Source organism: Schistocerca americana, chromosome 1 (assembly GCF_021461395.2).
Source record: "Schistocerca americana isolate TAMUIC-IGC-003095 chromosome 1, iqSchAmer2.1, whole genome shotgun sequence".
NCBI lineage: Eukaryota > Metazoa > Arthropoda > Insecta > Orthoptera > Acrididae > Schistocerca > Schistocerca americana.
In genome coordinates this window covers 856420972-857438985 of record NC_060119.1, presented here as the reverse complement: position 1 = coordinate 857438985, position 1018014 = coordinate 856420972, and the positions used below count along the sequence as shown (strand labels likewise).

At 41.5% G+C, this 1018014-nt stretch overlaps 3 protein-coding genes across 5 annotated transcripts; 2 read left to right on the top strand and 1 right to left on the bottom strand.

Moving 5' to 3' along the window:
- Positions 1-60732: 60732 nt before the first annotated feature.
- LOC124613573 (MLX-interacting protein) lies at positions 60733-463793 on the bottom strand. 2 transcript variants are annotated; one of them, XM_047142290.1, is made up of 17 exons: positions 463335-463793; positions 273148-273254; positions 259079-259152; positions 251481-251609; positions 250367-250532; positions 249230-249325; positions 233086-233253; positions 202152-202456; positions 181830-182016; positions 153342-153514; positions 137046-137174; positions 128261-128377; positions 119564-119691; positions 117539-117662; positions 111786-111915; positions 87909-88036; positions 60733-62278 (listed from the first exon to the last, which is right to left on the bottom strand). In XM_047142290.1, exons 1-16 carry the CDS (start codon positions 463655-463657, stop codon positions 87924-87926), a joined length of 2469 nt encoding a protein of 822 aa, XP_046998246.1. In that variant the 5' UTR covers positions 463658-463793; the 3' UTR covers positions 60733-62278; positions 87909-87923. The 2 variants fall into 2 exon arrangements, with proteins under 2 accessions (XP_046998246.1, XP_046998253.1); XM_047142297.1 differs by having other exon boundaries at positions 251484-251609.
- A 154-nt stretch (positions 463794-463947) lies between these two features.
- On the top strand, positions 463948-838954 carry LOC124546839 (beta-glucuronidase-like). 2 transcript variants are annotated; one of them, XM_047125067.1, is made up of 13 exons: positions 463948-463986; positions 706543-706752; positions 729915-730097; positions 760501-760667; positions 769625-769770; positions 777399-777592; positions 780075-780221; positions 783403-783575; positions 801076-801219; positions 811327-811411; positions 816585-816761; positions 821098-821236; positions 838721-838954. In XM_047125067.1, the coding sequence occupies exons 1-13, from the start codon at positions 463963-463965 to the stop codon at positions 838903-838905; spliced, it is 1974 nt and encodes a 657-aa protein (XP_046981023.1). In that variant the 5' UTR covers positions 463948-463962; the 3' UTR covers positions 838906-838954. The 2 variants fall into 2 exon arrangements, with proteins under 2 accessions (XP_046981023.1, XP_046981024.1); XM_047125068.1 differs by lacking the exon at positions 463948-463986 and adding an exon at positions 686680-686723.
- Positions 838955-882732: 43778 nt separating this feature from the next.
- LOC124546823 (zinc metalloproteinase nas-15-like) lies at positions 882733-1010255 on the top strand. Its single transcript, XM_047125065.1, has 12 exons — positions 882733-882830; positions 926643-926733; positions 929687-929753; positions 930181-930284; positions 933488-933569; positions 947932-948049; positions 953661-953836; positions 969204-969272; positions 990036-990145; positions 1001675-1001765; positions 1001842-1001949; positions 1010037-1010255. The coding sequence occupies exons 1-11, from the start codon at positions 882799-882801 to the stop codon at positions 1001937-1001939; spliced, it is 1038 nt and encodes a 345-aa protein (XP_046981021.1). The 5' UTR covers positions 882733-882798; the 3' UTR covers positions 1001940-1001949; positions 1010037-1010255.
- The last annotated feature ends 7759 nt before the right edge of the window (positions 1010256-1018014 follow it).

Genomic DNA, 1018014 nt, shown 5'->3' with positions numbered 1-1018014 from the left:
CACTACGCCTCTAGAGCCCTCCCTGCCCTATGTTGTGGGACACACTTTGTCTGGCTCCTCTGTCGGGACCAGTCCGGCCTGGGAGACCCTGCCAGTAGCTATGCTACCGCCGGCATAGCTCTCGACTTCACCGAAGCACGCAAACCCTCCCGCCCGGCACTGAAGGTGCCTACTATAAGGCGGTGTCCCCTGAGAGGGAACCACTTATTTAAAATGTTATTTATATGGGAGAAGATTTCGGGTAGTGACAGATCATGCTGCATTGAAGTGGTTGTTGGGGTTGAAGGATCCGTCTACTAGACTCGCTCAATGGGCTGTGAGGCTTAGTGAGTTCAACTACGAGGTGGTGCACAAGCCTGGGACGAAGCACGGTAATGCGGATGCACTAAGTAGGAAGATGGCAAAGTAGAAGTCCTAGGTTATGACCTAGCAGTATGGCAAAAATTACAGGACGCGGACAACGATTGTAAATTGTATCAGACATAGCCACAGTTTAATGTGTACGATGGTCTTCTGTGCAGGAAAATGAAGTTAGGGCCAAGGGTAATAGTGCCAGCGAAGTTGAGGGATGAGGTTTTAAAGGAAGCACATGATCACGTGTTATCCAGTTATGGAGGGTGTAGAGCGACGAATAGGAGAGTGGTGGAGAGGTAGGAAAGGAGATGTGGATCAGTATGTCAAGAATTGCATACTATGTGTGCAGAGAGCAGATTTGAGTAGGAAACAGATACAGCTACAATGATTACCGGAAGCAACATGTCCATTCTCTTCCCTGGGGATTGATGTCTTAGGACCTTTTAGGCGAATACCATCTGGGAACAGATTCGTTCTGACAATAATAGATCATTTTTCAAGGTACATGGAGATGGTGGCCATGCCAAATCAACAGGCAGTAATGGTCGCGCGAGCGTTAGTAAGCAACTGGATTTTGAAGTTTGATGTACCAGCGACAATAAGTACTGACCAAGGGACCAACTTCATGTCGGATTTAATGAAGGAACTGTGTAAATTGTTGAACGTAAAGAAGTTGAGGATAAGTGTGTTGCATCCACAGGCGAACGGAAGGACAAAACGGGTACACAGAACAATCGGGAAGATGTTGAGTTTTTATGTAGATTCTCATCACCATCAGTGGGACTAGTATTTGAAGCATATTGTATGCGCTTACAATGCGAAAGTCCATACAAATACCGGTTTGTCTCCATATGAGGTAGTGAAAGGGCGAAAAATGCCGTCACCGTTTGATTTAGTGAAGGTACAGAAAGGAAGGACTGGTGAATCTGTACGTCAATTTGCAAGGACAGTTCGGGATGTTTGGAAACGAGTACAAAAGGCGAATACAAAGGCTTTGGAAAGGCAGGAAGACGCAGTAAAGCGGAAAGGAAGTTTACTGCAGTATAGGGTGGGGCAACGGGTAATGCTGTCCAGCCCCTATACGCAAAAAGGGAAAACGAAGAAGTTGCTCACGAGGTATCAAGGGTCATACCAAGTTGTTGAAACTACATCTCCCGTTAATGTTAAGCTTCAGCTGTATAGCGTCCCCAGTGCCATATCACGAAAAGACAATATTTATAAAGAAGACATTCATAATTTGTAAGAGATTTTTTTTATCATGTAGCCGTAAAATAATAATTTCTCTGTGTAGGTTTAGATTGCAAAGAAATAATTTATGACAGAATGATCTAAAGAGACGCCCAGTTACACTCTTTTGTTAATTTTTTAGTCGACTTCATTTCCTCTTTTGTCTTGAATGTGTCTAGAGGGACATCTTGCGTGTGCTGACGAATGTAAGCATATTTGTATGAGTTAAGCATATAATATACTGATCCAAATTTATTGTGCACTTTTAATTTGTAAGAGGTGATCCCGATTTCATGTCCGCCTTCCTTGAATTAACCTGCATTCAAGTAATTTACAGCTCAACAATCGCAGCGGACGATGCAGCCAACGACGCCATTACGTGGCGATATTAACTTATGAAAAATTAGCGGAAGCGGAAAACTCGCCCGCTATTAGCATAATATCAATTTTTCTCCACAGCCGCACGAAGTTGCAGAAATACTTAGCTTTAAGATTCTTATTTTCAGTAGCATAGCCGAGACCCAGAGCCAGGACTCTGACTACATTACAATGGTTAACGGAGGTAAGAAAATACTCTCGCGCGTGTGTGGGCCGCAATTGTAATTAATAACTAAAGATCTTTTGCTTTAACGTCAACTGACTAGCCGAGGAAATTTATATGAAAAGTTTATTGCATTGCTCAACTTAAATATCATTTTTATTAAGGCCCACCACGTAAGTCGGCAACAATCAAAAAAATAATAATAACAATAATAATATATACATAAAATTACGACGGCCGACGGACGCGAGATTGGCGCCGCAACTTTGGGGCCCGATTAATATGATTCTATTGTAATGAATGTAATTATGTATGTGTAATTGTTGTAAAATATTAATGCTTGTATGAATTCTTTTACATGTACAACAACAAAACCACACCCTGAGGAGATCTGGAGAGGAAAAAGTGTAGAAAAGAAAGAGGATTGCGAGAAAGAAAAATAAGTAAGGTAAGGCCTATTGTGCAAGCATCCTGTGTAGCTCTGTGCGGAATATCGAACACATGTGCACATGAGATACCTTCGGTGTTTTGTGTATTTATGTGTTTATTTTTGGAGGAATAATTATTCGTTTTGTGTATTTATGTGTTTATTTTTGGAGGGGATAATTAATCGTGTGTGTATCAGTGTTAAAAATTTGTCAGTGGCTTAAAGTGAATTTAGTATGGGTAAGATAGGACAACCTAAAGCATCCGTACCAGAAGAACAAAATTCTGTTAATATGGAAAGTGAGGATCATTTGCAATACGTAAACGAATCCCAAGCCACCGCCTCGGATAACATAATTTCCGGAGTGGGGGGCGAGGATCTGTGGTCGGTGAATGACGCTCCACAGCAGAATGGGAATAGAGTAACAACTCCACTGCCTGGGCAGGGGGGCCAATCGAGTGCTAGATTAAGCGGGGCACCAGTATGCTCACCGATTGCAGACCCATTTGCAGAATTTCTGCGCAGGTTAGAAGAAAGAGATAGGGAAAGAGACGAAAAACTGGCTCAGATGCTGCATGAGCAGGAGAAAAAATTGACGCAAAAGCTCATTGAGCAAGAGCAGCGCAGTGAAGCAAAACTCGACAGTATCCAAAGCGAACTAGCCGAGATGCGGGATGCGTGCAAAGAAATACCCGATCTTGTGCAAAGCTTAGCCGGCGAAATGCAAAAATTACAGATATCGCAGGCTAGGCTTGAAGACAATGTCCAGACTTTAACCAACCGCGTGGATAATGTGGAGATAGATGCACGGAAAAGTATTGATGCATATTTGGAAGTGCAAGCTCAAAAAGTAGAAAAAGAATTAAATGAATGGCTAGAAGTAAAGGATCGCGAGATATCTGCAAAGATTGAAAGCGACGTAAAAACAGCTGTAGAACAAGCGACTGCGGCCGCGAGTGTAAATATTGACGCTAGCGCTGCCGCACTGCACGCCGAATTAACACAGATCAAATCCCGTGTGACAGCGGAGTTGCCAAATTGGCAACAGGAGGTCGCGCGGAGACTGTCTGCGTTGGAAAGCAATGTAAACAGTGGCGGACAGATCATGAATCAGACTCCGCGTACTGATTACTATAATAACGCTGACGGTAGCCAGGGTGCGAGTGTGCAACCGCAACCTAATGCGAATTATGAGCACGAACAACATGCGATACCGTGCAGCGCACATCACGAAGTGATGAATGTCCCAGAATGTAGCAATCAGACATGCAAAAAAGAGGACAATGTAATAAAACACAGGACATTCCAACCCTTCAATAGCGAAAAACGAAATGTCCACCCTGTTGTATTTATTAAGAGCTTCAGGAATGTGTTTCCCAGGACATGGACGGAAAGACAAAGAATACAGTTCGTGGTCTCCTTTATTCAAGGTGACGCGGCACTGTGGGCCACCGACGTGTCCGAAAAATGTCTAACGATGCAACAGTTTGAAGGTGCATTCTTGCAAAAATTCTGGTCCGATAGCGTCCAAGAAAGACTACGAAAGGAGTTGTACAGTCCAGAAATGTACAATCCTAAGATGGGAACGTTACGCAAATATTTCGAAAAGTATATAAACAAAACCAGGTACTGGGACGAGCCAATGTCCGATCGTGATATAATCAGATTAATAAAAATGAAGTTGCCCAGTGAAATTAAAAGATATTTCATCAATGTGCCGGAATACGATATAGAACAATTCATGGAAATAGTGGATTCTGTTGACCTATTGATCGAAGATATGAAAACCGAAAACAAGTGGAACCATGCAGGCTATAATCAACACAAAGCCGATTACAATAGCAGCCACAGTAACGGTAGTAACTTAGTACCAAATGGTAACGGGAATAGGCAAGAGCACCGGCAACAGAATCAAGGCACAAACAATGGCAATGGTTATAACGGCAACGGTTATAATCGTGAAAATCGAAAGAGACATCATGATGGACGCATGAGTAATGGACATAATGGTAACGGCAATCCGCAATGGCGGAACAACCGAAACCAGTGGCGTGGTAGTAACGAACCGACACCACAGTGGCAACAAAACACAGCGCCACAATGGAACGCCAACCCAGGTCCGTCACAGAACATGTCAGGGAGTTACAACCGACCACCACAAAACCAGAGCCATACACAATATCAAAATACACCATCGGGGAGGCAGGGCGGCCAACCCAACAGTAGCAACAACAACAACCAGAACCACAATGTGAGGTTAGTGGAAGTGACAGACAACTGTCAACCCACTGATGCTCATCCGTTAAACTAAAGACAGCCACAATACGCTCTCCGTTGTTGGCTGCAGGATGGTGTAGTGAGGGCACATTCACAGATGACAGCCATAAACTTTGTATGCTGAGATACAATGAAGGAACAAAAATAGAAAAGGAACTTGTAGACATACCGCAGACATGTAACCGAACCGACAAAAGTGTTGTGCAGGCTATATTGCAAGCAGATATGTATGGAGCACCAATACACATAATAGTCGATACCGGTGCGTCAACCAATGTCATGAGCGCAAATTTTTACAAGTACTTGAGTCAAAATAATAGAATACCAGTATTGCCAGTGAAGAATTGTCGTGTTACAGGTGCAATAGGTGCACAATCTCATATCATAAAGCACCAGGTGCAGGTCGAGTTTACGGTAGGAAATGAAGCAATGGAAAGCTCGTTCCTAGTAGTTAAGGGATTAGGTGTTGCTTGCATCCTGGGGATGGAATTTTTACGCCAGAGGGACGCAAAAATCGACCTCTTGTGCGGGGAAGTAAGCCTTATGAATGAGGATAGACGTGTAGTTTTGCCGTTGTTGAGGACACGGGAAGTGCACGGTAAATATTGCCGGAGCTTTCAAACGAGATTCGAAGGAATACAGGTAATGAATTTATATTCTGACTTAAGTACAAGACAAGCATGTTATAAGAAGTTTATTACTGAAGACAGAGAGGAAAAAAGGAAACTGATAGCCATGAAAGTCAGAGAGTCAGAACATTTGACTGAAGCACAACAAAACGAATTGACTCAGCTACTTACAGATTATGAGAATGTGTTTTCGGAAAAACCCGGTGTTATCGAGGGCTACACCTATAACATCGAAGTGGTACCTCACGATACTTTCTGTCACGCAAACTACACCATCCCGTGGTCAAAGAAGGAGGCAGTTACGAAGGAAATAAGAAAAATGCTTGATTGGGGGATAATTGAACCATCTCTATCCCCGTACAGCAGTCCGCTCGTGGCCGTAGCGAAAGCGGACGGCAGTATACGTCTCGTGCTTGATGCGCGCGATATTAACAAAATAATTGTACCTGTCAGAACGCGACCAGAAAACCTGGATGAACAGATACAGAAGTTTTATGGAGTTAAATATCTGACCTCTGTCGATATGCGTTCGTCGTATTGGCAAATCCCACTAACTGAATCATCAAGAAAGTACACTGCCTTTGTGTTTGCCGGCAGAAGTTACCAATTTAAAGTTTTACCATTTGGATTAAATGTTAGTGCAGGTGTCTTCATTGCAGCGCTCGATAAAGTATTAGGACCAGATTTGTTGGACCGAGTAACGTTGTATGTCGATGACTTATTAATAGCTACTCCCGATTGGGAAAGCCACATGGACACGCTGAGATGCGTACTAAAAAGATTTTCTGAGGTAGGCGTAACAGCAAACCTCGCAAAATCCAAATTTGGCAGGGAGAGAATAAAATTTCTTGGTCATGTAATATCACCTACAGGTATTGTGCCCGATCCGAAGAAAATGGCAGCAATTGAGAACTTCCCTCCTCCTAGAACCAAGAAACAGTTAAAGGCATTTCTGGGTCTAGTGTCATTTTTCAGACGATTCATACCTGACCAGCTTTTAAATGATAATACCCTGTTAACCTTGTTGAGAAAGAATACACCCTGGATATGGAATGAACTGTGCCAGCAGTCATTTGAGCAAATACGACAAGCCCTTCTAAATGCTAATCTACTGTCACATCCTGACATGTCAAAGGAATTTTGCCTTGCTACAGACGCCTCCACTGTCGGACTAGGCGCGTGTTTATTTCAAATCGATGAGGATGGTGGAAACAAGAACGTAAGAATAATCGGTTTCGCAAGCCGAGTGTTGTCAAGTTGTGAACGATCATATACAGTCACCGAACTCGAAACACTAGCAGTAGTATGGGCCATGAAGAAGTTCAGATACTATGTGTACGGAAAAAATGTAAAAATTTTCTGTGATCATCAGGCCTTAAGTTTTTTGCTGACATGCAAGTTAATGCACGACAGGTTGACTAGGTGGGTGCTTGCTCTGCAGGAATATCAATTTCAAATAATGTATATAAAAGGTTGTGACAACGTAGTGCCTGATGCTTTGTCACGGTTGCCACAAGGTCTGCCTGAGTTAACAACAATACTAGAACAGGCAACAGAGTACAAAATTTTAGTTATGAAAGACCCTACTTGTCGAAAAAAGTTCCTGCAGACGTGCAAGCAACTGCCTAGTTTACAGGACGAAGATGCAGCTTGGGGAAAAGTCAAACAAGAACTCCTATCTTCGGGTGGAAATCAGATAGGTAGCCATTATTCTGTGCAAAATGGGGTATTATATTACCGGAAGGAGGTTAACAAGGACTTGTGGTGTGTCTGTGTACCAGAAGTATGTATTAGTGATTTAATCTGGCACGTGCACCTTTCGTGGGGACACGTGGGTATTGAAAAATGTAGAGCACTTCTCGCAAGACAATGTCATTTTAAGAATATGAAAAGAATAATTCAGAATGTTGTAAGGACATGTGTAGTTTGTCAAAGGACGAAACCTACAAATCTGCCCACTGTAAGTGAATTGCATCCTGTTGTTCCTAACAAACCATTACGACTAGTTTCTGTTGACATTCTAGGCCCACTACCCACTGGCAGAGGTGGTGTGAAATATGTATTTGCTGTATATGATGCCTTTTCCAAATTTCTAAAATTGTATCCTGTAAAAGCTTCAACGGCCACACCCCTCATTCAAAAATTACGAACAGATTATTTTGTTAATGTTGGCAAGCCACAGATTATATTATCCGATAATGCCACCTATTTTACTGGTCTCAAATGGAAAACGTTTCTACAAGAGCAAGGTGTTAAACACATTTTTGTAGCTCGATTTCACCCGGAGAGCAGTCTTGTAGAGCGTACCTTTAAAGAGTTGAACAGGTTCATGAGAACTTACATTCCGAATCGCCACACCAAGTGGGCAGAATACGTTTCGACTTTTGAGGAACTCCATAATAGATTGCCACATTCAGCCACCGGTTATACTCCACTAGAAGTCATGTTTGGAAAGAATGAAACCGACAGCTGGCTGTCACCATTACCAACTGTACCACGACAAGTTGTACCTCACGAACAAATTATAGCTGAGACTCTAAATAACTTAACGAGGTGCGCGGAGCGCCGAAAGGAAAAGCATGACAAGAAAATAAAGAAGGTAACAGTGTATCAACCAGGTGACTTGGTTCTAATAAGGACTCATCCCAAGTCATCTCTGTTAGCGAAAAAGAATAAAAAATGGCAACTGGTGTATGCCGGGCCCTACAAAATCATAGACATACCACATGGATGTAGCTATTTGTTGGGTGACGTAGAATCTGGAGAGATTAAAGGACTCTATCCATACAAAGACTTAAAGAAGTTCGCTCAGTAGAGCAACGTTTACCTTTGTGTGTAGTAGGTTAAGTTTATAGCGTATTTTTTCTGTGTGTAAATGTTCCGATTTTAGTGTAATATTTAAAGACAATGAGGCACACAAGATTAGTGCGATTCAATTTTGTAGATGTTAAGGAATAATAGTATTTTTAAGCAATTGCATTTTGAAGAAAAAAATGAACGTAGGTTTAAGAATATGTTAAAAATTTCATGTTGAAAAATGCTTTAAAAATATTTTTAAAAAAATTCAATAGCATGTAATGATGAAAGAATTTTTCATTAGTCTGTCATGAATATTTTTGAACTGTAGTAGTAACGCAACTTATGAAATTTAATATTATAGTGTATATGTTGTTCTATGTATTTATGTCTATACCGATCTTGAAATATGCTCAATCATAATTTACTTAACAATGTGAGTGCAGGGTGTACATCACCCAAGGTACCTCATGTGTTGTGGACAAGGTACAAAGCAAATCAATAAACGCGACTACCGCTAAGCACTGTTAAAGTATATTGCCATCTGCTAAGGCAGAGATTTGCACGAATTTGTAGTGCAAACAAAAGTCACAAATCTAACATTAATCTAGGAACTTGCACGCTAGGCCTAGATTATAAAATGTGTACAATAATGCGAGAGGCAAGGTTTTGTAAAGTCGAGCCTGGCTCTGGAGGGCAAGTACGCAATGAGTGGGCAGACATGACATGGGGACTTACCTCAGATGAGACGGAAATACAATTGTATAGTCAAAAAATCTGAAGGCAAGTACGACTCTAAGTGGAAAATAAAAAGAGATAATTAGTGCGAGAGACTGGTAAAATCCAGCACTAGCCAAAATCCAGTTCAGACTGAATGAAATACATTAGTGTTTGTGAACTAATCGAAACAGTTACTTTAAGCAGTGTGAAAAACTGTGAAGGTGAAACTGTGATATGGACAGTGAAGTGCTAGTATTGAACGTTCAACAGCGGTGAGGACGCCAAACGCCAATATTACGCACGAAAAACTGTGAATTTGCCTATAAATGTGAACTGTTAACGTGAAGTGAACCCACAGTCAATATTTTTGGGACAGACTGTAGTTTCAGTGAGCACAATAATGCGAGATTGGAATGCGATGCGTGGACTGTTGCAAAACAGCGACCGCAGAAACGGCGAATGTTTGTGCTAAGCTCGTATTGGGACACTCACCAGTGCCTGCGAGTGCGGCGAAAACATAAATAATTTTATCAAGACAAAAACTGACGTGTAATGGAAACAGTATTGCATCAAAACTGCATTCACGGGAGAAGGTCCATGTCATGTTTTCTGCAAGACAGTGCTAGCTTGACACTCGGAAACTGGCGAAAACTTAACAACAACTGCCGCACTAATAAATGCTCCTTTCCCACTAGCGTAACCATCTGCAGCGGGAAACAAATATTACGTTGGTTGTGTGTGTGTTTCATGTACTACGTCGGAGATGCGTAACAGAGCTGACTCCTGCCAACAAGAGCGGGGGGCGGATATCATCCCACTCCGCCACGCCCGGCCGAGACAGAAGCGCATCGCCAACGGTGCAGCCGATCAGCTGATTCTGACGTTTCGCGACGGCGAGACACACGCTGGCGTCGAGCGGGCATTGACCTCTCCGCAGTCGCCGCGAACGCCGAGCACCGAACACACCAACCGACGCCGTCGCGAGCCAAACGTCGCGGCGTAGATCATCAACGACACCGCAATCAATTGTTATAATGACCTCATTTTTTGCATAGTGCAACAAAAATAGTTGTATGCACATCCTGTACTCCAATGACATTCCAGAAACAATTAAGTGAAAGTGACCAAAGCAGTTAGTCTGTCGCTCCGCCGAGGTTTTCCCCAGGTTTCCCTACGGCCGCGCCAAATGGGGAGCGAACAGTTGACACCCCTGGGACTTCAAATATTCCGGACTAACTCGTGGTTGTATACCTTGAACCTCATCTGTATTACACTTTGTGGACAACACACCTCAGTAATTTAACGCTTTAAATATACGATGTGACATATGTAAACTGTGAAAGAAAAATCTGCGTGTGGACACGGTGGACATGAAAGAGGAAATATTTATGTCAAAAACACGAACATTTTTTATGACATAAACATTTCGGGGGGCAATATAGCGTCCCCAGTGCCATATCACGAAAAGACAATATTTATAAAGAAGACATTCATAATTTGTAAGAGATTTTTTTTATCATGTAGCCGTAAAATAATAATTTCTCTGTGTAGGTTTAGATTGCAAAGAAATAATTTATGACAGAATGATCTAAAGAGACGCCCAGTTACACTCTTTTGTTAATTTTTTAGTCGACTTCACTTCCTCTTTTGTCTTGAATGTGTCTAGAGGGACATCTTGCGTGTGCTGACGAATGTAAGCATATTTGTATGAGTTAAGCATATAATATACTGATCCAAATTTATTGTGCACTTTTAATTTGTAAGAGGTGATCCCGATTTCATGTCCGCCTTCCTTGAATTAACCTGCATTCAAGTAATTTACAGCTCAACAATCGCAGCGGACGATGCAGCCAACGACGCCATTACGTGGCGATATTAACTTATGAAAAATTAGCGGAAGCGGAAAACTCGCCCGCTATTAGCATAATATCAATTTTTCTCCACAGCCGCACGAAGTTGCAGAAATACTTAGCTTTAAGATTCTTATTTTCAGTAGCATAGCCGAGACCCAGAGCCAGGACTCTGACTACATTACAATGGTTAACGGAGGTAAGAAAATACTCTCGCGCGTGTGTGGGCCGCAATTGTAATTAATAACTAAAGATCTTTTGCTTTAACGTCAACTGACTAGCCGAGGAAATTTATATGAAAAGTTTATTGCATTGCTCAACTTAAATATCATTTTTATTAAGGCCCACCACGTAAGTCGGCAACAATCAAAAAAATAATAATAACAATAATAATATATACATAAAATTACGACGGCCGACGGACGCGAGAGCTGCCAACTACAACGACGATAGTACACATTGGGCGGTTACGGCCATTTATGGGTTGCCTGCATGTGACTCCAGGCATGTCACAGGAAAGGAAGAGAGAGTAAAGAGAGGTGCTAAGCGCAGAGAAAACAAGGAAGATAGAGTACAGCATGAAGTACCGTATGCTTTGCGTTCTAGAAAGTAGTAGAGTATTTGTAGTTTTGTTTTTTATCTTCTTGTTATGTATCATTGGGTCTGTGTTGATTAATTAGGCATTGTATTTTATATGTGTTTTCGAGTATTGTGAGCCTGCTAGGAGCAGCAGTCTTTTTTGAAGAGGGAGGAAGAGTGATGGTGATCCCTGTCCTCAGATCACTGAAAAGGGAAGTGTAGCGTCTGACGTATGTTGAGTGTTGTTGGAGGAGAGGTCAAACGCAGTTCTGGAGAGATAAATGTGTGGGAGTAAATTTTGCAGCTAAGCCGTAATAAATATATGTCGAACGTTGTCAGAGTCGCACGATTTCCTGTTTAAACTTTTGGTTATCGGCAGTGATGGGTCAGAAAAGTCGTGTTTATTGCACCAGTTCATGTAATGTATGTTTAACGATAAAAGTAATCACACAGTCGGTGTTGTTTGGAATCAAAAATAGTGAATGTTGGAGGAAAATCTGTGGCGCTACAAATATGGGACACGTGCATGGTGCACTTATTTTTAGCAAGGGGGTAAGGAATAGAATGTCCAAGGGACATCATGGAGCCAAAATTGAGCATGCATTGGATCTTCTCCAACTAAGAAAATTTGATAGTAGTAACAATTTGTTTTGAGCAAGAAGTGTTTATGGAAGCAAAACGTGTAGAGCTCGAAGGAAATGGAATTTCAATCAATGGAACTAAGTGTAACATAATAGGGCCAACCTTCCATCTTCCAGCGTCAGTTTCAGGAGTCACACATTTGAATGTTACGCAGCCACAGCTGTACTGGCCCGAAACCACTTTAGAATTTTTGCCAAGGCAGAATCTGACCTTGTTAAATCAAACTCTGGAGCCAGGTCTGTTGAGATTCGTAAACCAGTTCATTATAGAGCAAGAGGGTCGTGTATCAGCCGAACAGCTTGTTCAACATGTCACTCAGTATAGGGAAAGGCAACGGCAAATAACGATCATTTTGAGCACCTCTGTGCCAAGTGTCATCGCAGCCTTAACTGTGTTTTGTGTCCTTTTCTTTCTAATCAGGCAGAGAGCTAATTCCAAAAGGGAATCGAGGGTAGTCCAAGTCCCAGTGGATTGGATACTGAGGGCATGAGACGAGTAGGTAAGGGGTTGATCAAACAGTGATCGTCCAGTAAGGAATTTTTACGTTTTGTTTTATGTCATGGTTTTAAGGGAGCACTAGACCACATTTAAGTTTTCTAGTAGTAAGTAAGTATGTCGTAAGTGCCAATCCCAACAAGTTTAAGAGTTAGTTAAAGGACGACCCAGGGACTGGGTCTTTCCAAAGAAGGGGAATAATGTAGCGGCACCACAGTTTAAGACAGGGAAGTTAGATTTGGTGCAGTATTTCAGAGTGCAAAAGTTACAGCCAGGTGCGGGCTGGATTGCAGTAAGTTACGCTGACTAGCGGTTGCAAAGTGGAATGGAGGCCACAGGGGCCATCGAACCGCTGAAAAGCGTAAACACAGCGGTTCGCATGTCGCAAGCTATAGGAAGAAGGGGCCCACTGGCGCAACCATGATGTGGGGCATCCGTGACTCGGAGTGATGCGTTAGCGAAACAGAGCCATGAAGCCGAGTATAAATAGGCGTGATTTTCTAACGAGATTCATTCAAGTGTGGCAGCTCTCCTGGACGTCGGGGTGTGTCATGCTACTGGCAACCGATGGGGCGACAGCATCCCAGTCCACAGCGGGTCGTTGGTTTGACCCTCTGAGGCTGACGCAGAGTCCGCAGCCAGCCAGGGCGGGCCACTCTTCGGCTCGCTACCGCGAACAGTCGTCTCGGCTCCTGACACACACCAGAGACTTACAAGGCGAGGGCCGCAGGTTCGGACGCTGGAATGGGAGCAATCATTGCCGCCGCATTCCCCGCTATGCCAGCTGAGGAAGAAGCAGCAGCACGTCCAGCCTATGGCTCCCAGCGGAGCAGTGCAGAGTCAACGGGGACGGTGGCCACTGAGTCAGCTGCTAGTGCAGCCATCCTGACGTAATTGGAACTCTGCAGCTGGCGTACAAGGCTGGCCCGACACAGTGCGTTGCACAGGCCGCTGGGGTGCTACCTCAGCAATGCGGGGCCAGTGACGTGGACCGAGGTCAACGAAGCTCTGTAGCAGAAAAAATAAATCATTTGAAAAGCGAGTTTTAATATGGCACCTCCTGGCACCCACCAGAGGGAATTGTCCCAAATGCTTAAGACCCTGTGATGTGGATATTATGCTTTAACTTGTATGTAAGTAATTTTTTTTAGTAATGACAGTGTAACCTGTGTGAGATGGTGAACCTACCTTGCCAACAGTAGCCTATTTGCTTCTTTTTCTGAATATTTCTCGCCAGTCAGTTTTTCAGGAATAACCAAACATAGGACAATTGCAATGTACATCTACTTTGACCATCTGCTTGGTTTTACTCCTGAATTTCATTAGTTGGTTTTCCAACTATATAAGCCTATATCAAACTCTGTGATGTATCAATCATTGGTTAGGTAGTTTCATGTCCCATTTATCATTTGCACAATAAATCGTGTTGACGTGGAAATAGACATTATATACTGACATCAGTTTTTTGAAAATGCCTCCATACTGATCATTTATTAGATTTTTCGTTTTTTAAAATAAAGACAGACTGATGTTAGTCAGTAATTATTATTCATCACCATTTACACATTACATCGCTCAATTGCATTTGCTTCTAAGTTGCTCAATTCTACACAGCAAAACTATTCCCAGATCGAGAAAGAAACTTTAGCTATTGTATATGGAGTGACTAAGTTTCATGATTTTTTTGTACGGTCGTAAGTTCTATTTGGTAACCGACCATAAGCCTTTGACGTCGTTGTTTCTCCCGTCAAAGCCAGTTCCGGCCCGTAGGCCTACTGCACAAATGTTGCAACGTTGGTCTTTGTTTTGTGCCTATAGCCCAGCGTGGCAATGCTGATGCTGTGTCTCGTCTGCCTATCGGTCCTGACGAAGTGTTTGATTCTTCCAAATTTTCATGCATGTTTATTGATTCGCAAGATAAGGAATTAGCTGATGGTTTTTCGGTGAATTTTCGTCACATTGCTGCCGCGACAGCCGCCAATACTTCTTTGCAGATTCTTTTGCAATATATTCATACTCAATGGCCTCCATCTTCTACACAAATTCGTGATCCACTTGTTCGATGTTACTTTGCGCAACGTCACAACTTGTTTGTACACCACAGTGTTATCTTGTTATGAACTGACAATGATCAGTCTCGTGGGGTTGTACCTCGTACGTTGCAGTCGGAAATCCGCCGATTACTGCACGCTAGTCATTGGGGTACAGTACGGAAGAAGCAATTAGCGCATCATCGCTGCACTTAGGTCGGCATTGATAAACATACTGAGAATTTGCTTGCTAACTGCACAATCTGCTCCCCGCCAGCGCTTCTTTGCGTGGCCGACTCCTACTGTGCCTTGGCAGCACATTCATATTGATTTTGTGGGTCCTTTCTGGGACACCCGCTGGTTGATAGTTATTGATGCATACTGAAACTTTCCTTTTGTGGTACCTATGTCTTCTACTACATCTGCAAGTACTGTTCAGGCTTTGACGTATATTTTTTGCATTGAGGGCCTTCCTGAAGTTATTTTCTCTGACAAAGGCCCCAAATTTGTGTCCTCAGAGTTTGAAGCGTTCTCTGCTGCTAATGGCATTCGCAATCTGACATCAGACCCGTTCCACCCCCAGTCGAATGGCGAGGCTGAACGCTTTGTGCATACATTTAAGTCACAGGTGAGCAAGTTGCATGCCACGCACTCTTGCGAGCATGCGCTCTGGACTTTCCTTGCTTCCTATCACTCTCAGCCCCACAGCACCCATTCCCCAGCGGAATTGCTTCATGGCCACGCCCATCGGTCGCTACTGCAGCTTTTGTACCCGCCGCCACGTGCTCCCGCTGCTTCGCTCTGTTCTGGCTTGGCGCCACATGATTTGGTGTTGTATCGCATTTCCTCTGGCAGGCAGCGGTGGGAGCAGGGCGCATTCTTCGCCAACTTGGTTGCGCCTTATGTGTTGTTTCTGGTCCATTTAGCATTATCAGTCGACACCGGAACCAGATCCATTTGTGCTGTCCTCGGTTTTCTGCCGCTGGTTGTTTTCTGGGAGAATTGGGGGCTTTGCTGCTTCTGCCGCCTCAGCCCATGACTCCACTGACGGCGCCTCCGCCGCTCGCGTCTCCGCCGCTCGCGTCTCCACCGCGGCAGTGCCTGCCATTGTCACTGCTACCAGTCTGGTCAGCTGCACCAAACAGACGCCTCTTCCCGCCGCCACGGCCCCACCTCCAGCCGCTGCCACGACCGTGTTCCTCTGCGGTGGCAGAACCGATGGACGCTGGGGCTGCCGTCACGCCGCCACCGCCACCCATGGATGTCGTTGCTCTGTCTCCTTATCTGAGCACACCAAGTGGCAGTGTGTGGCCTGGGCAGGTTTTCCACGGGGCGTTTTCCTCGCACCCTCACAAGCGGGTGGACAGCACGCCCTGGCAGTTCCGCTGTCTGCCCCCTCAGCTGCACCACCCCTGGGCCCTCCACCTGCCGTCGGAAGCCGTACTCAATGACGGTGCGTTGTTTCAGGGGGGAGGGATGTGGTATTGATAGCATACACCAACGACAGCACACTCTAGCCGGAGCGGGAGAGGTCTACGAGCTCCGCTCTTGATTCTGCCCATCTGATCAAGACCCGACGCCCAGGACACTTTGCTTCAGCTTGAGACTGTGCTCATCTGTACAAAGTTACATGTGCCTCTGTATATATATTCAGGCTCCAGTAAACCACTTTTACTTACGTGCAGTACCGACATATTTTTCGTGCTCCTGCTCCTACCCACGCACCGCCTTCCAGGCAGGATACAAAAGTTACATTCGTCTGCAATCTCTCAGACAGTCAGTCCCCAACTGGCATGCACAATTTTGTTGATGTTCTTGGCCTGATCATTGTTGGTAGATGTTGAAGGGCATCCTGAATGAGGGTCATCTTTAACGTCTGCCCAGCCATTTTTAAACTGTGTGAACCATATGTAATACCGGCTTAAGTATTCATCACCATAGGCTTCCTGCATTATTTGGTGTGTCTCTGTAGATGTTTTCTAAAGCTTTACGCAAAACTTAATGCAGACACGTTGCTCCTGTAACACTGCCATCTCGAAATTCGCAAACTGCAACACAAGATTCTACTCAATACAGCACTCAACAATAAGTAACAGATATACAACAATGAAACATCCAGCAATTACACATTAAACATAGGCGTGTGCAGGGATGCCAACTGCATTTCAATCCAACACACCTTTGGCACGAAATTCCAGAATTTTTTGAACAGACCTCATATTCCTAGAGTCACCATTTACAGCCGTTTCTTGAGACTTTGTTAGTAGACTTTCTCAGGTTAGTTTAAGGCTGTCTTCAAGAGCCTACCAGTTCAGTTTTTTTCTGTATCTCTGTGAAACTCTGCCACGGACCAAACAAACCTGCAACCATTCATGCTGTCTTTATCTATATGTTTTTGAACATTTAAAGGAAGCTGCCAATCTTTGCATCACTTTGAAATCTTATCAAGGTCTAACTGAATATTTATGCAGATTCTTACAGATGGTACTTCATTATAAGTAACTGCATCATCTACAAAAAATCTGAGGTTAGGGTTCTGACACACTTCACTAGGGCACACCTGGAATTGCTTCTACATCTGATGGTGACTCTCCGAGATAACATGCTATATTCTCCCTACCAAAATGCCCTCAATCCAGTCACAAATTTCACTTGATACCCCATCGTACTTTTGTAACAAGTGTAAGTGTGGTACTGATCCAAACACTTTTCAGAAATCAAGAAATACTGCATCTCCCTGCCTGCCTTGACAGTAAGTATGTTAACATGGAACTGTGTAAGCGTACTTATTTCAAAGAGCAATAATCACCATTTTCACAGCTGATGGACTAGGTGTTGAATTTTTATTAGTACGCTTTCTGAAATTACAGCTCACCTATGAGCAATTTGCAGCCATTTTCTTACATCTCATGCAGGTAGCTAGTAATGGTAATAAACTTTTTGAGATTCTGCAGTTACCAGTGCCGTACAAAGTCCGATAACTTAGGATCATCAAACTGACTGCCTGTAATAATTACTATTCACATCGTTTCGAATTAGAAATTGCAACACTATTATTCTGACAGTGGACCAAGGTTCTACATATCTCAATTCCAAAATCACAATAATTCATAATAAATGTTCTTTTGACGATCTAATTCTTCCTCTCAGTTCTGGAAAGGAGAGTTGTAAGATCTTGAATAAATTTCTCTCTGTGTTGCACTACATTGACCTAATACAAAGAAGTACAAGGTCAAGGAAACAACACAAACATGCAATCAAATTTTCATTCGAATGCGAACACACAACCCAGTAATAACAAGAAAATCTGTGGCTGCAATTCTTATGTGCCACTACAAGACAATAGACCTAAAAACTCTGGCTATCAAGAAAATAACCATTATCAAAAAATGGAAATCCCAAAATACTATAACCCACCTAATCATGAAAACAGTGGTCAATAAAACAGACAAGGTGCTCCAGCCAATAGGCAAGTAAGCAATGAGACGTAATGCCAATGAATGGTGGTCTGATACAAAAGAGAGGGGTCAGACAAGGGATCAAGGTTTTTGCAGTAATCAGGATACAAATGGGTGTAATAGAGGAGATACAGTGCACATAGTTGAAGTGGTGGACAGCAGTGATGCTACTCCTCTGCCGCCATTAAAACACTGATAGGTTGTGCTAAGCCTTCTGTCAACAACCAATAGGAATAGTGGGGGCACACAAAGTGAATGTGTACACTTTACGCAAATATAAATATTAATTTTAAGTTTAAATTTAAGAAAATGGACTAAGGAGGTAAGTGTGAATTATTATATACAAAACTCTGAACTGCACTATACTGCAAAGTAATTAAAACTTAACTAAATTAAATTCTGCCTGAACAGGTCATGAAGGCCCAATGGTACCAACCAGCTGCTGTGTCATCCTCAGCCCACAGGCATCACTGGATGTGGATATGAAGGGGCATGTGGTCAGCACATCACTCTTCCGGCCATATGTCAGTTTACGAGACTGGAGCCGTTACTTCTCAATCAATAGCTCCTCAGTTTGCCTCACAAAGGCTGAGTGCACTCTGTTTGCCTGCAGCACTTGGCATACTGGATGGTGACCCATCCAAGTGCTAGCCCAGCCAGACAGCTCTTTACTTTGGCGATCTGACGGGAACCAGTGTTACCACTGTGGCAAGTTGGTAAGAACTAATTAAACCTCTACTATTTACAGATATGTACTCTGATATCTATGAATAGCAACTGTAATAACTCAAAATGCTGTAGTTGAACTTACAATTTGATTCAATGAGAAAAATTCTCAAAAGGTTAGTTTTACTACTTACAGATTCAATAAGGTGTGCAAGCTATCCTGCCAACATGGGAGTTAATACATGAATCCACTAGTATGAGTCTTGTCAGGATAAGTTCAATTTTAGTACTTGTGGACTGCATAAGACACAAGAACAACATTTCATACAAGTGGTAAATAATGTGTTCTAAACTACCCTGCAAATACTGTTCTTGTGTATAATGGCATGCTGGCTAACCTAAGGGTAGTGAAGCATTTAATTATTCTGTCTAGTGGTAAATTTTAAGGGAATGATGTTGGTGCATATCCCAATTAGTAGAGGAGGGTATGTATAAAAATATTCATAAACATAGTGGTAGGAACTGTATGGGCCCTGCTTATATGAAAAATAATTTTGTTTGAATGTATAAGTGTGTGTGAAGACAAATGATATGTGGAGTAGCAAGGCATGTATGAATACTGTGGATTGAAAAGTAACAATAATTGTAAGATAGAAGCTGAAAATATATGCTATGTATCCTGCTACATACAGTGAGTCATAGAAGAATAAAGCTACTCATCAATTGACTGCATGTATTTTCACCGGCTAATGTAAAAACATTTAACAATATAAAAGCAGAGCTAACCTTTCACTTCCCCCCCCCCCCCCCCCCCCCCCCCCCAGTCAAGATATAACCATTAGCATTTTACATGCATTTAGTACAGAACTAGTAACAAATGGTAAAATGCTTGCACAAAATACAGTTTTTGAACAGTTCACAGCATCTATACTAGGTATAATACTCCATGTTGCACATGCATGAAGATAATATGTTAGTAGAATAGTCATGTACAGGGTGCAGTGCTTAATCCAGACAAATTTCCTGCCATATTGCAGCTCCACTGGAAGTTACGATTGGTGTTCTTCAAAGCCATAGGTATTTAGTAAAATGGCAGAACCTCAAAATGGCTGAGATCTTAACAGAGAAGTGCAGACGATAACTGAAGAGTCGCGATTGTCAAAAGTCTTCTAGCTGAGCATTCTCCCACTCAAATAGTTCCAATTCTTCAGGTACCGAGATCAACTCTATAAGGTATTGTGGCCAAGTATAAAGCTTCGGAGAAGTCTGAGGCAGGTTCTGATAACACGACAAGGAAACCTCATTCGAGAGAAAGGGTGTCATGACCTGCAACATTCATTGAAAAGGCTCAGATGCTTATTTTGGAGGACCGGGGGCAAATTGCTGAGGAAACTGGTGTCAGTATTGAATGCCAGTCCACGAACAGTGCATCAAATGGCAGAAGAGGATCTCATATGAGCCATCTAGTCCAAAACTGGTTCTCAGATAACATTGACATGTTCTGTCAAAGGAGTTTTGGCCCCAGAACAGCCCAAATTTGAAATCCCTCAACTACTGTGTTTGGAGGGTAGTTGAAAGAGTTACCGATACGATGAGGCAACTTAATGTCGCATATCTATGCACCACTATCGAAGCAGCATTTGTGATTATAGATAGCGCTGTTTTAAAGAATGCATGCGATTGCTTCTGGACAAGATTGGAGGTGGTCATTGTGGATGAGGGGGGTTTTGTCAAGTAATGTTACTCTTGAAAGATACCACTACCTACATGTAAAAGGATTTTCATTTGTATTTTGTTTTAATAAATTTAATTTTAAAAAAATGTTTCATTTGTCCATATTTAAGTGCCACACCCTGTATTTCTGTGTAAGAATGTGAAAGAGATACAATTAAGACTTGCCATGCAGGAGAATAAGATTAATTATGTAAATATGTATAGTTATAAGAATGACTGATGGAAATACGACCACAGGTTGATACACATACATATCACTATTAAAAATGTGAAATGACGATTACAATGATAAACATATATCTGCATATATATAAAAGTTTTGAAGTTTTGGAGGTGTGAACACTACAACCAATGCAAATTTGAAATAATGTTTTGACACAACATAGTGCGACTACAACATTGCCTCCTATTTGGAGTTGTTTATGTAAACATGAACATATTACAAGTAGTAAATAGGTACATGTTAGGTTTGTAGAAATTGTATATTGTGTTTGAATCTTATCTTGATTTATGCAGATGAAAGATGGCTTCTAAGCAGACACAGAAGTAAACTCTTCCTTGGATGCTGTTTAATCTAGTTGCAGGTGTGTAGACTATAGATTTTCGGTTAAGATTTTCTGGTAGCCAATGTAGAGTTGATAATACCCAGTGTGTTTGGTTACCTATAAAATGAGAAACCATGAATCAGCCTACTGTCCTTGAGAAAAGTACTTGATACACCAAGAATTACTGGGTCATTGCAAAGCAAAAATAGATAACAAAGGTGGATTATATGACATATTACTCTATAGGAAAATATTCATTGTAACACAAAATGTAAGTAATTGAACTTAAATGTGCCTTTAAATATAAATAGCAGTGTAAAAAGCATATGGGAGGTGAAGTTACCTATGACTGTTATCACAATGTTAAGAGAGAGATAAATGAATTTAGAGACAGTGAAGTCTGTAGAAAGGAAAAAAAAAATGATACAGTTTTATGATGAATATCTGTAAATGGTTTTCAGTTAAAGTGATAAAGTGACCTGCACAATGAAGTGTGGGCTTTGAAGCTGAATTTCAAGTATGAGTGAAGCTAAGCATTTGCCGTGCACCAACAGAACAGCAACCAGCACCGCTTCACCTCAACAAAAATACTTGATACTGTTGTTAAATCTTCTCTTATTCATATACACATATAATACGTAACACTCATAATTCTTCATACTTTAAGCTATACATCTTAATCATCTTTCCACATACGAGAGAGTGAAAAATAAAATCATGTACAAAGAAAAATGAATGATGTTATTTTTTCATTTGTCCGCCCCTTACCACATATTAATAATTAATGTCTTTGGTGATGCTTATGGTTGATCACAGTTTTTTTTAAATAAATTTTAACCTTACCTTCACCATGTTGTTGTTGTGGTCTTCAGTCCTGAGACTCATTTGATGCAGCTCTCCATGCTACTCTATCCTGTGCAAGCTTCTTCATCTCCCAGTACCTACTGCAGCCTACATCCTTCTGAATCTGCTTAGTGTATTCATCTCTTGGTCTCCCTCTACGATTTTTACCCTCCACGCTGCTATCCAATACTAAATTGGTGATCCCTCCATGTCTCAGAACATGTCCTACCAACCGGTCCCTTCTTCTAGTCAAGTAGTGCCACAAACTCCTCTTCTCCCCAATTCTATTCAATACCTCCTCATTAGTTATGTGATCTATCCATCTAATCTTCAGCATTCTTCTGTAGCACCACATTTCGAAAGCTTCTGTTCTCTTCTTGTCTAAACTATTTATCATCCACATTTCACTTCCATACGTGGCCACACTCCATACAAATACTTTCAGAAACGACTTCCTGACATTTAAATCTATACTCAATGTTAACAAATTTTTCTTCTTCAGAAACGCTTTCCTTGCCATTGCTAGTCTACATTTTATATCATCTCTACTTTGACCATCATCAGTTATTTTGCTCCCCAAATAGCAAAACTCCTTACTACTTTAAGTGTCTCATTTCCTAACCTAATTCTCTCAGCATCACCCGACTTAATACGACTACATTCCATTATCCTCGTTTTGCTTTTGTTGATGTTCATCTTATACCCTCCTTTCAAGACGTAGTCCATTCCGTTCGACTGCTCTTCCAAGTCCTTTGCTGCCTCTGACAGAATTACAATGTCATCGGCGAACCTCAAAGTTTTTATTTCTTCTCCATGGATTTTAAAACCTACTCCAAATTTTTCTTTTGTTTCCTTTATTGCTTGCTCAATATACAGATTGCATAACATCGGGGATAGGCTACAACCCTGTCTCACTCCCTTCCCAACCACTGCTTCCCTTTCATACCCCTCGACTCGTATGACTGCCATATGCTTTCTGTACAAATTGTAAATAGCCTTTCGCTCCCTGTATTTTACCCCTGCCACCTTCAGAATTTGAAAGAGAGTATTCCAATCAACATTGTCACCATGTACCTACACAATTGCCCGCACACTGTATGTTGACATGATACGAGACGTACAGTGTTTTTGCATATACATATTTACATTTACATTTGCCGATAGGGGTCGATAACCTTTATTTGTCTGCTTCTCTTTTATTAAATGGAATGGATATGCCAGCTCATCCTATGTATGTTAAAGTTCTATAAGAAACTGCAAGATTATATACATAATATGATAGTTCATTACATATTTGAATTTGATATGCTGACAATAATGTTCAGTTTGCTTCGGCCTTATTGCCGGGTTTCGTGCTTGTGCACTAGCAGGTTTGGTGGCTAAGCACTAGTCGCTAATGGTCAACCTGCTAGTTGCTACCATCACACATGCCTGCGCTCATTTTTTTAATGTTGATTTCACCTGAGTATTAAATATTGAAGAATTGCCGTGGTGTTTGTCATCTACATCTACATGTACATGATTACTATGCTATTAACAATCAAGTGCCTGGCAGAGGGTTCAATGAACCACCTTCAAGCTGTCTCCACTCTTGAATGGAGAGCGGGAAAAATGAGCACTTAAATTTTTCTGTGTGAGCCCTGCTTTCATTTATTTTATCTTGATGCTCATTTCTCCCTATGTAAGTGGGTGCCAACACAATGTTTTCTCAATCGGAGGAGAAAACTGGTGATTGAAATTTCATGAGAAGATCCCATTGCAAGAAAAACATCTTTGTTTTAATGATTGCCACTCCAATTCACATATCATGTCTGTCGCACTATTTCCCCTATTTCACAATAACACAGAACGAGCTGCCCTTATTTGTACTTTTTCGATGTCATCCGTCAGTCCAACCTGATACGGATCCCACACCACACAGCAATACTCCAGAGTAGGGTGTGCAAGCAGGGTGTAAGCAGTCTCTTTAGTAGAGCTGTTGCACCTTCTAAGTGTTCTGCCAATGAGTGGCAGTCTTTGGTTTGCTCTACCCACAATATTATCTATGTGATTGTTCCATCCTGGGTGAAGTGAGTGTGTGCTTATTGTTTCAAAATCTGATGCTGTGGCAGAAGATCTCCATTTCCATGGTCTGGGCATCATTATTACCCGTCGTACTTGCATTTTCAGCAGAGAGAACCCTGGTCTACAGCATCCGTCGACGAGGTAAGTACAACTATAGTTCATTTATTAATGTATTAAGTGTTGTGAGCCATGATACTCAGAAATTATTTCGTTGCACACGTATGTTAATGTCACCACACTTGACTGTCCACTTGCTGAAAGACACATGTAGCCATCCAAAACATTGTATAAATTGCTTGTCTTTAAAGTTAATTCCTTCACACAGAGTTTTGTTTCCAATGAAAATTCATACAGGTATTGAGTTACAACAATATAGGTAACATGATAGACTATACCTATGGCTGACATTGCATCCATCACTAATACTATGAACATAAATTTCTCAAGTTTCAAAATGTCATAAATTTTTCATTAACTGCATTCTGATACTACAGTTTGTTTGTTAGTTTTAAGTTATCTTCATTCACACCACATATACAAATTAATTATATAACACATTGCTATGGTAAAATACAAGCATATGATATATTTATACTTCATTTTATAGATAGGCTTTTATCACTTACGAGAACTCATTTCTTCCTTAAGTAGAGTGGGAAGAAAAACATTCGAAATAGGACTAAAACATTATGCAGTGCTGGCCTAACTGTGCTTGGTGCTGCCTCCTTTGTTTGGGAGGGGAGAAAGGAAATACTCATCTATTAGTTCAAGGATTTATGAGGAAATGTTACTCATACAATCATGGACTAGTTGCCAAGGAACTGTTGTTCGTTCATGCGCTCGTGCTGTTTACTTCAATTCACATGTAGCTTCAGGTGAAATATGAAGAAGTTTCAACTATTGTAGATTTATCTTTCTCAAATACCTGGAAATGTCACTATTTAAGCTTTCATAAGACACAAAAAAAATGCAATTGCTTTTTGTAAAATCACATGCCTAAATGTTTATGTGTACTCTGCAGCAAATAGGTACTGGTAATTGTCACAGAGATATATTGCGATGATGCATATTTTCATTTTTCATTTGCCTTATGACCTTTCTATAAATATCCTTATAACTAAATTGTTTCTCAAGGTGCGGCCTGTTTCTTTATTTGGTGCCTGCTACTCTCGACATAATTCTGTTCTTCTGCACCATGATGATGCACTGGTCGCTGAAAGAAAAGAACTTAAAACTAATTGCATTATGTAACTCGGTGGCCACTGATACATTTGGCCATTACATCTGTCCGCAGATATTTTGTTTAAATTCGTAGACATTGGTTTATTCTGTTACCCATTATGATCATTTACCTTGCAAAGAAAATTATTTGACATTTCTAATAGTATTTTGTCATTTTCCTTAGCTTACACATCTTGTATATTTTCCCATAATGGTTCCTTTTGCTTGTAAATATGTTGTATATAGCTTAGTATTTAATTAAATCTCTGTGTACATAGATCAATAGGTTCCTTAGATCTTAGACAGTAGATGCAATTGCTTAGTATTTCCGTTTACTTTGTACTTAAGTGAGGTACATGTACATATCGTATTACTGTTTGGTTGTGCCTTCTGCCAGTCTGTTGCTCATGACTACAGGTCAATGCCTCCTCTCCTACTACCAACATCAGTGCATAATTTTGAGCAATGACAGCTGAGCCATAAGCTAATTTTATTTATACTTTCGCTTCACATGAAGCAATGTATTACTTCTCATTACTATTGGATTTTATGCTTATGTGTACAAATCAAAAGAATTACTTATGCCTATACACATTACTTTATCTTAAAATACACTGCAGAAGAAAAAATTAGATTTAGAGTTATGTACACCATGTACAATTATCTTGCGATAGAAAGAAAAAATGCTACCTAGCTTCATCATTCTATAAAAGCTTTTATACCTTTGTGAGGGTGGAGACCTTTGTCTTTCCCTGTTTCCTCACAGGCAAATCTGTACATCACAGGGTATGGTATCTTGGAAATTATGTATGGTCCTGAATAGAGTAATTGCCACTTCTTATTCAGTTTGCCAAATTTTGTCGATTTAGAGTGCATCTGTAAGAGAACTCATTGCCCTTCAAAAAATTGTGCAACACGTTTCAGTCTCTCATTATAAATTTTCTTTCTATACTCAGCACTCTTTTCTAGTGTAACCATGGCTTGTTCGATTTTGTCTTGTAGTGCAATTTCTGTAGTGGGTACCTTTGGTATGGGTGACTCCCACTCATTTGTTTGTTTTGTCGGGAACATCAATTTGTTAGGTGTGAAACCTGTTGAAGACTGTGGAAGGTTATTGACAACTTGCATCAAAGGAGTTACATAGTCTACCCATTGATTTATACCCTCTGAGGTCATAAATTGTTCCTGCTTTTGCCCGATGAAATATGAAGCATTATCAGTTAGTAGCACCTTTGGTTTACCTATTCGTCTCAAAGTCTCCCTCAATTCTTTTTCTGATATTTGCATTTTTAATGGCATACATTTTGAAATGTTTCGAGAAAATATCGTATAGTGCTGCTACGTATTTTACTCCTCCTTTACTTCTTGGATATGGACCAGCTATGTCCAGAAACACTATATCTAGAGGTTTTTATGTGAGTATTGGGTGTAGCTCAGTATACTTTGACACATTGTACTGTATGATTTTTAACATATTGCACACTTTCTTAATACCTGTAGGACTCGCCTTCTCAAATTTGGAAAATAACAAAGTGTTGCAATTTTCTCAGTACATTTGCCTACTCCATAATGTCCCCATACTTCATGTGTGTGTCATATAAATTTATCGATATAATCTTCAGAAATACCCACACATGATTGATCAGATTTTTCACGTGTCCTATGAAACAAAACGCCCTTGTACTCCTGATACCATTTATTTACCTTTCCACCTTTATCTTGCTTAAAGTCTTGCATGACTTTACTCCATCTGTGATCTTGCTGTTGTATAGCTTTCATCTGCTTACAAAACTTATGGGAATCAGACTGTTGTGTTGCACCTTGCATTAATACATTTTGATTTCTGCATCTTTCTCTTTTAATTCACTAAATTCCTAGACAAGGCATCTGTAATAACATTCTGACTTCCGTTAATGTAAATTATCTCAAAATTAAATTCTTGTAAATATAGACACCACTTAGGTAATCTATGGTGCAATAGTTACATGTTAAAAGAAATGAAAGTGACTGATGGTCACAGTAAACTATGGTATTCTTACCCCACAAAGAATATTCAAACTTTTTAAATGCCCGTATTACGGCTAAACTTTCCAATTCTGACACAGCGTAAGATATTTCTACTTCTGATAATGTGTGACTAGCAAAACTGATGAGCCTGGGTACTTCTTTACCTTCTTCTCGCATCTGGAATGAGCATGCCCCCAGCCCCTGAGATGAGGCATCTGTTCATAGACAAAAATCCTTGGACATGTCAGGGTGGCTAAGAATGTTTGCATTGACTAATGCCTGCTTAGTGTTATTAAAGTCCTCCTGACATTTATCATCCCATAACCAAGGCCTATTTTTTCATAACAAGTTGAGTAATGCGTCACTGTTCATCAGTTGCTGTGATATGAATTTACAAAAAAAGGATGCTAATCCTAAAAAAGCTTTTAGTTGTTCTTTATTCCTTGGAGCTGGACAATTGTGTATGGCGTCAAGGTTTTCTTTTCTCTCTCTCTCTTTTTCAGGTAATATACCTTATTCTGAAACATGTCCTACAAATTTGATTTGCTGCCTACCAAAACTAGACTTTTTTTTTGCTGTTACCCTGTAATCTGTAGATCGTTGAAGTACATGTGCAATCAGCCTGATATATTCAGACCAAGTGGGTGTGGCTGTTAGCGTATTGTCTACATAAACTGTAACTACAGTTGGTAATTGCTCAGATATTGGAGTTGTGGGTATGTCTACATTTTGGACTCTACAACTGTCACTGGTACCTGCTTCAGCTTGACTAAAGATATCACTCAAATTTTCAGTGATCTCTCTCTCCTTCTTAGCACATGCTGAGTCAACTTCTAATGTTGCTACCCTTAAAGTAAGTTCTTGTACAGCTAGAGATACACCTTCATAGTCTTTATTTAGTTTGTTAACGACAGTGGTTACCTTTTTTACTGCAGAACACAACTGGTTTTGCGTGGCTTCAGTATTTGTGTTTGTATCTGAGAATTTCTTTATCTGTTGCTCTACTAGATCATGAGGGTCATTTAAAAGAATCTACCTTCTGTTTTAACTCTGTAATGTTACTGTTAACTTCTGAAAGTTCATGCTTTACTTGTTTTTCCATATCATTCAATTTTTCGTCGATTTCAGTGCGATAATTTTTGGCTAAGTCATTGAATTTCTGTGAGATTGTGTCTTGCAAATCCTTGAATACTTGTTTTAGTTCTTGTTTGATTATATTTAGATCTTGTGTGCTGGTGTTCAGATTGTGTGTCAAATTATCAATTTTGGTATTCATATCTTGTTTCATACCACTGAAATTGTGTTTCATATCACTGGGATTTGTGTTCATATTATCAAATTCCGTGTTTATATTAGATAATAATTGCCGTAGCAGTGCATCAGTTATACTACTGTGGTTGCTGTCAGCTGTACTTTCCAAGTTAGTGTTTGTGTTATGAACAAGTGGTGTTTGTAATGTACTGTCAAGATTCATGTTTGTATCGCTCTCCAATGTTTCATTCATGAGCAGTATGTGACTCTGGGAGATGCGTGACATTGGCTCATCAATTATAAACAATGTTTCGTCAAGATTATTCTACTGTGGAGTGTCGCTATCATTTGTCACACCTGCGACATTCATCTCTGATCTGCTTAAACCTTCTGCAGTAGGCATGCATGGTGCCTGAACTTCAATTGTTCGATTGCGCAGTTCTACGCCATCTTGGTTGATTGTGTTTTTGCTATTGCTATCAACAATGGTCATACATTTTTCTGCCATTTTGTATGAATATGCAGAAACCAAAATTTCTTAAAAAACTTTAACATTTCATATGCTAATTATTACACTTGATAACTGTGATTCATATGATGTCAAAGCCTGTTTTACATCTACTATGATGCGCAAACTATTGTGTCACAATTCTTTATGTTTTACTGACAGTATATATCACACTGAAAAATTCCTGTAAATTTTCCACCATAAAATTCAAGGAAGGGAATAATGAGCAAAAGGTTTCTATCTACATCAAAAGAGGCCCTACCAAGCGTAACCAAGCAAGCAACTTGCGTAGACATGATACCTTTGTTGCGCTAAACAAAACAGCTTACTATGAAAAATTTGATGTAACCTGTGTCCAATTCTTATTCCTTTCCAAAATTTTCTCCTCAATTTTTGCCTTTTTACTTTACATGCTCCCCTTTGTGATTCATGCAAACAGAAAATACAGACAATTAGTCTTTATGACTAATAACAATGTCATAGAAATTTCTTACGATATTGATAGTTAACAAACCCTACTTAAAACCAGTGCCCTGAAGTCATGACACTCAGGTCACAGTTGTGTGATAATAATAATAGTAATAAAATACATATATGAATGAAAAAATTATTAGAAATGTTCTGTTTGTACGAATTTAGGCTATTCGGACTTCCTATCTTACATTTCAAATGTAGATGTAGACAGCTGATTTCAAGGACACCAGTGCATGTCAAAAAATGAAGAAAATCCTCCTTACTTGGCTTCACTTCACTTCAATAAAAATACTTAATACTGTTGTTAAATCTTCTCTCTCTTTTTTTTTTTTTTTTTTTTTTTTTTTTTTTTTTTTTTTTTTTCTACGCCTTTCCGCGCATTCATAATTAATGTCTGGTGATGCTTATGGTCAATTCAATCGCTGTTTCCTTAGATAAAGTTTAACCTTACTGTATCTGATCTGGGGGGTCTTTCACCATGTAACTGCACATAATGTCTGCTTAGGAGTAGTTGCTTGTCATTCTGGAGCATCCGAACTACTGGCAATGGCCACCATGCCAGACAGCTCTTGCTGTGGCTGAATGGTGTCCATGGGGAGAGCCGCTGATCAGACTGGGTGGTGTCAGGGAGGATGCTTTGCATATGAAACATATCAAGCTACAAGAATCTGGCCTTTCTTCTATAGCCATCTCTCTGGTTGGTAACAGGTCACTGAATGCTGCCCCTTATGACCCTTCGGCCTTCCCTTCCCTGGCTACACCCTGGGAGGAGGGCCAGGCTCACCATCTTGCGGTGAAACGCTTTCCCTGCTCCCTGGTCTGCACTAGGATGGATGGGGATACATTCACCACCACAAAGCCATTATTTTTGTGGAAAATATCGAAGACAAGTTTGGCAAAGTAGGATGTGGTTTGGTTCCCTGTTGATCAAAACTATTTCTGCCACCCAATCTGCAGCCCTTTGCACTTGTGATCAGCTTGTCCACTTTCTGGTGTCCATTACACCTCACCAGTCTTTGAATAAGGATGGTGGGTGACATCCATATATAACAGGTCAAACTCAGGTTGCAAGAGGGGAGATGGTACCTCCGGGGACATCAGGAGGGGGGCCTTATCCTTAGACTTATGTTTCTTCTTCTTCTCTTTCATTGGTTAAAGAGGGCTGTGCACAGAGGGAGAGCCGGCTTCTGCAAGATCCGGAACAGAAGGAGCGCAGGTGACCTTGTAAACTTTCTGTATACACTGAACAAAATGAATGCCCCATCATTCCAGATTGGCCTGGAGTTCCTCATCAGTTTGAAGGATGAGATCCCTAATAAAAATGACTCCCTGCACCTTATTCAAAGACATTTTGTGGGCTCTGTATCCAGTGTCCTTTCCTTTCTCAATGCTATTAATGGACTTGTGGCCACTGCTGGACCATTGGCCACCACTGCTCTGTATGTGGATGATTTCTATATTTGGGATAGCCCCCACTTGCTTGCCTCAGCAGAACCGTGGCTCCAGGGTGCCATCTGGCATGCTTTTGTGTGACAAAGTTGCAAAGATTTCAATGCTCTCCCCTTAAGTCAAGGGTGCTGCATTTTTTTTTCACAGTACTACGGTCCGTCCTGGTGTGGAGCTCTGCCTTGATGCCCAACAACAGACGATGATCCCCCAGTTCTGTTTTTTGGGTCTTATTTATGAAAACAAGCTTACTTGGTTGCCCCTTATTCACCTTCTGAAGGTTGGCTGTTTTCGTAAACTCAGTGTTCTTTGCTTTCTTGCCCACACCACTTGGAGTGCATATCGTTCAACTCTTCTCCACCTTTACTGGGCATTAGTTCTGTCTTATCTGAACTTTGGTTGTCAAGTTTATGGACCAGCTGCCCCTTTCATGCTGCTCCTCTTAGACCTGGTTCACCATTGTGTCATCCATTTATCCATAGGTGCCTTTCACTCTAGTCCTGTCGATAATCTTCTGGTAGACACTGGGATCCCTCTGCTTTCAATGTGCCAGTTCCAGCTCACTATCCACTCTTCCCCTGCTAACCACTCCTGTTCTATTTCTTTCACGTCTTCGGGCCATTGTCCACCCGCTGCCCACCCTCGGGAAGGTTTACTGGTTGGGCTCCGTCTTGCTTCTCTCCACTGTGACTTCCATGTCCCCTTTCAGTCCTCCTACCCCACATTCTCTGCTGACCACACCCCTTGGTTAGCTCCTTGGCCCTGAATTTGAATGGATCTCTTCTGGAATCCAAAAGCCTAATCGCTCGAATGATGTTACCTTGTTTGCTCTGAATGCTCTTACAGGCGTTTCAAGATGCCACTGTTTTTTTACGTCAATGGCTTGAAATCTACTGATCACATGGGATATGCCTTCATGTCTTCTGCTGGCATGGAACATCATCTCTTGCCTGCCACGTGTGGTGTGATTACTGCGGAATTTATGGCCATCTGTTGGGTCCTCTGCTTCATTAAATGGCCCTTACTCACTTGAGTTTTATTGTGTATGGACTCAATGGGTGGCCATCAGGCTATTACTTGGAATTTTTCCCACCACCCCTTGGTCTCTGCCATCCATGACGATCCTGGTGATGCTGCTTGTTCGGTTGATGTCCTTTGGGTTCCTGATCTGTAGATATCCTTGGTAATGAACTTGCTGATCATCTGGCTGGGGAAGGCAGCAACTACCTGCCCCTCCATTTTCTGTGTCCCCTCTGGGGGCAGATTTGTGGCTTAACATCAAATCACTTTTTAAAAATTTTTTTTCTTTTTAAAATTCAGTCTCGATCACACCACGTATGCTACAAGAACATAGGTGACCAGTTTCGGTCATATCACATGACCATCATCAGACCTGTAATTTAATTTAGAAAGTAATAGAAACTTTACTAGATTGACAATAAAATATGACAAAATGCTTATAAGGATAAAATACAATAAGACTCGTTATACCCATGGCATACGTGGTGTGATCAAGACTGAATTTTAAAAAGAAAAAAAAATTAAAATTTTTTTGATCACTGTCCCAAAAATGTTTATTAAAATCACTTTTTGCTCAATTGTGGACTGACTCTTGCAAGGTCCCCCCCCCCCCCTCCTCCCTCTGTCTAATAAACTTCATACAATCAAGGAGACTCCCACCACTTGATGTTTTTCCCTCTGTGTCTCCTGGCAGGAATCTACCATCCTCTGCCATATGAGTATTGGCCATACTAGGTTGACCCAGGGATTTTTACTCACCAATGAGCTGCCCCCCCTCCCCCCCCATCCCACTGCACCAGCCCTCCCTCACCCCTCCATCTCCATGTAGTTGCAGTGCTCCCCTCATGGTGATCCATATATTGCTGAAATGCCCCCCCCCATTTTGGCCCTTCCACTAAATATGCATTCCCACCTTCCTTGTCTCGGATGTAAGCAGATGACCCTCACATGGTTACGTCTTTCCACAGTTTTCTTCACAAAAGTGGTTTCTTCCCTCAGGTTTAAATCCTTGAATTTTCCTCTGGAATTTGAGTCCTTCAATTAGTATAGTCATTGGTTATGGAGGCCTTAACCTTGCCTCCACGATGGCCAGGTTCTCCCTGCCTTTTCTCCCCATTTTGTCTTGTTTGTTGTGCAGTTTTGTTTCCCCTTTCTTATGCCTGTTTCACTTGTTGTTGTCCCCCTTTGTATCATAACAATAGTATGGTGTGAGTGTGAGAATGGATGGGTGGTGGTGCCGGTGCCCCACTGCGCATAGCGTTTCTGGGACACCCCTGCTGTCCCTGTTTCCACTTGCCCACTCCTGTTTCTGCTACCCTGATGCCCCTTTTCCCATTTCTTTCTTTCTTTCCTTTTTTTTCTTTTTTTTTTCCTTGCGTATTATCCCTTTGCCTTGACTGGACTGTCCTGTTTGAGTTGTTCTTGCAATGATTTCTGCCATCTCAGAACATGGAACTGATGAACTTGCTGTTTGGTAGGCCCCTGCCCCCCTCCCATGCTCCAATCAATGGACCAACCACAATAAAGTTAGTTCTAACCCTTGAAATGATCTTTCTACTTAACTTTACTGAAATGTACAACTATGTATGCTTGTTCATTTATATATCAAGCTAGTATGAGGTTTTCCTAATAATCAAATGGTTGCCTTTTTTGAAATTCTTACCAATAAACACTAGCAGAATGTCTTGTACCTTGTCACTAGCAAGTTTGCATAACATTTGCTCCAGGGCCTATATCTACCATTTAAAACACACTCATCTCATCACCATGGAGATGATGGGCACTCATTTTAACTCTGAAACTGTAGTAGAATATAAAAAAAAGATATTCAGTCTCACAAAATAAATTTGTATGTTAGCAACAATCATAATCATCACAAGTAGACAGGGAGTTACCCCAACAGATGTGGTCCATCCCTAAGTGTATGTGCATGTGAACAGCCACACCAGTTCAGAAATGTCAGTTGAGTGTCTTCAACAAAGAATCATTCTACACTGTTGTTATTATCTACCCACCAGATGACTCTGCTCTCTAGCCGGAAGTAGGCCCTGGTTCTCATGAGTAACAACTTCAGTGAATATTGGCCATTTTGTCAATTGTTGCGAAAGCTTGAATTTTGTGTGTATGTTTGTGTTTGTTTGTGTGTCTATCGACGTGCCAGTGCTTTCGTTTGGTAAGTCACATCATCTTTGTTTATATATATATATACACGAAATTCAAGCTTTCGCAACAAACTATTGCCTCATCAGGAAAGAGGGAAGGAGAGGGAAAGATGAAAGGATGTGGGTTTTAAGGGAGAGGGTAAGGAGTCATTCCAATCCCGGGAGCAGAAAGATTTACCTTAGGGGGAAAAAAGGATAGGTATACACTCGCGCACACACACACACACATATGCATCCGTACATACATGCATATGTGTGTGTGTGTGTGTGTGTGTGTGTGTGTGTGTGTGCGAGTGTATACCTGTCCTTTTTCCCCCCTAAGGTAAGTCTTTCCGCTCCCGGGATTGGAATGACTCCTTACCCTCTCCCTTAAAACCCACATACTTTCGTCTTTCCCTCTCCTTCCCTCTTACCTGATGAGGCAACAGTTTGTTGCGAAAGCTTGAATTTCGTGTGTATGTTTGTGTGTCTATCAACCTGCCAGCACTTTCGATCGGTAAGTCACATCATATATATATATATATATAAGCGCTGGCAGGTCGATAGATACACAAACAAACACATACATACACACAAAATTCAAGCTTTCGCAACCAAAGAGTTGGGGCAGAGATGTCATTCGAGGCAGAAGTACAGAGGCAAAGATGTTGTTGAAAGACAGGTGAGGTATGAGTGGCGGCAACTTGAAATTAGCGGAAGTTGAGGCCTGGCAGATAATGAGAAGAGAGGATATACTGAAGGGCAAGTTCCCATCTCCGGAGTTCTGACAGGTTGGTGTTAGTGGGAAGTATCCAGATAACCCGGATGGAAGAAAAATGATCCTAATCGTACTCCTAATGATCCAACTCCCCAAGACACTATCCAAATTGAACCCTGCCTGGAACAGTTCCGTCCTCCGTCACAGCGGGACCCACCTCCTCTTCCTCAAAATCACCCTCTCCAAACCTTCCAGGAATTTCTGACTTCCAGCCTTGCTTCTCAATCCTTCTTAAAAAACCTTAATCCTACTCCCAACATCACCACTGCTGAAGCCCAAGCTATCCGTGATCTGAAGGCTGACCGATCCATCGTCATTCTTCCGGCGGACAAGGGTTCCACGACCGTGGTACTTGATTGTCGGGAGTAGGTGGCTGAGGGACTGCGTCAGCTTTCAGAAAACACCAAACACAAAGTTTGCCAAGGTAATCCCATTCCTGATGTCCAGGCGGAACTTCAAGGAATCCTCAGAACCTTAGGCCCCCTACAAAACCTTTCACCTGACTCCATCAACCTCCTGACCCCACCGACACCCCGCACCACTATCTTCTACCTTCTTCCTAAAATTCACAAACCCCATCATCCCGGCCGCACCATTGTAGCTGGTTACCAAGCCCCCACAGAACGTATCTCTGCCTACATAGATCAACACCTTCAACCCATTACATGCAGTCTCCCATCCTTCATCAAAGACACCAACCACTTTCTCGAACGCCTGGAATCCTTACCCAATATATTACCCCCGGAAACCATCCTTGTAACCATTGATGCCACTTCCTTATACACAAATATTCCGCACGTCCAGGGCCTCGCTGCGATGGAGCACTTCCTTTCACGCCGATCACCTGCCACCCTACCTAAAACCTCTTTCCTCATTACCTTAGCCAGCTTCATCCTGACCCACAACTTCTTCACTTTTGAAGGCCAGACATACCAACAATTAAAGGGAACAGCCATGGGTACCAGGATGGCCCCCTCGTACACCAACCTATTCATGGGTCGCTTAGAGGAAGCCTTCTTGGTTACCCAGGCCTGCCAACCCAAAGTTTGGTACAGATTTATTGATGACATCTTCATGATCTGGACTCACAGTGAAGAAGAACTCCAGAATTTCCTCTCAAACCTCAACTCCTATGGTTCCATCAGATTCACCTGGTCCTACTCCAAATCCCATGCCACTTTCCTTGACGTTGACCTCCATCTGTCCAATGGCCAGCTTCACATGTCCGTCCACATCAAACCAACCAACAAGCAACAGTACCTCCATTATGACAGCTGCCACCCATTCCACATCAAACGGTCCCTTCCCTACAGCGTAGGTCTTCATGGCAAACGAATCTGCTCCAGTCCGGAATCCCTGAACCATTACACCAACAACCTGAAAACAGCTTTCACATCCCGCAACTACCCTCCCGACCTGGTACAGAAGCAAATAACCAGAGCCACTTCCTCATCCCCTCAAACCCAGAACCTCCCACAGAAGAACCACAAAAGTGCCCCACTTATGACAGGATACTTTCCTGGACTGGACCAGACTCTGAATGTGGCTCTCCAGCAGGGATACGACTTCCTCAAATCTTGCCCTGAAATGAGATCCATCCTTCATGAAATCCTCCCCACTCCACCAAGAGTGTCTTTCTGCCGTCCACCTAACATTCGTAACCTCTTAGTTCATCCCTATGAAATCCCTAAACCACCTTCCTTACCCTCTGGCTCCTACTCTTGTAACCGCCCCTGGAGTAAAACCTGTCCAATGCACCCTCCCACCACCACCTACTCCAGTCCTGTAACCCAGAAGGTGTACACGATCAAAGGCAGAGCCACGTGTGAAAGCACCCACGTGATTTACCAACTGACCTGCCTACACTGTGAAGCTTTCTATGTGGGAATGACCAGCAACAAACTGTCCATTCGCATGAATGGACACAGGCAGACAGTGTTTGTTGGTAATGAGGATCACCCTGTGGCTAAACATGCCTTGGTGCACGGCCAGCACATCTTGGCACAGTGTTACACCGTCCAGGTTATCTGGATACTTCCCACTAACACCAACCTGTCAGAACTCCGGAGATGGGAACTTGCCCTTCAGTATATCCTCTCTTCTCATTATCCGCCAGGCCTCAACTTCCGCTAATTTCAAGATGCCGCCGCTCATACCTCACCTGTCATTCAACAACATCTTTGCCTCTGTACTTCTGCCTCGACTGACATCTCTGCCCAAACTCTTTGCCTTTACAAATGTCTGCTTGTGTCTGTGTATGTGCAGATGGATATGTGTGTGTGTGCGAGTGTATACCTGTCATTTTTTCCCCCTAAGATAAGTCTTTCCGCTCCCGGGATTGGAATGACTCCTTACCCTCTCCCTTAAAACCCACATCCTTTCATCTTTCCCTCTCCTTCCCTCTTTCCCGACGAAGCAACCATTGGTTTCGAAAGCTTGAATTTTGTGTGTATGTATGTGTTTGTTTGTGTATCTATCGACCTGCCAGTGCTTACATATGGTAAGTCACATCATTTTTGTTTTTAAATATATTTTTCCCACATGGAATGTTTCCCTAGGGAAACATTCCACGTGGGAAAAATATATCTAAAAACAAAGAAGATGTAACTTACCAAACAAAGGCGTTGGTATGTTGATAGAGACACTAAGAAACACACACACACACAAAATTCAAGCTTTCGAAACCAATGGTTGCTTCGTCAGGAAAGAGGGAAGAAGGGGGAAAGACGAAAGGATGTGGGTTTTAAGGGAGAGGGCAAGGAGTCATTCCAATCCCGGGAGCGGAAAGACTTACCCTAGGGGGAAAAAGGGACAGGTGTGTGTGTATAATATAGATATATATATATATATATATATATATATAGACACACACAAGCAGACATATGTAAAGGTCTTTATTTGTTACCAGTGCTCATTTACACCCAGGCATACTGCAGTATTTTCATGGTGCTCTGATGTCAAGTCAGCTGAAATTGCTAAGAGTCTCAATAGGTCCAGAAACAAGACTCATTGGCATAGCCTCTATAGTCTGTTAGACAATATGTAAGTCAGTGTAAGGAATGGCAATGAGGGTAGCATGTGACTGTTTCCCCCAGGACATCTAATACCATTTCCTCCTGTAGTTGCTCTATTTCTCCAGCTTGGCGTTGACAACTTTGGGAGGTTTTCCAAATTGACCCATAGGAATAAATGGATAGTAATATTATCTGAGTAACTCACCCATTGTGCTTCCACCAAGACTGTACTGACTATTGAACCTCTGTGAATTACTGGCACTGGGATGGAGTTGACATCAGAGCTGGTCCGATACTTGTTTTATTGGGGATTGATCTGGGAGATCTAGCTGACCAAGAGAGTACCTCAATATCAAGCAGACACTTCACAGAGCTTCATGCCATGTGTGAATGAGCATTGTCCAGTTGAAAAATGGCACAACCACACTGATGTAAGAGATGTAACACGTGAGGATACAAGCTGTCTGTGACATACAACTGTTCTGTCAGAGTTCCCTCAGTTACTACCAGACATGACCCCCGGAAGTCATGCCAGATAGCTCCCCACATCATTATGGATTAACACCACTGTGCCTCCCAAAACATGAGAAGAATAGGATCTCTTCCGAGGTCTTTGTCTTACTCACTGACTATGATCATCCTGTGCAGTGCAAGGCTGCGATTCATGGTGGAACACAACACACCGCCATTTGTCAGCAGCCCGTGCTTCCTGGTCACAGCATCACTTCATAGATATTTGTGTTGTGGTTTTAATGTCAGCCTACACCTGGACAGTATTTTCCTAGCCCAGCTGCTTCTAGTCTGACCAGTGGTGCAGAATGATATAGAATTTTGCAGGGCGGCCATTAATTATTCTCAGATGGTTGGTGCAGATGTGAAGGGGTTATGATTTGCATGGTGGACAATACAGTAATCCTCCCTTGTGGTGGTCAGACATGGTCAACTGGAACCTTGATGAGGATTGAGCCTGTCCTCGCATTACCACGCACTTCCGACATCAGGCTGGTGTCATATCCAGCAGGCCCACAAATGTGGATATTCCATGATTTGACCAGCTGGCCAAACGAAGACTCGCAATGAGGCCCCTTTCAAATTTTCAGATGCTACTAATGCTGTCTCAGACAAATGTGTGGCACCCCTGTATCCTTCACAATGATCATTCAGCAAATGAAGCTGTTCACAACACTTAATGCTCTCCATGCCTGGTAACAAACTAAAGGCAAACAACATCAATCCACTCTGTTGACCACTCTACTTGTCACAGAGAATTGCAGTTCTAGTTGTTGACATATGTGGAAAATGTGTGTAAGTGTATGAAGTTATATTGATATCTGGCCATGTCTTCTGTGTGCTTCACTTTGTTGTCAAGCAGTGTATATCAGTCTTCATGTGATTAAGACTTAAAAGATTTGCTGAGAACAAGTTGTGGGCTTGTTCAGGTATTATATGGGCTCTAGCTAGTAATGTTGCCAGTGGCCTTGCCACAGTGGTAGCACCAGTTCCCATCAGATCACCGAAGTTAAGTACTGTTGGGCTGGGCTAGCACTTGGATGGGTGGCAATCCGGTCATCCGAGCGCTGTTAGCAAGCGGGGAGCACTCAGCCCTTGTGAGGCAAACTGATGAGCTATTTGATTGAGAAGTAGACGCTCCAGTCTCATAAACTGACATACGGCCAGGAGAGTGGTATGCTGACCATAAGCCCCTCCATATCTGCATCCTGTGATGTCTGTGGGCTGAGGATGACATGGCGGGCATGGTCAGTACCGTTGGGCCTTCCAAGGCCTGTTTGGATGAAGTTTAGTTTTTTCAGTTAGTAATGTTGATTTCTGGCCCTTGACTGATATGCTTGTATCATCAGCAAACATTACAGTTTTTGAGTTGTCCTTTGAAGCAACTGGAAGATCATTTATTATAATGAGAGTACCTTGTCACCAATCCTTATGAAATCTCTTTTATTATTTTCCCTCACTGTGACTTTAGTTTTATTGTTGTGATATAGTTTATCAATGTGATCCTCTGCTTTCTGTTAAGAATGTAAGGTCCCATCAATGCAAGAGGGTTACCATTAATGCAATAACATTTCAGTTTACCAAGTAGAATGTTGTGGTCACATACAGAAAGGCTTTGGCAAAATCACAGAATATACCAAAAGTATACTCTTTTTTGTTTAGATATGCTATGATTCATTTTTTAGATCTCAAATGGCAGGTCTGCAGCTAATATTTTGTCTAAGACAGGCAGTTAACAAATTCTGGTAAGAAAAATGAGTTGATATTCTATCACGGACCACTATGTCAAAAACTTTGGAAATGATTGGAAGGAATGAGATGGGTTTGTTATCAATTGTGATTTGCTTACTTTCCACTTCTATTGCTGATGTTCTAAGTGTATCTAAGTCTATCTGTTGCTGATTACAAAGATAGCATAGGGATGGTCCTATCAAGTTGGCTAATAACACAATTATAGCCTGGAGAATCACCACATTTAATGTCCTAATGATTTTTGTAATCAACTTAGATATGTAGTTTTGGAACTTTAATGGTGGTGGAGTTTGCTTAAGTAAATCTAAAGCATCTGGTGCAATATAACTAAGTATTCAACAATATAATAGAGGGAAACATTCCACGCGGGAAAAATATATTTAAAAACAAAGATGATGTGACTTACCATACGAAAGCGCTGGCAGGTCGATAGAAACACAAACAGACACATACATACACACAAAATTCAAGCTTTTGCAACAAACTGTTGCCTCATCAGGAAAGAGGGAAGGAGAGGGAAAGACGAAAGGAAGTGGGTTTTAAGGGAGAGGGTAAGGAGTCATTCCAATCCCGGGAGCGGAAAGACTTACCTTAGGGGGGGGCGCGCGCGCGCGCGCACACACACACACACACACACACACACACACACACACACACACACACACAAGCAGACATATTTAAAGACCAATATGTCTGCTTGTGTCTGTATATGTGTGGATGGATATATGTGTCTGTGTGCGAGTGTATTCCCGTCCTTTTTTCCCCCTAGGTAAGTCTTTCCGCTCCCGGGATTGGAATGACTCCTTACCCTCTCCCTTAAAACCCACTTCCTTTCGTCTTTCCCTCTCCTTCCCTCTTTCCTGATGAGGCAACAGTTTGATGCGAAAGCTTGAATTTTGTGTGTATGTATGTGTCTGTTTGTGTTTCTATCGACCTGCCAGTGCTTTCGTATGGTAAGTCACATCATCTTTGTTTTTAAATATAAGTATTCAACAAATTTGGTAGTCAATGGTTTCAGTGCATTATTGTTTCTGTCGCAGTTATTTTCATTTTATTTGCATCACTACTTTTGTTGGTTAATAGTGTTCCAAATTATTTCCTTTGTTTTTCTTGTTCATAATGTATGTCTTTAAAAGTTTAACAATAGACAGGATGATTCATCAATAGCGATGGTAAAATAAATTTCAGTTACTGACTATAAACAGTTTCATAATTTTTTGGAGGCCTCTCTCTCTCTAGCCCAACACAATCCCAAGGCTTATTCACTCCCTGCCCATCCTTATGTTTAGTTTTAAAGGAAAACAAAATTTAAATTTCAGCAGGAATGCATTTAGGAAATAGTTAAATTTTCTAGCTATGCTGTCAGCATCAAAAAACTTTTTCTGGCATTCTTCCTATAATCTCTCTAAACAGCGTGACTTCATAAGTAATGAATTTGTGGTACAATGCTTTTCTTCTGTGGCTTGAACCTAATTCGTCTGCATACATAATTGTTAAAATAACTATTCACAGTTGCCTGTACATCTAAATTACTGATTGGGACTTAAGTATGAGGACCCCCCCCCCCCCTTTTCACACACACACACACACACACACACACACACACACACTTTTGATTTGGATACTAGAATTTCATCAATTTTTTATTTATAAAGCTTCTGATATTTTGATGACAGAGGCTGTGTGTTCTGTATGATCTATAACTTTGCCCAAGCTACAGTATTTTGTTTTGCTAGTAGCTGTTTCAACTATAACCACATGTACTTTGCAGCTCTCTATTTTGGAAGAACTTACCCGTGATACACCTAAGAAATGCTTTGGATGAAATGAATACTATTTTGGCTGGAATGAATTGTTGTGGTAGTTAGTTGTGCAAATACATTCTTACCATATGTGTTCAGATGCTGACTGTCTTGTGTATGATGGTACTGGAAGAGTTTATAATTCCTCCACCTCTTTGGCGAATAATCAAATGTTATTTTTCTTATGTGTTTAGTAAGAAGAGGAAGCAGAACTATCTTAATGACAGAAGCAGCGGTAAAATCAGCACAGTCGGTGATTGCTGGTCTGTTACAAAAAGAGTGATGCATGAGCATGAAAGAGATATGACAATTTCAATGTTAGTCTTTGCGCTGTGTGGTAATGCTTCTTTTTAAAGGACTGGACTTTGTGAAACAAATTTTGAATAAATGCAGATTCTTTTATTGATCATGTAATATGCATTTAAGGCAGCAGCAATGGCAGCTGATGAATAGCGTCACCATATTCATAACACCCAACTCATTAGGAGTGGCGGTAAAATCAGCACAGTCAGTGATTGCTGGTCTATTACTAACAGTTTATACAATTCTGTACAGGAAATGGCATAACACCATTGATAAATATAGACTATGAATGGAAGTCTGTTGCTAAAGTAGAATACTCAAAATTTCTGAGTATGTGCATTGATAAGAAATTGATTTGGGAGAAACACATTGATGATCTGCTAAAATGGTTGGGTTCAACTACTTATGCTATTAAGGTTATTGCAAATTTTGGTGATAAACATATCAGTAAATTAGCCTACTATGCCTATTTTAATTCACTGCTTCCATATGGCATCATATTTTGGGGCAATTCATCATTAAGAGAGAAAGTATTCATTGCACAAAAGCATGTAATCAGAATAATAGCTGGAGCCCACCCAAGATCATTTTGCAGACATTTATTTAAGGAACTCAAGATATTCACAGTACCTTTGCAATACATATATTCACTTATGAAATTTGGCATTAATAACCCATCCCAATCCAAAAATAACAGTGTAGTGCATAGCTACAACACTAGAAGAAAGGATGATATTCACTATTTTGGATTAAATCTCACTTTGGCACAGAAAGGGGTGAATTATGCTGCCACAAAAATCTTTGGTCATTTGCCAAATAGTATTAAAAGTCTGACAGATAGCCAACCAGCATTTAAAACCAAATTAAAAGAATTTCTGAATGGCAACTCCTTCTACTCAATAGATGAATTCTTAGATACAAAGTAGTAAATGTAAAAAAAATAATTAATTATTTTGTGTAAAGAAAACTTATGTTATAGTGACACATTCCACATCATTATGAAATGTCATATTCTTGATCTATGGAACATGGATTAATGTACGTATGTATGTATGTATTAGGTGCTCACCATTAAAAGGCTGTGAAAACATTTGAAACAATTTTAGGACAGGAATTGTGTAGTCCTTAAGAATTCTTCTGACACTGGCAGACACTGTTGTTGTCTTTGTAGCATAAAGTTTGACATATTTTGAAAAAAGATCATAAAGGCCTATTAAGTACTTAATTCAACCTCATGCAAAGGGTACAGGTTCGGCAACACTGACACATACTACTTCCAGAGTTTTAGTTGGCAATATAGAGAATAGTTCTGTATAGCAGCACTTATTTATGGGTTTTGTTCTCTGACAGATCAGACAAGTTTTCAACAACTGTTGTACACATATTCACATATTAGGAAAACAACAATAAAGGTTTAGCCTTCTTAGACATTGGGTGCACCCTAGTGCCCCAAACATAATGTTTCAGCATCATCAGGTGCATGCGCGCGCCCACACACACACACACACACACACACACACACACACAAACGCATGCACCAATTTCACTTTTTTTGTAGTGTTGTACGAGTTTCTCAGGTGCATTTTCTGTGACTAATGTCTTTACTTTGTGTCATCTAGGATCTGCGTCTTGTAGTGTGGAATGTAAGGTGTTATGTGGATGTGGACTATATGAAAGCTTTTGTGGTCACTGTTGCTTAGCTGTATTAAGTACTTGACTGGACTGTGTAGATACATCTTGAGGTGGCAGACTCCTTTTTCAAAGAGGCAAAGTCCATACCAGCTGGAAATCTCAAACACCAATCTCAACAGAATAAATTCAAAAGCTGCCACTTTACCGTGCATGTATTTCATCTCCATCATATACACTCCATGTGAAATTTTATTACAGCATACGAATTTAACAAAACTCACAACACACATTAGTTTTTGTCTCATCGCTCTGTACATCCTCTCTGAGTTACGCTTAACGAGTGATGACATGAGAATTGTCATGGAATAACTGTCCCTATGAGCAGATGTCTCCTTGTGCAGGAATGCAGGTGCCTCTTGCCCCTGCCTTGCAGGAGAAGGAAAGTAGAACATATTAGCAAACAGATCAGAAATTCTGATTGTGTCTCAAAGTCATGCTGAGCAGTAGTTAATGATATGAGGAACACTGATTCAAAAACTAAAATTAATAATATAGCGTTATCAAAAAACAAAGTATACATAATGATAATTTTTCTGATCCTTATATAGTTAGCAATATATTTAATGATTACTTTATAGATGCTATTGAAAATGATACTTGCATGAAACAGGAGAGGCAGTTTAAATATAAGGAAAAGGAACGAGACTCTTGTAAGCTACCTACAGTAACCATCAAGTACGTAACACAGCTAATTGACAGCCTAAAAAATAAAAGATCAGCTGGATGGGATGAATTTTCTCCTTTTCTACTGAAAAAATGCAAGGCTGAGTTAGCCAGACCATTAGTCCATCTAATAAATTGTGTACTCGAAGAAGGTGTGTTTCCGAAGAAACAGAAACTTGCTATAGTTAAACATTTATACAGAAAAGGGGAAAGAAAGCAACTACAGACCAGTTGCCTTAACCTCAGTGTTTGGTAAATTAATTGAAAAAATAATGCTAGAAATCTTAATCGAGCACTATAATACGAATAACTCAATAGGAGATTTCCAACATGGCTTTAGAAGTGGTCGGAGCACCATATCTGCAGCAGTACAGTTTGTACACTGTCTGATGGAGAAAATAAAAGAGGGTCACAAAACGGCAGGAGTGTTTTTAGATCTTTCCAAATTGTTTGACAGAGTCCATCATGGCGCTCTTTTAAGTAAACTTGCTTGTAATGGTGTCAGTGGGAAACTGTTGCTTTTAACATAATCTTACCTTAAAGATACACAACAATGCACAGAAGTTATGTATGATAATGGAGAGGTAATCGAAAAAAGAAGATCAAAGATAAGAAATATAAATTTTGGTGTGCCACAAGGCTCTATCCTGGGCCCCTTCTTGTTTATTTGCTATGTGAATGATTTCCCAAAAGTATTAGACACCAGTCATCATATTACTATGTATGCTGATGACACCTCTGGGGTTTGCTGGGCACTTAGTAATGATGGCCTAAATTCAGTGGTATCGAATTTTGTTGAAAAAGCCCAAACACATTTTGAAAAAGAAAACCTGAGGGTCAATATTAACAAAACTAATTTATTTTAAGACAAGTGGCTCAAATAAAAATACTGTTGTAAATGAGGACATTCAGGAAAATACCTGTTCAAAATGTAAATTTCTGGGGATATATACATAGATGACAGACTTTCGTGGAATCAGCAAATAGATCATGTTTGTGGTAAAATAGCGTCTAGTCGGTATATACTAAGGAGATTAGTTCAATATCTAGATACTGAAGCAATAAAAATAGTGTATTTTGGGTTGGTGTATCCCCATCTATCTTATGGAATTGTATTGTGGGGGTGGGTGTAGCCAATACAATACAATATAATAGGAGTATTTGTATTGCAGAAAAGAGTAATAAGAACTATGGCAAAAGTAAGACCCAGAACTTCATGCAAAAACCTGTTTATTAATTTTAATATTATGACTATCTATGCAGTATATATGTTTCAATCAATATTATTAGTGAAAAAAGACAAAAAAGTGACAAACAGGAATATGGAAACCCATGATTATGATACAAGACACAAATCAGACTTTCATATGGTGAGCCGAAGATTGAATCTAACAACAAATACCCCATTCATTAAGGGAGCAATATTTTATAATTCTCTGCCAAACAACCTGAAACAGCTTTCTGATAGAATTTTTAAAAATGAGTTTAAAAAATGGCTTATACTGAAGTGCCCATAAAGTATGGTGCTGATATGATTTGACCTCAGGAATGCTATGTTAAATATAATTAAATGATCTTTTACTTAATACATATATGCATATAAAAACAAATATGATGAGACTTACCAAACAAAAGCGCTGGCAGGTCGATAGACACACAAACAAACACAAACATACACATAAAATTCTAGCTTTCGCAACCAACAGTTGCTTCGTCAGGAAAGAGGGAAGGACAAAGCAACCGTTGGTTGTGAAAGTTAGAATTTTGTGTGTATGTTTGTGTGTCTATCGACCTGCCAGCACTTTTGTTTGGTAAGTCTCATCATCTTTGTTTTTAAATATATTTCTCCCACGTGGAATGTTTCCCTCTGTTATATATATATCTTAATCTCACCCAGCCAGTCTATTGTTTTCAACATATGATCCGTAAATAATATGAACAACAGTGGAGACAGGTTGCAGCCTTATCTTACCCCTGAAACTACTCTGAACCATGAACTCAATTTACTGTCAACTCTAACTGCTGCCTGACTATGTAAAGACCTTTAATTGCTTGCAAAAGTTTGCCTCCTATTCCATAATCTCGTAGAACAGACAATAACTTCCTCCTAGGAACCCAGTGATATTCCTTTTCTAGATCTGTAAAGCATAGATCAATTCCCTGTTCCACTCGTAACACTTCTCTATTATTTGCCGTAAGCTAAAGATCTGGTCCTGACAACCTCTAAGAGGCCTAAACCAACGCTGATTAAAGAGATACCCCTGTAGTTGTTACAATCTTTTCTGTTTCCACGTTTAAAGAGTGGTGTGATTACTACTTTCATCCAGTCTGATGGAACCTGTCCCGACTCCCACGCCATTTCAATTATCCTGTGTAGCCATTTAAGACCTGACATTCCACTGTATTTTATGAGTTCCGACTTAATTTTATCCACCCCAGCTGCTTTATTGCACTTCAATCTATTGACCATTTTCTCCACTTGCTCAAATGTGATCCTATTTCCGTTATCATTCCTATCCCATTCTGCCTCGAAATCTGAAACGTTACTGATCGTATTTTCACCTACATTGAGCAACTCTTCAAAATATTCCCTCCATCTGCCCAAGGCATCCACAGGATTCACCTGACCTGTCCAAAATACTTGTCATTTCCTTCTTACCTCCCTTTCGAAGACTGCTAATTACACTCCAGAATGGTTTTCCAGCAGCTTGACTCAAAGTCTCCAACCTGTTTCCAAAGTCTTCCCAAGATTTCTTCTTGGATGCTGCAATTATCTGTTTGGCTTTGTTTCTTTCTTCAACATAACTTTCTCTGTCTACCTGAGTTCTAGTATGTAGGCATTTTTGATACACCTTTTTCCTTTTACAGGCTGCCTTGACTGTCATTCTACCAAGCTGTTTGCTTCATCCTACCTGTACACACTACTGATCCAAGACATTCTTTAGCCACTTCTAGTACTGTGTCCCTGTACCTTGTCCACTCCTTTTCCAATGACTGTAATTGACTACATTCAACTAACTGGTACCTTTCTGAGATCACTGTTATGCACTTGTGCCTGATTTCCTTATCCTGAAGTTTCTCCACTCTTATCCTCCTACCAATGGACCTGACCTCCTGCACTTTCGGCCTCACAATCCCAATTTCACTGCAGATAAATAGTGATCAGTGTCATCAAAGAATCCCCTGAATACACATGTGTCCCTCACAGCCTTCCTGAATTCCTGATCTGTTATTATATAGTCAATGACAGATCTGGTTCCCCTGCCTTCCCAAGTGTACCGGTGAATGTTCTTATGTTTAAAAAAAGAGTTTGTGATTACTAAGCCCATACTGGCACAGAAATCCAAGAGTTGTTTCCCGTTCCTGTTGGCCTCCATATCCTCTCCAAATTTACCCATAACCTTTTCATACCCTTCTGTTCGATTTCCAATCCTGGCATTAAAATCACCCATGAGCAGAACACTGTTCTTGTCCTTTACTCTAACAACTACATCACTGAGTGCCTCATAAAAACTATCCATCTTATCTTGATCTGTCCTTTCACAATGCGAATATACTGACACAATCCTAATTTTCTTGCTAGACACTGTCAAATCTATCCACATCAGTCGTTTGTTTACGTACCTTATTGCAACTACGCTGGGTTCCATTTCTTTCCTGATGTAAAGCCCTACACCCCATTGTGCTATTCCTGCTTTGATTCCTGACAGGTAGACCTTGAATTCTCCCACTTCCTTTTCTTTCCTCAGGAGTCTTAATTAAAATAAACATTTGCAATCTTCCTTAAGCTTATGTTATCTGTTCCGTGTTCTAGAATGAGCTCCACGACAAGTAGAGACTGTCTGAATAATTCGTGACAAAATTTGAACATTTTATTGAAATGTATTTCAATGAAGTTGAAATATTGTCTCTTGATTTCTTTAAAAACCATTATATGAATATTAGTCAGTGACAGAAGAGAAGAAAGCACAGCAAAAAGTCCGGTTGCCTTCCATTCGAAGTGCACACGACATAAAATCATTGTTTGAAGAACTGCAAAATCTACCTTCAGGAAACAGGAAAACTTTGGAAAGATAATCTCTATTCGACACTAGTCATAATCCATGGTTAAATAATGATGGCGTCCTCTTGGGTAAAATATGCCGGAGGTAAAATAGTCCCCCATTCGGATCTCTGGGCGGGGACTACTCAAGAGGACGCCATTATCAGGAGAAAGACAGAAGAATGCTGAAGATTAGATGGGTAGACCACATAACTAATGAGGAGGTTTTGAATAGAATTGGGGAGAAGAGGAGTTTGTGGCACAACTTGACAAGAAGAAGGGACCGGTTGGTAGGACATGTTCTGAGGCATGAAGGGATCACAAATTTAGCATTGGAGGGCAGCGTGGAGGGTAAAAATCAAAGAGGGAGACCAAGAGATGAATACACTAAGCAGATTCAGAAGGATGTAGGTTGCAGTAAGTACTGGGAGATGAAGAAGCTTGCACAGGATGATGAGTCCCACAACACTTTGGTTGGTTAGTGGGATTGAAGAGACCAGACTACTAGGGCCATCGGTTCCTTTTTCCATGAACTTGAAACCCCCACAAAAAATAAAAAACAAACAATGCAGATGACAAGAGACGACAGCTTGCACAGGATAGAGTAGCATGGAGAGCTGCATCAAACCAGTCTCAGGACTGAAGACAACAACAACAACATCCAACGTGTGAAAAATACGTGGAGGAGTCTTAAATCCAACTGTAAAGACGTGAAACTTTATTTTATTTCTTTATTATATTCATCTTCCCAGTGAAGAAAGCCGTTTCTTTCTCTCTACATATAATATAAATATTTCACTGGCTTCCTCACAGGCCAATATTATGTGTGTAAATAACTGTAAAATATTTGATTGTTCCAGCAATAATAAATGTAATTTTCTTTTCCGTTTACATTTCAAGAGAGAAATTCAAGGCATTACAATCTACAGGGTAAGGAAAAAAAAAAATCACATAAAAAGGAAGGTACAAGACATGTATGTTTTTTTTCTTTCTTTCTTTTTTTTAAAATACAAAATTGAACCAGAATGAACATATCTTACTCATCGATCATGTCCCCATTTGCATAACGCAAGGAATAATAAATATTCGCCTTTAGTTATGCTAACTCAGCGTAGCACAGAAGTAGATGCTTTCTTTTCTGTGTAGGTGGTTTAGTAAAAATTTTCAGTAAATTGTAGAATTCTGTAATGGTGCAATTTGGGTCGGAAGGAATATTCTGGTGGAAATAATCAGATTATTGCAGTCTGTTTCCATAAATTAAGCAGCCATTACGTTGTACGTGGGACTGGAAAACGTAGCATATATTTTTGGCTGGTACATGTACTGCTTGGGAGTGTAATGTGGTAGTTCCCTGTTACTTTCCATGTAGGCAATAAGTTGCCCAGCCTGAAATAAGCCGCTCACTAATTGTAAGACTCTGTCTTAGCTGCCCCTATGGAGTACAGTTGCTACTTGTACTCTTTTTGTATCTAAAGAGAAAAGGGGTGCCTCTTCCACAAGCTTCTCTGTTCCAAAAGATTCTTTCTCTGCTGTCGCTGCTGTTGGGGTCTTATACATACAACAGGAAAAGGACATGGTGAGGACAGGTTTGGGGTAGAAAAGAGGAGTGATAGGCCATTGTGGGATACACTTGTCTGGCTCCTCCCCTTTGGCCTGTCCAGCTTGGGTGACCCTTCTGGCAGCTAAGCTACCACCAGCATAGTCCTCCGGATCCAGAGCATGCAAACCTCCTCGCCCATACAGACACTGCTACATTAACGAGGTGTCCCCTGAGGAGGTGTGTCAATGCAACCGAGAAATATATTCTCGCCTGTGTAGGCAATTACTTATGAGGGCCTAATGTAATGTTTCAGTAACCCAACTGACAAGAAGTTACCTGAAATGGCGTTATTAATACTTCCAACGATTCTTCCTCCGTTGTTACATGGTATATGGAAGACAATTGCCCACAGATAAAATTTTATCTTAAAAATCAGTATTAAGTATGTTTTACGTTATGTTCTTCCTTTGGCTTTAGTTTTATATTAATGGAACAAGCGTGAAAATATAAATAGTGTGATGTTGACAATCATAACACAAATACCACACAGAACCATAGAAGTTCATGTTTAGAATACGGATTCTAACCACGTCGTTACGTTCACTAGTATCTAAACATTGTCAGTAACTCTATATAGCAGTAATTCAAAAGTAAGTGCAACATTAAGTTGATTACAGAAATCGAGGAAGGTATGGATGAGCTACAGATTACTATGGAAGACCTAAGAAACAAAACTGACAAAATCAGGAAACTCACAGACAAACAAACCAGAGTGTAAATGAGAATCAACTAACAGACAATAGAAAGGGTGATTTCTGATGAAGAAAGAAGAATGAGTTCTGAGAGAATGAAGAAGTACTGGGCTGATACAAAACTGGAAAATTCTTTGTATAAAGTTGGCTAAAGTAAAAAAAAATGTAAATAATAATAATTAAAAATATCAGTGATAACAGATCTGGAACAGTTGACACAGCGTCTTTACACCTTCTTCATCAGAAGTAAGGTTAGTTTCTAAGTTCGTGAACAAACATAATGGACATCGTTTATTCAAAATGTTAAACTTCCCACTCAACTGCTTTCACTCCCTAAAGTATTAGCAGCCGTATAATGTGAATTATATTGGTAGTAATTAGCAGTGTAAAAGTTTAATAATTCTCGTGATTTTCCATACACAGTTCCCATTTCGATTACTGACTGCTCTATGTATCCATCCATGTCTAGAAGAGATGATTCAAAACGACCCTTGAAGAATTCGCAGTGTATGACAGCCATAATTGATAACATAAGTGTGCAAAATGAGTATTTGTATGTATGTCATTGAGAAGTCATTATGTAATTTGAAAGGGATGATAAACTAATGTGAACTACACTGTGAGTGAAGTAACTACACTGTGAGTGCATTCTGAGATTTCATCCCATACCCCAAAATTTTCTGCCATGTATTTAGTTATAAAGACTTGCTAGAGTGTGATACTGATCTGTCCACCTCTCCTGCCTTGAATTTTAATTTTGATGACAGTGATCTGTAGCGTCGGCCAAGGGCTAGGTTAGGTAGGGAGGTTGCGTGGCTTAAGGTTGATGATGCTCAAGTGAAAACAATGGAAAGCAATGATAGTACAGTTACAAGTTGTCGTTGGGAATAGTACTACTGCAATATTTCAAAATACTGACAAAAGTTTAACTGCATATTGTACCGCTGGAAAAAATAATTTCTTGTTAAACATTTCGTAATACTTACATAATAGACACCAAACTGCATTTTTAGTAGTTTATGTACGATATATGTGAATAACATGCATCAAAATACTCGTCGGAGCCTTATCCATTATCTGTTTTTGAAATTACCCTGCAGTTTTAGCTGATGAAGAGTGTGTTTAAATATGTCACGAAAATTCCAGGCTACGCTACAGGCCTGTCAATTACACAACCCTTATTCGGTCTTCACATTTCTCGGCTGTACCCACTCTCAACAGAGTATATAATTTTTCTTGGAGCAAATTAGCTTCTTGGTTCATTTCTTCGACCTTAAGCATGGAATATATCCCCAGCGTGAGACACAAAGTTCTTAGAACGAAGTACGGACGTAGGACAACAGATGGCATACGGAATATAATGTTAACTGCGCTTTTTAGTTGCTACTTACGACTTCTAGCTGCGACTTGTCACAGAAATTGGAGTTAGACTCGGTAGTGTGTCACAAACAAAAATAGTAGTACGAACTTAGGCTGTCAGATGCACAAGGCTTTGAATGTTAACTGCACTTTTTAGTTGCACTTGCGACCTTCACTGAAATCATAGCTAGACAAAAGGTTCACAGGAAGAATGACGAAATTCGGCCAACATATGGCACACGGCGTAAAATGTTAAAGGCTACTTGCGACTCCTAGTTGTGACTGAGATCGCAACCAGATTCTGTAAAGTAGTTATTGTGACACCTGCCACTTGTCAATCACTGTGATAACACAAGCGATTTCTTGCTCACCCCTAGTCAGGTTCAAGATAAGCACAACTTACAGCAAGTTATACTAGTGAACATAGTTCATATAAGCAGTAAAATGGAACAGGTAGAAAATAAGGACGTTAACGGAAGTGGTATTCCAAGCAATCGGAATCAGCAAACAAATAATATAGATATGAAAACAGAAATAGCTTCTCTTGAACGTCATAAAAATCACGTTACCACAAATGGTATTCAGGACCCAACTTTGATGCAGCATACAACAAAAGGGATTTTACTACAAGATATTTCTATGCAAATGATAGATGACTTACCATCACAGTTAACACCAAGAAGTATTTTTTCCCGAAGTAGTTTGGAGGGAGGTAAGTTATGGTAAAAGAATCGTAAAGTTTGGGCAGTCCGATGTCACTATAGAACAGGTGAAAGGAATCACAAATGTCAAGAAACGCTACTTCATCTGAGCCAAGCGAAGTCAATGATTCTGATTAGAAATTTTTCACTATTCTGGAAGGACAAAAGAAAACTACGTGTAGTTTAGAGAACTGACAGAAAAGCAAAACAATTTGCAAACTGCACGTGACGAGTTAGCTAAGACCTCAGAGCTACAATTAGCTTGCGACAACCTCCCGGACGAAGTGAAAAAACTGTCGGAAAAGATTGGGGTTATGAAACGTACAAAAAACGTGTTGTCACTGACGTAAAGAAGTTGAATGACCGAGCGGAGGTGGTGGCATTTGATAGTGACATCACACTCGCGAAAAAGTTGATACTGAAGCAACGAACTAACGTAGACGAAGTCGAAAAATTGATGTCCGAAACAGGAAATACAATTGTGAACAATTAGTGGACATCAAAGCCGCCGTACAATGAATTCACTCTGGTCACTGGAACAGTTAGTTCGAACAAACTGACTACTATCAAAGAAGGAAGCATGCAGGAGGGTTTAGCAAACGAAAGAGAAGATGCTTTTCACCTCCACGGAGTCACAATGCCGCTGCAAGAAATTTTGACACGTGTAATCAACCACTGATGCCTATGACAAACCAAAGGAGTTACCCACCCAGTGTCAATTCCACACTCACTGGAAACAAAATCCTGTCTTTCATCAATATTGTTAGATGGAAGCCTCTTAAAGTATTGGCAATTTTAGGTGTTTTCTGAACATCTCGTAATGTGCTGCTGCATGGCTGGATCGAATCACAAGTAGTACACTATGTAGTAGGATTTACCCAAGGAACAACAACTCTGTGCAGCGGATGATCAGTGTGAACAAACATTTCCAGACAAAGTTTGCTCTACGATGAGAAGTGTTTGACCTACAACCATTCAACAGGAAACATGGGGGGGGGGGGGGGGGGGTTTGAAAAAAAAATTATACTTTTCAAGAAATATATACATAAAATGATGTACTGAAGCAAACTATCTTTCATGTAGATGTCGTAAAAATTTCGAAAGGAAGGTTACTGTCAATCATCTGCAAAAATTTAGCCACAATACCAGAAATTGATCTTGAAAGTTTTCTATGTTGGCTTCTGTTGACTTAATTTATGAAGAAGGACATGGTCAAGGAGGCAACACAAGCACTCAGTCGAATTTCCAGGGCAACAGGAACACAGAATCAAGTAACAACAACAAGATCCATTGCTGGCACCCTTATTCATCACCAAAAGACAATAACACTAGAAACTAAGGAGGAAATTACTATAATCAAAAGAAAGTAGATTGTAGGTACAAAACCCAGATACCAGAACCCACCAAATCATGACACCAGAGTAGATACAACAACTGGCAAGCTGCTCCAAACACTAGACGAGTAAATAATGAGAGGTGATGAGTATAGAGCAATTAATGCTGGTTTGATGCAAAATAAGTGAGGTCAGACAAAGCGATCAAGGTTTCCGCAGTAATCAGGATACTAACTGACACAATACAGGACATGTAGTGCGCATAGTTAAAGTGGTAGACAATAGCGATGCTACTCTCCTACCACTGAAGGAAAACACCGACAGTTCGCGCTAAGTCTACTGACTATGATCAATGGGAATAGTGGGGGCACACAAAGTGAATATGTACAATTTATACAATGTGTTACACACACAATATATACAAAAATCTGAACTAATTAAACCTATACTATTTACAAATATGTATCCTTATGTCTATAAACAGCAACCCCAATAACTCAAAATGCTATAGATAAATGCAAAGATTAATGTGGGGTAGAGATATAGCAGTACATTGTATTATTATGAAGCACTTACAATATGATTCAATGAGCAAAGTTCTCAAAATTACTGGTGATGAATGCAACAAGTTGTGCAAGCTATCCTGCCAACATGAGTGTTAATACATGAACTCACTAGCATGAGCTTTGTCAGGACAAGTTTAATTATAATATCTGTGGGCACAAGAATAACATTTCATGAGTGGGAAATAATGCGTTCTAAACTACTCTGCAAACATTGTGCTTCAGGACGAATGGTAAACCAGCTAACTTACAGGTCATCAAGCATTTAATTATTCTGTCTAATGGTAAATTTTAAGGGAACGATACAGATGCACATCCCAATTAGTAGAGGGTATGTGTAAAGATATTCATGAATACTGTGGTAGGAACTATGAAGACCCTGCTGATGTGAAATGCAAGCATTTATGTATAACATTTTTATGTTTTATCAAGAATATAACTGATTTTATTACAGTTCTTTGCCTATTATTGGTGTGTAGTCTCCCCAGCAGATTACTACTTGACACCATATTAATCTGATGGCAAAGAATCAGTGAAATTTTTCGAAAATTTTATCTACAGTTAGTTCACAAGAAACACTGAGCAATACTGGTTGAAAACTACTATAGTCAATAACTGACTACACCTGACAAACAAATTTATCAGCACTTAAGTTTTCCAGACCTGCTCCAAGTGCTGACTGCTTCACATGAAATTTAAACAAACTGAAGAGTTTTAACAGGTGCCTGGCATGAACATCTAAATTGCATGTTGGGTTCTGATATGGATGGTTCCCTTATGCCTAAGATGCAACTAAGGGTTTTCCTCCCAATTCTTATCCTATTCCCCTTTGCAAACTCAACCACGATATTATTTTAAAAATTCATTATACTTCTCACAGTTCTGCATGAATACAGCACTATTCTGACATGAAACCTAAACAGTTATGTGAACGAAATGGCATTTATCATCTTAACAAGTGCCCCGTTTCACCTCCAGTCCAATGGAGAAGCAGAACGCTTCGTATGCACTTTCAAATGACAGATGGCCAAGCTTTGCACCACCCACACATGAGAATAGACTCTGCAACTTTTCTCACCTCCTATCTCTCCCACCCATGAGGCAGACCATCAGTGGTGGAACTTCTGCATGGCTGTTGCCATTGGATGCTCCTACAACCATCGCAGCATCTGGCCCCGCCAATGGTCCGCAAGTGTCGCTTTGCGCAGCACAGTTTTGTTCTCTTCAGGGTTTATGGCAACCGTGAGTGCTGGGAAAGAGGTGTGATCCAGGAACACATTGGCTCTTTTATGTAATTGATTGCAGTGCTGCCACCAGAACCAAATTTGTGCATGTCATATGCTCCACGATTCTGCTGCTTTTCTTCCCCCAGATTCACAGGTCTGCACGTCCTTCGCAACGGCCTGCTGGTGATACCAGGGCACTCCTGGAGGAGCGGATGGATGATGCGCCTTCACCTCTGCTGTCCCCATCACTGACCCAGTGGACCTGGACCCGCCACCACCATCACAGTCATTGCCCCAGGACACGCCCTCAGGCCTAGATATGTTCCCTAGCAGCAGTTTTCTGGAAGATGTTCCCACTGTCTCGCAAGCCAGATGGCTGGGAATGGTCAGGAGTATGCCATCCTCCACAGTCACGGCTCCTGGCTCATCTCCAAGTCCAGCATCCTGCCTCCCCTCCTCGTTGTCATTCGAATACTTCCTACACAACAGGTGCAGCATTTTTGTGAGGGGGGGGGGGGGGGAGGAGAAATGTGCTGGCCTAAGCTGTCACCAGCACACTGGTCAGCAAAGATGTAGCAGTAAGATCAATAGTAGGTGCTGGATCAAGCGTGCCTATCGGAGAGAGGCCAAAGACAGACTCGCAAGCAACATGCCACCAATGCCCCTCAACCACAAGTATTTAGATTGCTGCTGCAGACTGGAGGGCTCAGTCTGTCATGCGGTCTCAGTCACTAGCTCAGTCTCTCAGTCACTAGCCCAGCCACTCAGTCACTGGCACACAAACTTGCACTTCAAGTTGGCATCCAAGTTGGCATCTGACAGTACATTGCAACCAGATTAGTGTACCTAGTGGGACTTGTACCTCACCAGCAGTGAGGTTAACAAGGACTAATACTGAAGAGCTTGTACCACAACACATGAACACTGTTAAAGTTAAATAGCAGATATCTGTCTAAGTAAATAAAGAACCCTGTTAATACAAGTGTGTAGTTGTGTTGTAGATAAAGGATACCAGCCACTAAACAACATCTTCTCCCTTGATTCCTATGGTACAAGGCACAAGACACCATAAGAACCTACGGTTGCAATGACACATCTAGCAGGATGAAGGACATGGTTTGAGTTACTGTGAAGAATTCTGTTTTTGCTTGCAGTACCATGCTCTCACCTGGTTCGGTCTTGTATTACACACCCTGCAACAAGCCTGGCATTGGATCCCAATATTGCTCTCTCTAAGTCTGTGTATATGGAATTCCGGCCAGAAGCAGTTTCTTCACAGAGGTGTTGGACCATTTTCTTGTTTCCTGAATGACCTTTGTCCCCAGCCTGAGTGTTCTCAGAATTTTTCATCTATCAAACTTGTATGATCCTTTGTTGAATGATGACTAGTCTGCTAGAGTATATCCCTAGTGACAACAGATGAAATTTAAGCATACATTAAAGCAATATGGGTAAAGATACCCAGAGTCTTCCTCACAGTGCTATTTCTGCACTGCAAGTGTAACACATGCTACAATGCATACAATGGTACAAGTAATCCACCATAAATTCGCATCTTCCTTGTGTCTGAAATTTAATGATCAGCAAAGTACTACACTGTTTAAGAATGGGGGAGTAAATTATAAGCTGATAATTTCACATTTATAAAAGTTGTTTCTTTTATTACAAATATATTATTACAAATTTTTTCAGTATCCAGAATGACCAAACAAATTTTTAAAAATTTTATGTACAGATATCACATGATTAGATAGAAACAGCACAGAGAGGAGCAGAACAGCAATTTTCATTGTTTTAAGAAAAGCACAGAACAAAAACATTGATCACTTGGTGCAGTTACTATCAAGTTATAATGCTTTATACGGAGCACAGAAATGCACTTAAAAAAAAAAAACGAAAAGAAAAAAAAAGGAAAAAAAAAAATCAGATTATATATTAGTATCGCAACGAGCAGTAAAAGGATAAACTCACCTAAGTACAGGCATTATTTGTGCCATATTCTTGCTAGGATTCACAAATATTTTGACTGTATTGTATGAAAGCATCAAAGTTGCTCATGTTACTGTGGCTGACTGAATAGACATAACTTTAGTAGAAGAGGAGAATTAATACATACACTTTTCACTTCGTTAATTTCAACACGGCACAAATTTATTTGATAATTATTTAATGTTATTACCTTGAACACTAACCAGGAAAGTTGTATCTGTGACATTGTGAAATTATAAACCTTACATTGTACAAATAAAAATTTTGGGCTTCAATATGCTCTAGAATATTCTTGGACAAAATACACTTCTACATAATCAGATATAAGCTTGTGTTTAACATACAGCCTACTCCTGATTATCCAATTTGTGGATTATTCGTGCATTACCCATTGACGCTGCCACTAATACCTGTCCAGCAGACATAGTCCAGAATACATGTTTGAAAATATCAATTATTTGTATCTTTTGATTATTCATGCATCTTCTGCACCACATTACCCTGAATAATCAGAAGTATACTGTACATAATGATCTGCCTACCAAATGAGGACTTTTTTTTTTTTACCAAACATTACTTACTCCACAACACACCAAACTATCTTTGTCAGAATACCATGTCTATCTTTTAATGTAAATCTGTTTCTCATTTTGGACAAGACTGAGTTGCAGTAAGATTCTGTATGGAGAATTTACATATTTATTGACAATCTCTCTCAATAAAGTGACATAAGTAGCAGCCAGAAACTGTTTTTATCTCTATTCTTGCAGTTTCTGTACTCGCCTCTAGTTTCATATCCCAATACAAATCTATTTACAAAAATTCAGTGCATGATGATAACTTGCGTTAGGGAATATTTTATACAGACAGCTGATTCTTGGGACTTGGGAAAAACACCACTGTTAGCTGCTACTGGAAACTAAAACTGTAGCACACTAGAACATATTTAGCTATACTGGATAGAGACAAAATTTACTGCCTGCCCATTAAAGTTTAACAACTAAGTTTAAAGTGAGCTATATTTGTTTGATAATTTTAAACAACTTTTTTTGATTAAATCTGAAATGGAAAGTAAAAATACTGACCATCACAGTTTCCCTTGGTGTCTTTCCTTGTTTTGTGTTAATCATGGTGACATTATTCCTCCATATTTACACTACCCTGTAACAATCTGTGTGTTCAGAGGCATTAAAAGGACACCCTTCAAGTAGTGTAGAGCTCGCTTAAATGCAATATTTAATGAATATTTGTGTTGTGACAAACATTATCTCTACAAGCCCTCATAACAATAACTCTATTGTATGTGATGTCCTCTTTTACTCTCCAAATGTTTCACGTAAAAAGAATGTTACTGCTGCTTACAACCAGAGACTTTTCAAAAGGCAACAAACTGATCCTTCAGAATAGTCTTTATTCTTCTTTTAAAGTTTCTTTTAACAGGACCAATTGTTAACTTTACTTTCCTGGAAAAACTCAATGTTTTAACTATCAGTAGTTATAAAACTGACCTTAAGAAGCTACACCGAGGTGCATTTGTTTTGAGGTCTTTGCTTTTAGCAGTGGAGGTTTAATTTTCAAAACTACAAGCTAATTCTTGAAAAAATGAGAAGGTCTGCTTAGACAGAAAAATTATAGAAAAAATGACTTGTGAAATGTTAAAAAATAAAAATTGGAACGTATCACAATCTATCAAGGATACAGACATTGTGAATTGCTTTGCAGTCTGCTTATTTTTGAAAAATGTAAGAATAGGCAGTGTTAGTGACTTTGAAATACAGTGGAGTAAACAACAAAAACAAATAGAATATGGGAGGGTAATATGGTTGTCATGCCTTTCATACTTCCATATCTCATGTGTGGAGTCATGAAAGCAAAACAGTTTAATATAAGGTATAATATAATATGTGTTAGTCTCCTGCCATTTCACAGGGGGCAATGTTCAAATAATTTTTATCTCCATGACTTGTTATAGAATATTGTTGGGAAAAAAAGAACTGAAGTCTTTTGAATCTGTTTAGTTCACTACAGCTAACAAGATGAACACAGCACTATTAATAAACCAGCTGACAAGTACGGCTTTTAAATTTCCAGTATGCTTGTTTTAAATATTTGGTTATGAAAGTATCAACTTGTTGAAAATGAAACTCCGATCATTTTGGAATACAACAAAGAGGACACAATTGTGAATTTAAGTATTTAAACAGCAACTTATAAAACAATGATGCCAGTTTATGGCTCTGAAGTCCCTAGTATCAATCTTGTTTAAAAAGTGCATTTGGAGATAAATTACTATTCTGATCAGTTAACCATGGACAGTGGTGCCACAAAGAACTATGGAAAATTTAAGGAACAAAGCTCATTCATCTGGAGATGGTCTCATAACATGAAATAAGAAAACCTGTTTCAGAAAATATGCACAAATCCATGTTATTGCTCGCACAGGTGATAAAATAAAAAAGCTTCTTTTTAAACTGAATTTACAGTAACAGTATGTAGAGTGATGAATCTTGATCTGTTTATTTCTCTTGCTTGAATATGATGTATGATATATGCATCTCTTCAGATCTGAAGCTAAATGTGTTCCAACCTTTTTAACTTGTCAAAAATATGAACAACTGAGTTCTTGCTATCCTCGGTTTTACAGGACTATTTTTATATCAATTTGCAACAGCACTGGAAAAAGGGAGAGGGGAGGGGGGGGAGGGGGGGGGGGGGAGAGAGAGAGAGAGAGAGAGAGAGAGAGAGAGAGAGAGAGAGGACAGTCATGCGTTGAGAGTACTACATGGAATTTCAAAACATGTGATTTCATCTTGAAAAACAATAAAGAGTTAAAGTGAATTATAAATCTTGTGACAAAATGGGCTGTCTAATAATTGCTGACTTCTACATTAACATTTTTTAGTCATTACATTAAGATACAAGTAATGGCATAGAGGCATGTCACAGTTATTGAGATAATGCTTTAAATTTCAGTTTTCATTATGGAGTAAATAAAGCTGGCAATAAATGAGTACTGTATAGATCAATTACGTGCCTGACTTCACTGCACCAGCAACCATCCACACAACAAATTTTGCTGTTGATAAATTCTAATCACTACTTCATGATATCACAGCACTGGCAGACTTGTTTGCATTATAAACATTTGAAATATAACAAAATCATACATCATTTATTACTCATTAGAAAAACTGAAGGTAACTAGTATATAAATCAAAACAAAACAAAAATACACAATAATTAAGACTGTTATATTTACAACCACTGTATATTTAAAAATTCCTATTTATAAAAGTAATTGAGCCATTATTTGTACATTTCAAAGTTTGAGTTCATATTTATTGTAATTATGAACGGAGACTGGGCACAACATGAACACAAATTATATAACCAGAAAGCATGGGCATAAAGGAGGCTAAGATGCAACAACTTACTTCCACTTTGAGTTCTTCAGTTTTATATAATTACTTCAAGTGCATTATGAAAATGTGATTTGACAGAATATGACACCATACACAATTTCCGGCAACATGAAAATTAATAACTAGTTAAATGTTGGATCAAAGTAGTGCCTGGTGTTAAAATAATTTTGTTATGCCTAAAGAACAGCACGGCACAGAGATCAATGACAGGCCATAACATATCATTTATGCAATGCAATCATTTGCACAGATAAAATTAAAGGCAATGTAACTCTGCCATTTCAAGAGTGGAACTTCTTTCACTGCAAGAAAATTCAAGGTATTGACATAATTAAAAAAAATTATAAAAATATAATGACCATGGCTTACAAGTTTTATACTGTGATTGTGATGCAGTACTAATAATATAATGATTTATCTTCTATAAGTAACAGTGAAAGACAGTTACTGTTCCCTTCATAAGAGAAAAAAAGTTCTAAATCATCAGAAACACTCCTATCAAATACTTGCTAATGAAACTTGATCAACGAAAACTCTTTAAAGACGGACCAGACAATCACATCATAACCACATTATGTTGTTGGCTACTTCAAACTTCTCACAGAAGTTACTAATGCCAATACAGATAGCAATAAACACAAGTCATGAAACTGTTTATGAACTGCTGACTTTTACTGTTGAGGGTCAGTCTGGAGGCAGCTAAAAATTAGTAGAATTCTTTACACATAACAAACTCCAAGCACATTTGCTTTGATTCTTTCATACTTCTCCCCCACTTTTTGCTGATATGTAGCAAGCAGGTGAATAAATAACGGAAATAATCAGGTATCTTGAGTAAGTACTGTCTCTTCTCACATACATTCTTCCATGCAGTAGCTTGACAGCACTCCACTGCAATGCACAGATAAAGAGAGAAGATTATTATAATTAGACTCAATGAAGTAATAATGAATACACGTTCTCATACAACATGCCAACACAAGCGAGATCTTTAATGCAGAACATAACAAGTAATTGAATTTATGAAATGTAAATGTCTTTGGAAGTAACACACCTGAAGGACTCAGTGTTTTTGTATGAAAGAGAAATACAAAAAGAACTAGAGAACTAATTTCAAGATTCATAATTTTAAAATATTGCTTCAAACTGTACAATAAACATCACAAAACCAGAAACATAGATGTGTTACAAGCTGTTAAGGCAACAAATAAGTTCATTACAAATGAATATAAGCTAAGGATAGATAACAGGCTATAACAAAATGAGATAAAACACAGTTTCATGTTATTACAGTTATGAACATAATGATGAAAGAGTAGTATATTTGCCTTCTGCATACCTATGGGGGTACTTCAGGACCCCAACATGACTATTTTATTATTTGTAGCTGTTTGAAATAGTTTACAGTTTTTGGTACCCCGCTTGGGATTCCGTGTGACAAGAAAACAAACATGTATAAATGCACATTGTGGAAAGTTACGTTAGTAAAAGTGTGACATTAATATTTTAATTTTTCACGAATTGTTGTGGGTCTGTTAGACATTTACTTCAGTTCTGTTGCCATAGCACATTGTGTTGTGAAATGAACTTGTCAAAACAGGTAAAGTTACAGAAGAGATACAATTTACACAATGAAGGAGATCTCCAGAAGAAGTACTTTAAATAACAGGAGCAGAATTGGAACCAAGAGATAACGATGTGGAGTCTGTGTGTTCAAAAATGGAAGACAATGTGGAAGAAGTGGACATGGTTGAAAATGTTATTGAAGGAAGGACAATGAAGAAGTGACATAGATACATACATACATACATACATACATACATTTATCCTTCTTCCATAGATCATGAATACTACATTTCATAATGATGTGGAACGTGTCACTTTAACATCAGTTTTCTTTACACAAAATAATTAATTAATTAATTTTTTTTACAGTTACTACTTCATATCTAAGATTTCATCTATTGAGTAGAAGAAGTTGTCATTCAGAAATTCTTTTAATCTGCTTTTTAATGTTGGTTGGCTATCTGTCAGACTTTTAATACTATTTGGCAAATGACCAAAGATTTTTGTGGCAGCACAATTCACCCCTTTCTGTGCCAAAGTGAGATTTAATCCAGACAGTGAACATCATCCTTTCTTCTAGTGTTGTAGCTATGCACTTCGCTGTTATTTTTGAATTGGGATAGTACATTAATGACAAATTTCATAAGTGAATATATCTATTTCGAAGGTACTGTGAATATCCCAAGTTCCTGATGATATTCAAACAATGGAGAGACCTCCACACACTAACAAATTGGAATTATGTGACAGTCAATGTGCAAACAACCTAGTACGAATCAGGAAGAGTATATTTTGTCTACGAGGCTTGGCTTTAAAATAACGGGACTGATTCTGTTGGAGATTAAGTACGCATGCACAAAAGATGAACGACCAATAACTCTAAAGCATGAAGCCTTCTCAGCGAAATGCGGCACCTCTGAAGTCTGTAGACAAATCATTGTGGCTGTGGCCTTTGTGTATGTACGAGCTGTTATTTTGCCTTGCCAGAAAAATGGTAGGTGTAATAACAGAGCAACGAATTGTCATGAAGTTTCACATGAAACTTGGAAAAACTGCTACTGATACCTAATCTTTACTAAAAGAAGGGTATGGTAAAGATTGTTTACTTCACGTTTCTGAGTGGTTCACGCGTTTCCAAGGTGATCGAGAAGACGTTTAAGATAACTCATGCCTGAGATGTCCTTCAACATCAAAAACTGACGAAAATATCGAAAAAGTCTGTAATCTGATTCAATCTGACTCTTGGTTGAGTATCTGATCAAATGTTGAAATTGTAGGACTTAATAAAGAATGCGTAAGGCAAATAACTAATTTAACATGAGAAAGGTATGTGTGAAACTACTGCTGAACATTTTCATGATCGAAGAAAGGGATGCTCATGAAAATGTTTGTATTGACACTTTGAATACCACTGAAAATGATACTAATTTCTTGGAAAGACTGATAACATGTGATGGATCCTGGTTTCTCACTTATGATCCTGAAACGAAGTGCCAGTCCATGCAATGGAGGGCCCAACTTAACCAAGAGCAAAAAATGCTTGAATGTGCAAATAAAGATTTGATGAGATGCTGATTGATTTTTTTCCAATATTGATGGAATTGTGTATTTTCACTGGGCCCCTGAAGGTCAAACAATTAATCAATATTACTCTCTTGAGATTCTCGTTCAACTTAATGAGAAAATAAGAAAAAACATGACCCAAATTGTGGAAGAAAGAGACATGGGATCTGCATCAAGAGGATACACCGGCTCATATCATATTGTCTGTTATGAGGTTTCTACCGAAATACAGCATCCCTGTGTTAGAGCACCAACCCTATTTGTCTGACCTAGCACTACATGAATTTTATCAATTCCCCAATATCAAATCTGCATTAAAAGGAATGAGATGTCAATCTATTGAAGCAGTGAAAGAAGTGGCACATGTTATCAATGAGTACACAGATGAAGACATCCCACACTGTTTCCAACAATGGAAAATTCTTATAAAATGTTAAATGGATAGAGGAGGGGAGTATATTTGTTGTTACAATAAATAAATGTAAATGTTTTTGAAATAAAATGTTTTATAGCAATAGTTCGATTATTTCACAGCCACACTTCATACATCTAGCGGTCTCACAATGACTTCCAGGAGTGTGTCTTCGATTATTGAGACTTTCATGTTTTTCATTACACCTAAAATAGTGGACAAACTAGTAAAATATACAAAACAAAAAGCAGATACAATTTATAACCTATGGAATGTGACTCATCCTTCTAACAAACTTATGTTGATACCAACAAGTGCAACAAAAATGTTTAGTTTCATAGGGCTCGTTGTAATTATGGGAACATGAAAACCTAAAAGAGATTGATTTTTTATGTTATGGTCCAGGGAAATATATCCAGTTTCATTTTTGACAAATAGATTTTTTGAACTTCTTTCTTACATTAGATATGATGACAGGACTACTAGAGAGGAACAGAGACAAATGGACAAATTTTGTGCATTTAAAGAAATATTTACGACTTTTACACAAGAATGCTGGGTATCCAAATAGTCATTTGACAGTGGATGAGCAACTGGTAGCTTTTCATGAGAAATGCCCATTTAGGGTTTACATGAAGTCCAAACCAGCTAAGTAAGGCACAAAAATTTGGGCCCTCTGCGATGTTGAATCTCTGTATGCTTTCAACTTGCATGTCTTGCAGGTATACACAGGGATAGAAAGATCTATGGGAAAAAAATCAGGGTGCTAGATTTGTAATGTACCTTATGTCGCCTATGGTTCTACATCATAGCGACCTGATGAGCGGTCTGCTGATCACACGCCCCTCCTATTTGCATCCTCAGCTGAGGATGACACGGAGGTCGGATGGTCCCGATGGGCCGCTTGTGGCCTGAAGACGGAGTGCTTTTGTGCTACTACAACAGACAACTTCTTTACAAGTGTTCCACTTGTACAGGAGCTCTTCAAACTAGGGCTTAATTTCACTGGTACTCTTAGAAAAAACAAGCCTGATATCCCATTTGAACTTCAACTATTGCCACTGAAACCAAAATTTTCATCTCTGTTTGCATTCAATGAAAATCTAACCATAGTATCATATGTGTCTAAAAAGAACAAGGTAGTAATCCTTTTGAATTCTGAACATCATGACAGTAATTGCAGCACAAAGTAGGAGGAATTCAAACCCAACATTATTCTACACTACAGTAAAACCAAAGATTCTGTTGACACAATGGACAAAATGATACGTAAGTGGTCATGCAATACGACTACCAACATGATAGATACAGCAGCCATAAATGCATATGTTATTTGGAAGACAAAAAATTCTGACTGGGAGGTTCTTGCAAGCGACAAAAGGAGAAAACTTTTGTTGGATCTATGACAAGAACTTGTAAAGCCTCACATTAAGCAAAGACTTACACAAGGTTAAGGGCTGGGTCAAATAAATGCAATTTCTGGCAAACTTTTGATTGGTGGAAACAGGGCAGGACAGAAATATAAATACAACAGTGTGCAAAACTTAAGGAGGAAAGTAACTTTCGCTTGATGTGTCATTGCCAACTGACATAGCTCGATGGAATTGGACCACATGCATTGTAGTGCCAAAGAAACTGGTACTGGCATGCGTATTCAAGTACAGAGATATGTAAACAGGCAAAATAGGGTGCTGCGATCAGCAACGCCTATAAAAGACAAGTGTCTGGTGCAGTTGTTAGAGCGATTACTGTTGCTACAATGGCAGGTTATCAAGATTTAAGTGAATTTTGTGTTATAGTCGGCATACGAGTGATGGGGACACAGCATCTCCAAGGTAGCGATAAAGTGGGGAATTTTCTGTATGACCATTTCATGAATGTACTGTGAATATCAGGAATCCAGTAAACATCAGATCTCCGACATTGCTGCGGCCAGGAAAGGATCCTGTAGGAATGGGACCAACGACAGTTGAGGAGAATCACTCAACGTGACAGTAGTGCAACCCTTCCACAAATTTCTGCTGATTTCAATACTGGTCCATCAAGTGTCAGTGTGCAAACCAGTCAACGAAACATCATCGACATGGGCTTTTGGAGATGAAGGCCCACTCGTGTATCCCTGATGATCGCACGAGACATAGCTTTACACCTTGCCTGGGACTGTCAACACCGACATTGGATTGTTGATGACTGGAAACATGTTGCCTGGTCAGACGAGTCTCATTTCAAACTGTATCGAGCAGATGGACGTGTATGGATACAGAGAAAACCTCATGAATCCATGATCCTGCATGTCAGCAGAGGACTGTTCAAGCTGGTGGAGGCTGTGTAATGGTGTGGGGCATGTGCAGTTGGAGTGGTATGGGATCCCTAATATGTCTAGATACGACTCCTGACAGGTGACATGTATGTAAGCATCCTGTCTGATCACCTGCATCCATTCATGTCCATTGTGCATTCTGATGGACTTGGGCAATTCCAGCATGACATTACAACATCCCACATGTCCAGAATTGCTACAGAGTGGCTCCAGGAACACTCTTCTGAGTTTAAACACTTCCACTGGCCACCAAACTTCCCAGACATGAACATTTATTGCACATATCTGTGATGCCTTGCAACGTGCTGTTCAGAAGAGATCACCATCCCCTCGTGCTCTTACAGATTTATGGACAGGCCTACAGGATTCATGGTGTCAATTCCTGCCAGCACTACATCAGAAATTAGTTGAGTCCATGCCACACTGTGTTGCGGCATTTCTGCATTCTCTTGGGGGCCCTACATGTTATTAGGCAGGTGTATCAGTTTCTTTGGGTCTTCTGAGCAGAAAGAATGCATACAGTATAGTACAGATGCTAACAGAAGGACGTATGCAATGAGATGAACTGAAATGACACTTATTCAAAGACAACAATTAAACTGAAGTTAATTCCTACTCAATGGGATTTAAGTCAAAGGAATGAGCAGGCCAGTCCATTTGCTGAATATCCTCTCATTCCAGGTGCTCTTTGATCTGCACTGTTTGATGGGGATGCACATTGTCATTCATAAAAATCAAATCAGAGCCAAATGCACTACTGAAAAGATGCACATGGGAAGGAATACACTGTCATAATAACATTTACTGGTGAGACTATTGTTTTCAATGATTTGGAGATCAGAACACCCATGCAACATTATGCCTCCCAGCAGACAAACACCTGGACTACCAAAATGATCATGTTCGGTGGGTATATGCAGTGTTGTTGAATATAATAGGTTTGGTAGTCCAAGTCTTATGGTGTGGGTAGGCATAATGTTATTTCAGTGTACTGACCTCCAAAGTTTTGAACACAGGAAACTCGCAGGTAAACATTATTGTGACACGGTGCTCCTGTGCAACACACATGCTATTTGAATCATGTTCCATCTTTAGCAAAGTCCACAGAACGACCATGAATTGTGGTGACTTTATTGTAATTATTGTATTTGAATAAAAGTGTCATTGCTGTTCATCTCATAGTATATTTCTTCCAGTTATTATACTGCATCAGTGGTGGCAGCAAGTTTCATCAAAATATGTTACTTGGCAGTGACGCATCATGTGAATGTTACTTTTATTCTTACGTTTTGCACATCAGTGGACTTTTGAAAGAATAGCCTCAGATCAAGACATCCTACTGTGACCGTAGTCACGTCATGGAGCAGCTCTGCAATAAGTTTTTCACAGCTTTTTTCATCTGAGCATGACCACCAACCAGCTGTTTATCTAACTGTAGCTAAGAGCAGAGTTGACTCCTCACTGGCAGAATTTAACATGCTCGATTTCGATAGCTGCATCACAACGCAACCCGCACCATCTGGATAGTTTCAATGCCAGTTTCCACAGTTTCAATACCAGTTTCCACAGTTTCAATACCAGTTTCCACAAGTTACGTAGATGGGAATTGCTCTTACAATACATCCCACAATCCCCTTGGCCACAATCTCCATTAGTCCTTGTTCCAACACCAATATCCACCCACAACCCTATGCTCACCCCTTCACTCATTCCACTACTCCCATTCTCCTCTATTCTCTCTCTCTCTTTTTCAATTCAATCCTTTGCTTCATTACATGTCACACACAATTCTACCTGTCTGTTCCAGAGATAAGTCACCAGTTTTGTATTCCTATTCCATGCCATTGTTGTGTCTCCATCCCAGTCATTACCAACCCTTCCTTCTACCACCCCCCCCCCCCCTTTCACTCTTTTTTCCCTCACATTACTTGAAAAGTATATGTGCTTGTTTGTGTGTTTTTTGTGTGTGTGTGTGTGTGTGTGTGTGGGGGGGGGGGGGGGGGTTTCTATATTAATTGTCTCTGAAGAAGAACATTTTCCAAAAACTTAGTATCACTTTTAGTCTTGTCTTCATAACCATTGAGAACTCAATGCCTCAACTACATGTCTTCCATTATACGTATTCTACATGGGATTTGGCATTGTCATAGAAATAAAACCATGTTCATTGGAAATACAGGCAATCTGAGAAAACAGCCGTTTTCTTAAACCGATGGTGGGAAGTATTCAAGATAAAGAAGTATGGTTCCAAAATTTACTCAAGAATGGGTATCGACTTGGTTCTAATGAGGAAATAATCTTAACAATTGACAATGACAAAATGTTCAACGGTTTGCTAAGCTACACACATATTGTATAATAAAGTTCACAAATACAGAAGGTGCACATTAGCACCTTCCACGAAGTTAAGTCTATATGGATTTTAATATAACGTAAAAAGTCTATTTAATGAAGGGGAGTGGTTACACACCGAGATAGGAGAAGGGGAGCTGACTGACATGGAAAAAAGAAACTCTAGTACAGTGGTCAGAGCAATGAAAGACAGTAACTTGAGCAAGTCGACAAAATTGAAGCACTAGCTTTTAAGGACTAGGAGGTTATTTTATTTTGTGTCTAAATTTTATGTAACATGAAATATACCATAATATTTAGAGAAACACTATCAATACGTTTTAATGACATTAACTTTCTTTTGGACTGGTTCCACAGTCTTGTTATATGTACAAAATGACAATATAGTTCCACTTACAGTTTGTTAGTCCAATACTGGTCAATATCAACTTTACAGTCATTATTAAGTGGTACATGCATAAAAATCTAACTTAATTATATATATGTGCATTTAACAATATTATTAATAGGATAGATTGCTACTCACTGTGAAGATGAGACTCGAGTTACAGAAAGGCGAAATGAAAATACAGTCTTCTCACCGTGCCTGTCTGCAACTTAGTGTGTCATCTTTACAGTGGGTAGCAATGTATCCTTTTCATAAAACTGTTAGGTAAGATTTAATAATTCGGTGGATTGGTGGAATAATAATTCACTGTCATTTATGTTTTTATGAAAATGTGTAAATAGCAAATGTCCTCACAATAGGTTGGTACTTCTCAATCTGGGGTCTAGGTGATCTGCCTCTCTCCCCCAACATTTCTGAAACCTATCCGCTTTTCCGCCACAAGGGAGTTTCGAAAGTTATGCATAGTTTTTCCAGTTTTAAATGTACCAAATTTTCAGCTCTTGCCAATCAGTACTAGCCAGTCATTTTGTCACATTTTAATTTAACATTTTTCTCATATGATTTCTCATTTTGATAAAGTTACCTTCCTATGTAATTATGACACTCAAAAAAAAGTGTTCTAATTAACATCTGTACAGAAATAATGACAGTTCATGCAGATCACAACTTTTTTAGCAGTTATAGATTTATTATGAAACACGGACCTTGCCAAAATGGGTGGCTTGAATACCTCAACGATACAGATAGCCTTACAGTAAGTGCAACCATAACGGAGGGGTATTAGTGGAAAGGATAGACAAATACGTGGCTCCTGAAGAGGAGCAGCAGTGCTTTTCAGTAGGTGAAGAGGCACCACATTCAGTAATTGACTGATGTACACATCAGAGGTTGCTATTCAGGTTGCTGACTGTGTGTGAGGTGTACACAGGGATTTTTTTTAGATTAGGCAACTCTCTGTCCAATCCAGATAATGATAGCTGTAGGTAACAGTAGCAGTGTAAGAACGAAAGAAATAACTCCCACAGGTGAGAGTATTAAAATCCTAATGATAAATTGCTGAAGCATTTGCAAAAAAGTGCCAGAGTTTGAAGCACTCATGAAAAGCAGTGAAGCTCGCATAATACTAGGTACAGAAAGCTGATTGGAACCTTAAATTGACAGCAGTGAGATTTTTGGGGAAAATTTAAGTGTATATCTTAAGGCTAGGCAAATGGGAAATGGAGGTGGTGTATTTGCCACAGTAGACAAGAAACTCAAATCCAATGAGGTAAAAACTGAAGCTTCATGTGAAATTGTTTAGGCAAGACTCACTATCTGGTGTGGACACGAAATGATAACTAGATCCTTCTATCGCCCACCAGACTCATCTGCTGATGTATCCGAAAACTTTAGAGAAAACCTCGGTACACTTGTACGTAAGTTCCTCAATCATAACTTAATCATTGGCGGAGACTTTAATCATCAAACGATTAATTTGGAAGATTACAGTTTTGTTACTGATGGTCATGATAAAGATACCCTGTGAAACTTTACTAAATGACTTCTCTGAAAACTACCTAGAACAGATAGAAACCCCACTCATGATGGAAATATACCGGATTTAATAGCAACAAATAGACCTGACCTCTCTGAGGAGATCCACATCACAACTGGGTTCAGTGACCATGATGGAGGTTTGGCAACAATGATTACCAAAGTACGAAGGACAACTAAAACAAGCAGAAAGATATATATGTTCAGCAGATAAAAAATTGGTAGTGTCACATCTCAATGACGAACTTGAAATTTTCAGCATGGAGCAAAGCATGTAGAGGAACTTTGGCTGGGAGGTAACCTCCAAGGTATACAGCCACTCTAAAGAAACTTTTAAAGAAAGAAAGAAATATTACTGAATAATAGGCGTGAAACAAAGTGTAGGGCTATAGACAGAGAGATGCTGAATGAAACGTATTTGGCTGTCAAGAGAGCAATACGAGATGCCTTCAATAAAAACCGTAGCAGAATATTGTCAAGTGATCTTTCACAGAACCCAAAGAAATTCTGCACATATGTGAAGACTGTTAGTGGCACCAAAGTTAGTGTCCAGTCTCTAGTGAATGGGACAGGAACTGAAATTGAGGGCAACAAAGCAAAAGCTGAAATGCTTAACTCCATTTCCAAATGTTCCTTTACAGAGGAAAACTGAGGAGAATTGTCCCAATTTAATCCTTGCACCACTGTAAAGATGAATGTAATAAGTATTAATGTCAGGGGTGTTGAGAAACAGCTGACTTCGTTAAAATTGAACAAAACTCCAGGTCCCGATGGAATCCCTGTCAGATTCTATACTGAATTTGCAGCTGAGTTAACTCCTCTTCTAACTATAATCCATGGTAGACCCCCAAACAAAAAACTGTGCTACAGCTCGTTAAAAAGCACAGCTGACATCCATGTACAAGGAGGACAGTAGAAGTGATCCACTAAAACTACCATCCAATATCCTTGACACTGACTTGTTGCAGAATCTTAGAACATACTTTGAGCTGAAGCATAATGAGGAACTTTGAACAGAATGACCTAAACGCCAACTAGCACGGATTTCGAAAACATCAATCGTGTGAAACCCAACTCAACTTTTCTCATATGACATATTGAAAGCTTTCAATCTAGGCAGTCATGTAGATGCTGTATTTCTTAATTTCTAAAAACCATTTGACTCAGTACCACACCTATACTTAATATCAAAATAGTGATCATATTGGGTATCAAGTGACATTTGTGACTGGATTGAGGACGTTTTGGTGGGGAGGGCACGGCATGATATCTTGGATGGAGAGTTATCGTCAGATGTAGAAGTAACTTTGGGTATACCTCAGGTAAGTGTGTTGGGAACCTTGCTGTTCATGTTGTGAATTAATGACCTTGCAGACAATATTAATAGTGAAATCAGGCTTTCTGCAGATCATGCAGTTATCTATAATGAAGTACTATCTGAAATATGCTGCATAAATATTTAGTCAGATCTTCCCCAATAAGATTTCAAAGTAGTACAAAGATTGGCTACGTGCTTTAAATGTTCAGAAATGAAAAATTTTGGACTTCACAAAATGAAAAAAATTAGTATCCTATGACTATAATATCAATGAGTCATTGTTGGAACCAGCCAACTCATACAAATACCTAGTTGTAATACTTTGTAGGGATATGAAATGAAATGATCACATATGTTCAGTTGTCGGTAAAGCAGGTGGTAGAATACTGGGGAAGTGACATCAATCTATGAAAGAAATTTTTCACAGATCACTTGTGTGACCAGATCTAAAATATTGTCAAATGTGTAGGACTCATACCAGGTAGGCCTAACGGGGGATATTGAATGTGTACAGAGAAGGGCAGCAAAATGGTCACAGGTTTGTTTAATCTGTGGGAGAGTGTCACAATGACCTGAACTGGAAGACTCTTGAAAATATATGTAAACTATCCCTAGAAAGTCTGTTAACAAAGTTTCAAGAACTGGCTTCAAATGATTACTCTAATTTTACTGCAACCTCCTATGTATCACTCACATAGGGATCGTGAGGATTAGACTAGAATAATTACTGCACACACAGAGGCACTCAAACAATCATTCTTCCTGCACTCCATATGTGAATGGAACAGAAAGAAACCCGAATAACTGGTACAATGGGACATAACCTCTGCTATGGACTTCACAGTTGTTTGCTGAGTACAGATATAGATGTAAATGTGGCCTTGGGACATTAGCCAAAACGGTCTTGGCTGTGCTTGTACTGTGAGCAGCTGAAAGCAAGGGGGCACTACAGCCGTTACTTTTCTCAAAGACATGCAGCTCTTCAGTGCGGTTTAGTGATGATGGCATCCTCTTGGGTAAAATAGTCTCTGATTTGGATCCCCAGACAGGGACTAGTCAGGAGGATATCATCATCAGGAAAAACAAAATTGGCATTCTACTTATCGGAGTATGGAATGTTAGGTCCTTTAATCATGTAGCAAGTTTAAAAAGTGGTATGGATAGGTTTAAGTTAGATGTAGAGGGAATTAGTGAAGAGTGGTGGCAAGAAAAACAGGATTTCTGGTCAGGTGAGTATATGGTTATAAATATAAAATCAAATAGGGAAGAGTCAGCCTAATAATGAATAAGAAAATAGGAATGTAGGTAACCCAAAATAGACATGAAGCCAAAGGTCCTCGCTTTCATATACCCATTACCTCCGCAGATAAAGAGACTGAAAGAATGTATGAAGAGATAAAAGAAATTAATTAGACAGTTAAGGAAGACAAAAATTTAATTGTGATGGGACACTGTAATTTGATAGTAGGAAAAGAAAGAGAAGAACAAATAATATGGACTGGTGGGAAGGAATGAATGAGGAAACCATCTGGTAGAATTTTGCACACAGCCTAATTTAATCATAGCTAACACTTGGCTTAAGAATTATGAAAGAAAGCAGTATGTGTGGAAGGGAGCCGGAGACACTGGAAGTTTTCAGACTGGTTATATAATGATAAGGCAGTAATTTCAAAACCAGATTTTAAACTATACGACATATCCAAGGGTAGATGTGAACTCTGAACACAATTTATTGGTTGTGAACTGCAGACTAAAACTACAGAAACTGCAAAATAGCAGGAAACTAAAGAAATGGGACCTGGATATATTTAGGAACCGAAGGTTGTTGAAGAGTTTCACATGGAGCATTAGGTGATGTTGGGCTGTAACAACGGAAAGGAATATGGCAGAAAACAAATGGGTAGCTTTGTGAAATGCAGAGCATCACACGGGTAAAATGGCAAGACTAGTACAAGTTCTTGGAGATATTGATACTTACAAGGGAACCTCCCCATCGCACCCCCCTCAGATTTAGTTATAAGTTGGCACAGTGGATAGGCCTTGAAAAACTGCACACTGATCAATTGAGAAAACAGGAAGAAGTTGTGTGGAACTGTGAAAAAATAAGCAAAATATACAAACTGAGTAGTCCATGCGGAAGATAGGCAACATAAAGGACAACGTGAGCTCAGGAGCGCCGTGGTCTTGTGGTAACGTGAGCAGCTGCGGAACGGAAGGTCTTTGGTTCAAATCTTCCATCGAGTGAAAAGTTTAATTTTTTATTTTCAGTTTATGTGACAAACTCTTATGTTTTCATCACTTTTTTGGGAGTGATTATGACATCCACAAGAAAACCTAAATCGGGCAAGGTAGAAAAATCTTTTTACCCATTCGCCAAGTGTACAAGTTAGGTGGGTCGACAACATATTCCTGTCATGTGACGCACATGCCGTCACCAGTGTCGTATAGAATATATCAGATGTGTTTTCCTGTGGAGGAATCGGTTGCCCTATGACCTTGCAATCAAATGTCTTCGGTTCCCATTGGAGACGCACGTCCTTTCGTCTACTAATCGCACGGTTTTGCGATGCGGTTGTAAAACACAGACACTAAACTTATTACAGTGAACAGAGACGTCAATGAACGAACGCACATATAATAACTATGCAAAAATAAAGAAAGTAAAATTTTCACTCGAGGGAAGACTTGAACCAAGGACCTCTCGTTTTGCAGCTGCTCACGCTACCACGGGACCACAGCGCTCCTGAGCTCACATTGTCCATGATGTTGCCTATGTCGCCCATGGACTACTCAGTTTGTATATTTTGCTTATTTTTTCACAGTTCCACACAACTTCTTCCTGTTTTCTCAATTGATCTGTGTTCAGTTTATCAAGGTCTATCCACTGTGCCAATTTATAACTAAATCTGAGGGGGGTGCGATGGGGAGGTTCCCTTGTTAGGAGATATTGATTTAAGTGGTGAAAAGAGAAAATATAAAAATACAGCAAATGAAGGAGGTGAATAGAAATACAGACAGCTTAAAAAATGAGTTTAACAGAAAGTCAAAATGGCTAAACAGGAATGGCTAGAGGACAAATGCAAGGCTGAAGAAACATGCATAACTAGGAGAAATATAGATGTTGCCTAAAGGAAAATTAAAAAGAGACCTTTGGCAAAAAAAGAAGCTATTATGTGAATATCAAGAGCTGAAAAAAGCAGCAGTTGTGTGAATATCAAGAGGTGAGATGGCAAGCCAGTACTAAGCAAAGAAGGGAAGCTGGGAGCTGTGGTGGTGATTTTAAATATAAAGTGACTCAATTATGTGATTATTAGTCGTTTAGTTCTCACTTGCCATCCAAGAATATAAGTATGAGACTTTTTTCGTACCTCTCTTTGTCTAATAGTAATTAATGAATGGATAACTAGCCTCTGAAAATTCTATTGTCAAAATATTACACCAAAATCATTGTGTAAAAGTTAAAATGCAAACCTAATATGTGTAGACAGTATCATTGTTCTCTGATGACACCTGCAATCTCTCTGCACCACCAAGGAACATGTTTCTGTCTAGAATGGCCTTAAGAGAATGATGTTGTGTTATTCACAATTTGGATGATCATTTCTATTGCATTTTTTACTACTTAATTGACCCTCTTCTCTGTATTTAATGTGATATGCACTTTAGCAATGAAAGTATTCCAGTTGGCTATTCACAGTGAGGAATGTGACAAACAACTGATTCGGTGCAAATTCGGGACCAATGAGTATCACACACGATGTCAAGAATGTTCGCTGGGTCTTTGGAGTGTAGTTATGACTTCACATTGTCAAATCTGTTTTAGAATAGGTGCCATAGACATACTGAAATGTTTTGGCACTCCCAAATTTATTAGACAGAGATCAATGTCTAAGAATAGTGTCTCTAGTGGTTGCTTTCTACAAGTCAAGTCATGGAGCATCATCACCACATGCATTTATTCCAGCCAGAAAAATCTGCAGTGGCGGAATATTGTCTTATGGAAGGACATAAAATGCTTTACGATGAGACACAAGTGGTAGCCCCTGCGTCACAGTGTTGGGACTGTGTAGTGAAAGAAGCCATTGAAATCTGGCTTCTGACAATATTATAAACAGAGATAAGGGGTAGCCTTTAAGTAAGAGTTGGAACCCAGTTCTGTTTGACAATAACAAACAACGGTCCTTCTCTCGGTCTTCAAAAACTGTCAATTAGGGTTTGATATCGATTTATTGTTTTCACGAGCTTTCACCACTGGTGCGCTGTTGTGTCTGTTGCTAGAGGGTGGTTATTTTCGTGCACGCACGATGGTCCAACGGTCGGTGTATAAAGGAGCTGCCGCGGCATGTTTGACTTCAGTTCTGGCGAGATAGTGCGACGGCCTACTCACCTGAAGATGGCAGCCAGGTGGACCGCCGAAATATTGTGTCCAGATGACGAGATGTTCCGGCTGGAGACCCGATATGAATACAATGAATTATTATGCCAGCAAGTTTACGGAGCCATTTCCATATGTTCATTCTGTGTTTATCTTATTTTTGTGATATATATATTATATGCTCTAGTATTAGGAAGGTGGTCTTCTAAAAGTCTCGATTCTTGTATTTCTGTACATACTGTGAGATACTTCGTGATTAATTGTAAATTTTTTGCAGGTAGAAATGGCAACCATTTCATTTCCATTGTAAAATCATTGAAAAGGCATTGATGTGGTCAGCGAAAATGAAGGTGAACTATGTTGAACTGCAGAGTGTTCCAATGCCTCCTGTCCACAGAATCTTGTATTGTCAAGGAAAGTTTCGGTTACATCAGAACAGATTAATCAGATCTTTGTTTTTTTTTCCCCCTGTCTGTTTCCTTCTTTTTCTCTTTTTGGTGTTTCCTTTTGTGTAATTTTTCAAGTTGTAGGTTCTGGTAAGAAGATGATCAGGCATTTCACTAGCTCAGTGTCTTAGCCTCGTTTAACCTTATTTTGGAAGGAAGAAGCTGTGGAGTGAGTCTTTTCCTCTTGTGCTGTCAGAGGGCTATGAAGTGTCCTCCTGCTGTATTTGCTGAGAGCCTCTTGCTGGCTTCATTGGTACGTAATGTGACTAAAGTGTTCAAGATTGTGCAGCAGAGGATATGCCTCCTTTGTGCTGATGAAATCTAATTGGTTCATCACTGTAAAAGTAAATCCTCTTATTCTAGCACACACCAGTGGTTGAATAAATTATTTCAGTCTCAATCTACATCTACATGGATAGGACACATTCTGTGGCCAACAAATTGTATATTTGGCATGGGAAGAAGTGTGAGAGGTAAAAATCAATCTTCTGGCTTGCCCTCTTTCTGTGTGGCAGCCAGGGAGGGAAAGCAGTTAGATTGTGACTGTCCACATTGAAATATCAATATCAATCTGTTGAGATGTCCAGATCAATATGGCCATTGTATGACTTAGTTCAATGTGTTCCATGTGATACAACCTACTCTGATCAAGGGCTTTCTCCACTGGTGCCATCCAACTGCAGTGAAGGTCATCTGGATGATGGCCATTGCTGGAAGTCCTGACGCCCCAAAAAGATGAGCATCTACTCATGGTATATGTGAGGAGTGCAGGGATCAGAAGGTTCTACCTAAAGGGTATAGAACAACCTCATTACATCGGCTACCTTAAGGCATTCCTCCCGACTCAGAATCCACACTACAGAAAAAAATTTGAAAATGTAGGTCAAATCCAAAAGAGGAACAAAAGTTACTTAAGCCAAAAAGAGATGTAAAGTAAATGGATACAAGTATAACCAAAGGAAAGCAGAACCTAGAGACATAGCTCAGTTGACATCAAAGACTGCCACCAAGGGGTAGAGGGTAAGAGAAGTAAGGATAGTCAGAGATGGGAGACTGCACACAGGAAAGGAATTAAATGCTGCAGTAGTTTGGGTCTAATGCCCACCAAGAAAATACGAAAGAGTTGTGGGGTCCTGAAGGGAAGGTAGAAGGAGTAAATACTGGGTCTGTATTAAGGAAACAAATTTGAGGACAATATTATAGAAGGAGAAGAAGAAGCAGGTGAAGATGAGATAAGGTATATGACATTATGAGAAGAATTTGACAGACTGAAAGACATAAGTGGAAAAAAAAGGGCCCCTGGAGAACGTGATGTTCCTGCAAAATTACCGAGCCCCTTGGGATAGCCAGTCACGAAAAAAATATTCTACCTGATTTGCAAGATACAAGGTGCTAACCAAGTGTTCCCTGATTGTATGAGTAGCTTGTGGAGTCCAGCTAATACAACGAAATACCTCTAGATGGTACCTCATACATCCTTTTGAGTTATTTAGCAGCTCAAGTAGCTTTGGGCTAGATGGTCACATTTAGTTTTTATGCATATTTCCCCATTCTCATGTTTTGTGTAACTTGCAAATTTGATGATTGCAGGTGTCTGGGAACCATGTATATGCATAAACTTTGTGTTTTAGACTTGGGAAAAACCGCTACATAAGCACATTATATGCTGAAGCAAGCATTTAAGGAGGTTGCCTTAGGTCACACTCAAACTTACATTTGTCTTAAAATGTTTTCAAGATGGCAGAACACTGTTTGACGATGATACCCATTCAGTACAGCCGTCAACCAACATTACTCCTCAAAATGTCGCTGCCGTTCCAAATACGGCGCTGGAAGATCATAGGCAGACCATTCAGTAGATATGCATTGTCACAGGGCGGTCTTACAGGAAGTGTTAAAGGATTTTATCTGGCGAAAGTGGTGCACAGCAAATGGTTCCTCCGTCATGACAATGGGAGGTCACACACACTGCATTGATCACCCAGGACTTTCTGGCAGCAAACAAAATGACAGGTGTTCCTCATCTGCAAGTCACTTTTTTTTATTCCTTGGAATGAAGCTCAAGTTAAAAAGCCGAATATTTCACACACCTGAGGAGATTAAAACAGAATTACAAATTGTAATAACAGGCTCATAAAAAATTCATTTCAAGAAGCTTTCAGTTTATGGTAAAAATGATAGGAGCAGTGTATGGCACCCCCAACGCAACTACTCGAATGTGATAGTGATAAGTAAGATCAAGGTGTATTCTGGTAATTTTTGTGCAGCACTTTGTATATGCCACAGGAAAACCATCCTCAAGTTTCAAGAAGAATGTAATGATTCCTGTTTCACAGAAGGTAGATACTGACATATGTGAAGACTACTAAACCAAAAGTTTAATAAGTCATAGTTGCAAAATAATGACATGAATTATTTACAGAAGAACAGAAAAGCTTGTAAAAGCCACCCTGGGGAAGATCAAGTTCAATTTTGGAAAAATGAAGAACACAAGAGGCGAAACTAACTCTATGGCTCACATTAGAAGATAGATTGAATAAAGACAAATTTACATTTATAGCATTTGTAAACTTAGAGAAAGCTTTAGACAGTGTTGACTGAACTATACTCAAAGTGAAACATGGTCAACACAGAGTTCAGACAAAAAGAGAATACAAGTTTCTGAAATGTGGTGCTACAAAAGAATGCTGAATATTAGATGGGTAGCTAGAATAACAAATTAGGAGGAATTGAATTGAACTGGTGGAGAAGAAGTGCCTGGTACAACTGGACTAAACAAAGGAATTGATGGATAGGACACATTCTGCGGCCAACAAATTGTATATCTGGCATGGGAAGAAGTGTGAGAGGTAAAAATTGTAGAGGGAGACCAAGAGACATATACAGTAAGTAGGTTCAAATGGAAGTAGGTTGCAGTACTTATTCAGAGATGAAAAGGGTTGTGCATGATAGACTAAGGTGGAAAGCTGCACCAAACCAGTATTTGGGCTGAAGATACAATAATAAACTTTCCAGTTTATGTGAGAACTCTTCATATGTGAGAGACACAAGAAAAACTGAAGAATTACATCAGATAAGGTCAGGCACCACATTACAGTAAAATACTGTAGCGCATAAAAATTCAGCACTATGCTCTAGTTCACCAGTTCTTCAAAGACCACTACAGATCTTAAGAGTTTTGTGATGGATGTGCAACTGCACCAACAAATAATAATGTGTAATTCTTATGCTGACCTCAACTAGCAGGCTTTTAAAAAATATATGAGGTCTGTTCAAAAAATTCCAGAACTTTGTCAACAAAATTGTTCTACACTTTCCTTTTATTTATTTTGCACTGTCTTCTTTGAAATACTCTCTTCCGCAATTGATACACCGATCCCAGTTCTGTTTCCACTTCCAGAAACAGTCTTGGTATGCCTCATGCTGGATCACGCGAATTTCCTTTTATCTCGTCTATTGTTGCAAATATTCGTCTTTTCAGGGGAGTTTTCAATTTTGGAAATAAAAAACAGTCTCCAGGGGCCAGGTCTGGAGAGTACATAGGATGAGGCAGCACAGTGATTTTATTGTGAGGCAAGAGCCATGAATCGTCTTGCCACATTTCAGGCTGTTTCATTGTCACATTTTCATGTACGTGTCACAACACATCCTGACAGTACCAGCAATTGGCAGTTTGTCCCTGTGGCATGAATTCATGAAGAATTAATCCTTGAAATCTAAGAAAACTATCAGCGTGGCTTTGACATCTAACCTGACCTGATGAGCTGTTTTTTGGTCTTGGAGAACCTTTCCCAGGCCATTGTGAAGACTGAACCTTGATCTCAACAGCATAACCCTAGACCCCACGTCTCGTCACCAGTTATGATTCTCTTAAGGAACATCTCGTTCTCATTTGCATGATCCAAAAGCTCTTCACAGATTGCGAGGCGATGGTCTTTCTGTTCTTGACTCATGAGCCATGGGACAAACTTGGTGGCAACAAGATGCGTTCTAAGTTGCTGTGTCAAGATTTCATGACATGATCCAACTGAAGTATTACATTTTTCTGCAATCTCTCAGACAGTCAGTCTTTGGCTGGCACGTACAATTTCGTTGACGTTCCTGACATGAGCATCGTCAGCAGACATCGCATCCTGGACAAGGGTCCATCTTTAACTTCTGTTCACTCATTTTTAAAGCATGCAAACCATTTGTAAAACCAAATACAGCTTAAGCACTCATCACTGTAGGCTTCCTGCAGCATTTGGCACATATCTGTATACGTTTTCTTGAGTTTCACGCAAAATTTTATGCAGACGAATTGCTCCTGTAACTCTGCCATATAAAAATTCACAAACTGTGTGATACAATGTTCTACTTAATAGAGCACTGAACACTGACTAACAGACATACAACAATGAAACTTCGAGCAGTTACACATTAAACACATGCATGTGCAGGGATGCCAACCACATTTCGTTTCAACACACCACTGGCATGAAATTACAAAACTTCCGGAATTTTTTGAACAAACCCTGCATATACTCTCACCAGATAATGGTCAGTATAGCTAGTAATGTCTTATACAGACAACACTTGTTGTATTCCTTTATCATCATTTTTTGAAGTTTTGTTTGCGTTGCCAGTTCTGAAACAGGGATAATCAGACAAATTTCCAGAAAAAGCAAAATGGACTAATCAAAATAGTAAATTTTATTGAAAGTTTAAATATTCAACTTTGAACTCAATATTATTTGAACAGATTAGTAAAAAATGAACTGCATACATTATTATTACTACAATCTATGTTCACTGATTAGCAAGAGGCTAATTACTAAGTATTTTTTTTTCTTTTACATGACAGATGAGATAAAAACCTTCATTACATGAAAAAGTTCCACTTGCACAACAGCTGCTAATCATCCATAGTCTCACCCTTAAACATATTCATTCTTCATCTACAAGAGGAAAAAGTATCAGTATCTGACGCAGAAGTCAAAATTGAAACTTTGATAAGGGAATTCAACAGCATCTCTCAAACTGTAATAGTGATTAATTTCCTAGTTTCCACAATTTACTCATATCTACATAAACAGCAATGTTAACTTCAATTTACCTTATAACACATCACACACATCTTTTACATTATTTATGACACATTTTTGTGAAACTACTCACCAAGCAGTGGCAAAACACACACACAAAAGAAAGTCATAAGTAGGCAAGTTTTTGGAGCCAATGGTGGCTCCTTCTTCAGGCAGAAGGTTTGAAGGGGAAGGAAGAGGGGAGAAGGAAATGGACTGGAAAGGTCTAGAAAAATAGGTAGATCTTGGAAATATCACACAGAACCATGGGTCAGGGGAGACTTACCACACAGGATGAGAAGGAAAGACAGACTGTTGGGGACTGCACTGGATGAGATTTGAAAACCTGAGAGCTCTTAGGTTTTCAAATCTTGCCGATGCAGTCCCCAACAATCAGTCTTTTCTTCTCATCCCATCGGGTAAGTCTCCCCTGACCCATGGTTCTGTGTGACTTTTCCAAAATCTACTCCTTTTCCTAAACCTTTCCAGTCCTTTTCCTTCACCCCTCTTCCTTCCCCTACAACCCTTCTGCCTGAAGAAGAAGCTAATGGCTCCAAAAGCTAGCCTAATTATACCTTCCTCTTGTGCATGTGTTCTGCCACTGCTTGGTGAGCAGATTTTTTTATCTATCCAATTAAATTATTTTGTCAAATATTCATTATTTTCATTGTTATAAACCTTTTTGTCAGTGCTTTCCACAAAACATGAGTCATACAAAGATTAGGACAAAGCTCCAAAGACCCATTATCTGACAATGTGAGTACAGTGAATGTTTAGTGAGCACGTAACTGTATATTTTTGGGCTGCTTCAGCACAAGACGCATTAGAAGTAATGATACTGTTCGTCACTACCTACACATGTGAGACAGCAGCTTCTGTGATAGTTAAAATGAAAAATAAATACATTTCAAAAAGATTGAGCTATATTTCACAATAAAACTTCCAGGAATTCAATACGATATTAACATCCCTGTTGATGAGCTGTCCTATATTACCCACCTGAACATTTCTATGGAATACTTGGTTTAAAAGTCCAAGTAGACCTATAGAAATAAAATGCCTGAGAGACAGGCTATCTAAGCTTCTTTACGCATTTAGAGACATTCCTTATCAGAATAAAAGTAGTTAATTAGAAACCTGTAAAAACGGTCGGCACGTAGTCAATACACACAGATTTTTTTTACAGTAAAGCCTGAAAAATTTTCCACCTCACCACATGCAATATTAATGCAATATAAAAATTCACTACCAAGTACATTAATGTTCATGAAAACTGCTGCAGGATTACAGAGTTGTACACAGTCATTTATTGAGAATTCAAAGTCATGTGAAGCCCCCATGTGCTGCAATCAGAGCCTCTCAATTTCATGGCATGGAATCAACAAGGGCCTAGATACATTGTTGGGGATCTCCCTCTGTGCAGTTTGCATTTGAGTCTACACAGCATCGACAATGCTAGTTAGACAACAAGTTGCTGATCAACATATGCCTGACATGTTCAATGGGTGACTTGACAGGCAAATCTGTGATTTGATTGTGTGAACCACAACATCCTTTTAAACAAATTAGAATTCTATGGTGTCACGGGCAGCGCTGCAAAATGGTTCAAGTCATACCTCGCTAACAGGGTGTCAGTGCAAGGGACTAGTGAATTAAGTCATCAGTCATCATCAGAATGGGAAGAAATTAAATGTGGTGTCCCACAAGGATCCATCTTGGGGCCACTGCTTTTTCTTGTGTACATTAATGATCTATCATCAGTTACATGCCAGAAGCAGAGTTAGTTTTGTTTGCAGATGACACAAGCATTGCAATAAATAGTATGTAGAGTGTAGTTTTAGAAAGATCTGCTGATGATATTTTCATGGATATTAATAAATGGTTTAAAGCCAACTCACTGACATTAAACTTCGAAAAGACTCACTATTTGCAATTCAGAACCTGTAAGAGGTTTCCACCCAGCATATGTATAAAGTATGAAGAAGAGCAGATAGAAGAGGTTGACAGTCTTAAATTCCTGGGATTACAACTTGATAATAAATTCAGTTGGGAGGAGCACACCACAGAACCGCAGAAACTCCTTAACAAATCTGTATTTGCAATTCGAGTGCTAGCAGACACAGGTGACATAAAAATGAAAAAGCTTGCATACATTGCCTACTTTCATTCCATAATGTCATATGGTATAATATTTTAGGGTAACTCTTCAAGTCAAACAAAAGTTTTAAGAGCCCAAAAGCATGTAATACATATTATTTGTGGAGTAAATTCACGGACGTCCTGTAGAAACCTCTTCAAAGAACTGTGTATACTAACTACAGCCTCTCAGTATATTTACTCCTTAATGAAATTTGTCCTAAATAATATATCTCTTTTTCCAACAAACAGCTCAGTTCATACATACAATACCAGGAACAAAAATGATCAACATATGCCTGACATGTTCAATGGGTGACTTGACAGGCAAATCTGTAGGCCAAGGAGGTCATTACATTTCTTGCCACGGATGACCAGCAATCTTCCTGCTGAAATATACCCTATGTAGCTGCATGAATGAGTAACTCTGGCTCTAAAACAATAACACAGTGGCTGCTGTTCAGAATGCTCTCCATACATAGTGATAGAGCAGACAACAGGCTGTATCTAAAAGGCACCCCAATACAACACTCTTAGTATGTTTGTTGTGACACTGAACATTGCAGGTTGCCACACTGTGATCACCACAATGGTGTCTAAAACATGCATGGTCACACCTGCAGGACAGTATGAAGTCATACTTGTCTGTAAACAAAATATATTTTACCAGTTATCAATGCCATCTGATTTGTCACTCTGAACCATAGAAGCTGATGAAATAGTATGTGTGCCATAGTCCAAATCACAGCAGATGGTGTGAACACCGAGTTTAGAAGTGTCTGCACCTGTTGCAGTACGCCATTGTAAAGCCAACAGTGGCAATGAAGAAGTACATCCATGACTACAGTCACATGAGGTGATTGTCATTCCATGTCACGCTCATACTGTGTGATGCAGTATCCATTCATTTCTTGTACCCACTGATTCCCAAAACCAGTAACATCGTAAAAGCTCAAGCTCATTAACAGGACAAAAAATCTATTCCCTCAGAGATCTGTTATTGTGATGTATTGAGGCTCATCTTCATGCTGATAGTGGCCCACTTCAAATTTCACAATAAGTAATAAATATGCAATTTGATATAGGTACTTTGGAGTGTCAGACAAAGTTTTGTATTTTTATCCACTTTTGCTAGATACTAACGTACTAAATATTGACAATGTGAACTACGAGACAATGTGAACTACAAAAAACAGAGAGAGAGAGAGAGAGAGAGAGAGAAAGCAGTTCAATTGTGCTCTTTCATGCAAATGTGTTTTGGAATAGTTTTAACTGACTCTCACACTACCCTTATATTCTACAGTTGTAATTTTATCAGCAGAAACTGGTTTCAAGGTTTTCAGTCAACTGAATATATTTTAAAAGAACTCTAACATATTAACTGTACTTCTGAAAAATGTCACAACACAAAAATGATTCTACTTGGAATATGGTGTTACAGTGAGCCAACTGATTTTATGCCACAATCACAGACAAGAGCTTATTGCCCTTATTTATTTTCTTTGAACAGCGAGAGGTTTTAGCTGGAAATACAGAGTGGAGCAGAGGAAACACATGTTTTTCACAACTGAATAACTGAAACCAGGTTTTATTTAAAGAAAGTTTGCATCAGTAATAGTACTTTTATCGCATTTTTGAAATCTGGGTACCTTAGAAAATATTATTGTTGAGATGATGTCCTCCTTGCTGGACACAAATTTGGATCCTCTCCAAAGAGGCTCTCTCTAACATTTCATTTGGTATAGCTTCAATTTCCTCACAAATGTAAATCTTACAGGTCATCAAATGTGCAAAGCTCATTCACATACACTCAGTTTCAAGCAGCCCCACAAAAAAAGTCACAGGTCAACAGATCAGGTGGGCCTGGGGGCTAAGGAACATCACCATATTTGTGAAATGAAATGTCTCGGTTACATGTTGAACCACTTCCATGGATGTTCTTGCCACGTGAGCTGTGGCACGATCCTGCTGGAACAACATCTCTCTCATGTGCACTTGACAGCTTGCAAGATCTGGACAAAGAAAGTTGTTTAATACTTTGACACAGTACACTGATGTCACAGTAACTGCAGTTCCTCCCTCTTCAAAACAACTAAGGTCCAATAATCCCTATTTTGGAGATACCGAACCACACTGTAACTTTTGAGCTATGGAGAAGTTTTTCGTTTAGTTCATGTGGGTTCTCTGGTGCTCAGTACCAACAGTTCTGTACATTAACATAACCATACAGATGAAAATGGGCTTTCTCACTAATGAATACTGGGGCATCTGCATCTTCTGTAAGAATAGTGCCTATACATTACAAAATTCTCTGTGCTGCACAAAATCTGTTTCATTTATCTGCTGGACAATCATTTTGTATTGGTGAAATCTGAGATCATCATGTAAGACGTGATTCAATATGAACAACATGACATACCCAGTGATACAGTGGATTGTTTCATTTTTTTTTTTTTTTTAAATTCCCTTCACATATCCAGTACTTCTAAAGGTTGCAACCCACTCGAATATAGCGTTTCAATCTGGAACTGCTTCTCGACATCCAACATGAAACTTTCAAGAGAAAAAGTATTGAACCGTAACCACAGAACCATTGTTTTTAAAGAACTTCTCAACCATGAAACACAATGCTCTATGCTCAGACACATCACAGTGACTGAAACTGCATAGTTTGAGCTGTTTGCCAACAGTCATTCAAGGTCAATACCCCCACTTATCGAACACAACTAGCAATTTAAAAAACATGTGTTTCTTCTGCTCCGCCCTGCACTTACAACATGGCTGAGTTGTCTGCTCTACTTGTTTTCTCTCTGTATCCAAAGGCAGCCCACACTTGGTTGTTTGAGAAAACTCTAATTGTTTGAAGGTGGGATTAAGAGGAGAGGGTGTGAGTTTGGAGAAGAGGGGTTTCCATGATACTTCTGCCATACAAAAGTACGACTACTTTTAGCTATCTATAATGTGATGATATTAATGAAAGCTAAGATAAAATTGACAGCTCCCACTAGTATTGTATTGTATACTGTGTTACAATTAATAAATGGCATACCTGCTATGCATTTTGTCAGAGATGCATGTCTCTCTTCAGAACAGCTCTCCGAGCCTCCTCTGGTAACCGTGCAGGGTCTGTCAGAATATCTGTTGCTCTACTCAGGTACCGCAGTGAATTCAGAACCCCTATACATTTAAAACAGATTAATAAAAACATGAATATTAACTACAGAATCCTAAAAAAGTAAGAAGGAAGTAAATGGAGAGAGGGGGAGAGGCAAGAAGTGGGGATTGGAGGATTTACATCCCAGTTGTCTCATTGAACAAACAATATTTGTAGTTTTATTTTATATGTAATAAATTGGCATAAAAACCTGCAACTTAAGCTATGGTTTAGTTTAACACCCATATTATTTTTTAAATTCTGTACAGACTTTTGGATGCTCTTGTAAGAAAAAAGTTTGTGACCGCACTGCAACCTAGGACGCACAGTTCCTTTTTCACATTATTGTTACTATAAATTGCTGAGAGTGGGTATAGATTATACTGGCACAGTCACAATAAAAAGGATAAAAACGGAGTGGGGTTAGTGTTTCACAAAGATATTGACCCAGTTACAGATGTGAGCTTGTAAGTGAAAGGATAATCAGAGGAAGAGTGAACATGAGAAAGAATAGTTTTACTATACTCCAAGTGTACGCATCTCAGCAAGGGTACAGTGAGGAAGAAAAAATGAAATTCCTCGAAGAAAAGGAAGACCAAGTAAGAGAAGATAACATTATGATAATTGGGGATCTGAATGCTCAGGTTGGCATGGATAGAAATAGATATGAGGTGGTGATGGGCTCTTTTGAATACGGAAGACGAAATGTGGAGGGTGAAGAAACTCCAAATATGTGCATAAGGAATCATCTTTTAGTGAAGAATACATTCTTCAAGAAAGAAGATAGCCATAAGATTACTAGATATGGCTGAGATGGCAAATCTAAGACAGTTATAGACTATGTATAAACAGACAAATTACTTGGAGGAAAAGTTAGGAGGTTGGTTGGCAACACTGCGCTGACGCGGACTCTTCGAGTATTTGCTGCAATAAATAATTATAAAAAGCGTTGTTATTAACCTGTTTTTAAACATTTACAGTTGTTATAAATATAATTTAAGTGTTGTTAAATTAGTGGAAGTGTTAGTGAAGTATAAAATAAGATTAAATGGGGTAAGAAGCATATTTTTCTTCTCACACCTGTAGCACGAATCCTAGGCCTAATATCACGCGCGAATCGTAAGTAAGCAGTGAATTAAACTTATAGGTAAACGTTTCCAGCTGGTATAAATATAATGTAAGTGTTGTTACCTTAGTGGAAGTGTTAGTGAAGTGTTAAAGAAGATTAACGGGGTAAGAAGATTATTTTCCTTCTCGCGCCTATAGCACAGATTTTAGGCTTAATTTCATGCGCGCGCGTATCGTAAGTAAACAATGACTTAAACTTATATGTAATCACCAGTTTTTTAATTCAGTACTCTTTCAATTTATTTATATCCACCTAAATAGCTTCTAGGGTCCTTTGTTTACGTTTTAGTCAGTACTTAAATCAGTTTATACGATTTCTGTTTTTACCATGAGTGAGAAGTGTGTGACATGCCGTAGGATCGTGAGTTCTGGGGTGTGGTGTGATGTGATGGGTGCTGTAGTTTCTTTCATTGCGGCAAATGTAGTGGTGTGGGAAATCAGGACATAAATGAGGCTCACCAGTGGTACTGTAGGATCTGCAGTAGAGATAGGAAAATACTGGAACAGGAAGGGAAAACTGCAGCTCTTCAAGCTGACTTAGACAAGGCAAGGGAGGATCTGGACAGGTTAAAGAGGGAGAAGGGTGACAGAGTTGGGAATTGGCAACAGGTAATAGGGGCAACAGGCTGGTACTCTGGACCTAGATTTTCCTGCAGTAGTTGGCTAACACTTCTACCATGGGAACTACCTAACAACAGACCTTTTTTTCTCTTTACAAATTTCCCTATCTTTTTCAAGTCCTTGAAAGCTTGTTATGCCCTTTCTACAGCTTCAGCTACATGATGCTCATCCGATTCTGACTGAGGCAACAGGTCTACTCTATTTTCAAGATTTATGACCAGCTTTGTTATAAATCTTGAAAATAGATTTGACCTGTTGCCTCAGTCAGAATCTGATGAGCATCATGTAGCTGAAGCTGTAGAAAGGGCACAACACGCTTTCAAGGACTTGAAAAAGGTAGGGAAATTTGTAAAGAGAAAGAAAGTTCTGTTGGTAGGTAGTTCCCATGGTACAGGTGTTAGCCAACTATTGCAGGAAAATCTAGGTCCAGAGTACCAGGTCACAAACTTTTTCAAGCCTAGTGCAGATCTGGGTCAGGTAACACTAAGATGTAGGTTCTTTATGCAAGGATTTCACAAAGGAGGATGCCATGGTTATAGTGGGTGGTCCGGGAAATAGCACTGACAGAGACTCTGAATATTCCATAGAGATTGACCTGGTGAAGATAGCATCAGCAACGAAGCATACGAGTGTGGGATTTGTGTCTGTGTTGAGACGCCATGATCTGCCTCATATGAACTCTTCCGTCGGGAGGGTGAACTTGGAGTGGCTGCTTAGGATGGATATAGGGTCCCATATTGGTTTGATTCCTGTGGATGCTATCAATAGGTGGGACCAGACTAGGCATAGCATTCACCTCAATAGGAAAGGGAAGGGAAAACTGTCTGGGTTGATTGTAGAAAACTTAAAGGGGGGAAACTGTCACAAGTGGTAAAATACCAGTGGTCACAGGTGTCAGAGGGATGCCTTTTTAAGGATAGGGAAAGGGGAAAGAAAACGAGTTTTAAGAGCGATTGGCAGACACACTCAGTTTGAGAAAACAGATGAACAGGAGTCAGATTTTAGCATACAGCCTCCATTTGAACAATGTTTAACAGAAAGTAATCAGAAACTGCCAGTTCATCTTCGCCAAAGCAGTTATAATCCCATTAGAATGCAGTATCAGTTATCTTTATTACACCAGAACATTCCGGGACTCAGAAATAAAGTTGATGAACTACTCATTTGTGTTGATGAAATGAATTCATCTAACCAAATTGACATAATCTGACTCTCTGAACATCAAGTGACTACTAGTATATATATGTTAGACATTTCAGGATTTAAGCTAGCTTCCTACTTCTGCAGAGTAGATATGGATGGAGGAGGAGTTGCCACATTTATTAAAAACTGCCATAAATTCAAGAACATTGACATTAAAAAATTTTGTTTAGAGCAGCATCTAGAAGCATGTGCAACAGAAATAAGAGTTCCATAACAGATCCTATACAATAGTAACTATCTACCGAGCACCTGCAGGAAATTATACTCTATTCATAAATCATCTAGAAGCTCTTTTGGGTTATTTATTAGGAAGAAACAAAAATTTTGATTGCACATGACTTTAATACGGATTTTCTAATCCAATCTTCCAGTATACATTTACTGCAGTTAGCAATGTTGTCTTTCAATCTAACTCACACTGTAAACTTTCAAACTAGGGTCACTAAATACTCAAGGACAGCCATTGATAACATTTTTATAGACAAATCAAAGGAACAAAATCATATCATATAACCTGTAATAAATGGACTATCAGATCATGACATGCAGCTCCTTGTTTTAGATTTAAATTCTAAGCAGATTAACAAGACTGCTAAATCTGAGTACAGGAGAGTAGTCAATCAACCAAAAATTGAGTGTTTTAGAAAACTGCTCAAAGATATGAACTGGAAAGATGTTTATAGTGATCATGACATGAATGAAAAATATAACACATTCATGACCAATGTCAGTACCATGTTTGAAAACTGTTCTTCTCTGAAAGTTACTCAAATTAAACAGAAGTCTATAATAAAACCATGGATTACACAAAGAATAAAGATTTCCTGTAAGACAAAAACGAAAATGTATCTGTCGACCAAGAATACCTCCAATGCTGATGATTTAGCTAAATACAAGGAATACTGTAAAATATTAAAAAAAAGTAATTTAGACATCTAAACAAATGCACTACGAGAAGAAGATAGCAATGTCAGGGAACAAAATAAAAACAATATGGGATATAGTGAAAGAGGAGACTGGTAGAACCAGAGAGGAACAGGAGCAAATAGGATTAAGGGTAGATGACACATTAATAACCGATGGGCATAGTGTGGCAAATCTATTTAACAAGTACTTTATATCTGTTACTGATAGAATGGGATTGTTAGGATCAGTAAATAATGCCCTTGAATATCTGAAACTAGCCTTTACAAATAGCTTCAGGCACATGAATATGTCACTCACTGCACCAAAAGAAATAACTTCCATAATAAAATCTTTAAAACAAAGCATTCTAGTGGTTACGATGAAATATCAACAAAGTTAATTAAGGCATGTTCTTGTGAGTTTAGTACAATTCTAAGTTCCTTGTGTAACCAATCAATTATAACTGGGACATTTCCCGACTGGCTAAAATATGCAGATGTTAAGCCTCTATTCAAGAAAGGGGATAAAGAGATACCATCAATCTATAGACCGATTTCACTTTTGCCATCATGCTCAAAAATTTTTAGAAAAAGTAATGTACAGGCAGCTTCTCAACCATCTGACCACAAATAACATATTATCAAAAACACAGTTTGGATTTCTGAAGGGTTCTGATATCGAGAAGGCTATTTACATCTACAGTGAAAATGTACTTAATTCATTAAATAACAAATTACAAGCAGCAGGTATTTTCTGTGATTTGCCAAAGGCATTTGATTGTGTGAACCACAACATCCTTTTAAACAAATTAGAATTCTACGGTGTCACGGGCAGCGCTGCAAAATGGTTCAAGTCATACCTCGCTAACAGGGTGTCAGTGCAAGGGACTAGTGAATTAAGTCATCAGTCATCATCAGAATGGGAAGAAATTAAATGTGGTGTCCCACAAGGATCCATCTTGGGGTCACTGCTTTTTCTTGTGTACATTAATGATCTCTCATCAGTTACATGCCAGAAGCAGAGTTAGTTTTGTTTGCAGATGACACAAGCATTGCAATAAATAGTATGTAGAGTGTAGTTTTAGAAAGATCTGCTGATGATATTTTCATGGACATTAATAAATGGTTTAAAGCCAACTCACTGACATTAAACTTCGAAAAGACTCACTATTTGCAATTCAGAACCTGTAAGAGGTTTCCACCCAGCATATGCATAAAGTATGAAGAAGAGCAGATAGAAGAGGTTGACAGTCTTAAATTCCTGGGATTACAACTTGATAGTAAATTCAGTTGGGAGGAGCACACCACAGAACCACAGAAACTCCTTAACAAATCTGTATTTGCAATTTGTGTGCGAGCAGACACAGGCGACATAAAAATGAAAAAGCTTGCATACATTGCCTACTTTCATTCCATAATGTCATATGGTATAATATTTTAGGGTAACTCTTCAAGTCAAACAAAAGTTTTAAGAGTCCAAAAGCATGTAATACATATTATTTGTGGAGTAAATTCACGGATGTCCTGCAGAAACCTCTTCAAAGAACTGTGTATACTAACTACAGCCTCTCAGTATATTTACTCCTTAATGAAATTTGTCCTAAATAATATATCTCTTTTTCCAACAAACAGCTCAGTTCATACATACAATACCAGGAACAAAAATGATCTGCACAAGGACTTAAAAGCACTTACTTTAGTTGAAAAAGGGGTCCACTATTCAGGAACACTCATCTTCAATAATTTGCCAGCAAACATAAAAAGTTTAGTTACAAATAAAGATCAGTTTAAAAGAAGCCTGAAAGACTTACTAGTGGCCAACTCTTTCTACTCCATTGACGAATTTTTTAATGGAAACAAATGATGTATTGTATATACTCATACTATTAGTATTGTTATTTCAGCTCAAAAAAAAAAAAAGTGACATGTTCCACATCCACGAGGATTTCCTCAGTATGGATCTATGGAACGAAAAACTAATCTAATCTAATCTTCATTATCGCAGAGGTGGACGAACCCGTGCTCGGGGTATATTTTTCTTAGCCCATGCACTGTCACCCAATCTACAATGAGGTACACTAACCATTAACTTGATAGACCGTACCACCGGTTCAGGTATCTCTTCCCTCTCATCTGAGAGCGCCACACTATTGTGTGAGCTAGCTGAAGCCGCTGTTGCAGTGCTCTCTCTTGGATCACACGGCGACGAACTTCGAGACAGCAATGAAGCCCTCCGCCTACACATCGCCGCCATGCAATCCAAGTTCAAGGACGCTCCTAAGCAGGTCACTCCTCTGTCACACACGGCCACACCCCCAACCCCTGCACCACTTCCTCGCACCTGCTGCCGACGCCATGTGACATTTCTACTGCCGGACAGAAGCTGTGCCCTCGACGCTACAAAGTACCCCACCGAGCTCGTAGTGCATCGGGTGCAGGCCCATCATCCCCATTGGTATTCGTGATCAACAATGGTACTGTCCACAGAATCAATACCACAGAAGGCCCACCGGTACATGCAAAGGCTAGGCGTTTAAATCTGGAGAAACATAACATGGCAAAGCTATTATTCAGGAACTTTTAGATGATAGGACTATTCGCCCTTCTTCTAGTAGTTGGTCATCACCCATTCATTTGGTGCCCAAGAAAGATGACGCTTTCCACCTCTGTGGTGATTATCGGGCACTTAACACCAGAACAATTCCAGATAATTATCCCATCCCAAATATTCAAGACTTTGCTTCCCAACTGCACGGGGCATGAATTTTCAGTATAATCGACTGTCACAAGTGATATCACCAGCTCCCAATGGCACCAGAAGACGCTGAAAAACCTGTCACCACCCCGTTTGGGTTGTTCGAGTATTTGTTTATGCCGTTCATCCTTAAAAATGCTGCACAAATGTGGCAACGGTTCACTGACTTGTTGGTCGGAAAACTGGATTTGCATATGCCTACCTGGACGACTTGTTAATTTTTCTTCCTCCCTCGAGGAACATGAACTCCATTTAAATACAGTGTTCCAATTATTAAAAGCAAATGGTGTTGCAGTGAATGATGCTAAGTCACAACTCCACCGCACTAGTGTCACTTTTCTGGTCCACGGGTTTTCTGCCAATGGCATCTGCCCCTACCCGAACGGGTTGAGGCCATTGGTACGGTGCCTTTGCTAAAGATTTTCAGGGCCTCCGCCGCTTCCTTGGAATAGTAAATTACTACTGCAAACACATCCCACATGCCGCTGAAATACAAGCCCCACTGACGGATGCTCTTGCAGGAAAAAACACTTCAGGGTCTCGGGCAGTGACGTGGACTCCTGATATGCGGTGCGCATTCGATAACCTAAAGTCAGCCTTACAGACAGCCGTTACGCTCGCTCACCCCATTCCTGATGCTCCCATCTCGCTTTCGTGGTATTTACCGACCAAGAGCCTTCCGTAACCCAAGCAAGGACTCGTCCCCGAGATGTTTTCATCATATGGACCTCATATGCCAGTTTATGAACGACATACTTTACGTCAGAGGGGCAGACAATGTTGTTGCCGATTTTCTATCTTGTGTGTCGGTTTTATCTTCACAACTGGACCTCAGTGAACTCCCTAAATTGCAGGCAGAGGATACTGAATCACCGCATTGCGCTCCGATGTTAAAGCAGGACTCAAACTAGAGTTAAGGACACTTCCTGGGTTTTCATCACCCATCTGGTGATTCCGGCACCTCTCTGCTGGGACATTTTTAATAGTACCCACGACTTGGCACACCCTGGCATTCGTGCCATCACACGTCTGGGATGTGAGCCTTTCGTTTGGCCCTGGGTGATAAAAACAATGTCGCAGTTGGGTGCAAGCGTGCATGGCTTGTCAGCGCACAAAAGTAGGATGCCTTGCACAGCCCCCCATGGGTACGTTCGATGTGGCAAAAAGAAGATTCCAGCACATACACATCGATATTGTCAGGCCCTCAACCCCCTCGGGCCCTTCCGTTATATACTGTCTGCCATTGACAGGTTTACCCGCTGGGTAGAGGTAATTCCTCTCACAACTATCACAGCCGACGCAGTAGCCCAAGCCCTTTTATTAATGTGGATCTCGCGCTTTGGCTGCCTGGTTTCTATCACCACTGACCAGGGCCGCCAATTCGAGTCCATCCTCTTCCAACAGCTTTGTGAACTGCGTGGAGTGAAATGATTTCGGACTACAGCATACCACCCCCAGAGCAATGGGCTTGACGAACGCTGGCACCGAACACTTAAAGCTTCCCTGATGTGCCACGGAGGGGAGTGGGCCGACGCCTTACCATGGATAATGTTAGGTGTTCGGGCCGCATACAAAGAGGACCTTGGCACCTCCCTGGCAGAAAAACTGTACAGAGAACCCCTCACACTTCCACCAGAGCTAGTTGAGCCTTCACTCCCTCCAGATCAAAGCTGCACTCGACATTCGTTGGGCATGTTAAGGAGTTAATTGCTAACATTTGCGTGCCTCCATCTCGACCGCATTCGCCTCCTCCCGTATTTCTGCATAAGGACTTGGCGTTGTGCACTCACGTCATGGTGCACGATGACACTGATCGACCGGCACTCAGACTCGGGCCTGTACAGAGTCGTATCACGGCATACCAAAATGTTTGAGTTGCTCATTAATGGCACACCTCAAACGGTATCTGTCTGCTGCCTCAAACCGGTATGGTCACTGGGAGAACTGCCCGATACCCCACACAGTCAGCCCCGACCCCCTGCTAAACCCACCTCACACGAGGCATCCACCGACAGTCCGTGGATGAGTGACGCCCATTCCCGCACGTGTGATGTTACCCACACCTAGTTGTTTGACAGTGCTACAGGTATGTGTGACATTCCCACACAGAGTGATGCATGTGATGATTCCCCCTCCTATGGGCAGCCCCCCACCTTTCCCCTGTTAGGATTCAATGACGTATCAGGGACCAGCCTCGGGATAGGTGATGTTACTGCTGATGACTCATGTGGAGATCCTGTCAACCCGTATACGGGAGTGGTAGCGAATGTCAACACAGGTCTTATTTGCGGCTCTAAAGTGTTTTTTGTTATACAGCCAGATAATGTGTGTATCTTCTACGAACGAGCCAGCTCCCCCAATGACAACTTAACCCACATTCACCTTCTCCAGTCTGTCCCCTTGCCTATTGGTACTGACCCATCCATGGTAAAAGTACTACATACTGCAACAGGCATTCAGGTCCGCTACCCCAGTTCCTCACAATCCACAGTCCCCTCTCCAAATCGCTCGACTGCTGTACGAGGATTCACCCGCTCCGGCAGGACCATCCGCCCCCCTCGCTGGCTCGAAGACTTCAATTACTAATGTAATGTAAGGTATGGTTTCGGTTAAACACCCTCTACCTCCCCCTTGGGTGTTTCCTTTACATGTATGCCCCAATATTTATGTTTTGTGCTCCACACTCTGGGGGGGGGGGCTAATGTGGTGACTATCGACCAAGTCGCATGTAATATCTTTGTTTTGCGAAGCTCTTTGCGGCTGTCTGTGGCTGCTCGCGAAAGTTTACACACGTGGTGAGTGACCAAGAATGTATTTAACTGCTTCCGAGTAATAAAATACTGTTTATTACATGTGGTATAGTGTGCATCATTGGATCCTGCAGTCCTACAACACTAAAACCCATATATTTTTAAGTGTTTGATTTTTTTCTTTTTCACTGTTAGTTATAATTCAAATTAAGACACATTATGGACCTACACACAAATTTTTATCTATTGAATGCGATCAGTCAGATTGTTTCAATAGTGTCTAGCTTCACTGACCTCCTCCTGTCACTTACAACTACACTGTATGTTGAGAAGTACCTCTCAGCATCCACGATATTGACAGGTACCGGAATTGCAGGTAAAGTAGCTCTTTCAAATTCATCTTATTTAAGCTTTTCGCAGAGTACAAGTTTCACTATATCAGGCTTCTCATCACATCTGAAACAGTTTGCAAGATGTCAATGGAATTTTTAAAAAAACAGTCAGGTGGCTTGCCAATGTTTTTGTAAAAAAATATTAGCTGGGCATTGTGATGTGTGTTTACGTAGTTACTGTAAACCTTACATAGCAGCAGATTTGAGACAAAATTTTGCAAATGCTGCCCATGCCTAGTTTTGGAATGTGTCGGAACAATTAATAGCAACTGTTGAAAAACAATCTTCAGAATTTTTCAATAGTGATTCTACACTCTCAAATGCCTCCCTTAACAAACATGCGAATGGGTAAGTCGTGTCTTCTAGTGTTGTAATTGAACTGCCAATGTTAATACATATACAACTTACAAATGTGCACTCTAAGAAGACTAAATCTGACGCAGCTTCACGTCTTAAATGATGATCAAGAGTGAGCTTTTTTGTTTTTGAATGATTGAAAAATTCCATGATTGCTGGCAAGTATGTATACAAGTACTGCACTGCATAGAACCAAGAACACCCTCTCACGATTATTGGATTGGTGAAGATTTTTTTCAGGTGAGGAAATTTCTCTTGAAGGAACTGAAGGTATGCTTTTTTCATTTTGCAAGAGTGCAGACAACTTGACAATAAAGTTTAGCTCCTTTGGTACTTTCATGAAGATATCATCTACTAAGTTTATTTTCATGTTTAATGCTATAGTCTTTTAGGGTCCCTACTGTGGCCTAGGCACAAGAACTTCTGATAGCAGAACTTGTTAGCAACATCTAAAAAGTTACAATACAGTTTATGTTCTGATGCTGCAGTCGTCCAAAATAAAACTGCAAATATGCACCTGCCATTTTTGTCAAAAGCATCTTTGATTTCTTCTTTCATTTCGTCACTGCACTACCTGACACATTCTTGGGGAAGTCTGTCTGAAATGGGTATACAGTCAGCACCGGGTACATATTTATTCACAAATGACCAAACTTCAACACCAATTTTCATTTTTTGACATTTTATAGCATCTCACCAGTAGCAGCCAGTATTTTAGATGAAGTTCCTACAGCCACTGCAGATGTTTTTTTGTCTTTTGACTAGCACTGTTAACGTGTTTTTCCCCCAAATTGTCCTTCTACTTGAGTTTCACGTTATAAAAGTGACACACAAAAGAATTTTTGTCATGAACATAGAAACCTTAGTCTTTTGTGCCTACCTATTTTTAACACACTACAATCACATTCATTCACGAATTAACAAGACATTACAGTGTAACGGTTAATTAACAGCAGCTAATCCCAGTGATACCATATCTATACGACAGAAAAAAGTAGTTTTACTCATCTTTTAGAAAATCTTGTTCTGTAATTATGAGAACTAAAGAGTAAAAATACAGCCGAAGCCAGAAATAAACACCCATTCCAAAATTCAAGCAAGCGATGTATGTTTGCCACTTTCCTAACAAACATTCCTGTGTTTAGTGCAATAATGCTGTATTTATATCTAGTTATGGATTGCAGCGAATTAAAGAGAAGCAAAGAGAAAAGATAAGCAAAAAAATTCAAAAATTCTACACTACTATCCTTTCACATGCAATAAAGCAAGAAAAAGTACTGTCGGAAGTCATCTAGTAAAGCTTTGTAAGTTGCAGGTGGTGATTTTTGACTATGTATCTCAACTTTGATGCTTGTTTCTTGCCTCACTTTTATTTGTTAAGTACTCTATCCAGGTATAAATAAAACATCCTTGGTTTAGCGTTAGCAGAACATCATATCTAGCACATACATATTTACGCAACAACTATTTATTTATAATTGTAATTTTCACTCTTTTGTCATCTTTGTGGTGATTTCACATATAATATGGATATATTAAAGACAGTACAAGTTGCACACTTGTATATTCAGATGTTTTGCGGTTAAGTAATAAATTTCACTGAAATATGCAAAGTTTAATAAACTTTGCTGCAATATACCGATTTCACATTTTATCGCACTTTTAAATTGACTGAAAATGTAACGCTCGGGGTAGCATTAGAGTAACCATTTTTTACACATTTACAGCACATGCAACCTTACAGTGTATGACAGAGAGTACTTCATTTACCAGTGTGACTTCCCCCTTTCCTGTTCCAGTCTCGTATGGTTCACAGGAAGAAAGATTACTGATAAGCCTTCTTGTGGTCTCGAATCTTTCAAATTTTGTCTGCGTAGTTTTTTCGCAAAACATACATGGCAGGAAGCAACATACTGGTTGACTCTTCTAGACACACAAACTCTTGGAACTTTAACAGTACACCAAACTGATGCAGAACCCCTCTGTTGCAGCATCTGTCACTGGAGATGACTGGGCACCTCTGTGACACTTTCGCACTTACTAAATTAACCTGTAGCAAAACATACTGCCCTTTGCTCGATCTTTGGGTTTCCCTCTATCAATCCTACCTGGTGTGGATCCCAGGCTGACAAGCTATATTCACATATTGGTCAAACAAGTGTTTTGCAAGCTACTTCCTTTTTTAATGGGCTACATTTCCTGACGATTCTCCTGATGGATCTCAGTCTGATATCTGTCTTACCTTTGAATAATTTTTCTGGTTGCTCCACTTCAAACTGCTCTGTATGCATAATCCTAGGTATTTTATGGAAGTAACTGCTTCCAGTGATTGTTACATTTGTTTATGCTGAGTGTCAATTGCCATTCCCTGAACGAAGCATCCATCATCTGCAGCTCTTCCACATTTTGCTACAATTTTATAGTATTGTGTCTTCTCTGTATACAACAACATCACCCACAAAAAGCCTCGTGGAACTTCTGACATTACCTACAATGTCATTTGTCTACATTGTGAAAAATAATGGTCATATAACACTCACTTGGAACACACCCAAAGTTACTTTTATTCCTAAAGAGTTCTCTCCATTCCGAATGACATGCTGTCTTCTGTTTGCTAGAAACTCTTCAACCCCAACACACAGTTGGTCTGATATTCTGTATGCTCATATTCTGTTAATTCGGCTGAAGTGCTGAACTGTATCAAATGCCTTCTGGAAGTCAAGGAATACGGCAGCTACCTGGGTGACTGTCTACTACTTTTTGGGTCTTAATGGAAAAAAAGCAAGCTGGGTTTCACACAACGTCTCCAGAAATAACATAATATGCATGCATAAAACTGGTCCCAAAATTCTACATCAGGCCAATGTCAGAGATAAAAGTGTATAGTTTCGCAGGTAAACCTGACAACCCTTCCTAAAAACGGAAATGACCAGTGCTTTTTTGCATATAGTTAACAATGCTTTGCTTCTCAAGAGACCTACTCTGTGTAGAATCAAACTGATAGATTCTTTTCTATCCCTTGATCGCTTAATTCAATATCTTTCACTCTGTTGTTTGTGTGGCTATTTAAAGGAGTGAACAGTTTTAGAAAAATGAGTATTATATTTGGACAGTTCCATCCTCTGTTTTAATGCCATTATGGTCACCGGGCATTTGGATCAATATCTTTAATCTGTTTACTGATTTAACATATGATTGAAACTTCTTTGGATTTTCTGTGAAGTTAGTATGTAGAATTTTACTGCTGAATTCGCTGAACATTTCACGATTAAATCTCCTTATGTCAATTTTGGCTTTGTTTAATTTTCATTTGTTTGTGATTCTTTGGCAACATTTAAATTTGCAGTGAAGCTCTCTTTGCTTTCATAGCAGCTTTATAATGTGGTTGTGGAATCGGGGTGTGTCTTTTCTGTCCCCCACAATTTTGCTCAGCATGTAACTGTCTAAGGCATATTGTACAGTGCTCTTGAACTTTGTGCACTGATGCTCAACATCATCCATGCTTGAGAGGAAATTTTCATGTAGAGCTATTAGGTAATCTGAAATCTGTCTCTTGTCGTTCTTGCTAAACAGAAAAATCTTTCTACCTTTCTTTGTATTCCTATTTACAGCGGTATTCAGTGATGTCATAATGACCTCATGATTATCAGTTCCCTGTCCTATGCTAACAAAGCGAAAAAGTTTGGTTCTGTTTGTTCCAGCAGGACTCTGATTTGATCTTCATGAGTCAGTTCTCTGATGAACTGCTCAAGGTAATTTTTTGGATAAAGCACTTACAATGATTTTACCCAATTCTCTGCCCCTACTACCCATCCTAATCACTTGAATCACCTACGCTGTAGCTGATAACTGACAATCTCCAGCTGAATTGTAACACAACCAGGAAATTTAGATGAATAATCTCCAAGTTTCCTCTCAGATGTTCTGTTATTACTGGTGCTGAGGCAGGGGATCTATTAAAGCATCTGATAACCATGTTTGAGCCACCTTTGACACTTATCTTCATCCAAATTACTTCACATTCTAACTCTTTAATAATTTCACTAGATATTATTGCTTATAAACTCACCTATCTTTGTGACATACATTCCAGTCTGAGTTTAGAATTTCATGGCTACTGACATTTGGTTTCAGCTAGCTTTCTGTCCCAAGTAGTATGTGAACACTGTAACCATTTATAAGTGAAACCAGTTCTGGGACTTTCCCATAGACGCTCCTGTCACTAACTGATACTATAGTAACATTTCCTTTCACCAATCTGCTATGAAGAATGCTACCCTATATGGACTCAGAACATGTCTTTTTGGGCCTGCGAGGGGATTTCTGTGCTAAAATCCCATATGTGGATGCTGCAAGTCTTCCACTACCTTGGTAACCTCTCACTGGATGTAGTGCACACTTGATCCATTAAGGGAGAGGGGTCCAATGTTTCTCCATTGGATAGCACAAGTTGAGAAATCCGCCTTCAAGATCAGCACAGAATAGTCTGAGCCTTTCACTTGGTTCCAAATCAGAGGACAGTAATTAGTTCTGGGAACTAGGGTACCAAATGATATCTCTGCTTCCACCTCATGGATGAGGCTAGCTGTCTTCAACAAATCAGCCAGCCACCTCGAGGAACCAAGGATGTCCTACGAACCCACGTGACAGACACCATTTGCGCTGACATGAGCCTGGTTTGCAACCAGGTGCAGTCACTACACACAAACAGTGCCAGCATAGCCTCCTCCACATCTTGGATGACACCCCCTGGCAAGCAAACAGAGTGGATACTGATCTTCTTTTCCAACCTGCCCAATATTTCAATGAGCTGCTCAAACACCGGCCTAACATTGGAGCTCCCACCAACACACAATCCCAGCCTCTGTGCTTCTTTGCACCTCTCAAGAGCATAAGCCATGCTCCCAACACGTAAGACATACCATGCCAGCTCAGAAGTACTTTCAGCAGTGGGCAATACCTAAAAACTGTTCTTGAGGCATAAAGGAGCAGCCATACAGTCCGTATTAAGTTTGCCTTACACCCAGTCATTCATGACCCCAAGACTGTTCACCAATCACCATCAGGCAAATTTGGGCCAGCAGAGACGTGTGGATCTGAAGGTGCAGTGGCAACAGAGTGGCACAATAGGCTCCAGCAATGCCAAAGCAACTGTCTCCGATGCTCCAATGCTACTGCAGCTGAGGGCAGCAACCTGAAGCTTGTCAACCAGGGCCAACATAGCTTCCAGTTGTTTACATGCAGTGGGCAATTCCTAGCATGAGTAATGTAACACTAACCCAAGAAGTCCCTGGGTGCAATCTAAGTTCTGCTGCCATGCTACCTCTAACCTATAATACCAACGAAAGGCACTTCACACAAAGATAATGCACTAAAATTTACACCAAAAAACTTAATTAAGAGTAAGGTAGTAAACACTAGTCTACATGGTAAAATAAACAGGAACAGTTCACTTCTTCATAGAAGTACATGAAAAACACAGACTAAAATTAATTAATGTGTATTAGATAAACTGCTACAGCTCCAGGAGCGTCCTCTTGTCTCTGGAACTGCCACTACACTAGTCACATCCCACATTATGTATAATTAGTCTTTGTTTATCTAACAAATTAGTGTGTGTATGACAGAAAGGAACTCAGAAATAAAACTACACTCACATGAAGATCGAAATTCTCCTACAACAGATGAGATATGAAAACCTAATAAGTTACAAGTGGCAGAGAAGGTATCTGCCAAATAAGAGAGGAAGGGAAGTTATCTTCATACTTCAGTACACATTAAATATATTTTCCACACAATATTTCACCTCTTATAAGTTTTGTCATCTGCAGTGAATGTACAGGGTGACACACGGGAGACGGATGGTTTTGAACTGCGTAGTACTGAGGGCATGGTGGTGGGAGGTGATTGTGGTGGGGATAGCTCTGATCCACACAAGATGCCATTTCATTTACTCAGTCACTATGGAGGAGTGGGACTTGCAACGTCAAGTGTGTCTATGACAGTTTCATGAAAAGTGGTGAGTCTGTGATTGCTATGCAGCGACTGCATAGTACTGAGGGCATGGTGGTGGGAGGTGGTTGTGGTGGGGATAGCTCTGATCCACACAAGATGCCATTTCATTTACTCAGTCACTGTGGAGGAGTGGGACTTGCAATGTCAAGTGTGTCTATGACAATTTCGTGAAAAGTGGCGAGTCTATGATTGCTATGCAGCGACTGTTTCGTGCGCGGTTTAATGTCAGTCACATGGAGCTGTTCCGAGCCGTAACATAACCCTCAGATGGGTGGAAAACTTCGGATCAACTGGAAACATACTGGATAAGAAGCATCCTGGCCCTGTGAGGCAGAGTAACACCACCAGAAAGTGTATAAAGCGTAAGGCAAGCAGCAGTCAGAAGCCTAGGACGGTCAGCTAGATGTCATGCTAGTGAGTTACAAATCAATCGTGAATCGGTTAGATGAATTTTGCATTAAGAACTAAAATTCCATCCCTACAAAAAGCTCATTGCCCAACAACTAAAGGAAACTGATTTTGCTGTACAAGAAGACTTCGCTTACAGAATGCAAGTGATTTTGGGATCGAATGAAAATGAAATTTTATTGATGAGTAGTGAAGCTCATTTTCATTTAAACAGGACCATGAATAAGCAAAACCTACGTTACTGGGCTCCAGAGCATCCACATCTTATCCACCAGCGTCCTCTCTTTTTTTTTTTTTTTTTTTTTTTTTTTTTAGAACAGGGCCACAGTCACTGTTAATTCGGTTTGTTACGTTCATTTTCTTGAAACATTCTTGAAACCAGAACAAAGAAGACAAAGAATCCCTTTAAAATGCGTTTGGTTCCAGCAGGATGGGGCAACATTGCACACCGCAAACACTTCAATGACAGTTCTTAGACGCATGTTTCCTGGCCGGATTATCTCACGTTTTGGCAATGTTCCTTGGCCTCCCAGGTCTCTTGACTTGTCAGTGTGTGACTTTTTTCTGTGGGGGTACCTTAAGAACTATGTCTATAACCACAAATCACGAAATTTGGACGAGTTGAAGAATGCAATCATTCAAGAAATTGCTGCCATCCCTGCAGTGGTTTTAGTCTGTGTGATGGAGGATTTTGAGAAGAGACTTGAGTCCTGCATTTGAAATGATGGACATCGCCTTGACAACATTATTTTTCACGAATAACTTTGTTAACTAAAATGGCAAATAATGAGTTTTGATTTTGTGTAGATAAACATGCATTAATTTTAAAGTTGGCTGAGTATTATTTCATTAAAAACCGTCCATCTCCCATGTGTCACCCTGTATATGCCCAGATGCTGCCAAGTTAAGCAGATAGTTTTTTGGATATGTCCTCCACAATGGCCTCATGGGCTGTTGTTCCTCTCAACCCAGTTCTTCGTCATAATGTTTGTATCACAGTGACAGTGCCTTTTGCAATATTTGTCCTGTGCACTTTACTGTCACTACCTACACCTGCTGCATCACCAAATTGATTTCTCTCACCAGTGGGAGATGGCTTATCAGTTTATGCACAGCCAAACAAAGGCACACAATCGATGCCAGTAACACAGTGTCCTCTAAATTACAAGGAAACAGAATGGCTTGCCAGTACTTACCATCAGAAGGCAATTTCTAAGTAGAAACCACTCTTCTAGCTTTCGACTGTTAGTTCCTTCCTGCAGGGGAAAAGAGAGAGAGATTGGGAAAAATCAGAAAGCATGGCAATGTCACTCACACAAACATATCGTCACATTTTGCCACCTTCCTTAAGTTTACATCTGCTGACATATCCTCCCTTTTCCTTTTTACCCTATCCCTCTTGCCAGTCTTGGTAGCATTTCTTGTTTATTTACTCAATAACTTATTCTGTCACTTTTTTATCTTCATGTGTTTTGCTCTCTCGCTGGTATTCCCCAGCCCCTTCTCTTCCACTTATTCCAAAATACATCTCATCTCTGGTTTGAAGATGGCACAGCATTTCTCTCTCCCCCCGACCCCCTCATCATACTAAAAATGGGTGGAACCCCCTCTGACCTTCCCCAACACATTCCTCTATCCTCCTTAAGTAAGCAACTAACAGTCTTGAAGGCTAGGCTAGTTTATTTATTTTTACACGTTTCCACTGACAACACTTAAAAATTTCATCTTTAGTGTTTGTGTTCTCTCTGTACTTTTACAGTTTTCTCAAACTATTTTTCCTTTTGATAAACAGTATCTTGTTGCAGACAATGCTCTGTAAAACAAATGCCGTGGCTATAGTGCATTCTCGACCAACTGTGGAACTTGCGATTCTGTTGAGCACTGCGTGTAACGCAGTGGTGGGAATTTGTTCTACAACACACTCAATTCCAACAACCAACCTGGTTTGAACTTACATTTATTATTACTATTATTGCCTACATCCTTTGCATGGTGATTATGTTTAATTTAATGCTTATGAGCTTGTACAGGGTGGTCAGAAACAGTCTGAAAAGATTTCAAGGCTGTTCCTGGGGAGGTTGTGCTGAGAAATAATTCTTAAGAAAAAAATTTGGTATGTTGCGCCTTTCCCAAATTATTTAGTAGGGAAGACAGCCAATTAGGTAGTCATGAGCGCAAACTCCAGCAGCTAACCAGAGGTGGTGTTGCCAAACGTGCTTTCATTTGGTTTCTTAAAACTGAACAAGAGAGTAATACAAAAATTGCACATGGGACGGTAGTAAGGATTGAAACTGAACCAATGCTGACAGTTTGGTGCACTATCACCTATGCTATGAGAACAACTGACATTAATTGTATTGGCAGGCTGCTTGCATTTACAGGCATGATGACCAAATTGACTGGCTTCAGTGCTAAATAACTTGGAAACTGTGCAATGGATCGAATGTTTTTCTCAACAATTACTTCTCAGCCCAACATCCACTGCAATACCTTACAATATTTTCAGACTGTTTTTGGCCACAAACTATAATGACTATTCAATGCAGAAAACACATAAAAGGAATAACAGAGGGTATAGTGATAAAGGCATTTACACTATATTGACAATGAAGTTACTGGGCATACAGCTAGTGTTCTAAAAGATGGGAGGAAGAAATTAGATGCAGCAACCAACAGAAGTAATTTAGGGAAAGCAGACTAAACATAAAACAGGTTGACCTGATTTAGAGTAAAGAAATAATCCTCCCAAACGAGGAACCACTGTTCACATTGTGTTGTCTTATTCTGAAGCAGAAAAGTGTTTATTTTGAAAATATTTGATAAAAAAAGCTCTAACACAACTTTTGTTACTAAATACATGTATCTCAACTGTAACATAATGAAAGCCAGTATCCAGCGGGAGAGAAACAAGTCTGTAGGTATTTTTTGAAACTTAGGAAAACCTGTATTAGAATGACACGGATGTGCTTCCGGAAGCCATGACGAGTATAGGATGCTGGTTTTGGCTGGTTATCTGATCTAGTAAGGACTGACAGTCTTGCCTGTGAAATGTAGGCAGAGCTCATCATCTGTAGCATCATCAACAGGACCGATGGCAGATGATTGGTACAGAGCCCAGTGAAGCATCTGAATCAGAGGCTCAGGCAGTTCTGTGACTGTGCAGGCTGTAGATTCCTTGACATGTGCTATAGTGCAGTGGGGTTCCAGGTTCTGCTTCATATGTCAAAGGTCCACTACACTCAGGTAACAACTACGAAAGTAGCAGAGGCTGTGAAGAATGAACTGGGCAGTTTGTTAAGTTAGGGGGTCTTGGGAAAATACAGAAAGGGCTTCAGTCTCAAAGGATGCAGGACAAACACAGGATGAGGGTGGACACAGCAACACTCAGTACTGTAGTTGTAAATCATCGTAGCTGTGTTGGATAAGAATCAAAGTTCTAAGTGCTAATAGAAAGCACTGAAGCTGACTAAAGCTGGGGACAAACTCAGCTGAAATTCTTACAAAAGGACCTAATTGTGTTCAGAATGGATAAGCTAAATACCACTGGTGGTGGACTGCTTGTTGCTATTAAGAGTTAGTTTATATGAAATTGCGGTAGATAGTTCCTGTGAGTTAGTATGGGTAGGATTCATACTTGAGAACCAGAATAAATTAGCATTTGGTTTCTTTTACCAATACTCTAACTCAGATAATACAGATTTTGAATAGTTAAAAAAAAGCTTGAGTCTCATTTCAAATAGGTACTCCACTCATACAATTATAGTTGGTGGTGACTTCAACCTATCCAGAACACATTGGTGAAAATACATGGTTAAAATTGGCAGTAGGTATAAATAATCATCCGAAATCCTACTGAATGCATTCTCAAAAAATTATTTTGAACAATTAGCTCAGGAGCTCACCCTAAGTGTAAATGGTTGCAAAAATATACCTGACTTCTTAGCAACAAATAACCCTGAGCAAATAGGAAGCACCAAGATGGATACAGGGGTTACTGACCACAAGGTTGTTGTAGCGAGGATGAATACCACAAAAAATAAATAGAAAATACATCTATTTTAAAAAGTATATAAAAATTTGCTTGACACCTTCCCAAGGGACAGTCTCCATTCCTTCCAAACTAACTATGTAAGTGTTGGCCAGATGTCGCTTAAATACAAAGAAATAGTATTGGCAGCAACTAAGAGATTTATATTGAATAAGTTAATAAAAGATGGCACTGATCCCCCATGGTACACAAAACAGGTCAGAACACTGTCAAAGAAGCAATGAAAAAAGAATGCCAAACTTAAAAGAATGTAAAATCTCAAAAGATTGGTGATGTTTTACTGACACTCAAAACTTAGTGTGGATTTCAATGTGGGATGTTTTTAATAGCTTTTACAACAAAACTCTGTCTCGAAATTTTACAGAAAATCTGAAGACCTTCTGGTCTTATGCAAAGTATACTACGTGATACCGATGTTAACATTACCGACAACAGTGCCAATAAAGTGGAGTTACAAAACAAAGTTTTATAAAACCCCTTTGCCAAAGAAGATGGTGTAAATATTCGAGAATCTGAATCAGGAACAGCTATCAACATGAGTAACTTAGAAGTAGATATCCTTGGCATAGTGAAGCAGCTTAAACTGCTTAATAAAGGCATCTTATGGTATAGATTATGTACCAATTAAGTTCCTTTCAGAGTATACTGATACAATAGTTCCATGCTTGTAAACATATACAGCTGCTCGCTAGACGAAAGATCCGTACCTAAATACCACAAAATTGCACAAGACAAACCAATCCTCAAGAAAGGAATTAAGAATAATCCGATGAATTACAGACCCTTATTGCTGATGTTTATTTGCAGCAGAACTGTGGAACATACACTGTGTTCAAATGTTGTGAGTTACCTCAAAGAAAACTGCCTACTGCCACATAGTCCGCAAGGATTAAAAAAATATCATTCTTGTGAAACACAACTATATATACATACAAAGTGGTTAGTGCTACTGGCTGGGATCTCAAACTGATTTCATATTTCTAGATTTCCAGAGGGCTTTTGATTCTGTTCCTTAAAAGCGACTTCTAATCAAATTGTGAGCCTATGAGGAGGGGGGGGGGGGGGGGGTGGAGGGGACTGTCTCATTTGTGCAAAAGGATTTGTGATTCACTGTCATCAGAAAGGTCACAGTTTGTAGTAATCGAAGTGTTATAGGTCCTCTGTTTTTCTAATCTCTATAAACGATTTAGGAGATAATCTCAGCAGTCCTCGCAGACTGTTTCCAGACAATGCTGTCATTTACCTTTGAGAAAAGTCTTCAGCAAATTAAAACCAATGGCAAAATGACCCGAGGCACAGTATCTGCATGGTGTGAAAAGTGACAATTGTCTCTAAATAAGGAGAAGTGTGAGGTCATCCACATGAATGCTAAAAGAAATCAGTTAAATTTCAGTTTCATTATAAATTACACAAGTCTAAAGGCTGTCAGTTCCACTATATACCTAGTAATTAGAATTACAAACAACTTAAAAGATAATGGTGTGGGGAAGCCATACCAAGACTGTGTTTTATCAGCAGAACATGTAAAAGATGCAACATGTCAACTAAAGATACTGCCTACACTACACTTGTCCATCCTCTGGTAGAGTACAGCTGTGAAGTATGAGGTCCTTACCAGACAGGATTGACGGAGGAGATCAAAAAAGTCCAAAGAAGAGCAGATGATTTTGTACTACTGTGAAACTTGGGACAGTGTCTCTTGGACATGATAACCGAGGTGGGTGGCAATCACTGAAGCTGTTTGATAGTGGAACAGTAGAGAAATAGTCAGTAGGTGATTTAATAAACCTTCTGCCAAGTACTTACGTGCCGTGATCAGTCATGTTGATGTACATGAAAGGAGATGAAACAATATTTGATATGTGATAGGCTAGTAGACTGTCATGAAATATCTTACAGTTACCAAGTTTATCCAATAACCTTATGTTACAACACTTATACTCTTGTTTTATTTGATAACAACGCATTTTGTGCTAAAAAACTGGCATAACATGAAAAATTAACTTTGAAAGCAGGCAATGTACCGTATTTACCTGAAAATAAGACGACCCTCAATTTTAAAGAGGATGCTTCAGAAAAAATTATTTTTTTAACATACTCTGACTAATCAAAATTAAAAACTTTTACTGCTGAAAGGGTTTTACCTAGAAAGTTTATAAAGTGTCTATTTAAACTTATGTCATTTATTCACTGTCTACATTATACAAAGAGTGATAAAATAAACAAAAGAAAATGATTTACATTAATTTTTAACTTTACTGTCTTTTTTGTTCCTGTCATCTGTGGTATCACTATTTTTAATCATCATCATCATCATCATTCTAGCAGGACAGCTGTGAAACTTATATCTTCATTGTCAGAAATACTTGGCCATTTCTGAGATTGTGGTTACAGTAGGATCTGAGAACATGACTTTTTTTCCTGAACATGCAGCAGATTTCACTTCAATATTAATGTGAGAAATTTGCATCATCTCTGGCTTCCAAACATATCGTCTGTCTGCCACTCTCTCATTGGCTGTGTTAGACCCTATCATTCCTGTTATACCTCACGATGAGCGTCGACAACATTGCCGCACAAAATACATAAGTAGGCCACTGGCCATAACCTAGACTTTTAGTATCTGTTGCAGAAATCTATGCTACTGTTGAGTATTTGTCCAACTTTGAAGTCAATTCGATTCTGAGTACAAATGGATTCAGGCAAACTGCAGTTTAAACACGGTAGCTATTCCTAAAAAAGGTACAGTACATTCCTGTGGTTGGCAGCATGATAAAATTTGCTACCAAGTTACCACTCCCTTCCCTGCATTCATTGTAGTTCTCAACTAAGCTGCCAAATGTCACACGATTGTGTGACCGAGGTGAATACTGCACTGAACGAATCGGCTATTCAGGAAATGTTGAGCCTATTTGAACAAAAGCATTGTTTGCTAAGCCCTGCCCTTTGGAATTCTTCAAAATAAAGTTGTACAAAACCTCAAAAGTCAAAGCTTTACCTGTAAGTGCAGGATGACCTCTATATTAATCTCTTAAACGATGTAAAATCATTGACCCCAGCAGTTATAGTTTAGTTTGTGAATATAAGATGACCCATATTTTTCAAAAGATGAATTTGGAAAAAACCTTGTGTTATAATCAGGTAAATATGGTAATAGGCAGTAGAAAATTCCATGCTTGTGTGTACGTACCTGGTCGGAGTTCAACAAGGGAACAGTGCTGCTCAACCCATAATAAGGTGGAGCGGTATAAATCATCAAGGCTTGCAGTGCTCACAGCTGCTGTATATGATGACAAAAGTGGTTCAAATAATATGCTAAACTGAATATGTGTTAAAGTAAAATACTATAATCCCAAACAAATAATCTGAAACATGTTTAATTTTAACAACTGCTAAAGAATGAGTGAGAAACAGTAAGTGAACAATGGGTCAGAATTAGAAAATATACGCTACAGAATATTAAATAAGGAATTGTAATAAAGAATTGTTGGCAAAAGAAAACTTTAGAAAGAAGATCCTATGAGATAAAACCCGACCCATCAGAATTTGCTAAGCAACTGGAAAGGAGAATGTCTGAACTTAAGTCTTACAATAATTACAATATTTATATATATTTTCAAAGGAAGGCTAGAATAGTCTTATATATTTACTACAGCAGATGTTAGTAGGATGAAAAGTATTGAGAAAATGAATTCATTCCTGTAAAGTAAGTAAAAATGGGATTTCCCCTCCATGGCAAAAATATAGTTGGTCAATAGCAACTAGTCATGTCACCCAATATGCAAGGGAGCATTTAAAATCAAAACAAGAAAAAACAAAGGTACACAAAATTTATGAGGAAGAACAATTACTCAGATAGAAGACTGAGGCCACTGCCAGGATATCATTAGAAATTTAAAGGTGGTGCATAAACAAGAAAGAAGGGAACACAAACAAAAATAAGACTGACAACATATGGAGGGGAAAAATGGAAGTGGCAGGAGGAAGTAAAACATAGTACTGATTTTGCAAATTAAATTTTTTGTGCCTGCCAAGGATCAAATACAAAAATAATGGAATCTGCCTTGTTGTCAACTTCTTACCTCTTGAGCCTTTTCAGTTTTGTTGTTTTTTTAAAAACCTCCTTTAGGTGCCTTGCCAGGAGTCAAGATCACACTGAAAACTCTACAGAAGCAGAAGCAGACAATCTGGAGCTGAAGAATAATCATACAATCTTGCAGCAGTCATGTGCAGTGGATCACACTGACTACAACCACCTCCTCCTCATACTACAGGCCTCATGACAAACTCTGAATTCTGAAACAATGACTGTTAAAAAAAGTAAAGCAAAGTCTGTGGTGCTAGCCCATGGTTGGGCTATTGGCCTATCTGTAGGGAGACTGCAGCCTTTCTTTGCTGTGGTACTAGGAGATACAGGGTGGCAGGTAAATTGTCTTGGTTGCCTTTTACACACAAGAAGACACCTAGTACGCATTTAATACCAGGTTGAGCGGATCTGAAGCCATACTGGAGGGACTTGAACAAGAAAAATCCCCACTCCTATCTGGGATTGAACTCAGGAGCTCCAAGGCCAAAGTCTAACACCTTGCGTGCTAAAGACCATGGCCACAAAGTGAATGTTACTGGTGGCAAAAGCTATAACCACTAATTGTAACAAAATTAGTAACCAAGTTTCTGTGAGATATATGAGGTTTGATTTTTAAGTAAGGTCCGAATTGTTGTAGACACTAGTAGATCGCGCGTATACCGCAACGAGCATGTGCGTCGTGTACCAGCATGCCTCGGGAACAACTGTGCTCAGTTTCAGCTCTGTAGCTAACCTGTACAGTTCTGTTCTATGCTTTCAAAATGTTTAAGACTGTCAACTCACCCGCCACGTGTGAGGTTTGTTCAGTGATATGGTTTTTGTCAGCAAGGAACCTGTCTGCTGCAGAAATTCATCAACATATTTGCAAAGTGTACGGTGATACTGATATGAGTGAAAGCAAAGTGCATAAGTGGGTGTGAGAATTCAAAGCTGGCCGCGACAACGTCCATGATGAGGACCGGTCCGGTCGCCCTTCTTTGATTACAGACGATTTGGTGGCTTCAGTTGAAACGAGGGTTCGTGAGAACAGGCGCTTCACAATAACAGGTCTCTCAAACGAATTTCCTGACGTGTCGAGATCAGTGCTTTACAACACTGTTTCTGAACACCTAAAGTTTAGGAAACTGTGCTTCTGTTGGCTCCTGAAACTCCTAACAGAGGACCACAAAAACCAAAGAATTGAGTGTGTGATGAAGTTCTTGACTTGTTATCATGAAGAAGGTGACAGCTTCTTGAGTCAGATCGTAACTGGAGACAAAACAAGGATTTCGCATATTATGCCCAAGTCGAAGCAACAGAGCATGGAATGGAGACACAGAACATGGAATGGACACACACACACACACACACACACACACACACACACTTGCCTGTAAAGGTGAAGGCCAAACAGACTCTGCCCCAGCACAAAATCATGGCGTCGGTGTTTTGGGATAGGCATGGTGTCTTGTTGGTCAACTTCATGCAACAAGGAACCACTATTAATGCAGAAGCTACGCAGAGCGATTCAAAACAAAGATGCGGCATGCTGACAAAGGGAATTGTCTTTCTCCATGACAATGCAAGACCACACACTGCAGGTCAGACCCACAATTTATTGGACAGTTTTGGCTGGAAAGTTTTAGACTACCCACCCTACAGTCTTGATCTTGCACCGAGTGATTACCATCTGTTCCTCCACCTCGAAGAACACCTCACTGGCAACCGTTACAATTACGACGAAATGTGAAAATGGCAGTGAAGTCTTGGTTACTGGAGCAGGCGTCAAGTTTTTATGAAGAGGGTATTTTAAAATTGGTTGAGAGGTATGATAAGTGTTTCAACAAACTTGGCAACTATGTCGAAAAGTAGAGTGAAATATGTACTTTCTGAAAATAAATTTACTTTTATGAAATAACCTTATGTTCAAATGGACCTTACTTAAAAAACACACCTCGTATATGCATTGTTTAAAACATTGAGTATTGCAAGAAGAGGTAGTCTCCATCACTTAAAGCTCTATTTTACAGAAAATCAGCCATAGAAGAGTATGTGTTGGATTTCAAATTATTTCTTTTTGCACACGTTATTCTGAACAGAGTTCATGTTGGTGGCACATAAAAATGTATTTAAAAAGTCTTGCTACTAGCTTAGTTTTGTGCACATGTGAGAATAGTTTTTATGTTGACAGAATAGTTATATTCTTGGGATGCTATACAAGTGTTTTGTGCCACACCAAAGAGGAAACCATGATAATGAGCCAAAAATGTTTTCAATCCCCAAAGTCAACGGTCTTCACTGGAAACGGACAGAAACCATTCAACGAGGTAATTTTAAAGTTAGACAAAATTTGAAGGTAAGCTGAGCATTTTGTCATTGTTTCATACTGTCCCAAAATATATGTGTTTCATATTAGGGATCCAAAGGCACTTGCTGGCTGCTGAACCCATCCTCATAATCTTTCTCAGCTCATACTTGTCTGAGGTCTACTGCACAATGTTTTTCAATTTTATCTTTTTTTCATATCCTCAGAATGAATGTACAATGGTACCTAACCAGAAACTGCAGAAAAGAGCATTGCAAGTTCCCTACTTATGTCACACTTGTAGCATGCCCCACTGCATACACTTTGCACCTGTCATGAAACATGGTAATATCGCCTAGACTTGTGATCAGCAACTACAATAAGGAAGCCCAGTTACCATGTTCACTTCACTTTTTTGTTGTTTTCACTGTCTGTCTGTTACATGTTATAAGTTCGTTGCTGACTGTCTACTACTAGTCACAGTTACAATGCAATACAGCTGCCTACCAGGTTCAACAATTATGGGCCACATTCAGATTTACAGTAATGGAACATGAAGTGGCTAATATACAAAACTGTATTTGTCAATTTTTATTTGATTTTTGTAGATCCAAATATGGCACCTAATGGCCCAAGGCAGTAATCAATTCTATTGGCTCAAGTCAGTAATCAATTGTACTGCATCACAACTTGACTGTAATGAGTACTCAATTATAGATTTCCAATGGCTGATTTCCTGTTGATACAAATTGTACCACTGTTGTTATTATGGAAGTTTACATTAATATCTGGGTGTTCCAGAGGTTAGTAATTACTTGATAGTTGAAAACATTAAGCATCACATTTGCACCTGCTTTAGAATTTAGTGGTATCGCATACATTATTCGGCCAAATCTTTTGAATCAATTGTTGGCTATTAATTACCTTACATCATACTACATTTGCTCACATAATAAATGTTTCCTACCTCATAAACAGATATTTTCTCTCACATTCACTGCATTAACTTTCTGGACTGACTCAGAAGGACAGACAAATACAAAAGTAAAAAGATCTACTTACTTCTTGGATCACAGGTATGTAACAGAAACAAGTCCTATGTGTGCTCTAATCGAATTGTTGTCAAAAGACAAACATATTTTTGCTAATATAGTTTCATTATACATTCTTCTTGTGTCATTACATAAAGTAACATGTACCGTCAAACGGGGTTATTTTGGACACCGGGATGAATTCGGACAGTATGGCTTATTTGCTCTTTGCTACTGCATAGAAACAAAGAGTCACTTATTTTAACTTCCATGCGCCAGTTATTTTAAGCGCAAGATTGCATTTATCACTTTCCACAACTTTTATTTTGCGTCAATTGTTTCCCTAGGTGAATAACTGATGAACAGTCTCTGTGTTAAAAATCCATGCATTATCGTAAAGGGGAAACTTTCTATTGTTGTGCCGAGCGGGAAGTTATTGTAACCATAATTGTCAACGCACTCAGCAGCTAACAGCATTGAGACAATTTCTGTACAAGTCTGTTGAGTTTCTCATGCAAGGTTATAAAATAACAACGGTTTTTGTAAAACTGTGTACTGTGTGGGGTGATTTCGGACAATGCAAAGAATTTGTAAGAGCAGGAGAGGTGCTACAGTACGGTGTAATTATGACCCAGAACTTTTAGATAAAGCTGTTCGTGATATTCATAGTGGTAAATTATCGTACAGAAAAGCATGTGATTTGTATGGTATACCTAAATCAACCCTACAAAATAAAGTGCAGGAAGCACATCCGAAAAAATTGGGAGGACAGCCAGTGCCAAATAAAGAAGAAATGGTGAAGCAAGGTATTTTGAGGGCTGCACATTGGGGATTTCCTTTCACTATATTGGATATTAGATATTTAGTTAAAGGCTAACTTGATAAATCTAGCAAAAAAGAGAAGAAATTTCGTAATATCGTGCCAGGAGAAGAATGAGTGCATTTATTCCTCAAACGACAGTCAGAATATTAAATGAGCTTGAGCAGAAGTGAACAAAGAGACTGTTTGTTTAAATTATTGCAAAGTAAAAACTTATCTGTAATATATAAAATCCATTATATCATTCCATATCACTTATTCATAACAAAGGGCTCCCTTAAAATGTGTACAATGTCACCAAAATCAAATAAAAAGCATGTAGAATTTGAAAAAAATGCAGTAACTGTCTGAAGTCACCCTCTATATACTGTAATTTCAGACAGAGATTTAAAAACACACGTGTCCGAAATCACCCCAATCCATGGTGTGACTTCAGACACTTTATTTAACTGCCTCAGATAAATATACCTACATATATACTTTCTGGTTATGGGATATTTTATTCGTTACACATATACCCTACCACTTCCATAACAATTAATTTAATCTAACAATATATACGAAAGTTACAATCAAAATAATGACAAAATCGTCTGAAATCACCCTGTATGACGGTACTTTGAACAATTTACAAGAACTAATTTGTTCACGAATCTACTTAAGTTTAGGATTAAGAATAATAAACTACTTAATAGACATACAAGAATGTCTGAAAGGATACGATCCAGAACTTCCAGTTCTCTAGTGTCCTGATACGAACATATTCATCAAACATTTCTTTCATTTTACTGGTTCGTTGCCGTGAGACAGGCGCTCCAGTAGCTGGAAGCAGCGCCTGACAATTGCTGTAACAAATAATTTATCCAATGATCCTAAAAAAATGGTTTTATATCCTTGAGATGCTTCCCCTGTGCCAAAAAGCACGTTCGCACCCTCACACACACACACACACACACACACACACACACACACACACACAGAGAGAGAGAGAGAGAGAGAGAGAGAGAGAGAGCACTGAATGCCCACTTAACCACATAACAAAAATTATTTCAAGGAAGTTATGTTTACTAATTTCTAGAAATAGTTGAAAATAATGAGATAGTAGTAAAATATTAGATCTCCATACATTATAATTTCTAGGACTTTTAGAGGGGAGTGAGTACAAAATATTTTGAATAGGAACCCATGTCCAATGGTTTCAATTCAGATGTGTAACACATCCATGTCTGTCAAGGGAAAGAGAAAAATCTCAAGAGCTTCTTGTCCTAGTATGCCAATAGGGTAGACAGGATGACATGTACTATGTCAGACAGTCACCTGATGTGGGGGCGTATGTAAAGTTTAATTTACAGGACTCCTGTAGAGGCAGAGGAAGATCTGCTGGCACGAATTTTGGCTGCTGCACTTGAAACTGAAGAGGCACCAGGTGGGATGGAGAGTTTGTACCAGAATGTGCTTCCTAGGTAAGATGTCTGCAACAACGCTGGTGTTCGCCACATCGAGATGCTGTTGTAGTGCATCAGTACTGTTCTGTACATACAGTATGCTGGGTCCTTTTTTGTTCCGGAATAATGTACACATGTAATGTTTAATTGTTTACATAAACAAATGTGCTTAATTGATAAATGAATGTTTTGTTATGTTTTCTTTCAAACTGTTACCAAATACTTGTACTGTATCATGTCTAATTCAGTTTCTCAAGCAAAAGTGGACAAGTTACACATCTGAATTGAAACCATTGTACAACAGAAACAATTAGTTTCCGGACATGGGTTCCTATTCAAAATATTATGTAATAATTCCCTCTACAAGCCCTAGAAGCTGGTAACTGGAATTTCCAAACACCCAGTATTTATTTTTTTCAACAACTCAGTTAACAAAATCAATAATAGGAATGAGAAAATCTATGAAGACATAATAGCACTTACTTAGGTACAAAAATATATCTTATTGTTCAGAAACAAACATTTTCAATCACTTGTCAGCAAACCATGAAAAGATCAGGTATTAATGAAGAAGCACCATGTAAGCTACATCTCAAGAATGCGTTGGCAGCCAGTTCCCTCATTACTGAATAACTAGTTAACAGAATTTATTGTAGGCACATAAGAACACAAGTGGTAGCCAATTTCCCCCTACAGAATAACTTTCAAGCAGAATTTATTATCCGCACAATTTAAAGTGCAGAAAAATGATAGGTATACGCAATTGCTATAAACTGTCTGTTTATTAAGCTTGCTCTCTGGGCTTGGTTACTACAGTTTAGGATTTAAGTTATTTATTTTCATATGTATATGTATACATTCACATGCTTATGGGTATTTGCTGTATTAATTATATATTTATATATACGATTTATATTTATATACAGTCACAAGCAACTAAGCATAATATTTCTTTTTTCCTACCACGTTGTAATTAGAAAGTAAATTTTATTCTGTCTGTTCAAAGTTCTTGGATTTCTTACAACTAAACTTTAAAGATTCAAAGCACATTAGGAGCACTACTGAAAAGCTGAGGAAAAAGCTGAGGAACAGCACCTCTGAAGTTCTACCTTGAACCATCACCAACTAGCATTTTCAGGTGGACTTTCTAAAGTAGGCACGAAAGCTGCACACACTGGTGGCTAGTACCGTTACAATTTTCTACGTAAGGTTAAGAACTAAGCATTTGGTTTCGAAATGGAAGTTTTATTTTTCTTGGACGGTAATGGAAATTTCAAAAATAAAATGTTCTGGAGCCATACCTAATTGATGCATTGAGGCACTCTATTTCCTGGCGGAGACTCAGCATCTCCTCTCGCAGCTGATCCCGTTCAGCTCTCAGCTGTTGGATGTATTCCGCACCTTTCTGCAACATTGCTGCCTTACTAAGCTGTGAACACCATCAACAAAGAAAACTCAAGAAACATTTCACCATTACATCTGAGTGACACTATTGACAACATGTTTACTTCTTAGTAATTTCTAGTTATACAAAAGTGAAATGAGATACATCACTACCTTTTCAGAACTACTGACACTTTTGTTTTTGTAGCAAATAATTAAATTGCAAGAAGAAAGCCACATTTTTTGTTTACCGAATTTCTCACATGGCAAGTAAAGTCAAAACTGTATTGCTATTCAGCACACTCAATATCAGTGACAGCCTGCTGACTTTTAAACTATATTCTGGAGACTAGAAATCTACTCTGTACGAATCAGCACGAGTTTCAAAAAAGACGATCGTGTGAAACCCAGCTTGCGCTATTCGTCCAAGAGACTCAAGAGGGCCATAGACACGGGTTCCCAGGTAGATGCCGTGTTTCTTGACTTCCGCAAGATGTTTGATACAGTTCCCCATAGTCGTTTAATGAACAAAGTAAGAGCATACGGACTATCAGATCAATTGTGCGATTGGATTGAAGAGTTCCTAGATAGCAGAACACAGCATGTCATTCTCAATGGAGAGAAGTCTTCAGAAGTAAGAGTGATTTCAGATGTGCCGCAGAGAGTGTCATAGGACCGTTGCTATTCACAATATATATAAATGACCTTGTGGATAACATCGGAAGTTCACTGAGGCTTTTTGCGGATGATGCTGTAGTATATCAAGAGGTTGTAACAATTGAAAATTGTACTGAAATGCAGGAGGATCTGCAACGAATTGACGCATGGTGCAGGGAATGGCAATTGAATCTCAATGTAGACAAGTGTAATGTGCCGCAAATCCATAGAAGGAAAGATCCCATATCATTTAGGTACAAAATAGCACCTCAGCAACTGGAAGCAGTTAATTCCACAAATTCTTTGGGAGTAGGCATTAGGAGTGACTCAAAATGGAATGACCATATAAAATTAATCATCGGTAAAGCAGATGCCAACTGAGATTCATTGGAAGAATCCTAAGGAAATGCAATCCGAAAACAATGGAAGTAGGTTACAGTACACTTGTTCGCCCACTGCTTGGCTACTGCTCACCGGTGTGGGATCCGTACCAAATAGGGTTGATAGAAGAGATAGAGAAGATCCAACGGAGAGAGATGATAGATAAACTCCAGTGGAAGACTCTGCAAGAGAGACGCTCAGTAACTCGATACGGTATTTTGTTGAAGTTTCGAGAACATACCTTCACCGAGGAGTCAAGCAGTATATTTCTCCCTTCTACGTATATCTTGCGAAGAGACCATGAGGATAAAATCAGAGAGATTAGAGCCCACACAGAGGCATACCGACAATCTTTCTTTCCACAAACAATACGAGACTGGAATAGAAGGGAGAACCGATAGAGGTACTCAAGGTACCCTCCACCACACACCGTCAGGTGGCTTGCTGAGTTTGGATGTGGATGTAAATGTAGATACTGTGCTGCTCCTTGATGACACTTGCAAGCAGGAAAGAGGGCAGTGCTTGCTCCTCAAGGTGTTAACAGTGGTGCACTGGCAAGAGGACAGTCCGTTTCTGTCCTGAGCAACAGCAACTTGGCAGTGTACGGCACTCTTGCTCTGGGCAGATTAAGCAGCAATGATGTGGTGGACGACTGTGGCTCGCTGTGGATCTGCATGTAGACAGACGGGAGGAGCAAGTGATTGCTTCCTGGGCTGGATACTGTACTCAGCCCATTGCTTATGAATTGCTGCGGTGGCTGTATTGAGTGACAGGAGCTATCTGTCAACTGCACAGTGCTGCTACAATTGAGTTAACCCTTTTTTTGTATATTTGTTTGTGATATTCTTCCAAGATCCTTTCTGGCAGTAGTCAATTTCATCACCACACTAAGTGTTGCTAATTTTAAGATTTAATGCACATACATAAAAAAATCTATTCAACAACTGGTGGCAGGAGAACAGTTTTTCTATAGGTCTATATTACATTTTCAAACATTGGTTATTTTTGTTGGTATAATTTTAAAAATTGGCACAGGTTATTGAGAATAATCTAGTCTAAGGTATTTCCAATTTAATTCATTAGTGTTTCTTAAGTCAGTTTTAAGTTGTTTGTGTTTTTAAATTGCTGAAGTTCTAGTTGAGAGGTTTGTCTTGTAAATAAAGTTGTCTAATGGTACACCAAGTATGGTTGGTCACAATCAAACCCCATATTGCCTAGATGGCCTGTTAAATACTGGTAAATATTTGTAGTAACTCTATTGGCCTATTACAAAAATGAAATAAACTGATCTGACCGATAGATTCTTCACAGTTAACTGATAATGTCTTTGGCATGACAACACAAAACCATAAATTTCTCTTCATGTGCCAGAGGAAACAGAAATTCCATAGTTAGGTTCAGCGTATCTGCTGTATGGCCCATAAACAGAAGCATTCGATCTACACATCCTTGGACCTTTCAAGTTTTTGAGGTAAGAATAATAAAACGTCCATGGTTCAGTGAGTAGGACATTGCTTTGTTTTTATTTGAGTGAAAGCGCATGGGATAAAAATTTAACATGCAGGCACTGGCCATGGTGAGGTTGTGCAGCACATGATGATGATGATGATGACGATGATGATGATGACGATGATTATGGGGAGTTGGTTGGGAGGAGATGACAGAAAAGGGCTTTGGGGAAGAGAAAGTGGTGGCAAAATGGGTGAACTTATGGTTTTGGGGCAAGGAGAGGGTAGGTGTGGGGCAAGGGATTATTGTAGACTGATATAAGGAGGATTATGGGAGAGAAGGATGTCTTGCCAGGGTAACTCCAATCTATGAGTTCAGAAAAGCAGCTGCTAGGTGGAAGGATCCAGTGCTCAACAGCGTGTTCCACAGCCTGATGGTCAATTCTGTTCTTAGCCACAGTTCGTTAGTGGCCATTCATTTTGATGGACAGTCGGTTGGTGGTCATGTACACATAAAATACTTTGAAGAAATTGCAGCAGAGCTGGTAATGTCTTGGCTGCTTTCACACGCGGCCCCTACCTTTGATGAGATGGGATGGGATAAGTGTTGTGACTCGCCGATCATTCAAAGCGCCGCCGCGCAATTACGCGCGTCCTCTACGTGCGGCGCTGTCTGCCAGCCATGCAGCAGCTGCGCCACCTAAGCGGCCAGCCGAGCAGCGGCCGCTAGACTGGGACTCAGTGCTTATTCGAATGCTAACGTGTACACATGTCTTGCTTGTCAACTTACTCTGCGACTTATATGTGTTGTGTCATTCTGAAATATACTTGTTAAACTTGATGTTATAACAATTGGCGACGAGGTAGTGGATTTTTCCTTCTCACCGTTGACCCACAGGGTTCCATGGCTACTGTCGAGCAACTTTTGCAAAATCTCCTTGAACAGCAAACGCTTCTAACAGCAGTGGTTCGCGATTTCGTCGCGGCGTCAAATGCGGGGCGTTTCTCGTCGTTGGCTGTACCTCCTTTTCCTCCTCACGACGAGACAGCGGAAGACTGGTCTGATTATGAAAAACGTCTTCGACAGCACTTCTTGGAATTTCATGTCACGTACGAACAACCACGTAAGTCTCAGTTCCTTTCCTGGATTTCACCTCAAATGTATCGGTTGTTGTCGCAATTGGCTCCTTTGAAGGATCCTGCATCTTTGTCCTTTGCTGAAATGTGCTCACTTCTGTCTGTCTATTTTCAAAAGCAAACGCATGTGGTAGCCTCTCGTGTTGCCTTTTATCGTTGTCCAAACCAGCCACATCAATCCTATCGTGCTTGGGCTGCTGAACTTCACGGCCTCAGTCGAAAGTGTCAATTTGTTACTGACGTTCACAAAGAATCCTATGCCGATTCCATGGTACGGGATGCTATTATCCGGTCGGCGCCCGACAAAGAAGTTCGGCAACGTGCCCTTCAGTTGGCGAATCCAAGTCTAGATGAAGTTCTCTCCATTGCGCAGTCTTTTGAAATTTCTCGCGCCGCTGGGGCGCAAATAGAGGCGTGGGGTGATGTCGGGGAAATACAACCTCTGTGCGCTGTTTGACGACGCGTGCGGCACGTCCCCACCGGCCGATGTGGCCGCAGTGCGCTCCCACGCGCAGCCTCGGCCTAGCCGTAAACAACCCGCTAAGAAACTGCAGCAAAACCCCCGGCAACTTCCTTCATGTCCGCGGTGTTTTACGAAACATTCACGTGAGGATTGTCCCCAACATTGGGCTGTGTGTCACAATTGCAAAAAGAAAGGTCATGTGTCTTCCGTTTGCAAATCCGACCGCATAAATGATGTTCATGAACATAACGCTGATTCTGATTCTGTGTTGTCTGTCAATTGCACTTCTTCCCTTTCAGGGAAGTTATTCCTCACTGTCCAAATCCTTGGTCGAGATGTTTGCATGCAAGTGGATACCGGTTCTGCTGCCACTATAATTAATTCTCAGACGTATCTTCAGTTGGGTTCTCCACTTCTGTCACCTGTCACTCAGCAATTACGGATGTTCAATAAACAGAAGATTTCTCTCTTGGGACAGTTTAATGCTGAGGTATCTTACAAATCCGTCGTTCACACTGTTCCCATTTTTGTGGTCGACCAGAGCAACGCAGAAAATCTTTTTGGTTTTGATGCCTTTCGCGTTTTTGGGTTCTCCATAGATGACTCTGTCAATATTGTCTCTGATGCTATTCCTTAAGCTCAACTGTATTCCTTGTTGACGACATTTTCATCCCTTTTTTCTCCTGGTTTAGGCCGTGCAAACAATTTTGAAGCTCATATCACGCTCAAACCCACTGCTCGGCCTAAGTTTTTTCAGGCTCGGCCCATTCCTGTGGCCCTTCGTGATGGGGTAAAACAGGAGTTGGATCGTCTCACTACTTCAGTGGTCTTGCTTCCTGTCACTTCCAGTGAGTGGTCCTCTCCTGTCGTCATTGCTAAGCCCAATGGTGATATTCGTCTCTGTAGCGATTTCAAAGCCACTGTAAATGCTCAATGCCTCATCGACACTTACCCTATGCCCCGTCCTGAAGAACTGTTCACTAAACTTGCTGGAGACCAATATTTTTCTAAAATTGACCTGTCAGAAGCTTATCATCAACTTCCTCTCGACGCTGCTTCCCGGCAGTTTCTGGTCCTTAACACGCCTTTCGGCCTCTATCAATACCAATGCTTGCCCTTCGGGGTTGCTAGCGCCCCTGCTCTCTTTCAGCGATTCTTGGAACAACTATTGCTCCCTGTCCCTGGGTGTATCAATTAGATGGACGACATTGTTGTCACTGGCTCCACCACTGAAGAACATCTTCAAAATCTCCACACACTTTTTCATGTCTTACAGACTGCCGGTCTTAAGTGTAATCTTCAGAAATCACAATTTTTTCAGGCATCTATTACGTACTTGGGGTTTCAACTCTCTCGGGATGGTATTCGTCTGCTTCAGCAAACTGTCGCTGCGATTGATGCCCTTCCTCGCCCTACATCTGTTAAGGAACTGCAGGCCTTCTTGGGGAAAATAGCATACTATCACAAGTTTTTACCGTCTGCAGCTTCGGTGGCTCAGCTGTTGCATCGCCTGTTGCATAAAAACGTGCCTTTTCACTGGCCCGTGTCATGCGATGCGGCTTTCCAGAAATTGAAGACTATGCTGAAACAGGCCCGGGGCCTGGCTACTTATCGACCTGGTCAACACCTTGTTCTTGCCACAGACGCCTCTCAATACGGGGTCGGTGCAGTCCTTGCCCACCGTTTTTCTGACGGTTCGGAACAACCCATTGCTTATGCCTCCAAAACGCTCACGGATGCCCAACAAATTGAAAAAGAAGCTTTGGCCATTATTTATGCTCTTCATAAGTTTGGTGTTTTTCTCTATGGCTCCAAATTTCATCTCGTTATGGATCACAAACCACTTGTTTCCTTGTTTCATCCATCAACATCACTTCCCGACAAGGCTGTACACCGCCTCCAGCATTGGGCTCTTTACTTGTCTCGTTTCAATTATGAGATTCATTTCCAGCCAACGGCTCAACATGCAAATGCTGATGCTCTGTCTCGCCTTCCCATGGGTCCCGATCAGGCATTCGATAGGGACGAACTTTTGTGTTTCCACCTGGATGTTGCCGAGCAGTGGGTTGTGGACGGGTTCCCCATCACTGGGGACAGGCTGGCGGCTGCTACGATTTCTGACCCTACCCTCTCCCGGGTTTTACACTGTATTCAGAAGGGTTGGCCAGATCGCCTGTCCGCTAAGACTTCTGATCCGTTGCGGAACTACTACGCTTTGCGCTACCACCTCACGGCTAGGGATGGTGTTATCCTCCTCTCCACTGACAATGCTTCGCCGCATGTCGTGGTACCTGCGTCTTTGCGTGCTTCGGTCTTGCGCCTCCTTCACCAAGGGCACTGGGGTGTGTCTCGCACAAAATCTCTGGAGCGCCGTCATGTGTACTGGCCTGCCATCGACTCTGAAATAGCACACATGGTCACTGCTTGCGGCCCTTGTGCGTCACAGGCCGCTGCCCCGAAGTCATCTTTGTCACCGTGGCCTTCGCCTGAGAAGCCCTGGGAGCACATTCATGCTGACTTTGCGGGACCCTTTTTAGGTACATATTGGCTCCTTGTAATTGACGCCTACTCTAACTTTCCTTTCATTGTCCGTTGCACGTCGCCTACCACCGTGGCAACCACCAGTGCTCTCGCCCGCATTTTTTCTTTGGAAGGCCTTCCCTCTACTCTTGTTACTGATAATGGTCCTCAATTTGCCTCTTCCGAATTTGCGGATTTTTGTGCTCGTCACAGCGTTATGCATGTCATGGCCCCGCCATTCCATCCACAATCCAGCGGTGAGGCTGAACGACTGGTCCGCACATTTAAGGCTCAGATGCGGAAACTTCTGACTTCTTCTGCTGCTGATGATGCGCTTCTCCAGTTTCTGGCGTCTTACCTTTTCACCCCCATGGGCGACCACAGCCCGGCTGAGCTCTTACATGGCCGACAGCCCCGCACGCCACTTCATCTTCTGTGGCCTCCCACCTCACGGCCACAGGTGCCTTCCCTTGGCCGGTTCACCGCTGACGACCTCGTCTGGGTACGGGGATATGGCAGGCGGCCAAAATGGAGCCCGGGCCACATCTTAAGATACCGTGGCAGACGCCTGTATGAAATCCAGATGGACACGGGTGTTGCAGTACGTCATTCGGACCAGCTTCGGCCTCGTGTGCCAGCAACGCCTGTTCCAAATGCCGCTACACCACTTTTGGCCCTACCTGACGCTCGGGATCTTGGCATCTCTCAATACTCACAACGCAGCCCTCTCACCGTCATCGCGATGCCAGCACAAGAACGGACACCACCAGGAGATGTGCCCGTGCAGGAACCAGATGACCATCCTCTGTCAGAGCAAATCTACTTGCCTCCTCCTCCAACGGATGCCGACACATCGCCCATGTCTCATGTCATATCAACTGGACTTGCTGCAACGGGCAGATTGGTGCAGGGGGTCCCAGCAGACTCGACCCCTACGTCTCCTGTCATCTTGACCCGTTATCATCGGGGCACTTCCGTCCGTACGGGAAGCCTCCTCCTCGAGACTTTACGGTGAGTCAAACAACGCCTATGGACGTTAGCCATCTCCAGGACACCTCCATCAAGACCAGTGCAACAATTTCAAAGGGGGAAAAGTGTTGTGACTCGCCGATCATTCAAAGCGCCGCCGCGCAATTAGGCTCGTCCTCTATGTGCGGCGCTGTCTGCCAGCCATGCAGCAGCTGTGCCACCTATGCGGCCAGCCGAGCAGCGGCCGCTAGACTGGGACTCAGTGCTTATTCGAATGCAAACGTGTACACATGTCTTGCTTGTCAACTTACTCTGTGACTTATATGTGTTGTGTCGTTCTGAAATATATTTGTTAAACTTGACGTTATAACAATAAGCCTGTAGTGTGACTGGGATAGTATGGGTTGGGTGAGTGAATCAAACGGGTACTGCACCTAGGTTTCCCACAGGGATATGACGAATGTGGCAATGGGTTGAGGGTGGTGTGGCATCAGGGTGGAACGAGGGTATTGTGTAGATTGGGTGTGTAGAGTGGAATACCACTTTAGGAGGGGTGGGAAGAATTGTGGGTGTGTTTCATTTCTGGGCTCGATCATAGATAGTTAAAGCCCTGGTGGAGGATATCGTTCAATTGTTCCAATTCCAGATGACATAAAGTGATGTGGGAGTTGTTCCTTTGCAGCTGGTTCTTCGAGACGGGAGGGTTACTGAATGGAAAATCTGTCTGTGGACTAGACTTGGGGGCTGGTACCTATCTGTGAAGGTCTTAGTGAAACCTTCAGCATAAAGGGCATGGGAATTGTCTTCACTGTAGATGCACTTTCCACGGATGGCCACCAATATGGCAGCGATTTTTTGGTGTGGATGGGGCAACAGCTGTTAAAATGCAAATAAAAGATAATTATGGAACTTAACTGTTAAGAATCTTACAAACACAAATGTTTTACTCTGCAAAACAGAAAATAAGTTAATGTTCTATTCCTTAAACAGTGTCAACTTTGCTTTGTTTCAAAAACACTAATCATCAAATTGTCTCACACCTTTGCATTTGGGTTCTGATTCAGTTGAGGTATGAGAGAATGCAACATGTCAAATCCATTCTTAATGTTGCAACGTCGCTTCTGCTCTGCATTTATATGGCACATACGGCGATGTTCCTGAAATAAAGAAAATTTGTTTCCTTCTAATAAGTTTATAGATGACAAACTATTTATAATTAATCTAACAAGTCCAAAATTTTTTATTCTTAACTTATAAAAAAGTCCTTTTCATTAACATTACGTGGATCTTCATTATCATCTTTACAATAATGATGAAATATTTTTAAAAAAACCATTATGTTTATCATTACAAAATATAATGTACAATTTTCATGAATTGCTTGCATGGGAACCTTTACAGACACTTATACCTAACTGCACTTATTATGCAAGTACTGCATAAAACTATGAGGACACCAAAGTATGGAATTAAGTCGTCTTGTGTATTGCAAGAGTTCTGTTGGCAATGACAGTGGCCTATCTTTCACTAGCAACAGATAAAAAGTCCTGCACTGTGGATATAAAAATTTAACACTATCTTCTAGGCAAATATTACTTCAGTCTCAAAACAGAAATTGGTTCCATTTCACTAACTGGTAGGGCAAAACCACTGTATAAATGCGACCATCCCCGTGAAAGGTGCCTCCTGAATGAACCGAAGTTCAGACCATGAGGTGAACCCTATTAGGCAACCTCTACACATAATCAATGGTAGTGAACCAGCCTTGAAATGTGATTATGTGGCCAGGAGACTATGGTGGAACCCACCATGTTACCTCTTGTCATGTACTGATGCCTCTGCCACTGTTACCATTAGGTCCGTATGGTGCCGATATGAGCCGTTGGTATTCAGCTCACCTCCAATAGTGCCAGGCAGTGTGAGGCTGGCCACCAGGCAGTGCCGTGATCAAACATCAAAGGACAGCTCTGCATCATGGCCTGCATGTGCTGTCTTTGATCACCGCCACCACTGCTCACCGACAGACAAACTAAATTCATTTGCTTTTGTACATTCATCGTAGTTACTTCTACTCTGGTCTTTCTGACTAATCATGAACTGTGTTGTGTAGACTGTCCTTGGCTGTAGTCTGGAACTGGTGTGGAATATCAGATTGGTGTTCATATTAAAACCGTTATAACTTTGTGTGCGTTCTTACTTGTGTGGGGAGTTAGAACACAGCGGCAATGAGGGGGTTTGGACTTTCTTGCTGTGTTTCTGGACAATTTGATGATGACAGCCAGGGCATTCTTGGAGCTGATTCATCAAAGCATACTTTAATAATGACTGGAGAGCCACCAGTGGTTGGAAATGCAGCAGTGAGATCACATGTCCATGTTGGACAGGATGTTGATGGAACTGCTGGTCAAAACAGAAGAGCTGCCAGCCCAGCTGCCTTCCTTCCCAGTCCATGATGAATCTGCAGAGGTCTGGGAGATAGATGAAAAGTTGTTGCAGCATATCTTCGTCGCTTTCAAGGTAACAGACGCCGGGACCATTAAGGCTCTTTTTCTGCTGTGAACTACAACCCACACATATAACTTGTTATAGACATTAGCTCTGCTTCAGGAACCCTCTACCCTCTCATTCACTGAAATGAGTTGTTTACTGATGTCTTATCATTACTGACATGCTCAAGTTATTTTCTCCTTTGCTTATTGTCAGTGCAGGATGCAACTTCATCTAACATACCGTGCTTGGACAGTACAGTTGCAGGGTCTCAGCTGGAAGTGCTGACTCGTTACCTCTCGGCATAATGTGTCTTACACCGATCTGTGGTCAGGGTTGCTATTATTAGGTAGGTCACCAACGGAGAGATCCACCAATGGGAGCAAAAATTTGAAGACACCATCTAGAAAGAAGTCCTCTCAAATGCTCACTTTACGTTTTTCATGTGGCAGGCTACCAGTTGGAATCCTGGGTGGATATGGCCACAGTGACAACAACTGGCACACAGGTTTCGGCATGTCCTCTGAGGCAGAAATTGTGATGGTGCAGCATGCCCATAAGCCAGACGCAGGCTGCTTTCTTCTAGCCCCTTCCTTCTTGCCCCATGTCTTTTGTTCAACATGACCAGCTGGTCTATCTCAAGCATTGGTCTTCCTCCCATGATAGTCAGAAGAAAGGACACATTGCGGTGATGTGTAATCCTTGGCCCACTCACACCACACCATCGAGCCCCCAACCTATGGGCATCAATGTGTGTGACACTTTTACGAAGGTACCCAATAAGTTGTTTCTCACTGTGAGTATCAAGGAGGAACCTTTTCAGCTGCAACTCCAATACTGGCAACTCGGAGTCTCTCATTCATTCTCACACATATTTGCACCTTGGAGCCTGCTGCTGGCACTCGCTATGCTTCATCTTATGAGCTGCAACAGGCAACAGATGCCCATATTTGGCCAATTTATGGCAGGCACGATGTACAAGTCTGTGGTCCAACCATTAACCATTCTTGTGGTGAGCAGTGCTTTCAATGAAAACTTGTTTGTCTTGGGTGCTTTCATGGCCTTTGGATTTATGGACTCCGATTCAGTTCTTAGATTTCTGGCCAAGTGTGGTACCAGGAACTTGAAGAACTTTGCAAGGGATTAATTGTCATTTTTTTCCCACCTTTTTCTTACCGCTTTGCAATCAAATCAAGCACGAAATCGACAAGGTGACGGCTTTGGATGTGACTGAATGTATTTCGTCAAGCCAATGGGCTACGCCACAAGTGGTCAACAAGAAAACCGTGCCACAAGTGGTCATCAAGAAACTGTCTCACAAGCTCCACATTTGCAAGCATTTTAAAATGACAATAACCACTAGCAGTGATCAACACTTACTGCATCCCGCATTCAGATGAATTGATGGTGAAGCTGACAGGAGGTCATTAGTTTTTTTACAAGTGGATTTCCTGGAGGTATATCTGTTGATTCCGCTCGATGAGTCATCTCACCAATAGATAGTGGTCAATACCCTCTATGAACTGAACTGTACAAATACAAGCAGTTGGTTTCTGAAGTATCAAGTGCTCCTGCAATTTTTCAACATTTCTGGAGCAACTCACACAACACATTTCTTGTCATATCAACTCTCTGGATAATACTGTCATCATTGGTCCTTCCATGGAGAAACATCTTCAGAACCTTCGGCTTCTGTTGCAGACACACAGAATGCGCGTCTCACATGTACTCTGTGTAATTAAGAATTCTTTCAGCCGTCTGTTGAATATATCATTTCCTGTCAGGAGATTAAGTTGACCATCAGTCATATCACTGCCACTTACAGTCTTCCATGGCCCACTAACCTGAAGGAACTCTAGGCTTTTTTGGGTAAAATTGCCTGTTACCACAAATTCATCCCAAAAGCTACTACCATTGAGTATTCTCTAAATCGGTAACTGAAAAATGGTGCACCATTTGTTTGGATGGCTGTGTGTGACAGAGCATTCATGATGCTGAAGGACAGTCTTTGTTTGGTCCACTATTCAGCCACATTTCAGCCTGGTAAACTGCTTGTCTTGGCTACTGATGCTTCCCAGTTTGGGCTTGAGTCTATTCTGGCTCATTGCAGTTCCAAGGTTCAGAGCAGCTAACAGGACTTGCCTCAAAGACGCTAAACACAGCGCTGAAGAATTACTCACAAATTGAGGAGGAGGCCCTAATCGTTATACAGGATGGTCCATCTGAAGTTTCGAATGAGATTATCTCGAAAACTATACATCGGGTAAAAATAGTGGGTAAGACAAGTTCGTAAGCTCAAACGGGGACATCATATGATACTACACGTGACCTCCAGCCCCTGCCCCCTTGCGTGGGGCGGGGAGCAACTTTTAAATCATAAATAGAAACCCCCATTTTTTATTGCAAATTTGGATTCTCCATAAAAATGTAATCAAGTTTCATCTGAAACATTTTTTTAACCATTGACAGATGATGCTGAAATCGAGAAAAATTAAAATTGGGGAAGAACTGAGATTTATTTAGAATGATCTGAGAAGGACGCATCAAATCAATACAAAATGCGCACCATTCCTTTCATTACGCCAAATCAAGCTCTTTTTTTACAAAATGTATCCTACTTACCACAGTTTTTAATGGAGGGAGGCGGAATAGTGTTAAAATCTCGTTAGGGAACTCCTCACAATTGCATTACTCATCTGACTTCGCGCTACCATGGCCAAACTGCGAACTATGGATCAGTATAAAGGTCAGTGCAATGCGATCAGACTTTCAGATTGTGAACCGTAAACATCAGCTGACAAAAGTAAATGATTCTTTAGCGAAACATGGCTCACTATCCTCCTACAGAGATTGTTGATATGATGTTAGTTTTCGGTGACTGCCATAACAATTACGCTGCAGCTGCACAATTGTATGCGGATCATTTCCCAACAGATGACATCCAAGCGAAAACATTATTCAAAATTGCACTCAATGAGCCTGTAATGGATACATGCACCATCCACCTCGTCATCACGAATACAATGAAAATGACGCTCGTACCCTTACCGTTCTTACTTGTGTTCAACTGGATCCCGAAATGAGTAGTCGTGCGATTCAGAGACAAACTGGAATACTGAAATCAACTGTTTTGAGGATTTTGAAGACACACAAATATCATGCTTATCGTATCATACTGACACAGGCATTACCGCTGAAAGATATGCAAATACGTGTGTATTTCTGCCAATGGGCCTTGTAAATGATCAGAGATGACAATGATATTTTTAGATACGTTACGTTCACCGATGAAGCCACATTAAAAAACAATGGCAAATTAAATCATCATGATTATCATTATTGGTCCCCTGCCAATCCACACCAGCACAGACCTGTAGACAATCAACACAAATGGCCGTTAAGGATCTGCTGTGGAATTTAAAACAGTTATTTGAGAGGACCGTATTTTTTTGACCGAAATGTTACTGGTAAATCTTATTTACAACTTCTCCGCGATGATTTGTTGGAGCTAATGGAAGATGTTTATTTAGAAACTAGGCAATGAATTTGGTTCCAACAGGACAGAGCAGCTCCCCATTATGCTAAAAATGTGCGGAATGTTTTAAATTTACAGTACCCTGGTCAGTGGGTAGGACGCGGCGGACCAATTCAGTGGCCTCCATGTTCACCAGACCTAACATCTCCTGATTTTTTCTTGTGGGGTTATTTAAAAAATATTGTTTATGAAAGACAGCCCACAGCCCGAAACGATATGGAACAACGCATTCGAAGAGCGAGTGCAGCCATACCACGGGATGTGCTGCTCAAAACTGTGGACAGCTTTTGCAGACAATTGACTTTATGCATTGAAGGAAATGGGGATCATCTTGAACAATTTCTTCAGGGCTAATTTCATTAATTAAGCACCCCAAATTGTGAAAAGCAAGGGGTCTCACACTAATGAAGCACCTCAACATGTGAGAGGCAAAGGAACATCATTCTACTACATCCATGTCGTCATTCCTGGGTAACGCTAAAAGTAGGGTACAGTACATTTTGTACAAAAATAGCTTAATTTGGCATAACAAAAGATTTGGTGCACATTTTATTTTCAATGTGATGCATCTTTCTCGGATAATTCTAAATAAATCAGAGTTCTTAACCAATTTTACTTTTTTCTCAATTTCAGTGCCATCTGTCAATGGTTTAAATAATGTTTCAGACAAAACTTGATTACTTTTTTATGGAGAATCCGAATCTGCAATAAAAAAATGGTGGTTTCCATTTAAGATTTAAAAGTCTCCCCACACCCCACCCAAGGGAGTGGGGGCTGGAGGTCACGTGTAGTATCATTTGGCGTCCCCCTTTGAGCTTACGAACTTGTCTTACACACTATTTTTACCCGATGTATGGTTTTCGAGACAATCTCATCCGAAACTTCAGATGGACCACCCTGTATATGCGATAAAGTAGTTTCTTTTATATGGCGTGAAGTTTCACCTCATCATGGCCCACAAACTACTTATGTCCCCCTTTAGCTCATCTCCCCGACAGGATGGTCCACAGGCTGCTCCTCAGCTGTTACAGTTAAGAGATTCACTTCTGCCCGATGGTTCAGCACTCCAACACAGATGCCCTCTTGTAACTTCCTAAGGGTCCCGACCCCTGCAAATATCCAGGAGGCAATCTTTTGCTTTTATCTCAATGAGGGAGCTCAGCATGTGGTGGACAGCTTCCCTGTTATGAGCTCAAGTGTAGCTAATGCCATCAGCATGGATCCTGTTCTATACCAGATGCAGCAGCATATCCAGTAAGGTGGACGGAACGGCTCCTGACCCAAGCTGTTGGACCCCATCCATAATTACTTTGTGCTGTTCCACAGATTACGCAGCATGGTATCCAGCACATCAAAGCACCTCCATTTGACACGCAGTTTAACAGAAAAGTGGAGCATCTTGTATGGACCTTTAAAATGCAGATGAAGAACTATATGAGGATGCTCCGGTGGAAGTGGCGCTCTTTTTCCTAGTTCTTACATGGCCATCCCTACTAGTGGGAAGAGTCCAGTGGAAAGGCTGCATGGGTGCCAGCCACACACCTCGCTGCACCTCCTGCTGCCAATCCCTTGCCCACCGCCTGTGCCAACGTCACATACTAGGCGCCCTGGCCCCATATCTGGATTTGCGCCTCAGTCATTTTAAGTGCTGGATTCCGGCAGTTGTTCATGAGCCAGTGTTGTCTTCACAACACAGAACGGTTACAGGTTGGAGGCCTGCCACTGGAACTAACTGTGCCTGCAGGTGGGCTACACACCCACTGGCCCTCTTGCACCTCCTTTGCTGTCCACATGTTATATCCTGGTCTCCAACCTCTTCTCTACTTCTTGGTGCAGTTCCTCTCTCTCTGATCTGGCCTACAGCAATGTGTTCCCCTTTGCCTCCCATGCCCTCAGCTGCTGTTTTTTCCAGGCCTTCCTGGGTCACACAGGGCTGGTGGCAGAAGAGTTCTTCCCGCAGGGTGAGCTGCTGAGTGGACCATTGGAGCTGCCCCAGTACATTCCTATTCCTGTCCCCGAGGAGCCGGAGAACTGCATCACTTCCACTCTGGCACCACAGACACTGGCAGATCGCACTGCATGGTGTCTGCCCGTGGTAGAGTCATCATCATAAGAGCTACTTCCAGCTCCATTCTATGGTTACTGCCAATAGAGAGCTTCTGTCTGCATTGCACTCAGTTTAATGCGATGCCCCGGAGGTCATGGACATTGCTTCCTGCGTACCTGACTACAGCACATGGCGTGGGGGAAGGATGCTTGGTTCGCACTGAAATCACTATTGCCCCTGAAAGGGTAGAGGACTGCAGTAACCCTCCACGCTACTGCTTGCCACATACTGACGCTTCCAATGCTGCTACCACAATGTCCTGCACAGTGCCGATGTAAGCCGTTACATTTCAACTCACCTGCCACAGGTATGATTGTCATTCTGGACGTTTGTATGTCACCATGTACCCAGATTCAGTACTTTACAATGCTCCATACAAATTATCTGCTTGGGTCGCAGGCACACTAACTAGGAGGATACTAACTACTTGCCACCTTCTATGGTTTTTAAGTTGGCTGTGACTCAGTGTAAGTTACTTGGGATATCTTCAAAAGACATGCTAAGAGCTCTTGGTGAAAAGTTAAACACTTGTTTAGCATGAAAATAAAGTCTCATAAATGCAACTTCAATTGCCAGAGGGATGAAAGGGTTAATCAATATGACACTATGGTGCATCCAAATTTTTATTGAAACACTATGCATGGTGGAAAATATGTTGAATATTTGTATTATGACATATATGAAACAGAATGACTTCATCTCTCCAAGTGAGCAGAAAGAGGTATGCCGTGGGCGACTATTTCAGTTCGCTAACCACATATTATTGTCCATCATTCCCAACCACTTTAATTACAACCCACACATGTCTATAAATCTCAGTACAGGAGTGATAGGATGTCAGGAGACAGCACATAGAAACAAGGGACTTTCCGCACAAGTCTTCTTTGTTACCATATCATTTAAGTCTTGTCTCTGAGACCTAGCAGAATGGCACCACCTTCTCCAGTCTCTGTTTATATAGAATTAGTCCTGGACTTAGTTATTTTCTGGATAAATGCATGATATACACTGAATACACAGAAGGAGTTGGAGTAAATGGATATTTTCACAATGAATATATATTGCATGCTTCAGTGGCCTCAAGATCCCTTGCAATTCTGCAGGAAATATTGTATATTTGTTTCGTAAAATTATCTTGAGGACAAACTCGAGGGAAGCAACAGAGTCCCTAAAAGAATAGTACTGTTTAGACCTGTCTGTGAGCACTACCAAATAGTTGTCATGCACGTTAAACTTTTGTAAAATATTGAGTTAGGGCTTCTTCAGTAATCATGGGAGAAATCAATTCCAACCCTAGCTAAAGAGTCAATGTTTGTTTCACACAAAGAACCACCAGATGATGAAGTGTGTGAATCTTAATGTTGTAATTGATCATGGGAGATTCATAAAAGAAAAAGAAAATCCATGGTAGGGTGAGCAACAGATGGATATACCAGTTATTCTGTAATGTATTCCTGGCACACCATCAGCAAATGCCAAGAGATTGCATGTAGCACCTCCCCCCCCCCCCCCCCCTCCCCATCCCCCACCAAGTCAGAGAAATGAGTGCTACTGGAATAGAAAACTAGAGGAACTGATTATGGATACAACTGTAAAAAGAACAAACCACTTAAAAAGTCTATGTTATCAAATGGGACCATATTAGATGAATCTGAGTTATCACCATGTGAGTAAAAAAAGGATACACATTCATTACCTTTGGGGGTGGTCCCGAGTCCCTTCTTGAACTACGGTATGGTGGAGATTGTGGACTCCCAAGTGGTGAAGTCCCCAGAGGTGAACTCAAATCTGATGGTGAGTTCTTACATGGGCTTACCATGCTTATCTGCAAAATGGAGAGAATTACACACTTTTGCATCAGAAGGTTCCGTTTGCTACTCCATTTCATTTTGCAATGAAAAATGATAAACATGTAACTCACAATGCAATACAAATTTAAATACAACTAAATGTAAGAAAACACTCCATGGCATTCAGAAATATCCCATTCACATACTGAATTCAGAAGCTAACAATTTCCTTTGATGTATTTTTCAAAAATTATGTTGCACATTTTCTCTTAAACTAGATTTCCGTACTACTTAACAAATCCTACAAAATCCTAAAATTTTGTAACACTTAGCTTTTTCTTCCATATGTGTTTTTCTTTCCGTGTATTATGCAGAGAAATGAGGGACATTAATAGAAAAATTGAATAATCCACTGATCTAGCCCTGAAATAAAGTCACATATTCCGCTTTAATTTACACTGTGGTATTCGGTTTGGCCACATGGACATAGCAGTAACAACACACACAAGTAAGTACACCGCTAGAGCATAAAACACTGAGAAAACTGTTCAGAAGTTCCATACACAGCCCAAGAACAATGGCTAGCCGAATCCAATGCAATGCAGAGTGTCATGATAGTGGAGTAAAGTTAACATGAGAAAATACAACAACAGAATGAGACAGCATCCACTCCACTCCAGGATTATATCAGGTAGATGGCTTGTCAGTCTCTAGAGGGATGGTGTCCATTAGCTACCCATGCAGACTGCGATGTGGTGCTGCCGTCTATGTTTGATTGCGAAGCCACCTGACGGCCGGACTTGCACTGCTGCATGCTGGTGCAGGGGAATTGAATTGTGATAGTTCATGCTGGTGTGTTGTTGCTTTTTATTATGGTAATGGCCACTGAGGTGCCAGTATTACCACAGTCCTCACTCCTTGGAGGGGTGACTGTCAGATGGTACAATACCAGCATCCCTCTCCCATAGTGTGACGTATCACATGGTACACAGGAAAGCAATATTCATGTTGTGCTGAGCACTGCTGATGGGTGCCCTCAGAGTGGACAGAAGGTCTGTGTTGGTTGCAACTGGAATTTAGGGCAGAAAATGCTCTTGGTGGTGATGACCCCATCGAAGGCGGATGCCTGATGGTGCAATGCCACTCACAAAGGGCGCCAACACCAGAGCTGGATCTGTGTGGACATCAGGTGCCTTGGTGAGTGAAAGCAGGAACTAAATGGGACCCTGAGGCTTGTGTGGAGGGCAGGAGAAAACAGCGAATGAGAGTGTGGTGAGCAAGGACAACTCAGAACAGAAGATGGAGCCAAAAATAGGGACAGTGCCTGTAGGGATGAAGGAGAAGACAAAAATCCAGACCCCAGGAGAGAGGAAAGCTTGAGAGGTGTGCGCGGGCAGTGGAGCCCAGATGGGGGTCCCTGGCACATAGTGTGACAACAAACATGTATGTGGTGTAGGTAGCAGGAGGTGCAACACAATGCATGGCTGGTGCCCCTGCAGCAGCTCAGCAGGGCTCTTCTCATCAATCGGAGTGGACCTGTCAGAACTGGGGAAAAAACTGAGGGCTTCTTCCATATGTGCGTCTCTTATGTACTACTTCATCTCCATTTCGAAAGTCCATATGACACTTTCTGTTTCACTGTTTGTTTGACTGAAGGTGGAATGGATGTGTTCCAACATGGCGGATACCGTTCTGCACACAGAAGTCTTGAAAAGTCTGTGAAATAAACTGTGGGCCATTATCTGTCACCACAGTGCAGGGGAGACCCTCTATGGAGAAGATCTACATGAGGGTCTGCACCGTCGATTCCACTGTCATTGAACAGCAGTTTGTGATTTATAGAAATACAGATAGGCACTTATGACAATCACTCAATATCCATCCATCCAAAAAGGGGCTCATTGCAAAATCCAGATGGACATGCTCAAATGGCTGTGAAGATCCAAGCCACAGCAATTAATGTTGCCATGGCATTGCCTCATGGCCTGCATGCCCAGACAAGTAGTGATTAAATGTTCAATCTCACAAGAATGTCTCATCTGAGAGACAGCTGAATGACCACCCGTAGCACTATTGTCGACAAGAGTCGGTCAACGGCACAGCACAAAATAATTGGAGATAGGATCTGATACTTGAGCAGGAGGCCTTTCCAACGATCCCCCATGGACCTCTTCAGGGGACACCTCCTTGGCGAAGCACTGTCAGTGCAGGTGGAGGCTTGCATATTCACATGAAGCTGAGGGCTATGCTGAACGTAGAGGACCTACTGCCGGAAAGGTCTTAGCTGAGGGCTCAGACTAAGAGCGTCCCACAATGTCCTGTCTTCCTTATCCGCTCCTAGTCCTTACCCAACCCAAGGTGGGATGGGATCCATGCTGAGGGGTGCGTGGCACATGGGAAGATGTGTCGCAAACAGAGCTGCAGTGATACCAGGCGACCTCCCTGAGTAAGTAGCCTTACACCATGTGGTTTTTCCGTGGTCAGGACCGTTTGAATGCATTCCCACTACTGAATCAGGGTCTAGACCTGAGCGAGAAGTGGAAACTGTAACTATGAAATTGGACCAGATCAAGATTAAAGCCTTGTCTGGGGCCCAGAGGAGGAAACTTCTCAGGGAACAGAAACAAAAGGAAGGAAAAGAATGGCTTCCCAAACAAAAGTGAAGGGAATTAAAAGGGAATGAGACCAAGACCTCAAGAAAAAACTGTCTCAGGTTGAAAGGGATATGCAGACTCCCACAACGTCGAAGACGGGTAACAAGAGGATAAGGGAGGAATCTAAGATTCCCTCCTCCCAGGATAAGCGAGTCCAGAAAAAGCCAAGGCAAGAAATAGGGAAACAGACCTATAGTACTGCAGTCTTGGTTTTTAGGATGGCAGTTATCCAAGAAGGCTATCCACTGGTAAGCATAACTTCGCAGCAGGAGCAGCTCGTGCAGATGACCCTCTTCGAAAAGATTAGGAGGGGTGGGGTGGGGGCGACACTGGTCCACGACCCAATTTCAGGAGGGTCTGTCTAGATCGCAGAGCCCTCATTTTTGTCTGTGAGGGGGTGCATACAGTGGAATGTCTCAAGGACAAGATGTCCATGATATCCCCATGGGAGGATGCGATGCTGCAGGTCAAGACTGCAGCTGAGCTTCTTAAGACCTCAAAGGTATCAATATCGGTACCAAAGATCCTTAAGGATGTCTCTCCAAAGACTCTGTTCGAGAAAATAGGGCTCCAGAACTCAAAAGTCTCGACAGAGGATTGGAGAGTAATCAACCAGACGGCTGTAATGGAAGGAAAAACCCTGGTGCTGGAGGTCGGAGAGAAGTAGCTGAAATTGTTTTTAGAGTTCTCACAGGTTGCCATCAGGGTTATCAAAGGCCTCAAAAGCAATGATGGCAGCAAGATAGAGACTTGAGGTGCTGCAGATTAATCTGCAGTACAGTAAAGGGGCCATGCTGCCCTGAGATGTCACCTGGAGAGACAGGAAGTGGACATGACCCTGACAAGAACCCTACTTATATAAAGAGGGTGTATCGGGCCTCGGTGGCACTGGAGTTAAGCTGATTTCTGCTAGAAATCTAAGAAACTCCAGAACATGCACTTATGTCAGAAATGGAATTCTTTCATGCCAATGATGGATTTCTGTTGCAGGGACCTGGTGACCATCAGGATGCAGCAACATGAGGAAGGTATCACAAAGGAAATTGTTTTGGCCTCAGCATACCTTCCTTACGAAGGTAGTTCTCCACCTCCTTTGGAAGTGAGGAGACTGACAGAAGCTTGCCATCGGCAAAGTGACCAGCTGTTGGCTGGATGTGATGCCAGTGCCCACAATCTAGTTTGTAGCAGCAATGACACCAACAGTAGAGGTGACTTGCCACCAACAGTAGAGGTGAGTACCTTCTTGAATTCCTCTTGTCTAACAGCTTGGAGGTCCTGAATAGGGGTGACAAACCTACATTCAGGAACAGCAGAATGGAAGAAGTAACTGACATTACCTTTGTTTCCATGATGATGGGCAGCTATGTCAAACAATGGCATGTGGCATTAGAGCCATCCTCACTGGACCACATGTATATTAAATTCAAGGCTGAAATTGGAATTAAGACTGACCACGGCCAGTAGGAATCCCAGGAAAATAGACTGGGAGACATACAGGAGGGACCTTGACTTAAGGTTATCAGAAATTAAAACCACAATAAGGAAACCAGTAGCGTTTGAGGAAGTGGCACAGGCTGTAACCTCTGCCATGGTGACCTCATACCAAGACAACTGCTCAATCACCAAGAAGTGCACAAACAGGAGTGTGTCTTGGTGGAACAACAACTTCGAAGCGCAAAGAAGACAGGTACGAAGACTGTTTAACCTTGTGAGACGTAAAGGACAATGGGCAAAATATCGTGAGGCCCTTGTCAACTACAACCTTGCCACTAAACAAACAAAGGAGGCATCCTGGAAGGCATTCTGTGAGGAAGTGTAGGGCACAACTGATCAAGCCAGACTTCATGAAATCCTTGCTAGAGTACCAACTAATCCAGGAGATACGTTAAGGGTGGAGGATGGGGAATATACAACGACAGCACATGAGGCACTGGAATTGCTCCTCACAACTCACTTCCCTCAATATGCTCTGGCAGATAACATAGGCCAGAATGCAATCCCTGAGAGACAATGGTTCTCAGACATTCGAAGAGAGGACTGGGAATTGGCCAAGGAGTGTGTTGACTTAAGTAAAATCCAATGGGCAGTGAGAACATTCCAACCATTTAAGTCACCTGGCCCAGATGGCATCTTTCCAGCTCTCCTGCAACAAGCAGGAGAGAACCTTATAAGAGTCCTATGCAGGTTATTCACAGTTAGCCTAGCAGCAGGAAACATTCCCAATGCCAAGGACATGAGAACAATCAGCCAGTCCTCCTTCACTCTTAAAACATTGGAAAAACTGGTTAATGTACATGTTTGGGAGAGGAGGCTAACTAGGCTCCTCTACATTCAAACCAACATGCAAATCAACAACGTAAATCATGCGAGGCAGCTCTCCACAAATTCATTGGGAAGGTGGAGAAAGCACTTCACTTTCAGGAAATGGCACTCTGCATCTTTCTGGACATCAAGGGGGCTTTTAGTAGCACAACCTTCGATTCCATGGTTAGGGCAGCAGAGGTGCATAACCTAGGGACCACTATATGTAGGTGGACTAGGGTCATGCTTAGTGGAAGGAAGGTAGAGGCCACCAAGATAAATAAAAAGATGGTAATTACCACCACTAGAGGTTGTCCCCACGGAGGAGTTTTGTCCCCTTTATTGTGAAATCTAGTGGTGAACGAACTCATTGAGGGAACTAAATTCCACACAATGCTTTTGCGAAGTATACGCAGATGACGTCGTCATAGAAAATACCTGTGAAGGGGATAGTGAAATATCTAGGGGTAACCTTGGATGAGAAGCTAACATGGACCCCTCACATTAAGAGCAACAACTCCAAGGCGAAAGGTAGTCTAGTGAGTACCAGAAGAGCTTGTGGCAAAAACTGGGTCCTAAGCCCCAGAGGTATGCACTGGGTATACACCACAGTGGTTAGACCTAGGATCTCCTACAGGACTGTAGTGCGGTGGAAGAAAGTAGGACAGCAGGTTGTAGCTAAAGAGCTTGCTAAGCTGCAGAGACTGGCTTGCTTAGCCATAACAGGTGGAATTAGAAACACACCAACCACTGGGATGGAAACCATGCTGGACATGCATTCACTACACCTCTGGGTCAAGATGAAAGCAGCAACAGGTACAATACAGACTCAAAACTGGTAAAAACTATATCTCATTGGGATATCCAGTCACACACTAAGATAGTGAGTGAGGTAAATACAGGAATGGTTCGGGAAATGCCAGCTTATTATATAATAACTCCCAACTGCTTCAACCAACCTTACAATATGATAATTGGAAACAGGGAGCAGTGGGAAAAAACAGTTCAACACAGTGCAGGGAACACTATCTGGTTCACTGGTGTGTCAAAATCAGACGAAGGTGCTGGGGCGGGGTGTACGAGGTTCTGCCAAGACTGGAGGGCACCATCTATCTAAGAAAACTGGTCTCAGTATTCCAAGCCGAAATCACTGCAGTCAGGGAGTGTGTACGTGTGTGTGGAGGAGAATGTGTGTAGGTGCTACAAGGACTGAAGCATCTACAGCTACTCAGACAGCCCTGAAATCATTGGCAGCTCCTGCAACAAGATGTAAGATTGTTGCAGAATGTCACAGGGTTCTCGTGGAGCTAGGGGGAAGCAATAGGGTAAACTTAGTGTGGGTCCCTGGCCACTCAGGCATCGGTAGAAATGAACAAACTGACAGATTGGTCAGGATGGGGGCAAAGAATCCATTTATTGGACCGGAACCTGTCCTGAAAATCACCAAGGCTATGATCAAACTAGAACTATGGAACTGGCTCAGAAGACAGCACATATAATACTAGACCAAGGTCTATAAATAAAAACATGGTAAGGTAATGATGCCAAAGCCATGTTTTAAAAGAAGCTCTGTAATCCTGGGCTTGAACAAGAAAGAGATTAAACTCATGGTTGGACTGATGACCAGCCATGAGAATTTCAAAAAACACCTGAAAACAATGGGTATAACGGAAGAAGATCCTAAATGCAGGATCTGTGATGAGAGTAAAGAAACTGCATCAGTAGTGGAAATGGAGAGATATAAAAAGACTGGGTGTGATGTTGGAATGACGGCTATGTGGTGCTGGGATGAGAACAGGGAAAGGGCTGTATGGGTGAGGATAGTGACTAATGAAAGTTGTGGCCAGTAGGGTTGCGGGAACGTAAGATGTATTGCAGGACAAGTTCCCACCCGCGCAGTTCAAAAAAGCTGGTGTTGGTGGGAAGGATCCATACAGCACAGGCTGTGAAGCAGTGATTTAAATGAAGGATGCCATGTTTGGCAGCATGTTCAGTAACAGGGTGGTCCACTTGTTTCTTGGCCACAGTTTGTCAGTGGCCATTCATGTGGACAGACAGCCCGTTGAGTGTCATGCTACACAGAATGCAGCACAGTGGTTGCAGCTTAGCTTGTATATCACATAACTGGTTTCACATGTAGCCCTGCCTTTGATGGGATAGGTGATGTTAGTGACCGGACTGGAGTAGGTGGTTGTGGGAGGACATGTGGAACAGGTCTTGCATCTAGGTCTGTTACAGGGATATGAGCCATGAGGTAAGCAATTGGGAGCAAGGGTTGTGTAAGAATGGATGAGTATATTGTGTAGGTTCGGTGGACGGTGGAATACCACTGTGGGAGGGGTGGGAAGAATAGTGGGCAGGACATTTCTTATTTCAAGGCATTCAGTTGTTCCAGTCCTGGGTGGTACTGAGTTACGAGGGGAATGCTCCTCTGTGGCCAGGTGGTGTGACTTTGGGGGGTGGTGGGAGACTGGAAAGATAAGGCATGGGAGATCTGACCACCTCTCCACAGTTCCTGTCCCTTTACCATGCAGTGCCCTGCTTGTCACTATTGATATCACCTCTCTTTACACTAACATTCCTAAGGCCCATGGCCTTACTGCTATTGAACATTACCTTTCCCAACACCCGGCAGATTCCAGAGCAACAACCTCCTTCCTAGTCACCATGACCCACTATAACCTCACCCACAATTACTTCTGCTTTGAACGCATTACCTACAAACAAATCTGGGGTATGACTATGGGCACCCGCATGGCACCATCCTATGCCCACCAATTCATGGACCATCTAGAGGAATCCTTCCTAAAAACCCAGAATCCTAAACACCTCAGCTGGTTCAGATTCACTGATGATATCTTCACTATCTGGATTGAGGGTGAGAACACCCTACTCACATTCCTCCAGAACCTTAACAACTTCTTCTCCATTTGCTTCACTTGGTCCTCTCAATCCAACAAGCCACCTTCCCAGATGTTGACGTCCACCTTAAAGATGGCTACATCAGTACCTCCGTCCATATAAAACCTACTAACCACCAGCAGTACCTCCACTTCAGCAGCTGCCACCCGTTCCGTAACAAGACGTCCCTTCCGCACAGTCTAGCCACCCATGGTCGTCCTATCTGCAGTGGCGAGCAGTCCCTCTCAAATATACCAAGGGTCTCACCGAAGCCTTCACTGACTCTAATTATCCTCCCAATCTTGTATAAAAACAAATCTCCCATGGCTTATCTTTCAAGTCTCCCACCATCTTCCAAAGTCCCACCATCCAGCCACAGAGGAAAATTTCCCTTGTAACTCATTACCACCCAGGACTGGAGCAACTGAATTACATTCTCCACCGGGGTTTCGATTACCTCTCATCATGCCCTGAAATGAGAATTGTCCTGCCCACTATTCTTCCCACCCCTCCCACAGTGGTGTTCCGCCGTCCACCGAACCCACACAACATACTCATCCATCCTTACACAACACTGCTCACAATCCCTGACATCATGGCTCATACCCCGTAATAGACCTAGATGTGAGACCTGTTCCATACATCCTCCCACAACCACCTACTCCAGTCCCGTCACTAACATCACCTTTCCCATCACAGGCAGGGCTACGTGTGAAACCAGTCATGTGATCTACAAGCTACGCTGCAACCATTGTGCTGCATTCTATGTAGGCATGACAACCAACAAGCTGTCTGTCTGCATGAATGGGCATCCACAAACTGTAGCCAAGAAACAAGTGGACCACCCGGTTGCTGAGCACACTGCCCAACACAACCTTCTTTATTTCAATGACTGCTTCACAGCCTGTGCTGGGATCCTTCCCACAAACACCGGCTTTTCTTATATGCGCAGGTGGGAACTTTCCCTGTGATACATCCTACATTCCCACAACCCTCTAGGCCTCAACCTTTGTTAGTTACTGTCGTCACCCATCCAGCCCCTTCCCTGTTCCCATCTCAGCACTGCACTGCACAGCCATCTTTCCACCATCACACCCAGTCTTTTTATTTCTCTCCTTTTATGCTAGTCTCCCCCCCCCCCCTCCCCCCCCAAATCTCTCCCCTGCCCTCTGTCTATCCTGCTGCACTCCACTGTCTGCTACCCCCACCATACATCCCTTCCCCTCCATGCCCCAGTTTCCTCCCTTGCCCCCCCACCCAGTTGCCAAACCCCTCCTGCATTGGTGCTGCTGCCCGCAGTGTGGTTGCTGTTGCCTGAGACTGCAGCTGTGTGTGTGAATTGGTGTCTGTCTGTCTATTGTTCACAAAGGCTTTACTTACAAGAGTCTTTTTCTTGTGCAACTCAGTATCTCCGCTATATAGTGAGTAGCAACTTTCCTTTTCATATTAAAGTTCTCCCTTTAGTTGGTTATGAAATGCAAGTGACAATGACCTGGCTCTGAAGAAATGAGTCTGTGCTGTGGGTTTAAGATGAATGTGCACTGTAAAATCTCTGGCCTTGCCTGCCTATGCATAAAAATGTCTGAAAATTCTCTGCAAAGTCCATCTAATTACTTATATGGCACAAGACTGGAAATAGGGTTAGCGAAATTTGCGATTGTGAACCCAAACACCTTAAAAGTATAGAAGCCAAACAAATTTTCTGTAAAAGCTCTGTCCATCACACAGAAAGTCAGTGTGTGGACCATCACCCTGTATGCTATCTTCACCATAAACCGTCCAAGATCAGGGATTTGCTGTCTGTTATAGCTGATACATGAGGTAGCAGATGACAACAGGGAGCCAACACATAGATAAATATTAGAATTAATAAGCATGGCTGCCATGCCTGTATCCACTTGTAACTGTAGTGGTGTCCTGTTAATATACACAATGATGAACAGCTCATTGGAAACAGTTGCAAGCCTGTTACATGCATGGCTAATCACACCAATGTACATAAATCGAGAGGCATGGCGTACTGCTGCAATTTGTCCTTTCTTCCTACAATGGTGGTAAGAAGACCAATGCTTACATCAGGCCAACTGGTCATGTTACACAAAAGAAGCGGAGCAAGAAGGCAGGGGCTGATGGGAACCAATCTACCCGAGACATGTTTAAGTGGAGCATGTGGCTGGGTGTGCTGCACTGTCGCAATGTCCACTTCCGAAGATCTGCTGGAACGTAAGTGCATATCATTGCCTAAGCTGACAGCGGTCACATCCACCCAGGAATCCAACTGATGGCCCACCCACGGTTGAAGCCTTGCTAATGGACCAGTCAATACACTGTCCAACATGCCCGTGCACTCCTGCTGTTGCAATTCAAGAAGTTTCTTGCTTTCCAGCTGTTGCCATAGTAAGCTTTGAACCACTATCTCCATGGACGGGCCTGTTGACATCGTCAATTAGTGAAAAGAAAAAAAACATGTGAATGTTCAACTGAGCTCATCGCTGCTTGTGTAGTAACATCACACACGGATAAGTACGCACTTATAGCATAAGCCATTTTCATGAGAAAACAGTTTTGAAGTCCCACACACATTAAAAAAATAATGCCAGCCCACATACAACACAACGCGGAGAGTCCCAAAAGCACAGTAAAGTTAACACAAGAAAACACAATATCAGAATGATGCTGAGTGCACTCCATTCCGAAATTACATCAGATAGATTGCTTGTCAGTCTCTCAAGATGGCTCTGTCCCATCAGCTGTGCATGCCGACCCTGAAGCAGTGCTAATTTCAATATTTGATTGTGCTGCTACTTGGTGGCCAGAACTGCACTGCAATGGGCAAGTTGAACCATGATGGTTTGTTCCAGTGCCTCGCATCAAGTTATGGTAGCAGCCATAGAGGTCCCGTTACGATACGAGATGTAGCAAATTGTTATTATAGATACTATGGAAAGATTTTGATCCTCATCGAAACCTCTCTCTGTTCTGCTTCAATTGATGTTGAATATAAAACTTTCCTCAGTTTCTGATTCCACTGGATTCTAATCAACATTTGTTCTGAAAGAGCTCCATGAAAAGCAATATCTCAGTATTAATACAGGGTGGGGGCAAGTGAAAGTGTCCCAGAGAACAGAGTTCCAGTGTACAAAGAAACACAGCAGAGGAAAGGAAATACAGTACTAATCTGACTACAGCGGATGTTGAAAGTGCCGACCATTCATCTCTCGTCACGTTTGGGCACTGGTCAGCAAGCTCCTGAAGGCGGAAATGTTTTGCTGCACTTCCTGAATACTATGATGGTTGTTGTGATACACCTTAGACTTGAGGCCTCCCCACAAAAAGTAACTGCACTCTGATAGATCGGGTGACCTTTGTGGCCTATTAGGGACATGACCAGACTGACCTCAGCTAACAACTCTGTCAGGCGTGAAGATTGTGTAACTGTGCTCCACGGTTCGACAGTTGTGTGAGCAGTTGCTCCATCCTGTTGGAAGTAACTGCACATCTTTTCCTCCTCCGTTAATGCTGCCACAAATGGTTTCAAAAAGTTGACAATGTAACGTGCTGAAGTCAGAGTCTAATGAGAGAAGATCGGACCAATAATGCAGTGTGCAGACACTGCACACCAAACCAAAACCTTATGATCACGCAATGGTGTTTGTGAAAGTTGTGCGGATTCTCCACTGCCCAGAACCTGTGATTCTGTGAGTTGACATAACAACTCCAGTGAAACCAGGCTTCATCAGACATAAAGAACAGATCCATCTCCAAACCATTTATTGTTATCTCAGTCAATAGCCACTCACAAAACTGAAGGTGCTGAGTAGCATCTGCTGGTTTTAGCACATGAACAACAGATGCTCAGTAGGGATGCATGTGCAGGTCCAGGTTGAGTATTCGTCCGCATGATCAACGTGATATACAGGTCTCTGGCGACAGGCATTGAGTTGATTTGGTAGGGCTCTGAAGCAGTATGTGGTGAATCACAGCCACATTTTTTGGTTGGGGGCATGTTTCAGAGAGTTTGTTCCAAACATATCCTGTCCAACGCCATTTTTGGAATAAGCACTATATGGCGCTCTTTTCTGGCATATTGACAACATTAAATTCTCGTCAAACAACTGACCACACTGTTTCCATGACTCTGTCGCCACATAACTTTCCACGATGAACACCTGCTGGTCCACTCTGAGTACCATCACCTCCTTTGCACTGCTCCACTCAAACTGACACAGCCTGCACAATGCTCTGAACCAGTGCGGGTCACGAGATGGGCGTATACGTGATGTGCGCATCACGGGGTGTGGTTATATGCATACAATCGTGTCCAGTTGTATCCACTTGTCCAGGTCACTTTTATTTGCCCCATCCTGTATATTGTTTAAGGAGCAAAGATAACAATTCACTGAATCATAGAGGTGCTGATTTCTCAAAGGCACATAAACAAGTCTGAGAACTTGACTAGCTTTTGAACAAATCCTTTTTGAAATCTACAGTGCACACACTTGCACATTCCACCCCCCTCGCCTCCCACACACTCCTGTATGAGATTCCTTAAACTGTCAAATGGTTTGATAATTTCTTGACTGGTTATGGTCCACAGGCTATGTGTCTGTATAAAATTGAAAGTTAGCTGAATAATACTGTGCCTGAGCTAGTGTAAGCACTTGTGGAGCTGTGCACTCCATGAAGCTGCAGCAGGTCATGAGCAGCTAGCATTAAGGACATTAGATCCGCAAGCAATACAGAGGAATGAGATGACCTAGTCCATCTTTGACATGATCTAGTCCATCTTTGACAATACTATAGCTGTAGTTTCAAGAAAGGCAATAGAAGACTTAATGAGACATTCAACTGTATGACATCGAGCTGCAATCCCTAACAGTCAACACTTCATACAGATAGACAACCGAGTTCGGGAACCACTGAAAGAAATGATCTTCAAATCTGTCCCTCACTAGAGTCAGCGACTACAGAAATGTGGATTATGAATGGAAAGATGGGTCGTAGAATCAATTGCTGATGTGCCATCCTCAATCCAGGGAATTCAACGTATAATTGCTCTTGACCAGGGAAGTTTTGGGGTAGATCCAGTAGTGGAAGCAACTGACGATATTTTAAACATGTTAGTTCCACAAGGAAATGATGAACCTAATGAACAACATGACAAGTGTAGCAAGAGTAGTCCTATAAACAATAGTACTAGTAGTTGCACAAATGGCTAAACTGTCAATACCAGTTTTGTATAAGTGGAATAGTAGTTTTTTTCCTTTTCTTTCGTGCTGTTAATATGTAATAAGTATTAATAATTATTACATAAATCTGTTATTATATGCAAATAGATGGGCTGTATAGCCTATTAAGAAAATAGGCTGTAATTGTGAAGAATAAACAAATTTTAAAAAATGAAGACAAAACTGTTGATTCTTTATGAATCTAATATGATAGCATTCATACAATGTCAAAAATTCTCATAGGAAATATTACTAGAAATATATCACTTTAAAGGAGATACTTCCTGGTATATTAAAACTACATGCCAGATCAGTTTCAAATCAAACCCTTCCCCATTTGCTGCCTCGGCTATCTCATGATCTGTCCCACAAGTGCATAATTTGTCCAGGTATCACTTCTGAGAGAAATGGTTTCATGGGGACAGACTGTGGCCAATCCACCAGAACCAGCTTTTCAGCTCATAGTAGAGTGTATGCAGATATTCAACTATGAAATAGGAACTGCATGTCCAATTGGGATTCAAATCCAGACCCCTAACTTTCTTGAACAATGCCCTTACCATATGAATTATGCCACTTGCCAAACAGTAAGGCACAGCTAGTGGTAGGCTAAAGTTTTGGGCCACATCATGTAAAATGTGTGAATAGCTCGGTTTAATAATAGCTCTATTTATTCATGGGTCTCGACACAAATGCTGGCCTTGTTCTCATCTTTAGTCTCCAAAAGACTTTCGTACCAGTGTACAATCCTCTACACAATGGATTTGGAAAGTTATTTTCAAATTTTTAATCAAGTTTTTTCCCCCTAAGATATGCCTCAGATCATATTAGCTTTACAACAAATGCACCATAGTTTTTGAAATGACAAAGATCCTGAACATGTAAAATTTCCTTTTTGAAAATAATAATAATAATAATAATAATAATAATAATAATAATAATAATAATAATAGTATGCTTGCTAAAAGTATTTCTTCCCTTTTTATGCTTATCATACACACAGTGTTCACAAAAGTGATCATTCCCCGACTAAACTAGCGAAATGAAGCACACATTTATGTATATGGTTTTTTCAGCACTAAAAATCATTGAAATATCTTTAGCAAATCTCCCCTCAAAAAAGGACTGGTAATTACTTCCTCATTCCACAATCAATGCTCTTTGATACCGCAGCAACAACATAGAAAGTCTGTATAAAGTGCTGGCAAGCAGAGCAATGCAGCATACAAGTAAAATGCTCAACCATTTGACGAGTGGTAAATAAGTGGAAACACAATGAAAATCACACTGTGGTCACCCACTTCTGATTCCTTGACATTCAAGATGACTGCTCAATTCAGCCTATTACCATTTCCTTCTCGCATAAATTTCAAAATTTCATCTCATTCTTAATGAAAGGAGGAAACAAAGATGATGACATTGAAGAAGAAATAAAGGTAGTTCATGTGTTTCAATCCTATGACTTGTGCAACTTGAAACTGAAACTATAAAGCCTGTTCTGTCTTAGTTAATTTGAATGCATTAATTTTTTCCAATGATGAAATTGACTATTCTAAATAGACAACAGATGCATAATGCTGTAATCAAAGTAAACTGGACAATGTGACCTCGTCACTGGAAAGAGAAACTGGTAACAAAGAATATATCCTATATGCACCACTCAAAACAGTTAGAAGGACAAGAATTTTATCAAGTGTGCCTTGTACGTAGCCTGTGATTAAGACATATACTGTTGCTTTTAGTCTCAATGCCCATTTTAATTATGAGAACAATCCTCCACAATTCATTTGAAAGTTATGGCTTAGTGGCAATATTCAAAGTATTATGCTGTAAGAGTGAAATGGATGAGTAATGTCTTTCACTCTACCATCTAGTTAGTGTAAGTAATGAGAGCATCTCTACACTCTTTCTGTACATTTCATCAGACACTGTGACACATCTAACTGATGCAGAATGTGTTCAGGCAGTGTAACTACTGCAGGAAGGTTGGACTATTCACACAGTGTCTACACAGTTTAATGTGGCTTCATTGTTCTTGGGAGGGTTTGGTAACAATTTTGTCAAACTAGCACATACACAAAAAAGCCAGGGCAAGGGAGACAATGCAAAACATCCACCAGAGATGATTGACATGTGGTTAATTGTTCTCTTCACTGGCGCACTGTGACAGCCAGGAACCTACAAAATGATCTAAGAGCAGCAACTGGTTGTAGTGTGAGTGATCAAACAATATAAAACGGACTCCGGGAGGCGCATTTAAGGCCAAGACGATCTCCTCACATCCCTCGATTAACTGCTTTGACAAATGAGGGATCGATTCTGATCTGCTGAGGAACATAGAAACAGGCAGATGCGTCACCTGTGCAATGTACTCTTTACAAATGAGTCTAACATGAGGCGACAGTAGTACACATGTATATCGCCATCTTGTTGAATGTTATAATGAAGCAGTAGTTCAGGAAATGGACATCTGGCTGCAGCTTAGTCATGGTGTGGGGTGGCATCACAATTGATGGCCCATAGGACCTTCAGATACTCAGAGGTCAACTTAAGCTCAAGTTACATCAATGAGATTGTACCGGATCATGTTATGTCCATCACAGTTGTCATGGCTCCTCAGTCTATCTTGCAACACGATAATGTGTCCCCAGTTTATCCTGCAACCAAAATGTGACAGCACATTCAGCAGCAGCCACCATGGAAACTTTACAGGACCTCGCGATTCAAACATTAGACGGGTCTGCTCTGAGTTCTGACCTCAGTCCTCTTGGGCATCTATGGTGTATACTGGACAGACAACTTTGGGCCCCTCCTGTAATACCTCAGACTCAACTTGCAGATGTCCTTTTTGAAGCATGGGGGGGGGGGGGGGGGGGGGACACTGAAATGTTTCTTTTTGTGCCTTATGTCAAGTAGTTTCCACTTTGGTTTACGACCATTATGTTGTCTGGCCATAGCAATAGCATGTTCATTTATGTTAATCAGAGGTTTCATTTTCCACAACAAAATTCTGCTTCACTCCAAATATTTCCACAAAAATAATGCAGGTGCTTAAAATGTTGTTCCTCTAATTTTTGAGCAGTATATAATTTCACGTATGTAATGAAGAATGTCCTACCGTTGGAACAACTTGAGTGGGTGCTGTAGTTATAAGCAGTGTTGCCGGAGATGACTGCTGCTGTACAGGCAGGGCCGGCAATATGCTTGAAGCTTGTTTTGTTGGCACCTGGGCCGCTAGCGTTGGCCTTTCTGGTGTTGCCGTAAAGTTGAAGACTGTATTTGCAGAAGGAGCTGAAACAAGGAATAAGAATCTTTACAGGTAAATAGTGTAGTAGAAAAGTTACAGACATAGAATAGAAAAGACTTAACATAGGCAGAGTATACAAAACAGAAGGACAAGTACCAAGATACATTTTGCGCAAAAAGTTTTAATGTCATGAATGATAATTGACAACCTTTTCTTATGGAAGTGCAACATGTGAACACAATAATCAACTGTACATCACGTACCAAGTACTGTAGTGTCACTACTATTTTACAAGCAAATCAGTGGGAATATAGTGGTAAAGCACTGCAGCAGGTGCAGGCAGCTGGCAAGTGAGAGATGCTTTTCCAATAACCGTAACAGGGCTGTTTAATTCTTTGTGGGACAGGCTCAACTCTGCGAAACCTGCCAGCACAGTGAAAAGAGATGGCTTTTGCAGTACAGGCAAGGGGATTTCTCTGCCAAGATGCTCCAGCAATGTTGTCAAGAACGTGACTATACTATGTTCTTCATAAGAATAAACTTGATGTAAGCATTATGCCATGTATTCTTCCATGTTTGCTTACATCTCATTGGATTATGTTTCACATGGAGAGAAAACCAAGCTGCAACCAGTACAGTTATGTACACTCATGAGGATACGTTTTATGCCGTGTTACACACACAAAGACTGAGCGATAATGCAGGACAACAGCTTTACCGGCACATTGAACTTTGACAGCAATGGCCAGCTAGATGGGCCGACTAACCTGCAGTGATGTGAGCAGTTGCAGGTTCAGATGTAGAAAGAGACGAGCAAAGAAACTATATAGCTTTGAATGTCATCTAACTTTTAAAGAGAATGAAATAATATTCGGCAGAACTCCAGCACTAATGCATGCTTCTTAGGTGACCAGATGGAAATCATAAAATGCTCTTGCTCTCGCCTAACACAGTATTATAAACACAAACTAGAGTGATGAAAATTTCTAAGTTAAACACAGAGCAATTTTTCTGAGAGAGCTATGTGTGATGCAAAAGCATACTGCAGGGATTTCATTGCACTGCTGAATACTGAAACCACTGAAGATATTAATTACACTCAGTCATCTAATAATCTCTTGTCTCCTTCCTTATCTGAAACTGAGAAATAAATGTCAGTTCTGGAACTTTCGTCTGCTATGTTGATAATGAGTCAACCTACAACAGAATCCTTGAAGTCACCCATGTGCCTCATTTTCTCCTCTTCTTTTATTACGTGCCGTTCTATATCCCACCAGTGTTCAGCAGTGACGTGAAAAAGCTGTGCGCGTTAGTTTCAGTACGTCTGGCAGCTTGGCAATCTTGTTATTGCTTGAGCCAAATCCCTTAACTTGGCTCCAGATCAGCTCTGGTGTATTCATATTGTAATGGTACAGTGGCAAATGCAAAAATGCAGCATTTGTACATGCCGGATGCTGTGAAAATGATTGTTTTTCATGCTTCTATGATGCTAATCACCCTGGTTCATGTGAGACTACAACTGTGGTATAAAACAATGGGCATAGTCCAAATAAAAAGTATTTGGATTTTCATTTTTGCCCTAAAAATTTAAACTGTTATGTTTTCTTAATTTAGGCAACATTTATTAACAATCTTTCATAAAATATCGATAAGTAAGAATTGGTATTTGAAATTAAAACAAAAATTTCACTTACAATATGTAATTATAAACAAGAAGATGTGCGTTATTCATAAAGAGTGATGATGAATTTTAAAATTACGAGATGTACGTATTTCAAATTGAACGGAAAAAAAGAAAAGAAAGACGACTATGGTGAGACTTGAACGAGCGATCCATGAACTGCACTAGGTTATCAAGCTACTACACTACACTTTATGTGTGTTTGTACAGGGTGCGGCAATCAAACTACATTTATTATTAGTGCGCGGAAGTGTTGGAACTAGTGGGGGACGAGTAACCGAGGTCGCCACTGTGCTCCCCCAACACAAAGCATTTCAGTAGCCATGGAGCAGTGGACTAAGCAACAACGGTCGTTTGAGGTGAAAGCATTCTACCAAAGCGGTAGCTATGTAGCTGCTCAGCTTTGTTTCCGGGTACATTTCCAAATTAATTGTAATAGGCCGGTGCCTTTGGTTAACTCAATAAAAACTTGGGTCGAAAACTTTGAAAATGTCGGTGAAACAACAAGGAAAAGAGATGGCAGAGCGAAGACAATGCGTACTCCCGAGAATGTGGAACATGAAAGAGTTAATGTGGGAAGAAGGCCCTGGAGATCAGCGTGTAGACAGAGCGTTGCGCCTGGAATTTCTGGCAAGACTGTCTTAAGGATTTTGAGGTTAGACTTACATCACCACCCACACAAAATCAAAGTGGTTAACACTTTGAATAATAATGACCTCGTGGTCTGACAGCATTTATGTGAAAGTCTTTTGCAAATGATTGAAGAAAAGGAGGAGCTTGTTCACAGTCTCTGGATGAGTGAAGAGGCACATTGTCACCTCAGTGGATATGTGAACAAACAGAACTTTAGATATTGGAGTAATCAGAACCTTCACCAACTCCATGAAAAACCCCTGCACTCAACCAACGAAACAGTTTGGTGTGCAATGTCCTCATTGGGAATAACAGGCCCTTATTTTTTTGAGAATGAAAGAGGGCAATCTGTTACCATGAATGTTGAGCGCTATTCAACAATGTTAAGGACATTCTTCATAACTCAGCTTCGTCAGTATGGAGCAACAAGTCACACAGCCCACCTGAGCATTAATGTTTTCAATGAAGTTTTTCCTAACTGGGTGATTTCCAAGAATGGAGTGGGGAGTGGTTGCTTCCCCCCCCCCCCCCCCCCCCTCGACCTTACAGCTTGTGATTTTTTCTTGTGGGGTTACCTTAAGACCAAAGCGTACAAAGAATAACCTCATAATGATAATGTTGGTGCTCTCAAAGCAAGAATAAGGCTGGAAATCGAGAGAATAGCTCAGCGTATGCTCCGTCACGTGATGGACACCTTCATAAAGCGCCTGCAAAAATGCTGTTATCAAGAAGGATGCCATCTTGATGATGTATTTTCAAACAATGAAAAAATGTGTTTCTTAAATGTTTTTTAACGCAGAATAAGATCGTAAGAATAAAATTTTGATATCTGCATCCATGTTTATTTTACACTCATTTTAAAAAATGCAAGTTTGAGTGCCACACCCTGTTTATCAACTGTATCAAATACAGTGCCTCGGAAAACTTAAAAACGGATTTTTTCTGTAAATTTATGAAAACATTAAGAACGACCTATTTCTTGGCATTTTTTAACTGTGTTCAACACGTGTTTCACTACAGAACAGGAAGCAGCCCCAGCTATTATTGTACTGCATATAAACAGTGCGACAATCAGAGCACAATAGTACAGAGACTGTGACTGTACACAAGTTTTGAAATAAAAACTACATACCCAAGGCATGATTAAGAAAAACATTGATGGCTGTTAGTGCACTGCATTCTGGTATAAATAGCTATCATTTTCTGGCAGATTCATTGTAAATCCAGCAGTACTATTAAAGTGTGGAGGCTATGCCTGATGAAGGGAACACATGGATCCGCCAACCGCAGTCATGAGTTTGAGCCTCAATCGCTCCACCTTCCACACTTAGTACAAACGTGCAGCACAGCTATCCCAGGTCCACTCCATTAGTGAGCCTGACTTCTGCCCAGGGGGGCAGCACGTCGAATCAGACATGGCGGCTGTCTTCCGCCAATGCTAGTGCGGGCACCACCGCGCAATACCCTATCACCTGCCAGGCTGCAACCATCGACCAGTAATCTGGCTACATTGCAACAATTCCAGCCATTTTTGAGTCCTACTGATGACATGAGTTGTGGCGTGATTTACCTAACCAGTTTGTGTGCTGCATACAGGGCACCAACATCAGCAATTCTTGGTGTGCATGTCTCAGCCAATCGGCTGGGCACTAACAGTCATCTTGATGGTCACACAGCCCTGTGGAGACATGCTGAGATGGGTGTGGTCACTACTCCACAATCAAAGAGGGCAAATGGTAGAGTAAAGCAAAGACAGCTGTGTTTCTCCGGGCCACCACTGGCCATCAGCCCCACAACAACACTCTGCCACCAGCCGTCCTACAACAAAAAGCCACCCCAGAATCTCTGGGGGTTGGCTCCAGTACTGAGCTTTCACCCAGTAATAAGAGTCTCTACCCCTCCATAATACAGGACTGTTTCTCATGTTTAGTTCTTATGCCTGGAAATTGTGATTTTTAGGTTTTATAGTTTTTTTTTTTTTTTTTAATTTCACATTAGCCAGTGCTTCTTCAACGTTGCTTATTTCCCGATCTTGGACGACAATTTCTGCAACGAGAAATTATTCACAATTTTACTGGTTTGTGGTTACTAATCCATCTTCCTATTATGTTTTGCTGTATTACTTAATCAAGTCTTGTGAATATTATGGACTTAATTATATGAGAAAGGAGGTGTTCAGATACCAATGCATGTGAATGATGAATACATAATACTTAATACTTGATGTCAGGTTGCTTATGGTACCTTTTCACATTTGATTTAGCATCATATCCCAACCTTCTGCAGAGTTTTTATTGTCTGCCATTCTCAACTATTATTATGGCATTTGACTGTTATTTTTGGATATGTCATATTAGCGTAAGTATACTTATTTTCTGTAAATATTGTGCACTTTTTTGTATGAGAAAACATTATGTCACTCAAGCATGTTAATTGTTGTATGTTAATATTTGTAATATGACATTTGGAGAAGTACGGTATGTGTATATGGTACATTTGCATGACTGTGATTTGGTTTGTTATTCTGATTCTCGTATTTACTATAATCATACTGGTTTCAACCCTCTACAGCTGAAAATATGTTTTTATTCATGTAAGAAAATGCACACTTACATACTTTTGAGATAATGCAATCTTCCTTTTCCTTTTTATTTTTCCTCTTTTTTACACTTGTTAACATCTTATCGTTTTGTTCTGTAATTATGTATGGAGTCAAATAATTATGTGAAACGAGTAATAACTCTGGTTCTGTTAGTATGAAGGAGCACGAGTTACATCTCAGCTACAGTTAATTTATTGTAACAAATTTATTTAGTTCTTACTCTGTCACGTGTGTATACCTATTTGATCGTTTGTAACTGTGAGTTCTAATGGGTCACACAATTTTTGTGCGATCACACAGGTTGGTTTACCGTATAGGTGTAATTGTATATACAGGAAAAGTTAATATGTGCACATGTGATCAAAAGTATCCGGACACCTGGCTAAAAATGACTTACAAGTTCGTGGTGCTCTCCATCGGTAATGCTGGAATTCAATATGGTGTTGGCCTGCCCCTAGCCTTGATGACAGCTTCCACTTTTGCAGGCAAACGTTCAGTCAGGTGCTCGAAGGTTTCTTGGTGCATGCCAGCCCATTCTTCATGGAGTGGTGCACTGAGGAGAGGTATCGATGTCATTTCATGAGGTCTAGCACGAAATCGGCATTCCAGGACATCCCAAAGGTGTTTTATAGGATTCAGGTCAGGACACGGTGCAGGCCTGTCCATTACAGGGATGTTATTGTCGTGTAACCACTTCGCCACAGGCCATGCATTATGAACAGGTGCTCAATCGTGTTGAAAGATGCAATCGCCATCCTCGAATTGCTTTTCAACAGAGGGAAGCAAGGTGGTGCTTAAAACATCAATGTAGGCCTATGCTGTAATAGTGCCACGCTAAACAATAAGGGGTGCACACCCCCTCCATGAAACACACGACCACACCATAACACCACCACCACTGAATTTTACTGCTGCCACTACACATGCTGGCAGATGAATTTCACCAAGCGTTTGCAATACCCACACCCTGCCATCGGATCGCCACGTTATGTACAGTGATTTGTCACTCCAAACAAGGTTTTTCCACCATTCAATTGTCCAGTTTTTACGCTCCTTACACCAATCGAGGCGTCATTTGGCATTTACTGGCATGATGTGCGTCATTTGGCATTTACTGGCATGATGTGTGGCTTATGAGCAGCCACTCGACCATGAAATCCAAGTTTTCTCACCTCCCGCCTAACTGTCAAAGTACTTGCAGTGGATCCTTAATGCAGTTTGGAATCCTGTGTGATGGTCTGGATAGATGTCTGCCTATTACACATTACAACCCTCTTCAACTGTCAGTGGTCTCTGTCAGTCAACAGACGAGGCTGGCCTGTATGCTTTTGTGCTGTACGTATCCCTTCACATTTCCACTTCATTATCACATCGGAAACAATGAACCTAGGGATGTTTAGAAGTGTGGAAATCTCGCATACGGATGTATGACAAGTGATACCTAATCACCTGACCACGTTCGAAGTCCGGAGCGCCCCCATTCTGCTCTATCACGATGTCCAAAGACTACTAAGGTCGCTGATATGGAGTACCTGGCAGTAGGTGGCAGCACAATGCACCTAATATGAAAAACGTATGTTTTTGGGGGTGTCCGGATACTTATGATCACATAGTGTATTTCCATACTGATAATTGATACGACATGTGATTAATTATTAAATATTTGACCTTTTTGTAAGTATTACTTTGTATAATACTAACAAACAATTGATCAGTTTACATATAATTCTGTACATTTCTTGCTTTGTTTGGTCTCATACAGATACGGAGATTATGATACAGTGTTGAAACCAGTAATAATACAAGATTATTAATACAGCTGTCTGTCACACATTTCAAAGACTACATTACTCTTGCTGGAAATCACCTGCAAAAAATGTTCAATAACTGACCCACACAGAATAAGACCATGAACAGACAGATGACAGAAATGATGCATTTGCTGATGACTTGGGAAGATAAAATCCTTATAATTAGCTGTATATTACAACATAAAGATATCACACCAGTAAGGTGTCAAGACATGACTTTCTGCAAGATATAACTTTACGTTAACTGTTTATCACAACATACTATTATTCAGCAAGCATAGGGAATGAAACCTAGGCAAATCTATTATGTTTACAACATAAATACTCTGATAAATCAAAGAGTATCTTATGTTTTTACATAATGTCACAATCACAGCCCTCCATCTGGATTATAACTTGTCAAATGCCCATGCAATGGAATTTGATAGTGGGGAGTGGAAGCCTCCCCTTTTAGTGTGATATGCATTCCAGCAAGTATTTTACAAAATGGCACGTTTTAAGTTCTTCAACGATGGACTGATCATAATTTTATTTATTTATTTATTTGTGAATAAATCTTATGAACTCTATTCTCAAAAACCTAATTGATGGTCTTCCGAACTGAATGTTATAAACATTCATAAACTTAGCCAGACACAGGAACGAAATATCAATTCCAGTGTACTGTGATCAATACATTTGATTAGAACAAACCACAGAAGTTATACAGATTCACTAAATAATTGTGTCAATCTGTTAACTGTACACAAATTGAAACACAGGAAGATGCAATTTCTGCAGAAGTCCAAGCTTGAAAGGTAAATAACAGAGGTTCCATATACGAAAATTGACAGTCACGGAGCATCGCATTGTGTTAGAGAGAGAATTATAACAGTGTGCCTGGCGCCAAAGTGTGAACTCGTTTGACAACCATATCAGCTGACAGCTTGTTGACGACATGTGCCAATCTATGTCGTTACACCAGCCCCTTCAGTGAATGCAGAGTGTCATCCACAAATTACAACAGGAAGTGTACACACCATCCAGAAGGCGTTCAGTGCTTTGGTTGAGTTTCTGTTTCCTGCATAGTTTGTTGTACTCGAGGTGCAAGCTGTGTCTGGTTAGGTTGTACATGCATTTGTACTAATTCAGGTAACACAAAGGCTGGCTTAATCCTGTCAATTGAGACAGTACTTGATTTGCCATTAATCAAAATCTCCATGGTTCTTTCACCTATGTCAACAACACTAAAAGGGCCTGCGTATGGAGCTGTCAATGACAGTTTCACTCCATCTGTATGTAGCTTAACACGTGTGCATGACTAACACACGGTGCACACAGATGTGCGAAGTCCCATGCTTCGCTTGATGAGGTCAGGTACGAGTCATCTGTTCCCTCAGGTGAGAAATGAAATCTGCTTAATAGATATCATTCATCTTGACAGCACTCTGATCAGTAAGCTCACCAGGGAGTCACAGTGTTTCACCATAAATAAGCTCAGCCGATGAATAGTGCAGGTCAGATTTGTAAGTGCTTTGCAGACTGAACAAGACCAAGGCTAAAGTTGTTGTCCAACTTGAATTATGAAACATGGTTGTGCCTTTTAATGAATGGTGCCACTACTCTATCATGTCATTACTTTCTGGGTGATAGCTTTCGGTCTTGTGATGCACCGCACTGCAGGATTTGATCAGCTGGGCGAACAGTTCAGACTCGAATTGTCAGACCTGCTATCTGTTGTGATAGGTAGCGGACAACCGAAGCACGATATCCAGTGCAGAATGAAGGTGAAGGTTATTGTTTCCACTGAAATTTTGTAAACTTGTATGGCTTCGGGCCAGTGGGTAAAACGATCATTTTCTATTATCAGGTGTTGTTGGCCCTGGAGGCTCCTAGTTGTTAGGGTATCTTGATATCATCCTTGACTTTTCAGCCACAGTAAAGCAACACCAACAACACTTGGCCGAAAACTTTAAACACCTGGATCGGTACAGGGTTGTATTAAATATTTATAAGTGCATTTTTGGCCAAATTGAGATGAATTTGGTAGGCCAACATTTGTGCTTTAATGAGCTGAACAAAATCTATTGCATTCATTACTATGTCAATCTTGCAGTGTAAATCTTGCGGTTGTGCCCAGGCAATTTCGCACAGGAGCTGAGAAATCTTACACATTGACACGGAGCACATGTAAGTCCACGCTCGAAAGTCCTTTTGCATGCCAGGCCATACAAAACGGTTAACAATCAGTTTAACTGTAGATCTGATGCCAGGGTGGCAAAAGTTTTGAAGGCCCTCACAAGCATGTCTGCAGAATGAGGAAGGTAGGAACAGATGAGATGTCCCACCTGAGACTTTGCAAAAAGTGTTATGTTGGTGGCAGGAATGTCAGTCATTTTCAGCTGGAGGTTGGAGAAAGCACCTTTAATAATGCCCTGAAGCTCCTGGTCCAACGTTTGTCCTTTAACGAGTTGAACAAAATCTATTGCACTCATTATGTTGTTTACATGGGATAGGCAGTTGGCTACTATGTTATTAATTCTTTATATGTGGCGTACTTCAGAGTTGAATTGAACAATGAATTGTATTGTTGTGGCAAACACTTATTGTTATTCTGTCGGATGGCAGAGACATGCGGTTTGTGGTTGGCAAAAATTGTAAACTCGTCTCCAATTGTCAGTGAAAGTATTTAAGATCTGTGTACACAGCAAGAAGTCGCAATCATGTGTGCACCAAATTTTATTTTATTTGTTTATTTTTGTATGACAGAGAGAGTTGGTGCAAGTAAAATGCAGGTGGCTACCACATACCATCTATCAGCCATTGCAACACTGAACCGATTGCAGTTTGGCTTGTATCGACCACCAGCACAAGAAGTGCTTCTAATGCGGGAAGTGCTGCGAGTGCTGCATTCACTATACTTTGTTTAGATGCTTCAAAAGTGGAGCTCACAGCATCTGTCCACTGGATTGGGGAGTTCACCTTGTGCTTAGGACCAGAAAATGCTGCAGTTAACAGTTCTTGAGTTCAGCTGAATGGGGTAGGTGATACCAGTGAAAATTCAGTATTTCTAGAAAGTGGCACAGTTCTTCATCCTTTCTGACTGTAAAATCCTGAATATTGCCTCTACCTTTTGAGGAAGTGGTAAGGACCCTCCAGGCAAGGTCAGATGGCCTACAAAAGTCATCTCAATTTGGCCAAAAATGCACTTATAAATATTTAATACAACCCTGTACTGATCCGGGTGTTTAAAGTTTTTGGCCAAGTGTTGTTGGCGTTGCTCTACTGTGGCTGAAAAGTCAAGGATGATATCAAGATACACTAAACGAAAAGACAAGCCTTAAAGCATCGAGTCTATAAATCTCTACCAAGTCTGCACAACATTGAGTAAGTCAAATGTCATGAAAAGACTTCCAAACAGGCCAAATGCTGTAATTGTAGCCATCTTCCACTGGTACGGGATAATAATACGGCCCCACTTTAGCATTAAGGGTGTGATAATCTCTGGACACTAAGAGTAGAGGCCATGACCACGGACTACTAGGAAGGTGAATGATGCCTTCCTTGAGCATAGTATTGAATTCAGCCTAGGCAATAATATAATGGTTGGGGGCAAGGTGTCTAGGCCTACGTGAAATTGGTAGGCCTGCAGTAATCTTAGTATAGTGCACAGTGCTGTGATGTACCTCTTTCGGAGCATCTGGAGGTCGTATAATACCCAGGAACTGCTCCAGCAGCTTGGCATAGCTGCTGCCTGCCATCTGGATAAGCTGGTGCTGTGCTGTGGCAAAACCTGGAAGCAGCTAGACCAGTGATACTATTGACGAGATGTGCATTGGCGATGTCTGGCAGCAGACAATAAAGCACCAGGAAGTCAACTCCAATGACGGGCTCAGTCACGTCCGGTACCATGAAGTTCCACGCAAAAGCGCAGCATAATCCCAAATCCAACTCTATGTGTTGTGTGCCATAGGTCATTATGATGAAGTTGTTGGCTGCAGAGAGATAGAATGCGATCGGCTTCCAATATTTGCTCAACAGGGTTCATGGGTTAATACATAAATCTGATCCTTTATCCTTTGGAAACTTCTGTCCTGACTTCCAATCTGTAATGAAGAGGTGCAGAAATGCTGACTGGCAATCAGATTGTTGTTTAGGAAGGCACATGGAGAAGTGCATTTAGGTGCCTGACTGAACTTCCGATGATACCAACAAATGTCGGGTGATGGCCATGCTGTGCCCCTCACTCGCTGATTTGTTTGCTCTGGGCATCAACCTTGTTCAGGAGGCAGATATATTTCGCACACATCACTGTAGTTGTCACTGCACTGTTGCACATAGCTGCTGTTGTACTACATGGGGACGGCACAATCATGTCCTGAATTGTATTTGCCAGATTCACTACAGCATCTCTTCTCTGGGGCAGTACAATGGCCTTTACTTGAGCTGGCAGTCAAGCTGTTCCACAGCGTGCACAACAGTCTGTCCAGTACTGTGCCCACATCGAGCTTCTTGCGGAGATGCTGAGATGACTTTCTGTCTCCAATGTCCTCTTGTGTAAATTCTGGCCTCGTACACTCTCGTGTGGGATGGATACCTCGCGTATCAGCTCTGCCTTGAGCTACTCGTATGAATTTGTCAGAGGGTGTAGTTATTATACCCTGGACTTCTGCAGCATAACAATGGTCTAGTTGGCTATTCACTAGAATAAATTTTGTGGAGTCTGTAATTACTCGAGTGCACAGAGAACTAGCCTTGACTCCAGCTAACTGTAGTGTGGCATTGTGTGGGCAAAATGGGATAGTCACATTGAAAGCCTTGATACTGGGGTATGATTATCTTCTTGGAAATTTTCAACTCTTGAAACAGCAGTAGTAATTCCTCTGGAATCATAAGTTTGTTCACAATGGCTGCCTCATGAAGGGGTCAACACTGTCACAAGACCGGTTGACAGTCTTCCAAACTGAATGCGATAATTGTTCATAAATTCAGCCCAACACGGGCATGAAATATCAGTTCCAGTGTACCATGAGCAAAATATTTATTTAGAATAAATCATAGAACTTGCTAAATGGTCATATGTACCGTATTTACTCGAATATAAGCCGCATTTTTTTTCCGGTTTTTGTAATCCAAAAAACCACCTGCGGCTTAGAATCGAGTGCAAAGTAAATGGAAGTTCTGAAAAATGTTGGTAGGTGCCGCCAGAACTAACTTCTGCCATCAAATATATGTAGTGCTACAGAGGCATACTTTGCAGGCACAAAGATAAATACTGGCGCCAAAACCTCTGCGTCAGTAAATAATTTTTTTTAAAAAAAAGGTGTAAGACGAGCTTTTTTCTCCGCCCCGAGTTTCGACCACTGCATTTTCATACATTATCCAACGAAGTAAATACAAATTCCGTGTTGTTTATCTTCGAACGTAGCAGCATTTCAATGTACTACGAAAATCCGACTGGCAAGACTATTTGGGATGTTTGTCAATATGGCCAACTCTACGTTCTGAATTTTTTCCTACCTGTGAGAAGAGATGGTTGCTAATAGGAACTTTTATGAATTGCGAATTACATGCAGTATTTTCTTCAACATAAGAATAATACGGATATAAACATTTTGCCATGTATTCTTTCGTGTTTGCTGCTATCTCATTAAATCCTGTCTACCTAATAACATACGAAACTAGTGTGAGACAGCAGCAAAACCGGAAGAATATACATATCATGTCATGTTTATATTCGTATTATTCTGATGCCTAATAGTGATACAGTCAGAAATGAAGCACGGCAATTGACTAGATTTTTAAATCTAAGATGACTAATTTCTGTGCAGAATGTGATGTACGAAAGAGACGTCTGCAAAGATTTTCAAACGGAGAAAATTTTTAGCTAAACTGTCGTTCAGAACATCTATCATATGCAGTCTATTATTTGGTTCTTGTTGATCATTATCAAAGAAAGCAGCAGTATAATTAACAACAAATAGCAGTCTCTTGCCATTGTTTTGCTAATGAGACAATTCCTTTCTTTTTTTTATTGTAAGCGGCGGTAGCGCGCACGTAAGCAAGCCATGCCGCGAGCGGCGACAGGTCATAAACACTTACTATCAGAATGTGACAAACAATACATGACACAGTACAATAATGCCTTTTCAGCCTAGAGTGACGTAAATACCTATAACAAAGAGAATGGCACTTATCAGATCAAAGAAAAATAAGCAACCCATTCAAACCAGACGAAGCACGCCTGACGCATAGCAATGGCTACCTGGTAAAGCTTAACTGCTAAGCTTACGACTCGAACCGAACTACTGTAGCTGTATCGTCATTTATTCTACCTAAATTGTGTCTCATATTACAATAGACCAACTTTGTTTCGATTTGGAGGTGTGGCCTAAAACTTTTCTCTCCCCTTGAATTTCGTGTCTCAAATTTCAGGTGCGGCTTAGATTCGGGAAATTTTTTTTCGCTTGATTTCGAGTCTCATTTTTCACGTGCGGCTTAGATTCGAGTAAATACGGTAACTGTAAACTGACTACAAATTGAAACAAGGGCAGATACAATTTCTACATAAGTCCAAGCCTGAACGGTAACTAACTAAAGTTTTACATAGGAAAATCAATAGTCATGGAGCACTGCACTGTGCCAGAATGAGAAGAATAACAGTGCTCCTGGCAGCCAGTGCATCAACTCGTTTGACAGCTATGATGAGCATATCAGCTGATGGTTTGTTGACAATGTGTGCAGTTACAAGGTCATTAATACTGAATTTTGCATTACCAAAATAAATTACTACATAATAGCCAGGAAGACGAATCATCTATCTATTGTGAAAATATACAATGATACTGGAAAACCAGAAGAGACCAATGTTTCAAGACAGATGCCAACTTTTCTGCAAAAGTCTATTCACAAAATTTAAAGAAACAGAATTAAGTGAGCAATCTATGAATAAACCATAACCCTCTACATATTCCTCCCACACCAACTACAAAGACAAAATTAGACTTATCACAGCACACACAATCATTCTACCATTCTAATGGACCCACCCTTGAGGAAGCAACAAACAGTCATCCACCTGAGCCTAATAGCATAATACTGCTACGAACTTGATGATGGGACGTCTTCCTGAAGTGTGTTGCGTTTTTCAAATTAAATAAATCAAACATTCAGATAAGTGGTGCATCCCTAATTTCTGTGCTGACAGAGTAGTCTGCAGAAAAATTTACCAGCTCCTCAGCACTTAACAGACTGCCCCTTGACTTTTTTAATACAAACCTCACTAGAAATTGGAATAGTCCTAATCTTAGATTTTATGAATGAAAACTGTGTATTGGTGTTCAACGTATTGTCCTAGACAAAATAAGATTAAAATATTAAATTTAGAAAAATTGGTGTGACACACAAAAATTTTAGAATCTGTTCTAGGTGGAAACTATTTGAGTTAGAAAATAACTTAAATATGTGCAATACTGAGAAAACTGTATAGCAACCACGGAAAAATTATAAAAACAGTGCTGCTGGAATGTGAAAGTACAGACTGTTGCAAATCTACACACAGTGCTTTATTGTGGTATTCCTGTTATGAAATAAATGATCATTTATTCGATGCTGTAGGATATATTAACACATTACAGCATGTTCTAAATATACTATACTACAAAATTACTAAAAACAAACAGAAACTAGCTACATTTCTCAGAAACATGCTGACATTGGGATAAACAGGTTTTTCTTTTAAGTGGATGCTGCCATCTACTTGGAACAAGCAGAAATAAAAACAAATTATGCACTGAAAGCAGATGGTGTAAAGTATATGCTACAATCAGGCACACCAAGTTTAGTTTATTCCTTGAGCTAGAAAAAAATACAATTTGGATGTAACATATATGCTAGATTAGTACTGAGGAGGTTAAAGCTAAATGGAGTGTGTGTGTGTTGGGGCTTACGGGCGCTCAATGTCGAGGTCATCAGTGCCCTGACACATATTAAAAGGAACAAATGTGGACAGACTTAGCAAAACCAAAGCACACACGCAAAGAAAGCAGGAAAAGAAGGAAAATGCTACATAAGAAAGTAAAACGTAAGGAAAACAAAAACATAGCAGGAAGAATGCCACAGGAAAGTGGCATTGGCTGGCCACTTACATAAAATATGGGCGAGCCTGTCACACAGTGAGCAAATTAAGACCCTCTCCTAAAATCTTTGTAAAAACATTTCACAAGTCACAGAACTTTAAAACTTTAACCACATACGTTCGAGTGTTAAAGCTAAATGGACTACCACCAGAATGAATATTACTTGCAGCATGAGAACTGTTTCATTCTCTTTTATTTCATGGTAGTAACTTCAATTACATTGTGTACCTTCTTCCTTACACATAACCTTGTGTTACTGCAAAGTTTTGATGGGTTAAGATTTTGTAGTAACATCCTACTTTAAGACAAGATAATAGGGGAGGAGTGGAGAGTATAATTGAGTGAGTTGTTGCGTATTTAATTTTCTAGATGTTGGAGTCTATTAATTGCTAAAAATACCCAGAATGTTCTTCGGAGACCTTTTCATCCTCTTACACTAAAACTCAGACTTCAAAAATGTCATCAGTCACCTCACATATACTGCAATTTGTGCAGCAGATATTTATTTATTTATTTATTCTTCTTTTAAAATTATCTCACAACAAACGTGTACTAAAAGTAATATAAAAATAATGTGTTTAAACAATGAATAGCCAAACACGTCAAATTTTAATAGCTTGTCTTTATTTGTTTGCATATTTCATTTTGATCTTTAATTTTATGTAAGATTGTTTGTGTGATTGGTATCACTGCACATTTTTGTTGCCAGTTTCTAATATTCAAATTGTGGCTTTAGCTCTACTGTCATTACTAAATTTTTTTCTGGGAGTAATTTTTTGTGTTGTAATTTCTGGTTGTTATGGAAGTTTAGTTTTAGGTATCAACAAAACTCCTGAGCAGTAACAGGTGCTTATACAGAGTGAGAGATATTGTGATCAGTGGCAGCTGTTATCACTTTACCGTGTAGTTCTATGTCAATTCAGCAAAGTGCAAACAGCATGTAACTTAATGCTACATCTGTTTTGAAATCAAGGGCTACATAAACAGCATTTACTTTTCCTCAAGTAATTGTTCATCTTATCTGCATCCTTTGGGCCTCCTCATCCTCAACTGTCAAAATTACAGGACAACAATATGTATCAGCAACATTTGTACCCCAACAATACTTAATATGCACATAATATTTTTACTAAGTAGCAGATAGCTAAGGATAGTGTGAAGGATATTCCTCATTTCAGAGTATGACAAGAGGTAGTCAGAACTCTGGTGAAGAACATATTCCCGATTGCACTTAGCTGCCCTCCCCTCCACATCCCTATATGCTCCGACAAGCAGCAATTTTCCGTCCCCCACCCCTATCCTGCTTTTCCTCCCCCTCCCCTCCACAACCCAGATTGCTTCTCTCATCATGCACAGTTGCTTGCAGTCTGACCTCGGCAGCCAGAGACTGGACTGTTATCATGTGTGTGTGTGTGTGTGTGTGTGTGTGTGTGTGTGTGTGTGTTTGTCTACTTCAGGAGGTGGTTTTTGGCGAAAGCTATCGTTTGTTTAGCAGTCTTTTTTTATGCTCGTCTGAGACTCACCACATCCACCACTACATGGTCAGTAGCAATTTACCCTTATCACAATATTGTCATTATTTCATCCTGGATTTTCCACTGCTCGATTGTCAAGATCTCTGTATTTCGGATTTTTATTTTTTTGGAGGAACTAGTATTTATATTGTAAGAATACATATAATTATGCACAACTAACTTTGATTCAATTTTATGACAACTGAAATTAGTGGATGAAAAAAATCAACAAACAAGAGTGAAATTCTAACATGTCAGAACATAATAGGCTTTCAAGTTTTCACTTTCTCTCTCTCTCTCTCTCTCTCTCTCTCTCTCTCTCTCACACACACACACACACACACACACACACAAAAGCTGGTAAAATGTGGGTTAATACTGGTTACAATCACAAGTTAAAAAGGTAGTGTGTGATATTAAAGCAAAAAATGATGGGAAAGAATAGCAAAAAGAGGGTAAGAGAGGTGGAAAAAAAAGTGTTTCTGATGATGTCATTGAATAGTTTGAAATAAGAAAGAAGGAGGAAGAAAATGGCCTGTGATTTCTCAAACGAAGTATCCCTGCATCTATTTTAGATGATTTTGGCAAATAACAGAAAAGCTAACTCTGGCCAGGGAACAAAAGTGTCGTCCTCTCAAATGTGAATCAAATGTTCTTATCACTGAGGGGATGGCCTGGACTTCAGGGGAAGAGGTTCGAACAGCTTGTCAACTGACACACCTTTTTAAGTCACCAGTGATGTGAGGTGCCACATCTTGAGAAAAAAGATGGAAAGATGACAGAGTTTACAGTTAGTTACAATTTGGCAGGAGCTATTCACACTGGTAGATAGCTGGTCATTCACATTTACATAGAACACTGCATATAGTATTAACATAGCTGGTAGATAATATGGCTTCTTTAAATTATGACCTTCTCTCAAATCTAATCATATATGTAGTACATTTAAACACAAAGATTCTGTAATTTACCAAACAAAAGCGTTGGTACGTTGATAGAAACAATAACAAACACAAACACACACACAAATTTCAAGTTTTCGCAACCCACGGTTCCTTCATCAGGAAAGAGGGAAGGAGAGGGAAAGAAGAAAGGATGTGGCTTTTAAGGGAGAGGATAAGGAGTCATTCCAATCCCGGGAGCGGAAAGACTTACCTAGGGGAGGGGGGGGGGGGGGAGGGGAAGGGACAGGTATACGCTCGCGCACACACATATATCCATCCGCACATAACAGACACAAGCAGACATACGTAAAGGCAAAGAGTTTGGGCAGAGATGTCAGTCGAGGTGGAAGTACAGAGGCAAAGATGTTGAATGACAGGTGAGGTATGAGCGGCGGCAACTTGAAACTAGCGGAGGTTGAGGCCTGGTGGGTAACAGGAAGAGATGATATATTGAAGAGCAAGTTCCCATCTCCGGAGTTCTGACAGGTTGGTGTCAGTGGGAAGTATCCAGATAACCCGGACGTAGTAACACTGTGCCAAGATGTGCTGGCCGTGCACCAAGGCATGTTTAGCCACAGGGTGATCCTCATTACCAACAAACACTGTCTGTCTGTGTCCGTTCATGCGAATGGACAGTTTGTTGCTGGTCATTCCCACATAGAAAGCTTCACAGTGTAGGCAGATCAGTTGGTAAATTACGTGGATGCTGTCACACGTGGCTCTGCCTTTGATCGTGTACACCTTCTGGGTTACAGGACTGGAGTAGGTGGTGATGGGAGGGTGCATGGGACAGGTTTTACACCGGGGGCGGTTACAAGGGTAGGAGCCAGAGGGTAGGGAAGGTGGTTTGGGGATATCACAGGGATGAACCAAGAGGTTACGAAGGTTAGGTGGACGGTAGAGAGACACTCTTGGTGGAGTGGCGAGAATTTCGTGAAGGATGGATCTCATTTCAGGGCAGGATTTGAGGAAGTCGTATCCCTGGTCCAGTCTCGGAAAGTATCCTGTCACAAGTGGGGCACTTTTGTGGTTCTTCTGTGGGGGATTCTGGGTTCGAGGGGATGAGGAAGTGGCTCTGGTTATTTGCTTCTGTACCAGGTCGGGAGGGTAGTTGCGAGATGCGAAAGCTGTTGTCAGGTTGTTGGTGTAATGGTTCAGGGATTCCGGACTGGAGCAGATTCGTTTGCCACGAAGACCTAGGCTGTAGGGAAGGGACCGTTTGATGTGGAATGGGTGGCAGCTGTCATAATGGAGGTACTGTTGCTTGTTGGTGGGTTTGATGTGGACGGACGTGTGAAGCTGGCCATTGGACAGGTGGAGGCCAACGTCAAGGAAAGTGGCATGGGATTTGGAGTAGGACCAGGTGAATCTGATGGAACCAAAGGAGTTGAGGTTGGAGAGGAAATTCTGAAGTTCTTCTTCACTGTGAGTCCAGATCATGAAGATGTCATCAATAAATCTGTACCAAACTTTGGGTTGGCAGGCCTGGGTAACCAAGAAGGCTTCCTCTAAGCGACCCATGAATAGGTTGGCGTACGAGGGGGCCATCCTGGTACCCATGGCTGTTCCCTTTAATTGTTGGTATGTCTGGCCTTCAAAAGTGAAGAAGTTGTGGGTCAGGATGAAGCTGGCTAAGGTGATGAGGAAAGAGGTTTTAGGTAGGGTGGCAGGTGATCGGCGTGAAAGGAAGTGCTCCATCGCAGCGAGGCCCTGGACGTGTGGAATATTTGTGTATAAGGAAGTGGCATCAATGGTTACAAGGATGGTTTCCGGGGGTAACAGATTGGGTAAGGATTCCAGGCGTTCGAGAAAGTGGTTGGTGTCTTTGATGAAGGATGGGAGACTGCATGTAATGGGTTGAAGGTGTTGATCTACGTAGGCAGAGATGCGTTCTGTGGGGGCTTGGTAACCAGCTACAATGGGGCGGCCGGGATGACTGGGTTTGTGGATTTTAGGAAGAAGGTAGAAGGTAGGGGTGCGGGGTGTCGATGGGGTTAGGAGGTTGATGGAGTCAGGTGAAAGGTTTTGCAGGGGGCCTAAGGTTCTGAGGATTCCTTGAAGCTCCGCCTGGACATCGGGAATGGGGTTACCTTGGCAAACTTTGTATGTGGTGTTGTCTCAAAGTTGACGCAGTCCCTCAGCCACATACTCCTGACGATCAAGTACCACGGTTGTGGAACCCTTGCCCGCAGGAAGAATTACGATGGATCGGTCAGCCTTCAGATCACGGATAGCCTGGGCTTCAGCAGTTGTGATGGGAGTAGGATTAAGGTTTTTTAAGAAGGATTGAGATGCAAGGCTGGAAGTCAGAAATTCCTGGAAGGTTTGGAGAGGGTGATTTTGAGGAAGAGGAGGTGGGTCCCGCTGTGACGGAGGACGGAACTGTTCCAGGCAGGGTTCAATTTGGATGGTGTCTTGGGGAGTTGGATCATTAGGAGTAGGATTGGGATCATTTTTCTTCGTGGCAAAGTGATATTTCCAGCAGAGAGTACGGGTGTAGGACAGTAAATACCTGTCCCATGCACCCTCCCACCACCACCTACTCCAGTCCTGTAACCCGGAAGGTGTACACGATCAAAGGTAGAGCCACGTGTGAGAGCACCCACGTGATCTACCAACTGACCTGCCTACACTGTGATGCATTCTATGTGGGAATGACTAGTAACAAACTGTCCATTCGCATGAATGGACACAAGCAGACAGTGTTTGTTGGTAATGAGCATCACCCTGTGGCTAAACATGCCTTGGTGCACGGCCAGCACATCTTGGCACAGTGTTACACCGTCCGGGTTATCTGGATACTTCCCACTAACACCAACCTATCCAAACTCCGAAGATGGGAAGTTGCTCTTCAATATATCCTCTCTTCCCGTTATCCACCAGGCCTCAATCTCCGCTTATTTCAAGTTGCCGCCACTCATACCTCACCTGTCTTTCAACAACATCTTTGCCTCTGCACTTCTGCCTCAACTGACATCTCTGCCCAAACTCTTTGTCTTCAAATATGTCTGCTTGTGTCTGTATATGTGTGGATGGATATATGTGTGCGTGTGTGTGTGTGTGTGTGTGTGTGTGTGTGTGTGCGCGCGCGTGCGCAAGTGTATACCCGTCCTTTTTTCCCCCTAAGGTAAGTCTTTCCGCTCCCGGGATTGGAATGACTCCTTACCCTCTCCCTTAAAACCCACATCCTTTCGTCTTTCCCTCTCCTTCCCTCTTTCCTGATGAGGCAACAGTTTGTTGCGAAAGCTTGAATTTTGTGTGTATGTTTGTGTTTGTTTGTGTGTCTGTCGACCTGCCAGCACTTTCATTTGGTAAGTCACATCATCTTTGTTTTCAGATATATTTTTCCTACGTAGAATGTTTCCCTCTATTATAATCATATCATTAATTTGAACCCAACAATCACGTTTGTTATTGTCGCTGTTGCATTTCGAAATCTTTCCTGTCGTCTTATTTTCTCTTTCTGTTTTTACCAGTAGTCTCACTTTTTATTCACCTTCCCCTTTTTACCGTAATCTACTATACAATTTTATCCCGCCTATATATACTCAATAATACGTAACCTACTTCCAAACCATAACCAAAAAAATTTCATTTTCCGTTTTCAACACTACCGCCGCCATAAAATCCACCGCTTCTAGTTCAATAACAGCTGCTTTCACGTATTTAACAACAATTTTGGCTAGTTCTAATAACTTTCACTTTATTTCCACTTCCGTTTTTCGCGCATCACTAATCATTTTTAGCCGCTCCCCACAAGTTTTAACTTCATTATTTCTTCGTCAGACAAGTGTTAGCCCCATTTTCGTAATCTTTCACCATAACACCACTCCTTTTCATACATTTACACGTTTTTTTCGAAATTTTCCCGAATTTCTCTGTCCTTTAATGTGTTTTAGCGGCAACACAAGCACCTAACCTTTATGCACATCGCTATCTACCAAGCCAAGTTCACCACAGGATCAACTTAACCAACACTTTTTCGCCTTTTTTTCATACCAGATCTCCAGTTGCTTTCTAGTTCACCTTTATCTCTCCCCATATATTTTTATTTTCATTTTCATTTCAGCCTCGTGTTACACTTTCCACCTTCTAATACCATGTCACCCTCACAACACCCCCGCAACGACCCCATTAAGTTTTATTTACATTCCCTCCGCAAACATGCCTTCGCCCTAGCCAGATTACGCTCCCATATTCTATTTTCTCAGGCCTGTCTGACATTTGGCATTACCCCCAAAGGCCTCACACTTAAAGTTCCCATCTCTGGCTGCAACCCTTCTTTCCATCAGTCCCTATACCAGTTCCAAACTGAACAATCCATTGCCCTCACCCACCTAATCCTTCACCTACACATCAACTCAGCCAATGAACACACCCGTCAACTCCTATCCTTAATAAAAGTCCTTAATCTTTCCTCTCCGACGTCCACACCGGCTGTTCAGAGCATCCTCCTACAGGCCAACCGTAAATTAGAACAGCATGCCACCCTCCACCTCAAAAAACTATCCAATCTCCTGGTTTCCCACCTCCAGAAAGGCAACTCGCTCACCCTTCATAACCTTTCCAGCAAACCTCAACCTCCTCTCATTGCACACCAACCCAGTCTCTCCCATCTACTCAATCTCCCACTTCCAGCTCCACCCCCTCCAAAACCTCAAAATTCCAATCAACACAACCTGGAACCACAACACCCAAATTCAGTAGTTAACCTTTCCTCCAAACCTCTCCCCCAATCCGAAACCTCTGTCCTATCCAAAGGCCTCACCTTCAGCCCCACTCCCAGATGCAACCAAACAGCCCTCGTCAAAGATTTACTGTCCTACACCCGTACTCTCTGCTGGAAATATCACTTTGCCACGAAGAAAAATGATCCCAATCCTACTCCTAATGGTCCAACTCCCCAAGACACCATCCAAATTGAACCCTGCCTGGAACAGTTCCGTCCTCCGTCACAGCGGGACCCACCTCCTCTTCCTCAAAATCACCCTCTCCAAACCTTCCAGGAATTTCTGACTTCCAGCCTTGCATCTCAATCCTTCTTAAAAAACCTTAATCCTACTCCCATCACCACTGCTGAAGCCCAGGCTGTCCGTGATCTGAAGGCTGACCGATCCATCGTCATTCTTCCTGCGGGCAAGGGTTCCATAACCGTGGTACTTGATTGTCAGGAGTATGTGGCTGAGGGACTGCGTCAGCTTTGAGACAACACCACATACAAAGTTTGCCAAGGTAACCCCATTCCCGATGTCCAGGCGGAGCTTCAAGGAATCCTCAGAACCTTAGGCCCCCTGCAAAACCTTTCACCTGACTCCATCAACCTCCTGACCCCACCGACACCCCGCACCCCTACATTCTACCTTCTTCCTAAAATCCACAAACCCAGTCATCCCGGCCGCCCCATTGTAGCTGGTTACCAAGCCCCCACAGAACGCATCTCTGCCTACGTAGATCAACACCTTCAACCCATTACATGCAGTCTCCCATCCTTCATCAAAGACACCAACCACTTTCTCGAACGCCTGGAATCCTTACCCAATCTGTTAACCCCGGAAACCATCCTTGTAACCATTGATGCCACTTCCTTATACATAAAAATATTCCACACGTCCAGGGCCTCGCTGCGATGGAGCACTTCCTTTCATGCCGATCACCTGCCACCCTACCTAAAACCTCTTTCCTCATCACCTTAGCCAGCTTCATCCTGACCCACAACTTCTTCACTTTTGAAGGCCAGACATACCAACAATTAAAGGGAACAGCCATGGGTACCAGGATGGCCCCCTCGTATGCCAACCTATTCATGGGTCGCTTAGAGGAAGCCTTCTTGGTTACCCAGGCCTGCCAACCCAAAGTTTGGTACAGATTTATTGATGACATCTTCATGATCTGGACTCACAGTGAAGAAGAACTTCAGAATTTCCTCTCCAACCTCAACTCCTTTGGTTCCATCAGATTCACCTGGTCCTACTCCAAATCCCATGCCACTTTCCTTGACGTTGACCTCCACCTGTCCAATGGCCAGCTTCACACGTCCGTCCACATCAAACCCACCAACAAGCAACAGTACCTCCATTATGACAGCTGCCACCCATTCCACATCAAACGGTCCCTTCCCTACAGCCTAGGTCTTCGTGGCAAACGAATCTGCTCCAGTCCGGAATCCCTGAACCATTACACCAACAACCTGACAACAGCTTTCGCATCTCGCAACTACCCTCCCGACCTGGTACAGAAGCAAATAACCAGAGCCACTTCCTCATCCCCTCGAACCCAGAATCCCCCACAGAAGAACCACAAAGGTGCCCCACTTGTGACAGGATACTTTCCGGGACTGGACCAGACTCTGAATGTGGCTCTCCAGCAGGGATACCACTTCCTCAAATCCTGCCCTGAAATGAGATCCATCCTTCATGAAATCCTCCCCACTCCACCAAGAGTGTCTTTCCGCCGTCCACCTAACCTTCGTAACCTGTTAGTTCATCCCTATGAAATCCCCAAACCACTCTCCCTACCCTCTGGCTCCTATCCTTGTAACCGCCCCCGGTGTAAAACCTGTCCCGTGCACCCTCCCACCACCACCTACTCCAGTCCTGTAACCCGGAAGGTGTACACGATCAAAGGCAGAGCCACGTGAGAGAGCACCCACGTGATCTACCAACTGACCTGCCTACACTGTGACGCATTCTATGTGGGAATGACTAGTAACATTCGCATGAATGGACACAGGCAGACAGTGTTTGTTGGTAATGAGCATCACCCTGTGGCTAAACATGCCTTGGTGCACGGCCAGCACATCTTGGCACAGTGTTACACCGTCCGGGTTATCTGGATACTTCCCACTAACACCAACCTATCCAAACTCCGAAGATGGGAAGTTGCTCTTCAATATATCCTCTCTTCCCGTTATCCACCAGGCCTCAATCTCCGCTAATTTCAAGTTGCCGCCACTCATACCTCACCTGTCTTTCAACAACATCTTTGCCTCTGCACTTCTGCCTCGACTGACATCTCTGCCCAAACTCTTTGTCTTCAAATATGTCTGCTTGTGTCTGTATATGTGTGGATGGATATGTGTGTGTGTGCGAGTGTATACCCATCCTTTTTTCCCCCTAAGGTAAGTCTTTCCGCTCCCGGGATTGGAATGACTCCTTACCCTCTCCCTTAAAACCCACATCCTTTCGTCTTTCCCTCTCCTTCCCTCTTTCCTGATGAGGCAACAGTTTGCTGCGAAAGCTTGAATTTTGTGTGTATGTTTGTGTGTCTGTCGACCTGCCAGCACTTTCATTTGGTAAGTCACATCATCTTTGTTTTTATATATATATATATATATATATATATAATAGAAGGAAACATTCCACATGGGGAAAATTATATATAAAAACAAAGATGAGGTGACTTACCGAACGAAAGCGCTGGCAGGTCGATAGACACACAAACAAACACAAACATACACACAAAATTCAAGCTTTCGCAACAAACTGTTGCCTCATCAGGAAAGAGGGAAGGAGAGGGGAAGATGAGGCAACAGTTTGTTGCGAAAGCTTGAATTTTGTGTGTATGTTTGTGTGTCTATTGACCTGCCAGCACTTTCGTTCGGTAAGTCACCTCATCTTTGTTTTATATATATATATATATATATATATATATATATATATATATATATATATATATATATAAAAAAACAAAGATGAGGTGACTTACCGAACAAAAGCGCTGGCAGGTCGATAGACACACAAACAAACACAAACATACACACAAAATTCAAGCTTTCGCAACAAGCTGTTGCCTCATCAGGAAAGAGGGAAGGAGAGGGGAAGACGAAAGGAAGTGGGTTTTAAGGGAGAGGGTAAGGAGTCATTCCAATCCCGGGAGCGGAAAGACTTACCTTAGGGGGAAAAAAGGACAGGTATACACTCGCACACACGCACATATCCATCCACACATACAGACACAAGCAGACATATTTAAAGACAAAGAGTTTGGGCAGAGATGAGGTGACTTACCGAACGAAAGCGCTGGCAGGTCGATAGACACACAAACAAACACAAACATACACACAAAATTCAAGCTTTCGCAACAAACTGTTGCCTCATCAGGAAAGAGGGAAGGAGAGGGGAAGATGAGATCTCTGCCCAAACTCTTTGTCTTTAAATATGTCTGCTTGTGTCTGTATGTGTGGATGGATATGTGCGTGTGTGCGAGTGTATACCTGTCCTTTTTTCCCCCTAAGGTAAGTCTTTCCGCTCCCGGGATTGGAATGACTCCTTACCCTCTCCCTTAAAACCCACTTCCTTTCGTCTTCCCCTCTCCTTCCCTCTTTCCTGATGAGGCAACAGCTTGTTGCGAAAGCTCGAATTTTGTGTGTATGTTTGTGTTTGTTTGTGTGTCTATCGACCTGCCAGCGCTTTTGTTCGGTAAGTCACCTCATCTTTGTTTTTATATATAATTTTTCCCACGTGGAATGTTTCCTTCCATTATATATATATATATATATATATATATATATATATATATATATATATAATAGAGGGAAACATTACACGTGGGAAAAATATATCTAAAAACCAAGATGATGTGACTTATATATATGTTTTTTGAGGGCTGATACCATGCAAGGTCAATTACATTTTGCAGGAGCATTCTGAGTTATTAACTGAATATTCCGGGACAGGATCAGCTTCCCTAAAACCTAAATGATGGAACAGTGTCTCGCATTTGCTGTCAGATAACACTGTGCAAGTATGATAAAAATTTAATCAAAACAACTGTTCAACATAATCAGTTGTAGTAGCTGCCATCACTGCTGAAAGTTGTAGCTGGGGCTGCTTTACTGCCTGGATGTGCCAACTCTGTTGGCAAACTACCACCACTGTAGCACCATTAACAGATGAATTAATCCTGCACTTTGACTGAGGCAAAGGAAGTTTGAACATATTGTTTCACTTACATGATTCATAGAATGAGCACACTGTTATAAAATGGCCGCGAGGTGTAGAGTAATGGTTTCCTTTGCTGCTTGAGGGACTGAAGGTTAAAACTTGCTGAATGGCATCCCAAAATGTTGCACCCACTGTTCAGGATGTATCATATTTGTATGGTCATGTTAAACAGCACAATTGTTCTTTATCTTACAAAATACAGTGTGTCTAGAATCTGCCTGAAAGTGAATGACACTGTATTCTCAAATTCAACTGGCAGGCATATGACAAAGAACACAAAAGGTTCTGTTAGAGCAGTACTGAGTTTCATGTAATCATTGAGACTTTTGCAGCCACTTCTTGACATATTGCTTAGAGGTATTTATCTAAGGCTCCTTGACTGACTGCTGATTGATTGATAATCTTGACATTTTGTCAGTATGAGTGTCTGCCATTCTCAAGGGATTGTCTTCCACCATAAGGAAAGAAGAAAATTTCTTTGGAAATGCAAGAAAATTGTGCTAGTGAAATTTTGGATTATCAATCAAATACTAGAATAAATTTTCACTCTGCAGCAGAGTGTGCTCCGATTTCAAACTTTGTGGCAGATTATAACTGTGCGCAGAACTGGGATTCAAATATGGAACCACTGCCTTTTGCAGGCACTTGCTCTATCAAATGAGCTATCTGAGCATGACCCATGACCCATCCTCACACTTTACTTCTGTCAGTACTTCATCTCCCTTCCAAGCTTCACAGAAGTTCTCCCGCACTTATGGAACTAGCACTCCTGGAAGAAAGGACACGGTAGAGACATTGCTCAGCCATGACCTAGGAGATTGTTTCCAGAATGAATTTTCACTCTGCGGTTGTGTGTGCACTGATTTGAAACATCCTGGAAAATTAAAACTTATGCTGGACCAGGACTCAAACCTGGGACCTTAGTGGTTCGCGGGCAAGTGGTCTACTGACTGAGCTATCCCAGCTCAAATTCTGTGCAGAGTGAAAATTCATTCTGGAAACAATCCCCCTAGCTGTGGATAACACATCTCCACAATATCCTTTCTTCCACGTGTGCCAGTCGCACAAGCTGTGCAGGAGAACTTCTGTGAAGCTCGGAAGGTAGGTGGTGAGGTATTGGCAGAAGTAAAGTCATGAGGGGGGTTGGATAGCTCAGTTGATAGAACACTTGCCCACAAAAGGCAAAGGTCCCAAGTACCAGGTCTGAGTCCGGTCTGGCATACAGCTTTAATATTCCAGGAAGTGTCAATCAAATAGCCACCAGCTGAAGAATGTGAAACAGATGTCTCCAGGCAACACCCCACAATTTCTTCAACTAAAACAGTGATTAAGGTATTGTATTTGTATTACAGAGCAGTGAGGTTCAAATTTTCAACAAGCTAATGTGATTTTGATTTGCTGTGTGTTGCCTGAATTCCTTCAGGTTGAATGCACGGGTGGTTTCTTGAACCAGCACTGTTTGACTGCACTGAGCTCATAGTCCTCCAGCTCTAATGACCTTGATGGCAATAGGATGAAAAAACTCGAACATTCCTTCCTTTCATTTTTTTAGTGTTATAAACAGAGAAGACTTGACTATCTACTTTGGTGCACTGCAATAATCCCCCACCCCCTTCCTTTTTAAGTAGGGTCTCAATTGTCAAAACTAATCTTCAAGCACAGATGTCTAACATACAGTTCACAATTCTGAACTTTCAGCTAGTGTCACAGAAAAGATATAGACATCTAGTTTCCATCTTTTTTTATGTGTGACAGTCATCTTTCTTTCTTTTACTGTGGTATGGATATAAAAATAAGTGTTTAGTGGTACAGGTAATTAACATAAGCTCTCCTACACGCATGATTTGCTTGACAGAATGATACAAATGCTGCAAAATAGTTGAACGCCTGGAAAAAAAATTACAGAGAAATGAAGTAGGTTGCACATGCAAAAACAAACATCCAGAGTCCTGGGCAAGTCTTCAGTGAGACAAAACGAGACACTGTTTCCAAGACCTTGAGGTTTAGTGATAGGGTAAAATTTTTGTGTGCAGAAACATAACTCTCAAATTTATTAAAAAAAAAAAAGTACATAACCAACTATACCTATCTAATTCACAATGCATACAGACTTACTGTTGGACAACAACTGTGCTAACAGCAATGGCTGCAATCCCTGACTGGCACCAACAACTGCTGGAACCTCTTGGGATGTGGTCTGAGGCATTGCCACTGTTGCTACAGATGGCGAGGGCCTGTTTACACCAGCAAGCAGGTTTGGACCACTCCGAGAACGTGTGCGTACAGCTTTCATCTGGTTCTCCTGGAATAAAAAAGTTGTCTGTCAGCTTTAAAAATATTTTACTTAATTATTTCCTCTATATTGGGACATACAATGGAAGTCTAGAACAAGGAAACCAATAGCTTAAAATTAAACTAATGAAAAGAGCTGAACAAATAAGATGGTTGGAAGCCACAGGTTCTACTTTTCCTTCAAAACGAGGAACAAAAATTATCTTATATTCCACTTATCAAGTATTATTTTGTGGCTTCTGTCAGCATTGTCAAGGTTTTTTTTCTGTGTTAAATGGAAGGTCAATCACACATATTTAAAAAACAATAATTTATACAACATTGATTCCTGTGATTTCTTCTTAATTACAAATATTCTTTCTCACAATTGTGTTCACTGAATTATTTAGTATAACACTTTGCATTCTTCTGGTTAAGTATGGTGCAAAACAGCTGTCTGTAACAGCATTAAATTTATAAAGCTTAAATTACCCAAAATAATGGCTTGCACATCTAAATACTTTGGAAAAATCACATCAAAAAAATATAACTGAATACTAACTGGTGCCATCATGTTACTTGAGGTTTCTACTGAGCAGAGAAGGGGAACAGGAGCGGGAGTGGAAGGAGCAGGAAGGCACCACACAACACTTCAAATTATTCTAAATGTGCACTAAATTTTGCGGAAAGATATTAAGATGAAATCATGATTCTTGAATCATGCATAATACTTTAACAGAGAAGGGAACTACAACGAAGCTTATCAGGTATTTTATAACGAAGTCTTAGGAAAACTAAAAATAACAAGGAGTTAAAAAAACTACAGTACAGAATACAAGAATGCTACTAAAGGGTGGAAAGCGGGAATAATTTAAAAAATAATGAAACAGCATGATCTAGATCAAAATGCATGGAGGACTTCGTATCAGCTGATTACAGAAGTAATTTTGCTGTGAAGTCAGGATCAAGTGGTGAAGTTGTGTAGCAATTGTTCTAAGGAACAAACAGAAGATGAAACTGAAAGCTTATCTAATATACGTATCACTTACACACACACGAACTGGTCATACCAGACTCAAGAGTCCATTACCACAGCAATGTATTTTTGCCATCTGTCCCTGTCTTGGGCTATTTCCTTTCATTCACCTTCAATACCTAGGCTCCTCAAATCAGCCTTCACATTGTCCTCCCATCTACGCCTCGGTCTCCCCACAGGATGTTTTCCCTCTAAGTGCCCTACCAGTACTCTGCGCGCTGCCCTGCCCTATTCGAGCTACGTGACCTGCTCATTGCAGCCTACGTGATTTAATAATACTGATTATGATAGGGCTTGAATAGAGTTCATGAACCTCTTCGTTATGCAGTTTTTGCCACTCTTCGCTAATGTCATCCCTTTTTGCTCCAAAAATTTTCCTCAAAATTCTGTTTTCAAATACTCGAAATGGCTTTTCATTTTGCACAGTGAGAGACCATGTCTCACACCCATACAGCATAACTGGTAGAATAATAGTTTTGTATATTCTAATCTTTAAATTCCTAGACAATATCTGTGATGAAAGTAATCTATTCAGTGAGAAGTAGCACACATTTCCTGCCTATAATCTCTTCCTCAGTTTGGATTCAATCTCATTTCTCGAAGTGATGTCCACGCCTAGATACTTAAATGTGTTCACTTTTTCAAACTGCGTGTCTCCAACTCTTAACATTTCCTGATCTACTGCTGTTGGCATTCAAGTAGTAACCAGGTATTTAGTTTTGTCCTCACTTATCCTTAGACCTACATCTTCATTAACCTTGATTAATGCATTCACATTTGCTGTTACAAGTTCTTTCCTATCACTAATGATGTTTAGATCATCTGCATACCCTAATATCTTAATATTTCCATTTAACTCCACACCCTCTGAATTATCTGCTGCCATTCGTACAATATATTCTAGGACTAAATTAAAAAGTAGCGGAGACAGGGCATCTCCCTGCTTAAGTTTCTTTATTACAAATTCTTCTGACTCCAATTTCCCTACGCGTACTCTACCTTTTGTGTTTTTCAAACTCTCTTCTATAAGTCTAACATACTTCTTTGGTATTCCAAGTTCCAAAAGAATTCTGTACAATTTTGATTGCAATACTGAATTACATGCTTTTGTAAAATCTATGAAAACATTATGAACTGGTTTATTGTGTTCCCATTTCTTTTCCAAAATTTGACACAGGGTGAATATTTGGTCTATAGTTGATCTGTTCCTCCGAAAGCCAGCTTGGTAATCCCCCACAACTTCATCTACATATGGTGTAAGCCTGCTTAGCAGAATACTCGAGAAAATTTTGGAACATACTGGTAATAGCGATATCCCTCTCTAATTACTACAGTCCATTTTGTCGCCCTTCTTAAAAACTGGGATCAGAATCGACTCTTGCCACTCTTCAGATATCATCTCCGAGTTCCATACTTAAGTTATCACTTTGTGAACTACTTCCACCAATTTCTGTCCCCCATTTTAACTAATTCTGCAGTTATGCAATCTGATCCTGGTGCTTTATGGTTTTTCAATTTGTTGATTGCATCTCTTACTTTCTTTAACGTTGGCTCAGTTATCTGAAGTTCTGCTGTATGTATTTCGTACGCCTGCTCATTTCCTGCTTCCTGGTGTACATTTAATAGATGCTCAAAATATGCCCTCTATTTACTTAATATAGCACGGGGTTCTGTCAGTATTACCCCGGCATCCCCTCGAAGTGCATTTGTCCTAGCCTTGAACCCCTTCCTATACCCATTTATGTCTAGGTAAAGTTCCCTATTGTTTTTTGTTTTACTCTTTGTTTCCATTTTTTAAATTTGAATGTTCAAATAATCTCTCTTCTTTGCGCATAGCCTACGACCAACTTCCCTTCTCATGTTCAAGAACTCCTCTCATTTTCTGTCTCCCATTCTATCACAATCTAATCACGCTTTTCTCCTTTCCTCTACCAATTTCTTGCATTCCTCATCAAACCATGGTTTCTTCCTGTTCTTCTTAATTGTATCTATTGTGACCTTCGCTGCCTCTTTGATATTATTCCTCACAGTGATCCACTGTTTATTTTCATCCTCGTCTTGATCTCCGTGTGTCCTGAGAGCATCAAACCTATCTGCAATTTCTATCATGTACCTTCTTCTACGGTTTTCATCATTTAGCCTGTCTGTGTCGAAACTAACAAGTTCTGCATTGTGACACCTTGATGTTGCTGTAGATAGCCGTTGGTGAACTTTGGCAACTACAAGAAAATGATCAGAATCACAGTCTGCTCCCCTGAAAGTCCTAACATTTTCTATACTAGTGTGCCATCTCCGATCTACAAGAACATGATCAATTTGGTTTCGGGTGTGTTCATCCAGAGAGACCCAAGTTGCTTTATGAATGTCCTTCCTTTTAAAATATGTGCTCTCAACAATCATGTCTTTTGAAACAGCAAAATTAACCACCCTTATGCCATTATCATTCGGAATGTTATGCAAACTTTCTTTCCCAATTGTATGCCGGAATGCTTTCTCCATCCCTATCTTCGCATTAAAATCACCTACGATTAATTTTGTATCGTACGAGGGGAACTCATCCTACAGTTGATCTAGTTCTTCATAAAAACCATCTTTAACAACCTCTTCAGTGTCCTCAGTTGGTGTGTGTACATTAATTACTACTAGTCTATTCCACCAGTCAGACAACACTATAACTCATAGTCGGTCACTAATGAACCTTATATCTCTGATTGCGTGAAGCACTTTTCTCTGTACTGTGAAACCTGTTCCGGAACTGTGAGCTTCCACACCTCCATCGAAAAATGTATAGTTACCCCTCTTTATGCTACTCTCCCCCTGCCACCGAGTTGCTTGAATAGCTGTAATGTCTACACTGTATCTATCTAACTTGTCTAATAATGTCTGGAACGTTCCTGGCCTGTTCAAACTTTTAACGTTCCAAGTTCCCAATATACTTATGAACTGTTTAATCTTACTCTCCAATTACAAACAGGAAATATGTAGAAAGGAAAGCTATATATGATAAAATAGAGGAAATGCATGAAATAACAGAGAAAAATGATAACTAAATGACCACAGGTAACTTAGCTGCCTGTGTGGGCACAGACCAAAATTTAAAATGGTGTGATAAATTTGGATATGGAAAAAAGTAGAGAAGGTAAAATGCTACTGGATTTTTTGGGCACTAGGAAAGAGACTTAAAAACACTTGGTTCCAGGCTCCTAATACAAAAAATAAGCTTGAAATACTCAAAGAAATAATGCTTGGTATAATACAGATCACGTTTTAGCCCAGGAAAGATACAGAAACCAAATTAAATCTCATCACACTGGCACAGGTATCAACACTTAGTAAACATTAGTTACAGCTGAAAGAAAGATTAGGGTTTATTGTCCTGTCAACAACAATGTCATTCAAGATGGAACACAAGATCAGACTGGGGAAGGAAATCGGCCATGCCTTCCCACAGGAATCATCCCGACTTGTCTCACACAGATGATTAGTAGTGTACATGATGCAGGTCACATGTTAAGTCGCAGAAAATAGATTTGAGATTGGAAAATTCAGGTAACATGTAAGAAGTTTTGTCTGTAAACACTACCCATTTTCTATCATACTTTACTCCAAGAGGCAACAATACGAAACATACACTGTTGAAAACTTTGCATCATGGTAAAGCTGATTGTTTTCTCAGGATAAGCAATGCAGCAAAAGCATGAGTTTCACTTAGTCTCCATTCAGGGCCTCACTAAAACATTCAATACAAATCAGTGGTTTCATCTGGACCAGAATGCACTGGATCATGTCTACACATTGTCTACTTTGTGATGCCTTTTCTTCACGTAGAGACAAAGTATAACTTTTTTCAAGTGAGAAAAGACATTCTCATATCTTTCTCTAGGTATGATGACACAATCCTATTGTTGAGCTAGGAAAAGGAAATAAAACACGCTAGAAATGCTGCCAATGTGTCTTAAAAAGCATTTCTACTTTTTCAACTTTAAGGTGACAGAGCCCCCAAATAAACTGTTGTCTCACTGTACTGTAACCACTCTGTAGTTCATCCTTTTTTTTTAATTGCTCTGCACTTTCCACATACTACTGAACACCGTTTTGTTGGTGCATTTCATTAATTGAGCGACTGATATGTTACAAACATTGCATTTTACAAAATATGTGTCACTCTGAATACAGTAATTACTGAACTGTTTAACAGTGTCATAGACTCTATCCCGGTACTCCTTCTGGATTTCAGTATCTTGGATGCAGAAATAAAAAGAAAATTATAAAACAGAAGAGCACATCATCAAATTCCAAACCTACTATGCTATTTCAATATTTGATGTATAATGTATAGCTAAAAATAGTCCAGTTACAATTTGAATTACCAAACATAGCCCCTTTTTTTTTTTTTTTTTTTTTTTTTTTACTCGCAGTTCTTATTAATAATTCATTAATTTTTTTCTTGTTTGCCTCTTTCTGTAAGTGTTATTCATAATGATGCAATAACAGTGCCATGTCATTACAAAATTACATTTATTTCTTCACTACATATAAAGTGTCAAAACATTTCTGCACAAAATAACAAGGTAAGTTTTCTACTTCCATTGGATTAACAGCTTGTGACGAAGCAAGCTGGGATACTTTTTACTTCTCCTCTTGTTTTGCCATCTGCCTCCTTTCAATTTTAACTAATTAGCATTAACATACATGACTATAATCTGCATTTTCATAAAAGAGAAAGGTTGGCCCCCAGTTTTAAATAATATAGCACCAGATTAATTTTGTGCTTAGTTTTATGTATGTAATTGATTTTCTAATTTATTTCGACTATTCCTAGTTAGTATCTTTTGTTATAGGGTGAAATCAGTAATTGTTTGGTAACTTAAATTCTATTGTAGATGTATAAACAAGTATAAATTCTGCAGTAATTATAAACATTTGGAAGACAAAATGCTAATAATCTTAAAGTATCTATGTGGCTCTATTCGAAAACATGTAAGCAAAGCCAGCCCTTAATTAATTCCAAAGTAATTAACAGTTTTGTCAAAAGTAATGTTTGCATAACTATATTTGTTTATTTCATGATTTAAACAAATAATTCTGCCTAGCTCTTACAGTAGAAGAAACTGTTAAAAGGACAGATTTTATTTCAATGTATTCAGTTAATTTAATGAGTTAAGTTTTAATTGTAATTTCAGTAAATTAAACTCCACAGCCGAGTTTCAGACGAGGAATCTGTGTTGCTTACAATGACAACAATGCATCAACTTAATAGCGAAATAAGTGTTACAGCAATAGGCCGTGTGTTAAAACAATGACGTGTCTGCTCCATACGTAACCACCCTTTCTATTCTTCAAGAACTGTGAACTTTGTGGTTAGGTTTTTACTGCTCTTAGATGTTCAGCAGTAAAATATTGTAGCCTGCAAACTATTAATGAGGCTTATGGAAAGTTAAACAATAGTGTACCGGCCGTACTAAATGTGTATATGGGGGGGTTGTGAAAAGTGGAAGTAAAAGACTGTGAAATGCAATTGAGCATCTGTCGGCTACATCATTTAAAGTAGTCAGTGTTTGACTTTCACTCCCCATTTTTCAGCCAGTATGTCAACACTGAGGACAACAAACGAAGAAATAAAAGAAAGCGAACTCCTACAAGCTGGTGTGTAAACATCAGGTTTTCCAACAGAAACAGATCAGCAGAGATTTAAGAATATTCCCAAATATTTTTCCTCTCATTCTGGGAATGAACTTGAATGATTTAGGCGGAGGTCAACGTGGAGACAGCATGAGCTTTAAGGCTGGAAAGTGCAACACAAAGCTTACAATGAGGCTAATGACATCCCATAGGGATGTATGATCATTTTAGACAAATAAACCTCAATGGTAAAAGACATTATTTGCTGTATCTGGAGGATATACTCATGAAGAAAGGCACTGAACTGGGAAGCAAGAAGTGAGATAAGTAAGTGTTTGATAATATTCTATGAAAAAAGTGTGAACCAAGCATGAAAATCTATCAATCAAATATGGCTCACATCTGCAGTTCATTAGCGATGATTAAAAATATTTGTTTTCAGTCAGAGAACAATTTTCAGAAAACAACTTCCTGATAACAGCCTACTGAGTTCTAGTGTGCCCCTCTCAGTCATTGTCGTCGTCACCACCACCACCACCACCACCACCACCACCACCACCACGACTTCACTTCACGACACTTCACTTCAAGCATCAGGCCTTCTTTTTGTCTTGCTGTTACAGTACTCATCACTTCCTTAGTCTTCTTTGACTTCTTTTTTTAGTCTGGAAAAAAGTGCAAACCCTTCCAGAAATAAAAACATCACATAATCCCAATTAATTATGACCCAAAAGGTTGTTTGCAAGCTGATCAGATATGCTTGCTCTTTTAATAGCTTGTTTTTACATACATGATAGTATGCATGTCCAAAAACATCCAGTTCAGCATCTGACTTTATTTACACTTTTCCCGATTTGAATTTACTGTACAAGATGGGATCTTCTCTCAACAGCAAAGCTTAAATCTCAAATGGCTTGCCTTGGTATTTTTGCATTATGATCTGGCAGCTCCTTAAATTCAAAAGTGTTACTGCTGTACCTGCAAGTACCTGGCTTTACTCCCCTGACCCCCATCTTCTTTTGAAGATGCTTAAAAATTTTGCAGAGAAGTCTGGGAAAATATAATTACACTACTGCCCCTGAAAAACTACCAGGAACTAATAGATTTGAGATTTATGGTTAACTTAATTATACTTCACACAAGAAAAAAATCACTCATATTATTTCCAAACTCCAAATCATGCATCTACATCATTCTATGTATAAACAAAATTGCATAAAATGTATTTCTGGACAGCACACATTTCAGATTTGTCATCGGAAGAACGATGTATTCTATGGTACGTACAGCATGAGGGGATGGGACAAGAGTTAGTGTCAGAAGACTATCTGCTCTCATATTTAGGTCTTCTTCTTCTTCTTCTTCTTCTTCTTCTTCAAGTGTTGCAGTCTTTTCAGTACAGGTCAAGAAGCTTATCCATGGCAGCACAATGAGTCGATACAAGTTTACTGCTTATTACCGTTTCACTGTTAACCCGTGCGTATAACTGCCAAACAGGGTACCTACTGTCTTGCACTATGTGATCGTAAGACAAAAAACTTGTAACAGGGAAAATTAAGGCTAAACACAACCTGTTGAAATTTCCTGGATTTTTGCCCAAAATTCTCGCACCCTAGACAAATGCCTACAGCATAAGTGAAACAACTAGCTCCGAGTGAAAAAACAACTGTACTATGTTATATGTGTATGCTATGAGGGTGACATACTACCAGTGACATTTACAAAATGCACAATAATTAACATACCTGCAAAAGGAGAAACCAATAAACCACAGTTTTACAATTCTATGCTTCTTATATACAACTCAAGATAACCAGAGGAGTAAGTTCAACAATGAATTAAAAAATAGGAGTGCAGCTAAGCTACTACAAACAGCATAGTGAATGCATTATTGCAGCCAAGACAGACACGCAGCCCACACCTACCAGCACAGTAGTACAAGTTAATATGCTGATTAGCTCCACAGATGACGAAGAAATTGAAGAAATGTAAGATGAGATACAAGAAATTATTCAGGTAGCGAAGGGAGGCGAAAATTTAATAGTCATGGGGGACTAGAATTCAATAGTAGGAAAAGGAAGAGAAGGAAAAGTTGTAGGCGAGTATGGAATGGGGTAAGGAATGAAAGAGCAAGCCGCCTGATAGAATTTTGCACAGAGCACAACTTAATCATCGCAGACACTTGGTTTAAGAATCATGATAGAAAGTTGTATACATATATGTGGAGACACTGGAAGGTTTCAGATTGATTATATAATTGGAAGACAGAGATTTAGGAATCAGGTTCTAAACTGTAAGACATTTCGAAGGGCAGACGTGGACTATTACCACACACTGGTTATGAACTGTAAACTAAAACTGAAGAAACTGCAAAAAGGTAGGAATTTAAGGAGACGAGACCTGCATAAACTGAAAGAATCAGACATTGTAGAGGGTTTCAGAGAGAGACTTAGGGAACAATTGACAAGAACGGGGGAAAGAAAGAGTAGAAGAAGAATGGGTAGCTTTGAGAGATGAAATAGTGAAGGCAGCAGAGGATCAATTAGGTAAAAAGGCGAGGGGTAGTAGAAATCCTTGGGTAACAGAAGAGATACTGAATTTAATCGATGAAAGGAAAAAATATAAAAATGCAGTAAATGAAGCAAGAAAAAAGGAATACAGACATCTCAAAAATGTGATAGACAGGAAGTGCAAAATGGCTAAGCAGGGATGACTAGAGGACAAATGTAAGGATGTAGAGGCGTATATCACTAAGGGTAAGATAGATATTGCCTACAGGAAAATTAAAGAGACCTTTAGAGAGAAGAGAACCACTTGTACGAATATCAAGAGCTCAGATGGAAACCCAGTTCTAAGCAAAGAAGGGAAGGCAGAAAGGTGGAAGGAGTATATAGAGGGTCTATACAACAGCGATATAGTTGAGGGCAATATTATGGAAACGGAAGAGAATGTAGATCAAGAGGAAATGGCAGATATGATACTGCGTGGAAAGTTGAAACAAGGCCCTGGGAGTAGACAAAATTCTATTAGAACTACTGATAGCCTTGGGGGAGCCAGCCATGACAAAACTCTACCATCTGGTGAGCAAGATGTATGAGACAGGCGAAATACCCTCAGACTTTAAGAAGAATACAACAATTAAAATCCCAAAGAAAGCAGGTGTTGACAGGTGTGAAAATTACCAAATTACCAGATTAATACACTGTGGCTGCAAAATACCAAAACGAATTCTTTACAGATGACTGGAAAAACTGGTAGAAGCCAACCTTGGGGAAGATCAGTTTGAATTCCATAGAAATGTGGGAGCACTTGAGGCAATAGTGACCCTACGACTTATCTTAGGAGATATATTAAGGGAAAAAAACCTAAATTTCTAGCACTTATAGACTTAGAGAAAGCTTTTGACAATGTTGACTGGAATACTCTCTTTCAAATTCTGAAGGTGGCAGGGGTCAAATACGGGGTGTGAAAGTCTATTTACAGTTTGTACAAAAACCAGACGGCAGTTACTAAGAGTCGAGGGGCACAAAAGAGAAGCACTGGTTGGGAGGGGACTGAGACAGGGTTGTAGCCTATCTCCACAATGTTATTCAATCTGTACACTGAGCAAGCAGTAAAGGAAACAAAAGAAAAATTTGGAGTAGATATTAAAATTCATGGAACAGAAATAAAAAATTTGAGGTTTGCTGATGACACTGTAATTCTGTCAAAAACAGCAAAGGACCTGGAAGAGCTGTTGAACGGAATGGACAGTGTCTTGAAAGGAGGATATAAGTTGAACATCAACAAAAGCAGAATGAGGATAATGGAATGTAGTCAAATTAAATCAGGTGATGCTGAGGGAATTAGATTAGGAAATGAGACTCTAAAAGTAGTTGATGAGTTTTGCTATTCAGGGAGAAAAATAACTGAAAGCGTTTCTGAAGAAGAGAAATTTGTTAACATCGAGTATAGATTTAAGTGTCAGGAAGTCATTTCTGAAAGTATTTGTATGGAGTGTAGCCATGCGTGGAAGCGAAACATGGACGATAAGTAGTTTGGACAAGAAGAGAATAGAAGCTTTCAAAATGTGGTGCTACAGAAGAATGCTGAAGATTAGATGAGTGGATCATGTAACTAATGCGGTACTGAATAGAATTGGGGAGAAGAGGAATCTGTTGCACAACTTGACTATAAGAATGGATTGGTTGGTAGGACACGTTCTGAGGCATCAAGGGATCACCAATTTAGTATTGGATGGAAGCAAGGAGGGTAAAAATCATAGAGGAAGACCAAGGGATGAATATATTAAGCAGAGCCAGAAGAACATAGGTTGCTGTAGTTACTTGGAGATGAAGAAGCTTGCACAGGATATAGTAGCATGGAGAGCTGAATCAAGAGCACTTGCCCACAAAAGGCAAAGGTCCTGAGCTCGAGTCTCGGTCCGGCACACAGTTTTAATCTGCCAGGAAGTTTCATATCAGCGCACACTCCGCTGCAGAGTGAAAATCTCATTCTTCAGCAAGGTCATTGTTCACACGACCTAAGATGACACAAACTAAAGGAGAAACAACACAAACAGCACAGTCCATTCGACAGAAGAAGAAAACAGGTAAACAAAGAACCAAAAGGAACATCATGGAAGCAGGAAGAGTAAAGAACAGGAGTGGAGCATTGGGGGGGGGGGGGGGGGGGGGGGGGGGGGGGGTGATAGCAGGGGGGTGCCCTAAAGGCAGTATCCATGAGGGGGTGCCAGCACTACCAATACCAATGACCCATCTCAACCCTCACACAATACCATGATCTAGACACAATGGGGACAACACCAGGGGAAGAAGACACAACAAAAGGGGAAACAAATTGGCACAAAAGCCAAAACCAATGCTAATTGAGGAACTGAAATTCTGGAAGAAAAATCAGGTACTTAAATCTGGGAGCACAAACCACTGTCACAAAGAAAACTGAGGATGGACATAACCATTTGAGGGTCGTCCACTAATAACCGGACAAGAAAGGTGGGAAGAAATATTTAGTGCGAAAGGCGGGTAAGTCTAGCAAAATATGGACCACCATGAGGAAGACCCTGGAACTACAAAAGGGAGTGGGGATGGGGGCTCATTACAGAGTAAAAAACCATTGGTCAACCTGGTATAGCCAATATGAAGCCAGCAAGGATGGCAGATTCCTGGCAAGAGAGGCAGAGGGAAGAATGCCACATAGTGAGAGTACCCTTGATCGCACAAAGTTTATTAGACATGCGGGTGACCTCCCCCAGAGTCAGCCCACAATTGAGCAAAAAGGAATTAGACACGAAGTCGCAAAGCTGCCCCCAGAGAGGTCATGGGCAGGTTGCTGCATACTCAGCCAGACAATCAGCAAGTTCATTACCTAGGATACCCACGTGGCTGGGAATCCAAAGGAAATCAATCGAACAAGTAGCAGCACTAAGCTCAGCGAGAAGGTCATGGATGGCAGAGACCAAGAGGTGGTGGAAAAAACACTGAACAATAGCCTGAAGGCCTCTCACTGAGTCCATGCACAACAGAACTCGGTTGAGGAAGGACCATTTAATAAAGTAGAGGGCCCAACAGAAGGCCATCAGTCCCATGGTAAACACCTGCCACACATGGCAGGCAAGAAATGGTGTTCCGTGCCAACAGAAGAAGGAGGCATATCCCACATAATTGGTGGATTTAGAGCCACTGGTTAATAAACAATAGCATCCCGAAGCTCTCGTAAGTGTAGGCAGAACAAACAATAGAAAACCACCAGAACAATCGCGACTTTCACTTCAGAAGAGATCTATCAGGGGCCAAGGAACTAATCAAGGCAGGGTGTTTGGGAGAGAATGGGGGAACAGGACAAAAAGGGAAGATGGAAATCACAGTTGAGAGAGGCGAAGCGGAGCCCCACAGGTACACCCACCTGAGGACACGTGGGTGATGTCCAGAAGCAATGAGAATAATAGAATAGGAGGGGTGAGCACAGAAGAGAGGACAGTGAGGGCATACGACACCAAAAGTTTGGATTGCCAATCCGAAAGGGGCGGGATGATCCCAGTGTCAACCAGAAGACTATTGACAAGGCTACAGCAAAGGGCGCTGGTGGTCAAACTGATACCATAATGGTGGACTGGGTTGAAGAGAAGCTGTGTGGAATGGGCAGCTGAGCCATAATTCAGACGAGGCAGAACTAAGGCTCAATAACGGCGGAAAAAGTATCACAATCCGTGCCCCAAGAGGTGTGAGCAAGGAAGCAAAGGAGATTGAGTTTACGGAAGCAGCCAATCTTCAGAAGACAGATATGGGGCAACAAAGTAAGCTTGTTATCAAAAAGAAGACGTGAGAAACGAAACTCAGGAACCACGATCAAATGTTGGGCATCAAGGTAGAACTCAGTATCAGGATGGACTATAGTATGGTGACAAGAATGCACTACCCGTGATTTAAGACGGGAGAATTGAAAATTGTATGATAGTGTTCACACACAAGGGCACTATATAGCACCCTGAAGCTGTCGGTCCACAGAGGCCATCAAGTGGAACTAGCCAAGATGCAGAAACCATCCACATACAGAGTACGGGTGACCAACAGTCCAACTGAGGTCACGAGTCCATCAATAGTGAAGAGAAAAAGAAGGACACTTAATAAGAAGCTCTGTGGAACATTATTCTCCTGCATCTGCGAAGAGCTGAGAATGCTGCCAGCCCAAACTCAGAATGACTGGCGCGACAGGAACTGAGTAATAAAATCTGGGAGGGAGCCCCGAAGACCCCACTCATGGAGTGTAAGTACGATGTGAAGTCACCAGGCCATGTTGTGGCCCTTACAAAGATCAAAGAAAACTGAAAAGATGACATTGCTGAGAAAAGGCCTGCGAACTGCAGTTTCCAATTGAACCACATGACCAACTGGAGACTGTCCCTCCTGAAAGCTGCACTGGTAAGAAGACAAAAGATCACACGATTTGAGGACCCAACTGAGCTGACGAGCCACTACTCGTTCAAATAACTTGCATGTGACATCGGTCAGACTGACCGGCAGATAACTATGGAGGGACAACGTATCCTTATTGAGCTTAAGGTCAGAAACTACAATACTGTCCCTCCATTGAGACGGGAAAACACCTTCGAGCCAAATATGGTTAAACACTCGGAGTATATATTCGAGTTGAAGAGGCTTGAGGTGTTGAAGGAATTGGTTATGGATAGAACTGGGGCCAGAGGCCGAATCGTGGGAAGAGGGAAGGTCAGGGCTGGTTGAGATGCTGACACTGATGCCGTCGCACAATGGATTGCTAGATGTTCTGCAAGAAGTGATGGATCTGTACAAAAGTCACTTGGAAGGGCAAGGTCCAGGATGGAAGACTGCTGCTGACAGTCTTGAGGGTGCGGAGTGTAGCCCACACCAGTAATGTAGGGACCGAAGAACATAGGGAGGAAGCAAAGTGTTTCCAACACATCCACTTGGTCTATTTGATTAAGTAACAGGCTTTGTTACCAAGACTAATAAGAACAGTCGAGAATGGGTGCCACTTAAAACGTTGCAATATCTGATGGTGATTGTAGATGGCTAAGCCAACAGCAATGGCTGTGCTCTACCACGGAGCCGGCCGACAGTGAACAGGGCCTATCAAATGGGGGACGGCAATGCTGGTGGCATGTGAATAACTGTAAGAATTTCATCAATATAATGTGCAAAGAGGTGGCAAATGGGACCTGGCAGGTATTTAGAGTCCAATTGTTGCAATGGAATGGCTAGTAGGGCAACCTAGCCATTTGGAGGCAGGAAGGACTATCACAGAGGTCATCATGCGGCAACCAGTGTCATGAAGGAAGAGGGGGAGCGGAAGATCTATGGCAGAGAAAGTGCCATAAGCGGCACTGAAATGGGTAGAGGAACCATCACTAAGAAGGCATAGGTCGTGGTCTCTACGAAGATGAACTACGACAATATCCTGACCAGATGAAAAAGCACTGCACCACAAGGGGCGATTGGCATTATAATTGCTATGGAGGAGGAGGGAGGGTGGGGGTATTTGCTGAAGGATAGAAGTTAAGGCAGCAGCCATAGGTGGCCTGTGAGGAGGGAGACAGGGGTTGCAAACCATGATTACAGAGTCTAAGTAGAGCCAGCCGGAGACCACTTCCAATCTGGTATGAATGGGGACCCATGTACTAACAACATCAATATGGACCAATGGGATCAAGCCACCAGAAGAAGCCCCCAAAGGGCCAACCCAGTTCAGCAGAAAGCATGGAACCCACAAAAGGTTGGTGAGTAAGCATCAGTAAAATGGGATTCCTGGAGAATGACACAATCTAGAGAATAAAAGGAAGTGAGGGACTCCAACTCCAGAAGGTGATGGTAGTGTCCGTTACAATTCCACTGAATAAGCACAGAACGGGGATCCAATGGGTGGAAAACACGCTGAAACCGATCACGCCACTGGGTCACCATTCATCATCAAGTATGGGGTGACATCCATAAACAAGAGGTCTGACTCAGGTTGGAAAGAGAGAGTTGTCACCTCGGGGCACCTGAGGGGTCTTGTCACAGGACTTACATTTCTCCTTCGTATTCATAGGTCAAGGAGGACAGAGCCCATAGAGGAAGCAGGCTTCAGTGAGCTCTGGAACTGAGAGAGAGTGGGTACCCTTGGGAGTCCAGACTGTGGATACCACAGCGACTTGTGGCAGTAGAGGCTTCCAGTCTCAGAGTCAATGAGGAAGAGCGGTCCCAGGAGGGAGTCCTATCATCTCTCAGGCACCAAAGAGGGGGGACAATTCTCCAACCAGGTAAGCAGAGCAGCACCATGAGGGTAGGGCATGGGAACTGTAGGAGAGGTGGAGAGGAGAGGAGGATGGGACTGGGGTGTAAGAGTCGAGAGACATGAAAGCGATGCAGTTGTTGCGAAAGGAGTGAGACAGGGTTGTAGCCAATCCTTGGTGTTACTGCATCTGTACACTGAGCAAGCATATGAATGGAATGGACATTGTCTTGAAAGAAGGATATAAGATGAAACATCAACAAAAGCAAGACAAATATAATGGAATGTAGTCGAATTAAATGAAGTGATGATGGTGGAATTAGATTAGGAAATGAGACACTTAAAGTACACTGAAAAGCCAAAAAAAAGGTACACCTGCCAAATATCGTGTAGGGCCTCCACGAGCACGTAGAAGTGCCACAACACAATGTGGCATGGACTCAACTAATGTCTGAAGTAGAGCTGGAAAAGAATTGACACCATGAATCCTGCAGGGCTGTACATAAACCCGTAAGAGTACAAGATGGTGGAGCCATCTTCTGAACAGCATGTTGCAAGGCATCCCAGATATGCTCAATAATGTTCATGTCTGGAAAGTCTGGGGGGCAGTATGTGTCATCTGTCAGAGTCATATCTAGACTTATCAGGGGCCCATATCACTCCACCAGCACATGCCCCTTGCGATTACAGAGATTCCACCAGCTTGAACAGGCCTCTGCTGACATGCAGGGTCCATGAATTCATGAGGTTGTCTCAATACCCATACACATATCAATATAATTTGAAATCCTGTCATCAACAGTCCAATGTTGGTGCTGACGGACCCAGGCGAGGCATAAAGCTTTGTGTCATGTAGTCATCAAGGGTCCACGAGTGGGGCTTCGGCTCCAAAAGCCCATCTCGATAATGTTTCAATGAATGGTTTGCATGATGACACTTGTTGGTGGCCCAGCATTGAAATCTGCAGCGATCTGCAGAAGGGTTGCCCTTCTGTCACATTGAACAAATCTCTTCAGTTGTCGTTGGTCCCATTCTTGCAGGATCTTCTTCCAGCTGCAGCGATGTCGGAGATATTATGTTTTACCAGATTCCTGATATTCACAAGCACACTCATGAAATGGTTGTATGGGAGAATCCCCACTTCATCGTTATCTCGGAGAACCTCGGAGATGCTGTGTCCCATTGTTCATGTGCCAACTATAACATCATGTTCAAACTTACTCAAATCTTGATAACCTGCAATTGAAGCAGCAGTAATTGATCTAACAACTGAGCCAGACACTTGTCTTGTGCCGACCACAGCGCCGTGTTCTGCCTGTTTATATCTCTCTGTGTTTGAATGCACATGCCTATACCAGTTTCTTTGGTGCTTCAGTGTAGTACAGGAGTTTTGATATTTGTGCAGCAAAATAACATGATGGCCGAAGTAGAAAGGATATAAAATGTAGACTGGCAATGGCAAAAAAAGCATTTCTGAAGAAGAGAAATTTGTTAACATCAGATATAGATTTAAGTGTCAGGAAGTCTTTTGTGAAGTTGTTTGTGAACAGTTTAGATAAGATGAGAATAGAAGCTTTTGAAATGTGGTTCTATAGAAGAATGCCGAAGGTTAGAGGGGTAAATCATGTAACTAATGAGGCAGTACCGAATAGAACTAATAAGAAAAGAAATCTGTGGCACAACCTGACAAGAAGAAGGCATCAGTTGGTAAGACACATTCTTGAGACATCGAGGGATCATGAATTTAGTATTGGAGGGAAGTGTGGGTGGTAAAAATTGTACATGGAGGCCAAGAGATGAATACAGTAAACAGATTCATCCTTCCCATCCTTGCCACAATGTATTTCCTCCATCCACTGAACCTACATAATATACTTGTCCATCCCTACACAACCCCTGCTCCCAATGCCTTACCTCATGGCTCATACCCCTGTAAGAGACCTAGATGCAAGATCTTCCCATACATCCTCCCACCACCACCACCACCTACTCCAGTCCAGTCACTAACATCACCTATCCCATCAAAGCCAGGTCTACCTGTGAAACCAGTTATGTGGTCTACAAGTTAAGCTGCAACTACTGTCCTGCATTCTATGTAGGCATGACAACCAACAAGCTGGCTATCCACATGAATGGCCATTGACAAACTGTGGCCAAGAGACAAGTGGACCACCCTGTTGCTGAACACATTGCCGAACCTTATATCCTTCATTTCAATGACTTATTCACAGCCTGTACCATGTGGATCCTTCCCACCGACACCAGCTCTTCTGAATTGTGCAGCTGGGAACTTTCCCTGCAATACATCCTACATTCCCACAACCCTCCTGGTCTCAAGCTCCATTAGTCTGTGTCCTATCCCATCCAGCCTCTTCCCTGTTCCCATTCCAGCACTACACAACCATCATTTCCCTCCTTTTCCACAACTCCCCCCCCCCTCCCCCTCCCCATCTCTCCTCTGCCTTGTGTCTAACCTGCAGCACTTCACTGTCCGCCACCCCCAGCATACTATGGATCCCCCTCCCTGCCTCAGCCTCCTCCTTACCCCCACCCAGTCACCACGCCCATCATGCGCTGGTGCTGGTGCTCGCAGTGTGGTTTCAGTTACCTGAGAGATTAAAACTATTTGTCGTTAACACTCTTGCAATATCACAGATATCTTGAGCAGAATTAAATAGTAATTATAAAATACTAAACCTAAACACACACACACACACACACACACACACACACACACACGAGCGGGTGCAGGTACCCTATTTTACGGACTATAAGATGCACCTTATTTTTTAAGTAATTTTTTTTAAAAAAAATAACATTTTTACCTTTTTTATTATTAGATTGCAAAGAAAGACTAAAAAAATTCTTAGTTTATAAAACCGAACTGACCTTTAAAATCTCTGAAAATAGCCATCTGAACTTCCTTCTTCTTCATCTTCATCTTCCCCTTCACTGTCCTCTTCATATATAAGATGGTCTTCACTGTCATCAAGATCAATGCTTATGCTGCACTTCTTGAAAGATTTGATAATGTCTTCTCTCAATCTAGACCACGACTGTTTTATCCGCTGACACACGCGTTTGATTGTAGGTCACTTTTAAAGCTCCCTTCAGCATGAATTCATATTGCGTTTCATCCATCATCCATTTGCTCTATTCCTCTCTCATATACTCTTTTAAATGGTTTATTTATCGTGACATCAATAGGTTGCAATTGTGAAGTAAGTCCTTCTGGAATAACAGCAAACTCTGTTCAAACAAATTTTGGGCTCGCAGTCGGTCGTCGTTCAATACTTCGCATGATATTTCAACTGGGCACCTGCCATCTGCAACGGCTCACGTGAAGATGACTGGCAGGTGCCCAGTTGAAATATCATGCGAAGTATTGAACGACGACCGGCTGCAAGCTCGGAATTTGTTTGAACAGTCAATTCGACAGGAAAATTTTAAAATTCACAGCAAACTCTGTATTTCCCTCTCTCAGTTTCTCTTTCACAGAATTTTTCAAGTAACTACTATACCGATCTCGCACAAGAAGAGAACTCTCCTTCAATAAAGTACCTTTCCTTCTCTCCCAAATCCATAATTTCATACCACTCTCGTCCATGTAACCCTCATCGTGTATATGAACACCATCACCTGGTGCTATTGCAGACAGTTCTGGCATTCTTTTGCACTTGAAAATGATTACTGAATGAAATTTAGTACTGTCAACACAACATGAAAGAACAACAGTGTAGTGCATTTTTTCATGCCCACTTGTTTCCATAAATTTAGCAACTTTCATGGCAATACTTCCGTTACTTGGCACATCAAATGTCAGAGGAGTTTTGTCCATATTTGCCAATCGGCTTAGTCCCACACTGGCTTTCTTTCGAAGTTGAATAATAAAGTGATGAAAGCACACAATTTTCTTTTCATACTACTGTGGCATTTTCTGAGATATTTTGGTTTTGGTTTGCATGCTAAGCCCGTGAGGCTTCACAAACCTGTAGCACCAACCAACTTCACCATTTAAGTCTGTTAAGGTCAACTGTAGCACCAACTTACGAGTTTGTATTTGAATCATTTTTGTATTAATTCCAATGCCATTTTGATGGTGTTCTCGAATCCATTTCCACACATCATCTAGTTTTGGCCATTTTGCATTCAGTCCTCTTTTGGCAAATTTCATCTTCTTCAGTTTTTTCAGTTCTTCCTTATTAGCCCGCCAATCGTAAATGTTTTTCTTCAGTTGCTGGAGGGCCAAAATGCTGCTCAGCTGCTCTGTTTCCATGTTGTTCTGCATATGCTGTTATTTTCAGTTTATAGCCTGCATTATATGAATGAATTTTATTTTTTACCAGTATGAAACTAGCTACTAACAAAAATATTGTACTGTTACCCATAACACTAATCACTTTCAATTCAAGTTCACTGGTACCATAGACTGTTAACAAGCTTGTGAATCCCCACAACTCATGTTCATCACATCAGTGCACTGCTGCTGCCAGTTGTATTCTGTGTTGCAAGATATATATGGCCATTTTTAAGACTGGCGGGAATTTTAAATCAAACACTTAACCTTTTTTATATTAATTTCGAGTATAACATACACTTGAATTTTGGAGGCAATTTTTCAAAGAAAAATGTGCATCTTATAGTCCTTTGTGTCAGTAATGTGGAATGTCATACGAGGCATATTCAAAAGTAAAGAAGGTACATGCACTGTAGACACGTAGAATGAGAACATAAGAACACAATAAATGTACCTAACGTACCTTCGGAACAGCAAAGAGAGTACAATCTGTCACACTGTTGGAGCGTGATGTCACTTGGTGAGGATGAGCAGGTTGGTAACTTGTTGTCTGAGATAAAGTTTGCTGTTGTTGATGCCTCTGCAACTGCTGTGGCAGTGGCAACTGTGGCTGTTGGCGTTGCTGTTGTTGATATGGCAATGGCTTGTCCAGCAGCTGCTGTGACTGAGACTGTGTTATAACCTGGCGCTGAATGGGTGGTTGTGCTTCTTGCTTGCAAAAAGCCTGGATGGTTGTTGGAGGTTTTTCAGTCAGCGAGACAGGCTGCCCTGTAAACAATTCACAGCTCTTAATTATGGTTACTGCATTAGTAGACAATGTCACATATTTTTCTTGTCATGAAACATAGACAAAATGTAATATATAGCAGAGAGAACACACCTATTTTGTGTTTCAACAGGATAAAGATATGAGACACGAACTGCAATACCATGAGAGGGAGGAAGAAAAATCAACATTTTAGACATGGTTTTATGTTTATATCCTCTCTTGCAAAGCATTCTGTTAATTTCTGTTTTGTTTAATTATCCCAGGGTTCTGTGGTTCCATTGCATCTCCTCCCCTTTTTCTAGTTATTAGATCCTTACAAATGAGAAAAACGTACAAGAAGTCCCATAAGTGAATATAGGTTTACTATCACCACTGCAACAAGAGATGACAAATAATTCATATCAAAAGAAAGTTCATTGATTAGCTAACACTCACAGCATAATTAAATCAGAACTGCTGGATACAACTTCTCCCATTTTGCAAATCTTCACCTGAAAGTCATGATGTGACAGAGATTAATAACTGAATGTTACTACACAATATTTGAATGTTTTCTGCTTCTCAAAGAAACCTGAATGAAACAAGCTAATTATCGATACTGGTGACCAGATATTGTTGGTTGGAATGAAAATTATTTAGGATGTGCTCGAACTACCACGAAAATGAATTCACTGTATGGTTTATGATCCGGATTTCTCAAGTCGGCTTTTAATCTTCAGGTCAGCTGCCTATGCACAGACCAAAATTAATTACTCCTCAGTAATGCCTCCTTCATGGCTCAATTAGATATTAGATATCTTGAGACAAGAGTTCAAATTAGGTAAGACAATGATGAAACACTGCGAATGAACAATAATGTGTTGGCTAGGTAGTTCTAATATTACAGGTCTAACTTCACAGTAAGACTTACACGAAGAGATAGTAATGAAATCTTTTTAGCAGAATACGAGGTGTGCAAATAAAGAGACCATGCTGATGGTGCCAAACTTGGAGGGGAGGCAGATAAACAGGTGATACACTTACAGTGTGTGTTGGACCATGCTAGTGCCATCTTGGTTGTCTGTAGTGTATTTTTTTGTGATGGTTTTTCTGGTGATTCTTACAATAAGTGACCTGAATTTTGAGCAATGGTATGCAATCAGATTTTGTTTCAGATTTGTACACAGTGCATGGGCAATATTTGAAAAACTTTGGCAATCCTACAGAGACAGTGTTTTGTTAAGTAAGGGCTCAGGTGTTTTGGTGGTTTAAGGCATTTGCAGAAAGAGGACAGTCAACTGAAGATGAACCTCACAGTGGAAGGCCTTCTGTTTCAAGAACCGATGCATCGGAGGAGTCCATGAGCATGTGTGCAGATCATCAGCTGACAGAATGACACGGACAAATTTGAATATGAGTCACACCATCATTCGTAAGATACTGACCAATGAGTTGCAGATGTGAAAAATCTGCTCAAAACTGGTTCCAAGAAATCTCAAGTGCCTTGTCATGCAGCAATATCAGTAAACCGTATTTTGACCAGAAAGTACATTCCTGTCTCTCTTCAGCCTCCATATTCACCCTACATGAGTCCCTATGACTTTTTTCTCTGCCCAGGATTGAAAACACATCTCACATGATGTCACTTTGAGGCACTGGATAGTATTCAGATGGCTTTAACAGACCAACTGAATGCTATTCCATTATCCGAGTTCCAGAACTGCTATGAGAAATGGAGAAACCATCTCCAGCATTGAGTGGCTTTCCAAGACAAGTACTTTGAAGCGGAAAATATTCAATTGTGATGTTATAGGAATAAGACTGGTGAAAAAAAAATCTAAATACTTTACTCACACACCTTGTTTCTATGACAATGTTTTCTATCAACATTTCAAAATGAAGTGCTGAAATGTTGCAGCATGGGGATAGAGAAATCAGATGAAAATTCAAACACAGCTCATACTGAGGATACTTGTTGCATCCAACCACCACACATCTGCAGATTATGCAGGGTGGACATGGCAAAAAAGTGGGATGCAATGGGGTGGGGTGGAAGGAGGGAAAGCTGTATTCTGGAATTATTTGCAACTCAGTTTTATGTCCCAAGATTAAGTATTATCCCAAGGTGAAAACTTATTGCTCCTACCAGAAATACCATACTTGTAAAAGTACTACTTTTCCTTTATATTATGTTTCAATTTTAGCAAAAATCATGAAATATACAACAATGCTTCTTGTGTCATTTAGGCACGACTACTATGTGTTCAAGACATTTACATCAAGTTTTTTTAAGCAGCAATAGGAACTTTCATGATACACAATGTTACAATACCATTAAAAGATCTATCTGAGATATTATGTACCACCAGCAGTTCACAGCTGGTGAGAACTAGGGCAGAGGTCATCAGATATTCTTAAAATTACAAAAAAAAAAAGACATTAACAGCAATGAAAAATTATTCTTCAGTGCCCAGTGTGTCTTCCCACTGGAAATTATTCATCTTCACTTCAAATACTCACTCCAAAAACGTTCTATCTCAACACACCCTGAGTTGTTCACTTATAATGAGACAAGCTAAGTCTACATCTACATCTACATGATTACTCTGCTATTCACAGTAAAGTGCCTAGCAGAGAGTTCAATGAACCACCTTCAAGCTGTCTCTCTACCGTTCCACTCTTGAACGTTGCGGGAGAAACGAGCACTTAAATTGTTCTGTGCAAGCCCTAATTTCTCTTATTTTATCTTGATGATCATTTCTCCCTATGTAGGTCGGTGCCTACAGAATGTTTTCGCAATCGGAGGAGAAAACTGGTGATTGAAATTTCGTGAGAAGATCCAGTCGCAACGAAAAACGCCTTTGTTTTAATGATTGCCACTCCAGTTCACGTATCATGTCTGTGACACTATCTCCCCTATTTCGCGATAATACAAAATGAGCTGCCCTTCTTTGTACTTTTTCGATGTCATCCGTCAGTCCCATCTGATGTGGATCCCACACCACACAGCAATACTCCAGAATAGGACGGACAAGCGTGGTGTAAGCAGTCTCTTTAGTAGACCTGTTGCACCTTCTAAGTGTTCTGCCAATGAATCGCAGTCTTTGGTTTGCTCTACGCACAATATTATTTATGTGATCATTCCATTTAAGTTATTTGTAATTGTAATCTTTAAGTATTTAGCAGAATTTACAGCCTTCAATTTGTGTGACTTATTGTGTAATCAAAATTTAGGAGATTTCTTTTAGTACTCTTGTGAATAACTTCACACTTTTCTTTATTCAGGGTGAAATGCCACTTTTCTTATCATACAAATATCTTATCTAAATCATTTTGCAATTCATTTGGTCATTTGATGACTTTGCAAGATGGCAACTGACAGTATCATCTGCAAACAATCTAAGAGGGCTACCATATTTACTCGAATCTAAGCTGCACTCGAATCTAAGCCGCGCCTGAAAAATGAGACTCGAAATTAAAGAAAAAAAATTTTCCCGAATCTAAGCCACACCTGAAATTTGAGACTCAACATTCAAGGGGGGGGGGGGGAGGGGGGGGGGGCAGTCAAGTTTTAGACCACACCTCCAAATCGAAACAAAGTTGGTCCATTGTAACGTGAGACACAATTTAGGTTGAATGGATGAAGATACAACTAAAGTAGTTTGGTTCGATTCGTAAGCTTAGCAGTTAAGCTTTACCAGGTAGCCATTGCTATGCATCAGGTGCTCCATCCGTAATTATACGAGTACCCTTCCTTTTTCATGTGCTTCATCTGGTTTGAATCGATTGCTTATTTTGCTTTGATCTGATAAGTGCCATTTGCTTTGTTATAGGTGCTTACGTCACTCTAAGCTGAAAACCCATTATTGTACTGTGTCATGCATCGTCTGTCGCATTCTAATAATGAGTGTTTACGACCTGTCGCAGCTCGCGGCACGGGTTGCTTTTGTGCACGCTACTGCCGCTTTTTAAAAAAAAAAAAAAAAAAAAAAAAGAGAGAGAGAGAGAGAGAGAGAGAGAGAGAGAGAGAGAGAGAAGAAGAAGAAGAGAGGAATTGTCTCATTAGCGAAACAATGGCAAGAGACTGCTATCTGTTGTTACTGCAACGGTTACTTACAATGCAATGCAGGGGTCGAAACTCGGGGCGGAGAAAAAAAGCTCGTCTTGTACCCTTTATTTATATTTTATATATCTTTGCACTCGGTTGTCAGCCGCAGGCAGTATTTTGGTTCACAAAAACCGGTAAAAAAGTGTGGCTTAGATTCGAGTAAATATGGTACTCAGATTGTCTCCTGTGTCATTAATATACATCAGGAACAATAGAGGGCCTGTAACACTTCTTTGGAGAATGCCGGATATTACTTTTGTAGACTTTCTGTCTATTACTATGAACTGTAACCTTTCTGGACAGGAAATCACAAATCCAGCTGCACAACTGAGGCGATATACCACAGGCATGCAGTTTGATTAGAAGACGCTCGAGAGGAATGGTGTCAAAAGCCTTCTGGAAATCTAAAAATATGGAATCAATTTGACATCCTCCGCTGACAGCACTCATTACTTCATGAGCATAAAGAGCTAGTTATGTTTCACAAGAATGATATTTTATGAATCCGTGTTGACTATGTGTCAATAAATTGTTTTCTTCAAGGTACTTCATAATGTTCAAACACAGTATATTTCCAAAACCCTAATGCAAATCAACGTTAGTGATATGGGTCTGTCATTCAGTGGATTACTCCTACTTCCCCTTTTTGGGTATTGGTGTTACTTGAGCAATTTTCCAGTTTTTAGGTATGGATCTTTCTGTGAGCGAGTGGTTGTATATAATTGCTAAATATGAAGCTACTGTATAAGCATACTCTGAAAGGAACCTGACTGCTAGTCAATCTGGAAAAGAGGCCTTGCCTTTATTAAGTGATTTAAGCTGGTTTGCTACACCAAGGATACCTACTTTTATGTTTCTAATCTCAGCAGTTGTTCTTGACTGGGATTCATGAATATTTACTTCGTCTTCTTTGGTGAAGGAGTTTTGGAAACCTGTGTTTAATAACTCTGCTTTAGTGGCACTGTCATCAGTGAGTTCACAGTTATTATCGCGCAATGAAGGTATTGATTGCGTCTTGCCACTGGTGTGCTTTATGTATGAACAGAATCTCTTTGGGTTTTCAGCCAGATTCCAAGACAGAGTTTTGTTGTGGTAATTATTGAAAGCATCTCTCATTTAAGTATGCGCTATAATTCAAACTTCGGCAAAACTTTGCCAATCTTGGGGATTTTGCGGTCTTTTAAATTTGGCATGCTTTCTTCATTGCTTCTGCAACAGCAAACTGACCCATTTTGTGTACCATGGGGGATCGGCAGCATCACTCATTAACTTATGTGGTATATATCTCTCAATTGCTGTCGATACTATCTTTTTGAAACTATTCCACATCTTTTCAGTGTTTACATGATCAGATCAGAAGGTATGAAGACTGTCTCTTAAAAAGCCATTAGGAGCTTTTTTATCAGCTTTTTTAAATAGATATACTTTGCATTTATTTTTGATGGTTGTAGATGTTATGGTATTCAGCCTAGCAGCAACTGCATTTTGGTTGCTAATCCCTGTATTCGTCACAATATTCACTATTTGTCCAGGATTATTTGTTGCTAAGAGGTCAAGTATGCTTCTGAACCATTTGCGCTTCGAGTGGGCTCATGAACATGTCCAAAATAATTTTCTGAGAAAGCATTCAGTACAATTTCAGATGTCATTTTATGCCTGTCACCGACTTTAAACATATAATTTTTCCAGCACATCAAGGGTAGAATGGTCACCAACGACTTTAACTGTATGCATGGGGTACCTATTTGAAATGAGACTCTTTGAACCGTTGAGCAACTATATCTGCTGAGTCGAGGGAGGGACCGGGGGAGTGGGAGGGGGAGGGGGGGGGGGGGGGGTGTACGTAAAACGATCCAATTAATAGTTTTGTCAGATTGTCAAGTATAACCTCTACCCATACTATTTCGCAGGAACTACCTACTTCACTTTCACTACAAGGTAAACTACTTCTGACAGCAATAAGTACTTAACCAGCAACTGTATTTCATCTATCCTTTCTGAACACTTTTAAATTGTTTGAAAAAATTATGGCTGAGCTTATTTCCGGCTTTATCCAGCTTTCTGTGCCTATAACTATTTGAGCTTCAGCGCTTTCTATTAGGGCTTGGAGCTCTGGTTCTTTCCCAACACAGCTACAACAATTTACAACTGCAATATAGATCATTTCTACAACTACCGTACTGTATTGTACCTGTCTCCCTTTAGACAGGCACCCTTTCTGTGATTTCCTGAGACCCTCAATCACACAGTCCCTTCCACACAGATCCCGCTACCAGTGTAGCCACTTCCTTTGTGTAGTGGACTCCTGAACTATTAAGTGGAACCTGGAAACTCAACACCCGACGGCGCAAGTCAAGGAATCTGCAGCCTACATGGTCACAGGACCACCTGAGCCTCTGATTCAGACCCTCCTCTCGGCTCTGCACCAAAGGAACACAGTCGGTACAATCAACGATGCTGCTTTGTCAAAATCAGTTAACGAGGTGGCAATTGTTGACCAGTTTACTAAAAATGTGTTCCTGTGCTCCACGGAAAGTCAAAAACGATAGATCTCTTACACAGTCTCATAAAAATTAGATGCAATAGTATTTTTAACAGTGAGACATACAAATGGAGAAGCATGTGAACTCAAATTGTTCTACTATGGTGACAATTACCGTTAATTGAACATTCTTGGTAAGCTGTAAAATGTAAAGTTACTAGGACAAAAATTTCACACTTATTAAAGTATTCTGGTCTATTACAATGTTGTCAAGTAAATTTCTTGGAGAAACCAAACATTTTGTTCACATCTGTGGAGCACATCTTCTGTGTCTGCACAGAACTGTGGTGCCAAGGAACACAGCCCTGAACTGTTATTAGGCCACAGCTGCAGCCTGCCAGCTGGTCATCACCCCTGCCTACACAGTAACATCAGCAAAAGCTGTCACTTCTGTGTCATCCACTTCTGCATGTCGTTGGCCAAGGCTGGGATAGTCATCAACTGCTGCATAATAATAACCAGACCTCAGTCTTCAGCCTCTGTTCGAGATGCTTACAAGTGGCACAGAAGCATGGCTCTTCCATAAATTCAGCCCTGGGCAGCAATACAGGGTGTACATAAAGTCCAGGAACACTTTCAATTATTTATTGCATAAGCACCAAACATTGTACACATATCATACATTTTGAAGAGAAATCCTGAAAGTTTTTTTTCCACGTACACAACCACAGCTTAGTTTGGTAATTTGGCAATAGTCAGAGCTAGTTGCAAACATGGAGATTGCTTGTGCACGGCAAAGAGAAGCGGGCGTCCCAGTGTGAGTGAAGTGAATGCGGAGCACGTACAAGACACATTCATAAGGAGTCCAAAGAAATCAGTGTGTCGTGCATCCCACGAACTCAAATGACTATAATGACAGTGTGGAAAGTCCTGCACAGAATCTGTCTATGAAACCATTCAAATTGGAGCTAGTGCAGAAGCTCAATGATGACAGCAAAGACGAGTGTTTTAAGCTTTGTTTGCAGTTGCAACAACAGAATGAGGATGGGGTGGTATTGTTGATCACTTAATTTTTAGCGGTGAAGACACTTTTCACGCTAATGGGAAAGTGAACAGGCATAATTGTCGAATCTGGGGTACAAAGCACCCACACAAATGCATTGAATTTGAGCATGATCCCCAAAAGGTAAATGTTTTTTGTGCCTTGTCACATTGAAAACTGTATGGGCCATTCTTCTTCGCCGAGAGCACTGTCACTGGATATTCCTACTTGGACATGTTGCGGCAATGGCTGATGCCTCAATTGCAATCAGACTCTCCGTTCATCTTTCAACAGGATGGGGCTCAACCCCATCTTAATCGTGAAGTTCATGGGTACCTGAACATGGAGCTGCTGAATCGATGGATCAGCCATGCTACAGAAGAGGACAGCTGTTTCACGAAATGGCCTCCCAATCACTAGATCTCACTCCATGTGACTTTTTTCTGTCGGGACACATTATAGATCTGGTGTATGTACTGCCTCTACCACGTGATGTAGCAGAGTTCCAGGAGAGAATACGGGAAGTGACTGCCACAGTCGAAGATGCCATGCTGGGATGGGTATGGCAAGAATTTGATTACCGTATTGGCATCTGCCGGGTCACTCATGGTTCGCATACTGAATGTCTGTAAAAAAAAAAGAACTTTCAGAGTTTCTCTTCAAAATGCAATATGTATGACATCCATACAATGTTTAGTTCTTGTGAATTGAAAGTGTTCCTGGACTTTATGTACACCCTGTATTTAAAGCTCCAAGGCAGCGCATCCCTCAACAATACAGCTGAGCCATACTAACATGCACATCCCGTGCCAGTCGTTGCCACACTTATGCCGTAGCCATGACTGTTGTCTGATTGCCTTTGCTTTGGCAGCCAGCACTCAAGTTGCCACCTTATGGTTCGGGCCACACTGTGAGTTCCAGTCATCTCCACCTTAAGGAGAATCGCCACTGCCCACCATAGCTCTCCAGCCTGCAGTTCCGAGTTTGTCAACTGGGTAGTCCTACCACGCACACCAGTCTAGCCCTAGCTACTGGCTGTCTTGTTGTTGCACCACAGATATGCCGGATGCTGCTAGTGCATCTTTGCCAGCATGCTCAGGTCCGAGGGACATCGCCGACCACCTGCTCTCGATACACTGCTCTACATTCATGTATGACTGATAATAAAGAGTATTGGCAACCAATTGGCTGTCTACGTCATCTGCACCCCCACCCACCTCCAGCAGAGAGCAGCTTGTCTACACTTTCCCGCATGATCCATTATACTTCAGATGGTTGTGTGTGTTCTATTGAAGTCTCCAGTGTGATGCATCTCTCCACTGCCAGTTTATTCAGTGCAAGCTGCTTTACCTCTACATAACTATATAGCTTCTGCAGCCTGTATCCATTTTAACCTGTTTGATGTATCTCAGCCTTGATTAATATCCTGGCTCACTGCTGGCAGCAGTAATAGTTAATTTCCATGTGCCCCCTTAGAAAAGGTTGATGCTTCATGCTTTCAAAAACCTTGGACACATCTGGTAATTGTCAGTTGCTGTTACCCACTATTCCTACACATATCTTCCTCAGCACTGGGATCCAGATACCATTCAGTTTCACAATCTACTCCTGTTTAAAATTATTGGCATGTTTAAAAATCTTTATTGCCCTTCTGTACAGCCAAAGGAAATCCCTGCTCATGGTGTCTTCCTTGTTCTGGATGTGGAAGTCTTCAAGAAACAACAATGGCGGAAACACTTAATTTTTCATTTGCAACATTTTGTTGACAGGGAACTAGCAACTTTATTAAATTTCTTAAAGTGTTTATTAATGATTGTATCAACAGTTGCAGTATTTATATGAGGCAACTAGTTTCAAATCTTACAGGTTCATTTTCAAAACTAGCCTACAGAGGCTCCACTGACAGTGGACATCAAGGTGGCAACAGAGGTTGTGTAAATGTATCAAGAATGAATGCCATAATACACATGTGCCTCTTACCAAGTCAAAATCAGAGTGACATGGTGCAGCCTCAATAGGCTGGGCTTGAAAATGAATCTGTAATGTTTGGAACAAGTCACCTAGTATAAATACTGCAATTGTTGACAGAATCATTAATAAATGGTTAAAAAGAAACACTTAAATTATTTATAGGCTCTCTCCAAAATTAATGGGAGCAAGATGATAGACCATACTGCAGCTGTTGACAGAATCAGTAGTAAATGCTTTAGAGAAACATTTAAATTATTTATACACAGTCTCCAAAATTGATGGAAGGAAGATTATAGAGAAAGTTAGAAAAATATAATTTCTCTGTTAAAGGCATCAAATATTTGGATGTCTTTTAATATGAAAGTTATAAATCAAACCAAGAAGCATTTAAAAGCCTTTGAGGAACAATCCATTCCCAAGAACATAGAATTACAAGTGTTCCTAGGGAGGATCAACTACTAAATAAATTTTACTTCAAGTGCATCCCAAATACTGTATTCTTTTAACTATCTGAGATAAAAAGGTGTCACATGTTTGGTTGCACAACTGTGACAGAGACTTTGAAACCTTGAAATAGAATCTTAGATTCATCTCACACCTAGCAATGAATAACGTAGAAGACAAATTATACTGGTATGAGGGGTGTCAGTCTGGCACTGAATGATACTGTTACACAAGAATGCAGGTGGCAGTAAACATCCATTAGCCTACACTTCTCAACTACGAGGGTTGGAACTTTAATAGTGGCAACTATTTATTTACAGCTCGTACAAAATAGATACCTGTTTCAAAGTTTTAATATCATTCAAAGTAGTCAGCAGCATTGTGTATAACCTGTTGCCAGTGATGTGGAAGTCATAGGATACTCTTAGCAGAGCCAGTTGTGTTGACAGCTTGAGTGATGTAGTCTATTGCCCAACAATTTGTAGCAGTTCTGAAGCGAATGCTTTGAAGTATTTCCTTCAGTTTAGAAATCGAGTTGAACTCACGAGGGCGTAGGTCAGAGGAGTGCAGTAGGTGGTACAGCACTTAGCAACCCCATCTGTCAAATAAATCAGTAACAGCTTGCACCGTACGTGTTTGAGCATTGTCCAGCAAAATGATGGTCAGAAGCTGCAGAAAGTTTCACCACTTCTGTCTCTAAGCTGGTCATAGGTTGTGTTCCAAAAATGAACAGCATAGAGACAGAAGTGATGACACTTTCTGCAGGACCTAACCATCATTTTGCAGGACAATGTTCAAGCACGTACAGTGCAAGCTGTTACTGATTTTTTTGGCTGACGGGGCTGCTATTATTTGTGACAGTCTTTTTATTGTGCTTATCTGCAACTCAGCATTTCCACCATATTGTGAGTAGCAAATTTCCCTTTGACAATATTGTTACATTCCATCCTGGATTTTCCATTGTTTGAAGACTATAGTGATGATTGTTTTGAAAATAATTTACTGTTTGACACAATCACACTAACTTCAAACAAAGTTACTGGTTTTGGGCTGGCATTGACTATCCTCAGATCTACAACACAAATAAATTTAAAAATTAAAAGTGAAGTTACACAGATTACATCAAAATTAAAAAACAGTAAAACACAACAAAATAAAGTGAGGTTAAACCATAAAATGTGTGCTATGGGTTTAATCCCACCACTGTGGAAGCCTCATAGTCAATGAAAATAAATGAAATGAGTCCTGTAGACATATAAAACTTTTTATCTAAATACATTAAACTCATGGTGTACTGAGTGCTACAGTACAGGCTGTATCCATCACAGAATGCTGAAACATTGTAGGTATGTGCATCAATCAGTGTGCTCACGGAGTATGCTGAAAAATAGTTTCACTTTTTGCCAACAGGTGATAGCCGAGATATGGCCGAGGTATGCACAGAAATGAAGAGGATCCTCCAATCTTGTTATGGCAACAATGAACAGATCATTCAGTCCCACCCAGATTACCAGTGACCAGAAAATACAGCATCTATTTTTGGCAACATTCGCATCTATTCGTGGCAGTTCACATCTGTTCTGGTAAAATTTTGTAAGTGATTAGATGCACTTATAAAAGGTTATCACACTACATTAGTGCAGACAAACAAAGCCTTAGTTTCTTGAAACTGACTGTTAAAAGAGTGGGGATTGTGAACATTTTGACTGAACTGTTTGCTTTTGCAAAAACTTGAGCACTTTTTCTTCTGAAGTGGCCTTTGTATTCCTGGTTTGGCAGTATTTCAGCTTTCAAGAAGGACTGTTCTGTTGGAAAGCAGCAGCATTTTTCCGCCAGTGAACTGAATGTATCACTGAATTAAAGTGTTTCTGGGCATTGTTTGTCTCTTCCCGCCCAATTTGATGATTAGAAAATCTGGAGACTATTAATTTTGACCCCCCCCCCCCCCCCCCCCCCCCCATGAACCATGGACCTTGCCGTTGGTGAGGAGGCTTGCGTGCCTCAGCGATACAGATAGTCGTACCATAGGTGCAACCACAACTGTTGAGTGGCCAGACAAACGCGTGGTTCCTGAAGAGGGGCAGCAGACTTTTCAGTAGTTGCAGGGGCAACACTCTGGATGATTGACTGATCTGGCCTTGTAACACTAACCAAAACGGCCTTGCTGTGCTGGTACTGCGAACGGTTGAAAGCAAGGGGAAACTACAGCCGTAATTTTTCCCGAGGGCATGCAGCTTTACTGTATGGTTAATGATGACGGCGTCCTCTTGGGTAAAATATTCCCCCATTCGGATCTCCGGGTGGGGACTACTCAAGGGGACGTCATTATCAGGAGAAAGAAAACTGGCGTTCAACGGATCGGAACGTGGAATGTCAGATCCCTTAATCGGGCAGGTAGGTTATAAAATTTAAAAAGGGAAATGGATAAGTTAAAGTTAGATATAGTGGGAATTAATGAAGTTCGGTGGCAGGAGGAACAAGACTTTTGGTCAGGCGAATACAGGGTTATACATAAAAAGTCAAATAGGGGTAATGCAGAAGTAGGTTTAATAATGAGTAAAAAAATAGGAATGTGGGTAAGCTACTACAAACAGCATAGTGAACGCATTATTGTGGCCAAGATAGACACGAAGCCCACACCTACTACAGTAGTACAAGTTTATATGCCAACTAGCTCTGCAGATGACGAAGAAATTGAAGAAATGTATGATCAAATAAAAGAAATTATTCAGATAGTGAAGGGAGACGAAAATTTAATAGTCATGGGTGACTGGAATTCGGTAGTAGGAAAAGGGAGAGAAGGAAACGTAGTAGGTGAATATGGATTGGGGGTAAGAAATGAAAGAGGAAGCCACCTGGTAGAATTTTGCGCAGAGCACAACTTAATCATTGCTAACACTTGGTTCAAGAATCATAAAAGAAGGTTGTCTACATGGAAGAAGCCTGGAGATACTGGCAGATTTCAGATAGATTATATAATGGTAAGACAGAGATTTAGGAACCAGGTTTTAAATTGTAAGGCATTTCTAGGGGCAGATGTGGGCTCTGACCACAATCTATTGGTTATGAACTGTAGATTGAAACTGAAGAAACTGCAAAAAGGCGGGAATTTAAGGAGATGGGACCTGGATAAACTGAAAGAACCAGAGGTTGTAGAGAGTTTCAGGGAGAGCGTAAGGGAACAAATGGCAGGAATGGGGGAAAGAAATACAGTAGAAGAAGAATGGGTAGCTTTGAGGGATGAAGTAGTGAAGGTAGCCGAGGATCAAGTAGGTAAAAAGACGAGGGCTAGTACAAATCCTTGGGTAACAGAAGAAATATTGAATTTAATTGACGAAAGGAGAAAATATAAAAATGCAGTAAATGAAGCAGGCAAAAAGGAATACAAACGTCTCAAAAGTGAGATCGACAGGAAGTGCAAATGGCTAAGCAGGGATGGCTAGAGGATAAATGTAAAGACATAGAGGCTTATCTCACTAGGGGTAAGATAGATACTGCCTACAGGAAAATTAAAGAGACCTTTGGAGAAAAGAGAGCCACTTGTATGAATATCAAGATGGAAACCCAGTTCTAAGCAAAGAAGGGAAAGCAGAAAGGTGGAAGGAGTATATAGAGGGTCTATACAAGGGCGATGTACTTGAGGACAATATTATGGAAATGGAAGAGGATGTAGATGAAGATCAAATGGGAGATATGATACTGCGTGAAGAGTTTGACAGAGCACTGAAAGACCTAAGTCGAAACAAGGCCCCAGGAGTAGACAACATTCCATTCGAACTACTGACGGCCTTGGGAGAGCCAGTCCTGACAAAACTCTACCATCAGGTGAGCAAGATGTATGAGACAGGCGAAATAGCCTCAGACTTCAAGAAGAACATAATAATTCTAATCCCAAAGAAAGCAGGTGTTGACAGATGTGAAAATTACCGAACTATCAGTTTAATAAGTCTTGGCTGCAAAATACTGACACGAATTCTCTACAGACGAATGGAAAAACTAGTAGCAGCCAACCTTGGGAAAGATCAGTTTGGATTCCGAAGAGATATTGGAACATGTGAGGCAATACTGACCCTACGGCTTATCTTAGAAGCTAGATTACGGAAAGGCAAACCTACGTTTCTAGCATTTGTAGACTTAGAGAAAGCTTTTGACAATGTTGACTGGAATACTCTCTTTCAAATTCTGAAGGTGGCAGGGGTAAAATATAGGGAGCGAAAGGCTATTTACAATTTGTATACAAACCAAATGGCAGTTATAAGAGTTGAGGGGCATGAAAGGGAAGCAGTGGTTGGGAAGGGAGTGAGACAGGATTGTAGCCTCTCCCCGATGTTATTCAATCTGTATATTGACCAAGCAGTGAAGGAAACAAAAGAAAAATTCGTAGTAGGTATTAAAATCCATGGAGAAGAAATAAAAACTTTGAGGTTCGCCGATGACATTGTAATTCTGTCAGAGACAGCAAAGGACTTGGAAGAGCAGTTGAATGGAATGGATAGTGTCTTGAAAGGAGGATATGAGATGAACATCAACAAAAGCAAAACAAGGATAATGGAATGTAGTCGAATTAAGTCGGGTGATGTTGAGGGTATTAGATTAGGAAATGAGACACTTAAAGTAGTAAAGGAGTTTTGCTATTTGGGGAGCAAAATAACTGATGATGGTCAAAGTAGAGAGGATATAACATGTAGACTGGCAATGGCAAGGAAAGTGTTTCTGAAGAAGAGAAATTTGTTAACATCGAGTATTGATTTAAGTGTCAGGAACTCGTTTCTGAAAGTATTTGTATGGAGTGTAGCCATGTATGGAAGTGAAACATTGAAGATAAATAGTTTAGACAAGAAGAGAATAGAAGCTTTCGAAATGTGGTGCTACAGAAGAATGCTGAAGATTAGATGGGTAGATCACATAACTGATGAGGAGGTGTTGAATAGGATTGGGGAGAAGAGAAGCTTGTGGCACAACTTGACTAGAAGAAGGGATCGGTTGGTAGGACATGTTCTGAGGCATCAAGGGATCACCAATTTAGTACTGGAGGGCAGCGAGGAGGGTAAAAATTGTAGAGAGAGACCAAGAGATGAATACACCAAGCAGATTCAGAAGGATGTAGGTTGCAGTAGGTACTGGGAGATGAAGAAGCTTGCACAGGATAGAGTAGCATGGAGAGCTGCATCAAACCAGTCTCAGGACTGAAGACCACAACAACAACATTAATTTTGACCGTTTGTAGGCATTCATAGCTGTGGGCCCCATGCCTGACAACGCTAAAAATTGAACTGACAAGGTACTTAGTGCAGAAGTACAGCTGACCGTACAGTAATATGATTTTTGCGTTAGGGGAAGGATTTCAGCACAGTCCAAAAAAGTTAGTGCGGGCGCTATTGGCTATAGTAGCAGATAGCCACGAGTGTAAACAAACTAGAATTTTGACCGCCAGACAGCAGAGGAGAAGAGCAAGGGAACAGACCCCACCTCCCTGCAGCAATGAAGCAGCCTACAGCAGGACTGACACATTGTTACAGGGATTGCTGATCTCTTCTGGTGTTGTAAGGGTGGTAGTCAAAATCCATGATAGACCAGGACTAGTCACTTCACTTTTTTTCAAAATAAGAAAAGAAATGCACAAACCAAGGAATTCGGGGATGGCTACTGTGCGACTGCTTGTTGAGGTTACCATTAATGACTTAGTTCAGGCACGATCACTAGCGGTATTCGATGCGACCACAGTACAAAACGTTCACCACCTAATTTGCCATGACAAAAGTGTCCACATTATACCATCTTCTGAGCATTTCTTAGGTGTAAAATGCTATGTCCCATAGCTGATAACTACAACGTTGCATTACATAGTGTGTATCTTAACATTATGCCGTCCGGTGACACCACAGTGGTGTTGTGCACAAAATAGTAATCAACGGCCAGCGAGACGACAGTTTTGTCATGTGCATAGTATCGCTCAGTGGCCGGTGACACCACAGTGGTGTCTTGAGCATAGTATTGCACAGTGGCCGGCAACAGCACTTCAGTATCTTTTATATTCTGTTGGTGTTTTGTTTAGGTAACAATAAATTACACACATCAACAAGTTTTTTGTTTTTATAAGTACTTGTGCCTTTTCATCATGGCAGACGAAAGAGACAGTATGATTAGTTATTTTGAATGTGTGGAAGTCTTGTCTAACATTCCCGATGACTTGGCCGATTGGGAAAAAGACATTGGAGATCCAAAAAATGGAAGTGAAGCAGAATTGTCAGAAGATAGTGAAATATGTCCAAGAAGGATTGGGCAAATGCTACGGTTGCCAACTGATTCGGATGAATCAGATGAAGAAGACAGTGCACAGTGGTCAGACTTTGATTTACCGAGGACCAATAATAAATTTGAAGAATCTCCGGGTTCAAACATACTTCCCAAAGACACACACAGTGTCAAGGATATCACAGAATTATATACTGGGAGCAATCTATTTGAATATATTAGCAACGAAACCAACAAGTACTACAGTCAAAACTGCAATAGAAGGAAACAGGATCAAAAAAATGCCAAATCTGTCAACGTTATGGGACCTGAACTTAGAAAATGGTTTGGGCTTGCTATCCTTATAGGAATTGTAAAAAAAAGCAAGTATCGATGATTATTGGTCAACGAATCCATTGACAGACACACACATATCTCATAAAACGATGTCCCATAACCGAATCAGACAAATATTATCATTTTTACATTTTTCCAACATGAACAATAAATTGGATAATGCCGACTGGCTTTTCAAAGTGCAATTCATAATTAATTATTTTCCAAAAAGTTTAAAGAAATGTTTAATCTAAATCAAAACATCTCAATTGAAGAAGGAATGATACTGTGGTGTTGGCGATTAAATTTTAAAGTTCACAATTCGTCGAAAACTACCAAATATGGCATACTCATTCGGACTCTGTGTGATTCAAGTACAGAATACATTTTCTCATTCAAGATATATTCCGGCACTGGACAGCCTTTAGCAAAATGTGATGGAACTATTGACACCTTGTGATTCTTGAGTTTCTCCTGGCGTATTTGACAGTCAAAATATCCACGCGTGTACTGCCGGTCTACAGTGTCCAACGGACACAATATTTCTGCGATCATACATGTCGCCATCATCAGGTGAACTGACTGAGCTCCTGTGAAATTCGCACCAATGACAACCTCGTAAACCGTGACTGTGGCTATAATCTTAGCAAGGCTTGGGAACCAGCGATTGGGTTAATCAAGAGTAAATCGAGCAAACGTAAAGTTCTGACGACCACGGCGGACAGAGCCATCACACCGACGTCACCTCAGACGTCGTCGCAATCTGTTCCACTGCGTGACCGTGGCGCGGGGCGCGGATGGCGGAGGGAGTGCGCCGCGGGCGGAGGGTATTTAAATCGGTCACCGCCGCGACCGAACCCAGTTGCCCCTGAGCAGCCATAGCGTACGGATCTCCGTACCGGCACATTCACAGGAGCTCAGTCCATCAGTTCACCTGATGATGGCGACATGTACGATCACTGAAATATTGTGCCCGTTGGACACTGTAGACCGGCAGTACACCTGTGGATATTTTGGTTATTGACACCTTCTTATGGAAAGTGGCATCACCTCTACATGGATAATTATTATAGCACTGTAGAACTTGCAGAGAAGTTTCTTGAAAAGAAAATTCGAGTATGTGGAACGATACGCCAAAATAGAGAATTTCTGGAAAAATTAAAGCACACAAAAGTCAATGTGTTTGAAGCTTGTCATGAACAGAAAGGTGGAAGTACTCGCCCAGGTATGGAGACCTTCAAAAAGTAAAGTGATATGAATGATCTCTACAATACTGACGCTTTGACTGACACTCAAAGAAAATGTAGAAAAATCAATTACACAATAAAAAAAACTTGAAAGTATATTAGGCTACAGCAAATACATGAAAGGAGTGGACCGGGCAGACCAATATTTGAGTTATTAGCCCTATATACAGAAAAACTATAAAATGATCAAACAATGCTTGCATGTACCTCTTTAATCACGCATTATTTAATGCATTCCGTACATGTCAGTATTTCAATACAGAACATAAGAGTCTCCAATTTCATGATTTTTTATTGAAAGTGTCTGATGCGTGGATAAAAGACCATGTACCTGCTTCTGAGTGAAACTTGGAGGTTGCCATTACATCGCTTATGTCCCATCATGATCCGGTTGACAAACTTTACGGTCACATAAAGCAACACCATCTAATACTTATTTCTGAAACGAATAAATGAAAACGAAGAAACTGCCATGTATGTTTCAAAAACAAAAAAGAACAATAAACTTAATGTGCAAGTTTATGGAGTTACGTTACATCTTGGAGACTGTTTTGCAGCATATCATATGAAAGAGAAATACTAAGTACCAAAGACAATGCAAATAAACAAATATATGAAATAAACAAATATTGTGTTTATTTACGTATGTATAGCCTAGAAATTTCATGAAAGTAGGGGAACAGGGTTGAGAACTCATAAGAACTAATGATGAGATTAGTAAAACTTAACAATTTATAATCTCCCGATAATGTCAAGAATGGCCGGCAACAAGCCAAGTAATCCGAATTAGCACTGCCGGCGACAAGTGAATAAATTTGTACGGGACGTTGGGACAGCAAAGTGTTAAATAGGCCAGTTAAACGTTCACAACAGCATGGCACCAGATCATTGTGTGCAATGATACATTGTTGTGTTCATAAAGTTTTTATTTGGATACAGGTTCTTATGCACATTATCTTTTGAAACTGGGCTTTGACAGATGGTGTACAGTATCAGTAACTGAAAATTGGGACATGAAAGGGAAGCAGTGGTTGGGAAGGGAGAGAGACAGGGTTGTAGCCTCTCCCCGATACTATTCAATCTGTATATTGAGCAAGCCGTAAAGGAAAAAAAAGAAAAGTTCGGAGTAGGAATTAAAATCCATGGAGAAGAAATAAAAACTTTGAGGTTTGGCAATGACATTGTAATTCTGTCAGAGACAGCAAAGGACTTGGAAGAGCAGTTGAAAGGAATGGATAGTGCCTTGAAAGGAGGGTATAAGATGAACATCAACAAAAGCAAAACAAGGATAATGGAATGTAGTCGAATTAAGTCAGGTGATGCTGAGGGAATTAGATTAGGAAATGAGACACTTGAAGTAGTAAAGGAGTTTTGCTATTTGGGGAGCAAAATAACTGATGATGGTCGAAGTAGAGAGGATATAAAATGTAGACTAGCAATGGCAAGGAAAGCATTTCTAAAGAAGAGAAATTTGTTAACATTGAGCATTGATTTAAGTGTCAGGAACTCGTTTCTGAAAGTATTTGTATGGAGTGTAGCCGTGTATGGAAGTGAAACATGGATGATAAAAGTTTAGACAAGAAGAGAATAGAAGCTTTCGAAATGTGGTGCTACAGAAGAATGCTGAAGATTAGATGGGTAGATCACACAACTAATGGGGAGGTATTGAATAGGATTGGGGAGAAGAGAAGTTTGTGGCACAACTTGACTAGAAGAAGGGAACATTTGGTAGGACATGTTCTGAGGCATCAAGGGATCTCCAATTTAGTACTGGAGGGCAGCATGGAGGGTAAAAATTGTAGAGGGAGACCAAGAGATGAATACACTAAGCAGATTCAGAAGGATGTAGGTTGCAGTAAGTACTGGGAGATGAAGAAGCTTGCACAGGATAGAGTAGCATGGAGAGCTGCATCAAACCAGTCTCAGGACTGAAGACCACAACAACGACATGCAGAAAATAAAGCTATATCTGAGAAAGTAGTTCATACGGCTTCCATAAGCAATGAAATAGTGACATAATTTTGCGTTTTTGCATTTTGAGGCAAAATTCCTATCAATTTTGCATTTATCACAAAATGTGAATTTTTCCTGTTCCTACAGAGTACATAGAAGCCATAAAACCCATTCAGTTGGCCATCCCAGAGGAACTCAGTCCGACATTAACTGAATACCAGTGATGTATTCCATCTCTCTGGTTTCTTGGGGAAGATGTGGATGAATATGGTAGAGTCCTCATACCGAAAATTCTCCACACTTTTCTGGAGAACAATTGCCACCACTGAGTAATTCACATCAAGAGTACGGAGTATCTAAAGGGGGTATTTTGCAGATGATTGAGTTTTGAAGCATGGGAGTGTATGGGGGCACTTATCACACACAACATATGTGATGTTATTTCCACTACTCCCTCCATGGCTGCCACACTACATATTCATGTGAAATCTAAAAGACCAACCCAGAAAGTGTAGTAGTACAAGAACCATTCTGCATCTTCTTTGAATATCGGGGCTACAGCAAACAAGACTATAAGAAGACTGTGTTGTATCAGTGATTGAATACATAAACTGGTTTTCTTCGTTCCCAACATGGTTATATAGTTTCAGATTGGAGGCAGAAGGCAAAAGCTCAGTGTGCTATGCATAGGCAGCTACATCATAAGTCCATTTGTGATGAAGAAAAGGGTACTAAGACTTCTGTGGCTCAGATAAACATTACTTCCGTGGGAAAAACAGTTGTTGCTCTTCACAGTGTCATGCATCATTAGATGGTGCAAGTAAGAGTCTCAGACCTACAAGCCTGAGTAGGACGACTCAATGTGTGCTAAACACAAGAAGCCAACCGAGCTTCACAGCAAAGTCACTGATTGAGGATTTGAAATTGCAGACCTTCGATCAGAAGGAAATAACTATTTGTTCATTTGAATCAAAGCCTATTACCTTCACATCACTGCAGTTTTATTCAGTTTAATATGAAAGGGCTTTGGAAGAATTCTTTAGTGTCACTCATTGCCTTTGAAAGTCTTCATTCAGGGTTGCTACAATTTTCCCCAAGTGAAACTCCCTGATCTTATTCTGATCTCCAGACAAGTTTTATGATTTTTCCCTAAAAAGCTCTGATATCTCAAGGGTAAGTTAAGATGTAACTTGACATTCTATCTTTGCCGCTATGGTACAAGAAACAAAAGTGCAAACGAGGAAATATCTAAAAAAGATAGTGTTATGAAAAAGCAAGCCAAATGGTATGTGTGTTTCATTAAGACCATTGATGTTATTTTACTTCAATAAAATGAAACACATTTGGTGACAAAAATATGCATTTCCTTGGAGTCGCAAGACAGATTTAAAATACCTTCACTGATTTCAGAAATAACCTCAGAAGAAAGTAGGCCTCTTGAAAAAAAAGTATAAGCAGGGGAAGAATTGTGTAAACTAACACTGTAGGTGACCACCAATTAAATGTTGGTTCTATTATGTTCGTTAATCTCAGTTATTGCCCACTGTGTTATACCTATTATTTTACAGGTATTGCTCGATTTTTCTTTCGAGAAATATATGAGTACATAATGCGCAAACCGCCATCAACTGACACAATTTTCTTCTTCTTATCGTCCATACTTTCAAACATATACACTACTTTTGTAGTGCCAATATGTACTAGAAAAAATAAAATGTCAATAAAATGCCACACTGCACAACATACTTGTTGTGAAAGTGTCGAAATTCCTGAACTCCATCACCCTTGGCCTCTCGCCTGCCGAGGAGCACTGCAGTCTTGGGTCCATGGAAAAACCACAAAAATGTGCTGCATTACGCCACAATTAAACAGACCTGTCCTGTGGGCTGATCAGTAAGACTAGATTCGATGGGCAGGGTTTGCACATTGGTGGGAACCCGAATGGCTTCAGATCGGCAGGTCCAAACCATTACAGATACCTGCAGAAACAGCCTGCAGTTTTGGCCTGTCATGGTAATCCAATTGTGTGGCCAGCTATTTGCGAGCCACTGGCAGCATTTCGATGAAATGAGACTGTGGTGATCAATCCATGCAACAGATAACTTGAACAAATTCTCTGAGAATCAATAATAATGAGGATAGGTAGCAATTCACCATAAAGATGATTGCTGAGCCACAGACATGCACATGGAAAAGACAATCATCCTCTCACAACTAAATTTTCATTCATAGCTTTTGTCAGAAAACAAGAGCACAGACACATTCCCTCAGACACAACACATGCACACATGCCTAATGCTTCTGAGTCTACAGTCTCTGAGAATCAGATCCAAACAAAGGAAAATCGTAGATGAAAATAACAAGATTGCTCCAAAAAAGCAAAATATCCATTCATACAACACAAGAAATAATCAAGATTTACATATGCAGTTTTCACATACAACACTAAAACAAAAAGGACCCTTGCAAGCAGGAAAAAAACTGTATAACAAACTACCTAAAGAAATTAAGGCAATAACTGGCATGCATAAATTCAAAACTGCAGTGAGTGACTACTTGCTACAGAATTGTTACTACAGTGCTAATGAATTTTTATCTACAATGTAAATATGTGAAAAATTTAAATAGTTTATACAATTAAGGCCAAAATAAGAAATGTGTACATTAGATTTATTTGTGTATTACATGTGGTCTATTACATATATGTGTGTGTCTGTATAATCAAGGCCAAAAGTACGAAATGTGTGCGTGTAAAATTTACTTGTGAAATGTTATTCCCATATGTTAGAGTTATATTGCTATATACTGAAAACCATACAACAGCTTTTTTCTGTTAAACTTTATTGCAAATTATTTGACTTGTCCTATACCATTATGTACCCCTGTACAGTGTATGATTCACAGGACCAATAAATATGCAATACAATACAATACACTCCTCATGCCCCTCGCCCACAGCTGCTAGGCTAGCAACAAGAAGTGATGGCAGCACTGACTGCTGCAAGCTGAGAGGAGTGGTAGGATGGGGAGAAACAGTAGTAATGAGGGAATGGAGAAGTGGCACACATACTCAGCTACACCTAGCCCGCAATGATGCATGACACCACAGTAAACAAACCATTTCATCTACAGAGACAAAAATGAGATATTTCCAGTTTTTATTTATTAATTTTTTATTTCCATGATGTGTGTGAAACTCCCTGACATTCCCTGTTTCCAGAACCTGTGGCGACCCTGTCATTTGATTTCACACTAGCCACCTGTTCCACAACATATAACGTGTTTATCATACGCCTGTAAGATTACAATAACAGATCCAAAAACCCACCAACGAAATATTTGCCGTGGATATTCTCATAGGAGGCAATTTTTGTTATAAATCAGTGAAGGACAGTTCCCCAATAGACATCTCTGAATCTTTAGTGTTAGTTTCTTCCATATGTGGCTGATTACTTAGAGGAAACAAGTCACGAGCCTGTGTGCATGTAACTCTGGTAAATTTCGTTCATTCTGACTGGTCTACTCTGCCCTCGGATAATGACTTCAAATGCTTTTGAGACTTGGAGACTATAAGAATTACTGCCAATCAAGATCGATCCATGAGCAACGAGGACAGGAGACTTCTTGAGGAATTCAGAGCATCTTTCTGTAGAATGGATCAACAAGCAGTGGTTTCACTTCCCAAAGACAGGACTAAACCCTCCCAACTGCAGACTGACTTCAGAGAAATGAGTCAACCACCTGGGGACAAGATTTCAACATCAAGAAGCCTTTAGGCAACTGTATCACTTAACTCTCAGAGAAGGCACTGTTTTATCTCCCTCATTATGCAATGAGGATAGAGAAATGTGGGAAGACCAAGAGGAGGATAGTCTTTGATGTATCGTCTCACAAAAGCAATTCCTCTCCTCTGAACGAGATGCTTGAGGCAGCACCGAATCTACTACTTGAGACCTTAGGAATGTTACTGTGATTCAGACTACATTCCATTGCTATTGTCATGGACATCACACAGGCATTCTTTCGATTGATCTTGCATGAAGAAGACAAAGACTTCATCACATTCTTCTGGTTCATAATTATCCAGAAGAAAACAGGATATCTTCAAATGATGGATAATGCAAGAATGTGTAGACGTTCTAAATAAAATTAGTAATTTCAAACTTGCCAGCAGCTTTTGTAGAAAAACAAATCTCGTGGGGGCTCCTGTATCTTACTGCATTCCTCCTTAAACACTTTAAAGTGAAAGAAGATTTTAGTTATCTAAATGAAGAATGTATTTTTGAAAGCTGTTGTGTAGAGCTGTGTGATTTAAATACTGTGATAATATCAATTTACAAAATTAGTGGGAGTTCTGCTACTAAATTGTTCTTAGAAAAATTTCAATATCACTTAGATAAACTAAAAAATAAAAAATAAAAAAAAAATAAAAAAATTAAAAAAAAAAAATAAAAAAAAAATTGTGACTGCAGGGGACTTCAACTTAAATACATTAATTGAAAGCAGTGACATTGAAAAATTTCATGATTTAATCCAAAAATCTGGCTTCAAGTTAAACTTTACTATGAGCAACCTGCATAGATAATATCGTTACAAATTATCGGTTTGATGATACAAGGATCTGGGGATATCTGATCACTCAGCTTTGTTTCTATAGTTCCCCAAAACAGAGAAACTAAAATCTGAATCTGAATCTTATATAAGAAGGAATTTTAGCAAAGAAAATTTAGGGAGTTGTTTTGTGATATGTGAAGGGTTATACGCTGGCCTTTAGACCACTGTGATTCAAGCAATAAAAATTTTGATAAATTTCCAAATTGTTTTTTGGGTGTATTCAATAAAACATTTCTCCCAAAATCCTATCAAAAGAGAGTCAGGAATAAACAAAATTGGATTACACCAGGTATGAAAATTTCAAGTGCCAGAAAAAAAACAGCTGCACAATGAGCTCAAAGTAAATAGAAACCCTAATTTTGTAACTTATGTTAAGTGCTGTAAGACTATATTCAAAAAAGTGATACTGGCAGCAAAAAAACTGGCAAATAGTATATTCATAAACAAAGAAATAAAATAAAGGCAGTCTGGTCTATTATGAAATCAGAGTTGGGAGTCAATGTTAAAGACCAAGAAATTTCTCAAATTAGGTTTCATGTTGATATTATTGTAAATCATGTTTCAATGTCAAACTGCTTCAATGATTTCTTTGTCAATATAGCAAAATCTGATGTAGGCATGGCAGCCCATCAGGACAATATGATTTTCAGGCATAGAGATGACATTTGTTTTAAAAAATCAGAAAACGCACTCAGAAAGATGTGGAAGAGAGAATATTATCATTATTCAGCTGGATGAGATGGAATACCTTCCATGGTAATCAAGGAAGTACGCCATATTATTTCATACCTACTGACTATTATTGTAAACCAGTCCTTTGAACATGGATCTTTCCCAGATGTCCTAAAATATGCAGAGACTAAGCCATTATTTAAAAAGGGATCACCAGAAGATATGGGAAACTACTGGCCTATTCTCTCCTTCCCATTTTTTCTAAAATATTTGAAAAACTTGTGGCAAACAACTAGAAAATTTCCTTACAGTAAACGATAGTATTTGTACAAATCAGTTTGGCTTTAAAAGAGGAAAAAGCACCATAAATGCCATCAGAGAATTTACAGAAAAAATAAGCACATCACTAGACCAGGGTACAAAAGTCTCAGGAATATTCTGTGATCTAACGAAAGCCTTTGACTTCGTGAACCACTCATTATTACTTCACAAACTGAAGAGCTATGGGATCGAAGATACTGCATTACAGTGGTTCAACTCTTATCTGACAGAAAGGAAACAAAGAGTTATTTTAACATCAAATTCAGTTAACTACCACTCCAAATGGAAAACAATTTCCCAAGGAGTTCCACAGGGTTCAATACTGGGTCCTTGAACGTTCTTGTTGTATATAAATGATTTACCAATAAATATTGATGCTCATTCAGTCTTGTTCACAGATGATACCTCAGTCCAGATAGAAAATGATACAATAGACAAGATTCCAGAGTGTATACAAAATGTTCTGGGGAAACTGGAATCCTGGTTCCATAAAAACTGACTAAAGCTCAATGTCCATAAGACACAGATGATGCAATTTGTCTCTAAAGTGTCAACAATATGTCCTGTACAAATAGCCCATAATAATAAACTGATGACAGAAGTGAGCCATGAGAAATTCTTGGGCCTAAACCTTGATAAAAGTTTAAACTGGAAGGCACATATAGACTTCCTGGCAAATAAATTAAATTCCCTAGCTTTTGCAATGTTTATTTATCTGGTGCCACAAGAAAGACAGTCTACCACAGTTATTTTGAATCTGTTATTCGGTATGGGATAATTTTCTGGAGAAACTCTAGAAGCAGTACAAGGCTACTAATTATTCAGAAGCAAATCGTTAGAAATGTGTGCTGCCCACAAAAATAAGTCATGTAGCCCATTGTTCAAGAAATTAAATATACTAACAATTACTTTGTTGCACATTTTTGAAATTTTGATTTTTGTATACAATGATCAACATAATCTCGGAAGGTTTTGTTTTAAGCATCGCTATGATACTCGTCACAACGAAAACTTCAAATTTCTTTCGCAAACTTAAATCTTTATGCTCGGACACCACTGTACATGGGGCTAAAAATATGTAACAAATTAAAAGGAAGAAACATGTTAACAATGGACCTTCGTTCACTGAAAAGTTTACTCCAAAATATTTTAATTAAGAAATGTTGCTACACCACTGAAGATTTCATGGAAGATAGTCTGACACTTTGAACAACAAAAATCTGTAGCTAATATTGCAGTGTTGTCTGTGTACAACAAAGGAAATCGGTAAACTGTTAATTTATAGTAAATACTGTAGTGTTGCATTTACTGGCATTATTCTTAAAGTAGTGCCAAAAGAATTTCTGTAAATCATTATACATTATATTTTTGCTAAACTTGACGTGTTTCCTGTACAACAGATCATATGATCTGTACAATGTATGTAATGAGACTAATAAATCACAGTTTACATTTACATTTTACACATTGCAATACAATATGCTTCACCGAGCTCCCATTCGGGCTGACCTGTAGCCCATTTCTACACTCGGCAACGTTAAGACAGCATGCTGCCAAGTGTACATTATTTCCCACTGTGGTGCCACTTACAAACTGAATACATACATGGATGACTTTACGATCACAGTAGGAAGTGGTAATTCGGTGATCACCTACACTATGAACTAGTAGTCCTAATGAAACTAATCGGCCTCTCCTTATCAAAATGGGCTACCAACTCCAAACAACATAAAATTATCTGGAGATCCAAAGGGTGAGAACCCCCACACAGACTCAAGTTTTAGGTGTAGGTTGGAACACCATGGATGATTACTTCTGAAGCAACCACAGAGAAGTTACCAGAAAGTCGTCATAAGATCAAGTCACTAGTCAGTTCTTGCGGTGTACAGTTAGGATCTATGAACCACATGGACAGTTCTCCCCTGTTCCTCTTGTTAGAAAATTGTTATTCCAGGACATATGGTGCAGCTCTGCACATTTGTACAGACTTAGAAAATAACGTCCGACTCATTTAGTTTGTAGCAAGCACAAACTTGCTCCTATTAAGAAGGTAACCTTGCCACAATTGGAACTTTTAGTGGCAATAATAGGAACTTGACTACTTTGTTACATCTGATTACTTCTGTCATGCAGCAGAATTTAAAATCGTTCGTGTAATATTGTGGACAGATGCTAGTGATCCAAACAGATGGAAGAAATTTTTTTGTAATTATGTAACAGAGATACAAACTCACATAACTCTTACACAGTGGAGACACTGCTCAGCACAAGACAACTCTGCTGATATCTTTCATGAGGACTCCTCGGATGTCAAATAAGCCCCCTTCAAATTTTGTGGCATGGACTGCCTTGGCTTGCTTGCCCTCCTGAGTGTTGGTCAATCTGATACTTTGACAGTACACTGACTACATCCTGCAGAGAAGACAAAGAAAAATCATAGCCAAGTTCTGTCGATATCTGCAGTGACTATCCTCATGAACCTATCTGAATTCAGATCATACTGGAGGCTCATTCATATTGCAGCATGGACATACTGTTTTCTACATAACATTCGTCAGAAGGAGAAATCTTCGAGAAAGGTTACAGCCACTGAGCTATCAGCTATACAAATGTTTTGGATATGAGTAGTCCAGAGAGACTCCTTTGCTGAAGAACACCAAATGCTTTAAAATAACTTACCACTGCCAAGAGAGTATAACATTGCTGGTACAGCCTTTTCGTGGAATACGGACTGATATGCCTAGAGGGTCAACAACATTGCACTAGCCTTGATGGGGAACAAAAACATCCAGTGCTTCTTGACGGTTTCCACCATTTCAAGCAATTTGTTATTTGAGAGACACACTTTTTCCTTTCATCACTTTGGTGCTCATTCTTTATGGTCCAAACTCCAAATTGAATTTTGGATAATCAGAGCTCATTAGGCAATCAAAAGAGTCCTACACTTTTGGTTGTCATTTCAGATCCTGGAGAAACTGTGAGTGCAACAGATTGAAGCACCACTGTCATTTGAACAAGTTTTGCCTCCTAACCATTAGCTGTAACAGGGATATACTTTGCTGGACAATTATTCACTACAATCAGAAGAGAAATGCACAAGTCACATACTGCTCTATCGTATGAGCTACTGCACAAGCAGTGCACCTCAACCTCTGTACACACTTGTCAACAGATAAGTTTCTCGAGTCACTCCAGTGATTCACTGGAAGACATGGACAAGCCCATACGACTCACAAAAAAAGGATGTGAAAACATTAAATTTTGCAAATGTAGAACAAGCACAGCATTGGAAGGCCACCACAAAAACTTGCCACTTTCTTGCCCACCATGGTATTACATGGAAAATCATTGCCTCATGCGCAGCGTGGTGGGAAAGATGGCAAGACCTATAAGCGGTTGCCTGAGGAAGGCTCAGTGAAGAATTACTGAACACCACCCTCATTAGTACTAAAGCTACAGTTAACTCTAGGGCTGTCACACAATGAGATGATGCAGATGCACTGACCCCTTCCCATTTACTGACTGGAGAGAACTCTTGACAATTCCTACATCAAAAACGAACTTAGCAAAAGAATTTTGGCTGAGGCAGCAACTCTCTGACAGCTTTTGGAAATGTTGGATGAAAGAACATTTGTGGAACTGAGGAAGTTCCATGAATTTAAATGTCCACTACGATGACTCAAAATTCTGTCCTGGAGACAACGTTCTAGTACAAGGGGAAATGCGTCCACGACACAACTGGAAGGAGGCCAGAACAGAGAGAGCACTACCAGGGAGAGATGAGCAGGATAAGAACAATAATCCTCTGCACACCATCAGTTGTCCTGTGCCGCCGGACCTCTAAGAGGTTGATTAGGGTGGGGAGGATGAGAGACTATCTGTTTATTCTTTGGAGGAATATCTCTGACTTTTTGCTATTTCTCAATATATGTGGTTCTGTGATGAGAAGTATTGTTTTTGTTAGTACACTCTGTTGTGACTACATTTTTATGACACTCTTGTTCAACTGATTCTTAGGAACAGCTCATCATAAGAGGACTGTTACCACAAATGATTAAAAATGAGTGTTTCAAAGAAAAGCTGCACGTTTCATCATGAGTTCATTTACTAAGTGCTCATCTCATTCCTGTGACACATCTGCCACTGGAAGAAACCATTGTGCAGCTTGGAGAGATTTAATCGAGGCTCACTAACATCTGTTCCTCCCATATTCCTAAAAGAGTTGAACAGAGGCTGCAACAATGTAAGGTGGATAGCAGAGTGTAGATGCAGAAATGTGGCATGTTGACAGACGTAGGGAGAGAGAGTCTGTGACCATTAAATGACAGAGAAAATGTGAATACCATATAAATACAGAGCACTGGACATGACTTACACATACAAGCTAACCCTTTTTTAGTAACTCTGAAATCTCTGGTGGCATCGTCTCTGAACTCATGACTAATGACAGAAACCAAAGTGCCTGTATTTTTCAACAATCAACAGTTGTACACCACTGTGAGCAAGTTATATCTTCCATAGAACTATGTACTGAATTTATTTATTTGTACTTTCCACGAGTACTAAGACACTGAAACTCTATACTGGTATACTGCTCATCTTGTTTCACATTGTAATTTTTTTTTTATCTTCTCTCACTCTCAGCTCTGCTAGTCAACCCTCAACCATTTCCTTTCTGTGCACATCACACTCCTCTTAATTTTTACACATATGATTTAATGACATTTTTACATGGAATTCATTCAAAGCAGAATACCTGGGAATATTTGATAAGATCGAATAGTCACCAGTGGTGGTCAAGAGTACAGATGCATACTTCTGTGATACATGAAAGATCAACACGTCAATATCTGGATAGTCAAGGAGCAATCAAACTGCAAACCACACCATTATGAACTGCTGCGGTGGCAGCTTGTTGAAATTAATGAGTTCCATTACTAATTTCAGTTGCTGCTCCTGGCACACTACAAGTGACAATTTCTGCCCTGTTATCTCTTTACCAAATTAATATAATTTGTTGCCTACTTCACTAATATCGGCATGTGTTTTTTGTACAGCTGCTAAACTATTCCTCTGGGTCTACATCGAGAGATTTAACCTACCCTTCAGCACTTTCACCCTTTATAAAAATATTTCAATTCTCAAAGCTCAGAATACACTATTTAATGTGATGTACCTTATGATGACCTCAACTTATGTTTATAACAATACAATTGTGGACAAACCTTGGGTGAACACTGGATCCTGCTGCTGAGAGCTGTATGTGGCAGTGGGAATACCAGCAAGAGGATCTGCCAAAACATCCACTCCACTTGTGTTGCTTGCAGAATCGAACACTGTGGATGTAGTACTCTCCTCAGGCACAGCTGGCAGTTTAGAATAAGACAGCAGCTCTGCAGCAGAAGGAAGTGCGACTATTAAAAAAAATGCACATTTCACGAAAATAGATACTTGAGCTATGAAAGAGATGGTATTCGAAAGAAACATTGATAACATTAGCTAATTTCCACTTAATAATACAAAGATGAAATATTATATCCTTAGTTCCAATGTCCACACTTTTCTTCGGCATTAATTTACCAATTCACCCCACTGTACAGCAAACCATCTTGTAGATACTGATAAGACATGATTCTGAGTGTTACATTCCGACGCCAGATTTTTTATCAAGCTTCCCGTTTACAACATTTGTAAGAATTTGTGCCAGAAGGAATGAAAAATAATGACTTAGAAATAAGTTGGTGTATTTGGTGGAATAGGTTGAGGAGGTGAGTAACATAGATGTATAGAACAGCAGTGGGGGAGGTGGACCAGCAAGGCAAGGGAGCTCTTAAAACCAAACTGAAGGCAGGTCATTTTGCATACAGAAGAGGCAAGCACAAAAAGGGATTAAATTCACTCCCATTCCATACTTGGACTAAATTGTGTACAGTACACGCGAAATGTTGAATGAACTCTGCCATGATGCTGCTTATAAATGAGTACACCAGAATTATTGTGAAAAAGGTTGTAGTTTTTATTACTGATTTATTATAACAAGTCCCACATCAAATGTCCCAGTTTAGAACTATTCTGGGTATTCACCTCCACGAACTGTTGCCAGCCAATGACATTCAGTATAGTTGCTGGTGCCTTGATGTGAGGCACACAGGATGGCTATAGGTACAATCCTCCTGACTCTGCTGCAGCAATACTTCGGCAATGATACAACTATATTAATAACTATCTGCAGCGACTCTCTGTAAGGCTTGGCAATATGAAAGGTGTCCTTCCCCCTCTCTACCACACATCGAGCAGGTGCCTAAGATAGATGCCAGTTGATGTACGCCATGTGGAAGAGTGTCTCTGGAGAATGGCTATAGAATACGATACTACAGATCAAATTGTGAAAAATACCTGGTCTTTGTTATCATATAATATTCATCACTGGATTATGCCAAAGAAATGGGAGTATCTGTGGAGGGCTCGTGTTGCAAACACACTTTCATACCTGGCTATGAGACATGTTCATATAAAATAAAGCTCCCACAGTAGAGGCGTATGAGCCATGGGGCTGGGAGTGGAACAGTTGCAAGGAATTTAAGAATTTTCTGCTGACTTGGTACTGCGGAAGAATACCAGCTGGGCAACTTGTGGCAGAATAAAAGGCATGGTATTCCTCTTTCCAGGGCTCAATTAAAGGCAGCCTAAGCCTACCAGAAGTTAGGGTTGAATTGTTTAAGCCCCTCAGTTCCACACTACATTTTAACAAACGAATAATCTATTGCCCTGAAGCCATGCGACCAGCGCAAGTCATAAAGATAAGTTATTTTAGATTACAACAACATTTAGTTTAGTACTGATTACTTGGTAAATAGGTGTATTAGTGTGCTTTTTAAGCATACCATGAAATATTTCATTTCGCTTTATGTAATATAGCATAAAACATGAAAAGATCATCCTCTTGTGTAAAATATTCTGGAAGTAAAATAGTCCCCTGTTCAGATCCCCCGGCAGGGACTACTCAAGAGGACATCTTTATCAGGAGAAAGAAAACTGGCATTCTACAGATCGGAGCGTGGAATGTCAGATCCCTTAATCGGGCTGATAGGTTGGAAAATTTAAAAAGGGAAATGGATAGGTTAAAATTAGATATAGTGGGAATTAGTGAAGTTTGGTGGCAGGAGGAACAAGACTTTTGGTCAGACAAATACAGGGTTATAAATACAAAATCAAATAGGGGTAATGCAGGAGTAGGTTTAATAATGAATAAAAAAAATAGGAGTGCAGGTAAGCTACTACAAACAGCATAGCGAACGCATTATTGTGACCAAGATAGACACGACCACACTACTACAGTAGTACAAGTTTATATGCCAACTAGCTCTGCAGATGACGAAAAAATGTATGATCAAATAAAAGAAATTATTCAGATAGTGAAGGGAGACGAAAATTTAATAGTCCGGGGTGACGAATTCGGTAGTAGGAAAAGGGAGAGAAGGAAACGTAGTAGGTGAATATGGATTGGGGGTAAGAAATGAAAGCGGAAGCCGCCTGGTAGAATTTTGCACAGAGCACAACTTAATCATAGCTAACACTTGGTTCAAGAACCATAAAAGAAGGTTGTATACATGGAAAAAGCCTGGAGATACTGACAGGTTTCAGATAGATTATATAATGGCAAGACAGAGATTTAGGAACCAGGTTTTAAATTGTAAGACATTTCCAGGGGCAGATATGGACTCTGACCACAATCTATTGGTTATGAACTGTAGATTAAAACTGAAGAAACTGCAAAAAGGTGGGAATTTAAGGAGATGGGACCTGGATAAACTGACTAAACCAGAGGTTGTACAGAGTTTCAGGGAGAGCATAAGGGAACAATTGACAGGAATGGGAGAAAGAAATACAGTAGAAGAAGAATGGGTGGCTCTCAGGAGTGAAGTAGTGAAGGCAGCAGAGGATCAAGTAGGTAAAAAGACGAGGGCTAGTAGAAATCCTTGGGTAACAGAAGAAATATTGAATTTGATTGATGAAAGGAGAAAATATAAACATGCAGTAAATGAAGCAGGCAAAAAGGAATACAAACGTCTCAAAAATGAGATCGACAGGAAGTGCAAAACGGCTAGGGGACAAATGTAAGGATGTAGAGGCTTATCTCACGAGGGGTAAGATAGATACTGCCTACAGGAAAATTAAAGAGATCTTTGGAGAAAAGAGAACCACTTGTATGAATATCAAGAGCTCAGATGGAAATCCAGTTAAACAATGAAGGGAAAGCAGAAGAGTGGACGGAGTATATAGAGGGTCTATACAAGGGCGATGTACTAGAGGACAATAGTATGGAAATGGAAGAGGATGTAGATGAAGATGAAATGGGAGATATGACACTGCGTGAAGACTTTGACAGAGCACTGAAAGACCCGAGTCGAAACAAGGCCCCGGGAGTAGACAACATTCCATTAGAACTACTGACACCCTTGGGAGGGCCAGTCCTGACAAAACTGTACCATCTGGTGAGCAAGATGTATGAGACAGGCGAACTACCCTCAGACTTCAAAAAGACTATAATAATTCCAAAAAAAAAAGTGTTGGCAGCTATGAAAATTACCGAACTATCAGTTAACGGCTGCAAAATACTAACGCGAATTCTTTACACACGAATGGAAAAACTAGTAGAAGTTTATCTTGGGGAAGATCAGTTTGGATTCTGTAGAAATACTGACCCTACGACTTATCTTAGAAGCTAGATTAAGGAAAGGCAAACCTACGTTTCTAGCATTTATAGACTTAGAGAAAGCTTTTGACAATGTTGACTGGAATACTCTCTTTCAAATTCTGAAGGTGGCAGGGGTAAAATACAGGGAGCGAAAGGCTATTTACATTTTGTACAGAAGCCAGATGGCAGTTATAACAGTCGAGGGACATGAAAGGGAAGCAGTGGTTGGGAAGGGAGTGAGACAGGGTTGTAGCCCCTCCCCAGTGTTATTGAGCAAGCAGTGAAGGAAACAAAAGAAAAATTTGGAGTAGGTATTAAAATCCATGGAGCAGAAATAAAAACCTTGAGGTTCACCAATGACATTGCGATTCTGTAACAGACAGCAAAGGACTTGGAAGAGCAGTTGAAAGGAATGGATAGTATCTTGAAAGGAGGGTATAAGATCAACATCAACAAAAGCAAAACGGGGATAATGGAATGTAGTCGAATTAAGTCGGGTGATGCCGAGGGAATTAGATTAGGAAATGAGACCCTTAAAGTAGTAAAGGAGTTTTGCTATTTGGGGAGCAAAATAACTGATGATGGTCGAAGTAGAGAGGATATAAAATGTAGACTGGCAATGGCAAGGAAAGCGTTTCTAAAGAAGAGAAATTTGTTAACATCGAGTATTGATTTAAGTGTCAGGAAGTCGTTTCTGAAAGTATTTGTATGGAGTGTAGCCTTGTATGGAAGCGAAACATGGACGATAAGTAGTTTGGACAAGAAGAGAACAGAAGCTTTCGAAATGTGGTGCTACAGAAGAACGCTGAAGATTAGATGGGTAGATCACACAACTAATGGGGAGGTATTGAATAGGATTGGGGAGAAGAGAAGTTTGTGGCACAACTTGACTAGAAGAAGGGACCGGTTGGTCGGACATGTTCTGAGGCATCAAGGGATCACCTATTTAGTACTGGAGGGCAGTGTGGAGGGTAAAAATTGTAGAGAGAGACCAAGAGATGAATACACTAAGCAGATTCAGAAGGATGTAGGTTGCAGTAGGTACTGGGAGATGAAGAAGCTTGCACAGGATAGAGTAGCATGGAGAGCTGCATCAAACCAGTCTCAGGACTGAAGACCACAACAACAACAACAACAACAACAACAACAACAACGTTTATCATGAGTGAAAAGTGCTTGACTTGCCACAGAACTGTTAGGTCAGAGCTTTGGTGTACGGGTGCTGTAGATTTTCCATGTGGGTGGCTGTAGTGGCGTGGGAGTAGCAGAAGTAAATGAGACTCATCAATGGTTTTGTAGGATATGTAGTAGTAGAGATAGGAAGATATTAAAACACGAGGGGAAAACTGCCGCCCTTCAGGCTGAGTTAGACAAAGCCAGGGGAGATCTTGACAGGTTAGTTGCAGTGGTTAATAAAAAAGAAAAAGAGAAAGAAAGAAAAGGTTGAAAATGGTGGGAAGAAAATGGTGAATAAAAAGGGAGTTTTAAAATTGTAAATGACCGTGAAAAAGGGAAAGAATGAAAAGCAAATCGGACTTAGTATTACAGAAAAGCTATCGGACTTCGTGATTCGGAAAAGCTATTGTTGGGGTGGTCCTTGTGGCGTTTTTGAGCAAAAGTTAAACCAATTTCCACTACAAAAATTATTGAAAAAGAACAGAGAATAACAAAATGTAACTGACAGGGGGAAATGGCGTAGATAAGAGTTCATCCTTTACCAGGTTAACAAGTCTTCTTTCGTGCGGTGTCCTGGTCTTCAAAAATCTCCTTCATTTCTGCGTGAAAAGTCTGCTCCAAAATTTTGCAATAAGTTTCATTGTCCAGGAATTTCTAATGTATCCAAATGAAAATCATCTTGATACTGAATGCAATTTAATTTACTTTGCTACTTCCATCCTCCGAATTTCATAACTTCCACAATATGTCTACACATTAAAATCAGATCAAGACTAGCTAATAAGTTTTTTACGTCTTCATCAGATCACGTCTGCCTTAAGCTTCCGCTCTCGAGAGACAAAAAAGAAACGAATAGAAAAACAAAAAAAGTTACAATTTTAGTATTTTCTCTGCCGTCGAGCGCTCATACTGCTGCGCCAGTATAATTTTTATCTGAGGGAACGAGTGTAGCGCGGCGAAATTCAAAGTCCCGGTACAAAGGGATCACCAATTTAGTACTGGAGGGCAGCGTGGAGGGTAAAAATTGTAGAGAGAGACCAAGAGATGAATACATCAAGCAGATTCAGAAGGATGTAGGTTGCAGTAGGTACTGGGAGATGAAAAAGCTTGCACAGGATAGAGTAGCATGGAGAGCTGCATCAAACCAGTCTCAGGACTGAAGACCACAACAACAACAACAACAACAACAATAACGTTTATCATGAGTGAAAAGTGCTTGACTTGCCACAGAATTGTTAGGTCAGAGCATTGGTGTGACGGGTGCTGTAGATTTTCCATGTGGGTGGCTGTAGTGGCGTGGGAGTAGCAGAAGTAAATGAGACTTATCAGTGGTTTTGTAGGATGTGTAGTAGTAGAGATAGGAAGATATTAGAACACAAGGGGGAAAACTACCGCCCTTCAGGCTGAGTTAGACAAGGCCAGGGGAGATCTTGACAGGTTAAGGAGGGAGAAGGGTAAAGAGAGGTGGGAAGTGGCAACAGGCAACTGGAGGAACAGGCCTAGAACTTTGTCTGACAGCTTCGTGATGAATGTGGAAAATAGATTTGACCTGTTGTTTCACTTAGAAGCTGGTGACCCTAAAGCAGTTGCAGGTGTTGACAGGGCACAACAAACTTTCAGCAGAAAATTGAAAAATAAGAATGCAGGGAAATCAGGAAAGAGATAGAAAGTGTTGTTGTTAAGTAGTTCCCAAGGAAGATGCATTGGCCAACTTTTGCAGGATGAACTAGGATCAGAATACCAGGTCACCAATTTTTTTAAACCCAGTGCTGGTCTGGAGCAGGTGACAGAGGATTTAGGATCAATTTGCAAAGATTTCACTAAGAAAGACACTGTGGTTATAGTGTGTGGGCAGATAATAGTATTGACAGAGACAATATAGAGTTTGACCTGGCAAAGATTGCATCACCATCGAAGCATGCTAGTGTTGAGTTTGTATATGTTCTTGGGCGCCATGAGTGACCTCATTTGAACTCTTCTATCAGGAGAGTTAATTTGGAGTTGGAACGGCTGCTTATGTCGGGTGCAAGATCACACATTGGTGTGGTTCCTGTTGATTCTCTCAATAGGTGGGATTATACTTGGCATGGCCTTCACCTCAACAGGAAAGGGAAGGGTAAACTGGCTGGGAAAAAAGCAGGAAAGTTAAATGGGGGAGGCACTGTCATGAGTGATAAAATGCCAGTGGTTGTAGGGTTCAGACAAAACACTTTTTTTAGGTTGGGAAGGACAGAAAGAAACCCAAGTTTTAAGAGAGGTTAGGATTGGGACAAACCTCCAGTTTGAGAAAGAAACCAGAAAACATAATTCTAGCTTATTACATCAGAATAACCAGCTGTTGGTCAAGAATTTTCAACAATCTACAGAAATTTCAACTCAATTTTAACTCTGCCAATGTGAAATGTCAACTGTCTTTATTGCATCAAAATATTCAAGGCCTGAGAAATAAAATTAATGAACTAATTATCTGCATAGATGAATTAGAGACCTCAAACCCAGCTGACATACTCTGCCCCTCTGAACATCATGTGACCACTGGTACAGAACTTTTAAACGTTACAAGATTTAGGTTAGCATCTCACTTTTGTAGAACAGAAATGGAGAAAGGAGGAGTTGCCACATTCATCAGGAACTGTCATAAATTTAAGAAAATAGACATTCATAAATTTTGCCTAGAACAGCATACGGAAGCATGTGCAACAGCAGAATTTCACAAAAAAATCATTCATAATATTAAGTATGTATCGAGCACCTGCAGGTAACTTTAATCCGTTCATAAACAACCTTGAAACTGTACTGGCCCATTTAACAACCAAAAACAAAGAAATAGTGGTTGCTGGTGACTTCGATGTAGATTTCCTTAAAGACTCTCCCAATAAGAACTTATCTGAGTTAGTAACACTATCATTCAACTTAATTCCCACTGTAAAGTTCCCAACTATGGTAGCCAATTGCTCACAAACAGCCATTGATAATATTTTTATAGAAAAGTCCAAAGAACAAAATTATATTACAAAACAAATAGTCCATGGCCTCTCAGACCATGACATGCAGTTCCTTCTGTTAAATGTTAATACTGAACAGGATATAAAATCTCTTAAATCTGAACTAAAGAGGGTAATCAATAAGACAAAAATTGATTATTTTAGGACACTCTTCAGAGACATTCACTAGAGTGATGTTTACAGTGCTCATGGCATGAAGGAAAAATATAAAACTTTTGCTAATAAAGTGCTTACCTTATTTGAACACTGTTGGCAGCACTAGTGCAGATCGCACAAGCTTGAATATTAAGCTCGTGAGGATTGGTAATTAATTCTACCATAACTGTCAATGAAGTTAATATTACACCATAACGAAGTTAATTAGATTCTGTTTTACATTATCTATTTAGGGTTTTTTATGTATTTAAAAAAAAAAAAAGGAGAAAAGAAAAGAAACACCTAAGGGCTGGTTTCCGTGTACTTTGGACATAGGTCTACATACGAATTTAAGACATTTCTTTAAGTATTAAGGTTATTTTCATTATACATACATTTAGTAGTGCCATATCTAATCGAGGAATTAAAGGTTTTAAGTTCCTTCCTTTATTTCCTTTCAAAACACTTTAAGTACATATCACGCATACACAATCTTAAGCCTAATTTGTTGGGTATAAAAGTTTTGATTTTTAATGTTAGTTTAGCTGCAGTACATTACTATATGTATAATAGTATACACATATTACTGTTCCACATAACTTTAGTGACTCTTGTGATCTGTAGTTAATAGTATATTACTGTTATTGCCTAGATAAATTTTTTAATAATATTGTAAACAACATGAACGCGAAGCATAACTTAGTACCATCCTGGACTGGAGGAACTGAATTACATTCTCTGCCAGGGTTTCGATTACCTCTCATTATGCCCTGAAATCAGAAATGTCCTGCCCACTATCCTTCCCACCCCTCCTACAGTGGTACTCCGCCGTCCACCGAACCTACACAATATACTCGTCCATCCTTCCACAACCCCTGCTCCCAATACTTTACCTCATGGTTCATACCCCTGTAATAGACCTAGATGCAAGACCTGTCCCATACATCCTCCTACCACCACCTACTCCAGTCCGGTCACTAACATCACCTATCCCATCAAAGGCAAGGCTAACTGTGAAACCAGTCATGTGATTTACAAGCTAAGCTGCAACCACTGTGCTGCATTTTATGTAGGTACAACAACCAACAAGCTGGCTGTCCGCATGAATGGCTATCGACAAACTGTGGCCAAAAAACAAGTGGCCCACACTGTTGCTGAACACGTTGCCAAACATGATACCCCCATCTCAATGACTGCTTCACAGCCTGTGCCATATGGGTCCTTCCCACCAACACCAGCTTTCTGAATTGCGCAGGTGGGAACTTTCCCTGCAATACATCCTACGTTCCCGTAACCATCCTGGCCTCAACCTTCGTTAGTCACTGTCCTCACCCATCCAGCTCCCTCCCTGTTCCCATTCCTGCACTACACAATTGTCATTTCACTGCCACACCCAGTCTTCTAATGTCTTTTTATTTCTCTCCTTTCCACTACTTATCCCACCCCCCACTTTCCACTATCTCTCCTGCCCTTGCAGCACTTCACTGTCTGCCACCCCCACCATACTATCCCTCCCCCTCCCTGACCCAGCCTCCTCCTTACCCCCACCCAGTTGCCACTACCATTATGCACTGGTGCTGCTACTCACAGTGTGGTTTCAGTTGTCTGAGACTGCAGACATGTGTGCAAGTTGCGTGTGTGTGTGTGTGTGTGTGTGTGTGTGTGTGTGTGTGTTGCTGACAAAGGCCTTAATGGCTGAGAGCTAGAATTGTTTGAATCTTTTTGTTGTGCCTATCGCGGCTCACCATCTCCGTTATATGGTGAGTGAGAAGTGTTTGAGCTGCCATAGGAAAGTCAGTTCTGGGGTTCTGTGCAGCAGCAGTTGTGGCAGATGGTTACATTGAGGTGAATGTAGTGGCATGGGAATTGGAGAAGTAAATGGGTCTCTTCCAGAGTATTGCAGATTATGTTCAAGGGATAGGAAAATAACAGAACAGGAAGGGAAGATTAGAGCCCTTCAGGATGAACTGGATATTGCTAGGGAGGAACTGATGAGGTTAAGGGGGGGGGAGGAGGGTGAAGACAGGTGAGAAGTGGTAGCCAGGAACAGGGTACACAGAAAGAGAACAGTGTCTCACAGTTTCATCATTGGCACAAACAACATATTTGCCTTGCTACCTCAGTCAACTAAGGAAGAAGCTGAAGTAGATGTAAGTGTAGTCATCACTCAACAGACTTTCACTAGAAAACCAACAGTTGCAAAAAAAAGTAGAAAGTAGGAGGAAAGTTCTGTTGTTAGGTAGTAGCCATGGAACAGGTGTGGGCCAGATCTTGCAGGAAAAATGAGAGGTTACAGGTATTTTCAAGCCCAATGCACATCTTAGCCAAGTGATAGAGGATGTAGAATCCTCGTGTAAGAGTTTTACAAAGCAGGAGCGTGTTGTGGTAGTGGGTGGAGTGGGCAACAGTATTGATAGGGATCAGGGCTACAATATTGAGTGTGATCTGGTAAAAATAGCATCAGCAATGAACCATACAAATGTTGGCTTGGTTCCTGCTTTCATGTGGTATGATCGGCCCGAATTGAACAGCTTTGTCAGGAGGGTCAATATGGAGCTAGATCAGCTGTTTCGGGTGGCTACTTTGTCAGGCGTAGGTTTGGTTCCTGTTGATGGAGTTGGTAGATTGGACTTTGCGAGACATGCCCTGCATCTCAAAAGGAAAAGGAAGCATAAACTGGCCGGAATGATAGCAAAATCTTTAAGGTGTGCACTGAAACTCATGGGAGTACTTTTTTAGGCTAAGATCAGTGTCCTATCATCCTACACTGATTGAAATTAAGCTTAATAAGAAGTTTAGGCAGACAGGTACTAGAGATGTGAAAATATCACAAGATTCTCATAACAGTACAGTAAAAAATAATGTTAGTATGTCACAAGATTCATATAAAGGCACAGTAAAAATAATGTTAATATACTGCATCAGAATACCAGGGGGATTAAAAAATGAAGTAGATGAGCTTCTTGTTTTTTTAGAAAATTTAGAAACTGATGATGGAATAGATGTACTATGCCTGTCTCACCATCATATAGTCACAGGTATGAAAATGATAAATGTAGGTGGATATAAGCTTGCAGCACATGTAAGCAGACACTACGCAGAGAGGAGTTGCCATACATGTTAAAATGTCACAGAGTGAAAAATTTGGAAACTAAAAAATTTTGCATAGAGCAATATATAGAAGCATGTGCATGTGAGCTTAAACTAAATAATGGCACTTTTATAATTGTAGCCATGGATAGATCCCCATTGGGAAATTTTCAACTATTTTTGAAAATCTTGGATTCTTTTTTGTGCTATTTGTCAGACAGAGGAAAGCAAATTATTGTTTGTGGGGATTTCAAAGTAGATTTTCTGAAAGAGTCCGATAGAAAGCTTGACTTTGAAGTATTACTTTGTTCTTTCAACCTGGCATCAGTTATTGACTTTCCTACACGGGTGGTACAGGAAAGCAGCACACTGATAATGTTTCCATAGACCAAGATAAATTTAATCAAATAAAAACTTTTCCTGTTAAGAATGGTGTGTCTGATCATGATGCACTGCTAGTTACAGTATATGATATAGCTCCATACAGTAATGGAAAACAGTCCTCCAACATAGAGTGTTCGATTAACAATTTAACAATTCAAAATTTTAGGGATAGCTTGAAACAGACTGGGATGAGGTGTACAGGGAACATGATGCTAATTTAAAATTTAACCTATTTCATGATACCTTTGTGAGTATATTTGAAAACAGTTTCCCTCCGAAAACAGTGAAATATAATTGTTAGAAACCATGTAAAAAGCCATGGCTTACTAAAGGGATAAAAATATCCTGTGATCATAAAAGGGAAATTTATCTTATAGTTAGGAGGAATAATGATCCAGAAACAGTGAAACACTATAAAAACTACTGCACTGTATTAAGAAAAGTTATTAAAAAGTCCAGAAGTAAGTGCATTATGTCTCAGATTAGCAGATCTGATAGTAAAATTAAAATAATTTGGAATATTGTTAAAAGGGAAATAGGGCAACTGAGAGCACAGGAACATTTTAATAATCACTTTTAAGTGTTGTGGAGGAAATAAAACCTAGCTATTCATTAGAAAATGCACGGCAGTATATGGAAGAGGCAGTACCTATGCAATTTGATAAAATTGAAATTCAACCCGCCTCTCCTACTGAAATTGGGAAAATAATAAAATCACTCAAAAGTAACAGCTCATATGGAATTGATGGCATTTACAACAGAGCACTAAAAGCTTGTTCCCAACAAATAAGTAGGATTCTCAGCCACGTATGTAGTAGCTCACTGAAACAGGGCATTTTTCCAGATAGACTGAAATACGCTATTGATAAACCATTGCATGAAAAAGGGGATTGATCTGATGCTACCAACTACCGCCCAAACTCACGTCTGACTGCTTTATCCAAAATTCCTGAAAAAGTAATGTATCCGAGAGTAGCATCACATATTTTTAAAAATGAAGTACTAACAAAATGTCAATTTGGTTTCCAGAAAGGCTTTTCAACAGGAAATGCTATATATGTTTTCAATTATCAAAGATTAAATGTACTGAATAACCAAACATCATCCATTGGGATATTTTGTGATCTCTCAAAGGCTTTTAATTGTGTGAATTATGAAATTCTTCTAGATAAGCTTAGTAATGTGGTATGAATGTGACAGTGCACAAATGGTTTAATTCATACTTAACTGGAAGAATGCAGAAGATTGAAATTAACAGTACAGATAGTCTGCAAAAACCAGCAGAGTCCTCTAACTGGGGAGGTATCAACAATGGTGTCCCACAGGGTTCAGTCTTGGGTCCCTTATTGTTCTTAATATATATTAACAACTTGCCACTCTATGTTCATGAAGATGCAAAGCTAGTTCTGTTTGCTGATGATACAAGTATAGTAATCACACCCAAAAAGCTAGAATCAGCTGAGGAAATTGCAAATAATGACTATCAGAAAATTATTACGTGGTTCTCTGCAAATGGATTCTCACCAAATTTTGAGAAAACACAGTTTATACAATTATGTACAGTAAATGGCATAAAACCATTGATAAATACAGACTATGAACAGAAGTCTGTTGCTAACGAAGAATATTCAAAATTTCTGGGTGTGAGGAATTGAATTGGAAGAAACACATCGATGATCTGCTGAAATGGTTAGGTTCAGCTATTTATGCTATTAGGGTTATTGCATATTTTGGTGATAAACGTATCAGTAAATTAGCCTACTATGCCTATTTTCATTCACTGCTTTCGAATGGCATATATTTTGGGGCAATTCGTCATTAAGAGAGAAAGTATTCACTGCACAAAAGCGTGTAATCAGAATAATAGCTGGAGCCCACCCAAGATTACCTTGCAAACATTTATTTAAAGAATTTGAGATATTCACAGTACCTCTGCAATACATATATTCACATATGAGATTTGTCATTAATAACCCATCACAGTTCAAAGATAACAGCAAAGTGCATAGCTATAACACTACAAGAAAGGATGATATTCACTATTCTGGATTAAATCTCACTTTGGCACAGAAAGGGGTGAATTATGTTTCCACAAAAATCTTTGGTAATTTTCCAAATAGTATTAAAAGTCTGACAGATAGCCAACCAACATTTAAAAGCAAATTTCTGAATGACAACTCCTACTCAATAGATGACTTCTTAGATATGAAGTAGTAACATAAAAAAAAAAATATTTAGTGTAAAGAAACTTATGGTAAACTGATATATTACATATCATTATGAAATGTCGTATTCATGATCTATGGGACAAGGATTAATGTATGTACATTTTCCCCCAAAACTAACCAAGGTTAGAGCAAAGTCTACAAAGAAGCCATGGATTACTCAAGGAGCAGAGGTATCTTGTAAAACAAAAAGAAAAATGTCAATCCGAAACAGTGCTGATGTTGATACTATAGCACATTACAATAAATACTGCAAAATATAAAGCAAATATATTACAAGGAAAAGATAGTCATATCAGATAACAAAATAAAGACAATATGGGATATAGTGAAGGAGGAGACTGATCGAACCAGACATGAAGAGGGGCCCAATTGCATTAAGAGTAAATGATACATGGGTGACAGATGTGTATAGTGTTGCAGAACTTTTTAACACACATTTTATAACTGTTACCGAAAAGATGCGGTTGTCAGGTTCTGTAGATGCCGCCATGGGATACCTCAGACCAGACATTTCAAGTAACTTCCATAATATGAATTTGACCCTCACTACCCTAGCAGATGTGATGCCCATCGTAAAATCTTTAAAATCAAAAACATCTTGTGGGTATGATGAAATATCAAGAAAGTTAATTAAAGAATGTGATTCTTGAGTTAAGTAATCTATTAAGCGATCTGTCTAACCAGTCATTTATCAGTGGAATTTTTCCTGAATGGCTGAAATATACTGAAGTTAAGCCACTGTTTAAGAGGGGAGATAAAGAAATAGCATCAAATTTCCATCCAATTTCACCTTTGCCAGCATTTTCCAAATTTTAGAGAAGGTAATGTAGAATCGGCTTTATAACCATCTTATCACAAATAACATACTGTCAAAGTCGCAGTTCAGATTTCTAAAGGGTTCTCATACTGAGAAGGCTATCTACACTTACAGTGAAAATGTACTAATTCATTAGACAAAAAATTGCAGGCAACTGGTATATTTCATGACCTATCAAAGGCATTTGACTGTGTGAATCACAATATCCTTTTACGTAAATTAGAATATTATGGTGTAACAGGAAATGCTGCAAAATGGTTCAACTATTATACCTCTGGCAGGAAACAAAGGGTGTTATTAGGAAAGGGACATGTATTAAGCTATCAGGCATCATCCAACTGGGAACTAATTACATGTGGGTTCCACAAAGTTCCATCTTAGGGCCCTTACTTTTTCTTGTGTATATCAATGACCTTTCATAAGTAACACTACCAGATGCTAAATTTGTTTTGTTTGCCGATGATACAAACATTTCAAGTAATAGCAAATCAAGTGTAGTCTTAGAAAGATCGGCTAATAAAATACTTGTGGAGATTAATCACTGGTTCATAGCCAATTCATTGTCACTAAACTTTGAAAAAACACACTACATGCAGTTCAGAACTTGTAAGAGTATATGCCTAACATATGATGAAAAGCAGATAGAAGAAGTGGACAGCATCAAATTATTGGGATTACAGGTTACCGCTTGATAATAAATTCAACTAGGAGGAGCACACCACAAAACTGTTGATGCATCTAAACAAATATCTATTTGCAATGCAAATTCTGTCAGACACAAGGGATATAAAAATGAAAAAGCTGACATACTATGCTTACTTTCACTTCATAACGTCATATAGGATTTTTTTGTGGGTAATTCATCAAGCCAAGCTAAAGTTTTCTGGGCACAAAAACACACAATAAGAGTTATATGTGGTGTGAACTGAAGAACATCCTGCAGAGACCTGTTTAGGGAACTAGGGATAGTAACTACTGCTTCCCAATATATTTATTCCTTAATGAAATTTGTCCTTAAAAATATACCACTTTTTCAAACCAACAGCTCAGTTCATGGAATCAATACTAGAAATAAGAACAATCTTCACAACGATTTAAAGTCATTTACTCTTGTACAAAAAGGTGTGCATTATTCAGGAACATACATTTTCATAACTTGCCAGCAACCATAAAAAGCTTAACGACCAATGAAATTCAGTTTAACGGAAGCCTAAAGGATTTACTGATGGCCAACTTCTTCTACTCCAAATAAGTATTGTAGTAGTTCTATTATATGTTTATTACCTTATAAATGAATAAAAACATGTTTTTTAAATTTTAAATTCAGTGCATTAATGCAATCTTAGTAAATGAGTGTTGTAAAATGATCCTTTCACATAGAAAAATAAAAAGAGGGACGATCATTCCACTTGGGAACTGTGGAAGGTAAATTAGCTTATTTGTTTTAGTTGTAAATATTTGTCAGGTATTATTGTCTTTCTGACATGTTCTACATCCTGGAGGACCTCCTCACTACCGATCAATTGGAATGAAAGTAAATCTAATCTAATCTACATGGACTGCCCAGTAAAACAGTTTAAAAGAGCCAATGACATAATCTCAATGAATTTCATGTAAAAAGGAGTACCCTGATAACATAATGTTTCAGATTTATAAATATGTCTTGCATATATCTTCCAAAAGTCATTTTCCGTGTGATGTAAGCTGTGGTGCATTATTCGTACAACAGCATATATTTTGACAGGGGTTTTCTATTAAGTTATTGTATAATACACTTCCTGGTAAATAAATTTCAACAAAAACAGTAGAAACAAATTTAAAGAAAGAAAATGCAACCTTGAAGAGGCTCAAATGTGTCCATGAAGTCATCCAGATTTGGCTGAAGCTGCACCAAGCTCGGCTGAATGAAGTCTGCAAGACCAGCTCCACGTGCTGTAAGACGCACGCACACACATTAACATACAGTAATCCACAGCATGTTAAGTCATTAATTGAGTGGTTTATTAAACACGGTATCTGAACAGCACTTTATGAAAGAAAAATAATTTTTTAGTAAAAGTTTCTTCATTCATGGAAAAATACAACACTAAGGTAACTTATTCACATTCGTCATCATCATCATCATCTTCTATCTTTTGATCATTGTCTTACATTTCTATGTTCCTAATCTTCTCCTAGAAAATAAATATAAATCAATAGATAATCTTACAAATACTTAAATAATATGCATAGCATTATCAACTAACGAAATGTTTAAATTCACAATTTCCTATGCCTTTGTTGATACTTAAGCTCTCTAGAGAGCGTGAATTGATGCAATAGACCCATCTCACGCATTAAAATGACTCACATTACACATTGAAACTTAGAGGCACACCAGGACCAAACTTAAATCTTTCATCATAAAATATGTGAGTTCCAGTTAGAAACAGTCAAAGTCTACCCATCGCCTGGGGTGTGAGCACTAGCGTGGCACCTCCAGCTGATACTGAAGGTGGACTAACTAGTTAATGCAGCATTGGTATTAAAATTTTATTAAGATATTAATTTTGTTCTATGACTTACACAAAAGCACATTTTGTAGAATCTTCATTTACTATCACACATACAATACCAAAGAATATGGTCACCCCATTTTAAAAATAACACATCTACTTTTGAGCTTTGATATTCGCAAAATCCTTGACAATATCACTTACTGAAATTCAGCTTAATTCTTTAAACTTTTTTTAAATAACAAAATCACATGGCAAATTTTAGGTAACAACAAAGGAAACAATAGCTATGTATGATATCTATATAGACTTGATTGAAAACACTGAGTTTAATACACGGAAATTTTAACTGTGCAGATGGTATCAACAAATTTAAAAATCAAAATATCCTGGATATAATGAAAGTTATGTTACACTCTGGTCTCATGCAGTTTAAAGTAAAATCTTTTCATAAGTAAATCTATGATATGATACACACCAATTTCACGTTGGTCTGGAAAGGCATATGGCTGATTTGCAGAAATGGTGGTGAACAATGTATCACTCATAAATTCCATGTAGTCTTCATCCACCATCATGGAGCCCACAGAATGCATACTGTCATTGCTGTGCGGCTGCCAATCAAAGATATCTGCCTCTGACAACTACAAAATGAGAAACAATTAAGGCTTCCTTCTTTTTTTCCAACAGAGAGAAAAAATGAGTATTGTGCAAATTTTATAGAACAATTTCCATCTGCAATAAACAAAACATACTTATGATTCAACAAACGTTTGACATCACGCAGCATTTTAAAATAAATTCCTGAATGATTATGCTCCCCTCCTCTAATGAAAGCTAATGTGATGAATAGGTGAATAGGTAGATGTAGGAAACTGAAAGTGAATAAATGGAGGTAGTGACACACACACACACACACACACACACACACACACACACACACACACCGCCTCAACCTCCGAGGTGTCCGTGATACTTTAGCAGATGTTTGTAAAATCACTATCTTCAACACTTTTACTTCAATAATGTAGGAAAAAGACAGATTGCTACTTACTGTAAAGAAGACTTGTGAAGTTGCAGACAAGCACAATTACAAGACACATACAGCTTTAGGCCACAGCCTTCATCAGTAAAAACACACACACACACACACACACACACACACACACACACACACCTCACCTCATGTATGAGTGCCAACTCCAGCATCCCTGTGTGTGTGTGTGTGTGTGTGTGTGTGTGTGTGTGTGTGTGTGTGTGTGTGCGCGTGCGTGCGTGCATGCGTGCGTGCGTGGGTGTGTTACTGTCAAAGGCTGTCGCCAAAAACTATATGTGAGTGTGTCTTTAACTGTGCCTGTCTGCGACCTGACATGCCTTCTTTACGGTAAGTAGCAATCTGTCTTTTCCTACATTGTTGATATTCCAACCTGGAGTTTCCATTGTCAGACTTGTACCTCATAAATTTCTAAGAATAAAGGATTTATCAAAACGAATTTAATCCCACTCATTCAAACACAGAGCAAATTAATTGAGAGATTAAATATTTATAAGTTTCAATTACATTATACTATACAAAGTAAACTTCCACTAACCACCTCATTGTTTCCATCTTTCGATGACCAGCCAGCCAACCTGTTTCTGTAGAACATCCTCCATTTCTTGTACTCTGCTGTTACAGCTGCAAGTTTACGCTTCCAGTATTTCCCCTCCAAAACCACTGCCTTAAAAAAAAATCAGTATATTTTGACTGTGAGATTATGTAACTGGTTCAATAATGTTAGTTAATGTACTGCAAAGCAGAAACAGTTGAATGTGATATTAGAATAACAGATACATGGAAAAGTACAGTTAATGAAAATATGCTACATTGTTTTCTATACCTATATTTTATATCAAAATGTTGGACTGAGATGTTTCAAATAACTTATTGTATGAGAAAGTGAAGAGAACGTAATATGTTTGTATGGACTGGGAAAAAAGAGCAGTTTGTTGCGGCAAAGTATTTCAACCTCTGATTTTCATAATTTTAATATGCACTCGACTGAAAATTCAGCAGTTTTGTGTGCGGTCTAATTTGTAGCAACATATGAATGAAATCAAACTAAAGATATTAATTACAATCATAGTATGGACACTAAACAGGCAATCATACGAGAAACTGAAAAGAAGGCAAGACAAACAATTAATGTCATTATGAAAAGAACAGATTACTACTCACCGTATAGAGGAGATGCTGTCGCAGATAGACACAACAAAAAGACTATAAAACATGTAAGCCTTTGGCCAATCACTCATGCAAATGTAACTCACACACATATGACCAGAATTTCTCGCTGTCGATGCCAGACTGCAGTCTATGTTGCCTAATTCCAATGAAAGCCTTTTTTGTGCAAGGCTTACTTATTTGACAGTCTTTTTGTTGTGCCTATCTGCAACTCAGCATCTCCGGTATATGGCGAGTACTAGCATATCCTTTTCATAATATTGCATTATTGTACCCTGGATTTTCCATTGTTTAAACAATTAATATCAGTTACATTCTAACAGTTACATTATGTATTTTGTCCTGGCTTGTGATACAACATTGTACATACTAACACTGCCAAGTATTTCAATGCATTTTATTAACAAACAAAATTAAAACAGATCAGTTTTCATTGCCCAAGTTCTACAAAGACCATTTTAATAGTTGAAAATCTTATAGTCAACACATAGGAAACATGAAAGACACAGGAAGAGGAAGAGAAATGTTAACAAACTGACGTAAATTTATTTCACAACATATTACAGAATTCACTATCTTTTTATGACAAACATTTTAATGAGCATGTGAACGAAAACTTGATTTTATTGTAAATTTCCTCTCTTTTTAGCTGCAAAAGATGACTTTGCTATGAACTGGGAGGGCAGCCTTTAAGCACAGCCAAGTGAGAATTAAGGAAATGAATTAAGGCAGGTTTTAGTGTCCGATTCAGACATTCATACCATGCAGTCATTAGCACTCATATGGTAACAATCATGGTGGATTGCTTGCATTCTAGTCAATGTAACAGCAGCTGCTTTCCTGTTGACTCAATGCCTTATGAAAGACACAAAGTATGGGAGACACTGAATGACCACACTGGCATGAGGTCTCTGGTGACATGATCAGCATCCGAACTGGTTGTGTTAATACCAGTTCTGAGCTGAGTGCCAGGTAAGTGTAACATGGGAAGGTTTGTTAGTTCCCCTACTGGCACATTCAAGGTGCAAGACATGGATGCTTTAGTCCAGGTAAAAGAAAACTGGGAATAGCAGACAGAGGAAACTCAGGCTTCACTGTAAGGTGCACACCCAACTATTTCTGTGTTTGTTTCTTGCTAACATTAGTTTGCCTTCGGAGAATTTACGTTTACCTTGATAACACAATTACCTGGAGTAAAATTTATTTTGGGATAATAAACAGCAAGCCTTTAGGCTCCAAAGACAGGTTGGAAGACGAATTAACTGTAAGTGATCATAGGCACATATCATGCAGATTAAAAAGACGTACAAATTTTGAAAAAAATGCACTCATCAAGCAGGAAATCAGAAACATAATTTTAAGAACTTATTTAAGAATTCAGAAGTATATCACATTAAATTACATGACTAGTTCAGTATTTCAGAAGATAAAGATTGCAGAGACAAAGAAAAGTGGATCACTTCTTTTAAATGTTGCGTTAAAATAAGCAGTAAAATAGGTTGCAGATACAAAGAGAAGTAAGGAAGAAAATTTCCAATGGAACAAGGCAGCAAAAAAATTGAAGACAAGAGCTTCAAACACACAATATCAGAATTATGACAAAATGTGCAGTAATAAATAAGACTATTTTGAAATGTCTTCCAAAGCATTTTAGAATACAGAACAAAAATTCAGTAAGATTCACTATGAAAACCCATAAGAGTATGGGGGGGGGGGGGGGGGGCATTATGGCATTAAGTCATGGACATCTAATGTGATAACTCTTCAAAAACTGAGGGCTTTCTAGCAAGCAATGGAGAGATACTAGAGAAGAGCTGGGAGAAATAAGAAAACAAACAAAGGGATTAAGGAACAGACTGGTGCAGAAGACGTAATGAAAAAGATAAGGAGATGGGAAGGACTTACATAGCCAAGGTGAATGGTTGGTAGGTAGCAGATGGAGCTAGGATGCCTGTGTCCAATGCCAAGAGAAGGGGAAAGACTGAGACAACAATCTAATGGAAAATTGGCTAATGATATTAAAAAATGTGCAAGAATGGCATAGAAGCTTTTATGCATCAGTGGAGTCTAGTAATAGTAGTAGTAGTAGTAGTAGTAGTTGTTGTTATATAAACTTAAGCAGAAAGTAATTTTAAAATGATGCCAAAGAGCACTTGACAAAAGGTTAGGTATGGACAAAGCAATATTGCAAAATTTAATTAAATAAAGGAAGGAGAAAAATACATGCACCTACTGACATTTAAAGGCATTCAAACCAAACTGATGTTAAAGCACACAAGGTATCCAGAATAATACCATTTTGATATGTAAAATGTCACTATTTATGTAAAATTATTAGGTTTTACACCACTTTTGAACCTATGTTAAAACTAAATACAACACCAAAAAAACACAAGCACATCTTCTGCACACACAGCAGACTGCGCCACAAAACAACAGAGAAGAAGAATGGTATACAGCCGCTGAGATGAGGTGGGCAGATGTTTGGCTTCACTAAGAATCTCCTCAAGTGACAGCTGCCAGACTCCAGTCAACATTGCTTGATGCAGATCTGGCACTGGGTCCAGTACACTGACGGTTACAGTAATTTACAGTGTTTTTCAGTTAGAAAATGGATACCAAAAGCAAAACCACAAAGGGACAGACATAAACCAACTAAAAATTTAAGATATTTACAAGCCATGTGTTCAAAAATGCACTGTGAGCAACAGCATTCCCTTTAGTAATATTAGGTACTGGAATCTACAAAAAGATGGCTCACACACCAAAATTATGTGATATGCACAAATCACAATTCATTAAACATGGCACATTACACTGCACTCATATCAGCACTGTGTGTCATTATACTTCTTCCTGCCTCATACTTGTGTAGTGTCAATATAGTGTGATTTATTCTGACTTAATGTCTCCTTTTGTAACATAATTCCACAGATGATCCATGAATTATGTCTACAATACAGTGCAGAAATGAAGGTGCCTTTTCTTCAAGTAATTATACTCCCAGGAGTCGAGGAAATGTTGTGAAACACCTTTGGTTCACCAGATTTGCAGCTCAGTCAATACACATTTGTGCACTCAAAGACAAAATAAGGTGTATGGTGAGGTTGTCAGTTATAAGCACACCATATGAACAGGAAATCCAATCAACTAGTATATGCTGTGCATTCTTCTCAAAATTGTGTGTACTGTCTTCCAGCAAACCTATGTTCACAAAATGAAAATCTGTAAGCATGTAACAATCATTCTGCAATGAAAGAGGCATCATGGGACCATAGATAAACAGTCATAGATATATCAGATTGTATTACTGTATTAGATTACAGCACATAAGCTGACTGACTGGAGGGCACCAATACAAAAATCAGTGTTTGCAGGGATACTATGATGAGACTGCATCATATGACTAAATGGGAAATTTGCAGTAATCTGCAACAGGAAGAGAAATCAGTGTAATGAGAAAAGAGACAGTAGGCTGATAATTACTTCACATATAATCAAAATATGACTTCTGCTATCAACCAGTTTGTAGATAACTGATGGAAGAGGAATTGAAAAACTTAGGTACAGTCTAATGGAAAAAAAGGAATGCGAGTGACTAACATCCCATAATGGCAGGGTCATTAAACACAGAACACAAGCCAGGATTGTAGATGGTTGGGGTAAGGAAGTCAGTCATGGGAATTTCAAAGGAGCTATCCGTGCATTTGCTTCAATAGGCTTGGAGAAACTATGGAAATTCTAAAACTGGATGGCCATGTGAGGAATTAAATCCTTCTTCAGTGCTGTAACTACTGCACCACTTTACGGGGTTTGACTGTTATGTGGAACATGTACTGGAGTGCTATGAGAGTTGGTTATGGGATCATGTTTTGACATCAGCGTGCTTTGTAAGTCTGACTGCTCTGTTAGTTCATTATTCTTATCCTCTACCAGCCTTTGGCCCATGACTCCACCCCCATATGCATATGTCCAAACACACGCGCACCCCCCACCCCCCACGCGAGCACACGTGCACACACGTGCGTGTGCACAGACAGCTCATCCAGAGATAACACTGAACCTTGAACAATGGAGTACGCTCACCTTGCATTCATAATGAGATTCTTCCATTCTGAGGTAGTTCCAAACATGTAAAAGAGAAACAGTTCTAAAGGTATTGTGACTGGTGGTAGACGGACTTTTCCAGGGCAGTGGCACATACCTGAAACCTCACTCTATCCATCACTAAACTTTTATGATTGCTGTAATATGTGCTTGGATCATAATGAAACCATCTAGAAATAAATTAGTACGACTGACCTAGGTCACTGATGTGCTAGCATATTCCCGTACTGGTTGTAGACGGTACCAACACTGACTCTTACATTCACCAGCCCATGATGATATGGGACATTCCCATATTCCTTGTAAGAGACATTCACGTTGCTCCTTGGATTCAGAAGCCCATGATGTGACGGCTTGTTGCCTCATTTCTTGTACATGACGTTCACATCATCCCTCAGATTCAGCAACTTACGAAGTGCTGGCTCATTCCCTGATTCCCTGAAAGTGACATTTGTGTCGATGTTCATATTCACTTGCCCAAACTGTGGTGACACGTTCCCACATAACCTGTAGTCAATGAAATGATCGATAATCTGTTATTTCTTCATTATAGTTTTGCTTTTTACCGTGTCTCTGCTTAATCTGATCAAAAGATTTCTGTTTTGTTTGAGGCATATTGACAACAGTAGCTGATTGCCATTTCAAGAAAAGGGACTGTCTGTGACAACTGATTGATTCTCAACTGTTTTACATTTATGACCCCACAGAGGACGTTAATTGTATCTTTGGTACTCAACCACGTGGCATGATCTTTGGACTGAAACATTACTGGCTCCCTGCAGCACTCATTCTCACAATCCGCTTGACACAGTGAACAATGCAAGTACGAGGCAGTTTTGTGTTTCATACTGATATAGTAGAAGGGTAACTTACTCCCACTTATTTCCACAGAAATAATGAGTCATATGTATTCCATATTTGATTGTAATTGCTCCAGGTATTCCTAGAGTTATGCCTTTTTGCCCTTAACCCAACATTGGGGATTGTACTGGTGTCTTACTGTCATAGTAAGTCATGTCTGTGCCAAGTTGAGTAGAAATTACTTCAGGCATTACAGAAATACACTGATATGTCACTGGAATTGCACCATCACCCCTCAGTGTGAACCGTCATCAACAAGCCTAGTGACACTGAAAACTATGAATCTGATACTAATTCAACTGAATATTTTTACATGTCTGTGGTTCTCACCCCACTCCTGTTAGGGGCACACTACCTGACAGATTTTTGCATGAAGAACTATACAAATAATGATTCATGAATATAGAAAACTTGGTTGAACTGTTCCAGAAGTTCTTCTGTTATTCTACTATATCACCTCCTTTTCACACCCACCCCAATGAGAGGTAGGTGCTTCTTGCTCCCATAGTGCTTTTTTCAAGACAGTAGGTGATTTGTGTACCATACTTGGTTCAAATGGATCCATTGGTTTAGGAGCAGAAGTGGAATCTATGTATGCACATACTTGCATACAGGGTGGACGAGAAGTCTCTGAACCTGCTCGTATCGAATGCTAATACATTTTACATGTGCCTTAATGATTACCCATAACAAGTTGTCAGGTGTGGTGAGGTCAATACTTCTTTGTGGCCATTTCATGGGAGCTGGCGTTACTGATTAACCATGACCTATCCACTGTCCTGGAAAGTGTTCATTAACAAATTTGTGCACTGCAAAAGCTTAGTCAGCAGGTGCTCCATCTTGCAGCAACCATATGTGCAAAGTAGGCTCCAAGCAGACGTTGTTGTCCTCTGTATATCAAATTCCAAAGCACATTTACGTCTCGACTTTGTAGGAGATTGTTCAAGTGAGACAGAGACTACAGCACATGTTTGTTCTTGTCTTCTTCCTTTCACTCTGTGGCCTGTCTTTAACACTGCCAAAAGCAAAAGCACATCCTTCCCAATCCACAAGTGATGCCTTTCGTGGTGGAGCCTTATTAAATGTTCCAAAATGCTCCTGTAATCTTTCTCACGGTCTGCCCTGTGTGGTGCTGTTCATCATGACACATATACTTGTCACTACTGCCCTGTGTGGTGCTGTTCATGACCCATACACTTGTCACTAAGTGCTTCTTAATAGTGTAACTGTGACTGCTCATAACTGCAAAGGCACACCATTTAAAACTCAACTGAGACTACAAAAACATTTTTAAACATGTATTCCAACAATCGATAAGAAGTAACATAGCTACCAACCCGCATAACAACATTTAATAATAAACAGGGGTTACAGGAGTACATGGACGTCTTGCCCACACTGTACACACATACATACAAATGTACATAGAACGATTTTTTTTAAACATATAAATGTAGCAGAAACAGGAACAACCAACTACATTTCACTGGATTCTAGGACATGGAACAGTCACAAAATGGCAAGCAATAATTCATGACTAAAAAGAGCATTAAATTAATAATTCTGAAGCAAGGTTTAAGATGTTTCATACGTATCAGCATGTATAACTGCATGATCAATAACCTAAGACAGTTTAAAATTTTCAGAGAAAACACTACATTGTTTAGAAAACTGAACAGATAGTTTCAAAACCAAGCTAAATAATTATGTGCACTGTGTTGTGCACGTTTAATTAAAAGTAATAATTAGAATCTAGCACAAAACGGCAACTAATCAAATGGTAATTTTTTTAAAGACACAGTTGGGCATTTCAGAAAATGCTTTTGTTATTTCTTTAGTATTTCAACAAGCTTCTGGATTTCATGAGGAGCAACTGTTGTCTGATGAAGTGAAATTCTGTCGCGAGTTCACCTAATGAACCTTATCAACAGCATTTTAGACTTACACTCCACCAATATCCAAATCATCTTAGTCACTATTGAAAAATAATATGCATACCTCAGGTTTGTTGTGAGTATCGACATCAAGAGGAGATGCAAATTGACACACAAGTGTGTTCTGCTTTCTTATGACTGAAAACAAACAGAGAGAGATGTATCCCACTGAAATCAGCTGAAAAGAGGTAAATAATTTGACACACATTATCAATAAATATTAAAGTCTAAACTATAGGGGTGTTCAGTAAATAATGCAATACATTTTATTTTTCTAGGCCAATTTACGTTGGAAAAAATGCAGAATTTGATTTGTGACATCGTGAAATATTTTGTTGGATGTGGTACATGTAGCCTTGAAAATGAAGTCTGCAACCGAGGTGCATTCCACGCAGAGATGTGTCACCAAGTTCCTTTTGGCAGAAAACCGGACATAGCAGGTATTTAAAGGCACTTGCAGAATGTCTACAGAGACCTGGCACTGGGCAAAAGCACGGCAAGTTTGGGCAAGGCATCTCATCATCACAACAAGGTCATGCAAACCTGTTCGATCTCCTGCGTGCCGACTGGCCGCACACATCTGCGACTCCTGCAATTTTGGAATGAGCGGACACTCTATTCGAGGCAATCGATGGATCACAATCGAACACCTCACTTCACAACAGGATGCCCCTGCAGATAGGGCCAACACACTCATCCACCAGTTGGGATACTTGAAGGTGTTTGCTGCTGAGTTCCTGGACGCTTAACAGAAGATCATAAACAGCAAGGAAAGGCACCAAGATGTTGGCTCCAACAACAACCATTACAGTGGAACCATGCAGGCTTACACGCCTCCCCAATAGATGGTATAAGGCTGTTGCATTGAACAGATTTTATATTGAAAAACACGGTTTAGTAGGCAAGAGTGGGGAATAATATGGTGTATTGGAATCCTGAATAAAACCAACCTGCTTTTAGAAAGAAACATGTATTGCATTACTTACTGAACACTCCTTGTATTATATTTAAAATGAATCACTAGGATATCACTTTCATGCATCAGTAGTTGAACAAAGACAGGACATTTAAAATTACTGGCTAATTTTATAACGCTATATTTTACGAAAACTGCCACCATCTCAAATAGAAACTGCAAATGTGGACAGTACAATATTACTGCGTATATGCCATCTATAGATAAATACACTCCTGGAAATTGAAATAAGAACACTGTGAATTCATTGTCCCAGGAAGGGGAAACTTTATTGACACATTCCTGGGGTCAGATACATCACATGATCACACTGACAGAACCACAGGCACATAGACACAGGCAACAGAGCATGCACAATGTCGGCACTAGTACAGTGTAAATCCACCTTTCGCAGCAATGCAGGCTGCTATTCTCCCATGGAGACGATCGTAGAGATGCTGGATGTAGTCCTGTGGAACGGCTTTCCATGCCATTTCCACCTGGCGCCTCAGTTGGACCAGCGTTCGTGCTGGACGTGCAGACCGCGTGAGACGACGCTTCAACCAGTCCCAAACATGCTCAATGGGGGACAGATCCGGAGATCTTGCTGGCCAGGGTAGTTGACTTACACCTTCTAGAGCACGTTGGGTGGCACGGGATACATGCGGACGTGCATTGTCCTGTTGGAACAGCAAGTTCCCTTGCCGGTCTAGGAATGGTAGAACGATGGGTTCGATGACGGTTTGGATGTACCGTGCACTATTCAGTGTCCCCTCGACGATCACCAGTGGTGTACGGCCAGTGTAGGAGATCGCTCCCCACACCATGATGCCGGGTGTTGGCCCTGTGTGCCTCGGTCGTATGCAGTCCTGATTGTGGCGCTCACCTGCACGGCGCCAGACACGCATACGACCATCATTGGCACCAAGTCAGAAGCGACTCTCATCGCTGAAGACGATACGTCTCCATTCGTCCCTCCATTCACGCCTGTCGCGACACCACTGGAGGCGGGCTGCACGATGTTGGGGCGTGAGCGGAAGACGGCCTAACGGTGTGCGGGACCGTAGCCCAGCTTCATGGAGACGGTTGCGAATGGTCCTCGCCGATACCCCAGGAGCAACAGTGTCCCTAATTTGCTGGGAAGTGGCGGTGCGGTCCCCTACGGCACTGAGTAGGATCCTACGGTCTTGGCGTGCATCCGTGCGTCGCTGCGGTCCGGTCCCAGGTCGACGGGCACGTGCACCTTCCGCCGACCACTGGCGACAACATCGATGTACTGTGGAGACCTCACGCCCCACGTGTCGAGCAATTCGGCGGTACGTCCACCCGGCCTCCCGCAAGCCCACTATACGCCCTGGCTCAAAGTCCGTCAACTGCACATACGGTTCACGTCCACGCTGTCACGGCATGCTACCAGTGTTAAAGACTGCGATGGAGCTCCGTATGCCACGGCAAACTGGCTGACACTGACGGCGGCGGTGCACAAATGCTGCGCAGCTAGCGCCATTCGACGGCCAACACCGCGGTTCCTGGTGTGTCCGCTGTGCCGTGCGTGTGATCATTGCTTGTACAGCCCTCTCGCAGTGTCCGGAGCAAGTATGGTGGGTCAGACACACCGGTGTCAATGTGTTCTTTTTTCCATTTCCAGGAGTGTATGTGCAGTATTGTTCTTTCTGGAGAATGTAGCAATGTTGCCAACTGGTGTACTTTCAAAGATGAACAACAATCAACTGCAGCTTCACTATCATTTATATGACAATCTGGACAGTATGCTCCTCATATGACACCAACCCAACTGGGAGATCACATGTGAGATCGTAAGTGAATATGCAGTTGACAAAAGTATGTGAAAATTTGCTACAGGGCCCAGAAAAATGAGTCCTTCAGCTGTTGCACATACATAAGTGTTATGGTAGCTGTTGACAAGAATGCTGCACAAAGTATAACTTAATGATCATGTAAAGAGGCAAGAATTTTATACTAATTCTATAGTTATAATTGAGTAGTGTTTATGAATAATAAAGTGACAGTCAATTTACCTGGATAAGCCAACTATGTTCAGCTATGGGGATCCGATAAACCAGTAGCTACATTGAGATTAAATGTGACAGCTAAACAATGAAGCAGTTTTGTGCACCTTCTACACGATATAATGCGCCAGTTCTGGTCACATCACTTAATTTGTGTACACCCTTTTGTATAAAAGGAGCATTATCAGGCAGTATTTGTTTTGTTCGTAACACAGCTTCGGGACTGTTCACCTATCATTGTTTTAGTAGCATAAAGTAGAGCTGGATAAATGACTTAAGTTGTAGCTAACATTCTCTGTTAACTGTGAGATGACTGTGGATATCAATAACTTCATTAACTTAAAAAGTCAGTTGTTTTCTGTTTGAGTTCTCTACTAAATGTTGAAGTATACATTTTTATACCAGATAAACTAAGCCTGTAGTAATCCACAAATAATTCCCCTTTTTTTATTTCTTCTCTCATACTTTCTTGTTTAAGGTCCTTTCTAATATCTACATTCCTTACTCTGTCCATTCATGTTTTTCCCTTAACTGCTCTGAGAAATTCCATTTCCCCTGCTTGCAGGCTGCTCCAGTCCCTTTCTGTCGTTGTCCATGTTTCTCCTCCAAAGGTGATCATAAGTAAATAGTAACTCTTATACATAAGGAATTTTGCTTTTTCCTTATTCCAAATCAGGTGTTTTATTTGTTCGGCACAAATTGCCTCCCTTCTGTAACCTCTTATTAATTTTGTTGGTTATTCTTCCATCATTACATATTTCACACCCTAAATAAGTGAAACTGTCTACCCCTTTGAGGAGTGTTCCATTCAAAGTAATATTCCCATTGACACCTTTGTCTCTTCCAAATACCATTACTTCACTCTTATATTTATTTATTTTTAATCCATACCTTTACATTATTTCCTTCCACACATCAAGCTGTAACTGTACATCTACCACTTTATCGCCTCATATTACCATATCATCTGCAAAAATCATCTTTTTGCCTTTTTCTTTTACTATAACTACCTTATTCATTCCCTCCATCACAACATTAAAAAGTGCAGGAGATAGAATACTTCCTTGTTTAAGTCCTTGTCTTATTTCGAAGAATTGTATCATCTGTACATTGCCTTTATTACATTAATGTATCCATCTTCTATACCTATCTTCTTCACTTCTTCCCACAGCCTTTCCCTGTTAACTGAGTCATATGCTTTTTCTATAAAAACAATTATCATCCTTTTGTATACTCCCAACTTTTTTGTATCAGTTGACAGAAAATACCAGCTTGATTGTGCTTCTTCCTTTCCTAAACCCATGCTGTTCTTCACTTAGCTCCACTTCTCTTTTCACTTATTCAATTTAGTAAAATTCTTACAAAAATATTGGCTGTATGATTCATAAGGGTTATTCATCTGTAGTTTTTACAAACACTTTTAATCCCTTTTTTGAAGATGGGAACAATGTCTCCTCTTCTCAAATCGTCAGGTACTGTACTATTTCTCCACACACTTGACAGTACTCTACACAGCCACAGCATTCCCACTGGACCTGCTGCTGTTATCATGTCCACTGATACTCCATCAGGTCTTGGGGCTTTCTCCCCATTCGTCATCTTCACAGCTACTTCCATTTCTTCCTGTGTAATTTGACCTAATCCTGCTTCCCAACTTCTCTCAATTACTCCAGTATTTGTTGTTTCCTGGTGTACCTGCTCCTCAGCATTTAATAGTTTCTTAAAATGTTCTCTCCAAAGATCTTTTCTATTCTCTGGATGTTCAATCACAGTACCGTCCTCTCTTTCCATCTTCATTGGTACTTCAGAAGCCTTCCTTTTATTTTTCATCATTTTATAGAACATTTTCTTATTGCTCTTAACATCATCTTCAAGATTTTTGTAAACTCTTCCCATGCCCTTTTATTTGCTGTTTCCACTATTTCTTTGTGCTATTTCTTTTCCTCTATGTATCTTTTATGGTCCTCGTCATCTTCAGTTTCCCACCGCTTTCTCCATGCTTCATTTTTTCTTCTAACTGCCTGGATTGTGGTATCATCCCACCAACTTGTCTGTCTTACGTTTTCCTTTTCAGATGTTTTACCACATACTTTTTGTGCTCTTACGACTAGAGTGTCTTTGAATAAACTCCATTCTTTTTCTGCATCGTAGAAAACTTCTTTTGGAAATTTTTGTGATTAATTCTCTATACTTCTCATATCCTCATCACTTTCTTCTATTTTCTGTTTTTGACACATTGATTCATTTTCCATTGTCCCACCAGTAATCTATGGTCTCCATCTACACTCACATTTGGAATTATTCACATTTGTTACTTTCTCTTCCCATTCCCTATCTACTAGAATATAATCAATTACACTCTTGGTTCTTCCATCCCAACTGTATCTGGTGATAACATGACTTTCTCTCCTCATAAACCAACTGTTTGCTATTTTCATTCCATTCCTCTGGCACAAATCCAGAAGTTTTTCCCCTTCTTCATTTCTGCCTCCATATCCAAAACATCCCAATACTTACTCAAATCCCTTTCTGTCTTTGCCTACCTGTGCATTATGTAATTCTCTGACTCATTTTCAAAGTACATCTTCTCTTCTTCACTACATTCCACTTGAGGTACATAAATCTGGATAACTTTTATTGTTTCTTTTTGGAATCTCAGGTTTAAGATTATGATCCTTCCTGATATATATCTCACACTTTCAATACAGTTTTGTACATTCTTATTCACCATCACTGCCACACCATTTCTTCCACACCTATTATTCCTCACTCCAGTATAGTTTTCCTCCTCCTCTCAAATTATTCTCACCTTTTCCCTTCCATTTCGTTTTGCTTAATCCCAAAATATCTAACTTTCTCTCTGTTAGTACATCTGTCATTTCTTCCATTTTTCCACTGCGGGTTAGTACATTAAGGGTGGCAGTATTTAGGTTATTTTTTAGTCCATTTGATTTCATCATCTTGTCCTGATGAATATCATCAGATCTCCCATCATTTGCACCAGTACTTGAAGAAGTAGTTGGGTCAAATCCTGAGTGGTTCGTTCCGAGGCTCCTCTGTGTTTTGAAAGCAATATATGTAGACTTTCCTACTGGCTTGTTAGGCCGAACGCAAGAAAAGATTTTCTGTTGGGATTGTCTCCCTTAGCCTTTGGAGTTTCTCCTCCATCACAAGGCAGTGGTTCCCTTCTAATTTAATCTCATGAAAGGAGGGTTGCCTCATCTGCCAGTTCGCTGTTCCGTAGTCTTTCCTCTACACCATCACTGCCATTAAGGTCTTCACCCATAACCCTAGGCATGTGTTCTGTGTTATACCCCAGGGGATTGGGTCCCTGCCTGAACTCAGCCATCGTATCACTGCCTTTGATTGTGGCACCATACAAAATCATTAACCCGGCTCCAGGAGGTACTCTACTCCTCCGCTGAGGTAATTCCTGTCTGGTGCATCCATGTCGCAGGGGTGGGCATCCTACACTTCAGTAGGTGGCAAGAAGTAACTGGGACAACTTTCCTAATTATTGAAACTTCCTGGCAGATTAAAACTGTTAGGACCGAAATCGGGAACCTTTGCCTTTGCGGGCAAGTGCTCTAACAGCTGAGCTTCCCAAGCACGACTCACGACCCGTCCTCACAACCTTATTTCCACAAGTACCTCATCTCCTACCTTCCTAACTACACACAAGTTCTCCTGCAAAACTTGCAGGACTAGCACTACTGGAAGAATGGATATTGCAGAGACATGGCTTAGCCACAGTTCTCCTGCGAGTTTCTCCTGCAAGTTTCGCATGAGAACTTCTGTGAAGTTAGGAAGGTAGGAGACGAGGTACTGGTGGAAGTACAGTTGTGAGGGCGGGTTGTGAGTCGTGCTTGGGTAGCTCAGTTGGTAGAGCACTTGCCACGAAAGGCAAAGGTCCCGAGTTCGAGTCTCGGTCTGACACACTGATTTAATCTGCCAAAAAGTTTCAAAATCAGCACACACTCCACTACAGAGTGAAAATTTCATTCTGGATACCTAATTATTATCTGGAGCTGTCATAACTGATTATGAGTGTCATAATTTATTTTAATAACAACAGACACCATGCTTTAACTGTTCATTGTAATGCGCACTTCAACTTCTATCAAACTATTTGGCCTTGCATACATACTCACCATACAGTATTTGTACTTCCATGTCAATAAAAGCTTATTTTTAACTGGGATACAATTACTGGGGTTCAATATTCTTACTGCTATGGAAATAATCCTTCCTGGCATTGTAACAATTTCAGAACATATTATCCTTTCTTAATTCTGATTAATGTGTAATTTGATGCTCAATCCTCAGTCACAAAAATATTGCATAAATGAGTTGACAGTCAATCTGTAGTTCAGTTACATGTCTTGGGTGATATTCTGTGGCACTACACTAGATGGAGAAAATTAATAGCAGTAGAAACTTCTACCACAATAACAGAATTACAAATTAATTTATAAACGCAGAGGATCTACAATAAAGATTTATTTTTATGGTGAAATAATAGAATTTTCACACACTTTCAAAACTTTCTGCCTCAGTTTCAAGAACTAAATTATAAATTATGTTTTGACTCACAGCTCAGAGGAAACACTGCCAATTTTCTGATCTAGTAGATACCAGAATGTTAGTCAGGCATCTACGCTAATGGCACAATTCAGCAGATACTTGAATTGGCTATTAATAACCATAATATTAATTATAATCACATACTAAACTCTGAATTGTACAAAATGTGGGGCTATTGGTACCATCAGTACTCTTAGTTCGTCCATGGGGATAGCCTCAGAGGTTAATATCAATTTCCTTCATATTATAAATATTTCACTTGTAAAATTTAGTCAACACATGATGTTCCAGTACATTACATATTAGAAGTGAGACAGAACGTTAGATTTGTTTCTCAAGACATATAACACTGTCATACATCACCTCTGACCTTTCTGTACATCAAACATGCCACCAAGTGACACATGCACAAGATGGGGTCATGTGACAACCAATCAGTATTCTCCACACTTATAGAAACTATGGACTTACAAAAGAGGAATTTGACAAGCAATGTCCCAAAGGCACACCTGATTCAATGCAATCATATATGTACATGAAATTTGCCTGTAGGGTGTTGTGGTTGGTTGGTAGCAATATCAATACATTATTGTATTACTATTATTAATGTGTGATGTAAACTTAAAACTTTTCTAACAGTTCTTCATGATACTGAAATTTTTCTGTCTGAGGTTGAGTGCAATGATCTCTCATTTGGCTCTCCATGTTATATCTACAGTCACCCTTCAACTGAAAAAAATTAACTTAGATGAGGAAATTGGAAAGTGTGTGTGACACAGACTAAACAAAATCTGTTGAATGAACTACGGCTCTATCGGATTCCATAAGATATATGAAATAGATGTGGACATAACTACCAGTAAGATACAAATGAAGTCCAAGACTATTGATTTTCTGCTGCTGTCACACTTACAATTGAATTTTGGTACCTTCGTAGAGCCTTTCTGCCTGTATTAGATTATGCCAGTTTCGAGTAAAATCCACTGTGGTCATAATATCTTTCAGCTGACTATTCACCATCAAAGAGGTCTTACCAGGAACTGAGAGACTGCCTAGAAAACCACTGTCTTTTCTTTAGTGCACCATCCTCAAAATGTTGGTTCATCCACTACTACACCCCTTCTGCAGATCTCTTGCATCATCCTACACTTCTTGTATCTGTAAAGACACTTTCTTTCTCCACTGATGTCACGAGAGCCAGACCAACCGTACAGAAGGCAGCATGTTGTCAGTAGAAAAGCAGTAACACCAGAAAGGGTCAGTCAGAAGAGCTCTGTCACTTTGAATGTGGACTAGTCAGTGGATGTCACCTGAACTGCATCTGCATCTCCATCTCCATAGCAGAGGATACACTGTACTACTACTAGTTATTTCCTTTCCTTGTCCATTCAGATATGATTTGTTCTGTGCATTACAATAACAAGTAGTAATTATAAGAACCAAAGCTGCAGAGCAAGGGAAAAATGACTGTCTGTCTCTATGCCTCTGTATGAGCCCTAATTTCTATTATTTTTAAATATCCACCAGTGACATTTCAACCCTTCTAAAACTGTTCAACAAGATTGTCGGTTATATGATTGTGAAGTGGAAACACATAGGAAGGAACACAACTAGCCCAGACAGACTTCATGCACTAACAGACAGGGACCTTGGAGCACTGCGGAGGGTTACTGTAAATAATCACACAAAATCAGTGGAGGGGAATCACTTGTGAGTTACGGAGTGCTACCAGCAGTCCATCTAGCACAATCACTACATGCAGGGAGTTAAAAAGAATGAGGTACAAAGGTCGAGCAGCTCCTTGGAAGCCACTTATTTCTGTTGTCAATGCTTTGTGATGCTTGACGTAATTTAAAGATTGATGTTACTGAACAGTGGATGATTGGAAACAAGTTACTTGGAGTGCTCAGACACATTACCTGCCACAACATGCAGTGTTAACAGTAAAGTATGCAAGAAACATTGTTGTTACGGTATGACAGTGTTTATTGTGGTTATGATGTGGTAGCCTTATTGCACTGGCAAAAATGCTAAATGTGGAAGGATATGAACACATTTTACAGCACTGTGTACTGTGCTCAACAGACACACAGTTTGGAGATGATGGTTGATTTTATCAGCATGAATCTGCATCCTTCCATAAAAAACTCTCTGTGAAGCAATGGTTTTTGGACAGTAACAATCCTAAAATGGACTGGCCTGCCCAGAATACTGACCTCAAGTCAATGGAACACCTTTCGGATGAGTTAGAATGTTGACTTTGCTCCATACTGCAGTGTCAATGTCACTACTTTCTTTGGTTTGGGCTCTTGAGGAAGAACGGGTGGCCATTCCTCCACAGACATTCAGACACCTCACTGAAAGTGACCCCAGCAGAGTTAAGTGTCCAGACACTTTTGATGAGATAAGTGTACATCAGTATGCTGCAAGCCAGAGTACAGCATGGGGCAGAGATATATAAAGTACAAGTATCTTTCAATGATTTTTTAAATTAGTGTTGGCAGTAATGAATGACTTATGCTACACTTGGCCCAAATTTCTGTAACTTCGATTTCACGGTCATTATGTGGGTTTTAAGATGGATGAAGCAGCATGCTCATTGGTCACTGGCTAATAATGTATGCTCCTAGAATTATTATTGTAATGCACAGAAAAAATCATATCGTTTTAACTTCTAGCTGCACAGCAAAAATTCTTGTCAAGTACAATGGCTCATTGCTGATGAAAGTGCCAAACAGTCTATCCCCCCCCCCCCCCCCCCCAATCCCATATTTTCTAGCATGAGACTACAACTACGACGAGGGTCAGCCACCATTTTTGCACCAAAGTAGTTTCTCTGAAAACCGGTAGGACCTGTATTTTGCAACTTTCATGACATGATCTATATATACACAACACTGTCTCAGAGTGAATAATATACTGAGTTTTGTATTTTAAGAATTCTTCAGTCCAACCTCATATCTGTACCAATATACTATAAGCACAAATTTTGTTCACTCAGTGGAATGGTACTGAAAATTTCCAGAAAGTCTGTAACTACATCATCTTGTGCTCTGCTCTCGATAGTTTTCTTCATCTCGTAGATGTAACTGTACTAGGGTTTCACATGATCAGTGCTTGTGGATTCTGTACTGATTCCAACAAAAGAAATGTTGGGTTGACTGAAACAGTTATGATCCATAAGTATACAGCAAATGGATGTTCTTGCTCTAGTCTTTCCACTCTTCACTCAAGAAATGCACCAGCATGGTATGTAAATTCAACACCACTCTTTTGTACTGAGAGACCAACCACTTATTATATTTTCCAAAATATTACTGCTTATTTCAGGGCAGTAATAAAGAAAATACCAGTCTCCTTTAACTGATGTTGCCAAATAGCTGACGCACTCAATCTGGATGTAGTTGCATGAACCACAACCAGGAAGTGCATCGATGAGCTGTTGTGAATTGAAGTTATCACCAGAGTATTAAACATGCCAGAAGTTCACTCTGAAGAAATTTGTAAATCTTGAGGATCATGCCTGTGATCTGAAATGTCATTGAATTTGCGGTTCTGGAATGACGAATGTGGACGAGACTGTATCTATATTTTTACGCAGATACTCAATAAATGAATACACTACGTTTTTGAAGATTGAAGAGCAACATGTGAAAGGTAAAATTCTAAGATAACTGCTAATACCTGGCTTATAATGGGATGTAGAAAAAAAAAAAAAGAGAAAGAGAGAGAGAGAACCCTCAGTCTGCCTGCAAAGACTGTTTGTGAAAGTGATGAAATAGCTTTAGAAATAGATGCAGCAAAAAAGAATATTTGCAAGTTGTGAATCAAACCAGAGAACGTATCACTGAGTATGAATGACACTTTTGCCAAGGATGCAAAGATTCTGAAAAATTTTCTGACTGAATGTCAACAAATTCAGTGCAAATAGTGCTTGAGAAACAAAGAATTAATTCAACTATGTTAGTATAGTGGAGCTCACAAACACCAATGCTGCAGTTTACATTAGACTTACCACAATTTTTACAGGGTTTCCAGACCATGAACTAGGAAAACACAAGTGTACATGTTAATGGAACACATGCAAACCACATTTATTTTTCTGCTGCTGATGATGATGTAATATTTACCTCCAGTGCAATAAACAATGAACGGAAGAACTTATTAGAACAAGTTTGAATGTAGGCCTGAAAATCAATTATAATGAAACTAAAATAGTGTTAATCAATACACTGAAAAGAAAATCATATAACTTTATAGTGAGGTCAAGGAACCAGCTGAGTATTTACAGCAGCTGAAGACAACAATTTGATGACGAAAAAGAAATAGAGAGATAAGTATAAACAGCCTTGCGTGCTTTTGGTAGATACTGTTGTACTGAATTGTCTATGGATGAATAAATAAATAAAATGAAATAAAATAAGCAAAGGGAAGTTTACAATCAGTGTGTCAGAGTGTCTTACCAGATCGGATTTACAGCACAGAGTCATGGACTTTTAATCTATTAACCATTCAATAGCTATGGGTTGCTCGGCAGTGATGCCGAGATGCTTGTTGATGATTACAAGAGAGAGAGAGAGAGAGAGAGAGAGAGAGAGAGAGAGAGAGAGAGAGAGAGAGAGAGAGAGAGAGAGAGAGAAACACTCATGTGGATTACGGAACTGGAATGGAAGACGTAATAGGACAGTAATGAAAGTGATGTTGGGTTGGGTTATGGCTGCCATATGTCATGGTTTCTCAGCATTTGTACTTGTGTTGAGGGCAACTGGTGGTATCCTGAAAGGGGAGGGCGGGGGCAGGGGGGAGCGGAGGGGAACGGAGAATGTGAGAGGGGCGTGTTGTACAACTGTCTGGGTAAACCTTTTGTGTCTGCAGGATTTCGATTGATTACAAATAAACAGATTTTAATGAATCTCCGTTAAAATTCAATAAATGACTGGCACATAGGTAGTTTAATAATTGTCAATGCGATAGGGTCCGCATCTGCAATAAATTTTTTGAACGATTTCTTGAAGCCTTCAGCTGCTATTTTCTTAATTTCCCAACCAGAATCATTAGTTGCGCTGCGTTCACGTCTGTTTGTATTGTGCTGTAGCCAAGGAGTTTGCCGTGTAGGCGTGCCTGTAGTCTTGCATGCCAGCTTCCTACCGCGATTCACTAACGCGGTTGTGTTAGTCTTACTGCTATAAATGAGTCTCACAATGCACGTGTTTTCCAGGCATCGGCTGATTTACGTCCCTGCCTCACTATTACGTAGTGCCTACGTTGTGTCGTGTGTGTGCTTTTGTGAAAACTAGCCAGAGCAGTGTTGAGGTGACCACACTGGCGGTCAGCGGTGTTGTGTGCCTGTCGTGTGTAGATCAGTTGGGATACCATCGGCAGAGCCTCGCAGATGTCAGACCCTGTGACTACCGTGGGAGACTTCTGATGTATACTTGGCTAAGCACTCTGGCTCTGTAACCTTCACATGAGGTACTTGAAAACGGCCTAAGGCCGAAATTGTACAATCGTACAGGAAATTAAGAAAATGGCAGCTAAAGGCTTCAAGAAATCATTGAAAAAATAGGTAGTTTTGTTTATTTCATTTTAAAAACCCAACATATCTTTGACAGATGGTATGTGTCTGGGAAAATAATCACGTCTGACCCAAATGTTCGGGATTTTCAAAGTCTCCGTCCGAGTTTGGCAATTAAAGTGATGGCAGACCAAGGTTGGGTAGGATATGAAGCTAAGTGAATGGATGGTAGAGGGATCAAGGAAGTACGTTGGTTTTCGTGGGGGAGGGGGAGGGGGGGGGGGATGCGAAGTCCTAATGGGAAATGGTGGGAACATGCGGAAACAGCTTGGATGGATATAACTGAAGACGTATAAGAAAAAAAGGTCCAGAGGTGGCTTGTATCCAGCAGTGGACATCATATGACTTGCAATGACAACAGCCTTCTAGATCAAGCTTTGCATACTTTTTTCGACACATTTTGTTCATCTCAATTTTAATGTCCCTAAAATAAGTTGGAATAACTTCAAACTGACAATTTCTGAGGACTTACTAGTAACACGGAGTGTTATTGTTTCGAGCTAGCTTTACACGCTTTCAGTGTTATGTATACAAGATTACTGTCAGCTATGAGGATGTCCAAATGCATCATTTGGTCTTTTGAGTGCACGATACCTGTAAAGAAACCTCATAAATAATGCTGTTTTCTTTGTTATCTTGTTTGATTACAGTAACATATTTATTCAGAACAATAAATCGTCCAACAACAGGAAGCAAATATCGTTTTTGTACTGTAAACTATTCATACCCCTCACTGGTCGAATAACTGAAAATATCGGGGGCGCAACTGCCCCTCCTGTTAACTGCAGGACAATACTATACGAAGCTGATCCGCATGGAATGTGGTGAGTGAACATGTCGCAAAATTAATTGCATTTGCTTTCCGAAGGGAGGAAATTAGATGTGGTCCTACAAAATATACCTAAAAAAGTTGCTTAAAAATAATAATTCGGAAATGCTGATAGAAAAAGGAGATGAGCAAAGTAAGCAACTAAAACGGATATGCTTACACTGCATATGCCAACAGCGCCAGATGACGTTGTTCAGCCGTATTTTGTCCTTCCAGCGAAGACGAATCCCCTTGAAACGATTCCATTTCGGCGATGTCAGCTTCTGCCTGCAACAGAGTAATAACAATGTCAAACATCACTACACCTACCACACCAACGCTTATTAACAAAAGTACGGTCATGCGAAGTATCAAACAATATTTGTAATTGGAATGAGGATCTCGGATGGTGAGTCATCGACAGAAGGAGAAGTGTCGAAGAGAAATGTGCTGGTACCCTTGTTGTTCATGCAGTACATTAATGACCTAGCATATAATATTAAGAGTGACGTCACATTGTTTGTAAATGACGCAGTTATCTTCAATTAAGTGCTTTCTTGCAAAAAAATGGACAAATACAGAATCAGATTTTGATAAGATTTCAAGGTGGTGCGATGATTGTTGCAAATGTTCAAAACTTAAAACTGAGCTCTTCACAAAACGGAAAAACACAGATAACCACAATATTAATGTGTCACAATAGTGATCAGTCAATTCAGAGGCAATGAGATATCTTAAACAGAATGATGCTCCTCAATGCCAACCAGCACGGATTTCGAAAACATCGATCATGTTGACTTCCGAAAAGCATTTGACTCAGTACCACACCTACGCTTATTGTCAAAAGTACTACCACAAAGGGTATCAAGTGAAATTCGTGACTGGATTGAGGGCATTTTGATAGGAAGGGCCCCGTATGTTATCTTGGATAGAGTCATCGTCGGCCGACCTCTGTGACCGAGCGGTTCTAGGCGCTTCAGTCCCGAACCGAGCGACTGCTACAGTCGCAGATTCGAATCCTGCTTCGGGCATGGATGTGTGTGATCTCCTTAGGTTAGTTAGCTTTAAGTAGTTCTAAGTTCTAGGGGATTGATGACCACAGAGGTTAAGTTCCATGATGCTTAGAGCCATTTCAGCCAGAGTCATTGTCAGATGTAACTTCAGGTGTGCTCCAGGGAAGTGTGTTAGGACCCTTGCTGTTCATGTTTTATATTAATGGCCTTGCAGACAATATTAATAGTAAAATCAGTCTTTTGCAGATGATGTAGATATCTATAATGAGGTAATGTCTGAAAGAAGCTGTGTAAATATTCAGTCAGATCCTGATAAGACTTCAAAGTGGTGCAAAGATTGGCAACTTGCTTTACATGTTCAGTAATGTAAAACTGTGCACTTCATAAAACAAAAAAAGTATTATTCTATGACTAATATCAACGAGTCACTATTGGAATCGGCTAACTCATAAAAATACCTGGGTGTAACACTTTGTCGGGATATGAAATGGAATGATTACAGAGGCTCAGTTGAGGATAAGCAGGTGGTAGATTTCGGTTTATTGGTAGAATGCTGGGGAAATGCAATCAGTCTACAAAAGAGACTGCTTAAAAATCACTCGAGTGAATGGTTCTGGAATATTGCTCAAGTGTTTGGGACCCGTATCAGATAGGACTAACAGGGGTATTGAACGTATGCAGAAAAAGGGTAGCACAAATAGGAGAGTGTCACACAGATGCTGAATGTACAAAACTTTTAGTCTAGGAAACAGACGTAAACAATCCCGAGAAAGTGTATTAACAAAGTTTCTAAAACTGGCTGCAAATGATTACTCTATGGACATACTACAACCCCCTACGTATCGCTCACACAGGGACAGTGAGGGTAAGAGTAGAGTAATTACAGCACGCACAGAGGTATTTAAACAACATTCATCCCGCGCTCCGTACATGAATGGAACAGGGAGAAACCCTAATAACTGGTACAACGGGACATACCCACCGCCATGCACCTCACGGTGGTCTGCTGAGTACAGATGTATGTGTACATGTAGACAAATACCTGTATGTAACAATTTCTAGGGATACAAAATTGAACAACCACTGGAAGGAAAGTGGCAGAGTTCGGGTGATTGGCAGGGTTCTGGGAAAATACTATTTGTCTACGAAAGATACTGCTTACGAAACACCCGCACGATCCATCTTAGAATAACGGTCAAGCGTGTGGCACTCTTGCCAAACAGGACTAACAAAGGATATGGCTAGATACAAAGGTGGGCGGTACGAAACGTCTCATGTCTGACTCACAGGAGAATGTCACGGAAATGTTGAACACCTGAATTGGTAAACTTTTGACGATGAAAATTCTGTCTCGAAGGCCTAATTCCACAATTTCTAGAACAATTATTACGTGAAGAATCTAGATAAATTCTTCAGTTATACTGATTACCGTAAGCCCAGAGGCACATCAAAAAGTAGGGAATAACTAAACACTGAACGAAAATCTAACTTGCCCTTCCATTTCATCTCAGCCACTCGCCTTAACCTGCCTGTGAAAATTATACCTGGTCCTTTGCTGTCATCAATTCGTAGAAGGCTGATATTCCATGAAACTTGTTGGCAGGTTAATACTTCGTGTCGGACTGGGGCTCTAACTCAGAACCCTGCCTTCCACTGAAAATGCTTTTAATGAGTTATGCAGGGAGCCTCGCTGTTCATGTTGTATATTAATGACCTTGCAGACAATATTAATTGTAAAAACAGGCTTTCTGCAGATGATGCAGCATGTTATTTTGGACGGAGAGTCATCGTCAGATGTAGAAGTAACTTCAGGAGTGCCCCAGGGAAGTGCGCTGGGATCCTTGCCGTTCATATTGTATATTAATAACCTTGCCAACAATCTTAATAGCAACCTCACACTTTCTGAGATGATGCAGTTATCTGTAAGCAAGTGCTGCCTGAAAGAAGCTACATAAATATTCAGTCAGATCTTGATAAGATTTCAAAGTGGTGCAAAGATTGGTAACTTGCTTTAAATGTTCAGAAATGTACAATTGTGCACTTCACAAACCGAAAAAGCCTAGTACCCTACGACTATAATATCCACCAGTTGGAGCCGACCAACTCATAAAACTGTCTATGTGTAACACTTGATAGGAACAGGATATGGAATGATCACATAGGCTCACTTGTGGCTTGAGCAGATGTTAGTCTTCGGTTTAATGGTAGAATGCTGGGTAAGTTCAATCAGCTTACAAAGGAATCAAAAAGGACCAACAGGGAATATTGAACGTATACGAAGGCGGACAGTACATATGGTCACGGGTTTGTTTGATCCGTGGGAGAATACTGAAGAAACTAAACTGGAGGACGTGAAGAGAGACGTAAACTGTCACGAGAAAATTTATTAATAAAGTTTCAAGAACCAGCCTAAATTTATGACTCTAGGAATATACTGCTATCCCCTACGTGTTGCTCATATAGGGATTGAGAGGACAAGATTAGAATAATTACAGCACACACAGAGGCATTCAAACAATCATTCTTCCACCGCTCCCTATGTGAATGGAACGGGAAGAAGCCCTAGTAACTGGTACAATGAAACGTACACTCTGCAGAGCACTTCATGGTAGCTAGCTGAGTATAGATGTAGATGTAGCGTTTGCTGCTCGAGTTAGCCAAGCATTTACATAACGTTCTCGCGCTTACTAAACAAATCCATGTTCTGTTAATTGTCTTCACTATAAATCCTGACCAGTAACCGCTCCACACTAACGAACAAAACTCAGTAAATCGGTGGCTTGGTAAGCTACCAACTACCTAAATGAATTATATTTCTTACGATTCTTTCAATTAATCTCTGCCTATATAATCTGCCTTGTATACAGCTAGTTCAACTTAAATCGCTCCGTACGCATGCTCCCAGATGTTTAATCGTTGTCACTGTTTCCAGTGATTGATCGTCACTGTGTAACAAAACAATAATGATTCTTTCGCCTATTTATGCGGAATACAATTTTTTTTTTTTTTTTTTGAACAGTCAATTGCCAGTCCCAGCAGCTGCTTTCGGTTCTCTGGAGGTCTTACCTACCTACACTCCTGTAGCTATTTTCACATATGAAGATTGTTCGTATAGAATGACGTTTTCTATATCCCGGTCATCATAAGAAAAACCTGATGTAAACAAACACAAACGCGGTGATTGGTGGTGTTACGATCTTGGAAGTAGGTCCTGCTTATGTATTATATGTATTATTACTAAGTTACGTTAAATGAAACCTCAACGCCGGCCGCGGTGGTCTCGCGGTTCTATGCGCGCAGTCCGGAACCGCGCGACTGCTACGGTCGCAGGTTCGAATCCTGCCTCGGGCAGGGATGTGTGTGATGTCCTTAGGTTAGTTAGGTTTCAGTAGTTCTACGTTCTAGGGGACTGATGACCACAGCTGCTCAGCTGCTCAGAGCCATTTGAACCATTTTGAAACCTCAACATATTCAAATGTATTAACAGTCAATCAATGTTTTTCTTAATTACGCTTTGGCTATGTAGTTTTTATTTCAAAAATCGTGTATAGTCAGCCTCTGCACTGTTGTGCTCTGATTGCCGCGCTGGTAATACGCAGTATGAAAATGGCTGAGGCTGGTTCCTGTTCCTTTCTGAAACACGCGACTGGAAAGCGGTTAAAAAGTGCCGAGAGATAGGTTGTTCTTAATGTGTCATAAATTTACAGAGATAATAGGCTTTGAAGTTTTACGAGGGACTGTATTAGGTACAGTTGCAACGCAGATGTAAGTTAATGTACAGCGGAATCGGTAACGCAATAGTTGCACACGGCTCGCAGGTTCGAATCTTGCCCGAACCAATTTTTTCTCTCGTTCAATTTGAATTACCTTCACCTAGTAATTTTTATAAATAACGCACATCTTCTTGTTTTTAATTACATATTGCACGCGAAATTCCAGCTTTCATTTCAAATACAAATTCTCAATTACAGATATTTTATGAAAGACTGTTAACAAGGGTTGTTTAAATTAAGAAAACATAATTTAATTTTTAAGACAAAAAGTAAAAACTAAACACACTTTATTTGGACTATGTTCGCTGTTTTATACCACAGATGCGTCGCAGAAACATGAAAAACCATCATTTTTACAGCACCGAGCACACCATAAAAATGCTGCATTTTTACATTTGCCAATGTACCATTATATGAACCCAACAGAACTGATCTGGAACCAAGCTAAGGGATTTGGCCCGAGAAATAACAAGACTGTTAAGCTGCCTGACGTATTGGATCTCATGCACGCAGCTCTTTCATGCCAGTGCCGAACATAGGAGGGATACAGAATGACACATCATGAAAGAAGAGGAGAAAATGCGGTGCTGGGTGGCTTCGTGGATCCTGTTGTTAATCGACTCGTTATCAACGTAACATATGATAGTTCCAGCAGTGAAATGTATTTCTCGGATTCGGATAAGGAAGGAGCTAAGAGATTAGCAGACGACTGACTGTAATTAATACCGTCAATGGCTTCAGTATACAACACTACGGTGAAATCCCTGCAGTATAATTCTGCACCACACGTGGCTCGCTCAGAAAAACTACGCTGTGTTTAAGTTAGGAATTTTCTTCACTCTTGTTTGTGATTATAATACTACGTAAAGTGAGAACGAAACCATTTTATGCTTTCCGTCTGCTCACCTAAGAAGCGCGCCGTAGTGCTGAAGTTTTGCCGAATTTTCATTCTCTTTAAAAATTAAATGACATTCGAAGCTATATCATTATTATATAAGGCCGTCTCTTTTTACGTTTGAACTGCAACTGTGAGTATCATTGCAGGCTAGTTGGACCGCTGGCTGGCCAGTGCTGTTTAATGTGCCGGTAAAGCGAAATTACCGCTCAAAGCTGCTGTCCCGGACATTATCGCTCAATCTATGTGCATGTAACACAGCATAAAATGTATCCTTATGATCGTACTTGACTGTACTGGTCACAACTTGGCTTCAGCTCCACGTGAAACGAAATCCAATGAGATTCTTCAAGCAAACACGGAAGAATACATGGCGTAATGTAAACATCAGGTTTGTTCTTATGATGAACGGAGTATAGTAAGTTTTCAATCCTATCACGAAGCTAGCTCACCAAATCAGCTTACACTTGTATCAACACGTTGCGTGAGAAATGTCTAGTGACTTGTTGCTTAAATGCTCAAGTGTAGTACAGATTTAGCACTTCCAAGCGCGACTGAAAATACCGTGGCTTTAACTACCACTATACACCTTAAATTTATTTGTCTGTCACGTTATTAACGAGAAATTGTGTCGTTCCTTTGGCGTGGCGCCAGTTTCGATAAGAGTGCTTTCGTACGGTTTCCCACATTCATCTACTTGAATACTGGCCCTGGATTAAACTTCACGCAAACACTCAAAAATGAAACTTTCTATATGTTATTATGTTCTAGTTTAACCATGCCAGTCAACATAAAAAAGATAGGCCGCAAAAAAGCAATCCGATAAAACTATTAACAGGACCAGATTTGAAGTACTGTAAGCAAACAAAGCAGTCTACATTGCATCATCGAAGCTGTATAAGCAATATTTTAAAGCTTAATTGTAGTTTCCCCATTTCTTAGGATAAATTATTTATCGCATTTTTTGCTTATTTTTTTACCAGAATATTTTTTTCTGTCGTTTACCTATCTCCGATTGTTAATTTCTAGTATCAATCAACCGTTATGTGAACAGAAGATTATTTTTTTAAATTTTCCTAGTTTTATTACTCAACTCGAGGGATATTTTTTATTTAATGGAACGAGGATGTAGTTTCAGGCAGTTAATTCAGTACAGGTGGCATCGATCGTCATGTTCATAATACGAAAAGATGCAATTTGCATCTATCAGTGGAATATGCTTACTTTTTAGGAATCAAAGTAATTTACCTCAAAATAAATGGAGTGGATGCACTACGTGATTAAAAGTATCCGGACACCCCCCCAAAACATACGTTATTCATATTAGGTGCATTGCGCTGCCACCTACTGCCAGGTACTCCATATCAGCGACCTGAGCAGTCACTAGACATAGTGAGAGAGCAGAATGGGGTACTCCGCAAACTTAGAACGTGGTCAGATGATTGGGTATCACTTGTGCCATACGTCTGTACGCGAGATTTCCACACTCTTAAACATCCCTACGTCCACTGTTTCCGATGTGATAGTGAAGTGGAAACGTGAAAGGACACGTACAGCAAAAAAGCGTACAGGTCGACATCGTCTGTTGATTGACAGAGACAGCCGACAGTTGAAGAGGGTTGTAGTGTGCAATAGGCAGACCTCTATCCAGACCATCATACAGGAATTCCAAACTGCATCAGGATCCACTGCAAGTACTATGACAGTTAGGCGGGAGGTGAGAAAACTTGGATTTCATAGTCGAGCGGCTGTTCATAAGCCACACATCACGCCGGTAAATGTCAAACGACGCCTCGATTGGCGTAAGGAGCATAAACATTGGACGATTGAACAGAGAAAAAACGTCGTGTGGAGTGACGAAACACGGTACACAATGTGGCGATTCGATGGCAGAGTGTGGGTATGGCGAATGCCCGGTGAACGTCATCTGCCAGCGTGTGTAGTGCTAGCAGTAAAATTCGGAGGCGGTGGCGTTATGGTGCGGTCGTGTTTTTCATGGAGGGGCCTTGCACCCCATGTTGTTTTGCGCGGCACTATCACAGCACAGGCCTAAATTGATGTTTTAAGCACCTTCTTGCTTCCCACTGTTGAAGAGCAATTCGGGTATGGCGATTGCATCTTTCAACAAGATCGAGCACCTGTTTATAATGCACGGCCTGTTGCGGGGTGGTTACACGGCAATAACATCCCTGTAATGGACTTGCCTGCACAGAGTCCTGACCTGAATCCTACAGAACACCTTTGGGATGTTTTGGAACGCCGACTTCGTGCCAGGTCTCACCGACCGACATCGATACCTCTCCTCAGTGAAGCACTGCGTGAAGAATGGGCTGTCATTCCCCAGGAAATCTCCAGCACCTGATTGAACTTATGCCTGCGAGAGTGGAAGCTTCATCAAGGCTAAGGGTGGGCGAACACCAAATTGAATTCCAGCATTACCGATGGAGGGCGCCACGAACTTGAAATTCCTTTTCAGCCAGGTGTCCGGATACTTTTGATCACATAGTGTAGCTATTAATCGTTTAGGATACAGGAAGCGTAGTGTACTTCTTGTCAAAATATATTCTTCGAGGACGGCATGTCTTCAAATTCTTCAACTCACTTGTCAGTTGTATACAAGCACGGGCCTGATCAGAATGTAAAAATGAAATCTGTGGACTGCTGGCGATGTAATATTTAGTCTTTGGCACGTGTAAATAAGTGCACCGTAGAAGGGTGTATCTTGTGTGTTGTAACTTAGTCAATAACTTTGTCGATACAGCCATGAAATCCATATCTTTGAAGCATCTTTCCCCCATCAGAATGTCTGCTTCATCGTGAACTGCTTCTTAATATTTTTCCAGCAGCTGTCAAATCTTACTTTACATTTATCATCTACTACAATTTCGGTGTCTATAGGGGGAGATTACATCACCGAGAATTTCAAACTGAGACTTCCCGCTCCACAATCTTCTCGTGGGTCTAATTTCTTCGTAGCGTATGTTTCAAACACTATTTTTTGCCTTAACCCGACCATTCTCATTATTTCATAACATTTAGAGAAATGCCTCTATATGGACATGCTTCGCAGAGTGAAATTTGATTTTACATCTCTGTTCGGCGTTAATGTACCATAGTTAACTTCTGCAGTTCATTTTGAGATTTCTTAAATGAAAGTTTTGGCTGCAAAAATGTCATTCTCCGGCTTCCCCCCCCCCCCCCCCCCACCCCCCACCACCTTTTGTTTGCAGTAGTACTGTTATCTCCGCACGACAATCCAAATTAATGTATTTTTTCATTCACTAGTTTCGAATTTTACTCAGATATTAGTTCTCGTTGAAAATCGCAAATCTGTTTCCATTATGAGTTAAGTTTTAATACTGTGAATGGAAATTCTGTCGATGTAGCGCCCACATTAAATCTAACTCGCCCTTCTGCTTCTCGCCCACTCACCTTACTCTGAGATTTATATTGGGAATATTCCTATCTTCGATTCGTAGACGTCTAACTTTCCTTGCTACTTCCTGGCAGATTAACACTGTGTGCCGGACCTTTACCTTATGCGGATAATGCTCTTACCGATTGAGTTACGCAGGTACGACTCACGCCCCGACTTCGGCTGTATGAGAGTTAAGCCTAGATAGCTCAACTGGTTAAGAGTACTGTCTTTGAAAGGCAAGGTTCGTGTTCGTGTGCGAGTCCCAGACCAGCACACAGTTTTAATCTGCCGGAAAGTTCCAAAAAACAGTGAAAACCCTGCTGCATAGTCAAAGATTTATTTGAGAATTAAAACATACAATTTAAATAAATCAATCAATGACGTTTATCTTCGAACATTAAGACTACGGCACGACCAGATTCCTGCCAGTAGTTCTAGAATTTGGTAAGAAACTCTCAGTATCAATGAAATCATTTATCTAATGGTTATAGAACATTTTCCACAACACTGCTAAACATAGTGCAACCTATCCTAGACAGTGTATCGGGTGAATTGTCAAGATGTATTTAGAAATGGAAGGTTCTATTCTAAGCAAATTTTCAAACGCAAATATATCATTCGTTAAAGATTAATGAACGAAAAGACATGGTCATAATATTAATTGATTTTAACATGTATTTTGACTCTGTTAACAGACAAAGCCCTAGATAAAATCATGCATGAATTTAAGAGTTCAATCTAAATTCGTAAGCCTAATCCGTAGAGTCCTTACAGACGCAATCTTAGAAGAAAAATTTCTGAGTGGGGTATCCCGTGCTTTCAAAATAAGTACAGAAGTACTGGGTGTAGTGGTGTAGTCGTCGTCGTCGTCATCATTATCAATGACGCGCTAGTGTCGCCGAAGCGGCATCGAATAAAAAGACTCGCACTAGGCGGCCGAACAACTTCAGGAGGACACAAAGGAATTACAGACATTGGCTGCGAGCGGGCATTGACTGAAATCACTGGGGCAAGTTGAAAATTTATTGCGGACCAGGATTCAAACCCGGGTCTCCTGCTTACTAGGCAGATAACCTGACCACCAAGCCATCCAGAAAGAATGGTCATTGCAGCTGCACAGACTATCCGAGCATGCATTCTGTCGAACCCAAATTCTCAACTTATCCTCACATGGTTAAGGGGAGCCGGAGGTGGTCAAATCCAAAAAATTACTTTTTTTTTTGCTACCGAAAATTAATTGGAATATTCGTCTTTAATGTAAACTTTGAATTATTGTTCTACTCGCCCTAGAAGTGGAGTTATTACCATTTTCCCCCACGCCTGCAGAGGAAATGGGCGGCCGCTGAATACATCTAACACCCTCTCGTGACTTCCTGGCGAACTGCTTGGGATTTTCTCGGCCTGTTACGCATACAGCGCCTTATGTTACGCATACAGCGAGTGTGCAAGGGTTGGCTACATTGTTTTCTGTGACAAATGAAGCGCTAAGAGCGCGGAACATCGTCTCTTTGCTGTTTACCGTTTCGAATTAGTTCAGTGTTGCGCCTGTTGTTGGTAGTATTATGCTTCTTATGTAAAGCGTTGTTCTGGTTACGATGCCACGTTTTAGTAACCGTGTATAAGAAGAGGAAGAACGTAGGCAAAAGAAAATTAACACTAATACCAAGTTGCGATACTACAATTACTGAAACAGTGCGTTCTTCTGCTAAGCAACACATGGCCGGCCATAGCCCTGTGACATCTTCTAGCAAGAAGCTGACTGGTGGAAGTGACAGATTTCGTAAATATGTTAGTGACAGTGATGATATTAACGAAGTACTGAATATTGGATTATTATCTTCTGTGCGGAAAGAAAGTGTTCTGTGCAAAATGTGTTCAAGTGTAGGAGTGGGACTAGAGATAACAAAGCACTTTGGTTTAGCTTGTGAGATGAAGATAATCTGTGCATGTTGCAAGTATTAAGTGACTTTCTACAATTCACATGCCAGTCTCTTTGGTGAAAATGGACGATCTAGAGTGTTTGATGTGAATGTTCGACTTGTGTATCGTCTTTGATCCATTGGAAAAGGGTCTGCTCCTGGTAAACTGTTTTGTGGTATTATGAACTTGCCATCGCCTCCAAGCAAATTTGGGTACTACTGTGAACTGGTAGGATCCTCTGTTGAAGATGTGGCTTTGAAAACCATGAAGGAAGCAGTGGAGGAATCTGTAGAAATGAACAGTGGTTCTAGGGATTTGGTAGTGGCATTAGATGGTTCCTGGCAAAAGAAGGGTCATAAATCCCTGAATGGGGTTGTAACTGCTACTTGTGGTGATAGTGCAAAAGTGATAGATGTTACAATATTATCAAAACATTGTAGGTGCAAAAATAAAATCAAAGGAGAGCACAGTGGAACTTGTGAGGCAAATTTTAGTGGATCAAGTGGAGCAATGGAAGTGGATGGAGTGAAACAAATTTTTGAACGTTCAGTTCCCAGATACAACGTTAGGTACAAATACTACCTTGGGGATGGTGACTCCAAAGGTTTCAAGACTACAGAGGAACTGAAACCATATGGAAATGAATTTGTAGTTGAAAAGTTGGAATGCGTTGGGCATGTGCAAAAGCATATGGGTGCACGGCTTCGAAGGCTCAAACAAACTTTGGGTTCAAGTAAGCTCAGTGATTGAAAGACAATAGGAGGGAGAGGCAGGCTTACTGATGAGGTGATTGAACGTCTACAGAGATACTATGGGTATGCTATAAGGCAAAATACTAGTAATGTTAGTGACATGCGAAAAGCAGTGTGGGCATTGTTCCTTCATACTGCCTCTTCCAATGAATACACTCAACACAGCCTGTGCCCAAAAGATTCCTGGTGCAAATATAATGCAAAAAAGGACTATGATCACAATCATGGTTTGCCAGCAGCTGTGATAAATGCAATAAAACCAATTTTTCATGACTTAGCACAGCCAGAATTGTTACACAAATGTCTACACGGAAAGACGCAGAATCCTAATGAGAGCGTAAACAATTTAATTTGGAAAGTGATTCCTAAAAGGGTGTTTGTAAGCATAGAAACACTGCACTTTGGCATTTATGATGCAATAGCAACCTACAACCAAGGGAACAGTGTGAAGTGTGAAGTTCTGAAGGAATTAGGATTTACAGCTGGGGTGAACACTGTACAAGCACTAAGAAATATTGACAGAGAAAGGAGAAGAGGAGCAGAAAGAAGAGAAAGGCATATGAAGTATGATAGAACAACAGGCCAGAAAAGAGGACAGAAGAGGAAGCTTTTGGAGGATGAAGAAGAAGACCCTGATAATCCATCCTATAGTGCAGGAATGTATTGAGAAACTTTGATAGCCATTTCCCGTAAATTAGAATTTTTCGAATATAAGGAACATTTTCTCAAAATCCGCTCAAGCTAGAGAGATGAAATTTTTATACAGCACTCCTAGTGGTCAAACTTACATTGTAACACAGCCATTTGGCAATATGTTCAGTAGTTTCATTTCAGTTTAATTATAAAGCAATTATTTGTAAAAAAAATTTGGGTCATTAATAAAAAAATAATTGGAAGGAAACTAGAAAAGATACTCCAAAATCCCTCAGTCATAACTGCAATACTAAACCACTCTATATGTAAAAAAAAATTCAAATTTTTCTATTTGGTAGATTATTCATAAATGTTCCTGAAACTTAGTGATTTTAACATGGGCAGCATAGGCACCTCCGGCTCCCCTTAATGTAGTGTTCCTTGCCCATTATCCTCATTACTCGCCCTGTTCCGCCGATTCCCGTATGAGTTCGAAGTTGGTGTGCCTCTGCACTGATGAGATCACTGGCAGTCTCGCCGTAACGATGGGGTATCCTGCCCAATAATGCCATACGATTACTTCATTTCCATGATTTTTCAATTACAGCTTGGAAAAAGACCGAGCATTTGGAATGAACAAGGTAAGTGCGACAAAATATTAATCGTCATGCTGGCAAGAAAGAATATAGGTGTTGTGATACATTGTGTAGCATTTGCAGACGACTTTGCTATTTCTGTGGACCCCTGAGAACAGTTGCCAAACAAGTTTCCTGCAGGAGACAGCCACCATGACAGGCTACAGAATCTCCACAGAATAACAAAATTTATAACCAATGTAAAAAGTGCTCTAAATTTTTAGGAACAGATGTTACACCCATAGAAAAGGAAAAAAAATACAAATTTTCATGGACTCAAAACAAGAAAAGTACTTAGAAAAACCTGTTTGTGGGGAAATGGTACACTACAATGATGACAAGAGCTTCCGGTGAAATTATGAATACACACAGAAAAAATACCTACAAAAAAACCTTGAAATAAAGTACTCCAACAGAGCAGTGATAGCGTGTTGCCTATGAATGACAGTGGATGTTGTTGTTGTTGTTGTTGTTGTGGTCTTCAGTCCTGAGACAGGTTTGATGCAGCTCTCCATGCTACTCTATCCTGTGCAAGCTTCTTCATCTCCCAGTACTTACTGCAACCTACATCCTTCTGAATCTGCTTAGTGTATTCATCTCTTGGTCTCCCTCTACGATTTTTACCCTCCACGCTGCCCTCCAATGCCAAATTAGTGATCCCTTGATGCCTCAAAACATGTCCTACCAACCGGTCCCCTCTTCTTGTCAAGTTGTGCCACAAACTCCTCTTCTCCCCAATTCTATTCAATACCTTCTCATTAGTTATGTGATCTACCCATCTAATCTTCAGCATTCTTCTGTAGCACCACATTTCGAAAGCTTCTATTCTCTTCTTGTCCAAACTATTTATCGTCCATGTTTCGCTTCCATACATGGCTACACTCAATACAAATACTTTCAGAAACGACTTCCTGACACTTACATCTATACTCGATGTTAACAAATTTCTCTTCTTCAGAAACGCTTTCCTTGCCATTGCCAGTCTACATTTTATATCCTCTCTACTTCGACCATCATCAGTTATTTTGCTCCCCAAATAGCAAAACTCCTTTACTACTTTAAGTGTCTCATTTCCTAATCTAATTCCCTCAGCATCACACGACTTAATTCGACTACACTCCATTATCTTCGTTTTGCTTTTGTTGATGTTCATCTTATATCCTCCTTTCAAGACACTGTCGATTCCATTCAACTGCTCTCCCAATGACAGTGGATAATTAGTTCTAAATTATAAGCTTGCAAAGTTAAAAGTATTAGAAAGAAGAATTATATGGAAAATATTAGATCTTTAAGAACCTGACTGTAGAAATTATCAAAACACAGGAGACTTGTCAGAAACAAGGAGGAAGACAAGATTGATATTCTTTGGATATATTTACAAAAATGATGAAAATAAACTGATCAAAAGGATCTTTTAAATATCATTGGGAAAAGAAGTCAAACCACCTGGAGTCAAACAGCCAAAAAAGTTTTTGAGAAAAAAGAGACAAGAGGAGAGCAGTAGTAATGGGAAGAGAAATGTTTAGAAGGAAAATCTTGAAAATGGAAAGATTCTGTGGTGTCACCGCCAGACACCACACTTGCTAGGTGGTAGCCTTTAAATCGGTCGCGGTCCGTTAGTATACGTTGGACCCGTGTGTCGCCACTATCAGTGATTGCAGACCGAGCGCCGCCACACGGCAGGTCTAGAGAGACTTCCTAGCACTCACCCCAGTTGTACAACCGACTTTGCTAGCGATGGTTCACTGACAAAATACGCTCTCACTTGCCGAGACGATAGTTAGCATCGCCTTCAGCTATGTCATTTGCTACGACCTAGCAAGGCGCCAGTACCAGTTACTATTGATACTGTAATAATGTACTGTCAAGACCGACGTTCACCATTAACGGATTAAAGTTAAGTATTCCACCAGCTACGTCCGTTTTTTTTTCTAAATTCTAATTTCCTTGTCCTGTTCCAGACCTCACGCCAGCCTGCGTGAGCTAAACCGCGTGCCTTTCGGCTTCCTCTATTAATACGGTGTTGGCTCTCCTGCCAACCCACAACAGATTCCATGGGAGGGAAGAAAAGAAAACAAGCAGAAAGTAATCTGAAGAAAGGAAACATAATAAAACAATGACGGAATCTGGAAGGAAAGAAAGAAACAATAACAGACGAAGAGCTGAAATTGGAACGTGATTCCTAGAAGGTGCAGAAATTCCGAAAGCACAACCGTCGGTGGCACAAGCTGACTCTCTTTGAAATGGGGCCCTCGTACTATCGCTCGCCAGCTTGGATTTACGTGTAACAGACCCCGGAAACGGTTGCGCAGTGGAGGAGCAGCGGCGGCGACTTCTGCGAAGCGTCCCAGGGCCCACGCCGCGGCCAGCGGCCGGTACGCGCTCAGCGCCTGCCCACGGCGCGCATTCTGCAGCGATAACGCGGATTTGCTTACGGGGTCCCGGCGCCGCTTCGGGCAGCACACGTGTACTTTAGCTACCTGCGGGCTCAACGTACGTAGCTCCCAGGCACGCTCTGCTCCACTACAGTTACCTCACCCGCACAATGGAAACATCTCCCCTGTAACAAATACACGCAAAGGCGCCCGCAGATATCTCTGTATGTAAAAGACACTGTTCTGACTGACTGACTCATCATCTCCCAGCCCAAACCGCTAAGGAAATTTGTATGTGTGGATATTACACTATAGGCCTCGTTTAAGAAAGGATTTTTCGAAATTCTAACCTTAAGGGGGTGAAATAGGGGGCTGAAGGTTTCTATCCTATTTTTATTTTATTTTATTTTGAAAATGTCGCTATTAGGGCAATTTTGAAGCAAGACTTACAAAAAATTGTTATTTGTTTTCTCGGTCAGAAACAAAGAAATACGTAATGAGATTTGCAGTGTGCGCTGATATGAAACTTCATGGTAGATTAAAACTGTGTGCCGGACCGAGACTCGAACTGCAGAGTGAAAATCTCATTCTGGAAACATCCCCTAGGCTGTGGCTAAGCCATGTCTCCGCAATATCCTTTCTTTCAGGAGTGCTAGTTCTGCAAGGTTCGCAGGAGAGCTTCTGTAAAGTTTGGAAGGTAGGAGACGGGGTACTGGCAGAACTAAAGCTGTGAGGACGGGGCGTGAGTCGTGCTTGGGTAACTCAGTTGGTAGAGCACTTGCCCGCGAAAGTCAAAGGTCCCGAGTTCGAGTCTCGGTCCGGCACACAGTTTTAATCTCCCAGGAAGTTTCAAAGAAATACGTGTTTCAGCATTTTTGGAAGTTTAATCCTATGGGGGTGGAATAGTGGTTGGAAGTTTTTTTTAATATATCATTATTGAAGAACAAATAAAATTATTTTTAAAGTTACATCTATGAACACTGGTATTTGAATTCTCGGATTAAAAAAAACTTTCAGTGCCTTTGGAAACTGAGCCCGCAAGGAGGTGAAATAGGGGATGAAAGTTTTTAAGGAAATACTTCAATGTCCAAACATTTTTGAAGATAAATATATCAAAATCTCTATTTGACTTCTCTGTTAGAAACAAAACATACGCATGTCACTGTTTTTGTAAATTCAACCACTAAAGGGGAGAAATAGTGGATGAAACGTTTTATGAAAATATTTCATTGCGAAAGCATTTTTATACCTAAATATTTGAAAATTCGTGTTTAGCTTCTCGGTTAGAGGTGAAAAAATTGGAAATTCATTTCCTAAGGGGGTGAAATAGGGTCAGACTCATCCACTGACTCATCATCGTCCAGCCCAAACCGCTGAGGATAGAAACTTGAAATTTGGAGAGGGTGTAGCCGTCGTTTAAGAAGGTTTTGTCCGAAATTCCACTTTTAAGAGGGTGAAATGAGGGATGAAAGGCTTTTTGAAATTATCTCGCTATTAAAGGAATTTTGAAGCTAGAACTAAGAAAACTGGTATGGTATTTGGTTTCTTAGTCAGAAAATAAAAAATAAGCGTTTCCGCCTTTTTTAGAAACTCAGGCACTAAGGGGGTAAATTAGCGGCTGAAAGTTTTTTTTAAAATAAATAATTACTAAAGACATTCTGAAGGATTTTTAAGGCTACATCTATGACAATCGGCTTTTTGACTTCTCGGTCAGAGATAATAATAATAATAATAATAATAATAATAATAATAATAAACAAACGAGTTTCAGATTTTCTGGAAATTCAAACCCTAAGGGGTACAATAGAGGACGAAAATTTTTAATATAATATTTCATTACACTAAAAAAATTGAAGCTAAATTTATGAAAATTGGTATTTCACCTCCCGGTTAGATATATAGAAATATTTGTTAGGGGATGAAACTGGCTATAGAAATATCTCCACAAGATCATAAACGGCATGATCAACAAAAACTTTAGACTAGAGCTACCAAAACCGCTTTTTGGTCAGAAGTAGATTGGAGAAGACCATGCCTATATGGCCTTAATTAGCGTGAAAAGCTTAGAAGTTGTTTGAATTTGCGAAAAACACAAAAATTCGATTAAATAAAAAAAACAAAAGATCTCTGCATGTCATACAGAGTACGCGAGCGAAGCAGCGGGTGGTAAGCGTAAGCTAGTTTTGCTATAACCGATTCGTTGTGTCTTAAAACTTTTCGTGTCTGAAGAACTAAATTTGACAAGAAGAACAAAATATTTATTGTATCTGAAAATATTAATACTCATGCACTAAGTGTTTCTAAGGGAAATTACTTTGATACCTCAACGGTGGCGTATTTCAATAGTACATGCAAAGTACATCGTTTTATATTATTAATGTGACTAAGGATGCAACCTTTTTGATTCAACGATCTAAAATTACGCTGAAACTCAAAATACACGAATCTGTAATAGGGAAAAGAGCCAATACAACGGGAGAATCCCGATGGATACTAACAAAAATGCCACATTAATACTCCTGGGACTGGAGAAATCGACAGCAAACGTTCTAGAAAATTTAAACTTTTAACACGAGCTTGTTTGATTACAAAACTTCACATCTGTTCACTATTTTTTAATGTCGACTGGCATAACTGAAGTAGAACGAAATGTATTTTCTAATCTACATTTTTTGGGGGTTGGTTAGGTAAAATGCAGCCCACGGGCAGTAGGTGACTAGGTGACCTTGGAATATCTCCTCAAAACCACCCTCAAATTGCCCGGTACTGTCAATTTTTTAACAGCCTACGACTTAAGCAAGGCAATCCTCACCTCTCCAGTTTTAAAACATTACACTGAGGTGATGTAATGTCATGGGATAGCGATATGCACATAGGCGGAGCTGTAATTCCTACTCAGCTGATTCATGTGGAAAGGTTTCCGACGTGATTATGACCGCACGACGGTAATTAACAGACTTTGAACGCGGAATGGTCGTTGGATCTAGAGGCATGGGACATTCCATTTCGGAAATCATTAGGGATTTCTGTGTTCCGAGATCCATAACGTCAACAGTGTGCCGAGAATACCAAATTTCATGCATTACCTCTCCCCAAGGCCTTCACTTAACGGTCGAGAACAGCAGCGTTTGCGTAGAGTTGTCAGTGCTGATAGACAAGTAACAGTCCGTGAAATAACCGCATAATTCAAAGTGGGACGTACGACGACCGTATCCGTTAGGACACTGAGGCGTAATTTGGCGTTAATGGGCTATGGCAGCCGATGACCGATGCCAGTGCCTTTGGTAACTGCACGACATTGCTGTAGCGCCTCTCCTGCTCGTGACCACATCAATTGGACCCTAGGCGACTGGAAAACCGTGGTCTGGTCAGATGAGTCTTGACTGCACTTGGTAAGAGCTGATAGTAGGGTTCGAGTGAGGAGCAGACTCCATGTAGCCGTGGACATCAGTTGTCAACAAGGTACAGCACAAGCTGGTGGTGGCTAAAATAATCGTGTGGGCTATGTTTACATAAAAAGGACTGGGTCCTCCGGTCCAACTGAATCGATCATTGACTGGAAACGGTTATATTCGGCTACTTGGAGACCATCTGCTGCCTGTCATGCACTTCATGTTCCCAAACAACGATAGGATTTTCACGGATGCCAATTCACCAGGTCACCGGACCACAATTGTTCGCGTGGTTAGAACAACATTCTGGACAATTCGAGAGAATCATCTGGCCACCCAGATCGCTCGACATGAATCCCATCGAACATGTGCATAATCGAGGGGTCAGTTCGTGCACAAAATCTTGCACCAGCAATTCTAACGCATCTGTGGACGACTTTAGAGGCAGCATGGCTCAACATTTCTGCAGGGAACTTCCAACAACTTATTGAGTCCATGTCACGTCGAGTTGCTGCACTACGCAAGTGGCAAAAGGAAGTCCGACTCGATATTAGGAGGCATCGCAAAACTTTTGTCACTTCAGTGTATTTTGCAGAATTCGTAGCTCTACGACTCCTTGTAGCATTGTGTTGCACCCCCGAGTTTTAGAAGGTCCCAATTTCAGACGAGGATATCTTTTTAAACCTCGGAATTTCACAGTTTTAGGCCTTCTTCTGTGCAGAAAATTATACCCCCGTTTTTCGACAGGCGTGTTGTCTAAGGATAGAAATTTTAAATTTGGAGAGGATGTTGATCTTATTTTGTAGGCGTCGTTTCAGACAGGATTTTTCGAAACGCCACCCCTAAGGGGGTGAAACAGGGGATGAAATGTTTTATGGCAATATTTCATTATAAAAACATTTTAAAGCTAAATCCATGAAATTTTGCAGCCATTTTTGAAGTTAAATGTGTGAAATTTTGTTAGAAAAAAAATTAACTGTTTTTGGAAATTCAACCCTTACGAAGGAAAGATTGATTTTCACTGTTTTTGGAAAGTCAACCACTAAGGCGGAGATGTAGGGAATGAAAAGTTTTGAGAAAATATTTCCTTTCATTAAAAAAAAATCAAAACCGGTATTTTACATCTCGCTTAGACATATACAAATGTATGTTTGGGAATGAAAGTTTCTATTTAGAAGGTGTTGCAACTTATGAAAAACATAAAAATTCGATTAAACAAAAAATAAAAAAACAAAAAAAATTACAGCGTAAATCACCTGAAACTTGCACCGCAAATATTTCGATAATGGAAGGCGCCACTGATACGTGGATATCACACTCTGGAATGTTAGGCATGGGCTCGCCTATGCAGCCTATACATAGAGTGTTACGAGTTTCAAATGTGTATTTATTTCTTTAAAAAAGTACAAATATTTCAACGGAACAAAGCCTTCGGAAAGTACCACAATCAAAGCAGACAAAATTAGAAAGCCAATGGCGTTCGTTGCAGCGGTCTAGAGCAAGTAGTGTACGAGATATCGTAGTTTGACCATTGTAAACACCTACAGTTGTCTGCAACATGTTGTAGCACAAACGGATGTGAATTTCACATGGGTGCGTATGTGCAGCACTACACAGATGTTGGTAAGTATCCGGAGGTTTCGTGTTGTTAAATCAGACATTGCCTACAACAAACGAAAGGCAAACAAAGGTGAATGCAGTGCCTCTGTGGTGTCTGACACAGAAAGAACCAATGTACCCTCAAAATCTGTGGTCAAGACGATGTCAATACAAAACTGCAGTCTGCCATGCAACGATTACTGTACACGTTCTAGCATTTCAGCGGAAACTGCAGCGTAGGCAGCAGTTGCATATCATCTGTAATTCTTAGAAGAGGTTGAATTGGTTGGCTTCTGTTGGGATATCTTTCGACGTACCAACCAACGGCATACTTCCCACATTCACCATAAACCATGAGCCTGTCCGTCGTTTTCGCACTGGGAAATTTCCAAGCACATCTTACTATGTCCACTATCACAAAATAAGAAACTACGTACAGAAAACTTTCAAGCTGCTAAACCGTTTGGGGTGTGTTTCTCTGTCGACATCATGAGTGTACTTCTATTCATTTTTTTTTCCTTTTCTGCACAAAGTACATTTCTTCAAAGTGGTTGGTTTATAATTCAATCTACTTCAGTTAAACAACTCACAATTAGTCGGATAATATCAACCACTTGCGTGATACACCTCACATTACTGCTGCACGTACTGCTGAAGATGTCATGCTAAACTCACAAACGTAACATGACGACGATGAACGGATTAGGACGCGTCTGCACCCCATTCGAGTAGTTGACTGAACAGTGCACACATTCCAGTGAAAGATTCCTGGCAAAGACTGCCAGATTTCTGCCCTGCCTCGCTGAGGTCACTGGCCCTGTAAGAAGTGTGTCGAGCTACATATAAAAGTAGTGCAGCCTTCCAGGCGGCAACTGACCCTGGTCACGTTTTGCGTGTCAGTAATGATCCGATGGAGAGGTTTCTACTTTCTACCCAGTATAGATATAACTCTTTTTCTGGCTTCTCGTGTTCTTTTATCGCCATACAATTGAGAGTCAAGGTCTCAGCAGTTATCACGAGTCGTGTATGCGCTGCTGCGTGAGCGAAAAATCAGGAACATAATTCTTGCTTATACTTGGCAAAAGCAACACACAGAATTGTACGAGAAGACGTATCGTATGATACGACTAATTGAGATACATACATTAGGATGTCCGACACTCAACTCAGGACAAGAGGATGGACTACGGTATCGGGGACAGGTCGTTCTTTATCTCTTCGAGTACAGACTCAAAAGGGATCCCCGCGCATCACATATAGGTTACGCTCAACTGAAACCAACGCTACGAAACTGGCTTTATAAGACATAGGAGTACAAATATTGGGCGCAGAAAGGATGACTGGCAAAGGGCAACATCGTGCGAGTAGAAAGTTGGAATAGGTATCTGGGGCGGAGGAAGCCTTTGGACTCATCTACAGCCACGAACGAATGCATGATACATTTTTAGTAGCTGCTACACCTATTTTTCCCACTACGTCGTTCCATTCTTCAAGCACTGTACCAAAATAATGCTGAGTAGAGAGACCTTCAATGCACGATACTTGTCATTAACCTCACAGAGACAAGTACCCGCCGCTGCAGATGGACGAATTTGGTACCGAGCAAAATAGATATACTCTACCTCACATGCGACAATTATCTGAATGTTGCTGTTGCTGAAACACAAAGTTAAAACAAAATTATTACACAATTGGCACAATTCATTCAGATTTGCCACTAAACGCAGACACCCTTCCTCACTGCAATACCAGCAGAATCCACACAAAGGTAAAACAGCGAAAATGGCCAGTGCTGATGCCGTATCCTAGCCTTGTGGCTTGACTCCGACGCCGAAACTAGTAGCGAGAACCGAAAATAAATAAATAAAATAAAAACAAGGTAAGTGTGGTAGGTCTCAACAACAAATACTTTTATCATTTTCGGACCTTCCAATAAAAAATTCTCCTGGTAAAACAATGGAGATCATGAAACCTACGGCAATTTCGAGAATGAGACAGATTCCTGCGACTGAATCATGGCTTCCAAGTCACCATCAGTACAAAACAGACTGGAGGCGGGATGCAGAAGAAGACATACAATGTCAAGTGTTTCTGCGGAAGCATTAATTTACGGACTAATAATCTCCAGATGCTGGAGTTTGCAGCAGAGATTGTGTTAATTTCCTGCAGCTATGGACGCTGTCGAAATATCATCGAAAAATGATAAACATGATTTCTACAGCGGATGTACGGGGATTATCAATCTCGCCTAGCGTTAAAATCATATGTTCATTCACACGCCATGTTTTGGCATTTTAGTAAAACTGACTTAGTGACTTTGTAACTTGTTTTCTACGATGTTCTTATTGATGGTAGGTAAGTTAGTTGTGCACATGACGTGACTAACAAGTCTTAATAATTATTACAGCCTGAATGGAAAAAAGTCTCCTTAATTGAACACAGTAGAAGCTACATGCGAGCAGGTCCGCCACAGCAGTTGTGGCGCGTACGGGCGGCAGGTTATCGCGGCTGGAACCTTTTGTGTCAATCACGGAGGCCACTAGGCCAGGCAGCAGCCGGAGGTAAACAGCCGGTGAGTAAACAGCGGCGCTGGGTACACTCGGGCCCGGTGACCGCGCTCGTTACGTCACGAGGTGGAGGCGAGGCGCAGGCGGAGCAGCGACTCAGCACGGCTCACCCAAAGGCAGTTCCAGAGGAGGCCTCATATGTGAGCCCACCACAGCGCGGAAAACATGTAGCACCTCTTCCTAACCACTTGATTTTAGTTGGAGACTGACAGATTTCTAGCCCAAACACTGATTCCCTACAAACTTATTTTACTAGTAAAACCCTGTCAACTGTATTTGATGCCGAAAGCTCCATCTTCAGGAATAACGCATTTAAATCGAGACTTCTCTTGGTGAGCTGCAGAAGCAGTCACACCCGAGGAATGTCATAATGATAAAAAAGACGTAACTGAACATCCAATTTTGTGAAAATGTGGTTATACGTTGGTCCAAAATGGGTTTTCATCGTATGCTTTACTCGTAATGTGACAACAAACATAAGTTCGAAAAGTTTGCACGTTGTCCGTCTGCTTTCAGAGATCGTTTCTTCTTTAATATACAATTTTCATTATAAACCGGATAAACGATTCGCATTATACACTGAAATACAGGAATAGTTGATATGAATAAATGGCTGAATTAAGGTTTTCACATAAATGCTGTGTTCTGTGGTTTGTTTTGCACTAATGTTCCGAAGCACGTTGCGTTTATTTATCAATAATGCCCTCCCTTACGGCTGCTTCACCAGGTCACGATGAAGACCCTTGTACTGTATTGTACTTTAACCGGGGGGCCTAGAAACGACGGAGAGGCTCCGTCCCCGCCGCAGCCGCAGTGGTCCACAACCCCGCGACGACCACCGCAGTCCATTTCACCCCTCCGACAACCCACACCGAACCATTCTTTCAGGGTTATTGTGCGATTCGGCCCCCGGTGGACATCTAGATTTGTGGGGGATTCGGATGTGACAGTGGCCCGATGTCTGACTGTACGGGAAGGCATACTCACCGTCAAGGTTCCAGTCGACCACGTCTGACCATCACAAGGGAGTATTACGGTACTGTGCACTAAGGACATTATCTCTGCGCCTGCTATCGGTGAACAAGTAATGGACTCTCTGAAACACTGTCACATTCCGCACCATTGGTCGGAAACTAGCACATGCTGGAGTGTGGAATTATCCGTTTCAGGCGTAGGCTAGTGCTAACATCACAACAGAAACGGCTGCGTTTGGAGTGGTACCCTCACTGGAAAGCATCGACTATTGATGAATGGCGTCACACGTGTTAAGCGCTGAATCGTGGTTCTGCTCTACCTCGAATGACCATCATCGGCGTGTATGGCGCCCACCTGGGTGAGGTACCAATCGTACAATGTTTTGCAGGGGTACAGCGGTGTTACTCTAGGCGTCATGGTGTGGGGAGCCAGCAGATATGACTTCAGGTCACATCTGGTACAGATTGAGGAGTCTCTGACAGCAGAACGGTACATCCGTCCTCATGTGTTACCTCCAACGCGACAGTACTGTAGTGGCAGTTTTCAACAGGACAATGCTCGCCCATATATGACCCGTGTGTCTATGAACTGACCGCGTGATGATGGCGTATGTCAACTCGGTCCCATTGCCAGTATTCAGGGTATCAAGGACCAGAGACGGTAGTTGTGGGCCACCTTCCCTCAGGACAGGATAAACGGGTTCGTGACACCATTGCCAAACGAATCAGTGCTTGCAACCACGCCTAAGGGGGGTCCAACGTTATACTGACAAGTAGGCTCGTACTGCCAAGTTCTTTGTAAATTTAATTCGATTTTGTACTGAAATAACATCAAACACCATCTCAGCCCTTGAAGTTTGATTACGTTTCCTCCTCACCTTCTGGGAACTTCACTTTTTTATGAGGAAGCGTATTTGACGTGTTTTATGAACTGCTCAAAAAAGTTTTGCACCACCCTTATGACGTATACAGTTTGTGAACCCGCCTCGTTCCCCCTCCCCAATACCCTATCTTTATCACCGTCGCCTACAGACACCTGCGTAATGGCGGTTAAATAAACCTGCTTTCTCAGTTTATTTCAGTATAGCCCGATGTGTCTGCAATCGTGAACAAAACACTGCAACGTTATTACATTTTTCAGTGTGTCATCATACATCGAAAGGTTATTCCAAGCTAACACCGATGAGCGTTGTCACCAAGGAGCAAGAAGTGGTCTATGCATGGGATGTTCCCTGCCGAATTGGCGTACACCGCAACGACGTCATTCGAGCATTCAACCTTTACAGTGATGACAAAACATTGAAGGACTCCGTCATTTTGTCGCCCGAGGTCAACACCACCACTAGTGGACGCTACCTATAAATAACAATGTCTCGCACGTGCTCCGCGGAGAATGTAACAGAACTACTCGCTATCTCTTTGGCGGAAACTGGGAGGGCTTTGTCAACCCAGGACAATACTCAACTGCTTCCATGCAAGAAATTTGGCCTCTGCCCACTCCGTTACGAAAGACTGTACGAATCCCCTGCCATCGTGGTGCGGTAAGAAGATGGGTACAGAAACACCTAGAGTGGAACCTGGATCATTGGCGTCGGAGTATCTTCACTAACGAGTGCAGTACTTGCCTGATGATCGTCGTGGAAGAGTATGGAGGCAGTCAGGCAGCAATGCACGTCTCAGGCACGCAGTTCCACTGGTTCCGCAGGGAGGCGGGACAAACACGTTTTGGACCGATATCACGTCGGTCGCCTTTGCAGGCTGTGCAGTAACGGGGCAGGGTCCTCCAACCTATAGTTGAGCCTCATAATCCACATTTCGGCGATCGGTTATCTTTCAAGACGATACCGGACGAACACACAGCGCCCAACTCATGAACACTTTCCTCCAGGAGGCAGAAATCAAACCGGTGGTGTGCGTTGCGAATGACACGAGCCCCACTGCCCATGCTTGGGACCGTTGAACACTGCAGAGCGTCGTCGTAGGAAACGTTCTCACAGACTGGATGACCTCAAGAGTGCCATTGACGAGTAAGATAAGCTTCAGCAGCAACGTCTGGATCACCCTGTAGACAGCAGGCCGAGGACCCAAGCATGTTATAATAGCCAGAGTGAAGGAACATGGTATTGAATGTTACCCAGCAGGAGGTATTAATTTCTGCAAGTGTGATCTTTCGAACAGACTCTTAATTTGGTTATCGGTTTGTTTTTATTTAATAGTAGTTAACTTTTATTTCACTTTCAAGAGGCTTTTTCGTTCATTCCCAGCTCCCTTTGAATCTGAGACTACATGTTCACTCAAATCCAGGTTGTGCAAAAGATTTTTTGAGCAGTTTCTATTATTCCACTCTAATTCGTTAGATTTATTAATCCAACGAATCTTGGACGGCGAAGCTTACTGTCGGTTGCTAAATAGCCAAGGACTCAAGACAGCGTAGTATATTAGTGCCCAAAGTAATGTTATCTATACTACTATATAAAAACAAGACTTTCTTTAACGTTGTTACCAAAAATCTCGAAATGTACTTGATCGACGTACTTAAAATTTTTACACGATACTTTATTGGACTTTCGCTCAGATATAGGCTATGTGTTTTCAAGATATATAATATATGGCTGTATATGTAATATAAAAAAGAAACGTTGTTACCAAAAATCTCGAATAAGTTTTTACATGTGATTCTTCAGTTTCTCCCGGCGTATTTGTTGCTCGAACAGTCCACGGGTATACGGCCGGTTCATAGTGTCCAACGGCCTGTTGGACACTATGAACCGGCAGTATACCCGTGGACTGTTCGAGCAAGCTTTTACATGATACTCTGATGAACATTTGGACAAACAATGGTTATTTTTTTATATATACAATATATAAAGGGGAAATGTTGTTACCAAAATCTCGAAAGGTTCTTAATTGAATTACTTCAAATTTTTGCACGATACTTTAATGAACATTCGGACAGTCATGGTGTACATATTTTTAACGTGTATAATATATAAATATATTTGTAATATATACGCGGAACACATTTTTATCAAAAATCTTGTAAAGTTCTCGACTGATTAACTTATAATTCTTACATGATACTTTAATAAACCGACGGATATGGGCTATATATATATATATATATATATATATATATATATATATATATATATATATATATATATGCAGTTTCGATCTCTTTCTCGCAGGTAGTTTCAACTACAATAGGAGGGCATGTAGACTACTAGACAAGTTGTTTCTACCATACATATTCTTTCTCCTTTTTATACGCACACAATATACCATCCTCAAAGATCCAACAGCTGGAGAGGTGTCTCTCATAACCTGTGTACCAATGATGCCAATCGATTTACACATTCACCTTACGGAACTTCAGCTCCCAATTAAGGTTTTGTATAAAACAACAATAAACAAGGCACGAGATCAGAGAGAGGGGTCAGAAGGCAGTGTGGGTGGCGGGAAATAGAGACGGTGGAGGAGGAGATGGACGGAGAGAGGAGGGAGAAGGTGATGCACAGAAAGATGGGCGGAGGAAGCAGATGGGTAAAGAGAGTGGGGAGGGGAAAGATCCGCAGAGAGAAAGGGAGAAGTAATTTAGGATGTATATCCAATTCTCACATGTATGTGCAATTACAAAGCATTGCCGGGTTCTCTAGTATACATGCTTGTATATAGCAATAACTTTATTGGGTAAAACCCTTAAAAGTATAGTCCGCTTGAGTTTTGGTAAATTTTATACACGTTAAATGGAACAGTTTGTTTGTCAGAACCAACGTAGAGGCCAAACTAAGTTCTACTCCCCAATATTTTGCATAGAACCTGAGAATTTTAACAGAAACTTACAGTGCATGCAATACTGCATGCGGTTATATAAAAGAGAGGTTAAGCTCTCCACCAAATTATCAACTGATCTCTCTTTGGTAAACTGAATGATCTTTTCCGAAACGTGGTGTATGCCACAAGCGCTACATTCGCCAGAGTAGCAACACTCGAGTTAAGAAGCAGTACCCAGTACGGCGACGAGTGAGAGGTACGCCATGGCCAGGTAGTAAGTTCCACCGCTCTTTGTCCTCACTCCCAGCCACTCACCGGCACAAGTGCGAGAGAGAGATCATTGTATCTAGGGGAAGGGAGGGGGAGGTACTGACATTGTTCAACTGTAGCCAGCATCCAGGAATTTTTAGAAACTGACTGTGACGCTGTACGTTTATACGTTTCAGAAGTGCGCGCTTCTAATGTGTCCCCCCCCCCCCCGGTCCCCTCCCCTCCTTTCTCTCAGTCTTCTTCGTCTGTTAGTAACAGTTACGAACCAGCGTTGTTTCAGAGCTTTAGTACATACGACGTACCTACCATATAGCCTTTTCAGTCAGAAACGTCGTGTATTCTTCGCATGGCTGACGTTCTGTAACACGACCATGCCACCTGCTTAGTTCAGTGGTTTTGACGCCGACCAGTAGTTAATAACAGAATTGTACTTTACAGTGTAATTAAGAAACACGTACTAAAATGTTGAGAACAGATCTCAAACCATACACACAGAAACGTTAAAGTAATTATTAGCAAGTCTCACTCGGTTTCTACCATCTCCACGCTCCCACAAACTCATATAAAACTCTGAATATTGTTCTGCACGAGACATGTCTCTCAACAGAAAATAAGGAAACTGAAGGAAAGGGATCATCTGTATTCGTACGTACGTTGACGGAGATCGCTAATTAACGAGCCAATCACTCCGGATATCGCACCAAATCTTCCGCGAACAACTAAGTATCAAGTTCGGCTGCCAGTAAAAATATAGGACCACTTCAGGCACATCCCGTCGATAGTTAAAACACAGGATGCATCTCTCTGAACTCTTCCGTTGGAATATGGTTTCAGTTAGTACCCACCACATACAATAAACACTATCAGACCTATCTTTTTACAGTAAAAACGCCATGATTCACTGGGCATTGTCTTGTCTGCTGCAGCGTAACTACCAAGTGGTGATAAGCAGAAACGCTACAGGACTGCGTGTTCTGCCGACTGTCTCTACTGCTGTAGGGACAATTGCATCACAGATTTTATTAGATGCCTTCCTGAATGAGTGTTTCTGCAGATAGACAGTCCAAACAGTTTTCAGGCAGTCGAAGTAGAAAAGAAAAGTGTCCCCTACGAAGGCCGGATCTCCTGTAGTATCTTTAGCGCCCAGCACAAATCACGTACTTTCATTAACACATGCCAAGAAAATGGCTTGTTCTATGTAAGCAAGTACAATATTGAGACACTCAACTGAAGTGGAGCATGAGTAGAGATGTAATGGCAACAGATGGTTTCTCATATGCTATCTTCTTAGTTATTGCAGTTAAAGAGTAATGAACTTCTGTGCTACTTGCAGATATTAGAGATTATTCCGGATTCTAGACATTAGATTCAGTCTCCGGAATAATGGTTCTCATGTGGACGAGGAAAGAACTTAAAATGTGCAAAATATGGGGTCAGTATCTCTCATGTGAAAGTCACACATAGAGCTGCCACCACCCGCTAAGCGGTCGTCTGCCAGCATCTGCGCAAATGGTGAGCACTGGTCTCGCCTGGTGTCGACAGGGTCATGTCCACCTGGCTCGATGAGCCGCATTCAGTACGGAAGCTGCACCGACCCACAGACAGTACAGCTACAAACGTAATCCAATGTCCTTTTTGTTCAGCAGGGAGTTACCCAGCTTTTGTTGTGACTTTCTGGACTCCTATGCAGCCACTGTCAAAGGCACTTTACTGTCAAAAAGTTCAACAGACGTTTCAGTTTTGCCTTTGGGAGTCGCAACTGATGTTGAGTAAGAATAAATTCTGAGCTCGTAAATGTATGAAAAAAGCTATATTCGGAGAACTACCGCGACGTTTGATGAAATAAGCTATATTAACTACAAATTTCGATCAACCAGTCATTATCAGGTACCATAAAATTATTTACATCGTCTTCTACGAGCGCGTTCTTGCCTTGGCGTCAAAAATTAAATTAAAGAAGAGTCCTCGAAATTTCCGTCAACAGCAAAATGCACTAGTTATTACTGGAGGAAGTTTCAGTGATTTTTTTACACTACGATAAGAACGCTGCCATACAAACTGACGCAAATAATTTTATGGAACATGATTTAGGCGAGAAAGCCGAAACTGGTGAGTTAAACTGCCCGGGAGAAGGTGAAGGGTTGGTCTGCGCTATTCAGGTCATTAATACGGGAGACAGCAAACTTGGATGAGGGTGCAATAGGAACTCAGCCGCAGCCATGCTGAAGGAAGCATCCCGGTATTCCTTTAATTGATTTTGGGTACCTGAACCAAAATGGAGGGACGGGAATTAGAACCCCAATCTCCCAGAAAGTGAGTCCACCCAGTGTCGACGACAGCGGCATCTCTTTCGGTCAAGCGGAAGGAGACCTCCGCTTGGGACCTCAGTTTCCACCTCAGGATTCCGATCAGCTTCAGTGTTTTCTGGAAGGAAATTGTGACTGGTGATTGCCAAATATTGTTACTGAACGAGTGCTGTCAGAAATATCGAAAACTACGTCGCCTGGCACTCACATGTTTGCAAAAGAAAAAGTACGTGAGGCATTTAAGTGTGCAGTGGGTTCTGATGTTGCTCGTATTGGAGAAAGAGGACTTCGTGTCCCGATTTGCTGATGATTGTACATTATCTTTAACACAGCTGGATAATTTCAAAAGTAATAACTGCGAAGAAAATTTGCTTACGACATCTTGGTTTTCAGAAATAAAAACAAAGCTCGGCATGAAATTATCGAATCAGCAATTTACAAAAAATGATTTGTCACGATAATCTTAATCACTTCATTTTTTTATTTTTATGGCATGCTTTACGAGTAGGTCGTAGCTACGCGTAGATTATCATAGCGACGTTTACGTAAATTACACCGGTTTCCACCTGTTGCCATTTATTAGGGTTATTTAAAAAGAAACGAGCCGGAGTCAATAAAATGAAAAACCGCTGATAGGACCGTATTGCCACAGCCTCCGGAAGAAGTTATGATTCCCTTTAAGAGCCCTGAGGCCCCAAACTCGCCGCTAGGAGAACACTGGCGCACGCCCAAGGATACAACAGACCGAGCACGTGCACGCGTCGACCATCCTTTGCACTCATTCGCGCTGAAACAGTGGAAAGGAGACTTGAAACGAAGAGCAAAAGCATTTAGTGCGTTTCCTGGCAGAGGAAGGAGTGCGGGGAACGGAAATTCATCGAATAATATCACAGGTAGACAGAGAGCAGTCAGTGTCCGTCGCAATTCGGACGCTTAATTCGACCTCTGGGCTCATGGTTGCCACCGTAACTCGCCGCCATTCAATAATGACATCTACTTGCCGAACAATGATACTGATAATCCGGTGTGGCATTCCAGATTGTGCGTCATCGGCCAACGACATACGTCCCGTCCTTCAATCGTTTGTGCTACGCATTGATCCTTGCAAAGGACAGGCAGTGCTCTTCGTACACTTGCACCATTATTTGACGAATTTCCGTTCCCCGCATTACCTCCTCTGTCAGGAAACGCACTACACTCTTTAGCTCTTCTTCTCAAATCTCCATTCCTGGGTTTTCAGCAAGGCTGAGTATAGTGGTCGTCTGACGCGTGCACATCCTCGCCTTGACGTCACGTACGCGTGCGCCCATGTCCCTCTAGCTTAGTGGTTCCCCATCTTTCTAAGATCATTACCACTGAGTGCAATCAGGTATCAGCCAGCCCCCCCCCCTCCTCACCCCCCCCCCCAAAAATATCATCATCAATATTACCGCCTAACTAAACTTTACAACAAAAAAATGTTTATACCGTCTTTTTTAAAATGATGAAAGATAAATGATGTTTAAGTTCTGTACGGTTTTTTAACTGAACCACTAACTAACGAGTCAACTGGTCTATTATTCCCAAAACTTTTTTTCAGAATGATGAAGCAATTCTCGGTGCATCGCAAGTGTTGTCTACAACTCTGTTTCAGGAAAGAAGTTAAATTATCTTCATGCGGGGCAGGCATTTGTTACAAAGCATGCTTCCTTTGAACCAATCTTCTCCCTAGCGACACTTGCACTTCCATTTACGAGGGTTGTTTTTTAAGCAAGGGCCGTTCGCGCGTATAGTCCCGTAGTTCGCGCGGACGCCGCAAGCCACCGCGCCACTTGCCGGCATCCTTCCCGTTCACACTAATGCAAGTTGCAACTCTGTAGCTGACGTACGCATCGCTGTGCTACTTTATAATGTTTACGATTATTGAATCGCCCGCCGCGTGTGAGATACGGTCAGTGATACGTTTTTTGACCGCGAGAAGCCTATCAGCTGCAGAAATTCATCGTCAGTTAACAGAAGTTTATGGCTTGAATGCAGTGGGTTAGAGAGTTTAAAAATGGCCGTCAAAACGTCCATGACGAAGAACGCTCAGGCCGGCCCTCTGTGATCACTGATCATTTGGTGGCTGCAGTCGAAACAAAGATTCGTGAGGACAGAAGATTCACAATTTCCACTCTTTCTTTGGAATTTCCACAAGTTTCAAGATCGGTTTTGTACAAAATTGTGTTTGAAAACCTAAACTTTAAGAAACTGTGTTCTCGGTGGGTACCCAAACTCCTCACAGAGGACCACAAAGGGAAGAGATTTGCCACTTCATTGGGCTTTTTGATTCGTTACGAGGAAGAAGGGGATGACATGTTGAGTCAAATTGTCACTGGAGATGAAACATGGGTATCCCATATCACTCCCGAAAGCAAGCGACAGTCGATGGAATGGCGACACACAACCTCACCCGTCAAGGTCAAAGCCAAACAGACGCTGTCAAAGCGCAAGGTTATGGCAACTGTGTTCTGGGACCGGCGCGGTGTTTTGCTAGTGGACTTTATGCCACGAGGAACGACAATCAACTCAGATGCCTACTGTGCAACTCTAAAGAAGCTCCGCAGAGCAATTCAAAACAAAAGGCGCGGCATGCTGACAAAAGGAGTTTTGCTCCTGCACGATAACGCTAGGCCTCACACCTCTCAAAAGACTCTGGATTTGATTGATTCTTATGGCTGGGAAGTTTTGGACCATGCACCATACAGCCCCGACCTTGTTCCTAGCGATTTTCACCTTTTCCGGTACCTGAAACACCATCTTGGCGGGCAGCGCTTCAATGACGACGATGAAGTGAAAGCGGCCGTGAACTCTTGGCTGTCGGAGCAGGCGGCCGAATTCTTTGAAGAGGGAATTAAAAACTTAGTTGTACGGTATGACAAGTGCTTAAATAAACAAGGCAACTATGTAGAAAAATAGGTAAAAGTGTGTAGAATCAGAAAATAAAAGTTTTTTTACAAAAGTATTTGTATCTTTTTTTAAAAATAAAAACGGCCCTTACTTAAAAAAGCAACCCTCGTACAATCAACCAAATTAAAATATATGCACTATTCCATCTGTCCCTAAATCATTTCATTTTTGCGCTCCTTACCTCTGAACTGGTAGAAATTGGAAGATTTCACCACCACCACCATCGATACTGATGTGGTTGACGGTACTGTGCAGGACTTACAGCAGTGTAGTGGTCATTACACAGCTTTTGTTGTGTTGTCGTGTCAATTAGTTTACCAGTTACATTGTGAATACTGAAGCCTTTTCTGGTCCAATCCGGGATCTATCTACAAGCTGGAGAAGGCAGTCTCATGAGACGTTTAAACATACATGATGAATATGTCTCAATTTTAGTGTCACAGATGCATGGTACGAATTATGTGTGTAGTAGATGGACTATGTTTGGAAGCTGATCCATACATTCGATTCACAAGTTGTAATGTCCACCACATTGCGTCATGCACTAATGATAGTGCTGATAAAAAAAAAGTAATTGTTGGTAACTTATGTAATCAGTATTACCGTCTTACAAAATAGTGATAATTGAATGGTCTTTTTTTTTTTAAAAAAAAGGGGGGGGGGGGGGTTCGAAACGCAATCAAATCCTTTTGCTTTAACCACTCAGAAAACTTCATTTTACTCCTCGAGGGGTAATTATCACCTGGTTGGGAATCACTGCTGTAGTTGCGACTTTGGGATCTCAACGCTCTTACAGGGATCACACCTTCTTCTGTACGCAACGTCATTACGATCTCTTCAGCGGTTTTTATTTTACATCCTCTGGCTCGTTTCTTCTTGAATGTCCCTAATATACAGAATGCCTCTCCTAAGATTCGTCAGGCGCATTATCTGTGGCCTTTCGCCAGCTATCTGCAATTTCGTTTTTGCACTGTGCAGATGGAGTCGGCCCAAACAAATACTGCACGTCACGTTTCGTGCGACGCCCATTGTGAACGGAAAACTTTGATTTGTCTCCCGTTACGAATAAAATTACTTTTAAAGCAGAATTTTACATGCCCATTCAATAGAGCGGTCCCGAAGTAGCCTAGTACCATATTCGGTTTAGCGATATATATTAAGAGGAACAATAAAACACGAAGCATAGCCAGCATTCTGGTAGCAACCGAGGAGTGCCGCTACTGCACGGCTGTGGCTGTCAGCGCGTGCACGGCGGCACACACACAGTCGCTGCCGGCTATTCTTCGTGTTCTACTGACCCTTACAATATACATCGCTACATCGAATACTGCACTAGGCTAATTCGGAACCGTTCTATCGAACGAACGTGTGTAAAATCCTTCTTTTAAAATCATTTTCTTTGTATGAGGAAACAAAGCGACGCTTTCCGTTGACACTGAGCATCACATGAAAGACGCGACGAGCATTATTTGCTTGGACTGACTTAGCTGCAAATTGCAAAAACAAAATTGCACAAATATCTGGCGAAACTCTAGAGACAATGCGTCTGACGACTCTTGGGACAGACACCCTGTATACTGTTGCAGCCGCAACACATTTCTGCGTAGTTATGACCGAACATTCAACCAGTTCATTGTGTCGACACGATGTGGCGTTGTTTCGGTTATCATTCGTAAGGAAGGTTTGACCTGTCGCTTCTCAGCTGCCACTTTCATTTCAGCAGAACTGTTGGCTGCATCTTGCTTTCGTACCTAGACCTTCTTGTGCAGTTCTTCGAAGCTCTCCATCACCGGTTCAGAAAAGGAACGATTTGTCTCACTACGCGATAAATCACTCCGTCTCTTCATTTTATTGCGTTACCTGTAATCAATTTTTCTTTATTCCTCTCTCTGTCGTTCCACCAATTTTACTGAAGCACAACGTTTCAAAGCCTTTTAATCGTTTCATTTGTGTTTTCTCCATTCTGTACCTTTCGCATACATACAGAGCTGTGTTTTAAACATAGATTTTCGTGCTTTTTTCTGCCGTTAGGTTTGCATTCTAGCAGTTCTCTTTTCAGAGAAACCGCTTTCTCCTCATATAATCTATGCTACTACGTCTGCCCTGTATCTCCCTTCTTTATCTGTTCTGTTCCCAAGGTAGAGGTTTCTTGTCAGAATTTACCCTGCCAGCATGTCCACCTGTTGCGGACGCCACTACCTTGGTTTTCGTTTTGTTTACATGCAAACTGAAGCTATCAGCTAGCACAAGTTACATTTTATTTAGCGCCCGATTCAGCTCGTTTTCACTTTCAGAGACTATTGTTTTGTCATCAGCGAACCCATAAAATGTAGATTTTTTCTCTGTAACAAACCATCCCACGTCGAGGTAGACCTTTACTTCCCTCACTGCCTCTCCTACACGAAAAATACATATCAGTGGTGACAACGAGCAACTCTGCCTTATGCCCTTCCTGATTTTGGCATCTTGTATGAATCTCTCAGTCCTCTACCGTCCTCCGGCCTGCTTCGCGCAATGAGAGTGGATCTTCTTCCATTCCCGTACTTTATACCACACTACCTTAGGGTGGGATGCTACCCCTGAAACAAAACTGGTCTTTTTTTAATTTACTTTTCATCGATAAAATATGTGAATACATTCAACGTATGTTATATTAGACTGCATGTACGATAACATTCACATCAATCGGCTTTCGCTCGATTCAGAAACTTAATAATAACATTCTTTTCAGAATCTGGTGGAATTTCTCTAACTTCACAAATTAACAAGCTGCTACAGACGTTGCTCCGCTCTTTTGGCGCATGCCCTAAAGTATTCTGCTACTACGTCATCTTTACCCGCACATTTCTGGACTGAGTGAGATTTGAACTTTGATCTCCCACGTTGGAGTCCAACACTGTGACCACTCAACCACGACACGACAACTATTAACGTTGGTCGATGTTACAAACAATAAATTTGGACCGTTCCCTGTTTCTATTTTCCTCCTTTTTTCCACAGTTAAGTATACCTTCTTCCTGTTTTCATGCTTGAACTGTGTTCAGTTTTTGACGGTCCATCCAATGGGCCAGCTTTCCACTAAATCTGAGGGAGGTGCGATGGGGAGTTTCCCGTATTAGTATAGTGCGCGCAGAATATCTTGGTCGGTAGATGCCCAGACGGCAGGGCATGCCTGGGGAGAGCGGTAATGGTGGGGGCTACGGGCAGGCGCTGTAGGGATTTGGGGGAAATGCTGAACGCTGGAGGAAAGTGCCATTCTAAACTGAAGCCTACCTCAAATTTTCTGTAACTATTAAGGGGGGGAGGGGGGGCTTCTCCACGCCCATACTTGCATGGTGGCCATTCTAATAGATGTACTGTCACCTCTGCTTTGATTAATATCTAAAAGAATTTCGACGAAACTGCAGCGATTTATTTTCGCCTGGCTTGTTAACCATTTGCTTCTTTTGCCAAAACACAGCGAAGTTTATAGTCGCATCTCACCGACATGCTGTACAGACGCCGTTGCAAAAGAATTCTGAGAAAGTGGTTTACTAAGCCTGTTAAGTGACGAGCTGAGGTAAAGTGAGATCAGTGGCTTATGAAAGAGCACATTACCGGCACAAAATAAACGTTTAATCTCTTATGTTGTTTCCAAACCAACAGCATTTCTCGTTTCACCATCTATCGATGGCCCTTAAAAACTGCTTTCTTTCATCGAAAAAGACTGCAGTGACTGGAATAACGCGGCAGATAATGAAATTTTGCATAATAACCACACAGCAAAATACTCTTCTCTTTGCTTGCTATCATTTACCAAAATCTCATTCCGATGTGTCAAACCGTTTACGAAATATCAGGAATGTTTTGGAAATTTCACTCTGGCTTTAACGCTGGCGATCTTAAGTGAGTGTGTTGCGTCAGATCAAATTTCTCGAGATGGGTGACAGATAGAGACCTCCACCAAAGTCTAACGAAAAATTCAATACTTTGGCTAAATTTCATACGCTGCAACAATTATGAAATATGCACTAAACGCAAAATCATAGCGACCTCTATTTTTCACTGCAAACTTTTTCGAATTTCGCGCAGTGTCTTACTTTCAGGTAAATACCACTGTAACTATGACCACTAAGGAAATGATGTCATCATGAACCTGACATATAAAGCTGTAAGAGTACAGCAAAAATGACGTTTTGTTGTTTTTTACCGAACAGTTTCTGTAAGATCGTTTGAGAAAGATTGCAGGGCGTGCGCCTGGATTCTGTCATCGCCGACCGGCCAAAAGGTTTCAGATACTTGTCAGCCTGCCCTTCCGAACGAACGAAGTCGCCCAGCGCTTTGGACGATAACTGGCTCCTGCGCACCGGTTACTGTATCCTGCGGGAGCTATACGCACTGTCATGATTACTGAGATTCACTGCCGTCATTCATTCATTGTCGTGTACTCTTTGGGGCACACTCCTTAGCCGTGCCACGCACAGAGCGTGTCCATATCTAGGTTTGATTCATGGCAGGCAGAAAGGGAAGCTGAGCAATCTGCTGTGCTGCTGAAAGAACATACGAGGGTAATCCCAAAAGTAAGGTCTCCTATTTTTTTATAAGTACAGAACTCTGTGCGGCAGTTGGTCACACTGTTATGAAGAGTGCTTCACGCGCTGTGGGTAAACATACGCACGCCGCGCTGAGGCGCTCAGTCTTTTGGTCGTAATTATTACGGTACTTCAAATCTGTGTAACTCACAGCCCACTGTTCGATGAATTTGCGATGAATTAAGATGCAAATTACGATTGCTAATCTGGGGGAAGCTGAAATTGGCAATCTGAAATTTACGCTAGGTTTGAAAAAAAGTGACTCAACCGGGCTTCGATCGCACAACCTTTCGGTTTCCAGCTGTAAGTTCTACCGCTAGACGATCACACCTGATGCGAATTAGATCTCTCATGCTGTATCCTCGAGGCACTACTGTCCGCAGCGTTTTCACAACTTAACTTTAATTCATTATAATTCAAAAAATTGGCAGAAATATTTATAAATTATACACAAAAAACCTTCCCTGTGAATCAGTGTACTTATTAGTCAACACCGGCTTAAAAAGTCCTACAGCAGCTTCTTCTGAGATTAGCGTGCATGTACAGACGGAAGCGAGCAAGCGACTTCAATTTATATATATAGAAAGAGAAGACAAGACATATATCGTCTGCTATCTAAGGTAACCTTTTCCTGACCCCCCCTTACCTCATCCCTGTTCCTTTTCTGCTGCATTTACCATACCTCTTAAGACCATTGTATTGGTCTCCTACATCAGCAACTTCTTGGGGGTTATTTTATGTTCTCCCATAAAAGCAATTGTTTAGTTTCGTCAAAATGTCTAGGTTCCAACCTTTACTTAATTTCATGAATTTCAGCTAGCATTTCATTAACACTAGATTACGGTTACTGGCGACACCAGCATTTTGATAAATTTTGCAGTCTAACTTAATTCCGGACATCTTGCTTGATCCGTTGGCGTCTTCGACGTGTACCTCCTTCTCAACGAGTTCTCGCAAACAGTATTCGCAACGATTGATTCATACCCAGCAAAAAATTCAATTAATGTTAATGAATAACGCAGCCATGCCGAATTCTTTTACCTTGCTTTCGCCATCTGTATTCCAGTTTCCCATTATGTTTAAATTCTCAAGTCAAACACCTTACGTGTTGATTAATATTAGCATTTCTTCAATTCACTCTTCTTCCGCATCTATGGTTAGAATGTATATTTGTATGATTACAATGTCCACTGGATAGCCATTCAATTTTACACCAATGTTCTTTCATTATTATCCTACTGCTTCTATGCCATTATCTGACAAGAGTACGAATAATAAGACCGTCACTCCAAAAAAATATCTAATTCTAGTCATCGCATCTAACTGATTCATAAAATATCTACCTGCATTCTTTCCGATTCTACCTTAGCTTTTTTAGTTTTCCCACACTGCGTTAGAGTTCAAACAGTCCACGTGTCACCCCACTTACCATTATCTCCTCGCCTCAGAGCTCTTCCCGAGAAGTCCGCGCTCAGCGATCTGTATCGTGGGCTATTTTACCTTTGGAATATTTCACTCAGGAAGAAGCCATCGTGACATTTTTGGCAGAGAATTGCACATACTAGGAATCCTTGCTCGTGAAGGGTAGAGCTTCGTCCTCCATAATATACGTCAGGTTCAGGTTGCCGGCAGCTCCAAAGCAGCACTATATGGTGGACTGTCTTCGCTAAAACGGCACAATCTCAAAGGTCTGAGATTCAGACCTCTGTCAGTCGGTACTACAATCTTTGTCTCCGTTCAGGCCAAATTTCACTATGGTTCCGTACCCATGTTAAACTGTAGGTCCGGTTACCCAGCCAGTGCAAAGAAAGGCAGGGGCAAACCACTGTCAACAGGACCATACTAAAGCTAGGAGGTTGATAGCAGCTTTAACTAACAATAAGTATGTGTATTGTGCTGCCGCAGTTACATTATCAGTATTTATGAACTACACGCAAGCGCTACGTGGAACATCGGTGGTGCACAGTTTAGACATCGGTGAAGCAAGAATTGTGTGCTGTGGCAGTCTATCATTTAATCTAGGGGCATTTTCATTTAAATATATTTCAATTAGCATGGTGCCTAACCTGTTACGGGCATGGCATCTAAGATCTTACAGAGAATAATTTTCTGAAAATAATATACTTTCATTTTCGTCAGACTGTATCGAACATTGAAGATAGTTCCACAACGGTTTTTTTTTCCTTCCCCTGAAATCCCTGGTCGATATGATTCGTAAGAATCACCACCCGACGGCAGCTATTTCTCGTGGAACGAAATCCTGTGTGTTCGACGAGAATGCACTGAAGTATTGTCAGGTGACTTTTGTTGTACATCAATCTCTCTAGTATTTTACAGCATACGCTTATAATAAGGCCGTAGGTCAACATACTTCCGTAGAGTATCAGGCTTTTCCACGCTTTACTATGGCTACAATTTTTCGTCTATTGAGAAAGGATGGGAGTCCACATTTCTTTACGATATCACAAAACATTTACCACGGCGCTGCATGTTTTTAGGGCCACGCCGTTTCAGATGTTCACACGGTAGATATAAACCAGGCTTGTCCCTTTTGATTTCTTTCGGGGTATCTGAAATTTCTATACAGAAAAGTCATGAGAAGCGAGTGTCTGTTTTAGCTCCTTACTTTTAGTCCTTAGTTCACTGTGGATTTTCCACTTCACATTATTTTTAGTGACTTCTGACGCTCTTCATTTTGAAGAAAATAATTCTGAGTGTTATGCGGCGTCATTGTAAAACACTAAAGTAACTTAATTGCTGACGTTTCGACCGACTTTCTGGATACTGATGAATGTCTTCCCCTGTTTGCTGTCTAGTTCGGTTGTCTGATAGCTATCGATGTCACATGTCTGGGATGTCATTGGATAATTCGAAGAGATGTTGCTATGGAGAGGGATGGCTTTACAGCACGCTACTGACTGTGCTGTTCTGGTAGCTGACGTTCTGGTTAAGGCATGCAATCTACTTACCACAGGATCTGGCTTTATTATAGAGTTATTGACATGATAGCTTGGGGTGTTAGAGTCCAATATCCGGCAATGAGATTATACTTTCGTGTTGACAGCTTATACTTATTGTCAGTGTATTCCCGTTCTCTTTCATGGAGAAGTCTAAGCCATCCAGTAATTGATTAGTGACCTCTGTGGGTGGCGAAAGGAAGGGCATCCCGCCAATTGTTATTTGCTCTACGCTGTTACGATTAAGAGGAAAAGGCACACTCCGCTCGTAAAGTATCACTAAAATTACCAAATGCAATTATTAACACGCCAACCCCGTGAAGAAACGGAGTACAGGCCAGGAAAAAATAAGAAGAAACTCTTGCAACATCTTACATACTAGTACTTTGGGGGAAAAATATAAACAGTTCCGTTTTTCTCTATTCGCCAATTCTCTTCTTAATATATGCTCATGACAATAAGCCCAGGCGCTCTCATTCCAAGTTTGGTTTGGGACGCCGTAGTACTTCATGGGATATCTGTCGTGACTAGTTTTATACAAATTGTTGTTTGCTCTACGCTGTTACAATCAAGAGGGAAAGGTACACCCCACTCGTGAAGTGCAAAGGAAATAGCTTCTTTGTCGTCAGCATCATCATCCTGTGGTCATAAACGCAACTTCTGTGCAGAATACATGTGTTCATCTTGTTACGACGTCAGCACAGTTTTCACGACTTTTCAGCTATCGTCCAGATACCCCTCTTTATCAGTAAACGCGCCAGGAATTAAGCAGCTTTTATGACGCTATCAGCTTAAGTCGTTCTCAAACATGCCGCCTTATTTCACAGGAGAGACAATGGGATGTTCTGACAGACGTGCCTCACACGAATATTCACAGAATCTACAACTGATGCGTCAAAAACAGACTATCACAATCATGAATACGAGCAATCTTTTTTCACATTGATCTACATGGATGATACCCAAAAGACGTCTAACATCTTTATGACTATCATTACAGCAGTAGCAGCAGTTATTGTTGCTGCTGTTCCCAGTTCAAAGACGGATTTGCTGCGGCGCCCACGCTACTCTGTCATGCAGATGTCTCTTCGTCTCTACATATTTACTGCAACCTACATGATTTTGAACATGTTTATAGTACTCATGCTTTGGTCTTTCTCTACAATTTTTAACCCTTCCCCACACTTCCTTCAATAAAGAAACTGATTATTCTTTGATACCTGAGGATGTGTGTTACCAATCGATCCTACCTTATTCCCAAGCTGTGCCATAATTTTGTTTTTTCTTTTTCAGTATCTCTGTATTTGTTGTAAAATCTACCAATCCAATCTTCAGCATTCTTCTGTAGCGTCACATTCCAAAAGCTTCCATTCTCTTCGTATCCGTACTGTAGATAGCCACAATTTCGCTTCGCCAGAAGATGATGATGAATGTGGCATTTGTCGAAACAGAGGCATCTCAACACTGCCAGCCGGCTGAAGAGTCCAAATACTTTTCACCACTACCTTGGAAAAGCGAGTCGATTATTGATTCTATACGCGTGTGTTTATGAAAATACAAACAGAGCATAATTCGTCTTAAAAATTGGCTTGTTAAAAATGTGTGGAGTCGTCTTAAAGAGAAACTTGAAATGATGCACTGTAAAAGAGGCACGATGAGGTAGCATAAAATTTATACCATGGCCTACATTTTGTTTGCGGCGCTGAAGTATTTTCTCTAAGTACTTACTTTCGTGTACCAGCTCACACAGTGAACGCCCAGAGCGTTAGCCTTGAGAGACAGGGGAGTGTTACAGATGATTACGTGGTGGTGAAGGCGGACGACAGCAAGTGTTTAGTGCTGGTGTTAAAATGCAATGACATGGGTGTGGATAAAGGTCATAAAATTATTGAAATGGGAATTGCAAGCAAAAATTTAAGAACGTTCTAATTTTTTTATTTCGCGTTGTACTCTACATCAAGCCTTTCGTTTTTAAGTAAAAGGTTACAACACATCAGAAAACAATACCATGCATTACTGTCAATTTGTTGCGACATTAGAAAGATAGCGATACATATTAGTATCGATTGTAACACTGATCCCTACTACTGGTTAAAACCAAATTATCGACATCAATGTCCTCTCCTATGTGATGGTGGAGAATTCAGGACGCGCCAGGAGGCGTGCTTGGATAGCCTGGTTGCGAAAAGCTGGAAATCCACGTTCCAGTAGCATTCTTGACAAAAATTTCTAAGTGTCACTTCACAGCATTTGAAGCGGTTGTTGCAGCAAGTAAAGGTTATCACAAAAATATTTGTGTGTTTTTTTCCCGTCGTTACAACTACAAGAAAAATGCTTGTTTTCCTCAACAGGCACGTTTCTCCTTATTGAAGTGAAGCATTATCAGTGGTCTGTAATAAAAAAAAAAGGCTCTGAGCATTATGGGACTTAACATCTGAGGTCATCAGTCCCCTAGAACTTAGAACTACTTAAACCTAACTAACCTAAGGACATCACACACATACATGCCCGAGGCAGGATATGAACCTGCGACCGCAGCGGTCGGGTCTGTAATTAAAGACATAAACAATTTAATTTGTTTTTACGATCGAAAAACTAGGGGTTGCACAAAAATACACGGAAACATCTCGTGAACTGCATGCTTGAACATACATGCATAGGCTAGCCAACCAGCAAGCTGCGCTGATGTGTCTGACCACGAACGGCGCCTGTTCAATGACCTTAATACTTTGCAAGTGTCAGTCGTGGTCAGAACTGTTCTGTGTAGTTGTGAGTGCATTATGTCGGAACTAAGTGAATTCGAATGTGGGTAAATTGTTGGTACTCGTATGGTGGGTGCTTGCGTAACTAGCGGAGCCTAAGTGTTTGGTGTTTCAAGTAAAACGGCAGTATCACAACACGGAGGAAAGTGTGTTGAGTCGTGACGGACGGTCATTTGCTGCCAAAGCCTGGACTATGGAGCAATGGAAGAATGTCATTTGGTCAAATGAGTCTTTCACACTGTTTTCAACGTTGGCCGAGTTTACGTCCCAAGAGTGCAACAAGGCGGGAATTTGGTGATATTTGGGAAGCCATATCATGGAATTCTATGGGCCCCATGGCCACTCTGTAAGGTCGCATTACTGTCAAGGATTATATGACAATTTTGGCTGATCTGACCCATTCCAAGGTATAATGTTGTTCCAAGACGACAGAGCCCGTGTTCAAGCAGCTCGCATCGTCCAGGTCTTTTTTTTTTTGTAAGCACGTGGAAAAATGTCGTCAGATTCCCTTGAAAATCATACAGCACCCGTAGTTAGCCGTTCTGAGACGACTGGAAGCAGTTTTCAATGCCAGCGGGTTCCCTACACCGCATTAGACATGGTAATATGTTGCGTTTTTGGTGTCTACATTTTTTGTACAACCCCTGTAGTTCCTCCCCCTCGTAGATGTCTTCAATACACTCTTTCGACCCGTCCATTCTCTACGTTTAACAGCGGAATTCCTCCTGCATATTTAATGTTGAAACGTCTGCCTTTAATTTCACCGAAGCTTGTTTCGACATTTCTACGGGGTTTAAAAAGAACTATTCAGTATTTCAGGGGATGATAGCTTGCATCAAAACAGGACAAAAATCTCTTAACCTTGGGTCTTAAAAAGTATACGTTATGACATTCATAGGACATGTTCTTATGATGTAATCCACGGCAATGCGTTACTTGTTATAATACAGACAACTATCCGATAATTAACGTTAATTATAACCCCTGGCATGAAATACTGCGTGGTAGGAAAGCATCACGAAGAGGTGGTTGCGGATATGAGCACCATTGTTACATTGGCGCTCCGTGTCATAACAAGGATCAACAGCTTGCTGGGATACTACCGTGCAGTATCGATGTAAACATTAGTTGGCTCTGTAGTCTTCAGTGAGTTGTCCCGTTTACGTTGTGTGATTGTACCGAAATCTTGTTACATCGGACATACCCTCTAACTCCGAGTGTGTATAGTGCTAACAGGTCACGTTTAAAGCACGTGTTATGTGATGTTTGTGGTGCTGTACAACGTGTTCTCTCTATCGCAGATACTCCGTCACAAACTAGCAATGGAAGCCTTTATCTCACAAGTGAAATGGCAGACATGATTTACTGCTTTGCTTTAGCAGATGGCGTTAATCTGAGAGCCCGTAACCTGTACACTGAACGATTTCCGGCACGCAGGGTACAATCTGTTAAGTTATTCAGTCGGTTGTTCCAGTGCTTGGGGAAACAGGTTTCGTAGTACCCAACAAGCCGATAAAAATACTCATACGGATCAAGAAATAAGGCATCAGGATCGATTCTCAATGTATCGGTAAGCGTTCTTGGCGATAGATTAATAGGGCCATACGTACTACCACCGGGGTTCGTTATCACCGCTTTCTGAAGAACGTACTGCCTATCTTGCTGGAGGATGTGCCATGTCAGGGCAGACTACAGGTGTAGTTCATGCATGATGGTGCACCAGCACATTTTCTCTGCATTGTGTGTCGGCAGCTGACGAGGACATATGAAATCGGTGGACTGGCCATGGAGGTCCCATAACTTGGCCTGCTTATTCCCCGGACCTAAAACCATTAGACTTCTGGTCATGGGGACACATGAAACAATTGGTCTACGCCACTGCAATAAACGATGTGCAGATGCTGCACAATCGTGACTTCCGTGCATCTCAGCACATTCAGAACCAACCAGGACGATTTCAGAGTGTGTGAGACCTTACTTTAAGATAAGTGGACATCATGCTGAGCACCTCCTCTGAACAAATGGTCATATATCAGAATGTATGCTTTGTAGGACCCTTGGTTATAAGACTTTCTTGATTTGATGCGTACAATCATCCCCCTAAAATACTGAACAGTTTTTTAACACTGTACATGCTGAATCTGTCTTTCAGAAAATCACTTGTTTATAGAGTTCTTCGCCTTTTTTCCTGTAATCATTTCGCCATTTCCCTTGCAGTTTCTATATCTTTCCTGCCTAACGATGTATTCCCTTCTTTTCCCGAGCATTTTTGTACTTACTTCATTCGACGATCAACTGAGGTATTTCTCGAAATAAAATTTTGCCTTGATCGTATATTTTAAAATGACCGAGTTTCGATTGCTCGAACAATCATTTCCAAAAAGAAAGTGACAGAGAACATACTACTAAAACTTCGTTACAGTGAGTAACTCGTAGTACAAACACGTACCGACATTAAAACTGCTTTCTGTTATGTGATGCAACTCTTTAAGATAGAGACAAATGAACATTTGCTAAAGTCACAATGGTGTGCACAGTCATTTGAATAAATGTATCACATAAAATCAAAAAATAAAATGTGAAATACTAAAGGACAGCCGCGTGGGATTAGCCGAGCGGTCTCTGGCGCTGCAGTCATGGACTGTGCGGCTGGTCCCTGCGGAGGTTCGAGTCCTCCCTCGGGCGTGTGTGTGTGTGTGTGTGTGTGTGTGTGTCCTTAGGATAATTTAGGTTAAGTAGTGTGTAAGCTTAGGAACTGATGACCTTAGCAGTTAAGTCCCATAAGATTTCACACACATTTGAACTAAAGGACAAAGAGGAAAAGTTGCATCGCCGATGAATTAATTGCATCCAGCAGTATTCCTTATGTTGCCGACGCTTTCTTCGCAATTACCTTTCTGGTGCTTATACCTGTCGTCCAACTTCTGTGATTGCGCTTTTTCGAAATGTCCATTCCTCTTCATCTGAACTTCCTACTCTTGTTGCAATAGAAAAATGTTGGAAATTAAGTGGACTGGTACGATAAGGAATAAGGAGGTTCTCCGCAAAACCTACTAAGATAAAAATATGTGGGAAACATTAATAACAAGAAGGGACAAGATGACAGGATATGTGTTATTGTTAAGACACAATGAAATAACATTCATAGTTCAAGAGGATCTGTAGGTGGTGAAAACTGTAGGGGGAGACAGAGAATGGGATATTCCAACAAATAACTGAGGACTTTGGGTGCAAGTGCTACTCTGAAATAAAGAGGTTAGCGCAGGAGAGGAATTCGTGACAGATCGCATCAAATCAGTCAAAAAAACTATGTTTATTTCTGCTAGCTGTTTACCTTCATTCATAGTACGATGGAACTTTTTTGAAGTTATTAAAGAAAAAAAAGTTTGTTGAGGAGACAAAATCTCGTTATTGGTAGACTTCAACAGGAGATTGCGTTCATGAAGAAAGGATTCCAGTCTTTGCCGACCGAAGTGGCCGTGCTGTTAAAGGCGCTGCAGTCTGGAACCGCAAGACCGCTACGGTCGCAGGTTCGAATCCTGCCTCGGACATAGATGTTTGTGATGTCCTTAGGTTAATTAGGTTTAACTAGTTCTAAGTTCTAGGGGACTAATGACCTCAGCAGTTGAGTCCCATAGTGCTCAGAGCCATTTGAACCATTTTGATTCCAGTCTTCGTCTATCCGTCCTCGATGGTTTGAATTCATTCGAAAGTGGCAGAGACAACAAAAGAATGAAAAAATCCAAAAATTACCTGAAAAACAAAAAAGGTTGCCTTGGGAATATGCTGCCGTGAGACACAGATGATCAAATGATAACGACATGGTGTTTTTACGTCATAATTACAAAGGAAAAACTACTGCGAGTATTTCTATTATCATTGTATGCAGATATGAAGTGTTTCTACGTGTACTTGGTTTCTTGAACATATAATACCCCCCCCCCCCCCACCCAAAAAAAACTGTAGTAACGGGTGCAAAGTCGTGTTTATTGTGATTTTACAAAAACATTCTTGGAGTTAAAGTTTTTTATTTCATCTCCGTCGCAAATGAGGGCTTTAGAAGAAAGCTTTTTAATGTTGAATGTGTACGGCAATAAACGAAAAACGACAGTAATTAGTTATATTTTCAGGTACACGTTGGTTCAGCCCTCTTCAGATCTGTCTTGAACATGTTACTTGATTTTCTCTTACAGCCACGCCACTTTAAATTACGGTTTGTAATTTTCAACGAACTGCGTATTTACATCATAAGCCAATAAGCAAACTTAGCTGCCAACTGAAAATTTGCGTGAGCCTAGACATACGTTACGTACAAAAACACACATTTAAAAAGAAAAGTAGTGAACGTTATCGATTTTTCAGTTTTCTAACAGAAAAATCACGTAATTCTACAATAACCGTGTCTTTTTTTCTGAAACAGAATTCCGTGAACCGTTTTGAAGCGACCCGTTCCCTGCTATTATCATCATCATTATTAATATCAAACACAGCAAATACATTAAATTCACTACGCTGAATTTCATATTTTATCACTAGTCGGATACTTCCTAAGCGCCTACGACTGTGTGATGTCGGCAGATAATTTGTGCAGATTCCAGTAAAGTGACATTCTTTTGGCAGATGGATATTTTATCAATGACATTGGTTTTGGCACTCTTTCACGACCACAGGGGCCATTTTTTACTGATTTACACCACAGTAGCTGTAGTACGATTTTCAAGTCCTCGCACCTTTTTTCCATGATTGTGACACCTGGTGTGTTAGTTATTATGTTCCAGCATTTGAGCTGCCTGAAGTCCCACAGTAATTTGACATGTTCGTTTCCGCCATATTTTTCTGGCTTGTGACCCCCACCTGTTCCTTGTCACCGGCAGATGGTAATTTTCGCCTAAATCCCAGTGGGTCATTCGAGCCACATGAATAGGAGCGATCTTTTTGCAACAACTCAACATATGGTCAATTGTTTCCCCAGTTTATTTGCAGAGTCTGCACTTTGGGTCTTCTGTTGACTTCTCGATTGTTAGTTAGATGCCTTTAGTTCTGATGGTTTTTTCCCTTCTTCCGGTGCAGCAAAAAACAATCCTGACGTTTCCATTTAGAGTTCCGTTGGTAAGCCAAGGCTGCGTATTTTCGGTATCAGTTTCTCCTTCAATATACTCAAAAAACTGCCCATGCATTATTATTATTATTATTATTATTATTATTATTATTACAATACTATTATTCGAACAACTAGCAACGCATGCATCACTATTGTTTTGCCACTGTATTCTTCGTCAATTGCATTGTGAAACACGATTAGCGGAATACGAAGAGTTCCGTTGCCAAAAGTCTGTTAACTCAAGACATACTCCACACAAACATAACTCTGATAAGTCGGCATGCATCAGCGTTCTTAAAACCACGCGCGAAGTGCAGTAGTTAACGCTTCGGCCTCTTGCTGTATTGGGCGGCGTCTCACTGGAATGTTCCATTACTCGTAACGTTCTAAAGCCACGTAAGTTAGTTTTTTGCTATCAAAAAATGACGAATAATTAGACTGCGATAAAATATTATGAGTGCCAATATTATTTGCGGACCCTCATGGCCGACTGATAAGAACTGTTCTTGTCACGAACTCTTCTATATGACAGAACAACTGTGTCGTCTTTCTTATCTCTCCCGAGACACTGCAGTATTAGTGTACAGTCTTTTTTTGTTGCTTCCACTGCAGAAGAGGTGTTAGCTAGAAGTGAGTTGTATTGGCCACAGGCACGGGGTCGTACAAATAAAAGGGAGAATGTACTTAATTCTCGGAATTTCGGAAAACATTCCCAGGTTCGCATGAATAAAGCGAATTGGAGAATATACTTCGCCGAGAAAGTTCTCACCTTGAGTAAAAGAGTGGGGACATCGTCAAATGAGAATAAACATTCCCCTATTTCGTATGAAGAAAACTAGAGAAGTTTCTCAAAAGCAGGAAACTCTCTCTCTCTTTTATTCTCGGAATTCCGGAAAGCATTCCCAGGTTCGCATGAATAAAGCGAATTGGAGAATATACTTCGCCTGAGAAAGTTCTCACCTTGTAGCATACTTCGAGCTGAGTAAGTTCTGTTGAGGTTCTTTTAAAGTAGAAATGACAGAATTTATGTTGTTCGGAAGGCAAAAAAGGTATACATTGCCCGAAGAAATAATGAAGAAAAAAACTGTAGTTTATACAGATTTAAGAATAATTAAATTTGTTGGCTGGCGAACTTCCTTCCCATAACTCATGAAAGAGGAGGAGGCAACCTTTAAAATAAAACGAAGATGAGAATATTTTTGTGCTATGTAGCAGATCCAGTTTCCAGACTGGTGTAGAAGGTATTCACCAGATAACCATGTCACTGAAATTGTCAAATGTTCTTCATGTTTCCTCGCAACATAAATCTTATATTTTGCTATGTGAGAAATAAACAGGCAGATGAGAAAAAGTAATGACTGGTTTGTTACGAACCTAACGATCTGTTTCTCATAACGAAAGCACACGGACAACCGTCTTAATACATGACGAGTGAGCAGATGAATTCGACAACATAGTAAGAAAACGTATTTTCGCAAAATGTCTGTAATCGTCTTAATAATGTATTGCCGCACATAAAACTAAAACTGAAACGTAGTGCAACTCTTCCAGAACTCACTGATGGTAATTCAATATTTGTACACTGTTTGAGCAAGACGAATGAAATGTAAGATTATGCGTGCGTTCTGCGCCGGACGTGGCAGACTACACACACCCAGAACCGTCTCAAGAAGGAGAATTAGTGAGAAAGAAATTTCTCATCTGGAAATACGCTTATAAGTTTTTGTTTGTATGAAACTGAGCACTATCTCAGAAAATGTTCTTTTGCTCTGAGAACCTTCTCTATGGATTTTTTTTTTTTCATTCATATAACCCACGAGCTCCATATCGTGCACTTACGATCCTGTATAGAAAGAAAATAAATATGTTCAGTAGCACGTTATGCTGGCATGGGGGAAGGCAAGGAGCGTGGAAAGCTAAAATCCCTGGTTGCGACAAAACTGGGTCGATTTGTTCTCCATGCCGATTGGTCAGCACGCGTGCCGTCGTAACAGCGGGATTGGCTGAAGCAGGTCTCCTCAGGGGCACGCTGCTGACCTTCAGCGATAACAGCTCGCAACGAATTCCTATCGGCTAACTACTGATGCGGGATTTTTTCTGACTCCTGAACTACCACACGCACCGTATGAAGCTTCGAACAGAACTACGTGATATACTCTGCACAGTTAGAACGAGATCCCAATATTCACCCACCTAATATCAATAATGTGATATATCACTGTCTGTCTGATAAGCCACTGAGACACAAGACTCACTTCATTTAATTGATATTACTGATAACAGTATCTCCAACATCCTATCTCGTCTCTCTCTCTCTCTCTCTCTCTCTCTCTCTCTCTCTCTCTCTCTCTCATAAATATTTATTCACAGCATGCAACATGAAAAAAGTTTAGAATACTACAATTTTCCTCAAAACAAATACTGGAGCTTTCTTTCTCAAACCAAATTATTTAAGAAACACGTAAATTATTCTTTTCAGCTGACAGCTTCCAAATGAAGTTTTTCTTTTACAACGATTAAGTCATCATCAGAGACGGAATAGTCCGAACCATTTTTATTAGTGACTGCAATAATTGTTCATCGTGTTCTCTTTCAATGAGTTTTTAATCGTCACATACATTATCATCAGAAAGAGAACAACATGAACAAATAAAGGAAAGGCAATAATATGAGGGTTTTACGTCCCGTAGACGAGGTCATTACAGACAGAGTATAAATTCGGACACAGGAAACACGGGGAAAGAATTTGGACTTTTTTTCAGAAAATTATCTCAATATTTGCCTTAAGCGACGATTCGAGGAAACCGCGGAAAACCTAAATCTGGATGCCCAGACGAGGATCTGAACCACAGTCCTCTCGAATAAGAGTTCAGATGACCAATGTGAAAGAATGGAGTCGCTATTTTGGCACATACCAATGTAAGATAAAGAACAGTACAACAATTTTAGCTTGAGAGAAACGCCCATGTACGATACAATAATTGCGGTACGTCTGATCTGACGGTATACAAATCTCTCAAAGTGTAAGCGAGATGGACAAACTCGCAGCTTCCTTTAAATGTTCTGGAACGTAAAGCTGTGCACTTTACAAAACGAAACGAAGTATTTTGTGATTCCAGTGTCAGCGAGTCACAAACAGAATCCGTCAACTCATACGAATACCTGGGTATAAAATGTTGTAGGGGGCATGAAATGGAACGATAGATCATAAAGGCTCAACCAGGTGGCAGCCATCATCGGTTCGCTGGCAGAATACCCGAGAGGTGCAACCGGTCTACAAAGGAAACTGCTTACAAGACACTCGTCCGACCCATAGTAGAATACTACTCAAGTGTGTGGGATCTGTACCAAATAGGACTAACAGAGAGTACTGAACGTATACAAAGAAAGGCGGCACAAACGGTCACAGCTCTGACCCATGGGCTAGCGTCACCGAGATGCTGCAAAAACTGAACTGGCATAGCCGGTCAGAGTGGCCGAGCAGTTCTAGGCGCTACAGTCTGGAACCGCACGACCGCCACGGTCGCAGGTTCGAATCCTGCCTCGGGCATGGCTGTGTGTGATGTCCTTAGGTTAGTTACGTTTAAGTAGTTCTAAGTTCTAGGGGACTGATGACCACAGAAGTTAAGTCCCATAATGCTCTGAGCCATTTGAACTGGCATACGCTTGAAGAGAGGCGTAAACTATCCCGTATGAAGCTCACTGCACAGTTTCAAAACCCAGCTTTAAAGGGAAAATCTAGGAAAATACTGTAACCGTCTACGTATCGCTCCAGTAGCGATCACGGAAAGATTACACTAGTTACAGCGGGCACAGAGGCCCTTATGAACGCATTCTTCCCGTTCTCCATAATTATGCGAACAGAGGACTCAATATCTGCTACATTACGGAGTACCCTCTACCACGCTAAACAGAGCATAGATGTATATGTAGGGATCGACAATGTCATCGAGGTATTTCACGAGAACAGTGCTATCCCACGAGATAACGATAATGTGCATATGTCATTTTATTACCCGTTTCAAACAATAGCTGTTTTAATTTACGTCGATATTAAACAGGCATAATTTGCTGCAAATGATTCCGTACAATAGAATGAAGTGAAGACACAGAGAATAAGATTTAACTCTTATATCGCGCTTCGGATACAAAATTACACTGTCAGGATAAATGTGAAATTTTCCATGTTATCAACAGGATGTGTCAAAGTTATTAGCATACTGGTCGTAGTATCAGACAACCACGTAACACGCTTGCAGAGGGTTATGCATAGAGTGCTAGGCTGTGAGAAGAATGCAGCCTGACCAGAATATAACTGGCATGCCGGTATGTTAGCCAGCCAGAGCTTGGTTTTTACGCAGTTTCTCATACCCGTTTACGCTGTTACTGGGGTCCTCACAAGGGGAATTACTTATCGCACCCTCCTCAGATTTAGTGGTACGAGGACAGCCCGTCAAAAACTGAAGACAGATTAGGCATGAAAACTGGAAGGAGGTGTACTGAACTGTGAAAAAAGCAAAATAGAAACAGTGAACAACCCAAGCGCTAGGTGTGCAACATCAAGCATGTGGCACAGCCGCGACGCCGTGGTTAAGTGGTCACGGTGTTTGACTGCCCAGCGAGCGAGACGTGATCGAAGCTCCCTCATGCCTTCTTTTTTTCTCTCCATAAAATTATGAACTGTCCGTCCAGCCATTGACATGTTTGTTCGGTGTATTAAAATTTATGTTTGTGTCGTGGTGTAACGTCCGTTTGCAACAGCGACGTGTAAGGACGGGGCCTATAATGAAAGTTGATTCTGCACTACTACTCCATTAGCGGCCGAAAGGAAGAGGCTTTCGAATGGAACAGCAAACGTTTGATGACAAGGCAACAACAAGTCAACCGAATCCTCCACCGGAAACACGTCTGGTGTGTCAGTGACGGCATTAGTAACAATACGTGTGTCATATGATGGGAATCTCTTATCGAAGCACTTAACTTGTACGCCAGCTGAGTGAGATATGCCTCCTTGCCCGATTTAGGTGGTGTTGTGAACGTGAACTACAAAACTGCAACAAATGAACGCAACAGTTTCATCATCACACAGTCTTCCCTGTCTCTATCAACACATATGTTTTTAACGTTTTTGACGCTGTGTTCCATTTTGTGAGTTTTGACTCTTGAATTCCTTTGTTGTAACACAGTTCACACCCGTTTATTTGTTGTCTTCATTTCTGTGATATGTCCGTGTGGTATCTCGCCTGCTCTCACTATTATCACATTTACATTTGGCGGTAATGTATTCTTATACATGACACATATTCTATAACCAATGGATAGTATAACAACTGCCAAGACTACAGAAAGAGAACAAACATTTCAATGACTGGACGGACAGTTCATAATTTTGTGGAAAAAATATGGCATGATAGAGTTTTGAACCCGTCTCTTCATCTCTGGAGTCTGACACCGTGACCATTTTATCACGACGCCCTGACTCTTCTTGTCCGCTACGTGTTTCACTTCTTGAGCTTTGACCGTTCACAGTTTTATTTTGCTTCCTTTTCACAATTCAGTACACCTTCTTCCTGTTTTCATGTCTGATCTGTGTGCACTTTCTTATGGGCTACCCACTGGAACATATTACCACTAAATCTGATGGGGGTGCGATGGGGAGTTTCTCTTGTCAGAAACACAAACAATTACAACGATAAAATACGTTGCACTCATAAACGATCTTCGCTAGTTCCAAGGCAGTACCTACTAGGGGGTGAAGAATGGTGAACTAATTGCATCCTAGCAACTGAGACAGACAAGAGGATGTTCTGTCCACCATGCTTTTAAATCTGACATTTGTGCGGCAGTCCAACGTTTCAAATTAAAATGTTTAATAACAGCAAGAAATTAGGTTGTCCGCATTTTCAACCGCAGTCGACGCACTGACCAATTCTGACGGCTGTCGAGAACGAAATCTGTATTATACATTGTTGAAATTCTTCATACGCTTCTTGTAATAATCAAGCTTGCCAACCACGAAGGCGCAATAACAATGTTCCATTTTTAATGGTAATTTGCCAGACTTATCAAACCACCCTCTTATGTGCCAGCTGGTCCTATGCACTCAGTGCAGGAAAAGGCGTCGACGTGGAGACGTGACAGTCAGAAAGGCTCTACCTGTGCGGGCGTGCCTGTGACCACACGGTGAATGAAGCAGGCAGATCTGTTGGAGCATCAACGCTGTCTGTCCACTGTGTCTAGAAGAAATGGTGTACTACTCGCAGCGGTGTAATATGAGCACAGAGGTCGTAGAAAGATCCTAACCGACAAGACTGGAGACGAGTATCACGCCTTTTCAGTGACGATCGGTAGACGTATATGTGTTCTGTGGATACCTGCATAGTATTTCGAGCTCGGGCACACTGAAGAGCACGCTATGCGTAACTCCACATGGTTGGTGATTTCTGTTTTTTTTAATACTTGTGAGGTGCGTTACAAAAGTAACGGGATCCTTTTTTACATTAGAAGTATCAGAACAGCTTTAGCTATATCGAATACTTAGTCTGTAAGCTGTCAAAAATTAAGTATGTACTAACAAAATGTTCATGGTGTGGGTTCCTGTAGTCATGTCCTAGTTCATGAACCACGGGCAATGAATGAGTGGCCAAGTAGGCCTAAGTGGTCCCGACAGTCGGGATACCAGTTACTTTGGAATAATGCTGGGCATCTCGGACATATTCTGAGTCGCGGTCACCTTTGTGCTCATACGGCAAAGACTACCAAATCCACCGGTTAGTCCCTCAGCCGTTAGGGGTAAAAACCCAATGGGACTCGGGGCAACTAAGGCTAGCAACCTGCTTCCCTGGTACTTTAAATATGATGCTGGTAACAATACGAGCAAAATGCCTCGGACCTTTGGAGGTGGCGGAGTCCCATCTCTAACTGACAAACCAGCGACTCCTAAGATACGACTTGGCAAACAAATGGTAATGAGATGGGGAGCTATTAATATCAATGGGGGCTACTCTGGGAAGAAGGTAGAGCTGGCAGAGGCTGCAAGTAAGATGGGGCTGGACGTTTTAGCTGTTGGTGACATTCGGGTAAGGGGCGAGAAAGAAGAGGAAGTGGGAGAATACAAGGTCTACCTGTCAGGAATCAAAGCAGGAATAGCACAATGGGGTGTAGGGCTTTACATCAGGAAAGAAATGGAACCCAGCGTAGTTGCAATAAGGTACGTAAACAAACGACTGATGTGGATAGATTTGACAGTGTCTAGCAAGAAAATTAGGATTGTGTCAGTATATTCGCATTGTGAAAGGACAGATCAAGATAAGATGGATAGTTTTTATGAGGCACTCAGTGATGTAGTTGTCAGAGTAAAGGACAAGGACAGTGTTCTGCTCATGGGTGATTTTAATGCCAGGATTGGAAATCGAACAGAAGGGTATGAAAAGGTTATGGGTAAATTTGGAGAGGATATGGAGGCCAACAGGAACGGGAAACAACTCTTGGATTTCTGTGCCAGTATGGGCTTAGTAATCACAAACTCCTTTTTTAAACATAAGAACATTCACCGGTATACTTGGGAAGGCAGGGGAACCAGATCTGTCATTGACTGTATAATAACAGATCAGGAATTCAGGAAGGCTGTGAGGGACACACGTGTATTCAGGGGATTCTGTGATGACACTGATCATTATTTAATCTGCAGTGAAATTGGGATTGTGAGGCCGAAAGCACAGGAGGTCAGGTCCATATGTAGGACGATAAGAGTGGAGAAACGTCAGGATAAGGAAATCAGGCACAAGTACATAACAGTGATCTCAGAAAGGTACCAGTTAGTTGAATGTAGTCAATTACAGTCATTGGAAAAGGAATGGACAAGGTACAGGGACGCAGTACTAGAAGTGGCTAAAGAATGTCTTGGGACAGTAGTGTGTAAAAGTAGGATGAAGCAAACAGCTTGGTGGAATGACACAGTCAAGGCAGCCTGTAAAAGGAAAAAGAAGGTGTATCAAAAATGGCTACATACTAGAACTCAGGTAGACAGAGAAAGTTATGTTGAAGAAAGAAACAAAGCCAAACAGATAATTGCACCATCCAAGAAGAAACCTTGGGAAAACTTTGGAAACAGGTTGGAGACTATGGGTCAAGCTGCTGGAAAACCATTCTGGAGTGTAATTAGCAGTCTTCGAAAGGGAGGTAAGAAGGAAATGACAAGTAGTTTGGACAGGTCAGGAAAACTGCTGGTGAATCCTGTGGATGCCTTGGGCAGATGGAGGGAATATCTTGAAGAGTTGCTCAATGTAGGTGAAAATACGGTCAGTAATGTTTCAGATTTCGATGTACAATGGGATAGGATCACATTGGAGAAAATGGTCAATAGATTGCAGTGCAATAAAGCAGCTGGGGTGGATGAAATTAAGTCGGAACCCATCAAATACAGTGGAATGTCAGGTCTTAAAAAGCTACACAGGATAATTGAATTGGCCAGGGAGTCGGGACAGGTTCCATCAGACTGGACAAAAGCAGTAATCATACCAATCTTTAAACATGGAAACAGAAAAGATTGTAACAACTACAGAGGTATCTCTTTAATCAGCGGTGTGGGTAAAATCTTCTCAGGTATTGTTGAAAGGAAAGTGCGAGTATTAGTTGAGGACCAATTGGATGAAAATCAGTGTGGGTTAAGGCCTCTTAGAGGTTGTCAGGACCAGATCTTTAGCTTACGGCAAATAATGGAGAAGTGTTATGTGTGGAACAGGGAATTGTATCTATGCTTTATAGATCTAGAAAAGGCATATGACCGGGTTCCTAGGCGGAAGTCATTGTCTGTTCTACGAGATTATGGAATAGGAGGCAAACTTTTGCAAGCAATTAAAGGTCTTTACATGGATAGTCAGGCAGCAGTTAAGAGTTGATGGTAAATTAAGTTCATGGTTCAGAGCAGTTTCAGGGGTAAGACAAGTCTGCAACCTGTCTCCACTGTTGTTCATATTATTTATGGATCATATGTTGAAAACAATAGACTGACTGGGTGAGATTAAGGTAGGTGAACACAAAATAAGCAGTCGTGCATATGCGGATGACTTAGTTGTGATGGCAGATTAGATTGAAAGTTTGCAAAGTAATATTTCAGAGCTAGATCAGAAATGTAAGGACTATGGTATGAAGATTAGCATCTCCAAAACGAAAGTAATGTCAGTGGGAAAGAAGTATAAACGGATTGAGTGCCAAATAGGAGGAACAAAGTTAGAACAGGTGGACGGTTTCAAGTACTTAGGATGCATATTCTCACAGGATGGCAACATAGTGAAAGAACTGGAAGCGAGGTGTAGCAAAGCTAATGCAGTGAGCGCTCAGGTACGATCTACTCTCTTCTGCAAGAAGGAAGTCAGTACCAAGACTAAGTTATCTGTGCACCGTTCAATCTTTCGACCAACTTTGTTGTATGGGAGCAAAAGCTGGGTGGATTCAGGTTACCTTATCAACAAGGTTGAGGTTACGGATATGAAAGTAGCTAGGATGATTGCAGGTACCAGTAGATGGGAACAATGGCAGGAGGGTGTCCACAATGAGGAAATCAAAGAAAAACTGGGAATGAAATCCATAGATGTAGCGTTCAGGGCGAACAGGCTTAGATGGTGGGGGCATGTTACATGCGTGGGAGAAGCAAGGTTACCCAAAAGACTCATGGGTTCAGCAGTAGAGGGTAGGAGGAGTCGGGGCAGACCAAGGAGAAGGTACCTGGATTCGGTTAAGAATGATTTTGAAGTAGTAGGTTTAACATCAGAAGAGGCACCAATGTTAGCACTGAATAGAGCATCATGGAGGAATTTTATAAGGGGGCTATGCTCCAGACTGAACGCTGAAAGGCATAATCAGTCATAGATGATGATGATGATGATGATGATGATGATGACTAACAAAATGTTAATTTGGTTTTCAGAAATGCTTTTCAACAGAAAATACTATACAGGGTGGTCGGAAATTCCCGTTACAAACTTCTAGGACTTGTAGTGGGGAGTGAGCACATAATATTTTGTATAGGAACCCATGTTCAGAAACGTACCATTTCCGTGCTACAACCATTTGAAAACGTATTGCTAATGCACCCATTTTTACAAGTAGTTGACAGGGCGTGATCCAGTAAATCACTTGTTTTACAATTCCACTCATTAATAGACAATGAGACTGCTCGTGTACTCGTTGACGGGTTCTCATCAACGTGATGCACTAACGCTTCTTCCAGTTCGGGCGTGTGGGGGCCTCCCTGGAGCGCCACAGTCACGCCTGCTGCTGGCGAAGACACCCTTTCTCGAAACCGCTGCGTGATTGTGGCGGAAAGGAGACGCGATGTAGTCTGAAGTTGTGGAGAATTATCTCGAAAACGCGACGAGCAGCTCTTCCATTGCCGTGAGCTTCGCCATACAGGAAGATCATGTCGGTGTTTTCTGCAAACTTGTACTCAACCATGTTGCTCCAACACTCACAGACGCGTGAATGAGGCTCAACCAAGTCAGTGAGGTAGGATAGGATGTCAAATGACATCAGTCGAACTAACGTAAGCACCCATCACTATGACTATCCTGTTGCAAACCTACCTAGCAAATATGTTTTCAAACGTTTGTAGCACGAAAATGGTATGTTTCCGGACAAGGGTTCCTATTCAAAATATTATGTACTCACTCCCCTCTACAAGTCCTAGAAGTTTGTAACGGCAATTTCCGACCACCCTATATATGCTTTCACTGATCAAATATTAAATGCTCTGATAACCGAACATCATCCACTGGAATTTTTTGTGGTCGCCCAAAGGCTTCTGACTATGTGAATCATGAAATTCTTATTCTAGATAAGTATTGTGGTATGAGTGGGACAGTGCACAAATTGTTGAATCCATATTTAACTGGAAAAATGCAGACGGTTGAAATTAACAGTACAGACAGTAGCCTTTGCTTGCTGCTACGTTAATATGACAGCTTTGCAAAATCCTACTCTGTATTTTGAAGGCTACTGTTGGCACTACGTGTACTGTATCACGTATTTCTGGTACATTGCTCTCCACATCTTTGCAACTGGATCTTTGTTTCTGGGCTTCGCAATTTTCACAACCGTTAGTATGTTAGGGGAGTCCGCTAGTCAAGCGTACTTGTAATTTAATGAAGATCAAATATATGAAGTCATGCAACAAATGCAGTTAGCTCGAGTATTGGCAAGCTGGAGGAAATGAGAATATTTAAAAGAATCTGTTGCGTGGTTATTAAACCAGCATTCGTCTGTGCAGTACCGATATGACAACGCAGAGACTGCAGTGCTTAATTTGTGACGGTACGCGCCGCTAAGGAATACCGGTACAGTTCAAATACGATTTTAAGAAGTCTAAACTTGAAAAAAACCTCCCTCCTGAAACGTCATAGCACCGGAACTATTTTTTCCCCTCCCAAACCAAGCACTGACAGTCTGTTAAATGAGCATTTGTGCATCTTGAAGTTAGGGGATACTGGATTACTGAAGAAGATACTCTTATATTGCAGCAGTTATTACGCTACATAGTAATATTTTCCCCGCCATTGTGTTCTTGGATATCTGTTGACGATTTACTGATGAACCAGTTTCAGCCAGATTTGTATGTACTCTTAGCATATTACGACAGACTGTTCAGCAATCTGCAGACACGCGTGACCCTTTTTCTTATGTGATATAACAAGTCTGCTACTGCTGACAGATGTTCCTGCGACAGGTACAGCGTGCAGCGGAAATAACTATCGTATCACATATGGCTCCTAACCTTTTGGAGGGGGACGATGTCTCTCATGTCCAGAATTTCAATTTTTCATTCTTGTTTTCTTAAGCAATGATCCTTTCGTTACATAACAAAAGCTGAACTTTGTAGCTTTTTTTTCTGTAACAGCAATAGTATCAACTAGCTGCCACAGCGCATCAAACTGTCCCGCCCACATGTCTCGGTTTGCTTTGGTGTACCGATTTTGGTAACGGTGATAGAAAGGCGTTCAAAAATGCGACCAATTGACCTCTCTCCCGGTAGTACAACTGAATACTGCGTATGTAAAAGGACGGAAGACCAATTGAAAACATCTGTGAAACAACAGAAAGTAATGACCCTTGAACATTTACTTGCAGCTATAACCTACATCTGAATTCCGTCATGTGAATGAAACGAACTACAGGCGTTTCACCTGTATTAACCCGCAAAATTCAACTAGAACTGGAGTCGTTAACAGCGGCAACTGGCTCATGCTTTTTCATAAAAATATCGCTTCAAGACGATCCACATTTCGTTTTTTCGAAAGAATTTTCTCTATTCGTCTACATCAATGTTATTCCCTTCAAAATAGTTCCCAATAGAAATTATGCTGTACATTTGGCGTAAACTAGATCTTTGGGATACATTTTTTTTTGTACTTTAAGGTTTTCTTTATTTTTGGGAGCAGTTTAAAGTCACATGCAGTGACGTCTTGCGAATATGGATGCTGGGGCAATATTACAGAGTTATTTTTGGCAATAAATTCAAGAAAATGTAACGAAGTGTGTAAGGTGCATTGTCGTGGTGCAAAAATTAGTAGTACTCACTGATCGTTCGACCTTGGTACAAAAACTCAACTAAGCCGTTAGCATCGAAGAACACACTGTGCATAATTTTCGTTCGCATTTGACAGCACTTCTCAAGCTTTTTTCGGTTTTGGTGATTCAGAAGATTTCCACTGCAACGATTTAGCGTTCATTTCCAAGTCATATCCGTAATGTCATATTTCATCTCTCGTTACGACACGCTTCAATAGCTCTACATCGTTCTTGTTTTCGTCTACCGACGCTTGTGGAATTTGCATTCGATGCTTTTTTTTTTCTTGGAAAGTCGACATTTTGGAAGAGATTTTACTGTCACACGTATCATATTTAAAAAATTCGAAAAAGTGTCAAGCCATGAGTCAGTTCATATGCCAATATCATTAGCGACTAGTGTGACTGTGATCCAGAGATCTTTCCTAATGGGTTGTATCATTTTTTCCACGATTTCATTAGTTAATGATGTGCTGGGGCGTCCAGGTCGCTCGTCATCTTCAATGTCTTCAGGGCTCCTTCGAAACGATTATACCACTCTTAAAGCGTTGTTTTGCCATAGCACATTCACCAAAATCAGTATTTATCATTTCTAAATTTTCCTGTTTTTTTGTTACACTAGTGTAGCAAAATTTGTTACAAATATGACCATTTTTATACAAATAAAATAATTACCAATACTAACAAACCTTTTTACATTACATTAATACTTGTCCCATCGATCATTAACACGACATTTTACAATGATGCGGAACGAGTCAGTTTAACATAAAGTTTGTTTGCACGATATAATTTTTGTCTTTGCAATTATTACTTCATATCTAAAAATTCATCTATTGAGTAGAAGGAGTTTTCATTCAGACATTCTTTTAATTTGTTTTTAAATGCTGGTTGGCTGTCTTTCAGACTTTTAATGCTGTTTGGTAAATGACCAGACTTTTGTGGAAGTATAATTCACCTCTCTCTGTGCCAGATGTAACCCAGAATAGTGATCACCTTCCTTCTAGTGTTGTAGCTATGCACTTTGCTATTTTGGACTGGGTTGGGTTCTGAACAACAAATTTCGTAAGTGAATATATGTATTATGAAGGTACTGTGCGTATCCCTAGTTCCCTAAATAAGCGTCAATGTGATCTTGGGTGGGCTCCAGCAATTATTCTGATTACGCACTTTTGTGCACTGAATGAAAATGGACATAATAGGCTAATTTACTAATATGTTTATCACCAGAATTTACATTAGCCCTGATAGCATAAGTAGTTGAACTCAAACGTTCAATCGCCAATGTGCTGCTTCCAATTCCACGTCTCATCAATGCACACACCCAGAAATTTTAAATATTCTGCCTTAGCAACAGGCTTCTGTTCAAAGCCAGTACCTATAAATAGTATTATGCCATTTGCTGTACAGGAATTTCTCAAAATGTAGTGGGAGTCCATTTGCAGAGAACCACTTAATAATTTTCTGAAAGACATTATTTACAACTTCCTCAGCTAATTCTTGTTTGCTGGGTGTGATTAATATCCAAAGGGACAGAATAATCTGTCTCTGGGTAATGAGTCTGTCAAACCGTGCTATTTCGACTAGTACAGTCCACGCTGCTGTAACAGTAATGTGTGTGGCACAGGGGCATAGAGGTGCATCGTACGCAGCGATAAGTGAGTACTGCATATCACAACGTGAGCACAGCTGCGAATTACCGCCATCTAGCCTGCGAGGTCATAACGGACTGACAACTGCCCCCCCCCCCCCCCCCCCCCGGGTTGGCTCGAGGCTGGGGCACCGCAGCGGGAGTGTTATCTGCCTGCATCGTCTAGTGAAGGCTGCACTGGTGGCTCTCCTGCCATTGTATGGGCGTCCCCTTTCTCATAAACAGAAATAAGACCGAGAATGTGAACGCCATCGTTGGCTTGCTGAACGGAATAGTGTACTGATTTCAAGAGTGTTTTGTTTCAATATGACCTAAGTGATAGAAGTTGGACACTACTGTGGAAATGACCAGATTGCACTGGTAATGATATGGCGGACAAATGCAAATTGTGAAAATTTGGGGACGCAATCGAACTTGAGAGCTCGATGTCAATAGCATCTACTGCATCACGGAAATTTTAGAGCCAGCCTTCGAGCAACTCCAAAACCACATTTCAACAAGAAAATGCCCTGAGAAAATTGCAAGCCTTCTTCCGCAAAAAACAGATCCAATGTTTCCCTGGCTTTCACGTGTGCCTGACATGTTGCCGAGCGAACATGTCTGGGGTATGGCCGGTACGCAACTCGTTCGTCAGCTACCAGTGTTGCTTCTTTGTGGACTCGCTTGCAAACCAGGTGGAGACAGAATTTCCTGGAAATACAGTGTCTCAAAAATACTTTTTCAAACATTGGGGGCAGGTTCGTTCACTCAAACGAGGGAAAAAAATCATTCAAATGTATGAGAATCTTTCGTTTTCGAGTTATTATTGAAAGTTCATAATTTATGTGACTGTAGTTCAAATGGCTCTGAGCACGATGGGACTTAACTTGTAAGGTCATCAGTCCCCTAGAACTTATAACTACTTAAACCTAACTAACCTAACACATCCATGCCCGAGGCAGGATTCGAACCTGCGACCGTAGCGGTCGCGCGGTTCCAGACTGTAGCGCCTTTAACCGCTTGGCCACCCCGGCCGGCCATGTGACTGTAGTTCGTCGACACATTAATACGAAATAAATGCTCGAAAATGTTCTCCCCTCTTGCTTCTAAACACGCATGAAATCGTCTAATCATGGATTATCGCACCCTTTCAAACATCCTGGTTTTGAATTGGTCTGCTGCATAGACCAATTGTTTAAGGTTTTCCCTGAGATGATAATCCAAAGGACTGACGTCGGTTGAACGTGTAAGCCACGGAACTGATCCTCCTCTACCTATACATCTGTCATTACACTCGCAGATACTAGCCCGTGCATTTCGAGCACTGAGTCTGAAATGCGCTGGAGCTCTATCATACACAAAACTCATATTTCTTCTTATTTACAGGTCTTCTAGTAGGTCTTCGTAGGTGTTCTGAATAAAGCCCCTTTAGACAGCACGGTATGTGCTGGGGGAACATATGGCCCTACCGGACAGTCTTGCCGCCCACCCCCACCTCAAATAAATCATTTTGTTTCTAGCCCGTACTGTAAAACAAGGATTGCGATCGGTCTATATATGTTGGCTGTGGAAATTTATTTCATCTCTCCCAAACGTTGCCTCATCTGTAAACAATCAAGCGAGGTGGCGCGGTGATTGGTATATTGGACTCGAATTTGGGAGAACGACTGTTCAAATCCCCTCCTGCCATCCTGATTTGGGTTTTTCGTTATTTCCCTAAATCTCTCTAGGCAAATTGCCGGGATGGTTCCACTGAAAAGAGGACGGCAGATTTGTTTCCCCACCCTTTGGTAATCCGAGCTTGTGCTCTTCTCTAATCTTACCTCCTTCACCTGTAAACAAAACTGCGAGAAAATACGGACTGGCAGTTTCTGCAGCAAACCATCGGTAGTTCTTCCGTGGTGGGCGATCGGCAGGCGCGACACACTGCACACATTGAAGATGATACAGATACACGAGTTTGTCGCGAAGTACCGTCCTGGCTGAACGTGGAGATGTACCACATGCCAGGGCTACTAGTCTAGCGCTGATACCTGGTTCTCGCTCGACAAACCGTAGCAAGTGCTCTTCCTGGTCACGTACGAGCAACATGTGGTCTTTCCCGATCCACGGACTCTGACTCGGCAACGCGATGACACACAGCACCAAAGGGTGGATGACTAACTCGGCGATCTTCAGCTTGGGAACGCCTTCTGATACAGCGGTGCTGCCAAGAGTCCATTATCATTCTCGCGGCCGTACATATCAATCATGTCCGCTTGCTCACGAAACTAATATCTTGCCATGTTTGAACAGAGCACTTTCAGTTAACTCACTACCTGTAGACACGTTGAAGACAGGCGAATGACGAATGTGCCAAAGCATCCCTCACAGCGCAACACCCTATAGGACACAATGAGTCAACCGGGTGCACTGATAAGCGAAGTTGTTGGGTTGTACCTGGAAAGACTCTGAACGTCAACTTTCGTTAATAACTCAAAAACTACGGATTTTTGTAAATATGTTTACATCAACTTTTTTCTTGTTTTGGTATAAAGAACCTGTTCCCAAAGTAAAAAGTATTTTTGAAAAAGCCTGTATATCAGTTTACCCGATGGCTCCAAACAGTACCTTTAAATGTTTTGACTGCAGCACGTATTGCCTTTCAACCCATACTAAATTTTCAAAATTAGAGATCATGTACATTTCTGCATATTCTAAAATAGAGGTTAGTCTGTTGTCGCACGTTCCTTATCGAAGAGCAAATGTGGAGTTTTGACGAAAATGTTTGATATACAGGAGAATAGAACAATATGTACACTTGATATTGGCAATGTGTGGACATGCTACACATTTGCGGTTTATACCCGCTACAGTAATCCAACAGCAATAAACACAACAAATTATCCACATCTTTACCACGAGCTGTTCCTATGCGCTGTGTTTAAATCACTCGAGTAAAACTCCACATCTGCACTTCAATGGCGAATGCGAGAAGATCGCACGATAACATAACATAAAATAGAACCGAAAACTAAATTAAAGTAATATCCTCACGGAATCGAATGAACTCATCTACACGATTTCAGAGGAGTACAACGCCAAAAGTGCTCAAAACGTTTTACGCAACCATCTTCTTATCCGATGAACCAGGGCAAACATTTTAGGAAACTTCCGACTGATGAGACAGCCCTCTTTGGAAAGTCTTGATATTTAAATGACAATATCGTAACTGAAATAGTGCACAACTGGGTCAAAAATGAAAGTTCAGCTGGGACGTCTTGTGATTTGTCCCTCACCGAGCACTTCTCCTTCACCTTCGCGGTAACAATGGTTCAACAGCAACACCAATATTTCCCTTTACAGTACTGAACTCGGACCTCTTGACGCTTCGGCTATCTACTGTTTCCCAACGGCGAGAATCTCCGAGCGCTATCGTAGCGATTGCAGCAGCACAGAAAAGTGAAAGCCGGCGCCACTGCACAGATTCATCCTATGCTCCAGCTGGCGACACCACAGCCTGTGGTCGCTACATCCGTTCCAGCGCCTTCCATGGGCTTCCTCTTCGATCTCGCCAGTTCCTGTGTGTGTATAACAATCAAGTACTCCAGTCATTTGCTGCTGGAACCGGCTAACAGCGTACTTCAAGTTATTTAGGGAACTCACAGGAAACCTAGCTTATCATACGACAAAAAATGCGTGGTTTCGACTGAGCATATCATAGGCAGCAAACGGTTGGTAGAAAAAATTAACGCTGCTGGCTGTCCTGCCACATTATTGTGATCACCAATTCTGTTCGACATCAACGTGTAGTAACCACTCATAGATAGCAGGCGGCAGCACTAGCAATGGACGGTATACACAGCTTGCAGGGGAACACGGAAAACACTGCAGTCACTGTCGTAACGCGGAAACGGAGCGATTTGTCGGGGGTCCAAAAGGGAATTACATTGGCTTTCAGGCCAAGGTTGGAACCATTTCCTAATTGGCTAAGTTTGTCAACTGTTCGCGTGCCGCAGTGGTTAAAACATACCACGCATGCGAAAACGGCGCTATACAAAACCGGCACCGAGCCAACTGTGGTGCATCATGGGCCATAAATGACTGTAGTGAACGATGGCTGCGAAGATATGTAAGGACGAATAGAGTGCAACTGTTGAGCAAATCGCTGCCCCGATGAACCAAAGGGTTACCAATAGTGTCTCCTCAACGACCAATCTGCGAACGTTGCTACGTATGGGCCTCCAGAGGATGTGCCTAGGTCGTGTACCCATGCTGGCTGATATTCATCAGCGACGAACGCTGGAATTTCCACGCCAATACTGCAACTGGACGTCCAGTGAGTGGTGAAAGATAGCCTTTTCAGATGAATCACGTTTTATACGTCATCGGACAGATGGACGTTGGAGTGTACGGCGTGAAAGGTCTCAAACCAAACACCCTGCAACAATTGCCGGAATGCTAGAAGACTAAGCGTTACGGTGTGCTGAATGTTTTCGTGGCATTCCCTGGATGGTCTCGCCATTCTAGAAGGCACAATGGATCAACAAAAGCATAGAACTATCCTTGGGGACTATGTCCACCTCTAATGGCAATTTATTTTTCCTCAGCACGATGGCATCTACCAGCAGCACAATGCAACGTTTCACGCAGCTCGCAGTGTATGTGCGAGGTTCGAGGAGCACCAGGATGAATTTACTGCAATCCTCTGGGAACCTAAATCGTCGGGTTTAAACCAATGGAAAATGTGTGGGACCACCTAGATCGGGCTGCTCGCGCCATGGATCCTCAGCCAACAGACCTAGCGCATCTGAATAGGGCACTGGAGTCGGCATGGCTCCCCGCCCCTGTCCGTACCTTCCAGAACCTCACTGACACACTTCCTGCACGTCCCACAGCGGTCCGCGCTGCAAAAGGTGGTAATTCAGCCTTCTGACATACGGCCCAATTAATGTGATTGGACAGCGTATAACAGTGTGAAAATTGACACATGAAAAGTGAACGAATACAAAAACAACGTGGGCTTATGACAAACTTAAAAAAGCCGCGTTCAAAATTTTTCGTTTAGAGTCAGTTTTGGTGTGAAATGTAGGATTGAAACGATTAACAGATTAGAGAAAAGTTTCTTACACGAAGTAAAAAGGGCTGTTAAATAGTCCCGATATCTGGAAACTAATTTCTGGATTCTAAAGTCAGCTGCACACTACTATTGGTCATACACCATTAGATGGCTCTAGGGTAATGTATGCATAAGCAAACTGTTAATGTCGACACTGCGTACTTCATACCCTGTGAGCCGTAGTAAAAATTGCCGTTTTGAAGAGCGCGCCGCAACGCTTAGTGTAAAGCAGTCGCCTTCCGTTTCTGGCGGTGGCGCCGCTGTGGCAATCGCAGCTTGGGTGTCTCCCTCTGGTGGGAAAGCGGAAAAGTTGCCTGTTCACGTGCATTTAAGGGGCGAAATCAGCTCCGCAATGGGTCAGTCTGTGAGTCTGAGTCTAGTCAGTTGGTCAGCCGGCTCAGTGTCGGGCAGTCAGTGTCTGTCCGTTTGTCGGTCTACCGTTCGTTAAGGTCAGAGTCGCCGAGTCTGGTTAATTGGTCAGCCAAGTTAGTCTGGGTCTGTCTGTCGCCCGGAGTGCTAGTATGTGTTAGGCCGCCAGTCTGCTCGAGTCTGTTTAGGCAATGGGCATTGGCGGTTGGTCGGTCGCGCACTGAGACACAATATGACTTCTCCGCCTGGAGCGTCGGCGCATGTGAGGTCGCCACGTGAGTCCAGCGGCTGCGCTGTATAGCGAGGGGTAGTGGCTTCGCGGCCGACACGAGAGCAACAGGAGTCTACCCACGACATCGGTCTGGCCGGCGCGAGCTGCGACGCCGTGAGACGGGAGATCGGCGCGCCTTACTGCGTCCGTTGAAGCGGCTGGCAGCGGACGGTTCGGGAGAGCGTTGGGGGTGCTGCGCCAGGTCTTCGCCAGAAATCGCAGTTTATTATAAGTGACTGGAGATATGTTGTGTCACTTGTTAAATTAAACTTGTTTTCTTAGTGAGTCTGTCAGTCTCGGGCAGTCTGGTCAGTCTGGGAGTCGGTGCAGTGAGGCGACAGAGTCAGTCAGAAGGCAGGCACTCCCACGTTAGTCGGTCGGCTCTAAGTCTGTCGCTGTTGGGTTGTGAACTGAGTCGGGTTCGTCGTTTCTCCGATGTTGGACGAGTTAATGGTTCAAATGGCTCTGAGCACTATGGGACTTAACTTCTGAGGCCATCAGTCCCCTAGAACTTAGAACTACTTAAACCTAACTAACCTAAGGACATCACACACAGCCATGCCCGAGGCAGGATTCGAATCTGCGGCCGTAGCGGTCGCACGGCTCCAGACTGTAGCGTCTAGAACCGCTCGGCCACTTCGGCCGGCGAGTTGGCAGTCAGCAGCAGGCAGGTCCGCACGGTGCAGGTACGCGCCAGGACCGTCGTTGACGCAGATGGAAGGCCGTTGGTCGATCGGTCGGCTGGTCGTCAGATGGCGACATGTGGTCTGCTGAGCACGGACATTAGTATCAGTCGGGAAGAGTTGGCAGCCAGCAACGGTCGGGTCCGTATGGTGTTACTATTCGCCGGGACCGATGTCGGCGAAAGCGGGCTGCCGTTGGTCGTTCCTCGGCCGGTCGTCTTAGTCGACGACGTCTTCGATTCTCAGGATGAACACCATTTTCCGAGTCGGGATGTGGTTGGACCTTGTTGGTTCGTTGGAACTGAGCAGCGACGCCGTCTCCACAGCGCGAAGCCAGGCCGGAGCTTTTGGCGGCGGGCACGCGCTGTTGCATGTGTAGGTGCTAGCTGCGAGAGCGACTCTTCGCTTTCCTCCGAAGCAGGATCATCAAGTTGAGTAATTAGTTACTTCTTTTAAAATCTCGACTGTTACGATTTGTTCGTTATTTGTGGATTGTTGTTTCCTCAGCAGTTCACGCGTGTGATAACAAGTGGTGGGCGTTGTTTTCTAGAACCCGCAGCCTTCTTCCGTAGTGGTTTGACAGTTGCGACTTGTGTTTTCTGTATTCTTTTAAACTTGTCTTGAGTGGTGTTTGATGCCTTGATCTTGGTCAGGCCGAGTTAGAAAGTGTAGGTACCTTGGTTTACTCGACATCAGCCGATATTCTGTTGTTTGTGCAGTTGGATCTGACGGTTGGAAATCGGTCGGAGTGCTAATATGTCTGTCGTTCGGAGCTGCCTCTGTCATGTTTGTCGGATTTGGTGTTAACGAATTTATTGCGTAAAGGCCGAATTCTTGAAGTATGTTTTTATCTTGCCTATCATCTTGCGAGGTGGTGTATGTGTAATGCAGAGCCTATTGTACATTTTATGTAAGTCTGCATTTTATGGGTTTTATTTACTCATTTTAGTTTATAAAGTGGCCACCCTTCCACCGTAAAACTTCTTTAAAAACAAGTAGCACTTTCGGTGGTAAATTTTAATGTGAGTGTTTTGTACCATTTCCATCCCTCTTACAGGGTGCATAGTTTGTGTGTTTGTGTGAGTTTTTTAGTTTAATCTCGTGTGTTGCAGATTTACAACAGTGTAATCTTTCAGAGGTTGATGTGAGCGGTCGTGACTGCGGCCGTGTTGAAAGGGAGCAGGCAAACTTCTCAGCCCGAAGGCTCCTACTGTTAATATTGTTCTTTGCCTCCAAAATTGTAACCTGATATTTCGAGGGTGCTTTTCTGCTTATAATTTTAAATCTGTTTTTGAAAAGGGTTTTAGGAATAAAATTCACATTTGTTAAAAGTAATTTTCCATCAGTTACTTCCTGGCAACTACTTCCACGCTCACCTAGTGTGATTAAAGGTGTTAATGTTCTTGATGAATCGCTAGTAAAGAAAGTAAATTCTCGGTTCACCCTGAAAGACCGATTTCGAATGATCTTGGAGTGTGAAATATACAGGGTGTTTCAAAAATGACCGGTATATTTGAAACGGCAATAAAAACTAAACGAGCAGCGATAGAAATACACCGTTTGTTGCAATATGCTTGGGACAACAGTACATTTTCAGGCAGACAAACTTTCGAAATTACAGTAGTTACAATTTTCAACAACAGTTGGCGCTGCGGTCTGGGAAACTCTATAGTACGATATTTCCCACATATCCACCATGCGTAGCAATAATATGGCGTAGTCTCTGAATGAAATTACCCGAAACCTTTGACAACGTGTCTGGCGGAATGGCTTCACATGCAGATGAGATGTACTGCTTCAGCTGTTCAATTGTTTCTGGATTCTGGCGGTACACCTGGTCTTTCAAGTGTCCTCACAGAAAGAAGTCACAGGGGTTCATGTCTGGCGAATAGGGAGGCCAATCCACGCCGCCTTCTGTATGTTTCGGATAGCCCAAAGCAATCACACGATCATCGAAATATTCATTCAGGAAATTAAAGACGTCGGCCGTGCGATGTGGCCGGGCACCATCTTGCATAAACCACGAGGTGTTCGCAGTGTCGTCTAAGGCAGTTTGTACCGCCACAAATTCACGAAGAATGTCCAGACAGCGTGATGCAGTAATCGTTTCGGATCTGAAAAATGGGCCAATGATTCCTTTGGAAGAAATGGCGGCCCAGATCAGTACTTTTTGAGGATGCAGGGACGATGGGACTGCAACATGGGGCTTTTCGGTTCCCCATATGCGCCAGTTCTGTTTATTGACGAAGCCGTCCAGGTAAAAATAAACTTCGTCAGTAAACCAAATGCTGCCCACATGCATATCGCCGTCATCAATCCTGTGCACTATATCGTTAGCGAATGTCTCTCGTGCAGCAATGGTAGCGGCGCTGAGGGGTTGCCGCGTTTGAATTTTGTATGGATAGAGGTGTAAACTCTGGCGCATGAGACGATACATGGACGTTGGCGTCATTTGGACCGCAGCTGCAACATGGCGAACGGAAACCCGAGGCCGCTGTTGGATCACCTGCTGCACTAGCTGCGCGTTGCCCTCTGTGGTTGCCGTACGCGGTCGCCTTACCTTTCCAGCACGTTCATCCGTCACGTTCCCAGTCCGTTGAAATTTTTCAAACAGATCCTTTATTGTATCGCTTTTCGGTCCTTTGGTTACATTAAACCTCCGTTGAAAACTTCGTCTTGTTGCAACAACACTGTGTTCTAGGCGGTGGAATTCCGACACCAGAAAAATCCTCTGTTCTAAGGAATAAACCATGTTGTCTACAGCACACTTGTACGTTGTGAACAGCACACGCTTACAGCAGAAAGACGACGTACAGAATGGCGCACCCACAGACTGCGTTGTCTTCTATATCTTTCACATCACTTGCAGGGCCATCTGTTGTTGAAAATTGTAACTACTTTAATTTCGAAAGATTGTCCGCCTGAAATTGTACTGTTGTCCCAAGCATATTGCAACAAACGGTGTATTTCTATCGCTGCTCGTTTAGTTTTTATTGCCGTTTCAAATATACCGGTCATTTTTGAAACACCCTGTATCTGTACTTCATTAAGAACAGGTCGCATTTTGCGTCTAAAGGAACGCGTATCTAAAACTGTAAATAACTAGCTCAATAACTTAAATATTATTATCAATACAATTACTAATGGAGGCCCTTTGGTGTCACCGCATTTCCCTCCAGCTCTTAGCTAATGATCAAGCTCGTTCCCAGCTCGGCAGTTCCGTCTATTTGTAACGTAACTCCTCTGTTGCTACATAGGGGACCAATGTTACACATTTGTGTGCCACAATTAGCTTGCAAATCCAATAACAGCAATCGCAACCTTAGGTCTTTATCAGGTGGCCCGGTGTATATAGCCCAGCAGACTGCGCAATGGATTATCGTCGTGTCCGTCATTACTGTGTAGGCACACACACATCGATCCCGTGCCGAAGAGACAATAGCCACCCAACACATATGGCGTGTGTGTTTCCATGCTACCCTCCGCTCCTATATTCCATTGTTCTTCAGAAGCAGGAAAAATTGTGTATACTTAATTTCACTCTGACGTCAATCATCAATCTGCCAGAGTTCCGCTACAAGAAACCAGACAGTGTGTTTAAATAGAATATAGTTAAATTACATCTGGTTAAGGTAAGAAAATTAGGTTACGAAATGAGACACTGCAAGTAGTAGATGACTTTTGTTATTTGGGCAGCTAAGTAAATGATTATGGACGGAATAGAGGGATATAAAATGCCGACTGGCAATCACAGGAATTGCGTTTCTCAAAAAGGTAAATTTGTAAACATCGAATAAACATTTGAATGATAGGAAATCTTTCCTGAAGGTATTTGTCTGGAGTGAACGATAAACAGTTCAAACCAGAACAGAACAGAAGCTTTTGAGGTGTGGTGCTATAGCAGAATGCTGATGGTTAGACCAGTAGATCGGATAACTAATGAGGAGGTACAGAGTCGAATTGGAAAGAGAAGAAATTTGTGGCATAACTTGGTTAAAATAAGAGATCGGTTTACAGAACGCATCCAGAGGCATCAAGGAACTGCGAAATTCGTAATGGAGGAATGTGTGGTGGGTAAAAATTGTGTGGGAGACAAAGGCTTGATTACGTTGTGTGTGTTCAAAGTGGTTGGAGGTTGCAGTAGTTACTCAGAAATGACGAGCGAGGTTCCACTAGCGTGGAGAACTGCGTCAAACCAGTCTTCGGACTTCCGACCACAACACACTTAAGTAACGGTCAACAACGGAGATATGAAGAACAACGGGGGCAAGAGGGCGGGGGAAGCGAAGCAGGGAGATATTAATACAAAGGTTCCACCAAAACGAATACAAAATTGGTCGCGATTTCTTAACTGATGCAGTTATTTATTTTTAATTTCTGCAACCAGTCACTTTTATTTTTTTATGTTTAACATAATACAACGCGTTTCGAACATATTCTGTTCAATAGGTGTTTATACGTACGTACATATATACAAACAGAGAAATGTTACTTAAAAATAAATTGTCTTAAACTAAATTAACCTATGACTTTTTGTCCACTGTTCGTTACTGCAGTGGCTGCCGTGGCATTTGGGAGGGGGAGGGGGGGGGGGGGGGGGAGGCGGGCAGTGGATGGCCAGAAACCGAGGTCAGTGTTGTCTGGTTTTTCCTGTTGTTGGTTATGTATGACATCAAAGCCTGTATAGGATGCAGATAGTTTTGCATCAGCTGTATGACGCGAAAGTCGTGTTAAAGGCGTTTATATGACAGTTGATCACTTACAATTTTATTATCTAGATTTTGTATCGATATCCTTGGTACTACAGGACCTAGGACTAGCAATGGAAAGCCCCCCCCCCCCCTCCCTCAGTTGCCTCATAGCTGAAATATTTATCAACTATACAGAAAATAAAATACTGACACTAAATTATATCACAAGCAAAGTTAAATTTTATACGAGATAGATAGATGACATCCTCACTCTATTTGATGGCACAGAAGATGAAGTGACAAGCCTTTTTAGTAAATTGAGTAGCCCACTTAAAAATATTCAGTTCACCCTCTAACAAGAAGACAACACCACACCTTTTATCGACATGAAAGTATCAAAACAGAACCAAAAGGTAGTTTTCGTAGTTTTCAACGTTTACAGAAAACCTACTGACACTGACACCACTATACCAAACTCCTCTTCATATACCTCCTCCCACAAAAAAAACTGCTTATAGATCAATGCTGAACAGAGCACACAAATCTCCACTTCAACATACAAAACTCCAGTTAGAAATAGAAACCATAACATATACCGCAATAAATAATGGATATGATCCTTCACTAATTAATACCATGTTACAAAAGATAAAAAACTGTACAAATAGTATCATACTACACTCACAACTGACAGCGACCCAGCAGTCAAACATGTAAAATTGCCCTATCTTGGAATAGTATCCGACAAATTAGCAACACTAGTCAAAAACACAAATGTAAAAATCAGCTTGAGCACCAGCAACAACCTAAGTAGGAAGCTTATTCACAGTATAAAATCATCAGTTACAAGTCTTGATGTATCTGGCATTTACAAAGTTACCTGCAGCCAATGCAATAAATATTATATAGGCAAACAGACACAAATTTCAGAACTCGATTCAAAGAACATTTAGACTGCTAGAGACTTGATAAATGTAACACATCAGCAGTAGCAACTTACATTAAAGACACACACCATCCTTTAAAAATCGAAGAAAACCTCGAAATTTTACATAAAATAGGAAAAGTAAAAGAATGGACATCGTGGAGGAAATGGAAATTTTCTTTCATAATACCGAAAAAGGAGATAACATTCTTAATGACATAACCGAATTCAAAAACTCAAACTTCTTCAACAGCCTGCAGCCAATTCTAACTCAATAGATTCAAGATGTCAATGTAAAGAAAGACTACAAATCTGTCGGTACCAAGAATATCTATACAAAAACTCGATAATCGATACTGACTAACGTGCTAGAAGTCCACCATCTTGTATTAAGTGCATAATGTTTACATGCATGTCGGGCAGTGGCCACGTGTAATGTTACTCAACAGCTCCGCTATTACACAAATGATCCAAGTGAAGCTACAAGGCAGAAAATCGTAAGTGATCAACTGTTATCTAAAAGCCTTTCACACGATTTTCGCAACACACAACTGACGCAAGATTATCTGCATCCTATAAATGCTGTGATGTCATATATAACCAATAACAAGAAAAATCAGCAGAAGACATCACTGACATCGACTTCTGGCCATTCACTGCCACCTTCCCCCCCCCCCTCCCCCCCAAATGCCGCACCAGCCCCTACAGTAACGAACAATGGACAAGAAGTTCTAGGTTAATTTAGTTTACGACAATTTATTTTTAAGTAACGTTTCTCTGCATGTATGTACGTATAAACGCCTGATGATGAACAGAACATGTTCGAAGCGCGTTGTATTATATGAAACATTAAAAATAAAAGTAACTGGAAGCAGAAATAAAAAATAATTAATTATTCCACACAGCAACGGTACACAAACTATCCATTATGACCGAAAATAACGGACGTAGATTTTGTCCATACCACCCAGTTATAGTAGCTCTTACTTTACATGTGCTCCACTATCTCCTCTCTGTATAGCAACATGCTGGCATAGAGTTCTTGGTGGAAAAGGAGCGTAAATTAACCGTTATAAGTAGAAGTCTGCAGAATATATACTGAAATGGCACCACAGTTGTACACATGTGTGTGAAGAAGTTTACCTAAGGGGAAACTAAAATTAAAGACGAACAATGTAAAGTGAGACTTTCAGCGGAGTCAGTGAGTAGGCGATTTGAATCCTGTGGAGACACATGTCAACATTAATGATCTTCCAGCACTACTAAACAGTGGCCTAACATTTTTTGAATAGAGGAAGAGTCATTCAAGTTCATGTGAAATACGAACAATCAACGTCAGTTAACACTGAACTTCAGTTTTGCATTACTTTCATTATAATGATGGTAGGGAGCCAGAGCGAACTAAGACGGAGACACAATGTAATCCAGACAAGAAAATGTCTATTCAAACGCGACTAACTGTGTCAGTGGTTACCTTTATTCTATTACTCTTCTTTATGAACAAGAAAGCTACTGACAATGACAGATATGCTCAGATATATTTCAAGGGTGATGCCTAAAAGTTTTCAGAGGAAAAAGTCTTCTCCGATTAACGCTGTTATGGTGACGTGTTCTGTGGATAATTTCCTATCTTTGGCTATAAAAGACGAACTTCCAAGTTCTGACACACCGGAAATACGAAATGAGAGGGAGTGCTGTTCATTCATATACATACATTCTCTAATGTCTGTTGTTGGGATGCACTAGCTTCGAGAGATATATTCTGAACTTCCTGAAAGTACAACCATCATTCGTATGTTTCGTTCATTTCGCCACTTCTTAGAGCATGGCTAAATATGAAACGCACTATTAACTAGAACCGAGCTCTGACGGAACAATAAACATATCTTAAATAGTGGATGGGGAAGACGAGGAGTCAAACGAAATGTCGATGTCTTCATAAGTAAACGAAGAGTGGTAAACTGATATAGTGTACTTTATACGGCGCTATAATTTTTTACTTGCCTTATAAGAATTCTCTCTTACTGCCTCCTGGAGTCCCACAACAGATTCTAAACAAAACAGCTCCGGAATACGAAAGTGGTGGACGCGTCTGCACTGCACGTACAGACCAGGAGCCTGTTTGTGGCGGAAAAGGAGCATAATAGCAATTGTCAATATACATCGGTAAAATCGTATGTCCCACGTTAGTTCACATGAGTTTTTCGCAAGCGCACTGATGCCAGCCAGCTGAAGCACTTTTGCGCTTTACTGCTGTCACTCATGTGATTCTGAAATAACGTTATTGTGTGAGAGGCAGTAAATTATTTTTTGCCATAAACAGAGGTAATATTAACCTGGGAAGAGGCAATCTGGATGACAGCACGACTACGTCACAAAACAAGTGTTCACAGGAATTTCAGTTTTCAGCGGAAAGGCTGAGTGCATAGAACACAGAATGATATTCATAAACCGGATTGAGCAGAACGTATTGTGCAAGAAATTTATTTAATTTTGCTCTTTTAAAACTACGTCATTTGTAAAACATTATTCTTTACACATATATCTTTCGATACCTATGTATTATCTTCAGTGAATCTCTTTTAGTTTCTGTAAAAATATTATACAAGGTTAGCTGTTGGTTTTTTATTTTAGACATTTCTAAATTTTATTTTGCTTGCTCATCTGAAACTACATTAACTTGAAGATGAAATTATGCAGATTGGCTTGCTTGGCTTGACAGCATGTCATCTGCAGCGTCGTACAAAGAACTTCCTTTAAGATTTACTATTTTTAACAACTTTTCCTACAGAAACAGTTGAGCATCTGTTTTCTTTATTTGTAGAAATTATACATACTGATTTAATAGTTTTCTCGCTTCACGCACATCTGGTATCGCACTTTTCAATACACGAGAACGAGATTTACGAATAACTTATGTCACCACGTTCATTGACAGTCACACAGGAGTGAGACAAACTTAATAATGGGCGAATCCCACAAGGATACTGCATTCGCTCTTATACTAAGCCCAGATAAGTGGTCTTCCAATGACTTTTAACACGCTGACTGCCACATCGCCGCTAGCGGCCACAGCAGAGTCTTACGCCTGACGCATGATGCCGTAGCCTGGTCTGGTCTGGCGGTGGGACATCCGTCACTATGGGTGCGGCAGGCCCGCCCGGTTGGCTGTGCGGTCTAACGCACGGCTTTCCGAGCAGGAAAGAGCGCCTGGTTCCAGGCACGAATCCACCCGGTGGATTTGTGCCGAGGTCTGGTGAACCGGCCAGTCTGTGGGTGGTGTTTAGGTGGTTTTCCATCTCCGTCGGCGAATGCGGGCTGGTTCCCCTTGTACCGCCGCAGTTACACTACGTCGGCGATTGCTGCGCAAACAAGTTCTCCACGTAGGCGTACACCACCGTGGGTCGAACCGCACAATAACCCTTGGTTCCGTGTGGGGCGGCGGAGGGGTGGACTGCGGTGGTCGTCGTGGGGTTGTGGAGCACTTGCGGCTGCGGCGGGGACGGGGCCTCTCCGTCGTTTCTCGGTCCCCGGTTAACATACAATACAATACATAGAATGGGTGCGGCAGTCAAACGTGTTAAAGGGCGATTCAAAAGCTATACATTTGCTGATGTCACATGCGTACTAATTAAGTGCTCAAACTCAAAGTTAGCCTACAGATAATAACTGAGCAGACATACGGGGGCTTTACTGCTTGACAATATTTTCAGCCATTTTTCCTCAGTTGCTACTTCAATTATGTTTTATCATATAAATAAGAAATATTCCGTCTTCTGAAACTAAATATTTTAACTGTGTGTACCAAATACGTTTGACCCTATTTATGATAGGTATCTTCGATTGTATTGACTTTCTGTACTTTGTCTCCTGCAACTGAATGTTTTATTTGTTTCCACCAAATATGTTTTACTTATTCATGCTGGGCGTTTTGAGTGACATCCATTTTATGAACTGCGTCTGCTGCAAATGAACATTTTATTTGTGTGTACCAAACAGTGGTATTCATTTTATGAAGTCCGCCTCTTGCAACTGAAAACTGTACAAACATCGTTCGCCTATTCATAGTAGGTATCTTCAGTGACATTCACTTCATGAATGATGTGGTTCCGCACCGTGTGAGACGATGATTTCTTTCGTCATTGCCTTACTATGGCTTCAGTTGTGCAGTTCAAACACTGCGCTGACGCGCTGACGATCAACAGCCGTATTCAATTGAGAACGAACTTGCAAACTGCGACTATGGTTCTGCATCAGTTGTAGGATGTTTCACAACGAGTGAAAATTTGTGCCGGACAGGAACAAAAGCCAACAGTGTCTCAAATTGCACTACAGTATCTTATGGCATAGCAAAGCAATGCCGAAAGAAAACAGTGCCTCACCCTGTGCAGGAATCACGATAATATAGAGCGAGCACAAAGGAGGGAAGACATAACGACAAATGGAGATTTGGGCCGCTACTGGAAAAGCGTGCTCGGATAGCCGAAGTGGTTAAGGCGGCAAGCAAGAAATCTGGGTTCGAATCTCGGTCTGCCACAAATTTACGTTTGTTCAGAAATAACAGCTAATGCAGAACCACAATCGCAATTCGCGAGTTCATTCTTAATTGAACACGGCTATTGACCGCTACCGCAGCGTCTTACACTACATTACATAAGATACAGGAAATTTGGAATCCTTACCAACGCAAAAGAAAATTATAAATATAGCGTATTAGTCATCCCTACTACACACTGCCTGACCGTCAAGGGCTGAAAATTCATATAAGCTAAGTGGTAAGTAGCGTTATACATTTCAAAGCTCCGTGGCGAGAAGTGGTGTACAGTTATTAGGTTTCTTTTCTTAGAGATATGTGTAACTACAATCTTTTGAAAAGTACCTATGTATATTTTACTTGACGATCCTACAGCCGTCGAAATATTTTAGCATCAACTGTAGTAGGTATACCTAAACTACCCATCATTGACGTATGAAAATTTGCGCCAGGCTGGGCCTCGAACTCGGATGCCCCGCTTGTTGCGAGCAGTTGCCTTACAACGTAGACTACCCGAACGCGCTCCCTGGACGGACGAAGGGATGAACAGACGAGACCATGACATAAGTATGTAGACAACATGACTTATGGAAGTTTGGGTCGTTCCAGGGAGCGTATTCGGATAGCCTAAATTGTAAGATGACCGCTTCCTGTCGGCCGAAGTGGCCGTGCGGTTCTAGGCGCTGCAGTTTGGAATCGCGCGACCGCTACGGTCGCAGGTTCGAATCCTGCCTCGGGCATGGATGTGTGTGATGTCCTTAGGTTAGTTAGGTTTAAGTAGTTCTAAGTTCTAGGGGACTAATGACCTCAGTAGTTGAGTCCCATAGTGCTCAGAGCCATTTGAACCATTTTTGACCGCTTCCGGTAAGAGGAAAATCCGGGTTTGAGTCCCGATCCAGCACAAATTTTCATTTGCTACCGACGGGTAGTATAGCTGACGCTAAAAGAATTCGCAATTCAGTGAATATATTTCGGGACGTACCTATGGAATCAAGAGCTACAGAATATAAACGGCTGCTATTTATAGTGAGTAGTTCTCTCTATAATTTAGTAGGCTAGATTTATGTGGCACAATCAAAAATAGCATTGATCAGTATAGTGGTAGTTTATTGTTAATGTAATTCACGGTTAATGTTTTTATTATTTGCTTTCTTTGTTACTGAAAAACCACCTCCAAAGTTCTCCTTCATGAAGCGATCTACAGACCATCATGAAAAAAAACCTCAATTAACAAACATGTTTGGAAAGCTGACGGCCACAGCTTGCAACAACAGGTTAACTAGGGTAAATAACGGAATCTTTCCTGCAGTTCCTGCAGCGGCGGGGATGGGGGGGGGGGGGGGGTACGGGGGGTAGGGGGGGTGCCAACGATAAGCTGATCTTGGAAAAGGTTCTCGCCGTTGCGGGATACGCAATCACACGCTTAATATATGTTGCTGGGATTCGTTTTGTCGCCAGAACTTTACCCTCATTCAAGACGAATCACATTTCAATCTGTCATGTGTTCCTATGTGTCAGAATCTAATCTAAACACCTCAGCCAAGTGCACAAAAAGAACGGGTGTTAATAAGGACAACCATAGATTTGCATCTAACTTCAATTCTGTTTCGGAAGCTGCCTTACATTGCACTGCGCTATATGAGGGTATCGACTCAAGTGACATATTATTTAGCATGTTGTATCGCATGAGAGAGAGGAAAAACGCGAGGTCAGAGTTTAAGGTCGCGTCGACATCGAGGCCATTAGAGACGAAGGCCTATCTCGGTTGGATAAGGACGCGAAAGAAAATCGGCTGCGGATTTCATTCCGTTGAAACTAAATCACTTACGGTAAGCCATGGAAAATTTAAGTCGAAGTGGACGTGGGAGATTTGGAGCTCTTTCCTCTGGGAGAGGGAGGGATACGATCGATATTATAAATTTTAAAAAAGTATCATTTTAAAAGCATAGTGTTTTTGTTAAGTAAGCAGTGAAACTATAAAAGCGACAACAACACCACTTGAGCACTATGAGACAGACACTATTTGTTAACGGAAGAATGGAACTGTTATTTCGTGTTACTGTATTGACGCAGGCCACTAAAGGCCGATTATATAAAGCACTTAACCTTAGGTTAAGACAGAAAGTAACCTTAGATCAAACTTAACCTGGAAATCAGCGTTGTACAAATGTTAATCCTACATCATATCGCCGTGAAGACGGATCATATTTGACTGGCGAAAATTCGTGGTTTAAAGCCAGGTTCAGCTCTAATCGTCTGTTTATAGTATAGTGGCACTACGATTCATCGCTTTTGTTTTTAGCAGATACCAAATGAAATGATAACAAGATATTATTAACACAAACAATGGCAAGTAAATATGTGACTACGCCATTTCCATTCCGCTGATGTTCAAAATAATTTTTTTCCATCTGGACGGTTAGGTTAAGAAAATTACCGTGATTACTTATCGATCAATCTCATAACAGCTCTTGGGAGACGACTAATTTGTGTGATTTGGCATTTTACAGACACTCAGCAGCAGAGTAATAAAGTAAAATTCGAAATATTTACAGGGAACAGTTAAGTAAGGGAATTTTGTCAGGAGCCAATAACGATTCAACATCACTTATATATGTCCTCTTTCGGCTCTAGTAGCAGTTGCTATGCAATTCGTATTAAAATGTTAACTACCGGACACGTCCTTAAACTGCTATGATAATTCACGTGCGTTGATAAAGAGAACATGAGTTAATACGTTGAAATACATTAACCGCAGAACTCTCTTGATTCATTTCGATGACTCAGAGGTTGCGTTGTGGACTGTAGTGCAAAAGATCGGATGTTCGCACCGGCGTTATTTTTTAAATTTTTTTCCGTTTGTTAGTACTTTATCTATATTATTGTTCGTAAAGATAATTGTATCAGCACTACCATGTCATTCCATACCACTGACACAATACCGTACTCTCCGTTTTCCGAGTATTCTGCACCACAGTTGGACAAAATGCTGTGTGCAAGAGCCCTTAGCGAAGTGAATCACTTTGTTCCCGTTCGTTTACTTTACACATATCTGAGCATCCAATGTGACCACAGAGGACGTTGATGACGAAGTTCAACGCGTTTCCCGCACGTTCCATGAAAGGGTGAACCCACTCCAGGAGTTAAGTAACATGTCATTTTAGCTGACGTTTCGTTTGGAGCAAAGTACTGTAGAGCAGTTGGAACTAAGGCTCAGAGATTATCTGATGAAATCAATCAAAAGAAACCAACCACTGACTGCAATGTGCATGTTGCTGTTCACTTTAAGATTTTACGCCACATCAACCTTTCAAATGGTGGTTGGTGATCTGCTTATAGCAGACATCGCAATAGCTTGCAGAGCTGTCCATAAGGTATCGGCCTTACGAGAGAATTTATAAGTCAACAGCAACTTCTCTCCATGCTTTTACCGTTTTGGCCACAGTGGTTTTACCTGTTCTTTCTTTTTTTTTTCTTTTTTTTTTTTTTTTTTTTTTTTACTCACTTATATCTTTATACCGGTCCAACACAATTTCCAGCAGCAAATATTTCTCGTACTGCGAAAAGTTTGACGATCGCTCCTTTTTGTCTTTACTTGCTCCCACGGTTATAGCACAATACTTTCGATAGTAAATACTGCGTATCTACGATGTAAGATAAATATTTGCGGTCGAAGCGCAATAATAGTGTCGATATCCGATTTTAGCCACGTTGCCAAGCGTGTTATGTGCTTAAGATCACATCTGAACTTGCTTCGGTGGATCCAAGTTTAGCGTTATTTTACAATAGAACTGAGTCCTGAAAATATTTCACTTTTTGATCTAATGTCAAATTTTATCTCCAGTCAGCGAAGATTTTACAATATATCCTAAGAGTTATGCATTCTGTAAGTGTGCATCCCAACTAAGTACACTGCCTCTGCTTAGAAATCAGAGTTAGGAATTCTATAAGTGTGCACCCCTACTATGTACACTGTATCTACTTAGAAAACTTTTTATTGATTTCTTAAAACATTTTTTCACTACACAAACAGGCAAAATTGTTGAATTTTTCACATAAAGTCGCAAAATTTAATTTTCAACTCATCATATTCCATTACAGTTTTCGAAGGGCTTACTTGGTCTTTCTCTTTATGCGGTAGATTGAGCTATCTTCGTAACTAAACGCGAGAAGTTCACTGCACACAGCTCCTGGCTGCATTTGTGAATGAAAATATATCCATTTCACACAATACAGATAGCTTACTGTTCGAGGTAAATCTTTCTTGCTGCAAGGCTAAATGGGTAATGTCCAGTGGTTAATAAATTAATACAACCTCTTGTTTCCCTCCATAAGTGACTGAAATCACTCCAGACTGACTTCTGAGCTCATATTTTCAGTCATTTCATGCTGTTGCGGGTCCTGGTCAGTAAAGTCAAAAGAACTGCATCACTAGTTTCGAGATGACGTACGGAAGTGTGTGTGTGAGGGCGGGGAGGGGGGAGGGGGGGGGGCACGACCATCAGATAAGTGAGCGCATTGGGTGGCGGGCGGCGAGGAGAAAGATGGGGGGGGGGGGGGGGGGTACAGAAACAAAACAACGAGGCCATCAGTCCCTCTATCTAAGAGTGGTGCTTCAGGAAGTAGAAACGTCCACCGAGAACATTTTCTGATTAGCCAGAAGATTCATAACAGTGAAAGCGAGAAGGCTAATGAAATATGGAATTCAGTCGATGGCCGTCCTCGGAGCTCTGCACGCGAGAGGAAACGTTCCATCCGCAGCTGTCCCACTCCTGATACATTATAGTGAAGAGAGCCTACTATTCAACGAAGTGCGACACCTAGAACAGAAAATTGAGCGCGGCGGCAGAAAGAAGGCAAATATAATCTAAAAAGTGATTACAACAGAGTAAAATAGGGATGAAAGAGTAGCCTGAACGGGGATTCCACAGATGTAGCACACGGCGGGATACACCCCATCCTTAACCACCCAGCCATGCTTCGCACATTAACTGAGAATAAAGACCACCTAATAATAAAAACGAATTTCGCGGAGAAAACTGAGAACCAGTTCAGCCATCCGCGAATCGTCAACCAATATTAGAGGCTATGAGTCCTGAAATCCGTACTTAGCATGGGGTACAAAAAGGAGGGCGTGTTCCACCAAGAGATGAGTTAAAGGTCTTTAAAGCTCCACACCCAAAACGTAACGGTGGTTCGCAACACACAATAAAACTATGGCTAACCCGATATAACCAAGGAGAAAATGACAGTCTTCTTGATTGTGCAGAGTTTATTAAACGAGGCAGTAACCAACCAGATGTTCCGTTTCCGAGTGAGCGGAGACTTCATATGCACCTGCAAACACGCACCTGAGGTCGGCAAGGCGAATGGGGAGCGAGTAACTGCTCTTCCCGCAAAACAGTCGGACAGGTATACCCACACGACTTGGGACCCACAAAGGTCAAGGGATCCACAGAAAGACAACTGAGCAGGCAACGCGACGAAAGTCAGCGAGAAGGTCATGAACAGCGGAGACCAAGAGTGGCAAGGACAGCATTGGTCAATAGCTTGGAAACTGCTCACTCAGTCAGTACATATTAAAACACGTTCAAGGAAGGCCCGTTTAATAAAACGGAGGGCGCTGGTACGGGCTGTGAGCTCTGCCATAAACACTGCATGTTCCTGGCAGGAAATGGCGTTCCATACCGGCAGGAGACGTAAAAGCATAACACGTCTGATACACAGTTTTAAAGCCGTTGGCGTAAAAGATGGTAGCACCCTGGAACTCTTGAAGAACTGGACGTAACAAATACCATAAGGTCCTGGGGGCGACAGAGACTTCAGGAACTTCGAACAGATCGGTCCTAATCCGTGGCCTGGCCACCATACTTGGGGGAGTGTACGAGAAAACAGTCTTGGGCAGGGGAGGAGAGAGGAGAGAGGAGAGGAGGAGAGGGGAGGGATATGGGGATCTTGACAGAGGGAAGTGAGACACATTCCAACTGGTAATCTCATCCGAGGGTGGGACAGACGGATGACACACCTGTATAGAGAATAGGATACGTGTGTTGATCAAGGAACTCCTGAATGGCGATTGCATCGGAGACCAAGTGCTGGTACCACAGAACCTGGGGGGAGAGGGGGGGGGGGGGGGGAACCCGCTTCGATAAAGAGACTGCCTGTGGAACTAATCTGAAAGGCACCGGTGGCCAGACACAGGCCACGATGGTGGACTGGGTCTAACAGTTTTAAAGCTGAGGGAGCAGCCAAGCTATAAACCTGGCAAAAATAGTACAGTTCCGACGAAACCAGCGCCCGATCTGGGTAAGAGTAGCATGATCCGCACTCCAAGATGTGTGGGCAAGGAAGCAGAGAGCGTTAAGTTTATGCATGCAGCTAATCTTCAGGTGTCAAATATGGGAAAGCCAGGTCAGCGTTTTATCCAAAAGGAGGCACAAGCAGAGTTCTGGGCCAGGATGGACTATGGTACGACGATAGAAATGCATTAACCGTGATTTTGTAGGAGAGAACTGGATACCATGAGAAAGAGCCCATGCAAAGGCCACCGGGTGATACCTTTGAGCTGGCGTTCAGCAGAGGGTACCGAGTGGGAGCCGTATCAAATGCAAAAATGAACACCAGTTTCGAATTATTTTCATAGTTAAAACTATCTTGGTTGCGAAATTATTTAATGTCAATGACGTGCTTCATCCTTTTGGGGCATCATTAGATTGTCTATAAGAACAAGAAACCAATCAATTAGTAACAGATAAAGGAAGGTGCATGGTACTATCTTGAACGACTACGCTGGTAAAATGAACTGAAAGTAATAAGAGACACAAAAGTAGATGTATATGAAAGCCATCCGTCATACAGCTATATAAAATCCAAAACTGACGCATTAACAACTTGATAAATAATCCATCTGTCATAAATGAAAGGTGGACCTAGTTAAAAGACAAGATAACCGCCAGTATTTCATCACGAAAGCACAGAAAAGTGGCGGAAAAATTTCATCGACTATCGAAAAATGATTCAAATGGCTCTGAGCACTATGGGACTTAACATCTGTGGTCATCAGTCCCCTAGAACTTAGAACTACTAACCTAAGGACATCACACACATCCATGCCCGAAGCAGGATTCGAACCTGCGACCGTAGCGGTCACGCGGTTCCAGACTCAAGCGCCTAGAACCGCATGGCCACAGCGGCCGGCTCACCGACTATCGCACGTTACCTGAACACACCAGTTGACACTATCATGGTAGTACAAAATAGGGCCGCACTTACGAAAATAAACGCGGTACGAGCCGCACCCAGCACGCACCACAATGTCCTTTTGGCGTGCACACAAATACCACTGAGAAGGAACAAGATGCAAACACTGCGTTTAGTGTGACAAGAAGAGCCCGGGTGGTGCACATGATCGGCGTAAGGCACATTTACGAAATATAAAAACCACGTTAACCTAATAAATTGCAACCACATGAAGACAAAAGTACATTAAGGTACCCCTATACAAAACAGAATATTTAGTTGAAATGATGACACAAAATAGCAATTCAAAATATGCCATTAACTGTCATACGGAGTAAAATAGCTAAATTTTAGAGTGCTTGCACGGCATACAAAACCAGCAATCCAAACACAAAGCCGTCAGAAATAGAGGCAGGTGTAAGCATTGCAAAGTACTGACGTCGTCCTATTTCTTACCATTTGAATAAAAATGTTAAGTTGCAGAATACAAAAAAGTATTGTGACCTACGACAAAATAAGTTCATTAATAAGCCCCCTTTAAAATATAACTGCCGTGACTTCACGCACAACAAAACAAACAAAAATTGGGCAATCGACAAAATAAAATGTATCACTGTAGTAATATTTCAAACACCAGAAGCACTGTATCATAACAACTTGGTTTCTGCTAATCAGTTGATCCTTCAGCAACTTGGCTTTATCAACATTGAGATGTTTAACGATTTCCAACTCCTCAAGTAGATTCAACTTTTTCCCTTTCTGAGCAAGTTTTCTAGTGTGAGTACGTTTAACTTCAGATGTTCAGCAAACGCAGAATTCTGTTTAACCTGGCCTTTCTTCCTTAGCATGTGCTCGCTGAACCTGGTTTTCGATATCCTGCCTCTCTGGCCCACATATGACTTGCACAATCACTACACTCTAATTTGTATTCGCCCAACCCAGCATACTTATCCTTATGAGGGCGTTCATTGCGAATGTAATTATGCTGGAGCTAAAACAACACGCTTATCTCGGTTCTTAAAAAGCTTAGCCAAATTATAAGAGAGGATTCGCACCAACAGAATATTCACAAAGCTGGACCTCGAAAACAGCGAGACGTGGAGACCTCTGTGTTCAGCTACTGAATTTTTTCTTCTTCTTTGTATATCGTATCAACAACTCCAAAGACTGTAGGTATTATTTACAGCGATGCATTTCAAATTCGCTAACGCTTTATCTATGGAGGATTTGCTGAGCGGTATTTTATCACACACACACACACACACACACACACACACACACACACACTGTTAAAACACCACGCCTAACCAGTAAGAAGTAGAAGACAAACTTCGTGATGCACAGCTACAAACTACATGAGCATCTTCTTGTAAAGAACCCCTGCAGCCGCTGTATATCTCACATTTTAATAAAGCCACAGAACATTCGGCGTTTAGATTTCTGTCCAATGGCACAAAACTGGTTTAATTCAAACAATTCAAAATTGAAATCGGTATTCGACGTTACACATGGTGCGAAACGTGGCTGTATTTATTTGAAATTAGAATAAATAGATGTTGTTATGAACGCTGAACGTGTAGGTCCAATGCCACAGGAGCGGAAACAGCGCATCATACAGTGAGATGTAAAAAGTCGTGGGATACCTCCTAACATCGTGTCGAGTCTCCTTTTGCCCGGCGCAGTACAGCAACTCGACCTGGCATGGACTCAACAAGTCGCTGGAAGTTCCCTACAGAAATATTGAGCCATGCTTCCTCTACAGCCGTCCACAAATGCAGAAGTCTTGCTGGTGCAGCAGTTTGTGCACAACTGGCCTCTCGATTATGTCCCATAAATCTTCGATGGGATGCATGTCGGACGATCAGCGGGGAGGGGGTGGGGCAGATCATATGCTCGTAATTGTAAAGAATTTTCTTCAAAGCAATCGCGAACAATTGTGGGCCGGCGACATGGCGCGTTGTAATCCATAAAGAATTCCACTGTCATCTTGAAATATGAAGTCCACGAATGGCTGCAAATCCTCTCGAAGTAGCCGAACTTAACCATTTCCAGGCAATAGTCGGTTCAGTTGTACCAGGGGGCCCAGTACATTCCATGTAAACACAGCGCAGATCGTTATCAAGTCACCATCAGTTTGCACAGTGCCTTGTTGACAACTCCAGTCCATGGCGTCGTGGGGTCTGCGCCACACTCAAACCCTACTATCAGCTCTTACCACCTGAAATCGTGACTCTCATCAGAGGTGGTCACGCTTTTCCAGCAGTCAATGGTAGAACCAATATGATCACGAGTCCAGCAGAGGCGCTGCAGGCGATGTCGTGCTGTTAAAAAAGACACTTGCACCGGTCGTCTGCTGCCATAGCCCATTAACGTCTAATTACAACGCATTATAGTAACGGCTACGTTGATTTCTGCAGTTATTTTACGCAATGCTGCTTGTCTGTTAGCAATGACAGCTCTACGCAAATCCCGCTGCTCTCGGTCGTTAAGTGAAGTCCGTCTGCCACTGCGTTGTCCGTGGTGAGAGGTAATGTCTGAAACTTGGGTATTCTCGATACACTCTTGACACTGTGGATGTCGGAGTATTGAATTCGCTGACGATTTCGAAATAGGATGTCCCTTGCGTCCAGATCTATCCACCATCCCACGTTCAAAGTCTTAATTCCCGCCGTGAGGCCATAATCAAGTCAGAAACCGTTTCACATGAACCCGTTGAGTAGGAATGACAGCTCCGTCTATGCACTGCCCTTTTATACTTTGTCCAGGCGATACTACCGCCATATGTAAATGTACGTATCGCAATCCTAGGACTTGTCAGCTTAGTGTATGTACCACAAAATGGGTTTCCGAGAAAAGCTACAAAATACTGGACCTGTGTTGCGAGTTCTGTCAGAGAGGCCGTTTAGAATCTAGAACGACCGCACGTAGGCACGTTGCGTAGGGCCAGGCCTTGCGGCCGTTACGTTTATCCAAACCATAAATACCTTGGCCTCAAGCCGGCTGTCAAACAATAATCGCTCAGCGGTCTGGACTAAAATAATAAACACACGAGAAAGCGCGCACTCCCGAGACTAGGAATCAGGAAAAACAGATTCCCTCCCTCTCCCCCAACTCCTACCACTACTCTCTGTACACACCAACACGACTAAACTCTTAAAACAGCAACCGAATGTCGACTTGGCAACTTGATACCGCATTTGCCCCGTTTCCAGCGCCTCTTATGGGCATTAAAGTTCGGACAAAAATTCAGTGCCGATTTTCTAGAAAGTCTTGTTTTTTCTCCGCTCAAACTTTTTACGAAAAATAGCTCTTTTCATTTTTTCTTTATACGATAACTGGTAATTCTTCTGATTTATGACAATTTCTCGAGTATATTTCGACAAAAATGAAGTCAGTTAAAAATTTGTCCTGTTACACGTTCATCACATGAAAAGTTAGCTGAAAATACGTTACAACGAAGAAACAAGAGTGCCACGCGGAAAGCGAATTTCTGGCGTGGTTTTTTGTCGACAGTGCGGCACGACATTTCTTAACAATGAGACTCAACGATCGTAAGGGACGCATCGCCCAAAATTCCTCCAAGGTCACCTGGTCTCATTATATGACTTTTTGTGGTAGTTTGTGAAAGACCACGTCTAGTGCCCCTCTTCCGACAACTTTAGGTGAACTGCGAAGCCGTACGTGAGCAGCAGTGAAAGCAGTTGATTCTATACATGTACGGGAAAAGTTTGACCATCGTCAGGTGAGGGTCACACTGATCATTTGTGAAATATAAGTACAATTTTTTATCCTATACGTAATTGTAAATAGTCTCCTGGTTGAATGTGTATGTATGTAAAGGACATGTAAAATCTGATAGTTCTTTTGAAAATAAATCTTTGTAGCCCTAAACGAAAGTCTTGCGATATCGGATGATTCTTTCAGAAACACCACGTAAAGCATTATGACGTTTGCTGAAGTTTGCAGCAGAGAAGTGTACTAAACGTGTACGCTGCAACTGATGGGACAGCGGAGAAACACTGTCGACGGTTAGAAAGCGAAGTAGGTTAATCTACCCGAATATGGTCCCATCAAAAATGCATAGGCATCAATAAATAGGTAGATAAATAAAACTGGGCCACGAGTACTAGTCATGAAGCAGAATACTTATCTCGCGTAGGGCAATGTGCATAATCAGAGAATGACATGTATACAGGGGGTGGACAAAAATACGGAAGCACCAAACACACAGCACATTACCATGATTAATACGGTGTAGGAAACCAGTAGCTATTGAAAACAGCTTCCAGTTACCTCAGAACACACACGTCCTGTAGGCTTTTCTAGGGAATAGCATACCATTCTTCCTGCAAAACAGCAGCTGGTTCAGGTAACAATGAAGATGGTGGACAGCCATCACACACCCTTCTCCTCAATTTAGATCACAAAGACTCAATAATATTGAGATCTGGTGATTGTGATGGCCATGGGAGATGAGGCAATTCACCCTTGTACCCACGAAATCAGTTCTGGACGGCATGTGCTGTGTGAACAGGGCCCTGTTTTCTTGGAACACAGCACCACCATTGGGGAATAAATACTGTAGCACTGGACGGACTTTTTCAGCCAAAATGGTCAAATAATCCTAGGCAATAATGTGACATTGCCGAGTAACCATAGAGCCCATGGAATACCACGATATGGCTGCCCGGATCCCCACCATGTTTCACTCTTCGCATCAAGCAGTCTGCACCGTAAACTTGTGACGGCGTATGTCAGAAGTTGGAAACACCGTGAATCAGCCGACCGAACGACTTTCTTCATTTGCTCCGTGGTCCGGAATTTATGGTTTGGGTACCATGTTTTCCTGATATTTGCATCACTGATGAGTGGTTTTGAAATTCCAGCTCGTCCTGCACTGCCCTGGTCATGGAGCACCCCTCTTGCTGTTTTGGTCTTGATAGACTTCGCAAGTGCGACATTCAGTTCTGCAGCGACTTTTGCAGCGGTCGTCCTCTTATTTTTCGTCACATTCCTCTTCATTCACGGTCTGACAGGATCACTCACAACACACACTTTCATACGCGTTATAACTTAGCGGACGATGTTTTTCCCCTTTAGGTGTATGCAGTGTAAATCATCTAAACGGCGCCTCTTTAAACAATAAGCGCTTCAGCTATTTTGGTTACATAAGTACCCATCATACAAGCACCAAAAATTTGCCGACGTATGCAATAAGGAAACGTGTTTCTGCCTTGAGCAAACACATTTTTTTCTTGTTTTACTATCGATGCATATGTTTCTCCATTTTTATTTATTATCTGCTGAACAATATACAAAGAATTTATGCATTTGATGTTTATCAGTTTTTGAGAACATAGTATTTGCACTGACAGAAACATTAACATGAAGAATAAATGTAAGCATAATTACATATCGGTTTTCACAACCCTGTCTGGTATTTGCAGCATGGCTGCAATGAATGTCTTTCAGTATGTCATTTGTAATTAATAAACGTTTATCACTGGTTTGTGCGTCATAGACTTTTTCTTCTTCTTTCTATAACACTACTGTCGTAATATTACTTTATTTTGTAAAAAACGTTCGTTGCCCACTTTCGAATTCACTTAGCTCCGATGTAACGCACTCACAACTACACAGAACATTGTTGTGACCACGGCTGACACTTGCGACGTTCTGAGGGCGCTGCACAAGTGACAGAGTCAAATTCAACAGCACAACCTGCAGGCTTGGCTAGCATCTGCATTTATGTTCAAGTATGCATTTCTCGCGGTGTTTCGATATTTTTGCACAACCACTGTTCCATTTGCCTGTGGCAAAATCCCGTCGCGCGGGAATGGACGACACACACACACACACACACACACACACACACACACACACACGAGAAAGAGAGAGACAAAGAGATGGGGTGTCGGTAATGGCAATCAACAGCTTGTTTATCATTGTCCTTGCGGAATGTGAGTGTATACATCTGGGGAGATGAAGGCCCCTCTTGCCTTGGCAGCGTGTCACTGGGTCTGGCGCGATCTCTCGCCAACGGGGCAGCCCTCTGCGCCGATACGGGCGGCGGATATTACCGGTTCGCAGCAACACAGCCGTGCCCGCCTTCGTGAGCGACAGTGGTGCTTCCAGTCGCGGCTTATTACTCCTGCGGCACGCAACGGAAGCTGTGGGCAAACGTCCGCTGGCTCTCGCGAGAAAGGCTGGCGCGCAGACGAAGCACGGACACGATGCAGTCACCCAACACGTATGCGCACTTGTTGTTACGCTATCTGTAATTACAGACGCTGTTTACTGCTGTCAGCATACCGAGAGGAGCTCTAGCGTCGTGCGCTCGTAGGAGGCTGGGAAGCTAGCAAGCATACTGCTACGGCTGAAAAGCAGCATTGATAATGTACTTCCTGTCTCTCGAGATGTAACGCCACTGGAGACAGCTTTCTTATCTTTTAAACATTTAAATCGAAAGCAAACAGCTAACGCCCAGTAAAGCTAGTTAGTAAATTCGATCGAGCGTACGAGGAGTAGAAGTGGATAGAAATGTAGGATGCGGTGACAAGACGGGAAGAAAACAAAGACGTGCAAGGGAGGCGGTAGGGGGGAGAGGAGGAGGAGGAGGAGGAGGAGGAGGAGGAGGAGGAGGAGGAGAGAAGTAGTTCGGTAAACCGTTGTCACACTTATTCCCTTGCTGTTACTGGACGAAAACGCCAAAGGCCACAAAAAACCGCAGGGTCTAAGTAGCAATGATTTTTCCTGCGAAACCATTCTGGCACAGAAATAAATAATCCAGAAGACGTCGCACCCGAACAACGGTACCTGCAGTACCCTATTATCTAACAAGTAGAGGATCTTTCCAGAAATAAATACAGCCATTTCGCCACTTTCTGGGTAAACGTGCTGCTATTTAACTGTCACATAATTTATTTAACAATTACTTGTCGATCACGCAATCGTATCCCACCTCTGACAATAGTCAAGTATCGACATCAACTACCACTGTTGTCATGACATTGCAGACGACGATTACAGACCAGCATGAGTCTGCGTGGTCACTCCGATCATAAATTTAAAACCTTTCTACTGACCCACAGCGATTCTTTCGAAACGAGAGCCAGAGCTGCACAGTCGGATTTCTTAATTAGTAGGTCCATCTTGCCGTCCAATTCTCAGCGTTCTGCATCGTTAGATTCAAAATTACATCTGAAGAGGGTGAGTAGGTTTCGCTTTGACGGTTGGCACGACACGTACTGGAGTACAAACGAAATCTTAATGGATTGTCATCAAGTAGTGCTAGCAGTATGTTAGTTGTGCTATGTGAGCATGAAAATAACTGACTGGATATACGGCAGAATTAAGGAGGGTATAAAATGTAGATCGAAAATGGCAAGGAAAACTTCCTGAAAATGAGAAATATGTTAACTAAAAATATATATTACTACGAAGTGGTTTCTAAAAATATTTGTTTGTAGCTTAGTGTTATACGAAAGTAAAAATGGACAAACAAGAAGAGACTGTAAGTTTACTAAATTTAGCGCTACAGAATAACGCTGCAGGTAAGATGGGTATATTAATTACCTAAGAGGTACTGAATAGAGGACGGATACGCTGATAGGGAATCTCCTGAGGCATTTAGAAACAATTAATTTGCTCAAGAGCTTACGAAGCGAGGAACATGGGAGGTCATACGAGCTCCTTCCCTCGTAGAAACTAAATTTTCACACCGAAATCAAATGCTGGTCCGCCGAACGAACAGACCTCGTCAGTCCAGTATGAGACCGAGGAAAGCCACGATGTGTACTGGATATTGACCAGTAGCATGTGTAGGGCCTACAGACAGAATGTAACTCAATTATTTCGCCATTCAAAGAAAAATAAATTAGCATGGTTTGCCACCGCCCTCATCCCTCCTTCCCACCAGACGAGACCCCGAGTACGGCCTTAAATCTGGTAACGTAGTGAAGTTCGGGAGGTAAAAACCATAAGAGAAACCATGGTTTGAACACAGTGAGCAAGTTCAAATAGATCGTAGTTATGGAAATATACCCAGAATAGGCAACCGTAGATAGTATGAAGGCTTTCACGACCGGATGACATATCTTCTGGTAAACCTTCCGGGATGTAAGGTCGTGGTCCATGAAACTCTTCAGCTCCTAACGTTTCGTCCAGAGCTGCGCTGGACATCTTCAGAGGGGTGTGTCTCCTCCGGTGAGTCTTGCCGACTCACCGGAGGAGACACACCCCTCTGAAGATGTCCAGCGCAGCTCTGGACGAAACGTTAGGAGCTGAAGAGTTTCATGGACCACGACCTTACATCCCGGAAGGTTTACCAGAAGATACAACCGTAGATAGTTGCATCAAAACGGTCTTCCGACTGATAACTACAATAACAAGAAATATGAAACTTCCTTACCAGCCTCTGATAAACATTTACTTCAGGACTATGAATTCACTTTTTATTCTCAGACTTTCCCAATTCATTCCGCATATCTGACTGACACGTAACGGACTTTTTTTCGTGTAGTATTTTATAAGAAAATGCGCTCGCTGATGCAACTCTTTCAATTATTGCGACAAGTCAAACACTTCTCGTAGGGCCGTCCACATGCTGTAAAATTTAAACTCTTTATCCTCGCCATTTCGTCACTGGCATTAACGTATGCACGCAAGAACACTGTTATGAAGAGTGGTACGGCTGCTAGCCGCTGGCCTTTTGTCCGCCGCTAACGAACGCACATTCCCGTATTTAGAGTCACAGAGAAAATCCACCCAGCGTGCAGTTAGCAGATTGGTATCTGCAAGGAGAAAATATGAATAATAATAATTTGTGACCCTTCTTCAGTTGATATTATGGGTCAAACTCGAGAAAACTTACGATATCTTTCTTCAAAAATTAGTTTAGTAGACTCAGATTATAATTCCAGTCATAAAATGTTTCAGGTCTATTTTCGTTACAATAATTATAACTCAAAACATGTTTTCGTTTTTCAAAGCTGAATGAAAATACACGCTTACAATGGCACGAAGCTGTTGAAACTTTCTGGGGCATTAAAAAGAACGGCCATTTTCAGAACAGGCGGATTTGGATTCCCGTAACCAAGATGTATTAATTTCTGAAAATAGACTGCGTTATCGCACTAAACGCAGGCTAGCACTGGAAAATCAAAACATTTTTTCTGTAGATTTGTACAGTTTTAAGCGACGCACAAACGTTCTTCGACACACAGTAAGTTAGCCACACTCTAACGTGCAGTGAAAAGGTCACGTTCCTGAAAATACGGGACGACCTTGCTCCCATGCCCGACAGCCGGCCGAAGTGGCCGTGCGGTTAAAGGCGCTGCAGTCTGGAACCGCAAGACCGCTACGGTCGCAGGTTCGAATCCTGCCTCGGGCGTGGATGTTTGTGATGTCCTTAGGTTAGTTAGGTTTAACTAGTTCTAAGTTCTAGGGGACTAATGACCTCAGAAGTTGAGTCCCATAGTGCTCAGAGCCAGAGCCCATGCCCGACACGCTAACCACGCGCTCACTAGGCTTCTCTGTGGCGCTAAACGCGGGAAGTGTCTTCATACGGCCATCATTAGCAACGAGGCAGAACCAGTTTTCAACAGAAAAAATAACAGACCTCCACCCTGCCGTCCAATGAGTTCTCGCTTGACTAACCTGAAGTCGCAAATGGAGGTGGCTTGAGGACAGTGGAACGCACGCTACAGGGCGTCTGGCTCGGAACTGTCCTTGAAGTAACCGATTTGTAACAGTTCACTGTGTCACTGTGGTGCCAACTGCTGCTCAAATTGCGACTGCAGTTGCAGTACGATGCGCCAGAGGCATACGCTGAACACGATGGTCTTCCCTCTCGGTAGTGTCACGTGGACGTCCGGAGCCCGGTCTTCTTGCGACCGTTCATTCTCGTAATCACAGCTGCCAGCGATCAATCATGTACAGCGGCTACATTCCTGCCAAGTCTTTCTGTAATATCGCAGAAGGGACATCCAGCTTCTCGTAGCCCTATTACACGTCCCCCTTCAAGCTCAATGAAGTGTTGGTAATGGGATCTTTGTCGTCTTAATGGCGTTCTCGACTAACATCAACTCACCACGTTGTAATGGTACTTGAATTACGTAATCATTACGGCACCTCACCTCAACCTCTCGATGCCAGCAATATTCTACTGTTTCTGTAAAATAATTAACGTATTTCTGTGACAACAGATTTGATTTCATTAATGTAGAGGTACTTTGATACATCGACATGTTTATATGCAATGATATTATTCTTATGTGTATTCTTTCTTCTGTCACTATGATCTTTGACGTACGTGTAACTATGATTTTTGGGCGCGTAAGCGGTAATTAGAGAGTCAAGTCTTGGTCGTCATGTTGAAAAGACGCAAACTGTAGTCAGTTTATGAAATGTGAACTTTAACAGTGAGGAAGATATTTTCAAGTATGTTTTATATTGTGAAGTGATGTTGCAACAAAAGTAATAAATAAGAAGTGTAACTTAAATTCGGCGTGCTGATTACTTTTTTACATCACCACTATGCTAACTTGCAAAAGTTTAATCTTCAAGAATGGTTTATGAAACACATCTATAAAATTTTTGAATATCGCAGAATAACACCTAGGCCTCTTTGCATACGAGCTTGGAATCATCACTACCTAGATTTTCGACGATTGAGCCATGAGTTCACAACGAGACCAGCTTGGGAAACACGAAAAGATGAGTGCCTAGTTTATCCATTATTTCAAGAAATGACTTTAATAACTGTGCTCTAATGACACCTGCCACGTAATATAACTTTGTTGTTGCCCGAAAGTGCAATATTTAGCAGCGTGAGCAACACTACAATCATAATTAATTTTTGATCTTTGTTGTGGTAGGGTTGTTAGAAAGTCCAGTTTCAAAGGTAACACGCTCACGACCGTTATATATGTATTCAAAGCAAATCCTATTCACACTCATGCGGCAGGGGCTAAATTTGAACAGATATCATCTTTCTGATGTAGAAACACGCCTATCAGCTTTTGCTTAAGTCGCAAAAGTCCTCCTTGGTGTTGTGACTTTTTCCGTCGATGTATTTTTAATATCGTAAATAACGAAGTTACGTCTTTGTGTCTGATATGGATAGTACTATGAAAACATTCACGAGCTGTAAATGTTTGGTAATAAAAAAATGCACTGTCAATCTCGTTCCTTTTGTGCTACATCTGACATTTTCCCTCAAACCCAGGAACCCGTCCGTAGAGTAATCTACTCATCTCCTGCACTGTGTCCATTCGATCAAGTTCTACATAGTCTGAGCGCGTAGACACACTAGAAAGCCGAAAAAAAGTGCCGGAATGGTTTATTACTATAGAAATAATTTCTTGATAATGCGTGCAGTTCTGTTTAATTTGTTGACAGCCTACGTTCTATTATGCGTAGCAACCGATAAACGTACGCTGTCCGGCTCCAGACAGTATGGGTGTAATTCAGCCAAAATAATGCACAGAGCGAATATGTCTGTTCACAAATTTAATTTTTATAATAAAAAAGACAAATTAGGGTTTAACGTGGTCAATAGAAAGGTAGCACAAGCTCGGATTGGGGAAGGATGGGGTTAGGATATCGGCTGTGTCGTTTTGAAAGGAAGCGACCCAGAATCTGTTTAAAGCGATTAAGCAAAATCACGTAAAACCTAAATTAGGATAACCGGACGGGTATTTCAACCGCCGTAGTCCCGAGTGCGAGTCCATTGTCGCATCGCCGCGCCTGTCTCTCGGACCTCGTATCGACGTCACACTACAAGTACGGAACAGCATCGGGGCATTCGGAGGGTGACAGTATAGCGTTGCGTGTCCTTATATGCCATCAGCTACCGGATGTCACGGCGGTCATGGCGGCAGCACTGTTATCGTGGACAAGGTGCTCTCAGTGTGTACGTCGTGCGTTGTCATAGGCCCAGTAGATAAGTCACAATCCTCGTAGTTCGTCTGGCATCTCAGACATTTACGCTGTCTTTTGACAGTGCCTGTTCATGAAACTAGGTTTTTGTCTTTAAACGTTGTTAGTTTTCGACGCAGTCAAAAAATAATTTGACAGCGTCGTCGGGAGAAAAGATTGGCGCGGCTTTGATCAACAACAAATAAAAAACCATTTGTGCGCTATCTTTGTGCAACAGTACCGCTGTTCTCTCCACTTAGCAACTGCTTCGAATCGGAATTCGAAACCGGAACTACTCTTTGAGTAAGAATCTACCGTGTGATTATTGTAGAAGCTCGCGACATATCTCACTGTTTTTCTGTCAAATAATGACTGGCGGAAAAATTCTCCTATAGGAGCACAAAAAATGCTAATATGTGAAAAACCTGGACAGAAAAATGGTGTACCAGCTGCCTCAATTCGTACTTTTTTCAAACATGTAACTCACGTCAAACTCCCACAAGTTCCCCTAAATGTAATTCACACCCACTACTCCATTGCTGTCAGTTGCTCATACCTACTCATTCCCTGTTGCCACTTCTCACTCACTCAAGCAGCCCAACTCATTGTCAGTATCTCTTTGTGTCTGTCATTGTCACCTGTGTCACAGCCGCAGTTCCCTTCATTCTGTCCTACTACTACAGTCACCTCTCACTGTCACTGTCTCCTCTAACTGCTCTTATGTCATTCATTCCTTCCTTCCTACTGCTGCTATATCTTCTCACTGTCGCTATTTCTCTCTTCCTTGTCAATGTCGTCCGTCTCCCATTATCACTGGCTCTCAGCCACTTTCACTTTCTCTTTCTCTTCCTCCCCAGGAACTGTTTCCTTCACTCTTTTCCTAGCACTGTTCTGTCACTGTCAACTCGGTTCCATGCCACTGTGTCCAAATCTTTCTTTCATACTGCCATTGTCTCCTTCGATCTTTCTGTAACACAACTGCTGTCTACTATTTTCAAATATTTATTATTTTTCTGTCTAGCGCGAATATGTTCGCATCCCAAAATTTTTAGGAAAAATTTTAAATGTGCTGAGGAAGGTAGATGAGGGAAGGTAGATGAGGTAGATGGTACTCCACTTTTCAGCCAAAGTCTTTTAAATAAACAGGAACATATTCACACATCTTGCGCACCGATAGGGGTATTTTTCCGCTGGTTCCCTTCTTTTCCCTGCTGCATTCGTCAATAGCATTTAGATAGTTTACTTATGTGAAATTCAAATAACGCAAAACTTCTTTTAATCCAAAAAGACCGGATTCGACGTACACAAAAAAATTGCATGTGTTTCAGTATTACAACTTGGTTTTCCAGTTGATAATGGAGATACTTTAGAGCATATTGCTCTGTTTGCCTAAGCAGGAGGAAATGTGTAATATTCATACTTTGACCCAGTACTGTACAGCAGTGATAGTAAAACGATCCTTCTGTTGTGTATACAAATGGTGCCTTGCCCAAGGGCTATCCTGAAAGAACACTTAACCCTACTTTTCTACCACCAATAGTACCCGAGGTATGAGCACCGGACCCGTTTTCACGCGCATATTAGGCACGCAGCACGCATGGAGTACGCTAACCCCCCCCCCCCCCCCCCCGCCACACTTTTTTCAAACATGTAACTCACGTCAAACTCCCACAAGTTCCCCTAAATGTAACTCACACCCACTACTCCATTGCTGTCAGTTGCTCATACCTACTCATTCCCTGTTGCCACTTCTCACTCACTCAAGCAGCCCAACTCATTGTCAGTATCTCTTTGTGTCTCTTTGTCTCTCTCTCTCTCTCTCTCTCTCTCTCTCTCACACACACACACACACACACACACACCGCAGCGGTGCGAAGATAGGCAACTGCGCACAACTGAAGCGCTTGTCTCTGCAACAGAAGGCTAAAATGTGGAAAACACAACTAATCAATACGCAGCCACTGGTAAACAATGTGCTACACAAATACTAAGCTCTACAAAGGAGGTTCCCCCAGCCCCCAAGAGGTCACTAAACTCAAGAGGACGCAATGATCCACTGCATTATGCTCTGTAAGCGAAGACACTGTCGACGAAATATATGTAACCACAAAGAAGTGGTCATCTGAAACTAACACTTGGTTGCCCACGGTAGAGGCTCTCAAATTCAAGTTAAGAGCGCCACGCGAAATACTTGTCAGAAGACTGGGAAATGTAGCTGTAGTTCAACCGAACAAGGGTAGGAGAGGCAACAGCTATGGCCTGGTATACGGAATAACCCCGGGACTGGCCTGACCGGACTTAACGGAAACGACGAGAGTGTAAATCGGAATGGTAGGACAGTAATTTCAACCGTTCCCCTCCAGATTAACAGGCCAGTACCGTAACCAGAGCGCCAACTCGGTTGGCACCATTCAAATGGACACCAAGTCGTTTGTGTCAGATGTGATCAAACTCAGGTTCTCATCCCACGTCACCACACGAGTCGCCTACAGTATTTTCCGCAATGATGCAATGCACCGAACTTGGACAAACTCAAATGGTGGACCGCAGCGCAAACATTTTCGGACGTGAGCACTAATGACATCGCCGATCCTAAGAGTAAAACGTACAGAAGACTCAAAATGTGAAGTAGACACAGCGCTACCAGGAACGCACAAGAAGCTATTTCTCAACAGTTTTCAACGTCTCTATGGATGAGGATTTCGAATTTTTATACTCATAAAATAATAACATCGTCCATTACATGTATCCTATGGGATATTTGCGTTTCCAGAGCTCTATTATCTTCAATGTTTGGAAATGCTTACAGAAGTTAAAAAAAGAAAAAAGAAAGAAAGATCCATACATTAAAGTCCATTTAACATTTTTACTATCTAACATAATTTATTATAAGAGCCTATGACTTTCCCACGGAAAACCTTAAAATATAATCTACAATATCACATTTAATTCAGCTAAGTTACTAATGAATAAACAAAACGAGATTGGTACACACGAGAAGTCCGAAGAGAACAACTTTACTTGGACACTTTTAAAAACCTGAATACCAATCGCGAGGGACGAACCGACCGTTACCCGATGTCGGCTTTGATTTCGGACGTATTGAAGTTTTCTAGTGTGCAGCACACACGCGCGTAAACATAAAACGACGTATTGCCAACATTTATTTTGCTCCTACATTATTTTCTGGGTTGTAGGTTGTTGTGAGAAAGGTAATTTGTAGCGTAGCCCGACGTCTGCGTTAGGTTCGAAAGTGGCAGTTTGGTTGGAAGTTAGCAAAGTCAACGAAAGTATGGACGAAACTTTCGTTGGGTGAATGAATGTCAGTTTCGATTAGCGGATTATGTGTGCACTTTGATGACGCCATTGGGCAAAACAGACGGGTGGACCAAGTAGGTTCAATATTTCCTATATTTTCAGGCGAGTCATTGCACTCCTCCTGTGCTTAATGGTATTAAGCTGTCTTTGATTTTTCTGGTCTCTTTTTGTACCACTCAAGTCTTATTTCGCTTTGCAAAATTCAAAATGTTTGGTTACTCCAGAGCTAGTTTGAAATGAAGTAGTTTTCTGACTAGTAAAAGAATTCTTTCTCACTTCTGCGACCCAGTATCCGGTCACGCGGATTTTGCTATCGGTGGTTTGCAAAGTAACACTGATGCAAGCTTCAAATAGTTGCTGCCTACCTACCCTCTTGTGTGTATCCCTGGTTGTCTTTTTATGTGACAGGCCTTCCACAGCGTAACAGATCTGCGGGTTCCTAAATGACGGGATTCCTGTCTACATAATCCTCCTGAATATTTCAGCAACTTTACAACGGGGCTGTAATAGTTACGTCGACGTTTATCGCCCCCACGTCTACAGTCACGCTAACGTATCTGAATCAATTTGATTTTATCCATAATTCGTAACTGTTGACAAGGATTTATTCAATACACGGAGTTTTGTGGCGATTCCAGCAGAGATGACAAATTGCGGGAATGTTGATTGCCACATTTCATCCAGTGTTCCAAATAATCTAGGACACTTTCTATGGCATTAAGAAGTGTGATTTGGCGGACTAGTCGAGATGCTATAGAGTGCCCGAGTTTTCTTCAAACCAGGGACGTATGCATGGAGCTCTGTGAACACGGACGGCTATTCTCATCTGAATGTTCAAGAGTTATTCATCATGAAGACGTACGACACTAAAAGGCAATAATTGATCAAAGAGAATGTTGAAATAAACCATCTGGCCCACGCTTACGGTAACCAGTCAGCTACTGCGTTGTTTCGCCTAATTAAGACGTGAACATTCACGTACCGCTGTTAGCAATGGTCTTTTGAGATGCACCCGACTCGGAAAGCATGCAATTCCCTTCAGTGTTCGCTCGCGCAAACTGGTTGGGCTGGACCTGCATTCACAAAAAGCAGCAATGAAACAGATTTGCTAACATGATGTGCCACTCGTCTCAGATTCTTGTCGGTTACGATATTTTCATGACAATCGTTCTTACACCGTGTAGTGCAGCATTCTATGTAGCAACGTTGGACATTCCGAGTTGATACCCCAACAAATTAGGCAATTCTGGGTGTGGTCATGAGCAATTACAACATAATAGCTTGTGTCTGTCAAATCTCCTCGTCGACCTATCTTGCCGTCTGACACATGCATACCACCGCACTGCAATGAAATACGTCATTAGTGAGGGTCACATAACTGCTGGAAACCAGTTCTATACCACCTACTGCACTCCAAAGCGACGTGCTGGCATACATAGCTAGCTATAATTTGAATCTTACATTATTTCTCTTGGCAGAGGTAGGTCGTATAAATGTATGTTTCTGTTACAAGTATGTTAGAACTCAAACTTTGAAAACTGCGGATAAAAAAAAACGAAAAACGGTTAAGTAGACTAATATGGCTACAATCAATAAGCGTTATTTGTGACCGATGACTTTGGTTATTATAGTTTCCGTATAAAATGATTTATTTGACCTTTGGTTACAATTAAGCGGTAGCTTCCATTTCTGGTGACACTGGTAGTACAGTGCTCTCAACGGTGAAATATCATCGATTAGCAGCGCGACACTAGTTGTTGGAGCATCATGCAAATCACTAGTTTTGTTTACTATGTTTGTATTTAATCGATCATTTAGGATTTGAATTGACAGGTGAAATGACTGCGAACCGCGAGTAAATAAACAGTACGGAGTCACTGATTTGAAAACTTGTATGCAGTATGACCAACGGTACTGTTGGATCTGTTTCACGATACACTTGTTGTTTCGATTTTATTACACATCATATGTACTGTTGACAGGTTGTCAACGATCAATTCGACAGCAACAAGTAGACGTTAAACGTATGTATGTGTTCGCACTTTGTAATGTTGTTGTATTAATTTGTTCTGATTGCGGTGCTGATATTCAAGACCATAAAAGTGGGTTAAAAGCTGTGAGCTATCTGGGGAAGTTAACCTTGCATTACTGCGCAACTGTTTCACCAGGTATCCAGTCTAGCTTACCAAATTCCCAACCAGACTAACATTAATTACAATCTTTTAGTACTCATCTTACGATAACCGGTGATATATATATATAATCAGTTTATATTTGGACATTTATTTTAACATTGATCATTGTTCCGTTAAAATTTCAGCATATCAAACTTGATTCATAACTAAACTGGTGCCTTATTTAGGATTGTGAAAATGTGAGTTTGTAATCTTACAGAATACATCAAATAGGGAGCCAAGATTGGGAGACTACATACAACACTGCATTCATAAAATAACACACGAAGAACGTTGAAACATATCCAAGAGGAAATTAACCACAACCAACCGATTCAATTTTCACCCAAAGAAGTTACGTTCGTAGTGCAATCCTGTCCGTCATGAAATTACCACACACTGGTATACTAAGTTCATACTAACTCTTTGTGAAATCTTCCCGAAAAGAATAGCTGAGGGCTACTTTGATGCTTACACCACTTGCTTCACGTGGTCAACTTGGTTTACACAAAGAGTGTAAGGCCACAAAAATTTTGATAATTAAAATAAATTACATCGAAACGCAATTTACAAAAGAAAAACCTCGAACTGGTTACTATCGTCTTACTATTAACCTGATGGGTCAAACAATTGTATAACCACGTGGTACTGGTCTCACAAAGTACACCCCACGTGGGTTGAACATAAAGAAATGTTGCTATATTGAAAAATATTGTCAAGACGAGACGTTATAATCTCACGCACATTCGCATTTAAGATTGATGATCTTGGTTAGAGTTACTGATCAACACGTGGTTCCACTTTACTCACAAAGTAGTGACAAAGCAACTACCGGAAGATATTCTGAACTTCACACTCGAATTACACTGCGTTGCAATTTAAGATATCATTAGATATTTTAGAGCTAAACCTGAAATAAAGGTGATTAAATTTTCAGTTAGACTGAACTTAAGAAATCCATTGTCCTACGGACTCAGCAGACACGCGCTTACCCGGAGATCTTACCACTTCAGACGCTCGCCAGGGACAGACTGCTGTGGGTCCCTCCTGAGGGGTGCCTCACAAATACAAACGGGCTAGAGAGGCAGCTTCCTATACCAACATGACAAGCGACGGACAGGACCATACTAAGAATAGAAACCTCTTTGCTTCTAGAAAGCGTAGCTACCTGTTCCGACGTTGGTTCTACTGTTCTCTAGCAGACAGGCTTGTCTGCTACCATCAAGCATGCAACTAGAAATGCATTTGCTCATTCATTCTTTCACACAGAAGGAAAGGGGGATGACAGTATCTTATCATATACAGTATATAAAAGAAAGCAGATGTAGGTTCCGTATGAGACTGTGTGACATGAATTACATATAAACTGTGTTTTAAAGTGTAGTAGTGTGACAGATCGTTCTTGTTTATGTGTAAAAGTAACACGTTTCACTGCTCAGTCTCCTCCCAGATAGTCAGAAAAACCACAGTAAATTTAGAAGAGGAATTTATGCCGTAAATGACAACAGATTTAAGAAATTAACATGAAAGGAATCCAACAGAGACCTTTCAACTTGGTTGCCACAACCAGCCGACGCCGGAGACAAGGAATGTAGGAGTGACCAGCGACGAATACCGAGAAGTGTAACAACCAAATGGGTAGAGCGTAGACCAAGCCACCTGTAAGACCTCTGTTTAGCGACCACATGGCGATCAGACTGTTTGAGAGTGCTTTTTCGGAAAATGACGTTCGATATAGGGCAATTTATCACCGAAATTCAGCGTTGTACCCCGTTACATGGCGTATGTTCCCGATTTATCATAGAATTAAATATAAATCTGCTCACCTTAACCCTCCAGCGGGCGCACCTGTGTATAAAGTGCGCCAACCAAAAATAAAATGATTTTGTGCGGTTCCATTTTTGTTTCACAACTGCAAACCTATACCTATTCCTTCAGTGATCCTTCAGGTAACACAGCGATAAATTGCGTTGTCGTACGTCCAAGGGAGCAGCAGTAATATAAAATAAAAAGCGAGGATGGCGAGAAAAAAATAACGATCAGTTCAAAAAAATGACCCCAGTTACGAACTAGCAACATAATCCCACATTGAGGAAGTTGTCTACGAGATAATTAGTGATCGAATAAGCAGCTGACAGAGATCTGATGCAACTGCACGTCTTAATGCTTCGAATGCGCCATTACTGTCTCTTTAACACTTGTCCTTGGCAACAGAGTTAAGAGTGAAAATTTATTTCATTATTGTTTAATAAAACAGTAGTTTAGCTCATATTATGTAAGTTTATTTGCTCCTTGTTGAAATAAACTGAGATTAAACTTTTTCTGATCATACATGACTTACCTTGGTAACATAAGGAAACCTATTCTATTCATGTGCACAAAGTGCGCCGCGCGCCCGCTCGTGTTATGAAAAACGGCGCGCCCGCTCGAGGGTTGATGTAACAAACAGTTTTTCTCCTGATGATATGTAATATTTTGAATGTGTGTCCGGGTCCTGAATGGATAATCTCAGCTCGTTCAGCACTTTTTCACATAGATTGACACATCGACATTTTTTTCATAACATTACTGAAAACTTTGAACATAACCTTATTTCTTCCTTTTTGTAGCAGAAAGTGCACCCAATATGTTTTTTTCCTGGCCTTTTTGTTCTGAGCAGTCAAAAGAACAATTACGACGTCCATCTCTGTAAACTATAAGCGACGAGCCGCGGTATCCTCCCTCCCGGCTGCTTCCACCTTTGGTTGCTGGCAAGCATAGTTACTAGCGACTGATCGACAACGAGATTTACACAAACTGTCCCTCTACTAGTGATGCCCAACTTGGTATGAAACAGATAAATCTACAGTGACAGTGGACAAAGTCTGCCTGCGAACCGGCACGAACCGATACCTGGCGGTCGCCCAGGCTCATTTCCTAGAGTGGCCGAGCACACACGCCGTCGCCCGGTAGCGTGTAAGGCGAACGGTGCACTAGGTTCCCAAAGTGGCGAGGCTCAGCGAGCAGGATTTGTGAGAGTAAGGTGGCCGGAAAGATGTGAGCTGGAACTTCATATTCAGCTCATAGCATACAGCATAGTTACCAGAGATGGAGGAGGATGGGGGAGAGGAATCGTCGAAGTCTATTGACGCCTGCCCAACGTTGACCTGTGGTTATTTAGCGAGACCGCGGAGATGATGGCACATAAATTCCACTCTTCCAGAATACGACACAGTGCGCTACACACACGGTTATTCATTGTTAACTACAGGTCCTAATTAGTCACAAGAACAATGACAGAATACTCAACAGAATATGCCCAATGAGACAGCCTACCGCCTCAAAGAATGAAGAATGCAATATTACATACGAGCCACAAAAGTTTGTAATATTAGAAAAAACAGTAACTCTGAAACTTCGTGGCAGATTAACTACAAGCCCGGTCGGAACACACGAACTGGGCGATGTTTTTATAGACAGAACTATCTGGACGTGACTCATGAAATGTGTAACACCTTCACTTCTGCTAATACATTTCCCCCATTTCTCAAATTCACAGTATCTCTCCTGCGTACCCAGCTAGCCTACAACTAGGACGAAGGATGGCGCGGACAAACGGGTTACCCCACAGTCTTGGGGTTTACATCCAAAGTGAATGTTACCCTTCGTAGCGGAGTGTACGCAGTTTTTACGCCCCCTGGAGATTTCAAGCCCTGTGGCCGCCAAAGGCAAGGTTCCGGGTTTGAGTCCTGCATAGTTTTAATTTGCCAGACAATTTCAAAACAGTGCAAACTTCGCTTTAGGGTGGAACATTCATTTTGGAAACTGTAAATTGCCTAGTAATGGTAATCAGATGTTTGAATAATGTTATTTCTCTTTCTGTGTTAACGATAAATATAGCAAAAAAAGTTGAGTCCAGAGCGCAACTAATATTTGTTTATTCTGATAGCCAGTTTCCGCCATAAATGGCCAGCCTGAGACCACTAACTCCTTAGTGACGTGAGGAGCCGGTACCTGCTGCTGTACGTACGAGAAGGTACGAGTCAGCAAATGCAGTTGTTTTGTTTGGGTGGTACTTTCTTGGTGACTTTGGAGTCGCTACCTGGAACTGCTATGCGTACGAGATGATACGAGTCAGCAAATGCATCTGTTTTGTTGACTGGTATTTTCTAGTACGTACAGCAGCTCCACTCGTCACCAAGGAGTTAGTGGTCTGAAGTTGGTCACTTTTTACAGAAACCAGTTATCAGAATCAATAAATATTATTGAGATCTAGCCTGCCTGTTTTTGCTACACTGCTTAAGAAGAACTGTAGTTCCAACATCAAAAATTATTACCGAGTAATAGCTACAATTTCGCATGCTCTTCATTACTTGCTACAAATTTACAGAAAATTGTGATTTTTACTTTATGGGCATTCGGCCGTAGTCCAATGGATATTTGTCTGCCTAACTGATGATATCTCCAGCATTTGGTGACGAAACGTCAGAGAGAGAAAAATGTTCTGCCCCACGGCCTAAGCCCACAATTAACTAAATCTACCAAGAACGCAAATACAGGTCGTTAAAAGCCTACACTTATGATTTGCACACAACCTTGTGCAGTGTGTCATTTTTTACATCAGCTAACTTTATCGCAATTATTTATTGCGTTACAATAAGAGCGTTCGCGCAATGGTTAAAGCTAGTGGTCTTGTATTCGAGAGTGGGACATCGAATCTATGTTTTCTATGTTTTCTCTACAGGAACGAAGTCGAATGCCGAAACGATTACTTCGATAAGGTGAAGGGCGATCTCTTTCCCCGCGCTCCTCCGAGTCAGTCCGTGCTGTGTCGTTAATGACAACGCTGTCGACAAGGTGTTAAAGCCTATCAATCACTTTTATTTTTTATCATACCTCCTTAATATAACCTCCTGAGTATCTCAGTTTCAGAGCAATGGGTTTTCCAGCCGGTTAACACACCGTCGCTGCAGTTGTGCCCGCCAGTGGTTTCTTACATCCGTTTTGTAGGGTCTAGCGCCATCTCTCTTTTCTTTGCTTTATCCCATCAACACTTGACCAGCTGAATTGCCGTTCATTCCAGTGAATACGTACTCTGGAACTTTGTTACTTTTTTTACCAGCTAGAAAAGCACCTTCAGCTACTTTTTATACTGTAGTTCGTACTTTTTATGTTGCCTGGAGGTCCTTTCGATTCCTTCACCTCACAATACCCACTGAACAATGTGGCCGTCAAATTGCATTTCTTCTCGATTTACTTCTACGTTGGTGCTTTCGTCGCACATCCATATTTGCTATGGTTTCTCTCCTGTGCGCTGGTTACACCTCGTATAAATTTAGAGGTGAGATGATTAATTCTATCTACCATTGCTTTGTAAAGTAACTACTTTAAGTCAAATGAGATCAGACCATGGCTCTAATAGCCTGCGAACGACTCTCGGATTGGCACTCATTGGTGGAATCGAATAAAGCCTGGCACACATTGTCTTCGCGAGGAGGCTGCTTGCTGATGCGTCCCTCTGTTTTGCTCCGCACCTCTCTAATTTTAGAGTGGTTACTTGGCGCTTGAAAATATTCGAACTCGTCTATCTACGTAATATCGTTATTCGTTCAAGTCATCACAAATGCTATTGCAATCTATAGCGTCGAAATGTGATCCTCATAGGATGTCAGTTCTACTTATGTTCAGTGTCAATGGGAATATGGCAATTGGATCTATTATACAAGTTGTATCGAAAAGAATGTTCCGATTAAAAAAAATCATAACTAATACGTTGTTTGAGACATATGCGTAAACGACGTACTCTTGGAAAGAGCAAACCTCGAGTTTTGCTTGGTTTCCTCTAGGTACCAGCAGTGTGCACCCACTTCAGTTCTACTAAAAATGGTGTCGGGACGACAGAAAGCGTTTGGTGTTCTACATTTTACGCAGTGCGGGTCAGTAATAACTGTTCAGGGTGACTTTCGTACTAGGTATGGAGTGGATCCTCCTACAGAAAAGAGTATTATACGATGGCGTGAACAATTTCGAAATACGAGTTGTTTGTGTAAAGGAAAATCGCCGGACCGTCCCAGAGTGTCTGGCACAGACGTACAACGCATTCGCCATTGTTTCAGGAGTCCGCAGAAAACCGTTCGCCTTGCAGCTCGACAGCTCAACATGCCCCCGACGTCCGTCTGGTGTGTGTTGCGGCGAAGTTTACATATGAAATCATACGAAATTCAGCTACTACAGACTCTTCGTGAAGGTGACGAACAACAACGCATGGAGTTCTCTAATTTCGTCCTTGGCAACATGGAGCACGACAGTTTCCTTCCACGTTTAGTGTTTAGTGACGAGGCAACATGCCATTCAAATGGAAAGGTGAACCGTAATAATGTGAGAATATGGGGTACGGAATAACCACGTGAAGTTGAAAAAGAAGAGAGGGGCCCTCCAAAATTTAATATGTTTTGTGCAGTTTCACGGGAAAAGGCGTATGGTCCATTTTTCTTTGCCGAGTACACTGTTACAGGAAGAACGTATCTCGATACGATTGAGAACTTTCTTTTCCCACAGTTGGAGACTGGTTCGAACGACTTCATTTACCAAGAGGACGGGGGCACCGCCACAATGGCATCTGGAAGTGCGGGAATTTTTAAATCAAAAGATTACTGAACGATGTATCGGTCGCACTGGATCAAATGACTCAGCCTTACATTACTAGCCTCCAAGGTCACCGGACCTGACTGTATGTGATTATTTCTTGTGGGGGTTTATAAAAGACTGTTTAAGTGCCTCTGTTACCAACAACAATGAATGAACTGAGACATCGCATAACAGCAGCTGTGGAAGTTTTAACTCAAGACATGCTCGCTGCAGCGTGGAAACAATTTGAATACCGCATGGACATATCTCAAGGGGGGCATACTGAACACCTATGAAAAGGTATGAAAAAACTTTTTGAGTTTCCCGTTCATCAAAAAACCAAATTCATTGTATATTTTTATTAATTTCAGGCAGTATAGACGAGCCATATTGGATGATTCTTTTTGATACACCCTGTACATTGATTTTTTTCGCTAGACCTGTATGTTGCACAGTCTCTCCCGACTCCCGGAAATTATACTGTGGGGAAGATTTGCAATTACAATATTTTGTCCCAGTAGTTAGGAGACATATTTTTCTTCACTGGCTTACGTACTCACTGGAGTGGGGTTAAGACTGCAGAGTTGCTTAGTTTATGGGACGCCAGTCATTTAATGCTTACGCATTGATTGTTTCATGAGGGTGATTTCTGAAATTCATGACTAAATATCCTAGCGATAAATTTCTTAATTTTTTTCTGTCCAGAAAACAAAAAATAGTTCTAGGACGGCGGTCACGTACATTGGTCTCGAACTATTTTGCCTAAATGTTAGGCAAGAAAGTTTTCGTTCGTAAGAAGGGATCAGATTCGATTGGACCATCATAAATGTGATTGGAATCTGACCTGGAAGCAGGCTGCTGACGAAAAAAACGTTGAAATGTACTCATATGAATACTTAGTACGGGGTCATTGTTTACTGTAGACGTGAAGTACAATGATTCATCAAATAAACTGTTTTTATTCAATTTCATCGCGGTACCAAAGACCAATTAGTCTCGCGTTTGAACAGAAAGTCTCGTTCGAACAACGGAAATTATTTCTGACATGATTGCAGGTTAACCGTGTAGATGTGCCGACAATTCATTGCATGGTAGTTAAAAGGGAACAGATTTGACAACAAGTACGCATATATGTGCAACTTATGTCAAACGCAGAGAAATATGCAACCCAACATGTCATCAGTTGAATTCTTATCTGGCATTAATATTCAGTCTGTGCTGCCACTTAACACGAAACAGTTTTTGACAGAAGACAGCGTTGTAAGATGGTATTTGCTTTCATATCGTCTGCTGACATATGCGTTCCTTCTATTCACACCCCCCACCCCCAATCACTTCCCACCTGCTGGAGTGTGCTGTCAGCGTGAACAGTAATTTGAGTTATGAGCACATACTACTACACTTTTCTCCTCGCGAATCTGATACTAAATCGCGGCTCCCTTATTTCTGCAGTAAAATGTTATATTTTCACCAGGTGATAATACGTTTTATAAAACAAATGCTCCTCCGCTACAACGAAAAATTAGACAAGTATCAAATAAAATATAAAAACGCTGAATACAGCCTACTCACGCTGAAAACAGTTTGTACACTGCATAGATCTAGAAAGAGGACCATACCTACGAAGACCTATAGTCTTGGACAACAATTTCAACATTTATAATACCTTCCTCTAGCTGCATTGCAGTTCTGCAACTGTGTTATACACCCGATTATACTTCATTCTCGGGAAGTAGGTGAACCCGATGCCCCATGCATGCCAAGCGATCGCACTGGTCACAGGAAGAAGCAAGACTATGGTTTAGCGTCCTGTCGACGAGGATGTCATTAGAGGAGCAACACAAGTTCGGATTGAGGAAAGCCGTGGTCGCTAATCGCCATGTCCTTTTCACAGGAATCATTCCAACATTTAAGTGAAGCGATTTAGGGACGCACGAAAAAGCTACTCAAGATTGCCAGACAGAGTGTTGAAGCTCCATCCTACCGAATGTGGGTCCAGTGTCTTACCTCAGCGCCACTTAGCTTGATTTTAGTATGGTTAAAAAAATGGTTCCTAACTATCTGATGAGATATCACGTGAACTAAACTGCAGAACACATCACTGACAGATACCTCAATCTCTACCTTGACAAGCGACTTTTAAAAACAAGCCTATTAGAAGCAGTTTTCTAAAATCAATTTTCCAGATGCATACTTGCAAACAGCACTTGCGGGGCTTAGCAATGAACTGCCTTTCATTTTCTACGACTGTCTCTCGAGGCACTATGAAAGCTAAATTAGGGATGGACAAATTTACCTGGACCAATCATTCAAGATCTATCACTGAAGCTTTCAGTTCGTCGTCAGACACTTATCCATACATCCATCAACGTACAGAACTTTTTATAAAATCTAAAAGTTTGACGTTCAAAAACAGCAAAGGAGCACCAATTGTTTTCGATCTGTATTTAAAAGAACTGCGTGGTTAGAAAAATCCTGGCGCTTTTTACATTTTTATTTGTTGGCATTTCGTACAACAGGATTTTATTGGTGTGATGCCTGCGATGAAAAGAATATCCGCTGCATAAATGATGAAATCCAAAAGGTGTATGAAAAATCTTAAAAGCGCATTATGAATATCTTTAGTTTCTTTCTCCGTTTTAAAAAGAATTTTCAAATCAGAAATGACCGTAATATGAGACTGCAACAGATACGTTAGAGCTAGTCCTTTGAAGATGCTTTTTTCAAGTCTGCAACAGGTCTTAATCATCCCTTAAACAAAGATTAAAGAAAACTGTGTGCCACATTTCTCAAAATAGCCCTTTATGACGAAATGGTGATCTTCGAGGGTCACTCGAAAAGAAATGCACACTATTTTTGTAAAAATACAGTTTTCATTCTGCATGTGTGAAAGTTTTGCAGTGTGTAGATACATCCTTCCTGCTTGTTTTCAAACTTAGTTCAACTTGTTCCCTTGAGTGGTGCCGCAACAGAATGTCTTCAAGATGGCTGCTACACTTGACGTTCGTCAGAAGCAACGTGCTGTCATAGAAATCCTGTGCTGTGAAAACGAGACAGTGGTAAACATCCACAAGAGGTTGAAAAAGGTGTATGGAGATGCTGCTGTCGATCGCAAATGGAGGATTGTCCTAGCAGTGGCAGACCTCGTACTGCACACACTCCAGAAAATGTGCAGAGAGTTAACGAATTGGTGACTGCTGACAGACGCATCACTATCATCTCTTTGGGAAACTGACAGACTCTCTTCGTGGAACAAAGTTTGAAGATGATGACTCCCTGGTCCACGCTGCCAAACAGTGGCTCCAACAGGTTGGTCCAGAATTTTACCGTGCGGGTACACAGAAGCTGGTTCCAAGGTGGCATAAGGCAGTTGAGAGGGATGGAAATTATGTGGACAAATGAAAATATTGTTTCTAAAGGATGTATCTACACACTGTAAAACTTTCAAACATGTAGAATAAAAGATGGATTAAAAAAATAGTGTGCATTTCTTTTGGAGTGACCCTCGTATAATATATTAATCAGATTAATTGCAAACGCTAAATGCCTGGAAAAGAAGGAATAACTATAAACGAAAAACGTGCTGAGGAAAAGCTATACGGTATGGCGCTTAAACGACGTGAAAAAGAAACATTATATTACGGGTTTGCAATGTCTGCATTTCACGATGAATAGTAAAACGGTCGCCTTAACCATTGTAGCTGTCCGTGCACGCCTCCGGAGCGACCTAAACTTCCACATCTCACTTTTGATCTTTCTCCGTATCCTCTATGCTCGCACTTCGCAGTTCTGCACAGGGCGAGTCAAATTTTTTATTAATGACATTTTAGCCATTCGAGGCATATATACCAATTTCCAGCGCGGAAATCACAAACTGCGAGCACGGGGGATACGGGCAAACATGACACATATGGAAGTTTGGGTTGGTCCGGGAGGCGTTCACGGATAGCCCAAGTAGTTACGGCGTCCGTTCGCGATGGGCACGAAATCCGGCTTCCACTTCGGGTCCGGCGCAAAATTTCAGTTGTTCAAATGGTTCAAATGGCTCTGAGCACTAGGGGACTTGAAATTTGAGGTCATAAGTCCCCTAGCACTTAGAACTACTTAAACCTAACTAACCTAAGGACATCACACACATCCATGCCCGAGGCAGGATTCGAACCTGCGACCGCAGCGGTCGCGCGGCTCCAGACTGAAGCGCCTAGAACCGCTCGGCCACACCGGCAGGCTTTTCAGTTGTCACTAATCATTAGTACAGCTGATGAATAATTATAGTCTGTTTGTAATTTGCGAATACGTTTCTTCAAATATTATATTATTGAACCAAGAAGTGTAACGAATAATACATTTCCGAAATGTCTGAGTAACTAGATTAAATTCCAATTTGATACTATTTAGGCTTAATATCGGTGCTCTCAGAAACAAGAGTGCGCGTGTAACGGGTGATTGTTTTAGTAGGGGCCGTATACGCCCTATCGTTGACTGTAGCACATAACTCATCCACCATTTGCCGGTCGTTAGACGGAGCAGTAATAGCATCGGGATCATAAAGGAATGCTGACCGTGCAGATTTACGTAAGGCGTAGGAGCCACGGGACCAGCACGCGCTGAAAACATCGTTATGAGTATTAGCGGGCCACGCCTGAACTCGCCTGTGACGGTGTCTTGCTAGGATCCCGCTGCGATCATCTGGTCCACTACTTCCCGCTACCAATCTTACTGGCCTTCCTCTCCTACACTAGGGTGTTTTATAAATCTGGAAAGGCACACAGTAAATAACATTGATTTTTAAACACAATCTTCAAAGAGCTAGACGCACTCTGCCTCTTAAAGTTTCAATTTTTTTTTTTAAATAGTCACAAAAATTGTTTACCACTGTGCGTACTACTCGTTAACAGCACAGATAACCACTTCATGTGATGATCCTCCCCCCCCCCCCCCCCAAAGCTCTATTTTATAAGATTAGGAAAAAGAAATAGTCACTTGTAGCAGATATGGGAAACAGGGTGGCTGAGAAAGTGTTTCGAAACACAGCTCGTCAACTTTCGGCAACGCAGCGGCCGCTGTGTTAGCAGGCACACTGCCCAAGTGCGAGAAAACGGTTTTGTGTGCTAATATTGTTCGCTTCTGCTTCAAATCTCACTGCAGACGATCCGACAACGTTGCGTATAAAGAGTCACTCACTGGTGTAACCTTTTCAAAAGAGTCACTCACTGGTGTAACCTTCTCAAAACAGTCAATCGTGATAATATACGATTAAAGAATTGGGTTTGCAAATGACAACAAAAGACTTTTTGCAGATAGAAATTTTCGGCGTTTCTGCGGCTCTGCCTGCATATGAACAGCATGCGCATGAGGACAGATAAGAACACAGGATAAAAATATGAATGGCTAACCAACCAATGCCTTATTGATTAGTAAATATCCATAAAACAAAAACCTAATAATGATGGTATAGGCGTAATAGAAATAGTTGAGGTAATACTACTAAAACAATTTGTCGTTTTCAAACATACGTATAATATCTAATGCCTAATTTTAGACCGCCAAAAATAAAGTATAACTGCGATGATACCATGCGATGACCAAAATAGAGCCTACAGCAATTTTTACGCCGAATAAACTGTTTCCTCTTTTTGCTGCACTTTTTCATCTTTTCCAACCAATTACTTGACTGTAGTTTTGAGGCTGTATGATGAGTCCAGATGTCGTCTAAAACCGAATGACGACAATGCGTTAACCACTGTGAAGCATCAAACGGCATCTGTCAGATATTAAATTTTGTGGTAGCTTTGTTTCCCAATCGTTCTCGTCGGATAAGCTTAGAAGTTGTCAACAAAGGAGATCTAATCTAGTAAAACACAAGCGTTACCAAGATTACTATGAAAGATTCATTTAAAATAACTATTGGCGACCGTTTCCCTTGATTCTACCTATCGATGTGAAGCGCCAAGCAGGAGTAACACCTTATGTACCGCGGAGAAAGCTCAACGTTGTTTTCGTACTTTCTGTGCTCAGGGGTTTGTGAAATAAGTAACTATCGTATCATTTAACACATATTTTCCGGTCTTTTACAACTTAAGATCTGAGCGAGCTACTGTACTGCTCAAGGAAACTGCACGTCAATAGCAAAGGGATGTGTGTGTGTGATAACATTTAGGAACACTGGTAACGTCGTAATCTGACAATGAGACCCACCGTTCTGGATGTTCAACTTACGGCTGTAACTGAGCTTCATATATGATTATTTGTATGTGCAACTTTTTAAACTCCAGAATTATGCATTAGTTCGACGAATATGAAGACTTGAGTAGGCGTCGATTTCAGTGAACGGAAAAAAAAATGCGAAAGTGAAAACGTCTAGGACGTCTTCCCGGCGTGTAGTGCTAACAGAAATCCCTTAGCGTGCGTGATAAAGTGACCCGCTATGATCCTCGGTATAGAACAACTCTCGGCAACTGGCTTGTGCCGAGTACCAAACAGCGTTAGCTGGCACGAGACTGGTTGACGGCGTGTACGAAACGATTCCTGAATGTATGAGGGGAAGTAAGCAAGGGGGACGGGGGAGGGGCAGAGATAAGGGGCACAGAGGAAACATTTGACACTAGACAATACTTACTGCAGTTCACATACTAAGGATACCTAATGCTCGTGGAGGGGTGGGGGAAATTAGTTACCCTCTGCATGCGAACACACACACACACACACACACACACACACACACACACACACACACACACACGAGAGAGAGAGAGAGAGAGAGAGAGAGAGAGAGAGAGAGAGAGAGAAAGGGGGAGGAGTGAGCGACGACCGAAGGGATGGTGACAAGAAGAGTAAGTTCTCGTAAGCGACTGACGTCATACGGTCGCACGAGTTCAACTGGAAATTTTCACAGCGAACGTCAGAGAATGCTGCGTACTGCGAACCATTTCCCTGTCCGTTCCCAGAAGAGAACGGGGCGACTGCGGGGCTTCCCTGTCCGCTGCGTGAACCCTTGCAAACACAAAGCAAGAGAACGCCGATTTCCAGCACACCTCTCTTCGGTTACGCTACTGCACCGGCGTTTCTTTCGACTTTTACGTACCTTCGACGTTTAACGAGTGAACGTTTCCGGTGTGGTACGTAAGTTTTAGGAAAGAGGCTGACAAGGCCCCTGACACGTGTCTCTGGTTTATGGCGAGTTACAATCTCTCGAACAGAAGTTACATCCGCTTGCCTAAGGCGAAGTAGATGCAGTCACAATGCCGTATCACGCAGTAAATCGAGCAAGAATGGTTACCACATGAGCGAGACCTTCCGTGGAGGCACGCCTGAACGTCAGCCTTCTATCGGCGGCTACGTCAGTGGCAGCTGTCCTGCATCGACGATATCTACAGTGGAATACTCCAACGTCTACCCGTGGACAGCAGCAACGTCTGACCGAGCAGTGTTATCCCCCACACTAGCCGTTCTCTCACGCACGCCCAAGTCCCAAACTGAAGCGCAGTTCTTGACATCACTGAACCGTGATACAAGGTGCGTTGCGCTTTTTCGTATTCTTCATTTTATGACGCTAAAGCGCTTGCGTCAGTTTCTTATCATCGGTTGTGGAGTATTAGCTTACGTCCATAATAGAACAACACAATGTTTCGTGTTTCACTATAAATCGCCATTTCGTGCGGTACATCTAGTATCATGGAAGTTCTCTGCGGAATTTTCGCCCGTCAGAGAAAAAAATCTGGAAATAAAAATAAATGAAGAAGGTATTCTGAACAAATAAGAATAGTCGAAGACTGAGGCAGCACTTGCTATTACAGAAATACTGGGTACCTCAGTTGGTCAGTGGTTAGCAATCACTTGAGACGATTTAAGGAAAACACAGTAAATCTAAATTAGAATGATAGCAAAAGAGGTCAGACCGCAAATACTACCTGTCCGCACTTATGCAGGAATTACTATGTTAAACATTGCGATAGTCATAATGCAAGCAAAGCCGGATTTGTATTCAAGTAGATGACATGATGGGGTATGAATTATTGTCTGCTGCATTAACGATGAGACTGAAAAGAATGATGTTCGTAATGGATGGAAGCTTGAATGATGCGGTGATGTGTTTTCTAATTAGTTTTACTTTCAAACTTTCGTTGCCATTGATTTCGTTACTCGCACAGATTACCCTTTACAGTATTTGTGGTCCGCCAAGTGCACGTGGCACCAGTCGCTACAAAGGGTGGGGAGCTGATGTTAATCCACAAGGCACTAGAATGAATTTTCGCTCTGCAGCATATTGTGCACTGATTTGAAAGTTCCTGTCCCGATTAAACCTATGTGCCGGACCGGAACTCAAACCTGGAACCATCACCTACTGCGGGCAAGTGCGCTACCGACTGAGTTATCCAGGCACGACTCACGACCCGCCCTCATAGCTTTACTTCCGCCAGTACCTCGTCACCTACCTTCCAAACCTAACAGAATTACTCCTACATACCTACCAGGACCAACACTCTTGGGAGAAAGACTATTGAGGAGACATGACTAAGCCACAGTTTGGGGGCCTAGGTTCAACTCCCGGTCAGGCACACAGTTTTGATCAACCAAGAACTTCTACACAACACTGACCACAGAAGTACCGCAAATATGCGAGACAGGAGCAGCTGTCTGAAGGAACAGTGAAACATCTAGCACGTAAAAGCCTTTAGAAAACATCTCAGGAAACTCCTATCACTGTTGTAACAGTATTCGCGAACAAAAACTATTCGTAACATCTCAGGTATAGAAAAAAATGCGCAAGTTAATCGAACAGCCACCACATTGACTTTTGTTATATGTAGTAGCTAAAAACAACGGTGTACGATTGTATTCATGCTGGACCACAATGTTTCTTCTCAGAAATGTGCTATTACTGTGTATTGTTACTACGCTGAGCTGACAAAGTCAAGGGGAGTGATATGCACGTATACCGATGGCGGTACTATCGCGGACACAAGACATAAAAGAGCGGTAATCGGCTGAGCTGTAATTTGTACTCAGGTGAGTCATATGAAAAGGTTTCCGGCGACGAGAATTAACAGACTTCGAACATGGAATGGTAGTTGGCGCTAGACGTGTGGGACCTTCCATTTCGGAAATCGTTTGGTAATTCAATATTCTGAGATCCTTCGTGTCAGAAGTGTATCGAGAATACCAAATTTCGGGCATTACCTCTCACCACGGACAACGCAGTGACAGAGAATCTTCCCTTAACGACCGAGAGCAGCCACGTTTGCGTAGAGTTGCCAGTGTAACAGAAACGGAAAACTACGTGAAATAACGGCAGATATCAATGTCAGACCTACGACGAACGTATGTGTTAGGACAGTGCGACGAAATGTGGTGTTAATGGGCGATGGCGGTAGATGGCCGACGCGAGTGCCTCTGTTTTTAGCACGTCGTCACCTGCAGCGCCTCTCCTGAGCTCGTCATTATCGGCTGGACCCTAGGTAACTGGAAAACCGTGGTGGCCTGGTCAGATGAATCCCAATTTCAGTTGGTAAGAGCTGGTAGTGTTCGAGTGTGGCACAAACCCCACGAAGCCATTGACCCAAGTTGTCAACAAGGCACTGTGCATGCTGGTGGTGGCTCCACAATGGTGTGGGCTGTGTTTACATGGAATGAACTGGATCCTCTGGTCCAACTCAGTCGATCATTGACTGGAAACGGTTATATTCGACTATATGGAATCCATATGCAGCCACTCACGGACTTCATGTTCAAAAGCTACGACGAAATTTTTAATGGTCACAAATGCTCGCGATTGGTTTGAAGAACATTCTGGACAGCTTCAGTGAATGATTTAGCTACCCAGATCGCCCGACATGAAACTCATCAAACATTTGTGGGACATAATAGAGAGGTCGGTCAGTGCACATCATCCTGCACTAGCAACTTTCACAATTATGGACGACTGTAGAGGCAGTATGGCTCAATATTTCTGCAGGTAGCTTCCAACGTCCTGTTGAGTTCATGCCACGTCGAGGTGCTGCTCTACGCCGGGCAAAATGAGGTCCAACACGATATTACCAGGAATCCCATGAGTTTGGTCACCTCAGCAGTACTTACTGATAAACATATAGAAGAAAAAAACAACTGGGTTGTTGTGCCACGTCATGTTCCTCTTCAATAGCACACGATTCGACCCTCTGCTGGGGGTCTTCTTCTGGTCTCTTGTGGTGTGTCTGGTTGGCTGAAGACTCGTCAGCTACTGAAGAAGTAAGTCTGAAGAGAAACATGGCGAGGCCTATCTGCTTAGAAGATTTTAACTTCAATTAAAACGCCAACGACAGCTCCTGTTTCACACAAGAGAGACATCCTGTAAAGGCATCGTGTAAACCTGTTCGACGGTACATCTTCCGTGCTCAGCCGTGCTGAACAATCGAGGCTGTTTCTTTCGAAGGAACATACTAATTAACTGGAATTCGCTGTGCTCCAGCTTTATTTGAGTAGAAGGCAAGTACAGTGAGAGAGACGAGAACAATAAAACGCTTCCTGTCACTGTGAGGCGCGGCGTTTATGAGCAAATGTTTACTTGGCAGCAAGCGCGCGATAGTCTCGCCCTTGAACAGTGAGGCTGGGCGAAGAATGCAGCCGTCATCGATGACGTAAGTGAGCGCCGTTGCTGTGCAACTCAGACCGTAAACAGGTCGACGACAACTCGACGCGAAATGCTCCGGCCGCCAGCTCGAGGAAGCGGACGTTTGCCACTGCTTTAAAGATAACTTCAAAACATGGAGGGACGATCACGGTGTAACGTCCCGTCGACAACAAGGTCGTTTAGGGACGTAACCCAAGTGCCGATCGAGGAGATGCACAGAAGAAAATAGTACGTATCCTTTTTCAAAAGGAACCATTCCGTAATTTACTAGAAGTGATTTCGGGAAACCATGAAAAAACGAATTCTGGATGGCCGGCTGGGTATCTGAACCGGCGTCCTGCTGAGTAATGTACATACAATTACTAAGCTTACCACCACTCCCAGGAAATGGTCTGACGAAATATTAATCTCCTTTAAAATTTACCTGAAGAGCGGACGCATAGAACCCACAGTATTTTTGTTCAGGAAACTTGGGCGACGCTATAACGGATGGTACAACTACGCAATTGCTTGATCCACAACTGGTCCTATTCAACGACTGCGAACTGAAGGAAGAAACGCACGGTGGAGTCAAAAGGTATACTAACAAGGGGAGTCCACGACGTTCGGATCACGGATTTACTTCAGACTTTGTACACGTTTGGTAGTCCATTAGAACAACATAAGGTGCAAGAAGTAAGGCGTAGACCCTACTACCTAGGCACTTTCGAGAAAATCGCAAGAGAGGTTCCACGCGTCAGTGATGTACCCGTGTGTTGCGATCCCGAGTACGAGCTGATGGCAGTCGTGGGGTTAACGTTCAAGCTCCGTTGTCGCTGGATCGCTCGATTGAGTCCGATCATGCTTTTTTTAAAAAATTTATATTTTCTTCAACACTGTTCATATTACTCACATTTGAAATGTAATATGATAAAGATACGTGTATTTTCATGAACTTTTATTGAATTCCCAATGTTACTTGGTTGTTTGATATTTTTACTATCACAACAAATACTACATTTGTAACCATCGACAAATAAACGACCAGACGTACACAGTTTTTCTTAAAATCTATGCCTCATGATTTCCGAAACTCCTCATACCTGCAATCGGGTAAGAGAGCGGAAACTGCTTTGCATCTGGACACTTCGATCTGCAGACACTTGGTTCAAGGACGAGGGACGGGTTTTGAATGCCAAAGTAAAACGACGATAACTAATGGAGTAAATAACTTTATTCAGTCATACAATGAGTTACAATATGCCAGAATATGGGGGTGTTGTAAGATAAATCGTCGGGTTTGCTTTCGGCATTACAAGTTGCAGGATGATATTTTTGATACGGATACGAAAACATAAAAAGGCATATACTACTATAAATGAATGCAATTTTTCCACATGCACATAACATCTTCAGAGCTTCTAAGGAAAAATATAGCTCGTTGACATATTGAAAAGTTTCTGCTTTTTCCGACACTTTGGTTACAAACCATGCGTAACGCAATATTTTAGTAACAATAGGTGCTGAAAATTAGCGATGAACAACTGAATGAATTTTGTAGCATCTTTACGAGAAGCAATTTCTCGTTCTTTACCAATCAACCATGAAGAAGTTTGCAGGCCCTTGATAAAGTTTTTAACTTACCTATAGAGATAAAATTCGCGTAACATTTGCTATAATAATGAAAAAGTAGTTAACAGCGAAATAACATTGGAAATTCGATAGAAGTTCCTGCATATACGCGTATCTTTTCATTATATTACATTTCAACTGTAATATGACGAAATAATATGACTAGTGTTGAAGAAAATGTAAATAATAAAAATGAGCGGGGCTCGATCCAGTGGTCCACCATTTACCTCTTGACCGCCCCCACCTCGTGCTCAGAGTGGCAAGTCGCCGGTAAATCGTTGACGCGTAACACTTATCCTGCTCTCTTCTCGAAATCGCGTAAACAGGGCGCCTTACTGCTTGCACATTATGTTGTCCTAATGAACTATCAAAATTGTATGAAGCTTGAAGGAAATCCGTGATGCGAACGTCGTGGCCTATTCCTTATAAGTGAGCCACTGAAATGGGAAGGTCGCATATATATGGGCAATACAGTGGAATGGAAGTAGTGAATAAGCTTTCTGTAATGCTTATTAATGTTGGAATTACGGACAGTTTAAGCCACAGGCTAAAAAATTCGGGAAGCTTCATTGACGCTCAAGCGCAGGTTACAACAACAAAATTGCTTCATTCACGACTGATCCCACACAGTGAATGAACTGAAGAATGAAATGACCCTCCTACACAGTGGAGTCAGAGGGAATACGAAGTATGTTCAAAAATTTTAGAACATTAGTAATTTCGCGCCGATGGTATGCTGGAGCGAAATGCGGATGGCATCCTTGCACACGTCTGTGTTTAATGTGTAACCGCCTGAAATTTCATGTTGTACATCAGTTAGTTATTGTTCAGCGCTGTACTGGTAAGAACGTTGTGTCACATGGTTAGCGAATTTCGAGAGGCCAGAGTTAGAGGACCAACACGTCTGCATTAAATTACAAGTGAAACTCAAGAAAACCTTTACAGAGACGCACCATATGATGCAGGAAACCTACAGTGATGAGAGCTTAAGCCGTACTCGGTGTTACGAATGGTCCACACAGTTTAAAAATGGCCGGACGGAAGTTACAAGATGATACTCGTTCAGGACGTCCTTCGACGCCTACCGACGAACGCCCAAGTTGAAAAAGAGAGGGCAGGGAAAGAGAGGGTGATATATACTTACACATGATAAACCCTCTTCCCTCGAATATTTTTCTCTCCTTCATACCCCCTCCGTGTTACAACAGATGACGTACTAAGGCTGCAGTACACGCGACGTGCCTATTTGCTCCCACCGCCCTTAGTGGAATGCCTAAGTTCCAATAAATATCCACCAATCTTCTATAGTTGTTGTCTTCCGCTGCGCAGAAAACAGCACATAGGTCGTGAATCCGTTATCTTGAGGCTGTAAGAAACGCTTATTGAGGAACTGATATTATGTGAATAATTAAATAGTCAATAAGCTTGTGTAAGCGGGATGCCGCTCGCTTTTTATTAGCAGAACACGAGAAACTGCAAATTACATTCCACGTTAGAGTCACAAATATTCTTCAACAAAACAATTAACTGAGTATTTCCGTAAATATTATCACACTCTTCTGAACCACATGTCCAAATAACCAGAGTTAGCAAATAAAGTCTCAACTGACACCGACTGCGGCAGACAACATGCTTGTCCTCCGACACTGGCGAACCAGCTCTCATCTTACAGCCGAACCATTTCGCCCGCCATCCAAGTTAGGAGCGATCCGAAGATCACCGAACTGCTTCGTCTGTCTCTTCGTTTAGCAGTTGTTTTATTATTCTGCTGTTTATTAATACTTGTGAAATACTGGAGTGATAGCACAATATCGAGAGATGCTCTAATTTGAAATGTAAGTAAATACGCCGTTTACTTTGTCTAATATTAATAACAGAATATTATTATTTTGGCGCGCAACTTCCGAATGCAGCAGCCAAATAGCGGAGAAGGACCGCAATTTTGGCGGTCTTTCTCGCAATACCCGTAACGAAAAACCATCTGTCATCGGTACCTCACACCACATTGTCATCTTACCACTTCTCAACTGCTCTAAGAAGAGCTTCTTGTACCTGAATATCATGGGTGCAAAGCCAGAAATATTGCACGCTCATGTCAGGAACGTCAACGACATTGTGCGTGCCAATCGAAGACTCACTGTCCGAGAGATTGCTGAAGAATGTAACATTTTAGTTGGTTCATTTAATGAAATTCTGGCACAGTATCTCCGAATGCAACGTGTTGCCGCCATCTTCGTCCCGTGGCTTTGGAGTCAAGACCAGAAAGACCTTCGCTTTTTTATCGGGCAAATCAGAACGAGATTTTCTTAAAGAGAATCATAACTGGTGATGAGACTGGGCCTAAGGTTATAATGTTGAACCAAGGTTCAATCTTCACAATGGGTCGGGAAAGGTTCTCCAAAAGTCAAAACAAAGGTGACAGTTTTCTTTGACTTCGCAAGATTGGGTCGTCATAAATTTGTGCCACAGGGACAAACTTTTAATCGATGGCATCTGCGAGAAACTGTGAGAGGAAAACAGAAAATTTATGGCTCTTGCATCACGATAACACACCTCGCATTCATCCCTGTTGGTGCGTGACTACTGCACAAAAAAAGTGAAATCACTGTACTGCCTCATCTTCCGTACTCTCCAGACCTGGCCCCCGCAGACCTTTCTCTATTTCCAGTGTTGAAAACCCTGTTGAAAGAACGAAGTTTTGTAACGATATACGAGATAAACCCCCCCCCCATGAACCATGGACCTTGCCGTTGGTGGGGAGGCTTGCGTGCCTCAGCGATACAGATAGCCGTACCGTAGGTGCAACCACAACGGAGGGGTATCTGTTGAGAGGCCAGACAAACGTGTGGTTCCTGAAGAGGGGCAGCAGCCTTTTCAGTAGTTGCAAGGGCAACAGTCTGGATGATTGACTGATCTGGCCTTGTAACAATAACCAAAACGGCATTGCCGTGCCGGTACTGCGAACGGCTGAAAGCAAGGGGAAACTACAGCCGTAATTTTTCCCGAGGGCATGCAGCTTTACTGTATGATTACATGATGATGGCGTCCTCTTGGGTAAAATATTCCGGAGGTAAAATAGTCCCCCATTCGGATCTCCGGGCGGGGACTACTCAAGAGGATGTCGTTATCAGGAGAAAGAAAACTGGCGTTCTACGGATCGGAGCGTGGAATGTCAGATCCCTTAATCGGGCAGGTAGGTTAGAAAATTTAAAAAGGGAAATGGATAGGTTGAAGTTAGATATAGTGGGAATTAGTGAAGTTCGGTGGCAGGAGGAACAAGACTTCTGGTCAGGTGACTACAGGGTTATAAACACAAAATCAAATAGGGGTAATGCAGGAGTAGGTTTAATAATGAATAGGAAAATAGGAATGCGGGTAAGCTACTACAAACAGCATAGTGAACGCATTATTGTGGCCAAGATAGATACGAAGCCCACACCTACTACAGTAGTACAAGTTTATATGCCAACTAGCTCTGCAGATGACGAAGAAATTGAAGAAATGTATGATGAAATAAAAGAAATTATTCAGATTGTGAAGGGAGACGAAAATTTAATAGTCATGGGTGACTGGAATTCGAGTGTAGGAAAAGGGAGAGAAGGAACCATAGTAGGTGAATATGGATTGGGGGATAGAAATGAAAGAGGAAGCCGCCTGGTAGAATTTTGCACAGAGCACAACATAATCATAACTAACACTTGGTTTAAGAATCATGAAAGAAGGTTGTATACATGGAGGAACCCTGGAGATACTAAAAGGTATCAGATAGATTATATAATGGTAAGACAGAGATTTAGGAACCAGGTTTTAAATTGTAAGACATTTCCAGGGGCAGATGTGGACTCTGACCACAATCTATTGGTTATGACCTGTAGATTAAAACTGAAGAAACTGCAAAAAGGTGGGAATTTAAGGAGATGGGACCTGGATAAACTAAAAGAACCAGAGGTTGTACAGAGATTCAGGGAGAGCATAAGGGAGCAATTGACAGGAATGGGGGAAATAAATACAGTAGAAGAAGAGTGGGTAGCTTTGAGGGATGAAGTAGTGAAGGGAGCAGAGGATCAAGTAGGTAAAAAGACGAGGGCTAGTAGAAATCCTTGGGTAACTGAAGAAATATTGAATTTAATTGATGAAAGGAGAAAATATAAAAATGCAGTAAGTGAAACAGGCAAAAAGGAATACAAACGTCTCAAAAATGAGATCGACAGGAAGTGCAAAATGGCTAAGCAGGGATGGCTAGAGGACAAATGTAAGGATGTAGAGGCCTATCTCACTAGGGGTAAGATAGATACTGCCTACAGGAAAATTAAAGAGGCCTTTGGAGAGAAGAGAACGACTTGTATGAATATCAAGAGCTCAGATGGAAACCCAGTTCTAAGCAAAGAAGGGAAAGCAGAAAGGTGGAAGGAGTATATAGAGGGTCTATACAAGGGCGATGTACTTGAGGACAATATTATGGAAATGGAAGAGGATGTAGATGAAGATGAAATGGGAGATATGATACTGCGTGAAGAGTTTGACAGAGCACTGAAAGACCTGAGTCGAAACAAGGCCCCCGGAGTAGACAATATTCCATTGGAACTACTGATGGCCGTGGGAGAGCCAGTCCTGACAAAACTCTACCATCTGGTGAGGAAGATGTATGAGACAGGCGAAATACCCTCAGACTTCAAGAAGAATATAATAATTCCAATCCCAAAGAAAGCAGGTGTTGACAGATGTGAAAATTACCGAACTATCAGCTTAATAAGTCACAGCTGCAAAATACTAACACGAATTCTTTACAGACGAATGGAAAAACTAGTAGAAGCCAACCTCGGGGAAGATCAGTTTGGATTCCGTAGAAACACTGGAACACGTGAGGCAATACTGACCTTACGACTTATCTTAGAAGAAAGATTAAGGAAAGGCAAACCTACGTTTCTAGCATTTGTAGACTTAGAGAAAGCTTTTGACAATGTTGACTGGAATACTCTCTTTCTAATTCTAAAGGTGGCAGGGGTAAAATACAGGGAGCGAAAGGCTATTTACAATTTGTACAGAAACCAGATGGCAGTTATAAGAGTCGAGGGACATGAAAGGGAAGCAGCGGTTGGGAAGGGAGTAAGACAGGGTTGTAGCCTCTCCCCGATGTTGTTCAATCTGTATATTGAGCAAGCAGTAAAGGAAACAAAAGAAAAATTCGGAGTAGGTATTAAAATTCATGGAGAAGAAATAAAAACTTTGAGGTTTGCCGATGACATTGTAATTCTGTCAGAGACAGCAAAGGACTTGGAAGAGCAGTTGAATGGAATGGACAGTGTCTTGAAAGGAGGATATAAGATGAACATCAACAAAAGCAAAACAAGGATAATGGAATGTAGTCTAATTAAATCGGGTGATGCTGAGGGAATTAGATTAGGAAATGAGGCACTTAAAGTAGTAAAGGAGTTTTGCTATTTGGGGAGCAAAATAACTGATGATGGTCGAAGTAGAGAGGATATAAAATGTAGGCTGGCAATGGCAAGGAAAGCGTTTCTGAAGAAGAGAAATTTGTTAACATCCCGTATTGATTTAAGTGTCAGGAAGTCATTTCTGAAAGTATTTGTATGGTGTGTAGCCATGTATGGAAGTGAAACATGGACGATAAATAGTTTGGACAAGAAGAGAATAGAAGCTTTCGAAATGTGGTGCTACAGAAGAATGCTGAAGATTAGATGGGTAGATCACATAACTAATGAGGAAGTATTGAATAGGATTGGGGAGAAGAGAAGTTTGTGGCGCAACTTGACCAGAAGAAGGGATCGGTTGGTAGGACATGTTCTGAGGCATCAAGGGATCACCAATTTAGTATTGGAGGGCAGCGTGGAGGGTAAAAATCGTAGAGGGAGACCAAGAGATGAATACACTAAGCAGATTCAGAAGGATGTAGGTTGCAGTAGGTACTGGGAGATGAAAAAGCTTGCACAGGATAGAGTAGCATGGAGAGCTGCATCAAACCAGTCTCAGGACTGAAGACCACAACAACACGAGATAAAAGAAAATTCGCAGACGGCGCTTCGCGCGTTCCAGCAACAGACGTACCAAGACAGCTTCCGGAAGTGGAAACGGCGTGGGGAGTGCTGTATCAACTATGAAGGAGAGTATTTAGAAGGAGACCACGCACACTAAGTAAAAAGTAATGGTAGAAAAAAATTGTGGACAAAGTTCCGGAATTTTTGGTATAGGCCTTGTACTAAGTAAGCAACTGAAACGGGAAGATCGTATTCACGCGAGCAATACAGTGAAATGGAAGTGGTGAGTACTATTTCGGTAATGCTTATTACGGTTGGTATTACAGATATTTTAACAGATCGAGGAAAAGAAGATGGAGCCATCTTCCTATAAGTTTGCCTGACTGTAGAAACGAGTGATTCAGAGAATCACTCTAAAGTACAGCTCAGAAGCGATGTGAAACGGAGACAGCCCCAGTAAAATCAAATGTGAAATTTATCGAGGACAGAAAAAGGGAAGATTACCCAAACACAGGAGTGAGACCACGGAAATCCAGACAAATTGCAAAGTAGTGACCACAAAGTGAAAATCCTAAATCCAGCAGCGGATAAAAATGTTCACTCTGAACTCAGTTCCAGTTAATATACGTAAGAGAGAAAACATGTACGCTTAATTAATCAACAGTTAACACCTGACAATGCGGCTGATAAAGAAAACCATACCTTTTTTGTTTATTCTGATATGCAACCTCACACCTTCTTGTAGTTAGGTGCCCATCGTAGGATCAAACATTAACTATAATTCAGAAGAATTTTGACAAATCATTAGACGCTACGAAATTCTGCGAGAAAAGTGCAATATTGCTGTTAAATATTGTTTACAGATCTTCTGCGAAACGACAGCGTAGCAGGGAATTAACACGTTGGTAGCGGACAGAAACACTGCCCCGTGACGTCATGCGCCAGCCGGTTACGTCACGAGCGGAGGCAGCGGAGCAATCAGAAGATCAGTGGCACATTCCCCCCCCCCCCCTCCCCTCCCCCCAACCCTCTCTCTCTCTCTCTCTCTCTCTCTCTCTCTCTCTCTCTCTCTCTAGGCATTACAATAACTGTGCAGTGCTCCATTGGTTTAACTGAATGGTGATCTGTATGCACCATCAACTTTTTTGCTAATTCAAGCCACAAAAAGGAGAGATTGATGACCGCAATGACAACCTACCCTCGAAGGTCTAGTAATCATTACTTGTGCATCTGGTCGTCACTGTAGAGAAAAGATGAAAACCTGAGAACAGTCTACGTCATTGTACGGTCGAAATTTTCTGAAACAAACTTTGTGGTACCGATATCCAGCTTATTATATATTAACTTTTAACTGAAGTAGTATATGTGGTCTTTTAAACTGCTACTACTAGTTTTCAAGGTCAGCGGAACAAAGTCTCTTGTTCAAACGAACAACTGTCATGTAACACGTTCCCTCGAGTCTTTTCGATGTCCCTGGAAGACTTAGGATGCTAAACAAACACAGCACCCACAAGCCATTCTAGGCTTTTATAAACGATCCCGTTCGATTTATTAAAGCAACTTTCTAGCAAATTAAAACATTATCGTTCAACCCGCAAACCAAGGTTATCGACTGGCACGTTTGTGTGTGTGTGTGTGTGTGTGTGTGTGTGTGTGTGTGTGCGCGCGCGCGCGCGCTCGTGATGTCGGTGGGGTGGCTGTGACGGAAGGGCCTTGTTATTCTTTGACGACGAATACCAAGAAATTTATGATTTTAAAAGAAAACATTGTTTACACAAGAATCGTCAATCCAACTACACACGCGAAACAATTTAAAATAATGTTCCAATTAACATTCCAGGTTCAAAGATTTCTGGGGTTCGAAGTTGGGAGAAGAGTTAGCGGGCAATGGGGAAGAGGAAGGCATAGTTAATTAATTTTGCTAAATATTACTCGAAATGTTGAGTTGCTGTCGACTTTGCCTCAGGAAATAGTTCTACTTCGTCTATTTTCTGTCCCTACTTTTCAGAAATTCATATTTACATAAAATATTTTGAGGCTTGTCCACTGGATATCGCTCAACCCTTTATGTTGTTTAATCTCAGGAAACTGTGGGAGCGCCTTTCTAGTGACAACGAAGATATCATTATTTAGTTAATTTAGGCACTTATACTTTTTATCTAACAGTAATGGTTAGGTACGTATATTCTACACTTAAAACTGTTATTTGGTAATGCTAACGTCACTGTGGTATCGTTGACCATGCCTACTGTAACCTCACTAATCCAAAAACAAAAAACAATAGAAAAATCAAAATTGAAAAAGAAACGCCGAATCTTAATATGAGTTCGGGAATGCTGGTGGGTATTTAGTACTTCGTGGTCTGACATTTCATTTGCGATCATTTCAGACATTTTCCAATGATCTCGTGAAATACACAGCATATGTGACAGTATTTACGAAATCTTACGTAGTACTGAATCTTCTATCCCTTCATTCCATGTTTACTACCAGACTGCAATGAACGAAGGCAAAGTTAACACGGAAATTTTCTGGGTATGGTGCTGTATCATATTGTAAATAACTACCACTGATGACATCAGTAACAGTTATTTACAATATGACGCAGTACCATGCCCAGAAAATTTCCACGTTAACTGACTCTGGCTGCGGACGCTTATGCAATTACAGCAAGCAAAGTGATTTTCAGTTTACTATATTACTCACTCTTTGGTGGAAACGACAATATTGCGCGGTATCCATCAACGCTTCTCCACAAGGAACAAGCGACCGTGTTTAAATACCTACTGACATCGACGGAAAGAAGTATATATTTTACACGTCTCGTCGAGTCGACACCGTGGTCATTAGAGACGGAGCACACCACCTCAGAATGTTTCGCGGATGGGGAACCAACGCGGCACTGACCCGGAGCGATTTATGGAAATCATGGAAAACTTAAATCCGGCCGGTCGGACGCGGATCTGAACCGTCATCTTCCCAAGTGCGAGTCCAGTGTGCTAAAGACTGCGTCACCTCGCTCGGTCGCTGACATAGGGTCAAACACGATGAATGTTTGTTCGGTCAGACAAGGATTAGGCACTATTCAACCGTGGCCTGGAAGCTGGAACCATAACATTGTTTACTTACGTCATTTTTTGGAGTGGGTGGGGGGTGGGGTGGAGATAGAGCGAGCCTGGACCACGAGCTCCCAGATCTGTCTCATTTTAGCAAGAAAGTGGTTGGTCGATGGGGTTAAACTTAAGTTACCTTTGTACTGAACACATATGAGACAAACCGGACAAAATACATCCAAAAAACCTCAGCAAAATGCAAATAGCTTAATAGAGCACTGTGACGCTTCTTTCTTACGTTTACGAAAATGTTCAAGCACAAGGGCTAAGATTATGCTAGAACAAGGATAAATCGCAGAGACATTATACAACGTGACGAGAATGTCTTTTCACAACTGATACACAAGTCACGAAACAATGAACACTCTTTCAATAGCACTGCATTGCATTCCATTGCTGATTTCATACTGATTCTGACTACTATTCATTGCCGAATTAATATAAGCGTATGAAGAAAATATAACTTGAAAGCAGTGTTACTCAAAGTCGTGAGTATTACAAAAGGGGCGTTCAAAAAGAAACGAGCCGGAGGCATAATTACAGAAACCAGTAACTGTATGTTAGAAGTACTGACTCTGGCTGTTGAGACACTTGTCGCACTCTGACACAAAGCGTTGAATGGCTGTCTCATAAAATTCCCGGGGCTGCCATGTTAACCAGTTCCTAACGTACAGCTGAATGTCGTCGTCCACACGAGTGCAGGAGAGGTTCTTCTTCTCAATAGCCAGGATCAATACTTCTAACATACAGGTACTGGTTTCAGTAATCATGCATCCGGCTCGTTTCTTTTTGAACGCCCCTTATATATTCATTCCCAGTCACAACTTAATTTCAACAACATTGTGAGACAAGTGGCATATGTTAAAGACGACGTTTCGAGAGTTTTAAGTCGGGTTCTCCGGCAATTAAACAGACTGTATATCTGAAAAAGCAGTGTACAATTTTCGGCATTACGTTAAAGTAGTTCGATGATCTTCCTAATAGACGGCACGGTCAAATGTTTTCAGTGATATATTCAGATCCCATGAGCTGATATCACAGAGAATTTTGGTTTACAGTGGGCCTATTTATAAACAACATTTATTATTATAAATTATAAAATATTGCTACGTTTTATCTCATTAGCAGTTCATACGAAAGAAAATTTTCTTGACAACAATTTATGAACCAAAGATATAACACGATCACATTCCACTTTCGTGTCGGATTTCATTGTTATAGCTAGATAAAAGTAATCATAGTCTCCGATTACGTACAGTATCCAAGCGTGAGTAGAAACATTTTTAAAAAGAATAATGTCTTATTTTTTTTAGTTAGAGCATACAGGTTATAGACCATTCGGTGATAGTTAAATGCATTTTCAATAGTAGCATAACAGAAACAGCTGACTACTGGATTCCTTCTCACAATAAGGGAAACTACCTGCGAGAAGACTGGAGGCGGGGGGGAGAACCGCTTGACAAGCGCTTCTAGGAGGTGGCGTATAATGGAAGCTGAGAAAGGCGCTCTCTCTCTCTCTCTCTCTCTCTCTCTCTCTCTCTCTCTCTGTGTGTGTGTGTGAGAGAGAGAGAGAGAGAGAGAGAGAGAGAGAGAGAGAGAGAGAGAGAGAGCGCACGCGTGTACATGTGTGTTTGTTGTTTTGTTTTCCCGGTAAAACTGGGTGTTTTGTATTAGTCTCATTGTAAACAGCCATTTTTAACTACACTTAGCTGTGATTATGCACAGAAAGCCTTCCTGTCATTTATCGACATCAAAACATTGTAAGTTACTGATGTAAAATGATATCAAATTGCTGAAACAGCTCATGCAGTACAGTGTTCTTTACCTAGCGACTAACAAAAAATGTGTTGGACCTCAACGAACGAATGGCACTGTCTCACTAAGCCACGGGTTTTAAAGGTCTTGGCATTAAACTGTGTAGTTCCGTAAAACAGCTTTTAGGCGGATTAAGGGCGGTTTTGTGGTTCTGGCGGCCTGGTTTAAGATGAAAAGATCTTGGGATAGAGGCCGTACCTCATGCTCGATTCTGCAGCTGAGCTATCAGAAAGTCGTGTCGAAGCATTCGACATGCGTCGTATGAGGAGAGTAGGCTGCTGCTTTATACATGTGGTGCATAGTTTGACAAAATTAATACTGTTTTATGTGTGTACATTCAATATCTCCGTGTTCGCAGTATCTTAGTATTCTCGTATTCTTAGTCGTACGGTGTGACTTCTGCGAAGCAACTCACAGTACTGTCTGAACGAAATGAAAACTCGTGGAGTCTGCCTATGAAAGGGGAAACGGGAGATGGGTTATTCGCAGGGGGTATGAATACAGTGGATGAAGTTTGTGAAGGACTGCACGCGCATGTGAACTTACGACAAAAGGCAGTGTGCTGCACAGTGCCGAGTTGGTTATATTGCGTTCATTGTAAGAATAAACCTAAATAAACATTACACTTTTAATTCTTCGCCGTTTGCTGCAGCCTCATTAAATTTTCTTTTACGTGGAGCGGAAGCCAATTTGTGTTCACAAGACAAAGTGTTATATCTGGAACACGTTTTCTGCTTAAGTTACGCGCACACCGATTCAGCGATAATACGGGACACTACAGCTTTAGCGCCGTATTTAATTTGGACAGCCATGGCCAGCCAGCTGGTCCCAACTAGTCTGCAGAGTCCGTCTCGGTAGCTGCGCGGCGGATTGCTAGCCGAAGGGGCCCGGGTTCGATTCCGGGCCGGATCGTGGATTTCCTCCACTCGAGGACTGGGTATTGTGTTGTCCTTACGTTCATGTCAGCATAACTGACATTCCACTGTTGAGCTGGATGATGGGCGCGAACTGACGAAAAACAAAAAATCCTAACCTGCAGTGATGTGTGGAACTGCAGTTAAAACGTAAACAGGGATGAGCAGGGAAAACGACATAGTTCAGAATTTCATTTAATTTGTGAACAGAACGAAATAATATATCTCTGAAGTCCTTCCATATTCGTAACCGAGGAATCCATATTGGAACTGTCATCTGCTCCGTTGATAATGAGGCGACCAAACCATTACACACGAAGCCACACAACGCCACATTTTCTTCTTTTCTTTAATCACGTGCTGTTCTGCATTCCTTCAGTGTTCGGCACTGATGTGTGCACAGCTTCGCGCATTAGTTCAAGTACTTCTGGCAGCTTAAATGTCTTGCTACTTCTCGCGACAACCTTCCTTAACTTGGTTCCAGATCAAGTCTGTTGGGTTCAATTTGCAGTGGTACAGCAACAATTGTACAAATGCATTAGTACGCTGTACAAATTATTATTTTCCATGTTTCTACGACTCTCTTCACTCTGGCTCACATCAGACCACATATATCGTATAAAACAATGGACATGGTCCAAATAAAGAATATTTGATTTTTCATTCTTATCTGAAATTTTTTCTTTATTTAAACTATCCTTAACAAAAATCGTTTGGAAAACATCGATAACTAAACATTTATAGTCACAACAAAATCTGGAGTTTAGATGTGACATATAATTACATACAAGACGACGAACATTCATAAAAACATGATGATTATGTCAGTTGATGCATGTTTGATGAATTTTTATATTTAAATGATGTAGGTATACGAATTGAACGAAAAAATAAAAGACCACGCTGAGATTTCAACCAGTGATGCGCAACAACACTGGTTCCTATTCTCCAACGCGACCAATTAACCAGGGCATCTCATTTACAAAAACGAGAAGGAAGCAATGTCAGCTATTTTCACAGAACATGTTAACAGCGCGACCATGACAGTACTACTAGTAGCAATAAAAAAACGACATAGCTAAAGTACCATTACGAAAAATGTTTCATTTACAGTAATAGTAAAAAAATATCTAAAACATGAGCAGAACCTACTTCCTAGAGAGCACCACCACCTGTGTATGTGAGCTACGGCTGCTGACCAGTCATCGCGTTTGTGTTTGTTTACATCAGGTTTGTTCTTATGATGAAAGAAATATAGTGACTGAGGTACTCGCGACGTCCAGTTTGTTCGCTTCCTAGGCCGCCCGCAACACATTTTGCGAATACAACCTAAACACTGCAAGAAATGAGGCGTTCCTTCAGATATCCGGATCGGTCACCTATCAGTTTCTTGGATTCGCTGAGTTTTCGTATGTGTCTGTGGGCAGTTATTCGTTTCTGATGGTTTCCTCTTGAATTTTGCACTCAGAAATACGACAGACATGTCCACGATACGAAGAATTTACGAAAAATACCAATACCGTCGTAGAAAAGACAGAAGATGGCACTAATGTACCTGAGTGACCCGGCAGATGACGATACGGTAATCGAATTCTTGCCATACCCGTCCCAGCATGGGATCGTCGGCTGTGGCAGTCCCTTTCCGTACTCTCTTCCGGACCTCTGCTGCATCACGTAGTAGAGGCGGTACACACACCAGACCTTTAAAGTCAGACGGAGTGAGATCTGTTGATCGGGGAGACCATTTCATGAAACAGCTGTCCTCTTCTGTAGCACGGCCCATCCATCGATGCGGCAGCTCCTTGTTCAGATGCCCACGGACCTCACGATGAAAATGGGGTGGGGCCCCATCCTGCTGAAAGATGCATTTGAGGCATCAGCCATTGCTGCAACACGTCCAAGTAGGAACACCCAGTGACAGTGCTCTCGGTGAAGAAGAATGGCCTGTACAGTTTTCGACGTGATAAGGCACAAAAACATTTACCTTTGGGGAATCACGCTCAAGTTCAATGCATTTGTGTGGATGCTTTGCACCCCAGATTCGACAATTATGCTTGCTCACTTTCCCATTAGTGTGAAAAGTGGCTTCGTCGCTAAAAATTAAGCGATCAACAATGCCATCCCCATCATTCAATTGTTGCATCTGCGAACAAAACTCAAAGCGCTTATCTTTGTCGTGGTCATTGAGCTTCTGCACTAGCTCAAATTTGAATTGTTTCATAGACAGCTTCTGTCGCAGGACTTTCCACACGTCGGTTTGCAGTAGGGTTTTGGAGCATATACTGTATTCAAACATAATGAATCACCTCGAAAGGAACGATCTATTGATACGTAATCAGCATGGTTTCAGGAAACATCGTTCTTGTGCAACGCAGCTAGCTCTTTATTCGCACGAAGTAATGGCCGCTATCTACAGGGGATCTCAAGTTGATTCCATATTTCTACATTTCCGGAAAGCTTTTGACACCGTTCCTCACAAGCGACTTCTAATCAAGCTGCGGGCCTATGGGGTATCGTCTCAGTTGTGCGACTGGATTCGTGATTTCCTGTCAGGAAGGTCGCAGTTCGTAGTAACAGACGACAAATCATCGAGTAAAACTGAAGTGATATCAGGTGTTCTCCAGGGAAGCGTCCTGGGACCTCTGCTGTTCCTGATCTATATAAATGACCCGTGTGACAATCTGAGCAGTTCTCTTAGGTTGTTCGCAGATGATGATGTAATTTACCGTCTAGTAAGGTAATCCGAAGACCAGTATCAGTTGCAAAGCGATTTAGAAAAGATTGCTGTATGTTGTGGCAGGTGGCAGTTGACGCTAAATAACGAAAAGTGTGAGGTGATCCACATGAGTTCCAAAAGAAATCCGTTGGAAGTCGATTACTCGATAAATAGTACAATTCTCAAGGCTGTCAATTCAACGAAGTACCTGGGTGTAAAAATTACGAACAACTTCAGTTGGAAAGACCACATAGATAATATTGTGGGGAAGGCGAGCCAAAGGTTGCGTTTCATTGGCAGGACACTTAGAAGATGCAACAAGTCCACTAAAGAGACGGCTTACACTACACTCGTTCGTCCTCCGTTAGAATATTGCTGCGCGGTGTGGGATCCTTACCAGGTGGGATTGACCGAGGACATCGAAAGGGTGCAAAAAAGGGCAGCTCGTTTTGTATTATCGCGTAATAGGGGAGAGAGTGTGGTAGATGCGATACGCGAATTGGGATGGAAGTCATTAAAGCAAAGACGTTTTTCGTCGCGGCGAGATCTATTTATGAAATTTCAGTCACCAACTTTCTCTTCCGAATGCGAAAATATTTTGTTGAGCCCAACCTACATAGGTAGGAATGATCATCAAAATAAAATAAGAGAAATCAGAGCTCGAACAGAAAGGTTTAGGTGTTCGTTTTTCCCGCGCGCTGTTCGGGAGTGGAATGGTAGGGACATAGTATGATTGTGGTTCGATGAACCCTCTGCCAAGCACTTAAATGTGAATTGCAGAGTAATCATGTAGATGTAGATGGGAGCCATTTCGAGTTGACGGAATGCACGACGCACCGATTTCTTTGAATCCTTATGAATGTCTCGTACGCGCTCCACATTAACTTCACTCACACTGGGACGTCCGCTTCTCTTTGCCGAGCACAAGCAACCCGTCGTAACGAATTTGTTGTGACATTGTGCCACAGGTAAATGGCCTTCCTTGTTGGTGGCTTCTTATCGTACTTGGTTTTAAACATCAATAGAAGAGATGTAGCACACTTGTTTTTGTCGAACTCCAACACAAAGATAGCTCGCTCCGCACCTGAACTCATCACGTTTGCGACTATCGCTATCGGCAAATTACCAAACTACGATGTGGCGGTAGACACAAAAAAAAAAATTCCGGGTTTATTCTTCAAAATGACATATGTATGTTATCTGTACAATGTTTGGTTCTTGTGCAATAAATAATTGAAAGTGTTCCCGGGCGTTACGTACATCCTGTATTTTGCTCGACATTAATTCTTACAACTACCTGCTTCAAAAACACTGTACATGGATTTAATTAGATTAAATCAGGCACTACAGTATAAATGTTGCTGCTCCGACCCATTTGTCAGAACAATTTACGCCAATCAAGCACCATTTCTCCAGCTGGAAGAGACTTTTTAGTTTGGGGAAGCCAAGCTATTTCTGAACCTTATCAGCGCCGTACCTTGTGTGGGTGTCTCGGCAGATTGTCGTGTAACGAAACCGCTCTCCCTTCCTCCCCCCCTTCCCTCCCCCACGTCCAAAACAAAAAACAATAATCTCTTGTGCAATACCTGGGCGCCAGAGCAGAAAACACCGCACGAGGCGCTGCAAGCACTGCAGAGGCGGTAGACGCGCAGGCTGACCTTGCGGTCGGCTGTGTGAACACGGTTCATAGCAGAGAGTCTTTACGTTACAGCAGGAATGAAAACTACTACTCAGCGTCATCGCTTTTTATCTAACTTGAGACATCTAAACTGGCGCAGAGTCGTCCGGAAAATACAGCTCGCTCAATGTATACGCACAATCTGCACCCATACACCAAAAAGAAAAATTGTTCGACCCAAGTCGCTTTATTGGTCTTTTTTTCGCCACGTATACGTTCTGCATGTGAAGGAGACGTGTTAAACGCTGCGCTACGGAAACGACGGTGAAGGCAGCTTGTGCTTGTGCACTGTTAGCAGCATTAGCTTCTCTTCCCTTCGCGCAAGAGACATTTGATAGACAACAGTTTCGACAGTCTGAAAGCCAACACAGATAAGATCACAATTAGTGGTCGGAATGTTCGCGCGCGTGTCTTCTTCCTATGTTATTGCCCTTTTTTTAATACAAATCGCTTTTTCTGGGCAATGTGTGGATCTCAGTTTTCTTTTTTCTCGAAAAATAAGGTACACGATTTCACTATCGATTCCTTTATGCTGCAGCCGTTTGTCGTTTGGCACTGTGTTTCGAGACATTCTAACTACTACCTCAATTTATTACTCTTTTCCTAGAAACGAGAGCGAAACACCTCGCTGTATGTTATGGCTCACAGCGTTGTACTGAATTGCGTGCAGCTTATCCGCTACCCATTTCTTAGCGGTCCAAGGTGATAAAACATCATCGCGCTACCTGACACGACAACTTTTCCTAGCAAGGAGAAGTAATTGTCTTGAGATTACTAGTTTCTTTACAGTTTTTCATAGTGCGCCATTGGATAAGTGCGGTCAAAGCGAACCCAATCAATAGATCCCATAGATCCCACAATTGCGTTAGCAGTAGCAAATAGCAACTTTTAAGTATTCAATACATCTATTTAAGCAGTAAAGTTAGATAAAAGTATTGGTACATAAAATATTGTTGCATAAAATACATGAACTGGTGTTCTCTTCGTCGACATTCGAACGCTGGTTCCACATTTCTCAGAGGCCAAACAACATAATACTTTAAGAAGCGACAAACAATAGGAAGTTCTCAAAATATTTTATGTGAATATGAGTTTCTGGAAAACTGAGACACAAAAGAGACGAAGTCAACAAATGAACATTCTGAAATTAAACCTGTGCCAAACGAATTTGGATATGTACGTGTAGCATTTTCAGCCGTTTCGGATCTGGAACAGTTCCGCCCGGTTCAGCAAACTGCACTGGAAACTATTAACATAGTAACAGTGTGCTACTGTATCTTCACACCTTATTTGCAATGAAATTATACCGTGACACCTTTTTCAGATCTTTGGAACAGCAATTCTGACACAGAAGTTAGAAAATGCATTAGAACTATCCGTGGACACGAGCTAACGCAGTTTAAAGTATTTACGGTTCTGATAAAAGAATCACACTAAAATAAAATTATTACAGATCGACTGTTTTCCAAAACCAAATGCTATTTTCTGGGAATGTGTCAGTAAAGAAACGAAATTAGTAGAAGTTTCGGCTCCGTTAAGTCTGTATTTAAAACTATTAAATTCACCATAAGCGTAAGAGTAAGATCTTACCTCCATGGCTTTGACGCGACACAACACCTAATAAGTTTCCAACGCTGTTTTTAGAATAGACAGTTTTCACAATTCGCGCTTACCGAAATGGTTATTAGCACTATGAGTGTGTTCTAAAACGCGTTTGGTCCGAAAGTTAAGAAGAAAGATTTATACATAAAACGAAACCGACATTGTGCATAAGCATCATAATTTTTACTACGACATAAATAAAGAGTATTTATACATGAAAGAAATGAGACGCAACTTCTAAAGAGATTTAAACACTTTTCTCGACCCGTAAAATTCATGTAACACGACGATTCCTTGGGGCAGCCACATCTCAATCGACGGCACCTCACTGAAAACAAACACCCTGTGCAACAGTAGTTACGGAAGGTTGCAGTTTAGCGTCTCGTCGCGGCCTTTACTTGATCAGTTGCAGAATAATTGGTAAAGGAATGAGCCATGGGATGTTTTTGGGGCAACCCTAGCGTTTTCATGTGAGTTTAAACAAGTCGTGGGAAGCCTAAATGAGGATAAAATGACGCGCTCTTCCCGAATACTAATCCAACAGCTTAACCACCCCCCGTGCCGGGAGTATCTGTTGAGAGGCCAGACAAACGTGTGGTTCCTGAAGCGGGGCAGCGGCCTTTTCAGTAGTTGCAGGGGCAACAGTCTAGGGGACGGAGGGGGGGGGGGGGGGGGGGGGTTGGGGAGGAGACCAAACTGCGAGGTCATCGGTCTCATTGGATTAAGGAAGGAAGTCGGCCGTGCCCTTTCAAAGGAACCATCCCAACATTTGCCTGAGGCGATTTAGGAAAATCACGGAAAACCTAAATCAGGATGGCCGAACGCGGGATTGAACCGTCGTCCTCCCGTGTGCTAACCAATGCGCCACCTCACTCGTTCAACAGTCTGGATGACTGACTGATTTGACCTTTTAACATCAAGCAGAATGGCCTTGCAGTGCCAGTAGTGCGAACGTCTGAAAGCAAGGGGAAACTACAGCAGTAATTTTTCTCGGGGGCATTCAGCTCTACTGTATCGCTAAATCATGATGGCATCGTCTTGGGTAAAATATTCTAGGGGTGAAATAGACCCCATCCCCCCCCCCCGTTCGTGCCAGCAGGTGGGCCCGACTCAGGAGGATGTCATCAGGAGAAGCAAAACTGGGGTTTTAAGGATCGAAGCGTGGAACGTTAGTACTCTTCATCGCGAAGGAGAGTTAGAAAATTTAAACAGGTAGAAGTTTTATACTGCGAGAATTAATGAGGTTCGGTGGCAGGAAGAACAGGACTGCTGGGTCAGATGAATGCAGAGTTACACTACAAAATCAAATAGAGGTAATCCAGGAGTAGGTTTAAAATGAATAATAAAATAGGTATGCGGGTAAGATACAATAAACAGCACAAAAACTGTAGATCAATATGGGGTGGGAGAAAGGATGCCGCCTGGTAGAATGCTGCACAGAGCATAATATTATCATCGCTAAGATTTGATTTCCGAATCATGAAAGAAGACTGTATACGTGGAAGAGACCTGGAGACACCGGAAGTTTTCATATTGATTGTTTAAGTGCAAGACAGAGATTTAAAAACAAGATTTTAAACTGAAAGGCACTTCCACGGCAGCTGTGAACTCGGATCACAATTTATTGGTTATGAAACTATAAAGAAATTGAAAAAAAAGTTAGGAAATTAACGAGATGGGACCCGTATAAAATGGCAAAAACAAGGGTTGCTGAGAGTTTCAGAGGGAGCATTAGGCAACGATTAGCTAGAACAGGGGAAAGGAATACAGAGAATACGAATACGTAACTTTGAGAGATAATATAGTGAGGGTAGTAGATTCAAATAGGTAAAAAGACAAGGTCTAGTAGAAATCCTTCGATAACACAGGAGATGATACTGAATGTAATTGATGAAAAGACAAAATATAAAAATGCAGCAAATAAATCGGGCGATAGGGAATACAAACATCTAAAAATGAGACTGACAGGAAATGCAAGGATTTAGAAGCACATTTCTCTAGGGGACAGATAAATACCGCCTATAGGAAAAACAGAATCAGTTGTACGAATAGGAAGAGCTCAGATGAAAAAAACAGTCCTAAGCGAAGAAGGGAACCTGAAGGTTGGAAGGGGTATATAGAGGATCTATACAAGGGAGACGTACATGGAAGCCGGCCGCGGTGGCCGTGCGGTTCTAGGCGCTCCAGTCCGGAGCCGCGCTGTTGCTACGGTCGCAGGTTCGAATCCTGCCTCGGGCGCGGGTGTATGTGATGTCCTTAGGTTAGTTAGGTTTAAGTAGTTCTAAGTTCTAGGGGACTGATGACCACAGCAGTTGAGTCCCATAGTGCTCAGAGCCATTTGAACGTACGTGAAAGCAATATTACAGAAATGGAAGAGGATGTAGATGAACATGAGATGCAACGTACGATACGGCGAGAAGAATTTGATGGAGCATTGAAAGACCCAAGTCGGAACTAGGCCCCGGGAGTAGACGACATTCCGTCACAACTACTGATAGCCTTGGTAGAGATAATCAAGACAAAATTCTTCCATCTGGTGTGCAAGATGTATGTGACAGGCGAATTACCCTCAGACTTCAAGAAGAATGTAGTAATTCCAATTCCAAAGAATGCAGTTGTTCACAAGTGTGAAAATTACCGAACTATCAGTTTAATAAGTCATGGTTGCAAAATACTAAGGTGAATTCTTTACAGAAGTAGGAGAAAGTGCTGGAAGCCGACCTTGGGTAACATCGGTTTGGATTCCGGAAAAATGTAGGAACACGCGAGGCAAATCTGACCCTACAATTTGTCTTAGAAGGTAGGCTACGGGAAGGCGAATCTAAATTTATAGCATTTGTCGACTTGCAGAAACCTTTTGACAAAATGCAACACGGAAACAACAGAAGAGTTGATAGCTTAAATTATTTGGGAGAATGGATACAATCAAATGGATGGCATAGCTCACCCAAAATCGATGTAATAAAAGATGAGTATCATTGCAGGCGAAAAGTAAGGAAAATATTGCGAAAAATTTTAGGACCCCTAAAGATCAAAGTTAACAACTGGACCAAGAGAAAAAAATGAGGGTTTTTACAGAAATATAGAAGCAATTACGTGCCCAATAAGGAAGAAGAGATTGAAGTTTTATAGTCATATTCACAGAATGAATGATAATAGGCTAACCAAGTAAATTTGGCATATTTTATATATATATATATTCTCAAATCCCTTCTCGTCTGCCTGCCGGAGTGACCGAGCGGTTCTAGGCGCTACAGTCTGGAACCGCGAACTTTTATATAGTTTATATAAAAACCAGAAGTAAAAACTTTGAGGTTCGCCGATGACATTGTAATTCTGTCAGAGACAGCAAAGGACTTGGAAGAGCAGTTGAACGGAATGGACAGTGTCTTGAAAGGAGGATATAAGATGAACATCAACAAAAGCAAAACGAGGATAATGGAATGTAGTCAAATTAAATCGGGTGATGCTGAGGGTATTAGATTAGGAAATGAGACACTTAAAGTAGTAAAGGAGTTTTGCTATTTAGGGAGTAAAATAACTGATGATGGTCGAAGTAGAGAGGATATAAAATGTAGACTGGCAATGGCAAGGAAATCGTTTCTGAAGAAGAGAAATTTGTTAACATCGAGTATAGATTTAAGTGTCAGGAAGTCGTTTCTGAAAGTATTTGTCTGGAGTGTAGCCATGCATGGAAGTGAAACATGGACGATAACCAGTTTGGACAAGAAGAGAATAGAAGCTTTCGAAATGTGGTGCTACAGAAGAATGCTGAAGATAAGGTGGGTAGATCACGTAACTAATGAGGAGGTATTGAATAGGATTGGGGAGAAGAGAAGCTTGTGGCACAACTTGACTAGAAGAAGGGATCGATTGGTAGGACATGTTTTGAGGCATCAAGGGATCACGAATTTAGCATTGGAGGGCAGCGTGGAGGGTAAAAATCGTAGAGGGAGACCAAGAGATGAATACACTGAGCAGATTCAAAAGTATGTAGGTTGCAGTAGGTACTGGGAGATGAAGAAGCTTGCACAGGATAGAGTAGCATGGAGAGCTGCATCAAACCAGTCTCAGGACTGAAGACCACAACAACAACAACAACAATATAAAAACCTCCAAAGGTTCGCTCGAAGAGACGAGAAGGGATCTGAGAAGACTTAACATAACAGAAGGCACCATACGGGATAGGTAAAATTTAGGACTACCTATCAAAACTGCAAAACTTGATGTCCAACAACAAAAACCACTACCTAGGAGAGTGACGTGAAATTAACAGGAGCAGGTTATCTGGCAAAGTAGAAAAAGTTTTGGGGAAATAAGAACACAGTAAAATAGTTATATCTTCTAAGCGGTTTAGAATTGGCCAAATTCTGTAACAAACAAATACAGTACGCGGTTGACACAGTAGCAGAAGGACAAAGTAGCGGCAGTGAGCCGCCACGCGGTGACGTCGCCTGCCCGACAGACTGTTTACGGCCAGGAGGCGGCGATTAATCGCAGGCAAATGCGGCCTCCCGCGCCGCGCCGCCTCGAGTTACACAAGCGCTCATTTGCATCACTGCCGCCGTCGCGTCATCGAATTATTTTACGCTTAATGGCTGGGATCCCCGCAGATGGCAAGCGTTCGCAAGCAGCGTTAAGTTCGCACCAGGCGAGTTTCGAGACAGAATCGCTGACAATAGATACCTTCGCCGAAATGACAGACATGGAAAACCATTACTAACAACCGTATAGTTATAATTGTAATTAATATTGTGTTCATACTTGTAGCTGGTGAAGAGGAAAGTTAGTTATTAGTATTTTATTAATGATCTCATTCATAAGCAGCCATATCACAACATCACAGTCGCTCAAGAAAGTTATAATTGCCGGCCGAAGTGGCCGTGCGGTTAAAGGCGCTGCAGTCTGGAACCGCAAGACCGCTACGGTCGCAGGTTCGAATCCTGCCTCGGGCATGGATGTTTGTGATGTCCTTAGGTTAGTTAGGTTTAAGTAGTTCTAAGTTCTAGGGGACTGATGACCTCAGCAGTTGAGTCCCATAGTGCTCAGAGCCATTTTTTGAAAGTTATAATTAAGCTTTACACGTTTAATCAGAATCGGACGATGACTCTCCTTGTCCGCAGTCTCGATGATTCGAAGCTATCTGCAATCCTGTGTAAATAAAATGTCTTGGTTTTCTTGCGTTGCGTAGTCAGTCGGGAAACCTCAGATCAAGCGGAAAGTTTGCTTTGATAGAGTTTAATTATCCGATGAAATAATGGAGCTCTTGGATCAAATAATTGCAGGTTCGTTTCCAATTCATCGGAAGTTCCATTCTGATTACCAACGAAACGACACCTCCGTGATAATTTCCAATTAGAGAATACATATATAATGAAATTCCTTACATACCTTTGATATAAATGCTCAGTATATATTTTCTTGAGTAGCATACAATATATTTTCAATCTCTTTCTTCCAGTAATCTCGATAGCAAAATTCTAATTATTCAACGCGGCTACTCTGCACGGAGATCATCCTAGAAGTCCCCCAACACACCAGAGAGAATATTACAAAGAGTAATTATGCTCTCATGGAATAGTAATAGTACTGTACTACTTTGCGCATCGATTCTGCGAGAATATAGACGATCAAGTAGGAAACTTAATTCACTTATAAAATTGTGCAGAGATAATTTGGTTCAAATGGCTCTGAGCACTATGGGACAACATCTGTGGTCATCAGTTCCCTAGAACTTAGAACTACTTAAACCTAACTAACCTAAGGACATCACACAACACCCAGTCATCACGTGGCAGAGAAAATTCCTGACCCCGCCGGGACAGAGATAATTAGTAGAATATAAAGAGATATTACATAGTATCCAAACTAATGGCGCATAATATTTGTTGAGGGTATGGTAATAAATGTCTGGAACTTGCTGTACACGTACTTTCGGAACAGAGTTCAAAATTACTAAATCTCGATAGGAATGAACAAACAAACAAAACCACTTCATTACTCAAGAATCACATTTAACAGCGCTATTAAGTATTCAAATTAGCGAGTTTCTACTTATAACTATTCTAATTAAAGGTATTGCCAAATTCTCGAAAATGGAATAGACAGTGTCATCGTTTCTATGAAAATCTTTAAATAACTTCTCAAATAAGAGAATGTGATATTGTGTTTGAGGAATTTCTGGCACCATATCTGTTGCCGTATGTCTGAAAATCTGGTTGTTGTACCATCAATCCTATTTTTGAGATATTCAGTAGTGAGTGACGGAAGGAAGATTAGTGTTTAACGTCCCGTCGACAACAAGAGTGGTCTCCCACCCCTATTAGACGTACGATTGGCGTTGCACATTATTTCTATTTGTGCTTCAACTACGGTATGTTGTCAGAGACCCAAGTTACACAATGGCCAAAAATCTGCATGGAAAAGCTCAGAATGTCTCAATGTTGTCCGTTTATACGTTCAAAAGTTCTTCCGCATGTACGCTATGTGATCCAAAAGTATCCGGAAGCTCTATGTAATGCGGAATTGACCGCTAGATGTCACGGGAGACGGACCCGACACTATAAAAGGACGCACGGAGTATTCTGTTATTAATACAGAAGCAATAACAGCAGAGTGAGTCAGTCTGGAGACCTCAGTGACTGCATGTCAGTTTAGTACGAAAACCATCAGGCACATTCATATCCTTCTAAAGCTGCTAGAATCACTATTCGTGGTGTGATTGTGAAGCGGAAACGTGAAGAGATACCACAGCCAAACAAAGGCCAGGCACTGAGGGACAGGGACCATCGAGCACTGCTGAGAGTGGTTGTAACAAATCGCACGAATCACTTGTGGTCAAACGTGCTACCAGCAGCCCATCTAGCACAATGACTGTGCCTAGGGAGTTAAAAAGCGTGGGGCACAACGGCAGAGTAGCTCCTCATAAGACACACATTTCTATAGTTGATGATATTGTATTGTATGTTAACCGAGGGCCTAGAAACGACGGAGAGGCTCCGTCCCCGCCGCAGCCGCAGTGGTCCACAACCTAACGACGACTACCGCAGTCTTCACCCCTCCGCCGCCCCACACCGAACCATTCTTTCAGGGTTATTGTGCGGTTCGGCCCCGGTGAATCGCCCCCAGGGAACGTCTCACACCAGGTGAATGTAACCCCTACGTTTGCGTGGCAGAGTAATGGTGATGTACGCGTACGTGGAGAACTTGTTTGCGCAGCAATTGCCGACATAGTGTAGCTGAGGCGGAATACGGGTAATGGACAAGAGGGAACGAGTGATCACACTATACTCTGTGTCGATCCCATGAATGGTTTGGGTTTGACGAATGTCTGGGAAACATCTGCCGTCATGTGTAGCGCCAATAGTGAAGTGCGGAGGAGGTTCTGTAACGGTTAGGGCATGGTCCCCTTATCGCGCTATAGAAAACACTAAATGCGGAAAGGTATGTACACATTTTACAGGATTGTTTACTGCGTTTAATAGAGGAACAGTTTGGAGACAATAATTGCCCCACGCCATAAAGCTGCACGTTTCAGGCAATGGTTTGTGGACACTAACATTCCTGAAATGGATTGACATGCCCAGAGCGTCAAATTGAACCCAGTGGAACACCTTTGCGATGTCGACTTCGCTCCAGACAAGAGAGTTCAACATCACTCGCACTTTCTCTCGAGAGCAGGTCACAAAGGCCCAAACATTCAGATCTGATGACTGTGATGGCCAGTGGAAATTCGACATTTCATCCTCGTGATCACAAAATCAGTACTAGACGATGCGACCTTTGTGAACAGGGGCTATGTCGTCTTCACAGCATGAACACTAGGGAACAAACACTGTACCATGGGTTGGAACCGATCAGCCAAAATGGTCAAATAATCCTTTGCAGTAATGCGACCTTGCAAAATAACCATGGAGCCTACGGAATATCACGATGTGGCTACCCAAACCATCACCACATACCAGCCATGTTTTATTCTGCGAATTAAACTCAACCAGAAGATGGAAACAGTGTGAAACAAGATTCATCCGACCAAATAACTTTCTTCCATCGTTCAACAGTATAGCTTTTATGGCTTCGACGCCACGTTTTCCTGTTACGGACATTTGCATCACTGATGAATGCTTTTGGAATTCCCGCTCGCCCTGCAATTCTCCACGTGTGGAGCTCCCTTTGTATTGTTTTCGTGCTGACGAGGTTCGCGGTTGCACATTCAGTTCTACAGTGATTTTTGCTGCTGTCGTCCTCTTAATTCTCGTCACAATCCTTTTCCATGACCGTCTGTCACGAGGACTCAACGTACACTGTCGTCCGCTCTGTGACTTAACGGATGATGTTTTTCCGCTTTCCTTGTAAGCGGTATAGATCTTCGATACGGTGCCTCTTGTAACAACAAACACTTCTGCCACCTTGTCACGGAAGCGTCCACCATAGGAGCAACAACAATTCGCCCACGTTCAAATTCACTTAGCTGCTACATAATGCACTCACAACTACATAGAACTCTGTTCTGACAGGGATTGACACTTGCAACACATTGAGTTCATTGCACGGGTACCGTTCGTGGCTAAATACAACATCGCAACCTGCATGCTTAGCTAGCATCTACATTTACGTTCAAGCATGCATTTCTCGTGGTGTTTCCATATATTTATCCAACCCCTGTGTACTCTCTAAAGTATCTTCTTGAGGTCATTTAAAGGTTCAGCACGAATTTAACCCGTTTCATTTCCTATCTCGATAATTACATGCCGCGTGGGATTATAGCCGAGCGGTCTTAGGCGCTGCAATCATGGACTGTGCGGCTGGTCCCGGTGGAGGTTCGAGTCCTCCCTCAGGCATGGGTGTGTATGTTTGTCCTTAGGATAATCTAGGTTAAGTAGTCTGTAAGCTTAGGGACTGATGACCTCAGCAGTTAAGTCCCATAAAATTTCACACACATTTGAACATTTTTTGATAATTACACGGCCCTTCAGATGTAGGTATTAAATAACACTATTACGGTCGTGCTTGCATAACCTCAGTCACACGTAGTATGTACAAGTCGACATGCACGCATTTAGTGTCATGGAGCGTCCACGAACGCCCAGTGTTATAAAACTCAGTCATGACGCAATGGCCTGCAGTATTTGTAATATTTTGTTTTTGGGTGGAAGAATGCGAGGGGAACAGGGTCAGATTACTAGTCTACTGACTGACGCGGTCTGCCACAACTTCCTCTCCTGTGTCAACCTCATCATTTCAGAGCAGCACCCATACCCAACGGTCTCGATTACATGTGGCATATCTTTCAACGTCTATCTTCTCATACTGTTTTTGCCCTCTACGACGCCTACTAATCCCGTATAAGTTATTCCCTGGTCTTAACACACATTCTATCACCTCGCCCCTTCTCTGGTAGTGCTGTCCACATATTTCTTTCCTCATTTATCATCAGTCGATTTTCAGCGTTCTTCTATGTTGTTATTGTTGATTGTGGTCTTCAGCTTGAAGACTGGTTTGATGCAGATCTTTATGCTATACTATCATGTGCGAGCCTCTTCATCTCCGAATAACTGCTGCAACCTATACCTTCCTTAATCTACTTACTGAATTCACCTCTTCGTCTCCCTATACGATTTTTATCGCCACATTTCCTTCAATACTAAATCGATAATCCTTTGATGTCACAGAATGTGTTCTATCAACAGGTCCCTTCTTTTGGTCAAGTTGTGCCACAAATTTCTTGTCTCCCCAATTCTGTTCAGTTCTTCCTCATTAGTTACGTGACCGAGGCACCTAATCTTCAACATTCTTTTCTAACACCACATTTCGAAGCATTCTATTCTCTTTTTACCCAAACAGTATACTCTCCATTTTTCACTTCCTCACATGCCTACACACCAGACAAATACCTTCAGAAAAGTTTTCCTAACAGTTAAATCTATACTGGACGTTAGTAAATTTTTCTTCATAAATGCTTTTCTTGCCATTGCCAGTCTACATTTTATTTTCTCTGTACTTCAGCTATTATCAATTATTTTGCTGCCCAAATAGCAAAACTCATCTACTACTTTAAGTGTCTCATTTCCTAATGTAACTCCCTCAGCATCACCTCATCTAATACGATTACACTCCATTATACTTATCTTATGCTCTTGATGTTCATCTTATATGTTCCTTTCAAGACAACTGTCCATTCCATTTAATTGCACTTCCACGTCCTTTACTGACGGAATTACAATGTCATCTGCACACCTCAGAGCTTTTATTCCTTCTCCCTGAACTTTAATTCCTACTCCAATTTTTTCTTTGTCTCCTTTACTTCTTGCTCACTGTACAGATTGAATAACATCAGGGATAGGCTACAACCTTTTCTCAATCCCTTCTCAAGCACATCTTCCCTTTCATGACCCTAGACTCTTGTAACTGTTGCCTGCTTTCAGTACAGCTGAAAATAGCCTTTTGCTATCTGGTCTATCTATTTTACCGCTGCCACCTTCAGAATTACAAAGAGAGTATCCTAGCCAACACTGTCAAAAGCTTTCTCCGAGTCTACAAAGGCTATAAATGTAAGTTTGTCTTCCCATAACCTACATTCTACGATGTCGTGTGACTCGTCGTAGGGTCAATATTGCCTCGCGTGTTCCTACATTTCTCCGGAATCCAAACCGAGGTCGGCTTCCAGTAGTTTCTCCGTTCTTCTGTAACGAATTCGTCTTAGTATTTTCCAGCCATGACTTATTAAAATAATAGTTCGGTAATTTTCACACTCGTCAGCAACTGCTTTCTTTGGAATTGGAATTACTACATTCTTTCTCAAGTCTGGGGGTATTTCGCCTGTCGCATACATCTTGCACATCAAATGGAAGAGTTTTGTCATGGCTGGCTCTTCCAAGGCTATCACTAGTTCTGAGGAAATGTAGTCTCCTCCCGGAGCCTTGTTTCGACTTAAGCTCTGTCAAATTCTTCACGCAGTATCACATCTCCCAACTCATCTTCATCTACGTTCACTACTTTTATACGATGTTGGTTTCAAGTTCATCTCTCTTGTACAGCCGGCCGGTGTGGCCGTGCGGTTCTAAGCGCTTCAGTTTGGAACCGCGCGACCGCTACGGTCGCAGGTTCGAATCCTGCCTCGGGCATGGATGCGTGTGATGTCCTTAGGTTAGTTAGGTTTAAGTAGTTCTAAGTTCTAGGGGACTGATGACCTCAGAAGTTAAGTCCCATAGTGCTCAGAGCCATTTGAACCATTTTTTTCTCTTGTACAGACCCCTCTGTATACTGCTTCTATTTTTCAGCTCTCCCTTCTTTGTTTAGGACTGGTTTTCCACCTGAGCTCTTCATATTCACACACTTGCTTCTCTTTTACCCCAAGGCCTCTTTAATTTTCCTGTAGGCGGTATCTATCTTTCCCTTAGTGAAATATGCTTCTAAAGCCTTACATCTGTGATCTAGCCATTCCTGCTTAGCCATTTTGAACTTCCTGTCAATCTGATTTTTTAAACGTTTGTATTCCCTTTCGCAAACTTCATTTGCTGTATTTTCATATTTTGTCTTTCCAACAGTTACATTCATTATCATCTCCTGTTTTCTTGTTTCATCAATTAAATTCAATGTCTGCTGTGTTATCCAAGGATTTCTACTAGGCCTTGTCTTTTTACCTACTTGACCCTATGCAGCCTTCACTGTTTCCTCTCTTGAAGCCACCCATTTGTCTTCTACTGTAGTCCGTTCCCTTGTTATAGTCAATTGTTGCCTAATGCACCCTCTGAAACTCTGAACAACCTCTGGTTCTTTCAATTTATCAAGGTCCCATCTCTTTAATTTCCAACCTTTTTCCGGCTTCTTCAATTTTAATCTACAGTTCATAACCAATAAACTGTGGTCAGAGTTCACTCCTGCCCCTGGAAATGTCTTACAATTTAAAATCTGTTTCCTAAACCTCTGTCTAATCACTAGAAAATCAATTTGATAAGTGTCCCAGATCTCATCCACGTATACAACCTTCATTCATGATTCTTAAGCAGGTTTTAACGATGATTAAATTATAATCTATGCAAAATTCTACCAGGCGGCTTCTTCTTCCATTCCTTTCCCCCAGCCCACATTCACCTATTCTTCCTTATCTTCCTTTTCCTACTATCAAATGCCAGTCCGCCAACACAAAAAAAACGCGTGTGAAATCTTATGGGACTTAACTGCCAAGGTCATCAGTCCCTAAGCTTACACACTACTTAACCTAAATTATCCTAAGGACAAACACACACACAAACACACACCCATGCCCGAGGGAGGACTCGAACCTCCACCGGGACCAGCCGCATAGTCCGTGACTGCAGCGCCTTAGACCGCTCGGCTCATCCCACGCGGCCCGTCAACACAATTACATTTTCGTGTGCATTGTAATCTAATACAGGTCTCCCAGAAAACGCTCAAAAGAAAGCACAAACTATGAGAAGAGTCAGGCTTCTTATACTTAAGTCGGCATTGTGCCATTTGAATTAAATCCCGAGTCAGTCGTCTTGTACTTAAGTCGGCATTGTGCCATTTGAATTAAATCGCGACTCAATATCTGTGTTTCATCGTCAATGTCAAGGTCCAAGGGATACAGTAAAGCTGCAGTGTTGCTTCGTAATCTAATACTGTTCTCCCAGGAAGCGCTCAAAGGAAACCACAAACTATGAGAAGAGTCAGTCGTCCTGTACTTAAGTCGGCATTGTGCCATTTGAATTAAATCCCGACGCAATATCTGTGTTTCATCGTCAATGTGAAGGTCGCAAAAACTTCTTTTATCTCATCACATATTTTTCAATCTCTTTACCATGTGTGAATCTAGATGGCATGTAAACCTGTACTACTGTTGTAGGCGTGGGCTTCGTGTCTTATCCTGGCTACGATTATGCGTTTACTATGCTCTTCACAGTAGCTTACTCGCATTCCTGTTTTCTAATTCATTACTAAACCCACTCTTGGATTGCCCCTACTTGACTTTTGTATTTATAACCCTGTATTCACTTGACTGGATGTCCTCTTCCTCCTGCCACCGACTTCACTAATTCCCATTATTCCCTTCAACCTATCCATTTGCCTTTTTAAATTTTCTAACTTACTTTCCCGATTAAGGGATTTAACATTCTACGCTCCGATCCGTATAACGCCAGTTTCGTTTCTCCTGGTGACATCCTCCTGACTATTTCCAGTCCAGAAACCCGAATGGGGAACTATTTTACTTCCGGAATACAGGGTGTTTCAAAATGAATATACGGAAGTTAAGGCTTTGTAGCACATATTACATTCACCTTAAAATTATAAATAATACACCAAATGAAAGAGAAACACAAACAGTTTTTCTTACAATTATTCGGTGTGAACACCGATCACACATCGAATCGATAGGCGAGTTGTTCCGAAACCTTGATCAATGTGCAGGAGTAACTGTTGCAATAACACTGTTTCCAAAGGCGGATAGATCAGCTGGTATCGGAGGCACACATACACACATGATCGCGTCAGATCGTGTCTGAACGTGGGGGTCATGCATAAGATGTTGTGTCAACCGGCCCCTTGCGCCCAATCCACGGTCGGATACAACGTCGTTTTACCAGTCGCGTACTGAGTTATGGCGGTGAGGCGGCGCACCATCTTACTCCCAAATAAAGATGTGTTATTCAGCTTCTTCCCATTGAGGCACGGGCCATAGCGGAAGCACATCAAGATAAGAAACATCAGTTACAGTTGATTCACCGAAAAAGGCAGGCCCATAAACATTCCGCGGGGACATTTCTTGGGGGTAAGCGTGAAAAACTAGCATTCGTTCAACACGTTTTTCAGGCACTGTTTGTCATTCCATTCTCTTCCCATTGCGCACAGGTATACAAATCAAACTGTCTGAGTTGCTCTTTCATTAGGTGTATTATTTACAATTGTAAGTTGAACGTAATAAATGCTACAACGCCTTAAAACCGATATGTTCATTTTGAAACATCCTGTATTTTGTCCATCATTTAACCATGCAGTAGAGCTGCAAGTAGCCGGGAAAAATTATGGCTGCAGTTACCCCTTGCTTTCAGCCGTTCGCAGTACCGGCACAGCAAGGCTGTTTTGGCTGATGTTGCAAGGCCAAATCAGTCAGTCATCCACACTGTTAGCTCTGCAACTACTGAAATGGCTGCTGCCCCTCTTCAGGAACCACACGTTTGTCTGGCCTCTCAACAGATACCCCTCCATTGTGATTGCACCCACGGTACGGCTATCTGTATCGCTGAAAACGCAAGCCATCCCAAGGACGACAAGATCAGTAGTCCACGGCGGGGGGCACCGTACTCCTATAACACATCTCTCACATTATCTCTTTTCACCACAGTTGATGATTCACTTTCATATTATACTGTACTCTAAAAGTAAATTATTAAAAGTTTATTCCTCAGATTAAGTCTAGTAGATATCTTCTAGCGGGCAATGCTGTCTTTATCTTTATTAGTTTGCTTCCTACAGCCTCCTTGCTTCGTCAGTCATGCGTTTATTTGTTTCCTAGCTAAAGGATTTGCTTCGCTTGGTCTACAATGTGGTCGCCAAGTCTGATGTCTATAACGGTAATAACACTTCTATGAACGGCAATTTTGGTGTATGTTAGGAACCTTACATAACAAATTGTGCTACTGAATTATTTATTTATGTATACATTTATTTCATGTGTTACATCTCACCATAATTATATTAATATCGCTACGCTGCTTTAATAACGCTAAATGAGAGATGGGTGAATCTCTTTGTGACTAGCTATCCAATGTACACTTTTTATTTTACGTTGTTACGAACGGCCAACCTTGCTAGTCTGATAATTGATCACGCCTGTACAAGGCCACAGGCTGTTGAAACGTGCAACAGACCAGATATAATTACGCAACAGCGTCGTCGATCTTCTGTCACATTCGCCCAGATCATAAACCACGACCATTAAAAATACATAAACAAACAAACAACCTGCACCCTACAGATAAACAAACGAGCCACATAAATCAAGGCCGTATAAAAGGGCACAAAATGGTGAAAATTCCTTATTATCGGAAAACTTGACACGAGCACAATCTACCACGACGCTTCCTTCGTAAGAACATTTTTCTGCAACGACAAAACTAAAAAGTAACGTATTCTTTACTAAGGGCTTGCATGGTTATTTTTCTGGTATTGCATTAAACTAAGTTGGGGGGGGGGAGAGAGAGGGAGGGAGGGGGGGGGAGAGAGAGAGAGAGAGGAGAGAGAGAGAGAGAGAGAGAGAGAGGGAGGGAGGGGGGGGAGAGAGAGAGAGAGAGAGAGAGAGAGAGAGAGAGAGAGAGAGAGAGAGAGAGGGGGGGGGGAGGGGGAGAGAGAGAGAGAGAGAGAGAGAGAGAGAGAGAGGGGGGGGGGGGGAGGGGGGGGGGAGAGAGAGAGAGAGAGAGAGAGAGAGAGAGAGAGAGAGAGAGAGAGAGAGAGAGATGCCTTATAGTAATTCGCGTGTACCGTCATTGGTTACCATCTAGTACGAGGATCGAGAGCTGCTCTAAGCCTGGCTTTCGTGAAGTTGTGAGTTACGACGCGCATAGAACTATAACTCTGCGCCGCTTGCTAAAGCAGAGTACACAAGCTGATACAGACTATTCCCCCGACGAAGATTGTTGACGGCAGGTCGTTAGGATTATCTATTAGTTCTTGGAAAGAGGTGAACCAATGGATGCTAATAAGAAATACGCCCTGAAATACGCTGCTTCTAGATAAGCAACCTGTAACAGCTAACAGGAGCGATTCTTTGTTAGTTTTCTTTTAACTTTATGAAACAAGAACGTGAGTGTCAAAACTGTCCTATGAGACCCTATTAAAGTCTCTACATTCAGCTCAGGTGAGTAACCAAGCAGCTATACCCCTCCTTAATCGCCAGTGTCTTTTTGAGGTGATACATGATACACCAATAAATTAACTTTCAAACATATCTTTGACTGCTTTCTTCAGTGAAGGCTGTCAAAACTTTAAAATATCAGCAGTAAGGCATAATTTTCTCGTCCGAGAAAATATTGAACTGTACATCTTCTGAGTATTTTAAACATCTTTATTATACTGCTGTCAGGAGGTTCACTGCCAGCATGTATCATCTTATGAGAGCAGGAAGCGAAACTGCCAATCAAATAAAAAGAAAAGAGGCAGCACTTGGCGATCTCATATACAAACGATTATGTTGATCACTGCGAACAAATGTAAATAAATGATCATCTAAGGTCAGGACCACAGCTCACGACGAACACAGAGAAAACGTTGGCGCATAAGCTGCACGCCTAATGGCGAAACAAAGCGAATATGAAGTAGGCCTAACACACGTAATTACAATTGTTCCAAGAAACGATTAAACTCTGTATATAGTAGTATCACAACAATCTGCAGTATGTGGAACTACAACGAACAACCGCAACAGTCTACACCTAACAGTAAAGAATGAAACAAATTTATGAAGAATCTCCGAAGAGTGACATTCCAGCCAGATCCTTCAAATCCTATACAAGTCTGACGTCCAACTGCGTCGGGAATTGGACGAGACAGGCGCCGTCGGACGAAATCTAAAATATTCAATGCCCAACAAGCAGGGGAACAAGTAGTACCGTCAGTGCAGAGGAAAGGGCTCGAATATTTTTTGAATAACGTGCGCTAAAGATAGGAATGTTGCTCCCGGCTTACTTTGAAGCATATCCTTCGGGCTCTACAGCTTTCTAGGTCCGCCGACGCTGTTTAAAAAGTATGTACTCTGAACGCAATAGTTCACGACAGGCAACACAAGTCTCCGATCGTCGCAGCAACCGTTTGTCAGTTATTGATGGATCCTGTGTGGCACAGCGATCTTCGTTTGTGGAAGTGTACAACGTTACATTTCTGTACATTAAATGATAGCTTTACCCGCAACTATCAGATATGCGCATTATCATCAAAAAGTCTTGAGATTGAAACATACTATCTGACAACTCATTAATGTACTGCAAGAAAAATTACACTACATGTTATTTGAGGTTTTGCAAACGACTCTTCAGCCAGGACAGCGTGCCTGTCAAAACATTCCTTCCTGTGGGGTGCTGTCAGATGATTTCCTGACAGGCAGAAACACTATCTGCTTATGTGGAATAATTAAGATTCAGAACTGATACCACACACATAGTACGACAACGCGATATGGACGCTTTGAGTGCTCACTGTATTAATAACTAAAACAGAGCATCTGTTTATAATCTAAATTCATCACAAAGCAGTTATCTAATACTTAATATTTCGTGATAAGCCTACAAATCACACACTGGTGAAGTTAAGTACTGAATTTCTTTCTGCAGAAAATATACACATCGCTTCACTAGTGCTAAAACCTAACTGCGCCCATTAATACGCGTCTCTCGAACTGCGTGTAGAGCATGTTTGTAAGAAAGCGACCGAGTCAGTGACCTGCTGAAACGCTATGTTATCAGGAAGTTTTCAGGAATTCAATAGACCTTTCTGATTCTACAATAATCAGACTGGAAATAAATACGAACAATGGATCGAGCTTAAAGATGTTTCCTCAGTATGAATTAAATCTTGCATACTTCTTTTACTTAGACGTGAATTTGTAGCACTCGCTAAAGAAATAGCGTAACAGCAAATACTATTTTTCCACTTCCTATGTGCGTGAAACATTTATGTAGCCTTCTCTTAATATTTGGACCATGTGGCTAAAGCGTATAGTATAATAATAATGTCATGTGACTAGGGCCTCCCGTCGGGTAGACCGTTCGCCTTGTGCAAGTCTTTCGATTTGACGCCACTTCGGCGACTTGCGCGTCGATGGGGATGAAATGGTGATGATTAGGACTACACAACACCCAGTCCCTGAGCGGAGAAAATCTCCGACCCAGCCGGGAATCGAACCCGGGCCCTTAGGATTGACATTCTGTCGTGCTGACCACTTTTTTTTAATCTCATTTTGTTCGTCTTCGTTCTTTGTATCTGCTCGGAGCGGACGTCGCAAGACACCCTTATTACAGAGGGCAGCTAACCCTCTGACCGAACACGCTCAGTTACCGTGGCGGCTATCTTATTTTGTTCGCTTTCGTTCGTTGCATCTGCTCGGGGCGGACGTCGTAAGACACCCGTTTAAGTTCGTCGTTGATCGATTAACTCAGTTTTTATTTATTTATTTATCTTATATTACAGAGGGCAGCTAACCGTCTGACCGAACACGCTGAGCTACCGTGCCGGCACCACTCAGCTACCGGCGGCGGACTAAGCGCATGGTTAAACGATGTGATAGGATTATGATTTCACTCAAGGTAATTTGTTTCAAAGGAATACCAGGAAAGGGCACTCGACCTCAACGCGACAACAGAACGAAGAAACAAAGCTTTTATTTTCTCCCGGATCTGAATTGAATATGGGATTTACGTCCGATTTAAAACTCAACAGACATCCAAAGGTCTAGCTGCTGTAAAGTTGCTGAACGTTACGATTACTCATCCCCTCTTATGTTGTTGAGGTTTCTATTCTCAGCGCTTCACACGCTGAAGGCAATAGGAACAGAGCACTAGCTTACTTTATTGGAGATGCAAGGTAGAATTATCCGGAGTTTAACTACGCAATGAAGCTCGTCCTGAATATTAATCTTTAAGCAACATGACGCCAGTTAATAGTAATTCGCTAGATCAAGTAACGCCCGCATCAATCACTTGTAATGCAACTATCGTACAAATGAAAGATTTAATCGGCATATTTGCGTAGTGCTTTTAATTCGACGAGTATGTCTACTGACAGAAGAGTATGCCTCTGAAAGGAAAAGGAAAGCGAGAAAAAACTGTATGACGCCCAGCAACAAAATTATCGTATTATCAAGAAATTGCATCGAAAAGTGCTTCAATTAGTCTAAATAAAATCGGACAAACAGTCTGTATGGGGAAACAAAATATATCTACGCCGCTATATTATATATCGCAGCACCTTATAAATATAAGAGCACCTTGTGAAGAATGATACGCGATACATTTTTCAAGGACGCCCAGTATATGCGAGCATGTGAAGTTTAACGCTACGATGTAGTCAGGGGGCAACGCAGTGGCGACACCTGCAGCGGGGTCTGGAGCTTAGATTACAGAAAATTTGCCGCGCAGGTGATCTCTGGAAAGTAACACTCGTACTAGGGACACTTTCTCAAAAGTGTTCCTGTTTGGTAATTCATATGAAGAACGTTAGTAACACGTTGGCTGCATCTTTCTGAAAATGCCACTACTTTCACATTCACCAGTTTCCAAAGGGCTCCCAAACCTGGATCTCTTAAGCCGATTTCACAATACTAGTTCTGGTTGGTCATGTCTACACTGCAAAACAGATTCTTGAAATTCGTTTCTAGCTGCCTGTTTTGAACTTCCAAAGTATTTTCGATCCTATGTAAACCCATGACCGATTTGGAATGTGCTTGGGTTGTCAGGTTACGTCTTGTTATCAAAATATTGGGCTTAATATGGACGGAGTGACTTATTGCGCAGTGAAGGAGGCGCAGAAATATTACGCTGAGTACGAAGCTGTCTGTCTATAATATTAAACTGAAGAAAAATAGCGAGTGTGCTAACTGAATCAGAAACTGGAACAGCTGTTTTGCTGACGCCATATTTGACTGGGCCAGTAAAACCGCTTCACGCCTTAACATGTAAACATGACGGCGAAAAACAGTTTCCGAAATCCGGGAGTCGTCTTGGAAGATGTGTACATGTGAATGTAGTGACTGTGCCGCTTCGAGACGCATTGTCGTTCAGCTGGGAATGTGAGCTCCGAGTGTTACTGTATGGCATATGAAGTGGGGCGGCGAAGTGGCGTGGTCATTTATGACGTTATTTGCAGCTGACTTTGGCTTTCATCTGTCGCGGGATTCGGATTACTGTCCATAGATGTTCGAAACGAAGCTTCTCAATAAAACCTTAGCGCATCTGTTTGAGAATGCTCGAATTTTCATGAGGCAGTGTATTGTAGGTAGATGCACTGTTTTCACCGAAATATACAACGCAAGCGGTACATTCTCACTGTCATCTATTACGGACCTCTTAATTGTAGGCTGTGGTTCGATGGATTAATTCCACATAGCTTGTAGGTGGGCCAGGAATGGCTATATTAGTCTTTCATTTAAACGAGTACCCGTTATTTAGGTAGCAGGTTATATATCTTGTCTTTTGGGTTTGAACGTTAAATGGAGCTCCACATGCTAGTTATTTTCGTAGTGTTATAATGTTTTCCTTTTCTATGCCAGTTATACTTTAAACTCTAAGCTAGGAGGCTGGCGTTTGTAGCCATGTTCTCCAGTATATGCTAATCATTTTCTGAAGTATTATTTCGTAGTTCACTAAGGTGCAGTCCACCCTGGAAACTTCGAACCTGGAATATATTAAGATTTAAACTATTTTAATTATTTGGGTAGAAGGAATTTTACTGCCACACGTGCGAAGGCTTTGGTTTACGGATAATAATCTTTTGTCTTGGTCAAATCCCAATGTTTCATTTTTCAGAACACCAGGGTATCCATATTGTGATTACGAAAGACCCTAAGCACTGGCTGACGTAAATGGTGAAGGAACGTCCTTTCAAAGGAATGAAATAAGTCATCCATTAAAAATTCAATGAAAATTATTCACTGTTCAACTATTGTGTCAGATATTTATTTTCTTGCCACTGCAATATTTTTAATTAATAAATTAAGAAATCGTTATGCGCTCGACTAACCCAGAACTCGCTGCCACTACCGACCTGTGGTACAACACGTGTTTCCTAATACGCTTTTATCCCCTTGACGAAATCCGTGTCCAAGCAACTGGAGACGACGCGTGCGAAACGGGCCAGCGCGACGCGCCTGACTATCACAATACGAGCTGACATGCGGATACCTGTTACGTAGCTACACGTTTGTTTCACGTGATACTGCTTTTGCATATGTTACCACTGCTTTAGTTCTGTTAAATAATTTTATTTTTATGTTTATTTTTGAATATATATACATAAATTTTTACACAAACAATTTTTTGACAGAAAATATCTTTCTCGGCGTCTCCAGGTGCGACTTCTTCAGAAGAATTGTAATAACACGACGCCTAAACGTAGTGGTTCGGTTTCTCGCTGCCTGTCCTGCCCCTCCCCCCAACACACACGAAATATAACCTACCGTCACCCCTCCCCTTCTGCATGCTACAGATAAGTTTTTAATATTAATATCAATAAGACATATAAAATACTTTAATGTAATAATTTGTTTAGATAAGTGAATAGTACATTGCTATAGTATAATAAGATTGGTTGGTGGATTCGGGGGAAAGGGCCAAACAGCGGCCCCACACGATTGGGGAAGGAAGTCGGCCGTGCCCTTTCAAAGAAACCATCCCGGCATTTGCCTGAAGCGATTTTGAGAAATCACGGAAAACCTAAATGAGGATGGCCGGACGCGGTTTGAACCGTCGTCCTCCCGAATGCGTGCCCAGTGTGCTAACCACTGCGCCATCTCGCTCGATTAGCATAATAAATAAATAGTCTTACACTTGGGGAATGAAAGTAGGGGAAGCAGAAGCAATGTCTTCCACAGCTACTCATGATACGATCTTAGTGAAGGTGGTTTGTCGTTGCCTTCCTTTAATCTTGTATGAAGTGTATACCCTTGTCGTATGAATGACTGCGATGAGAGCTTGCACTGTGCAATGTTGGGTTATTGTTGTTGTACATGAAGGGAAGGGAGAGCGTGAAATCTGGTGTCGGCACATAATCTAGTCTTCTCGAAAAGCACCAAGGCGGCAGCAGAGCTTAACATCCCCATCCAAAGGACGGATCACTATCAATGCTCCCACTTCATGAGACACTGCGGAGAGGTTTCAGATTTAATCCGGCGCATCGGCGCAAAGAATGACGAGCAGAAACTTCGTGCACCATCTCTCCCTTCCCATGCCGGACTAATACTGGCAGTGAAAATTTCATCCACGACTAAGAATGTGTGTGAAATCTCATGGGACTTAAGTGCTACGGTCATCAATTCCTAAGCTTACACATTATTTAACCTAAATTATCCTAAGGACAAACACACAGACAGACAGACACACACACACACACACACACACACACACACACACACACACACATATACAAACATGCCCAAAGGAGGACTCGAACCTCCGCCGCGATCAGCCGCACAGTCCAGGACTGCAGCGCCTAGACCGCTCAGCTAATCCCGCGCGGCCACAACTAAGATTCGAACTGGCTGCCTCAGAGTCGAGCGTTAGCGACCTCGGCTACGGAGGTGGGTTTCAGCGTAACACCCAAGAAATAAAAGTTGTCAAGAGAAAATAACTACAGAGGTGGATATAGCACAGCTTTATCTACATAAAACAATGCTTCAAGCGCATTAAATTCACTTGAGATTTCCGTTCCGCGTATCGTACGACACAGTTGCGTGGAGCAACCAACACTCCACGTTGAGCTGGGCGATACAAATGAGAATAAAATCGGTGTCGTCCCTGCGTTTCTACGCGCTCTGCCGATCTGGACGGGGGGGGGGGGGGGGGGGGAGGGGCGGAGGGAAGCAATTCTGCGTGGTATCGCAAGGCGAGTCGCATCGCGTATCGTATCGTATCGTGAGAACCGTGCCTTTGTTTCCATGCTACTTTATTCTCTGAAAGTTTGCTGTCAAATTTGGAAATTTTTGTACGTAAAAATATAAATCCTCCCATTTTTTTTATTTCGACGGTGGGCCATGACCCCCATAACCCGTCATCCCTGACGCCTACTCCGTATCCTGAGAGCGCTTCGTGTCCGTTGCTGGAGTTCGGTAGCTGCAGCTCGTACGTCCCCCTCGCTGGCACGGCAGTCGCACGCGCGTTCAGCTGGAGTACAGCTGGTGGCGCAGGTGCTGTGCCCAGCCGCCGGCGCCAGCCGGGCGCCACTTGGCGTCCCCCCCCCTGCCACTCGCTGTGCTATTTTGTAGCGCGGGCAGCGACGTGGCGTGGTGGGGCGCCGCTCCCCCTCCCCGACGCCGCCGGCAGACCTTCGCGCGTCGCTGACGACCCGCGAACCACCACCTGAAGATTCGCGCCCCGGCGGTAGCCAAGATCCCGGCAGCCGCCATCGGCTGAGGCACCAGCTCGCCTGGTACCGCTCTGCCAGCACGATGTCAACTGTGACCGCGTGGCGAAACTTGCTGTCCGCCGACTTTTTACTTAACCTCGACAATATGCGCGAACTAGCGGCACGACCAAGAAGAGTATACAAAGTGTACGTAAAGACGCTATGGAACGTTCGGGAGCATCTGCAACTTAATCAGTTGTACAGTATGTTTCGCAACGCTTTGACGATTTCAAATAACATTGTACTGGTCGAAGCAACATCGTGCGTTCACGGTGGAATGCCATTTTCGATTCGGCGAATCTGTCGTGCACATGCAACGTGCCTTTCGTAAGCATTCCAAGAGTCAGCGGCGATATCCAATTCCCGCTCGCAGAACAATATTTAGCTGGGTAATAAACTTCCGTCCAGCTACCAGCGCATCGAATCAAAAGCCAACAGGCTCTCAGGAAACGGTCCGAACTCCGTGTCAGACTTTTACCTGCGGGGTTATTTGACAGCGAGTGTCTACTACCGTACTACAACCACTACCTTTGGCAAAAAATAGGGAATGCTGTGTAGAACTGACAGTGAACGTAAGATAACGCAATGCGTTCACCTGTTGCAAATCCTTCAAACTCACACTGGCGGTAGAAAGGGAAGTCTATTTATCGTGGTCGGTAGATTGATCGGACGGTGCATAATCAACATCTGCATGTCTAACTTTGCTAGTCATTTTCTGGTGTGTGGCGCAGTTTACATCGAGCCCATCTGCCTCATTTCATGTTACTCGCGACGAATGGTGCTCTGTAAGAAGCCTAAGTGAGGAAGTCGAAATTTACCTTCATTAGCGTTTAGAGAATTATGTGAGTGTGTAGCTGGAAGTAGGATGGTGCAAGACTTCTCTTGGGAGTTGCGGTCACGGAGTTTAACAGTAAACCACAAAGTGATGCAGAACTCTCTTGTAGTGGAATAGGATGTGTATAACCGCAACACACTGGCTAAACGCAAAGGTGACAAAACGTGGCGTTTCTCTTTTTCTATTCTCCGCCTCTTCCTTTAATTCTACACACTGTCATGGTTCGGTGAGCATGGGTGGAACAAGGGTTTTCTGTAGCTTATTTGCGGATCATTTACATTCCTTTAAGATTCTTTCAACAAATCTGTCTTGTCATCTGCTTCTCCCAAAATCGCGTCAATCGTTTAATCAAGGAAGAATGGACCTTTCCTCTTATTTATGTGCAATACGTAAAATTTGCTATTGTTGGAGATCAACTGCTGGTTCCTGTACCACGCAAAGATTCTCTACAGTTCTTCCATAATTTTATGGCGCTGCATTTTTCCATATACAACAGCATTATTTGTAAACGGCCTCCGACATTACCCACATTGGTTATACGCGTCGTGAAAAGTAATAATCCTGTAACATTATCTTGCGTACGCTCAAAGCTGCCTTTACAACTGACAGTTTCTCCTCGATGAGAATTATGTACTGCGTATTATTTTGCTAGGAAGTCATTGATATAATCAACATCAGCTTCGGCGTTCCGTACTCCTTCTTTTGTTTACAGGGGACAAATGGCTCTGAGCACTATGGGACTTAATATCTGAGGTCATCAGTCCCCTAGAACTTAGAACTACTTAAACCTAACTACCCTAAGGACATCACACACATTCATGCCCGAGGCAGGATTCGAACCTACGACCGTAGCGGTCGCGCAGTTTCAGACTGAAGCGCCTAGAACCGCTCGGCCACAACGGCCCGCTCGAAAGCAATAACCGCATTCTGAAATGTGATTGTTATCGAAAGATAGCAGATGGAGAATATCACAATCTCCAGTATTGTTCCCTGCAGATACCATTAAAGGTGCTGCGAAAGAGTAAAAATATTCTACATTTATATATATGCTCCGCAAGTCATTGTATGGAAAAAGATCCCAAATTCTCAAGTGGCCGGGACTACTAAGGTATCATTGATGATCAGCAGAAGCAGTGGCTGAGCACTATAGAAAAATAGTGGAGTCGCGCAATTCTTGATCAAGTGTGCGGGCAAAAACTTGAAATTAACGGAAACGTGCTTTTTGAAACAAACGTAACTGCACTGAAGAAAAAAGCAGGCTCCAAGGACTGGTAGGTGGTGAATTTGCAAAAGCAGACAAGAATCTTAAATCAGCTCAGGCTGAAACTAAATTTACCAGCGAATCAGTGAAGAAAGATTAGCAAGAATAGGACAAGAGTTGTAGCTAGGTCCTTTTATCGGACCGGTTTCTAGACTCATCTGCAGAGGTAACTGGGAACATCAGACGAATACATCTCTCCGTAGAGGCGGTGGACAAAAATAAGGAAACATCACAAGAAATGCATATTTCAGCATAAATGCAAACGCTAGCCGGCATGCTGGTTGCGCTGTTGTATTTGACCAGGAACGGCATCTGTATAATGTTCTCAATATGTTGCAAACGACAGTCGGCTCAGAACAGCGTTCCGTGTTGTTGTAAGCATTATGTCGAAGGTCAATGTATTCGACGGGGGTTCAAATGGTTCAAATGGCTCTGAGCAATATGGGACTTAACATCCGTGGTCATCAGTCCCCTAGAACTTAGAACTACTTAAACCTAACTAACCTAAGGACATCACACACATCCATGCCCGAGGCAGGATTCGAACCTGCGACCGTAGCAGTCTCGCGGTTCCGGACTGCGCGCCTAGAACCGCGAGACCACCGCGGCCGGCTTCGACGGGGGCAAATTGTTGTTGATCATATGGCGAGTGCTTCTAACCATGGTAGCCCAAGTATTCGGTGTTTCAAGAGGCATCCTATTGCAGATTTATACCACATACACGGAACGTGGAAAAACATCATCCGCCAAGTCACAAAAGTGTGCGTTGAGTGAACGTGACGGACGATTACTGAAGGGAATTGTGACGCCAAATAAGAGGACGACAGCCGCGAAAGTCACTGCAGACCTGAATGTCGCACTCGTGAATCCTGTCAGCATCAAAACATCACGAAGGGAACTCGAGAAGCAGGAAACTGCAGGGCGAGCTGGAATTCTAAAATCACTTATGAGTGATGCAAATACCCGCAACAGGAAAACGTGGTGCTAAGGCCACGTGGTGGTCGGATGAGTCTTGCTTCAAACGTCTGGCCGAGTTTATATCCCAAGAATAAAACATGGGGGGTTCGGTAATGATTCGTGCGTTCGTGGGCCCTATGGTTACTTTGCAAAATTTCATTACTGCCAAGGATTATGTGACCATTTTGGCTGATCATTTCCATTCCGTGGCACAAAGTTTGTTCTCCAATGATGATCTGTGTTCCAAGACGACAAGGCCCCTGTTCGCAAAGCTCTCATCATCCATGACGGGTTTTGTGAGCACGAGGAGAAATCGTCGCATCTCCCCTGCCACCACAGTCACTCATCTGTATATTACAGAGCTTTTATGGTCTACCTTGGAGAGAAGGGTGAGCGATCGCTATCTACCTCCACCGTCGTTACGTCAACATGCCACTATTCTGCAAAAAGAATGATATATGATTCCCTTAAAACCACCCATGGAAGGAGGCCCCCCGAAGATTGCGATGGGGGAAAACAATGAAGGTTGACCCTTTCACACCAGAAACATTCATATACAAGCCCATTTTTAGGGCTACAGCTACTCATTATCACAATCAACATAGAAGGAATAACATCAGCCAAAGAAGAACTGCTACAAGAACTTTGCTGACAGCACCAATGTCATGTGCTGTGCGTACAGGAAACAAACAGGAGTTGCGACATGCGTACACCAAAAATAAACGGACTGCACCTTGCCATCTAAAGACCACTTGATAAATACGGAAGTGCTACCTTTGTTCTTCCAGACGTCGAAATTCTATCCACAGCACTCACAGAGCAAGTCCTTAGTATAAAAACAGCTAATTGCGCCATGTCGTCTTTCTACGAACCACCTGGTGAAGAATTCACATTTAATAAACCGACAAATTACCAAAATAAACAGGTGCAGATTGTGATGGGCCATTTCGACAGACATAGTAACCTTTGGGGCTATGATAATGAAGATGAAAATGAGGCAGCAGTACTAGAGTGGGCAGAAATGACTCACCGTACAACAATCAACGATGCAAAACTACCTACATCATTTAACAGAGGCAAGTGGAGACAGTGTACTTTAGAAAGGCTTACTGGTCGAGATTTGCAAATTTACTGGATTCCGAAGTGTCTTCTACAGAACCAACACCAGAACGGTACGATACCTTCACCACGGCAGTAAAGAGGTGTTCCAAAATATCTATCCCTCGTGGCTGTCGAATACCTTACATCCCTGCGCGGACCAAATAGCACACCACTTACGGTCAAATGGGAAGCCCAGCCATAAATCCAAAAAACCAAACCTACGAAGAACTGAGCAAGAGCAAAATAACAACTTCTCACGCTCATTCACGATGGACGAATTGCAGAAGGCTATTAAACAAAGTAATACGGGTTAAGTCAGTTGGCTTGGACGATGTATGAATTGAGAAAATTAAGCACTCTGGATTAGCAACAAATGGATGGATTCTCCAACTCCTCAATAAATGTATTGATGGATATCAAATTCCAAAGGTATGGCGGAAGAGCTGGGTAATTGACACATGAAACCTGATAAAGAAGGAAACAGTGCGAAGAATTGTGGAGGAATCACTCTACTGAGTCACCGCCAGAGAGAATAATTTTAAACCGTCTCTCACATGTTACCGATCCCTTGCTTATACCTCAGAAAGCTGGATTCCGCTCTGGTAAAAGCTGCACAGGACAATTACTCAGTCTTGACACAGTTCGTAGAAGATGGTTTTGAAGCCGGTAAGGTGACAGGAGTGGCATTCATGGAGTTGACAGAAGCGTAAGACACCGTTAACCACTAGTTACTGTTAAACCAAGGATGTCAGACACCAGGCTCAACGCCAATCGTCTGAAGAACCGAGGATTGTTCACTGACCTCCAAGGACAGTGTAGGCAATGAAGGCTACAGAAAAATCGCCTTCCTCATGGAAATGTATTGGCTCCAGTTCTGTTCAGTATATAAATATTAACGACCAACCAATAGCCTACAACTGCAGGAGTTTCTTGGCACTGTGGCAACCCAAAGCACGAACTTCAATAAAAATCACCCCAAATAGTGTTCTTGAAGATCTGTCAAAATACTATTGAATAAACCAGCTTAAACCAAACCCATCAAAGACAAGTGCGTGCTTTCCATCTGAGAAACACGGAAACCACCCACAAGTTACAGACAGAATGGTCATGGGTTAACTTGGAACATTGTGATACTCCAAAATACCTTGGAATAACACTTGGCAAATCTCTAATGTTCAAAAAACTGCATGAATTTCAAATCAAAAGTCTCCACCACGAACAACCTACTGAGAATACTGGCCCGATACAGTGGGGCAGTCAAGCTGAAACTATCCGAACTTCTGCAATGACATTACGCTACTCCACTGCGGAGTATGCCTGTCCTTTCTGGTGTAAGTCAACATATGCCAAACAGGTGGATATTGCCCTAAACGACACATGCAGATTTACAACAGGCTCCTTGAAGTCAGCTTCAGTCGAATGGCTCTAAGACCTTGCAGAAATTGCACCACTTCTTGTTCGAAGAGAAATCGCAGCAAACAGGGAAAGAACGAAACTGGAGCAGGGAAAAACGCATCCCATGCATGAGCAAAAACCCTACCCACTACGACTGAGCACAAGGAAAATTTCTTCAGAACATCGGAGAAACTAACAACCACAGAGTAAGACTGGACGACTGAGGCACCTCTCCTGGCTGGACAAGATTTTCAGAATCTTTAACCCCTGATCATGATGAGAATTGGCCCATTTGGAAGTCCTTGAACAGGCTGAGGTCAGGAATGGGCAGGTCACGTGTTAACCTGGGAAAATGGGGATTCATTGAAGAAAACAAAAACCAATGTGACTGCGCGGAAGAACAGACTGCACAGAAGATGACCTTCACCAGGAAAAGGAAAATGCAAAGGAAATGGCCAAATTTTGGTCAAAGATTATATAAACTTTTTATGTATGTTTCTGACACGAGAATAACAACTGGTTTCATCTGTAAAGCGCCGCATATACATAGAGTACTGGTACACCCATTATTTACATTTCCCATTACAAATGAGGAAATGGAAATTATACATTTTCATACCTTCAAAAAAAAAAAAACTTGTTAATATACAGGGCTATTACAAATGATTGAAGCGATTTCATAAATTCACTGTAGCTCCATTCATTGACATATGGTCACGACACACTACAGATACGTAGAAAAACTCATAAAGTTTTGTTAGGCTGAAGCCGCACTTCAGGTTTCTGCCGCCAGAGCGCTCGAGAGCGCAGTGAGACAAAATGGCGACAGGAGCCGAGAAAGCGTACGTCGTGCTTGAAATGCACTCACATCAGTCAGTCATAACAGTGCAACGACACTTCAAGACGGAGTTCAACAAAGATCCACCAGCTGCTAACTCCATTCGGCGATGGTATGCGCAGTTTAAAGCTTCTGGATGCCTCTGTAAGGGGAAATCAACGGGTCGGCCTGCAGTGAGCGAAGAAACGGTTGAACGCGTACGGGCAAGTTTCACGCGTAGCCCGCGGAAGTCGACGAATAAAGCAAGCAAGGGAGCTAAACGTACCACAGCCGACGGTTTGGAAAATCTTACGGAAAAGGCTAAAGCAGAAGCCTTACCGTTTACTTTTGCTACAAGCCCTGACACCCGATGACAAAGTCAAACGCTTTGAATTTTCGGCGCGGTTGCAACAGCTCATGGTGAAGTGAACAGACACATGTGCGAATCTGGGCGGTAGAGAATCCTCACGCATTCGTGCAGCAAATTCGCAATTCACCAAAAGTTAACGTGTTTTGTGCAATCTCACGATTTAAAGTTTACGGCCCCTTTTTCTTCTGCGAAAAAAACTTTACAGGACACGTGTATCTGGACATGCTGGAAAATTCGGCTCATGCCACAACTCGAGACCGACAGCGCCGACTTCATCTTTCAACAGGATGGTGCTCCACCGCACTTCCATCATGATGCTCGACATTTCTTAAACAGGAGATTGGAAAAACCGATGGATCGGTCGTGGTGGAGATCATGATCAGCAATTCATGTCATGGCCTCCACGCTATCCCGACTTAACCCAATGCGATTTCTTTCTGTGGGGTTATGTGAAAGATTCAGTGTTTAAACCTCCTCTACCAAGAAACGTGCCAGAACTGCGAGCTCGCATTAACGATGCTTTCGAACTCATTGATGGGGACATGCTGCGCCGAGTGTGGGAGGAACTTGATTATCGGCTTGATGTCTGCCGAATCACTAATGGGGCACATATCGAACATTTGTGAATGCCTAAAAAAACTTTTTGAGTTTTTGTATGTGTGTGCAAAGCATTGTGAAAATATCTCAAATAATAAAGCTATTGCAGAGCTGTGAAATCGCTTCAATCATTTGTAATAACCCTGTACATCCTGTTCCCTTATGACTGTATCATACATACCGTGTTCACATTATAGTGGACAGTATGTGGCACATTCCGCAAAGGTTTGTTAAAAATAAAAAAAGCTCATTACAAATATAAACAACACAGTTACAGTACATCCTTAATTGCACAAGGTGCTTTTTAACTATTATTTTTATCTGTGACAAGCTGTTTCTATTTTTAACATACCTGTGTGGAATGTGCTACATACTACCCACTATAGTGTGAACATGGCATGTGTTATACGATCATAATGAAACAGGACGTATAATTACATAATACGATCATAATGAAACAGGACGTATAATTACAAGTTTTTATGAAGGTATGAAAATGCAGAATTTCCATTTCATCATTTGTAATGGCAAATATAAGTAATGATTCTGCATTCACTCTGTGTAAACAGTCTCAACTGTTGAAACCAGTAATCAGGGTTAAATGCGATCTTGACTATTGAAAGTTTTTCCAAGACAAATACAAATCGCTCGTTCTAATCTCTAATTATGAAAAAATTCAATCTAAGGTAAAACAGTGCATTTCTGTTACGCCACAGTCAACAACTGTTCCATTACTGCACAGAGCTTCTCCTAAGCAACTCTTCGCCATGACCACGAGATACTGTGTATTAAAGCTTCAGATACCCCATCATCCCACGGCAATGGTGCGCAGCTTCTGTAATAGCGAAATATTCAGCACGCACCAGTAGTTGTCTAGCGATGCGATATGCGCTGACGGAGGAAAGTAATGGGCCCGCCACGAACAACGCATCATTGTCCAAGCTGTTTTTCAAGGTAGCCGCTAACATCTTGTGTCATGTTGGAACCGTATGTACCTATGAATTATCAGCGCCATGTCTTCCTGGAACCGTCGAAGGACTTTGTAGAGGAACGTTAGGCAGGCCCCCCTTTTCAGTCTTAAGGAAATTAGATGGTAATGATGCACAGAGTACCAGCAAACATTACGGAACAAGCTTCGAAAGACTGATGAATCCATCTCAGTCTTCCCTACGTTTGCTCACTAACATAACAGCTTCAGCCGCAACAGATGCAGTGTTTTGCTCGTGTTGGAAACATCGGTGATTGTTCAAATAGTTTATTTTCCGGCACAAACACACAATTTCAACACGAAATTACCTGTTTCGGCCGTGGCTGGGGTGAACTACTACATCAGTCTTGTGATCTATAGATGGCCGGTGAAAGTCGAAAACTGTAATTTCTTAGTCATATTTTGGAATTAAGCAGAAAATAGCTGACATTTCAGAATTTATTTTACAACGACTGTGGAGTTTAGTTGTGCACATAAATTGATAAGATAGTGAAATCGTTGGGGCTTTCGTGGTCGCCACTTGATCTGCCTATTACAGTTCTCCTCCAGTTTTTCAGCTGATTTTGACACCACAAACGACTACTGCTGTCGAAGATCCACCCTGAGCTACTGGTGGAAACTTGGAATCGAGCCCGCGGTTGGAGGTTAGTATCACTCACCGCGGCATTGTCTGCGGACCTACTCCCTCATCATTGCTGGCGTGGCTTCCAGCTTGTCACCTGAGACGGGTATCAGCCACAATGGGAAAATCTAGCTGCGTTTCTTCTGCAGCATTCCGCTTCCTCCTTGAAGCAGTTGTCCTACTTGTGATCTCCATAATTTTCACTTTTAATATGTTTCATTTTCCACACCGAAGAGTGGGTAGAGCTGGCTGTTCCTGACCCATGGGAGGGAGCATTTCTTTTCACGTAGATGCAGCGACGATTACTTGTCTATCAAAAATGCTGGTCCGAAGTCTATGTTAAACTGTAGGTCCCCCCTACAGCTGGCTAGAGAAGTCGTTCCAGGATCGGACAAGGGAAAGGGTACACTGCCTTGGGATTTCCAATTCCGGAATTTGTCTTACAATCTAGAGAAAATTACCGAATATCTTGGTCGGAGTTGAGAAATTTGATTTATTCTTAGGACAATACTCGCCAGACCAAAGAGGGAAGGCCTAGTAAGTGTTTTAAGTATCTGTTTACAACAGAGTAACGCCGATAGCTTGTTCGATATGGGAACTGTGGCTATCGGCTCATTCCAATTCGTCGTCTTTGAGTAAATGGTCACGATAGCTGTTCTCCACGGCGAGTACATGTATCTTCAATCTATGCGATCGCAGTCTCACCATCTCGTGCCCAGCAATAACTGATTTCTCCATGTATCCCAGACTGCTAAGTCGTTTATATCAGCTAATTCGGGTACTGATAGATCGTAATTTACCCTAATATAAACGTTTCTGTAGATACACTTTCGACGTTGCGAGTGCATCCATCACATAAGATACAAAGTCTTGAGGGATGGAGTGGGAGAGTCACGGGAAACCCTGGAACATATGCACTGCTAGAGCGAGTGCCTGCGTGTGCACGCGTGTCCGTGTGTAATGGCAGCGCGATTCCACGAAAAGTAGATATTCAACGCGGTATCGGCGGACTCAGGAGAATGCGCGCGGAGCTTCGTTGCGTGAGGCGGCAGCGACGAGCTATTTGTGAACAGCAACGGCGCGAGCTCGCTATAGTAGGTCCGCAGAGCGACGCGTGCATTGCGTCCCAGACTTTCGCAAGCGCCCACTCCACAGTATTTTGTAAGATTTTAGCTCAGCGCTGGTGTGGCATGTGCCCGTCTATGTTTGTAGTCTTTCTTCTGGAAGACAGGTGACTATGTAAAATTACACTGTCACTTCTCTCTGCTGCTAGTGGTTCAGAGATATTTTCAAGTTTTGCGAGAAAACGTGTCACCTAAAGCACGTATTAAATGTGTCTGGCGAGCAAAAGGGAACTTCTAGATATAACAGGTGATGCGTAAGACGGAAGTCTGCTCCCATGAATTACTACACCTGTTTGTACAATGACTTTTTCAGTCTGCTTCTACATCATACATTGACATGACAAAAGTCCTGGGTTATATCGTATCGGACCTCCTTTAGCCCGGCTTGATGCAGCAACTCGAATTGGCATGGGCACAACAAGTAGTTGGAAGTCCCCTGGAGAAACAGAGCAATGCAGCCTCTATAGCCGCCCATAAGTGTTGCCGGTGAAGGATTTTGTGTACGAATTGATCTCTCGATAATGCCCATAAATGGTCGATGCGATTCATGTCGAACGTAGCCAAATCATTCGCTCGAATTGTCCAGAATGCGAGCAATTGTGGCCCGGTCACATGGCGCCTTGTCATCCACAAAAATTCCATCATTGTTTGAGAACATGAAGTCCATGAACGGCTGCAAATGGTCTCCAAGTAGCTGAATACAACCATTTCCATCCAATGATCGGTCCAGTTTGACCAGAGGACCTTAACCCATTCAATGTACACGCAACTCACACCATTCCATTACGAAGGCACCACCAGCTCACAGTGCCTAGTTGACAACTTGGGTCCATGTCTTCGTGGGATCTGCGCGACACTCGAACCCTACTGTCAGCTCTTAACAACTGAAATCGGCACTCGTCTGACCAAGAGAGGCGCTGCAGGCGATGTTGTACTGTTAGCAAAGACACTCGCGTCGTTCGTCTGCTGCCATAGTCCATAAAAGTAAAATTTCACCGCACTGTTCTAACGGATGCGTTCGTGGTACGTCCCACATTGATTTCAGAGGTTATTTCACGCAATGTTGCTTGGCTATTAGCACTGACAACTGCACACAAACGCTGCTGCTCTTGATCGTTAAGTGAAGGCCGTCGGCCGCTGCGTTGTCCGTGGTGAGAGGTAATGCCTGAAATTTGGTACTCTCGGCACACTCTTAACACTATGGATCTCGGAATATTGGATTTCCTAACGATTTGCAAAATCGAATGTCCCACACGTCTAGCTCCAACTCCATTCCGTGGTCAAAGTCTTAATTCCCGTCGTGCGACCGTAACCACGACGTAAACCTTTTCACATAAATCACCTGAGCGCAAAATGTGTGTGTGAAATCTTATGGGACTTAACTGCTAAGGTCATCAGTCCCTAAGCACACTACTTAACCTAAATTACCCTAAGGACAAACACACACACCCATGCCCGAGGGAGGACTCGAACCTCCGCCGGGAGCAGCAGCACAGTCCATGACTGAGCGCCTTAGACCGCTCGGACCTGACCGCGAACGACAGCTCCGCCAATGCACGACCGTTTTATACCTTGCGTACGCGATAGTGCCGCCGTCTGTATGTGTGTAATCGCTGTCCCATGACTTTTTGTCACATCAGTGTGCACCGGTATGCAAAACTTTGGGACAAAAGTAACTTTCGCCTGATGTGTCAATACCAATGTAACATAGTTCGATGGAAGTCGGACCATACATAGGACAGCTACGGTACGGTACAGTACAGAACAGAAGGTAACTGAAAGAAATACGCAATTAGAATAATAGAAATGACGCTATTATTCAAAGATAATAATTAAAATGAAGTCACCGTCATTCATGAGTGTCTCCTGGATATTAAAAAGGCAGTACACGGTTCCTAATAGGGTGTCTGATCACCACGGGCTGCAATGCATGCTCTGCAACGTGTTCCAATGCTGGCCTCAAGGTTGGTTAGAAGTTCCATGCTTCCATCAGCGCCCTGATAACTAGAGCATTTTTTTTTTATTTTAATTTCCGTCATTTGGCGTTTATTTCGCACAGTCATGATTTCGGCTTTAAAGTCATTCTCAAGTGCAAGTTAAATGTCACAAAATTCCCGACATGTCTGAATGGCATGTCATCGTCGAAATAATACAGGGTGTACATAAAGTCCGGGAAGACTTTCAATTATTTACTGCACAACAACCAAACATTGTACAGATATCATACATATGTCATTTTGAAAAGAAACTCGGATTTTTTTTTCATGTCTACTGCCACAGCGTAGTTTGTTAATTTGCCGATAGTCATCGCTAGTCGCAAACGTGACGAGTTCAAGGTGTGGAAAGAGCTTTCTGTGTTGAAGTTCAACAAAAACAAGTGTGCTACGGTGCCCGTCCGTGCAAGAAGCCACCAACATGGAAGGCCATTTACCACTGGCACAACAAATTCGTTACGACGGGTTGCTTGTGCCCGGCAGAGATAAGCGGACGTCCCAGTGTGAGTGAAGTGAATGTAGATCGCGTACGAGAGACATTACCGTATTGACGTCTGCCGGCTCACTCACGGTTCGGATATAGAATGTTTGTAAAAAAAAAAAAAAAAAAAAAAAAAACGCTTTCAGAGTTTCTCTTCAAAGTGCAATTTGTATTACATCTTTACAATGTTTAGTTCTTGTGGAATAAATAATTAAAAGTGTTCCCGGACTTCATGTACAAGCTGTATATGTCTGGTCTTATGAACCAGATACGTTGTTTCTACGATGACGTGTCACTTAGGCATGTCGGACATATTGTGACATTTCAACTTCCGCATGAAAATGTCTATAAAGTCGAAATCATGACTGTGTGAAATAAACGGTTTACAGTCCAATGTAGGAAACTTCTTTCAAAAGCTGCTAAATGACAGTGGTCATCCATGAAGGGAAATTAATTGCTTGATGGTCACATGTGGACATGGTGCAACAGTCTTCCACACTACGTCCCACACGTGCTCGATGGAATTTAAAACACAATGCGACTGGAACCTTGGCGACGAGTATGCTTGCCCTCGCGTTCCTGTGCGGTCCAACATCGGGCCACTGCCACACCCGCATGCCCCACAAATGTGGATGCTGCACGATTCGAGCAGACGGCCATATGCAGAACCACAACGACGTGCCTCTCAAATTTTGTCAGGTGCCGACAACGCTGTCTCACAGAAGTACGCGACATCACCGTGTGCTTCACAGTGATCACTCAACTTCTGATGCTCTTCACGCCCCCTATATGCTCGACAAGACTTGGCAACAGCACTAGACATGGGACAACACTAACTACCTGTCACAGAGAAGTGCAACTCTAATCATTTACGTACCAACCGACGGTGTTTAGGTGCACGAAATTACAGAGATACGACCCTGTCTTCTGGGCGCGTTACTATTTTTGGCAGGCAGGGTAAAATTCAAGCACTCCGACGCCGCAGTGCGATTCTTTGCATACCAACATCACAAAACTGCTCTGTATGTTTCAACATGCAGCTGACCTTATTTAAAGATTACCTACTACGAACGGTACTACACAAACACGAATACTAGTCCGTCCACACAACATTTCGGACTATACTCCACTGAGGAGATACAGGGTATTTATAAATGAATATCGGGGTTTTAACGCTTTATAAAATTTATTATATTAAACTTACAGTTATAAATGATATGTCAAATGAAAGAGCAACTCAAACAGTTTTAACAAGAACCTTATAAATGTTCAATGTGTGCACCATTTGTCACACGGCACACATCAATTCTATAGCCGAGTTATTCCAAAACGTTGATAAGTGTGTCTTCAGTGATTGTAGCAACAGCTGCTTCAATCCGGTTTCTTAATTCAGAGTGGTCTGCTGGTAGAGGAGGCACGTACACATGATCCTTGATGAAGCCCGAAAGGAAAAAAATCGCATGGCATTAGGTCCGGTGAATGTGGAGGGCATGCAAAGCAAGCCCTTCATTGGGCTCCTTGCGGCCTATCCAGCGCTTGGGTATAGACTTGATGGTGCCGTGTGACAAATGGTGCTCACATTGAACATTTATAAGGTTCTTGGTAAAACTGTTTGAGTTGCTCTTTTATTTGACATATCATTTATAACTGTAAGTTTAATATAATAAATATTATAAAGCGTTAAAACCCCGATATTCATGTATAAACAACCTGTATAACAGAGTTTCAGACGATATGTTTGAAGCTCCAAGAAACATTTCGTTCATCGATAGCAGTGTGATCTAAAATTTGTTTCACCGAACAACTATTGGTTTTATACCACAGTCTTCTTTCCCCAAGTCCTTACTACAAGTGACGGTCAAATAAAAACGAGGCAGATGGAAAAAAAGTGAGTAAACTACATATTATTTCAAAAGTAATCGCCATAGACGAGATGGTCAGTTTCTTCTTGGAAAAATGTTTGCGGTTGCCTACGGAACCATGACTGTACCCAGAAGTGCACCTCTTCGTCTGAAGCAAATCAATAACCACGAATGTCTTTCTGCACGGCTGCGAAAATGGGGAAATCGCATGTGGAGAGATTGGGATTGTATAGATGATGCGTACGGGCTCACCCGTTAAATTTCTGCAGCGCAGTCGAAACAGCATTGGTAAAATTGGGCCCGTCCGTGCAAAAATTGAAGTTCAAACGCCCATGAATGTTGATGGACAGCATAATGCCTGCCTACATGTTGCCAAGTTTGTTTAGAGTTTCGACTACACTGGAGATGTGACGCTGGGAAGCCCTTACACATCATCCACACGATGCCGATATCTCCCCATGCGATTTCCTAATTTTGGGACTCACGAAGTAAGACATTCGTCGCAGTCGATGAGATTCGGACGAAGAGGTGCACGCCTGGGTACAATCATGGTTCCCTGGCCAGCCGCTAACATTTTTCCATGAAGGCACTGAACGTCTTGTCTCATAGTGTGTTAAATGTATAACCAGTTACGCCGATTACTTTTGATGCAGCAGTTTACTTACTTTTTCCGCATCTGTCTCGTTTTCATTTGACTCTCCCTCATGCTTCGATGTGATAATCCATATGTGTTCTTGGCGCTGTCAACTCACCGGTTCTTGACATCTTAGAGCGCGTTTCGCGGTCCTGCTTTTCTTTGTCCCTCTTACAAAATTCATGAATTAATCGTGGAAAAATACATTCGTCAAAAACTTTTATCCGAAGGGCAGACACAATTCTCGACGTACAGTCCCTTCTTACACAAGCTAATCTTGTCCCGCCGCGCAAAAACATGTCACAAAAGTCGCACCACGAGAGGTCCATCTTGCAATCAAATCTGTTTCCATCTTCTTAAAGTAGCCAGAGAAATATTAAAAGTGATTATTAGTATATCAGCTAATATTAAAAGCTATTACAGGTACATATCCCCAACAATGACATGGTACTATGTATTGACTGTCCCTCCGTCGGGAATCACTGTGTGTGTGTGTGTGGGGGGGGGGGGGGGGGGGGGGCGGAGACAAGTAGACACATGGAAGTTTGGATCGATCCTAGAGGCGCGAGCTCGGACAAAAAAATGGTTCAAATGGCTCTGAGCACTATGGGACTTAACATCTGTGGTCATCAGTCCCCTAGAACTTAGAACTACTTAAACCTAACTAACCTAAGGACATCACACACATCCATGCCCGAGGCAGGATTCGAACCTGCGACCGTAGCAGTCCCTCGGTCCCGGACTGAGCGCCTAGAACCGCTAGACCACCGCGGCCGGCGAGCTCGGAGAGCCGAAGCCGTTAAGGTGACCACTCGCCTAAAGCCGTGAATCTGGTTTAAAGTCTCGATTCGACAAATTTTTTCACACGTCACCGATAAACAGTATAGCTGAAGTTGAATTAGATTCTCAATCTACCAATCATATCATAAAAGACACATCTGTTTTGACGCCGCTAACATCGTTTGCTAGGAGGAGCGTCCCGTATGGAACTTTCTTGTTGCTGTGGTAGGAAAGTGCACCATTAAAAATTAGGCGTTATTTAATCGTTACTATTAAGATGACATTAAAAAAGAAACCCGACATATTGTAATAAAAAAATAACAAGTCCCACTAAATCGAAAGAACAATAATTTGCATAAGTAATATTGATTGGAAATAATAGTTTCCTTCCCTGACGTCCTCTCTGATAACGCGGCTCCAGGCTGGTTCATGATTAAACGTCTCCTGCAACTAACGAAGCACTTATCAGACAACAAACGAGTCCCGAATAACCTGTGATCCTGACATCGTTATTTAACTGTATCCAGAATCCGATTCAGAAAACTCGATGACAGTTGCATTGGCGCCTTGTACCAGACTTCTGCTAGCTACTGCTCGTTCGTACCAAGTTTGGTTTGAAGTTCCGCCTGGAAAAAAGCCGCCGACCGCCTACGAAGTAGCTATTTTGGGGCGGCCAGAAACGTCTAGTTGCAGCGAAGGCCTAACGGAAAAACATCAGCAGAAGCCTCTGGTAAGCAAAGCGCGCCTCGAAACGTTTATTTCTCTTCCCATGTTTTCCCTGCCAAAGACACGGTATATGCTTCCTAAGATCAGCGTTTCTGAAGTACTGTTCGACCTCTTCTTGAACGAACCCCAAATGCAGAGGTCAGTGTTTGTTTGGTTTTGGTATAAGTCTACGAACTAACAAGGGACGGGGCACTTATTGGATTACAAGCCGCCATTTGTACACAGTAATTTAGAAAGCCATGGAAAATCTTCATGTGTCCAATGACCATGACGTCGACGAGACAAACCTCTTTATCCATAATGGTTTTCTCATATTGCAGAATTTTTTGGTACCTTGCAATTATGTGAAACTGGTAACACTGCGACATATAAACTAAGGAGCCAATCATAGTCCAAGTGCCTGCTTGGTGCCACTGTGTTACTGCTCAGCCAACAACACAATGTCAAGTCTTTTTTGACACCAATGGACAGCAGTAACAGGAGCATGGATGACTGCATTGGTACAGCAGACGAAACAAATACATTTTGAAAGAATTCACAAAACCATCCACTGGCAGGGGCGATTATATCTGAGGGGGGCGGGGGTGCAAGACTATGGTGATGAAACTTCAGGGCAGATTAAAACTGTGTGCCAGACCAAGACTCAGGACCTTTGCCTTTTGCGGGAAAGTGCTCTACCATCTAAGCTACCCAAGCACAACTCACAACCTGGCCTCATAGCTTCAATTCTGTCAACTGCGCCAGTACCTCATCTCCTACCTTCCAAACATCCCCAAGGCTGTGGCTAAGCCATGCCTCCGCAATATCATTTCTACTAAGAGTGCTAGTTCTGCAAGGTTCGCAGGAGAGCTTCTGTGAAGTCTGGAAGGTAGGAGAGTCTCAGTTAAGTCCACACTTTCAATCTGCCAGGAAGTTTCCTATCAGTGCACACTCCCCTGCAGAGTGAAAATTTCATTCCGACTATGGTGATGTTTTTCTCAAAAAAGACACTGTACTTCCACTTGTTGTAATGGATGGTGATTCTCTTTAAATGTAAATGAAAGCAAAATAAATATGAGAATGAATCCAATACTATCTGATTACAAGGTAAGTGGTAAATTTCTGGAGTCTGTCATATGGTTTAAATATATGGTTGCTATATTATGGAATGATGTGAAATGGATGAACCTGTAAATACACGTTTAGGAAAAGCTAATGGAACACTTACATCTGTTGGAAGGCTTATGAAAAACTGTAGTGAATCTGTTAACTAATCCATACACATGAGCATAGTATGAAGTATGCTAAAGGACTACTCACACTTGGAGGCTCTATCAAGAGACATAAGAGAAATCCTACTAGAATCTTAACTGGTAGGTACAGCTCATATGAAGCGGTAAGAGAAACACCCAATAACTTGAATGGGAATCACCAGTACAAATGCAATGTACTTCACAAAAAATATTGGTGAGTAAATTTAGGCAACTAATATAAGTAGAATGTCCAATAGTTGTGGTGCCGAAAGTGTAGAACTCATTTACGGATTATGAGAATAAGTTAAGATTGTTTAGAAGGCGCACAGAGGTTACTCAATCCACCACTTGTTTCCTGTGTAATATGGGACAGTGAATCTACTTCAAGAAGAAAGTATCCTCCACCGTGTATTGTGTGATGGCTTGCAGATAATATAAAAAGCTGTAAAAGTTGGAAAATCTAGCTGTGACAACAAAATGTAACCAGATACACATATAAAACGTTATTCTGGTACACGCAATCTGTTGGAAATGGCACAAAATAGAGGTCATTAAACACGAAGACTTATCAGTTGTCACTGTTGTTCATTCGGTTTCGAAGCAGGCAGCTCAAATTTCAATATAACAAGTAATGATGTATGCAATGTTGGCTGGAAAAATCTGATGTGAAGGTCTACTTGCATATATCAAAAAGATTTTCCATCTTCGCAAATTGTGTGTGTTGTGTCTTAAGTGTAGGGGGTTGTTACGGTTATGCATAGAGCTTCTTATTGTGTTTGTGATGTTGAAGATGAGAAATATGGAACTGAGAAAGCCTGACATCCCATCCATTGGACAAATCACAATCAACAGCGTCAGCTGCCCTTACTCCAAGAGACTCTGAGAACAAGTTTGGCATTTAAAACAAGACTGAAGCAGGGTCTTTTGATCACAAATTTCATACAATCAATGATAAACACTATATATCAGTAGAACTTGCTGAGAACAATATGTTAGTTCTTAAAAATTTTCTTGCTGCAAGAAGGTTAACACAAAATAGGCCTGATAAGAACCAAATTAAACTAAAATTGAAACTGACTATGCTTTATCAAATATTAAAGAAATTACATTAGATGTGAAGTCCTGAATAAAATAGAATAGAAACAAAACTAGAGACAGACTGAATCTTTCGCTCTGCAGTGGTGCATATGCCATTTTAAACTTTGTGGCAGATTCATCAGACTTTAAGTAATAAACATACATTACGAAAAATTATCAACTAAATTAAGCAACCAATTCAGAAAACTAAAAAAAAAAATTTGATTATGCAAGCCTTCCCCTTTCAGAGCAATTATTTAACAAAGGTATTTATTCTACTAGCAAAGGATGCAGATAGGAAAAAAGCCAAAGAAGAAAAAATGTCAAATGGAACAAAACAACTATTTAAGGGAAGGTGAAAGTTTCAAGTAAACAATAATAAGAACATGATAGAATAAGCTAGATTAAACAAAACTATTTTGAATTACCTTTGAGAGCATGTGAGTAGATGCAATGAAAATGTGGATGGCAACAGAAATGATTCAAAACAATAAGAGTATGGAAAAAACAGAAAGTTACATTGAGTAGATACCACATACCTTCAAGTGTTAGATGTCATGATAATTAGCAATGCAGAAAAACTGGACAGCCATTGAGTATTTCTTTAAGGGTCTGTATAATTCCAGAGGTGGATCACAAGTGCAGACAGTCAGTACAGAAAATAACAACGTTCTGGAAATAATGCCAGATGTGGTGTATAAAGTAACTCAGAATATGAAGACAGAAAAGTGCTTTGATATAATGATGATTCAGCTGAAGGCATACTAATACAAAAGAAACTTGCAAAATTCTGTTCACAAAGTATGTGGAGGAAAACAATACCTCAAAACTAGAAAGAAGAAGAAGATGATGATGAGGTCCTATACTCCGAGGAGTGTAGGGGACGAGCGGGAGACCAGCACCGCCGTACTAGGGAAGGTCCTAGTGGAGGTGGTTTGCCACTGCCTTCCTCCGACCGTAATGGGGATGAATGATGATGATGCAGACGACACAACAACACCCAGTCATCTAGAGGCAGGAAATCTCCCTGATCCCACCGGAAATGGAACATGGGACCCCATGTGTGGGAAGCCAGAATGCTCATAAGAAAGGAGATAATGAAAGAAAACAACTACAAGCCTAACTGGCTAATCACAGTGCGCCCTTCACAAGTCATGAATGAAACTGCAGAACAGATTAATGAATGTGAATAATCATATCATCTACAAATTATAGGTTTTGAGAAAACTTTTGATTTGGGTTCTACCAAATTTGCAGAGACAGCCCCTGTACTTGAGAAACAAAGTACTGATCCATCCTCTGGCAAGGCTACAGTTTCTATTACACGTCACCAGCACTGTGAGAAATTCAAAAATAAAGATCAATCACACAAGATTTCATACCACCAAAACCGTTCCCAGTAATTTCATAGCAAGTTTTTGAGTTCCTTAAACCAGGAAAATAAGGAAGGCATATGCATTAAATGAATATATCTGAATTAGCTTTCAATAAAAGCTTTAATTATGACCAAAATGAGAATTAAATGGTGGTGGGGACATGTAGCAAGATAAAAAGATGGTAATTGGACAAAGGAAGCTGTCTGTTGGATTCTAGACGATAAGAAAAGCCCATGTAAGGATCCAATGGAAGGTGAGTGGGTGGAATAAAAAACACAGGAGTGAAATTGATGCCTGTAGCTGATGAGTGTGGCACTTGGAAAAGCCTAGATAAGCCTTTATCCAGCAGTTTATGTCAAATGGATGATGACAATGACGGTGGTGGTGATTAGAGCAAGGTCCATTGCTCAGGAATTTTATAACCCTTCCTCTTCTCCATTGGCTAGCAAAATAATGATTACTAAGATTTATCTGCCCATCATGATTCCTGCAGATCACGAGACACTGTATTAGTCTACATTATAAAACTTAACTACAAACCACTGGTTGGTATTGTGATAGCGAAAGAGTTATTAGATGAGCTTAGTTGGTAAAAAGAGTTTGTCTTGCTCATGAGACAATGATTCAATGGTAGTGTTTAAATTAAAAACTTTTCCTACACTGCTTTACAGGAAAAGGGACTAAAATAAGGAACTAAGATTGTGATGGTGGTAGGTCCTTAGCATAAGTACTTCACACTTTCCACAAGGAGGATGCTACCGACAGCCCGAATTCGTCATTTCACTACTTTTGTATTGATCATTAACAACATAATAATAGACATGTGTTGCAAATAGTATACTTCAACCAAAACAGTGGTACACTGAAGAATATTGAGAATTTAATACACCTGAGAAAAAGTTTCCAAATAGATCAGCTGAGCTAACTCTCAAGATATCAAAATCAATGACAAACCATAGTGTTAGACTTTTCTCAAAAAGAAATAGAGAAAGTTCTGAATCTTCTTGTGCTTTCAATGACTGTTACAGCAGCATAATAATTTTTTTAACAAGCTCCATTACTGTATAATCTGATTTCAGAGGCACCACGTGAAGCAAATACGCAGCTGTTCACAATGTGTCAACAGTTAAACCTAAAATTAACATCAGGCTTATCTAGACACTGAAATGCTTGACTAGAATAAGCCCTTAAGGAGATGGTATGAAACTGTCTTTCTCCAACCCAGTCATTTATTAAGGAATATGATGAAGTATCTCAACCACATGTAATTTTTCATATATACAAACTCTAGAGCACCTGAGCACTTGTTGTCTGACAGTTACACATGGAGACATAATATCCCCCACCCCCTCCGTCTCTCTGACAAGAGGCAAGATAAAGGGTGTGATGATAAACTATACCTTGGAAATTAATGATGTGTTCTGTTGTTTTCCAAATGGGTAAATGCCCCTTTCCCCAGGTATCTGCCCCCTCTCCAATGGATAGAGTTTTAACTTTCATGTTAACAGTTGACAAGTGAGTTCCACATCACAATAACATATTTTTTTATACTTTTGATGGGCGCAGACTGAAACATATTAATGGCAATGTCTGCTCCAAGTGCCTTACCAGTTGAAGGGATATAAACTGATATTATACGAAACCCTATGTATGTAATCTAGTATTACAGCAGATATATGTGCAATATCATAAACAATATAGATAAAATACAAATAACTCTAGTATTTAATGGCAAATTTCATTAATCACAAGTAACAACCACAAATAATTACAAAATACTACAGAAATTACTTCTAGTTTGTTTCAGGACTTACATAAAACTCTATACTTCATGCCATTATGGCAGACAATTAAAATCACACTTCTACAGCTGTGAACATTTTTCAGAAAAAGGGATAGGTTACATCCCTGGTAATCAAAGTATATTAATCTTTCAATTCTTTTCTGAAAAAAAAAAAAAAAAAAAATGCATTCTTCGTTTTTCACATAATATATATGTGTTTAAATGTACTATACTGGTACACTAACTATCGACAAGCCCTACCTCAAACTAAAGCTACAATTAAATTGTCATATTAGGTGGATACACAAAGCCCATAAGCACTGATAAATTTTAACTCAAAAAATTAATTTCTAAACCCATAACGTCTGTTGTGTACCAACAAATTGTCTGATAATTCAGAATTCAATACATTACATACTAACTTATGTGGGAATAAATCGTCACTCGTCAGACAGAATTGGACAAAGAAAAGATTAACCATTCATTCACTTTCACACAACTACTTATTTACACACTGTGACTGCAGTTGGGCCTTAGTAGCAGGCATCAACAATGACAGAGTTCTGGGCACATGTACTTTGTGTGTGTGTGTGTGTGTGTGTGTGTGTGTGTGTGTGTGTGTGTGGAGGAGAGAGAGAGAGAGAGAGAGAGAGAGAGAGAGAGAGAGAGAGAGAGAGAGAGAGATTGTGTGAAAATTATGGTGTCTACATCTGAAGAAGGGCTTAGTCCAGCAGCTGAGAAGTATCTAGCAGTCTTTTTCAATGTGTGTGTCTGTCACTCAACAGCTACTTTATGTGGTCAGTAGCATCTATTCTTTCATAGTGCTGTTATTCACAAAAGAATGATATTATGCTCATTAAAGAGTGTGAGATACTTCCTAGGCTTCTGTGGCCAATGATCATCAAAATCAACAGTTTATGCTCAGTATTTACATAGGTCACATTATGAAACTGAAAATGTTCATAAGCGATATATTACACAGCACTCATCTTATATATTTTTTTGCATATGTAACATTTTTTGAAATGTTGGTTATGGTGATACTCTAATCTGAAGCACAGAAAAAGGTATAGGTCACGGTGGAGGCTTATAGTAAGGTTAAATGTTGGCAGAGCCGACGAATGTGAATACGAAGTTTCAGTTGTGATAACAAACTGATTGGCAGTGTAAATTGGGGCATAAGTTTGTTTGTGTGTGTGTGTGGGGGGGAGGGGGGGGCAGGTATCTGTAAAATTAACTATTCTAGGAGTGAAACAGCCCTGCTTTATTTCTTCAAAATGCGAGTGAGGTTATCTAAAATATAGCAATCATCTGAGCTCATGATATAATACTGCAGATATCATACAATGGTGACAGGTAGGATTGGCAGATTAACTAAAGTGTTTGATACCACTTTGCCAACTTACAGCCAAACTGTCACTCACTAAGGTGTCTCACCACTGTAAGATTTTGTATTCACATTTGTTGGCTTCTTCCACTATTCTGTCATCTTCTGTGCTTACCAAGACTTTAGGCTATGTACAGATCAGTCTGTAACCACAACCATAATTCAAATACTAATAAAGAGGCAAAATAAATATTGTCAATATTCTGTTCTTTTTTTTATTTGTTTGAGCATGTATATCACACTTCATGTTGTCACACTGTGGGACGAAACCAAGATCTGGTAATCTGGTATCAGTAGGTTCAGTTCACCTAGAGTGTCAGTATTTCAATTGCATTAACTCTAAGCCTGCACTCAACATTTAGTCCTATCTGGCAATATTGTCAACAAGTCACTTTAATTGTGATAATTCCAGCTTCTGTTATATATTTGCGATTTACTTGGGAATTGGGTTTTGAGAAGAGCAGGAGAGGCAAGTAGCCTACCAAAACAATTAAGCCTACGTCCTTCATACCAGCGTACCATGATGATCGAAGTGTTGTTGGAAAGAAAAATGCAGCATGCACAAGCACGATAAAAATCCATGGGCGACATTAAATCTGGCAGAAAATATGAGAACTTCATAAGGATTAGCTTCAAGAAAATGAGTGAATCCATCAACTTTTATGTTAATGAATACAGGAGAAAGTACAAAAGCTGACAAAAGTCGTCTCCTTCACTACTATAGAAAGACTTATTTCTATGAAATTTGTTCATATCTGATAGGCAGCTGCCAGTTACATCAATATCACAACCATATTACAGCAGTAGTGAAGCCTCTAAATCAGAAAGCTAAATACAGAATAATAATAATAATAATAATAATAATAATAATAGTTGAAAATTATCAGATACAATAATAGTTATGTACCACGTCCATAAATGTAAATGGATCACATTTTGGTATAGTCTGTTAGTAGTATAGATGTATCACTGTTCAATGAATAAGTCTATCCGACACAAGGAGCAGTTTTGACTACGTCTGTGTGTTCTTTTTCATGGAAGTAGCTGTAAATTCACATTGATACTAGCCTACCCTACAAAATTTTAAAATAAACATGGAGTTTTTTTTCTCTGTTGTCAACTGTTGTCATTTACATTTATTTAAGAACTTGAATACTCCTGTCTGCTGTATGGCACTTTTAAAATAAAATTCCATTATCACATCTGAAAACTACACTACACAGAAGGATAACGTGTGAATGGGAAGAAAAATACCCATTATCAATGTACATCAAAGAGAAAATATTATGGTCAAATACAGCCAAACGTCACTCTCATCATTCCCATATTCCCTGCTTCCACATAACTAAGGCAAATAAAAAAATCATAACATCCATAATACGCAAGAATTTAATCTTGAATCATTTCCTAGCCATCTCCACTGGACGCAAATTCGATATAGGCCTAATCCTTTCTGTGAATACGATGGAATAAGAGTAGAGGATATCAATCACATATTTTTTGAACATAAACAGTATGCAAACCAGCAAATCGATTTCATACAACTAATCCTATGTCTTCAACCACTGTCAACTACTATATCAACTTTACTTCCATCAAATGATATAGTAGTTTTAAAAGTAATTATGAAATTCTTTGATAAATGCGATGTTAACCTATAAAACTCAAAACACTGGGAGATGGCTGTATGGCCTTCAGCCAAATGCCACAAAAATAATTTTAAAAATTTATAAAGGAACAACAGTGGGAGTATTACTAATTTATAATTAAGAGCTGGAGAGGCTCCAAGGACTATTTGACATTACATAAATATTTCAAAATAAGTGTTCATGCACCATACAAGCCATATTGCTCCTCAAGTTTTAAAATTATATAATCAACAGCATAGGAGAATTCTTATTATTAAAAATGTAACAGAAAATAGCAGATTACACAAGGAATCCTGCTAAGATGCTACAGCCTATAAAATAATAGAAGCAAAGTCAACATCCTTAAAACCTAAACCTCTTTTTTGATTGGATCTCTCTAAAATTTGCAGTGGTGTATACATAATATCAATTATAATGGGAACTAACAGAGCAATACTGATTACTCATTCAGCCAGAGAGTAAGTTCAGGTAGTGTTGCTGGGCATAAGGTCTGATTCTTTCATGAATTTTATGAAGAACAAGTTCCCTAGTTACTTCAAGCATATCGGATCTCTGAGGTCTTATGTACAGATATGCAATGATGGACAGCATTACTGACAAGGAGAAGCATATGTAAATAAAGTTAATAAACAATTATTTTAGTACTATGGTGATTCTATACAAATACATGCAAATGCTAAGTGCGTGTTTATAATTTAAAAAATGAAGCTATGGTTAATGTCTCGGAACGATATGCATGTTCATATGCTGTGACTCTGTTGGATTTTGATGCATCTCTCTTTCACATAAAAACGAAACACACTTTATGTAATGCACTACATGTAGATGGAATGATGTTGAAAGAAATCTATAGTGTCATTTTCTACAGGAATGCAATATTAATGCTCTTTCAGACACTGTGTATGCATGTAAACAAACAACTTGGAAAACAAAGGATTTGCGGTTTTACTTTTTTAAATGTAGCTCTGAAAATGAAACACAGTTTTGTTTATTTTATTTATTAGTGTTATACGATCAGATAACTTTTTACTGTTGTTTTAACTGATTGGGTTAAAAAATGCTTGTAACTTTTGTGTCACTATCACAAAGAATCAACACAGGTTACAGGGCAACAATTTGTCCCGTATTTGAAGTAAATCGTATTTTTTCATATCTCACAATTCGTGTACAATACAAACGTGATTATCTCAGAGAGATGTAAGGGTTAAAACCTTCATATCAGCGTTTTAAACAGTGTTTTGATCATTAAGAACGACAATTTTGGAAGAAAACAAACATCTTTATTGTTTACAGTCTCATTTCATGAACATCAAATTACTGAGATGCTGCACAGATAAGGTAAATTCGTCACTATTTGTTGTGTTTGTCAGCTGCGACTAGCGTTTAGAACATGTGAAGCAAACACCAGGAAGCAACTACCAAGCTGTACAGGAAAGTTGCTTCAAATTATAGCATTCAAGACACACAACAAAATGACTAGCAGAACTTCTGTGCATAATTCTAAGGAGAAATGACTTAAATACTCACCTATACGCTAGGGACATGCATTGAAACAGCTTTGCTAACGATGTCTCGATGGAAACTTGTTGCGTTTTTTCTTGGCGATTTGCACTGATGAATGTCTCAGTATTCGAAATGCTAATGGCAACAGCAACCGTTTTGTTTTCTTCCTCAGGCAACGCGACTGCCACATTGAATTCGTCATCTTGTGCTTCAGCCTCAAAATCTGATACCATAAAATGTCCCGAGTGTATTGCCTCTTTCTCGGGCTTCTTCTTCCTCTCACCAAAGGAATCAGCTCCCTGCGTCATGCTGTACACTTTTCGATACGCTAAACCACTACACTGCATTTGTACTGATTTAAAAAGTATGTCAATGAAACTCAAATATGAATGTCACTACTTTTCCACTTGCGTCGGGCACTAGCCATCCTCCGAACTGTCTCCATATCACAAACAGATGTACAACGCGTATATTCACGTTAACACAAACGCACTTCTCATGAGCCAAACTTAGTTACGGAGTCGCCTCCTGAGAGCACTAGTGTTCCATTTAGTTTGTGCTCCGCATTACAGATGGCGCTGCAGTAGCGGTGACAATAGGCAGTTGGAGTAACAAGTAGATTGCTCGGAGTGATGTGACATCACGCGAAAAGATGCGGAAGTATGAAGTATTAAAGGTATGAGCCACGATGTATTCGAAACGGGCATAGCAAAATACGTCTTTAATTAATAAATTTGTCATATGCTCGGGGCTACAATTACCGGGCTTACACACAATGTCTGTGTTTTACTAACATGCGTACATTGTTAAGCTTGCAGCGTCTTGATGTTCCTATCATATTTAGCATTTAACATTAGTAAAAGTAGTTGATTTATCACAACAAAATACCACTTTTAGTCTGTTTTTAAATACCAACTTGCTTTTCGCTTGTTATTTCATGCCAAGTTTTCTTTACATCGTTAACATAATCACGTTCTTACCAATCTGTCTGCAAATATCTATTGTAAAGCATGCCGCAAGCTTGTCTGGCGTAGGTCCAGAGTTCGATTCTGAGGAAGGTGACAGTTTCTTTGGGATTTGGGTGTTTTACAAAATATATTTTAACTTCGGCATGTCTGTCGGCACGAGGGGTATTAGAGTGACGCCTACGCTCCCTCCATAGACCGTTGTTCATAATGTAGGTTACTTTCACTGTAGACAATGGTGCTTACAATGACCCCCCCCCCCCTCCCCCTTTGCCAGAAATTTGACACGCCTCACATGCCTAGGATTTTAATACTGGTAGCAACAACACACAAATATAACAAAACTAATAATAAATTAATAGTGTGTTTATACCAGTTCATCACCCTAACATAACTTCAAAGAAAATGAAATCCAAAGGGATCCATCGTTTGAAAATTTGATGAATGTTTACGTTATGAAACGATTTAAGAAACTTTAAAAACTATGAGAAGTCATAATTTACACACCATAAAATCAAAATGGGTACGCTCCATAATAAATATTTCACTCAGCATTAAATTTGTGAGCACAGGCCTGCAGACTATTACTAGGCAAGCGTGTAAATAGGGGAATGCTACCCGTTTCAGTAGTCTCTGCCTATATTTGGCAACAGCCAATTTTTTTTATTTTTTTCTTGGTGAAAGTTGTTTCCCTTCGTCTTGCCTTACTCAATTTCCTCGAACTCCAAACCATGTAGGTTTTTTTGTTGGAAACAAACATAGTCAGTCCGTGAATGAGCGCCTTTAGTTGCACGAATATTTTTTCAGCTGCTCAAGCTGAAAGCCCATCCACGTGGGCTTACTCCTAGAAAGTTAACTAAAAAGTAGAATGCTTTACCATTTTCGAGCACCACAGTTTTTATGCTACATTATTCTTCTTGGCTAAAAAGTCTGGAAAACGATTCAAGTAAAAATATAAATGGTTTTGATAAGTATTCTTTAGGGAGGATGAATGAGCCTCCCTTGCATCCACGCCTAGGAAAGGCCGGTATTACACTATCAAATTTCTTTGTCCAATATCTTTGTCAAAGATATTTGATAGTGTAATAGGGACTTTGTCAAATGTCGTCCAATATTTGATCAAATCTAGGGCCTCGCTGTATATTTGATCAAAGAAACCGCTTGTCTTCTGTTCACTGCAATGTGACATGTTACCACATGGAGCGCTAGCATCGCTGCAGCGTTCTGTCGTCTGTATTGTTTTTGTAACCATTGCCGGTAAATACAATTGGTGTGTGCTGACAACTACAAAATTAATTGAGATGTCTGAAGCTGATGAGGCGCTTTACAACGTGGGGCACCATGAATACAAAAATAGATTAAGAAGATTGGAGACCTGACCTAACCGAACCTAACATAACATAACCCTCTCCTCTAACAAGGAATCGGAGTGTTACAGTGAGCCTGTCTTCTGAATATGTAGCAGTTCTTAAGTGAATATTGTGCTTTGTGATATGAGGATACACTTCATTGAGCACATACAGAAATGTATGCTCATCCATTCTTAAGTAATTGATGTGCGACTTGACTTCTTCCACTGTAAGCTCACGTAACAAGTTTTGTTGAATGCTTTTGTCGTGTCGTTGTAAAACCCACGGCTTCACCCAGATTAGATTAGTTTTTCGTTCCATAGATCTGTGCTGAGGAGATCCTCGTGGATGTGGAACATGTCGATTTTTTTAAAGATGAAATAACAATACTAATAATATGAATAAATACAATACATCATTTGTTTCTATTAAAAAAATTCGCCAATGGAGTAGAAGGAGTTGGCCAGTAGTAAGTCTTTCAGGCTCCTTTTAAACTGATCTTTATTTCTAACTAATTTTTTTATGTTTCCTGGCAAATAATTGAAGATGAGTGTTCGTGAGTAGTGGACCCCTTTTTGAACTTAAGTAAGTGCTTTTAAGTCCTTGTGCAGATCATTTTTGTACCTGGTATTGTATGTATGAACTGAGTTGTTTGTTGGAAAAAGAGATATATTATTTACGACAAATTTCATTAAGAAGTAAATATACTGAGAGGCAGTAGTTAGTATACCCAGTTCTTTGAAGAGGTTTCTGCAGGACGTCAGTGAATTTACTCCACAAATAATACGTATTACACGCTTTTGGACTCTGAAAACTTTTGTTTGACTTCAAGATTTACCCCAAAATATTATCCCATATGACATTATGGAATGAAAGTAGGCAAAGTATGCAAGCTTTTTCATTTTTATGTTACCTATGTCTGCTAACACTCGAATTGCAAATACAGTTTTGTTAAGGCCTTTCTGCAGTTCTGTGGTGTGCTCCTCCCAACTGAATTAATTATCAAGTTGTAATCTCCGGACTTTTAAGACTGTCAACCTCGTATGTATGGTTCCATTTTTCCCCCACTTCTTTTCCGCATGTGCACACAATGCAATTGGGGTACGTACAACTGCTGCAGTTAATAACAAGTTGTTGTCAGCCATCTTGAACTTTTGACGAAAAATTTGATGACAGTGTAACACCCCTTCTAGCGCTACGTCAAAGATCTTTGTCAAATATATTGGTCGGAATATTGGATCACATCTTTGATCAAATCTTTGACAAAGACATTTGATAGTGTAATACCGGCCTAATGCCCAAATATCGGCCTGGCGCAACAATTGGTAGCTTTGTTTCAACATTGAGATCTACAGAAATGTATTGTTGCACACTCCAGTACTGTTTTACAAGTACTTGTGACTAACAAAGAGTGGAGATACGGAACAATCTGCTACAATTTTATGGACTCACAGCCATCCCAAGGAAAGAAAGAAGAAGAAGAAGAAGAAGAAGAAGAAAGCAGACTGTTTCTATCGTAAGATACTGGAAACTGCAGATTACTTAGAAAACAACTGTATGGGCCATGCTGAAATATTACTGGAGAGTATAGAACCGGTATCAGGTTGATCTGACAAGGAATATTTATTTTATATTTACATTACATTACCAGTAGTCGCAGTCCATGAAACGCGAGAAGAGTGGAAAGAAGTGAAGGAAGTACATTTAATTTAAGTGCAATACAGTTACAATGCTATTTACATCATATAAAAACTGAACCGTTAAATTTAACAGTTTATGTGACGATACGCATCGAACGAATTTTCCAACGGAAAGTGCTTTAATTCTGCCTTTAACTCCTGCATATTACCTACACAATTACTGTGCTCTAGTAGGTTGCTGAATACAGATGCACCCATGTATCTGACCCTTTTCTGTAGTAAAGTTAGCCCCGCAAAGTCTTTGTAGAGGTTCTTTTCTCTATCTTTCAGTAACGAGAAATACTGGTAAACATTGGCGTATTCTGATGATGTTGGTAAGGCATGCAACATGAAACTTATCAGTGCATAGATATGCGTACCTCAACTAGAAAACCCACTGACTAGAATTAATAGAGGGTCTTGGTTCAGCTATGTTTCCAGTATGCATGACTACTGCCATAGACGATTTCAAAATGAGGAGAACTAGGTTATTCTCCATAATTCTATTCAAGAATGTGTTATGGATTCCTTTTCCGGGGAAATCCAAGTGACACGGCAGGTATTTTCAAAATACAGAAGCGTATTATAATAATATTTTGTGTTATCCCCAGAAACAGTTAGAAATCTACTCTGTAGGAATCAGTATGGGTTTCGAAAAAGACGATCGTGTGAAACCCAGCTCGCGCTATTTGTCCACGAGACTCAGAGGGCCATAGACACGGGTTCCCAGGTAAATGGCGTGTTTCTTGACTTCCGCAAGGCGTTCGATACAGTTCCTCACAGTCGTTTAATGAACAAAATAAGAGCATATGGACTATCAGACCAATTGTGTGATTGGATTGAAGAGTTCCTAGATAACAGAACGCAGCATATCATTCTCAATGGAGAGAAGTCTTCCGAAGTAAGGGGAGTATCATAGGACTGTTGTTATTCGCAATATATATAAATGACCTTGTGGATAACATCGGAAGTTCACTGAGGCGTTTTGCGGATGATGCTGTAGTATATCGTGAGGTTGTAACAATGGAAAATTGTATTGAAATGCAGGAGGATCTGCAACGAGGTGCAGGGAATGGCAATTGAATCTCAATGTAGACAAGTGTAATGTGCTGCGAATACATAGAAAGAAAGATCCCTTATCATTTAGCTACAATATAGCAGGTCAGCAACTGGAAGCAGTTAATTCCATAAATTATCTCGGAGTAGGCATTAGGAGTGATTTAAAATGGAATGACCATATAAAATTAATCGTCGGTAAAGCAGATGCCAGACTGAGATTCATTGGAAGAATCCTAAGGAAATGCAATCCGAAAACAAAGGAAGTAGGTAACAGTACGCTTGTTCGCCCACTGCTTGAATATTGCTCACCAGTGTGGGATCCATACCAGATAGGGTTGATCGAAGAGATAGAGAAGATCCAACGGAGAGCAGCGCGCTTCGTTACAGGATCATTTAGTAATCGCGAAAGCGTTACGGAGATGATAGATAAACTCCAGTGGAAGACTCTGCAAGAGACGTTCAGTAGCTCGGTACGTGCTTTTGTTGAAGTTTCGAGAACATACCTTCACCGAGGAGTCAAGCAGTATATTGCTCCCTTCTACGTATATCTCGTGAAGAGACCATGAGGATAAAATCAGAGAGATTAGAGCCTACACAGAGGCATACCGACAATCTTTCTTTCCACGAACAATACAGGACTGGAATAGAAGGGAGAACTGATAGAGGTACTCAAGGTACTCTCCCGCCACACACCGTCAGTTGACTTGCAGAGTATGGATGTAGATGTAGAATATCTTGGGAAGACCTCTTCAAAAAAACCGGGCGTTTTAACAACTACTTCACAAAGAAAAATTGGATGGTTTTATTCAAGAGAAAGAACTTGACACATGGAGCAAATAAATAGTGCGTTGATCCACCTCTGGCGTTGTGTAAGCAGTTATTAGCCTTGGCATTGGTTGACAAAGTTGTTGGATGTCTTCCTTAGGAATATCGTGCCAAATTCTGTCGAATTGGCGCGTTAGGTGATCAAAATCCCGAGCTGGTTGGACGGCCCTGGTCCAAACGTTCCCAGTTGGGGAAAGATCCGGTGACCTTGCTGGCGGAGGTAGGATTTGGCAAGCGCGAAGGCAAGCAGTAGAAACTCTCGTGGTGAGTGGGCTGGGATTATCTTGCTGAAATGTAGGTCCAGGATGGATTGTCGTGAATGACAACAAAATGGGTCGTAGAATATCGTCGACGTACCCATGAGCTCTGACTGGACTAGAATTGTCTAGAGTGATGAGTCATGCTTCGAACTGAGCCCCGATGACGAGAGAAGACGTGTCTGGAGACACCGTGGACAGCGGTGGGATACCAGTCTGACTGTTGCTCGCCATACGACCCGACAACCAGGAGTGATGATGTGGTGTGGCAATTATTTTCATAGCAGGACCCCTTCGGCAGTCAGCCGCGACACCTGACAATACTGCGGTAAGTCGACAATATTCTACGCCCCGTTTTGTTGCCCTTCATAAAAAGCCATCCGGGTTCACATTTAAGACGCGAGAATTTTTACTGCTTGTCTTCGTTCTTGCCAAACCCTACCTTGCCCGGCAATGTCACCAGATCTCTCCCTAGTAGAGAACGTTTGAAGACTTATGGGCAGAGCTCTCCAATCATATCCGGAATTATACGATCTAACGCGCCAATTGGGCAGAATTTGGCACGATATCTCTCAGAAGGACATCCAGTAGCTCTATCAATCAATGATAAGCTGAATAATTGCCTGCGAGAGGACCAGAGGTGAACCAACGCGTTTTTGACTTGCTCCTATTCTGAAGCTCTTTCTATTGAATTAATCATCCACTTTTCCTGAAATTGTAATCATCTTTTTGTTTGTACATGTACAACACATCTAGCGACTTCCGTCCCATTCGGTTAATGCCTTCATGGTGCATACCTTTTTTTTGTCTTAAGAGCGCATATTTATTAATGTCCTTTGTCATTACGTACCAACATTTCTCTGTTCACAAAAGACAGTGAAAAGCACGGCTATGGGAACAGGATAAAAAAATCCTCTAAAAAGTATGCTAGTATATCTGGGACACTTACTAGATAGCATTAACAGACGGGATGGGTTCATTGGGTTCATTTAGCGGGCACGAGAATGTTACGGAGGTGCCCATCAAACTCCAATGAAAGGTTACAAGAGAGACGATGGAGACCATGGAGAAGTTTTCTGCTAAAAATCTGAGAGCATACGTTCCAAAAAGCGAAACACCCATTATTTTCTCACATAGAAATCCCACAAAATAACCAAGACGACAAAGCCGGAGAAATTATGATTCATACGATTCGCCGACTGTCGTTCATTTCAAACAGTAGTATTGAAAACGAAAGGGGAGAAACGGATGGGGTACCAGAGCTGAGGTACTCTCCGCCATAAGCCGTAAGGTGGCTTGTGGATCGTAGCTGTAAGTGTGGTGGACGTAACAGCTGCCGTGCTGGGAGACGTTTGTACGAAATACGAGTATTTGCCAGTACTGAACTAAAAATGCGGATAGGGGATAATTATCTGTCTCGTGGGATGGTCTGCGTAATATGCTTAAAACGAATCAGATACAAGAAGAAAGTGTATTACGTAAACGAAAGTTGGTAGGCGTGTTACTACACTACTGGCCATTAAAATTGCTGCACCACGAAGATGACGTGCTACAGAAGCGAAATTTATCCGACAGGAAGAAGATGCTGTGATATGCAAATGATTAGCTTTTGAGAGCATTCACACAAGTTTGGCGCCGGTGGCGACACCTACAACGTGCTGACATGAGGAAAGTTTCCAACCGATTTCTCATACACAAACAACAGTTGACCGTTGTTGCCTCGTGTAAGGAGGAGAAATGCGTACTATCACGTTTCCGACTTTGATAAAGGTCGGATTGTAGCCTATCGCGATTGCGGTTTATTGTATCGCGACACTGCTGCCCGAGTTGGTCGAGATACAATGACTGTTAGCAGAATATGGATTCGGTGGGTTCAGGAGGGTAATACGGAACGCCGTGCTCAATCCCAACGGCCTCGTATCACTAGCAGTCGAGATGACAGGCATCTTATCCGCGTGGCTGTAACGGATCGTGCAGCCACGTCTCGATCCCTGAGTCAACAGATGGGTACGTTTGCAAGACAATAACCATCTGCACGAATAGTTCGACGACGTTTGCAGCAGCATGGACTGTTAGCTTGGAGACCATGGCTGCGGTTACCCTTGACGCTGCATCACAGACAGGAGGGCCTGCGATGGTGTACTCAACGACGAACCTGGGTGAACGAATGGCAAAACGTCATTTTTTCGGATGAATCCAGGTTCTGTTTACAGCATCATGACGGTCGCATCCGTGTTTGGCGACATCGCGGTGAACGCACATTGGAAGCGTGTATTCGTCATCGCCATACTGGCGTATCACTCGGCGTGATGGTATGGGGTGCCATTGGTCACACGTCTCGGTCACCTCTTGTTCGCATTGACGGCACTTTAAACAGTGGACGTTACATTTCAGATGTGTTACGACCCGTGCCCGCATCTCGTGATCGTGCGGTAGTGTTCTCGCTTCCCGCGCCCGGGTTCCCGGGTTCGATTCCCGGCGGGGTCAGGGATTTTCTCTGCCTCGTGATGGCTGGGTGTTGTGTGTTGTCCTTAGGTTAGTTAGGTTTAAGTAGTTCTAAGTTCTAGGGGACTGATGACCATAGATGTTAAGTCTCATAGTGCTCAGATCCATTTGTTACGACCCGTGGCTCTACCCTCCATTCGATCCCTGCGAAACCCTACACTTCAGCAGGATAATGCACGACCGCATGTTGCAGGTCCTGCACGGGCCTTTCTGGATACAGAAAATGTTCGACTGCTGCCCTGGCCAGCACATTCTTCAGATCTCTCACCAATTCAAAACGTCTGGTCAATGGTGGCCGAGCAGCTAGCTCGTCACTATACGCCAGTCACTACTCTTGATGAACTGTGGTATCGTGTTGAAGCTGCATGGGCAGCTGGACCTGTACACGCAATCCAGGCTCTGTTTGACTCAATTCCCAGGCGTATCAAGGCCGATATTACCCAGATGTGGTTATTCTGGGTACTGATTTCTCAGGATCTATGCACCCAAATTGCGTGAAAATGTAATCACATGTCAGTTCTAGTATAATACATTTGTCCAATGAATACCCGTTTATCATCTGCATTTCTTCTTGGTGTAGCAATTTTAATGGCCAGTAGTGTACATCTGGAGTTACTGTCTGGTGTGCCATTTCATATGACAGCAGTAACACTGTCGTGGTTATTCCACGCACCCTGGCTGCAAATTTGTACGTCAGTCTGGTGATTCGACCTGCTGTGCTACCATTTATGAACAGCGTTCGAAGGGGTGTTTTCCAACAGGACAACGCTCACCCACATATTTCTCTTGTAACCCAACATAGCCTACAGAGTGTCGACATGTTGCCTTGGCCTGCTCGATCACCAAATCTCCAATCAAGCATATATGAGAAATCATGGGACGACAAGGCCAGCGTCATCCACAAACAGCATTAACGGCCCTTGATTGACCGACAAGTGTAACAGGTACCTAACTCCATCCGACGAACTGTCACCCGTCATCTATGCAACACAATACATGCACGTCTGCATGCTTGCACTCAACATTCTGTTACCAGTTATTACCAGTATTATCAGTTACACGAGTTATTAATGTTCTAGCATTTCATATTTGCAATGGCGTACCTCGCACGTTCATTAACCTGTGATCTTTCAATATTAATCACTTAAATATGTTAACTAGCCAAATGCATAAATTTAATTATTCCACGTTATTATTTTTTAGTATTGCGATTTTCTTCCCATCGGTGTATTTTACGCTCCGTATTCAATTAAGATATTTTTAAAAGTTTTTTATTATTTTTTTAATGAATCATCATTCTTCTGACTGGTTTGATGGGCCCGCCACGAATTCCTATCCTGTGCCACCCTCTTCATCTCCGAGTAGCACTTGCAACCTACGCCCTCAATTGTTGCTGGATGTATTCGAATTTCTGTCTTCTACAGTTTTTATCTCTAGTATCATGGAAGTTATTCTCTGATGTCTTAAAAGATGTCCTGCCGGCGTGTGTCTTTTCTTGTCAGTGTTTACCACAGATCCCTTTCCTCCTCATTCCTTACCCTATAGGCCCACATAATTTTCAACATTCTTCTTAGCACCACATCTCAAATGCTTCTGTTCTCTTCTTTTACGGTTTTCCCACAGTTCATGATTCACTACTATACAATTCTGTGCTCCAAACGTACTTTCTCAGAAATTTCTTCCTCAAATTGAGGCCTATGTTTTGTTAGTAGTAGACTTCTCCTTGTCAGGAATGCCGTGTTTACCAGTGCTAGTCTGCTTTTTATGTCCTCCTTCTCCGTCAATCACGGGTTATTTTGCTGCCTAGGTATCAGAATTCCTTAACTTCACATCTGCTTCGTGATCACCAATTTTTATGTTAAGTTTTTCGCTGTCCTCGTTTCTGCTACTTTTCATTACTTCCGTTTTTCTTCGATTTAGTCTCAGTCCATATTTTGTACTCATTAGACTGGTTATTTCATTCAGCAGATCATGCAGTTCTGCTTCACTTTCACTCAGGATACGAATACCATCAGCCAATCTTATCACTGATATCCTTTTACCTAGAATTTTAGTTTCACTCTTGAACCTTTCTTTTATTTCCGTCATTGCATCTTCGATGTATATATTTAACAATAGGGGCGAAAGCCTACACCCCTGCCTTACATCCTGTTTAATCTGAGCACTTCGCTCTTGGTCTTCCACTCTTATTGTTGTTCCCACTTGGCTCTTGTACACATTGTATAAACCCGTCTTTCTCCATAGCGTATCCCTATTTTCCCTAGAATTCGAACATCTTGCATCATTTTACATTGTCGAACGCTTTATCCTATGGACGTGTCTTTATTTTTCTTTACTCTTGCTTCCATTATCATCCACAAAGTCAGAACTCCGTCTCTGGTGTCTTTGCCTTTCCTAAAGCCAAACTGATCCTTAATTTTCTTTTCCATTCTTCTGTACATCATTCCTGTCAGCAACTTGGATGCATGAGACGTTAAGCTGATTCTAAAATTAAGTCTTGTAGTCTTCGGAATTGTGTGGATGATATTTTTTCCCAAAGTCAGATGGTATATCACCAGACTCATACATTGTACATACCAACATGAAGAGTCGTTTTGTTGCCACTTTCTCCAATACTTTTAGAAATTCTGATGGATTGTTCTTTTGCCCTTTTGCGTTATTCGATCTTAAGTCTTCCAAACCTCTTTTAAATTCTGATTCTAATACTGGATCCCCTATCTCTTCTACATCGACTCTTGTTTCTTCTTCTATCATGTCATCTGATAAGTCTTTCCCCTCATAGAGGCCTTCAATGTACACTTTCCGCCTACTCGGTCTCACCTCTGCATTTAATAGTGGAATTGTTATTGCGCTCTTAAAGTTGCCGTCCTTGCCTTTCATTTCATCAAAGGTTGTTTAATTTTTTTATATGCTGAGTCAGTCCTTCCCACATCCATTTCTTTTTGATTTCTTCACCTTTTTCATACACCCGTTTCGTCTTACATTTCCTGCACTTCCTATTTATTTCATTCCTCAGCGACTTGTATTTCTGTATTCCTGAATTTCCCTGAATATTTTTGCATTTCCTGCTTTCATCGAACAACTGTAGTATTTCTTCTGTTACCCATGGTTTGTTCGCAGTTGCCTTCTTTGCACCTATGTTTTTCTTTCCAACTTCTGTGTTTTCCCGTTTTAGAGATGTCCATTCGTCTTCAACTGACTACCTACTGAGCTATTTCTTATTGCAGTATCTATAGCCTTAGGTAACTTCAAGCATACCTCTTCATTCCTTTGTACTTCAGTATTCCACTTCTTTGCATATTGTTTCTTCCTGACTAACCTCTTAAACTTCAGCCTACTCTTCATCACTACTGAATAGTGACCGGAATCTATATCTGCTCCTGGGTACGCCTTAGAATCCAGTATCTGATTTCAAAATCTCTGTCTGACCATGGTGTAATCTAAGGAAATCTTCTCGTATCTGCTGGCCTTTTCCAAATATACCTCCTACTCTTGTAATTTTTGAACAGAGTATTCGCTATTACTAGCTGAAATTATTGCAGAACTCAATTAACCTTTCTCCTCTTTCATTCCTTGTACGAATCCCAAATTCTTCTGTAATCCTTTCTTCTACTCATTCCCATACAACGACATTCCGATCTCCCATGAGTATTAGATTTTCGTCTCCCTTTACGTGCTGAATTACCCCATCAAAATCGTAATATATTTTTTCTATCTATTCATCTTCGGCTTGCATCGTCAGCGTGTATAGCTGACTATCGTTATCGGTGTTAGTTTGCTGTCGATTCTGATGAGAACAATCCTATCACTGAACTGTTCACAGTAACTCACTCTCTGCCCTATCTTCCTATTCATAACGAACCCTGCTCCCATTATAGAATTTTCTGCTGCTGTTGATATTACCCTATACTCATTTTATCAGAAATCCCTGTGTTCTTTCCACTTCAGTCCACTGACCCCATCTGTATCTAGAGTGAGCCATAGTATTTTGCTTTTCAGATTTTCTAGCTTCCCTACCACGTTCAGGCTTCTGATATCCCACGCCCCTAGTCGCAAAACATTATCCTTTCGTTAGTTATGCTGTCTTTTCCTCATGATGGCCACCTTTCCCTTGGCAGTCCCCTCCTGGATATCCGAATGGGGGCTGCTACGGAATCTTTTGCCAATAGAGAGATCATCATGACACTTTTTCACATGTCCTGCGGATACACATTACGTGTGTTTAATGCAGTGGTTTCCATTGCCTTCTACAGCTTAATGCTTGATCATTGCTAATTCTTCTGCCTTTGGGAGCAGTTTACCACCCGAAGGGAGGGGTAGTGCCCTGAACCTTTGTCCGCTCCTCCGCCCTCTTTGGCGAGGCCGTTGGCCAAATGAGAGTGACTTCTTATGCCAGACGTCTTGGGCCGCCTTTGTTGACGATTTTTATTCAAAATTGAAAATTCGAACCTAGGACTGAGGACGTTTTGTTTACTAATCAAAGATACTACCCCCACCCTTTTTTTTGTTCGTTGCATTTGTTCGGGGCGGACGTCCCATGATGCCTGTGCAAGTTCATCGTTGATCCTTTCAGTCTTTTTTTTTTATTATTACAAAGGGCAGCTAACTCGCTGACCGAACGCGCTGAGCTATCCTGCTGACCCCTTAGACCACGGGTTGAGAGTAATGTGATAACGGAAAGACTGTTTCAAGTTAACTAAGACTGTTTCAAGTTAACTTCGATTATATTTTATAACAAGTGGGACAAAATTTCGTGTTGCCTCGGCTTGGCATAGCAATGGGACGACTGTCTTGCGCTTTATTTCCGTTTCTGGACTTACAATCGCATCCTTTCGACTGTTTTGTAGCATGGTTCTGGAAGCCAATGCAGCCTGGCGGAGAGCAAAGCGGTACAGAGAATGGCTGGAGTATCGCGAGTGGCTGAGCTCATGAGGTGCCTTCGGCTCGGAGGCAGAGCTGACGCTGAGGCTAGGTCTATGAAACACAGTCGCATACAATACAGGAACTGAAAAACATCTGCTGGGAAGCTGCCGCCATCCAACTTTATGCCAGGTGTCTGTGAATATGCTTAGAGGTGCACAGCTGTGTATTAATTTTGCTATGGATCACTCAACATCTTTTATAAATTTATTTTTCATTATATTTTTCATTGTAAATAAATGGTTAGTCCATATCAGCACTTCGTTTCCGTAATTTCACTGATTTTCCTCGTACTTACACGGGCTACTTCTACGAGTATCTGCGCCACCCTGTACCTACAGTACTCCTGTATCAGGGTTATGAATGTCTCTGGTTGCAAAATGTACTTTATGCTATAGTGATTGTGTAAGAAAAAATTTCAGCATTTGGGTTAAGCGAACAGTCTGATTCCACTCGTCTGCTTTGACCTATGACGTCCTGTCTGAAGTCACGAGTTTACATTGCGTAGGATGCAAGCAGCATGGTAAGCGACCTGCTATTAAATGTTATTTGTGGTTGTCTTAGTAAGTAGTGTAATTTCTGCTGTTTATTCCAAACATGTGATGTACGAGGTTGTGCGTAGCATGGAACCTTGCGCAGCTTAAATTGTTGATAGAGGAACTATTAACGATTATATATTATTTTTTCCTTACATGTATTTGGGTGTATTTGGTACGATTTCCGAGGGTAGAGTTAGGCAGGTATCTAGATGCATGACTCAAATGGTCGTGAGTGAAACGAGTAGTAATGTTGTTTATAATTTTTTTAAAATTATTTGGCTTTTTTTCGATGTGACGTTGTGAGGTTGCTGCACACATGAAATGGATTGTTCTTAATAGGGACTGTGTTTCTCTTACGGGGGTCTAACTCTTGTGATGGATGTTTGTTTTGCGATGTGGTTTGTAGTAATGATTCAGTGAAATGGGATGGACTCTGTGGTATTTATTGGTTGTTTATTTGTTTTCGGTTTTTGACCAGTTACTTTTCGTTTGTATATGCTTTCGGTTTATTCTGGAAGAATTCCTGTGTTATTTTTCGATTAAATCATTGCTTTGTGGCTGTGTGCCTGGTCTCCCTTCCTTAGTTTCAGCTATAAAGGTCAAGCGAAATATTCGATTTCAGCTGTGTGCTTTTTGCATGTTTTGTTCGGTTTGTTCTTGAGCAATGAGTCTGTGTTACTTTTTGATTTGTGGTTGTGTTGTGGGTGTTCCGGTATCCCTGTCTTCGTTTGAGCTATAGAGGTCAAGCGGTCACATTTCGATAATGTGGTTGTCTGTGTGTGTGTGTGTGTGTGTGTGTGTGTGTGTGTGTGTGTGTGTGTGTGTGTGTGGAAGGGGGGGGAGGGGAACTGGTAAACTGGTATTGCTTACCTATATAGGTCAACCGAATGATTCGAATCCAAGTTTGTTTTTTGTATATCTTCGTTCAGTTTTTTCTAGAGGAATTCGTGTGCGCTATTTTTCAATTTTTTGGTTGCTTTGGAATGAACTTAGCTTTACTATCGTTTTTTAAATTTGTCTCCATCCATCACCCTCTAATTTCCGCAGATGTTCCGTTAATTTCACTACATTAGCTGAGTGAAATATTTCGCTCATTTTTTTATGTTTCTATTAGACCGTAATGGTCTGTCTTGTGGTTGCCATCTTGAAGGATGTAATCGGCCTGTTGTCATGTGCGGTTGTCTTAGTAACTCGTGTAAACTATGCTCTTTGCTCGAAATATGACATCACGCGCCAAAGCAGACTGATGGAATCTGACCTTGCTCTATTCGGCTAATTTGGACAGAATGTTGATGCAGTACTACTCTCGTTTCAGGAACCTGGGGCTGTCTGCTAGCGTAACCTACAGTACATTACACTAACCTTGCTTATTTTATCTTAATTTGGAAAGAAAATGTCTGTAACTCTCCCCCTACGTCAGATGGCCTAGAATGTGAGTAGCGAAATCTACAGCGGATAGTACGCTTACAATATACAGGGCTTATCTCATTACTTCTGCAACAAGTAATAACTTGCCGTTAGATGGCTCTGAGCACTATGGGACTCAACTTCTGAGGTCATTAGTCCCCTAGAACTTAGAACTAGTTAAACCTAACTAACCTAAGGACATCACACACATCCATGCCCGAGGCAGGATTCGAACCTGCGACCGTAGCGGTCTCGCGGTTCCAGACTGCAGCGCCTAGAACCGCACGGCCACTTCGGCCGGCAGCCGTTAGATGGATCATAGCTGCAGTACTTCTCCTGTTTCAGGGTTATGAACATCACTGCTTGCAAAGTTCACAGCGTATTATTGTGCTTTCCTCATTTTTTGTGTAAAACTTATTGTCTTAATATGGACAGGTTGCTGATACCAAACTACTCCTGTTTCAGGGACCTGAGGGTTGAATGTTAGCATAATGTATGGTTTATTACACTGATTGCGGTTCTTTCACCTTGATTTAGAAAGAATATTTCTGCAGTTCTCCTCCTGGGTCAGGAGCCCAAGGATGGGTGCAGCGAAAAATACGGTGCATGGTACGGCTACAAGCAATAACGTGCTTTGGACGCAATACATGGTGAGTCACCTAACATTACCGCTGGATATATTTCGTAAACCACATCAAATACTGACGAATCGATTCCACAGACCGAACGTGAGGAGAGGGGCTAGTGTAACTGGTTAATTCAAACCATGAAAAAATGCACGGAAGTATGTTTTTTAACACAAACCTACCTTTTTTTAAATGGAACCCCTTCAGTTTTATTAGCACATCTGAATATATAAACAAATATGTAGTCAGTGCCGTTTGTTGCATTTGAAAATGTTAATTACCTCCGGAGATATTGTAACCTAAAGTTGACGCTTGAGTACCACTCCTCCGCTGTTCGATCGTGTGTATCGGAGGGCACCGAATTACGTAGGGATCCAAAGGGAACGGTGATGGACCCTAGGTAGAGAAGAGACTGGAACAGCACATTACGTCCACATGCTAACACCTTTTTATTGGTCTTTTTCACTGACGCACATGTACATTACCATGAGGGGTGAGGTACACGTACACACGTGGTTTCCGTTTTCAATTACGGAGTGGAATAGAGTGTGTCCCGACATGTCAGGGCAATAGATGTTCAATGTGGTGGCCATCATTTGCTGCACACAATTGAAATCTCTGGCATAATGAATGTCGTACACGCCTCAGTACATCTGGTGTAATGTCGTCGCAGGCTGCCACAATACGTTGTTTCATATCCTCTGGGGTTGTAGGCACATCACGGTACACATTCTCCTTTAACGTACCCCACAGAAAGAAGTCCAGAGGGCTGGCCAATTTATGCGTCCTCCACGTCCTATGAAACGCCCGTCGAACATCCTGTCAAGGGTCAGCCTAGTGTTAATTGCGGAATGTGCAGGTGCACCATCATGCTGATGTCACATACGTCGACGCGTTTCCAGCGGGACATTTTCGAGCAACGTTGGCAGATCATTCTGTAGAAACGCGATGTATGTTGCAGCTGTTTGGGCCCCTGCAATGAAGTGAGGACCAATGAGGTGGTCGCCAATGATTCCGCACCATACATTTACAGTCCACGGTCGCTGTCGCTCTACCTGTCTGAGCCAGCGAGTATTGTCCACGGACCAGTAATGCATGTTCCGTAGATTCACTGCCCCGTGGTTTGTGAAACCCGCTTCATCGGTAAACAGGTAGAACTGCAACGCATTCTCTGTTAATGCCCATTGACAGAATTGCACTCGATGATTAAAGTCATCATCATGTAATTGCTGATGTAGCGACACATGAAACGGGTGAAAGCGGTGACGATGCAGTATGCGCATGACACTACTTTGACTCAGTCCACCGGCTCTTGCAATGTCCCGTGTACTCATGTGTGGGTTCATGGCAACAGCAGCTAACACACCAACTGCACCCGCTTCTCCTGTAACGGGCCTGTTACGGGCCCGTTTGCGTGCTACGACCATACCTGTTGCATACAGTTGGCGGTAGATGTTTTGCAATGTGCGGCACGTTGGATGCTCTCTGTCCGGGTACCGTTCTGCATACACCCTGCAGGCTTCAGCTGCATTTCGTCGACACTCGCCATAGATGAGTATCATCTCCGCCTTTTGAGAGTTCGAATACACCATGGTCACAGTTCCTACAACACTACACTATCATAGACGTCTGGTAACACGGTGTACTACAGTTGATCTGCGTGCGGAGACGAATGCAGAATAACAATAGCAGCAAGCGCTACATGCGGACACTGCGACAGCTAGACCAAACCACAAGTGCACTACAGCCACACTCGTAAACACGGTCGTCATCGTAAACATGTCCCTGTAGATGCTGCTCGCCGACCGTGGCCCGTGTTTGTTACAACACGCAACTGAACGTCGGAGGTTTCAAGCGTCAACTTTAGGTTACAATATCTCGGGATGTAATTAACATTTTACAATGCAACAAACGGCACTGATTACGTATTTGTTTATATGTTCAGATGTGCTAGCAAAACTAACGTGGTTCCATTTAAAAAAACTTTTCTTTTTTTTTTTTGTCATCAGTCTACTGACTGGTTTGATGCGGCCCGCCACGAATTCCTTTCCTGTGCTAACCTCTTCATCTCAGAGTAGCACTTGCAACCTACGTCCTCAATTATTTGCTTGACGTATTCCAATCTCTGTCTTCCTCTACAGTTTTTGCCCTCTACAGCTCCCTCTAGTACCATGGAAGTCGTTCCCTCATGTCTTAGCAGATGTCCTAGCATCCTGTCCCTTCTCCTTATCAGTGTTTTTCACATATTCCTTTCCTCTCCGATTCTGCGTAGAACCTCCTCATTCCTTACCTTATCAGTCCACCTAATTTTCAACATTCGTCTATAGCACCACATCTCAAATGCTTCGATTCTCTTCTGTTCCGGTTTTCCCACAGTCCATGTTTCACTACCATACAATGCTGTACTCCAGACGTACATCCTCAGAAATTTCTTCCTCGAATTAAGGCCGGTATTTGATATTAGTAGACTTCTCTTGGCCAGAAATGCCTTTTTTGCCATAGCGAGTCTGCTTTTGATGTCCTCCTAGCTCCGTCCGTCATTGGTTATTTTACTGCCTAGGTAGCAGAATTCCTGAACTTCATTGACTTCGTGACCATCAATCCTGATGTTAGGTTTCTCGCTGTTCTCATTTCTACTACTTCTCATTACCTTCGTCTATCTCCGATTTACTCTCAAACCATACTGTGTACTCATTAGACTGTTCCGTTCAGCAGATCATTTAATTCTTCTTCACTTTCACTCAGGATAGCAATGTCATCAGCGAATCGTATCATTGATATCCTTTCACCTTGTATTTTAATTCCACTACTGAACCTTTCTTTTATTTCCATCATTGCTTCCTCGACGTACAGATTGAAGAGTAGGGGCGAAAGGCTACAGCCTTGTCTTACACCCTTCTTAATACGAGCACTTCGTTCTTGATCGTCCACTCTTATTATTCCCTCTTGGTTGTTGTACATATTGTATATGACCTGTCTCTCCCTATAACTTACCCCTACTTTTTTCAGAATCTCGAACAGCTTGCACCATTTTATATTGTCGAACGCTTTTTCCAGGTCGACAAATCCTATGAACGTGTCTTGATTTTTCTTTAGCCTTGCTTCCATTATTAGCCGTAACGTCAGAATTGCCTCTCTCGTCCCTTTACTTTTCCTAAAGCCAAACTGATCATCACCTAGCGCATTCTCAATTTTCTTTTCCATTCTTCTGTATATTATTCTTGTAAGCAGCTTCGATGCATGAGCTGTTAAGCTGATTGTGCGATAATTCTCGCACTTGTCAGCTCTTGCCGTCTTCGGAATTGTGTGGATGATGCTTTTCCGAAAATCAGATTGTATGTCGCCAGACTCATATATTCTACAGACCAACGTGAATAGTCGTTTTGTTGCCACTTCCCCCAATGATTTTAGAAATTCTGATGGAATGTTATCTATGCCTTCTGCCTTATTTGACCGTAAGTCCTCCAAAGCTCTTTTAAATTCCGATTCTAATACTGGATCCCCTATCTCTTCTAAATGGACTCCTGTTTCTTCTTCCATCACATCAGACAAATCTTCACCCTCATAGAGGCTTTCAATGTATTCTTTCCACCTATCTGCTCTCTCCTCTGCATTTAACAGTGGAATTCCCGTTGTACTCTTAATGTTACTACGATTGCTTTTAATGTCACCAAAGGTTGTTTTGACTTTCCTGTATGCTGAGTCTGTCCTTCCGACAATCATATCTTTTTCGATGTCTTCACATTTTTCCTGCAGCCATTTCGTCTTAGCTTCCCTGCCCTTCCTATTTATTTCATTCCTCAACGACTTGTATTTCTGTATTCCTGATCTTCCCGGAACATGTTTGTACTTCCTCCTTTCATCAATCGACTGAAGTATTTCTTCTGTTACCCATGGTTTCTTCGCAGCTACCTTCTTTGTACCTATGTTTTCCTTCCCAACTTCTGTGATGGCCCTTTTTAGAGATGTCCATTCCTCTTCAACTGTTCTGCCTACTGCGCTATTCCTTATTGCTGTATCTATAGCGTTAGAGAACTTCAAACGTATCTTGTCATTCCTTAGTACTTCCGTATCCCACTTCTTTGTGTATTGATTCTTCCTGACTAATGTCTTGAACTTCAGCCTACTCTTCATCACTACTATATTGTGATCTGAGTCTATATCTGTTCCTGGGTACGCCTTACAATCCAGTATCTGATTTCGGAATCTCTGTCTGACCATGATGTAATCTAATTGAGAGTTCGAATACACGTAGGTTTGTGTTAAAAAACGTATTTCCGTGCATTTTTGTATGGTTTGTATTAAACAATTACACTAGCCCCTCTCCTCACGTTCGGTCTGTGGAATCGGTTCGTCAGTATTGGACGTGGTTTACGAAATATATCCAGCGGTAACGTTAGGTGACTCACCCTGTATAACGGCACTACTCCTTCTGTTCCAGGCGTCTACACGCAAAAACTACAGTGCATTGTACTGTTACAGCGTACAAGGTTATTGTAAATGATTCATTGGTGCTGAAAGCATTGTTTATTGACAAGTGTACGGCATACAAAGACAATTAACAAGTGAAGAGATAGATACACCACCAAGTTTATAAGATCCTGCCTTGTGGCTCCTGTGCTCGGCAGGCGGCAGGCCTGTGACGGCACCCTACAAGACGGCGGTAGTTCCGGGGAAGAGATTTTGTGTGTTAGAACATGAGAAGTGTTCGTCAGTTACAAGCGTTCAGCACGTATTCGTAAACACATACGGAAAAGCTGCACCTGGTCACCAGAGCATTTTGCGTTGGTTTCGTCAGTTCTGTGGTACTGGTTGTCTGTTGTCTGTCCAAAGGGAAAAGTGCGTTGCGAAATCGTGGAGCACTTACGTGCTGTTCGCGCAAGTCGTGATCTGCTGATTCCATACAAAACGGTATGGAATGTTTTGCAGATATGTTTGCATTTCAAAACCTACCGTCTGCAACAGTTACAAAATCTGACTCCAGATCATTATGCCATCCGATTGGAGTATTGTATCCAAATGCTGCAAGCTACGGAAAATGATGATGACTTCGCGGGAACATCGATATTCAGCGACGAGGTGACATTCCATACGTTGGGAGAGAAGAATTGTCACATTGTGAGAGTGCGTGGTACTGAAATACCGCAAGTACATGTGGAATTGGAAAGGGATTCGCCAAAAGTGAATGGCGTCTGTGCCATATTCTTTTTCTTCGTCGAGCAGACGGTGGCATGTTCTGTGTACCTGGATATGTTGCAGCTGTGGTTGTTGCCACAACTGCCTACTGACTCCTCGGCTTTCATCTTTCAACAGGACATGGCTCCACCTTGCTAGAGCACAACTGTCCACACCTTTCTCAAGAGAGAACCACCACATTGCTGGATAGAGCCTGCTGGTCTGGGTGATGTTCCTCTGTTACCATGGCCACCTCGCCAGGTCTAATGTCATGTTATTTCTTCATGTGGTCTTATATTAAAGACAAAGTTTATGTGTCTCCAACACCAACAATGCTGCAAGCATGTTGGAATGCATCACTGTCGCTGTGACAGAAATTGACGGAGAAATGCTAGTGAACAAATGGATGAAACTAGATTACTATTTGGATGTGTGCTGGGTGACCAAGGGCGCACACAATGAACATCAATGAACATCTGTAGAACGCACCAGAAACTTGTTGAGTGTATATATCTCTTCGTGTATCACTCGTTTTTGTATCATCATCATCATTTAAGACTGATTATGCCTTTCAGCGTTCTGTCTGGAGCATAGTCCCCCTTATAAAATCCCTCTATGATCCCTTCAGTGCTAAAATTGGTGCCTCTTCTGATGTTAAGCCTATTAATTCAAAATCATTCTTAACCGAATCCAGGTACCTTCTCCTTGGTCTAACCCGACTCCTCCTACCATCTACTGCTAAACACATGAGTCTCTTGAGTAACCTTGCTTCTCCCATGCGTGTAACATGACCCCACCATCTAAACCTGTTCGCCCTGACTGCTACACCTATAGAGTTCATTCCCAGTTTTTCTTTGATTACCTCATTGTGGACACCCTCCTGCCATTGTTCCCATCTACTAGTTACCTGCAATCATCCTAGCTACTTTCATATCCGTAACCTCAACCTTATTGATAAGGTAACCTGAATCCACCCAGCTTTCGCTCCCATACAACAAAGTTGGTCGAAAGATTGAAAGGTGCACAGATAACTTAGTCTTGGTACTGACTTCCTTCTTGCAGAAGAGAGTAGATCCTAGCTGAGCGCTCACTGCATTAGCTTTGCTACACCTCGCTTTCAGTTCTTTCACCATGTTGCCATCCTGTGAGAATATGCATCCTACGTACTTGAAACCGTCCACCTGTTCTAACTTTGTTCCTCCTATTTGGCACCCAATCCGTTAATATCTCTTTCCCACTGACATTACTTTCGTTTTGGAGATGCTAATCTTCATACCATAGTCCTTACATTTCTGATCTAGCTCTGAAATTTTACTTTGCAAACTTTCAATCTAATCTACCATCACAACTAAGTCATCTGCATATGCGAGAGTGCTTATTTTTTGTTCACATATCTTAATCTCACCCAGCCAGTTTATTGTTTTCAACATATGATCCATAAATAATATGAACAACAGTGGAGACAGGTTGTAACCTTGTCTTACCCCTGAAACTACTCTGAACCGTGAACTCAATTTACCGTCAACTCTAACTGCTGCCTGACTATCTATGTAAAGACCTTTAATTGCTTGCAAAAGTTTGCCTCCTATTCCATAATCTCGTAGAACAGACAACTTCCTCCAAGCAACCCGGTCATATGCCTTTTCTAGATCTATAAAGCATAGATACAATTCCCTGTTCCATTCGTAACACTTCTCCATTGTTTGCCATAAGCTAAAGATCTGGTCCTGACAACCACTAAGAGGCCTAAACCCACACTGATTTTCATCCAATTTGTCCTCGTTTTTGTATGTCATAAATAAACCGTGGTCTGAAACCCGATGAATCATTTAGGCCAATCCTGTACTGTGTGTATCTCTGTATTTCTACAACAAAGTAATGTATTTCACCTCTCCTCTTTTTCCTGAGGTAGTCTGTATTTTACAAGTAAGAACAGTGTATATATCATTACTTGTGAGACAGAAGCTATGTTGCTTTTGGCAAATCATAATAACAATAACAATAATAATGATTGGAGTTCTCTTCGAGTTGCATGAATCTGAGTAAGTCTGGAAGCTAAATCTACTTTGTAGTGTTGGCTGAGAATATACGGTTTTTATGTCTGTATCTGCAGAACTGGACTAATTGTAATTTGGTAATCTGGTACATTTCTCTTCGATGAGATGGTATGTCTCAGAAACTTTACTGGCAGTGATTTCACTTCTCGAGAATGTCACTAACACGTGATGTAGCGGTTTATAATGTTGTTGCCAAGTCGCAGTTGCAATATGCAAGTCGTCTACATATGCCATGACCGTGTCTAATAATAGTTCCAGACCAAAGACGGTGTCCAGGGCCGTTATGAAGACCCAAGAGCTCACATTCAGCCTCTAGGCCAATACTTTAAATAAAGGTAGTATACTTGCGTGAGTCCTCCGTTAAGCTCACACGCCAATAGAAGTACATGAGATCTGTTGTAGACAGATATTGTGCTTCATACAATTTTTGAATTTGCTCCTGTAGTATGTCAGGTCTGGACCTGACTGGAACTACAATTTAATTAATGGATCCAACACTAACCGCACGGCGCTCCAAGCTAAGGTATGGCTAATAATGGACTACTGTAAGGTGACAAGGAAGTCTCTATGATATTCCATTGCAATATCTTCACGTTTTACGACCTCCCTTCTAGCCCATGGGATGGAATACGACTCATAACTATGTTTTATGTGGAACCACCTTCCTATGATACTGATATGCTTTAATTACCTCAAGTTTATTGGAGAAAACTAGCATAACAACAATAAGTTTGCTAGTCCAAGTGCCTGTTCCTCTGACAAACATTCTGGTTCTTAAACATTCTTGTATATTCGGACAGGATCATAGCTCACTGAAACCTGGTAGTCAAGGGAAGGCATGATTCGCTTACGATTGTGGACTGGGCCGTAATCAGCTACTATTGGTTCCCTTTTATAGTTACAAAAAACTTATTTTAAACCAGTAATTCCAGACTCAACAATAAATAAAAATACCACACGTTATTAATGAAGGAATAAACACCTGTGTAAATAATAGTGTTTTCAATGAGTTACAATTTAGCAAATCACCATTAAATAGAGATACAGCAGATAATGTTTTAAAAGCAAGCCACTGTGATCTGGGCAGAAGGCCTTACACACCAGGAATGGCAATAAATTACGAATTGTTTAAAACTCGCTGCAACTACAAATTACAGGTATTGAAATATTAAAGGCAAGTCCCCACAAACACAGAAGAAGGCATCTGTCGCCAATGGCAGTAAATAAGGTTTTAAAGGCTTACTGCGTAAATACAAATACCAAATTAGAATTTTAAGGCAAGTGACCACAATCACGGCTGAAGGCCTTACACGCCGGGAACGGCAATAATATAAAACATTTAGAAACTGCTGTAAAATAGCAAATACAATAGCAAAGGTTAATTAAAAAACAAGCAACCGATCACCAAACGGGTGAAAAAAGATGATGGTAAACTTTGTAACACGACGCTTAACATCCACTGAACACTACACTGCTAGATTTATTCCAGAAGGCGACCAGAACTATTAACGAGAACTATATAACATTTAATGTGGGCATACAAGGTATTGTAATAAATAATACAATAATAAAATACAAGGAACAGTACATAAGTTCCTTAAAGGCAGATTGTTCCCGCGGAAGGCGTGGGCTGAAGAAGCGTTACACTGAAATACTGGCCATCAGACCTCCTTTTAGAACACACATGTCTTACAAGAACCAAGGGGTCAGAGACGGTGCTCCAGGAATCGACCTCTGAGAAGGACCAGCAACAAACACTTCGCGAGCGATGAGATAGGCAGCCAAGAGTTGCATTCATTTCACAAGATGGTAACTCAGACTAGTGGCAGTCTAACTAGTGACTAATGATAATCTTGCTGAGGCTACCTGATGTCCGATAAGCCGAAAGCAACGATGGAACAATACGCCAAAGCCGGAACTGGCGGTCTGCATTACGTCCCCAGAATGCTGTGCTTAGAGCGCCCAGAACGAGAAGGAATCACTACCACCAGAGTAGAAGAATCACCAAGCAGCCTACAATCAAGAAAGCTGTCAAAACTACACGCCTTACCGGACAGCAGCGACAAGGCGAGGAAACGTACACTGCCATTACATACACTTACCCCCAGGGCAGGTAACTGGGGCGTTAGCGGCCACCAGGCAAGAAAAATTACCGCTGGTTGAACGTAACAAATTGTAACAAGCTGAACGCAGTAAATAGTAATAAGAAGTCGAGGAAAGCTAATCAGATCCGCCTTCCCCAAGCACTTCACTCGCTGCTCTTCACTTCGGCGACACTACGAGCAGCAACACGAACACAAGTCACTGGAGAATCGCGAGATATCACAATGGTGGAGGTTTCTCTCCTTGCATTGAAATGCACTCATCTTAAAGCTTGCTGGATCTGGTTTACGACGAGGTCGTGCACCCTCGTGACCACAGCCCTTCCATCCGGCAGTCCATGTGTGTCACCAGCGGTCCCGTCGTGTTCTGGCAATGCGCGGACCTGGCTCCTCCTCAGTGCCCAACCGAACTCGCACACTCACACGACCCGGACAAACAACGACGTTGCACACCAGCGGAGGAGAAATCGAATAATGATCACATTCTTAATCATTTCGCTAATAGGTATAGTACTGGAAAAGGTCTGGAAGGTGCATCCTGTTCCTCATATTAGTGCAGGTTTTTTTAAACACTTTTCCGCTCAGAATAGGAGAAAGATACAACTTCAGTGCAACAGAACTGTTCTTATCGCAGAAACACAAAGACGTATCGTTTGCCTCATGTTCTGACATTTTGGGACCGTATTTAATCACCTACATAAATTTTAAGCAAACAGTTCAATTCTTAACTCAACGAAGAGAAATTCTAAGAAATATGAAATAATAATCTAGAAGAAGATAACTAATTTGAAAATTTACGGCAAGCTGAAATTCCTTTTCTTTCGCCTAATTTACAATAAAGACGTTTCTTATTTAAATAGATACTGCGATGTCGTTGATACCTCTCTCGATACTATTTTGTATTTCTAGTTTGTGTATTTAGGACAGGCCGCTTGCAGTGGAAATACATCGAAATATGATTTAAAATTTCATACGAAAGAGATAGTGATGTAAATGTGGTGAAATTAACGTCATTAGAAACAGATATCACGAGCTGCAATAGAGAGCAAGTGAACTTCACCTATTAAAACTCTAGGGACTTGAAATGTTCACTAGCGGTAAAATGTGAAATAAAAAACATAGCGATGGTAGAGAAGAGTGTAAAACATAGTTCTAAAGATTGCATTCATTACCCTGTCTGACTTCTTCTTTTCGGATTTTCCTGTTTCTCAAGTCATACTCTTTCATAACGTGTTTCAGACGGTATTGACATATAGTCGCTCGTACGTAGGCAACATGCATAACCAGTCTGACTGTTGGGTGGCCTAAGATTTGCCATGCTCAAGGAAATTTTTGTGGCCAGAATTCTGCATTGAGGATTACTGGAGATTAATTTCAGTGCAGTTGCCGTACAGAAATCAGTCACACGACTATCTGTCAAGAGCGAGTACGATTCTGTTTTCATGGTCGTTATGCTGCCGATAATTCACAGCTCACGAGAACTAGTTCGCAACGTTTCTTATAGCGGTGGTAAGCACATCACATCGTCCAGAACATCGAATGAAAATTTTGAGGAGTGGTAAGTCTCGGGAGATTGTGTCATACTCCGATGTGTGGAGCTTTAGACTGCCTGGTTATCAATGTTCATCTAAACATTTTGTGATAGTGGAAGTGCAAGGAGTAAGATCAGTAAGTCTGCAGACTTTCGTGGCCGTTGTCGTTAAAGGTAAAGTTTTCTAGTTTTCTGGGCCACACGACGTTCCTCTGCAGTGTCTTCTTACACAATCGAGGTTTCGACCCCCCGGTGGGATCTTTTCAGGATTTTCTGGTATCCCTCGTTAGCTAACTGGAGACATTAAGAGGTCGTGAGTTCCCAACAGAGGGATGGAAACCTCAATTGCTTAAGAAGAAACTGAAGAAAAACGTGAGGCGACCTGACAGTCTATAATACTTTACCTTCAAGAGAGTAGGGTTTAACGCACGGACGACGACGATTTCATTAGAAACAGACCACAAGCAATGACTGGCTGGAAAAGGAACTATCGCGGAATCCGCATTAATCGATTTATGGACCACGGCAGACTTAAATTTTTGTGGGCGTACAGGAATTTTAAAATCGCTCCTCCCTGATTCGAGTGCATTGCTTCCACCACTGCGTAACTGCGCTGGGTACATATGACAGTCATAATCTAATTATGGTTTTCGGCGGTCTGGATACTCTACTGTGTTATGCCATTTCGATCTTATAGCGTAGCCTGACGTGACTAATTTGTGTATACTGACAATAGCCCTGCTTTCGAGGCTAGACACATCTCTCCCCAGTACTAATATAAGTCGTTAAATTTTGTTTAATCGTGTGGATGTAATAGGAACAGTGCGCAAATTACGCGTCCGACTAAAACAGAAGTACACAGGTTACATGCCCGTATTACATCGTACACATTCTATCAATACTACATTCGCCAATAGTATTGCAATGTGTTGAAGTGGTGAGTGGTCAACACGCTTTAGTATTGGTACTTCTCGTTATAGTAATTAGGATTTGATTAAATCTTGTGTACACTGCCCGTTATCTGAAATATAAATACGCTTGCTCAAAGAGCTGTAACGTGGGTTGCTATTGACAACTACAATTCAACAACTCTCGGTAAAATTGCCTACTTTATTAACCCGAAGCTTGCGCCTACTATGGCGTTGTTATTCACACTTAAAATGATTAAAACCTTTTAACGACAGCAGACAACTTTATAACCCCAAATAACAGTAGCTATCGCTGGTTATTCACGTTACTCACGCTAACGATCGGTATAGTTTACTACGCAATAATCTATCATAAAGAATCACCTAAAACGTGTAATAAATACACTCCTGGAAATTGACATAAGAACACCGTGAATTCATTGTCCCAGGAAGGGGAAACTTTATTGACACATTCCTGGGGTCAGATACATCACATGATCACACTGACAGAACCACAGGCACATAGACACAGGCAACAGAGCATGCACAATGTCGGCACTAGTACAGTGTATATCCACCTTTCGCAGCAATGCAGGCTGCTATTCTCCCATGGAGACGATCGTAGAGATGCTGGATGTAGTCCTGTGGAACGGCTTGCCATGCCATTTCCACCTGGCGCCTCAGTTGGACCAGCGTTCGTGCTGGACGTGCAGACCGCGTGAGACGACGCTTCATCCAGTCCCAAACATGCTCAATGGGGGACAGATCCGGAGATCTTGCTGGCCAGGGTAGTTGACTTACACCTTCTAGAGCACGTTGGGTGGCACGGGATACATGCGGACGTGCATTGTCCTGTTGGAACAGCAAGTTCCCTTGCCGGTCTAGGAATGGTAGAACGATGGGTTCGATGACGGTTTGGATGTACCGTGCACTATTCAGTGTCCCCTCGACGATCACCAGTGGTGTACGGCCAGTGTAAGAGATCGCTCCCCACACCATGATGCCGGGTGTTGGCCCTGTGTGCCTCGGTCGTATGCAGTCCTGATTGTGGCGCTCACCTGCACGGCGCCAAACACGCATACGACCATCATTGGCACCAAGGCAGAAGCGACTCTCATCGCTGAAGACGACACGTCTCCATTCGTCCCTCCATTCACGCCTGTCGCGACACCACTGAAGGCGCGCTGCACGATGTTGGGGCGTGAGCGGAAGACGGCCTAACGGTGTGCGGGACCGTAGCCCAGCTTCATGGAGACGGTTGCGAATGGTCCTCGCCGATACCCCAGGAGCAACAGTGTCCCTAATTTGCTGGGAAGTGGCAGTGCGGTCCCCTACGGCACTGCATAGGATCCTACGGTCTTGGCGTGCATCCGTGCGTCGCTGCGGTCCGGTCCCAGGTCGACGGGCACGTGCACCTTCCGCCGACCACTGGCGACAACATCGATGTACTGTGGAGACCTCACGCCCCACGTGTTGAGCAATTCGGCGGTACGTCCACCCGGCCTCCCGCATGCCCACTATACGCCCTCGCTCAAAGTCCGTCAACTGCACATACGGTTCACGTCCACGCTGTCGCGGCATGCTACCAGTGTTAAAGACTGCGATGGAGCTCCGTATGCCACGGCAAACTGGCTGACACTGACGGCGGCGGTGCACAAATGCTGCGCAGCTAGCGCCATTCGACGGCCAACACCGCGGTTCCTGGTGTGTCCGCTGTGCCGTGCGTGTGATCATTGCTTGTACAGCCCTCTCGCAGTGTCCGGAGCAAGTATGGTGGGTCTGACACACCGGTGTCAATGTGTTCTTTTTTCCATTTCCAGGAGTGTATTTACTGTGACCAACGTTTCACTTACTTGCTGCAAATCTCAGTTTCGTTTATCCTTGTTCAGTTAAATTTAATAAGCCGTTTCTTATTAAGATAAATCCGAACGTAGTAACCGAAGTTGTAATTTCATTGCAAGGCAGGGATATAGCGATAGCTATCTCTGTGATTCTGTTAACTCTCTTACGATCTACAAACGTTATTTCTTCTTCTCCCTTTTCCTTACTTCTTTCTCTTTACATTCTTGAAATAACGTTTAAGTGAAAAAGAAGTTAATACCTTTGATTTTTCTTAAATGAAATCTAATTAAACCCTTTTTCTCTAAATACGGATTTTAAATCCTAATAAACTCTCAATAAGACGTTAATTCTTTGTGTCTGTGTAACCTGGAATAACTGACTTAACTTTGCAAGACTGACTTTTAACTACTTCGCATGACTATAGCTATTTATTATTCACGCCGCTTGCGTATCTTTCTGTGGGGATTCAATCCTTTCCACAGTACAATTAGACTCTGCAGTCAGAAGTAAATTTGATTTTTCTTTATTGGAATAAAATTAGTATCTCACGTACAATTTCCATGTGAACGAGTGACATTTAAAAAATCTAACCCCATACTAATCGGTACAGGACAGACAAAACAAAAACACAAACAAAAATCCTACGTGCCGCCACCACTTTTGTATTAACTTTAATACAGTAATCAAGGCTCATACACTTCAGCTGTTGGCAATCGCGTTCCCTAAGTTGAATTCGCCACTCGTCACCCTAGGAAGCGGTGGAATGGGATATCATCGAAAAATATTTGTTGATTCCATCTTCAAAGGTCAGGCTCACAAAATTTACGGTCAACAATAACTGTATCGTCTTTTACATAAGTCGTACAGATCCTGATTCCTGGCTTTATAAATCACCATTTGAGATTTAAACTCAATGGAAAATAAAATCACAATTATTACGCCACTAACCTTGTAGTGCGTACTCAAAATATACCCAACAGAAACCACTCAACACTCAGGTGCCTTGGAGCGGGCGTCCAAAATCACAAAAATACCGCAACCGCTCAATTATCTTAGAGTGTGCGTGAATACAACATCCATCAACTTAAACCACAACGACTTCTAGAGTCTTATGAGCACTAGGAATACCCCGAACCGCACTCTAAGATAGGATCGATGACTAACACTTTCAAACATCAGCTTCTCCCAATATGGAACACAGTTTCACCAAAATTAGAGCGTAAATTTACAACACCACACTAACCCGCTACTTCCTACACAACGTGATCACTAATAAACTTTATCCACGCAATAGCAACGTCATTTAACCAATTCCTCTACATACACGACCGTAGCGAAAATCTCTCCTGCGCCACGACCTAAAATAAACCCAAATCAGTTACTTAACGTGCCCTACTTTCTCTCACGAAACAACATAAATTGAAGCAGATACACGTCTAACAACCCGGTCACATTAAGTTCTGATCTACAGCACCGACCGAATACTAACTCAATAATTCAATAAAATTTCTTCACGATATTCTCAAAAAAATTATTAGTCGCTAAATTCGCGATTTATTGTCTTTCCCGGTGGCTGTTAGACACGATAATTGATTAGAGCTTGCACCTACCAGCCCTAGCATAGGCTTCCATGGGAAGACTTAAATCCGAACTGAACTTCTAAAACCCAAAAACCATAGGGGAACCAATTTAGACAATCACTTTACAGTTACATTCCTTTTAACAACTAAATGTGAGTTCTTCGGCGGCCTTCATCTCGTTGAATAGCGGACAGCTCGATGTGATGATATCTTTTGCTCGGACAGCTGATGTCTGCTGCTGCGACGCGAGGAGACTCTTTGCCGCAATTTACTCGTTCTGTCAAGCGCGGTCGAAAGCTCACTTTTCTACAACAGTTGCACACGTAGAGACTTTAGTTATAGAACATACATACATACATACTACATACAACATACATATATACATACATACATTCATCACCTATTTAATACTTGCCAACCACTAAGTTAATACGTTGATGGGAATCTAAGTCCGTGACGGCACCCAAAAACGTTTATCCCGTCACAACACAAACCATTAGTTTGTGTCTATGTCGAAATGAATGCTGATGTTTACAAAACCATTTTGGACAATAACATCCTTTCTCGTTTTGCGTCAATAATTTTATGTTGCGACAATTGTTTGGAATTCGACCTTTTAGGTCTCACCATGATTATATTCCTGTCCGCAAGGTCCACTGCATAGTGGTTGATGAATGGAGATGATGGAGCTGATGGAGTTGCCAGACTGAGTTTGTTTATAGCTCAGATCTGCAGTCTGTGAATCACGGTCGGGGTGAATTAGGACTCTAATCTACGCCAGATCAGTTTGCCTAAAAATCATGCGCCAACTTTTAGCCAAGTTTCAGAGAAAGCTGAAACCAGTTCTGCATTAACTTATCGAAATTTCGTGAAAGCCTTTCCAATGGCTAAATGCAGTGTTAGCACCGGATAGGCGCTACCATCATCGGTTAAATGTCTGGCATCTTTGGAAAGAACGATAACTCGTGTCGGTAAATGTTAGTGAAACGTTAGAAACGTGTTTTACTGAATGACTAAGCTCATAATCCGTTTGAGGGCGTTAAATTTTTTCACGTCTTGAATTAGATCTCCCGAGGTGTCCCTTCTGAAGTTCTGCAATGTCTATAGTGACACGGACGTTACTGTCATACTAACCCCAACAGTTCTTCTTCATTAGTGTCAGCGTCATGAAGTGATAGACTATGCTGACAGTGGTCATCAGCAATCAGTGACCATCAATAGACGCTGGTTATGACTTTTTGTACTTTTTTCTGTTGCACTCAGAGATGTAGGTGGTTAGAAGAGACTGTAAACTTCTGTATGTTCAGATTTATTTCAAGCAGTGGTTGCTACTCTTCACTGTGAGGCTGAAAATAGTTTTTGCGAACATTGGTTAGAACCAATAATCTGGCTACGTGTATTCTTAATAGGAATTAGGCTAATTATGAAACATGATCTCAAATTTAAGAAGACTATGTCTACACGACGTCGTCAAGGCAGCTTAGCCGTTCCAACAGAAACAATGCGAGAAACCTTTCAACTTATTCGATCCCGTCAGTAAATTTCAATAATTGAATGCACAATTACTTTTGGATTTCAGTTAAGATTAAGGAAACGATACTTAACAGGCAGCAAATATTTTACGGGTTGGCAATAACCTATGGGCTACAGCTGCAATACGTACAACTGAAGAGGCAGTTACTTCCTCCTTTCAACATCGTTCGTTACTGCTGCCTGCACTAATTGCTTGCCACCTTATTTTGTACATATACTAACAGAATCATCATAAAAACGTATTTTTTGTCAATGAAAACTACTTGGACACACTAAGTTCTGACCTACAACATCAACCGAATACTAACTCAATAATTCAGCAGTGTAGTGTGGCTACACTATTCTAAATAAGAAGACAATATATGTTATTTATAACAATGACATTCGGAGACCTGGCGAGTAACCAATTTTATCTATTCATTTTCCACTTCTTATTTCGCCTGATGAGGCGCTTATACATTTTGTACATTTTGTGGCCAAAGAAATCTGGACAACCCACTACTCGCATTATATGTGACGCTATAATCAGCATCCAAGGATGCATGGATGCAGGATCGAGGCATCAGCATGACATAGTGTTTTCTGTCAGAGCTAGGCAGTTGTTGAGTGAACTCGGAGGTTTACAATTGTAGTCGAAAATATACTCGTTTATTCCCGCAGAGAGATTCACAGTCATAACTCTGTTAGACAAAAAAATTAAAAAAAACTGTCGTATCAAGACCACCAAAGTCTAAAACATACTGTGCGATCAAATCACTAGACGTAGGCGTCGTCTGTAGTAGTGAAGTTCCGTTGTAGCTTAACTACAGAGGTCAGGAACACGACGGTCGGCTGACAGGCGGTAGGACTGTTTCCATAGCCGTCATGCTTACCACAAAACGTCGATGACATGGTGAGATCTAAAGGATCAAATTTCAAACAAATAGCGCGACATCAAACTATCAAGACAGTACGAGGAAGCATGTTATTGTCTACATTAGAATTCATTTCGATACCGACTCAAACCGGCGAAAAACATCAATTGATTATCACTGCCATATTTACCCAGTGCAGTTGTCCAGTGGTAGAGGCAGTGGACTCGAACCAGGGAGGAGCGATTTTCAAATCCCTGCAAGTCCACAAAAATTTAAGTTTGTCGTTGTTTCTCAATCTATTAATGCGGGTTCTGGGATAGTTCCTTTTCCATACTCCCAACTCGGCTGCACTTCAGGAACGGCTACTGAATGACAGGCGAATAAGACAGCCAACCAGTTGCAATAAATGATGGTCCTCAGTTACCCTTAACTGTTGATTCAACGGATTTAAACACGTTTTCTACAGGACAAGAAACCTGGATACAGTGCAACAATATAAATTACACTCAAAATATCATGGATCAAAATTACATGTCATACAGAAAGTACTACCTACAATGAACGTTGGCATGTTACAAACAACACGATAAATACCAACATACAATAAGTAATACTTACATTTCACATTAATGAACGGTCAGTTCGTAAAGTGATCTGTCTCCACATAAAACGTGTCGGCAACGAGCTGCGCATTCATTTGCGAAAGTTAAGGCCCCTAAAACCAAGGGCTTGGCACATAAGTAAAAATCAATCACATAAAATGCCAGACCATATTAAGAGCTACAAGCCAGCTGACGGAGAGAGGAGAGCGTGGATACCAGGAGAACAAATACTGAGGCGCATGCGCCGATAAACAAGTACGCTTGGCGGCATAAACAGACAGCAAGCGTAAGCACATTGAAATTACTAACAGAACGACAGAAATTCACCCTGCGAATAAACGAGTATAGAATAAAATGTTGAAAAAGACAAATGCAAAATAAAATACGCTAGCATACATTAAGAACCGTATAGGGCCTTCAGTACGTTATCATTCGAAAATAATGTTGTCTGTACATAAGTACGTTATTATAAGCATAATGACAGTAAACAAATTACTATCATCAAATTCGAGTGATTAAATATAACTGTAATGTCTCTTTCGCTACAGACAATGGTTTACAGAGAACACTTTTGCGTACATAGGAAAATACTGGAGACTCCTTTTCCAATTGACGTGTCTATAAATTAACCTGCAATAATTGCCCATGCTGTTTCATTGGTCAAACAGGCGAAGCTGTGAGGAACAAATGTAAAGAGCATTTGTTAGGAAAGAAAGGAGCAAACATACATAACTCTACGTTCACTAGACATCTACTAATTGGCAACCACACTCTGAGAAATATTGTAGACACAGCTATCCTTCACAGGAATGTCAAAGGTTTTTTTTTGTTTTTTGGTCATCAGTCTTCTGGCTGGTTTGATGCGGCCCGCCACGAATTCCTCTCCTTTGCTAACCTCTTCATCTCAGAGTAGCACTTGCAACTTACGTCCTCAATTATTTGCTGGATGTATTCCACTCTCTGTCTTCTCCTGCAGTTTTTGCCCTCTGCAGCTCCCTCTAGTACCATGGAAGTCACTCCCTCAAGTCTAACAGATGTCCTATTATCCTGTCCCTTCTCCTTATCAGTGTTTTCCGCATATTCCTTTCCTCTCCGATTCTGCGCAGAACCTCCTCATTCCTTACCTTATCAGTCACATAATTTTCAACATTCGTCTGTAGCACCACATCTCAAATGCTTCGATTCTCTTCTGTTCCGGTTTTCCCATAGTCCATCTTTCACTACCATAGAATGCGGTACTCCAGATGCACATTCTCAGAAATTTCTTCGTCAAATTAAGGCCGATATTTGATATTAGTAGACTTCTCTTGGCCAGGAATACCCTTTTTTCCAATGCTAGTTTGCTTTTGATGTCCTCCTTGCTCCGTCCGTCATTGGTTATTTTACTGTCCAGGTAGTAGAATTCCTTAACTTCTTCTACTTCGTGACGATCAATCCTCGCTGTTCTCATTTCTACTACTTCTCATTACCTTCGTCTTTCTTCGATTTACTCTCAATCCATACTCTGTACACATTAGACTGTTCATTCCGTTCAGCAGGTCATGTAATTCTTCTTCACTTTGACTGAGGACAGCAATGTCATAAGCGAATCGTTTCATTGATATCCTTTCACGTTGAATTTTAATTCCATTTCTGAATCTTTCTTTTATTTCCATCATTGCTTCATCAATGTACAGATTGAACAGTAGGGGTGAAAGGCTACATCCTTGTCTTAAACCGTTTTTAATACGAGCACTTCGTTCTTGGTCGTCCACTCTTATTATTCCCCCTTGGCCGTTGTACATATTGTATATGACCCGTCTCTCCCTATAGCTTACCGCTACTGTTTTCAGAATCTCGAACAGCTTGCACCATTTTATATTGCCGAACGCTTTTTCCAGGTCGACAAATCCTATGAACGTGTCTTGAATTTTCTTTAGTCTTGCTTCCATTATTAACCGCAACGTCAGAATTGCCTCTCTCGTGCTTTTACCTTTCCTAAAGCCAAACTGATTGTCATCTAGCGCATCCTCAGTTTTCTTTTCCATTCTTCTGTATATTATTCTTGTAAGCAACTTGGATGCAAGAGCTGTTAAGCTGATTGTGCGATAATTCTCGCACTTGTCAGCTCTCGCCGTCTTGTGTATTGTGTGGATGACGCTTTTCCGAAAGTCAGATGGTATGTCACCAGACTCATACATTCTACACACCAACGTTAATAGTCGTTTTGTTGCCGATTCCCCCAATGATTTTAGAAATCCTGATGAAATGTTATTTATCCCTTCTGCCTTATTTGATCTTAAGTCCTCGAAAGCTCTTTTAAATACTGATTCTAATACTGGATCCCCTATCTCTTCTAAATCGACTCCTGATTCTTCTTCTATCACATCAGACAAATTTTCACCCTCATAGAGGCTTTCAATGTATTCTTCCCACCTATCCGCTCTCTCCTCTGCGTTTAACAGTTGAATTCCCATTGCACATGTTACCACCCTTGCTTTTAATGTCACCGAAGGTTGTTTTGACTTTCCTGTGTGCAGCCATTTCGTCTTAGCTTTCCTGCACTTCTTATTTGTTTCTTTCCTCAGCGACTTGTATTTCTGTATTCCTGAGTTTCCCGGAACATTTTTGTACTTCCTCCTTTCATCGATCAACTGAAGTATTTCGTCTGTTGCCGGCCGCTGTGGTCGAGCGGTTTTAGTAGCTCCAGTCCGGAACCACGCTGCTGCTGCGGTCGCAAGTTCGAATCCTACCTTGGGCATGGATATGTGTGATCTCTTTAGGTTAGTTAGGTTTACCTAGTTCTAAGTCTAGGGACTGATGACCTCTGATGTTAAGTCCCATAGTGCTTAGGTCCATTTCAACCATTTCGTCTGTTACGCATGGTTTCTTCGCAGTTACCTTCTTTGTACCTATGTTTTCTTTTCCAACTACTGTGATGGCCGTTTTTAGAGATGTGTATTCCTCTTCAACTGTACTGCCTGCTGAGCTATTCCTTATTGCTGTATCTATAGCCTTAGAGAACTTCAACTGTATCTCGTCATTCCTTAGTACTTCCGTATCCCACTTCTTGCGTATTGATTCTTCCTAACTAATATCTTAAACTTCAGCCTACTCCTAATCACTACTATATTGTGATCTGAGTCTATATCTGCTCCTGGGTACGCCTTACAATCCAGTATCTGATTTCGGAATCTCTGTCTGACCATGATGTAATCTAACTGAAATCATCCCGTATCACCCGACCTTTTCCAAGTATACCTCCTCCTCTTGTGATTCCTGAACAGAGTATTCGCTATTACTAGCTGAAACTTGTTATAGAACTCAATTAATCTTTCTCCTCTCTCATTTGTTGTCCTAAGCCCATATTCTCATGTAACCTTTCCTTCTATTTCTTCCCCTACAACTGCATTCCAGTCCCCCATGTCTATTAGATTTTCATCCCCCTTTACATACCGTATTACCCTTTCAATATCCTCATACAGTTTCTCTATCTCTTCATCTTCAGCTTGCGACGTCGGCATGTATGCCTAAACTATCGTTGTCGTTGTCGGTTTCCTGTCGATTCTGATAAGAACAATCTTGTCACTGAACTGTTCACAGCAACACACTCTCTGCCCTACCTTCCTATTCATGTCGAATCCTACTCCCGTTATACCATTTTCTGTTGCTGTTGATGTTACCCTACAATCATCTGACCAGAAATCCTTGTCTTCTTTCTACTTCACTTCACTGACCCCTACTATATCTAGATTGAGCCGTTGCAATTCCATTTTCAGATTTTCTAGTTTCCCTGCCATGTTCTAGCTTCTGACATTCCACGCCTTGACTCCTAGAACGTTATCCTTACGTTGATTGTTCAATCTTTTTCTCATGGTAGCCTCCCCCTTAGCAGTCCCCTCCCGGAGATCCGAATGAAGGGACTATTCCGGAATCTTTTGCCAATGACACTCCTTCAATTACAGGCAACATGTCCAGTGGATACACGTTACGTGTGTTAAATGCAGTGGTTTCCATTGCTTCTTCATCCTCGTGCCGTTGATCATTGCTGATTCTTCCACCTTTAGGGGCAATTTCCCACCCCTAGGACAAGAGAGTGCCCTGGAGCTCTGTCTGCTCCTCCGCCCTCTTCGACAAGGCCATTGGCAGAAGGAGGGGTGACTTCTTATGCTGGAAGTCTTCGGCCGCCAATGTTGATTATTAATCAAAATTTAAGCAGCGGTGGGATTCGAAACCGGGACTGTAGACGTTTTGATTATGAAAGCTACCCCTACTATAACATCCAGAGCTCAGAGGTGGCACTTTACTGAACGACCAGTTGCAGATCGCCTGCAGATAATTTTTCGATGGCTTCAAAACCATACTGTTCGCGAAAAAACCTTCATACGACTGCCGGTAGCCTTTACGAGTAATTCATTTCCTCAAAATTCTAGTATACAATTTTTGAGCATATAGTTTCGTTTGTCAGTTTAAGTTGTACTAACATATTAATGCAACTCTTGTTACGTTTCTCACTATGCAGGCACCTAAGAATTTTAGCTCTTGACTGTCATTACGTTTAACAGCGTACTAATGCACTGGCATTATTACCTTTCGGACGACGACGTACTGGAGGTTATATTAATTTGTTTAATATCATTATGCTTGTAATAACGTACCTGCGTGGAGACATAATTATTTTCGTACTATAATGTGCTAATGGCCCTATAAGGGTCTTAATATATGCTAGTTTACTTTGTTTTTTTTTTTCAACATTTTATTCTATACTCGTTTATTCGCTGGCTGCATTTCTGTAATTCTGTTAGTAATTTCAATGTGCTTACGCTTGCTGTCTGTTTATGCCGCCGAGCGTACTTATTTATCGGTGCATGCGCCTCAGTATTTGTTGTCCTGGTATCCATGCTCTCCTCTCTCCGTCAGCTGGCTTGTAGCTCTTAACATGGTCTGGCATTTTATGTGATTTATTTTTACTTATGTGACAAGCCCTTGGTTTTAGGGGCCTTAAATTTCGCAAATGGATGTGCAGATTGTTGCCGACACGTTTCATGTGGAAACAGATCACTTTACTAACTGACCGTTCATTAATGCGAAGTTTGTAAGTACTACATTTTGTATGTTGGTATTTATCATGTTGTTTGTAACATGCCAACATTCATTGTAGGTAGTAGTTTCTGAATGACATATGATTTTGGTCGAAGATGCTTTGATTGTAGTTTATGTTGTCGCCCTGTGTGCAGGTTTCTTGTCCTTCTAGAGATGACGGGTTTAAATCCTTTGAAACCATGTTAAAAGTTAATTGAAAACCATCATTTATTGCAATTAGTTCGCTGTCTTATTTACCTGCAGTTTCTTTCCAGTCTGCTTTTGTAGTCTTTTTCTAATGACGTAGGCATCGTCGGTGCGCTAATCCCTAATCTCCCTTCAAGGTTAAGTCCTATAGGTTTTAGGTCGCGTCATGTTCCGCTTGAATTTCTTCTTACACGATCGAAGTTTTGACCCCTCTGCTGGGATGTTCTTCACGATCTTTTGGTGTCCCCAGTTAGCTAACCAAGGACATCAGAAGATCCTGAAAATATCCAGCAGGGGCGTCGAAACCTCGATTGCGTAAGAAGATATTGCAGATGAATATCGTATGGCTTAGAAAACTAGAAAACCTTACCTTTAACGACAACGGCAAAGAAACTCTGTAGGTTTACTGATCCTCCTCCTTGCACTTCCACTGTCACAACATACTCAGATAATTAGGCATCCGAGAGCTCCACACATCAGAGGGTAACACCATCTCCCGGGACTTCTCACTCCGTAAAATTTTCATTCGGTGCCCTGAAGATCAGTGACGATGTGGTTGCCAAAGCTGTAAGAAACGTTGCGAACTCGTTCTCGTGAGCTTTGAATTATCGGCAGCGTAACGACCATGGAAACGCAGTCGAACTCATTCTTGATGGATCGTCATGTGACTGATTTCTGTACAGCAACTGCACTGGAATTAATCTGCAGTAATGCTCAATGCAGAATTCTGGCACAAGAATTTCCAAGAGCTTTGGAAACCTTAGGCCACCCAACAGTCAGACCGGTTATGCATGTTGCCTACGTACTACCAAAGAAGGCGCACCGCGAAACACCTTCTCTCTCTCTGGCGTATGACCGGAGGATCTGAAACAAGAGTCACCGATTTTGATCAAGTTTTGCAAGGGTGTTATACACTGAGAGGAAAGAGCACATGTTTTGGCTTTTTGCTAGGCACTCCCTAGTTTATAGAAAAAAATAGAGATCGAAACTGACGATGGAAAATCGTTTTTTCAATGCAATAAATCAAAAGATCGTCTGAAAACAAACATTGTTTCTTAATATACTATGAGTACGAAATCAGTAATGTTGGATTTATTAATGCTTTTATATTTTCATGTTGTAGCTTGGGTACCTCTCATTTCACGTCAGGTCAGTGGTCGAGCGGTTGAGGCGTTAGTGTTCGATTATTGGTCGTGGAATCTTTTTTCATTTGATATTTTTGATAATCGGAGTATTTTTCTTTGTCTTTTTTTGAAATAATACATTCGGAGAAGTGATAAATAATCAAAAAAGTATGTATAATGTACTGAATGTTATTTTCATTCTGATACGTAGTACAAAGGACACCTAAAGTACATTATTGCGTAATTCTAACTGATCATCTATTCGTGAGCGTTCTCGCAAACAGTTGGGTGAAACTTATCATAGAAACAGACCAAAAAAGTTTATCGCACGATGCGCATAACAAAAAAGAAATCTCGCCGCTTTTAAATGTTTTTCGGTATATTGTTCGTGAAAATATATCTGATACACGTTGCTAAAAACAGATCCATCAGATATCCATGTGGATGCTTACCAAGTGCATAAAAGTACATCTTCAACGGCAGGTGTGGACAACTTGTTTTGGCCATACTACCTCCTCCCAATGTATGGAAAGCAAAGAGTTTGCAGTGGAAGATGTTTACAGGCAGAGGTATCAGAACGATTTTCTCTTATAACTTTCGACTAGATCATTTTAGTACAAGAGTCCCTTATCTAAAATTGTTACATTTACCTTTCTCCTTAATGCCTGAAAGTCTGTAACATCATCACGGAATCACCCTGTATGGGTTCTTGAGCCGACAAACGTAAGTAGTCTAACATCAAATGGGATCTTTTCAAAAATGCAATTCTTAAAAATAAGATTAAATGTTCAACAGTTATTCCTACGCCCAAATTCAAACTGAAAATTATACATGGCTATTTATATTTCTCTATACTCATGTCTCTGGATGTCTGAACCAAGAATACGAAACCACAAGCTGCTGTAACAAAGTACAAATTTAGAAATCAATTACCTTAAATTAAATCCTCTTCTGTGACTTATCAAAAATCTTACTCTCTTTTCTCGTCCCAAATAATTAATCGGTAAATCAACATGTTCCACTTCCACAAACATAACTGCAGCCGTACCACTCGTCCATGCCGTACTATTCCACATGACACACCACTGCCGACTACTGTGTCTCCTCATCTCACGATTAACAGTGCGCATCACCTCCTGCCCGCGCGTCTTCCACAGCAGAGGTGGTAAAGGCAAGACTCCAGGCAACACAACATCTCCAATGACACTGCGCGCGTATAAGATCAGACAGTAGAAAGGCGCTTACGCGTTCATGACATCCAAATACTAGGGAAACGCCCATGAAATTATCTACAGTCCCCTATCCCTCCTTAAGCATAGTCACTGTGTTAGCTGGACTGCTGGTAGTGCTCTGGGATTCAAGAATGATTCATTCCTATGATTTAACATGAATTTTTACAATCACCCTCTACAATGCCCAACTGAGCCTGTCCATCAGTACATGAGGTCTGCCGATCCTGGTCTACAATGTGGTTGTTCCTTAACGCTTCTACTGTGAAGAAGGGTTTCCATGGGAGCGATATTTGGCCGGAGTTTGTGTAAACATGGACTTCCGACTGTTTTATTAACATTTTACACTGCAAGAGCGCATACGCAAATAAACTAGGCAAACACTTGTACTCGATCTTCAAATCAATTGACGTCAAGAGAAACAATAATTTAAAAAAAAATGACCCGCAGCAATACGAGTAAAATAACGAAAGCTTCAGAGGGGGTACTACGTACATTCAACAGTACTTAACCTAAGATACATATCATTCATTAGAAACATGTCCTCGGCCCGCAGAGACTAAACTTACAAGGGGCATGGAAGTGATACAACACAACAACGCTAGCTTATCAGAAAATACAGCACCACCAAACTACAGCAACACGTAAACACACACTGGACAAGCAACACATGCACTGAAGAGCCAAAGAAACTGGTATACCTGTCTAATATCATGTAGACCCCTCAGCGAGCACGCAGAAGTGCCGCAGTACGACATGGCATGGACTCGACTAATGCCTGGAGTTGTGCTGCAGGGTACTGACACCATGAATCTTGCAGGGCTGTCCATAAATCCATAAGAGTACGAGGGGTTGGAGCTCTCTTCTGAACAGCACGATCGCAACTACCATATTACTATCACAAGCGGTATTAGTTCTACAGGTACACACAAGTATCCATACACTGGCTCTATAAATCATGGCATGGCATTACGTCCAAACGGAGTGGTTTTTCCATACAAATACTGCCAAACTGTATATAGAAATAGATCGCTGGAGTGTATATTATCAGACCTACGGTGCGTTTACACGTAGCCGACAATGCAACCTCGTGATACAATCACTGAATTTAGAAAGTTATTTGGGTAAGGAACGTTGTATGAAACCGGCACTTGCAACTCCTTCATGCCGCCGCTAGATATTTCTCCAGTATTTGTAATGCAGTCTATCTCGATGCCATGTCAGAGGTTTTGCGACATATCCACTGGGTTATAGGTGAAGGCTGATTGAGAAGGATCACAAACAGCAGACGCTGTGCTGATTGAGGTCGTAAGAAATGTACACTATCTTTTCAGATCTCTAGTGCTACGCTCTCTGGTAGAAATGCTGTCTGGGATTTGGACTCAAGACTTTCCATTCAACCACACGCCCTGCGTTGAATCCTATGGAGAAGTCCTTTAATGATTACAGCCACTCATATTTCTGGCACTCTCGTATCGTGAAACGAGTCAGCTTCTCCGAACTTATCAGCCACAGTAAAATTTTAGATAGTCCCTATCCCTTTTGCAACTGCTACCATTTAGGCAGCTTTGCGCGTGTTATCGTTCCAGTTTAAGTAGGAACTGAGCAGAAGTTGAAGAGAGCCGTGTCTACCACCTTCTGCAACCCGTGTAGAAACAGAGTGATCTGAGTTAGTGCGGCAGGACCGTGTTTTGACCATTAGGTGGAAATGGGAGCATGTTGTCGTCGCTCCGCCAACATTGTACGATGTGTAAGGTCAGCGCCAAACTCTGGGTGAACTGGGAGAAAATCGAGGATTTTCTACTGTATAATGGTGCATCCTCATACTACATACAAGTACTGCTGTCCGAAACAGATCCGCGTCCCTCAGGGCCCATTCACGTCTGTCACCCCAACATGCTATCTTCGTTATTCTGTACTATCCAACAGAGAAAAATTATCAACTATAAATGCCCCACTAACTTCATCCGAGAGAGAACTCGATAAGATTTTTTACTGCATCTCTCTCCTCCCATATATCGAAAAGAAATACCGTCTGTGTGCTGGCATCGATCACATGTGGCACTCCTATTAAATATGCAGCTATTGATCCAATGCATGGACCAGCGTAAAGTTGTATCACCTATACTGTAGAAGGATGACTGTATCCCAAAAATTATACTATAAATCGAAGAGAACCCCCCTTGACCGTGTGTCATTGTTTGAAACATCGTTTTTTTCTGCTGTAACACGCTTTGTACACTGCCATATATTTTATTTTTTCCTGCCACGACTTCGAGGTCTATGTCAGTTTCTAAACTGACATTAACACGTTCTGATCCATTGGTTCTCACAGAAAACTAGATGTCATACGGTATAAGCCATTTTGCTAGTGCTGCTACCATAATACACCATACACACTGGATGATTTTAAATAAAAGATAGTACAACGTAAGAAACTGGAAGAGTTTGGTGGTGTTGTGGAGAGCTGCCAAACTGCTGTCCGAAGGTGACTGACGACCTCTACATTTAAACTCATCTGTCACAGTGACGGAATAGCTGATGGCCCTACGTTTCATTTCGACTGATTCCTCATATTGCATTCATGTATGTGATCACTGTTTCGGTGCAGCCATCTACCGAAGGTGTTGCATTGTCGGCTATGTGTAACTGCACCGTTGGTCTGATAATATACACTCCAACGATGTATTTGTGTATACAATGTCGCAGTATTTGTCTGGAAAAACCACTTCACTTGGAGGTAATGCCATGCTTTGATTTATAGAGCCGGTACATGGATACTTGTGTGTGCCTGTAGAACCAAGATCGCTTGTGATAGTAATATGGTTTTTCTTAACATATGGCTGTCTGTAAGACGATTACGCCTCTCTTTCTAAGACACAGGGAAATCAGTTATTGGCCAAGTATTATATTTAGTAGTAGGGCATGCGTGATAGGTTCGCCTTGAGCATCAGGCTTGTAAAGTATGTGTGTGTGTGTGTTCCGACATTGGCATAGGGAATGACTATGTCCAATTGTAAGGAAAGTATGGATTTGATGCGGAACACTGTGACATCAAAGGGAAGAGTATGTCAAGTCATAAGAAAGGTATATTTCCCACACTTCATTCATTGTAGAATGTTGTCCAATTGTGAAGGCAATCGTAATATTTAATTGTAAGGTCTGTGATAAAATATAAATGTGGCCAGTTTCCTAGGATGATTTGGTCTATATGTGCTTGGCGTGCAGTGCTGGTGACTTGTGGTGGGAATGACTCATGTTTCCAGCTAATGGTAGGAGCAGTCCGAATGGAGAAGCCTGTTGGGTTGCAGGAATGTATCTGACTTAACCGTGTCGTCCTCTAGATGGCCGAATAGCATACTAATATTTAGTGTGTGTTGGACAGCTTTCATGATCGCATGGATATTTGAGAAGATTCAATATGGATATGTGTTTGCACTGGACCATTATTCCTCCCATATAATTGTCCGATTTGCTGCTTCTTCACATTTCCTATCTTTGTTTAGTTGAGAGAACGTCGATTGTGGTGTGCACATCTAGCAGGTGAAAGACAGGTGGGAGACACGTTTGCTGGTTCTCCAGACATGAGAAACACCTTATTTGAATTTATAAAGTATAGGGATGATTTGGAATCTGTTACATCACTGACATCAGTATTCACGAGCGGAAATATCAGTTTCCTCTATTTTTCTTGGGTTTTCATGTAGGGGTCTTCACAGACAGGATAAGTTTCTAGTTACTCAGAGGTTTACAGCAAGCTTCACCTCGCTAAAGTTTCGGATTTCTAGAGATTAATTTCCAGTCTATATCTTCAGAATTATGTTGCACGGGCAATATTGCTATGCAAGCGATATTGCTATGTGCTTGATATCGAGAAGTATCGTGTAAATGGTATAATATTCATGCAAACCATAGGAAATTACATATTTTCTTCTAATCCCAGAGACTGGAGACTGGTGTAGAAAACAAGCAGGCAAGCAGGTCAGCACCAGAAATGGTGACGCCTTTGTGCTGAGGGGAAACGAGCCCATCTTTGTTCAACAGTTTGGAAAGTGAATTTGGTCCACCAACAGCGCTCTGGTCACACGTCAGAAGCTGATGACTTGTGACTGTCAGCTGCAGCAAAATATCTAGTGCTGCGAGGAATATATATGATGCTGTCGATCTTTGTGGTATATGTACAAGTGTCTGGTGGCCGACAGCTATATGCATGATGCAAAAGGGGCGATTTTGTATGGCGCAGAATACGAATTGTAAGTTTACTACATCGACACTGTACACTGTGATATTTTGTCGAGTTTGTAGTCGGTTTCACGCTCTAATATTCAAGCTTCTGTTCTCAGTGGCAGAACAGCGTAATTGAGTAAGAGTCTTTCTGTATTTGACGATCTGTATGCCACTTTTGCAGGGTTTAAGTGTCAGTGCAATAAGACAATCTGTACAATATAGTTTTGCCACTGAAACTGTCGCCTGCAGAAAGAAATAAGAAGGCAGACAGTGCTTCCATACTGGCAGCCTCAGTAATTTGGCAGGTACATTCAATAAGAGCCGATCACAAGGCTCCATTCATTCACGAGACATACTTTGTGCCTGGACGTAGGAGCCTCTACATAGTGGCGAGAATGTTTAACGCTGCTGGCCTTATACCACTACTAGGGCTCCTCCGAGACATAATCCTAACAACTTCACCTTGGTTCACTCCGAGATGCCTGGTCACTTCCCTTGTTGAGAGCCCTTCCTGGCACAAAGTAATGGGGACGCTATCTAACCGCGGTATTGACCATCTAGGTATGGTTGAACTTCAGACAACAAGAGCCGTGTACCTCGTTCCTGATGGAATAACTGGAACTGATCGGCTGTCGGACACCCTCCGTCTAGTAGGTGCTGCTCATGCATGGTTGTTTATATCTTTGGGCGCGTCAGTGACGTCTGTGAACAGTCAAAGGGACTGTGTCTGTGATATAATATCCACAGTCATTGTCTATCTGCAGGAGTTCTGAGAACTGGGGCAATGCAAAACTATTTTTTATGTGAGTATCTTAAAGTCTGTGGAACACATCTACAATAATGGCATCTAAGAAATGCTACTTTCTATAGAATTTTACGAGCTCGTCTAACTACTGGGGAGGAAAGTAAATGAAGAAGGAGAAAAATGGTTGATTTTGCTGTGCACTGCATGCTATTTGTTCCTTTTGAAAGAAATACGTTATTACGGAGTCAGTAGTCAGTCTGCCAAACAAAACAAAAGTAAAATTTTTGCCGCAAGTGTATTGAGTGAGAAATCTTACCTAAAAAGTATTTGCTTAATGTACTCGAACTATAGGTCAGGTAGAGGGTAAACAGTAAAGAGTTGGCATAAAAAGATTACCGCTAAACATATTGGAATGAACAGAAATAATTTAAGACAAAGTGGTGTTGACCTGCTGAGAAAAACAACTGTAAAATTAGGATCATCGACACAGGTATAATCTTTCGTCACCAGAGTGAACAAACAGTTATCTAGAGGCAAAAAAATCATTAGAAACATCGTGACAAATCAAATATAGCTTCCTCTCCACAATCTTGTTAACAACCTCCTTTCTCAATGCATAAGCAATCCCTTCCTCAGGCAAAAAAATTACTAAGAATTGCAAAGTGTGCATAGTAAGCAAATCACAAGTTTCCTAGCCATATTCGCACCCTCCTACGCATCATCAAAACATCGCTTGAAAACATATCACGTAAAGCCAAATAACTGTATCAAAATAAAATATACATAACATCATATCTCCTACCCACTGCTAAAATTCCTCCAATACGTCGTCATTCATCTACTAATCAATATAAATGTTTCGTGACTTTGCCCAAAAATGCTGCCTTTGCCATAATACGCTGAAAACAGCGAATTCTTCAAACATTTTAACAACTCCTTCAAAGAAATGTTACCTGACCTACGCAAGCGTCCAACCTCATTTACCTTTACCTCTAACTTCTACTGTATAACACTGTCTCCCTATATACACACTACTGGCCTTTAAAATTGCTACTCCAAGAAGAAATGCAGATGATAAACGGGTATTCATCGGACAAATATATTATACTAGAACTGACATGTGATTACATTTTCACGCAATTTGGGTTCATGGATCCTGAGAAATCAGAACCCAGAACAACCACCTCTGGCTGTAATAACGGCCTTGATACCCCTGGGCATTGAGTCCAACAGAGCTTGGATGGCGTATACAGGTACAGCTGCCCATGCAGCTTCAACACGATACCACAGTTCATCAAGAATAGTGACTGGCGTATTGTGACGAGCCAGTTGCTCGGCCACCATTGACCAGACGTTTTCAATTGGTGGGAGATCTGGAGAATGTGCTGGCCAGGGTAGCAGTCGAACATTTTTTGTATCCCAAAAGGCCCGTACAGGACCTGCAACATGCGGTCGTGCATTATCCTGCTGAAATGTAAGGTTTCGCAGGGATCGAATGAAGGGTAGAGCCACGGGTCGTAACACATCTGAAATGTAACGTCCACTGTTCAAAGTGCCGTCAATGTGAACAAGAAGTGACCGAGACGTGTAACCGATGGCACCCCATACCATCACGCCGGGTGATACGCCAGTATGGCGATGACGAATACACGCTTCCAATGTGCGTTCACCGCGATGTCGCCAAACTCGGATGCGACCATCACGATGCTGTAAAAACTGAAGTGGACTGACAAGGCAGCCAGTCCACAGTGACGGGTAGCCGATAGAAAGGCACGCGTACACACTCACGCCGACGGGCGTCAATTCTGGAACAGGATAACTATTGAATGGTAGCAAGAAAAGTACGTAGCTGCTTTATACTTAACTTTATTATTTGATGACTACAGCATTCTTCTTGAGGCATTTATACTATAACTCTCAAAGTAGGTAAGGCTAATGGCGCCTTGCTAGGTCGTAGCCATGGACTTAGCAGAAGGCTATTCTAACTGGCTCTCGGCAAATGAGAGGAAGGCTTCGTCCGTATGGTCGCTAGCAATCTCCTCGTACAACTGGGGCGAGTGCTATATCGTCTCTCGAGACCTGCCTTGTGGTGGCGCTAGGTCTGCTATCACACAGTGGCGACACGCGGGTCCGACATGTACTAAATGGACCGCGGCCGATTTAAGCTACCACCTAGCAAGTGTGGTGTCTGGCGATGACACCACATTCCTCCCCCGCAAATCGGCGAACGGTCGTGAGATAAGGCTTCCGCCCGCCGTGGGGAGGACCCCATGTTGACGTATGCGACGAGGTGGGGAGCCTAACAACAGGCGAGGCTGTGCCACCCGCACCCGGCCATTCGGTCCGAGGGGAGCTAGGAAACGCCTGAAAAGCTAGTCCAGGGTGCACGTCAACATGCGGTGTATGCGCCCGTAAAGAAACATGAGGGGCCGAAGTGTCGAACTCCATTGCGTCGGGGTAGCCGACGCGCGATGACGTCATGTGATCCGGAGCGGTCGGGAGTTCCATGGCGGAGGACAGCTGGTCACGGGAAGCGATCGGCGGCGCGTGACCCTGGGAGGCGCTTGGCGGCTGCAGCGAAGCGTCTAATGCGGGCGGCGCCGGCGGGAGAACAGGCGGCGGCGGCGGCGGCGGCGGCGGCGGCTGCGGCTGCGGCTGCGGCGCGTCGCCATGGGGCAAATGGGAAGGCATCGTCGGTAACACCTGGGGATGAGGCGAGCCAGTAGATGGGTCCCCAGGGCGCTGACCGGACGGCACCGTTGCTGAAAGCAGACGGGGAGCGGCAGAACCCGTGCGACGACAGAGGCGCAGCTGATTGAGATGCCGACGCACCTCACCAGAGGCCCCCAAAACCAAATACATCGCGCGGCCGAGGCAGCGAAGAATGCGCCCTGCGAGCCAACGCCGTGAACCGCGATAGTTGCGATAAAATACAACGTCGCCTGGAGCAAAAGCAGGAGTCTGCCGCTGCACAGGAACCTGATGCGGCGGATGCAGCAAAGACATCAAGGTGCGATGAGGACGACCGTGGAGCAACTCAGCCGGCGAGCGACCATCTCGGGGCTGAGAGCGATACGAAGACAAAAAGAGCAACAATGCGTCCTCCCGAGAATGCGACTGTTTCAATTTCAACATCTGTGACTTGAAAGTCCGGACCAATCGTTCAGCGGCACCGTTCGACTGAGGCGAAAACGGCGCGGATGTCAGATGTTGAATACCATTGGCCTGGCAGAATGACTGAAATTCTGCGGACATGAATTGTGGGCCATTGTCGGAAACAATAGTCTGCGGAAGACCTTCTATGCAAAAGATAGCAGACAACGCTTGGATGGTGGCGGAGGACGTCGTGGAAGACATCCGGACAACAAAAGGAAAATTACTGAAGGCATCGACCAGAACCAACCATCGAGCATTCCAGAATGGACCAGCAAAATCAATGTGCAAGCGTTGCCAAGGGGAAGTGGCTTTTGGCCATGCAAAGACTTTCCGCGGCGGTGCGGATTGTTGTTCGGCACACGCCATGCAAGAAGAACACATATTCGTAATCGCAGCATCGATTCCGAACCAAGTACAGTGCTGACGAGCAAGTTGTTTCGTTCGCACTATACCCCAATGTCCATGGTGAAGAAGCCGTAAAACAGAGGACTGTAACGAACCTGGGACCACGACCCTGGACTGATCATTATCAGAACGCAACAACAAAACACCACGTCGAACAAAAAGTCTCTCCTTGTGAGCAAAAAATCGGCGAACCAACGGATCCTCGATCCGAGACTTTGACAAAGGCCATTGCGTAGCAACAAAACGCAAAACAGTAGCAAGGACAGGGTCAGCAGCTGTGGCTGTAGCTACACGACGAAAATCGATCGGAAACGATTCGACCACTTCATCAGTTTCCGAATCAATGAACATGCAAGCAAGTTCGGAAGAATCGAATGCTTTATCCTCAGCAACAGGCAAACGGGACAACGCATCGGCGTTTCCGTGCTTAGCAGTGGACCGATACAAGATATCGTAGCGGTACTGCGAGAGGAAAAGAGACCAGCGAATGAATTTCTGCGCTGTACGTGGAGGTACAGGCTTGGTCGGATGAAAAAGCGATGTCAAAGGTTTGTGGTCTGTGATGATGGTGAAGTGACGACCATACAAGAAATCATGGAACTTAGTAACACCAAACACGAGAGCCAAAGCTTCTTTCTCTATCTGTGAATAATTTCTTTGCGCAGACGAGAGCAATTTGGACGCAAAGGCAATAGGGCGATCATGGGAGCCAACTTTGTGCGCAAGCACAGCACCGATCCCGAAATCCGATGCATCTACCATCAACAAAAGGGGTTTCTGGGGATCGAACGGCGTAAGGCAAGTATTAGAAAACAACGCCGATTACTACTGGCGAAAGGCGCGTTCGCATTCCGTCGTCCAGAGAAACGGAACACCTGTACGGCGTAAGCGATGAAGCGGAGCTGAAAGAGAAGAGGCATTGCGCACATTCACGCACACCTTGTGACGCTAAATCGTTCAATGTTCTTGCGACCTCATCACGCAATGCGTGGGGAACATTGCGCGCTCTGAAAAATGTCGGTTGCGCACTTACTTTCAGTTCCAAATGTGCTTCATAGTTTTTAGCGCAACCTAAGCCCGGTGCAAAAATGTCTGCAAATTCGTCACATAGACGAGAAACACTGTCTGAAGGCACAGTTTGAGTCACTGATAGGACCTGATTTACAATAGACATGTTAAACAACTGAAATAAATCTAAGCCAAACAAGTTCACTGCCGTAGAAGAACGAAGAACGTAAAATGACACCAGTTTTGTTTGTCCCTTGTATGTGGCAAGAAGGCTGCACTGTCCTAACACAGGTATTGTCTGTCCTGAATATGTGATTAGCTTAACATTTGCGGAACGCAACGGAGGTTTGCCCAGTTGTTTGTACGTGTCGTGATTGAGCAATGAAACTGCAGCTCCGGTATCGAGCTGGAATGGTATCACTTTGCCTTCAAAGTCTAAGTCCACAAAAAGTTTATTGTTCTGCTGACGACAAGAGCGACTGTTTTGTGCAATTTGAACAGACACTGGTACAGAATCACTTGCTAATTGACGTGATTTCCGGCGACGTCGACGCACAGTTTTTGTGGGACGAACACAGGCACTGTTAGAGAAAGTGTCACTGGACGAAGTGGAATTAACGACATGAATGTCCATGGGCGAAGGTCCACGAGCCTGAGTGTCCTTGGTTCGATTCCGGCGCGAAGCAAAGGGCCTGGAATGGTTGTGATTGTCTGAACGGAGCTTTTTCTGGCAAACACTTTGAACATGTCCTTTCTTATTGCAGAAAAAGCAAATAGCTTGGCGTGACGGGCAATGTTCACGCGAATGTCTAGTAGCACACCGCGGGCATGATTTCACTGCATTTGTGTGCTGGCGCGGCACACCTGGCTTAGCGCGCGGCGGCATCTGTGCGGACGTATGCGAGGGCAGTTGACCGGGCCGCTTAGCGCGAGCGCGCCCGGCGGGCCGGTTAATGTTACACACAGCTGGCGAAGTTTCAAAAGATTCCTGAGCACAGTCAAGTGTGTCTTGTCTATTCAATATGTCTATCACTTGTTGAAGGGAGGGATTAACTAGTTTCAAAATTTGCTCCCGTATGCGAACATCAGAAACGTTCTGTGCAATTGCATCATGCACCATTGTATCTGAATAAGAAAGACCACAGTCACATTCAAAGGCACAGTCCCTAGTAAGTCCTTGCAATGTTGCTACCCACTCCCTATTAGTTTGACCGGCCGTACGTTTTGTACGAAAAAACGTATACCGTTTTGCAACCACATGAACTGTTTCTTTGAAATAGGCATCTAAAGCAGACAAAATTTCCTCGTAGGACAGAGTTGCTACGTCTCGTCGGGGAAACAATTTCACTATCACACGGTAGGTGGACACACCGACACAAGAAAGCAAAAACGGCTGCCGCTCATTACCTTGAATTCTGTAGGCGGCGAGGTGGAAGGCGAACTGTCGGGACCACTCTTGCCAGGTCTCTTGGTTCGGTTCGTAGTGCCTAAAAGGCGGTGCAACGGCAGGTTGTGGCTGCGGTAGCGGTGAAGCGGCGGCGGCCGCATCGGGGTGCAGCGCACGTTGACCCTGGACGAGCTGTCCAAGGGCATCCAATAACGCCTGCGTCTGCTGATTCTGCAAGCGATAAAATTCGGACAGTACATCTGGCGAAGCCATGACACAAATAAATTAGGGCAAAGCAAAACACAAGATCCTTTGTAGACTCGTCGCCAATGAAGTGGACTGACAAGGCGGCCAGTCCACAGTGACGGGTAGCCGATAGAAAGGCACGCGTACACACTCACGCCGACGGGCGTCAATTCTGGAACAGGATAACTATTGAATGGTAGCAAGAAAAGTACGTAGCTGCTTTATACTTAACTTTATTATTTGATGACTACAGCATTCTTCTTGAGACATTTATACTATAACTCTCAAAGTAGGTAAGGCTAATGGCGCCTTGCTAGGTCGTAGCCATGGACTTAGCAGAAGGCTATTCTAACTGGCTCTCGGCAAATGAGAGGAAGGCTTCGTCCGTATGGTCGCTAGCAATCTCCTCGTACAACTGGGGCGAGTGCTATATCGTCTCTCGAGACCTGCCTTGTGGTGGCGCTAGGTCTGCTATCACACAGTGGCGACACGCGGGTCCGACATGTACTAAATGGACCGCGGCCGATTTAAGCTACCACCTAGCAAGTGTGGTGTCTGGCGGTGACACCACAAAAACAACCTGGATTCATCCGAAAAAATGACGTTTTGCCATTGGTTCACCCAGGTTCGTCGTTGAGTACACCATCGCAGGCGCTCCTGCCTGTGATGCAACGTCAAGGTTAACTGCAGCCATGGTCTCCGAGCTGATAGTCCATGCTGCTGCAAACGTCGTCGAACTGTTCGTGCAGATGGTTGTTGTCTTGCAAACGTCCCCATCTGTTGACTCAGGGATCGAGACGTGGCTGCACGATCCGTTACAGCCATGCGGATAACATGCCTGTCGTCTCGACTGCTAGTGATACGAGGCCGTTGGGATTCAGCACGGCGTTCCGTATTACCCTCCTGAACCCACCGATTCCATATTCTGCTAACAGTCATTGGATCTCGACCAACGCGAGCAGCAATGTCGTGATACGATAAACCGCAATCGCGATAGGCTACAATCCGACCTTTATCAAAGTCGGAAACGTGATTGTACGCATTTCTCCTCCTTACACGAGGCACCACAAGAACTTCTTACCAGGCAACGCCGGTCAACTGCTGTTTGTGTGTGAGAAATCGGTTGGGAACTTTTCTCATGTCAGCACGTTGTAGGTATCGCCACCGACGCCAACCTTGTGTGAATGGTCTGAAAAGCTAATCATTTAGATATCACAGCATCTTCTTCCTGTCGGTTATTTTTCGCGTCTGTAGCACGTCATCTTCGTGGTGTAGCAATTTTAATGGCCAGTAGTGTAGCTCCACGCGTCGACGAGACATAGAATTATAACGGGCAGTCAAATGAAAACCGAACAGCCTTCGTCCGACTGGCGTTATCATAGCCTTCTTTTTTGACTGCAGGGGCCCCCTGCTCGTCGAGTTCCTCGGTTGTGGAACCACAAACTATGCGTAGCGTTACGAAGGCACTTTGTAGAAACTGCGATATGTCGTAAAGTCAAAACGCCCGGAAATGCTGTCGTACGGAATCATACTGTTGCACGATTACTCCCGCTCCCACACTGCCAATCGGACGAGGGCTACGTGCGTTTCGGCGATTTGGATGGGAGAACTGCAACATCATCCGTAAAAATGGATCTTTCACTGTATGATTTTCACATCTGTGGCGACCTGAAGAAAAACATGCGTGAGCGTCAGTTTCAGTCGGACGAGGAAGTACAGGAGAGGGTGCAGTTGTGGTGAAACGTCCCCTTAGAAAAATTTATGAATGTCGTAGCCAGAATTCTTAAATGTTTTGAATTTACGTGTAGTGATGAATAGCTTATAGTCAAAATCATTATGTCGGCGAGTCGCATACTGGTCATTGTACTTCGTTTCGGCGGTTCCATCTTAAAATTCAGTGCGCCTTGCCAATTTCTTTCATAATTTCCGAAATGCCCTGTGTTATTATTTTGTGACTTTTCCGTATTTCTATGTCCCTCTTCCCGTGTTGGAGCGCGTGTCTCCTCTGAAATATGTAATTCTTGTATTACCTGTATCAGCTGATCTTGTACTTCCCGGATTTCTCTTTTGTACTGTGTATTGATTTGATTTTGATTTTGTTTGAATTTTCTAATTTGTTCATAATTCCAAAAACTTTGTGAGTGCACAAGTGGTGGTTTATGGACTTGCTATATTGTCCGCAAGACTCTACGATGGTGATTGTGCACCTGCACATTCGCAAGAGACGGCTGCTGGCCGTCTCTACAAGGTCTGCAGTGGGTCTGCACCTCTGGTGGCCCAACAATACCATACTGTCTACCAGGACTACAGTGGGTCTGCTTTGTGATGACCTACCTATCAATATTCTTCAAAACTTCGACTGACTCTGCTGTGGATTTGCTCTGTTGTGGCCCATTACCTGTCTGCATGTCAAGAGTCAGCATTATCTTTCTGTTGGAAGGACAGCACTACTTCTTCAAGACTACATGGGAATCCACTACTTCCGTGTGCATTTTCTTTTACTAATCAGACTTTGTGAGAAAAAAACTGTAATTACTATTGTGATAAATGATCAGGACTGTCTTTATGGACTGTGAGAAAATTTTAGCTTTTGACCAGCAGTGTATCAATAAGTATGTGCATTTGATATCTTTGTTATTGTAATTATAAAAATTTTTTTCAAATATGTATTGGCCACTGCCCAAAACAATTTGTAAAATTTTTTGTGGGGAGCATGTGGGCCATGTAAGTAGGCTGTTTAGGTTTTTATGTTAGTAACGCCATGTAGCGCTCTATATGAAAATCACTGACTGTGCTGTGTGCAGTCTGTGGCTGGTTTGCATTGTTGGAATTTGCTATTGAAGTGTTGGGCAGTTGGCTGTTAACAGCGCGTAGCGTTACGCTGTCGGAGGTGAGCCGCCAGCAGTGGTGGATGTGGGGAGAGAGATGGCGGAGTTTTGAGAGCGGACGATCTGGACGTGTGTCCATCAGAAAGAGTAAATCTGTAAGACTGGATGTCATGAACTGATAGATATATATATATATATATATATATATATATATATATATATATAATGACTTTTGAACACTATTAAGGTAAATACATTGTTTGTTATCCATCAAAAACTTTCATTTCCTAACTATACCTATCAGTACTTAGTGACTTCAGTAGTTAGATTCTTTTATTTAGCTGGCAGTATTGGCGCTCAGGGTATTGCAGTAGTTCGAGTAACGAAAATTTTTGTGAGGTAAGTGATTCATGGAAGTTATAGGTTATTGTTAGGCAGGGCCATTCTTTTGTAGGGACTGTTGAAAGTCAGATTGCGTTGCGCTAGAAATATTGTGTGTCAGTTTAGTGTTGATCAGAATAAGTAAAGAGAGAAATGTCTGAGTACGTCTAGTTCTGCTCAGCTGTTTGAAAATCAAATAACGTAAGGGTTTTATTAGCACAATCATTCATAAATTTTTCTAAGGGGACGTTTCAGTGGATCTGTCAGCGGCCGACCGCGTTCTACGAAACAGGAATTGATTGACTCTTATCCCAGTATGATAAATGTCTTAAAGCGTGTGGTGATTACTTTCGAACCATTCCATGGTCGCGTTGTGGCGTAAGTGGCTGCCACTTGTACTTCCAAGCGTCACTTCTGTGTTGTTTCAAGAATCGCTACACTGAGGTGTTAACGCGTTCTATTTAGGTACGTCTCCTATGTGGGCTACTCTCTTCGTAATGCTGATCTTCAGTTAGAGCCCAAGAGCTTCCCAAGTTCCACGATACAGGAGGTTGGTTGTTGCGACGGCGATGAACAGTTTTCCTTGGAATGGTTGTGGAAGCTGCTGTTTTCATTGCGTCGATAAACCTGACATACCATACATCTAGCGTGAGGAGCGAACTAATAATTTACTGTTTGATCCGTTTCTGACTCAAAGCGATCAGGATGAAACAAAGGCCTGATAATATGGAATGTTCCTAGACTCCCCAGTCACTTATCATTTCTAATTTCCTATTCAACTAATGCCCTGTGGACTCTGCACCGATGCCAGGGTTCTGCTCTGATAGTATCTACTTCTCAGATGTGACGTATGACATGTCAGAGTTGATCTGATTTCTCATGAATCATTATTATCCTGACTTTATGGACCTGAGTTTGATTATTTCTACAAGAGGTTCCAAACTGACCTCCTCATTCAGAGTTCAGATGCACGTGTATCGTGAAGCCCTACTTATGTACCGAAATACTAGGTGTGACGCATTTGAGTTTTCCTAGCGAGGCCCCATGATGTGCTCGCAAAAACGATTTTCGATAGTACAGTTGCCTTGTAGGGTCTAACGTTTGTTAAGATGTTGAGGTTCCTACTGCGGAATACTGGCATCAGTTCCGCTCCGTACCGGAAGCTTTAGGTCCTGCACATGTCTATGGAAAAAATGTGTGTCCATTGTGACTCCCAGATACTTGGCAGTTGAGCTCCCCTTGCCCCTGGACAACAATTTTTCTGTCTAGTTGCGATCGTTTTTTGGTAAAGTATATTGCCATTGTTTTGGCCATATTAATTTTAATCTTGTTATGTCTGCACCACTCAGTGGTGAGTTCCAGTTGTGTCTGTAATCTTATGATGTTGTCGGTTACGCAGTGTCATCAGTGAACTGTGCCAGTTGAACGTTTCCAATCGTCGGCATGTCGTTGACGTGGATTGTAAAAAAGAGTGGTGACAAGACTGAGTCTTGTGGAATTCCGGTCTGTAGGAGTTTGATCTCCGAACTGATGCCTTCAGTTTGCACTTGCATTTTTTTTTGCTTGTCTGGGGGTCATTGTTTGGTCTCTCATCTTCTGTAACAGGTTCTCACGCTAGACCTTATCATAGACCTGTTCCATGTCTAGAAAAACAGCAGTGTTCGAGGTTGTCGTATTTAAATTCTTCGTGACATGTTCCATAATTCTCAACACTTCGCCGAAATCTTCAGCCGGAAGTTATACTGCTCTGTTCGGATCATCTAATCTTGAGTTAACATGTCCTGTTGTTTGTCCTTGATTCTTTCGGAAGTTTTTTGAGGACTGCTCGGTAAACTGATCGGTCTGCGGTTTGCAGGTTGAGTTAAGTCTTTCTCTGGTTTTGGAGTAGGAATGACGCGTGGCAAACGCCGTTTGTATGGGAAAAAGCAGTTGAGCAAGTAGCTGTTGTAAATTCCAGTCAATAGGACGAGTGGTTTTGTAAGTAGGCTGTGTAGGTTTTATATTGGTAACGCCACGTAGCGCTCTGTACGAAAATCACTGGCTGTGCTGTGTGCAGTCTGTGGCTGGGTGGCATTGTTGGAATTTGCTATTGTAGTGTTGGGCAGTTGGCTGTTAACAGCGCGTAGCGTTGCGCAGTCGGAGGTGAGCCGCCAGCAGTGGTGGATGTGGGGAGAGAGATGGCGGAGTTTTGAGAGCGGATGATCTGGACGTGTGTTCATCAGAGACAGTAAATTTGTAAGACTGGATGTCATGAACTGATATATATATTATGACTTTTGAACACTATTAAGGTAAATTGCATTGTTTGTTCTTTATCAAAATCTTTCATTTGCTAACTATGCCTATCAGTAGTTAGTGACTTCAGTAGTTAGAATCTTTTATTTAGCTGGCAGTAGTGGCGCTCGCTGTATTTCTGTAGTTTGAGTAACGAAGATTTTTGTGAGGTAAGTGATTCGTGAAAGGTATAGGTTATTGTTAGTCAGGGCCATTCTTTTGTAGGGATTTTTGAAAGTCAGATTGCGTTGCGCTAAAAATATTCTGTGTCTAGTGTTGATCAGAATAGGTAAAGAGCGAAATGTCTGAGTACGTTCAGTTCTGCTCAGCTGTTTGAAAATCATATAATGTAAGAGGTTAATCAGCACAGTAATTCATTAATTTTTCTAAGGGGACGTTTCAGTTTCACCATTGAAGTCGCGGAGTGTGACTCATATCCTGGTGCAGATACTATGGTTCACGTTATTTATTTCACTTGATTCGTGACGTGGAGAATAGTTCCACCCTGCTGGCGACCTCTGCAGCAAGCCCCTAGAATTGGTGGTGGACTCGCTTCGCCTGGCGGGTCCGCCCTCCTGTGTAGCATGCGTTGCTTCAGGTAACTCTAGCTTGTAGGAGCTGCAACAAAGTCACGACAGTGAAGACTACTGGTTTCTACTGCACCTTGGCGTGTAACTAAGAATCCACTGAAGACAGACTTTCTTATCAGCTCATGACCATTATTCTTTTGTGTTACTGTATGTACTATCTGTCCATGGCGAAATGCTGATCATTGCATTTGGCGTATTTAACGTAAAGCAGTACGAGGCTGTACAATATGTACACTGTCACTTTGATGAGCACCTGGCTTCGCTCTGAAGCAACTGTAGCACTGCCTGATAACAACAATGTATGATGACACATGGAAATGCACCTCGTCAATAACAACACAAGCTAGTAAACCATGTGAATGCCTGTAAGAAAGTCTCAATAATACGTTTGGTTACTGTGTTCCTTTCAATCGTTCTACAATTGCCACTGTGCTCGTAAAGGGTACGTCCTGTACCAGTGTCATCGCCCCTTTCCTTTCCTGCTCCAGTCGTTCATGGCGCGGTGAAAAGAACGACTGTTGCTAGACCTCCATGTGAGATTGAATCTCTCTCATGTTACCTACATGATCTTTTTGTGAAATATGCTGGGGACACATTCAAGTATTTGTATGTCTGTGGAGAAATGGCAGCCCATTCTTCTTCAATAGTTGAAACCAAAGATGGTAGTAATATTGGATATTCCGGCCTGGAATCAAGTCGACGTTCTAACTCATCCCAAAGCTATTCTATCGGGTTCATATCGGAACTATGGGCAGGCCAGTACATTCCTGAAAGCAACTGTTCACAAATGATTGCCTCACAGACACAGCTTTATGACAGTACACTGTCATGCTGATACAAACAGCCGTCGTCTCCTAACTGTTCCTCTACTGCACGCACTACACAATGCTGAAATATGTATTAGTATCTTTCCTAATTTAGTGTTTTCTTAAATGCAATAAGAAAACTGCAACCCAACCATGAAAACACCTCATACCTTCAAACCACCTCCTCCATACTATGTTGTTGGCACTACGCATGATGGTAGGTAACTTTCCCAAGCCATTCACCAAACGCAAACCGTTCCCTCGGACTCTCACAAGATATCTCGCTCATCATCCCTCCAGATCACTCGTTTGCAGTCATCCACAATCCAATAACGTCGCTCTTTACACCAACTCGAGCGTTGCTTAGCACTGACTACAGAAATCTGCGGCTTATTAGGAGCTGCCCTACCATTGTACCCTATTTTTCTGAACTCTCGAAAGTTATCTTAATAACAATAATCTGACTGCTGTTATTTATTAAAGGGTTTACTTGCTGGCAACGTAATCTATCTCTAACCTTACGTACAGAGTCCACAGGGCATTAGTTAAATACGAAATTAGAAATGAGACGCGACAAATAACGAAACAAACCATCAGAGGAGAGAGTTATGGACCTGTCGCCTTTACAAGTCTTCCCGAAGTGCAGTAAAGAAAGTGGTGAAAACTAAACCTTACCCTGTCATCGAGAAGTGGAGATCGCTGAAAAAGCGATGAGGCTTCAAAAAATAAAAAAAGAAATAAAAAATAAAAAATTTAAGTGGCAGAGTGTTTTCGAGAGTGTGTTACTGCGAGAGTTCCAGTTCCAGTCACCGCCACAGCTACCGCTCTAGTTCATAGCAGCTCACCTATCCGAAGAAGATTTCGCCACTCTTTGACAACTCATGATAATGTCACGAAAATGGCTGAGCTGGATAGCAGACTTTAATGTCCAGCAATTGGACTTATCCTCAGAGCAAGACTGTTACTGGCTGGTAATGATGCAGAAGGATCTCTTTAAGTTGAGTATTTGTGTTTCATTGAATGAATGTGTGTTTCGGAAATAGAACTGTAGGCGTTTCAGTAACTGAACTTATTGGAATGCTTGCTTTATGTCAGGTTGGGAGTGGCGCCCCTGTTTACACTGACATCAGTGGCATGTCGGTGTTTTTTGTCAACATACACGTTGGCGACGAAGTGTAGCTACTCTATTCACTACTTACCCACTCTGAACATCACGACCAACAGGGCGATGCCAGCTGACACATTGTCGACAACAGCTGTCGGCAATGCAGCGACCAAAGCTTGCACTCAACCGCTCCGGAAGCGACAGCAGGGGCGCGCCCATGCGAGTGCCGCGAGCCGAGATTGAAAATCGACAGCGGGAAGGTGAGGGTGTGGGAGTGGTGGTGGTGGGGGAAGTGGAGGGGCGGGGGGCAACACGTATAGTATTCGTCCACCGATTTCGGCGGTTGTGTCGATATGGCCCAAGCGTAAGACTCAGATTAGATTCTCCAGATAGAGCATAATTCGAGAAGATTGTATTTGTATGAACATAAGTACCAGTCTAGCCATCCATGACACAAACCCGTCTTGTCAATATACTCTGTTCGGACGTCTTGCGTTACCTCGAGGAGAACGATTTCTCGACACACAGTCAGCAGGGATCCAGAAAATTTCGTTCATGTGAAACACAACTAGCTCTTTATACTCAAGAAGTGACGAGTGCTATCGACAAGGGTTGTCAAATAGAGTACATATTTTTACTTTTCCAGAAGATTTTTGACACTGTTCCTCACAAGTAACTTCTAATCATATTGCTTGCTTATGGGGTATCGTGTCATTTATGCGACTGGATTCGTGATTTCCTATGAGAAATCTCACTTTCGTAGTATCTGACGGAAAGTCATCGAGGAAAACCGAAGTGATATCCGCCGTTCCCTAAGGAAGTGTTGTAAGCCCTTGCTGTTCCCAATCTATACATATATGATTTAGGAGCCAATCTGAGCAGCCCTCTTAAATTCTTTGCAGATGATTCTGTCATTTACGACAAACTGCTGGAAACAGAATCCACTGTAAAATATTTATGTATCTACCAAGAGCGACCTTCAGTGATATGACCACATAAAACAAAAGGAAAAGCGGGCACCAGACTGAGATTCATCGGAAGAATCTTATGAAAATGTCATTCATAGGCGAAGGAAGCGGCTTATGAGGTGCTTGTTCGACCAATTTTTGAGTATTATTCATGATTCTGGGACCGACCAAGTAGGACTGATAGAAGAGATTGAGAAAATCCAACGAAAAACGGCGCGTTTCTTCACGGTGTCGTATAGCGGGTGCGATATCGTTGCAGAGATATTTAACAAACTCCATTGGCAGACGCTACAAGAGAGGCTTTGTGCACTACGGAGAGGTTTACCACTAATTCGAAGAGAGTACTTTCCTCCACATACATCTCATGAAATCACCACGACGACAAAATTCGAGAAATTAGAGCTAATATAGAGGCTTACTGACAATCATTTTCCCCACGCGCCATTCGCGAGTGGAACATGGTAGAGGGGATCTGTTAGTCGTACCTGAAGTATCGTCCACCACACACCGTCAAGTGACTTGCGGGGTACTTATATAGAAACAGATATCCAATTCCACAGTTATAGCTGATGGTTACTTCTATCTATCGTCGATATCTTGGTGAAAATATATGTTTAAAGTTGGTGGCAAGAATAAAATATCGTCCGAAATCGTACTAGATGCGTTGTCAGAAAATTATTTTGAACAATTAGTTCAGGAACCCACTCGAAGTGTAAATGGTTGCAAAACATGCTTGAATCTTAGCAACAAATAATCCTTAGCAAATAGGGAACATCTTGACGTTTACAGGAATTAGTGACCACAACGTCGTTGTAGCGAGACTGAACAGTGTAACATCCAAATCCACCAAAAACAATCGCAAATCACATCTGTTTAAAAATAAAAAGGCAGATAAAAGTTCACTCGACGTCTTCTGAAGAAACAGTCAACACTCCTTCTAAAGTATATAAGTGTAAACCAGATGAACCTTAAATACAAAGAAACAGTATCGGTAGCAGTTTAACGATTTTTATCGAATAAATTAATAAAAGATAGTACTGATCCATTATGGTACACAAAAAAGGTCAGAATACTGTTACACAAGTAACAAAAAAGCATGCTCAATTCAAAATAATACAAAATCTCCAAGATGGCCACGTTTTTCTGAAGCTAAAAAATTAGTGCGGGATTCAGTGCGGGATCATACAATGAAGGCTTTCGCGACCGGATGTTTCAACTGCTGAGAATTCTTCTGGGTTGTTTGACCGTGGTCCATGGAACTCTTCTATCCCTGACGTTTCGTCCAAGGCTGCGTTGGACATCTTCGGAGGTACTCAGCACAACCAGGAATACCTCCGAAGATATCCAACGCTGCCTTGGACGAAATGTCAGGGATAGAAGAGTTCCATGGACCACAGCCATACAACCCGGAAGATTTCTCAGCAGCTCAGTGCGGGATGCTTTTAATAGCTTCTGCAACGAAACTCTGTCTCGAAATCTGGCAGAAAATCCACCAGATTCTGGTCTTGAGTAAAATACACCAACGGCAAGACACAAGCAATACATTCAATCCGTGATATCAATGGAAATATTATCGGGGTGACAGTGTCAGTAAGCAGAGATTTTCTGAGGTTCCTTCACCAAAGAAGAAAATGTAAATATTCCAAATTTCGATTCAAGAATAGTTACCAACATGAGTGACATCGAAGTAAATATCCTCAGCGTGGAGAAGCAGCTAAAGTCACTTAATAAAAACAAGGCCTCTAGTCTACATCGTATACCAGTCACATTCCTTTCAGAGAATGCTGATACAACAGCACCATACTTAGAAATCATATACAACCGCTCCAATGACTATAGATCTTTACCTAGAGACTGCAAAGTTGCCGACGTGACACCAATACTCAAGGAAGGAAATAGGAGTAATCCGCCGGAATACCCAACCATATCATTGACGTCGATTTGCAGTAGAGTTTTGGAATATATGCTGTGTTAGAACATTATGAAATACCTAGGAAAAAACGATTTATTGTCACATAGTCAGCAGGATCCAGAAAATTTCGTTCATGTTGTAACCTCCCTGTTAAATTATTTATATAAATAATTGTGGAAATTGTGCTAAGTGTAACCTCTCCTTACGAAATATTGTTCAATGAAAATGCAAAAATTAAGGAATGAAAATTGACCATAAACCAACAATAATACTAATTAATAATGAACCATGAAGGAAATGTAACTTCCTAACAGAAATAATAATGTCTGATAAATTTTATAAGGGCAGCAGCGCTGACCTTCGGCCCTGTATTCTGAATAAAAAAAGCAAAAATTCTTACCTCAATAAAAACTGCGTCTATATCTGCTCTTATTTATCGACACAGCTTCGTGCAATGCTGGCGTATATATATATATTTTTTTTTAATTCTTGGAGGAATTGCATAGGAAAAATTCTTTAAATTGAAATGAACACTTTTCTTTAAAAGAGTGGAAAAATTCTTTAAATTGAAATGATTGCTTTTTCTTAAAAAGAGTTACTTTATAAAAAAATTATTATTGGGGCATTTTTTGAACAAATTAATTACAATTAACATGCATTACTAGATGCGCGCAACGCTACTTCATTACCTTCTACAACAATACTCATCGTCCACCACATTCCTGACCAGAGTCGCAAGAAGAGCACGCCGCCGACGCATGCCAACTTCTGCTCAGTACAACCGTCCACTCGCTACTACTGACGACTGACTACTGCTACAGACAGAGTACAACTGCTCCTGCCGACTCGATACATGGTACTGACGACTCGCGCGGTCAAGCGCAGACAAGCAATGATAAATAACTCTCTGGTCAGAGATTCTGTCATGCCTCGCCATCGCTGGTAATGAATACATACGTGTTTCATAACCCTCCACTGGGGGGGGGGGGGGGGGGGGGACGGGGGGGAGGGGCAAAAATTTGGCAGCGATGGTGAGTCATTTGGACTTGCCATGAGCAACAAATTTTTGTTAACTAACTAACTTTACAATCACAGAATATACAGATATATAGGTGTAGAACATGAAGTAAATATAGTGCACATGCACCGAGTGCAGAACATATCAGATAATGACAAAATATATATATAATGAGTACAAAACAAATTAACAAATGACATAAGTGCATACGCACTTTAGTTCAGAACATATCAGCAAATCAAAAAAAATGTATATGCAATGAGTGGAAATCATGTTAACAAATGACAAAAATGCACACGCACTGTAGTTCAGAACATATCAGCAAATCAATAATGTATAGATCATGAATACAAATCATGTTAGCAAAAATGATTTTCACTATGTTACAAGAATTAGGATAGGAAATATGCAATGAGTAGAAATCATGTTAGAAAAATGATTTTCACTATGTTATAAGAACTAGGGTAGGAAAGGGAAGGATTGCATCATGGTTGTGGCACTTTAGGTTGCACGCAGCTGCACTGAAAGTCCATATCTTTCTACAGAAGCACAACACCAAGTGAGACAATCTGAAGTTCTTCTCCCAGAAGTATTAATCAGCGTAGCCAAGACAATGAAATGTCGTAGTAATATTCCACGTTATCGTTTTGATGGTACATTAGAAACACCAAACAGCGGGATCATAATAGCATCTCCATCGCTCACGGTGGTGGACAGCATGTCATGTCAACACCACGTTCTTGCAAGGTACACCAACGTAGAATTAGTGCAAAAACCAAATAAAGTGCTCCATGATCATGAGGGTATACAGGACAAACGGATATTGCAGTAATTCCAGGTAATTAGGTCAGAAGGTGAAGGACATAAAGTCACATACTAGTCTTCATTGAGAACTACACTAGTAAATAGTGGCACTCATTGCCCAGTTATTGAACATTTCTGTACCATGTATATCTATTACAGAATAATGTTCATGAGTCGTTGTACAGAGAACATTGGCACTCATTGCCTAATTATAAACCATCAGAAGTCATCACTGAAAACAAGAGCTAATAAATGACATAGTATTACAGAATAATGTTCACGAGTCGTTTTACAGAGAACATTGGCACTCATTGCCTAATTATAAACCATCAGAAGTCATCATTGAAAATGACATAGTATTACAGAATAATGTACATAAATCGTTTTACAGAGAACATTGTCACTCATTGCCTAATTATAAACCATCAGAAAACAGGAGCTAATAAATGACGTAGTATTACAGAATAATGTTCATGAGTCGTTTTACAGAGAACATTGGTACTCATTGCTTAATTATAAAGCATTATATATATATATATATATATATATATATATATATATATATATATATATATATATATATATATATATATATTAAGCAATGCATTGCGTTGGGTAATTACTGAAGAATGAAAATATTTGCTTTTGAGTTGTTGCTGCAAATGAAGATGTGTAACGTCATTTGTCATGAGTCAGCTGTAGGAAGATTATGAAACAAGTAGAGTATATGTAATAACATTCATAAATGACATAGGTTTAATGAACAACTGCTTATAGCACATTAATTTCATAAATAATTTCTCCTGCAGAATACAAAAATGGATTATTAAACTGAAAGAAGAAACGCATTTTATGCTGAAAAGTAGTGAACTTCCAATTAACAGGTAGTGAAATGTGTATAAAAAAATGTGTTCCCTAGCTGTCCTTTCCAAAACCTTCAGTCATCATACTATGCAATATAACACATACTGTCAAAACGAACTGCAACAAATACTAAAATAACTACATAGCATAAATACATAACTTCAACATTATCCTCATCTATAAAGAGAAAAAGAAATTTCATTATCCATCACTTCATTATCTATATTATCATAACTCCATTATTATCATCATCTGTAAAGAAAAACTTCATTATCCATAGTAGCATATTCTTCATCATTATTCATCACCATTCATTATCATTTGCAAAAAAGTCACTTCATTACTCATTACACAACTATTCCTTATTTCTATCATATTTCATCACTAAAACTAAGATGTGTAGTTCTATCTGACAGCCTGCATCAATCGCCTTATATTCTGAAAGAAAAAATTAGCTAAGACTACTATTCTACGATGTGTATAGTATATTCTTGTTAATGCTTGTTAATTCTGATCCATTTACTCTTCATCACGAAGTATTGCATCCTCTTTCGTTCATTCTGAAGGTGAAATTCTCATTTCTGTTTAATTTATTTCTTTTACACGTTATTTCTTTCTGAAAATGATGAACAAAGATTAATGTCTTGCATTAAATTCATATACCCATTAGATAAAAACTGGTTTATAGTAGTATAATTGAGCATACAGCATAGCATGAGAGAAAACGTAATATGTCAAAAACATAGATAGTGTTCACAGGCAAAAATGTACCCAGTGTATCACAATGTAGCAGCAGAAAAAAGAAGTAAAGTAGTCACGATGTTGAGATATCATAAGGCAAAATGTCAAAGTCAACTGGTGTTTGCTATATCTTAACTATTTCATAGTGCATACAAACAAAACAGGAAAACAATCGTACATACATAAAAAAATGACGACAAGAAATGTGACTTTCTTTGTGTTCAGCTTGTATGTTGTGTAGTTAATAGAGGCGAGAATTAAAGACTTTAATGGAGAGAGAATTTAATAAATTTAATATGTCACTAGATAAAATTGCATAATTATTCACAAGATACGTAAGTTTATCTGAAAAAATGTGCACGGTCTGATGTGTAACGGCAAGAAAAGCGACCTGCTAACCTTACCTTGCTGGGCACTTGCCAAGAAAAATACGACAATCATCAGTAAGTAGTCACATAAATATAATTGCATAAGTTGTCATAAAAATGTGTAAGTTCATCTGGAAATGTGCACGGTCTGATGTGTAACGACAAGAAGAGCGACCTGCTAACTTTTCCTTGCCGGGCACTTGCCAAGAAAAAATACGACAATCATCAGTAAGTAGTCACATAAATATAATTGCATAAGTTGTCATAAAAATGTGTAAGTTCATCTGGAAATGTGCACGGTCTGATGTGTAACGACAAGAAGAGCGACCTGCTAACTTTACCTTGCCGGGCACTTGCCAAGAAAAAAATACGACAATCATCAGTAAGTATTCATGTGAATATAATTGCATAAGTGGTCATAAAAATTAGCAAATGGCATTACAGCATGTTAAATCATAAAGTATCTTCATTCAATAAAAGGTTTGATATTCGATTAGTGGTGGTTTCCTTTGGTTTTTCTGGTTCTCAAAGTTTCGACGTGTACAACATTGGGGTGAGGAATGCTGCGAATCCGATATGGACCTGCGTATAGAAGTTCAAATTTACTGCACCTACCTTTTACTCTATTGGATAAATAGTGTGTACGTACTAATATCTTCTGTCCAATGTGAAAGTCATGGCATGTACAAACCTGTTTTTGCTGTCTTCTCCGGCGCTCTGCGGCACGTTTGATGTTGTTCAGCGCAATGTCAATTATTTCATGGCGTCGTAGTCGACGAGATGTAGGAAAGTTTACTAATTCTTTAATTTTGTTAGGTGGTTCAACATTTTTCAGTATAACAGACGGAGATTGCATAGTGGATTCATTTGGTATGGAATTAATTACATCAGCACGTTTCAAATAACGTTTTCGTGAACAAGATTCTGCGTGTCAAAAGTATTGTTTGCGTTACTGGAATATGCAACTTGTACTGTATTTAATCAAATTCTATCTGGCGTGTTATTATTTTCAGGAGGATGCTGTGGCATTTCAACTATTTGTACTGTCCTATTATTTCTTCCTGACGTATTACGTTCTGGATGATACCTATTGTCTGGTTCAATCATGATAATTTGTTGTGGCGGATGTTCTTGCTGCTGATAAGATAGATTGTCATTAAATGTACGCTGAAAATTGTGCTCATTATTTTTACGTCTGTCGTGATAGTCATTTCTATACGGCGCATTGTGATAGGAATTGAGATAGTGTGTTTTCTGTACATAGTTATTTCCTTGTTGCTTTGCGTCACTATTTGTTGGAGCTGAGACTATACGTGCACGCGGCGAAACATTAAAGCCTGGTTAACCTTGTACATTACATTGTTGGTTATGTATGCTAACCGGCTAGTTTTGTTGCTATTGTGGTGAAAAACCTGTATTGTTACCAAAATGCGTTCGCTATTGCTGATAATTTTACACATACTGATGATTATAATTTTATCTGTTATTAAAGTTACGGCGATAGTTGTCATTTTGGGAGTGTCTAAAGAGAAATGTCACTTTCAGTAGGACTTGTCATATCGGGTTTTCTTTACACTTTTCTTAATACTAGGTAGAGCAATAGTCAAAGAGCTGTTTTAATAGATGTAAAGGATAGTAGAAGAGAAGGTAGCAGTGCAGAAAACTAAAGATGAAACAGCACTACTACGGCTCGGGGCCCTGTGCACGCTACGGCACATATTCATTAAAGCATAATGAATCCCCTGAGGTCTATCACGTGCTACAAATACATTTTAGCTTTTGCATTACAGGCAATGCTGGTGAAAATTCAGAAATAAATTGCTGTATCCATGCTAGTTCAAGTTTCTGCATTACAGGCAATGCTATTGAAGATACAAAAACAAATTGTCGTATATGGTTCAAAGCGTGTACCTGTGCTCCGTCATTTCCAAATACCTTAGATTTTATTACACATACAAATTGCTTATAATCAACGTTCTTGTCACTGAATGTGTGAACAGGTTCACGATTACATAAGAATCTGTTTGTCTGTGTCTTTTCGGATTTTAAGTCGCGTAGCTTTTCGGATTTTAAGTCGCGTAGTCTCTGTAAATTGCTTTAGTTACACTGGCTGTACGAGTGTGAGAAATGTTTGGAATGGTGCGCACGCTGTGCTGTGTTATTGAGTGAAACATTTTTCATTTCTGTTACTTTAATACGTTCGTCATTCTGCTTGTTCTGTTGTTCACATTTCTTATCGACTTCCGTATCCACAGTGTGTGAAAGTTCTGGTGACTTTAAATTAAACTCGTCGTGTAACTGTGTCGCATTTTCAGAGCATTGTTCAGCGACTGCATTAATTTCATCTCTAACTGATTCTGTTGTCGCTAAGGCAAAAACATTTTTCATTTCTGTTACTTTAATATTTTCGTCACTGTGGCTGATCTGTTGTTCAAATTTCTTATCGACTTCCGTATTCAGTGTGCGTGAAAGTTCCAGCGACTTTAAATTAAACTCGTCGCGTATCTGTGTTGCGTTTTTAGGACATTGTTCAGCGACTGTACTAATTTCGTCTCTATGAGATTCTGTTATGGCTGCATGTCTATTATGTAATTCTTGTGCAACAGATCTAGTTTTTTCATTACTATTACTAGCACAAGCCTTAATTTCGTCACGTAATTGTCCCTTAGTATCATGATATTGCGCGGCAATGGCTGCAATCTGTTCACTAAGCTGTCTGGAATAAGCTGTTGTTTGAGATTTTCGTTATTTTCATTAAGTTGTTTGATCTGTTCACTAAGTTGTTTGTGATTGTCGTCTTGTCTTTCATTCTGTTGTTTAGAATTTTCACTAAGTTGTTGTTTGAAATCTTCACTCTGTTGTTTGGAATTGTTGTCTATTTTTTTACTGAAATTTTCACTAAGTTGTACCAATAATACCATGACTTGATCCATGCTAATATTACCCGCTGTATTCTCTGTACTGTGTGATAGTGTACCTGCAATTGTCACGTTTTGTGTATCCATTTGGATATTTTGTGATTCTTGAAAAGGTTTGATCATCGGATGCGCACTGTTAGTCACTACCTCGGAATTAAATAAATCCGACGCATTCTGATTACACTGTTCGTTTTCATTAAAAAAATCTGTCCATTAGTCACGTAAATCCTGCAAACCGGGTGTGTCAAGCTACGCAGCGCTCATTGCAGCAGAACGCCCCGCATCACCAATTGTCGTTAAATTAACAGAGGACACAATTGAATTTATTTGCTCATAATTAGCAATAAAATCATTACCGGTGACCAGCATGCACTGATTGTCCGTAAATGGGGAACTGTCATTATTATTACACTGCGTGTCACAAGTACTATCGCTCAAGTTGTTTAAGTCGGCTATTTCACTCATTATACTTCGCGATGCACTATTAACAGTCTTTCGCGACATTTTTTCACAAATCACAATTATTCACAAATGAAACAAGCACAATGCAAAAAGCAACAAACACAAATACAACAAAGAGCAACAAATTTCCGATGATCTGTGGAAGAAAGATTGACAAATTAGAAAATGTGTTGCGCCAAATGCTAATTATATTAAGTAAATAAGAGCAGATATATGACTACTTCTCAAAAGATTCTCAAAGAAATATGATCCTGGCAGGGTCGCCAAGTGTAACCTCCCCGCAATAATTATTTATATAAATAATTGTGGAAATTGTGCTAAGTGTAACCTCTCCTTACGAAATATTGTTAAATGAAAATGCAAAAATTAAGGAATGAAAATTGACCATAAACCAACAATAATACTAATTAATAATGAATCATGAAGGAAATGTAACTTCCTAACAGAAATAATAATGTCTGATAACTTTTGTAAGGGCAGCAGCGCTGACCTTCGGCCCTGTATTCTGAATAAAAAAAGCAAAAATTCTTACCTCAATAAAAACTGCATCTATATCTGCTCTTATTTATCGACACAGCTTCGTGCAATGCTGGCGTATATATTATTATTTTTTTGATTCTTGGAGGAATTGCATAGAAAAAATTCTTTAAATTGAAATGAACACTTTTCTTTAAAAGAGTGGAAAAATTCTTTAAATTGAAATGATTGCTTTTTCTTAAAAAGAGTTACTTTATAAAAAAATTATTATTGGGGCATTTTTTGAACAAATTAATTACAATTAACATACATTACTAGATGCGCGCAATGCTGCTTCATTACCTTCTACAACAATACTCATCGTCCACCACAATCCTCACCAGAGTCGCAAGAAGAGCACGCCGCCGACGCATGCCGACTTCTGCTCAGTACAACCGTCCACTTGCTACTACTGACGACTGACTACTGCTACAGACAGAGTACAACTGCTCCTGCCGACTCGCTACATGGTACTGACGACTCGCGCGGTCAAGCGCAGACAAGCAACGATAAATAACTCTCCGGTCAGAGATTCTGTCACGCCTTGCCATCGCTGGTAATGAATACATACGTGTTGCAATGTGAAACTAGCTCTTTATACTCATGAAGTGATGAGTGTTATCGACAAGGGTTGTCAAATAGATTCCACATTTTTAGATTTCCAGAAGGTTTTTGACACCGTTTCCCACAAGCGATGTCTAATCATATCGCATGTCTATGGAGTATCGTCTCAGTTGCGCGAATGAATTCGTGATTTCCTATGAGAAAGTTCACTTTACGTAGTAACTGATGGAAAGTCATAGAGTAAAACAAAAGTGATATCCGGCGTTCCCTAAGGAAGTGTTATAGGCCCTTGCTGTTCCTATTGTACATAAATGATTTAGAAGACAATCTGAGCAGCCCTCCTAGATTGTTTGCAGATGATACTGTCATTTGCCGTCTTGTAAAGTTATCACGTAACCAAAACCAACACCAAAATGATTTATATAAGATACCTGTAAGGTGGCAGAAGTGGCAATTCACTCTAAACAATGGAATGTGTGAAGTCATCCACATGCGTACTAAAAGGAATCTGCTAAATTTCACTTGAAAGATAAAACACATAATTCTAAAGGTTGTAAAGTCAACTAAATACTTAGGGATTACAATTACGAACAATGTAAATTGGAGCAGTCATATCGATAATGTTGTTGGGAGAGCAAACCAAAGACTGCGATTTATTGGCAGATTACATAGGAAATGCAATAAGTATATTATAGAGACTGCTTACACAACACGTTTTCGTGCCCTTCTGGAGTACTGCTGTGCGGTGTGGGATCTGCAACAGATGGGGTAGACGGACATCATCGAAAAAGTTCAAAGAAAGACAGCTCGGTTTGTATTATGAAGGAAGAGGAGAATGCCATGGATATGATATGCGAATAGTGGTGACAATCATTAAAAGAAAGGCGTTTTTCGTTGCTGCTGGATGTCCTCATGAAATTTCAATAGCCAACTTTCTCCTCAGAATATAAAAGTGTTTTGTTGGTGCCAAGCTACGTAGTGAGGAATGATAATCGTAATGAAATAAAGGAAATTAGAGCTCGCACGGGAAGAGTTAGGTGTTCGTTTTTCTCGCGCGCTGTACGAGCGTGGAACGGCAGCGAAGTAGCTTGTAGGTGGTTCGATGAATATTCCGCCAGGAACTTAATTGTCAATTGAAGAGTAATAATGTAGTTGTAGCTGCAGAGGAGGATGAACCCTTTTAAAAAGTACTTTCACTTTATCTGTTTATTGTGAATTGTACAACTTGTTTTGGTGCTTGCTTTTAATTTTGATTTTGCTTCCTGAGTAGGACTACTCTCAAAAAAACAAGAATCAATTATCCTTACCAGTTATTCATTATTTACAAAGTAATATAACACGGCATGGGAAAGTGTTGGACCTAGAGGATAGTGTACCTAGGAACATTTGTTTTTTGGTCAGTGCTTCAGTCTGGTGATGGATTTTAGAATCACTTAAAGTAACGCACCCTAGAGGCCGCCATAAGCAGTTAGCGCATGTTTCTACAGTTTTTGTTGCTGGTAGGCATGAGGTTGTGCTTTGCACATGATTTGTAAACATTTCGAGCTCTGCACATTTAAGTGGTGTGTAATATATTGCAGATATTTGGAATATATTAAATCTTCATTTACAGAATTTCATGGCAAGGAAAGTTCTATATATTTTTAAAACTAGTTATATAGCATGTGGACAGTAAAACTATACTTCGACAGTTGTATGTCAGTTTTTACCTTGAAACAGAAGTTCTTTTACCACGGAGCACTGGATAATCGCAAATGAACTGAGTTTTGTTAATGTCTTAACAGGTTCCCTTGTTTTGAAAATGAAAATTTGTGTTGGTTTCCAATAATTTCATTTTCAAAATGTATTTAACTCGTAATGGTTTTTTGATAATACTTGCGTTTTATTTTATTCCACTTAATGATTATTGGTCTGTAGTAGAGTAATAATGTAAATGGTAGACGGCTAAATACAGTATTGACAAGATTTTCTCGAATGCAATGCTTTTAAATTTCAATGTAATATTCGTTTTTATGTACACGATCATATTGTATGTTGGAAAATGATTTTACGTTTGGGAAGTCCTTAATTTTCTGGAGTAATTTCAGAAAAAGACTGCTGCACATAGAAAGTGAATGCCACATTTAGGAGTGGAATGAGAAAATATATTAAACTTCTACAGTATTATCAATAGTAAGACTAGAGGCGCCACGAGGGACAGTGTACTAGGTAGGCAACCCGCATGGAGCCGCCTACGTCATTTCAGCTCCGTGTTGCGCAATGATACGCAATCGAGCTACATGGGGTGTGGACCTACTGAGGCTACTCAAGGTCACGGAGACATATGCAGCCCAGACAGCTGCAGTGCCTTTATCATTTTCTTCCCTCAAAACTAAAGTCTTCTGTAATATCATATCCCTTCATTAAAAAATGTACAGCTTGTGCTGAAACAACTTTGCTCCAATTCCTGGTGGAAACTATGAGAGTACATGGAATTGATAAGTCGATACCCGATAGACCTTGTTGGCAAACGCAAATATGTGAAACGTCCTCTACACAATCATGTCCATTTCATTAAAACTCTCAATGAGAATTAACAATAAAGCTATGAAAGGAACCACCAAAAACCTGTCTCTGTCCAGGTTCCCATGTTTTTGAAGTTTGTAAGTTTTCATTTAATATATTTCATATTAGTGCAGTTGGATGTGGTAATGGATGGCTTACTGTTGCTGTGATTCGCTGTATTACTGATTCACTCCCTGGGCTTGAGAGTTGAATGAAAGAGATTTGATTTCATATAAGACGTTTCACATATCTGAGTTTGCTACCCTATTGCGCCTCTGATAGCTTCCACCAGGAATCACAGGAAAGTTGATCCAGCAGAAGCTGTTCATTTTTGGATGAAGGGACATGGTATTATAGAAGACTATAAAATCCCTGGAGATATAGCACTATAATGTCATTATTAGCAAATATTTAGCTTTAAGGAGAAAACAATTATGCATTACATTGAAATCTAATGAAGAAATCACTTGTGCTTCGTACGACATTTGTACACTGATTTTGGCGATTGTGGGGATATGGCCCAGATTAGATTCTCCAGATAGAACATAATTCGAGAAGATTGTATTTGTATGAATAGACATAGTCATCCGTGACATGAAACCATCTCGTCAACGGACTATGTATGTTATGATCGCCACCCCAGCTCGTAGCAGCATAGATAAAACTATCAGATGGATCATATCAGATCATTTTACTATCCCCCCTGCCCCCCCTCACGATATTTGCCATATGAAATGACACTGACAAGAAATCTAGCCACATTACATAATTTGTGGTGATGTTAATACACTTGCTACAGCCTGGGGCTGCAATGCAAAAGACTGCAACTAGGCGAATATTCTTTCAATAATGGAAAACCCTCATACTGATAACTGACCTCTCGCCCACAATGATATCTTCACCCTAATCTGAAAAACTCAACTTTTGATTTCTTCCTCTGTTCTGATATGTGACTGGGAAGTCTGGAAACACTCCATGGTGTCAGGTCATTATTGCATCCTGATCACTTTGAGTTAGAAATGGATCAAATAGTAAATCATCAGTTTCGTTCTTCACCACGCTAGAGGTATGGTATGACTGGTTTATCGACACAATGAAAACAGCAGCTTCCTCAACCATTCAAAGGAAAACTGACCATTGCCATTGCAACAAGCAGCCTCCTATATCGTGGAACCTGAAAAGCTCTTGGGCTCTATCTAAAAGTCAGCATTACGAAGAGAGTAGCACACACAGAAAACGCACCTAAATACAAACGCGTTAACACCTCAGTGTAGTGGTTCTTGAAACAACGCAGAAATGACTCGTGGAAGTCTGAGTGGCAGTAAAATGAAAACCGAATACATGTCACAACGGGGTCATGGGATGGTTCCATTCAAAACTAATTGCAACACACGTTAAGACATTTATCCCATTCGGAGAAGAGTCGATCAGTTCCTGTTCCGTAGAAAGCGGTCGGCTGCTGACACTGCTGACAGATCCATAACTGCATCCACTCTTGTATTTCATCGTCTGACTGAAACTGATGTCCACGCATGTCTTTCTGCAGTTCCACAAGGATGTGAAATTCACACGGTGAAAGAAGTAGATATCCTCAATGTAGCACAGCAGCTTAAATTACTTAATAAAGGCAATGCCTCCAATCTATTCAGATTCCCTTCAGAGTGTGCTGACACAATTGCTCCATACTAAGCAATCATGTTCAACCGCTCGCTCATCGAAAGATCCTTGCTTTAAGACTGGAAACTTGCACAGGAAGCTACAAAACTCGCGAAAAAATACGAGTAATCCGCTGAATTACAGACTAATATCATTAACGTCGATGTGCAGTAGGATTCTGGTATCCGTGTTTTTATAGGCTTAAGTTGTTTTTTAGTATATTTCATATTAGTGCAATTGGACATGGTAAAGGTTGGTTTACTGTTGCTCTGATTCGCTGTATTACCGCACCACTCTCTGGGCTTGAGAGTTTTAATGAAAGATGTGATTGTGTACAAGACCTTTCACATATCTGAGTTTGCCAAGAAGAACTATGGGGAAATGACTTATCATCCTGATGTTCCTCCGATGGTTTCCACCAGGAATCAGAGGAAAGTTGATAAAGCAGAAGCTGTTCATTTTTGTGTGAAGGGACATGGTATTATAGAAGACTTTAAAATCACTGGAGATATAGCACTGTATTGTCATTATTAACAAAGATTTAGTTTTAAGGAAAACAAAGAAACAATTATGTACTGAAGCTGTGCGGGCTGCTCGTGAGCTCTCTTGTGACTTTGAGCAATCTCAGTAGCTCCGTGCAACTAGATTGCACATGATTGTGCAACACAGAGCTGCAATGATGTACCGTGGCTCCATGCGGGTTGCCCACCTAGAGCCCTGAAAGTCTGGAAAGTTTACCAAGGCACAGCACTCTCTCCTACATGACAAATAAATGCATGATAATACCGTAGATAGCCCGCCCAGTTAGCCGCGCGGTCTAACGCACTGCTTCCCGAGCAGGAAGGCGTGCTGGTCCCCGGCACGAATCCGCCCGGCGAAGTTGTGTCGAGGTCCGGTGTGCCGGCCAGCCTGTGGATCGTTTTTCAGGGGGTTTTCCATCTGCCTCGGCGAATGCGGGCTGGTTCTCCTTATTCTGCCTCAGTTACACTACGTCGGCGATTGCTGCTCAAACACTGTCTCAGCGTATGTGTCCACCATAATTACTCTACCAGACAAACATCTGGGGTTACACTTGTCTGGTATGAGACGTTTCCAGATAAGGGGGATTCGCTGGGGGCCGAACCACACAATAACCCTGCGTTCAGTGTGGGGCGGCGGTGGGCTGGGTGAACCACAGAGGGCTACGGCGGGAACGATGCCTCTCCATCGTTTCTAGGTCCCTGGTTCAATATGCAATACCCACAATATAGAAAATTGTTCTAAAAGGCCTGAGAAGCTAATTTATCGTCATGGAGTTCAAGGAACTCTTTAATGTTGTGAAATAGGCTGTTGACAGCTAGCGCTTAACTTCATTGCAGATGTCTTTAGTGGTATAGAGTGAGGATATGTGGCTTCACTTAGTGAGAGCTCAAGTTCTATTTCACAGGGAACGAGCTTAGCTGTAGTTTTATGCTTTCAAACTTTCTGCATGACAGCAAATTCTGAAATGATGTTTGTAATATAGAGCCGCGAAGCATAGACATATACAGGGTGTCCCAGCTATCTTGTCCACCCAAAATATCTCTGGAACAATAACAGCTATTGGAAAACGACTTTCACCGGTATCAATGTAGGGATGGGGCCCACGAATGTACATATTTGGAAACATTCTAAAACGAAAGCATATGTGTTTTTTAACACAAACTTATGTTTTTTTAAATGGACCTCCTGTATTTTTTATTCAGCAATCCATAGCATGACAAAGCACGTACACAATGGCGTTGATTGCATCGCAATTTTCCCATTACATCCAGAGATATTAAGACGCGAAGTTGACGCTTGAAACACCCGACATGCGCTGTTAGCGCACGTCCTGAGGCTCAGGCGTGAACCCCATGCTGCCCGTAATCGCGATGTGATTGACATGCGTAATCACACTTCCATACTTATCAAGAGGTCCGAAACGAATAATACGGTCTGCTGCCATTCTGCATTAACGTCGTACATTCCAGCAGGTATTTATCCCATAGGCTAGGATCGATGCAATTCTGTAACATATCTGTGTACCGCAACGATAGTCACAAAGTTAACTTCGCTTATCGTTAATCCGTTACTAAAAAGGTAATGCCGTTCAACGTTAAAACTTTACTTTACTGTAGATCTAGCGCAAGTGACAGTTAATCACTCACTCGTAATAGTAAAATTCATGTTGATGGTTTTAGTGAAACGATTTAGTGGACTAAAAGTTTTACCGTTGTTTAGGTAAAAATGTTTTGATTTGGGAAGTTCAGGTAGGACATAGAAGATGAATGTAAACATGTTTAACCAATTAGTTTTATTATCACATAATTATCAATGTTATGTTTATCTAATGCGTTAAATGACAAATTGTTGCAAACAAATGTTTCTTAACATCACTGGGTAAAATGGCCCTTTGTAGAAACTTCCACTGTGATACCAGCACTACATACTAAACATAGCGTTCACATCTCATGCTCAAAGTGATGCCCATTGGCTTGCATACATAGGGTCACTCTGGATGAAGGATGCCCTACTTCGTGCTACTGTTTCCTCTTTGGTGGCTCTACAAGCATCAATAATGCGCTGCTTCATGTCCTCTGGTGTTGTTGATTCATGTTGGTAAACAGCATCCTTCACTGCTCCCCAAAGAAAATAATCCAGCGGTGTAAGGTCCGGAGATCGGGCAGGCCACCTAACTGGGCCACCTCGTCCAATCCTCCTACCAGGAAACTTACAGTTCAGAAGTTTCTCCGGTTCAGAGGTACGGTGTCCAAGAGAACAGGAAGATTGTGTCGTATAAATCTGGAGTATTATCTGCCATTTTGGATGCCATTTATAAAGAAAGGTCCGATAATGGTATCTCCAATAATCCCACACCAAACATTAACTTTCCACGGACGTTGATGCTCTACCTGACGGAGCCATTTTGGATTGTCTGCGGACCAATAATGCATATTCCTCATATTGACAATTCCTTTGTTGGAGAATGATGCCTCGTCGGTAAAGAGAACATTTGCAAAAAATTTGGATTAGTCAGAAGTTTTTGCTGAGTCCACCGACAAAATGTTACCCTATTGCGGAAGTCATTTCCATGAAGATCCTGGTGTAAATGAACATGGTAAGGATGAAATTTATGACGTTGAAGAAAACGCTGTGCACTTGATTTCAACACACCAACTTCACGTTCAATTTGGCGTGTGCTGATTTGAGGATTCACAGCTATGGTAGCGAGCACAGCAACTTCAGCACGTTCATCTGAGCGTGTTCTAGGACGATGTCGAGGTCTTGGATTTAAGCTTCCCGTTTCACGCAGACGAGATTTGAGACGACCAAACATCCGGCGCGAAGGCGATGGCTTGTCAGGGAATCGTCTTCTGTACAGTCGTTCTGCCTGAACAGCATTTCGTCCACCTACAACAGGGTGCAGTACAGGTACGTAGAGTAGGGTAGAAAAGAGACATATTAACTTAATAATCATAATGTTCGCTAACAGTACTATCAACAAACAAGCAATCTTATAATGTATTTCCCTTCAACGTACATTCTCCATAGATCAGCAGCATTTCTACCATATCTTCATGTGTGTACATTATACTGTACAGTATAAGTTCCACAACACAACGTTTATTCACAATGTGTACTACCTCCGTGCCGTCACTAGATTACTCTGATGCATGACTACACTGGCAAGCGGTGTACTGCACGCCAAAGCAACAACAAATGGGATGCTCGGAGGGTCGTGGAGTACAGGAGTTTGCATGGGTCGCAAATCATGAACAAGGCGAAGTGGTAACTGTGGCAGTAGTGGGAACTACGTTGGACACTTGACTAGGTAGAGCCAGGCCCTGCGCGACAGCCACAATGGGTCATATAACGCATTAGATAAACCTTATTTTGGTGTGCAGGATAAATAAGACAACCTGATGGGTGTACGCCGATCGGTACTGGTTCATATTGTGTACGTAGACACGTAAAATGTGCAAGATGGAAACCATTATGTGCTTATGAGAGTTGATGGCAGCAGACCGTATTATTCGTTTCGGACCTCTTGATAAGTATGGAGGTGTGATTACACATGTCAATCATATCGCGATTACGGGCAGCATGGGGTTCACACCTGAGCCTCAGGACGTGCGCTAGCAGCGCATGTCGGGTGTTTCAAGCGTCAACTTCGCGTCTCAATATCTCGGGATGTAATGGGAATATTGCGATGCAATCAACGCCATTGTGTGTGTACTTTGTCATGCTATGAATTGCTGAAGAAAAAATATAGGAGGTCCATTTAAAAAAACATAAGTTTGTGTTGAAAAACACATATGCTTTCGTTTTAGAATGTTTCCAAATATGTACATTCACGGGCCCCATCCCTACATTGATACCGGTGAAAGTCGTTTTCCAATAGCTGTTGTTGTTCCAGAGATATTTTGGGTGGACAAGATAGCTGGGACGCCCTGCATATTCACAATTGTAAGCCCACAGAGCCTGTTAAAATGGAGACAGTACTCCATACAACCCATTGTTCAAATTATTCATACAATTTGTTCTTGTGTTTTTGAAATGTTAATGACATGAGGGTAATTTTTCCATATGAAACATGGGGTGCGCCAAGTAAAAGTGGCACAGAGAAGAGAGTTCCAGGCTACAAAGAAACACAGCACAGGAAAGAAAATACCTGACTGTCGTAGGTGTTGAAAGTGACCACCATTCATCTCGTGGCACTTCTGGGCCCCGGTCTGCAAGTCGCTGAAGACAGATCGAAGCTGTATTGCAGAAATTGTTGCAGTCTCATTTGAAATGTTCTGCTGTAATTCGTAAAGACTGTGAGGGTTGTAGTCACAAACTGAGAGATCAGGTGACTGGGGTGGCCAGTTAGGCCCTTGACCAGACTGACCTGTGCTAACAGTCTATCAGGCGCGGAGACCGTGTAAATGTGCTCCAATGTTCAGCTGGCTGTATGGAAGTTGTTGGAAGTAACTATAGGTCTTTTTCTAGTCCGTTAGTGCTGGTACAAATGATTTAAAAATATTTGCAATGCAATGCGCCGAATTCAGCTTCTGATGAAAGAAGGTGGAACCATTAATGCGGTGTGCAGACATTGCACACCAAACCCGAACCTTCTGATCACGCAGTGGTGTTTCATGAAAGTTACGCGGATTATTTGCTGCCCAGAAACTGATTCTGTGAGTTGGCAATCAGGTGAAACCAGGCTTCATCAGATGTAAAGAACACATCCATAACCAAGCCATTCATTGTTATCTCAGTGAACAGCCACTCACAAAACTGGAGGCACTGAGGAACATCTGTTGTTTTAATACACGGACAACAGACACTTTGTAGGGATGCATGTGCATATCTAGGTGGAGTATTCGTCAGCATGATCAACGTGGTATGCCAACCTCTTGCGACAGGCGTCAGTTTGATATGGTAGGACTCTGAAACATTTTCTGGTGAACTGCAGCCACATATTTTGGTGTGTGGGCACATTTTGGAATGTTTTTTTTTGACTTGTTCAAAACAGATCCTGTCATACGCCATTTTCGGATTAGGCGTTGCATGGCACGCTTTGCTGACACTTTGACACCATTAAACCTCTCAGCAAACAACTGACCACACCGTTTCAATGACTTTGTTTTCACATAACTTTCCACAATGAAAACCTGCTGCTCCACTATGAGTACCACCATTCCCTTTGCACTGCTCCACTCACACTGATACAACACGCATTATGCTCTGAACCGATGAGGTTCGCGTGGCAGGTGTACACATGGTGTATGTGTGTGTGTGTGTGTGTGTGTGTCACAGTGTGTGATTATATGCACACGTTCATGTCCAGTTGTCTCCATTCGTCTGGGCTACTTTTATTTTCCCCACTCTGTATGTAACTGGAACAGACAAAAATACATTACTCAATGATATACTCTGCTCACCATGTATCTTACCCCACAAATGCTCTTCCCGCTGGAGTTTGGAATCTATTGGATGTCTAAATATTTAACTAATTTATTTGCCTATAGAGGGCTGGAATTAGAGCTGAAGGTGTTGTGTTTAGCCTGTGTTATATGCAAGTTTATAGCGGCGAACGAGTGCAAAATAGAAGCATTTGTTTTCTGATTCAGAGATGAAATGTCCTGATGCGTAATGAGTAATGTCGTGTCATCAACCTAATGTATGACAGACTGATGTATGTAACAAGGATAGCTTATCTCTACTCGATTTGCTTTTCTTTCAACCCTAAACCTATGAAACCTGCCCACTCTCGTCTTTTGTTCTCTGTCATGCTTTTAACTATAATGAACTTCCGAATTACCCTAATTCTGGTCCTAGCTTTTCACAAAAGACACTACAAGGTGCATTTTAGCATTTTACTTGGACTTCACTTAAGACGTAATGCTTCAAAGTCAAGTTTACAGGACTAATAATTGATAAGATCAACACCCACTATCAAAACACCACTTAATTAAGAAACTTTTGGGACTAGGTGTTCCATCTCAACGTTATTAACTTTCAATGGTAGCAGCAAAACGCTGCAAAATTTTTGACGTTAGACAGCGGCATTACAACTGTTCTTTCTTTATTTGTAAAAACATCAAAATACTCAAGCACCAACACAGAGATTTCTGAACTATGACTGTTAAGATTTCAGAACCAACACTGCCTACTCGCGCACATACAACAGGAATGATACTGTAGCTGCCATAGGATCATTTTCATGCAAAATATCTTAAATAATGGATCTACAAGCAAAATCTCTGTTACCAGAAGAATCTGCAGTTCCCGCTTTTACCAGAGGCAAACGCTGGAACTGCTTAAGCAGCCTGTCATGAAGATACAAATGACATAGGCCCTTTCTCTCATATAACTCTGCGCGCGTGTCTAAAAGGTAAGTAGCCTTATTATCTATCGTTAAGCGCTGTTTCCGTCACTTTCCCAACGAGTACGGATCTTTATATGCCCCCTGTTCCATTAGCCTGTATACATACAAGTTTAGAGCGGTGAACGAGTGCAAAACAGAATCTAATGTTCTCTGATTTAGAGCTGCCTTGCTAAGTTTTGAGTTATTTCCGGTGGGCGCATTCTCGACCGCATCTTGTAATTTATTTGATAGAGCCCACATATACTGCTTCTGGCAGCTAAATGTTCTACTCCTTAGCTCCTCTCCTACAATGTTTGGTTGGCATTCATTAAGTAGCAGTCCAATATAAAAATATTGTAAGACGTATGCGTTGCCGGCGATGGGCAAGGCATGGGAGAGTCTCTGACCAGAGAGCAGTATGTAGTTGGTTGTTGCTTGTCGCTAGTCGGCAGTAGTCTTCTGTAGCCTTCGGTAGTCGGCAGTTGTGTGCGCGTGTCGGCGCGTGTCGGGAGTCTGCTCTGGTCGAGACTCTGGAGGATGAGTATTATTGTTTAAGATAAAGAAGCAGCCTTGTGAATATCTAGTAATGTATGTGAATTATCATTCCAATTTTTTTTTAAATGCCACAATAATAATTTTTACAATATAAAGTAATTTTTTTTAAAAAGAAAGCATTCATTTCAATTTAAAGATTTTATCCAATGAATAATTAATTCCTTTCACGAGTCACAAAGCATAGGCCAGCATTGCACGGAGCTGTGCCGAAAATTTTTTAGGTAAGGGCAGATATATTCGCAGTTTTTATTGAGGTAAGAATTTTTGCTTTTTTTATTCCGAGCACAGGGCCGTGGCGCAGCGCTGCTGTCGTCATAAAATTTACCAGGTTACTGAATTTTTTTATTATTTTGGTGTTTAGGAATTTTTCTGTTTCGAACTTAACATTAAATGAGAAAAGAATTTTGTGGGTACATTAAATGTGAATGCATTTCAGCACGGAGATAATAAATGGGATCCAATTTTGTTCAGAGGTTACAATATTTAAAATTCATTTAATTATTATTTCCGTGGGAGGTTACACTTGGTTCATGGTTCATATTTTAATATAAAATAATTTTGTGGGGAGGTTACAATATCATCCACTTTTTAACTCTCAACAGATGTAGAAAAGCAACATTCTATCGATGCTGGCAGCAAACACCTCTTGGTCCATTCCTGTGTCAATGTACTAAATGCATTTCCACTAATACTAAAAAAAAAAAAAAAAGTTACATTGTGCCGCAGTTTGACTAATATCATTCGTCACTACAAAAATCAACTAGTAGTTCCCTCTGAAGTTCGGTGGACCAATATTAGTTCAGGAATTTGTCTCGGTGTGTGCATATATGTGAAATTTCATTTCCCCTCGGAACAGTATCCTCTTTCAGATGCCCCACTATAAAAAGAAATTGTTCTTGCACTGACCAAGGTACAGCTAACACAGTTATAAACTCATATACACATAATTTTGCGTGCTCTATCCCTCGCAGATCAAAATAACTGAACTGACAACATCCAATAAATGGACCTTCTGCTAAGGTGACCAATGACTGTTGTACCATCTGTTGCAACAACTGTTGAGTTTGTTGGTCAGTTTCACCCAATTTCTCATCCACACTACTGGCCAGTAAAATTGCTACACCAAGAAGAAAAGCAGATGATAAATGAATATTCATTGGAAAAATATATTATACTAGTACTGATATATGATTACATTTTCACGCAGTTTGGGTGCATAGATCCTGAGAAATCAGTACCCTGAACAACCACCTCTGGCCGTAATGACGGCCTTGATACGCCTGGGCATTGAGTCAAACAGAGCTTGGATGGCGTGTATGGTACAGCTGCCCATGTAGCTTCAACACGATACCACAGTTCATCAAGAGTAGTGACTGGCGTATCGTGACGAGCCAGTTGCTCGGCCACCATTGACCAGACGTTTTCAGTTGGTGAGAGATCTGGAGAATATGCTGGCCAGGGCGGCAGTCGAACATTTTCTGTATCCAGAAAGGCCCGTACAGGACCTGCAACATGCGGTTGTGCATTATCCTGCTGAAATGTAGGGTTTCGCAGGGATCGTATGAAGGGTAGAGCCAAGGGTCGTAACACATCTGAAATGTAACGTCCACTGTTCAAAGTGCCGTCAATGGGAACGAGAGGTGCGTAATGTGCGTTCAGTGCGATGTCGCCAAACACGGATGCGACCTTCATGATGCTGCAAACATAACCTGGATTCATCCGAAAAAATGAGGTTTTGCCATTCTTGCACCCAGGTTCGTCGTTGAGTACACCATCGCAAGTGCTCCTGTCTGTGATGCAGCGTCAAGGGTAACCGCAGCCATGGTCTGCGAGCTGATAGTCCATGCTGCTGCATACGTCGTCGAGCTGTTCGTGCAGATGGTTGTTGTCTTGTAAATGTCCCCAATTGTTGACTCAGGGATCGAGACGTGGCTGCACGATCCGTTGCAGCATTGCAGATAAGATGCCTGTCATCTCGACTGCTAGTGACACGAGGCCGTCGGGATTCTCCAGCACTGCGTTCCGTATTATCCTCCTGAATCCACCGATTCCATATTCCACAGTCATTGGATCTCGACCAACGCGAGCAGCAATGTCGCGATACGATAAACCGCAATCGCGATAGGCTACAATCCGACCTTTATCAAAGTCCGAAACGTGATGGTAAGCATTTGTCCTCGTTATACGAGGCACCTAAACAACGTTTCACCAGGCAACGCTGGTCAGCTGGTGTTTTTGTATGAGAAATCGGTTGGAAACTTTCCTCATGTCAGCACGTTGTAGGTGTCGACACCGGCGCCATCCTTGTGTGAATGGTCTGAAAAGCTAATCATTTGCATATCACAGCATCTTCTTCCTGTCGGTTAAATTTCACGTCTGCAGCACGTCATCTTCGTGGTGTAGCAATTTTAATGGCCAGTAGTGTACAATGGTATTATGCTGCAGCTGTATACTTTGAAATAATGCACGTATATTCCTCTTAGCGTCAAACTTGTGATTTGTGTCATCGACGTAGTTACTAAAACGAGTGCGCTGCTCTTGCGCCATATTAGCACTTATATTAGACTAGCGCGCAGCCCAGGCTGTAACGCCGGAAATGCATATCGTCCTATTTCCATCTATTGTACTATAATTTGTTTTCCTTATTTTTGCTACCTGAATATATGATATTTCTGTGTCTTTACATATTGTAATTGTTTTACTATTTGTATATATATATTTATGCACTTATGTCGATGTATAATTGGTTTGTTGTGTAAAGATTATTTGTATTTTTACGCTGGGTCTTGCCTAGGGAAAACTGCTATCGAACGATTACATCGATAGGTCGTGTGAAGACTCAAAGTGTGTAGGATCTTTGGTAGTGTTAACTCTGCCGCGTGGAGCGCGGGCAGGGCTGTCGGAGTCTGGCTGGAGTAGCGAGTGGAGCAGGTGTGTTGTGTGACGCTCCCGCGAGTTGCCGCGCTTTCGGGGTTTGGCAGCATGTAATTGCGCTCGACTCGCGATGATAGTTTCTGACATGGTGTCGCGGACGGGAAGCATTAGCTGGCGCACATCAAGAGCCCGTTTCGCCTGGTGACCGTGTCGATAAGAAGGCGCGCCAACATCCAGCTTCTGCAACAGCGACGGCCGACAATGAGTGACTGTCGCCACCTCCTCGATCGACGGCTTCAAACCTTCAATCAACCAACAAGGAAGACTAAAAGCACGTAAAGTTTCAGAACTGTATGGCAGACCTCAGCTTTTCAAATTGTTCCATTTGCCTCGCAAAATTACAGCAACTTAGCATGAACCATTTGTTGCTCATTGTCCCAATTGCATTGCCAAGCAGGGTCCCTTCCTTTTCCGAAATGAACCCGAGTGTCGTTGAAATTCAAACGCCAGCATAATTCCATTTCACTGCTTTAATTTCAAAGTTCAATTTAAGTATTCATAGCTGGCTACAATAGTTAGATTACACAAGCACAAATTAAGAGTGCGAGTTTTGTTACCGTATTTTAGCTTACCTGTGACTGCAGCTCAGCTTGGTACGTACTAAATTTTACTATTGTTAATTGTTCAGAATCATTTAATTCAAGTTCAAAGTTAATTCTCTTATTTCTAAATTGCGTAGATTCAAGTAGCTTTTGAAATGATTGTTGAGGTAGTCCAAGACTAACCTTATTTTACTGAATGTCGATGTGCTTCAGAAAGAAAGCTCACTATTAACTTCAGTCACTAAATTAACTTTCGATTTTCCAGTTTTATTAATTCTTTTGCTAAATTAAGTCAGAGTGTAGCGAAATTTATTACTTCTGACAAACTTTCAGTTTTCACACTACACGTGTCAACCTTCAGTTGCCACGCTTCTAGTGCTAATTATATGTGTAATAACCTTTCTTTTTCAGTTACTATAGTAATTGTCCTTAGGACTGGCGACCGTAATTTCCCCCAAATCTCCAATATCTAATTACCGCTAGTTAATTGTTAACGTAACGGCCGCACATTTACTTTCTTCATTAACTTTACCCCTTTTCAAAATTAATTTCCACCAGTTTCATTTGCATTTTTCCTTTCATTTAGATGTAACCCTTTCCTCCCTCTTTACCGACAGGTTAACTTCGGTGACGATTGCTTTTCCAAAATTACCATTAGGTACACGCGGTTTCATTTTTCACTGTCATTAAGGTCGATAAGTGAGGGGGAGGTTACACGTGGCGACCTGGTGACAGGACAATCTTCAAATTTGAGGTTGTTCTGGACACGAATTTTGCATTGTACAAATCTCGTAACAAAGTACTGGTTACGAAATGGTCGATACTTCAGCGAGAATATTAGTGTGAGGAATCCTAATTAGATTTGAGATTTGGCATTTATATTGAAAATTATTAAAATGAGTGAAGGCAACAATTACCAAAATTTGGTAGGCTTGGATAAGGAACAATCGGTCGAACAGTGGGGAACGCGCGCCGCTGTACCCATTGTTCAGGGACAGGCGGCTAGCATGAAAGACGCGACCGCCGAAACGCAACAAAGAGCAGAAATGGAATTCCACACTTTAGAAAATGTTTCGGAGTCGGAAGTGAAAATCAAATGCGAATCCCTTGATGACGAATACGGGGGGACAATTAAAGAGGAAGCCGCTACGGAAGTAAAACCGGTAGTTTCCGGGAATTTAACTGATTTATTGAATGTTTTGATTAACGAAATCAAGAGTCAATCGGCCAAGCAAGAAGCTCAGTCTGAAAAAATTGAACGAAAGCTAGACAGTCACAACAAAGCTATTAATGTTGTTAACAACAATGTTGGAGTTGTTAACACAAAAGTTGATAAAATCAAAGAAGATATTATTGTGATTAATAGCGAAATCGGTAATCTTAAACAGGAAATGATAGGCGTTCAGGAGGAAATTGTGAGCATAAATACTCGTTTTTATTCCGAAATTAGCAGAATCGAGAAAAGTGTGGGAGAATCAGTTGCTCCGATCATCGAGAATAAGGTGACGGAACAAATTCAATTAGTGAAAAAAAGAGGATCAAAAGAAGGTGGAAACTTTAAAGGCTTTAGTATCCGAAGTAGATACCAAAGTGACGAAGCAGGCTAATACCTGCGAAGAGAAAAAAAGGGAAGTAGAAACGCTTGCGACAACCACTTGCCAAGTAATTACGAGAGTGTCGGAATTAGAAAAGAAGCTTGACGAAAAACAGAGCTATGTGCCAATCTATGCACATAGTTCGGAATTGTTGACGAAAGAGGAGCGGTTCGATCCCTTGAAAAAAGGCGGTATACACGCGACGGATTTCATTAAGAATTGTGAAAGAGTTTTACTCAGATCATGGACTAATGAGAGAAAAATTAATGCGATTATTGATGTGTTGGCTGGTGATGCCAAGCGTTGGGGCTTAAACCTCAACATTACGGACCTGACTTTTGACGAATTTAAAAATTTGTTTCTGGCTGAATACTGGTCAGAGCAAAAACAGCAAAGTGTCTGGCGCGAATTTGTCGTATCGAGGCCTTTCGATGCGAATTCGCGCGGTTCGATGAAGGAGTTTTGTGAGGGCTGGATCCGCAAGTTGGAATACTTGCGTGATCGCCGCACGGAATCCGAAATAGTCTGGGAACTCTACAAAAAGCTTCCAGATGATACAAAACGCTACGTAGGAAGCAATTACAGAACAATAAATGATTTCCTGGAAAGAGTGGAGGACGAGGACAATTGGCGCAATAATCGCGACAGTGGTAGAGGCCGTGGTAACAACAACGGGTACCACAGCAACCACAACAACGATAACCATGGGAATAATGCATACCGCAACCATGGAAGCAATAACAATAATGGTTCGGATCGTAATAACAATCGGTACAATGCAAATAATAACAGGAATGACGGAAACCAGTATCATACTAACGTGATACGGGCTTCACAGAATAGTAATAACGCCAGAAGGTGTGATCAGCCGCCTCAGCAGCATCCGGGGACCGTATCTGCTGGGACGAGACAGGGAAACCATTAGCCGCGCCGGTGAGGGGCCGACCGGGCGTGGAGAAATTTTGGCGGCCCAATAGCAGGAGAAAACCCAGGTGTCGTCGATATGAAAATTCCGTGTGGAATAATCAACGGCGGGAGAGTGTGCCAGTGTTAGGAGAAAGGAGTGCGCCCACAAGTAGTAGATCAGCTGTATACACGGCAGTAGGAAGTACATTCACTGTCAGTGAGAACAATTTAAGTAGTGTTCCGGAAATCGATTATAAAGTGGCAGCTGTAATACCCACAGCGGAGCTGGAGATTGAGTTTAAGAATGATTCGCAAGTGTTGAGAGAAGATCAGATGTCGCATAAAACGTCCGTCATCGAGCGAGGGGATGCAGAGAGGGATGAGGTCTGGTTAAGGCAGTTCGGTCGCTTATACGACGAACTAAGAGATTATAGGGGCCTGTATGGGAGAAGTGATTATGGGGAGCGCGTGCAGGATTTTCCGCGTCTCGTCCCGCAGGAAGATAGTGTTTGTGAAATGATAGAAAGTTCTGGCCCTAACCGGCAGACTTTACTAGAAATAGTTGATGTTAATGGGGAGCACGAGCAAGATTGGTCGTGTTTCGTCCCGCAAGAGTTGGATGTTGAAGTAGTAACGGAAAGTTCTGGCCCTAACCGGCAGACCTTACCGAAAGTTTCAGTGGTAGAAGTAGCCGACCCATCCGACGCAAACCTCCAGTTTAAACATTGCGAAAGTATTAAGGAGAAAGATTGCGAAAATTTTAGTGATAGCTGGACACGATTGGTAGAAAACCACGTAGATTACAGTGTGTATGAGGTTAGAGCTGACGTTATACGGTCAGACGATAACAGCGTGGATTGCGCAGATCTAGAGGAAGTAATTGCAGATACTACTGGGCACATTTCTCCAGGTAGATTGGCAGATGAGATCAATCTGGCTAAAGAGGAATCAACGAAGGTGACAATTAGTGAATTGATAGCAAAGCAACACTCGCTAGTTGACGAGTTACAGGAAAAGGTTTCGGTATTGGAGGCGAAGCTACAGACAAAGCCTCAGGACAAACGTGTTGAAATTAAAACTGTATGTGAACAGAGGCTGAAAAAGCCGCCAGATAAGCCGGATTTGGGATCAAAGCCGGATGGTTTTTTCTGGAATGACCTGGATATAGACGAGGATTTACTGTGGGAAAATAAAGAAACAGTCGAGGACAAGTGTAGACGGGTAGTAGTGTCTGTTAATATGCACGACCTACAACTAAACGTGTTGATTGACACCGGTGCAGAATTGAGTGTTGTATCTGGGAAAATATTTGAGTTACTGAAAGATAGACCTGGCATCGTAGTTATGCCAGTAACAGGAGTGAAAATTATCGGTGCTACTGGGAAGGCCAGTAAACCGGTCACAAAACAGATTTTTGTCCACTTCGAGATATGTGGGGCACGATTTGAACAAGAGTTTGTCATCGTGCCAGACTTGACTACGGAAGTAATTATCGGGTTGGATTGGCTATTAAAGTACCGTGCAGTGATTAATTGCGAAAGCAAAACTTTGACATGTACGTCACAAGATAAAACAATAGTAGTTAGTTTTGACGAGGCAGGAGACGGTGTGCATAGGCAATACCAGCCGGATGCTATTGACGTAGGTATGAATTTGAACTACTGTAATGTGAGGAATCTCGGCATTGACAATAGTGTAGAAAGTGAATTGGAAAGTATTATAGACGGTGTGTCAAACGTAACACACGAACAAAGACGAGGCCTGTATGAAGTAATAATGAAGAATAAGAGTGTGTTTTCAGACAAACCGGGACTTGTGGAAGGATATAAATGCAAGTTGCATGTGATTCCGCACGAACCATTCTTCGTGAAACCGTATGCTATACCGCTGTCCAAAAAGGAAGCAGTGCAACGGGAGATAGATAAGATGATCGAATGGGGAGTGATTGAAAGAAGTACGAGTCCATATAATAACGGTTTGGTCACTGTAGCAAAACGGGATGGTGGTGTGCGTATTGTGATTGACGCACGCACGTTGAATAGGGTCGTTCAACGTGAAACAGACAGACCAGAGAGTATGGAGGACATTTTGCAACGTTTTCATGACGTTAAATTCATGACTAGCCTCGATCTGACGGCTAGTTACTGGCAAATAGAACTCGAAGAAGAATCTAGGCCATACACCGCCTTCTTGTTTGCGGGCAGGTGTTATCAGTATAGAGTACTGCCGTTTGGACTTAATATATCTGTGTCCGTATTCATCAGGGCCCTAGATAAAGTGCTAGGACCGGCTTTGAGTTCAAGATTAACTGTATATGTTGACGACCTATTGTTGGCCAATGCCACTTGGCATGACCATTGTGACCTGTTAGATGAAGTTTTTAGAGCATTGCGCCGTGGCAGAATGACTCTAAAGCTAAAGAAATGCGAATTTGTGAAGCAGGAACTGAAATTTTTAGGGCATGTAATTACCACTGCTGGTATTACAAAGGACCCAGAGAAACTAGAGGCAATAAGGAATTGTCCTCCACCCAAGTCTAGGAAACAGTTAAAAAGTTTTGTAGGGCTAACAGGATTTTACCGTAAATTTGTAAAAGGACAAGTGTTTAATGATGAAAATTTGAATAACCTCTTACGCAAAAACGTTCCGTTTGTGTGGACTGACGGGTGTCAGGCCGCTTTCGAGAGATTAAAAGACGAGTTGTTAAGATCTAATATACTATTTCATCCTGATTTATCGCTACCCTTCCATCTGGGAACGGATTCGTCGAATTATGGGGTGGGGGTAGAACTGTTCCAAGAAGTTGGTAAAGGAGAGGATAAGGAACACCGGACGATAGCGTTCGCGAGTCGAACTTTATCAAAAAGTGAGCGAAACTACACGATTTCTGAGAAAGAGTGTCTCGCTATCGTGTGGGGATTCAAAAAGTTCAAGGGTTACCTATGGGACCGTAAGGTGATTATTCATACGGACCATAAGGCGCTCACTTATCTGAAGGATTGTAAACTACTTCACGAAAGACTGACTAGGTGGTCGCTGTATTTACAGCAATTTAACTATGACATCTGTTACGTAAAAGGGACCGACAATTGCGTAGCGGATGCGCTGTCGCGTTTGCCCGAGTCTAATCGAGAGATATTAAAAGATGAGTCAGATGGAGTGGTCAAATTGTACTATTTTAAAGAAGTTGAGGGACGTAAATTATTAATGAACATCTGTAAGAATCTACGTCGTCATCAGAACGAGGATGGTTGTTTAAATATGGTGAAAACCCGATATGATGAAAAGAGTCCAGAAGGAGAGAAATTAAGGAAGTATTACAAGATATACGATCATATCTTGTACATACGTAAGGGTGAAGATAGTAATATTTGGCGGGTATGCTGGCCCACCAAATACGTCACGGAAAAAATAGACTACTACCATTTGGCGTATGGTCACTGTGGACCAAAGAAATGTACGGAAAAGCTGAGTGAAGTAGTGCATTTTAACAACATGTTAAAACGAGTTACTGACAGAGTGAAAACTTGCGATTTATGTCAGAAGGTGAAGGTTACCAACTGTACGAGTCGTGGTCCTATGCAAAGTATAAGGCCTAACGACACCTTTGAGTTACTGTGCGTGGACTTGTACGGACCTTTGCCCAAGTCATCAGGAAACTTTGCCTACATTTTAGTAGTGCTAGAAGCTTTTTCCAAGTTCATCAAACTATACCCGATTAGGAAAGCTACAGCCAAAGCGGTCTATAGCAAGCTTGTGAACGATTATTTTGTTCATATTGGTAAGCCCAAGGCGATTCTATCAGACAATGGGGCACAATTTACTTCTAAGTTGTGGAATGAAGGCATGGAAAGTAATGGGGTCGAGGTGATCCATATTTCAGCTTATTGTCCGGCTGGGAATCTCGCTGAGAGGTATATGCGCGAGCTAGGCCGACTGTGCCGTACCTATTTCCATCACAACCATAGGGCATGGGGCAAATATGTAGCAGTATTTGAGAGAATTATGAACACCTTGAGATATGAATCTACGGGATTTTCTCCAGAGGAAATCCTGTTGGATGACAGAAGTAAAAGTTTAGTGGAAGAGATAATCAAATTCCCTCCACGGATTGACATTAGTATTGGTGTGAAAAAGGATCGTTTGCGAGAAGTAATGAAGCTAAAAGCCGATGCTCGCATACGTCGTCATGACACTAAAGCGCGTTTTGCTAAGTTTGCAATCGGAGACTTAGTACTTGTAAAAGCTCATGAGAAATCGAGCGAGTTAGACCATGATATCTCTAAATTTAAGTTTGTTTATAATGGACCATATAAAGTCATTGGTATACCTCACACAAATGCTTATTGCTTAGAGTATCCAAGCTCTGGAAAACTATTAGGTATACGGAACATTGTAGACTTGAAATTGTACCAACCTAGGATCGATTAATACCACACAATGGGTAATTTATACAGTATGTAAAATAGAGTGTAAGATTTAACGATTTGCTAGATTGCCATGCTTTTGACTGACCAAGGTCATTAAAGAAGTTGTAATTAACAAGTAATTAATTTTGAATAATCAATTTAATTTTATTCAATTTAATCATGATCTAATCAACTGAAAAATCCAAGCTGCTAGTTTAAGTTTTCAGCTGAGTCACAGTAGATTAAGGAATGTAAATATGATTTTGTAAATAGCTGTAAGATTCCATAAATATGTGATTTACTAGTCATTGCCGATGTACTTAGACGCTGTTTTAAGTTTCAGGCTAGTACATGCGTGTGATGATGGACAGTGTTGAGTTATCCACTGTGATAGTGTTTATGGACTCCTTGAGATTACTCGGGAGTGAGTTTTACCGAAAGAATTCAGTGAAACGGACGTTCTGGAAATGCCGTTACAAGGGCGAGAGAGATCAAGCGTGCCGCACAGGCGGGCGCAACAATACTGGCGGGGCGGAACCGCTGTCGGCTCTTGTGCCGCTGTCGGCTCTTGTGCCGCTGTCGGCATTCTTTGTACTTGCGAGTACGGAAGGCGGAGTTGTTTTTCTTCCCGGACAGCTGATATGAAAGAATTCTGTTGTCAATATTTATGTTTTTGTCGATCTGCTGTATATTATTTTCTTGTTTAGCGTTAAGTGCAGACTCATGACGAGAATATTAATTATGAAAAGGTTATATAAAATGTATAGTCTATTTAATTATTTATTTGCGTATTTTGATCTACCTGTTTTTATGACTATGCACTCTAATTAATTTTGCAAATAGTATTCCATTTCTCATAGTGTTACGAATTTTAATAATTTTGGAATAGCTAAACCATTTTCTATGTTTTCTATGAATTTTAATATGTTGTCAACCTGTTTTATTTTGTGCAAGATGACAGAGTGGAATAAGATTAGGAGTGTCTCCACTCAATTATTATCGTCTAAAAATTGGTTTATGGTTAATTAGGCGAATGCTAAATTTTGTTGATGTTTTGAGCATATGCATTTCCGCTGTTTCTTTTTTTTTTTGGACATTTTCTGAGTCTGTTTACGTTACACGAACATCCTCAGACAATGTGGGGCACGTGTAACGCCGGAAATGCATATCCTCCTATTTCCATCTATTGTACTATAATTTGTTTTCCTTATTTTTGCTACCTGAATATATGATATTTCTGTGTCTTTACATATTGTAATTGTTTTACTATTTGTATATATATATTTATGCACTTATGTCGATGTATAATTGGTTTGTTGTGTAAAGATTATTTGTATTTTTACGCTGGGTCTTGCCTAGGGAAAACTGCTATCCAACGATTACATCGATAGGTCATGTGAAGACTCAAAGTGTGTAGGATCTTTGGTAGTGTTAACTCTGCCGCGTGGAGCGCGGGCAGGGCTGTCGGAGTCTGGCTGGAGTAGCGAGTGGAGCAGGTGTGTTGTGTGACGCTCCCGCGAGTTGCCGCGCTTTCGGGGTTTGGCAGCATGTAATTGCGCTCGACTCGCGATGATAGTTTCTGACATGGTGTCGCGGACGGGAAGCATTAGCTGGCGCACATCAAGAGCCCGTTTCGCCTGGTGACCGTGTCGAGAAGAAGGCGCGCCAACATCCAGCTTCTGCAACAGCGACGGCCGACAATGAGTGACTGTCGCCACCTCCTCGATCGACGGCTTCAAACCTTCAATCAACCAACAAGGAAGACTAAAAGCACGTAAAGTTTCAGAACTGTATGGCAGACCTCAGCTTTTCAAATTGTTCCATTTGCCTCGCAAAATTACAGCAACTTAGCATGAACCATTTGTTGCTCATTGTCCCAATTGCATTGCCAAGCAGGGTCCCTTCCTTTTCCGAAATGAACCCGAGTGTCGTTGAAATTCAAACGCCAGCATAATTCCATTTCATTGCTTTAATTTCAAAGTTCAATTTAAGTATTCATAGCTGGCTACAATAGTTAGATTACACAAGCACAAATTAAGAGTGCGAGTTTTGTTACCGTATTTTAGCTTACCTGTGACTGCAGCTCAGCTTGGTACGTACTAAATTTTACTATTGTTAATTGTTCAGAATCATTTAATTCAAGTTCAAAGTTAATTCTCTTATTTCTAAATTGCGTAGATTCAAGTAGCTTTTGAAATGATTGTTGAGGTAGTCCAAGACTAACCTTATTTTACTGAATGTCGATGTGCTTCAGAAAGAAAGCTCACTATTAACTTCAGTCACTAAATTAACTTTCGATTTTCCGGTTTCATTAATTCTTTTGCTAAATTAAGTGTAGAGAAATTTATTACTTCTGACAAACTTTCAGTTTTCACACTACACGTGTCAACCCTCAGTTGCCACGCTTCTAGTGCTAATTATATGTGTAATTACCTTTCTTTTTCAGTTATTATAGTAATTGTCCATAGGACTGGCGACCGTAATTTCCCCCAAATCTCAAATATCTAATTACCGCTAGTTGATTGTTAACGTAACGGCCGCACATTTACTTTCTTTATTAACTTTATCCCTATTTCAAAATTAATTTCCACCAGTTTCACTTGCATTTTTCCTTTCATTTAGATGTAACCCTTTCCTTCCTCTTTACCGACAGGTTAACTTCGGTGACGATTGCTTTTCCAAAATTCCCATTAGGTACACGCGGTTTCATTTTTCACTGTCATTAAGGTCAATAAGTGAGGGGGAGGTTACAAGGCTTTGCATCCGTAGTACTAAGTAATTTCATTTTTCCTCCTATCTGTGTAATTATGTAGTTCTCAATTCGCTCGAGCAATCAATCATTCATAATAGGAAACACAATCATAACTCAGTCACTCAAAATGATTCAGAAATTTTACTTGTTAGAATGAAATCAGCTGATGATTCTTCTTCTCTGCAGGCTCGTGCTTTGCGGCAGTCTGCTAATCTGTACAAATAAAATGCCTCGTAATTTTGGGAGCGTTGTATAATCAGTCGGGAAACCTCAGATCAAGCGGATATTTGGCTTTGATGAAGTTTAACCTTCGGAAGAAGTAATGGAGCTCTTGGATTATTAAATACAGTTTCGTATCCAGTCTTTCGGAAGTTCTTTTCTGATTAACAACTACGCAATATATATTCCTTTTAGTCGTACAATTTCGTATCAGTTATCTTTTGTCATAAATCTCAATATTCAGATTACACTTCTTCAAACAATGCTCAGGCTAATCGGCACCAAGACAATCTCGGAGGCTTTATTCTAACAACCACCAGAGAGAGTACTACAATGAATAATTATGCGCTCATGGCATAGCTATTGTATGAAACTACTTTGCGCATGGATTCTGCGAGTATGAAGATAGAAAATTAGTAATCGTCATTCAAGGGTAGAATTGTATCAGAATAATTCATCTAATATAAAGAGATATTACAGTAACTACGGCTGTACAACTTGTCTAGCGTAGCGGTAATTTTGTTTACACGCCACTGAATAGAGCAATCATAAAAATAAGAACGTTAGGTTACTGAATAGCATCACTTTCATACAAATTAAACGATTTTAGCAATACACACCACTTGCTAGCGTACTGTAGCACCTAAAGGCTTCAGCAGACTGCCCGACTGCAACACGTCAACTATGCAAACAGTGCATCGAAGGTGCCACCTCTCTGCGGCCGCTTCATACCCGATACGGCCGTAAAAGAGGTCATTAGCTGGCGGTCACAGCTGTGCCCTGCTTCCCCCGCTGCAGGTGGCGCAGTAGCTCGCAGCTCCCATTAATGCCACAACTCGTCACTCCAAGTGCCAGCTAAACATGTAACAGATATCATCAGTGCCTCCTGAGAACTTACACCAGTCTGCCACGAGTGTAATAATCCCTACAGTAGTTCACGACACTAGCCCGAAAATACAGACAGAAGCGGGCAGGGAACTTGCATTTATACAGACAACTGTTTACACACGGATTTTTCTGGTCTGGCTTGCGGAGCCTCTATTTGTTTAGTGACTGTGTTACAGGCGTTTTCATTTACTTCCAACTTTTACTCGAGTTTGAGCTTAGATTGTTGTGTGCTCAAAGTGTGCTTACTGTGCCAAATTCCAGGTCGACATTAACAAGTAACAACTTTCAATTTGGAAGTGACATGTTCATCCAATTGTACTCTAGAGAGAGTAAACTGGTATTCAATGGCCTGTTTCGCTTCCAGTTTTAAGTTAAAAATTTTATTTGAAAGATATGTTCGTACATCATTGATCTCAGTTATTACGAGTATACAGGAATAAAATGTCATTTTCATGTTTCAATTTGGACTTGAGATCACCGGATGCATCTATTAAAGACAATGCCAAAACGTTTTGCACTCTGGGTTTGACATCCAAAGACAGTCTCTGCACTGTTCTTCTGACATATGCGAGTGTCTTCAGTACCTCTAGGTGCTGAATCGCTCACCTCGAGTTCAACTGCTTTAATCTTCTCTTGACCTGCCAATCTCACACTAAGCTGTTACTCCGAGATTTTGTCATCATCCTGAGTAAGAAAGGAATACATATCATGACTGAAACCTACTGTATGCTAACCTCAGCTTTAATTCTGCTGCTCATTATACTGAGCATCACTAGGTGGTATAGAATCTACTTGTTCCCTACTCTGAGCTATTCTGTTTGGGAATTTTACAGGAGTGCCCAGCAGCTGCAAAATTACTTTTTGTCTTAGCTTTTACGGAGTCTGTGGATGGGTTATGGAGAGCTGTGTTCTCACTGATGTGGCAAACCTCCAGCGTGACCCTCGGGTGTAGGGCCATCGGTGTGCCAATCGCGTACGTCGTGTGACTAGGGCCTCCCGTCGGGTAGACCGTTCGCCTGGTGCATGTCTTTCGAGTTGACGCCACTTCGGCGACCTGCGCGTCAATGGCGATGAAATGATGATGATTTGGACAACACAACACCCAGTCCCTGAGCGGAGAAAATCTCCGACCCAGCCGGGAATCGAACCCGGGCCCTTAGGACTGACATTCTGTCGCGCTGAACACTCAGCTACCGGAGGCGGACACTCGCGCAGGTGATTCCTTGCTACCTGCGCAATGGGCTTGGTTATTGGTCTTTCCCGTGGGATAGTAGACAGATATAAAAATCTCCCTTCTGTCTTTAAAGGTCCATGATACCACCTGACAACTCTGTTCTCAATGTCTCTTAAAAAAATCCCATGTTTCAAAACTTTTATGCTCAGTGCCTCCTATTGCAGTATTCCTAAGGTTCCACAGAATCCTGATGTACCAATTTGTAACTTAGCGTCCTACCTCTTAATATTGCGTCGATTTGTACAAGCTATGTCAAAAACACACTACATACAACGTCGCCGTCAAAAAAGATTCTCTGCATAGGCGGCAGCTTGAGCTACAGGCACTCACAACCGCACACTACAGTGAACACAGCTATTCGTTTCGTCAAGTCGACACACGTAAGTGGCGCTGCAGCCTCCAAAACTGACCTGACTATCGTTTACTGCGCAATTCTGTCATTCCAGTCCTGCTGGTGGCACATGTGTACACTTTATTTGAAATGATAGGCCAGGGAAGAGGTTGGTTGACCAGAAAATAAGTACCCAGTGCGTCTGGTGAAACCAGACATGTTGTTGACATGCTGTATCCACCAAGTAAGTTGGTTTACAGACGTATAATATTAAAAATCAAAGATATGTGTGCGTCAAACCCAAATTCAAGGAGTCTTCACTGCAGCCACTTATTCCGAGTAATCGTCTCTCTACGAACTAGCAACACCTGTGGCATCTTGCCCACTCATCACGTATACTACACTACTGGCCATTAAAATTGCTACACCAAGAAAAAATGCAGATGATAACCGGGTATTCATTGGACAAATATATTTTACTAGAACTGACATGTGATTACATTTTCACGCAATTTGGGTGCATAGATCCTGAGAAATCAGTACCCAGCACAAGCACCTCTGAACGTAATAACGGCCTTTATACGCCTGGGCATTGAGTCAAACAGAGCTTGGATGGCGTGTACAGATACAGCTGCCCATGTAGCTTCAACACGATACCACAGTTCATCAAGAGTAGTGACTGGCGTATTGTGACGAGCCAGTTGCTCGGCCACCATTGACCAGACGTTTTCAGTTGGTGAGAGATCTGGAGAATGTGCTGGCCAGGGCAGCAGTCGAACATTTTCTGTATCCAGAAAGGCCCGTACAGGACCTGCAACATGCGGTCGTGTATTATCCTGCTGAAATGTAGGGTTTCGCAGGGATCGAATGAAGGGTAGAGCCACGGGTCGTAACACATCTGAAATGTAACGTCCACCGTTCAAAGTGCCGTCAATGCAAATAAGAGGTGACCGAGACGTGTAACCAATGACACCCCATACCATCACACCCGGTGATACGCCAGTATGGCGATGATGAATACACGCTTCCAATGTGCGTTCACCGCGATGTCGCCAAATACGGATGCGACCTTCATGATGCTGTAAACAGAACCTGGATTCATCCGAAAAAATGACGTTTTGCCATTCGTGCATCCAGGTTCGTCGCTGAGACACCATCGCAGGTCCTCCCGTCTGTGATGCAGCGTCAAGGATAACCGCAGCCATGGTCTCCGAGCTGATGATCCATGCTGCTGCAAACATCGTCGAACTGTTCGTGCAGATGTTTGTTGTCTTGCAAACGTCCCCATCTGTTGACTCAGGGATCGAGACATGGCTGCACGATCCGTTACAGCCATGCGGTTGCCTGTCATGTCGACTGCTAGTTATACGAGACCGTTGGGATCCAGCAAGGCGTTCCGTATTACCCTCCTGAACCCACCGATTCCATATTCTGCTAACAGTGATTGGATCTCGACCAACGCGAGTAGCAATGTCGCGATACGATAAACCGCAATCGCGATAAGCTATTATCCGACCTTTATCAAAGTCGGTAACGTGATGGTATGCATTTCACCTCCTTACACGAGGCATCGCAACAACGTTGCACCAGGCAACGCCGGTCAACTGCTGTTTGTGTATGAGAAATCGGTTGAAAACTTTCCTCATGCCAGCACGTTGTAGGTGTCGCCACCGGCACCAATCTTGTGTGAATGCTCTGAAAAGCTAATCATTTGCATATCACAGCATCTTCTTCCTGTTGGTTAAATTTCGCGTCAGTAGCACGTAATCTTCGTGATGTAGCAATTTTAATGGCCAGTAGTGTATGTGTAAATGATGCTGCGCTCTCGGAATGCTATACAACAGTTAAAGCGAATAATATTAATAGTTTTTATTACAAATAAGAAGATTGACAATACTTAACTTCTATTTACAACACATGGTTGCGAGCGATGGGCGACATGCAAATAAGTGGCCTTTGCTATATACAATATTCCTGCAAGCAGTTGATATGGATGATACGTCGCTACTATCGTAGCACTCTCTACTAGGCCTGTCCGTATACCGTACGAATCCTGTCGGAATAATGAGGGAATACTGAGCGGCCGAGGCTGTCAGTAGCGGAGCTTATATTCTCCTCTTGTAGAGGCCTCTCCTGTCGTGTGCGGTCCTAATCAGCGCACCTTTGGCCGACGTTTCACCGCCTTTTCTTCTCTTGCGTTCTTCGTCTTCGTTCCGGCGCTTGTGGTTACTCCAGAACAACACCAGTGGGAGGTAAATAAACGGGGGGTATTACAGCCACACATTCAATGACTCCTGAACAAAATTTGCTGCCACACTGGACTTTACACACGAAACGACAGGATATTTAAGATACCGCTTGGGATTGTACACAATAAGATCCTCCTCCGCTATTACGTTTCCCAACTCAATCCCTACAGTAGTTCACGACATTAGCCCGAAAATATAGACAGAAGCGGGCAGGGAACTTGCATTTATATATAGACAACTGTTTACACACGGATTTATGGAGTTGAGAGTCACGATACAATAGACTGGCATAAGCTTTGTTCATCTGCGTTAATCCTGCCTAATTAGTAGGAATAACTACTACTTATTCTTACCATTCAAAATAAAACTTTGGTGCAGTGATCAAATTCACTTCCTACACGACTGTACATGGTTTTACTGTTCAACATCAGATAAACTACCAATTGAGCTAGACCGAGCGAGGTGGCGCAGTGGTTAGACACTGGACTCGCATTAGGGAGGGCGACGGTTCAATCCCGCGTTCGGCCATCCTAATTTAGGTTTTCCGTGATTTCCCTAAATCACTCCAGGCAAATGCCGGGATGGTTCCTCTGAAAGGGCAGGGCCGACTTCCTTCCCCATCCTTCCCTAATCCGATGAAACCGATGACCACGCTGTCTGGTCTCCTTCCCCAAACCAACCAACCAATTGAGCTTAGTGTGGCAATGAGGTAGGACTGCCTCCAGTGACATGGTCTGCCCTCAGCCAACCCCCATCACGATCCGCCTCAAACAAGAAGATGCTATTCCCATTGGTAAACCTTTCTGTCTTGTGATCTCAGATACATCACTTTTCACAAAATCCGTAAGTAACATACTTTTACTAGCTCCAATGGTGACTGACGCTTATACTCACTCGGAGCGCCTGTTGGGAGAATTTTAGGATGTATTTTTCTTATCGAAACAGTATATTTATTGAAAACTATTCTGCATCTCCTCCCCTTCTGGGACATGGGCGAGTCCATTCTACTATTGCCAAGGGGTGTCTCTCTTCAAATTGCGTGCTAGTTTTTAGTTTCAACAGAAATATTCCCAACGCCATCTTGTAGAACATTCGAGACACGTCTTTTCCCTTCCTCTGGAACACGGCTTCCACCCACTTTTAGCCACCTCACTTTTTCTGCGGCCATTCCGCATCTCCTTGCATAACAGTGGCCATACACGACTGCCTAGCACCATGAATTCTGCTCCTCTGCTAAATTCAGAATTCCTGAGCCCACGATTGGATTTAGATATGTGTTGTATCAATAAATTACAAAATTCCAATCGCATGTTTTACGATCTGTTGTATAATAAATTATACTTTCCCTCAGTTTAAGGAATTATGTGATCTGGTGTTCGGAAATGAGTGTGGACAAGGAGATAACATGTCACTGCCATGTTTCAAATATGCTTCCAGTTATTTCACGGGAGTAACATCTGACTATATAAATTATCTCCCATATACGAATCGAAGAGGAAGGCTCTGTTCTCGCTTCGATTGATACCTTCCCTCGCAAGTGAAAGGCGACTGAGTGTTCAAGTTGGCACCTAAGAATAAATGGGTAGATTCACTCTGTCCTCTCCCTACCTCTCTTGGAGTCAATGACCCATCACGTCACCCAACCAATGTGACCTGTGACATGAGTACGTGTTCGGTTAAGGTGAATGTGGTACACAAACTGCCTACAATCGCTAATGAATGAATTTGTCACGCAGAATATAATTCTCTCTTTCATCCCGAGAGGAAGAATTATAAGCAAACGAGAAAATACCGTTAATTATTGTGATTTTGAGCTTGAGATATGTAGAACCATTTTCCGCTGCCGGAATAATAGGCTCGCAATTTCTAATTCGTGACCGTGTGAATAATAGTTGTAACACGCACTTCAATTTGATCGTGCTAAGACATCGGACTCCGTAGAAAATCTGCAGGCTCTGAAAAGGTTTACTACCGTTAGTAGCGATCTGCATGAGATGTAACGAATGGTTGCTAATTGTTCCCGTTATTCCGGGAAGCGTTGCAAGTACTTACAAAAATTCAACATCAGGTCGGTCATCTGTGAAAATAGTAATTATTATTCTTTGAAGTTAACATACTCATATAATTTCGTATTAACATACTTATTATTAACGAACCTTACAAATGCTTACATAGGCAATGGCTAAGGAAGCAGGGACAGATGTGTCTGACTGTAAAGAACAAGCGAGAGTGAGTCTCTTAAAAACAAGTGATGAACAAATTACAAAAGTTCAGAGAAGCAGTTCGTTAATTTTCATCGCAGTCACTGATATGCTAAGTCTGCCTTCTCTGGCCATGAAAAGTCATTGGATTACATATTTTAGATAGCATGGAGGCAAGAAATTTTCTTTATAAAATTACGCGGTGAAAACAAGTGTTCCTTTCACTGCAAGGAGCCTGTATGTAGGAAATGTATTTCATATTGAAAGTCACTTTCTATACGTTTCACGTTATGTTTTAGATATAACACAGAGAATTATATTTTTTTGTCTACATCGTTTTAGAATTAGGTAGTAAGTTTGTTAACCTGTATTCGTGTTTCCTTCGCTCTCATTTTAGTTCGACTTAGTCGCCTTACACTTGTGACACAACAGATTCAAGCATTTCAATTGATTTTGGCCTGTTCACTTAACATCTAACAGAAAATTACAAAATTTTTTTTTATTGAATGTTGATCTAGAAAGAAAATTAAGGAACAGTTGAGGTAAAATGTAGTTAATTGATATTGGACTGTGGTGATGTTCGTGGTAGACGTGAGATCAGATGTGATGAATCGCAGGTACAGTGATGAAACGGCCAAGGTTTCATTGGCTGAACCAAGAAGCTCCAGGAAAGTCTTTCACGACAATCGGGTAAAGTACTTCCTGGTGGCCTTGGATAGGAATCCAGGGAGCTGTATCGCCGCCCAGAATTAGCGGTTTAAGTAGAGATGATATAGAAGTAGGAGTTAGGGTGACTGGCCAAGCCAGTTACTTGAGCGTGCAGTAACATAAGTAATCCTAGTGAATTACTTGTTCGGTCTTTAATGATATTAGGCATTAAATTTTACTGGTGATATGTAGATTGATTTACAGAAGAATGGAAAGACTGTTAGAAGCCGGAAGATGAGTTTGGATTCCAGAGAAATGTAGGAACACCTGAGGCAATACTGGCCCTACGACTTCTCACAGAAGATAGGTTAAGGAAAGGCAAAACTATGTTTATAGCATTTGTAGTCTCAGAGAAAGACTTTGACAATGTTGAATGGAAAACTCTCTTTCAGATTCTAAACGTGGCAAGGGTAAAATACAGGGAGCGAAAGGCTATTTACAATTTGTACAGAAACCAGTTGGCCGTTGTAGGTGTCGAAGGGCACGAAAACGAATCAGTGGTTGAGAATGGACTGAGACAGGGTTGCATCCTATCCCCGATGTTATTCAATCTGTATATGGAGCAAGCAGTAAAGGAAACAAAAGAAAAGTTTGGAGTAAGAATTAAAGTCCTGAGAGAAGAAATAAAAAACTTTGAGATTTGTCGATCACATTCTTATTCTGTCAGACAGAGCAAAGGACCTGGAAGAGCAGTTAAATGGAATTAACAGTATCTTGAAACGAGGATATAAGATGAACATCAACAAAAGCAAAACCAAGATAATGGAATGTAGTCGAATTAAATCAGGTGATGCTAAGGAAATTAGATATGGAAATGAGACACTTAAAGTGATAAATGAGTTTTACTATTTGGGCAACAAAATAACTGATGATGGTCGAAGTAGAGAGGATATAAAATGTAGAGTGGCAATGACAAGAAAAGCGCTTCTGAAGAAAAGAAATTTATTAACATGAATGTAGATTTAAGTGTCAGGAAGCCTATCCTGAAAGTATTTTATGGAGTGTTGCCACGTATGGAAGTGAAACATGGACGATGAGCAGTTTAGGCAAGAAGAGAATAGAAGCTTTTGAAATGTGGTGCTACAGAAGAATGCTGGATATTAGATGGGTAGATCTCGAACTAATGAGGAGGTACTGAATAGAATTGGGGGGAAGACAAATTTGTGGCACAACCTGACTAGAAGAAGGGATCGTTTAGTAGGACACATTCCGAGGCATCAAGGGATTATCAGTTTAATGCTGCAGGAAAGCGTGGGAGGTAAAAATCGTAGAGGAAGACCAAGAGGTGAATACAGTAAGCAAATTAAGAAGGATGTAGGTTGCAGTAATTACTCGGAGATGAAGAGGCTTGCACAGGATAAAGTAGCATACAGAACTGCAGCAAACCAGTCTTTGGACTGAAGATTAACAACAACAACATGTTATTCTCGTGAGTGCAATAGATGTCGTGTTACCATTAGATAACTTAATGGTCGCAAACTTTACATACTTGTTTACAAAGTGCATTACGTACCTCTTGAATTAATTAATTCAATCGATAGCAGCTTAATAGAAAATAGCAGTTACAGATGCTACAGGTGGCATCGCCTTTATACGTCATCTCGTAGACTGAGAAGTTATCTTCATTCACGCACTTAAATTTCAAGAACGCGGACTCCATGTCCAAGGCAGCCGCGCGGGAATAGCCGAGCGGTCTGAGGCGCTGCAGTCATGGACTGTGCGGCTGGTCCCGGTGGAGGTTCGAGTCCTCCCTCGGGCATGGGTGTGTGTGTTTGTCCTTAGGGAAAATTAGGTTACCTAGTGAATAAGCTTAGGGACTGATGACCTCAGCAGTTAAGTCCCATAAGATTTCACACACATTTGAACATTTTCCATGTCCAAGGCACCGCCGACAATGACAGCTAAACCGCCGCAGCGGCCATTTCGTTGCTCACGTTACCAGCTGCAGTGTCACCAACTCAGCCGATTTTCGGATCATTCTGGCAGTTTTGTGTTTCTTAAAGTCGAAAAACATTCCTTTCAGCTGACAGCCGAAAACCTGTCACATTTCTTGTACTGATTTATTTTAATAAACTAAATACTTTAATAAATCAACTCAGTTCACATTGTTATTAAAATATTAACACTTAAACAAGAAATTCCATTGAGTTAATAATGAAATTTATATTCTGGGCGAACTTCTAGAATAAACAGCTTAATACATTGTTTAACAATCATTATTCTTATTATTACTGCGTACAGCGTAACATCTGACGCGATGACAGACTGCTGCGGGACCACAGTGGGTTGCTAGAATAATCACTCTTGATACAGTACACTCTGAAGTGTTATTACAGCCATTATTATTATCAACAATACACTGGCAGCGGTCTCTAAATCGTTTCCAGTGCATTTATTTAAATCTTTTCACTCTGAATAAGAAGTTAGTTTTCTTAGACATGTGTACGTTTTGCAAAAAAATGTCGAAGAAACATACACGCAGCATTTTGGAGAAGAATGATTAAAAGATGAAGAGTTAAAAGGCTGGATTCAAAAGTTGCTGACAGATAAAAAATGGTGCATTGTCCTTTTTATCAGTGCCTTCTCAACACTGTAAGTATTTGGGACTGAGAGATCATTCTAAATCCGACAACTATCTGAAAGCGGCTAAGCCATTTTCTCGTGCTGGGCAGTCTACATCGAATTTTCAGCCCAAAATTCCATAAGTGACGACACTTAGAGTTGAGGCCAGAATGAAATTATTTGTGAGAATGCGTTGTGCGGTACAGAGTTTTGATCATCTCAGCGAGCTTAACAAATGGTGTTTCTAAATAACTGATCTGAAAAAACATCGCACGAAAAAACATCGCACGAAATGATAGGCCAGGGAAGAGGTTGGTTGACCAGAAAATAAGTACCCAGTGCGTCTGGTGAAACCAGACATGTTGTTGACATGCTGTATCCACCAAGTAAGTTGGTTTACAGACGTACAATATTAAAAATCAAAGATATGTGTACGTCAAACCCAAATTCAAGGAGTCTTCACTGCAGCCACTTATTCCGAGTAATCGTCTCTCTACGAACTAGCAACACCTGTGGCATCTTGCCCACTCATCACGTATACTACACTACTGGCCATTAAAATTGCTACACCAAGACGAAATGCAGATGATAACCGGGTATTCATTGGACAAATATATTATACTAGAACTGACATGTGATTACATTTTCACGCAATTTGGGTGCATAGATCCTGATAAATCAGTACCCAGAACAACCACCTCTGGCCGTAATAACGGCCTTGATACGATTGGGCATTGAGTCAAACAGAGCTTGGATGGCGTGTACAGGTACAGCTGCCCGTGCAGCTTCAACACGATACCACAGTTCATCAAGAGTAGTGACTGGCATATTGTGACGAGCCAGTTGCTCGGTCACCATTGACCAAACGTTTACAATCGGTGAGAAATCTGGAGAATGTGCTGGGCAGGGCAGCAGTCGAACACTTTCTGTATCCAGAAAGGCCCGTACAGGACCTGCAACATGCGGTGGTGCATTATCCTGCCGAAATGTAGGGTTTCGCAGGGATCGAATGAAGGGTAGAGCCACGGGTCGTAACACATCTGAAATGTAACGTCCACTGTTCAAAGTGCCGTCAATGCGAACATGAGGTGACCGAGACGTGTAACCAATGGCACCCCATACCATCAAGCCGGGTGATACGTCAGTATGGCGATGATGAATACACGCTTCCAATGTGCGTTCACCGCGATATTACCAAACACGGATGCGATCATCATGATGCAGTAAACAGAACCTGGAGTCATCGGAAAAAATGACGTTTTTCCATTCGTGCACCCAGGTTCGTCGTTGAGTACACTATCGCAGGCGCTCCTGCCTGTGATGCAGTGTCAAGGGTAATCGCAGCCATGGTCTCCGAGCTGATAGTCTATGCTGCTGCAAACGTTGTCGAACTGTTCGTGCAGATGGTTATTGTCTTGTAAATGTCCCCATTTGTTGACTCAGGGATCGAGACGTGGCTGCACGATCCGTTACAGCCATGCGGACAAGATGCCTGTCATCTCGACTGCTAGTGATACGAGGCTTTTGGGATCCAGCACGGCGTTCCGTATTACCCTCCTGAACCCACCGATTCCATATTCTGCTAACAGTCATAGGATCTCGACTAACGCGAGCAGCAATGTCGCGATCCAATAAACCACAATCGCGATAGGCTACAATCAGACCTTTATCAAAGTCGGAAACGTGATGGTACGCATTTCTCTTCCTTACACGAGGCATCACAACAACGTTTCACCAGGCAACGCCGGTCAACTGCTGTTTGTGTATGAGAAATCCGTTGGAAACTTTCCTCATGTCAGCACGTTGTAGGTGTCGCCACCGGCGCCAACGTTGTGTGAATTCTCTGAAATGCTAATAATTTGCAAATCACAGCGTCTTCTTTCTGTCGGTTAAATTTCGCGTCTGTAGCACGTCATCTTCGTGGTGCAGCAATTTTAATGGCCAGTAGTGTATTATGAAACAGCTAGGTGTTTGTATTTTGTACTTCTCAGAAAACAAAGAGCGTATAGTTTCAACGTTTTCGAAACTGTTACAGGTAGATTCAGCTGACGCAAAAGCAACTGTTGATAGAGCGAAAGCTTATATTAGCTGCCTTGAACTCAAATGTGTGTGAAATGTTCAAATGTGTGTGAAATCTTATGGGACTTAACTGCTAAGGTCATCAGTCCCTAAGCTTACACACTACTTAACCTAAATTATCCTAAGGACAAACACACACACCCATGCCCGAAGGAGGACTCCAACCTCCTCTGGGACCAGCCGCACAGTCCATGACTGCAGTGCCTTAGGCCTTTCGGCTAATCCTGCGCAGCTGTCTTTGAACTGAATTTGGAGTAAATGCATGGTAGGCACAGGTAACACATGTGTTATGGTAGGGAAAGCAGCAAAATTTATGCTGTCCATAGGCAACGAATTTGATATTTAATCCTAATATGATGTTCTTTTCATTAGATCCAGTTAGCCTTTTCTCACTCTTGTAAGGGAGAATTACTGACCTATTTTTTTCAAAAACACACCACTGCTTTCATCGCTCTTCAATAAGGCAAAAGGCCTGCAATGATCTGTATAATACACTTTATGATGACGATCTCTTGCAGATACTACAAAGCGCCGGTACACGATGGATCTCAAGTGAGCGTGTCAGTGGGAAGCTCTAACAGAGCACTTCAGAGAAGACTCGGTGAATGAAAAGTACTACACTTCTCAGATACTATATAAAATGTATAAAGACAATGAGACGAAATTATAGTGCGAGAGTGCAACGTAGTTAATAAGGCGCTCCAGTCTAGATCTACTGACTCACGACGTTGTTGCAAGATCTCACTGTTTTAATCAGAACACTTGTGCAAATGGTAATCGTAAGAGGGTGTCTAGAGGATCTACTTTTTCCAAATGTTTCACACTTGGTTTCCGCTTTTGAGATGGTTCAAATGGTTCTGAGCAGTATGGGACTTAACATCTGTGGTCGTCAGTCCCCTAGAACTTAGAACTACTTAAACCTAACTAACCTAAGGACATCACACACATCCATGCCCGAGGCAAGATTCGAACCTGCGACCGTAGCGGTCACGCGGTTCCAGACTGAAGCGCCTAGAACCTCACCTGTCCCACCGGCCAGCTCCGCTTTTGAGACGCAAATAGGAATTTGCGTACCTGCGGTAGAATGACTGTGGCCACTGAAATGGAAAGTCGGGTAATTTGCGCTAATTTTATCGTACGCCTTGTCAGTGAACTCCAGTCCAGTCTCCCGAAGAGTGTAGAGGTGCTACGCAGGGCATTTTCTATAGTACCATAAAACTGTTTAAGAAAAATAAAGGACAATATCACATCATTAGTTTCGGAAATAGTTATCAGACTGGCCATCCTGTCTGACGTAGAACACCAGTAACAGAAAATCCGGAGAATGTGACAGAGACGGTGCTCTGACGTATCAAAATATGAGCTTGCAAGTAAACAGAAGCCTTTTAGGCTCTGAGCACTATGGGACTCAACTGCTGTGGACATCCGTCCCCTAGAACTTAGAACTACTTAAACCTAACTAACCTAAGGACATCACACACACCCATGCCCGAGGCAGGATTCGTACCTGGGACCGTAGCACCAGCGCGGCTCCGGACTGGAGTGCCTAGAACCGCAAGGCCACCGCGGCCGGCAGAAGCCTTTTAGTAAATGCGGCCATTTGGCTAAGACACTTCTAGTGCTGCTTTGAATAAATACAAAAGCAGGGAGGTGCTTTAGCGAAAAGAATATTGCCAAAAGATCGTACACGAACAGGATAGGGAAGGCCATGCTCAGTTCCATTCTGGCGATTCGTGTTGGCGTTCGGCACCTCAGAGTGTAAATATTCCTGAATGTAAATATTCCTGAATTCCAGTGAAGAACAACTGCCAAGATGAGAAACATAGAAGTAGATATCCTCGGTGTAGCAAAGCAGCTTAAATCACTTAATAAAGGCAAGACCTCCGGTACAAATTGTATAGCAGTCAGGTTCCTTTCAGAGTATGCTGATGCAATAGCTCCATATTTAGCATTTATATACAACCGCTCGCTCACAGAAAGTTCCGTACCTAAAGACTGGAAAATTACTCAAGTCACACCAATATCCAAAAACGGAAATACGAGTAATCCTCTGAATTACAGGCCCATATCACTAACGTGGATTTACAGTAGGGTTTTGGAACATATACTGTGTTCGAACATTATGAATTACCTCGAAGAAAAAGATTTATTGATACACAGTCAGCACGGATTCAGGAAACATCGTTCTTCGGAAACACAACTAGCACTTTATACTCGTGAAGTAATAAGTGCTATCGACAGGGGATGTCAAATTGATTCCAAATTTTTAGATTTCCAGAGGGCTTTCGACACCTTTCTTCACGAGCGAGTTCTAACCAAACTGCGTGCCTATGGAATGTCGACTCAGTTGTGCGACTGGATTCGTGATTTCCTGTCGGAAAGGTCACAGTTCGTAGTAACAGACGGAAAGTCATCGAGTAAAATAGAAGTAATATCCGGCGTTCTCCAAGGAAGTGTTATAGGCCCTTTATTGTTCTTGATCTGTATTAACGACATAGAAGACGCTCTGAGTAGCCCTGTTAGATTGTTTGAAGATGATGCTCTCACTTACCGTCTTGTAAAGTCATCAGATGACCAAAACGAATTGCAAAGTGATGTAGATAAGATATCTGTATGGTGTGAAAAGTGGCAATTGACCCTGAATAAAGAAAAGTGTGAAGTTATTCACATGAGTACTAAAAGAAATCTGCTAAATTTGGATTACCCAACAAGTCACACAAATTTGAAGGCTGTAAATTCAACTAAATACTTAGGGATTACAATTACAAATAATCTAAATTAGAACGATCACATAAATAATGTTGTGGGTAGAGCAAACCAAAGACTGCGGTTCATTGGCAGAACACTTAGAAGGTGTAACAAGTCTATTACAGCACGCTTGTCCGCCCTATTCTGGAGTATTGTTGCGCGGTGTGGGATCCGCATCAGGTGGCACTGACGCATGACATCGAAGAAGTTCAAAGAAGAGCGGCTCGTTTTGTACTATTGCGAATTAGAGGAGATAGTGCCACAAACATGATACGTGAATTGGAATGGCAATCATTAAAACAAAGGCGTTTCTCGTTGCGACAGGATCTTCTCATGAAATTTCAATCACCAGTTTTCTCCTCCGATTGCGAAAACATTCTGTTGGCTCCCACCTACATAGGGAGAAATGATCATCACGATAAAATAAGAGAAATCAGGGCTCGCACAGAAAAGTTTAACTGCTCGCTTTTCCCGCGCGTCGTTCGAGAGTGGAACGGTAGAGAGGCAGTTTGGAGATGGTTCATTGATTCCTCTGCCAGGCGCTTTATTGTGAGTAGCAGAGTAATCACGTAGATGTAGATGTAGACCATCGTGAGTCCTCTCCATCTTGCCATATTTCTATAGTGCTTTACATACATGTATCTAGGTCCCAACCACGAGAAATCCCATTAGAATACAGTTACTGGCATGTCTAAAGCCTTAACATTTCACTACAGCAATTTGCGCATTTACATGTTGTTTGCATAATCTCATTCTCACTTTACGGAAATACTAATTTTTTACAGGTTGTGTCCTCGTCAATTGTTGCTAACAGAGCAAAGTCACTCAGTAACGTTTGGCGTCACTGACCAGATGGTCACGATCGCTTTAGTCATACTATGAACGCCGTTGGCAAAGCTGCAGCCTTTCAGAATATTCTGAATGGTAGAATAATAGACCTTGGACAGCAGACTGCAATTCAAAAACTACGAAATCGCAGTACTGTCTTGTAGCTTTTCTGCATACAGCAGACGAGAGACATGAACTCCAACGAGAATGAAGAAACTCAGAAACATCTCAACGAGAGAGTTTAAGGAGAGAGGTGCTCCCAAGATCATTGCATACTACGTGATAGAGGAGAAATCCCAGCCAGAAAAGCGAAGTTCAGAATCGTGTTCTAACTTCGCTAAAATACGAGTTCACCTGAGAGCAAAACGCAACAAGAGCTGAAGCGAAAGACGTCCTTTCCCCACGGCCTTGCAGATAGAAGACACTTCATCAAACCTGCTGGCTCTCCAGCAAACACCAGATTTCCTCCACCATAAATGCGGGCGGTGAATCGTAATCATAGAATCCCTTGTACATTCTCCCTCTCTGTTCATCCTTCCGACCGCTGAGCAACGTCCGACTTTTGTCTGGTTTTTGGCGTCGAAAATTCTAGAATTTATCCCTACTTTGTCGTCTAAACAAAATTAGAAATTTGTGGTGAGTTCTATGGAACCAAACCGCTAAGGGCATCGTTCCCTAAGCTTACACACTACTTAATCTAACTTAAACTAACTTACGCTAAGGACAACACACATACCCGTGCCCGAGGGAGGACTCGAACCACCGACGGGGGGAGCCGCCCGAACCGTGACAACGTGCCCCAGACCGAACGGCTACCACGCGCGGCTTAACAAAATTCTACCACTCGGACACCACTTAGTGAAAAATTCGAGGGAAGCAACCTGACGTACGTGACTGCCGAGCTAACGGCTGCTGGAGCCTGTGTCGCTTAGGACAATCCAAACTTCCTCTGTGTTCTTCAACAAGATTTCCAGAAGCGACAGCAAAGGCGCCGACCGGGCTTAGGTGCACATTATTGCCACGCTCTCGCAGTCCAGTCTACGAGGTTGCCGACCGCTCTAACATGAAAGGACCGTGGGCCGCCCCGCGTGTCCCTGTGGGAACTCGCGTGGCAAGCTGGACTCAGAAACAGCCGTTGAAAGCTGTGCCGCCGCATCCCCACACTATCTGCCGCTTCCGACCTGGCGACGGCTGCCCACACACACATACACATACCGTGAGACCTATGTTCCGTTTGTCTCTCTTATTCCACTGAGCTCGATAACAAAGTCAGTCACCCGCCAAGCAATGAATGGGTGGAAAAGTGTACCTGACGATGTCAGTCACATTCAAATGTCCTCATAAACGATGCGGAACCTATCAAATATTTCCTAATTACAGATTAATCACGTGGCAAGGAGTGGCAATTGAATCATTGCAAGGTGTAAAATACTACCACCTTATAACACTTACAAACATACATGCACATGGAGACCCATAAGATAAATAAAAGAAAATTCAGTTGCCATCGCTACGTGGTTATTCCAACATTTTAGTAATATTCTTCACTCTACCCTTAATGGTAATACAATTATTGTCATCCATGGGCTCACTCACCACTGTGTGCTTAACAAATTTTACTCAGTTTCCGAAACAGCAGACAATTAGTTAAGTCATTTTGATAATACATTATGCTTACATCATTTGATCATTTTGTGATCGTAAATGTCTTTACTGCACCAATTTCATGTAACCAAGAAAATGAAATTGTCTCATCACTGTCCTTAAAAAAATATTCATTCAACATTTACTTCGATGACAGTCATTCCATCATTAGAAATCTTCACTATTTACACTCACTTGAGCGTAATTATTGGTCACTTTATATACCTACGTTCCAGACGTCGTACAATGCTTATAGCATTTTCGCTCATTAGGCTTAAAATCACAGAACAGAAAATTTATTCTATAATGCAGACGGAGCACTTACTGGCCCAGCTTCAGGTACATGATGGTTGAATAGAATTCGTAAATTATAGGCTGCCACATCTACATTAGATCTTAGCTACAGATGACAGACAGGCTTACAATATGATCTTTTGCCTAAACTTTACTATTACTAACACTTAGTCCTCACCATCATCATCATCAGTGTTCCGCCTAAAGGCAGGTTTTCACATGGTAGTTCTCCAGGCTGTCCGGTCTTCTGCCATCCCCTGCAGGTCTGCATAATTTCCTCTTCCCTTTATGTCATCTATCACCTTGTATCTCCTTCTTCCTCTCAGTCTTCTCCCACAAACCAATCCTTCCAAAGCATCTACTAGCAAGCACTCCCTTCTCAATGAATGTCCCAACCAGTTCTTTTTCCTTTCTCTTACAACCTTCAGCAGACATCTTCTCTCACCAACCCTTTCCAATACTCTTTCATTACTCATTCTTTCCATTCAAATTATTCTCTCCATTCTCCTCCACATCCACATCTCAAATGCTTCTAACCTTTTTTCATCCTCTCGTCTGAGTGTCCTTGTTTCTGCCCTGTATAGTGCCACACTCCAGACAAAACAATTGCCAAGCCTTTTCCTTAGTCCTTTATCTAATTTGTCACATAAGAGTCTCCTCTTTCTGTTGAATGCCTCCTTTGCTAAGGCAATTCGAGTTTTCACCTCCTGGTGACATCTCAAGTCTTCAGTTATTGTGCTTCCGAGATATTTAAATTGACTTACTTGGCTAATGGTAGATTGTCCTATTTTAATATTGTACAGTCTGCGTCTTGTACTGATGTCCATACTCTTTGTTTTTGCTGTGTTTATTTGCATCCCATATTCCACACAAGCTTCATTCAGATCTTTGACCATGTTATTTACTGTCCGCTCACTTTCTCCCACTAATACCATGTTATCAGCGAATCTTATAAAATTTGCTGACTTAGTCCCATAGCAGATTATTTTGTGAGGACATAGCATTTGTCTGGCTATTCATGTGACATGTGAAGTTTTTACATACACTCGCTTACTTATTATACAAAACACTTCCATACCTTGTATAGGGCCTTTAATTTTTTGTTTGCTCTTACCCAATAGGCATATGACCAAACTGCTTTTACTTACATACTAAATGAGTCGTGTCCAATGACTCCAATTACTTTAATCAATACTTAAGGTTGTAGTGGTCATACTACTCAAACATTCTCCTCTGACACATCAAGTGCATGTTTTCACTTAATCAGATGACTAGTTGTCTATGTCCTAGCTCCTGTTGCTACACCCACCAATAAAATTTGTATATGGAGTAGATGTACTTTCTGACGTACTTCCAACCAAATACGGGCACGTCCCCTCCATAACTAAAACTTGTGGTAATTGAAATTATCAATTTTTTTAACATTATTAACTAAGCATGAAATTATATTTACTGTAATTAGCGCAACTGTATAACAGAAGCCTGTACTAATCCTATTTTACTGGTTCTGTCAATATATGCTTTCAGCTACTGAAATGTCTCTTGAAGTCAGGATTTTCCTCGCAGTTGGTTATGCCAATAGGTAACTATGTTTGTGGGAAATTATATAGTAATTGCCATTTGTTATTCTTTTTCAAACAACTGTGAAGGTTTATAGTGGGGTTTCAACATTACACTCTCACTTACATAGTATACCTGCATTCTGCCTAGTCTTTTTTCACACTGCTACTTTCGCAAATTAGCATTTTCCATGATAGTTTTCAACACTTGTTTTGTCTTTTTTACCACATTTCTCTGTTCATGCCATATGTGGAATAGTGCTCAGCCCCTCATTCTTTTATTTTCCTCCTCTTCAAAAAATTTGCTGGAGTGTGTGAGGTGGAGTACATAGGAAGATTATTCATTATTTGGAGTTGATAGTCTCCCATCGGGCGCCTCCCTGGGTAGAAGATAGGGGAAGCTCACCAGATATGGTGGGTACCAGGCAAATAAAATACCTTTTGTGGACCATAATTAGCAGCTGCTGCCTTGTAGCGTGATATTGTCTTATCAAAAGGCTAAAGAAAGAAAACCTTAAGAATAAGTTACCCAATCCCTGAGGTTGGGGGCTGTGCAGTGTGCCAGCTCATTACTCACATGAAAAAATTAAAATGCTAAAAAACATAACATGCTTCAGAAAGAGAGGAATCTTTGATGACTAACTTGCAAAGAGAAACGGAAAATGATATTTGGATGCTGGAATGCGCAGGGTGTCTCCACAAAATTGAATACATTACCAAACAGAACTTGACAGGTTCAAAATAGATGTTGTCATGCTCTCTGAGACCTAGAGGAAAGGCAAAGGAGAAGAACTTGGTAGTTATGTAGGTAAGTGGAGTAGGGTGTCCAAAGTGGTAAGAGACAAAGCAGAAGTCTCCATTATGATAAAGTAAATATGGAAAAAGAGAATCACAAGTTGTAAATTTATTAATGAACGTATTGTTACGCTGGAACTGACTCTGTTTGCTGTGGAAGTTGTAATTATTGTGTACCGACAAATGATACGAGAGACCAGTAGAAATATGCTTTTTGGACAATCATTATCGAGACTACAGCAAAAAACCCAACAAACCAGCAAAAAAGCAACTGATTCTCATGAGAGATATGAATAGAAGAGTAGGAATTACAGAATCATGTACAATAGTGTGAAAACATGGAGAGATGAATATAATGACAATGGAGAACGACTGATTGAAATTTGTGAACAGTTTGTCCAAAAATTGCCAACACATTTTTAAATACAAGGATATTCATAAATATACTTGGCAAGAGAATACTAGAAAACTTCATTGTATAATAGATTATGTTACCATTAGACAGACAAGTAGTTTCAAAGCAGCAGATGTTAGATCTTATAGAGGAGTCCAGTGTGGACCAGACCATTAACTAGTAAACAAGAAAGGTCTTTGGCCATGGAAGAATGCAAAGAATGATACTAACAACACTAAAATGAGTTGTGCCGAGAAAGCTCAAAATCTACACTTCAATGTAACCTCTGTGTTAGATTCGTTTCATATTATTTAACCCAATTACATTAAAGTATTAATATTCCAGTAAGCATCTAATCCTATGTACATTACCAACATTTTGTGCTCCCAAATTTCCATTCTCTCTTTATCATCTGTATGAATGAGTGAGTGAGTGTGTATGTTGAATTTGTCATATATGTTGTAGTAGTACAGCATCTGGCTATCTGCTGCGGTAGCAACAATGTAGTCAATGTAGCTTTCTCAGTCAAGGCAAAGAGATATGCACCCTTTTGGTAGTCATTCGACAGTAGCCAAGTTGGTGGTGGGAAAGAACCCTTTGGTCCCTTCCAGCTATATGGAAGAAGTTCACTGCAGGGAGAATGTGCTATCAGCACTCTGGACTGGTTATAATAATTAAAAATAAGCTGAAAATAAATTTTCAAATCCAGGTAGAACAATTATTTGCTTGACAGCTGGTAGACTATGCATAGATCATATTTGCACATTACGACAGATTTTAGAGAAACATAAAGAAAAATTAAAAAAACATGGGATTGATTTTCATATTTTCAGAAAAAAGCATGTAATACTGTTCGGAGAAAACTGCTTTGGAGAGCGTTACATAAGGTGTAACCTCTCCACAAAAATTTAAAAGATATAATTTTAAATGCTAATGCACATTGAGCTAAGTGTAAGCTCCCCAGAGAAATTTTGAAACACAATAATTGAATGTTAACTAGAATACAACCTAGTGTAACCTCCTGCAATGAAATCAACTGACAATGACAATTAAACAAAAATTAGCAATCTGACCCAAGTATAAGTTCCTCACAAAAAATGAAAGTCAATTCAGTGATAATAAAATCTCAGTGACAATGAAAACACAAACAGGTCGAAATGTCGATCTTTGGCCCTGTTCATTAATTAAACTGAAATTCTTACCTTAGTAGAGCTGCATCTGCTCTTATTTATTTTTGCCATAGCTTGGAGGAAATTGATTGCAAAAATTTTGAATTTAAGGGAAGGTTTCCTTTAAGAAATATCAAGGGAATATTTCTTTCATTAAAGAATTCTTTGTTAAAAAAATTGCTTTGAAAACCAAAATTATTATTGGGGCGATTGTTGCACAAATTAGTTACAGTTAATTTACATTATTAGCTGAGTGCATTGCTGATTCATTAGCTTGTTTAAAAAAAATAATATACCTCATCCTGAATCTTGACCAGAGTGCCATGTCGACGCCCGCCGACTCCTCACACACAAGTGCACTGGGCTGCTACTACCGACAGACTGCACTGCTCACAGACTGCCCACTGACTACTGCTCGCAACTGTACTGCACGACTACTACTGACAGAGTACCGCTCGCAACTCTCGCGCGGTCAAGCGCATACTAGCCACGATAAATGGCTCTCTGGTCAGAGACTCTGCAATGCCTCGCCATCGCCGCCACACAACATATGTGTTTCATAACCCTCACTGGGGGGGCAAAAATTTGGCAGCGATGGTGAGTCATTTGGACTTGCCAAGCGCGGCAAAATTTTTTCTTTAATTAATCAACTTGTACAATTTACAGAATATTTAGATACATGAATTAAATGTTGGGCACATGCACCGAGTACAAAACATTTCAGACAAAGACAAGATATGAATACAAAACATATTCGCAGATCAGAAAAATGTATATACAGATTATTTGACAGATAACAAAGTGCACACGCACTGAAAAAATTCTTTAGCATTTTCAGAACAAATAAACAGAATGGCAAAAAATCATGTTGACAAGTGACATGAGTGCACATGCACTGCAGTTGAGAACATATCAGCAAATGACGAAATGTATATACAATGAGTAACAAATGACATAAGTGCATACGCACTGAAGTATTGAACATACAGAATGAGTACAAATCATATTGAAAAATGAGAAAAGTGCACAGGCACTGAAGTTCAGTAGAAAACATATTAACACATAACATAAGTGCACATGCACTGTAGTTCAGAACATATCATCAAAATAAAAATGTATATACAATATAAAAGACAAGAGTGCACATATACTGTACTTCAGAACAAATCGAAAAAATGTCTTTAGCATTTTCACAACAAATAAACATAATGGCAAAAAAATCATGTCGACAAGTGACATAAGTGTACTCGCACTGGAGTTCAGCAAATCGAAAAAAATTTATAGCCCATGAACATAAATGATGTTAGCAAAAAATGATTTTCACTATTAGGATAGGAAAGGGAAGGATTGCATCATGGTTGTAGCACTTTATATTGCACACAACTGTTCTGAAAGTCCATATCTTTCCACAGAAGTACAACACCAAGTGACACAATTTGAAGTTCTTTTCCCATCAGAATTTATCAGCGTAGCCAAGACACTGAACTGTCGTAGTAATATTTCCTGTTATCATTTTAGCAGTACATCAGGTACACCAAACAGTGGGACCATAATAACGTCTTCATCGCTCACGGTGGTGGACAGCATGTCGTGTCAACACCACGCTCTTACAAGGCACACCAACGTAGAATTAGTGCAAAAACCAAATATAGTGCTCCATGATCATGAGGATGGACAGGACAAATGGATATTGCAGTAATTCAGGGTAGTTAGGTCAGTAGTGGAAGGACATTAAGTCACATAATAGGCTTCATTGAGAATTACAGTAGTAGTTTGCGGCATTCATAGCCTAGTTATTGAACATTTCTGTACCATGTATGTAGTATTACAGAATAATGTTCATAAAATTAAATTATTGGCATCATGGGTAATCGTATTACAATAAACAGTGGCAGTCCTTGGCCAGTTACAAAGCATATTTAGTATGACAGAATAATGTTCATCAGAAGTCTTCATTGAAAAAAAGGAGTCAATTATTGGCCTAGCATTAACATAATACATTGAGTTATACAAATTATTGGCACTCATTGGCCAGGTACCAAAACATGAAAAAACATCATTGAAAACAGGAGCTAATTAATGGCATAATTAATAACATAATTCTTTTAGTGACATTAATTATTGGCACTCAGTGGCCAGTTATAGAACATGAAAAGTCATAATTGAAAACAGGAGTTTATTAATGGCATAATTATTAACGTAATTCATTTAGTGACTTTAATTATTGGCACTCATTGGCCAGTTACCAAAACATGAAAGGTCATAATTCATTTAATTAGATTAATTATTGGCACTCAGTGGCCAGTAAGTATTGAATAGTATGAAACATTGTTCATCATTCAGTATTATTCAGAACTTTCTGAAATGAGTAGCATTATTTGAAACCGGTGATACATACCATTAAGAAGTCATGATTAAAAATCAGTTAATTACAGTCATAGCATTAATAATCATGGGCATTATAAGTAGTCTCATTACAATAAACAGTGGCAGTTATTTGCCCGTTACAAAGCATTATTTTATATATTTTTTTTGTATCATTAAGAAGTCATTACTGAAGTGACATACTATTCAGAGCTGATCAGTATTATTCAGAATTCTCTTAAACTAGTAACATTATTTGGGACTGGTAATACATTTTTTGTTAGCAATGCATTGCTTAGGGTAATTATAGGGGAAAGCAAGAGAGAAGAATTTGCTTCTGGGTTATTGGTATAAATGAAAAATGTGTAACGTCATTCGTCATAAGTCAGCTGTGGCAAGATTATGAAACAAGTAGCGTATACGTAACCACATTCATAGATTTAATGAACAACTGCTTATAGCACATTAATCTCATAAATAATTTCTCCTGCAAAAAATATATAAAAATGGATTATTAAGCCGAAAAGAGAAATGCATTTTATGCTGAAAAGTAGTGAACTTCGAATTAACAGGTAGTGAAATGTGTATAAAAATGTGTTCCATAGCTGTCCTTTCCAAAACCTTCAGTCATTATACTGTGCAATATAACACTTGCTGTCAAAACGAACTGCAACAACTACTTAAATAATTACATAGCCTAAATATAACTTCAACATTATCCTCATCTGCAAAGAAAAAAACTTCATTATACATCTCATCATAACACCATTATCATCATCACCTGTAAAGAAAAACTTCATTATTCATAGCAGCATATTCATCATCATTATTCATCAGCATTCATTATTATCTGCAAAAAATCACTTCATTACTCATTACACAACTATTCCTTATCTCTAGCATATTTCATCACTAAAACTAAGATGTGTAGTTCTGTCTGACAGCCTGCATCAATCACCTTTTATTCTGAAAGAAAAAATTAGTTAAGACTGCTATTCTACGATGAGTATAGTATATTCTTGTTAATGCTTGTTAATCCTGATCCATTTACTCTTCCTCATAAAGTTATTGCATCTTCTTTCGTTTATTCCGTAGGTGAAATTCCCATTTCTGTTGAATTTATTTCTTACACGCATCATTTATTTCTGAAATTGATGAACAAAGATTAATGTATTGCATTTAAATCATATACCCACTAAATAATGACTGGTTTATGGTGACATAATTAACCATACAGCATAACATGACAGAAAACGTAATATGTCAAAGACATTGACAGTGTTCAGATGCAAAAATGTACACAGAATAATACAATGCAACAGCAAAAAATGTAAGACAGTCACGATCTTGAGATGTCATAGGGCAACAAAAATGTCAAAGTCAACTAGTGTGTGTTATATCTTAACTATTTCACAGTGCATACAAACAAAACTGGAATACAATCATACACACAAAAAATGGAAAATGTGCACGGTCTGATGTGTAACGACAAGAAGAGCGACCTGCTAACCTTACCTTGCCGGGCACTTGCCAAGAAAAAATACGATAATCAACAGTAATTAGTCATGTGAATATAATTGCATAAGTGGTCATAAAATTAGTAAATGGCATCATAGCATGCTACATCATAAAGTGGTTTCATTCAATAAACGGTTTAATATTTGACCAATGGTGGTTGCCTTTCGATTTTCTGGTTCTCAAAGTTTCGACGTGTACAACATTGGGGTGAGGGATGCTGCGAATCAGATATGGACCTGCGTATAGAAGTTCAAATTTACTGCACTTACCTTTTATTCTGCTGGATAAATAGTGTGTACATACTAATATTTTCTGTCCAATGTGAAAGTCGCGGCGTGTACAAACCTGTTTTTGCTGTCTTTTCCGGCGCTCTGCGGCACATTTGATGTTGTTCAGCGCAATGTCAACTATTTCGTGGTGTCTTAGTCGACGACAGGTAGGGAAGTTTACTAATTCTTTAATTTTGTTTGGTGGTTCAACGTTTTTCAGTATAACAGACGGAGATAGCATAGTGGATTCATTTGGAATGGAATTAATTACATCTTGGAATGAGAATATGTGTGTGTCCCAATCAATATGTCTTTTGTGGCAGTATATTCGACACAGCTTACCAATTTCTTTCATTAATCTTTCACAGGGGTTCGAAGAAGCATGGTACTTGGATATATAAATCGGAGAAATGTTTCTAGCTCGTAACATACGTGTCCATGTAACAGAACTAAATTGTGATCCATTATCGGAAATTACGAGGGCCGTTCAGAAAGTAAGCTCCGATCGGTCGCGAAATGGAAACGACTATGAAAATCCGATAAAGCTTTGCACAGATGTGTTGGGTAGTGTCTCTAGTATAACCCCAGTTAGCATCACGTCGCTCTTCTCATTTCTGAGCTCGCAGTGAGTGCGTAAAGATGTCTAGAAAATAGTGTCTGCCGCCAAGTACGAGGGCCTGGTGAGAAATTTCGCCTGAAGCTATGCAGCTAACATTACATAACTGTCGTGCTGTTTCTTCTTCAAGACAATTCTCAGCCGCATTCTGCAGGGGCAATGAAGATGCTCCTGCATCGTTTTCAAATGGAAATGTGAGATTACCCACAATACAGTCCGCAATTGTCTCCCCCTGAGTTTCATCTCTGGTCACATGAACCGCTGTCTTTGAAGACAACATTTTGACACAGACAACGAGGTGTAGGCCAGCGTGGAGAATTGGCGGAAAGCACTGGCGGCTGCCTTCTATGATGAGGCTATTGAAAAGTTGGTACAACGCTATGACAAAAGTCTAAGTCAGAACGGCGACTACATAGAGAAGTAGCTGAAAGGTGTAGCTAATTGTTACAAGTAAAACATTTCTGATGTTCACTGTGGTTTCAATTTGGCAATCAATCGGAGCTTACTTTCTGAACAGGCCTCGTACTTTCAACACATGCCCTACATGAAATAGAAAATGTTTTACAAATGCTTTCGAAACAGTTTTAGCAGTAGCTTTGTGTAACGGAGTGAAAGTAACAAATTTTGAAGTGAGCTCAACAGCGACAAATATGTAGCAAAAACCTCTGTTAGTTCTCGGAATTGGACCAAAAATGTCTACAGCGGCCATGTGTCTTAATTTAATAGGTAAAATGGGATATAATGGAGGAATATGTGAAGTGGTGTCTGACTTAGCTTTCTGGCAAATTTTACATGACGCTAAAACTCGTCGTATACGTTTCTCCATGTTGGTAAAATAACAGTTCTGTCTCAATATAAGAAAACACTTTCTGGGGCCGTAATGTGCGTAACTTAAATGAGTGTAGCAGATTAATTTGTTAACCAGCTCGTCAGGAATGCATAATAACCAGTTGTTGCTGTCAGGATGAGAGCGGCGAAACAGAATGTCATTGCGTACAGTGTAATGGTTTCTAATCGTAACATTATTCCTATCTTGCCAAAGGTGTTTAATTTCTTTCCACACGTTGTCTTTATTTTGTTCTTGTGCTATGTCCTGTAATGACGACGAAATAAAGTTTTCAAATGCAACTTGTTGAATGTACATGACACTGAAATTTGCTTTGCAGAAGGTGGTTGCTACGTCTTGCTGATTGTTGCTCAGAGAACGCGATAGCGCGTCTGCTATAACATTTTGTGTGCCGGGAATGTGAACTATTGTAAAATTAAATTCTTGTAAATAAAGTTTCCATCTACTTAATGTACCGTGTGTGAATCTAGCCGAAAGTAAAAATTGTATCGCTCTGTGGTCTGTGTAGATGGTGGTATGTCTGCCATAAAGAAAGTGCCTAAATCTCGTGAAAGCCCATACAACACATAATGTTTCCAATTCTGTAACGGAATAATTTCGTTCAGCAGGTGACAGAATGCGGCTTGCAAATGCGATGTTTTTAATTACTGTAGACCCATCTTCTTCTATTTCCTGAAAAATATGTACGCCTAAAGCGGTGTTAGAACTGTCGGTGGCAATGGAAAAATTTCTGGTAAGGTCTGGGTGCGATAAAAGTGGTGCATTCAACAAAGCATGTTTCAGGTTCACAAATTCAGAATGTGCTTGCTTATCCCATGACCAAATAGTGTTTTTACCTGTTAATTGGCATAATCTGGGTGTGTCTAAAGCAGAGTGATGAATAAATTTACGAAAAAAGTTAATTAAGCCCAAAAAACTGCGTAATTGCTTCTTCGTCGTAGGAACAGTAATTTCACGTAGAGCTTGAAGTTTTTCCGGATCAGGCGCAATGCCTTCTGCTGAAATTACGTGTCCAAGAAATTTTATAGAAGTTTTGCCAAAGTGCGATTTACTGAGATTAACTGTGAGTCCTTGAGCATGAAAAGTTTGTAACAGTTGTTCAAGAATCAGATTGTGTTCAGACCAGTTAGCTTCTGCGATAAGAATGTCGTCTACGTACGTCGTAATTCTGTCTTTAAGTTCTGTCGGAAGTATTGTGTTCAAACCGCGAATAAAAGCTGCAGAAGAAATAGTTAAGCCGAATGGTAATTTACAAAATTGATAACAGTCGCCAAAACAGAGAAAAGCTGTATATTTTCTGCAATTCGGATGAAGCTGAATTTGCCAAAATCCCGATTTCAAATCTAATGTGGAATAAATAGCTGTACCGTGAAATTTCTGTAGAAGTTCCTCTAGTGTCTGTGGTCGATCTGTCTCATTAATAATAATGTCATTAATGTGACGTGAATCAAGTACAAGGCGAAGTGAGCCATCTTTTTTCTTAACAATATGTAGCGGGTTTATGTACGGACTAACTGCTGGTTCAATAATTCCTTGGTCAAGCATATCCTGCAATTCTTTCTTAACCTGTTCTCTATGAATATACGGAATGGGATAATGCTTGGCTTTAAATGTGTCGTGCTGTTTGACTTGAAATTCATACATAAAGCCGGACATAGTACCAGGAATGTTGTCGAAAACTGGAGCTAGCTGTAAAAGAATTTTGTGTAGTTGCGTGCGTTCGTCGTCTGTATTTGCACTGCTTTGTCTAACCTTATCGGAAATCATCTCCATTACGTCGTAGTCAGTTTCGTCTGGAGTATTATAGTTGTGTACGTACGTATTAGTGAACAATGTGGAATTACAGTCAATGTTACGTGTTGCGGAAATGACCTCTGTGCGGTTAATTGTTTGCTCTTCCGCAGATAGTGAGTGCTGAAATTCTATAGCAAATTGTATATTTTCATCCTTCAACATTAAATAAGAATTCTGAAAATCAATAACTGCGTCGTGTTGTACCAAAAAATTCGTACCTAAAATAACGTCTGTTGTCAATAAAGGAACAATCCAAAAATTTGAATGAAAAGTATGACCTGCAATACAAAATGATAAATGCGTCTGTAATTTAACGTCTACACCTTTACTCGATACTGCTCCTTTTACTTTCATTTTGCCTAATGGTAATGTAGGATACGTATTCTCTTTGTTGCACTCGTTGAAAGTCTCCTCATTTATTACTGATATAGGTGATCCGGAATCAATTACTGCTGAAAATTTCGATGAACCAATTTTAATTTCGATGACAGATGTGAAATGGATTTCTGAACAACTGGTCTTTCCTGCAAAAGAGTGTCTCTGATGTCGTCAAAAGTAATTACATTTTCGTGAACAACATTTTGCGTGTCAAAGGTAGTGCTTGTGTTATTGGAAGATGCGACCTGTACAGTATCTAGTCAGATTCTATCTGACGTGTTATTATTATCAGGATGTTGTGGCATTTCTACTATTTGAACAGTTCTATTACTTCTTCCAGACGTATTCCGCTCTGGATGATACCTACTGTCGGGTTCATTCATGAGAATAGGTTCTTGTGTATAATTTTGCTGTTGGTATGTCCGACTGTTGTTAGATGTACGCTGAAAATTGTTCTCATTATTTTTACGTCTGTCGTAATAGTCATTCCTATACGGTGTATTGCGATAGGAATTGAAATACTGTCTTCTCTGTACGTAGTTGTTTCCTTGCTGCCGTGTGTTACTATTTGTTGGATCTGGGACTATACGTCCACGCGGCGAAACATTAAAGTTAGGTTGACCTTGTGCATTCCATTGTTGGTTAGGTATGCTAACCGGCTGGTTTTGATGTTGTTGTTGTGAAACACCTCTATTGTTACTAAAGTGTGGTTCCTGTTGCTGAAAATTTTGACGATATTGATACTTGGAATTTTGGCTGTTATTAAAGTTTTGGTAGTTGTCGTTCCTAAAGCGTCTGTTACCTTTTCTATTAAAATTACGCGTCTGATCATAATTGCTGTACGTTTGTTGGCCTTGGTTGTTATATGTGAAGTTTTTGTTTACGAAAGAATAGTGTGATTGCTGCACTTCTAAAAGCTGTAAAAGATCTCTGAATGCCGAAATGTTTTCTTTTTGCTGGCCCGTTAGAAGTGAAACTCTCAATGACCGTGGTAATTTAGAGATACATAATTGTATAAGTGCGGATTCACTGTACGGTTCACTTAGGTACTGGTTTTGTTGGACCATGTGCTCAAAAAATTGCGTCACATTAGGAAAATTTGTGTTTTCATAATTTGGTAAACTAATTAATTGATCTTTAATTCCGCGCTGTGTCGTCTTCGACCAATACGCTGACAGAAAAGCATTCTGAAACTCTTCTACTGAATAGCATTGTCTCGCGATCGGTCTCATACGAGTTGCCGGTTCGCCTTCCAAAAAACTGCAAATAAATTCAAGTTTGTGTGTTACGGGCCAAGTCGGTGGAAAAGGAAAGCTAAACTGTTGTATCCAATCCAGTGGGTGAATCTGTGTTCTGTCGTTTTTAAACACTTTAAACTTTCTCACTGACAGAAAATGTTTGTAATCAAAATTATCGTCTCTGTGTGATGGAACAGGTTCAGGATTGTAAGAGAATCTATTGAACTGTGGTTGTTCGGAATCTAAGTCCCGTACTCTCTGTAGATTACCCAAATTATACGCGTTGCGCGAGTCTGACAGATGTTCGCAAAGTGGCGTCTGCTGTGATGTGTTATTAACTGAAATACTTTTCATCTCTGTTACTTCTTGTTGTAAACTCGATAACTTTCTACGTAACGTGTTATTAGACGAATCGATCTCATTAATTGTCTGCTGTAAATTTTGAAATTCAGGTGTTTGATTAAATGAAACCGATGAAGTATCGTCTGATTTGTTGTCATTACTACTTTCTATAACATCAATACGACTGGCCAATTCATCACATTTTTCAGTCAGTATTTTTACCTGATCATCGGTTTTAGAATCAGAGGCATTAATCTGTTTTTGCAACTTACGTGTAGTTTCGTTCAGTTTTTTAACGTCATCTTGAATTACATCGGAATCCTGTGTTAGTTCTAATTGTTCGAATCTGTCTGTCACTATCTGAATATCTGCTGTGTGTGTATCTGTTTTTGATTTACGGTCAGAAATCTCATCACGTAATTCCGCGTTCAACTGTTCGATGGTATTAATTTTGTCGGACACTGTAGCAATATTGTTGTCTACGTATGTTTTCGCTTTCGCAAACATTTTACGTTTGTCTTCTTGTCTCTGTGCTGTGATTGTTTCCATTACTTGTCGTTTTACTTTGTTTTGATCCTGAATAAATTTACGGAAACGCGTATCACTGTTTTGTATATGGTGATTAAAGCGTTCGTCAATCTGAGTGTTCTGTTGGTCGAATTTCGCGTCTATCTTTGCGTCCATTGTGCGCGAAAGTTCTGCTGTCATTGCTTTAAACTCGTCGCGTAATTGTGTAGCTTTTTCAGAGCATTGTTTAGCGACTGTACTAATTTTCGCTCTAAGTGTTTCTGTCGCGGCTGTTTGCATTTCCCTTAATTCTTGAGCAACAGACCTAATTTCTTCGCTACTTTTTTTGAACAAGCCTCAATTTCCTCGCGCAACTGTTCCTTAGTGTCATGACATTGCGCGGCAACGTCTTTAATTTGTTCACTAAGCTGTCTGGAACTGTTGTCTAATTGCATTAAGCTGTTTGTTCTGTTCCCTAAGTTGTTTAAAATCTTCACTTTGATTTTCATTCTGTTGTTCGACCTGTTCACTAAGTTTGTCTTGTTTTTCGTTCTGTTGTTTGACCTGTTCACTAAGTGGTTTGAGATCTTCACTCTGTTGTTTGTTACCCTCACTAAGGTTGTCTTGTTTTTCAATAATTTGGTTAACTCGTTGCAGCAATAGTGCTATAATTTGATCCGAGCCAAAATTAGCATTTATATTCTCAGTGCTGTTTAGTGGTGTACCTGCAATTGTCGCGCTTTGTGTGACCATTTGGTCATTCTGCAATTTACAAAAAGGATTATCAGTCGGATGTACACTGTCAGACACTATTTCGGAATTAAATAAATCCGTCGTACTTTGTGTATCCTGTTCATTTTCATTAGACAAATTTGTGTGTTCATCACGTAAATTTAGTAAGCCGGTTGTGTTAGGCTGGGCAGCACTCATTACAATAGAGCGTCCCGCGTCATCGATTGTCGTCAAATCAACAGAGGACATAACCGAGTTCGTTTGTTCATCATTAAGACAAAAGTCATCATTAGTGGTTGGAACGCATTGGTTGTCAGTGAACGCAGGATTGTCATCATTACACTGCGTGTCACTAGTACTATTGGTGAAGTTATTTAATTCGCTTATTTCGTTCATAATACCTCGCGATACACTATTCACAGTCTTTCGCGGCATTTTTACAACAGTCACAATTATTCACAAAAGAAATAAGCACAAATACAAAAAGGCAACAAACAAATACAACAGAGCAACGAATTGCCGTTGACCTGTAGAAAGAAAGTCACAATATTAGTAAAAGCGTTGCGCCAAATCCTAATTATATCTAAGCAAATAAGAGCAGATATCTGACTGTTTTTCAAAAGACTCTCAACGAAATTCGATCCTGGACTGGGTGTCGCCAAGTGTAACCTCCCCACCAAAATAAAAATGATATTATTTTAAATGCTAATGCACATTGAGCTAAGTGTAAGCTTCCCAGAGAAATTTTGAAACACAATAATTGAATGTTAACTAGAATACAACCTAGTGTAACCTCCCGCAATGAAATCAACTGACAATGACAATTAAACAAAAATTAGCAATCTGACCCAAGTATAAGTTCCTCACAAAAAATGAAAGTCAATTCAGTGATAATAAAATCTCAGTGACAATGAAAACACAAACAGGTCGAAATGTCGATCTTTGGCCCTGTTCATTAATTAAACTGAAATTCTTACCTTAGTAGAGCTGCATCTGCTCTTATTTATTTTTGCCATAGCTTGGAGGAAATTGATTGCAAAAATTTTGAATTTAAGGGAAGGTTTCCTTTAAGAAATATCAAGGGAATATTTCTTTCATTAAAGAATTCTTTGTTAAAAAAATTGCTTTGAAAACCAAAATTATTATTGGGGCGATTGTTGCACAAATTAGTTACAGTTAATTTACATTATTAGCTGAGCGCATTGCTGATTCATTAGCTTGTTTAAAAAAAATAATATACCTCGTCCTGAATCTTGACCAGAGTGCCATGTCGACGCCCGCCGACTCCTCACACACAAGTGCACTGGGCTGCTACTACCGACAGACTGCACTGCTCGCAGACTGCCCACTGACTACTGCTCGCAACTGTACTGCACGACTACTACTGACAGAGTACCGCTCGCAACTCTCGCGCGGTCAAGCGCATACTAGCCACGATAAATGGCTCTCTGGTCAGAGACTCTGCAATGCCTCGCCATCGCCGCCACACAACATACGTGTTTCAAAGGCCAACATAAAGGGTCCTTCAATTAAAATAATTCAAGAAATATGTAAATATAACATGTGAATTGAAACTTGATAATACTGATTCACAGATATTTAGAACAAGCAAAGGTCTGTTACAAGGCTCCCCCATGTCACCAACATTATGTGAGATCTATATAGACATTAATCTTAAGACATGATCTCATAAATGCAATGGGGTGGGGCTAGAAATTAAAGATGGAGTTTATTTACATCACCTATTATTTGCTGATCATCAACTAGTTACAGTATAAGATGGGGAGGATGAAAATTACATATTCTGACACTCCACTCCTTTCCATTTTTGTCAGGCATCAGCAAAAACACCCTGTGAGTGCATTAGTGTCTCTAGAATCAGTGATTGGGGTCAGGAGTGGATCCTTATTCTAGGACAGAGCACGTTGGTGTTTAGCTGTACACAGTTTGTTTAATTTCAGAATTATCGTCAAAGAAGTACATGAATTTACATAGGCTGCGACATGACAGTTGTCAAGATAACGCATTACGTGCTGTTTAACCTAAATACCACTGAACACAACAATATTAAATTTAAATAGAAAGTTCTCTACAATTGTTTAATTTCAGAATTATTGTCAAAGAAGTACATGAATTGACATAGGTTGCGACATGACAGTTGTCAAGATAACGCATTACGTGCTGTTTAACCGAAATACCACTGAACACAACAATATTAAATTTAAATAGAAAGTTCTCTACAATTGAAGTTGGCCAATATTACGACAAATCATCCGATTCCGGTTCTAAGTTCGGTACTATTTAGGATGACAATGAAGTCTACGGAGCATGGTTAGTTTTTGTGACAAGATGAGCAAAAGATTACTCAAGCTTACTCGAGTTCACAGTGGACGCAAGCTGGAGAATCAACATGTTTATGCATTTGCTAATGGCATTTACCTTAGCTGCGATGAACTGGCGGCTGAAGGGCTGCTCTCGCCATCTGAAAATCCTATAAAAAAGCTAAACTGCGGAAACAGTCCTATGTTTCTCGTTAAGCAAGAAAACATTCACAATCCCCTAGTCTGGAAATATGGTGATATACACGTGCATAGATAGAGCAGCATGTATATTACAATGCCCTCTCAGTTACCGCAAGAACAATTAACTACGTGGCTGTTTCGTTTCTCCGCTGTTGGAGGTCAACGACTCTTCAGCTAATTTCTAGCTGAATGTCAGCCGAAGTGAACACAGTGTTCACACAAAATTCCTCTTTTGGCGTCATATAGAGCGTGAGGTGCCCTGTTCTAAACTTGACACTGGTTCAGAGTCGGTCTAGTGTCTTTTGTAGCAAACTGTTCCCCACTTTCGTGTTTCACGTCACAGTTTTTCAAACCATTGGGAGCATTCCTTTCATCTTGTGGAAACTACCTCTGCCAATCGCAAAGGGCCTACCTTCAAACTGCGTCGAAATTTCGCTCCTTTCTACTCCTTCGGGGTTTATTACAGCCAATCAGACATTTTGTGCCCGCTACTGACACCCAAAAGTTACATGCATACATCACGAGCGCACCATGGGCATTTCACGTGATCAAGTGTGTTGCTGGTCTATTTGTATCCATCTGGAAATTCCCCAGCCCAGTTTTATAAAGAATATCTCTGTAGCAAGCAGCACTAGCCTGCTACCTGCTCTCCTTGATGTATCAGCAGGCATGTTCATTGTTCCTTTCGCCATGTGTCACCAACTCCTTTTTAAAAGCATTCCGTTGTACTCGGACCATGATGGCGCAATGCGTCTGCTCCCAAACTAAAATGTTTCCTCCAGCAGCTTTTTTCACCTTTTGCTCATTGACATGCATGATTTGGGTTCGGTGTGTTAATACCATTGAATCTAGTGTCATCCCTTTACGTTACATACTGTAAATTTTAATAGGCAAATCTGCTCATTATCGCCAAAGTATGTCAGTTGACATACTCATCTACTTTTTATGACATATAAAATCTCTCATGTAAGGTGCGAAATTGACATTCATTCCATCTACCACCTTACAATATGTAATCAGTTAGCAGTGGTATACAGAAACTGGGGATTAAAGATTAATTAATCAGAAAACAGCATACTGCAGTAATGATCCAGATGACTTATACATAGCAGGAAAAAGAATTAAGTAGGTCAGTACTTTGTTATTTGGGATCCATTTTAGAGATGGGTGGAAAATCAGAGATGGAAATTAATAAAAGAATTAGCATTGTAAGGAATGTTATTGGAATGTTTAATTCAGTCTTATGGAACAGAAATGTAATAAACTGAACCAAAATAATCATGTATAAATCAATACTAGAGAGCATAATTATGTATTGACTGAAGACATGTACTACTAATCTGAAACACAAGAAAAACTGCAAGCAGTAGAAATTGACTTCTGGAGAAGGTCACCAAGAGTTTCTGGGAATGAGAAAGTAAGTAACGTTGAAATAATAAAGAGAATGGAAGGAAGGGAAAGAATATATGACATAATGAATAGAAGGAAGTTACAATGGTATAGGCATGTAAGAAGAATGGAGGAAGATGGAATATCAAAAATAATCCTGCAATAGAAACCAGAAGAAAGGAGGGCACCCTACGATCACCTGGTTCCAAAATGCTCTATTAACAATGAAAACACTTGGTACAGAAGAAGAAGATACACAAGATCTAAACACTTGGAGGGACATCCTGAGGATATAAATTAAGATCTTGTTGTAACAGATGGTGATCTGTAGGGGGAAAATGGCGCGAAAATGACTCAGGCTGCGCTGGGCTGCTGGGGAGAATAAGGAAGCAGTGCACTCTATTTATTTTTGAACATTTTATTTCTCACACTCATACAAAGAGACATCCTTCAGGCCATCTCACACAGTCCAGAAACCTATAAACAACTTCTAAATAACGCTCTCCAGACACGCAAACAACTCATAATTTTCCCAAATAATTTCATTACACACTTGCAGACTCCTCCTAACTAATGCAGCACAGGGATGTGTAGACATGCTCAATACTGGTAAACTGTTCAAATAACACGTAGCACAGCCTACAGGACCGCTCTCAAAATACTGCAATAAACATGCATAAGCACCCTCGGCCAATCCCTGTCCAGTAGAGCACACAGACAACCCAAACGAAGGGGCGCGGCTGTCAGCTGTCAAACCATGCACAGGCCCCCGCTCAGGTCCCACAAGCATGAGTCGGCCACATCCCTTTTCATACTTGACACAAGAGAAATTCCTATCGCAATACGTATTCACCTAGACACATGTCCTGACGCGACCGACCAGGGACCCGCGTGCTGTCACAGTCGCGACCTGCCACCGAACATAGGTGAAAGTTGGCTGGCCATATTTTCGTGTACACACTCACGCTTATACTGACGTCACTAAATTCCTAGATGCGCTCACACGAGACACCTCCGAGCTGCACATGTTTTTACCGCCCATGACAGAACAGCACAGGGCGCACTGCTCCTAGCGCGACATGAGACATCCACTGAACCATACTTAACTACCCAGCGTGGCTCTCGCCTCGCCGCGAAACGTCTCCATGGCTACTCGCCATCTAAAACGTTCTCAATGTTATTCTTACGTCACATGGCTTTGTAAAGAAAAGTAAGAGCCAAGTAGACCTCTCGGGAATTGTATAGTGTCGCAGAAATAGTTAACGCACGATTTCTACGTGTCTCAGCTTGTTTGCACGAAAATTCATACCCTAACAGAACCTGTTTAAGAAAATAACATACAATTCACTCGTCCCAGCACACCTAACGTGATACCCTTGCTGCACCCAACATACGCAAACGTCCTTAACGCTATGTAGAGGGTCCTGTATTCCAGCACAAACGATATCAATCAATTGAGCATTATGATTCGCTCTTGTCGAATTTACCAACAGAATTACTTATACTGCCGATATCGAAGCACTGTCAACATTTTTTCCTTCTGCACAGATCGCCATATTGCACTGACAATTAAATCATACAATCTACCATATATATCGTCAAATATGGAAAGACTCTCACTATAGGACACATAGTCATCCTCTCTAGTCAGGCCATAACATAAGCCATAATAACTTTACATTGCAATATATACATATTACACACATCGTAAGCCACATTAACTTTGCAATACAATATATACACATTTCAACACACATGCAGTTATCTTTTATATCTGTACAGCACTCGAAAAAATTATACTATGCCTACACTCACACAGGCAATATGTTACCATGCACAGCAGGTCGCGACTATGAAAGGGCGTGCATCCCTGGCCGGTCGCGCTGGGGCATGTGCCTAGGTGAACATGTATTGCGATAGGAATTTCTCTTGTGTCAAGAATGAAAAGTGATGTGGCTGCGTCATGCTTGCAGGACCTGAGCAGGGGCCTGTGCGTCGTTTGACAGCTGACGGCCGCACCCCTTCGTTGGGGTTGTCTGTGCGCTCTACTGGACAGGGTTTGGCGGAGGATGCTTGCATGTGTTGATTGCATTTCGGGAGTGGGCATGTAGGCAGTGCTATGCGTTATTAGGACAGTTTAGAAGTACTGAGCTTGTCTAAACATCCCTGTGCTGCATTCGTTAGGAGAAGTCTGCAAGTGTGTAATGAAATTATTTGGGAATATTAAGAGTTGTTTGCGTGTCTGGAGAGCGTTATTTAGAAGTTGTTTACAGGTCTGTGGACTGTGTGAGATGGCGCGAAGGATGTCTTTTGTATGAGTGTGGTAAATAAAATGTTCAAAAACAAATAGAGTGCACTGCTTCCTTATTCTCCCTAGCAGCCCAGCGCAGCCTGCGTCATTTTCGCGCCATTTTCGCGCCATTTTCCCCACTACTGATCACCATCTTGGGTTCTATGACGTAGAATCACATGACTAATGCAGTAGCCAATAGGAGTGCAGCATTCTAGGGGTGGGGGAGGGGGGGGTGCTACGTGATGAATGAATGAGCATTGCAGTCCTATTGGGAAAATGTGAAAATTATCAATTGATAACTGAATATAGAAATAGTATATTAATTTATGGAATATAATTAAAATTGAATTGGAATTAAGTACTTAGGTAATTGATTGGTTAGATGTGCGATGTGGGTGTCACATGTGTTCAGTTACATTCGTTAGGGTATCTGTGGTATGGATATGAACGTGCAGGCTGGAGGTTGTGACCTCAGCGGTCACATGCTCACAGGCAGCATATGCGAAAGAGATAGAACGGATGATCTGGGGTTCCATATTGGGACCGTGCAGTGGTTGTGAGTCCTAGAGCACATGGTGAAGAAAATGTATGCAGCCATCTTGAACAATGGTACTTGCTTCATGACCCGACATCATGGTAGTGCCCTCTGGTGGCGACGATGTGAACTAAGCCAGTTGGGCTCTGGACCTCTTGGTGGACACACTGGGTGGCGCCATCTTGGATAACGGTACTTACATCACCACCTGATGACCTGAGAGTGCCCTCTGCTGGTGGCAATCTGAACTAAGTCAGTTGGAGTCCAGACCCAGTGGCGAACACACCTGCTTGAAATTGGTTAAAAAATAAAGAAAAGTGCTTTTTTACAATGAATCCTTAGGTGGAGCAGTCGACTGATGTTAGTACAAGTGTCCTTTCTCTCACGCCAGCAGCAAAACCACAAGTGACCTATGTTCCCTCGAAAATTGAAACCTTTGTAGGAGGAAATGGTGATCGGATGACTTACGTTAGTGGAGGTAGGCCAAGTGTCCTATCTTCCCGCGATTTTCTTTGCTTAGTAGAGATAAGTGTGGTGTGGTGCATTGTACTGTTGGAATTTGAATTTCGCACAATTTTTCTGGGGTGGGGGGCATGGCACTTACCTGCCAAAATTCAAAATTCCCACCAAAATCCGCCATCTTGAATGACGACACAGACGCCATCTTGGATTACGTCATCGCCGCCATCTTGGATGACATCATCGCCGCCATCTTGGATAACGGCACTTTGGGGTCGTACATACTTTGTTCCAATACTCATGATGTATTTAGAAAAGATGCCATATAAGGCAGAAGGCAGTGACCACGAAAAGTCATTGTAAACAGCACTCAGAGGTTTTGTAGGTAATGTCAGATGAAATTCTGTCTTACTAAGCAAGTTAAAAGGTTTTACCTTTTAGTGGAGTGGGCAAGCTTGCAAAATTTGTTGAGCATGTCACAACATATTTGGGAAATAGCAATGTACGTTCAGTTTCCTGCGGCACTTCTTTGCGACATAATGCTCCTGAACATAATCAGTATATAATGCAAGAGCATGATAAGTGCTGAGAACACACACACAAACACACACACACACATTTGTCAGATGAGATATCTCTCCTGTAGAACAAACCACCGTCCTATGATTAATAATGTTGTTGTATCTTGGTATTATTCACTTGCTGAAGAAGAAGCTTCATTTTACTCCACCTAGGGTCGTTACTTTGTTACTCCTTCACGTCCTTACAATGGCTAGAAAATGGTGCTTATACTGCGAATCTTTCATCAGCATAATTTTCAATTCAGGGGTTTGTTCTACCAGGTTTTCAAAGTCGGGTAATCCCTGAGGTAAGGCGTCAGCAATAATACTGCCACTTCCTTTTAAGTAAATAATCTCAAAGTCATATGACAGAAGAAGCATTGTCCAAGGGGCAAGACGATTGTGTAACACTTTACGTGGCAGTAAGAAACTCAAGGCTCGGTGATCACAGTAATCTTTGAAATGTCTCCCAAACAAATGAGAAAATTTTTTAAAAGTCCAGACAATAGCCAAGATCTCTAGTTCAGTTTCAGTGTATCTTTATTTGCTCTCACATAAGGCCCATCTGGTGAAGCTGATTATCCTTACTTCATCTTTTCCTTCATTGGGTATAAACTGAAAGAGGCATGCCTCCAGCCCAGAATATGAGGCATAAGAGGCAATGATTACAGGCAGATTCAGAAGTATGTAGGTTGCAGTAGGTACTGGGAGATGAAAAAGCTTGCACAGGATAGAGTAGCATGGAGAGCTGCATCAAACCAGTCTCAGGACTGAAGACCACAACAACAACAAGAGGCAAGGCAAAAGTCTTTCGACTTGTCACGACGATAGAATATGTTAGAGTGTGCTAATGCATTCTTTATAGCCTCAAAGTCTTCCTTCCAATGCTCCATCCAGTTCCACTGGCTATTCTTCTTATCTAATAAGGCATTATTATTTATTAACTGATGTGGCACAAATCGCCTAAAAAGGGAACATAACGCTATAAAGGCTTTCAGTTGTCGTTTGTTGCTTGGATACGGAGAGTTTTTAATAGCATCCAATTTCACAGACTCGGATATTATACCCTCAAATGAAATTACATTATCTAAAAATTGGATTTTGTTTTGTACGAACTTAGATTTTGATAAATTTGCAGTAATGTCAACAGATAAAAATTTCTGCAATACTTTTTGTAACAATTCAGTGTGCTATTGCCAGGTAGGACTGCAATTAGGATGTCATCCATGTACACAGTTATTTTATCCAATAATTTTGCCCAAGCATTGTGTCATGTGCGACTGTAAAGACTTCTGAACTAACATTCAATCCGAAGGGCAACACATGGTATTAGTGACATCTTCCAGCCCAGTTAAACGCAATATATTTTCTCGAATCTTCCGAGAGCAAAATCTGCCAGTATGAAGAACTTCTATAGTTGTTCTTCCATGTTTTCAGGAGAAGTTCATACCAGAACAATTATGCGGTTAACATCCCTTGCGTCGAGTACGAGGCAGACTTTCCCATCGGGCTTGGCCACAGCAAGAAGCGAACTACCATAGGGAGAGGAAGAAGACTTGATGACCACCACTCCAACATACGTCGTATTTCTCGAATCACAACATCTAGCTTAGACCACAGAATTGAACAGGGGTTTTTACAAAAAGTTTCATACCTCAGTGCCGTATTCATAAATTTAAATACGCCTGGGTTCTTGTAAAGCACTTTGACAGTAAATCTTTTAACTCCTTCTACTGCTGGACAGACTTTAAGACTTTGACTAGAACTAATTTTTCATCGCAAAATTCGAAGTACTCTGATGAACGAATCATCAACCAGTAATTGTCTCGTTTTGACAAGCTGTAATCGAATGTTTTGACAATGCTTATGACGAATAGAAATTTTGATTAAATCCACAGCGACCTCCTTCTCATCAACACGGAGATAGCATTTACCATTATTACCAAGCAGGGACCCTTTCCTTTCCATGCAATCACCGAGTGTCGTAAAAATATGAAAACTGATTAACTATTTACTGCCAGTTTTGCTTGTTTGCTAAGGATCACTTTCAGCGCAAATTTTAATGCCTCAGTAACTGTTCATTATCGTATTGCATAATCGAGGCTTAACAAATTTGCGGTTTTGAGTATGAAGTTCACCCACTTAAGGTAACGTAAAAGTTCATTGGCAAAACTAATAACTAAAGATACAGCAAAAATTAAGAGTGTGCAACTTCACTTTTTCTGTATTTACTTTATCGAGTGAATTCTGTTGGCTTGGTAAGTACCTTGTTGCTCTTATGTTAATAGTAAATTCAGTTGCTCATTTGCTTGAATTAAATTCAATTCAGTTGTTCAATAATTAAAAATAAATTGCTTGCTTTTTCCAAATTTTGCATTGCGTTATGCAGGGTTTGTAGCCGCCCACCGTCGATCTGCTGTCGTCGATTTCTCTGAGATAATATATTTATGTCGTTATCTACTGCATATGTCCGACTTTTCTTTATATCTACGCATCAGATGGAGCAGCCGCAAATATATTCACTGTAACGGCAACTAAATTTCGGGTTTCCATAATAATAATAATAATTAATGTTGACTTTTTGCACAGTCGATCACCCTTCATTTTTTGCTGCGTTACCGAAGACAAAACAGTTAATAACGTCTTTGGATGTTAGTTATTATTTCAACTTACTATTTCCGACGTTACTATTTATCCGCACTGTTTCTGATTCTGTATTATTTCTGTCCGATTGAAAATGAAATGTTAAATAGCTTTTAAGTCACAATTCACGCTTCGTAATATTTCATAATCGAACCTTCCGTCATTCAGAGATATAGCTTTCAGCTTGCCTATAATTATCGTTCACTAATCACACGCTATTGTGGAAATCACTTTCGTTTTTTATTAACAACATTTAATAATAATTAAATGACCATGAATGATTTCGCTTTGTGTATAGAGAAAAGGAAGGTTGATCCTACAATTACTCTCAGCAGCTACGGCAACTTATAGTTCGTCACTTAATGATATTACAGCAAGGACTATGGGCCATTGCTATACTTGGATACAGTCATTGAAACTTATTACGATTTTACTTTCACAAAGCTAAGTGTCCAATTCCGTTCTTATGTTCAATTTAACGTTCCTTCGTGTAGTCCACGGATCCTATTATCAGTTATTCGGCGTATAAACCAAGTTTAATACTGAACGCTACTTTCTCTCGCGCACACAATTCCTCAGATATTCTTAGTCCGCGACCTTATGGCGAAGATCTACCAAGATCTCAATATAAGTTTCAACCTAAGTCTGTCCCGTATGAATTAACTAGTCACTTTTCTTGCAGTTTAACAGAAGTGCCCTGATTCCTTCCGTAGCATATCACACGGAAATGCCAGCTATATCGCACGTCGCAGCTACGTAGACTTATTCAGAACGCAGTTTATATAGTAGAATTTAGAAACTAAAGTAGCCGCGTTGAACCCTCTTTGATTCCCCTGAGGCGCTACTTCGTTGCGCGTTTTATTCACACGAGGGACTGTTGTTGTGGTCTTCAGTCCAGAGACTGGTTAGATGCAGCTCTCCATGCTACTCTATCCTGTGCAAGCTTCTTCATCTCCCATTACTAACTGCAACCTACATTCTTCTGAATCTGCTTAGTGTATTCATCTCTTGGTCTCCCTCTACGATTTTTACCCTCCACGATGCCCTCCAATACTAAATTGGTGACGCCTCAGGACATGTCCTACCAACCGATCCCTTCTTCTAGTCAAGTTGTGCCACAAATTTCTGTTCTCCTTAATTCTGTTCAATACCTCCTCATTAGTTATGTGATCTACCCATCTAATCTTCAGCATTTTTTTGTAGCACCACATTTCGTAAGCTTCTATTCTCTTCTTGTCCAAACTATTTATCGTCTATGTTTCACTTCCATACAAATACTTTCAGAAACGACTTCCTGACACTTAAATCTATACTCTATGTTAACAAATTTCTCTTCTTCAGAAACACTTTCCTTGCCATTGCCAGTCTACATTTTATATTCCCTCTACTTCGACCATCATCAGTTATTTTGCCCCCGAAATACCAGAACTCATTTACTACTTTAAATGTCTCATTTCCTAATCTAATTCCCTCAGCATCACCCGATTTAACTCGACTACATTCCATTATCCTTGTTTTGCTTTTTTTGATGTTTATCTTATACCCTCCTTTCAACACACTGTCCATTCCGTTCAGCTGCTCTTCCAGGTCCTTTGCTGTCTCTGACAGAATTACAATGTCATCGGACAACCTCTAAGTTTTTATTTCTTCTCCGTGGATTTTAATACCTACTCCGAATTTTTCTTTTATTTCCTTTACTGCTTGCTCAATATACAGATTGAATAACATCGGGGTTAGGCTACAACCCTGTCTCACTCCCTTCCCAACCACTGCTTCCCTTTCATGCCCCTCGATTCTTATAACTGCCATCTGGATTCTGTACAAATTGTAAATAGCCTTTCGCTCCCTATATTTTACCCCTGCCACCTTCAGAATATGAAAGAGAGCATTCCAGTCAACATTGTCAAAAGCTTTCTCTAAGTGTACAAATGCTAGAAACGTTGGTTTTCCTTTCCGTAATCTCTCTTGTAAGACAAGTCGTAGGGTCAGTATTGCCTCACGTGTTCCAATTATCGATATACAATCTCTCCCCTCCCGCGCCCCCCCCCCCCCTTCCTAACATGAACCATGAACCTTGCCATTGGTGGGGAGGCTTGCGTGCCTCACTGATACATATAGCCGTACCATAGATGCAACTACAACGGAGGGGTATCTGTTGAGGGACCAGACAAACGTGTGGTTCCTGAATTTTTAATTAAAATTATCGAGAGATTATATATCGATTATTTTAATTAAAATTTTTTCAGTGCTATTAATTATTTCCGATATTATCCATCACTTCTCCCCTGTCTGCATCTGCTGCACAGTGTTATTCTCACCCTTAACCATGATCTTTATATTTCCACTAAGTCAGTAAACAATCTTTACTTCGCCTAAGAGGAGGAATGAACTTATATTTGCTGATTTATTTAGTGATTTTAATGTAGACTGTGAGGCTAATTCTCTTGGCTTTTGCAGCACTGAGGTGTTGATGATTGGGGAAAGGGGGAAGATTGTTGGTTATGTTACATTGTTCTTTCTATAGTAGTTTGTACAGTGCTTCTTACAAATAATATGTTTACACAATATCATCGTAGATTTTTACATATTATAAGTCATTTAAATACTTCATGACTGTTATGCAGAAAAAGTCTGCCTATCATAAATATCTGCATTGTAGATATAGTTCATTTAAATACTTCATCGCTAAATTGTGCACAATAAGTCTGCCTATCATTAATAAGTTCATTACAAGTATTTTACAATTGTTTTAAAGTTGCCTAAAAGAACTATCTTTGGTCTTGAGCTTTATAGATTTTTCAGGTGACTTCAGCTTGTCAACTCCGCGTCGTCTTCTCTTGAGGCCCTCCGTGCGGTTGCGCAGGGGAAAGTAGACCCAATTTTCGTGAGGCCCTCCGTGCGGTTGCACGGGGGAATGCAGCAATTATTTGAGATGGCACTCATCTTTTCGAGCCGCCTCTTGAATAGGCTAGCGACTCGACAGACTGTTGTTAGCATTGTCTATATGCCGACTTCAGTTATTTGTTTGTTACGGCAGCGTCTCCACGAGGCTGTTTCAACACATGTACCAACCTCCTCTTATGACTTGCGGAATACGTTAGTTCAACTAACTATTTGCTGGTATGTGTCTTCTTACAATTATTAATCAGCGGTAGACGATATATCTTGATCATTGGTGCATCTGATTTCTTCTTGCTGATTGATGAAATACTTATTGACATCTTCTTGTTTTCCGTTGCTTTTAATGCATCATGGCTTTCTTAAGTGGGGTTTTATTTTGCAGATGTTGTCCCCCGCAAGTTTCTTTCTTGACATTATCGTCAATCTTGACATAAGCAGCTTTAGACGAGGTTGTCGTTGCAATATTCTTAACGTCTTGGTTTCTAGCTGTGTGCAATTTCGTCCGGCAGGATGCTGGTACAGCATCTTCAATCTCGTTTCGTTTAGAAGTTCTCTGCTGCGGCTTATTGTGCTCTAGTCCCATCAGAGAATTCAGGCAGCGAAAACACGTCATCTCGACCAGCAGATAGTTGTGGCAGCCTCAGCATGTTAGCTCACCCCGTAAGATGTTGCAGGCAGCGTCGGCGTGTATTCTCGCCTTATGAGGTACGTTGTGCTGCGTCGGCACGTTGCACCGAGCTGACTCTCGAAGTAAGTGGTTCTGCAGAACTCAGTCACATAGATAGTGTGGATATGGATGATCAAATTTGTGCATACATACGATAGCAACAATTGCATCGCTTCAAGACAAAAGAATGATAATTAGTCACATTTAAAATAGTTACCACCTTAGGAGCTCGTGAGCTTCACGAAATAAACTTAATCATAGTCATTTTTCACCAAATCACTCACCTCACTGTCTTTAACAACATCGTCATGTATTACATACATAATCACATCGGGTTCATTTGATAGTAACACTCACATTAAATACATTTAATAATTGTGCAACTAGTTACGTGACAGATTCCGTCCTTTCAGTTCTACCCACGTACAGCCGCAACACATGATCAGTCAACGTCTCCCAACACGAGCTCAGATTCTTTCCTTTCACCTCTAAACACGTAATGACATGACGTTTGATTAACCACTTCCTGCGCGTAACTAGCCAAGATTCTGTCTTTTTTCATTTCCGAACACGTAAAACGCATGATACGATGGTCCAAGCTTCTGTCTCACTTTATGATTCAGTTACTTTTATCTTTAATAACGCAGTCGCACATCATCAAATAACCAAGTATAGTACCAAGATTCTGTCCTCACGTCAGTTCTTGACAACAGGTCAGTCACAGTCGGTGATCATATATTGCAAAAACTCACACAGTTTGTTACAATGAATTAGGATCAACCCCCATTAAATAGGAAATAACTGACTTAACTTTTACCACAATTGTACTCCGGCTACTCCGGCTACGTACTGAATTACTGCTTCAATACTCATCGTGCTTTTACATATAATGGCCTCATGAAACTGACTTTACACCTGACGCATTTATTCAACTTAATCCTAGAACATAAATTCACTAATAATGCAAATAACCATATAGAAAACATGCACTAAGATAGTTTCCTTACAATTACATGAAATCACACAAAAAATATAACTTATCCTAAAGACAATAACTAAACTTTTCTTCCTCGTTTTCTTCTCATTCTTAATATTTCTTTAGGTCTTTGAGGGAACAATCCTTTGGCAAGCCCCTCATTATGGATACCTCCCAATACATGTCTACTCAGACATGAAATCTTGATTATCTTATACAGTCCGGTATACAGATGTTGCCATTATTTATTCATCGTCTTCAACGAAGATGACTTAGCGTGTTTCCGTAACAGTACTTTATCATTCAACTTATATGTATTAACTTTAATTAGTTTCCTATGATACTTTCGTTTCCTTAACGTCGCAGCTTTGTGCAAGGCTAGCTGAACTTTACCAAGAAGTACATTTCTATCGATTACGGGATTAGCTATTCTCTGTAAGTTCTTAATTCGTTCCCAGGGTGCTGCCTTGTGGAACATTATTTCTACAGAACTACACTGGACGGATGACTAAGGCAGTTCGTTATGAATCTTTTCAAACATATCTACGTGTTCTATCCATATAAACTGGTTTGTCTCTAGATATGTTCTAAGAAACCTATTGAATTCCCGGAACACCCAGCCCCTGATCGTTTAAAGAACACACACCCTTCTCAGTGTCGAGTGTTACACCTCGTTCACGCACAAAATCCCATCCTCAAATACTTGGGTAAGTTAAATTACGAGCCAAGGAAGTGCTAATAAGTCGTTCCCCATGCGCTACTATTTCTACCTGTACTTGGGCGTTTATGCGTACTGACTGGGTTCCTAATGTTCTAGACAAAGTACAGTTTGCTACTTGTACTACTGGCAACTTCTGTTTGCTATTCAAATATAAATAAAGTCCCATATTCATCACACTAAAAGTTGCGCCAGTGTCCAACTGGATGCTAATATCGCCATCTAAGATTTTAACTTTAACCATGGCTTCACCACTTCAACCTGGATTAACTAAGAGTTCTTCTCATCGTATACCTCGTTATAAAATATTAATTGCCTCCCGTCTCTTCGCCAGCTGCGCTGGGAAGGCTCAGGGCAGCTGGTTTTAGTTTGACGCATCTGTTTGGTGGTTATCCGTTTCATCGAGTACCACCACTCGAAGCCTAGAATTCTGCCCATTCCATTCATTGTTACTGGTAGTCGAGATATTCTCAGGCATAGACATTAAGGACGTTGGTACAAACTGTCCGGTAGATGTAATAACATTAGTGGGAGAGTCCTGCCCCCCCCCCCCCTTTTCACTGAATATTCGGTCCATTACCCCACTGAACACCACTGTCTTGCGCTTGTCCTTGCTGTCCCGACTGCTCTTCGTACTTACGTTTTCTATTAAAACCGTTTGAATTGTGTCCATTCTGCTGATTCTGTTGATTTCTATTGCTGTATTCAGCGTTATTATTACGATTTTGTCCGTAATTGTTATTAGAATTGTTCTGTTTATAATTTTATCTCCAGAGTGATTACCATTATCCTGATAGTTATACTTACTATTCTGATTTCGATTAACATAGCGATCATTTCCATTGTCTTTCGTTTTACTATTACTGTTATTGCCACTACAACAAGTATTTTGTTGAGAGTTGCTACAATTAGTACAGTGAAATTGATACTCCATGCTTATAGCGTCTTCCTAAATTACGTCCAGGGAATCAGTAACTGACAAAAATTGGTCAACATCGTCATCCGGTATGTTTATTAATTTCTCGCGTAACAAATAAGTAATTTTCGCTTGAGAATTCCAATAACCTCTCTGTGACTAATGGAATTATCAGACAATGTGAGTTCTTAAGGGACCAAACTGCAGAAGTCATCGGTCCCTAGACTTAAACGCTACTTAAACTAACCTATGCTAAGAACAACACACACACCCATGCCCGAGGGAGGACTCGAACCTCGGCGGGAGGGGCCGCCCAGTCAGTGACATGGCGCCTCTAACAGCGTGGCCACTCCGCGCGGCGGCGATTATCCCAATATCAAATTTTATTAATGTACTTTCCACTGGTGTTTGACAGTATAAACTGTATTTTATCTTGTTCCTCTCAAGATCGGAGAAATACCTTTCTGAACCTTTTATAATCACCATTGAGTGTACAGAATTTTTGTCGTTCGAAAATATTTGAAACTGCCTAGTTTTGAAAATACTGTGTTCAGTCTTAGAGAATGAAACAGTCCCCTTGCGATCATACTATAGAACTTCAAGATCCGACTCATCGCTACTCCTGCTGTTGCTATGATCGCTCTCTCGCCACTTTCGCTTTCTAAAGGGCGATTGATTTTTAGAATACGGTTCTGGATATCTTTCAAATTGGTTTTGTTTTTTAGGACTATCTTCATCTTTTGACAAACGATTAGGTACATATTCCTGTCACATAGGCATCTCGGATAATAAAACTTTCCCCTTAATAAGATTGAATTCTGCTTTCATGTGTTCCACCTGTCTACCTCCTCGCGTCGCGGTGCATTTGGTTTATTCTGTTGCGTCACGTTGTCGATAGCATTCTGAACTTGCGTTTGAACTTCTCCCGCCTTTGCTTCTAATCGTTCTGACAAATCATCCTCTATCTTAGTTGTCTGTTTACTAAGGTACTCATCAATTACTATAGTCATTAGTAAACTCCTGCCCTGTGATTTTTAAACCTTCTACTTGTTTCGTTCTTTACCGATCTGTCCAGCTATTTTAGTCTGTTCTTTATTTATTGCCTCCACATTCACCCTCTAATTTGGAGGCTGAAGTTTGCAATGTTTCGTTCATTTCATTAGCAGATTTTACACTTAATGTTAATTTATCTATCTCGGCAGATAAGTATTCATCCCTTTTGTTAGTTCATGATTCTAGGTCATCAACAGTCTTTAATACCCCTTTCTTAAATTCTTGGTCTTGATGATCTCGTTGTTCCTGTAATTCTAACATCTTCTTCTTAAAAGCTTTTTCCGCAGGTTCGCGTCGTTTCTCTTGTTCTCTTTCTCTAAGCTCGCGTCGTTTATTTTACTCTTAAATTTCTTCTCTAAAGCGTTTATGTCTAAGATCACACTGTTCATTTAGCACTATTCCTCTGAGTTCACGTTGTTTGTTTTACTCTAATTATTCCTGATTTGATTTCACTAGAAATTCAAACAGCTTACTGATACTGACATCTCCAGTCGGCATGTTGACCACACTGGTAGGATTACTTTCCTCACAAGTTCCTACAGTTTCAAACTCGTCACTTTCGGTATAATCATTACTCCTTACCAAACTTGGCCTACTCATATTTGACATTTCACGTTCCAACACATCCTCTGTGCTATTTGATGTGTTGGCAAATGTGCCAACACCTTGTAGATAGAGGAGGCCGAAATGCACGCTATCTAACGCAGACGGGCGTGAATTCTGGAACAGGATAAGTAGTGAATGGTAGCAAGAAAAGTATGCAGTTCCTCGAATACTTAACTTTTATTCCTGGTGTGAATACAGCATTCTTGATGAGACATTTCATACGATAACTATCAAACTATGTAAGGCTAATGGTGCCTTGCTAGGTCGTAGCCATGGACTTAGCTGAAGGCTATTCTAACTGTCTCTCGGCAAATGAGAGAAAGGCTTCGTCAGTGTAGTCGCTAGCAAAGTCGTCGTACAACTGGGGCGAGTGCTATATCGTATCTCGCGACCTGCCTTGTGGTGGCGCTCGGTCTGCGATCACACAGTGGCGACACGCGGGTCCGACATGTACTAAATGGACCGCGGCCGATTTAAGCTACCACCTAGCAAGTGTGGTGTCTGGCGGTGACACCACACTATTAACATCTAAATTTTCCACACCGTTTTCGTCCTCGCTCGTATATTCTCTCCCTCAAAGTTCCTAGACTTGTACCTAGATTCGCCGGCCGGAGTGGCCGAGCGGTTCTAGACGCTACAGTCTGGAACCGCGCGACCGCTACGGTAGCAGGTTCGAATCCTGCTTCGGGCATGGATGCATGTGATGTCCTTAGGTTAGTTAGGTATAAGTAGTTCTAAGTTCTAGGGGACTGATGACCTCAGCAGTTAAGTCCCATAGTGCTCAGAGCCATTTGAACCATTTTGTACCTAGATTCGATCTTAAATGATATCCCCGTTTCATTGTTATCAGTATTCACTCCCAGAATAACACCGAAATAATAATATACAATAAATAAAATATAACTCTAACTACTTATACAATTTCTGCGTCACGGACTTGCCTCATTTATCCACGCAATTAAAATAAAAAAGCAAGCACAATGAGGTACCGTTCATCCAGTAATAAAATGTCTTCACACATATAAGTCCGAGACGCAGTAACACAAGTCACTTATTTCCTACCTTCCGCACAGCTCCCGACGCCTTGTAGTTCCAGGAGGTAGGCGCCTCGTTGTCGGCCGCACTCGCAGATGCGATCTACCGTCCGCAATCAGCTCGTGTCGTTGCACGTGCGTCGTCGGTTGTCATAGTGGAGAATATGAAACAGCCGCGCGGGATTAGCCGAGCGGTCTCGGGCGCTGCAGTCGTGGACTGTGCGACTGGTCCTGGCGGTGCCTCGAGTCCTCCCTTGGGCATGGGTGTGTGTGTTTGTTCTTAGGATAATTTAGGTTAAGTAGTGTGTAAGCTTAGGGACTGATAACCTTAGCAGTTAAGCCCCATAAGATCTCACACACATTTGAACATTTTGAATATGACACATAACGTTGGAAGTTTACAGTCGCTCTTCATTACGTAATCACAACAGTTATATTTCATCACCGTTCATTATGTAATAATTGTTTTCATACCTTTCTTCGAGCCCCACGTTGGGTGCCAGTTGTAGCCGCCCACCGTTGATCTGCTGTCGTCGACTTCTCTGAGATATATATTGATGTTGTTATCTACTGTATATGACCGACTTTTCGTAATACCTACGCATCAGGTGGAGCAGCCGCAAACATCTTCACTGTAACGGCGACTAAATTTCGGGTTTTCATAATAATAATTAATGTTGACGTTTTGCACAGTCGATCACCCTTCATTTGTTGCTGCGTTACCGAAGACAAGACAGTTAATAACGTCTTTGGATGGTAGTTATTATTTCAACTTACTATTTTCGACGTTACTACTTATCCACACTGTTTCTGATTCTCTATTATTTCTGTCCAGTTGAAAATGAAATGTTAAGTAGCTTTTACGTCACAATTTACGCTTCGTAATATTTCATAATTGAACCTTCTGTCATCCAGAGATACAGTTTGCAGATTGCGTATGATTATCGTTGACTAATACACATGCTATTATGGAAATCACTTTAGTTTTTTATTAACAACATTTAATAATAATTAAATGATAATGAATGACTGCGTTTTGTGTATAGAGAAACAGAGGGTTGATCCTACAATTACTCTAAGCAATTACGGCAACTAAAATAGTTTATAGTTCGTCACTCAAAGATATTATGGCAAGGCCTACGATCCATTACTATACTTCGATACAGTCATTAAAACTTCGTACACTTTTACTTTCACAAAGCTAAGTGTCCAATTCTGTTCTTACATTCAGTTTAGCGTCCCTTCGTATAGTTCACGTATCCTGTTATTAGTTATTCGGTTTGTAACAGAGTTTAGCACTGAGCGCAACTTTCTCTCGCGCACATAATTCCTCAGATATTCTTAGTCCGTGACTTTACGGCAAAGATCTACGGAGATCTCAGAATAAGATTCAACGTAAATCTGCCCTGTATAAATTAACTGAAGTCACTTTTCTTGCAGTTTAACAGAAGTGCCCTGATTCCATCCGTAGCATATCACACGGAAATGCCAGCTATATCGTATGTTGCAACTATGTAGACATATTCAGAGCGCAGAAAACAAGACAAGAGGTCTAAAAATACCCGCCCATTATTTACGTAGCAGAAGTTAGAAACAACAGTAGTCGAATGGAACACCCCTTTGATTTTCCCGAGGCGTTACTTTGCTGCGGGCGTCTTTTTGATGAGAGATTATAAATCGATAATTTTAATTAAAATTTTTCAATGCTATTAATTATTTCCGATGTTATCGATCACCTCTCCCCTGAATGAGAATAAGCCTCATCAATTAAAAGAGCGTTTATAGATTACTTAAAGTAATTTTTTATGTAACTAAGTTTCAGTTACAGTCAGTCATTTATTTAACCAGCAACCTCATTTAACTTTGCTTTTAAAATTTAGTATTTTAGAATAAGTAACTGCAAACTCATTGCTTTTGATTCATTTAATTTCTCGTGAACTGTTGTGTTATGGAAAGCGTGATAATCTTCTGCTGCCACGCCAGTGATTACTTGCTTAATTTTCTTTGCCATTACCTATCTTAAGATTCTGGATAATTATTACCCTAGTGGGCTAATCAATATTTTTTGTATTATCAGTATTTTTGTATTTAAATATTGCGTGGTATCCTTTTCCTCCCTGTGTTGCTCCTGAGCGACTGCACTCTATTCCACCCATTTCAAAATTATTACCAGTAGGATTAGATTATGGTTAGACTAGATTCTGCTATCAGGAGGGATTGTTTTTTTCCTCCTGCTAACTGGTATTATTTTCCTTCGGCTCACTGTGAAATTTCATTAGGCGTAAGCGATCACGGTCAATTATATCGCAGTCCAGTAGGCCGATTGTGAAAGGGGGAGGTTACAGTGTTATCAGCAATTTACCATTTTACAGTATTTGATTGCTTTCCCACTTTATCAGGTCGAACGGTTAATTTAACTTGAACCTCTTGTTGCCAGCTGCGCAGATCCTGAGTGTAAGTTTCTCTCAGGAAACAAAGTTCGTTTTTGACAGCTTGTGCTATTGTACCCTGTTAAACACGTACATCAATGACTGCTCTACTTCGAATTTTTAGTTGTTTTACTATCGTTTTCTTTCAGAAATTCCTCCAATTTTCTTCACACAACACTTCTTGTTTCACTGTAAGTTTCAGACTATTTTTCTCTAGCCGCAAAGTGACAAAACTTTCGGACCATTCTGTTACCTTTTCAAATGGCTCTAAGCACTATGGGAGTTAACTTTTGAGGTCATCAGTCCCCTAGAACTTAGAACTACTTAAACCTAACTAACCTAAGGACATCACACACATTCATACCCGAGACAAGATTCGAACCTGCAACCGTAGTGGTCGCGCGGTTCCAGACTGCAGCGCCTAGAACCGGCTGGCCACTCCGGCCGGCCTTTACCTTTTCAGGAACGCCCTTAACAGTTCCTGCAAACCTGATATTTCGGTATTTATGTGATCCAGATGGGTTCTTAACACTTCTGTTACGTGTTTTGCCCCTTCTGCTTTCTACTGTTTGGTTTGATTCTGAAGTTATTCGTTGACATGCTCCACTTGTTGTTTCAAAGCAGAAAAATCATTAGACATAGTGTTTTGCATATGATTAATAAAATATAAGGTAGTATTCATGGTTTCTTATTTTTGATTCATTCTTTCTAATTTTTGCAACATCAGCGCAAGAGGATCCTGTGCTGCAGTAACAGATTCAGTTGTGACGGCTGATGTTACATTATCTACTACGACAATGGGGCTAGAAATCATTGCATCTGGGTCAGTTGCTGGATTAATATTCATAGTATTAACTTCAGCAATAGACCCAGTGGTCATGATACTAGATTCCGAACATGCACCCTTTTCAGCCGGCGACATAATAACTACTAGCTGCAGCTGTGTTTACATCGGCTGACACGCCGTTAACCATCAGAATATTTTCATTCGCTATAATAGTTCTTCCCAATTTCAGCGACTGCTGGTGAGTTAACACCATAACAAGGGATAGTTACTTTCTAAAACCTTATCACTTGTATGTAATACATCTCGTTAATGTACTTGATAAAATGTATCCTTGATAAAATACGCCGATCTCACTGGTCAATAGAGCGCGCTGAACTATACAGATAGGGCATCTTCTGAAATTTCTACAGACTGTAATTTTAATTACAAAAATTCTAAAAATCTAACTAAATGCAAAAGAACAAGTCTCAACGATCAGGAAATTTATTTCTACTGAAACAGATCTACTGAATTTAAAAGCACTGAGTGAAACTGTTTTGTTACTTGGTGCTGTATATGTCGACTATCGATATGACAGTAAATTCGTAACTCTTTAATAGACTCTTCCTCTTCTTCTTACCTTTTCCTTTTTACATAGTTTAGTACATTTCATCCTTTCTTTCTCGCCAAGTCTCTCAGTGTACTCAATCAACGGTTCATCGATTTATAGCTATAGTACGTTCCATGTAACAAAATTATTACAGTGTATATGTTACTGTAAAAGTAAGATAATTGGTAAATCCTAGAAGTAACCGGTGAAACCAACGATTTACAATCGCGGTGTGGTAAAAGTCCGAAATTTCTCATTATATGCATAGATTTCGAACTTCCGAGAGACATTAGTAAATCTCAGGATTTACCAACGCAAACAGGTAAAAGCTGGATCGCAGACTCCCATCTCCGTCGTGCAGGTCCAGACGAGTTTCATTGTTGCCAATTTTGTGTTGAGATAAGTTTCTTCGTTGGCAATCATGAGTTCTCAGTCTGCTCACCGCTGCGTCGTTTCAGTCAGTATCGAGGACCGTGCGTATGGTCATTTTTGCGATTCGTTTTAGTTGTGTTTCTTCAGCAGCTTTGCATCAGATTGAGTGTTATTATGGGTAACAGATTTTACGAGATTTCAAGTGAATCAGTGACTAAGTAGGACAACAATTTTTATGTAACTGCTGAGCAATATACTATTCTGTTAAGTGAAGTGAAAAATGCAAAAATCGTTTCCAATAAAAAATCTGTTCGCTACAGACGTCTGAGACGATATGATGTTCTCAACATCGGAGGTGAAGAGAAACTCATGGAATCGGTGTCTGCTGGAAAAGAAGAAATTCGTTATTACGTTCGTTTTGATGAACTGTTTAATGTAATACGTGAGGCCCACATTGCTATAGATCATGGCGGCCGAATACGGATGATCGTGGAACTGAATCGTTAAGTACAAGAATGTGACTGTTGAATCAATCGTTGCTTATTTGAAATTGTGTGAACCATATCAGAAAAAGCAAAAAACATTGAAAACCTATCATACACAGTGAAATGAATTCACGATGCCAAATTGATTTAATCGACATTTAGACAAACCCAGACAGTAAGTCGAAGTTCATACTTGTATGCCAAGATCATTTGACAGAATTTGTTATCCTACGCACACTAACTTTGAAAGGGCTGATGAAGTAGCATATCATCTTTTAGACATTTTTACCAACTTCGGTGCCCCAAGTATCCTTCATTCTGATAATGGTAGAGAGTTTTGTAACCAAGTCATTCAAAGTTTATGTGGGTTGTGGACAGATATAAAGACAGTCCATGGGAAGCCGAGGCACAGTCAGTCTCAGCGATCAGTCGAAAGAGCAAATCAACATATCGAAAATATGTTATCAACTTGGATGGAAACAAATGAAACTTCAAAATTGTCTGAAGGTCTGAGGTTTGCACGAGCAGTGAACAATAGGGCTTATTATGTAGGGATCAGATGTTTACCATACGAAGCCAGTAAGGGGTCAACCGCCCCTTCCGTATTGAGAACAGTATACCTTTGCCTCACGCAGGTCGCAGTAGGTACTATAGATAGTCGAGCGCCCGATGCACCAGAGTAATCTGTGTTGAGACTCCGAGTAAGTAAGTAAGCTCTTGACTGTTAAACGAGCTGGGCGGATTTTGGCGGGACGGCCGACCGCAATTACAAGTTTTTAACGGCTGTGTGCATCACCCAGTCCCGTGGGCCTGACCTCCAGCAAAAACGGAAATGTTATTAATTGAGCGATTTGTTTATGTGTTTGAGTGTTCATTTGTGCACCGTGATTACGCGAAAACCGCGCCAGGCACCAACGATTTGGAATGCATTGAGGATTGTGCATTTAGTGCTACATGAAGAATATCGGCGTGTGACGATATTAATAGGCGACCTGTGAGTTAACCGTTACTACACTAACTGATCAAAAGTATCCGGACACCTGGCTGAAAATGACTTACAACTTCGTGGAGCCCTCCATCGGTAATGCTGGAATTCAATATGGTGTTGTCCCACTCTTAGTCTTGATGACAGCTATCACTCTCGCAGACATACGTTCAATCAGCTGCTAGAAGGTTTCCTGAGGAATGCATGCCCATTCTTCACGGAGTGCTGCACTGAGGAGAGGTATTTATGTCGGTCAGTGAGACTTGGCACGAAGTCGGCGTTCCAAAACATCCCGAATATGTCCTATAGGATTCACGTCAGGACTCTGTGCAGGCCAGTCCATTACAGGGATATTACTGTCGTGCAACCACTACGCCACAGGCCATGCATTATGAACGGGTACTCGATCGTGTTGAAAGATGCAAGCGCCATCCCAAAATCGTTCTTCAACAGTGGGAAGCAAGAAGGCGCTTAAAACATCAGTGTAGGCCTGTGTTGTGATAGTGCCACGCAAAACAAGGGGTGCATGACCCCCTCATGAAAAACACTACCACATTATAACACCACCACCTCCGAATATTACTGTTAACTTCATCGGGCATTCGCCATACCCACACTCTGCCATAGGATCGCCACATTGCGTACCGTGATTCATCACTCCAGACAACGTTTTTCAGCTGTCCAATCGTCCAATGTTTACACTCCTTACAGCAAGCCAGGCGTCGTTTGGCATTTACCGGCGTGATGTGTGGCTTATGAGCAGCCGCTCGACCATGAAATCCAAGTTTTCTCATCTTCCGTCTAACTGTCATATTACTTGCAATGGATCCTGATGCAGTTTGGAGTTCCTGTGTGATGGTCTGGATAGATGTCTGTCTATTACACATTACGACCCTCTTCACCTGTCGGCGGTCTGTGTCAGTCAACAGACGAGGTCGGCCTGTACCCTTTTGTGCTGTACCTTTCCCTTCACGTTTCCACTTCACTATCACACCGGAAACAGTGGATGTTTAGGAGTGTGGAACTGTCACGTACAGATGTATGACACTAGTGACACCCAATCATCTGACCATGTTCGAAGCCCGTGAGTTCTGCAGAGCGCCCCATTCTACTCTTTCACGATGTCTAATAACTACTGAGGTCGCTGATATGTAGTATGTGGCAGTAGGTGGCAGCACAATGCACCTAATATGAAAAACTTTTGTTTTTGTGGGTGTCCGGATACTTTTGATCACATAGTGTATTTTGTCAGACGAAGGGAGTAACTGCCTCAGTCTTGCATCTACATCTACATGGTTACTCTGCAATTCACACTTAAGTGCCTGGCAGAGGGTTCATCGAACCATTTTCATACCACTTCTCTACCATTCCACTCTCGAATGGCGCGTGGGAGAAAGGAACACCTAAATCTTTCCGTTCGAGCTCTGATTTCTCTTATTTTATTATGATGATAATTTCTCCCTACGTAGGTGGGTGTCAACAAAAAGTTTACACATTCGGAAGAGAAAGTTGGTGATTGAAATTTCATAAATAGATCACGCCGCAAAGAAAACCGCCTTTGTTTCGGTGACTGCCACCCCAACTCGCGTATCATATCAGTGACACTCTCACCCCTATTGCGCGATAACACGAAACGAGCTGCCCTTCTTTGCACTTTTTCGATGTCCTCCGTCAATCCTACCAGGTATGGATCCTACACCCTGCAGCAATATTCCAGCAGAGGACGGACAAGTGTAATGTAGGCTGTCTCTTTAGTGGGTTTGTCGCATCTTATAAGTGTTCTGACAACAAAGCAGAGTCTTTGTTTCGCCTTCCCCACAATATTATCTGTGTGGTGTTTCCAATTTAAGTTGCTCGTAATTGTAATTCCTAGGTATTTAGTCGAATTGACAGCCCTTAGATTGGTTCGATTTATCGTATACCCAAAATTTATCGGATTTCCTTTAATACCCATGTAGATGACCTCGCACTTTTCTTTGTTTAGTGCTAATTGCCACTTTTCGCACCACACAGAAATTCTCTCTAGATCATTTTGTAATTGGAATTGATTGTCCGATGATTTTACTAGACGGTGAATTACAGCATCATCTGCAAACAATCTAAGGGAGCTGCTCAGATTATCACCTAGATCATTTATGTAAATCAGGAACAGCAGAGGGCCTATGACACTACCTTACGGAACACCGGATATCACTTCTGTTCTACTCGACGATTTACTGTCTATCACTACGAACTGTGACCTCTATGAGAGGAAATCCAGTCACACAACTGAGACGATACTCCATCTGCACGCAATTTAATAGTCGCTTGTGAGGAACGGTATCAAAAGCCTTCTGGAAATCTAGGAATGTGGAATCGATCTGAGATCCCTTGTCGACAGCACTCATTACTTCATGGGAATAAAGAGCTAGTTGTGTTGCACAAGAACGATATTTTCTGAATCCGTGTTGTTTATGTATCAATAAGTCATTTTCTTCAAGGTGATTCATAATGTTCGAGTACAGTATATACTCCAAAATCCTACTGCGTAATTGAGGTCAGTGATATGGGTCTGTAATTCAATGGGTTACTCCTATTTCCTTTCTTGAATATTGGTGTGACCTGTGATACTTTCCAGTCTTTAGGAACAGTCCTCTCGCCAAGTGAGCGGTTGTATATGATTGCTAAGAAAGGCGCTATTGTGTCTGCATACTCTGAGAGGAACCTGATTGGTATACCATCTGGACTTGCCTTTCTTAAGTGATTTGAGTTGTTTCGCACCACCTAAGGTACCTACTTTTATGTCACTCATGCTAACAGCTGTTCTGGTTTCGAATTCTGGAATATTTACTTCGTCTTCTTTCGTGAAGGAATTACGGAAAACTGTATTTAGTAACTCCGCTTTAGTGGCACCATCATTGGTAACATTTCCAACGCTATCGCGCAGTGACGGAATTGACTGTTTTTTTTCCACTGGTGTACTTTACATACGACCAGAATCTCTTTGGGTTGTCTGCCATATTTTGAGACAATATTTCATTGTGGAAACTATTAAAAGCATCTTGCATTGACGTCCGCACTAAATTTCGAGCTTCCGTGAAACTTAGCCAGTCTTGCAGAATTTGCGTTCTTCTGAATTTGGCACGCTTTTTTCGTTGGTTCTGCAACAGTGTTGTGACGTGTTTTGTGTACCATGGTGGATCAGTCCCGTCTCTTATTAACTTATGCGGTATGAATCTATCTATTGCTGTCGATACTGTATCTTTGAATCTGAGCCATATCTGGTCTACACTTACATAATTAGCTTGGAAGGAATAGATACTCTTTCTTAGAAAGGCATCAAGCGAATTTTTATCTGCTGTTTTAAATAGATATATTTTGCGTTTATTTTTAGTCGTTTTCGTTGATATGGTTTTGAGTCTCGCTACAATGACCTTGTGTTCACTAATCCCTGGCCGGCCGGGGTGGCCGAGCGGTTCTAGGCGCTGCAGTCTGGAACCGCGCGACCGCTACGCTGGCAGATTCGAATCCTGCCTCGGGCATGGATGTGTGTGATGTCCTTAAGTTAGTTAGGTTTAAGTAGTTCTAAGTTCTAGGGGACTGATGACCTTAGAAGTTAAGTCCCATAGCGCTCAGAGCCATTTGAACCATTTTTTGAACTAATCCCTGTATCCGTCATGACGCTCTCTATTAGATCAGGATTATTTGTGGCTTAGAGTTCAAGTGTGTTTTCGCAACCATTTACAATTCGTGTGGGTTCCTGAAGTAATTGTTCAAAGTAATTCGGAGAGAAAGCATGTAGTACAATTTCTGAATATGTTTTCTGTCTACCACCGGCTTTGAACATGTATTTTCACCAACAAATCGAGTGTATATTAAAGTCCCCACTAATTATAACTGTATGAGTGAAGTACTTATTTGTAATGGGATTCAAGTTTTCTTTGAACCGTTCAGATATTATATCATCTGAGTCGGAGGATCGGTAGAAGGAGCCAATTATTATTTTGGTACGGCTGTTGAGTATAACCTCTACCCATAGTAATTCGCTGGAACTATCTATTACAACTTCACTACCAGACAAACTACTACCAACAGACACAAACACACCACCACCTATTTTATTTAGTCTATCCTTTCTGAACACGGTTTGCGCCTCTAAAAATTTCTACAGAATTTATCTCCGGCTTTAGCCAGCTTTCTGTTCCTATAACGATTTCAGCTTCTGTGCTTTCCATCAGCGCTTGCCTTTTAAACAATATATATAGAACCTTAACAACAAAGTATGTACCGATTATTGTTACCTGACATCTTAATTAACTTTGTTGAATTTGATACGAAACAACTCCCGTGCAAATATTAAGCGATTATCATTCATCAGTTGCACACTGTCAGCCTGTTCTAAACTGTTAGGCTATAGTCCACTAGTCAATAACGGTGGGTTAGTATGGGAGTGTTTCATCTTGGCTTTCCGTGAAAGGACATTGTGCAGTTTTCGAACAGACGAGAAGAGAATGGAGGCTGAATTGAACAATAACACTTTCAGCAGCCAGGAATCATGAAAGGGATAAATTGAAAATTAAGGAACATACACCTTTCAATGTTAAACAATACTCCATCCCTCAGGCTAAAAGGCAAATGGTAGAAGAGGAAATACAAATAATAGTTGACCTTGGGGTTATTGAGAGAACCAAGAGCCAATATAATAATCCATTATTTGTGGAAGATAAAAAAGACGGGAAGGTGAGAATAGTTTTGGATGCACATGTGGTAAATAAAATCATTGAACCAGAGCGAGACAAGCCAGAAACGATAGAAGAATTGATTCAAAGGTTTAGGGGTGTAAAGATACTTAGTAGCATTGACCTGACTACCAGGTATTGGCAAATACCCCTGACCCCTGAGTCACATCAGTATACTGCCTTCACTATGCTGGCAGAAGTTATCATTTTAGAGTATTGCCATGTGTTGTATTAATGTGTTGCTCTCAGAAATCATTGGAGCATTGGACAAGATTTTGGATGAAGAATTACTTAAGAAGGTTAATGTTTATGTGGATGAAATATTAATTGCAAGTGAGACACGGGAAGAACATTTAGAGAAACTCGAGGGAGTCTTGCTGGCGTTTCAGGAAGCTACAGTGACAACAAACTTGGATACGTCGGAATTTGGTAAATTCCAGACAGAATTATTGGGCTTGTATAATTACAGAAGAGGGTATTTACACTGATCCAAGTAAGCTCGAGGCAATTAGGCAATTTCCAGTTCCCCATGACAGAAGGCGACTGAGAGCATTCTTTGGTGCCTAAGTTCTATCGGAAATTCCTGAAGGAACCTGTACTCACTGACCCCAAATTGAGAACACTTACTAAAGCCGAAATGACCTGGCACTGGAATGACATACTTCAAGAGAAATTTGAAAGGAGTAAAGAAGCATTGTGTAATGCAGATATAGTATCCGATCCTGATTTCGCTAGAGACTTTTACTTGGGAGTGGATAGCTCAGATTATGGACTAGGCGTACATTAATACCACATCGAAAAAGAAGGAGATACCAAGGTGATAAAGACTACAGCCTTTGGTAGCAGAAGAGTGAATGCATGGGAAAGGAGATATAGCGTTACAGAGAAAGAGGCACTGGCTATCATGTGCAGTTTTAAATGATTTCGTTATTATCTGGCAGGATGACATGTAAAGGTGGTCATGAACCACAAAGCTCTGACATTTTTAACTAAAATAACCTGAGACACAGCCACGTGATAAGATGGACATTGGCGTTGCAAGATATTGACTTCAAAGTGATACTCAAACCTGGTAAAGCACATACCATACCTGATGTGTTATCAAGGCTGCCACTCGATTCTTGGGGAACAGCCATGAGCGGACCAGAAAGCAGAGAAGTTTGACTAAATTTAATGAAGGCATTAGAGCATGAAGATTTTGTGAAGTGGTTCTTGAGGAACATACGTAGAGAGCCAAACCAGGGTGAAAAACTGATAGTAATCAAGATTAAGTATAGATGTGCTGACGAAGAAAAGATTAGGGCATACTATTATATGTATCAGGGTATACTGCACAAGAGAAGAAGAGAGGATGAAGAGAGCTGGAGATTATGTATGCCAGAGCATACAATAGAAAAGTTAATCTGGTACACACATTATAGCAATGCCCATTATGGATCTAAGAAATGCCTTGACAAACTGAAAGTGGACTGCGTCTTCAATAACGTGGGAAGGTGTACACACAAGTTACTGAGCACTTTTGATACCTGTCAGAAAACTAAAACTACCACTGTTCAACACAAAGGTTACATGCATCAAGTCATACCAGAATCAATTAGAGACATCGTGGAAGTGGATCTGTTCAGCCAACAGAGAGGTGGCAAAAGGAAATTAAACCCAAATTCTACTTGCAGAAGAATTAGGGAAATTACACACAAATTCTACTTGCAGAAGAATTATTATCTAAATTTGTGAAGTTTTATCTATTAAAGAAAGCGAGAAGCAAGGCTATCATTAATAAGTTTGAAAAATATTACTTCAGCTATGTATGTAAACCGAAACGAATCGTAAGTGAGAATGGATCCCAATTCTGATCCAAGGAGTGGAGGAAATAGTTGAGTAGGCATCAACTGGAAGAGATCACCATCTCTAGATACAAACTGGCCTCAAACCCAGCTGAACGAATGATGAAGTTGAGTACTTGGAAGGAATACCTAGAAGAATTAGAGCATATTCAGAACCACCTGTAACACCATAGCTTAGACACTACATACCTTTTGTTGATTCATTTTGCTTTCTGTTTTGTTCAACATTCCATTGTTGAGCTTCTGTAAATGTTGTTTGATTGAATCGATAACACAAAATTGTATACTCCTTTCTTTGTAAAAAATTTGATGTCATGGTTTGATTCCATGCAATGTAGTGTATCTGTCATTTAAATTCTTTGTCTCATTTGGAGGGAACAAAACTTACTGTAAATAATTGCAATTTCTGTGTGAATAATATTTTTGTAGATACGTCAATATTGTAGGCTGCAGTAGGTGCTGGGAGATGAAGAATCTTGCACAGGATAGAGTAGCATGGAGAGCTGCATCAAACCAGTCTCAGGACTGAAGACCACAACAACAACAACGTCAATATTGCAAATGTTCTGTTTTAATTAATATGTTTGGTTGCTGTTATGTAAGCTGCTGACCTTCACTTATGGTTCAGAGTTATTTTGTATGTAAAAGGTGGTGTGGTTCCCCTCAGGAACGGAACTGTGTAGCATGTGCAAAATGTGGTGGGCATGGATAGAAAGGTGGAACCAAGGGTCAGTCGGGGACGAGCTACCAAACTATCAACTGCTCATGTAAAAGTTGTGTATTATGCTGGTTCCGAGAGAGGCTTTTTCTGACGCTTTCCAATGCCTCAGATGGATGGATAAAGAGCTAGAACTATTCTGGAATTGGTATCTATCATCGCCACCAGGAAATGACAGAGTCCAGCAATTCTACCTGCAAATCCACCTACCAACATGCACTTGCCACCACATTGCACAATCACTGTAATGGAATAGAAGAACTATAGTAATGTATAGTGAAGGGTTAGGTCATTGGATGTTTTAGTGTGCTCAAATATAAGGTAATTTATAACTGAATTTATGTGCCTACCTTGATTTTTTCCTTATCACAACACCTCTCCGGTTCCTCTCCATTTGAACTATAATTACCGAGTGTCCTTGTTGTAAAAGAAAAAAAAACCTCAAAGCCAAACAGTTAATTAAGTAATGTTGTTTGATCTTTGGTAAGAAGAGAGTATCCAGTTTTACTGTGGATTTGGTAAAATTGTGAGAGGTAGCAAATGTAGCTTTGTGAAAACCTCCCAGCGATTGAAACAGTCCAATTTAAAGTTTTGTGGACTTTCAAAGTTACTTGTTTGATCATTGACTTGAAAGTAGAAGACTGTAGTAATAAAGACAATTTGCTGTTACTTTTAAAAATTAAAAGTTCTTAAAACTGAGGCTTATAAAGTTTTGCTTAGTTAATGATCACAGTGCTGCCTGTTGTAAATTTTAAAAGGTGAGTCAGTTTTTTTTTATAAATTTGTCAGTATTGTGTCTCACTGCAGTAAAAGTCGTCAACTGCATTTGTGGAAAGTTATATACTTATGTTTGCTAAGTGCTTGTCTCTCTTGTGAATTGGAAGTGCATGTTAATAGTGTAACAGGATCCACAGTTTGTCTATTGTGCTCTTGCTAGATAACAATTAATAGAAAGACCACTATCTATGAAAATAGTAACTTCTTTATTCAAAAGACAGTGAGAAGTAATTTGTTAGTGAACTCTATTTAATTTTCATTCTAGGTAGAAAGGTGTTCAGTAGTGAGAGACTTAATCTATGCACAATAACTAATTTTGCTGTGAACTATATCAATATTGCTTGTCAGACAGGAATTTGTTTGAAAAGTAATATTAAACCTAGGTCCAATTTATGATTCTACAGTGAATATTAATAGTAACATTATTGAGCCATTCAGTCTAAGTCCTCAAGGTAATAGTGTTTTTGTTATCTGTTATATTTATGCAAATAGTTTGTTCTGCTCTGTCAGCTCCAACCTTAACGTGAACATACTGCATGTAGGTGCCAGAGTTCATTGCACTCTCGTGTGACAAAGTATAGGCTGTGTTTGCCCATTGAAGTTACTTATTTTCAGTTTCTTGAACAAGAGTGTTACTCATTCTCATGTGTAATTAGGCTGGCGACCGTTTTTATTATCATTTGGACGCTGTGGATAGGTAAATTATTGTTTGTTACTGTTTAAATATTTTTTTATTTCTGACATTCACTTCCGATATGCCACCTCCATTAGGTACATCGCGGTCATCACAACAAAATTCCTTTCAGAGGGTAACGCTGCTCTGTTGCTTGATACCATAATTGCTTTAACAAGATAGTTCCATTTTACGATCTACATCCAACTTTAATGTTATGGTATAGCAGTAACACACGGTAGTGTTATACACCTACCACATATTTCTACACGATTTGCACCATGCGAAATCCTACTTAATCAGGAGCCTGACACTGCTTTTTGTGCGTTGGTGGAATATCCACAAGGAGATAACCTAACTTGGGAGAACAAACTTGGACTAGTAGAAGCGAACAGAAGGGAGAAGGCGACAAGGAGACAGGGAAGACATGATAAATTGGTGAAACTTATAACCTACAGGGTAGGAGACTTAGTGTTGGTAAAAGTGCACGATAAGCCGAAGAAGATAGATTCTGAAGTACATAAATTGAACCAAGTATACAAGAGACCATTTAGAATTACCAAGATCGAACACCCCAATACTCTGGAGTTGGAATATGCTCAAACCAGTCAATTGCATGGCAAGGAACATGTTGAAAATGTAAAATGATACTATCTGCATGAAGATCAGGGCAACCCAGAGGAAAGAAGTGATCAGGACGATGAAGTAGGGCCTAGCCAGGCGTAAACATAAATGTGTATAGGTGTTTTTTGGTTGTTATGTGTATTTGGAGAGTAAAGATCATGAGCACTGGCGTTCAAGTGTCAGCTGTTGTCTTTTGGTTACTATATTTGTGTCTGTTCAGGATTATGGGTTTTCATGATGACTTAACCATATTTAAGGGATGAATTGCATATAAACTGAGATACAGTTATCCTTTCTAGTGTGAGAAGTTTTAGTATTTAGAATATTGTAGTATTTATATGACCTTGATATAAACCATTCTGTGAACTGTGTTAATAATAAACGCTCAGAAGCAGGAAACACAATTTGTAACCAGGAAGAAAGACATTTCTTTAGAGATTGATCTTGTAATGACCACACTGATGGTAGTTTCATATATACATTATTGAATAGAGAGTAAATTATTGTCATTTATCTGCATTTGTATTAAGTATTATTTGTTATGTACTGTGCTTTCGGTCACTGATGTTTTAGGTTAAGTAGGTATTAGTCGAATGAGAGAAAGTTATTTACTGTGATGTGTGGTGCTAATATAGTAGGGTTTTGACTGTGTTCTGGATGACAAACCTCACTGAGATGAACCGAAATGGAAATAGTTTTGTTACAATATGATTCAGTAGATAGCCAGAGTTTTATAGTTCATCAATTGCAGTGGAGAGGAGTTTTGTTATAATCTATATGTGATAATGTTGTTTCAACAGATTACAATTTTGAGTGGTGCCATTAGGATAGTTTGTAATTTGGATGTAACTTGTTTTGTAGAAGCAGTTTATAACTGGAGTCAGGGGATTTACCACTGAATTTGTAAATTTCATTGTACTTGTATTTAATGTTTATTCTCTTTATACCACTGTGAACTCTGTCTATATTCTTTTCCACCTCCGGTTTCAAAGAAGTCCTTTTTTGGGGGGGGGGGGGGGATATAAGGGTTCAACTGCCCCTTCCGTATTGAGAACAGTATACCTTTGCATCATGCTGGACGCATTAGGTACTATCGATAGTCGAGCGCCCGGTGTGTAAGAGTAGTCTCTGTTGAGACTCCGAATAAGTAAGTTGTTGACTGCTAAACGAGCAGGGCGGATTTCGGCGGGACGGCCGACTGCATACAAGTGTTTAATGGCTGTGTGCGTCACCCAACGCCTGGAGCCTGACCTCCAGCAAATACGGAAATGGCATTAATTGAGTGATTTGTCGATGTGTTTAAGTGTTCATTTGTGCATCGTGATTACACACAACCACGCCGGGTACCAACGATTTTGATTGCACGGAGGAATGTGCATTCGGTGCTACATGAAGCATATTGGCATGTGACGATGTTAGTAGGCGACCTGTGATGAGTTAACCGTTATTATTTTGTCAGACGAAGGGAGTAACTACCTCAGTCGTGACGTTTAGACAATATATATAGAACCTTAACAACAAAGTATTTACCGATTATTGCTACCTGACATCCTAATTAGCTTTGTTGGATTTGAAAAGAAACAACTCCAGTGCAAATATTAACCGACCAGCCTTTATCAGTTGCACACTGTCAAACTATTCTAAACTGTTAGGCTATAGTCCACTAGTCAATAATAGTAGGTTAATGAGTGAGTGTTTCAAGCTATATTTGAGGTTCCAATGAAAATGGACATTGCGACCTCAGTTGTTTCACGTTGTTTAATAAAAAATACAAACATCGAAGAAGAATTGGAAACAATGTTAAACACTACTTCCACTGACTCACAGGAAATTGAATATGACGGCCAAAGAATTGATGCCAGTGAATCGAGTACCGGAACAGAAGGAATGGAGGTAGAAAATGCTGCTGCAGCAGGTGAGGAAGCACCAGAGACACAGGATTTGATGACAGTTAACAACGAGACACCAGCACCAACTAATGGTTGTTACAAGATACTGACAACTTCAAACAGTGTTAATAAAGTGAAACGCATTCGAGAAGCTTCCAAAGAAGGTTTTCAATTGCAGCCAAAGAAAATGAAAGCAGCCTTATGTAACAAAATTCCAAAACCTTCTGTTGGACAGAATGTCAGAATTAAAGTACCAAATGTAGACTCGGCAGAGATACAAAATCTGTAATAGCAGTAGTGATAAATATTCAGGATGACGAATTTTATCAACTTGGTACCAAAGCTGGTAAACTGAAGTCGTACACCAGGAACCAATTTACACTGTGCAAGGAAAATTTTATCAACGTCAAAGAAGTAGCAAGAGAAAAAATTAGTCCAAGGGAAGTGGTTGCCAAACAGTCTTTTGTTGGAGGACAAAGGCTCACAAAGTGCAAATGCTTAAAAAAGGTATTCAACTAAAAAATGCTTGCGTAAATTGTCTTCCATATTATGTAATTCGAAATGCCACAATAGTCAGCCTTGTTGTAACAAAATTCAAAGTTTACAAGGTAACATTTTTCACTAATATGGAATATTGCTCATTAGAATCACATTGGAACGCAAGAATGTGTAAAATACGAGGGCAGTTCAATAAGTAATGCCTCACATTTTTTTTCTCGGCCAATTTTGGTTGAAAAAACCGGAAATTTCTTGTGGAATATTTTCAAACATTCCCGCTTCGTCTCGTATAGTTTCATTGACTTCCGACAGGTGGCAGCACTGTACGGAGCTGTTGAAATGGCGTCTGTAACGGATGTGCGTTGCAAACAACGGGCAGTGATCGAGTTTCTTTTGGCGGAAAACTAGGGCATCTCAGATATTCATAGGTGCTTGCAGAATGTCTACGGTGATCTGGCAGTGGACAAAAGCACGGTGAGTCGTTGGGCAAAGCGTGTGTCATCATCGCCGCAAGGTCAAGCAAGACTATCTGATCTCCCGCGTGCGGGCCGGCCGTGCACAGCTGTGACTCCTTCAATGGCGGAGCGTGCGAACACACTCGTTCGAGATGATCGACGGATCACCATCAAACAACTCAGTGCTCAACTTGACATCTCTGTTGGTAGTGCTGTCACAATTGTTCACCAGTTGGGATATTCAAAGGTTTGTTCCCGCTGGGTCCCTCGTTGTCTAATCGAACACCATAAAGAGCAAAGGAGAACCATCTGTGCGGAATTGCTTGCTCGTCATGTGGCTGAGGGTGACAATTTCTTGTCAAAGATTGTTACAGGCGATGAAACATGGGTTCATCACTTCGAACCTGAAACAAAACGGCAATCAATGGAGTGGGGCCACACCCACTCCCCTACGAAGAAAAAGTTTAAAGCCATACCCTCAGCCGGTAAAGTCATGGTTACAGTCTTCTGGGACGCTGAAGGGGTTATTCTGTTCGATGTCCTTCCCCATGGTCAAACGATCAACTCTGAAGTGTATTGTGCTACTCTTCAGAAATTGAAGAAACGACTTTAGCGTGTTCGTAGGCACAAAAATCTGAACGAACTTCTCCTTCTTCATGACAACGCAAGACCTCACACAAGTCTTCGCACCCGAGAGGAGCTCACAAAACTTCAGTGGACTGTTCTTCCTCATGCAACCTACAGCCCCGATCTCGCACCGTCGGATTTCCGTATGTTTGGCCCAATGAAGGACGCAATCCGTGGGAGGCACTACGCAGATGATGAAGAAGTTATTGATGCAGTACGACGTTGGCTCCGACATCGACCAGTGGAATGGCACCGTGCAGGCATACAGGCCCTCATTTCAAGGTGGCGTAAGGCCGTAGCATTGAATGGAGATTACGTTGAAAAATAGTGTTGTGTAGCTAAAAGATTGGGGAATAACCTGGTGTATTTCAATGCTGAATAAAACAACCCCTGTTTCAGAAAAAAAATGTGTTGCATTACTTATTGAACTGCCCTCGTACATAAAGTTACAATAAATACGAATGGGTACATCCTAAAATTTACCAATGTCTCTTGGTGAAAGTTCAAAATCTAAGCATATAATAAGAAATTTCGGACTTTTACCACACCATGATGGTAAGTCTTAGGTTTCACGAGTTAATTCTACGATTTACCAATCATGTTACTTTTACAGTAACATATACAGCACAAAATTCAAGTCCTGTTATGGTCGGCAGTATAACTCTCCCTTTCAGACCGAGAGGAAGAGCTGTATTAGTAAAAGTACAAATATTGTTAATTACTGCTATTTGGAGATTGAGATATGTAGAACCATTGTCGGCTGCCGGAATAAGAGGTTCCCGCCGGCCGTTGTGGCCGAGCGGTTCTAGGCCATTCAGTCAGGAACCGCGCGACCGCTACGGTCGCAGGTTCGAATCCTGCATCTTGCATGGATGTGTATGATGTCCTTAGGTTAGTTAGGTTTAAGTAGTTCTAAGTTCTAGGGGACTGATGACCTCAGATGTTAAGTCCCATAGAGCTCAGAGCCATTTGAACCATTTTAACAGGTTCCCAATTTCTAATTCCCGACCGCATGATTGATAGTTATTGCAGGCACGTCAATTTGTTCACGTTAAGACACCGGACTTCGAAGAGAATTAATAACAGCAGTTGTCTACTGTTAGTACCGATTTGCTTGAGATGTAAAAAATAGTTTCTAATTGTTTGTTCGCAAGCATTCCAGAACGCGTTACAAGTACTTACAAAAACTCAACATCAGGTCCGTCAGCTGTGAAAATGGTAATTATTATTGTCTGAAATAAAGACAATTACACAATTTCATGTTGACACACTTATTATTAACGATAGTTACAAATGTTTATATAGGCAATGGCCGAGGGAGGAGAGGGAGAAGTGTCTGTTTCTAAAGAACAAGTCAGAGAGGGTCTCTTAAAAACAAGTGATGAACAACTTAGAAACTTTCTCAGATAGCCTTTTGTTAATTTAATTACAATCACTGACATACACTAAATGTGCCTTCTCTGACCATGAGAAGTCCTGAATTACATATTTTAAACAGCGCGTATAATACAAAATACAAATCAGTTTACGTACCCTTTCAAGAAGTAATAATCTGGGAAACTGATGGGTTTATTTTTATGGTTTATCCGATACTGTAGGTCTAGGACAGGGATGCCGCTTATGACCGGCCATTGATCTGATGGAGCCTCATTCCCTCACCGCTCGTTCATATAATTTTGTTTTACTCGTCTTTCATCTGTTCTGGACACGAGAGGGTGGACCCTAGTTAACATAGTTCTTTTGAGCCACGCCAGTGTAACTGGCATTGGGCAGGAGGATCCCAATACGGAATAATAACTTGTCTTTCATGATTTAAGTAATGAAAACTGTATCAGTTACTTATTTTTTGATGAGTAGAATTTATTCTCATTTTCAAGTGCATTTGTGCGTTTGTTTACATGAATATGTTTGGTGATATTTTCCTGTGTAATTTTCTGCCTCTCTTGCGTCTTTTTGTAAGTAGGCTATAATCGGAAAAGTGAACAAAATGAATCTTTGAGTGTTTTTAAATGGTAATGTTAGGAATGGTATTTTTCTTTGTCTACTTATAGGTATTATTCTTCGCGCATTATAGAGAATATCACACACACACAAAACATGCTACAAAGATATTACGACAGTATGGCTTCACAAAGAGTTTGTATACAGTCAGAGTTGTTAGTGTTTTGGATTACATAATCTACGTATATGAGGCTGTAGATTATACACCAAAGACACAAATAACATTATAAATTTGTTTAATACTGTAGACAAGAAAATAAATATCACAGTACAATTTGACGGAAAGAGTAGCATTAATTTTCTACATTGTGCGTAGAAAACGAAAATAAGAGGCGCAATTTCAAAACATACAGAAGGAAGACAACCTCCAGCAACATAATCCCTACCACATTGTGTCACCCAAATGTACACAAGAAAGCTGCATTCCAAACGATGATACACACAGCACACAAAATTCCAGTGAACAAAAAGGATAGAGAGAAAGAATTAGAGATCATTATGAAAATTACAGTGGGTAATGACTTCCGCAGCTCAGTGATAGTATGCAGAGTCAAATAACAAAAAAAGAAAGATATTCCTGGATCTTTAGAAGAAACCAATGATGCAATCAAATGTACGGCTAACATACCTTACATAGATAACATTCCTCTAGAAATAACAAACCTACTTAGGATACATAAAGTGAAGTTAGTTATCTCCATTAATAACAACAAATAACAAACCTTAAAAAATAAAGAAAAGATAAATTCTAAGACTCAGGAATATAGAAAATAACATGTCAAACTTGCTCAAGCTACTACATAGGACAAACTGGCAGGAATTTTCAAATTAGATACATTGAGCGCATCAGCTGTTACACACGCAATCGGTTTACAAAATCAGCAATAGCAACACACACAAGAAACACTGGATACTCATTCGAAAACATAGAAGACGATCTTAAGATATTCCACCACTTCCAAAAATCTCATAGAATGGATTTAATGGAGGAGCTTGAAATTTTTGTGCACCAAAAAAGCAAGGGAAAAAGTTCTCAATAACAAGGTAGATAGTGAATCAGTTATTTTCTTTAAATGTTTCTTCTGCATGTGCTAACTGTAACAATTTTCGTAAATATGTACATTTCCTCATTAGGAGAAAAAATATACTCGATAATTAAGCAATCAATAGTGGTAAAAATATATTTTACAATTAACAACCTTATTTAGGCCCCTACGTATATAATGTAGTCCAAAACACTGTAACAAAAAATGGTTCAAATGGCTCTGAGCACTATGGGACTCAACTGCTGAGGTCATTAGTCCCCTAGAACTTAGAACTAGTTAAACCTAACTAACCTAAGGACATCACAAACATCCATGCCCGAGGCAGGATTCGAACCTGCGACCGTAGCGGTCTTGCGGTTCCAGACTGCAGCGCCTTTAACCGCGCGGCCACTTCGGCCGGCACACTGTAACAACTCTGACTGTGGTTCAAATGGCTCTGAGCACTATGGGACTTTACAGCTGAGGTCATCAGTCCCCTAGAACTTAGAACTACTTAAACCTAACTAACCTAAGGACATCACACACGTCCATGCCCGAGGCAGGATTCGAACCTGCGACCGTAGCGGTCTCGCGGTTCCAGACTGTAGCGCCTAGAACCGCTCGGCCACTCCGGCCAGCACTCTGTGTACAAACTCTTTGTGAAGCCATATTGTCGCAATATCTCAGTAGCATGTTTTGCAAACATTGTAAGTGATGATTTGCGTGTGTGCGACATTCTGTACAATGAAGGAGGTACAATATCTGTAAGTCGACAAACAAAAATACTATTTCTAATATTAGCGTTTAAAAACACTCAAAGATGTATTTTGTCCGAATTTCCGATTACAGTCCGCCTTCAAAAAGACGCAAGAGAGGCAGCAAATCATACATGCAGACATCCACTAAAAACACATTCATGTAAACAAATGCACAAATTCCCTTGAAAATGAGAATAAATTTTCTAAACGCATTCTTCTAAGCATCAAAAACATAAGTAACTGGAGTAGTTTTAATTGTTCAAGTCATGAGTGACACAGTTGTAGGTTTTTCTGAAACATCTAATATGATGAACGAAATTAAGTTAATGAGCACTTGCGACTGCAGGGAACGACGTGTTTCTGTATAAATATGTTGTTGTAATTAAATTTGTTAAATAAAATAAATATTTGTCTGGTCTCAGGAAACCTCTTCTCCTTATCCTAGTGAGCCCAAATTCCGCAAGTTAATTTTTACATGCAATGGAACTGAACCGAAGGCTATCGTAAAAAATGTATTGAAATTTTTTTTTAAAAAAGGTGCCAAACAAGATTAGTAAAGCTGCGAGGACAGCCTGAATTTCCACGTCAGTCAAGGCACCACAAATTTCTATATGATTCGGCGTAAGGAATCATTAAATATAACACTTTCTCCAAAATGAGGAATGTGGCCCTACTGGAGTCAAACGCATCTCCTTTTTTTAGTCATTTTTACATGTGATTTATGTTCTGTCGTACTTATTCATTGATGAGTAAACAAAGGAACTTCGCGGAGTATTGGAAGTCGAAAGAATTACGGAAATATTTGACGAAACACTCGAATTACCGCGTTTTAAACAGCCACTAACTTCGAACTGAGTGCTTCTGGGCCGTCGCTCGTAACAATCGCTTTGATTTATCGAATGTGCTAAAACACAAGAATTATTCGATTTATCGATGGTTTTCCAACGGGCAACTAATCTGAATTATCGAAAAATTATATTTATTGCAGTTTGTATTAGCAAGAGTCGACTGAATGTATCCTCCTCCAGGCGCCACATTGTATTCTTTTACATTCGTGTAAGATCAGTGTATTAGTTGAATGAACTCCAGAAAATGACTGTTACTTTTGTGGATTTAGGAAATCTCGCTGTAATTATTATTTTCACTTGATATACCAACGTTACAGTAATACAGTCTTCAGACATTTAGGTTCGTTAAAACCGAATTAGCGGGTGACGACTTCCGGCCGATCAGTAAAGACTGATTTCTGTCTTACATGTAGCCGATATGATCTTTAAAGAAGTGTTTGAGATAAGATTATCTTACTGCCGACTTCCGCTGTTTGTTGACTTCAAAATTATCGGTTTTACTGATTGTATTCTATCGTAGCCTCGAGCAGGCTACTTATCTGGAACGTGTTCGTGGAGAAGTTCAAGGAAATCTCCCTTTGCGATCGCTGTTTACTTGTTTTCGTGGAATCTGCAAAGCAACAGCTTAACTCTATGGCGTGGAACAATGTATTGGTGTGCTTTCCCAGGCTGAAGATCTCTTTCTCTGCCTGATCAGCAACGTCCTTGATATCTATACTTCGCTAAAAGGCACTCAAGAAAACACGGTTCCGTATAATAGGTCCAAGGAAGTTCGTTTTGATTACTGCTTGATGACAGACACAATATAACACTCTATGTAAGACATACGAATGAACGTGAAATCTGAAACAACATATGTGTTTTAGCAACAAACATGTATGGGTTAATATGGTTATTCTCTCGTTTATCTGCTCTGCATATGAGTGGAGCAAACAAGTCTGTTTACCACAAAGATAAAGGCTAAGTATACTCAACTTGCTTCTGAAACAATGTGTTCGCGGAATATGGAAAACAATTTTTTCTTTTTATCTTATGTTCTTCCTGAATAGTGGACATTCATGTGCTGCGAACTTAATATTCCATTTTTAGTATTATGTATAATGCTGTTGATCTTTTTGTGTATTTATTGGTCTTGGATCAAGATAGGCCTTCTTGAATCTATTGCACATCGTTTAACACAAGCGTAACAAAAGCTTACGCTTTTTCTGAAACAAAATACCTCTGTCAAAACTTCCTTTTCTTTGAATATCGGCTACAAATTACTTATCAGTGAAATGAAACATAGCATTCACCATTGGCTACTATATCGGTAGTTCACCCACAGTATCGTTGGATAGCTTAGGATGGCTGCAACTACACACAGAATATTGCATGCATCTATGGTGCAAGTAGTGTGATGTGGAGGTTAGCGCCGCTGACTGGCGTGCTGTGGATCAGCGGCTCAAATTCGAACAGCAACAGTTATTTTTTATTTCGTATTTATCATTTGTGGAAGGTATTTGAAATATTGTGTTTGTATATCTGGAATATCATTGGTTGTATAAATACTAGCATTATGGAGTATTCGATGTTTATACTAACAGAGAACAGTTTTGTTCTGGATGTAAGTTGGCGTCAGTAATGAACGTACTGTCTATACAAAGTGTTAAGCTTCACTGTCGACCCTGCCTGCGGATTTGAACTTAGTTCCGGTTTAGACGTGACAATATTAGAAGAACAAAGTTTTCCGACTTCTAATGGTTAAGAACAAGATATTGCAGACGCTAAGATAAATTGCATCATAATATGCACTTCATACTCTACCAACCTATGCCAATACGCAGTGCGGTGACGCACTGATAGTCTTGCTGTTGAATTAACTGTGTTGTCTAATGGTGTTGTGTTTAAGTGTTATGACGGAAGATGACTGGTGACACAGAAACACGTACCCAGAGAGGAGCAGGTCAGATGCCACCCCCCTCCCCTCCCCTCCCGAATAAGCAAAAGAAATGTACCCCACAGACCAATCTCTCATGTTGCTCTGACACACTGATAGACGTACTCATTTCAGTGGGAGTCCGAAGAAAGTCACAACATGTGACTTTTGTTGAGTCGTAGCAGGTGTACCCGCAACCCTTCGCCGAGCAATCTCAAAACGTTTATGCCCTTTGCCGATATTCTCCCTACAGATAGATGAATTTGCTAGATGGCTCTTGGTTCTAAAAGCTTTAATTATTGCGTCGCAGCTTCACTTCGCAATGCTTTTTCTCGCGTTACCTGCCAATGTCAAAAACTATTAAACAAAAGTATTTACTAAGTATTTACACGTGTCTGAACGTTATCGCGTGACAGCAAAATGTACTGCCCTGAATATGGAAGTCAATAGGAATATAAAAAAGGGAGGAAGGTTTATCTGTTTAGCAAGAGTAATAGAAGGCAGATTTCAGACTATCTAACAGATCAAAACGAAAATTTCTGTTCCGATACTGACAATGTTGAGTGTTTATGAAAAAAGTTCAAGGCAATCGTAAAATGCGTTTTAGATAGGTACGTGCCGAGTAAAACTGTGAGGGACGGGAAAAACCCACCGTGGTTCAACAAAGTTAGGAAACTACTGCGAAAGCAAAGAGAGCTTTACCGCAAGTTTAAACGCAGCCAAAACCTCTCAGACAAACAGAAGCTAAACAATGTCAAAGTTAGCGTAAGGAGGGCTATGCGTGAAGCGTTCAGTGAATTCGAAAGTAAAATTCTATGCACCGACTTGACAGAAAATCCTAGGAAGTTCTGGTCTTACGTTAAATCAGTAAGTGGCTCGAAACAGCATATCCAGACACTCTGGGATGATGATGGCATTGAAACAGAGGATGACACGTGTAAAGCTGAAATACTAAACACCTTTTTCCAAAGCTGTTTCACAGAGAAAGACCGCACTGCAGTTCCTTCTCTAAATCCTCGCACAAACTAAAAAATGGCTGACATCGAAATAAGTGTCCAAGGAATAGAAAAGCAACTGAAATCACTAAACAGAGGAAAGTCCACTGGACCTGACGGGATACCAATTCGATTCTACACAGAGTACGCGAAAGAACTTGCCCCCATTCTAACAGCCGTGTACCGCAAGTCTCTAGAGTCTAGAGGAACGGAAAGTTCCAAATGATTGGAAAAGAGCACAGGTAGTCCCAGTCTTCAAGAAGGGTCGTCGAGCAGATGCGCAAAACTATAGACCTATATCTCTGACGCCGATCTGTTATAGAATTTTAGAACACGTTTTTTGCTGGAAACCCAGAGTCTACTCTGTAGGAATCAACATGGATTCCGGAAAGGGCGATCGTGTGAGACCCAACTCGCTTTATTTGTTCATGAGACCCAGAAAATATTAGATACAGGCTCCCAGGTAGATGCCATTTTCCTTGACTTCCGGAAGGCGTTCGATACAGTTCCGCACTGATAAACAAGGTAAGAAAAATGGTTCAAATGGCTCTGAGCGACTTAACTTCTGAGGTCATCAGTCGCCTAGAACTTAGAACTAATTAAACCTAACTAACCTAAGCACATCACACACATCCATGCCCGAGGCAGGATTCGAACCTCCGACCGGAGCGGTCACTCGGCTCCAGACTGTAGCGCCTAGAAGAGCACGTCCACTCCGCCCGGCCAAACAAGGTAACAGCCTACGGAATATCAGACCAGATGTGTGGCTGGATTGAAGAGTTTTTAGCAAACAGAACACAGCATGCTGTTCTCAATGGAGAGACGTCTACAGACGTTAAAGTAACCTCTGGCGTGCCACAGGGGAGTGTTATGGGACCATTGCTTTCACAATATATATAAATGACCTAGTAGATAGTGTCGAAGGTTCCATGCGGCTTTTCGCGGATGATGGTCTAGTATACAGAGAAGTTGCAGCATTAGAAAATTGCAGCTAAATGCAGGAAGATCTGCAGCGGATAGGCACTTGGTGCGGGGAGTGGCAACTGACCCTTAACATAGACAAATGTAATGTATTACGAATACATAGAAAGAAGGATCCTTTATTGTATGATTATATGATAGCGGAACAAACACTGGTAGCAGTTACTTCTGTAAAATATCTGGGAGTATGCGTGCGGAACGATTCGAAGTGGAATGATCATATAAAATTAATTGTTGGTAAGGCGGGTGCCAGGTTGAGATTCATTGGGAGAGTCCTTATAAAATGTAGTCCATCAACAAAGGAGGTGGCTTACAAAACACTCGTTCGACCTATACTTGAGTATTGCTCATCAGTGTGGGATCCGTACCAGATCGGTCTTACGGAGGAGATAGAGAAGATCCAAAGAAGAGCGGCGCGTTTCGTCACAGGGTTATATGGTAACCGTGATAGCGTTACGGATATGTTTAGCAAACTCAAGTGGCAGACTCTGAAAGAGAGGCGCTCTGCCTCGCGGTGTAGCTTGCTGTCCAGGTTTCGAGAGAATGCGTTTCTGGATGAGGTATCGAATATATTGCTTCCCCCTACTTATATCTCCCTAGGAGATCACGAATGTAAAATTAGAGAGATTCGAGAGCGCACGGAGCCTTTCGGCAGTCGTTCTTCTCGCTAACCATACGCGACTGGAACGGGAAAGGGAGGTAATGACAGTGGCCCTCCGCCACACACCGTTATGTGGTTTGCGGAGTATAGATGTAGATGTAGATGTCATCACAGAGTTAAATATGTTGTAGGTGGCAGGTATCTATTACAAAATGATAGTATTAGTATGTCTGGTAGCGTTTCTGAAGAAGAGAAACTTGTTAACATCGAGTATAGATTTAAGTGTCAGGAAGTTATTTCTGAAAGTATTCGTATGGAGTGTAGCCATGTATGGAAGTGAAACATGGACGGTAAATAGTTTGGACAAGAAGAGAATAGAAGCTTTTGAAATGTGGTGCTACAGGAGAATGCTGAAGATTAGATGGGTAGATCACATAACTAATGAGGAAGTATTGAATAGGATTGGGGAGAAGAGAAGTTTGTGGCACAACTTGACCAGAAGAAGGGATCGATTGGTAGGACATGTTCTGAGGCATCAAGGGATCACCAATTTAGTATTGGAGGGCAGCGTGGAGGGTAAAAATCATAGGGGGAGACCAAGAGATGAATACACTAAGCAGATTCAGAAGGATGTAGGTTGCAGTAGGTACTGGGAGATGAAGAAGCTTGCACAGGATAGATTAGCATGGAGAGCTGCATCAAACCAGTCTCAGGACTGAAGACCACAGCAACAACAACAAGTATGTCTGGTGGTTAATAAATATAGTTACTCAATAGTTCTTAGTTTTATTTTATAACTAGCTAGCAAGCTCAGTACTGCTCGGGTATTAATTTCGCCAATTTTCTAATAGAAATCAAAACAAAAATATACTGTGTTTGTAGTGTAACATAGAAAAAAATTTCTTTCCATTTCGGCATTTATGACGTCGTATCTTTCGAACTATGTGTCGTGCAATGATATACTTATGGAAGTACGTCCAACGGCATATGTGAATACTATCTGTGAAATACGTTGCAAATAGAGTTGGTAGCAAAGAGGTAAGAAATTTCGACGCCATGCATCATGTAACCGCTTTTCTCGCGTCTGTGTTTATGATGGTCTTGTCTCCTGAACTATGCATGGCACCATGATATTATTTTGTAGGTGCCTTTTAGCGGCATGTGTGTACACAATCTGCGAAATTTATTGCGAGTAGAGTTATTAGCACAGAGATAATAAATTTAAACGTCATGCGTAACGCGGCAGTTTTTCACTCATCTCATCGTTTATGACAACATACCACCTGAACTATAATAGGCAGATGGTTCTTATCCCCACAGCGATTGTTGTCTGATAGTAAGGGTTCTGTGTACAAAGTTTGGTTGAAATCAGTCCAGTGGTTTAGGAGGAGATATAGAACATACTCATATGCACACACAAATACATACATCCATTTTTATAATATGATTGGATTATGCTTCTTTTCCTCCATCCTTCACTCTTCCACGAAACTTAATATGAAGGAGATATTCGTGTAGCTCACAAGCTGTGTGGTGTTGCTGGTCATCGTAGTCATCACCTAAACCTTCTAGGAAAGAGAACTCGCAATTCACGTATTAGTAAACTTTACTCGAAGTTGAAAGGCGCCAATCTTCTGCTTATTCTTCTTCGGCCAGTTTCCACATCCACATCTTGCAGCTGAAGGATAGAACAGGCTGACCTAATATGGGCAGCCAACTGGTCAACCTTGTCATTGCACAGCAGTGAACTGAGGCTCACAGAAAGAAATTCCAATATCTGTTCTTACACTTTTCAGTTATTCTTGAGTTATTTATAGTATCTGGATATTCATTTTGCTGTCCAATTTCGGATTTTCAATGGTTAATCTGATAATATAAATAGCTTCTAGAGCTTTGAATGACAATCAAATCTGAAAGGTTCTCAGATCACTATCGCTTCTGCAGTAAAAACTGAACAATATGGGGGCAGGTGAAACTGTTTGGAATGTTTCTAATTGGGAACAAGAAACGCAGCTATCTCCGCTTGTTAATGACATGCACTAAAGCACTCCAGTACGAGCCGCCTGCCAGTTGTCCATTTGTGTCAAAGCATCGACCAGAACCCCGGAAGGTGGCCCAGCGATTTATATTAACAAAATGGGTATATTTTGTTTCCTTTTTAATTATACGTAGCTTGTAATGGGAAGATAATAATTGTTTCAGAATTAAAACATAGCTGTAGTCTAAAGTGATATAATGTTATGTGAAGATAACAGCAATTGTAACGTATGGTACTCTTCTTACGTTCCTATAGCAGGCGCGCCCTTTATTTGTTACTAATTGCAAATGGCGCATTGTAGAAACGTAACTAATATTAATTAGTTTCACAAAATGGGGTTAAACTAATTGCAACACTACGTAAATTGCACCCAACGTCCGCCCTTAACAAAGTGCTCACAACATACGCAATGCCCATCGTGAGGTTAACGACATTCTTCATCCTATAACACCTGCACTGAGAAACACATTCTTTTATGCGAGAGAAAATAGAACGAAGACGCCCGTTCCAGTGAGCATATGAAACTTATTAAGGAAGGTATAACTGAAGGCCTTTACGCTGACAGACTAGAAAATGTTTTATCATGAATATCTGACCGAACGCTCGAAAACGGATATGCCATAGATGTGGAGTAATTGATTAAAATTTAATTCGTACACGATATTATTTTGAATTTATTTAGTAGCGAAAAAAAACCAATTGCACAGATGAAAAATGATGTGAGTACATTATAGCTGTTGGGTATGTCTAACATTACTTGAATTTTCAAGTGGTGATCTCAACACTATCCCGAAAGACGTGGAGCTGCAACTTGGTGCCATCTTTCAGACTGCGAGAAATCGAATCGTTAGCACTCTATCGTACGAGTCAAGTCAGGGAGCAGTGCTGTATTTGGGGCATGAGTTGAAGTCAGGCGATGCAGCATTTCGTCACATCAACAGCTTCCTCAGTAGCGATCCAGATCTCCGAAAATTGACCCGCCTACAGGAAGTTTCGACAGCATTAAAGTACATCTACATCTACATCCATACTCCGCAAGCCACCTGACGGTGTGTGGCGGAGGGTACTTCGAGTACCTCTATCGGTTCTCCCTTCTATTCCAGTCCCTTATTATTCGTGGAAAGAAAGATTGTCGGTATGCCCCTGTGTGGGCTCTAATCTCTCTGATTTTATCGTCATGGTCTCTTCATGAGATATACGTAGGAGGGAGCAATATACTGCTTGACTCCTCGGTGACGGTATGTTCTCGAAACTTCAACAAAAGCCCGTACCGAGCTACTGAGCGTCTCTCCTGCAAAGTCTTCCACTGGAGTTTATCTCCGTAACGCTTTCCCGATTACTAAATGAACCTGTAACGAATCGCGCTGCTCTCCGTTGGATCTTTTCTGTCTCGTCTATCAACCCTATCTGGTACGGATTCCACACTGGTGAGCAATATTCAAGCAGTGGGCGAACAAGTGTACTGTAACCTACTGCCTTTGTTTTCGGATTGCATTTCCTTAGGATTCTTCCAATGAATCTCAGTCTGGCATCTGCTTTACCGACGATCAGCTTCATATGATCATTCCATTTTAAACCACTCCTAATGACTACTCCCAGATAATTTATGGAATTAAATGCTTCCAGTTGCTGACCTGCTGTACTGTAGCTAAATGATAAGGGATCTTTCTTTCTATGTATTCGCAGCAGATTACACTTGTCTACATTGAGATTCAATTGCCATTACGTGCACCATGCGTCAATTCGTTGCAGATCCTCCTGCATTTCAGTACAATTTTCCATTGTTACAACCTCTCGATATACCACAGCATCATCCGCAAAAAGCCTCAGTGAACTTCCGATGTTATCCACAAGGTCATTTATGTATATTGTGAATAGCAACGGTCCTACGACACTCCCCTGCGGCACACCTGAAATCACTCTTACTTCAGAAGACTTCTCTCCATCGAGAATGACATGCTGCGTTCTGTTATCTAGGAACTCTTCAATCCACTCACACAATTGGTCTGATAGTCCATATGCTCTTATTTTGTTCATTAAACGACTGTGAGGAACCGTATGGAACGCCTTGCGGAAGTCAAGAAACACGGCATCTACCTGGGAACCCGTGTCTATGGCCCTCTGAGTTTCGTGGACGAATAGCGCGAGCTGGGTTTCACACGATCGTCTTTTTCGAAACCCATGCTGATTCCTACAGAGTAGATTTCTAGTCTCCAGAAAAGTCATTATACTCGAACATAATACGTGTTCCAAAATTGAGGCAGTACGCGACTTCCGCATTAACAGGGTCCATTTTGCTGCATATACATCCTCAGACAGGCTGAGCAGGTCACCAGCACAGCCAAGCCAAGAGCCGGTCTCTGCTGCTGGGTCGTGGAAACTCTCCTTACGTAGCTGTCATCAACGTACTGGTGATGCGAACCAACGCCTTCTGCCAGAGAGTCGTTGCTTCGCCATCAGAGCACCTACACTTCGCCGTCATCTCCACATGACTGCCTGCCAGAAGTCCACTTACTGCCTCGCAGTCCGAGATACGAACTGTGAGCCTCCCAGCCGCATGTTAATGTGATCTGCCGACGCCAGCCTTTGCATTCCAGCCAGCGGTTCACGTTTCGACCTTTGGCAACACCACCAACCACCACTGATGCTGCGTGTGGGCTTGCTCCACTTGCAGCATCAGGAGCTGAGGCGCTTCTACGTGACTCTGCATTGAGAAACAGCTGTTACCAATGTGGAAGCACAGCCGTGCAAATGAGAAGTGCTGACAGAGCACATTTAGCCCAGCCCATCCTGACCTGAGGTTCATCGCCTGGCGCCCGTCGCCCGCTGGCACTTAGTTTCTGCACCTGTTCACTAGAGAATCAGTAATTGTTTCGTCAACCACTGGCTGCGTCAATCTTCTGCACGTCCTCTCCACCTCTCTGAGATAACTTATCGTCCGCAACAATCCGAGTCATTACAAGTGGTATCAGAAGAGCTGTTGGAGTTTGAAACGATCGACTGACAAGCGGCGGCAAGGACGATGGTAGCGGCAAATTAGCAGTGGCGTACAGAAAAAGTGTGCAAGTAAATGCTGACTTTAAGTTTTTTCTATTTGACCTTGTATCGTTGTTCTCTGTCTTTCTTTTTCATTTTGGGGTATATAGTACATTTCTGATAGTGATGGATGAGAAGATGACAGTAAGTGAACAGTATCAACTTAGGAAGCGATTTAGCACTTGCTGGGTAAGTTCGCTTAAATGTTAGCTGCTAATGTACCGGGTGATCAAAAAGTCATTATAAATTTGAAAACTTAATAAACCACGGAATAATGCAGATAGAGAGGTAAAAATTGCGGTTTTATTAGCACTAAAAAGAAAGAAAAACAAGTATTACTAGACGCGTGAAAGAACTCTTGCGCGTCGTTTGGTGATGATCGTGTGCTCAGCCGCCGCTTTCGTCATGCTTGGCCTCCCAGGTCCCCAGACCTCAGTCCGTGCGATTATTGGCTTTGGGGTTACCTGAAGTCGCAAGTGTATCGTGATCGACCGACATCTCTAGGGATGCTGAAAGACAAAATCCGACGCCAATGCCTCAACATAACTTCGGACATGCTTTACAGTGCTGTTCGCAACATTATTCCTCGACTACAGCTATTGTTGAGGAATGATGGTGGACATATTGAGCATTTCCTGTAAAGAACATCATCTTTGCTTTGTCTTACGTTGTTATGCTAATTATTCCTATTCTGATCAGATGAAGCGCCATCTGTCGGACATTTTTTGAACGTTTGTATTTTTTGGTTCTAATGAAACCCCATGTCATTCCAAGCATGTATGTCAATTTGTAACTCTCTATCTACATTATTCCGTGATTTATTCAGTTTTCACATTTATACTGACTTTTTGATCTCCCGGTAGATTTAAATACGGACCTAGAAAGGCTAAGAGAGGAGAGAAGGGGGCCAAATCCTAACACATCACCACCTGTCCTACAGTAGAGTCGGCATAGGCTGATCCTGGGCAGCTGGCTGCCCAGTTGCCAGCTTCCAACTACGAAGCGCCAACTGCTGCAGGTGAAAACAATAGCCATGCATACAGCTCCAGCAACACTGAGGCGTGGCTACAGAGACACTAACAAAATCGTGTAACGTGACTGGTTGTAGTAGGCCCATGAAGGTGCTGCACCTGGCCCACTACAACTGTCAGGGATCTTCTTACAGCGACTCTACTATAGATGCCAGCTCTGCGTCATTTGTAACTCAAAAAAAAAAATAAAAAAATAAAAAAATGGTTCAAATGTCTCTAAGCACTATGGGACTTAACATCTGAGGTCATCAGTACCCTAGACTTAAAACTACTTAAACCTAACTAACCTAAGGACATCACACACATCCATGCCCGAGGCAGGATTCGAACCTGCGACCGTAGCAACAGCGTGGTTCCGGACTAAAGCGCCTAGAACCGCTCGGCTACAACGGCCGGCAGTAACTCCAATTTTGGGTAAATCTGGGGAAAATATTTTTTTTCTGGTGCAAAATTAGAGAATGTCATCGTATAACTTAAAGTCAGGGAGAATCAGGGGAAAGTTTATGGATTGTATTAGGAAATAAATATTAGTATAGGTATATTAATTAATGGATTATGACTTCACCATTAGCGCCATTTTGCAAAGGGCAGTCAAGAGGACGTTAGATCGTCGTTGTGGGGTTTGCCGGCTGAGGTGTTTGTTGCATCAGGTGCGCATGTAGATGCTTAAAACTTTAAATGAGGCTGTAGCAACTGCCAAATTTTAGGTCAGGACTGACACAGTGACCAAGCCAAGGCAAAAGAAAGTAATTAATGTTGAGATCGAACAATGAAGCACAAAAAAAAAAAAAAAAACTGGTGTAGGTGTGTTTATTCAAATACAGAGATATGTAAACAGGCAGAATACGGCGCTTCGGTCAGCAGCGCCTATATAAGACAAGTGTCTGGCGCAGTTGTCACATCGGTTACTGCTGTTACAGTGGAAGGTTACCAAGACTTAAGTTACTTTGAACATGGTGTTATAGTCGGCAGATGAGCGATGGGACTCTGCATCTCCGAGGTAGCGATGAAGTGGGGATTTTCTCGCACGACCATTTCATGAGTGTACCGTGAATATCAGGAATCCAGTAAAATATTAAATATCCGACATCTCTGCGGCCGGAAAAAGATTTTCCAAGAACGGGACCACCAACGACGGCGGAAGACAACCGTTCAACTTGCAACCCTTCCGCAAATTGCTGCAGATTTCAATGTTGGGCCATCAACAAGTGTCAGCGTGTGAATCATTCAACGAAACATCATGTGTATGGTCTTCCGGAGCCGAAGGCCGACTCGTGTACCCATGATGACTGCACGACACAAAGCTTTATGCCTCGCCAGCGTCCGCCAACACTGACATTGTACTGTTGACGACTGGTAACATATTGCCTGGTCGGACGACTCTCGTTTCAAATTCTATCGAGCGGATGGACGCGTACCAGTACGGAGACCACCTTATGAGTCCATGGACACCGCATGTCAGCAGAGGACTGTTCAAGCTGATGGAGGCTCTGCAATGGTGTGGGGCGTGTGCAGTTGGACTAATATGGGATCCCTGATACGCCTAGATACGCCTCTGACAGGTGACACGTACGTAAGCATCCTGTCCGATCACCTGCATGGCTTCCGTTCTGAGGTGCAACAGCTGTTAAGATAGGTATAATCCTGAACAGCAAGGAATCAGATCAGTCTACTGACCAATCAGGAAAACTGAAGAAATTTCGCTACCTGTTAAAGATCGTCTTGGCCAGAGAGTGCGGGAAATTTATAATATTCCTTACGAGTGTGGCAAAAGCCATGTGGACCAGTCTGTATGGACTACTGCCGAGCGCCACGTCGAGCATGAGCGTAGTCTTAAATATAGCTATTAAAATAAAAATCAGCTGTAACACAGCCTCTTAAACAAACACAAGATTTTGTATGAACAATGAGAATACTTGCTCACACACTGATCTATTGGGTCTCTGTGATCAGGAAAGCAGTTGGCATTAGACTATGTGAAAACAAATTCAGTAGACACAGTGGGTATGCATTTAGCAATGCATGGAAGTGCGCACTTAATAAAAAAAAGAGCACAGAATAAAACTTCTCGAAGTATATTGCTGTTGCGGTTGATGCAAGGGATGGCGCTGTAAGCAATGCTGTATAGAGAGTGCAAACAAAATCTATGGACGTAGAGAGCGCCACCTCAACAAACACCATTTATGTGTTGACATCATACGTCATTCAGTATAAAATAGGAGCCTCGCCAGTTTCACGTACCAACTCATCAAATTCCCACCTCTCCTTAATCACTATCAACACGTCCACAAACTCAACTCCAATAATCCTCTCGGTTCCCCTCTACTTTCAAATCCTCATATCCTGCTGCATCTTTACCAACACATCCTACCAACCCTCCACTTACCTCCATATGCTTTCCCAACGAAATTTCAACCATGTCCCCTTACCAGATCGTGAACTCCGCCCTGACATTTATGCATCCTACCAGCTATAGGCCACCCTATCCAATCCATCTTATCAGTGTTACCTCTCCCTCCTCTCCCCACATTTCCTTACCCCCTTTTTTCCCCATCTGCCTTTCTTTCCCTATCGCCTTTTCCCACCAACTATTAGTGTCAGCAACTCCCACTCTAATCCACCCCCTCTTGTGTCCCAACAGCCACTCCTACCCCATCGCTGCTGCACACCAGTCTTCCTTCCCTCCTTGTACCACCACATTTCGACCCTCCTTACCGGACAAACTTTCTCCCCTTCACAAACTGAATCCCTATCCCATGGCAGGTGCTTCCCAGTTTATAGTGATAGGAAAGTGCTTATTTTAAACATCAGTGATTCAGCAACATGTTTTAGACGTTTTAAATAGATTAAGGAAAGGCAAAGCTACGTTTCTAGCATTTGTAGACTTAGAGAAACCTTTTGACGATGTTGACTGGAATACTCTCTTTCAAATCCTGAGGGTGGCAGGGGTAAAATACAGGAAGCGAAAGGCTATTTACAATTTGTACAGAAACCAGATGGCAGTTATAAGAATCGAGGGGCATGAAAGGGAAGCAGTAGTTGGGAAGATAGTGAGGCAGGATTGTAGCCTATCCCCGATGATATTAAATCTGTATATTGAGCAAGCAGTAAAGGAAACAAAAGAAAAATTCAGAGTAGGAATTACAATCCATGGAGAAGAAACAAAAACTTTGAGGTTCGCCAATGACATTGTAATTCTGTCAGAGACAGCAAAAGACCTGGAAGAGCAGTTGAACGGAATGGACAGTGTCTTGAAAGGAGGATATAAGATGAAAATCAAAAAAAGCAAAACGAGGATAATGGAATGTAGTCGAATTAAATCGGATGATGCTGCCGGAATTAGATTAGGAAATGAGACACTTAAAGTAGTAGAGGAGTTTTGCTATTTGGGGAGCAAAATAACTGATGATGGTCGAAGTAGAGAAGATATAAAATGTAGACTGGCAATGGCAAGGAAAGCGTTTCTGAAGAACAGACATTTGTTAACATCGAGTATGGATTTAAGTGTCAGAAAGTCGTTTCTGAAAGTATTTGTATTGATTGTAGTCATGTATGGAAATGAAACGTGGACGATAAATAGTTTAGACAAGAAGAGAATAGAAGCTTTCGAAATGTGGTGCTACAGAAGAATGCTGAAGATTAGATGGGTAGATCACATAACTAATGAGAAGGCACTGAATAGAACTGGGGAGAAGAGAAATTTGTGGCACAACTTAACTAGAAGAAGGGATCGGCTGGTAGGGCATATTCTGAGGCATCAAGGGATCCCAACTTTAGTATTGGAGGGCAGCGTGGAGGGTAAAAATCGTAGAGGGAGACCAAGAGATGAATACAGTAAGCAGATTCAGAAGGATGAAGGTTGCAGTAGGTACTGGGAGATGAAGAAGCTTGCACAGGATAGAGTAGCATGGAGAGTTGCATCAAACCAGTCTCTGGACTGAAGACCACAACAACAACAAATTTGCCCTTATTGTGTTTCATTTTACCTTTTATTATTACTGTTCCTTACTACTAGTGCAAGAAGGCATCTAGTATACATCTGACCACTTCCATTTTATTTTTCACATCTAAAAAGTTTTAAATTCAACGCAAATGTCTCCACTATATGTTTGTTTTTCGTCTCATTCACTTTTATATTGTAAATTTGCAGGAGGGCGTGTAGTGGGACTTTGAAGTTCGCCGCGGTAAAAACTTATTGAAGTGCAGACATATAGCATAGCGGAAGCTTGTATGAAATTTGGAGGATGGAAGCAGTCATAAAATACATTGCACTCAAGATCAAGATGGTTTTAATTTGTAGACATTAGTAATTCCTGGACGATGAAATTTACTGCATGATTTTGGAGCAGCTACGACATTTTCATGAAGAAATGAAGCAGGAGATCGTTGGAGAACAAGACCTGAACGCCGCACGAAAGAAGACATATTAACTTGGTAATGAATGTACTCTTATCTACGCCATTTTCCCCTGTTAATCACATTTTGTTATTCTCTGTTCTCTTTCAAATAATTTTTGTAGTGGAAATTGGTTTGACTTTTGCTCAGAAACGCCACAAGGACCACCCCAACAATAGCTTTTCCGAATCACAAAGTCCGATAGCTTTTCTGTAATACGAAGTCCGATTTGCATTTCATTCTTTCAATTTTTCACGGTCATTAACGATTTTAGAACCCCTTTTTATTCACCATTTCTTCCCACATTTTCAACCTTTTCTTTTCTTCTTTTTTTCTTTTTTATTAGCCACTACAGGCGGGTGCCTGTACCGCTGACAGCCCACCACCTGCCTTGCCTACATGCGGCGATGGAGGATGAAATAAAAAAAAAAATCCTGTTTCACGTCAGTCACACAGCCCCTGACGTCAATAATACGGGCCATCATCTAAATTTTATCCGAATCTGACATGGCAAGTAAACTGAGAACTTGTTATGCACTGGATATTCGAGATATGGATAACAGAGACTGTAGTAATCCGGCAGGGCAGGAAATTTATTACCGAACAAGTAAAGCTATTGTGTCGACTTTTACAGTAAGGAGAAATTGTGAACTAGCGCACTATATCTGCAAGTAAATGGGAGGGCAGAGAGGACGCACAGAAAACGGAAAAATGCTTTGTTTTTGCGTAAATAATTATCATAGTGACTGAGACACTACTACTGTACATAGTAGCAGCACATAATTCAAAAATACATGAGACTCTTGGCTTGACAACATACAAAGTTGTTTATGGGCAAAGGATACAATCCCCACAACCTACAGATGTATCTTCCGTTTGAAATTTTGCTACGATGTTGAAGAGCCCATGTTGCAGGGTTCAGAAGATGAACACAATAGCCCTGGAGCGGCAAGAGGATGTGCAAAAAAGAAAAGGAAAGCTACCCAAGTAGCGAACCTCATTGGGCAATTGGTAATACTAACTAACCACTAAGAACTAAAAGTTAAAACAAAGAAATTTGTGAAGTGGTAGCAACGTCCTTATCGAGTAACTGAAATGACATCTCCAGTCAATGTCAAACTGCAACTTGTGATTCAGACCACGGTAGTACCTGTGGGATGAGTCCGTCCATTTAAGCACCACTGCAGTTGCTGACAGCTCCTTCGAAGGAGAGGAAAGAAGGGTATAAGGTCAAGCAGAAGGAACAGGATATACACCGGCGGTTATTCTAACGTATCAATACAGTTCGAAGTCACAAGGTCTCCTCGTACCCTATGATATGATCCAAATCCTACCCAGGACCAAACCATAGAGTACAATGGATGTTTATCACTTCCAGAATAAAGAGTATCGGAAAATGGGAATGGTAAAAATGAGAGGTATCGCCGCAGTGATGGTTCAAAATGGTTCAATGGCTCTGAGCACTAAGGGACTTAACATCTGAGGTCATCAGTCCCCTAGAGCTCAGAACTACTTAAACCTAACTAACCTAAGGACATCACTCACATCCATGCCCGAGGCAGGATTCCAACCTGCGACCGTAGCGATCGCGCGGATCCAGACTGAAGGGCCTAGAACCGCTCGGCCACACCGTCCGGCCGCAGTGATGGTCTTGGCCCTGCTGTGCAGGTAAGAATCCAACAGACCTTATGTTTCGTGTGTGAGCAGAGGCCCACCAGACACATTCTGGGATGGCAACGGTGTTCGTTTCCTAAGCCTATTGAGTAATAAAAGACTGTTTTTAACGTGGTGTATCCGTCGACGCCAGGGGAGCGTCGCAACCTTTTCCCACAAACTAACAATGACAACGTAGGCAGAACTGTAAAGAACTGACTCCTGCAGGAATCCCATATTCTGGGGAACACTAGGCTAGGACAGTTTAGAGATAAAGTTTTTTATTCCTGTCTTTGATCAAAATATGAAGTCCTTCGACGATGACCGGTTTCAGTCAGTAATGACCATCTTCAGATCTACAATATAAAAAATATACAACTAGTGGGAAATTTATCAATCAAAACAATACAATATTTCATATCACGATATACTCTCATATAAACAGGGAATGTACAGATAAAATAAGGTAAAGCGTACCTGTTTTCCACCATGTCCTGATGTGATAAAGCCTTAATAGCGTCGTTAAAATATATAAATACACTCAGCAAATCGTCATCACGTAGAACTAAGATATGGTGTAAAATAGGCCACATCGTCCACACAGTCATTTTGCAACTGGCGTTACTGTACAAAACATACCCAAGTATGTTTTCCTATATGCTTCATAGATGTCGCTACTTTGGGCTTAGATGTATTCTTTATTTACGTAGGAACAATAATATGATGAAAATACGGTAGGTAAAATACATGTAGCAGACTTTTAAATATTGGTAACTGTTATAGAAATAAATAGTGATAAAATAAAAGACGAATACAGTTAAATATATAAAATTATTTGAAGGAAATATATAAAGATAATAGGTTTGACACTTTTATGGTGAATTTAGGGTCAAAATAAAATGTACGTGATATATTGCCTATAGCAACCTATAAATTACCTATGAAAGATAAAATGTCTATATGACAAATTTAAGAACTTATCCGCTAGAGGGATTTTCGTATATCGTGATATGTCTTCCAAAGAAAAGGTCTATACAACATAATAACAGTCAATAAATAAGATTATATAGTCTGACCATACAATCCATGAATAGGTAGGATATAATCAATTACAGGATTAGAACATTCCCAGTTTGTATGAGAGTATATCGTGATATGAAATACTGTATTGTTTTGATAGATAGACTGCCGCTAGTTGTATATTGTAGATCTGAAGATGGTCACTACTGATTGAAATCGGTCATCGACGAAGGACTTTATATCGTAATCAAAGACTGGAATAAAAAACATTTGACAGTACCTGGATCATTGTTCACATTCGCGACCACGTCGTGAGTTTAGAGATAAGTTGTGAGAGGTAGAATGAGAAGACGCCATCCGGCATCTTGGAGCTTAGGAGTGTGGCACCAGCAGAACTCAAGCTAAACGAGGTCGCTGATTTTTGCTAAGAAATTGCAAGAGCAACTACTGTTGGTTAACATAAATAAACTGTTCAGTGGCAGAACGCAACTCGCCCGTTCGCATGTGGAGGAGGCTTCACTGGCTGCAGTGTGAAATAGGACAGACAGTGAGAGTCAGACGCTTTCTGATTCTGAGGTCCACCACTAATAGTCCCCACTGTTGGATAATCATGTTAAAATTGGGGGTGGGACGGATACTGCTGACTTATTTGAAAGTATCTGATTGGTCATCGCTCAGTAGAACCACTGTATTTGGCTATCAAAATCATGCACGAGGGTTATACAATAAGAGTAAAAATTCATTTCTTGCTGCGAATAGTCTGAAGAGCACTTCCGTTCGAAACTTGATAGGGGACACTTCATCCGAGACACGGATTTCGACTCTGGGCTCCGAGGTATATAAGGGTTTGATGCAGGGCAGGTGACTTAGAGTTTACAGCCACCACAGCAGCCACTCATCAACATCAGCAGTTCCAAGCGTGGTGAGTAACAGAAGTATTCTCAAACCGAGTTGTAGGACACACGCAAATAATGCAGATCAACGTTAGAAATTTCACATTTTTATTTCGAGTACACTGATAAGCAATCGCAGGCCCAACATGCACGCAATTAAGGCAGCAGGTGCATGTGTGATTCTTTCTGTTGTTCTTTCCTTCCTTCTTGATTAACAACAGGCAATCACTGTGCAGAATCTGTGAAGTTAAGTGTTTCCACAAATGCATGCTGATTCTAACTTGTTCTGTAACCTATATTAACCTCTAGCGTCCGTAGGTATCGTATGCGATACCTCTAGTCTAAAATTTTTTACTTGTTTTTCGACCGCTTTAGCGAGAGCGCCTGCCGCTATCACAGTATACATTCAGCACATTCTGTTCGTCATTTGTTTAAACTTCTTCACGGCATCAACAGGTGGCAGCAGCAGCAGCAGCTGGAAAGTGAGTGTTACGATGGCATGCACCATGTCTGGAATAAAAAAAGATAAATATTCTTACCTTTTGCAATTTCACACATTTAGAAGCACATATATATTCGCAAATGGTTCATTTATCCTATAAATAAATATCTCTACTGAGTCCTGTAAATAAATATCTCTACCGAGAAACTACTCATCACGAACAAAATCTTCTACTTAATTGGAGGAATCATCCCTTATACCTCGGGATTCTAATAAATCTCCTGTCATTGTTTACTTGGTTATAGTGGCGCGTGTGTTCGTTTCTCATTTTTTGGTAAATGTTCTTCTGTTTGCTGTCGTTATCCTGATTAAATTACGTGTTTCCCTTACATGTAAATATATTGGGCATTTATTGTATTACTTTCATGAAAATAATGAACCCAGTATTCCCATTTTTCCCTGCTGTGGGGCTAACTGATGAAGAAATAGCGGAACTTTTGGCAGTGGAAGTTCAAAATACACTCCTGGAAATTGAAGTAAGAACACCGTGAATTCATTGTCCCAGGAAGGGGAAACTTTATTGACACATTCCTGGGGTCAGATACATCACATGATCACACTGACAGAACCACAGGCACATAGACACAGGCAACAGAGCATGCACAATGTCGGCACTAGTACAGTGTATATCCACCTTTCGCAGCAATGCAGGCTGCTATTCTCCCATGGAGACGATCGTAGAGATGCTGGATGTAGTCCTGTGGAACGGCTTGCCATGCCATTTCCACCTGGCGCCTCAGTTGGACCAGCGTTCGTGCTGGACGTGCAGACCGCGTGAGACGATGCTTCATCCAGTCCCAAACATGCTCAATGGGGGACAGATCCGGAGATCTTGCTGGCCAGGGTAGTTGACTTACACCTTCTAGAGCACGTTGGGTGGCACGGGATACATGCGGACGTGCATTGTCCTGTTGGAACAGCAAGTTCCCTTGCCGGTCTAGGAATGGTAGAACGATGGGTTCGATGACGGTTTGGATGTACCGTGCACTATTCAGTGTCCCCTCGACGATCACCAGTGGTGTACGGCCAGTGTAGGAGATCGCTCCCCACACCATGATGGCGGGTGTTGGCCCTGTGTGCCTCGGTCGTATGCAGTCCTGATTGTGGCGCTCACCTGCACGGCGCCAAACACGCATACGACCATCATTGGCACCAAGGCAGAAGCGACTCTCATCGCTGAAGACGACACGTCTCCATTCGTCCCTCCATTCACGCCTGTCGCGACACCACTGGAGGCGGGCTGCACGATGTTGGGGCGTGAGCGGAAGACGGCCTAACGGTGTGCGGGACCGTAGCCCCGGTTGCGAATGGTCCTCGCCGATACCCCAGGAGCAACAGTGTCCCTAATTTGCTGGGAAGTGGCGGTGCGGTCCCCTACGGCACTGCGTAGGATCCTACGGTCTTGGCGTGCATCCGTGAGTCGCTGCGGTCCGGTCCCAGGTCGACGGGCACGTGCACCTTCCGCCGACCACTGGCGACAACATCGATGTACTGTGGAGACCTCACGCCCCACGTGTTGAGCAATTCGGCAGTACGTCCACCCGGCCTCCCGCATGCCCACTATACGCCCTCGCTCAAAGTCCGTCAACTGCACATACGGTTCACGTCCACGCTGTCGCGGCATGCTACCAGTGTTAAAGACTGCGATGGAGCTCCGTATGCCACGGCAAACTGGCTGACACTGACGGCGGCGGTGCACAAATGCTGCGCAGCTAGCGCCATTCGACGGCCAACACCGCGGTTCCTGGTGTGTCCGCTGTGCCGTGCGTGTGATCATTGCTTGTACAGCCCTCTCGCAGTGTCCGGAGCAAGTATGGTGGGTCTGACACACCGGTGTCAATGTGTTCTTTTTTCCATTTCCAGGAGTGTATTTCTAAATTTTATCTATCTGAAGTAGAAGATGAGCTTGATATAGCTTCAGATCACAAACTACAGCAGCTGATGAGTCATCATCCGAATCAGATGACGATGGGGTACCTTTGAATGAGATTGCAAAGATTTTCAATATTTCATGCAATGTATTGACCAAACATTGTTTGATGATTTGGCTTATTATATAAATTTACGTCATGTTACAATAACGGGAAGGTAAATGGACTGTAGTGGAGCAGAACTGAGACAGTTTTGGGGGGTTAGTATGCTGATTGCATTAAAGGGGTTCCCTAGTTTGATAATGTGTTGGGAAAGGCGAACACCTTATCCACTGATTGCAGATACAATTAGCAGGGACAGGTTTTACCTGACAAGAAATAATCTGAAACTGATAAATGAAAAGCACCAGTTTGCTTTTGTTCTACAATATTACTTTTATTGTAAACCGGTTTTCGGCATACAAGGCCATCTTCAGACATTTACTGAGTATTATCACCAAAGAAGTTAAATGTTAGCAGACAACATTGGAAGAGAAGTAATACATCTAGACTGATGTAGAAACATACTGTAAGTAACATCTTTGCAATGAAAAAGTAAAAACTGAACTGTACATGAATAACAATGGAGTAGACAGGAAAACCTTTAGCACAAAATAGGTATAGCATGCCTACATAACAGTCTCTATTAATAAACAAAACTAATAAAAAAAATTAGTACTACACAAGGCTTCATCAGGAGGTATGAAACATGGAGAGTGATATACAACAAATTAAAAGAAGAGACAGTTATCAGTGTAAATACAGAATACATAAGGAACTTAAGAAATATCAATAAGATAAACAGAAATAAATAAATGCAGGAAAATGGAGGTGTTTGAGGGAACCCACAGTCTAAGAGTGTGGTGGTACTGCATTTTAACATTAACATTATAATCAAAGCAGTGGCTGTGTAACAGTTTTCATTAAATAAATGAGCAAAGTAAAATATGAACAGTAGTTGACGAGACAACTACAAGGGGTGTTAAACATGGACAGTAATACAAGTACCTTTTAAAAGAAAGCCTTAACTATTGAAACTAGAGTCTATGTGGAATACAAAGACAACTTCAACAAAACAAAACAACTTAATGAATACAGGAAAATGGGAATATGTAGGAAGAGAGAGTGTGGGGAGTAATTAACAACAAAGATGATTATATGAAGTCTAGGAGAGGGGAAGTGTTGAGCTGTATCTGGTCATTTAGAATGAGATCTGGACTGTGAGCAAGATGTTTAATTTCGAGGGCTTCGAGCAGGTTGAGTTTATGGCCTTTGTTTGCTAAGTGAAGTACATGGGACACTGGCTGGTAGTTGTGACCCTCACTCAGTACATGCTCAGCAAATGCAGAGTCTGAATTCTGCAACCTCCAACTGCGTTCATGTTCAGCCATCCTAGTTGATATGTCTCTGCCTGACTGACCAATGTAAAATTTGTCACAATCAGAACAGTTGATTTTGTATACCCCACTGTTGGCTAATAACTAGATCTTGTCTTTGCTATTAAAAACACACTGGGCTGTCGTGTTCCTGACATAGTAGGAAACCATATACTTGCAGGATTTCAGTGCTTTGGCTACAATCTGTGTTACCTGACCTAGAAATGGTAGTGTACACCATTTCTTACAGACAGTGGATGGGGAAGCAGGTGGGGCATAGAGGAGGGGTATAATTTTTCGTTTTTGTTTCCTGTGGAAGATGTGGTCAATAAGAACTGGATTGTAGCCATTGGCTGTGGCAATAAATTTTATTGTATCCAACTCTGCTTTAAAATCATCTCTGTTCATGGGGATAGATATGAGACGGTGTACCATTGAGTGGAAGGCTGCATGTTTGTGAGCTATGGGGTGTTGTGAGCAAGAAGGTATTACTGTGCTTGTAGTTGTTGTTTTTCCGTAAATTTTGAAACAATGTGTGTGTGTACTGATGTCAATGGTGAGATCTAAGAAGTTTATGGATTTGTTGCCAATCTCCATAGTGGACTGGATATTTTTGTGTTGACTGTTTAGGTTTTTCAAGAATGTGTTGAGTTGTCTTGTAGTACCAGTCCACATACACAGGACATCATCTACATATCTACACCAGTATTTATGTTTGCACTCAAAGGTTTTGATTTAGAAAATTTTGTTCAAAATGGTCCATAAATATTTCAGCCAACAGTGGACTAAGAGGGGAACCCACAGCTAAGCCATCTAATTGTTTAAAAAGAGTCCATTGGAACTGGAAATAGTTCTGTGTGAGGCATGTCTGTGTGGCCAGTTTCAAGTCATTCAATTCTACAGGATTGACATTAGACTTGTGCATCAGCTCTGTCAGAATATCAATGCATTCTACTACTGGTATGTTAGAAAACAAACTGTTGACATCAAAGGATACTAATTTATCACTGTGTGAGACAGATATACCTTTTGACTTGTTTACTAGGTGCACAGAGTTTGAAATACCATGCTTTGGTTTGAATTTAGTCTTGCTCTTGATTAGGACATCCAGTTTACTGGCTAGTTTGTAAGATGGAGCAGTGAATGATGATACAACTGGACGAATAGGAACATCTTGTTTATGCAGTTTAGGAAGCCCATACATTCTAGTAGGCACTGGGTTCAGTTATTAGAAGATATGTCCACTCCTTGACAGACTAAAAAGTAAACCCCACCCAGTTGGCTTGAAAAACTTTGTGCTAGCTACATCCAATGGTATACCACTTGACTTTTTGCTGTACCAAGGAAAGGGTAAAGATATCACGCCTGGAAAAATTCCAGTTCCTGACAACCTTGATATTGGAGGGCGTGTTGTTCTAAAGCTTACAGATTCCTTACCACATGGGTCACTAATACTTCACATCTGTCGCCTTACTAGATAGTCTCCTAACTCGTGGGCCAATCTTAGCAACTGGGACTGTCATGGCTAAGAGATTTAGATTTGAAAAAGAAGGGCAGAGATTCTTTTGATCAGGTTGTAAGGAGTGATGAAAAAAACAGCTGCAATGAAATGGTTTGACAATAAACCTATTGTTAATGTATATGATTTCACTTCTGGTCGTCAGTGTTAATGTATACGGGCAGGGAAGGGAGGAGAAGGTTGTTGCATACGCCTAGTGTGCAGGAGGTCGAACGGTTAGGATTTAAGAGTGAGCATCCAGGGCTGCCGTTAAATGACAAAACAGGAAATTAGGTACCGGTACAATAAAGACGATATATTTCAATGTTCAGTGTACAAGGGGCGCGCCTAGGGTCGCAAGTAACCAGGTTTACACCAGTCTAGGAGGTCGAACAATTAATTGAAATGGGTAACGGAAGGGGAAGGGCGGTTCATGTTAACTTACGTTGGTGGCCGGTCGTGAAAAGCAGAGCCGGAGGCTCTGCCTTCCAAAAAGACGACTGTTCTGCTCGAGGTCTGGATTACAAGAGAGAGAGGCAACCGTGTTCCGCACCGCAGAACACTCCAGCGTCCATACACGTGACCTGTATCCCACGCTATTGGCTAAAACCAATGGCGTGAATTTGCTAGCAGTTTCAGGGGAGGGCTCAGGGCGTCTCTTGTCAGCCGCTTTAACTGGACAGAACTGCCTCGGTTTTGAATGACAGGCAACTTGTGTCACGTAGCCACAGCGTAACTTGCTCTCGGACTAAACTTGTAAAGATTTGACTGGCCCTTTGAAATAATTTTTTTAAACCAATTCCCTAAAATATTCCTTGAGTGGCTGCCACCATGTACACTATTTACGTTGCATCTTTTGCTTTTGGTGTTCATCTCACTGTCTAACTACAACGTTGGTCAAAGAAAGATAAGGTTTATGTCCAAACTCCTAGGCCAAATGCAGTTACCAAATATAACAAATACACTCCTGGAAATTGAAATAAGAACACCGTGAATTCATTGTCCCAGGAAGGGGAAACTTTATTGACACATTCCTGGGGTCAGATACATCACATGATCACACTGACAGAACCACAGGCACATAGACACAGGCAACAGAGCATGCACAATGTCGGCACTAGTACAGTGTATATCCACCTTTCGCAGCAATGCAGGCTGCTATTCTCCCATGGAGACGATCATAGAGATGCTGGATGTAGTCCTGTGGAACGGCTTGCCATGCCATTTCCACCTGGCGCCTCAGTTGGACCAGCGTTCGTGCTGGACGTGCAGACCGCGTGAGACGACGCTTCATCCAGTCCCAAACATGCTCAATGGGGGACAGATCCGGAGATCTTGCTGGCCAGGGTAGTTGACTTACACCTTCTAGAGCACGTTGGGTGGCACGGGATACATGCGGACGTGCATTGTCCTGTTGGAACAGCAAGTTCCCTTGCCGGTCTAGGAATGGTAGAACGATGGGTTCGATGACGGTTTGGATGTACCGTGCACTATTCAGTGTCCCCTCGACGATCACCAGTGGTGTACGGCCAGTGTAGGAGATCGCTCCCCACACCATGATGGCGGGTGTTGGCCCTGTGTGCCTCGGTCGTATGCAGTCCTGATTGTGGCGCTCACCTGCACGGCGCCAAACACGCATACGACCATCATTGGCACCAAGGCAGAAGCGACTCTCATCGCTGAAGACGACACGTCTCCATTCGTCCCTCCATTCACGCCTGTAGCGACACCACTGGAGGCGGGCTGCACGATGTTGGGGCGTGAGCGGAAGACGGCCTAACGGTGTGCGGGACCGTAGCCCCGGTTGCGAATGGTCCTCGCCGATACCCCAGGAGCAACAGTGTCCCTAATTTGCTGGGAAGTGGCGGTGCGGTCCCCTACGGCACTGCGTAGGATCCTACGGTCTTGGCGTGCATCCGTGCGTCGCTGCGGTCCGGTCCCAGGTCGACGGGCACGTGCACCTTCCGCCGACCACTGGCGACAACATCGATGTACTGTGGAGACCTCACGCCCCACGTGTTGAGCAATTCGGCGGTATGTCCACCCGGCCTCCCGCATGCCCACTATACGCCCTCGCTCAAAGTCCGTCAACTGCACATACGGTTCACGTCCACGCTGTCGCGGCATGCTACCAGTGTTAAAGACTGCGATGGAGCTCCGTATGCCACGGCAAACTGGCTGACACTGACGGCGGCGGTGCACAAATGCTGCGCAGCTAGCGCCATTCGACGGCCAACACCGCGGTTCCTGGTGTGTCCGCTGTGCCGTGCGTGTGATCATTGCTTGTACAGCCCTCTCGCAGTGTCCGGAGCAAGTATGGTGGGTCTGACACACCGGTGTCAATGTGTTCTTTTTTCCATTTCCAGGAGTGTATATGGGTGGTGCGGATCTCCTGGGTAGGGTAGTGGGAGAAGCAGAACTAACAAATTGACAGCACGCGTGATCCAACACTTCATAGATTTTGCTGTTGCAGTAGCTTGGCTAGAATATAGGCAAGCAACGCAAAGTAATAAATTTGTGAGAAAATACATCATGCAGTATCAAGCTTTCAAGCTTGATGCTGCACAAAATCTTATTTTCTGTGGTCTACTAGAAAATGAGCAAAGATCAGACTCAAGCAATGATAATGATGACTACCATATTTTGACATTCAGGGTATAAAATGCTAAGCACATGCCTCAGATGATGAACAACATACAGAAAAATAGATCAAAATGCAAGTTAGAGGGTTTAGAGGTCTAACGTTTGTACGATGTAGCACATGTTAAATGTTCCTCTGCTTTACATCTGAAAGAAATTGCTTTGATCGTATTCACAAGAAGTGAATTTGAACTTACGTTTCTCACACAAAAAAGGATTATTTTGTATATTAATAATAATTTTGTTGCAACACTCATATGTATTACTTTGTATTAACATAGACTGCAGGTATCACATATGATACGATCTGAAAAATATATGTAAAAATGAAAATAAAATTTTTCTCTGTAATAAGTTTCCTTTAATTTACATCTATGGTCACAAACTTTTTGTTAACAGATTACCGGTTTCGGTCTTTAATGACCATCATCAGATCTGTTTCATAAAAACAAAGTCCTAATGTACTGCAGCCATAGTGGCATCGTCAAATGTTAAATGCGGAATCAGCACCAGCATCGTCAAATACATATAAATAACATCACATGCACGCGTCATGTTGCCAGTAGTACTTTTTCTCTGTATTTTTTACGTATTTGTGACCTTATCACTTGTGAATATCAGTTTTAATAAACTCAGACTTCGGACCAACCTTCAGGACTCTAGAGGTTAAAGGACTTATAATAAATAGAGCTTTATAGTGACCATTTGTTTCACTCAATAGTCTCATGAACTTCCTATTTTTACCATCTTTGCGTGCTACAGCATCCATTTTCTCGTACATTAGGGCCACTGCTGTTTAATTATGTTATCAGTTGCACAATACCCATAATAAAATAAACATGATCCTATAGCAAGCGATTTGTTTATCAATACAGTCACCCCACTACAGGTCACTCTGACATCCGCAATGGTATGTCGATTGCTCAGCCAAAACATCACAGTATGCACGATCATCCTGGATGAATGATGTTTTAAACACTCAATTTAGCGCAACTTTCCTCTGTCCCTTCCATTACCTCACCAGACTTTTCGACGAGTGACTGACTTTGATTTTACATAGGACCGGAATATTCTCAGGTTCTCGGCACTATGGGAACTGTTGTAATAGTATGACTATTTGCGAATCGATCTTTTTATAGATGAACGAATTTCTACAAACTTCTGCCTGCAGACATCTCCACGTTCCTTTATGAACCGAGAGTGAAACAGTCTTTGTTTTGTCAGCATTCTCCGAATTTTGCTATTATAGCGTGGTGCGTCTTATCCGTTCGTAATCCACTTACCCCGCGCATATTTTTCCAGAGCGCGGTTAACAATTAGTTTAAACTGCGCTCATAATTCCCCTATGTCCGTCGTACTGAAACTAAATTATGTCCATTAATTGTCTAATGTAGGAGGCTAACGACTGCTTATCTGCACCTTCCAGCATAAAAAGTCTCATAGCTGCTACTGACATAGTTATTAACTTTTGTATCAATAGTCATTATGGTGACACCGTGATCACTAATCCTTGACTATTGCGACGGTGCCAATAAAATCAGGCCTATCGGTAGCTACAAGATCTAAAATATTATAATTGCATGCGGATTGATGAACTAATAGCGCAGAAGAGTTTTTGGAAAAGAGTGTTAAGAACTACTTCACAGTACTGTCCGTGCATACACTGAGCGAAATGGCCCAGTAGAAGCCGGCACGGTAGCTCAATGTGTTCTGCCAGAGGGTTAGCTGTCCTCTGTAGTAAAAAAAATTGAGTGAATGGATCAACAATGAACTACAATGGATGTCATGGGACGTCCGCCCCGAACAAATTCAGTGAGCAATAACGAACAAAATGAGATAAAAAAAGTGGTTCGGAATTGCTGTAGGGATGGTTCCTTTGACAGGGCACGGCCAGTTTCCTATCCTACCATTCTCTAACCAGACCTTGCGCTCCGTCACTGATGATCTCGTTGTCGACGGTATCTTAAATTAATTTTCCTTCCTTTTTCCTGTGCATCCCATATGCAAAGAATGTATAGGAGTCCCAGTCTGTACTCGGTAGGTTAAAGTCGCCTCCAACTAATATTACGTGCCCGAGATATTTCTGCACTACTGAGACTAGACTTTCCTTGAATGATTCTGCAACTCTTACTGCGCAATCTCTCGGCAGCTGAAAATATCCTGTAATTAACTTGAATTTCACGTAAGTCGGTTATTCACATCCTTATAACATGGTAGCCAGAGTCAGTTACGACCTCTATAAACACAATATTTTTGTCGGCTGTAATGGACATTCTCCTATGGCGTCAAACATGTCTTTTCAATGTTATGTTCCATGCTTCACTAAATATTTTGGAAATTTCTACTTCGGATTTCGTCCTGTTCTCTGTGCCGAGTGTGATTTGAAAGCAACAGCAACCAGCAGGGTATACGGATCAGGTGTGCTACATCTACATACTGCGTACCCCAGAAAATTGATAGAGTGATTTTCAACACAAATCCTTAGAAGTGATTCAGGAACTTTACCTACCCAATTTCACGTGGAGCAGATAACTGGATTATAAGCAACATACCCCGCATATGTACACTGCAGAGTGCCTCCTCCTTACTGCCTCTCGGAGCCATAACCAACCACAAATCACGCCTAACCTAATAAGGAAGCGTCAGCAAATATTTTCCCCATGATTTGATCTATGACCTCTATAAATTTGATACAATAACGTTGAGACTTTTTATATATGCAGCCTGTTAGGGTTATAAGAGCAGATATTTCTATAGATGATTGAGGACGATGTACTGAACAACATTACATCAGTGTTTATTTCGTTTGCAGATTAATAATTATAGCTAATAAGGTAGTATGTTTTTAGGATGGCTGGTACCTCTAAGACCACGCGGCTAGAGGAAGTCATTAATTTAACAGGTTAGGTGTCGATGTGTGGATGCATAGACTCAAATCGGTTAGAGTATCCTGACGGTCGTAGTACACTTAGCGATGAAATTATGGCCGTGCAGAAAACATCAGGCAGTAAGTTACGTGATGAGTTTGCGGGAAGATTGTTAGATGCAGAGAAAAAACAATTAACATGTTGGGTACGTATTAAGATAAGAATGATCACAAAATCTGCACTTATACCCCTAACACAGGGTCAAAGTCATTGCATAAAACATATACCGATGGTAGATCATAACATGAGGAACAACTTCTGTTGGAGAGAAGATGTTCGCTGCCGCTTCCCAACGACGCTGGGGGTCTTTTATGATATGTGATGCTCCTGCATCTTGTCTGATATTACACTACTGTCCATTAAAATTGCTACACCAAGAAGAAATGCAGATGATGAACGGGTATTCATTGGACAAATATACACTCCAGGAAATTGAAATAAGAACACCGTGAATTCATTGTCCCAGGAAGGGGAAACTTTATTGACACATTCCTGGGGTCAGATACATCACATGATCACACTGACAGAACCACAGGCACATAGACACAGGCAACAGAGCATGCACAATGTCGGCACTAGTACAGTGTATATCCACCTTTCGCAGCAATGCAGGCTGCTATTCTCCCATGGAGACGATCGTAGAGATGCTGGATGTAGTCCTGTGGAACGGCTTGCCATGCCATTTCCACCTGGCGCCTCAGTTGGACCAGCGTTCGTGCTGGACGTGCAGACCGCGTGAGACGACGCTTCATCCAGTCCCAAACATGCTCAATGGGGGACAGATCCGGAGATCTTGCTGGCCAGGGTAGTTGACTTACACCTTCTAGAGCACGTTGGGTGGCACGGGATACATGTGGACGTGCATTGTCCTGTTGGAACAGCAAGTTCCCTTGCCGGTCTAGGAATGGTAGAACGATGGGTTCGATGACGGTTTGGAAGTACCGTGCACTATTCAGTGTCCCCTCGACGATCACCAGTGGTGTACGGGCAGTGTAGGAGATCGCTCCCCACACCATGATGCCGGGTGTTGGCCCTGTGTGCCTCGGTCGTATGCAGTCCTGATTGTGGCGCTCACCTGCACGGCGCCAAACACGCATACGACCATCATTGGCACCAAGGCAGAAGCGACTCTCATCGCTGAAGACGACACGTCTCCATTCGTCCCTCCATTCACGCCTGTCGCGACACCACTGGAGGCGGGCTGCACGATGTTGGGGCGTGAGCGGAAGACGGCCTAACGGTGTGCGGGACCGTAGCCCAGCTTCATGGAGACGGTTGCGAATGATCCTCGCCGATACCCCAGGAGCAACAGTGTCCCTAATTTGCTGGGAAGTGGCGGTGCGGTCCCCTACGGCACTGCGTAGGATCCTACGGTCTTGGCGTGCATCCGTGCGTCGCTGCGGTGCGGTCCCAGGTCGACGGGCACGTGCACCTTCCGCCGACCACTGGCGACAACATCGATGTACTGTGGAGACCTCACGCCCCACGTGTTGAGCAATTCGGCGGTACGTCCACCCGGCCTCCCGCATGCCCACTATACGCCCTCGCTCAAAGTCCGTCAACTGCACATACGGTTCACGTCCACGCTGTCGCGGCATGCTACCAGTGTTAAAGACTGCGATGGAGCTCCGTATGCCACGGCAAACTGGCTGACACTGACGGCGGCGGTGCACAAATGCTGCGTAGCTAGCGCCATTCGACGGCCAACACCGCGGTTCCTGGTGTGTCCGCTGTGCAGTGCGTGTGATCATTGCTTGTACAGCCCTCTCGCAGTGTCCGGAGCAAGTATGGTGGGTCTGACACACCGGTGTCAATGTGTTCTTTTTACCATTTCCAGGAGTGTATTATACTAGAACTGACATGTGATTACATTTTCACACAATTTGAGTGCGTAGATCCTGAGAAATCAGTACCCAGAACAATCACCTCTGGCCGTAATAACGGCTTTGATACGCCTGGGTATTGAGTCAAACACAGCTGGGATGGCGTGAACATGTACAGCTGTCCATGCAGCTTCAACACGATACCACAGTTCATGAAGAGTAGTGACTGGCGTATTGTGACGGGCCAGTTGCTCGGCCATCGTTGACCAGACGTTTTCAATTGGTGAGAGATCTGGAGAATGTGCTGGCCAGGGCAGCAGTCGAACACTTTCTGTATCCAGAAAGCCCTGTCCAGGGCCTGCAACATGCGATCGTGCATTATCCTGCTGAAATGTAGGGTTCCACAGGGATCGAATGAAGGGTAGAGTCACGGGTCGTAACACATCTGAAATGTAACGTCCACTGTTCAAAGTGCCGTCAATGTGAACAAGAGGTGACCGAGACGTGTAACCAATGGCACCCCATACCATCACGTCGGGTGATAACGCCAGTACGGCGATGACGAATACAAGCTTCAAATGTGCGTTCACCGCGATGTCGCCAAACACTAATGCGACCATCATGATGCTGTAAACAGAACCTGGATTCATCCGAAAAAATGACGTTTTGCCATTCGTGCACCCAGGTTCGTCGTTGAGTACACCATCGCAGGCGCTCCTGTCTGTGATGCAGCGTCAAGGGTAACCGCAGCCATGGTCTCCGAGCTGACAGTCCATGCTGTTGCAAACGTTGTTGAACTGTTGGTGCAGATGGTTGTTGTTCAAACGTCCCCATCTGTTGACTCGGGGATCGAGACGTGGCTGCACGATCCGTTACAGCCATGCGGATAAGATGCAAGTCATCTCGACTGCTAATGATGCGAGGCCGTTGGGATCCAGCACAGCGTTCCGTATTACCCTCCTGAACCCACCGATTCCATATTCTGCTAACAGTCATTGAATCTCGACCAACGCGAGCAGCAATGTCGCGATATGATTAACCGCAATCGCGATAGGCTACAATCCGACCTTTATCAAAGTCGGAAACGTGATGGTACGCATTTCTCCTCTTTACACGAGGCATCACAACAACGTTTCACCAGGCAACGCCGGTCAACTAACTGCTGTTTGTGTATGCGAAATCGGTTGGAAACTTTCCTCATGTTAGCACGTTGTAGGTGTCGCCACTGGCGCCAACCTTGTGTGAATGCTCTGGAAAGCTAATCATTTGCACATCATAGCATCGTCTTCCTGTCAGTTAAATTTCGCGTCTGTAGCACGTCATCTTTGTGGTGTAGCAATTTTAATGGCCAGTAGTGTATTTTACACATTCCAACGGGTTGAAGGAAACGTATATAAAAATTATTTCAAATTATCTGTAATATCTTACTAGTTTCATTAAAATCTATCATACGACTAGGATTAGGCTACAGAAAACGTATCTATATTAGCGACTATCCCAGAACTCGAGACGCAGGTTGTGTCTCCTATCGGCTTCCAGGAGCAACAAAATTGATTTTAAATATTTTGCGTAATTATTGACCGTAATCTACGCTAAAAGAGGTATAATCCTATGTCAAAAGCTTAACATAACAAGACAAGTATTATAAATAGAAACTGTGCATTTGTCTTAAGGCAGGATAAATCACGGCGTGCAAATATCCTGGATGTATTCTTCCAGTATTTGAGAACGAGAGAATTTAGCGATTTCCAATAAACTTTACACTTTATTACTAACCTTTACGAAAATTTTTTTCCCTGACACCCCCACAAAATGATGAAAGGAAAAAAGCTTATCTCTTACTACATTTTTGCTGTTCATGTAGTAAAATTTCAGCATCAAACATGACTTTTTGATGTATTAGTTCTTTACTGCTAACTCCAAAATTATATATAAATTATATGCTTCAGGATACATATACCCGTAAGTTAAGTCATTACCAATACTTCTCCTTTTTTTAAAAAATGTAAAGCGCCAAGAACAACCTGAACAAAGACATCATGGGGTTAACATTAGTAGAGAAAGGAGGCAGATACACAAGGTACGCTTGTATTCAACAACTCACCAGAGCATACTAAATGTGTTGTAAGAACTTTGGTAGAGTTTATGATTCAACTAAAAAACCTCTTGAGCACATCCTTTTAGGATATCTTAACTGAAACTCTTAAAATTAAAATGTTAGCTTATTTTATGATCAAGTATCTCTGATAAATCTTCTAAGAAGCGGTCATGGTTTCACTGTAAGTCAGTATAAGGCTGTAATACCTTTATAATTTTATTATCACTTCAATTTTAAAGTTCAGAAGCTGTAACTTCAAATCGGTCTCACTTAGTTGAGCCACCATCAAACCCCATATTCTTTAAAGAATCGAACTCACATGTATAAAACAGTAAATGTATTCAGCATTTGATGCAGGTCATGTAAGCAAGAAAAAATTTAGGTAAGGACTGAAATTATGCTAAAACTACCCCCCTTCTTCAAACACTTGCAGCATTTACCAGCACTTATCCTGGAACACAGTCTGACTAATTTCCACACAAAAACAGGTGTCTGTCATTCTCTGAGTCTGCTTCATCTTTAGTGGAGTCACAGCTCCAACCACAGCCTCATTTCTTGATTCCTTTTGGCGATAATGGCCTAAATTTCCTTTTCATCAGTCTTCTTGCTTGTCCTTTCTTCTTGTTTCTGTTACTATTTTTTCATTTCATTCCTGTGTTAATCCGTATAAACAGGGCGTTTTGATAAAGGAACAGCAGGCAGCTTTTCGTTTCCTTACTGACCTGGGTCCATCCAGCTTCGGCAATAGGAAAATTTCCTGAAAAGTTATTTGGAGGAGTTTCACTTGTACTTGTAGCTGTAGCTGTCCAATTTATTGACCTGTTGCAGTCGTTTCTAGGAACTTCGCTCAGGATTTCCGCTTATTCATTGTCTGCTTGCTCAGTCGTCACTGATGTGAGAAAGTCAGCTTCATTAAGCCGGCCGGGGTGGCCGAGCGGTTCTAATCGCTACAGTCTGGAACCGCACGAGAGCTACGGTCGCAGGTTCGAATCCTGCCTCGGGCATGGATGTGTGTGATGTCCTTAGGTTAGTTAGGTTTAAGTAGTTCTAAGTTCTAGGGGACTGATGACCTTAGAAGTTAAGTCCCATAACGCTCAGAGCCATTTGAACCAGCTTCAGTAAAAAACATTGGGATTGTGTGGCGTAACCCAGTTGGCGATATTCATTGGTGTACATCATCTGAAATGTTTCACACAAAATATTGCGGTCGTTTCAAAAACTTATTCATCCAGATGTCAAGAGCTTGGTCATGACAGGCACTAAACGGAAACATAACCTCAACATCTGAAAGCTGGAGCTAATGTGCCCAGTGTAGTGGCAAGCACAAAACTGGAGTGCAGTTATCATCTACTGCCTCAATAAGTTTTAGGTCCTTCTCGTCTAATCTCCATCTCCATCTATACACTGCAAACAACTGTAGAGCGCATGGTGGATGGTACTTCCCGTGATACCAAGTATTAGGGCCGCTTCCCGTTCCACTCGTGTATGACGCAAGAAAAGAGTGATTGTTTTAATACCTCTGTACGCGCTCTAACTACTGTAATACTGTTTGCGACGCCTTTAGAGCGATACGTTGATAGTTATAATATAATTTTAGATTTATCGCTTAAAGTTGTTTCTTGATTCTTCGGAAGCAGGCTTTCACGGGACAGTTTGAGTTATGTTCAGGCGTCTGGCACATCAGGCAGTCCAGCACCTTCGCTACACTCTCCTGTGGTTCAAATAAGCCTGTGACTACTCTTGCTGGTCTTCCTTGTTTATGTTCAATATCCACTGTTATTCCTATCTGATATGAGTCCCACATACGCCTGCGATATTCTAGTATGCGTCACACGAGTGTTTTCAAAACAATCTACTTCGTCTACTAGTTGGATTTTCCTAGTATACTACCAATGCAGCAGTCTACATCCGGTCTACCTTCGACTTAGCCTATATGGTCATTCCGTTTCTCGTTCCTACAAATTATTACACCGAGGTTTTTTATGAGTCGGCTGATTCCAACTGTGACTCATTGACACTTAGGTCAGAGGGTATTACGTATTTCCCTTTGTGAAGGCACACTTTTACATTTCTGAACTTCTAAAACAATCTGTAAATTTTTACAGTTTGAAATCTTATCAAGATGTGATTGAATATTTATACAGCTTTTTTCAGACAGTGCTTCAGTGTAGATAATTCTATGATGGGGAAGACGAGCGATATATACTGGGTGTCTACACCAAAATTCCCTTATTTTGTGAGGCAATATAAAAATAGTAAATCTTTCTTTGTTTCAGGTCCGACTTGTCCATTGGGTGCAATAGGACTTAAAGTTGCTGCCTAAATTTTTTCAACATCTGGCGCACTTTCATTTTTGAATTGTTGTCAGTAGAAGCGAAAACGCGTCAGTTCAGAAGAAGACACAAACAGTGCTTTGGTACGCAGAGTTTAAATCCACTGTATGGTGCAAAGGCAGTTAGTGGTTTTTAGAGGAAAGCGGCACCAAACGCCAAGAGCATAAAACCACGCCACGGTCGGTTTCTGGAAACTTTCAGAATTTCCAGAGGGGCATGGAGGAGGTCGTCGGGTCTCTGAAGAATAAGTTGAGAATATCCGCCAAACATTCCAACGAAGTCCACGAAAATCAGTCCGTCAAGCTTCACGAGAACGTCAGATGCCTCGTGCAACTGTTCATAAAGTCCTCAGAAAGCGGTTGCATCTCTATTCATACAAGGTGCAGACACTGCAGGCCACAAAGCCTGACGACAAGCAGCGACGAAACGAATTTGCATGTGAAATGCTTAAAAAACGGTTCAAATGGCTCTGAGCACTATGGGACTTGACATATGAGGTCATCAGTCCCCTAGAACTTAGAACTACTTAAACCTAACTAACCTAAGGACATCACACACATCCATGCCTGAGGCAGGATTCGAACCTGCGACCGTAGCAGTCGCGCAGTTCCGGACTGAAGCGCCTAGAACCGCTTGGCCACAACGGCCGGCTGTGAAATGCTTAACCGAATCGAGTGGAATCCTGCGTTTCTGTCAAGTATAATGTTATCTGACGAGGCCACATTCCATGTCTCTGGAACTGTGAACAACCATAATGTTCCAATTTGAGGGTCGCAGAATTCTCACGCTGTCAGGGAAAAGGTACGAGATAGCCCGAAAGTGAATGTTTGGTGTGGCCTCATGTGTGACGAGATAATTTGACCATTCTACTTTGCTGAAACAACTGTCACAGGAACGACGTACCAAGACATGATGGAGATCTTTGTCTTTCCCCAAGCTGAAGACTTGCAACGAAACCTTTGGTTTCAGCAAGTTGGTGCTTCTAGCGTTAAAAGGTTTTGCTTTTCACATTTAACCAAATATAACATTAATGATGATAATTTATGGCAATGTTTGCCGACAAGATAAAGAATGCAACCTTTAACACTAGATTGCGTACTCACGGCAGTTCTCCTTGGCCGTTTTCTTTTGGTACGACTTGGAAAGAGAGTAAAATTAATGAATGACCGCCGATGCGTCGGTTCTCGATTGTGTTCAGGAGACGTACAGATTGACTGCGCGAAAATAATTTCTCAAATGACCTCTTAACCCGGATTGCTTTCGCGCAATCAGACTCCTTAATGAAATTACCTAAGGGGCCTATTTGAATAATAATAAAAAATTGTAAATGAGTGCAAAAAAGTGAAATTTTGTAAAAAAAGTTGTCAGATCGGAAATTGAACACATTAATGGTCTCCCAAATACAATCGAGACACCGCGATAAAGAGCGAACCTGTAACAAAGTTCATTTAAACATAAACATTATTTGTGGTTAATTTAAAGAAAAGAATGAGCATAGATTTTCTGTACAGTGAAGCATCAATATATTCTCAAAGAACAAAGGCGTTAAACTATAAACATTAACAAATTTACAATGAATACAAAACTTACATTTTTATGTTTTTCTCATACATGGAGCAGTCCAACAATCGCTGCTTTTGTATGTGTGATATTTTGTAAAAATTAAATGTCCTGGCATGCGCGTAAGTATTTTTTATCGTCACAAGGTTTACAAAAGCGTTTTTTTTCTTAGTGATAACGGGGTTTTTCACACTAAATGAAATATAACTTGTAGCGGTATTACACAACATGTCTTAACAAGTCGGCGACCAAACATCAAACGTAATGAAGTACATGTTAACATATCGGCGACCAGAAGTACAATTAACTATAAAGACTTTAGAATTTTCCTAACAAATGATAAATTCCCGAATGAGATTTTCACTCTGCAGCGGAGTGTGCGCTGATGTGAAACTTCCTGTGAGAGCGGGCGTGAGTCGTGCTTCGGTAGCTCAGTTGGTAGAGCACTTGCCCGCGAAAGGCAAAGGTCCCGAGTTCGAGTCACAGTTTCATCTGCCAGGAAGTTTCAAATGATAAATTGTTCTTTCTTCTGTTTCGCAGCTTCTTGCTATCAAGCGCTGCGGCAATGATTTTAAATATCTGCGCCCAGCGAGTCATAGTGTTTAAAACTACCTTTTAAACGCTGGGCGCGCGTCTTGGTATAGGCGCACGTTATAAACAGATTTCGTTTCTTCACTCTCGCGTTGTCATGCTTAGTATCATTACAAATTACAGCTCGATGGCTGTCCTTTTCTCATATGCAAAATGTCTGAAATCCAATAATATCACATACTCCACCACACTGGTCGACGTATGTTCGGAAAGCTCTAAATGCAACATTTCCAGGACACTGAATTGGACGAGGTGCACTCATGAATTGGCCTCCAAGTTCTCCTGACATCACGCCATGAATTTTTTTCTATGGGGACACTTCAAGGACAGCGTGTGCGCCACTGCAGTGCGGGACATTCAAGACCTCCGTACTCTGATTGTGGAAGTAATTGACACCATTCTTTCGTACATGTTGCAGTGGACCTGGATGGAAATTGAAAAAAGACTCGACATTCTTCGTGTCACCGCAGGAGCTCACGTGGAAGCGTTTTGACTTGTTACTGTAATTTTCTTTCAAAACTTAGGTTCACTTAAACCTATTTTTATGGAAAAAACTGTTTCATTTAGTTTTGTATATGGAACACATTTAAAACAGCGAATTTCGGTGAGACACACTGTATACTTGTACCGCGATGGACACGGCACCATTCCAATAGTGCCAGCATGGACTTGAATTCCCTGGCGGTAGTGTCGAGCGTCACCGCTGGACCCGTGCTGATTCTGGGCCCTATAGAGCCGCATTGTCCCTGCACTGCCAGAGGCAGAAGGACACTACCTGCATCACGGAATTTGGGCTACACTTGGACGGCACAGCAACTGCCTGGCGTGCCGTGACTGCAGCTGAGCGAGGGGCACCAGTTCCGCCTGGCGGTCGACTTGTAAATGTTGGTGAATGTGGTGGCACTCCATCATGACACAGCTTCCCGGGTGTTGTCACCAGTTGTTCAGAGTAGTCAGTAACAATGCTCCTTTCGAGAGTATACTAGTAGTAATAATGTTAGATTACTGTCTAAGACCGTAGAGTTTTTCCGTAAGTTCAATAAACAGAGACTTTAGTCGTCACTAATATATTCTCCTACACTATTTACAATAGTCTGCCAACGCTGGGGTAACTTTTCTATTTTGTGACGGTAGAAATAACGTGGTTTTGAGGGGAAGAACCCGTCGAACCCTGTTCACAGCGCATTTTCATCCGGAATGGAAGTTCCTTCAAGCTTGTTCGACAAGGACAGGAAAGGTGAAAATCTGAGGACGCAAGGTGAGGTGAAGAACTTAAGAGTGGAATGACTTCCCAACCCAGCTCCTGTGTAGTGTTTCTTTTGTCAGTCTAGGAAAATACGGCCCGGCTTATTGTGACGCAGCATCACTTCACACCGTCTTCCTGGTCGTTGGATTGCGTCTGCAAGACGTCTCATCTGTTGACAATAAATGTCAGCAGTGATGGTTACACGACGGGGAAGCAATTCGTAGTACAGGCACACCTTTGCTGTTCCACCAGATGCATAACATTATCTTTTGTGGATGCACGCAGGTCTTTGTACGGGGAGCTGCTGCTGTTTTGGGCTCAACCATTCCTTTCTCTTCCTTATGTTAGCATAAAGACATCATTTCTCGTCACCAGTAACGATACAGGATACGAATAGTCGACATAGTTCACGAGCCAATAGACGACGAGCAAGCAGAGATGCACATGTGGCCACCAGCTGATTTTTTGTTGTTTTGGCTTAGAGCATGCGGTACCCATACCATTTTTTAACCTTCCCCATTGCATGCAAATGTCGCACCATGGCGGAATGATCACAGTTAATCAAATTTGTTGTTCTCTAGTACACTGACGTGGATCATTGTGGATTAAATGATCTTCAGCAAACCCCCGAAGATCTTCCCAAACGTGGATAGTCACTAATGTCAAAACGATCGTGTTTAAAACGAGAAACCATTCTTTACAGTGGTCTGCTCAACGGCATTATCCCCATACACGCTGAAAATGTTTCTGCGTGCCTCCACTGATGTCGCTCCTCTACTGAACACAAACAGAAGAATACGTCGAAATGTTCCGATTTCTCCAATTGTCATTCCATTTTCTAGCGTCTACAGTTCCACTCACTGTTTCCAAATGACAAAAAATCCGAGGTCCGACTGCGATTCGATGCCGCGACCTCTTGGTTTCCAGTCAAGTACTAAAGTAAAAAAAATAAAAAAATAAAAATAAAAAGTGAAACGAAAATCAAATCTACCTCTTCTTGGCACCGTCACTTTTTCCCTACCACAAGAAATGAACTATCCCTCTTCATGCGTTGCCCCTAATTATTCTCAAAAATTCTCCCGAGGCGACAGGATCCATGGTTTTATAATTATATTTATTATTATTATTTTCAATTGTTTTTCATTTATTTAAATACTTTTGTTACATGATAATAATTAGTAAATGTGTACAAATGAAAATCCTGTAAAACAGAATGCTATAAAAGTTTTATTCAGAGGATGAACTAAAATAGCGTTGTGTATTATTCGTGTAACTTCAGCTGAAAAGAAATCTTTCTTCAAGGGATGATCTAATTGGAGTTTTCTTGTCTTTTTCAGCCACTGGCGTTTTCTGTCTCTAACGATTCAGTCTAAAATATCTGCAACAGACTGTTGCTGCTTTGCTAATGTCGTAATGAATGCAGCTTTCCATGTGTCAGCCAACATCTTTCCCTGCTCACTGCTTACAATTCAGGTCATTCTGTCTTCGATGTGATGCTGCAGGGAAAGTGTTGTGTTGGCGGAAGAGCCAACATCGTGTTACTAGAGGAGGCCGAAATGCACGCGTTTTAGCTCACGCAGGCTGGCGTGAGGAGGGAAGGACTATACTGACTTGAGGCCTGGAACATGACAAGGAATTAGAATTCAGAAAGCGGACGGAATTAGTTTGATACTTAACTTTAATCCATTAATGATGAACGGCGCTCTTGACGGTACATTATTCACAATATTATTTGTTCAGAATACAGTCTTGAAGTAATTAGTTGCAGTAACTGAATATGGCGCCTTGCTAGGTCGTAGCAAATGACGTAGCTGAAGGCTATGCTAAACTGTCGTCTCTGCAAATGAGAGCGTAAGTAGTCAGTGAACTATCGTTAGCAAAGTCGGCTGTACAACTGGGGCGAGTGCTAGGGAGTCTCTCTAGACTAGACCTGCCATGTGGCGGCGCTCGGTCTGCAATCACTGATAGTGGCGACACGCGGATCCGACGTTTACTAACGGACCGCGGCCTATTTAAAGGCTACCACCTGGCAAGTGTGGTGTCTGGCGGTGGCACCACAGAAAGACACACTGAACCTGGCACTCCCCAACTAGAAAGGGGAGGGAGGGTTACGAAAACACTGCTTAAATAATTTGCAAAGAGCGTACGGTACCTCAGTGTACGTTCAAGAGCGTTTAGCAGGTACCACCAATAATCGAGCTCCACACTTTCTCCCCTTCGCCGAAGATGTAGTCGATGTTCGTTCCCTTGAACCATGTAAGCGCATGACATTTATCGAGGGGAAAGCAACAGTCATCTGGACACAGAAGGGTTTGAGGTTCAGTCAGGTCTGCTGTGACGCAGTGGTAACAAGCTAAGATCTTTTATATCTCTCGCCAAACGCTGGACGACGACACAAACGTGAAGCGATGTTCATCGGTGTCCAGGAAGCGACAGTCAGGGCAAAGTGGGGGGTCCGTTAAGGCGATAGCGTGGAGCTGGTGTCGCGTCGCATACATTTTGTTGGTGACTTGATATCACGTGACACGCACAGTGGTTGACAGGAAGTGGTGATGTATAGTTTTCCACATTCAAGGCCAATTGACAACCGGGTACTTAGTTTCTACCACGTTACGCGGAACTGTGCACGGAAGGCCGGTGTAAAAATCTTTTGTCTTCGGCAGATACGTTGCGGGGATCCGAGAGAGCTACCGACACCGACAGGACGTGACAGACAGACAGACCCATGAGGGAGGCGTGTTGATTGGTCCATTGGTTCCACGTATTCCTCATATAAAGGGCACTTGCCTCTGCCCGGACGTTAACCAGTCCCAGCCATCCATCGTGCAGAGGGAGGGTGATAGTATCACAATGTACTTTGAACACCAGTCCTGTGGATAGGAAATAGCCGAAAACCGCCTGAAGTCGGTAAGGTGAGGACCAGTGTCACGTTATTGAGTTTTGACGCCGCATTGAGGTTCAGATATTCCACACGTTGCACTGGTTCAAATCTTGGAGCAGGTTCTGGTGCACCATCACGCATACGCTCTGTAGTAATTGTCGATATTTGCAGCGGCCTCTCCGCGCACGTCCTTTGTAAACATGACTCCCAAATACCTCAATTCGGTAACTGGCGAGAGGGGGGCGACAGCACCCGGCCCGACACCGCGCCCTATATATAGCGCTGCCAACTTGATAATGTTTAGAAGACTGCTTGCAGCCAGTCCATATTGCTCAAACCAGTTTAATATGCTGCGGACTTCATCGGTGGAACGAACCAGCAGTGGCAGGTCGTCGGCGCACGCTATGCAGGGAAAAATGATGTCCTACAGGACGATGCCAGATAGCCTACGGTTGAGACCCCAGAAGGAGTGGCTTTACCGTAATTGTATCAAGGTAGGTAGAAAGGGGCACCGTTTTTGTAGAGACCTCTTAATGGGTATTGAGGCCACTATCCACCTGTCGATCTGGACCTGAGACCTGGCTGGTGCCAGAAGGCACTACAGGGTGTCAATGTGCCTCAGAAATCCCATAAAATCCATCGCCTGTAGGAGGAAGTTATGGTGCACTATCGAAGGCCCGATTGAAATCGATGGAGACAATCACCACTCTCAGGCGGCACTCTGAGGCGATAGCTATTAATTCACAGCAGATGTTGGCATCGCACCTCAGCGACACTTGTGTACTGAGTCTAGGATCATTGGCAAAGTCTGCAACCAGCCAAAAGCCTGGCGACCGCCTTGTAGTTGGCGTCCGACATTGTAAGTGAGTGATAGTCTTTCAAAGATTGCCCTCCCGCTGGCTTGTGTACCAGTGTGAGAAGTCCTTTGACTGATGTAGGCAGTACAGTCTGGGAACATGAGTTCTCAGAACACTGTAACCCGTTGGGGCATCATGATGTCACGAAATGTCTGGTAAAGCTCTATTGGTGATCCACTGGGCCTGGAGATTTACTGACCGCACATTTATCCAAGGTGCCCTCACCTCCTCAGGTGAGACTTCCTCTATTAATGCTGTCGTTGTTACTGTGTCGATAGCGCGTGTCACATATTGTAATGCTTTCGCAGTGACCTCATCACCTAATGTTCTTTCCTGGTAAAGATGACGAAAATGATCCTCCATGGCTTTTACTGTGGTTGCTTGAGTTGTACAGGAACTACTGTCTCGCATCGTAAGGCGTTTGGTTAACTGTTAGCGGTGTTGGCGCAAGTCCGCCGCAATGTGGTGCTTGATGGGTACTTCTGTGGCCGTTTGGTTGTGTCCTCACGAGCGGAGTACAGCGCCTTCTAATCGGCGCTTCGTAAGCGATAGTTTGTGAGCCGTGATTTGGAGTCATTCTCGTTATCTGCCTGGCAGCGGGGGTAGAGCGGTGAGGTCCCTGAGCACCACGTAATAAAAGTTCAGGGTCTGCCAGTGCCATGCAGCTCTGTCCTAGCCAAATTGCATAAGTGTCTTGTGGATTGTAGAGGAGCCACCACGCCAAAGTCGAGTGGTATGGGGAGTGATATTGTTCACAGTTTTCCCATGTTGTGGCAGCTTGCCAAAGGCAGTTCGGGTCCTGGAGGGTGTTACATCTTCCAAAGCGCCAGACATGTTGAGGATGGAAATACATCATGCAAATATAACAGTGTCACGAGAGAAGGTCAGAGGCCATAATTCAGCGGCCACTTCTCCCTGTTAAGAACTTGTGACGCATATACGCGATCCAGTCGGCTCGCCGAACTACTGGTAAGATGCGTGTGTACAGAGCTTCTTTTTTATCTTTACCCACGGGTCGCACAAGTGAAGATCGTGAATCACCGTACCAACTTGTGGACAAGGCATGTAGAGTGGGATTCGATCCTTGGGATGAAGGACGCAATTAAAATCGCCAACGAAGAAGCTGTGTTTACGCCGTCCTAGGAAAAGGGGGACGACATCAGTGGAGCAGAAAATGGCCCAGTCACAACATCTAGTGATGCCCGACGGTTCATGAACATTAATCAATCGGGCGTTGAGTGCTGTGACCACTAATCCTCGAGTAGAGGAAAGATGTCAGTAACTTCGATACTGTCACACATTAAAATCGCCACTCCAGTATCTGTGGGACCATCAGGTGTCACATACGTCGCATAACCATAAAAGTTCGGAAGTGTGCTCGTTCGCACTTATTGCAGGAATGCAAAGTCGACTCCTGTGGTGTGTATTCTCTCAGGACTTGGATTTGGGCAAGGGAGCTAACCAAGTTGGTATTCATAATGGCCAAACAGTAAGCCTGGCGGTACGTTGGTTGGGCAGGGTTATCCATGTGACGATGGAGAGAAGCAAACGTCGCTAGTGACGTCACACCCCACCGAATGCGGCCCTTCTGGTACTGTTCAGAACTCAGTGGGCTCCAGATCAGGATCCCGCCCAGTCTCGACGTCCTCGGTCCACGATGTGGGCGCGGAAATCTGTTCACGTTCCATAATGTTGTAGTGGTTGATAGGAACGCACCGAGCAGTTTCACAGTCTGCCCTGGAACCTTCCTGCTGACCACTGTTTGCCCCAGTAGGTTGGCAGACGGACTCTGTTTGCCCCACCGTCCGTTCTGCAGGGCAGAGTCAGTAGATTATCGTGTCGTTCTTATGGTCGGCGCCTTACAGGATCAGTTCTTCTTCCTTCTGCGAGTGAGAGGTGTTATGTTCCGGCATGGTCTTGTAGCATCGCTTTCGGCATTCGTGCGTGGCCTTGCTTGTCGGACAATAGCACTGACTCACACTTCGCCAGCACAAAGGCTTCTGTTGATACGATAAGTGTATCGATTGCCATCTTCCTGTCAATGGTGCCTACAGTGTTCAGTGGTATTGATGGCATTGTATGGAGTTCTCTCGCTGGCTACATTGACTGATTGTCCAGGCATTGGCCCATGGACTGTTGTTTCGGTACTGAAACGTCGGTCTGTTGTGCATGGACAGATGTAGAAATCGTGAGTGCCGCCACTTACGTTTGGTAAGATAGTTGGCGTCAGTGCAGGTCCCACATCCTGTGGTGGAAGTTGTGTGATTCGACATTTGGAGAAACTCGGAACTTAGGTGACCTTCTTTGGCGCATCTGGAAACACGCTTTTGGCTGTCTGTCTCGAATAGCTATGGGTCAGTAGCGTCCTATTTGGAGATATGATGATATGTGTCATCGGAGTTCAATGTGCACCTGATGTACTCCGTTGAGGGCTGGATACGTTATAAATTGAGTCCAATTTTCTGTCACGTGTTCTTCTAGCATGCCATAGGGCCGAGCGCCGCCACGATGTCTGCCGCTGGGACTTTAAAGGGTTTTTCGAATATGCATATCGTTTGCAGTCCCAGTCCAGCACGGTCAACCTCGACGTTGCCAACATTTCCGCCTGCATAGGAGAAGAGGAGTCTTTGCTTCATCTCTCGAAAAACCCTATCGCATGTAACGACGTTGATCAGTTTCACACAGACCTTGCTACTTACGATCGAAAAGTGGATGCTGACAGCGTTGGTAGCCGGGGTCTTGACTGCTTCCTCTAGAAAGCGCTCGACACAGAGTGCTTTTGGGCTAGCAAAGTCGTTTCTAAAAGCGAATTTCTGTGAAGATTTTCGGTACTGATTCGGCATGATGCTGTCGCCCTACGGCCTCACGTTAGTGTCGGCCGGAAGAAGTGAGCATGCTTGCGCTACAGGCGAAAACACACAGCACCTCTGCTCTGCTTGGGTCCTAAAGCCGGACTGACCGCTAAACCACAAGGCGCGACTTATTTCGAGAAATGTTGAAGGCAGTTGAGTCATCTCAGTTGGTACACTGATGTACTATTATTTATTATCTGAACTGTGTTCCAACGTCAAATGCTAATACTGGGAAGAGAATCTATATTGTATGAGGATCATCTCTTGAAGAATGTAATTTCTATTGAATCTCGTTAATATGACTTTTGACTCAGTCATGTCATTAAATATCTGAGTGTAGCGTTGCGATGCTATATTAAACAGAACGAGCATGTGAGAATTGTGTTCGGGAAGGTGAATGGTCGACTTCACTTTATTGGGAGAATTTTAGGAAAGTGTGGTCCATCTGTATAGGAGACGGTATATAGGACGCTAATGAGACCTACTCTTGAGAACTGCTCGAGTGTTTGGGATCCGCACCAGGTTGAATTGAAAGAAGACATCGAAGCAATTCAGAGGCGAGCTGCTAGATTTGTTACTGGTAGATTCGATCAGCATGCAAGTGTTACGGATGAGTTCAAGTAGGAATCCCTGGAAGGAAGAAGACGTTCATTTCGAAGAACACTACTGAGAAAGTTTACAGAACCAGCATTTGAAGCTGACTGCAGAACAATCCTGCTGCCGCCAACATATATTTCGCGTAGGGTCCACGATGATAAGACACGAGAAATTAGGGCTCATTCCGAGGCATTTAGATAGTCGTTTTTCTCGTTCTATCTGCGAGTGGAACAGGAAAGCAAACGATTAGTTGTGGTAAAGAGTACCCTCGCACACTGTACGGTGGCTTGCGGAGTATGTATGTAGATGTAGATTAATCACACACATAAATATTATACAATAAGTTTTATACTGTGAACTTATTGTGCTGTCCAGCAACTTTGTCTGTGATGAGAATTTTCTGTTTATTGTACTTTATTCATGCTTACGTGCCTGGAAGGTCGACTTTACACTGTGCAGTGGTTTTCAATAAATATTATGAGACCAAGTGCACGTAATGAGCCAGTCCAATCACTCACTACCGCTCCATAACACTTAATTCTGTATGTCAAGTTATTAATATATAATATGAACTGCTATAGTCCCAACACACTTCCCCCGGACACGTCTGAAATCGACGATTCTCCATCCAAGATAATACGCTGTGTTGTCTGTACCAAGAAATCCTCAACCTAGTAACAAAATTTCTTTTGATACCACATATGGTTGTACTTTTGTTAGTAAGTGTTGGTGTGGTGGTGGGTCAAATACTTTTCTAAAAATCAAGAAATATTGCCTTTACCTGACGGCCCCGATCCATGGCTTTCAGTTTCCAAAATATGCATTTGTACACAATTTTAGGGTTTTAAATGTTAATGTAATTTTACACAACAGTTATAATTTTGTCAGTATGATGGTGTTGACTGTACTATGATGTAATGGTGATGATAGTGCTGCACGAAAATGACCATATCACTAAAGAGATACAATGATGACTGCTACAGTGGGATCCTGTGGAACCACAATAACAAGTTATTGAGTGAGGAGATGGAGGAGGGAGAATACGTAAGGATGGTTGAGTTGGAGCATTGTTGACTACGACAGGAAGGGATGTTGTAGCTCAGGACGGATTACATAGTTGCACAGTGAAAGTTGGTTGAGGTTGGATAAAGTAGCAAGGTACCCGTATTGGTGATTAATGGCTAGGGTATTCGGTGATGGGATTGGATTTTCCGATTAATGTTTGACTCTGAAGATGCTCCAAGGACATCAGAAAGTTTCGGAAATGGACGAGTTAGTATAGGATGCGGATTTGGGGAAGTTAGGCTGATGCGGAAGGCTAGGTGGAATGCATGCTTTTATACGGTTTAAAGTGATTTGTGGAATTTAGGAGGGCGGATATCCAGATAACATCGGAATGTGTTAGGATGGGACGGATGACGGATTTATAGGTGAGGATAATGGCAAAAGTATGGACTATTACTAGTTCTAGTCCGTATTCTGGCTTTGTTTTAAACGGATGCGGATCCAAAAGGGAGGATTGTGGAGATAAAGGCCTCCCCCCCCCCCCCCCCCCCCGACAACATTTTAGTGAAACCATTTATACGAGTTGTACATACATCAGTTTCAATTTTTTTTTCTTTTGGAGAGTTTAGCACTATGGAAAAAAAAATCGGAACACCCAGAAGGAGTTATGCGACATAAACGAAAGTTGGTGCATTTGTTTCTACATCTGAAAGAGCATGTCTATTCAGTCACATAAGACTGGCGCTAGTAGCACCACTATGATAATTAAAATCACGTTTGCTTTAAATATACTCTGTAACGATCGTGAGCATTAGTTGCCTTTGAGATCGGACGTCGAGAGTGGATGTTAGTCAAGGATAGTTACAATTAAAATCAGTCTGGCTCACAAATTTATTTATTCTGGTAACCGGTTTCGACCACGCCTGTGGTCATCTTCAGACCAAAGTGCTGTATGAGCAGGAGCCTCCTTCTGGTGGTAAATCACTGTGATTTACCACCAGAAGGAGGGTCCTGCTCATACAGCATTTTGGTCTGAAGATGACCACAGGCGTGGTCGAAACCGGTTACCAGAATAAACAAATTTGTGATCAAGACTGATTTTAATAGTAATTATTAGTAATAACATTGATCACTGTCTGCTCCCACGATGTATTCAAAAGTAATTAGTCAAGTATGCCTTTAAGGAGACAAAGACTACATTATCAACGTGTCACTAAGTTTGAGCAAGGTCGTGTAACAGGGCTACGAGAGCTAACTGTTTCTCCTGCGATATTGCAGAAAAACTTGGCAGGAATGTAGCCATTGCACATGTTTGGGCGCAGCGGTGATCACGAGAATGTATGGTCGCAAAGAGACCGGGCTCTGGGCGGCCATGTAGCACTACGAGAGGGAAGATCATCGTGTTCGGTGTGTGGCTCTAGAAAATCGGTTACTTCAAGGAAAGCTCCGAGCCAGACGCCCTGTAGCGTGCAATCCACTGACCCCAAATCACCGCCATTTGCCACTTCAGTAGTGTTAAGCGACAGCTCATTGGAGGGCACGGTGGAGGTCTGTTGTGTTTTCCGATGAAAGATGTTTCTGCCTCAGTGTCGGTAATCGCTGTATGTTGATCAGAAGGAGACTAGTTGAAGGCCTGTAACCAATCTATCTGCGTCCTTGACACACTGGACCTAGACCTGGAGTTATGGTCTGGTGTGTGATTTCGTACGACAGGTGGAGCACTCTCGTGGTTATCTCACGCACCCTGACTGCAAATTTGTACGTCAGTTTCGTGGTTCGATCTGTTGTGCTGCCATTCATGAACAGCATTCCATGAGGTGTTTTCGAAAGGGTGACGCTGGCCCATATACCGCTGTTGTAACATAACACGCTCTAGAATGTGTCGACATGTTTCCTTGACCTGCTCGATCACCAGATCTGTCCCCAGCCGAGCACATATGGGACATCATCGGACAACTCCAGTATCATCCACAACCAGCGTTAACCGTCTCTGTATTGACCGACTAAGTGTAACAGGCATGGAACTCCATCTCTAAAAGTGACGTCCGGCACCTGTACAACTTAAATGTACCAGAATTTCACATTTGCAGTGGCTTACCTTATGCTTCCATTACCCTGTGATTTTGCAACGTTAATCACTTAAATACGTTATCTACACAAATGTATACCCGAAATTTCATTTCTCTACATTAATTATTTTTTGGTGTTCATTTTTTTCCGTCAGTGTAAATCTCAATAATGGCAAGGAATTTTCAGGCTGCAGCGAAGGAGAGTTGCCGACGAATTGTTTGGTGGCCACAGCCGAACGCTACTAATATTCAACCGGCATCTACTTTATCGGCCGGCCGAAGTGGCCGTGCGGTTCAAGGCGCTGCAGCCTGGAACCGCAAGACCGCTACGCTCGCAGGTTCGAATTCTGCCTCGGGCATGGATGTTTGTGATGTCCTTAGGTTAGTTAGGTTTAACTAGTTCTAAGTTCTAGGGGACTAATGACCTCAGCAGTTGAGTCCCATAGTGCTCAGAGCCATCTACTTTATCAACTTTTTTTTCAGCGTCCCTGAGATCTCTTTTTCCCGATCTTTTCTATCAATATCCGGGAAATGTAATTACGCAAACTGTTTAACAATCAGTAAATGTCTTTTGAGGGAATTAATTTCAGTCAGGAATATTTAAAGAAGATACCAGAAATTAACTTCCACAGCTAATGTTAAACTCAATATTTAAAATTAACACCTCCACCTCCAAAAGATCGCAATATAATGTTTTAATATAAGTAATATTACATTCTGACCGATTGCAGAAAATGTTATAGCTACGAAAAGGTGCTCACTCATAAGCTGACTCTACCTACTGCCAACAACCAATTCTACGCGCTTCGTGGTATTTATGCTACAATGATGTACTAAGCACTGATATAAACAAATTATTATCACTATTATATTAAAACATTCTATATTTTTATTATTAATATTAGGCGCTGCAGTCTCGAACCGCGAGACCGCTACGGTTGCAGGTTCGAATCCTGCCTCGCGCATGGATGTGTGTGATGTCCTTAGGTTAGTTAGGTTTAACTAGTTCTAAGTTCTAGGGGACTAATGACCTCAGAAGTTGAGTCCCATAGTGCTCAGAGCCATTTGAACCATTTATTAATATTATTAAAATGTTCGGCATCTGTGGCTCGTTAAATGTGGGGATGACGGAAAGTTATGTCTGCGGGAGGGGGCCGTAGTAACAAACCGTGTTCCTTCCCCCTTCCCCCTCTCCGTAGAACTTAATGCTGGATTCGTATCTGGAGTAGAATGATAACGAGGTGTACATTCCATTTTAGTATTCAGTGAACAGTTAGTCCTGAATACTTTACGGTATATTGAGATCTGATGCCATGTACCAGTTTCTCTTAATGTTTGTACAGGTATTCTGCCTCTTCATTTTCTTTTTTTTTTCATCAGAATGAGAGCTTATTAGGGCATAGATCTGAATGATTTACAATGAATATATTTTTATCTTTGTAACAAGTTTTGTTAGTCATACACCGAATTAGAATACAGCTATGTGTGTGTGTGTGTGTGTGGGGAGGGGGGGGGGGGGCAGAGTTACCGTCTTGTAAACGAAATTTTTTAAAATTAAATATTTCGTCTTCAGGTCACACAAATGGTATCATTACCGGTCTCTCTTGATTATTAAAGCATCAGTGATACTGACTTCCTAAGAAGTCAAAACCTATAATGATACCACTTACGTGACATATTTAAATAAAAAATTTCTTGTTATTCTGAGATTGCTTCAACAACTGCATAACTATATTTAATTTTATTTTTTTATATGAGACTATTCGTTTAAAATTGTGATATGGCTGTTGTGCATTCCAGGGGGCAAGTTATATAATAGTTGACCTCTTTCTATCCCTAAACATCAGTGTCATTGTGTTTTTCTGTGCGCTCCGGTATTCTTCGAGACATATGAGTAGATCAGGCAACAACTACTATTTCGGTGTATTACTTTTCTGTGTCTTTTCCTACGTCAGATTTTACATTTGTCTGATACTGCTACTGCTCTTCACGCTATCCATGACAAATTACAAATCCTGATAAGATGCTATGGACAGCGTAACAATTGCCGGAAGTCCACTTGAAATTATCGCGATATCCAGAACACGTGATGTGAAACCATTACTCTTATCTGGCTCTCTCCCCACCCTCAGATTACCATCGAAAAACATGCAACTCACAAGCTACAAAAGAGCGCATTGTGCAGGGACTCTCGCAAACAAGCCATCAGCAATCATTAGAGGAGTCAGGCACAAGTAAGTAAATACTGCTTCCACCGCGGTAATTACTCCATCATAATGTCGCTGAAACGAAGCACTTTTACGTTTAGTGAAGTTCACAGTTTTACATCTCTGTACATTAAAAGCTAGTTGCTAGTCTTTCGCCGGCCGCTGTGGCCGAGCGGTTCTAGGCGCTTCAGTCCGGAACCGCGGTGCTGCTACGGTCGCAGGTTCGAATTCTGCCTCGGGCATGGATGTGTGTGATGTCCTTAGGTTAGTTAGGTTTAAGTAGTTGTAAGTCTAGGGGACTGATGACCTCAAATGTTAAGTCCCATAGTGCTTAGAGCCATTTGAACCATTTTGAGCTAGTCTTTCCCGCAGACAGATAGTTTTGAACGTCCTAGTCGATATCACTACGCCTTCCGTCGGATATAAGTTCCTCATACATAACTACATCACCTGGGGAAACTCTGAAATTTCAACTACTACTATTGAGTGGGTAACATCGCTAATAATCATATCTGATCGAGGACCATGATATTATTTCTATGCCTGTAGATGGCTGTTAGTCCGAGGATAGAGTCCTACGCTGTGACTGGCAACAAATTTTCAGTTCTAGCTGAATCTGCAGTTCATTAGATATGGATTTGAAACAGCTTATAGCATCCTGCCAAAAGTAGGAATGAGTGATACTGGCTAGATATGGCAGCTCCATAAATAAGTTTTGACGCTTTTTTGTGGAGGAATGTGACCGTTGTGATTTTCTGATGACTGGGAATATTTCTCTGCTTAGGCGATCTACAGTACATTATGGTCGGAAACAGAGCGGACTATGTGTACCGCCTGACAGGGATTCGGTCGGGTCCAGTCGCCTTGCTGGGTTTTAACGATTTCAGTCGTCTTTCAGCATCGTTAGTACTGTCTGCTGTCAGTCAGCCTTACAGCGGTAAGGCAGTTGAATGGAGAAGACGTTCGTTGCTTCTTGCTTTGTGAACGATACTAAAAAAAAAATTCAGCTTTACACAACTTTCGTTTACCATTAACTACTGTCGTCTGTGCCAACATTAATATGTGTGTCACTGGCAGCCTTCACGTATGACTAAACTGATTAGTGTTTTGGGAGAGGTTCTGCATTAACAAATGGTTCAAATGGCTCTGACCACTATGGGACTTAACTACTGAGGTCATCAGTCCCATAGAACTTAGAACTACTTAAACCTAACTAACCTAAGGACATCACACACATCCATGCCTGAGGCAGGATTCGAACCTGCGACCGTAGCGGTCGCGCGGTTCCAGACTGTAGCACCTAGAACCGCTCGGCCACTCCGACCGGCCCTGCTTAACAGCGGACGCTGTTTCTTAATAAGCTTTCCAACACTGAACGTCTACCAAGTGGGGTCTCTACAATCACTATTCTACTAGGTCAAAGAAAATGGTGCATGACATACACAGACTATGGAATGGTTACTGTAATATATAAAACGGGGGATTCTGTGAGTTATCCCCGAGAGAGAACCTGTGTTACCATGGCACCACAAGAACGTGGCTGTTAGATCAGAAGTAAAAGTGTTTTTCAACGCCGACCCGTTTTTAATCATTTAATTTGTCTAACATTTCTCAAGTGAATCAGAGTGCTCCATAGCTGGTGAATAAGTTGGTTACATCAACAATGTGTGCTGGATGCTATTCAGTTTTTGCACTGGTTAAGTAGCCTTGTGAACAAATATATTGGCCTCATGAAAGTGACTGCATTTCACCCAAGCATCTTCTCGAGTACTTTTTACCCGGCTGGTCCAAGAAACTTGCGTGGCATCGTTAGCTACTGTTTGCCCATTGCAGGATAATCTTTTGCATTTTAGAAAAAGTTGGCTGTAGTTTTTCATTGAGGGAGAATCCATTTTACCTGTCACTTGCATCCACTGATTGAAGTTTCCTTTCTTGCTGAAGAGGAAGTTCTCCGTCATTTACTGTAACAAACTGATTGCCCAAACTCAGCTGCATAAGATGTTCCAAACAACTACTGGATATTATTTTCTATCTTTCCTTTGGTCATTATCAACAAATACAGTACCAGTCTTGCACAAAGCTGTCTTATTGAGTAATCTTCATGTAAAATGAACCGTACGCCTTCTTCTCGTGCAGTTTGCTGATTTACACACTGTTAATTTACAACCGCCAATACAGCATCGTGACTTCATTTGTGATTGCATTTCAAGCATGTCACTCTTTGGATAATTTTTGATACTTTTCGAGAATAAAAGATAATTCCGATCCTACGTAAATATGCTAAACTGGTAAAAAGCTTCTATCGATCACTTGTCGATGAGTCTGATATCAATACAGAAGACAGCTGAATGAAATCTACAATACACTACTGGCCATTAAAATTGCTACATCAAGAAGAAATGCAGATGATAAACGGGTATTCATTGGACAAAGATATTATACTAGAACTGACATGTGATTACATTTTCACGCAATTTGGGTGCATAGATCCTGAGAAATCAGTACCAGAACAACCACCTCTGGCCGTAATAACGGCCTTGATACACTTGGGCATTGAGTCAAACAGCTTGGATGGCGTGTACAGGTACAGTTGCCCATGCAGCTTCAACACGATACCACAGTTCATCACGAGTAGTGACTGGCGTATTGTGACGAGCCAGTTGCTCGGCCACCATTGACCAGACGTTTTAAATTGGTGAGACATCTGGAGAATGTGCTGGCCAGGGCAGCAGTCTAACATTTTCTGTATCCAGAAAGGCCCGTACAGGACCTGCAACATGCGGTCGTGCATTATTCTGCTGAAATGTAGGGTTTCGCAGGCATCGAATGAAGGGTAGAGCCACGGGTCATAACACATCTGAAATGCAACATCCACTGTTCAAAGTGCCGTCAATGCGAACAAGAAGTGAGCGAGACGTGTAACCAATGACACCCCATACCATCACGCCGGGTGATACGCCAGTATGGCGATGACGAATACACGCTTCCAACTTGCGTTCACCGCGATGTCGCCAAACACGGATGCGACCATCATGATGCTGTAAACAGAACCTGGATTCGTCCGAAAAAATGACGTTTTGCCATTCGTGCACCCAGGTTCGTCGTTGAGTACACCATCTCAGGTGCTCCTGTCTGTGATGTAGCGTCAAGGGTAACCGCAGCCATGGTCTCCGAGCTGATAGTCCATGCTGCTGCAAACGTCGTCGAACTGTTCATGCAGATGGTTGTTGTCTTGCAAACGTCCCCATCTGGTGACTCAGGGATCGAGACGTGGCCGCACGATCCGTTACAGCCATGCGGATAAGATGCCTGTCATCTCGACTTCTAGTGATCTGAGGCCGTTGGGATCCAGCACGGCGTTCCGTATTACCATCCTGCACCCTCCGATTCCATATTCTGCTAACAGTCATTGGATCTCGACCAACGCGAGCAGCAATGTCGCGATACGATAATCCGCAATCGCGATAGGTTACAATCCGACCTTTATCAAATTGGGAAACGTGATGTTACGCATTTCTCGTTACACGAGGCATCACAACAACGTTTCACCAGGCAATGCCAGTCAACCTTGTGTGAATGCTCTGAAAAGCTAATCATTTGCATATCACAGCGTCTTCTTCCTGTCGGTTAAATTTCGCGTCTGTAGCACGTCATCTCCGTGGTGTAGCAATTTTATTGGGCAGTAGTGTATTAAATCCCGTATTTAAAAAATTATTCAGATATCCTACGAGATTAATGGTGTGTTTTCTGCGCTCAGCTGAGGTGTTAATTCAGTTTTTCTGCACGGTATTACGACGACCGACCCAGTGATCTTGAGGAGCTACGAATTGTGTTGTTATGCTTACTCGTTGCCTGGGCTCCAACCAGTCTGTGGTCTGGCCTTGTGCTTGATGTTTATGGCGTTATACCCCCTGAACTATGTGTCGTACACTGATATAATTTTGTAGGTACATTCAGCGGGGAATGTGAATATTGTCTGTAACCTGTATTGAGAGGGGAGTTAGTCGCAACGAAGTAATAAATTGAAACGTCATACACGATGCGACAGTTTTTCAAGCATCTCACTATTTATGACGTCATATCTCCCGAACTATGTGTCGTACAATGATATAATACTGTAGGTACGCTGAGCATCATATATGCATACTGTCTGCGAAATTTATTGCGAATAGAGTTAATAGGGGAGATGTAATACTTTTAAATGTCGTGCGTAATGCGGCAGTTTTTCACATATCTCATTGTTTATGATGTCATATCTCCTGAACTATTAGTCGTACAGTGATATAATTTTGCACTTACATTCAGTGTCATATGTGAATTACGTGTATAAAATGTGTCACGAATGTAGCTACTAGTAAAGAAGTAGTAAGTTACAATGTCATGCCTCATGTGGTACTTACAGGGCAAAAGTAGTAAGCGATAAATGTTTTCCCTTTCATCATTTTATACGGGTTGTCAGCGAGAAAAAAAAAATTCGTAATATTTTGAAATTATGTGGAAAGTTTGTTGCAAGTCGCTAAGAGCTCTCGTTCTCAAATTCAGGACGAATGAAATATGGGAATTTACGCTTCGCAGACTACGCTTCTTTTTCACCACTATCCGCACCTCTTTTGATGAGTAAGTGGTCCTTACTCCCACAACGGTTGTCGCCTGGCAGTAAGCGATATGTGTACCAAGTTTGATTGAAATCAGTCCAGTGGTTTAGGAGCAGATGTGGGACACACACACACACACACACACACACACACACACACACACACACACACACACACACTAACACATCCATTTTCATAGTTGTATCTGTGGGTATTGTTAACGTCGTTCTCGTTTGGAGTCCTTGACCATACACCGTCCGTCCAAAGAGTTGCGAGACATGTTTCATTGTTGGCGTGTAAGCTAAGTCAGCGCAGTAGCTACTATGGCTGAGATTATAAATGTAGATAACTGAAGTTTGTTCTACTAATCGGTTGTCAGTAGGCAGTGTTAAGCAGAGGACGTGTGGCTGAAGTGTGTCAACGTTATTGCGTCCGAAATCGTATTGGAGCCACGTCTCTAAATCAAATGTTCAAGACATTTTCCGGAATGAGAAAAGTGTGTCTAAAATTTGTACAGCACGCTTTGATTACCGAGCAAAACCAACGATGCATGGACGCCTGCCGCGAGTTGACTGAAATGCAAAACGCGCACAATTCTTTTTTGTGAAAATTCGTGACGGGTGACGAGACTTGGTGTTATCAATAGAATCTACCACAGAACGACAATGTGCAGAAATTCACACGAAGGATCAACGCTTTGACAGGATAACCAAAAGCCGGCCGGTGTGACCGAGCGGTTCTAGGCGCTTCAGTCTGGAACCGCGCGACCGCTACGTCGCAGGTTCGAATGCTGCCTCGGGCATGGATGTGTGTGATGTCCTTAGGTTAGTTAGATTTAAGTAGTTCTAAGTCCTAGGGGACTGATGACCTCAGATGTTAAGTCCCATAGTGCTCAGAGCCATTTGAACCATTTTTGAACCATTTGAACCATAACCGAAAAATTGTTGTGGTAAGGTCTTATGGTACCAAATTGCTGAGGTCATCGGTTCCTGAACCTACACGTTACTTAATCTAACTTAAACTAACATACGATATGGACAACACACACACCCATGCCCGAGGGAGGACCCGAACTTCCGACGTGGGGAGCCGCACGGACCGTGACAAGACGCCCATAGACTACGCGGTATCCCGCGCGGCAACATAACCGACATTCAAGCCAAGGTGAAGTGCAAGTCGAGCAGAATCGCTACGAAAGACGTTTCTGACAGTTTCAAATGTTCGTATGAACGATCTGTTCGCTGTATTGAAGTTTAAGAGGGAGAGGTTGGAGGAGTCTATGTAGAACATATGGAGCATTAGTATCACCATGTTGACTTTTCTCTATTCTTTTATAATCCATTCGCGAAACTTTTTGGACTGACGGGGTTTTATAAGCTGGAATGTAATGAGTTTGCCCGAGAGAGGAAAATTTCTAGCCGAAAATCAGCACAGATATAGAAAGGTTCATTCGTACGAAACATGGATTGCCTTTTTCACACACGATAGATATCCTTCGAATCATGGATGCAGATCATCAGGCGGGTTCTATGTACCTACATTTCCCGAAAGGTGTTCGACACTGAACCACACTGTGGAGTGTAGACACTTAGGGAAGTCCGAGCGTAAGGAACAGGTACTCATATGTGTGGTCAGTACCTTGTCCTGGGCGGCGAGTGTTTACCGGAGATGAAGGTAACATCCGGAGTGCCCCAGACAAGAGTGAAGTGACCGCTCCTGTTCTCAATGTACATGAACAAACTATCCGACAGGGCGGACATCGATCGGAGACTGTTTTGGCGTTGACACTTATGTATACTGAGAAGTGTTGTCTTTGAGTGAGTACAGAGCTGTTCAGGTTGACAGAGACAGAATTTCTATTTTATACAACGAATGACATTCTGTTTTAAATGCGGATAAATGTAAATTAATGTACTAAGAGAAATCTTTTGGAAATATTCGTATTCAGCACTAATGGTATGGAATACCTAGGTGCAACACCGCAAACGGACTTGAAATGCAACAGGGAAGTAATGTCGGTCGTAGGGAAGACGAATGCTCGACCACATCTACATCTAGATCTATACTCTGCAAACCACCGTGAGGTGCATAGCAGAGGGGTACGTCCCATTGTACCAATTACTAGGGATTCTTCCTGTTCCAATCACGTATGGAGAGGAGGAAGAATAATTGTTTGAATGCCTCGGTGCATGCAGTAATTATTCTAATCTTATCCTCACGATCCCCCTGTGACCGGTACGTAAGGGGTTGTAGTATATTCCTAGAACATTTAAAGCCATTTCTTGAAACTTTATTAATAGACTTTCTCGAGATGGTTTACGTCTATCGTCAAGAGTCTTCCACTTCAGTTCCTTCAGTATCTCTGTGACGCAATCCCACGTATTAAACAAACCTGTGGCCATTCGTACTGCCGTTCTATGTATACGTTCAATATCTCCTCTTAGTCCTATCTGGTACGGGTCCTACACACTTCAACAGTATTCTAGAACCGGTCGCACGAGTGTTCTGTAAGCAATCTCCTTTGTAGACTAATTGCACTTCCCCAATATTCTACCAATAAACCGAAGTCTACCACCTGCATTACCTACGACTGAACATATGTGATCATTCCATTTCATATTTCTACAAAGTGTTACACCCAGATCTGTGTATGAGTTGGCTGATTCCAGCAGTGGCTCATTATTATTATAGTCACAGGATGCTACTTTTTTTTGTTTTATGAAGTGCAAAATTTTACGTTCCTGAACATTTACAGCAACCTGCACCACGTTAAAATCTTACCAAGATTTGTGCAGCTTCTTTAAGATAATACTTCATTATAGACAACTGCATCACCCGCAAAAAGCCTGATTTTACTATTAATATTGTCTTCAGAGTCATTAATATACAACACGGATAGTAAGTTTCACAACACACTTCAATAGGGCACACCCGAAGTTACTTCTACATCTGATGAAGACTCTCCATCCAAGATAACATGCTGTGTCCCCCCAGCCAAAAAGTCCTGAATCCACTCACAAATTTCACTTGATACCCCATAGGATCATACTTTTGACAATAAACGTAGGTGTGGTACTGACTCGAATGCTTCTCGGAAATCAATAAACGCTGGATCTACCTCTTTGGTCTGATCCAAAACTTTCATGAGAGAAAAGTGCGAGTTGGGTTGCACATGATCGACGTTTTCGAAATCCGAGCTGGTTGGCACTGAAAAGTTCATTCTGTTCAAGATATCTCATCGTGTTTCAGTTCAGAATATGTTCTAAGATTCTACAACAACTGGGAGCCGAACCGCACAATAAACCTGGGTTTGGTGTGGGACGGCGTTGGGGTGGGTGACCTGTTGTGGGGTTGTGAACCACTGAGGGCTAAGGAGGGACGAAGCCTATCCGTCATTCTAGGTCCCCAGTTTAAATACACTATCATTGCATCACAAGATTTTATACTGAGCTATCCATTCTTTCTCTCTTGTATCATCACTATATACGCGATAATTAGTCTGCCACATAAATCTTGTTCTATATTGCTAATAAAGCGTTATCATGATTTTGCGTGCGCTTTCCCAGTTATGTTCCAAATTCTTGTTTCCGAGATTCAGTATAACCTCGGAAACTGGACTTTGCAGCCTATAGTAAAAAAACAAAATTCTGATGATATTAAAGCTATGTTTGTGTCATGCCGAGAAATGTCTCGTTTCTATCGTTCCTGAGCGGCAGAGCAGAGCTTTATTAGTCTTTTACCTTACAGTCAGACTAAATCAGGCACGCACCATCTATCCCATCAAAACGTAATTTCCCCTAAAACATACACGTCGCAGAAGATCTCAACAGGTCATATTTTATCCTCTAATTTTTTTTATTTACTCAGTGAATGAAAAAACCGCTTTCTCAGTCCGGCAGTTTTTAGAAAATATCATCCATGATTGGCTAAGTACTCCACTTTGCACCCATTGGTGACAAACTGTGACTATATTACCTTTTCATAAATTTAGGAAAATGATGCAAGAAGAGAGATCAGCTAGAAATAATTGCTATCTGTGTAATCACTCGTTGTGTATAGTAGCATAACATTAACATAAGCAAGCTGAACAAAAACATTTGTCTTTTCCAGGAGACATCAAGCTATATTTCTAGGTGACACCACGATAATACGGTCAAACACCGCCTTTAGACCGGATAATGCCCTCAATTTGGCGAGGAAGAGAGTCTACTACTCGTAATTTCTTAAGGTGTGCCAAGTCCAGCTGAAGCTACTCATTGATGGTTGGATTCCGTAGGGCTGCCAGATTTTGGGGATACTGATTACTGCGTTTCGCCCGCTGGCCTAAATAATCCCAGAAATTTTCTATGCCATTAAGATAGGGTGATTTAGCGGGCCAGTCGAAGTTCTATATGGTGCCCGATTGTTCATCAAACGAGGAATGTGTGTGTGTGGAGCTCTGTGAACATGACTGCCGTCTGGGAAGACATCATCATCCAAAGCATACTCATCCCGAAGAGATAGGAGAAAAGGCAACATTTGATAGCCGAGAATGTTGAAATGAACACTCTGGTACATGTTCATGGTAACCTGAATGGGTGCGAACATATCATGATACGTAAAACACCCTAAAAACATCACAGAACCACTTCCAGCCGGAACTACACCTTTCAAACGCTACACCTTTCAACACGCTTCATTAGGTCGTCGCTGAACTCGACGCCTTGCATCATTTCAAAAGACTCACTCGACGACACTACGCGCCTCCGGTAAACCACTGTGCAGTTTATGTATTTTTTAGTCCACTGAGGATATGAATCTTTATATGCTGCCGTCAGTAATGATCTCTGTGGAGATGCTCTACACCAAATCTCCTTCGCAATATTCGCTCGGAAACTGGTTGAGACGGACCTACATTCACTGACTGTAGCAGTCCGTTTCGGTTTTGAAACTGACTGACAGGACATAACACTCGTCTCGGGTCCGTGTCGATTAGAATCGCCGACAGCTAACGAAAAAACAAGCATGAGAACAGAAAACCAAAAAATCTAGACGTGAGTATATGCTGATTTTTCATAATTTAAGTAGAAGTGGGCGCTGTGGCCTATGGCCAGATAGAGGAAAAGCATATTTGGGAACGATATACGAAGAAAAAACACTGAAGTGTATGTTGTACAACTGCGAAAGGCGTCTGGAAAGTAAGTAAAAAATATACGGCAGTAATAAAAACACATTTGATTTTGTAAAACGAAAGTAATACCTTAAACTAGGAGACCGGCGAGACTTCTAAGCTTTTATGGTTTTAAACAATGATAGTATTTGGAATAAATGTGTTCATTGGGGTATGTGTAACTGTGGGAAGGAAGGGAAAAATCTTTAAATATGAAGCGAAAGCTGTCAAATAAAAATCATGAATTTATGAAACGTCCTTGTTATACATATTTTCATACGGTAATGCTTGAAATTTCTAAGTTTCGACAGTAATACTTCCATTTGCCTGTTGTTGACGAGAAGTTTAATGAGAAATACGAATATAAAATACAAATAAATAAATATGAAATGTGTAAGTTAGAACGTAGTGTTCGCTTCTTACCTGTTATATTACTCAGGCCACAATAACCTGTTACTGGATTTTGTGATTGTAATTGCACTTCGTATTTTATGTAATTACTTTAGGCCTTAGTAGCAATAGGTAAATAACAATTCGAAGAGACAATGACAGGTATTTTTATCGTTTTTTTCCGTTTAGAAAGGTTAATTCATACGACGGGCAGAGATAATGGACTACGACCGTCGTCAGGGTTATTAATCTGGGACAATGCAGTATGTAAATTATCCAGTTAATAAGAACTTTAAAATAAATAAAATGGTATTTGTAATACGATAATATGAAAAGGGAGCCTTATTCGTGATCAATGACACAATTTCGTAAAATTCAGTATGTTAGAAATTCTCATTACTTACTTCTAGGGTTTGTAGAGAGGAGTACGTAATATTTTGCATAGGAACCCATGTCCGGAAACGTACCGTTTCCGTTCTACGACGGTTTCAGTTCGGATGTATCACACGTCCAAGCCCGCTGAGGGAAAGAGAAAATTCTGAGTTGTTTGTCCCGGTATGCAATACGGTAGTGGGGTGGACTACTACTTGTGGAGTCGTATGCTGCACTAGAAACTGCAGGCACACCAGGCGGGATGGAGGGAGTTTACCAGAACATGCTTCGTAGGTACAGTGTCTGTAACAAGGTTGGTCGTCGCCACGTCGAGCGTCTGTTGTATTTCATCAGTACTGTTCTCAACGTACGGTATGCTGTTTTTTTTTCGTTTTGGAATAATGTAAACACATAATGTTTAAGTGTTAATACAAACGTGCTTAAGTGATAATTGGATGTTTCCTTTCGAATTGTTACCTAAATGTTTACTGCTTCAAGCCTAATTCAATTCCTCAAGCAGAAGTGGATGAGTCGAGCGTCTGAATTGGAACCCTGTAGAACTCCCCTCTACAAGTCCTAGAAGTCTGTAACGGGAAATTCCGAACACCCTTTATAGTTATGAAGTTGGGCACCCATGACGCCCTTTTGCCTATGATAGTTTTAAAGTCTGTTATGTTAAAACTTTCCACAAATAGTAAGTTTTAGCGCCAAATCGGTATGCAATGTCAAAAGATGGTTAAATAACCTTTCTAACGATGCCTCAGTCGTCCCTATACAATTAGTATGTGTCGAGAAAAAAGGTTGTTAACCTGAGAAATAATACGTGCACAGAAGAGCCAAAGAAACTGGTACAACCACCTAATATCCTGTAGGGCCCCCACGAGCACACGCACAAGAGCCGCAACATGACGTGGCATGGACTGGACTGACGTTTGAAGCGCTGCTGGAGGGTACTGACACCATGAATCCTGCGGGGCTGCCCATTAATCTGTAAGAGTACGAGGGGGTGGAGATTTCTTCTGAACAGCATGTTGCAAGGCATCCCAAATATGTTCCATAATGTTCACGTCTGGGGAGTTTGGTGGCCAGCGGAAGTGTTAAAACTCAGAGTAAAGTTCCTGGAGCCATTCTGTAACAATTCTGGACGTGTGGGGTGTCGCATTGCCCTACTGGGAATGCCCAAGTCCGTCGCAATGCACAATGGACGTGAATGGATGCAGGTGATCAGACAGGATGCTTACGTACGTGTCACCTGTCAGAGTCATATCTAGACGTATCAGGGGTCTTATACCACTCCACACCATTACAGAGCCTCCACCAGTTTGAATAGTCCCCTGCTGACTTGCAGGGTCCATGGATTCGTGAGGTTGTCTTCATACCCATAAACGTCCATCCGCCGAAACCATTTGAAACGAGACTCATTCGATCAAGTAACATGTTTCCAGTCATCAACATTCAGACGTCACTGTTGAGGGCCCAGGCGAGGTTTAAAGCTTTGTGTCGTGCAGTCATCAAAGGTACACGAGTGGACCTTCGGCTCCGAAAGCCCATATCGACGATGTTTTCCTTGAATGGTTCGCAGGCTGTCATTTGTTGATGGTCCAGCATTGAAATTTGCAGATATTTGCATGAGGGTTGTAATTCTGTCACGCTGAATGATTATTTTCAGCCGTCGTTGGTCCCGTTCTTGCAGGATCTCTTTCCGGCCTCAGCGGTGTCGGAGATTTGATGATGTTTTACCGGATTCCTGATATTCACAGTACACTCGTGAAATGGTCGTACGGGAAAATCCCCACTTACCTCGGAGATGCTGTGCCCCATCGCTCGTAGCCTACTATTATAACACCAGGTTCAAACTCACTTAAATCATGATAACCTGCCATTGTAGCAGCAGTAACCGATCTGACAACTGCGCCAGACACTTGTAGTCTTATATAGGCATTGCCGACCGCAACGCCGTATTCTGCTTGTTTACGTATCTCTGTTTCTTCGGTGCTTCAGTGTATGATCCATTTAGACAGTTATTGTTATTATTGTTATTATTTTTCACGTGTGGACCCAATAGGACCATGCGAGGTACAATCAAGCAATGTCGCTTTTGATGGTTGGGCTTTGTTTGTGTCCGAATTTGTTTCATTCTGTCAGAATGAAGTCTCTTTCTTTCATCAGACCATGGTATTCCAGTCCGTTTTATAATATCTCTCTGACCAACTTTCGAATCAAATATCTTTTGTCTGAATGCTTTTCTATTTGTAACGTCTGCCTGAGTTATACCGGCTACTGTAAGATCCTCCTTAATCGCAGCGATCGATTCAATTGGTTCAGTTTTGGGCTTATTTGTGTTTTCTTAGAATCCTACTATTTATTTTGTCAACCTAGTGGACGCCGTTCTTTTAGTGTTGCCATAAAACTTAAGTCTTTGTTTTCTCATGTCACCATGTATGTTTGTGTATTCTTCTATTTTCTTATAACTTCTCAGTCTATAAGTTCCTCCATCAATAATTTTGGGGCCTAACATTCCCCCCCCCCCCCCCCCCCCCCCCCATGAACCATGGACCTTGCCGTTGGTGGGGAGGCTTGAGTGCCTCAGTGATACAGATGGCCGTACCGTAGGTGCAACCACAACGGAGGGGTATCTGTTGAGGGGCCAGACAAACGTGTGGTTCCTGAAGAGGGGCAGCAGCCTTTTCAGTGGTTGCAGGGGCAACAGTTTGGTTGATTGACTGATCTGGCTTTGTAACAATAACCAAAACGGCCTTGCTGTGCTGGTACTGCGAACGGCTGAAAGCAAGGGGAAACTACAGCCGTAATTTTTCCCGAGGGCATGCAGCTTTACTGTATGGGTAAATGATGATGGCGTCCTCTTGGGTAAAATATTCCGGAAGTAAAACAGTCCCCCATTCGGATCTCCGGGCGGGGACTACTCAAGAGAAAGTTGTTATCAGGAGAAAGAAAACTGGCGTTCTACGGATCGGAGCGTGGAATGTCAGATCCCTTAATCGAGCAGGTAGGTTAGAAAATTTGGGAAATGGATAGGTTAAAGTTAGATATAGTGGGAATTAGTGAAGTTCGGTGGCAGGAGGAACAAGACTTTTGGTCAGATGAATACAGGGTTATAAACATAAAATCAAATAGGGGTAATGGAGGAGGAGTTTCAATAATGAATAGGAAAACAGGAATGTCGGTAAGCTACTACAAACAGCATAGTGAACGCATTATTGTGGCCAAGATAGACACGAAACCCACGTCTACTACAGTAGTACAAGTTTATATGCCAACTAGCTCTGCAGATGATGAAGAAATTGATCAAATGTATGATGAGATAAAAGAAATTATTCAGATATTGAAGGGAGACGAAAATTTAATAGTCATGGGTGACTGGAATTCGCGTGTAGGAAAAGGGAGAGAAGGAAACATAGTAGGTGAATATGGATTGGGTGTAAGAAATGAAAGAGGAAGCCGTCTGGTAGAATTTTGCACAGAGCACAACTTAATCATAGCTAACACTTGGTTTAAGAATCATGATAGAAGGTTGTATACATGGAAGAACCCTGGAGATTCTAAAAGGTATCAGATAGATTATATAATGGTAAGACAGAGATTTAGGAACCAGGTTTTAAATTGTAAGACATTTCCAGGGGCAGATGTGGACTCTGACCACAATCTATTGGTTATGAACTGCAGATTAAAATTGAAGAAACTGCAAAAAGGTGGGAATTTAAGGAGATGGGACCTGGATAAACTGAAAGAACCAGAGGTTGTACAAAGTTTCAGGGAGAGCATAAGGGAACAATTGACACCAGGGGAAAAAAGTACAGTAGAAGAAGAATGGGTAGCTCTGAGGGATGAAGTAGTGAAGGCAGCAGAGGATCAAGTAGGTAAAAAGATGAGGGCTAGTAGAAATCCTTGGGTAACAGAATAAATACTGAATTTAATTGATGAAAGGAGAAAATATAAAAATGCAGTAAATGAAGCAGGCAAAAGGGAATACAAACATCTCAAAAATGAGATCGGCAGGAAGTGCAAAATGGCTAAGCAGGGATGGCTAGAGGACAAATGTAAGGATTTAGAGGCTTATCTCACTAGGGGTAAGATAGATACTGCCTACAGAAAAATTAAAGAGACCTTTGGAGAAAAGAGAACCACTTGTATGAATATCAAGATGGAAACCCAGTTCTAAGCAAAGAAGGGAAAGCGGAAAGGTGGAAGGAGTATATAGAGTGTCTATACAACGGCGATGTACTTGAGGACAATATTATGGAAATGGAAGAGGATGTAGATGAAAATGAAATGGGAGATACGATACTGCGTGAAGAGTTTGACAGAGCACTGAAAGACCTGAGCCGAAACAAGGCCCCGGGAGTAGACAACATTCCATTAGAACTACTGACGGCCTTGGGAGAGCCAGTCCTGACAGAACTCTACCATCTGGTGAGCAAGATGTATGATACAGGCGAAGTACCCTCAGAAGAATATAATAATTCCAATCCCAAAGAAAGCAGGTGTTGACAGATGTGAAAATTACCGAACTATCAGTTTAATAAGTCACAGCTGCAATATACTAACACGAATTCCTTACAGACGAATGGAAAAACTGGTAGAAGCCGACATCGGGGAAGATCAGTTTGGATTCCGTAGAAATATTGGAACACGTGAGGCAATACTGACCTTACGACTTATCTTAGAAGAAAGATTAAGGAAAGGCAAACCTACGTTTTTAGCATTTGTGGACTTAGAGAAAGCTTTTGACAATGTTGACTGGAATACTCTCTTTCAAATTCTAAAGGTGGCAGGGGTAAAATACAGAGAGCGAAAGGTTATTTACAAGTTGTACAGAAACCAGATGGCAGCTATAACAGTCGAGGGACATGAAAGGGAAGCAGTGGTTGGGAAGGGAGTGAGACAGGGTTGTAGCCTCTCCCCGATGTTATTCAATCTGTATATTCAGCAAGCAGTGAAGGAAACAGAAGAAAAATTCGGAGTAGGTATTAAGATCCATGGAGAAGAAATAAAAACTTTAAGGTTCGCCGATGACATTGTAATTCTGTCAGGGACAGCAAAGGACTTGGAAGAGCAGTTGAACGGAATTGACAGTGTCTTGAAAGGAGGATATAAGATGAACATCAACAAAAGCAAAACGAGGATAATGGAATGCAGTCAAATTAAGTCGGGTGATGCTGAGGGAATTAGATTAGGAAATGAGACACTTAAAGTAGTAGAGGAGTTTTGCTATTTGGGGAGCAAAATAACTGATGATGGTCGAAGTAGAGAAGATATAAAATGTAGACTGGCAAAGGCAAGGAAAGCGTTTCTGAAGAAGAGAAATTTGTTAACATCAAGTATAGATTTAAGTGTCAGGAAGTCGTTTCTGAGGGTACTTGTATGGAGTGTAGCCATGTATGGAAGTGAAACATGGACGATAAATAGTTTGGACAGGAAGAGAATAGAAGCTTTCGAAATGTGGTGCTACAGAAGAATGCTGAAGATTAGATGGGTAGATCACATAACTAATGAGGTGGTATTGAATAGAATTGGGGAGAAGAGGAGTTTGTGGCACAACTTGACAAGAAGAAGAGACCAGTTGGTAGGACATGTTCTGAGGCATCAAGGGATCACAAATTTAGCATTGGAGGGCAGCGTGGAGGGTAAAAATCGTAGAGGGAGACCAAGAGATGTAAACACTAAGCAGATTCAGAAGAATGTAGATTGCAGTAGGTACTGGGAGATGAAGAAACTTGCACAGGATAGGGTAGCATGGAGAGCTGCATCAAACTAGTTTCAGGACTGAAGACCACAACAACAACAATATTTTCCTAACAGTCTTTCTTTCTTTAGAATTTCTTCAGTATCCTTCTTTCTACTTAAAATTAAAGCTTCTGCTCCATAAAGACATTCAGGTTTGATTACAGTGCTGTAACGTCTACGTTTAATGGATTTAGAAAGTGATTATTATAAATATTTTGTGTTAATCTGGATGCAGCTGCCAATTTTTGTCACCGAACTTCGTTTGCAGCTTCTTCCGGATCGCTTTCTTGTATGATCTCCCACAATTATTTAAATTGAGGAAGCCTTGTTATGTTTACTCATTTCGTGTTCAAAAACTTTGGTGCTTGCCTGTTACTTGTCATATATTCCGTTTCTTGAACGATATTTGCAGTCCTACTTTTTCCGCAACTTCCTTAAGAATTTAAATTTGTTTATTAGCTGTGGTAGTATCCCTAGCTAAAACTGCCAGATCACCTGCAAACCGAGGCAACCTACTGTAATATCACTTCTGCCTAACTTGAGTGACTGATCTACATTTTGATTCTATTTTTGCTCTCGCCACTCTGTAATTACCTTCACCAAAACACAGTTAAACAGTAATTGGAAGAGTCCATCTCCCTGTCTAACATCAGTCTTCATATTAAATGGTTCAGAAATTTTTCCCATGAATTTATAGCTAGTGTCGTTTAACGTTTTCTTAATCAGTGTTACAGTTTTATTATTTAGCCCTTGTTCCTTTAAAATTTAGAAAAGAGATTCATGACCAACTGAGTCGTAGGCCTTTTAAAAATCCACAAATGTACGTACAATATTGTTGCCAGAAATCCTTTGCTGTCTAAGGATTAGTTTTAAATTAAGAATTTGCTCCGTACCGGATCTGTTTTGTCTAAAGCCTGCTTGGTATTCACCAATTTAGGTTCTAACTGTCCTTGGGCTCGATCAAGTAAACATTGCGACAGAATTTTGTATGTGACTGGAAGAAGAGAGACTCTTCGGTAATTACTAATATCGGTTCTGTCCCTTTTTCTATGCAGTGGATGAATTAGGGCAGTTTTTCAGTCTTCAGGTATCTTCTCAGTTTCCCAGATCTGTCCTATTAGTTGAGTGACATTTTTTGTAGTGTTAGTGCCAGCTGATTTTAGTCGTTCTGCAGTAGACATCCTTCTACGGATGCTTTATTGTTTTTAAGTCTCTTAATTTGTTTAGTTATTTCCATTTCGTCAGGTTCTTTAGAGTTAGGGTTGATCTTATTAGTTTGCAGTGGTTGGAATTTATTCGCTGCTTCTGGGCAGTTTAATAGTTTTTTCAAAATAATTAGCAAGTACCTTACAATTTTCCTGGTTGTTAAGAGCCAAACTGCCATTTTCATTTCTAAGGCAAAAACTTTGAGGCTGGTAACTGGTTAGTTTTGTTTTGAATATTTTATAGAAGTTTTTTGGATTTGTTCTTTTGGAAGTCTTTTTATACTCTAAAAGTCAGGCATTTTCGTAGTTTCTTTTTGTCTGTCAGATTAATTTAGATGTTTCTTTTCTTACAGCTAGAAAGGTGTTCTACATATTTTCAGTTTTGTTACTACTCCAATTTTTGAATGCCTCATGCCTAGATTCAACAGCTTCTTAATTCCGCTTCTTTCGAAGCGAAATTAAATTTTTTGCGGTTCTGATGAACTTTTCTTTTAGGCTTTACCAATTTTTGGAATGTTTTTGTCAAATTTGCATGTTAGAGTTCGGGTTATTTTAGTAGAGTCAAATTTTGGCGTAACGTTTTTTATTTTGAAGCGCTTTTGAGGCTGAAGTTTTACTTTTATTCGTGTTAAATAATGGGGAGAATCAATATTAATCTCTTTCCTAACTTGGACATTTAAAATTTCTTTGTAGTTAGCGTATGAAATTGTTATATGATCGACCTGAAATTCCACAATGAATATATTGGGTGCCCGCCAAGTCTTTTGTTTAGAAGGATTCATTTTAAAACGTGTAGACATTACTTAAAGGTTAAAATTTTTGCACGTTTCAACAAGTCTTTGGCGATTTTGGTTTCCCCATTTACGCGCAGGAACTCCTCCCACTGTTGTCTTACATTTTTTCTCTTTACCTAATTCAGCATTAAAATCAACCATTAAAATTTTAACATGGTTTGAGGGAATTTTCGAGATGGTGCTTTGTAACGTTTCCCAAGCTTCATTAACTTCTTCAGGTTTTTAACGGTTATGCTCATTGACTGCTGTATGGGCATTAATTAAAGTATATGCTTTAGTTTCGCACTTAAGAGAAATTGTCAATAGTTTATTATTAACGGGTTTCACCTCCGTTATTGAATTTAAAATATTTTTTGGAGACTGCGAAAGTAAATCCCAGATTTGGTGTGTTATTAAGTATTATTTTATGAGTTTTAATTTTAAAAAGACGATAATTGCTGAAATCCATGGTGTTATCGTCCATCATTCGTGTTTCTTGAAGTCCAAAACTTAGAATCTCCTGTTCTTTTAATGTAGCGGTATCTCCCAGTTAGGAAGTTTACTTGGTTGCAAAAGTGTTTGTATGTTAAGTGTTGCAAAAACCGTATTTGTTTTGTTTTTAAGTTGGCCAGAGAACTCCGACTTCCTCTGTTGAATCACACTGCATTTTAACCTGGCCGCCTCAGCATCCGGAAGACCAGTTGCGTCAGTAATACTGGCGGTGGATTGACCACCTGGGGTAATATTGAGATTATCAAAATGCTCCATGATGATTGTACCTGGAATCAGGTGGGGTTGAGTAGACTCATTGAGTAAACTCAGACTGTTAAGACCGGAAGGGTTATTCCAGAATATAAATATCAGCCGCACCACTGCTGAACAGGTGCAACTGCCTTGCCGCAGTGGATACACCGGTTCCCGTGAGATCACCGAAGTTAAGCGCTGTCGGGCGTGGTCGGCACTTGGATCACCAGGGCCGCCATGCGCTGTTGCCATTTTTCGGGGTGTAGTCAGCCTCGTGATGCCATTGAGGAGCTACTCGACCGAATAGTAGCGGCTTCGGTCAAGAATACCATCATAACGACCGGGAGAGCGGTGTGCTGACCCTACGCCCCTCCTATCCGCATCCTCCACTGAGAATGACACGGCGGTCGGTTGGCCACTCGTGGCCTGAAGACGGAGTGCTTTCTTTATCACTGGTGAACAGGCGCTGGTCACTTTGCCGCTTGCTACAGGACAGACTCAAAGTGGATTTGGTTTTGTTTTGCCTTGGTCCGGACTGCTTATTTTGTATTCGGTCCAGTATCCGAGGTAAGATCGGCTTCTTAGACTTTTAGTTACGAAGTCTTGAAGCCTGGACTTTAGACAATTTATTGTACAGTTCTATTCCTAGATAGAAAATACTCTTCTGAATCTTATGTTTGTTATTTATGGGTAAATGTAAGTCCAGTATAGGTCTCGTATCACAGTCATGGACAGAGCTGTTTGTAGTAAGTACCTAGGTTAGTTTCTGTGTGCGTAACTTAGTGGGAATGTACTGGCACGGTGTGGTGCGGGAATCGCATCCGCTTCTACTGTGCAGTGAGCATTACCTAACGCATGGCGTGTGCCGCGCAGGTGATGGACATGCGGCAGTGGGCGGTGCGCTTTCTGCTGGGGTTGGCGGCGTGGGCGGCATGGGCGGCGCCGGCGGTGGGCGGCGGGCTGCTCTTCCCTCGGGACTCGGAGTCCCGCGAGCTGCGCTCCCTGGACGGCGTCTGGAGCTTCCGCCTGGACCCCGGCACGCAGGGTTACGACGACGCTTGGTACTCCGCCGATCTCAGCCAGGTACGCCTCGACACGTGCTGCCAGCAACCAGGATGCCACCTGCACTCACGTCGATACGTCTTGAATCCTCAGTCGATAATGTGACAACAAATCTGGCCCTGATCTCCTTAAGAAGGTCCCACGGCAAAGACACTAACTCCCTCAGCATAATGCAGCAGAAAGTAAGGTCACATCCATTAATTCAGTTCAAAATGGGGAGAGGGGTACGGCAAAATCTCACCAAACATCATTTAAATGGGGGGGCGGGGGGGACAATCAAGTTATATTCATGTGGGTTCCTGGCTATGTTGGTTTGCCTGGGAATGACGCTGCTGATGCTGGAGCCAAGGCCGCCGTCCATCTCGGTTGGCCCGCCTCTTGCTCTGTTCCCTCACAAGATATTTGCACTTTCCTCTATCAGCTTATCGCGTCACTTCGGCATGACCATTGGTGCTCCCTTCATGGGAGGAAACTCAGAGAAGTGAAACCTCTCCGAACAGCCTGGTCGACTTCCTCCTGGCCGTCTCGCCGTGAGGAAGTAACGTTGGCTCGGTTGCGAATAGGGCACTGCCGCTTTAGTCATCGCCACTTGTTGAATGGCGGCCCTGCACCCAGCTCTCCTTTCTGTAGCCAGCCATTAACAGTCAGACATTTTCTTATCCTCTGCCCCTATTTTAGCCACTTACGTTTCAGTGTTGGGCAGCCGCCCGCTCTGCCAGACATTTTAGCAGATGACGTGCGAGCTGTGGCTTGCGTTTAAGTTTCTAAAAAGCAGTAATATGGCAAAAGAGATTTGATTTCTACCTGGTGACTCCGGTTTCTTGTCGACGTCTTTTAGATACTCTTCCGTAACGTCTTGATGTTTTAGATTTGTTTTTTCTTCCTTTTTGTATTGGACCTCGCAACGGTTTTTTCCCCTCGCGGTCCCAGCATTCTCTGGTTCTTTACTGGGCGTTTATGACCTTAGATGTTTTGCGCCCAAAACCCCACACAAAAAAATGCGGGGCAATGAAAATCTCATGTCAACTTATTAGTTCAGAGAATTTACATTATTATAACTGATAACATTTTATTTTATAGAATTAATCTTGAGCACAGACAATACTATAGTGTCCACCAGTCTTTATGGGCTCTCTAACCTGAGTGCTTTACACGAGTCCATGCTTGGGATTCCCCGATATGGAACAAGTGCCGTGAAACGGTCAGATTTCATTCGGTTAGTTCCCTTCCGCGCTGGTCGAAATCACTTAGTGTTAGTTAGTGACTCAATTGCGATATTCTGCAACGCATATAAGGCCGATGTTATTGTGTTCAAAATCAATTTATATCAAAACTTCGTTAAAGCTTATGTTACGCAGCACACCGGCAAGTCGAAACAAATTCGCCAGCAAGAAGCTGATATTTTGTGGAAGCTGAAGTTCACCGACAAGAACTATCTTACTGATGACATAAATCAGTAGACTAGGAATCTACGTAATCATATTGTTCAAGTACAAACGGTGTTGTTTTTCATCTGCAAAATAAGTCAAGGTCCAATGACGTTTAAAGTATGTATTACATCAAAGAATGTCAATTTTTTCGTGGCCTTTCAAAACGATTAATACTATTGTCACGGAGCCTTCTTCTCCATCTGACTCTGCCTGTCTGTCTGAATACTACTCAGGACTGACATGTTTAAAATAAAGTGGTTTTAATAACGTGTTAAAAACACTGTTCAATACACTTAATAAATCCAGGCACTACATTTTTTCCTGTAAAATTAGAGACAAAAACAATAACTACGTTTTAGATGGACTATAACGAGCTTTTATGTTAATTGTCTTGGAAGCTGCCAAACAGCAGAGAATTTCAGAGCATATCCATTGCTATAACGGATATCATTTTGCTTTATAGGATTAATTCCGAACAACCTAATAGGTGATCTAGTGGTATGAAAAAAAACCATGAACACATCAAAAAAATACAATTAGTTAAGAATTACAGAGTAAACATCACGTGAGGGGAAGAGGGGGACACTAAATCTCATCAAATTTCACTAAGCGGGGACGGGGCGTCCCAATAAAAACAAAAACTCTCGTATTTAATGGACGTCAGCTATACTCGTCTATTATTCATTTTTTTAAAATACCGTTCCAGAAACGGAAATAATTAACACTAAACCTATAGATCACTTAATACATAGCGCATATAAACACTCTGGACAAAAATTTAGTCGCCCTGGGGTGACTTTACGCTAATACCGTGTAACATTGCCTCTTGGTTGCATAATACCCTCAATTCACCGAGGAAGGAAATCTACAATTTTTTTTTCAGCTACGCCGTATGCAGCTGACGCCACTGATTGATGATTACATCCCGCAGTGTTACCATTGCGGGGCTGTTGATCGCTACGATTCACAAGTTAATTTCAGACATTTCATATGTTAGTAACATCAGTTGATTTATCGCGCTAATGGAGGTGCAATGCGGTTGCCGTAGTTTTTATCAAACCAGGAACGTATGCATGTGGGCCCGTGAATACGTCTGTTTATATTGGAAGATAGGAGTGTTCTTGGCACAGTCATCACGTGGATATAGAAAAAAGGACAATACTTAATCACTGAGAACATTCAGTTCAAATCGGATTCACATTCACGATATCCCGAATGACTATACCCAAGTGCTGGTACGACAAACACCCGCCAAACATCACAGCAACACTTACAGTCCAAAATACACCTTCCACACCACTCGTTTTTAAAACGCCTCATCTGGTCGTCGGTGCACTCCACACCTTGCAGTATTTCAAAACACGCGCACTCGCAACTCCTCGAACCACACTACATGTCCCTTTCAGATACTATCTAGAAAAGAATTGTTAATTATAGGCCTCTAAAGAAGTTGTTGTTAGTCTAATTTTATCTTTTTACTTCCGCAAGGACCAGATACGCAGATTCCTGAAGAATGTTCCCTGAATTCACATTAATAATCTGACTACTTAATTTTCTAAGTAGCTTTTCGGTAGCTATTAGATATTTGTCTTCGAGCGTCCACTATTTCAGATTTTTCAGGTTATAAATCGCCCTAGCTACGAGTGTTGATACAAAGTGATGAATCCATTTCATTCCCTGGAAGTTACCTCAGAACGTGAATGTCACTAACCTTGGTGTTAATGACAAGAGAAGACGAGCTCACGTAAAGCGCAACAAAAAAGGTTGAATGTCGCTCTCAAGTAACGCAACTGAACATAGAATACGACCGAGCGAGGTGGCGCAGTGGTTAACACACTGGACTCGCATTCGGGAGGACGACGGTTCAATCCCGCGTCCGACCATCCAGATTTAGGCTTTCCGTGATTTCCCTAAATCGTTCCAGGCAAATGCCGGATGGTTCCTTTGAAAGGGCACGACCGGCTTCCTTCCCCGTCCTTCCCTAATCCGATGAGACCGATGACCTCGCAGTTTGGTCTCTTCCCCCAAACAACCCAACCCAACCCCATAGGATACGAGCGTGAAACTGTTAATCGAATGCAACGCTATGTCAAACTGTTGCAAATCACACCTCATATGTAAGATCTGTGCAGGAACAAATTTCTTGGTCGTTTGTTACCTGTTCTGCCTAATAATCTATAAACATTTAGCATGTGTTGTGAATGCAATGGTCCGCAGTTATGTAGTCTCAGTAGGACGAAATCTCGGTGTGACTACATCAGTTTCAACTCATCCTGCTTGCCGATAGTCGATTATAAAACGCCATGTGCAGAGTAACGCCCAATTCAAGCGCACCATTCTGTGGAAGTGCATGAGAAGCATAACATGGAGACAAACACAAACGCCTGAAATTGATAACACCTGGAAAAGGTGTGAGTTAATGTATTTGCGAACTCTAAATGCAATAGATAAACAGTATAATTTACCGATACATTAGTTTCACAACCTTGTCGTGGTGGCGATGAATAAACAAGGAATAACATTAGCTAACATTCCTTTTGAAAAACGTCTCAGATTTCAAAGGAAGTAAAATTACAGAGTCCCTGGAAACTTGGCATTGAATGGAAAAAGTTACTTATAAGCCACTTAAGTTTACAGATGCTTAATAGAGACGGATTCAGACCAAAAAGTGTTCTGTAAAAAGTGAAATGTGAATAAAGACTCGATATTCTGTATGTGAAATCTGAACACAAACTACATGTAAAGAATACGAGTGAACCTAACCTGACTTCTATCATATTTCGCAGTCATATGAAGGCAGCTGCAATTCTTGCGGCAGGCTAAGCTTCATACTAGCGATGTTTGCTGGTAGAAGGCATCCAGTCTATACAAATGTCTGCAAAACTACTTGCTACAACGAGCTGTACAGGACGACGAACAAGGAGAAAGTGATATCTTTGCTCAGCAATCCGTGGTAGACCAAAACTGACTTTCACAGTTTAGCGTTCCTGTCTGCTGAAAGTCAGTCAAAGCTCTCCATTCGCAGAAAGATTGACTGATACTTTTTAGTTTTGGCAAAGATTTCTCATGTTGTCAGAAAAAGGCGACACGAGGCTGAATGTCTCTGATCAAACAAATGACATTCTACACTGCACAGTCTAGTAGCAGGGCTGTGTATGTTCTGCCATAAACTGCTGACTCAGCACCTGTCAGCGTTTTTTTATCTGCGGTTTCATATTGCAAGTGAGACACTCATGCATGTCATATTTCGCTGACAGCAGCATCAACACTTCCTTATCTCGAAGGCCATACTGGGAACCTCATACCAAGGCCGGCGAGGGGAGAGGAGGTGAGGGAGGGAGGACCAGGTATCATGTAACATCAGTATCAGCTTGTTTTTATCGTCAAGGCCATTTCAGGACTCATGACGTCAGCATAACCGCATCTGGCCACTTGTTAAGGGCAGTTAGGGGGAGGGGAGGGGTAGTGGGAGACCCCCTATTTACCATATATTGTGAAACATCTCACAACTGTCAACCACAAATTAAATATTGCCGCATCTAATAATCTGTCTAACTTATTAAACTACATGATTATCGAAATATAAGCAAAATTGCTACCAAAATTCGATTTCATACGCCTTGCAGGTGCATCGAACCATCAAAATATACCTAACGCCACCCTCCATTGTTTTATATTCTAAACAAATGCCACAACACATATTAAAGTAGTGATATTCTCTATAATGTACACACATGTAGATGTGAGGGTTGTAATGTTCTAAAATTTTTGGATCACAACGGGAAACATTAGAGATTCTGCCAACCCATGATGCTACCACAGCTGAAACAGACACATTATATCAAGCCCTCAGACACATCGTTCATGTTGTGATGTGTATAAATTAATGATGTGTTCCACAAAAATTGGCGGCGAATAATAATATAATAGTATAATTTAACGATATATTCCGCGACTTGTGTGTGACAGAGTGCCAAATCACAGAGACTTAAACCATTCTCCGTCATAGAAATTACGCATTTAAGTGGAGTTACTGTGGTGTGTGTACGAAAAAGAAAACGGGAGATTGAAGAGATCGAAGCCAAAAAACGAAAACTGGTGTATATAGCGAAGACAGCTGTCGTAAAGAACAATAAAAACTGAAAACAGAATAAGGAAAAGCTATTACAGATGTGCAGGCAAAGCGTACATATTGTTTTAAACAGAGACTGTTAATAGCACTGGGAAGTGGCCATGTGTTCGAATCCTGCCCGGAAATGGTGGATTGGAACATGTTTACAACAATAAAGAACGCACGAAAAGTCTGTTTACAAAGCTCCATTCCCACCTGGATCTTCTCACAATGGATGGTTACATCATATCCAAATGTGTTAAACTGAATATTATGTACCTAGCAACAGAACAACCACTTGCAGAGTTCAAAACCAACGGAATAACAACATATAATGGCTGCTCGTTTGCAAAAGTTGTAAACATAAAGTTCTATGTTGAAATTTCACAAGAATGTGCAGCAGGAGAGCCGGGAGCGTACACCCAGGAAGATGTGAAGTGTTATAACAATAATGTTATGCACGAAATGAGAGATAAAAAATTAAAATTCGCTATGTTCTTGCCTAGAAGAACTGCTGGAAACAACAGAGCTAATTGTCAAAGCCATAAAAGAGATAGTTTTCAGGAAAAACCTTGATATGTATTGGATTTCGAGAACGTATCTTCCTTGTACCTGTCAAATTACTGGCTGAAGAAAGGGTTAGGACAGTTAAATGTAGATATAAATTATAAGTTAAAAATGAAACTAGATGATATTAAAACTACACCAAATAAAAGTAAAGAAAGAGTAATTTTCTGTGTGTGAACGTACAGACAAGAATAAAGTTTGACAATATATTACGCTTTCTTATTTACTGTCCTGGCGAAATCCTAAAGAATCTTCCATTTACGATGATCTACGTGTGTGGGATGTGGATAGTTGTAAAGGTAGCTGAAAGTTTAGCGACCCCCTACATGACTTCGAAGTCCTAAATTTCTGGTTTTCTTTTCTTTCGCATACGTACCATGCTTAGGGGCTTATCACTCAAGTATGCAAACTGCAGAACACCACACATAGCCTGACATTTTTTCTGTTCGCAGAGATGCTCACCATTGGAATATGACAACCGGCTGCTACGGAGCAGTTCAGAATTACCACTGCAAGCTGCTAATGCATCAGTTTTAAACTCGGGAAACGGTTGTTACGTAGTTATCGACAGAACTTACAAGTCGTATTTATTGGAACAGAATACCACTGCATTTGGAATACAAAATGCACAACAGAATCTTATAGCTGTAAACAGGATTTATCGTGTGCTTTACACTGTGCAAGACTTCTTTAAGTGTATTGAAGACCATCTAACAGTATTTGCTGTGTGCTCCGCTCTACTCTGTGCCAATTGCTTGCATGTTAACGAATAACTTACAGAACAACAATCGTTGTGTAAGGTTTAACATAGTTTCTGCTGCTTGTCTACTGGCGTACAGGTAGGGCAATAACTATATTCTATATGGACACTGCTATAATAAGCTACTCTGACTGCCATAGAATTGCTGTATTAAAAACAGGGGATGTAGGAAACATTGTTCTCCACGATACCGTCAGCGGCGCAGTCTGTCCATTGCGATATTGCACTCTGTCACAGACAAACCGCGGAATATGCTATTAAATTATCCTGTTGTGATATTATTCGCCGCCATTTTCCGTGGAAGATGCTATGACATCATTAATTTATACACAGCATATAACGAACATACACTTTCGGATAACTGAAATAATTGATGACACCTATTCCTAATGTCCCTGTTGTCCGGAAAAAAGCATCGGTTCCAAAGAACAAATTAAATCCAAAAGCATGTAGAATCAGTTATAGCCGGATCGTTATTGCGCGGATGCAACTTCGCAATAACGGTCGAAAGAATTTTGACAAATGATAAAAACTGCAAAGTAGTTAGTGAAATTGCAGATAATGAAGTTAAATATTTTTTAATACAGCTTGTAATGTTAATAGAAAACGGTCGCCAGCTGACTGTGTTAATCAATTTGGAAAAGTATTTAAGTAACAATTAAAGCAAAACCATCAGGCGGGAGTCGGCACAATAACACTGACTCGAGCTCAGATTCAAAATCACAGTTAGCAACATGAAATAAATCTAATCGTGAAATCAGGAAAAAAAAAAGAAGAATTGCACTAAGCGTATACACTTGACTGGTAATTGTTTGGCAACCAGTCTGCGTAATAAATAGCTTTGCGCAGCCTACTATGATACCTACTGTTAATATTTCTGTTCTTAAATAAATGTGTCATACTAGTGCGTAACTTTCATTAAATAACTACTGATTAACGTTTGCTTAAAACTCTTACGTATTTTGGAAATGAGAGCAAAGATTAGTGATCACACAAGGAAATTATACATTCTCATGTACAATAATCCTTGAAAGCTCCCTTACATTATTTTTTCATAGTCACTGAAAATTCACCGAGCAACAAAGTCCATTATCTTTAACTATTAGTCTCAATTATTTTTTAAGTTTTGACAGCCTTCATTGTTATACACATTATCAAAATTAAATTAGCTCAGCAATTTTAGTCTTTTTATTATCAACGGCAACACTCGGTTTTAATTAATAATGATGGGGTATGACCCTACTTGGTAACTGTTCAGGTTTAAGCACTTGTAGCACAGAGTTAACGTTAAGCTGGTAATTGTTCACAAAATGAAACTACTATACTGGCCAGCCTTGATACATTTCTAAATATTAAAGTCGGTCTGATCTTAGTTCAATGAGTGGCTGCTGGTGCTGCTTAAGGTACTAATCGCCGACAATGCATTTAATTCCTCTTGATGCTTTTTGTACTGTGCCCAATTAACACTGTAATTATGCCTCGACATAGCATACAATTCTTTCAGTTTGGTACCTGACAATGCGCCACACTACACGCTGCTAGCAACAACTGCGCCTGAGTGCTTCTGTCTGACTCTACTGCACAAGAGCTAGCAGCAGACTCAATTGCACTGTGTGTATTGCCGCCCAGCAACAATGTTCCCTACTTCAAATATACTCTTTGTTCACAATAGTAAATCGCCCTGACTAGACCAGCGTGTTTACTATATGTTATTACATAATTCTTTTCCAGCTATTGCATTTAAATTACATAATCATGTTCATTCATAATAATATTCACAAAAAACTGACAAAATATATTATATAAAAATTACGTCAGTACTCAAAATAAGAACATTAATACAGAGAAAATTCTTTCGTTAGACATTGTGTTGTGTGACAAGCATACATGAGATTCACATACTATTCTCGCGAAACTGCATTACAAATCAACATTAATGGAACCAGCCTTCTTTGGTAATTGTATGAAGTATTTACTAGGTGGAGTGTAATGTTCGCTTGGAGGTGATATCTAGCATATACAGTGACAACTAGGGTTATACTATTCGATGAGACAGTAGGCGTTGTCTGTTTAGTATGAGCAGCCTGAAACTGTACAGTAAAACTTATATTACATATACCAAATCACAAGCCCAGGGGCAGGCAACGTTATTGGTATCTCCCTTATTGATTTTATAAAGTATCTAGATGTGTGACTCCAGGAAACGTTTACGTCCGTCTTGACTAAAGAACATATTGTCACTAGGCTGGAGTCATCTAGCGAATGGATAGTGTGTTTGATCTTTGTGGGAGACTGTTTAGGTATGTACAAGATGACCTGTATCTTTGTTTTCAACTAATGTGTTATAGAATACAATTACGTCACTTCGGTATTTTTGCTGCTGTGATCACATTATTTTGTCCCTTACATATTTTTAGATTACTGTGAGCAATAACAGAGGAAAAATACAGCATATAAAGCTTTTAGAAAGCCTTGTGATTGCAAATTGCTTTCATTTGCATAGTCTCCAGTAAGCCTGTGTCATTTATAATAACAGCAATTACTGGCAATCAGTAGTATCCTTTATTGTGTTTCTAGTGAATAAGACGATGCATTATCTTTGTCCCTTGTAAAACGGTTCTTGAGAACAATGTAAATGTGGAAATATTTAATTTAGGCTGTGTTGTGACTTACATCAAGAGTAGGCCTAATTAATTACATTCAGTTTGTTATTTGCTTGCTGAACATAGTATTTTTTGCCAACACATGTTTTCTGCAGTTATAATTATGATCAAGTTAGTTTTACGATATCGAATTACTGGGCCTAACTTACAAAATGTCAACTGTTATCCGACATAGAAATTTAGCATTGGGGTACATATTTCAGAATTTTGATCACTGATTTGCCAAATACGTATATATCTGGAAATTTACTCTATTTACCTTTTACATTGTAGATGTATTTTTGCAGTATTGTAGCAATAGATTAATTGATTTGAGTCTTACAGCGTTTTTCATGTCTTAACCTCAACAAACAATATAAACATCGCACTTTTCGCGCTACCGACGTATTTTGCAGACATTTTAGAATTTTTTTCAACTTTCAGATATGGAAGATAATTAATTTAAGGCTCTGATGTGTTTTTTAATTGTGCACCTGTGAACTGGTGGCAATACGAAATCGAGGTTCACAAATCAAACTTCACTCTTTTTATAATGCAGCCATCTGCTGGTGCCACTAAGCACTCATTTTCTACAGTGCCGCTATCTGTTAGTGACAGGAGCGAGGAGGATGTGAAACAGGACATGATTTCAGGGTTTGTGGGATAGTATTTCAGGTAAAACTCGTTTTCAATAAATATGAATTCCTAATTTGTTATTTATATTTTATAAGCAAATGTTGCTTCTTAATTTTTTGTAGAGAAATATGCTATCTGCTCATTCCAGTATTACATGGTGAATGACATATAACTTCAAATGAAATTTTCCATTGTGTCTGGTGACGTAATCTGCAAACGAATATTTGGGAGTCAGTAATGATAACATTGCTGACGAAGTTTTCGACACATCAGGTATTTTACCGTATTTGGCTGTCACTGCCTCTCCTCCCCCCCCCCCCCCCCCCCCGTGGCATTGGCACGTGGCCAGATGCGATGGTGCTGATGCCATGATGTCCGGAACCACCTCAGATAAAGTGTTGATGCTGATGTGGCGTAACACCTGGTTCTCCTCTCCTCCCCTCTCCTCCTTGGCATTGGCATGTCGTTCCTGGTGTGGTCTTGGTGATAAGGAAGTGCTCTGTTCAATTGTCTCAGCTGTAATGCGACGCTGCGGATAAGAAAGTACTACAGGTGATGAGTCACCATTTTTTGCCAGAACATACAATGCCCTGCTACTCTCCTGCACACATTTTTCCTTTCCTTCTCCATTGCTGGTCATTAAAATAACAAGACTACGCATGACATCATGTAACAAAATTGCGGATCACTGTCCTCTAGCGCGCCAGTAGATTGGGGCCATTGATAGATTTCATGGCGTTGATAAGGGATTCTCCTCAACCTAGCGATTCCAAATTCACATGACAGTTACCGGATTCCACCCGGCGCGAGCAGCAATGTCACTGAACGATAAACCGCAGTGTCGAGAGACTATGAACATACTGCTGTCAAATTCCGAAAAGTATAGGTAAATGTTCTCCTCCTTACACGAACCATAACACGACCTTCTCCAAACAAGCAACATTCAGTTGCGATTTCTGAACGAGGAGCGCACTGCGTGATGTTTCGTTATAAACAGAATGCAGATGACGTTGCTCCTACCTGCTTTGTTCGGTAAAAATGGTTCAAATGGCGCTGAGCACTATAGGACTTAACATCTGAGGTCATTAGTCTCCTAGAACTTAGAACTACTTAAATCTAACTAACCTAAGGACATCACACAAATCCATGCCCGAGGCAGGATTCGAATCTGCGACCGTAGCGGTCACGCGGTTCCAGACTGTAGCGCCAAGAACCGCTCGGCCACTCCGACCGGCTTTGCTCGGTGGTACCGAAAAGCAAATCATTAGCATATCACATATATATAGTACACTTCATGCCAATTTGACTTTCGCCATATGCTGCCTTCATGGCGTGGCGACTGTCGTGTCCAGGATTGTGTAAGATGGATGTCACTCACTAGTTCAACATAACGTCGAGCTTACAAACTTTTAGTATTTCTTTTAGGACGTATACCCATAGTTTCACAGTCTCGTACCGATGAATCAAAGTTGCCTCTGCCGGCCGGGGTAGCCGAGCGGTTCTAGCCGCTACAGTCTGGAACCGCCCGACCGCTACGGTCGCAGGTACGAATCCTGCCTCGCGCATGGATGTGTGTGATGTCTTTAGGTTAGTTAGGTTTCAGTAGTTCTAAGTTCTAGGGGACTGATGATCTCAGATGTTGACTCCCATAGTGCTCAGAGCCAAAGTTGCCTCTCGATTTAGGCCAAATGTACCTTAGCCCATAAGAAAGTTCCACTTCATATTCTGACGGCTGACACTATCAGATGTTTGTTTATCATGACAGAGTGTGGTCAAAGGATGCTGCAGATCTACATTCCGTAAGCAGTACAACTTTAATTGTATCTCCATTTAAAACTGTTGACTGGAATACTCTCTTTCAAATTCTAAAGGTGGCAGGGGTAAAATACAGGGAGCGAAAAGCTATTTACAATTTGTACAGAAACCAGATGGCAGTTATAAGAGTCGAGGGTCATGAAAGGGAAGCAGTGGTTGGGAAGGGAGTGAGACAGGGTTGTAGCCTCTCCCCGATGTTGTTCAATCTGTATATTGAGCAAGCAGTAAAGGAAACAAAAGAAAAATTCGGAGTAGGTATTAAAATTCATGGAGAAGAAATAAAAAATTTGAGGTTCGCCGATGACATTGTAATTCTGTCAGAGACAGCAAACGACTTGGAAGAGCAGTTGAACGGAATGGACAGTGTCTTGAAAGGATGATATAAGATGAACATCAACAAAAGCAAAACTAGGATAATGGAATGTAGAATAATTAAGTCGGGTGATGCTGAGGGAATTAGATTAGGAAATGAGACACTTAAAGTAGTAAAGGAGTTTTGCTATTTGGGGAGCAAAATAACTGATGATGGTCGAAGTAGAGAGGATATAAAATGTAGACTGGCAATGGCAAGGAAAGCGTTTCTGAAGAAGAGAAATTTGTTAACATCGAGCATAGATTTAAGTGTCAGAAAGTCATTTCTGAAAGTATTAGTATGGAGTGTAGCCACGTATGGAAGTGAAACATGGACGATAAATAGTTTGGACAAGAAGAGAATAGAAGCTTTCGAAATGTGGTGCTACAGAAGAATGCTGAAGATTAGATGGGTAGATCACATAACTAATGAGGAAGTATTGAATAGGATTGGGGAGAAGAGAAGTTTGTGGCACAACTTGACCAGAAGAAGGGATCGGTTGGTAGGACATGTTCTGTGGCATCAAGGGATCACCAATTTAGTATTGGAGGGCAGCGTGGAGGGTAAAAATCGTAGAGGGAGACCAAGCGATGAATACACTAAGCAGATTCAGAAGGATGTAGGTTGCAGTAGGTACTGGGAGATGAAAAAGCTTGCACAGGATAGAGTAGCATGGAGAGCTGCATCAAACCAGTCTCAGGACTGAAGACCACAACAAACAACATTTAAAACTGTAGGGTCTGTGCATTAGGATCATATCTTGTCGAGAGCTCATTCGATAGCTGAACAATCTATTTAGAATAACATGCAGATAGCTATGTCAATCGGGAAATGTACGATATACTAACGTTATTCGTTAATTTGAATGTTATGTCAACCGTAATGACATCACCTCACTTTCGTGCTTACGTCCGAAATTGTTTCGGCATCTCTCTATGGCTCTCCTTCGAGAAAAACGTGCTAGTCTCGTCGTTTGGAGGATGTAAGGATGGCTAGTGGACAAATCTAAGGATGTAGCGGCATATCTCACTAGGGGTAAGATAGATACTGCCTACAGGAAAATTAAAGAGACTTTTCGGGAAAAGAGAACCAGTTGTATGAATATCAAGAGCTCAGAAGGAAATCCAATTCTAAGCAAAGAAGAGAATGCAGAAAGGTGGAAGGAGTGTATAGTGGTCTGTACAAGGGTGATGCACTTGAGGACAATATTATGGAAATGAAAGAAGACGTAGAGAAACATGGAAAGGGAGATACGATACTGCGGGAAGAATATGACAAAGCACTGACAGATGTAAGTCGAAACAAGGCCCGGGAATAGCCAACATTCCGTTAGACCTACTGGTTGCGCTGGGAGAGCCAATGGGGGGGGGGGGGGGGGGGGGGAAGACGTATGAGGCATGCGAAATACCCTCAGACTTCAAGAAGAATATAATAATTCCAATCCCAAAGAAAGCAGGTGTTGACAGATGTGAAAATTACCGAACCATCAGATTAATAAGCCACGGCTGCAAAATACTAACACGAATTCTCTACAGACGAATGGAAAAACTGGTAGAAGCCGACCTTGGGGAAGATCAGTTTGGATTCCGTAGAAATGTTGGAACACGTGAGGCAAAACTGACCCTACGACTTACCTTAGAAAATAGATGAAGGAAAGGCAAACCTACGTTTCTAGCATTTGTAGACTTAGAGAAAGCTTTTTACAATGTTGACTGCAATACTCTAAATTCTGAAGGTGGCAGGGATAAAATACAGGGAGCGAAAGGCTATTTACAATTTCTACAGAAACCAGATGGCAGTTATAAGAGTCGAGGGACATGAAAGGGAAGCAGTGGTTGGGAAGGGAGTGAGACAGGGTTGTAGCCTCTCCCCGATGTTATTCAATCTGTATATTGAGCAAGCAGTAAAGGAAACAAAAGAAAAATTCGGAGTAGGAATTAAAATCCAGAATAGGAGCAGAATAGGAGATTTTGAAATGTGTTGCTTCAAAAGAATGCTGAAGACTAGATGGGTAGATCACATAACTAATGAGGAGGTATTGAATAGAATTAGGGAGAAGAGAAATTTATGGCACACCTTGACTATAAGAAGGGATCTGTTGGTAGGACATGTTCGAGGCATCAAGGGATCACCCATTTAGTACTGGAAGGCAGCGTGGAGGGTAAAGATCGTAGAAGAAGACCAAGAGATGAATACACTAAGCAGATTCAGAAGGATGTAGGTTGCAGTAGGTACTGGGAGATGATGAAGCTTGCACAGGATAGAATAGCATGGAGAGCTGCATCAAACCAGTCTCCGGAATGAAGACCACAACAACAACAACAAAAAATGGTTCAAATGGCTCTGAGCACTATGGGACTTAACATCTATGGTCATCAGTCCCCTAGAACTTAGAACTACTTAAACCTAACTAACCTAAGGACATCACGCAACACCCAGTCATCACGAGGCAGAGAAAATCCCTGACCCCGCCGGGAATCGAACCCGGGAACCTGGGCGCGGGGAGTGAGAACGCTACCGCACGACCACGAGCTGCGGACAACAACAACATGTACTGTGTATATTTAGCGTGCTCTAGTTAGCAGAATGATCATATGTGGTTACTCAACTACTTTCGCTTTCTGAATGAAAAAGGAATGTACTGTTACTATGTTTTAGATGTTTTAAATAAAAGATATTTTTTTGAATGATTCTTTGCATGTAAAGAGGAAAAACGTAAATCAGCTTATTCACTTGCCACTAATGACATCACATCACAATGGTCACACAAGAAAATTAACTTTGACCAACACTAAAAATTTATGCTATCCCGTCTGAGTCAACTTTGTGCTTGTAACAGTACTACGAGAAAAGAACAAGATATTACGCTGGAAAATTTGTTTCTAAGATTTTATCTTGGAAAATTTGTTTCTGCTGTAGCACGGCCATCGTCTGGTATTGCCTAGTAGCGGCGACTTTGATGGTCAGGCGCACTACATTCGTCTAAATCAGAGGGAGTAAACCTTTTCTACCTAGCGCGCGTTTTTGTATCTCTGTTAGTAGTAAAATTACCTAGCTGCCCACCAGTTCCACAGTAACGGGGTTTTTTAAATTAGATAAGTAATTTTACTTCACAAGATGTATACAGCAGTGTCACAGCGAGTTAAAGCATATAATAATAATAATAATTACTTGCCAAGTACTTAAGGTCAAAATTTTATGAAAATATAATGAAAATGTTTTTAAAGCCCCCTACCGCCTCGTGCCCAGGCACCAGACTGACTAACACTAGTCTAAATGGTCAGCTGGGTACTTCATAGCAACAGATTTATCACAACTAGTATGCATTCCTGTAAATAAAACGGAATAAAGCCATCATCATCATCATCATCATTTAAGACTGATTATGCCTTTCAACGTTCAGTCTGGAGCATAGTCCCCCTTATAAAATTCCTCCATGATCCCCTATTCAGTGCTAACATTGGTGCTTCTTCTGATGTTAAGCCTATTACTTCAAAATCATTCTTAACCGAATCCAGGTACCTTCTCCTTGGTCTACCCCGACTCCTCCTACCCTCTACTGCTGAACCCATGAGTCTCTTGGGTAACCTTGCTTCTCCCATGCGTGTAACATGACCCCACCATCTAAGCCTGTTCACCCTGACTGCTACATCTATAGAGTTCATTCCCAGTTTTTCTTTGATTTCCTCATTGTGCACACCCTCCTGCCATTGTTCCCATCTACTAATACCTGCATTCATCCTAGCTACTTTCATATCCGTAACCTCAACCTTACTGATAAGGTAACCTGAATCCACCCAGCTTTCGCTCCCATGCAACAAAGTTGGTCGAAAGATTGAAAGGTGCACAGATAACTTAGTCTTGGTACTGACTTCCTTCTTGCAGAAGAGAGTAGATCGTAGCTGAGCGCTCACTGCATTAGCTTTGCTACACCTCGCTTCCAGTTCTTTCACTATGTTGCCATCCTGTGAGAATATGCATCCTAAGTACTTGAAACCGTCCACCTGTTCTAACTTTGTTCCTCCTATTTGGCACTCAATCCGTTTATATCTCTTTCCCACTGACATTACTTTTGTTTTGGAGATACTAATCTTCATACCATAGTCCCTACATTTCTGATCTAACTCCGAAATATTACTTTGCAAACTTTCAATAGAATCTGCCCTCACAACTAAGTCATCCGCATATGCGAGACTGCTTATTTTGTGTTCACCTATCTTAATCTCACCCAGTCAGTCTATTGTTTTCATCATATGATCCATAAATAATATGAACAACAGAGGAGACAGGTTGCAGCCTTGTTTTACCCCTGAAACTGCTCTGAACCATGGACTCAATTTACCGTCAACTCTAACTGCTGCCTGACTATCTATGTAAAGACCTTTAATTGCTTGCAGAAGTTTGGCTCCTATTCCATAATCACGTAGAACAGACAATAACTTCCTCCTAGGAACCCGATCATATGCCTTTTCTAGATCTGTAAAGCATAGATCAATTCCCTGTTCCACTCATAACACTTCTCCATTATTTGCCGTAAGCTAAAGATCTGGTCCTGACAACCTCTAAGAGGCCTAAACCCACACTGATTTTCATCCAATTTGTCCTCAACTAATAGTCGCAATTTCCTTTCAACAATACCTGAGAAGATTTTACCCACAACGCTGATCAAAGAGATACCTCTGTAGTTGTTACAATCTTTTCTGTTTCCATGTTTAAAGATTGGTGTGATTACTGCTTTCGTCCAGTCTGATGGAACCTGTCCCGACTCCCACGCAATTTCAATTATCATGTGTAGCCATTTATGACCTGACATTCTACTGTATTTGATGAGTTCCGACTTAATTTCATCCACCCCAGCTGCTTTATTGCACTGCAATCTATTGACCATTTTCTCCACTTCCTCAAATGTGATCTTATTTCCATCATCATTCCTGTCCCATTGCACATCGAAATCTGAAACATTACTGACCGTATTTTCACCTACATTGAGCAACTCTTCAAGATATTCCCTCCATCTGCCCAAGGCATCAACAGGATTCACCAGCAGTTTTCCTGACTTGTCCAAAATACTTGTCATTTCCTTCTTACCTCTCTTTCGAAGACTGCTTATTACGCTCCAGAATGGTTTTCCAGCAGCTTGACCCAAGGTCTCCAACCTGTTTCCAAAGTCTTCCCAAGATTTCTTCTTGGATGCTGCAATTATCTGTTTGGCTTTGTTTCTTTCTTCAACATAACTTTCTCTGTCTACCTGAGTTCTAGTATGTAGCCATTTTTGATATTCCTTCTTTTTCCTTTTACAGGCTGCCTTGACTGTGTCATTCCACCAAGCTGTTTGCTTCATCCTACCTTTACACACTACTGTTCCAAGACATTCTTTGGCCACTTCTAGTACTGTGTCCCTGTACCTTGCCCATTCCTTTTCCAGTGACTGCAATTGACTACATTCAACTAACTGGTACCTTTCTGAGATCACTGTTATGTACTTGTGTCTGATTTCCTTATCCTGAAGTTTCTCCACTCTTATCCTCCTACACATGGACCTGACCTCCTGCACTTTCGGCCTCTCAATACCAATTTCACTGCAGATTAAATAGTGATCAGTGTCATCAAAGAATCCCCTGAATACACGTGTGTCCCTCACAGCCTTCCTGAATTCCTGGTCTGTTATTATATAGTCAATGACAGATCTGGTTCCCCTGTCTTCCCAAGTATACCGGTGAATGTTCTTATGTTTAAAAAAGGAGTTTGTGATTACTAAGCCCATACTGGCACAGAAATCCAAGAGTTGTTTCCCGTTCCTGTTGACCTCCATATCCTCTCCAAATTTACCCATAACCTTTTCATACCCTTCTGTTCGATTTCCAGTCCTGGCATTAAAATCACCCATGAGCAGAACACTGTCCTTGTCCTTTACTCTGACAACTACATCACTGAGTTTGTCATAAAAACTATCCATCTTATCTTGATCTGTCCCTTCACAATGCGAATATACTGACACAATCATAATTTTCTTGCTAGACACTGTCAAATCTATCCACATCAGTCGTTCGTTTACATACCTTATTGCAACTACGCTGGGTTCCATTTCATTCCTGATGAAAAGCCCTACACCCCATTGTGCTATTCCTGCTTTGACTCCTGACAGGTAGACCTTGTATTCTCCCACTTCCTCTTCTTTCTCACCCCTTACCCGAATGTCACTTACAGCTAAAACGTCCAACGCCATCTTACTTGCAGCCTCTGCCAGCTCTACCTTTTTCCCAGAGTAGCCCCCATTGATATTAATAGCTCCCCACCTCGTTACCATTCGTTTGCCGAGTCGTATCTTAGGAGTCCCTGGTTTGTCAATTAGAGGTGGAACTCCGTCATCTCCAAAGGTCCGAGGCATTTTGCTCTGATTGTTGCCAGCATTATATTTATAGTACCAGGGAAGCAGGTTGCTAGCCTTACTTGCCCCGGGTCCCATTGAGTTTTACCCCTAACGGTTGAGGGACTAACCGGTCGATTTGGTAGTCTTTGCCGTCTGAGCACAAAGGTGGCCACGACTCGGAATATTACCGAGATGCCCAGCCTTATTCCAAAGTAACTGGTATCCCGACTGTCAGGACCACTTACTTGGTCACTCATATGTTGCCCGTGGTTCATGAACTAGGACATGATACCAGGAACCCACACCATGAACCACACGGAATAAAGCCGCCTTTAAAAAAACGTTTTCGCTCTTCCTAACCTCACGTCACAAGCAAACTGTAGAGGTATAATTTCTATAGAAGAAAATTCAACGTCCGCATTGTCTCCGCGTTTTCTAATGTCAACATAAACGAAATTTCTTTCCCAGGTGTCGTCGTATAGCAGTGTGGCTTTGAATCATGCACCTGACCACAGTGAAAATGGTTAGATGTACAGGAAGCAGCGTGACATAGTTCTATGTCGGTCACTTAAGTACGGGCACTCAGATTTTGAAGCAATCAGACACAGAATACGGCAAGGTTCTATTTTTGGTCCTCTGTCATTTCTGATATACATTTTCCACTGAATAGTCAGAAGACGGAAATTTTGTCACTTTTACCGACGATACAAAGATAGCAATAAAAAAATGGTACTTCCCCTTAGCGAAAAAGCAGCCAACAGGTAGATCAAAGTAAGTGGATAGTCATTAAATTTTGAGAAGATACAATACATAAAATTTAGTAAGTCTTATAGAACTCCACAAGCTATAAAAATAGCTTACCAAGGAAATGCCATAAATAGAAAGTTTTAAGTTTTCAGCACTAGAGGTAGAACCACGACCTTCACTGGGTAACCCGCTGCTTAGAGTTACAGAAGCGCTTCAGTCCGGTAATATTTGTGGTATGCATGGTTACTGGAATAAGTGATTTAAAAACGAACAAACTAATTTATTTTGCGTATTTCCCTTCACTAATAAGTTATGAAGTCATTGTTTGGTGACTCAGTTTATAGTGATAGTTTCTTCAAAATGTGGAAGTGTGTTGTAAGAACTGTATCTAGAGTTAATTGAAGAAATTTCAGCAGAGATATCTTCCAAAAAGGATTAAATTTTGCAAACTGTTTGACAGAATATATCTTTTTTGAAGTACTTTGTGACTGCCACTACCTTTTTTCCCGAAAGGTAATGAGAAACTTGAATTTGCAATCGGTACCAAAAACGATCTCTGCAGTGGCTTCAAGAGGTTAACATTAGCACAGAATGGAATCCTATACATAGCGATACACGCATTCAGTAACATGGTAAAGCATATTAAACACCTTGTAGATAATGTGGTGGAGTTTAAGACCGAATTTAAGCACTTTCTGTTTGGCAGCTTATTCTGCTCGTTTGGAGAGCATGTTCTCAGAATCAATAATACAATGGTCAAAATAAATGTTGCATATTGCTATATTGTCAATACTGGACATAATAGGAAACAAAACTGATTTTGTTCTGTCAGTTACAGTCATAAGGAAACAAAAATAAACAAGATAAACTCTTTTCCACTTGGTAAACAGAAATGAGAGACAGAAACCAAACAACTATAAACACTACAGTTTCTTCTCGCTGTCATGTTGAGTAGCACACTGTCTAGGAACAAATTGGCCCTCCTCGTAATTGAAGATACTTTTAAATGCGGTTAGGCATACTTCTTACTTAATTGTCCAGACGAGCCTTGGTATTTATCCCATTCCTCTACAGCCGCCGTAGACATGTAGCGTTATGTTGGGTGTTTTTTGCCTCTTGTTTTACGCAGGTATCGTTCCTGCATACCTGTTGTTTTGCTTCTGCGGCCATTTCTGCGGCGATCTTCAACTGATCCTCTCTCTAGAAAGTTGTTTCAGATTCCAGAGACATAGAGACATGACTTTGAATCACAACAACGTGCGCTCCCACATACAGTCCGTGAACCAACACAACTCTCGTAATGATACACAACGCAAGTTCTGCAATGTTCACAGGTGACGCAGTTTCCATAGACTGCATATACTACCACCTAACGGCAGAATCATGGACTGCTTCCGATAGAAGTACAGGGTGACCAAACAGTCAGTATAAATTTGAAAACTTAATAAACCATGGAATAATGAGCCGGCCGGTGTGGCCGTGCGGTTCTAGGCGCTTCAGCCGGGAACCGCGTGACCGCTACGGTCGCAGGTTCGAATCCTGCCTCGGGCATGGATGTGTGTGATGTCCTTAGATTAGTTAGGTTAAGTAGTTCTAAGTAGTTCTAAGTTCTAGGAGACTGATGACCACAGATGTTAAGTCCCATAGTGCTCAGAGCCATTTGAACCATGGAATAATGTAGATAGAAAGGTAAAAATTGACACACATGCCTGGAATGACATGGGGTTTTATTAGAACAAAAAAAAAAAAAAAAAAAAAAGGAAACACCCCATATTGCTAGACGCGTGAAAGATCTCTTGCGCGCGTCGTTTGGTGATGATCGTGTGCTCACCCACCACTTTCGTCATGCTTGGCCTCCCAGGTCCCCAGACCTCAGTCCGTGCGATTATTGGCTGTGGGGTTACCTGAAGTCGCAAGTGCATCGTGATCGACCGACATCTCTAGGGATGCTGAAAGACAACATCTGACGCCAATGCCTCACCATAACTCCGGACATGCTTTACAGTGCTGTTCACAACACTATTCCTCGACTACATATATTGTTGAGGAGTGATGGTGGACATAATGAGCATTTCCTGTAAAGAACATCATCTTTATTTTGTCTTATTTTGTTATGTTAATTATTGCTATTCTGATCAGATGAAGCGCCATCTGTCGGACATTTTTTGAACTTTTGTATTTTTTTGGTTCTAGCATTTGTAGACTTAGAGAAAGCTTTTGACGATGTTGGCTGGAATACTCTCTTTCAAATTCTGAAGGTGGCAGAGATAAAATACAGGGAGCGAAAGGCTATTTACAATTTGTACAGAAACCAGATGGCAGTTATAAGAGTCGAGGGGCACGAAAGGGAAGCAGTGGTTGGGAAGGTTGTGAGACAGGTTTGTAGCCTCTCCCCGATGCTATTCAATCTGTATATTGAGCAAGCAGTGAAGGAAACAAAAGAAAAATTCGGAGTAGGTATTAAAATCCATGGAGAGGAAATAAAAACTTTGAGGTTCGCCGATGACATTGTAATTCCGTCAGAGACAGCAACGGACTTAGAAGAGCAGTTGAACAGAATGGATAGTGTCTTGAAAGGAAGATATAAGATGAACATCAACAAAAGCAAAACGAGGGTAATGGAATGTAGGCGAATTAAGTCGGGTGATGCTGAAGGAATTAGATTAGGAAATGAGACACTTATAGTAGTAAAGGAGTTTTGCTATTTGGGGAGCAAAATAACTGATGATGGCCGAAGTAGAGAGGATATAAAATGTAGACTGGCAATGGCAAAGAAAGCGTTTCTGAAGAAGAGAAATTTGTTAACATCGAGTATAGATTTAAGTGTCAGGAAGTCGTTTCTGAAAGTATTTGTATGGAGCGTAGCCATGTATGGAAGTGAAACATGAACGATAACTAGTTTGGGCAAGAAGAGAATAGAAGCTTTCGAAATGTGGTGCTACAGAAGAATGCTGAAGATTAGATGGGTAGATCATATAACTAATGAGGAGGTAATGAATAGGACTGGGGAGAAGAGAAGTCTGTGGCACAACTTGACTAGAAGAAGGGATCGGTTGGTAGGACATGTTCTGAGGCATCAAGCGATCACCAATTTGGTATTGGAGGGCAGCGTGGAGGGTAAAAATCGTAGAGGGAGACCAAGAGATGAATACACTAAGCAGATTCAGAAGGATGTAGGTTGCATTAGGTACTGGGAGATGAAGAAGCTTAATTGTACCTCTCTATCCACATTATTCTGTGATTTATTCAGTTTTCAAATTTATACTGACTTTTTGATCACCCGATACATTACAAACAGGCCAATGTACTGGTATCATCACCTATTGCTGGATCACAACGTTCAATACTAAAGATTTGGCAATATGCAACTTGCGTTTTGTCCACTGTATTTCATGCGCTGTTGGTTGGTTGGATGGTTGTTGTGGGGAAGGAGACCAGACAGCGAGGTCATCGGTCTCATCGGAGTAGGCAAGGACGGGGCAGGAAGTCGGCCGTGCCCTTTGAAAGGAACCATCCCGGCATTTACCTGGAGCGATTTAGGGAAATCACGGAAAACCTAAATCAGGATGGCCGGACGCGGGATTGAACCGTCGTCCTCCCGAATGCGAGTCCAGTGTCTAACCACTGCGCCACCTCGCTTGGTGTCATGCGCTGTGTCACTTACTTGAAATTCACTTGAAGGAAATGTACGTGTTGACTCGTTTGCACACCCCGGAGAATAGAGCTGACGCAAAGGCGGACACGCTGTTGCAGACGGGCGCCGTGGTGCAGATGCCGGTGCCGGCCAGCTACAACGACGTGACGCAGGAGGCGGCGCTGCGCGACCACGTGGGGCTGGCCTGGTACGACCGGCGCTTCTTCGCGCCCGCCGCCTGGAGGGAGTCCGGCAGACGCGTCTGGCTGCGCTTCGGCAGCGTCCACTACTTCGCGCAGGTGGTGAGTACGCCTGCCCTCACTAGCGCTCGTGGGGGCGTCGGTTGCCATGCGCAACGTGGTTCACGCAGTCTACACTAAGGCCACCTTTCTTCAGTGGCTCGGCTCCTTAGTCCTGTACTGGTACGGAGTTTTATACACCGAAGAGTTTGAAAAACACAAAAGGTAGAGTACGCGTGGAGAAATTGGAGTCAGAAGAATTTGTAATAAAGAACGGACTTAAGCAGGGAGATGCCCTGTCTCCGCTACTTTTTAATTTAGTCCTACAATATATTGTACGAATGGCAGCAGATAATTCAGAGGGTGTGGAGTTAAATGGAAATATTAAGATATTAGGGAATGCAGATGATCTAAACATCATTAGTGATAGGAAAGAATCTGTAACCGTAAATGTGAATGCATTAATCAAGGCTAGTCAAGATGTAGGTCTAAGGATAAGTGAGGACAAAACTAAATACCTGGTTACTACTAGAATGCCAACAGCAGTAGATCAGGGAATGTTAAGAGTTGGAGACACGCAGTTTGAATTAGTGAACACATTTAAGTATCTAGGCATGGAAATCACTTCGAGATATGAGATTGAATCCAGTCTGAAGAAGAGATTATAGGCAGGAAATGTGTGCTACTTCTCACTGAATAGATTACTTTCATCAAGTGTATTGTCTAGGAATTTAAAGATTAGAATATACGTAACTATTATTCTACCAGTTATGCTGTAAGGGTGTGAGACTTGGTCTCTCACTGTGCAAAATGAAAAGCCGTTTCGAGTATTTGAAAACAAAATTTTGAGGAAAATTTTCGGAGCAAAAAGGGATGACATTAGCGGAGAGCGGCGAAAACTGAATAACGAAGAGGTTCACGAACTCTATTCAAGCCCTGACATAATCAGTATTATTAAATCACGTAGGCTGCGATGGGCGGGTCACGTAGCTCGAAGGGATGAGGGCAGGGCAGCGTGCAGAATACTGGTAGGGCACCTAGAAGGAAAACGTCCTGTGGGGAGACCGAGGCGTAGATGGGAGGATAATGTGAAGGTTGATTTGAGGAGCCTAGGTATTGAATGAAGGTGAATGGAAGGAAATAGCCCAAGACAGGGACAGATGGAGAAAATACGTTGCTGCGGTAATGGACTCTCGAGTCCGGTATGACCAGTGAGTAAATAAGTAAGTAAGTAAGAAGAGTCAAAGACACTGGTACACCCGCCTAATATCGTGTAGAGACAAGCAGCAGTGTCGCAACACGACGTGGCACAGACTCGACTAATGTCTGAAGTAGTGCTGGAGGGAATTGACGCCGTGAATCCTGCAAGGCTGTCCATAAACCCTCAAGAGTACGAGAGGGTGGACATCTCTTCTGAACAATACGTTGCAAGGCATCTCATATATGCTCAATAATGTTCATGTGTGGGGAGTTTGGTGGCCAGCGGAAGTGTTTAAACTCAGAAGAGAGTTCTTGGAGACACTCTGTAGGAGTTCTGGACGTGTGGGGTGTCTCATTGTCGTGATGGAATTGTCCAATTCCGTCGAAATGCACAATGGACGTGAATGGATACTTACGTACATGTCACCTGTCGTATCTAGACGTATCAGGGATCCTATACCACTCCAACTGCACACGCCCCACACCATTACAGAGCTTCCATCAGCTTGAACAACCCCTTGCTGACACGCAGGGTCCATGGATTCATGACGTTGTCTCCATATCCGTACAGTCCATCCGCTCGGTACAATTTGAAACGACACGCTTCCGACTGTGCAACTTGTTACCAGTCATCAACAGTCCAATGTCGGTGTTGACGGGCACAGGCGAGGCGTAAAGCTTTGCGTCGTGCGATCATCAAAGGTACACGGGTGGAGCGTCGGCTCCGAAAGCCCATATCGATGACGTTTCGTTGAACAGTTGTTTTTCTCCTCCCTTCTGTTTCCTTTCTTTCCATAATCCCTCTTTTTGTTTACAATTTCAATATTTTCGGCGGAGCTTAGCACTTTGGATGCAGTTGGTGCCTCCGTCTTAAAATTCTTGGTTTTATCGACAGATGAAACAGATGACATATCTTGCAAAATTTTTGTAAGTTTTGGCTTAAAAGCAGTCAGTATTGAAGCGGAAATCTTAGAAGATTTAGGTTTAGCAGGAATGGATTCCGAAGTTGTGTCAGTGAAGGAGTTTGTCTTTCGCTCTGCTCTTTTGATGAGCTTGGGATCACTAAGTCGTTTGATGAGCTTTGAGGTGGACGGTTGGCAGCGTGTTCTGTTATAGGTTTATTAAATAAGCGCGACAGCTTCACGGAGGAACTCAGTCATCTACAGCGGCAGACGCTGCAAATGAGGCGTTCTGCATCACGGTGTGATTTTATGTTAAAAGTTCCGAGAGCGTACGTTCCTAGAAGAGTTAACAAATATGTCGCTTCCTCCTACGTATATCTCGCGAAAACACCATAGAGCTAAAATTAGACATATTCCGGTACACACAGAGGCTTACCTACAATCGTTCTTCTCGCGAACCATTCGTGAGTGGAACCTAAATGGAGGAAGTGACAGTGGTAAACAAAGTACCCTCCGCCACGTACCTTATGGTGGCCTGTGAAGTACAGACGTAGATATTCACATCCAATGTACATACATCGGATAGGCAAAATAATGTGAACACCTGTACTTACTTGGGAATGGTTTATTAATAAGGGGTTGGACCCCATTTGCCCGCAATACAGCTGCGGTTCTTCTTGGAATACTGGCATATAATGGTTGCATAGCCTCCAGTGGAATGTTATTGCCACTCTTCGATTAGAAAGTCTAACTCCTGTAGTGACGAGGGGGGCAGAAATCTGCTCCGGAGTGTGCGCTCCGATACCGTCCACAAGGGTTCGATAATGTTCAAATTCGGGGACAGTGCTGGCCAGGGAAGAAGACGCTGCAGTTGCATGCTCCTCATATCACGATTATACTGTCCTGGCGGTGTAAATGAGTCCATTATCGTCCTGAACTATGGCATCATTGTTGGGGAACAACTCTTGAATCATGGGGTGCAGCTGATCACCTAAAATGTTCACGTAATCGTTGGCTGTAACACGGCCCTTGAGAGTAATGTTGGGACCAGCAGAATACCATGATATGGCTACCCACGCTATCACACTTCCGCCTCCATTCTTAACCGTTGGAATCAAGCAATCAGGATTGTAGGCTTCTTTTGGCGCTCACCAGACGTAAACCAGGTCCGAAGTTGGAAATAACGAAAATAGTTGAATCGTCGAACCAGATAAGCCGTCCAGGTTCAAATGGTTCAAATGGCTCTAAGCACTATGACCGGCCGCAGTGGCCGTGCGGTTCTAGGCGGTGCAGTCTGGAACCGAGCGACCGCTCCGGTCGCAGGTTCGAATCCTGCCTCGGGCATGGATGTGTGCGATGTCCTTAGGTTAGTTAGGTTTAATTAGTTCTAAGTTCTAGGCGAGACTGATGACCTCAGAAGTTAAGCCGCATAGTGCTCAGAGCCATTTGAACCATTTAAGCACTATGGGATTTAACATCTGAGGTCATCAGTCCTCTAGAACTTAGAACTGCTTACACCTAACTAACCTAAGGACATCACACACATCCATGCCCGAGACAGGATTCGAACCTGCGACCGCAGCAGTCGCGCGGTTTCGGACTGAAGGCCGTCCAGGATTTATGCTCCTGAGAGCATGTCTTACGCTCCATTGCGTTGGTTGTCGTCAGTAATGGTTTTGGTATAGCAGCTCGTCCATGAATATTCGCTTTATGGAGTTTTCGGAAGACAGTGTCAATAGATACGGGGTCTCGAGGATGACTATTGAGCTCAGCAGTCACTTTAGCCGTTGTAGTTTTATGTTGGTTTTAAACAATTCGTGTTAGCGTACGACAATCTCTGTCATTTAGTTTTGATTTGCGCCCCGTGTTGCGATTACACTATGATGTCTTTCCATGTTTTGTGTAGGCTGTCATGACTGATGAAATAGTTGGTCTTGAAACACTCAATAAGTTAGCTGTCTTGGTTACTGATGCCCCAGCTAACTGGGCTCCCACAATCTCTTCTCTTTGGAATTCTGTTGGGTCTTTCATTGCACGTCGACTTCGGCCTCTGAATGCAAATACGAAGTGTGTGCTCTACTCATGAACAACATGCACTCATGCCTAGTCCGTACTAAACAAGCGCAGTCCAGAGCGACACGTGCCTTACCTGCGTTGCTGGCCGTCAAAAACAGCCATCCCATTACTGCCACTATTTACCTTATTTTGCATATCCCCTGTATATCCCACTACAGAATAACCGTCCAGCACGCAAAATCGATGCCTTATTGTCAAGCGAGGTGCGTCAGCCCACGTAATTTCCAACGTGCTCGTGCCATGCTATCGGCATTTAGCAACATGTCGCCAAGTGACTTCCTTCCATGCTGTACGCGGCGTTCCTGTGTCCATACTTTGATATATACGACCGGTAGACGCACACCGGTGAGGCGGTGGCTTCTTGTATCTAATAGCGAAGATGTGGTCACGGATAATATGATCGGCATGCAGTAAATAATACAACACTTTTTTCCTCGGCCAGTTCGGACTGAAAAATGCGGGATTTTTTGTTGGACATCATGGAATTTTCTCGCTTCAGTTCCTATAGTTTCATTAAGTTCAGATAGGTGGCGGTATCTTCAAAATGGCGTCTTTAATAGAGGTGCATTCCAAGCAACGAGTTCTCATTGAGTTTCTTTTGGCGGAAAACCAGAGCGTCACAGATATTCGTAGGCGCTTACAGAATATTTACGGAGACCTGGCAATGAACAAAAGTACGGTGAACCGTTGAGCGAGTTGTCTGTCATCATGACGACAAGGTCGCGCAAGCCTGACCGATCTCCGCTCGCAGGCTGGAGTGGCCGAGCGGTTCTAGGCGCTACTGTCTGGAACCGCGCGACCGCTACGGTCGCAGGTTCGAATCCTGCCTCGGTCATGGATGTGTGTGATGTCCTTAGGTTAGTTAGGTTTAAGTAGTTCTAGGGGACTGATGACCTCAGAAGTTAAGTCCCATAGTGCTCAGAGCCATTTGAACAATTTTTTGATCTCCGCTCGGACACTCTCATTTGAGGTAATCGATGCATCACAAACACCTTGATGCACAACGGCTGTCTCTGTTGGTAGTGGTGACACACTCGTTTACCAGCTGGGGTGCTCAGAGGTGTGCGTCCTCTGTGTTCCTCGTTGCCTAACAGAAGAGCATAAAGAGCAGCGAAGGACTATCTAGCGGAACTGCTTGCGTGTTAGGAGGTCGATCGTGACAATTTTTGTTGAACATCGCATCGAACTGGAAACAAAAGAACAATCCATAGAGTCGCGCCACACCATCTTCCCTCTGAAGAAAAAGTTCAGAGCTGCGTACTCAGCCAGTAAAGTTTTGGCGACAATCTTCTGGGACTCTGAAAGGTTATTTTACTTGTTCTCCCTCACGGTGTAACGATCAAATCTGAAGTGTATCGTGCTACCCTCAGGAAATTGAAGAAACGACTTCAGCGTGTTCGTCGCTACAAAAGAGTTTTTAGCAAACAGAACACAGCATGTTGTTCTCAATGGAGAGAAGTCTACAGTCGTTAAAGTAACCTCTGGTGTTATGGGACCATTGCTTTTCACAATATATATACATGACCTAGTAGATAGTGTTGGAAGTTCCATGTGGCTTTTTGCGGATGAGCGGATGATGCTGTAGTATACGGAGAAGTTGCAGCATTAGAAAATTGCGGCGAAATGCAGGAAGATCTGCAGCGGATAGGCACTTGACGCAGGGAGTGGCAACTGACCCTTAACATAGACAAATGTAATGTATTGGGAATACATAGAAAGAAGGATCCTTTATTGTATGATTATATGATAGCGGCATAAACACTAGTACCAGTTACTTCTGTAAAATATCTGGGAGTATGCCTACGGAACGATTTGAAGTGGAATGATCATATAAAATTAATTGTTGGTAAGGCGGGTGCCAGGTTGCGATTCATTGGGAGAGTCCTTAGAAAATGTAGTCCATCAACAAAGGAGGTGGCTTACAAAACACTCGTTCGACCTATACTTTAGTGTTGCTCATCAGTGTGGGATCCGTACCAGGTCGGGTTGACAGAGGAGACAGAGAAGATCCAAAGAAGAGCGGCGCGTTTCGTCACAGGGTTATTTGGTAAGCGTGATAGCGTTACGGAGATGTTTAGCAAACTCAAGTGGCTGACACTGCAAGAGAGGCGCTCTGCATCGCGGTGTAGCTTGCTGTGCAGGTTTCCTGAGGGTGCGTTTCTGGATGAGGTATCGAATATATTGGTTCCCCCTACTTATACCTCCCGAGGAGATCACGAATGTAAAATAAGAGAGATTCGAGAGCGCACGGAGGCTTTCCGGCAGTCGTTCTTCCCGCGACTGGAACAGGAAAGGGAGGTAATGACAGTGGCACGTAAAGTGCCCTCCGCCACACACCGTTGGGTGGCTTGCGGAGTATAAATGAGAGAAGTTCACAGGACTTCATTCTACTTCTTTCTCATCCAGCCTACAGTCCGGATCTCACACCTTCCGACTTCCATCGGTCTGACTCAACGAAGGATGCACTCTGCGGGAAGCGGTACATGAATGGTGGAGAGGTTATCGACGCAGGGAAAAGTTGGATTCGCCGTCTGCCGGTAGAGTGGTACCATATGGACACACAGGCCCTCACACTAATGTGGCATAAAACTATCGCATTGAACGCAGATTATGTTGAAAAATAGGGTTTTGTAGCCAAAAGAGTGGGCAATAATATAATGTATTAAAATACTGAATGTAACCAATTTGCTTTCAGAAAAAAAATGTGTTTGCATTACTCACTGATCACTCCTTGTATACCGACTGATGTCGAACACTGAACTGATGAAATGAAATTATCATATGCCATTATTAGCCAGGAAACGCTATCTGGGGTTGTTCGGCCGCCTATTGCAAGTCATTTTATTTGGCGCCACTTCAGCGTCTTGCGTGTCAGTGATGATGAAATTATGAGGACAACACAACACCCAGTCCCTGAGCAGATAAAACTGACAAGTATACGACATATGAAGACGGATGATTACTGAAGAGATAGATACACCATCTGGAGGCGCCGGAAGGCTTCAGATTGATTATATAATGGTTAGACAGAGATTTAGGAACCAGATTATAAACTGTAATATATTTACAGGGACAGATGTAGAGTCTGACCACGATTTATTAGTTATGAACTGCATACTAAAACTGAACATGCTGCAAATAGACAGGAATTTAAGAAGATGGGACCTGGATAAACTGAAAGAAACAGAGGTTTTAGAGGGTTGCAGAGGGAGCATTAGGGAACAACTGACAAGAATGGAGGAAACAAATACCATAGAAGAAGAACTGGTAGCTTTTAGTGATGAAATAGTGAAGTCAGCAGGAGATACGGTAGGTAAAAAGACAAGGGCTAGTAGAAATCCTAGGGTAACACAAGAGATACTGAATTTAATCAGTGAAGGGAAAAAAATATAAAACTGCAGTAAATGAAGCAAGAGAAAGGGAATACGAACGTCTAAAAAATGTGATTGACAGGGGTGCAAAATTGCTAATCGGGAATGGCTAGAGGACAAATGTAAGAATGTAAGAGCATATAGCACTAGGGGTAAGATAGATACTGCCTACAGGAAAATTAAAGAGACCTTTGGAGATGAGAGAATAATTTGTATGAGTATCAAGAGCTCAAATGGCAAACCAATTCTAAGAAAAGAAGGGAAAGCAGAAAGGTGGAAGGAGTACATAGAGGATCTATACAAAGGAGATGCACTTGAGCGCAATATTATGGAAATGGAAGAAAACGTAGAGAAACATGAAAAGAGATATACGATACTGCGGGAAGAATCTGACGAAGCACTGAAAGATTTAAGTCGAAACAAGGCCCCAGGAGTAGCCAACATTCCGTTAGACCTGCTGATAGCCCTGGGAGAACCAACGGGGAGCAAGATGTATGATGCCGGCGAAATACTCTCAGACTTCAAGAAGAAAACAATAATTCCAATTCCAAAGAAAGCGGATGTTGATAGGTGTGAAAATTACCGAACTGTTGTTGATGTTGTTGTGGTCTATCAGTTTAATAAGTCATGGCTTCAAAATACTAACACGAATCGCTTACAGAAGAACGGAAAAACTTGTAGAAGCCGACCTCTGGGAAGATCAGTTTGGATTCACGAAAAATGTAGCAACACACGAGACAATACTGACCCTACGACTTCTCGTAGAAGATAGATTAAGGAAAGGCAAACCTACGTTTATAGTATTTGCAGACTTAGAGGAAGCTTGTGACAATATTGATTGGAATACTCTATTTCATATTCTTAAGTTGGCTGGGGTAAAATACAGAGAGCGGAAGGCTATTTACAATTTGTACAGAAACCAGATGGCAGTTATAAGAATTGAGGGAAGCAGTGGTTGAGAAGGGAGTGAGACAGGGTTGCAGTCTGTCCCCGATGTTATTCAATCTGTGTATTGAGATAGCAGTAAAGTAAACAATAGAAAAATTTGGAGTAGAGGTTAAAGTCCAGGGAGAAGAAATAAAAACTTTGAGGTTTGCCGATGACATTACAATTTTGTCAGAGACAACAAAGGACTTAGAAGAGCAGTTGAACGGCATGGACAGTATCTTGAAAGGAGGATATAAGGCGAACATCAACAAAAGCCAAACGAGAATAATGGAGTGTAGTCGAATAAAATCAGGCGATGCTGAGGGAATTAGAGTAGGAAATGAGACAAAGTAGTAAATGAGGTTTTCTATTTGGGAAGCAAAATAATTGATGATGGTCGATGTCAGGAGGATATAAAATATGGATTGGCAGTGGTAAGAAAAGCATTTCTGAAGGAGAGAAATTTGTTAACATCGAGTATAGAGATATGTGTCAGGAAGTCGTTTCTGAAAGTATTTGTATGGAGTGTAGCCATGTGAAAGTACTGAATAGAATTGGGGAGATGAGAAATTTGCGGTACAACCTGGCCGAAAGAAGCGATCGGTTGAGTGTAGGACACATTCTGAGGCAACAAAGGATCACCAATTTAGTACTGAAGTGAAGAGTCTGGGGTAAAAATGGTAGAGGGAGACGAAGGGTTGAATACAGTAATCAGATTCAGAGCGATGTAGGTTGCAGTAGTTATTTGGAGATGAAGAAGCTTGCACAGGATAGAGTAGCATGGTGAGCTGCATCAAACCAGTCTTTGGACTGACGACCACAACAACAGATACACTCATCAACTTAAAAAAAAAAAAAAACCGCACCGTGGCTTGCGTACACGCTAGATGGCAGGTCTGTGGCGGCTCTCTAAAAAATGACGGCATTGCAAGAGAAGAGTCTTTATGTGTTACAATATGCGAAGTGTTAGTAGGTTAGGAGCGTTCAGCGTGCATTCGTACTTAAATACTCAGAAGCTGCAGCTGGTCACCAGAGCATTTTGGCTGATTTTGCCAGTTTCGTCATGCTGGTTGTCTGTGTAGAGGGAAAAGCACTGGTCGAGCGCGTGTCCCAGAGGAAACCGTGGAGACGCGAGACAGAGCTGTGTGTGCAGCCACCAAAAATCAACCATTCGTGCAAACCGTGAACTGGACATTCAGCAGAAAACAATGTGGAATGTTTCGAGGCGGCATTTACATTTCAAGTCCGATCTTTTGCAACTGTTACAACAACTGACTCCAAATGATGTCCGTCTATTAGATTTTTGTCCCCGATTGCATCATGTTTTGGAAGATGGTGAAGACTTTACAGGGACACTGATATTCAGCGACGAGGAGTCTTTCCATCCGCCGGGAAACGTGAATCGTCACAGTGTGAGTATTGGGTACTGAACCGCCGCAAGTTTCTGCTGAGTTGGAAAGGGATTTTACCAAAAGTGAATATCTTCTATGCTATATCCAGGACAAATGTGTATGGCCTCTTTCTCTTCATCGAGCTGACAGTGACAGGTTCCGTGTACCTGGACACGTTACCGTTGTGGTTGTTGCCACGACCAACTGCTGACTCCTCGACTTTCATCTTACAACAGGACGGGCTCCACCTCACGGGAACATAATTGTCTGCTCCTTTCTCAACAGGGAACTACACATTGCTGGGTAGGGTGCTCTGGTTTAAGTGCCACGACCCTCCATGTCGGCAGATCTCACGCCATCACGACCCATCTCCTATGGGTTTATGTTAAGGATAAAATTTATGTATCCTCAATGCCGCCAACGCTGCAAGAACTGCACCACTGCTTCTGTGTTGGACATTGACGAAAACACGCTATTGAACGTATGTACGGAACTGAATTATCGTTTGGATGTGTGCCGGGTGACCAAGGGCGCACACATTGAACATTTACAGAATGTACCAGAAACTTGGTGGGTGTAAATCGTATATTTGTAAACAAACAATGCTCTGAAACCTAATGAATCGTTTCACATATTAAATATGTTGTGATCGGTATGCAGCCAATTCAAATGGTTTCTTGGTGGGATCATGACGTTCTCGGGAGAGCACGAAGTGAGGCACAACTTGCAGGCAAGGATATTCACCACATTCACATACTGCACAGTCGCAGGTAAATCCCCATTTTCTCATGTTGACCTTCGTTTTGTCAGCTGCAGAGTGCAGCCTATTGAGCGTATTCCATATAAATCAGCTTTTCTCATGATCGTATGGGAGGCCTTCATAAGGCATCATCGATCCTTCAAGGCGGCTGGATGAGGAACGCCATGAATTTTGTCTCAAACTTTAAGATAATTCAGTGAGGCTTTCTGTAGCACGAAATAACTATTTCTTGACTTGACTCTTTGGGTTGCTAGTTGATTCTTACATAAAGTACGAGTTCTCAAATTCAGTGCCTTAGATTTCTCCATTCTGGACGCGCTCTCACAGCGGATGTCTGGAAGCGGAATATCGGCTAGACAGTAAACGTTTTCACGTGGTGTAGATCTCAAACAGCGTGTAATGAGTTTGTAGGTCTTATTGAAGGACACATCTACTTGACTCGCATCGGCAGATCAGCACCAAATGGGGCAGGCATATTCTGCAGCTGAATAACAGAGAGCCACAGCTGAGGTTCTTATGATACGAGGGTGCGTCCCCCAGACTGTTCCATAAAATTTCCGGAGAAATTTGTTGCTTTCTGATACCTTTCCTTTGGTGTTCAGGCAATGTAATCTGTAGATGAGGGCTCCGTCAAGAATATTCCTAAATGTTTCAATCTGAAGCAGTGTTCTAGTTGCTTACCTTCCCAGATCAGCTGGAATTGTGTTGCTGCTTGTCTGTTTCTGCGGTGGAATGCACAGACATGTTTTTAATGGCTCCGCTTTCAGCTGGTTCTCTTGATAGTAACTGTCTAGAGTTTGAAGAGCATGGCAAAGCCTATCTACTGCATCTTCGAAAGTTGCCCCTTCAGCTATTAGGGCGACATCATCTGTATTAGTAGAGACCTTTGTTCCTTGTGAACAGGGCTAATCATTAGTGTCGATATTTTGAAGAGTAAGGGGCTAATAGAAGTCTTTGTGAAAGGTGCTTATGAAAGGCAGTTGTTGGATAAGTCCAAAAATAAAGTCAATGAAAGTACATGCTGTTGTGACTTGGCAAGACATCCAAGTCACTATGAGAGGAAGCCGAAAGGCACGCGCTTAAGCTCACGCAGACTGGCGTGAGGTCTGGAACATTACAAGGAATTAATAGTAGCAAATAAAGTACGTAGTTTATATAATACTTAACTTTAATCCATAATCGGTGTACATCGCTCTTGTACAGATATAATCTCCATTTCAATATACACTGGTAATGGCGCCTTGCTAGGTCGTAGCAATTTGTCAGTGTGGCTTCGCTAGCAAAGTCTGCTGTACAACTGGGGCGAGTGCCAGGACGTCTCTCTAGACCTGCCGTGTGGTGGCGCTCGGTCTGCTATCACTGACAGTGGCGACACGCGGGTCCGACGTATACTAACGGACTGCGGCCGATTTAAAGGCTACCACCTAGCAAGTGTGGTGTCTGGCGGTGACACCACACATGCAATTTTTACCAGCAGATCCCTAACGGCCGTATGTATATAGCATGAAAATCGATACTTTTTTAACTGTGGCATCCTATTTTAATTGTACAGCGCACAGCTGACGGATCTTTACTTACCTGTGTCTTGCAATTTGTATACGACTAGACGTTCTCCTTGACAGCACAACGTCACTTTTATCTACGAAAGGAATGTCCTGTTCCCGCGCGTCCTCGAACCTTGTACACCCTGTTAAGTATATTTTCGCGCTTTAACTTTTTGTATGTCATGTTTACATTGGATTATCCTTAAACGGGCGAACGAGATGTCCTACATGGCCTCCAGACGTGTAGATGAACCAGAGCAAAGGCCGTTGATCGTTGAGGGCAGATTCGATCTTGTTCTGCCCCACCTTCCTGTCGCTCAAGCTAAAAGTCAACGACTTATGCAACACCAGCGAGTCATTGCATGGCAATATCTACATCTACATCTACATGGATCCTCTGCAAATCACATTTAAGTGCCCGGCAGAGGGTTCATCGAACCACCTTCACAGTTCTCTATTATTCCAATCCCGTATAGCGTGCGGAAAGAACGAACGCCTATACAGTATCTTGCCGTACGATCTCTGATTTCCCTTATTTTATCGTGGTGATCGTTTCTCCCTATGTAGGTCGGTGTCAACAAAATATTTTCGCATCCGGCGGAGAAAGTTGGTGATTGGAATTTCGTGAGAAGATTCCGTCGCAACGAAAAACGCCTTTCTTTTAATGATGTCCAGCTCAAATCCTGTATCATTTCCGTGACACTCTCTCCTCTGTTTCGCTATAATACAAAACGTGCAGTCCTCCTTTGAACTTTTTCGATGTACTCCGTCAGTCCTATCTGGTAAGGATCCCACACCGCGCAGCAGTATTCTAAAAGACGGACAAGAGAGCATGGGCAGTCTCCTTAGTAGATATGTCACAGTTTCTAAGTGTCCTGCCAATAAAACGCAGTCTTTGGTTAGCCTTCCCCACAACATTTTCTATGTGTTCTTTCCAATTTAAGTTGTTCGTAATTGTAATTCATAGGTATTTAGTTGAATTTACGGCTTTTAGATTAGACTGATTTGTCGTATAACTGAAGTTTAACGAACTCCTTTTAGCACTCATGTGGATGACCTCACAGTTTTCGTTATTTAGAGTCAACTGCCAATTTTCACACCATTCAGGAATCTTTTCTAAATCGTTTTGCAAATTGTTTTGATCTTCTGATGACTTTAGTAGTCGATAAGCGACAGCGTCATCAGCAAACAACCTAAGACGGCCGTTCAGATTGTCTCTAAAATTGTTTTTATAGATAAGGAACAGCAAAGGGCCTATAACACTACCATGGGGAACGCCAGAAATCACTTCTATTTTGCTCGATGACTTTCCGTCAATTACTACGAATTGTGACCTCTCTGACAGGAAGCCACAAATCCAGTCACATAACTGAGACGATATTCCTTAAGCACACAATTTCACTACAAGCCGCTTGTGTGGTACAGTGTCAAAAGCCTTCCGGAAATCTAGAAATACGGGATCGATCTGTAATCCCTAGTAATAGCACTGAACACTTCATGCGTTTAAAGAACTAGTTCTGATTCACAATAACGATGTTTTCTAAACCCATGTTGAGTGTGTGTCAATTGGCCGTTTTCTTCCAGGTAATTCATTATGTTCGAACACAATATATGTTCCAGAATCCTGCTGCATATGGACGTTAAAGATATGGGCCTGTGATTAAGTGGATTACTCCTACTACCTTTCTTGATTATTGGTGTGACCTGTGCAACTTTCCAGTCTTTGAGTACAGATCTTTTGTCGAGCGAACGGCTGTATATGATTGTTAAGTATGGAGCTAATGCATCAGCATATTCCGAAAGGAACCTAATTGGTATACAGTCTGGACCAGCAGACTTGCTTTTATTAAGTGATTTAAGTTTCTTCACTACTCAGAGGATATTTACTTCTACGTTACTCATGTGGGCAACTGTTCTCGATTCGAATTCTGGAATATTTACTTCGTCTTCTTTTGTGAAGGCATTTCGTAAGGCTGTGTTTAGTAACTCTGCTTTGGCAGCACTATCTTCGATAGTATCTCCATTGCTATCACGCAGAAAAGACATTGATTGTTTCTTGCCGCTAACATACTTAACATACGACCAGAATCTCTTTGGATTTTCTGCCAGGTTTCGAGACAAAGTTTCATTGTGCAAACTGTTATAAGCATTTCGCATTGAAGTCCGCGCTAAATTTAGAGCTTCTGTAAAAGATCCTGGGGATTTTGCGTCTGTTTAAATTTGGCATGTTTGCTTCGTTGTTTCTGCAACAGTGTTCTGACCCGTTTTGTGTACCAAGGAGGATCAGCTCCGTCGTTTGTTAATTTATTTGGTATAAATCTCTCAATTTCTGCTAATATTATTTCTTTGAATTTAAGCCACATCTGGTCTACACTTTTATTATTAATTTGGAAGGAATGCAGATTGTCTCTCAGGAAGGCGTCAAGTGAATTTTTATCTGCTTTTTTGAATAGGTATATTTTTCGTTTATTTTTGGAGTATTCGGGGGTTACGATATTCAATCGCACTATGGCAATCCTGTGTTCATTAATCCCTGTATCCGGTTTGGTGCTCGGTACTAACTCAGGATTATTTGTTGCTAAGAGATCAAGTGTGTTTTCACAACCGTTTATTATTCGCGTGGGCTCATGAACTAACTGATTGAAATAATTTTCCAAGAATACGTTTAGCACAATTTCGGATGATGTTTTATGCGTAACTCCGGAATCAAACATGTACTTTCGCCAACGTATTGAGGGTAAATTAAAGTCGCCACCAACTATAATCGTATGAGTCAGGTGTGTGTTCGAAATCCAATTCAAGTTAAGTTTTCTTTGAACCTTTCAGCAACTGTATCATCTGAATTGGGAGGTCGGTAAAAGGATCCAATTATTATTTTATTCCGGTTGCCAACAATAACGTCTGCCCATACTAACTCACAGGGTCTATCTAATTCAATTTCGGGACAAGATAAATTACTTCCAACAGCAAAAAGCACGCCACCCGCTACCTTGTTTAGCCTATCCTTTCGGACCACCGTTTGGTTCTTCGTAAAAATTTTGGCTGAGTTTATCTCTGGCTTTAGCCAGCTTTCAGTGCCTGTAACGATTTGAGCATCAGTGCCTTCTAGACTACTGGCCATTAAAATTGCTACACCAAGAAGAAATGCAGATGATAAACGGGTATTCATTGGACAAATATATTGGTTGGTTGGTTGGTTTTGGGGAAGGAGACCAGACAGCGTGGTCATCGGTCTCATCGGAATAGGGAAGGATGGGGAAGGAAGTCGGCCGTGCCCTTTCAGAGGAACCATCCCGGCATTTGCCTGGAGTGATTTAGGGAAATCACGGAAAACCTAAATCAGGATGGCCGGACGCGGAATTGAACCGTCGTCCTTCCGAATGCGAGTCCAGTGTCTAACCACGACAAATATATTATACTAGAACTGACATGTGATTACATTTTCACGCAATTTGGTTGCATAGATCCTGAGATATCAATATCCAGAACAACCACTTCTACAGCTGGGCATTGAGTCAAACAGAGCTTGGATGGCGTGTACAGGTACAGCTGCCCATGCAACTTCAACACGATACCACAGTTCATCAAGAGTAGTGACTGGCGTATTGTGACGAGCCAGTTACTCGGCCACCCTTGACGTTTCCAATTGGTGAGAGATCTGGAGAATGTTCTGGCCAGGGCAGCAGTCGAACATTTTCTGCATCCAGAAAGGCCCGTACACAACCTGCAACATGCGGTCGTGCATTATCCTGCTGAAATGTAGGGTTTCGCAGGGATCGAATGAAGGGTAGAGCCACGGGTCGTAACACATCTGAAATGTAACGTCCACTGTTCAAAGTGCCGTCAATGCGAACAAGAGGTGACCGAGACATGTAACCAATGGCTCCCCATACCATCACGCCGGGTGATACGCCAGTATGGCGATGACGAATACACGCTTCCAATGTGCGTTCCCCGCGATGTCGCCAAACACGGATGCGACCATCATGATGCTGTAAACAGAACCTGGATTCATCCGAAAAAATGACGTTTTGCCATTCGTGCACCCAGGTTCGTTTTTGAGTACACCATCGCAGGCGCTCCTGTCTGTGATGCAGCGTCAAGGGTAACAGCAGCCATGGTCTCCGAGCTGATTGTCCAAGCTGCTGCAAACGCCGTCGAACTCTTCGTGCAGATGGTTGTTGTTTTGCAAACTTCCCCATCTGTTGACTCGGTGATCGAGACGTGGCTGCGCGATCCGTTACAGCCATGTGGATAAGATGCAAGTCATCTCGACTGCTAGTGATACGAGGCCGTTGGGTCCAGCACGGCGTTCCGTATTACCCTCCTGAACCCACTCATTCCATATTCTGCTAACAGTCATTGGATCTTGACCAACGCGAGCAGCAATGTCGCGGTACGATAAACCGCAATCGCGATAGGCTACAATCCGTCCTTTATAAAGTCGGAAAGTGATGGTACGCATTTCTCCTCCTTACACGAGGCATCACAACCACGTTTCACCTGGCAACGCCGGTCAACTGCTGTTTGTGTATAAGAAATCGGTTGGAAACTTTCCTCATGTCAGCACGTTGTAGGTGACGCCACTGGCGCTAACCTTGTGTGAATGCTCTGAAAAGCTAATCATTTGCGTATCACAGCATCTTCTTCCTGTCGGTTACATTTCGCGTCTGTAGCACGTCATCTTCGTGGTGTAGCAATTTTAACGGCCAGTAGTGCATAGCGTTTGGAGCACTGGTACTTTCCCAAGACAGCTACGACAATTTACAGCTGTCGTACCGATTGTTCCGGTATCTACGTTCTTCCTGTGTTCTGCCTGCACCCTTTGTAACCGAAGCCCTTCTTGTGTTTTCCTGAGACCCTCTAACATAATAAAAATCTGCCCAGTCCAAGCCACACAGCCCCTGCTACCCGTGTAGCCGTCTCCTAAGTATAGTGTACACCTGACCTATTCAGCGGAACCCGAAATCCAACCACCCTTTGGCGGAAGTCGAGGAATGTGCAGCCTACTGGGTCGCAGAACCGTCTGAGCCTCTGATTCAGACCCTTCACTCGGCTCTGTACTAGAGGTCCGCAATCAGTCCTGTCGACTCTGCTGCAAATGGTCAGTTCTGCTTTCACCTTGCAAGCAAGACTGGCAGCCTTTATCACTTCTATTAGCCGCTCGAGAACAGAGAGAATCTCTTCTGATCCAAAGTGACACACATCATTGGTACCGACGTGAGCAACCACCGGCAGTTGGCTGCACCCTGTGCTCTTCATGGTTTCTGGGAAGACCCGTTCCACATCTGGAATGACTCCATTCAGTATGCACACGGTGTGCACATTGGTTTTCTTTCCATTCTTGGTAGCCATGTCCCTAAGGGGCCCCATAACGCGCCTAACATTGGAGCTCCCAACTATCAATAATCCCACCCTCTGTGATTGTCCGGATCCTGCAGGCTGACAGGTTTCCTCTGAAACAGCACAGGCGACAGAATCTGGCTCAGCAACAGTGTGAGCCATATGATAGGCGTTCAATAAAAAATGTAACTTTTTTTCTCGGACAGCTTCTGTTGGAAATGCTTGCCTCCCAATGCAGCGGGCTCGGGTTCAATTCCCGGCTGGTTTAGAGACGGGTTCGATTCCCGGCTGGTTTAGAGATTTTCTCCACCCTTGGGCTGGGTGTTGTGTTGTGCTCATCATCATTTCATCCTCATCCCCGAAGTGCAAGTCGCCCAGTGTGGCGTCGACTGAAATAAGACTTGCACTCGGCGGCCGAACTTGCCGGATGGGGCCTCCTGGTCAGCAATGTCACACGATCATTTCATTTTTTTTCTGTCGGAAAAATGCGGAATTTGTTGTGGGACATCCCGGAATATTCCAGATTCAGTTCCTACAGTTTTATGAAATTCCGATAGGTGGTGGCGCTATTCATAGCCTCCAAAACGGCGTCTGTAACGGGGATGCGCTCCAAGTGGAGAGCTACCATTGAGTTTTTTTTTGTGGAAAACCAGAGCGTCGCAGATATTCTTAGGTGCTTGCAGAACGTCTACAGAGACCTGGCGACGAACAAAAGCATAGTGAGTCGTTGGATGAGGCGTCTGTCATCGTAGCAACAAAATCGCGCAAAGCTGTCCGATCTCCCGCGTGCCAGTCGGCGGTACGCAGCTGTGACTCCTGCAATGTTGGGACATGCGGACACTCTCATCCGAGGTGATCGACGGATCAAAATCAAACACCTCGATGCTCAACTGGACGTTTCTGTCGGCAGTGCTGACACACCAGTTGGGTTACTCAAAGGTGCGTTCTTCCTCATCCCCCTTACAGTCCGTATCTCGCACCTTCCGACTTCCATCTATTTGGTCCAAGAAAGGATGCACTCTGTGGGAAGGAGTACTTGGAAGATGGAGCGGTTATTGATGCAGCAAGACGTTGGCTCCGACGTTGACCAGTAATGATAATTCAGGCCCTCCCAGTAACATGTTATAGGGCCGTCGCATTGAACAGAGATTATATTGAAAAACAGGGTTTTGTAAGCAAAAGAGTGGACAATAATATGGTGTGTATGAATCCTGAATAAAACCAACCTGATTTCAGAAAAATATGTGTTGCGTTATTTATTGGACACTCCTCGTAGAAATGTAATAAAACTGTCCACACATTGACATTATTGGAGCGCTCTCATACTCATCGGTGTGACGCATGCAGGGAGTGCGTGAGTAAATATCGCAAAGAAAGAAAGTCAGAACCGATCGTCACTGTCGCAACCATTGGAGGAGGAAAACCTACTCTGTTAGTCCGTCTAAAGAACTATCACAGCGTTACAATTAAGTCATTTAGGTCAACTGTGTAATGCCTGCATCAGGTTAGCCTGTAAAAGGATTCTAATCTACGTCCAGTGTGCTAATGCCGGTGCTGCAGTGTCGCAAGCAATACGATGCTTGTTTTTTTTTTTTATCTAATGCCCCAGTTGGAGTAACAGTGTGAGTGCCTGATATGTTTGAAAATACTAAATTAAATCAAGCTTTGTAACATCACTTAACAAAGAAATGGAAGTCAGTTGTAGCAATGAAAAAAGAAGATAAAGTAATGAAAAGCTACGCAGACAAAATCTGGAGATCGAAATAATGTACAGACTGAATTGAAAATAAACCGCGACACAGAAGAAGCAAGCCACCGTTAAGTAAGCTAAACGATTGTGCAGTAACCGGAAGATTTTGGCCAGAAGGATAGATCTCTAATAGCCAAGAGGCAACTACCAAACGGAGGACGAAAGCAACAGCGATGAAAAAGTGAAATGGAGCTTTTGGAGTTTGCATAAGAATAGTGACCGACTAAGAGGGAGCAGCAAGAAGAAGCAAAAAATATTAATCACCGTTTTTTAATTTAATGTACTGAGCATCGTGTGGACTGGAAACGAACAGTTCTGGTTAAGCCTACGAGAAAGCTACCAGCAGCGCGTGGCATGACCACGGAAACTGGTCACGTTTCACGAATAAATGAACCAGCGCCCTTCCTTCTCGTCAGTGCCTGTTGACAACGTATACGTTTCTATGCTCACTGTGGTATATGTCTGGATTGTTCTTCGATGGGACTGTATTTTGCTGACGCTAGATATTGTGAAAGGGACTTAGATTTTGTCGGTATTTTCTTTCAGGAGCTTTTGATCTAGCCTATGAGGATATCGTAGATCTAAGCTTCGTATTATACTGAAATTAACATGTAATCCCGGCAACCACCTACGTCTATTAACAAATTTATGTTACTGCGATCACAAAAGTCTGCCCCTATAACTGAGCAATCAGTGCGTCTGTTTTATGGAGGCCGCAGGTTCAATCCTAGGGATCTATCCTTGGTGGGAGACATGGACATGTATCTCAGTTTTTATTTCTTCTCCCTAACTTTAATTCCTATTTCAAATTTTTCTTTGATTCCCTTTACTGCTTGCTCCATATACAGATTGAGTAACATAGCAAAGCACTCCGTCTTCAGGCCACAAGTGGCCCATTGGGACCATCCGACCCCCGCGTCATCTTCAGATGAGGATGCGGATAGGAGGGCCGTGTGGTCAGCACACCGCTCTCCCGGTCGTTGTGATGGTTTTCTTTGACCGGAGCCATTACTATTCGGTCGAGTAGCTCCTCAATTGGCATCACGAGGCTGAGTGCACTCCGAAAAATGGCAACAGCGCATGGCGGCTGGATGGTCACCCATCCAGGTGCGGGCCACGCCCGACAGCGCTTAACTTCGGTAATCTCACGGGTACCGGTGTATCCACTGTTGCCGAGTAACATAGGGGATAGGCTAAAACCCTCTCTCACTCCCTTCTCAACTACTGATTCCCTTTCATGCCCTCTACTCTTATAACTGCCGTCTTGTTTCTGTTCAAGTTGTAAATAGCCTCTCGCTCTCTGTATTTTACTCTTATTACCTTCAGAATTACAAAGAGTTTATTCCAGCCAACAGCGTCAAAAACTTTCTCTAAGTTTAAAGATGTTATAAACGTAGGTTTTCCTTTCCTTAACCTGTCTCCTAATCGCAAGGTCAGTATCGCCACGCTTGTTCCTTCATTTATCTGCAATACAAACTGATTTTCTCCGAGGTCGGCTTCTATCAGATTTTCCATTCCTCCATAAAAAATTCGTGTTGGTATTGTGCAAGCACGACTTATTAAACTGATAGTTCGGTAATATTCACAACTGTCGGTACCTGCTTTCATCGGATTCGAATTATTACGTTCTTCTTGAGATCTGAAGGTATTTCCCATGTGCCGTACACATTGCACATCAAGTGGAATACCTTTGTCTTGGCTGACTCTCCCACATATATCAGTAGTTCTGAAGGAATGTCGTCTACTCCCGCGGCCTTGTTTCTACACTGTCCAGTAACATTGATGTGACTACCTGTCAAAAGCCTGAATAACCTGCTTTTGCAGCACTGACTGCTGCGAGATTTGCAGTAAGATAGTCAGTGAGGTTCTGTTAAGTACTAACAGGGATCTGAAGCCCTGCTAATTCCAGCTCCCTGGTCGGCTGTTCTAGGTTTCTCAGCTGAAGATCCATGGTCCAAACAGCCCGATCGAGGTGGTCCCATAGGTTCTCGATTGGGTTTAAATTGGGGGAGGCTGGTGGACAGGGGAGTTGTGTTGTTGTTGTGGTCTTCAGTCCTGAAACTGGTTTGATGCAGCTCTCCATGCTACTCTATCCTGTGCAAGCTTCTTCATCTACCACTACTTACTGCAACCTACATCCTTTTGAATCTGCTTAGTGTATTCATCTCTTGGTCTCCCTCAACGATTTTTACCCTCCACGCTGCCCTCCAATGCTAAATTTGAGATCCCTTGATGCCTCAGAACATGTCCTACCAACCGGTCCCTTCTTCTCGTCAAGTTGTGCCACAAACTCCTCTTCTCCCCAATTCTATTCAATACCTCCTCATTAGTTATGTGATCTACCCATCTAATCTTCATAATTCATCTGTAGCACCACATTTCGAAAGCTTCTATTCTCTTCCTGTCCAAACTATTTATCGTCCATGTTTCACTTCCATACATGGCTACACTCCATACGAATACTTTCAGAAACGACTTCCTGACACTTAAATCTATGCTCGATGTTAACAAAATTCTCTTCTTCAGAAACGCTTTCCTTGCCATTGCCAGTCTACATTTTATATCCTCTCTACTTCGACCATCATCATTTATTTTGCTGACCAAATATAAAAACGGTAAATATCAAAACGGTAAATCAATCTTGGTGCGCTTCAAACCAAGCACGTACACTGCGAGTCCTATGACACAATTCATTGTCCTGCTAATAGATCCATTGTGGCGAGGAAAAACAAACTGCATTTAGGAGTGGACGTGGTCCCCGAGGGTAGATGCGTTCTTGTGATGATCCGATGTGCCTTCCAGAATAGCGAGGTCATCAAGAGAATACCAGGAAAACATTCCCCGGCTCATAAAACTCCCTCCTCCGACCTGGACCCATGATCTTTCAGACGTTTCACGCCATACAGGCCAAAGGCCAACTGTCCAACAGAGCATGAAACGTGGTTCCTCTCAAAAGGCCATCTGTCGCCACTCAGTGGAAGTTCAGTGGCATGATAATTCCAGCCTTCATCTCCAATGAACAGCAGTGAGCATGTGTGCATAAACCACGCGCCTGCCGCCGAGGCACATGCACAGCAATGGTCGGTGAACTATCATTGAGGAGACACTGTTGGTAGCACTTAGGTTCATCTGGATGGTCAACTACATGTCTTCCCTTATGAGCATCTGGGTGGTCAGTTGCATGTCTATTCACCTGTACACACCTCCGTAGGTGTCATTCACCACTGCCGTCTAGCCCGTGGTGCACCACAGTTGCCTTTGCTCCAGTTTTGGATGGCGCTATTTTGCCATGCATGGCATACTTCAATCACGGCAACACGTGAACAGTTTACAAACTTAACCGCTTCGGAAATGCTCCAACGCCTGGCCCGAAAGCCAATGATAATGCCCTTTTGGGTACCAGGTAAATCGTTCTGTTTCCACATCACGACAACGACTGCACTTTTTTCCGCATCCCGCCTCCCTTCGCCCCCTCGACACGCTTTATATGGCCTCCATTGCTAGTGCTGCCACCTGTGAGTGGCTATAGCACGTTGATGTCGAACTTAGGTGGTGGTCACATTAATGTGGACTGTGTAGATATGTCTTTCAGTGTTATGTCAGATCCTTCTTGCAGTACACATATCTCCAGTCTCATCTTCATCTACTTCGACCACTCTTTCTACAATATTCCTTTCCATAGTATAGCCCCTCTGTATATTCGTTAAAACTTTCAATTTTCCCTTCTTTACTTAGCGGTCTACTGGTTTTTCACCTCACAGCTGCTTTTATTTTCTCTGGAGGTCTCTCTTATATTCTTGAAGGCTGTATCCATCTTTCCCTGATCATAAACGATTCTATAACCTTGCATTTTCCCTCTAGCCATTCCTACTTAGGCAGTTTGCACTTTTTGTCAATTTCATTTTTTAAATATCTGTATATCCTTTTGCTAGCTTCATATATCCTGTGGTACCCAAAGATTTCTGCTGTGCCTTGTCTTTTTACCTATTTGGTCCTCTACTTTCACTATTTCATCCCTCAAAGCTACCCATTCGTTTTTTAATGTATTGCTTTCCTCAGCTTCAGACAGTCATTGCCTAGCGCTCATTTTGAAACTCTCAACAATCTCTGACCCTTTTCAACTTGCACTGGTCCCATCTTCTTAATTTCCTATCTTTTTGCAATTCACAACCAAAAAATTATGGACAGAGTCCACATCTGACCCTGGAAATGTCTTACAGTTTAAAATCTGATTCCGAAATCTCTTTCATACCATTATGTAACCTATCTGAAACCTTCCGTGTCTCCATGTCTCTTCCACGTACACAGTCTTCTTTCATGGTTCTTAAACCAAGTATTAACGATGATTAAATAAGGCTCCGTGCAGAATTCTACGAGACAGCTTCCTCTTTTAGTCCTTTCCTCCTGTCCATATTCTTCTACTATTTTCTCTTCCTTTCTCTGCTATCAGATTCCACTCCCCCCACCCCCTCACAGTTAACTATCTGAATAATAACTTTTACCTCATCGTACTACCTTTCAATCTCTTCAGCGTATGCGGATCTAGTCGACATATAAACTTTTACTACTGTAGTTAGTGTTGGCTTTTGTGCCTATCTTGGCTACTATAATGCATTCACTAAGCTGTTAATAGTAGCTTACACGAATCACTACTTTCTTATTCATTATTAGATCTAGTCTTGCATTACCCCCATTTCATTGTGGCTTATAACTCTGTACTCACCTGACAAAAAGTTCTGTTCACCCTGGCACTTCACTAGTTCCCACTATATCTAGCTTCAACCTATCCATTTCTCTTTTTAAATTTTCTAACCTAATTATCCGATGAAGAGATCTAACATTCCAGGCTCCTACCTAAGGAGTGCCAGTTTTATTTTATTTTATTTATTTTTTGACTGATGACAACATCCTCCTGAGAAGTCCTCGCTTGTACATCCGATTGGGGGATTATTCTACTTCCGGAATATTTTACCCAACATGGTGCCACCATCATTTAACCATGTAGCAGAGCTGCATGCCCTTGGGAAAAGTAACGGCTGTAGTTTCTCCTTGCTTTCAGTCCTTTACAGTACCAGCATAGCAAGACCTTCTTGACTGACGCAAAAGGCCAGATCACTCCGTGATCCAGACTGCTGCCCCTGCAACTACTGAAGAAGCTGCTGATCGTCTTCAGGAACCATTGGCCTCTCCACAGATATCTCACCATTATGACTGCACCTCTTTCGCTGAGGCAAACCAACCACCCAACGTCGGCAGGGTCCATGGTTCATGCGGGGTATTAATATAACCATGAATAACAATTCTTTTGGTTAATGATCGGAAATCATTTCCTTATTTAATTCAGTCAACCGCCTCGAATGTGTTAGGAAATAAAATTAAAAACTATTTCAAAACATCTTTCTATTCACAAATCATTAATGTTTGGCTGCACTGAAAATTAAAGATCTGCAAATGAAAAAAAGAACGGCAGAGAAAATCCTGTTGGGTATCAACAAAATAACCAGCGAGAAATGCTACTAATCAAAAATTTTTAGAAGGGAGAAACAAGACATAAATTTTAAACAACACATATACAATTCTGATGCCGTATATAACACTTTGCTTACAAACCTTACATCTGATCATTTTCATGCGTTATTTTTGTGTCATATTATTTACGAGGGCGTGCTGAAAAGTAACGCCTCTGAATTTTTTATGTGAGCTTTTTAAATAAAACAAACGTTATTAACATTCTACACATTCATTCTTCATTTCTTAAACGTTATTAACATTCCACATCTTTATTCTTCATTTTGTCATATTTCCACCCCTCTGCCGCTAGTGAGCTCCGAACTGTCGCGTGAAGCATAACGGTGTGTAACGTAACTACGTCGGTGCGTGAGAAACATCGCGCTGTAATCGAGTTTAGAGTTCCAAGAATTTGTCCACTCACAGAGCAGCGTCTCCTTCAGCATGAAAATACCAGACCACACACGAGCGTTGCGACATCTGCAACAATCTGACGCCGTGTGTTCACTGTCATTGATCATCCTCCGTACAATCCCGACTTGGACCCATCCGATTTTCATCTATTTCAAAAGCTGCAATTCGTTTCTTGTCTAAACTGTGTATCGTTCACGTCTCATTTCCATGCAAGACTACAGTCCATCAAATGCTTTCAGAAAAGACTTGCTGGCGCATATTCGAGTTAACAAATTTCTCTTCTTCGCTTGTCATTGCCAGTCTACATTCCATATTCTCTCTATTTCGGCCAACATCGGTTATTTTACTGCCCTAGTAGCAAACCTCATCTAATACATCTAATATCTCATTTTCTAATCTAATTCCCTCAGCACCGTCCATTGCTGTCTCTGACAGAATTACAATGTTATCGGCAATCTCGAAGTTTATATTGCTTTTCCCTGAACTTTAATTACTACTTTGAGAACTTCAGTTGATAGAAATGAAGAGATGAAAGCAGAGATGGGTTTGTGGCTTCCTCAACAAGGTCAAACATTCTGCAAAGACGGTGTCAACAAATTGACCTCTCTTTGGGAAAAATATGTTCGTCGCCAGGGTGACTATGTTCAGAAATAAATATGTAGACATGAAGAATAAAGATGTAAAATGTTAATAACGTTTGTTTTATTTTAAAAGCTTTAAGAGTATTCACATAAAAAACTCGGAGGCGTCACTTTCATCACGCCCTCTTAATATTAAGTGCCATAATTAAAGTTCAATAAAATGTGTTTTGAAAGCGATTTATCGGGTTGCTTGGATAAAGAGTAATCCAGGATAAGCATTCAACATGATGAATGTGGTAAATCTCATCAGTGCTAAATCTGTAATTTAGATGAATCACAGAGGACCGAAAATCTAGTTAATGAATGAGTAACTGCTTTCGTTAGCCGATAATAATTTCGTTCGATGAGTTGTCACAGGGTACTAAGTAAGCTACTTCATTTTTAAGGAAAAACTGAGAACTTTGTCTTACACAGTTGCTAGATACAAAGGACCCCTCGTAAGAGATTCATCTGGGATTTGTTGCAGCCGTTTGAATGACACGAATGCCGTCGACCGGTTAGATAACTGCCGAGCAGTACTAAAATTTGGATTCATAGGTGGATTAAGGCCTCCATCTTAATGCAGGTTTCAAGTTATTTCCCTAAATCTCTAGACTAATGTCGCAATGTTCTCTTCAACAACGCAAGGACCAACTTTCTTTCTCGTCTCTGTCCACAGATCTAGTGCCGTGTGATGCCTCGAGCATATATACATTGCAGTATTTGGTGTTTATCCTCGTCTTCGCTTTTGCTCCAATTATTCATGACCGTTTGCGACCTGCCCCAATAGAAACAGGAATCACAGTGCTCTCGAACACACGCTGTTACTTTATCCGAAGGCAATATTTTAGGGAAGAAGCAAGAGGTAATGTAAAGCAACTTTTCTTAATATCTTGATAAAACTGTCTCATGGGTATGTTAGTGATGAGCAGATGGAAATTACTCTGCGAGCAAGAATTTAAGAATTATGATGGTTATTATGGACGGGCGCGTAAGCAAACGATAGTGTCAGCAGGTGTAAGAGTAATGCTGATGCTGATTTGTCAAAAAGTGACACTTTTGGAAGACCGTAGTTGTTACGTGATACAGAATGATGACACTGCACAGCAGAAATGAGTCACAGTTATTTTTTTTTTTTTAAGGAACTGTTATGCATTCAACGTCACACAGGTTGCATGCTTTTGCCAAAACATACGAACATATCACGGCAACCCATATGCAAACCAGCATCCATGTGATTTTATGGAAGAAAATCATTTCGAAACCGGTAACGATGTTTTTTGAATAAAGTTAACCAAAACCAAGTTGTGACTGATTTACATTGCCCACTATCAACGAAATGTAAGAGTGGTGGGATTTAGCCCTTATTGCTTGTAGGTATCAACGTTGCTGCATAAGAAGGGCGTGGAAGAGTGAATAACGAGAGATATCTAGTGGTAGATGAAAGCATTTGGCTCTCACCGTCAATATCCATGACTACAGAGTTCTCTTTTGGTGCTAAATGAGTTAGAACTCTTAATAATAATCCTACAAGTCTCAATAATAAAATCAGATTGATGATGTTTCTCGTTCAGTAATGTGTGACTAGATTAAACGCCAAAGAGTATAAATATTTATGACGTGAGCATTCGGACGTGCAGAAGGACAATTAATCCGCAACGTCTGCTGCTGCAGCTCAAGTTACGTAATTTTGGGACGGCGCATTTCAACCTGCATAGCGCTTAGCGTGTTTTAAATGTTATTACTTTGCTACTACAGATAGATCGGCTTCAGAAGTTCCGTGAAACTTCGTAACGCGTTTTACAGACATCTTAAGAATTTGATTCCAGGAACTGAAGTTGACTTAAAGATGTGAAGTACAATGGTATTGTGCCTTTTCGCCACACTATCATTGCACAGAGTCTACATCATTTACATTTTTTTCGGTAACGGGATAGGAAGTGACACGTAACAATATTTTTTTATGTTTTCTATTTGCACTTATTTATATTGTCCAATCTCTGTTACAATCACACTGTAGACGGCGCCGAAGTGTTGCGAAAAAGCAACACATTTAGAACTATGAAATTCTTACAGCACCGAGCGAGGTGGCGCAGTGGCAAGCACACTGGACTCGCATTCGGGAGGACGACGGTTCAATCCCGCGTCCAGCCATCCTGATTTGGGTTTTCCGTGATTTCCCAAAATCGCTCCAGGCAAAGGCCGGGATGGTTCCTTTGAAAGGGCACGACCGACTTCCTTCTCCGTCCTCCCCTAATCCGATGAGACCGATGACCTCGCTGTCTGGTCTCCTCCCCCAAATAGCCCAACCCAACTCTTACAGCAAATACGGTAAGCGATTTGCCTCTCCTGCTTTCCATAATTATTTTCCATTTTTCTTTATTTACGCTTCTGCTTTTTACAGACAAGTAAAATATCTATAACATTTTTTCGTCATCTCATCAGAAAAGTAAAACCATACACTACACACAAATCATAAAAAAAATACAAGATCAGTGCTCGAATTTTGGAGTAATAAAAGAATTCACAGCCAACAATACTGATTTTTAAGTTTTCTATTGCACTGATTGATATTGTCGAATCTGTTCTAATTAATTGCATTCCAATGACACTGTATAGAAAACTGTCTCATGCAGGAATACTTAGATGCGTACAAGGGTTTGAGAACCTGCATAAACCGGAGAAAGTTAATCAGACTGTCATGTATCAATTTTATCGCGTATGAACATAGAAGTAATATGTATACATGGCTAGCAGTTTACTCAACACACTTGCAAAACTTATCTAGCACTTGTCTCGTAAACTCATGGTCATAAAATCGCAGAAATTATTTCTACAATACAAGACTTTATAATACAGAGTCTCGAGATTTTTCAACATACAAAGGGCATCGTATCAATACGACATTTACAATTACACACATGTTGTACATAGCTTTGAAAAGTAACGTGTCTTCTTTTTACACTCCTGGAAATTGAAATAAGAACACCGTGAATTCATTGTCCCAGGAAGGGGAAACTTTATTGACACATTCCTGGGGTCAGATACATCACATGATCACACTGACAGAACCACAGGCACATAGACACAGGCAACAGAGCATGCACAATGTCGGCACTAGTACAGTGTATATCCACCTTTCGCAGCAATGCAGGCTGCTATTCTCCCATGGAGACGATCGTAGAGATGCTGGATGTAGTCCTGTGGAACGGCTTGCCATGCCATTTCCACCTGGCGCCTCAGTTGGACCAGCGTTCGTGCTGGACGTGCAGACCGCGTGAGACGACGCTTCATCCAGTCCCAAACATGCTCAATGGGGGACAGATCCGGAGATCTTGCTGGCCAGGGTAGTTGACTTACACCTTCTAGAGCACGTTGGGTGGCACGGGATACATGCGGACGTGCATTGTCCTGTTGGAACAGCAAGTTCCCTTGCCGGTCTAGGAATGGTAGAACGATGGGTTCGATGATGGTTTGGATGTACCGTGCACTATTCAGTGTCCCCTCGACGATCACCAGTGGTGTACGGCCAGTGTAGGAGATCGCTCCCCACACCATGATGCCGGGTGTTGGCCCTGTGTGCCTCGGTCGTGTGCAGTCCTGATTGTGGCGCTCACCTGCACGGCGCCAAACACGCATACGACCATCATTGGCACCAAGGCAGAAGCGACTCTCATTGCTGAAGACGACACGTCTCCATTCGCCCCTCCATTCACGCCTGTCGCGACACCACTGGAGGCGGGCTGCACGATGTTGGGGCGTGAGCGGAAGACGGCCTAACGGTGTGCGGGACCGTAGCCCAGCTTCATGGAGACGGTTGCGAATGGTCCTCGTCGATACCCCAGGAGCAACAGTGTCCCTAATTTGCTGGGAAGTGGCGGTGCGGTCCCCTACGGCACTGCGTAGGATCCTACGGTCTTGGCGTGCATCCGTGCGTCGCTGCGGTCCGGTCCCAGGTCGACGGGCACGTGCATCTTCCGCCGACCACTGGCGACAACATCGATGTACTGTGGAGACCTCACGACCCACGTGTTGAGCAATTCGGCGGTACGTCCACCCGGCCTCCCGCATGCCCACTATACGCCCTCGCTCAAAGTCCGTCAACTGCACATACGGTTCACGTCCACGCTGTCGCGGCATGCTACCAGTGTTAAAGACTGCGATGGAGCTCCGTATGCCACGGCAAACTGGCTGACACTGACGGCGGCGGTGCACAAATGCTGCGCAGCTAGCGCCATTCGACGGCCAACACCGCGGTTCCTGGTGTGTCCGCTGTGCCGTGCGTGTGATCATTGCTTGTACAGCCCTCTCGCAGTGTCCGGAGCAAGTATGGTGGGTCTGACACGCCGGTGTCAATGTGTTCTTTTTTCCATTTCCAGGAGTGTAGATTCTTCTCTTTACAATACTGCACCACAGCTGTTACTAAAACTTAAACGGGCAGAAACGTATATAAAATAAGGTGTAATTTCCAAGTTGCGCTACTACCACGCATTATAAACAAGCAGCATCATTCCAAAATCACGTGACCAGCCCGGTTTAGTGTTGAGAACAAGCGCAGTACATTATGCTCACTCACACAAACGTACTCTACGTTAAATGCGCCTGCTTTTATTTGAGACTGCATCCGGCTGACTGTGACACACGTATTTCTGACTTGCAGTGGCTGAACGGCTACAGCGTGATGACGCACGAGATTGGCCATCTGCCCTTCCAGGCCGACGTCACCTCTTACCTCATATACGGTGAGAGCAACAGAATTACCGTCGCCGTCAACAACACTCTGAGCAGCACCACCATACCACAAGGATCGCTGGAGCAAATGCAAACGTAACGTTCTTTTCCTGTTTTGTCCATTTACTTCAGTGTTATAGGAAATGTACTGCCTACATTCTTTGAACGATTTTATTACTCCTTGCACGTCACGTTAATAACACAGCCTCACAGTTTCACGTTTTTCACATCTTTATAATGGGCAATTAGAAATGGATACGGCAGTTACAAACGGCTACAACTATTTAATGCGTAGCGTTACATCGATGAAAATTACAGAAAATGTAAAAGACAGACCAGTTTTTTACTTACATTGTAAGTGTTTTATATAACTCACTGTGCCCACATACTTTTCTGAACGATAATCCACATGTTGCCGGCAAAGGAGACACATACACAAGATCTTTCATATATTCCTATAAAGTGAAATCTATGGATCTAGTTGACCAAGAGCAGAACACTGCGTCATGTCCAGTAAAAGGGATCCAACGGTTTAAAAGATATTGAATTAAAAATGTGAGAAACTCAATATCCCAATGTGGGGGTGCCCCATCTTCTCAAAGTTGCAACTGATGGTGTCTGTATCTAGGTAAATGTTTGTTGAAACATTAGCTCAGTGAACAAAAATGGACCATACACTTTTGTACCGATGCCTCATGTGTTGTTGTGGTCTTCAGTCCTGACAAGGGGAGACCGCCAATTGTGAAATTCAGATTCGATTCATACTGCGCATAATAAAAGCTCATGGCCAGAGGTGTAATGTGGCAAAGCACCAAGATGCACTTCTCAGCCGTTGTCGAGAAAATCGGCAGTTAAAAGAAAACGTTGCGGTGAAATACTGTCTACGGCCAACAATTTCCTATAGCGTTGTAGCGCAGCGGTAAGCGTTCGGGTTCGCAATCCGAAGGTCGCCGGATCGAATCACGCGTCATTCAACTTTTTTTTTTTATTATTAGTTTTTTGTAATTCAAATATATATATATATATATATATATATATATATATATATGAATTGCTTACGCATGTTGGTGACGGCGGATCGCTCTCCAATTGTACCGCCTCCATTTTTCCGTTTGTTTAACAGGGTGTACCAAAGCTCTCCCGTCCGCACTGATTTTCGACGATGTTATAAGTTGCACTAGGGACCGCATCTACCTTCTTTCGAAGTTAGCAGGCAACTACGCTGTTATGCGGCGGCTCGTTTCGGCCCATTCAACATCTGTCCTTCAAGTCTAACGAGCGAGTAACGGAGTTTATATTTCATACCTGCCACAGCAGATTTGTGTTCGTGGGGTTTCTATTCTAATTCGAACGTTTGACTTACGCTATACGTATTCGTTTCGGAATATCGTTTCTACGTCTTCCGTTAGCTATACGTGGTTAACATTATGAAGACAATTAATAACATTTGTGAAATACAACTTTGTTTGCGGAAAACATAATGATGTTCGAAGTCGCCAGTTTTTCCACGACAAACGACTTTCAACAACACGGGTTCGTAATCCGAAGGTCGCCGATTCGAATCTCGCGACATGCAAACTTTTTTTTTTTTTTACAAAAAACAAACATATATATATATGAATTACAAAAAACAAATACTAAAAAAAAAATTTTTGCATGGCGCGAGATTCGAACCGGCGACTTTCGGATTACGTAATCGAGCGCTTACCGCTGCACCACAACGCTGTAGATAGTTATTAATCGAAGAGAGTATTTCATCGCAACGGTTTCTTTTAACTGTCGATTTTCTCGACAACGGCTGAGAAGTGCATCTTGGTGCTTTGCCACATTACACCTCTGGCCATGAGCTTTTATTATGCGCAGTATGAATCGAATCTGAATTTCACAATTGGCGGCCTCCCCTTGTGAGACTGGCTTGATGCAGCTCTCCATGCTACTCTATCCTGTGCAAGCTTCTTCATCTACCGCTACTTACTTCAACCTACATCCTTCTGAACCTGTTTAGTGTATTCATCTCTTGGTCTCCCTTTACGATTTTTACCCTCCACGCTGCCCTCCAATACTAAATTGGTGATCCCTTGATGCCTCAGAACATGTCTTACCTACCGATCCCTTCTTCTTGTCAAGTTGTGCCACAAACTCTTCTCCCCAATTCTATTCAATACCTCCTCATTAGTTATATGATCTACCCATCTAAACTAGGCATTCTTCTGTAGCACCACATTTCGAAAGCTTCTACTCTCTTCTTGTCCAAACTAGTTATCGTCCATGTTTCACTTTCGTACATGGCTAAGCTCCATACAAATATTTTCAGAAACGACTTCCTGACACTTAAATCTATACTCGATGTTAACAAATTTCTCTTCTTCAGAAACGCTTTCCTTGCCACTGCCAGTCTACATTTGATATCCTCTCTACTTCGACCATCAGTTATTTTGCTCCCCAAATTGCAAAACTCCTTCACTACTTTAAGTATCTCATTTCCTAATCTAATTCCCTCAGCATCACCCGACTTAATTCGACTACATACCATTAGCCTCGTTTTGCTTTTGTTGAAGTTTATCTTATAACCTCCTTTCAAGACACTGTCCATTCCATTCAACTGCTCTTCCAGGTCCTTTGCTGTCTAGACAGAATTACGATGTCATCGGCGAAAGTCAAAGTTTTTATTTCTTCTCCATGGGTTTTAATACATACTCAGAATTTTTCTTTTATTTCCTTTACTGCTTGCTCAATATACAGATTGAATAACATCGGGGACAGGCTACAACCCTGTCTCACTCCCTTCCCAACCACTGTTTCCCTTTCGTGTCCCTCGACTCTTATAACTGCCATCTGGTTTCTGTACAAATTGTGAATAGCCTTTCGCTCCCTGTATTTTACCCCTGCCACCTTCAGAATTTGAAAGAGAGTATTCCAGTCAACACTGTCAAAAGCTTTCTCTAAGTCTACAAATGCTAGAAACGTAGTTTTGCCTTTCCTTAATCTAGCTTCTAAGATAAGTCGTAGGGTCAGTATTGCCTCATGTGTTCCAATATTTCTACGGAATCCAAAAAGATCTTCCCCGAGGTTGGCTTCTACCAGTTTTTCCATTCGTCTGTAAAGAATTCGCGTTAGTATTTTGCATCCGTGACATATTAAACTGATAGTTCGGTAATTTTCACATCTGTCAGCACCTGCTTTCTTTGGGATTGGAATTATTATATTCTTCTTGAAGTCTGAGGGTATTTTGCCTGTCTCATATATTTTGCTCACCAGATGGTAGAGTTTTGTCAGGACTGGCTCTCCCAAGGCTGTCAGTAGTTCTAATGGAATGTTGTCTACTCCCGGGGCCTTGTTTCGACTTAGGTCTTTCAGTGCTCTGTCAAACTCTTCACGCAATATCATATCTCCCATTTCATCTTCATCTGCATCCTTTTCCATTTCCATACGCCCTTGTATAGACACTCTATATACTCCTTTCTGATTTCCCTTCTTTGCTTAGAACTGGGTTCCCATCTGAGCTCTTGATATTCATTCCTGTTTCTCATATAACACATTAACTTTAGGTGAATCTCGTTAAAATGCAGTTACCCACAAAGGCTTTTCTGTACCCTATATTCGAATATCGTGGTTGTTAACATGGTCATTTGTGTGGGAGGTTGATAGCCACTAAAAATCAAATGTACAGCTAATGTTTATTACGACAGGGCTTCGCCGAAGATAGCATACTTCAGGTATTTTACGAATTCTTCCTGTTTCTATTGTACCTACATATAGTTTTGTGAGTTTTAAATGGCGTAGAACCATAATAACACACGTTTAGAGTCAGAATGAACATTTATTTTGGCACTGAACAGATCCAATACAGAAAATAGATGTCGAACATGGTGCGAGAGAACAAAGACTGAATACAAAACCAAAGAGCATAAGCAAAGAACTGTCGCCTTGTGTCAGAGACGCCAAAGACCCCCCTCCCTGGCAGTGCAGAGAATGGTGGGGCGGAGCTAGCACACATCCACAACAAAGTCCTCGTGCCAATGTGGCAGACAGAGGTGGCATCCGGCGTGCGAAGTGTGAATCTCAGTGCGTCGTCAGGGTCCTGCGCATCGGACAGCTACACAGGCAGTGGCAAGTCGATGGGGACCATGGCGGCAGTGTCAGCGGGTGAGGCGTCGGCAGAGGCAGACCGGCAGGGAGTGACGGGGGGTGGCTCTGGGAGGAACCCCACAGACTTTACTTGAACAGAAACCATACTCGCTTGTAGCCATTTTGAAGCATTAAGACGTCGAGCTTTGTGACGTATGGGCAGGCCATCCATCATGTAGATTCAGTGACCAGTACCGTTGCTGATTGCTGAGACCCACGAAGGGAGGCATGTGTGGTGGGGCGAGAGGGGGCACACGAGCGGCGCAGGTTGACTGACCTCGGAGTGCCGGGATGGCGTATACGAAGTGTTGGCAATAGGCGACGGCTGAGCACACGGTGCGGTAGCCACGGAAAGTGAGCGATCCTGCGAAGTGAGGACATGGACGTCCGAGCCGGGCTGGAGTGATGTGAGCAGGCCTCAGTGGGAGATGGCGACGATGGGCATGGCGCGATGGCCGCGAGATGCGAAGGATCTCACAAAGCGGGGGCTGGTGTGTCCTGTAGGTCCAACTGCATCCACATGGAACAGGCAGCAGGAAAGGTGTAGCTCGATACAGGAGCGAGGCAGAGCAAAGGCACTGTAGGAGAGGGAGGCTCCATTGATAGGAGCGACTCTGCAGAGAGGCAGTGTAAGGAAATTCATGCATGAGCCAATTCAGCAGAGGTGGTAGCAATGCGGGAGGATAACTCCATGTTATGAGTGTGTAGTCTGTCGATCTGCTTGCGGACGTCCGATAAATTAGAGAGGCGAGTCGCAATATCTTCAAGCAGAGAAGCACATGTGGAAGGCGTGGCCAACAAGGTGGAGAGCAGACATGTGTCGAGTTCATTCGAGCACGGAACGGCAGAACCTGGTGCGTGATGGAGCGTAGCGGCCTGCAGGTCTGGCGAAAGTTAGCAATGGTGTAGAAAGTCTAACCCAAGCACAGGTTCGACCAGGTTGGCGATGTGGAATGTCCAAGGAAGTGTCGCACTCAGTGATAGATGAAGCAACATCTTAATGGAGCTCAGGACTGTGATAGGAGAGTGATTTGCAGCGATCAAATCAAGGTTAGCAGGAGAAAGTGTGTTGCCCACAAGCTTGACTGGGATAACGCTGATGTCAGTGCCACTGTCGATGAGGAAGCAAGTGCCTGATGACAAGTCAGTGACGTAGAGGCATTGCACTGCTGAAGTAAGTAGTGCGGCATCGGACGGTAGGTGCTGTGAAGAATCGTGGCGGGACATGGTGCCTAAGTGTGCCCACTGGTCTCAGTTGGGAAAGGCGGAAGGCGCACAATTGCGAGCGGTGTGCCCACAAGCAGCATGCAACCAGCACAGTGCAGCTGACTGCGTCGGGGCAGGAAGCTGATCAGGTTGCTGCTTGGGCGAGGTTGGCAGCTGTCGAGGGCTGCAGGCAGTGCCTCCTGTAGGCCGCTAGGTTGCAGCTAAGGTGCTGCTAAGGGCATGGCGCGATGGCAGCGAGATGCGAAGGATCCCACGAAGCGGGGGCTGGTGTGTCCTGTAGGTCCAACTGCATCCACGTGGAACAGGCAGCAGGAAAGGTGTAGCTCGATACAGGAGCGAGACAGAGCAAAGGCACTGTAGGAGGTGCTGATGGGAGCGCACTGGTCTCTGTTGGCAGAGCATGCCAACTGGGGTGTCGGGGATGTTGTCTGTGACAGTCGGCGTCGGTGACGAATGATCATGTAGGCCCAATCGGTCATGCATAGGTGAACCACGAGATCTACATCTACATCTACATTGATACTCCGCAAGCCACCCAACGGTGTGTGGCGGAGGGCACTTTACGTGCCACTGTCATTACCTCCCTTTCCTGTTCCAGTCGCGTATGGTTCGCGGGAAGAATGACTGTCTGAAAGCCTCCGTGCGCGCTCTAATCTCTCTAATTTTACATTCGTGATCTCCTCGGGAAGTATAAGTAGGGGGAAGCAATATATTCGATACCTCATCCAGAAACGCACCCTCTCGAAACCTGGCGAGCAAGCTACACCGCGATGCAGAGCGCCTCTCTTGCAGAGTCTGCCACTTGAGTTTATTAAACATCTCCGTAACGCTATCACGGTTACCAAATAACCCAGTGACGAAACGCGCCGCTCTTCTTTGGATCTTCTCTATCTCCTCCGTCAACCCGACCTGGTACGGATCCCACACTGATGAGCAATACTCAAGTATAGGTCGAACGAGCGTTTTGTAAGCCACCTCCTTTGTTGATGGACTACATTTTCTAAGCACTCTCCCAATGAATCTCAACCTGGTACCCGCCTTACCAACAATTAGTTTTATATGATCATTCCACTTCAAATCGTTCCGTACGCATACTCCCAGATATTTTACAGAAGTAACTGCTACCAGTGTTTGTTCCGCTATCATATAATCATACAATAAAGGATCCTTCTTTCTATGTATTCGCAATACATTACATTTGTCTATGTTAAGGGTCAGTTGCCACTCCCTGCACCAAGTGCCTATCCGCTGCAGATCTTCCTGTATTTCGCTACAATTTTCTAATGCAGCAACTTCTCTGTATACTACAGCATCATCCGCGAAAAGCCGCATGGAACTACATTTTCTAAGCACTCTCCCAATGAATCTCAACCTGGTACCCGCCTTACCAACAATTAGTTTTATATGATCATTCCACTTCAAATCGTTCCGTACGCATACGGAATGAGATAACAGGTGAAGTTGCAGGTCCAATGGCAGTGTGACCGACCACAAAGTCCAAAACACCATGTCTGGTAGTGTTTGATCATCAATTAATGCAAAAATGTGCCGCCAAAGCTGCAAAGGTGTGCGGTCATCGAGGTGCCCGTCATGGATGATGTGGTGGATAGCCTCTGCCAGAGAGCGAGAAAGGTGTTCGGTAAGTATTGTCCGAAATTCCATGAATATCCAGTAGATGGTGCCCTAGTGCGAACCAAGTCCTGGGGTTGTCCTTCTGAAAGTCAGGCAGCTTAGGAAATCTGCCGGGTAACACATGTTGATGTAGCACTGGTAGGTGAAGATCTGTGTCAGCAGTGAAGGGGGCCCCCAACACCAGGAGTGCAGTAGCGGTGAATGGTGCGCCACCCAAGGTCTGCGTGGTGGAGCGGCCGCAAGCAGCACACAATGTGGAATGAGCTGGTGTAGCCAACAGCACAATGTGTTCCAACTGCAGGCCTGGAGGTGGACACGGCACGAGTGTAATGGCTGGTGCCATTGCAACAGTGGGCGGAAGGAGATTGCGAAGCAGCCAAGGGGGGGCTGATGCGGAAGCCTGCCCCGTACAAACGGCTGGTGTCATTACGAGGGTGGGCGGAAGGTGATTGTGGTGTGGCCACGGAGCGATCGTCGCGGAAACTGGCGTGGCTGAGATGACCGGTGGTGTCGAGACAGCGGTGCAGGGGGGGGGGGGGGGGGGGAGTGCACTGGCGTTAGGCATATAAGAATGTGCAACCCCGTGCAAGTGAATGTCGAAGTATAGTTCTCAAACTGCGTCTGCACATCAAACCAAATAGAAGGCGACTGCTTAAATGGAGGGTGAAACACAACGTCCTTCACATCACAATGTCCAATGTCATTAAGCGGTGTGCCATGTCGGGGCGACAGGCATCGCTGCATAGTAGCATCTGACAGTGGCCATGTTGGGCCGATAATAGTTAAGTGGCTGCTGGCATGGCAGGGGCCAGGTCATTGTTCACTTTTAGCCAATTGTCCATTAGGAACACTTGTATAAATGCAAGCACAGTTAAAAGGGTGCGTGGCACTACCATGAAACAACACTGGTAGATCCATTGTTCCGAAGACAATGTGGACTGGCACACGAAGTTCGTTAATGATGAAAATAAACACAAAATAATTTCCAAACACACCACTGTGGGTTTTACGTTTTGTAGAACTATAATAACACACTTTTAGAGTCAGAATGAATATTTGTTTCAGCACTGAACAGAGTGAATACAGAAAATGGATGTCGAAGAAGGAGTGAGAACAAAGTCTGAAGACAAAGCCAAAGAGCATAAGCAAAGAACTGTCGCTTCGCATCAGAGATGCCACAGTTTCATTTTCAGTTTCCTTTTGAGAACACATCAAACCATTGTTTGTGGCATTTGTAGCTCATTTTTTGTTTAGTATGCCGATTTCTGTGCATTACAGTGAAAGGGAAGGTGAAGTCTTTCAATGTTTTGCACTGGTAGCCCCTACAAGTAGTCAGCTGATATATTTTTCTTCAGACTACTGAGATCATCTATGAATGTTGGTGGTATTTAGAAATGCTTGATAGCATCGCTGATTAAGTAGTCTATGCATCGCGATGACAGAATGACAATTGTTAAATTCTAACAAGCAGAATTCCTTCTAAATGGAACCCACCATTTTCACTTACATTTATTTTGATTTACCATATTTTCTATACTCAGACATGTGGCCAAGTGTTTTGTATTGGTGCTAAATACTGACGTCTAAATAGATCCATCCTATCTACTGATCTCCAGTTTTTTTTTTTTTTTTTATTTTTCACCACTTTGCACAGATGTTCAATCTAGTTACAGATAGCATGCCATAATCCACAAGTCAGTTTCAAAACAAAAGACAAGGCTTCAATGAGTTCTTCCCTAGCTTTAACCTATCTGAAGAACTGCCAAGAAAAAGCTTCCTGTGCTGTACTGTCTACACAGGAGCATTGTAATACTAGTAACAGCTGTCTCTTGTAGCTCTGAGACTCATGAATTATAAATGCTAATCATTGTAATTAAGTTAAATCATAAAGAAACTTGAAATTGCTAATCATATGTTAGGCCTATGTTAATTTATTAATCGTATCCCTGATTAGACAATAATGTAGTATTATACATTAAAACAGTGGAGTGCTGCTTTCCAAATTGTTCAGGTGAAATGCTGAAGCTGTGAATAATGCTTGGAATACAAATATTATTCCTGTGCAGGGGAAATGGTAACATCACATACTTGACATTCACATTCGACTTCTTCAATTACGCTGGCATTCATCGCTCTGTTGTCCTCTACACAACACCAGAAGTCTACATAGATGACATCACTATCACTACAGACTATTCAGCTGATGGAACTGGTATGTTTTTAGGTTTAACATTGATTCTGCTCACAAAAAGACTATTCTGTGAAACTACTGGCACATTAATGTATGGTATTTTTTTAAGAAAGCAACAGTAAGTTTTTCCCAATTTTATTCACAAAGAGCCTAAAGAAAACTGAAAATTTTAAACATGTACATGGAATGGAGAAGTAGTATGTACACTCCTGGAAATTGAAATAAGAACACCGTGAATTCATTGTCCCAGGAAGGGGAAACTTTATTGACACATTCCTGGGGTCAGATACATCACATGATCACACTGACAGAACCACAGGCACATAGACACAGGCAACAGAGCATGCACAATGTCGGCACTAGTACAGTGTATATCCACCTTTCGCAGCTATGCAGGCTGCTATTCTCCCATGGAGACGATCGTAGAGATGCTGGATGTAGTCCTGTGGAACGGCTTGCCATGCCATTTCCACCTGGCGCCTCAGTTGGACCAGCGTTCGTGCTGGACGTGCAGACCGCGTGAGACGACGCTTCATCCAGTCCCAAACATGCTCAATGGGGGAAAGATCCGGAGATCTTGCTGGCCAGGGTAGTTGACTTACACCTTCTAGAGCACGTTGGGTGGCACGGCATACATGCGGACGTGCATTGTCCTGTTGGAACAGCAAGTTCCCTTGCCGGTCTAGGAATGGTAGAACGATGGATTCGATGACGGTTTGGATGTACCATGCACTATTCAGTGTCCCCTCGACGATCACCAGCGGTGTACGGCCAGTGTAGGAGATCGCTCCCCACACCATGATGCCGGGTGTTGGCCCTGTGTGCCTCGGTCGTATGCAGTCCTGATTGTGGCGCTCACCTGCACGGCGCCAAACACGCATACGACCATCATTGGCACCAAGGCAGAAGCGACTCTCATCGCTGAAGACGACACGTCTCCATTCGTCCCTCCATTCACGCCTGTCGCGACACCACTGGAGGCGGGCTGCACGATGTTGGGGCGTGAGCGGAAGACGGCCTAACGGTGTGCGGGACCGCAGCCCAGCTTCATGGAGACGGTTGCAAATGGTCCTCGCCGATACCCCAGGAGCAACAGTGTCCCTAATTTGCTGGGAAGTGGCGGTGCGGTCCCCTACGGCACTGCGTAGGATCCTACGGTCTTGGCGTGCATCCGTGCGTCGCTGCGGTCCGGTCCCAGGTCGACGGGCACGTGCACCTTCCGCCGACCACTGGCGACAACATCGATGTACTGTGGAGACCTCACGCCCCACGTGTTGAGCAATTCGGCGGTACGTCCACCCGGCCTCCCGCATGCCCACTATACGCCCTCGCTCAAAGTCCGTCAACTGCACATACAGTTCACGTCCACGCTGTCGCGCCATGCTACCAGTGTTAAAGACTGCGATGGAGCTCCGTATGCCACGGCAAACTGGCTGACACTGACGGCGGCGGTGCACAAATGCTGCGCAGCTAGCGCCATTCGACGGCCAACACCGCGGTTCCTGGTGTGTCCGCTGTGCCGTGCGTGTGATCATTGCTTGTACAGCCCTCTCGCAGTGTCCGGAGCAAGATTGGTGGGTCTGACACACCGGTGTCAATGTGTTCTTCTTTCCATTTCCAGGAGTGTATATATGGACTGGGAGTAAGGAATAAACGAGGAAGCTGCCTTGTAGAATTTTGTACAGAACATGACTTAATCATAGCTAACACTTGGTTTAAGAATCATAAAAGAAGGTTGTATACATGGAAGAGGCCTGGAAACATTGGAAGATTTCAGGCAGATTATATAATGGTAAGACATAGATTTAGGAATCAGTTTTTAAATTTTAAGACATTTACAAGAGCAGATGTGGACTCTGACCACAATTTATTGGTTATAGATTGTAGATTAAAACTGAAGAAACTGCAAAAAGGTAGTAATTTAAGGAAATGGGACCTGGATAAACTGAAGGAACCAGAGGCTGTAGACAGTTTCAGAGAGAGCATTAGGGAATGTCTGACAAGATGGCGGAAAGTAATATTGTAGAAGAAGAATGCGTAGCTTTGAGAGATGAAACAGTGAAGGCAGCAGAGGATCAAGTAGGCAAAAAGATGAGGACTAATAGATACTCCCTGGGTAACAGAAAAGATACTGAATTTAATTGATGAATGGAGAAAATATAAAAATGTAGTAAATGAAGCAGACAAAAAGGAATACAAACATCTCAGAAATGAGACTGACAGGAAGTGCAAAATGGCTAATCAGGGATGGCTAGAGGGCAAATGTAAGTATGTAGAGGCATATATCACTAGGGATAAGATAGATACTGTCCACAGGAAAATTAGAGATACCTTTGGAGAAAAGAGAAGCACTTGTATGAATATCAAGAGCTCAGATGGAAAACCAGTTCTAAGCAAAGAAGGAAAGCAGAAAGGTGGAAGGAGTACGCAGATGGTTTAGACAAGGCCGATGTACTGGAGGGCAATACTATGGGAGTGGAAGAGGACGTAGATGAAGATGAAATGGGAGATATGATACTGCATGATGAGTTTGACAGAGTACTGAAAGACCTGGGTAGAAGCAAGATCCTGGGAGTAGACAACATTCTATTAGAACTACTGATAGCCTTGGGAGACCAGCCCTGAAAAAACTCTACCACCTGGTCAGCAGGATGTATGAGATAGGTGAAATACTCAGTGACTTCAAGAACATAATAATTCCAAAGAAAGCAAGTGCTGACAGGTGTGAAAACTACCAAACTATCAGTTTAATAAGCCATGGTTGCAAAATGCTAACACGAATTCTTTACAGATGAGTGAAAAAACTGGTAGGAGCCAACTTTGGGAAAGATCAGTTTCGATTCCGTAGAAATGTTGGGAGACGCGAGACAATACTGAGCCTATGACTTGAATTACAGGATAGGTTAAGGAAAGGCAAACCTACATTTCTAGCATTTGCAGACTTAGAGAAAACTTTTGACAATGTTGACTGGAATACTCTCTTTCAAATTCTAAAGATGACAGGGGTAATATACAGGGAGCGAAAGGCAATTTACAACTTGTACAGAAACCCGATGGCAGTTATAAGAGTTGAGGGCCACAAAAGGGAAGCAGTGGTTGAGAAGGGCGTGAGACAGGTTTGTAGTCTATCCCTGATGTTATTCAATCTGTATATTGAGCAAGCAGTAAAGGAAACAAGGAAAATTTGGAATAGGAATTAATCCATGGAGAAGAAATAAAAACTTTGAGGTTTGCCGGCAACATTGTAATTATGTCAGAGAGAGCAAAGTACCTGGAAGAGCAGCTGAACAGAATGGACAGTGTCTTGAAAGGAGTATATAAGATGAACATCAACAAAAGCAAAATGAGGATAATGGAATGTGGTCAAATTACATCAGGTGATGCTGAGGGAATTAGATTAGAAATGAGACACTTAATGTAGTAAAAAAATTTTACTATTTGGGAAGCAAAATAACTGATGATTGTCGAAGTACGGAGGATGTAAAATGTAGACTGGCTATGGCAAGAAAATGTTGTGAAATCTTATGGGACTTAACTGCTAAGGTCATCAGTCCCTAAGCTTACTCACTACTTAACCTAAATTATCTTAAGGACAAACACACACACCCATGCCCGTGGGAGGACCCGAACCTCTGCCGGGACCAGCCGCACATCCATGACTGCACCGCCTTAGACCGCTCGGCTAATCCCGCGCGGCGGTTATGGCAAGGAAAGTGTTTCTGAAGAAGAGAAATCTGTTAACATCGAGTATAGATTTGAGTGTCAGGAAGCGTTTCCTGAATGTATTTGTATGAAGTGTAGCCATGTATAGAAGTGAAATGTGGACAATAAGAGAACAGAAGAAGAGAACAGAAGCTTTCAAAATGTGGTACCACAGAAGAATGCAGAAGATTAGATGGGTAGAACACATAACTAATGAGGGGTTACTGAATAGAATTGGGGAGAAGAGAAATCTGTGGCACAACTCGACTAGATGAAGGGATCGGTTGATAGGTCATGTTCTGAGGCATCAAGGGATCACCAATTTAGTACTGGAGGGTAGTGTGGAGGTTAAAAACTATAGAAGGAGGCCAAGAGATGAATACACTAAGCAGATTCTGAAGGATATAGGTTGCAATAGTTATTCAGAGATGAAGAGGGTTGCACAGGATAGAGTAGCATGGAGAGCTTCATCAAACCAGTCTCTGGACTGAAGACCACCACCATCACAACAACAACAACAACAACAACATGGAGTGCAAAAAAATACATGATATAAGGTGGCAGATGTTATTCCATACTACCATTACAAAATAATGAATGATGACTAGAGCACACTGAAGAGTGTGTAGTGAGAGTATTCCTAGCTTGGACAAAAGAATGGAGGATACCAGATAAACAGTGTATAATTTACTAAACTGAATGAAAGAATGTCTGCCTCTGTAGTTGAGTGGTCACTGTGGAAGACTGCTAAGCTGATGTTCTAGGTTCAGTTACTGGAACTTCCAGGATTTTTCCTTGGTGGGAGGACCGAAGGACGGTACACTCGGCCTCATGATGCCAACTGATTAGTTGAAGCTCCAGGTCATAAAAACTGACAACAGTCATGAAAGCGGTGTTCTGATCACATGTCCCTCGACACCGCTTCCAATGACACCATTAACAGAGGGTGACATGGCGGTCAGCTGGCACTGAGATGCATACCAGGACCTTTGGATGGAGTTTTGTGAATGAAAGAATAAAGACTTGAAGAAGGCTAAACCAAATGTAATTATGATGTAGAAGATATCAGAAAGGATTAATTAAAGCAGGGACAGTTTCGGTCAGAAGAGGTAACAAGCAATACAGTTGAACAGCACATTAAATACAATCAGTGTGTTCTTCTAGTACCTTAGTGTAGTACTGGTAGAGAGAATAGCAATCATTTTATTACTTCAGCTGCATGTAATTTGTGCTGGATTTCTCAGTGTTATTATTACAATAAGGAGTAAAGTATTTCTCATAGAAATATAGTTCTACTGCAAGATATGTTAACATTGTCAGTTTAGTGTTACGTAAGTCTTCATTATTCACACCATGAACATGCACAAAGTTTAGTATCATGTTTTGGATACTTGTTACACTAAAATAAGGACTGAGAGTTGCTTAAAAATCACCATAAGGAAGAATAGAAGGCAGAACAGTATAAAAACCAATAACAAACATCACTAGATTAAATTACACAAAACAAAACTGAAGCAAAAAATTAGTAAACACCACCAGATTAAACTACTCACAGAAATGTTGTTTACTCGGTAAACAGGCCCACTCACAGAATTTCCAGTTGTAATCGTTAGTTTATTTTAACTGTGATGATCTTATCTTCAACACAGTGACAGCCAGTTGAATACATAGAGATACTCGATCTTCTCAGGCTGTCCTTGGATCTGTCATCACAAGCACACATCCTTCTGGCGATTTTGATATGTGCCATGGCTGTTCATGTTCTGATGGTAATGGTGGCATTCACATTACTGATATTGCCCAATGTGTGTTCCACAGCTCGAATGCAGACTATGGCATCACAGACTAATGATGAATAGAAGTTTTTATAAAAACTGTTTCTAATGTGTCTCACACAAAAATGCTGGCAACCAAGTGGCAATGTATGAGATTTGTCCTTTTGAACCGGTCTTCTATTCTGTACTGCAGCAATATCACACTTGTGGTTTGGAGGAGAAATGGTGATGAGAAAGTGTACCTTTGTTGTGGAATTGTTTTTATACAACCTGTGATGATGCACATGATCAGGATGGTATCAGGTGCTCAGGCAGATATCCCGCATGTAAAATGAAAAATGCTAGGATTCAGAGGAATGTGGGTATCATTTCCAATAACATCCACTAAGGGGTACAACATTCGCAGAAACTGGCTAAAGCTGCAGAGTGAACCACACATGGTCTGGAAACAGAATTTTGCTCTCTATAGAATGGACTGGTGGACATGTCCTGAGGGTAAGGAAACTGGCAGGCAAGAGGCAAGAGGCAAGAGAGTGGCCTGCTGTCGTGGCTGCTACCTCGCAAACCCTCTTGCGTATCTCATGTGATGGCACCCGGTCCTCCCATTGGCTGCCATGTCGCAGAAAGTTGGTGTCCCTCGCTCAGCAATACTGTGGTGGTGCCCCTAGCTCAGCGTAATAGCATGGGGTAGCTGGCCACAAGTACTGAGGAGTAACTTACATAACTGCTCACACCACTTCCTGAGGCTAAATTAAAATGATGGAAGTAGAATATGATAAAAGTTTTTACCACCATTACCCATTACCACATGCAGTAAGTCTAACTGTCTTATTTAATGCATCCTTCCATATGGCTTGAACGTGCAGTTTGTATCTCACACAGATTATGAAGACACTTGTGAAACAATCGAGAGAAATTTACGTATCTGACTAACCCACAGAGAGTAAAATAGTTCATCAACAATTAAGACAACCAATCATGAAAGTCTTAATTCCATTCGTTCATGGTTCATATTTTTGAAGTGTTAGAACAAAATATAGGTATGAAGTGCGACAAAAAGTGAACTACCCACCAAATGAAACTGGTGTTGAACAGCAGACAGTCATAAAAAAGTGTCAATAACTGTAAGTCAGAAATAATGCTTGCATTCAGTTCACACACAAACAGCCCCCTCCCCTCCCCCCATTTCCCTCTCTCTCGTTCATTGTCAAATATTGGCTGTTAATTGTTCAATGACTTGAATTGTGAAACCCATAAAATTTAAATTGTTTCTCAGATTAATAAAGAAATGAATCAATCAATCAATCAGTCAGTCTTCCTCTCCAATCTCCTTATACCCTGCCCACCACCATCTCTCCCTTCTTTATACAGGAGTCCTCTTTGAGTCTACATAGAAGCATAAGCTATCTTAAGAACCAGAAAAAATAAATATTGTCAAGCAGTCATGATGCATGAAATGTCAAGCGGTCATGATGCATGAAATACACTTTTTTGAACTTCTTGTGGTTAAATTGGGCAAGGTTAATTCCAGTGACCAGTATTTTAACAGATACAGTTTTACAAAAGTTTGTTTTTATACATATATATCTTATACAGCAGTTAAAGGGGGGTTCCCATTAAAAATTAAGTTTAGCTTATTTTCAACAATAACATCACCATTTAGCAGGGCAATGAAAACAAATTTCAAACAAAAGTTATTTAGTTTTTGCCGTAGAATAATAATACTCAATAAAAAGTGAAGTTTCCTTTTTAAAAAATAAACATCTCATTTTTACCAATCAAAGCACCATCTAGGCTGGTACTAATATGACTGTCTTTTGAACCCATTTATCTTCAACAAGTTTCATTTGATACACTTTCTCATAGGTTGTGCATTTTTCAAGATGTATTTCAGCAAAGATTAAAATGTGATGCCCCATAGGGCCTATGACGCAACACAAATGGGGGAAAACTTAGGCAGAGTAACAGTACATGTTTAGCACAGCTTGTATAAATTCTGACAGCTGAGCTACAGCAATGAAGACCTTATTTGTGGCTGTTGTTGAACTTCATTGCTGTATTGTGAATTGTTGATACCACTGTTTCCATTTTACCCAGGATTTTTTTTGTTGTATTACTTATTTTCAGTCACTGACATGCTTTTCAGCTTAATTTTTTGTGCTGTGTTAATAGGTGCTGTGAACTATACTGTTGTTACTGGTGGCCAGTTGACAGTTACACCACAATGTGAGGTTGAACTACTGGATGCCAATGGATCTGTAGTTGCTACAGGAACAGGTTTCTCAGGAGAGCTGACAGTGATCAATGCAAATGCTTGGTGGCCATATTTAATGAACACTAATCCTGGGTACTTGTATACTTTGAAGGTAAATGTCAAAGCCTGTCACAATACTAACTGTAGAATGATTGCATTGTGTGTATCTACGAGGGTCACTCCAAAAGAAATGCACACTATTTTTTTTAAATACATCTTTTATTCTACATGTTTGAAAGTTTTACAGTGTGCAGATACATCCTTTAAGAACAATATTTTCATTTCTCCACATAATTTCCATCCTTCTCAACTGCCTTACACCATCTTGGAACCAGCGCCTGTATACCCGCATGGTAAAATTCTGGACCAACCTATTGGAGCCACTGTTTGGCAGTGTGCACAAGGGAGTCATCTTCAAACCTAGTTCCACGAAGAGAGTCTTTCAGTTTCCCAAAGAGATGATAGTCACATGGAGCCAGGTCAGGACTGTAAGGCGGGTGTTTCAGTGTTGTCCATCCGAGTTTTGTGATTGCTTCCATGGTATTTTGACTGACATGTGGCTGTGCATTGTCGTGCAACAGCAAAACATCCTGCTTATGCCGATGTGGTCGAACATGACTCAGTCGAGCTTGAAGTTTCTTCAGTGTCGTCACATATGCATCATAATTTATGGTGGTTCCACTTGGCATGATGTCCACAAGCAAGAGTCCTTTGGAATCAAAAAACACCGTAGCCATAACTTTTCCAGCAGAAGGTGTGGTTTTGAATTTTTTTTCTTGGGTGAATGTGCGTGATGCCATTCCATTGATTTCCTCTTCGTCTCTGGTGAAAAATGATGGAGCCATGTTTCATCACCTATCACAATTCTTCCAAGAAATTTATCTCCACCATTCTCGTACTGTTCCAAAAGTTCACTGCATACCGTTTTTCTTGTTTCTTTGTGAGCCACTGTCAACATGGTACAAACCTTTTTTAACGCCAACACTTTCAGTATTCTGTGAACAGTTGCTTCCCCTATCCCAACATAGCGTGACAATTCGTTCACTGTGATGAGTCTGTCAGCAGTCACCAATTCGTTAACTCTCTGCACATTGTCTGGAGTGTGTGCAGTACGAGGCCTGCCACTGCGAGGACAGTCCTCAATATTGCCATGCCCGCTTTCATCACCTAACCTGCTTGCCCACCGACTAACTCTATTGATATCGACAGCAGCATCTCCATACACCTTTTCCAACATATTGTGGATGTTTTCCAATGTCTCGTTTTCACAGCACAGGAATTCTATGACACACACTGCTTCTGACAAACGTCAAGTGTAGCAGCCATCTTGAAGACATGCTGTGACGGTGCCACTCACAGGCACAGGTTGAACTAAGTCTGAAAATAAGAGGGAAGAATGTATCTACACACTGTAAAACTTTCACACATGCAGAATGAAAACTGTATTTTTACAAAAATAGTGTGCATTTCTTTTGGAGTGACCCTAATACTTAACATATGACATGGCAAAGATTTGTGAAATTGTGAAGTGGTTTCTTCACCATACGACTTTTAAAAATGTGGATATAGTACTTGTCTTAATTTGGAACTTCATAATACTGCAACAAGAATGCATACTGCCATGAAGAAGGATATTACTTCAAAATTATTGTTTGTTATTTGCAGTATTGTCATTTCTTGATTTAATAAACTGGTCTAAAATAAGGCATAGCTTGACCAGCAGGATAAATTAGTTTCAATCATATTTTTCTCTGAAAGTTTCTTTGTGTGTAAAGAAGTAGATTTGCAATATTTGCTGTATTTTATATTTTTCTTCATTTTCTTTGTCTTCACGAGTGATTTTTTTTCTGTTGATTATGACATGCAATCTTTACACACACACACACACACACACACACACACACACACACACACACACACACACACACAGAGAGAGAGAGAGAGAGAGAGAGAGAGAGAGAGGAAGGAGCTGGTGCCTAAGCAGGAGACCAATATAGGAAACTGAGAAAATAGTTTAGGGACAAAATGATTAATTACTCATTCAGTCACATGTAGTGTTTCTAAAGGATCTGGAGTAATAGGAAAGAGGAAGCTACAGGTGCTCTGGAAATGTACAAAAAAGTAATAAGTGAAGTTTGTGGATAGTATGGGGACAAGAGTGTATATGGTCATAACTGGAGATGGGGTATAGGCCATATGGAAGTATGGGACAGTGGGAAATATTTTTGAGACTAGAGGCTTGCAAAAATGAAGTATATATTGTAGGGAGAGTTTCCACCTGTACATTTCAAAATAGCTTGCGAAGCATCCACTAATGACTACAATTTTCTGTGATGGTCCATAAGTTGTTAGCATAGTTGGCTTTTGGTCGCAGTTTGGTGGTGGCCATTTATCTAGATTAATACCTGATTCTTGATAATAGTCACACAGATTTCTGTGCATTAATGTTGTACACTGATGTTGGTACACTGGAGGATGGGTGAGGGAGAATTGTTAAACTGTGATTTAAATGTGTTTATGTGTGATCAGCATTTTATATTTTGTTAGCAAAGAGAACTCACAAGATTGCATTACATTTATCTTTTCCCCCACAGGTGAATGTGACATCAGTAGATCTGGGCACAGAAGACGTTTACAGACTCCCTGTGGGAATACGTCGACTGAGGTGGGACAACACTTCGCTTCTTATCAATGACAAGCCTGTATATCTCAGAGGGTTTGGAAGACATGAGGATTCTGATGTGAGTCTGCAGCCAAATTCAAAGAAAATAGTTGATTCTAAGAACATTTATTAGAGAAATTTAGAACTGCAGATAGTCTAATCCCATGATTTTCCAAGTTTACTGATTAAAAATTAACAGCCTGTTAGATATGTTAATGGCTTCAGTATCAGACATGGAACTGTTTACAGTATATAGTGAACTTCAGCTAAAAGCTATATGTTATTTAATGGAAAACTCGGCTAAAGTCTAGATTAGAATCAGTGGCAGTCATGCCAGTGCCTGTTTACTGCTCATAGGTTGGCAATGTGTCTATTTCATGTAGCCAATGGGATGATTCTTTGACATAAACAATGAGAGGTGAGAAGAGAGGCAATGTATTTCTAGCTCCAAAATTGAAACCATTGTCTTGTTTGCTGTTTTATAGTGTATTAGTGAGTTTTAAGAGAAATATTTTGATTGTGACAGCAAGAGCTAAAAAGGGACTGACGTTGGTGCATGTGTCATGGATTCATTGCAGAGACACAAAAATGTATCACATGTGGTGGTTAAATGATTCCACAATCAATCTGCATGAGTGCACTGAGTAAGCAGATCAAAGGTTTTTTAATTAAATCATTAGAGAAGGCAAGTAGGTCCATGTTTATTGATAATAGAGCTGCACATGCAATATATTAATAAACATTGATCCACCAACCTTCTTCTACGATTTAATCAAAAAAGATTGATCGCCTACCTCCTCCCATGATTTAATTAAAAACATTCATCCACCTATCTTGCCCCAGGATTTAATTAAAGAACATTGATCCATTCACTCAGTGTGCTCGTGCAAACTGACTGCATACCAACAAAGAACAGAGAAACATTACACCGTCGTTTTGAATATATCTACAGTTGCAATGCTGTCCTTGGTTTGCAGATGCTAGCACAGTTTAAACAGCTATGACTCAAACAAGGAGCAGTTAAATTTATAATCCTTATTAACAGTAATGTTTCACCCTTTCTTCTGAATGTATTACTTTGAATATTTGTTTGCCTGCCTGCTGCCCTCTCATTGACTATGTGACACAAACAGTTGACACGTCTTCTTTTGCTCCCATCATACCTCAAGGAAACCACAGACAACATTCCTGCATGAAATGTGTAAGTATGCCACTGGCCCTATTATAGACTTTTACCAATTACTCAACTGAGAAAATTAAGGGAAATTAAGTGATAATTACTATGGACACATCAATGTTCATAACTGTTATAAAACAGAAGCCACAAAAACACAAAGGAAAAAACAAACAGTAGATTTTGGGACCGGCAGTGCCTTTTTTAACTGGTATACTGCCAATTTTCAAAGCTAGGTTCTTAATTTTTCTGTGAGTCGTGCTGTGATTATCCACCATTCAGCGACCAGCCAGTACACACATTTCTTCTGTTTCAGACAGCACATTTATTGAATTTTCATTTTTATATTTTAAGTTTGAAAAGGATTGCTCTGCATGCCTGTCAATATTTTAAATATTTCGACATCTGATATCTTGAACAAGTGAAAGAAAATATTATGATTATCTTTAAATTCTGGCATAATCTTCAGTACTGCATTATAAACACAAATACAAAAAAATTAAACTTGTTTACAAAGATTCACAAACTGCGACAATATCACGAAAAAACAAAAACAAAAAACAGTGATCCGTATATGTAATAAGTTTCCTTTAATTTACGTCTATGGTCACAAACTTTTGCTGCAGATCTGATGATGGTCATTAAAGACAGAAACCAGTAATCTGTTAACAAAAAGTTTGTGATCATAGACATAAATTAAAGGAAACTTATTTACAAAGACTTGTATCTTATATAAATTAGGCCTAATCTACCAAGATTATCAACTGATGAAACCTAAAAACAAAACAAACGTGATAGCCTTCTAGGTTGTGTGCCTAACATTACAAAATAGTGGCTGAATGTGTAAAATAATAATAATAAAAATAGGGCAATAACAACCATAAGATATGTGGGATCACACAAAAATTCCTTAAGAGCAAAAGAAAGAAATGAGAATAAAATTCCCCAAAAAATGACCATCCCAAGTTTGCTGCATGAAAGAAAAAACTTGGAACTTTTAATACCAGAAATACTTTGGAGTGTAGTGCAAGAATTGAGATTTAAAGGAAATATAAATCAAGCAATAAAGGTGTAAGAGTTAAAGATATATATTGTAATGGATATCAAAATGGAATACAGAAAATTCTGTATTGATCATCTAATGAGTGTGTGCTCTAACTAGCATATAGTGAAAGCTTGGTGATTTCAACTTATTGCTGAGAAAGACCGCATAGAATAAGGAAATGATGGGACACTAAAACAGCTTATTCAGCCTAATTCTTGAAAGAAAATGGTGATGAATTAAGAGAACTGTAACTTTTTTTGTAGGTTTTAGGTTTTCAGTTTCTTATTAACAGTGCAGCTTGCTTACTGCACATTGCTGAAGATACATAAAGGTATAACATTATTGCCCCCAGGTAAACATTTTATTGTGCTACTACTCAGGTCTTACTTGTTATCAGAATATCAAAATAAAATTTTTTCCCTCCTATGTGTTTTATAATCATTCTCTGTTCATCTACTACTATACAATGAATTAGTTCCACATCTCGTTGGGCTGATACTGAGCTGCTCTTTCACAATATCTCTCTCTTTCTTGACAAAGCTTTACATAGAGTGCTAAAATTTAATGATAGTGAGATCAAACATAAACTAAGCTAAAGTGCAAAATTAGGTAGCCCACTGATTATGATGCTATTAATGTGACAGAGTCGGATCTTTAGATGCCACACTAAAACATTAGGAGACAATAATCTTGATCCAATGAACAGTTTATAGACTTTGAAGAAAGCTTACATATTATAGCCTTAGAAGGAATACTTTAAACAGTTACAAGGATGATCTCTTAAAATAATGAAAGAACACAAAATCATCTAGATTTCTTTAACTTCTAATGCAAACCTAACCACTGCTCTATGCATTGATAACAGGAAATGATTTAGAAAGAGCTATGGAAAAATTACTCTTAGTCAGGTAAGTCTGGGCTTATTTGTATCCATTTAAATCTGATTAAAAAATTATAACACAGATTTATATAACTAAAAAGTAATGTTTTGCAACACTGCATGTTTCAGTGACTGTATTGAACAAACTGAAATGATTCCAGGTTTTTGGTAGGGGCTTGAATCTTCCTATGGTTTCTCGAGATCACAGCCTACTGAAATGGGTGGGAGCCAATGCATACAGAACATCACATTATCCTTATGCTGAGGAGACCATGGACTTTGCTGACCAACAAGGAATTATGATTATTGATGAATCTCCTGGCCTCAACATTGAGTGAGTGTTACATTATATGACAGTTTTATTAAATATGGATTGAAGTAAAAGTTTATAACTGTTTTCGTGGTAGATAAGTTATACTGTAAAAAGGGCTGCACTTATTAACCACTATAATGTGTAACTCAGTAACATACTTAGGTTCAATATGAAAGCTTGGCCAAACATCCTACTCATGAGAATCCAATTCTGCATGCTATATTAAGGGGCTCCGGAACGCCCTATACTTGCAATGTTAAAATAACGCTTATAAATTACATCTTTCCTCACAGAGTATTTGAGGTAGGAAGTTGAACTTTTTACAGATTATTTATTGGAATATGGGCTACAACTTAACACAGGGATTTTACAAAATTTTAGTTCAGTTATTAAAGATGATTTTTTTTTTTTCAATTGTAATGAAAATTCACAACATTTTTTGCAATTTTTTATTTATATATTCAAAAATATACAGTTTTTTGGAAAAAGGCTGTGTTAAATTATGCAGAAGGTATTGTGTAACATTTACTGAAAGTTTGAAACAAATATGTTTGGAAGATCCTTAGAAAACATGTAATTACTATGAGAAAATAAAAGTTTTGGGAATCGAGTGACAAAGATTGGATTAACTTTATAGTGCATTCCAGGTCCATAGGATGGATTATCATCATCCTCTGCAAACTCCTCCTCCAGCTTCCTCTTGTTCCTCCTCCTGTTTACTCTTGTTTGTATTTCTAGACTCTTTACAGCCCTGTCTGCAGCCCGAAGGCGTTCCTTGTCTAAAGCAAGCATCGCTCGTACCATGTTAGAACCTATCTTCATTCCCATATTTCTAAATACCTTGCACCTTACAATGTTGCCATCATTGAAAGTCGCAACAGCATCATACACACCAAAGTGAAGTGTTTCTATTCCAACAAATACAGTCTTGGGGATTCTCGACCATATAACACTATTTACACTTTCATTGGGGTTTTGAGTTTTTCTGTGAATACACTTTTTCAACAGTCCAGGTGCTGCTAAGTCTCTGAAAATAGGTTTTATCACCTCCATTATTGCATGAGGCAGACTATGCTTATGAGTGTACACTTCACCAGTTAGCAATCCTTTGTTATATTTACACCAACTGTCTTCTTCTTTGGGACACAAGCTATGTTGGGGGTTTTCATCAGTTGAAGAAGTATGAAAAAAAAGAGTCCAAACAGCCTTCTTCATTTTGTCGACACTTTGTGTATTTTGCCTAATAGCCATTCCATAATAGTTCTGTATTTTGTCAATTACACTGTCAGTTAACCTTTCCTTCCCATCCAACCCTTTACCATCACTGAGTTTTTGTTTTTTGTACGAAGCTTTCAGTCGCTGAAGTCTTTTTCCCATTCGCTTCTGTACATGTCCAATACACTCAAATTTCTGCACTACAACATCATCACCATAGGGCTTCAGTCCTTGAACATGTTTGAAACTTTTAGAATCACCGTCACCAAGGTAATTAACATATCGCACTTTATCACACGCCTCAGAACGCTGGAATATACTGGCAACACCAGCCACTTCCATTCCTCCACTACTGCCACTATAGTTAGCTTTGCAATTATTTTCATGTGTACCTTTATATTTTTGTGGACATCTACAATACTTTGATATTACTGCTACATCTAAAACTTTCCCTGTATACATACTGGTGGCAGATGCTACACCATGAAGAGATGTGTGTCCCCGTTTATGCCAGGTACCATCGAATGCTGCAGTCAAATCTCTGTTACCATTATTTTCCATTACTGCCTCTTCCACAGCATTCTTCATAGATTCTATACAGACATCTTCTACTTTACACCCTATTAATTTATTATAGGTCGTAAACTTGGTTGGGGGATTTGGAAGATTCATGATGCCATAGAAAATTGCACCTGCAGTAGCACCCTTACCAACTGAATGCAAGGAATAAACAAATCTAATGTGTTCGTAGATTTTGCTCCCATTTTCTTCAGTTGCAGTTACTGCAACACTGTTCCAAAAGGTGGTCATGTATGAACACTTATCATATTTCAGTTGTATTTCACTAGCAAGTCCTACGTGCTTTATTATGGAGAGTTCCAGACCAACTTCACTACAATGAATACATCTTACACAGTTTGAAAAAATTCCTTTGAGAACCGACATATCAAATATTTCATTCACATCCGATTCGCCCATAAAACATTCATAGTTTTCACTCATTGAACCAAGCTTCTTCTGTGAAGTATTTTCTTTCCCACTTTGACTGCTATGGGCAGGTGGGAAATACAGAAGCGTCCGATCTTACCCGTCGGCTTTGACCCATGACGTCACAAATACCGCGGAAACGTCTATAAACAATTCCAATATGGCGGATATAAAAACATCGCATACGTATTGTAAACACTGAAATACACAAGTTTCACAAAAAGCCTAATGACTGTAACGGGACAAGCGTGGGAAATTAGGGGTTTTTGGGTGCGGAGAAACTAAATATACAGAAATGTAGGCACCGACCGCCATTCAAAACCACGCAAAACAACGAAATAAATCAACATCACAAAACTGACCAAATACCAAAAAACACATTCCTATCCATAATCGGACACTTCCCTTAACCTATATAGCTCAACAGAACCTACCGATCACATCCCCCAATAGAAAACTAAGAAACGAAAGCTTCCCTTACACCTACATACATCGGCACTTATGCAGTTTAGCAGGTACGGAAAAAATTTTTCATTTTTTTTCAAAATTTGATCATCATGTGTCGTTATGCGGTGGGGGGAGTCTGCAGTGCCCCCCCATCCCCCCACAGGCTTCATTAGTGTCAAATCAATATTTTCGAATCATAGGCGGCCGCTGCCGCGGCCGCATTCCAAAAAAAAACTCCCAACCTAACCTCAAGTGGGCTACGCTACAGATCAATATGTTCATCAAATTGCTTCATATTACGTATACATGTTCATTAGTGTCAAATCAAAATTTTCGAATCATAGGCGGCCGCTGCCGCGGCCGCATTCCAAAAAAAAAACTCCCAACCTAACCTCAAGTGGGCTACGCTACAGATCAATATGTTCATCAAATTGCTTCATATTACGTATACATGTTCATTAGTGTCAAATCAAAATTTTCGAATCATAGGCGGCCGCTGCCGCGGCCGCATTCCAAAAAAAAAACTCCCAACCTAACCTCAAGTGGGCTACGCTACAGATCAATATGTTCATCAAATTGCTTCATATTATGTATACATGTTCATTAGTGTCAAATCAATATTTTCGAATCATAGGCGGCCGCTGCCGCGGCCGCATTCCAAAAAAAAAACTCCCAACCTAACCTCGTATTCAGGGCTACGCTACAGATCAATGTGTAGGTCCCTTACGTCACGGGTCAAAGCCGACGCGTGAGATCGGATGTTTCCAACCTATACCCAATACATTAAATTAACCATTAACTCACTAATAGAAATTCCGCTTCAAATCCAACACCTGAGCAACAGAAAACTGACCCCACCACACGAAACAAACGAAAACCATGAACACACCACCAGAGAGCACGACAAACAAAAACAAGACATCTACAAACACGCCACAATCGCAAATCAAACTCCGCGCTGTAATGACGTCACACACCACAACACGCTTACGTCACGGGTCAAAGCCGACGGGTAAGATCGGACGCTTCTGTTGACCCGGCAGGTGTACTTGAGAGGTTAGGTTCACTCACTTGGTTATCGTCTTTATTGTTTACAGAAATAACACATATCTTTGGCTTTCCAACATTTCTCCTTTTCTTAAAAGCCTTCAGAGGATTTCTAATAACTTTACTTTTACTCATTATTATACTTCAACAAAACAGAGACTCAAGAAACAGAATTAATTACGAATATTTTCGAGATAACGACAGAGTAAATAAACATGAAACAATCGACAATCACACCAGCGATATATATTGAACCATCACAGGTTAGCCACAACACATACTTTATCTCACATCACTAAAATGTACCTGATGAACACGGACGTTAATAATAACACCATTTGACAGCAGTTTAACAGCGCCACAGTGGGTCACGCCCATGTAGAACACATTTCAAAAAAAATTTAAAAATAGTTGTAGTCTTCGGAATTGAATAAATTATATATCTATTAAAAGGTAATAGTCTGCAGATTCAGAAAATCCAAAAAAGTAAAAATTGAACTTTTCATGATTTTGAGCCTTTCCGGAGCCCCTTAACTACATACCCAATATTAAAAGGTGATTGACTTGCTGATTTCTAGGTCAGTCAAAGTCTCTTACTTATTTGCACACTCCACATCACAATTATGAGCTCTGATTATGATGTGAAACCTTCTAGTTAGTATTCAACTGTACCAAACTTCCTGGGTGAAAAATGTGGCAATATAGTGCCCATTTACATGAGTGCCTTTTAAATTAATATATGTAGGAATGTTATGACAATATGAAAATATTTTGTGGGTAAAGGGGACCATTCACTGAATAGCAAAAGCATTGGCTTGTCAAAAGGTACACACTAAAGCAAAAGGGCACAGCCCCCCCCCCCCGCCCCCCACACACACACACACTTATTACCAGCTGTACACACAATGCCAGGTTAGGATGAGGTGGTGGCTGTGTCAGGTGAGGTGGGTAGGGGAGAGGGAGATGGGAGGCAGAAAGACTGCTTCGGAGTGGGTAGCTAACACAGCATGTATGCTGGCTAGGAATGAGGAAGGGAGGGGTCACATATCCATGGGCAGGCATGTGGTACACAGATACTGAAGCCAGTGGGGTACAGTGCACAACAAAGGTGATGTGGGTTAGGAGGGGGTGACAGAGCAGATGACTGAGAAACTATCAGTTAGAAGATATGGGGACAGTGGTTTAATGGAGACTGAGGTCAGGAGTGCTATGAGAGCAAGGGATGTCTGGCAAGGTTAGCTCCCATCCGTGTAGTCTAGAACAGCTGGTGGTGGAGGGAAGGACCCAGATGACCTGAGTTGTGAAATAGCTATGTGGACAGTTGGTTGGTTGTCATACTGATGTAACAAGCTGTGCAGTGATTGCAGCAGAGTTGATATATGGTGTGGCTGCTTTCACAGGTGGCCCTGTCTCTGATGTGATAGACTAAGCCTTTAGAGGACTGAAGAAGGAAGTACTGCACCTAGGATGGGTAGGACTAGCACCTGGATCTTCCAAGGGATATTATCCCTGTGGCAAGGGAGTGAGAGGGGAACAAGGGTGGACCTCGATGTTATTAGTTTGGATGGGCAATGGAATATCACTTAGAGATGGGAAGGATCTTCTAAAGAGTTACTTTTGTCATCAGAATTACTGAAAGTACTTTACCATATGAAACATGTTGTCAACAGTTAATTGTAACTTGAAAAACAGTAACATGTAACATTCGTTAATATGACAGTTGACAGAGAAATGAGGGATGTCCTAAAGATTTCTGGGCCAGAGTTCTGTTGAAGGATATGGTTCATTTGTTCCAGTCCAGGATGTTGATGGGTGACAAGGGGTGTGCTACTTCACCGCTGATTCTTGGGGGTGGTGGGAATATGGCACACGAAATCTGTTCCCCTCAAAGGAGAATTAGTTGTGTGTGAGGATATGGCAAGGTGAATGAGGAATGAAGTAATGGGTTTGGAGTCAAAAGGACATTGGGAGAGATAGTGTACAATAGTGACAAAGCCATGGATACGAGGAATGTGGGTGTATAGGGAGGTGGCATCAAGAGTGACAACTAGGGATTCAGGGGATAATGAGGTGGGTATGAAGGAACTTTGATGTGAGAGGCTAGTTTTCAGGCAATTGGTTGGAAGTGTTGTCAACCAGAGTGGAAATTCTTTCAGTAGGAGCAGAACAACAAGCTACAATGGGGCATCCAGGATTGTTGGGTTTGTAGACTTTGAGAAGCATGTAGGAGGTGGATATGCTCCAGTCTACCACCACAGCTGACACAACCACTACTTCATCCTATTCCACCAGCCGAAATGTAATCCTCGCACTGCATGTCCAGCCGGCAGAATGCAGTGGCACCTGTGTGTGTAAAAACATTCTTCTATGGAGCTGAAAGAGTCACTGGGTAAAGCATGAGAGATTTTTATTTTTGGCTCAATAATTCACCCCTTTCTGTCCTGAATAGTCCAAGTCATTTCTCTGTCAACTGTCATATTAATGAATGTTACATGTTACTGTTCTTCAAGTTACAATTAACTGTTGACAACATGTTTCATATGGTAAAGTACTTTCAGTAATTCTGATGACAAAAGTAACTCAGTCAGCATCTTTTTGAGATTCACAGTATCACTTTTCCAGTTTTAGCTGTCATCAGACTCTGCCCTCTTAAAAATATTTAACATTAATCTGTCTTGGAAATAATCTTGAATTATTGAAGTACTCCATATTTGTCTAATCCTACTATCACTGAGACATATCATTTTGATGTGGTATAGCGTTATCAATGTTGTGAGTGACAGACTAAAAATCTGAAGGTCCACATTTCAATCCGGAAGCAGTCAAAGTATTACTTTTATCATTTATTGCTTCTTTTGCCTCCAGAAATTATTTGTACATATGAAAAATACCAAGCTGTACAATGGTCTAGAACTTTCATTTAAACTATAGATCTTACTGTAACTGGTTGGTTAAGTTAATTTAAAGGCCAGAGGAATGCAAGGCTGTATCACCTCCAATAGGGCCATGCCAAGTAAAGCACTGACCAATTTTAGGGCTGTGTACACCTTTACTTTTTTTTACCATATTGTGAACCACATAACATAATTGCGCTCTTTAGAAACTGAGTGTTTCCCTTATTTCAGAAAAGAAGTAAAAAACTGTTAGTTAAATTTTCCAATAATTTGTCTTTAATTTTCTGATTTCCTCCTCTCTCCCCCCCCCCCCCCCCCTTTTTCCTCCACAAATCAATTTTTTCAGCCTTAGACAAAATGGAACAATTAACTATTTCTGCTACATATTTTTGAATCTGATCCCCTACCATCATATTAAAAAAACATTATTAATTTTATTTTTTGATTTGTGAATTTCGTGCAAGCTTGACTTCAAAACTGGACAAACACTCAACAATAGCAAATACGTCTGCAAGAGACGCTAAAAGTCTAGACATGGCTGTACTTATTTGTCGACACTCACTGTGAGGTAGTGGTGGGCAGGAAATCACAGTGATTGAGAAGTGACAGATATCACAATAACAACTTTACAAAATCTAACTGCGATTTCAGTCACAGTTAGCAGTCGCAAGTAGCATTTCACATTCAACGCCGTGAGCCATCTGTTGGCCGAATTCCACACTCCTTTCTGCGATTTCAGTGACAAGTCGCGGCTAGAAGTAGCAAGTAGCAACTAAAAAGCGCAGTTAACAGTGCCATCTATTGGCCAAAGTTTGTACTACGCTCATCTCTGCGACACGCTATCGAGTCCAACTGCGATCTCTGTGACAAGTCGCAACTAAGAGTCGCAAGTAGCAACCAAAAAGCGCAGTTAACAGTGCCATCTGTTGAGCAAAGTTCATACTACGCTAATCGCTACCGAGTCAAACTGCGATTTCTGTGACAAATCGCAACTAAGAGTCGCAAGTAGCAACTAAAAAGCGCAGTTAACATACTTTTCCTAGTGCCATCTGTTGACCGACGTACGTACTTCGTTATGAGAACCTTGTGCCTCACGAGATCGATGTGCTGTGTGTGCAATATTGGTGTTCTGTGGTGTGTGCATATGAAGGTCTTATTTCAATAGTGGTACAAGTCCATTTTTGTTCATTTTGAGATACATAGTTGTAAAGTTAAATGAGCGCTGAAAAATCTGCAGTTGAGATACCAGAAATATTCAAGCATATGGCTTCCTGCTAGAGATGAACCTTTATTTATGTTTGTTTGGATCATTAATTTCAGAAGCATTATAGACAGAAAAGTGGAGGTAATGGACTTGTACCACTATTGAAATAAGCCCTTCATATTATATGAGGACATGCACATTCAGCATCAGTTATGGTTGGTCAAATACTGCTGTGACTCTGAATGTATTATATTATTAAGAAGCAACATTGCCTTTTTCTCCCGAAAATATCAAGTAACGTAACAAATATGTTTGATTCTGCTTCCAATATGACAGTTTTCGTTAATACTCCACATGTCTACAGGACTTTACAATGTTAACACAGCAGAAATCAGACATCTGTATAAGTGTAGTGAAATGAAAACAGTATTATTGTGTCATATAATGTCTCACTTTTGTTCCGACACAGTTTAAGACTCGGGAGAAAAGTTTTACACCTGGTGTTCTACATGGCAACTTCACACACAAGAACTTTTTGCCAACACTACTACCACCTACATAAGTAAACTTTTCCTGTGTTACTTTCAGGTACTGCACTTAAGCTATTCCTGATTTAACTGGAAGATCTGTACTTCCCACTTTCATATCAACAGCCTCAAAATGCATATTGTAGACTTCGGGATATGTTACAGGTCAGTGTCACACCAAGATTGTGGAGAAGGGGGGGGGGGGGGGGGCGGCGGCGGCGGCATGCCGCTCTCCAACAAGTGTTTACCAATAAGTAAGTGGCGGAAAATTACGGGTATTGGACGGCTTAACATGTAGAAAATGAGATTTTTATTATTCACTCACTGTATTTAACAGTTATTATTCCTTTAAAATCGTACAACAACTTCAATAAAACACAGTTTAATCACTCACACACTTATTTCACAATTATTTCACTTTTAAACTGCAAATCCTCTAAGGGCTGTCTTGAATCTTCACGAGTCTCTCTCAACAGCCTTGATGTGGACAGATACGTACAGCAACCAGTAATCAGAGTCAGAACTGCGTCTGCAGAAACACAAGCATTATTAAACAATTTTTGCTGTCACTAATTACTAGCAATATAATTGACAGAGTAGATTGCTAATATTTGCTATAATGAATATCACATTTTCAAGAACGATCTCACTGAAGTAATTAAGTCCATCGAAACGCTTAGAAACTAACCTCTCGTCTGACGAAAACGGTCTAAAGATGCAGTGGCAATTTCTTCAGATCTGTTGACAATGATATTTTGAGTTATCACTTTACTGAGTGACTGAAGTGTAGTTCAGGTACCTGTGAACATAACAATATGTTAGAATTCATTTTCTAAACACGAACTATTACGGTACTGTACGGCTACTTACATGTTAATTACACTATTAATATTTTCACAGTTGTTTCTTTAATACAAAATTAAAGCCAACGGAAGAAAAAACGTAAAACACTTACCAATGACAGGTTTGTTGAGATGCAATTTTCTGTGTGGACAGATGTAACTTTTTCATACGGTGGTAAGTCGCAGAAATCGCAGGAGTCACAGAAATCGCAGAAGTAGCAGAAGTCACAGAAATCGCAGAAGTAGCAGAAGTCACAGAAATCGCAGAAGTAGCAGAAATCGCAGAAATAGCATTAGCGGAGGGATACACGACCTATGTTCCTTAACTGGGACAAATTACAGTTAAGAATAACAGATACTGAAAAGTAGCATTCACAGAAATCACTGACATCGGAAAATCGCAGTTTAGCCCATCACTACTAGTGTGAGGTATGACGGGAACGATTGGGGCTATTTTAACTAATGGTTCTAAACAGCCAATGAGAGAGCATGAGCAGACGATGTGTTTGGGAGCAAGACACATTATAACGTCCTCACATCAGCATAGAGGCGAAACCCGCCGTGTTCAGGGGAAAAAAAAGCAACGCTTTTGTGTCCCACAGTTACCAAAACCTCAGAAATTGCGACATGATAGGAGGAAACAGCCACATATTTGTGACCATGGAGAAATAACTTTCACAGCTGTCCTTTTAGGATGACACCAATGATGATGAAAAATAGCGATACCATAGACGACAGGCTACATAAACAAAGAAGGCAATGAAGGTAAAAATTAGTGCAAACAATTTCTTTTTGTTTACTTTATTTCTCTCTGTATTATCAAAATGCAAACCAAATGGCATAAATTTAGAATACGTGTAATGTTCAACTTTGTGGATAGATTTATTACATCAATAACAGCTTGTAATTTTTATTAGTCAGAGTATGTTGAAAAATAAATTTTTCTTGAGTAAATACGGTACCTCTTCCTATTGCTTCCAAGGCTCCAGGACCTGATGGAATCGTGTCAAATTCTGCAGAGAATTTGCAGTTGAGTTAGCTCCTATTTTAGCTGTAATATACCACAGATCCCTCATACAAAACTGTACTCAGTGGCTGGAAGAAAGCACAGGTCACACCTGTCTACAAGGAGGGCATCAGAAAGGATCAACGGAGACACTTAAGTCCATCTGTTCACTGCATTAAAGTAACATCTTCAGGTGTAAGTGTTGTCACATAAATTAGCACATGGAGATACCCCAACGTTGGTAGTCAGAGAATCCAACCCCATGAAGAGGGGAAGTGCTCAAAGAATAAAAATCGGTGAAACATTGGGGCGAATAGTGCAGGGGATGTGGCAACTGTAGTCACTAGATTTATGTGACACCACTTACATCCGAAAACGCTGCTTTAATTCAGCGAAACCGCTCGTGTCAATAAACCATCAGTGAACAGCTGTCTGCGGTTTCAATGGCTGTGGCTGTCCATGTTACAAAGTTGTAAGTTTCTACATGCATCAGTATTTCTGTTGACAGTTCGTTATTGTGGCATTGTTTCTTCCTTCCGATTCCTGCTCGAATCGACAAACGCGAATTCATCATTTCATATATCATTTTATTTCTCGCTTTAGTTTTAATAATGTTCATCTGGATAAAAAGTCTTTCCACTATAGCATTCGACCATGGTAACATTAGTCGTGACAGCGCAAAAGTTGTCAATTTGTGAAATGAGTTGACGTCATTTGCATCTCTGTGTTGAAGACTTTCACACTAGAAATTAACAGCGTCTGTTTCGGACCATTTGACAAGAGGTGACCTTTGTCATTGAAAATCAGTTTTTGTTATTGTGCCAGGGTCAATATTACACGATTCACGGAGAGGAATCAATGACTCTTTAACGACACGAAGAGCTTTGGACACTGTAAGACCTGAAATTCTCCTCAAAATTTCATTGTCGTCTGGAAGTTATTTGCAACAACTGAATTATTAATTGGTACACAAGCAGGATGCATCTCAGACATAGGACATGTTCTTGTTCTGGGTTTTATTAAGATTTCTCAATTCATTAATCTTATTTTCGAGCTAATGTCCAAGATAAGTTTTGCGATCTAAGTGGTTTTCAAAGTCTAAATTTAATTTTCTTCGCATAATTTTTTTATTAATGATTCTGTTAGCACAACGTGGTTATTTAACAGCTTCCACCGATCCTCTGTGTTAGGTTCAAAATGTGATTACGAGATGCACGTTTGGAAGAATCGCCTAACTGGATTCATCAGAAAACACTGAATAAAGCATTTCTGCAGTGTAACAGTTGTCTTTGATTCACGTTATTTCAATGTGCTTTCTAAGCTGGAACCGCTGGTCTGTAGTTCTTGTTACCGCAAGTTCTATGGACAAACATAGCGTATCACATGACCGTGGAATTTTAAGGGGTTCTGCTCCTTTGACAGCCTGATAAATATCAGTGTTGGCGAGTTAAAGAATGCAAAAACTTAACTAAGAAGTCCAGATTTCCTGGAGCGTCTCACTTGCAGCAGAAGTAGCAAGTTGATTGAATGGCTTACACATTTTATAACAATCAAATCCAGAATTACATTTTTCAAAATTTGGTTGACACCACTGTGAACACCTACAATTGCATTCACATAGTCTGTACCTATACCCTGCAGCTTGTTTAGATCTAATTTCAATTCTTGAGGCGCGTCTTTTATTGTTGACACTAGACGTGGGTTATAATTTTAGAGATCCGCTGATTTAAAAGAAAATTGACGTGATCGCATTGGTTGCAGCACTGTAATATATTATTGATATTCCTAAAAATTTGGTCGCGCTAATGTCTGTTGATTCATTAATTTAGTGATTTATATGCTGTCACCGATATCTTGCCAAATTTTTCCACGAAATACGGTCTTATTACATGTTTTATAGCTGCACAACATTTTTTTCTATGTATTTTAAGTTTTCTTTGCGTGGTGATTCTGCACAAAATTTCTGGGTATACTGTCCCTTTGCTTTACATATGTTTAGCACTAAAACAACTGCAAGTACCGAGTGAGGTGGCGCAGTGGCTAGCACACTGGACTCGCATACGGGAGGACGATGGTTCAATCCCACGTCTGGCCATCCTGATTTAGGTTTTCCGTGATTTCCCTAAATCGCTCCAGGCAAATGCCAGGATGGTTCCTTTGAAAGGGCATGGCCGACTTCCTTCCCCGTCCTTCCCTAATCCTATGAGACAGGTGACCTCGTTGTCTGGTCTCCTCCTCCAAACAACCCAACTCAACCCAACCCAACACAACCCAACAGCATGTGATTTGAGAATCACCACATTATCACCAGCACTACAGATATGCACTGTGCACACAGTTGCAGATTTATTAATACTAGAGCGCAAAACAAAATGGGTGCATAATAATACGGCCACAAAACAGACTGGAAGCAAAGACAAAATACCGTAAATTATAAATGTATAGGTGATATCAATTTAAGAGCTACTAGACGTTAGCAAATTATATAGAGCTGTTTGCTGTACGTAGCATGGATCAAGTGGTTTTAAAAAATAATTTTACCATAAATCACCCAAATCTTTTAAAAATCCACCATAATTCACATCATCCACTAGATGAAAAATCTGTACACTAGACAGGTACTCAAAACCACTAAATTTAGTGGGAAAAATCACTAACTATGCAAACCCGATCCAGAGTCCAGTCCACAGCTACCCACACTAAACCGACCGAAAGATCAATGAACTCAACCCAATAAAAAGTCACAAACTCGACTAATCGTGTTTGTATGAATTTAATTAAGTACATACAAAATAGTCAGAAAGCTGTATCTGCTGAGTCGACAATGATAAGACACCGACATTGTTTCGAGGTTCATTTTCACTCAATTCTACCTGTTCCTCCTTCCCTTTCAGTAAAAAGAAAAAAAAAAACGAACTAAGGTCTCCTTGTCTACGTTCCATGTCATATTTTGAAAATCTGACAAATATAAACAAAAGCACGCCTTGATTACAATTAAAAACCACTTGAACAGTGCATTCTATTGTGCCTGATTCGAAAAACCATACAACAATGCGAGTAGCAGTGGCAGTGGTTTGTGTTATGTAGCTGCGTTCCGAATGGGTGGCATACGATTTAAAAACTAGTCACATTAGCATCTTCTTAGAGAAATGTAAAATTTGAAAACGTACTACACCTACTTAAAATGGATTACGTATAAAGTGATGAAAATTGTACAGTAGGTAGTGTAGTACTAAGACAGTAGGATAATACCAAGTTTAATTTGAGTTTGGTCACGGGTGGATACAGATGCTTATGGGAGGGGCCTTGAGCCTCTTATCCCTCCCTCTGAATCCGCTACTGTATATTTAATAAATTCTCCAAAGTGTGGCTGTTTCTCTTCTGTGTGCAAGGTTTTATTATTTCATTATCATTTCTGGTCTTACGCAGGCTTCCATTACATACTTGACTGATTTCTAAGGCACTCTTTTTGTCTGCTTAGAAAGGCATCTGTGGAGGATCTCTTATTGCTGTAGCAAATTCCAACTGTGGTTTCTCAAGTGGTAAGGTGGCATTCTTCTTTATACCATTGCACCTTTCAGTGCATCATTAACACTTTGTAATTTACAACAAACAATATAACAATTGTCAATGTGAAGATTGACTTTAAAAAGTGGTAGAGTTTTATTGGTACCTACTGCCAATGCATATCACTGAGAGAGAATTATAACTGTTAACTGAATTTTTAGAAGAATACTATCCCTGGGAATTTCTGCCTGGGTTTTTGTATGTAATGTAGTATAACAACCAGATTAATATTTCTGTTTAATGGTATGTTTATTCTTTACACATGCACCAAAATATAACAAATTTTTTTACAATAAACATAATGGTAATGCAGGAGTAAGTTTAATAATGAACAAAAAGCGGGAGCACAGGTAAACTACTATGAACAACACAGTGAGTGCATTATTATAGCGAAGATAGATGTGAAGCCTATGCCTACCACAGTAGTACTAGTTTGTATGCCAACTGCTCCACAGATGATGAAGAGCATGAAGAACTGTATGATGAAATAAAAAAATCATTCAGATAGTGAGGGGAGATGAAAATTTAGTAGTCATTGGGACTGGAATTCAATAGTAGGAAAAGAAAAATAAGGACAAGTAGTAGGTGAATATGGAATGGAGGCAAGGAATGAAAGAGGAAGCCTCCTGGTAGAATTAGGCACAGAGCATAACTTAATCATAGCTAACACATGGTTTAAGAATCATGAAAGAAGGTTGTATACGTGGATGAGGCCTGGAGACACAGGAAGGTTTCAGATGGATTATATAATGGCAAGACAGAGATTTAGGAACCAAGTTTTAAATTGTAAGATATTTCCAGGGACAGATGTGGACTCTGACCACAATTTATTGGTTATGAACTGTAGACTAAAGCTGAAGAAACTGCAAAAAGGTAGGAATTTAAGGAGATGGGACCTGGATAAACTGAAAGAACCAGAGGTTGTAGTGTGTTTCAGAGAGAACATCAGGGAATGATTGAATGGGGGAAAGAAGTACTGTAGAAGAAGAATGGTTAGCTTTGAGAGATGAAATAGTGAAGACAGCAGAGGATCAAGTATGTAAAAAGATGAAGGCTCATAGAAATCCTTGGATAACAGAAGAGCTATGGAATTTAATTGATGGAAGGAGAAAATATAAAAATGTAGTAAATGAAGCAGACAAAAAGGAATACAAACATCTCAGAAATGAGATTGACAGGAAGTGCAAAATGGCTAATCAGGGATGGCTAGAGGGCAAACGTTAGGATTTAGAGGAGTATATCACTAGGGGTAAGATATATACTGCCTACAGGAAAATTAAAGAGACCTTTGGAGGAAAGAGAAGCACTTGTATGAATATAAAGAACTCAAATGGAAAACCAGTTCTAAGCAAAGAAGGGAAAGCAAAAAGGTGGAAGGAGTACATAGAGGTTCTATACAAGGGAGATGTACTGGAGGGCAATAATACACAAACAGAAGAGGATGTAGATGAAGAAACAAGACCCTGGGAGGAGAAAACATTCCATTAGAACTACTGATAGCCTTGGGAAGGCGAGCCCTGACAAAACTCTACCACCTGGTGAGCAAATGTATGAGGTGGTGAAATACCCTCAGACTTCAAGAAGAATGGAAGAATTCCAATCCTATAGAAAGCAGGTGTTGACAGGTGTGAAAATTACCAAACTATCAGTTTAGTATGTCACGTCAGCAAGGTATTAACACGAATTCTTTACAGACGAATGGAAAAACTGGTAGAAGCTGACCTCGGGAAAGATCAGTTTGGATTCTGTACAAATGTTAGAACACATGAGGCAGTACTCACCCTATGACTTCTCATAGAAGATAGGTTCAGAAAAGGCAAACTACATTTGTAGCATTTGTAGACTTGGAGAAAGCTTTTGACAATGTTGACTGGAATACTCTCTTTCAACTCTAAAGGTGGCAGGGGTAAAATAAAGGGAGAAAAAGGCTATTTATAATTTTTACAGAAACCAGATGGCAGTTACAAGAGTTGAGGGAAGCAGTAGTTGAGAAGGGAGTGAGACAGAATTGTAGCCTATCCCCGATGTTATTCAATCTGTATATTGAGCAAGCAGCAAAAGAAACAAAAGAAAATTTGGATTAGGAGAAGAAATTAAAACTTTGGGGTTCACTGATGACATTGTAATTCTGTCAGAGACAGCAAAGGACTTGGAAGCGCCACTGAACGAAATGGACAGTGTCTCGAAAGGAGGCCATAAGATGAACATCAGCAAAAGCAAAATGAGGATAATGGAACATAGCCTAATTAAATCAGATGATGCTAAGGGAATTAGGCTAGGATACGGGACACTTAAAGTAGTAGATGAGTTTTGCTATTTGGGAAGTAAAGTAACTGATGATGGTCATAGTAGAGACGGTATAAAGTACAGACTGGCAATGGCATGAAAAGCATCTCTGATGAAGAGAAATTTGTTATCATCAAGTATAGATTTAAGTGTCAGGAGGTCTTTTCTGAAAGTATTTTTTTGGAATACTTTTATGGACAATATATACTTTAGACAACAAGAGAATAGAGGCTTTTGAAATGTGGTGCAGCAGAAGAATGTTGAAGATTAGATGGATAGACCATGTAACTGATAAGGAGGTACTGAATAGAATTGGGGAGAAGAGGAATTTGTGGCACAAAGTGACTAGAAGAAGGGATCTGTTGGTAGGACATGTTCTGAGTCATCAAAGTATCACCAATTTAGTATTGAAGGGCAGCGTGGAGGGTAAAAATTGTAGAAGGAGACCAAGAGATGAATATACTAAGCAGATTCAGAAAGATGTAGGTTGCAGTACGTACTTGGTGATGAAAAAGCTTGTACAGTATAGGGTAGCATGGAGAGGTGCATCAAATCAGTCTTTGGACTGAAGACCACAACAAGAACATAAAGAGGATTAGTATGTTTTCACAACTGTTTATACTGTGTGTGCTGGGTTTTTGTATTTAATGTAGTATAACAACCAGATTAATATATCTGTTTAGTGGTATGTTTATTCTTTACACTTGCACCAAAATATAACGAATTTTTTTACAATAAACATCATGTGCTATTGAACTTTGACATAAAACTGATTACATCTACTGAACTGGCGCCAACTAACTTCCATTATAGACACTACATAGATTAAATTCAGACTGAATTGATGAACACTGCTGCTGGACTATTAATAAGTTATAATAATTATCATATTTCATACTATTGTTAGTGTTTGTACACAATCAATCTAATAATTAATATTATGCTTTTACATGATACTAGGTACAAAAAATGAAAATACCTTTTACATAAACTGATTCATTGTTAGATGTATTTTTCATTGTGAAGTTCTATCAGGACTTAGGGGTTGACAATTAATTTCAGAAAACAATAACTTAATTATAAAATATCTTTCATTACTAATATTTACAATTAATCTTGATCTAATAATTAACACTATACATCTGACATTTTCAAGGTAAACAATTTTTGAATATAGTTTCAGGGACTGATGCCAAACAGAGGTTCTGGTAATTTCTGTGAAAGTAAATTTTCATAAAATAATGATAATTTGAAAGCTGGAAACAAGGTTTTCTTAGTGTATAGCTAATTATAAACTCTACTCAGGTGGAATCAAGAATGCCCATATTAGCAGTCATTTACAAAATATATGTTCTATATAGAACCTTTGGATCAGAATGTGCATCAATTCTGGCATCTGTAACTTCCTTATATTGTTAGCTGGCCTATTGCATTACACTCTGCAGACACTTCTTCAATCCCTAGTTTTAAATGTATGTATTACGATCTGTATGTTTCAGGAATTATTCTCCAGAGCTACTGGAAAACCACAAAAGATCGCTAACACAGTTGATTACAAGGGACAAGAACAGGCCAAGTGTTATCATTTGGTCAGTATCTAATGAACCACGTACACAACTTGATGGAACTGAGGACTACTACAGGTGATTAGCAACAGACATTAGAACTTAATTACTGGTAAAATGGTGTCTTCCAGTATTATTCAAAAATAGTGTCTATAGCCTCAATTCTGCCCATGTTGTACTGCAATAAATCTCTCAGCAGATGATAAACACTACTCTGAGGTGTCAAGAACATTTATTCTCCCTTTGTGTGTTTTTTCATTATCGTCACTGTCTTGCATGTAGTCACCATATATAAATGTGAAATGTACCAACTGCAATTTCAATACTAAAATTTCGAATTTTCAGTTTATTGAAGGGGTGTTGCATTTCCATAAAAGAGATAGCTTATACATTTTGATATCCCTAGTATTCAATTTAAGTACTCTCTGAACAATTTGATAGGCACTAACTACTAAATAATCAAGTCCACACCATAACTATTACTTCAAGTGTTTGTTAGGACAAAGACATACACAGATTCTGTTGCAGCACTGCCACTACAAAGACTGACTTCACATAGCTTCAACCATGTCATTTACTTGAAATCACAACAGTGAGAGACATACAAGAATATTTTGCTTCTCTACATTTCATTGTTTGCAGTCAATGTTTGACATATTTGGATAATTTGGTCACAGATTAAACTTTGTCTTGGCACAGACTTCTATATTCAATAATTACATTGATTTCTATTTTATTCTATGATTTAGAGACAGTAAGTTTGATTTCAAGTGGAGTAACAATGGATTATAGGAGTTATTTAACTTTTGAATTAAGTGGATTTTAATATTCCTAATATGTTTTCAATAATGTAAAGTTGTGCACTTCAGATTCAATTACTGTGAGTCTCCCTAAATAACTTGGAAGTCATAGTATGTGGATTTATTTGATTTGGGCTACATAAATTAGCAGTTAATGTACACTGAATCTGTAACAAAAAACTGTCAATTATATTCCAGAGTTCTTGTTTTGTACATCAAAATTCATATACAAACCATATAATGAATGACACTGTTGGTTTAGTGTAACTTTACAGTGAGCAATGTGTGGTAATTGCCCCATTTTGCCACATTACAACTGCAATAATTGAAGGTATGTGAGTATAAAAACTATGTTCAGTGACTAAATTTATCTTTTGTGATGAAAGTTGGCTTTTAGGTCTAAGTGCTAGATATTTATTGAATCAGTGTATTAGGATGCATGCAATTAACCAGTACTATTTATGAATAAGACAAATCCTATTTCTATACTTTTCACTTTATTTTGAAATGGAAATTATTTGGAAAGGTGTCTTACATAGGTGCTATTTCTTTGAGTGAATTGTCACCCCCTTAATTTAATTTTTTATTTTCATTGTTAAAGGTGTTTAAAATAATCTATTATATTAATAGTACTGTGATCTAAACTAAATAAGTGTAATCAAAACACCAGAATCAAAGTCTAGCTATGTTGCACAGTAATGAATACATCACTTGTTGGAACAAGGGATAACAGGAAATAGATATGCTAGCCAGTTGTGAGACATATATGTTCATCAGGAAAATTCTATAAAAATGGACTTATTTAAGCAAATTAGTAATTTTAAACCCATAAATGTGTATGTTTAAAAAAAGTCATTTTGGAAATTAGGTTGAGTTATTATAAAACACTAAAAAAACTATACCACCGGCATTTCAACCCTCTTTGCAGTGAGGCTCTTCAGCATCACCAAAGAGGAGTGTTGCAAAAATGATCAAAATATTGGTGGCACAGTTGTTTTACAAACACATGACCTAGCATCCAAAATGATTTTATTTAAACTATGAACCTGTATTTAGTAAAGCAATTATTTAATATGAAACAGGATATACTGCCCCCCCCCCTCCCCTTCCCTGTGAGGCTTTTAACTGATCTTATGTGATCTTCCACAAATCCTCACCTGTGCCAACCTCTTCAGAGTAGCACATGCACCTTAGGTCCTCAATTATTTGCTGGATGTATTTCAATATATATCTTCCCCTATAATTTTTACCCTCTACAGGTCCCCTTTAGAGCCACAGAAAATTATCATCCAGCAATTTAACACATGTCATATCAACCTGTACTTTCTTCTTGTCAGTGATTTGCTTAAGTACCTACCTTCCTTTGGCTATTCTATGGAGAAACTCCTCATTCCTTGTCTTCTCAATCCACCCTTAGCATTACATATCAAATGCTTTAATTCCATCCCTTTCCAGTTTTTCCCTGGTCCATGATTCACTACCTACAATTTTGTGTTCAAAAAGTACATTCTCAGTAATTTCTTCCTCAAATTGAGGCCTTTATGTTTGGTACTGATAGACCTATTTTGGCCAGAAATGTCTTCTCTGATTATGCTAGTGTGCTTTTTATGTCCTCTTTGGTTCATCCATCAAGAATTATTTTGCTTCCAAGGCAGCATAATTCCTTAAATTTATCTGTTTTGTGGGCAACAATTTTGTTGTTAACTTAATCACTAATCTCATTTCTGCTACTCTTCATTACTTTCATCTTTCTTCAGTTTATTCTCAATTCATATTCTGTATGCATGTGGCAGTTCATTCCAGTCAACAGGTCCTGTAATTCTTTTTTGCTTTTACTGACAATAGCAAAATCATCAGTAAATCTTGTTATTTATATCCTTTCACCATAGATTTCAGTCCCACTCATAAACATGTCATTTATTTCTGTGATTGCTGCTTTAATGTACAGACTGAACAGTAAGGGCAAAAGAATGAATCTCTGTCTTGCACTCGTTTTAATCTGAGCATTTCAGCCTTAGTGTTTCAGTGTTATTGTTCCCTCTTGATTCTTGTGGGTACTGAATATTATTTTTTTCCTATAGCTTATAGCTACTTTTCTTTGAATTTCAGACATTTGGCACTATTTTACATTGTTGCACTATTTTACATTGTTTCCGGGTCAATAAATCTTGAGTCCATCAGTATGCTCCTTATTTGCTCAGGATTATTTGTTGCTAAGAGCCCCCATGAACCATGGACCTTGCCATTGGTGGGGAGGCTTGCGTGCCTCAGTGATACAGATAGCTTTACTGTAGGTACATCCACAATGGAGAGGTATCTGTTCAGAGGCCAGACAAATGCTTGGTTCCTGAAGGCATGCAGCAGCCTTTTCAGTAGTTGCAGGGACAACAGTCTGGATGAGTGACTGATCTGGCCTTGTAACATTAACCAAAATGGCCTTGCTGTGCTGGTACTGCGAATGGCTGAAAGCAAGGGGAAACTACAGCCATAATTTTTCCCAAGGGCATGGAGCTTTAGTGTATGGTTAAATGATGATGGTCCCTCATTTGGATCTCCAGGCAGGGACTACTCAGGAGGATGACATTATCAGGAGAAACAAAATTGGTGATCTACGGATCAGAGTGTGGGATAACAGATCCCTTAATCGGGCAGGTAGGTTAGAAACTTGAAAAAGGGAAATAGATAGGTTAAAGTTAGATATAGTGGGAATTAATGAAGTTCAGTGGCAGGAAGAACAAGACTTTTGGTCAGGTGAATACAGGTATATAAATACAAAATAAAATAATGGTAATGCAGGAGTAAGTTTAATAATGAATAAAAAGCAGGAGCTCAGGTAAGCTACTATGAACAACACAGTGAATGCATTATTGTAGCAAAGATAGATGTGAAGCCTATGCCTACCACAGTAGTACAAGTTTGCATGCCAATTGCTCCACAGATGATGAAGAGATTGAAGAACTGTATGATGAGATAAAAAAAATCACTCAGATAGTGAGGAGAGATGAAAATTTAATAGTCATGGGGACTGGAATTCAATAGTAGGAAAAGAAAAATAAGGACAAGTAGTAGGTGAATATGGAATGGAGGCGAGGAATGAAAGAGGAAGACTCCTGATAGAATTTTGCACAGAGCATAACGTAATCATAGCTAACACATGGCTTAAGAATCATGAAAGAAGGTTGTATACATGGATGAGGTCTGGAGGCACTGGAAGGTTTCAGGTGGATTATTTAATGGCAAGACAGAGATTTAGGAACCAAGTTTTAAATTGTAAGACATTTCCAGGGACAGATGTGGACTCTGACCACAAATTATTGGTTATGAACTGCAGACTAAAACTGAAGAAACTGCAAAAAGGTAGGAATTTAAGGAGCTGAATGTGGATAAACTGAAAGAACCAGAGGTTGTAGAGTGTTTCAGAGAGAGCATCAGGGAATGATTGACAAGAATGGGGGAAAGAAGTACTGTAGAAGAAGAATGGTTAGCTTTGAGAGATGAAATAGTGAAGACAGCAGAGGATCAAGTATGTAAAAAGATGAAGGCTCATAGAAATCCTTGGATAACAGAAGAGCTATGGAATTTAATTGATGGAAGGAGAAAATATAAAAATGCTGTAAATGAAGCAGACAAAAAGGAATACAAACATCTCTGAAATGCGATTGACAGGAAGTGCAAAATGGTTAATCAGGGATGGCTAGAGGGCAAACGTTAGGATTTAGAGGAGTATATCACTAGGGGTAAGATATATACTGCCTACAGGAAAATTAAAGAGACCTTTGGAGGAAAGAGAAGCACTTGTATGAATATAAAGAACTCAAATGGAAAACCAGTTCTAAGCAAAGAAGGGAAAGCAAAAAGGTGGAAGGAGTACATAGAGGTTCTATACAAGGGAGATGTACTGGAGGGCAATAATACACAAACAGAAGAGGATGTAGATGAATAAACAAGACCCTGGGAGGAGAAAACATTCCATTAGAACTACTGATAGCCTTGGGAGAGCGAGCCCTGACAAGACTCTACCACTTGATGAGCAAATGTATGAGGTGATGAAATACCCTCAGACTTCAAGAAGAATGGAAGAATTCCAATCCTATAGAAAGCAGGTGTTGACAGGTGTGAAAATTACCAAACCATCAGTTTAGTATGTCACGTCAGCAAGGTATTAACACGAATTCTTTACAGACGAATGGAAAAACTGGTAGAAGCTGACCTCGGGAAAGATCAGTTTGGATTCTGTACAAATGTTAGAACACATGAGGCAGTACTCACCCTATGACTTCTCATAGAAGATAGGTTCAGAAAAGGCAAACTACATTTGTAGCATTTGTAGACTTGGAGAAAGCTTTTGACAATGTTGACTGGAATACTCTCTTTCAACTCTAAAGGTGGCAGGGGTAAAATAAAGGGAGAAAAAGGCTATTTATAATTTTTACAGAAACCAGATGGCAGTTACAAGAGTTGAGGGAAGCAGTAGTTGAGAAGGCAGTGAGACAGGGTTGTAGCCTATCCTCGATGTTATTCAATGTGTACATTGATCAAGCCGCAAAAGAAACTAAAGAAAATTTGGATTAGGAGAAGAAATTAAAACTTTGGGGTTCACTGATGACATTGTAATTCTGTCAGAGACAGCAAAGGACTTGGAAGCGCCACTGAACGAAATGGACAGTGTCTCGAAAGGAGGCCATAAGATGAACATCAGCAAAAGCAAAATGAGGATAATGGAACATAGCCTAATTAAATCAGATGATGCTAAGGGAATTAGGCTAGGATATGGGACACTTAAAGTAGTAGATGAGTTTTGCTATTTGGGAAGTAAAGTAACTGATGATGGTCATAGTAGAGACGGTATAAAGTGCAGACTGGCAATGGCATGAAAAGCATCTCTGATGAAGAGAAATTTGTTAACATCAAGTATAGATTTAAGTGTCAGGAGGTCTTTTCTGAAAGTATTTTTTTGGAATACTTTTATGGACAATAAATACTTTAGACAACAATAGAATAGAGGCTTTTGAAATGTGGTGCAGCAGAAGAATGTTGAAGATTAGATGGATAGACCATTTAACTGATGAGGAGGTACTGAATAGAATTGGGGAGAAGAGGAATTTGTGGCACAAAGTGACTAGAAGAAGGGATCTGTTGGTAGGACCTGTTCTGAGTCATCAAAGTATCACCAATTTAGTATTGAAGGGCAGCGTGGAGGGTAAAAATTGTAGAAGGAGACCAAGAGATGAATATACTAAGCAGATTCAGAAAGATGTAGGTTGCAGTACGTACTTGGTGATGAAAAAGCTTGTACAGTATAGGGTAGCATGGAGAGGTGCATCAAATCAGTCTTTGGACTGAAGACCACAACAAGAACATAAAGAGGATTAGTATGTTTTCACAACTGTTTATACTTTGTGTGCTCCTGAACTAACTGCACAAAATAAGTTTCAGAGAACGAATTTAATACAATTTCTGATGATATTTTATGCCTACCATCTGCTTTGAACATGTATTTTCAGCAACATATTGAGCGTAGATTGAAGTCACCACTGACTGTAACTGTATGAGTGGGGTACATATTTGAGATGGTCCTCAAGTTTTCTTTGAATGTTTCAGCAACTGTATCATTTGAGTCATGGAGTTGGAAGCAATTATTAATGTATTCCCTATGTCAAGTATAACCTCTACCTGTACTGACTCACAGGAACTATCTGCTCCTATTTCACTGCTATATAAACAACTTCTATCAAAAACAAACATGCCAACACCAACTGTATTTAATCTATTCTTCCTGAGCACTGGTAGGTTCTTTGTGAACATTTTGGCTGAACTTATCTCTGGCTTTTGTCAGCTTTCAGTACCTATAACAATTTCAGCCTCAGTGCTTTCTATTAGCATGGAACTCTGGCTCTTCCCCAACACTGTTAAGACAATTTACAGTTATAATATGTATGGTTCCTAGGTTTCATCCTGTGTTTGACCTGCAAACACTCTGATACTGGAGCCCTTTACGCTATTTCCCAAGAAACCACACAGTCCATTCCACACAGCCCCCATTATCTGTGAAGCCAGTTCTAGTGTATTAAGGACCCCTGAGCTATTAAGTGGAACTCAACTCCCCAAACTCCCTAAGGTGCAAGTCCAAGAATCTGCAGCAGACACGGTCACAAAACCATCTGCGCCTGTGATTCAAAACCCCACTTAGCTCTGTACCAAAGGTCCACAATCAGTGCTATTGACAATGCTACTGATGGTGAGTGAGCTCTGCCTTCCTCTCACAAGCAAGAATGGCAGCAGTCTTTACCAACCTCGGATACCAGTAGTACATCCCCCCTCCCCCTCATCTCCTCCCAGCTGTTATGGCTGTATAATCACAGAATGCACATTGAACTTCTTCTGCTTCTTGGCAGCTATATCAATGAGAGGAACAAATATTTACCAAACACTGGAGCCCCAACTACCAGTAATTCCACCCTCTGTGAATACCCAGATCTTGCTGGCTGAGAGGCTTCCTCTGAAACAGGACAAGTGACAATGTCTGGCTGAAGATCTTTATTACCCACAGATAGCACCTGAAATATGTTTGTCAAGTGAGCCGGTAATGCCTTTTAATAAGACCCACTGCCATATCTTGAAATGGCTTCCCACCTGACCATGGGTGAGGAGTCAACCTCAGTGTGGGTAGCAACTGGGCAGCCACAGTAGTGGATGATTGGGGGACACTTGGGTAATGCTGGATGTCCCTTGAATTCCCACATATGACTCCCTGCAGTGATGTCTATTGGCAATGCCCTCAGACAGACCGACTGAAGCCAGCACCACCAGGAGCTGTGAGCGAGTAGTCACCAACTCAACTCTTATCTGAACACAGCAATCACAGTTCCTATTCATACTAAATATGGTGGAACTATACACTACACTGCTATTAAAACATGAGTGTGTGCCTAGCAAATACAGAAACGTGCAAGAAATTCAAGAATTAAACTACTAAGCACACAGGTAAATGAAAATAAACCGCCGTCAGCTTTTCTCCATTCCGCAGTATAGGTGTCAAGGAGCTGTTCCCCTGGAAAACAATGGATTTGCAACCTCCCATTGGCATGATGAAGAAGGTATCAGGATACATCAAACTATGGAGCAGTCTGCCACTGTCCAGTGCCAATGGTCACGTGACTATTTCAGTCATCGTTGCTGATGCTGTGGTGTTAACTTTGGCACATGCATGGGTCATTCGCTGTGGAGCCCCATTATTAGGAGTGTTTGGTGCACTGTTTGTTCACACACACTCTCTGCCCAGCATTAAAGTCTGGTGTTAGTTCTCCCACAGTTCACTGCCTGTCCTGTTTTACCAGTCTGCCCAACCTATGACATCTGACATCTGTTACGAGGGAAAGGCGCCCAACCCCATGACGTCTGGATGTGGTTTCATCTTGGTTCCACCATATGCTGAAGACACTCACCACAGTTTTTTTTTTGAACATCCGACAATTCACAAGGTTTTTAAAATGCTCATGCCAAGCCTCTAGGCCATGACAATCTGACCTTGGTCGAACTTGGATAGATTGTACACCTTCCCCATTCTACACATGGGTAGTACATCACTGATACTGCATGCATTGTGCATGTGTCTGACAAGCAGTCATTCTTCACCAAGTGATGCTGTTATCTCCGGGACAGGTTTATATCAATGGTAGGTCAATGCTCATAATGTTCCCGTGATCAGTGTTTGGCGATTTTAATGAGAGGTCTCAAACTGTGAGAATTTAATTTATGCACTAGTAAGTTGTACACATGTGAAATTATTGTTTAAATTGAATGGTGGCCATTTTGTAAATATTTGTATTGAGTACAGCAGTAATCACATTACTATGAGCATAAAATACTGCACAGAGCAGTACATGTAGCCTTTTGTTAGTGAGTTTTCAATGGAGGAGGTTGATGAGTGTATTTGGGCGGACAGAACACCACACTGCCTAAGACAGTGTTTGTAAATATCTGATGTCTCTTAGTTGAACAATTAGAAATCTTTCAGGAATTAGAATAGTTTTGTGGGAGTGAGTTATGAGCTTTTGAATTCTGTTGGGCCTTAAAAGATGTTCATGTGGCTTTCTTGTTCTTCTGTGATCACACAGATTTTATTGCTGTTCATACAGTTTAAGGCTGCTGTGAACTATAATATTTCAGTGCATTTATTGTTGATAACGGTGTGATGAATTTGTTAGACATTTGTCATTATGGTAATGGTGAGTAATAAACTGTAGTTTTCAATGTTACTGAGGTTTTATGCTAATGAATTTTAAGATTTTGCTACATGTTTTGGAGAGTTAAAGTGCATTTGTATGAATATTGAACCACACATTCTACTGCATTAAATAGTCTGCATGCATAAACACAACAACATTTTGCACCACTGGTTTGAATGTTGTTCAACGGAATTATCATTTATCCTTGTAAGGCCCTCATTTGCACACTTGAGTGCATATGTCTTGAATAAAAACTTGGCTTGGATTTTAAACAGTTTGATTTAGCCCACATTAGTATCCTACACGATTTTATTAAACTCTATGTTCACATTTCAGCTATTTGTTTAATATTTTATGTTTAATTTTTGCTAACTTATTGTTCTATAATTAAAATATTTTGAGAATATCATTATTACTTGTGTTAATACTGGGCAAAATTGCACCAGTAGACTTCAAGTGAGCCATGCAAAATTTTAGATTGCAATTGCACACACCAATTTGCCTGACTGAAACATTGTTGGGATTGTTGGTAGTGTTTCTTCTTGTTAGATAGTAGCACAGCAATTGAATTCACTCATCCTTTACGTAGTACAGTTGTAATTGGATCGAATCATCCTGACATCTGATTGTTACATTGGACCAGATATTGTACAGAACCTTGTTCTAATGTTTACATTCCACTACTGGACGATAGCAAACAGGTGAAAATAAAAAGTCCAAAAATGCACAGGGGACATGACTACTAAAATATGCTTGCTTTTTTATAATACATTTAATTGGTATTGTGCCAGTCTCCCGACTAGTCAGGGAGTAGCACAACTTTTTATTGTTAATTCTAATTCTACTTACATTTGCATCTTCAGTATTCAAGTACCATTTATTGTGGTTTACATGCTAAACAGAATCATCACTTCAGCAGAAGATGTTTGTTTCTGTAAAATATGCTGCCCAGAAATACCCTATGCACCATTTTTTAAACAGGCAGTAAGGAGTGTGGTGCAAGAAATTAAATCAAGAAAATGAGATTTTTACAGAGCTGTGCAAAGCTGTTTTATTGTATAATTTTTGGTGTCTTCTAGAACTTCTTTGTTAAATTATTTCTAGATTATTCCACTGCAGTCCTATACTTAAACAATATAATCCATTCTTTTTTGCAGAGAACTTATTGACCACGTGAAAAGTCTTGATGCTACACGTCCTACCACAATTGCTATGACTTCAACCTATGATGTGGACCGTGCGGTATGAAAATCTAGATAAGTTATAATAATTTTCCTTGTAATATCATCTTCTTCTGCCTTTCACAGATTTGGCCAATTGACCTGTTCTAGTTGCAGTTCCTTTGTGAGACCTTTTAAATACAGGGTGGAGCCTAAGTAATACATGTTTTTTAAGCTGATAGTGCTCAGTGGAGAATGGGGTATTAACCTTGGGTGAGTTGTAGTGGACAGCTCAGACAACACTGTTTTTGTTACTATGGCTGTCAACCAGTTTTTTTAGAAACAATGATTCTGTGACCAGGATTCAACTTCATTTCAGTAGAAATTTTAATACTGAACATGGAGGTGCAGCTCAGATCGAAACAGTCTACTATGTTGGGCTGACCCATTTAAAGCTACTGGATCTGTGATGAAGAAAAATCACCAGGTCTTTCCCATTCAGTCCAAACTCTGGAAAATGTGGAGAGAGTGGAGCACTTCTTGCTAGTCTGAAAGGATCCACTAGGCAACAAGGTATAGAACTGGGTACATCACATTTTTGATTCATCACATCTCCATGATGATCACAAATTTCAGCCTACAAAACAATGATGATGCAGCAGCTAAGTTACAGGTTTTTTTAGCAACACAAAGAATTTTGTGGCATAACAGATGCCTTTCCTATGGAAGATGGGGATGTCCTAACAGTGATGAATGACAAAGTCCATTTCCATCAGAATGGATATGTTAATGTACAGAAATGTCTTTACTGGGTGCTAAAGGACCCATGTTAACTACACCGGAGATCTCCACAGCTAAAAAGTAAATGTGGTACAGTGTGCAGTGTGTCTTTACTTTTTTGAAGGGGGGGGGGGGGGGGGTGATGGGAGGGAACCACAGTTACTGTGATATCAGTGCAGTACATTGAAATGCTAAACAACTTCTTGTATCTGAAACAGAAAAGGTGAAGGCAAGAAAAATATGGTTCCAACAAGATGGTCAGGAAGCTCAAATGGTGAGAGCATCTGCAGAAATGGTTCAGCAAATGTTTAACTGGAGGCATCATTTCACGATTCAGCAATGTATCTTGGCCTGTCAATTTGTTACTTCTTTTTGTGGGGTTCCCTCAAATCAGGAGTGTATGTGCACAAGCCTTGCACATAAATGACCTGAAAATTTCTATTCATCAAGAAATTGCAGCTGTGTCGAATGAAATGCTGGAGGAAGTCATACAGAGTTTCAAGGAGGGTCTCTAAATTTGCATCTAACAATAAGGCTGCCATCTTAATGACATTATTTAATGAACCAAGTTAATGAATGTATATTTCAAAAATGCAATTAAAATACTGTTATTTTGGGTAAAAGTCTTTTCTGTATGCAAAACAGTGGAAGTTATTCAGTACCGGAAAACGTGCATTGTCTCTACTTCACCCTTTTTATATCCTTTACTGATGCCACTATTCAATCTTATTACATCAATTTTGTTTCACACATTAAATTATTGATTGCAAATAATTTATATAGTTCAGAAAGAGTTAATTACATACTCACTGAACTACCAAATTAAAGTGTAACAAATCAAAGACGTAGTTATAACACAAGGATCAGTACTACTCTTCTCTTATCACAAAAAGAATAGGTCAACTACAGACCACTGGCACTTCTGTCTGTTTTCTTAAAAATATTAGAAAGGCTTTTCAATAAGAGGCTAACAGACTTCTTAGAGGTAAATGGCATTCTGTCAGAATCTCAACATGGGTTTAGAACAAACCGCTCAACTGAATCTGTAGTTCACTCCTTTCTATTAGAGGCACTGATAGCATAAGACTACAAAAAACTTACCATGGGCATATTTTTAGATTTGTCAAAGGCATTTGACACCATAAATCATGACAAATTGCTATACAAGCTAGAAAATCTTGGCATTAGGGGAACAGCTAACAACTGGCTCAGCTCTTATCTTAAGAACAAGGAACAATATGTGGAAATAGATCAAGAAAGGGACACTGTCATTAGGAAATATAATTCCAAGCTACTGACTGTTAAATATGGAGTGCCACAAGGATCGGCAATGGGTCGTGTTCTGTTCTTACTCTATGTAAATGACCTAAACATAAGCAATGACAGCAGTAAAATATTTCAATTTACTGATTATACGAGTGTTCTAATTACAAGAAACTCAGAAGAAACTCTTGTAAAAACATAAAAGAAGCCACTGACAGGCTAACATGTTACTTTGATGACAATGACTTAATAATAAACACTGAAAAAACTGTAGCTATGGATATACACACAGCACAAATAAAAAATCTGGTATCACCCAATCTAGAGCTATACGGTCAGACAATTGCCAAAACAGCCTGTACCAAATTTCTTGGACTCCATCTACAAGGCAACTTGAAATGGAAAGCGCATATTGAGCAAATGAACAAAAAATTAAGTACTTCTTGTTTTGTGCTGCATACATTAAAAAATTGTACCAGCTACAACACCCTTCAGCGTATATATTATGCAGTTGTACACTCTCACCCCCGGTATGGGATTATGTTCCGGGGAAATTCTGGAGATGCCATAAAAAAAAATAAATAAATAAAAAAAATTATATATATATATATAGAATAATGGAAGGGGTAGATGATCGCAAATCATGTAGACCATTGGTTCAAAAACGGATGATCCTGCCACTTCCTTGCATGTATATACTTGAAAATATAATATATTTAAAGCAAAAGACCACTCATCACTCAAAATCACACAATACACAGCTATTATACAAGACAAAACTTGGATGTACATGTTCAAAGCACCAACGCAAAGCTATTTCAAAACAGCCTTATCCATCCTAGTATCAAACTAAACAATGCCTTACTAGATACCATTAAACACATACAAAACATTGGTCACTTCAAATCTAAACTGTAGTACTTGGTTCATCACTGCTTTTACACTGTAAATGAATACCTACAAAACTAAATTTTTGTGTGTTTACCCAATGTAGTCTTATTCAGAAGAACATTTGTATTTTATCTCTCTGTACATAGTGTAACAACATTTATTTAAGTATTCATCATTAATTGATATATTAATGTGTGTTATTAAGTACAAAGGTATATTATATGTAAAACTGTTAATATTAACAAAAAAATCCAAATACCTCTTGCACATTGTGCAGCTGTAGATGAAAATGGATCAATAAATAAATAAAATAAATAAATAAATAAATCAAAAAACAAACAATAGTCACACCTACATGGCAGTCAATATATACAGGGTGTTACAAAAAGGTACGGCCAAACTTTCAGGAAACATTCCTCACACACAAAGAAAGAAAATGTGTTATGTGGACATGTGTCTAGAAACACTTACTTTCCATGTTAGAGCTCATTTTATTACTTCTCTTCAAATCACATTAATCATGGAATGGAAACACACAGCAACAGAATGTACCAGTGTGACTTCAAATACTTTGTTACAGGAAATGTTCAAAATGTCCTCCATTAGCGAGGATACATGCATCCACTCTCTGTCGCATGGAATCCCTGATGCACTGATTCAGCCCTGGAGAATGGCATATTGTATCACAGCCATCCACAATACAAGCATGAAGAGTCTCTATATTTGGTACCAGGGTTGCGTAGACAAGAGCTTTCAAATGCCCCCATAAATGAAAGTCAAGAGGGTTGAGGTCAGGAGAGTGTGGAGGCCACGGAATTGGTCTGCCTCTACCAATCCATGGGTCACCGAATCTGTTTTTGAGAAGCGTACGAACACTTCGACTGAAATGTGCAGGAGCTCCATTGTGCATGAACCACATGTTGTGTCGTACTTGTAAAGGAACATATTCTAGCAGCACAGGTAGAGTATCCCGTATGAAATCACGATAACATGCTCCATTGAGCGTAGGTGGAAGAACATGGGGCTCAATCAAGACATCACCAACAATGCCTGCCCAAACGTTCACAGAAAATCTGTGTTGATGACGTGATTGCACAATTGCGTGTGGATTCTCGCCTGCCCACACATGTTGATTGTGAAAATGTACAATTTCATCACATTGGGATGAAGCCTCATCCATAAAGAGAACATTTGCACTGAAATGAGGATTGACACATTGTTGGATGAACCATTCGCAGAAGTGTACCCGTGGAGGCCAATCAGCTGCTGATAGCGCCTGCACACGCTGTACATGGTACGGAAACAACTGGTTCTCCCGTAGCACTCTCCATACAGTGACGTGGTCAACGTTACCTTGTACAGCAGCAACTTATCTGACACTGACATTAGGGTTATCGTCAACTGCATGAAGAATTGCCTCGTCCATTGCAGGTGTCCTCGTCATTCTAGGTCTTCCCCAGTAGCGAGTCATAGGCTGGAATGTTCCATGCTCCCTAAGACGCTGATCAATTGCTTCGAACGTCTTCCTGTTGGGACACCTTTGTTCTGGAAATCTGTCTCAATACAAACGTACCGCGCCATGGCTATTGCTCCGTGCTAATCCATACATCAAATGGGCATCTGCGAACTCCGCATTTGTAAACATTGCACTGACTGCAAAACCACGTTCGTGATGAACACTAACCTTTTGATGCTACGTGCTGATGTGCTTGATGCTAGTACTGTAGAGCAATGAGTTGCATGTCAACACAAGCACTGAAGTCAACATTATCTTCCTTCAATTGAGCCAACTGGCAGTGAATCGAGGAAGTACAGTACATACTGACGAAACTAAAATGAGCTCTAGCATGGAAATTAAGCATTTCCGGAGACATGTCCACATAACATCTTTTCTTTATTTGTGTGTGAGGAATGTTTGCTGAAAGTTTGGCCGTACCTTTTTGTAACACCCTGTATAACAGATTGTGTAAACATATCACAAGTATACCAATAAAATCATTTAAGGAAATGGTAGCTAACCCATTTTATTCTTTAGAAGATTTTTACAAATGCCAAATACAATAACATAAATTATGAAAGTATGTATTTTGTAATATCAGTAAGTAAGTGTACTGAAAAAGTGTCGCATGTACAAATGCTGACTGACTAGTAAAGAATCTGAATCTGAATCATGTCATAGATCTGATTCATCTGTCATAAATATGTAGAGTGATGACCCTTTAATGTGATGAGTTGGATATTTAGAAAAAGTAATAAATACCAGTTACAAATTTCATATGACTCATACAAAGTTCACAAATGAGCTGCTCTTCTTTTTACAGGGCCAGTTTTTGGATATCATTGGTGTGAATCGCTATAATGCATGGTACTATGATAGTGGGTTTACAGGAGTCATAGTTCCCAAGCTGCTTGAAGAAATGGAAAACTGGAGGGAAAAGTATAATAAACCAATAATCATGACTGAATATGGAGCTGACAGTATGGTGGGGCTTCACATGGTAAGACAAAGCATAACAACATTAAAGTTTTCTGCTGAGGAATAATACAACTATGAGTTTCCTCTTATGGGCCTGTTGACCATATAGATATTTAATTTGTTTTCCCAGGTTTTGTGAAAAATAAGCTGTTGATGTCATTCTTGTTGAGGGACAGGTTATTCTGTGGCTCTTGAAGTAGTGTAAAGTCACCTTTACTGCTGTGTGGAGCCGCTATAGTGTTAAAAGTGCAAAAAAAAAAATAAAAATAAATAAATAAATAAATGGTTCAAATGGCTCTGAGCACTATGGGACTCAACTGCTGTGGTCATTAGTCCCCTAGAACTTAGAACTACTTAAATCTAACTAACCTAAGGACATCACACACATCCATGCCCGAGGCAGGATTCGAACCTGTGACCGTAGTAGTCGCACGGTTCCGGACTGCGCGCCTAGAACCGCGAGACCACTGCAGCCGGCAAAAGTGCAAAAACTTGATTGAATTTTCTGATGTTGAGACATGAGAAAGAGCAATGTGTTTTACTTGGTAAGAGAACTTTCTATAGCCAAGATCACATAAATATTTCTTTATTGTCACCAACCAGTTTCAACAAATTTTGCTATCATCTTTAGGTCTGTAACATAGTGCACTTAGATGGAATATATTTCATATTATGAATTATGGCATGGTATTTCAGAAAAGGAAAAAAAGATTTCGTTTGACATTACAGGAAATGGGAAAGGAAACTTTACATTTACAAACCTTAAAAATTTTTGCTAAAAATTGTGTCCATTGTGAGCTGCAACCTCATACCAAGTTGTCATGTTAATGGATAAAATCGAGCAACTTATGGAAAGGAATTTCAGCAATAAAATATTTACAATCAAAAACCATCTTGTGTACATGGCCTTGTCCATACATGTAGCACTCACAGCTGATTTTTAAGTCATAAAAATCACCATATACAATAAAATACACATAGCACATCTGTTTATGTTAGCTTGATTTTTCCAGTAATACAAAGATAACACGTATACAGTGTTGCAGCCATTAGATGGCTCTTACATCAGTATCATAAGCCCATAACATAAATTGTTACATTTTCACATTTAAACTTACATACATTTCTGTGTGATCTTTAAACATTGTTGTTGTTGTGGTCTTCAGTCCCAAGACTGGTTTGATGTGTCCTATCAACCGATTCCTTCTTCTAGTCAGGTTGTACCACAAATTTCTCTTCTCCCTATTCCTATTCAGTACCTCCTCATTAGTTACATGATCTATCCATCTAATCTTCAGCAGCACCACATTTCAAATGCTTTTATTCTCTTCTTGTCTAAACTGTCTATTGTCCATGTTTCTCTTCCACTCCATACAAATACTTGATGTTAACAAGTTTCTCTTTGTCAGAGACGCTTTTCATGCCATTGCCTGTCTGCATTTTATACCATCCCTACTTTGACCATCATCAGTTACTTTACTTCCCAAATAGCAAAACTCATCTACTACTTTAAGTGTCTTATGTGCTAGCCTAATTCCATTAGCATCATCTGATTTAATTAGACTATATTCCATTATCCTCATTTTGCTTTTGCTGATGTTCATCTTATGGCCTCCTTTCAAGACACTGTCCATTTCGTTCAGTGGCTCTTCCAAGTCCTTTGCTGTCTCTGACAGAATTACGATGTCATCAGTGAACCTCAAAGTTTTTATTTCTTCTCCCTGGACGTTAATTCATAATCCAAATTTTCTTTTGTTTCTTTTGCTGCTTGCTCAATATACAGATTGAATAACATCAGGGATAGGCTACAAGCCTGTCTCACTGCCTTCTTAACCACTGCTTCCCTCAACTCTTGTAACTACCATTTGGTTTCTATACAAATTATAAATAGCCTTTTGCTCCCTTTATTTTACCCCTGCCACCTTTAGAGTTGAAAGAGAGTATTCCAGTCATCATTGTCGAAAGCTTTCTCCATGTCTACAAATCCTACAAATGTAGTTTGCCGTTTCTTAACTTATCTTCTATCAGAAGTCATAGCGTCAGTGTTGCCTCCTGTGTTCCAAAATTTCTACAGAATACAAACTTATCTTCCCCAAGATCAGCTTCTACCAGTTTTTCCATTCTTCTGTAAAGGATTCATGTTAGTATTTTGCAACCATGAGTTATTAAACTTATAATTCAGTAATTTTCACACCTGTCAGCACCTGCTAAATTTTCTCGTTTAAACTTACATCCTTTTGTGAGTGGTCTTTAAACATTGTATTGATTACAAAACTGCACTATATCTGTACATGAAACATGTTTCACATACATACATACATACATAGTACAGTTTCATGTACTGATGTAGTACACTTTTGTAACTGTTACAGTGTTTGAAGACCACTCACAAAAGTATGTAAGTTTAAATTTGAAAAGATAATAATTTACTTTCTGTTCTTATGATACTGATGTAAAATCCATCTATTGGCTGTAACAAGCTGTACGCATGTTATCTTTACAGCACTGCCATCCAGCTTTAGCTTACACACCATCTAAGGTGGATCAGAAATTAATGGAAAATGTCAAGCTATTGTAACAGATGAGCTACTGTGCATTTTATTGTATATTGTGATTTTTATGAATTATCAATCATTTGTGAGTGCTACATATATGGACACTGCCATGTACACAAGGTGCTTTTTGACTGCAAATGTTTTATTATGACAAACCTTTGTATAAGCTGCTACATTCATCCACTACCATGATAACTTGGTGTGAAGTTCCAATTCACAATGAAGTGATTTTGTAGCAAAACTTTTGAAGGTATTTTAATGTAGAGTTTCCTTTTCCATTTCCTGTGATGGCAAACAATTTTTTTTTCTTTTCCAAGTATTATGTTATAATTCATGATATAAAATATATTCCCTATATGTGTACTATGTCACAGACCTGAAGATGACACAAAAGGCTGTCAAAACTGGTTGTTGACAATAAAGAAATTTTTATGTGATCTTGGCCTTAGAAAGCTTTTCTTACCAAGTTCTTATTATTAAAATATGACTTTATTAAAAGGATATCAATTATTAGCATTATTGCCAGTTGATGGAGCAATGTCATAAATCACAACCCTGCATAAACTGAATAGATCCAATTGGAAATACTCAGACAATTAGGCTTTTTATCAGGTAATGGTCATGGTATCTTTTTGATGGCCACATTTGAAAATATGCCTATATCTCTGACTCTTTCATAAAACTATCAATGACCTATGAATCCTCAATAACTCTGAAATGTCTCATGAATGCATGACCTCCAAACATACTCCTCGTGACTGCACTTTTTAACCTCTGTCATGAATGTATAACATTCAGCCTCAGTTCCCACAGTTTCACCTTCTACCTTCTTTCGAAATTGTTGAATTATACTTTTATACCTTGTCAGTATCCACCTTCTTCCAGGTAACTTAATTTAAAGGGAAAAGCTGCACTTTGCCATGTTTCCACACTGTTCTTGCCATGGTGGTCTCATAATGGTGGTAGTGATGATTTTACTTCACTCAAGAGCTTCAAGCCTTTACTTACTTACTTAACTTACTTACTTACTTCTTTCTTTCTTCCTTGGAAATGCATTCTTCTGTTAGACTTTTTGCCAAGAGGAATGACAGTGGGAGATACTGTGAAATATTATTAAAACTTAGGTGCGCTATTTAAAATTGCCAATGGGGACTGCTGTGTAGTGGCATCATTCTGCTTCACAACAATGCTCAGTATCTTATTCTGGCAAGAACAAGGACACAACTGGACCAGTTTTTATTGGGAATTACTGCATTGTCCACCATACATCCCTGAAGTAGCACCATCACACTTTCACCTGTTTCCAAAACTGAAGGAATTCCTTGGTGGAAAGTGCTTTGAAAATATTGGTATGCTGAAATAAACTGTTACTAACTGGTTTAACAGAGAGGCAGCAAAGTTCTTTGATGGTAGGATCTAAAAACTGGTGCCATGACTTGACAAATGTTTTCATGTTCATGGTGACTATGTTAACTAACAATGACATTTCTTCTCATAGTTCTACAAATATTCAAATAACCCAGTAAATTTCTAAAAGATACGCTTTGGCTGAATATTTCTGCTTTCTCATTCCTCTTTTACAAATATAACAGTAAATAATATGTATCAAGATGAATTATTAGACTGGTTTATAGTATATGATCATGTCTTTAAAAGTAGCACACTGAAAATGGAGTCAGATGTGTGCTCACATAATTCAAAAGTAAATTCCTATTTGTATTTTCTCCAAATTATGAATCATTGTTGAATTATATTCTTTGACATTATTCGTTGATATTGACAAACTGTCACATTCATCCACAGCAACCTGAATATCTTTGGTCAGAAGAGTACCAAGTGGTTCTGATGTCTGAGCACTTTAAGGCTTTTGACACTCTTCGAGAGAGAGGTTACTTTATAGGAGAACTGATATGGAACTTTGCTGATTTCCAAACTGGTCAATGTAAGTACAATAGCCTTATATTTCCTATGAAACATCATCCTAATGAAATGTCATCCAGGTAAATGAACGCCAATCAAAATGCTGTTAAGCCTAAATTATTCATTCTTAAGCTCTATAAATCTCTGGAGGTATTTGAAAAGGTTGTGTTCAAGCATCTCATTAAATATCTGACTGCAAATAATATATTGTCCAAGTCACAGTTTGGATTCTTAAGGGTTCTGATATAGAGAAAGCTATTTACACGTACAGTGAGAATGTACTTAATTCATTAGATAATAAATTAGAGGCTACTGGTATTTTCTGTGACCTGTCAAAAGCCTTTGACTGTGTGAACCACAGCATTCTCTTAAGTAAATTAGAATATTATGGTGTCACCGGCAATGCTGTGAAATGGTTTCAGTCTTATCTATCTGACAGGAAACAAAGGGTGTCATTGTGAAATACCTGTGCAGTAAGCAGTCAGTCTTCATCTGACTGGGAAATAATTAAATGTGGTGTTCCTCAAGGTTCCATCTTGGGTCTAATGCTTTTTCTTGTGTACATTAATGACATCTCGTGTGCTACATTGCCAGATTATAAGTTTGTTTGGTTGCAGATGATACAAATATTGCAATAAGTAGCAAGTCAAGTACGGATTTAGAAGTAGCTGCTAATCAAATTTTCACTGACATTAGTAAGTTATTTAAAGCTAATTCATGGTCATTAAACTTTGAGAAGGCCCACTATATGCAGTTCAGAACCTGTAAGAGATTTCCTTCCAGAAAGAGTATAACATATGAGGACATGCAGATCGAACAGGTTGACCGTGTTAAATTTCTCGGATTACAAATCAATAATAAATTCATTTGGGAAGGGCATACCACAGAATTGTTTAAGCGACTAAACAAGTCTGTATTTGCTGTGAGAATGATGTCAGATGTAGGAGATATAAATATAAAAAAACTTGCATACTTTCCTTCTATTATGTCATATGGGATCATATCCTGGGGCAACTCATCAAACCGAGAAAAAGCTTTTAGGATGCAAAGCATGTGATAAGAATCATTTGTGGTGTAAATTCAAGAACATCTTGTATAAACCTGTTCAAAAAACTCAGTAATCTAACCACTGCTTCTCAGTATATTTATTCTTTGATGAAATTTGTTGCCAGTAATACATCTCTATTTACATCCAATAGCTCAATACAGAGTATCAATACGAGAAATAACAGCAATCTACATAAAGACCTAAAATCACTTACCTTGACCCAAAAAGGGGTCCAGTATTCAGGAACACACACTTTCAATAAATTGCCAGCAACCATTAAAAACTTGGATTCAGATAAAGCATGGTTTAAACAGAGTTTGAAAGACTTTTTGATAGGCAACTCCTTCTACTCCATAGATGAATATCTTAACAGAGACTATTAAGCCAGTTTAAGTAAAAATATCTGTTATATTTCAGTTTTGACAACACTTGGTTATGACAGTCAAGATTAGGTATTTTGTGTATGATAAATTTATTAATAGTGCATAATAGAGGCGCTCTGCATCGCGGTGTAGATTGCTCGCCAGGTTTCGAGAGGGTGCGTTTCTGGATGAGGTATCGAATATATTGCTTCCCCCTACTTATACCTTCCGAGGAGATCGCGAATGTAAAATTAGAGAGATTAGAGCGCGCACGGAGGCTTTCAGACAGTCGTTCTTCCCGCGAACCATATGCGACTGGAACAGGAAAGGGAGGTAATGACAGTGGCACGTAAAGTGCCCTCTGCCACACACCGTTGGGTGGCTTGCGGACTATAAATGTAGATGTAGATGTAGATAACCAGATGGCAGTTATAAGAGTCGAGGGGTATGAAAGGGAAGCAGTGGTTGGGAAGGGAGTGACACAGGGTTGTAGCCTATCCCCGATGTTATTGAGCAAGCAGTAAAGGAAACAAAAGAAAAGTTCGGAGTAGGTATTAAAATTCATGGAGAAGAAATAAAAACTTTGAGGTTCACCGATGACATTGTAATTCTGTCAGAGACAGCAAAGGACTTGGAAGAGCAGTTGCATGGAGTGGATAGTGTCTTGAAGGGAGGATATAAGATGAACATCAACAAAAGCAAAACAAGGATAATGGAATGTAGTCGAATTAACTCGGGTGATGCTGAGGGAATTAGATTAGGAAATGAGACACTTAAAGTAGTAAAGGAGTTTTGCTATTTGGGGAGCAAAATAACTGATGACGGTCGAAGTAGAGAGGATATAAAATGTAGAGTGGCAATGACAAGGAAAGCGTTTCTGAAGAAGAGAAATCTGTTAACATCGAGTATAGAATTAAGTGTCAGGAAGTGATTTCTGAAAGTATTTGTATGGAGTGTTGCCATGTACAGAAGTGAAACATGGACGATAAATAGTTTAGACAAGAAGAGAATAGAAGCTTTCGAAATGTGGTGCTACAGAAGAATGCTGAAGATTAGATGGGTAGATCACATAACTAATGAGGAGGTATTGAACAGAATTGGGAAGAAGAGGAATTTGTGGCACAACGTGACTAAAAGAAGGGATCAGTTGGTAGGGCATGTTCTGAGACATAGAGGTATCACCAATTTAGTATTGGAGGGCAGCATGGAGGGTAAAAATCATAGAGGGAGACCAAGAGATGAATACACTAAGCAGATTCAGAAGGATGTAGAAGCTTGCACAGGATAGAGTAGCATGGAGAGCTGCATCAAACCAGTCTCAGGACTGAAGACCACCACAACAACAACAGTGTTTCATTCTGACAGTGTGTTAATTCTGTAAATATTAACTGTTCCAGCATTGTGTTAACCTATTTCAACTATCTCCTGATATTGTATTCAAACGGTTTATGTTTTTATGTTATACTTTGACATGTTCCACACCCATGAAAGTCATCTCATTTTTTGGGTCTATGAAATGAAAACTGAATCTAATCTAATCTAGTCTAATCTGGAAGAGCGAACAAACATTTTTCGTTTGTCGTTTGTAATACTGACATCTAACATGAAAAAAAGAGTTAATTTTTGCCACTTATGACAAATGCTGTAAACTAAATTTGTGTATGGGTTTTTTGCTTGGTGGATACTAGATGTCTGTCACAACAAACACTACCAAATTATGGGATAGTGTAAATTTTGATATGTTTGTTGTACACATTTTAATTAACAATGTAGTCAAGTGTGACAGTTGCAGTATTGTGTAGTTGTGAAGGATATAAAGTATCAATCTATTAAAACCAGTAATTGAATAATGAAAATCTATTGTAATGAATGAAGGATTTATTAGGTTATAGTGCCTGACATTTACTGAAGGGACTCTAAATGTACATAATAAAGAACACCAGCACATTATGTTTGAAGAGTCAGCTTGGGTAAGAAGTGACTGAAGGATTGCGTTAATTTTGTGAAGCTGCACACTTTTTTCCAAAAATTTTGAGGTCTCTTCTTCATGAAATTCTTACTAGCAGATAGAAAATTTGTATTTCCGTAACTTTTTATTTGGTCATACATTGTCTTGAATTTTAACCTCCTTGAGCCAAAGTAAGAAATTTGATGATGAATGTGTAACCAGGGGACTTTTCTGAGATGTTTGGAGCATGTGGAGAAGAGTCAACAGCTGTTCAATCCAGTCCCCTTACAAAGAAAAAGGGTTAAATAAAATTACAATCATGTTTCCAATCATAGATCTGTATTGTTTAAGCAATCATGAGGTCACTGGCAGTAGTTATGGACATATAAATCAATTAATTAAAATGTCATTGAAATTACCCATGAATTTATACATTAAAACTAGTTTTTCCTATACAGATGAAACCACTGACAGCCTATCAAATGATCAGGGAGGAGCAGTTTTTGTGATCATCAAACAATTTATTCATAAAAGATAGTGAAAATCAGTGAAAGTTCTGGGGCTCTTACTTTCAGATTCCTGACATAGCAGAACTGGTGTCACCTCATGTTCGCCAACCTGAGCACTAGGGGTTCGAGATGCCCCCTTGGCAGGAAGCAATAAGAACTGTTTGTGTTAATGCCCTCAGAACAGTTGGCTACAGGGACCTTTTTCTATTGGAGGAGGCACGCTGCTGTGCTGCATCTTAGGATAAAAAATTACTGAGAGACTCATCAGCCCCATTTCATGGCATCTCTTAGAAGGGTCCACTTCATGAGTAGGAGTAGCATGGTAGTTGCTACCATTTTCTGATACATGTGTTGACATGCATTATCTTGGAAGCAACCATTTGTAGATAAGTAAGTTCCAGTTAAAAAATTTCATGGTACAATGGTTCTGGCAACTTTGTTATTAAGCAGAAGATATGTGATTTGGACAGTGAGCATCCATCATCGTAGTTCTACTGATGTTAGAGCTGTAAGCTTTGCCATGCTGGCCCTGTCCGTGTGCTCACATTATGTGACTCCTTGTGACTTTTGTTCATGATTTTCAGTTCCCAATATTCCTCTCTGTTTTTCTGATTATTAGTCTCTCTAGGAACTGGCCCCATTATTGTCATTTCTCATTTGATTCTGCAACTGTTTTAAGCACATTTAGCTTGAGCTACAACAAGCCAGTGGCTAGCCATTTACTGCAGAACTGTGGGTCAACTAAATCCCATTCTTTGTGATAAGACTGTCTCACATTTGTGTGTTTTATCGAGAATATAACTGATTCAATTACAGTTCTCTGCCTGTTACTGCTATGGTAGGGAAAACGATCACAAGCAGCCACTTTTAGAGTCCAAAGTAACTTATTGATAACCTGAACTCATGATATCGTATGGTCTGTGCTGCTGTTTCAGCCATCAAATCAGAATACGATTTCATGAAATTTTCCATTTCTGTCACTTTCCTGCTATGCTCTTCATTACTGAAGCTAATGTCACCACTGATCTTCTTTATATAGTCACAGTTAGGCCCGTCCATAAAGTTGTCATATGTGTCCAGTCATTCTGCCTCTGCAATTCATTATGTTCTTTAATGTGTTGACTGCTGCATGCTAACAATAGTCCAGAAATGCCTGCCATTGAATGACTCCCTCATATGAGGAAAGAAGTCACTGAGCTCAATGTTAAGAGTATACAAGGGTCAAGGCAACATTTCATAGCCCAGAGAAGTAGCACGTGTGAATGTGTCCTGTGCAGAATGAACTGTGACACTGTTATGGAGCAAAAATACCCCATCTGGATAGTTTCCCACAAAGCCTTGTCTTGACAGTCTCCTGTATCCATATCAGAAGATTTCAGTGGTACCATCCTGTGATAGTTTTTGAAAAAACAAACAGCATCAGCATGCTCGATGATGGTTGGGTACTGTGTTTTTAAGCAGTGGTAAATCTACAATTTTGACTGAATACATTGCTCCTTTGTCTCAGAATTGTGATGATACACCCAGCACTCACTCATCCATGGTGATTACATGGATAAAGAAGATAACTGGATAGGCTTTTCAGAATGACAACATTTCATGTTCTGACTCAGTTCAGGAAACTTTTTGAATGGGAGTGGTTAGTTGTAGACCGCAGCGGTTGGCCTCCTTTATCATGTTTGAAATTTTATGTAAGATCTTAATAATAATAGTAATAATAATAAGAATAGGCCTTCGGCATGTTTTGCCAGTCGTAAAAGGCGACGAAAAGAACAAACCACTAAGAGGGCTAACCCCCCTTTTAGTGTGATTAGTTGGTTCAGGACAGAACTAATGAAGCCTCGGACAAGCGCTGTCATGGTCGAGGACGACACTTGAACCTATGCCCATCCACAATGGTAACGACACTCCTAGTCACACGGAAAATGATTTAAATCCAAATAGAGGTGTTTTGCAGGATATGCTTCCTGCAACTACTCTAGAAGGAAAACAAAGACAGAGGATGAGATGGTCAGATGAAGTTAACCGACACCTCATATTCTGTTATTACCAAGCAACAAACTTAGGAACCAACACAACTGGATACAGATCACAAGTATACACAAAATTTATTACCAGATACCCAGAATTAAAATTTTTAACAGATCAACGACTAGCTGATCAGATCTGTGTGATAATAAAAAATAACAGGATACCCCAGTCAGAATTAGAAAACATCAAACAACAAGTACAACAAATACTGGAACAAAATAATGTGCAATCAGAAGAAGAAGAAAATACAGTAATGGACTCAAACATCCCAGAGCAAACAAACAAAGACCACCACGCATCAATTAAACAATCAGAGGAACACGAAATCTTAAGACATCCACCAGAACAAGCACAAATAGAACATGAAGTGACACACATGTTAGATATAGAAGAAAAATTTCAGCTAACATATATAGAATACAAAGATACAAATACAGACATTAGACCATTCTTGCATAGACCACCCAATAACCCACAAGTCGAAACAACAATAACAACTATCAACACAATCATACACAACAAAATAAATGAAAATACAGCTATGAAAGAGTTACAACTACTGGTTTATATAGGAGCACTCACTACACTAAATATACACACTAGGCAGAGATCAGAACAAACCAACACACAGAAGAAACCCACAAAACCAGCATGGCAACACAGGCTACAGATCAGAATAGAAAAACTGAGAAAAGACATCGGACAGCTAACACAATTTATAAGAAATGAAATATCAGACAAAAAACGAAAAAGGTTAGGTAAAATCTCACAACAAGAAGCGATAGAGCAATTAGATGAAAAGAAGCAGAAATTACAAGCATTGGCCAAACGACTTAGAAGATACAAAAAAGTGAAAATAGAAGGAAACAAAACCAAACCAAACATTCAACACAAAGCAAAAGAAATTTTATCAGACAATAGATAACACACATTAAAATAGACAACCCACCAATCATAACAGACATGGAACACTTCTGGAGCAACATATGGTCAAACCCAGTACAACATAACAGGCATGCACGGTGGATACAAGCAGAAGCAGACACATACAAGACGATACCACAAATGCCTGAAGTGATAATTTTGCAACATGAAGTCACCCAAGCAATTAATTCTATGCACAATTGGAAAGCCCCTGGAAAAGATAAAATAGCAAATTTCTGGCTAAAGAAGTTCACCTCAACACATTCACATCTAACTAAATTATTTAACAGTTACATTGCAGACCCATACACATTCCCTGATACACTTACACAAGGAATAACTTATCTGAAACCTAAAGATCAAGCAGACACAGCAAACCCAGCAAAATATCGCCCCATAACATGCCTACCAACAACATACAAAATATTAACTTCAGTCATTACACAGAAATTAATGACCTATACAACACAGAACAAAATTAAAATGAAGAACAAAAAGGCTGTTGCAAAGGAGCACAAGGATGTAAAGATTAACTGATAATAGATGCAGAGGTGACATATCAAGCTAAAACTAAACAAAGGTCACTACACTATGCATACATTGATTGCCAAAAAGCTTTTGATAGTGTACCCCACTCATGGTTACTACAAATATTGGAAATATACAAAGTAGATCCTAAATTGATACAGTTCCTAAACATAGTAATGAAAAACTGGAAAACCACACTTAATATCCAAACAAATTCAAATAATACCACATCACAGCCAATACAGATTAAGCGTGGAATATACCAAGGAGACTCATTAAGTTCTTTCTGGTTCTGCCTTGCTCTGAACCCACTATCCAACATGCTAAATAATACAAATTATGGATACAATATTACTGGAACATACCCACACAAAATCACACATTTGCTATACATGGATGATCTAAAACTACTGGTAGCAACAAATCAACAACTCAACCAATTACTAAAGATAACAGAATTATTCAGCAATGATATAAATATGGCTTTTGGAACAGACAAATATATATATAAAAAAAATAGCATTGTCAAGGGAAAACACACTAAACAAGAAGATTACATATTGGATAACCACAGCGACTGCATAGAAGCAATGGACAAAACAGATGCCTATAAATATCTAGGATACAGACATAAAATAGGAATAGATAATACAAATAATAAAGAAGAACTAAAAGAAAAATATAGACAAAGACTAACAAAAATACTGAAAACAGAATTGACAGCAAGAAACAAGACAAAAGCTATAAATACCTATGCTATACCAATATTGACCTACTCATTTGGAGTAGTGAAATGGAGTAACACAGACCTAGAAGCACTCAATACACTTTCATGATCACAATGCCACAAAGATAGAATACATCACATACATTCAGCAACAGAAAGATTCACATTAATCAGAAAGGAAGGAGGAAGGGGATTTATTGACATAAAAAACCTACATTATGGACATACCTAAAAACAAAGATGATGTAACTTACCAAACGAAAGTGTTGGCATGTTGATAGACACACAAACAAACACAAACACACACACACAAAATTCAAGCTTTCACAACCAACCAACGGTTGTTTCATCAGGAAAGAGGGAAGGAGAGGGAAAGACGAAAGGATGTGGGTTTTAAGGGAGAGGGTAAGGAGTCATTCCAATGCCAGGAGTGGAAAGACTTACCTTAGGGGGAAAAAAGGACAAAACACACACACACACACACACACACACACACACACACACACACACACACACACACACACACACACACCCATATATATACACTCCTGGAAATTGAAATAAGAACACCGTGAATTCATTGTCCCAGGAAGGGGAAACTTTATTGACACATTCCTGGGGTCAGATACATCACATGATCACACTGACAGAACCACAGGCACATAGACACAGGCAACAGAGCATGCACAATGTCGGCACTAGTACAGTGTATATCCACCTTTCGCAGCAATGCAGGCTGCTATTCTCCCATGGAGACGATCGTAGAGATGCTGGATGTAGTCCTGTGGAACGGCTTGCCATGCCATTTCCACCTGGCGCCTCAGTTGGACCAGCGTTCGTGCTGGACGTGCAGACCGCGTGAGACGACGCTTCATCCAGTCCCAAACATGCTCAATGGGGGACAGATCCGGAGATCTTGCTGGCCAGGGTAGTTGACTTACACCTTCTAGAGCACGTTGGGTGGCACGGGATACATGCGGACGTGCATTGTCCTGTTGGAACAGCAAGTTCCCTTGCCGGTCTAGGAATGGTAGAACGATGGGTTCGATGACGGTTTGGATGTACCGTGCACTATTCAGTGTCCGCTCGATGATCACCAGTGGTGTACGGCCAGTGTAGGAGATCACTCCCCACACCATGATGCCGGGTGTTGGCCCTGTGTGCCTCGGTCGTATGCAGTCCTGATTGTGGCGCTCACCTGCATGGCGCCAAACACGCATACGACCATCATTGGCACCAAGGCAGAAGCGACTCTCATCGCTGAAGACGACACGTCTCCACTCGTCCCTCCATTCACGCCTGTCGCTACACCACTGGAGGCGGGCTGCACGATGTTGGGGCGTGAACGGAAGACGGCCTAACGGTGTGCGGGACCGTAGCCCAGCTTCATGGAGACTGTTGCGAATGGTCCTCGCCGATAGCCCAGGAGCAACAGTGTCCCTAATTTGCTGGGAAGTGGCGGTGCGGTCCCCTACGGCACTGCGTAGGATCCTACGGTCTTAGCGTGCATCCGTGCATCGCTGCGGTCCGGTCCCAGGTCGACGGGCACGTGCACCTTCCGCCGACCACTGGCAACAACATTGATGTACTGTGGAGACCTCATGCCCCACGTGTTGAGCAATTCGGCGGTACGTCCACCCGGCCTCCCGCATGCCCACTATACGCCCTCGCTCAAAGTCCGTCAACTGCACATACGGTTCACGTCCACGCTGGCGCGGCATGCTACCAGTGTTGAAGACTGCGATGGAGCTCCGTATGCCATGGCAAACTGGCTGACACTGACGGCGATGGTGCACAAATGCTGCGCAGCTAGCGCCATTCAACGGCCAACACCGCGGTTCCTGGTGTGTCCGCTGTGCCGTGCGTGTGATCATTGCTTGTACAGCCCTCTCGCAGTGTCCAGAGCAAGTATGGTGGGTCTGACACACCGGTGTCAATGTGTTCTTTTTTCCATTTCCAGGAGTGTATATATATCCATCCGCACATATACAGACACGAGCAGCACTTCTACATTATGGACAGGTAGACAATTTAAGCACATTCTTTATAGAATGAGCAGAAACTAGCAAAATACACAAAGCAATCACTCATATAAATACATAGGCTGCACCATTGCAATTTCATAACCACTTCTACAACCCTTTAGATCACATAACATCAACAGATATGAAGAAAGTAAATTGGAAAAAGAAAACACTACATGGCAAGCACCCGTATCATCTAACACAGCCACACATCGATCAAGACGCATCCAAGACATGGCTAAGAAAAGGCAATATATACAATGAGACGGAAGGATTCATGATTGCAATACAGGATCAAACAATAAACACCAGATATTACAACAAGAATGTTATTAAAGATCCCAATACCATAACAGATAAATGCAGACTTTGCAAACAACAAATAGAAACAGTAGATCACATCACAAGCAGATGTACAATACTAGCAAATACAGAATACCCCAGAAGACATGACAATGTAGCAAAAATAATACATCAACAACTTGCCATGCAACATAAGCTAATAAAACATGTTCCCACATACAGGTATGCACCACAAAATGTACTGGAGAATGATGAATACAAATTATACTGGAACATTATAACAGATAAAACAACACCACATAACAAACCTGACATCATACTCACCAATAAAAAGAAGAAATTAACAACTAATCGAAATATCCATATCCAATACAACAAATATGCAGAAGATAACAGGAGAAAAAATTGAAAAATACATCCAACTGGCTGAGGAAGTCAAGGACATGTGGCATCAGGATAAAGTTGGCATTATACCAATTATACTATCAACTACAGGAGTCATACCACACAATATCCACCACTACATCAACGCAATACAGCTACATCCAAACGTATATATACAACTACAGAAATCTGTAATTATTGATACATGTTCAATTGCCTGAAAGTTCCTAAATGCAATGTAACATATACCGTACAGTTAAAAGGAAGTCACGCTTGATCAAGGTCCACGTCACTTTCCACTTTTAACCAGACATAACGTCTGATAAAGGAAAGAGATAATAATAATAATAATAATAATAATAATAATAATAATAATAATTTTTGTGGTTCAGTGGCTTGGTACAAGTATTTCAATTGGATGCCACTTCAGTGACGTGTGTCTCTAACACAACACAGTTATCCAACTGAGGAAGGGGCCTACAGTTTAATGTGGAATCCATACCAAGTGTCATTTCTGGTGAATCTTCACACTGTTGAGAGGTGAAGCCCAGGTTAAAATGCAGACTGAAAAATCTAAGGTCTGACCAGGATTCCCTCGCACAACCTCTTGGATTCCAGTGAAGGTTGCAATGTTTTTCCCTTCAGATTCAGAAAATGGTAAGCTGCACAGTACTCCAGTTTATTAATGGGCAGCACCATTTTCTTTTGGCTCCTCTAGCGGCATACTTCAGTACTGTGGTGCTATGATTTCAAAATTATTACATACATTCCCATAAAACGAAGTGACAAATACAGGCGGTGGTGCCAGCTCTTCCAGGCTACCCCATGAATTCTTTCAGTTAATTACACAATCCATAGAAGTGTGTGATGAGGGCAGAATTGTGCTGCTGTGTTAGTGGATCTTGAAGAACCCGGATGTACCACTGTCCTTCCATGCGTGTGCCTGGTTAGTTTGGTCCCACAGTAGTGGGACGCAGCACCTTCTTGTTGCAGCATTCAATTATGTGGGAGCAGACAGGAAGGGACGCCAGCCCAAAGCAGCAGCACACCACTTATGTAGCCATTACTGGTGATTGGCACAGCAAGTGGATGGCGCACAACCACCTGAAGACGTCGATTTTTACCTAGCCATTTCTGCTAACCACAATGAGCTCTGAACACAAACATGCTGTAAAATCTAAATAAATAACTAAACAAGGAAAACTTCTCTTGTTCTTAATGTCCACCTAAAAAGTAGTGCAGTTTATCTGCAAATTGGAAGCACAAGCAGAAGACTTCCAACTCTTTATAGCCACTTATATCCATCAACATCTGCATCTACACTGTCCAGTCATATTAATGTGACTACTGCCTACATTTGACATCAGTGTGCAATAACTACTCACAGATGGCAGGTTGCAGCACTAGCAGTGGACATAATACAGGGTGATCATCTGCAAGGATGAATTTCTGACTGGAAATTGAGGAAAAAAGGTCCTGTGCATATGTGGCTGGAAATGCATCGTTGCCACGGTACATGGCTCTGATGAATGAAAGTTCCTCTGACCACATGTGTTGTGTTCCTTGTGTGTTGCAAGCTGTATGATTGATGCAGCATATTTTGGACTGCCGAATGGTCTGGTATTCATGTTGGGAACAAGCTGAGATGGTGTTTGTGTATGATCAAGCAGATGAAAATGGTCACGAGGCAGCACATCTATACCAAAACAAGTAGCCTCACAGGCACCAACTCCGTAACATAACACTTCAAGCCATTTTTGAGCATTCGTGTGGACATGGGCTCTTTCAGACAGATGAACTAGCAGGGAGGGTGCAGATTGTGCATACACCAGATTTGGGGCACTGGGTTCTATCCTGCAGGACAATTTCCATGTGTTTAGCTGTACACAAACACCATCTTGACTTGTTACCGACGTGAATACCAGCCATTCTGTTGCTTACAGTACGCTGCGTCAGACACACAGCGCATGATCAGAGGAATTGTGATTCATCAGCCTCATCTACCATGGCAATGACCCATTTCCGGACACATGTTCATAGGACTTTTTTCCTCCATTTCCAATTAAGAATCAGTCCCTATAGTTTGTTGTTTTTTTTAATTTTCACCCCATATAAAGCATGTCCAGGGGACATGAATAACTGTGCAGTTGCTGTTGTAATGTGGAAACAGACCAATTTATCTGATGAAATTAGATATATATATATTAATACCTTCAGCTGCTGATGGGCGTTGATATATATCAATGGGGACAGGTGAAATTGTGTGGCCCGATCGGGACTCGAACCCGGGATCTTCTGCTTACATGGCAGACTCTCTATCTCTCTGAGCCACCAAGGTGTGCGCAAGATAGTCCCTGCAATCACACTATCCTCTGTGCCCTCAATGACTCAGATGGATAGAGTATCTGCCATTTAAGCAGGAGATACCGGGTTCGAGTCCCGGTCGGGGCACACATTTTCACCTGTCCACATTGATGTATATCAATGCCCATCAGCAGCTGAAGGTATTAATATATATAATTCTAATTTCACTCTAGAAGGCTGCAGGTCATAAATGGTGTCTGTTCTTTCGGACATGTCCGCTCCAGTGAACAGATCGTTGGCACCTATGACATGAAATGTCTAAAAGCAACTGCCCTGCAACAATCATCACAAGATTCCAGGCCACAGGAGGGAGAGTAAAGGTCTGGGGAACTTTTTTGTAGCATTCCCTGGGTGATCTCATCATTATGGAATGCGCAGTGTATCAACGCAAGTATGCATCTGTCCTTGGAAAAGATGTCCATCCCTACATGCAGTTTTCTTTCCAGCGCGAAAGCATCTACTGGGAGGACAATGCAACATGTCATGCAGCTCGTAGTGTACATACGTGGTTCTAAGAGCACCAGGATGAATTTACCATACATCCCTGGCCACCAAAGCCCCCGGATTAAAACCCAGTCGAGAATCTGTTCGAGTACCTCGATAGGGCTGTCTGTCCTATGGATCCTCAATCGAGAAACATAGTGCAGCTGGCCACTGCACTGGGGGTGGCATGACCCTGCATCCCTGTCGGTACCTTCCAGATCATCACTGACTCTCACCCTGTGTATCTTGCTGAGGTCTGCACTGCAGAAGGTGGTCATTCAGGTTTTTGACAGGTGATGACATTAATGTGACTGGATAGTGCATATTCTGCAAACTACTGTGAAGTGCTTGGCAGAGGACATATCCCATTGTACCAGTTATGAGGGCTTTTCCCCCGTTTGATTCACATGGACAGTGTTGGAGAATGACACTTTAAACACCTCTGAAAAGATGAATGAAATAAGTATTAGTGTCACTGGGCTCTGGAACAGCTGAAATTGTTAAAACAGATCAAAGGTCTGGGGCCCGATTGAATCCCATTCATATTCTACATTGAATTTGCGTCTGAGTTAGCCCTTCTACTGTAGATCCCTCAAACAAACAATCATGCCCAGAAGTAGGATGAAAGCACAGGTCACATGTTACTAGAGAGGCAGCAGAAGTGTTCCACAAACCCATTTGTTGTAGAACCTTTGAACATATTCTGAGCTCAAACGTAACAGGGTATCTTGAACAGAATGACCTCCTCCGTGTCAACCATAATGGATTCTGAAAAAAATAGGTCCCGTAAAATCTAACTCGCATTTTTCTCACATGACGTCCTGAAAGCCTTGGATGATGACAGCCAGGTAGATACATAGATACATTTGACTCAGTATCATATCTATGCTTATTATTAAAAGTAAGATTATATGGGGTATTAAGTGAAATATGTGATTGGATTGAGGATTTTTTTGGCAGGTAGGACACAGCAAGTTATCTGGTATAAAGAGTCACTGACAGATGTAGAAATAACTTCGGGTGTGTTTCTACCTTTCCTGTTATTGTACATTAATGACCTAGTGGACAATATCAAAAGCATTCTCAAACTTTTTGTAGATGATGCAGTTATCCATGTGAAGTACGATCTGAAAGAAGCTGCATAAATGTTCAGTCACATCTTGATAAAATTTCATAGCAGTGCAAAGATTGGAAACGTGCTTTAAATATTCAGAGATGTGAAACTGTGCACTTCCAAAAAGGAAGAAATGTATTATCCTACGACTTTATCAATGAGTCATAGCTGGAATTAGTCAACTGATGCAAATACCGGGATGTAAAACTTAGTACAGATATGAAAAGGATGGTTCATATAGTCTCAGTCATTGGTAAAGCAGGTGACAGAGTTCAGGTTATTGGTAGAACACTAGGGAAATGTTATCTGTCAACAAAGGGATTACCTGCAAATCACTTGTGTGATTCATCTTAGAATATTGCTAAAGTGGGTTGGATCTGTACCAAATAGAAATAGCAGGGGATATTGAACGTATAGAGAGAGGAGCACCATGTATGGTCACAAGTTTGTTTAATGCATGGGAAAGTGTCATGGAGGTGTTGAAGAAACTGAACTGGCAGACTCTTGAAGATAGATTTAAATTGTTCCGACAAGGCCTAGTTACAAACCTTCAAGAAACAGCTTTAAATGATAATGCAAGGCATAGGATCTGCACACACAGTCAGATACCTCGATAGCACCTCTGATGTGTAGTGCACACCTGAACCATTCACATTACAATTCTCTACCCTATGGCACTAGTCTAGGATGTTACAGCCTAGCTTGTCACAGAACCTTGACAGCTTCTGGTTCCGTCTTTCCAGTCAACTCAAAACCAGGGTGCCATGATCCATTCCTGAGACAGTGCTGCAAATTGTTAGGTTTGTTGGAACTCCAGGAAGAAGCCTGGTATTCTCAACTATCTCTGTTGGCCAGTGGAATGATCCGAGTATGACCTCGGACCCCAGATGACAGGCATCGTTAATCCAAAAGTGCGCCACAATCTGCAGTTTGTTACACCCTGTTCACTAAATGGCTGCAGGAATAACTGCTTGAACATGTTAAATGAGTCCTGTTCCCCACCTCCCCCTCCATGTCCCCGGTCCCACCCCTTACCGTCATGTCCTGAAGAGGTACCATTATTCGCTGTACATTTCAACCGCTGATGATTAAGAGGCTCCTACCCATTTGTGTTTGCCTCCTCTTGATGTGGGGCACAGCGTGTTCCCAACAGATGAAGTGAGTCTCACTCGCTCAGTTTCAGTTTGAAACAGCACCTCAGACGCTTTGGTCAGGAGGATAGGTATGACCTCCTGAGTACTTCCTGGTCCCTATTTATCATATACAGAATGCCTAAACCTACCACGGACACACCACTCACAGTTAAGTGGATGAGGAGTGACTGGTTCTCTATTTCCTGCAGAAGAGACTGTATCCACAGGAGAGGGTAGTACTTGAGGTATCTGTGGTATATCTGGTACATGACTTGCAGCAACTGTCCCAGTACATTCACCTGCAGCAGACACCAATCACTTGGAGGTAGTCTGGGTGATTTCCAGTTGCTTTGGAACAACAGCTATATCATCCCGTGCCCAAGAACACAACACAGTGGAGCTGCACTGTGCCTGGTGCATTGTTGTACAGAACAGTAAGCAAATCACTTTAACCCTTTCAAACCTGAATTTTTTCTGGAGGATAGAAAATTTTTCGTTATGTGGTAATGCTTGTAATTGATTTTAATGATTTTAGATGCAAGATTTATACAAAAATATGTACCCGTTTTCATAACAAACTGTTCACTTGGCTTCATTTTATGGGCTAAAACAGCTAATTACAAAATATTCTCTATTGCAATAAATAGTAAAATGGTGATTCAATAATTACCATGGAAAATAACAATAACAGTATTCAATTATACAGTAGAATATAGCGAACCAACCACATCCGTCTATTCTTATGGTCACGAGTTGCTGCGCATTGCTACATTCACTTGCCGATATTTTCTTAGTGATGCCCATCAATTGACAGCACTTGTGCATGATGAAAAGGTTGAACATTCTCAAAGGTACATCTTGGGTTTCTATTGGGAAAAAATAGTTGTGTTGCAGTTAGAGACAGTAAAAGTTAATGTACACAATTGTAGCATGAGAGTCTGGATTCTCTTCGAACTTATGTGTCCGGTATGCTAAAAATATTACCAGTAGCCTTTTAAAACTGAAGCAGTTAAGAGCCAAAACAACGTATCTATTGCAAAAAAAAAAAAAAAAAAAAAAAAAAAAAAAAACACGTGCCAGAAGGTCGCTGCAGTTGCTGGTCCTACGCTTCCATGTGTTTTTTGATTTAGGTGTGATCAAATGGTTGAAATGGCTCTGAGCACTATGGGACTTAACATCTGAGGTCATCAATCCCCTAGACTTTGAACTACTTAAACCTAACTAACCGAAGGACATCACAAACATCCATGCCCGAGGCAGGATTCGAACCTGCGACCGTAGCGTTCGCGCAGTTCCAGACTGAGGCACCTAGAACCGCTCGGTCACACCAGCCAGCTATGTGTGACAACCCCCCCCCCCCCCCCCCCCCAAAAAAAAAAAATTACTGACTGTCCCGACCACCACACATTTATGTTACCATAGTTATTTGGTGGCACCTGAAGATGAAGCTTTGCGCTTCGAAACCGATCATGGAAAAAATTAAGAAATTAGTGATAACTGAAGCGGATTTTTATTGTATAAATGTTTAGTAACATTTGAAATTGTTACTAACTGGCAATGCTTTAAGACGTCCCGTTTTCTTGACGATGAATTTAGTGTGCGTGGCACATCTTCTCGTTTACAGACTTGGCGTTCATGCGTGCGGGCGGCAACAGGAAGGGCGCGTTCACGCGGTCGCGCCAGCCCAAGGCCGCGGCGCACCACCTGCGTGGCCGCTACTGGCGCCTGGCGCAGCAGCTGGACGGCGCCCAGCCGCCTGAAGACGTCGACCCCTACCTGGCCGCCGCTGCACCCCGCGACGAACTCTGAACGCACTCGCGCTGTAAACTTCAAATAAACAACTAAACCCGGAACACTACTCTTGTTGTTAATGTCCTTCTGAAATGTAATATACGAGGGGCGCTCAATATGTAATGCAACACATTTTTTTCTGAAAGTAGCTTAGTTTTATTCAGCATTACAGTATCCCATATATTCCCCATTCCTTTGGCTACAAAACCCTATTTCTCAACGTAATCCCCGTTCAATGGGACGGCCTGACGCCATGTTACTGGGAGGGCATATGTCCGCATGGTACCACTCTGCTAGGCTACGCCATAGGCAACGTCTTGCTGCACCAATAATACCCCCTTCCTCCTCCATCATCCACGTACTGCTTCCCATGTAGTGTATCCCTCATTGGGCCACACATATGTATGTTGGAAGCTGCGAGATCCAGGCTGTAGGGTGGAGGAGGAAGAACAGTCCAATGAAGTTTTGTGAACTCCTCAGGTGCGCAGACTTGTATGAGGCCTTGCGTTGTCATAGAGAAGAAGGTCGTTTGCATTTTTGTGCCGATGAACGCATTGGCTGGCCGCTGTGGCCGAGCGGTTCTAGGCGCTTCAGTCCGGAATCACGTGGCTGCTACGTTCGCAGGTTCAAATCTTGCCTCGAGCATGGATGTATGTGATGTCCTTAGGTTGGTTAGGTTTAAGTAGTTCTAAGTCTAGGGAACTGATGACCTCAGATGTTAATTCCGATAGTGCTTAGAGCCATTTGAACCATTTTTGAACACATTGAAGTCATTTCTTCAACTTCCTGATGGTAGCACAAAATGGTTCAAATGGTTCTGAGGACTATGGGACTTAACTTCGGAGGTCATCAGTCCCGTAGAACTTAGAACTACTTAGACTTAACTGACCTAAGTACATCACACACATCCATGCCTGAGGCAGGATTCGAACCTGCGACCGTAGTGGTGGCGCGGTTCCAGATTGTAGCACCTAGAATCGCTCGGCCACACCGGCCGGCGATGATAGCGCAATGAACTTCAGGGTTGGTTGTTGCACCATGAGGGAGGGCATCGAACACAATATCCCCTTCAGAATTCCAGAAGACCGTTGGCTTGGCTTTACCGGCTAAGGGGGCAGTTTTGAAGTTTTTTGTAAGAAGAGAGATGGTGTGGTGCCACTCCGTGTATTGATCCTTTGTTTCCAGTTAAAAGTGATGAACTCAAAGTTCATCGCCTATGACGACATTCGACCAAAAATTGTCACGATCAGCCTCGTAGCTCGCAAGCAATTCCGCGAAGATGGTCCTTCATTGCTCTTTATGGCAGCGATGAGACCAGCTGGTGGACGAGTATGTCAGCACCACCAACAGAAACGTCCAGTTGTGCAGCGAGATGTTTGATTGTGATCTGTCGATCACTTCGAATGAGAGTGTCCGCACGTTCCAACATTGCAGAGTCACAACCGTGTGTGTGGCCGGCCGGCACGCGGGAGATCGAACAGGTTTGCGCGACCTTGTTGCGATATGAGAAACGCCTCACTCAGCGACTCACTGTGCTTTTGTTCACGGTCAGGTCCTCGTAGACATTCCGCAAGCGCCTATGACTACGATGCTCTGGTCTTCCGCCAATAGAAACTCAGTGACAGCGCTCTGCCTGGACGGACCTCCATTGCAGACACCATTTCAAAGTCTGTAGATAGCGCCGCCGCCTATCGGAACTTCGTGAAACTATAGGGGCTGAAGTGGAAATATTGCATGATGTCCCTCAACAAATTCCGTAGGTTTTCAACTGAAAGTGGCTGAGAAAAAAATATGTTGCATTACTTAGTGAACGCTCCTCATACACAACGCGTTAATATACTACGAAATACAGAAGTTAATAGCTAATACCTAACCAAGGCAAGAAACACATCCAAAAGAAATTTACATAAATCACCACAAGTTGCTCTAACCCGCTGACGGGAAACCAATTGCCGGTGTTCCTGTTCAGCAACTGCGTTCTTCTGGGAAAGGCTACGTGTCCCACCACGAGCACTGTTTGCCTTGCAGTTTACAGGCAGAATACACCGTAGTTGTTGTAGTGTTTTCATCTGCGGCTCACTTCTATAAGGATTTTATATATGTCGTTGTACTGCAGTTTAAGAACAAAATATCATATGCTGAATGAGCCGCAAGGTGATGCCAGAATGTCAGAGGTCGTTCAGTGCTGCGATCTGCAGCAAAAACTAAACTCTTTTACATCAGTAAACACTTCCAGGCTAAATTGCCGTGGTCGATCTGTAGCACTTCTTCTCCCTGACGTTTCGTTCTCAACTACGGAGAACATCTTCCGAGGTGAGTCGACGACTGGCTGCTAGGAGCTGGGGCCGCCGCTTATGTGGAGATCGTAGAGGGCGCCACCGCACGTCACGTGGCGTCGATGTGTAACTATCTCTGGCTATCGTCTGTTCTCTCGATTGCAGGCAATCGATTGTCACAAGATTGATGAAACGTCGACCGCCATATCTTGTCCAATTTTAATCCTTCTTCTTTATGATTAAAATTGTATTGATGTTTGTGGATTTCAATTGCCTCTCTATACATACGTGTATAATAATGCGACGTCCTCGCTAGCACGCTTGTCTCACCAAAATTTATTTCGTGATCTCCATCCTTAATCGTAAAGAAGAAGGATTAAAATTGGACAAGATATGGCGGTCGACGTTGCATCAATCACGTGACAATCGATTGATTGCAATCGAGAGAACAGGCTATAGCCAGAGATAGCTACACATCGACGCCACGTGACGTGCGGTGACGCCCTCTACGATCTCCATATAAGCGGCGGCCCCAGCTCCTAGCAGCCAGACGTCGACTCACCTCAGAAGATGTTCTCCGTAGTTGAGAACGAAACGTCAGGGAGAAGAAGTTCTACAGATCGACCACGGCAATTTAGCCCGGAAGTGTTTACTGATGAAGACGCCGGCCGTGAAAACTTTTACAGTTACTGTACCGCACGTACTGGTCGTCAAACGTTAACACAAATTGCGTCCGCCAAAAAATTACAGTCCGCAATAAGATAGACGGAACAGAAGCGACTGAAACTTGAAGTTCCAGACGTTCAACGTCCATCACAGACTGATGACAATAATGTGAGCAAGTTCGGAGGTTACCACGAGACATGGGCGACGGTAGGAATGGTGTTCAGAGGAAATATATGGGAGTGTATCACCGGCACTCTAGCACTGCTGCCAGTGTCCTGTGACAGCACAGCAGGAGAGGCAGGCAGGCTCCAGCAGGGCGAAGCGATGTCGTAAACAGAGTTCAGAGGCAGTGGCGGTGAGAACACTGTGCTGTAAGAGCACTCACTAGTTAAACTGTCAGTACGTGTAGAAAACTCTTATGTAAGATGCGAAATTGACCTTAATTTATTCTGCCACCTTACAGGATGATGTAGTGGTTAGCACACTGGACTCGGATTCGGGAGGACGACGGTTCAAACTTGCGTCCGACCATCTTGATTTAGGTTTTCCGTAATTTCCCTAGATGGCTTTCGGCAAATGCCGGGATGGTTCCTTTGAGAGGGTTCAGCTGGCTTCCATCCCCATCATTCCCTAATCCTTTGGGACCGTTGACCTCGCTGTTTGCTCCCATGGAGAAGAAACAAAAACTTTGAGGTTCGCCGATGACATTGTAATTCTGTCAGAGACTGCAAAGGACTTGGAAGAGCAGTTGAACGGAATGGACAGTGTCTTGAAAGGAGGATATCAGATGAACATCAACAAAAGCAAAACGAGGATAATGGAATGTAGTCGAACTAAGTCGGGTGATACTGCCGGAATTAGATTAGGAAATGAGACACTTAAAGTAGTAAAGGAGTTTTGCTATTTGGGGAGCAAAATAACTTATGATGGTCGAAGTAGAGAGTATATAAAATGTAGACTGGCAATGGAAAGGAAAGCGTTTCTGAAGAAGAGAAATTAGTTAACACCGAGTATAGATTTAAGTGTCAGCAAGTCGTTTCTGAAAGTATTCGTATGGAGTGTAGCCATGTATGGAAGTGAAACATGGACGATAAATAGTTTGGACAGGAAGAGAATAGAAGCTTTCGAAATGTGGTGCTACAGAAGAATGCTGAAGATTAGATGGGTAGATCACATAACTAATGAGGAGGTATTGAATAGAATTGGGGAGAAGAGGAGTTTGTGGCACAACTTGACGAGAAGAAGGGACCGGTTGGTAGGACATGTTCTGAGGCATCAAGGGATCTCAAATTTAGCATTGGAGGGCAGCGTGGAGGGTAAAAATTATAGAGGGAGAAAAAAATGGCTCTGAGCACTATGGGACTCAACTGCTGTGGTCATAAGTCCCCTAGAACTTACAACTACTTAAACCTAACTAACCTAAGGACATCACAAACATCCATGCCCGAGGCAGGATTCGAACCTGCGACCGTAGCGGTCGCGCGGTTCCAGACTGTAGCGCCTTTAACCGCTCGGCCACTCCGGCCGGCCAATATAGAGGGAGACCAAGAGATGAATACACTAAGCAGATTCAGAAGGATGTAGGTAGCAGTAGGTACTGGGAGATGAAGAAACTTACACAGGATAGGGTAGCATGGAGAGCTGCATCAAAGCAGTCTCAGGACTGAAGACCACAACAACAACAACAACATGTGTTTTGACCGTCTGATGGTGTGTGTTGACGTGTTGTCAGTGCTAGAAATATTGACGAGCGGTACAGATGGACCTCATTATACTCATAGTATTGTCAATACATACTGAATATGAGAGGTCAAGTATTGACGGTTTGACAAGTGACAGATGTTCGTGAACTGCTTATGTTTTCAATGCGCCTTTGTGCATGTTATACCTGAGATTCAATTTTTCAGTTATTTTTATAACACAAAACAATTTTAATTGGCCTATACCACTTTAGCATGGTAAAAGGTGGATTCTCTACGACACTTCACTTTATTAATTGGAAAATATGGTACGGTATACGTTGGTGAATTACGTAGCAGTTTGAAAAAACGCTTCCACTTCTAAAAATACGTCACTTATCTACAATGACTAGTAATATATCTCGGAAATGCATCTCAGTTTCGCCAAATTATCACAAAACGTTAAAAAAAATTTGTTGAACATGTCATGATATTGCAGAACTTAATTTCAAGCATTCGAGTGACACGCCTGTCGCCAGAAATCTCGAAGTTACTCCTGACATCTCGCCAACAGAGACTCATCCCTCATTAACATGCTTCCTTCTCTCTCTTTTTTTTTTTTTTTTTTTTTTTTTTTTTTTGCGTTTTCCGAGATGGCTGGGATGGTTCCTTCATCAAGGACACGGCCGAACACCTATCCTACCCTTATGGGATACCTGTCTTACCCCCGCAAAGCACGTAATGTACGCTGTGTGTTTTATTTTTAGTTACTGATTTGCACTGCACTACCTTGACAAATCGTATATCACTGAATGATCCTCGACTGAAAGAAGATAAATAAATAAAACGGATCGAAATTAATAATTTTTCGTACTATACAGGACAGATTAGAATGTTATGAAATCTTTCGGAAAAGCGAATTTGATTTCAGTCAGTAAATTAAAATGCCAAAAGTAGCTTCACTTTTTCAGTCATTCTATGACCAATTTCGTCTCTTTCGTTGTTTTCTGTTGTTACAGCTAACATAATTGGTGACACGCTTTATTTTGGGTGTTCAGCATCTTAACCTTGTAAAATCCCGACGAAAACTGACAATAATATTGATGACGTGTGGGTTTCCTCAATATACTAAAAATTTGAGAAACTAATATGACTGAGAACTAATGAACATGTGCAGGTTCCTTTAGTGTAGGTAGTGACTTCCTGTCAGAGTTTGTAAAGTAATTTTTCCTTACTGGGAGAATAAAATTTGGGAAAAGATCTGGACTTGATAAAAACATATGCAATGCATTTGAGAATGGTTTGTAACTGGCAAAGTACATCACAAGTGCAATGGCACGATGCAGCTATCAATGTAACATAAATCGCACAGAAGTTGAATTCTTGTATTTAACTTCGCTAAATTACTTTCTGTCATACTATTGCCATCGCGTGATGTATCAGATAATGACGGCTGTTGTACTTCCTCATTGATTAAAAGCATTTTTGACCGTGGGCATACTGTATTAATTTTCGCGTAAAAATGTGGTAATAAGTATCAGTCTGGACTTCAAGAAAAGATCTGCAGGTTCGACTTTGTAAGCAATATTTAAACGGCATGACAGGATATAGCATTCGGTCGTTAAGCTCTCAAACAATGAATGCGCAATCCTAATACGTTTTCATCTGAAACATAAAGAAACTGACATAAAAAATTAATGTGGCCAACGAAAGGATTCTACAAATGATTTATAAACATCTTATAAGTATCAAGTTTACAGTTATTACTGAATAATACTTACAGATCTCACAAAGAAGTGAAGATGGGAACTCGAAGACCACGCTTCCTTGCTTTTGTTTTAAAAAATGAAAAACATTTAGATATAGCCTTTGTTGGTTTTCGGTAAACACAGTCTGTGAATTAAATATAGCAAATACGTAACTAAGTAACCGACCATGAAATTTATGAAAGCAGGATGGCTCGCCATAGCGTGACAAAAGGGAATGCATTAATGTTTTGCGGCGAAAAGGATAATCGACTTCATCGGTCGCCATTAGCTATTGACAACAGGCGGCCGGCTTGCGTGGCTGTCGGTCGGGACGCGTCGCTACCACCGTTTGTGACCACGAAACCTACCACGTCCATGGTCTCGGTTGTCCATGTGTCTTTGTCCATCAATGCCAAAATATGACATTCAGGATTTTTTCTGAGTATTTTGCCATGAGGTAGCTTTGGAATTTGTTTTATTTCGTACCCCAATTGATTTTTTGCTTTAATTGTACTATGAAACCTTGCTTCTTCCCAAGTTCATGATTGTATGTCAGTGGGAAGTACCCTATAGGTTTTGATGAGTGAGTTTGCGACTATCAAAATATATGACATAAACGACTGAATGTTTTGAGTGCTTTGACTTAGAAATTTAAAATTCTTCCACCGCCAACGGCCCATAGACCTCAGTATGTGACATAAATTTGAACTTGATGCGTAAACTTGTTCCAGAGAAAAAGTGTCTTAACACATAGATAGACAAACAAACAAATAAAAAAATGACAAAAGTATTTTTTAGTGTTATATAATTACAAATTATCAATTTTCGGAATTCTTCCTTTACTTGTACTGTGAACCTTCGCTTATTTCCAAATTGCAAAATATGATATAAATAGCCTTATCTTTAGAGTCCATTGACTTAAAAGCTTAAGTTTCTAATCCGTCAAGGATCCATAGACACTTTTGTATGTGACATAAATTTGAACCTGATGCGCCAAATTGCTTCAGAGAAAAAGAATATTAACAGACGGACAGACAAACAGACAGACGGATAAAAACTATAAAAAAATTTTCTTATTATATAATTACAGATTAACAATTTTAGAGGTTTTCATTTACTTGTACAGCGAAACCTATCTGTTGTGATTGACAATTCGCAATTTTTCACAAACGCAAATTTTATTGAGGTAAGTTCACAAGGTTGATGACTGAACAAGAAACGAAAAGGTAACAATAACGATGCCAGTATAAGTCTCCTTATTTAGGCAAACCAAAGTTCACGTCTAATTTTCCACAAAGGTTCATGGTTTGTAAAACACACACACACACACACACACACACTAGTAAAAGTCCAATTCAGAGACGAATACTTAATCTTCGGCGATCGAAGCACGGGAGGTCGGCATCCGGAGTAAACTGAACTTCGGGGCTGGTTCTATCCCCTAAATACCTGTCTCCAGCCAATCAGATTTTAACGTAGTGATACTTCCTGCATGCCGTGGCTCGGGCTCCCCCTGAAGGAAGTAGTGCTCGGAATGTCTGTTCCAATTATCTGGTACGTAAATAGCCGGTGTTTACCATAGTGCTTTTGGTACGCCTTGGACATAGACAACGCCGTCCTCTGTGGTGTAATTTGGGTTGCCGGCTCTCAGGGGCTACCTTGGCTCCGGCGTAACACTTTCGTATTGCCAAATTTCCCGATGTTAGATCAATGGGAAACACCCTATAGGTTTTGAAGAGTGTGTATCAAAAAATTTTTACACCTCTGGCAGTACTTGCTAACGCCCACAACGAGATCGAGCACCACCATGCTACTGTCCCTTCTTCGCCAGGTTACCTTCGTGTGATTTTTACGTCACCCCAGCTCAGCTGAATGGTGTCATACACGGTCGACACTCCCCCGCCCCTTTCCCCTCACTACATTTCCATATCGTAACCCATTATGGGGTAGGTGCAAGGACACACGCCCCTTTCTTTTATGCACTATACAAGACCAAGATGGGCATTATCCCAACTCTTTGCTTCCAGCCTCCTTTCAAGCGCATGTGCCCTGTAGTGGAGCCAGGGGCACTGTGACCAGGTCTCACACGTCGACCGCTGCCCACTCTGCCCCCATGCTCCGGCTGCCAAGCAGGTGGATACCTGCAAGTCTTATCATATCCCAGTCCCGTCTTCTCTCTTTGTCTGTGGCGTCACGTTTCTTATCTTACTTTCTTTTTCTCTTCACAGCTCCCACACCTTATTAATAAAGACTTTTGGGTGCCTTTTCTGAATGTAGCTAGTTCCGCTGGGAGGACAGACTTTACATTGTATTTACATTTGTACGAATAAAGAAGTTTTGTTTAACTCGCTTCCTGACCAAAAAAAAAAAAAAAAGTCAATAGAGCACTTGCCTGTGAAAGGTAAAACTACCGATTTTGAGTCTTGATCTACCGCACAGTTTTAATCTGCCAGGAAGTTTTTATTTGGAAATTGTATACCCTGGGAGAAACTTATGTCAAAAAAGAAAAGCACCCTCATTCTGAAACTGCCTTATCAAAGAGGGCAGAGAACCGGACAGAGGCTCAGGGCTCTCTCTTGCTCCTGGAGTGGGAAACGTCCCCTAAAAGACAGAAGTATCAGCAACGATCCACGGCATGAGAATGCAGAAAGCAATGGAAAATACGGCATTGAAGACACACAGTGTGTATCCACATGACGTATGGCCTGTAATTGAAAAAGTGTCATAATGATGATCTCTCCATTTGCAAAAGAGTCCAGACTAGTCCTCTATTCGGATCTCTGGGAGGGGACTGCCAGGGGGGAGGCGACCATGAAAGGATAATGTTCCACGATTCGAGGCGTGGGATGTCAGTTGTTTGAAACTGGTACAGACGCTAGAAAATCTGAAAAGGGAAATGATAAGGCTCACTAGAGATGTAGTAGAGGTCAGTGAACTAAAACAGAAAGAAGACAAGGATTTCTGGCCGGATGAGTAAAGCGTAATCTCAACAGCAGCGTAAAATGGTATAACAGCAGTAGTATTAATTATGAGTAGGGACGTCCGGCAGAGAGTGAGTTACTGTGACCAGTGATAGAGTTGTTCTCATTAGAATCGACAGCAAATCAATACTGACAACAGTAAATCAGGTGTACATGCCGATGTCGGAAGCAGAAGATGGAGAGATAGAAAGGATATTGAACGGTTAATTCAGCCTGCAAAGAGAGATGCAAACATAAAAGTCATGGTGGACTGGAATGCTGTTGTAGGGGAAGGAGCAGACGAAAACGTTAAGGGAGAATATGGGCTTGGTAGCGGGAAATAGAAGGAGGAAGACTAATTGAATTCCACAATAAATTTCAGTTATTGCGAATACTCTGCTCAAGAATCACAAGAGGAGAAGGTATATTTGGGAAAGGCCAGAAGATATGGGAAGATTTCAGTTAGATGACACCATGGTCAGCTAGAGATTCCTAAATCAGAGATTGGCTTGTGAGGTGTATCCAGGAGCCAATACAGACTCAGGTCATAGTTATGATGAAGAGTGGGCTGAAGTGTAATAGAATAGTCAGGAAGAAACAGTGTGCAAGGAAGTGGGATATGGAAATACTAAGGAATGGAAATATACATTTGAAGTTCCTTGGGGTCATAGATTCTGTGATAATGCGTAGGTCATTAGGCAGTTCAGTTGACGAGGAATTGATATCTCTAGAAACGTAAGTACAAAGACGTACTGCGAAGAGACCATGGGTAACAGAAGAAATACTCCAGCTGCTCGACGAAAAAAGAAAGTACAAAAATGCTCAAGGAAATTTAGGAATACAGAGATATGTCAGTTACACTATGTGATGAAAAGTATCCGGACACTCCGAAAAAAATACGTTTTTCATATTAGGTTCATTGTGCAGCCACCTACTGCCAGGTACTGCATATCAGTGACCTCAGTAGTCATTAGACATCGTGAGAGAGCATAATGGGGCGCTCCGTGGAACTCACGGACTCCGAACGTGGTCAGGTGATTGGGTGTCACTTCTGTCATACGTCTGTTTGCGAGATTTCCACACTCTTAAGCATCCCTAGGCCCACTGTTTCCGATGTGATAGTGGAGTGGAAACGTGGAGGGACACGTACAACACAAAAGTGTACAGGTCGACCTCGTCTGTTGACTGACAGGTACAGCCGACAGTTGAAGAGTGTCATAATGTGTAATAGGCAGACATCTATCCAGACCATCACACAAAAATTACAAACAGCATCAGGATCCACTGCAAGTACTATGACAATTAGGGGGGAAGCGAGAAAACTTGGATTTCATGGTCGAGCCACACATCACGCTGGTGAATGCCAAACAACGCCTCGCTTGGTGTAAGGAGTGTGATCATTGTACGACTGAATAGTGCAAAAACGTCGTGTGGAGAGACGAACCACGGTACACAATATGGCGATCCGATGGCAGGGTGTGGGTATGGCGAATGGCGGTGAACGTCATCTGCCAGTGTGTGTAGTGCCAACAGTAAAATTCGGAGGCGGTGGTGTGGCCGTGTTTTTCATGGAGGGGGCTTGCAACCCTTGTTGTTTTGCATGGCACTATTACAGCACAGGCTTACATTGATGTTTTAGCACCTTCTTGCTTCCCACGGTTGAAGAGCAATTCGACGATGGCGATTGCATCTTCAGACACGATCGAGCACCTGTTCATAATGCATGGCGTGTGGCGGAATGGTTACACGACAATAACATCCCTGTAATGGATTGGCCTGCACAGAGTCCTGACATGAATCCTACAGAACATCATTGGGATGTTTTGGATCGCCGACTTCGTGCCAGACCACACGGACCGCCATCGATACCTCTCCCCAGTGCAGCCCTCAGCGAAGAATGCGCTGCCATTCCCCAAGAAACCTTCCAGCACCTGATTGAACGTATGCCTGCGAGAGTGGAAACTGTCATGAAGGCTAAGAGTGGGCCAACACCATATTGAATTCCAGCATTACCGATGGAGGGCACCACGAACTTGTAAGTAATTTTCAGCCAGGTGTCCGGATACTTTTGATCACATAGTGTAGGAATGAAGTAAACAGGAAGCGCGGGGAAGGTAAGGCGAAACAGGTGCTTGAAAAATGTGAAGAAATCAAAACAATAATGACTGTCGGAAGTACTGACGCGGCGTATAGGAAAGTCAAAACAACCTTCGGTGTAATTAAAAGCAAGGATGGTAACATTAAGACTGCAGTTGGAATTCCGCTGTTAAATGCAGAGGAGAGAGCGGGTAGCTGGATAGAGTACACTGAATGCCTCTGTGGGATGGAGGCCTTGCCTGATGTCGTGACAGAAGAAGAAACAGGAGTCGATAGGGAAGGGATAAGGAATCCAATTGCAACGTTATGGTTACATGGGCGAGTTAGTCATCCACCTAGGCCTGTTATTGAGGAGAGATGAATTTGTTGCTCGTCTGAATGCTAGCCGGCCCAGGTCACAGTGCGCGTCGCGGTCAGGCTGGCTAGTTGACGGTGTCTGGCCATCCAGGCGTAGAGATGAGCTGTGTCACTGGAAAAGGGTACACTCCAGTGCTAGGAATATGGACAACTGTCACTCGCATGGCCTTCGTACAACAGATAATGCTCCAGAAAATGGGGGAGTCTGAGACAATCATAAGGATGGCCAAGTTACAGCTTTCTGAACTTCGACAATAAGTCACAGTTACATATTAAAGCGAATCTGAATACATCTGCAGTCTCATAAAAATGGGGCACAGTCAATGACACAACCACGTTTCGGTATCTTTAAAGTGGATACTAGCCATTGCCAGTCTATATTTTATATCCTCTGTACTTCGACCATCATCAGTTATTTTGCTCCCCAAATAGCAAAACTCCTTTACTACTTTAAGTGTCACATTTCCTAATCTAATTCCCTCAGCATCACCCGACTTAATTCGACTACATTCCATTATCCTCGTTTTGCTTTTGTTGGCGTTCATCTTATATCCTCCTTTCAAGACACTATCCATTCCGTTCAACTGCTCTACCAAGTCCTTTGCTGTCTCTGACAGATATACAATGTCATCGGCGAATCTCAAAGTTTTTATTTCTTCTCCATGGATTTTAATACCTACTCCGAATTTTTCTTTTGTTTCCTTCACTGCTTGCTCAATATGCAGATTGAATGACATCGGGGACAGGCTACAACCCTGTCTCACTCCCTTCCCAACCGTTGCTTCCCTTTCATGTCCCTCGAACCTTATAATGCCATCTGGTTTCTGTACAAATTGTAAATAGCCTTTCGCTCCGTGTATTTTACCCCTGCCACCTTGAGAATTTGAAAGAGAGTATTCCAGTCAACATTGTCAAAAGCTTTCTCTAAATCTACAAATGCTAGAAACGTAGGTTTGCCTTTCCTTACTCTAGCTTCTAAGATAAGTCGTAGGGTCAGGATTGCCTCACGTGTTCCGATATTTCTACGGAATCCAAACTGATCTTCCCCGAGGTCGGCTTCTACTAGTTTTTCCATTCGTCTGTAAAGAATTCGCGTTAGTATTTTGCAGCCGTGACTTATTAAACTGATAGTTCGGTAATTTTCACATCTGTCAACACCTACATTCTTTGGGATTGGAATTATTATATTCTTTTTGAAGTCTGAGGTTATTTCGCCTGTCTCATACATCTTGCTTACCAGATGGTAGAGTTTTGTCAGGACTGGCTCTCCCAAAGCTGTCAGTAGTTCTAATGGAATGTTGTCTACTCCCGGGGCCTTGTTTCGACTCAGGTCTTTCAGTGCTCTGTCAAACCCTTCACGTACTATCATTTCTCCTATTTCATCTTCATCTACATCCTCTTCCATTTCCATAATATTGTCCTCAAGTACATCGCCCTTGTATAGACCCTCTATATACTCCTTCCACCCTTCTGCTTTCCCTTCTTTGCTAAGAACTGGGTTTCCATCTGAGCTCTTGATATTCATACAAGTGGTTCTCTTTTCTCCAAAGGTCTCTTTAATTTTCCTGTAGGCAGTATCTATCTTACCCCTAGTGAGATAAGCCTCTACATCCTTACATTTGTCCTCTAGCCATCACTGCTTAGCCATTTTGCACTTCCTGTCGATCTCATTTTTGAGACGTTTGTATTCCTTTTTGCCTGCTTCATTTACTGTATTTTTATATTGTCTCCTTTCATGAGTTACATTCAATATATCTTCTGTTACCGAGGATTTCTACGAGCCCTTGTCTTTTTACCTACTTGATCCCCTGTTGCCTTCACTATTTCATCCCTCAAAGCTACCCATTCTTCTTCTACTGTACTTCTTTCCCCCATTCCTGTAAATCGTTCCCTGATGTTCTCCCTGAAGCTCTGTACATCCTCTGGTTCTGTCAGTTTATCCAGGTCCCATCTCCTTAAATTCCCACCTTTTTGCAGTTTCTTCAGTTTCAATCTACAGTTCATAACCAATAGATTGTGGTCAGACTCCAAATCTGCCCCTGGAAATGCCTTACAATTTAAAACCTGGTTCCTAAATCTCTGTCTTACCATTAAATAATCTATCTGAAACCTTCGAGCATCTCCAGGCCTCTTCCTTGTATACAACCTTCTTTTATTATTCTTGAACCAAATGTTAGCTATGATATGCTCTCTGCAAAATTCTACCAGGTGGCTTCCTTTTTCATTTCTTAGCCCCATTCCACATTCACCTGCTACGTTTCTTTCTCTTCCTTTTCCTACTATCGAATTCCAGTCGCCCATGACTATTAAATTTTCGTCTCCCTTCACTATCCGAATAATTTCTTTTATGACATCATACATTTCTTCAATTTCTTCGTCATCTGCAGAGCTAGTTGGCATACAAACTTCTATTACTGTGTTAGGCGTGGGCTTCGTATCTATCTTGGCCACAATAATGCGTTCACTATGCTGTTTGTAGTAGCTTACCCGCGTTCCTATTTTCCTATTCATTATTAAACCTGCTCCTGAATTACCCCTATTTGATTTTGTGTCTATAACCCTGTGGTCACCTGACCAGAAGTCTTGTTCCTCCTGCCACCGAACTTCACTAATTCCCACTATATCTAACTTTAACCTATCCATTTCCCTTTTTGAATTTTCTAACCTGCCCAATTAAGGGATCTGACATTCTACGCTCCGATCTGTAGAACGCCAGTTTCTTTCTCCTGATAACGATATCCTCTTGAATAGTCCCTGCCCGGGGATCCGCGTGGGGGACTATTTTACTTTCGGAATATTTTACCCAAGAGGACGCCATCATCATTTAACCATACAGTAAAGCTGCATAGACATAGTATGAGTTACTATTCATGGTATTGTATGTGTTAATTTGTGAACCATCATACTGAATGCTGAACTATATTGAGCTGGTGAATATATTGTGTGTTGTGGTTGCTAAAGGACTTAGTTTTTGCATGTCTTTGATCACTATTTAGACTGGGGAATTTCCTACCATTTTTAAGGCTCTCAGTGTAATTTTGCTGCAGCTGATGAGGGTATAGCCTGTCTGTATTTTAAATGAATATTGTAGGACCACTTCCAGTTTATTTGAGATGTCCTTTCTCGAATAGCTACGGTAGAAGGTTCGAATCTTGTCTCGGGCATGGATGTGTGTGATGTCTTTAGGTTAGTGAGGATTAAGTAGTTCTAAATCTAGGGGACTGAAGACCTCAGATGTTAAGTCCCATAGTGCTTAGAGCCATCTGAACCATTTTTTTCTCAACTAAACATTATTCAACATAATTCTGTGCCATCTACAGCAATTACAGACGTTAGGACAGACCCACTCTTATTAAATTATTCATTTATCTTTATTTTGTATTTCTGGGTATTTTATTAACTCGCAGTCCTAGCTAATGCATAGGCTACTTGACTGAAGGATCACAGCTACACGTTATTATTTGCAGTGATTTAACTGCAGGGCATGAAAGCAGATGTGCACGGCTCGACCCTTATGACAACATCAAGCTATTATGCAAAAACAGAGCAGTCCATAGCCCAAGTACCTAAAGTACAAGTAAAGAGAGATACTCAGCAGTAACCGTTAGATACCATAGCACAGTATTAGAGCCAGAATTTAAAAGAGCTTTCGAGGACTTATGATCAAATAAGGCAGAAGGGATGGATAATATTCCATTGGATTTACTATAATCTGGGGAAAGTGCCAACAAAACGACTATTCACGTTGGTGTGTAGGTTGTATGAGACTGGCGCTAACATCATGCATACAATTCCGAGAATAACAATAGCCGACAAGTGCGAGAATTATCGCACAGTCAGCTTAACAGCTCATGCATCCAAGTCACTGACAAGAATAATACCCAGAAGAGTGGAAAATAGGATCTAACAGATGACGATCAGTTTGGCTTTAGGAAAGGTAGAGGCACCAGAGGGGCAGTTCTAACGTCGCGGTTAATAATGGAAGCAAGACTGAAGAGAAATAAAGAGATGTTCACAGGATTTGTCGACCTGGAAAAAGCTTTCGACAATATACAATGGTGCAAGATCTTTGAAATTCCGATAAAAGTAGGGGTTAACTACAGGAAAAGACGGGAAACATGTAACATGCACAAGAACCAGGAGGCAACCATAAGAGTGAGAGACCAAGAACGAGATGCTCGGATTAAAAAGGGTGTAGGACTGGGATGTAGTCTTTCGCCCTATTGTTCAATCTGTACATCGAAAAAGCAATAACGTAAATAAAAGAAAGATTCAACTGCAGAATTACAATTCAGGTTGAAGGGATATCAGTCATAATTTTCGCTGACGACATTGCTGCCCTCAATGAAAGTGAAAAAAGAATTGAATGGACTGAACAGCGTAATGAGTACAGAATGTGGATTAAGAATAAACTGAAAAAAAAACCGAAAGTAACGACAAGTAGCAGAAATGAGAACAGCGTGATACTTCACACCAGAAATGGGTATAACGGTGTAGACAAAGTCAAGGAATTCTGCTATCTACACAGCAAAGTAACCCATGACGGACGGAGTAAGGAGGACATAAAAAGGAGACTAGCACTCGTACAAAGGGCATTCCTGACCAAGAGAAGTCTAGCATTACCAAACATAGTTCTTAATTTGAGGAAGAAATTTCCGAGAATGTACGTCTGGAGTACAGCGTTGTATGGTAATGAAACATGGACTGTGGGAAAACCAGAACAGAAGAGAATGGAAGCATTTGAGATGTGGTGCTACAGAATAATGTTGAGAATTAGGGGGACTGTTAGGGTAAGGAATGAGGAGTTCTTCCGCAGAATCGGCGAGGAAAGGAATATACGGAAAATACTGACAATAAAAAGGGGTAGGATTATTGGACACCTGTTGAGATACCAGGGAATAACATCCGTGGTATTAGAGGGAGATGTAGAGAGCTAAAACTGTAGTGGAAGGCGGAGATTGGAATACATCCAGCAAATAATTGAGGACGTGAGATGCAAGTGGTACTCTGAGACGAAGAGGTTGGCACAGGAGAGGAATTCTCGGAGGGCCGCGTCAAACCAGTCAGAAGATTGATGACTCAAAAAAAAAAAAAGTGTTGTCTGTGTGTGAAATTTTTTAATCGATTTCAGATATTTTGATGAGATTATAATAGAGAAATTATGGTAAGTTTCAGGTTCTCCTCGCGTGACTCAACCAGTATATATTGCTTCCTCCTACGCAAGTCTCGTGTAAAGACCCTGAAGATAAAAGTCAGAGAGAATCGATCTCACACTGAGTCTTACCAGCAATCGTTCACGCCGTGAAACTTACGCTACTGGAACAGGAAAAGCGGAAATACCAGTGATACACAAAGTACCCTCCGCTACATATCAGACAAGAAAGCGCGTTAGTATTGCATTATCAACCCGTTCTGCGCTATGTTCAAAGCTGCAAGTCTAGCTCATCGGGGAGTTAGTTTAAAGTGAATTATAACATTTTTACCGAACACACAAACAGGCTAGCAAGCAACTTAATAAAAATGCGTTTAACTACTAAGAGATGAGGAAGAGCTTGTATAATTAGATTCAGTGATGTCATCGAGCGTCGGCGCTGTTTTCCTGCCGGATTCTTCGCATGTTCTGACTACTCACCTACTAGCCGTGGGGCCTGACTTCATTCTCCGAACAACCGATTTCCGCTTATGTGAATCGTGAAGGGATTAGCTGAAGTGGCGGGAGAAACATTCTGGCGGACGCAGGCCTACTGGAAGGGAAAGTGCTATCGTGACAAAACGGCGGACTAGTACTCAGAAGTAGAAAATAAACGTGAATCACAGGAATCCTCCTCGGAGCTGTTGTGCACAGTCACATGCAATGACGGTATGGTCACCAAACGTCACAGTCGTTAAGAGGAAAACCGTAATTGGTCATAATGATTGTTGTCCATAGCCAGTGCGTGTTGCGGTGTATGGGTCACTGTCCAAATTTACGCGGGTTGGAAGACGGAGACATACCCCACACTGAACAGAATTGAAATTCATGACATATTTCACATGCAAAATGGAATGAAACAAGAAAGGCATGGTGGGCAACAGAAGTGATAAGCGTTTGATTAATGTACATGTTATTGGGAAACTGCAGTCTGGAAACGGGACTGCGTATTAAATGCTAGTTAAACCTGTACTAGTGGACTCAGAAATGTAAAGGCCAAACCCAGTAGGACTGCGCGAATCTTTCATTTCTTTTCTCTTTTTTTTAAGAACCGACATTTCCTGCATAGATTGGTAATAAACACATTTAATAACGATGGCGATTTTGGCTACTGTGTCGCTCTCGAGTAACAGCTCGTTATGATGATCGTCAGTGCTTGCTCACTCCTCTTAAGAGAACATCGCCTTCGTCTAAACAGTGTTTACATATACCATATTATATGCATAACAAAACAGGTTGGCTGGTTGGTTTGGGGAGAGGGGACCAGACTGCGAGATCATCGGTCTCATCGTATTAAGGAAGGATGGGGAAGGAAGTTGGCCGTGCTCTTTCAGAGGAACCATCCCGGCATTTGCCTGAAGCGGTTTAGGAAAATCACGGAAAACTTTAATCAGGATGACCGGACGCGAGAATGAACCGTCGTCCTCCCGAATGCGAGTCCAGTGTACTAACCACTGCGCCACTTCGCTCGGTCTATAACAGGCTTGACCATGGATTTGTCCTGCTCAGTCTGCCAAACTTCTTGACATAGTCGATGGAAGCTATGTAGCTGTGTGTGTCTCATTATCAAATTATCTTCTTTCATTTATCAGTATCTTGAAAGTGAATATATTATCCATGGTTGTTCGCCAAAATCTAAATCCGCTGTGGTCTTCAGTTAAAATTGTTTCAGATATTGATCTTTACTCTAGAGTTAAAATGTTTTGCATGTGAAGCTGTTGAAACACTTGTTTTCTTACAATTATTGTAGTATTTTCCATCTTCTGCTTAAAAATCGAGTGCTTAGGGGGGTAGGATGTCAAATGGGCCGTCTTGGAGCAGGAGAGGAACCACAGGACATTTTAATTTCCACTGTCTATACTTTTACTAATAAATTCATAAAACTTTGTCAGTATGACCAATAAGGATTCATGATTCACACTCATAGCACTGGAAGTTCAAAAACATAAGAAAGTGAATTTTTTTTTATATGTGAAATTTCATCATGTTTTTCTCTTACTATCGGCTGCATTTGTTGCTATAAGTACACTTTTCTTCAGATGTGAGAGAGATTCTTAGAGGAATTTTGCACTGCATATGAACCATACTTACAAGTGTACGAAACTCAAGAATTTATTTAATTTATCCTTACATTCAACTTACATTTTAAACTTCATGTTTAGAAAAAACTCAAATTTTATAGTAAATTATCTCAATTTTTACCACAGTTTTAAGTAGAGTTGGAAAATTTTAGAATTTCATACATCTACAAGTATTGTTTGTATGATGTGCAAAATTTATGGAAGAATCTCTCCTACTTATGAAGAAAAGTATATACCTATAGCAACAAATTCTGCTAATAGTAAGTGAGAAAATGATGAAATTTCACGAGTAAAAAATTTATTTTTTTATGTTTTTAAACTTCCAGTGCTATGAGTGTGAATCCTGAAACCTTCCTGGTCATGCTGACAAAGTTTTATGAATGTATTTGTAAAATTGTGAACAGTGGAAATTAAAACATCCTTTGGTGCCTGTCGTGCTCCAAGTCGAACCGTTTGATGCCCTACCCCCTTAACTGTTGTTGATCAGATTTTCGGTTTCTCGCTTTCTCCGCGCCTAATTTTAAGAAGTATATAAGCCTTAGTTTAAAGATAATTCCGCCTTACGCAAATAACTCGCTGCTAATGACATCTATACCAGCTGACTACGTGTTTTCACCCTGGTCAGTATCACAAGAAAATAGAATTCGTCGACGTTTGATATGCTCCCCAAAAATGTTGCACAATGAACCTAAATTTGTAATTAAAAATGTTCAAATGTGTGTGAAATCTTATGGGACTTAACTGCTAAGGTCATCAGTCCCTAAGCTTACACACTACTTAACCTAAATTATCCTAAGAACAAACACACACACCCATGCCTGAGGCAGGACTCGAACCTTGACAAGCCGCACAGTCCATGAGTGCAGCGTCTTTAGACCGCTCGGCTAATCCCACGCGGCCTTGCATTTACTGCAGGGTACAAAATAAGTAAGAACGATATATAACTAACCAAGGAGGTAAAGAAGTTTGCAGTCTTTCCCGGTTTTTTTCAGTTCATTAAAAATGACACGATTAAAAAGTGGACTTAGCAAAAACCAAAAACCAACAAAAGAACAAAACTGGATAAGGACCATCATATATATGAATGTTGACATGTGCTGAAGACCAGACTGCAATAGCCACTTCAGAAGAATTACAAAGAAAAACTTTTAAATTAAACCAAATTGATCAAAGTTATAATTTATAGATATCTCTAGAAAAGGCAAGTAAAGCATCCTGTGGTAAACAGCAGCTGTGATTAAAAATAGGGATAGAAAACGAAGTAATCGAGCAAGCAAATAATTTTAATTACCTTGGTTGCAATATCTTTTGATAACGCTAAAAGTGTATATAATAAAACAGCAAAATGTAAGCAAAAATAACATCAAATGAAAAAAACACCTAAAGAAACGCACCTGTAATTCTATAAAACACTAGCTGTCTCATTGCTACTTTACAGATCCGAGGCTTGGATAGCAAACAAGATAGTCGTAAAACGAAGAGTGGTCCGCCCCCGGCAGCTGAGTGGTCAGTGCGACAGAATGTCAGTCCTAAGGGGCCAGATTCGTTTCCCGGATGGGTCGGGCGGAGATTTTCTCCACTCAGGGACTGGGTGTTGTGTTGTCCTAATCATCATCATTTCATCCCCATCGACGCGTAAGTTGCGGAAGTGGCGTCAAATCGAAAGACTTGCACCTGGCGAACGGTCTACGCGACGGGAAGCCCTAGTTACACGACATTTTTTTAATTATCGAAGAGTATGGTCAGAAATGAAATTTCTCGGGTCAGCTGAAGGATATAATCTAGAAGACAGACTAAGAAACGAAGATACTATAAGTGAGACAGAATATTTGAAATAACAGAAAAAAATCGACACGTGTAAGCAAGAAACATAATGGAGAAAAGCGGGTATACTAAAAAGGTTTTGCAATTTATACCCAAAAAGTTAAGTGACGTAGGTCGGAACAAGAAGTGATTAAGCTAAGAAGCTGGAGCCGGAACAGCTTCCTTGAACCTTAAACATGGATGTAGCTGATATGATGATGATGATGTGGGGTCGCTCACATGTTGCCTAAGTTGTTTCGAGACGCTGCGGAAGTTTCCCTGGGGAGTCCTTACACAGTCTCCAAACAGTCCTCATCTCTCCTCATGCTATTTCCATATTTTTGGAGTCCTGAAGCAAGTCATTCATGACCGTCGATTTGCTTCGGACGAATAGGTGCACTTCTGGATACAATCATGATTCCGTAGGTAGCCGCAGACATTTTTTCCATAAATGCATTCACCGTCTTGTCTCACAGTGGAAGAAACGTAAGTTTCGGCGATTCCTTTTGAAATAATAAACTGTTTACTTATTTTTTCCATCTGTATTGTTTTTGTTCCGTGCTAACATTCTGCGTGGTGTCTGTTTGTTCTATATCGTGTCTCCCTACCACTTTCGCGCAACGACGCTCTGAGCGTGTTTTTTAGGGAATTGACGAGTTTGAACCTGGGACCTGTTGCTGGTAAGGAGACGCCAGACCACACATGACATGTAGAATTCAGAAGAGTTCAGTGAGACTAGCGATGATATAACCAAATAATGATTTCAGCGTCAGCTCCACTGCACTCCCTGTAAAAGAATCTTAATACTAACTAAATTTAGTGGAAGGGGTTCAAGGCTTTCCTATTTTTAGTTAGCTGGTAAAATAACGTCGAAGAAGCAGTTAAATTTACCATTGGAAATTTTATTCTACTCACAAAACCTTGTTTATAAATTGCACTATTGATAAAAGGAAATGTTTTAATACAGGATGGTAAAAACCAACTGCGTTCAACAAAAATGTGAACGAATATTCCCTGAATGGGTTTCCAAGTTCTACAATGGATCGAAGGATGACCTATGCCATATCACATCTATAATCTAGGTTTAAATTAAGTTTCACAAAAGAGAAAACTATCTTTAATTACTTATCTAACTTGTCGTAAATTACAGTGGCTGATGTGGCTTCTCAATAACTATATAACAGAAAAATCATCGCGTTTCAGATTTTTACTTCAAGTGGCAAATGTGAACACCATGAGCTTTAATTGACGATCGACACTAGTGTTACACAAAAAGGGGATGTAACAGATGAGACTTCTGCAGTTCTGAGTGAAGCCTTATGCGCTCAAAAATGCGGCATCGCGTGCGTTCATTACCTTGTCGGTGTTCGTCAGGGGGCAGCGGGCAGCACAGCTCCGCTCACCTCGCCGTCTCCGAAGCAACTCTCTCCTAACTTCTTCCTACTACAATTTACCGAAGTTGGTTTAAAAAAAACTATCTTGCTGTGTTTTCATCTGACCAATCAGGGTCTCAATGTTAACCTTAAGCTCCGCCTACAAAAATTCTGTCTATCCAATGAGAAACGTTATACTTTTCGTGGTGGGGCAATGTTTTTTAAAGTTTGCAACGTAACAGAGACGCGAAAAAGTCTCACGCTAAACCTCGCAGCTGGTGTGGTCCTTTTAGCGTTATCGTAAGATCTATACTGTTCTTCTGGAGGGCTCTATCTTTTAACATGGGCTGGGGGGTGGTCCCGACGTAACAGAGACGCGAAAAAGTCTCACGCTAAAACTTGCAGCTGGTGTGGTCCTTTTAGCGTTATCGTAAGATCTATACTGTTTTTCTGGAGGGCTCTATCTTTTAACATGGGCTGGGGGGTGGTCCCGACGTAACAGAGACGCGAAAAAGTCTCACGCTAAAACTTGCGGGTGGTGTAGCCCTCTTTGTGTTATCGTAAGATCTATACTGTTCTTCTGGAGGGCTCTAGCATTTAACATTGGCTGGGGGTGGTCCTGACGTAACAGAGACACGAAAAAGTCTCATGCTAAAACTTGCGGTTGGTGTGGTCCTAGCGGTTAGCTGGCGACGTGGGTGTCCATCCGTCCCTTATCGTAGGGCCTTCCAGCTTAACACGGTTCTGCTCTCGGCTTCTGTTCTCGTTTCTCCCCTCGGAACTGCGTCTGTCTCACGGTGGGAAGGTATGACATGCATTTAGGCATTCTTGTGTTAGTCTGTGGTATTCCATTTGCTCACTCGTTACTCGTATTACTTTGGTTAATTTAATGTCACGATTTATTCGGAGCTATGTGACATACTACTGGATTTTCTTATCATGTCAGGGTTTTCATGGAAGGTGTTGGATTTGCCTGACACCTTACATATCACCACCCCTCGAAATTAATTTTTGTACTGAAGTTAGGCAATGATTGAATCGTTGTCTAAGCCAGTCAAAAATTATTCCATTATCTAAATTTTGTTGCCTACTGTTCAGCCACGTTATTCTGTTCTATGCTAGTTTGTATTACTAATTTATATTTTTATATTCTTCCACATTATTCTCAAAAATGACAAGAGAAGAATATTTTTATGCTATTATTAATTTTTAATTATTTTCTTTCTTTATTTAAGTGTGAAGTTTGTTTTTTAAGAAGTTTGTTATCGAAAGTGAGGAGTCTTTCACATCGATTTTCTTACAAATAGATTTTTTTTTATAAATGTAGTAATTAAGTAAAGTCTATTCCTAACACATTTTCTAAATATCATGTACAAGTAAAATGTTTTTGTTTCTAGACACTCACTTCAACATTGTTACACTAACAAATAAGAATTATTTCCAAGAATTGCTTTGACAAAGAAATATACATACACAAGTATTGAGATATTATCCTAACAAATGGTACAAATGTTAAAAAAAGGGAAAACATCCAACAAGATAATTTTTTATTCTTTGTTTTTATAAGGAGAAAATAAGTAAAATATAGTTATTCTTTTATTTTTATAAGGAGAAAATAAGTGGCATATAGTTTTAGTGTTTATTATGCCTTACTTTTGTTCTTTATATACTGTCCATTTCAGAACTAATCTCTTATCTTTATCGATAGTCTATTTTTTACTGAGGTCCATAGTCAATGGCTGTTATTTTGTAGCTTATTAGCTGTCTGTGTGCTTAACTTATTTAGTTTTTCACATGTTTCTTTTGCACAATTCCTGCATCACATAATTTGATTTCACACATTCACACAATCCTATGAATGTTTAAGCATGAGGTTGGCGAATGTTTTTGCACGAAGGTGATGGACTTGAGCGAGATGGATGTGGGCAAGTATTTGATGTACAGCTTCGTTTGTCATTCCTTGTTGGCTTTGCAAGTGTGTGTTGCTGTTGTGGAGGTCCCATAATGGAATGCGTGAAAGTCATCGTTATGTGTTGCTGAAAGCGGTCGTTTTTCGTTGTAATACTTCGCAGACGACTAGTTTACAATAGGATAGGGATTTGGGAAGGTATGTCGTCTATTCTTCACCCATCTTCTTTCTTGGTCTCAATCTTGTGAATCTTCAACTTCTGTTCTTCCTGCTTTTTCTCTGCTTCTTACTTGCTTCTTGGTTCTTCTCCGGGCAGGATATGGAAGTATTTATTGATAACTAGTCGCTTTGAAATTTTCCTCTTAGTAACAGTTTGATAAAAGGTTTGGACATGTCATTTCTACTTTGTGGACGTTTTCTTCAGTTTCGTGCATCAGCATGCTGTTTAATAGCGGTAGTGTGACTTTTACACATATTTTTTTTGCCAGTGGTGGCTTGCCCAAGTGGCCTTCTCGTCGGGCTATTTTTGCTCGCTCTGTTCATTCGGGGCGCTTGGAGACCCTTCGGCATCCCGTCACGTCTCTGCAGGGCTCTGTGCGGCTCCATGTTCCATGCCAGCAGGGTTCCGCCTAGCGGGCAAATTTATTGCCCACTTTCGATACCTTCTGTTGGTCTCGCTGTCCTTTCCTTTCTCTCGACGCTTCTGCCTTGCAGGAATCGTGTCTTGCTAATTGTGTCCTTTTCTTTCTTTATACTTCTCTCATTGCAACTAGTGGGTCGTTGCATCTTGTCCTTGGTGGAGTTTTTACAATGGTTCTTACAAAACGTTTTACATATAATCATCTAACATATGTCTAGTACCTACATTGTTTTACGCCTTCTTAAAAAGCTTTACAACTTTCGGTGCCCTTTCCATGTTACAATTCTAAGATATTTTGAGTCTTAACATCTACAAAAATCCTCAAATTGGTTTTTTTATTTTTTGTGTAGTGTCGTGGTGTATAGCATTTTAGTATTTCAAGCTGTTAGACTACCTACGCTTTATCCCTTCACCTTAATCTATGGTACTATTGGTGTTATTTTTGTTTTTGTTTTTATTGAAACTACTTTCTTTTTCCCACCTTCCTCTCTCTTCATTCTTCTTTCTCCTGACGATCTTATCAGCAACACAATCTTGAAATATTGTGCTGATTATTTACCAGTAATAAAATTAATCTTTAAACTTGTACTGAAAGTGTTTAATACTGCCAGTCTTAGGAAAAATACCTCTGTTTTATCTCGTAAAATACCCTCTAATTTTCTTTTAGTGTGTTCCAAAATACCTTCTTGCAATTTTTCGTCGATTTCTTTATGGACTTCTAACATGAGTTGAGGCGATTCCCCCATACCATTCTAATTCTTCATCCTCTTTATCTCGTGTCATTCTTAATTGTTTGTTTATAACTGGTATTTCTTCTAATGTTAGCTTTTCCTCAAAGAGAAGTGTGACATTCCCGAATGTTACCCTAAATTTCCCCATATCTACACTCCTGGAAATTGAAATAAGAACACCGGGAATTCATTGTCCCAGGAAGGGGAAACTTTATTGACACATTCCTGGGGTCAGATACATCACATGATCACACTGACAGAACCACAGGCACATAGACACAGGCAACAGAGCATGCACAATGTCGGCACTAGTACAGTGTATATCCACCTTTCGCAGCAATGCAGGCTGCTATTCTCCCATGGAGACGATCGTAGAGATGCTGGATGTAGTCCTGTGTAACGGCTTGCCATGCCATTTCCACCTGGCGCCTCAGTTGGACCAGCGTTCGTGCTGGACGTGCAGACCGCGTGAGACGACGCTTCATCCAGTCCCAAACATGCTCAATGGGGGACAGATCCGGAGATCTTGCTGGCCAGGGTAGTTGACTTACACCTTCTAGAGCACGTTGGGTGGCACGGGATACGTGCGGACGTGCATTGTCCTGTTGGAACAGCAAGTTCCCTTGCCGGTCTAGGAATGGTAGAACGATGGGTTCGATGACGGTTTGGATGTACCGTGCACTATTCAGTGTCCCCTCGACGATCACCAGTGGTGTACGGCCAGTGTAGGAGATCGCTCCCCACACCATGATGCCGAGTGTTCGCACTGTGTGCCTCGATCGTATGCAGTCCTGATTGTGGCGCTCACCTGCACGGCGCCAAACACGCATACGACCATCATTGGCACCAAGGCAGAAGCAACTCTCATCGCTGAAGACGACACGTCTCCATTCGTCCCTCCATTCACGCCTGTCGCGACACCACTGGAGGCGGGCTGCACGATGTTGGGGCGTGAGCGGAAGACGGCCTAACGGTGTGCGGGACCGTAGCCCTGCTTCATGGAGACGGTTGTGAATGGTCCTCGCCGATACCCCAGGAGCAACAGTGTCCCTAATTTGCTGGGAAGTGGCGGTGCGGTCCCCTACGGCACTGCGTAGGATCCTACGGTCTTGGCGTGCATCCGTGCGTCGCTGCGGTCCGGTCCCAGGTCGACGGGCACGTGCACCTTCCGCCGACCACTGGCGACAACATCGATGTACTGTGGAGACCTCACGCCCCACGTGTTGAGCAATCCGGCGGTACGTCCACCCGGCCTCCCGCATGCCCACTATACGCCCTCGCTCAAAGTCCGTCAACTGCACATACGGTTCACGTCCACGCTGTCACGGCATGCTACCAGTGTTAAAGACTGCGATGGAGCTCCGTATGCCACGGCAAACTGGCTGACACTGACGGCGGCGGTGCACAAATGCTGCGCAGCTAGCGCCATTCGACGGCCAACACCGCGGTTCCTGGTATGTCCGCTGTGCCGTGCGTGTGATCATTGCTTGTACAGCCCTCTCGCAGTGTCCGGAGCAAGTATGGTGGGTCTGACACACCGGTGTCAATGTGTTCTTTTTTCCATTTCCAGGAGTGTATTATCGCTCGTCTCTCATTTAAACATCTGCACCTATAATCAAATCTACAGTTAGTTTAGGTATAATCACGAAGTTGGCTTCGATCTTTTGACCTTGGCACGAAAGAGTTAACCTTGTTTGTCTCCAGCAGCATTGTTTCTAATAGGACCTCTTACTTTAATCGCACGTGTTTTCAGAACTGGCAATTCCTCATTGGCATTACACTGCATGAATAAATTTTCTGAGATCGCAGTCAGTTCACTTCCGCTATCAATTACAAAATTGTCTGGGATATGCTTTACCATGGCCTTCACAATAGGTTGAATTTGAAAGGGTTGGTTCTGTTCTTCTTCTTCTTGCATCAACGAATCCTCCACTGAATCATACATGAGTCTTTTTAGGAATTTCCCTTGTGAATTCGAACTTTCTGTAGGATAAGCTTCGACTGCTACTTCTCTCTCTTTTATTTCCTCTTCTCTATTTCTTCCTTCATTTATGCTTTCTTCAACATCCTCTACTTTTTCCTCATCCTCGTCTATCTTCTCCTTCTTCGTCGCTACTTCCACATAATCGCATCTAAATGCTCTAATTATCGCTTCATAACTTCCTTCATTATATACGTTGGGTTGTGTGCCCACTTGTAACTTATTTTCAACTTCTGTCGACTGCGCATTATCCGCATTGAATTCGCTTTCCCTGGTTTCCATCTCAAATAGCTCTGCAATACTCATTACTTCGTCCTTTCCTCCTACATTCGTTGTGCATGCCTCTGGTAATTCATCTTCCTCGTCAGTATTCTCCCAATTAATTTCGTCCCAACACTATATTTTTATTCTCTTGTCTTCGTTTTCATCTGGTCCCTGCGGATTTGTTTCTTCCTTCTTCTCTTCTCGTGATAAAATTTTTACTTCTCTGTTCAAGGTGCTGCAATTGTCCTGGGTCGGTGCGTCATTCTCTTTGGCATGGGCGCTTAGCTGTCAATTCGAACGTTTATCGGGGTTTGGTGGTCTTACCTCCACCTCTTCTGTCTGTATTCTCTTTTCTTGTTCAGCTTGTTGATAATGGTTTCTTTGTTGATAATTTGTCAGTCTATTGGTTCTCCAGTACCCGTTCCGGTTGTCGTTATTTTCTCTGTAATAGTTGTTGCCGTTTCTGGTCTCTTCTAAATCCATAACCGGTTCTTTGTTTAAATGTATTGTCGTTTCTTGGTCCGAAGTTATCACATGGTTCGTAATTATTGTTTCTTCGTACTGTGTCTTGTGGATTCCACTGCTTTTTGATTTCGTTTTCACGTGCACTTCGTCTTTTTCTTGCGTCATCTTCCGAAAATATGAACTCTAGTTCCCTTCGAATACCTTTAAATGCTTCGACGTCATTGCCTCCGCGACCTACTAATGATTGCTGGTATTTCAATGGTAGCTTCATCGCGCATAATCTAATCAACTCTCCGTCACTGTATGGTACATCTAAGCATTGATTTTTCTTTGCCATTAATTCGAAAAATTTCACGGGACTCTTCTCTCCTGAATTTTCAAAATATGGGTTCTGTAATAATTCGTACTTCACTCTGTTCTGTGCTTCGCTGGAGCAATATCGTGGGAGAAACTTCTCTCTGAAATCTTCGTACGATCGGCATGTCGCTGCAACATTCTGCATGGTTTCTGCGACTGTTCCTGACATGTGTGCACATATGAAGTCTAATTTGTGTGCTAGCGTCCAGTGTTCTGGTAATCCTACTCGGAATTGATCAATAAAAGTTCGTGGAAGCAATGAGTTTCCTTCTCGAAAGTGTTGAAATTTTCTGACTGTGAGGAAATGATCGTTGTCGTACTACGTCATAGTTCCATATGAAATTCGCGATTCTTCGCCACTTTTGTTTCTGATCATTTCTCCCGTCGTTCTTTCCGGTTGTGGTAGATCCATTGGATATTGTCCACTTTAACTTTCGCGTACCCGCGGTGCAGGCTGTCTGATTTCACGTATGTTACTTTCCGCCTGTGATTGGAATCGCAAATGCGTAATATCTTCGTTAATTGCTTGTTTTTCCGGTGCTGTTACAGATACGGATGTGGTTGCAGACTCTGTGTTTGTTCGATCTTGTTCACTACGCTCTTCAATGGTTTGCAACAACTCTGTTCGCAGTTTCTGAAATTGTCGCTTCGTTTGCGCTTCTATTTTGACTATGCGGTTATCATATCTTTTCAGCGCTGCTTTTGTGATACGTTTGTGTAACACACTGTTTTCAACAATTTTACTCGCTGTACCTGCCGCTTGTCTAGTAATTACGTTTATCTGTTTCTCTAGTTTCTTGACTTCTCCCTGGGTGTTGTTACATAATGTTTTGATCTCGTCCTGAATGTCATTACGCAATGTTTGTACGTCCGCTTGTACCTTGTCAATGTCTGTTCTCAATTGATTGTGACCTGTTATTAAGTTTCCTATCACTTCTCGAGATTCTTTTGCCTCGTCTTCAATATGACTTAGGTGTAACAGAATTTTTTTGTTTTGTTCTTTAATCGCACGCATTTGTCTCGTGGTTTCTGCATTTTGTTTCGTCATTTCTGCATTCTGAATTTTAATTTGGTTCGCAATTTCTTTATTTTGTCTTGTCATGGTTTCCGTCATTAATTGTAATAATTCTGCCAGATTGGTGGGTCCTATTGCGTTTTCTTCCGACGTCCTCCGCTCTGTGTTTTCGCCCAAGTGTTGGTTTGCAACCGATTGCACTGAACTGTGCTGTGACACGTTTCTGATCGCATTCCTTGTACTCTGTGGTGAGGGAGCTCTGATTACTTGTACTATCGGTTCTACGTATTCAAGATGCAAGTTAGAATCCTCATCGACTGTCTCTCTACTTTCCTGCTCCTCTGTCGTATGTTGACTTACGTTATCAACGCCTTGACGTACATTATCCTCGTTATGGTGCGTTATCGTCCTATTTCTCGCGATACTGCATCGTCTGTTGTACTGTCCTCTATTCTCCGTCCATTTTCATGCTGGGTCTCTACCTCAATTCGGTCAAGGTCTCGATCTGCCATTGCTAATCTTTCCGGATCCTTTATTTTCCGTTTTACAAGCAATTCACGCTCCCTACTTCGCGTCAACATGCGCTCATACGATCTCACGCGTTTCATAAACTTTTTGCACACATGACTTGACAATCCATTCACTTACTTGTTGGGTCAGAACCAACTTGTCAACGATGTATCCGCCACCTGTGCGCTTGCATTGAAGAGAAAACTTAATTCTAACAATTTTTAAAATTCATAACTTAATTGTGCTATTGTCTCTGCTAGAATGTCTCACTATCTCTCGCTGCAGCTACTGTTTTCAACTATTTATAACGTTCAAAAAAAATTTTTTTTATTACGAAAATTTTTTAACGGGATATTTTTCTGACCTAGTTAGGCATGTGGTCGACCTTCAATCACGGTATTTTACCATCCTGGCAGGGTCGCCATTTTCTAACATTCTGCGTGGTGTCTGTTTGCTCTATATCGTGTCTCCCTACCACTTTCACGCAACGACGCTCTGAGCGTGTTTTTTAGGGAATTGACTAGTTTGAACCTGGGACCTGTTGCTGTTAAGGATACGCCAGACCACACATGACATGTAGAATTCAGAAGAGTTCAGTGAGACTAGCGATGATATAATCAAATAATGATTTCAGCGTCAGCTCCACTGCACTCCCTGTAAAAGAATCTTAATACTAACTAAATTTAGTGGAAGGGGTTCAAGGCTTTCCTATTTTTAGTTAGCTGGTAAAATAACGTCGAAGAAGCAGTTAAATTTACCATTGGAAATTTTATTCTACTCACAAAACCTTGTTTATAAATTGCACTATTGATAAAAGGAAATGTTTTAATACAGGATGGTAAAAACCAACTGCGTTCAACAAAAATGTGAACGAATATTCCCTGAATGGGTTTCCAAGTTCTACAATGGATCGAAGGATGACCTATGCCATATCACATCTATAATCTAGGTTTAAATTAAGTTTCACAAAAGAGAAAACTATCAAAATGGTCTACAGTGACCGTCAATTATCTTTAATTACTTATCTAACTTGTCGTAAATTACAGTGGCTGATGTGGCTTCTCAATAACTATATAACAGAAAAATCATCGCGTTTCAGATTTTTACTTCAAGTGGCAAATGTGAACACCATGAGCTTTAATTGACGATCGACACTAGTGTTACACAAAAAGGGGATGTAACAGATGAGACTTCTGCAGTTCTGAGTGAAGCCTTATGCGCTCAAAAATGCGGCATCGCGTGCGTTCATTACCTTGTCGGTGTTCGTCAGGGGGCAGCGGGCAGCACAGCTCCGCTCACCTCGCCGTCTCCGAAGCAAGTCTCTCCTAACTTCTTCTTACTACAATTTACCGAAGTTGGTTTAAAAAAAACTATCTTGCTGTGTTTTCATCTGACCAATCAGGGTCTCAATGTTAACCTTAAGCTCCGCCTACAAAAATTCTGTCTATCCAATGAGAAACGTTATACTTTTCGTGGTGGGGCAATGTTTTTTAAAGTTTGCAACGTAACAGAGACGCGAAAAAGTCTCACGCTAAACCTTGCAGCTGGTGTGGTCCTTTTAGCGTTATCGTAAGATCTATACTGTTCTTCTGGAGGGCTCTATCTTTTAACATGGGCTGGGGGGTGGTCCCGACGTAACAGAGACGCGAAAAAGTCTCACGCTAAAACTTGCAGCTGGTGTGGTCCTTTTAGCGTTATCGTAAGATCTATACTGTTTTTCTGGAGGGCTCTATCTTTTAACATGGGCCGGGGGGTGGTCCCGACGTAACAGAGACGCGAAAAAGTCTCACGCTAAAGCTTGCGGGTGGTGTAGCCCTCTTTGTGTTAACGTAAGATCTATACTGTTCTTCTGGAGGGCTCTAGCATTTAACATTGGCTGGGGGTGGTACTGACGTAACAGAGACACGAAAAAGTCTCATGCTAAAACTTGCGGTTGGTGTGGTCCTAGCGGTTAGCTGGCGACGTGGGTGTCCATCCGTCCCTTATCGTAGGGCCTTCCAGCTTAACAAGGTTCTGCTCTCGGCTTCTGTTCTCGTTTCTCCCCTCGGAACTGCGTCTGTCTCACGGTGGGAAGGTATGACATGCATTTAGGCATTCTTGTGTTAGTCTGTGGTATTCCATTTGCTCACTCGTTACTCGTATTACTTTGGTTAATTTAATGTCACGATTTATTCGGAGCTATGTGACATACTACTGGATTTGCTTATCATGTCAGGGTTTTCACGGAAGGTGTTGGATTTGCCTGACACCTTACACCGTTACCTTTACAACAATTTCTATTAAATTAATGTCATCCTGCACTTTGTTTTATCACTTTGCGCGTCCTCTTAAGAGGAATTAATATGTATGACTCACTTCATACTGATCTGTTTCTTGAGAATGGTACGGAGAAGATAATTAGAGCGTACGCTTTAGTGAATTTCTTTAAACCGAGACTACAAAGGGACATTGGTTCAAAAAAGAAGTGCTGATAAGAGCTCTGGGTTACATGCAGAGTTCCTTCACAGTTCTTTTCCTCTTCTGATGAATACTGTTCAGCGTCTGAGATTAGCAATTTATTACTTTTAATTTATTACTACACTACCGGCAAAAAACCGCATCTTCAAAAAATAAGTAACGTATCGTAATGAATTTTAGGGAACACACTGTCTTTGTGACTTATATAAGTGGTTAACATTGGAAGATCACAGTAAAATGAAAGCGCGCAATAAGCCATTGCTAATGTGAAATGCAGGTACATTAATAACCGCTCTAAGCGCCAGAAAGTTGAATGCAAGCATGCAATCGTGCATGGATTGCTTTGTACAGGTGCCGGATGTCAGTTCGTGGGATGGAATTCCATGCCTGCTGCACTTGGTCGGTCGATACAGGGACGATTAATGCTGTTTGTGGGTTCCTCTGCAGTTGTTATCCGATGGTATTCCATGTGCTCTCGAGCTGAGACGGATCTAGTGATCGATCAGGCCTAGCCAACATGTCGACACCCTGTAAAGAATGTTGGGTTACAACAGCGGTATGTGAGTGAGCGTTATCCTGTTGGATACACCCGCTGGAATGCTATTAATGTATGGCACCACAGCAGGTCGAATCACCGGTCTGACGTACAAATTTGCAATCAGGGTGCGTGCGATAACCACGAGAGTGCTCCTGCTGTCGTACGAAATCTCACCCAAGAAAATACACTACTGGCCGTTAAAATTGCTACACCAAGAAGAAATGCAGATGATAAACGGGTATTCATTGGACAAATATATTATACTAGGACTGACATGTGATTACATTTTCACCCAGTTTGGGTGCATAGATCCTGAGAAATCAGTACCCACAACAACCACCTCTGGCCGTAATAACGGCCTTGATAGGCCTGGGCATTGAGTCAAACAGACGTTGGATGGCGTGTACAGGTACAGCTGCCCATGCAGCTTCAACACGATACCACAGTTCATCAAGAGTACTGACTCGCGTATTGTGACGAGCCAGCTGCTCGGCCACCATTGGCCAGACGTTTTCGATTGGTGAGAGATCTGGAGAATGTGCTGGCCAGGGCAACAGTCGAACATTTTCTGTATCCAGAAAGGCCCGTACAGGACCTGCAACATGTGGTCGTGCATTATCCTCCTGAAATGTAGGGTTTCGCAGGGATCGAATGAAGGGTAGAGCCACGGGTCGTAACACATCTGAAATGTAACGTCCACTGTTCAAAGTGCCGTCAATGCGAACAAAAGGTGACCGAGACGTGTAACCAATGGCACCTCATACCATCACGCCGGGTGATACGCCAGTATGGTGATGACGAATACACGCTTCCAATGTGAGTTCACCGCGATGTCGCCAACACGGATGCGACCATCATGATGTTGTAAACAGAACCTGGATTCATCCGAAAAAATGGCGTTTTGCCATTCGCGCACCCAGGTTCATCGTTGAGTACACCATCGCAGGCGCTCCTGTCGGTGATGCAGCGTCTGGGGTAACCGCAGCCATGGTCTCCGAGCTGATAGTCCATGCTGCTGAAAACGTCGTTGAAATGTTCGTGCAGATGGTTGTTGTCTTGAAAATGTCCTCATCTGTTGACTCATGGATCGAGACGTGGCTGCACGATCCGTTACAGCCATGCGGATAAGATGCCTTTCATCTCGACTGCTAGTGATATGAGGCCGTTGGCATCCAGCACGGCGTTCCGTATTATCCTCCTGAACCCACCGATTCCATATTCTGCTAAGTCATTCAATCTCGACCAACGCGAGCAGCAATGTCGCGATACGATAAACCGCAATCGCGATAGGCTACAATCGGACCTTTATCAAAGTCGGAAACGTGATGGTACGCATTTCACCTCCTTACACGAGGCATCACAAAAACGTTTCACCAGGCAACGCCGGTGAATTGCTGTTTGTGTATGAGAAAGCGGTTGGAAACTTTCCTCAAGTCAGCACGTTGTAGGTGTCGCCACCGGCGTCAACCTTGTGTGAATTCTCTGAAAAGCTAATCATTTGCATATCACAGCATTTTTTTCCTGTCGGTTAAATTTCGCGTCTGTAGCACGTCATCTTCGTGGTGTAGCAATTTTAATGGCCAGTAGTGTAACTCCAGGTATAGGTCCATTATGTCTAGCACTCCTAACAGACTCACGGCCATCACTGGCATCGAGACAGAACCAACTTTCATCAGAAATCACAACAGGGCATCACCATGTCCTCCAGTGGGCTCTCGCTTGACACCACGGAAGTCGCAAATGGCGATAGTTTGGAGCAAGTGGAGCGCACGTTACAGTGCGCCAGGTTCGGAGCTGTCAGTGAAGTAACCGATGGGTAGCAGTTCATTGTGTCACTATGGTGCCACATGCTGCTGAAATTGCTGCTGCAGATGCAGTACGATGCGCCAGAGCCGCACGCCGAACACGGTGGTCTTCCCTCTCGGTAGTGCCACGTGGCCGTCCAGAGCCCGGTTTTCTTGCGACCGTGCGTTCCTCTGACCACCACTGCCAGCAATCATGTACAGTGGCTGCATTCCCGCCAACGCTTTCTGCAATATTGCAGAAGGGACATCCAGCTTCTCATAACCCTGTTACACACCCTCGCTCGAACTCAATGAGTTCATGATAATGGCATCATTGTAGCCTTAAAGGCATTTTTGGTCTAACGTCAACTCACCACATCCAATCTCAAAGATAACTAATCACGACAGTTACAGTGTGTATTAACAGCAAACCTGATTTTCATCCTGATAGTGTCGCTACTCTTATGCGACTGGCGCAAAATTTGAATAAACATCTTCTTTCAGTTATAGAAACACGCCAACCAACTTTCGTTTATGTCGCACAATTCCTTCTTGATGCTGCGATTTTCTTTCGTCTTTTATGTACTCAAGCATCTGTCGAACAAGCCCTTTGTAAGCCACTTCTTTCGTGAATGAGTTGCATTTCTTTAACATTATTGCTATTAATCTTTCTGGTACCTGATATTCCTGCTGTCTCTTTTATGTGTTCATTGCAGTTAAGTTCGCTCTAGATAGTTACCCCTGGATATTTTACTGTGGTTACTGTTTTCAGCAATATGACGTCAACAATGTAGCTGTACAGGAGTGGGTTCTTTTTCTATGTACGCGCAATATATTACATTTATTTACTTTCATGGTAAACTACCAGAGCTTTATATCTCATTCTGCAAATCACTACTGTCTTCTGGCGTTGCTACTTATATATAGACAATCGCAACATCTGCAAACAGTCTTAAAGAGCTTCCGATGCGGTCTGCTTGAACATTTATGTAGAATCTAAACAGTAACGGTCCTAGCACGTTTCTTTGCTGTATCCAGAAATTACCTTTATATCTGTCGATTTTGTTTTATTAAGAGCGACGTTATTCGAGCTTTTTCTCATGGTCACCTCTCCTTTGGCAGACCCCTCCCGGTGATCCAAATGGCGGGACTTTTTAAGTTACAGGCCACATGTCTTGTAGATACACACTATGTGTCTTTGATGCAGTAGTTTCCATTGCTTTCTGCATCCTCATGCCGTTGAAGATTGTTGGTTCTTCCGCCTTTCAGGAACAATTTTCACCACAAGGGCAAGAGAGTGCCCTGTACCTCCGTCCGCCCTCTTTGACAAGACCGTTGGCAGAACGAAGGTGATTTCTTATGCCGTAAGTCTTCTGCCACTATTGCTGATAATTTTCATTCAAAATTTAAAAAGTGGTTTGTTTCACCCGGAACCGAGGACGTTTTGATTACTAGCCAAAGAAGCTACCTGTAGACCATGATTCAAGTACCATAACGGAAACAGCAAGGTCATAAAAAGCAGACTAGCACTGGAAAAAGGACATTCCTGGCCAAGAGAGGGCTACTAGCATCAAACATAGTCTTAATTTGGGGAAGAAATTTCTGAGAATGTACGTTTGCAGCACAGCATTGTTTGATGGTGAAACATGGACTGTGGGAAAATCGAAAGAGAAGAGAATCGAAGCATTTGAGATGTTGTGCTACAAAGGAAAGTTGAAAATTAGGTGGACCGATTTAGTAAGGAATGAGGAGGTTCTCCTCAGAATCGGCGGGGAAAGGAATTTATGGAAAACACTGACAAGATGAAGGAACAGTATGATAGGACACCTATTAAGATATCAGGGAATAACTTCCTCGGTACTAGAGTGAGCTATATAGTGTAAAAGCTGCGCGGGCAGGCAGAGATTGGAATACATCCAGCAAATGATTGAAGACGTAGGTTGCGAGTGGTGCTCTGAGAAGAAAACGTTGACACAAGAGAGGAATTCATGGAGGGCCGCGTCAAACCAGTCAGAATGACTGATGGCTCAAAAATGCGATGTCTTGAGTTCTTGCAGCAAGGAAGTTTTGAAAACAGTTCCAAACCTGTTGCGTAAGCACGTATTTTCTTTACTGAGCAGCAGAACAGGATGGTGACAAATGCCTTCCTGGAATGAAGGAACACTGCATCAACATCAGCACAGTCGTCTACAGCCCTATGGATCTCATGGAGGAACAGAGCGAGCTGAGTTTCGCAAGATCACTATTTGCAGAATACGTGTTGATTTTTATAGAGGAGATTTTTATTCTCCAAGAGCGTCCTAATTCTTGAGCATAGAACATGTTTCATAATTCTACAAAAGACTGATGTTACCCCTATAGACCTTATATTATTGGTATCAGTCCTACGATCCTTCTTGAAAATGAGAATTATATACACATTTTTCGGATCGCTAGGTACCCTTCGTTGCGCCATTGAACTACAATAAGCAGCTACCAGAGGAGGAGGAAGTTCTTTCGGATAATCTTTGTAGAATCATACAGTTATTTGGTCTTGATACATTTGGATTCCGTAGAAACATGGGAACATGTGAGTCAATACTGACCCTACGACTCATCTTAGAAGCTAGATTAAGAAAAGGCAAACCTACGTTTCTAGCATTTGTAGACTTGGAGAAAGCTTTTGACAATGTTGACTGGAATACTCTCTTTCAAAGTCTGAAGGTGGCAGGGGTAAAATACAGGGAGAGAAAGGCTATTTACAATTTGTACAGAAACCAGATGGCAGTTATAAGAGTCGAGGGACATGAAAGGGACGCAGTGGTTGGGAAGGGAGTGAGACAGGGTTGTAGCCTCTCCCCGATGTTATTCGATCTGTATATTGAGCAAGCAGTAAAGGAAACAAAAGAAAAATTTGGAGTAGGTATTAAAATCCATGGAGAAGAAATAAAAACTTTGAGGTTCGCCGATGACATTGTGATTCTGTCACAGACAGCAAAGGACTTGAAAGAGCAGTTGAACGGAATGGACAGTGTCTTGAAAGGAGGATATAAGATGAACATCAACAAAAGCAAAACGAGGATAGTGGAATGTAGTCGGATTAAGTCGGGTGATGCTGAGGGAATTAGATTAGGAAATGAGACACTTAAAGTAGTAAAGGAGTTTTTCTATTTGGGGATCAAAATAACTGATGATGGTCGAAGTAGAGAGGATATAAAATGTAGACTGGCAATGGCAAGGAAAGCGTTTCTGAAGAAGAGAAATTTCTTAACATCGAGTATAGATTTAAGTGTCAGGAAGTCGTTTCTGAAAGTATTTGTATGGAGCGTAGCCATGTATGGAAGTGAAACATGGATGATAAATAGTTTGGCCCAGAAGGGAATAGAAGCTTTCGAAATGTGGTGCTACAGAAGAATGCTGAACATTAGATGGGTAGATCACATAACTAATGAGGAAGTATTGAACAGGGTTGGGGAGAAGAGGAGTTTGTGGCACAACTTGACTAGAAGAAGGGATCGGTTGGTAGGACATGTTCTGAGGCATCAAGGGATCACCAATTTAGTATTGGAAGGCAGCGTGGGGGGTAAAAACCGTAGAGGGAGACCAAGAGATGAGTACACTAAGCAGATTCAGGAAGATGTAGACTGCAGTACGTACTGGGAGGTGAAGAAGCTTGCACAGGATAGAGTAGCATGGAGAGCTGCATCAAACCAGTCTCAGGACTGAAGACCACAACAACAGCATTTCCACAACCAAGCGATTGTAGTTGCTTCCTTTGTGTGAGAAATCTTGAGAACGAGCTGTCTGGGGCAACTATCTAAAACCCTCTTTGTAGAGATAGATCAGGACAGTATGGGCAGCATACGGTCTTGCGTTATCTTGCTGAAAAATAACGTCGCGGAGACCTCTAAGATAGAGTGCACCCACTGGTGTTAATACGTCAGAAATGCAAGAGCGGCTGTCCATTTACAGGTTATGCGAACCAGAGGTGACCGTATTGTGTACCCAGCGGAAACCCACACCCTAACTTCAGATACTGGACTCTTATGACGATGGCGAATTCAATCTGGAGGCTCAGAGCCTCCACACACGGGTAAAATCACCGTGATGCTGCACGCAGAGTACGAACTTGTCTGAAAAGTCGACGCATTATCGCACCAGTGTCCAGTGTTGTCGTTGTGCGCACAGTTGTCTGGATATCCCTCTGCTGCCGCTGACAAACCGTGCTGCTTCAGATGCCGCCGCCCTGTCAGTGTTCATACTTGTCTAGCTGGTAATCAGCTAGAGCTGCTAGAATGTTTAATGTTGTTAGATATGGGGAACAGTAGCTCAGGCGACAGGGTTATCTTCAATCCTGACATAAATATTATCTGTGTGCGCACTTTTGTTTAAGTAGCAGTAAATTCATTCCGTTGCGTTTCGAGATTCGTTATAGTCAGATAGATATTCATCATCTTTCCTTTGTGTCTGTATTCATCACTCACACCTACTTAAATAATCAATCGTTATTCAGATGTGCATAAATATCAAGGTTAAAACAGTTGTACTTAAATTCACTTTGTTTAATTAAGAGTAAATCAATTACAGTAATTTCACCAAATTCAACTTCAGTCGTTTATATCACTGCTCGACAGTCATTTGTCTAACTGAACAACAGCTAATATGACATCTGTGACAAACACGAAAACCGAAGTAGGCGTGAGAAATATACAGCGTGAATCCTTGATGATGTTACAGATTTTCAGGGATGATGGAGAAGTATAAATGTATCAATCTGAGTTGAGGAACCTTGGTACGGAAACTACCGAGTCTAATGTTACAATCGAAAATCGTTCTCATACCTCTGTCAGTGGAGCACATGTCGATACTGTCGTTACGAAGACTGTAGGGAAGGTAACTTTCAGAGGCTGTAGTATGGACACACCAATTCATCAGATATTCAAGAAGTTTGAGCCCCATGAACTAATCACTCTGTAATATTCATAAGAGCAACCAATTGACAAAAAGAAAATATGGAACAATATTCATCCCGTACGAGGTGATTCATACGTCATGGCCCACAGGACAAATAAGGTGAACCAGAACTCCAGTGACAAACTTTCAGAGGTGGTGGTGTGGATCAAAATAAGAAAGAAATGTCTAATAAACAGGGGCTCTAAAACGTCTCCCTCAAGAACAATGAGCACTTCTTCACCTTCGATTCTGTGAAGCAGTAAGCTCTTCGCTTTACATATTTTGATGGTGAGATCAAAACAAGGGAAAAAAAACCTCTAGTCAACATTGGCTCTAAAATGCATGCCTTACGACCTACGAGCCCTTGTTCATCTTCGATACTGTGGAACACATCACATCTGCTGCACAAGTGCTCATAGTTCTTAAGGTATGCACTTTAGAGCATCTGTTTTCTGGACATTTGTTTCTTGCTTTGGCCCATACTACCAGCTCTCAAAATATGGAAAGCGAAGAACTTGCAGTGGAAGAGATTTGTTTCATAGTATCAAAGCTGAAATAGTGCTCATAGCTCTTAAACGTATCCGTTTCCGAGGCTGTTTTTACTAGACTTTGTTTCTTGTTTTTTTTTATAGATATTGTCACTTATTAAAGTTTGTCACTGGAGTTCTGATTCACCCTATTTCTCATGTAGCACCCGCCTTTTGAATTATCCCGAATAATATGGATTTTGTTGTAGTTCCTCATATGGATATTACACAGCCTACACTTTTGGAATGTCTTCTGAAGCGGTGTGTTTACGAACCAGAAATATTTTTAAAATATTTAATAACTGTTACAGGCTTGTTGAATGAGCTTTACATTTCAAGTTATGACGACCAGCGATATGGTAAATAAAGTCACTAATAGTTGGAATAGTTCTCCCAGCCCTTGACTGGGCAGTAGTTTGATGGCCAAATGTGTGATGCTCATACTGAGAAGGCTACTCTAATTATAATTCGAAGCATCTGCAGTTAGTAGGGACCTGTTCTCTAATTTTTTTTTGATAATTTACATTAATATGACTGAAAGCTCACTGCCTTTGTATCTGGTTCCGTTTCGTACAGAAGCCGAGTTGCCACAATGTTCGTCTTTAAGTGACGCACTTGTCTCGCGTCTCTACGCATTATTATTTGTAGCTGAGGATGGTTGTACCCGAAACCGTCAGTATGGGGTGTCAAGTGGTTAGCCGATGTAGCAGCTCAGACGAAGCAAACTTAAATCTATAACCGAGTAATCGAGCTCAAAAACACTGAAGCTCGAGGAACTGCGTTGAGCTATGGCTATTAGAAGCTGGCTAATAAAACTGGGAATGAATTATAGCTCTTTATTTCTTACAGCTTCTGTGGTTCTTGTCAGGAGTGTTTGAACGGTACTGCCAGAAAGTGTACCCAGATATTAAAGTCGCGAGAAGGAAAAGATGGAATTTGGGAATTCAACGTTGAGTCCACACTGAGAGCGCTGTAAATGGAACATTCGGTCCTTGGGATTAGATACAGGAATCAGCTGAAGTATTGTTGAAGGAACTGTTCCAGCATTCGCCTGATGTGATCAAGGGACACATCGGCAAATCTAACCGATGTTCGTTGGATGGGCTTACTCTCCTGCCTTTCCTGAGTGCGAGTTCAGAAATGTATCACTAACCCACGTCTGTCAATCATCGATTTAGGCGCGGTATGATGTTGCGAAGACAGAGAGACTGTATCAGTTATCTAAGGCGTGCACTTCGTTGCCTATAAAACTGACACGGACAGCATCAGTTAGCGTCGAAAACAACTCGTGGTAGATAGTTACTGTCAACACATGGTCAGATCTTAACGGTAAAGAGACAGAGCCACTCATTACTTGACTACAGCAACGTGCTACCTGCCATATTATTCAGGAAGAAGGAACGAAGAGTAGAGTTTAACGTCCCATCGACAATGAGGTCATTAGAGACGGAGCATTTGCTCGGATTACGAAAAGTTGGGGAACTAAATCAGCCGTTCCCTTTCACGAGTCAAAATGTTCTCGTTGTTAAACCTGTATACACTCCTCCAGTTTCTCTCTTCAGAATTTCTTCGGGCTACTTACTGGAATGGTGGTTATCGCTGAATCAACCGTTTTTCTGTTATATCGTTTTTTTTTTTCAACGCCGGTTTAACCTGAATGTGGAAACCGCTCAAATTAGTCAGTTTCTTAAATAACCGATTTTCGGTTTTTTATTCCCGTTATTTCCTGTAATAAACGTAGAAATCGAACACAGAACAAAAATTTATGACGTCCTCAGGGTTTCGTGTTCCATAGAATCAAAATATTAAATTAAAAACTAAAATAAAAATAGAAAAGTTAGACCGTCAGCCGTTCGATGCTTTTCTCTAAAAGTGATAAGTGGCTGAATACTACAGAAAATCGCCAGTATTTTTTGAAACCCATCTCAAAAATTATGTCGTAGTCGAGGATAATACCACTGTCGGGGACTACGAATAGTCAGTGCTAAAGCGTGAAAAGTGAGTTAGAAGAATTATATCTCTTTGTCAATGCGTCCGTTTTCAGACGTTACAAACAGGTAAAGCCACGTTATGTAGAGAGAGACAACAGAGAGGCTACTTTCTATTTTTATTTAAACTATGAATGAACTGTTAAGTTTTGTCTCCTATTGTGATGTTGCTAGTTTGTTTGTGGTTCATCCCTTCTTTAATCAAAATGTTAAAAGTGCGTGATTTCCTAAGGGACCAAGCTGCTTAGGTCATCGGTCCCTAGACTTACACACTACTTAAGCTAACTTGTGCTAAGCACAACACACACACCCAAGCCCCCGAGGGAGGACTCGAACCACCGGCGGGAGGGGCCGCGCAGTCCGTGGCATGACGCCTCAAACCGCGCGGGCCACTACGCGCGGCCTTCCTTAATCTTTTAAGCCAAGTGTGGCACTGTACTTCACTGATACCGCACTTTGTAAAATAGTTCCAGACCTGGGAAGGCGGCAGTCTGTAATACAACTAATGTTCGACTACAACAACGAGAAACTACCAAATAGAGCATGTGGGCCAAGCCTTGCACACTGCACGTATATGTGTGCCATCTAATAGGCCATGCCATGGTAACAGGTACATTATTATCTCAGCAAAGCTGTATCAATTCTTATGCCTTGCGTTTGTTGCTCGTTTTTGTTGGTATTGTTATTACAACAGCACTGATCGCTTTTACCATTTTCTATAATAACGCAATACTTCAAAGCAATGCAAATTTTACGAATAAAAATTATTCGCTTTTTAAAAAAGTTTTATCTAGGAACCAAAAATTTTAGCACTTTTGCTATAGCTAATTGAAACTTCGTTTACTTTAACCGATTGTTAGTAAAAATAAATAAAAAACACTTGTTATAACCGAGACAAAACAAATACCGAAAAACACTGGTTATTTAGGACCAAAACACCGGTATCTGTTTTAACCGGTCGGTTGTTACCATCCCTAGCTAAGCATATGTTTTTTACCTTCCGAGCAACGTAAATTCTCCCATCTTTGCTAGAAAGTCTGTAAAGCTTAATCTCAACAGAACTACTCAGATGGAAGTTCGCTGCAGGGCTGATTTCATAAGGTGTAGAGCGACTCTTCATGTGGGAAACTTCTCTAGTTTTCTTCATATGAGTTCGAAGAATGTTCTGCGGGAAGAACTTTCTCCACCCTTTTACTCAAGCTAAGAACATCGTCAGGCGGAGTATATTTTCCGACTCGCTTTATTCATGCGGACCTGCGAATATTCTCAGTAATTCTGAGAATAAAGTACATTCTCGCTTTATTCACACGACTCGTAGAAACGAATGTTTGTGGCTTTGCTAGATGTGGATTGAGGGGTATGGAGAGGGGGGAGGGGCTCACCAGTAGCGGAACCTCTCGACCGGCCGGCGGCCCCTGTGCCCTGCGTGGGCGGCTGGTGTGGTGTGTGGTGTGGTGTCTCCCGCTGTGGCGGTCCCCTATAAAGCGGCGCTCCGCCCTCGCCGGCGCACACCCAGCCAGCGTCGCTAGAGGCCGAGACGTCGCCGCGCGCACACACGTACACACACGCGCCACCGCAGCCGATGCCGACGAAACCGCCCATGACTTTACGCAGGTACGCGCCAGCTTTGCCATGCTAATATATCCACTTGTAACCGTAGTCTCTCCTCAGCTGCACGGCTATGTGCACAGTGGCATGTGAACATAAATGAACGTGCTGCCGTACCACTTAAGGCATCGATACCTGATACTATAGACGAAAACAAAACGTACATGAAATACACTCCCATTTCCGAATATGGTCAACTGTCAGGACCGCGACTCGAACCCGAATGTCCTGCTTACCGCGGGCGGTCGCCTTACGATTACGCTATCCGAGTACAGCTCACGGCAACATCTAAACTTCCATATGTTGTCAACCATGTGAATACAACCTGCATATATATTCTCGTATAGGAGAGAAATTTCCCCTGTACTTCGCTACGTTGTGCTGTTTCCGAGTTTATTTGCGTTCCAGTTAGCCAGTCGGGCCGTTGCGCGTGCAAATTCAAGCGGCCCACCGGAGACGGTGTCGCAGAACGTGTTCTTCGTTTGGTTTCCTAATATCGAGCAAGAGAGCGAAACAAACATTGTCATCTACGCTATGAGAGGAACATACGTTCATGACCTTATTGATCAAGTATACATATAACTCTGTTACATTCATTTACAACAATGTACGAGGGCTGTCCAGAAAGTAAGTTACGATTGATCGCGAAATGAAAATCACAGTGAAAATCAGAAATGTTTCATTTGTAACAGTTAGCTACACCTTTCAGCTACTTCTCTACGTAGTCGCCGTTCTGACTCAGACATTCGTCGTAGCGTTGTACCAACTTTCCAATACCCTCATCATAGAAGGCAGCCGCCAGTGCTTTCCGCCAATTCTCTACGCTGGCCTAAAGCTCGTTGTCTGTGCCAAAATGTTGTCTTTATAGCCAGCGGTTCGTTTGAGCAGAGATGAAACTCAGTGGGAGACAATTACGGGCAGTATTGTGGGTAACCAAACATTTCCAATTGAAACGATGCAGGAACATCTTGATTGCCCCTGCAGAATGAGGCTGAGAACTGTCTTGAAGAAGAAACCGCACGACACATACGTAATGTTGGTTGCATAGCTTCAGGGGAAAATTCTCACCAGGCCCTCGTACTTGGCGGGAGACACTATTTTCTATAACATCTTTACGCGCTCACTAAGAGCTCAGGAATGAAAAGAGCGACGTAATTCTACCTAGAGTCATACTAGAGATACTGCCCAGCACATCTCTGCAAAGCTTAATCGGATTTTCATAGTCGTTTCCATTTCGCGACCAATCGTAACTTACTTTCTGGACAGCCGTCGTACATTAGAATGTTGCGTGTTAAAATATATGAGAAATTGCGCATCGCCAAACCATACTTCCCAATGTCATCCTACATACTTTTCTGATGTGCGAGCTGTTTGTTGTGCACGTTTCTTTGTCGAAATTATTGTTTTACTGCGTTCTTACAGACCTTAAAAACAAAATAATGTAGATATGAAGTCAGCTAGACTTATAAGCTTTGACAATGATACAAACATAGACAGCTTTGTCTTTGTCTTATTTACAAGCGCTTAGATAACAGTGTCAAATGCTGCAACAGTATTACAACGAGCTCGAACTGTTTTAAATGGTGGAACAGTACAGTTTTAAAATTTGATTGTATAAAATAGAATCTATTGCGTTGTGTGGTCCATTTTCAGTCTGCTGCAATTAAGTTATCAGTTGATTAGTTACATATTCCATAGATTAATTGAACCATTCTTTTATCGAAATTATACGGCAACAATCAGTTAACAGAATGTGTATGTATGATTAGCGATAACATCGATGAACAAATTCTTATTTTAGTCACATTCAAGCAATTACACTTAAAATCAATTTTTATTTTATTTTGTTTTTACTGGCTACCAGTTTTTAAGTATAAATTCATCAATGAAATAAAAGAAGTTTTCAGGAGAAGCGATTTTAAATTAGATTTAAAACTTGCTATGTTACCTGTCAGACATTTTATGTTATTGGACAAATAATAATTTTTGTGGCGGATATTGAACTCCTTTCTGAACAACTGATAGTTTTATTATGGGCAATAAAGGTTATTTTCCCTCAAGTGCTGTAGGTATGGACATCATAGTTCTTTTCAATTTGTGATGGAGTAAGACACAAAGGAATTACAGACATTGGCTGCGAGAAGGCATTGATACAATTCGGTGGCGAAAGTTGAAAATTTGTGCCGGACCGAGATTCGATCAGGATATTCTGCTTACTAGGCAGATGCGCTGACGATAGAGCCATCTGGGGACATTGGTCATTGCAACGGCATGTGCATATCCGAAAGAACAGGCACCACATATATGTGATGGATTATTAATGATGAATTTCATTAGCGAATGTATGTACTGTGACAGCGCAAATAAAATACCTTGCTCCTTGAAGAGGTACCAATATGACATCTGCTTTTGTGCAATCAATACTTCATTTGTAAGTGACGAGTTATCCTAGAAAATTATTCGTCAAGACATTATTGAGCGCAAATATACAAAATATGTCAGGAGATATATTCATGTTTTCCAACATAAGCAGTTATACGAAGAGAAACAGTAGCTGAACTGTTTGAGAATCTCAGTAATATGCTTCTCCCAGTTTACGTTTTCATCAATGTATGCAGCTAAACATATGCTACATCAATTGTTGGCATGATTCTATTTGTTGTACAGAACTGAATATAGTGTTTTTTGTAAATTTGAATAAAATCCGTTTTCTGAGAATTATTTTATAATTCTTTGGAAAAAATCATTTACTATCTCTTCTGTAGCTTTATCTCTAATGGAAAGTATTAAAAAACTAGTATAATCTGCAGGAAGTACCAATTCTTCGTATTGAATGTTAAGTAGAAAGTTATTCACATGAATAAGGAATAGGCGCCGACCAAAACTGAGCCCTGTGGGACTCCATTTGTGATGTCTCCCCAGTCACTAACATTTTCTACTCTTCCAACATTATTTGAATTATTTTGAATAGCCTTTCGTATTCTGTTTGTTAAGTATGTTTTAAACCACCTGTGTGTAAAGCCATCAGTTCCACAAAAAGCGAGTTTCCCCAAGACAGTAACATGATCTACACAATCAAATGCCTTGGGAAAATCACACATTCTGAGTTGAGCAACTCTTTTGGAATCCAAACTGTGATCTTCTAAGTAAATTGTTTCCTTTTCAGTGTGACTATACGACTTTTTTAAATATATTGGAAAAAGATATCAGTAAGGAAACTGGTGCTAATTGTTTTAGTCTGTCTTGTCACCTTTCTTGTAAAGAGGTATAACAGTTGCATGTTTTACCTTGTCTGGAAGAATTCTCTGTACCATTGATGCATTGCACATTTCATGAAAGACACTACTTATTAAGTTGGATCAACTCTTCAGAATTCTGTCTGATTTGACATCAACAGCTCATGAGTTTACTTTTTTCAGAACTGTTGTAAATCTATTAATTTCAGTGAAGCATTTTGGTGCTACTTCTAGTTGCTTGCAAGTTTTGTACAAAAACGTTTTTAATATATTCTCTTGCTTGTTTGACTGAACCATTTACCCCATTTTTATTGCAACATTTACAAAGTGATTCTTGAAAGTACTTGCATCTTATGAATTATGAGTCACATCATTGTCATTTAGTTTAATTGCTATGGCGTCTTATACACTGACTGGCTGTCCTGTCTCCCATTTGACAGTACCCTTTATAGTTTTAATTTCATTATTTTCATTATTTATTTCTGTCAGGATGTGCAGACTTCTGGGCGTTTTAATAATTTTCCTTAAAATGCTACAGTATTTATAGTAGTACGGTATACAAATAATGTGGGAACTTGACTTGTTCTGGGCTTTATATAAATTTTCCTCTTCCTGTTACATGAGATTTTAGTTTCCTTAGTTATCTGTCACTCACTAATTTTTTAATAGGTCTTCTGAATATTTTATAGGACATCAGCTTTTAAATATTGACACAAATTAACTATAGAATGAACTGAATTTAGCGTTAGCATCTGTTTCTATATGTACCTCATCCTATTCAATCCCATTTAACTTATTCTTAAATCATTTTATCCTGTTCTCATTAATAAACCTTAGTGCACTGCATGAACCTGCGTCAGGGTTATAAGGTGCTACATTGTTTATTTGCAGGGCTCTCAGAGATTTAAATGTAGATGAAGGGATAGTTGTTCTTCCTTCTGACAAAGGTAATGCTACTGTTGTTATGAATAAGGAGGATTAGTAATATTTTGGATCTTTTAACGTCAGGACAATATAATAAACTTAAGAAAGACTCTAAATGTAGCATATTGAGGAAACCAAATACGCTGATAAAGTCATCTACTTCAATTCAAAAGGAAGAGAAGAAAGGTTTGTTGAGGAGTGAAGCTATGTGTCCCAAACTTTATAGCCTACCTAAATTTCATAAGATTAACCTTCCTCTGAGACCCATTGTCAGTGCTATTAATTCCCCAACGTTTCAAATAGCAAGTTATCTGGCATCTTATTTACAACCACATATTGGCCGAACTGATTCTTGTGTAAAAGACTCATGTCATTTCATTGAGAAACTGAAGGGACTAACTTTGGCTCCTGGCGATATTCTTGTCAGTTTTGACATAGTGTCTTTATTTACGATGATTCCGCTTAACGAAGTTATGGTTTACATACAGGATGTTTTCCCAGCAGATTTGACTGCTCTTTTCAGACACTGTCTCACCTCTAGTCAGTCCCAGTTGGAGGATGAGTTTTATGAGCAAGTTGATGGTGTGGCCATGGGTAATGAGCGCCAATTCTTACATGGAAAAATTCGAGCAATTACCTCTGGAAAAAGCGAATAAGAAACAACGTCGATGGTATCGATAGGTGGATGATACATTTGTGGTTTGGTCTCATGACAAAAAAGCGTTAGAGGAATTCTTTTCTTATTTAAATAGTATAAATCCTAAAATCCAGTTTACCACGGAAATGGAGAATGACAATGCAGTATACTTCTTGGATGTCATCGTTATGAGACAGACTGATGGCAGCTTGAAACGTAAAGTCTTTCGGAAGGTTACACATACCGACAGATACTTGCATAAGGATTCCAATCAATATCCACAACAGAAAAGAGGTGTAATTAAAAGTCTAGTGGACAGAGTTAAAAGGATTTGTGCGCCGAAATACCTGGACGCCGAGTTAAAACATCTACAGCAGGCTTTTGAGAAGAATGAGTACTCTAGTAGGGAAATAAATAGAGTTTTTCGACCGAATAACGGAAGGCCTGAGGACAACGATAGGATACAGTGATGGAAGAACACGGTTTCTCTACCCCTCATCAAAAAAGTAACCCATCAAATCGGCAAGATTTTAAGGAAGCAACGTTCGACCGATTTTCATACCAACTAAGAAAATAGGCCAAGCACTTCGTTCCGTTAAGGACAAACGTCCTCCTCTGTCTGCAAGTGGTGTATACAAGATTCCGTGTACATGTGGTGGGATTTAAATTGGAACTACAAAGAGAAGTGTGAATACTCGGTTGAAAGAACATAAAAGTCGACTAGGGAAAACAGACAAGTCAGCCGTGGGGAAACATGCCCTTCAGTCGGGTGATCACATAGTGAAATCTTCGGAAACTGAAGTTTTATTTACTATGACGAACTATTATCCACAGCTATACAGAGAAGCCATCGAAATATATAAACATGGGAATAATTTTAACAGGAAAGAAGAAGCTATGAAACTCAGCGATATAGGGACAGTTACGCTACAGAATCGATGAGAAGTTTTCATAGTTATATTTTATCCTTGACAAGGTTTATCTCTGCTATCACGTGAAATCCAGACCACGCCCACTTTCCACTGTATTTAGGCCGTTCTTCGGCATCCGACTCGTCAGTCGACAAGACTCACACAACCAGGAGCATCTCCGAAGATGTCCAACGTAGCAGCTTTGGAGGAAACGTCAGAGATAGAAGAGTTCCATGGACCACGGCCATACAACCCGGAAGAATTCTCGGCAGCTGAAACATCAGGTCTTGAAGCTTTCATTGTATGACATAATTAATTGTTTCAGCCTGAGCACGATCTATAAAACTGTTATCAATCAGTGTCCTACTATCTTGCTGTGCACGAGTTGGAAAATTGGCTACTGAAATTATTATTAGTGCAAAAACGAGGAGTTGCGTCATAAACTTCGACATGAAGTCAAAAATACTGAAAGAAATTGATTTTTTTAAATTTTTTGTTAATATCAGAATTTAGAAGCATGTGCCTGTGAGTTACTGCTGCAGAATATGTCTCTAATAAATGTAGCAGCCTGCAGATTCCCTCTGGGAAACATTGACAGATTCCCTCTAGGAGACATTCAGCTTTTTCCAAAATCAAAATACTATATCTTCTGCATACTTCTCTGTGCTTACCCCCCAGGCCGTAGTCTTAACTACGAAAGAACTTTATCATTTCTTTGATCAAATTATCGTATTGGGCCTCCAGTTTGTCACTTTGTATGTTATGTGCGTAGCATCTTTCGCGAAAACTTCGCTCAACAATTTCAGTTTAAATACGATGGTGTCTTGTACACTGACTGGCATAAACTAACAATGCGCACGCGATCGAACCGCAGTATTGACCGTCTAGGCACGGTTCAACTACAGACAACACGAACTGTGTACCTCCTTCCTGGTGGAATGACTGGAACTGATCGGCTGTCGGACCCCCTCCGTGTAATAGGCCCTGACATCTTATCGGCAGCATACTGGCGAGGCATTCGTCTTCATGGACAACAATTCGCGCCCCCTCGTGCACATTTTATGAATGACTACTTTCAGAATAACGACATCCCTTGACTAGAGTGGCCAGCATGTTCTCCAGGCATGAACCCAATCGAACATGCCTGGGATAGACTGAAAAGCGCTGTTTATGGACAACATGACCCACCAACCACTCTGAGGGATCCACGCCGAATCACCGTTGATGAGTGGGACAACCTGGACCAACAGTGCCTTGATGAACTTATGGATAGTATGGTTCAAATGGCTCTGAGCACTATGGGACTCAACATCTTAGGTCATAAGTCCCCTAGAACTTAGAACTACTTAAACCTAACTAACATAAGGACATCACACACACCCATGCCCGAGGCAGGATTCGAACCTGCGACCGTAGCAGTCCCGCGGTTCCGGACTGCAGCGCCAGAACCGCACGGCCACCGCGGCGGGGTTATGGATAGTATGCCACGACGAATACAGTCATGCATCAGTGCAAGAGGACGTGCTACTGGGTATTAGAGGTACCGGTGTGTACAGCAATCTGGACTACCACCCCAGAAGGTCTCGCTGTATAGTGGTACAGCAAGCAGTGTGTGGTTTTCATGAGCAATAAAAAGGAAGTAAATGATATTTATGTTGATCTCTATTCCAGTTTTTTGTACAGGTTCCGGAACTCTCGGAACCGAGGTGACGCAAACCGTTTTTTAATGTGTGTATATCTCGCAAGCCGGCAGAGGAGGGCGTCTATCCTTTACAGGTCTCAGCGGTTGACTTACTTTCCTTGTTGATAAAATAAAAGGGAGAGAAACAGTCTTATTCCAGCGTTGTGTTTTATTCTAGTCCTTCAGTACACTGTTACTTGGTCGTAGAATTCTATTTACTTCTTTTCCTGAATAGCAATTTTTCTCGAGAACTTACATCAGATGTTTTAATTCGGCGTCCGGGAGTTCCAGCACACAAATTCCTTACGCTCTACCGACAAGACACTCCTCTTTTGTTGTGGATGGTGGTTAGCGTTCTTATGTAGACGTTTTCCCTTACGTGTACTTAACGAAAAACTTTATATTCCGACCTTCTGTCTCCTAACTAAAACATCCAAGGCTATTTCATTTTCACTTTCCAGTTACAAGGTAAACTACATTTTCTGATTTATATTATTTAGATAACTGAAAGTTGTTCTAAGGCTTTTTTACCCTGTTACCAAGCGACAAATATATAACCCTGAAAGCGATACCAATGATAAAGTTTCTTATTTGCTTTTTCTAGAGCTGATTTTTCCAGGTTTTCCATATAAAAATTAGCGATCACGGGATCTAATTGTGACACCATCAACTTGCTCATAAAATTCAACATCCCACTGGAATTGACTAGAAGTCAGGCAATATATAAAAAGAGCAGTCAAATCCCCTGGGAAAACTTCTATCATATAAACCATAACTATGCCAACTGGATCACAGCAAAAAGGCAACTATGTCGAAACTTGTAAGATTATTTCAAGGAACCAAAATTTCCCTTCAAGTTTCTCGACGAAAAGGTGCGAGTCTTCCATGAATGAGTTAGTTTTCCCAATATACGGCTGCAAACGAGTTGCCAGATATCTTGCTATTTGATATGCGGGGAAACTGATAGCACCAACAATGAGCCTCAATGGAGGATCTATTTTATGAATTTTGCCTAGAAAATTATGCCTGTGACACACAGCTTCAGTCTTAAATAAGAGCTTTTATCTTCTTTTTGAAATGAAATAGAACATCTGATTTCTTCAGTACGCCAGCTGTAGGGTCTCAAGCTTTTTTCGTATAGTTCTGACCTTAAAAGTTTCAAAATTTTGTTTCGATAATCTTCTTTATTCATAACAACAGTACCACTCCCTTTGTCAGCAGGAGGAAACACTACCTCTTCATCTGCGTTTAAATCATTGAGAACCTTTCTTTCACCTTTCGTTGGATTAGTTATGAAATGTTTACTTTGACACGATACTCTTGGGATTTCGATCCGACTTGCATCTGCAATTTCTTTGAGGAGAATTTGTATAACTACCTCTACATTGGCGTTAATCTCAACAGAGACTTTCACAGGTGTCATAGCACAGTTTGCTGTTTCTGATAGGACGGAGATCTCGTCTTGAGACAACACTCTTTCTGACTTATTAATAAGAGTACCGCACAACACCATATTATTTGTATTTCATACATTAGTTTGCAGGTTTTCGAAATTATTCTTACGGCTTCTAGTGGCTGTCTCCTTTGTAGCTTCCACAGTTCTATCTGTGTCTAACTAGCAATGAATAAAGCAGTTGCAGCAAGTTATGTTAACAGAATCCATCTCCCGTACAATGTATCCTTTCTCGGAGTAGTGTTGCTTCTGTATAAATATACATGTGAACTCAAGGTGTCCAAATGATTCTCTTCAGTTTTCAATAGACTGGTTTAGAAGACGAGTCTCTACAACGCCACAAGGAAGTTAAAGCACAAATTAAAAAACCCGCTCTCTTCTTAAGTAAAAATTCCAGACGTCTGATTAATTTTGAGACTTTTTCCTTGTACAGTCTTGTGATCATACCGTCAAGGCTTTTACGATCAGATGTCACAGCTACTGATGAATCTTCCGGGTTGTAAGGTCGTGGAAATGAAACTTTTTCGTTCCTAACGTTTCGTCCAACGCGGCACTATGTAGAGTATTGGAAACTATGTAGCTGATGTGCTGCGCACAATGAAAAGCCTATGGCATCCACAGTTGAAAATAAAACGACTGAATTCGTGGCAGACAATCTGAATACATGACATAGACGGGTACTAAGCGATAGATTTCAATTTGAAATAATGGCAGTTCAGGAATGAGTTGCGATCACTTTATGTTCCAGCCAACTACGAAAAAGTAAAATGATTTATATTTTAAATATATCTGCCTTAGAGATACACAGAATCCTATTGTTCATCGGATACTCGAGTAGTTTATTTTCCGGTAGGAGGAAGTTTCTGCAAGCCATGGTCTCTGCTACGATGCCGCGGAGCGTTGACATCGCCGAACGCGTAGTAGGAATTGTTCTAACGCTGATCAGGATCGGCCCATAGCGACTTCCGCAATGCCGCGTCGCCGGTGAATTTGCATTTTTTTAGTGTCGGAAATATTATACAGGAGTCCACCCCTCATTGTAGCGGCATCAAGCGAATACAGGAGAGTTTCCAAGGACGAGACCATGGCTGGTTCCTTCCCTCAGCGATGTCTAAGTGGGCCTTGATGTCATTTTCTGTTGGCTTTCAATATTCGTTCTTGAATTTGGGAGATATCCAGAGCGCCTCCAGTGCTGTTTCACTCCAGAAATACAATCTGTGTTACTTTCACAGTTATAAGTTGGAACGAGGAACTATAAGTTTTTTTTTTTGGCTCTTACTTTTTTATTGTACAGAAGAAGTAATGACATGCTTTAGTCTCTCCTGCAGTAACTGTTTTCGTTACCAAGCTCCTTACCTCATCAACATAAGACTGTATAGTCTCTCTCTTGACGTACTATTTCCTGTACAACCTAGAAGTAACTCATTTGGGTATGGTGTTTGTTCTTTCGGACATGTCCGAAAGAACAGACACCATATCCATATAAGTATATAGTTCTGGCAACACCGGCCATGACCTTCTTCTGCTGTGCGGATGCACACATATTCCCCGAACTATTACGGAACTTGGTAAGAATGTCTTCCACGAGTAATGAGTGTGTTAGGGTGGGACACTACGAATGTAGAGTGTGGACATACAAGGTGAGAATGTGGGTCTCGCGGGAGGCGTGCGTGAGATAGTCCCTGCAGTGGTGCTGTCCTCTGCGCCCTCGGTGGCTCAGATGGAATAGCCGGTACGGTAACTCAGCGTGTTCGGTCAGAGGGTTAGCAGCCCTGTGTAATAAAAAAACTGAGTTAATCGATCAACAACGAACTTAAACGGATGTCTTACGACGTCAGCCCCGAGCAGATGCAACTAACGAAAGCGAACAAAATGAGATTAAAAAAAAAAAAGCGTGTTCGGTCAGAGGGTTAGCTGCCCTCTGTAATAAAAAAAAAAAAACTGAGTTAATGGATCAACGACGAACTGAAACGGATGTCTTGTGACATCCGCCCGGAGATGATATATATCAACGCCCGTTAGCACCTGAAGGTGTTATTATAATTCCAATTTCGTAGAAGTAACTCTGTCAATATCTGATAAATTGCTGCACAAAGTATTACGAATAATTTAGCCTAATGGCATTTCATCTAACTAAAAAGGATTACAGAGGTGTTTGTACCTAACGTCTCCTCGACTTTGAGTTCATTGGAGACTGTATGCTAACAGAGTGTGGAAAGAAAGGAGAAGGAAGTTGGCCATAGTCTTTTGAATCAAGCATCCTGGAATACGCTTGAAACAATTTGTGAAGAGCTCTAAAAAGCCAACTAGGACTGATGGACGAATTTGGAGACACACAAACGGTTGTTAAATGTCCTGAACACTGTTTCACAGAATTATCTGTGCTTACATCGCCCCGTTACTCATATTGAGAAAACTCGTGTTTTACTGCAGCCTTGTAGCTAATAGAACGCACAATCGAACGTAACAGTTGCAAATAGGCCAGACATCGTGCTATCCCTAAAGGCCTCACAGCAAGAATAGATTGTATTTTTCTCCCCTTCATTCATGTAGTGCACTGTTAGAGATGAAACCACCGATAGTTCCAGCTAAAGTTGTAACACCTTCCAAACCAGGATGTTTGTAAACTGACACTTCCTCGCAGAGTCACCAGCCAGCACACTAGCAGTGCACCAGTGGAGGAGAGCCCGTAATGACTGAAATGGTGGACTCGTATTCAGAAGGGTTCAGATTTAAACTCTGTCGGGCAATCCTGGCTTTGATTATTCCTAGTTTTCCTAAGGGCCTGGATGCTCCAAGAAAAGCGACAGCCCATTTCCTTCACCATTCTTGTACAGTTCAGGTACTCTGTCTCTAATGACCTCGCTGTTGATGGGAAGTTAAATTTTACGCTGTCTTTGCTTAAAAAATTTTTCTTCAGATAAATATTCAAAGTAAGATTGTACTTACTGTCATGGTACAGTATTGACGTGTACCTTACAGCAATTCATAAGAATGACGAGTATACATACAAATCTAAACATTTCAAACATTTTCAGTCGTCCCGATAGAAATGCGTTTCTTCTAGATGTTTTTGAGTCGCAAGTACTAATATTACCTCAGTAAGCAGTCCGCGACAACGATTTAATTTTTAATTTGGGTTTTGAATGAAAATGTTCCAGTTGTGTCTATGCTTCGGAGTCTCCAATTCATTGATATCGAGCTGTGGTTGAAAAGGAACGAGGACACGGAACCAAGATTTATGGCAACAAGTAAAGCCTGTTACAATAAGCTTGCTAGTAGATTCATGGATTTCTGAAAAAAATCATATGTATATAGGTAAATAGTTGGGTTAAATCACGTTAATGCTTCGGGGAGAAATTGTAACGATTGGAGTAAATCACTCGTTTGAGGACAGAAATGTGCAGTAGTAATACACATAACCCTCCTCTCATCGACCGTGACTTGAGTACAGTGGTACTGGAAGAGCGAAAGATTTACTGGACATAACAAGAGAAACTTTTTCATATTCATTTTGAAGTTTTTGTGTTAATGGACAAGCAAACTGAAGGTACGTAACATGCTTGCAGATGGCTCTTGATGATTGGATCACAAAAACTGCAAAAGAAAATATGCGGGCACTTTATTCTGATAAATGCTTGTGGCCAATTTATGAAGTTATAGAGAAGTAAGTTCAATGTGCTGGAAGAACTCAAGACGTATTTGATCAGTAGTATTGTACATACGGTTAAATAATGTTGGGGAAATGGAATACAACTAATTATCGTAGTGATGAAAATGTTGAGTTGACGTTGTAAGTGGTGGCTATGGAAGTTGGGAACGCACAGATGATGTCTGCAGTATTGGTAATCTATGTAGGAATCGAACAAGAAATCGAATTCGTTCACCCTTATCATTCGACAGTAATAATGCAGGCGAACGGGCAAAGGGTTGGGAAAACCTGCGGGGCAGCTTCAAAAATACTCTGGTGTGCAATGTAATTAGAGGTAGCTGCTACGTTGGTACGAAAGCTCTCCTGTGGTCTCAGCGATTTTGAGAGTTTGGTTTGGCATAACAGCAGACGCCACGGTGGAGTCCTAGCTGCAGTTGCGCGCAGAATGGTCAAGGCGCGAGACTTTAGTGCACTTGGTCGCTACCATACCATTAGAGACAAATATTTGGGGCATAAGATCTATGAAGTCGTCGAGACAGTGGGTCAGAGATCAATTGAGAGTAACCTGGTGATCCAGTTGAAACAGTTGTTGACAGGGCCTCGTGCTTGGATCAACAGCACGTGGATAACGTGTTCGTCCGCTGAATGGGATACAGGGGAGCGTGTCGCTCACCTGCTCATTGATCGACTGGTTCTGCCTTCAGTGGCGGATACAGGAAAACCTCGAGGAGGGACCGCTAAAGATATCTTGCGCTATCTTTACTTTTAACGTAATAACAAATAACCAAGTCAAATGCAAAGTTTAAGAAAGTTTTATTTAAACTGACTTCTATGCTCCTATTCTTCCTGGCAAATTGGTTAATTACATTGTCAATAGGACAGTCAATGCCAGGGTGAGCGTTCAACAGGGCAAAGTCATTAAGTCGATCCTCCTTCACTGTCGACCTCTGCCATGTCTTTGTACGCCGCAATGTTGAAAAACTTCTTTATACTGTAGCAATATGCAGGTAGACAAGCAAATATTTTGTACAGCGTGTGCAAAGCAGGATAGTCAGATCTAGGACAGAGCGACAACGCTTGTATAACAGAATCGCGATCATTAAGGGCATTTATGCTCGTTCGCTTGTACTGAAGAATCTCTCCCATTAGTCTCTTTTTAATCACAAAGAGTGATCCTTCTTCAAAGAATGGTTGTTATGTTAAGTACTGATTCAATTTATGTACCAGATCTTTACCATTATGTTTCAGTGGTTGTGAGGGCAAAGGTATATTGAATTTTAAATGATAAATATTTTTTTTCAGTAAAAAGGTTCTCTCATATCAGTTGTAACATGGTCCAGTGTTAGAATAAATACAGTTCTTTTCCAGTATATCATAGCATCATCATTATGATCGCAGTTTTCCCTGTGTCTTTGTCTGCCTGTAAGACGAGGAACACTCATCTCCACGTCTAACTCTTCCCTAACTGCCTTCGCCTCTTCAACAATATGAGCAAAGTGGCTTTCAGCATTAGCTCCCATGCACCCCCACAAGAAAGGGGGAAGGTAGGGGTGCGCGCCCCCCATATGTATCCATCACTGCATTCCACCAGCCACCAACTGCATCATCCTATCATACTGGTTGGATCAACATTTCATAGGGATGAAAGTAGTTCCCTGTGATTATTTCATTTCAGTCTTCATGAGCGTATCTTTGGCGCTGTCGTGAAGGATGCTACTCGCCTTGAATAGTATAGTTCATCAGAAGCCACAGTCGCATGAAGTACCCTATGGAGTCTGTGCCTCGATGCGCCACATCGCTCATCAATGTGAAACACTCCCTTCCTCTTCAAACTACTTTCAATACACTAAAAAAACATTCAAAGAAATTATCCATGAAACTTAGTTTGCATAAATCTTAGTTGTTGTCGTTGCCTTGCTAACAAGTCCAACCATAGTACGACGCCTGATATTTTCATTAGAGACGAAGAGGTCAAAAAAGAATATCCAGTTGTTGATATCAGTTGAATGGTCTAATTGCCCAGGGGTACCAGATTTTTAACTTCATCAATGAGAACATTTACTGTTCTATATTAATGATTTATTGTTCTTCGTGCTTTAGTTAAACCTTTCTCATAATCAACACAAATTTATTTTTCAATACAAAGTCATATGTTGGATCACAACTGACAAACGAATTTGTTGAAAATTCACAGTTTTAAACAAACAATACTGATAGAATGCTTCATAATATAAAATGTTTGTCGTGAAAAACGACATCCGCCCGTCACATGGAGAAAAGAACTGCATACAAAAAAATGTGTACAAACAACAGGGGACAAAGACTCTGTCTAGCGTGCCTTTTTCTTCTGACAGCCCTTCGCCCCCCCCCCCCCCCCCCCCCGCTGTCCCCCATGGGGAAAGAAATACAGTAGAAGAAGAATGAGTAGCTTTGAGGGATGAAATAGACAAGGGCTCGTAGAAATCCTGGGTAACAGAAGATATATTGAATGTAACTCATGAAAGGAGACAATATAAAAATACAGTGAATGAAGCAGGCAAAAAGGAATACAAACGTCTCAAAAATGAGATCGATAGGAAGTGCAATATGGCTAAGCAGGGATGGCTAGAGGGCAAATGTAAGGATGTAGAGGCTTATCTCACTAGGGGTAAGATAGATACTGCCTACAGGAAAATTAGAGACTTTAGGAGAAAGGAGAACCACTTGTATGAATATCAAGAGCTCAGATGGAAACCCAGTTGTAAGCAAAGAAGAGAAAGCAAAAAGGTGGAAGGAGTATATGGAAGGTCTGTACAAGGGTGATGTACTTGAGGACAATATTATGGAAATGGAAGAGGATGTAGATGAAGATGAAATGGCAGATATTCTACTGCGTGAAGAGTTTGTTAGAGCACTGAAAGACCTAAGCCAAAACAAGACTCAGGGAGTAGACAACATTCCATTAGAACTACTGATGGCCTTGGAAGAGCCAGCCCTGCCAAAACTCTACCATCTGGTGAGCAATATGTATGAGACAGGCGAAATACCCTCAGACTTCAAGAAGAATATAATAATTCCAATCCCAAAGAAAACAGGTGTTGACAGATGTGAAAATTACCTAACCATCAATTTAATAAGCCACGGCTGCAAAATATCAACTCGAATTCCTTACGGACGAATGGAAAAACTAGTAGAAGCCGACATCGGGGAAGATCAGTTTGGATTCCGTAGAAATGTTTGAACACGTGAGGCAATACTGACCCTACGACTTGTCTTTGAAAATAGATTAAGGAAAGGGAAGCCTACGTTTCTAGCATTTTGACAGTGTTGACTGGAATGCTCTCTTTCAAATTTTGAATGTGGCAGGGGTAAAATACAGGGAGCGAAAGGCTATTTACAATTTGTACAGAAACCAGATGGCAGTTATAAGAGTTGAGGGGCATGAAAGGGAAGCAGTGGCTGGGAAGGGAGTGAGACAGGGTTGTAGCCTATCCCCGATGCTATTCAATCTGTGTATTGAGTAAGCAGTAAAGGAGACAAAAGAAAAATTCGGAGTAGGAATTAAAATCCATGGAGAAGAAATAAAAACTTTGAGGTTCGCCGATGATACTGTAATTCTGTCAGAGACAGCAAAGGACTTGGAAGAGCAGCTGAACGGAATGGACAGTATCTTGAAAGGAGGATATAAGATGAACATCAACAGAAGCAAAACGAGGATTATGGAATGTAGTCGAATTAAATCGGGCGATGCTGAGGGTATTAGACTAGGAAATGAGACGCTTAAAGTAGTAAAGGAATTTTGCTATTTGGGGAGCAAAATAACTGGTGATGGTCGAAGTAGAGAGGATGTAATATGTAGACTGACAATGGCAAGGAAAGCGTTTCTGAAGAAGAGAAATTGATTAACATCGAGTATAGATTTACCGTATGTGTCCGGAATTCGTTTCTGAAAGTATTTGTATGGATTATAGCCATGTATGGAAGTGAAACATGGACGATAAATGGTTTGGACAAGAAGAGAATAGAAGCTTTCGAAATGTGGTGCTACAGAAGAATGCTGAAGATTAGATGTGCAGATCACACAACTAATGAGGAGGTATTGAATAGAATTAGGGAGAAGAGGAATTTGTGGCACAACTTGAAGAAGGGATCGGTTGGTAGGACGTATTCTGAGGCATCAAGGGATCACCAATTTAGTATTGGAGGGCAGCGTGGAGGGTAAACATCGTAGAGGGAGACCAAGAGATGAATACACTAAGCAGATTCAGAAGGATGTAGGGTGTAGTAGTTACTGGAAGATGAAGAAGCTTGCACAGGCTAGAGTATTATGGAGAGCTGCATCAAACCAGTCTCAGGACTGAAGACCACAACAACATAATTTACTATTGTCCCCAGAATCTTCTAGAAACCCTAAGTGTCACATCAGTTACTTTTACTGCAGTCTATTCTTAGGAGCAGTTTAAATTTAAAATTCGCGCTGTAAAATTAAATAACTAAAATAGTGGCAGTAGTTATTTTAACTAGATTTTAAGTTGGAATGACGCACAGTGGGAAGGCTATGGGTTCTTCTTTACGTATTGATTTTCCATGATTTTCCATTAAATAAATATATTTTGTGCAAAACCAACTAAATTTCCATAATCAATAAGGAAATGCCGGCTGGTGATGATGAAACTGCACCTACTCACGGAGGTCCTGTGTGGGTTGTCATTATCGTATGCCAGCGGAACCAGGTACGTGTTGTAATGCATTAATGCGGAACATATTTACGCTGAAAAAACAAATTAGTTCCAAATCTGGCTGCCAGGTGCGAAGCTGGTGCTGTGAATGCAGGATAGACGTATAGAAATGTTTGCATATATAATGGATTAGGAACAGAACGTGGGCATAAAAGGTCAAACAAGTGAGAAAAGCGTAATGTTGATTTTATTATTAACTGCCTCTTACACAGTTCTCTCAAATAGGCACTGAAGATGTCGATGAGATGATATATAGCGACAGATTTGCATCTGGTGAACAAAACTGGAACTAATTTTTTTCCAGTGTAAATCGGTTCCGCATTAACGCCTAGCATATCTATCAAGTTTCATTGGCATACGATAATTACAGCACATAGTGGACCTCCATGAGTAGTTACATTTTAATTGTAACCAACCGATATTTAGCCAACGAATAATTAACTTTGGTCCTGAATAACATAAATAAAATTTCATAATCTCATAAGTTTACATGACATTCTTTAACATTTAACAGATTTAATAATGGCGAATTATGGTGTTTTAACATAAATGGAAAATTGTGTCCTCACTTATTCTCCCGTAATTTCTCCGATGGAAGTCTACCGGTGTCTGTCGTTCGCCAGCCACACATAGACACATTTGATAATAACGTCGCCATACTTTATATTTCCAAATTTACGGCTCACACGTCGGAAAGAGACGAATGCTGCACTAATCTCTTGCCTACATATCGGTGCTTATATACTCGCATAGAAGTCGTGCTATGAGACACACATGCTGAAGCAACACTCTCAGATGGAAACTTTTTTTAGTGACCCTTATGCACACATCAAAATAAGTTTTGCATCACCCCGATTCCCAGAACTCCTGAAGACAGACGTCGATTGTAGATATTGTATCACAGACACAGTCCCTTTGACTGTTCAGAGATGTCACTAAACCCGCCCTAAGGTATAAACAACCATGCATGAGCAGCGCCTATTAAACGGAGGGAGTGCGACAGCCGATCAGTTCCAGTCATTTCACCAGGAAGGAGGTACACGGTTCGTGTTGTCTGTCGTTCAACCATGCCTAGACGGTCAATACTGCGGTTTGATCGCGTCCACATTATTACTTTGTGCCAGGATGGGCTCTCAACAATGGTGCTTTCCAAGTGTCACGGAGTGAACCAAAGCGATGTTGTTCGGACATGGGGGAGATATAGAGAGACAGGAACTGTCGATGACATACCTTGCTCAGGCCGCCCAAGGGCTACTACTTCTGTGGATGACCGCTACCTACGGATTATGGCTCGGAGGAACCCTGAAAACAACGCCACCATATTGAATAACGCTTTTCGTGCAGCCACAGGACGTAGTGTTAGGACTCATACTGTGCGTAATAGGCTGCATGATGCGCAACTTCATTCCCGACGTCCATAGCGAGGTCCATCTTTTCCCCCACGACACCATTCAGCGCGGTACAGATGAGCCCAACAACATGCCGAATGGACTGCTCAGGACTGGCATCACGTTCTCTTCACCGATGAGTGTCGCATATGCCTTTAATTAGACAATTGTCGGAGACGTGTTTGGAGGCAACTCGGCCAGGCTGAACGCCTTAGAGACACTGCCCAGCGATTGCAGAAAGGTGGAGGTTCCCTCCTGTTTTGGGGTGGCATTATGTGGGGGCGACATACGCCGCTGGTGGTCGTGGAAGGCGCCGTAACAGCTGTATGATACGTGAATGCCATCCGCTGACCGATAGTGCAACCATATCGGCAGCATATTGGCGAGGCATTCGTCTTCATGGACGACAATTCGTGCCCCCATCGTGCACATCTCGTGAATAACTTCCTTCAGGATAACGACATCGCTGGACTAGAGTGGCCAGCATGTTCTCCAGACATGAACACAATCGAACATGCCTGGGATAGATTGAAAAGGGCTGTTTATGGACGATATGACCGACCAACCACTCTGAGGGATCTACACCGAATCGCCATTGAGGAGTGGGGACAATCTGGACCAACAGTGCCTTGATGAACTTGTGGATAGTATGCCATGAATGCATGCATCAATGCAAGAGGACGTGCTACTGGGTATTAGAGGTAGCGGTGTGTACAGCAATCTGGACCACCACCTCTGAAGACCTAGCTGTGTGGTGGTATAACACGCAATGTGTGTGAGCTGTGCACGGCTCGTGTTCATGCCATGTATTGTTTGTCATCTTCTTTTGTGGAACTGTCACCTCGTTTTCTTTTTCCATTTACTGGCGTCACGAACTTCTGTCTTACTTGCCCATGAGTGGTAACAGCAGCACTTACCGATAAGTGCACTGTCATACCATCTCTGAAGCGACCGATAATCTTTCCGGGTCGTCGTGAGTCTAGAAGTGAGTTGGAGACGGACCAGGAGTGCAGTGGGACACGGAGTAGCGTCGGGGACGGAGCGCCAGTGAGGTACTGCTGGGGACACACATGCACTGTCCGACGGAAGGACACGGGAGCGGGAACAACCGTTGGTTGGTCGTACGGTCGGTAGTCTCATCGGCCGACGTGTATTTCCATGTGTGAGGCAGTCGGTCTGTTGGTGCAGAGAAGCGAGGAAGTCTCCGTGGCGCATAGTCAGGCCGGAGCCGCTGGCAGCGTGCATGCGCGGTTGGAGTTGTGAGGCGCTTCTTGCGAGGGTTACGAAGTTCGTCGCCCACCGATCCTGGACACTAAAGCTGAGTGCTCACTTAACCTACTGTCAAGCCTCAACTGCTGTCACTTCTCTTCGTTTGATCCTGGTTGTCGCTTTCTGGGAGATTCCTGTGAGCAACAACGTGTGTGCGCTGGCTAGAATTGCAGCTGTCTTCCTGTGTGGCGTTTAACTTAATTGATATGGTTGAGAGCAGGATACAGGGGCTGCTGGAGTGGATGGATGAGCAACAAATTGAGGATAGATTATAAAATTTAATTTATTATGCAAGAAAATTCATGCAAGGTACTGGTAACAACTTACTGACATATAACTTGTTCAATTTAAATCTACATCAGCTGATTTACCACGAATCATCGACAAGTTATCTAACATCAAACAATCTGCAAATATGAGATTTAAACCTTTCCCAAAATTTTAATGCTTGTAAAATGTCATTACGAAACACAGAAAATTACCAAACTGGTCACTGTATTTAAGTCTTACATGACCTAATGGGCACAATGGCTTACAGGAAACAATGACGTCAAGGGGTTTCCAAAACAGTTTAACACTCAACAGCAGTGAGTAAGTGAAAAGGACCAAAAACAAACACACACGGCACTTACAATTAGCCTTGAATTATTCCTAGCTGTGGTTAAGATTGAAGTAATTTTAATCCAACAGGTAAACAGTGATGTCACAGTAGACTTAAACCTTACTTGACTTGCGTGACAATTTGGGCGTCCCTTAACTGACATAAGTGCAGTAAGAAACTGAAGCCGCGCGGGATTAGCCGAGCGGTCTAAGGCGCTGCAGTCATGGACTGTGCGACTGGTCCCGGCGGAGGTTCGAGTCCTCCCTCGGGCATGGGTGTGTGTGTTTGTCCTTAGGATAATTTAGGTTAAGTAGTGTGTAAGCTTAGGGACTGATGACCTTAGCAGTTAAGTCCCATAAGACTTCACATACATTTGAACGTTTTTTTTTGAACAAACTGAAATGCAATTTAAAGACACTCAAGTAAGGGCATTGTGAGACACTTCATCAACAATTTAAGCAAACACGCCCACATAGGCACTCCAGTTCATACGTAAATTAACCAGGGCACAAGTCAGTATTTCGACATGCGGCGTGAGAATACTCACTACTGAGCAGCGCAAGCCACAACACGACAGAAAGAAGTCTCGCTGTAACTCCACCAGATGAAGATGCACCAAACTAACAGCTCATCTTTAACAATATTAATCCAAATGCCGCTAATAAGGTAATGGCCAGAATAACACCAGCCCGTAGCCACAGCGTGAGGAAGGTTGAACTTGTAAACAGAACGAACGACAGCGAGTCAGTGCAGCACCTCCAGAATGCAACTGCCACACTCACACCACTTGGCCGGCCGAAGTGGCCGTGCGGTTAAAGACGTTGCAGTCTGGAACCGCAAGACCGCTACGGTCGCAGGTTCGAATCCTGCCTCGGGCATGGATGTTTGTGATGTCCTTAGGTTAGTTAGGTTTAACTAGTTCTAAGTTCTAGGGGACTAATGACCTCAGCAGTTGAGTCCCATAGTGCTCAGAGCCATTTGAGCCATTCACACCACTTGCCGACGCGACTTCCGCGGTCTTCCGGCGTCGCTCTGCCCAGACCCGCTCGCCTCTCCCTGCCCGAGACACCCTTTCAACTTCCCGCACGGAATCCCAGAGGGCGCACCACCCCGCGCACCGCAAGGCGAATCGAAAGAGATCGAACACACTACACCGGAACAAATAAATCGCAGGAGCACACGGCACATTAATTTAATTCATTCCTTCATTAATGAAGTGTACCAGCGGTATCGTCTGCCTTGTGGCCGTTGGCGTTCCGGTGAACTGCTCTGGTCGTTGACGTAGTTTTTGGCAGTGTATTTTCCTCTTCATGTTGATGCTGTCCAGCACGGCGTGTAGTTCGACAGCTGAAGTGTTGTTAGTAGTTTTGGGCGTTTATTCTGACTTGGCTGGATTGGGCACCAGCATCCAGAACGTTGTGCTATTGACATCTTGTTGTCGTTTTGCTGGTCGGGTGGAGCATAAGTGATCTAGTTGGTTGGTCCGTCTGCTGGCTTTTGGGTGGTTCCCTTCCGATTAAGAGGTTGTCGGTCCGGCTTCCTGTCTCACCTAAATGTGTTTTAGTGTTACCTTCCCAGTCCGACCCTTGAAACATTCTGAGCGCCGCTCCTTGTGTTTTACATACTGATTGCCTTTTTAGTCTTAACTACTCTGTGTGGCCTTCAGCCGAGTGTTAGCTTATTAACATTGCAAGGCTTTTCTTCTTAGGCCTTAAGCCGTAAATTTGTTTTCTGCATGATGTGTGGCCTTCAGCCGAGTTTTAACCACTCTAAAATTTAAAATCGTTGTCTTTCTCTTAAGTCACAAGATTGTTATTCTTTAGTATGAGGCCTTCAGCTGTGTCTTACACGATATATACTAAGGTAAGGCCTTCAGCTTTTCAAATTGAAAGCTCTTCTTCCTAGGCCTTAAGCCGTTAAATTGTTTTGTTGATTTGCGGCCTTCTTCCGAGTTTTCAACCTATTCAGATTAAACACTGAAAATATTTGTCTTGGCCTTAAGCCGCAACACTGTTCTTGATTAATATGTGGCCTTCAGCCAATTTCTATGGAAAAAATTTAAGCTAAGGCTTTCAGCCTATTTATATTGAAGATAAAAAATTTTTTTTCTAAAGAAGTGAAACCTCCTGAAGAACTCCTGTACCTCAATTCCTTGCTTAGGCCTTGTGCCTTGGATTTTCGATGTGGCCTTCAGCCGATCTAAATTAAATCAAAGGAAGTCTTTCGTTAAAACCTCATCAGTTTTGATTCTTGCTTATGTGATTGTGTTTTTCAACAAATAAAGTTTATATGTTGAGTGCAACTGACAGTAACTTATTTTGGCCCCTTTGCACAAATATAACTGCATTCGCTCTGTCCTGCTAGCCCAGGGATTTTAGTGTGGTTTTCGTGAGCAATAAAAAGGGCCGAAATTATCTTTATGTTGATCTCTATTCCAGTTTTCTGTACTGGTTCCGGAATTCTGGGAACCGAGGTGATGCAAAACTTTTTGATGTGTGTACATCGTGTCTACACCAAACGGCTGGTTCTATTGCTATTCCACATCTATGTTGCCCTGCAGATGTGGTTCAGGCTCGAAAGATCTGCACCCTTTGTACACACTCTGGCCCGGTTCTAAAAGTAATATTATGGTGCAATATAAAGTTACAGCTGTAACTTGGTTTAAAAATATCTCATAGCTGTAACACTATTCTGATGTTAGTAAGTATCTAAAGATAAGTGTTTGATCCCTGCCAGATGTACAACGGCAGTTTTTTTCCGTTGGTCAGGAAGCGTTGTAGGAGCGAGAGTTTGGGAGGGTGTGGTTACATTGTCATTAGCGCAGGCAGCCCTCACTTAAAATGAAGTTACATTGCGATCCCGACTGAAAGTTATAGGAAACTTCAGGTTGTGGATTATCCAGCTTGCGAGTTATCCGTGCATTGTGTGCCAATTTTTGAAACAAATAAAAACAAAACAATAAGTATTCTGTTAGACTCCGAGCAAATATATTGGTTTGGAACACAAATGTTTGGTAGCAGAAACGCAGATGACGATATAGTCCGCGATTGGATAAACAGTAGTGTCTGTGCACCAGGATTTGAGTAACTAAATTACGCGGACTTAGTGAACAAGGCGTATTCGGCAGAGGAAGAGAGCGAAGTTGAAGCGACCGAGGGACCAGTTGTGTATACCGGACTGAAATGTGTTCATCTGTTTTTAGAGTATGCAGGACAAAACCCGTTTGACTATACCGATGGTCTGGCTCTTCGGAAAACGAGGACGATCCGTTGTCAGGAGGAAAAGTGATTGAAAATCAGAAAACTGGACCCTCATTTTCCGAAAGACAGCTTAAAACATGTAGTTTGAAATACAGTGTCAATTTCCGTCTAGTAAATCGTAAGTTGCGGGGGGGACTGGGTGATATCAGACGCGGTTAATATTGGACAAGAGCCATTTCTAAACTCGGCCAATATAGTCGGCTCCTGTCGCACCACTGATGTGTGAACTGTGGAGGAACGAGATCTGTAACGCGATTTTGAATCAAAACAAATGTGTGTTGCGGAGTGCCAACAAAGTCATCTGCTTCTAGGGAATTTCCAGTTCTTATAGTTAACTTTGGAGGATTGTGGCTCTGGCTCTGAGCACTATGCGACTTAACTTCTGAGGTCATCAGTCGCCTAGAACTTAGAACTAATTAAACCTAACTAACCTAAGGACATCACACACATCCATGCCCGAGGCAGGATTCGAACCTGCGACCGTAGCGGTCGCTCGGCTCCAGACTGTAGCGCCTAGAACTGCACGGCCACTCCGACCGGCGGAGGATTGTGTTTGCTTGATAGTATGTAATATTGCATTTTTATTATACCCTTAGATAAAAGTGACATTATTCTCTACACTGAAAGCTGCGAAAATATCTAACAATAGTAAGAACAATGGGAAAGCGTAAATGACAATAAAACAGTCCGATCTATTATTCAGGAGTTATGTCAGTGTGACGCCACAGACGGTGCTGATACCAAGGACTTCCTTCATTCGCCAAGCAATTCACAGATGAACATTCTTCAGCCGACTGCAGATGTAGGCGGCCTCACCACTTCGTTCGGGCAGTTCCAGTTCCTGTTATGAACGAGTTACCAGCATTTATCAACAAATAGCGTTCCATTGTCGCAGTCGAAGCCGGATGTCGCAGTGTGTAGCTATGAATTGAGCCCGAATTAAATTACTGTCACCGACAGCAGTCGCAACTGAACTTGTGTTATATTAGGTAGTCGTCTGTCACTGAGTTTGGTTAGGCCAGTTCAGAACTCTTACTTCAGTACCACTCCCTGTTATCAAACTAAAGTTGCGCATTTATTGTGTACATTCTTTTACTGAATGAGTGTTAACTGTTTCTCATCAAATTGTCAACGTTATTTATATTTTAGTATAATGCTGCCTTGTGACTGGAGAGTTGCAGCGTATAAGCCAGAGGTGTTCACATTACGCCTTTAAACTGGTCATGCTTGTCTGTTAACCAGGTAGGCAAGCTGCAGCAAGTTACCAGCTGAACGTGTCGCCGGCACGTTAGCTCAGCGTGTTCGGTCAGAGAGCTAGCTGCCCTCTGTAATTTTGTTCGCTTTCACTGATGTGTTATGAGTGGAATTCGGAAGTTGATGAAAAGTTTTTCTTTACCCGAGTACCACAAAACGAGGCTCAGTTAAATATACAGGGTGATTATAATTAAAGTTAAAGTTTCAAAACGCTTTACAAATACCACCACCGGTCATAGCGGCGTCAAATTGCAACGGAATATTATTCGAGAAGGAGGAAAATGTGTGTGTCAGAATACGTAAATGGAAACAACTGTCACGCACACGACCCGTTGAAGTTGGTATAAACACGCCGGGTACACGGCTTTTCCTCCTTTCGCGTCTGCGACGTTCACCATGACTGTCTCAATGCAGGATCGCCCTCTGCTTGTAAAGCTATATTATAAGAATGATGACTCTGCACACGTCGCTCTGCAGAAGTTCCGGACACTGAAGGCTTTGAAAAAAGGCATTGGTCCGATGACTGCCGTGGGTCTGGCGAAAATAATTCGGAAATTCGAAAAGACGGGTTCTTTTGGTGTGCAACCTGGTAGACGGAGGAAACGAATTTATTCGACGTCAGCAGAAGCAGCGGCTACAGCAATGCAGGGGTGTGCAAACGTGTAGTGCACGGAGAATGGTCCGAACATTGGACATACCCGTGAGCACGGTGCGTAAAATCCTACGAAACATCCTTCTTTGCTAACCGTTCAAAATTACCCATGTGTACGAGCTGCTTCCTGTTGACCTGCCAGCAAGGGAGACCTTTGCTTCAGATTTTCTTGCTCGCATGGAAGTGGGTAATGATTGGCCGTGGAAGATCTTGTGGACAGGATATGTCAATACACAGAGTTGTCGAAAATGGGCAACGAAAAATTCACACGCAAATCAATCAGTACCACCTCATGCTCAAAAGGTCACTGTGTGGGGCGCGTTTACGGCATCATTTATCAGAGTGCCATATTTTTTCGAAGAGACAGGTGCTTCCGGTCCTGTTATCTGTACCGTTGCTGGCAACCGCTATGAGTGTCTTCTACGCAACCACGTCATTCCAGCTCCGCAGCAGCGTGGATGTGTAGATGGGATCATTTTTATGCGTATCGTATTCGTCCTCCGAAGTGGCGTTGTACAGTGCGACCTTTCCTGTTGACCACTGAGGAACTTTACTGGAAGACGTTGTTTTCCTGCTTCTCGATAACGCTGCAAGGTCACGCACGAGGTAGCTGGAGAGAAGGGTATAAATGTCCTGCTGGGGTAATGAGACATCGCATTTCCGTCATAGTTTCTTGGAACAGACATGTACACCAACGAAGAAAAGTTAGTTGTGCTTCTAGTGTATGGTGAAAACAGAAGAAATGCTGTTAGAGCAATAAAGCAATATGGAGAGCTGTATCCTGATCGTGAGCGTCCTACGCGCCAGCTTCTTGCACGTATTTGCAAGAAACTGCTTGAATCGGGATCATGGAACGCCATACAGGGGACAAGGCAGAAAACTGCAACTGGTGAGGTACATGAAGAGGGCGTTCTAGCGTTCGCACATAACGACGCTACTGTTTCGTCGCGACGTATCGCCTCGGAATGTGGTATAAGTCAGAGAAGTGTTGTAAGCATATTGCACCGGCATAGATTTCACCCGTTTCACCTCTCATTACATCAAGTACTCTTCGGTGTGGACTTCGAACGGCGCCAGGAATTTTGCCGGTTCGCTCTGTAGCGCCTACAGGATGATCCAACGTTTTTCCAACGGGTGCTTTTTAGTGAAGAACCGACTTTCACCAACCACGGTAATGTTAATTTGCATAATATGCATTACTGGTCAATAGAGAACCCACGTTGGCTTCGACAGAGGCAGCATTAGCAACAGTGGAGTGTTAATAAAAAATAGCACAAACATGAAATGTGATGTATTCAAGTATCCCCTGTCCCTGCAATTCACTGTCTAAACGGCATCTTTGTATCTGTTATCGTTGGGGAGATAAAAGGGGTGTTATGACTTAGCTGCCTCACCCTGTATATTCCGAATTCTTAATTTCTGCCCAATCACATTTAAATTAGGTTTCTTCATTTTGCTGCTCCCATCGTTATGAAAAATGAGCTGCAGTGAAACCACCTACGCAAACATATACCTGGCTAGTCATGTTGGATTGATAGCGCAACTGTTATCATGTACAACAGGCTGAATGGATCCCGTAAAGCTTGCCAGGCTTGCTTAAACCGAAGTCGGTCCGTTTGAACAACCGTGCTCCAGTAGACATGCGCTCTTGTGTCTCCGTTGAGGCAGGCTGAGCTGGTGTAATGGTTGCGGCAGGGATAGGAGCAGGCAGGCTGGAAGGAGAATTTGTAGATCCCCGGCTGCGAACACGACTCCTCAGTACAGCAACTGTTGTATGGAGCTCACTTCCCGCTTCCTGCTACCTTTATGTTAGTCACAAAAACTGTTTGGTGAATACTACAACGCATTACAATCTCATGTCTGACACAACCCGACAAAGATTTAAACGTCCAAATTCAATTATGGAAAAAATGTTAAAAGTAAATGAACGTATATTCTTATGACACTGAGTTTTATAACTTTTTAAATTAATGGTCATAGTACTGTTTAGTGTGAAAAATGTTCCAATAAAATATTAAGAAAGAAATGTAATTTCGAAAAAGCCCACGTTTCCAGTACAGCCAGCCTTCCCTTAAAGGAGTGGCCTTTCTAATGTGACATGTAACATGTTTGGATAACATAGCAAACCAGGGGACCAGTGCGAACCTTTCACACATTTATAGTTGCGAATAATGGCAGTATTTGGAGTAAGTGTCGTCTTGGGCTAAGAGTAGTTGTGGCAATGAAGAGCAAACATCTTAAAACAAACCGAATGAAGTGAAAAAACAATAATCATTAATCTATGACACATCCTTGTGTATGCAGTTCTATGCATATAATTTTGAGCAAAATTCCCTACAGAGAATTACAGTACCTCGGTGTAAACGATATGTGACGTAAGAATGTATTCTTCGTGTTCTGTTTGTTTTTAATTTTCTTCAATGAATAAAAAAAGTTAGTTGATTTAGTTACCCTTGAAATGGCTACATACAATTATCTGTGAGCAAAGACGGGATCTGTAAGTGTAATCTCACTCTTTGAAATGTTTGTCCCTGCAACTTGTTTATAGTGATCGCAAATGTTAAAATTAACCTTAAGCGCGAAATCGGTAGGCAATCTTAGAAGCCCGTTAAAAAACCTTTCACAATCATCCCTATACGACTAGTATGCGTTGAGAAAAAAGAGATGTCGTCATATGATAGCAGTTTCCGGCAAAACCATTCGTGTTGTGGATTATCCGAGTATTCTCGGGTCCGCATTAAGGGGACACAGTCGCGAACAGGCTCAAAAAAAATCGATTTTTTTTAGTCTTAATCTATTCTACAATTATTTGGCCAAAGAATGCCGTTTGTTTCATACAAATCTGATTATTAGATTCGGAGTTATTAATTTGTTCGTGAAGCATGGAAACTAGCGCCACGTCCATTTTTGCTGTGTCTTGCGCAGTAGTCAGCATTGACTATAATACAACAATCATTTATGTTCCACGGACATAAATACTCTTTATTTGGGTTGCAAGAGAGAATTGTTATTCTGATGTTTGCCAGCCTGTCTGCACTGTCGACTATCGTTTGTCAGTTTCTTCATCCTAGTTGTTTACGTTTTGGTGATACAAATGTAATGATTTTGTGAAACGTTATAATACAATGTGTAGAATAAGGAAGTTTGGATATAAGCCTAAGTTTCGTGGACATAAATATGCAAAAATAAACCGCGAAACTGCTAGGTTTGAACAGGGGGCAGAAAATAATATTGAAAGTGAAGTCAGTGCGAGTGTCAGTGCTTCAAGCAAGAAGGTTCTAGGTGCTGCTGGTTTTCCAAGTGCCACTCAAATGCGTGACAATGCAATATGTGGTGTGAACAGTGTTTCTGTTGTTACTGACACAAACATTCTGATCTCCATGAGGTTATTACGTGAACTTATCGAAAAACACACAAATTGTAAAAACTGTGGTGGAAACTTACTTTGCACGAAGATGTGGTGAAAACCAAGGGAATTGTTTGTAATTTAGTTTTGACATGTTTAGAATGTAGCTGTACTGCCAATACAATGTCATCCCATGTAACAAGAAGCAGATTGTATGAAAACAATATAAGATTAGTGTACGCACTTAGATCTATTGGAAAAGGGCGAAGTGCAGGTGCTGTTCTTTGTGCATTGATGAACATTCCTCCACCTCCAAGGAAGTTTGATGTTTACAACAAGACTATTGGTGCAGTTGTAGCTGAGGTAAGTGAATCTACAATGTTGAAAGCAGCCAAAGAATCAGTTCAGTTGAATGATACGAAATCTGACCCAAGGCAAATTGCTGCTGGTTTTGATGGCAGTTGGCAGAAACGGGGGCATATATCCCTAAATGGCATTGTGTCAGCAACTTCTTTTGATACTGGGAAGGTTCTGGGTATTGAAATTGTTACCAAGTTCTGTGACATCTGTAGCAAAAATCCCACTATACAACATGTGTGCAAAAAGGACTATGATGGTTCTAGTGGAGGCATGGAAGTGGCTGGTGTTGCTAACATTTTCAAAAGGCCTGTGCAGTCAAGAGGTATCCTCTATACAGACTATCTTGGGGACGGGGACAGTAAGGCTTATCAGAAAATGGTAGAAGATAAACCTTATGGGCCTAGAGTCAAAATTAATAAACTGGAATGAATCACGACTTCTAAAGATATGTAAGGAAAAAAAGTTAGGTGGTAAAGGGGGCTGACAGAGGCTGAAATAGACAGGATCCAGGCTTATTATGGTATGGCCATTAGAAATAACTGCAACAATGTAGAAGCAATGAGGAGAGCCATCTGGGCTATATTCTTTCATAAAATTTCAACAGATGAGGAACCACAACATAACCTTTGCCCACAGGGACCTGACAACTGGTGCAAATTCAACAACCCAGTTACATCTTCCAGCTATAAGCACAAACATTCAATTCCAGATAAAATCCTGCTAGCCGTGAAACCCATTGTCAGAGACCTTAGCCAACAAGAGCTCTTGAAAAAGTGTCTCCATGGAAAAACTCAAAACCCAAATGAAAGTTTGAATTCTGTCATTTGGACAAGGCTACCAAAAACTGTTTTCGTTAGAAAAGAAACACTAAAATTTGGTGTTCATGATGCAGTGATGTGCTTCAATGCTGGTGTGTCAAAGAAGACTGATGTATTAAGACTCTTGGGAACAAAGGATGGTATCAATACTGAAAGGGGACTGAAAAAGATTGACATGGACCGTATCCGTTATGCTGATATTTCTGCAGGAAATGCTACCAAGGAGGCCAGGATAGACAGCAGATAAAAGAAAAGAAGATAAAGATCAAGAAGCTGAGCCACAGTATAGCCCTGGAATGTTTTAAAAGTGAGTCTGTATGACATTGTACATTACTTTCTTGCATGTAAAACTTTAATACCATTTTTCTCAAAACTAAATTTTTTGACCTTCTGGTACACTTTTCTCAAAAACTATGACTGCTACAGACATCAGACTTACAGTATCTCTTGTTAATACAACGATGATTAATTAGATAAAAAAATAGACCAGTAGTGATAAAAAGAACAGATTTACAAGCTCCAAGGTGTATAGAAAAGTTTTAATTTTTTGTCTTATAGAACAAAAAAATGATTACTCAAGAAATATATAAAATACACTAACCATTTTTAATGTGATTTGAGAATGGAGTTTCAGCTGTACACCGTAAAAGTTTCAGGTCTTTATCTCCATTTGTTACTTCAGAAAGTGTACCTGACGTTTGCTCGTTTTAGCATTGATTCCTTATGGGAGTTCCCTCGCGACTGTGTCCCCTCAAGCCGGCTAAGCGGGGGCCCTCTGTCGGCGCCACCCAGCGGGAGTGGAGTGCGCCGTGACGATGCCCGCCCTGTCGCTGTAGGGATTGGAAAAAACCAGCCGGTTAATACCGACATCGATATTTTAGTTCTGCATAACCGGATTTTTCTTTATTTGTTTAGTTTCATTTATAACAGTCTTATTTATACACTGACAGAAAAATTCACAGCAGCAAGATGGAGTTCTGCTATACAAATGAACGTTAGTAGGTGCGGTTCTATGAGGTGCATTCAAGTTCTAAGGCCTCCGATTTTTTTTCTAATTAGCTACTCACCCGAAATCGATGAAACTGGCGTTACTTCTCGACGTAATCGCCCTGCAGACGTACACATTTTTCACAACGCTGACGCCATGATTCCATGGCAGCGGCGAAAGCTTCTTTAGGAGTCTGTTTTGACCACTGGAAAATCGCTGAGGCAATAGCAGCACGGCTGGTGAACGTGCGGCCACGGAGAGTGTCTTTCATTGTTGGAAAAAGCCAAAAGTCACTAGGAGCCAGGTCAGGTGAGTAGGGAGCATGAGGAATCACTTCAAAGTTGTTATCACGAAGAAACTGTTGCGTAACGTTAGCTCGATGTGCGGGTGCGTTGTCTTGGTGAAACAGCACACGCGCAACCCTTCCCGGACGTTTTTGTTCCCGTGCAGGAAGGAATTTGTTCTTCAAAACATTTTGTAGGATGCACCTGTTACCGTAGTGCCCTTTGGAACGCAATGGGTAATTATTACGCCCTCGCTGTCCCAGAACATGGACACCATCATTTTTTCAGCACTGGCGGTTACCCGAAATTTTTTTGGTGGCGGTGAATCTGTGTGCTTCCATTGAGCTGACTGGCGCTTTGTTTCTGGATTGAAAAATGGCATCCACCTCTCATCCATTGTCACAACCGACGAAAAGAAAGTCCCATTCATGCTGTCGTTGCGCGTCAACATTGCTTGGCAACATGCCACACGGGCAGCCATGTGGTCGTCCGTCAGCATTCGTGGCACCCACCTGGATGACACTTTTCGCATTTTCAGGTCGTCATGCAGGATTGTGTGCACAGAACCCACAGAAATGCCAACTCTGGAGACGATCTGTTCAACAGTCATTCGGCGATCCCCCAAAACAATTCTCTCCACTTTCTCGATCATGTCGTCAGACCGGCTTGTGCGAGCCCAAGGTTGTTTTGGTTTGTTGTCACATGATGTTCTGCCTTCATTAAACTGTCGCATCCACGAACGCACTTTCGACACATGCATAACTCCATCACCACATGTCTCCTTCAACTGTCGATGAATTTCAATTGGTTTCACACCACGCAAATTCAGAAAACGAATGATTGCACGCCGTTCAAGTAAGGAAAACGTCGCCATTTTAAGTATTTAAAACAGTTCTCATTCTCGCCGCTGGCGGTAAAATTCCATCTGCCGTACGGTGCTGCCATCTATGGGACGTATTGACAATGAACGCGGCCTCATTTTAAAACAACGCGCATGTTTCTATCTCTTTCCAGTCCGGAGAAAAAAAATCGGAGGCCTTAGAACTTGAATGCACCTCGTACATCTGAAAGATGATGTCTATTCAGATTTCGCCCCTGTCTCATAAGGGTGGCGATAGTAGCACCATTTGAGGATGCACACCAAGTTTGCTTTAAATACATGCTGTAACGGTCGTGAGCGTTACTTACTTTTGAGATTGCCTGTGCAAGTCAAGAATGCTTTTAAGGCAACAAAGATGCCCCCGTCAACACCTCACTGAGTCTGAACGAGATCGTGTAATAGCGCTACAAGAAGCTGGATGTGCCTTCTGCGATACTGCAGAAAGACTTGGCAGGAACGTAACTTCTGTACACGGTTGCTGGCACGGTAGTCACGACATTGTACAGTCGCAGGAAGGCTGGGCTCTGGATGGCCGCTTGACACTACCGACAGGGAAGACCATGGTGTTTGGCGTCTGCTTCTGGCGCATCACACTGCATCTGGAGCAGTAATTTGAGCTGCAGATGGTCCCATGGTGACACAACGAACTGTTACAAATCGGTTACTTCAAGGACAGCTCCGAGCCAGAGGTCTCGTAGCGTGCGTTCCATTGACCCCAAACCACCAACACTTCATACTTCAATGGTGTCAAGCGAGAGCTCATCGGAGCGCAGGGTGGAGGTCTGTTGTGTTTGCTGATGAGAACTGGTTCTGCCTCGGTGCCATTCATGGCCATATGTTGGTTAGAAGGATGTCTCTTGAGAGACTGCAATCAGACCATATGTGTACCTGACACACTGGACATATACTTGGAGTTATTGTCTAGGGTGCGATATTGTATGACTACAGGAGCTTTCTCGTGGTTGTCTCATACACCGTGACTACAAATTTGTACATCTGTTTGTTGATTCGACCTGTTGTGCTGCCATTCATGAAAAGCATCTCAAGGAGTGATTTCCAACAGGATAACGCCCGCCCACATGCCACTGTTGTAACCCAACATCCTACACACAGTGTCGACACGCTGGTTTGGCTTGTTCGATCACGGAGCTGCCTTCAGTCGAGCACGTATGGGACAACTCCAGCGTCGTCCACAAACAGCTTTAACTGTCCCTGTACTGAGCCACAAAGTGCAACAGTCATGGAACTCCATCTCACAAACTGATATCTGTCACCTCTTCAACACAATGCATTCTCGTTTGCATGCTTGCATTCAACATTCTACCGGTTACACCGGTTATTAATGAACCAGCATTTCACATTTGCAATGGCTTATCTCGTGCTTAGCTTAACCTGTGATCTTGCAATGTTAACCACTCTGCATTACTCTACATTAATTATTCGTCGTTTAAGATGTTCTGTGGCTTCTGAATGATTGGTTTCGTGTTTGAATGATATTGCTTCTGATGAAAGCAGCTGACTTACAAATCAGCTCATTATAGAACGAGTGCTTATGACATACTGGACAGTAAATATGGGCCACTGGATTAATTCATTACTCAAATTTTAACTGTTGCCACATAATTGTTTCAGATAAACGATCTATTTTGATTACTATATAAAGCGTTCATTTAAATTTTTGAAAGAGCGTTCTGAATTTTATCATCAAAAAATGAATTGTATTCAAATTCATGTTTAAAAGTAAGTTAATAATTTGACTATACAACTTTTTTTTTTAATTCAAAATAATTAAAGTAAACAAAACTCTAGAAGTTGTGCACAAAAGCTTCTTATTTGCCTTCCTTTTATAGGAAGTGATAAAAGTGTAAGGCAATAAGGTAACAATAATAAGTTAAAAACGTAAGGATTCATTTATTGTTTATAAAAAATAGAAAGTATCTGATCTGCTGCCTGTGTCTAGGATTGTCTATTTGTAGTCCTTGGAAATGCACAACACTAAAAGTAGAGTTCTCTAGCCTCAGTTTTCATTCTTTAGCACTGACTGTCCCTAATGCCCTTAAGGTGAGTGGTCATTGCATCTGACTCCCACGCAGCGGACTCGGGTGGGATCCTGGCTGGGTCGGAGATTTTCTCCGCTCAGAGATTGGGAGCTGTGTTGTCCTCATAGTCATTTTCTCATCATGGATACGCAAGTCTTCCACCGCAGCGGCAATTGAAAAGACTTGCTACTCGGTAGCAAACTTTCCGAGCTGGGGAGTCGCGGTCGTCAATGCTATTCGATCATTTCATTTCGGTATTATGAGCCTCGATTTTTCAGCAGAGTTTCAAAAAATTAGAGTCGCGAGGACAATACTGCTGGATTTATTACAGCATTCAACCCCTGACTACTTGTCGAGAAATACAACGAACAGTGTATGGACTAAGTTTTTTTTTATTTAACTATTTTATTTGACATTTTGATTCGATGTATCATTAAACTTATAATGCATATGACTGAGGAAATCTTAGAAGTTTTCGGTTATTGTTCGATTTCTATGTCTGTTACCAGAAATAATAGCAATAACGAACCGGAAATTGCTTATTTATGATACTGGTTACTTTGAGCGGTTTTAAGAGTCAGGTTAAACTGGAGATGAAGAAACAGGTTCTAACAACCCTACCACAACAAAGTTCAAAATTTAATAATGATTGTGGTGTTGCTCACGCTGCTAAATACTGCATTTTCGGGCAACAACAAAGTTATTATGTGGCAGGTGTCATTAGAGCACAGTTAATAAAGTCATTTCATGTAATAATGAATAAACTAGGCACTCATCTTTTCGTGTTTCCTACGCTGGTCTCGTAAAATCATGGCTCAATCGTCGAAAATCTAATTGGTGAAGATTCCAAGCTCGGATGCAAAGAGGCCTAGGCTTTATTCTGCGATATTCAAAAGTTTTATAGATGTGATTCACAAACCATTCTTGAAGATTACACTTTTGCAGGACAATGCTGATGTAAAAAAGTAATGAGAACTCCGAATTTAAGTTACACTTCCTTCTTATTGCTTTTGTTGCAATATCACGTAACACACAAAACATCTCTTCACAATACAAAACATGCTTGAAAACAGCTTCCTCACATTTAATAAGCTAACTACAATATGCGTCTTTCCAACATGACGTCCAAGACTTGACTTTCTCAAGGTCCGACTCTCTAACTAACTAATAATCGCTTACGCGCCCAAAAATCAAGAGTTACAAGTGCGACAAAGATCATAGTGGCAAAAGAAATAATACACATAAGAGTAATATCATTGCAATATAAACATATCGATGTATCAAAATACCTCTACATTAATGAAATCAAATCTGAATGTTGTCTCAGAAATATGTCAACTACTTTACAGAAACGCATTAGAGTATTACTGGTAACGAGAGGTTGAGTTGCGGTGCCATAATGGTTTCATAATTCAAGTACCATTACAACACCCCCCCCCCCCCCCCACACACACACACAATTCCATGCACAAGCTGCATGGGATTGGGTGTCCCAAATAGCAAGATAATAAGGTATGATAAAGCCTACACTCCTGTAAGTAACTTAGTGCTTTGTGGTCAGAGTAAACAATCACTTTGTCCAAGAAGATAATTTTTAAATTTGTTGAAAGCCCAATGTATAGCCAAAAGTTCTTTTTCAGTCACAGTGTAAGTCTTTTCATACTTTTGTAATACTCTACTAGCAAATGCAATGGAATGGTGTTCAATATGATCTCTTACTACTTTTTCCTAAAATAAGTGTGCTATTAATCCTGCATCACTGCTGTCAGTCAATAAACAGAAGGGTAAAGACATGTCAGGCCTATATAGAATTCTGCTCTGTGAAAGTTGTTTCTTTATCTCATCAAATGCTTTTTGACAATCAGATGACCAATCCCAGACAGTATTTTTCTTTAATAGATCACATAAACAAGAAGCGTCCATAGCTTGAGTACTGACATACCTTCTGTAAAATCCAGCAAGACAAAAAAAAGATTTTAATTGTTTTTTATTTTTAGGAACAGGAAAATTTTCTATAGCTTCAATTTTTTTCTCTGTCAGGTTCAATCCCCTTTTCTGAAATAATGTGCCCCAAAAATTTCAATTCACTTACTCCAAATTTACATTTTTCTAACTTTAAGGTCATACTCCCTTCCCTTAGTTTTGTGCACACCTGTGTTAACAATTCAAAATGTTTCTTCCCATGTTTTTCCAGAAAGCAAAATATCCTCTACATATACAGTAAGTTTAGACAGTAGTTCATCCCCCAAAACAAGATCTAATCCTCTAATAAACTCAGCAACAGAAACAGTTAGTCCAAACGGTAGAACACAGTAATGATAACTTTTTCTCCTATACAAAAATGCAGTGTATTTTCTAGAATTTATTTCTAAAGAAATTTCGTGAAAGCCTGAAGTTAAGTCAAAGTTGCTCATGAATTTCACACATTCAAATTTATGTAACAGTCCATCTATGTTTCCTGGATGATCATTTTCTCTTTTCAAAATTTTTTTAAGGTGCCTAGAATCAAGTACAAGTCTAACACCACCTCCACGTTTGGAAACCGCCACCAAAGGATTATTATAATCACTGTTACTTCTTTCGATTATACCCCATGCTTCCATTTTTTGTATCTCACTCTCTACTTCTTTTCTTTTTGCAAAAGGAATACTATAAGGCTTGAGGAAAAAAGGTTCATGATTTTTAAGGTGTAAAGTGCATTGATAATTCCTGACTCTTCCAGGTTTTTCGTTGACAACATCTTGAAATTCCCACAATAAATTTTCCAACTCTCTCTTTTGATCACTATCCAAATTAATTGCTTCCTCTACTTTGCTTTTAACTAGGTTTTCACAATTTTGACCAGAAAAATTTAGCTCAGATTTGTCATCAAAACAGTACAAATTCTCTTCATAGTCTATGATTTTCCTGACATAATTGCAACCTTCTCCACAGTGTATAATAAACAGTTGTGTACACGCAATAATATTGCTTTTGGCTTCACACACAATTAACTTCATCTCACTCCAGCTAAATGCAGCACTTACCTTTAACACCCAGTCCATGCCAAACAATATGGTCTCTTCTAAACTTGGAATAACAAGACAACCCTGCTCAAATTTTACATCTTCTATTTCAAATGATAAAAATACTTGACTTTTGATGACTTTACTGTGTTTGCCTGTAGCTCCTTTTATCACAGGGGCCTCAACAAAATCAACACTGTCTTTAATTTTATTTCTGAATTTTTCTCAAATGACTCCCTGTATCAATGAGACATTCACCCGCCCAAATGTTTACTTTAGCTTTAATGTATGGACACCCTAATTCACATTCTTCTACTTTTTCTTTTAATGGTTCATGTAACAGCTCATTTTCAATTTTTCTAAAATAACCCACATTATTTTCCTGATCAGTTTTTAATAGCTTCACACACACATTGACACTTTCATTAACATCATCTATGGATACAACAGTTTGAGCAGACAACAGATATTCATTACATTTTACACTTTGCCACCAGTGAGGATATAACATCTTACAAATTTTAGCTAAATAGTTCCACAACTCTTCCATATCTGTTTTGTAATTGCAACTGTTCCACAATTTTTTTAAAAAATGTTCACCTTTTCCTACAAAACTTGTATGTGGGTTTAAATACTTCATACTATTAGCTGGCACAACATTACAGTCCTCTGCTACATTAGATTGGTTACACTAACTTAACTTTACCTGTTCTTCAGATGCATGAGTGTCCTCCTCCTCATTACTAACCACACTTACCTCATCATAATGCTCACAATTATCAACTTCATTATCACGTAGCTTCACTACTTCACTTGAAATAATCTCAACGAATACCTGATACTCACCCACAGCATTAATCTCACCATTACTTACCTCTGTACACTCTCAACAACATCATTAACTTCCATATTTTCGTCAAAATCAAAACTTTCCTCATCATGCATCCTATCCACAGTCACATTAAGTTCCATCTCTCTCTCTCCATATAACTTTTCATTTTCATTAAATAACTTATTCAAATCAGAGCTGTAATGTTTGCCAGATACTTCAGAATTACATAGATTATCATTCTCTACCCGATTATAAAATTCTGACACAATTGCAATATCCCCATCTGGTTTGTTCTCCAAAGTAGTTACCTTGTTGCTTTCAACATGATTATTTTCTCTTGTGTATCCCAAAATTTCTGATCAAAATTTAAAGTATTAATTTGGTGTTGAACGTGAGTGTCTGTTATTTGTGGTGTGTATTTGTTTTGTCTTTCAATGGTTTTATTATAATAATAAGTTACATTTCTCCTTCTTCTTCTGTCTGTAAATTCCCAGTTGTTATTGTAGGTCCTATTGTGATTAAATTTTCTCACCCCAAAACTGCAGACCCTCATTGAGGCGGTCCAGAGTTTTCCTGCCTGTTTTCTCTGTTTGATCTCCAATTTTTTCCCCCCTGTTTCTATTTCCGAAATTTCTATCCCTATTTCTGTCATTACCATTATGATCCCTATTGTTTCCCCTGTGTTCTTCATGTCTATTGTCTCTGTATCCTCTCCTCTCTCCATACCAGTTTGAATACCACCCCCCCCCCTCCCCCCCTGTTGGTGTTCACCATTGTAAAAATTTTGCATATTCCCTCTTTCTAATGCCCTATCCAATTTATCCACATATTTTAAAAATTCTTCCAAGGAATCATCAGGCCCATGAACTAAATCCCATTACAATTTTTCAGGTAGCCTTCTTTTCAGCGCATCTATTTGTGTCATTTAATCAAAAGGTTTATCTAAATGTATTAATTTTCTCAACTGATCTTTACAAAATGCTTTCATGATGCTCACTCTCCCTCTGAAAATAGGTCCATTTAAAAATTCATATTTAGTCCTCCCCTGTTCATACTCTGACCAAAATTTGTTTAAGAAGCTTTTCTCAGAATTTGCAAAGGTTTCCCACTGATCGAAATTTTGGTTAGCCCAGGATAGGGCCTTCCCTTCAAGAAATTTTTTGTCAGATTTAATTTTTGAATTATCAGACATTCCTGGCACAAAATTGTCCTTACAATGGTGCAAAAAATCAACTGGGTGCAAATTATCACAAGAAAAACTTTTCACTAACCGGTTCGACCATGCTGGTCCATGACTGTACAAATTCTTGTTAACAACATATTCTTCAACTTGATTTATTTTAGTTTTTAATGTGTCTAATTTATTGGTAAGATTTGATTCTAAACTGTCAACCTTTTTCTCAACACTACTGATTGCATTAACATTGTTTGCTTTCAAGTCATCTAATTTTGCATCTAGTGATTCATTTTCATTTGGAAGTTCCTGAATTTCCCTGATTCTGTTACTATTTTCAGCAATGAACTCATTTTCAAAAACAATTACTTTTTTCTCCATATTGTCTACCCTCGATTCTATCACCTTTAGGTTACTTTCCAGTGTATTTTTGACCTAAATTAACTCAGTTTTTATTACATTTAATTGTTTACTCAAATTCTCCCCTAACCTTTCGTCAACTTCAGCCTTCATTTCAGATTTTAAATTATTTATATTTTCATTTTGTTTAGTCACGAGTTGCAGAATTAACTCTAACTTATCAGTTTTTTGATCTCCCCCAACTATTTCTTCCCCTGCATTAATTTTATCTATTATTAACTGTTAACAAAAAATGAACCACTAGAAATGACAATACCAAATTACAAAATTCGTTAGAATTTTTACTTAAGTTATAGCTGAAGTCTTCTCCGTTGAAACCCAGTGTTTATTTTAAATCCTTTGTCGTCCCATTGTTTTAGCGTCCATTTTTCGTCCTGTGGTTGTCTCCTTTTGAGTGTCAGGTTTTTATCAATATTTTTCATAACAGATTCACTATGTACAGGGGATCAGAAATTTAGCATTGGAGGGTAGCGTGGAGGGTAAAAATCGTAGAGGGAGACCAAGAGATTAATACACTAAGCAGATTCAAAAAGATGTAAATTGCAGTAGGTACTGGGAGATGAAGAAGCTAGCACAGGATAGAGTAGCATGGAGAGCTGCATCAAACTAGCCTCAGGACTGAAGACCAAAACAACAACATGTACTTTTCCTGAAACACATCTACAGTTAATTTTTGAATATTTGGTGCTGCCTATCCCGGACGAGCCCCCACATTCTAACAACCCTACCACAATAAAGGTCAAAATTTAATAATGATTATGGTGTTGCTCACGCTGCTAAATACTGCATTTTCGGGCAACAACGAAGTTATTATGCGGCAGACGTCATTAGAGCACAGTTAATAAAGTCATTTCATGCAATAATGAATAAACTAGGCACTCATCTTTTCGTGTTTCCTACGCTGGTCTCGTAAAATCATGGCTCAATCGTCGAAAATCTAATTGGTGAAGATTCCAAGCTCGGATGCAAAGAGGCCTAGGCTTTATTCTGCGATATTCAAAAGTTTTATAGATGTGATTCACAAACCATTCTTGAAGATTACACTTTTGCAGGACAATGCTGATGTAAAAAAGTAATGAGAACTCCGAATTTAAGTTACACTTCCTTCTTATTGCTTTTGTTGCAATATCACGTAACACACAAAACATCTCTTCACAATACAAAACATGCTTGAAAACAGCTTCCTCACATTTAATAAGCTAACTACAATATGCGTCTTTCCAACATGACGTCCAAGACTTGACTTTCTCAAGGTCCGACTCTCTAACTAACTAATAATCGCTTACGCGCCCAAAAATCAAGAGTTACAAGTGCGACAAAGATCATAGTGGCAAAAGAAATAATACACATAAGAGTAATATCATTGCAATATAAACATATCGATGTATCAAAATACCTCTACATTAATGAAATCAAATCTGAATGTTGTCTCAGAAATATGTCAACTACTTTACAGAAACGCATTAGAGTATTACTGGTAACGAGAGGTTGAGTTGCGGTGCCATAATGGTTTCATAATTCAAGTACCATTACAACACCCCCCCCCCCCACACACACACACAATTCCATGCACAAGCTGCATGGGATTGGGTGTCCCAAATAGCAAGATAATAAGGTATGATAAAGCCTACACTCCTGTAAGTAACTTAGTGCTTTGTGGTCAGAGTAAACAATCACTTTGTCCAAGAAGATAATTTTTAAATTTGTTGAAAGCCCAATGTATAGCCAAAAGTTCTTTTTTCAGTCACAGTGTAAGTCTTTTCATACTTTTGTAATACTCTACTAGCAAATGCAATGGAATGGTGTCCAATATGATCTCTTACTACTTTTTCCTAAAATAAGTGTGCTATTAATCCTGCATCACTGCTGTCAGTCAATAAACAGAAGGGTAAAGACATGTCAGGCCTATATAGAATTCTGCTCTGTGAAAGTTGTTTCTTTATCTCATCAAATGCTTTTTGACAATCAGATGACCAATCCCAGACAGTATTTTTCTTTAATAGATCACATAAACAAGAAGCGTCCATAGCTTGAGTACTGACATACTTTCTGTAAAATCCAGCAAGACAAAAAAAAGATTTTAATTGTTTTTTATTTTTAGGAACAGGAAAATTTTCTATAGCTTCAATTTTTTTCTCTGTCAGGTTCAATCCCCTTTTCTGAAATAATGTGCCCCAAAAATTTCAATTCACTTACTCCAAATTTACATTTTTCTAATTTTAAGGTCATACTCCCTTCCCTTAGTTTTGTGCACACCTGTGTTAACAATTCAAAATGTTTCTTCCCATGTTTTTCCAGAAAGCAAAATATCCTCTACATATACAGTAAGTTTAGACAGTAGTTCATCCCCCAAAACAAGATCTAATCCTCTAATAAACTCAGCAACAGAAACAGTTAGTCCAAACGGTAGAACACAGTAATGATAACTTTTTCTCCCATACAAAAATGCAGTATATTTTCTAGAATTTATTTCTAAAGAAATTTCGTGAAAGCCTGAAGTTAAGTCAAAGTTGCTCATGAATTTCACACATTCAAATTTATGTAACAGTCCATCTGTGTTTCCTGGATGATCATTTTCTCTTTTCAAAATTTTTTTAAGGTGCCTAGAATCAAGTACAAGTCTAACACCACCTCCACGTTTGGAAACCGCCACCAAAGGATTATTATAATCACTGTTACTTCTTTCGATTATACCCCATGCTTCCATTTTTTGTATCTCACTCTCTACTTCTTTTCTTTTTGCAAAAGGAATACTATAAGGCTTGAGGAAAAAAGGTTCATGATTTTTAAGGTGTAAAGTGCATTGATAATTCCTGACTCTTCCAGGTTTTTCGTTGACAACATCTTGAAATTCCCACACTAAATTTTCCAACTCTCTCTTTTGATCACTATCCAAATTAATTGCTTCCTCTACTTTGCTTTTAACTAGGTTTTCACAATTTTGACCAGAAAAATTTAGCTCAGATTTGTCATCAAAACAGTACAAATTCTCTTCATAGTCTATGATTTTCCTGACATAATTGCAACCTTCTCCACAGTGTATAATAAACAGTTGTGTACACGCAATAATATTGCTTTTGGGTTCACACACAATTAACTTCATCTCACTCCAGCTAAATGCAGCACTTACCTTTAACACCCAGTCCATGCCAAACAATATGTTCTCTTCTAAACTTGGAATAACAAGACAACCCTGCTCAAATTTTACATCTTCTATTTCAAATGATAAAAATACTTGACTTTTGATGACTTTACTGTGTTTGCCTGTAGCTCCTTTTATCACAGGGGCCTCAACAAAATCAACACTGTCTTTAATTTTATTTCTGAATTTTCGTGTTTCCTACGCTGGTCTCGTTGTAAAATCATGGCTCAATCGTCGAAAAGCTAGGTGGTGATGATTCCAAGCTCGGATGCAAAGAGGCCTAAGTTTTATTCTGCAATATTCAAAAGTTTTATCGATGTGATTCACAAACCATTCTTGAAGATTACACTTTTGCAGGACAATGGTGATTTAAAAAAAGTATTCAGCGCTCCGAATTTAAGTTACACTTCCTTTTTATTGCTTTTGTTGCAGTATCACGTAACACACAAAACATCACTTCACAATACAAAACATACTTGAAAACATCTTCCTCACATTTTATAAGCCAACTACAATATGCGTCTTTCCAACATGACGTCCAAGACTTGACTTTCTCAAGGTCCGACTCTCTAACTAACTAATAATCGCTTACGCGCCCAAAAATCAAGAGCTACAAGTGCGACAAAGATCATAGTGGCAAAAGAAATAATACACATAAGAGTAATATCATTGCAATATAAACATATCGATGTATCAAAATACCTCTACATTAATGAAATCAAATCTGAATGTTGTCTCAGAAATACGTCAACTACTTTACAGAAACACAGTAGAGTATTACTGGTATCGAGAGGTTGAGTTGAGGTGTCGTAATGGTTACGTAATTCAAGTACCATTACAAGGTATAACCTAAAACCGGTTGTCTCGACGATAACCGGCGCCCCTGTGTTGCAGGCCGCTGCCGCGCCCGTGGCTGGCGCTCTCCCTGTTGGCCGCCGCCGCCGCAGCCGCCGCCTTCGACCTGCCGCTCGGCGTTCCCGACCAGGTCAGTCGCACCGGACTCCACACCTTCCAGCCAGGCAACTTGTTGCTAAAAAGGATCACCCTAAGTAATCCAGCATTCACGCACCACGAGGTACAATACTGAAGACACCGAAAGCCCACATAAATCTATTCTGTTTCTCTACTTACTCCGCACGACACGTAGAGTTCTTATCTTCTTCATCAAACTCACTTTAAATTTGAATTATTGTTTCCTGTCTTATAGAGGACTCACATTTCTGCAGTCCCCGTCTCAAAGATTCCAATGCCTCACTACCTCATACATCCTGGTATCCTTAGCCCAGCGGTTTCCGCTGTCGTTACCTTGTAAATTGTCTGTCTCTCCTTAGATATTAACACATTTGACATGTCCAACAGAACACATGAACAGATACCACTGGTGCTACAGCTGCCATATAGAACAAACTATTAAGAGAAATTAGGACATTCGGCCGTCTACAAGCACCGAAATGAATCAACGGTGAAGACCGAAAATGTTTGCGGGACCGGGCTTCGAGCCCAGCTGCTCTGCTTCCCTAGAACGGTAGGCTTAACCGTCTCGGCCATCTGGACACGCTTCCGGTCTGACGTAGCTCTGAGTCTGTCACGTGCTAGTAGCCTCCTTCTCCTTTAGCATCACTGCACGATTGCTCGCAGCATTCGCTAAGTCCCGCAGGGGTTCTGAATAGTCTGAATATGCACTACTGGCCATTAAAATTGCTACACCACAAAGATGACGTGCTACAGACGTGAAATTTAACCGACAGGGAGAAGATGCTGTGATATGCAAATGATTAGCTTTTCAGAGCATTCACACAATGTTGGTGCCAGTGGCGACACCTACAACCTGCTGACATGAGGAAAGTTTCTAACCGATTTCTTATACACAAACAGCAGTTGACCGGCGTTGCCCGGTGAAACGTTGTTGTGATGCCTCGTGTAAGGAGGAGACATGCATACTATCACGTTTCCGACTTTGATAAAGGTCGGATTGTAGCCTATCGTGATTGCGGTTTATCGTATCGCGACATTGCTGCTCGCGTTGATCGAGATCGAATGACTGTTAGCAGAATATGGAATCGGTGGGTTGAGGAGGGTAATACGGAACGCCTTGCTGGATCCCAACGGCCTCGTATCACTTGCAGTCGAGATGACAGGCATCTTATCCGCATGGCTGTAACGGATCGTGCAGCCACGTCTCGATCCCTGAGTCAACAGATGGGGACGGTTGCAAGACAACAACCATCTGCACGAACAGTTAGACCACGTTTGCAGCAGCATGGACTATGAGCTCGGAAACAATGGCTGCGGTACCCTTGACGCTGCATCACAGACAGGAGCACCTGCGATGGTGTACTCAACGACGAACCTGGGTGCACGAATGGCAAAACGTCATTTTTTCAGATGAATCCAGGTTCTGTTTACAGCATCATGATGGTCGCATCCGTGTTTGGCGACATCGCGGTGAACACACATTGGAAGCGTGTATTCGTCATCGCCATACTGGCGTATCACCCGGCGTGATGGTATGGGGTGCCGTTGGTTACACGTCTCGGTCACCTTTTGTTCGCATTGACGGCACTTTGAACAGTGGACAATTACATTTCAGATGTGTTACGCCCCGTGTCTCTACCCTTCATTCGATCCTACATTTCAGCAGGATAATGCACGACCGCATGTTCTAGGTCCTGTACGGGCCTTTCTGGATACAGAAAATGTTCGAAAATGATTTCTCACGACCTAAGCACCCAAACTGGGTGAAAATGTAATCACATGTCACTTCTAGTATAATATATTTTTCCAATGAATACCCGTTTTACATCTGCATTTCTTCTTGGTGTAGCAATTTTAATGGACAATAGTGTAAAAAATGTTGTTGAGGTTGTTTCACTAGAACATTTTTGTAAGAAAAAATGAATAACTGGGAATCAGGGTTTTGACACTTATTGCGCTCTGTGCTTGTTGTGTAGCACACCACGTACAATAGACGTGAAGCACAGAGCTGAAACTGGCGTAATCTGGTTCCTCTCACAGTTTCTCTGGTGAACTGGTATCTCGGCTGCACTCTTTAGGCCTACCGTGCCTGTCTTGGCAAATGCGTGGACGTTGTATAATAACATATGAACAGTTAAAACATTCACGACACAGATGATACAATTCGCAAACATATTGGTTCATTACGTTACTTCCTAAGCAAGATTAAGATGATGTTGCGGCCACTGGTAGGACAGCTGGGAAAGGAAATAAAACAGACATCCAGGATTGGCCAGGAATACCGCTGTAAAACTACTGCAGGCTACTACCCAATTAGCCTCCTGTCAGTTACTTAAAAACAAACAGTATTTATAGAAACAATGAAAATTTCAATGTTTAATTCAGGTTTTATTCGAAAATTGTTGATTTGTAACGTGAAAAAAGGGATGTTGTATAAAAAACTAAAAAAAAACAATAGAAGTTTATCATGTAGTGCTAGAAAACATAGCTGCCTCAAAGAAAAAAAAAGGTAAAATTTAAAATAAACGCACAACAAAAAATATCAAAAATCGCTTCGGTACTTCGTCAAGCTCATATAAAACGTGTTTCTGTTATTCACAAATAGCTCTCACACTTATAAATAAATACAGAAAACTTTTGCCTTTAATCGTGATGAAAAAAACAATAATGATTGTACAGGTTTTTTTAATGTTTTGTATGTAAATTGCGCTTACATCAAAAGTAATTGCTTTGGTTATATAAAAGTGGAGAAGTTACACGATCAAGTTTCTCTCTCATACATTCACTTATGTTTCTTTCTCTGGCAATGCTAGCAATACTACCATTAATCCTACCATTTACTACATCGTCTATGTTCTCTACCAAAAATACCGAACCATAGTTTTGGTAGAGCGCCACTCTAGCCAGGGCCCGTCACCTGTGAGCAGACATGTTGATCGGTGTGCCTGTTGTGTGTGTTGCAGGAAGCAGACGAGCCAGGGGAACCCATCTCTGCCGAGGAGTTCGCGCTGTCCGCCACCTCTGCCGCAGGTGCGTGCCGGTACTTCAGCCACTTTAGAAGAACACACAGTCATATAAGCATTTTTCCATTTCACACTCCGTTGTACAATGGAGGAAACAAATTTTAACATTCCTTGCTCTCTGATTTGCAGGTTGCAGATGTAAATTGTGATGTTTCAAAATTATACATCTGCGACAATTCAAGTGTATATTTACAGACATTTCAGTGTTATTTGAGAGGGGTACGTCAAAAACGTAAGCTTGAAAGGTCACCTCCCACCAAAAGAATTTTTTTGCAGTTGGTGGCTTAATTTATTTCATTAAGTTTGCCTAGAACATTTCGAAATGGCGTGGTATACTCCTGGGCCGGGATGTACGGCTTGGTGCTACCTCGCTGCCTGCGCCGCCCTTGGAGTTCGGAGCCAGCAGCGCGATGTGTTGTGTTGTGGTGTTACAGCGCTGCTGCAGCCGCCACTGGACGACGGTTCCCCGGACCCCACCCTTGCTGCGGGGCTCTTCGAGGGCGACATCGCTGGGGTCTCCCCGGAGGACGTTCTGCAGGTGAGTGGGTGCCGACACAGTGTACCGCCAACCGTCGATCGGAAGTGCAGCACTGTATCCGAGCCAAAACTCGTTGCCTGTGAACATACCAGGCATAAAAGATGGTTATAGATTAACGTCTTGTTGACATGCGTTGGTTAGAGACACTGAGAGATTTGTCACAGAAATAATCGTGCCTTTTTTCTCTTTGCATTGATTTGTTTCTTTTTCATTGTTTCCATTTTTTTTTTATTTGCTGCAGTGAGTTGCACTCTTGAGAATCTACTGCAGTTCGAAGACTTGCAAACAAGAGGGAAATCGCTCCTTTAGAAGCACAATAAATGCGAATGTATTACTGTTTATTTAAAAGACTCTGAAAAGTGGGGTTTTGGCTGTCTCATTCTACCTTCCACTGTACCTTCAAGAACGTTTCCAAAAATTTTAGCATGCGAACATACTCGCGCTTTTTTCAGCATGCAACGCACCTCAAACTCCCTCAAGCTCCCCTAAGCACAACTCACTCACATCCAGCAGCACGTCGGTGTTAAGTCGCTCATACCCATCCACTCCCAGCCGCCCTTTCTCTCTCACTCTTTCAGCCCAGCTCGTTGTCGTTGTCTCTTCGTGTCTCTCTGTTATTGTCTCCTGTGTTATAGCCACAGTCCCCTACGTTCTGTGTTACTATTAGCTGTTCTCTATATCTATACAGAACATACATGCAACTCTTAGATCGACGACTGACAAAAATACGAGTAAGTCAAAGTCTGGTGACAGTCGAACATTTTTCCAAGTCCAGCAATTCTCAAAATATTTATGAGTCCAACTGCAGTTGGAATATTTCCACGTCCCAAGACCTAGCAATTATCAGAATTCCTTCAAGTCAAAAGAGAGCCGAAAATATTGCGAAGTCCAAGACTATCCAACTGGCAGAAGTTTTTTGACACCATACGCGACAGTTTCACCACTCATTCCACAAACTAACATGCCTATCTACAACCGAGTCCAGCAAGAGACTGCCTTCTCAAGAGTTGTAACGTGGTTACTTATTCTAGGATTGAGAACAACTGTGTAAGTTGAAATGACATGTTCAATGTCGCAATTTTAGCACAAAAAATACACGCTTTTACGCAGTTTTCAATTTCAAAACATAAAAAAAATTATCAGGATAACGCATCTCGCCGATATCAAACAGTGAAATAATCCTAAACACAACAATATTAAATATTAACTCTCAGAAAGAATATTAATCCTAAACACAACAATATTAGAGTTTAATTAGAAGTTTTTTTACAAAATTGTTCCTACACGTACATTATCATGTTGGTCAGTACTACGAAAATCTTCCGATTCCGGTTCATAGTTCAGTACTATTTAGGATGACAATCAAGTCTACGGTGGATGGTTAGTTATGTGACAAACTGAGCGAAAGATTACCCAAGGCCACTTGAGTTTATAGTGGACGCAAGCTGGTGAGCCAACAAAGTTTATGCCTCTGCACACGGTATTTACCTTATGCTGCGACGAGCTGCCGTCTGCTAGGCTGCTCTCTTCTGCTGAAATTCCTGTAAAACTAATCAAACCTTTGCTGAACTTTCCAGCAGAAACTTTCCCTATGTTTCTCGTTACGCGAGAAAACATGTACTCAGCCCTAGTCTTTGCAGGTGGCGATATGCACGCACATGGTTGGAGCAGGCTGCATATTACAGTGCCCTCTCAGTTCTCTCAAGAACAATTAATGCTCCATTCTGCACTTAACTTTAGTTCAGGGAAGAGTCCCTGAAAATTTCTCTCTTGTCTTACTCATGGCCGAACTGCCTCCCCCACTTGGGTTCATTCGTTCTCATGTTCATGACCTTTTTCGACCTATAGGAGCATTCCTCTTATTTTTTGGAAACTCTCTCTACCAATCGCAATGTTCCTTCCATTAAACTGCGTCAAAACTCCAGTTTTTTTTTCCTAGTGCGTTTCCGCCAATCGGACGTTTTGCGCCCATTATAGACGTCTAAAGTACATTGACCTTCACATGTGTCGCACTCGCTGGACACGTGATCGGAATGCGTCACTGGTTTTGTTCGTATCCCTTTGGAATTCCAAAATGCAGCTTTCTAAAGCTTTTTTTCTGTCCCTCTGTAGATGTGCCGCTACATGCATTTCTCCTGCCTGAGTCACCTCGTTGGGTCATTGACTTTCCACCTGCCACCCCTTTAAGTGGTTTCTGTGGTAAACCCTGTGGTGTGCCTTCTCTTCTGCCCTTGCCCCTCTGGCTTTCAAACTAAATCGCCTCACGCTGCTTGTTCCACCTGCTGCTCAAAGACATGCATTATATAGGAACAGTGTGTTAATTAGCATTGATTGACATCCCTTTTTGCATTACATACTGATAGGCAAATTTGCTCATAACCGCTGAATTACATTAGGTGTCATATTCACCTTCTCGTTGCGATGCATATAGCCCTCATGTAAGGTGCGAATCTGACTTTCATTTATTTTGCCACCTTACAGAGATTCTCTCTCCTACGTATGGTCACAGTGACCATTTTTCAGTGCCATTCAATGTATATGTTGCTTTAAGACATAAAATTATTTCAGTTTACTTGTATGTTATACAAATCAATTTACAGGGCTGTTCATTCAACATCTCATGATGTGTATATAACGTCCCTATTGTTAATATTTTAGTGTAATGCGTACATTATTGATATTACGTTTGGCAACATAAAATATTACACAAAGGCAGGTAGCTTAGTAATAGTATGAAGTAATTATTTTCTCTTGTGTTTAGGAAGGGCAAATCAGCTGCTTTTATGGCTGGGTGTTACTGAGAGTGGGTGAATCATGTCGGAAACCTTTTCACATAAATTACCTGAGTACAAATGGCAGTACCACCAGTGCACTGCTCTTTTATGCCTTGTGTACGTAATACTACCGCCAAATGTATATGGGCATATCTCTATACTATGACTTCTGTCACCTGGGTGTATGATGAGACCGATGACCTCGCTGTCTGGTCTCCTTCCCCAAATAACCCAACCCAACCCTCACCTGGGTGTATTTTGTTCAGCCCTGGATCTGCTGCCATAATTAATTACGACTGTCAGCCATGATACCAGTTCTGGATACCTGGTATGAATGGTTTGCCTTCGAGATAAGTGTTTGGAGTCTTTGGTCAGTGTGTTAGCAGTGTCGCAGTGCTGAGACCCCGCTGTGTGGTGTGTGTTTTTCAGGACCCGGATGCCGCCTACCACGACGGATCAACGCGGCGTTGGGAGGGTGGCGTGGTGCCCTACGTCATCTCTGCAGCCTTCAGTGAGTGTCGCCACCGCATGCCGTCTACAGACCGGTTCTTACAGCTTCCGACGCCGCGCAGTTACACAGAGCTTGTGATTCATGCAAACAGTTTTAATGTGTCGATTATAAACAATTTTTACGAAGGAATTTATCCTGCACTCACGATAATTTACATATGTACGCGCCCATTCTGGGAATTAGCCATTATAGATCTGCTGATAAACGATTAAGAACGCGTATAAAACAATGAGTTCTCTTGAAGAAAAGCGTCTACTGAAGCACAGTCAACACAGATTCAGAAAATATTGTTATCGTGAAACACAACTAGCTCTTTATTCATAAACTGATTCTATATTTATAGCTTTCCAGGAGGCTTTTGACACCATCCCTCAAAACCAACTTCTAATCAAATTGTGTGCCTGTGGATTATCCTCTCAGTTGTGCGACTGAATTAGTGATTTCCTGTTAGAAAGGTCACAGTACTTAGTAATGGACGGAATATCGCCAAGTGAAACAGAAATGATACATGGTACTCCCCGAGGGAGTGTTGTAGGCCCTCTGTTGTTCCCAATCTACATAACCGATTTAGGTGACAAACTGAGCAGCCCTCTTAAGGGGGGACGTTAGCGAAAATTTGTTATTGAATCTTCATTTACTACACAATGTTTAAATTTCAATTCTTGAACATTACTTTCCAATTCCACTTCTACGTGGGATAAAAATGACAATTAACTAAAGCTTGCAGGGGGCCACGCACCTTCGTTGTTCTGTATTTCCTCATATTATTTATTCTTGTGGTGTTTTCTTCCAGTTTTATGCAGCCACAATGTGGGAATATTTTGGTGCTTAGCAGATCCAGAACTTCTATAAAAGTGTATTCATGGAAAACCACGCAACCAGACAACATTTCTTTAGCGCATAATGCTTGTTTAGTTTTTAACTGTGCTAATATTGGGAGACTATGGACTCTACAGATGCTAGGATTTGATCCAGGACCTTTCACGCTGTCGATATTCGAGGAAACCGATAACAGGAGGCTTAATGCAGCTGACATTATTATTGCTCAATTTCAAAACCAGGTTAACCTAAGAGGACAAGGAAAGAAAAGACTGCTTGAGGATGAAGAGGAGGATCCATATGGCTTGCTCTAGTTCACTCATATAAGGTAAGGCCTGATACTAACACTGTCAAATCTGTGATTCAGGTTTTCCGAACTTATGTTTTGGCAACTCTTGTACCTTTTCCTCTCAAACCACTGACATTATAGCACCTAAATTCGACGTTCTATTAGTCAATACTGTAGTGAAACATTTTGTTGAAGGAATTTTCATTTTCTCCAGTAGGAAGCCATTTACGTGAGAGAAAAGTCCTAATATTTGGTGAATTTTTTTCATAGAAGTTTATAGAGCTGTAAAAATGTAGCAAAAGAAGATACCAATATTCTGTTCTATAGATACTTGTAATAATGGTATGTCAAACTCTGCAGAAAAATACATTAATTTCAGCTCGTTTTGTGTTGTAGCGAAACAGCGGAGAGTGTGTCACGGATATGATAAGTGAATTGGGGTGGCAATCATTAAAGAATGCGTTTTCCGAGATCTCCTCTGAATGTGAAAATACATAGGGAGAAACGATCATTGTAATAAATTAAGAGAAATCAGGGCTCGTACAGAAAGATTGGAGCGTCCATTTTACCCACGCGCTGGTAGAGGGTGGAACGGTAGAAAAATTATCTGAAGGTATTTCGAAGTACCCTCTGCGATTGTGAATTGCAGAGTAGTCATGTAGATGTAGATAAAGATGAGAATTAAGGAAATAAATTTACTGACAATGGTGTCAATACATCTCGTAGAAACGTTTCATTCATTAGGAGGACTTTACTGCGAATACCCTTAATTATGAATTTGAATCGCAATTTACTTTTTGGTACTCTGGTGCACGTTATCGTCAGTAATTTAGCATGACGCACATATTTCTCAGTATTGGCGTAATTGGCTTAGTAACCTACAGGTCGTGCCTTGGGAGGTTTGATTTAGTACTGAACCGATGCTGCAGTTCATACCAAAGATTTTCGACGGCTTCAGTCTAGGTCTCTGCACAGGCCAGCGCGTCAGCTACTTCGTACTATGATGCAACAGTTGACTGGAGCATAATCACTTTGGCACAGAAAATGTTCAGTTACAAACGGCTGCCACAGATTAGGAAACAATTCATTGTTAAAGATACTTTCCTTTTGGTAAAAACCAGTACTAAGGGCCTAAACGAGAAAAAACGTCCCAGATTATCAAACCACCACCACCACCACCACCACCACCACCACCACCACCACTGGATTTCTCTGTCGCCTCACTACACTCAGACAGATACAGTTCGGCAGGCAGCCGCCATGTCCATAACTCGCCCACTCGTATTCATACATGCTCGCCAGATTTTCAGGATCCTACTGTACCATAACATCTGAGGTAATTCGGGTCTCTCTTTCCCTCGTTTTTAAACGGGGAACATTCCAGAAACTCCCTGTCATACGTAATAACAAGAGCTCTTTTGTTGAGGAGCTAGCTTTCATCGCTGTTGCCAATCTGTTTCTACGGTGTTCCTATCTCTCACCATTATGCTGTAGGGAGGAACTGATGAGTATTTACTTAAACCTCTCATATAAAATCCGATACGAAATTAGCCACACACAGCTCACAGATGCAGTATCACCACAATCTCTGTTCGTTCGGCGCAAACATGTAGTATATTTTCGTGGGCGGGTGTCCTCGGCACATGCAAACCTCTGATAATGGCGGTCGATACTGCTGACTCACTGCAGCGTCGTGGGGCTGCTTTGTGGGAAGCGTACTCCTACTTTGGTTTCCACCGTTTGGTCTTTCCCTCCTAGATGGAAACTGTAATTGATATAGCTAGTACATCAAATGTACTAACGAAAAACAATCGCAACACAAAAAACAATTAGTGTAGAAAGATGAAATTTCGGCAATGCATTCTCTAGGTGACATATTTCGGTGATTAGCATTGCAAGATTATACGTTAATGTAAACGCGAGATAAGGCATTGCAAATGTGAAATGCAGGTGTATTAACAATCGGTGTAACCGCCAGAAAGTTGAATGCAAGCATGCAAACGAGCGTAATTTGTGTCTTACAGGTCCCGGATGTTAGTTTGTGGGTTGGAGTTCCACGCCTGTTACACTTTGTAGGTAAATACAGGGACGGTTGATGCTGTTTGTGGATGACGATGGAGTTGTCGTCCAATGATGTCCCATATGTGTTCGATAGGAGAGACATCTGGTGATCGAGTAGGCAAACACAACATGTCGGTTGTGTTACAACACCAGTATGTGGGCGAGTATTCTCCTTTTGGAATACACCCCCTGGGATGCTGTTCATGAATGGCAACACAACAGGTCCAATCACCAGACTAACGTACAAATTTGCAGTCAGGGTGTGTGGGATAACCACGAGAGTGGTAATGCTGCCGTACGAAATCGCACCCCAGACCACAACCCCAGGTGTAGGTCCAGTGTGTCTAGCGACAGGTTGGTTGCAGGCCCTCAAATAGCCTCCTTTTAACCAACACACTGTCATCACTGGCACCTAGACAGAACCAACCTTCATCATAAATTATACAGACCTCCACTCTGCTCTCCAATAAACTCTCACTCGACACAACTGAAGTCGCAAATGGTGATGGTTTGGGGCTAGTGGAATGCACGCTATAGGGCACCTGGCTCGGAGCTGTCCTTGAAGTAACCGATTTATAACAGTTCGTTGTGTCACTGTGGTGCCAACTGCTTTTCAGGTTGCTGCTGCAGATGCAGTACGATGCGCTGGAGCCATACGCCTCATCTGTCGGTAGTACCACGTCGCAGTCCAGTGACGGTCTTCTTGTGACTGTACATTCCTGTGAATGCCAGCAATCACGTACAGTGCCTACATTCCTGCCAAGTCTTTCTGCAGTGTCGCAGAAGTTTATCGTAAACTCATTGCACGACCTCATTCAAACTCAGTTAGCCGGCCGGTGTGGCCGAGCGGTTCTAGGCGCTTCAGTCTGTAACCGCGCGACCACTACGGTCGCAGGTTCGAATCCTGCCTTGGGCATGGATGTGTGTGATGTCCTTAGGTTAGTTAGGTTTAAGTAGTCTAAGTTCTAGGGGACTGATGACCTCAGATGTTAAGTCCCATAGTGCTCAAAGCCATTTGAACCGAACTCAGTTAGGTATTGATAATGACGTTTTTGTAACCTTAAAGGCGTTATTGATTAACATCAACTTACCATTTCCAATCTCAAATATAACTAACGCTCATGACCGTTACAGAGTGTATATAAAGCAGACCTAACTACATCCTCGTAGTGGCGCTACTAGCACGACTCTTATGCGACTGGCGCGAAACTGGAATAGACATCATCTTTCAGGTGCAGAAACACGACTACCAACTTTGGTTTACGTCGCACAACTCCTTTGTAGTGTTCCGATTTTTTTCATGAGTGCACATAGTTTCATCTTTAAAACGTCATTAGGTTTCCTGTTACACAAAGACTTAAAAATCTTTTGAAATAAAAGTTTTTAGCTGCGTTCAGTATATGTGCGTTCCATATACAAAGTGCAGCTGTAGATCCTGTGTTGAGAGTTGTTGTGTTATACTCCTTCTTTCCCGTCATCAAGAAATCTCTATTCTCGAGTTATTCCAGATACCATGGTTACCATCTCCAATATATTGGTAAACCGTTTCCCATATTCTGTTAGTTTCGATTCTATTTAAATACTTCTTCCAGAACAAGCGTTCATGAAATTTTGCCATAAATGCGAAGCAGCACGCTCGCCAAGGGATGGAGTCACATGCTTCTCAGCTATTGAGATGGGCGGGAAACGCAGACCTTTGTCTCGCTGGGGTTTGGATTCAAGTGATTAGCAGCGTGAGGTAGAGTGTGCTCTGAGCTGACACCCTGTTCTCTGATACTTCTGAAAGCTCGAATCTTGCACACTGATGGCAGACAATAGTCTCACGTCAAATCATACAGCCTTCGGCGGCTGACTGTGTCTTATGCAATTCTCGGGTTGATGAAGATCTCTCCCGTGTATCTTCTTTTGCTCAAATCCGTCTTTAGAACCATTTTAGCATGAAATAAAGAGCTTTGGATGACTTATAATCAAACAACGAAGCAGGGGTGGATAACAACCTACAGGAGGAATAGTATACACAAGAATGGAAAGGAAAATGAGGCCCTGCTAGAGAACCATCAGCTTCACTCTAGAAAAGATACAGACCGAGGTAAGGCAGTGGTTAGCACACTGGGCTCGCATTCGATAGGTCTAATCTCTGTCTGGCCTTCCATATTTAGGTTATCCGTGTTTTCCATAAATCGCTCCAGGCAAATGCCGTCATACAAGTGGTGCATATTCCTTCTATAGGGTGGTCAGAAGCTGTCTGAAGAGCTTTCAAGGGTGTTACAGGGTAGAGTGTTACGAGACGCAACTGCTAAGAAAAAAATTTGATACGTAGCGACCTTATAGAGGTGATTAGGATTGGCGTTAGCTAATTAGAATGATGCACTCGCAAATTCAAGCGGTTCTTAAAACCGAACAAGAGAGCGATAAAAAAATTGCACTTGGGGCGGTAGTAAGGATAGAACCGGTGGCAAAGGCTGAGCAGTCTCGTGCGCCATCATCTACCTCTGTGAGAGTAAATGGCACTAATTGTATTTGGCGGACCTCTTGAATTTGCGCGCACAACGGCCCAATTGACTCGGAAACGGCACAACGTATGGAATCTTTGTCTTATCAGTTATTTCTCAGCACAGCCTAGCCTGAAACACTCTTACAGGCTCTTCAGGTCGGTTCTGACCACCCTGCACAGTCTGAACACACACTGTCGTATTTTTTAGTAAACATATGCAAAATATGTACTAGCGACTTCCCCTCGTGACTGGTTTTAGGCTGAACAGCGCCACACATCTACAAGTTACTGAAAAACACAAATTCGCATAATATTTTTGTACCCTGTGTGGGTTATGGTGTAATGTGTTGTGCTTTCTACTAGGACTTCCAGAAAGGAGAGGTCCTTATAAATACTCCGAATTGTGATTGTTTTGGTGAATTTCGGAGCCATCTGCGTCATTTAGATTTCCATTTATGTAGCTTTTAGTACGCGCATCAAGGACCTACTACCGAGAAATCTTCAATACTGACGGTTACGATAAATCACCGACGAATGTATCGCTACAGACTTTAAAAAAGAACTGGATAAAATTCAGTGTAAAATATTACTTCATCAAAATAGAAAGACGGAAACAAGTTTACAATTTACCCCCGATGTCTTAGCGTTCAAAATGGTTCAAATGGCTCTGTCCTAAAACTAATAATTAATTTTACACCATTCACTCCTGCAATGCTTCCGAGTAGTGTGGTGCAATGACCGCATTGCAGTCCGGTAGGATACAGAATTTCGACGCTAAGACATTGCCGGCGGGTGTGCCCGAGAGGTTTTAGGCCCTTCAGTCTGGAACCGCGCGACCGCTACAGTCGCAGCTTCGAATCCTGCCTCGGGCATGGATGTATGTTATGTCCTTAGGTTAGTTAGGTTTAAGTAGTTCTACGTTCTAGGGGACTGATGACCTCAGATGTTAAGTCCCATAAAGCTCAATGGCATTTGAACTATATTTTTTTTTAACGGGCGATATCACTCTCTGATGTCAAAACGTAACTGCAGATCAAGGTCGGAATTTTCGCACTTAATACATAAATAATGAAACAACCGAGCTATCTATGCGATGGTGATAAAAATTGCGATCTTTTTCATTGCTTCACTGTTGTTGATGCACTATCCCCTTCCAACTCCCCCTTCCTGTCGATTCCCTCGACAGGACTCACCTCAGAATGTATTAAAATCGTCAGTAGATACGAGGGGCGTAAATGAGTAATATAACGCATATTTTCTCGGCATATTTTGCTTCAAAAATTGCGCTATTTTTTATGGGACATGGTCGAATATTCTCTCTTCCGTTCCTTTACTTACATGAAGTTCCGATAGATGGCGGCGCTCTAGGCTACACTGCCTTCAAAATTCGTCTGTAAAGTATGTGCGTTCCAAAGGAGACCTGTCATTGAGTTTGTTTCGGTAGAAAACCAAAGCATAGCAAGTATTCACAGGCGCTTGCGGAATATCTACGTAGACCTGGCAGTGAGCGAAAGCACAGTTAGTCGTTGGGCAAGACTTCTGACGTCATTGCGACGAGGTCACGCAAACCTGTCCTGTCTCCCGCGTACTGGCCCGCCGCACACAGCTGGGACACTTGCAATGTTGGAACGTGCGGACACTCTCATTTGAGATGATCGACGGATCACAGTCAAATACATCGCTGCTCAGCTGGACGACCCTGACGGTAGCGCTGACACACTTGTCTACCAATTGGGGTACTCAAATGTGTGGGCTCGCTGGGTTCATCGCCGCCTAACTGAATACCGTAAAGAGCAACGAAGGGCCATCTGTGCGGAATTGCTTGTGCGATACGAGACTGGTCGTGACAATTTTTTTGTAGAAATTTGTCACAGACCACGAAACGTGGGTTCATCTCTTTGAACCGGAAACAAAACGGCAATCCGTGCAGTGGCGCCACACCACCTCACCTCTGAAGAAAAAGTTCGAAGCCGCACCATCAACTGGTAAAGTCATGGCGACTGTCTTCTTGGGCTCTGAAGGGGCTATTCGTTTGATATCTTCCGCCATGGTGCAACTATGAACTCTGAAACTGTATTGTACTACCTTCGGGATACTGAAGAAACCACTTCAGCAGATTCGTCACCACAAAAATGCAAACGAATATCTTCTTCTCCTGACAATGCAAGGCCTCGCACACGTCTGTACATCCGGGAGGAGCTCACTAAACTTCATTCGACCGCTCTTCCTCATCCACCCTACAGCCCAGATCTCGCACCTTCCGAATTCCGTCTGTTTGGCTCAATGAAGGGTGCAGTCCATGGGGAGCAGTACGTGGATGATGATGAGGAGGTTATTAACGTAGCAAGACGTTGGCTCTGACGTCGACCAGCAGAGCGATAGCATGCGGGCATAAAGGCGGTGCCAGTGAGGTGGCGAAAGACCGTCGCATTTAACGGAGGTTATGTTGAAAAAAAGGATTTTGTAGCCAGACGAGTGGGGAATAATAACGTGTGTTGGAATCCTGAATGAAACCAACCTGCATACAGAAAATAAGTGTTGCATTACTTATTAAACGGCCATCAATGCTGCAGGAAAAATCCTGGGCTGAAGTCGTGCTGGTGGTTGTATCATGCAAGTCAGGACCAGCCATGGGGTGCCGAACTTCGCACGTGCAGCGTGGCGAACCGCGGGTGGGCCGAGGCCCGGCCTGGCACTCGGCTTTGTTCGGCACTTCTCGGAAGTACTCGGTACAGCGCCACGTTTCATTTAGCATTGTGGCGCGGCATTTTTCGGTGGGTACAATTCTCTCAGTTCGACAGAATCGTGCTGTTAGCGTTATTGAACCATCGCTACTTGTTCATGATGTGAAGGACATTCACAAGTCCAGTGGTCGTTTGCACAAAGAGAGGCAGTCTAGTGATCTATCTTTGCAATCCTTTAAAAAGACTGGGGATGAGAATTCTCAATTCGCGTAAGCGACAGGTACTGCTCATTTGCTACAAAACGACGTTACAGTACCATACAGAAAGAATCTAAAAATTTCGTTGATAATGAAAGAGCAAAGAATTACAACGATCGACACACGGATTTAATTGTTCTGTACATCAAAAAGCATTTAGCTAAATATGATGACCTGGAGCTGTTGAAGAATTTGGTGGCGCGAACAGCAAAATTTTTCAAGTCGCTCGCATTATTTCGTGATCAGTTGCAACGGTTTTCAGTGGAACTGAACGAAGAGTACGGATACATTACTGCAAATTATGTTGGTCAAGATAAGGTGCTTGCCTGAAACGACTTTTCGATTTAAAACTCACTATTGTTGAATTTATGAAGGACAAAGGAGTGCAAGGACGAAACTCAGATCATTTGGAATGGAGTGTAGACTTCTCATTTTAAGTGTGCTTGACTGCACACTGTACGCATATGACAGTGAAAGGTAATTTTTCTCTAATTGGATGCTGATGCATTTAAAAAAGAAATGCACATTCGGAGGAATCCAGTCCAGTTTTATAAGGTCACTGGATTTAAGGAAAACGTCAAGTTTAAAGAATTCATTGTGGCGTTGAAAGAATTACAGGGATAGTTTTATAAAAATTTTGAGGAGACTTTCAGTCTTACATCTGTTTCAGAGCTGTTTTTGAGATCGTTTGCCGTTTCAGTTGAAAGTGACACTTTACATATACAGAATAATTCAAAATTAATTCCAGTTTCGATGACAAATATTTTTACATTCAAACTGTCCAGGATGTCTGCATTGCTTTTCTCAGGTAGAGTTTCCAAGTCACCATAATGAGGTTGCAAAACTGCGACAATAGTTCGATGGACATATTTTGGTGAAAGACCTCTTTCCGATTACGAAACTAAGTATGTCACGATTACGTGGCAACTTAAGTGGGAAAGTCTGAGGAATTGTCTGCGTCTGTCTGTATGCCGACAGTTTGTAACATTTAAAATGATATTATGTCTTGAGAGCCCGAAAAATAATTAAATAGCACTGAAAATGTGTTTTGTTTGTGAGCTTTGTTGGTGAGAGATGTGAAATATAAAACCAAGTAGTATGTAGTGCGACTATACTGCCATTTAAATGGCGCGTACGCTGTAGTCCCCTCTTCCCTCTCCTCGTGTTCAGACAGCGTAGTGTGGCTGTAGGGGAAATGTGAAGCAATGCTGAGCGCTTTCGCATCCTGTTCAGGCACAGCCCGCGAGCCATAACCTTTACCGCTCCTGATTTAAGTGATTAGGTAGCCACACTACAGTATACAGTAATTTAGCTACTGATTCACTTATTCATGTATGTGGTCTAGGTTCCGTGGTGACTCAGCACTCAGTCACTTAGATCCTGTAGCCCGTAGGGAAATGTACGTGTAGGCATACACGTAAGTATGAGTGTAAACAGAAGACAGCGAGCACTGGAAAAGCAATTTTTAAACGTCACATTATGATTTGAATCTTTAATGTGACTTGTGTCATTGTGTGGAGCTAGTGAACTCGTTGCTATCCGCCCCAGAAAACCAATGCATTCGATCCATACAGGCATTAATGTTTCTAAGAATACCAGACAAGTGACAAGTTCTGGAGTTAAGGTGTGGATGCAGAGTTCGGTTCTGATGGGGTCATAGTTTGTAACAATCTGCACCCCTTCCCCACCACTCAATGTACCTTGTTGTCATCCTTATTTCTATCATGTCGCAGATGCGTAGGATGTAAGTAATAATAAGCAAAAATGTACAAACTTATATAATACGAGGTTCACTCGAAAAGAAATGCACACTATTTTTTTTTAATCCATCTTTTATTCTACATGTTTGAAAGTTTTACAGTGTGTATATACAGCCTTTGGGAGCAATATTTTCATTTCTCCACATAATTTCCATCCCTCTCAACTACATTACGCCATCTTGGAACCGGCGCCTGTATACCCGCATGGTAAAATTCTGGACCGACCTGTTGGAGCCACTGTTTGGCAGCGTGCACAAGGAAATCATCATCTTCAAACCTTGTTCCACGAAGAGAGTGTTTCAGTTTCCCAAAGAGATGATAGTCCCATGGAGCCAGGTCAGGGCTGTAAGGCGGGTGTTTCAGTGTTGTCCATCCGAATTTTGTGATCGCTTCCATGGTTTTTTGACTGACGAGTGGCCGTGCATTGTCGTGCAACAGCGAAAAATACTGCTTTTGTCGTTGTGGTCGAACACGACTCAGTCGAACTTTAAGTTTCTTCAGTGTCGTCACATATGCATCAGAATTTATGATGGTTCCATTGGCATGATGTCCACAACCAGGAGTCCTTCGGAATCGAAAAACACTGTAGCCATAACTTTTCCAGTAGAAGGTGTGGTTTTGAATTTTTTTTTCTTGGGTGAATTTGCATGATGCCACTCCATTGATTGGCTCTTCATGTCTGGTGAAAAATGATGGAGCCATGTTTCATCACCTATCACAATTCTTCCAAGAAATTCATCTCCACCATTCTTGCACTGTTCCAAAAGTTTGCTGCATACCGTTTTTCTTGTTTCTTTGTGAGAAACTGTCAACATCCTGGGAACCCACCTGGCACAAACCTTTTTTAACGCCAACACTTCACAGTATTAGGCCTGCCGCTGCGAGGAAAATCCTCAATATTGCCGTGCCTGCTTTCATCACGTAACCTGCTTGCCCACCGACTAACTGTACTGCGATCGACAGCAGCATCTCCATACACCTTTTTCAACCTCTTGTGGACGTTTCCCACTCGTTTTCACAGCACAGGAATTCTGTGACAGCACGTTGCTTCTGACGAACGTCAAGTGTAGCAGCCATCTTGAAGACATGCTGTGACGGCGCCACTCACGGGAACAGGTTGAACTAAGTTTGAAAACGAGCAGGAAGGATGTATCTACACACTGTAAAACTTTCACACATGCAGAATGAAAACTGTATTCTTACAAAAATAGTGTGCATTTCTTTTGGAGTGACCCTCGTAATAACAATGATAAATTGTTTACATCAGTTCTTACCTCATTCACTTTAGTACGACTTCCAGTTTTCAGTTTGGAGGTTTCCATAACTAAGAAGTTCATGTGTTACGCAATTTATTTTAGAACTATAATGGCAACAAGTTCTCACAACATTCTCAACTTCGCAATTTACACAGTCTCAAGTCGACATGTGCTCCCACCATCATCAACACTTTCCACTGCAGTATCGCTGTGAGCACAGATATATACCATCGTGTAACTGGGCGATGGTAAGGCCGGAGGGGGGGGGGACACCTGTTTCTTTCCACCCACATTCAGTAAAGTCGGTGGTTGCGTTATTTTGTCAGGCTGCATACCTAGTCACGTGGGCAGGCTCTCAGACAAGCAACTGGGAAGTGTCTTACGATAACCACAGCGTGTAATTATGTAGAGTTCCTTCCCACGTCCGAGATATCTAGTTTTCGTAGTAGTTACCTCAGAAATCTGGAAATGGATATGTGAAGTATCTGCTCAAAAGTGTCTGGACATCCCATTGTAAGAAGGAGAGGATCCAACCACGTACAAGGGGGCGACAAGTAGTATGTTGTGAGAAGAGAAGCAGAAACAGCAGAATGGGTCAGTCAGGTGGGCTCAGTGACTTTGGACGTGAACTAGTCACTGGATGTCACTTTAGTAACAATACCTAAGGGAACTTTTAGCCATTTTAAAGCTGCCCAAGTCGACTGCTGATGATGCAGTTGTGAAATGCAAACGCGAAGGAACAGCCACAACTAAATGAAGACCAGGCATACCTCATTTGCTGAGGGAAAAGAACCGTCGAGCAGCCCATGAAATCAGCCGAAGGAATCATATGTGAGTTTCAAATTACTATACCAGCAGTCCAGCTAGTAGCAGAATCACTGTGCAGAGAGTGCCAAAAATAATGGGGTACAATGGTAAAGAAGCTCTTCAGAGACCACGCATTTCTGTAGTCCATGCTAAGTGGCACTTGAGGCACGTAAAGAGTGATGCTTCTGGACAGCAGATGAGTGGAAAACAGAGATTTGGAGTGCTGGATCACGCTATACGCTACTGCAATTTCATGGAAGGGTTTGGATTTGGCGAATACCTGGAGAAAATTACCTTCCAAAATGTGTGGTGCCATCAGGGAAGCATGGAGGAGGTGATTTTGAGGTGTGGGGACCTTTTTCGTAGAGAGTTATGGTTCTCTCACTGCGCTTAAGAGAACGCTAAATATGGAACGCTAAATATGGAACGATATTAAAACAATATTATGAAAAGAAAAGTTGCTACTCACCATATAGTTGAGATGCTGAATCACAGATAAGCACAACTAAAAGACTGTCACAAATAAAGCTTTTGACCAGTGAGGCCTTCGTCAAAAATTGTAATTTTCATTCTGTGTGGGCATGACAACCAAAAAGCTGTCTGTCTGCATGAATCGCGACTGCAAACTGTTTTCAAGAAGTAAGTGGACCACACTGTTGCTGAGCACATGACATCCTTCATTTCAATGACTGCTTCACAGCCTGTGCCGTATGGATCCTTCCCACCAACACCAGCTTTTCTGAAATGCACAGGTGGGAACTTCCCCTGCAATACATCCTACGTTCCTGTAACCTTCCTGGCCTCAACCTTTGTTATTCACTGTCCTCACCCACCTGGCCTCTTCCCTGTTCCCATTCCAGCACTACACAGCCCTCATTCCACCATCGCACCCACTCTTTTTACTTTTCTCCTTTTCCACTACCCCTCTCCCCACCGCTCCCCTTCTGTCTAACCTGCAGCATTTCACTGACCACCTCCCCTACCCTACTATCCCTCCCCCTCCCTGCCCCAGCCTCCTCCACCCTACCATATCTCCCCTCCCCACCCGAGCCTCCTCCTTACCCCCACCCTGTCGCCATTCCCACCACCCACTCGTGCTGCTGCTCATAGTGTGGTTTCAGTTGCCTGAGACTGCAGTTGTGTGTGTGAGTTGTGTTTGTGCGCGCGCATGTGTGTGTGTGTGTGTGTGTGTGTGTGTGTGTGTGTGTGTGATGTGTTTTTCATCTATTTCTTATGAAGACCTTACTGGGCGAAAGATTTATTTGTGACAGTCTTTTTGTTGTACCTCTCTATGACTCAGCATCTCCACTATATGGTGAGTACGAACATTCCTTTTCATAATATTATTACATTCCAACCTGGATTGTTTGAGGGATATTAAAACATTTATCAAGATTATGTACCACATACAGTAAAGGAAGTTGGGAGACAATGATTGATTGCCTGAGGACTACAGTGCACCCTGTCATAAAGAAACTTTTGGGAGAATAGGGTTTCTGAACATTGATAGTCCTGAAATGGACTGGCCTGCTCAGAGTCCAGCGGAACAACTTTAGGACAGGTCAGAACATCGACTTGGCTGAAGACACAAGCGCCCAACATCGCTACCTTCTCTGGTTTCAGCTCTCGAGGGAGAATGCGTTGCTGTTCCTCCACATAAATTGAGACACCTCGTTGAAAGTGTCCTGGCAGAGTCTAAGGCGTAAGAAAGCCGAAGGCTCGACACACCGGATACTCAGTAATAGCTGTCCGGATCCTTTTCATCAGATGGTGTATACTGAAGTAACCTCCCCCCAAACACACCCACACGCACACAGACACTCACACACATTTGGATCTGTAAAACCGGTGAAGTTGTGGCACGGCGCAGCACAGCTGGAAGGGCAGTGAGCGCACAGCGTCTCTGTAGGGTTTTTGTCTCTCCTCTCTTTGCAGCGGGCCGCGAGCGGCTGAAGGTGGCGGCGGCCTTCCGGGAGTTCCACGAACTGACGTGCGTGCGCTTCGTGCCGCGCACCGGGCACACCAGCTACGTGCACCTCCGCAAGGGCGTCGGGTGAGTACAGCCACTGCAAGCTTAGCCATTCGTGGCTGAAATAAGTACAGCGAAGAAAATTCCAGCTCTGACACGGTATAAGTTATTAAAGGCAAACGGCCTCGGGGGTTAATTGTAGATCTTCAGCAATTTTGATGCAGTGAATTACAACCAGATGGCATCTGAAGTCAGCAGTATATAAAACAAAGGAGCTAGTAGCAACGGTGGAATTTTATGTACTCTGCAACACAGTATCTGTTGCATCGACGCACGTTGTGCAACAATCATGGACCCCTACCAACTAGTTTACAGGGCCATCTGAAACCCAAGAAACCTGCTAAGGATCCATGGAAACAAATCCTGGTTATTCGTTTGACCACCGGATTATACGGTTCCACACAGGTCGTTCTGAGCCAATCCTGATTGACTGGCTCGCACACCATCACCAGGATGCGGCTGAGAAAACACAGACTTTTTCGAAAAGGGTTGAACCCACCGAGGATCAATGACTCTAGCCACCGACTAGCAAGATTTACAACCATCCGACTAAATCAGCCGGTTTCTTTGGGAAATCGTGTCACTGCTGTGGTCCCCTCAACGTGAAATGAACACGAGCGTGCAAATTGCGTTTAACAGTCGATTAATCACAAAGTTCAGAAGAAAATACTCAAATTCCAGCAGCATAGTTTATCACTATTAATTGCAACATAAAACTAAAGTTCTTTATCCTAAATGATCACTGTAAAAACAAGCCAACAATTCCTTCCCACGTGAGTCTCACTGTTAACTGCAGCACGATAGGTAAAGTACTCCGCTACCTCGAGTCCCTCGATAAAGTTACACTTCATAAGCGCGCTAAAACTTAATCGTCGAAACCACCGTCAAATATTCTAAATCCTGTGAAAAGTTAAAGTTGACCATATTCTTACCCGCTACTATTTTGAGTCCAACAAAACATTAAATGAATCCCACATTTATTAAGGTCATTTTGCGACCTCTCGCTTCAGAAACAACACACTATTAAGTCAGTTATTAGATCAATTCATAAACATGCTTCTATCTCCTTGTGAAAGAATTAAATGAAAACTACAAAATACGTGTGGCGAGCTTCAAGGATGAGCATTATTGTGCCCTCTACATATATGCCCTTTTGTGCATGTGTTTTACTTGTTATTTACAGCTCCATAGCTATTTAATATTACTTTTATTAATTTCCATTAAAAAAATTCGCTTAAAGTATATCTAACAGTTAACTGTAGGTAACCATTATCTGGGCTCATTTGATGAGAAACTAAGTGACTGACACCGCCTTCATACTATGAGTAACTGTGGAGGATTTGTGGCTGTGGCACAAACGAGTATCTATCTTTCATAATATCGTCTGCAACTTTTGATATCAGCTTACATTTGATACTTTCAGCCTTCATTTGATGTGATCGCTATAATGGTTTAATTTTTATCAGGGGCACGTGCGAAACTTTCGCACTTTTGTAGTAGTAAATCATGACAGTATTTGGAATAAGTATAGTCATTGGGATAAGGGTAGTTGGCGAGAGTGAGAAATATGTTTGTCGTTTCGGAAAGTACATTCGTTTAGAAAAGTCAACTTGTACGACAGGCAGAGGTAATGGATCACCGCAGAGGTCACTGTTATTATCTGTGACATACTGTATAGTACTTTAAAAGGAATGAAATGGTATTTGTAATGAGATAATATGAAAAGTTGTCTGTTACACGTGATTAATAAGTTAGCTTCGTAACATATAGGTATGAAGATGGGCATCCATGATGGCCTTTTGCCTATGACGGTTAAAAGGTCTTTTATGTTAACATTTTTTCACAAATAGTAGGTTTCAGCGCAAAATCGGTACGCAACGGCATAAGTCGGTTAAAAAATCTAACGATTTCTCATTCAACCCTGTACTATTAGTATGTAGTGAGCAGAGCGTATGTTGATATACGATGAATTTCTGTTGCCCACTCTGTCTTAATATATATCGTAGAATCTTGCTTAAAGTTGCAATGGACTCGTCTCACCACTGTCATTTTTATGATGTATTTGGTTTCACTACGTCATTTTTGAATGGGCTGCGATATAGTATTCCTGAACATGCATTAAGCATCTTATATTTCGTTCGCCGTAAGAGCCATTGTGTCTTCCTCACCCTCCTCACGCATGCCTGCCTGGAGCCGCCCTCCACTCCGCTTACCTGGGCCAGCTTGCTCTCTTCGGCCTCTGCGCTGACAGTAATGACCCTTCTGCCAGCTCTCGCTCCGCAAGACGAATTCACGTTGTGTTATATTGGGTTATTTTGCTTCCGAGGTAGGAGAATTTCTGCGGTTCGTCTTGCACATGGTCCCCAATTACGATGTCCAATTTGTTGTTAGTTTCGTCTATTTTCTGATACGGGGGTGTCGGGACAGTCGAACCCGGGACTCAAGATGGACGATCTGAAGCCGGGACCACCGATCCGCTTTTCGTCAGGAGGCCGAGCAAGTTCAGTAGTATCAAGTGGCAATACAGAGTGATACATAGGTATTTGGTGGCATTACTTTATTGTCATAATTTACAGTGAGGGTGCAGAGTATTGTGGGTAGCCGCCCGAGTGCTGTGCCACACGTCCAGCCGGCTCAGCAACTAGTGGTTTGCTGACACTGCTGCTGCTGTCTGCAAGACCGCTCAGCTGGAACTCAGCCGTGCTCGCCCAGTCGCCAGTCGCCGAGGCGTCGCCTCTCGTGCCGCGTAGCCGCTTGTGAATCCGAAGACTGTTACAGTCCCTGGTCAAATGGTTCAAATGGTTCTGAGCACTATGGGACTTAACTTCTAAGGTCATCAGTCCCCTAGAACTTAGAACAACTTAAACCTAACTAACCTAAGGACATCACACACATCCATGCCCGAGGCAGGATTCGAACCTGCGACCGTATCGGTCGCGCGGTTCCAGACTGTAGCGCCTAGAACTGCTCGGCAATCCCTGGTCCTCACTGCCCCTTGCCCCGTTTGGCCCGCTCTGTCCGACCGTGGGACAAAGGTGGTTGTACTGGTCACTCGTGGCCCTTGGGCCACCGCTGCTCCAAGGACAGATCTGACTCGAACCCACACTCTCCTGGATGCCATGCCGCAACTTGCTGCTAGTGATGCTTGCCAGATGGCGACACCCGCTGCTGTCTCTGGCACTGCTCCAACGCTGCTACGTCTCCCATGGTGTACGCCTCGCCCGGATCCCGGAATGCCAGGTGGGAAGCGAATGTGGCCCATCCTGGATCCACTGCAGACCGCTGTCACTGCCCTCCTTCAGGCAGACCGTTCAGTCTCCAAGTACCCAGCTGCCGTTCCGTCCCGCCCCGGTGTTGTGCCCCCAGAGGAAGAAAACAGCCCGAACAAGTACACAGAAATAAAATAAGAACATTTACAACATCGCTGCCTGACTGGCCCCTATAAGCGTGGACCAGCACAGGTCCGTCCCCACGCTCGACTGGCCTAGCACACCTTCCGTCCAAAGGTAAAAGTACCTTATTATTTAAACTGCCTTTTCACTTACCTCTGACGTAGTGTCAGAGAGAGACAGAAAGTATGGCAGAGATACATTCCCAAACGTCAGCCATCTTCAAGTCTCGACTTGGCTCTGGCCTAGTTCCTCGCCTCATATCGCAATAACTTCAAGCAACGCTGCGGTTTGCTGCCTCGTTGTTGCTTCACACAAAACAATTCGTGCGCGCAGTAGCGCCGTTGCAGCATCGCACTCGCGAATGCCATGTTTGCATATCCTGCCCTACTAGCCGTTGACTGTTTCAACACTCTGCCAGCGGCCCCAGATTCCATCGTCCAACCGCACGTTCATTGACTTTTAACAAAATTTCCTCTTTCCTACGACTACGACTAATACTAGCGCAGCCTCTGGGTTTAAATCTATATTCTGAACTCTGTGGACTGTTGAATCCATTCGACAGGTGCTACAATTCTACCTCGCTTGCACAAAGGATAGTAATGCTATCACTGAATCTTACGACTAACACCCTTTCACCATTAACTACATCTAAATCTTTGGAGATACTCTGCAAGCCAAGGTACGGTGCGTGGAGGAGGTTACCCTGTATCACTACTAGTGGTTTCCTTTCTTGTTCCACTCGAAAATAGAGCGAGGGATAAACGACTGTCGGTATGCTTCCGTATGAGGCTTAATTTGCCGTATCTTATCTTCGTTGCATGTTGGCGGCAATAGGATCGTTCGTCATTCCGCTGCAAAAGACGTTTCTCTAAAGTTTCTCAGTAGTGTTTCTTGAAAAGAACGTCACCTTCCCTGCGGGGCTGCCCATTTGAGTTCCCGAAGCATCTCCGTTACACTTACGAGTTTTTCGAACCCACCGGTAAGAAATCTAGCAGCGCGCCTCTGAATTGCTTCGACATCTTCCCTCAATCCGACCTGATACGGATCTCAATCGCTGGAGCACTACTGAAGAACAGGTCGCGACAGCATCCTATATGCTGTCTCCTTTACAAGTGAACCACACTATCCTATAATTCTCTCAATAAATCGAAGCCGACCATTCGCCTTCCGTACCAAAGTTCTCACACGATCGTTCCATTTCATATTGCTTTGCAACGCTACGCCCAGATATTTAAATGACGTGACTGTGTCAAGCAGGACACTAATACTACTGTATCCGAACTTCACAGGTTTGTTCTTCCTGCTCACCTGCCTTAACTGACATTTTTCTACATTGAGAGCTAGCTGCCATTCATGACAACAACTAGAGGTTTTTGTCTAAGTCATCTTGTACCTTCCTGCAGCCACTCAACTTCGACACCTTACCGTACACCTCAAGATCGTCAGCAAACAAGCACAGATTGCTGCCCACCCCGTCCGCCAAGTCATGTAGAGAACAGCAGTGATCCTACCACACTTCCCTGGAGCGCTCATGACGAAACCCTGGTCTCTGATGAACACTCGCGTTTGAGGACAACGTATTGGGTTCTATTACTTAAGAAGTCTTCGAGCCACTCACTTAGCTGTGAACTTATTCCATACTCTCGTACCTTCGTCAACAGTCTGCAAAGGGGAACCGTGTCAAACGCTTTCTCGAAGTCTAGAAATATAGAATCTGTCTATTACCCTTCATCCATAGTTCACGGTGTATCATGTGAGAAAAGAGCAAGCTGAGTTTTGCACGAGCGGTGCTTTCTAAAACCATGCTGATTCGTGGATATAAGCTTCTCAGTCTCGAGAAAGTATATTATATCCTGACTGAGAATACGTTCAAGGATTCTGCAGCAAATTAAGACAGGGATATTGGTCTGTAATTTTGCGGCTCTATTCGTTTAGCCTTGTTATATACTGGAGTCACCTGCACTTTTTTCCAGTCGCTTGGGACTTTGTGCATGGCGAGCGATTCACGATAAATGCAAGCTAGGTAAGGGGCCAATGCCGCCGAGTACTATCTCTAAAACAGAGAGTGCTCCATCTGGTCCTGGTGATTTTCTGTAACTGCGCTTCGGAACCTTGCTTTAATTTATGGTTTGGTCTTCGATACGCATTACAGGAGAGACGGTGAGATTTGATTACAGGTTTAAGAGGTGGAAACTGCCAGCAGCGCTACGGCAAGTAACTCTGGTCTCTGTGCGCTGTGGCAGGTGCAGCAGCCTGATCGGGCGCGTGGGCGGCGAGCAGACGGTGAGCCTGGGTCCCGGCTGCGTGGAAAAGGGCGTCGTACAGCACGAGCTGATGCACGCCCTCGGCTTCTGGCACGAGCACAGCCGCGCAGACCGCGACGCCTACGTCACCGTGCTGCTGCACAACGTTAGGCGAGGTAGGGATGCCAATTATTGCTGAAAAAACCGGTTTTGGATTATATCGGATTTTTCAACGCCAATTTTTTTAAAAACCAAATTCTGTTCGAACAGGCCTTGAAGGCCCAACGGTACCGGCCGACTGCCGTGTCATCCTCAGCTCATAGACGTCACGTATATGTAAGAGCATGTGGTCAGCACGCCGCCCCCCCCCCCCCCCCCGGCCATTGTCGGTTTTCGTGACCAGAGCCGCTGCTTCTCAGTCAAGTAGCTCCTCCATTGGCCCCACAAGGACTGAGTGCATCCCACTTGCCAACAGAGCTCGGCAGATAGGACGGTGGCCCATCCAAGTGCTAGAAGAGCTCGATAGCGCTTAACTTCAGTCATCTGTCGGGAACTGGTGTTACAAATGCGACAACGGCGTTTGCAACGCCAGTTTAACCGGACTGTTAAAACCGCTAGAAATAACCGGTTTCTGAAATAACCGATTATCGGTTTGTTTTTCTGTTATTTCCTGTAATAATCGTAGAAACCAAATAAAGATTGCAAAGTTTCGACTCCCTCAGTTTCAAGATGCATAGGATTTAAATGTTAAACTAGACAGTTGTGGAATTTCAAATAACTACGCAGCCTCCAACTCACAGTTAAAAGTTTTGGCTGGTTTCGTTGTCTAGGGGCTGGGATATGTAGTTGCCGCATTACAGGCCAAATATTGCTGAGTCTACAGCACAAGATAAGAATACACACATGAATCGAATGGTCGAAGGTTTCTATCACTCGGCAATTGCGAATTATGAATGTAACATATAAATTTATAAATGAAAGATTGCAAGCAAATAAAATCTGCAGGTACTATCTTAACGACTTTAAATGATGAGTACGATAGTAGAAGTACTTTTGAGAATGCCGTATATTTCTGCAAAACACTTAGTGGAGTCGATGGTCCAGCAATTGAATAAAATATAAGCTGAATAACAGGGAAACAATAGATTCCTACTGCACGTAATTAGTTATTAACAACAACATAGCTCGCGAGATATTCACTTGTAAACGCACACTACGTCTTCACTGTAGAAGCCACGGAAATCTCACGAGTTCACAAGTCTGCACTCCAAAGTATTTCTGTCTCTCGTGAGCACGCGCAAACCGCTCCACACTGCAAGTCCCTCTCGCGACCGTGCGTCCGCCGCGTCCAGCCCTCCTCCTGTCCCGTAGTGTCCAGAACTCCGCACTGCCCAGAACCACCTTCCATCCAGTCTCCCCATTCACGAGAGCTGTGATTGGCTAGAGTGCTCGCGCCGTGTCTTCAATCCAACGCACTCACACAAAAATAATGAAGCACATTAAAAGTACTGGATTTACATTTAAATAACTTGAAATTAAATAAATACCCCTACAGCTGGACCATAAACACGCTCTAACACACATTATTAGATACATAAACAAATTAAGTAAACATATATTAAAGGAAAAGAACAAAAGGTAGGCCAGTAGCCTAATGTCTCTGTGCTTTCTAAAACACAGTAAATATTTAACCAATTTCTTCATGATTAGTATATATCGGATATAAACAAAGACATAGATGAATAAATACATTTATAAGCATGCTGCAACTTTTTTTTCGCGTAACAGTGGAGTAGTTATGGCCTGACACGATCGATAGTAATCGGCCACTTGTAACTCTTGTACTATTCAAGTTACATGCCTGTAATTCATACTAATTTAGGTTTACACTAATAGTTTTCTAAAGACATGGCGATCGACCAAATCGGATGAAGCGTTTATATTTTGGAAATTCGTTGCTCTGTGTTACTTGTAAATTTACCGTCGGATACGAAACTTTAAACTAATAAAGATATTGAAAATCTGATTACGCAATCAGAATCATCATGCAAATAATAATAATGTACATGTTTCTTTTTGAGGTATCACGATTCATCTGGCTACTATTAATTTCTATACGGTCCGTGCGACCACTGCTTCCTAAGAACTTAGAATATTTTCAGGGCACAAGGACTCGCCTGTTACCTCACACACTCAAATAAAAGAAAATCTAGTCCGTCCACGCTTTTCGAAGTGTGGTGAGTGATTGACTACCACAAAAAATGAGCAATATTCTCCTTCTGATTCTAATTTTTTGAAACTCTTCTCAAAAGCCTTATGATAAACGTGGATCATACCACTACTTAGACATTACGAATAGTCACTGCTAATGGATGACAACTGAGGCTGAAGATCTGTATTTTTCATGTTAATTTGTCAGTTTTCAAGGGTTAAAAGCAGATAAGGGCATGCTGTGTAGAAACAATCAGCATATCAGCTGCTTTCTATTTTTATTGTAAACTATAAATGAACTGTTAGGTATTAAGTTTTCTCTTCGTATTATGTCGCAAGTTTGTTGTGGCTCCTTCTGTTTCTAACCTTTTAAAGCGAATGGAGCATTGTACTTCATTCATACTACACTTTGTAAAATATTTGCAATGAAGGGGTGGTCACGTTCTGTAATACACGTGATGTCCGACGACGACAGTGAGAAACTAACATATAGACCAGAGGGGCCTAACATCTAGTAGGCCACGCCACATGCTAACAGGTATATAATTGTCTCAGAAGGGCTGTGTCAGTTCTTATGCCATTTGTTTGTCGCTCGTTTCAGTCCTTATTGTTATTAAAATAGCACTGAAAAATACCAGTTATTCAGAACCAAAATACCGTTATCGGTTTTAACTGGCCGGTTCTTTTCCATCCCTAGCCCCACGCCGTCGGGGCATTCAAAGCCGTGTGACTCTTCACACCACACTACATGCTACCAGTCAGCTGGAGTCCAGTTTCTGCGTTGTCTGGCCAAATGTAGACGTGCAGCTTTATGTACCTACTCACTCTCTCTCTCTCTCTCTCTCTCTCTCTCTCTCTCTATATATATATATATATATATATATATATATATATATATAACACACACACACACACACACACACAGTGACATGAACATAGTATTCCTACAAACAAAGTTTCCAACACTCCACAGCGACAAGAAGCAACAATTAAGACGTATTTCACATCAGTACAAAACATAAATCCATAACACATCCAACCACACAACAAGTCATAAACATTAAAGTTTTACACTCATGCTCCAGAGGCTGAAAATAACACCTCTCAAGCCCCTAAGTATACACATGAACTAAAAATAAGCTAACAAATTGCTGTTGAAAATGAGTACAAAACAGGCACCATAAACCATCTCAACAACAAAATAAACATGAAAGGTAATGGAAGTGCCACACAAGTGCACATCCAAAGAGGCAGAACACAGGCAACACAACAGACCACATTTCGTCAGAAAAAAACAAATGTTACGCACTAACATAATGTACATAATAAACAATGGAAATATCCGTGAAATCTTCTCGGGTGATCAGCCGAGTAAAGGCGTCGTCTTCTCGCAACGTTTCGAAGGGTTTCGTACCCATCATCTTCAAGCGAAGATCATCTTCGCTTGAAGATTATGGGTACGAAACCCTTCGAAACGTTGCGAGAAGACGACGCCTTTACTCGGCTGATCACCCGAGAAGATTTCACGAATGGAATACGCCGAGAAAGTCTCAAATCACATTTAATGGAAATATCATGTGAGTAGGATCTTCCATTGGGTAGACCATTCGCCGGGTGCAAGTCTTTCGATTTCACGCCACTTCGGCGACTTGTGCGTCGATGGGGATGAAATGATCATGATTAGGACAACACAACACCCAGTCCCTTTGCGAAGAAAATCTCCGAGCCAGCCGGGAATCGAACCCGGGCCCTTTGAATTGACATTCTGTCACGCTGACCGCTTTTTTTTGCCTTTTGTTCGGTATTGTTCGTTGCATTTCGTATGAGCGAACGTCACAAGACATCCGTTCAAGTTGATTGTTGATTCGTTTACTCAGTTTTTTTTATTAAAGAGGGCAAGCAGCCCTTTGACCGAACACACTGAGCTACCGTCCCCGCATCACACACCTACCAGGGGCGGACATAATAAACAATAATAAAATAATATATAGAACCGGAAATGTAATGAAGAAGCAAGGGATCCTTGTAGCATTCAGAGCAAACGACGCATTACAAGAAAGACTAAGATCAGACAAAGGAACTCCAGACAATTTCAGCAATGCAAGAATATACCAACTCACATGTAACTCCTGTCAAACCCAGTACACAGGGCAAACTTGCTGAAACAAGAAAATACTCAGAACACATGAGATCTCGAAACAGTAAAAGCAGAATTCCGCGTTGGCAGAAGGCTAAATAAATGAAATCCACAATCCTACAAATATCGAAACTGATCTGACATCCTAAAACACAACAACAATTTACACCAGAAATTAACTTTAGTAATAAATTATTACATACGAAAGACTATAGTGAAAGGGAAAACGTAATAAATGAAAGCACAACGCTTTGCAACAACACACTCTTCGTTGCCTTAAGAGAACTGACGCAGGACACAGAAGAGAAATGAAGTACACACGCACGCACAAACACACACACACACACACACACACACACACACACACACACACACACACACACACACAGACACACTTAAACGCATGATTACCCCCCACCCACCCAAATCCCACACAGAGACCTACGTAAGGAACAGAAATAGTCAGAATTCGAACTAAGAACACAGGAATTTCCTAACAGGGTACACAGGTCACACGGGAGCTCTGAAGAGTGACATCACACATTCAAATTTCGCAGAGCATTTAACTATGAACCAAAATTTGCTTGCAATACATCTCGCGACACACACCAACATTAAGATTAATTATGACCAATCTGAAAAGATACAACTACTGGATATGAAGTCCGCCTTTTGAGTAAAACACAGTTTCTTCATGTGACCGAAACATGTTTCATCACCTCTGTGCCGTTATCAGTTGGTTTTCATTAGTGAAATCCGTTTTCCTTTTGGGAAAATGTTCACATTTCACATATTTCAATAAAGAAAACCCACTGATAATTCGCAGAAATGGCGTGTTGGATGATACTCCAGAATCTAGATACACACGCTCTTCATTTCGACATTTTATTTAGCTGACCATCATTATGTATTTAGATGCCTTTTCCCGTGTTCATTATGCATGACTTCTTTTTACTTATTTTGGCTTCAGACAGTAATTTATACTTTGATGTAATCTCCAGAGCTGTGTGTACTTCTTCTTCACATCGGATCAAGAAGCCTATATAGTCTACATACGCATTACACACAATTTTTCCATTTCGTATACAATCCTTGTAATTTTTCTGCTAGAGTGGCAGCAAAGATTCGACTGCAATGGCGACAAGCGCCGTGGTGATCGAGCATCCCTGTCGCATGGAGTCGTTTCTCTTTATCTCTGTGTTAGTTGTCCATTGACTATATTATTTGGCTACACCACTGCATAAGATATTTTGTATGATACTGGTTAATTGGCACGGGAGACCCATCGTGCGAAGATGGTGGTAAGCAAAAATTGCTCCATCAAACGGTTTCTCTAACTCTAGGAAGACTATTGCGCACTTTATTTGAAAAGGTTATGTATTCAAAAAAATGAAGGATTTTCTTTTCTCTTCCGAAGCTCATTTGGTACTGCCCAGGCTGTTGTGTCCATCGCAGTTTTCAGTCTTTTCACTAATAACTGCACCATAATTTTGTAGTCGCCATTCAAGAGGCTCATTGCCTTTAGATTCCCAACAGTTTTTTCTTCTCTTTTTCGGTACTGACACTATCATTTCCTCTAGGACACAATCGGAATCCCACTGTTTAGATTTATTATCTCGTTACAACTGCACAGCAGTTTAGTCTTTCTTTGTGTTTTGGACTTTGTAAGGTAGCGTCTTTGTCCCAGTCCTCATCAATTTCCATAGTGAAGTTTTCTATTTCCTCGGCACCGAGTTCTCTTCATTCATTGTTTGATAGTATGTATTGAGCATCTTCATTGGAGAATTGTTGGTCTTTAGTGCTATGAGTTGGTCGAATATGGCGGTTTGTATCGTCTCGTGAGAATTTTCCCATCGTTTGGTTTAAGTTCAGTGAAACTATCGTAACAGATGGTATATCAACATTTAATCTTCATCTATCTTGTCCGCGGTCTAGATCTTATTTTGTTGCCTCTTCAGTGGTATTGGTTTTGCTATAATTTGTTTTATCTTTGCATAATTTCCTATTACTTGTTCTTCTGAAAGGTGCAGATCTCTGAGGCAGCTATAACAGAATTCCGTTGTCTTTCTATGCCACATACTTTTATCTCTTGAATGCGACATGATAATCCAAGTTGCGTGTCATGCTTCAATTCCTAAGTATTAGTCAACTGTAGTGCAAGGATTAGATTGTCTAATAACGTCGATTTGTTAAGGTTAGTTGTTTGGTCCTTAAGACGGAAGATCCGGTTAAACCCTCCTGCGAGGATAATTTTTTCTTGAATTCTGCGTATTTTTTAAGGCTTGGTCCTTAAGACTGAGTTACTGTTACTGTCGTCTTCAGACTGATTTGATGCAGCTCTACGTGCCGTTCTATCCCGTGCGAGCCTCTTCTTCATCTCTAAATAACTCTTGCAACCTCTACGATTCTTACCGCCCCCCCTGCTCCCTCCCCCACTTCCTTCACTACTAAACAGATGATCCAATGATGCTTCAGAATGTGTCCTAGCAGTCGATCCCTTCATTTGATCAAGTTGTGACACTAATTTCATGTCTCCCCAATTCTGTTCAGTACCTCCTCATTAGTTACGTGGTCGACTCACCTAACATTCTACATTCTTCTCAAACACCACGTTTCGAAAGCTTATATTCTCCTTTTGTCTATTCTGTTTATCCTCCATGTTTCATTTCCATACATGGCTACACTCCAGACAAAAATCTTCAGAAGAGACGTCCTTACACTTAAATCTATATTCAATGTTAACAAATATCTTTTCTTCAGAAACGCTTTTCTTGCCATTGCCAGTCTACATTTTATATCCTTTCTACTTCGGCTTTCATTATTTTGCTGCCCAAATAGCAAAACTCATCTACTACTTTAAGAGTCTCATTTCCTAAGCTAATTCCTTTAGCATCACCTGACTTAATTAGCCTACATAGCATTACCCTCGTTTTGCCTTTTTTTATGTTCATCTTACATTCACCTCTCAAGACACTGTCTATTCGTTCAACTGCTCTTCCAAGTCTTTTGCTGCCTCTGACAGAATTACATTGTCATCGGCAAACCTCAAAGTTTTTGTTTCTTCTCCCTGAACTTCAATTCTTGCTCCAAATTTTTCTTTGACTTCCTTTACGGCTTGTTCAATATACAGATTGAATAACATTGGGGATAGGCTACAACCCTGTCTGACACACTTCTCAACCGTTGCTTCCCTTTTAGGAGCCCCTCTACTCTCATAACTGCCGTCTTGTTTCTGCACAGGTTGTAAACAGCATTTCGCTCATTGTATTTTACCCCATCAATCTTCAAAATTTCAGTAAACATTGTCAAAATTAAAACTCTGAAACTGCTAAAGCGTAGGTCTGCCATTCCTTAATATACCTTCTAAGATAAAGCGTATGTTCAGTACTGCCTCGCGTGTTCCTACATTTCTCCGGAATCCAAACTGATCTTCCCCGAGGCTGGCTTCTAACAGTTTTTCCATTCTGCTGTAAAGAATTCGTGTTAGTATTTAGCAACCGTATCTTATTGAACTGATAGTTCAGTAATTTTCGCACCTGCCAGCAATTGCTTTCTGTGGAATTGGATTACATTCTTCTTGAAGTCTAAGAGTATTCTGCCTGTCTCATACAGTTTGCACACCAGATGGAAGAATTTTCTCATGGTTGGCTTTCCCAAGGCTATCAGCAATTCTGACGGAATATTCTCTACCACTGGGGAATTGTTTCGACTTACCATAGATCTTTCAGAGCTCTGTCAAATTCTTCTCATAGTATGATATCTCCCATCTCATTTTCATCTACGTCCACTTCCTTTTCTGTAATATTGCCATCAAGTTCATCTCGCATGTATAGACCCTCTATATACTACTTCCATCTTCAGTTTCCCTTCTTTGCTGAGGACTGGCTTTCCATCTGAGCTCTTGATATTCATACAGCTGCTTCTAAATCCTTCCATTTGGCCTCTGTCCACTCTTGTTTGGCTATTTTTCACTTCCCCTCAATCTCATTTTTTAAACGTCTGTATTCGCTTTCGCCTGCTTCAGTTGCAACATTTTTGAAATTTCTCTTCTCATCAATGAAATTAATTATTTCTTGTGATATCCAAAGATTTATAATAGGCCTTGTCTTTTCATGTATTGAACCCTCTGTTGCCTTCACTATTTTATCACTTAAAGCTACGCATTCATCTTCTACTGTACTCTTTCCTTTTCTAGTCAACTATTGCCTAATGCTCCTTCTGAAACTCTCAGCAACCTCCGGTTCTTTCAACTTATCTAGGTCCCATCTCCTTACTTTCCTTCCTTTTTGCAATTTCTTCAGTTTTAATCTACTGTTCATAACCAATAAATTGTGGCCAGAGTCCACATCTGCTCCTGGATATGTCTTCCAATATAAAATCGGGTTCCTAAATCTCTGTATGACCATTGTATAATGAATCTGAAAATTTACGATGTCTCCATGTCTCTTCCACGTGTACAACATTAATTTATGATTCTTAAACCAAGCGTTAGCGATGATTAAATTATGCTCTGTGCAAAATTCTACCAGGTGGCTTCCTCTTTCATTCCTTTGCTCCAGTCCATGTTCACCTACTATTTTTCCTTCTCTTCCTTTTCCTGCTACCGAATTCCAGTTCCCGGTATCAACTTAATTTTCATCTCCTTTAACTAACTGAATAATTTCTACACAGTTAAAAGTCTCCTGCGAAGATGATACTTCCATAAGATTTTCCGAAAGAAGGAACTGTTTCACCTTTAAAGAACTCCGCAATCTTGTGCTTATTATTACTTCTAGACTGTGCATAGATAATGTTGATTTTGCTTTTGTGGAAGGTACCGGCGATTCCTCTACTGTCTGGGAGCTGTTCTGTTTCTCTTAATGGTATTCCTCCTCTTTTGAGGGTGGCCATGCCCGTTGTTTCCTGGTTTCATTATGGAATTGCAGTCCCTTAGTTTTTCTAGTTGGATATGCGCTACTTTCTGCAGCAAGGCTATGTCTATTTCTGCAGAGGATAAGAAATCTTGCAGATTATTTAACTGTAACGCTGAATGTACTCCAATGATATTTACTGTCTCAACTCTATTCGCTTGTAGTGAGTTCATGTACTGTTTCTCTGGCTGGAGTTAACACTCACCTTTGTAGAGTCAGTTAGGTGCTCCTCTTTCTGATTTCTGTTCCATTGAAGTGTTGTCCTCTCTCAGCATCTCGTGTACTCGTTGGCAGAGTAATGCTTCTTTTATTGCTTCAGGTATCTCCATCACATCTGTATCGTAGACGGTTTCCTCAGTTTCGTCTGTACACTCCCCTCTGCACGTTACTTTGGACTTTTTCTTTGTTATTTCCGTTCTGTTCCAAGAACACAGGCCAGCAAAAAAATTTGTTTGAAAAACTATTTTGATAGCTGATTTTCATAGATTTTTGTGTGATGACTCCAAAAGTAGCCTTTGTTTTTTTGTACCACCCATAGTTTTCGAGCAATATGCTTTTTATTATATAGTATAAAAATCCTGTGCTATACGGTAAATGGGGAAATTAATAAAACATTTTGTTACTACATAAGCATGGTTTGTATTTACAATAAGCTAATTAAAACAATGATATGTGTTAATAGAGGTTTCGCTTGTCACCTGGAATTGGTTTGTATTTTCTTTCTCTTTTTTCTCTGAAGCTTCTTGTGTAGACTTTTCTACGATAAGTCGCTTGCTGAACTTCTCGGTGAAGTTACCAACGGTAGTCCCCCATCATGTTGTTGTTCCAGCGGCCTTGGTACCGTTTTTCCATCACTTTAATGTACTGGTGAAAACGCTTTCCTTGTTCCTCACTAACATCTCCTTTGTTGTCCTGGAAGTAATTAAGGTGACTGTTCAAAAAGTGAACTTTCAGGCTCATTGAACATCCTTAAGTTTTAAACTTCTTTAACATTGTAGCTATAATAGAAACATATTTTGGGTCTTTTTCATGTCCTAAGAACTTTGTAACGACTTGCTTGAATGATACCCATGCTTCTTTCTCATTTAAGGTCATTGTGGACACAAAGTTAACATCAAACATCAATTTTCTAATGTCAGGTCCGACAAAGACGACTTCTTTTAGTTTAGCTACAGAAAGGCGTGGAAACTTTTGGCAGAGATACTTAAAACATGGTCCATCTTTAGGCAAAGCCTTTACAAACTGTTCCATTAGGCCCAACTTTATATGTAGAGGCGACTGGAGTAGGTTTTTTGGATCTGAAAGGTTTTTGTATAGAGTGTTCTTCTCACCAGGTTTTAAAGGCTCCCTTACAAGCCACTTCTTTCTGCGCCAGTGTTGATCCCCAGCCCCACTGTCGCACTCTCACAAGAAACATGGAAATTTGTAAAGCCACCTTGCTGACCAAGGAGCATGCATGTTACTTTTAGATCGCCACGTATCATCCACCCATGAGCAGAATAGGCTATTTTCTTTAGCACTATTTCTAGGTTTTCATAGCTTTCTTTCATATGTACAGAATGTCCAACAGGTATAGATGCATATATGTTACCCTTGTGTAATAATACAGCGTTAAACTAGTCTTCCTTTTTGTATTCAATACCAAACTCATTCATCAACAGTTCACTAAATCACCTTCTTGTTGAACAAAGGTGGAAAATTGCTGCTCTCTCTTTCTATACATGTATGTGTTGGTTCCAACTTCCAACAAGTTCTTTTCTTTTAATCTAGAGCCAAGCCATTCAGCTTTTTCTTTCGTTAAGCCCAGACCCCTAACCAAATCGTTAAGCTCGGTCTGAGTAAACAGTTTGGGGGTCTAGACTTTCTTTATCATAATGTAATTCATCATCATCTGGTTCATCTAAATCACATTGTACATCAGAAAATGCTTCTGCTGGAATAGAATTTAAATCATCTGGTGTTTCAGGAACCGGCAAATCCGCACCATGCCCTACTGGTCGGATGGCGTACAGAAGGTTATGGTAGCTTATTACCTTCTTGTTTTTCGAATTATGCCCAGTAATATCAACACTGCTAAAGAAGCAATCATCAGAATGATTTTTTGGCTCCCTCCACATCATAGGAACAGCAAATCTAAAGGTTTTTTCTCTTTCTTGGACCATTTTCTCAGATCTTCAACACACACATAACATACCATATACGTCGCCCAAGATTTATTTTGATCACCAAGTTTAGATCCACCGTATGATAGATAAACATTTTTCACAAAGTCTGTAATGTTCCATTGGTGTTTTTAATCACAAATTCACCGCAAATGTAACAAAAACTTTCAGCTGAGTTTTTACAACAAACATTAGACATTGTACTGAGCACATGTACAGGAAATTGGAAAGTGAGGTTAGGTTGAGAGTAAACAAAACACCATCTGTTAACACAAAAATAGAATCGACCTGTAACCTCCCCCTTACTAATCGACCTATCCAGCTTACGATATAAATTATGATCGTGGATCGCGTGTATACCTAATGGAATTTTTCTAATTGCATAAGGCTATCTTTCCCGAAGAATTAATACCAATAACTAAAGGGTAAGTGTACAACCGATCTTACTGATAGGAAAGTCTAATTACTTTTTCTATTTTTAGTAAATTGAACAGGGCTACAATTTGGAAAAATGAAAGTTATTTTGTGCATTCACTCACGAACAACACTGTACGGAAAAGGGGTACCACTGATCATGAATCCAAAAGTTACACTAATGAACGAAAAGGAAATAATTACGGTCGCCAGCCCACAAGGGCGATTTACATCCAAAATTCTGTACGAGATGATGCGAAAGAAAAACATTTATTATTAAACACTGACGTGGCAACTGAAGGATGACACTTTTTTGACACTAATTTTAAGTATGTAATGATAAAGAAAACTGAGAAGTCACTTTTACGTTAAGTTTGTCATTAAATTTTGAAAAAGGCAATCGAGTAATGATTTGAAAATATCCATTAAGCTGTATGTTAGTATTGAACTTCGTTACGTGAACAGTGACTTTCAGAGATCTCAACGTAACGTCATCAAAGAAATTTAGAGAAAGGCAAGCACTTTTTACTTTGCAGCTACTCAGTTTTCAAATTGGATTTCATATTATTGTCTAAACAACTGAGCCCTTTTTTTTTACTGACCTGAACAGAATTAAATACCAGAATACCCGCTCCCTCCGCGCGCTCTGCGCAACAACCTCCTACCCAAAGATTTTATAACGCACAAGCACTGCTATTATCGTTGCTAGTCGATGCAAATAACAATTCCTTTGCCTTTTTCCCAGTGCTTATAAGTTTCACAGTAAAACACAGATAAATAAAATGAAACGTCAACAGGCTTTAACCTAAATGTAGACATACAGTGAAGCAATGTCCTTACTTATTAAAAGAAAGCATTTAAATTACAAATATTTACATACAATCAAAAAGAAATTTACATATCGGTAGCAGGTGCCATGCATCCTGCGTTTTCGGTGTTACAGACCCTTTTTTTTTTGCTAGAAAATGTTTTTCAGCAGTGCTACCAACGTCATCTACATTCATTATACCTCCTTTTTTTAGATTATTTTAACCAGATAAAAGCTGTTAAATTCTTTAAAAAATCGCTTAATTTAATAACTTTAACTGTAAAATGTGAAGAAATGGTGGGTGATACAGATTTTTAAGTATCATATTTGGATTTCCCACCCTAAAAAACATAAGAATAAGGTATTATCAGCAAAAAAGTTTTTCCATCGTTAGCCTGTGGAATTATTCTCTTTATGGTCAGGGCCAAAGTTTTTCCTTCCTGCAAACATCCTGCCAGTTGCACTTAAGGAGGAAAGTCTTTCTTCGCTCTGAATTGCGTTTAGCACACCTGTTGTCATGTTGTCTTTCCAGAGGTTTGCTCCATCTGTTTGTTTCCGACTCTTTGAGCTTTACATTAGTGCAGTGTCTGAATTTACAGTGTCGGTAGAGTTCGACCAATGTTGCATCCACATATTGCGACTACCTTTATACAACGGCTATACGATTTACTAGAGTCCTGGTCCAGCACAAATTTTCATATGTTAGCAGTTGGTGAAGCCGTTGTAAAATCGTATGTGCAATTTGCGGATGCATTTCGTAGTCTTTTAGCTTGCTTACATAGTAGTTCACCTATGTGTTCAGTGCCTTGGTGGGCTATATGCCGCTTCTAATTCTCCTTCGTTTTTGGAGACGATCTTCCGGTTATGTTTTCAGATTGTCTTGTGGCAGGTTTTGATTGCTGGCTCAGGTTGTGGTGAATCATGGATGCGTACTATGTACTCAAAAGTGATTTTAATCGGTTCTTGGGGCTAGGATTCGGTCGCATATAGTTATAGTCTAACTTTTCTTTCAATATGTGTATTCGTGTTGGTAGTGACATTATAGCATTATACAACAAATCTCCTTAAATTGAATACTTGCTGTCTACAATAGCAAGGCGCTTAACTCACCCATGGCAGTGTTGTTGACAGCAGACAGCAATGAAACGCGGCTGGTCTGCGCACGACTGTTACGACATGCAGACTGACTGACCACTCGGCTAGGGAAGGCAGACAAGATAAGGATACTCTCCTAGCATTTGTTGATGTGGAGGAAGCTTACGTTAATGTATGGTGAAATAAGGTATTCACCATCCTTAGAAGATTACGGCTAAAGTATGGAGACAGACGAATAATACACAACGTACACGAAACACATAGGTGTAATTATAGAAGGTCAAAAGAGACAGGTTCGCCTTAAGAAATGTGCAAGCCAGGATTACAGCTTATCACAACTGTTGTTTAAATTGGGCGTCGAAGAAGAAACCAACGAAGTCAGGAAGCGTTTCATAACGCAATTACAAGTTCCGGGGAATAGTTAAAAACGCTAAGGTTTTCAGATGACATAGCATACCCGCCCTGGCCACGTGTAAGGAAGACTTGGTAAAACACCTGTTGAAAGGAATGGATAGCATACTTTATGCGTCATGTCGCTTAAGGATAGACGGAACAAAGGCGAAAGTGATGAAGACTAGGAGAAAGGAGCGTAATAAGTTGCTTAACCTCGGAACTGATAATGTCTCAGTTGTGGAAGTATCCTCCAGTCTACGAATCGAGATTACACAGAAGAGCAGAAGCAACGAAGGCATAAGCAGTCAGATGGTGCAGAGGAGGAGAGCTTTCTTGTGTTAAAGAGCACTAATGATATCATATAGGAAGTTTCTGCAAGTGTACGTTCTGAGCACAGCGTCGTGTGAAAGCTGATCCTGGTAGTCAGGAGAATGAGGAACTGGAAGCATTTGAAGTGCGATGCTGTCAAAGAGCGTTAAAAACTTTAGTGGATAGACAACCTGCTAAAAGGAAAGTGTGAGGATAGAAGTAGATGGAGAGCAACTACCAGAAGAAGAGACAGGTTAGTGAGACATCCAAGAAGATTAACCTGCACTGGGAGGAGCTATTGTAGACAGCAAGTATTCAATTTAAGGAGATTTGTTGTATACATATATTGAAAGAAAAGTTAGACTGTAACTTTATGCGACCGAATCCTAGCCCCAAGAACCGATGAAAATCACTTTTGAGTACATAGTACGCATCCATGATTCACCACAACCTGAGCCAGCAATCAAAACCTGCCACAAGACAATCTGAAAACATAACCGGAAGATCGTCTCCAAAAACGAAGGAGATAAATACCGCAAGTAAACCGAGACTAGAAGAGATTATAGAGCTTGAGGGTAGTTTTGTTCTGTCGTTACAACTACAAAAATGCGTGATTTGTTTCACCAGGCGCGTTTCCCTTTAGTGAGGTAAAGCATTATCAGTGGTCTGTAATTAAGTTATTTATATTTTGATTTGCCTTTAGATCGAAAAACAGTTCGTTGTGTGGCCATTGTGTCTGCAGTTGCTTTACAACTCTTGAGTGTATTTTTGTTGCAAATCAAAATGTAAATAATTTAATTACAGACCACTGGTAATGTTTTACCGCAATCACGCGAAACGCATCCGGTGAAAAAAGTCACTCATTTTACGACAGAACAAAAATACCCTCAAGAATTGCAAAACAACTACGGTCGCTATGGCCACACAAATGAAGAATTTAGATTATAGAGTGTTGTAGATGTGACGTAGTGACGAAGAGGTCAACCCAAGGTAGGAAACACAGCATACCAGCCTAAACACTGTTAACTTAAAAAACCAATAAACTAACTACTATTTACACAAAGAGTGAGCATGACTATCTTTGCCCGTTTTACTTTGTCGCAGGTTATGAGTCCCAGTTCCAGAAGCATGGTTGGCACATAGCACAAAGCCTCGGCCTGCCTTATGACACTGGTAAGTCTAATATAAAAACCTGACAGATAGCAGCGCTTTCATCTTACTGTGTAATATGATGTTTCCAAGCTATACACAGCATATATAAATTTAAGTATCAGCTTATGTGCACAACTCTTACGCAATGAGACAGAAAGCAATCGCGCAATGTCTGTAGTTTGCAAGAAACGACAGAGCTTCACATCCTGTCAATGTTATTAAAGGTGAAGCACCGACATTGCTCCCTCAGGACCGAAAGGATGGCTACCATGGCTTTGTCGAAGAGCCGTTCGGCCATTCAATTTGGAAGTTTGTGATAAGTTCCTATGGGACCAACTGCTGAGGTCATCGATCCCTAGGCTTACACACTACTCAGTCTAACTTAAACTAATTTACGCCAAGCGCAACACACACACCCATGCCCGAGGGAGGACTCAAACCTCCGACGGGGGGAGCTGCGCGGACCGTGGCAAGGCGCCCCAGACCGTGCGACTACCCCGCGAGGCTCGGTCATTCACCTCAGGGTGTTAGAGACGTCGCGGTATACCGAATGTGCACGGCTGGGCAGCATTTCAAGCCTGCTCCTACTGAACTCTGCTAATTGGTTACGGAATGTTCTGACCGATATCATGCAACCATTTCCTGTGACATTTTTATTTCTTGTGCTGTGATTAACTAACATCATTATCTTCACTGGAGCGCGTTTATCGACGCATTTAGTATTGTGTTAAAAGAGAGAAATCTTTGAATCCTGCAGTTTTTCGCAGTATTATGCTTGAATGTATTACGTATTTTTACACATAATTCTCAGTAGCAAGAAATAAATGCTACTTAAGTCGTTATCTTGTAGGCTCGATCTAATCTGAAATTGTTTTCATTATGTCTCTTCTGGGAGGAGACAGCTGATACGACGTAAGCAATTTTTTTTTGTATGTGTAGACAAGGACGCTAAATAAGGTAGCCAGAATATCCAGAAATGTTAAAGATGTAATGAAACATCAGTGTACAGTGGAGTTAAGCTTTATTGTGTAACGGATGTTTCTGATACTAAATAGTTATCGAGTTACGGTGTTTTATTACTGCATGTTTCATACGTTCCTTACAAGTGGAGTTCCCCACATCGAACGGCTATAATCGAAAAAAATTTATTTTAAAATATGAAGTTCTGTCCGTTCCAAGTTCTGTATTTACAAGTTTGAAGGATAACGAATGGATTTTAGATGCACGAGTTGCCGAAAAAAATCCTTGTTAAAGGAGTTATGTGCAGCAGATTCCCAAAACTCATATGTTAGATATTGTGAAACGAAAAGCTAAACGTTTGCTTAAGACAATACCTATTACCGCATGGAGAAGTTACAAAGCCATGTTTTGCAAAAACAGTAGTTGCTTTCTGTCGTACGTTCTTCCCTTATTCGTCTTCGAAGTACAAATGTGGAGTTTCAGTGAAATGATTAAAACACAGCGGAATGAAACAATTTGTACACCTGATACTCGAACGTTCGACATAATTTTCGGTATATCGGCAGGGCAGTAGTACAGTAACAAAAGCCAGTGTGATGACATTATCCAAATCCTTACCTCGATCGGTTCCATCTAACCAGACACAACTAAATGTAAAAGACGTAACGAGGAACGTACTGAACACGGTGCTAACTAGACTGACATTTCTGGAATATGATGATGTATCCATAATTGTGTCAATTATTGTTATTGTTGTTATTATTAATATGTGCAGTTAATGTACTTCATCTATGGTAATGTAAACTTGCTAAAATTAGTAAGTTATCATTATAGTAGATGAAGTACGTTAACTGTAAATTCTACTACTACATGAATACATGATATTTCAGAAATGTTAGTCTAGTTGACGCTGTGTACATTATATTCCTCGTTACGTCTTCATTATGCGAATAATGAATCCTCACAGAAATGTGTGGCACCAGAATTAAACGAATCTGGAGAAGAAGTTGAATGGATTGGAGAAAAGCAGATACATATTAAAAATACCTATAATCCTCCGCTTGCGAACAAAGTTTTATAGAGTATTTCCATTGGTTTTAAGGTAACGACAGAATTGGAAACCCCCCTCTCAAATATTCCCTACTGAGGATCATTATGCCCCCCTCGCAGCTTCATAACGGATCAAATGGCGGTGGGAGGGTGGGGGAGAGGGGGAAGCTTTTCAGCCACTCACTAAAACGTAAGTACCACAATTATGATGTAGATGACAATGATTACAGGAATTACTTAATAGTGATGGCTGGTGGTAAGATCGAAATTGAGAAAACAACTAGGTCTGCGTACACTGGACGGATTTTCCATGAAAGTTTTTCGTTAATTTCTTGTCTCAGCTCACCTCTCACAGGTCCTGCCTGCGCAAATGAACTCATGCTTCCATCACAGATATATGTATGTCGTAGTCGCAAGGTTGCGCTGAGAATTACTGGTTCGTCTCTAGGTGAAGAAAAAGAATTTATTCATCAATATTTGGCCGGTAAAGTGAAGTGAGTTGGTAGCGTACAGTTCCTAACTATCAATCTTCGCGTCAATATCCTCAATTAAGTCCAAAAGCTGTCTTCAGTGTCCCATGGGATGAGGGAAGGGGAGTTGCATGGGGGTATTAAAGTCTATGGCTCCCTTCTTCTTGGATTTTTATTTATATAAATTTTATGACATACGACTACTGCAATACTGCAAGTTTTTAATGCAGCGTTCTCACATATTCACGGATCATATAGCTACGTTATCGGCTAATTATTAATTGCAATGAATAATAATAAACATTTGATAGTGATTCTATTCCCCCTTGAGTTTGCAGATGTCAGTGTACTAATAACTGAAAGTAGATAAAACCTCGTTACGTGGATACTACATACAAACGTATGGCATTAAAGGCACAACCCTAAATTAGTCAGGGGAGGAGAAATCACCTGGACATCAATAAGATGGAGAACGAAAAGATGCTACCAGTAGTCAAAGATTTGACATTCCAAACAACGGACAGCTGTAAATACCTGAGAAGATTTCCAGTGAATGCAAAGCTCGAAAGCCGAAATTAAGGCGTGAGCAGCGACGAATGGGTTGAACGATTTTAAAGAGAACAGGAAAGCAAGCACTTTCTGATATTCCGCAATTTTATTTATCCATAATCAGGTGTTCGGCTTCGGAGGTCATCATCAGTTGAGAACTGAATGTCCGCAACCGGAGAATACGTGTCTCCTCCACTTCTGACTCCAATCCCGAGCCGGGGTCGCGTTGTTGTCAGGAGGTCGAGTGCAGAGCGGGGGTGAGTTATCCTGTAGAGGACCGGGCCGCCAATGAAACGTCATTCAATTGACAATCATTTATTGGCGAGAGTTTTACAATCTGTCTTCTTCCCAGCACTATCGAGTAGCGACCGTACTGAGTCCGCGCTGCTTGAAAGCGCGGACAGCACGCCAGTGTCCGGCGAGGATCTTGCTGAGCACAGGTGCTGACGATGCCTAAGGTGTTTGCCGCAGCCCCGTTGCAGGAGGATGCAGCAGCCGTGGGTCTCAGCAGCCTGGCGTCGCCGTGGGCGCTCGTCAGAGTGCAAGCGCTCTCCAACATTGAAGCTGCGCTTTGGCTCTCAGCTTCAAAAATCTGCACATCCCTGATGTCGGTTGTCGAGAAGGCGTGGAGGTAGAAGGCCCAGCAGCAACAGGAAGGACAGCCCCAATGGCGGTCGAAGCACGCAGCCGCTAAGGTGGTACTTGTACCGTCGCAGTACCGGCGACACAGGCGCTCAGCACCTAAGTCGAACGTCTTGCAGACGGACGGATCTGTTCTTCATCCACAGAAGATCGGCCCAGCCTCTATCGTCAGTCAGTCACATTGTAACCGGACGAAATGCGGTTTGCAAGTCAGAAGTCCTCTGCCCCGTCGGGCTGCTGTGGATTTGCAGCAGTGGACAAGTTGTTGGAAGCTTGTAGACACTTTTTGAATTCACCAGAGTATCCTGCATCTTAACAGAACTGGTCTTCCACCGGCATTCGTAACGCAGGTGCAGGTGCAATGGCCCAACTCTGACAGTGAGCTTGAGGAGGGCACAGGTTTTGTATCAGGAGATGACGTGCTTCCCCTCAACCCCTCTCGCCCTCTTTACACTGGTAATCGATTGTGCCCTCGTTTTCTCAGCCTGTCAGTGCTCTTGGCTGATCTAGTTTTTAACTTCAGGGTTTCAGAGCGTTCCTTTATGAGAAGTTTGCCTCCTGAAAGGCGTTCTTGTGGCATCTCTAAGTAAAGTTACTATATTTAGCCTCATTAAAGTAGCACGTAGCCTGCTCGGCTAGCCGCGCGATCTAACGCGCTGCTTCCCGGGCGGGAAGGCGCACCGGTCCCCGGCACGAATCCGTCCGGTGGATTAGTGTCGAGGTCTGGTGTGCCTGCTAGCCTGTGGATGGTTTTTGAGGCAGTTTTCCACCTACCTCGGTGAATGGGGGCTGGTTCCCCTTATTCCGCCTTAGACACACTGTGTCGGCGATTGCTGCACAAACACCGTTTCCACGTATGCATACACCATAACTATTCTACCATGCAAACATTTGGCGTTACACTCGTCTGGTAAGAGACGTTCCTTGGGGGGTCCACTGTGGGCCGAACCGCACAATAACCCTGAGTTCGGTGTGGGGCGGCGGTCGGTTGGGTAGGTGGACTGCTGCGGCCTGTTGTGGGGTTGTGGACCACTGAGGGCTACGGCGGGACGAAGCCTCTCTGCCGTTTTTAGGTCCCCGGTTTAATACATACATAGATACATACAGGAGCACGTTCTGTCTGTTCTGTACTGTTGTTGAAGTGCTGAATCGGTTGTTCTTGGCTTCCCTCCCTCACAGTCTGATGAAATAAGTTCACAGCTTATTTGTACTTCGGGTCACCCGTGTTCACATTGAATTAGGGTGCCGTTGTGTAGTCGGCAGACACGCCCCACTTAGCCGCCTCCTTTGGTTCTTAACAAAATTTTATACCTACACTTACTTACTATTCTACTCTGAAAGCAAATGAGTGGATTTACGAAACTCTAGGGAACAAAATTTTACATTTACATTTGTAACACGCCCAGTACTGTCATTCTTCTCAGCTCATTGTTATTTGTGAAGGAGCTAGAACACATCACTACAAAGAAAAGTGGTGAATTGGTTCTTCTTGGATTTCCCTCCCACGTTTATTGTCAGAAACTCCATACCTCTAATGGATAAAGCTAAAGATATAATGTGTCATCCAGTTCCGAACTTCTAACACCTCTAGCTTACTTATGAATTACCTACTGATGAGTGCGTTAATATATCTGCCGACTTTTTTTCACATATCTACAAGAAGTCAAATAGAATTAGATGATTAATATTTGGTATTCAAAAATGCGTATAACATAATTCTTTCTAGTCTGAGAACTCTTCTATAGATTGTCTCATAACCTACCCATGACTTTCCCTTTCAGTCTCACACTGTGAGAAATTTTCGTAGGTAACTTTGAACAAGTTTTCTTACATAAAGCACCCATGAAATGCAAAATTAAATACTGCCTCAGATATGGATAATGTGCTGTGCTAGTGTGCAGGTGCAACTCGACAATTAAAAACATTCTTTCAACATTAAATACCAATATTATTCAATCATTGGACAATGAGCTATGAAGTTGTTCTATAAATTTCTCGGACTTTAATACAAACACCAACACAAAGAAATTCTTTTTTTGTATTTATATAAAAACAGCGACGTTATATTCGCTGCAGGCTAGCAGCACTCAGAAAATCACTAACACGTAGCTTTCCATTTCAAAGAGTATGGCCACATGTATCTGCTCCATTATATGAAAACTGCCTTCCGAAAATAATTGTGAACAATCAGACTCATTGTGCCCTGCAATGGCTATAGCTATGAACCGACTGATAATGTTCAATGAATCAAATTTAGTGAAATCATATTACTTCAGTTTGCTAGCCAACATAAACCAGTGGGTAATGACAAAAACTAGTGCTCTGTTCCAGGAGTTGTCAAACTTTCATATAGCCATACAAAAAAGGGTAAAATCTTGCAGTTTTAGTCGTGCATATTACAAGTAACATCGCCAAGGTAATATTCAAAATATTCAAATGTAATCATACCTTTCGGACAAATTGGGGTATGTATGGTCGACTGCAAGAACTGGCGAAAACTATATGTTGATCTGTCAGGCAGAGCTGTGATAATTTGGTTCTCATAATATGAGAGTAGCTGGATCCTAGGGAAAATAGATTCGACTTTTGTGAAAATACGTTTTACCAGAAAAGAGTCATGTGATGTATAGTGTGACTACCCAGATACCGTTAAGAGGTGACACTAATGGAAATACTCGAAGTCAATGAAAATGTGGCACAGAACGCGAGGTTACTTTTTTTCTTCTCTGTTAAATTCTTATTTTAATTTGTTTATGTTGTGCCTTTATTTGTAAAAACTTCGAATCTGTAAAATCTGTGTACGTCACACGCCATTTTATTCGAAGTTGAGACGTTTTGTTTTCACTCGATGCTGGCCTAAGAAACCGAAAACCGGTTTGTGAGCAAATAAATAACACTAACAGAACTTCAAGTAAGTGTTTACAATTTCATTATGCTTGTCACACTATACGAGGTACCGACGAAGATGTAATTTAATGTCCACAATAATGTTTCTGTATAAGATAACTTCACATTGCTTATAATGTACAGTGACTGGAGAAATTAACGGCCAAGGCGCCCTGCCGGTAATGAATCCAACAACAAATGTTTGAGAAAAGCGAGGAAAAGCTATATGATTTGACTGGAGCTAGTAACAATCCAAAATCTGGATTAAAAGGAAAATATTTTCTTTATCTCACTTATTTTAGTAAGCAGAACTAACAAAAGTCATATTAAAGTGTACTTTACAGAGTAAGATGACGTTATGATTAAGGTAATGGACTCATAGTCGGAAAGAGTAAGTTCAAATCTTCAACCACCCTCCAAGATGCAGGATTTCGCGGCATCCCTAACTCACTTACTTGAATGGCGGAATGGTTCCTTTAAAACATTCTCAGCCAATAACCCGCTCCATAGTCATGTAATGCGACCACACGTTCCATCTTTAATTACTTAGAGATCGATAGGGCGTTAAACTCTGAATGAGTGCCCAGTGGCGCAGCCGGTGTAAACCACGGGGAAACGCCTACGTGGCGCGCCACCACACTGCCGACGTCTCCCCTTTCACAGTTGCTCAGTCTGCTTATTCCCTTATTGAGTTCAACATGACTTTATAATGAAGTAAAAGGTGCACATTTCAGTCATTGTTTTTTCAACCAATTCACAGCATGGAACAACACACTCTCCAAAATCGCTCTGTTTACAACAGTAACACGATGCCGTTTTCACTGTTTTATTGCTGATAACTGTTGTGTTGTAATCAACAAAATACTAAACACAGAATGTACTGTTTGCATTTCGTTACGATGGCGTTCTTGGCCTCCACCTTCAAGTCGAGAATAAGACAAAAACATCTCCTTACCAAGGAAATGTAGGTCTTAAGATACTCTCGCTCAGCACAGTCCAATGAGAGTCTCTTCTTGATATCCTTCTCAGCACCCTTTATATCTGACTGCCCTATAGCACACTCCCTTCTTCTATTTCTTCTCCTTCCTCCTATTTCCTACTTTAGCCCTTACTCATTTCATTCAGTTGTCACTAAACCTCGTCCAGACGGAAACTGTCTCCTGGGCACGTGCCCCGGCTTCTACAGGGTGTTACAGAAAGGTACGGCCAAAGTTTCAGGAAACATTCCTCACATACAAAGAAAGAAAATATGTTATGTGGACATGTGTCCGGAAACGCTTACTGTCCATGTTAGAGCTCATTTTATTACTTCTCTTCAAATCACATTAATCATGGAATGGAAACACACAGCAACAGAACGTACCAGCGTGACTTCAAACACTTTGTTACAGGAAATGTTCAAAACGTCCTCCGTTAGCGAGGATACATGCATCCACCCTCCGTCGCATGGAATCCCTGATGCGCTGATGCAGCCCTGGAGAATGGCGCATTGTATCACAGCCGTCCACAACAAGAGCACGAAGAGTCTCTACATTTGGTACCGGGGTTGCGTAGACAAGAGCTTACAAATGCCCCCATAAATGAAAGTCTAGAGGGTTGAGGTCAGGAGAGCGTGGAGGCCATGGAATTGGTCCGCCTCTACCAATCCATCGGTTACCGAATCTGTTGTTGAGGAGCGTACGAACACTTCGACTGAAATGTGCAGGAGCTCTATCGTGCATGAACATGTTGTGTCGTACTTGTAAAGGCACATGTTCTAGCAGCACAGGTAGATTATCCCGTATGAAATCATGATAACGTGCTCCATTGAGCATAGGTGGAAGAACATGGGGCCCAATCAAGACATCACCAACAATGCCTGCCCAAACTTTCACAGAAAATCTGTGTTGATGACGTGATTGCACAATTTCGTGCGGGTTCTCGTCAGCCCACACATGTTGATTGTGAAAATTTACAATTTGATCACGTTGGAATGAAACCTCATCCGTAAAGAGAACATTTGCACTGAAATGAGGATTGACACAATGTTAGATGAACCATTCGCAGAAGTGTACCCGTGGAGGCCAATCAGCTGCTGATAGTGCCTGCACATGCTGTACATGGTACGGAAACAACTGGTTCTCCCGTAGCACTCTCCATACAGTGACGTGGTCAACGTTACCTTGTACAGCAGCAACTTCTCTGACGCTGACATTAGGGTTATCGTCAACTGCACGAAGAATTGCCTCGTCCATTGCAGGTGTCCTCGTCGTTCTAGGTCTTCCCCAGTCGCGAGTCATAGGCTGGAACGTTCCGTGCTCCCTAAGACGCCGATCAATTGCTTCGAATGTCTTCCTGTCGGGACACCTTCGTTCTGGAAATCTGTCTCGATACAAACGTACCGCGCCACGGCTATTGCCCCGTGCTAATCCATACATCAAATGGGCATCTGCCAATTCCGCATTTGTAAACATTGCACTGACTGGAAAACCACGTTCGTGATGAACACTAACCTGTTGATGCTACGTACTGATGTGCTTGATGCTAGTACTGTAGAGCTATGAGTCGCATGTCAACACAAGCACCGAAGTCAGCATTACCTTCCTTCAATTGGGCCAACTGGCGGTGAATCGAGGAAGTACAGTACATACTGACAAAACTGAAATGAGCTCTAACATGGAAATTAAGCGTTTCCGGACACATGTCCACATAACATCTTTTCTTTATTTGTGTGTGAGGAATGTTTCCTGAAAGTTCGGCCGTACCTTTTTGTAACACCCTGTATAACAAAGATAAGGCATTGCCCTGAGTGGTTTCTTTTCTTAGTTAAAGGGGCCATACGTACTTTGTCACTGACTGGCTCCAATTGTTATGGGAGCCTGTTGTTGAAGGTATGCCGGAGCGTGACGCGTTCTTTGCTCAGAGATATAAGACAAGCCTCTCAAACATTTGATCTCTCTGCCAGCTGTTCATTTCATGCATGTGAGTGCTATCGCTATTCTCATAAGTGGATAGATACCAGTGATGTGACTATAATGATACTCGGTTCAATAGATTCTGACCTATATGAAGCCTGCGAATATCATTTTGTGGTCTGAATAGTACGTCCTTGCACAAAAATTATGTTTTCTAACAGAACTGATTTTGAAGTTCTCAGGTGTTGTGCCAGACGGGGGTTGTGGAAGCCACACAAAATTTCAACGATACACCTGCTCGCCATCTTCATTTGCGACTGTGGAGACCTGTAGTGGCTCGCCAGCTTATACATTCTTTTATAAGAAAAGCGGTGCCTACCTGAATGGGGAAGGGCTGTGACGTTCTCGCAGGGAAAGGTGACAACCAGAGCCCCCTGCAACATAAACGTGCAGCGGACTGCGCATGCGCACCTCAGGAAACCTCAACCTCAAACCGCGGACTGTAGGGTAAGCGAGCGGGCAAGATACTGGCCTCCGGCGTCGAGCCCTCATACAAGTAGATATGAACTTACTGAGCTGCAAGTTCCACCACAGCACCAGACGCATCGCCCGAGATCCTTTCAAGCCACAGACAGCACATTTGGACAGGGCTGAGAGCAGACAGTTTGAAGATAGTAGATCACGTTATATCAGGAATCGGATGTGTGCGAAGTAAAGGATCTCACGTGTACCACAGCTGCTGCTGGTGGACAGTAACGTCGTCGTAAAGCTCTCCTACCGCTCAATGTTTCTTCCTGACCGCACCATAATAACATATACTGTATGTATTCAAAAATACTACACCAAATGGATTTCTTTGGAGAAATAAATACGCTCAGCGTCGCTTTGCAACGAAATAAGGTAACTATTCTTTTTATTTTTATTTTTTAGTCGTCTGTCTTCTGACTGGTTTGATGCTGCCTGCCACGAATTCCTCTACCTGTGCCAACCTCTTCATCTCAGAGTAGCACTTGCAACCTGTGTCCTCAATTATATGCTGGACATATTCCAATTTCTGTCCTTGTCTACAGCTTTTGCCCTCTACAGGTCCCTGTAGTACCATGGAAGTCATTCCCTGACCTCTTGTCAAAGGTCCTATCATGCTGTCCCTTCTCCTTGTCAGTTTTTTTCCATACATTTCTTTTTTCTCCGATTCTGTGAGGAACCTCCTCATTCCTGACTTTATCAGTCCACCTAATTTTCTACTTTCTTTTCTAGCGTCACCTCTCGAATGCTTCTATTCTCTTCCTTTTCGGTTTTCCCACAGTCAATGATGTGCCCCATACGTACATTACCAGAAATTTCTTCCCCAAATTAAGGCTTATGTTTGATACTAGTAGACTTCTCTGGCTCAGGAATGCCCTTTTTGCCGGTACTAGCCTGCTTTTTATGTCCTCCTTGCTCCGTCCGTCATTGGTTATTTTGCTGCATAGGTAGCAGAATTCCGTAACTTCATCTACTTCGTGACCATCAATTCTGATGTTAAGTTTCTCGCTGTTCTCATTTCTGCTACTTCTCATTACTTTCGTTTTCTTCGATTTACTCTGAATCCATGTTCTGTACTCATTAGACTGTTCATTCCATTCATCAGATCATTTAATTCTTCTTCACTTTCACTCAGAACAGAAATGTCATCAGCGACTCGTATCATCCACATCCTTTCACCTTGAATTTTAGTCCAACTTCTGAACATATCTTTTATTTCCATCATTGCTTCTGCGATGTATATATTGAATAGTAGGGGCCAAAGGTTACATCCTTTTTAATCCCAACACTATGTTCTTGGTCTTCCACTCTTATTGTACGCTCTTGCCTCTAGTACATATTGTATATTAGCCGTATCTCCCTATAGCTTACCAGAATTTCGAACATCTTGCACCATTTTACACTGTTGAACGCTTTTGCCAGATTCACAAATCCTATGGAGGTGCTTTTATTTTTCTTTAGCCTTGCTTCCATTATCAATCACAATGTCAGAATTGCCTCTCTGGTGCCTTTACCTTTCCTAAAGCTAAACTGATCATCATGTAACACGTCCTCAATTTTCTTCCCCATTGTTCTGTATATTATTCTTGTAAGTAACTTTGATGCATGAGCTGTTGTAATTCTTGCACTTGTCAGCTCTTGCTGTTTCGGAATTGTGTGGATAACATTTTTCCAGTGATCAGATGCTACGTCGCCAGACCTATACATTCTACACACTGATGTGAATAGTCACTTTATTGCCAATGATTATAGAAATTCTGATGGAATGTTATCTTGTCCACCAAAGTAATCTTAAACTCTGATTCTAGTACTGGGTCGCCTAGCTCTTCAAAATCGATTCCTGTTTCTTCTTCTATCACGTGAGACAAATATTCCCCTTCAACGTACTCTTTCCACCTATCCGCTCTCTCCTCTGCAATTAACTGTGGAATTCCCATTGCACTCTCAATACTACCACCTGCGATGGGGCGGGGTCGGTCGTCTGTGTTGTTTTTAATGCTATCGTTCAGTCCACCTACATCGATAGGATTCTTCTCGATGTCCCTTCACTCTGTGGTAGCAGATACATGCTAGGCAGTGTAAAGCAGCATCGATGAAACCACTACCTAATACCTACCACACAGAGGCCGCGTAACTAGTTGAAAGTCACTTCCTGAAAGTTCATGATTAAAAAATCGGGTGTTCAGGATATTCAGTCTACTTGCAGAAAAGCATTTAAAATTAGATTAACTCTGTTTTTTATTTGTATTGAAACTCATGAAATAGCTATCAAGTCCTTATTTAATATGGTGAAACATTATCATTGAAAGTTCACTGTCTGTATAACAAATATTCACTCGAAAAGCAGGCAGAATTTTAACAAGTCCGGCCCGACTAATTTTTACGTTCTACCAACCACAGACCCACAACTATTTGCGAGTTAAACACTCGTTCGTTTCAGAGGTCTTCTTGGTAAGAAGTGCTCGCCAGAGTATTTAATAGAGAGCACGAAACACGCCACGCGGAATTGCTACTACGACCAGAAAGTTTGCACGCTCCTATCTCTCAAACTATTTAACTTAGAAACACCAAATTTTCATTAAAATGTTCGTAACTCCAGCCGCTTCAGTCACGATATGTTCGAACCGAAATTAGCTCACTATTTCCTGATCTTACAGAATATTTTCAAGGAGCGATCTAACATCGTGTTACCCATAGGCTGGCTAGCAAGCTACTCTATCGAGGTACTCTCCTGTCTGACCACACCCCTATTTGCACGGGAACGGCTCAATTCTGATTGGTTGTAGATCTAAACGGCCAAACAGAACATTGCTTCCTGATCATTCTAGCGGAAAATCTTGCCTTATCCAATCACTAATTTGATAGTAATTAATGTCAGCAAAACTTCAATTTCTTGTATTCTGTTTAATCAAAATAAACAAAGTGCGAAATATTCTTCAAATTGATAAACTTATTCCGTCTCTAACTGCCATTCTGGCTGCTTTTACACAAAAGCATGCTCACACAGACATACGTCACCTGAATCGTGGTTGCAATATAACTTTCCCACGGTTCGTTTGTACAAGGTTTTACGTAAAATGAAATATTAGATTTTAACGTATGTCCCACATACACTCTCTCAATCCTTATCACGCACTCACACAACAAAATATAATAAAATAATAATTTTGACCGATTTTTGTATTATGTAATGCAAAGTGACTAAAGTTTTAAAAAGAAAATTCTAATTAATTAATTTTTATGGACTGACAACTTTGCAATGCTTCAAATGATAATGAAAGTCAATCTGTTACTGTTCCTAACCTAGTTTTAAAAAACAAGCGTAGGTTTTAGGACTTTTGGATAATACACTTTATCTCCAGAACTGTAATAAATAAAAATCTGAAATTTTGACAGCGTCATTCCATTAATAACAAAAGGCTGTGTACCAAAATCTGATAATAACTAATATGGATTATTTAGATTAGTAAAGGGTATGAATCTTCGTATCAACTGAATGTTACGCTATGCAATTCTCACGGCAGGTAGCGTCAGCTATGCTGTGAGCAAAGTGAAAAAAAAAAAAAATAAATAACAAAGCCATCCTGCAGCCACCGTACAAGATGGTTGTGTGCCTAACTGCAACGAATGTCATCCCGTAATAACTTGCTGTGTTACACGCACCCCATGAACCTAAAATTACTTTTAAGTGCATTTAAGGTTCATGTAACGGCAATGTTATTACTGAATTCTTTAACTGAACCTACAAATTTAACTATGGGATTTTTAATGAAAATTGTTCCTACTTACAAGTTCTTCAAATGAACGAAATATCAAAAATACATTACAATTTTTCCGATGTTACATCAGATTTCAAAGGCTTGGACCTGATAGCGAGTAATAAAATTGATTTACATTAGCAAATATTCAAGTTTTCCTCGAAATTAAATTATACTTTAACCAATTGCTTGACAAATTTCTATATCATTTTGCAACGAAATAAACCACTTAATGCTCTTTACAGTCGGTATTGTACAGTTCATGAAACCTAATATACACCACTGGCCATTAAAATTGCTACACCACGTAGATGACTTGCTACAGATGCGAAATTTAACCGACGGGAAGAAGATACTGTGATATGCAAATGATTAGCTTTTCAGAGCATTCACACAAGGTTGGTGCATTTTATAGTGGGAGAATTCCTAAGCAAGTTCCCGCTGAAAGCAATACTTATTACTATGTAAGCAAGCCAAAAAAAAAAAAAAAAACAATTTTTTTTCAAAAATTTATGTTTTCTTTAACTTTTCTTTTCAGAAAAAATATTTACCTTACAGTTGCTATAAAATATCTTATGACTTTACGTAAAACAAGCTATGATACACAGAGAATGCAAAATTACGGGAAATGTTGAAAATATTCACGCTAACTTATGTGGCTCTCAAATAAACATCAGATACATAATCTATTTACTTACTTCTACTAGGCACTTTTCTTATGCCCTTTACCACAAACATCTTCAAACATCATTTCTACCTGTTCTGAAAATGGCTTAGAAATCACATATTAAGGAGTCACATTACATTATTTTTTCAGTATATCTTTGTACATAGCTTTCACTCCACATTCATTGGTGTTAGTCTTTAGTAATCATTTACCTCCAAAAATATCTTTCTTTTACTAGTTCCCTTATTATCTGATGGCATTTACTCTCTTTGTACAATTTTATATACATTATTTACTACGATAGGTAAGAAGGAAAGAAAATAGCAAAAAAGTTCTGATTGTTGAAGAGTTTGGTTGATAATACAAAACGAAAAAGAAATTATATTTTCAACAACTCAGGATGTCTGGTGTTCGTCATACACCTGACGACGCTAAGAATGTGCGTCTCCTTAGGTCTATTAACTACTTCTGTCCCCATCATCCTTCTGTATGTACTTTTTTAAATCAGTGATATTTCGCAATCCCAGAAGTTTGTGCAACTTAACATATTCTAGTTTATATGCATTGGCGTGAGGCTTGGCCACAATTCTAAAGGACCCCACATACTCATCTGTGAACTTTTTTGTTTCTGCAGTAAGCTTTTTAGTTTTTTCCTTGGTTTCACCAGCACTAAATCACCTACTTGAAAACTTGTAGGACACGCTCTCGCATCATGTCTTCTTTTTTTTCCAGAGCCCTTTTTCTAATACTTTCCCGTGCTATCCTCTTTTTCTGCTCCATGGCCATTTCAGAAAGAGTGTGAAATTCAAAATATTCTAAGTAGTTGGCTCAAGCTCAGTGCTTCTAATGACAATACGTCCTACAGAGTCGATTTAGATTCGTTATTCTTTTGCACATATTTCCCTGGGTAAAATAGGCTGAAATCTTTATTTGTTTTATATTCCTTTTGTTTAAACATTCATCAAACCTCTTGGACATGAATTGTGGTCCATTATCTGAAAACATGGCTTTCGGCACCCCAATGTTAACAAAATAATCTTTCTCTAGTTTACTAATAGTTACTTTGGAGTTTGCCTTGTAACATACCTCGTAAATCCATCTACCGGTACAAAGACATATTCTCAACCCCACCTTGAAACAGGTAAAGGGCCAAACATGTCCACAGCTACAAGATCTAGCCTATTCTGAGGTTCTACAGAATATGTTTGTCCCTGTACGATTGTATTATTTGCTCGCACCTTCTGACATCTGCCACAAGATTCCAGCCTTTTCTGTACCCTGCGCCACATTATATCGAAAATTACTACCTTATTCAGTTTCGCAGTACTTTTTCTGGCTTCATAATGCCCGTGCTTCCTACGCACATAATCTACCAGTAAGTCCACATGTTGTTCTGGGAAACAGATGCGTCATTATTCCTCGTCTTTCATTCTTCGCCTCAATCATATTTCCTGATGTATTTTGTAATATTCCGCTATTTTCGGAAAATCTGGATGACCTAGCCGGCTTTTTACCAGTTTAATATTGTCATCTTGATTTTGTTCCCTCCTGAGGTTCTTACAAATGCGATTAAGCGGTCGTTCTTTCTCTAATTGTATTCTTGTCAACAGAACATCACTCCATTCCCATTGTCCTAAAGGAACTACTTCTTACCCGTTTTCTTTCACATTTCCAGACAATATATCGGCTGCAATGTTCTCTGAGCCCTTTACGTACTTTATATCAAATTGCTGAAGATTCGTATACATTGACCACCTCCTCAGTCTGCCGTGTTTTAGTTGGCATGTCTGCAAATATGATAAGGCCCGATGGTCACTGTACACTATTACTTTGTGGCCTAATAGGTAATGTTAAAATATATGTAGCCCAAATATAATTGCTAGAGCTTCCGGCTCCGAAATGTCATAGTTCTTTCCGCCTGTTGCAACGATCGACTAGCAAGCGCGATCGTTTTGTCATCTTGGTTTTCTCCTTCTGTTTCAATTTGGAACAGTTCCACCCTCAGACCAGAACCACATTCATCTGATCCAAAACAGAAAGGCTGGCAAAATCAGGATGGTTACGATCTGACTATTTAGCGGCGCCTCTTTAAGTCCTTCAAAGGCCCTCTGACACACACTTGTACATCTAACGGTACATTTTTCTTTAATAGTTCTCTCAGACAAGGTGCATTGAATAATTGTCCAGGCACAAATTTTCGATAGAATCCAAAAAGACCAAACATACCTTTTAATTCCTTTCGGGCAGTAGGTGCCAAATAATTCCTAATCGCTTTAATTTTTTAAGGATCGGGCGTAATTCCTTTTCCACTGACAGTTAGTCCCAGGAATTTTATTTCTTTCCTCACAAACTCCGTTTTGTCTAATTTGAGTTTCATTCCACCCGTTTCTATTGCTTCTAAAACCTTATCCAACAACATACGGTGTTCTTCCCAAGTGGGAGTTGAAATCAACACATTGTCCACATAAACTGTAATTCTTCTTAATAACTGGTCACCTAGCACTAGGAACATTGCCCTAACAAATGCACAAACGCTGATGTTTAACCCAAAGGGCACAGCCTTGTACTGATAGCACCTTCCCTCGAACACGAAAGCTGTGTATTTCCCAGATTTCTTCGCTAAGGGTAGGTTCCAATAACCACAAGTTACATCAATCGATGTGAAAAATTTTGCACCTGTAAGTTTTTGCAATAATTCTTCTATATTTTCAGACCTCTCACTCTCTTGCAATATTATTTTGTTCAAAGTTCTAGCGTCCAAAACAAGCCTAATAGAACCATCTTTTTTAGGCATGACAACCAATTGGTTGTTATACACACTAATTCCCCTTTCTATAATGTCTGCTTTAAGCATTTTCTGAATCATATCTCTCACAACTTCTTTGTGTACTTCCGCAACAGCGAATGGCTTTCAGGAGAAATGTGCATCCTCTTTTACAGTTAGATAACATTCGTAATCTCGAACTAGTCCTGGCTGGTTAGAAAACACTTCCTGATGCCTGCTCAAAATTTGTTTTAGCTCATCCTTTTGTGTTTCTGTCAAATCCGATAATCCCTGTACTTTTCCGTTAATTCTTATTCGGATGTTTTCTACCTCAGAAGGATCTACTTCCTTCCTTTCGCAATACTCATTATATCCCACAATATCCTCTTTCTTTCTTTTGGCGGTAACGTATAGGTCTGTCACTTTGCTCGTCGGATTCATATTGCCTTTTACCAATAAAAGGAATAGCTACTGTTCTTCCCTTCACCACAATGACCGCTTCATTACGTCCAAACTCCACTTTTCCTTCGTACTTTTGTAAGAAATCTGCTCCCACCAGCATTCCCACGCTTAAGCCATTCATTATCAGAAAATTGTGGTCCAACTGTACATCACCGATCCTGACAGGTAGCATAACTTCATGTTTAACTTCTTTCTTACTTTTCCCTGTGGCTACAATATTTATGCCATTCACTGTCATTATAACCACTCCTTACTAGCGGGGAGAGCATTCACAAAACCCTGTGACACTGCACATAAATCGGAACCACTATGCAGTAAACAAGGAACCTTCCCATTAAAAATAATAACTTCTATTATAGGCTGTCCTGCAGTTTTCTCTCTGACTTCAGAATCAGGTTCATCTAACAAATATTGCACTACATCACGTCTATTGAATCCCGCACCTTCTGTGGAAATTACGCACATATTCACGGAGTCTTCTTCCTCTTTAAATGTGGCAGATTTAATTAGTCTGTCCACTACTGACAAATCAAAACCCTTCTCCCAACACTCTCCTTCTTTAATAATAATAATAATAATATAGGATTATGCAACCTTTCCTATCGTTTTGCCAGAATTATCAAACTAACCCCCTGCTTCCTCCACTTCTGTTTCTTCTTCGTCACTATGAGACACTACTCCTATGAGACACTACTCCTAATCTATGTAAAACTTCCTCTGCCTTTCTATATTCTTCCTCAGGTACCTCTAATACCGTTTCCCCTATTACAGTGCTAATTCCACATTTCACTGTAAGCTCCTCATCTGCATTGCAGTGCTCACTCACACTAACATCCTGTTCTGAATCGTTATTTTCTAATAGCTGTTCCTCATTAACGTGGTTCCTGGAATCGCTGTTATGACCTTTTCTTACACTACTACACTTCAATGAAAAACACATATTTTAACAGTGTCCCTCTCCTCTGCAACATCTATTTTTACTATACGAACTCCAAGATGTTCAGTTGGTGGGTGCCTTACAAACGGTTCTGCTAGCGGATTTAACCTGTGGTGCCACATCCTGCAAATGCCATTAGTTTTCCCCCTCTCCTACGCGGTCATTGTCACTGACATTTCTTTCGTCTGGCTGTCTACGGCACTCCGCGCAGTCAGTGGACTGCTGCAGCCTATATTCAACGTTTCGTTCTCTGTCATTACACCTACTTCGAACAGCACCCCGTCGCCCTCGGTACCTGGTTCTTTAATTACTGGATCTTTGCAGTCTTGTTCTATTTGCATGTGCCTCAGCTCTGCTTTCATTTTGCTTAACAGGAGGCCTATAATCCCTCCTAGCATTCTCCTCCTCCTTTAGAAGATTTTCTACCTTCTCAACATAATGAATGAATTTATCAATATCATCCGTAGGTTCAGGGATTAATTTATTACGCCAGTACAAAGGCAACTTATTCTCTATCTCTCTAATGATCTGTTCCGTCTCCACTTTAGAGCTCAAATATGACAAAGTTGTGACTGATTTTTGCACAAACTTCTTAATAGTATCTTTCTTCGGGTGATATTTTTCATCTGACCATCTGCTTCCGTTTGCCCCAATATTCCTCAAAAAATGCCTGTTTAAAATCCTCTATCTTGTCATATTTATCTACTGCCCAATTTCCCCACACTCTAGCTTCACCCATCAAATTTGACGCTATAAAGCCAATTCTTTTGCTTGTCGTTCCATGATTTTGGCAACACCTCCTCAAAATCATCCCAAAATTCTTTAGGATGTACATTTTTACTTGGATCAAATCTCACAAACAGACGATGTGTCACATTTTCAATTTCTGAGGATTCTACCACACCATTAGATATTACATAGCCACTACTGTTAGCAACACTTGGTTATACTCTTTTTAATCTACCATCATGGTTACGTAGTTATTCACCTACAGCTGTAGTAAATTGAGTTTTGTTAGTTTCCAGGTTAGTAGATTTAGCAGCCACTTGCACACCAAATTTCTCGCGCACATACTTTCCTTCCTTGATTTGATTTCCCATTATGGTGTGCATATCCTCCCATTGTTTTTCCAGATTATTTACTTGTTCCTGCATTTTATTTAAATCTGTATTTACTTGTTCCCCTAACTGTTTGCTGTCATTAGCAGCTAATATTTTTCCTCTCATAATTGTTAAGACAAGACTTTTAAATGAGCCTTGCTAAAGATTGAACTTGTGATCTCGCACTCAGGGGGTCCTTTTAAGACCACTTAACACTGAATGGGCGAATATTTTCACATAGTGAAATTCGAGCCAAGGTGCAATTAGTTGTACTCTGAAAAGATAGCAAAGCAGAACGGGCAATGTTTGGACGGTAGGGTGTTGGCGAGTATCGATTATTATTGGAAAAGGACTTTAAGAATACTGATTCTATTCGCTGCAACAGACAGTTGCGAAAGTAGATTTTTAGATTGTGGCAGCAATGAAAACAAGAAAGGAATGAACTCAGGGCACGACACAGGATGTGCATATGGAGAGACCAAACCAAATATAAGTAAAATTGGTTATAAATTAGCAGTGCCAACTATCACACCGACTTATTACCTCTTGTTTCCATAAAACAGCAACATACGGGAATTCGAATGAACTAAATAGAATTTATCTTTCATCATTTAAAAATTAGTGCTGTAATTTTTTTTGTTAATTGGAAAGATTAGTTAGGTGCTAAAGTTTGTTGGGCTATTTGATCTAGTTCAAGGATAGTGGTCCCAGAAGAGATGGAACTACTGTTATAGATAGCCAGGAGTTATTCTTTTCTTTACTTTTTACTCAGTAGGCTTCGTGGAACCATACTAGCCAAAACTACTCGATCGTGGAATGAGTCAGTGCGTGGTATACAGAACGTTGAGCAGAAACTTTATAAACAAGAAAAACAAGAAAGTCATAATTCATAGCATGTGGTTTGCACATGTCACGGCAGTTAGGTAATAGTGGTTGTTTGGAGCTTTTGCTTGTGTCTTTTTGGAAGTGAAAAACACACTTAACAAGCAACAAAATGGAATTTTATGAAATGGAGTTGCATGTTTATTGCATACCTGTCTGTCCCAGTGCTGTTCGTTAGCTTTGTGAGTGCAGAGACGTTGTTGAGATCTGCAGCGGCGGCGGTGTCCGCGTGTTGCAGGATCGCTGTTGCACTACGACAGGCTGGCCTTCTCGCGCGACGGCCGCTCGCCCACCATCGTGCCCAGGGACCCACGAGCCACCATCGGCCAGCGGCTAGGCTTCAGCGAGGTGAGTCACGACACGCGGCGCTCATCACTTCCTAACACTCTCGACAACTGGGACGCTGCGGGTGTTCATCCTAGTTTTAGAGAGTCCGAGATGAAAGAAACGAAGTTATGCCGCAGCTCTGTCTGGTTACAGCACATGCACAGCAAGTAGTAGTCGTTAAAGCCGAGTCCAGACACATCTGCATTCATCCTTCCATATCTCAAAACATTTCGTTGCTTTTTTCCCGTCAGAACTCTCAGAGCTCTGCGTTTTTGCTGGTTTCCCTCCTACCATAGCAAAATTTCTCCCTTTTAAAACAGATCTGACAGAACAGTGCGAGACGTAAAGAGTACGTTATAGGAACTTGATGTTTTTACTAGCAACGCACTGCTTCCCTACTAATGCGTTTAGGGGTTAACCTTCTACGTCGCTTTGTTGTTTACGCAAGGTGAATACACGTTGCGCCGTTGTCTGAGCTGCCTATCTTGATCATGTGCGCACCTCATTGGACGCTACTGCCGTCCGCCGGACTGAACTACTTTTCTGGAAACCTTCCTTACAGAATTCCACACATTTTTGGTTTTGGTGAAGCAGTTATTTCCTTTCGAAAACTTTTGCCATGATCTCTGATTGCTGTTATTATCCACAGAATTTAAACTCTCGCATTTCGAAGGACTGAAAGGTTATCTGTAGATGCACTGTTATCAAGAGAACAGCCGTTCTTTTAAGATATTCCGATGATTTTGCTACGAACTCATTAGTGCCTTTGAGTAATAGACAAGGTGTATGTTCACCCAAATATAGACAAAATCCTGGTATTCAAAGAAAATTAATTGATTCTGCATCGAACCGTTTGTATTTCTCAGAATATAATCTCTGAGGTTTGCATGCGTGTGCTGGTGTTTCAGCCGAGCGGGATTAGCCAAGCGGTCTAGTGGCTGCAGTCATGGACTGTGCGGCTGGTCCCGGCGGAGACTCGAGTTCTCCCTCGGGCATGGGTGTGTGTGTTTGTCCTTAGGATAATTTTGGTTAAGTTGTGTGTAGGCTTAAGGACTGACGACCTTAGCAGTTAAGTCCCCTAAGATTTCACATATATTTGAACATTTGAACTGATGTTTCAGAGATCGGAAAATATTCAGTCAAACGGAGTATGGTATCACTTCTACTGCGGTGGATGGAAAACAAAAAGAAAGATCAGTGTCAGAGGAGAGGAGAGGAAAGAGAGAGAGAGAGAGAGAGAGAGAGAGAGAGAGAGAGAGAGTATGAAAGAGAGAGAGACCATTATGCTCTACTGTAATACGTGATTTTGCCTTACTCTAATTCCCTATATCTTCGCTGGGACTGTAACCACACCATCAGTGGTGCACGTATGGATAGTTTCAGAAGGGAATACTGCGCAATGAGAAATAAAACAAGAAATGATCGAGGAAGCTGGGTCACAAGCTCAATGAGCGTTTCATTTCTCAAGGCGTGCAATTGTTGGAAGAAAAAGGGAGAGTAATGACCTGGACAATGGGGAGTAGATGGCGACAACAGCACTTTGTAGTGTTAGTATTAAAGGAATAGGTAATGTGTAGTAGATGCCTGAAAAAGTAATCGCTTTCCCCCTCTTCCCTTCCATCAACCGGATCGTATTTTATTTGGAATTCCCTTTCATTTCCGGTAGAGAAAGGTACTATTCCTGACGAGAAAAAAAGGAAACTAGAGTTTCACGTCCGATCGACTCCGTGGTCATTAGAGGTGGAGCACGAGCTCGGATTACGAAAGGAGGGGGAAGGAAGTCCGCCGTGCTCTTTCAAAGGACGATTTGCCTTGAGCGTTTTGGGGAAATCACGGATAAAATAAATCCAGATGACGTGACGGGAATTTGAGCCGTCGTCCTCCCGAATGGGAGTCTAGTGTTCTGAACACTGCACCATAGACATCGACCTGACGAGAAACATTGTATCTGTTGTATTCATTCTCAGTCTGATGATGGCGATAACTGAAACATCTGAAGTCGTACAAGATTGCCAACAAATTTTGAATCTGCACTGAACGTCATTAACACACACAGCACAATATTTTGGGTAGCAGCTTCAGCTCTTTATTAAGTGTACAAAAGAAATATATGGCAGCGTAGTACGAGGGGAAAAGATTTACTACAGAGACTTTTGTTGCTCCCATCTATTATACACCCATATGATGGGAAAAGAAGAACAAAGGGTGGGAAGTTCGTAGAACTGAGCGGTTCACTCGTTGTAACTTCGACGCCAGGTACTGAATCGTCGATATGAGTTCGCGGGTGTCATTGAATGTAACATTTGTGCCTGCTACCTTCCTTCCTGTGGTTTCTCTAAGGACACAGGACGCAGGCAGTCCTCAACGCTGCTGCTGCCTCGCGAGATTTCTCAATCACAGACGTGGCCAGAAGCGGTGTGCTAGGCGAATTATGCCACCTACTGCTATGTCGATATGATCGGAAACGTTTATTGGTGGACCCAGATCAATTATATGCAATGCTACACACGTACCATCAGTCTCATAAGGGCGTCAGCATCGCCCTGACTCTTGAGAAAGCGTTAAAACTCACTACTCCTATAACATTAGTCAACGCCCTACAGTGATTCAATTGTTTTCTTTTAAGCCAGGTCTGGTCACTGCATAGGAACACGAGCACCACAAAAAGTGACAGCTCCATCTTAGTCTGATTTCTGTCCTCTCCAACCGATACATTAGGTGCTCGTAGAAGTAACAGAACCTAATACGTTGTCCTGGGCTGTGAGAGTTCATCAGAGACAAAGACGGCGTGTGCAAAGTGTGCCAGGTCCGCTCTTGTCCTCTACGTACAACATACGATGGACAGGGTGGGCAGTGATCTATGACTGTTTGCTGATGATGCTGTAGTGTAGAGGAAAGCATTATCGTTGAGTGACTGTAGGAGAATACAAAATGACTTACAATTTCTGTTTGTTGTAATGGACGCCAGCTTATTTTTACGTGTAGAAAATTGTAATTTAATGCACTTGAGTAGGAAACACGGTAATGTAATGTCCCAATAAAGTATTGGTGGTGTACTGTTTGACACACTTGCGCCCATTAAATATCTAGGTGTAACGTTGCAAAGGGATATCAAATGGAACGAGCGCGTGAGGACAGTGTTACCGGTGCGTTCGATCGACACTCGAGTATCACGGAGATGATTCGTGAACTCAAATGGAAATCCTTTGAGGGAAGACAATGGCCTTTCCGCGAAACACCAATGAGGAAATTTAGAGAAATGACTGACTGTACAATGATTCTACTGTCGCCAACAAACATTTCGCGTAAGGACCAAGAAGATAAGAGAAATTAGGGCTCGTACACAGGCATATACACTTCCCTCTCTCCTTTTGCATGTGGAATAGAAAAGTGAATGACTAGTATCAACAAAGGTACCCTCCGCAACGCATCATGTAATGACTTACGGAATGTATTGGGTGTGACGGTATAACTACAGATATTTATTTTTCTGACTGAGGATCTACATCTACATTTATACTCCGCAAGCCACCAAACGGTGTGTGGCGGAGGGCACTTTACGTGCCACTGTCATTATCTCCCTTTCCTGTTCCAGTCGCGTATGGAACAACGACTGCCGGAAAGCCTCCGTGCGCGCTCGAATCTCTCTAATTTTACATTCGTGATCTTCTCGGGAGGTATAAGTAGGGGGAAGCAATATATTCGATACCTCATCCAGAAACGCACCCTCTCGAAACCTGGACAGCAAGCTACACCGCGATGCAGAGCGCCTATCTTGCAGAGTCTGCCACTTGAGTTTGCTAAACATCTCCGTAACGCTATCACGCTTACCAAATAACACTGTGACGAAACGCGCCGCTCTTCTTTTGATCTTCTCTATCTCCTCTGTCAATGCGACCTGATACGGATCCCACACTGATGAGCAATACTCAAGTATAGGTTGAACGAGCGTTATTCTCGTTCTATTCGAGGATGGTATACTAAACAACATTACATCACTATTTTCGTCATCTGCAGACTAATAATTATATTTATTACAAGTCATATGTTTTTAGGTTGGTTATTACCTCTAAGTATGTTCAAATGTGTGTGAAATCTTTGGGACTTAACTGCTAATGTCATCAGTCCCTAAGCTTACACACTATGTAACCTAAATTACCCTAAGGACAAACAAACACAACCATGCCCGAGGGAGGACTCGAACCTCTGCCGGGAGCCCTCAAAGTGTGCATTGCACAAATAATCCATTGTTTATTCTCCCCTGGGCAGAAGATCAAGTATTAAAATGTGGTATAGTTACGATCACACAGAAATCATCAGGGTGTGAAGGTTGTGACATGTCTGCGGGATGACTGTTTGAAACACACACACACACACACACACACGCACACACACACACACACACACACACACACGCAAACCACTGATATGTGTACATATTAAGGTACTACATATAAAAATATCAGCACTTATACGCACTACACCCTGTGAGTCCTTGTACATGTGCAGAACAATTTTATTGATTCCTGAGGATCACTAACTACCGAAGTCCGAAGCACTCTTTTAAAACACCAACTCCGCCCCATATGGCCTACGTCTTCTGTTATCTTCCCAAGGGCTGTTGGCCCACTCTCAGTTCCACTGCTCCTAAATTCCCCAGGAAATTATTTAACATTCAGCCCTTTCGGCTTTCGGGATCAGAACGTACACATCTCCATTGGTGATTCCCTACTCCCATTAACAGCATTTATGTAAGGTGCGGCTTCCTGCCCGGAATTCCAGGTTTCTCTTCAACGGCTCTCGGAAAACTTCTGCCGTCCTGGAAAGCCACAAGCGTTTAACCTGGTGTAGCGGGGTCAGACCACAAATCTATTAGACAGATTACGCCTGGGGAACAGCCTCCGTTCCCCAGATTACGGAAAACCAGCCCTAGTGTTCGTGTTTGCAACCAGCACGACCCGATAGTCGCGGCCGCGGAATGATATGCTACCATCAGACATGTGTTATGCTCTCGGGGGACTTACGCCTTTGCTGAAGCATTGACTTCCACCGTCAATATGACGTCAGTTTCAGTCATTGGTTTCCTTTTAAAAGCGCATTTGAAACTTCAAAAGGAGGCATCAGGCACTGCATTGTCGATGTTGTAGGATAATCATTTCAACGAGATACTCCCAGTACGCTCTTGGCACTGAGGAATGTAAAAAGTTGAAATTCTGAACATTTAGTATTTCCTGGTATCAATAGTCGTGTTGTCAACGTCACTCCAGCGGGCGTTTCACAATACCTGCAAGAAACTAATCGAAAGATCTAGCAACACTGCTTCTATCTATTCACTTTTAAAGCAATGCTAATTCACAATCTTCTACGATCCAATGGCGTTCAATTGTTCAGTTTTGTCACTATAAAAATTACAATGCTTCTTCTTGACGCTGTAAAGTAGCTGTGCGTGAATAATGCTCTCTGAATTTTCTGTACTAGTTCCTCTGCGGATTCCCTAAGACATTTAAGACTATAGTGGATAGTGGACGCCAATATAGTGTTCGTCTGGACGTCAGATACGTTTTCTCTACAGTTAAGTGCTATAGTGCGCGAACTAACATACACTACTGGCCATTTAAATTGATACACCAAGAAGAAATGCAGATGATAAACGGGTATTCATTGGACTAGAACTGACATGTGATTACATTTTCACGCAATTTGGGTGCATAGATGCTGAGAAATCAGTACCCAGAACAACCACCTCTGGCCGTAATAACGGCCTTGATACGCCTGGGCATTGAGCCAAACAGAGCTTGGATGGCGTGTACAGGTACAGCTGTCCATACAGCGTCAACACGATACCACAGTTCATCAAGAGTAGTGACTGGCGTATTGTGACGAGCCAGTAGCTCGGCCACCATTGACCAGACGTTTTCAATTGGTGAGAGATCTGGAGAATGTGCTGGCCAGGGCAGCAGTGGAACATTTTATGTATCCAGAAAGGCCCGTACGGGACCTGCAACATGCGGTCGTGCATTATTCTGCTGAAATGTAGCGTTTCGTAGGAATCAAATGAAGGCTAGAGCCACGGCTCGTAACACATCTGAAATGTAACGTCCACTGTTCAAAGTGCCATCAATGTGAACAAGAGGTGACCGAGACGTGTAACCAATGGCACCCCATACCATCACGCTGGGTGATACGCCAGTATGGCGATGACTAATACACGCTTCCAACGTGCGTTCACCGCGGTGTCACCAAACACGGATGCGACCATCATGATGCTGTAAACAGAACCTGGATTCATCCAAGAAAATGACGTTTTACCATTCGTGCACCCAGGTTCGTCATTGAGTACACCATAGCAGGTGCTCCTGTCTGTGATGGAGCGTCAAGGGTAACCGCAGCCATGGTCTCCGAGCTGATAGTCCACGCTGCCGCAAACGTCGTCGAACTGTTCGTGCAGATGGTTGTTGTCTTGCAAACGTCCCCACCTGTTGACTCAGGGATCGAGACGTGGCTGCACGATCCGTTACAGACATGCGGATAAGATGCCTGTCATCTCGACTGCTAGTGATACGAGGCCGTTGGGATCCAGCACGGCGTTCCGTATTACCCTCCTGAACCCACCGATTACATATTCTGCTAACAGTCATTGGATCTCGACCAACGCGAGCAGCAATGTCGCGATAAAATAAACCGCAATCGTGACAGGCTACAATCCGACCTTTATCAAAGTCGGAAACGTGATGGTACGCATGTCTCCTCCTTACACGAGGCATCACAACAACGTTTCACCAGGCTACGCCGGTCAACTGCTGTTTTTGTATGAGAAATCGGTTGTAAACTTTCCTCAGGTCAGCACGTTGTAGGTGTCGCCACCGGCGCCAACCTTGTGTGAATGCTCTGAAAAGCTAATCATTTACATATCACAGCATCTTCTTCCTGTCGGTTAAGTTTCGCGTCTGTAGCACGTCATCTTCGTGGTGCAGCAATTTCAATGGCCAGTAGTGTAATTATCTACTGAAGATCAAAGTAAGTAATTGATTATAGTGAAAACTACCTAAGAAACGGAACTCAGTAAATATTACCCGTTGACAAACAGTGTTCGTTCCACAGACTAAGTAAAGGCTTTTACGAGGCCTGTTCAGAAAGTAAGCTCCGATTGATTGCCAAATTGAAACCACAGTGAACATCAGAAATGTTTTACTTGTAACAATTAGCTACACCTTTCAGCTACTTCTCTACGTAGTCGCCGTTCTGACTTAGACTTTTATCATAGCGTTGTACCAACTTTTCAATAGCCTCATCATAGAAGGCAGCCGCCAGTGCTTTCCGCCAATTCTCCACGCTGGCCTACACCTCGTTGTCTGTGTCAAAATGTTGTCTTCAAAGACAGCGGTTCATGTGACCAGAGATGAAACTCAGGGGGAGACAATTGCGTTCTGCATTGTGGGTAATCTAACATTTCCATTTGAAAACGATGCAGGAGCATCTTCATTGCCCCTGCAGAATGCGGCTGAGAATTGTCGTGAAGACGAAACAGCACGACAGTTATGTAATGTTAGCTGCATAGCTTCAGGCGAAATTTCTCACCAGGCCCTCGTACTTGGCGGCAGACACTATTTTCTAGACATCTTTACGCACTCACTGCGAGCTCAGAAATGAGAAGAGCGACATGATGCTAACTGGGGTTATACTAAAGACACTACCCAACACATCTGTGCAAAGCTTTATCGGATTTTCATAGTCGTTTCCATTTCGCGACCGATCGGAGCTTACTTTCTGAACACCCCTCGTATATTCAAGGAAGTCGAAGTGTTGGAAAAGCTTCGTGGAATAGAAGAGACGCAGATGATTAATGCTTGTTGAAAAAGATTGCTAGCTGACATTCGAAGTCACAAAATTTAATTTAATTTGACAAATCAGCGAAATATGCCTATATTGTTTCCTTATACAGTATGGAATCATTGAGCCGTGACAGTAAAACCACTAAAGACATCCATTCAAAGCAATTTAAGATTGAACAATTACATAATTATGTTTCTTGGGAAGACAAGGACGGCCACATTCCCTGAAAGAATCACAATCGACGCTTACGAAACGGCAGGTGTGGCTACAGCATTTTTAGTATAATTTTAGTTTTGTGCAGTTTCAGCCGCACTGCTTTCGCTGATACTGCTGCGTACACACGACTTGGCTTTTCATCTTTCTTTGTCACACGGTCATAATAACGACAATAACTGTAAATATGGCATGGTACTAACGGTTGGAATATCGTCTAAGTAGATCGTGCCTGCAGGTCACACGTGTTTGTAATGTTGCATCTAAGAGTTTTATGCCGGTGGCTCTGATGAATGCTTGTCTAATGACACGTCGTGTTTATGTCGTTCTTGCTGAGAGAATAGAAGTACGGGTCTGATATTCGATGCTGAAGCACACCACATTCCGCTTGAATGGCAGCAAGAGGTTCACACATAGTTTGAAAGTCCGTGTGGAGATCACCAAGAACAGTTTCATATACTCTTACTCCACCAAACATCCTGAGGAAGTTTGTAATTTAGCCCAAAAGTGTGATAATCAGGCTCCGTAAGCCACGACCATAGCTTCCTTGACAGGCTAAGTACTGATGGCTCAAACAGTTTCTATACAGAGAGTCAATTTTAACTGAAGACATTCAAATATCTGGAAAACTACGCATCGGACCAAAAAAAGGTGTTCCAATTTATTTGTCTCAAAAGGGGACATACAACGACACCATACACGGCCCACCACCCCAACCCGTGTGTGAGTGGCTTTGAAATCTTCAACGGGAACCTCCGTTTCTACTGCAGATTATGATTCTGCGGTAAAACCTTCACATGTTTTGTCTGAAGCATTTTCTTCGTTTCGCCACAGATGGCGCTGTAATCGGAGGAACAAAAATGTAAACACAGTCGTAATTCACGAAATGCTACTAAAATGGCCCTTGAAGCATTCAAAGACTCGAGGAACCCCGCCCCCATGCTGCAAGGGTAGTACAAGCTAGTATTTCATAACTTCTAACACTAAGTGTCTTCAAGTTGGCGGTACAACGTTTGAACCCTTACTCCCATTGGAAAAGTAAATTAGCGTTCGCCTCGAGCCATGGATGCAGTGGCGCGTTGAGTAGTCCCTTGTTCGATACGTCATGTCGGAGGAATACAGCATCACGAATGGGGTTTCCAATTAGAAGTTATGAAATATTGCTGTGGAATCGTAATCTGCAGTAAAAAAAGGGGGTTCCCACTGAAGATTTCAAAGTTGCCTCCGCCACCCACGCGCTTGATGGGATGGAGTATCGAGTGTGGTAACATTGGATGTACCAGTCCGAGACAAAGCAATTGGAATTATAACTTTTTTTGAAGCAATATGTAGTTTTTGAGATATTTCAATGTCTTCAATTAAAAAGAACCCCTTGTAGAAGGACCAGAACCGAACATCTTAGAGTCAAACTCACCGGTGTGCGTTAGCGCTCCCGCTACGGAGTGGGAATCTAACGGTACTGGTAACAAATGTGTTAGCAGACCTTCTTCCTACATCGCTAAGTTTAGTTCACCAGTGAATTTCGTATCTTTCATTACATTACATGCAATACGTTCAGACACGTGTAGTAGATACGTGGCTGTTGTCGCAGACGAATTATTTTATGAAACAGATCTGATGATGATCATTAAAGACCGAAAGCGGTAATCTGATAACAGTTTGTGACCATAGACGTAAATTGAAGGAAACGAATCAACTTCGTCAGGTGCTGATAATACCGGGTGATCAAAAAATTAGTATAAATTTGGGAACTTATAAACCACGGAATAATGTAGATAGAGAGGTAAAAATTGACACACATGCTTGGAATTACATGGGGTTTTATTAGAGCAAAAAAAAACTGCTAGATGCGTGAAAGATCTCTTGGGCTCGTCGTTTGGTGATGATCGTGTGCTCAGCCGACACTTTCGTCATGCTAGACAAACTTTTAGCTAAAACATGACAGATGCGTGTGGTGACCTGCAGGCACAATCTACCTAGACGTAGTTTTCCAGATACTTGAATGTCTTCCGTTAAAATTGACACTCTGTATAGAAACTGTTTCAGCCATCAGCCTGTCAAGGTGACCAAGTCGTGGAATAGCGGCGTGCACATATACAGAGGGCAGTTCTATCGTGTACACGTGGTATAAAAGGGCAGTGCATTGGCGGAATGGTCACTTGCACTCAGGTGATTCATGTGAAAAGACTTCAGACGTGATTATGGCCGCACAACGGGAATTAACAGATTTTGAACGCATAATGGCAGTTGGAGCATGGGAAATTCTGTTTCGGAAATATTCCGAGATTCGCAGTGTCAAGAGTGTGATGACAATACCAAATGTCAGGCAGTATCTCCACCACGGATAACAAAGTGGGCGACGGCCTACACTTAACGAGCGAGAGAGACGGGGTTTGTTTAGAATTGTCAGTGCTAGCAGACAAGCAAAACTGTATGAAACAAGCGGCGAAATCAATCTGGGACTTTCGACGAACGTGTCTTTTAGCACACTGCGGTGAAACCTAGCGTTATGGGCTATGGCAGCAGACGACCGAAGCTAGTGCCTTTGTTAACAGAATGACATCGCCTGTGGCGCTACTCCTGTGCTTGAGATCATATCAATTATACCCTAGACAACTGGGAAACTGTGGCCTGATCAGATGACACCCAATTTCAGAGATAGGATCTGATTGTAGGGTTCGAAGATGGTGAAGACCCCACGTAGCAAAGGACCCGTCAACAAGGCATTGTAGAAGCCGATGGTGGATCCATAACGGTGTGGGCTGTGTTTACGTAGATGGACCTGGTTCTCTGGTCCAACTAAACCCATCATTGACTGGAAATAGTTATGTTCGTCTACTTGGAGACCATTTACAGACATTCATGAACTTCATGTGACCAAAAAATGATGGAATTTTTATGGATGGTAATGTGTCGTGTCAGCAGGCCACAATTGTTCGCGTTTGTTTTGAAGAACATTCTGGACAATTCGAGCGAATGGTTTGCCATCCACATGAGTCCCACCGAACATTTACGGGCCACAACAGACAGGTCAGTTCATGTACAAAATGCAGCAATCAACACTTCTGCAATTATTGACGGATACAGAGGCAGTATGGCTCAATATTTATGCAGGGGACTTGCAACGACATGTTGAATCCGTGCGAGGTAGAGTCGCTGCCCTACACCGAGAAAAGGAGGGCCGACACGATATTAGGAGGTATCCTATCACTTTTGTCGCCCCCTTTATAACGCCACTAAATATTCGGGCCCATTAAGCTATCCACGCGGTTGTTGGGATTGGCTCAGTTGTGAAGACGTCCACATCAAATGGTGAGGAATCGACCACAGCCTCTCAACTCGGAAGTTGAAGTAATACTTGGCTGTAATACTAGTAACCTAACTTTCCTTGTATTATCAGGTGTTCGTATTATTTAGTCCAGTCACTGTCAAAATAGTCCTCGACAGCATGATAAGGCGTGGAGCTCACGCTGCGAGCTGGTGACGTGCGCGCACGTGTTGCAGGTGGACGTGGCCAAGATCAACCTGCTGTACGGCTGCCGCAACACGCTGGTGAGGCGGCCCACGCCGCCCACGCAGCCGCCCCCGCGCCCTGGTGAGTACCCTCAGTGTTCCTGGCTGCTAGCCTGGAGATGAGCTCGCCCTGCAGACGCCTTCCTCTGTTCCAGCAGTCTGCGCCGGCAGCGACCGCTTCTGCAACCATTGGGCGCGCTTCGAGCAGTGCCTGCGCCTTCCCTTCTGGATGAAGGTGCGCTGCTTGGACTCCTGACGCTCCTGCGGTGAGTCTCCAACTTTAAGCGATCCTCTTTCCAAAAATATAAGAAGTTATTGCAGTTTTTATCAACTTTTACATACTGTTTTAGCTCGTAAGTGTGGTAATGTAGTACATCGGAAAGTTACAGAAAGAGCGGCCCCGCACCACCCAAAACAGAATTTGATGAACATTATTAGCGTAAGATAAGTACTCATTTTTTCGTTGTTGAGAATGCTTGCTCGTCGCCTTGGTAGGAGATGACTTGGTCTTCAGGCTGTTTATTCTTCAATGAAAACGCTATTCTTTGACAATTCTTCACATTCTGTTGCACATCTGTCTGGTCACAAAAGGAAAACGTACCATTCACATTATTGCACATAAGAGAAATTGCTGCGCAACACTTTTCAGAACAGAAGACATATTACTGTCGCTCAAAGACAAAAGATAAAAAAGCGAATTGCAGACATAATGGCTCCCAACACTCGACTGGACTGATTGCTATGGGCAACTGACTGTGGACTGACTCCCACTGGCTACTCTCTCTTTTGCAGGACATTCAATTCTGTGCAAAACAGAATTGTTTTCCTTAAAGTTCTCAAAGACGTTTTATTGAAATAATGTTTTATAGCAGCATCCAGTTTTACAAACATTAATCACCTTTAGCTTTTTATGGTAACAAAAACGTTAGAATAAAAACAATAATAATAAAATTCTCCCGCCTTGCAGCCACGTAGAGTGGTTTAAAATCCACGAGCTCCTGGCCCAGTACTGCTCGGCCATTAGCAAGTGGTGACTGTCTTTGGTTGCGGCTACCGTCCTTAGATAGCCGCGCTGCCTTTTGTGACGTGGCCGGTGCTCGCTCCAGCGCCATACAAGGCGATGTTTTCTACATCTACATCTACATCTACATCCATACTCCGCAAGCCACCTGTCGGTGTGTGGCGGAGGGTACCTTGAGTACCTCTATCGGTTCTCCCTTCTATTCCAGTCTCATATTGTTCGTGGAAAGAAGGATTGTCGGTATGCTTCTGTGTGGGCTCTAATCTCTCTGATTTTATCCTCTCTCTTCGCGAGATATACCTAGGAGGGAGCAATATACTGCTTGACTCTTCGGTGAAGGTATGTTCTCGAAACTTCAACAAAAGCCCGTTCCGAGCTACTGAGCATCTCTCTTGCACAGTCTTCCACTGGAGTTTATCTATCATCTCCGTAACGCTTTCGCGATTACTAAATGATCCTGTAACGAAGCACGCTGCTCTCCGTCCGATCTTCTTTATCTCTTCTATCAACCCTACCAGGTGCGGATCCCACACTGCTGAACAGTATTCAAGCAGTGGGCGAACAAGCGTACTGTAACCTACTTCCTTTGTTTTCGGATTGCAATTCCTTAGGATTCTTCCAATGGACCTCAGTCTGGCATCTGCTTTACCAACGATTAACTTTATATGATCATTCCATTTTAAATCACTCCTAATGCGTACTCCCAGATAATTTATGGTGTTAACTGCTTCCAGTTGCTGATCTGCTATTTTGTAGCTAAATGATAAGGGAACTATCTTTCTATGTATTCGCAGCACATTACACTTGTCTACATTGAGATTCAATTGCCATTCCCTGCACCATACACCCATTCGCTGCAGATCCTCCTGCATTTCAGTACAATTTTCCATTGTTACAACCTCTCGATATACCACAGCATCATCCGCAAAAAGCCTCAGTGAACTTCCGATGTCATCCACAAGGTCATTTATGTATATTGTGAATAGCAACGGTCCTACGACACTCCCCTGCGGCACACCAGAAATCACTCTTACTTCGGAAGACTTCTCCCCATTGAGAATGACATGCTGCGTTCTGTTATCTAGGAACTCTTCAATCCAATCACACAATTGGTCTGATAGTCCATATGCTCTTACTTTGTTCATTAAATGACTGTGGGGAACTGTATCAAACTCCTTGCGGAAGTCAAGAAACACGGCACCTACCTGGGAACCCGTGTCTATGGCCCTCTGAGTCTCGTGAATGAATAGCGCGAACTGGGTTCACACGTTCCAAAATTCTACAACTGATCGACGTTAGAGATATAGGTCTATAGTTCTGCACATCTGTTCGACGTCCCTTCTTGAAAAAGGGGATGACCTGTGCCCTTTTCCAATCCTTTGGAACACTACGCAATTCTAGAGACCTACGGTACACCGCTGCAAGAAGAGGGGCAAGTTCCTTCCCGTACTCTGTGTAAAATCGAACTGGTATCTCATCAGGTCCAGCGGCCTTTCCTCTTTTGAGCGATTTTAATTGTTTCTCTATCCCTCTGTCGTCTATTTCGATATCTACCATTTTGTCATGCCTGTCTGCCGCACCTGCATCTGTCTCCCGACGGGCGGGTCCCAGACCGTGTTTAGCTGCAGGCCACCATCTTTATTGATGGCTTTGTCACAAATTTTTTATCTCGATCGCTTCTTTAAATACGCTGTCCCTGAAACTGCTAGTCCAGAGACATCAGTCATTATACGAACTAGTAGTTTCAGGGATAGCGTGATTAAAGAAGCGATAGAGATAAAAATTTGTGACAAAGCCCTCATTAAAGACGGCGATCTGCAGCTGAACATGGCTTGGGGCCCGCCCGGCCGTCTCAAGATTGGGCATCTGAATATGACAGCAACAACCAAAGGCAGTCACCACTTGGCAATGAACGAGGAGTACTTGCCCGGAAGCTTGTGGATTTTAAACCACTTTACGCGGCTGGAAGTAGAAAGAATTTTATCAGTACGTGTGGCCGCGAAACCGTGCATTCAAAGATGATAGTGACTGTTATTTTATATAGCGATAAAATAGAATATACATTTCAAGATATACCCCGTCACAATGTTTGTTTACATTTTGTTATATAAAAATTTGACTTGGACATAAACTGTTTACGAAGAAGTTAACTGTCTTTTTGAAATATAATAGTGGTTCTTTGTCTAGTGAGCAATGCAATGATATTTGATATTAGGGAAATTAAATTCGGAAAACAAAGTCCACGTGATGTTTGTTATAAATCATATAAAAAAGAAACCAAATTACATTTCTCGTAGTTCCAAACTCTACTGATTATATTTTTTTACGTTAGATCTATAGGATGACTACTTTTAATAATGTTAAACATTCGCATAGTAGTATGCAAAAAATATAAAATTTCGTAAATACTTCATGGTATAGTGTACTTATGTGAAGATAATGGATCCGAGTGTTTTACTTTCGAAATCAGAACAAACATTGCCGGCAGGAGATGAGGGATCGCAGTTTTTGATCAATTCAGGATGGTACGTAAGCTCGGTTGCCATAGGACCCATGAATCTTTGTTATAAAGTGTACGGTATTTCCAGTGCAAGAAGGTGAGGATGGCATGAGTGCTTATAGGATTCATTGCAGGTCGCGATGACGATGCGAGGTGTTTGGTAGGGCAGCAGGTACGTAGAACCAGATGTACGGCCGCCATAACGTCGTAGAAGCAAGGAGAACTCAACTGCACTTTTATTCATTATGAGCAGCACAGACGTGACGTCAGCAGCACAGGCTGGTCCCAGAGAGTAGCGGGTGTGCTCACTTGCTAAACAGAACAGTCGTGATCCATTGAAGTACAGGGTTGTTGCAAGCTGGTCAAGCCGTTTGTTGCAAATATGCGGTCAGCTCAGGGAGAACTCAAGCACAGAATCGGACTGAACGACCACAGCACAGGATGGAAGTTTGTGTTAGCAAAGTGATTGTACGCGGGTAGAGGTTGTGGCTAAGTAGTAAGGGTGCGTGTACGAATCCTGGAGCTCCGGGTTGGTGCCGTGAAGCTGGTTAAGTCAGCCACCAGATAGCTCCCACCTGGAAGGCAACCATTCGGCTCCTGGCAGCATCAGGCATTGGCGCGCCCCCTAATTTCACAACTAGCGGAGTCGCCGTCTAATGGCATGAGGCTGGATGACCCAGATCGGCTCCACGAATGTCGTGAAGTACCTCTCGAAGCTGGCTGCGGACTATGACAGATACTGCGTAGGCCGAACGGTTGGTATTCATGATCGCTCGACCACATTTTGTTCTCACAGGACATTGTTTTCGATCGCGTAGACCCCAGGAGCAGTCCAATGCCAGGGATGGTCAGGGCGCAATCAGGGCCACTACAGTGACGGCCTGACCCCTGTGTAAACACTGTTCCAGCCACGCCAGCAGCAACGGGGTCTTGATGTGTGGTAACTAACCTCGCTTTAGCGGCAGAGCGGAGACTCTCGCAATGTCCGTACGGCCTCTCTGCAGCTTCTTCTTGCATCACAGCGTGGCGATGTCTTTCTGGTTGTTTGGCCACAGGTTACAGACGCCAATTTCAAAGGAATTTGTTAAATATTAGGTATCACAAGCATGTCTGCATAACTTCTAACTACACTGAGATGGCAGAACTCATGGGATAGCGATATGCACATATCCATATGACGTAGGTATCGTGTACACAAGGTATAAAACGGCAGCACACTGGCGGAGCCGTCTATTGTACTCAGGTTACTCAAATGAAGAGGCTTCTGACGTGGTTACGGCCGCACTACGGGAATTGACAGACTCTGAACGCGAAATGGTAGTTCGAGCTAGACGCATAGGACATTCCATTTCGGAAACCGTTAGGGAATTCAGTATTCCGGGATCCACAGTGTCAAGTGTGTGCCAAGAATACCAAATGTCAGGCATTAACTCTCACAACGGACAACGCATTGCTGACGGTCATTACTTAAAACCAAAGGCAGCGACGTTTGCACAGAGTTGTCAGTGCTAACAGACAAGCAAGTAAAATAACCGCTGAAATCAAGGTGGGACGTACGGCGAACGTATCCGTTAGGACATTGTGGTGAAATTTGGCGTTAACAGGGTATGGTAGCAGACGACTGACACGAGCGCCTTTATTAACTGTCTGACATCGCCTGCAGCGCCTCTCCTGGGCTAGAACCACATCGTTTGGACACTAGAAAACAGTAGCCTCGTCAGATGACTTCCAATTTCAGTTGGTAAGAGCTGGTGGTAGAGTTCGAGTGTGACGCAGACCCCACGAAACGAAGCCATGGAGCCAAGTTGTGAACAAAGCACTTTGCAAGCTTGTGATGGCGCCATAGTGTTGTGGGCTGTGTGTACGTGGAGTGGAACGGGTCCTCTGGTACAAGTGAACCGATCGTTGACTGGGAATGTTTATTTGTAGCCATCCATGGACTTCATGTTCCCTAGCAACGTTGTCACGTCTTCGGGCCGCAGTTGTTCGCGATTGGTTTGAAAGGTGTTCTGGACATTCGAGCGAATGATTTGGCGACCCACATCGCCTGGCACGAATCCCATCGAACATAATCGAGAGGTTATTTCGTGCAAAAAAATCCTGCAGCGGCAACAATTTCACAATTGTGGATGGCTATAGAGGCGGCAAGACTCAATATTTTTGCAGCGAAAGTCCAGAGGCTTGTTGAGTCCGCACCACGCCGAGTTGCTGCACTACGCCGTGCAGAAAGAGGCCCGACACGGTATTGGGAGGTATCCGATGACTTTCGCCCAGGTTAGTGTACATTTCTTCTGTGAAAAGTGAAACATTACGAACGAAACATGACACTGGAGTAAAACAAATAGGATACCGATATTAATATGTAATCTGTCAAATGACAAAGAAAGTAGAGCGATAACATGTGGACTTTCAGGACTGTGCAGAGAATGAGTTACGTTATACTCAAACAAATTTGAAAAAAAAAGGGAAGCAGGAACTTGAAGCGTAGTCTTCCAGTTGATGATGAGAACAGTGGACGCACAGCACAACCACGGATGAACGGAAAAGGAAAAAAAAATAGTCGTATCCTTTTAAAGAAAGCGTCTTGATATTCACCTTAAGCAGTTAGGGATACCATGGAAATCCTAAATTTAGGTGACCGGACGGTGATTCCAATGGCATTCCCCGCAAAGAAGAGACTAGTGCTGCTGCGGCTCCTCCGTCTGTTCATATACTGGGTAACCGGAAATGAGCCGAGCAAAAGAAATATGTTTATCTTGGAAACTCCTGTTTATTACATTGTTGTTTCCACAGATAATAAGAACAACTCGCAGAGTTGTAAAAGACTTTGATTTGAGAGCACTGAGTAGTGTGGACTCTGTCTAGAAGATACTCGATTTCCCGCCACACATTTGCAAGAACAAATGGTGCCATCAGTCCTATTGTAGTTCTCTACGCAGATTTACAACGTCCACACAGTGATTGATAAAGTACTGGAAAATTTTAATTTATCTTCGAAAAAACGTTCTTTTGGAAAAGTTGTACGACCCACACAAGAAGAGAGGCGGGAAGGAAAATTATAATCATTCCTAGCGGCAGGTCGACAGGGACAGTTCTAGTGAGAACACTGATGAAATATGTCTGATTCATGTTGTGCCAGAACAGCTTCGTAGGTACTAACGACTGCTCAATAATCTCTTTTCCGTCACCAACCTCTTCTTGCAGGAGGTCATTTCCTGCAGCCTCCTTGGGTCATTCACCCGTTTCCTCTCTTTGTACATGTGAATTTTGCGTCTTTTACATCATAGCATTCAGTTCTTTTACTTTTACTCCATTACTTTCCCTTACTTCCTGCCCTCTTGTTACGTAATCCCTTCTATGAACCACATAAACACAAACATCATCCTCTTCATCTTCATTATTATTCATATTATTATTATTATTATTATTATCATCATCATCATCATCATCTAAGGGACCAAATTATTCTGCAATATCCGCGCTTCTGTCCACAAAACACTATTTTTCAAGAATCTCCGCTCAGTGCTACAGCCTTATTGGGAAGACGTGTATGCCCGCGTGTTACCACTGTGCTGGTCGACGTCGGAGCCAACGGCTTGCTGCATCAATAATCTCCCTATCATCCATGTACTGCCTCCTTCGGAGTACATCTAGAAGTTGTTAAGGTGCGAGATCCGGGTTGTAGGGTGGATGAGGAAAAGCAGTCAGGTGAAGTTTTGTGAACTAGTCTGTGTGTGAAGACTAGTGTGGGGCCTTGCATTGTCGCAGAGAAGTTTGTTTGTATTTTTATGTGATGAAAATGCTAAAGTCGTTTCTTCGATTTCCTGAGGGTAGTGGAATACACTTCAGAGTTTATCGTTGCACCATGATGGAGGACATCAAACAGAATAGCCCCTTTCAGAGTCCCAAAAGACCATCGCCATTATTTTATCGACTGAGGGTGCGGCTTTGAATTTTTTCTTTGGAGGAGAGATAATTGGCGCTTCTCCATGCGTTACTGTTTTGTTTCCAGTTCGAAGTCATGAACGCATGTTTCATCATCGTGACGATGTTCAACAAAAAATTGTCGCCATCTGCGTCGTAATGCGCGAGCAATTCCGCACAGATGGTCCTCCGTTGCTCTTTATGGTCTACTGTTAGATGGCGAGGAGTCGAGATGGTACACACCTTTGAATACCTCAACTGGTGGGCGACTGTGTCAGGTCTACCAACAGACACGTCCAGTTGACCAGCGACGTGTTTGATTGTGATCCATCGATCACTTCAACTGAGAGTGTCCGCACGTTCCAACATTGCAGGAATCACAGTTCTGTGTGGCTAGTCGGCACGCGGGACATCTGACAGGTTTGCGATGATAACAGACGCCTCGCTTAACGACTCACTGTGCTTTTGTTCAACGCCAGCTCTCCCTAGACGTTCTGCGAACGGCTATGAATATCTGCAATGCTCTGATTTTACGCCGAAAGAAACTCAGTGATAGCTCTCTGCTTGACACGCAGCTGCGTTGCAGACGTCATTGCGATGGATACGTTTCGCGCCGCTACCTGTTGGAACTTCATGAAAAAATAGGGGCTGAAGCGGGAGTATGCCACCATGTAGCATAACAAATTCCGCACTTTTTCAGTCTCAAACTGGCCGAGAAAAAAAAAGTTTTACATTACTTATTGAACGAACCTCGTATAAGGAATATCAGAAATTATGCTAATAAGTTTCCGTCCTTATAAAATATAAGTTGTTAGGAGTTTTTATGATTTTGCTGATTGAACAGACTGCTGAGTGACATCTGCAGCTGCGGCTCGTAAGAGACACTGTCGAGTCATGTCGTGTTGCAGGCGTGGCGGCGGACCGGGCGTGCGCCGACGAGATCGAGGAATGCGAGCGCTGGGCACAGCAGGGCGAGTGCGCGACCTCCGCAGACTACATGGCCGCCTTCTGCCCCGCCGCCTGCGGCACCTGCTGGCTCCCGCCCGCATGCACCACAAACATGACGCTCTGCACATAGCCAGCTGCCGCGTTACTAGTGCAAAAATAAATTATTGGTAAAAACTGTATCTGATCTACTGCTTTCCTCTCCAGTCCAACGGCTACGGCACTCAGGTATCCATATGAGTCGAATGAATGACTGTATGACCGAGATTACAGACTATACATTTGTGGCGCAGGGTTTCAGTGGGTGTGGAATTTGGCTGGTTGTTGTACAAGCGTGGGCTCTGAAACAAGTACATTGATTTGTTAACACAGAACTTACAATGCCACAGTGCATGCATAAGTAAACACAGCAAGCATTTGTGTTCAATACACCAAATTAATCAACTTCCGAGATAACAATATAAAACTGATAAAATATAATTACTCACTCACCGGATTAGAGAATTAAAACTGCAATGGAATATCAAAGAGCAACTTACCCTAAGATACTTAAAGTAATTTTGCAGAGGGGAAACTGATAATTCTGCAACAACAACACTGGGTCATCAGATATTACAACAACATCCAGCTACAACCAACACCTTAATTAAACACCAGATGCACCAACATACCCAAACAATGCATTCTACACTGAAACACAAACTGTCATTTATTTCAAGCTAGAAAGGAATTAATGAGACTTACCTGTCAGTGGGAACCGAGCGACTGCTACGGTCGCAGGTTTGAATCCTGCCTCGGGCATGGATGCGTTTGATGCCCTAAGGTTAATTAAGTTTAATTAGTCCTAAGTTGTAGACGGCTGATGACCTCCGAAGTTAAGTCGCATAGTGCTCAGAACCATTTTTGAACCTGGTTTCATATCAGCGCACACTCCGCTGCAGAGTGAAAATCTCATTCTGGAAACAGCCCCCAGGCTGTGGCTAAGCCATGTCTCCGCTATATCCTTTCTTTCAGGAGTGCTAGTTCTGCAAGGTTCGCAGGAGAACTTCTGTAAAGTTTGGAAGGTAGGAGACGAGATACTGGCAGAAGTAAAGCTGTGAGTACAGGGCGTGAGTCGTGCTTCGGTAGCTCAGTTGGTAGAGCACTTGCCCGCGAAAGGCAAAGGTCCCGAGTTCGAGTCTCGGTCGGGCACACAGTTTTAATCTGCCAGGAAGTTCCATTTTTGAACCTGTCAGTGGGCATTGATTAACATCAATGAGGACAGTTGAAAATTTGTGCCAGACTGGAATTCGAACCCGTGCCTTCTGCTGACTGGCCAGGCGCTCTGATCGCTAAGCCGTCCAGGCACAGTGGCCATCGAAACTGTGCCGACTACGCGAGCACGCCTCCCGTCAGACTCGACTTCTCGACTTATCCATACACTACTGACGTAATGTGTCTGCCCATAATCCTCATTACTCGCGGTGTTTCGCTGAAGGTATCATCGGCCAGCCTCGCCTTAATTGTACAGCATGTACAGAAAGTCCGGGAACACTTTCTGTTATTTATTGCACAAGAACTAAACATCGTACAGATGTCATATATACAGGGTGAGTCACCTAACATTACCGCAGGATATATTTCGTAAACCACATCAAATACTGACGAATCGATTCCACAGACCGAACGTGAGGAGAGGGGCTAGTGTAATTGGTTAATACAAACCATAAAAAAATGCACGGAAGTATGTTTTTTATCACAAACCTACGTTTTTTTTTAAAAATAGAACCCCGTTAGTTTTGTTAGCACATCTGAACATATAAACAAATACGTAATCAGTGCCGTTTGTTGCATTGTAAAATGTTAATTACATCTGGAGATATTGTAACCTAAAGTTGACGCTTGAGTACCACTCCTCCGCTGTTCGATCGTGTGTATCGGAGAGCACCGAATTACGTAGGGATCCAAAGGGAACGGTGATGGACCTTAGGTACAGAAGAGACTGGAACAGCACATTACGTCCACATGCTAACACCTTTTTATTGGTCTTTTTCACTGACGCACATGTACATTGCCATGTGGGGTGAGGTACACGTACACAGGTGGTTTCCGTTTTCAAATACGGAGTGGAATAGAGTGTGTCCCGACATGTCAGGCCAATAGATGTTCAATGTGGTGGCCATCATTTGCTGCACACAACTGCAATCTCTGGCGTAATGAATGTCGTACACGCGGCAGTACATCTGGTGTAATGTCGCCGCAGGCTGCCACAATACGTTGTTTCATATCCTCTGGGTTTGTAGGCACATCACGGTACACATTCTCCTTTAACGTACCCCACAGAAAGAAGTCCAGAGGTGTAAGATCAGGAGAACGGGCTGGCCAATTTATGCGTCCTCCACGTCCTATGAAACGCCCGTCGAACATCCTGTCAAGGGTCAGCCTAGTGTTAATTGCGGAATGTGCAGGTGCACCATCATGCTGATACCACATACGTCGACACGTTTCCAGTGGGACATTTTCGAGCAAAGTTGGCAGTTCATTCTGTAGAGACGCGATGTATGTTGCAACTGTTTGGGCCCCTGCAATGAAGTGAGGACCAATGGGGTGGTCGCCAATGATTCCGCACCATACATTTACAGTCCATGGTCGCTGTCGCTCTACCTGTCTGAGCCAGCGAGGATTGTCCACGGACCAGTAATGCACGTTCCGTAGATTCACTGCCCCGTGGTTTGTGAAACCCGCTTCATCGGTAAACAGGTAGAACTGCAACGCATTCTCTGTTAATGCCCATTGACAGAATTGCACTCGATGATTAAAGTCATCACCATGTAATTGCTGATGTAGCGACACATGAAACTGGTGAAAGCGGTGACGATGCAGTATGCGCATGACACTACTTTGACTCAGTCCACCGGCTCTCGCAATGTCCCGTGTACTCATGTGTGGGTTCATGGCAACAGCAGCTAACACACCAACTGCACCCGCTTCTCCTGTGACGGGCCTGTTACGGACCCGTTTGCGTGCTACGACCATACCTGTTGCATACAGTTGGCGGTAGATTTTTTGCAATGTGCGGCACGTTGGATGCTCTCTGTCCGGGTACCGTTCTGCATACACCCTGCAGGCTTCAGCTGCATTTCGTCGACACTCGCCATAGATGAGTATCATCTCCGCCTTTTCAGAGTTCGAATACACCATGGTCACAGTTCCTACAACACTACACTATCACAGACGTCTGGTAACACGGTGTACTACAGTTGGTCTGCGTGCGGAGACGAATGCAGAATAACGATAGCAGCAAGCGCTACATGCGGACACTGCGACAGCCAGACCAAACTACAACAGTGCCCTACAGCCACACTCGTAAACACAGTCGTCATCGTAAACATGTCCCTGTAGATGCTGCTCGCCGACCGTGGCCCGTGTTTGTTACAACGCGCAACTGAACGTCGGAGGTTTCAAGCGTCAACTTTAGGTTACAATATCTCCGGATGTAATTAACATTTTACAATGCAAAGAACGGCACTGATTACGTATTTGTTTATATGTTCAGATGTGCTAACAAAACTAACGTGGTTCCATTTAAAAAACGTAGGTTTGTGTTAAAAAAAAAACTTCCGTGCATTTTTGTATGGTTTGTATTAACAATTACACTAGCCCCTCTCCTCACGTTCGGACTGTGGAATCGGTTCGTCAGTATTTGATGTGGTTTACGAAATATATCCAGCGGTAACGTTAGGTGACTCACCCTCTATATTGCGTTTTGAAGAGAAACTCTGAAAGTTTTTTTTTTTTTTACAAACATTCGATTTGCGAACCATGAGTGACCCGGCAGATGTCAATACGCTAATCGAATTATTGCAATACCCGTCCCAGCACTCGCATTCGGGAGGACGACGGTTCAATCCCGTCTCCAGCCATCCTGATTTAGGTTTTCCGTGATTTCCCTAAATCGCTTCAGGCAAATGCCGGGATGGTTCCTTTGAAAGGGCACGGCCGATTTCCTTCCCAATCCTTCCCTAACCCGAGCATGAGCTCCGTCTCTAATGACCTCGTTGTCGACGGGACGTTAAACACTAACCACCATCACCACCACCACCGTCCCAGCATGGCATCGTCGACTGTGGCAGTCGCTTCCCGTACTCTCTCCCGGAGCTCTGCTACATCACTTGGTAGAGGCGGTACATACACCAGATCTTCAATGTGCCCCCCCTAGAAAGAGTCACTCGGAATGAGATCTGGCCATCGGGGAGATCATTTCATGAAACAGTAAACTCCAACACACAGAAAGCCCGCCCCCCCCCCCCGCCACATGAACTCCCCATACTTGCGACTAGCGCTATCAGCAAATTACCAAACTACGCTGTAGCGGTATACAGGGAAAAAAAATGTATGATATCTGTACAATGTTGGTTCTTGTGCAATAAATAATTGAAAGTGTTCCCGGACATTATGTACACCCTGTATATGAGGTGTTTGTTCTTTCGGAGCGGTTGGAAAGGACTAATACCACAATTATGGCAATTATTGACTTGCTATTCTCTTTTAGGCTTTTACCTAGATACAACACAGACCAAACGTTATTCATGAACTGCCATCAACATAACACATTATTTGAAATGTAAAACTAAGCATTATGGTGTTTTATGGGGAAAATATACATATAATACCTAAGTAGAAGAAAAAATAAATTTAAGAAGAAAATGTCTACATACACCATTTTCCCATCTCGCACAAAGATATATGTTCACCTGGAATCCAGAATCCACACGCTGTTGGTATACTACACTATGCTCAGTGCTCTATCACAAATGCTGTAATTTATAATTCTGAAGTACACTACTTTACAACACTACACTACACAGCACTACACATTACTACTCTACACTACTACAGTAGGTATCAGAACCAAGATACATTTCTCATCTGTCAAGATTCACCACCGAGCAAGGTGATGCAGTGGCTCACACACTGGACTCGCATTCGGGGGGACGATGGTTCAGTCCCGCGTCTGGCCATCCTGATTTTGGTTTTCCGTGATTTCCCTAAATCCCTCCAGGAAAATGCCGGGATGGTTCCTTTCAAGGGCACGGCCGACTTCCTTCCCCATCCTTCCCTAATCCGATGAGACCTCGCTGTCTGGTCTCCTCCCCCAAACCACCCCAACCCTCAACCCAACCAACGATTCACAGGGGCTGCGCTGCTGTGCCACGCAAGGTGTAGAGATGGGAAGATGACTGTCACTAATATACAGTCAACTATAAAGGTACGTAAACTGGCAACAGCCTCACTGAAGCAAATCACGAGGATACAAATGGATCACACCACGGCCCCACCACACTTTATTAAATATAGTACAATTGCAGTACGATCGGAACTCAACACGGCCTTGCCATGCCTTTTACATTCGAGTACAGTTTTATGAGACACTGTTCAACCAAAACAGGCACACAACGACTTCTGTGTGTTTCGATAATTCAACTCTCGAACAGGCATTGATGCAAGCACAAATGCTTTTACCATCACCACGCAACGGCACAAGTCACTCTTATGCCCTGCTTGCCAATCGTCATAACACAAACTCTCTTTGACGATTCCTCTACAGCTTCCAGCTGTTGTATCCTCTGGGTGTACAGAGGTGAACACCCTCTGCTGCTGCAGCTCAACGATCCCCTCCGTTACAGACGTCCACACCCCCAGTCGGCCGTTCTGAGTCCAGCTGCTCTGCTCCCTCCAGTTAGGTGTGTCCAGGGTGCACACACTTTCGGCGGCGTTCCCCAACTGTCACTTGGTACCGCGACCGCTTCACCCCATGGCTACAATAGCCACATGTCCTCCGACAACATGGAACCACGCCCCCTCTGAGTGCTCCACAGGGCAAACACACTAATGTACATAAAACAGGCTTGACAGTGCACCGCCCCAGAAGGTGCACCCTGCATGGTCCCAGTGTCGAACCGAGTCTTCTCAGCTGCTACTCGCGGCGGACAAGTGCCAGTAAAAAATTGAAGTGGATTGGGGGGTGGGCGGGAATTCAAACGTGCCGTGGATTGGCTATAACACGCCACAAAAAGTGTCACACTGCGTTTGTTATCTATAGGCATTTATGGAAACTGAACAGAGACAACTTATCAAGGCCTAATGGTCTATAATAGAAGAAACGGAGGTAAAAACATTGATTTCTCAATCTGGCATACAAATTAGCACCAACTCTTTGGCACTCTTAGGAACACTACTTAAAGTCTGATTTAATCCAAGTCATTGGCACATAGTCTAATGGAGATAGCCATTAGTTGCAGGAAAAACAACCTGCACACAATATGAGTCAAAGTTGTGGGTAACTTGGTTATACCCACTTACAGCTTGGGCATGTATTTAACATCTGTTCAAAGGCCTCACTTTGGAAACTGTGAACGTCATGTTTCCAGTTATATAATTATTTATCCAGCGGTTGAAGTCTTTGTATTTCGGTTCCATGCATTTACTTGTGAGCTTTTATGTAGTGTCTCTTTTTACCTGGGGTCCTCTTTACACATCCTTTGTGTTAGTGAAAAACTGGACGTGAAACTAACGAAGCTTTGCCGTCATGTGCTGGTAACATATTTTTTATTTATGACAATTATTTTGAAGAAACTAAGGGAGTGGTTTTTGGAAGCCCATTATCCTGTATAGTCACAAATTTATTTTTAGAAGATTTTGAAGACACGACGCTGAGGACATCGGTTTTAAAACTTAACTTTTTGTGAACATAGGTTGACAATACTTTGATGATATGGCCACATGGATTAGACGCTCTGCACTGTTTGCTGGATCATTTTAATTACCTTCTTCGCTGCATCAAGTTCACGATGATGCTCGAAATGAATAGAAAGCTTCCATTTATAGACATACAGATCTACAGAAAGGACGACGGAGCTGTTTCTTAATAGAAACCGGCACACGCGTACCCGTATCTGCATGCAACAATTTGCTGTCCATAGTGTGAACGCGTGGTGACCTGTACAAGTTGGCAAAAAGGCGTTTCGTCATTTCAGATGCGGAAAGTTGAAACACGTGTAACAGCAGAATTCCTACACAGACAGCAGATCTGTCGTGCTTTCCAGTTTGGACCTGCGGCACAGTCACTAGAAGATGCGTGTAGATCACTGGTTTTTGTAACATATACTTGGGGAAAGGCTTCAACAGTAGGAAGAATAAAAAAAGAGGAAATATCAAAAGTGTATTTCGTCCGCTAGCCAAGATCAGAGCGCTTCTTGGCTTGGTAAAAGAAGACCTTTACTCCATTCGGTGAGAGAAGAGGTCTGACAGATGGCAGCGCAGTTGAAACTTCCTGGCAGATCAAAACTGTGTGCCGGACCGAGACTCGAACTCGGGACCTTTGCCTTTCGCAGGCAAGTGCTCTACCAACTGAGCTACCCAAGCACGACTCACGCCTCGTCCTCACAGCTTTACTTCTGCCAGTACCTCGCCTCCTACCTTCCAAACTTTACAGAAGCTCTCATGAGAACCTTGCAGAACTAGCACTCCTGAAAGAAAGGATATTGCAGAGACATGGCTTAGCCACAGCCTGGGGTATGTTTTCAGAATGAGATTTTCACTCTGCAGCGGAGTGTGCGCTGATATGAAGCTTCCTGGCAGATTGAAACTGTGTGCCGGACCGAGACTCGAACTCGGGACCTATGCCTTTCGCGGGCAAGTGCTCTACCAACTGAGCTACCCAAGCACGACTCACGCCCCGTCCTCACAGCTTTACTTCGGCCAGTACCTCGCCTCCTACCTTCCAAACTGGTGAGGTACTGGAAGAAGTAAAGCCGTGAGGACGGGGCGTGAGTCGTGCTTGGGTAGCTCAGTTGGTAGAGCACTTGCCCGCGAAAGGCAAAGGTCCCGAGTTCGAGTCTCGGTCCGGCACACAGTTTTAATCTGCCAGGAAGTTTCATATCAGCGCACACTCCGCTGCAG

Excerpts from the sequence above, each read along its gene's own strand:
- LOC124613573 (XM_047142290.1), bottom strand. The coding sequence starts at position 463,657 with ATGCAGTGTAGTGGTTTAGCGTATCGAAAAGTGTACAGCATGACGCAG. Across the intron at positions 251,610-259,078 it reads ATACTCACAACAAACCTGAG|GCAGTGGTTTTGGAGGGGAA; the intron begins GTATGCATATTA and ends TTTTTTTTTAAG. Across the intron at positions 117,663-119,563 it reads TGCCTCAATGCATCAATTAG|CAATTGTCAGGCGCTGCTTC; the intron begins GTATGGCTCCAG and ends TATTTGTTACAG.
- LOC124546839 (XM_047125067.1), top strand. The coding sequence starts at position 463,963 with ATGCGGAAGTATGAAGTATTAAAG. Across the intron at positions 769,771-777,398 it reads CTATTCAGCTGATGGAACTG|GTGCTGTGAACTATACTGTT; the intron begins GTATGTTTTTAG and ends CTGTGTTAATAG. Across the intron at positions 811,412-816,584 it reads CCTATGATGTGGACCGTGCG|GGCCAGTTTTTGGATATCAT; the intron begins GTATGAAAATCT and ends TTCTTTTTACAG.
- LOC124546823 (XM_047125065.1), top strand. The coding sequence starts at position 882,799 with ATGCCGACGAAACCGCCCATGACTTTACGCAG. Across the intron at positions 930,285-933,487 it reads CCCCGGAGGACGTTCTGCAG|GACCCGGATGCCGCCTACCA; the intron begins GTGAGTGGGTGC and ends TGTGTTTTTCAG. Across the intron at positions 990,146-1,001,674 it reads AGCGGCTAGGCTTCAGCGAG|GTGGACGTGGCCAAGATCAA; the intron begins GTGAGTCACGAC and ends CACGTGTTGCAG.